The sequence below is a fragment of the Puma concolor genome, chromosome D1 (assembly GCF_028749965.1).
Source record: "Puma concolor isolate L17-30 chromosome D1, mPumCon1.1.hap2, whole genome shotgun sequence".
Taxonomy (NCBI): Eukaryota; Metazoa; Chordata; class Mammalia; order Carnivora; family Felidae; genus Puma; species Puma concolor.
This window is the reverse complement of record NC_141676.1, coordinates 2,113,306-3,240,568: the sequence shown is the minus strand read 5'-3', so window position 1 is coordinate 3,240,568 and position 1,127,263 is coordinate 2,113,306. Positions and strand designations below refer to the sequence as shown.

The following is a 1,127,263-nucleotide window of genomic DNA, read 5'->3' as shown; positions in this document are numbered from 1 at the left end:
CTGGCCTGCCGGGCCATGGAAGAGCCCTGGAACCCCTCGCCGTGGAAGAGCCCGTGCAAAGTCCCAACTCACGTTAGCGGGGACATTCACGGTAGCTCCCGGATGGCACTGCCACCACTTGGCAAACCAAGGGTGTTTGTGGGAAGAGAACCCTTTCGAGACGCGTTAGCGTGGGATTTTCAGTTCTTATGTGGAGACGGGGCGTGGTCCCTAACTGTGTCCACCTGTCCCTGTCTCTACCTGCTGGTGACTTCCTACCTCTGCCGACCTTGCTCTCCCTCCCCCCGCATGGTCACCTCATCCCTGCAGCTCCTTCCCCTGCCCACCTGTGTCTGCCCTGCATGAACTAATCCTCATCCGGGCCTGGCTCCCTGAGCAAAATTGCCAAGTCCGGGGATGGCCTGGGATTGGGCCCCGTCGCGTCCACATTCCATCTTGGAAGCTGTTCCAGCGTGTGAGTGGCTTGCCTGCCCGCCTCTGCTCGGCTCTGCTCTCTGTCCTAACCCCCAGGCACCCACCCTTTCCCACAAATTCCCACCCTTCGAAGAGCCTTCGGCTCCTTTTCATTGTGGTGGAAAACATATAACGCAGAATCTGCAATCTTGACCGTTGTTCGGTACAAGGTAGCAGCACCTGTGTGCGTGTTACCGTGCATCACATTTCTAGAACTTTTCATCTTGCGAAACAGAAACTCTGCACCCACCAAACAGCAACACCCTCTCTGCCTCTCCCCCCAGCCCCTGGCAGCACGATTCTACTTTTTGTTTCTAACGGTTTGCCGACTTCAGGAACCTCCTGTGAGTGGAATCATACCGCGTCTGTCCTTTTGTGTCTGGCTCATTTCACCGCGCGTCATGTCCCCTCCGGGCTCATCTGTGTTGTAGCAGGCGTCAGAACTTCCTTTCTGAGGCTCAATAATATTCCGTTGTGTGGATGGGCCACGTCTTCTGTATCCATTCGTTCTCCAGCGGACACCAGGGCTGTGTTCACCTCTTGGTTTTTGTAAATAATACTGGGATGAGCAAAGGTGTGCAAATATGTCTTTGGGATCCCGCTTCCTTCCAGTTCTTCTGGGGACGTACCCACAAGTGGGGCTGCTGGATCGTAGGGTAATTCTGTTTTTAATTTTTTGAGGAGCTGCCGTACCGTGTTCCCCGGCGGCCACACCATTCTGCATCGCCACCAACCGTGCGCAAAGTTCCGGTTTGCCCACCCCCGCGCCAACGCTTGCTCTCGTCCGGTGTTCTGACGGCAGCCATCCCAGCGGGTGTGAGGTGATGTCTGATTGTGCTTTGATAGGACACGTGAGGTGATACATACACTCACTGGCCATTTGTAGATCCCGTTTGGAGAAATGTCCAAGCGAGTCCTCTGCCCGTGTTTTAATCAGCCTTTTTTTGAGTGTGTGTTGTTGACTTGTAGGGCTTCTTTATATAAGCTGGATACTAATCCCTTGTCAGATATTTGGGCTGCCCATTGTGTAGGTCGCCTTTCACCCCGGCAGGGGTTTCCTTTGCTGCATAGTTTTTCAATTTTTATGTAGTCCCGTGTATTCATTATTGCTCTGGTAGCTTGAGCTTTTGATGTTATATCCCAGAAATCACTGCAAATTCTATATCATGAAGATCGCCCCTGTGTTTTCTTCCAGGGGTTCTACAGTTTTGAGTCTTACATTTAGGTCTTTGATCCATTCTGCGTTAATGTTTGTATATGGTGCAAAGCAAGGGTCCGAGTTCACTCTGTTGGATCGGGATGTCCGGTTCCCCCCGCCCCGTTTGTTGCAAACACGTCGCCTCCCCGCCGACTGATCTCGGCCCCGCCGTCGAAGTTCATTTGACTGCCTATGCGAGGGTCATTTCTGGGCTGTCTGTTCTGTCTCTTCAGCCCCCGTGTCTGTCTTTATGCCATTACCACACTCTTTGTGAGCTGTTAGCTCTTTTTAAAAGGTGTGGTATTTGTCTTTGTGCCTGAAGACGTACACGTCCTGAAGCTGCCTCTGCTCTCTGTCCAACCTTGAACGAAGCAAGTGCCCTTTAGCTGTGGTGGCAGGTGGTGGGCACAGAGACTTTACAAAGGGAGACAGGGCCAGTCCTAAGTGCTGTGCTATGTGCCGTGTGAGTCGCTGCTCGTGGTGGAGACTGCACAGCCACCCCTCTTCGGGAGAGGAGACACGGCCTCTAGGAAGTCCGCGTGGATGTGTCGCACTCAGCAGCTCAGATCCCGCATACGTCGGGGGGGGGGGGACATCAGGGAACTGAAGGATGAGCGTGTGTGGAGCAGCCAGTGTCCGCGGTGAGACGAAGTCGCTGGGTCCCCACCTGCTTGCTTGTTCTCCTCCTTTAAAATCCACTTAGGAGGGGGGCGCCTGGGTGGCGCAGTCGGTTAAGCGTCCGACTTCAGCCAGGTCACGATCTCGCAGTCCGTGAGTTCAAGCCCCGCGTCAGGCTCTGGGCGGATGGCTCGGAGCCTGGAGCCTGTTTCCGATTCTGTGTCTCCCTCTTTCTCTGCCCCTCCCCCGTTCATGCTCTGTCTCTCTCTGTCCCAAAAATAAATAAAAAACGTTGAAAAAAAATTAAAAAAAATAAAATAAAATAAAATAAAAAAAAAAATAAAATCCACTTAGGAGGAACAATCCCTGGACTGCCACACTCAGTGCCCCCACGCGTCTGCACGCAGTAGGTGGTTCTCTGGGAGTGTGGATCGAACGTACAAGGAAGGTGCCAGGGGCCACAGGGCAGCGGAAGGAGAGTCTGATGTAATATGTTGGGAGCAAATCTCGGAAGGCCTCCTGGAGGGAGCGACCTTTCTGCTGACGGCTCCCAGGATAGGTAGGACTTAGTTGGGCGGAAAGGGATAGGAAGGGCATTCGAAGCATAGGGGACAATGTGTGCAGAGGCCTGGAGGGGAGAGCCCAGATGGACAAGCTGAAAGATACGGGGTCTGTCTGGGGGTACAGCAGGGGACGGGGGTCGGCTGGGTGGAAAACAACCTTCGGGAGTTACACAAGGGTCAGGACAGTCAGCGCCTTGTGAGCTGGGTGCGGTGTTTGGGACCCACCCCCATCTCTGCCCGTCTGACCTTGCGGCTTACGGAGGAGCATCCTGGATGTACCAGCTGTGCACACACCCGGCCTCCAGGAACCAGAGCCTTCCTCCGTCCCCCCTCTGGTGCCGGGGAAACGTCCTTCATGCATTTTCAAAAAAATTCTTTCTTTTCATCTTTCCATGTGGCTAGAAGGCCTCGACTAGGCCTTCTAAGGCAATGCAGCACAGTGAGCAATATTTTTTAGGTGTTTCCAAACTTTAGCACTTTAAAAACATAAATATTTAAAGAAGTCCACCATCTGCCTCATCGATGAAAGCCTCAAAGATGTATTCTGAGATCATTTCCTAAAAATCAGCAGACCGCAGGGTGCTGACTCACTCCCACAATGTTCACACACCTCAAAGTTTCGGGAGATGTTTGTAATAACACAGTTGTAAGCAGAATTGTTGCTGTCGGAGATATTTTTACTGGGGATTGACATCCATGTGTACATAAATTGATCCACTCATCCATCCACCCATCCACCAATCTGCCTATCCACTTGTCTATCTATCCATCCATCCACCCACCTGTCCGTCCATCCACCTACCTGTCTGTCCATCCATCCACCCACCCATCCACATGCCCGCCTACCCATCCACCCATCTATCCATCTTTTCATTGACAAGGAACACTGTGGTCCCATTGGAAAATAAGACAAGCCCTTGCCCTCAGGGGGTTCATAGTCTAGTGGAGAATGTAGACCATAGGCAGCAATATTTCATTTACTTCCAACTGTGATGGGTGTAGTGAAGGAAAAGGCAGGTAGTTTGAGAATCTCCAGCAGAGCAATCTGACCCAGCTTGGGATCAGGATAACTTTTGCAAGGAGAAAACATGGCTAACCTAGAACATGAAGGACAGGTGGGAGTCTGCCAGGGAAAGTGGTGAGAGAGTGTTTTAGGAAGAGGGACCGGTAAGTGCAAAGGCCCTGGGGCAGGAAGGTGTTTGGCACGTTCAAGCAGCTGAAACGAAGTCAGAGTAGCTGTGGCCATGTGATCCAAGGCCAGAGAGGCCTATGGGGGCTCCATCATTCTGGGTCTTCAAGACCATGCTGTGAATTTGATCTTAAGAGCAGATAGGAAGTCAGGGACAAATGGCAAACAGAAGAGGGCTATAACCAGGTTTGCCTTTTTTTTTTTTTCTTCAACGTTTATTTATTTTTGGGACAGAGAGAGACAGAGCATGAACGGGGGAGGGGCAGAGAGAGAGGGAGACACAGAATCGGAAACAGGCTCCAGGCTCTGAGCCATCAGCCCAGAGCCGGACGCGGGGCTCGAACTCACGGACCGCGAGATCGTGACCTGGCTGAAGTCGGACGCTCAACCGACTGCGCCACCCAGGCGCCCCAGGTTTGCCTTTTTTTTTTAAAACATTTTTTTTTCATCGTTTATTTATTTTTAAGACAGAGAGAGACAGCATGAACGGGGGAGGGGCAGAGAGAGAGGGAGACACAGAATCGGAAACAGGCTCCAGGCTCTGAGCCATCAGCCCAGAGCCTGACGCGGGGCTCGAACTCACGGACCGCGAGATCGTGACCTGGCTGAAGTCGGACGCTCAACCGACTGCGCCACCCAGGCGCCCCAGGTTTGCCTTTTTAAGTCAAGTTGGAATGAAATATGCCACACGTGGGGACAAGTGCACACATATGGTCAGCTTGGGCCGTCGTAACAAGGCACCGTAGCCCGGGCAGTTTAAACAACACACGTCCTGGAGGCCGGAGGCTGAGATCTCGGTCCACAGGGTTTGGTGTCTGGTGAGGCCTCCCTTCCTGGCTCGCAGAGGGCCGCCTTCCTGTGGCGTCCTCACGTGGCCTTCCTCCACGCATGCGTGGAAAGGGGACTCTGGGATCCCTGCCTCTTCTTACGAGTGCACCAACCCTTGGATGGCCCCTTGCTTTTCGCCGCAGTCAACCTTAGTTTCTTCCCGAAAGACTCTTGTCTCCCAATCCAGCCGCCTTGGGGGGAGGGGGTGTCAGCGCTTCAGCATGTGACTCCGGGAGGCACACGCTTCAGGCCATCGCGGTACAGCCCCGTGGGTGTTCGTCAGGCAAACACATCCCTGGAACCCGCGCTCAAAGAAAAGGCACGTGACCCCTCAACCCTCTTCATGGCCCTTTGCGGCCACCCCCACCCCCAAACCGTGCCTTCTGGCACCGCAGGGAGGCTTGCCTCCGCTTGAGCCGTGTACTGATGGAATCGCACAGCGCAGGCCCCCTTGCGTGTGGCTTCTTCGCGTCACGCGTGTGAGCCCGTGCACACCAGCCCTCGCCCACCTGCCCGGCCGCTGGGGGGCGTGCACCGTGGGGGCATCAGGAGCCGTGCTGTCCGGCCATTGCCGGGCGGACCTCGTGGTGGGCGCGAGGGAACGCTTCTGGCGGGTGCGTGCCCAGAGTGGCACTCTAGGGGGTCGCGCCACGTCGTGTTCCGGAATGGCTTCATCAGGTGACTCTCCGGCTGGCGCAGGACGAGAATTCCGGGTCCTCTACACCCTAACCACCTGGTGGCCTTAAAACGTTTTTTAAACGTTTATTTATTTTTGAGAGACGGGGAAGGGGGGGAGGGCGGGGCAGAGAGAGGGAGGGAGACCCAGAATCCGAAACGGGCTCCAGGCTCTGAGCTGTCGGCACAGAGCCCGACGCGGGGCTCGAACCCACGGACCGTGAGATCGCGACCTGAGCCGAAGTCGGGTGCCCCTTTAGTTGCCTTTTTAAACGTCACCTTGGCTACCGTGTGGGCGACGGGCAGCCGGGGTGGGGAGGCCAGAGTTGCGGCCGATCTGGGGATCCAGAGGAGCGGGGCTGGTGGCCGAGGGGATCCCGGCTCACGGGCCGACAGCGGGTCTGCGAGCCTCGTGCCCAGGGCTCCGTGAGCCCAGTTTCGTGAATGGTCCCGCTGCCCCTTTCACGGAGAACGTGTGCGCCCCTGTGTGTCCCTCGCACATTTTCTCTGTCCACTCCCGGAGCCATTGGCGGGTTTTTCGGTTGTTGTTCGGACCGTTTTCTGAAAGGTCTTGAAAGCCCCAAGCCAACGAGAAAAGGTTAAATGCCTGTGACGGAGTTTCTCGGACAGTTTTTCCAGTCCTGTTGGGCCCAATTGCCAGATACTGAGCAGTTACGGGGGACGTACAGGGCGCAGGGCATTTGGGGGGGGCGGTCCAGGGAACTAAAACGTGCTCCTTGCCCTCGGGGCATATAATCCAGGGGGGCGCCAGGCCGGGGCTCCTCACCAGGTCAGAGGCACGTCTGTGTGTGCTCGCTCAGTGCCCCCGGGGGGAGAAGACTGTGTCCTCAGCACTTCCAGGGGTGGATGGGACTGTACTCCTCTCTGCCCCTTGGGCTGAGCCCGCTGTGACTCTGGCTCCGCGACTGCCCCCCGGGCCACCCAGTTCTACTGCTGCATCTCCCCACTCCCTGGCCTGCATCAGAGCTCACCGTCTCCGCCACCGGCTTACCGCCAGGCGAGATTCAGCACCGGGCCTGACGCTCCTGAGGACCAGGTCACAGAAGGATCTGGAAGAGGGAACAAGGCAGGGGCCCCACGATCCCACGGAGCTCGGGAGACGCGCCCACGGCTGTGAGGACCCTTCCACCGACAGGCTGCCCTCTGTGCCTTCCTGTGAGGGGGCAGGAGGGGGACGGGATGTCCCCTCGGAGCTGCCCGCTACAGTGATAATGCTGGACAGAGGGGGCATCGCTTTCACCGCCTTCCTGATTTGCACTGCAGCACAAATGACATGGGGTTTGGGGGCGGGCTCTGGGGGCTGAAGCTGTGTGTCTGTGCCTTTGTCCCTGCACTGGAGGCAAGGAGGGGAGGACGTGATGGAAGCCCCCGGCCCTCTGCCCTACTCGAGTCGCTCGATTTTTGTCATGGAGGAGGGAGGCAGGCCCGGGGTGCCGAGGATGACACGTGGCCCGAGAGAGAGGGAGCTGGGACACTCTCAGGGCCCTGCCTGCTGCCTCCGTGCCCGGAAAGTCCCGGGAGGGCAGCGACGCCTGTAGACGGCAGCCTCATCTGTCCTCCTGTACGACTTTCTGCCCGGGCCACCGGGCCCGCGGAAGGATCGAGGGGGTCAAGGCCCGGCCCGGGCTGGCTGTGCCCTGGACACCGAGGGCAGCGGCGGGATGGGACGAGGCAGCTTCTGGCGTGTCCTCTCAGCCATCGGGCCGTCTCCGGGCCCCCACGCCCCCACCCGGCACTGGGACTGCTTCTCCCACCTTACGCCTCGTTTCCGCACCTTTCTTCCCCTCGGGGATGCAGGCCGCTGCGGGCCGGGATTTTTGTCTGTTTTGTTCACCGCCCGTTTCCCCAGAAAGATGCCAGGCTGGGGGGACTGTTCCTCGGGTCCTCATCCGGCGAATGAGCCAACACGTCGTGTGCGTCGTAGGTCCTGATGCGGGTGGTTGGGGGGCTCGCCGGCCGCGCGACCGTGTTCTCTCGGCTGCGCCTCCTCCCCCGCCCTCCCCCCCCCCAGCGGCACCACAACACCTACGCGGTGAACCGTAAAGGCAAACTCTTGGGGGGCAGGTGGGAGTCTTTGAAAGCCTGAGCCTGCGTCCCCAAAGGCTTCTCTGTGCAGAAGCGCGTGGCCGTGCCCAGCCTCTCTGGGTGCTTCACGTCCCTCGTGAGACGCCAGCTCCAGAGCCCACGCCACCCGGGTCACGCTGTGCGAGCGCTTCCCGCCCGTGCGTGGGCTTGAACCCGCCGCTCTGCCTGCGTCAGGAACAAGCGAGCGCGGCCCGTGACGCCGCTCACCGACCACTTCCGGGTCCCCCTCCTTCCAGGGACACGCGTGGATGGCGCCACCCGGCTCCCCGTGGGCTTCCCGGAGGAGGTGTGCCCGTCACGCATTTCTTCATTCGTTTGGCAAACACCGAGAGCCTGTTCGGAGACGGGCCTATGCAGGCTTGTGCCGCGGAGGTTAAGCGGTGGTCGACACGGTGTGCCTGTTCTGCACCAGGAGGCTCAGAGGACAACGGAAGAGGCACGCACGTGTGCAAATGTGAGGAGTGTGCTCCCAAGGACAATACGGCAGGGAAACCGGCACGTTGAAGAAGCAGAACTCCGGCGGTTCACCCACCCACCCCTGGAGCGGGTGCCTCCCAGCCCCGGGGTGCTTCCAGAGCAGGCCCTGTGACTTCCGGGTCACTGTCGTGATGAAAGCTTCCCCAGCCGCGTTTAGTCACAAAAACTGGTCTCGTCTAGTCCCACGTAAGACTTCCCTGCAGGCGCCGCCGTGTCCCTGCTCCAGGCCGGCCAGCCTCCGACTGGAGGCCTGGGCGTGGGAGCGGGCGGTGCTCCTTCTCGCCCTTCCCTGCCCTGCTTCTCGCCCTCTCCCCGCCCCGCTCCGAGGCCCCGGGGCCCTCCGGGGCTGGGGTGAGTGGGGCGGGCGGGCCTGTATTCCCAGGCCAGCGTGCACGCTTGAAGCTGACTGTTTCGAGGATGCTTTTGTGGCCTTTTTAGACCCTGCTGTGACGAAAACATCCCACTCGGACCCCCACCCCCTCCCCGAGCCTCGGAGGCGGACGGGAACTCACAGGATCCCTTCGGTCTGCGTGGGGCTCCTCCCGAAGGCCCACTTCCTGTCCACGGGAACCTGGCACCCTTGTCCCCTCTGCGCCCGTGTTCCCACTGCTGGTGGAGGACAGTCCCCCCTCAGCAAAGCCAATTTCAAAGCGCAAGTTGGTCTCTGGTCCGCTGTCACCCCAGGCCCCCCGAGACTCCTTGAGTCTCCCCCGGGCCTTGGGCGAGGAGAGGCACCCCTCACTCGGAGCACTTTCTCCCAAGAAACGTTCTCTCTTTGTCCAATGTGACCTCATCCCCGTTGCGATCTTGAGGATGGCGTCCAGCTCAGGGTCACCGAAACGGTGCTGGCCACCTTCTCGGCAAGTGGTATCCAAGCAAGTGTCATTAGCCTGGATCAGAACTAGCCAGCAAAAGAAATCACTCTCCGTGCAGTAAAAGAAGCCAAGAGCTATCTTTATTAGAAAAAACAGGCCAGCTTCTTAATACTCTTGCGACATAATTTTCGCCAGTGGTAATAACCGTTTATGATTTATTAAGAGCGGCTCCTTTGAGCCCGGCATTATGAGCGTGCCTTGCGAGGACGCCAGGGTGTGGCCCGTGGGCGTTAGTATTTATTCTTCAGAGAAGTGAAAGGGCGTGTCCAAGCCCACTGAGCTGCTAAGACGGAACAGGATTCGAACTCTGACTTCCAGATGCTCAAGTCAGTGCGTATCCCCACCGCGTCACCATAGGATTATGTAGAAAAGAAAAAAGGACGCTGATCTGTGCAAAGATCAAGAAAGACAGCGATGGGGGCACCTGGGGGGGCTCAGTTAAGTATCAGACTCTTGATTTCGGCTCAGGTCGTGATCTCACGGTCCGTGGGTTCGAGCCCCGCGTCGGGCTCTGTGCCGACAGCTCGGAGCCCGGAGCCTGCTTCGGAGTCTGTGTCTCCCTCTCTCTCTGCCCCTCCCCTGCTCACACTCTGTTTCTCTCTCTTTCTCAAAAATAAATAAACGTGAAAAAATTAAAAAGAATTTTTTTTAATCTTGTATTTGACATAACATAACACTCACCGTCTTAACCGTCTACGAGCGTACGAGTTCAGTGGCACCAAGCACGTTCACGGTGTGGTGTAACTATCACCACTATCTGCCTCTAGAACTTTTTCATCATCCCAAACAGAAACTCTGTACTCATTAAGCAATGACTCTCCGTTCCCCTCCCCCCACCCCTGGCGACCTTGACCCAACTTTCCATCTCCATGAATTTGCCTGTTCTAGACACGGTGGAATCTAAGTAGAGCCACACAATACGTGTCCTTGCATTTCTAATTTCAGTCATCTGTTCTTTTTGTTGCCTTAATCTGGCTGAATGTCTGTCAATTCTGTAGATCTTTCAAAGAGCCTATTCCTGGTTTCCTGGATTTCCTCGATTGCCCTCCGATCCTCCATTGTGTCCACCTCTGTTCTAATCCTTATTACTTCCCTTTCTTCTGCTGGCTTTGGGCTTGCTTTGCTCTTCTTTTTCTAGTTCTTTAAGGCCTATGGCTAGTTTACTGATTGGAGATCCTTCTTCCTTTTTTAATACAGGCATTTACTGCTGTGGATGTCCCTCCTGGGACATCACCTGGGATGTCACCTCCTGGTGCCCATCTCTGATTTCCCTTGTGATCGCTTCTTTGTCCGATCGATCGTTTAAGAGTGCATTGTTCGGGGGGCGCCTGGGTGGCTCGGTTGGTTAAGCGTCCGACTCTTGATTTCGGCTCAGATCATAATCTCACGGTTTGTAAGTTCGAGCCCCGCATCAGGCTCTATGCTGACAGCGTGAAGCCTGGTTGGGATTCTCTCTCTCTGTCTCTCTCTCTCTCTCTCTCTCTCTCTCCTCCTCTCTCTCTGCCCACCCCCCCCCACCCCCGCTTGCTCTCTCTGTCTCTCAAAATAGACTTCAGAACAAAATTCAAAGAAAAAAAAAAAAGACAATGGAACTTTTAAATGTGCCAATGCTGTTGTCCCCCTCGGGGCCGGGGCTCTGGACATTTTGAGTGTCTGTTTGCCCTGTCAGACCCGACCGTGGCAAGGCCCCGTGGTCCTCGCAGGGCACTGTTTTGACCTATATTTTAGCCCCCCCCCCATTTCTTTTTTAAGATTTGTATAAATTTCAGTTTTTAGAATAAGGAGGGCTATTTTTTTTTTTAGCTCTATCAGAAGAGATTAAGCAGAGGCAGAATGGAAAATAAAGTATATTTTAAAATAAACCAACAGCTTGGTTCACATTCTCCCTCGGAACCTCTGTCCATTTAAAGCAGCCTCGTTATTTTTAATGCGTCTGCTTCCTCGGCCCCCGTCCTCGGTTTTCCCATGTTGTTCGGCCGAGAAACCCCAGCGGTGAGATCCGTCCCACGTGGGCCAGCCACTGGGCGAGGCCTCGGGAGCCAGGCTCTTGCCCGGGAGGCCCCAGGGACGCCAAGTGAGAGCCCGTGAATCCGTGACCCTGAGCCCCGCAGACCGTCCAGCCCCGGCCGCTGTCGGAGCCCCGCTGCATCCCACCGCGGTGACCTGGAAAGTCAGGAGCGTGTGAACTGAATCTCGAAAAGCACTCAGAGTATTTTAAAACCGAGCCGCCATCACATGACAGCTTGTTGTCCCAAAGACGCGAGCGTCAGAAGAACAAAACAGGGAGACGGAACTGAGAACAGGCGTGCTGCTGTGTGTTCTTATCAACCCAACCTGAGAGATCCTGCTTCTCCCCAGAAAACTCCCCTCCCCCTCCTCCTCCACCTCCTCCCCCTCCTCCTTCTCCTTCTCCTCCTCCTCCCCTCTCTCTGCTTCCTGGCCCTTTGACATTTCCCTTTGCAGCAGAACTCCCAGAGAAAAACAAGGTTTTCCGAGACGGGTGGGTGCGTGGCCTGGGGAGGGGATGGGGAGACTCCAGCTCACCCTCTGGGACCCACTCAGACCGGCTCATCACCTCCCTCAGCCTCTCTGTTTTCACTAACTATCTTCAGTTAAAAAAAAAAAAGACTATCTTCAGTTAAAAAAAAAAAGAAGGGGCACCTGGGGGGCTCAGTCGGTGAAGCGTCCGACTTCGGCTCAGGTCACGATCTCGAAGTTCATGAGTTCGAGCCCCGCGTCAGGCTCTGTGCTGACAGCTCAGAGCCCGGAGCCTGCTTTGGATTCTGTGTCTCTCTCTCTCTCTCTCTCTGCCCTTCCTTCACTCAGACACACACACACACACACACACACACACACTCCCTCTCTCTCTGAAAAATAAATAAAAACATTTAAAAAATTAAAAACAAAACCAAAAAAGACCCCCTGAGGGTAGGGACTTGGTCTGGCCTCCTGGATGCTGTTTCCCCAGCAGCCATAACAGAGCCTGGTACGCAGTAGGTGCTCAATAAACATCAATGAACGGGCGCCCGGGTGGCTCAGTCAGTTAAGCGTCCGACTTCGGCTCAGGTCATGATCTCGCTCGTGGTCCGTGAGTTTGAGTCCCGCGTCAGGCTCTGTGCTGACCGCTTGCTCAGAGCCCTGGAGCCTGCCTCGGATTCTGTGTCTCCCTCTCTCTCTCTGATCCTCCCCCACTCACGCTCTCTCTCTGTCTCTCAAAAATAAACAAATATCAAAACAAAAATTTTTTTTAAAACATCAGTGACTGCACGAGTGCATGAGTGGCAGGTTAGATGCTTTTCTCCAGTTCCTCTCCCCCCACGCTGGGACCCATTCACACTCAGGGTGCAGCACGTAGAGTGATGGCCTCCCCAAGAGGCCCACGTCCTGATCCCTGGGACCTGTGAAAATCTTACGTTACGTGTCAAGGAGAAATTAAGTTTGCAGGTGGAACAAAGGCTACTGAGCAGCTGACCTCGAGAGGGGAGATTATTCTGGGTGACGCGGGCGGCTTCGCGGGGTCGCTGAACTTGGAAGAGGGAGGCAGGGAGGCCAGAGGAGACGGGAGGCACAGGTCACGGTGATGGGCTGCTGGCTGTGACGATGGGGTAGGAGCCCCGAGCGGAAGGGAAAGCTGTTCCGGTGCCCTGTGGTTCTGTGCCTTTCGGGGCGGATTTCCTGCCCTGGGGGTCCATCAGTGCCAGCCCCTGCCCTCTGGAGCCGACCAGCTTGGGGGAGCCTGGGCTAAACCAAGTGGAGTCGATTTCTTCACAACCCGTCTTCTCGGATGCTGCCGTGCACGGGGGATGCCCAGAGGAAGGGGCGGGGGACAGCCTTCCCGAGGCTTCAGGTCGGGGGAGGGAACATTCAGTCTTCCTCCAGGGGTGGGACTGGACCCGGCACTGAGATGGCCCGGCCACCACCAACGTCAAGGCTTAGGGAGGTTGGCTTCTGTTCTGTTCTGATTTCGGACTCACAGACTCGCGCCCAGACTGCAAGACGACCCATGCGAGAAGATCTGTTTATTTTAAGAAATGCCAAATATTCAAACCATCGCTAAATGGCTTAAGATAATAGAGGCTCTGTTAACGAACTCACGGAGAAGTTTCCTTCCCAGAATGGGCCTAGAAGCGTGTGTCTATCCCAGGCCGTCTGGGAGCATCTGAGAGGAAGACAAAGGAAGGACACCAGCTTTCAGTTACAGGTGGTGCTTTAAATCTGGGAGAGCTCACCAGACAGACGCGGAGTGAGCATTCAGGCGGTTCAGCACAAGCCCTCCATTTGATCCAGGAGCATTCGGGTTGCAAGTGACAGAAAACACCATCCAGCTTCCGTCATAGCTGGACCCGGGCACTCAAGGTCTGCAGAGTTCCGTCTTCCTCCGTCTCGTGGCTCTACTGTCCTTCGAGCTGGGCCCACCCTCAGGAGAGTTCTTTCTTGGTGGCCAGGTGACAGGTGTGCCTCCTACTCTGTACCCTATGCAGCCTCCGGGGACAGAGAGCACTCATCCCCTGGGCCCTATGAACAAGAGTTCCAAGGTCAGCTCTGATTGTCCTGACGTGGGTCTGTGACCATCTCTAAAAGTGAGTCACCGTGGCCCGGGGAATGCTAAGCTGGGACTGACCAGAAGCAGCCCCCGTGGCCACTTTTAGAGCCGGGGGGGGGGGCATCCACTGCTTCTGAACCGTGTGGGCTAAGACAGGACGCTGGTCGGTCCTCCAGGTAAACCGGAGTGCCGAGAACAAACGTCGGGAACGGAAGCTGGGCAGAGGACTCCACGCTGTGGGCTCCCCCACCCCCTAGAGAGTAGCTCCTCTCCAAGGGGTTCCTCAGACGTTGTGAAGAAGACTGTAATGGCCCAGGTTTCTCACACCCGGCGGGTCTGGCACCGTGGCCGAAGCATCATCTGCTTTCGTTCCTGGAACATCGCTGGGAGGTCAGGGCTGACGGCCCTCTTCTCCGTTCGTAGAGGAGGAAACTGAGGCTTAGGAGCCACAGCCCCTTGTGGGAGGTGCGTCTGTCCAGGGTGATGCGTGGAAACCCGGGCCAAGCTCACAGAGCTGCTTCCCCGGAAGAGGAGGATTGAGTCCGAGCAGGGTCTCCTGACGCACCTCTGGAGGGACTCGTCTGGTCCTCCCGCCAGCCGTGAGCTCCGGAGGCAGAGGCCACGAGGGGCCAGCAGCGACCTTCACAGGCACGCAGGGGTCAGCAGGCAGGGGATGGCCAGCTCCAAGGACTCGGCGCTGAAATGCTGGGCTCCCGTGACAGCGGGAGGCCATCGGATGGTCTTCACGGAGGGAAAAAGACAGGCAGCGAAAATAAAGGCTTCTCCAGGGCTGCTCAGGGAACCGGACGGGCCGGAGCGGGATTTCAGAGCCCGCCTCGGCCTCGGACTGAAGTTCCATGGCCAGACCTTCTCCTCATCAGCTGGATGACCGTGACCAAGTGACTTCGTCTCCGTGAGCCTCAGGCTCCTCATCCAAACTAGGGCGTGTGACCGAACGTCCAGCCGATAAGGCAGTGGCCAGGATTAGACCATACCCAGAATCTTAGCGCCGTTTCCGACGTGCAGGAAGGACTCGATATCTCTTGGGATAATGGTACCAGTGATATGACGGTGAAGGCAGGACCCCTGACATCTCTGAGTGTGATAGCCACGCCTCTAATCGCACCCACATCAGACACTGTGTGCTTTTCCAGCTTCGTTCTTCTCCGTAGCACTTACCAGTTCCAGACGAGTCGTATACTGGGAGGTTTACTGCCTGCCTCCACCGCTGACTCGTAAGCCGCGAGGTGGGGACCATTGCCTCCGCGTGCAGGACGGGGCCTCGCACGCAGTAGGATCACAGCTGGTGAAGAGTTACCAGCTGCCGCCATTGCTGTGCCTGGGAGTAACCCTGAAGACAGAGCTGGGCAGGATATACCCGCAGGGGTCGGGCCAGTCCCAGGGATGCTTTGGGTGCAGGTGGACATCTCCTTCGGGGAAGATGCGGGCTCCTGCTCAACTCTCGTTCAAAGGGGCTAACCCACCACCGTTGATGGCACAGCGGGAAAACCCTCGTCTTTGTTGTTCTGGCATTCTTGTTGTCTCGGGTCATCTGTGGTTGAACCTCGGTGTTTTTCCTTTGTGTTTAAAATAATTAAGTTAGGGGCGCCCGGGTGGCTCAGTCGGTTCAGCGTCCGACTTCGGCTCAGGTCCTGATCTCACCGTTCGTGAGTTCGAGCCCCGAGTCGGGCTCTGTGCTGACGGCTCGGAGCCTGGAGCCTGCTTCCGATTCTGTGTCTCCCTCTCTCTCTCTGACCCTCCCCTACTCGCGCTCTGTCTCTCTCTCTCTCTCTCTCAAAAATCAACATCAAAAAATAAAATAATTAAGTTAAATTCACCCATGGGGTTTAAAAAAGAAAGGTAGACAGTATTTTTGTTTTCTTACAAAATAGATTTTTTCATTATCAGTTAGGTACCACGGGTTTCCCCCAGAAGAAACGCGTCTGAAGAAACAGCAACCCTGTTCCCCAAGGGCAGATGGGTAGGTTTTAAAACCTGTTGGGTGTAGACATGAAACGTCTTTAAAGGCAGGTCTGTCACATTTCAGCCTTAGTAACGTTTGAAAACTAACAGGCCGTTGCCTGTGGTTTTGGTGTTTATCTTACAGGTGCCTGTCAGGTCCACTCTTCCTTTCCAGACGTGATCCTAAATGCGGAGCTAAGATCACGGGCAGGCGTGTGTGCATGTCGCGTGCGTGTGCGGAAGGTTTCCGTGTTCCGGGACAGCTGGAGCCCATCAGGGTCCCCCCACGGCTTTGCCTTAGTTCGGGTTGTTCCAGAAGTTTGCAAGACTCAATAGGATCCAGAGTTTCATCAAGTCCAAAATCCTTCATCAGTGCAGTGATGTTTTGAAAAAAAAAAAAAAACAGGTTGGTTGTGAGACCTTTCGGCTTTGTGCCCCAACCAGAGGAGCGAAGGCTGGGGGCCCAGGGCCTTCCTGTCCGCGTAGGGCCCTACGTTTTGCAAAGGCGAGCTGGCGCTGGCCCTCCCGGCAGCCCTGGTGGGTGCCGCGTCACGCGGCTTGAGGCTCGGACTCTGGCGGATGCGTGACCGGGAAGGAGCACCCAAGGTGCCGTCTGCATCCCCCTCCTCCAGAGTCAGAGGGTGGTGCTCCCCTCTCTGTCTGCAGACCGCTGGCTCCTGGTGCTGAGTCAACACCAGGGCCCGGGCCCGGCTGAAGGTGGGGAGAGGGACCACCCCGCGGCCCGCGCGTATCACGGCCCCCAGCGGCCGCTTCCGTGGCTCGTGACACCCACCGCCCCGGGTCAGGGCTTCGTCGAGCCGAGAAGCCGCAGGACACGAGGTCGGCTCAGGCCGTGCCGTGCCAGGGGGCAGTCAGCTTCTCTCCTGGGCGATGCAGTGTAGGACACGAGCATAAATTCCTCATCGTAAAAGAAACAGGGAGGCATCGGGTGGTGGCCCCCCCCGCCCCATCTGTCGTTCATTTTGCCGTCTCAGCCACAAGGTCGGGGGTGGGGGGGGGGCGGTCCGCTGCAGGAGGGGGGCTGCTGACACACTAACGACGTACCTGGACAAAGGTTGCACGTCCGAAGGGGAAGCAACTCGAGAAGATGAGCCGGGGCAGAGACGCTCTTTCCAAACCATACACAGAAGATAGACTTTTGGCAGAAGCAACCGTTGCAAGTGTCGGGGCTTTGGCATCGAACAGGGAGGAAGTTCAAAGAGGTGGGGCAGCACCAGCGAAGCCCAAGCAGTGGGCGGGGGCCCCGGGGCTCAGCAGGTAGCACTGGCTGAGTTGACAGATGTAAGGTTCTCGCTGCATCCAGGAAGGGGCGGGGATCCAGGAAGGGGCGGGGATCCAGGAAGGGGCGGGGATCCAGGAAGGGGCGGGGCCCCAGGGTCTGGCGGCCACGGCTTCCTTCCTGCACCCGAGTGGCCCCACGTGGGTGGGCTTCGGGTTCTCTTAGAAGCTCTGACCGCCAGGGATCCAGCAGGTCTGGCCCCAGGGGGTGACCGTCCTGGCTCTCCCCATTCCCAAGCAAGCCATGCACAGGGCAGGGGGTCCCGCTTCCCGGCCCTCCAGGGTGTGCCCCCTGTGGAGCTGCCCGGCAGCCGGATGGGTCCAGAAATGCGCGACGCCTGCGTCCACTTCCTGTGGGTTTTGTCACCAGCTGACAGCCGGCCCGAGAAGGGAGGAGCAAGGGGGCAAGTTCTCCTGCCACTTGGGACCTTTTTATGTTTTATGACGCTGCTGTGTCAGGGTCCCCGCGTGGCCATAACAAAAGGCCACAAACCGGGGGTTTAAACCGAGGGGGATTTGCTCTCTCGTGGTTCTGGAGGCCAGAAGTTCAAAATCAAGGGGTTGACACAGCCCCGCTGCCTCCACAGCCTCTAGGAGAGGATTCTTCCTGCCTCTTCCAGGCCTGGGGGCTCCAGGCGTCCCCAAGCTTGTGGCCAGTGTCACATTGCCTTCTCCTCTTCCCCTGTGTCTGTCCTTTGCATGTCTCTCATAAGGACACCTGTCTTTGGATTAGGGCCCCCCGAATAACCCAGGGTGATCTTACCTAGAGATCTATCCCTAAATTTTATGATTTTATCCCTAAATTGTATCCCTCATTTCAGGGGGACGCCCGGGTGGCTCCGCCGGTTGGTTAAGTGCCGACTTTGGCTCAGGCCATGATCTCGCGGTCTGTGGGTTCGGGCCCCGCGTCGGGCTCTGGGCCGACAGCTCGGAGCCTGGAGCCCGTTTTGGATTCTGTGTCTCCCTCTCTCTCTGCCCCTCCCCCACTCACGCTCTGTCTCTGTCTCTCAAAAATAAATATACATTTAAAAAATTAGGGGCGCCTGGGTGGCTCAGTCCGTTAAGCGTCCGACTTTGGCTCAGGTCACGATCTCGCGGTCTGTGAGTTCGAGCCCCGCGTCGGGCTCTGGGCTGACGGCTCGGAGCCTGGAGCTGCTTCGGATTCTGTGTCTCCCTCTCTCTCTGCCCCTGCCCCGCTCATGCTCTCTCTCTGTCAAAAATAAACATTAAAAAATTATTTTTGATAAAAATTAAAATGAAAAATAAATGTAAAAATTAAAAAAGAGTAAAGAAATCCACATTCCCACGTTGCGGGGGTCAGGATGCAGACACGTGCTTTTGAACCACCATTCAACCCACCACACCTGCCCACGGCTATGTGAGGCATAGTCTGCAATTCTTCCTCCGGGGAGTGAACATAGGAGGAAGGGCTGAGGACCCTTGCCCCCTTCTACACCAGCTCTGACATTTGCACGCACTTAGTTTTTGACACGTTTTCTCTCCCCGAAGCCAGGAGCCGCGTCTCAGGCACGCTTGTGTCCCAGCATCTAAGGCAGTGATTGGTGATTTGCTGGCCTTAAATGAACATCTGTTCAGTGTGTAAGTGGGTGAGCAAATGAATGACCTGTGAGTCCCCGTCCCTCAGTCATCCGTCACCCGTAGTCCCGCCCCTCCTCCCCGAGTAGCGGCCCCAGCGTCACAGGAAGCTTCACAGCGTCCACGTCCCGCTGTGACTTTCAGCGTCAGCGTCTGGGCCAGGGTGGCCCCGGCCCATGGAGACGTGTGCCACCAGACAGGGCAGGCGGGGACAGGTGCCTCTGGGACACTTGGGCAGAGCCGTGGGGGAGGTCTGGGGAGGGAGGGGTGTGGGGCCGGAGACGAATTCGGGTTTGGGGGGTAATGGACGTACAGGGGTGGTTAGGACAAACATGGAAGCAGGGGGTGGAGGGCCGGCCCCGCGAACGCCCACATTTGGGAAGCAGACGGGAGGGAAGGAGCCATGCCCGTTTGACCGGGTGGCCCAGTGGAAAGAGTGTGTCTTCCCAGGTCACACACGAGCGCGGGCGAAACCCGCGTCTGCCACGTGCTTCTGAAAAGGCTTCGTGAAGACTCGGAAGGATACACCCAAAGCGGGTGGTAAAACTCTTGCGGGGGGGGGGGGCACAGCCGTCCTGGGTAGTGTCTGTGGAGCCCTCACGAGCACCGGGGCTCCGCGCGTCATAACCTGACACTCAGGTCCACCCTGAGATGAGCACGGTCCTGTCCACTGGCCCAGGAGGAAACTGGGCAGTCGTGAGTGGTTAAGCCACTCGTCTGCCGTCACAGAGCTCATTCTGTGGCTCCGTCTCGGATTCCAGCCCTGGGAGAAAGCAGGGAACCCCTCTCATGTTGCAAAAGCAGAGGCGGGGAGACTAGGATTTGAATGTGCCTGCCCGGGGCAGACGCCCAGAGCCCGGCTGGATGACAGCGGGACGTGCGAGGAGGACACAGAACCGTGTTCCGGGGAGACCCGTCAGGAGAAGCGAGCAGAGCAGATCGAAGCATGGAGAACAGAGGCTCCGAGTGAGTCATGAGACTCCGCGGCCTCAGCATCATGCAGTGGAGCCGGTGAGAGCTTTAAGAAGCGTCAGCAAGTATTTGAACGGAGAAAAGCACTTTCTAAACGTCCCAATGCGGGGGGCTCCGTCGGGGGAGCGGGGGGCCGGGGGGGGGAACGTCTGCAGAATACACACGCGTCTCTAGCCAAGTGCTGAGACATGTCTGCCCAGACACGAGACAAAACTACCCAAGGCTGGGGCACGAGCCACCAGAACGCACTTCTGAGGACACACAGATGTGTGGCAACAGCTTGTGTGCCCACGGGCGGAGGTGGGGGGTCCCGTGATATGTGGGGCATCACGTCGCAGGGTCCCCTGAAGCGTGTCGGACTGCTGTCCCTGCACCCGCACTGTCAAAGCACGAGAGGGACCTTGAGGACATTGCGGGGACTCCGGGCAGCTTTCAGCGTGCCAGCTCAGAGCCGAACACTAATCAGAGGAATAAAGAACAAAATCCAGCATCCGGCATCAGTGAACGTCTGACATCCCTTCAGAAGGTACCAGGCGAGGGCGCCCGGGTGGCTCAGTCGGTCCGGTGTCCGACTTCGACTCGGGTCACGGTCTCAGCCCCTGAGTTCGAGCCTCGCATCGGGTGAGCTCTGCTTGTCTCTCTCCCTGTCTGTCTGACCCTCGCTCACTTGCGCCCTGTCTCTCAAAAAATAAATGAACAAAAATAAAATGAAAAGCAAAGAATAAAGAATTTTTTTTAAAAAAGTTACCAGGCAAGCAAGGAAGCAGGAAAACGTGACCCGTAACTAGGGGGAAAATCAATCAATAAAAACAGACCCAGAAATGGTAAGATGATGAGGTCAGAGGAGTCGAATGTTGAAGCAATAATTCATGATATGCTTCATGTGCTCAAGATGGGACAGGGCATCATGAAAGATAAGGGATGCAGAAGAGATAAGAAAGCCCCCAATGGGATGTCTGTGGTTGGAAAACACACAGAATGGGGTTAATGACAAATAAAACGGCCCAGAAGAAAAGATCGGTGAACTTGAAGACGTCCCAATAGAAACTTTAAGGCACAGAAAAGGAAAAGACGGAGAAAAAGACAGAACATCCACGTCTTGGGGGGCGATCTCAGGTGGCCCCGCGTACATGTTCTAGAAGCCCAAGAAACGGAGGGAGAGGGGACAGAGAAAGCTTTCGAAGAAATAGTGACCAGGAATTTTCCATTATGAGTGTGAACTACAAGCCCACGGATTTAGAAGGTTAATAAACCCCAAGCAGGAGAAACGTGAAGAAAACACAAAGGCATGTTGTCATCAGACTGCTGAACATAGTGGTGATGAGAGCATCTTAAATGCAGCCAGAGGGGAGGCCCCGGGTGGGCACGTAGCAGACTTGCCCCAAAACACATGCGTTCAGGAGACAGAGGGGCGACGTCTTGAAGTATTGGGAGAAATTCCAACCTACGGTTTTCATCCAGCAACGACGTATCTCGGCGTGAAGGTGAAAGACAGACGTTCTCGGAATAACGAAAGCAAACCTGTTCCACGAGGAAGTTCCTCAAGCAGAAGGAGAATGGAAGCATGAAATTCAGAAGGACACACAGGGATGGAAAGTACGGTGATTAACAAATAAATAATAACCAGGGGCGCCTGGGTGGCTCCGTCGGTGGGGCGTCCGACTTCGGCTCAGGTCACGATCTCGCGGTTCGTGGGTTCGAGCCCTGTTTGGGCTCTTTGCTGACGGCTCGGAGCCTGGAGCCTGCTTCGGATTCGGTGCCTCCCTCTCTCTCTGCCCCTCCCCTGCTCATCCTCTGTCTCTCTCTCTCTCTCTCTCTCTCAAAAATAAACAAACGTTAAAAAAAAATTAAAGCAAATAACCAGTATGTGGGTGAACATTGGAGCATTTTCTTATTGTTTACATCTCCTTATAAGATAATTGATTGTTATCGCAAAAAAAGAATAGTAATAGTTGGATAAAGACGCACGGAGCGCGGGAGGAATGTGTGAAAGTATTGGCCACGAGGTTCTGAAACAATACCTGAAGCGGTGAGATAGTATCTGAAGGGAGACTGGGCGGGGGGCACGTGCGTGAGTGGGGAAGGGGGGACGTAGAGAGAATCCCAAGCAGGCTCCACACTCAGAGTGGACACGGGGCTCGACCTCACAACCGTGAGGTCCAGATCCGGCTCCTGGTGCCGGCTGGAAAGCTGTGTTCCTGCAGGAAGAGAGCAAATCTGAAGAATGAGGCTCTTTTAGAGCAAAAGCTTCAGCAGTCTCGCCCTGGCCCCAAAATGTCGTGATGGGGACACCAACGATCACCAGCAAACATTCCAGGCCAGGCTCCCGGGGCAGGTGTTCCAACACCAACCAATGGATGCAGCTTTTTTTTGTTTGTTTTAATGTTTATTCATTTTTTGAGAGAGAGAGAGAGAGAGAGAGGGAGTGCATAAGCGGGGGAGGGGCAGAGAGAGAGAGAGAGAGAGAGAGGGAGACCCAGAATCAGAAGCAGGCTCCAGGCTCTGAGCCATCAGCACAGAGCCCAACGCAGGGCTCGAACCTACGAACCACAAGACCATGACCTAAGCCAAAGTTGGACGCTCAACCGACTGAGCCACCTAGGCACTCCTGAAAATAGGTATTTATTTTCTTTTTAACATTTGTTTATTTTTGAGAGACAGAGCATGAGCAGAGGAGGGGCAGAGAGAGAGGGAGACCCAGAATCGGAAGCAGCCTCCAGGCTCCGAGCCGTCAGCACAGAGCCTGACGCGGGGCTTGAACTCACGGACCGCGAGATTGTGACCTGAGCCGAAGTCGGGCGCCCCACCGACGGAGCCCCCCAGGCGCCCCTCGCGAGTGGGAGTTTTAAGGGAAGCCCTACGCTTTCCGCATCCCTGTCCCCACACCTGTTGATGCTCTAGGCTCGCCCCACAAGGAGCAGAGCTGGGCACCCCCTGGTTCAGACTGGAAAGGGGGCTCCTACAGGTGTGCTGCGGATATTCGGGGGTACAGGGGTGCAAGGCGGTAAGACTTGTTCATTCGGGGACTGGCCCCTGGAGAGAAGGCGGCGCTCCCTCCCCGGCCGTCCCGTCTCTTCTTGCTCTGCACTTTGTGACGTCTCCTCTGACGACCGTTCAGAAACCAGGTCCAGGAGAGGGATGGGGAGTTCGGTTCCCAGATCACGGCCGATGGCCCACAGGCCAGCTAGGCTGCCAGGCAGAAGAGCCCGAGAGCTAAGTGGATGCGAAAGGCGTGACGAATAACCGGCAAGACACGAGAACGACGTGGAAATCATCGGCTTCCCCGGAAAACAACCAGTGCGGGCCACCTGCCTTGCCAACCTTCTGTGCTTTGAAATGATGCGAAAGCACCTGTGGTCCCCTGTGACGAGGTTTTGCGAGGCCCTTTTTGTTTGTTCAGGCGTGGGCATGCCAAGCGTAAGCGTGACACACACAGTAGCTGGTTGTCACCTGACAGGCACCCCAGAGGCCATCTCCGGGAACACTTTTAACAGGGCCTGCAGCCGGGGACCTCTGGATTCCGGAGGGCTTAGCAGAACTTCCCCAGGCAAAACGACACAGAGGAAAGGCTGTGGATGTCACAAAAGCAGGTCAGATGCCAACACAACGTGGCTCGTTGTGATCTCGAGCTTTCCCAGGAGGGTGGCAAATTGAGATAAAGGACCCGCCTGGGGTCCCGTGAGAGCTGGCTGATCCCAGGTCCCGGAGGAGGAAAGGACCATCTCGTTGCGCTGGGCGGGTTGGCCGGAGATGAGGCCACCAGAGCCTCAGAAAAGAATAACGATGTCATGCGATGCCCTCGATGGGATTCTGGAATAGAAGACGGACGTTAAGTGAAAACTAAGACAATCTGAATAAAGTGCGTACTCTGTTCAGTAATAATGTATCGGGGCGCCAGGGTGGCTCAGTCGGTTGGGCGTCTGACTCCGGCTCAGGTCACGATCTCACGGTTTGTGGGTTCGATCCCCGCGTCAGGCTCCGTGTTGTCAGTGGGGAGCCTGCTTGGGATCCTCTGTCCCCCCCCCCCCCGCCCCTCCCCAGCTCACACTCTCTCTCTCTCTCTCAAAAATAAATAAGCATTTAAAATAATAATAATAATAATAATAATAGCATATCGAAGTGGGTTCATTAACCAGAGCAAGTGTACCCCCAGATGTAAGATGTTAGTAAGAGGGGCAACTAGACGCCGGACATTTGGGGAACCCTGTAGCACCTTCTGAATTTTTCTGTAAATCTGAAACTATCCCAGAAGCAACAGCAACAAAAGCAACTATATGAAAAACGAGGAATAATGGCCTCAGTCCTGAGGACCTGTCAAAGTTGCAAGAATCCTCGAGTGGTCAGAAGGAGAGAGAACGCCAGCTTGGGAGAGGCCTCGGTTTCACAGCGCGCTAAGAAGGCAGAAACCCGGTCAAAAGAGCCCCAGCTCTGCAGTGGGGGCAGAGAAAGTAGACCAGAGAAGGACCTTCTACCAAGAATAACTTCTGTTTACTTTTTGGGTCTCTGAAAACTATCGTCTCAGCCGAAAACAAAGAGAGGAGACAAAATTTTCTACACACTTGTTCGAATTCTAATGACCTCTGTCATTCGGCATCCCCGTGACCCCCTTGGAAATGACTTTCAGGGTTGCGTGTAAACCCGTCGTCGTCAACAAAAGCTCCAGAAGACAAAACGTCTCCGCCAGGAAGGCGGGAGGGACCGGACACAATCGGAGGGTCGCCCTAGGTGTGCAGGCTCACAAGGGCTGTGCTTTGTCACCTGACTTGCCGCCAAATAAAAAGAAGCAGGGAATTTCCCCTGGAGCCGCTAGGATTTTACAAGCCTGCGTTTACGGGCAGTTTCTGGCCGGAATGACACTTTTAGAAATAAATTGTATCTCCGTGGAATGAATGTTTTAAATAATAACCCCAGCCAGTTTCCAGATACTGTAGCTCACAGGATTCAGCTGAGGACCTCCATAGCAGAAGTTACATTGAATCTAGGTATCCAAATTAAGAATAAAATAACTTTTCCAAATATTTTGGTGAAAATAGAAACTTTCCGTTTTATGAGCTATTATTTTTGTCGTCCATCTGTACTCAAAGTAAAACAAAATATTAACGCTTAATTCCATTTTATTTCAACAGTTTAACTTTGCCCCTGAACTTTGAGATAAACATTTACCCAGTGGATGAACTGGTGATTCGAATTTTTGAAACATAGTAAACATTTTCCTTTTGATCATCTATCTCGTTTCTATAAACCGTATCAATCTATTAGATGTTTCAGCATCTTTTAAGGTTGACTAAAGTTTAAGGTTCATGGGGCGTGTGTTTTTTTTCCTTTAATATTCGCGGATGTTCTTTTCCCCCCCATCTCGTTTCCAAACTGGTTACGGATGTCCCCTCTGCTCGTGTATAATCAAGTTTTTGAGGTGAGACAATGAGTGGGGGTGTGGTTTATTGATTAGGTGTGAGAGTGGAGCTCAGGAAATCCAAGCTTTGACATAAACCTTGTCCTGGGTTCTCGCTTCCTCTGCTCCCCCCGCCCCCCACCAGGTGGGAAGAGGGAAACGCAGTTAACCTCTCCGGCCACTAGGTGCTGTGTGGCACCTGCTAGACCTCTCCCAATTGGCACTTGGCTTCTGCTCACCAGGAAATGATAAACCCGGGGCCTCACCGCCACCAGAAAGTGGGCCGACGGGATTCTGGGCGCTGTGCTTGCCAGAGGAAACAGGTTCTGCTCGAATGTGCAGGGCTCTGCCTTGTTTCTTTGTGTTTTTATGTGTGTCCTGGGTGAACACCTGGGCATGTGCTTCCCGGACGAGCAGGATGTTTTCTTCCTGGACCGCCACTGCTTTTCACAGCAATTGCCACTGGCGATGGCCTCTGACCGATTTCTGGTGGCTCAGGTCGGGAGCTGGCCGCGACACCCAGGAGGTGGAGGTCCGAGGTTCAAAAGGGGCCAGAGCCCAGCTCAGCAGAGAAAGCCATGACCGGCGTGAAGTAAGACCGAGACCTCGGCCTCCACTGCCTGTGCCTTCCCACCCCTGCCTATGTCACCAGCGGAAGCAGCAGGTGTCCCGGGGGCCTCTTGGCTTGGAACTCTGGCTTGGCGGTTCTGAGCCCTGACCCGGCTCCTGACAGCCCGGTGCGCTTGGCCAAGTTACCTCGCCTCTCTCTGCCTCGGTCGCCTCATCCGGCGGGTGGGGGAACCAGTCCCTGCCTAAAGGTTTTCTCGAAGATGACCAACGTAGCGGGTGTGACATGAAACACCCGCCACCTAGTTGGTGTCAAATAAATGGTGGCTTGTTCATTCAATCAGCAGGTGGTGCGTTGAGCACCTACTATGTTCCGGGCGTTGTTATGGGGCTAGATCGTTAAAACATTCGTGTTGCATTTACCTCATCAGACAGAAGCCAAAATGCAATGATAGAACTTGTCCAGGAAGTGAATGGGTGGATGGACGGATGGATGGATGAGTGAATGAATCAATGAATGAGTGAGTGAATGATGTGCCCACCCTAGTCCTCTACAAACGTCTGTCCATCTGTGTTTTAAGGAGCAGATGCGGCCCCTGGGCGCGTTGAGGTGAGATCATGCCATCCCTGCAGAGGACAGACGGCGTTCTGGGGAAGTCTCTTGAATGTTACCTGGAGATTTTCCTCCTGGACCCAGTCCCTTAACGTGGAAGCCAGTACCCCTCGTGGGTGAGGCGCATCGTGACAAAGCTAGCCTGATGCGCGAGCCCATAGCTGCTGTGATCAGGCAGCTGTTTCTGTGCCTGTGACAGGCAGACGGGGTCTCAACTGTGGAGGCTGCTGACGTAGCAGGGCTGTTGGCATCGGGGGGCCTTGGCTTCTACTCGCCCCTCACAGACCCCCCCCCCTCCGGTCCCTCGTCGGCCCCGAGCCCAGCCCCCTGTCTCCTTCCAGAGCCTTCTTTGACTCTCCCCAACCCCGGTGCTCCTCCCCTTTCTCCACTGACCTCGGCCCCTGCCCCCCACCCGCAAGGTGCCTCAGTGCCCACCTGACTCCTTGCGGGGAAATCGCTGCCCGGCCACTGTGGGCCTGAGTCCTCTCTCCCGGGACTCTCCTCGGGGCGAGGCCCACCCCTGCACCTTCCCCACACCCGGAACATCGGTCCCATCGGGACCCAAGGGTGCCTTACAGAAGGTCGGTACTCAAATTAACGTACGCCTGGGGGTCACGGCTCTTTGGCCTCCCCTCAGGGTCGGCAAACTTTGGAAAGGCAGAAGGGACGAGGTGTTTGTAGCCGGGAGACCTGGGCTCGAATCTTCCGGTGCGTTCACGGCTGCATGGCCCCCGGCAGGTTCATTCACACCTCTGACCTCGCCCTCCTCATCTGTAAGGTGGGGGTGCCAGCGGGGTTAGGGAGAGCCAGAGGGGGGTGTCCAGAAGTGCTTAGGAGGATAGACAAGGCCCACGTGGCTGAGAAGCAGAGAGGACCGTCCACAGCCGCCCCTTCCCCTGCTGAGCCCGTCGGCGCTGTTTCCAGCTGGGGCTGTGATTAGCAACGAGCCAGTCTCCGGGTGAACTTGAGCGCGCCTTTGCACGGGGCCCCCGCCTGGGAGAGGTGCCGCAGGGCGGAGGACACGCTCGTGTGCCCCTTCAGTCCTTACTGCCCGCTTTCCAACATGGTCGTCCCGGCAGGACTTCCGCGGACAGGCGTGAGCCGCCCCATCCCCCACGTGTGGGTTGTGAGGTTTGAGTGCTTTGTTCTGTTTTGCTTTGCCCTCCACGTTCCGGTGAGTACATAGTGGGGTCTCTCCAGCTTTTAAGTAGCCTTTCTCTGTGGAGCGATGGCGGCAGTCACCACGTCGTGTGCATACGGGGCCGCTGGGAGTGGCTCTTTCAAGGAAATATTTTATTTGTGTTAAATCTTTATTTTTGAGAGAGAGACAGAGCGCAAGCGGGGGAGGGGCAGAGAGAGAGGGAGACACAGAATCCGAAGCAGCTCCAGGCTCCGAGCCGTCAGCACAGAGCCCGACGTGGGGGTCGAACCCACGAACCGTGAGATCGTGACCTGAGCTGAAGTCGGACGCTCAACCGACTGAGCCGCACAGGGGCCCCATCTACCTCCTGAACTCGTATGCATCCTTCAAGGCCTGAGCCTTAGAAGAACTTTCCTGATCTCTTCACTCTCATCTCTAAGGTCTCTGATGGCAGCTTTTTGTTGTTGTTGTTGTTGTTAATGTTTGTTTATTTTTGAGAGAGAGACAGACACAAAGTGAGTGGAGGAGGGGCAGAGAGAGAGGGAGACACAGAATCCGAAGCAGGCTCCGGGCTCCGAGCTGTCGGCACAGAGCCAGATGCGGGGCTCGAACTTGTGATCTGTGAGATCGTGACCTGAGCCGAAGTCCGACGCTTAACCGACTGAGCCCCCCAGGCGCCCCTAGTGTGCATTTTTTTAGCCATGTATTGTTATTGGTCTCTATTTGCTTCCACTGCTCCCAGAGGACGGGAGTTCACTTCAGCACGTCTCGAGACTGTCTTTGTGGCCCAGCGCAGCCCAGGCCATTGAGGCACATGGCCCGGGGGCCCTTGGAAAGTCCGTACTCGGTAGTTCCGACGGAGTCTCCGCTCTGCCGAAAGCCTTAAAAAAAATCTCCCGGTGACTGAGGATTGATTTCTTATTTCAGCTCTGTCAGCTCTGGTCTCCCGTAGTGTGAGATTAATGAACATACTCTACAGTTGCTACATCTTTCTGCTGAGTTGATTTATGTTACGAAACATCCCTTTTGGTCTCTGGGAAGACATCTCGCGTCTCGCTTTGAAATCCAGCTTCTTCCGTGTTAGGACAGTGGCACCTGCTTCATTTTGATCGTGCTCGTGTGGCCTGTATTTCTCCCATTTTTCAACGTGTGAGCATCCGGGGTCTTTATACCAAAGTGTGTCCTCTGTAAATAGAACGGAGCTGAAGTTTTAAAAAATCTAGCCTGATGACGTTGTCATTTGATCGGAGTATTTAGTCCATTTATACTTAATGTAATCATCGATGTGTGTGTCGGGATTTGCACCCACTGCCTTAGTCTTTGTTTTCTATTTGTCCTGTTTGGTTTTTGGGGCCTTTTCTTTTTAACCTCCTCTTTGATTAATAAATTCTTACTTAATTCCAGTTGCTTTTTGATTAGCTGCTTAACCGTACATTCCTCTATTTCGCTTCGAGAGGTTGCACCGGAAATTATGAAATGCATCCTGGCATTTTAGCGTCTGCCTCAAAATAGCACTGTTACCACTTTTGAGCCCAGTAGAAACTTAAATGCCTTTCCCTTCATGTAGCCCTCTTCCCTTTTGTTTCATTTTTGTCACGGATTAACTCTATTTATATCTTAATCCCACGGGACGTGATCATTCTGGCTTAAGCAGTGGTTTGCCCACACGTTTGCCCTTCCCAGCACCCATCCGTTTTGCTTCTATTTGGAGTTATCTCCCTTCCGTCTGAAAAACTCCCTTTGCTGTTTCCCTTAGCGCAGGCCTGGGCAGTGAGTCCCCTTAGATTTTCTTCATCTGAAAAATCTCTTTCACCTTCATTTCTGAAAGATCTTTCCCCTCCATACAGAACCCGAAGTGGGTGGTGGTTTTTCCCAGCAATTTAATTATGCCCTTTTATCGTCCCACCTTTTAACGTCCCACCGTTTTCTGTGGGAAAGTCAGCCGTTGGCCTTATGATTGATCTTTCGAACACAGTGCTTCCCCCACCCCCTCTGGCTGTGTGGTCCCCAAAACTTGTGAGTCTCTCACAGTCTTTTCTGTTTCGCATCCCTTCCTGTCCCTCTGCTCCAAGCCGAGTATTTTCTTTTTTTTTTTTTTTTTTTTTTTTTTTTATTTTTTTTTTCAACGTTTATTTATTTTTGGGACAGAGAGAGACAGAGCATGAACGGGGGAGGGGCAGAGAGAGAGGGAGACACAGAATCGGAAACAGGCTCCAGGCTCCGAGCCATCAGCCCAGAGCCCGACGCGGGGCTCGAACTCACGGACCGCGAGATCGTGACCTGGCTGAAGTCGGACGCTTAACCGACTGCGCCACCCAGGCGCCCCCAAGCCGAGTATTTTCTACTGGCCCACCTCTCCGTTCACGGACCTCGTCTGCTCTCCAGTTTGCTGCTCTACCCCCCTTCTGAATTCTCCTTTGGGGTTTTAGAGTCTCCGATGCCCTTTGCGGATTCCAGCCCTTCTATGACATTCTCCTCGTTTTCTGCAGCAGGTTAACACCCGTGTCTGATGACCCCCAACATCTGGGGCTGCCGTTGGACCATTTCTGCTGTCAAGGGAGTCTGTGTGTGTGTGTGTGTGTGTGTGTGTGTGTGTGTTTTGCTTGAGTTTTAACTATTTGACCCTTCCTCCTGGCACCTGCTGTAATTTTCTTCGACAACTTGGATGCTGTGTGTGCAAAGGGGGCAGCCGTGGCAGATGCTCGCCTCTTCCAGAGAGGATCTTTGTGTCTTTGGCGGGCATGTCCGCTCATTTCTCTCAGGGCTGCAGAGGACTTGCGGCTACACGTCCTGATTCGGGGAGGCTGGGCTCTGGGAACGTAGATTTTCCAGGCTTGATTGAGAGCTGGCAGGTTTACGAGGACCCTCGCCTCCTGATGGGCCCTGGATTTTGTGTCCCCAGCGTCAGGGGACCTGCTGGGGTCTCCGACCGGCTGCCTGTTTCTCAGCCTGTCGGTCTGTGCACCTGCAGCTGTCTGACCAGCTGAGCAGAGTGTTGGACCCATTTCTCGGGGGTCCCCTTCTCTCTGGGGTCTCAGCCCCCGAGTCCTGTCTGCCTCGGCCACCCTCCAGGCCCTCCCAACACTCGGGCCCTTCTGTTTCCGTTTCTGCTTCTACCCAGCTCCTGTAGTTGCTCTTGGCAGAAAGGCTCCTCTGACACGGTCACGCTGTGCCATGGCCCGAAGCGGGCTCCCCATTATGCATCGTAAAAGCTGGCTCCTGCAGGCCCCCGTATGCCTTCGAGGGGTGTAGGCGCAGAGGGGCGGGCGGAGGTGGGACTTCAGACCAACAGCAGAGGAAGAGCCTGCCCCCCGGGTCAAGTAGTTAGGGGAGAGACCCCCCTCTCTTGCTTCCAACACCGTGACCTTGAGCAAGCCCCTGCATCTGTGCGCGGGCCTCGCTTTTCTTACCTGCAAAATGGTCTAACGATGCCCCTTGCCGTGTATTTCAGAGACTTTGTGGGAGGAGGAGCCATAGGGAGTGTAGCCACAGGCAGTCTGAGAATAATGACTTCTTTTCTTAATAAAGATGCAGAGAGCCCCGGTCCAGATGTGACCGTCTCTCTTCAGCCTGGTGCAGCAGCCCCTCCTCGGGGCATCCGTGGGCTCTGTGCCCGATCGATAAGGGGTTACTGGTCCAGCGGCATCGTGGTTCCCCGTGTGCATGTCCGTCGTCCTGAGATTAGGGGGCGCCCCAGCCCCAGCTGCCCTCCGAGCCCCTCGGAGCGGTTGAAATCTCTGAACGTGAGGACTTCCATCTGGCATTTTCTAAAGCAGTGACTACCCAGACCTTCGCTCGGTAAACATTGGCCGAGACGCTGAACTTTGCTGGGGCAGGAAAGTGCCGTCGGCTCCAGGGTGCTGGCACTCGCACTGTGCTGGCTGAAAGAAGGCAGGGAGGGAAGGGAAGCATTCTCTCGGAGAGCGGATCCAGCTCCCGGCGCCCAGTCCCCAGTCCCACGGCAGACCCAGCTTCCGGCGTGGTCCGGCGACCAGCCGCCTTGCAGCGAGAGCGGGCGTTTTAGCCGAGCGATTCCTGCCTTTCTTCAAGATGACAGCGCATTTATGCTAACGCGGGTCTTATCACTGGGGCATTACACTTCCCTGGAAGTCCAGCCTTCCCGAGGTCTCAGCGCTGTCTTCTTGGCATCCATGAGGAGAGTGCTGTCACCTTAGAGCACATTGTGACCCTCACCCACCCACCGGCCGCCCCAGAGCCCCATTTGTCCCTTCTTTTGGTCATTTTTTGATGACTCAAAACCAGCCCCCCCCCCACCCCCCACCCAGGGTCCTCCCTCCTGCCTCCGGGGCTCCCTGCATCGGGTTGATGGGGCTGGAGGCTCAGCCCGCAGGGGCAGGTCCGTGGGGCCTCACAGCCTGTGCCCGGGGAGCTGGGGCCCGGGTCTGCACGCAGGCGCCGACTATCGGGAAGAACCCCATGCCCCCCTCCCCCCCCCCCCCCGCCTGGTTCCCTGGCCTCAGCCCCACAGACGAGAAGGAAAACTCCTCCAAAGGCCAGATGCTTATCTGAAAAACAGGTTTCTCAGTCCCCATGTTGCCCTTTGTTTCTCTGAACCATTTTTTCTCCTTCGTTCTTGGTTCTATTTTTGCAGTGGAGACACTTTTCAGATGGACACCCTGGACTAGGATGAACTTTAAAATCTCCCCCCTGGGGATCAGGCAGATGCTGGCCCCTTCCCTGCTTGTGCTGGCGGCCAAAGTCAAGGCACTGGGCAGCGAAGGCCTGAGCTCGTCCAGGCCAGCCCAGCAAGAAACAACAGGTTTCATTGTCCCTGTTCCTCCTTCCCTGTCCCTTTGCTGTGGAAAGTTCTTTCCCTTTCTTCACATCCCTCATCCCCACGAATCTGTGGGCCTGTTGCCGGTTGCCCTGTTCACCTACTAAAGTGATTTGGGAGGGGAAAGTCATTTACACCTTAGTATGAATTTGATTGGTAGTTGGCCCTCTTCTCAGCATGTTTGCTCTCGGGGCCAGTGAAAAGCTTAGTGCCGCAATGTAGACATCTGGGGTGGTTACAGGAAACCGGGGTTAAGGATGGAGGGCCTCCCGCAGAGCCTGGGCACTCATACACGCAAGCCGCTCACCCTGAGTCCCGGCTGAGTCTGCATACTACCCGTGCTGCGGGACAAAGGGGCCCAGGGTGCAGGGTGCTTTGCGGCATAACCGAGGAGAGGGTGTGGAGAGAGTTGGGGGCTGCCGGGCTGGGCAAGGAAGGGACGCACGGGGCGCAGGACGGCTGACTCCAGTCTGTGAGGTCCTTCCTGTGAAGGAGCCACTGTGTGGGGCCCACGCGTGGAAGCAGCTGCTTTTGTGAGCAGATTCCCTCCGAGACAGGCAGGGCTGCCCCGCGGACAATCAGCCGCCTCTGGGATCTTTGAGATCTCGGTTCGCCATCATCAGAGGAGGCCTCGCGCGTTGTTGGGGGCCCTTGGCTGACACTTCAGCACAGCCTGCTGAACCCCTACCTCTAAGCTCCTCTCCAGCCCAGCAGGGTCGGAGCCCCTGCAGCCTGACCCCCCTCTCCCTGCCGAACCCCCTCCCTCAGGGCGGGCCCCGGCTGTGGCCTCCACCCGGAATGCTCCTCGAGGGAGCATCGGTTCCTGCCGATGGAACCGGAACCAGGGCTGGCTCCTGCTGTGGCCTCTGCTCAGTGGACACCTGCCCAGAGGGGCGGCACGACCATCCCTACGTCCCCGTCGCCACGGCGGCCCGCTGACGCGCCTGCTTGCTCTTTGCCTCCCGCGCTGGGGTGTCGGCCCCGCGGGCGCGGGGGGCACAGCGGCCGGGCACGCGGGGGCGTCCAGTGGGTGGCTGTGACTGGTGGCCGAGAGACAGGTCCCGGGCGGCTGAATGCTCTTCCGTTCAGGCCCCTCCGGATCCGAGACAATTGTGATGATCGGCGGCTGTCACGAGCAGACGGCCAGGCGCGGATCTCCGCCCGCGTCGTCACAGCCCTGACCAGCGGGGTCCGGGCGCGAAGCTTGCATCACGTGTGGGACTTGTGCTGGGCGTCTTGGGTCCCTTCCCGCCATCCCAACAGCCTGTTATTGGGAGCCAGGGGGAAACAGGGACCCCAGAGCCAAGGGAATTTGCCCAAGGTCGCCCTGAAGGCATATGGGGACTTGGCGGGATTCTCGGGGAAGTTCCGTCCCAACAGAGGACCTAACGCTTCTGGAAGCCTCCTGGGCCAGTGTCTCCCAGGCTCTTGGAGCACCTGCTGTGTGTCAAGTGATTCAGGGCGGGGCTGGCAGGGGCGCCTTGACTTTGGCCTTCCCCCTGGTGGCTGCCAAGCCTGCTGCTCCCCCGAGGACTTTTAAATCCGTCCAGGAGCACGGACGCAGGCCAGGCCACCATTGTGACCTTCCAGGCCACGGAGGGTCAGAGGACCCCAGGGCCACCCCCTTATAGTTCAGCGAGGAAGTGCCCGCCCGCCCCGACGAACGTGCAGAAGGGCCCAGAAGCAAGGAAAGGCCGTCCCAAGGCCCGAGGGAGGCCAGTCTGTGGCCCACGCCCAGGCCGACAACCAGCACTGCCCATGTCGGTCACCCTCGTCCCCAAGGACGTTGCTCTGCAGGGGTCACCCTTGCTGCCAAAAAGAAAGTGCCAACGCACATCATTAAAAATCCTTGTGTTTGGGGCGCCTGGGTGGCTCGGTCGGTTGGGCGTCTGACTTCGGCTCAGGTCGCGATCTCACGGTTCGTGAGTTCAAGCCCCGTGTCGGGCTCTGTGCTGACGGCTCAGAGCCTGGAGCCTGTTTCGGATTCTGTCTCCCTCTCCCTGCCCCTCTCCCGCTCACACTGTGTCTCTTTCTCTCAAAAATAAATAAACATTTTATTTATAAACATCCTCGTGTTTGGGGCTCCTGGGTGGCTCAGTGGGTTGAGCATCTGACTCTCAATCTCAGCTCAGGTCATGATCTGACCATTCGTGGGATCGAGCCCAGAGTCGAGCTCCGTGCTGAGCGCGGACCCTGCTTGGGATTCTTTCTCTCTCTCTCTCTCTCTCTCTCTCGCTCTCTCTAAAAAAAAAAAAAAAAGCCTCCCTTCAAATACTATTTGAAAACTATTGGACCCAGCGCCTGGTCAGCCGTGTCATGCTGTGTTCCGGGCAGCAGTGGGATGGATGAGCCCACCGCCCTGCCCTCCCCTGCCACCCCTCCGTCTCCCCTGCGCCCTGCCGGCCCCACTCAGGCCTCCTCCGGGCTCCTGCAGGCCCTCCCCCTGCTTTGGAACAACTGTCCCCTCCTCTGCCGCTTCCTGTCCCCGGGGGAGTTCTTAGGGCTCCGCTGAGAAGCCACTCCCTCTGGAGAACCTTCCTGAACTTTCTTTCCCAGATCTGTCTCTACTTCTGTAGCCCATGGGTTTTTCTTTTTTACTTTCCCGGGCAGCTGTGAGCTGCGTCCGTCCGTGTCCCTTTGTGTCTGTGGCCCACAGCTCCGAGGCAGCTCTTGGTAGGACCCCAGTAAATCCGCTGATGGCCCCTGTAGGGGGGGGGGGTGCCGTCCTGCCTGGAGAGCCCAGCCCTGCCCCCTCCCCCGGCAGGGGCTTGTCAATGGTGCTTTTGTGGCAGCTGGACCAGTGGCCTCCAGAACGTTCCCTAGCTGCTGCATCAGCTTGAAAATGTTAAGACAACAACCTCGTCCTCCTCACTCCCGGAAAGAACCCGTCTGTAAAGATCTCCCGGCGTCCCGTGACAGGCAGGCCGTGCAGATGAAAACGGGCCCGTGGGTGCCAGTTTTCGCTCCGCATGGCGCTGGGATGTGTGGACGCTGATGGAGTGCATGTCATTCATTCGTTCATGCTTCGGAAAAAGACCTTTGCAGCCTGCCGAGTGCCAGGCTCCACTGGGTGCTGAGAAGACAGCAGACAGCAGGACGGACAGCAGCCCCCTCTCGTAGCACAGAGAGGAAATACTTAGCCAGGGGACAAGTGACAGAGGCCAGATTGGAGCTTAGGAGCGAGGGCCGGGGGACGCGCTCTGGAAAGGCGCTATCTGAGCCTAAGGGGAAGAAGCGAACTCCTGTGAGGGCGTTAGCAAGAGGCTGCTCCTTGGTGAGGGGGTCCCAGGAGTCATTTAAGGGAGAACAGTCCCCTTGCTCTGGTCCCCAAGGCCGTGACCTGGGGCCGTAGGACTGGAAGCACCTGGCTCCTCGCCGGAAAGCGGGCCCCACACGTCCGGGGCTGCAGACGGCCATCCAGCACCGAGGGCCGGAGGCTGTGCTGTCCTTTCTGAGGCGCGTTCACAGAGGCGGGGCAGGGCCCGTTCGGTGTCCCCCTGGACAGCAGGATGTCCCCCCAACAGACTTGCCTCACCAAATGGTTTCAGTGCATCTGCTCACACAGGACCCGGTCCACCTCTGGGCACCGTCCAGAGTTTCTCCTTCCCTTTGTTCTCCTTTTGGAAGGAACTGGGCGCTCCGACGTCCTCCCTGAGCACGGATAGGATGGGCTTTCTCTTCAGAAAGGTGGCAGGAAGGAGCCAGGGCCAGCAGGGGTCTTGGGCATTGTACCCAGAGCTGAGGTCAGAGGTCGGGCTTCCAGCAAATGGGGAAGAAAGCAGAGAGGAGGCGTGATGCTTAAGAAAATCTCAAGGTCTTTGCACCGAGAATCCAAGCAGGAAATAAAAAACCGACACGTTACCTGTCCAAGGGATTCTCTAGCGGCTTAAGGGTGGGTGGGAGGGGCAAGAAAGGGGAAAGAAAGCAGAGACATTTGGTTTTCCAGAGAGTCTAATTTCAGAGGTAACAGTCCACACACAGGAAGTGGGGAGGCCGAGTCGTGCAGGGTCGAGGGGTGCGGGCGCCTCGAAGGGGGCCGCCGATGTCCGCGGACCTGGGCAGTGCTGGGCTGTAGCCGGGCTGAGCTTCTGGATGGATTTCAGGGCCACTAATTATATCGACAGGAGAGGGGAGGTCAGACGCTTTGGGTCCCTTTTGGGCCCCGTAGGGATCAGCTGGTCTCCCCGCGTACGTGTGTGTGCACATGTGTGTGCATACGTGCACGCGTGTGTGTGCCTTTCTCCTGGGTGCCCACAGCTACTGCCGGTGTCATTTTCAGGCATGAAAATCTAGAACCAGTGACTCGGGACAAACTGGCCTGAAGCCGACGTTGTAACCGAGGGGGAGGGGCAAGACAGCAAAGAAGACAAGGGCCCCAAAGTCTGGGGAGGGAAACAAAGCCAGGGGATGGAGAGGAGGGCAGAGGTGACAGGATGGTGGGAGGGGGAGGGAGCAAATACCAGAACACCTGCCGATAAGCCAGTGCGGTGGGAGGGAATGAACAGGGTAGATGAATGAATGAATGAATGAATGAATGAATGAGTGAGGGAATGAGTGAGTGAATCCTGGGTAAACAAGTGAATGAGCGCCCCCTCCCCCAACCAGACATCCTGGTGCAGAAGAGCCTGAGACACCTCCTCCAGGGGGCCCGCCACCTCCTGAGCATCGGCCTGAGTCCAGGGCTCCCCAGGGGAGGCGGTTGGGTCCGACGCCCCCAGCCCTGTGCACGCGGTCGGGCGGTGGTGAGGCTGACACGGAGGACCCAGGTGCCCTCGGGGAGCCCTGGTGGGCTTGCTTTCGGGGCCGGCTGGAGAGCTCCGCCCCCTCCACCCAAAGCCCGCGTGACCCGCTCCGCGTGATCCGTCTGGTGAGTGGAGGCGCTCTGTCAGAACCTTGAGGAATGTGCTCCGTCGGCTCTGAGGCAAAGGGGGCCTTCTCTCAAGTGGTGCCAGAGAGAGAAAAGTTCAGCAGGTGGGTCACTTTCCCTTAAACGATAAAAGGGCCCAGCGGAAGCCCGTAGACCCCACGGGAGGTCAATGGTGTCCGAAACCGTCACGCGTTTCCTGGTGAAGAAACTAATTCGGGTTCCTTGCGGAAGCTTCCGGAAACGCAGAAGGATACCTGGCAGAAAGCTTTGTAGCCAAGCTCTCCGACACCTTGTCCCTGACCCCGCGTGGCCTGAGCCCCAGGAACGTGGCCCGTCTGAGCTGGGACGTACCATCGGGGCAAAAGGCACCCCAGGTCTCAAACACGCAGTAGGGGAAAGAAACGTAAAATATCTCATTAGTAACTTTTGTATTGATCACCTATGGAAAAGATGTTACTTTTCTGTGAAATAGGCTGCATGAAGTCTTTTATTAACACCCCCCACCCCGATTATTTTACGCTTGTGATGTGGCTACTGGAATATGTCAGGTTACCTGCGCGGCTCACATCATGTTCCCGTCGGCCAGTGCCGTTCTCTAGGGTCCAGGAAATCCCTCCTTTCAGAGAAGTTCCTTCCGGAGGATGAGGTCTGCGGTTCATATTCTGATCGCCGGGGTTGGGTCGGGGAGACCGGCTGACTTGTTGCTGAGGCCCCTGCTTTCCGTGCTCGTTCATATGTCCTGCAAACATCGTGGGCAATTGTGCCCGGCCGGGCCGGCCCCGGGGATACCCCGGGGCTGTCCGCCCGAGAGAGGCTTGTGGCTCAGCAGCTCGGCGCAGGACGGAGACCCTGGCCCATACCGAAGTCACGTACATGGGAAGGGCGTGACCAACTGAACGTCAGGGTTTCCAGGGGAAGGCCATTCCGGGCCCCGCGAAAACCTGGAAATGTCGCTTATTCCTGTCCCTTATTTCCAGTCCCCCAGGAAAGCATCAGAATCATCCCATAAAGATCCCTAAGCCTGGTCATCTGTCCAGGGGGCTCTGGGTCTGCTCGATCCTTGGGGAAACTCTATGAAGCCACACACGTCCAAGGGGATTGGACGTCCAGCCATAGCCAGAGCCTGTGACGTCAGGGTCCAGCCTCCCTGGAGATGGGGCCTTAGGGAAATTAAAGGGCAGCGTGGGGCCACTGACCCCAGGGGAACGACCGTGCAGGTGTGATGCATTTACTCTCCCAACACACACGCGCGTGGCCCCCGACACACGTGGAGGATGCAGGGCTGCGTGGGGCGGGGGGGATGTTCACACGCTCTCAGCAGGGCAGGGGCCCCGGCTCGCCCCCCAGCTCCGCAGCCCGGAGGCCTCCCTGCCCTGACCCCGAGCGAGCACCCTGTCCTTGTCTGTCAGAGCCTCCCGTCCACCTGGAACGCAGCACGCGGTCGGGAGGCAGGCTCTGCGTGTGCGGAGTGGTTTAGGCTCAGGGGACGGCAGTTCAATTCATGTAGGTGAGATGGGCGTCCTTTGTCTTCGCCGGGAGCTTTGGTGCAAGGGACTCCCCCCTGCCCCGAGCAGGGCGGTCTGAAGCTCTTCCCTTCTTTCAAACCCCGGGGAGAACAGTTAAAGCAGAAAAGGAGCTTCTGAGGCTTTGCTTTTGAGAAGCAGGGGCTGGCGGGCCATGATGCGGAGTTTCCACACCGCTGGGCAGGGGGGTCTGGCGGCTGGCTCGGGCCTCGGCAGGGAGGGGGGCTGTCCCTGTCCCCAAGCCCCCAGAGCGGGGAGGGGGGGCGGGGTTTCTGAGGCCCAGGCATCTGTCGTGAGGATTAACGCTGTGATTCCCAAAGGGGCGCTGGGGAGGAGGGAGACTCAGGCCGGACTTCCCCCGACGCTTCCCAAGGAAGGACCCCGGGGTTGGAGGGTAGGGGACGGCTGTGCCAATCTCCTTGCAGACGTCTGTAATGACCGTAAGAGCTCGAGCTGATGTCTGTAGAGGGCTCAGCACGGTGCGGGCTCACAGCAAGCCCCGTGCCACTGCTTGTTAAATAAATAAACACCAACAGGGAAATCTGTGATGTGCTGAGGACCGGAAGGGGGTGAAGGGTGGAAAGAGAGCAGAAACGAGCCCGAGGGCCGGGACGGAGCCGGGAGCGGGGCCAGGAGAGGAGGGTAGCACCAACCGAGCCGGACCAGAGAGGCTTCCGGGAGGAGGCGGCGGCCGGCTGAGCTGGCCGGGCTCTAACCCAGCCGGGCGTGCTCGCGGGGTTCTTAGGAATTCTCAGAAGGCAGGCACGGGTTAGCAAAACACACGAGGCGTCTGAAAACGCCTGATCCAGGGATCAGACAGAACTTCATGCCCTGGCCGTGCTCCAGAACTCGGGCCTGGCGGGGTCTGTGCCCGCGGAGTCTCCCTCGCCGCCTCTCAGGGCTCTGACATCATGCGAGGGAAGGAAGTGACAATAGCCGCGTCTCCTGCCCACCCTATCTCAGCTGTCAGCTCCCGGGCACGTCTTCCCCGGGGGAAATGACACCCCGAGGCGTATTTAGCGCATGAGGTCATACACCTGTTTGGCACGTGTCTTTCTGGCGGTCGCCCACCGGACCCTGGAAGGGACGCGGGGCCGGCGCAGGAGCAGGACGGGGCCGTTGGGCTCACAATAGCCCTGACTCATGAGTGGCTCACTCCTTCCGTGCTGTCTTCCCCACCCGGCTGCCTGTGTGAGTCAACAGCATTTATTTAGCACCGCTGAGTGCAGAGACGGGTACTGGGGCGAGGGCTGTCCTGCTGTGGGGATGGCCAGAGCCAGTACGACCCCCTCCACCGGCTGCGGGCAGCCCGAGGGCCACTTGTGCATTTTGTGAAAACAAACTGAATCTCCTGCTTCATCGGTCTAGTCCCGTGTGTGCACGCATGCATGCGTGTACATGCGTGGGCGTGTGTGCGTGTTGAATTCACGGAACGAGCCCTGGTTTGTGGGGTCAGGAGACCTAGATGGAAAGGCAGATCTGCCTCCTGGCCGGGGCCTGAAGCCAAGGACATCACCTCTCCCGGCGTCTGCCCTCCCATCCGAGGACGTGGGTGGTAAGATCAGCCTTGTGGGTCTTGAGAGGCAGGCAGGGGCCAACGGGGAGCCTGGGGACAGCGGTTCTCACCTTGGGGGGGGGGGTTGCCCCCCACCCGCCCCGCCCAGGGACATCTGACAATGTCTGGAGACATTTGTTGTTGTCACACTGGGAGGGAGGCTGTTATCGGCATCTAGTGGGCAGAGGCCAGGGATGTCGCTGACCTTCCTACCGGGCACAGCCTGGCTCCCCGGGACAAACAGCGAGCCAGGCCAGATGTCAGCAGTGCCTCCGAGAAGCCCAGCCGGAGGGCGCCCCATTAGGAGAGGCCATCGCTCGAATAACCCTTGACCTGGGGCTCACCAGGGCCTGGACGGGTGACCTGGGGCTCACCTGACCTGCCTCACTTTCTAAAGCTTGGCCTGTTTACCTCTTCGCTAGGCTGCTGACGGCCGGGAGTGCCCTGGCAGGTGCAGCTGGGCAGGGCACAGAGCAAGGTGTCCCTTCTCGTGGGCAATGGCAAGGAGAGGAAATAAATGTCGCTGGCCGGCCCCCTGAGCCTCTTAAAAGGGAGCTTGTCTTGCAGCTGACTGCGAGCTCAGCCCCCTGCCCGGCTGCCCTGTCACCCCGTGCTTGTGCTCCTGGTGATTACTCAAATGTCGGCAAAGACACGAGAGCATGACAGCAGTGAACATCACAACAGCCCGAGAGGGTAGCGTCGCGGCAAAGTAGGGCGAGCGGTGACGCCCGGAACTTCCCATAATAAAATGCACCATTTAGACTAATGAGACTGGGTTTTTACTAATTCATGAGCGGGGACTTAATCCGGCTGGCGAGATCTGTCCCTCTGGGTTTTGAACGATGAGAATCACTGAGGCAAAAAGCAGAAAGTGCGAAACCAGCGCACCCAGTGTTTCCAGAGGTCCGGTTTACGAGCAGTTAGCGGCTCAGGGTAAAGACCCAGTCCCAGCAGGACAGCCGAGGCGGGAAACCGGGGAGGGAGGCCTTCCGAGTCCCAACTTGGAGGAGAGCTGTAGGTGGAAGAACCCCGTTGCCTTCCCTGGTTTGGGGGCAGGGGGCGGGGAATGCTGGTTTTCGTTTTGGATCCCCGAGATCCCAAGACCCACAAAGTCCCGGCCCAGGCCACAAGCGGCCCTGGGGACGGAACGAATCCATGCTGGCCTGTCCTCTCCGCTCTGCACAGAGGCCACCTTGCACGCCCCCCTCCGTCTGCTCGAGCGTTTCCACACTGTGCACCTGGCAGCCCGGGGGTCGGGAGAGGGCGCAGAATGCAAGGCCAGGGGTAGAGCAAGGAAATCGGCCGACGTGTGGCCGAGAAACGTGATGCCTGGCGAGCGCACCCGTGTCCGGACCTGGCCACGTCATCAACCACGGACACAGGTGAAGCCCAGCTTCTTGGGCGAAGCCACAGAGGGTAGGTGGGCACGGCCTCGCCTGAGAGACTGTGCCCCACCCGGCATCTCCCAGAAGCGCCCAGCCGCTGCGCCCCAGAGCGCTCTCGGTCCGCAGTCGGGTGCCACTTCCCAGGCGTTGGGGACTCTCAGTGTACCCAGAATGGAGGCATTCTAGTTTTTGCTCCTTTTTCCCAAATCATACCTCGTAGATGTTCACCTCTCCGAGTTCAAGAAATTCACAAACCCGAGCCTAAATGGGGGTGAGGGGTGAGGGAGCAGGGAAGGTCACGACAGTGACAAGACCAGCCTCCCCGTGCCAGGTGCTGAGCTGAACACAGCTTCACGCACACGTGACTTTCACGGGACGGAGCCTCTGTGAGGCTGAGGGGGCCTGACGGAGATCACAGGGCCGGAAAGTGCTGGAGCTGGAACCGGACCCCACCCCATCCCCCCACCACGTCCTCTGTGATTCCAGCATCCACCCTGGGCATCAAAGCGTGCCGGTGACATCACCACCTCGGAGGACAGCTTTCTGGTCACTTCTGTAGGCCCTGGATGTTCCTCGGTGGCCGGCCAGCAGCTGTTGAGCATTGATTGTATGGAATAAACCTGGCGTAAAGTGAGGTGGAGGAAAGGGAGTGCTGTAGTGGAGGTGCAGAGTGGGTCTTAGGCTCGAGCGCTTGGGCGAGGAGCAATCCAGAAGGACTTCCCGGAGGAGGTGGCGCTCGGTACACACCCCCCCCCCCCCCGAAGGAACTAACAAGACGTGGGGAGGCAGAGGAAAAGGAGACTTCATTCCCCTGGGCAGGGTTGCCAGCGTGGCCCCTGGGGGTGGGGGTGGGGGCCGAACCCGAGCACGGCTGCTCCTGGAGACCTGTGCCATCCTCTTGACGGGAGGAAGGATTAGAAACATGTCCTGAGAAGCACCTACCTGCCTGCCTACCTACCGTGTGCCGGTTCCCTGCTAATCCTGAGATGAGAGCCAACTAAGTCACCGTCCCTCCCTCGGGGAGGCAGTAGAGTGTCGTGCAGGGACTCCAGGCCCCTTCCCTGGCCCTGGGAAGCCCTCACCACCACCACCCCCCCCCGCCCCCCCAAACCCTCCCGCTGCAAAGTGAGGACCAGACTGTGCCCGGTCACGGGACACTAAGCCTCCCGTAAATGGGGGCTCAGAGAGATGCTTCCCCGGAGGAGGGAGCCGCAGAGGGAGCCAGGGCCAGCTGGAGAGGGTGGGCCCACAGGAAGCAGGGGAGGCTCCCCGGAGGAGGTGTCTGAGTGGTAGCAAAAGTCCCCCAGGGCGGGCATTCCCACTTCAACCCCAGGAGCCCCTCCCTCTCCCCCAGGCAAGGCGACCCCGCCGCTGAGCAGGGCGAGGTTTGGAGACTTTTCCTGAAGGTGGGGGCTGTTGGGAGCCTCCCCGCCCCCCCGGGGGACGAGAGGGCCGCCACCCTCCAAAACTGCACGGGGCGCCCTCCCGGGTGAAAAGAACACTTGGAGGGGGCCCAGGGACGGAGCGCTTTCTTCCTGTGTTTAAATTTCTTCGGAAACTCTGACCGCGCGGCCGCCGCCCCTGCCCCAGCGCGGCCCCGGCAGCCCCGGCAGCCGCCGCAGCAGCAGCCGCAGCAGCGCGCGGGGCCCGCAGGGGGGCGGCCGCAGCGCACGGGGCGCGGGCAGGGCAGGGCAGGGCGGGCGGCGGGCGGGGCGGGAGGCCCGGCCCCCTGCGAGCGCGCCAACGCTGCCCCGTCCGCCCCGCAGAGGCCGCCGGGGCCGTGGATGCGGAGGGCGCGCCGCCCGGCCGGCCGGGCGCACAGGCGGCCGCGATGAGGGTCAACGAGAAGTACTCGACGCTCCCGGCCGAGGACCGCAGCGTCCACATCATCAACATCTGCGCCATCGAGGACATCGGCTACCTGCCGTCCGAGGGCACGGTGAGTGCGGGCGGCCGCGCCCCGGAGGGAGGGCCGCTCACCTGCGCCGCGTCCGGGGAGGGGGGGGGGGCGCGCCGGGGCGCGTGGGGGGGGGGCGCCTCCCCGCGGAGCCGGCCTCCCCCGCCCCGCCCCCCCTCGGGGGCACGGCTGGGCCCCCGGGGGGACGCCCCCCCTGCCGTGGGGGCCGGCGGGGGCAGCGCCGTGGGGGAGGGGGGGAGCCGCCTCGCCGATCCGGCCGCCGGAGGGTGGCAGCCTCCGGCCCCCACCCCGGGTGGCGACAGCCGAGCCCTTCTGGGGTTGGACCCTCCGGCGAGTCGCTCACCTGCTGGGGCACGCGGAATCCCCGGGACGCGCCGTGCCCCGCTCGGAGCGCTCAACGCCCGGGCAGCCAGCGAGGGGACGCCGGTGGAACCGGACTTCTTTCCGCACCGGTCCCGTCCCCAGCCGGCGTGGAAGTGGAAGCCGCCGCGTAGGCTAGCGCCAGCTGGCCACGTGCTTGGGGACCCCTCTCTGGGGCCTGCTACCCCCACCGTTCCCTCTGGGGCCAGATCCAGAGGTCACGGGGACCCCTGGAGGGCAGAACTGGCCAGTGAGGGGGTTTGGTTTAAAGTTAGAAGGAAGTTGGCCCCGAGAGGGAAGGGCTGAGCGGGGCCGTCAGTGAGAGCAGAGGGGACCCCCGGGTGCTCACTCCAGACCAGAGATCAGACTCTCCTTCCCCCCCTCTTCCCTACAGCGTCTGCCGCTGAGGCCCCAGCCTTGTGTCTTGGCTCTGACCTCGGGGGATGCAGGCCTGGCCTCCCTAGTCTCGGACTGGAGAGCCCGGCCCGGCGTTCAGGGAGGCGCCTGTGGGCTGGGATCCTGGCAGGGCGGCTCTCAGTGTTCCAGGGACAGCAGACACCCCCAGGCCCTGCGCCCTCTCTGCACTGGGGTTTGCACAGAGATGCAGGGGGGCATTGGGAGCGGGTGTTGATGGAGAGAGGGGTGTCTGCTTGGGATAAATACCACTGGCCTCAGAAGCTCGGAGCCATCGTTTCGGCAAAAACACCGTGTGCCCACATCGGGTCGGGCGGCGGGCACCCCCGGGGAATGAGACGGGGAACGGCACCCGTCTGGGGCTTTGTGAGTGGTGACGGAGCGTGGCCCAGGACAGTGGCGGAGGGACCCTTCCGTAGAAGGGGCCGGAGCTGAGAATTAGCCCACTTAATCTTGACGGCTCTGGGGGGTAGGCGCTGTCACTACGACCTGTGAGCACACGGAGGCCGGGAGTGGGGTCACCCAGCAGCTGGGAGGAGAGCTAACTGGGACCTAGGCACAGAAGCGGGTGTCATGGACGGCCTGCCAGGGGAACAAACGCCCCGGGGAAGGAGCTGGTTACACCCGTAATGGGGGTCGGGTGGGGCCTTCCAGACAAAGAGGTCTCTCTCCTGTGGCAACACCCAGAGGCGGGAGTGTGGGGGCACCAGTGAGAAGGCACCAGAGATAATGCCAGCCAAAGAGGTGGAGAGGAGTGGACGTTCCAGAGGAAGACCGAATTCCCCTTGATGAAGGGCTGGGTCTGAAATAGGGAACGGAGCCCTTAACAATGGCCCTGGGCTCCGGAGTTGTACTTCAGGGGCCTGTTGCTTACTTATCTGGATTCAGAAACTCTCTGTCTGCCCCCGACCCTGGCGGGGGCCCCGAAACCTGCAAAGACTTGGCCCTTCGTTAGAGGTCTTCACGGCCTGGGAAGGCGTAGACAAGCCCCGATGAGACTGTCGCCTCTGAATTTGCACACGGCTCTTCCTATGGGCAGGTTTCGGGGCAGTCCCTGGGCTCGGAGGGCCGTGAATCAGGGGCACCGACCCCACGAGCAGTGTCCTGCCGGTGAAATGTCTACGGGCCGGGCTGTAAGCACGACGGGGAGAGCCTCCAAGGGCATCCCCAGCACAGCTCAAGCCAGTGATGGTTGCTCGGTGATTACCCTGAGTCACCCGGTGAAGGCCGGAGGGCGTGGGCTGGCCACAGAGTTGCTATCCGGTTCCCAGACGAGCTTGCCTACGTGCAGCTGCAGCATGGACGGAGTTTAACGTGGCCATCGGGACTCCCCTCCCGTGCAGGCTCCACTTCCCAGCCGGAGTCCCCGGGCCTCTACTTTTCCTGACATTCCCAGGCTCCAGGATTAGAGTCAGCTCGCTGTTTCTGTACCACGAGGCGCCAGAAACGACTCAAGAGCCAGGGGCCAAGTTGAACGCAATTTATTTCGCTAAGTTTTCTTTGTGTTTATCTTTGAGAGCTTCTGCTTTCGTGCTGCTGGCTGTCGGCGGCCCCGGATCGGTACGCCCCGACAAGCCCAGGCAGCCGCAGAGAGAAGTGCCCGGGCCTGGTATCCACCTGCCTGCAAAATAAGAGGGCTTCTCTGTCGGCGACCGGGGACGATCCGTGCGGAGGTGGTGGGGAGCGCCCGACAGTCATTTGTGGCGCGGGTGGTCTACGCTTTGACGTTTGGGGAAGCAAAGTGAAGTTCGCAGGTGAACGGGGAAAGAGTCCCAGAACCGAAAGAAGCTTTGCAGGCGGCTGGCTTCCTTTTCCCCGTTTTAGGAACAAGGGAACGTAGCAGCTTCTCTTTGCCCCCAGTTAGACCTGCCCCGGCTTCGGCCATCTCACACGAACGTGTGACTTCGGTTCCAAGTGAGAAGCCAAATAAACGAATTCGGGTCCTAGGCCAGCTCGCCTCTTCTGCCGTCTTCTCGGAGCTCGGGGAGAGAGTTTAGAGAGGCAGGTGTGGACCGGGTGCAGGCTGCCCTCCCGCTGTCTGTGCTGCTTGGGGCAGGCCTGCCGTGGAGGGGACCCCGGTCCCCTGACATCCTCCGGTGTGACCTCAGGAAGTCGTTCCTTTTCCACTATGTTTACCGTCCTCCTCAGGGAAGCTCCTTCCGGGAGCGCTTCCTGCCAGGCGCTCTGGGGATGATCCTCGGAATACTTCCAGATCTCCCGTGACGCGTGTCCGCGTAAGAATCCCGTGACTTAGGTCGAGGGGATGTTTTTGTCCCCACCTTACAGATGGAAAAACTGAGGCTCGGGGCTGGGGAGTGTGGTGTTACCGTTGCTGGCCCGGCTGGGTCTCAGCTCCGGCATCCTTGACCTGGCGACGCCCGCCGGGAATTGTGCAGAGGCCCAGCCCCGGTGGCCCTTTATGTGTGCGTGCACTTGTTCATTCTTTAACCACACGTTCGGCGCCAGGCGTCAAAAAGATGATGACAGGTCCCCCGCCTTCAAGAAAGGTGTGCCGAGGGGCCACCTGCCCCTTTCTCGAGGATCCGGAGAGGAGAAGGTCTTGAGGCTTTTTTTCAAGCTTTTTTCGCCCTGGAAAGTTGCACATGGAGTCTAACCCGTGACCTTCCTGCTGCAACTTAAATCTTCACCGCTTCGTCCCGTCCTGCACGAGAAAAGCACCCACTGCCCCGCTTCACGGAAGGGCCCCACGGAGACACATGGCCACCACGGCCGCCCCCGTGGCCTTACTCTGCGACTCCCTCTCCGGCTCCTTCTATACCCAGCTCAGAATCGCTCTCTGATCTGCATACAGTGTGGTAGGAAGGGAACCCACGCCTTCTGTGTAAAGGTTGCTAAGCCCTTACATTTACTCAGATAGGACCGCCCCCATTTCATAAAACTAAGACCCAAACAGAGAACGCCCCTGGTCCACAACAAATCAGTGACCGGGCCAGGCCCTGAGGGAGATCAGGGACTCTCGCACCAGTGCTTTGGGCTGTCTCCTGCCCGTCCCCACGGTGCAGCCCACCGTCTTCCACTTGTGGTCCACTTGGACCATGGGATTGTTTTTCCCCTGCCCTCCCCTATTTCTTTATCTGTTCTTGTCTCAGTTTCCACTTACAGTAAACTCTTCTTGTGGGTTCTTTATATGCCGGGGCCTGGTGTGAACTCTTTGTGTATAGACATGTTTAACCCTTCCAGTAACCCTTTGAAGGAAGTCGCGTTATATGAGGGGGGTTTTATTATTCCCCCTGACCCTCATTTTGCAAGGAAGGTTCCAGAAGGAGCTACCTGGGGTAGCAGAGCTAAGTGCACAGCTGGTCTTGGAATGCAGGTAGAAGGGACAGTCGTTCCTGACGAGGCCTCCGTGCCGCTCCCCCCCAGGTGGGGGGAGATGTTTCAGGGATATTTTTTCTCTCCCCCAGACTACAAAGGCCCTGAAAGGTCACGATCGGGCCCCAGCAGACAGACGGTTAGTGTTCAGTTTTGAACCCGGTTAACTTTTCCCTGTCTCGTGTTGGTGGGGGGATTCTTGGATGTCCCCAGACCCACTTCCCTGCCCTCTGACCTGATGGGCTCACTCTGAATTTCCTTCCCATTCACTACAGCTTTTTTTTTTTTTTTTTTTTTTGTCCACTTTGTTCAATACCAGCCATTATCCCAGCCACCCAGGAGCTTTTGCAGGGCCCCCGGCAGGTGCCAAGCCCCTTGTGTGTGTAGCTGGTTCTAGATGGAGTTGTGTGAAGGGGGGGGTCCCTGGCCCGGCTTTGGGGATCCCACCACCCTGCTCCTGGGAGTTAACACCTCGTGAGTAGATGGTCCCAAGACAGCCCCAGCCCAAGAGACTCCGCTGGCTGGAGTGACCGGGGGGGCCCCCGGAGCACTGGGGATGGGGATCGGCCCCACGTCCGGGAAGCAGGGAGGCACCTGCAGGGAGGGAACACGGCGTGTGCGGAGGCGAGGACGGGGGAGACGGATGTCCCGACTCGGGCAGAGCCTGCCGGAGTGGGGAGAGGAAGCTAGGGAAGTCGGTACAGGCAGGTTGGAGAAGGCGGTCGGCCCCGCAGCGCGGGCTGACCTCCTCCCAAGGGTGAGCCTCCACCCGCTGTGTGGGAAATAGTCCTGCCCATGGTACCACAGTGCTCCCTCATCAGGTCGGGACTCAGTGAGAGGACGTGCCCTGAGCTGAGGAAGAGTGTCGCCCCTGTCCCAGTTACTGGGGGGGGGGGGGGGGCCCTGGGTGTGCAGACGGGACTCGGGGCTGGGCTCAGCCTCCCCACCTGTGCTGTATCCCCCCCCCCCCCGCCTCCCAGAGGACAGGAGGAGAGCCGTTCTTTCCTGCCTCTCAGGACCCTGAAAAGAGGCTGGGGTCTTGGGCGGGCGTGTCCCGAGCGGGGCTTGGCGGGGCTGGGACTCCCTTCTTCCCTCCTCCTCCCACCCTGCCCGCGCAGGTGGGGCCCTGGCCCCTGCTCACCCACGAGTCTCCGGATGGACACCCGTAAGAGCAAGCCGGCTGGGCATCCACACTGCCAGGTCCCCTGAAGGCCACCTGAGCAGCCCTAGATTCCCAGTCGCTGCAGGTGGAAGTCGACCGCTCACGTCCAGCCACCTGCCGGCCCTGGGTGCAGGCCGCGCCCTGTCGGGCTGTGAGCACCCTGACACCAGCCAGGGAGCCTGCGACTGGGGGGGGGGGGGGGCGTGACGCCCCCCTCCCTAACCAGGGGTGAGGCCCAAACGCCCCTCTCCCTCCAGGCGTGCATCCGTCACTTTGCCTCTCTCCCTCTCCTCTCTCCCCGCTGCCCCTGAGCCGGACATTTGGAAGGAAACCTGATCACACGGGGGCCCCCGCCCTCCAGGTGTCCTTGATGCACCTCGGACCTAACACAGACCATCAGCCCCGAAATCCGGGACTCCCACGGCTTCTCCTGACCACGCGCGAGGCCCGTCGGAGCCCGGTGCGGGGGTTGGGGGACATCCTGGGTCTCCAGGCGACCCTGTGGGGAGACTCTGAGCACAGCTCTGTCCTCGAGCCATGGGGCCTGGGGCCTGCCTTCAGCCACGTGCCAGGCTCACGCGCTGGGGGGGCCTCATTCTTGGATGAAGGTGCGTGTCTAGGACTGATGGCAGGAATGGGGTGAAAGCCGGGAGGTCAGGTTGCAGGACTGAGGCTCGGCTCTGAGGAGAGCTGCTCATGAGGCTACTTCCAGCATGATTTTCTTTCTTTTCCCTTCTTGCCAAAGACCCGTTTGCTGATTAACCTGTCCGCCCTCGGCAACCAGCGAAATCCCACGGGAGTTCTAGAAATTCGCGTTGAGTGTTAGTGGCAGTGCAGCTGTGCTGAGGTTTTTCATGTGTTTTTAACGTTTATTCATTTTTGAGAGAGACAGAGCGTGAGCGGGGAGGGGCAGAGAGAGGGAGACACAGAATCCGAAGCGGGCTCCAGGCTCCGAGCCGTCGGCACAGAGCCCGACGCGGGGCTCGAGCCCACGAACTGTGAGATCGTGATCTGAGCTGAAGTCAGACGTTTAGCGGACTGAGTCACCCGGGCGCCTGGAGGTTTAAATTTTTACTCCTCAGACCCCCATTTCTGTCTCGTTGGCCCCCTAGAGCCCCTCAGGCACACAGGGAAACCGAGGCAAGCAAATCCATGCAGAGCAGACCCTGTCAGGGCCCTGCCCCGACCCCTCGGCCCATCCCAGGGCACCCCCTGGTGCGGGAGCAGGTGCAGGCCACCTGGGAAGGGGAATTAATGCCCAGGAGTAGGTAGATAACCACCCAGGATGGAGCCCGGCTGCCCCAGGCCGTGACCCCGCCTGCAGCCCGCCTCTCTCAGCCCCTCCCTCCGTGCCCACCTCCCCTCACCCTCACTCTGGCCCCCGAGACGACCTCTTGGGTAAACCTCTGAACCCACGCACTCAACTCAGGCTCTGCCCTTGGGGGACCCAGACTAACACACAGCTAACTGGCGTCAGAGCTGGAACCGGGCCGGGGGAGGGGGGTGGCCCACGGCCATGCTGCCGGGAAGTTACCCCGCACGCCGGCCATCAAAGGCTGAGATCTGCAGGTGCGGGACCCGAGCGTGGCTCTGCCCCGGCCGGGGACCCTGGGGAAGCGAATCAAGGTCACTTCCCCGGGTTGGAGGGGGTGGGTGGTCTTGCACTTTGCAAGCAGGCGGGGCCCTCCCAGGAAGCCCGCTCCACCTCCGCAGACCGGGAGGCCTCCCGAGCGGGGCGGGGGGGGGGGGGGTCTGGCCCGGCCTCCCTGCATCGGTGACGGTGACGGCGAACGTCTCCTCGAACGCCGGCTCCACGGAGACGGGGCCGCCGTGCGCCCACCCTGCCGGCCCCAGGGTGGGCGCTCGGGCGGTTAGGACCCCGCTCCCCTCCGCGGGCCCGCCCCTGACGGTCTGACAGCGGTGATCTGTCCTCCCCTCGCAGCTGCTGAACTCGCTGTCCGTGGACCCCGACGCCGAGTGCAAGCACGGCCTCTACCTCCGGGACGGCAGGCGCAAGGTGGACTACATCCTGGTGTACCACCCCAAGAGGCCCTCGGGCAGCAGGACCCCGGCCAGGAGGGTGCAGCACGGCGACGCGGCCCCCGCAGCCCGCGGCACCAGGCAGGACCAGCCGCTGCCGGGCAAGGGGGACGTGGGGGCGGCGGGGGGGCCCGAGCCCCCGACGGACTACCATGAGGACGACAAGCGTTCCCGCAGAGAGGAGTATGAGGGCAACCTCCTGGAGGCCGGCCTGGAGCTGGAGCGGGACGAGGAGGTAACCGTGCCCGCTTCCTGCGGGCGTGCGGGGCGCGCAGGCCGGCCGGGGCCCCGGCGCCGTGTCCAGAAGGCGGTGCGGCGAGGGGTCCTTCTGGCTTCAGCCTGCTCTCCGACAAGGGCCGACGCAAAGGCCGCTCCTGTTAAGGTTGGGCAGAAATCGCTCTCTCGGGTTTGGGGGAGACCCCCCCAGCCAGCAACCCGCACCCACCAGCCCCGGAGACACCTGCTCTCGGGGAGGGGCTGGCCTTCGGGGTCAGGGCGTTTCCTGCTCTGGTCACGTCCTTCCCTAAGGAAGACGCGCCCCTCCCCAGGGACTGAGGATGAAGCTCTCCTGGAGACTGACCTTGGCCCTTCTGGGGCCTCAGTTTCTCCATCTATCAGGTGGGGAGGTCAGGCTGGCTTGATCTCTGGGGGCTCTGGTGCTCTGAAATCCCCCGACCACAAAACCGTTCTCTGGAGCGCCTGTCCCTGGCGAAGCCTGAGCATCTTTCGAAGGAAAGCGTTCTGGGGAGAATGAAAGGCTGTCTCCCGGGGTGCAGGGCCGCCCAGGTGGCGGGAGGCTGGGCAGCGGCCGGGAGCGGGGCCTCGGCAGCCCTTGGGACAGTCGGTGCTTCCCTGCGCTTCTCGGCAAGCTCGCCGTGCCCTCCCCTGCCAGCTCCTTAACCTCTCTGTGCACAGGGTGGTGGGGGGTTCCTTCCGTGAGCACTGGGGGGACAGGCCCCTCGCCCACAGCGCTGTCACCGTGCAGACTGGCCGAGAATGAGCAAAAGTCTCTGCGACGCGTTAAGAGCAGCGCGAGTAGTCAGCAGGCGGCCTGAGGGAGCCGTGAGCCAACGGCGCGTGTTTAAAAGTTGGTTTCAGTTTGCCGCGTATCGCCGAGAACCACCGCGTCCTTAAATGATGGCTGCTTTGGGTCCGGCGAGAGGGACGGCTTTGGGGCCCTCCGACCAGCAAGCCGGTCGGCGGAGTCAGCTGGTGTGAACGCCCTTTCCCGACACGCTCAGAGTGCTGGCCCCGAAGGCGTCCGGAAACGCGTGGTGGGGCCTCTCTCTCCCCTGACCTAGCAGTCGAGGGATCTCGTGCTGCACACGGAGCATTTCTCTGGGTGACTTTCTCCTTCGGAGGCTCGGCTCCCTGGCGGGGGTTGATTTCTGCGGCTGGAGTGGTTCCCGTCGGAGGGGCGTGTGAGCTTTGATGTTCGCGGTCCTAAGGAGACTGCAGAGGGCTCTCTCGAGGGCAGGGCGCGCATGGGCCCGTCCCCTGGGATTTTCTGTCTCCTCACTTTGTCTGAGACCTGAGCCCCGGGCCACTCAGAAGAGGGGAGCCGTCGGTGCGCTGACTTCCGGCACGTTCCGCCCGGCCAGCCCCGTGCTGTTGTCCGAACAACGTGGCCACTACGCGGACTCAGGTCTGACGTGGCGCTTCGTAGCTGGAGGAGACAACGGGCTCCGTCGGAGGCAGGAGAGGCTGCTGGGGGCTGCACACAGAGCGGCGAGCTTGAGCTCCAAGCTACCTGTGCCTGGTCCGTCCGCTAAGGGATGCGCTCCCTGTTCCCATCATTCTTTCCCGACGACGGCTTCAGAGTCTTGCACCCGGAAGGCCCCCCCCCCCCGAGGTGTGGCAATGCGCAGTGACCCCGGCCAGATCCCAGAGCCTTGGCCTGCCCTTCGCAAGGCTTACGGGGTTGCGTGGGCCTCAGTTTCTCTGTCTGTAACGTGGAATGGCAGTCGTGTTTGTATCACTGGGTGATCGTGAGCAAAGGGAAGGGGCTTAACTCGAGTCTGGCACGAGGCAAATCCTGGGCTGTCGTTAACGTTAAATCACGTGTTGTGGTTCATCTGGAAGGGGGGGAGGAGCCTTTCCAAGTCCAGTCAACTGCAACACACACGCCTTTCTTGAAACTTCATAGGATGTGGTCGTGACTTTGAAGTAGAAAGCAAACACAGAAGGGTGCCTGGGAGGCTCAGCCAGTTGAGCGTCCGACTTCGGCTCTGGTCGTGATCTCGCGGTCCGTGAGTTCAAGCCCCACGTCGGGCTCTGTGCTGACAGCTTGGGGCCTGGAGCCTGCTTTGGATTCTGTGTCTCCCTCTCTCTCTGCTCCTCCCCCACTGACGAAAGCGCTTGCTCTCTCTGTCTCTCTCTCTCTCTCTCTCTCAAAAGTGAAAAAAAAATTTTTTTAAATAATAATGAAAAAAAAGAAACAGAGAGATGGCAGGCACTATCCCACAAAAGATCCGGTTTTCCCAACAAGACCTAAGAATTTCATTGAAAGTTTTGCCCTATGGCTAAAAGAGGTTGTTCAGCAGTGGATTTGGGTTGTTTTAAAAGCGAAAGCAGCACGGGGCGGCTCCAGGCTCCAGCGGCTGAAGCCAGGCCGTGTCCTCTCCCTCCCGGGGTCCCTCGAGTCATAAACCGTGCTCTACGAGGGCCCCTCTCCCCCCCCGGGCTTTCATCGGAGATGGCCAGGGCCCAAGGCGGTTGGCAGAACCATCCGCCCGCCGCAGCCTGGTGCCTCCCCCCGCCCTGCTGGACACGGGCAGACCCAGAATCTGTTCAGAGACCGTCTGGGCGCACGCGGCCGCTGAGGTGTGCCCGGGCCCCTGCCAGCGTGATTAGCAGATCGCGGCTGTCGCCTCGATTTCAAGGAGAGACGTCCTGGCTAATGAATCACTCCCGGGGGTGTGTGTGCTCCGATTACAAGGAGCGAAGGGTGGCAGTTTTGGAAATAGGATAGCCCCCAGGAGAACCCAGTTGTGCAAGCTGACCCGATTGGAAGCGGCACCGGGGCTTAGGTGCGCTTTCCTGGTGAGAAAAACCCACGCGTTCCACCAGATACTCAAACGCTCGCAAGGTGGGGAGTCACTCTTTAAGGAGGGGCTTTTGCCATGCCCCGGTGGCGCCCCCAGGTCCCGATCACCAGAACGCTTCAGAGGTTTCCAGACGTCCTCGGAGCCAGCATCACTCCTGGTGGAGAAACCCCGCATTCGATAGCCTGGATGAGGAGGCAGAGGAAAAGAGGGAGGGAGAGAAATGGGGCGGGGGGCGGGGGGCAGGGAGAGAGAACCTCAAGCAGGCTTCCCAGCACGGAGCCCTACGCGGGGCTTGATCCCATGACCCCTGGATCATGACCTGAGCTGAAACCAAGAGTGGGACCCTCAACCGACTGAGCCGCCCAGGTGCCCCGGATGAGGGCCCCTCTTGCACTCTGCTGGCCCAGCCTTCTGCGGCCACGACCGGGCAGCCGCCCAGAGGTCACCAGGGCACGGACGTGACCTGCCTTTGCTCCGCGAGAGGCCAGCGGGCGTGCAAGGCCGCGCTGCTCCTGGGCAGAATGTGCGCCCCGACGGGGCCTTTCTCCCGAGTCAGGAGGTTTATTGCTTTGAAGACGTCCTGGGATGACGTCCTAGGGACGCGGACCAGTTAGTGCCCTGGGGCAGCCCGAACAAATGACCACAGATTGAGTCTCACGGTTTGGGGGACCAGATGTCCAAAATCCAGGTTTCGGCAGGGCTGTGCTCCCTCTGAAGGTTTCAAGCGCCGGGTCCTTCCTGCCTCTGTCAGCTTAGGGGGCCCCCGGCATCCCTGGGCTGTGGCCGCGCCCCTCCAGCCTCCGCCTCCGCGGGGCCGCCTTCCGTGTGTCTCCTTTGCCTGTAAGGGCCTGCCCTCCCGCACTGTGACCACGTCTTAACTTGAGCGCATCTGCAGTCTCATACCCAAATAAGCTCCCGTTCTGAGATTCTGGGGTTAGGACGTGGACGTCTCTTTGGGGGGACGCCACCCACCCCCTGCAACAGCTGAGGCTGCGCTGGAGCGGGCATCTCAGGGGTGGCGCGGTGCCCGCGGTGGGCGGGAGAGGCGTGGCTCGTGGTCGGGGGCAGATCGGGGCAGGTGGTCTGGAGGGCGGGGTCCGGCCTCGGGCAGGTTGTCCGGCTGCAGGGCCAGGAGACGCACAGGAACGCTGGGGGGGGGGGGGGGGAGCCCATCGGGATGCTCACTCCGACTCAGCAGGCCGGGGGCGGGTCTGAGCAGCGTCTCCAACCAGCTCCCAGGGTGCACGGTGGCTGAGGAGCCCGGAACGTACTTGGAGTTGTGAGGAGCTGGCAGGCCTTTTCCTTCATGAGCCAGCAGAAGCATCCCCCGAGATGGGCCCCCCGGTGTCCACGCGAGCCCCCCGCCGTGCACTGTTCAGTCCCCCAGAGGCAGCCCCGGACGGAGACCCCAGCAGTAGCTATGCTGGGCCGAGGGGGCACGGGAAACACACTGTCCCTCACAACCCCCCCCCCCCTGGGTACAGGACAGTAAAGGTGGAGCCTGTGGCCGGGGGTCCCCCATCTTTCCCCTCCGCACTGCCCTCCCCCAGGCACCGTAGGCTCCGAGGAACCCCATTTGAAAACCACGTCCCAGACGCCTGGAAGGGAGAGACCCTGGGGCGGACAGGCCTCGGTGCCGCGATCCGGAGGGTGGCCCCACACGTCCGTTTTGGACACGGGGTCCAGGAGGGCTCCCGTGTCAGAGGCCCCAGGACGGCATGACAGGAAGTGGCAGGAAGGGAGGGCGGTGTCCGCCCCCTCCCCACCCACCGCAGCGGGGCCAGCGTCCGGGCTTCCCACCAAACGGAGGACAACGTTTCCTTGCCACTGAAACCCGTCAGTGTTTTTCAAGTCTGGCCTCAAAGCCTGCCGGACATTATTTATGTCCGCGGGTCACTGCCGAGAAGGCCACGCGCTCAAGTCCCGGCTGTGTGTGCTGGGGTGGCTGGGGCCCATCCTGCCCCGGGGTTGAACTTGACCCTGGTTTTGGTAGAGCTGTGGAGGCCACGGACGCAGGAACCCTGTCACGTCTGTTTGCTTTCATGCTGCTGACGGGGGCTCGCCTCTGCACCCAGGCCGGCCGGCCGGCGCTTCTCAGCATGCCTGCCCCGGAGCTGACGTGGCCCCCGAGGCAAGGGTTTCCCATCTTTGTTAGCGTGGATGTTCCTTTTCAGGAGCGAGTCAGGAGGAGTGGCTGCTGTTTCCAGATGAGCTTCAGGGGTGCACAGTGCGGCGGGGAGGTCGGCCTCCGAGCTCCCAGTGAGGTTCAGACCCGCTCGGCCGGGGCAGCCGGGGGGCTTCTCCTCTCTGGGCCTCAGTTTTCCCGCCTGTGAAATGGGGACGATGGCCCTTCCCTCCTCGCGGAGTGCTGGGGGGGAAGGCTGGAAAGCAAACAGCTCCTTGCCCGCAGCCCCCCGGGACCCCTCCCGCCCAATGGGAATCAGAAGGCATATCTGGGCAGGGCAGGGTCCTCTGGTGCGTGGGGACCCCTCGTGCACCACACTGACACGAGGCGATCATGGCTGGTGGTGGAAACGGTTGCCGTGGTCCCGGGAGAGAGAGGTGGGGGGGACAGAGGATCCAAAGCAGGCTCTGAGCTGTCAGCACAGAGCCCGACGCGGGGCTCGAACCCACGCGCCGTGAGATCGTGACCCGAGCCGAAGTCGGACACTTCTCCAACTCCTCTGACCCTCCCCTTGCAGGCAGGAAGGATCTTCAAACACGTTTGCTGAGCGTTAGGGCTCCTTACGACACATTTTTGTTTCTGGAAGTTCTGCTTGGTTCTTTCCCAAATTGGCTGTGTCACTTTTTCCGTGGTTTCCTGTCCTTTGCAGGACCTTTCTGACTTGACGTTTATTTCTTTGAACGAGGTAAACATGGCTGGTTTGTGATCCATGTAATCCTTTCTGCGTCCCCTGGCTGGGGGGGGGGGGGGCGGGGGGCCTGTGCACGCTCTGCACGTTCTCCCCGGCCGCCTCTCATCCTGGGGCGCCTGGCCCTCTCGCCCTCCAGCCCCTGCCCTTTACATGCCCGGGGGTCCCCAAGGCCTGGGAGGAAGGGGCCCTCGTCCGGAGAGGCTTGGGGCTTGTCTGCATCACCCATCTGAGGGTGTTACAGCTGGAACCACCTTGAACCAAGGTCACAGGCTGAGGTCCCCGGATGCACTGGATCCGAGGAGTTTGGGGGCCAGGACTTTTCAGGGCGATCTCCACCTCCTCCCTTCCCCCTTCTCCTGCTTTGCCCAGCACCACGACCGCCCTCCCTGCAACTGCCCGTGTGTGGAGGGGGAGGGCCCTTCCTGGGGGTCTCCAGGGGTGTCCAGCTCCCTAGGGGGTGGGCCTGGGGCGCCCTGGGAACGGCCCAGCCTTGGTCAGCGTTCTGAGCCCATCAGCGCCCTGCTCTTACCCCTTGAGCTCCTTTGAGGCTGTGACGTTCATTTTATTTACTTTTTGCCTTTCACAGAACAAGGACCGCGAAAGACTATTTTTGGTGGTTTATTTATCACTTATTCCCTCAGCACACCAGGCCTGGGGGCAGAGCCCGTGGCAGGGACTGGGGGTACAGATGCCCCCCGCCCTGTCCTCGCTCCCGTTCCCGGCCTCCCCCCGGCTCACCTGAGCCTTGACTCTGGCGACAGCGGTGTGATGGTGTAGGAGGCGTGACTGCCCCAGTGCACGACGTGACCGCTCCTCCTGGACATGGTCAGCAGAGACTGTGACGCGGGGAATGCCCGTTAGCGGACCACACGCCTGGTGACGGAGGGTGACTCCGGGACGCCATGTGGGTGGGGGGCAGGTGTGAACCCATCAGGGTCGAGCTGCCCCGAGCCAGGGCACGGCGGTACCTGCCGGCGGGTCGGGGAGGGGGCCGCCCCAGGCTGCGCCCAGCGGGTGCTCGGCAGGGGTGACCTCGCCCTCCTCCCCCCTCCTCGGCGAGCGTCATCGAGCACCTGCTCCAGGGACCCAGGGCACCAGGCACCCTCTCCATCCCTAGGATCAGGGGATCCGTGGTCAGCCAAACGGACATCTCTGGCCCAGAACCAGTGTTCCAGGTCACATCCGTGTGGGACACTGGTGCCGACCAGAAGAGCAGACAGACACCCGTGCCGCGGAAAATGCGCCTGGCGGGACACGCGGCACCGGGCGTCGCGGGCCACGAAAACCTATTTGTGGCAGAGAACAGGACCCCTCCCCGAGGGCGGGCCCGGCATTCCGAGGGCAGGGTCTGGAGGGGGCCTGTGCCAGGTGGGCGTCGCGAGGTCCTCGTCGGGAGCCGAGGCCCGGGTGGTGGTCGGGGGTCCAGCCTGAGCCCCTCCTGGGCTTCCCCTTCCGGACTGAGCTCAGGCGTCCCTGCTGGGGACAGCAGAGCCAGCGCCCGTGGAGCCGGGGCAGGGTCAGCACACAGGGCGGGAGCCGCCGCGGAGACCTTCCTGGTGCCACCAGCACCCTGGGGACCCTCAGTTCCCTCAGTCAGGACCCCGCGGCAGCCAGAAGGGTGCCTGCGGGGCGTGAAGCGGCCTGGGGGTCAGAGGGGGGCGAGGAGACAGTGCTGCCCGGAGCGCTCTGGGGAGCCAAGGGCAACCAGAAACCGCCCATGCCTGGTCCTTGCCGCCGAGAACCTTCCAGCAATCCCCGAGCCCTCAGCTGCCGGAGGAGGCCGCGACCAGATGGCGGCCGTGGGGATGTGGGGGGAGCCCTTGCGGCGCTCAGCCTCCGCGAGTCCCCTGTGGGGATGTTATTTTGTTTGGTTTGTGACTTTCTGCTTCCTTCTGAAAGGAAAGTGCTAGAAACAGTTCTGGCGAGGTCACAGTTTTTGCGAGTTTGGCTCAGAACAGAGACTTGAACGTACTTAGTTTGCGCCCGGAGAGCTCCTGGCCAGGTGGGCATGTCCTCGGCTTGGGCACCGGGGGCCCTGCCCCTGCCCAGGACAGCGCCAGGGGCCTGCGGGCACTCCCGCCCCTCGCTGCTCCGGGCATCCGGCTGGGGAAACGGGGACCCGGCCCTCTCGCGCTTTCTTCCCGCTGGGGGCGGACTGCGGTCAGGCCGGGCACCACGTCCGAGAACATCCCACATCCACATGTGTTTTTTCCGAACTGGTCCCACGGCCCCTTTCCCAAATCCCGCCAGATGTTTCCTGGGAGAGACCTCGTTGCTCACGTAAACAGAGGAGCGTGCTTTCCCAGGCAGGCCGGCCACAGGCACCAGCTCCTTCGTCGTCATCCACACAAATCTCCGTGGGACTCTGGAGAGTGGATTTCGGGTCTTTGTGGGTGGGTGAGCGGTGCCCAGAAATAGACCCGGGTCTGTGACACGGGAAGACAGCCTCCTGCTGCATGTGGGCTGTTGACGGTCACTCATCCCCGCCCCGGGTTCCTCCGCGGGGTCAGCCTGTGTCCATGAGTCACCGGGACCCGGGGCCCTGCGGCCTCTCAGATCTCGGTGCCCGCCGGGGCTTCCCCGGGCTTGCTGGCCAAGGGCGCCCGTGCACGTTAGCCGCATGGCCTCGGCTGCCCCGTGGCCAAGGGGAGGCGTTCCTGAGCAGAAGTAACAGAGTGACCTCTCCTGCCCGCCGGGGGGCTGGGTGGGGACGCCAGGGGCACCAGGGGCTGCCCTGAGGATGCAGCAAGTCTTACGCTGCAGAGATTTGCAGATGGGAAACGGGCTCAGAGAGGTTGAATCACTCGCCAGAGACACACAGGGTTGGGCAGGGTGCTGACTCGGGCCACCCAACCTCAGGACCTTATCCGGTGCCTGCCGGACCCGCCGGCCCTGGAGGAGGATGGGGGCTCCGCTCCCCAGAGCCCCCTGTGCTGGGTACGGCACGCCGGGGCCCCTGAAGCCCTCACCCATCGGGCCTCTGTCCCGAGCACCCTGGTCCTGGCTGGTCCCTCTGAGGCAACTTCAGGCCCCAGCTCCTGGGCCCAGGCTTCTTGGAAGCTCCTCTGACCACGTAGACAGGCTCCCTGCACAAAGCCCTGCGGGGCTCAGAGCTGCAGCTCTACGACCCGCGTGGCGGGCTGAACGGTGACCCCCAAAGCTGCGTCCACCTGGCACCTGCAAATGTGACTTTGCTTGGAAGAAAGGTCTTTGTGGATGGAGTTCAGGGTCTCTGGGCAAGATGACCCGGGATTTAGGGCAGGCCCTCCATCCAATGACAGGTGTCCTTAGAAGAGAAAGGAGGGGTTTGAAACGTAGAGACACACGGGTGAGGCCACGTGGTGGCGGAGGCGGAGGCTGGAGGGACGCCTGGAGCCCCCAGCGGCTGGAAGAGCCAGGCAGGACCTTCCCGCTCGAGCCTCCAGGCGGACTGTGGCCGCGAGGGCAGCTCAGTTTAGACTTCCGGCCCCGGAACCGTGAGAGAACGAATCCGCGTCGTTTTAAGCCGCGCAGTGCGTGTCGTGAGCCTGCACGGGGTCCCCAGCTCCAAGACGAGGACAGCAGTGAGGCCCGGCCACACCCCCCAGGCTTGTGTTCAGGCTGAGTCCATGCACACCCGTGCACCAAGCGGGTCTCAGCACCGTCACGGTTGTTCCTCCTGTGTCTGGCTTTCATCCCCTCACTGGACAAGCACGTGTGGGGCGCGTGCGCTGTGCCCGTGGGCAGTGGGGCCGGGAGGCCAAGGCCCCTGAGCGGGACCGGCCCTCGTGCTGGGGCGGCGCAGAGGAAGCCTATGAGGTGGCACTGAGGCCAGGGTCCCGGACAGGATGACTCCCCTGGCCCCCGAGGGGAGTGGGGGCTCTGGCAGAGGAGGGGTGGGCTGGGATTCCGCCAGAGGGCATTTGCCCCCCTCTCTTGGGATGGGGAGGAAGCCCCAGTTGGAGCTCGGCGTCGGGGAGGGCCCCCTTCCCCGGGCCGGGTGCAGGTGGGGTCCGCCTGTCACTCTCTGTGCCAACCTGGAAGCTTTGCCTCCCGCCGCCCAGCTGCCCGCGTTCTCCTGGGTTCCTGTGAATTTCGGCTTCGCGGGCTGGTGTGCGGGTGTATTTGGCCCACGGAGGATATTCCTCTTAGCATCCCTCCCCACGTGACTTTGGCCCCATTGTTCCTCCCCCCAGACCTGCAACGAAGCTACGCGCAGTGCCCACTCCCGGGCTGGGGACGCGACACGGAGCCTGGGCCCGAGTCTGGGTGCCGGGCTCACGCGGGCGACACCCTCCCTTCCACAGCCTGGGCCCCTTTTGCCAAGACTCCCGGTCGGTCCCCTTACACCTCAGGACCGTGGAAAGGAGAGCCGGGCGGGACCTCTGTCTGGGGCAGCCCGGCCTTTGAGCCCGGTGGGGGGGGTCCCCCTCGAGGAGTCGGGTGGGCTGCGGGCCCCTCTGCCGTAGGCGCCTCTGGCTCACAGACGAGCCGTGTTTCTTGGCTTTTGGTCGCAGTGACGTCACCACCACGGGGCACGCTGGTTATCTCGGGGCGCTCGGAACGTCCGTTATGTTGCACATGCCTTGTATCACCTCCTTGGAGCTGTTGGAGCCACCAAGGGAATCGAGACCCAGAATTCAGGGGCTCGGAGATAGGTCGAGGGGTGTCGGAGGCTTCACGTGTCTCACCCGCGGGGGGGCGGTGGCCCAGGTGAGATCTCGGACGCGGCCGCTGCGGAGGATCTCCACGGTGTGGGCATCGCCGTGCTGCGCGGGGACCTCAGAGCCCGGCTTCCTTTAACGCCAGCTTGCAGCCTCTGACCCACCTCCCTTGGCAGCCAGCAGTCGATTCTCCGCTTCTGTGAAACCCGCCGTCGAAGATCCCGCGTGTCGGGGGTCCCACGGGGTGTTTTCTTTCTCCGCCTTGTCTCATGGAGCAGAAGGCACAGGTCCGTCCACGCTGTGGCAGATGGCGGGATTTCTGCCACGTCGTGGCCGGTGATCCTCCTTTGTGCGCACACACCGCGTCTTCTGCCCACTCGTCCATCTTTGGACGCGGCGGTTCCGCTGTCTTGGCCGGCGTGAAGGGTGCTCGTGAGGGTGGGATGCACGTATCTTTCCAAGGTCCAGGCTTTTTCCCTCTGGGTATACAGCCGGGGCCGGGGGGCGGGGGGCGTTGAGGCACCGTGTGCTGCTTTCATTCTGGGGAGAGGCGGGGCCGTGACTCTACTCCCCAAGCCCCGTGTTCCCGCCGTGAAGGGCCGTGGTATCCACGCTGATAAAGCCCCTGGCCGTGCAGCTCCCGGCCAGCCAGCCCCCGTAGCCCTGGGCCGTTCCTCGCTGTCCCTCAGACCCACTGGCCCAGGGGGAAGCGACTCCCCCTCCAAGCTCTCAGCAGTTTTGGGGGTGCCAGGCTCCAACAGGCCCGCCCTCGAGCCCCTGTACCGGGCTGTCCGCTCACGTGAGCATGGAGGCAGCGGGTGCAGACGCAGGGGCCGCAGGGGGACCGCAGGGGTCTGCTGGGCACAGGTGGAGGCGTGGCCTGGCCCCACGGAGGAAAGACATCCAGCCCGGGGGTGGGGACGCGTCCACTTTGCCCATCCCTGCTCGGGGACACCGGGCGGCTCGTGTATCCCCCGGGTCAAACGGGCCCAAGCTCCCTTGTGAAAGGTCCTCTCTTGCGGACCTGCCGCTTGGAGTCCCTGAAAATGCCCCACGTGTCCCGGAGTCCGGGACCCCGGTCCAGGCCCTTCTGGCTGCCGGGCGCCCTGCAGGGAGGGGGGCCAGGAGGAGTGAGCGAGCACCCCAGCAGCCGCGGTCGTGCCCCCGGGGGAAGACGGTCCCCGACCCCGGGCTCTGCGCGCTGACTGAGCACTTCTCTCCTCCCTAGACTAAAATTCACGGGGTTGGATTTGTAAAAATCCACGCGCCCTGGAACGTGCTGTGCAGAGAAGCCGAGTTTTTGAAACTGAAGATGCCGACGAAGAAGGTTGGTGCTGCCCCGAGGTCTGAGTGTCGCAGGGGCACGTGGTGGGGGAAATGCCACCCGGGTGGGGGGGGGGCGGTCGGGATGGGAGGGTTCCTCGGCTGTGGTGAGAAGCCGAGCGAGGGCCGTGGGCTCCCGTGTCCTGACTGTGGGGGGTGTGGGGCGGCCCCAGGGGGCCCTTTAGAGACCCCGGACCAAACCCCAGCAAGCGATTGGCGTGAGCAGAGGGGTCAGAGGAACCTGCTATAAACACAAACACAGGCTTCTCAGTCTTGCTTTTCCTGCTTGCGGTGTTTCGGCTAATTCATCAGACTCCTTTTAATTACGTTTCCTAGCTTGCTGGGATTTTTCTTTGTCATGTCTAAAAACTTCCGGCCGGGAATCGGCCTGACAGCGTGTTCCTGAAGCTTAGCGAGGCGTCCCTGTTTACCTTCGCGTGCAGAGAGGGAGGCAGGAAGCGAAGCTGTCCTCGGGCGTAAATCAGCCCCCGGCTTCTCGGGTCCACTGAGACCGTCTGGATTACCTCTTTTGGAATGAAGGAAAGTCCACAGGCAGGTTTTCTGGAGGGTGTGTGCTTTCGGGGCTCTCCTCGGACTCCGCCGGGCTCGCTGGGTTTGTCCGGATGAAGCAGGCGCAGAGGGAGCCTTCTGGCCCATCCCGGAGCTCTGTTCCCAGGACCTGCCATCTCGGTGGAGAGGGACAGTTCTGTGACCTTCTGAGAACAGACTGCGAGGGTCACGGCTCAGCAGATGACGCAGACTCCCCCCTTCCCGGTCTGTTCTGCAGCTGTATCACATTAACGAGACCCGTGGCCTCCTGAAAAAGATCAACTCCGTGCTCCAGAAAATCACGGACCCCATCCAGCCCAAGGTGGCAGGGCACAGACCCCAGACTACGAAGAGACTGTCCTACCCCTTCTCACGGGAGAAGCAGCACCTGTAAGTGGGGAAACACCCCTCCCCCCGCCCGCTCATCCCTTCCCAGAGGGCCCTGCTGGGTGGCCCCCGCAGCATGCTGGGTGACCTGAGAGGTGCAGGTTGTAGGACAGTCCCCTGGGCCGAAGGAAGCTCCCCATCACCCAAGGGTGTGGGAGTTTCGGCCCCAGAAGCACGTCCTCAGAAGAGCCTATGGTTCTTGAGCACAGAAGAGGTTCAAGAGTGCTTTCCAAGGTCGCCGTCCATGGAGGAGTTGTGAGGCGAAGAGTCTTGTCCTTCTGCCGGGGGACACTTAGGAAAAATCGGGTGGGCTCGAGTGAGAGCATGCTTGCACCTTGGCCCGAAGCCCCAAAGCGGTGATCTGGGCACCTCCTCCCTCCCGCCCCGCTCCGTCCCTCTCCGTCCCTCTCGGGACGTGTTCCAGTGGGAGGGTCCGGTTGACCGTGCCTCCCGAAGGCTGCCGAGCTCCATCCGGGAGGCAGGAGCTGAAAGGCAGCCCCAGCTGGAGTCCTGACGCCCCAGGGACTCGCGGCCAGCAGGCTTGCCTGGCACCTGTTCTGGAACCTTCCCTCCTACTCGGCTCCCGAGGGGCAGTGGGGCATAGCCCCCTGGGTCGCTGGTGGCTGCGGCTTCCGTGGGGCCTCGCAGGACACAGCTGGAGTGTGAGCAGTGGTGGGAACAGAGAGGGCTCGGGCTCTGGGCCCAGTGGGACGTGGATTTCAAGCTCGGGGCGGGGGCGGGGGCGTCACCAAGATGCCACTGGTCTCCCGGGGCGTGGAGAACTGTTTCTCGGTTCAGAACTGGGGCTCCTGCTCGGGCAGATGTATTAGTCACAGGGCAAGGACCACGTGCTGCACTCCGCTGTATTTCTCGATCCTGCCAGGGATAGGAAGTTTTTAAAAAGTGGCCCCCAGCCCAGCTCTTTCCAGGAGGGGGGCCCCAGGACGGGGGCGCCCCGGGTTTTGAGGGAGATGCCCTCCTCCTAGGACCCCACCCCCACCCCACGCCCCAGCCTCCCTCGGCTCTGCCCTGGCTGACACCCTTGGCCAAGCCCAGCTTGCTTGCAGGCTCCATGGGGACAAAGCCACCCTCCCCGGCTGTACCCTGAGTGCCTTGGGAAGTGGGTAACACGTCCCAGAGACGTCGCTCTGCCCTCAGGAAACTTCAGGAAAGCTCTGCGGGGGCCAAGACCTCAGGGCTAAAACCATTTGTAAAGAACAGGGAGACTGCCGTAGATCTTGTCTGACGGTGGGTTGGCATCATCGGTTGAAGCAGAGACTGGGGGTGTCGTCAGAAGGAAGCAGATCCTTAGGAGGGAGGCGTGGGTGTGCGGGCCTCCCGAAGGGGGGCAGAGGGACGAAACGGACCGTTCCAGACGCCCAGGGCTGGCTCACCCCTGGCGTTCAGAAGGGAGCCTCCCCAATTTCACGGTCACGGCTCCTGGGGACGGCGTGGCCTCCCAGGGCCTTGGAAACCGGGACAGCCGCGACCCCAGCGAGCTGTGTGTCTGTTTCTGCCCAATGTTTCAACAGATTTGACCTGTCTGACAAGGATTCCTTTTTCGACAGCAAAACCCGGAGCACGATAGTAAGTATTGCCGTGGGAACCACTGGCTCACCAGCAGGGGGGCCCCGGGGACACACGGGTGATGATTCCATTTCAGCAGAACGCCTCGGGTGGAGGGCCGCTCTAATTGCCTGCGACAGCAATAATTAGAATAATGAGACGGAGAGGCCTCAGGGGCCCAGGGGGAGCCCCCGCCCCTCCTCGGGAGGAGGAGAGCCTCTAGACCCCTCGGCGTCTCTCCCCCGCCTCCCTGCCCTTGCCCTTAGTGGAGATGGTGGGGCCCCAGGCCCGGAGGGTTCCAGGCAGGCAGTCCCAGCAGGAGCGATGGCAGGGGGGGCAAAGCTGTGTGGGCCGGGGTAGATTGCGGGGGCTGTGCCAGAGAAATGCACTGGAGTTGGAGATCTGACCAGGCCACCCTGCCCTCTTCAAGGTATCGGTTTAATGTTTATGCATCAGCCACCGGCTTGTCTGCCAGCCAGGCTGGGCCACGCGCGGCTCGGGACCCGACTTTCCTCTACACCAGAAATGAACCTCGCAGCCAGGCCACCGCTGCTGCCTCCCCTGCCCAGAAAGCCCAGCCTGGAGGGGAGACGTGCAGGGCCGGGGGGCGGGGGGAGCAGCCATTGGCCTTGAACAGATAACTGCCCCTCGCGGCCGCGTCCCCCGGCCGGCAGGTGGCCGGGCGCGGGACAGCGGTGCCGGTCGCGTTGGCGAGGGGGCTCGGGAAGGCAGATCTGGGTGCCATCCGCCCTCGGTCCCCTCCCAGCCTCGTGACCTCAGGAGACACCGAGCCTGCGTCAGAACGAGGATGATTCTGGCTTCCTGCTCGAAGGGCGGTGGTTCACCTCCACACGGGGTGACCTGGGCACAGCGTGATTTTCACTCAGCGTGTTACTGATTGATCCTGGCAATGAAGTCTCATTACAATAAACGAGAAGGAACTCGTTTATGCAGGAATATCGGCCCTCTGGCGTAGCTGGGGGCCGCCAAGTAGCCATCAGGGGTGCGTCTCCCTCCGACTTCGAGCACAGGAGAGGAGGAGGACCAGCCACGGTTCTTTGCCACCATGAAATGGGCGAGAGTCGGGACGGCCAGCTAGGGAGACTGAGTCACGTGTCGGCTTCAGTATGTGCGCGTGCCCCCGCTTTTTGCATGATCTGGGGTTGCCAGGATGCCCCCAGAAGTACAGGGCAGCGTGCAAATTCGTGAATTCACACTGCTGAGGAAGGGGGAACATAGGTGAACGGAGAGCTCTAGACCCCATCTCATTAGGGGTCTCCGTAATAGAGCTCCGCCCCTGACCCCCAGGTCCATTTTACCTCCGGGCTGGGGGTGGCCTCTCCCAGAGACCTCGAAGGCCAGTTTGTAAACCGCCAGCCCCCAGAGAAACTGGCCGTCCGGAACTTTGCCCTTGGTTAGTCCGGCCCCATGGTCTTTGAGACCTGACGGTCTCCGGCGTTGGGGGAAGGTCATTCTAGGCAAAGGTACGGCGGTCAACAGCCCCTCCCGCCTCCCCCCCCCCCCCCCGTGCTCCTGGCATCAGGGTCGCCCAGTGTGCACGTGGGTAGGAGTCAGGATCAGCAGGAAGGGCCAGACGTGTCGATCTTGGGACTCGGGCTTTCAGCCTCTGGCACTAGGGAGCCACAGAAGGCTGCAGAGCAAGGTTTGGGTTGTGATCGGGTCTGTCCTTAGAAAGATGACAGCCAGTGGAGGCGGATGTGGTTATGAGGGGGGCCGTGACCCCAGATGGATGGGGAGGAGGTACTTAGGGGAGAATCGGCAAGGTCAGGACGGGGCCACCAGTTAGATTCGGGAGGTGACAGGGAGGGGGCCACCTGACTGAGTGGTTTGTTCATGTATCCATGGGCGGTTGTGGGAGCACCTGGTGTGTGCCCAGCACCGGCGGGAGGAGAGAGGCGACAGGCACCTCTTTGGCAGGTGGTAGGGAGCACCCCGGGACAAGAGCAGAGTGAGGAGGCAGAGCAACAGAGTGGCAATTGCCCCGTAGCCTCAGGTCTCCGGCCACAAGTGCTTCTGGCAGAAGGAACAGTGACAGCGAAGGGCCTGGGCCTCGGGAGAGGGTTTGCTGAGGCCAGGTTGCTGGGCCGGGGCTGGGACAGGTGGGGACGCAGGACAGGGGTGAACGGAGCAGGGCCTGGGGGCGGCCGGCAGCCGTGGGAGAGCCCTGTGCGCCCCCGCTCTCACTTCTGTGGCCTCGGGCCAGTCATTTCGGCCCATTTTGCAGGTGGGGAAACTAAGGCACAGGGTGGTGAGGTAGCTTGCCCTTCACATCTACACGTGAAGCCAGGCCCAGACCCGGGCAGGCTCCCAAGCCTGGGCTCTCGAGGCCACCGGGTGAAACCTTTCGTTAGTGAAGATGGCCCAGAGCTGGTGCGGGACCTTCCAGGCGGCCGCCGCCAGGCACCCCACGCCCTGCTGCCACGTGACGCACGGTGGCATGGAACCCCGAGACCTGCCCCCGCCTCGGGCTTCTAGAAGATCCAGGGCTACACCCGGGAGGGGCGCTGTTGCTTGGGTCCCTGTGGCTCTGAATGCCAACTCCCTTCCCAGCCCAAAGGGAGGACGGCCCGTCCCCCAGGGCGCCGGGGACAACCCTCAACCCTGAACAGCACCACACAGCCGGTGCCTCCACGGAGGGAAGCGCGACACGGGACCCCTCGGTCACACGCATCCCTGAGAACACCATGCCCTTGGCCCTGTTCTTGTGCACCTCACGAAGCCTGCCGTCTGTCCTCAGAGAGCGGTGGGGGGTCGTTCCCCGTAATGCTCGGCCACGTCCCTCTTGAGCCACCGCCTGGCAGGTTCTGCATGCTGTTGCCGCCTGGATAACCGTCTGCCCCCCCTCTTGTCTCTGCAACAGGTCTATGAAATCCTGAAAAGAACGACATGTACCAAGGCCAAGTACAGCATGGGTGAGGACATTGCTGGGGCCTGAGCTCAGCGCTCCCCTCCCCGGGCTAATCTGGCCTCCGTCGTCTCCGTGGGGGGCGGGCTGCCGGTTTGGGGGTTTTGAGTGTGTTTTGGTTTCAGCTGGTCTAACCGTTTCCGACGGGAGGGCCGCTCTGGGACCGTGGGGCCGTTTTACGGCCCGGTGCTCAGGATGCCTTCTCTCTGCTCGAGGCTTCCGTGGTGCCGTTCGGAGCCTCCCGCTGGCCTCCGGACGCGACGGGGGTGACCGAGGCCCTGTCCCCTGCCGTTGACCTTCACGGTCCAGCAGGAAGTAGGGTTCCGGCCGGGGGCGGAAGGCACCCCACCAGGGACCCGCATGGCCCCACACCAAGCCTCGCCGGAAGGCGCGTGCTTGACACGCGCCCCAGGTTCCGAACCTGCCGCAGAACCAGCCCGGCTGGGCGCCTCAGGTGCCGGTTTATAGGACACCTCAAGCCACAGATGCAGACGTTTCCCGACTGAGGTGTGCAGAGTTGAACCCCCGGCCCCACCCAGCGCAGGCCCCTTGCTTGCAGCGGCAGGCTGAGGTCCCCAGAATGAGAGACTTGGAGCCAAGGAACGTCCTTGCCTAGTGCCCCCCTTCTCCTTAAGCTCTCCTTCGCCCCGCCGAGAGCTGTGTGCACAACGCCCTCCAGGGGTACAGGGCGGTGCTGGCTGGCACAGAGCCTGTGGCAGGACAGGGAACCCTCGCACGCGTGGCTTCCCGCAGAGGGGAGAGTACCACCGGAAGCAAGCAGAGAGCAGGAGTGTGGGGGCTTGCTGGGGGACGGCCCAGGATGCAGGGAGGGGAGGCTGGACCCTCTGGAGTCGGAGGGAGGGGAGGCTGTGCCCTCTGGAGTCGGAGGGGAGGCTGTGCCCTCTGGAGTCGGAGGGGAGGCTGTGCCCTCTGGAGTCAGACGGAGGGGAAGCTGGACCCTCTGGAATCAGAGGGAGGGGAGGCTAGGCCCTCCGGAGTCAGAGGGAGGGGAGGCTGGGCCCTCCGGAGTCAGAGGGAGGGGAGGCTGGACCCTCCGGAGTCAGAGGGAGGGGAGGCTGGACCCTCGGGGGTCAGAGGGAGGGGAGGATGTGCCCTCTGGAGTCAGAGGGAGGGGAAGCTGGACCCTCCGGAGTCAGAGGGAGGGGAGGCTGGGCCCTACGGAGTCAGAGGGAGGGGAGGCTGGACCCTCCGGAGTCAGAGGGAGGGGAGGCTGGACCCTCCGGAGTCAGAGGGAGGGGAGGCTGGGCCCTCTGGGCTGACGTGTCCTGCTGGGATGCCCGATGGCCAGTCACAGGGACTCCTTCTGGGCCTGGAGTCTCTAAGCCCGTGTCCTAAGTCCGTGGGAGCGGGGGGCCCCTTCGCGGGTCAAGGAGGAGCCCAGGAGACCTGTCCCCGGAGGCCCAGCCCACCTCAGGGGGAACAGGAGCTTCCAGGGTGGCCCGGGTCACCAAAAATGGGAGAAAGTGTGGCTGCCGTCCCTGCATTGTGTCCCAGACCTCAGTCTGCCTGTCGGGTCCCTGTCGGGTCCCTTCCAGGACAAACCTGCGTGGTTGCTACGAAGGTCTGTAAGCGGTCCCGGGTCTGGGGGCTTCTCAGCTGGAGTTGATCTCTGTTCTGGGTCTTCCCCCGGGTGGACGTCTGAGTGTTCCTGTCAGTTCTCTGGCAAACCCGGTGCCACAGCAGATAGGTGAGGGGTCCCTGCTGCACCCCGTTTCACCTCGGTCCCTTGTCTGAAAGCCCTGCCGACCTTCGAGGTCACACATTCACCTTGCAGCGAGTACTGATGGGTTCTGTTGCCTTCGGGGGATTTACATTCTGGGGGACGAAATAGATAATAAATAATCAGAAAAGCCAGAACATCGTCTTGCTGCGGTCGGAAGGGATGCCAGGAGGATTTAGGACCAATGACCAGAAAGGCCCTCTGATGAGGGGACATCTGAGCAGAGATCTGAAGAAAATGAGGGGTCCAGACAGAGGGAGCAGTCTGTGCAAAGGCCCTGTGGCAACGCCACGTTGAGAGTGTTCTAGGAACAGTAAAGAGCCTATGAACCTGAATCAGACCCACGTCCACTTTTATTACAGATGAATTCTCACGCAGGTGGGCGTTAGCCGTATGCTTCCGCCTCTCGCTGGCTTGGGTTTCCAAGCATCCCTCAGGTACCCCGAGCATTCCAGATCACTGACCGAAGAGGCGGTCTCTTTTTAAGTGGATTTCAGGAAGACACTTTGCCACTGTTTTCCCGTGGAGTAGTACAGGATGGGCCGGCCAGGCCACGGCCAACCCTGACCCACTGACCCCCTACAAAGCCCCTTCGGCCAGGCAGAGGCTTCTGTGACCAGGAAAGGGCTCCTGGAGACTCGTGTGCCGCGCCGGCCCCCGAGGATGTGCGCGAGATCAGAGTTCCGGCTCCCCGTGCGTGCGTGGCCGGCTCTGCCTTCCCGTCTCCAGGGGCGGGGCGCCGAATGCACACCTCGGGGCCCTGGGAGGTGCAGGTATGGCGACTCTCGTAACACGCCCAGCGCAGGGCCTGGGGCAGCCGTCGAGGCCCGGCCACCGCCCCACCGAGCGCTTTCTCCCCCAAATGCAGCTTTGGTCCTTTCAGGCGTTTTCATGTAACTAATAGCCCGATGTACAAACAGGGCAAGGAGAGGGAAGAAAGAAGGACTCTGCCCTTCTAAGTAAGAGGCGAAAATGTAGTAAATACGGTAAGTGCCTCCGCCCCCACGCGGGGCCCACAGGCCTCCCCTCCGGCTTCTCCCAATCAACCTAAAATCTAATTGCAAATTGTATGTGTGTTTCCTGACACCATCAATTTTCCCGTCCGTATTTTTCTCGTGATTCAGCTTTTCTAACCACTTACAATCCACCTTTCTTGTCTGTAGGCTGGCCCTCCAGCAGCTGTGGGTAGTTGGTGGATTGGCACGTTCGGGAACCTCCTTCCTCCCAGATGGAACTTTCTCTCGGGGTGTTCTCTCTGTCTTCCTAATTCTGCCGATAGAGCATGTTTTGTTTTTTTTTTATTTTTTTTTTCAACATTTATTTATTTTTGGGACAGAGACAGCATGAACGGGGGAGGGGCAGAGAGAGAGGGAGACACAGAATCGGAAATAGGCTCCAGGCTCTGAGCCATCAGCCCAGAGCCTGACGCTGGGGCTCGAACTCACGGACCGCGAGATCGTGACCTGGCTGAAGTCGGACGCTTAACCGACTGCGCCACCCAGGCGCCCCCGATAGAGCATGTTTTTTACCGTCTCCTGGTCGAACCCGGGGAGGAAACGCCAGAAGGGCGGCCTGGCTCTGGGCCGCCAGGTGCAGTGGGCTTTGAGAAAATTCTCGGCGACTGAGTCAGTCCTGGGACTGTTCTGTTTGCAAAGAGAGAAGCAGGAGACAGACCTGGTCCCTAATCCTCGCTCTGCCTTTGTCTTTAAGGTATCACCAGCCTGCTGGCCAATGGCGTTTACTCGGCCGCCTACCCCCTGCACGATGTAAGTAACCTTGACGGAGTTTGCCCCTGCGTCATTGGCCGCCCCGAATCCCCGCGGGCCACACCCCCGGGGAGCTCTAATTATCCTGCGGTCTTGGCTTCCTGCTTTGGCTCTCCTGTAAATGTCAGCGGCACGCAGCCCTTCCCTGCTCCCCCGGTGGGGGCCCTGCTGTTATACCCCCCGAGCATCTCTTCTTGCAGAACGAGCCCACCGAGGCAGGGGTGTTTGTGGCCGACACCCTGTCCCAGTGGCCGGCTGGTCCTTGAGATGCTGCCCCTGCCTGGGTCTCCCCGGCCACCCCGCCCCCGCTCTGGCAGAACGACCCGGGCTCTGTGTGTGTCTGTTTCTGCAGAGCAAGTGGCCAGCTTCCTGAGCTGGATCTCCAAATCCCTCCGGTATCCCCCGACAAATATAGCCCATGGCCACGGCCGTGCATTGGCTTGGCTGGAGAGGGATGAGTCTCTTCTTGTTGTCTCTATGGAGACCGGGGCTAGGGTTCAGCAGGGTACTGGGAATGCACCGTGGGGCCCCAGCAGTGTGGGAACCCCGGACGGAGGGCCTCTGGAACTTTCCAGACGTGCGTGGCTACGAGGACTGGGGGCCTCGAGGCGGGAGCCGGACAGGGAGGCGGGGCCCCCAGAGTCTCGTCCTGGCCGCTCTCTTCCGCAGCCCCGAGCGGAGGCGGCCCCCGTCCTCTCGCTGAGCCTCAGTGTCCCCATCAGCAAGTGGGAGTTGTTCCCAGCAGTGTCAGAGGGAACACAGAAGCGGAAGGGCTTCTTCCAGTGAAACGCTGGATCGGAGAAAACCAATCTCCGCGACAGCACAGGGCCGCCCCTCCCCCCCGCCCTGCCTGACCGCTGCCTCCAAGAGACGCACAGCTGCCAGCCTCGCGTCACTCCCTGTGGGGAGGTGGGGTCACCTGAGCCGCTTTGTGCCTTCGGGGATGCTGTCCCTTCTGTCTGCAAGCTCTTCCTCGGCAGCCGCCCTCCCCGGGACAGACCATCCACCCAAAGCCTTCCTTTTCCCCCTTCTCCTGCCCCCTGCCCCTGCCCCGTTGATGTCTCCCTGCTTCCCCCCATCCCCCTGGCTTCCAGTGCACCCCGTCCCACAGAGACACCGCCGTCTGCCTGCTGGTCCTCGCCCACGGGTCTCAGGACAGGCGCAGCACTCGGCACGTAGGTGCTCACCGAGCGCCGTGCTGATTTGGGTCGCGTGGGTCGGTTGCCTTGGCCGGCGACCTGTTGCGTGTTTCAAGGGCAGGGCTCAGACCTCCCGGGTCCTGGCCGGTGGTCCTGGCTGAGGGGCCTCGATCACCGTCCTCGTCAGTGGGGGCTCACCCCGCTGGCTCCCGGAATACGGCCCCGCCCCGCAGCCCTGCGCCAGTTCACAAACTGCTGGGCCCTTGATCTCACCCCTGCTGAGATGCCAGGGCCTGTTCTGGGCCATCCAGACCTGTTTGGAGTCAGCCCTCTAAGGCTTGAGAGGGAAAGGGGAGACATCAACATTTCTGAGCGCCCGTTGTACGCAGAGAGCTGTGTTTACTGGGAGCTCTGTCTCCTTTAATCTGGTGCAGACGTGGAGACTCGGGCTTAATGACGTGGTCCGGATCGCAACAGCTTCTGCGGGGGGAGCTGGGCCCAACGTTGAACCTCACACGGCAGTGGGGAGGCCCTCCGTGGGGGGCCCGCTCCCGCTTTGCAGACGGGAAAACTGAGGCTGCAGTTGCCCAAGCAGCTTGTCCAGGGGCACACAGCCTCCAGCTCTACCTGCAGGCTTCTTTCCAGCCGGAGTAAGGACTCTGGGCGTCTTGAGGGACTACGGAATTTTACAGCCATGAATTTTCCCCACAACTGAAGGGCACCCACCCCCGTAGGTACCACAGCTGATGTTGGAACGTTTGGGGACATAAATCACCCTGAACCGGTCCAAACGTACCCCGCATGCTCAAGCAGGGGGCGGGACCGTGAAGCCACACACCCAGGCTCAGGTGCCCGGCTCTTGGCCGCATGCTGGGTGGTCCTTGCTCCAACTCCGCCGTCGTCCTGCGTCACGGCTTGCTGCCCTCAGAGCGTCGCCCGCGGCATCGCCACCCCCTTGCAGGGCCTCGTTTACTGTGCTCATTCGTTCATCCGGTCATTCATTCCACAAGAATACCCATCAGGCAAGGCGCTGGATGCCATGGCAACCAGAGAGCCACTGTGAGGATGGTGTGTGGAGTAGGGGTCTGCCCTGAGCGAGACCCTAAGGAGGGCTCCTGGAATTCGTGCATCAAATACTGGGACAGGACTAACATTTCAGGTGGCGGCTTGGCAGCCTCCCTCCTGGTTGGCACCTGTCACCCTCGAGGTCCCGAATAGATGAGATGCTGCTGGAGTGTGTGGCTGTCTGGGCCATGGAGAGAAACACCCAGAAAGCCTCCGGGGTTGGGCTGGGGCGGGGGAGGGTGCGCTGAAGACTCAGGGGGAAACATTAATGACACTGGTCTCAGGGCACCTCTGTTCAGAGAGCGTGAGGCCAAGTGCTCCCTGCCTGGAGGGGCGGGAGGGTCATAGAAGGATCTGGTGAGTGCAGCAGGTACCCGGCAGACCTCCGGGAGGCCTCAGAGCTTCCTCCGGGCCATCTTCAAGTCCGCTTGGCCAGGCCGGCCCCGCGGGGGGCCGTGCTCCCTTGTTGCTTCCCCTGAGTCCCTGGTTCCAGCTGTTGATATGCTGGGCAGGCTTCTGACTTTCAGGTCCTCCCTCCCTTGCGTTGGATTTAAAGACTCGGAACCGGGTCCCAGCTTAGCAGTCTGTCCCGGAAAAGTCACCTTGCTTCTCTGAGCCTCAGCGTTACCAGTGTGAAATGCGAGTGTGGGGCTCACTGATCTGTCTTCAGTGACCTTATAGCTTCCTGTCCTCCCAGCACCTGCAAGGCAAGGCACTGGGACTGTCCCGCCAGCCGCCCCCCCACCCCCCAACGGCCACGCAAAGCCCCTTTCTTGCATGCTGCTGGTTCCTAGCAAGTGGCCCTGGGTCCTTTCCGGGACGTGGCCTCTGTGACCGGGGGCGAGGGCAGGAGGGCTGCCCGGAGGAGGTGCTGGGCCAGGCCAGCCTCCCTCTCCTGTGATGCGCCGTCTGGCCTTCGCATTTGGATGCGGATTTGCGCTACTCAAAAGCTGCATCCGGTGGCGAGAGTTCTCTTTCCTCCTTTTGAACAGGGAGACTACGAAGGTGAAAACGTGGAGTTCAACGACAGAAAAGTAAGTGGACGTGGAGCGGAGGCCGTGCTGCTCGGCCCTGGGGGCCCCGGGTGGGGCGGGGCTGCTCCGAGGCCCCCACGGGAGCCCCCACGCCCGGGGGGAAGGCGCTGAACCCTGCCCGCTGCCTTGCTCCCCTCTCGCTGATGCTGACAAGTGTCCGGGGCGCGTTGCGGGGGTTGCATAAAGGCAAGGGTGTGCTGTTCCACCTGGACCTTCCCCGCGGGCCCCCAAACCTGTATCTCACCCGGGTGTTCAGTCTGCCACGCTCCCTGCGGACGCTGGGCCTGATCCCGCACGGCTCCTGGGTGAGGAAGTTTGGGCCCCGCTGTGGCCAGGCCCCCTCCGCACACCAACGAGTCTGGTGGACGCGTTCAGCCGGTGTTTCTCAAGCTTATTCGGCCTGGAAGCCTTTCTCATGGAAAAGTTACTGTTCCTGGGGTTACACGTCGGGAGACACGGAGTATTCTTTTTATTCTTCAGTGTTCTCCCTGCCGCTCCCAGCCCAGGCTCCCTGCTTCCCCCCCCCCACCACCCCGCCCCCCCCCACCGTGGCCCTTTGTCTTCCATCCCCCACGCTGCGGAAGGTTCTTCCCAGACGTCCAGCGCCCAAACCCATGCCTGGCGTCCAGCCTCCTCCCCGTGTCCACCGCAGCCCCTCCCGGTTCCCAACCAAATGCAAACTTCGTTCACCTCGGGGAACAGTCCTCGCCGGACCTGTGTTTGTCCCCCAAGAGCAGATCCTTCCGGAGGCAGTGGGTGGAGATACTTCCCTGAGAACCTCACAATGGTGGCCTTGTCCCAAGTCTCGGGCTGGGAACCTCTGTGCGAGGAATGTTCTCCATTCCTGCCTCCCTCCAGCCCCCCGTACATGTTTTTAAACCTTTGGTACTGGATACAACTTGCCCGCCCGGGAATCCAGCTGAAGATACTATCTGATTTAGCTCAAAAATTACATATTTGGTTATTTTTAGTGGGACATCTGGCATTTGTCTGTGACCCTGTGACTTGCAGAACTCCCCCATTCGATCCCGTTGGAGAAGCGCCGTCCCCTCCCCAGGCCTGCCTGGGCCAGCTCTGGCCTCAGAATCTACCCCACTTCATCTTTTTGTGCCCCTGGGTCGCTTGTCTGATGCCCTTTCTCCACCTAGGGAAGCTTCTTCCTTGGGCCCCGGGGACCCCCTTCAGGCCCAATTCAGTCCTCCTGTGGCTTCTCCCCACTGCCTCCCTGTGCACCAGCCACGCTGGCCACCTCGCTAATCTGAGACTCCGCAGCCTGTGGCCACCTGGCACCCAAAGTGTCTTGTTCAGTTACCTACTCGGGAGCTACTTGGCATCACTGGGCACCAGGCCCAGCAAATACGATTCCAGGTTTGTTCAGCTCTACCTGTTCCTTCTGCTTAGAACGCTGGCCACCCTCCACTCCCCTCGCCCCCACTGAATTTAGTGTCCCAGCAGTGAGTACCAGGCCCGGCCCATGGGGGTAGTCTGGGCGTATTGGATGGACGGATGATGGGTGGATGGGGGGGGTGAGTGGGTGGAGGGATGGAGGGATTGAGGGATGGGATGGATGATAGATGGATGGATGGTGGGTAGTTGGATGGATGATGGATGGGATGGATGATGGGTAGTTGGATGGATGATGGATGGGATGGGTGGATGATGGGTAGTTGGATGGATGATGAATGGGATGGATGATGGGTAGTTGGATGGATGATGGATGGGATGGAGGGATGGGTGGATGATGGGTAGTTGGATGGATGGATGATGGGTAGTTGGATGATGGTTAGTTGGATGGATGATGAATGGGATGGATGATGGGTAGTTGGATGGATGATGGGTAGTCGGATGGATGGATGGTGGGTAGTTGGATGATGGGTAGTTGGATGGATGATGGATGGGATGGATGATGGGTAGCTGAATGGATGATGGATGGGATGGGTGGATGGATGGATGATGGGTAGTTGGATGGATGATGGGTAGTTGGATGGATGATGGATGGGATGGAGTGGCGGGTGGATGGATGATGGGTGGATGGATGGATGGATGGATGGATGGATGGATAGATGGGTAGTTGGATGGATGATGGATGGGATGGATGATGGGTAGCTGAATGGATGATGGATGGGATGGGTGGATGGATGGATGATGGGTAGTTGGATGGATGATGGGTAGTTGGATGGATGATGGATGGGATGGAGTGGCGGGTGGATGGATGATGGGTGGATGGATGGATGGATGGATGGATGGATGGATAGATGGGTAGTTGGATGGATGATGGATGGGAGGGAGGGATGGATGGTTGCATGGGTAGTTGGATGGATGATGGATGGGATGGAGAGGTGGGTAGATGGATGATGGATGGATGGATGGGTAGTTGGATGGATGATGGAAGGGAGGGAGGGAGGGATGGATGATGGGTAGTTGGATGGATGATGGATGGGATGGATGATGGGTAGCTGGATGGATGATGGATGGGATGGAGGGATGGGTGGATGATGGATGGATGGATGGATGATGGGTAGTTGGATGGATGATGGGTAGTTGGATGGATGGATGATGGGTAGTTGGATGGATGATGGATGGGATGGAGGGATGGATGGATGATGGATGGGATGGAGGGATAGGTGGATGGATAGATGGATGATGGGTGGGATGGATGGAGAGATGGGTGGGTAGTTGGATGGATAGATGGATGATGAGTGGGGATGCTGGGTGGGTGGACAGGTGGAAGGGATGGAGGGTGGGGGGAATGTCCCAGATAAGTGTTTGGGTCCTAACTCAGAGCTTTGGAGAACTTCTCCTTCTCCCGTGTGGCTTCATTTTAAGCAACCTCGTTCTGAGTATGTTGCCTTTCCAGTGACAAAGTCTGTGGTTCCCCCATTATTGGTCCCATCGGTGTCAATAGCCCCAAGTGCCTGACCCAAGATACCTCACAGGATGAAAAGGGGGTTGCAGTCTAGCTAAGGCCATTTTTCTGTGCTGAGCTGGAGGAGCAGGGCACAGTAGGGATGTTTGAGCAGGAGGCAGGCTAGACCCAAGGCTGAGCACGGCTATAACTGTCAGCTTGATCCTCAGGGCCCTTGGGAGCGAGCATTCCTTCATCCGGGAACACGGGGCAGGGCAGTTGCTCCAGATGTCAACTGAGTTGTCTCCATCCCTGTGCTGGACTGAGAGCCACAGGACCCTGACCTATTATTCCCTCTTTCCTTCCCTCCCTTCTTCCTTCCTTCCTTCCCCAGTTACTTACTAGGACCCTGTTATCTGCCCCAGGCCCTATTAGAGGCTCTGGGGATAACATGAACAGACAAACCTGGCCTTCCTGGGCATTCGTGCTAGAGGGAGACAGCAAGGGACAAATTAAGGACAGCGTTAGTGCCCTAATGGGCCTGCCCAGCCACATGGGCCCAGGAGGGAGGTCTGAGCAGGAGAGATGCCAGTGGGTTGAGCTGGGCTCCTTCTGAGGCCCGGGCTCTGGTAGGCTCTTAGGTCACTGTGACTGGGCCCACCAGCCCCCAGCCGGCGGACCCCAGGGCCCTGACACCTCCCACCCTGCTCGCAAGGCTGAGGTGCACCCTTGGAGCTCTGCCAACCGTGACAGGGAAATCTCGAGTTCGATTTCTCTACGCTGACAGCTGCAGGGTGATTGATATTCTTTTCTTGAAGGGAAGAGAGTCACGTGGAGGTAAAGTGGTCACGTAGGAAGCCACCGTGTGCCACACGTACCGGTGAAGGGTGGCCGGCCTGCTGCAGGCCGGTGTCACTGGGCAGGCCAGGGAGCACGGGGACCGGCGTGACGTGGCCGGCCATGCCTTTGAGAGGGCCTTCCGTCCCCCGGCAAAATCCTCATCCCTTTCTTTCCCTCCCTCCTCCCTCTGGCCCCATGTCTGGTGCGCCCCCCCCCCCCCCCCCCGCCTGCGTGTGGCCTGCGGCGGCAGCTTGATCTCGGCTCGGGGAGGAAGCCACCCGGGTCACTGGTGGCCGCTTCGCTTCTCCGGAGGTGCCCCGCACCCTCGTCAAAGTTGGCGCTTTGCAGGGTGAAACTGGGGGGCCTTCGCGTTCTTTTCTGCATACCTGGGCCTGCTGAGACACGGAAGGCCCCAGCTCTAAGCCTAAGCCCGTGGGGGTCCCCCCAGACCAGGGAGGAAGGAGAGCCTGTCACGCACTCAGAGGGGAGTGTCTGTCCTGGACAGGGCTCAGAGGGGAGGGGGTCCCCCCAGACCCCCACCTGGCGCTCGGGACTCAGACTCCGTGCCCAGGACGCCCACCAGGGGCCCAGCAGAGCCCGCATCTCGGCACAGGAGTGGGGCTTCTAGCTCCTGGGGGGACCCCATGCACCCCAGTTCCGTAGGGGGCTGCAGAGGCCGCCCACCAGCCGGCCCGGCCCCTAGTCCTCCAGAACGTGGACCCGGCTGAACACAGTGCGTAGCACTTAGAGGAAGCCTTAAAATCTGAAGAGAGCTCCTCTTACAAAGATCAGAGCAGACAAAACCCAGGATTCTGACAGCGAGGTTTGCTTGTACTTCCCTGAGGATGCATTTTGCTTCTCTGATATTTGCCTCCCCGCTCTGAAGAGAGAACTTACGTTCTCCCCTGAGCCCTGTTCCTCAGAGCTGCCAAGGATCCCGAGGACATGGAGAGTTGGAGGGTCATTTCTAGGGACCGCTGACTCCCTGGTCCGTGGAAACAGGACCCCTCCCGGCGAACCGTTTGCACACGGTTGGTTTTCAGAGAATTACTTGAAGATGTCTCGTGCACGTAAAGGTCACGTCTGTCAGCTCCGGCCTGTGGGGCAGTGGGGGCAGGCGTATCCGTCAGGGCTGGCCACCGACAGCAGAACCCCAGATGTTCATGGCCTCCCGGTTCTGGAGGCTGGAGGTCCCAAGATCCTGGGGTCAGCCGGGCCGAGTTCAGGGGAGGGCCCTCTTCCTGGCTCGCGGCCGGCTGCTGTCTCACAATGTTCTCCACGCAGACGTGGTGAAAGAAAGCTCTTGTGTCTCTCTCTCTTTTTTTTTTTTAAGTTTATTCATTTTGAGAGAGAGAGAAAGTGCGAGTGGGGGAGGGGCAGGGAGCGAGGGAGACAGAAAACCCCAAGCACTGTCGGCGCAGAGCCCCACGCGGGGCTCGAACACGAAACCGCGAGATCGTGACCTGAGCCGAAACCAAGAGTCGGACGCTTCACCAACTGAGCCACCCAGGCACCCCTCTAGTGTCTCTTTTTAGAAGGACACCGTCCCTTCAGATCAGACCCCCACCCGCACAATGTCGTTTAACCAGAATCACTTCCACAAAATCTCCATCTCCAAATACAGGCACAGTGGGATTAAGGCTTCGACATGACGAATTGGGGCGGGGAGGGTGGGGGGACACACATGTGGTCCGTAGGACGGCGTGTTTGTGGTGGGGACATGGCGTAGTGTGCTTCCCAGGGACCAGCGCACGATGTGAGTCTGGGAAACCCGCCCCCCAAAATGTTAAACTTAAGTGTTGAGAGACGGGGGGAGGTCACAAGGCAAGCCGTGTCGCACGGAAGGGAGCAGGGGGCCCCTGGGGCCGTGCTCACAACTGCCTCGCTCCCCCTTTCTGCCTGGTGCCAGCCGAGGCAGGCGGCCCCACGCAGAGGGTCCTGGCCGTGTGACTTCGGCTCCGCGTTAAGGTTGGAAAAGCATCGATTAGCCACAGGAGTGGGGTTTCTTTTTTAAAACCTGCAGCCCTAACCTGGTGTCTTTCCTAGGACGCTCTCTACGTGTTCATACACGGCCTTCCATCCACCAAGCTCATTACCATCCCTGCCCAAAGCCCGGGGGGGCAATGGGGTGTGTGCTGATTTTCAGGAAGCCATGTTAATCAGACAGCGCATCTCGGGAGACGAACGTCGAGCTCTCTTTGCATCCCGTGAGGTTTTTAAAAATCTTGCCACCGGTATTTCTCTGCTCCCAGAGCCTGGTGGTTTCTGTCCTTTATGAAGAATGACATGGTGTCTGACTGGGACAACCAAGAACCCTGAAGGGAAAAGCCTCACAGCATTGGGCTGTTTTAGATCGATTCCGGGTCAAATCATGTAGAGTCGGGGTTCCATAGGGATTCTAGAAGCTTCTCTCCCGTCCTCACCCGCACTTAAAGAAGTAGCCCGTTCTTGCTGAGGAGCACCCCCCCCCAAGCTGGGGGTCCCCGGGGGGCTCAGTCAGTTAAGCATCTGACTTCGGCTCAGGTCATGATCTCACAGTTTGTGAGTTCGAGCCCCGTGTCGGGCTCTGTGCTGACAGCTCAGAGCCCGGAGCCTGCTTTGGATTCTATGTCTCCCCCCTCTCTCTTCCCCTCCCCTGCTCGTGCTCTGTGTCTCTCTGTCTCTCAATAACAAATAAATGTTAAAAAAAAAAAAGAAGAAGAAATTAAAAAGGAGACCCTACCGGCATCCCCTGCCAGCTCAGCTCCCACGGCGGTGGGTTCTTTGAGACCCTCGTGGGAGCTGAAGGGTTTGTGTGGGTCTCCCCGGCCAGAACGGGAGCCCCGGGGCTCGGGGCTGTGTCCGCCGTGCTCCTCTCCAAAAGCCCAGTGCCCGGCACCGTACCCGGCATGTGGCCGGCTCTCGAGGGGTTTTGTTGAACGAATGGACAGCGCACCGTAAGCCAAGACTAGGAAGCAAAGCTGCTTTCCACTGGTCCTCACTGCTTGCTCTCCCCCAGCTCCTGTACCAAGAGTGGGCGAGTTACGGGGTCTTCTACAAGTACCAGCCCATCGACCTGGTCAGGTGAGAGGGGGTCGCCGGGTGCGAGCAGGCCCGGCTGCTCAGAAGGAGGCGGTGGGAGGCGAGTCCCTGGTGGGCAGCCCGTCGGATGAGTGTCCCTGTGCGTTTTCACCGCACTGACTGTTCCGCACCCGGGAGCCTGTCTGAACTTGAGCTTGGGTAGGGGGCCCGAGGTCCCCCACGGGCCCACAGATTCTTTTCCGTCCTGTTCACCCCCTCCTCCCCAACCCGCAGCCCGGGCCCCACCCCGCTGAGTGGTGAGGCTTCTTGAGTCTGTGGGTCGGGAGGAAGACGAGAGCCGTCCTCTCTCCCGGGGCGGGAAGGGGAGCGGAGTAGGCGACGGATGTCCTGTGGGGACTTGTAGACGGGAGTCCAGCCCGTCAAAACCCATGTAAGCCCCTCCAGGCGCCAGAGACCCTTAATACGTCCTCTTGGCGTCTTGCGCTCACGCTGACCGGGACCTGGGACAGCACCCCACCTTCCCAGGGCCCCCACCCACCCTCCAAGTCCTGCTCGGGAGAAGCCAGGGCCCCGGTTGGAGCCGCTCCTTTGCGGGGCGGGCAGGGGTGTGGGGCAAGCGCAAGCCGGTCTCTGTTTGCCCCGCGGCGCAGGAAGTACTTCGGGGAGAAGATCGGCCTGTACTTTGCCTGGCTGGGCGTGTACACCCAGATGCTCATCCCCGCGTCCGTGGTGGGGATCATCGTCTTCCTGTACGGATGTGCCACAGTCGACGAGAACATCCCCAGGTAGGCGGGCGCCACACCCCTCGTCCTGGCACTCGGCCCCCCAGGAAGCCGCGGCCGTGGGTTCGAGCGCTGAGCGCGGGCGTCCTTTCCGAGCACAGACGCCCTGGGAGGCGCTCTCCCGTCCGGAGGAAGACGTCCCTGAGCATCCGACTCCTTCTCGTCCTTGGGAGGGTTGTTCCCCCGCTTTGAGCTTTCAGTCCCTATGTGATGAGAACATCCGCTGCCTCCCGGTGAGCTCCGGGAAGGGGACAAACCACCCTGCCTGGGCTCAGCCCCCGGGTCCCTCGCTTCTTGGTTCCAGCTTCCCTTGTCCCCGGGGCTCTGGGACGTGGCGCAGGGGCAGACCCAGGTCTTTGAGCTCAGAGCTGACGTTCCCGCTGCCGTCCCCCGACGGGCACGTCAGGCATGGGGAGCTCGTGGAAGAAGGCCGGGGTCCCCGAGGCGGCCTGGCCTCGTGCCGGGGTGTGGCTCTCCCCACATGGCAGCCAGAACACGAGTCAAGTGGAGGGAGCCTGGAGGCCGCTTCTCAGTGCGCGAGGAGTCTCTCTGGTCCCTTCCGACTGTTTCCTCGGCTCGCTAACACGGAGCCGGAGGGAACTGGGTTGCATGCGCGGAACAAGCCCCTGCCTCCGTCAGCGACCCTGCCGGGGTTGCCCGCTGGCCCCCCTTCCACGAGCTTGCAGTCCCTCGGGGAAAATCATAGAACATCCCTTGCTTCGGGTGTATTCCTTACGACTCAGCCCGGTGTCTCCAAAGCAGGGCTGTGGCTTGGAAAATTCGTCTGTAGTTCCCGTCACTGAAGATCCAATGAGTCTCTACCTGGCCAAGAAAGTGGCTCATTACGACTCAGCAGTGCAGAAAGGCCATATCCGGCAAATTTTTGTATAAATGGTGCTTTGATGCATGAGTAACACCTAAAGTATTCCACCCACCCGGAATCAAAACGGTAAAGGAATCTGGCTTATGTCCCCTCCAGGGTTATTTTGGGCACAGACAGGCCAGAGGAAGCTTGCGCCTTTGTTGGCTAATGTGACATGAGGTCACCGTGCTTGGGTCTGACTGTGGCCATCAAAGTAGCCTAGGTGTGGCGGGGATTTAACCCCAGAGCCCCGAGGGACTTGGCCAGTGGCCGGGACCCCTGGGGACTTCTCCACCTCCTTTCCTCCCTCCCCTGGAGGGCAGCACCACCGGCCGCAGCCTCGGCCAGGAGGCTCTGCCCCGGCAGGCGTGTGCGCTCCCCCACAAGGATGCCGAGGTCCCCTCGGCCAGGCCCGCACCACCGCCCCCTGACACGGCGAGAGAGGCGAACAGCGTTTCCTGGGGATTCCGGAGGAACCTCGGAGATTCTCGGCCTCGGCCCGCCTGGTGCCGTGTGCGAAGCAGGAGGCGTGTGTCCCCTCTGGAGTCCGATCCGCCCTGCCCCTAGAGGAGCCGCCGGCCCGCCCCACTGCACCCATCCACTCCAAAGACCAGCCCTTCCCCTTCTTTGTCTTTACTTTGGCTGCAGGTGATGAAGGGTGCGGCACAGGGTTTAAAACCAGCAGAAAAAGGCTTTTTGTCTGGCTGGCCTTGTTTATGCCAACGCGGAGGAGGGCCGGGAGGCAGGCCTGGCCCTCCGTGCCCCCCCCCCCCCACCCCAGGCCAGGTCGCCGTGGCCCCGGGCGGCCTCTGTCAGCAGGAAGGCAAGGGTGGGACGTCCCACCCCCTCTCACACCTGCCACCCAGCAAGGGCCTTCAGCAGAGAGGAGGTTCAGCCAGGGGGACACACAGCCGTCTGGGCTTGGTTACCCCCGTGATACTAACGATGGGCGCCACCGTTCCAGGGCCTTCCTGTGCTTTCCCGTTGAATCCTCTCGACAGCCGACCGCGGGGGCAGCTTCATTCCCAGCACACCCCGCCCCCCGATATGGGTGGGGAAACTGAGGCCCAAGGAGTTGGAGTAACCTGCCCCAGGCCGCACAGATGACAAACGCTAGAGGCTAGGCCCCAAGGCAGAGCCGGCTGGCTCGGGGGGCCTCGCTGCCCAGCGCCTGCGTGTGCCGTCCCCCCCTGCCCCCCACGCACGCGCGTTCGCTCCCCCAGGTGCCCCGAGGCAGCAGCCTCGCTCTGATTCGTCTTTGCATCTCCGGTGCCTCATACGTGCCTGGCACACACATTGTATTCACGCTGTTTTCACAGCTGCTGAGGGTAACTGAGAAGTGAGCCAGAAGGCCCCCCGCGCGCCGGGCAGAGGAGGGTCGACGGGAGCCTTCCAGCGGGTGTTGATTGAACACCGACTGCTGTGGGCCGGGCACGATTCTGCACATGAGTCCGTGTGCAGCCAGAAACAAGACACTAAAACCATCCTCCACTTCAGCCCCTGGGAATGAGCACTCCTGCCTGGTGTCTATTCCTGGCTCTGTGCCTCGTCCAGGCCAGCAGGGAGGAGAAAGTTCAGGGCAGGCCAGAGCCGGGAGGGCCTTACTCCGGCCCCTCTCCTCATCTTCCAGAAGGAGAAACTGAGTCTGGGGCTGGATGGCCTGGCCAGGGGCACAGAGGGCGGGAATAGTCCAAGGAGGACCCGGGAGCAGGAGGCGAGAGCCGGGCACGGCACGGGCTCTACAGACAGAGGCCGGGACCCCGTCCCCGCTCTGCTGTGTGGCCCAAAGCAAGTACCGTCCCTTCTCTGGACTCCTTCCTCCGTCAGTGGACGCGGGAGTCTCATCGTCCCCAAAGCCGGTCTGGGCCAGACGACGCTCTTGCAGCTTCCTGCTCACGCGGCCGATGGCCTTCGAATATCGTATCTCAGCATGAGCAGGCGTCCGGCCCGCGCGGGCAGAGGCCCTGCGCGTCCTGGCCCGGGGACTGGCAGGCTGTTCCCTCTCTTCCAGCATGGAGATGTGTGACCAGAGACACAACATCACCATGTGCCCGCTGTGCGACAAGACCTGCAGCTACTGGAAGATGAGCTCGGCGTGCGCCACGGCCCGGGCCAGCCACCTCTTCGACAACCCCGCCACCGTGTTCTTCTCCGTCTTCATGGCCCTCTGGGGTAAGCAGAGAGCCGCCGCCCGGCTCTGGGGGGCAGGGGCACTCTGGACGGGCCCCTCCATTTCCTTCCTTCTCCTCGAGATCATCGAACGTGGGAGGGAGAGTCGGGGGAGATTACGCCCCGTGTTGGGCTGTGTCCCAGAGGCAGACTGGTTCTCCCGACCCAGCCACGAGCCCCTTGTACAAAGCTGAGGAAGGTGCTCTGCTCTTAGAAGCAGCCCTCTCGCCCGGGACCGGGATCATTGGCCCAGGAAGGCAGGTGCCTCAGAACCCGGAGTGCCAGGGGATGCTGGGAAGGCTGACGGGGCCAGGCCCTGGGGCACATCGCTCGTTAGATCCTCAGAGCCTCCCTGCAGGGTCCGCGTGCCCACGCAACAGGGAAGGACGCCAAGGCCTAGAGACAGTTGGTGCGGCTCTCCCAAGATCACTGAGCTCCTGAGCGTCCAAGGGGTGGATCTGTCCTGTTTCCAGAGCCTGTGCCCTCTGGACTCCGGTGCCACCCGAGTCCAGGGCACTCAGCTCCTCCTCCGGGATGCTTCGTGGCGGTTGGGTGCATTTGGGCAGGTGGTTTTGGATTAGCAGACTGGCCCGTTGGCTTCTCTGTGGCCCTGTGTCACAGCTTTGCCAGTGGAGGATCGGGATTGGAGATTGGGATTCGGGCCCTGGGCGGCAGCGTGCTGACCTGTCCCCCGGGTGCCGGAGCCCCAGTCCTCGCCTCCGGGGGCTCCCATCTAGTAGGGGATGGAGCTGGGCATGGGAGCTACGGGTCCAGAGCCCTGGAGGAGGAAGTCAGGACAGACTTCCTGGAAGAGGTGTGAGCCCCTCGAGCTGGGTTCTAAAGACGTTGAGGGCAGAGATGCTGAGCACCTGTGGTGCGGGGACTCGGCGTAGAGACAGGGAGGCCTGGGGACAGCCCGGCCGGTGCCTCCCGGAGCCTCACGTTGCTGCTGAAGGGCCCCCTCCGGAGCTCCGCACACTCGGTATTGTCCCCGTGCACGGTGGGCCGGCGAGGGGCAGGGATGGGCTGAGAAGCTGCTTATTCTGCACGTGGGGACAGAGGCTGCCACCGGCCAGCCAGGCGTGCAGTTTTTACCCGTCAGCGTGACCTAGATCCGCGAGGATCGGTCAGACGGAGAATCCGGTGCGGGCGGTTCATTGCTAAGCGGAACGGGTCGTCGCAGACGCACCGGAGTCCTCCATTCGGGAAGATTCTTCGGAATCTCGGAATCCTCGAAGGCGGGACCTGTGCTTCCCGACTCGGCAGCTGCCCCGGGGGTGCCTGGGGAGGTCTGTCGCAGCAGGAGAGAAGGGACGACCGGCAGAGCCAGCCTCCGTGGCAGAGCAGAGCCGGTGCCCGGGCTGCACGCTGCCGAAATCCTCACCGGGCCTGAACCCGCCCCTGCACGGCCCGGCAGCCTCCTCCCCTGCCCACGAGTCTGTTCAAACCCAAGGTGGGGTTTGAGAGAATCCTCGGCGAGGTCCGGGAGCGCCGGGCGTCCGGGGCGGGGCGGGGAGCGGGGCAGGCTGAGAGGCGTCTCCGGGGAGGCCCGGGAGCAGAAGGCTGGGCATCGGGCCCGGTTCCTCTGGTACATTTCTGCATTTGCCGGAAACGGGGTCGGGGCGACTGGAGTGGCCGCCAGCTGTGGGATGGGTCCCGGTGAGGATGTGAGCTGGACCGTCTCCCCTTAGATGCTGTGTAGACTCCCCCCCCTACCCTCGAATCTAGAGAGCCGCTTGGTGGCCTTAGCAGGAGCCCCTGTCCAGGGGCCTCCCTCCCCGAGGCCTCGTGCCTCGTGCCTCGTGCCCCGGGCCCAACACTGCAGCCCCCACCTCTGCCTGCTTGGTCAGGGTGGTTCCCAACAAGCACCCTCCACGTGGGCCCCTGGCTCTACTCACCCGTTTGGGGTGCCCAGGCCTGCGTGGCGGCCAGGCCAGCAGCCCCCAGTGGTCCGTAGGGTGAGCAGTGCCGAGCTCCTGAGCTGCTTGGAGGTGGCTCAGTGCCCCTCTGACTGTCGGCCCATGCTGCCCAGCGGGCATTTAAACCCCCCTCGGAACTCGGACTCCAGCCCCACCTCTTCCCCACCTCGCCCCGGAAGCCACGTGGCACGGGTCAGAGGCACTGGCTGCGGAGCCTCGGCCGATGCTGAGCGCGTAGCTGAGCCAGTGGGGGTCCTGCCGCTGGCCTCGCACCCGCTGGGGGTGCTTACCACGCGGGGCAGTGTGAGAAGTAGAGAAGATGTGTTGTGATGGTGCCTGGCCGAGGGGGGCTGCCCGTGTTCGGGGAAGCCTGGGAGGCAAAACTGATGTGTCCGCTGCCCTTGGAAGGTTACAATCGAGGAGTCAAGTGGGAGCGGCATGTGCAAAGGCCCTGTGGCGGGGGTGCGGGGCTGGGTGAAGGGGTCTGCCGGGGGCAGGGAGCAAGCGGGAAGGGTGCAGGAGGATCCCAGAAGCCCAGCCGGGGCCTGTGTTCTCACGGGGACGGATCAGAAGCCAGTGCCGTCGGCCTGCTGTGCCAAAGGTGTGCCTGTGTCTCATTCTGGAGTCCGAGCAGCAGATATCGGGACGGCTTGGAAAAAAGTGAAGGGAGGGCCAACCCAGCTGCAGTGGGGACAGCGTGTGGTCACGCTCGTCACCACAGCGAGCTCCGCGGCAGGTGCTTGGGCCAATGGTGAGAAGCCGGGTTATCCTGAGGGAGGCACAGCACAGCCGAGCAGGGAGGGGGCCTGTAGGAAGGGTCAGCAGCCGTCAGGAGACTGTGTCGCCTCCCTCCCCAGCCCCGGGCTGCCGGTGCTGTCCCACCCAACCCACTTCCCTCGAGGGGCGCTCTGAGAGGAGCCCAGCCCCCAGACTCCAGGTGACTCTGCAGAGAAAGGACTCGGGCCTTTGTTTCCTCTCTCACGCGGGCCGTTCCCGACGGTTGAGGAGAAGCCGGCAGGCGTGGCTGGGCTGGTTTCTTGTGACGCATGAGCGGTACAGTTAGAGCGTCCCCCCCTCTACTCGTGACAAGGCCTGTAAGGGCGTCGGCCTCCTGGGTTTTGCCTGTCCCGGGCGTGGCCTCTGGATGGGGAGCAAGCAGGCCCCCCGGGTTCCTGGAGCATGGACATCGGAGGCCAGCCCGCGAACACGCCTGCTTCTGTGAGCCTCTCGGAACAGATCGTGGAACAGATCGTAATTTATAGGTGGCGGCATTTCTCCTCGGCAAAGCAGCACTTTGTGTCCACTTTCTCCCTGCCCAGTGAGAGACCGTTCCCAGGCAGGGGGCGGGAGCAGAGGTCCCGGGCGCTCGGTGCAGAAATGAACCATCTTGAGCCGTAACGCCCGTGTTTCCGGCCGAAAGGTGTCGGTACCAGGTGTTCAGAGACGGGCTCCTGCCCAAAACTCCCCGAGAGCTCCGTTGGCTTCCTGCCATCACAGGCGTCGTCTTATGCGTACTGGCACCTCCACGGCCGCCCGCGGGAACACGTGCAAACGTGCGTGGGGCGCTGCACTTCTCTCCCGGGCAGTCACCCCAGAGCAGACACAGGCCACGCCCGAGTCCGGGAAGGGTGGCCCAGCCAGCGCCCGGCGGTCAGACTCGTCCCTCGCTCGCTGGGCACCTGCAGCCCGTGCACACTTGGGCGACAGAGCGTATCCGGGACTGTCCATCCACCCTGGCTCCCGGGAGCCCCCGCCCAGGCCCAGCCCGGCCCTGCTCCCCGAGCAGCAGCGGCCCTGGGCTCGTCTGTCCCGCATGCCTGAGCCGAGGGTCTCGGCCTGAAACAGCCTCCCCGTGGTTCTCACGCTGGGCTCCCTCCAGACCTCAGCGCTGGGCCGCCTCCCCCCCCCACCCCCCACCGCCCCCCGCCTCTCTGGTCTGGTCCCAGGAAGCCCCAGGCGGAGCCTGGGACACCTGCTGGCTGGGCGCACGGCCTCCCGGGCCTGCTGCGAGCTGGGAAGGTGCCCCTGGCAGGTGCATCTGGCAGTGCCCCCCCGCCCCCCACCCCGGCCCGGTGGAGCAGAGCTTGCACAGGCTTGATGCTTGGGTCCCATCCCACACTCAGCCGGGTCGGCCCTGCACCGGGCTGGTCGCATACAGTCGAGAGGTTAACGGCGCCACTTCCCGGGCCAGACCCGGGGTCGGGTCTCCCCGCTCAGTCACCCACCAGCTGTGTGACCTCAGGCAAGTTGCTTCTGCTCTCTGGGCCCCAGGCTCCCCATCCATAAAATGGGGATCATGATGCAAGCCACCCTGGGGGTCGCTGGGAACGTTGGGTGCGTCATTCCTGGTGACACTGACGGGCCCGTGCCTGGTGCTGGCTGTCGCGTTGTGTCAGCTGTTACGTTGGCTCAGCGAACACTTGGTTCTTGAAACTGTGGACACAGCCCGGACCCTGGAGGCAGGCTGGAGCTCCAGGGTGATCCCTCACCCCGTGCTTGGGGGCCTCTGTCAAACACGTCACTTCACCCCGTTCAGGGGAGACCTGCTCTCCACCAGGCACCGTGCAAGCAGCTTAGCTGCTGTGCTCAGTAATGCCCCCCAGTGGCCGTAGCAGGTAGGCGGCTTGATGACCCCATTTGACAGATGAGCACATTGAGGCCGCTGTCCCAGGCTTTCTGGCGAACCAGAAAGAAGAGGCAGGTGCAGGACCTGAGCCCTCGCCTCCTGATTCTCCAGCCCCCTCCTTGGCCCCTCCTCCCTCCTCCCTCTGCCTGCACCGTGAACCCTCTCCCACCGACACGCGTGCTCCACACGGGCCTTCCTCATTCCCGATGGCATGGCCCCCGATTTGCTCTCACCTGGACAGCTTCCCCATCTGCCCCCAAATATGCCTCCCTCCCCTCAGAACCTGCCCCGAGGGCTGACTGTGTGCCAGACCCCGGGAGAGGGCCCTGCTGTGGGTGACCTCAGTGCCATCCCAACAGCCCTGGAGCAGGGCGGGGGAAGGGGTCGGTGGTCACTCTCTGATGGGGACGCTGCAGCACAGAGAGGGTGTGATTGGCCCCATCAGCCGGCCGGCCCTGCGGGGATCTCGTCAAATTCTGCCACCTGTGCAGGGAGGCCAGCCTGCTCCTCTCACACTTCCTTGAGCACCTACTAGGTGCAGGGCAGTGCCACTTTGTAGCCCCAAAGGTGTCGGCCGGCCCTTGATAGATAGACCAACGTATGCGTCTACCCGTCCCCCCCCAAGATGTACGGAAAGGGGCAAATCTGTGTTCCTGCTGGCTGCCCCCCCCTCCCCGCCCACACCTTCCCCAGCTTCATTTCCACCACAGAGAAACGACAACGCGCCCGTCTGTCAAGTGCAAGTTCGGCATACACACTCCCATTTGGGGGAGAAAATAACAAAAAGGCCACACCGCTCCCATGGAGCACTTACTTTAGGAAAAAAGGGGCTTATTGTGAATTGAGACAGAAGCCACAGGAAAGAGCCGGGGCGGGGGGGTGGAGGTGGGGAGGGCTTGGGGCAGGGGAGGCAGAAGGAGACCCCCCCTCGGCCCTGGCCTCTGCACAGTCGCCGTCACGCGTAATTGGCCGAGACCGCGAGGTCCGTTTTCTTTAAATCCCTCGTTCAGCCGTTTGTTCGTTTCCCTCTAGGGGATCGTTTTCCCACTGGTGCGTCTTTCTTGTGTCCTTTCTTCCGTCCCCCGGCTGCTGACGTTTCTGCTGGCACAATGGCAGAGCCACCAGACCCGCCACCGCCCGTAGCGGGAGCCGGGCCGTGTCACCTCCCGCTGCTCTAACTTCACGTCCACTCCGCAGTGGGGTCCGCGTGCCCCTGCGCTGACACGCGGGGCCCAGAGGCGTCAGCTCCCTGCCGCCTAGGATTTGTGACATTTCAAAGCCTCCGATAAGGTGCCCCACAAAGCAGCTCGGAGCCCCGCTTAGCTACTTGCTGGGATCAATTTTCTGGAATTACGGCATAATGATGGGGTTTTAACTGCTTGTCAGTTCCGTGCAGAACAAAGCAGGTTGTTTGATTTGAGCCCTGGCTGCAAGAAGGCTCAGAAAGGTGGCCCTGACCTTAATGAAATGGCGGAGATGTGATTGACATCCCTCTGGGGGCTGGGCTGGGCCCGGTCAAGTCCCCCAAGCCAGCAGGGAGGGGGTGTCGGGAGAGCGATACGGCCAGTGGCCGCTCGCGAGTTAACCCTTGTTCGGGGCGAGCAAGTACGGTTCCTGGTGACTCAGTGAGGAAACCAAGGTCTGGGGGTCTTCGCGCCCGAGCCCCGTCCCCCGCTGAGCGGTCACGGGCGTTTTCAAGGTCCATCTGCCGGACCCGCGGCTCTCAGGGGGGTGCGCCTCTGGTCCCCACGCGGAGGAGTTCTTGTGGGTGGCATTTCAAGGAGGACGCGCCCCTGGGCTGACGCGGAGCCCTGCCTGCCCCCAGGGCCCCGGGGACTGACACCCCAGGGATGGGCTGGGGAGCAGGTGGCAAAGGTTTGGGAGGACAGACGGACGGGTCGGCGCTTCAGACCCTCGCCTGCCTGCGTACGGGTGGCCTGCTGGGCTTGTTCAGAATGCAGATTCCGTGGTGCCCTGGAATCTGAGTTTTAACAAGCTCCCCTTCTGCCTCCCCCCCCCCCCCCCCCCCCCAGCCCTTGGCAACCACCGATCCGCCTTCTGTCTCTACGGGTTTACCAGTAAATACTCCGGGTGTTTCCTGTAAGTGAAACCATGCCACATGTGGCCGTTTATCCCACCCAGACACGGTGGCGATCCTTCCACGAGAGCTGGGTCCTCGGAACGATCCTCAGGGGGGTCGTGAGGCCCCCAGAGTAGGCTCTGTGATCGAGCCCCCAGTGTAGACGGGGGGAGGGGGTGCTGCAGGGGGCAGGGGCGGGGTGGTCATGTGCCCAGGCTCACACCTGGATTTGATCCAGGGTGGCTCCCGGGTCCCGTGCTCACCTGCTGCCTCCGGGCTCCCCTACAAGCATGTGTTTGCCGACCATTGTGTCACAAAGACAAATGTTTGAAGAAAGAAGAATTATAGCTCGAGCGCCTGCTTCCGTCCTGGCCTGACTCCCTCTTAGGCGTCTGTCTTCGTGCTCTGCGGTCCTCCGGGCTCTGGATTTCGGGGACCTGGGCTTGTCTCTTGGGCCCGCCGGCCGCGGTGGTGAGGCCACGTGGCCATTCTTTTGCGCCCTGACCACGTTCAGTACACGGCTTGCCCTCAGATGGGGGGGGGAGGCCGCCACCCCGACCCGGCCCATCTTGGCATCTGTTCTGGGTCCGGTTTTCTGCCCCTGATGAACCAGTCACTGGATGGCTCAGAGCCTCAGTTGGGGCGCCCGTAAAGAGGGGTGTGTTATCCCCGCGTGGAGGCCTTGAGGCTGGGGTGGGAAGAGACGGGGCGTGCAGACACTGGCGGGGCTCACATCACGTCTGTGCGACGTGACCCCCTTGTCACGCTGGCACGAACCTCGCGGGAAGCGAGGGAACCTCGCGAGACCCACTGCTGTCCGCGTGGTCGGGGTGGGGGCAGGGCTCAGAGCACAGCTGGGAAGGACGGGCACTCGCCTGTGAGCCCAGTCGCTCACAGTGTCCCTTGAGCTCAACCCCCAGGGGACTGCCCCTGGGCGCAGCGTGAGCCCTCACATCCCCTGCTGCCGGCCAGGCCTGAAGTCCGCAATGACTCTATCCCTTGGCTCCAAAGCTGGAGCGACAGCCTCAGTGCCAGGGTCCAGCAGCGGGGCCTGGTGGGGTCTGTGGCCAAGTGGAGAAGCTGCACCCAGCCTTTGACAAACGACGGTCTCCCCACAGCTCCAGCCTCCTGGTGCCAATGCTTCCGAGGTTCAAAGAAGCAGGAAATTAATTATTTTATATGAAATGTTTTTATTTCTTAGACATAAGCGAAGCCACATGAGGCTGGTCTGTATACCAAACCCACTCCTGGCCACCAGGTTCCAGTCTTGGTCCTTGACCCAGATACCTCTGGGAGAGGGTCCTGGTATCTGTCCTAAGATGTCACAGCACGATCTCAGCTCAGGTCATGATCTGACATCATGAATCCTGCTTGGAATTCTCTCTCCCCGTCTCTCTCTGCCCTTCCCACTCACTCGCTCACTCTCTCCAAATAAATAAGTAAACATTAAAAAAAAAAATGATCGGGGGTGCCTGGGTGGCTCCGTCGGTGAAGCGTCCGACTTCGGCTCAAGTCAGGATCTCACGGCTCGTGGGTTCGAGCCCCACATGGGGCTCTGTGCTGACAGCTCAGAGCCTGGAGCCTGCTTTGGATTCTGTGTCTCTCCGTCTCTCTGCCCCTCCCCTGCTCTCACTCTGTCTGTCTTCTCAAAAATAAGTAAACATTTTTTTAAAAATTAAAAAAAAAAAGATTTCAGGCACAAATTCTAAGCAAGAGTGCCTGGGATCAAATACCAGGTGACCTTGGGCAAAGGTGTTAAACTCTGTGCCTTTGTTTCCTCATCCATAAAACGACAGTACAAGTTTGGCCAATTATCAGACTTCTTTTCGCTGTGATTATTATTCCCTTTAAAGACGAGCGAGTGTCCATATAGAGGGCCGGTCAGGTTTAAGTGTAGATGCTGGGGCCAAACAGGATCGGGTTCAAATCCCAGCCCTGCTGTTGTCCTGCAGTTGACCTTGGGCATGGCATTCAACCTCCTGCGTCTCTGTGGTCGTTGGTAAATCCGCGGAGAGAAATCCTTCGTACTGCGTGGCGTGGGTTGCGAGGGTCGGGCTAACCCGCCGGTGACTTCCAAGCACAGGGCGCAGTAGAGGGGAGTCCTCCTGAGCCCGTGGTGGTGTTAGCACACGGGCAGGTGGGGCCCCAGGGGCGGAGGTGGGGAGGGCCAGGCCGGGACGGGGAGGACACGGGAGGCCGGACAGGGCGGGTCAACAGGCCCACCCTCGGGGTGCGCAGTCAGCCCTTCTGCACGTTCCCACGCTTGCTCGGCCTGAGCACTGAGAGGTGGGGTTGCCACGGGCCGGTGGGCAGGACAGAGGAGTGAGGTGCCTTCCAGAACGGGCGTCGGGTGGAGAAACCCCCTCGTGTCTTCCTTCCTGGGAGATAGTGCGGCCTCAGCCTGGCCCGCCCGGCCCAGCTTTCTCCCAGCAGCCACGGCCACGGCCACGCTGCTCAGCATGTGGTTGCTGGACGCACCTCGGTAGCCCGTGGGGCCGTCTCTGCAGCTTCCTCGCTTTCCCGTGCCCCGTATCGCCAACGGGAAGGCCCTGGAGATCAGAGGGCGGGCCAAGGGAGGGATGGGGTACTTCTGCCCGCGTCCCCTGCTTCCCCGGGGCATCTCCGGCAGAGGCTTTTGCCAGCTCTGTGGCTCTGACACCCACGGGAAGCCCCCCCCCCCCCACTGTGACGCTGGCTGCTCAGGGGTGGCCCAGCGGGGCTCTGACAGCACAGCCTCTCATCCCCCCTCCCTGACCTGCCCGGCCAGCGGCCTCCTGTTGCTGAGTTCCAGCCGCCGGCCGCTCACCTCCGGCCGCTCACCTCCGACCTTGTCTCCTGGGCTCTCCCGCTGGCTGGGCGGCCAGCTCCCACGATGAAATCACCCCCATTTGAAAGACCTGGAGAGGTTCCTGGTTCCTGGCTGGGCCCGGCTGGTTCAGCAGCTCATACCGAAAGCACACCCACTGTGCACAGACATGTGCAAACTCAGAGGCCCTGTTCTGACGCCTCCTTAATGCAGTGGGGGGTACTTCTGGACGGAGGGGGGCGCTTGTGGACAGAGGGGGGCGCTTCTAGATGGAGGGGTGCACTTCTGGACAGAGAGTGGCGCTTCTGGACAGAGGGGGGGCGCTTCTAGATGAATGAAAGCCCTGTGATGAACCTGAAGCTGATTCAGACTCAGACCCCCTCCTTGCCTGTTCCGAGGCTGCATCCCTTCCTGGTGACGGAGCTCACTGCTGGGGGCTCGCCCAGAGGTTCACAGTGGCACACCTCACTTTATTTCCATCTTGACCCCGCCGCTTACCAGACAAGCCATTTAAGTTCCTCTGGGCCTCAGTTTCCTCCTCTGGAAACCCAGAGAAGGAACAGCACCTCCTTCCTCTGATGACTGTGGGAGGGTTTGGGGTTTTCTTGTTTCTTGGGGGGGTTTTTTAAGTTCATTTATGTATTTTGAGAGAGGGGAGAGAGCGTGTCCAAGTCGGGGAGGCACAGAGAGAGAGAGAGAGAGAATCCCAAGCAGGCTCTGCACCATTAGTGAGGAGCCCAATGTGGGGCTCGAACTCATCAGCCATGAGATCATGACCTGAGCCAAAGTCAGACATTTGAGCCACCCAGGCACCCCCCGGGAGGTTTAAATAAGGTCACTACTTCCTGTGACAGGTCTCAAGACAGTGCCGGGCACCCGCGAGCTCAGAGCTCAGAGCTCGGATTGACGTGATGACCACCCTTATCATCCCTCCAGCCCTCAGCCTCCGCTGACTGTCGTTCCGGGAGGAGGGTCGTTGATAATAGATGATTCCCCACTGTTGTGCGCTAAGAGCCATTCATTCATTCACCGAGCGCCACTCTGCGGAAGGGCCCCCGTCCTGGGATAGGGATCATATGGAAGGTGGTGTGGACACCGTGAGCAAGAGAGGTCCCAAGAAGAGTTGGGTTTTCTCTGACACTGAGGGGGATGATCAGGGGCTTCCTGGAGGAGGCAGCGTTTGAACTGTGTCTAGTCTGTTGGGATTACAGCTAAGAGTGCAGCTCAGCAGTCAGACTGTCTACACGGCCGTGAAGCTGGAGTGAGTGACCTTGGCCCATGCTGCGCCCTTTGTGACCTCAAGACACCCACCTGTGACCCGGGGTCCTCAGGATTGACAGAGCAGGATGTTAGGAGCACAGGCTCTGGGACCAGCCTGCTTGGCCCCTCCCTGGCTGGCTGAGTAACCTTGGCCGGGACTTGATTTCCTGTGCCTCGGTTTTTCCATCTGTAAAATGGGAGAGTGAGCGTCCCTGTCCTGTGGGGTCTGAGGGAAGGCAGAACGGGTGAACTCGCGTGAAGGTCTCGGTCCAGAATGTCGTCACCCTCGCTGGCCAGATGGTGCAGAGGACGAGAGTGCCCCTGTCCTTCCCTCCCTGCCTGCAGCCGCCACCTTCATGGAGCACTGGAAGCGGAAACAGATGCGGCTCAATTACCGCTGGGACCTCACCGGCTTCGAGGAAGAGGAGGTGAGCGGGTTTGTCCCTGCGATCCCCACGCCCCACCCCTGCCCCCAGCCGGTCGCCTCCTGGGGACTCACAGGGCAGCCTGAGATCGCGGGGTCTGGTCGAGTCTGTGATCTCGAAGCTCCCGTGGACGTGCCCAGGCTCCCCGCACCGACCCCGTCACGTCTGGGGCGGCCTGGAGGGTCTGGGAGGGCCGGCCATCCTCTTTGCCTGCAGTCAGGCCTGGCTGGGGAGACCCCTGCCCCAAAGCCCCTGGCCACTGCCCCGCCCCGGATCAGTAGCTCCGGCCAGGATTCCCTGGGGGCGGTGGGAGGGACTAAAGAGGAAAGCGGCCCCCACACACAGCTGCAGCACAGGACGGAGCTTCATCGTGTGGCCCCACGACCACGGCTTCCTTTTACAAAACACGTTCTTGTTTTTTAGTTTTCATGGGTCTTGTTGATGTTTTTATTTTATTTCATTTTATTTTGAGAGAGACAGAGTGCAAGCAGGGGAGGGGCAGGGAGAGGGGGAGACACAGAATCAGAAGCAGGCTCCAGGCTCTGAGCCATCAGCACAGAGCCCGATGCGGGGCTCGAACCCGTGAACCACGAGATCATGACCTGAGCGGAAGTCGGACGCTTAACCGACTGAGCCCCGCGGGCGCCCCTATGTTATTTTATCTTTAAAGTAAACTCTGCCCGCGGCATGGGGCTCGAACTCACCACCCCAAGTTCAAGAGTCACATGCTCTTCTGACTGAGGCAACCAGGCGGCCCTACGTGCTTTTTCTTTTTTTTAAAGAAGCCTCTCCTGCACTTTCACTGTGACGGGGAAATCCCTTCCACTGATTTTCTTAACATCCCTCTTGTGTTTTTCCATACACCGCGCTCCCTCCTGGGACTGAAGGGCCCGCCGCTGGTCAGCCGGGGAGGCTGGTGCCGCCTCTGTGCTGCCTGTGCCGTCGGTAGGCAAGGGGGTGAGAGAACCACAGCGGCTTAGAGAGACAAGATCGCCCTCTCGGGCCGGGCTACTGGGTCCCGTCCCGATGCAGCACCGCCCTCGCCCTGTGACCTGGGCGAGTCTCTGTGCCTCAGTGTCCTCGCCTCTCAAATACAGATTGAGGAATAGTCCTCACTCGGTGGGGTTTGAGGGGATCTTGAAGGGTCAGCAGATCTGGAGCAGGGCCCAGCCGCGGGAAAGGCCCCAGAACCGGGCCCCCAGCTAGCCACCACCAGCGGGCAGTTCTTTAGGGGTGCTGCCCCCCATGGAACCCAGCACGCTGCCCCCACGGCCCGGCCATCCACCTGGACGTCCGCCGGGCAAGCTGCCTTCCTTGTAACTTTCTATAGAAATACTCAAGTAGCACAGAAAGCAGTCTTCTTCTTCTTCAAGAAGATTTAGAATGACGTGCCTGTGGTTGAAGGAGAGTGGGGTCCGGGGTGAGGGGCAGCCCCCTTTGTTCTACCCCTCGGGGACGTTGGACACTGGTCCCCAGCCCGAATGAGTTCCCCGGAGTGAGCCTCCCGCCCCCCACAGCTGGCCGGGAGCTGGTCACCGGTGGGAAGGCAGTTCCTCTGTGGGGGTCTGAGCCCCGGGCCGGCAGCCAGCACAGTTGGCTGGCCCGCATGCCCTTACCCCCGGTCTCCGACATCCGGCTCTTGGGGGCCCCCAAAACCCCACGAGCTGCAGGAGCCACCCGGGCGGCCACGGCTACGGCCGGTCCCACCCCCGTGCCCGCCTCGCCCACTGCGCGTACCTGCCTCCTTCCTAGTTCTTGAGAAAACGATTTCGAGAGGACGCAGCCTATCTTTAAAAAACAACACAAAGTAACGCGATCTTTTTGTCTTTGTTTTTACGTCCTGGTGCCCCGAAGGAGGCCGTCAAGGTTTGGATTTTTTGTCACTCCGCTGTCTGCCCGTGGCCTGTCTTCCTGGGAGAGGGACCTTCTCGCACACTGACGCGTCTGTGCTGCCCAGCTCCCGGCTTCCACCGTGGGCAGGGGTCTCTGCTTCCTCCCCCTCCTCCGGGCCTCTCTTAACCCTCGTTCTTCCTTCCAGCACCCCCTTCGCTGACCTGCTCTGGGCTCGCCTGGGGCCCGGCGCCTCTCGTCTGCCCGCACTCGCTGATGCTCACTGCCGTCTCTTTCGACCCCCACGGCTCCTGCCAGAACCATGTCGGGGGCCAGTTCGTGGCTGGGTGCTCGCAACGGGAACGTGGGGGCGGGGGGGGGGGTGCTGGGCGGGCCGCAGCCTCGCACACACGACCTGCCTCCTGGACGCGGACGCCAGGGGGCCGGGGTTCCCAGCGAGGGGGAGAGTCCCGGGTGGGCACAGGGCAGCAGCCAGCTACGAACTGCCCCCACGGGGCGCCCGAGGCCAAGGGCTGAGTTTGTCTTGTGGGCTTGTGCCGAGGCGCTCAAACTCACAGTTAACGAGGCCCCACGTGGATTTGGTTTTCTTCCACAGGACCATCCCAGAGCCGAATACGAAGCCAGAGTTTTGGAGAAGTCACTTAGGAAAGAATCCAAAAGCAAAGAGGTACGGCGGCCACAGCCCAGGTGGCTTTCCTAGTAATAAAACACTGTGCGCCCGTCGGCGGTGGAGACCAGGGCCCGGACCCCAGACAGGGGCCAGAGAGTAAATATCTTAGGCTCTGCAGACCTCGGTCACGACCACTCGGTTCTTCTGTTTGTAGGTGAACCGCAGCCATAGACAAGAGGTAGACAAGTGAGCCAGTGAAACCTCATCTGTAAAAACAAGCAAGGGGCCAGGTTTGGCCTACAGGCCAAAGTTTTCCGAACTCTGCTGTGGGTCCCCCTCCTTGATCTATCCTAGGGGCGTCTCAGACCTCAGCCAACACGTCCACACCAGGAGCCAGGGAGCCGTGGAGCTTTTTCACAGGACGCTTGACATTCAGTATGTCCAGCCCTTGTGTTCCGTGTTGAAGGAAGGGGTTGCCCAGCCAGCACCCTTGAGCACACGGCCAATTCCCTGTTTCCCCCCCAGACGTGGGGGCGAGAGAGAAGTGCTCCACACTGGTCTCAAGATGACGACCTGTTGATAATCAGGGACTTTGCTTCTCCCCAAACCTCTCATTCAAATGGGCTGTCTCGTGTTTGCAGACTGATTTCTGGCCCACCTCTAGAGGCGCGTGGCTGTTTTCTTAGGAAGGTGTTTTACGTGCCCTGGAACAAGCCCGGAGGGCAGGGCGCTGGCCCCCGTCAGCCTCCGCCTGCGGCTGGGGAAGTTTGTGTCTGTCCTTGAAGGGTGGGAGAGAGACACTCCCTGAGCCCCGGGGTCCACACTCACACCCCCCAGCCTCTGGGGCTGCTGAGGCGGACCCCTGGGTTTATCTTCCTACTGAGGCACGCGGACGGGGTTTGCTCGCTCCGAGCGGCCAGAGGTGGCAGTTGGCACGGTCCCCTCTGGGGGATAAAGTGAGCGCACCAGAACCCTGGTCTCGGGCCACAGTTCCCGGAACGTGGCAGAAATCCGGCTTAGTCCCGCTGCACCCAGGAAGGGGGTGCGCGCTCTTGGGGTTTGAGTGGGACTCCAGTCTGCAAATAGCCACACGGGCGTGAGTTGTCACCCCAAATGAGGTCATTGTTTCAGTTAAATCAAAACGAATGCACATCCCCGTGCACACTGCGTCTGGAGCAGGTGCCCAGCAGCTTTGATCAGCCCCATCAGGCTCTCTCGACCTCATTTCCCTCTCCTAAAGGGAGAGGCCTGGACACCGCTGTCCAGGAAGCCCCACAGACCTCACTGTGGGCCGCCAAGACCCGTGTTCCGTGCAGCATCCCCCACCCCCAGCCTGTGTCGGATGTGCGGCCCCCGAGACAGTCCACCCCGTGGCTTCACGGTGGCACCTCTTAGCAATAGGCTCTGTGGCACCCGTGACATCCATTGAGGTCGCGGGACTCAACCAAGCCCCAACAGCGGATCTGGGCAGCCGTGCCAGGGGCGCCTCCCGGACCCTGTCACTCCGCCTCTTGGCTGTGATCGTGAGAACAGCAAAGGTACCTGGTTCCTTCACGCAGGGCTCTGATGGCGACCCCAGGGCCCGTATGCTCCTGGCGGGCACGCCCCGGATTTTCTCCTCGGTTTCCTTGGGCCCCTAGCGGCTACTTTATGGTTGTAATTGTTCCCCAGCTCTGGCACCAGATTCAGTTACCAGAGAAAAAGAGACCCACCCCTTACTTGGCCTATGAACTTGCACTTCTGGGCGTGGCTTCCTTCGCCGCTGTAAACCGCTCAGAGTAACCTGTCTTTGCATGCTGCGCGCCGTGGAGATGACGGTGGCCACGTCCCCAGCGGGCGCTTCAGAGCCTTGCCAGCCTTTCCCCGCTGAGGCCATCGCGAAAGCCCGGTCTCCCGTTCCCCGACCTTTGCTGCCATCTCTTATTGGTTGCAAACGCTCAGAACCCGAATCGGCCTGGCCCCCGCGGCCTCCGAGCCTCGTCGCGCTTCACCCCACGGTGCTCTCTTGTTCCCTCCACCCGCCCCCAGAAGCGCCGGCATATTCCAGAGGAGTCAACAAACAAATGGAAGCAGAGGGTTAAGACAGCCATGGCGGGGGTGAAATTGGTACTTTTCTGTTTCGGGGGCAACGCGAGTCTTGACTTGTTTGCCGACGACCAAAGTCCGTTGTGTTTCCTCCACGAAGTCTGTTGTGTTCTTTTCTTTAACACTCACGTTCACGCCTCTTTGCTTTCCTTCCACACCCGTCGAGCCGTGCCCATGTGTGTTGAGATGTCACTGCATGGCTCCAGTGGGTCTGCGGGGGGGGGGGGGGGGGGGGGCGGGGGGCGGGGAGGGGGCTCCGGCCTTGCCTGGAGCTCGTGAGTCCTGCTTGTCACGGCTGCCTGCCAGCGGTTGTCGCGTTTCCATTAACACGCATGCCACCCGGCCCCGGAGCGCACGGCGTCCCGTGCGGCGCCCTCGCCAGTGTCGTCTGACCTGATACGTGCGTGTCCCCGTCCAGAAACCTGCCCCCGTTCTTGGAACCTCGTGGGTTGGTGACCAGCTGCTGCTACTCACGGGCCCGCCAGACGGGGCCGTCCCTGAGCCAGGGAGCCTTGGGGCCACGAGTCGCCGCGGTTCGCCATTGCTACGCGGCAACAAGTGTTTTTACCTTGGAATGCTAGTTGCCTGTTTCGGCTTGCCCTGCAGAGGGAAAAATAACTATTATGGTCTGGGTGGCAGAGGGCAAGACCTCTTAGATCTTCTCGCCTTCCACGGGAGACTCTGGCCGCAGACGCAGGCTTCTTCTCCCAGACGTGGGCCTAAGCGCCTCCTTTAGAAAGGTGTTTGGGTCTGTTACGCCCTGGACACAGACGAACCACGTTTTTAAACGCTATTTTTTCTGTCACATGACATCGTCTGATAGGTGGTAAGACCCCAGGCCCCTCCTTGGACGCTAGGCGTCTGCTTTCACGCATCACCCGCAAGCTTTTTTTTTTTTTTCAAAGGTGTTCTGAGTATTTCTGTCTGTCCAAGTCGTTCACCCATGCCCCACCGCGCGCGCGCAGACTTCTCTCCTCCGCGACGGTTCCCACCAGGTGACCCAACATTGTTTCCTGTTGTAGACAGACAAGGTGAAGCTGACCTGGAGAGATCGGTTCCCAGCCTACGTCACCAACTTGGTCTCCATTGTCTTCATGGTAAGTTCCGGAAGGCTGAGGCGGGAGAGGTCAGGGAGGCCCACGGGGAGAGGTGTGTGCTCGCCCAGACCAGAGCCGGCTATCAACGTGACATTTGCTCTCGTCCCAGGGTACAGGGTAGGGGGAGGCCCCGAATGATGGGAGGGGACCAGGATTCCGCAGAGACCCCAGGGGACCCACGGGCCCCAGGGTTCACGGTCCCCGGCACACGGCTTTCGCTCCCAGAGTGACACGTTTACGCCATTAGTCGTTCAAACCTAAAATTTTACCCATGTGGAGACAAAACTGGGTGGTGTTTTTTGGGGTTTTTTTTAAGAAAATCATGAAATAAATAATGCACAGCCAGAACAAGAATCAGAACAGTGCTGTTGAAGCAGCTACGTCTTGGCCAGAGCCCTCCCGCCTCCCAGGCAGCCACCTCGCCAAGGGTCTGTCACTCCAGGCTCATCAACGCTGCTGATTTAAATCAGCCAACACCCTGGCTCTCTTTGGGGGTTTTCACCCCACATGAGTTGGGTCTCATCCCTGGAAGGCCTCAGCCCCCTGCTAGCTGCTCTTTGATCCTCCCCGAGAGGTCAGGGCCACCTGCAGGCACTGTAAAAAGGACTGGCCCCTTGCCCAGCTTTACGTTAGAGTCTCACACGGCCCCCAGCCCTGTGGGCTGATACCCAGGGGCCTGGGGTCGGCCGCCGTGGACCGGACCGGTGCTGAGTGCGTATCCAGCGGCCTGAGGGCCTTGCGGGGCGTCTCTCACTGAGTCCTGGAAACCTGCCTGGCCTGATACCTCCCCCTCCTGCTGATGAGGACACAGGCCACGGGGCTCATCCCTCCCCCCAGGCCACCAGGCAGGAGGTGGTAGGCCCAGGTGCTACTCAGGCATCCTGCCTCCGGAGCCCCCCTGCTCTGTGTGAACCCAACTGGAGGTGGGGAACGTGCCTTTGTCCCTCATGGATGAATCAGCCACGGCTCTGTCCCCCGCCCAGGAGCTTCATTCACCGAGCACACGCTGGTTGAGTGCGCCCCCACGTTCCTGGTCCCGGGAAGGCCAGTGTGAACACGCCGGCTAGACCCCCGTGGCCCTTTTGACCCAGAGGGGGGATCGCCTGCGGGCAGTGAGACCGTTGTGGGGGCGCACAGCCCCTTGGCGGGGAGAGGGGGACACCCTCCCCACTGAGTCATCCTGCGGGCCAGCCACCCTGTCCCCACCTCCACGTGCTGCCTGGGGCCGTCTCTGGGGCCAGGGTGGTGCCCTCCCCTGGGTGGGGCCCTTTGGCAGGAGAGAGGGAGTTTCCGAGGAAAGCCCTCACTCCCGGGGCTGGCCGGGGAACTCGGTCAGGGTGTGGCGTGGGCTGCAGAAGCTTCCTGAGCAGGGCGTGGTCACCACCGGGCACCCACAGATGTGTGCAGAGTGAAGTTGAAAATAGGAGCTTTCCTAGATTTCTGATGGCTGCAGCCTTGCTCGGGGGGGGGGGGGGGGGGGAAGCCACAAGTTTTCCAGGCTGTGACCTGAGACACAGGACAGCCCCACGCCTCTGCAGCATGGTCCCAGTCCCGGGAGCCATGAGGGACCAGCCTAACCGGGCAGGGCCTGCCCTCCCCACCCTTAACGGGAAGAAGTGACACGGGTCACACAGAAGGGAACGGAAAAAGCACAGAGCCTGGCCCACAGGTGGAGTTGGGCTTGGTCCACAGCCGGGCTCAGCCACCCTCCTTCTCAGTGCGTCCCTGGGGTGGGGGGATCCTCAGTGCGTCCCTGGGGTGGGGGGATCCTCAGTGCGTCCCTGGGGTGGGGGGATCCTCAGTGCGTCCCTGGGGTGGGGGGATCCTCAGTGCGTCCCTGGGGTGGGGGGATCCTCAGTGCGTCCCTGGGGTGGGGGGATCCTCAGTGCGTCCCTGGGGTGGGGGGATCCTCAGTGCGTCCCTGGGGTGGGGGGATCCTCAGTGCGTCCCTGGGGTGGGGGGATCCTCAGTGCGTCCCTGGGGTGGGGGGATCCTCAGTGCGTCCCTGGGGTGGGGGGATCCTCAGTGCGTCCCTGGGGTGGGGGGGATCCTCAGTGCGTCCCTGGGGTGGGGGGATCCTCAGTGCATCCTTGGGGTGGGGGGATCCTCAGTGCGTCCTTGGGGTCGGGGGGGGAGCTGCCTGTGTCCTCCTGCCAGTGCAGGACAGCTTGAGAGTAAAGATGGAATCATCCGTGGGGAGTGAGGGCCTCTGAGGAAAAGGAAGAGGAACCCAGAGCTCCACACGGACTAAAGTCACCATCCCAGCCAGCGCACCCCCCCCCCCGCCCCCGCCTCGGTTACCGAACGCCTCCTGCTCAGGGCCACGCTGTGGGCAGAACCTCCCCCCCCCAAGTCAGCCTGGCTCGCACGCACCAGGCCAGCCCCCGGGGTTCCAACCACCCTGTGCCCTGTTGGGGTCCGTGGGTGGGGAAGGAGGCACGGTGCCCCACGGCAGGTGGCAGAGAGACCCCGTGAATGTCAGGCTGGGTGGACTCGCCTGGTGAATCCCAGCTCAAGCTGGGTGACCTGGCCTGCTTACCTAGCCTCTCCGAACTCAGTGCCTTTTTTCAGAAAACAGAAACCAGTCCCTCGTTCATCTGTCCGTGAAGGTTTGCCAGCCTAGAGCCCTGGCATCGAGAGGGTGACAGGAGCCCATGTCTGTGTCGAGCCTGAATTGCTGTAGGCTTGGGGCTGGAGCTAGGCGTGTGGGGGTCTGACGGGACCTCCTCCCCCCGCAGATTGCCGTGACCTTCGCCATCGTCCTGGGAGTCATCATCTACAGGATCTCCACCGCAGCCGCCTTAGCCATGAACTCCTCCCCGTCCGTGCGGTCCAACATCCGGGTCACGGTCACGGCCACCGCGGTCATCATCAACCTGGTGGTCATCATCCTCCTGGACGAGGTCTACGGCTGCATAGCCAGGTGGCTCACCAAGATTGGTGAGTGCGCGCCCCAGGCGACCGTGGCCGCCTTCCCGCTGTGGGGCCTTGGGCTGGCCCCTCACCCTCTCTGGGCTTCACTCACGTGAGAGGGGAATACGTGGTCACGTGCATCTCACCCCTTCTAGAAGTCCCAAAGACAGAGAAGAGCTTCGAGGAGAGGCTGATCTTCAAGGCTTTCCTGCTGAAGTTCGTGAATTCCTACACCCCCATCTTTTACGTGGCTTTCTTCAAAGGCAGGTAGGGACTTCAGTTACTGAAACTCACGGTCTCTCCCAACACGGTCCTCCCGGTGCAGGAGAGACTCTCCTCCCCATCTCCCTGCAGGCCGGAGGCCAAGGCCCAGGGCAGAGCGGTCAGTGTGGTTCTCACTGCCACCGAGCCCATGGAGAGGCCTGGCTTCTACAGGGGCGCCAGACAGCAGGGACCCCGGGAAGCAGGAGGGACCCCGGGCAGGAGGGACCCTGGGCAGGAGAGACCCCAGACAGCAGGGACCCGGGGCAGGAGGGACCCCAGACAGCAGGGACCCGGGGCAGGAGGGACCCCAGACAGCAGGGACCCGGGGCAGGAGGGACCCCAGACAGGAGGGACCCCAGACACCAGGGACCCCGGGCAGGAGGGACCCCAGACAGGAGGGACCCTGGGCAGGAGGGACCCCGGGCAGCAGGAACCCCAGACAGGAGGGACCCCGGGCAGGAGGGACCCCAGACAGCAGGGACCCTGGGCAGCAGGGACCCGGGGCAGGAGGGACCCCAGACAGGAGGGACCCCAGACAGCAGGGACCCCGGGCAGGAGGGACCCCAGATGGGAGGGACCCCAGACAGCAGGGACCCCGGGCAGGAGGGACCCCGGGCAACAGGAACCCCGGACAGGAGGGACCCCGGGCAGGAGGGACCCCAGACGGGAGAGACCCCAGACACCAGGGACCCCAGGCAGGAGGGACCCCAGATAGGGACCCGGGGCAGGAGGGACCCCGGGCAGCAGGAACCCCAGACAGCAGGGACCCCGGGCAGGAGGGACCCCAGATGGGAGGGACCCCAGACAGGAGGGACCCTGGGCAGGAGGGACCCCGGGCAACAGGAACCCCGGACAGGAGGGACCCCGGGCAGGAGGGACCCCAGACGGGAGAGACCCCAGACACCAGGGACCCCAGGCAGGAGGGACCCCAGATAGGGACCCGGGGCAGGAGGGACCCCGGGCAGCAGGAACCCCAGACAGCAGGGACCCCGGGCAGGAGGGACCCCAGATGGGAGGGACCCCAGACAGCAGGGACCCCGGGCAGGAGGGACCCCAGACAGCAGGGACCCCGGGCAGGAGGGACCCCAGACGGGAGGGACCCCAGACAGGGACCCGGGGCAGGAGGGACCCCAGACAGGAGGGACCCTGGGCAGGAGGGACCCCGGGCAGCAGGAACCCCAGACAGGAGGGACCCCGGGCAGGAGGGACCCCAGACGGGAAGGACCCCAGACAGCAGGGACCCCGGGCAGGAGGGACCCCAGACGGGAGAGACCCCAGACACCAGGGACCCCAGGCAGGAGGGACCCCAGATAGGGACCCGGGGCAGGAGGGACCCCGGGCAGGAGGGACCCCAGACAGGAGGGACCCTGGGCAGGAGGGACCCCGGGCAGCAGGAACCCCGGACAGGAGGGACCCCGGGCAGGAGGGACCCCAGACAGCAGGGACCCTGGGCAGCAGGGACCCGGGGCAGGAGGGACCCCAGACAGCAGGGACCCCAGGCAGCAGGGACCCTCGACAACAGGACCCCAGGCAGCAGAGCCCTGGGCAGTGAGCTCCAGGTGCCCTCACAGGGGGGCGGGATGACTGGAGAGGATTAGGGTTGCAGGAGAAGGTAGAAGAGCAGTCATGGCCAGCTTGCTGTTCCAGCTAGTGGTGTGACGAACCCTGTGCCGGGACCCTCTGAGCCACCCTGGGCTTGGAGGGGCTTGTGACCCACCCCCAAGACTGCCCGGCACCCCTCCTGCCAGGAGCTAGCGGGTGTGATCCCAGAACTCCTCCAAAGTCTTCTTCCTCAGCATCGTGTGATTTAGTGGCCACCGTCCCATGCCAGAGCCCAGCCAAGGGGTCCAGGCTCCCCTGAGATCATGCATGACAACGGGGCAGGACCTGAGAGGTCCCCGCCCTGAACGTCCTGCAGGAGGCCGAGAAGCTGCCTCCGGGACCTCCCCTCCCCCACCTGGCTTGACCGTGGCAGGTGGAACGGTCTGCCTTCCAGCTGCTTCGCCTCAGTTCCCCACCCCGACCCTGCTGCCCGGGGCCGGAGTGGGGGGGGCCTTCCCTCTCGGTTTCCCTCTGAAGTTCCGTCTCGTCTCACCCCCATGGGTTTGGGAGTAATACACAGCACGGCAGTCCTGGCTCAGCCTGGGGGTGTGCTCGGGGGGGGGGGGGCTCCAGCCCCTTCCTCGGGGTCTCCCCACGCTGCCCCTCCTCTCCCACTGCCCCCCCCCTTGTTGCAGGTTTGTCGGCCGCCCGGGTGACTACGTGTACATTTTCCGTTCTTTCCGGATGGAGGAGGTAACTGACCCCGTGTTCTCTTCTGCTTCCCCGGTTGTGTCCCCACGGCAGACTCGGCAGAAGCAGATGTTGTCAAGTAGCGTTTCCCTCCTTCTTGGGGGAGTCCTTTTCTGCTGTCCGGCTGCTGGGGTGGGGTTTTGATCTCACTTGGTGTGTCCATGTAGGATTACCCCCAAAGGAGAAACCAAAGAACGATGCCAGTTGTATTTTTCCCCCCTTTTCTAGCATCTAGAATGTTTTTGTCTCTGGTTAGAATGGATTCGTGGGGGAGAAACAGAACTGAGCTTCATTGTTTGACTTTAACGTAGAAAGGCCCACCTCTCTCCCCTAAATCTGTGCTGGTGGCCTTTGGCTTTTGCTTGGCCGATCCAGCCACCATGGGTCTGGTTAGTGCACCTGCCACTCAGTTGGCTCCTGCAGCCCCGTCAGACCAAGCCGGGGCCCCAGGGCCGCCCGTGGCTCAGGCCTCGGGAACAGTCAGCCAGTTTAATGCCCAGGATAATTCAGCTTATTGGAAAACAAGGGATAGGTCTTCTGATAAAGACCCTGTGAAACACGGTAGAGAGCATGGGGGTGGGCTTCAGGTACAGGGTGATCTGGCTGCCCAGGGCACAGCCTAGAGGTTCAGCCCCCTGAGTGCCGGCCCCTGAACATCCCAAGACGTGGGCCTCCCCCGCAGTAACATGTTTGCAAAAGGACCGTGAAGCGATCTTCCCTTCTATGACTCGTTCTTTACGTAAATGATACCCCGCCAAATTCTTTAATAGTCGCAGGAATTGGAGAAATGCCTTTGTAAAATGAATAGAGCAAAGGACATCATTTTTTAAATGAAATTGTGGCTCTCCAACATAAATTCTGTGGTAACAGTGTAAACAATGTTGTCCTGGGCCTATAGAGGGGTCAGCTCTGCCCCAGAGGGCCGCCCAGTGTCCCGTGACTCTCTTCACTTGGACAAGTGAAGCTTCTGGTCCATCACCTGCCTGCCCATCACCCAGCCTAAGGCGGTTGGTGCAGGCCCAGCAAGGACAGGGGACAGGGACGTTAGACCTCAGAGGGGTGGCCAGCTGCCTCACCACGTGGCTTCCCAACTACACAGGCCCCGGCCTGCCGTGGCCACACGGGGACTGTAGATGGACAGTGGTTCATGGGACCAGGCCGCTGTAGCCAAAGACCACAGATCAGGTGGCCCCGAAACAACAGGAATGTATATTCTCTTACGGTTCTAGAGGCCAGAAGCCCAAAATCAAGGAGCCAACAGGGCTGTGCTCCCTTTGAAGGCTCAGGAGCGGGTTCTCCAGGCCTCTGTCCCAACATCCTCGGCTGGCCCTCCAATCTCTGTCTGTGTCTTCAGACAGTCTTCTGTGTATCTGTGTGTTTTCTCTTCTCACGAGGACACCAGTGACGGGATCAGGGCCCACCCTACTACAGTGTGACCTCGTCTTAACTCGGTCACGTCTACAAAGACCCTTTTTCCAACTAAGGTCATACTCTGTGGTTCTGGGGGTTAGGATGCGGACATATCTCTGTGAAAGACACATTCAACCCACATGAGGGCTGACCTCCCCTCGCTGGGAGCTGCGGCCGTCTCTCCAGGATGGGCAGGGGAAGGGGGGCCTGATGCCCCTGCTGTCTGCCCTGCAGTTGGGGGGGGGGGTCTGATGCACGTCTTCTCTGTCCCCCAGTGGGGGAAGGGCTAATGCACCTGCTATCTGTCCCGCAGTGGGGGGGGGGGTCTGATGCACCTCTTCTCTGTCCCCCAGTGGGGGAGGGGCTAATGCACCTGCTGTCTGTCCTGCAGTTGGGGGGGGTCTGATGTACCTGCTGTCTGTCCCGCAGTTGGGGGGGTTCTGATGCACCTCCTCTCTGTCCCCCAGTGGGGGAGGGGCTAATGCACCTGCTGTCTGTCCTGCAGTTGGGGGGGGGGGTCTGATGCACCTGCTGTCTGTCCCGCAGTTGGGGGGGTCTGATGCACCTCCTCTCTGTCCCCCAGTGGGGGAGGGGCTAACGCACCTGCTATCTGTCCCGCAGTGTGCCCCAGGGGGCTGCCTGATGGAGCTCTGTATCCAGCTCAGCATCATCATGCTGGGCAAGCAGCTCATTCAAAACAACCTATTTGAGATCGGCATCCCGTGAGTAGCGTGTGGCCTCGGGTCCGAGTAGAGCGGGGGGCGGGGGATGGGGCCCTATGGGGCCCCGGGGAGGCTCTGGGGTGGTCTGAGTGGGTGACAGGTGGTGTGGGGTCTGGACCAGGATGGGGCACCAGGAACAGGGAGATGGGGAGGGCGGGCAGGGGGAGGCAGGGCAGAGCCACCCCGTGGGGGACGAGGGGCGGGTGGAGGCCGAGATGACCCCCTGCTCCCCAGCGGGCTGAGGATTCGGGGCGCTGACAGGCGCCCTCAGACACGCGAGCCGGCTCCCTGTGATCAGCAGGTGGACCCCCTGGAGGCTCTGTGTCCTTACCTCGTGCCCTTTGAGAGTCGCGCCCCGCTCCCTCTCCACGGCCGCCTGCCCTCTGGAATCAGGGACACTGGACGCTTTTCAGTGACCCACGCCCCGCCCCCACCGCGCTGTCCCCTGACACCTGCCGGGCCCTTCCTGGGGCTTCAGGTGGCCGTGTGCCCTCCCTGCACCCGCTGCCCTCTGTCAAAAACCAAGCGAGGACACTCGACCCCTGCCTCTGGGGGGAGGGCAGGGGAAATCCCGGACGGAGAGGCGCTCCCAGCGCGTTAGGGCTTAAAACACACACTGGCTCCGAGAATTAGAAACGCGACTCGCAGGGGACGGGCCCCGGCGCCCCGAGCCGTCTTCCCAGACACCTGGCCGCAGTGACGTCGTGTCCCCTCAGGAAGATGAAGAAGTTCATCCGCTACCTGAGGCTCAGGCGCCAGAGCCCCCCCGACCACGACGAGTACGGGAAGAAGAAGCAGCGCTACGAGGCGGATTACACGCTGGAGCCCTTCGCCGGCCTCACCCCAGAGTACATGGAGATGAGTGAGTGGGGGCGGGGCGCCTGGGGTGGGGGGGGGTGCTCCCGCAGCCCCGTGCACCAGACAGGCCCCCGGGGGGCTCAGCGGCTGGAGCGTGCGACCCTTGATCTCGGGCCGGGTCGTGACCCCCCGGCTCGTGAGCCGAGCCCCGCGTGGGGCGCAGAGCCTGCCTGGGATTTCCTCTCCCGCTCTGCCCCGCCCCTCCTCCCGCTCTCTCTCAAGATAAAGAAGTAAACTGGAAAATAAAAGGAGATGACGCAGGGGCGGAACCATGTCACCAAGCGGCCGTGTCTCTGGACGGGAGGCTACTCAGAGGTGGCACAGCACTCTGAGCGGGGCCAGAGAGAGAAGTGGGGAAAGGGCGGGTGCAGCCTGCACGGCCACCTGGAGCCCCTCGGCCCCGCCTCCCCCCTCCATTCCCGCCAGACCGGCCTCCTTGCCGTTACCCAAACACTCCTCGCTCATGCCTGCCACGGGGCCTTTGCACTAGCCGTGCCCTGCCTCCCTAATACCTGCGTGACTTACTCTCTCCCTTCAGACCCCACCAGAGGGGTCTTCCTGACCACATGTTTAAAGGGGCAGCCCCTGCCCTGCCAGCTGTGACCCTGTGCCTCCTCCCCTGCTCTGACACCTGGCACCAGCCGGCCTCTCAAGTCCCCGTCGTGCCTTCGCCTCTATCCCCCGGCGGAGTGAGGGAAGTCCTGTGACAGCAGGACCCTTTTTTCTCTTCACGGCCGTACCCCCTACACCTCGAACGGATCCCGGCAGGCAGGGGTGACCCTCCTCCCGGACCCCAGGGCTGAGACTACACAGCCAGGGAGGGAGCAGGCCCACGGCGGTCCTCCGAGGTGTATGGTGGGCACTTGTACATGTGCATTTGGAGAATAGACAAGCAGAGGTGGTCAGGGAGACCCCGGCGGAGGGGTCCCAGAGTGGAGGGCCCCTGGCCACCACGGACAGCACGTTTTAAATGCCGGCTCCGGGACCAGGTCTGTGCAGGGTGGGGCCTGGGACCTAGCCTTGGTAACAGATACCCAAACAAGGCAGCGTGGCCCCCTCGAGTGCCCCTCTCCTGCTACCTCCGTGTCCTACCCAGCTCCCCAGACGATTTGTCAAGAAGCACCTCGCCGTTGACTCAGAAGGAAAAGCGCGTTAAGACTTTGAAAACTGGAGACGGTGCCGTGTTCAGATACATTCTCTTTTCTCCCGCAACGAAATCCAAGATGAACCAGAGATGGTCGGGGGGCTCCCTCGCCCTTGTGGACCTCCGTGGACCCCCATGGGCCTGCTCCCTCCCTGGCTGTCTAGTCTCAGCCCTGGGGTCCGGGAGGAGGGTCACCCCTGCCTGCCTGAGGCCAGCGGGAGACCAGGCAGCGAGAAAAGTGGCCCGTCACCGGCTGGGAGACAGGTGCCCCCCCAGATTTGGATTCCTGGGGCGGCCGGAGGTTACGTCCCGCTTTCCTGTTGGGTACGGTAAGACCCTGGGGCAGGCCCCTGCCCACCCGGGGAGCGGCCCGCCCTGTGGCCCACGCCGTACCCGCCGCCGGTCTCCTCCTGGAGGACGGACCCCCCCTGAACGCCTGTGGCACACAACGCCCGAGACCGGAAAGAAGGCGCCGCTGCAAGCCCAGCCCCAAGCCATCTCCGGCTCCCCTGCCCGCTTCGAGACCCACCAACAGGAGGCAGCACCTGGCGGGAGCGGGGACCCCACGGCCTCGGGCACCAGCAGCCCACACGGGGCCCACAGCCAAGCTCGTCTGAGGCCTCCATCACCTCTAGAGCCGCCTTCAGGCAAGGCCACGTCCATACAAGCGTCCCGCGGAGGCCCCCGGGCCCAGGGAGAAGCCAGCGGCCCGGCTCCCAGACGGAGGCTCCCCTGGGGCCCCCACCTGCGGCGCTAACAATGGCCACACTCAGCCTGCCTGGCACACGGTGACATTCTGCCGGCTTCCTTGTTTACCGCTTGGCAGCCAGGGCCCTTGGACATACTGTACAGTTCCTGAATCGGCCTCCCCCGTTCGGTTCCGTGCAGCAACCTTTACCTGACCTCTCCCCGGAGCCCGGCTCCGCGCTGGCCGCGGCGCCCGAGGGCGAAGCCCCACCGCCGGCTTGCTGACCGTGAGGGTGATGGGCAAGAGGAGGGACATGCAGCGGACCGTCCTGGACAGTGGGCCCCGCCGGCTCCCCGAGGCCCCATGGGAGGGGACGACGGGGCTCTGGGAGACCAGGGATGGTGGCGGGACCCCTGGCTGCTCAGGACTGCCCCCGCCAGGCCCTTGCCAGCCCAGGCACGGCAAGGGCACCGAGGCTGGGCCTTCCTGCGCACAGGGCCTTTTCCCCGTGATCTGTTAGGATGAGATGTTCGATAAGCGAGTGCATACCCGTTATTCTGGGGTCAACACTGAGGGCCAGAGCAAAATGTGGACTCTTCCCTACGGCCCCCTCCTAGCCCGGGGTCACCCAGGGTTGCAGTGGGTGTGTCCCCAGGGCCCTTCTTATGTGGGTGCAGGGGCCACGTCAGAGGCAGGACGCGAGCCAGACCCAGCCCACGCGATTCAGCTTGCGGCACGTGGGGCCGTGCGTCCTGCCGTGGGGTCCCACTCTGGAGATCCACCTTGGGGGCCGCCGCCACGGGGTCCCACTGTGGGGACCGAGGGGCACGGCAACAAGCTAATTGTCCTGCTCTCCCTGCAGTAATCCAGTTTGGCTTTGTCACCTTGTTCGTCGCGTCCTTCCCCCTGGCCCCACTGTTCGCGCTGCTGAATAACATCATCGAGATCCGCCTGGACGCCAAAAAGTTTGTGACCGAGCTCCGCAGGCCGGTGGCCGTCAGAGCCAAAGACATCGGTGAGTGACCCTCGGGAGCTGGCTCTCAGGGCACGCCGGGTTTGGGGAGGGAGTCCTGCTCCCCAGGAGCCTGACCCAGAGCCGGAGGAGTGGGGTCAGGCACGTGTTCCCCTGGGCTCCTTGCCGCGCCTGTGCTGGATGGAGACTTGGGGGCCGGGTGTGGGGGGCTTGAGACGCCGAGGCTCCTGCACGCCCCCGCCCCAGCCCCGGGCCTCCTGAGAGCGTCAGTGCCTCGGATGTGTGCGTGTCCCCGCAGCCTGCTGCACGAGGAGGTCCCTGAGGTGCACGTGCCCTCCCAGGCCCTCCGCACCACCCCTCTCCTGTCCGTGTGGCCCCCGGAGCACAGACAGAGCTAGACAGATGGGCAGTCTGTAGCGTGTCGTGTATTCAGTCAGCATTCACAAACAGCAAAGGGGAGGCGGGAAGGGGCCCCTCCCACTGACGCACAAAGGGCACTGCATGGCTTGCCTGTGGGGTCAGGGCCCACGGGGTGTTAACCCCAAGTCAGTAAGGGTTTCTCATGGGGGCGCAGGAGAGAGGCTGAGGGTTTCGGGAGGCCGCGCTTGCGGGGATCGTGGGAACTGACCACAGTGTCACCCGTGAGGATGATTCTCTCCACGTGAGTCGACTTAACTAAACCAGGACCCCGTTTTCAAGGTGAAGGCGAGGAAGGTCCCACTGTATCTTGAAATGAGATGGAAAATCACAAAGATGCATCGAAGTCCCGTTTCACAGAACTTTAGTTAGAACGGCCCGTCTGTGCTCAGTGACAGAAGACACAAAGATTGAGTGGCCTGTTAGGCGAGTTGTCACTTTCCCGAGACCAGGGCGGGACGCCATCAGGGCAGATGTAATCTTGCTGAACCGTGGGGGCTTCTCTGGCACCTGGCCCTGGATCATCCTTGTGGGAAACGCCTGTCACCCATGTGGACGACTCAGACAGTGCCACGCTTTGAGGATGAACCTGGAGGGTTACGCCGGGTTTGGGGGAGGGGCCTTGACCATTTCCTGGGGCCTTCAGTGTCGGGTCCTCCGAGGAACCTCTCGAGGAAGCTTGGGGAGATCCTCAGTCCCGTTTACCGGACGGGGAGACTGAGGCCAGGTGGTTAACAACGCTGAGCGGGAACCGGAGACGGGAAGCCCCCGGCGCCCCCCACCCCCGCCCCGGTCTCCCGTTCCTGTGCACGTCCGTGAGAAGAGGCTTTGCCTGGAAAAGCTTACGTTGCACACCGAAGTCCCCAGAAGGAAAGGGCCGCTTGCCAGGCGCTCCCTGGACAGCCCTTGAGAATTCTGGAGCCCTGTGGCGGTAAAGACAAGAGTGTGGCCTCCCCGACAAAGGCCTGATTCTCAGGCGCCCAAAGGCCCCGGGCGAGCCCACAGCGGGTGTGTGTTTGCTTTGGCCCCTTGGCCTGTCAGTGCTTCCCCTGCGGCCGCGTCCTGAAACTCGCCAACCCATCGGGCTGAGAGGGAGCGCCTGGGCCGCCTCCCCTCCCTGCCCGCCGCCAGTGAGGCTGGGACGCCCATCTTCATTCTTTTGCCCACGGCTTCCCTTTTCTCCCCGTTCTTACGGGTCAGCTGCTCACTTCCTGGTTCCTGTCTGCTTGGTTGGAGGCATAAGCTGCCGGGTTTTCACGGGGTGTTTGCGGGCTCCTTCACCGTAACCTTTCCTCGAACAGGCCTCTGTGTTGCTCCTGTGATCCGCGTGCGCCCCGAGGGGACACGCGGCCCCAGGGGCCCCCACGGCCTGCGCCCAGGCGCCAGGGGCGGCTCCGAGGGGAGGCGCCGCGGGGACCCAGCTCCCTGCCAGGGGGAACCCGGCCCCAGCTTCCCAGCCCTGACCTGTGACACCAGGCTCTTTGGAGCCTTCCTGGCGAACGGCCGCTGCCCGCGTTCAGCTCCTGGGCACCGCGTGTGGTAAGGCGAGACTGAACGCCTGCCCGTCTCGTTCTCGGAAATGGGGTTTAGCGTCCCCTGGTGCGGCGGGGACACCTTGAAGACTGAGACCGCACCACCCGCCGAGATTCTCAAGGAGCCGGAAGGTTTTCGTCTTGTATCTGGAGCTCGTTGGAGCATCGTGTGCTCTCTACAGCGTGTGGCCGAGTAGCTCAGAGGGACGGTCAAGACGCAGACAGAGACTGACCCTGCAGGCGGGGCTGGCGTCCTGGGTTTGCTCGTCTTGAACAAGACCCCGTGATTTCGGCACGGGGTCCCCCAGCGGGTCTCGGGTCTAGACACACAGAGACATCCTGGGGCCCGTGGGCCTGTCACCTGTCTCCTTTCCCCGCACTGCGCTCGGGTGGGTCCGCCTCCCCGGGGAGTGCCAGGCTTACCCATGGCCCAGTGCCTCGTCTGCGAGGTCTCAAACCCAGAGCCCGCAGGGCCAGGCGGCCACGTGAAGGAGTGAACAGCAGGCCCAGAGGATGCTCTCGTGGCACAGAGCAGCGGGCACTCCCTTCGTCCGTGACCCATCCTCCCGCTCAGCGGGGACTGGACTTGGGAGGCTTCCGTGGTGGCTCCGGCCTGCAGAGAACAGAACCGCAGTGTGTGGCCCGGCCAGGAGGGGGCGCCCCCACAGCCATGGCGCCGTGCCAGCCCCCGCGGACCAGAGCGGGGCTCTCTCTCTCTCTCAGGGGCTGCGGGTCCAGGTTTTTAAAAACACATCATCCTGCTTTGCAAGCACCAGTCAATGTTTTTTAAGTCACACGTGAGCGAGCTCGACGAAACACCCCCGTGCCAGGATGTGAAGGGCTCTCCGCCCTCTTGCGGGCACTTGGCAAACGTGGACCCGGGAGCGCCGAGCCCCCAGGTGCCAGACAGCACTCTGGATGCCAGGAGAGACGCAGGGAGGAGCAGCTCGTGGCCCACAGCCCGCCCGGGAGCCCGGAGTCTGCAGAAGGGTCTCCCAGCCCCGAGCAGCAGGCAGGAAGCACCGGCAGGTGACCTTGCGGGGACGCGTCACCCCTGCCAGGGCCGCGGCCCGCTCACCCCCATCCCCGCCGGCCCCCATGAGGGGAGACAGGCAGGGTGCGTGCCCACCCGTGCTGTTCCGGCGGGAAGGCGCCTTGAGAGCCTCCCCGGTCGTGGAGAAGGTCCGGTCCTGGCTCCCTCGGGTGCTGGAGCTGCTCACCGGAGGCGGGGAGGCCACCCTCGCTTCCCACGCGGCCTGGCGGAGTTGGGTCTGCGGCACGGAGCTCAGCGGCTGCATCCGAGCCTGCGGCCTCCGCTTCTGGGCCCCGCAGGCCTGCACTCTTGCTGTCTTTGTAGACACCACGGGCCCAGGTGGCCCCCCAGCGCCCCCCGCGAGGGCAGAAATGCCCACGTGTAGCTCTCCCTGGCCATGCCTGCAGCGGTCTCCGCCCTGGGTGTAGGAACCCCACCCCGCCGTCCTCTTGCACGACAACAGGAGCACCAGACCTCTGTCCCCATCTCAGATGGGTCCGGGACAGGGAGGGACCACCGGGACTGGGCTCTGAGCCCACCAGCTGCCCATGACACGTGCCTGGCCCGATAGGGCCCCGCTAGGCTGGAGGAGGAGGGGGGCAGTCAGGGGCCTAAGGGGCAAGGCCGCCCGGGGCCCTCAGACAGGGCACTTCCTCCCCGGGCCCTGCTCCCCTCACCTCTGCTGGGGAGGCCGGCAGAGGAACATGCATTTGTCCGGTGCTGGGCGGGGCCCCTTCTGCTCAGCCGTGATTAGGTACAGGACAACCCCGGGCTGGTGGAAACCAGGGCTCCCGGACGGGAAGCGTCTCGCACCTCGCTGCTGTCACGTGAAACTCAGGTCGTGAGGCCGGCGTCGCCAGCCAGGGGCCCCGGTACTGCTTGTTGGCCCTGACACTACGTCTGGTCTGTCCCTAGACACAGTCCTAGGACCACAGCCGAACCTCCTAGGGCCACACCCGAACCTCGCGGGCTTGGACCCTTAGGGGCAGGAACCGCACCCAAAGTGAGTCTTGTCTCTCTAGAAGGAAGGGCTTTATCCATGCCAGTTAGCAGTGTGAACAGGTTCACGGGAGAGGCAGCAGCTGATTTGAAGCACCTCTTTCAGAAGCTACAACTTGCAGATTACAAGCAGCTCTGTCGTCAGCCAGGGCACCCCCCCCACCCCCGCCCAGAGCTCCAGAACATCTCCTCACCACCATGCATCACAGCGGGCCCACTGGCCGGCAAGCCCGAGTCACTGAGATCTGGGTGCAAGGGGGGGTCTTGAAACCGCTGCTCTCCTCCCCCAGGAATCTGGTACAATATTCTCCGAGGTGTCGGGAAGCTGGCGGTCATCATCAACGTAAGTGACGCCGGGGACGTCTGCCGAGTGGAAGCCCCGGCCGAGCTGACACGCGGCGGGGCGCCCTTCGCAGGGAAGCTGGGTGGGGTCCCTGCCTCCGACTCCGGTGCGGCCCCGGCCTGGCGGAAGCATCTCCTGTCTAGACACATCCCTTGGTCGTATTGAAGGGTTGGGACGAGCCGTGGATGGGAATGGCAAGTTCTTCTCGACCTTGTTCTATAACCGTGAGCCAAATTCTCCATATGTCCACCCTGGCTCTTAGGTCCACTCTCTCCCCAGCGTCCTGAGAATATGACAGAGAGAGAAAGAGAGAGAGAAGACAGAAATGACTCCGTAGCAATCATTCTGTTCCTCTTTTAAAAACTTAGCTTTTCCCCTTTATATAAAACGCATGCCTATTCTTCAGAGGTTCCAGAAACGCAGAAACATGCAGATAAGGGGGCGAAGCCTGCCATCCCCCCACACCCCCACCCCCCCACACACACACCTGGAGCTCGCAAAGCATTTTGTTTTCCCCACCAGACTCCTGCCCGGGCAGCCCTCCTCCCCAGAATCTCATCCACACCTTCCTGCCCCATGGTGCCACCCACCCTCCCGCCCTCTCCCGCCTCTGAGCCTACAGGTTAGAAGGGCAGTGGCCCCTCTGTCATGCCAACCAGCCCTCAGTCTCCCCTGCAGCCGCCCATCTAGGTCCACGTGACCGTGCTGGGGCCAGGACCGCCCTGGGCTGAGCTGTCCGGTGGTCCCTAACACATGCTTCTGCGCCCAAGGCTGAACCCCAGGCGTGCAAACCCCAGACAGCCTCACGGGTCCACCACCCTGGGACCCTCGGCCCTCCGTCTGCTGGCCTCAACTGAGCCCCCAGAAGCTGCCTGTTTGCACACAGGCGACTGCTCTCAGGAGTAGGCACAGCCTGGGGCCTGCACCATGCTGGGTCGGGGTCAGGGTCAGGGTCAGGGCGAGGCCTGGGGATCGGGCCCCCACAGCACAGGAAGTAAAGCTCAGTCCCGGAGAAGGGACCCTCAGAGTCCTCCGACGCTGCTTCCCCTGCCGGTGGCCGCCTCCCTGCCCAGTCGAGGTTTTGAAACCCCTCGTTAAAGAGCCACGGCGGGCAGAGCGGGCACCCTGGACAGCGACGGCCCCTCATCCCGACCTAGGTGGCTGAGCACAGGGCTCTGAGGCAGAGGGTGGTGCTGGAACAGGGGACAGTCTCCCTGGGGCACAGGGGTGCTGTGAGCAGCTGGAAACATCTCATGGGAACAACCAACAGCAGTAGTAATGGCAGCTAACACTTATCGAGCATCTAGAACGTTCCAGGCCCTTCCAGGCTCTTTGCACACATCCACCCATTCACACACACGACCTTCAGGGCGGGGGCTGTCATGGCCCACCTTACGTGTGAGACAACAGAGGCACAGGGAGGTCAGGCGACTTGCCCACCACCACACAGCCAGAAAGAGGCCGGGCTGGACCTCACCTGAGGCTGTCAGGCTCCGGGGCCCTGCCCTGCCGTTGGCACCACACGGGCTGCCCCCAGAGACGGCTCTGGAATACATGGCCGTTTACAAAGAACTTTCTACTCCCACGTTCCCTCTCAAGCGAGCCAGGAAGGCGAAGCACGCGGAGCACAGAGAGGTTAGGTGACCCACCCAAGGCCACACAGCCGGTGAGAGGCAGCATTTGTCCCCGGGCCTTCTTGCTCGGGGTGTCCTGTTCCCTGCCCCCAGGCCCTCCCCTTCGGCTGCCAGGGGGGCCTCCGGGAGTGCCTGGGACTCTCATTTCTTCGCTCAACACGCTGCTCACGTGGCCAGCTCGTGGGCAGAGGGTCACATGGCCAGGCCCGCTCGGGGCGAGCCCCCCCCCCCCCCACCCAGCCGGGGGTCTGCGCTCACCCCGCTGTCCCCTGGCCCAGGCGTTCGTGATCTCCTTCACGTCCGACTTCATCCCTCGCCTGGTGTACCTGTACATGTACAGCCAGAACGGGACCATGCACGGCTTCGTCAACCACACCCTCTCCTCCTTCAACGTCAGTGACTTCCAGAACGGCACGGCCCCCAACGACCCCCTGGATCTGGGCTACGAGGTGCAGATCTGCAGGTACGGCTCTCAGCATCTCTCTCGGGGCGCTTCTGGGCAAACCCCAGTTCGAGTGAGGGCTCTTTCAGGGGCAAGCCCCAGAATGGTGGCACCAGGAGGGGCTTTATTGGTTCCTTTGGTCGTTGAGCAATTGCTTTCGTGTTTATTTAGTATTTTGAGAGAGAGAGAGAACGTGAGCAGGGGAGGGCCAGAGAGAGAGGGCCAGAGAGGATCCCAAGCAGGCCCCGCACTGTCAGTGCAGAACCGGATACGGAGCTCGGACTCATGAACTGTGAGATCATGACCGGAGGTGAAATCAAGAGTCAGACGTTTGCCGACTGGGCCACCCAGGTGCCCCCTGTGAGCTCCTTTAAGAAGGCCAGGACAGCTTCAGGCATGGCTGGATCCAGGGGTCACAGCTTGCCATCCGGCCCCCCTCTGGCACTGCCTCCCAGCTTTGCCTTACTCCGTGGTGGTATTGTGTTCTGGCGGGCAGTGAAGACGCCCTCTCTGCTCAGCCAGGCCAGGGGCAGAACGTCTTTCTCAAGAGTCGGGGTTGAATCTCGCTGGCGTTCCCATCCCTAAGTGAAGCACTGTGGCCAGAGGGTAGAGGCTAGACCTGGGTCACGTGCCAGGGTGTGGGGTCGTGGCTAGAGAATTGAGAAGCCCTAAGGAAGACTGGGCGCGCTGACTTGGAGAAGAAGTCATGGATGAGACGGCCAGACCTGCAGGGGCCCCCCCATGGCCAGACACTGGGGGGGTGTGCAAGGAGGACCCCAGGAAAGATGGAGACAGGATCCGGCATGGGAGGCAGAGCTGAGACCTGGCCATTCCCTGGGCCTCTTCCACGCCTGGGTTAGGGTCTGCGGACCCGGGAGCGGGTGGCACGGTCCCAGCTATCCAGGGACCTCGCTGCAGATCAGCGTAGAGGGGAGGCAGGTGAAGGGTGGAAGGTGGGGGGGGGGGGGAGGCGGGGGTGGTAAGTGCAGGGGCGGGGCAATGCGGACAAAAGCAGGGAGGAGGGAACCGGTGTGAGCTCGCCTAACTCAGCTGAGATTCGGAAACGCAAGACCTCAGAGGCCAAAAGCCCAGCCACGGAGCCCGCGCGGTAGAGCTCGGCGGGTCCTTGCCCCACTTTCCACATAGTCCGATAGGCTCGTTCATACGTCTCCATCACCTTGACCAACTGAAGGGGAGTTGGGGCGGGGGTGGGGGGCGACTGCCTGGCTTCGGGCCTCCGGAGGTCCTGTGGACAGCAGGCGCTCGCGGCTGGCCCCGCGTGACGACAGCCAGGGCGGGGACGGCAGCGGAAAGGAACGAGTGAGAGCGAGGCCGGCCAGGTAGAGAAGGCGCGTAACACAGCCAGTCCCGCGACATAGCCCGGTTCCCAGAAGCCCACCCACCGACTCGCTTCGGCGGGCTCAGAACCGGGCACGGAAATCCCAGGAAAGGCCCGGAATGGTCTGCTGCCAGCTTCGGGGTGGTGACCTGGGGAGGGGACGGCGTGGGGGGCTGGAAGTGCAGGGAAGGGGGCCTCCGGCCCCCTGGGTTTCCTCTCCACCAGCGCCTCGTCTGTGTTGTCTGAAGGCTCCACGCTAAGCACACAGGCTTGACCCACGCTGCTAAGTGTCCGTTTTAGAGCAAGAATAATAACGAACAGAGAAGGCACGGAGATGTGCTCACGTTATCAGAAATTCCCTCTGAAATGTCAGTGTTGCCATTTACGAGGTTAGCCTCGGTTTTCCGGAACCGGGCGTTGGGTCCCAGACACTGGCTGAGGAAGCAGCTCCGTCCCATGCATCAGCCCAGGGTCCTGGCCACGTGGGGGAGGGGCCAGGGACACAGGGCCGGGACCCGTTTGTAAGTGTCTTGTTTTTTCCCCCATGGACTCAGAAGACCGTGGGTCAGACTGCTCTGCTCCCTGGGATTCAGGCCCCAGCCAGGCCTTACCCCCCCCCCCCAAACCCTTGGCCAGGATCCTGCACCGCGGGCCTGGGAGCTCCGGGCCTCTGCCAGCCGCACCCACGCACGCTGCCTCTCACAGGAATTGGTGGCAGGGGGTGCGCCAGCCTGGGGCGGCGGGTGTGGAGAGACGCAGAGCAGCACTGAGAACTGTCATCGCTGCTGGCTAACATTTATCCCTGCACCAAGACAGGCACTGTCCCATCTGATCGTCACAGCCACCACCCCCAGACAGAGCGTTAGTATCCTCCCCATGGGGGCTGGCAGGCAGAGCCGGGAAGGGGAGAGTGAAACCGTCTCTGATAGAGGTCGGTGCAGATGGCAGCAGGTGGCATCGGGACAGGTCTGTAAGTGGGCTTTGAGGGATGCGTAGGAGTTTGCCAGGGGGCCCAAACATACTTTCCATCACAGAAAGGAAAGGGAGGAGCAGGTGTGTGTGGCCTCTGACGCTGGAAGAACAGGGGCTGCCTGTTCCCATCAGAGAGCAGGTCGAGCGAGTCCTGTGTCACCGTGCAGCTGGCACCCAAGTGTGCGTTCCCCCCCCCCCCCGGTCCTGTCTCTGGGTTTGGCAGCTCAGTGCGGAGTGGTTCCTCAGAGACTCCCATCCAGCTCGCTCCGGAAATAAAGCTCCGTGGGTGAGGGGCCCTGTCTGTAGTGGGTTCCTGAGTGGCCACCCCCGAAACGGGGGCTGGAATGTAGTAGCTGTTCAATAAATGCTTCTAGTGTGACTGAGAAGATGGCGACCGAGGCCCAGAGGGGCCAGGCCGTTGCTCGGGAACACACAGCAAGGCGGTCACTGGTTCTGGATGCAGGCCAGGGCTGTGCCCGCAGAGCCAGGTGCTTACTCTTCTGGTCCCCTCCACTGGACCTCAGCTTTTCGGTGCCCAGCAGGTGCGCCTACAGCCCGGGCCCCCGGAAACCGCCCCCGCCACAGCTCTGATGGCTTTGGGGAAGCCTTTGCCGTGCGTAGCACAGGGTCAGCGCCATTAAAGCCAACAGCACCCCCTGAACCCCGCCTCCGCAGACTGGTCATCTGGGGACCTCTGAGAACGAGAGGGCGGGCCGGGCCCTCTGAAGCGGGGGGGGGGGGGGGGCAGTGCGCGATGGCAGGGCGGTGACAGGCAGGCAGTGAGGACGGTGCTCCGTGGAACAAGGGTCAGTGGGGGAGAGGGTGTCCGCCCAGGCAGCGGGCAGCGTCTACACCTGGTAACCCAGGGAGGGGGATGGGCCGGTGTCACGTGGAGATAAGGAGGGGACAGCCAAGAAGCTTCAGCTGGAAGAGAGGAAGGAGGTGCCCCTGCGGTGCTGGGTCCCGTGGGGCCGGCAGGCAGGGGGACAGTTGACTGGCGGGTCCTGTCCCCACCAGTCACGTGTTTGACCTCATACTTGGGCTGCTTTCGGAGAATGTGTGTTGGTCTGTTTTCCAGCAGTCTCCTCAGTAGACAGGAGAGACTGGAGAGGTGGGTTTCAAACCTGGGGTTCATGGAACCCAGCGGGGGTCTTGTGGACGGTGGGCATTGGGCTGAGGTTGGGGGGCTCCAGGCTTGGGAAACCAGGCGCCCCCACTTGCTCTGAGACCCACTAGAGTCTCAGGTGAGATTCCTGTTAGGAAGAAGGGCTTTGCTGCCTTTAAAAGTCTGGAACCTCGTGGGGCGCCCGGGGGGCTCCGTCGGTTCAGCGTCCGACTTCGGCTCAGGTCATGATCTCGAAGTTAGTGGGTTCGAGCCCCGTGTCGGGCTCTGTGCCGACGGCTCAGAGCCTGCAGCCTGCTTCGGATTCTGTGTCTCCCTCTCTCTCTGCCCCTCCCCTGCTCGCCCTCTGTCTCTCTCTCTCTCTCTCAAAAATAAACAAACATTACAAAATAAAAAAGTTTGGAACCCCAGGACCGGATGGTCCCAGAGTCGCCTGCTGTGAGCTCATGGATGGGCCCGTGGGGCCACGTTGCGGTGTCTGCGTTTTGCACGAAGCCCCTCGGGCCCTGCCCAGCCCTCGGGGGGTCCAGGCCCCGCCCTCCAACACCGAGAGTGACCCACCCACCGTGTGAGCGGCTGGTCTGGAGCGTCTTCCGCCAGGGAGGGCCGCCCGCGGTGGTGGTGGCTGGAGAGGTGGCCGAGGCCTTCCTGAGGCCGCAGGGTGCCGGCTGGAAGCCCGGTTCCCGCTCCAAGACCCACACTGATGCCCGGCCGTCTCCACAGGTACAAGGACTACCGGGAGCCCCCGTGGTCGGAGCACAAGTATGACATCTCCAAGGACTTCTGGGCCGTGCTGGCAGCCCGGCTGGCCTTTGTCATTGTCTTCCAGGTGCGGAAGGTCCCCGTTTGCAGAAGGTTTGAGGGCTGGGCACTGAGGAAGCACCGTGAGCCCAGGACAGGGTCGGAAGGCAGGAGCTGGCCAGCAATGGGGACCTTTAGAGGCCTGGGGAACTTACTCTGAGGCCCCCGAGGAAGGGACCTGAGGTCACCATAGCTCCATATAAGTGGCTTTTATTGAAGGAGACAGTCTCCCCTCTCGGCCTCTCACTGTCTCTGTGTATCAGGAGACGTCCCCAGAGGACAGGACCAGTACAGGCAGGAGGCCAGTGGGTTCCCCGCTGACTGCAGACCCCAGCCAGGAGCTGGGGGACCCAGCCCCACCTGGTCTCTAGGGAGGAGACAACTTAACTCCGAGGCCGAAGTGACTCCCAGTGGATGGGACCCCAGACTGGGGACCACACTGGTACACACAGCACCTGAGGTCCCAGAGATGGGGGAGCATCCTTAGCCACGTGGGCCCAGCCACGGTTCCATTCATGTGTGTCCCACTTGCATCTGGAATCCCAAGAACTGGGTTCAAGCCTCCGCTCTGCCTTTTACACACAATGCGGCTGCGGGCGGGACTTCTGCCCCCCCCCCTTCCTTGAGGCTGTGCTGCCTCACCTGTCAGCTTTCCAGAACACTCTGCAATAGGAATAACTAGTGTCTGGGGCTGAGTTTACCAGAAGCAGAGCCTGAGACAAGGATTCTGTGCAAGTGGGTTACTGGAGGAAGCCTCCCAGGAGAGGGGAAGGGAGTGCAGCGGAGAGGGAGTCTCAGCGGGAGACAGCCTCACCTGGTCTCGCGAGAGCTCCAGAGCATGAGCCCCAGCACACGTGGGCCCACCTTGAGGCAAGAGAGCGCCTTTGGTCCGCCGGTGTTGGCTGGTCATTGGCCGCAGGCCGTTCAGGCCGGGAAGAGGCAGACAGGAGGGGGCGGTTCCCTGGAGAGGAGGCAGGTGTGAGCGTCAGCAGCCAGCACTGGCCGCGGCTGGGGGCTGGGGGCACCACCCAGGAAAGGCAAGAGGGTGAGGGAGGGCGCCAGCACCATCCACAAGGTGTCTAACTCAGCCGGATGTGCTGACAAACGATCGCTGGACAAGAGTTTTAAAAACAGATTTCGGTTTTTCTGTAAAAGCCCATCACTTGCTTTCTGCGCACCAGAAACTTCCCCGGGGAGGGAGCGGACTTTTCGGGTAGCCCTGGGAGGCCTTGCGAGGTGAAGAAGGGGCTGTGGAATCATCAGAGACTTAGGTTCCATCCCCTTTTGTCCTCTATCTATTTTACCTACTCTCCTTAAAGCCTGACGCTTGTTATAGGCCGATCGTATCCTTTCTTGAGCTTCCCAGCCCCGCGAGTCAGAACCACTCAGAAACTTGCTGTGTACTGAGCTCTGGTCCCTTATAGGCGTCAGCCACCATTCCCGGATGGCCCTCTGGCTGGTTTCCTGCCTCGTTTATACCTTGTGGGAAACCGAGGCCCGGGGAGCCCAAAGTATGTGTCTGGGGCGGGGGCGGTGGAGGGGGGGCGGGGTGCAGGCGGGGGCCCTCCTCCCCACCCCCCACACGCCGACTGTCCTTGCAGAACCTGGTCATGTTCATGAGTGACTTTGTGGACTGGGTCATCCCAGACATCCCCAAGGACATCAGCCAGCAGATCCACAAGGAGAAGGTCCTCATGGTGGAGCTGTTCATGAGGGAGGAACAGGGCAAGCAGCGGCTGCTGGGCACGTGGATGGAGAAGGACCGGAAGAAGGAAGAGCCCTGCAACAGTCACGGCCCCAAAGCCGGCCTGGACAGCCCCGAGTACCCCGGGGGCGCCCTGTAGCTGCCCCTGGCCTCCAGGCCGCCGGGCCCCCTCCGCCGGGCCCCGGGGCTCCTGTGTTTGCGGAGAACCTGGAAGCCCACCTTCTGATAGGACAACCTCTTCCTGTCTTCTTTTTCTGGTTGTTTTTTTTTTTTTTCCTCCTCGTTTTTGCACAAAACTGTTACGCAGGGAATTTTTTTTATCTTTAGTATTCAAGGATAATCAAAATGATCGCTGGGGATAGGGTGATAACACGCGGGAATGCGGGCGCTTTGCAGAAACACTTCTTGGGGACCGTGGGTTTCCTTTGCAGCGGAACGTGAGCAGAGGCCTCCGGAAAGCGTCTTTTCTAACCCCGCCTGATGCCTTTAGAGAGACGAAAAGGTGTCCCAAGGCATCGGGGCAAACGCCGTGCGGTACTGGAGGGAGAATGGAAAAATGAGGTTGACACCAGTCCCAGAAGGCATCACCTGCCTCCGGGTCGGAAAAGTCCGACGGCTTTTCATCTTCTGTTTCCGGTTAGTTCAGAAACCGAGTCACTGTGGCCAGAAAGAGGTGCCTGTGAGTTTAGAATTTGCTCTTGGAGCACAGCAGGGCTCGGGTGTCCCCGAGGAAGCAGGTGACCCGCACCTCCGGAGGGTCCCCACCCCCACCGCCAGCCACACACCTGCCCCACCACCACGAGCCGAGTTCGTCCTCTTGGTGGGACAGAAAGAAACAGAAAAGAAAAGAAAACCGGGTCGACAGGAACATGAGCAGAGAGAGAGGACCTCGGAGGCATTTCTAAAGACGGCTTCAGGTTTCAAGAAGTCTTAAGGCATCGGGAAAACATTTGCAGCTTTAGAATATTTATTGGGTTTTTAATCAATTCTATGGTGGATGTGAGGGTTTTTTTCTGTAGCTCAAACGTGGAAGGAGTTTATTAGTTAACCAGATATCACTGAGAGGAATTTAAAATACTGTTACTACCAAAGATTTTTATTAATAAAGCCTTCTATTTTGGTAACACTTCTCTATATTTTTACTTACAGGAATGTTACTGTTGGACAGTTACCACTTTAACGCTTGTAAAAACAAGTCTCCTAGATGACATGAGCGCTCTAAATTTGCAGCAATTACCCTAACCAATTACCTGAAGTTTCTCAAGCACCGAGAGAAACACAGGAAATGTTTCACCAAAGAAAGGGACGAAAACGTAAAAGTGTTTGTCTTGAACATGCGGTTGGGTGTGATATGATTCCCTTACGTCGCCAACTGTGATCGAAGTCCGTAGGTGCCATAGATTCTCGCTATTTGCTAAGCTCGTGCGGTCCGATGCTTCTGTTTTCTCTTGTACAGTGAGTAGCTTGAAATGGGGTTTTTGTATATAAACCTTGTATTAAAAATTAGGTGATTACCAAAAATCCTTTTATGGAAACCACTTTTTTTAAAAAAAAAAAAAAAAAAAAAAAAGAGCGTGTACACAAATCCGCAGAGGATCGCGGCTGAAGGTTCACTCAACTAAATAAATTTGGATACACGACCACTTAACTTCAGTTGAGCGCTGTCCGTGCGGCCCCTCGCCCCAGGAAGCCGGGCGGCTGTCCTCGGAGCCCCCGGGTCGAGCTGCACATTTGGGAGGGATCATAGGCATCCATTTCCTCCCGTGTCAGACACGTGGATTGTTCTAGATGTTCCTGGGACTCCCTCGCCCTGTAAGAGCGTGTGTGCACGTGTGTGGTTTTGCATGTGCTCGTGTCTGCCTGTGCACACGTGTGCATGTGTGTTGATGTTTGGGCGGTGTGCACACGTGTGTGCACTGTGTGTACCTGTGTGTGTGCCTCTGTGTGTGTGTGTGTGTGCACCTGCATTTATGTTGGGATGGGAGTCGTGGTCACGCCTTTCCAGCAGCCTCTTCCACCATCGCGATCCTCAAGTTCCCACCCCCGGTCCCGCCAACCCAACACAGTACTGAGGATTCCATGGACCTAAAGTGTCCCCAACCCTTTCGGGGACCCACCTAGGATTGCCGGTGTTTTCACTGGGGCACGTGTGCACACTTTTTAAAACTACCACCTAGAAACACAACCATTTCACGAAGGAAAGGTATTTTTTCACACCCAAGGCTAGCAAAGCCACACAGCCCTGCTGGCCGAGGACCTTCCTTCCGCCTCACGTGCGTCCGGCACCAGGGAGAGCTTTGCGCGCCCCCTAGTGCTCACGTTCCTGCATCCCCAAGAACATCAGCAAAGCACAAGCTCAATGCCCTGAGCATCCTTCTCAAGCTCTGGAACCGCTTCCTTAGTCTAGACATGAAGGCAACGTCCGGGGACAGCATCGCAAGGACGATGAGGGCTCCTGGTAGGATCTTTAGCCCCGTTTGTCAAATGAAGAAACCGCCTCAGAGTGGGCAAGTGACTGGCCCGAGGTCACAGGGCTCCTTAGCACCTAAGCCGAGACTGGCGCCCGGACCTTGTAGACATTCATTCGTGCGGGGTTCAAGCAGACAGCAGTGGACAAAGCAGACCAGTCCTCCCCCCAGGCTATGACTTCTTACAGAAAGTGTGAGATGCTTAACCAGAAAATGGAACCCAGAACCAGATAGTTTCAGAGGAAGAAAGAGACACTGATGAAACAGAACAGAGCGTGACATGGTTGGTCCGGGAGGCCCCTGGAGGCCTGAGTAACAAGGAGGCAGCAGGACAGTTCAGGTAGCAGAAGGGCAGTGCAAAGGCCCGGAGGCAGCAGGGTGCGGACCGCTGGCTTGAGGGGAGGGGAGGGGCGGGGCGGGGGGAGGCGGCAGGAGACAGGGTAGGGGAGGTAGCCACGAGCGACTCACACAGGGCTCCCAGGCGACCCAAGGACCTGGAGCCTGGCGGTAAAAGCCACCGCAGGGGCTGGGTGGTGTTAACCAGCCCAGAGATGGGATCTGATGCACATTTTGAGGTCTTTGCATTTGTCAGGTGAAGTCTGCAGTGGGATGGGAAGCCAAAGAGAGGTGTTCCAGAGATCCAGGAGGGCGATGGTAGGGTTTGGATGGGGTCGGTAGAGGTGGGTGGAGAAAAACCGAGAGATGATGCCACAGAGACCCGACTTCTGGCCTTGGAAGAGATCAGCCCGTCAGCCGGCACTGTTAGCAACAATGGGGCCCAGAGAGGGTCAGGGCTCCGCTGCAGTCACACAGCAAGGTAGCGACACAGCCGTCTCTCGAACCCAGGCCCCGTGGCCCCCAACGCTGAATGTTGTCTGCTACTGGTCCTGGAGTGGCGTCGTGCCCGCCCACAGCAGGACAGTGATGGGCAACGGCCCGCAGAGGCCTGAGGTCTGGGGCGGGGAGGGCACTCGTGCTGGGACCTGCTTTGGGGGCTCTGCTCTCTCCCCCCCCCCCCCAACAGGCGGAGGCTGCCGTGAGCTACATCTAGCCCGATACAATATCCGTTTGGCAGGTTCAGCGTTTGCTCATTTTTGTAGTTGATTTAATATGCAAAAAGCAAGTAAACCTACATAAAAACCCAGATTTGCATGTTCTGAAAATTCTCAAGCCATCTGACAACACAGCCCCATTTTGCAGCCTGTCACCTCCTCCCAGATGACCGGAGCCCCTGGTGGCTGCTGTGCTTTAGATGGTGCATGCACCCTGCAGTCTCCCCAGCCCCCCTCCCGCCCCCCCAAGTGTGCCTGCCCACTGACTAAGCACACAGCTGTGACGGCGGTTCCGAAGGCCACTGGGGCCAGGCCCAGTCCTGGGATCCCCGACCAGCCGTGAGATTCCCTGGAACAGAGCTTGGCCGGGGTGTGTGCCTGGGACAGGGGTGTCGCCAGCCCAAGACTGGATTCAGAGCCCCTGCTCCGGGGCACCAACTTCCCCACCACCCCCACACATTCATATGTGACAGGTCCCCAGGAGTCATTTGTGTGCCCCTTAAAATAACCCCCTACCACAGATGGCGTGTGTCCCCTACTCAGGCAACACTCATTTACTTGTCCATGTTTTGTAAGAGCCACGGCTAAGTAAAGAAGCGCAAGCTCTTGTCAGAAAACAGGCCAGTAAGGGGAAGTGGTGCAGTGCCAGGCACAGAGGAGGCACCAGAAAGTGTTGAATGAATGAATAAGTGAGTGAGGGATGGACGGACAGATGGATGGATGGATGGAAGGAAGGACAGAAGGATGGATGGATGGATAGATGGATAAACAGAGAGGTGGGTGGTTAGACGGAATGATGGCTATTTGACGCATGGGTAGATGGATGGAGAAAGCAACAGACTGACAACTGGGCCTTTCTGCCTTTGGGCTGCGTGGACCTTGGAGTCCAGCTGGCAGACGCATTGGTGGAGGAGGTAAGGGGGTGCCTTCTGGACCACAGGTATGTCCACAGCAAGCAGCCCATTCACTGTTCCTCACACAGCTTTTGGCCGAAGAGTGCGTGGCACCCGAAGCACTGACCCGGTCCAGCCCAGGGATTCAGCCTGGCTTGCTCAGACGGGCTGGCGTCTGCTGCCCCTGCCAGGAGCCGGCCAGGATGCACCCCTGGGGAAAAGGCAACCTTGTAGACGCTGAGGTCTAATTTCCTCTGCTCTGCTAAGTAATCGATCTGCTGTGTCCCATTCTCAACCCCCTTTCTTTCGTCCCCTGCTTCTACGCCCTCCTGGCTCTCCCCCTACATTTTTACTGAAGGATGACGCACAGAAAACCGTTCAGCTTACATGTGCGATCAACTTCCACAGAAAACACACTCGCCTGTAGCCAGGATGCTCCCTTCTGGTCCCGGGTCTTTACCGGGCGGGCGGTGAGCGGACCTGACCTGCGGTCCTGGCTTCCGGCCCCAGCGAGGCCTGCCTCGTTCCGCTTGTTGGTGGCTGCTGCCCTCTGCTGGCTGCCTGTGGGGGCTGCACTGGGGGCAGTGAAGCCTGTTAAATTATCACAAACTTCATGGCTTCAAACAACACAAATGTAATCAAGTTCTTGGTTTCTCTTTCTGTTGCTTCATTATGGATGTATAGAGACGCAACAGATTTCTGTACGCGGATCTCATATCTTGCGACTTTGCTGAATTCATGTATCAGTTCTAGCAGCTTTTTGGTGGAGTCTTTTCAGGTTTTCCATGCAGAGTATCGGAAAGTGAAAGTCTGACTTCTTCTTTGCCAAATTGGACGCCTTTTATTTCATTTTGTCGTCTGCTGATGCGAGGACTTCCAACACCATGTTAAACAACAGTGATGAGAGTAGACATCCCTGTCATGTTCTTGGTCTCAGGGAGAAAGAAATCGATCCCATTTACAATGGTACAAAGAACCACAAGATTCCTAGGAATAAACCTAACCAAAGATGTAAAAGATCTGTAAGCTGAAAACTATAGAAAACTTATGAAAGAAATTGAAGAAGACACAAAGAAATGGAAGAACATTCCACGCTCATTGATTGGAAAAACAAATATTGTTAAAATGTCATTATTACCCAAAGCAATCTACACATTCAATGCAATCCCTATCAAAATAACAGCATTCTTCACAGAGCTAGAACAAATAATTTCCATACTTTCTATGGAACCAGAAAAGACCCTGAATAGCCGAAGCAATGTTAAAAAAGAAAGCCAGGGGCGCCTGGGTGGCGCAGTCGGTTAAGCGTCCGACTTCAGCCAGGTCATGATCTCGCGGTCCGTGAGTTCGAGCCCCGGGTCAGGCTCTGGGCTGATGGCTCAGAGCCTGGAGCCTGTTTCCGATTCTGTGTCTCCCTCTCTCTTTGCCCCTCCCCCGTTCATGCTCTGTCTCTCTCTGTCCCAAAAATAAATAAATGTTGAAAAAAAAAAAAAAAGAAAGCCAAAGCTGGAGGCATCACAATCCCAGACTTTAGCCCCTACTACAAAGCCGTACTCATCAAGACAGTATGGTACTGGCACAAGAACAGACACATAGACCAATGGAATAGGATAGAGAACCTGGAATTGGACCCACAAATGTGTGGCCAACCAATCTTTGACAAAGCAGGAAAGCGCATCCAGCGGCATAAAGACAGTCTCTTCAGCAAGTGGTGCTGGGAAAACTGGACGGCGACATACATAATAACGAGCCTGGACCACTTTCTTACAGCAGACACAAAATAAACTCAAAATGGGTGAAAGACCTAAATGTAAGACAGGAAGCCATCAGAACCCCAGAGGAGAAAACAGGCAACAACTTCTTTGACCTCAGCTGCCGCAATTTCTTGCTTGACACATCTCCAAAGGCAAGGGAAATAAAAGCAAAAACGAACTGTTGGGACCTCATCAAGATAAAAAGCTTCCGCACTGCAAAGGAAGCAATCAACAAAACTAAAAGGCAACCAACGGAATGGGAGAAGATATTTGCAAACGACATATCGGATAAAGGGTTAGTATCCAAAACCTGTAAAGAACTTACCAAACTCAACACCCAAAAACCAAACAATCCAGGGAAGAAATGGGCAAAAGACATGAATAGACACTTTTCCAAAGAAGACATCCAGATGGCCGACAGACATGTGAAAAGATGCTCAACGTCACTCCTCATCAGAGAAATACAAATCAAAACCACACTGAGATACCACCTCACGCTGGTCATAGTGGCTGAACTGAACAAATCAGGAGACTCTGGATGCTGGAGAGGATGCGGAGAAACGGGAACCCTCTTGCACTGTTGGTGGGAATGCAAACTGGTGCAGCTGCTCTGGAAAGCAGTGTGGAGGTTCCTCAAGAAATTAAAATTAGATCTACCCTATGACCCGGCAATAGCACTGCTAGGACTTTACCCAAGGGATACAGGAGGGCTGATGCACGGGGGCACTTGTACCCCAATGTTTATAGCAGCACTTTCAACAACAGCCAAATTATGGAAAGAGCCTAAATCTCCATCAAGTGATGAATGGATAAAGAAATCGTGGTTTATATACACAATGGAATACTATGTGGCAACGAGAAAGAATGAAATCTGGCCATTTGCAGCAACGTGGATGGAACTGGAGGGTATTATGCTAAGTGGAATAAGTCAGGCAGAGAAAGACGATATATGTTTTCACTAATACGTGGAACTTGAGAAACTTAAAGGCGCACCATGCGGGAAGGGAAGGGGAAAAAACAGTTTCAAACAGAGAGGGAGGCAAACCATTAGAGACTTCTAAATACAGAGAACAAACTGAGGGTTGATGGGAGGGCCGGGGGGAGGGGAAAATGGGACATGGGCATAAACAATGAATCATGGGAATCTACCCCCAAAGCCAAGAGCACACTGTCCACACTGTATATTAGCTAACTCGACAATAAATTTAAAAACACACACACGCGCAAATATATTATCTTACAGTTCCATGGGTGAAATGTCTGACACGGGCCTCACGGGCTCTACGCTTTCCACCATCTTCAAGGACTAGGTCCCTGGGAAAATCCAGAATCATCTCCCCATCTCAGAAGCTGAATCTTCACCACATATCCTGCCATATATTCTGTGTCTTCCCCATAAACTAACTTATTCACAATCCGGGAATTAGAATGTGGACATCTTATGGGCCATTCTATAGCCTAGCACATACCCCTTCCCATCAGGAAGGGATCTTTTTCTTTGGAAAAGACTAACTACCCCCAAGCAAAGCCCAGAGCCCCTGGATGTTTGAGAAAAGGCTTCCACACAACTGAGAGAGACCAAAACAAACAGAAAAAGTACCCAGGGGAAACCAAAATGATACAAGGAGAAAAGAAAGGAAATTCTTCTGCTCATCGTCCTCACCAAGACGAGTTTGCCTCCCTGAAACCAGCAAATGCTTTTTTCTTGTTCTAAAAAGACACAACGCTAAGCGAAACAAAATATGTGAAACGGACTTGATCAAAATTTAAAATTTTTGTGCATCAAAGAACACAATCCACAGAGCATCCACCTACAGAATAGGAGAAAACATTTGCAAATTGTATTTTTTCATTTTAAAAAATTGTTTTAATGTTTATTTTTGAGAGAGAGAGAGAGAGAGACAGAGGTAGAGAGAGAGGGGGACACAGAATCCAAGGCAGGCTCCAGGCTCCGAGCTGTCAGCACAGAGCCCGACGCGGGGCTAGAACTCATGAACCGTGAGATCATGACCTGAGCCGAAGTCAGATGTTTAACCGACTGAGCCACCCAGGTGCCCCTCATTTTTTTCATTTTTTAAGTTTATTTATTTATTTTGAGAGGAAGAGAGTGAGCACAAGTAGGGAAGGGGCAGAGGGAACGAGAGACAGAATCCCGAGCAGTCTCCACACCATCAGCCCAGAGCCCAAAGCGAGGCTCCAATTCACAAATCATGAGTACATGACCTGAACTGCAATCAAGAGTTGGACGCCCTTGGGGCGCCTGGGTGGCGCAGTCGGTTAAGCGTCCAGCTTCAGCCAGGTCACGATCTCGCGGTCCGTGAGTTCGAGCCCCGCGTCAGGCTCTGGGCTGATGGCTCGGAGCCTGGAGCCTGTTTCCGATTCTGTGTCTCCCTCTCTCTCTGCCCCTCCCCTGTTCATGCTCTGCCTCTCTCTGTCCCAAAAATAAATTAAAAATGTTGAAAAAAAAATTAAAAAAAAAGAGTTGGATGCCCGACTGACTGCATAACCGAGGCGCCCCGCAAATCGTATTTCTGATAAGGGATTCATATCCGGAATATATAAAGACTCTCCTCAACCTGAACAACAAAAACACAAGCAACCCAATGAAAAACGGGCAAAACACTCGAACAGACGTTTCTCAAGAGAGGATACACGAATGGCCAACGGCACATGGACAGAGGCTCAGCATCAAGAGTCGTCAGGGAAATGCAAATTAAAACCCCAGTGAGATACCTTCTCACTCGCCGGTAGGATGGCGATTATCCAAAAAGCAGAAAATAGTCAGTGAGCAAGAATGTGCAGAGGCCGAACCCTCAGGCACTGCTGGCACGAATGCAAAATGGTGCAGCCGCTGTGGAGAACAGCATGGTTGTTTCTCAGAAACTTAAAAATAGAATTACCATATGACCCAGCAGATGCACTTCTAGGTATATGCACAAAAGAACTGGAGTCAGGGACTCAAAAAGATATTTGTACATCCATGTGCACCTGTGGCCTCGTGGGGAGTCCCCTCTGATCAGTTGACGGGGGAGAGGAGCCCCGGGCCTGGTTAACACACGGCTCTGCCCCCTGCACAGATGCAGACCGCTGCCCCTCTGCAGCTCCTCGCTGGACACCCCTGAAGGGCCCAGGGAAGGGACATCCTCCCAGGGCGCAGAACCGTGGGCAGCACACCCGGCCGTGCCCTCTGCCCGGAAGGAGAAGGGCCGGATGTGAGGTTACGCACCGATTCATGGGCCGTGGCCAGTCTGGCTGGACGGTCAGGGACTTGGAAGGATCATGACTGGGAAACTGATAACAAAGGAATTTGGGGAGGAGGCATGTGGCTAGCCACATCTGTGGATATTTGTGCCCCGAGTGAATGCCCACCGAAGCGGGAGCTCGGCAGAGGGTTTCACAATCAGGTGGGTAGGATGACCCACTCCGTGGATGCCAGCCAGCCCTGCCATCGCCCACTGAGCTGTGAACAAAGGGGCTGTGGTGGCAGAGAGGGAGGTGATGCGTGGCTCAGCATCATGGACTTCACCCGCCAAAGCCGACTGGCTATGGTCACCAGTGCATGTCCAGTGTGCCAGCGGCCGAGACCCACACGGAGCCCTCATGCGGCACCATTCCTGGGGCGACCGGCCAGCCACCTGCCGGCAGGTGGATTGCACCTCACAGCTTCCGTCACGGAAAGGGCAGGGCTGTCCCTACTGGAAGAGACACTCTTTCGGGACACAGATTTGCCTTCTGTGTACGCTGTGTTCCACCCAAGTGACATCGTGGACTTCCAGGATATCTCATCCACCCTCGTGGTGTTCCGCCAGCAGAGCTTTGACCCAGAAACTCGCTCCACCGCAAACGAAGCGTGGCCTTGGGTCCACGCTCACATGGTGGGTCTCGCCACGGCTCCCGCCAACTGTAGCAGCTGCCATGACAGAACAGTGGCTCCATTACAGCCCCGGTGAGGTGGCAATGCCCGCCAGGGCCGGGACAGGCTTCTCTCGAAGGCCGTGCGTGCTCTGAGTCAGTGTCCAGCATGCGGGGCCGTGTCTCCCAGAGCCAGGATTCACGGGCCCAGGAATCAAGGGGTGGAAACGGCAGGGGCCCCACTCACTACCAGGGACCCACTGGCAAAATGTTTGCGTCCTATCCCCACGACCTTATGCTCACTGCCTAAGGTCTTAGCCGCAGAGGGATGTCTTCCATCAGAAGACACAACAATGGTTCCACTGGACTGGCCGCTCAGACTGCCACCTGGCCATCCTGGGCCCCTCATGCCCCTGAATCAACAGGCAGGGAAGGGAGGTATGGTGTCGTCGGGAGTGACTGATCCTGACAGCCAGGGGACACGGGATCATTGCTCCACAGTCGGGGTAAGGAAGGAAGAGCGTGTCTGGAACACAGCAGAGCCTATAGGGCGTCTCTTAGTGGTACCACCCCTGGGATTGAGGTCAATGGAAAACTACGACGGCCCAACCCAGGGAGGACCAGCAATGGTCCAGACCCTCCAGGAAGGAAGCGCCGAGTGGCTCCACCAGGTTAAGAACCACAACCATCTGGGGTGCTTGCTGAGGGCGCAGGGAGTGCAGGCGGAGGGGGCAGTGGAAGAAGGGAGCTACAAACACCAGCGATGACCATAGGACCTACTGGTCTTCACAAAAGTGATGACTGTAATGGTCATGAGTATTTCCTCCTGATTTTTCTATGAATATGTGTGTGTGCGTGTGTGTGTGTGTGTGTGTGTGTGTGTGTGTGTGTGTGCGCACTGGTGAAAGAAATCAAAGAAAACCCAAATAAATGGAGAGACATACCATGTTCATGGATTGGAAGATCCAATATGGTAAAAGATGTTAATTCTCCCCAAACTGATCTACGGATTTAACGCAGTTCCTATTAAAAAATCCCAGCAAGTTTTCTGGACAGAGACAAGCTTATTTTTGAATTGATATGGAAAGACACAGAACCTAGAATAAAGCCGAATAAAGTCAGAGGAATTGCTCTACACAAAATTAAGGTTTCCCATATAGTAACAACAGAGCATGGTCTTGGTGGGGGATAGAATCGTAGATCAATGAAGCAGAACAGAGAAAATCGAAGGAAAACAAATGTGCTTGATGGAGTTTTGGCAAGAGCATTCCAACAGGGACAAGGATGGCTTTCCAACAGATGGTGCAGGAGTGATTAGACGCCTACAGGCAAAGCAAAACAAAACAACCTAAACACTACACTTTGTACAAAAACTAACCCAAAATGGATCACAGAATGACACAGAAAACTAGAACACTTTTAGGAAAAATATATATAGGAGAAATATTTGGGACCCAGGGGTAGGCCAAGGGATCCTAGACTCAATACCAAAAGCATAATCCATAAAAGGAAAATTAAATAAAAGTGAAATCTTCTGCTGTATGAAAGATCGCATAAAGAGAGTAAACAGACAAGCCTCAGACAGCGAGGCAGTGGGTCAGGCATGGGCATAGTTGTGCCAAGGGAGACTCAAATTAACCACACCTTATGTAAGAGTCATTCATTAACATCTTGTGAGCACCTATCAAGCTCCAGCCAGTGTCCTTGGCACTTGGAGTCCCTGCCTCACATTCTGGCAGGAGAGATGGGGAAAAGCTGCAGAGCGGGAAACCAAGTATATGGTGAATCAGGAGACAAGGGACACGTAAGGAACAAAGAAACCCTAGCAGGGTTCGCAGGTAGGGGTGTCGTTTGACCCTCCTTGGTTCACATCCTGCCTCGAGGGGCTTCATGGGCTCCTCCACTTCTCCCACACAGCTGGACACTCCAGAGCTCAGCTCTTGACCCTCTATTGTGTCCGCCCTCTTCACATAGGTGACCTCATCTTGCTCTAAATACTATACGAGTCAGGGCTCGCCAGAGAAACAGAACCAGTAGGATATATAGTGATCTATACAAGAGAAGATGTATTACAAAATTGGCTCAAGGAGCACCTGAGTGGCTCAGTCAGTTGGGTATCCAAGTCTTCATTTTGGCTCAGTTCATGATCTCAGGGTCGTGGGATCACACCCCACATCAGGCTCTGCACTGACAGTTCAGAGCCTGCTTGGGATTCTCTCTCTCTCTCTCTCTCTCTCTCTCTCTCTCTCTGCTCCTCTCCCTCACTTGCTCTCTCTAAAATAAAATTTAAATTAAAAAAAAAAAAAGCTCATCTGTTACAAAAACACCTTCAGACACACCCAGAATCATGGTTGACCCCTATCCGGACAGCCCTTAGCCCAGCCAAGTTGACACATAAAATTAACTATCATAAACACCATCTGTCTGCTGAATACTCCCAAATCCACATCTCTGTCTGTTGAGCACCTGACTCTTGACTTAGGCTCAGGTCATGATCCAAGGGTCATGAGATTGAGCCCTGAGTCAGGCTCCACACTGAACACTGTGCCTGCCTAAGATTCTTTCTCTCCCTCTCCTTCTGCCTCTCCTCTGCCTTCTCTCTCTCTCAAAAAAACAAACAAACAAGAAACTTATTTTTCTTGTTCTTCTGCCCATAAAAGCCGTCTGTTGTGTATACTCAGCTCCCCAAAGCTCCTTTCTACTTGCTACATTCCTGGCTCACAAACTGTTGAACGAAAGTCAATTCAATCCTCAGATTTACTCAGTTGAATATTGTTTCACAGTGGAAAGAATCGAAATGTCCGTGAGCTGATGACGGGATATACAAATGTGGTCTATCCACACAATGGACTATTGACCCATTAAAAAATGAAGCACTGTCACCTGCTACAACATGGATGGACCTTGAAAACACTTTGTTCAGTGAAAGACAGCAGGCAGAAAAGGCCACCTAGTGTATGGTCCCATTTCTATGAAATGTCCAGAACAGCCAAATCCAAAAACGCAGAAAATAAAGGAGTGGCTATCAGGGGCTGAGGGGAGGAGGAGGGAAAGGAAGTGTTTGCTAATGGGTAGCAGGTTTCTACCGGGACCGATGAAAATGTTCTAGAAGTAGCTAATGGTGAGGTTTGCACAACCGTAGGACTATACTATAATGTACTCTTTAAACTGTGAGTTGTGTGGGTTGTGAATGGTCTCCATTAAATATACGTATATATTTTAAATGCTTATTTAGTTAGTTGAGAGAGGGAGAGAGAGCGAGAGAGAGAGAGAGAGAGAGAGAGAGAGAGAGCAAGCCAGGGGAGGGGTAGAGAGAGATCTGAGAGAGACAGAGCATCCCAAGCCGGTTCCTGGCGGGGGCGGGGGGGGGGGGGGGCTCTATCTCACCAAAGGTGAGCTCCTGACCTGAGCCGAAATCAAGTGTTGGATTGTTAACGACTGAGCCACCCGGCCCCACCCCCACCCCCCGCCCCGCCCCGCCCCACTCCTTTATTTTTTATTTTTTTTTAAGGTAACTCGGATGGCCTCACTCCTCTGCTCACACTGCTGCGGCTCCATCTCAGGGGCAGTAAAGCCTGGTCTGCACCTGGCCCTTGAGGCCCCCTCCTAGTCTGCCCCTCCCCTCTCCGGCACCCCCTGCATCCCCCCCCCCCGCCCCACCCCGCTCTGCTCCAGACCCACGGGTCTCCCAGCTGCTCCTAGAACCTGCACCTTCACCTGCCCCCGCCTGCACTCTTTCCCCCACACCTGCCTCTGGCCCCCGCACCTGCACCTGCACCTGCGCCCGCACCTGCAAGCCTGTTCTGACCGCCCCCTCTAATCATGTCCCCACCTCGGCACTCCCCATCCCCTTATCCTCTTTGTCCCGGCGCTCATTAACTTCTGGCATACTGCACGACTTTCTTATCCGGAATCTGTCAGCTTGAGAACTAAGGACTTAACTCCAGGCAGAGGGGCACTTCTACTCTTTGTTCCCAAATGTGTCCCCGGCACCTACTGCCTGGCGTACAGTAGGCTTTCCATAAGTACTAGAAACATTAAAAAGCATACATGACCTTAGCTTTCAAAATCAAATATTAACGACATCCAACGTTAGCGCTTCAATAAACCTCTATTTCGAACGCGACCCACAGGGCGCTCCGAAGGACCCGTTCTGACTTGCACTTTCGCAAACGTTGACGATAAATGCGTGTATTATCGGCATCTGCAGCGCCAACACCGCCCGGGAAACGCGGGCCTACCTTCCCCGCCCTCGCTCAGGTCCGGGAACCGCCCCCCGGACCCCACGCGCCGGGAGAACGGCCGCAGCGCGCAGGCGCAGACGCCCTCCCGGCCCGGCGCCGCCCGTTCTCCAGGGGCGCCCCCTGGCGGCGGCCGGGCGCCTTCCGGGCGGAAACGGCTACGGTAGGGCCCGGGGCGCATGCGTGGGTCCCGGGGTTCTCGCGAGATATCGGGGAAGTGGCCTCTGGCGTGGACTTCCGGTGGTGGGGCCCGCGTCGCTGGGCGCGTCAGGGGGAATCCGGGAGCGGTGGGGCCGCGGGGCCGCCGAGAGGGCCGCGGGGCGGAGCGGGGCGCTGCGCGGAGGGCCGGGCTGGGCTGAGCTGGGCCGGGCCCCGCCGTGGCCCGCCGCCATGGACCCGTTCCTGGTGCTGCTGCACTCGGTGTCGGCCGGCCTGTCGAGCAGCGAGCTGACCGAGCTCAAGTTCTTGTGCCAGAGCCGAGTGGGCAAGAGGAAGCTGGAGCGCGTGCAGTGCGGCCTCGACCTCTTCTCCGTGCTGCTCGAGCAGAACGAGCTGGACCGCGAGCGCACCGGGCTGCTGCGCGAGCTGCTCGCCTCCCTGCGGCGCCAGGACCTGCTGGGGCGCCTGGACAGCTTCGAGGCGGGCGCGGCGGCCGAGGTCTCGTCGGAGGAGCGAGGTGGGCGCGGGGGCCGGGGGGCCCGGAGGCGGGTAACCGGTCCTGGGGTGGGGTAGCGGGCGAAACGCCCAGTTCGCAGATGGGAGAGCCCAAATCCCAAAAGCTAACGTACTGTGTCTGGTTTGCAAAACGTGAACACATACACACCCCGATTCTTCCGAGTTAATTGGAAGTGACTCCGGTTAAGGAAACGGTGTTGCCCACCTCCTCTGGGTAGACAGGAGTGGACAGAGAGGGGGGTCAGGAGCCAGGGGAACCTGCCCCGCTGCTTTTGGTTTCATTCTGCCTCTGGGAATGCCCCAGCTGACCCTTTACCGCCGTGTGAGCGCCGGAAAATGGCTCTTGGGCAGGGGTTTAGTGCCCCGGACACTTCACGTACTTAATTTTCGCAGTAGCCCCAGCAGTTAGGTACTGCCGTCTGGTCCTATTCCGGTCTTACAAGCCAGAGGACAGTGCTGGGACGCGTTAAGTGACTTGCCTAAGACGCACTGCCAATACCTACCAAGGACTCAACTGAGGCGGCCTGGGGTACGCGGTTGGTATTAGAAGTCGGTTTCCAAGGACATTCAGTTGAGGAGGAGATCGTTAACCTGATACATTTAAGAAGCAGTCCCCAAAATACAGGTGATCACATTTTAGATTTACGTGTGTCCGTGTTTGTATGTATGTTGCAGGAGAGCGCGCCAGAGGTGAGCAGGTGTGGGTGGGCAGGTTGACACGGGGTGACTCTTCGTCTTTCGAGGATGACAGTGTAGCCTAGCGGTTGGGAGTGGACCCTGGCACAAGGCCATCAGGGTTTCACTGTCTGGCTGTGCTGTAGTCTAGCTGTATGACCTCAGGAAAATCACTGGGCTTCCCTGTGCCTCAGTTTCCTCATCTGCACCAGGAGCGCCCACCTCCCGGGGCTGGAAGAGGCGACGCACGAGCTGCCAGCATCTTGAGGGCTCGTAGCTAAAGACACACATTCGCAGGGGCCTCCGAGCAGCGTTTTGTCCCTCCTCTGCTCACCCTCCATTCCCAAAACAGCCTCTGGCCTGTAGTGGCCCCGCTTGCTCGTCTCTGAAAAGCAGTGACTTTTCAGCAGATGAGGACAGGGTAGCCAGGGACCAAAGACTGGTGGTCAGTCCGGGCAGCTTCCAAAATAAGAACTGGGTTGTCTCCGTTCCCCCGCGGCTGACATACACACGACCACAACTTGGGGCCTTGAATAGCAGGAAGCAGATTCCCTCCCAGAGGGGAGCCAGGAGTCAGAAATCCAGGTGTCAGCAGGGCCAGGCTTCCTCGGAGGTTCCAAGGTCCTTCCCCCTTCTCCAGCTTCTGGGGGCTGCGGACATTCATTCTTTGGCTTATGGCCACGTCTCTCCAGTCTCTGCCTCCGTGGGCACGTGGCTCCCTCTTCTGTGTACTTACAAGGATTCCTGTCACTGGATTTGGGGCCTACCTGGATAATCCAGGATGATCTCCCAAGATCCTCAACCGAATCACATCTGCAAAGACCCTTTTCCAAATAAATTACCGTTCACAGTTCTGGGGATTTGACATGACCCGAGGGCCACCATTCAACCCACGACAGGCCCTCCCTCCGCTTCCCCTGTCCCGAGCAGTTAGCTCCACGACGACCCCTTCCACGACGCCCCAGCCAGCACGTCTTTGGCAGGCCGCACCTCCTGAGTAGCGGTTTGGGACAGGGTTGGAGGCCACCCTTGGGCTTTCCGGGACGTTCTTCCCCCGGCCCCTCCACTCCTGGATGCCTTCAGCCTGCACGAGAGGACCTCTTGTCTACCCAGTGCTTAGGTTAGCCCTGAGGAGCCCACTGAGAAGGTAGGGTTACCTGTCTTCTAAAGGGCTCCCCAACTCCTGGTAAATCGTTTTGTTCTTTCCACAGACCTGCGTGCAGCGTTCGACATCATATGTGACCACGTGGGGAAGGACTGGAGAAGGCTGGCCCGCCAGCTTCGAGTGTCTGACGCCATGATCGATGCCATCGAGGAGAAGTATCCCCGCAATCTGACAGAGCAGGTGAGGGAGTCGCTGAGAGTCTGGAAGAACATCCACAAGGAGGACCCGGCTGTGTCCCACCTGGTGAGGGCGCTCAGGGCCTGCCAGCTGAACCTGGTGGCCGACCTCATCGAGGACGATCAGCAGGCCCGGAGCCTCGAGAGCGAGACCAGTCGAGGTGGCGGCACCGGCACCGTGTCCCTGACGTCACGGGACTCAGATAGGCCGTCCTCGGGAGTCCCCTGGTGACCCAGCGGCTCTTCCCCGGGGGCCTGGGGGCATCGGCACAGCCCGAACTTTGGTTCCCCCGCCAAGCTTGACCACGTGCCTTCCGCGTGCCAGTGCCGTGAAGTCCTAGCCGCGAGCCGGGACGAGGGACCCAGCGCTCAAGGCCCAGAGTGGCGTCTCCATCAGAGCTGGCATTCACTGAGCATTTGCTCTGTGCCAGACGGGACTTGGGCGCGTACAGATGCTTTCATTCGTTCCTTGTGATCGCCCCAGAGAGGGGGAGTCTGTTGTCCCATTAAATGAGGCCCTGCGGGAGGAAGTTTGGGATCCACATCCAGCACACAGAGGGACATAAAAGTCAGCGTTATCACTGTCGTCACCATACGGGTGGGGGGACAGTGCCGAGGCCAGCGGCCGGGCGGTCGGCAGCCGTGGGAAAGCAGGGAGTTGAGCCGGGGCCATGAGGCTCCAGCGTCCACACGGGCCCACAGGGTCATTCTGTTGCTCCCAGAGCCGGCCAGAGGCTTTGAGGCCGTCAGCGTAGACCCGTGTACCCGGACAGGTGGCGTGGGGAAAGCTGGTGGGCTCGTGGCCCTTGCGTGTGTCAAGGGACAGCAAGGCTTATGAGGACGGCCGGGAATAACACTGTTAAGTGCTCAGGGGTGATTGGTACAGAGTCTGTGCTCTACAGATGTTAGTTCTTAGAAGTATTATGACTTCAAAATCATGACTATCAAAATCACTGTTCTGATAATGGATTTTAGTAAGGGAGCTGGATCCTGTAATTGTAAAGAGCAGTCTTTGTGCTTCGGAGGTAATCCTCTTAAAGCCTGTGCCTGTACAGTGAGAAGCTGCACAATACAGAGAATTTCCCTCCCTGATGATGATCTCATTTCTCATGTTCTCGAAAGTCCCGTCGGGTCAGTTTCAATACCTCTTGTGGCTTATCTGAGGCTGAACTGGGAACAGCATGGCCGCTCTTCATAACGGTTCCAGGAGCCGCCAGCAAGGGAGCTTTTGCCACCTCTCGCCAGCCCCTGGCCCGCCTGTCTCTGAGAGGCACCAGAGAGTCGCGGGGCTGTCCCTCGTTCGGGCCTTCTGGCCACGGCCTTGAGAAAGCCACCCGTGATGTCCTTCCGTGCCACCTTGACCTTAGGCTGGACGAGGCGGCCCGCTCGGCAGACCGCGGACACCTGGCCGGGAGCACAGGCGTTAACCAGTTCACGGGTTCGGGCGCTGCCAGGGGGCTGAGCCAGTCTGGGGCCCGTGCCACCGCGGCCTGGCCCTGCATCGTGTGCCGGGCGTGTGCCCCACGTGCCAGCATGCCTGCGTCTCGGAGAGCCTGTGTCAGAGCGGGTTCTGCGGGTAACAGACGTCGTCACGGCCCGTAACTGTCGGCGGCTTTGCTGACGAGTAGCTTTGGGCAACAGGTTTTCCGGAAAATGTGCCCCTACCTGTAGGACAGGCGGACTTCAGAGGTCCTCCGTCCCCTCAAAGCCGCTGAAATGTGCAAGTTCCCAGACCCCCTAACATCCACCCTGTGCCCCCCTACGCGCCTCCCACCCCTGGAAGGAGCCCCCGACCCTCCACACCAGGTGCGCTGATAGGGGCCTTGACCTGTGATTCCCGCACGGGGAATTTTCCGCGGCTCTGCCGCCGCGTCCCGTCTCAGTCCCGCGCGTGGCGAGTCACCAGGGTGCCCCCGGCACCCCTGTGCATGTGGTGAGTGGGGAGGAGCACGTCGCGGGACCTCCTCTCCAGGCCCGGATCTGAGCTCCGAGACTCGGGAAGACGGCGGGTGAGGAGAGTCTCCGTCCTGCTCTGCGGGGCCGTGCGCGCCACCCGCTCCCCAGGACCCGCCAGCTGGGTGCCGCCGGGGCGGAGCCCTGGGGCCCGGTGACAGGGGTGAACCTGCCCGACAAGCTGCCCCCGGGAGATGGTAGCTCGAGGCCAGACGGAAGCACGGGTCCCGCGTCGGTGGCCAGGAGGCCCCGCTGAAACCAGTGCGGGGCCGGGCATCGAGGGGCCACGGCAGGGCCAGCAGCCTGCCCGCGGGTCCCCTGCCTCGCGGGACGAAGGAAGAGTGTGTGGCTTGCAGCAGAAGCACAGGGCTGGTGTGGGCGCCGTGGGCGGGGAGACCCACGGCAGACGTTTGAGAACAGTGGTTTTTTGGGTGATATTTAGACTTCCTGTATCGTCCACATTTTCTGTACTTGTGTTTTCGTCATCCACCAGGTACAGGTAACTGGTGTGCCCTGGGCCGTTAGGCGGGAGAGGCCCCAGAGAGCAGGGGAGCAGGGGGGCTTTCCAGTCTGACCCGGCTCGGGTCCCGGCCTCACCACCTTCAGAAGCGACCGCTAGATAAGTATCAGGCGCTTGCCCAAGTGCGTGGCAGCTTCTTCCTCAGGCACCTTAAACGTGAGCGGTTGACATTTCACCCAGAGCCCCACAGGTTTGTCGAGAGGCTCTTCCGGTCCTTGTGACCTCACTGCACTTGAGGCCGGCCTGTGGCCTCTGGTCCTGGGATGTCTTTCCACCCCCCCCCCCCCCCGCCCCAACCCCCAGGTGATTAGAAACACTGCTTCGGGGTAGAAGGTCCTCTGGGTCTATGGTAACCGCTGCTGGGACAGAGCTGATTGACATCTGATCAGAACCATGACCTGTGTGACGGCGAGCGGCCACCATGTTTAGACAGGAATTTCTCACGGCAGCTTCACAAAAAAAGACGATCCGTTTTCCATTTATTTGTTGTGTGAATTTTGGGGGGGTGACACGTATGCCTCCAGCGAAGGTGTGCGCAAGCCACATGGCTGACGTGGAAAGTAAGGTTAGAGCCGCATTTTGCGCCTTGGTTCTTTTTGTCCTGAGAGATGCGGGGAAAGGCCCAAATGTATGTGCTTTTGGGGAGATTTCAGGCCGGCGAAAGGGAGTTTGGTCACGTGTTTCCTGGAACAAGGGGTCAACCCCCTAGTCTCACGGCCCCGCAGATGTCCCCACGTCACCTCCCCACCTCCCCTTCCGCCCTCGCCGCAGCCGGCCCTGCTGGGTTATGGACGTGGGTGCCCAGGGAGCTCCTTCAGTCACCCCCCTCCAGGCCCTCCCGGACTCTGGCACGGGGGCAGGGGTCGAGGCAGACCCTTGCCCATCGCACTTCAGCCTTCCTCCGTCGCGTCTCCCTCCCCAGCAGCCCAGGACCACTCCCCCCGCCTGAGTGGCACCTGCGAGGTCCCAGGTGCCGCCCACGGTGTTTCTCTGAGGCCCCCAGACGCAGTGTCAGCTGCCTGGGGGGCCACACCTTCTGCCATGCTAGCGAGCGTTCCCAGGCCCCAGGGGTGAGGTCATGGGCATCATGAGTCAGACATTATTCTGCCCACCACACTCAGACTTGGCATCTGCCCCCACCTGTGCCCAGTTCTGTGCCCGGCACCGTGATCTACCCGGTTGCCCAGAGGAGCGGGCCGGGCCCCCTCCTGCCTGGGGCTCACTCCCACACCAACTCCAGCCTACCTCCCGAGCCTCTCCTTTCCACCCCCCTTCTGCCTCCCCCCACGATGCCCTACTGCTTCCCGGGAAACACCCTCCATCAGCAGCCAGAAACAAGCAGAATCATACTCCAGACCCCTGACTATTCTTAGAAATGGCAATCTCCCCGCGTATTTTTAGTTTTGTGTTTATATTTCCATGAGAACTACTCTGAGTCACCTTGCTGACTGCTTTCTAACCACATGACTCCGTGTGCGTCGCGTTCAGAAGCCGCCCGCGTGACCGGGAACAGCATGTGTGCACGTGAAGGTGGCCGGTCACCCCACATCTGCCGAGGGACAGGCAGAACTTCCACAGGGAAAATGGCAGTTGAGATCCACTTGCCTTGAAGGAGCCGCCCTCAGCTTCGTAAGTCACCGAGTTAAGACGCTGTGGCAAGAGTCACACATAGGTATCAACCGCGTGAATCGTCACCAAGGAACAGAGACCCATTCAGTGCAAGAATGGAGTCCTCCTTGAGCCAGAGCCACGTGACCTGTGGACGAGGCTTCCGTGGCCTGGCTGGAGTGGACAACCACCATGGGCCTTTCGAGTCACCCGAGGCGTCAGGTGCGAGGCCTCTCGATGTCCCAAACCTGCCTGCAGACACTAGGTGACCATCTTGCTTCAGCAAAACGTGTTTCACGGGGCAGAGCAGCTGGAGACGGGAGAGTTCTGGACGTGGAGGCTGGGGATGGTCATGCAAGATCGTGAATGTGCTCAGTGGCACTTAAAAGTGGCCGAAAGTTGGGGCGCCTGGGTGGCTCAGCCGGTTAAGCGTCCGACTTCAGCCAGGTCACGATCTCGCGGTCTGTGAGTTCGAGCCCCGCGTCGGGCTCTGGGCTGATGGCTCGGAGCCTGGAGCCTGTTTCCGATTCTGTGTCTCCCTCTCTCTCTGCCCCTCCCCCATTCATGTTCTGTCTCTCTCTGTCCCAAAAATAAATAAAAAACGTTGAAAAAATTAAAAAAAAATGGCCGAAAGTGTAAATTTTATGTACATTCTACCATTAAAAATCACATTAAATTAACGATGCATTTAATTACAATATTAGTCCAAATTGTGTGTGTGTTGTGGGCTTCTCTCTCCCTGATTTGTAATTCTGTTGGCATTTTATCGTTCATGAGGACAGAAGCGTGAGCTTCTATCTGACCTTATGTGCGTACGTATTGAGGTAACACGATTATAAATAAAACCTTGCTCGTCGCTGGGAGACCGGGTCCCTGCCCTTCCTCCCAAAGGGGTTTCTGGCTGGAGAAACCCAGCTCCAAGGGTCCCCAGGCCCCGAGGATCGAGCCCTTCTCTTCTGCAGCATCATGACGCGGGAGGGTTGCCCGGCCCTGCACAGCCTGGCCCTGAACACCCACCCTCATCCACTGTTTCCTCCACCTCCACCTGCGTCCCTAGTGGGCCTGAGGCCCTGCTCAGACACCCCGTCGGATGGCAGCCTCTCCTGCCTGCGGCCCCCGCTCCCCTGAGCGCGCAGCAGGGAGGCATTCGGGCTGTGACACCGGCTGGGGTGGATGCGGCCGGCTGGCAGCCTTCTCTCTGGGGCCAGGCCACCCCTCTGTCCATCGCTGATGCCAGTGCCCCCAGCCAGCGCGTCCCAGGGTGACCAAGACCCAGGATTTGCCTAGTCCCATGGAGGTCCATCCGGGGACCCGAGGAGGTGCCTCCCACGCCCTGAGTCACCGCAGGCCACCCCGAGGGTCCCTCCTGCCAGGCGGGGTTGCAGCCACGTGCATAAGAGCGCACACCTCGTGGCTGTGGGCTGTCCGCTCCGTTCACGCGTCCATCCATCCATGCGTCCGCCCAGTAGATCCCGAGCGAAGGGCTAACGGCTGGGGCTCGGCTGTCCGCGCGCCCTTGCAGCTGGGTGAGCCCACAGTGACGCCCCAACTCCACCCTCCCTTCTCGCCTGAGAAGCCCCCCCCCCGCCCCCCAGCCCAGGGCTTCGCAAGACTCAGAGACGCGGTGTCGTGTCTGGGAGTGACGGGCACATCGTAAAGGCCACTAAATGCGATTTTCGTTGTTCCTGAGTGGCGGCACGTTTTAAAAAGACTTGCCTTTATAGCAGGTTGGCTGGGTCAGAACACTCGTGAGTCACAGGTTCGATCCTGGAGGTCTTGGAGGCTCCGACGCTGTCTGGGGAACCAGCCCCCGTGCCTCTCAGCTGGCCGCCGAGTCCTGTCAGTGGGTTCATATTAGGACAGCGGGAATGAGGAATCCTGTGTCGTCTGGCCTCACTGGTGCTGTCTGTGCCCCAGACCATAAACCAAAGACTACAGGAAACAGAAAATGCACATAGATCGACAAGAGTGGGAGACTCAGTCATCTGTCACCTCTCAGGGAGGCACAGTCTCCCCAGAAGGCTGGCCTGCGGAGTCCACTGCCCGGGTTCGGGTCCCAGCTCTGCTGTCCTGTGATCACAGTGACAGCACAGCCAGGGACGAATCTCACAGTCACTAAATCAACTCGCCCCGCCTCGGGGCTCCCTGTCTCATGAGCTACCACTCTTTCAAGAAATTCTTTAAGCCAGTTTGGATGTTCTGGTATTTGCAGTGAAGGGGATCACATGGGAATTTAGACTGTGATAAAGATGATGTTTCAAATGAGAAAAAAATGAGCCACAGGGTAGGGTCTGTAGGGAGAGGCCATTGGGCCCTTACCTCCCTCCTTCTGCGGTGAAGCCCAGGCCACGGGAGGTGTGGAGGGGGAAGCCGTGAAGCAAGACTGGGCCGGTGTCTTTGTCATCTAGAACAGGAAGTGGAGGACCATCAGATAAGAGACTTCAACAGCACAGGAAAGAGTATCCAATGGAAAAAAGACAGTCTCTTCAGCAAGCGGTGCTGGGAAAACTGGACAGCGACACGCAGAAAAATGAAGCTGGACCACTTTCTTACACCAGACACAAAATAAAATGGGTGAAAGACCTAAACGAAGACAGGAAGCCATCAAAATCCTCGAGGAGAAAGCAGGCAAAAACCTCTTTGACCTTGGCCACGGCAACTTCTTACTCAACATGTCTCTGGAGGCAAGGGAAACAAAAGCAAAAATGAACTATTGGGACCTCATCAAGATAAAAACCTTCTGCGCAGCAAAGGAAACAATCAGCAAAACTGAAAGGCATCCGACAGAATGGGAGAAGATATTTGCAAGTGACGTATGAGATAAAGGGTCAGTATCCAAAATCTATAAAGATCGTATCAAACTCAACACCCAAAAAACAAATAATCCAGTGAAGAAATGGGCAAAAGACATGAACAGACGCTTCTCCAAAGAAGACATCCAGATGGCCAACCGACACATGAAAAAATGCTCAACATCACTCATCATCAGGGAAATACAAATCAAAACCACAATGAGATACCACCTGACACCTGTCAGAATGGCTCACATTGACAACTCAGGCAACAACAGATGTTGGCGAGGATGCGGAGAAAGGGTCTCTTTTGCACTGCTGGTGGGAATGCAAGCTGGTGCAGCCACTCTGGAAAACAGTAGGGAGGCTCCTCCAAAAACTAAAAATAGAACTACCCTACGACCCAGCAATTGCACTACTAGGCATTTATCCGCAATAGATAGGGATAGCAGGGATAGAGGTGTGCTGCTCCGAAGGGACACATGCACCCCCATGTTTATAGCAGCACTATCAACAATAGCCAAAGGATGGAAAGAGCCCAAATGGCCATCTACGGATGAATGGATAAAGAGGATGTGGTGTGTGTATATATATATATATATATATATATATATATATATATATATATATATAATGGAATATTACTCAGCAATCAAAAAGAATGAAATCTTGCCATTTGCAACTATGTGGTTGGAACTGGAGGGTATTATGCTAAGTGAAATAAGTCAGTCAGAGAAAGACAAGTATCATGATTTCACTCATATGTGGAATTTAAGAAACAAAACAGATGAGGGACGCCTGGGTGGCTCAGTCGGTTGAGTGTCCTACTCTTGATTTCAGCTCCAGTCATGATCTCGAGGTTCTTGAGTTCGAGCCCCTCATCGGGCTCTGTGCTGACAGCACAGAGCCTGTGTGGGATTCTCCCTCTCTCCCTTTCTCTCTGCCTCTCTCTCTTTCTCTCTCTCTCTCTCTCTCAAAATGAGTAAACTTAAAAACAGATGAACATGGGGAAGGGAAGAAAAATAAGATAAAAACAGTGAGGCAAACCCCTAAGAGATACTTAAATATGGAGAACAAACAGGGTTGATGGAGGGAGGTGGGGTTGGGGGAGGTGACAGGCATTAAGGAGGTGACAGGCATTAAGGAGGTTACTTGCTGTGATGAGCACTGGGTTCTACTCTGAAACTAACACTACGTGTGTTAACTAACTTGAATATTTTTTTAATTTTTTTTTTAACATTTATTTATTTTTGAGACAGAGAGAGACAGAGCATGAACGGGGGAGGGTCAGAGAGAGAGGGAGACACAGAATCTGAAACAGGCTCCAGGCTCTGAGCTGTCAGCACAGAGCCTGATGCGGGGCTCGAACTCAACGGACCGCGAGATCATGACCCGAGCTGAAGTCGGACACTTAACCGACTTAGCCACCCAGGCGCCCCTAACTAACTTGAATTTAAATGAAATAAAGACAAAACAAAACAAAGACTTCTCATGCCAACTACTTAGAGAACTAGAAACGTCTACTTGTCAAAGAAAATACTCCAATTGCCAACCCCACCCCTCACCCATGATTTCTCTTCCCGTGGATTTACTTGCCCTTGGTCCTGAATAGGTGATCGTCCTGCCGGTGATACAACAGCAGCCTAACGCTCCATCCCAATGCCTACGCCTGTCCCCTCGCACCACATTACCACGTGGGCATTTCTCGTCTCGTGCCATCATGATAAGAGGAGTGAGGATAGGACAAGGGATTTTGAGAGAGGGTCCATGTTCACATCTAATTGTTCTGTTTGTATTGTTATTCGTCTCTGACATTAAACATCAGCGGTGCAGGGCGCCTGGGTGGCCCAGTCGGCTCAGCGTCCCACTTCAGCTCAGGTCATGAACTCGCGGTTCGTGAGTTGGAGCCCCGCGTCGGGCTCTATGCTGACAGCTCAGAGCCTGGAACCTGCTTTGGATTCTGTGTCTCCTTCTCTCTCTGCCCCTCCCCCGCTCGTGCTCTGTCTCTCTCTGTCTCTCAAAATTAAATAATAAAAAAAAAATTAACAAAACAAAACATCAGCGGTGCCTGTGTGCAGGAAACAGTATGGCGTGTGTGGGGTCTGGCGTTATTCACGGTTTCAGGCATCCGGTGGCGGGGGGACGGGGGGGGGTCTCCGGAGGGGTCCCTCGCGGGTAAGGGGGCTGCTGTATCAACAGGTGTAGAAGGCGGATGGCCGCTTGTGAAATGGTCACAGACCAAGGAACTGAGAAGTTTAGGGTCAATAGCCTGTTCAATGTCATTCGTTCGTTCCCTTCTCAATAAGCATTGGCTGAGCACCTGCTCCATGATGGGCGAGGCCAGGATGGGATGCGCCGGCCGGCCGCTGTCCTGGGGCTTCCGGAGAGACAGACCTAAATCCAGGAATCATAGGAACAGACTGTGTGATCCCACACGGAGGGGAGGCCCACGGGGCCGGGGAGGTCGCCTCTCTCAGGTGCGAAGGAAACGTGGCGGGGGGGCAGTCTCTTGGAGCCTGTTGCAGGGACTGGAGGTCTCATGGTGGTTTTGGGGACAGTGCCAGCTCTAAGGTTCCCTGGAGCAGGTCCCCGCGTGTCCGGGGGCACTGGTCCTCGAGACCTGCGAGCCTCCCACCCCCTTTAACACCTTGCTTTGTGGCGGAAACCAGTCCGAGCTTTGTTCCCTTTTGTTTCCCATTCCAGTTTTGCGGCTAGGACCTGCCAGGAGTTGGACTTCTGTCCTGAGAGCCAGGGGAAGGCCCAGCAAAGGCCGTGTGATCAGATCTGCATGTTCCCAGCACCGTTCCGGCTGTAGGCTGGCCCGGAGGGAGCTCGAGGGGCCACGCGGGAGCCAGGTTTGGAGGCAGCTAGACTGGGCCGGGTGGGGGGTGATGGAGGGGGTTTGGGGTAGTGTGTGGTGCCGGAGGCACGAGCGGGAATGGCTTCCGGGCTGTTTGGGTCCGGGGCACGAGACAGGGGGGTGCCCTGGAGGCTCGAGGGGGTGTTGAGTGGGCGAGGAGGGGCACCGCGGGGGCCGGAGTGAGGTCTTTGTGAGTGTGGGTGCCCACTGGCCAGGGAGGAGCCGGGGCCCAAGGTGCAGCATAGGAGTGGAACCCTGCACCTGCACCCCCCCCCCAGTTCCCCCGAGAATCTTCTGGAAATGTGTTCCAACTGCAGATACCAGGCCCCACCCCCAGAGAGTCTGATTCAGCCCTGGGTGGAGCCCGGGAATTGCCTCACTACCGCCTGGGGCAGAATGACTATTTAATCACAACTGTGAAGCAGCGAGTCTAGTCGCCCTCGGCTCGGCCCGGCCTCCCCCAAAGCCTGGCTGCCCCAGACAGGCCAGGAATGGGGCCACAGAGGGTGGTCCCCGCTCTGCCAGCCTCTCCCACCCCTGCAAGCCCAGAGTTGCAGGGGGCGGGAGGGGGCGTGTCCCGTGGAGGCAGGTGGTCACCTCCAGGGGCACTGGTGGCTGAGCCTGGGGGGGGGGGGGGGGGGTTAAAGCCCACGGCCCCCAGGCCAGGAACACACAGTGCATTTGGTGTTTGTTCTGTTTCAGGTTAATCTGAGAGGCTCTGTCACCCAATTTGTAAAACAAACGGGGTGAGATTCACCCTCCTTCCTCCCTGTCCCGGCTCGGGACACGGCTGAGCACTCACAGCCTCCTCACGAGGGTGGGCTCCAAGCCCTTCTGACTCCCCAGCCAGTGCTGGTACCCGCGGGGGGGGTAAGGGGGGACCCCACTGAGGGACGGGTGGGCACTGACCCCCAACCCTGCATTTCCTGTGACAAGTCACAAGTGGAACTCAAACTGGAAGCCGAGCCTTCTGACTCCAAGGCCCACGCCAGTTCAGGGACACCTGTGTTTCCGAGAAGGGACCTTTTGAGTTGGGTTTCGTGGGGTAAGTAGGAGTTCTCCAGACAGTGAGCTTCAGGCACAGGAAACAGTGAGTACAAAGGCCAGGAGACATGAACTTGGCGGCCTTGTTTGGGAGGCAGCAAGCAGATAGCCTGGTGGGGCTGGGGCTGGTTCCTGGTGGGTTGTCTGCCTCCTGAAGGTCTATCTTCTGGACAAAAAGGAGCCAGTAACATATTGGAAGCAGGACATGATTGAATGTGAGGTTCACTTTACTGGAGACCCAGTGAACACAGTTGTTCGTCAGAAAATGAGAAAACCAAACACCGGCCAGCTTGCTGAGGGCTGTCCTTCAGCTTTGGGGCTGAGTCTCAAGGGAAAGGATGGAGTTAACAGGTGCTATACGGCTTCAGAAGGCCGCAGTGCCGCGGCTCAGGCTGTGTAGCCGCTTTGGATGTTTCCAAGGTGCTCTGAGGGCTCGCCTCTTGTCTGAGCTCCAAGGGAACTTGGACTGTGGTCGAGAGAGACTGTTTTCCCCTTTGGACAGGTAAGACAAACAGGTGCAGAGAGAGGCTGGTGATTAGCCCTGGGGGTGGGGGGGTGGGGGGGGGCGGGAAGCTCACAGTAGGAAGTGGAAGGGTGAGGTCTTGGGTTACTCCGCCAGACCAAAAACCGGCCTGCCCTGCAGAACTTTCTAGTTCCCGGACTGGCACGGCAGGCCCCGGAAGTGGCCCAGTCCAGGGCGGGGGCGAAGCCTGTCCCGGCCCGCATCCTGTCCGGGGACTCCCAGGGAAGGTGTCCCCACAGGCCGTCACCAGGAGTGTCTCTGCCCAGCGCAGGAGCCCCCCCAAAAGCTAAAATAGGCTCGCATGTGCTTCAAAAATACTCTGCTGAAAGGCCCGGCCAGCCAGCACTGGAAATAAGCCCGTCTGCTGGCTTCCCGCCCAGAGAAGCCCGGGTGGAGGCAGAGAGCCACATTTCCGGTCCCCACACCCTTTTATTTTGGGAAAATCAAAGCCTCCCCACCGGCCGGGGCGGCTTCGGTCCAGGCAGCTCTTGCTGGAGGACGTTTGGGCCCAGAAGGAAGAGGGTGGCCCTTCCTCCCACCCACACATTCATTCACTGGCTCTGTGACCGGCTCTTCTGTTCAGTGACCCTGCAGGCGCCAGGCCCTGCTCTGGGCATCGGGCTCCGGGCTCCGGGGGGGGTCTGCTGTGCTCACAGGCTGTGAGATGGCGGGGCCCAGCGTCCCCGCGCGGTACGACGGGGACAGACTGGAGGCAGGTTCACTGTGCTGGGACGATGCAAAGGGACGATGCAGACGAGGTCGGCACAGGGCACGCAGGAGCCCTGGCCCCACGTGCCGCCCTAACTGGGCCTTGGCCACTGGCTTCTGCAGGGTCACCTGCGGGCTTAGCCGAACAGACCGGTGGGTTCCCCTCCACCGCCTCTGACCTACACCCCTTTAACATCACCACGTCTGCTCCAAACCTCTCTGGCTCTTCTTCAACCCCACTGCGGGCTCCCACCCCCTCCCCGCCAGTGGCTTGGGCTCCTGATTCCGAAGTGAATGGAGACCGGCCGACAGGACCCTCCTCACCGGGCCGCCCCAGCGCTGCGGACACCTCTCTTCGACCTCACCCTGCACTCCTGGCTCAGAGGCTTTCCATCTCTCTCCCGGAACAAGCACCTGGGACCCCTGTCTCCACCTCTTCTGCTCCAGGCCCCTCCACACCGGGCCTGAGGCTTCCTCCTGAGGGCCAGACCTGACCCTGTTGTTTTCCACTTCCCAAATCACAGTGACCCCGGGGTCAGCTTGGCAGTTTTTGCCTCAGTGACATGCCGCCTGTTCCTTTATTTACTTAGCTTTTCCTTTATTTTTTTAAATTTTTTAAATGTTTATTTATCTTTTGAGAGAGACAGAGTATGAGTGGGGGGAGGGGCAGAGAGAGAGGGAGACACAGAATCGGAAGCAGGCTCCGGGCTCCGAGCCATCAGCCCAGAGCCCGACGCGGGGCTCGAACTCACAGACCGCGAGATCGTGACCTGAGCCGAAGTCAGACGCTTAACCGACTGAGCCACCCAGGCGCCCCTCAAAGAGTCACTTTAAAGAAAAAGCTAAGTAGAGGCACCTGGGTGGCTCAGTCGGTTAAGCATCTGACTTCGGCTCAGGTCATGATCTCTCGGTCTGTGAGTTCGAGCCCCGCGTCGGGCTCTGGGCTGATGGCTCGGAGCCCGGAGCCTGCTTCCGATTCTGTGTCTCCCTCTCTCTCTGCCCCTCCCCCGTTCATGCTCTGTCTCTCTCTGTCTCACAAATAAATAAATGTTAAAAAAAAAAATAAAAATAAAGTGACTCTGAGCCTGGCTGGCTCAGTCAGTTAAGCATCTGACTTCAGCTCAGGTCATGATCTCACGGTCTGTGAGTTTGAGCCCCTTTCAGGCTCTGTGCTGACGGCTCAGAGCCTAGAGCCTGCTTCAGATTCTATGTCTCCCTCTCTCTCTTTGACACTCCCCAGCTTGCTTGTGCTCTGTCTCCCTCTCACTTTCTGGAAAATAAATAAACATTAAAAAAAAATTGAAGTGACTCTCTTTCCTCAATTTGTTTTTTAATTTAATTTTTTTAACATTTATTTATTATTGAAAGAGAGAGTCAGAGCACGAGCAGGGGAGGGACAGACAGAGAGGGAGACACAGAATCCGAAGCAGCCTCCAGGCTTTGAGCCGTCAGCACAGAGCCCGACGCGGGGCTCGAACCCACAAACCACGAGGTCATGACCTGAGCCGAAGTAGGACGCTTAACCGACTGAGCCCCCCAGGCGCCCCTAATTTTATTTTTTTTAGGTCATCTCTACACCTAATGTGGGCTCGAGCTCACAACCCTGACTGAGATCAAGAGTTGCGTGCTCTACCGACCGAGCCAGGCGTGCCTTTCCCCAACTTAATTTTAAATTAAAAAGAGAGCTTGATGTCACTGTCGAGGAAGGAAAGCAGTGTGTGTCCTCATCACGCATTCACACCGTCTTCACGTGAGATCCCTGGTTTGTAGCTGAGCGTGTGGCTGCCCAGAGTCCAAGCCGTGTGTCCCAGCTCACCTCGCAGTGAGGTGTGGACCTTCACCAAAGTTCTGCGTGTGGGCAGGAGTGGCCGGTGGAAGGTCCCTCCTCTTTTTTTTTTTTTTAATATTTATTTATTCCTTTTGAGAGAGAGAGAAACAGAGCAAGCAGGGGAGGGGCAGAGAGAGAAGGAAAGCGAGAGTCCCAAGCAGGCGCCACGCTGTCAGCACAGAGCCCAACTTGGGGCTCGAACTCACGAACTGTGAGATCACGACCTGAGCCAAAGTCGAGTCGGACGCTTAACCAACTGAGCCACCCAGGCGTCCCACAAGTTCCCTCCTGAGGGAGGAGGATGTGTGCTTCAGCATCTCCTTTTTCCCTCTGGAATGCAAGCACGAAAGCTGGAACACTGGCAGCCGTGTTGGACCATGGGGGAAAAGCAAGAAGGCAGAAGGAACCGGGGCTCCTGACGGCCGCGGAGCCTCTCCACCAGCCCTGGGAGTTTTATCTCAGGGCTGCATTCGCTTGAGAGAAATAAACTTCTCTCACCGAAGCCGGTGTGATTCAGGGATTAAAGAAGCTTGCCGCGAACCTACTACCAATGACGACACAGTCTCACTTGGAGTATCAGACACGATACAAATGAGTGCAATGAAAATGTAACATTCCGAAATCGAAATCGTTGACAGCATCGGCTGCCCTTCGAGGCTCTGGCCTCGAGGGCGTCTTTGTTCCAAAAGGCGTTAGTCATCGTTAGCCCGAGACTGTCTCCGTTTATTCAGGGCTGACCAATAATTGAAACGGGACCGACTTTCCCACCATGTGACTCAGTGCTAGCTAGTGCCAGGTCCCTTACCTCACCGCTACCTAACATCAGCTGGCAGGACGCGGTGAGGGCTGGCCTCCCACGGCGCCCCATCGACGCCCCCCCATCCCCCCCCCCCCCCCCCCCCCCCCCCGCCCCGGAGCCTGGAACCGCCTGGCCATTCACTGTGGAAGCATTTCTCCAGCGCTGGCTGTTTGCGGTTCCCGCTACCGGCTCCAGAACCAGACAGTCAGGACTGCCTCCTGCTGCCTGGGACACCCGGGCGATGTTGCTTGCTTCTCCCTGCCTCAGTCCTGCTGCTCTGTGAAATGGGCAGGAAGGGTTAGCTCACTCGGCACACACCAAGGGCGGAGAAGAGAGTGCGGCCCCCACGTAGCCCCCAGGACGTGTCAGCTGTTATTTTTTCGCGTCCGGCGAGGGGGCTGAGGCAGTGAGCCAGACGGGCAGGGAGTCTGCTCTGCTGGGGGAGACCCGGTGACGCTCCAGAGCCTCTGCCCGTCAGCATGGCTCACCTGTGCAGGGAACTCTATTCACCTTTGACTCCCGAGGTCCTGGCGGGAGCCCGACACTCAGCAGGAGCTCAGGAAACGGCACCGACACAGGGATGGGCCCCATGAGACACACATGTGCCAAGGGAGCCGGGCTGAGGGTCAGGTGGCCTAGACGCCCAGCAGCAGGTGCACGTCCGGATTCCGAGCCAGGTCCCCGACGTGAGCCCGGCCGTTCCTCCCGTGCCCGCGGGAAAGGGCCTCCAGTGGCTTTCTTCCCGGCCCAGGAAACGCCACCGACTCGCCTTGAAGGGCGAGGGCAGGTGGAGAAAACGTTTGCACTGTGGGGCCCGGGCCTGGAGGTCCACAGACTGGCTTTGGGTTCAGACTCTCCTGTCCGTGTACCATGCGGCCCTGGGCAGGTTTGCCTCCTCTTCCTCCCCCGAGAAACGGGCTGACGACCCCGTGATCTGTTTGTGCAAACTCACCACCCCAGACTCGGTGGCTTGAAACTCCGATTGTGCCCGTGTCCCGGGATTCCCTCGGGACGGGACTCAGGAAGGGCTCCCAGGGAGGGCTTCTTCCCCCCTCCCGACACGGCGGCCCCACACGAACGGCCGACAGGGGTGGCTCGGGCTCAAGACGAGTGCGGGTCACCAGCCTGCCCCGAGTCGAGGAGAGGGAAACGAGAATCCGCTCTGTGATGGGGCGGTGGGAAGGTTCCAGAAGAGCGTGTGGGAAAATACCGTCGTGCTGGCCTCCGAGGGCTTGTGGGTGGAAAACACCTGAAACGTGGCGAGGGCCTGATAAGTGATCTCTGACGCAATCGTTGCCCCGTTATCATCAGCCTGTTCTTGAAACCTGCCCGTCTCCTCCCACCCCTCCCTGGTCAGGCTGCATCCTGCTCGCAGCCCACAGGAACCGGCTCTCAGGAGACAAAGACCTGTTGGTTCTCTTGGGGTGGCCGTCCACGGGGCGGAGGGCCTTTGTGCAGGCCGGGCAGGCAGCGGGGACACCACACGGGAGCCGGGCGTTCCCCCCAGGCCGGTGAGCTGACCCGATGCTCGGTCTCTGCCTGCAGTGTGGCCGGCTGTCCACAGGCACGCCCCTTTCAGAGCCTCAATCTCCCCTCCCCTCCCCCAGAGCAGCGCTGAATTAGGAATTCCCATGGAAGGGGACCTTCCACTGGGCAGCGTTCCTGACATCCACCTGGCCGGCCCTCTTGGCCCCTCATCGTGGAGAACATGAAAGGCCAGGGAGACAGGGAACCCTAGCTTGGGGTCCCTGCCTTCCACGAGCCCCCTACCGGGATGAATGGCGTTCCACAAAAATTCATGTCCCCCCCGTGACCTCCAAATGGGAACGAATCTGGAAACGGGGGTCTTTGCAGTGTCACCAAGTTAAGATGAGGTCACGCCAGATTAGGGTGGACCCTACACCCAGTGACCGGTGTCCTTATAAGAAGCTGAAATTTGGGGTGCCTGGGGGGCTCAGTCGGTTGAGCGTCTGACCTCGGCTCAGGTCATGATCTCGTAGTTGGTGCGTTCGAGCCCCGTGTCGGGTTCTGTGCTGACAGCTGGGAGCCTGGAGGCTGCTTCGGATTCTGTGTCTCCCTCTCTCTCTCTCTCTCTCTGCCCCTCCCCTGCTTGTGCTCTGTGTCTCTCTCACAAAAATAAATGAATATTGAAGAAGAAGAAGAAGAAGAAGAAGAAGAAGAAGAAGAAGAAGAAGAAGGAGGAGGAGGAGAAGAAATTTGAACAGAAAGACCCACGGGGGAGAACATTGTAGGACGACAGAGGCAGGGGTTGGTTGGGTCGAGGCAGTTACAAGCACGGCATTTTCGACACCGGCCAGAAGCTGGGAGAGTAGCACGGAGGGGATCGTCGCCAAGAGCCTCCAGAAGGAGCCAGCCCTGCTGATACACTGATTCGAGGACCTCTGGCCCCCACACTGGGAGACGACACGCTTTGGTCGCTCTAAGCCACCCAGTCGGGGGGCATTTGCTTCGGCAACCGGAGGACACTCGTACAACACAGCCGTGGCTCCGGCGACCTCCCCGGTCCCTCCGTCCTCCACACCCCCTGCTTGAGACCACCCCCTCAGCTGCTCTCTCTGACTTACCAGCCGTGGCAGGAAGAAAGAAAAAAAAAAGTTTCACTCTTTAAAGAGCCCAACGAAGACCCGACGCCCACCAAGTGTGACCATCTACAGACGTCACAACTGCATTTGCTGCGCGGCCAAGAAGCGTCGCCTCGTGGGGTACCCGTCTACACTTGCTAGGAGAGCGAGATCACCTCCGGGAAAACCCCCGGGTCTTGGCACATCAGTCCCCATCTTTAGCGACACACGCCCGGGAGGAAATTCGTGGTTTTCTCACGGACAAAGAGGGGCCCTCTGCCGGACGGATTCCACGATGGGCTCACTGTCAAGGGGCAGTGAGCGCTGGGTCCCGGGTTTACCCCAACCTTCTCAGGGAGCAAGAATCAGGGAATAGACTCTTTCCTTGGGTGGAGAGAGGAGGGAGAGGGGGGAGGACCCGGGCCGTTTGGATAGAGCGCACCTTGGTTCTACGACTTTTATTTATGTATTTATTTTTGAGAGACAGAGAGCGTGGAGGAGGGGCAGAGAGAGAGGGGAAAGCGAGAGTCCCAAGCAGACTCCACGCTGTGAGCACAGAGCCCGACACGGGGCTCGATCCCGCGAGCCGTGAGATCATGACCCGAGACAAAGTCGGAGGCCTAACCCACCGAGCCACCGGGGTGTCCCTCGGCCAGACACTCCTTCACAGTCCCGTCCCCCAGAATGCACAGTCTCCCCACGTCCCCCTGCCGGCTCTAGCTTGTGGGTCAGGATCAGTGGTTCTGAATCTAACGCCCCCGGTTTCTATTCTGGTAAAAGGCACATGACCTAGAACTCAGCACCTGAACCGTCTTCACGCGCGCTGCTCAGCAATAGTGTCGCACAGTCACACGGTCGTGCAGCTGTCAGCACATCCGTCCCCAGAAGGTTGTCTTCCCGAAGCGAGACTCTGTCCCATGAGACCCCCAGCCCCTGGTGCCCACCATCCTCCTCTCTGTCTCTGTGACTCCGACCGCTCGCGGGACCCCCGTGCGTGGACCCTGCAGGATCCGTCCGCCGTGTCTGGCCTGTTTCTCAGCACAGGTCCTCCAGATGCACCCAGGCCACAGCAGGCGTCAGGATCCCAATGTCCCCTTTTATGACAGGCATCCTGCACCGCCCCTCTCCCCCTCCTAATACGCAGTTCTAGAATGATCTAGCACGCTGCCCCTCCCCCCACTCAATGTCGAGTAGAACCTGTACCCACCTCGTCAGGCAACCCCCACCCTGCATTTCCGACCATCCCCCAGCTGAGGCTTCGAGTCCGTGTCTGGCTGATTTCTCAGCAGCTCCTGCCTTCGCCCCGCTCCGAAATACCGGCCTTTCCCGCGTCTCCCGGGCCTCCCGCTTTCCAGACACCAAAAAGATTGCATTTGCCTTTTTCCTGTGTCTGGCTCTGCCCCGGCTCCCAGCACTGCCCTTTAGAGCCGGGCAGGGCAGTGCCCACTCCTCAGCCTGGCATCCGAGGCTCTGACGGCACCTTCAGCTCCGCCCCATTTCCTGACACAACCCTCCACTCTGGCCAAGCCCCTCTCTGTCCCTGGATGGTGCCAGGACTCTGCTGCCTCTGAGCCTTTGTCTCCGACCCCCACCATGCCTATGCTCCCAACCCTGCTTCCCACCACCGCCCCCCGCCCCCCGCGGGTCGACCGAGCGGTCTGGAGTTAGAGGAACCCAACTGCAGACCTTAATTACAGACCCTTACGTGGTTGATTTAGCGAGCTGTGGGGTGTTGGGCAAGTTCCCGAACCTCACTGAGCTTTAATTCCTTCACGTGGAAAATGTCATTCTTTTCATACATGTTTATTGAGCTCCTACTAGGTCGACAACAGTCTGGGGATTCAGCAGTGGGGGAAGTGTATTTTTTACTGCCTGTCCTTATCCACCTTTTGAATGCTATGTCAATGCAACTGCTACGTATTTACCATTTTCATTAAAATAGTCATTTCCAATGAAAAGGGACCTAGGAGAGGAAAGACATCTAACTCCAAAGGGTGGAAAGACATCTAACTCCAAAGGGTGGGAAGGCATCGCACATAAAGTGCCAGCAAGGTGCCCGGAAGGAGGAAGTGCTCGTTAAATTGCGGCTGTCTCCTAAGTGTTGCCCCTCAAGTCCTCCAGGCTGCCTCCTGCAGCTTGACCTGACCCCCACCTCCTCTGAGGTCTGTGGCATCTTTGTGCTCTAGCATCCATCCGCCCATCCACTCATTCACGCGTCCATCCATCCATCCGTCCGTCCTTTCATCCATCCATCCATCCATCCATCCACCCATCCACTCATTCACACATCCATCCATCCATCCATCCATCCATCTGTCCATCCATCCATCCATCCATACATCTGTCCATCCATCTGCCCATCCACTCATTCACGCGTCCATCCATCCATCCGTCCATCCGTCCATCCGTCCATCCATCCACCCATCCGCCCATCCACTCATTCACGCGTCCATCCATCCATCCGTCCGTCCTTTCATCCATCCATCCATCCGCCCATCCACTCATTCACGCGTCCATCCATCCATCCGTCCGTCCTTTCATCCATCCATCCATCCACCCATCCACTCATTCACACATCCATCCATCCATCCATCCACCCATCCATCCATCTGTCCATCCATCCATACATCCATACATCTGTCCATCCATCTGCCCATCCACTCATTCACGCGTCCATCCATCCATCCGTCCATCTGTCCATCCATCCATACATCCATACATCCACTCATTCACACGTCCATCCATCCATCTGTCCATCCTTTCATCCATCCATCCATCCATCCATCCATCCACCCATCCACTCATTCACACATCCATCCATCCATCCATCCATCCACCCATCCATCCATCTGTCCATCCATCCATCCATCCATCCATCCATCCATCCGTCCATCCACCCATCCGTCCATCCGTCCATCCGTCCATCCGTCCACCCGTCCACCCATCCACTCATTCACGTGTCCATCCATCCATCCATCCGTCTGTCCATCCATCCACTCATTCACACATCCATCCATCCATCCGTCCATCCGTCCATCCACCCATCCATCCATCTGTCCATCCATCCATCCATCCGTCCATCCACCCATCCATCCATCTGTCCATCCATCCATCCATCCGTCCATCCACCCATCCATCCATCTGTCCATCCATCCATTCATCCGTCCATCCACCCATCCATCCATACATCTGTCCATCCATCTGCCCATCCACTCATTCACGCGTCCATCCATCCATCCATCCGTCTGTCCATCCATCCACTCATTCACACATCCATCCATCCATCCGTCCATCCGTCCATCCACCCATCCATCCATCTGTCCATCCATCCATCCATCCATACATCTGTCCATCCATCTGCCCATCCACTCATTCACGCGTCCATCCATCCATCCGTCCATCCGTCCATCCATCCACCCATCCATCCATGCGTCCACCCATCCATCCATCTGTCCATCCATCCATCCGTCCATTCGTCCATCCATCCATCCATCCATCCATCTGTCCATCCGTCTGTCCATCCACTCATTCACGCATCCATCCGTCCATCCACCCAGCCCCAATATGTTCATCCACTCATTGGCTATTTATTGATACTCACAATGTGCCAAGTCCTCTGCCTGGTGGGAGATAATGACTCAGTCTCAGTTCTTTTCCTCAGGGAGATTCTGTCAGGTGGAAGAGAAATGCCCTCGGAAAGTATCTACAGCATCTGAGCTTTGATAGATCACGTACAGAGTAAATGTGCTCCATAGAGCACGTGGTGCAAACACACGACTGGAAGAAAGGGGGCATCTAAGTTGACACCTGAAGGTGGAACAGGCAGGTGGAGATGGAGGGAAGGACATCCCTGTGAAGGGTAGGAGGAGAGAAGGTAGGTGGAGAGCAGTGTGGGCCTGGAGGGGTAAACAAAGGACCTCGTAGGCCACTTAAGGAATTTGCACTTTGTCCCAAGAGCAGGCTCGGAGGGCTTCAAGCCAGGAAGGGCATGATAGGCTCTGGTTTGGGGGAGACCAGTGCAGCTGCAGTGTGGACGGCGGGCTGGAGTGGATGGCAGGTGGGGGTGAACAGGAAGGGAGCCAGCTGGAAAGCTGGAGCAGAGAAGGCACGGGCAGCGGCAGGTGGCAGGGGTCTGGAGAATGGGCTAAGCTCTCCCCTCCACTTAAAAAAAAAAGGGTTTTTTTTAATGTTTATTTATTTTTGAGACAGAGAGAGAGAGCATGAGTGGGGGTGGAGGGGAGGGGCAGAGAGAGAGGGAGACACAGAACCTAAAGCAGGTTCCAGGCTCCGAGCTGTCAGCACAGAGCCCGACGCGGGGCTCGAACCCATGGACCGTGAGACCATGACCTGAGCTGAAGTCGGTCGCCCGACCGACCGAGCCCCCCAGGCGCCCCTCCACTTTTTACGACATAGGTTCACACCCTTCCACAAGACGAAAGCAGCAGAGCAACGCTGTTTGTCTCCACCTGGATTCAGCAATCATTAACACGCTTCCCTGCCCTTTTGCCTTCTCTCAATAGGCAAAGGGCAAGACAGGCAGATTTCCTTGTCCTGAACGTTTGAAAGTAGGTCGCTGCATGCTGCTGCCGTCCCCAGCCCCTCCAGCCGCCTCTCCTGGAGCGAGGGCACGTTCCTCCTTCACCACAGACCAGGGCCCTGCTGGAAACTCAACGGCATCTCCTGTCCAGTCTGTGTGCACACTTCCCCACTTAATTTCAGGGATAGCGTTTACAGTTGGGTTTTGTTTTGAAAGCCAAGGACGCATCAGGTTTCCAGGGTTGCGTTGGGTCACGACTCTCTGGTGTCCAAGAAAGACGCGGGAGGCGGAATTTGAAGGGCTTGATGAGTCACTGGAGGTCGGGGGGGGGGGGGGCGCTGGGAGGGGTCCAGCGACGGCTGGGCTCTGGGTCGGGAGGCCGGTGGTGCAGCCCCCGAGGCGAGGAGTCCCAGAGTGGGAACAGATGTCGAGAGAGAGAGAGGAGTGGCCCGGCAGGCAGGTGGAAATGCAGGTGTGAGGTTCAGGAGACAGGTCGTGGTCGGGTGCAGACGGGGGCCTGCCTGAGGGTCCTGGGGAGGCCACAGCGAATGACCACAAACCGGGTGCCGGAAAACGGCTTCCAGACGCCAGAAGTCCTGAATCAGAGTGTCCGTGGGGCCGCACTCCCTGCAAGGGCTCCAGAGAAGAACCCTTCCTTGCCTCTTCCCACCCCTGGTGGCTTTTGACAAATCTAGGTGTCCCCTGCTTGTAGCTGCGTCCCTCCAGTCTCGGCCTCTGGAGGGGCACGTGGACTTCCTCCCTGTGTGTCATCACTCGGTCCCCGTACAGGGACACCAGTCACTGGGTTTAGGGTGCACCCTACTCCAGGGTGACCTCGTCTTAACTAATTATATCTGTAAACACTCATTTCTAAATAGGCTTATAGCCTGAGGTCCCAGGTGGGTGTGAACCGGGGGGGGGGGTGGGGGGGAGCACTGCTCAACCTGTACAGGGGCCACCAGCATCTAGAAGGTACCATTGCCCGGGGTTGGGGGGCAGGGTACAAAAGGACAGGAGAGGGGGCTCAGGCACTGAGCAGACACGGAGCACGTGGGGGTGAGCGGGCGGGCGAGCTGGGCCCGGCCTCCCGGCGGGCACTGACCTAGCACCTGTCCCAGGTCCCCAGGGTTGGAGAGGGCGTCCCCGCCCACCACTCACTTACCACCTTCACTCTCCATCCCTGGGACAGGACCATGCGTGCGGAGCGTGGAGAGAGGAGCGATGACGAACCACAGTGCACCTGCCCCTCGGGGGACACTTGGCTGCAGGGACCTTGCCGAGATGTCGCCTGGGGGTGCCTCCCACTCCCATCGACTGCTTTTATTTCGGTTCCCCGGCCCCTGCCTTCGCTTGGCAAGACCTCTGTCCCCAAGGTCTCTCTTTGTCTTCTGCAACTCCTAGGCCCGGCCTGTGGGTAGGCAGCCCCCAGAGAGGGTCCGTGCTCCCGGCCCTGGGGGCCTAGGAGCCCCATGGACCCCTAATGTGCGTGGGGTGCTGTGTGCCCGTTTCGCTCGCCTGGACCGGCCCATCGAACCCTGTGGCGGACTGCTGCGGCCCTAAGAGTGCTGCGGGAGCGTGGCGGTGACCCCCGCGAGGCAGTTGAGGAAACCAAGGCACGGAGAGGCCGAGTCGCCCACGCACATCTGCACAGGAGGTAGGGGAGGGAGAACCAGATCCGGACCCCGTGCTCACAGAGCCGCAGACGGCGTGGCTTTGGACCCCGCCCCTTGTCCTCAGCCGACAGGCCGGAATGGCATGGGCCCGTGTCGGGGGCAGGGGGGCCTGGAGGCCGTCCTGCCCGGGGCCTGTCGCCTGGGGTCTGGCCTCGCCTGGGGCCGCGTGGACAGGACGGGGCCTGGGTGCTGGGGTCCGAAGGGCAGGTGCACACCTAAAGCCAGGTGCCTCCAGGCGTCAGAGTGGCTGCGGACGTCTGTCTGGATCTGGGACTTGGGCCCTGCCGGCCGGCCTCCTTTTCCTTTCCCCGCCTCCCGCCTCAGACGGGCTTTGTCCAGCGAAGGCCCTGGAGGAAGCACACGGGCCTGTCCCGTTCACCTGGGCCTCAGCAGCGAGGTTTTCTGGTCTGGTCTGGTTTGCTCAGTCTTTAGTAGACGGCTTCTTGATCTTTCTTCCATCCCCAGCAAGTTGCCGCATGGCCAGCGGGAGGGCTGCCTCCCACACTCCCCCGGGGCCGAGCTGGCAGCTGGGGCAGGGTGGAGCCCGCTGCCGGCCGTGGGAAAGGGGTTGGTAGGGAGGAGCCCCCTTCTAGCCCCCTTCCCCCTCTTCCGCAGCTCTTTGGGCTGGCTTGTCCCTCTGCCGGGACCTCCCGCCCCACTTCCTCAAGGCACCAACTCTTATCCTTTCTGTCCTGCCTTCGAAGTTGCTTCTTCCAGGAAGACCACCCTGCTTCCCACGGGCCTGCTATGGCGACTTCCCCTGTGCTCCTAGAAAATGCCCTACCCTCATCTCCCTCCCCTGCCTTCTGTCTCTGCCAACGGAATTTCGGCTCCTTGAGGGCTGAGGCCACGTGTTCTTGCCCACTTGGTGTCCTCCATACCTGGCCTCACAGAACATCATGGGCTTACGAGAGCTGGGACAGGAATTGGCCTGTTCTCTCTCTCTCCTTCGGCTCTGGGGACCGAGCTCATGGAGCTCATCGCCTCACTGCCCCAGGCTCCTGGCTTCCACCCCCCGCGCCGGGCTCACATCCAGCCAGTGATGGCGCAAAGCGCTCCTGTGTCAGACGGAGCAGAGGCAGGGGCAGGCTGGACGAAGGGGGGCTGTGTGGCAGGGCGACCTCCTGGGAGAGGAGGCTTCATGGTGCGGGGACTCAGTGACTGGGAGCTGCCGGTCGTGTAAAGGGCCTGCTCAGAGTGTTCTGGGCAAGGACAAGCAGCAAGTGCAAAGGCCCTGGGGCAGGAGCCAGTGTGGCAGGTTTGAGGGCCACAAAGGCCAGTAGGAGTGGAGCTGGGCGGGCTGTGGGTTTTATTCCCAGTGTGTCGGAAGCCAGGGAAGGACGTGCTGTGACTCAGCCGGCACTGCTGTGGGGAGGCTCTCTGGGCGCCAGGGTGGCTTGTAGAGCTGAGACGGAGCGGCAGACCTTGGGGGACTCCCCGGGTCCCACACCTCCCCTGCCCCAGCCACCTTTGCCACCCTGCAGGTGCTGGCCATTGTCTGGGAATATTCGCGCAGGAGGAAAGCCGTCCTGTGGGGGAGGGGCGGGCGTGGGGGCAGCCATAGTCACCTTCCGGTTCTCAGAGTTGACATGACCCTGTGAGAAGTAGGTCAGGGGCAGAGAGAACCTGTTTTTCGGCCACCCACAGGGACGTAGATGTGGCTCAGTGAGCATTTTTGCCTTTAAGCAAAAGTGGCAAGGCCGCCCCTGTCTGAGGTCAAGGTGTTTACACAAAGGGCTAAGTCCCGATGTGAAAAAGCATTAGGTTATACGACAGAAAGGGTCAGTCATTCTTGTCTCTTACTAGAAAGGACCTGCCCTCCCCACGGGGGTCTCGCCCCGTCCCTGGGGGACCGACAAGGCACGCTCCACCCCTCCATTTGTGTGACAGGGTACCGTCACCCCCCCCATGTGGCCGGTGAGGAAACTGAGGCCCAGAGAGCTTGGGAGACGTACCCAAGCCACAGGCCAGAACGTGCCAGGAAATGAACTCGGCACCTGACTCCAAGTCCTGTGCCCTTGAAAACAGTCGGTTACTAAGGAGTCGTTCATTCACACAAGAGAACAGAGGGGGGCGGGCAGGTGACGCGGGCGCCACACCTCCCGCTTCGGACAGAAGTGAGCCGCGCCAGGGCCCGCCAGCCCTCCGGCTCCGACCCACGGCCGCTCGCCCCGCAGGTGACCCCGCGCCCCGATTTCACTCCCACCTTCCCTCTTTCCGTGTTCCTCCCGCTTCTTGCCAGCTGCTTTCTGGTTTCACAGGACACAGGATACGAACACAGAGCGTTCATGTTTCCCGTGTGGGCACAGAAATACACGTGTATTACATTGTATTCGTTTCTTCTCACCAACGGCCACAAACTGGACGGCTTAAAACAGCAGAAACACATTCTCTCACGTCTCTCTGAGGCCGGGGGCCCGAAATCCGGGTGTGGGCAGGGTCGGTGGTCTCCTGCGGGGCTGCCGGGGGAGACGGTGTCCGGGCCCCGCTCCCGGCTTTCCGTGCTGGCCACAACCCCTGTGCTGCCGGCCGTGGCCACGGCCTGGCCTCTGCCTCCGTCCTCACGCGGCCTTCTTCCCGGCATGTCTGCGTTCTCGCCCCTTTTTATTTTATTTTATTTTATTTTATTTTATTTTATTTTATTATTTTATTTTATTTTATTATTTTATTTTTTTGAGACAGAGAGAGACAGAGCATGAACGGGGGAGGGGCAGAGAGAGAGGGAGACACAGAACCCGAAGCAGGCTCCAGGCTCCGAGCGGTCAGCCCAGAGCCCAACGCGGGGCTCGAACTCACGGACCGCGAGATCGTGACCTGAGCCGAAGTCGGACGCCCAACCGACTGAGCCACCCAGGCACCCCCTCGCCCTTTATAAAGGCACAGCCAAACCGTGTGGGGCGCGCCGGTCTCACCTTGACATCCCTAACGCGATTCCATCCGCAAAGCCCCGTATCCTAAAGAAGCGTGCATTCGCAGGGGTGGGGGCTTAGGGCCCGGATGTATCTTTTAAGGGCCTCTGTTCGCCCACTACAGAGAGGAATGCGCTCGAAATTTACTTAGTTGTTGGGGTGCTCGATCAAACAGTTTAGGGCATGTCCCCGGTGCCGCCTGTCCGCGGGGTGGGGGCCTCGTCTTGGGCTTCTAGGTACCCCAGCTGCTCAGTGCGGTGGAGGCGGAGGGATGGGGTTCAGGCTGCTGGGAGCCTGCTGGGGGTTAGGATGTGGACGGGCACGAAGGGGGGGGTGGCCGGTTCCGCCCGCATTGCCATCCACAGCACCCTCCGCCCTCAGACCAGCCTGGAGGGGCCCGTGCCGTTTACGGCTGCCGTCCATTCTCCTCGTATCCTGTCCTCGTCGTGAAAGAAACTAGGTGGGTAGTGACTTGCTTAGGGCTTGTCTCCCCCGGGGATCCTGCCTGTTCTCTTCCTTCCCGCCTTGCAGGCCCTCAGAGGTCCCTGCGGACTGAATGCATGAGGTCCAGCGTGGGTGACCTGGGCCCTTCTTAGCCCGGTCCTAAGGAGGCTGCATGGTGGGCCGGGCCACAGCAGGGCACCCCACCAGCCCAGGAGGAAGGGATTACTCCAGATGGCCTCGCTGGGCCCTCTCCTACAGCCGCGGAGAGCAGCAGGCAAGCCACGGTCACTGTCACGGGTCCTGCCCCCTTGACTGAGCGGCGACTGGTCCACAACTGAGCTCCCGCTCTGCGCTTGAGATCAAGACAGAGGGACAGACGGAGGGACTGACTGCCGCAGGGGCCCTGCGCACAGCTGGGGTTGAGGACCCTGCCCTGGGCCCCTCCTCCCACCTGCTACAGCCTTCTCTGTGCTCACACTTGGGGAAGGGACTTCGGCCGGCAGCGTGAAGGACCCTCCACTCCGCAACCTTCCACGCTGGGGAAACTCCCGCAAATCCCCGTAAGATACCCCAAGTCCTCCTTCTGCCTCATCAAAAAGCCCGAGCCAGCGAGCGCGAAGAATTTGTATGAAGCTGGATGGGGTGGGGGGCGGGGGGGGGGAAGGCAGCCCCCAGCCTGTGCATTCCCAGGACCCAGGCTGCCCCTTCTCAGGGAATCCGGTCTCGGAAATCCATTGGCACAGCGCTCCCGGCACACAAGCTCGGGGCTGTTTCTGTTCCGGTTGGAGCGGTCTCAGCTGGGGTTGGCTGGTCGATCGGGAGGACTCGGCCCTCGCTTCTTCCAGGAGCTCGGAAGCTCCTTCCCTGGGCCCTGTTCCCACACGCTGCTCCCCATGCCTCGTTCGGGCCTTCCCGGCTTCATCAGGACCCACGGCCGCCGCCGCCTTGCCTGGCCCAGGGGAAGCACAGAGGTGAGTATCTCCATCCAAATCAACCACCGCCTCCCGCCCCTCCCCCACCGTCCAAGAACAAGGACTCTTTCCCTTCCTGTGTTCTGGGTCCCAGCCAGCAGGTTCTGGGAATGTTCTGCAACAATCTCCAACAATCATTTCGTCATCCTGGGGCCGGGAGATGATGCACAAGTGGAGGGCAGTGGGCAAGGGCGAGATCCAAGGCAGGGGGCAGGGGAGGAGGGCAGCGTGGCGGGGGGGGGGGGGTGGGAAGGCACCCCCGTGGGACGGCTGGAGCAGGCTGCCGAGGCCCCATTCGTTGGAAGCAGATCTGCCTCACGCATGGGGAGGTCTTTCTTTTCACGTGGGATCTGACCCACCCAATTCCTTTGATCGAAAGTCACACGTCACATGAAAGCAGCAGCCTGGAATAAGGATCCGACGTGCGAGAATCTATGAAGCACAAGAAAGTCACAGATTCCTCCCTAAACTCGCTGTGAACGCACAGTTAGAGAAACACAACAGCCAGGAGTAAGTCACCTGCCAGCTAGGCTCAAAGGCGACTCTCCACGATGTTGTGTAAAGAAACGACACATTCTCCAGGCGTGAAAGTGAAAAATACAATTTACTGATGAGGACTGGAGAATCTGCCCCCAGCTTGAGCGTTTCTAGATTCATTTTCACAAGTCTCTTGAGGCAGTAAACTGTATCCTGCAACCCTCGAGTCCCAGCCTGGCCCGTCTGGTTTACGCGAGTCAAGCGTCGCGCCGTGAAAATGGAAGAATGGTTGGGCGGGAGGCGACACTGGACGTGGGGGAAGGTTATCAGGGTATCTGCGCTGTCCAAAGCCAAGGGCACCGCGGAGGCAGGTTGTCAGGGGCTGACTTGTTCCCCCCCCCCCCCAAATTTCTGTGTTGGAGTCCTAACCTCCTGGACCTCAGAATGTGACTGTATTTGGAGTTTGGGTCTTTGAAGAGATGCTTTAAGGTCCTCTTTAAGGTCCTCTGGGTGGGTCCTGATCCAACATGACCGGGGTCCCACACCCTTGGTTCTAAATTCACTTGGCATCGGCAGTGAAGACTGACAACCACCCTCTCCGAGACGAAGATCCAAAATGCGCGTTAGAGCTCTTAGCTTAACACGTGGATTCATCAGTTAATCGATCCCCAGTTCCCATCCGTCTGCCACTCTCCGGCTTCTCCCCGGAAGCTCATTTCCTTTCCCACTTAATGGGAGAAGCAGGAGGCCGGAGAGGAGCTGTAAGCCCAACGGCAGCCTCACCTCCTCTTGACTTAGGCGATGGCCCGATGTGAGCCTGTCTCCAGAGCGCTCGCTGGCCAAAGCGCATTCTGTTTTGTGGGTGGTCGGCTCATTCACCCCCTTCGGCGCCCAGACGCTGAGTTCTGACGTCTTGATCCACTGATGTATCTCCAGCGTCTGGGCTGCTCTTTCATTTGTCATCGATACTAGTCAAATCTTTAGGAGTGGGTACAAGCACCGTTAGGTTGGGAAAGAGACTCGGTGGCTTTCTCTCATCGTGATAGAAAATACCTAACACGAAATTTACCGTCTCGGCCATTTTTAAGTGCGGAGCTCGGTGGCATTAAAGCACGTTCACACCGTCGCGTGGCCATCACCACCATCCGTCTCCAGAACGTTCCATCGCCCCAGACTGACTGTCTGTCTCCGTGAGACCCTCACTCCCGTCCCTCCCCAGCCTCGGCGCCCGCCGTCCACTCCCTGTCTCTGTGAAGTCGACCGGTCCAGGGACCCCTCGTATGCGAAACTTCCCTTCGGTGACGGGCTTTTTTCATGCAGCCCGACGTCCTCCCGGCTCACCCATGAGGTGGTGTTTTAACAACACAAGTATTTCATGTGCGTGACAAGCCACGGTAGCCCGCCGTGACTCTTCGAACGCTGCCGGATGCCAGCGAGTGTCACGGAGTGGATTCGAGTAACGTGCCGTTTAGGTCTCCCAGCAAGCCGACCGGCACGACATACGCCCTGAAATAACCAGTTGAGCACTGCAGCTGCTTCTTCCGTAGCAAACCACTCACAGGATCTGTTTGAAGCATACCGCGTGTGTAAACGCGTTCATATTTAACTCACGTGCAAGGACAACTCATCAGCGGCAGAGGCCGGGCCAAGAGCGGGCGCTTACGGTGTGAAGGCCCAGCGGCGAGCAACGGAGGCTGGTGCCATTTGCGTGTGCCCCAAACGCCCCTTCTCTCCAGCTCTGAGCTCTCAACCCTGCCCTTCAGTCCGCGTGGCAGCGTTTCCCATCCTTGCTTTGATCTGACGGGCCACTGGCCTCCGCGTGGCGATCAAGTTTAACTCCACAAGGAGAGCCATCATCTACCTTTCCCTTTTTCTGGATTCCTTGATCGGTCTTTCTGGCTCGTTGGGGTTGGGGAACACACGACCTTTCCGAGAGATTTTGGGAAGAAACTCCTGTCTGGAAACACGCTGGGCACTGTCTCAAGACGTCCTGTGGGCTCAAGACGGCTGTCACGGCACCCGGCCACACGTCCTCCAGGACAAGCTGCAAACGGGAAAGGGCGGCGGCCGGGCTCTCTCCCCGCGCAGCTCTCTCGTTTACCACAGAGGAAAGTTCCAGAAGACCCCACACGCGGTCCCCTACGTGGCACTGATGAGAACAGGCAGTGGACTGGGACCAATCCCGATCCCCCCCAGGGGGTTGGGCCAGGCCCAGATGAGACGACTTCTGCTAGCAATGACCTCCTGTACGTCTTTCCCGGCTCACTTCATCCTCACAGCCACCCTCTGAGGCAGCACTATCACCCTCGCTTCAGGAACGAGGAAACCGAGGCCCAGAGAGTGCAAGCAACTTGCCTGAGAGTACACAGCCATGGCAAAAAGAAGCCCCACCAGGGTTTGAAGCAGACCGCCCAGCTCCAGAGTCTACGTTTATAGCGACTGCGAGAAAGCACCGTTCACAGAGGGAAATGGTGACCCAGCAGGGAGCCCGCCCAGTGTGGGTCCGGGGCAGTCACGTCTCATTTCCTGTCGCGAGTCTCCGGAAGGCCCCGCGTGCTGGTTCGGGTGGCCGTCATCATCCGTCACTGTCAGATGAGGATACGAGGCTCAGTACGGGCTACGGGCCTCGCCCAAGGTCAAGGTAGAGGTGAGGGCTGGGCTCCAGCCAAGCCCTCGGAGACTTTGAGCTACCTCTCTGGGCCCTTCTCCTGGGCATTTTTACGATCGGCTCCGTCTGATCAACACAATGAAGCTGTCAAGAGAAACAAATTGCAAGAAGCTTATGACTTGCTTTCAAAATGTAATTATATAGAGGAAGGGGACAGAAGTCTTCACATCGTGGGGGAAGCCTCGAGATGCTCTAGGAGCCGGCGGCTCCCTGTGCCTGGCATCGTGCTGGGACAGAGTGGCACATTTCAGACGAGGTGGCTGAGAGGCCCCCAGGCCCTCAGCGGGCGTTGGGGTCAGTACCTCGGTGGTCCGGCGCTGGTCCAGGGGTCTTGTCCCCAGCTTTGGGGGTCCGGGGACACCTTTTGATGTAGCATCCAGAACGCTGGCTTTGGAGGCAGTCTCGGGTTCAAGACCAAGCTCTAGGCAAATTATAAACCGGAGAAGCAAGCTAACCTCTCGAGCCTCAGTGGCCTCATCGTAAAAGGATGTAGGATGCGCCCGTGAGGGTCGAGTGAGGCTCTGGGGGGACATGGGTCTCCACAGAAGGTTCTGCAACTGTGATTTCCCCATCTGCGCTCACAGGGGTGAGCACACATCCACTAACCTCCTGAGTGGCTCATCCACGGATCAAAAACTTCAGGGCTGGTTGACCGTGAGAAATGGAATTGCCACGGCAACCAGAACATTCTGGCTGACAGTCTCTCCTGCTTACCAACCTCTTGGCCTTCAGTTTCCTCATCTGCATAATGAGCAGGACACAGGGACAGCCACGTGGGGGAATTACTTTAACAACTGGATGAGGGGCGTCTGGGTGGCCCAGTAGTTGAGGGTCCGACTCTTGATTTCAGGTCTGGACAGTGCAGAGCCTGCTTGGGATTCTCTCTTTCTCTCTCTGCCCCTCCCTCACTTGCGCGTGTGCGCTCTCTCTCTCTCTCTCTCTCTCTCTCTCTCTCTCTCTCCTTCAAAATAAATAAATAAAAAGAACTAAATGAGCCAAACAAGTGAAACGGTTCTTTCTTTCTCTTCCCGTTCACTGATCACCACCTTAGCAGGAACACACGAGAAGCCCAAACTAGGTTGACTCTGATGACTGAAGTCACCAAGCCCAGGGCCCCTACCTTTCCCACAGGGACTGGATTACCTGGGCAGCACTGGAGACCCACCGATAGAATGCCTACTCTTTGGTGTTCCCTTCAAGCGACCACTCCTTGGTCCTAACAGTACAGTGACTGGATCAAGAACCGAAAGCCCCCAGTTCACTAATGGCTCCAGTTCCGAATCTGCTCTAAACTAACTGGGGGCCTGTGGGCAAACCCTTTTTGGCATCTCCGGGCTTTGGTTTCCTCCTCTTGAACAGGCGGTCGCATCTTCCGCCAACCACCCCCAGTTCAGAGCTTCCCAGAACCATATTGTCACCCCACCCTTCATTAGGCTGTTTTACATATTCTAGAAAAAATTTTAATGTTTATTTTTGAGAGACCGAGAGAGACAGGGCACTAGCGAGGGAGGGGCCAAGAGAGAGAGAGGGAGACACAGATCTGAAGCAGGCTCCAGGCTCTGAGCTGTCAGCCCAGAGCCCGATGTGGGACTCAAACCCACGAACTGTGAAATCATGACCTGAGCCGAAGTTGGATACTTAACTGACTGAGCCACCCAGGGCCCCGTTTTTCATACTCTAGAGAGACGGGGGACACTCTCAGACCTTAGAAGAACCCTTCTCTTGAGCTGTTTGCAGGTCTAGAAAGGAGAGGTGGCCTGGGTCATGCTCCAGGATGACAAAAACCACATCATCCAGAGAGCTGAGGCTGTGGTGGTTACACCTGCAAAAACACAACCCTGGGCACAGTGTGAACTGTCTATCCCCTCCGCGCCTGTAGTACCGTACTTTCTTTATCGAGCCTTCCACAGAATTGGAATGAAAACATTTTCCCCGCTCATTGTTTCCCTGCCTGAACCTTACAAGGAAGCCACCCAATCTCCCAAATATTTCTGGGATAAACACTTTGTGGAAATAGTTTATAGTGGGGTGGTATAGATACATATAAAAGTCATTTCAACCTCCCCAAAGCCATTTGCCATGATTCATTCTTTTTTTTTTTTTTTTTTGAGAGAGAACAAGGCAGAGGGGGGAGAGAGAGAGAGAGACAGAGAGAGAGAATCTTAAGTAGGCTCCATGCTTCGTGAGGAACCGGATTTGGGCCTTGATCCCACGACCCTGGGATCATGACCTGAGGTGAATTCAGGAGTCGGATGCTTCGCTGACTGAGCCACCCAGGCGCCCTGAAAGTGCAAAGATTTCATCAGTCTCTTTTTGGGGGCCATTGAAGTTGTTTACAATTTTCCTCTGACTGGTTTTGCCATCTGGGGGAGATGAATGAATGCATGCATATAAACGGTGAAATCTGGGATCTCACTTTCCTGGAGCCGTACCAATTGGGCTTCTGCCTTCTGTGCCTGGTAAACCACTCATCCTTCCAGATGCAGCTCTGATGTCACCTCCTTTGTGGAGCCCTTTCTGTGATGCCGGCTGAAGAGTTGGTTCTCGCCGACTGTGGGGTCCCGCGCACTCGGTTACATACTTGCAACATGACATTTGTAACAGACATTGGGATGGTCTGTTTCTCTTCTCCCCTCCAGGCTGCGAACTGGGGGAAGCGGTATTTTCAACAGCTCTGTGTTCCCCAAACCTGGACCGTGCCTGGCTCAGGGCGTTCTGCACCTGTTCATGAAATGAACATTCCACTCCGCTCAACTAAATATTGGCATCGTGTCGATTTCTCGGGAGACAGATACTTTGAGTGTGGTGCAAATACTGGCTGGATGAATTAAGCTGGTGCACTTGAGTAGAGCTGGAAGTTTCCCTCTGCTCCAGACCCTGGGTCAGGGGGTGCAAACTCGTATTTATGTGTAGTCAATGTTTGTTCAATGAATGAATACATGAATGAAAGAAAGGTGTGGTTCTGGACCCAAGGAGATAAAGCCCATAGGAGGCAACGCCCATTCTTGGTGAGCTCACAACGGGAATCGAGGCATCTGCCTTAGAAGGGTTCACCGGCTCCCCATGCCAACTTCACTTAGACTTGGGTTAGTTCAGGGGCTCCCGGCTGCCTCCCCACGGGCAGTCAGTAGCCGGTGGCGCCCGGCGGCGGCAATGCTCTGACATTTTGCCTTGTGAAGAGTTTGTGCTCCAGGCGTCAAACTGTGAAGGGGGAGCATCTGCTTTAAATTGTTAAAGATGTATCTATCATCCTCTGCGTCTGCAAGATCTAGCCCGGCACTTGGCTCGTAACAGGTGTTTTCAAAAGGTTAAGTGCAAAACGTGAATATGAATAAGGACAAGGGTGAGAATGACCACCCTTTGTCCTTGAGATAACAGCCGTTGGGCAGGTCTGTGTCATTTTTCCATCCTGCAGATGAGGCGCTGAGTCCCAGCGGGCTCTCCTGAGTTGCCCAGGCCCACACTGCAGGTTGAAGCACGTGCTGCGAGTTGAACCAGCTGGGCCTGGCTCCAGAGCCTGCACTCCCCGCGCAGCGCCCAGGGGCCTCCGCATCCTGCGCGGCCCGCCTGGGCCTCCGCAGGTATAGCAGGTAAGCCTCGGAGAGGGGGCCCTACATAGAAACCGCGTGTCCCGGTGCGTCTGTCCCCAGGAGCCGCCGCCAGCAGGTGACTCGCGCCTGGGCGCGCCGTCCGGTAAGGTGTGTGGACGTGGCGTCTGGGAAGGGTCTGGCGCAGAACCTGATGCACAGAGGACGCTCGGTAACGGCCTTCGGCGTCCCCGCGGCTGTAAGAGGATACGTGGCGCAGGTGCCCTCGGGGAGCCGGACCTCAGCCCAGAGCTGCGGCTCCCGCGGGGAGACCCCCCCCCCACCTGGGCAGGGGCGGGGCTCCGGCGGCACCCAGCCAATCGGCTCCCGGGAGGCCCGCCCCGCCCACCCGAGAGGGCGGTGCTTGCGCACTCGGCCCCCGCGGCTCTCCTCGCAGGGGGCGGGGCCGGCCTGCGGCGCTCGGCGCTGACGCCACGCCGACGCGCCCGACGTCGGGCACGTTGACGCCGGCGACGCGCAGCCGGGCCCGCTCCTCCTGCGCTCCGCCAGTGTCCGGCCGCGGGCCGGCCTTAGTGACTGGGGGCTGCGGGCCCGGGGCCGGCGGGCGCGGGCGCGGGCTGCCTTCGTCTGGCCCCGAGCTCGCCCGGAGCGAGCAGCCGCCCGCGACCGCCGCGGAGCCTCGCCCGCTCCCGCCGGCGAGCAAGGTAAGGGAGCGGGACACCGAGGCGGGCTCGGGGCGGAGCGGGGCCGAGGTCGCCCCGGGCGCCGGCCCCCTCCCCGCGGCGGCTGCTCGGCGCTCGCTGTCAGCCCCCCCATTTCCCCGGCCGGGACCCCCGGCGGACGCGCCCCGAGGGACGGGCTCCTGCGGCCGCGCGCCGCTCCCTCCCCTGACCGCGGCGCCCCGGTGGCCCCGGTCACTCGGTCACCCCGGCGCCGGGCGCGGGGCCCGAGGACCTGTGGCCGGGAGAAGCAGCGACCCGGGCTGCGCTCCGGTTGGCGGCGGCTGTCGCCGCCCCGGGGTCCGGCGGCTCTGCGGCGCCCGGCGCGGCCGCGAGTGGGGCGGAGGTCGTTGTCGCCGTCCGGCGCGCAGCCCTGGGCATCGCCTTGTCCCGGGCGCAGCCTCGGGAACCGGCCCCCCGGCCCTCGTGCCGGCGTGCGGTTGGAGACCCTTCGGAGCGGCTCGTAGTCTCCCCTTTCACTTTTCCTTCCTTCCTGGCCGCCCGCGGCCGGAGCGACCTGCTTCATTTGTGGAAGTTTTCTTTCTCCTCCTCTCTCTCTCTCTCTTTTTTGTTTCTGGCTGTTAACTTACGTAAGTTAGGTTGACTGGCCGTTGCTCGTTTGCAGCCGTTGGAAAACACCTTTCCCGGCCCTTAAGGAATCCAGTTCCTTTTAGCGCTGCACCAGATCCAGCCCGAGAATTCGGGGAGCCGTCAGCCCTCCTCGGGAGCTGACTGCACACATTCCTGTAAGATGCCTGATGGATTTTGTACTTGTCAGGTTTACTGGCTGTATGCTCCTTCTGTGCTCTTCCTGAAAAATGATTGGGTGGCATGCGTGTTGACTTTTTCTCTCCCCCCACCGGGAAATCGGGAAAAAAAAAAAAGTTTACAGAAGCACACTTGTTTTCAACAACTGGAAAGTACAGCTTTGCAAACAAAATGCCACAGGGTTTGTCCTTTAGGGGAGGGGTAGGCTTGGGTCTTTACCCCTAAACTGGATTATTGTCCGTACAGACGTGTTCATCTCGCGTGTTCTGGCACTTAGGCTTGGTGTTTTCCCGGCTTCTCGTCTGTTCAGAGCGTAACAGCCAGCTCTGAGAGTAACGAGGCCGCCAACCTTTCAGTTATTAGCTACAGATAGCCGTAAAGTTGCAGGTTTGTGGAGCCTTTAGTTTGCGCTTGATGACTGTAGCCTGGGTCTTTTATTTCAAGATGATGTGCGAGGTGATGCCGACCATCAGTGAGGCAGAAGGCCCGCCCGGAGGAAGTGGGACCCACGGGTCGGGCTCCCCTTCGCAGCCGGATGCAGATTCCCACTTTGAGCAGTTGATGGTGTCCATGCTGGAGGAGAGGGACCGTCTCCTGGACACGCTGCGCGAGACTCAGGAAACGCTGGCGTTGACCCAGGGGAAGTTGCATGAGGTCGGTCATGAAAGAGATTCCTTGCAGAGACAGCTCAACACTGCCCTTCCACAGGTACGGATGCTTTTCACCTGCACCCTCTCAGACTTTCTCCTTCTAAACGTTGTGTCCCAGTATCGGCTTTCGTGGTGTTAATATTTTGGGTGAGTGTCGTGCGTAACCATCTGTGAAGTGGTGGTCCTGGTTTTCGTAAGTCACATACGGACAGAGTTGACCCCCCGGCGGGGAACAGAGTCCGCGGTGCTCTAAAGTCAGGCGCTTTACTCTGTGCGCCTCGTGACGCTTGTCCCTTTCCTCGGGAAGCAGGAGGAACTGTGGAGATGGGGGACGCCGCCCTAGAGATTTTGGGAAAGGGCCGTGAGGCAACCAAGCTGCGTGGTGCCTTCTCTTCTGTCATCTTAGGCCATTTCCTGTTGCACGTGTACTTCTCCCGGGTTTTGTCACAGATTTCCAATTTTCTAATGAAACTTAATGGACAGACTGGATTGATTTCCCAGGAACGATATTTTCGCAGGCCGTCTTTATACGAACACCCGTGTTTTATAAACCGAAGTTGTTATGGGGGCTGTGAGACTGAGATTAATTCCTTTGGAACTTTCCCTGTGGCTGATGGGAATCGTAAAGCTTGAGAGAACACTGAAGTTGTTGGTCTGAGTAGGTTACCCCGGGCCTGGCGTGTCGTGGCTTTTTCTGGCAGAGCTGAGTGAGGATGTAATGGTAGGTGAGGGCCGAAAGCGTCGCCCAGGCAGGCGGAAGGTGAGTGGCACCGAGCGCGCGGGAGGCACGGGGGCTGCTTGGGTGTTCACGCGCCACGTTGGCGTCCCTCGGCTTACCCGGGATCCCGCGTACACGCATGTGCGGGTCTGCAGTGCGCAGGTGGTAAATGAATAATTGCTAGCCCGAATGCGTTTCTTGGCTGCGGGCTGCGGTCCGCTCTCCTGAAAGATCGATAAGCCCAACGTTTGCATTTCCTTTTTAGCAACAATAATCTGACGTCATTCCTGTAGCGCTCTTTTTCTTTTGGGGCAGAGAACCGTCACGGCTTTCTCACAGGAGCCTCACAGACCATCTGGAGTGTCCGGGCCAGGTTTTATTTCCGCGAGCTCAAGAGCGCAGGCCAAGTGAAGCTCTACCAGGATTTCGTTGTGCTTGTACGTTTTTCGTTTTCCGTAGTTTTGTTTGTTACTTTGTTTTGTAATTGTATTTGTTTCAGTGGAACTTGAGGTGGTGCACCGAAGTGCATATGAAATGCTTCTGTGTTTGAGCAGCTAGGTTTTTGAAAGACTGAGCACGCACCACATCATGACAGAATGGAAGGGACAGCAGTTTTGTGCAGTAGAGGTTGTCACACCAGGGGGGGTGGTGACACAGTCGCTCAGTGATTTGTTTTCAGCCTGGGAGTGCTTCGCTGAGTGGAGAATGCAACGGTGGCTTCCCACCTCCCCTTCCCCCCCCCTCCCCACCGTCCTACCTCCCCACCTGAGGACCTCTCCACCACCCTGCCTCCCCACCTCCCCTGAGGACCGGAGACCAGCATTTCAGAAACACGGGAACCATTGAGTAAACTTGTTCCGGACCTTTCCCTCTCCTGATCCCCGTCTCCCGTTTGGCAGCTGATAGTGTGGGCGGATAGGTACGTAAGTAAAGTGAGTGCACTTGTGCTGTACGCAAGTAATAATACTCTAAAAAATTGTAACCGTAACATAATCAGAAAAATTCACTGAAATGTACATTCACGATTGTGAACTTTTCACTCGGCGAACACATTCTTGGAACCACCACCTGGATGAAGAAATGGAACCTTCCTGCGCTTCCCAGAATTCCCCTCCCGCCCACTCCCGGCGAACGTCCCCCAGAGCTAACCACGGTCTTGACTTTCACCAGTGATTGCTTTGGCATGTTCTTGGCTTCGCGACGGGCTAACCCTTCAGCGCTGTGCGCGCGCGATGCGCCTGCTTGCCTCGTGTGGCTGTGCGGGTCCTCCCCTGCCGTCGAGGGCCCAGTGTGCGAGCACAGCACGGTTTATTGTTTCTCCTGCGGGTGCTCCGGTTCGTGCAGAGGCCGCCCCGCGGATCCGCGTACATCTCTGCAGGGTGTGCTCGGCGGAGCGGGGCGTGAGTGGTGGCACGTGGGTCTGTTCCCCGCCAGCAACGGTGCGGGGGCGCTCGGGGCTGGCCGATGCCTGCTGGTGCCGGTTCGCGTGTGTGAGCTGTGTTCTGGGGCCTGGGTGCCAGGAGGTGTGGTGCGAACGTGCTGCTCTCTCGGGACCCGCCCCCCGTGTGCTTCTGGGCCACTTGCGTGTTTCTTTTGTGAAATAATTGCCTTTTGCCCGTTTTATGATTGGGTTGTCTGTTTTTTATTGATTCGAAGGAATTCTTTCTATGTATTTTGAACATCTGTGAATGGCAGATGTTTTCACATTCTTGTGTGTGTCTGCCTTCCATTCTCTCAGTGTTGCCTTTTGGTAACTTTCTTTTGTTTTTTTCCAAGTAGTATAACCATTTTTATGTTTCTTGCCTTGTACTGGCTAGGGCCTCCAGTACAGTGTTGAATGGAAGTGGTGAGAAGAGATGTCCTTGTCTCCTTCCAGATATTGGAGAAAAGGCTTTCGGTATTTTTTTTTTTTATTAGCAAGGTGATTTTTTTAATTAATTAATTCTTAAAAATTTACATCCAAATTAGTTAGCGTATAGTGCAACCATGATTTCAGGAGTAGGTTCCTTAGTGCCCTTGACCCATTTAGCCCATCCCCCCTCCCACAACCCCTCCCATAACCCTCAGTGTGTTCTCCATATTTATGAGTCTCTTCTGTTTTGTCCCCTCCCTGTTTTTATATTATTTTTGCTTCCCTTCCCTTATGTTCATCAGTTTTGTCTCTTAAAGTTCTCATATGAGTGAAGTCATATTTGTCTTTCTCTGCCCAATTTCGTTTAGCGTAATACAGTCTAGTTCCATCCATGTAGTTGCAAATGGCAAAATTTTATTCTTTTTGATTGCCGAGTAAGACTCCATTGTATATATATATATACACCACATCTTCTTTATCCATTCATCCATCGATGGACATTTGGGCTCTTTCCATACTTTGGGCGTTGTCGATAGTGCTGCTATAAACATGGGGGTACACATGCCCCTTCGAAACAGCACACCTGTATCTCTTGGGTAAATACCTAGTAGTGCAATTGCTGGGTCGTAGGGTAGTTCTATTTTTAGTTTTTTGAGGAACCTCCAGACTGTTTTCCAGCGTGGCGGCATCAGTTTGCATTCCCACCAACAGTGCAAAAGACATCTTCGCTCTCCACATCCTCACCAACATCTGTTGTTGCTTGAGTTGTTAACGTGAGCCATTCTGACAGGTGTCAGGTGGTATCTCGTGGTTTTGATTTGTCTTTCCCTGATGATGAGTGATGTTGAGCATTTTTTCATGTGTCGGTTGGCCATCTGGATGTCTTCTTTGGAAAAGTGTCTGTTCATGTCTTTTGCCCATTTCTTCACTGGATTATTTGTTTTTTGTGTGTTGAGTTTGATAAGTTCTTTATAGATTTTTGGATACTAAGCCTGTATCTGATATGTCACCTGCAAATATCTTCTCCCATTCTGTCGGATGCCTTTTAGTTTTGTTGATTGTTTCCTTTGCTGTGCAGAAGCTTTTTATTTTGATGAGGTCCCAATGGTTCATTTTTGCTTTGGTTTCCAGCAAGGTGATCTTTAGTATTTATTAAAGTTTACTTATTTATTTAGAGAGTGCATGGGGTAAGGGCAGAGAGAGAAGGGGACAGAGAGAGAATCCCAAGCTGACTCCACAGTCAGCACGGAGTCTGATGTCGGGCTCGAACTCACAAACTGTGAGATCATGACCTGAGCTGAAATCAAGAGTTGGACACTTAACTGACTGAGGCACCCAGGTGCCCCAAAGCTTTCAGTATTTTACCACTACATATGACACCTGCCGTGGCTTTATTGGTGGATACTTTTACCAAAATATGAAAATTCTCTTCTATTTTTAGTTTCCTAAGTTTTTTTTTTAATCATCAATTAAATTATATTAAATTTTCTTAAATGTGATTTCTCCATCTTTTGGGACAAGTGTTTTTTTTTTTTCTTTTTTTTTTTTTTATAATGTGGTTTAACTTAAAAATGTTCTTGTCCTTCTAGAATAATCCCAAGTATATGTATTCTCTTTTCACTGGATTTTATTTGTTAATATTTTGCTTCGGATTCTTGCATCTGTATTCATGAGAGAGGCGGGTCTTCAGTTGTACTTTCTGGTACCGGCCTTGCTGGGCTTTGGGGTTAAGGTTGTGCTGCTCTCATAAAACAAGGGAGGAAGCACACCTTGTGCTTTCCCAGAAGAAGTTTTTTGTGTTTACTTTTTGGAAGAATTGATAGGCAAAACCTGCTGGTGCTGTTGTGAGAAGGTTTTTAATTTCAGATTCATATTTTTTATTGTAGAAATATGATTTTTCTGATTTTATATTTCTTCTTGTGTCTGTTTAGATAAGGCATTTTGTTTTCTAGGAATTTGCTCGGACCACCCAGACTTTCCAAGTAATAAGTGGAAAGTAGTTTATAATATCCTTCCTTTCTGCAGCATCTGTTGTGATACTTCCTTTTAAAAATTCTTGATATTGGTAATTGGTGCTTTGTCTCTTTTTCAGAGAACCAACTTGGGTGCCCTTTTGATTTCTGCTATTTAATATTTGTTTTCTATTGAGTTAATTTCTGGTCTGTTTTTTCTTCTGTCTACTTTGTATTTGCTCTTCTTTTTTCTAGTTCTTGAACTAAATATTTAATTTGATCTTTAGCCTTTCTTCTCTTCCAGCATATGTATTTTACTTATTTGCTTGTTTGTTTATTCATTTTAGAATGAGAATGTGAGCAGGGGAGAGAGAGGCAGAGGGAGAGAGAGAGAATCTCAAACAGGCTCCTCACTCAGTGTGGAGCCTGGCTCGGGGCTCGATCCCGTGGCACTGAGATCATAACCCGAGCCGAAATCAAGAGTTGGTCACCAACCGATTGAGCCACCCAGGTGTCCCTATAATATATGTATTTTAAAGCTGTAAGTTTCCCTTTAAGCACACCTTTATTGATCTCCCAAGTTTTGATAAGCCAGATTTTTATTGTCTTTTATGTGAAACTATTTTCTAACTTTCATTGTGGCATCTTTTTCTTAATTCATAACAATTTTTAGGAGCATATCTCATCTTGATGTTTAGGGGGATTTTCTCGTTCTCTTTGTGCTGATTTCTAGCTTAATTCCATGAAGGTATCTGTCTCAGTGTTTTTGGGTGGCTGTAACAAAATACCATAGGCTGGCTGTCTAATAAGCAACAGAAGCTTCTTTCCTATAGTTCAGGAGACTGGGAAGTTCTCAAGATCAAGGCGTCTGCAGATTCAGTGTCAGGTGAGAGCCAGCTTCCTGGTTCATCGACAGCCTGCTTCTCCCTGTCCTCATGTGGTGGCAGGGTGACGGTGCTCTCTCAGCCGCCCATGACTGGTCACCACCAGAAGTCTCCCTGTCTTCATACCATCACTTTGGGGGTGATGAATTTTGGGAGGATACAAACTGTTAATCTAATGCAATCCCTAAATACGCCCTGCAGTATTTCAGTCCTTTGAGATGAGTTGACTTTCCTAATGGCCTAGCATATATTCATTTTCATTAACTGTTCCTTGGGCACGTGAAAATAACGTGTATTGTGGGGAATGCAGTATTCTATATTTATAGGTTAGATAAAGTTTGTTAATGATGTAATTCAGATTCTAGTAACCACTTTAAATCAAGTAAGGAATAGGCGAGAATGAGTTTAATAATATTACTAACACGCATATCCAAAATATCATTTCGGTGTATAGTCAGTGTGAGAAAAAGCTAATGAAATATTTTGCATTCTCTTTTATCGTATTGTCTTTAAACTATGGTGTGCATTTTATACTTTCCACACATCGCAGTTTGGAGGAGCCTCATTTCAAGTACTTAAAATAAAGCACGTGACCGCATATTGGACAGCCCCGTCCTCCTCCCTTGGTTTTTCTGTTGTTGTCGGTTCTGTCAGATACTGAGAGATGTATCTTCAAGTCTCCCATCGTGATTAGGGATGTGGCTATTTTTCCTTTTCTGTTTTTGTCAATTTTTATGTATTTTGAGATTGCGCTATTAGGTACATTCAAATTTAGAACTCTTGCTTTCTTGGTAGACGGAACTTTCGTCACGAAATGTTCTTCTTTGTCTCTAGTAGTGTTTTTTTGCTTTAGAGGTTCCTTTATTGCCTGGTCCTATTTGCCACATCGGTTTTCTCTTCGGTAGGGTTTTGGGGATCTTTTACTTTCATCTGTCTGTGATCTTACATTTTAAGGTGGACCTTTGTGGACGGTATGCTTAGTTTTATTTTATTTTATTTTATTTTATTTTATTTTATTTTATTTATTTTTTTTTTTTAATTTTTTTTTTTTTCAATGTTTATTTATTTTTGGGACAGAGAGAGACAGAGCATGAACGGGGGAGGGGCAGAGAGAGAGGGAGACACAGAACCGGAAACAGGCTCCAGGCTCTGAGCCATCCGCCCAGAGCCTGACGCGGGGCTCGAACTCACGGACCGCGAGATCGTGACCTGGCTGAAGTCGGACGCTTAACCGACTGCGCCACCCAGGCGCCCCTGCTTAGTTTTATTTTAATGAATTTGACAGTCTTTACCTTTTGCTCGGAGTGTTTGTTTAAATGTAATGACCGATACGTTGGTTTACATGTACCGTATTACTAGTTTCTTCTTTGTCCCACCTGGTCTGTGTTCTTTTTCTCTCTGGCCTTCTTTTACTTATTTATTTCAAAAAATTTTTTTTTAAGTTTTTTAAATTTATTTTTGACAGAGTGCGAGCATGAGCTGGGGAGGGGCAGAGAGAGAGGGAGACACAGAATCCGAAGCAGGCTCCAGGCTCTGAGCTGTCAGCACAGAGCCCGGCGTGGGGCTCGAACTCACGAACTGTGAGATCATGACTGGGCCAGAGTCGGACGCTCAACCAACTGAGCCACCCAGGTGCCCCTCTCTGGCCTTCTTTTAGAAGTATGACGTATTTTTAAATTGTATACTTCTCTGTTAGGTTATTGGAATATCTATATATTGCTAGATGCAGGTGCATTTTAAACTTATGCCTGATTCAGTATTTGCACTCCTTCCCTGACCCTGCTCTTTCCTTTGACACTTGAACTGCACTGAGCTCCCCTTCACCTTCTTTGTCGGGTAATATTTATAAATTTTAGATTGGTTTTGGCGTTGTGCAGTTAATGCTTGTTACCATTTGTCCTCATAGTTACCCTTTCTGTTGTGAAGTGGTTCCCCACTCCTTGTTTTTTCATGTTTCTGTCAGAGACTTCTCTTCCTCAAAGAGCTGCGTTAATACTTTTGGTTCGTGTCTTTGGTTGGTGAGTTGTCCTTTTTTTTTTTTCCCCCCAAAACAATCTTTACTTTGCCTTCACTTTTGAAGAACTGTTAGGTAAAGGCTTCCAGGTCGGTGGTTATTTTTGTTCAGCATTTTATAGATGCTAATCCATCGTCTGGCTTCCTTTCCTTTTCTTGAAAAGTCAGCTGCTAGTGTTGTTGTCCCATGGAAGGTGGTATCTTTTTCCTCTCATGACTTTTAACATCTTTTTCCCTCAGGCATTCTTTGTGGAGTCACTGTATTGGTTCTTTTATCAGTTTTGGAAAAGTTTTGACTCTTATCTCTGTAGGGATCTAGTACTCCCCATTCTGTGTTTCCTCTACTTTGAGGGTTCTCATTGGACCTTTTTACCATGTCCTGTGTGTCCCTCGGGCTCCTCTATTTTCTTGACTTTTTCCTCTGACTGTTGTCTAGGTATATTTTTTTACTGACCTATCTTCCAGTTCACTGAGTCTCTCTTCACCCGTGTCTAGTCTGATGTTAAGCCCACAGATTGAGTTCTTAATTTTAGCTACAATAATTTTCAGTTTTAGAATCTGTTTTGATTTTCTGAACATTTCCCATTTGTCAAATATGTTTTTGAACAGTTGACATTTGCATCCAGTAATTCCAGTCTATGGGTCTCCTCCTGGTCTGTTTCTGTTCTTTTTTTCTTTTGGTTGGTCCTTATGTTATACCTTGTTTTTTTTTTAAGTTTGCTTATTTATTTTGAGAGAGAGGGAGAGAGTGCAGGGGAGGGGCAGAAAAAGAGGAAGAGAGAGAGAGACTCCCAAGCAGACTCCATGCTGTGAGCACAGAGCTCGACCCAGGGCTCAAACTTACAAACCTGAGTGGAAACCAAGTTCTGGATGCTTAACTGACTAGCCTGAGCTACCCTGTGCCTCTCTCTCTCTCTCTCTTTCTTTCTTTCTTTCTTTCTTTCTTTCTTTCTTTCCTTTTTACTTGTTTTATTAAAAAAAATTTTTTTTTTTTGTTACTGTTTATTTACTTTTGAGAGAGAGAGCATGAGCAGGAGAGGGGCAGAGAGAGAGGGAGAAGCAGAATCCGAAGCAGGCTCCGGGCTCTGAGCCGTCAGCATAGAGCCTGATGCAGGGCTTGAACCCATGAACCGTGAGATCATGACCTGAGCCAAAGTTGTATGCTTAACTGACCGAGCCACCCAGGCATCCCTTTTCTTTTCTTTTTTTTTTTTTTTTTAATTGCATGTGGGACATTATGGAGAAGCGTAGAGGCTCTTCGTGGAGCTGTATTCCTTTGGCATTTCATCCGACACACCCGCGTGGGGAGGCTTCTGGGCCCAGTCAGGCACGAGTGACCTGAGAGTGGGGCTCAGGCTTTGTAAGGTGCAGTGTGAGCTGCCTTCCCGCTGCCCCCCACCCCCATGGAACCCTCCAGGATCTCCATCTGGAGGCCCTGAGTGTTTCCCAGGGCCCCTCCTTCCGTGGTAGGTCCCGAACCCCAGTTATTTTCTCCCCAGCACCGTGAGATCACTGAAGGCTCAGCTTCTCAGGCCGTGCTTGCTGAGTGCCAGGGTCATTTTCTGTGCCTCCCTGTGGTGTCCAGAGCTCGGTTAGCTGCGACTTTCTGCCCGGCTTTCCGTTATGTTTCCTTTCCAGCTCATTGGTATATTGTCTCAAATCCCTGATGAAAATCAGAATCATCCAATGCCTTGAGGGAGAGAGAGGACTCTGAATGTTAGAGTTGGCTCAGTGGGCTTCCCTTTTGTTTGCGGTCTCAGTCCCTCCGGTCGTGGCCGCCTCAGTATCTCTTCGATGCCTTCAGACACGCTTAAAATCGTATTCGTCTTTTCTAGTCTGTGATGGGTTGGCTTACAGACTACTCATGTGTGTACGTGAAGGCGGGAAGACCTAGAAGTCACAGTAAACGTGTTGGTCATCACCAGTTGGTACGGGAGAAAACGAGACCCACTAGTCCTGGCCTAGTACCCGTCGTTCTTCTAATCTGAATCTCCAGTTTGCCCACGCTCAGCCCGTGTCCGTGGAGTGGTGATGGTGTCAGCGGGCCAGCCCCCGGAGCCGCCGTGCTCCCCTGCCGGGCGCCCGCCCAGGGCAGGCTTTGTGGTGACGATCTGGCCATACAGGGCAGGCTGAGGAGGTGGATGGCTTAAGTGACACCTATTCTGTGACTTGATCAGTGTCTGATCAGTGTTGTTTGTTTTTTAATTTCTTTTAATGTTTGTTTTTGAGAGAGAGAGACAGAGTGTAAGCAGGGGAGGGGCAGGGAGTGGGAGACCCAGAATCTGAAGCAGGCTGGGGGCGGGATGCCCCTCAACTGCAGTGCAGCCCCCACCACAAGGGTTTCTGTGTTGCTGCACCTGAATCATCTGCACAGGCACAACCGCCCACCCTTGTTGAGCCCCTTGGTGACTCTGCACCGTCACAGGCTCCGGGCTCCGGCTTCTGTGCTCCTCGGAGACCGTGGTGGAGGCACACCTGAAAGAGGGAAGGAGTTAGGAGGAAACGCTGCCTGCTGGCACACTGTGGTCCACGAGAGGCCTTTTCGGGAGAGACTGCTCAGGGGCTGAGGCTGAGAGAACACTCTCCCAGCACTGCGACTGCAGGGGCAGAGGCCGGGGTCAAGGACAAACCTGGCTTTGTTTTAAGCCATGGAAGGGGAGCCAGGTGGGGCGCCAGGCAGCTGGTGGTGGGACAGAGCCTTGCCCCGCCAGGAGCTGGGCTTTCGGTTGAGGGCCCCGGGGCATTGTGGCCTCAGGGGGAGGGACTGGCATGATTTGGTTGAATTTTTTAAAAGCTGGTGCTGGTACTGGGTGGATAGTGGGTTGGGGGAGGAGACAAGAATGGATGCAGTGTAGACGCCGTTGGGTAGAGTGGCTCCTTCTAACGTGTGGGTTGAGCTGTAAGATTCGTGCTTTAGGCAACAGGTACAAGCCCCTCACATCACCCATCACATAAAGCACAGGACAGTGTGCGTCTTGATATCCTGTACGGAGCTACGTCATGTTTAAAAGCAGCGTGTGTAATTTTACGTGTGTGGGTACAAAGCATACGTGAAAGTATTCCCCTGTTTCTTGAGAGCGTGGCAGGCACCGTTCCAGGTGCTGACACCGAGTCTGTGCTGCAGGTACCTCGCCAGAGACGTATGCGGTTTGACGGGGCAGTAGAAGGGCATGGGAGTGTGTGGTTCGGTGGAATAGGGGGAACGTGTGCACAGTCGGCTGCCGGATGGCCGTTGCGTCCCATGGGTCGGCGTGGGTCATACCCGGGGAGGCGGTTTTCCTTGGGAGGTTCTGCTGCCCTGTGTTCTCCTTCGTCCACCCGGCTCTGTCTCCCGGACGCCTTTCCGAGCACCTCGTAGTGAAGCTCCATCTGGGCGGACTGTGGGCTCTTTGAGTTCCGCAGGGGCCACCGCCCTCCTCCCCACACCTGTGCCTCGTCCTGGGAACGGAGCAGCTTGCCCTCCGGTCCGGTGGTCAGAAGCCAGGGAGACGGCTTTGCCTCCTTCCTGCTCTTTCCTCTCCCTGCCGGTCCGTGGGTCCTGTGGCGTGGAGCTTGCCTGTCTCAGAGGCCATCTGTGAGGTCCCTGGAGATCTGTACCCTGTCTTCACTCGGGTGGGCTCGGGGAGGGGCCGGGTCCTGCGGTCTTCCCTGCGCCGGCCCCACTCGCCTCGCAGCAGCTTGGCTGTGGGGCGGGGGGCGCCTCCCGCTGGGCAGAGATGCCGGCGTCCTGCCCCATCCGTGTACAATACGCCACGCTCTCTGAGAAGACGGCCTTTCTTCCTGAACCTGTGTCCTGCCTGCTGGCCTTTAGTGCTGAGTGTTGCTGAGCAACTCGGTAACTAGCTCGTTTGGGGACTCATGTTTGCCCTGTGTACAAGGACCCTCCAAACCGCTCCTGTTCTGCTCCTGGGTGGCTCCGTCGGTTAAGCGGCCAGCTTCGGGTCGGGTCATGATCTCGCGGTCCGTGGGTTCGAGCCCCGCGTCGGGCCCTGTGCTGACAGCTCAGAGCCTGGAGCCTGCTTCGGGTTCTGTGTCTCCCTCTGTCTCTGCCCCTCCCCTCTCACACTCTGTCTCTGTCTCTCTAAAAAATGAACGAACATTAAAAAAAACAAAAAAAAAACCTCGTATTCTGACGGGCAGTGTTCCTGCTGGGGAAAGCGTTCTTATCCAGAGGGAGGAGGAGACTGCAGGCAGTGACCTTGCCGTTAGCAGTTTGCTGTACTTACGTGTCTTGTTGGTTAGGCAATCACAGGGGTAATATGCTGGTTATAAACCGTATTGCCGTGTAAATGCCACGTAACCCTGTCCCACGGGTCTGTAACGCCTCTCACTTTGGCCCTCCAGCCTTACCTCATCTCCCCCGTTTTGGGCATCGCCTCCGGAGGCTCGTGGTTTCCGGTGGCCCCGTTCTGGTGGTCGGAGGTAGGATCATTGGACTGCCAGATGATGCCAGACCCCTTCGAGTCTCTCTGTGCACCCCCTCCGGAGCCTGTGACAGCCCTAGTCCCTGGGGCACTCCCCGTGGGCCGCGTTGTCCCTGGCATCCTGCGCACACCCATTCTCGCGTGGGAGCTACAGAGGGGATCGTTCGGCCTCTGTCCTCCTCCGTGGACCGACAGGCCCTCTTCCGTGAAGAGCACTCCTGTCATTCTTCTCTCCTTGGAATTGCTGTGGACACTCGGATTTGTGTTTCTTTAGTGTGCCACGGTCCGTTATCATCCCTATTCCTTAGGTACTCTGCTGTCCCCCTCAGAGTGGCTCCCGTGTCCTTTGGCCAGGGCCCTGTTAGTCTTTGAACATTACTCTGTTTTCTGGCGCGAGAATTTGTCCCAGGCTCACTTTGTGTTTTTCCTGCCTCAGATCTGAAATCCTTCCTCTGAGGAGCCTGGGTTCCTTTTAGTGTGGAAGTGATACTTGGAAATCCAAATGAGCTAGGCATGCTCATTGTCGCTGGGGTTGGCATCATTGAGGTCCTTTCTGGAGACAGAGCCAGACAAAAATATTTGTAAGAAGAGAAACTTGGATTTCATGTTGGTGTTTCTTCTGTTCACAATAAACCTTAGTTTCCCCCTTGATTTATTTCATGTTGGTGTCTCCTGTCTCTTAAACAACTTTGACTTCTCGTGATGTCTGTAGTGTTTCCTTGATACGCACAAAACAGTTTCAGTTCGTAATACCATGTTGGTTTAGTCATCCTATGCAGTGACGTTTTAGAATGTCTTTGCAGTTCTCCTGGGTTTTAGAAAAAATGTGTCCCAAGACTGTGCACTTAGAATAATGAGTTTTAAAGCAATGTGATTGGTAACATAACCATACACAATTTGATATTAGGTTTATTTGTTCTGTGTATTCTTTTTTTTTTTTTTTTTTTTGAGTTTACTTATTTATTTTGAGAGCCAGAGAGAGTGCAGGCACAGGGAAGGGGCACAGAGAGGGGGAGAGAGCCCCTGATGTGGGGCTCAGACCCAGGTACCATGGGCTCATGACCTGAGCCAAAATCAAGAGTCAGATGCTTAACCCACTGAACCACCCAGGTGCCCCTGTTTCTGATTATTCTTAATTTTAGGGTTTGCGTCTTTCTTTTGGACTTCATTGTTTACATGGTTTAGCAGTCAGAACTATAGAAAAAGGCAGTCTCAGTCTTGCTCCTCCTGTCCCCGAGCCACCTACCTCTTACCTCTTACCGGTAGGGTGGCCCCGAGTCCTGGTTTGCACGAGCTGGTCCTGGGTTTTGCCTGTTGCCCTGGAGCCATCAGTCATTGTGCCCTCTTCTCTTTCAGGAATGAGGCGCAGCTAAAGCTTTGTTGGCACTTGCTGATGCGCATTTAGAGATGTGGACAAAATGTTTCCACTTTGTAGGTTTTTTCCCTGCAGCTAGAAACAGGCTCTTGGCTGAATTCTGCAGCCTGGGATTGTGGCTCACTTGGCAGGGAAGGCCCGCCCGTGGAGTTTTTACCCTTGGCTTTCAGGGTGTCATTCTTGTTCTGAGGAAGAAATGTCATTTTGTTCTGAAAATCAATTTGGGGAAAAAGAAAAAAAGAAAATCAACTTGGGAGTTTGAAACATGTCTTGCATTTCCAAGTTTTTCTGCTCTGCAAATGGGCTAATTATCCCTCCTGCCTATCTGGTTTGAGACCTTTGCCAACAGTAATACCAAAAATTGGTTTTGCACAATGGCATGCTGACGTTGAATCCTGTGTGTGAAAGTTAAAGTTCTCCTTGAGGCTCATCAGTGTTTCTGAGCCATCGGTCTCTCTCGAAGTCTGAAGGTGCTGTTCGGAAGCTAGGGCATGCACTTCCCCCACCTGAAAATGATTTATGGGGAAACGTGGGTGACAGGTAAGGCCGCGGTGTCCTGTGGGCCCCGAAATAGAAAGGGAGCAGTGGCAGGCAAGATGGTTTTGACTAGCCTGAATGTTGATTCAGGGCTCATCGGTGACATCCCGCGGATGGGAAGGGCTGGAGAAAGTCTGCAGAGTTTCCCTTGCTCTCTGCGGTCCCGCCCCCTCACCTGCACCCAGGGAGTCTCCCTGCAAACTGAGTCCTTGGGCAGATTCTTCCGCAAGCAGGTACGTCCCTGTCCCCAGGCGGACAGATGCCCGGAAGCAGGTGTGCGGGCATCCGCCACCCCATCGCTTCTGCTTCGGCCTGGGTCTGCGGGTAGGTCCCACCTGCTCCCCGCACGCACTGCTCGGTCAGCGTGGGCCCACGGTCTGTCCCCGCGCAGTTAGCAGGACTCGGGCTGTCTCTCCCTGGTCGCCTCCTCCCGGAGCCTCCAGCGGCCTCGTCAGTACCCTCGTCAGTACCCTGGGGGCAGCAGCCTCGTTATCTAGCAGACATTCCCGAGCGGCTGCCCTTTGCTGCACTGCTCAAGGGCTGGGCCGGCGGGTGTCTGGAGACTGAGTGAGTCCATAGCCGGGACTGATGGCCTCCAGGCCTCCGTGTGGGATCACGTCCTCACTGTGAGACTATATACTGTGCACCTTGTTGTTCGCTGCCCTGTCTTCCAGAGGAAGGCCCGGGGGCATAGAGACGTCTGGGGGCCTCCTGTACTTTCCCTCCTGCTGGTCCTCGGGGCTCGGATGTCAGCGCTGGGGCCCATATGGAGTCAGCGTCCCCCGCACCCCTCCCTTCTGTCCTCCCCACAGACGGGGCCCGGGTGGGGGTGCTTCTGGCACGTTTCCCCCTTGCGGCCTGTCCACGCCCTTTAGCTGTCCGGCAGGAACCGTGAGTGGGTGAAGGGCAGGGAGGCAGGTGTCTGAAGGGAAAAGACAGGTGTTTTCTCCGCTGTCCCTGCGTGCATGGTTCGTAGGGAACTGCTTTCTCTTGCTGTGTGGTCTGCAGCCCGTGCTCAGAGGGAGGTTCCTGCTGGGCCCGAGCGGCAGAGCATGGGGACGGTGACCACGGTGCCTCCCTGAAGACCCCTCGAGAGCCCGTGTAATTGAGAAGCGGTAGCGAACGTGGGCAGTATTCCCGCAGTCACCGGTGAGCAGCCACACAAAGAAGCTCGGTACGGTGGAAAGTGCTTTTCTGTAGGATTTCCAGAGGTAACCGTGAGCGCCATGGGAACGGGCAAGCACCGTGGACACGTGCCGTGCCCAGTGACGGCGTCCTCCCCCAGCATGTCCGCGGTGCGGGGTATTCCCACTTGGAGCTGGTGTGCTTTGGACCCGCGCTGAGAAACGTGGTTGGGGCCCTCTGTTGTGACGATGTCGTGGGGAGAGCGAGCGTGCCGAGTCCAGGGGCCTGGTCCCACACCTACCTGGGGGATCCGTGCAGAGGAGTGAGTCACCCTGGGGACTGGGAAGGTGGGAGCCCGGTCCTGCTGTGAAGGGCTCTGGTGAAGCTGTGTGTCCTGCCCGGGTGCGTGTTCCCTCCCGTGCGCAGTGCGGACCCTGACAGCGATTGGGGGCCTGGGGCTCTTCCTGGAGGGAGGGAAGGGGGCACGGAGGCTGGGTGGCCAGACAGATGACAGATGTCGCCGGCCGACTCACGACACTGACGGTTGTGTCTGTAAAGCCATCTGAAGACGGCAGGTAGGCATTTCCTCGTGCACACCCCGGCTGGGGTCATCCGGGAAGCCTGCCGCGTCCGTCCGCCCTGTGCCCCGCTTCCCCCTGGAAAGAAAGGAAGAAAGCACTTGCCAAGTAAAGATTGAGATGGGTGGTCTGGTGTTCTTCCTTCCCTCATCTCTTCTGTAATGCCACGGCCCGGTGTTATTTCTTCTCCCTTGAGAAGGCTGAACTGTCCATTCTCAAGTTGAGGGTGCCTGATGATCTGTAGTGCATTTCGAGGAGAAAGTACGGGAGAGGTTCACAAACAGAAATGTTGTCTTTGTGACAGGTGTGTGGTCACCTGTAGTGGTGAGGAAGGCCCATGGAGGTAGGTGGTGGTTAGAACAGAGGGAGGGAGTTGGAAAGAATGTACACTCCAACCTCTTCGCACTAATGCACGGACAGTGTTTCACTCCCCAGTCTGTTGTGTCATCCGTACAGTAGAGAATACGATCCATTTGGCCGTGCTGTACGCAGACTCGGGGCCGCAGCCCCCTGCACCCCGTGACGAGTGTGCACTCGTGCGCCCCCGGGACCCTGCACGCAGTCGGCCTGCACGGGGACGTGATCTGGGTACTTGGCGTGCTCTTGTCCCCCGAAGGTGACGTCCCTGTTGCTTTCTGAGTCCCAAGCTGCTTACTAACCCGTGACTTTCGGGACCCGCTGACGTGTGTGGGCCTGTGTTCGGTGTGTGAAGTGAGGTAATTATGTGACCCCTGCGGAGGGGCTGAGCAACCCACGTGGTGAAGGACAGGGAACAGTTTTGAAAACCATATGGAACGTGAAGCAAAGATAGAGTCATTGAGATCGATGTTTGAATCTTCTAATACACAGCACGGCACCTCAGAAATCTTTTTTTGTTCCGTAAATCGTGTGTCCAGATGAAAGGGGCTGCTCATTCTTAGCCTGTGTGCCTGTCTGCCAAGCTTACCCGGACACGATCCCGAATACGTGCCTCCAGCTACAGTGTGGTGCCTACACCCCTGCTTCTTGTTAAGTCGGAGAGCAAGACCGTCGGGGACGGAAGCTTTCTGACACAGGGGACGCAGGTTCGCAAGGTGTGAACGCCCGGAACCGAGATCGGAGGGGGTCCCGGAGCGCTGGGGGGTGCTGTCGGCAGTGGGACGTCACGGACTTAGTTCCGCGCGTGCCTGTTGTTGGGCGACCACGCTTTGCTGCTGCTCCGCTGGGGCCTGGGCAGTGAGCACGTCGGGGGCGGGGGGGTTCTCCCCATGAGCAGACCGGGGAACCACGTGTGCCCCAGCGCTCCCGCACGGATGGATCGGAGGGCCGGGAGCGCCCTTACGTGGAGGTCGAGGGGCCGAGTCCCGTGTGTGGCGTCCCATCGGGCGTTCCGGAGGGCGGGGTGGGGGGGCAGCGTGCGGGCCCGGCTGGTGTCCCAAGGCTGGTCTGTGGAAGGGGTGCGGGAGAACGGGCGACGGGGGGAGCAGTAGGGGGGCGGGGCGTGAGCTCACCGGGAAGTGGTCGCCGAGGGCCCGAGTCCGGCCGCGGAGCGACAGGTGGCGTCGGGGTTGCAGGCCGCAGAGACGCTTCGCTTCCTCCTTCGACAGCAGACCCTTTATTGTGCCCGTTTCCACCAGCGTGGCCGTGTCGTTTTCCCGTAGGCGGTGTCATTCTTGTGGAAACTGCACCGGAGAGAAGCAAAGCCCTCGTCAGGTTCGCTTGTCTTCTCACTCTCGGCCTGAGCCACGTGGCCCCAAGGGCCGCCACACTTGCTCTCGGACTTGTGGGCGGATGTCCCGGGGACATCGGGCAGCACCGGCCGTGTGGTCGCTTTAGGACCTGCAGCCTCGCAGAGCCACGGGAGGCTTCCGGGAACGGTTTCTCGTGCTGGCCCTACTTTATCCCAAGAGGCCCGTCTTCCGGGTGGTGTCCCCAGAGGCTGTGGCGGGAGGCCTGCTCTGCCGCCCCCGGGCCTTCTGTGCTGGCCTTGGGCTCCTGCTGTCTCTCACCTGCGTGCCTGTGAAAATGCTGGCCATCGCCTCTGGAATCCTCTCAGGAGGGCCCCTGTGGTCACACGCAGGGCTAGGTGGCCCTGTTGCATTCAGAGTCCTGCTCTTCGGAGGCACCTGCTAGAAGGTGGGTGGAAATTTCTGGTCCCGTCCACGCGATCGCACCTACTCCTACCTGGGAGAGCCCTGGAAGGTGGGGTCTAGCACGTCTCACGCATCTGGGACGTCCTCATGTAATGAGTTCAGGGTACTAGTCACACGTAAGAGGGCGTCGAGCGTGGCATTCTCTGCAGAACGGAAGCGCTTGTGTGAACTGACGGCACCAAAGTGTGTTCGAATTGTACGTAACTCACGGGGACCTCGTGCACACCCTGAGACTTCCTGGGAGAACTACTAACCTGTAAACCGTCAGGGCGGTTCCTGAGTGGTACCAGGGGCCGGCTTGACACCACGTGACTGGAGGCACGGCCCTTCCCTCAGGGCAGCACCGGGTCCCTTCTCAGGTTCAGGGTGCCTGAAACACCGGTACCCTCCCGTCACTTCCATGCATTTATTTGGCCCGTGTTTGGATGGTGCTGTCGTACGTAGCCGGGAGGGAGACCACCTGCATCCTCGGGCAGGACCCCCGGTGGTTCTGGAACGTGGCGGTGGGTGAGCACGGGAGCAGGCGTCTGCCCGGTGTCTGCAACCAGAGTGCTCGGCAGCCAGAGGGGGGCCCACGTGGTGGTTGGTGTCACAGTGGTTCACCAGAAGATGCGCTAGTGTCCTCACAGCAGAGAAGCGGGAAACGTGGTTCAAGGATCTCTTGGAGATGTTCTAAATCCATGTGATGTAACCGGAGGTGGAAAATCAGCGTGTTAGGTGTAGTAACTGAGCAGGCTGCTAGAATGAACAGTTTCCTCTCTCTGTGAATTGTAATCGGCATGTAGGGCTGAGTCCGAGTCTGAGTCTGGGCTGCCTGTATATATAATGCACATTCCTAGCAGGTACACAGTAAAGTAGCCAAGACTTTGAGCAGTTGTCTAGATCGGAAAATGGGGGAATCGCTTCTTACTCGTGGTTGCCTTATAATTGGGCACACATACTGTATATGCAGTGTTTACGTTAATAATTTGGATATTGAGCCGAATAACCATAGGTTTGTGATTACTTTCACTGTTATGTAATAGGATAAGATTTTAATCTATCCCTTACTGTCATGGGGGAGTTGAAAAAGGCAGAGATTCTAAATGGAGAAATTGTGACATTTGAACAAAATAGATGGGTTTTTTTTTGTTTTTTTGTTTTTTGTTTTTTTTGCAAATAATGCTTCACGCTTACAAAGTAGTAAGGGGGCCCTCACTATGCACAGGGCCGTAAGAGTGATCGTGCAGGCTTAGCCATCAGTGGAGGTGGTGATGCTTGTTTGTGACGTTACGTTTCTGTGCTTGGTCAGGACACTAAAGCCTCTCTTTATTGTAAATTACAAATGTATATGGAAATGACAGACCAGTAGAACTCCCGTTTATGTGGTTCGCTGTGATCTGTGACGTTGCAAATACGGAGAGCTGAATCGCATAACCTTTGACCTGGCAGGTCTGTTACACTCCAGAGCAACCCGGTACTTTGTTTTATAATATTTTTAATGACAATCTTTGCTGTCATGAAATAGTACCAAAAACCCTATCTAAACACATAATTTCAGAAAATAAATACAATACCTAATTATAATATAAAAAAAGTTTTAAAAATCAGTTTACAGGGGCGCCTGGGTGGCGCAGTCAGTTCAGCGTCCGACTTCAGCCAGGTCACGATCTCGCGGTCCGTGAGTTCGAGCCCCGCGTCAGGCTCTGGGCTGATGGCTCAGAGCCTGGAGCCTGTTTCCGATTCTGTGTCTCCCTCTCTCTATGCCCCTCCCCCGTTCATGCTCTGTCTCTCTCTGTCCCAAAAATAAATAAACGTTGAAAAAAAAAAAAAAATTAAAAAAAAAAGTTTACAGGGGTGCCTGGGTGGCTTAGTTGGTTGAGTGTCTGACTCTTGGTTTCGGCTCAGGTCATGATCTCAGAGTTGTGGGGTTGAGCCTTGGGATTCTCTGTCTCTCCCCCTCTCTCTGTCTCTCAAAGTAAATACATAAAGGTAAACAAAGTGAAAATCAGTTTACAGTAAAGCCTTTCCTTATGTAAATACCAGGCACGAGCATTCCAGAACGCCTAAGGTAGGTGTTTGCCCCTTCTGCTCAGGGACGTTGGAGTTTCAGAGACAGCGATCAGAAGCCGTTCTGTGGCATAACAGACGCCCGTTAAGAAGACGTGGCCGCCACCTCCAAACGTGAGGAGAAGGAAAAACAGATTAATCTCATTTGGGCGTCACAGAGAGAACTGAACTAAGTGTGACACGCCTTTGGTGTTGCGGATTATCAGGTGGCGAAAATGAGCAGGTAGCTGAGCTGCTGTGTAAGTGACATGTCAGAATCATCCCCGTGATCGTGAGGTCAGGAGAGGGATGGAGTGTCGCAGGGGACACACTGCCTCTCAGACGCTCACCAGACTCTGGCTAGCCGAAAAGATTTTGGGGGCCCTGTATGACAGGCACAGGGAATGGAGGACGGACCCAAGAAGGAGCATGTTGTTAAGCTGAGGTTCGATGGTTTGGGGAGGGCAGGGCTGCAAGGGAACAGGTGTTTTCACAGACTGCTGGCCCCCGAGGAGGGATTCAGTAGTGTCTATTAAAACTAACAATTGTCCTTTGACTCACAGATTCTAAGACGAAACCGTTGGCACATGTTCAGAGTGAGTTATTTGTTGCCATGTTGTTTGTAAAGGTGGAAGATGAGAAGTGTAAACATCCGTGTCCCTCGGGAGAGAATAAGTGATGACTTCTGGATTCATTCATATATGCGATCAGAACAGCTGTACAGAAGGAGGGTGGAGTTATGACCTGACATGGAAACCTTTTCAGTTACATCGTTAACTGAAGAAAAACAAGGGGAAAGGAATGTATGTATTGGTTTATATGCGCGTAAAAAACCCTGGATTAACAGGAAAGCCGTAACTGTAGTTTCCTGCCTTGTGGGGGAGGGAGGGGGGCAGAGTGGAGGGAGACTCTTACACGTGGTACTTTCTTACTATGTCCAAAAATGGTGTCGGGGTGCCTGGGTGGCTCAGTTCGTTGAGTGACTTTGGCTCAGGTCACCATCTCACGGTTCGTGGGTTTGAGCCCTGCATGGGGCTCTGGGCTTTAGCCCAGAGCCTGGATCCTGCTTCGGATTCTGTGTCCCCCACCTCTCTCTCTGCCCCTCCCCTGCTTATGCTTGCTCTCTCGCTCCTTCTCTTTCTCTCAAAAAATAAAACGTTAAAAACATTTTTTTTTAAAGGTTTGTGTAAGAGGGGCGCCTGGGTGGCTCAGTCGGTTAAGCAGCCGACTTCGGCTCAGGTCACGATCTCACGATCTCGCGGTCCGTGAGTTCGAGCCCCGCATCAGGCTCTGTGCGGACCTCTCAGAGCCTGGAGCCTGTTTCGGATTCTGTGTCCCCCTCTCTCTGACCCTCCCACGTTCATGCTCTGTCTCTCTGTCTCAAAACTAAATAAACATTAAAAAAGAAAATGTTTAAAGGTTTGTATAAGAAAAAGTTCTGGCCTAAGCCCCCTTCCAGTGCTGCTGCGGTTACTGGTTTTTAAAAAAGTTTATCATGACTAAAACACCTCTGTGGAAATAATGGATCTTACACTGTTCCTAATTTTGGCTTTAAACTGTCGAGGTCAGACAGGCCATTTTTGGTTGCGTACTTTTTAAAAAAAAAAAATTTTTTTTTTTTTTTACGTTTATTTATTTTTGAGACAAAGAGCGTGAATGGGGGAGGGTCAGAGAGGGAGGGAGACACAGAATCCGAAACAGGCTCCAGGCTCTGAGCTGTCAGCACAGAGCCCGATGCGGGGCTCAAACTCATGGTCGCGTACTTTAAAGACAGTTTATGATTCAGTAATTTCTCGGCAGATGCATACATCTGTGAAATTAAATCCTTGAAATGAAAGCCATCTTAAACCCCAGTGAGTGTGAACAGTGCCAAAAACAGCATACTCTGCCTCGAAGCTCGAAACCTGTAAACATGGACTGGGCGTTAGTGTGCTTCATGTTGTTTCCATCTTACTACTTTCTCGTGTTTTTAATTGATCCGAAACTCTTCTAAGCTAATGATGTCATATTAAAAAAAAAAAACCAAAAAAAAAACCCTACGTAGAAGATTCCAGGACGCACTCATTCCTATTTGAGCGGGATTTCTGCGCTTGCTTTTCTATTTCATTAGTTGGATTTTCCCCTGCCCCCCCCAGCTCAGTTCTAAAATTTAATTGTAATGTTTTTACCTGTGAACGTTTCATTAATATTATACACTTCTGAAATATGTTTGTGCTGATGTACGTGTGCATTCATACTCGCCGTTGTCTTGACTAAGTGTAAGAAATTATTTGTGTTCAAATATGGAAATGCTACTTGATGAAATTACGAAGTGGGGTCCACAAGCAAACAGCTAACAAAGAATTCTTGAGACTTTTTTTGGGGCAAAAAGGCGATTTTATTATAGCACGGGGACAGAGAGAGCCGCACTAGGATTGTGAGGAGTGACTGATGATGTACTTTTTAATTAGTGGGGGTTAGGGAGAGCAGAAGTCTCTCTCTTTTTTAAGTGTTTATGTTGAGAGAAGAGAGGAGAGAGAGAGAGAGAGAGAGAGAGAGAGAGAGAGAGAGAATCCCAAGCAGGCTCTGCACTGTTAGCGCAGAGTCCGATCCAGGGCTCGAACTTGTGGGCTGTGAGATCATGATCTGGACCAAAATCAAGGTGTTGAATGCTCAACCTACTTTGCCGTCAGGCACCCCAGGATAGCAGAAGTCTCTACGAAATTTGCAAGCAAGGCTTTCAGGACCCTGGGGGGCTAGCTGCTCTTAAGATAAGGTTACTTTTAGCCTTTAATAAAAGCACTCAGGCTGCCGTTGAGTTCCTTAAGGAAGACCACGCCCTGCACGGTTCAGCAGGTGTCCGTCAGTGGCTGCCAGCTGTAAGAAAACATAAATTAGGTTACAGTTTTCTTTGCCTTTGTTTCCCTCCTCGCGAGTAACCACCACACCCAGTTCGGTTCGCTCTTTAGCAGAAAGGTAACAACAGCACGGGACGCAAGACCCGTACCTGCTGCCCGTGAGGAGACAGCACCTTTTGCCTCAAAGGCCGGGCCTCCCAAACAAGAAAAGAGTGACGGCTGAGCCAGCCGGACATCTAAGCCCGAAGTCAGTCGCCAGTGTGCCAAGAGGAGAATACGCAGATGCACATAAAAACTCGTATGGGAGAGTTCACGGCGGTGTTCTTCATGAGAGCTACAAAGCAGAAGCGCTCAGACGTCTGTGAGCGGGTGACTGGGCAGCAGAACGCGCTCTGCCCGCACGGAGGAGGAGTATCATCCGGCCCCGAGCACGGGTGCCGGCCCCGACACACATCCACCACCGGCGAACCTCGAAAACGTGATGCCGAGAGAACAAAGCTCGGCAGGTTGTCAGAAACGATTCGCTCTCACCGCGGGCAGGCCGGGGCTGTGTGTGCGAACGCCACCTGTCGGGGTCACCGTAGCCGGTAAACCGACCGCGTCCCGTGGCGAGATCTTTGGGTTCAGCCCTCAGTGAAGGTGGTTTGGGATTAGTGACGCTGATCGCTAAGCCCAAGGTAGGAGATTGGCACAGTTACTACTTTCTTAATAGATCTTATGCTTTCTAAAGCAGTTTTGGGGTCAGCGCAAAATTGAGGGGGAGATACAGAGATTGCCCTCGTGCCTCCTGCTGCCCCCGCCACGCACAGCCTCCCCCACCGTCCACATCCCACCAGGGTGGCACATCTGTGACAGTCCGCGAATCGACACTGACCGTCGTCATCACCCAGAGTCCATGCTTGACATCGCGGTTCCTGTTGGTGGCGCACGTCCTGTGGGTGTAGACAAATGGACAGTGACCGTCCTACAGAGTAGTCGCTGCCCTAAGACTTGGTGCTCTGTTCATCCTTCCTTCCCTTCTAACCCCTGGCAACCCCTGATCTCTTTACCGTGTCCGTGGTTCCGCCTTTTCCAGAATGTCATCGAGTTGGACCCTGCAGTGTGTGACCTTCTCAGATTGACTTCTTCCACTTGAATTCATTTTCGGTTCTTCCATGCCTTTTTGTGGCTTGAGAGCTCACATCTTTTCGGCACCGGATAATACTCCGTCGTCTGGGTGGCCCCCGCTTGGTCGTCCATCCACCTGCTGGAGGTGTCTTGGTTGCTTCCAGGTTTTGGCAATTCTGGATGGAGCTGCTGTAAACATTTGGCATGGTGCGTTTTCAACCTGGTCCGTCCGCAGATTTAAGGAAACACTAAGGTGGTGTTTATTTTGTTTTTCTCCTCCAAATAAAAATCACGTTCGGTTTTTGGACAGAACCAGTTCAAGATGACGGTGGCATTGGTGCCTCAGTCTTTAGCAGAGACTAGTTCCGGAAGACCAGACTGGGCCTGGGCGCCTGATGCTGGTGACTGTGGATCCCAGGCAGGGGACCCGGTACAGGAGAGAGGCGGGGGCCCGGGATCTGTGGGTTCCGAGCGCTGCTCAGCCTCGTTGATCCTTGAGAGCAGTTGGGGACCCGTGAGGAGAAGGGGGGATGGGCTCCAAAAACTTGGGTGTATGACGCGCAGGAGGCAGAGGTGGAGAACGTAGGCTGTTCCACGAGGAAGTTTGTGCGGAAGATAAAGGTGCGGGTGGACGGGAGCTGCGGAGCCCGGGGCGTCGCCCGAGCGGGGTGTGCTCTTACCTCTGGTGCGCGGGGTGCCGTTAGGAACCGACTTAACGTGTGAAGGTGTCTGAGTGCCTTCATTTTAGCAATACGGCAGGTTGAATCCGAACCCCAAACCCCGTCGGCACCCCTGCTTCTGCTGGCTTCCGGTGGGAGTGGGGGTTGCCTGGGGAGGGGGCTGCCGGACAGGTGGCGGATGCGTCGACGGTGTCCTCGTTCGGTTGGGTCACCTGTGGTCTGAGGCAGGACGCCGGTGCTGCTGCCCACGTTTGTAGATGCTTGACCGAGATGGAGAACTTGACTTGTTGCCCCACACGGAAGGATGGCGAATTACCCGAGGAAGCTTTTCAGAATACACGCTCCGGTGCCTGGTGGCGCCCTGATGGCGGACACTCGTCTGTGGGGCCCAGAGCTTACGTGTGCCAGAGTCGTGTGCAGCCCGAACCAATGCCCAGCTTCCTGGCTGATGGGCTGTGAGCACTGGAGGGGGCCGTACGGTGCGAAAAGAACCAAAATACATGTTCCGGTCTCCCCCGCGCTCCACTCCCCCCAGATGTTGGTTCCAGAGGGGAGGCCGAGAAGCCGCCTAGAAACCTCCGGGGCGGATGTGTGCTTTGCCCGGCTTGGAAACGGCCTCTGGCGGCAGGAGGAGCCGGTCGGGAGCGCTGGCTGACCACGGGTCTGAGGGTCTGAGGCGGAGAGGGCAGCCGTGCGCGAAGGAGCGGCGCCGTGTTGTTCAGGGACCTGTGGGTCGGTTGGGACCACGCGTTGCGCGTGAGGCTCGAGGCGGTGAGCGGGGTGGCCGGAGAGCGCGGTGGGGGCGGGAGAGGGGTCTTGCAGAGCTGACTCCCGGAACCACCCCTCCAGACCAGGGAGCCGTGGGAGCCGGGGCAGCGGGGGAGGCAGCAGAGACGTTCCAGGAGACACTGGCGTGAGGTAGAGTCAGCAGTCCCCAGCGGTCAGTTCGCGTGGAGGGAGGAGGCGGCGGCGATGTGACGTCCAGCTGTCTGGCTCGGACGCTGGGTGGATACAGTCCCGTACCGCACCGGGGCGGAGATTCGGGTGGACCCTGGAGTGTGGAGGACGCCGATGAGCCCGGTTTGGAGAAGATGGCTTGAGTCTCCTAGAAAACCTGGACTGGAGACGCATCGTGGGCAGGTGGACAGTCGCCCCGAGTGGGAGGGGACAGCCTTGGACCGTGGTCGGGCAGGCATGGTGTGCAGGGTGGGCTGGGGACCGAGGATGCCAGCCACGGGAGCACCAGCGGGTACGGGGTGAGCAGAAAGCATGGAGATGGGGTGAGGCAGGAGGGCGGAGGAGGGAGGAGGGAGGAGGCTCCCGATCGGGCAGGCGTGGGGAGTATGCAAGGCGGCCCTGGGTCGGCCATGCCGAGGGCATCACTGGGGTGCCCGCCAGAGCTCTTGCAGCGAGTGCAGTGGTGGGGGCCGAAGCCAAAGTGTGGGGGCTGGTGAGAGAGCAAGAAAAGGAATCGGGGACTTCGGGGGAACTGTGTGTCCACGTGGGCCCTGCACATTCTGCTCGTGTCCCGTTCTGTTTAGAAAGAAGAAAAGAGAAGGGAGATTGGTCTTTTTTTTTTTTTTTTTTTTAATCCAAAGCAAGTACATACTTAAAATTGAAATTAAAGAAGAATATAGACTGAAAGTCTTGTTTTCCAGCCCCCTTTCCCACTCACAGTGGGGGACCTTCATTAGCAGTTTGGTGGCTGTCCATCTATATCTTATCTTATGTACATATGAAAAATACGCGTGTATGTTTGCGTTTAACCAAATTGAGGTCCCGTTGAAATCCTGTTCTGCACCAGGCCTTTTTGGACTCAGGTTACACGATCTTGATTATTTCATTTCTAAGTACTAAGAACGAGCATACATTTTTTCAGTATCTGTTGCTTAAACCGACAAGGAAAAATACATTGTACGTATTGGGATTTTTTAACTGCTCATGAATTTTACTCTGATGCTTGCAAATAGTGATTGGGGATTGAAAGTCGAGTGCTGTTGCATTTACATGGCTCTAAATGTCCAGTGCGTCCACGGGTCATGTGCTACGGAGGCGAAAGTTTGCTGTTTGCTTCCTCAGTGTCCCCTGGTCTGTCTTCTCTCCCGTCAGTAGGTTACCACATAGATGGTTATCCAGAAACTTCTCATACCCATAGATGGATAGCTGAGCCTACTTTTCATCAAGATGGTGGGGGTTTAGAGCCTAAGATTTGCTGATTAGTTTCAGCGTATAAACTTCCTGTTTTCTTTTTAGTCCAGATTTGACATGCTTTTAAACCTCAAGTGGAGGCAGATAGCTTCTATGGACAGAAAATAATCCAAGCCAGTTCAGCATGTCAGGTTTTCAGGTGGTCCTTTCCGTTTGCTGAAAATTACAGCCTGTTTCTGTTGTGCTCTGTGTCTCTGCACTGAGAACACACGGGTTCTGTGCCTTCTGTGAGGCTTTGCTCTGTGTCAGCAGGTTAGCAGAACGGCGAAAAGTCATTAAGAAAGAAAATGGGGCCAGTGATGGACACGGTCAAAACCACAGGCTGTGGTGATGTCACTCGGGCGACCAGGGGGAGGGCGCAGGACAAGGGAGGGCTCCGAGCTGGGGGTGGGCGCGAGGCGTCACCCGTGCTTTCCACCCAGAGTCGTCCTCCTGGAGCCGCGGGGACAACTGTGTTCGTCACTTTGGGAGTTGAGTGTCGCATCCGAGCCATGGGACTTCGTTTAAAAGTGGCCTGATTGTGGATTTTTATGAACAGTGTCTGGTTCGTACGATCTGAACCCGTTACCCAGATCTGGGCCTCTTGTCCTAAAATGATAAACACCAACGTGCACAAGCACCGTGCGAAACCAAGTTCTTGAACTGATGCTGATGGTTTAGTGTTGCTTTTCTTGTTCTCGGTTCTGGGAATGTCCAAAGAAACACACATCTGCTTTGCTCAGATTTCTATTTAAAATGGGAATATTCCAGTGCCTATTACATCTACTCAGTTGCAAAAAATACTTCAAACTTCGGTTACGGTAAATAGAATGTCAGTGCTAGTAGGATGCTTGGTGTGCAGTGTTTTTTAAACAAACATTCTTTCTGAAGAGGAGAAAGTGTGGCTGCTGACCCGTGGATTTCTTGGTGGTCACTGCGTAGGTCATTTACTGCTCGTATTTGGGGCTGTTTGAGCTACACCAGTTTTTCTCTGCGATAATAATACAAACAGTGCACATATGAACGTGTGTTTTTGGAATCTTAAACTCTGGAATTTCCTGTCGAATGTTTATCTAAACTCCTAAGTTTAAATTTGCTTCGATTCTTTTCACTTGAATTCTTTTGTCTGAAAAGAAAGGTTTTTCTTTAAGGAGTAAAAGTAGTTGTCAAGTTTTCATAAATTTGTTTTCTGCTGTGGCCGAAGTGGTGTATCGTGGAATGATTTGGCTGTTGAATTTGTTGTAAGAAACTCGTTTAACCAAAACGATGGGAAGTAAATATAGTCTCTTAATAGATGAACCAAGACAGTTTGGGACTTTATGAAAAACGTAATGAGACTTTGGACTTTGGTGATGAAGGAGTGTTACAGGAAGAGTGCGCCAGTGGGGGTGTGGAGGCAAGGGGGCTCATAGCTGAGTGCAGGTGGGGCTAGGCCGGGTCCCATCCGTTCCCAGGGGCCTGTCGCCAAGATCAGGGAGGCTGTGGGGTGTCCGTCTCCTCCTAGCTGGGGGCGCAGGAGTGATCGGGAGGCTGTGCGGTGACCAGCGCCTCCTAGCTGGAGCATGTTGGGAATTTGGAGCCCTGTTCTCACGCCCCGCAAGCTTCTGGAGTCTGCTTGTGGTGTTTTGACCAGGTATTTCGTTGAAAGCCAGTGAGCTTTGTTGGGAATAGATGGTGAGACGTTTAAAAATAAAACGCTGATATCCAGCCCTCCTGGACCTATGGTCCTGTGACCCTGCCAGGGTGTTGGTGTTCTGGTCCTTTGTCCCCCCCACGTCTCTGCTTTCTTCCTCACCTGCCTGCAGTCCTGTGGTCTGTTTTCACCACAGCCTGGCCTGCCGCTCAGCCCCGTCCCTGCCTTCACTTCACCGTCCTTACCTGGCAGGAGGCCGCGCCGGTCAAGTGTGTTCCCGCATCCACCTTCGTGACCGGTGGCCTCGGGGGCCCTCTCCTCCAGGCAACCCTCCTTCTCCCCAGTGCTCCTTGCCCGTCCTCACGCCTTATGCAAGTCTGTCTGCATGTCACTTGCAGTGACACTGGGAGACGGCAGAAGAGGACTTCCATAAATCCCACCACACAGCTGCCAGGCCGTCCGTGTCCGCGCCCCCGTGTTCAGCTGCCGTTCCAGCGCAGGGGGCTGCGTGCTCCCAGGGAAGGCCGTCTGCTACTGCACCACCCCCGTGATCTGCTCTCAGTTGCGCAGAGTGGCCGCTCTGTCAGCCCCCTCTCCCCACCAGCAGGCATCTGGGTCACCCCCCAAGGCCTTTCTTGAGCCTGTGACTTGCGTAGCCACCACCCTAGTTCTGTCCCCACCTCCCCACCCCCACCCCGGCTCATGGCTTTGTTGCCTCTCCTCCTGTCCCTGGTTCCCTCTGTGCAGGCAGGCCTGCCCCCCCCTGCTCCAGGACTGCTGTGCTGGAGGCCCCCCACTGACCTCCTCTAGGCAATCAGTCAGCCGACCCCTCTGCCAGGGTCACACATGCGGAGAGCCGTTGACTCCTGAGACGGCCCCTCCCCGGTTCCCTCCTGCCTGCCGACCACTCCCAGTCCATCCCACCGTCCGGTGTTAGATGGGCACATGGCTGGGACCTCACCTCTCTTCTTATCCACACTCAGTGCCTCGTGATTGGCCTGGAACGAGGGTGCTCTCCTACCTGCACCGACACCGAACTCCAGCTGGGGGCCTCAACTCTGCTCCGTGCTGCCCGCTGACTGTCGTGTAACGTCCCAAATGGAGCACGCCCACGCGGGCTGTTAGATCTCCCTTCCTGAGCCCCGCCCCGCTCAGGAAATGGGGACTCTGTCCTTCACTTGCTGGAGTCGTCCTGGGCCTTTCTCTCTCGCCCGTCTGTCAGCAGGCACTACCGTAAAGCCTGTTGGGAACCCGCCTGCCTCTCCCGTGCCCTGGGCCTGCGTGTTACCGCGGCGCCCGACCTGCCTCCTCACTTCTGGCCTCCCCCTCCTTCCAGGGGACCCTTTAAGACTGATGAAGGGCACAGCAAGTGGAGGCACGTGGGATGCTGTGTTCCGTCTTAGAATTCTCTCTCGGGCTGCGGCAGCTCTCTAACCCTGGTCTTGATTCAGACACTCCTCTTTCCGGGGGGGTTGCCGTGGCCTGGGAGCTGCTGTGCCACTGGTCTCTTCCCCCAGCCCCGCTTTTGCACTGCTCCCGGGGGCTTTTGTTGACTCAGCGAACCCTTTGTGTCTGAGCACTGCCTGGGACTTTGAACGGTTGGCCTGCTCCCTCGGGAGGGCCCTCAGAGTCTGTAGATGGACGACTCCCGGAGCCTTCGGGATGAGATCCGGGCTCCGTACTGGGGTGCGCGTGGGCCTGCAGTCTGGCCTCTGCCCGCCCAGCCTCCCTTACCGCTTCCCACATGCTGCCCGAGCCCCTGACGCCCTCCCCACTCCCAGACGCCGCTTTGCTCTCATGACGAGGCTCTCCTGCCACACGGCTCACGGTTCACCCGCCGTGCCCTCTCCGTCGGTGGGCCTCCGGGTCAGCGCGCCTGCCTCCCACCACACGCGATGTCCGTGCTGACCCCCCCCTCCCCCGTAGCCCGGGCCTTTCTCACTCGGGGCGCGGACCGCGCTGGGCCTCTTGTTGGTCTGTCTGTGTGCTCCGCGCCCTGCGGAGGGGCCGGGCCCGCCTGTCTGCCGTGCAGCCGTCGCTCCAACGAATCGTGACTTCCAGTCGGGATGGCAGCATAAACGTGCTTCGACAGACCTCACTCCCAACGGCAGTGGGAGAGTGAAATGTAAGTAGAGAAACAGGCAAACGAAACAATACAGCCACACCCCCAGAAGAGAAAAATACCCCTCAGTACAGAAACAGAATAGAAACCCAGTGCGGTAAGCTGGAGTTGGCCAGATTCCCCCGCCTGCTGTGCTCCAAGCACCCGAGCATGCAGGGCCAGTAGGAAGCTTGGCTCCTGTCGCCCGGGGTCACAGGGACCAAGGTGTCCGGTGGAATTAGAACTCAAATCAGATTCGCTTTTTGGAGCTGGTTTTAGATGAGGCTTCCCCACATTAAGGTCACTGTCCCCAGTACACTGGGGCCTTGTGGGAAGTTGTGGGCCTTGGGAGGATAGGAAGCAGGGCCTGGGCTGTGCCACAACGTCCGGTGACTCTCTCACAGGGTCTACACCGTCTGTAAGGAGCCAGGCAGCGGGAACTCTCTGTCACCGTGGAAGCCTAGTTCTGGCCTGAGGCCTTGGGAGGCCCGGAGGGGCAGTGGCTGGACTCTAGGCAGGGAGGGAAGTGCCAGCGGTATAACCTACGCGGGTTGAGCTGGAAGCCAGATCCCACAGCCTCCAGAGTCGGCCCCTTACAGAACGATGCATTTGCTTCTTCCAGAACGCACGGGTAGTCTGGTAAAACTGTCAAAGTAAGTGTGTTTGAGATGGTTAAAAAGATAACATCCCTGAGGAAACAAGAAATTCTAAAGCAAACAGAAATGATACCAGAGAAGGAGGGCAGGACAGAAAACAGTCTGAAGTGTAGTGAATGAAGACGGTGTTGGCTGGAATGATGAACTTGGACCGGACATAATTAGAGACAGAATTCGTGAATTGACCCAGATTGCTGCACAAGGGGACAAAATATGAGCTAAAAACCCGAGGCCCTGAACCAGGCGGGCCTGCAGCCAGCTGCCCTTGCACTTGCCTGCCGGGTGAGTGACCACGCATCTCGCTGACGCCGCGTTGAGTCTGGTTCTCCTTCACCTACAGCAGGAACAGTATTTTCTGATACGAGGTCTTGAAGATTAGATGCAAATCTCTCAACATTAGGCATTGGATGACCTGGCGGTCAGCTAAAGTTATTTACCAGAGCAGATGGAAAGCGAGGGGTTTGGTCTGATTCCCTCGGGTTCCCGTGGACGGAATCTCTGCGAGACCTTGCTGGGAGATCCTGGCTTCCTGACCGCGGGGCCCGTTTCTCAGTGCTGCCTTCTGGGCCTCTGAAGACAGCTCAGCACCCAACAGACTTTGTCAGGTTTGAAGACACGTTTGGATTGTTCTCATTTCGTTTCACTGTAATTTTTTTGTGTTTGCAGGTATGCCTTGAAATACTGAAGTAAAGTAAAGGGTTGTCTGTATTCCTTAGCAGGAGCAACCTTGTGTCCAAAGAGCACTGTGTGTGTGTGTGTGTGTCTGTGTGTGTGTGTGTGTGTGTGTGTGTGTGTGTGTGCGCGCGCGCGCGCGTGTGTGTGGGGTGAATTGCCCTGAAATATCTAGGAAATGACTTGAACATCGTAAGCAGTTTGTTGAAGAGCCAGACGATTGCAGTGAGGTGGGTGCCCGTGGCACCTGTCGGGTGCTCTCCCGCTGGTTCCCTGACCACCCTCAGCTGTGAGTTGCGCTCACCGCCAGCCATCTGCTCTGTTGTTGTCAATAATGCTCTGGGCTAGAAATGCCTCTGGAAACTAAACCGGGCAGATTCTGCTTCCTTCCTGGGAATTGTACCTGAGTCAGTGTTTGATACTGTCCTGGCCCTGGGAGGGTTCCTCTGGTTGCCTTAATCTCTTCTCTCCTGCACAAGGGCCACCCTGCAGTCTGGGCTGAGTCTCTGCCCAGTTGCCTTTCAGTACGGCCTCCTCTGGCTTTAAACTTTGCCCGTGACATCCCTTCCTTTGGAAGGAGGTTAGGAGTCCTCTCTTTTCCTGCCCTTCCTCTCCCTCGGCAACACCTCTGAACCAGGGCTGGGGACAGTGGCAAGCTTGTCCGGGGACACCCCTGCTCTAGGGGCTGAGCACTTACTTGGTGGAGGGTGGGCAGCAGCCTGGGGTCCATCACCGTCTCGGCAGAGAGCGAGGGCAAAGATGGCCGCGGCCCGGCCGCCTCAGCCTGCCCCTTCCAGCCAGGGTTCCGGCCTCCTTTACCTGAGCGGGGTTGGGCAGAACCAGGGCGCCCCGGCCTTCCCGCCACTCGTGCCCAGGATGTGGCCTCTGTAGCAGACGGGTAGCTGGGGGGGCGCGGGATTCCCATGCTCTTGGCTGTAGCCTCTGCAGTGGAATGTCCACCTCCCTGAGCTGGGAGGAAGTGGGAGGTGGGGGGGGGGGGTCAGTTTGGGCTCAGATATTACAGACTCCCCTTCCTTAGTGAATCATGATAGACTTAAAAAAAAAATTGGTGTTTCTTCATTTGTTGTGTGCTTTGGATGGCTTTGGAGGCTGAATCGTTGTTGTTAGGCATAATTCTCCCCAGGTTTCCTGGGGGAGCGGGTCTGTAGGGCCTTCTCATGCTGGGAAGGTGAAAGCTGATCACCCATAGCTGTGGACTCTAGAAGACGACACTCTGGTTTACAAGGTAAATTAGGTGAAATGACCATTAGCTTATTATACACCCATGAAAACACTCACAGTTTCTGTAAATTACCTGCCTCCCCATCCCCTTCGGTGTGCTCCCCCTGAAATAACCACAGTCAAGAAAAAATATCTCTGGGGCGCCTGGGTGACTGAGTCAGTTAGGCATCTGACTTTCTCAGGTCATGATCTCACGCTTCGTGGGTTCAAGCCCGCGTCGGGCTCTGTGCTGACGGCTCGGAGCCTGGAGCCGGCTTCGGATTCTGTGTCTTCCCCCCTCTCTGCCCCTCCCCCACTCGCACTCTGTCTCTCAAAAATAAATAAAAATATTAAAAAATTAAAAAAGAAAACCTTTTTCTATTTTACTCTTTTCTGTTGTTGATTACAACAGTGCTGCTTGCTTTGTTATTCCTCATGGATGAGTACAGCTGTTCCTTGAACAACTTGGGGTTCGGGGTGCCGTCCTGCCCACAGTCGAAAATCCATGTATAACTTTTGATTCCCTCCAAAACTTAACTACTAATACCCTCCTGTTGTCCAGAAACCTTACTAGTAACACAAATAGTCCATCGCTACTCGTATTGTATGTTGTATGTATTATATACTGTATTCTTATTATTTTTTTATTTTTTATTTTTTAAAGTTTATATCCAAATGACTTAGCATATACTGAAAATTTCAGGTGTAGATTCCTTAATGCCCCTCCCCCATTTAGCCCATCTCCCCTCCCACAACCCCTCCAGTAACCGTTTGTTCTCTGTATTTAAGAGTCTCTTTTGTTTTGTCCCCTCCCTTTTTTTTTATGATTTTTGCTTCCCTTCCCTTATGTTCGTCTGTTTTTTCTCTTAAATTCCTCATATGAGTGAAGTCATATGATATTTATTTTTCTCTGACTGACTAATTTCACTTAGCATAATACCCTCCGGTTCCATCCACGTAGTTGCAAACCGCAAGATTTCATTCTTTTTGATTGCTGAGTAATACTCCACTGTGTGTATATCCCACATCTTCTTTATCCACTCATCCGTCGATGGCCATTTGGGCCCTTTCCATACCATGGCTATTGTCAATAGCGCTGCTGTAAACATGGGGGTGCGTGTCCCTTCGAAACAGCACACCTGTATCCCTTGGATAAATGCCTACTAGTGCATTTGCTGGGTCCTAGGGTAGTTCTATTTTTAGTTTTTTTGAGGAACCTCCACACTGTTTTCCAGCGTGGCTGCACCAGCTTGCATTCCCACCAGCAGTGCAAAAGAGACCCTCTCTCTCCGCATCCTCGCCAACATCTGTTGTTGCCCGAGTTGCTAATGTGAGCCATTCTGACTGGTGTGAGGTGGTGTCTCAGTGTGGTTTTGATGTGTATTTTCCTGATGATGAGTGATGTGGAGCATTTTTTCATGTGTCGGTCGGCCATCTGGAGGTCTTCTTTGGAGAAGTGTCTATTCATGTCTTTTGCCCGTTTCTTCTCTGGATTATTTTTTGGGTGTTGAGTTTGATAAGTTCTTTATAGATTTTGGATACTAACCCTTTATCTGATCTGTCGTTTGCAAACATCTTCTCCCATTCTGTCGGTTGCCTTTTACTTTTGCCGATTGTTTCCTTTGCTGTGCAGAAGCTTTTTACTTTCTTTTTACTTTGATGTGGTCCCAGTAGTTCATTATACTGTATTCTTAAAGGAAGCTAGAAAAAAAAATTTAAGTGACAGGGAAAGCAGATTCACAGTGCCGTGCTGTCTTGATACCTAAGCTTATTATCGGATTACAGGATGAATCGTCTGTCAGAACCCGCGTCGGTGCTGTGTCTTCCGTGACAGAAAGAGCTGTGGTTACGTGTGTTGCTAGCGCTAGGCGTCAGAAATGAGAAGAGTGCGAAAGGTTCACGTTTATTTGCAGGCGTAACAATTCATGCACTCACAACCAGATGTATCAGGGTGAATGCTTCATGACGGCCTGGGCCTGGTGTAATCCGTAGGTTGGTTGCTTCGTTGCTTCGTCTCGGCCCAGCCGATGCTTTTACAGCCGGATTCACAGTACAGCGCTGGACACATTGTTACCTTAACAAAACCGCCAGAGATAGTAGGCCGGGAGGCATCTTCTGCAGGGACCGAGAGAGGCACGCTGCAAGGTAATGTCGTTCTTTGAAAGCCAAGCTATGAGACGACACGTTACTCATTTTAGGTCAGATCTCACCCCCCTTATGCCCGTGCGTGCGAGGACAGGGCTGTCCAACCGCACACAAGTCTCGCACGCGACGTTCTTCCCGATGGACGCCTCGGTGGTGGCGACACGCACGCGTCTCGCGTGGCCTCGCCGTGCGCTCACTCGATTTTCACGCACAGACACGCGCCTGGCAGGCGAGGTGATTCGCTGGGCGCCGTGGTGAGGATTTGCTGTCCGGGAAGCGGGGGCGGGTCATCCCGGAGGTCGTCGTGTGCGGACCTGCTTGGGGTGGGGGGGACCCCCTGGGTGGGGGCGTCTTGGGTCTCGGGGCCCGGGGGGCGGGAGCGGGGGGAGGCGGGCACCCTCGATGCAGCTTTCCGGAAGTGCGTTTCTGTCTCCCTCCGTGCCTTCCTGTTTCCCTGTCAGCGTCTCCGCAGACGTTGGTGGTGGTCCCCGCAGCCAGGCCTCGGCAAGGTCCGTGTGGTGAAAGGAGCCGAGCCTCTGCCGGGGCGCGCCGCCTTCCTCGCCCTCCGGCTGCTTCACCAGCTCTCCTCTCTGCGCCGCCGTCTCCTGCGACCTCCCCTGGGCTTTTCCCTGAGCTCCTGGCCCTCTTCGGGATCCGCGTCTTGAATCCGTTCATCCTCCAGCCCTTTCTGCCGTCTCCACAGTCCCACTCACGATTTCCCCGATTGGCTGTGTCGCACGTCCTGTGAAATCATGCGCGTCATTTGGACGGTCCTCTCCAGCAGGGATTTCTTCGTTGTGTTGGGCTTGACGGTTTCACGGAGTTGTTTGCAACGTCCCGTGGCATCTTCCCGGCTTTCAAAATGTTCCCCCGTGGCGGTTCTCTTCGGTAGCATTGACTGTCCTTCCTGTAAAGTGCCTGTGTCATGAGCCTCACAGGTCCTCGTGGCCCCTGGTCCACAGGCTGACTTGGACCCGCTGCGCTCCAGAGCGAGTGAGCCGCCAAGACACGTTTGGTGGTGACCCGTGGGGTTCTGGGTGGCCAGGACATTGTCCAGTGTCAGAAGAACTTGAGAGGACAGTCCCTTGCTTTCAGCGTACTTCCTGAGTTGAGGGACAGAGCCGGGATGGAACTGGTCCAGGGAAAGGGCTCTGGTTGTGCAGCCAGACCACTGGCCACTGGGACTTGTTGCCTTCAGGGCCCCGGGGTGAGCTTCCTACACAGGGCCAGCCGCCCTGATCACACCCCCGCCTGTGTCCGCTCAGACGGTAGCTGCTTCACCCCTTCCTACCCAACATCTTGGTGCTCACTTGTCTTTCTCGTGAATAAATGTCGTTTGTGGCATTTCCCCCCCCCGACAGGGCACCTCCTTCTGCATGAAAAAGCTGTGCAGGCGGCCAGGGTCTCCTCAAGCGATTTTCTTGTGTTCTTCACGTTTTATGTTGGAGGGGTTGACACGCGGAGGACGGTAGTTCCTGCTTTTCTCCGCCATCTTCTCTGGGGCGTCTGGGAAACCGTGTCCTTCCTCTTCGTGGTGGAAGCTGCTTCTCCTATTGTCTCGACCATTTTTTTTTTTCAACGTTTTTTTTTTTTTTGTTTTTTTTGTTTTTTATTTATTTTTGGGACAGAGAGAGACAGAGCATGAACGGGGGAGGGGCAGAGAGAGAGGGAGACACAGAATCGGAAACAGGCTCCAGGCTCCGAGCCATCAGCCCAGAGCCTGACGCGGGGCTCGAACTCACGGACCGCGAGATCGTGACCTGGCTGAAGTCGGACGCTTAACCGACTGCGCCACCCAGGCGCCCCATCGTCTCGACCATTTTTAAAGCCAAACCCCTTTCTCAAATCACCAAGCTGTCCTGTGCCTGCATTGAAATGTTCCAGTTTTCGATCCTTCCCTTCCTTCTGCCTTAAGTTGTGATGTCAGGACTTCACTTGTCTTGCAGTTTGAGTCGAGTCCGCAGGTGTGCCCGTCTCACAGCAGTCCTACGTCCACAGAGATGCCACATCTTCAACACGAGACGAAAAGATGTCTCACAAAAAGCACCAGGGTTTTGCATGTGCTGGGGTGGCTGCAGCAAGAGCTTCGAGAATCTCCTTTTCTTTGTGTCCCCATGGTCCTCACGCTGGCCGGCTGGCCGCTGCCGCTGTGGGCCTCAGTACAGGTCAGGCCATTCAGCCTTTTCTTGTCATGCCATGCCTCTTCTCTGCATCGCATCGCGGGAGCACGTCCAGCATCCCTGGGGACACTTCAGACGGGTCCCAGGGTGTAATTCAGGGTTCATGGTATTGCCCTTAACACGGTGAAAATTACGAGGAACCCTGAGAAATCGCTTTTCCTGTGGTGCGTGATTTACCGGAGATCAGCAGGTTCGTGCAGCCCTTGAGGTGACCTCAGTGGCAACAGGAGGTGGTGCACAATTCCCCCCGAGGACAGCGTCTGCTACAGCTCGTGTTAGGCGGTTAGGACTTAATCCTGCGTCTCCGCATTTGTTTGCCTTTCTCTTGACTGCAAATGGCACCATGTAGGTACGGTCTGTTTACGTGCGCAAATTTTGATAAGCTTTGCCTTGTTAGAGTAGGTTTGTGTATGTTTTCGGGTAGTAAACGGTACAGTAGCCTAGTATCTGCCTAGATTTCATGCATTCGTGGCCTACCTTTTGCTTAATATTTTTGATATCTCTAGGCTGCTCAGCTCATCTGCCAGTCTTTCCAAATGTCACACATCTCCAGAAAAGTTTCCAATGTATTTATTGGGAAAGACATCCCCACATGGAAATGGGCCTGCACAGCTCTACGTCAAGGATCAGATAGGCTTCTGGGGGTTTACCTTGTCCAGTCAGATTGCAAGGAATGTGGTCAGTTCTGTGGTCAAGTTCCCGTTGATTTGGAAAGGGTTAATTTATGAAGGAACTTGAAGTATGTCACCTGTTTGTACATTGATTTTCTAGAATTGCCGAAATCAACCACTTTCTGAATTTGCATGTCAGGCTGTTAAGTGAATCTTTATCTCCTCATTTGTCCTTCAGAGACAAAACCTCTGGGGCGCCTGGGTGGCTCAGGGGGTTAAGCGTCCGACTCTTGGTTTGGGCTCAGGTCACGATGTCATGGTTCACAGACTGAGACCTGCACCGGGCTCTGCGCTCGACCGACCGGAGAGTGTGTGTCCACCTCCTTTGAGCCCACCTCTACGCCGTGTCCCGGGTGGGTGCTCGGTATTGCTGGGAGAGAAACCCCACGCGGGGTGGCGGGCCCTGGCATCACTCTCCTCAGCGACACTTCATCCAGAAAGTTTCCTGCTTGACTAAGGAAATCAGTCTTAAACTCTCCCTTTCGTCAAGAGGCCTACCAGCATTTTTGAAAAGTCCATTTCGTATGGTTGACTTCGATTGAGCCAGTTGTCAGGCTACGACAGCAGCTTTTGGGGACCGTCAGCCTTTCCCCGCTGCCGCTCCGCAAGCCTGCTTCCCAGACGAGGCCGGAGGCTGGGGATGGGCAGCAGCCTTCTCAGCCTGTTGTTCCCGAGTCAGCAGAGTTCCTGAGTCATAGACCTGCCAGGCACCTGAAAATGTCTCTGTCTCCTTGAGTGTCGGTCCCTCCGAAAATCCCCGGGACTCCTGTGGGTGGTGAGGAGGGGACTGGTGTGTGTGATGCTACTTGAGGGTGGTGGGTGAGTGGGCTAGGGTGAGTGGACTAGGGTGGGCCGCGGAGGCCTGGTGCGCTCTGGCTAAAGACCCCCTGTCTCCTTCCCTGCCCCCAGGAGTTTGCGGCGCTTACTAAGGAGCTCAACGTCTGCAGGGAGCAGCTCCTGGAGAGAGAGGAGGAGATCGCGGAACTGAAGGCAGAGAGGAACAACACCAGGGTCAGTAGGCACACCGCCAGTGTCTTTCCACGCAGGACCCCATCCACTCCCCTTGTCCACATGTCCCCGTGGAGCTGGCCGGGAGCCATGAGTTCAGCATTCTCACACCTTGTTTGATCCGGGAGGAGAATTAAGGCTATTTTAACACGTGCGGGGGCGGGGGCGGCTCCCCAGCCGGGGACCGAATTGAAGGGATTCAGACTCGGTTTCGCATTTGGTTTCATTGGGGCCCAAAACTGAAAGTGCTGTTTAAACACAGTTTTCCCTTGGCCTCTCCCACCAGCTGCTGCTGGAGCACTTGGAGTGCCTCGTGTCCAGGCACGAGAGGTCTCTCCGGATGACGGTGGTGAAGCGGCAGGCGCAGTCCCCGGCCGGCGTGTCCAGCGAGGTGGAGGTGCTGAAGGCCCTGAAGTCCTTGTTCGAGCACCACAAAGCTCTGGATGAAAAGGTGCCTCCGGCCACGGCGGCTCTCGATTCGCGCACCTGCTGTGTGCCGTGAGGCACACGTCGCGTGTTTGTGGGACTGGAGTTTCCTTTTAAGCTTCTCGAATTCTTGTAAGAAGACAGGTCTGTGTGGTTAAAAAGTAGCGGTTGGCGGAAATGTTGTGCGTCTCGATTTGCTGTTACGAATCGCGTAATGTAATTTATTTCGGGGAAGATTTCGCTCCAATGTGAAATTGAAAGCTGTTAACGAGCAAGTGTGTGAACGTTGGCATCCGCGAAAGACCTTACCAGCACTCTGTCAAGTGATTTGAGGTTAAGGGGACCTTCGGGTAACTGTACAGTAAGGAGAAATGAGACACCTACACGTACAAACTCAGTCCCTTTGTTTCCAGGTGAGAGAGCGGTTACGAGTAGCACTTGAAAGGTGTAGTTTGTTAGAAGAAGAATTAGGGGCCACACACAAAGAGGTAAGCTCCAGGCGTCTCCACGGGAGTTGATTTGAGGGGGTTTCCTTTTTATCCCTGGTCTTAAAAAAAACGTGTAAGACTCGCGGTGGGGACCGTCACCTGTCGCTTACTTTCTGACTGGCGAGCGAGGGCCGGCACACCTCACTCTCTGCGCCCAGCTGCGCGGTCTCTTACCTGCCATCGTGCAGCCGAGAATACGTTCCGATTTAGTCGCTTGTTTCATTCTGGCTGCAGGACATCACCGCCCGTTTCCCCCGAACTGTGCTCACAATTTACAGTTGTGTCTTTCCGAGAGGAGATTCTCTATCTTTACTTACGTCCTCACCCTCATATTCAATTCTTTGGTTTTAGCTAATGATTCTTAAAGAACAGAATAATCAGAAAAAAACCCTAACAGATGGAGTGCATGACATAAACCACGAACAAGAAAATATGCCGAGCACGAATGGAAAGGCAAGTCCTCAGGCTTTCTCTCTGTCTCTTCCCCGGTTCCTCTGCCCGCAGACGTGGGGGCGCGTGCAGGACTGTCTGGAGAGCTGCTGCTAAGGCGCGTGGCGCCCGCGACAGCCGGCACAGATCGTGGGACTTGACCCATTTCCCGGAAGTGCCCTGTTTCTTAGCTCGCCAGACAAGGCTATTTAAGGATTTTTCCCCCACCAGAGAGCTTCTGATGGTTCTTTAAGCCACGAGGAAGACCTCGCCAAGGTAATCGAGCTCCAGGAAATCATAGATAAGCAGTCAAAGGAACAGAGCCAGATGAAGGAGCGCCTGGCCGCCCTCTCCGCTCACGTGGCCGAGCTGGAGGAGGACCTGGACACGGCACGCAAGGACCTCATCAAGTCCGAAGAAGTGAACACAAAGCTGCAGCGAGATGTCCGTGAAGTGAGTGGCGGTAGAGATGGCCACGCCGTCGTCGAGCCGAACGTGGGGTGTTCCGTTCGGTCGTTGCCCGGTGTGTCCTTCCTCTCCCATGGGTTTTGAACTTCGGGAGTTTTGTGGCGGCAGCAGCAGAAGGGAACAGTGCTCCGGGCCCGGGGCGGGCTGCCTCCCCGTCTGCGTGGCGGACTCTCCCCTCCCCGTGCTCTCCCCGGGAGAGGCCGGCGGGCGGGCGGGCGGGCGGCGAAGCGCCCACGGGTGCGGAGTGCGGGCCGTGCTCGCGGTCCGTTCCAGTAACACCCTCGGCACGTCCACACCGCCACGGTGCTGCCGGGTCGCTTACGGGGCCGCGAGCGTACGCGGGCGGCTCTGCTGCTCTGACCTGCTCGCGGGGGTTACGTGCCGCTGGTCGTGGCGGTCGGAGCGAGCGAGGGTGCGGCCCGCCGGCCGTGGGGCAAGATCGTGGGGGAGTGCAGCCGCTTCTGCACGTGTGGTCATTTATGGGAACCTGATTGTTGTCACAGAAACTAGTGAGGGCAGGATGGTCTCTCTGCCCCTCCTCCTGTCCCTGTGAGCTGCCCTTTGTGGACAGTCCCCCGCCCCCCCCGCCCCCAGCCCAGCACGGCCACCTCAGGAAGACCCTCTCAGACCCTCAAGCCTGGATGTACAGGTGCACTCTGTCTAGTAGCTTAGTGTGGGTGAGGTCGTGTAAGAATTTAAAGCAAAAATATTTGCAGAAATTACGTAACCTGTTCAGTGAAATTATTCTTTGGCAAGGGGGGTGGGGAAGGAGGCTCTTCAGCAGAGTTTAAGATGCAGACAATTTAGAAATTCATTTCTTAAGACTCATCACTTTTCATGTTAAGACTGCTGACATAAATTCCTTAGTAAACAAAGAGGGCTGAAAGAGGAATCTTCAGGGTAGGGGACAGGAAAGGCAGGGCAGAAAGTTCTGGTTCCATTTTCAGTGTTAGATACCGTGTGATACAATATTGTTACAGGATTAGGCTTCGGAAGGTTACTTCCAATTATATAAAAGTTTGCATTTTGTTTCAGTTTGTTAACACTTCTGCTTTAACTTTGGTAACTGGATGAGATTTCATCCATCTTTCCCCCGGGAAAATGATGGTTGTATCTCCCAGCGTGTGTTTCCAGACGCCAGTCCCTGTTCTGTGGAAAGCTCACTTGTGTCAGGAGGCAACAGACGTTGTGACTTCTGGGAGATTTTATTATACGTTTCTCTTGAAACACATCGGAAAAAATAAGCCCCGGGGACCGAGCGGCCAGAATCCCAAGCAGGCTCCGTCCTGTGGGCGCAGAGCCTGACATGCGGCTCAACCTCACAAACCGCGAGATCGTGACCTGAGCCGAAATCATCGGCTGAGCCTCCCCGGTGCCCCGAGGGTGCTGGTTTTCTATTTGATTGGAAGATCAGGATTTAGCCCAGTTTTTGTGTCTGGAGTGTGTTAACGTGTCCTGCACTAGCCATTTCCCTGTTTTCCCTCTGAAATACCTGCTGTAGGCCGTGGCCCAGAAGGAGGACATGGAGGAGAGGATCACCACCCTTGAGAAGCGCTACCTCGCGGCACAGCGTGAAGCCACCTCTGTGCACGACCTCAACGATAAACTTGAAAATGAGATTGCCAATAAAGACTCTATGCATCGACAGGTAGCTATTTTTGCTGAAATTCATCCAACTTTTATTAATCGCAGGTGAAGTTAAATACCTTTCTCCTGTGACATTCATGTTGGAAATCAGGTCTCAATGCAAAGTTTTTGGGATCTTGGAACATTGTGTTTAAAAGCGTGGGTTACTTCACCTTACAGGTTTTAATTATTCGGGATTTTATGTAACCGTGTTATGGGGCTACACTGCGTGATTCTTCCTTCTGTCTTGTTTTAACTGCATGTTAATCTGTTGCCTGTTAGCGCTGTTTCCAAAGGGGCAGGGAGTGGCCAGGAACATGCAGGCAGCTGACCACTTTTGTTAGTACCTGGGATCAGGGGGGAAGGGCAGGTGCAGAAACATAGTCTGGTGTGAGGACGTGAGTCTCCTGTATTTTGAGAGGCCGCACGTCTCTTTCTTGGTCGTCACGGGTCATCCGGCGTTAAACAGGAGACCCAAACCCAGCTTCTTGGAAACATAGCGAGTTTGGTGTGTTTAGAAGTGTGTCATTAGACAGAAAATAATAATAAGAGTCAGATACTAGGAAGCAACTAAAAATCATATTGAGCACGGTTTAAGAGCACGTAAGATGTTCCAGCGGTACCGGCTGGGTCTGTCGGTTGAGCATCTGACTTCAGCTCAGGTCATGATCTCGCGGTTCGTGAGTTCGAGCCCCACGTCAGATTCTGTGCTGACAGCTCGGAGCCTGGAGCCTGCTTCGCATTCTGTGTCTTCCTCTCTCTGCCCCACCCCTGCTCATGCTCGGTCTGTCTCTCAGTAAATAAACATTAAAAAAAAAAAAAAAAGCACGTAAGGTGTTCCAGATAATGACTGTAGAAGGCAGATCACAAAATACTACGTACAGCATGTGATTTATTTTCTCAGGGTTTTAAAGCGGGATATGTGGTCTTTCCGTACACACAGAGCTATATGCACACAGACAAAGTTAGGAGGCTGTGTATAAACAAGTGTTAACTTCACAGGAACCTTGACTTCTACAAGATTTTTAAAATTACTTAAAAAAAATCCCTTGTCTAAATTTTCCCCATTGATTTTTTTTTTTCAAGAGTGAGAGGGTTTTTCTAGAATAATCACACACTTGCAAAAATAACTCTGACTGGCATGAGGCATATTCTCAGAGGCTCTGTGCTGGCCGACGTGCCCACGGCAGTCTGCCCTAAGGAGCGAGCCCTCAGACAACAAGTCTGGTTATTTTTAATTTTTTTTTTTTTCAACGTTTATTTATTTTTGGGACAGAGAGAGACAGAGCATGAACGGGGGAGGGGCAGAGAGAGAGGGAGACACAGATCGGAAACAGGCTCCAGGCTCTGAGCCATCAGCCCAGAGCCCGACGCGGGGCTCGAACTCACGGACCGCGAGATCGTGACCTGGCTGAAGTCGGACGCTCAACCGACTGCGCCACCCAGGCGCCCCAAGTCTGGTTATTTTTAAGAAGGCTTAGGACTGAACCCTTCTTTCCTTAACTTGGGAAGAACGAGCAAGCTTCTACAGAAGATGGGTTTTCTTTAACGTGTGGGAACTTTGTCTTTTGAAAGACTTTTTTGAAGAAAGACACTGAAGAAAAGCAAATACCTTGGCGAGAGGTGTTTTGCGCAGTGAAATCAGGCCCCAGGGAGTGGGAGCCTCCTTGCAGAAAGGAAAGGTTTGCTCTGAAGCGGCTCCCGAAACAGTTGGCTTCTGTGAGAACTGATTTAGTAGATCTCTGTGTTTAGACTTTATGTCACTTTGTTACAAGTAGAAACGGACGGAAGACTTGCTACATTTTGATGCTTCGCTTTCGCTTCCTAGACGGAGGATAAAAACCGCCAGTTGCAGGAGCGCCTGGAGCTGGCGGAGCAGAAGCTGCAGCAGACCCTGAGGAAGGCCGAGACGCTGCCCGAGGTGGAAGCCGAGCTGGCCCAGAGGGTGGCCGCCCTCTCCAAGGTGGGGCCCGCCCTTCCCGCTGGGTCCGATGGCGGGATGGCGATGTTCACGGTGGCCTGTTCGCGTTCCTTACCTGTCACTGTTCACGTCGGCGCGCCCAAGTCCGCGAAGCAGCTCAGATCTGTTTTCCGTGCTGCTTTGAGATCGGAACGCTTTTCAGATGCCAGGCAGCTTCCCCGTTTCTGTTACCTCCGGTTTTGTCAGCTGTGTGCTGTTTCCAGTTGGCTCGATCTGAGACTCGCTGCTTCTCAGAGTTAAGTCAGCGTCTCAAAGCTCAAGATAGCAGCCTTGGATAAGAGAAGGACAGGGGTGCCCAGCTGGCTCAGTCGGTGGAGCGTGGGACTCTTGACCTCAGGGTTGTGAGTTTGAGCCTCCTGTTGGGTGTGGAGCTTACTGAAAAAAATAAATAAATAATTTTTAAAAAGGATACAATTTTTCTCAGAAATAGGAACATCCTCTTCTGTTTTAAAAATAATCAAAATAAATTTGTAACAGTTTTTTTTATTAAAAAATTCTTTTGATGTCCATTTATTTTGAGAAAGAGAGGGAACGTGTGCACGTGCTCGAGCAGGGGACGGGCAGAGAGCGAGAGAGAGAGAGAGAGAGAGAGAGAGGGCCAGAGGGAGAGAAAATCCCAAGCAGGGTCCATGCTGTCGGCACAAAGCCGACACGGGGCTCGAACTCACAAACCGTGAGATCATGACCTGAGCTGAAACCAAAGGTCAGATGCCCAACTGACTGAGCCACCCAGGCATCCCTGTAATAAGTAAATTTTGAAGTAATTCGTTCACTGGTTCAACAAATACAGACGAGGCCTGTGCCAGACACAGTCCCTGCCCTCCCAGCTCTCACAGCCCTCACCACCCACGGGGGAAGCCAGCGGTTGAAGAGGCAGTTTCCAGACGTGACGTGGTCGGTGCTGGGATCGAGTGATCCACACGGGCCGAGAGAGCACATGACCCGGCAGACGGTCCAGCCTTCCGGGGCCTCGGCCGAGGGAGCCTAACGCAGGGAACCTGTCCATGCTTCTGTCTTACCGGCTCCCGTGCAGTGAGGGCCCCACTGGGAAGGCGTAGGCAGGGGATGCTGACCCTCATGGCTGACGTCGGGTCGGGCAGGTGGTACCGGGCGCCCACAGACCGACAGCTCCAACAAAGCCTCTCCTCTCCTTTGTGATCTGCGTGTAAAATCTCCGTTTCTTTTCTCCCCTGTCCTCTCTCCTGTCCCCGGTCGGCCTTGTAGTCCGACCCTTTATCTTCTGGACACTCTGCTGCTGAGGGAGCTAAACTGTCGGAACTCGCTTCCCAGCTTAGGAAGGTAGCACGTGTGCGTTGCTCTGTCCCGCTTGCTGCTCCCTGCTGTCCGTGCTCAGGGACCACGGGCGTCTGCCGGGGGAGGAGGCACCGTCCACGGATCCGGGGCCCGGGGTGGGGACGAGCACGTTGCCGAGCCCCGGTCACCAGCTTGGAGGCCCACCGCTTCCCACTGGCACGCGTGAGGCCGGTAGGGCGTGTGAGCAGGCGGAAGGCCGCTCACGGCATGTCGTGCGTAGGCACAGCGTGTGGCGCGGGGCGGCCGGCTCTTCTGACCCCGATGTCGCCCACAGGCCGAGGAGAGGCATGGCAACATCGAGGAAAGGCTGCGGCAGATGGAGGCCCAGCTGGAGGAGAAGAACCAAGAACTGCAGCGGGTACGTGTCCGAGCGGAGCGGCCGCGCACCTGGCGGTGGCTGAGGAGGAGGCGCAGGCCGGGGGTGTGGGGGTGGGGAGCGGTGCCTTGTTTCCCACTTCTCCGCACGGGGACGCCAGGCCCCCTCTCGCTCCCATCAGGGGTACAGTGGCCTCTGGTGCCAGTTGGACGCTGGTGAGCGCTCCTAGCATGTAGGCGATGTTCTCCGGACGCGGGGGCCCCGTAGGCAGTGCCGCCCGGGGTGGAGGCACCCGCACAGCCCACGGTGCCCACCAGCTCGTCGGCAGCTACTCGCGGTGCACGCGGGACCTTGCAGGTGCCCCTCGGCCAAACCAGAGGTGCTGGCCTGGGATGAGGCCCGTCCTAGAGGAGTAGTCTGCTTGCTTAGGACGTGACATTGAGGTCCTGAAATCAGGTCACAGGCCTGACCTTGGTCCCCACATCCTGAATGACTACTCGAGACGGAAAGGCGTGGGTCGGGGTGGATGTTCCTAAGAAGAGGAATAGCGTAATCGAGCCTTGACGAAAGGGAGGCCCGTGTCCCTTGAATCCCCTGAGACTTTTCCCTGGAGGAGCTGGTCGAAGGGCCACATGAAACACCCAGGAGACAGACCAGGCAGCGGCCACCCCGCCTTGGCACGTCCATCCAAGGCTGTCAGGTTTTGTTTTCACCAGAAACTCATGTGCTTGGCCCTAGGTCACAGAGCATCACACATGAGTTTCCGGGCAGTGAAGGTCCTGACGCTAGCACGAGATCACGTGTCGGCCAACCCCGGCCTCCCATCACACGCGCGCGCACAGGCAGACGCGAGCCTCTTGGGCCAAGAATTTGACCTTACTTACTTAGAGATGCACTTCATTACTTTCAGGACTGGATTATAGTTTGAAAGGACAGGTGTTGAGATAAGGATTCTTCTATAACCGAGGCAATTCCAAGGAAACTTCTCAGCTGTTTTGCTTGAAAAATACGTGGGTGCTGACCCCTTCTTGGGTGGCCAGGGTCTTTTCCAAGTGATGGCCGTTGCCGTGGGTTAGGTGTGACGGTCGTGCTTTCTGTTCACTGCTCCCAAGGGAAGAGGTGTCAGCACGTGTGTCTTACAGATGAGGGAACGTAAGCAGGGGCGGGGGGGGTGGGGGTGGTGGTGCTGACCGTTGCCCAGCCTGTGGCGTGTCCTGTGGGCTCCTCCTCCTACCTGGACCCCCTGGCTGCAGGGCGCATGTCCACCCAGGAGGAGCCCCCAAGTGCCGCCGGCCTGTTCCCGCCGCTTCTCTTTTGTGTTCGTCAGGATATGGGGCAGAAACGAGCTTTTTAACCTTGCAGTTGGTGACAGTTATATAAAACACAGACCCGTGAGCTTTGCTGTTACACTCGAAAGTTACTGGAGGTAATTAGTTCCCATTTTTCTAATACAAGTGTCCATTACAAAACATTCAGGTGATGTGTGAATATAAAGAAAACCAGATGAAAGTCTCTCTCACCACCGAATTTTTTCCAAAGTGGATTCTTTTTTACCTTTCGCTTTTGTCTGTGGATTCATTTCTTTCTCCCTGAAGCCGGATCCGAGCTTCTGTTTATGCACCGGGAGATTCCTCCTCCCGTGTGTGGATAAGCTGATGCCCTTAAAAGTTTGCTTGTTCCTGCGTGTACATCTGCCTCCTGAGCCCATCTGAGAGCTCATAATCCGGACATTCCTGAGGCCCCCTGCGTATTTCGTTTCCCAGAAACAACGGGACCTTCTAATGGACGATCCCTTGGAGGCACGTTCCTGTGGTTCTGTGCCCCGCTAGGTCGGTTCCGGCCGTGACGCACAAGCGCGCCCAAGAAGGCCGTGGGAAGGGGCAGCCGAGGACGAGGACGCCCTTGGCACGCCCTCGGCGCGTCTGCGCTGGTGATCGCACTTTGGCTTGAAGCTGGTGTCTCCTCCTCCAGGCACGGCAGAGGGAGAAGATGAACGAGGAGCATAACAAACGTCTGTCGGACACTGTCGACAAGCTCCTCTCCGAGTCTAACGAGCGGCTGCAGCTTCATCTGAAGGAGAGGATGGCCGCTCTGGAAGACAAGGTAGGACGGGACAGGCGGCGGCTGAGGGCTCCCGGCCTCACACAGGAGCCCCCTCGCGTTGTTCTTCACCGCGGAAAGACCACAGACCGTTTCCCACTCCCCGCTGAGTTCCCAGTGTCCCGTCCCTGCCCGACGTACGTGTGTGGGCAGGTGTGTGTTACTGTCTAGAAGAGAAGTCTGGTCTGGGAAGGGCCCCCGAGAGGGAGCACTTTAGGCTTTTGCTAATTGAGACTTAAGGAGTAAGGTAGCTTCGTGCTAATCAGTAAATGGCGCAGAGGTAGCCACAGACAGTACATAACTAAGTGGAGTGGCCGTGGGCCGATAACCCTTTATTTACAGGACCTGGCGGTGGCTGGATGTGGTCGGCAGGCCCTCGTTGGCCAGCCCCACGCTGGGACCTGTGTTCGGTCCAGCCCTCACCTGGTCCTTGGCGTGGGGAGCTGATTTCTAACCTCGTGTATGGAGAGGACGCTGTAGGAGTGCGCTGTTATGTAAGGCATTTAATCAGCTGAAAACAGGTTCTCCCGTTCCATTTCCCGCCTTCTCTCTTTTCATCTGGTTTGGAAAAAGTCTAAGCCTGGACTGTTACACAGTCATCATGGAAACACTTTAGCTGTAACAGGAGGGAAGGAGTCTCATAGGATCTATGCCAGAGAAGCTCTGGTGGAAACAGTTGGATTCGGACCTGATAAAACCGTTCTGGCTACACCCGTGTCCCTGAAGATGAGCCCAGAATTTTCCCTGTGATTGGCACTTGGAGACACCAGTGAGCACTGCTAATTACATGACGCACTTATTTTGCATAAAAACCATTAGGAAGTGCATCATTACACCCATGTAGGGTTCTTACCTCGCTGCCTCCTTGATCTCTGGGCCCAGCCTTAAGGTAGAGTAGTTTTGTCTTAGATTGGAAATACACGTATGAAACTTAGGTCGTGTTTCCCAAGTGACCGGTGAATTACCCTAAAAGCTAGTACGGACCAGTTTAACTAATTAAAATAGACTTACGAACTTGTCGTACTTACGTTCAGAAACTGATCCGTGAAGAAATCGTACACGGACAAAGTATTACCAAAGGCTGTTCCTGTGGTTTCAAAGACAGCATTTCACTCTGTGGGCATGTGACCCTGTTCGCCGGTGTAGCCACACGGTCCGTTCCTTTTCTGTGCTGCGTTATTGTAAAGAGAAACATAGCTATGCTCTATGCACTGTTTTCGAGAATCAACAGTAAAGGACTGTCTGTGTCTTTCCCAGAACTCTCTATTACGAGAAGTTGAAAATGTGAAAAAGCGGTTGGAGGAAACGCAACGTGAGAAGGTACTTCCGTCTCTCGATCCTTCAGAGGTCCGCCGAGACCGGCAAGGGGCAGGTGTCCGCTGGGGCTCCCATTTCCCCCACGGCGGGCCACCGCTGTGCTTTCGAGCAGCCCCACGCTCGCAAGTCTGAACGGCACGCGTGTGGCAGAGCTGGAGCCGAGCAGCCTCTGGGGTTCAGATTTCGGAGTCCCTCCGGGGGTTCACTCGAAAGCTAAAGTGTTTGCGTAAACCTCTCGTTGAGTGCAGCGTCGCCCAGCAGGGAGGTAACAGGTGACACGGGTGTCATCCCAAGGATTCTCGCGGCTGCACTTGAAATCGTCAGACAGACGGGTGATGTTAGTTTTCATGCAGCCCGATGCAGGCAACATGTTATTGAATCGTGTAAATACTGTAGAAATGAAGGAACTACTCTACACTGTTTTTCACATTCAGTCCTTGCAACCCACGGGGCGTCTCACAGTTCCATCCCCTGTGGTCGGGACGAGCCCCATTTTGGGCGCTCAGCCACGTGCGGCGGTGTCTGCTGCCTGGGACGGCACTGCCTAGGGGGTTGTTGTGTGACCGAAGCTCCTCGTCGGTTTTGCTCCCTGGTTTTGCGTGTGCAGAAGTGAGGCTGGGCTGCAGAGGGTCCACGAAGGAGCACGTGCCTATTGCACAGAAGGGCTATTCCCCCACCGCCCAGAAAGGCCTGCCCCTCTCTACATAATTAGGAAGAAGTGTCAGTGGCTCGGTGTTTCTCCTCTGTAACCTTGCTGTGCCTGAGACCTAAGTGTTCAGTAGGGTTTAGGACGTTCACTTGGGGATCCGGGTGTTTACTGTAGGACTCCTGGGGAGAATGGTCTTGGGGTTCGTAACTGCTGAATTTACCCATTGCGGTTATGGTGGTTGACATTTGAGCATACTGGATGCAGATAGCTTTTTCATTTTTTTTTTAATTGAATTCTAATGAACCTACAGTGTTGTATCAGTTTCAAGTAGACAGCATGGGGTTTCGGTAATTGTGCACCTTACTCTGTGCTCGTCGTCATCACTGTGGTCACCGTGTGTCACCATACAGAGTCCTTAGGGTATCACAGACCGTATTCCCTGTGCTGCGCTTTTCATCCCCGTGACTGCCTGATTTTATATCTGGAAGCCTATGCCTCCTAATCCCTGTCGTCTCTTTCGCCCACCGCCCTCACTCTCCTCCCCTCTGGCAACCCCCAGTTTGTGCTCTGTGTTTAAGGGTATATTGACGCAAGTGATCGTAAACCTTGCCTGCAGCGGGTGTCATTGTCATTTGCTGCTTTGCAGGATCGGCTCCTACTGAACGTGGAAGCACTGAGGGCTGAATTAGAGCAGGCGAGACTGAGAGGCTCTTCCCTTCACCACGGGTATGACATTTCCCGGTTCACAGATCTGTTGCAGATGCTTCCCTTTGCCACGAATATGACCTGAACCAGCCCACAGTTACACACTAGAACCGTGGGTGTGCTGTGGTCTGATGCGAACCAGCTCCCAGGTACTGATAGCTGATGGTGGGGGGCACTGCCTTCGCCATGGCTCTGACACGAACCAGCTCACAGACACGTGTGTTAACACCTGCTGTGTATCTTCGAGAACGAGCCCTTGGCCATATGGGCAGAGTGACCTGATGTGGCTCAGGGAGCCGGTAGCTTAGTAGCTGGTGAGAGGGAGAAGTAGAGCATCACTCCAGAGGATAGGCTTGGACACCCAGGAGACCGGGAGGCATGACAGGGCTCGCGGCCGCAGGAGGAGGTGTGGAAGGTAGGGAATGATCAGTTTCTGTTGTGGGTGGGTTAATTTGCACACCACCCCCCCCCGCCGCGCAGTGTGGCACTGATGGTTGGGGATAGGAGGGGTCCAGCATGCCAGGTGAGGGCCCGCGTGCCTGGGAGCTGTGGTCCCTTCCACAAGGCCAGTGGGGTCGCCATGGGAGTGGCCGCATGGCCATGATTGTGAGGGTCAGTTTGACATTCATGGCGTTAGCACAGTGCCTGTAGCTTGTTATGTTTTTGAAAAGACTCTGGAGAATGACGTGTAGTCACTTTAAGTCTGTTGGGACAACTGCGAGTCGCCTCTGAAGGAGTGAGTCAGCCGGCTTGTGAGCTGCGTCCCGCAGACAGTAATTGTCAGCAAGGTATTAAAAGGTTTCTTCGCTTCTTTGTAGGAAATAGTCACCGTGTGAGTGTCCCGCTGGAGCGAGAGTCGCTCGAGTAGCTGACTGGGCCCCCTCAGGTGCAGGGAGCAGGCTCCTGCTCCGAAGGCAGGCCCGCGCGGGCCGCACAGGGGTTTGGGTGGCTGCAGACGGGGGCTCTCGGGAAGGTCGAGGGTGTGCTGTGGCTGTCCCTGTTGAGCCTGCTCGTAGGAAAGAGGAGAGGTCAGCGAAGGTCGGGTCGCGAGAGGCTCTCCCTGTCCGCGGAGCCACTGGTGGCACAGCGAGTGTGTGTCCAGAGAGGGAAGGGCACGGGAAGATGAGGGCACAGGGCAGCCTCTCGGTTGGCTGATGGAGCTCCTCGCCGGCCGGAGGCCGGTGTCGCCGCTCAAGGGCTTGAAGGCGCGTATGTGTGAGGAGGCCAAGCGAGCAAACGGGAGCAAAGCAGACGCAGCACGGGCCACTGGCGTGCACCTTGGAGTTCTCCAGGGAAGGGGCCGTGCAGGCACCTGGAGGCTGGCACCGTGGGGCAGTTGCGGTAACAGGGAAGTCCACGCCCGTCGCCCACCTGAGGCGTGCTGGCCAGCGAGAGGGATAGAGAGGGGCCGTGCGCTCCCGTGGTGCGGAGGGAGCAGCCGCGGTCACGGGTGGCCCTGCGGTCTGCAGACGGCGGCAGGAGGCCGGTCGGGAACGGGGTCTGTTTGAAGCCGTCTCACATAGCGCTCTCCCGTGTGGCGGCGGAAGACACGCTGGTGGGAGCTGTGTCGCCGTGAGCACGGGCGGCCGCGGGGACGGGACTGAGGAGGTGGCAGGCAGCCCGGCCAGCCGAGCCCTCCTGGCACGACCTCACAGCCAAGTCTTGTGTCGTGTCCTCCTCTAGCAAGACGAGACGGTCTGGGTTGCGGAGGAAAAGAAAGGTGACGGACCGACTTCCACACGCCGGCGGGGCAGATGGGACAGAGCTCTGGGATAGGACTGGATGCAGGGTGGCTGGGCCGGGGGCCCGGGAGCCCGAGACAGGGTGTCAGAGTCAGGGGACACTAGTGAGCCTCGGAGGAGCCACGAACCATCCCAGACCACACGCGGGGTGTCACGTGTAGCTCTCACCGGTTGGCGACGTGCCGTGGCCCCGCAGCGGTGACGCTAGGCCACCTGAGCGCAGGTGAGCAGTTCCGCCGGGAATAGGGGGACAGGAGGAGGGAAGGGTGGCTGTGGCCAGCGGGCAGTTAGGACTTGGCTGTCTTACAAACAAGCAGTACCCTGGGGCAGCGTCTCTTGAAGACGTTTCTTTAAAGGCCGCAGAGAGGAGCGCAAAGCACGCAGAGGAGACGTCCTGTCACGCGGGCTCTGTCTGCAGGCCTCGCAGGGCGGCGCCCGGGGCCCCCTCTTTAGCTGATGTGAATCCGATGGGAGTGTTCTGTCTCCCGAGACCATAAGGATTTCTGAAACAGAAGGCAGCCTCTCTTCTTTTCCAGAGAGCAAGGAGCCACTGGACTCCCGTGCAGGGTTCAGGTGTAGAGGGTGAGCCCGTGGCTGAGGCTGGGCATGTGGGCTGGCGGGTGCTCCTTCACCTCTGCTGACCGCTTCCTGCCCGGAGCCTTTGCTGAGGGGGGCAGGTGACAGCCCATGTCAGTGACCCCATCCGAGGGGCTCAGGGCTCCGTCGAACTTTTCTGGAGACTTCTGTGGCCAGGGGGGACGGTTGTCTGTCCGTCTAAGCGGACACAGGCCAGAGACGCTTTTGCCTTGGAAACACCGGGCGCATTGCCACCTCCCGTCCATGGGAGCTGCAAGCTGCGGTTCCCGAGGATCCTGCCATGGGTGCCCCTGAGGTGCCGGTTAGTGGCAAGAGGAGGGATGCCTGGGGTCACCTGGCCTCGCAGCGAGGGCCTCGGCACGCGCGGGAGATGGCACTTGAAGGCCAGAGGGACACACAGGAGCGCTTCCCGGTCAGTCGGGCAGCAGGTGGCACAGACACGCAGGGCGACGGGTTGACTGGGGGCGGGTGCCGAGGCTGAGCACAGGCCCTGCTCCACGTCGGGGACGGCTGGGCCCCGGTGAGGTGTTGCCCCTGCTGGGCCCGGGAGACCCTGTCTCCACAGGGCCTGGCTGGCGGGCTGGGATGGGAGCCAGGAGAAAAGATGGCGTCCTTGGAGACCTTCTTCTGTGACCTCAGTTTCCAAATTGGCGGGTTCTGGCCTGGCTGACAAAGTTCACTTCTTGTTGATAATGACTTTTTTCTCCCCCCCCCCCCATATTTCAGGCGACCGCACTTGGGCAGCGTCCCAGATTTCAGGTTCCCTCTGGCGGACGGCCCCACGGATGCCTACAGCAGCGCGGTGTTGCGCCCCCGGAAAGGCCGTGTGGCCGCTCTGCGAGATGAGCCTTCCAAGGCAAGGACCTCCGTCCTCCGGGGGCTCGCGCGGGACCCGCCCGCCTGCTCCAGTGTCACCTGCCTTATCCTCTGGCTGTGAGGCTCTTCTAGAACTAAACTGCTGATAGGCCGCTGTCTCTTGTCCCCTTCCCCCATTTTTCTTTTGCTGGCTCACAATTTACTTTGTAGAGCTTTTTTCCTTTCTCTTCGAAGAGTAGAAATGTGGATTAAGATGGGACCTACTGTTAAGCACAGCACAATGCTAATTAGTAGTTTTGAAACGCTAATGAAGATTCAGTGAATAGGTGTATTCATCTTTAAGCAAAAAAGAATTCACATTTGGAGTTTAAATACTTTTGTACTTTTGTCTGTTCAGCAGCGTGTATTTTTATATACTTGTGTATGTTTTCAGCACCGATAGTCATTGAACGAGCTTGGGCCAGACATCATCCCAGACCTAGGGCTGCAGCATGACCGAAAAAGCCAGATGAGGGGCACCCGGTGGCTCAGTCGGTCAAGCGTTCCACTCCTGATTTCCGCTCAGGTCACGATCTCTCGGTTTGTGAGATCGAGCCCCGCGGCCCCGCATGGGGCTCTGCGCTGCGCGCGCCTGGAGCCTGCTTGGGATTCTCTCTCTCTCTCTCTCTCTCTCTCTCTCTCTCTCCGTCTCTCTGCCCCTCCCCCACTTCAAGTAAAACAAAAGTCAGAGGAGAGGCCCGCACCCCTGTGTGTGCGCAGTGTAGTGAGGGGAGACCGGCAGCGAATGGGAAGTAAAAGGTGAGATGTGTGTTAGTCACCTGTTTCTGTCTGACAGATGGTTGACAGGTCCCCGCAAAGGGGAGCGGCTTAGGAGGACACTTCGTAGTTGCTGGTTTCTGTGAACTTAGGAGAGCCTTAGCTGCTGATTGTGGCTCAGGGGCTCGTGAGGTTGCACCACCAGGAGGCTCGGCTGGGGCTGGCGGGTGCACTGTGCGCTCCCTTGCCTGGGTGTTGGAGGCAGGCCTCAGGTCGTCACCACACGACCTGCCCACAGGCCGCTTGGCTGTCCTCCCGGCGCAGCAGCGGCTTCCCCAGAACTCACGCGGAGAGAGGGCAGGCGGAAGGTCCCGGAGCTTGTGCCGTACTAGTCTTGGGAGCTGCCCGCCTTCACTTCCACCACGTTCTGTTCGTTAGAGCTGCAGGGCCAGCCCACACTTGGGGTCCACCCCTCGACGGGGGCAGTGAAGAACTCGTAGACCTAGTTTGAAACCACCACCGTGTCAGATGGGAGTAAGCGGGGAGAGGCAACCGGGTGTCGCGAGTTGTGAGATGAGGAGGGAATAAGAATTGTAAACTCAGTCAGACAGGGAGGTATCGCCAGGAGGGTTACGTTTGAGCGCTGGCCCGAAGGAGGCAAGTGAAGGAGCCGTGTGGATGCATCACAGGTTGGTGCCAGCAAGAGGTGCTGATGGAAGGGACCTAGGGCATGAGAGCACGTGACAGGCGGGGGGAGCTCCAAGAGGTCGGACCGAGGGGACACGTCCGGTGAGCAGTTGGACACTCCAGTCTGGGCCTCAGGAGACCTTGACTGGAGAGAAGGATTAGAGCCAGAACACGCTGGTGGCGTCTAGAGGCACAGGCCACATAAAGTCCCTAGGTGGGCACCTGTGGATAGCCCCAGAGTCCAAGGGTGGCTCTCTGGGCACTGCCCAGCGCGGCAGTGGAGAGAGGGAGACAGAACTGGCAGAGACCAAGCGGTCCCGACAAGTGGTGGGAGGAGCCCAGTGGGCCAGGTGCTCAGGGAACGGGAGACCGGTGGGCCTGGTCGTGCCGGGTGGGGCCAGGCAAGGTGGAGGCCGAGGACCACGGTGGTCTGGTCCAGGAGCAGTTGTGCTAAAGCCCACTCGCCCGAGTTCCAGAGTCTGTGTAGACACAGTAGAGGCAGCTTTCTGGAGGACTTGAACTGTGGTTGGGAGCGGAGGCGCAGTGCTAGCTGGAAGGAGACACAGGGTAGAAGTTCTGTGGTTTGTGTTCTGTTATTTTGGAGGGAAAAGGGGGAAGGCATTTTTAGGCTGACGTGGATGAAGTTAGAAAGGTGATCATCCAGAGAGAGAGGGCGGAACGATGTCCCTGAGCGAGCCGAGGGCCTCGTGCCCGTGGGTGGAGCCGTCTCGGGGGGCGGGTGAGCAGGAGGGCAGGAGAGCCTCCAGGAGAGCCGCTGCTCGCACCCGCGCCCTGCCCCTCAGGCCACAGGGTTTGGGCTCGGCCGCAGAGGCGCCTCTGCCACTCGAGGGTGGCCCCGAGAGGAGCGGGTTCGCGGGCTGCTCCTGGGTCCTCCCTGCTCCTTCCATCCGGTCACACCAGCCTCAGGAAGGGAGGCGGGGGACGCTCCGGTGGCCGCACGTCCCCTGCCTGGAACAGCAGCGAGCCGGTGGGGCCGCAGAAGTGCACTCAGATTTAATGGCCTTGTAACTGCCCACGGGGGTGGCTGGCTGGCACCAGTGTGTTTTTTTATTCCCATTTTTGTTTCTGGTCTGCTCGTCCCACCCTGTGGACCACGTCACAGAAATGCCCCACGTCCACGGAGGCACGAGCGTCGCAAGGGGGTCTAAGTCATAGGCCGCCCTCCTCACCTGTGCCTTAAGTACTGCTTGCTTCGTGGGTCAGCAGCTTGTAAGCACAAGCCAGTTCCCCGCTTTCTTTGGGCCTCCAGTTGAAAACTTTCCAAGTTTCTGATAGGTTTCTTGTAGGTTTCTATAACTGCATTGTTTTTTTCCACCTTTGCCGAGATTGAGTTTTCTTACTCACAGGTACAGACTCTTAACGAACAGGATTGGGAACGTGCCCAACAAGCTAGCGTCCTAGCAAATGTGGCACAGGCGTTCGAGAGCGACGTCGACGTGTCTGATGGCGAAGACGACGGGGACACGCTCTTCAGTTCGGCCGCTCTGCTCTCGCCCAGTGGGCAGGCCGATGCCCAGACGCTGGCCATGATGCTGCAGGAACAGCTGGACGCCATCAACAAAGAGATCAGGTACACGTGATCGTGCGCGGCACCACAGAGACCACAGTGTCTCCGAGGGACTGTTACCGTGCTCAGGAAGGTCTGGAACAAACACTCTGAATGCTCTGAGTGTCCCATAACCATAAAGCTCCTTCTGGTCTATTTTAAGAATATTGTGCGATTCCCCTAGGTTATAAAATTCAGTTCACCGCGGCATCTGTCCACAGTCGTGGACAGGTTCGCGTCACCTCTGGGGAAGGGCGGAAGGTGTCCAGTCCCTTCCTGCGGGAGCCGACAGCACAGCCAGAGAGGACCGCGTGGGTGCCCAGTGTGCGCCTGCGATGCTCCTCGGCGGCGTCCGACCGAGGTTCCAGGGTCGGCCAGGACGCGGAAAGCCGAGGTGCGGAAAGCCCAGGGTGCGGGGAGGCCTCCCTGATCCACAGCGCAGAGGGAGGGTGTGTGGGGCGGGCCGCGTGCATGAACGTAACATGTCGAAGTCGGTCCATGGTAGAGCAGTGAGTGCTCAGGGGTCGTGTGTTTGAATCATTTTACGCTCGTCACTATTTCAAGGGTGTTTTCTTTAGAAATCCTCTTAGCAGTTATGGTAGCGAATTTACAAAGCTCTGGTCCCGCGGAGGCAAGAGAACCCAGAGCCTGGCCCTCGTGGAGACGGAGGCGGCAGGGTGGGCAGGATGGTGGGCCCGGGGGCCCGGGAGCTGCTCTGTTTTGCAGTCCTGAGGTCCCGGGGGGAGCGGGCACGTGCTAGTGACCCTGCTGCCGTGGATCCGGGTAGAGTCACTGTCCACGTCTCGTTCTTGGGAAGCTAGCACAGGCAGACGTGCTCCTTCCTGCCTGCAGAGAGCGGGCGGCGAGGACAGATGCCAGCGGGAGAAGCGGGGAGGAGCGGTGGGCTCTGTGGAAGCCGTCCCCCGTCAGGTCAGCGCGGGAGAGGAGAGAGGGCCCGCGCCTCGGCTTTGCTTTTGTGTGGCGTGTGGCCAGGGAGAAGCCATCTTCCTTCATGCGAGTTGACCAGATAGAAATGGTCAGTCGGTCCGGAGACTTGTCCGTCACAGAATAAGCTCTCGGGGTACGTAAACGGAGCTTTCATCGGAAAGGTCGCCGTGTGGATCTCCGGTGTCAACGTGGGCATAATTAGTGACGTAGTCAAATGCAGAAATTGCCGTTTCCTGACGCACTGCTCTCTGGCAGTGAAGAGTGTTCGCCTTGAATTCCAAATGAATGGAGTACGGAGGAGGCTGGTAGAAAATTCCATCAAATAAATTGGTTTGAATTCAGCCTTAAAAAAAAACCAAAAACTCATGTTTTCATCTAGTCTAGAGGCTTCAGTGTCGGGGAACTCCCAGCTGCTCCGTGGGTCGGTCCTTCGGTTAGGTCAGAGGTCCCGATTTCCAGTTGCAAAACGGGTACGTCGACGTGTCTGAGAATTGGGAAGGTAGCAGTTGTGAATTCACAGCTCGTCGTACGGCGAGAGCTGCCGGTGAGCCTCTGGCCGAATCTGAGCGCACAGGAGTGAAATCAAGCACGGTTGGTGGAAGGGGCTTTACGGGACGCCCTGCGGGAGTCCCCTCGTGTTGTTCTGAAACCGGGCGTATCGAAAAGACACTAAAAGGGAGACCGTTCTCACTGAGGCGGGGTCGGAGCAGCCGTCCTTGGAGCTCCCCGGCCCGCACGTTCGCAGCGCGCGAGCAAGCGCGCACTTGTCACGCAGGTGCGTTCACGGGTTCGCCAGGGCGGCGAGGGTGACCTGTCTGCTTTCGTTGCAGGCTCATTCAAGAAGAGAAGGAGAGCGCGGAACAGCGGGCGGAGGAGATTGAGAGCCGAGTGGGCAGCGGCAGCTTAGACAGCCCCGGCCGTTTTAGACCCGCGGGCTCCGGCGCCCCGCACCCCGCGTCCCCGCTCGCGGGCCCCTCCCCTCCACACAGCGGGCGCTCCACCCCACGGAGGGGCCCGCACAGCCCCGCCAGGGAGGTGGACAGACTGGGGGTCATGACTCTAGTGAGTATTTGCCTCTTCTTCCTGCGGCGCTCCCCCCACCCCAGCCCCCGACTTGGGTGCCAGAGTCTACGAACATGGTTCTGTCTCGTGTTTTACCCAGAAGGAAAGCCGGTTCATCTGTCACACTCAGAGGTGCGAGAATTTTTAAACCAGCCAGTATTTAGTCATTCAGCAGTAGCCGGTGACACACGGATTGTGCTGTGCGGGTGAGCGGGTTAACCGTCGTCGTGAGCTCATCGTCAGAGCTTTTAGGTGTGGAACTTTGGATGTGGGCCCGTGCCAGGCACCGTGGCTCCGGGGGGCGTGTTCTTGTTTTCGGGGAGTCGGCGGTTTCACCACAGTAAGCACGGACGGTAGAGAAGGCGCAGAGTGAGGCGGTGCTGTCTTTCTCCGCATTAGAGATGCCTGACTGGAGGGGACGGGGCACGCGGTCAAAAAGTACGGTAAAATGAAGCTCACGTTGGTTCTCCTGACGCTGGTGCGTGTGTGAGGCCAGCACGGCAGCGGCGTGAGCCCCACACGGGGACGGCTTCTGGGAGCGCGTCTTCGCTCCTCGGGGTCTGGAGACGCGGTGACCGTGCGGTTTCTGGGCGAAGCGCGCAGCTCTGCAGAATGTCGCGGAACTTCGCCGCGTACGTAGCTTAGGTTTGGAGAGCACGTCACCTCTTTCCGCCTACGATCAGGTTTACGACGCTGTGTTTCTGAGTGCGCTCGCGTCTGTCAGAATCTGTCCCGTTACCGTCGTTTTTCTTCCCAGCTGCGCTGTTGGCCAGCATGTGATTAGATCACTAGAGCTGTGACTCTCTTCCGTGGCCTGTGACGCGGGAACTAGTCCGTTTGTGTTGTTTTGACGTCACTCTGTGTATAATTCGCACCATTAGCTAATCAGCTCGTACCTTAAACTCTTGGACGGTCTCATCTGTGGTTTCACGCTTTCTTCCTCTCGGAGAATTTGTGAAAGTCGCTATAAAAATAATCGGCTCTTTTCCCTGCTGTGGCATGTGTGTGCCGGCCGAGAGCGTATCTGCTTCCGTGCTGGGTTTTGATTTGCCGTCTCGTCCTTTCGCTTGCTTACCGCTGTTCACGCAGACCTCAGCCTCCCGCCCCCCAGCCGGTATCTTGTTCGCCCACCCCCCCGCCCCTCTCTGCCCCACGCCGTGAGCCCCTCCGCAGCGTGCTCCCGCGGCCGTGATCCTGTGTGTGCAGCGTCTGTGGTCAGTCGTGGCTCTCTCGTGTCGTTCCTGCTTTGTCTTCATTTCTCGTGAGGTAGTGGGGTTTCGCCCCCATGGTGACCAATGGCACTTAGCGTGTCACCGTGTAGTACGCGTGGATGCGGGTGTGACACAGATAACTCGTCCGCGAAGGGTTTCTTCTAAAGAGATCAGACACAGCACGCTCTGTGGTGCCGACGCTCGTGGTCAGGACTCCAGACCTCATGGGCTTACCGGGCACAAGTACCGCCTTCCACACGGAAACACGGGGCTCCTACAACGTGAAGCTGTCACCTCTCTCACGCCCGTTTTTGTCACGTACCTGCACAGCATGTTGATTCTTGGGAAGTCTTCACTCAGATTCTAGGTCAGGACTTGACACTAACATCCAGCAGGTCCTTAACCAGAGTAGGTCGGTTCGGTGTTCTACCGGGTGTCGCGGTCACTTCTTGGGCATCCACGAGGTTGATAGTGTAAAAGCGGGACGTGGCTTTCAACAAGGAGAACAGTTACAGAAAGCTTTAGCACAGACAACTGTTAGATCTCTCTGTTACACAGGATGCCGTATTTTAATAAATTATGTACGTCGTAATGGAATCTTATCTCCCTGAGTAATAATTTATAGTTTCTCTAGTAAATGTTGAATAACCTATTACGTTTAAATGTGTGGTGGAAAGTTCTGTTTCCAGTTATGGTTGTTTCTAAACCTTATCTCAATTATGTCCATGCTGTTGTTGTTTTTAAAACATGTTTGCCTCTTCTGGTCCTTGAACTTGTGACTTCCGAGCGTGCAGTAAATCTGATTTCTCTTCATTTCTTTGCATGCCTCTGTCAGCCTAGCGATTTAAGGAAGCGTCGTAGAAAGGTAAAGTGCTTGGTAGTGTAACCTACCTGTGTTTGTCTGTGGCGGGTGGGAGAGTGCCCGTCGCTTCACAGAGCGGGCACCACAACCGGGTCACGACAAGCGGCCGGTGTGTCCCGGGAAGCGCTGGGCGCTCGAGCTCGGCGGCCGGTTTCCATGGCGCCTGCGAGGGACGTGAGAGCTTGCCTTTCTCTCTCGTTTGTCTCCTGCTCGCTGCGTACTCAGTTATGCGAGACATAGAAGTTTCTAGGAAGAGAAATGACTGAAGCCGAGCCCTAGATGTTCGATTTGGGGATAACCACCTTGGACAGTCGTGGCCAGCAGCGTTCGGCGAACTCTTGGGGTCCACCAGCTGCTGTGTGCAGTGGTTTAGGAGCCTGTTAGCCGGCCCCCACCCACACCCCTGCGAGCCGCAGCGTGTGTGGTCACCCCCGTTTCCAGATGTGGAAACAGGCCGAGAGCCCGGGTCCTGTGCCCGAGGCCGCATTGCAGTGCAAACGCTGGCCACGACACCACTCTGCCACGTACCCCACCTTTGCTCGGGCGCCCTTCTCTCCTTTATGGCGCCCCGGGCCGGGGCAGGGCACCTCCTGTGTCCAGAGGACCATGACTTGGGTGTGCCCCTTCTCACGGGAAGTGCCGTGCCTCGGGACCGGACCCTTGACCAGAGCGCCCCCCTCATAACTGGGATGCTTTGCTCCCTGGACCGTACCCCCATCCCAGACCCCCCCGGCCACGCGCTGACAGGGCCGTGCCTCTGATACGGAGCCGGGCGGCAGCCGGGGGAGCCCCTCCCCTGCAGGGACGGTGTGGCCGTTCAGTTAAACTCCGGGTTCGAGTGCCAGCTCCGTCAAAGGTGACCCGGGCGTGTTAATCGCCCCCTTTTTGCCCTGGTTTGCTCCCCTGGTAAGTGAGGACAGCGATAGAATCGTGGCCCTCGGGGTGTCCACAAACTGCCCATCGGTGCACGGTCCACAGAGGTCGGGAGCTCTCACCGGCGACAGGGCGCAGAGCACGCCCTGCAGTCCGCTGGCTCGTGCCGCCCTTTCCTCGGTAGCAAGACCTTCTCGAGGAAGGGAGGAAGGGAGGAAGGAAGGAAGGGAGGAAGGGGCGGGCGTGTGGTGAACACCCAGGCAGGACGGCCTGCTCCCGCAGCTCACTGACGGCTCCTTGGAGGGCTCCTTGGAGGCTTTGGGGGTTGAAGACTAGGTGCACGAGAAGTGGGTGTCAGGTCCGCGCGCACGGGGCCAGCACGGGCGTTGCGCTTCCCAGCCCTGCGGGAGCCTCCCTTTTGGTTGAGACCGAAATGGCCCAAAGGCCCAAGTCTGGCGGGACCCAGCGCCGGGCGGGGGCTTGCGCTGTGACACAGGGGAGGGCCTGCGCCCGGAACCCTCCGTCTCTGCTCACCTCGTAGCCGGGTCCCTAGTGTGGCTCCCTGTCCTGTTCCCTTTTGGTGTTTGTTTTCTCCATATCCTTGCCTCCACCTGGATTTGAAATCTATTTCTGTTACTTAAGTCTGACCCTGTTTAGTTTTATGTTGATAATTTGTAGCCGGTTAAGGTAGCCTTTTGTTGTCTGATGATGGTCACGGAAAGCAGGAGAGGAAGCAGGTGTTCTGTAGCTGTTGGTTAAGCTGGTGTCTTCTCTGAGCTCAGCTCCGCTTGGTGCTGACCCCCGGCCCCCGTGGGTGTCCCGAGCCCCATGCAGCTTCGGAGGTCCTGGTACAAACCCAGTTGGCGGTGCCTGTCTCGCCAGTCCTACACGGGTGTCTCGTGTGATCTGGCCCTGCCTCACCACCAGGACCTGTCAAGGGTAATAACGCTGGCTGGTCCGTGGCCCCGCCGTCCATTCCAGGGCCCACAGCCACATAGCCGCAGACCCACAGCCTGTTACAGGAGGAAAAATGGAGTCTGAAGGGGGTCATCTTGTCGTGACGGCAGCCCAGGGTCACTTTGTCTCCACCGTGTTGAGCAGGCCTCCTCTAAGCCGCAGAGAGGTCCTTCAGTTTGTAACGTCAACCTAAATGTCACTGAGAAGCAGAAGTCAGACCCGAGTGGGGGTGGGGGGGGCGGGGGTTTGGGTGCCTTCTCACTTTCCGCCCGTGCTCGTAGGTCCAGGCTTTGCATCATTACTGGAAGTGACACTGGGTTAGGGCCCAAGCTGGTTCCTTTTCCCCCAGACAACGAGCGATGCACAGTCGTGCACGGGAAGCCTCTGTGCTCACCAGGGTTTGCTCTGAATGGCGTCAGGAGACCAGCACCTTGCTCCTCGGCTGGCGGTGGTCGATGGGAACATGGTTCAGGGCGTGGTTCGCGAAGGTCTCCGCCGCTGCCTTCCGGGGCTGGGCTCGCGGTGGCATGGGGTTCTGGGGGAGGGCGCACCCGCTGGGTGCAGATGGCCCGGGGTCTCGGCGGGCCCGCTGCCCAACGCGTGGCCCGGAGTTAGGCCGACACGAAGAGGGCGTTTTGGACGCCGCAGAAAGCGCAGCTCGTAGCTACTCAGATGAGTTCCTGGCTGTGATTTCAGGGCTGTGTGCTCGTCTGTCGGGCCCGCGGTGAACTCCTGTCACCCTCTTCTCGACCCCGCAGTTGCCGGCTTCGCGCGAAGAGGTACGAGACGACAAGGCAACGATAAAATGTGAAACGTCCCCTCCTTCCTCCCCGAGGTCCCTGCGCTTGGACAGACTGCACCAGGGGGTGCTCCACGCGGCCAGCCACGAGGACATCAGGGACGCCAGAAAGTAAGGGGTGCAGGCGCCACAGGGGACACGCCAGCGCGTTGGTTTTCAGCTCCGAGAAACCCTTGATCTTCTTGGGGGAGAAAGGGTCGGGACGGCGATTCTAAAGAAACGCCAGCGAACTGAGTTTATGTGCACGATGTTCTTGGGGCACCTGCCGGGGCTCTGGGGGTGCGGCCGCCGGGGCGCAAGTCCGCTGGGACAGACTGGAGTCCGGCGGTGCAGGCGGCTGTAGGGCAGCCTCGTTTGCCCAGATCCTAACCACTGGCCGTCCTGAGGCTTCCCCTCTGCCCTCCCCTGGGCCGAGCTCTGTGCCCCGAGGGGCTCTGGGGAGCCATCTTCCCCCCCACCGGGCAGCTCCAGCAGCCGCTGTTTCTCGCACCGTGTCCCTGGCTGGCTCTGGTTGTGCATGTGCTCCGTGCTCCTGGGTCACGGCCTGGAAGGGCTGCCGCGTGTTCTTGGCCCAGGGCGCTTGGAGTCCAGATCTTCTTGGGAGGGAGAGAGCGTCAGCTCCCCGGGGGCAGCCCTCCCCGGGAGCTGGGGGCCTCTGCTTCTCACTTGCGTGGGGCGGTGTGTCATGTGCCAAGCCCGCGTTGAAGATCCTCTCCCGTCCCCCAGCTCGACAGGCTCGCAGGACGGCCCCGTGAGCAACCCCAGCAGCAGCAACAGTAGCCAGGACTCGCTGCACAAAGCGCCCAAGAAGAAGGGCATCAAGTCTTCCATCGGCCGCCTGTTTGGCAAGAAAGAAAAGGGCCGTCCGGGCCACGCTGGCAAGGATCCCGCGGGACCAGGTTGGTGTCCCGTGTGTGGCTCCCACGTGCAGGTGGTCCTGCTGGTGTCATTCGTCTAGAACCGTGATCACTCTGCCTGCAGGTTCCTCCCCCTGTCGGGAGACCTTCACGTGGCCTGTTGAGCACCCCCCCCCCACGCCCCCCATTTCATCACTCTGCTTCCCCACAGCTGCTGTTTTGGAGGTGGAAAACTCCTCTCAGGACGCCCTGGGACTCAGCAAATTGGGCGGACAGGCTGAGAAAAACCGTAAACTTCAAAAAAAGTAAGCGTTCTGTTCTCTGTCTTCTCTGCGTACTGTCAGCCATACGTGGTTTCGAAGCAGTGGCTGTTTGTTCATTGAGCTCTGTAGCTGCAAAGAGGGACTCTCTCCCTCCAGGCTGAACCTGAGGTCCCTGTTAAACTGGGCCTCCTGGAGGCGTAGAGCACGTGTGAAATCGTGAAGGGGCTCCCGTGGATTCCCACTCCACCTTGAGAAGTTGTGCAGCGAGGCTGTGTTGTGGCTCACGTGAGGGTGAGACCTCGGAGCACTTGGCCCTGAGCCCCGGCTCCTGTACGGATCAGTTTGGGGCTCTGGGCCTTGAGCCGGGGCAGAACTCAGTGGGCTCTGCGATAGGCCTGACAGTGGGCGAGGCGTCCGGTGGCTCTCGAGCGCTCTGAGGGCCTGCACGGCCTGGAGCCGGGGCCTCACGGCCACACTGGGCCCACAGGGCCCCGTCCCTATAGAGGCTGGTTCCCTTTCAGCCCCTGGAGTTGTCTGTCGGTTTTCCTTTAAACCTGCCTCAGTTTAGTCTTCTTCTCAGAAGTCATAATAACGATCGTGACTGGCACATCGTGGGCTGTGTTTCAGGTGAAACGCTGTGGTTTCTGTTACTGCTCACAATTCCGTAGGAACAGTCAGGCTTTTGGTTCCCTGGGAATGGAAATTTGTAGAAACCACTTAACAGCGGTCTGATTTGAATGTTGCTATGTTTGAAGTGTATAAAAGTGTTTTGAGATAACTTGGATAGTTGCCATCTGGCCGTGTGCAGTTTGATGCTGAAAGTAGGCCTTTTGCTTCTGGAACCGTGCTGGGAAGATTCTGTCCCTTCGATGTTGCCGATGTGTTTCATTTCACATCCTTACACTTTTTGTAACGGAAACAGTGAGACTCGTGGCCCTCTGGGTCTCCCACCCCACTGCTCCCAGAAATGTGTATTTCACGTAGGATCGGAAGTAACATAAATTGGCCAAAACGTTTCACTCTGTCTCCTATGTTTATTTTGTCATCCTCAGGAGGTATGTTTAAGTACTTGGTCATAGGAGGACGGCCTTTATTGAGTTATTTGCCCCAGCATGTGATTAAACTTCACAGAGTGTGTGTAGGTAGCTTTCCCTGGGGCTGAGATGTTCAAATTGCCGGCTTTGGTTCTGTGTTACCATAGCTGCAGCCGAGTGAGAGCGGGTCGTTCTCTGGACTCCGTGATCATCATGGCAAATTCCAGACCATACAGTTGGCACTTGAACAGCAAGGGTTTGAATAGAAGGTCCACTTATATGCAACATTTTTTTTTTTTTTTAATGAATGCAGTATAGTATTGTAAACATATTTTCTCTTCTTTGTGATTTTCTTAATAACCTTTGCCTTGTTTTATGAAAGAATATGGCATACATACATAACTTACAAAATATGTGTTAACCGACTGTTTATCGGTAAGCCCTCTGGGTACAGTGGGCTATGAGGAGTTAAGTTTTCAGGGAGTCAGAAGTTATGCTCGGATTTTCGAGAGTGGTGCTTTGCCCGGATGGCAGAGCCGTGGTGGTGAGGTAGGGCCCCGTAAGTCCCCACGCGAGGTGCCCTAGTGTGGACAGTGTCCGCCTCAGGAGAATGAGTCGCGGTGGTGTCGGTGGTCATGTCGTATTTGATGAGACGCTTCTTGTTACGAAAGACCACTTCGCCGCTGCATTTATGTCCTAACTGTGAGATGCGTGTTGTCAGTCACGGGTTACGTGGCCTCATGCGTGTGCCTGCTCCCCGTAGAATTCAGCAGATTTCTAAGTGTCTTTCTCCTGCGGCTCTAACCGTAAGGCTGGGAAGCACTCCACATGAGTTTACTGTTAGGGCGAGTGTTCGGAAAATCACGTGTGGTGTCGAGAATTGGGTCCTTGAGGGAGATCGGGTCCCCGCTCAGTAGGCCTGGCCCAAGGCGGTCAGAGCGCTCATGCATTTTACCCTGTGGGGGAGGCAGAGCTCTGTAAACCAAGGGGGGCGTGGCCACAGCGGGGGATGCGGCGTCTGAGAGCGGAGGGAGGGAGGCAATAACCGCGAAAGTCAGACAAGTCTCCCATGCCTCCAGGATGTTGGCTTGTAACTCCCGTTCCTCCGTGCAGAGTTAGGTGCTGGGGGCCGACTGAGAATTCAGAGAAGCGAGGGGCGCCTGGAGGGCTCCGTCGGTTAACTGTCGGACTTCAGCTCAGGTCACGATCTCACGGTTTGTGACATCGAGGCCCGCGTCGGGCTCCGTGCTGACAGCTCAGAGCCTGGAGCCTGCTTCGGATTCTGTGTCTCCTCTCTCTCTGCCCTTTCTCAAAAATAAACACGAAAAAAAAAAATTGCAGAGAAGCGCTAGACAGATCAGAGTCCCTGCCTCTTTAGTCCTCGTGTTTCAGGCTTCGGAACTGGTGGCGGAGAGCGTTGCTTTCTGGAGTATTGACCTGTGCAAGCAAACCTCGTGTCCTTACGGTAAAGTGTGAGCCGCCCCGCTTAATTTCGTAGCTTGTGGTCCACAAGGAGAGAAACGGATCATTCCGTCGATCGTCGGAGTGACCGTGCGGGTACACGGGCAGGTTCTTCCGGGGTACGTGGCCCTTGGTTTACGCGAGTCCCAGGTGACGGGAGCTGGCCGTCCGCAGTGGCAGGCGGCAGAAGTGCAGTTCGTCCGTCAGGCGAAGGAGGGGTTGGGTGCACACAGGTGCTCTGGCTCTGGCTCCTCCGCTTACGGGGGCGGCACTGACCCCCCAGGAGAAGGAAGGGGTGCAGGCGTCCCCCCCCCCCCCCCCCCCCCGGGTCCATCCGGTGGTTAGTCTCCTGGGCGGCGTTCTGGCCTGGTAGGGGACGGGGCCCAGTGCAGACGGAGACCTGGGCCGGCTGCCCGGCTGGGGGCCCCACGTCGCCGCCGCCTCCTGGGTCTCGCGGCCGCGTGGCCCTGGCTCCGCTGCCTCTGCGTGGTCTCGGCGGGACCTCGGGCCTGAGCTCCAACCCACGAGCGCATCTGAACCAGAAAAGGCTTTTCGTAAACGAGTGGCCACCGCCAGGAGGAAGGTGAGGGTGAAGTCAGAGTCGTGGACACCAACCTCCAGGTAGCGGGGCTCATGGGCCGTCTGCAACCCTGTAGGGGTGGACGGCGAGCGTCTACGTGAGATGTTTTTTTGAGGTAGGCTCCACGGCCAGTGTGGGGCTCAAACTCCCGACCCTGAGCTCAAGAGTCCTGTGGTCTACCAACCGAGGCAGTCAGGTGCCCCTAAATACCTGTTGCGTGTGGAAAGACAAAGCGTGGCGGACAGAGTGCCACGAATCCGGTCGCCGTTCAGTTTGCTTTCGGAGTGCGGGGCGTCTGCGAGCCCCCCGGGCCCTGCAGCAGAGCCGCGCGCACCCCTCCCGTGCCGGGCTGGGCTGCTTGGGACCGAGCCCCTGACCGTGCTTTCGGAGCTCAGGTCTCTCCCCGGCCCGTCTGCCAAGGAACGATTAGTATCGTGTGTAGGAGTCACGTGGCACGGCTTACGTTATGTGTTCGCATAAGATGTTGGTGCTGTCGTTGAGAATTTGTCCGTAGGACACGGAAAGCGGCGTTAAATTGGGCACACGGATGGCTTACTCCGCCCGGCGAGGGAGGCGCTTCTCCCCCGTGCTCATTCCATCCGGTGTGCGTGCCCCGTGTCGGGGTGACCAGCGCCCCAGTGGACTCCCGTTTCTTTTTCATATGTGAGTAAATAGTTTTGCTGCTCATTTTAAAGAGGGAAGTTTTGCCTTTCTTCCTTCCTCCCTCCCTCCCTCCCTTCCTCTGGCTATTAAGATTTGTTGCATTCTACGGCACCTGGCTGGCTCAGTCAGTGCAGCATGTGACTCAGTCTCAGGGTCTTGAGTTGAAGCCCCACCTTGGGCATAGAGCTTACTTAAAAAAAAAAAAAATGTGTTGCCCTCCCTGGTGTAATCCTTCCTACACAATTAGAACATTTATTACCCCCAGGAAACCTCAAGGTTGACTTCAGGAACACTTACTTGAAACTTGATGTGAAACATTTTGAGCTCGAATTGTACGTAGACTTTACAGTCTTAAGAAAGGTCTGATACTGTTTAAATATGTTGAAGAGCCAATGTGTTCGTTCAGAAACATGAGATTCAGTGATGTGTTCTGCAGAATTTATCAAAGAAAAATAACACTACAAGTGACCGAGGGATTTAAAAATGCCTCAGGATGCCCGGGCACGTAGGGTAAACCATCTTCTGTCCTACCCCACCTTCTCTGCGAGGACTTTCCCGTTCAGAAAGAATTCGTGTGTCTCAGAAAGCCTCGTACGTACACAACATGAAAGAGCGAGGTGAAGTTCTCAAAGCTTATAGCGTTGTCTCTTACGTAACTATGTTATTAGTAGACGATCATTTTTAAAGATGTTACGATGGTGAAGTAATGGTTTGGGTATTTTAGAGCCAGGCGGACAGAATATTTCAGATGCGGTGAGGATCCCAGGACGGCTTCCTGGTGTCGGCTTGTGACAGGATCACAGTCTCACAGGCTGCCCTGTGTGCACTGGCCCCAGTGGTTGGGACTCAGAGTTTCTGGGTCTGAAGCCTGTGGGTTAAACCATGGGATGACCCAGTCTCTTAACTTAGCAGATACCTGTATTAGCCTGAATCGCCGTGTAGAATAGAAACTGCCAAAATCCCGCCCGTTCCTTAGTTGCCGAATCAGACCATTACCGGTATTAAAGTCTGTGCCGTTCTGTGTTGTTGTCTTTGCCGGACGTGTTTGAGACCCTCACAGCAGCTCCTCACTCAGATGCAGGTGCGGCCCCCTCCTGCGGTTTTCCTTGTTGCCCAGGTACTCCCTCCGCTGTCCTACCTCGGACGTGAAGGTTGCCGGGGTTGGTTGATGTTGACACTGATTCTTTAATTCTGCCAGGAGACGCCCCTGTTATGCTTTTTTTGTTTTTTAATTTTTTTTTTTTTAATGTTTATTCATTATTGAGAGACAGACACAGAGCGTGAGCAGGGGAGGGGCAGAGAGAGAGAGGGAGGCGCAGAATCAGAAGCGGGCTCCAGGCTCCGAGCCGTCAGCTCAGACCCCGACGTGGGGCTCGAACTCACGAACTGTGAGATCATGACCTGAGCCGAAGTTGGTCGCCCGACTGACAGAGCCACCCAGGCGCCCCATATACTTTTGAAAACGTGCACAGGGAATTACCTCTGTTCACTTGCTATATACCCACAGGCACTCGTGACTCTTCAGCGTTGAATTCTCTCGTTATTTGCAGGCACGAATTGCTCGAGGAAGCCCGGAGACAAGGTTTACCTTTCGCACAGTGGGACGGGCCCACCGTTGTCGTTTGGCTGGAGGTATGTTTCTTTTGAATCCTGGGCGGAGCACGTCACGTCTGTGAGCAGGACGAATGCATTCGTACACCGTGCAGAACCTTCTGGCCTTTACACTTCCTGTCTCTAGCTCTGGGTCGGGATGCCTGCCTGGTACGTAGCCGCTTGCCGAGCCAACGTGAAAAGCGGGGCCATCATGTCTGCGCTGTCCGACACGGAGATCCAGCGTGAGATCGGCATCAGCAACCCTCTGCACCGGCTGAAGCTGCGGCTGGCCATTCAGGAGATCATGTCCCTGACTAGTCCGTCAGCCCCTCCTACTTCGAGAACGGTACGCACCTGTGGAAGGAGCCCATCTGCTGCTCACGTTGCCTCCCACGACTAGTGTTCCAGTTTAACATTTTAGCATTCAAATACGTGATCGGGTGGTTAAAAGATACTTTATTGAATGCTCTCAGAACAGCTTGACTTTGCAGTATAGACATAGGAGTTTTTTAAAGTGTAGACAAGGAATTATTCCTCATTTAAGTACAAACTTACCAAAAGCCAAGGGGAAAGAGCTCAGATCCCTATTTGCATTATTATCAGTGTTTTACTGTCTGACTTATTCAGCCCGTTGTTGCTTTCCGTTCAGGGAGCCGCGGGTCCCGGGGGCTCAGGGCTTTAAGCAGCCTGTGCATCTGCCCCTGCACACTGAGCGCGGCCGTGCTCCACGCGGGCAGACCCTGGCCGTCCTTACCGATGCCCCTCCTGGTTGAACGTTAAAAAACGAATCTGAGGACAACGTTAATGGTTCTTGGGGGACAAAGTGGGCCGGCTCCTTTCCGTGGGCTCTGTACGTTGGCTCAGCTCCCACTCTGCTGTTCTCTGCTCCGAAGAGAAAACCTGGCGAGGACGCGTCTTCCCACGTTCTTCTCCGAGTAGCAAGCAGGTCAGCGCCTGATTCGGGACTTGCAGGGACTTTGCACAGAAAGGATTGCCAGCGTCTTTGTTTCGATTCTTAGGGACAGAATTGTAATGCGCAGTCAGTCTGTGCACTGACCTGTGGCCCGGGAACGTTCTGTCACGGCATCTGACCAGGTCCCGTTGCCTGGTTGTTTCCAGTTAGAGAGACCTTTGTAGAAACAAAGGTGTTAGGGTGGCTTTCGCAAAGTCTTAGAAACCGTCTCGGCGAAGGCCCCCGCTCACGAGCTGAGTCAGCGGACAGTGATGACAAGCACACCTGGAACAGGGAACCTCGCTGTGAGACGGGCCAGCTCTCTCCCTGAGGGGCCCAGCGGCCGGCAGGGCGCTAACGGGCCTCGGGTCTGCCGCGCCACATCAGCGGTGCCGGTGTTTTGGCTCCTTGAAGTCAGTGGCCGTTCTGTGTGCCACGCTGAGCCCTGTGCTGGGCCTCTTAGGGTCCCCAGGTGAGGTTGTCCCGTCCACATGGCCCCATCACTGTGGAGTGCCTGTGGGGAGCCGTCCACAGGCCAGACGTGGGGACGGTGCTCCTTTTCGTGCTTTGGGGGAGAATGTTTTAAACATACCGAAGTGACAGTTACTTGAGAATTAGGAATAGTTTTCAGAAGTCCCAAATAGGTCGCTTTTATTATTTCCCGTGTGTCAGGTGGTAGGCGTGGCAGATGAAGCTCCAGAAACGGTGGGCTGTCCTGGGGTCCCTGCCAGCACAGTGGTGGTGCGCGTGGTGGTTCTCCGTCAAGGGGCGGGGCTTGTTTTAACCTTCTGTCGTTCTCTGTGTGGGCATCTGAAACGAGAAGGCGGGAAGAATGGCCTTTGCGTCCGCCTGCTCCTTTTGCGTGCCCGAGGCTCACGTGTCTGCTGCCTTTCCTCTTTGTCACTGCTTCCCTTGCCCTGGATGTGGTTGTCACTGGGGCCGCCCTAGACCACAGGAAATATCTGGTTAACGCATGAAGAGATGGAAACGCTCACGGCCACGCCACAAACGGTCAGTCGCAGCCCCGAGCCTGTCCTCCCTCCGTGCTCCCTCCTCCCGCCCCCGAGAACGGCGCGATTCTGGGCTTTTCTGTGGGAAACAAAAAAGTCCTTTCACGTTAAATTGTTCGGATCAGTACTTCCTTTAGGTATTAGTGAAATGCGTGAAGTAGAATTCTATTTTAGATTTTTCCCAGGAACTTAAAATGGACAGACTAGCTCTGTTTAGAATAGATTGAACTCCTATCTCCTTCCGGAGAGACCTCGGTTTGGTGCTCGGCCTCCACATTCTGGCCCTAGTTGTCTCCTTTAATGGACGTGCCTGCCACGGGGAGTCGGCTCCTTGCATGAGAATCGGAATTGGTGGTTTTGCATGAGTTTTGCATGACGCTTTGACTTTCTCACTCTGTCACCCAGTCGCTCCACGCCTTCCCGACAGAGCTGATCTGCTCGCATGCCCAGGCCCAGCAGTACTAACAGTTGTGTTCTTTTGCATTCCTAACCTCGTGACCCCAGGAGGCTGAGGAGGGAAGCTGGGCTCAGGTTGGAGACTCTCTATAATATACTCTTCACTATGTGTACAGCAGCAAAAGAGCTGGAGTATGAAAGCTTGTAATTGACTTTTCTTGACGTTTTTAACATCTTACTTTATGCCGAATATCGTTGGTGATTTAAAGTCTTAGAGCAAAGCGTAGGATTAAAAGAGCACGTCTCATGGACAATTTTGAACCTTTCTCATGGGGCACCACGGTTAATTCTGCTTAAAACACACGTCACTTTGTTTGGCCAGTGGCTGTCACACACCGTGCCTGGGCCCTGGCAGCTCCTGGGATCATAGAAGGCTGTCCCCGGTGGGCTGACACTCCTCCCAAGGCGTGCTGACGGGAGATGTTCTGATAAACACCTGGCACGGGAGGTGGCACAGGGGCCCTCCCTCCCCGTCTGGGCATCAGCGTGTCGCTCCACGCCGTCCTGCTGCTGTGTCCGTTGAGAGGCTTTCTTACTCCCGGGGTTCTCAGAAATGAAGCCTCTGCTTGCAGACCGTACATTTGAATTTTCAGCTTCCTCGTTCTCCAGGCTCACAGAAAGCTCCGGCACGACTCTCTTGCAGCCGTGTCTGGGCAGCTTGATTAGAAAGCAGTTCTAGTTAGTTCCAGTAGCGTTGCCGCCTGACGCACTGTTAGGTCTTAGCACTAGAAAAGGTTTTAGGTTTCGAGGGCTGCAGGCTGCAGCCAGCCAGTTCTTACTGATGGTGTCGTGTTCAGGGATCCGCAGGGGATAATTGTATGTCAGCAAAAACAAACTCCTCTTACATCTGAATTTTTCTCATTTCCAGTTGATGGTTGAAACACCTTTTTTTCTCTATTTGTACTCCTAAAATGAAGCACGTATTATCACTTAAAAAAAAATTTTTTTTTTATTTTTAAACTTTTTTTAACGTTTATTTTTGAGGCAGAGAGAACGCAAGGTGGGACAGAGAGCCAGAGGGAGACAGAGAATCTGACGCGGGCTCTGCACTGCCAGCAGAGAGCCTGATGTGGGGCTTGATCTCACGAACCGTGAGATCATGTCCTGAGCCGAAGTCAGTCACTTAACCAGCTGAGCCACCCAGGTGCTCCGTATCCCTTTTTAAAAAGCAAAAGAGAAGAGTGACTCTAATGTTCCATGTGTTCCCTCTTCAACCGTTTGATCTAAGCCCTCTGTGCCAATACTCTAGATAAATATCATTAATCACTCAGCCTGCTCAGATGTTTCTTTATGGGCCCAATAATGGCCATCAGTGAATTGAAAAGGGTGCATTTCGTAATTGCTTCAATGTCAGCGTCTTCCACACTAAGAAGAAGAGCTCTGGCAGCAACGAAGTATGAAATTCCCTGTCTTGGGGTGGGATGTGTAAATGAAATAAGCCGAATGTTTGCTCTTGGCAGTGGAAACGTAAACAAGGATGAGCCGTGCCAGTGACGCCAGAATTAGTCCCCACTCAGTCTTCAGCATAAGCAAGGATGGTTTTCACTCCATCCGTCTTCTAGATGAGAGGAGAACGAAGAGGCATCCTGGTCTCTGTGCGCCTGCCCCCTGCCGCCAAGGGCAGCGGTCATAGAGTGTGCCTTCCCCGGGCTCTGACATAGCGACCAGCTCTTAAGCCAAGGGGGAGCTGGAGATGCGCTTGGGCACTCAGGGGAAGCAGACTTCCAGGTGTGGTCAAGTCCCCGATGCCTTCATTTAGCGAGTACCGTCCGTGTACTGCCCGTGCAAAACTGAGCTGCTTGCTGGTAACACCTGCCCGCACCTGTCATGTTTTACGGAGGTCGCAAAGCGGAATTGGCTTTGTGACCATTCCAGTGCTGGAGAAAATAGAGCCTGTGCAGCGGCAGTCTCTTGCGGCCTGAGTGTTCTCTGACCATGAGAGATCCCTGTCGTATGCTTTCTTCAGAAGGCTGTGACAGCAGCCCAGGAGGCGTGGGTCTCCCCGGTTTTGAGCCTGGATCCTCCGGGGGCATGTGTTATGGGCCACTTAACAAGTGGGACCAGAGTATGTGAACAACGTGAAGGAGGACTCTGCTCCCATGAGACTATTTAGAAATTTCTTTGCATTTTGTGTCCATTTAAGAATACATGAACAGAAGCAAGAGAGCAGTGATGGCTGTTCACGCCCTAAGGGTCAGGTCTGTGATATTGAGAGTGAGGTTGGAAAGAGTGAAAAAACATGACATTGTGACAATTTGCCAAAGCATTCGATGCTTTTCTCACTCATGGTCATTTACCGAAAGTAGTGACACAGTTTTCTTCTATTGAATTTGAGCATTCTTACTGAAATCTGACTCATTCCTTCTATAGTTTGTTTGGTGTGAATACTAGATAAGAGGCTGTATTTTCAAGACACAACATGGTGGTAGTTGAGAGTTAATATTTCCAAGGATTCCATAAGGTAACTACAGAATTCCTGTGACTGTAGCTTTGCCTTCTTGCACTGAAGAAATCCAGTGCCTTTGTTTGATATGTGTGCATATACTTATAATGTGTTTACTTCTGTTTCATGGCACAAATGTTGCACATTTTCTGTTAAATGTATCCCAAGGGATTTCATAGTTTTTCACGATATTATAAATGGTATTTTTAAAAATCTCCATCTCCAGCTCATTTTTTTAGTATTTAATAATACAGGTCCTGTTAGTTCTGATAGCTGTCCTGTATTCATCTTCTGTGTTGATAATCAAGTCATATGCAAATCAGGACAGTGTTATGTCTTTTCCAACCCATGTGCTTTTGATTTCTTTTTCTTGCCTTACCACAGTGGCTGGGAGTTCTGGTGCAGTATTGAGTGGAAGTGGTGGGAGCAGACATCCTTAACTTGGTTTCTGATTTTAGGGAAAATGCATTCAGTCTTACACCACTAGTGTGCATTCAGCTCTACATTTTTTTGTAGAAGCCCTTTATCAGGTCAAGGCAGCCATCTTTTCAGTTTCTAGATTGCTGAGATTTCTATAGATGAGTGATTTGGTCACACACGTTTCCCACATCTCTGTGGTTTTTTCTTTTCAGTACATTGGTACGGTGAACTTCTTTGATTTTTAAATATTGACCTAAGCTATGTTACTGGGATAAACTCCACTTGTCATGATATCATAATTCTTTTCACTTATTACTGATTTGATTTGCTAATGTTTTGTTAAGGAAGTTTGCATCTCTGTCTATGAATGCTATTGATCTGTTTTTTGTTTTTTGGTTTTTTTTTTATAATCTGTCTGGTTTTGGTGTCAAAATAATGCTGCTCGTATAGAATGAGCTAGGTATTTCTTCTTCACTTTTTTGTAATAGTTTATGTAGAATTGGTACTGTTTTCATAAATGATTGGTAGAGATCAATGGCAAAAGCAATTGAGGTAGAGATGTGCATGTGTGTGTGTCTGTGGGTTATAGCTACAGATTCAAAGTCAGGTACAGGTTACCAGTTTCTTTCCGAGTGGCTTTCGTAGATTATGTCTTTCAAGAAACTTGTCTGTCTTATCCAGGTTGCTTACGGCTGTCTACAATTTTCCCTTATTACCCTTTCAGTGTCTGTAGGGTCTGTACTGATGTACACTGATTTCAGTGTCTGTAGGGTCTGTACTGATGTACGGTGATTTCAGTGTCTGTAGGGTCTTTCATTCTTGATGTAGATAACTTATATCTTTCTTCTTAATCACTCTGGGTAGGGTCATTCCATTCTATTGATGTTTACGAAGACCCAGGTTTTACTTTCATTGTTTTATTTTCTATTATTTTTCTGGTTTCTGTTTCATTGATTTCTGCTCTTTTATTTTCTTCCTTCTGTTTGCTGTGAATTTCATTTGTTCTTCTTTTTCAAATTTTTTAAGGTAACATCTTACATTATTGATTTGCAACCTTCATTTATAACGTAAGTACTTAATACTATAAATTTCCCGCAGCTAGTGCAGCGTCCCACAGTTTATGAATATATTGTGTGTGTGCTTTCTTTATGGTTTTTTTTTTTTTAAGATTTTATTTTAAGTAACATCTACACCCAACATGGGTCTTGAACCCATGACCCTGAGATTGAGAGCCGCACACTCCACTGACCAAGCCAGCCAGATGCCCCTTGTGTGTTCACTTTCATTCAATTCAAAAGATTTTCCCATTTCCCTTGTGATTTCTTCTTTGGCACGTGGGTCAGTTAGAAGTGTGCTAATTCCAAATATTTGGGAGTTTTCTAGATCTCTTTTCATTATTGCTTTCTAATTTAATTCTGTGGAGGTCAGGGGACATATATTTGGTATGATTTCAGTCTCTTTAAATACGTGGAGCTTTGTCTGTGTTGGGGAACATTCTGTGTGCACTGTTGCTGTTGGCTAGAGTGCTCTCACGGCAGTTGGGTTGGGCTAGTTGATGGTGCCGCTCAGGGCTTCTCCGTCCTTGGGAGCCTATCATTCTGTCTCACCTGCTCAGTCAGCTACTCAACCACGGGGAAAGGGAGGTCTTCTAACCGTCTCTCCTCTCGGTCTTAATGGGTTCATGTCTTCTTTTAAATCTATGTTTGTATTCACTTTTTAAAACTCATTTTGAAATTAACAAATATTTTGTTAAGGAAATATGGAAAACAAAGTGTTAAACATAAAATTAAAGCCAGAGATAGTTTTAATGAGTTGAGCTGGATTGATCCTTCAAACTTGTTCATGAGTCGTGATCATTCTTTGTTGTTATATTATTACCTATGAAAACTGTTTCAGAATGCTAACATGTAATCAGTTACAGGTTTAATGTGGTTTGGTGATTACGTTATATGTATTAGCACAAATGAGTCGTAGATTTTTAATGGTAGAATTTCCTTTGTGTACAATTTTAATAGAAAATTTAAGTCAGTAAGTAGGAGATCAAATTATTTTGAAATTATAAAAAGCCATATTATTGGGTTGGCCTTTGAAAATACGTAACAGATTAAAAATTCAGTGTAAAGATGATTTAAATGACCCTTGCGACGCCCTCTCTGTTTTTTGTGTTTTTTTTTTTCCTGAACTGATGTTCGTAATTATCGCGAGCAGACGCTGGCATACGGGGACATGAACCACGAGTGGATCGGCAACGAGTGGCTGCCCAGCCTGGGCCTCGCGCAGTACCGCAGCTACTTCATGGAGTGCCTGGTGGACGCGCGCATGCTGGACCACCTGACCAAGAAGGACCTCCGAGGGCAGCTGAAGATGGTTGACAGCTTCCACAGGTGTGCTGCTGCACGTTGGCCCTTCCTGGTTGGCTAAGAGATGTTTGCCCACTGCCACGGCTAATTGTGTTTTGTTTTGTTTTGTTTTTGGTTTTTGGTAACAGAAACAGTTTCCAGTGCGGAATTATGTGCCTGCGAAGGTTGAATTACGACCGTAAAGAGCTAGAGAGAAAAAGAGAAGAAAGCCAGAGTGAAGTAAAAGGCTAGTACATGGCATTTAATTTATGCAGCGTGTGTTAACAGCCTCGGTGATTTCCTACTTTTTAAAAACAGGAAAGGCTTGAAGTGGAAAAAAGTAGTCTGGCATCATTACAGAGGAGGGAGAGATGATCCCTTTCTGCGGCCAGAGACCCTGTGCCCGTTTTCTCGTGCTTAACGTCAGTCTGTAGGTTCAGGGTCTCCGGGTAAACATTCTTCCTGTGACCTTAGACATTTCCTCTTACGAGGATACACGTCCTCTTTTGTTCAGAAAAGCTGCTACACACCATTAGAGAGCAACAGAGCAGAGGTGAACAGGCCCCTGCTGTGTGCGTCTTGGTGTGAGTGTGAAAAGTACTGCCCTGGCTGTCTCTCCAAGGACTCGAGGGGCCCACAGTAGCATAGCGTGGTTCTTCTTCCTGTGGATGAGGGAGCGGTATGGGGTCAGCGGGGCACTTGGGCCTCGCAGACAGGGTTGGGGGGGCCTCTTCTGGGGCGCGGGGGTGGGGGACAGGCAGAGGCATTTCGAGGAGGGAGCAGGCCCAGGGGCGTATAAGAGGACATGGTGCTCAGCCAAGAGAGCAACACCCAGGGCACCTCTAACTGAGCAAGTGTAGTAGTTTGTTTTGTGACAAGACGTTAACGATTAAGCTCAACGTAACCTCTCCCCAGATTTTCAGTATAAAGAAATCACTAAGAATGGTAAGAGCAGATCGGACTTACCAACTCCAAGCACAAAGGTTAATTTATTTAATCCTTACCACCGTCCTGTGAGTGCTGTTTTCATCCCTCGTGTTTACTAAGAAAGAAAGGTAAAAGTGTGGTTACGGAAGGGGCACCTGGGTGGCTCAGTCGGTTGAGCATCTACCTCTTGGTTTCAGCTCAGGGTTTGTGGGTTCAAGCCCTGTGTCATGCTCTGTGCTGACAGTGTGGAGCCTGCTTGGGATTCTCTCCCTCCCTCCTTTCCTGTGCCCCTCCCCCTGTTGCTCCAGCTCTCGCTGTCGTTGTCTGTCAAATAAATAAACTTAGGGGGCACCTGGGTGGCTTAGTCAGTTAAGCGTCTGACTTCGGCTCAGGTCATAATCTCACTGTTCGTGTGTTTGAGCCCTGTGTCAGGCTCTATGCTGACAGCTCACATGTTGGAGCCTGCTTTTGGATTCTGTGTCTCCCTCTCTCTCTGTCCCCCCCCCCCCCCTCAAAAATAAATATTAAAAAACTATTTCGAAATAAATAGACTTTAAAAAATGTGGCTGGAGGGGAGCCTGAGTGGCTCAGATGGGTTGGGTGTCCGAATTCAGCTCAGGTCACGATCTTGTGATTCATGAGTTTGAGCCCCGCGTTGGGCTCTGTGCTGACACCTTGGAGCCTGGAGACTGCTTGGGATTCTGTGTCTTGCACTCTCTCTCTCTCTCTGCCCCAACGCTTTCTCGCGCTCTCCCTCTCTCTCCCCCCCACTCTGTCTCTGTCTCTCTCTCAAAAGTAAATAAGCATAAAAAAAATGGCTGGGAAGATAGCCCATTTGAAGGGTAGTCTAGCCATGATTGAGTTAGTGTGAGTCACAAGAAACACCATAAGACACTATCTGTGATACATGTTCTGTACATATATAATATAACGTATGTAACATATAAACGTAGTAACGATCTGTAAGTATTTTACGTGTGTCCGTGTGTGTATATCTGTCCTTTTACCTAGAAGAGGACCTTGGAAATGAACTAGGTAAATGTGTTTCATTTATTGTGTACGTCCATTTTAAATCTTTTCACGGTTGACAGAAGCAGTCTTTCAAAGTAACTGGTGATCATCTGGTGATTTTTAGATCTCTCCTAATGCAAATGCAATATTTATTACTTTGCGTAAACATGAGGTCTCCCCTCACAGTCTCTAATATGCTGGATAGCATCTTCAAGTTTCTGGTTTCCCAATGAGTCAAGAAAACGGGCTTCACGACTGTAACTGAGAGGTTTGTGTTCAATCCACAAGGTGCCCAGACACGGGGCCAACACGTCTGATGGGAGGACGGTTTTCCAGCAGACACGCAGTCTGTAGATGAAGCATAGTCTTGCCTCGTGTGTCCTTCTGGTTCCCGATGCCTGGGCCCTGGTCATTTTGTATTCTCTAGAAAGTCATGTTCATGAGAACTTCCTTGTTCGAGAGTTTCCTCGAGGAGTGGGTTCCGATGGGACGGTTTGCATGAGGCTGGTGAGGGGCCAGGACGACAGCGTGTGAGCGCAGCAGGGGCCGTCTGCCCACCTGGCGGTGCCCTCCGTGCCCGTTTGGGTCACGCCTCGGGTCGGGACCCGGAGGCTCAGGGCGCACAGCGGGGATCCCTGTCCTGCGTTACAGGGTGTGGATGTGATGGAGAGAGCTTTCTGCAGCCGCTCTGACCATCGGTGTTTACTGTCTGCAGATGTGCTGGTTTGGAGCAATGACCGAGTGATTCGCTGGGTCCTGTCGATTGGCCTTAAAGAGTTTGCCAACAATCTCATAGAGAGTGGCGTTCACGGTGCGCTGATGGCCTTAGATGAGACCTTCGACTTCAACGCCCTGGCGCTTCTGCTTCAGATCCCGACCCAGAACACACAGGTGACGCCGGGCCGGCCGCGCCCGCCCGCCGCTCTCCTGCTGGAGACCCTGCGCCCTGTATTTGAGCGAGGCAGCGCGTGGCTACACCACACAGCTAGGCCTCTCTCCGTGAGCCTGGGCTGTGCTGTGCGGCCCGGAGTCCACGGTGCTGCCTCCTCCTGCCTGAGCTCTGCCTGTCCCTTCCCGTCACAGGCTCTTGAGCCTGGCGTGCATTGAGCCCTTACGTGGAGAGAGAAGCACTCTTACTTCCGTGTGTCACATGGAAGTTTCGTGGATTCTGTTTCTGATTTCCCTGTGGAATTTTTTTTGACTCATGGGCTCACTGGAGAGTCAGGAATTTTTTATTCTTCTTCAGAACACTATACACCTTTGGGAACGCCCTCAAGTCTCCCCACTGGAAACACCCCCCCCCCCCCCCCGCCCCACCACGACACCCTGGTCTAATTTCCCAGGGAGCATGGACCCCTCTCCCCAAAGGCCCATTCCCGTAGGCCTCCTGGGGGGCTCAGTCGATTAAGCGCCGGACTCTTGGTTTCAGCTCAGGCCTTGATCTCATAGTTTGTGGGTTTGATCCCCATGTCAGGCTCTGTGCTGACAACGTGGAGTCTGCTTGGGATTCTCTCTCTCCATCTCTCTCTGCCCCTCCCCTGCTCAGCTCTGTCTCTCCCCCCCCCCCACCTCTCAAAAATAAATAAAGCCCATTAATGGACTTCACATTAAAATCCTTATTTAAAATACAGTATTAGGATTCAAGGCATTCATCCCTTGGGTTTTTTTAAAATTTTTCCAGTCTTGGTTTAAAAATAATTGCGATATGCTAACATCCTTTAGATTGACATAACTTTTGGGCTGTTGGTTTATGATTTCAGGCTCGTGCCGTCTTGGAAAGGGAGTTTAACAACCTTTTGGTCATGGGGACGGACAGAAGATTCGATGAAGTAAGTTTTCCACCTAATATCTAAATTTCCATTAACTGTAAATTATTAATATTTGGGGGTACCTGGCTGGCTCAGTTGGAGGAGCATGGGACTCCTAATCTCAGGGTTGTGAGTTCAAGCCACATGTTGGGTGTAGAGATTACTTAAAAGTATAATCTTTAAAACAAAAAATAAATGTAGGGGCACCTAGGTGGGTGGCTCAGTCAGTTAAGCGTCCGACTTCAGCTCAGGTCATGATCTCATAGTTTGTGGGTTCGAGCCCCGCATCGGGCTCCGTGCTGACAGCTTGGAGCCTGGAGCCCGCTTCAGATTCTGTGTCTCCTTCTCTCTCTGTTCCTCCCCTGCTCGTGCTTTGTCTGTCTCTCTCTCAAAACCAGATAAAGATTAAAAAAAAAATTTTTTTTAATAAAAAATAAATGTAGATTACTAAATTTGTAGGAGCCATGTATCAGATAACTCTTGCAAATGTGGAGATAATTTTACTTTACAACTTAAGCTTTGCTCTTAATTTATTAACAAACGAGCCATTAGGGCTACTGGGTGGCTCAGTCGGTTAGGTGTCTGACTTCCGCTAAGGTCACGATCCCCCTGTTTGTGAGTTCAAGCCCTGCATTGGGCTCGCTGCTGTCACCGTGGAGCCTGCTTCGGGTCTCCTGTCCCTCTTTCTCTCTGCGCCTCGCTCACACACACTCGTTCTCTCTCTCTCAGAATATAAAAAACAGGGACACCTGTGTGGCTCAGGCGGTTAAGCATCTGACTCTTGGTTTTGGCTCAGGTTATGATCTCTCAGTTGTGAGTTTCAGCCTCACGTCTGGCTCCGTGCTGACTGCTGAGTCTGCTTGGGATTCTGTCTCCCTCTCTCCCTGTGTCCCTCCCCCACTCATGCTGATTCTTTCTCAAAACTAAATAAATAAACTTTAAAAAAATAAAACAAAAAAACAAATGAGCTATTGAGAAACCAATATTTTCACAGAGAGATGGGTGGTTCGGTTTTTTTACTTTTTGCCATTTGACTTTTGATACTCTTCAGAAATATTTTTCGCATCATAACACGTTGGCTGCAGCCTGGGAATAGAGCCTGTAAGTTGTGTTTTGGGGGGCAGCAGGATATCTCGCTGCAACCCAGGGCCCTGTGCTCTGGGGGAAGGTTTCAGTCGTTTATTTGAAAAGACACGAAATGTCGCTTCCTCCTTCCACAAAACCAGGACCGATTTACCCCCACACCACTGCTTACGACTGTCTTCGTTGCCCTAAGAACACTTGGTGTGACGAGAGCAGGGCACGTGAAAGGGCGCTGCGGGGCCGTCCGCAGCCTGAAGACCGTTTCGAGAACAAAAACGTAGTATCTTTTACGGCAGGAAGGTGATTTCACGTAGACAGACAGTGGAGCGGGCCCAGGCGGCCCAGGACTGTCCTGACTTGTGCCCATCAGGGTCCCGGCACAAGTGTGGCCCTGCCTCCCTTCACCCCCTGGGGCTCCCGTCTGGGCAGGCGGCCCGGTGGCTGTCAGGAATGGGGGTAAATACGTGGAAACAAAACTGCGGAGTGAGGTCATTTTAAAGGGCTGGTAACTTTACTAGATATTTTTGTCTTTTATTTTACAATCGGTCTTGTTTTCTGTCCTTTAATTTCCCAGGACGATGATAAAAGCTTTAGGAGGGCACCTTCTTGGAGAAAAAAATTCAGACCAAAGGACGTTCGTGGCTTGGCTGCTGGGTCTGCAGAGACTCTCCCCGCAAATTTCCGGGTCACTTCCTCTCTGTCCTCACCCTCTATGCAGCCAAAGAAGATACAGCTGGACGGTACGTGACGTCCCACGCTGCCCCAGCCCCTCGGCGGTGGCACAGGAGGCTCGTTGGCTGGAACGTTAACAGTGGTGGAGAATGGTCGACCTGATGCGTAACAAGGCGTTCGGGTGCTGTGGCGTGCTCAGGCTTGAATGCTCTAAGATTAACCCCAATTCCGCTTCTCAAAGTCTCACAGCGATAGAGATTGTTTTAACGTTCCTATCTGGTTGAATATTAGCGTATTCTTCCAACTACTGAAGCTAGGCTTCGTGGGTGTCCCCTGAGCGTCGGACCAGCACCCACGCTTGCAAAGCTATGTATGTGATGGGCAGCCCTAGGGCGCTCGTTTATAAGATGGCAGCGCGGTGGCTTTCAAGCCGCGTTCCCCCCTCCCCCGCCCCCCCCCCCCCAGGACTGCCCTCCACATTGCCCTCCACACTGGAGGAGTGTCTGGAGCACAGTTCCCACCTCCGTCCTTGTGCTGCTTCTCCGTGTCATAAGAGGATGGAGAGAAGGAAGAGGGCGAGCCTGGGCTGTCCTCATGGAGCGCGGCCCGTCCTGTGGAACCCACATCGGCTGTGTAGTCGCCACGTCGGGTCAGGCCGGCCATCAGCCCTTGACCATCCTTCTGCTTTGCGGCCACGGCTGATGAGTTGAGTGATTTGTAGGCCGATCTCCCGGCTCCGACTATGTCCCACTCAGTGACAGCATTGGGAGCCAGATGCCTGGGTTAGAGCCCGGCTCTGCCACGAGGGGGGTGCATGGCCTTGGGCCCTGGGCCTCAGCGTCCCCGTCTGTAGAGCGGTCGTCGCCCTGGTGTCTTCCTCGTTGGTTGGCTGTGATGGCTCAGTGAGTCCCTCACAGGAAGCTTTTGGACAGGGTCAGGCATGTCCCGTGGGCCGTTGCAGCGGTAGGCCTGTCACAGACAACCACGCTCGCCCTCGATGTTCTTGGAAAACTGTACGAAGGACGTGGTTGTAGGAATCGTACGGTGTGCTTGTTACAGTTTCCTGCTATTAGCCCTGCCCGTACTTGGGTTTGTGAGTTTTGCTCTCGCTCTCCTCTGTAAAAACCAGGGAGAGTAACTTATGTAAGGCCTTCACTGAGCTTTGAGTGAGGGCAGCATTTTCATTAAAAAACTCCTTCTCTTTGCCAGACTTCAGGAATATGCTTAATGAGGGAAAAACCCAACTTTTTAAAAAATAGCATTTTCCTCGTGGAGCCCATAGCTAATTTTTATAAGTTTTCGTTGTAACTTAGCCTCCGCTGGTCGGCTACCCTGACTGCCCTCTGATTTTCCTCACGGCCTTATTACCATCTCCATCTTCAAAAACCACGTCTTGCGGGTTAAGTGTCAACGGTGATGATTGGATTAGAGTTCGGGTAAACATAACTCTAGAAAAAGGCGTGGGGAGCGTGTCGCGTGGCAGGGGGCTCCACACCCTCGTGTGGTGAGTGAGCAAAGCCAGCACAGCGGGCGTCTTCGTGGCTTCCTGAAGCAGATTGAGTGCGGGGGGCCGCGGCGGGTCTCCCGGGACCTCCGCGTCGGGGGCTCATCCAGGTGGCCCGCGGCCGCCGGCAGCACAGCTCGGCCGAATATTGACAGGCTGTGTTCCCGCGGAACCTGCCGGAACACGGAACATGGACTCGGGAGCCACACACACCCGCTGCGGAGGTTGGAAAACTTAGCCGTGCGGGGCGTTTGTTGACAACAGAAGCCTCTGTTCTCACGCTGTTTCCGGCAGGAGCCGAGGCCGGGCTTCAGCGCTCTTAGCCAAGTCGCTGTCCCGCACCCCCTCCGGGGAGGGCAGAGCGGGCATCAGGACGGCACCGGACTCGGTTTACCTTCACCCTTCAGTGGGCCGCTGGCATTCACTGGGTCATTCACCGCATACTCTCCTTACAGAGGATCGTTAGGGCTGAGGGAAAAGTCCGGAAAAGTCGAGAACTCTAGAGGGTTTAGGGGGAAGAGAGTTACCGTGTCAGGAGTCGTCACGCGTGCAGGTGGACGCGGCCAAGTTGTTCTGGCGTCTGCCGCCCCGTTGCTGTTTTAGAGCGAACTCCCAGGGAGTCCCCAGGCCGCTTGGGGTGGAGAGAACCCCACTCGGAGGTGCCCCGGGAGCCCTCGGTGGGTGCTGCTGTGGGTTAGAATGTGCGCGGCTGTACGAGTGCCCTCGTGTGACGTTTTGAGACTAACCGCATGCTGTGTTTGCACGCCGCCCCTCGTGCTGCTGGTCGGAGCAGGCAGCGTTTCGGGACCGCAGAGGCTGGATTCCGCCACAGTCAGGACTTACTCCTGCTGACGCCCCCTGTGGTGAGTAGAGGGCACCGTCCGTGCAGGCCGCAGTCGGGCACCCGTGTCCTGTCCACGCGATGTCCGTGGGCGCCAGGAGAGCCCACGCAGGTTCACTTAGGGACTTTGGGAAATACACACACGCACAACACGAGCCTCTCTGCACCTGCTAAGAGGATCCTGGGGTTTGTGTGTGCTTATTACGCTTAACAAAGAGGTTGGTGTGGCCTCAGGTTTTCAGGGGAAAACTGTATTTCCACTCTTTCCTTAAACAAAAGAAGTTTGGCTTCAACGTCTGCTAATGTCTTTTGGGGTAGGGAGGCAGGATTGCAGCCGGAGCAGAAGGGAGCTGCTCTGAGCTGAGATGACCACCGCTCCCCCCCCCCCACCGGTGTTCGGGAGCACATGGCACTCGCCTCTGCCTGGCCTGGAGGAAGCTCCCAGGTCAGCAGGCGCTGGCTGGCTTGTTTTAAATACACCTTCCCGAATGAACCAGGCCCCAGCGGATTTAATACCGTCATCACGTGAGTGACGGCGATAGCCTCTCAGTTGAGAGATTGGTTTTTAAAAACGGAACAGCATTACCATCTGAGGGGCTGAGTTTGAACATGGAGATTTCGGATGTGGGCCCAGGAGCCCAGCCCTCTTCTCCCCTGCTCTGAGCGGGGCGGCTTTGTTCTGCTGTTCTTCTGTTTTCCTGTCTCAGCCAGAATATTTGATTGGTGGGGGCTCCTGGCTGGCCCAGGAGGTGGAGCCTACAACCCTTGATCTTGGGGTAGTGAGTTTGAGCCCCACATTGGGGGTGGAGATGACTTAAAATCTTTAAAAAAAAAAGAATATTTGATTGGATTCTGTATGTTGTTTTTTTTTTTAATTGGTTACTTTTAGTCATATGCCAGAATGAAGTCAATCAAAGAATTCTCGATATGCAAAATGTTCACGTTTTCTCTAAATTCTCGAAGCGCTTACAACAGGAAGGGAGGGGCGCGTGTGCTGGGCCCCACCTGGGGCCCTGGAAAGTGCTGTTCGGGCTGCTGTCTTAAGAGTCGTTCTCTTGCTTTTATTTTCCAGTTTACCCACACTACTTCTACCGGTGATCACACAGCACTCTGAGTCCGGAGGGGACTACATTTTAAAGTTCAGCGGGATCTTTAATCTGTTAATACTTGTTATATGGACCCTGAGATATTTTATTACAGAGTTTTTAATTAGTGAAGAATTCATGAATACCATAGAGAAAATATTTTAGAATTTAATGTTTCTTATATTTATGTAAACTTATGACTTCTTTTATATAGTTACTTACTTTTCCATGTATATCCAGGCTATAAATATCCTTTCCAATCAATTCATGTTCTTCTATCTAAGTTTAGTCTTTCAAACGAATGTACTGTAATGCTTGTATGTATAAATCCTATGAACAAATATAGGGCTTTTGTAAATTATGCATTTATTGTAATTATCATTGTTTAATTTTTTATTAATAAACCCTGACAGAGAAAAGGATTTTACCGCGTTTGTAAAATCATCGTGACACAGCGTGCATTTTCCTTTACAAATGTCACGTACAATCATTTTGAAATAATCAGACTTAATTTTGAGCAATTGTTGTATTTTAATGACTGACCTTAACTACACTTTTTCTAGCAAGAAATGCTTTATTCTGCAGTGTGAACAGATTAAAAATATCTGGTGTTAAATATCAGCTAATAAAACTGGGAGTGGAAGGGTTATCGGAACACTACGAGCATCTCCTAGGACCGGTGAGCCCTTTCAGAGCCTTGTCCCTGGGGGCTTGGGCAGCTTTTGCCTGGAGTGACCGGCAGGACCCGGGAGCTGAGGACCCAGAAAGCCTGGGCAGGGGGGCCTGGGCACCCTGAGCTCCCTGGCCCCAGAACTCTCAGAGGACCAATCAGGAAGCACTGGGCTCCCACCGTGGGGCAGGGTGCTGGGTGCCCACCCAGGAGGAGGGCGCGAGATCCTGGAAATAACGTAGTGCAACTCTAATAAAGGCCTTATTGTTCTTACGGAAATCAACTTTTTACATTTGTTTGTAAACATGTTTAAAGAGTGGACCTCGTCGTCCATTTGTAGATTTTGATGCGACAGCCATTTCGGTTTATAGAAGTAGCAAATGTAACTTACTTTTCATGCGGCATATTAAAAAGCCAGCAAGAAATGTGCTCAGATCATGGTGTGTTATTTATTATGCAGCTGATACAGAGATAGAAACGGCATGTCTTTTTACATTTGGTTTCTGCTTTTAATTTACTTGTACAATTGACCGTTTCCGTTCTGTTTTTCTATTAATCTTTTGTGAACTTCCTGATTGTGTAACAAAGTATGTACAGTCTACTTTTGAACTATTTTTATCACAGTATTATTTATTGCTGTCTTTCAATACAGTAGTGAAGCGTTTCCCACTGCCAATAAAGAATACTGAGCATAAGCTGCCGTTACCTTGAGAAGTGGCTGCCGTGGTTTTCTCTCGTGCTCTGGGCCACGGAGGCACTTTTGCCACGTGGAAGGCCTAGTGTGGAAACCAGCTGATAGAATAACACAGCTGGAAGGTGGACGTACAGGATGGGGGTGTCCTCCGGAGGAGGGCCGGGTGTCCGTGCCCCAGAGGAAGCGGCCCCGGAAGATCCGTGCAGCTGGGGGCCCAGGCGATAGGCCAGCAGGGCCAGGGGACTGGTCCACGGACAGGGCCGGCTGAGGCCGCCCCTCCTCCGGGCCGACAGGAGGCAGCGGTGTGTGTGCGCGTGCGTGCATCCGTGGGCACACGCACGCCTTCCACCCTGTCTCCGCTCCGCTTCCATCCTCCGTGTGGGCTTTCCTCTCCTGCTGCTGTCCTCCCAAGGTCACAAGACGGTGCCCAGGGCCGCGTCCTTCCCCATCATCTCAGCCCCTGGGAACCTGCCGGGCTGCTTCTCCCGTAGCTCAGACCCAGTCCTGAGTCCCATACCAGTCGGCGTGGCAGAGGGGAGGGTCCGCCTGCACTGGGGTTGGCAGCCCTCACGAGGCCACCTCGGGCGGCTCTGGCACAAGCTCCCCGATGGCTCAGGTGACCGGACGGTTCCCTCCCTCTGTGCCGCGTAGAGCGTATGGCCATCCGGTCCGGGGATGGACGCCCTGGGCCGTGGGCCGTGGGGGGTGGGCACTGCTGGATGGCTCGGTTCTCACCTTCCTGTTCTGTGTCTCCTGCCAGGGCCGACCGGCTACTCCCGTGAAGGCCGCGTGTTTTCTTCATGTGGGGTCATACTTTCGGTCTCCGGTCCCTCAGGGCATAGGTAGGTCACTCTGTGTCTTCCTGTTCAGAACCTGTGCTGGCTGATCTTTATTTTCTGCATTTCCTCCTAGTCGTTAGTGTGAAGTGTGAGATTTTTTTTTTATTGTTTTTTTATTTATTTTTGAGACAGAGAGAGACATCATGAATGGGGGGAGGGTCAGAGAGAGAGGGAGACACAGAATCGGAAGCAGGCTCCAGCCTCCGAGCTGGCAGCACAGAGCCCGACGCGGGGCTCGAACTCACGGACCGCGAGATCATGACCTGAGCCGAAGTCGGACGCTTAACCGACTGAGCCACCCAGGCGCCCCGTTAAGTGTGAGATTTGAAACCGCGGAGTGCTTCCTGGCTTTTTACATCCAACATTCCGTTTTTCCCCATCAAATCTGGGCAAGCCTTGGGCATCTGAAAGTTTCTGGCAACAGCCCAATTCACCAGGGTTCATTAAGTTGCGGGTGTTTTAGTAAAACTTAGTGTTTTGCTAAGTTTACTTTTGCCTGAGAACACGCGTTGGCCATACTTGGCTGTGCCCCGCCCCCCCCAACCTCCCCAACCTCCCCAACCTCCCCAACCCCGCCACTAAACGTTCCCCGGGCCGAGCTGCAGTCCCGCAGGGTCCCAGGGAAGACTCTTGACTCCTCCCACGGCCACACGCTCCTCCTTGAGGCCCCTCTACCCTCATCACTGCTGCCCTTAAGGTCCTGTCTCGGGTCTCCCGACCCGCGTTCTGAAGGTAATCGTGGCCTCCCGCGCTCCCCCTCGCCTTTTGCCAGCGGGGTCCTGCCGCCGCCCGGACGGGTGCCTCCGCGGGAGGCAGAGGGGTCTGGCCCCCCCCCCGGGGTCTGGCCCCCCCGCCTCCTCCCCCCCCCCCCCCGGCCTCTGCAGAGGGGCAGCAGGCGCATGCGCAAGGGCGGTTGGTGCCGCCTTCCTGACGCGGAGGCTTCGCTGGGTGGGTTTCTCCAGATCTCAGACGCTCCCCTCTCTCTCGCCTTCCCGTCGCTTGACTCCTCGGTGGGAACGAGTGGCCCGGGTTCTGCTGTTTCTCGTCCCTGTCGCCCTGCTGCACCTTTCGCAGTCCCGGCACTGTGTCTGCACCTCCCGGGGCCTGGGCAGGAACGGGGGGGGGGGGGGGGTGGGGGGCGGGGAGGCTCCGTCCTTGCCCAGCTTGGGTGCCGCGCCCCCTCTCCGTGTGCCTCACCTGCCGCCTCTTGTAGGAACGTTCGTCCTTGGGGCGCCTGGGTGGCTCAGTCGGTTAAGTGTCCGACTTCGGCTCAGGTCACGATCTCACGGTTCGTGGGTTCGAGCCCGTGTCGGGCTCTGTGCCCACAGCTCTGTGTTGGAACCTGCTTCGGATTCTGTGTCTCCCTCTCTCGATACCCCCCCTCCGCTCATGCTCTGTCTCTCTCTGTCTCAAAAATAAAAAAACTTTAAAAAAATTTTTAAAGATTTTTTAAAGGTAATGTAAATGGATTTAAAATCTTTTAAGTAGGTGCGCCTGGGAGGCGCAGTCCTTTGAGCGTCCAACTCTTGATCTCAGCTCAGGTCGTGATCTCACAGTTTGTGTGTTTGAGCCCCACATGGGGCTCTGCGCTAACGGCCCGGAGCCTGCTTGGGATTCTCTCCCTCTCCCCTCCGCCACTCACGCATGTGCTGTCAAAAAAAAAATTAAAAAACTAAATAAAAAACTTTTTAATTTTGATGATCGTGGTGACTAAGGGATTGTGACATTGCACAACTAGAGGGCTGAAGACGTGTTAGTCTCCAACACCTTATTTCCTTTTTAATTTTTATGTTAATTTAACTTTTTTTAAAGTTTATTTATTTAGAGAGAGAGTGGAGGAGAGGGGGGGAGAGAGAGCGGGAGTGAAAATCCCAAGCAGAGTCTACACTGTCAGCACGGAACCCACGTGGGGCTCGATCTCATGAACTGTGAGATCATGACATGAGTTGGAATAAGAGTCAGGTGCTAAACCGACTGAGCCACCCAGGTGACCCTAATTTCTATTTAGTTTTAAAGATTTTAAGTAATCTCTGCCCTCAACGTGGGGCTCAAACCCATGACCCTTAGATCAAGACTTGCACGGTCTACCAACTGAGCCACCTGGGTGCCCCTCTTTTTTTTATTTATTTTATTTTTGTTAATGTTTATTTACTTTTGAGAGAGAGAGAGAGTGTGTGTGAGTGGGGGAGGGGCAGAGAGAGAGGGAGACGCAGAATCCGAAGCAGGCTCCAGGCTCCGAGCTGTCGGCACAGAGCCCGACGCGGGGCTCGAACTCACGGACCGTGAGATCATGACCTGGGCGGAAGTCAGAGCTCAAGTGACTGAGCCCTCCCGGTGCCTCCCTGTTTTTAATTTTTTGCTCACAGTCACAGCATGCACACTATTTCCGGGGAAACCAACCGTGGCTGCCCCGCTCTGGTTCTTCCTCCCCTCCCTACCCCGTGTGCTCCTGATCTTTCCATTTCCTCCCCTTGCTTCCCTACCAGCTCCTGTGTGCTCAGTGAGGGCCCCGGCCCATCCATCTCAGATTTATCTCGTGGCATCGAGGCAATAAAGCATTATTTATTGCTCAGCCGCATGGATTGCTAGGACTACAACAGAAAGGGCTCGCGGTGCCACCGTATGGCCCGGTATTTACACATGAACTAACCCAACCTCTGCGACTTCTATGCCCTGGGTTAGGTCGGGGTATGCGTCAAACATTAACTGACCGTGTGGGTTGATACTGGTGGAAGCTGGGTGGTGGATTCACGAGGGTTTACTGTCTATCCTCCTTTGGTATTTGTGCAGAAGTTTCTAGAATGGAAAACGTTAGTAGTTGTTTAGGGATCCCCTCCGTGCAATAGACGGTCTCAGCCTGGACGGACTGCTCCCTGGCCCTCACTTTGGAACGTAACGTAGCCCGGGTTCGAACTCTGAGCCGCACCCGGCAGCGGAGACACATCTCCTGCCACAAGTCATCACACACATGCTACACATCACGATTCCATCTTGACCCTGCTTTACACATTTTGATTCGTGTGACCTCAGGACACGTCCTGCAAGTGGTGACGTCTTAGACTTGCTGAAACGCGGCATATGATGACGTCACAGTCACGATGGGCGGCAGGTGCTTCCCTACAACTCCCGTTGAGAGGGTGGAGTCTAAGGCCTCCCCTTGAGCCTGGGCCAGCCTCAGTGACGGAGTTGACCAAATGGGTATGTAGATGTGATGCTCAGGGACCGCTGAACTGAGGCCATCAGGAGCCCGACAGAAACCAGCCCCCAGAGGTGCCTGGGGGGCTCAGTCGGTTAAGCATCCAGCTCTTGGTTTTGGCTCGGGTCATGGTCTCACGGTTTGTGAGTTCAAGCCCCGTGTCCGCCTCTGAGCTGACAGTGTGGAGCCTGCTTGGGATTCTCTCTCTCTCTCTCTCTCTCTCTCTCTCTCTCTCTCTCTCTCTCCTGCAAATTATTTAATTAAAAAGAAAAAATAAAACAGTCCCTAAGTAAGAAGTCCGAGTACCTGTTGTATGTGCCCAGCATCTGAGGAAGCCACACTGGACCTCTGATCCCCAAAGACAGGATGGGGAGATGAAATGAGAATCTCTCCCCAAGAGTCCGAACCAAAGCCCCAGCCACATGGCCCCAGTCATTTCATCCCAGCCGTGGCCAACCATTTGAGCCACCGAAGCTGGGGCTCCCCTGGAAACAAAAATGAGCCGTTGCCCCGTGCCCTGCCCCAACGTCCCCTCCACGGAACCGCAGCATCATCAAATGGCCGTTTACTGTTAACTTTGGGGTGGTTTCTCACACAGCAGCAGATAATCGCAACTCCTGTGGACGCACGAACGGTTACGTTTTCTCTTCTGCTGCCTTCTATTTTGCACCCTGCCTTTCCCCCCCCCCCGGAATCTGATTTCATAATCCACTGAAGAATCACCATCTGCTCTGCTTTCTCATCTGCTGTGTGAAAATCCACCCCCAAACTCAGTGGTAGTAACCAGCAATGATCCCTCGTTTGTCCCGATTTGGTGGATTGCCAGTCGGGGTGGCTCTTCTGCCAGATCTTCCTGGATTCGCCGGATCCCCACGTGGTGGCGGTCACCGGCCCCGAGTGCCGACTGCAGGCTGGGGCGCCTGAGTTCCCGCTCTTGCCGCTCTCCCACACTCCGCGACGTGGCCTCAGGTTCCGGGAGCCCAAGATCAGAACCTAAGGTGTTCCGAGGGCTGGACCCCTTAACGGTGTATGTAGAACTCACGCAGTGTCATTTCTGCCACATTATGTTGGTCAGAACAAGTCACAAGGCCAGCCACGATTTCAGAGGTTGCGGGAATAGACCCCATCTGCCTCTGGACAGGAAGCACAGCAATGTCACTGCTGTGAGGTGTGTGTGTGTGTGTGTCCCCAAATTCCTATGTTGAACCTCGTGCCCAACATGATAATACTCGGTGGCAGGCCCTCTGGGAGGTGCTTAGGTCCCGCGGGTGGAGACCTCTTGCCAGGGCTCTTGTAGAAGGGACCCCGGAGGGCTCCCTTGCCCTTTCTGCCACGTTTTGTTGGTCAGAACAAGTCACAAGGCCAGCCACGATTTCAGAGGTTGCGGGAATAGACCCCATCTGCCTCTGGACAGGAGGCACAGCAATGTCACCGCTGTGAGGTGTGTGTGTGTGTGTGTCCCCAAATTCCTATGTTGAACCTCGTGCCCAACATGATAATACTCGGTGGCAGGCCCTCTGGGAGGTGCTTAGGTCCCGCGGGTGGAGACCTCTTGCCAGGGCTCTTGTAGAAGGGACCCCGGAGGGCTCCCTTGCCCTTTCTGCCACGTTTTGTTGGTCAGAACAAGTCACAAGGCCAGCCACGATTTCAGAGGTTGCGGGAATAGACCCCATCTGCCTCTGGACAGGAGGCACAGCAATGTCACCGCTGTGAGGTGTGTGTGTGTGTGTGTGTGTCCCCAAATTCCTATGTTGAACCTCGTGCCCAACGTGATAATACTCGGTGGCAGGCCCTCTGGGAGGTGCTTAGGTCCCGCGGGTGGAGACCTCTTGCCAGGGCTCTTGTAGAAGGGACCCCGGAGGGCTCCCTTGCCCCTTCTGCCACGTGAGGACACGGCAGGAAGGTGGCCATCTGCGAATGGCCGGCTCTCCTCGGACACCAGTCTGCTGGCACCTCGATCTTGGACTTCGGGCCGCTAGAACTGTGAGAAATATGTTTCTGTGGCCCGTAAGCCGCCTCTTCGGTGCTTTTCTGTGACGGCGACCCGGAGGGACCAGGACGGTCAGGCTGCAAAGAGGCGTGGACGTGGGAGCTCCACTCGGGGCTCCAGCGGCCCGTCTGCTTCAGCTGCCACAGCCCTGCACTGTCCGAGTGGGCCCTGTCATCACAGGTGTCCCTAGACTAGGGAGGCCGCGAGAGATTTCACTACAAGGAGGAAGTACATGTGACAACAGAGGCTTAGGTGTGAGTGAGGCGAGGACTGCCAGCTACGTTCGGGAGGGAGAAGGGCCACAAGCAGGTTGTTGCCTCGGGTGTCCCGAAAGACCGTTGCGGGCGGCACCTTGGCTTTGGCCCAATGACCCTGCCGTCAGACCTCTGGACCCCAGAACTCTAGGAGAACAAAGTGGGGTGGTTGTGTTTTGGGGATTTTTTGAGCGGCTACATTTGTCCTAATTTGTCACAGCAGCCAGAGGAAAGTGACCCCCTCTGCTGCCACACCATCCCATAGCGTGGGGGGTCCACGGGGGTTTCCAGGGGCCGGGCCCAGAACCCGCCGCTCCGCACCCATGTCCGAGTGAAGCCAAGAGCCATCCTGTAGCGACACATGCCCGATTGGTAAGGAAGAAGGGCATGGGGGGGGGGGGGCGTCACAGCTCCAGTCTCTGCCACACCCTCGGAGGCATTGGGCCTTCTTGGTGATGCAGATACCGGGTGCTTCCCCATGCCCGGCTGCAGTGACCTTTCCAGTCTTCTTGTACAGACGGGGCGGGGAGGGGGGTGGCTCAGGCCCATCAGGCACGCGGCCTTGGCCCCCCCCCCCCAGCACTTTGCACTTCTCTTCGTTTCTGGTCCGCGGAGACGCTCAACTCAGTTTTGAGCGTGGCTGTTGTACGTCTGTGCTTTGCAAACGTGTGTTGTGTCTGCAGTTGCCATGGAGCCAGCCAGTCCCTGCCTCCTGCAGGACAGGAGCCCTGCGTCAGAGGGGGCAGCGGTCGCCTCTTTTCACCCGGGAGTCTCCCGGAGGCTTGCTCGGTTCTCCACCCAGCAGCCAGAGCCCTCATTGGGCATCACAAAGGCTCATGCCGCCCTCCTGCCGCAAAATCTCCAGGAAGCCTGGGTTGTCCTCGTCGGAAAAGTGGAAGCAAGGACACTCGCCTTGCTGAGAGGACGTAGCAGCTTTTGGGGGGCGGGGAGGGAGTGGGAGTGACTGCTCATGAGCTGGGTTTTGTTGGGGGTGAGAACGTCCAGGGTGCCTGGGTGGCTCAGTTGGTTGGGCTCAGGTCATGATCTCGCAGTTGGTGGGTTCGAGCCCCACATCGGGCTCTGTGCTGACAGCTCGGAGCCTGGAGCCTGCTTCCGGTTCTGTGTCCCCCTCTCCCTCTGCCCCTCCCCGGCGTGCCTCTCAAAAATAAATGTTAAAAAAAAAATTAACAACAAAAAGCCAATGTCCTAAAATTCTCTTGTGGTCACGGTCGTTATCAGCCTGTGACTATACTAAAAACTACGGGATTACAGCAACAATATATTGGGACTTCCTCAAGATAAAAAGCTTCTGCACAGCAAAAGGAAACAATCAACAAAACGAAAAGGCAGCCTACAGAAGATATTTGCAAATGACACATCTCATAGAGAGTATCTAAAATACACGAAAAACTTGTAAAACTCAACACCCAAAAAACAAATAACCCAGTTACAAAATGTGCGGAAGACTTGGCCAGGCACTTCTCCAAAGAAGACAAAACAGATGGCCAACGGACACATGAGAAGATGCTCAGCATCGCTCATTGTCAGGGAAAGACAAAGCAAAACCACAATGAGATGTCACCTCACACCTGTCACAGTGGCTAAACTCAACAACACAAGAAACAGCAGGTGCGGGTGGGAATGCAAACCAACGCAGCCAGCCATTCTGGAAAACAGTGTGGAGGTTCCTCAGAGAGTTAAAAAAAATAGAACTACCCGGGGCGCCTGGGTGGCTCAGTTGGTTGAGAGTCCGGCTTCGGCTCAGGTCATGATCTTGTGGCTCGTGAGTTCAGGCCCCACGTCGGGCTCTGTGCTGATGGCTCGGAGTCTGGAGCCTGCTTCCGATTCTGTCTCCCTCTCTCTCTGCCTTTCCCTGCTCACGCTCTCTTTCTCTCTCTCTCAAAAATAAATAAAAAAAGATAAAGCTACCCTACAGTCTAGCAATCACGTTAGTGGGTATTGACCCAAAAAGTACAAAAACACTAATTCGAAGGGATGCATGCATCCTTCTGTTTATTGCAGCGCTATATACAACGGCCAAGATACGGAAGCAGCCCAGGTGTCCATCGACTGATGAATGAATAAAGATGCGGTGTATATACAGCGGAATATTATTCAGTCATCAGAAAGAATGAAATCCTGCCATTTCCAACAACGTGGATGGAACTAGAGCGTATTATGCTAAGCGAAATAAGGCAAAGAAAGACAAATACCGTATGATTTCACTCATGTGGAATTTAAGAAACAAATGAGCAAAGGGGGCGGAGAGAGAGAAAGCCAAGAAACAGACGTTTAACTCTAGGGAACAAACTTGAGGGTTGATGGAGGGAGGTGGGTCAGAGATGGGCTAAACGGGTAGGGGGAGATTCAGGGGGGGTACTTGTGATGAGCACTCGGTGTTCTCTGTAGGCGAGGAATCGCTATATTGCACACCTGAAACTGATATTGCACTGAATGTTAATTAGAATCTGAATAAAAACTTAAAAAAACCACTTGTACTTCAAAAAAAAAATTTTTTTTTAATGTTTTTATTTTATTTTCAAGACAGAGAGAGACAGAGCATGAGTGGGGATGGGGCAGAGAGAGAGAGACACAGAATCCGAAGCAGGCTCCAGGCTCTGAGCCGTCAGCACAGAGCCCGACGTGGGGCTCCAACTCACGGGTTGTTAGACCATGACCTGAGCCGAAGTCGGAGGCTCAACCGACTGAGCCCCTCAGGCGCCCCAAGAGAATTTAACTTCCTAAATGTCTCTTGTATCTACTGCCTTTTCTCCATCTTACCTGCCACCACCCGTTTGCCTGAACTGGCTGTACTACGCTCCTTCCTGGCCCTCTTCCCATCCATTCCCCACACTGCAGCCAGAGGGATCTCATTACGATTCAAACTTTATGATGTCTCGTCTATGCTTAACTTTAAGGACTTCCCATTTATTTTAGAATCAAGATCAAGGTCCTTGTGTGCCCTGCCAGCCTCTGCATGACCTGGGTCCGTCTTCCCCCACTGTCCTGCTTCATCACCATGCTTCTGCTACACTGAACTTTCTTCAGTTCCTCTGCCTCAGGGCCTTTGCACATGCTGTTTTCGCTACCTGGAAAATTCTACCCTCCTTCCTTCTACTTGGCCTTCAGATCTTGGCACAAATGTTAATTGCTCAAAGACTCCTTCTCTGATCTCCTGGGTGAGTCCAGGTCCCACCTTTTCTCCAAAACGATTTCACAACACCTTTGCCTTCTTTATAGCATTTATTCTGTTTCTTAGTTATGTATCTGCGTGATTATGCCTGACTTCCTTTCTAGGCTGAAGGACCCTGCGGCCCAGGTCCATGTTTAATCTGCCGAACTTCTCTTGATACATCTGTGGCCTTCTCTGGATGCACAGGAGGGTGGGTCGGTGGAAGATCAGGTGACCCACTAAGGATGGGCGGGTGGAGGGGCGAAGAAATGGTGCGTGGACGGACAGATCATAGCTGTCTGATGGATGGGTGGATGGAAGGATGGATGGGTAGATGGATGAAGGGCGGACGGCTGGGTGAGTGGGTGAACGGAGGGTGGGTGGAGGGACGGATGGTCGGACGGGGAGGGCGGGGGATGATGAGCGTGCTCCTTCGCACGTTCCTTCCCCCCGGGCCGGGAGACCTGGAATCCTCACCCGATCACAGTCCGAGCGGGCGCCCCGCGGCACTTCCTCCCGGCCGAGTGCACTTCAGGCCTGTCGGGCGGCCAGCACCCGGGCGGAGCTCGCGTCGGCGCCGGCGGAGGGCGCGGCCCGGGCCACGTGGGCGCGGGAGGCCGCTCCCGGCCGTGGGGTCCGCGGCGGTGGACCGCGGGGGCGCGGGGCGGGGCCTTGCCGGGACCCGGATGCAGCCCCGCCTCCCCGCCGCGGAACCGGAAGCGGAGCCGGGCGCCGGGAGCAGCGGGCGCGGCGGGGCCGGGACCGAGCGGGCCCGGACGGACCCCAGGCGGCGGTGAGCGAGCGCGGCCTCCTCCGGGTGGGGAGGGAAGGGGGGGGCGGCCGGCTTCTCTGCCTCGTCCTTCGGGCGCCGCCAGCCCCGGAACGGGAAGGAAGCGGCGGTCGCTGCGGTCTCGCCGCTCTTCCGCTCGCGGTTTCGGGCGCGGGGGGAGCTCGGGCGAGGCGTCCCCGGGCCGGGCGGGCGGCTGAGGTGTGGGGTCGGGGCTGCGGAGCGGACGGGGGCCGGGCGGGTGCGACGGGGGTGGGGGGCCTCGGCGCTGTAGGGGAGGGGGGAGGCCCGAGGGGGAGGGGCCGGGGGGTCTGGGCGAGGTGGGGTGGGAGAGGGGCCCTGTGGGGGAGGAACGGGGTCGGGGGGACGGGGGGGGGGGCCCGGGACGGGCGGGGAGGGGGCCGGGGTCGGCGGGGCGGGGTCCCAGAGGCGAGAATCCGGCGGGGAGCGGCCGGGGTCGCGGGGGCAGGGGAGGGGCGGATCCGAGGGGTCGGGGTCCTCCCGCAGCCCGCGCCTTCCGCGAGGTTGTGCAATCAGGTCAGTGGGAGTGCGGCGACGTGCGCCCCTGCGGCAAGTTGCGAGGCTCTAAATTTGGGGCGGCCCCTCCTCTGGGTATGTTGGAAGTCACCGGAAAGGTGCTTTGGGGCTTTCTGCGTGTTCTGTTTCCATCGCTTGCACGTTACGGGCGCGCGATCCGCCCGCTGGAGGGGCGGGGGGGAGAGGGGACCGGGCTTCCTCGGGCTGGAATCCGTGGCCTTGTGGGGCCTCTCGGGGAGGAATGCCATTTTCCGCTGAGCGCAGTCCTGGAGGCCTCCCCTCCCCGGCCCGCCCTGCGGGCGCCGCGCTCCTTCAGGGATTAACCCCCTGGGTTCTGGCCGCGGGGTTCCGCCCAGCAGGCCCGGCCAGCCCGGGGCTGTCGGGCAGGCCCCTCCTGTCCTGCCCCCTCTGACCGCCTGGTGAGTCACTGCCCCGGTGTCTCTCTGGCTCTCTCGGAAAAGCAGTCCCAGATCCCGAAGGAGCGGGAAGCGTCCTGAAGGTCACTTCCGGACCCAGGAATAAAGGGGGAGGGGGATGCCGACTCCGGTTTGACCCTAGGTCTCCCAGTCACTACAGCCCTTGCCTTCCAGTGGAAGCATTTGGATGGGCTCATCTTTAGAACACTTTTAATTAAGTGCGTGCGTTTGGTGATTCAGACTTTGGTGGGTGCCGTGCAGCACAGGTAAGGTGCTCAGAAAGGGTGTGGTTGAGCGCGCGAGTCTTCCGGGCCCTGCCCTGCGTTGCACTGTGCCAGCCACGGGTGGACTGGGTCACAGTCCCTGGCCTTCACCTTGTGGGTGTGCACGCGGGCGCTCTGAGCAGAGGAGGGCACACAGGCCCAGACCCCCCCGGGGCGTTCCTCTGGCGGGGCGCGGGCGTCCGAGACCCCTGTGTTGGCTGCTCAGATGCCTTCTCGCTCTCTGCCCCTCTGCCCCAGCGAAGGTAGCGAGGTTGCTGCAAAGTGAATTCTGTCCCATCATCTGAAACTTTGTCCTGTAGAGTTTGCCACTCTGTGTGGCAGCGCGAGCTGAGTTCATGCTGGTGTGCTGTCGGTGGGCACGTGTGACGTTTGCAAGGAAGGTCTGTTCATGGTGAACAGCGAACAGTGTTTCTGGGTGACCGTTTCATTGAGATATAATTCACATACCGTGTGGTTCACTCATTTAAAGGGTTCGATTAAGGGGCGACCGGGTGGCCCAGTCGGTTGGGTGTCCGACTTCGGCTCAGGTCGTGATCTCCCGGTTGAGGAGTCCGAGCCCCGCGTCGGGCTCTGTGCTGACAGCCCGGAGCCTGGAGCCTGCTTTGGATTCTGTGTCTCCCTCTCTCTCTGCCCCTCCCTTGCTCGTGCTCTGTCTCTCTCTGTCTCAAACGTGCAATAAACATTAAAAGAAGTTTTTTTAAAGGTTCCATTAAATAGTTTTCTAGTCTAGTCACAGAGTTGAGCAGCCATCGGTCGCCACGATGAGTTTTAGGGTAATTCTGGCACCTCACGAAGAATCCCTGTTACCCTCCCTCCAGGGCCAGCAACCACCCATGTACTTTTCGTCTCCATAGACTTGGTAGCTCTGGACATTGCACGTACACGGGACTGTGTAATACACGGTCTTTCGCCATCTGGCTGCTTTGCTTCGTGTGTTTTCACGTCATCGTGTCGCGGGGCATCCGGCCTTCACTCCCGTTTCTTGCCAGATCCTATTCCCTCCTACTAGTGGCTCACGTGGGCCGGTTACGTAACACGGGCGTTGGCATCGTGTTTGCTTTGGGGCTGTCGTGAAGGATACCGTGCGCGTTCCGTGCAGGCTGCTGTGCGGACGGAAGTTGTCGTTTCTCTCGCGTCCGTCTCTGGGGGTTGGAACCCCTGGGTCATTTGGTAACTGTGTTTAAGCTTCTGAGGACCTGCCACACGGTGCCTCGCTTTGCATTCCCACCCGTGGGGTGAGGCAGTTCCGATTTCTTCACACCCCCCTCCAAGTTGTTATTGGCTGTGTCTTTGGTTTCAGCCATCCTGGAATGGGAGGCTCGGTATCTGCTGTGTCTCGAGTTGCGCTTCCTTGACGGTTCACCATCCCGGGTGTCTTTTGTGAGCTTAGTAGCTAGTAGCTTATGTGAGTAGCTCTCATATCTCTGGGGAGACGTCTATTCAGGTCCTTCCCCGTTTGGCAGTGTGGTTAAGTGTCCTTTATATTAATGCAGTTGCAGGAATTCCTGACTTGTTTTGGACATGGGACTAGGGAACAGTTTCCCCTGTTCCGTGAATTGTCCTCACGCTCTTGATGGCGGCTTCTGAAGCACAGTTTCACATTTCGTCTTCTTCGTGCTAAGAACTGTTGCCAAATTGGAGGTTATGAAAATCTATTCCTGTGTTTCCTTGTAAGAGCTTAATAGCTTACGCTTAAATTTTAGATCTTTGGCCGGTTTTTGTGTACGGTGTGAGGTAGGGGGCCAAAGGCATTATGTTTGGGTGCAAAAAAATATGCAGGCTTTTACATTTTTAGTTATCCTTGCGATGTTTTTTAAAAAAATTGTTTTTAATTTGGAATTTGGAGGGGGTACTAATTTGTTGTAGATGCGAGGCTATCACTAGCTGCTCTTGTGTGGATGTTTCTAGATGTTTGCTGATGACGATAACAACTTCGGTACCTGGCGTGTGCGGAGCAGCCTGCAGAAGTTAGGGTGTCCAGAGGGGACTGAGGAGAAGGCGGGCGTGAATCGTAGGGTCAGGAACTCAGTAGGAAATGGAGCATGAGGAAGGCTGGCGGGGCACCGCCGCTGTGGCTCCTGGTCTGTGATGGAGCTGCTCGCGGGTGTAAGCGGCGCCTGCTCGGGACTGGCTTGTTTCTAGGGAACGAGGGGACTTTCTTCCTCTGCTCCGTAACGTCCAACCGTGCGGTGCCTGTCGAGGCTGCCGTATCGTTTTCGGGAGTCGGTGGGGAGTCGGTGGCTTGACTAATTGGAGTCTTGATCTCTGTGCAGTAACCGTAACCGTTCATTAGAAGTGCAGCCGGCTTCTCCCTTGCTCCTGAGTCACCCCGCTTCTCATCCAGACAGCAGTCCCCGTGCCGTGTGTCTCCCGGCCACATCACGGTCCCTTTCAGAGAGGTTTTCTTAGCTTATTTATTTGTTAATGTTTATTTATTTATTTTTTCAACGTTTATTTATTTTTGGGACAGAGAGAGACAGAGCATGAACGGGCAAGGGGCAGAGAGAGAGGGAGTCACAGAATCGGAAACAGGCTCCAGGCTCTGAGCCATCAGCCCAGAGCCCGACGCGGGGCTCGAACTCACGGACCGTGAGATCGTGACCTGGTTGAAGTCGGACGCTTAACCGACTGCGCCACCCAGGCGCCCCAATGTTTATTTATTTTTGAGAGAGGGAGACAGGGTGTGAGCAGGGGAGGGGCAGAGCGAGAGGGAGACACAGAATCCGAAGCAGGCTCCAGGCTCCGGGTTGTCAGCATACAGCCCCACGCGGGGCTCAAACCCACGAACCTTGAGATCATGACCTGAGCCAAAGTCGGATGCTTAAACGGACTGAGCCACCCAGGTGGCCCTCTGTGTGTGTGTGTGTGTGTGTGTGTGTGTGTGTGTGTGTGTGTGTGTGTTAACTCACGGTAATAGATTTTATTACTTTTAACAATGTCGTTTTTTTTTTAATTTTTTTTTTAACGTTTATTTTTGAGACAGAGACAGAGCATGAACGGGGGAGGGGCAGAGAGAGAGGGAGACACAGAATCGGAAGCAGGCTCCAGGCTCTCAGCCATCAGCCCAGAGCCTGACGCGGGGCTCGAACTCACGGACCGTGAGATCGTGACCTGAGCTGAAGTTGGGTGCTCGACCGACTGAGCCACCCAGGCGCCCCAGCAATGTCGTTGTTTAGAAGGCCGACAGAAGATGTATGCTGGCAGTCTGCAGCAATAATTTCTGTTTGCACGAAGGGAAAACTTTAGGCAGCTATAAATCTTTGGAGACTTGTTGTTTTCTGTATTTTCTCAATGTGTCCGGAGACCGGTTGAGCTTTTTGGTTAGTAGAGTGCGCTCCCTCCCTCCCTCCTCTCAGATTTCTTCCCAAAGCCGTGTGACGTGCGGGAGGAGGTCATGGATTCCTGAGAGGCTCTGCACGCGTGACGACTTGCCCAGAGAGCCTGGCGGCAGACGCCCTCCTGAGCTTTTCTTCTTCATCGTGTTACAGACGGAATCGCTCCAGATGCCTGGGATTTCCTCATCGGATCACCGCGTTTCAGACAGGGACCTGTGAGCAGCCTTTCACCTTGGGGCGGGAAGAAAGGTCTGTGCCTTGTCGCCATTGTGTCCTCTCCCTCGGGGCCACCGGGGTGAGTCCCTGAGCCAGGAAGGGGAAGGGGATTCCCTTTGGGTCTGTCGGGACAGTAATTTGCTGGGAGGATATTTTGTTGTTTACATAAAAAGTAAAGTCAGGAGGGTGCCTGGCTGGCTCTGTTGGAACAGCACGTGACTCTTGACCTTGGGGTCACCGTGTCCTGAGTTCGAGCCCCATGTTGGGTGTAGAGATTACTTGCGAATAAACGAGTCAATGACTTTTAAGAAGTCACGCCCAGTTTCCAGTGTGGCCTGTGGTTTCGAAAGAGAGCTCGAGCTGGGGAGCAGGAAGCAGGTGGACGGTGGGCGCGGCTCCCAGGCAGGATGTGAGGAGGCAGGCACAGGTGCTCTCTCTGCCCTCTGATGAAGCTGGCTTCCAGAAGGACCAGGGAAGGTGGGGCCCTGCTGTGTTTTCCTGATGAGTCTAGAACAACGGGCAGAGATCTCTTTCGCCTTCACCTTCTGGGGAGAGTTGGCCTCACCGGCCCTCCCCAGAGACCCTGTCCTTTCATGTGACTGTCTCCTCTGGCCCGAACTGCAGGCAGCTGAAGTCCTGCAGTTGGTGGCCTCTTTCCAGCTCGGGGCCACGGGGCACACTTGACTGGAGACGAAGAGACTGGGGGCAAATATCGTGACTTTCGGTCATCCATTCTTTCCTTTGTGAATGGGCGCCCCAGGACCATAGTCTGGTTTGCCCCTCCCGGGCTGAGAGTTGAGTCTGTTTGCTGTCTAAAATCGTGTCAACAGGGGCACCTGGGTGCCTCAGTCGGTTAAGCGTCCGACTTCGGCTCGGGTCATGATCTCATGGTTCGTGGGTTCGAGCCCCGCATCAGGCTCTGTGCTGATGGCTCAGAGCCTGGTGCCTGCTTCAGATTCTGTGTCTCCCTCTCTCTGCCCCTCCCCCACTCGCACTGTGTCTCTCTCTGTCTCACAAAAACAAATAAACATTAAAAAAAATTTTTTTTTTCTACTTCGTGTCAACAGCAGATTACATCTGGGAAGTTGTTGCCGGGCTTTGCGACACCTAGACAGAAGGGAGCGAGGTTTGAGGTGGCCTTGAGGGGACAGTGTGGATCCTGCCTTACCTGCTAGCAAACTGTTGCCTGTTCAGGAGACAGTGACAGGAGTCGCATCTGGGGATGTGAGAGCTGTGCCCCGATTTGCCCCTCGCTGCCACCCGGATTTGGACTTGAGACCCAGTAGAGCTGGAGGGGGCGGGTCCAGACGGGCTTTCGTTGTGGCTGGATTCAAGCCACAGGAGCACCCGTGTGGCACCCCACAAAGCGCCCACTGGGTGTCCCCGGTTCAGACACGTGGCTGGAACTCCTGGGTGATCAACTTAAAACAGTGTTTCAGTTGCTTCCTGGCCGAGGTGAAATTTTACCAGTACTTGTGTGGAAAACTAGCCTGTTCGCACACATAGGTTTCTCTTGAAATCCTTAAAAGTTCGATTTTACCTTCGCAGTCGGTAAAAGTCTTGTCTTGTTCAGGTGTGAGGCCGCTGTCCCTGGTCTCTGTGCCAGATGGCCCCTTCCGGCGCTGACGTGCTGGAGGAGGAGGGAACAGCCCATGAGAGAGAGAGAGAGAACGTGAGCGAGAACGGGGGAGGGGCGGAGAAAGAGGGAGACAGGATCCGAAGCGGGTTTTGCGCCAACAGCACAGAGCCCGACATGGGGCTAGAACTCATGAACGGCAAGATTGTGACCTGAGCCAAAGTTGGATGCTTAACAGACTGAGCCCAACCCCCCCAGGTGCCCCTGGAGGGATGTGTTTTTTTTTTTTTTTTTTTTTTTTTTTTTTTAACATTTATTTATTGAGAGACAGAGACAGAGTGTGAGCAGGGGAGGGGCAGAGAGAGAGGGAGACTCACAATCTGAAGCAGGCTCCAGGCTCTGAACCGTCAGCACAGAGCCCGACGCGGGGCTCGAACCGACGAACCGTGAGATCATGACCCGAGCCGAAGTCGGATGCTTGACCGACGGAGCCACCCAGGCGCCCCTGGAGGGATGTATTCTTCATGGATGATGTCAATGCACGCGTGACTTTCTTATTTTCCAGAACACTTTCCTACTTGAGTTGAAGCTGGAATGTTTCTGATGGGTCTTAGATGCCACTTGAGAGCGGTGTTAGAAATCTCACACGATGTTTCTTTTGCGTCTGATGTCATTCCCGCACGGGGTTTTGGGTGGGCATTTGGTGGCCCGGCCGCCCAGCCCCCCGAGCTCCGAGCTGTCATGCTGTGGCCAGAGAGCTTGTCGGCTGGCCTCTAAGAGCCGTTCTCCCAGGCCTCCCTGACCCCGGGCCCTGCTCTTTCAGATGTGGAAAGCTTCGGCGGGCCACGCCGTGACCATCCCCCAGGACGATGGGGGCGCCGATGACTGGGAGACCGACCCCGATTTTGTGGTATGAGTCACCAGCCTACCTCTGTGTCACTTTTCCCAGAAGTGATTTTCTTCCTGTTTCCGTTCGGGTTGTCCGTGTGTCTTACAGGCCCGCGTGGGCCTCACTCCTCACTGACTTCTCTTTCCAGAACGACGTGAGTGAGAAGGAGCAGAGATGGGGGGCCAAGACCGTGCAAGGGTCTGGGCACCAGGAGCACATCAAGTAAGAGACTCTTAATGTTGGTGTGAAATCGGCCTTTTGAAGGGCGAAGATGCAGACCGGTCGGGGGGGGGGGGGGGGGAGGACACAGCTTCTCTGTGAACGCACGCTGGCACGGCTCGGCCTGTCTCGCGAGCTGAGGTTCCCACGAGACGCGATTCCATGCTTCTCTCCGTGTGTTTGCACATATACGTGGTCGCTGAGAAGCTCCCGTCACAAACAGTTCTTGTATTGACGATTCTAGCATCTCTAAGGGACGTGGTCTCCCACGCGGTCTGCAGGTGGGGGGTTCCTGCCCCACACGGTGGGTTCGAATACCTTACGCCTTAAACCTCCCACCCCCACGACTCTAATTTTCCTGCTTTGTCACTGCCCGTGGGGTACCGGGGAGCTGGATTTTGAGCATCGTGTTCTCCCGAAAGGCCCCAAATAGAGCTGAGGGATTGTCCCGCGGGAGAGTGGGCCCTGCTCCTTCCGGTGGTGTTTCCTTGTCAGGAAGTGTAGGTAAAAGCCTTGAAACTGTGCTCAGACTTTCATTTAGGCCGCACCGCCTTCCGCTTGTACCCTTCCGTCCCTGCCGTGAAGGGCCGTCCCTGTGATCTGTCCGGGTCACCTGCGGGGTTTGTCTTCCTTGGCCCTGTATCTTTCGGGAAAATGAAGCTGTTCTTGGCTGAAGCAGAGCCAGGAAATCATCCCCAAAAGAGGGTGAAGTCTGTAGCGTGGGTATTTTAGACCCAAGTGTTGGTTCCTCCCTGACTTGCTGAGCCCACACCTTCCACAGAAGCCACGTGAGGACGTTGAGGCCCTGGGAGCCGACTCCCGAGCTGGTGAAGTCACCGTTGCTCCCTCGTTGTTTCTGTTCCCGTGGCTTCGAAACGTGCTGGATGTCGCGTGAGCCCCTGGGACGGTCGTGGGCGCCCTGTGTCCCTTCCAGGTGTTGGAACAGTATCTCCCCCCACCCTGCCGAGGGCACTGGGCCGTGGTCTGCTTTTTCAGTGCACTCTGGGATTGTCCAGATGTGTGGACACGGTGACCCCTGGACAGCCCTGCGGGGTGGCCTTTGTGCCACTTTATGGTCCCCTGATGGTGGCAGCTCTAGAAGCTTCTTGACCTGCCACATCTTCGCCACATCTTGTGATCCGCTTCGCTGTCCCCGGTGTTAAAAGTAGAAAGTGGCTTTAGATGATAAATTCTGAAAGTCTCTCGTGTCACCTTGGAATAGGTAAAAGCAGTAACACCTCAAGTAGAGACGTGGTCTCCACGTTGCGTCTCATGGTCTTTGAGCAGCGTCTCAGGGTCTCGGATACGGGACCGTTGGCTTGGTTTCCGCTTGTGCCGTGAGGTGATGCCGGCAAAAGGGCTTCTCCTGATCCCGCTACCTGAGGAAAGAGAACCTCTTCTCCGTAAGAAATCAGAGAAAAACTCACGTTTTAGCGCGGCCACTCTTGGATTTGGGATGACTCACTGGCCCAGCACAGATTAGTTCCTTTTTCCCTGTAAGCGTCACTCTGAGCTCTGCTGACCAGATGGGCCGGCTGGCGGAGGAAGGGAGCCCGGAGCCCGGCGAAGGCAGGGACTGGGGGCGTGGAGGAAAGGGGCCACGCGGTCCCGCCGCCCGCCCTCTCAGTTGTGTCTGTGTCTTCCCTCCCCTCCCCTCCCCTCCCCTCCCCTCCCCTCCCCTCCCCTCCCCTCCCCTCCCCTTCCAGCATACACAAGTTGAGAGAGAATGTTTTTCAAGAACACCAGAGCCTGAAGGAGAAGGAGCTTGAAACGGGACCAAAAGCCTCTCACGGTTACGGCGGGAAGTTTGGCGTGGAGCAGGACCGCATGGACAAGGTAGGCGATGGCATTGCGTGCCGGTCCTCGGCGGGGACGGGGCTGGCGAGGTAGGGGCCCAGACCTCTTGGCTAAAAGCCTTGCGTCAGCGCGGTGAAGGTGAGATGCCCTCTGTGGACCGACCTTCCTCACGAGGGCTCCTGTGTCTTAGAAGCTCTTTTGGGATTCGCACGGTTGCCGGGGTGTGGGTGATGTGGCGGCTGGCCTGGGTCGGGGGGGAGGGGCTCTGGGGCGAGGACGGCAGCCCAGGGCTGCCTTGAGCGTGGGTGTCGGCGTCCCTGCTGCCCACGGCTCACCACAAGCCTCACCTGAGCCGGTCTGCGGACCAGAACCAGACCGGGGGGCTCTCGTTCACGGCACGGGCGAGCCTTCAGCCAGCAGGAGCCTTGCTGTCCTCCAGGCATCGGTGACCTTCACGGAGGAGCATGGCCCGGCCCTCTGTGTAGAGTCACTGCCCGTGAGGCCAGGAGAGAGCACTCCCTGAGGGCAGCAGGCGAGCCTTCTCTGCCACCCGGCTACACGGCATCATCGTGGTCGACTGAACGCATCAGCCTCGGCTGGCACTTTGCGTCCTCTGTCCTGAGAGACCGGGAGCAGATCAGCTCTGCTCACCACCCCCCTGCGAGATGATACGGAGTAGGGGTGGTGGGTCACGTGTTTCCCAAGTGAGGTTCCTGCGTACGGTCCGCAGACCTCCCCGTAGACGTGAATTTCCCGGGTTGACCAGCGTAACATCCTGACCCGACAGCCGTCTGCCTCTGTTCTGCGTACAAGGGAAACTGTCAGCTGATCTGGAACTTCTGTAATCTGAGACCTGCCCGGATCGGAGTCCGTGTCTGGGCCGAGCACGGAATGGCACCGCTGTGTCCCCGCGTGCCACGCTGCGGGTGTTAGCACAGAGCAGATGCGTGGGGGGCCCGTGGGCCCCCCACGCCAGGTCCCGGATTTGCCTAAGCTGGGGTTGGACCAAGAGTGAGCTGCAGGAAACAGACGGGGACGTCTCCTGGTGTGACTGTCATTCCCGGAGGTGTCTAGACAGGCAGGGTGGGGAGCAGAATAATCTTCGGGTTCTAAAGAAGAAGCCTGGTGGCCTTTTGCAGTACGAACAGACAAACCCTCCCCCCCGGCCCCCGGCCCCACGTGCTTAGGACAGGAGAGAAACAGGTAGAAGCCTTCCCTACCCCAGACAAAGCCTGTGCCCGTGGTGTTGTGGGGAGTTAAAGCAGAGAGAAATTCGTGGTCTGTCTGGGTCCCCAGGTCTGGGTTGGAATAGCGGCACGTTGGGGCAAATGATGAAGCTATCAGATGGCAGTGATAACACGGCTGTCACTTCTGGCTTCTCTGCCGCTCTTGTCCTCCCAACGCCTTGGGCTCTGGCCTTTCTAGTCGCCGAAGCTTCCCCGGGGAGCCCTCCTTCCCGCCAGCCTGCCTGCAGCTGCCTTTCCCCCGTGCCTTCTCCCTGTGGGCCTCCGCTCCCTCTGGACGTCGCCGCCTTTCCGTGGACGCTCTCCGGGGCTGGGACCTGTCCTCCTCACCTCATGCCTGGCCCGGCACCGGGCAGGCTCAGCGGTGTCTCACGAGTGACAGTGACGGTGCCCAGACGGCTCGGGGAAACGCTCGGGTGTCTACAGCTGGTGTAGTGGGGGGGGGGGGGGGCTCCCCTTAGGAATGAATGCGGTGGGGGTGCTCCCATGGGCTCGCAGCCCCTCCCTCCGTGCCTCACTGCACCCGTAGGCAAGGTTAGCTTGCAGCTCCCGGGGGCACGATTGGACCAACCTGTTGTCAGAAATAAGCACGACTCCGTGGACGCCTGGGTGGCTCGTCGCTTAAGTCCCGGCTCCTGGTTTCAGCTCAGGTCACGATCTCGCGGTTTGTGCGTTCGAGCCCCGCGTCGGGCTCTCTGCTGACAGCGCAGAGCCTGCTAGGGATTCTCTCTCTCCCCATCTCTCTGCCCCTCCCCCACTCGCGCTACGTCCGTCTCTCTCAAAATAAGTAAAGAAGCTTAAAACAAAAAAACGAGACTCCAAAGACACATGACTCAAGTTATCCGTAACTTGTCCGCTCTGAGTTGGAAAGAGCCCAGAGATCTCTGGGTTAAGATTTGAGGAGAACGTGACGGAGACTCGGAGAACAAAACCCCGCTCCGGCAGGCACGTGTTTGTGCGAGGAGTGTGGTCTGGCAGGCGTGGCAGCCGCTGGGCCCCGGTCCCCTGGGGGGGCTTTGTCAGCACCTTTGAGTGGGAGCCTGGAGGCCCTGGGAGGTCCGTGTGCCTCCGGTCTCCGGGCAGGACGGACATCAGAGTGGAGCCGGGGAGGGGAGAGCGTGGCCCGGCTCTGAGGCCTGGAGTGAAGCTCGGCCACTCTCTCCCCTGCGCCGTGCTGAGACGGCCCCCCGAGTTCCGCCTCCGCCCCGGCTCCTCCTGACCCAGGCGTCCTGTGCAGCCCCAGGGAGACCAGGCGGAGGGCCGTCCGCGCCGCGTCCCAGGCGGTGAGACCGTCGGCCGTAAGAAGGAAGGTTCAGATGCCGACACTCGGTCAGGCGTCCGGGCCGTCCACGCTGGGGACAGAGCCTGGTGCCGGGAGGCTGGGCGGGGTCGGGGGCCGCACGGGAGCTTGGTTGTCAGTCTTTTCAGCTTCGCGGGCTGTGGGCATCTGGCATTTACCAAACTCGGTGGTCGGATCCCAGAGGCGGCCTCATATGTAAATGCACGGTGGGGGCTGCGTTCCAGAAGCTTTGTTCACCAACAGCTGTAGCGCCCGGTGTGGGGCGCCGAGGCCCCGGGTGGCTGACCCTGCGGAGGCCAGGGTGGCGGGACGCCCCGACTTTACCGTGTGGGGGACCCTGTGGGTGGACGGGGTGGGCGTCGCGATCGCGGTGGCTCTGTAGAGCGGCCGAGCGCGTGTCGCCCCCGAGAGCGCGAGTCTGCGTCTCCGTCTGTCGGCGGGTATCTCTGGTCCTCTTTCCTGCGCCACGCGGCAGGCGGGTGCCTCGCTTCAGCAGAGCGAGCGACTGTATCGCCATCTGGGGGTGCCGGGTGTCAGGCTGGGCTCTGCACGGGACTGGCCTCGTGGCCCCTTGCCCGCGCCCGTCACATCAGAAGCCCCCACCCGGCAGGGTCTCGGGTGGCTTCAGGGATTCCCCCCCTCTGCCGGCTTGCGCACCGGGCGTGTTTCGGGGAGGAGGCCTGGTGTGGACCGCACGTGGGGGCCTGTTCCCCGTGGGCCGTGCCACGGGGGTGTCTGACACGGACACCTTCTCTCTGTGACCTGTTTCAGTCAGCCGTCGGCCACGAGTATCAGTCGAAGCTCTCCAAGCACTGCTCCCAGGTCGACTCCGTCCGGGGCTTTGGAGGCAAGTTTGGTGTCCAGGTGGACAGAGTTGACCAGGTGAGTGAGGCGTCGGGGGCACCAGAGCGCGGGTGATGGGGCCCCTCCCTCTAGACCGGGGCGTCCTCTGGGCCGCTCAAGATAGCGCCTTGATGCAGGACTGTGGGGTGGGCGTCCAGGCTTCTAGAAGCCCCCCGATCCCTGGCTCTGAGATGATGGGTCAGGTTACGACGTGAGAGCAGGAACGCCCTGGCTCCTGTGCGAATCCCCCACGTTGGCACCCGCTGATCGGACAGACCAGGATAGCCTTCCGCTGCCCAAGAACGTGCCCCTGGGGACCACGTCTAGCCACCCTCCCTGCACGGATGTCCCCGACGCGGCGGTGTTCAGAGGGCCACGCGCGCGCCCAATCCAGGGCTGAGGCCCGGCGTCCAGGTGCCGCCTGGCACCTCTGGGCCTCAGCCTCTCAGTCTCTGGGCAAAGGCCGTCTGGACCCTGTTTTATATCACAGCAGCTGGATTTTGGAGTTCAGCGTCTATCTGCACTCAGGCGTTACAGCCCGTTTGCCGCGGTTCAGCGTGAACTGCCTGTAAAATGGGGCCATGGGGATTCCCGTCTCCCGGGGCCGTGTGTGCAGATGCCCCCGCCGTGCCCGTTCTCGCTACTGACGTTAGTGTTGTTCTTGGAAGGGCCCGCGTGAAAAGCAGGCGTCCCTGTGGCGGCGGGGGGTCGCCCGGGCTGGCATCGTGGGGCTGAAGTCCACGAGCCCCACGTGCCCTTTGGGGGCTGCGGGCGGCCGCGGGTCCGCCCGCACTGCCTGCTGGGCGTTGCTGAACATTTTGTGGCAGCGAATTTCCACGCCTGGAGCTTTGGGTGTTAGGCCTGCCCCTGGCTTAGGGAATCGGAGGTAGAAAACTAACATGGTTCGTGGTTTCGAACTTTTCACGTGTGTTCGGGGTTCGGATGAACCGTTTTGGAGACCTCTAAAAACGTGTTTCCCTCTTTGTGGTAATTGCAGTCTGCTGTGGGCTTTGAATACCAGGGGAAAACCGAGAAACACGCCTCGCAGAAAGGTAAGGCCTGCGGCCGAGGTGGGGGGAGGGCGATGTCCCCGGAGGTGGTTCCCTGGGGAAGGCGGTGTCGCCTCCGGGGAGGACTGTGCTCTCCAGGTGTCTGGGTCCCGTGTCGCCGCCGCGGAAGCTGTCTTTCTGAGCGGTGTTCCCTGGATGGTCGGCTCTGGGGCCCGCTTCGTGAAACGCTAACGTCCCCCCAACAATGGAAACGCGAGCCTTTAAATCAACGATGGTTCAACTTTTACTGCGCACGCGTGCTCTCTGACACGGCGTTGGCTGACCTTTACGGTGTGCCTTTTAGAACCTTTTTTACCAGCGAAAGCGTGTCACCTTCTCAGGGCACTTGATGTGTCTCGAGCAAGCTGGTGACTTCTGCCTCTTGCTTGTCATCAGATGAGCCAGGGCGCGGACATTTCCTGTCCCTTTGGAAAGGGATCGCAGCCACGTAGCTTCCAGACGGTTACTTTCCCGAGTGAGAACACGGCTCGCTTCTGCCCTGGGAAGCAGGTGCCCGTCACAGGCTTGGGGTCCTCGCTGCCCGGGACGCAAGCTTGTAGGCCGAGCCCTGCTCACTGGTGTGTGGCCGTGGGTGGCGTTTTCAAACGTGTGCCTCATCTCCCGGTGACTCCTAACTCCGGAATGTTGTTGTCGTGAGTCGTTGACAAGTGAACAGTCTGTCGTTGGGCTTTGTCCCCGACCCCTGTCTTGTCCCCTCAGATTACTCGAGTGGCTTTGGTGGCAAGTACGGTGTGCAGGCGGACCGCGTGGACAAGAGCGCCGTGGGCTTCGACTACCAGGGCAAGACGGAGAAGCACGAGTCGCAGAAAGGTCGGCCTGCGGCGGCACGTCCTCCCCGCTCGGGGCCCCCTGTGTCCCCCCGTGTCCCCGGCCTCCCGCGTCCCCAGAACCAGCCCCGGGGAGACTGGCTCACATTACACGCCCGCAGCCTTTTTACCTGAATGTGTGAGGGCCCTCCTGTCTCTTCCGTGGGCCTAGGGGGTTTGTCGTCCTTCGGACGGCGGCTCAGCCCCGTCCTGTGAAGGGCTCGTAGTCTGCTGAGCCAGGTCGTTCTGCTTTGGACCATGGGATTCAGGCTCTTGGTGGTTTATTTTTTTTTTACTTTTATTTTTTATTTTTTTTTAAACGTTTATTTTTGAGACAGAGAGAGACAGAGCATGAACGGGGGAGGGTCAGAGAGAGAGGGAGACACAGAATCTGAAACAGGCTCCAGGCTCTGAGCTGTCGGCACAGAGCCCAACGCGGGGCTCGAACTCACGGACCGCGAGATCGTGACCTGAGCCGAAGTCGGACGCCCAACCGACTGAGCCACCCAGGCTCCCCTCTTGGTGGTTTTTGGAGTTAAAAATCTTGTTCTCTTGTGTCACAGACGTATGTGATTACTCAGAAGAGTAAATTCCCAGAAAAGGAACTGCCGGGTCACAGGACCTTGACTTTAAAATTTGGTGGATGCTGGCAGAGGGTCCTTGCAGGCCAGGCTGGTCTTCCTGTCCCTGGTTAGATCCCCTGCCAGGCATCGGTGACAGACTGCTGCATCCGTGCGGGGTGCCCTACAGACGCGGTACCTTCCTGCAGAGGCCGCGGATTGTTGGCTCTTTTGCGTTTATTTTGCGTGCACGTTACATTTTTTTAAGATTTTATCTTTTTTCAGTAATTGCTACATGCAGCGTGCTGCTTAGACTTAGAAACCTGAGGTCACAAGTCACGTGCTCCAGCAACTGAGCCAGCCAGGCACCCCTGCACGTTTGAATATTCTTGTGTATTTATTTATTTGTTTATTTAGAATAATTGGGGGAGGGGCAGAGAGAGATGCCCAAGGAGGCTCCGCACTGTCAGTGCAGAGCCTGACGCGGGGCTTGAACTTGTGAGCCAGGAGATTGTGACCTGAGCTGAAACCCAGAGTCGGATGCTTCACCAAATGAGCCACCCAGGTGCCCCTGCACATTTAAGTTTTTAAAAATAATTGCCAACCCTTACAAACAGAGAGCTCACTATATTATTTAAAAACCCGGGTTTCTTTAAAAGACAAGGTTAAACCCCGCCACTGGGAACACCACCGGCTCGGCATTTACCCAGGGAAGCTGCCGGTGGGCCCGCGGGGTGCTTCCTGTCTCAGGCCTGCCCGTCTGCCCTGAGGCCGCAGTCTTGGCCCTGGAGTGCGCAGCCCCTGCCTGCTAACCGGGCCCCTCTGCCCACTGTGACCCTGCCGATCAGGGCCTGCTCTTGGATCCCGCTCGGTGCTGTTCAGACTCTCTCCCCGATGTGGCAGTGAGGAGCAGAAACCGCCTGCGGGAAGTCGGGTGGCGGGAGCCCACGTGCCTGGGGCAGACGGGGCTCCTCGGCAGCCCCCGGGCCTCCTGAGGGTTCTGATCTTCGCATTCTGTTCCGCGCACGTGTCCCTGGGGGAGCCGTGCTTAAGTATCAGGCCATGTATTTCCGTGACTTAGCTTTGCGGGGAAGTGAGGTTTCTGGAAGATGCCTCGTGCGTGTCCTCCTCCTTTGGAGGTGCCACCGGTGCACCTCTGCTGGCTTTAGTTCGTGAAGCAGGGTGACCTTTCGACAGCTCGCCGCGGCGCCTCCGTGGCTCGTCTCGACCTCAGAAGCTTGGTAACGCGCCTGCTTCTGATCTCCTTTGGAGCGAAGGGAAGATTCGATAGCCGTTCATCTGCTCTGTTTGCTACTCTGGACGTTTCTGTTCCTACACGTACAAGTGACGCCTTCCAGGGTCCCCCCTGCTAGTGACCTTCCGCTGCGGCCGAGGGATCCTTGTTGGGTTTGTTTCGGTTTTGCTCGGGCGACAGAAGCGTTTTCTCAGAGGTCCCCGCACTCGACTGCGTTGCTGCTGCGAAAACGGTGCCGCCCTCGTTTGCAGATTACTCCAAGGGCTTCGGGGGCAAGTTTGGCATCGACAAGGACAAGGTGGATAGAAGCGCCGTGGGCTTCGAGTACCAAGGCAAGACGGAGAAGCACGAATCCCAGAAAGGTGACTCCCGCGGTGTCTGCTCTCGCCAGCCGCCGTTCACGGGCTGAGTGCTGTTGACCAGAACGGAGACGGGAAGCGTGGCCAGCCACCCCTAGAGTAGATGCCCCTTTGTAATTCAGCAGTGAACTTTAAGCTTTTTTTTTTAGAACGTTTATTCACTTTTGAGAGACAGAGTGTGAGTGGGGGAGGGGCAGAGATGGGGGGAGACCCAGAATCCGAAGCAGGCTCCGGGCTCCAAGCCGTCAGCCCAGGGCCCAACACGGGGCTCGAACTCATGATCTGCAAGATCGTGACCTGAGCCCAAGTCGGGCGCCCAACTGACCGAGCCTCCCCGGCACCCCTAAACATCGAGCTTTAAAACACAAGTCCCAACACAGCTGTTAAGCAAGAAACTGTATCTTCACGCCTGTTTGGCCCCAGGACCCCGTGACTCGAGCAGTCACCTGTAATGGTGGCCACGTGCCACACGTCTGTGTTGCAAACGGTGCGATCGTGATGGCCCGTGGGTGCTGGTTCAGGCTGTGCGGAGCTTCTTGTTGGGGTCCCATGTGTGTGCGTTCGCGATACGGACACAACAGATCAGGCTGCTTTCCAGATGTGCCGCGAGGAGGTCCTCCTCGTGAATGCGTCCTAAAGTTTTGCGAAAGGTCTAGGAGGGGAAGGAGGGATGTGGCGCGTGGTGGGTGTTTGGCCGCGTGGGAAGCGTGCCCTCCGCTAACACTAGCTTGTGGCCTTTTCTTGTGCACTTAGACTATGTGAAAGGGTTTGGAGGAAAGTTTGGCGTGCAGACGGACAGACAAGACAAATGTGCTCTTGGCTGGGATCACCAGGAGAAATTGCAGCTGCACGAGTCCCAAAAAGGTACGCTGACTTTGCCTGCTCCTGCTTGAGATCATTCCAGAATTTCGTTTCTTTTCATCCACAGTTCCATCCACGTCCCGTATTTCTGCCGTATTTCTGTAGCGTGTTGTTTTATCTTCACTGTTTGGGGTTGTCCTGTGCCTCCCACATTTTGGAAAAGCTCTTTAGCTAATGCAGCGATGAACCCCGCCCCCCCCGCACCCCCCTTCCCCCCTCCCCCCCCAGCTGCCTATGAGGCCCTGCGCTCACCTGTGCGTCTGAAGCACCTGGCAGGACCCGTAGCATTTTCGGGAATGCTGTTTTCTGCCCGCATATGAACTCTGTTGATAGAGTGTGCTGGGCTTCGGGAGGGGAGACGTTGCCTCTACTCGGAAGTGTGTCCCTGGGCCGTAGGGTGCGGGGTGGGGGTGGGGGACACCTTCGTGGGTGACGCAGACCTGCACCCGCCCTTGAGGCCAGCACTCCGGGAAGCGGGGCCGTGCGGTCCTTTTGTACACCGTGTCTTTCTTCACATGCACAGAGACATGCCCTCGTGTCTGCGGCACGGGTAGGGCCTGGAAGGGAATCTCAGAGCATGGAGTGCCTTTTGTGAATTACTTCAGATGCAGTTCCTAACCTGTTTTCACATCTTGGCTGAAGCGTTAAGAGTTTCAGTTTGTCCTGTAACCTTGGAGCTGACTTTGGAGTCTCTGTGAGCCCGGGAGCTGCTCCCGCCCCTGAGCCCGGCAGAGCCCCTGCCTTCTTTAAATGACACGTTTGATTCGTGCGTTCGCTCGTACGATTCTAACCGAATTGCGTCCTCTCTCGGTTTTCCCCACTGTTGCCGGTGGATTTTCAGATTACAAGGCTGGTTTCGGAGGCACATTTGGTGTTCAGTCCGAGAGGCAGGACTCCTGTGCTGTGGGGTTTGAGTACAAGGAGAGACCGGCCAAGCACGAGTCCCAGCAAGGCATAGTCGCTCACCAGCCCCCTCCCCCCGCTCCCCCCCCCCAGCCTTCTGGCGCAGCCGCTTCTAGCACAGACTTCAGGGGCTCAGCCTTCTGAGCTCCCCGCCATCCCTCATCAGGGGCACGGGGGTGTTTGAAACCCACTTTTATGCTGGAGGGATTCTAACTTGCACCCCTCCTTCCTCCACTCCCCCATTTCCCCTCTATCCTTCAGACTTCGGGTTTGGCAAAATGAGGCGGTAGCTCACAGGTTAATGTCACTCTGACCCCATCATGTGAGTAGTTTCTGGGATGGGCTGTCTCTGGTCTCCCAGCAGCCTTCTACAGGAGCTCGTGCTGTGGACCGTGACCACTGGGAGCCATTGAACGCGCTGCCTCGCTGCCTCTGAGACGGGGGGGGACGTGTGCGGTTCGGCCAGGCCACTAGCCTTAGGCCAGAGGCCAGGTGGCGGCGAGGGGCGTGGGGCAGGCGTGTTCCGTGTGGTCTCTGTGTTTCTTCTGTGGTGGTGTCTTCGGCTGGGGCGGGGATGTTTCTGTGTGTCCTCCGTTTTTGGGTGACGCCACCTGGGTCGCGTGTGAGTTCTTCACACAGAGCCGACAGTATGTGCCCACAGCTAAAAAGGGACAGGGACTTCCTAGGCATCGGGAGCCTGAGTGGCATCTGCCTCTTTTCCTTACTTGATTACAGTCAGGATCCGGACTCAGCCGTTCGGGGTGGGACCCCAGCTGGAGAGCAGTGCGGCCCTGAATCCCGAGGCAGAGTTCAGGCCTCCGGTGCCAGTGTTAGTTAGCAACGTGTGCCGGGGGCGGGCGAGGGAAGGCGCGCCACGCGCTTGAGTTGGTCCGGCACACGGCCTGGACGTGGCCTTGGCTCCGCGTGGCATTGATGCCGCGTGGCGGTGTGACCCTCATGGAGGTCTGCGTTGCCGCGACACGAGTATTCGGCTGCCAGAATTTCCCCGTGGAATTGTTTTTCTCGTAAAAAGCAAGAGGAGCCCGCGTCTGAGCCTCCTTGTGGCGCTCAGAGCAGGACACCGGAAGGAAGGGGCGGGGACGGTCAGCCGTTGCTGGGCGGAAGCCTGTGCTATTGAAGCGGTGCCCTGCCCGGGCTGCGGTCCCCTCGCTGTCCCTGCCTGCCAGCCCGCACCCCACACCCTCTGTCCCTCGGGAGAGTGCGGAAAGCACGCACACATGCCTCTTTTCTGCCCGCCCCTCGCCTGCCTGCGTACTGAGTACCGTTGTAGCAACAAAACTCGCCTTGCGAGGCAAGACCCATCGTCTGGCGGTTCTCGTTTCTTTTCGCTCTGGGTGCATTTTCTTGGGTCTTTCCGGATCTGCCTGCACGCGTCTCCTGGCGCTCGACCTGAGAGTAAGTGTCGTGTTGTGCCACATTTCAGACTATTCCAAAGGATTCGGCGGAAAATACGGAGTGCAGAAGGATCGGATGGATAAGGTGAGTGGCCCCGGCCCGGGGTGCGGCGTGCTGGGCCGACGGGGGCGGGAGCTTGCGGAGCCCTTGCTGCGCGCCGCCCTGTGGACCGTCGCTGGTCGGTGCTGGGCCCTGTTCTCAGAGGCACCCACACTCGGAACGCTGCTTCCCGGGTGCTGGGCCCCGCACAGCCGTGCTGTGGGGCAGGGAGCAGCCCAGGCGGGCCCCGAGCTCAGCCGCAGCACTATAAAACGCCAAGGCGTGCGGCTGCGCTGCCCTCGGAACCCGGACCTTCAGACGCTAGGGCAGCCTGAGGACGTGTGGCCGCGTGAATTCCCATCAGTAGCAAACCTAATTGGAAGTGGAGTCCCTCAGTCACGTGGCCGCGGTAGAAGAGCTCACCGGCCACATGGGGGCGCTGGCTGCTGTGTGGGAGCACGCGCATCCAGAACGCCCGCCTCACTGCAGGGGGCCCGCGGGACAGTGTCCAGAGCCAGCGCATTGCTCTCACCGGGACTCTGTCCCCTCTGGTGGCTTCGGAGTCTCAGCCAGTCAGTCCTCACACCCGGGGTGGCTGTGGTCCTGCCACGTCAGCGTGGACTGCCCGGGCTGTGGCTCCAGTGTCCTCAAAGACCGGTCCCATGCCCGGCCCGTGGTCACAGGTGGCACGGCCGGTCTTCTGGAGTTCCGTCGGACTCACAGCCGACCACACAGACGTCATCACCCAGGGGACTCCACGCATGACCGTGTGTGGCCCTGGGAGCGAGGGGCGGGGCACAGGCTTGGGGAGGTGTGGTGACTGCCTGGGTCCCAGTAGATGCGTACGAGGGGTTGAGAGCCGGGTGGCGATGCGAGGTGGTCCCTGAGTGAGGGGGGTCGCTGGGACTCGGGTCCACGGCGGGAGTGGTGGAGGGGTGCCCAGCAGGCGGGACCAGGAGAGGGGGGTGGAGGGAGGGGGTCGTGGTCAGTGAGGAGGCAGGGCGCGGTGATGGGGAGGCGGCGGAGACGACCCTGAGCGGCGTGCCGGAGAATCGGCTGGACGGGGCAGGCCGTGGTGCAGCGGGACCCACAGGGAACAGTCGGGAGGGCGCTGACGCCCTCCTCCCTCAAGGATGGGGTGGGGGTGGCGTGGGGTGTTCTGGAAAGCCGCATGGCCCGCAGTTGCATGGCCGGCAGTTTGGGAGGGGGTGCCCGGGATGGGGCAGGTCTGGTCACACGGCCAGCAGCCGCGCCTTGCAGACGAGGCAAGGGTGGCTCGGTGACCCCTGTGTGCTGCGGGCACCGGGACCGGGGGGCCGCCGGCCGGGGAGGGGCAGAGCAGGTGGGCCAGGGGCGCGTGCCCCTCTCAGAGGTTTCCGGCGGCCAGGGGAGCTTGGGTTGCCCTGCTCCCCACCTCGGGGCCCCTTTCTCCTCGTTTGTGTGTCAGAAAACCAGCAGCGTCCTGAGCCTCAGGCCTGTTTCCCTGACAGGGGAACCGAGGATGGCTGGCGCGCTCCGTGAGCCCTTCTGCGCGTCTGGATCCGACAGTCACACTGTCGCTTTGCTGGGACAGAGTTTGTCCTCCAAAATCGACGAGGTGGTGGCGGAGGGGGGGTCTCGTGCCTTGGGAAACGTGGGCGATCAGGCCCAGCGAGGCTCGAACGTGGCCCAGCAGAGACATCGGGGCTCCTGCCGGCTCTCGAGCCCGTCTCAGTGGCCGAGGAGGGGGGTGCGCGAGGGGCTTGGGAGGAGCACACGCTTGGGTTATGATGGCCCGATGCCGGCCGACGCGTAGTTTTGGGGTAGCTTTTTGGCAGGTTTTTTTAGAGCAGTTTTAGCAGACGTGAGAGGACGCTCCAGACGTCTGGCGGACACGCCTGCCCTCACTCGGGCCCGCCCTCTCCCCTGACCAGTTATCCGCACCCCTGCCGGGGCGATGCGTTTGTCACAGCCCCGAACCTGTGCTGACGTGTGCCCGTCGCCCAGGCTCGTGCGGCTGAGATCGGGTGCGCTCCTGACGTTGTGCCCCGTGTGGGTCCACGTGGGTGCATGATGACGCATCTCCGCCGGTGCAGGGTCCTGCAGGGTCATCTTCCCGCCCTGACGCCGTACCCCAGCGTGATGCCGGGCGGAGAGGTGGGCGTGGGGCCAGCAGGCTCCTGCGTTGCGGTAGGAGCCCGCACGGGCCGTGGAGGGCGAGGGGGGTGCTCCCCTGAGTGTCCTGCTTCTCTCTTGCTAGAATGCTTCCACCTTCGAGGATGTCACCCAGGGGGCCTCTGCTTATCAGAAGACCATCCCCGTCGAGGCAGGTGAGTTCTGGTGGACGGACCCGGCATCGCATGGGGCTCCCGCAGGGGGCACGGTGCCGGCTGGGAGCGGCTGGGGCAGCGGAGGGCGCCCTGGTTCTGCTCCCTCCAGGGACAGCGTTTCGCCCCCCTCGGGCGGAAGGCCAGCCTGTCCCCGCGGACGCCCGCAGGCTCCCGTCAGCCGTGGTGGCAGCCGTCTGGCGATGGATGGGGTCTGTGTTGGGGGCGCCTCCCGAGGCAGGGCTGGGTTAACTGCCCGTCCGCAAGGGCCCTTCTCATTGCCGGGACTGGGTTCCGGGAGGTTCTCCGGTGCCCGCGTCAGCCGCGGCTGTGCTGTGAGGAGTGTGCCGCCTGCCTGCGCAGAGGCTGACGGAGACCTTCCCGCCTCGTCTGTCCCTTGGCCCCGCACAGGCTGCACACGCCCCATCCCTGGAGGTGGCCGCTATGAGAAAAGGCCTCCTTAGGCCCTTCCCTCATGTGGGCCAGGCCCTAGAGAGTTTGTTGAGCTGGGGAAACCGTATGGAAAGTGGCAAGTCGAAGATAGGAAGCCGAGTGTCCCCTTTGCTCCCTGGGTCAGTGTTTCTCAGATTCGGTGGCCTCGGGACACTTGCACACTTGTGGGGATCATTGAGGGCCCCCGAGAGCTTTCGTGTGTGGGGGTTGCGTCTCCTGATCTCTACTGTAGTGAGGTTAAACCAAGAATTTAAGGGGGCGCCTGGGTGGCTCGGTGGGTTGGGCGTCCGACTTCAGCTCAGGTCATGATCTCACAGTTCATCGGTTGGAGCCCAGCGTGGGGCTCTGTGCTGACAGCTCGGAGCCTGGAGCCTGCTTCGGATTCTGCACCTCCCTCTCTCTCTGCCCCTCCCCTGCTCATGCTCTGTTTCTCTCTTTCAAAAACAAACAAACGTTAAGAGAAACAAAAATCCGAGAATCTCGGATGTTACGAGTAACGATAAAATATTACGCGTTCACGTAATGATGTTCTCCCTGGAAAAAGTAACTATGTTTTCCAAACCGCGTGGAAGTGTGGCATTGGCATTGGCTTAGCGCAAGGTCTTTATTCTCACGGCTGCTTCTGCCTTCAGTGTCTTGTGGCCAATCACGTTTAGGAAGGCGATTGGACCCCCCAGATGCACAGGTGGAGGCGAGAAGGGCGTGGCGGTAGCTCCTCGGGTCCCTGGACGCTCTTTCACGATAGCGGTCTCAGACGGGCGGGGGTTCCCGCTTGTCTTGGGGGTTAGGTGCCCGCACAGAGTGGCCTGGTTCTGTAGCACGCAGTGGGCGTTTGGAAGATACTAGGCCACTGAGTTCAGCTGATCTCTGAAGTGTGGTGTTTCTTTTCATCGTACAAAACCCCAGGTTACGTTCGTTAGTGGAATTCTCCATCTTGTCAGCATCTCCAGGGAAAATTGGGGAAATGTCACGCTCGCAGTAGCGGGTACGAGTTTTCCACAATCGAGACTTTTCTTGAAAGCGTGACTTCGCCGTTGCCCGATAACTGCACACGACGGACTCCGTTCCGTCACTTTAGAGAGGAGTCCGCCACAGGCCAGCCCGCGTGTGCTCAGGCCTTGTCGGTTATTTCAGGCCAGGGAACGTTCCGTGGAGAATCAGATCAGCGTGCGCCTCAGCCGCGCCAGTGGTTTTCCTCGAGACCACGGGGCTTGCGCCTGCGGCCCCTCCCGCCCGTCTCAGGAGGTGGACAGACGTGTTCTCAGGGCTCGAGATTTACAGCACATCAGTGTTTGCTGTTTTATCGAGGGCATCCTTAGGGAGGAAGTGCTGCTGTTCGGAACACGAAACGCTCCAGGTGCGAGGCCTCCGCTGTCCCGTCGTCCTGCACCGCGTGCAGCCGACAGAGTGGCCCGGAGGCGGGCCGCCGGGGGACGCCTCCACGCCCGGTTGGCTCCCGCGGTGCTCCGGTCCAGGGGAGCTGTCGCTGCTCTGACGCCGGCTGTGCCCCTCTCTCCTCCCCCCTGCAGCAAACAGCAGAACCAGCAACATTAGAGCGAACTTTGAAAACCTGGCGAAGGAGAAGGAGCAGGAGGACAGGCGGAAGGCGGAAGCGGAGAGGGCGCAGAGGATGGCCAAGGAGAGACGGGAGCAGGAAGAGGCCCGGAGGCAGCTGCACGTGAGTCCAGCAGGTCCCGGAAGGACCGGGTTTGAGCCCTGACTGCGGGCTGTGCTCTCAGGAGCCCCGGGGCTTCACCCCACACGTCAGGGAGCCCTTGGCTGCCTGGTGCCGGACGGTCCGCCGTGCTGCTGACCCGCAAGCCTGCCCGCCGCTGAGCCCTGTCCCGATGTGCCCCTGGCCGTGTCTGTCCCGACCCGTCGCCTCTGGACCTCTCCCCCCGGGGAGAGGGCCGAGGGTGCGAAAGGAGCCCCCCGTGGAGCCACCGCCCTGCTTTCTGCTTCTTGTGTGACCCTTGCGGCTTTCTGTCCCTGGTCTGTTGCTGTCGCCTGTGTTCTGTGTCCCGCGTGTCACCAGAGAAGGTGGGGGCGGGGGGCGGACGCGAGCAGGCGGGCGTGGGCTCGTCCCATCCTCAGCCTTCTCTGCGTTGACCGGACGTCCGTGGCACGTCACCTACTGGCCAGGCAGCCTGTGCGCCATGGCCCCACCGCCCCCCTGTGAACGGGCGCGGAGGAGCTCACCGCCGCTCTGGAGGGCTGCTACGCGGAGTCAGAGGGCACGGGAGCGGTGTTTAGTTCCGTGGGCCCTTCCTCCCCAGATCGGTGGTTTGGGCCCCGAGAACCCCCAGCGAGGGGAGACGGGTGGGGGAGAGCGTGAACGTGGACCGGGCACCCGAGGCATGAGCAAGCCCCGAAAGTTGTAGTGCGCGCAGGGTAACAGCGCGTTGGTGTAATTGCTGCTTTTTTTGTTTATTTTTTTATGTTTATGTCTTTACTTTGAGAGAGAGACAGAACACGGGTGGGGGAGGGGGAGAGAGCATCCCAAGCGGGTTCGGCCGGAGGGCTGCGCCCCTGACGTCCCGCCTGTGCTGTGGGCGCAGAGCCCGATGCGGGGCTTGAACTCTCGAACCGCGAGATCGTGACCTGAGCCAAAAATCAAGCATCGGACGCTTAACCGACTGAGCCACCAGGCGCCCGTGTTGCTTTTCTTTCTGCAAGTGATTAACGCCTTCCTCACGTTACGCCTCGAGGCTTTAACCGCCGAGGCCCGTCAGCGCCCCTAAGGTTCAGAGGAGCGGGCGGCTGCAGAAGGGCCGCGTCCGCCGTTCTGCCGCGCTCGCACCTTTGCTTCGAGCCCCCCACCGCCCCTTCTGCCGTGTCGTCCCCGCTTCCGGCCTCTGCCCTGTCGTCTGCTCCTCCCCGTGCGCGACTCCCAGCCCAGCGCCCCTCACCCCGGAGTCCTCTTGGCTGTGGGAGGCTCCTGTTGGCGGGCGGGCCGGTCTTCGCGAATCCACGCATGCCGGGCCGTCGGGTCTCGGTAGCTCCCAGGAGAAGGGCGTGCGTGCGGCCAGGCGCTTTGATGGGCGGAGCCTCGTACGGCGACTCGCACTTGGGCGGCCCGGACACAAGCCCGTCCGGCCTTGGGAGCCTCACCCCTGGGTGGTTCCGAGCAGCCTGTGCGCTTGACGGTGCTGCCGCTGCCTGGCGGTGCTGCCGCTGCCTGGCGGTGCTGCCGCTGCCTGGCGGTGCTGCCGCTGCCTGGCGCGTGGCCCCGGGGCGCCGGCCGCCCTCTCTCCGTCTCCGTCTCAGCAGTTCGTTCACGACGGCCCCACCGCGCAGGCTGGCAGCCGGCGCTGCCGTCCTGGGGCCGCCACGCCCCACTGTCACGGCCGCGGTGGAGGCAACACGCGTTTATCCTCTCTCGGCTGTGGAGGCTCCAGGGGGCCATCCGCCCCCTCGCCTTCGCCCGCTTCTAGAGGCGCCCGCCTTCCCTGGCTCGGGGCCCCTTCCAGCCTCCGCTTCCGGGACTGCGTGTCCTCGTCCGCCTCGCACGTGCCTGCCTCCCTCCGTGAAGGAAGGAGCCCTGTGGTTCCATCAGGCCCCGGGGAGCCTGCGGCCATCTCTTGTCTCCTGTCGAGCCTCTTACACCCTCGGTCCCTCTGGCCGTGTGAGGTCGCCCCCCCCCCCCCCGCCAGGATCTGGGGGACGTGCCGTCCGCGCCTTCGAGGCGCCGCTATTCTGTTCTCCACTGTCCACCTTCTGGCCCCAGGGATTCCCGTGCGCGTCCTCCACGCAGAGCACGCTCACCCCGTTTTCAGGGCCCCAGAAGCGTCTGTCATTCCAGCGTGAGCTCAGAGCCGCGACGTTCTTGTCGTTCACCCCTAGATCGGGTGTGTGCGGGGCGCGGGGCGGCCGTGCTGCTGCCGGGCTCTCTGCACCGCTGTGCCCACGCTCTTCTGCCCGTGGTGGCGGCAGGAGGGCTGCGCCCCTGACGTCCCGTCTGTGCCGATGCCTGACCTTCACGCCCCCTTGTTCTCTCCGTCCCAGGTGCTTGTCTCCGTGCTCAGTCCTCCCCGCGCTTGGCTGTAGTGTGCGCTCGGCTGTGGCCTTTCCCTGGGAAGTCCTGCTGTGGGGGCGGCCTGGTGACGACCCTTCCTTGTCTCTCGATTACAGGAGCAAGCCCAAGCCCAAGCCCAGAAGCAAACCCCCCCCGCGTCTCCCACCCCTCAGCCGGCTGAGGAGAGGCCGCCCTCAAGCCCCGTCTATGAGGTTGGTGTTTTCATTCAGTTTGCGAACGAGTCTCTGACTCTCCAAAGACGCCCTTCCCCTGTCGAAGCCACCGTGCACGGGGAGGGACCCCCACATATTCCATTTGCTGCCTGACCCGAGACGGTGGCCTGGAGAGTAGCCCTCGTGAGCGCTGGGGGGGTGGGGGGCACAGTGCTCAGCCAGTCCGTCGCCTCCCGGCAGATCCCCTGCTGCCGCGGATGTGGGTTCTGGTCTTCGTGTCACTTACTCTGTAACCCGCTCTCTCTCCTGGACGCCTGTGTCCCGGCACCCACCTGCCACCCTCCCCGTGACCTGGCTTCGCCGGCCGCCCTCCCCGCTCTCCTTCCCTCAATCCCCCTTGCACACTGTGTTCCCCAGAGACTGTCCTCGGCCCTTACTCCTCAGTCTCGTCGTCGGTGCCTCGTGACCGCCCACCTGTGCCCCAGAACCCATGTCTTTGAATTACTGGGCTCTCTGCCTCTCGGGGGCACCCCTGGCCCCGGGCCCATGACCACTCCTGGCCGAGCCCCTGCATCCCGTCCCCTGCATCCCCGCGGCCACTGCCCAGCTTCCCGTGCCCGCCTTCTCACCAGGAGGTCGTCAGAGGCCACTGGGGTGTGAGGGACAGAACGCAGCTCAGCTCAGCTGCGACTCGAGGGGGTGAGCCGTCTGCGTTGCTCATGAACCCGGGAGAGCGTCAGACGGCGCGTCTGGGTCCCGGGGGTGGCCCAGGGTCACGTGGCCACCGGGGCCCTGTCCAGGCTGCCTCTCCCTCTGCACGGCGGCCGTGCCCCCTGGACTCGTAGGCCCTGCAGCCCTACTTGCGGGCGTGGGGGGCCCGTGATGGGGGGAAGTTACTCGGCAGGAAATGGCACGTGGCCCCTTCACGCTGCTTCGCCGCGACTGGAGTCCGAGTGTTCTTTGAACGTCAGCGGGTGCGAGGCCTCCTCGTTCGCGCGTGCACGTGGCCGATCCCGCTAGGACTGAGACAGAGCTGCGTGTCGGGACTCGTTGCCGGCCACAGCAGATGTCTCCTTGACGCTCCCCTCCCCCAGGACGCGGTTTCGTTCAAGGCTGAGCCGCAGCCCACGTACAGCGTGGAGGCCGCCGACTACCGAGAGGCTGGTGGCCAGCAGGGCCTGGCCTACGCCCCGGACGCCGTCTACGAGGCCGCGGAGGCCCCGGGCCACTATCAAGCAGGTATGGGCGCAGGGGCGCCTGCCACGCCCCTCTCTGTCTCTGCTCCTTCGCGTGAACGTCCGTCACCCTGTTGCCTGGCCCCTTCCACCTTCCCCCTGCTTGTGGGGTGTCCACCCCCCTGCCGGGAGGGCACCCGACCTCTCGGGTGTGGTTTCTGGAAGGCCCTGCTGCTCTGGGGCGGCCCGCGGGGCCGAGTGGGAAGCAGGGGCCTCTGCTCCTCTCTCTCCAAAGTGGCAGCTGGTGACAGCCGGGCTCCGGGAGGCCGGAGTGTCTTGAGGTTTTCGGGAACAGCTTCCATACACCCCGAAGAGTTTACGGACGCTTCGGCGGGACGAACACCGAAATCGGTCTCTTATCCCTAAAGACGAGATTTCGTTCAATACGTTTGGACAGATTTAACCTGAATCCATCAGACAGCACACCTCACGATGGAGTCTTACCTTTTCCCCAAGCGTGACTGGGGGCATTTGGGCAGCGCCGTCCCCCCGCGGCTTGCCAGTCGCTTAACCACGACGTGACCTTTCCTGAAAGTACAAATCTTTAAACCTTCAAAAACCATTCTCTGAAAGCCGTCACGGTACCCGTCCGGGTCACCGTGCGCGCCTGGTGGTGTCGGCGTTGGGAAGGGGTGGGTTTGTTCCTCAGAAGCCGGAGTCCTTCCTCCTGAATCTCGCCCGGCACCCCCCACGGCCTCTCCTGCCCGGAAGGCCTCGCGGACAAGAAATTAACGGCGGACGGCTCCGTGGTGCTGCCCTTACCCCTCAGCTCTTGTCTTGGTTTATTTTTAGAGGAGAACACCTACGACGAATACGAAAACGACCTTGGGATCACGGCTGTCGCCCTCTACGACTACCAGGCTGGTGAGATGCCCACGTGCCCATTGGCACTCGTTTCCACAGCCACTCCGCTCTTGGCAGTTTGACTCCGAGAGCGTTGTTAACAGCGTTTAAAAGTTGGGGATGATCTCACAGTCACAAAAATGCCCCCTTTCTCTGCATTTCCGCACCTCCCCGAACCTCCCATCACTCGTGGCCGCGGTGTTGTCCCTGCGCCTAGAGACCCCAGTGTGAATTCCCCAAAACCAAGGATGCTGCCCACACTAAAGGCACGGTTCCCCCTCCAAGTGACACGGTCGGCACTGAGATGCCAGGATGCCTGCGGACTAGCCACGTTTTCCCGGCCGTCCGGGCACCTCGTGTCCTGTGGGGGCCGCTTCCCTCCGCTCCGCGTCACCTCACCGCCTCTCCTCCTGGGCTGACCCCCGGCCGGCCCGAGGCCATGCTCCTGTGAGGGGGCGGCCACGGAGAGTTTCCTGCTCCCCTCCTGTGGTTTACGGACGTGCCCACGCGCTTGGGTGCCTGGGTGTGGGTCTTGTGAAATCGGGCGTCTGTAATTTGTACGACCTGGTGGGTTTATCCTGGTGCTGTGCCGCGCGGGCTGCCGTCTGGGCTCCCCTGTGCGCCCCGTGAAAGTCCCCTGTGCGGCAGGAGAGTGGGAGGAGCCTGGTGTCCGGAGCCTGGGCACGCGTGCTGTGCTGCCCGGCCCGGGTGCACAGGTCCAGGTGTCTGCCCGGCGGGGCCCGTGGCGGGAGACCCTGCGGTTCACCGTCCTTTCTCTGCATCCTCCTCTTTCCTAGCGGGTGACGACGAGATCTCCTTCGACCCCGACGACATCGTCACCAACATAGAGATGATCGACGACGGCTGGTGGCGGGGGCTCTGTAAGGGCAGGTACGGGCTCTTCCCGGCCAACTACGTGGAGCTGCGGCAGTAGGCCCGCCGGCCCCCGCCACGTGCCACTCCCGCCGTCCGTGGGTGTCCGGGGCCGGGAGGGCCGTGGACGTGCCGCTTTTGTATTTAATACTTCTGCTGATGCTTTTGGAAATGTTTACGCCACAGAATTTGCTAATATATTGTAATCACGTTCCTTAGGAGGACTTTGGTCATTGATTTTACGCATTCGAGGTATTTTCTTTCTTTTTCTTTTCCTTTTCCTTTTTTTTTTTTTTTTTTTTTGGCCAAATCGGCACATGGAGCCATTTGGGGGACCGTTAGTTCTCCTGAGGGCGTGGTATTGTCCTCGCCCCTCGGCGGCGGCGTTCGGGGCCCCTGACGGACGTGGTCGTGTGGGTGTCGGGTGGGGCTTGCCGTCCCAGGAGGAGGGAGGCCTGACGGGAGGTCAGGACCAAGGGGAGGGTAGAGGGCGGTGGCTGTGTCTCCAGATGGGAGCACCCTGTGCTGGGAGGCCCCCGGGACTTGTTCCCCAGGCCCAGTCCCCCTCCCGCCTCCCTCCCCCGACTGCCGCCACCCGCCAGGCAGTGTCCCCAGTGTGTTACCGGAGGGCCTTCCCTGGCCGCACGCGGCTCTGCATCTGTTGCGTGAGAAAACGGCCGCCACTGCGGGCAGGCAGGTGCCTTCTCTGCCGGAAACCACCAGAAACGTTCTTCCTGTTGAGGCACCCCTGCGCTTTGTGCCAAAATACCGTGTCAGGACGGTAGGATGGGATTGGCGGACTCGGCTAAGAAGTGGAGTGGAGGGGGCCTTCTCCCAGCCAGGATGTCCCCCGCGGGTGCTGCATGGGGGGGCCGCTGCCCTCCTGGGGGCCTGGCGGCCGGGTCAGCGCCTGCCGCGGTCACAGTGGTGTCTTCCCAGGTCTGTGGGGGGCGGTCTCCGGAGTTCGAGATGTCGGCGTCCGTCTCCTGGAGTGCATTTCTGCATAGTCCTCGCTTTACCACGGTTAGGTTGGGTTTTATATGCAATTATTGTATCTAAGTTTCTGTAGCACACGTCCTAGGTGTGGTTTTTTTTTTTTTAATTAAATATTCAAAATAAACTTTTTTTGATCCACTTGCTTGCTGATTTTGTTTTGGGATTCAGTCACTTAGGTGGCTCCCTGTCCCCTGACCCTGTAATTTCTCAGCTCTAGACCAACTAAGGATCCCCCTTTTAAGAGGCACTTTTTATGAGGGAACTGTATTTATGCTCTGACGTTGTCAAGTTTTTGGACAAGGATTCTAAGCAAAATAGAAAACGTTCCTTTAGAAATCCATTTTTTGAACTATGCTTCCGAAACCCCGAGATGGTTATCGTGCGGCCCAGGCTCCGTTATCCTTTGGGGTGCAGTAAATCGAGGTCCGAGAGAGCAACACTCGTGAGCAGAGGGGCTGGTGGACGCGAGGCCTGGCTCCTGGGCCTGCCCTGGGCCGACCGCTGGACACGGTAACCTAGAAGCAGCCGGTGAACGCGGGGCGTGCGGAGGCTGGCGTGGACCTGACCGGGTGGACAGCTTCGGTGAGCAGACGTGGGCCGCCCGGCTGAGAGGCGGTCCGCTCCTGGTCATGCGGGTTTGTGCCGTGGAGCCGTCCCCCCTCGCCGTCTGGTGTGGAGGGGCCGCGTGCTGTCCGCAGACCTGGCCCCCCAGAGGCCACGGCCAGAGGCAGGCATCCCCTGGCGGGCGTCTCGTGTGGCAGGACAGGGCTTTGAGACTTCTGGAAAAGCTGCCCTCGCCGCCCCTGGAAGACCCGGGGGGGGGGGGGGGGGGCAGCACAGATCACAGACCATCCAGATTCACGCGTCTTTCCTTTTTTCAGGAGCTGGTGTCCCCCACCGCCCCGGGGTAGTGGTAGGGACCATGTGCGGGAGGATCACAGGGGGGTCTGTTCTTCTGTGTGTGTTTCACTCGGCATCACGTCCCCCGGGTCCACAGCCACGTTGTGGCAGGCATCAGGGTGTCCCTCCTTGTCAGGGCCGAGTGACGGTCCAGGGTGGGGCCAGACCTCGTCCATCCACTCGTCCGTTCACGGACATTGGGCTCGCCTCCGCCTATTGGCTGCTGTGTTCCTGTTTTCTCACGCACCTGCTCCGTCCGGCTGCCCGGCCCACCCCAGTCCGCCGACGCCCCCTCGGGGATCCCCGGGGGCTGGGACCGGAGCTGCGTCTTACCTGACGTGCCCCCAGGTTCTGCCGCCACATCTGTCCTGGGAACGTTCTCAGCAGCCGCTCCCGGGACCCCCGTTCTCCTGTCCCCTCTTAGTCCTGATGCGTGATGCTCTCTCCTCCGGACTTTTAAATGGCGGGGTGCCCCAGGGCTTTGTCCTCGGACACATTCCTGGCCTGCAGACACCCACACTTGGGGACGATCCTGCAGACGGGCCTCCCCGTCCAGATGCCGAACCGCCTTCTTGTCGTCCCCATGTGGCCGGACTCCAAAGCTGACCCCACGCCTGCCCCTCCTGCGGACCCTCGACTCCGCAAAGGCGGCTCCATCCTTCCCTTTCTGACGCCTGCAGCCTTGGAGTCACCCTGACTTCTTCCTTCTCCCCTCTGGCCCGTCTGCCAGCCAGCTGTCCGCCGTGACGGGGAGGCATGGTCCGCCTTCCTGCTCCCAGCCGCGGTTCCGACCTCCCCTGCCCTCTGAAGACGTTTCCAACGTGAATTCACATCCCTCCTGGGACTCTGAACCCCAGAGCAGCTTCTGTTTCCCTGGGAGTCAGGCTGTGGTCCTCACCAAGGGTCCCGAGGCTGACCGCCCCTCCCGCTCTCCCTCCTGATGAGCCAGCACGTCGCTGCCTCAGGGCCTTTGCACTTTGGAGTGTTCCTTCTGCCAGTGCCCCCAGGCTCACTCCCTCCCGGCCAGCCGGTGTTCCCTCAAAGTCTACTTAAATCTGTGGGTCTGCCCAAACCTAGCCCCCACCCCTTTCCCTTCTCTTTATCACAGCGGACAGTACTTAACATCACATTGTGTGGTTTGTTTTTGTTTTCTTGAGATTATATTTTTAAGTAATCTCTACATCCAGTAGCAGGACTCAAACTCACAACCTCGAGATCAAGAGCCACATGTTCTACCGACGGAACCAGCCAGGTGCCCCTGCATGATTTTTAAAACCAGTTTATTGAGATACAGTTCACAAATCTCACGAGTCCCCCATCTCAGGCACGTAGGTGGGTGGTTTTCAGTGCGTTCAGGTTTGTGAGCCGCATGTCAGAATCCCCCCCCCCCCCCCGCCCCATCTCCCAGAGAGAACCCCTGCGCCCATTGGCGGTCACTCCCCGATCCCCTGCCCCAGGCACCCAACTCCCCTCCTTTCTGGGTTTGCCCTTCCTGGACATTCCGTGTCCGTGGAATCTGCACCGTCTTTTCTGAACGGGAGCTGTGCCCTGTCTCCCGCCTGGGCCGTGGGCTCCGTGTTACCGACTCACGGGACCTGTTCCGTTCACCGTGTCAGAGAAACGCCATACGTTGTTAATCCGAAGTGTTTTTTTAAGTAGATCTTTCCAGCCCCCAATAAGTCGATTCAGAAGTTGCCTCTGAGTATCGTTGCCAGGGGAGGGGCCGGGTTCCTATAGGCGGGGGTGGAAGGAAGGCGAGGTAGACGGTCCTGGGAGGCCTGGCAGAGCCCGATGCGAGGCTCGAACCCTAGAACCGGAGATCGCGACCTGGGCCGAAGCCGAGAGTCGGAGCGAGCCTCCCAGGCGCCCTGCAACTTGCTTCTTAAACAATACGTTTTGTCGGGCTTTATTACATCTTTTTGTGTCCCCTGTGCAGAATCTCACTTGGCAACGTGGCGATTAGGCGAGCCCCACAGATGGATGTTTACTTTGCTGTCACGGACGGTGCCTCTCGGTGTCCCGGCATTCCTGGGCGCAGGCGTCCGGAGGGTGAGCGATCGGAGGGGGTGGCTGAGTGCCGGAGAGACCACTGCTTGCCTTTCCCCCACTTCCTAGTCACCCATCTCAGTTGTCTTCAGAAGTGCAGCCCGGTTAAAAGGCCGTATTTCCCATCACTTACGCGACGAGGCTACGTGAGTGGTTTGGAAGTGAAACCTGGTTGTGGAGGATTTCTGGGGACGGTCCTTGCAGAGGGGACTGATGGTGGGAGTGTCTTTTGACCTCTCCCCTCTCTCCGTTTCTCCTTTCTGTTGTCTGGAATGCGGGTGTGATGGCTGGAGCTCTGCCAGCTCTCGCGGACTACGAGGCACCTCAACGGTACTTTCTGAGGATAGTGGAACAGAAAGATAGAAAGAGCCTGGGTTCATGACGACACCAAGGAGCTGCCCCGTTGGTTTTGCATGCTTCGGAACCTTTTTTTGTTGGCTTGTGTGTTCTGATGAGGCAGAGAGAGAAACTTTTATTCTGTCTAAACCATTGTCATTTCTGCTGTAAGCGCGAACAGCTTCCCAGCTGATTCGCTGGGTCCGTGAATATGAAATTTCCCTCTGAAAAGGTTTGCATTAGCCTCCACGTGAGAACACGTCTCTCTTCTTTGGCCGAACTCAAGTGCTGTAACAACGTGAGATCTCTGACAGTCTAGTAAGTGAAGATGCATATTCTTGTTACTTGGACTTCATTTTACCCTCAGTGGTCGGTCCCCTTCTTTCCTTCCTTCTCTGTCCTTTTCATTGTCTGTTTGCTCCGTACTCACGAGTGACTCACGACGGGCTCATGGTACAAATTCAAAACAAGGACTTTCGGTCCTGGAAATCCTGGGGACTAGACGTCATGACACCCGTCTTGCCACAAAATACCTGAAGTGTGAGATGAGTTGCAACAAACCTCTTTTTACACGTAGAGCTGAGCCTGTAGGAAGGTCGAGGACATCTTCAGGGGCCAAAGCAGAAGCAGCAGCAGGAGCAGAACAGAAGGCTCGCCCTCGAGGTCTGAGTAGCGTGAGGTCGTCGGTTACAGCCGGCGGAACCGACAGCCGAGGGGCTTGCGCACACACGGGGGCGGGAGGTGAGGCTCCCAGCCGAGCAGGGTGCACGCAGCCCTGGGCAGAGGAGCCCAGTGAAACCAGGGCCCTCGGCGGGGAGGCATCTGCCCATTGGCAACGCTGGAGACCGAAGTAACCTGTCTGTGTGGCCCTCAGATCTGGGCTACGGAAAAGAGGTTGTGTGACGTTTGGTCAGTGCAACCGAAACAGGCGTCTGGGTGGCGCGGTTGGTTGAGCGTCCGACTGCGGCTCGGGTCACGATCCTGTGGTTTGTGAGTTCGAGCCCCACGTCAGGCTTTGCCCTGACAGCTCGGAGCCTGCTTGGGATCCTCTGTCTCCCTCCCTCTCTGCTCTTCCCCCGCTCATGCTCGGTCTCTCTCTCTCAACAATCAATAAGTATTAAAAAATCCTTTTCGAGGGGCGCCTGGGTGGCGCAGTCGGTTAAGCGTCCGACTTCAGCCAGGTCACGATCTCGCGGTCCGGGAGTTCGAGCCCCGCGTCGGGCTCTGGGCTGATGGCTCAGAGCCTGGAGCCTGTTTCTGATTCTGTGTCTCCCTCTCTCTCTGCCCCTCCCCCGTTCATGCTCTGTCTCTCTCTGTCCCAAAAATAAATTAAAAAAAAAAAAAAAAAAAATCCTTTTCGAGAATTAGGGATGCGGGGATAAAGAGACAGTCTCTGCAGGTCCATAGAAAGCGGAGTAGTGGTTACGAGGGGCTGGAGGATGGGGGAAGGAGGGAGTGACTGCCAGCGGCTCTCGGGTTTCCTTTTGGGGCGGTGACGTGCCCGCACTCGATGCAGGTGGAGGTCGCACGACATTGTGAATGCACTACGTGCCGTTGGCTTGCACGCTGAAATGGCAAATGGTCTGAAGGGAAGAGGTCATCTGAGTCCTGTCGTTCGTCACCACGACGACAGGCGGACAGTCCTGTTACCGTATGACAAGTAGGGGTGCTGTGGGCAGCCCGGGGAGGGCAGCCGGGCGGAGCCACGGACAGACTGTGGGATGAGGTCAGGCCGGAGCTGAGTGTTGGAGGACAAGTACAGGAAAGCCAGGCCCAGCAGGGCAGCCCGTGTGCGAGAGGACAACACGGGAGCTAGAGACACGGGCAGGGCCGGATCATGAAGGGCTTTATGAGCCAATTAAGAGGATTGGACTTTATTCTAAGTGCACCCAGGAGTTTTTGCAGCCTTTTCAGCCCTGAAGATCCCATCTGTTTTCTGGAAGGATCATTTAGGCATCTTGATGCCCACGTGATATCCGACTTCTTGGCCCCAGAGCCCTGAAAGACGAAGGTCATAAATAAAACTACAGTTTTGGAATTTAACCCTGTGTGTTTCAGGGGTTCTTACTACCTCTTGCCATGTGTCCTTGAAAAAAAATAAAAAGGCCTCATGTTCCATTTACTGCAAACAAAGAAAACAGTAATATTTATGTTTGTAAACAAAACGAAACATTTTTCGGTTGGCAGGAATGTGTGGTTGGAGTGGATGTGCGTTCTTCACTCTGTTCCATTGATCCCTTTGTGTTTCCATCAATACCACAGTCTCGATTATAGCAGCTCGAAAGTAAGTCTTGACATCGGGTAAACTGATTTCTCTCACTAGTCTTCCTTTCCAAATTGTTTTAGCTGTTGTAGTTCTTTCGCTGTCCTGTATAAATCTAGAACCGTCTTGTTGACATCCACAAAAAAAATCTTGCTGGGATCTGGGTACGAATTACGTTACACTTACATAGCGTCTTCACTAGGTAGAGCCATCCCGTATAGAAACACGGTATTTCCCTCCGTTTCTTTACATTTTCTTTCGTCTATTTCACCAGCTTTTTGTAGTTTTCAGGATGGAGGTCTTGCGTGTGTTTGACCAGATCTACATTTACGTTTCATTTACTTTTTCGCAGCCATGAACCGTATTTCCGTTTTCAGTACACACACATCCGTTGGTAGGCTATGGAAGGGCGGTAGATTTTTGTATGTTTATCTTATATCTTGCAACCTTACTGAGCTCCCTCAGAAGTTCTAGGAACTTCTGTGGGTTTTTTCAGTTTTTTTTTTGTAGATTCTTTGGGATCTTCTGTGTAGACAATCACCTGCAAAATGAGACAGGTGTATTTTTTCCCTTTCTGGTCTGTGTGCCTTTTCTTGCCATATCGCCTCAGCTAGAACGTCCAGTGCTGTGCCGAGAGGACTGACAGCACACGTCCTTGTTTCCAGCCTTAGGAGGAAAGCACTCGGTCCTTCACCATCAAGTGCAGTGTCACCTGTCAGGTTTTGGTAGATGCTCTTTACCCCTTTGTAACAGAATCGACTAAGTGGGTTTATGGTCCTACCTTCGTCCGTGAGCGGCAATGGTGAGGTCACAGCCAGCCCCCGAGATGACTCCAGTACTCTTTGTGTCCCTGTATCGTGTCCTCGTGCAGTCCCTGCCTCCCAGAACGGGGCAACCTGCGTAACGATAGGACACCGTGAACGTGGCAGGTGTCACCTCCAGACGGGAGGTCGTAGGAGACACGGCAGGCCCTGCCTCGCTCTCCTAGATCACGGGCTCTCAGAGAAGCCGGCACCCTGTCGTGAGGAAGCTCCGACGGCCCTCGAGGCCAGGGTGGCAAGGGACCGAGGCCTCCTGCCGTCAGCCCCGTGAGCGCGTCACCTTGGAAACCAACCGTCCGTGCCCAGAAAATCTCGGTCAGCACCTCAACCGAAGCCTCGTGACAGCTGCTGACCCACGACCGCCCTGCTAATCTGGTCCCAAGTTCCTGGCCTAGGGAAACAGCGGGAGATTCAAGTGAGGGGGCGGCCGTCAGGCCCTTCAAGGACTCAAGAAAGTGGCTCAAACGCCCTTCACCCCCCACGGTTTACTTGCAGGGATTTACCCCGGTTGTACTTCGTGTGCGTGGAGCAGAGATGACCTCCGTGCCCATCCGCAGGGCCTGCGGGACGGTGCCGAACACCGGTGCCGAGGAGCCGGGCGCCTGGGAGCCGTTGCCAAGATGCGCGTCAGCTGACAGGCACGCTGTCCCGGGGGCAGCGGCCGGGTCCTTCCCAGGAGCCCGGAGATGCCGTGTCCTACGGCTCCATGACTCCAGTCCTGAGTGAGCTCCCGAGCCTCTCATACACGCGCACTTGCGGGTACTCACGGCAGCCCTACTCGCTTTTTTTTTTTTAATTTTGGAATAATTTCATAGAAAAGTTGTGAATTATGATACGAGGAATTCTTATATACTCCCTGCCGATTTCGCCTAAGATTAACCTCTTATCCAACCGCGGTCCCCTCATTCAAACTGAGAAATTAACGTTGGTACAACACCATTCACTAAATGGCAGCCTTTTTTTGGATTTAAGTTTTTCCACGAGTGTCCTTTTTCTGCTCCAAGATCCAACGTAGGGCCCCACGTTACGTTTAAAAAACCATTTTTTTTCTTAACAAAAAACCCAAAAGATGTATTGAGACATAATTTGCTTACCGTACAACTCACCTATATAGTGCACAGTTTAACGGCTTTTAGTGTATTCGCAGAGTTACGGGAATATCACCTCTGTCTGATTCCAGAACATTCTCGTCACCCAAAAAGCAACCCCATGCCTGGCAGCAGCCACCCCCCTCCCCCAGCCCCCGCCACCCACTCATCATCTCCTGTCTGTCTCTGAATCTTCCTGCTCTAGACATCATGTAAATGGGATCATACAACACATGGTAATTCGGGGCAGGCTTGTTTCATTCAGCATGATGTCGAAAAGCATCGTTTTTATAGCAAAAAAAAAAAAAAAAATGTAAAGATTAATCGACAGATGAAGGGATACATCAATTTTGATATATTCCTATAATGAAATAAGATTCAACTGTGAACATGAATGATTTCGAGCTGCATCTGTCGTGTTTGATGAGCCTCAAAAGTGATATTGAAATAAATAAGCCAGCTGCGGGATTCACGATTGCCAATAATTATACTATCGATGATGATGCTAGCCACCAGTTAACTGGCTGGGGACTCAGTGTCAGGCACTGTTCTCTTGATGAGGATTGCTAACTAATCATGCATGACGTACAGACAGTTTCTGTCAAGTTTTATTTATTTTTATTATTTATTTTTTGGAGAGCGTGCGAATGGGGGGGGGGGGAGGGGCGGAGGGAGGGAGACACAGAATGCAAAGCAGGCTCCAGGCTCCCAGCTGTCAGCACAGAGCCTGACGCGGGGCTCGAACCCACGAATGTGAGATCATGACCTGAGCCGAAGTCGGACGCTCAGCCGACTGAGCCCCCCAGACGCCCGTATAAGGTTTTAAAATGTGCATGGTACTACCACATATCATTTATGGGCACATACGTAAGCGATGCGCACGTCGCAACATGCAGAGAGATGATAAACACCGAGTTCAGGGCAGTGGTTACGTCTGGGGTGGAGGGAAGGAGGTGGAATCGAGGGACGAAAGGGACGAGCGTCCCGGTAACGTCCGACGTCTCAAGCTGGGTGGTGGACGTGAGTGTTCGCAGCTCCCCGTCGTCTGTTTCAAACCGATCGGTTTCATAATTTTGAAAGGAGCAAGACTAGTACAGAGCAGTGAGTAGAGTGAGCTATATTTGGGTTTTTAAAATGATTCATACGCATATGCTTGCAGATGTATGCACCAGGCCAGGGAAGGATCACAAGGAATCCTTAATAGGCGAGAGCTTTGGGGAGGCACCCTGGGGTTCGGGAAGCCAGCGGGGAAGGGAGACACGCTCTTGCCTGACACTTTCCTGAGTTTCATTCGACACTTGATTAACAAGAGGATCCCATCTGTCTTTGTTTATGCCCGCTGGCAGTGGTATGCCATTTCCCAGGCAAGACCTCGTGTGCCCCCACAGGTTCCTGGGGCCTCAGGGATCGTCAGTCCATATCTCAGATGAGACCGCTGAGGAGCCCAGAGGTTGCGGGGTTCACAGACTGGTGGGTGGTGCAGAGGGGGGCCGGGCGGCTGGTTCCCAGGTGAAGTCCCACGCTGAGCAGTGAAACTCGCTGGGTGGGTTTCCTTGGCACAGGACGGAAGTGGCCTCAGGCCCCCGGTGCCCTCCCTCGGGGCATTCAGCTTGGCTCCATGAGCTGTTCTCCGAGGCGTCCACACGCAGACCTCAGTGACCTGCGGGCCACAGCCCCTGGGGGAGTGGGGCACGCACTCAGCCCTACACAGCCACGTGGGACTTGCTGGAGTGGCAGCGACCCCGGACACTGCACAGAGGGTTGGGGCAGGTTTATTTTGCAGGGGTCGCTTTGGAGAAGGGACTTGCAAACTCCAGCAGGCACCAGGGTCACCTGGAAGGCTTGTTAGCTTTTGTGGCTGGGTCCTGCCCCAGAGCTTCTCGTTCTGCGGGTGGGGGAGGGACAGACGTTTGCATTCCTCCCCATTTATTTATTTATTTAGAGAGCATGAACAGGGGAGGGACAGAGAGAGAGGGGGAGAGAGAATCCCAAGCAGGCTCCACACTGGAGCCTGACCTGGGGCTCGAACCCACGAGCCTTGAGATCACGACCTGGGCTAACACCGAGAGCCAGACGCTTAGCCGGCTGAGCCACCCAGGTGTCCCAAACATTTGCATTTCTAACCGGGTCCCAGGTGACTGACCCTGATGCCGCCGGCCCAGGGACCAGACTTGGGAGACCCACTGCCTTAGAGCCTCCCCTGCTGTGCTTTGTAGACCGACGGAGGCACGGGGGACAACAGTCCGGGCACTGGCAGTTCCAGAAAACAGATGTACAAGCTGCCCGTGCCACAAAGTCACCTGTGCTCCAGGCTGTCGCCACCCACCTCTCACCCACGCCTGCCGACTGCGGACGGGGGATGCGAGGGGCAGTTTCTCGAACTGCCCGTAAGACCCGCCCAGGAGAGCGTTAACCGCACAGACTCGGGGGGCTTCCTCTTGTTAAAAATCAAATAAAATAGAGACCAGACCTGAAGGTCCTGAGCGGATAGGTCCAGTTAACCCACGTAAGCAGGCTTAACCCTGCTCGTCTCACGAACAAGAGAACTTAGGTCGTTCGTGGTCGATGCCTCTGAGAGCCATACGTGGCAAACCTAAGACGTCTTCTCCTGCCCAAATGGTGTAAGCTACTCCTGTTTAACCAATTCCCTGCCATCTGGAAACTCCCACCTGGTAACCATTCTTGCTTTACAAGCCGTCCTATAATGACACGCCCCTGAGCTTCCTACCACTTTCAAATTTGAGATCTCCCTGGACGAGAACAGGTTGTTTCTCCCTCGATAAAGTATTCATAGGAGTAAAGCTCTCTGAATTTTGACACTTCCTACTGAAACCGGATGCCTGGGAGGAGGCCTGACCATCCGCCTGTTCACAGACGTTCCCCGCCTGCCAGCCGCGGGGAGGGGAGGGGAGCAGTCCACACCAGTCTCCCCAGCAGTGCCTGGCTGGGGGCTCGCTGGAAACGCAGAGTCTCTGTGCCCCAGCCTGTCCCCCGGTCCTGGGCTGTACGTGTAAGTGTGAGCTACAGACCGGGCCCCGAAGAGTTTTTAGCCTGCAGAAACAGGACCTCAAAAGTCTCCAGGGAGGAGCCCTCACCCACCGCTGGTGGGAATATAAATGGTGTGGCCTTTGCAGGAAACAGTCCAGCGACTCCTTCAACAGGTTCCACAGAGAGCAACCACATGACCCGGCAACTCCACCCCCAGGATGTACGCCCCAAAGAACTGAAAACGGACTGAAACAAATCCCCGCACACGCATGTTCCCAGCAGCACTATTCCCAACAGCCAGAAGGTGGAGACAACCCACACGTCCATCAACCGACAAAGGGAAAAACCGAGTGTGGTCTCCGTCTCCAACGGAACACCCTTGAGCCGTAAAAGGTGCGCTGTCCCACGGATGACCCTTGAAAAAATGCTCCGTGGGAGAAATCGGACCCAGAAGCCCACATGTGTGATTCCACTTTCATGAAATGTCCAGAGTAGGCAAATCCACAGAGACCGAGAGATCCCTGGGTGCCTGGGGCCGGGGACAGTGGGTAACGGGGGGGGGGTGACTGCTCACGGGCACAGGGTTTCTCTTCGGCAGGATGGAACCGGCCAGTGCCGACAGCCTTATGGAAGTGTGAATACGTTTAATGCCACTGGTTGTGCACTTTCAAATGCTCAGTGACGAGAATCCACCTGGACGCTCTTGTGACCCCATACGTCACCTGTCCATACATCCTCCATTTACCTTCTGCCTTCTTTTAAAATTATTTTTTTTATAACTTTTAAAAAGTTTTTTTTTTTAATTTTTTTTTTTTTTAATTTTTTAAACGTTTTTATTTACTTTTGAGACAGGGAGAGACAGAGCATGAACGGGGGAGGGTCACAGAGAGAGGGAGACACAGAATCTGAAACAGGCTCCAGGCTCTGAGCTGTCAGCACAGAGCCCGACGTGGGGCTCGAACTCACGGACTGTGAGATCTTGACCTGAGCCGAAGTCGGACACTCAACCGACCAAGCCACCCAGGCGCCCCTAAAAAGTTTTTTGTAATGTTTACTTATTTTTGAGAGAGAATGAGTGGGGAAGGGGCAGAGGGAGGGAGATGCAGACTCGGAAGCAGGCTCCAGGCTCCCAGCTGTCAGCACAGAGCCCCACGTGGGGCTCGAACCCACGGACCGTGAGATCATGACCTGAGCCGAAGTCGGACACTTAACCGACTGAGCCACTCAGGCGCCCCTTTTTATAAAATTTGTGTTTATTTACCTTGAGAGAGAGAGTGCACACACATGCACTAGTAGGGAGGGGCAGAGAGGGGGAAAGACAGAATCCCAAGCAGGCTCTGCACTGGCAGTGGAGAGGCCGATCTGGGGCTGGAACTCACAAACCACAAGATCAGGGCCTGAACTGAAATCAGGAGTCAGACACTTCACCGACTGAGCCACCCAGGCGCCCCCCCCCCCCCTTCTGTCTTTTAACACATCCACAACTTTGTTCCTCGCAGCACTTTCCCAGTGTGCCTTGCTTCTAGGGATGGTTCTAGATACCACTGGCCTATGACATATTGGTAGACACTTCTGGGAATGCACTGGCTTCTCCGTTAAAGGGGAGCGGACACAGCTGCCATGGTCTTCTCCTCTTCTTCCTCGCCTGGAACAGAATGTGACGTGTGGGGTGGCAGCAGCCTTTTGTTGCTGTAAGGCTGAGAAATTGGAGGGAGAGGCTGAATCTCAGGCCTATGTTGAGCTGTCAGATCAAAGCCAGGGACCACCCACCTAGGATCCTCCCATTCACCCATGTTTCCAGCACACCCTTACTGAGAACATCTTGTTACGGATGCAGGGCATCCAACAAGACAGATAAAAGTCCTGCCCACGCGGAGCTTACATTTTTGTACAAAGTCCTATGGAAAGAATAAAGCACTTTTTGTTGAAGCCATTGTTAAGTGGAATTTCCATTATTTGCAGCCCCAATCTGCCTTTTATTTATACTGGTCTGCTTCCAGGGATGGGGGGGGGAAGACAGATAGATGCTCGCAGCTTTGTGAGGTCGCTCTAGCCTCGCCCGCTAGAAGCCCTGAGGCTGGACCGCAAGCGTCTTACTTGTGCCCTCACCCGCCTGCGAGCTTTTCCCCGGTGGGCGGGGCGCTTCATCCACGGCCCGCCTCCTGGCCCCCGGGATTGGTCGAAAGCTGCCTCTCCTCCAGCTGGGCCAATCACGATCCCCCCTTTGCCAGTCGGGATTGGTCCTCGCTGGGCACGTGCAGAGCAGTCCCGGTGCCGGCCTTGATTGGCTCACGCGGGGCACGTGACCGACAGGCCCAGGGTCCTCTGCGGCCGAGGCGGGCGGCCGTGGCGTCTCCCGTGGCCCGGCGGAGCTGTGACGGAGACCGCTGTCGGAGCTCGGGACCCGGGGGGCCGCCTCTCCAGGAGCCAAGGGTGAGGCGGGCTCCCCCAGACCCCCCCGTCCGGGCCCCTGCGTGCCAGCCGGAGTCCTCGCGGCCGCCACTGACACCCCGCGTGCCGCATGGCAGGCCCGTGGCAGGCGGGAAGCAGGAGGGCTGAGCCCCACTTCCCCGTCGGGCCCCCTCGCTGGGGAGGGACCGCCACCCCCATCCCCACCAGGGCCGGGCTCCCGTTACCGCTTCCGCAGCTTCCCCGAGGCAGGACCTGCGAGGCAGGCGGCCCTAGAGAGAACAGGTGCCCGGTGTCGTGGGGGAGCAGGGGCCACGGATGGTTGTGGCAGGAGCTGCACCTAAACGGGTGGGCCGAGGGCAGGAGGCCCCGGGAACTTTCCAGGACAGGGCGTCTCAGCGCAGGGGCGGGCAGGGCCTTGGAGCGCTAGGGAAGTCTGCCTCCCTTACCGGGACTGGGAGGACCAGACGGGAGCTGCGGGCACTGAGGCCGCAGCTGCGGGGGGGGGTGGGGTGGGGGGGGGGGAGCTGAGGCGGTGAGGGGTGTCCGGGGAGGGTGGGGGGTGTCTGGAAGGAGAGGCTGCCTCTGTAGGCATTGCGCAGGCAGGGAAACAGCAGTGCCTGCGATGGGGCAGGACAGGCTCCTGTGCTGTCGGACGTCTCTTCCGGATTGGGGTGGGTGGGTGTGGATGTGTCTGCCCGCCAGGTTGGGGGGGGCGGGGACCAGTCAGCTAATTAAGGGGCCACTTGGAGGTAGTAATAACTGCCCTGAGAAGAGAAGACAGGCGATGTGAGTGGGTGATTAAGATGACTTTTACTCTGAATCTGATGGTTCAGGAGGCGGTGCAGACACAGGGGAAGAACATTCCAGACGCCCAGAGGAGCAGGCAGATTGGAGCCCCCACCTGTGGCAGCAAGGTGAGCAAGGAGGAGCTTGGGGAGGTGGGCGGGGGTCCGACGGCTCCGGATGACGTGGGCCCGGGGCCTCAAGGGCAGGGCTGGGGTCCTCGCGGCTGTGTCCGTGTTGCCGCTAAGCTAGATCCAGCCCTCTCCTTTTGTGGTCCCTCCCCCCCCCCCCCCCCAGCTGTAAAGAGCCGCCACCTTCTCTTCGCTTCGCGACCGCTGCTGGAAAAAGCTGGCCACCGGTGCCCGGGGGGAGGGGAGGTGGAGGCTGGGCTTCCCTGGCAACCCCTGCCAGGGCTAGAGGTTTCAGGCCACGCGGTTCCCCCAGAGCCTTGATGTCTTTATAGGGACCTTTGTAGTCACATTTATAAACTCTTGCTCCAAAACGGAACCTTTATTTTTAGCTTGCCCGGATGGCAGGCTCCCAGACCTGGTGCCTGTGGCTTTCTGTGAAGCTTCAAAGCTGTGTGGGCCTGTGAGACTCACTTTCGAACTCCTTCTGCAGCCATGTGACTGGCTCCTTGTCTTCCATTCGCTTCGCCTTTTCTCCTCCGCCACTGAGGGTGACTGTGAAGGGCAAGGAGGGGCTGCGCCCGTTCTACCTGGCGGAAGGAGGCCGAGGGGTGTGGGAGCGAGCACACGGGCATCGGGGCTGGGGGCGGTTCGCCGCAAGGCCTCTCTGGTTGCAACAGAGGCGGGCTCTGGTGGACGAAGGCCACGAAGGAACACGCCGGGAGGGTTCTGGGTGGCCCAGAGCCAAGGGAGGAAGCGTTTAGCGGGAGGGCCTGGGAAGGACGGGGCCCAGGGCAGCTGTGCTCCCTTGGTGAGGCCTCACCGTCTTCAGGATGATTTGTCATCGGTAGCAGAGACGATCGTCTTTTCCGTACTTACCTCGTGGATCCTTGAGAGCCTTAAGGCAGATGCCACGTGTAATGAATGAAGCTCTAAGCTGCGGGCCTTTATCAAGTCTTTGGGAAAGGCGGCCTTTGATCCCTAGGTCCTGGCTTCCCTGATCCCAGTCGAGGGCAGCGAGGTAAACAGGTTACTTCTGAATTGGATCTTCTCCCTCTGTCACACCCCTGAGGCGGTTCAGCTGGAAGGAGCCCCCACCTTGCCCAGCCTCCTGGACCCCCGGCCCTGCACAGTTGACTTTGGAGGGGCAGAAAGTGACGGACCCTGACACCAGCAGCCGTTCTTGGGGCGCCTGATGGGGGTTCTCTTTCCTACAGAGGGACGTCGCCACAGAGGTTTTATAGCAAATCCTGGGTGGGCCTTCACCGTGGACCTTGGCAAGACTTGGCTTCCTCATCTGTAAAATGGGGCTATTGGTTCCTACCACAGGGCTGTTAGACCCTCAGTGAGGGCAGTGGTCTGGATGGTGCCTGGCACACAGGCACCCGGTAGATGTACTGTTATTTCCAGCTGCCTCTTGCGACCGTGCAGGGAAATAAGCTGATGTCTGTCTTTTGCTGTGGTCACCTCCCTGGCAGTTCAGAGGCTGTGCTCTCCTCCTGCCCTCTGGGCTCTGGGGTTTGCAGAACACATTTAAGTCGCGTAAGCCCCTTGGCAAGAAAGACCGCGAGTGGGTGGTGGCAGGAAGGCTTGATGGCTAAGGGGCACAGGACAGGTGTGCTGCCACCGGAGACGGCTGAGATCAGCTGTCTTCGCGCTCACACCTGCTCACCTGGCCGGCCTGAAGGCCAGCCCGCGGTTTGTCTGATCCCCGTCTCCTGTGGGGCCCGGGGCCCGGCTGCCCGTCGGTCTTGCCTGGTGGCCGTGGCTGGTGCTGTGGCGCACCCCTTTGGCTCTGGACACGTGCACGCTTCCAGCAGAGGCAGCGGCAGCGGCATGCGGAACGGGGACCCCTAAGAAACCCTGCCGTGTCTCCCAAACCGCCCCTTTCAGATTGTCAGGTGATCAGCTACATTTGTGGCCTGCAGTGAAACAGTTTGGATCTCTAGTTGACTTTGGCCTGGTACGCAGCGACACCGGTGAGAGTCTCGCGAGATAAACAGGCACAGCCCGTGTAGGTCCTTGCTCCCTCCAGACGCGTGTTTGCAGAGAGCCCAGAGACGTGGCCAGGGACGCAGCACGTGGTGTATCCCTGCCTCCGGGCTGGCTGAGCCATCCCCCGCTTGCACCGTGGCCCTGCGGGTGGAGCGGTGGGCCCCGACGTGCTCCCTGCACCCCGGACAACTTGTGAGAGGACAAGGGCTGCTCACGTGACCTTCAGCACGAGGAGTGTGGCGGCGTTGGGCCAGAATTTGTGTATTTCCTGTCATTTTTCTTTTACAAGAAAATCGGACTGTGTGCTGCTGCTTCGTTGACTTGTAAACATTGGAAAGAGTGCTGGGATGGGTGGCCTCCGTCACTAAAAGCAAATATTTCGTTCATTTTTTTACAAACTCTGCAAACAGTCAACACCGCTGATTTCGACAAGCCACCGACAAGGGCCGCCAGGGGCCAGGCGGCAGCAGGGGCAGCAGGCGGGGGCCCAGGACTCCTGCCCGCGCGCCCCTCTCGCCCACGGGGCCTCTCAGACACGCTCTGTTTTAAGTGAACAAAAATAGTGGAAGTAAGAGCAGAGAGCACTTTCAATGGAAAATTAACTGATAACACAATCTTATTTCAATTTTCTTTTTATTTTTAAATTTAAACGACTGTGTGTGTGGCACAGTCTTAGGATGAAGGCTCCAGAACCATGTCTAGGTCTTCTCAACATTTCATTTCTCGAATCGTTTTTTACTTTACGTTGTGCATTGATACGGGCTTCTCAGTTCAGAAAACAAGGCACTATAACTATTTTATCAGCTACATTAATACAGTGAAGATAGATTTATCCTTTCATTAAATATACAGCATTTGAATACAATATGGTTTTTATGCAGATCAGGTTCAAAACACCCAAGGCACACACTTGATTTTTTTCCTGTTTTTTTTTTGTTTTTGTTTTCTGTATTTATTTGAAGGCTCATATTAAAGTCTCAGAATTGCTATAAACAGAGAGTTCCAGAGTAGAAGCAATGGACAGTGCTTGTCATCTTAAACACAGAACGGTAAAGACTGTGGACTGGAGAAACATGGTACAGGAACAGTAAAGAAAGAAAATCACTGATACAGTGCGGCTCGGAAACTGAAGTGGTCAGGTCTGCTGGAGTCGGAGGGTCGCATCTGGAAACTCCCCGAGTCCCCCCCGGGAGCACGGCTGCCCCGGGGCAGCAGGGACTGTGCTCCCCCGGGTGCCGTGGGGCTTCCAACCACCCGGTGTCTACACGGAGAGCTACAGGTGTGGACAGACACTCCAGTGCCCTGCTTGTTAAAACGCCTCAAATAAAGTACGACGGAAGGAAAAACGCTTCGAATTTTCCCCCTCCCCCCGCAAGACAAACTGATTACATTAGCCTAGAGGAGGTCTGGAAGAAACCACTGGAGGTGATGGGGGTGGTTAAGGTCTGGGAGAGACCACCAGACAGCGAGGCAGGGGGCCTAGGGGAGAGGACACTACGAGAGATCTGAGGCTTAGAATTTTTCGTGAGCACAGAAACATAGTGGCCGCTGTGCAGATGGAGAATGTGCCCAAACAGTAGAAAGTGTCCAAGAACCAGAGACCTCAGGTTTTCACTGACGAGGCCAAAGAAGAGGTTCGGTGTTGAAAACCTACTTCCCTACAGGCAAAGGGATAGCCCGTGTCTCCCCGGCTCAGCTCTTTGCCAAAGGACCCGAATCCTCTTGCCTCGAGGCTTGGGGCCCGCCGGCTTAGCACAACATGGCTGGCTTCGTGGGAACGACAGAGGCCGCCCGGTGCTGTGGCCCCAGAGCCTGGTGGGGGGAAGACCAGCAGGTGGGGGCATCGGGGTCTGTGCTTCAAGGAGAGCTGTGACTCCGGCTCCCCCTCGGCCCCACCCCCACTGCCGTCCCAAACCAGAGAGGACGGCCGGGCCTCGGCTGGGCTCTTGGAGCTCACAGACGTGCACGCTGACACGCACTTGGCTCTGAAGTCAGGCGTGTCTCCGTCTGCGTCACGAGAGCGCTTTAAGGAAGCAGAACCACGGCAGGTGAGCTGCTGGAAGGAAGGTTCTTACTCTTGGACGAAACCTAGTACCTGCTCAGTTGCACAGAGGTAGAGTGGCGGTGTTGTCCTACCTGCGTGAGATCGCAAGCTGGCAACTCGTCCACTCAGACAGCTACACTGTGTGTAATCAGAGCCACAACCTTAGTGCAATCGTATATTTATTTCTCTTACAGTCATTTTGGTTGCCATACAAGAGATCGAAGGATCGGGAGGAAGTGCAGATTACAGGAGCTCGTTTTTTGTTTCGTTTTTTTTTTTTTCTTTTTCAAAATAAAGTTTAAAAGGAATAAAAGCACAAAAGTAACAGCAACACAGAGAATGCGAACACAAGTTACACAAACCGTAGTGTGAAACATATTAGTTTCTAAAAAACAACAAAAAAAAATCGGTTAATGGGAAAAAAATCCATGTTTGTGGCCCACACACGAAGTCATCGCCAGATCACCTGGGTAATGCTTGCTTGTTCGGTAACCCAGAAAAAAAAAAAAAAAATCACCATTTTACTAACTAAGGTACCACAGATAACCCACTTTGTGATATGTAGAGTTCAGCAAATCAACAGTCACATTGAGTCATTTTATATTCTATGAATTAACTTAAAATGTGCACAGACACCCTGGAGAAGGTATCTTGGCAGGTGTACATAATTTACATCTGGAGAAATTTTGGTTTTGTATACACAATGTTACAGAGACGAGGCATGTAAATGCAATTTATTTAAATTACAGTAGGTAAGAAAAGTTGATCTGAAAACCCGGGATAGTATTCACATGATCCTTATATGAGCAGTTTGACGTTTGTCCCGCCATGGAAGAGGGCCTGGTCCTAACGTGTCCGAGGGGGGCAGGGGAAGAGCATTGGGCAGCGAGTTAAGTGAGGAACTATTGCTTTCTGGAGCAAAACCATTGACTAGGGCTCGAGATGGATTGGTCTTGGCAACACGTGTTATTCTCGGTCAGTGCAGGTTCTGCGGGCTCCTGTGACTTTTCTCTAATAAGACAAGGCAGAAACGGATGACTGCTCAGCTCTCGGTTTCCCCTTGCAGTCTGCTCGCTTCTGGTTAGTTGCCCGTGGCTTGAAGTCTAAGAAAGGGAGTGGCAGCCACCCTCACCGCCCGGCCGCCAGGGCCCGGTGGCTCTACAGCCACCGGTGGCCACCCAGCAGCGCCTTTCCCTCACTCGCACCTCGCCCCGGCGTGTCGCCTGGCACTGGCCACGGAGGTGATGCCAGCAGTAGGTAGAAGAAAGAAGGGCCACGGTGAGGCGGTGTACTGACTGAATTTGGCAATCTCACCAAATGGAAGACGAATAATGGCCAAACCACCACCTTTACACTTTGTGAACGAGCAGGCGGCCTCAGCAGGCCACCCACGGCGTCCTGGCGCACTCCACGACGGAGAGACGGCAAGGGCACGGGGGGGGGGGGGGGGGGGGGGGAGAAGCGCCTTCACGTTCAACTGACTTCAAGTAGGGGTGGGGCGTGCAGGTCCAGTCTGACTGCAGAGGGGTTTGGAGCGGAGGAAGGGCCGGAACTCAGTTTCCAATTCGGGGGCACGTGGCTGGAAAAACTGTGCGTGTGTGTCTGTGTGTGTGTGTGGGTGGGGGGGGGGTGCATGTTTGTTTTTGGAGAAACCGCTGCATCGTGAATTGTAACCACTTCTGAAGAAATAATTGTCCTTCGATGACGAAGTTCTAGCAAAGATAGAAAATATAACACAGCTCTGCTGGTTCAGATGCATCCAAATAAGGTTGATTTAAAAAGGTCATACTTTTATAATTCCACAGAAATAGTATTATTAAATCACAAAAGTTTTTTTTTTCTTTAACTTTCTAGCACTGAAGTGGCACAAAGGCTGCCTAGTAGACCAGCCACTTTTTTTTTTCTTAAAATATTGTGCTTATAAACTATCTGTACAACTATTTAAACTTGCAGTAAAGAAAGAGATTTTAAATTGCTAAATTTTACGTGTTCATTCTAGAGCTGTTCGAGACCTAATCAGACACTTGATTGTGAGCGTAAAGAAAAGAAAGGAAAAAAAAAAATACCATGTTTTTATAATTAGAGATGGGCTAGGCTAGTTCTGAAATCATAATAAAAGCCAAAACCTGCTGTTCGAGTTTCTTCCAAGTGTGGGAGAATGTGCTGGAAGCCTGGCTGGATGTCCGGTGACCCCTGTGCAGGTGGTGACCTCCCTTGGAAATTGGAGGTATTGTCACAGGGGAGGGGACTCCAGGGGAGAGAATGGGTGCGACTCGAGAAAACCTCGCGCGAGAGGGGCCTGCCTGGTGCAGCCCGGGAAACCTCCCTGTCTTTCCTTTCTTCGTGTGTCTGCTGCCGCCCTCAGCCTGCAGCCCACTGCGTGTTCCGGACCCTGGGTCCTGCGTGGACGGCCTCAGCCACCGGGTTCTCGAAAAGGCTGTCGTACCGGCCAGACTGGTGGGGTTCCCTGGCCTCAGAGAGCAGAGGGGCGGTCTCGGCAGAGGTGCTTACCCTTGGCCGGGCTCAGAACAGAGGTCACTGTGCCCCACCCGGCACCCGGGGAAGATGCCGTCTCCCCCACAGCAGCACGTGCCCGCCATCAGCCTTGTGTCTCCCCCTCCACGTGGTGAAGTGGACGCTCACCTGCTCTGATCTTTGCAGAACAAGACACGCTTTCCATTTTAAAAACGTGCGAAAGGCAGAGAATCCCCTTGTCACCGCGCCGGGGACGCTCTTCCCCTAGAAGAGACCCAGGCGGCCGCGCACCGGCTGGCTCCCGGGGCCGGGCCTCCCCTCCTGCGCGGAATCGTGACTTTGTGCTTTGACTAACTCCACGTGACATCTGTCTGACCACTTTGGAATTATGCTAATAGATTTGCAGAAAGAAAGAAGGAAAGCTAAGCAAAGCCGGGCACGATCCCATCGGACTCCCCACCGCGGCCAGGAACTTCCTGGCCAGAGAACCACGGATGCACATCGCGGGAGGAGGCGGGGTAAAGAATCCAAAGGAAAAAAACAGACTCTCTACCTTTGGGGCCCAGCGAGGGGCACCGGAGAGACAGGCCTGGGGTGGCTTACCACAGGCCAAGTGCAGGAAAGAAAGGAGCAAGTGAGCATGGAGTGTCCTCCCGGAGGCCGCGAACGGAGGCGGGCCGGGGGTGGGGGCGGGAGCTGCCCGGAAAGCAGAGGAGGGAGGTCTCGGGAGGTATCTGGAGCGCACCGGTGTCTGCCTGCGAGAGCCGGGCTCCCGCGCTAAACCGGCGGGGGCGTCCCTGGGACCTGGCAAAGGGAGGTCACCTGCACGCCGCGAGGCGGGCCGTGACTCTCTTTCCGTGGTGGCAGGACTCCCTCCCCTTGTCCCCCGCTGCACGGAAACAGCCCGTGAAGCCCCCGTGCAGAGTGGGGGAGCCGCCAGGCTTTCGCTCAGCCACACCCGGACACACTCGGCGTTTCTTTGGGTACCGGGAGACGAACCCGTGGAATGGGGTTGGCGCTCACAGACCGTGCCTGGCCGCCCGCGTATTTCAGTAGAAGCCCATCTCTACTTATAACAAGGAGTCTGTGAAGGTAAAGGAGCAGCCACCCTTATCTGTCCAGCAGCTGTTTCAGAGCCCTTTCTATGTTCATTCTGTGCCCGACCCGAGTCACCCCAAGGTCGATTAGGTCTTCCTTCTGAAGGTTTGGTAGGTGACTGCCATCAATCTCGTTGTCCATGAAGGTCTCTTTATGCTCGCCCAAGTTGAGACTTTCCAGCCAGTCCGCCACGTCTGGTTTAGTCCACAGGTGCACAGGCTTAGTCGTGAAAGGCTTATTTGAGATTGGCTGTTGCAGTATGGAGGGGGACGGCGATCTGCTTCGTCCCGCTGGGTTCAAGCCAAACAGGTCCCCGGCCGGGGGCTGGCTCGGAAGGCTAAAGACCTCTGAGAGCGTGGGGGAAGGGACGGCAGCGGCAGCGGGCAGGGGGGCGGGCAGAGTCTCCTTGTTCATCTCCGTTGGCGAGACCACGGGGCTCGGGGCGCGCCTCGTTCCTGAGGTCCTGCTCTCAAAGTCTGTGGGCCGGCTCTGCAGGGTGATGGGCTGCGAGGTCCCCGGGCGAACCGTGAAGGTGACCGTGGTGCTCCGTGTACCCGAGACGGTGCTCACGACCTCTGGGCTTCTGAAACGGCAACGAGAGAGAACAGCGTCACGAGCCGGGTGGCGGCGCGGGGCCTGCGGGACGCAGGTCGCCGAGAAGGCGGCGGGAGACAGGCTGAGGGCAGGTGCGCTGGCAAGTGAGCGGACGCCGCGCCGCGCCAGGGCCGGGGCAGGGAGGAAGGGGGCAGGAGGCAGAGTTCCGAGAAGACACCACAGCACACACGCCGAGGCTGCCCACCCACCTGGCCCGGGGCGGGGGCGGGGGCGGGGGGGGGGGGGGCGCGGTGCGCCTGTGCCGCGGGAGCAGCGAGGGCCAGACGAGGATGGCCACTGAGGCGCTTTTAAGGGCTCCCTCGAAGACCTGAGGTCGGGGCCCGAACGAGGTCCTGCTCCCTGGCTGCGACGTGTCTGGGGACGTCACAGGTAGATCGCCAGCGGGAGGCAAGGACGTCTTTTGCCTCCATTTGGGCAGGTAGAAGGTAGAGCGCCCTTCGGGGGAGACTCTCTCTCCCAGCTGCCTGTCAGGCCTTCAGCCTTTCGGCCCGCAGGGACAAGGGCGGGGAAGGGCCCCTGCAGGCTGGCCCCGCTGCAGCGAGTGGGCAGCCCCACACCTAGCTTGGGGGCACTTGGGGTTTGAGGAAACCGCCCACGGACCCTGAGAGCAAGCAAGGAGCGATTTGCCAAGACGCAACCTGTACTGGGCCCGAGCGCTGTGACTCTGCCCGGCGTCGGCAGGGCCATTTTGTTGCGGGATGGGGTGGTTCGCTCGGCGGTCTCGGCCCCGCGTGAAGCCAGCGTGAGAGGCTCGCTGGCGGTGTGTCTGATGCTTGGCAAAGAAGCAGCGATCTGAAAGGAACCCCACTGTCCCGAGTGGCAGCGGGAGTCCCCCCCCCCCCCCCCCCCCATGCCCTTCGTGTTGTGGCAGGTGCAGTCCAGGGGCCGGGCCGGGGGCAGCCTCATCTTTGAGGTTCCGCCTGCACTGGCCCTGAGGGGGCGACGAGGCTGCATCGTGCCACCAGAGGAGGCTCTGGTCTGTGTGCTCGCCCGTACAGAGGGGCCTTATTAGGTGCAGCCCCTCGCTGGCCCCGGCCAGGGCCCGCAGCGGGCCGTCCGGCCCCCGGGCTCCGGTTCACCCTCTTCCCTGCTGCCCCCAAACTGAAGGCATATCCGTGCCGCTGCCCGGGGACAGCCAGAGCCCCTGGAGAGGCGGCGAGAGCAGCTGTGGGTTTCTTGCCTTTTGGGCTCATTCACGGGAGTGTGGATGGACCACCCGCCCCCTTCCGGAAAGATCCCGGCCAAACACCAGTGGGTGCGCGTTGTGAGCCTTCGTCTCCGTGTGTGAGCTGGGGTCCCCTCCCTCCCAGCCGGCGAGAGCGGGGGCCTGCTCGGGAGCGCGGGGAGAGTGGCACAGGTGCTAACGTGGTGGGCGGTGAAAACAGACAAGGACAGGGATGGGGGGGCCTCTGTGAAGGGAGGGGTGAGCTGGGCACTCGGCCCGCTCTGCCTGCTCTCTGCCTCAGCTTTCCTTTTGCTGCTGTTTGTTTTCTCTGCCACTGATAGAGTTGGGTATAACCACCAGTCGGCTGCCTCGAGGCCTCTAAGCCTCGTGGCACTTCCCCACTCGGTGGCAGCCGTTGTGGCTTTAAGCACGGAACGCTGGAGCAGCAGTTGTCAAGGGACCCCCCCCCCCCGCCCCATCCACAGGCAGCTTCCTGGGGGTCAGGCGCCCCGGGTGGGGTCTGTTAACCCGGTCGAGAAGCCCCGGGGGCTGTGGGTGCTGGTTATACCGGAGGGTAAAGACCACCCATGTGCTACTGCCAGGCTGGGCTACTCAGCATCAAGGGGGAGGAGCCCTGCTGGCGTCCGGCCCCCCACGCGGGGAGAGGGAACCGGCACCTCCCGTATCTAGATCCGGGTTCCCGAGGGAGGGGTCGGCTGTGGACGCAGCAAAGATTTAAGGAGAAGCCTGCAGATTCTGGTGCCTGAGCAGGTTGGAGAGAACCCACTCCGGTGCCAGCCTGGGCCGCGGCTAACGCCGTGGGGTGCTCTTTAGCGCGGCCTCTCTGCCTGCCCCCCGGTGGTAGGGCACAGCGGCAGGGCCCATCTGTTCAGGGGAAGACCCGTTCGTTCTGCTGCGATAACAGCAATTAAGCCAAGATGGTGGAGATGAAATCACGAGTCAACGCGAGGCTGCTCCATCCAGAGGCGATCCGAGTTGGTAACTCGGGCCAAGGACCTTTGCGGGAGGACAGCCGTGCCGTGGAGAGTGGGCGAGCCTCCCACAAGAGCCCCCTTGCTCGGGCACTGCCTCGGGGCAACAGTCCCGGGGTGCCTTCTCCCAAGGTGACGTGGTGTGGCGACGGCACCCTGGACCCCGGCTCCGGGCGGCCCCAGCACAGCGGTACGGTGTGAGAGTCGGTCCCCAAGCCGGGGCCCCATGGCCAGGGCGTGGGGGCGTCTCTGAGCAGAGGCCGCTGGTCGGCACCGCTCACCCACTGCAAGTATCCCAACCGTCCTCACTTAGCTGGGAGTGTTCATTTTCGAAGGAAAGCTCGCAGGCGGCTGCGTCTGGCGTCAGAGGCAAAGAGGAGGTTCCGCCACACGTGGGTGGGCAGCAGGGAGGGACAGCAGCACACCCCAGAGGTCAAGGCAGTTTCGCGGGCGGCACTTACTTCTGCTCAGCACGACCCTCTTCTGTTAACACCCATCACGAGAGCACGTGAAAATGACAGAATGGAATGGCTTGAGACAACACTGCAAAATTAATTAAAATTAAAACAGAGCAGCTTCTTTCAACAGATGAAACGAAAGCAGTGGTACGGACACTGGCCGAGAATCTACTGACGCTCGTCCTTTTTGGCCAAGGAGGCAGGCCGAGTGGGCGGTCCACACGGCAGCCCGGAGCGGAGGATGAACACGGGCCTTGCTTTCGTGGTTACAATGGGAAATTCACGACCCTGCCTTCTGTGGCTTGGGAGCACGTAAGTACAGAGAAGACCGTCGTCAGGGAAAGCCTGTCGAGAAGGAGACAACACGGGGGACGCCTGGGTGGCTCAGGCGGTCGAGCCTCTGACTCTCGGTTTGGGCTCAGGTCACGACCTCCTGGTTCATGAGTTCGAGCCCCAAGTTGGGCTCCGCGCCGGCAGCGTGAAGGCCGAATCAACGTGCCCTGTGCGGGAGGGCGCCCCTTGGGTTCCCGTGCTTTGCTGCAAATCTACACGGTAGGAGATGAGAGCCTGGCGGCTAACGATGGGGGGACATCAGATCTGGCCACGTGTCTGGGGCCGGCCCCCGACCCCTGCGGGATATCGCCCCGGAAAGAGTAACCAGGAGAGTCGGAGAGGCAGAGTGAAGGCCGGCCCTGGGCTGGCCCATCCTGCCCTCCTTCTCGGTAGCTCTGTTACTCTCGTTTCCCCACGCTAACAGTATTCACAGGATCCTCCTGGTTGCAGAGATCATTACGTTGCTAAGCAACTGCTGGGTTCCCGGGTGGAACACACAGGAATCTGTTGCCCTCATTTGGAACACAGACACACACACGCGCGCACGCGCACACACACACACTCCCTTGGATCAGCACTCTCTATGCCGCCTTTTAGATCAAATCCACATGGAAGCGGAATTAAAGCAAGAACTGAGAGCTAACCAGGGACATACACAGAGACGTGCTGTTATGCCATCAGTCAGTACCGGGTACCTGGGATGGGGGAAGGCAAAGTCAAGTGGCTTTTTCACTGTGTTTACAAATTCCGTCTCGCTCCGGAACAATCACCACTGAACGTGGGCCAGAGGCCGCTCAGTGACGATGGCTCGGCGTGTCTGCTGTCCGCGCTGGAGCTGTCTGCACAGCGTTTCGACAGGTGGGGCATTACAGACACACGGGGGATGGGGAGGAGAACCAAGTCAGGACCAAGCCTGCCCGAGGTCCGAGCGCTGCCATCGGTGTCTCTCCCCGACTCCACGCCTGGGGCCTGTTGCTGCCTCTGATGCCCAGAACTCACAGCCACCCCGGGCCCTGAGCACCCCGAGGGCCCCAGTCTGTCTGCATCCGCCGGGCTCTGGCCCACAGTCAGTGTGCAGTGTCGTTGCTGTGTGGATGGCGGGTGGAGACAGTTAAGCTTGTTTCCTGATTGGCGTGTTAAGTGACATGACCAAGGTTACAAGAGCCGGACCGGGTGCATGAGCGGGTGCCTTGGGTCCTCCCGCCGGAACATTCACGTCCAAGCAGGTCAAGAAGGAACCCAGGTTTCAGGGAGAAGCATTCACCCCCTGACGCATTCCCGCGGACCGATCCGAACGTCCAGACCGGAAAGAGAGACCCTAAGGACCAGACTTGCAACAGGAGGTCGCGTGAGCAAGGGGCAGCCCGCAGCCGGGCCGGGAGAACCCTCTTGGAACACGGTCTACGAGAAAACACACCGAAAGCAAATTTCGCGAGCCCCTGTAAGTAGCACTCGCCTAATTATCTGCACCGACATCCCCTGAACACTTCAGTCGGGGGCCACGAGATGATAAAGCCGGCCTGACGGCACTGAGGTTATGAAAATGCCATTAAGCAGCTTCTGTTACTGAGCCAGGTTTGAAGCCTGTGCTCTGGGACCAGCTGGGCACAGATAATTTTTTAACAACCCAAATTGATTTATTTTAAAACCAGGAGGCTCTCAGGACCAATATTGCAGAGTTGCCGTAGAGCCGGAGGCAGGGGCCAGGCGAGGGCTGACACGGGGGGGCGGCCATGTGGGGGCCTCAGAAGGGCAGCCAGGAGCTTGAGGGCCGCTTTCCCGAGGACTGGGCCCTGCTCACACCTCCAGGCAGCCTGTACCCCCACCCCCGGGGCCTCCAGGGGATGACTTTCCTCCCCCACAAGCCCATCTGTGTCTGGGCGGCGGGGAGGGCCAGGCCCACGTTACCGCTGGGCCCACCGAGAAAGGTAGGTGATCCGGAGGGGCCTGGGGACCCAGCTGATGCCAGGCCCTCCGTACAGGAGCCAGACGGGGACCCCCACCAGCTTGTGCTGTCCTTGTTCCTCCCGGCACACACAGGGTCACAGTGAGACTGACTTTCTGGGGCCATGGGGGTGCTGGGCAAAGAGCAGCGTGCGTATCTCGCTTTGGAAACAATGTCTGGGGCGCCACAGCGTGTAAGTCAGGCCAACGGAGCTGTTCCGTGTTCCTGAGGCCCTCGGCCTTCGAATCTACCCCCTCGTCTGCAGAGCGCAGCACCGCTGGCCTTTGCACGTGGACCCTGAAGCAGTTTGCTGAAGGGTACCTGTGCCACCACGAGAGCCGCCTGGCTGCCGGTAATCCTCATGACACGGAGCTGAGGTCAGGCTAAGCCTGGAGCAAGCCCGGGATGGCCGCCGTGGCTCGGAACGCAGTTCCGCCACCCCCCACGGCCTGCCAGCCCTCTCCGGGGGCCTCAGTTTCTTCGGTGTGGAGAGCGCTTTCTGGCCTCTGGGCTTTGTGCTCGCGTCCCCCGTGCCTGGGACGCTCCGCTCCTGGTTTTCCACACAGCTGGCTCCTTTTCGTATTTCAGGTCCTTCAAAGGTCCCTTCCTCAAGGACGGTCACCTCCTTCCTGCCCATGCGCACTCCGACTCGACTCGTGAATATACTTTCATTCCTTTGTGGCACTTGCTGTGCTCTGGGTTTGTCTCATCACTTATTGTCTGTTTTCCCCCTCGCGAGCGCAGCTCCCCAGAGGAGAGACCTGGAATGTCGTCTGGTTCGGGGGTGGGTCCCAAGGCTCAGGAGAGACGATCACTAACCGTGCGTCTGCTGCCCAGTGTCCCAGGGCCCGGGCCCCTGCGGGTGTGGACCCCTCCTGCTCCGCTCGGCCTTCCGGCCTGGCACTGGTTCCTACCACACTGCAGCCCGGGGACTCCCGGCCAGTGAGGCTTCCGGGCCCAAGGATGGTGTCCCGTCGCTTCCCAGCTCTGCCCTGGGGGAGCCTGCCCTCGCCACGCCACCTCCGGCAAAACGTCAGGCACTCCCCAGCGGGGAGAACACCACTCGTGGGGACCCTCCAGCACGGTGGAGGGAGGGTGGCCGGGCCGGCACCCTGACTCTGAGCTTCCCGGGAGCGGCCGGGGCTCTGCCGCGTCCTCACCCACTCCCTGCCTTTTGATCTACGTTGACACTCTCTTCAGAGTTGAGGCTGCTTCCTGGAAAAGTCAGCCTGGGGGGGCCAAAGGCGCCCTTTCCCCTGAACTGCCTGCCTGGTGGGGTGTTTCCAGGTGGTCCGAGGAGGCGCCTCCCACGATAGTCCGCGGGAAGGCTGCCTGCTCACCTTCTTACCAGGTATTCGTAATCAGACACCCCAGACCCGTGTCGTCTCCGATCTCAGGGAATGGACACACGTGTCCCCCGTTAGCGAGGGACTGTCGCTCTCGTCACCCCTGTCCCACCCTGGGCTCTGGTGAGAAGTGAGGGTCTCACCGCACTTGTTAAGAAGGACCCGAGGGGGCAGGTGACCCCAAAGGGGTGAGCTCCAAAGCTCGGCCCTCTCTCGGGAGACCACACCGTTTCTGTGGGGATGCGATTCGCGCACACGGCCGCCCCTCTGTCTGCCTAGAAAAACCTTTCCCTGTCCTCAGGAGGACGCCCTTCAGCGCGGGCCCGGGCCTCACGCCGCCAGGGCCGTGCCGGCAGGAGCCTCGAGATGCATTTAGACGTGGCAGGGAGAGTCCTAGCGTCCTGGTGGGTGAGTTTGCAGGCTGTGTCTGCTCCCCAAATGGGCAAATACCCAAGTCTGACAACCAAGGCAAGACCCAGCAGGGGAGAGGCCTGCCCCGGGGACAGACCCGCAAGCGAGGGGGCAGCCCGGCCTCCCCTCCCGTCCCCTGCCCAGCAGCTGTCACCAGCCTCACCCTTGTCAGCAGCCCACATCCACTTAGGGCTTTGCCTGGTGAGGCCGTGGGATCAGCAAAGCCTCCGTGGCCAGCAGAATGCCCAGTTTAGTGCCCAAAGGCAATGACTTTCCTCTCCGTCCTTGGGCCTCGAGGCCATCGGCTGCCACCGACGTGCCAGCCTTGGCCGAGAGCAGAGGATAGGACGCCAGCTGCGGGTGCTCATCGGTGCCGGAGGCCGTCTGGTGACCAGCAGAGAGCTGCCTTGGGTGTGCGGCTGGGCTCGGGCGAGCCACCCTCGGCGAACTCAGCCCTGCCGGCAGGTTGCCCGGCCGCGCCTTCCTCCCAGGCTGTTCTCTGGCTCCTCCAAGGGCGCAGGAGTCGGACCCTGAGACGCCCCCTGGGTCGGAGGTCGGGCTCTCTGCCTTCCGGTGGAATACCCTGGCCAGGCGCTCCCCCTCTCGGCCTCCGGTTTGCTCCCGTGCTCACCGGGCAGAAGCTCAGGCCCCGCAGAGCACGGGGCCCGGCATTTGGTGAGGCCTCAGTAGGTGCCGGCTGATGTTCGCGTTGTGAGTGAATTGGGTTATAAATAGCAGAACGGACCGGGGGCGGCTGTCCTTGGCTCCTGAGCACCGCTTGGAGGCGGCCCTGCAGCAGCTCTCCAGAAATCCGGCGGGTTCCGCCGGGTGACGTGTGCCCCGAGGCCCCTCCCCGCTAGGGGAGCGCAGGCGGGGAAGCCCTGGGGAGGCGCAGCTCGACGCCCGCTGCCCCCGACCCCCGGGGGGCTCACCCGGTTGGGGAAGGCACGGAGGAGGCCCCTGGACCGGGGAGGGGAGCCTCGGCAGCCTGAGCCCTGGACTCCTCCCTCGGGACTCTCCCGTGCTCAGACGTGGCTAAGGAGGCGAAGCGCCAGGCGGAGACCTCAGCCCGGGTCCCCACTCGGCCTCCCGCCGCGCGCGGGGACCTGCCACTCGGCGTCTCGGTCACTCTTCCTGGGGAATGGGTACAGTCCCTACCTGCCCCCCTGCTCCCCAGTCAGTGTCCTCAAGACGCCTCGCTCACATGCCAGCACCCGGTACGGTGTGAAACACGAGGAGAAAGCATCCGAATACTTGTGCTCTCACGTCAGGTAGCGGTGAAGAGCTGTACTGTTACCTAAGGGGAAGGGGCAAAACCGACCGCTTTTAAGTCCTTTAGGACTTTCGAGTTTATAACATTTGAAGTTGTGTGTAGACGTCTGCCAGAAATGGGGTCTTCCGCGGACTCTGTCTTCAGCTGGCGGTACTGTTTGAACCTCACAGTTGGTGGTGGATTCTCTATGCAAAGACAGCGTGTTACCGTGCTGCTTCTTTCTACCACGGCCGGCCAATCGGTGTTTCTCCCGGGTGTAACGCGAGCCACGTGAGAAGTTGATTTACGTCCATACGGAAAGACAGCTGGGGAAACCGTGGCTCTTGGCCCGCACGTGCAGGCCCGACCACGGTGTGGTGTTGCTGGTTAACGGCCCAAGACGTGTGAGTCAAGCGCCTGTCCAACGGGAGTACGGAGAAGACGGGTTAGTCAAAGCGTCAACACCTAGGCGCGGACGTCAGCGGAGGCCAGCAAACAACGGGCTCCCGGGACAGCGGGGGGAGCGCCCGGCACCCCCAGGGTCTGGGCAGAGGCTCCAGGCAGAGAGCCAGCGGCCCGCTCTAGGGCGTGGCGTGCCTGGGCAGAGCCTCACAAGTGGCCCCTCACATTCTACCCCCAGCCGCGACGGCAGCACCTCGAACTCTGCGTCAGACTGTGACTGGCTACCCCGTGGGCAACCGGCCGCCTCCTTCCGTGACGCCTGCCGGCCGGGGGCTGCCATTTCCCTCCGAGTTGACTAGTGAAGCCACAGCCTGGCACCTCCCCAGCCCTCCGGCCGGTCGGCGACGGAAGGAGGCGAGAAGGATCCGTGCACGCTTCACCACACACGCGCACGTGTGCGCGCCCCGACCCGCTCGCCCTCCATGGGCACGGTTACTCCCCCGCCACCGGCTTGGTGGAGCTCACCCGTTTTGGCTTCTGCGAGGCTCCAGAATGGCCTTACGGGGCGGGGGGAGGGGTGGGGGTCCCGGCAAGGGTCTGGAGGACAGAACCACAGGGAGCAGTGCTCCTCTTTGGAAGCCAGGGCAGGGATGGTCTGCCGTGGCCGGCCGCCTTCCATCACAGGTCTTTACGCGGGAGAGCCACGTCCTGCCAGCGTGGATGCGGTCCGCACTCGGCTGTGCCGGCGTCCAGGACAGGAGGGGAAAGGGACGCAAGCGTTGTGTGACAGGCGTGGCCCGCGCGTGTCCGCTCCGGCTGCTCCCCAAGGGCACTTCCTGGCCAGCACTGACTGGGCGGGATGGGAAGGCCGGCAGGGGGCAGTCTCTGTCTAAGCCGACTGTGGGACTTACCTGGGAGCGAGGCTGGCGGGCTTGGTGCCCGTGGGCGAATCCAGTGCTTCCCCCGGCTTGGCCGATTTCTCTCGGTTCATTTGCTGTAGGATTGAGTTCAATTCGCTGATCACGTTTGCCTTCGGGCCCGAGCGAATTGGGCTTCTGACCTCCGAGACGTCACCCCACAGCTTGGAGGTCCTCGGCGGCGTCACCTTCGCGGCCCCAGGCTGGGCGCTGCCCGGCGGGGGCGGGGGCGCCGGGGGAGGGATGACGAAGCTGTCCACGTCTTCTTCCACCAGCGCGTCCTGGTAGAGCGCGTTGCTTTTGGGAATGATGGGCTTGACTTTTGGCTTCGGAGGCACCGGGGGCTTGTCCACCGTAAACGCCTGCCCGTCCGCATAGACCGTGCAGGTGTCCACGTTGTCCCCGCCCTCGGATGACAGCGTGGACATGCTGGACACCGTGGACACGGTGCTGGTCGTCTCGAGGTGGTGGTCGCTGCTGCTCCGGCTGTCCACCTCCTCGATCCCAGAGTCCGTCACGGCGTCAAAGTTCTCGGGGGGTGGCAGGAACGAGGCGGGCAGGCAGTTGGAGAGGCCGGCCGGCTTCTTACCGTCCGCACAGTTGGCCGGCTGGCTGGGGTTCAACGGAGGGGGCTGGGAGGCGTCGTGTTTCTTCTGCTTGACCAAGTCCGTGAGGGCGGGGACGGAAGCGATGCGGTCATCGGGGATATCAAAACTATTTGCAAATTCCAGGGGGGGAGGCAATGGCTCTGTAAAAATAAAATCCTCGTCCAAATCCACGGATGCCAGAGGGGGAGGAGGGATGCGGAATGGCAAGATCACCGCCTCTTCCACGGAGCCCGCCGCCACGATGGTCCTGCCGGGCGCGGCGGCGGCGGGCTCGGGGCTGGCGGAGATCTGTAAAGCACCTTCGGTTTCGGGAGCGCCTTCTGGCACCTCGGACAGCGGGCTGTCTGGCTTGGCCTCCGCGTCGGCCTTCTCTTCCTCTTCCTCCAGCAGGCGGTCGGTCTTGGTGGCGTCCACGGTGTGGACCATCAGCAGGCCGGCCGACCTCTGCTGGGACGTGTCCACGATGTTGATGAGCATGTTCTTCTTGTCCTCGCCCTTCCGGTCCTTGCCCAGCTCGGTCTCGTACTTGTTCTCCGTCTCCTGCCGCCTCAGGGGCCCCCGTGTGTTCTGCCTGGTGACGGGAGGGAAGCCTGCTTCCACGCTGGGCCGCATTTTGGTATCGATGTAGAGAGGTTTGTGGAGGTCGGCCTTGGGGGCCTCCCCCTTGGAGCCTTGCTGCGACTCCTTCATGGCTCGGTCCCTTGCAGAGAGCGCCAGGGCCAGCGGGGAGCTGGGGTCCAACAGCCGCCCCGTGAGCGGGTGGACGTAGTTCTCGGGGCCGGCCGCGCTGCCGCCCTTGGGGGGCACTGCGGGGCCGCCGTCGGGGCCCTTGGCTTTGGATGTGGAATTGAGCGGCCTCCCGGCCTCCCCCTGAGCTGCGGCCTCGCCTCCGCCCGCGAAATGGTTCTCGGGCTCCCTGGGCGCCGCCCCCGGCGCGGGCAGCGACAGCGGCTCGGCGCCACCCTCCTCGCCGAAGTCGGCCTCCTCGGGGAAGTTGGAGGAGCGCACGCGGGGGGCAGGCGGCCCCAGACCCACGTCCTCGTCCCCCAGGTCCGTGGACAGGAAGGCCGGGGAGTTCCTCCTGGCCTCCAGCCGCTTCTCCCGGTCGCGGACGGCCCCGGCGATGGCGGCGGCGAAGGGGCTGCTGACGGTCAGGCTGTCGTCAGGCCGCAGCTGGCCCGGCTGCTCGGAGGCCTGGGGCTCGATCTCGGTGCTGCTGCCCTGGCTGCTCTTCCCGCTGCTGCTGGTGGAGGGCTCCTTCACGATGATGGTGGGGATCGGAATGGAGCACGTCTTCTCGGGGCTGTCCTCCACGTTGGACTGCTTCACCAGCATGCCCTTCCGCCGGGCGGGCTTGGCGGGCACGTACACGGCCTTGCTCGCCACCCTGCCCACCTCCGAGTACGGGTTTTCGGGCATCTGGCCCCGCTTGCTGCGGAAGTTGGCCTGGGCGGCGGCGCTGCGGCTGTAGAGGTCCTCGGAGTCCAGGGAGTAGCGGTCCAGCTCTCTCCTGTAGTACAAGCCCTTGTCCCTCATCACCGTGGCCACCGTGTCCGAGCGGGCCGCGGGGGGCACCTTGGCGGCGGCGTTCTGATTGAACGCCGGCTTGATGGTCCCGTAGACTCTCGGGGTCGGGGACTTGGGGCAGTTGTAGGCGGTGGGGGAAGGGGGCGGCGGGGACGGGGGCACGGACTGCGGCGGGGGAGGGATGTCCTCCGAGGTGTCGGGCATGGACAGGCTTCTGGTGAACTTCAGCATCGGAGGGGCCAGAAACTGACGCTCTTCCTCCGTTATTCCTGCAAAAGGAGAAGGCAGACTCCGCTTTAGACCGTGACGGCAGCCCCCCACCAAGCCCCTAGGCCGGTGCGCTGCCCTACGTCTTGCACACTCACAGTGGAGCACTTGTTCACAGAGCACAGCACAGGCCACAACGCCAGGAGCTTACGGGGCCCGTCCGAGCCCCCCGCAAGGAAAAGAAAGGGAAAAGGAAAGAAAGGAAAAAGGGGAAAGGCACTGGGAGGCACTGAGTGCGTGCTGTTGAGATGTTCCACTTGTGGTGCCCGGAGCAGAGGTGTGAGCGACGCGTGGGGCCGCGGCGGGGCACCCGGGGCGGCCAGCCGCATGTGTGCACGCACGTGTGTGCGGGCGAGCGTCGGGACTGGGCTGGATCGGGACGCATCTGTCCTTTCGGGCCTGGCCCGGGCCCGGGGCGTGGGGTCTGGGGGCCGACACCGGCACGCTGCCCGTGGGGGATGAGGGGGAGGGTGCCACCGCATCGACTGACGTGCCGTGGCTGGTGCTGCGGCCGAGGGACGATAGAGCCGGCCTCACCCCCGTGACAGGGACCCGTTTTGTTGCCTGACTTCTCTGGGCCACCCAAGGGCTTGAGGGTATTGGTGCTCCCGGGCCATCAGGGACACACGGCCACGGGGGGTGGGAGCCCAGACTCCTCCTTAGCCCAAGCCAGGAGCAGCTTCCTGAGCAGACCCTGGGCCACTGGCCCCAGGAGCCCGTCCGGGTCCCGCCTAAGACCCTCTGGGCCGGGGGGTTTCCCAGCATCACGATTAAGTGGGGTCGACATTCAGCTGACTCGGCACAAAGTCAGGTCACGTCATAGGCAGGACCCCACCTGACGAAGCAGCGGATGATGTTGGGTGTGAAAGTGCTGAGGGGCCCGGCATGGCGATGGCCCCAGTTCTGTGTGTGGGCCGGCTGGGCCAGGCTTTCCAGACCCTCTTTCCAACGGTCCGAGGTATCGAAACATCAACAGAATGCACTCGAGGAGACGGAAGCGAGACACAGACACAGACACCGACAGATGGGAGGCACTGGGGTCTCACTCGGTGGGGGGGGGGGGGGGGGGGGCATGCGGGTTGCTCAAGGAGGTAACAAAATGGATTACTTCAAATCAAAAAACTTGTAGGACAAACTACGGTAACTTATTCCAATGAAAATCTCCGTTCGATAAGGGTATTCCCAATTTAACGTACTCCTGTGGGAGGGCGTTTTGGCATCGAACAGACGGATTTCTAAAAGGCCTTCTCGACCAGTCGCTAACACGTGGGTCGCCCGACAACTTTCCCAAGGAGTCGTAATTTAAGAATACGCCTTAAGGAGTAAGTATAGGGGTTACATTCAGATTACAGATTCGGAAGCGTAAGGTTCACTAACCTGATAGAAAGATTCTGCTGTCTGACAGGAGGAAATGAATTGTTATTAAGCAGTAACAGAGCCAGCGCACAAAGTGGCGTCTACGCTACTCGGCGGTGGCCCTGAGCTCTTGGGGAGGGCGGGTTTGAGGAGCAGCGGACTGGGAGCCACCTCACGCTAGTGACCGAGGAGCCAGGCCTCCAATAACAGGAGGCGCTTCCAGAAATCACCCGCAGCGTCCCCGAGGGCCGGCCTGGGGCCGCCGGGTCCAGCCGGGTCCGGCAGTGGCCCAGCTCCTCTGAGGCTTTACAGGGTACAGACAGCGTCGGGTTATCGCACAGGGGGCTGTCCGGCAGGGTCACGTTCGCCATGCCCGGAAGTGCCCGTAGGTATCGCTGGGGCATTAACAAGAAGGCACGCGGCTTTCCACGACACGCAGTACATTGAGTTTGTCGGCGTGCTAGAACGTGGCCCAACCACCCTTAGAAGTGTGTCCGCTGAGCTCACCCGCTTGAAACGTGGCAGGGACCGGGCGGTTCGGGGGACGTGGGGATCGCGTTGAGCGGGCGACCACCTCCACCTGCCACTCTGGTCCCCGCAGGGCAGTGGTGGGGGGGCTTCCTAGGCTGCCCTGGGCCACCCTCCGCCTCCCTCCTGGCGCGTGCCCTGTCACCCCGCTGGCATTAGCACGGCCCGCTCGGCCCGCGAGGCTGGATGTCGTTTCCAGCAGGTAGAAAAGTTTGAGTCTGTGTGGGGGTCTAAAGGGCCCCCCGGTGGGTGGGCCCCAGGGGGCAGCTCTGCCTGGGGGACTCTGAGGGCTTCTCTGAGAGCCAGGGGGCAACCTCTGTGGGTGGAGGCCATGCTTCTTACCTATTGATTTCTGCCTTCGCATCGTACCTCGGGGGAGGCCCAGAAACGGGCCTTTCGGGCTCCCAGGAACAGTGGGCGTCATGACGGCGATCCCCTGTCGTTCGTACACGGACTGCAAACCAGAGACCCCGGAGTGAGACGAGCCCCGACCAGCCCCACCCAGGGCATCCGGGCCCGGAGGGTGACACGGAAGCACCTGTGCCCACCTGTCACACGGCTTCCCGTGCTGCCCCCCCAGGAGCAAGCCGTGTCCAGCCGAGGCCGGCAAGACATACCAGCCTCAGGGAGCCGGAAGAGGCTCTTGCTGGGCACTCCCCACCCCCCGCGGCTCCTGGCCTCTAAATGCCAGGGTGCCCCGTGGAGCCGTGGACTGGCCGACACGTCTACCGGCAGACGCTCGGTAGGAAAGCGCACACAGCGGGTGGGCAGTGCAGGAGTCTCCGGTTCCCTCCTCCACAGGATGGGTCAGGAACACCGACTCACGGCACGGGACAGGGTGAGCCAGGTAGGGGGGGTGGGTGAGCAAACGCAAGGACTGCCCTGGAGCCCCGAGGCCAGTGGCGCCGGCACGGACCTGCGGCAGGTGGGCTGGCCCCAGGGGAGCTTAGCTTCCCTCGTGCACTTGGGAAACGGATTCCCCGTGCAGCCGCCGCCCAACCCGCCGCTTCCTCGTCTCTAACGCTGGGCTTGCTGGCCGCCCCCCGGTCGGCGGCACCGGAGGCGGCTGAGCCCGGTGGAAACGTGAGCGTCAGCTCGTTGGCATCCTGTGCTCAGGGCCCCAGGCTGTCTTCCTAGAGCACCGTCTGCCTGGGGCCCGAGGCCGGGCCAGACAGCGTCTGGGCCACATGGGGCTTAAGATGTGGTGAGAGGCCACAAACAAGGCGGGCAGTGAGGATGGGGAGACGGGGCTGGGGCTGGGGGCTGACCCCGCAGTGGGGCGGCCCAGAGCTTGTGGGATTACCACCCCCCCCCCCCGCCCCAGCCCCAGGGTTCTGGCGGGGATGGGGGTCCCACACCAGCAGGTGGGTCTGTTCTAACGTGCATTACACCAGGCTGGCCTGTGCAACGGGCGACATTTCCAGGTGTTACCGTAGGTGTGAGCTGTCACTGCAGGGACGGCCCGCCCGCCTCCCCGGGGCACGGCCACTCACGTTCATGTCGGAGACGGATGGGAAGCACCGGCTGGTGGGCCGCTGCTTGATGGTGGCTACCCTGGACTCCACGGCCACGTTATCAGCAGTGCGGGATGGCTTGGAGGCTGGGACAATCTCGTCGGGCTTATCTGCAACGTGAACATGACGGTGGGAACGGGGCGTCAGTGACCGGAGCCCCTGAAACACCACGGGGGGCTGGCTTCTGACAAGGTGCCCTCCGCACGTGAACAGCCACTCAACTGCTCCGGCCTCCAAACCATGCAAGCGGGCGCTCGTCACCGCGGTGTGGGTCACGCATGCGTCTCTGCCACATGCACTCGCAGCGACGCCAAGTCCATTCCCAAGCCCTCACCCCGGGCAGGCGCACGCGGACAAGACTCTCAGTGACACAGCCTCGGCCCCCGAGGCCTGCAACTCCCTGAAAGCCAAGTCTTCACCGGAGCCGCTTTGTTTTCGCTGCTGGACGTACTCTTGGCCGCGCCAACTAAACCAGGGTTTGGGATCGTTTCCTCTTTAAAAGCTCAGAGGCATACGTAGGTGCTTTGCCACAGGTTGCGGCTGCCGGGCTGTAAGGCCCTCGCGCCCGGGGCTAGAGGTGGCGGGCACAGTCAGGTGGCCGTCGGGATTCCCAGCCGCCAAGCCCGTGCTGCGTGGGGGACACCCAATTTCCCAACAGCACAACATTCTTACTTCTTGGTGAAAAAGAGAGTCAAGGGTTAGTGATGTGTAATTCTTACAGATTAAAAACTTTTTACTATTTAAGTGTAAAACATCATTACAACTTTGGAAAACGTGAAAACTCCAGCGGGGCCTAGGATCGCCCACACGCCCTCGCTTCATCTGTAGGATGTCTGAGACCCCGCGGGGCCTTGGGGCCCGCCCTCCCGGAAAGACTACGGCCCAGTTGGCACAAAGCCAGTGTGAGGCGGTGCCTGATGGGAATATCCCATTTTGGGCCTCGTGAGGCCCGGCACCGTCCTTGCCCCCCATCCCCCAGGACGCGCGGGCCTGGAAGTGTGGTCGCGTGGACATTCCGTCCACAAGCCCAAGGCCTTCTCCTAGCAACCCCGATCCATTCTGGGGTCTGGCGACGCCCCTCGAAGTGCCCGCTGTCACGAAGAGACTCCCAGGCCCCTGGAGTCTCGCCCAGACCCAGAGCTGTCAGGCCAGGGCGTGAGGCTTGGGGCGTCTGTTCGTTCCCACCGGGCAGGACAGCCACTTGGAACAACAGGGGCTTCCCAAGAGGAGCTGGTCCCCTGGAAAAGCCCCCCCAGAGCCACCCACACCAGGGTCCCCATAGAGGAGCTGCAAAAGGGAGGAGGTGTGTGGGGTGGGGGAGGGACGGGGGGCCAGGCAGGCAAGCAGCCACCAGGGCCGCCCCAGCCTCACAGACCACCCAGCAGGTGGGCCTCTGACATCTGTGACTAACCGCTCACAAGACTCCCGGGTCCAGACCTGTGTCCCGGACTGGGGGTGAGCAAACTAGGGCCCTTGGGCCAGATCCTGACTGCCAGCAGGCAGACACTCCCCCTGCGTGCGGCGATTACGTTTTTGGTTTTTTTAATGTTTATTTTTTTTATTTATTTTTTTTTTTTAATTTTTTTTTTCAACATTTATTTATTTTTGGGACAGAGAGAGACAGAGCATGAACGGGGGAGGGGCAGAGAGAGAGGGAGACACAGAATCGGAAACAGGCTCCAGGCTCCGAGCCATCAGCCCAGAGCCCGACGCGGGGCTCGAACTCACGGACCGTGAGATCGTGACCTGGCTGAAGTCGGACGCTTAACCGACTGCGCCACCCAGGCGCCCCTAATGTTTATTTTTGAGAGAGACAGAGACAGAATGCGAGTGGGTTGGGTTAGGGTCAGAGAGAGAGGGAGACACGGAATCCGAAGCAGGCTCCAGGCTCCGAGCTGTCGGCACAGAGCCCGACGCGGGGCTCGAACCCACAGACCGTGACATCGTGACCTGAGCCAAAGTCAGATGCCTAACCGACTCAGTCACCCAGGCGCCCCTGAGATTACATTTTTAAGAGGCTGTTAAAAGGAGGGGAAGGAGAATGTGCCACAGAGAGCCCGTGGCCTGCAAAGCCAAAACCCTCACCGTCTGGGAAATACCTGCCCCCTGGCCTGGACCCTGTCCCAGTTTACCTGCCCGGGAGCCCCGGGCGCAGAGGGTTCTGGCCAAGCGGCATTGAGAAGGCCCTTCCCCCCGGCATGCGCATTCACGTCTCTCCCTCGTGAAGAGAAGACCCACTCCCTCCCTGTGTCCTGCCCTGAGGTCCGGACTGGTCGGGCAAGGGCACGTCCTCCTCGTCATGCGTGCTAGGGAGCATCAGCCCCTTAGGGAGTCGGTCAGAGACACCTCTGTCTCTGGGCCACTCGCAGCCACGGTCACCGTGTCCCCAGCCCGCCTTCCTCCTCACGGCCCACGGAGCTGTCCTGTCCTCAGCCGTGCTTAGGGCCCCGGGAGGCGCCACTCACCCCCACCCGGCCACCAGCTGCCGCTCCTTCCCTTTGCCGGGTCCCTGTCCCTGTCCCTGCCGCTGTGCTGTGCACACCCCACGGTCCCGGAAAGCTGCTTCCTCTGGGGAGCCGTCCCACCTCCGATCTGGGCCGGGATTCCTTCGGTGGCTGGGGTTTAACCTGTTTCTGTGCCGGACCCCTACCCTGCCCCTCCGGCCGGGCCTCGCTCGGCTTGACTGTGGCGCGGGGTCCCCTCACGGACGTGCTCAGGTGGCGCTTGGCTGGCCTCCTTGGTCTTCGTGGCCTGTCCCTGGAAGCTGGGCCCCTGGTGCTGGCTGTCGGCTCGTTTCAGCTTGAGCTGCGGGGAGTCGGGTGTCCTTGGGGCTGGGGGCCCGTCCTCGGGCTCAGGCCGTCTTTCCAGGTCCGGCCTTGGTCGCAGGGCATGCCACTCAGTGGGGCTCTGCCGGGCCTCCGGGACGTGGAGGGGGTGCCACCGAGCCACAGAAAGAGCGACTGGAGGCCAACACTCATCCCGTGGGAGGCACCGTACGGGGCGGGGGCCCCAGGGCAGGATGCTCTCCTGTGACGCAGAGCTAACCAGCAGCACCTTCGACAGTCTCCTGTTTCGAGCCGTTTCTTTGGTTTTAACCCCCTTCCTCCAAGCGGATGGGCGGTTCACTCTAATTTCCCAGCAGGCCGAGGGGCTGCTGCCCGGTATCCGAGTACCACCTGGGCTCTCTTCACGAGCCAGAATAAGCAGGGAGCCCTCTGTGATCTTGGAGCCCCAGGGCACGTGGCAGACACCCCAAAAATACACCTTCAGTCATGGGCGGGCACAGGTGAGGCAAAGACCCCGTGTCGGGAGCAGTGGTCCCTGGTGGCAGTCCTAAGCACCTCCTCTCCTTTCTGGCCGTTGGGGAGGGGAACGGTCCCGATCTGCGATGTTGAAGGTCACGCGGCTAAAAACCCGTGACCAGGCGAGCCGGTGGGTGGGAGCTGGGCCTCGCGCCGGGGTCTGCCGGCCTCCGCATCCCCACCCCACCCTGGGCCAGGGGTCCCGAGCCCTGAAGGGCGGTGGGCATCGGGATGGTCTGCCCGCTCCAGCCGGCTGAGAAGTCAGGGCGCTGTCCACACCAGTCGCCCCGTGCTGAGAGGGGCGGGTCTGGGGGTGCCCAGAAGTGTGTGCCTTGGAGTCGTGGCCACCTTGAGTGGATGTCCTCGTCCTTGTTTTATTTATTATTAAAAAAAAGTTTTTTAAATGTTCATTTATCTTGGAGACAGTATGAGTGAGGGAGGGGCAGAGAGAGGGAGACACAGAATCCGAAGCAGGCTCCAGGCTCGACGCAGGGCTCGGACTCATGAACCTCGAGATCGTGACCTGAGCTGAAGTTGGACGCTTAACCGACGGGGCCCCCCAGGCGCCCCTCCTTGTCCTTGTCCTTGTTTTAAATCTTGGCCTTTCCACCTCCAGCCAAATGTTCTTTTGAACCAGAACACCAGAGTTCTTGGGTTGTGGGGGTTACGGCTGGGAACGATTGCTTTCAGTGACAGCCATTAAGTGTGGTTTGTGTGATTCAGATGGGAGCACGGACAGCCCGTGGCTTCCGCATGGGAGACCTGGGGCTCCTCCTGCCTTGCGCCCGCCTCTGAGGGTCTGTTTACCAGAACATGAAGGCTTTTAGGAAAAGCTGTGAGGCTGGAGTCCTACTTCTCATTGTTAGAGTCTCCAGGTTATTGTGCTTCATTTAAAAGAGCCTGGGTTTGGGTCTCTGCTCGGGGATAAAGAGGATTAGCGAACGCAGCCCCCTGCAGCCCTAAAATGAAGTGCTCTGCGGCTGAGAACAATCCCGCAGACGCATCTTAAAAATCACCTAGCAGGGAGTTGAGGAGAAGCCTCTAGAAGCAGCCACGTGCTGTCATTTTCTAAGCAAACGTACGGACTGGGGTGATGCTCCCGTCCATAAACTGCCCGCTTCCTGGCGAGGGGGCAGCGTGTTATAGGAGGGGAGGTGGCATATTTGGCAAGAGCGGTTAGGTCCCCCGGGGAACCAGAGCAGGGACAGCCAGAGCGTCACAAGCCCTCACCCCCCAACCCCCCCAGCCCAGGAGCTCACCCTTGGCCACTGGCAGGCTTCAGCCAGTGCGCCCTGAGCCCTCCCAAGGCAGGAACCCACGTTCCACGAGCCAGACCTCGGTGGGATCTCCTTTGCATGAGGGAAACGCAAACACCGATGGCACCAGAGGCCACGCTCCAGCCCCGGGGGAGGCAGTGGCTGTGGCCGGCTGGCCCACTTCTGGCTTAGTCTTCCCGGGAGGCCGTGAGGCGCGGGGAGGGGTCTTTGAGCTGTTCCCGGTCTGATGGCCCTGATGCATCTCACACCTTCCAAGGGTCAGGCCTGTGGGTGCAGGCAGCACTGGGGTCGCCTGGGGGAGCCAGGGCTGGGGGCCATCTCACTGGTGTGACAGTTTTCTAGAACCACCACAAACAGTTCAGAACAAAAGAAGTTTGTTCTCCGTCAGTCTGGAAGCCAGAATTCCCAAATCAAGGTGTCAGTAGGATGTTTCTCCTCCTGGAGGCTCCCGGGGAGGATCCTTCCTGCCTCTTCCAGGTTCCGGGGCTCCAAGCGTTCATTCCTGGGCTGTGGCCGCGTCCCTCCAAACTCTGCCTCTGTGCCCTCCTCTGCGTGTGTCTGAATCTCTTCCTCTCTTGTGAGGTCATGATCATTGGCTCTGGGTCCACCCCGATACAGTGCAGCCTCAACAGGCTCACATTTGCAAAGGCCCTATTTCCAAATAAGGTCCCTTTCTCAGGTTCTAGCCGGACGTGGGTTTTTGGGGGGATGCTATTCAACCAGTATGTTGTAAAAGCCTGTTTTCCCCCTGTTGCACATGGCCCTGGAGCATGGGGAATACTTCTGAGGTTAGACCGGTCCCCCGGAAGAGACGGCAGGTTCTGAGGTTAGACTGGTCCCCTAGAAGAGACTGGCAGGTTCTGAGCTTAGACCGGTCCCCCGGAAGAGATGGCAGGTTCTGAGGTTAGACCGGTCCCGTAGAAGAGACTGGCAGGTTCCGAGCTTAGACCGGTCCCCCGGAAGAGACTGGCAGGTTCTGAGGTTAGACCGGTCCCCTAGAAGAGACTGGCAGGTTCCGAGCTTAGACCGGTCCCCTGGAAGAGACTGCAGGTTCTGAGGTTAGACCGGTCCCTTAGAAGAGACTGGCAGGTTCTGAGCTTAGACCGGTCCCCCGGAAGAGACTGGCAGGGGCAGTGTGCCAGAAGCATTCTCTGCATGCCCACCAGCGTCCGATGCTCCAAGCTCTGTGAGGCCGGACTGTCCACTACCTCACTGCGCAGTGAGTGTGGGCCGCTGGAGCGCCACACTGCACCCCACAATCTCCCCAGCCCCGTGGACTGCTCACACAGGAGCTGGGTGGACCACGGCCACGGGGCAACTTTGGGGTCTTGCGTGCACACTGTCTCCCGCACCAGCTGGGGTCAGGAAATGTGGGGGAGGGGCATTTGGTCTCAAATTGCCTCCAGTTTTCTCTGCTGTTCAAAGCCAGGTGGATCTCCACCCTCCAGGACTCCCTGTCTCCTGTGCCCGTGCTGGCCACAAGGATTGTGACTCCTGTCTTTTCACACGGTCCAGGGTGGCTGCTGGAGGCGCCCCCTTGACAAGGGACCTTCTCGGCCAGCTCTGTTACGGCAGTGAAGTCCTGGGAGCCCACGCCGGGGTGCCTTATTCAGGATGGTGTGGCAGACAGAGGGGTCGTCCCTGGGGCAGCAGGGTGTTGGCCTTGGGTTGAAGGGGACTTCAGGGAGACATGGAATCCCAGGAAAATTTCTGGGCGGTCCTGGGGGTGGCGGGTGGAGGCCGGGGAGGAGGAGCAGGTGCTCTGACTTGATGCTCTAGGACCCACGGTCCTGGCCCCCCCAGATACCGGCTGATGGATTCTGAGACCCACCTCCCGACTTCAGTGTTCAGAATACCGCGTTGTGCCTCCGCGCCAGCGCCTAGGCTCCCGTGATGGGGCCCACGCCGCGCTCCCCCAGACCCCCAGAAGGAGTTTTGAGTTTATTGTGCTTCTTTCTATTGGGATCGTTGTCTCCAGCAGTCAGGTGAGAAACACCCCAAAATATGGATGCTGCTGAAGGAGGAGCCCGCATCGTTCTGGGGCTCTGTTGTTGGGGCTCTCGTGGCGCGTGTGTCTCTGCTATTCACAGCACTGCAAACCGTCCCCCACCCCGTGCCAGTCGGCTCCCGGGTCCCCGCAAGCTTAAGGACGGCTATCCCGCAGGCAGAGAGCGTGAGAGCCAGGGGCTTTCTGTGAGCTCGAGGATGCTGCCCCTGCCCCCAAGGCCCAGGCAGCTAGCAGTCAGGGGACCAGCCCCTCGCCCCGCGTCGGGGCCCTGCCGGCCTGCACCCCGGCTGCCTGCTGCGTGTGGCCGTGGACCGGACGCAACTTCGAGGCTGCCGGCGGGTAGGGCGGGCCCAGCTGTGACAGCCTGAGGGTCCCACGGGCCTCATGGTCATGACGATGAGGACACAGCTCTGGGGGAGACGCACAACACGTCGGGGGTGAGAGAGGAACCACACTGGGAAAAGCAAAGCAGACGGGACAGACTGAGACAGGACGCGGTCTGGAGCTGGGCCCCTCCGTAGGCCCCGGCACAGGGAGGAGACAGCGCAAGAGTACGGCGGTGTAGACGCCACGCCGACAGCCACAGAGGGGGTCTCTTCCATAGGGTATGCGGGCAGGGGCTGGGAACAGACACTGGGCTGGCCCCTTACCCTTCTTCTTCCGGATGGAGGCTTGCAAACAGAAAGGGGAGGGTGAGTCCATGACGGCAGCGCTCCCCCGGGGCCTGGCTAGGGGGCCCGGAAACCTAATGCTGACCGGAGGCGCACGCGGGCCACACGCGGAAGGGTGGGGTGTCTAGACGGCTGGGTTTATGGCTCTCCCAGGAACCTGGTGATGGGGTGACCTTCCCCTTCCAACATGACCGGCTGCTAAACCTGCTTCCTGGCCACGGGTGAGACACTGTCCCCGCAGCACTGTGCCAAAGCGGCACGGGGTGACAAGGGGAACACGGAGTCCCCGCACGGGGGAGAGACGGGGGAGAGACGCCAAGGCCCAGGGGAGGGGCCGGTGTAGCACGTGCTGCCCAGTTTTAAAGGATGTGCAGCAATTCTGTGGTCATCCCCACCGGGTGCCACGCCAGGTGCATGGGGACAGTCAGGGCTCTCCTGGAGAGCCTTGTTCGGGCGGACAGGACGTGGCTGGGAGAAAAGGGGCTCGTGAGGAACTACGGGTTCCGGGAGGGTCCAGAAGGTCTCCCCGGGAGGCTGGGGTCAGGTGGGAGTGACGTCAAGTTAAACGCCGACGGGGGGGAGTTCAGACTCCCCCCACTGAGCCAGCTGTGCCTGATGGGCGGGTCCCGGGCTCAGGGCCGGTTTCCGCGCTGCACGGGGCGCCCAGACGCTGGCCCTTCATCACCCGGCCAGCCCCTCTCCACGCTCTCCGCAGAGCAAGCACATCGGCCCTCTCGCCACTTCTGTGTGGAAGAGCCAGCCTCCTACCAAGCGTGTCCCTGGGCCCCATGGGTGACGTCCCAGCACAACATTTAGCCAGCATCCGGGTGGCCCGCGCCAGCTCTAGAATCTTCCCTCTCAGTAGCCAGCACTGCCCTGGACCTGGGGCCCTTGCTGCTCTGAACACCCTTCCCTGTCTCTCTGATAGGGCCAGTGGCTCGAGCTCTCCTGTGCCTTTCAGACCTTTTAGAAGATTCTAGGAGCCCCCTACCCCTGGTGCGCACCCTTCCAGGCCTGCTGGCCCCACCACCATCTACACCAAACCCCAGGGATGGAGCTTTCTGGTCTGCGTCCAGCACGCGGGGGTGGTGAGGTGGATTTGGGGGGTGGGGTGCGCCCGAGACAGCAGGGGAGCTGTTTGGGGGACACCGTGGGGCGGCTTACCTTTATCCACTAGTGAGAGGCCCAAAAATTCAAAACAAAACAATGTTAGACGAGCCGAAAACAGCAAAAGGCAAGACTAGCAACCACCCCCAAAGCCAGCAGGACTCCCACGGACATGCCAGCGTGGGAGCCGCCCGCAAGCAGGGCTCCTGATGCCGTTCCAGGGGTTCAGGGGCAGGGGACGGGACAAGCAAGCGGGCACAGGGCCATGCACGGGCTGAGGCAGCGTGGACAGGTCCCGGGGGTGGCGGCAGCGGGGGGCCGGGCGGGCCAGACGGGCGACTCTTACCGAGCTCCTCCAGCTCCGAGGTCATGGACTTGGAGCGCAGGGTGAGGGCCGTGGTCGGGGCGCGCTTGGGAGGCGGGGGGGCTTGAGGGGCAGGCGGGAGAGACACGGGTGTGAGAGCCTGGCCCTGATGTGCCCCTGCCCCCACCCGGCTTCCAGAACAACCTGGGGGCCGGCGGCCCCAAGCCCCCAAGGTGGGGAAGCAGCCGTGTCACCCGCTGAGCTTCCGCTCGGGCCGCGAGGGGTTGGGACCAGGACAGGCCCTGTGCGGGGGCCCCTGCGCTCTGTACTGAGCCCCCCAGGCACACCTGGCACTTGGCACCCCTGCCCTCCCCAAGGGAGCAGAAACGCGCAGAGGGGAGCCAGTCCGGCCCTCTTTCCGCCGCGTGCCTGCGGTGACTAACGGACCTGGTGGTTCCGGCAGCCTTGTAGCCCCTGGCCGGCCGCCCCCCGCCCCCCACCCTGTCACAGCGAGGACCCGGGCCTCACACGTGTGCCTGTGCCCCCCGGACCCAGGGCTGCTGAGCACAGCCTTGCCTGAGGCCCGAGCTCCTGAGTCCTCTCTTCACCTCCCTGTCTGGCTTCTTTTCCTCCTCTCGGGGGGGCCGCTCCCCCCGGGCAGGAGATGTGGGGGGCGGTGCAGGGGGGCGGGGCGGGGCGGGCACCTTTCTTCCTGGCGGTGTCGTCCGGGTCGAGATTCCTGGTCACCGTGACCACCTTGAGGACGAGGTGGTTCCCTCCCTGGCGGATCATGTTCACCACCTGCCGGTGGCCGACCTTCACGACGTTCTCCTTGTTCACCTGCGGGAGACAGGGGCTGTGGGTGAGGGGCCCGCGCGGGAGGAAGGGAACAGTGCCCCCTGCCCCCCGTCCCCCGCCCGGTCAGCAGACGGACAGAGGGAAACCGTGGTGGCTTCTGGAACCACAAGTGCTCTGGGGGGGCCAGGGGGTGCTCTGTGGTGGCCGCAGGCCAGCTAACTGTGGCCTGGTGGTGGAGGGGGTGCCTGTCACTCTGTGCAGGGCCGTTTCCAGCTGCCAGGCGGCCGGGGCTGATTCTCATTGAACCCGGGAGGAATTTCTTGGCCACCAGTGACGCGCGAAAAGCCAGACAGATTTCCAGGGTCCCAGGCTGTGGCCCTACAGCTTTCCATTGTCACACTTAAGAGGAAACACTAATTGCTTTTCACAGATTTGGGGAACACACATCCACTGAAACGGCTCATTTCCTTCAGGTGCTCCCTCCCTCCCCCGCTCCTGCCCGGGACGCTGCAAAAGGCACAGAAACTTGGCGGACGAGGTGCTAAGGGCCACAGGTCCGCCGCCCTGCCCATCCAGTGACACCGGAGGATGCCTCCACCGCGGCCACTCGGGTGTTCGCCGAGCTCCTGGCCCCCGCCTCCCCCTTCACATCTGTCTGTCCCCACGGCATCGGCAGGCAGAGCCGGGGCTGGGCCTTGAACTCTGACACCGAGGGCACTCTGCACCTCCCGGAGTTTGGGGGGTTCTCGGGCATTGGGGCTCCACGTCTCTGGCCCGGCGTTGCCCCTCACGCTCACTGAACTGGACCCCTCTGGGAGGGGCGTGGGCACCTGCCATCCCCACAGCTCCCAGGGTGAGCACCGGGCACCGAGGGGCAAGGGAGTGAACCCGAGATCGCCCTGTGCGCCGTCCTCCAAGAAAGAAAAGCCCCCTCCCCCCACTGCAAAGAACAGGTGGGAAGCCCCCGAGGCCCCGCCCATCCCTGCCATCGCTGTCCCCATTTTGTGGTACTTTCTCCTGCTGGGGATTCCCTATAAACCCATCAAGGGCAAGGGAGCCTCGAACAGAGAAGTTAACAGGCCTGATGACTCCTCACACCCGGGCACTGGGGTCCCCACACCGACGACAGGTACACTCCTCCTGGCCTCGGAGCACCAGACAGGGGAACTCGTGTTCGGGGAGACACGCGGCAGCGGTCCCGCGGTCTCTGCGGCCCCGAGAAAGACACGGACGCAAGCCCCGGGACCGCGGCTGACGCCCCTCCTCTCCCTCTCTCCTCGCCACACACCAGAGAAGTGACTTGTGCACTCACTGCCTCGTTCACCACTTTGCTCAGGGCACCCACAAAAAGTCAGGTGGTGAGGGGTGATCCTGGCGGGCAGCCCGTCCCTGCCTCCGGAGTGGACGTTCTTGTGGGGGGCTGGCCACACATGAGTCGGTGAACGGGTGTAACCCCAGGTGTGCCGAGTGTCACCCGAGAAAACAGGCCCAGGGAACAGGAGGCAGGGTCCTGGGCCGGGTGGGGGCTGGGGGCCCGGGCACAGGCTGGGGAGCCCCGCTGCAGGACGATGGGTGCCGGCAGTGCCCCGGGCCCCGCCTCAAACGGCCCATCTTAAATTCCCATCCTGCTTTGCAAAGTAAATACGTTTGGATAGAGTCCTTCTCCCAAAGCAAGAAACATATCAAGGTCGAAGCAGCGGGCTGCGTGGCTCCGGGCTTTTGTGGATCAGCCACCGGTGTGCGGGTGAGCGCTCGGCCAGCAAGGGCACGGGGGTGCCACGTGGCTTGTGCTGTGATGCCTGTAAGCGTCCTCCGAGAAGAGCGGGCAAAGGCGCGAGGCAGCAGGTTCAGCTTGGAAGCCGCAGACCAGGACTAAAGGCAGGACGGGCCCCTTGGCTGCATTCTCCTTCCCAGCATGGGGGCCACGGAAGAGAGGAAGAGGAGGAGCAAAGCCGCACTTCGGGGTTTCCCAGCCTTCAGGGGCGCCTGTGGCTCAGCGGGTTAAGTGTCCGACTCGTGATTTCAGACCAGGTCGTGACCTCATGGTTTGCGAACTCGAGCCTCGCGTCGGGCTCTGGGCTCTGGGCTCTGTGCTGAGAGCAGGGAGCCTGCTTGGGATTCTCTCTCTGCCTCCCTCTCTCTCTCAAGATAAATAAACATTTTAGAATTCCCCAGCCTTTAATGTATTTTTTTTAATGTTTATTTTCAAGAGAGAGAGAGAGAGAGAACGAGAGAGACAGTGCATGAGTAGGGGAGGAGCAGAGAGAGAGGAAGGCACAGAATCCGAAGCAGGCTGTCAGCACAGAGCCTGACACCGGGTTCGAACCCACGAACTGAAAGACCATGACCTGAGCTGAAGCTGGATGCTTAACTGACTGAGCCACCCAGGTGCCCCCATAGAATTTCCCAGCCTTTAAACAAACTCAAAATTCAGTTTAACCCACAGTGGGACATCACAATCAGCTACCGGCCGTACGACAGGTGCTCTGGGCTGCTTGGGTGGGGACAGGAGCCTCAGAGGCTGAGTGGGTGAAATGCTGCCTGATCCTCAGATGTCCAGCTTGGCGTCTTGAACTTCCACGGGGTTCCCGTGTCCCTCAGAACACCTGGGCCTGCAATTCTGGCATGCTGCCGCCAGGGGGCGGTGTGGGCCTCGAGCGCCTGCCACATTTACAGAAGGTTAACTCCAATGCTGAGCCTCCTGGGATGACTGCCTTGCAGAAGAAAGACACGGGTTACAAGCCATGGATCCAGTTAACTGCAGGGCAGAGTAACATGCCCCTCCAGGCATCGTCCTTCCATGCAGACGTGGAGCCATCTAAGGAGGGAGCAAACCACGGCTACATCCTGGCAGAGGGCAAGAACCCAGGGCTAGCATCCACCAGGGTTCAGAGAGCTTCTGTGAAGAACAGGAAGTCAGGCTGCCTTTGCACACTTTCGTACTCTCCTCAATCATTCTCTTCTTCCACATGAATTGTCACTCAGAACACAAAATTCACACTTGCATGCGCTTTAAAGAGACGGCGTTCTGTAGGGCCGGTTACAAAACCCAGAGGACGTCACCCAGGCCCCACCTGTCACTCCCAAAGCCTTCAGCTCACTCTTTCTAATTTATTCCTGAGTCTCTGAACATGCTTATGTGGTTGCTACTTGATGTTTCCATTCTATTTTATTCATTTATTTAAAAAAAATGTTAAATGTCTATTTTTGAGAGAAAGAGAGCATGAGCGGGGAAGGTGCAGAGAGAGAGGGAGACACAGAATCTGAGGCAGGCTCCAGGCTCTGAGCTGTTAGCACAGAGCCCTACACGGAGCTCGAACTCACGAATCAGGAGATCATGACCTGGGCCGAAGTTGGACGTTTAGCCAAGTGAGCCACCCAGGCGCCCCAGTGTTTACATTGTAGATGTGGTCTGCTGACACACTGATGTGGAAAATGATGGCTTATCCCAGGGTTTCTGAACAGTGGCACAGTTGCAAATGTGGACCAATTAATTCTTTGTTGTGGGTGTACATGATAGGATGTGGGGCAGTATCCCTGGATGCCAGCAATATCCCCTTCCTCCTAAATGTGGCACCTGCAGATGTTTCTAGACATTGCCAAATGTCCACTGGGAGGTCAGAGTCGCCTGAATTCGTTGACAACCACGAATTCAGGTCTTTTCTTTCATCCCCCAGGACTTCAACCTCAGCTTACAGTTGTATCATAATTCTGACTAGATCAACACTCAGGGTTTACATCACGACTGTGTAATATCTATTCATAGCTAAACCATGTAGTATATTATGATGACTTTGTCTTCCCATACATTATGTCTTCCCCAGGGTAAAATCATTTTCTGTTGTTTGTTTATTGGTTTAATTTCCCATGTACTTAACAGTAATTCCAATCCAAACACTTCCTAATTATGTAAATCTCTTTTCAAAATCTTCAAATATGTTGGGGATTTTGTCAAGTTTATGCTGAAGAAATTGCTCCTGAAGACTTCAGCTCTTTTCTGCACAACGTGGGTTTGGTGTTTTCTACGCCTGTGTCCCATTACCTCTGTCCCCTGGATTCCTTCTGATTCATTCTTGTGTTGGGTCGCCCAAATCCCAGACCCCCTGGATATATTTTTGGCTGTTGCTTGGTATAAAGCCTCATTTTTGGTAAAGGACATTCTCGAGTTGCTTTCCAATAAAAGGAGTTTGGGAGATTTTTTTTTTTTTTTTTGATACATTGCTTACTTGAAAATGACTTTAACTGCACACTTAACTGGGAGTTTGGGTACAAAATTTGAGGTTGGAGGGTAAGGTAAAGTAAATATCCTAAGACCAACTCCTCTGCAGGGAATATGTACAAAGTCTCGGCAAAACAACTCCCCCACCCCCAAACCCAAACAAACAAAAGCAGTTCCCTGAAAGCTCGAGTGTGAACTAAGGTAAGCGGATTTTGGATGGGAGTGGAAAGTCAGAAGTGCTGTGCCATGGACAGAGTGTGATGCGGGTCACTCAAAGCCCTGATGGAAAACTTCAACCTTTCTGGCTTAAAAAGTCAGAGGACAGAACCTTGGGGGGTGGCCACAGCTGCCAAAGTGAGGGGGGCATCCCAGAAAAGAGAGAGTCAGAGAATGGCAGCTCCATGTTCCGTGTGTAAACTGTTCCCAAATATCCGATAGAGGGTATGAAACTGTGCCTGCACTGGGTTGACTCAACGCAGCTTGCAGATAAGGCTAATATGCCTGACCTGACATTTGAGCTACTCCTACTGCCTCCCAGATATTTGTAGTTGGAGACTAGCCACGGTAATTACCAGCAAAAATGCAAACATCAACGCTCATCCAAGGAATCTAATGGAATCCAGACCGTCACAGCATAGTATTTACAATATTCAGGATACAATGAACATTTACTTAATGAACCCAGACATGACTAAGATGTTGGAATTCTCAGGCAAGGACTTTGAAGCAGCTATCACAACAATACTCCACTAGGTAAAGGGAAATATACTCACAACGCATGAAAGGTACGAAATACCATCAAAGAAATTTTTAAAAATGTAAAAAAAATGAAAATGTTAAAACTAAAAAATACAACATCGTAAGTTAAAAAAGGCACTGGGTGGGCTCAATAGCAAAATGGATATGGCAGAGCAAAGAGTGAAGTTGAAGAAACATCTGAAGAATTTATCCAATATGAAGATGGAGAAAGGATTTCCAAAAGTGAACAGAATCTTAAGGACTTGCAGGACAATGTCAAAACATCTACTATTTTGAGTCCCAGAAGGGAGAAAATTGGAATCCCAGAAGAGGGAGAGAAAATGGGTCAGAAAAAATAATTTAAAAAATGATGGCTGAGGGGCGCCTGGGTGGCTCAGTCGGTTAAGTGTCCGACTTCGGCTCAGGTCATGATCTCGCGGTCCATGAGTTCGAGCCCCGCGTCGGGCTCTGTGCTGACAGGTCAGAGCCTGGAGTCTGTTTCAGATTCTGTGTCTCCCTCTCTCTCTGCCCCTCCCCTGTTCATGCTCTGTCTCTCTCTGTCTCAAAAATAAATAAACGTTAAAAAAAAATTTAAAAAAAAATGATGGCTGAAAACTTCCTCAGTCAGGTGAAGGACATAAGTTTACAGATTTAAGAAACTCCGTGAATCCCAAATGGGATAAATATAAAGAAAATCTCTGCTGGGCACATCATAGCCAATCTGCTGAAAGTCAAAGGTAAAAAGAGGAAATCTCAAAGTGGCCAGAGAATAATGATACATTACTTATGGAAAAACAATGATTTCAATGACTGTGGACTTCACATCAGAAACTCTGGAGGCAAGACTGTGGAACATCTTTACACTGTGAAGCCTAGAATTCTATACCCAGTGAAAATAGCTTCAAAGAGCGAAGGCAAAATAAAACATTTATAGGTAAGTGAAAACCATGAGAATCTGTTGCCAGCGAATCTGCACTCCAACAAACAAAAACAAAAGCAAAACGTGAAAGGAAGTTCTTCAGGCTGGAGGGGATACAGATACTAGATCTTAGAGGCATGAGGATATCAGATATGGTAAAATAGAAAATATTATTTTTCCTCTCATTTAAAAAATAGACATGACTGTTTGAGGCAGAAGAATATCGTTTTGTGGGGTTTACAGTGTAAGTAAATGTGACACCTGTAGAGTACATGAAGGCAGGAGTGAGGGAGACACACCTACGTGGTTGCAGAGCCGTTATATTTCCTGTGAATTGTGCAGTATGGATTATAAGTGGGCTGAAAAGTTAAGGATATACACTGTAATCCTAGAGCCCAGCACTAAAAAGAATGTAAAGTACAGCAAAAAGCCAATACATTAAAATGGAGTTCTAAACATAGTCAAATAATCCAAGAAAAGCAGAAAAGGGAGAACAGAGGAAAAGAGAAAAGAGAAACAGAAACAACTAAACTGGTGGACCTACATTGAAAAGCACCAATAATTACATTAAATGTTAATGGGATAAAACTCCAGTTAAAAGGCAGATACTATAGGGGCTCCTGAGTGGCTCCCTTTGCTTAAGCACCTGACTCTTGATCTCAGCTCAGGTCATGATCTCTGGGTTTGTAAGTTTGAGCCTTGTGTTGAGCTCTGCACCAACAGTGCAAAGCCTGCTTGGGATTTTCTCTCTACCTCCCTGTCTCTGCTCCTCTCTCAAAATAAATAAACTTAAAAAAAAGTGGGGCACCTGGTGGCTCAGTTGGTTAAGCACCCAACTCTTGCTCTTGGCTCAGGTTATGATCTCACAGTTTGTGAGTTTGAGCCCTGCGTCAGGCTCTGTGTTGATAGCGTGGAGCCTGCTTGGGATTCTCTTTCTCCTTTGCTCTCTGCCCCTTCCCTCTCTCTCTCTCTCTCTCTCAAAAATAAATGAATAAACTTAAAGAAAAAGGCAGACACTATAAAAATAGATTGTGGAGAAAGACCTAATCTGCAGGTCAGAGAGCAAACAAATGGAAGAAGGTTTCCCGTGGGTTGAGCACTATATCAACATCAGACAAAAGAGACTTCAACCACTCTGAATAACAGTTTGGCAGTCCCTCAAAAAGTTACACACAGAGCTTTGAGATGGCCCAGAAACTCCAGGCCCAGGGGTATTCCCAAGAGAACTGAAGACATGCTCGCACAAATACCTGCACACAAAATTTCATGGTGGCATTACTCCTAGCAGCAGAGAGAAGCGGGTGGAGGGTGGAGAAAGACTGTTGATGGGTGTGAGATCTCTTTCTGTGACAAAATGTTCTAAAATTAGACTGTGCTCATGGTTGCAAATTTCTGTGAATATACTAAAATCCACCAGATTGGGTGCCTTAAATGGTTGAATTTTATGGACATGAATTATATCTCAATAAAGCTGTATTAAAAAAAATAGACTTCAGGGGCGCCTGGCTGGCTCAGTTGGTAGCTGTGTGACTCTTGATCTCAGGCTTGTAAGTTCAAGCCCCACATTGGGTATAGAGGTTACTTAAAAATAAAATCTTTAAAAAAATAAAAAATAGACTTCAGGAAAAGAATATTACCAGAAATAAAGAGGGATAGTTCAGAATGCTACAGGAGATTATTCATAAAGAGGACGTAACAGTCATAAACACTTATGCACCTGCTCACAGGGCCTCGATATACTGAAGCAAAATTTGACAGGATAAAAGAGAAATGGGCAATTCTACAAATACAGCAGGACACTGAATACCCCTTTCTCAAATTGATAGGACAGTTGGGCAAGAAAATCAACAGAGACTTAGATGATCTGAACAATCATCTTGACCTGATATTTATGGATCAGTAACTACAGAACACACATTCCCTTCGGGCGTGTGTGGAACACTCACCAAACTGGATGAGGTACAGGGCCATACAGTTCAAGTTTGGAAATAATTTTCTTTCTTTCTTTTTTTTTTTTTCTTTTTCAGTTTATTTATTTGAAAGAGAGAGAGTGGGGGAAGGGCAGAGAGACAGAATCCCAAGCACTGTCAGCACAGACCCTAATGTGGGGCTTGAAACCACGAACAGTGAGACCATGACCTGGGCCGAAGTCGGATGCTTAACTGACTGAGCCACTGCCTGGTGCCCCTAGTTTGGAAATAATTTTCCTTCAGGAATTTGAAGGCTCTCCTTCATTTACTCTGGTGACCAGGTTTGTTCTGGAGGGATCTGTGACCGCTTGTGTTCATGGAACATGAGTCCCCTCCCTGTGGCCCCCGCCCACAGGGTGGAGAGCCCTGCAGGATGGCCTCTTTGCCCCAGGCTCACCAAGATGTGTTGACGCACCATGGTGTGGCTCTGTCCTCACCTCTCAAGTAGGGCCCTCTTCACCGGGACATTCTTGCCCTTTAGGTGTGGAACGCTTCCTTCAACCATTTCTTGGCCATTTTCTTCCTTTCTGTTTCTCTTCAAGGCAACCTTGTTTCTTCTGGACTGGTCCTCCAACTCAGTTGTCTTCCTTCTTCCATTTACCATGTCTTCTCTTTCTTAGAGACTCCCGTCTGTTTTATCTTGTAATCCAGCTGTCAGAATTTTCATATCTGCTAGAGTAGTTTTAAATTCGAGAGCTCTGATTTTGTCTTACGAATGTTCCTTTTAAAAAGAGTATTTTTGTTCTAACATCGAGGATGCAGTATCTCCTTTTATCTCACCGAGCACATTAATAATAACTTTTCAAAATCCTAGTCGCCCTGTGTGATCTGTGTCCTCCATTTTCTCCATAGTATGTTTGTTTTGGGCTCTGTGTTTCTTACAAATTCTTTTTCTTTCATAGAAAGCAGAAAAATAATTTATTCCAGAAGGTGGCAGAAATAAGAAAGTCATCGTGAAAATACAGTTCAGTGGAATTCTGCTGGGACAGACACTCCCTGGGAACACCGTCCTCCTCCTGACTGCGCCCTTGGAGAATCACGGACTCGTGACAGTTTTTAAACACTTCACCGATTCCCATGTTGTGAGCAGGCTGGAGTCTTCTCTAAATGACCAGGTTCCGAGAGGACAGCAACGTCTTTCTCAGAAGAACAGTGCCTTCTGTCTCAGAAGGTGTGTAAACATTTTATGGAGTCAGTTAAGGAGGCACAAAATGCATCAAAATGTAAAAAAAAAAAAAAAAAAAAAAAAAAAAAATGACAGGAATGAATACCGCTTTGTAGAAGAAGATATTCAAAAGCGGAGTGAATGTTTAAGGCACCTCATGGCCAACCGAGGCGAGTCAAGGAAGGTGGTCTGGGTTTGGAGGGGACTTTGCATCTACAAGAATGTGGCCTCAATGACTCCGTGCTGGGGAGCGGGTCTTTCTCCTCAAGGCCAGTGACACCTGAGGTCCCAGGTGGCTTCATCTTTCCACTGTGGGTCCAAAGAGGGGTTAAGGTGGGCCAGAACTGCAATCGGCCAAAAGAGGGGAGCAAAGTGAACGGGTCACCAGCGGGATGATGATGACTCCCCAGTCGGGCCTCTCAGGGCACCAAGAGGCTGGTGAGGCCCCAGAACACGCTCGTTGTGACTAGAGACCCCATGAGAGCGTTCTACACCCCGGTTGCTGCTGGAGCTGCCGGTCCCCACCCGGCTGCCTCACCTGCGAGAGTCATTCTTTCATCAGGTGCACAGTGCTTCTTGGCAGGCAGCACATATTTACGAGTGGCCCCTAAAGAGCTGATTTCTGTCCCAGCCAGTTATTCTGTGAACACTGACAAGTGTATATGGAGGGACAAGGCACAGAAGAGCCCACACAATATTGAAAGAGAAGAACAGAGTTGGAGGACTGACAGCACTCGACTTGAAGACTTAACTATTGAACCACAGCAATTAAGGACTGGTGAGCAAGTAGACAGACCCGCTGAACATGAGAGCACCCGGAAACTGCCCCCCCCCCACCAAGAATAGTCACCTGATCTGTGATGAGGGAGCAATGGACAAGAGACAGACTTTTCTGTGTCCCACTGGAACAACAAGACATCCAGCTGCAAGATGAATCTAGACCCAGACCTTACACCATTTCACAAAAAATGAACCCTAATGGGTCATCGACCTGAATGTGAGACAAAAAAACTGTGAAACTCCTAGAAGGTAATCCAGGAGAGTATCTGTGTGACCTGCATCTGGTGAGGACTCTTTTAAAAAGTGTATTTATTTATTTTGAGAGAGAGAGAGAGAGAGAGAGAGAGAACATGTGTGCACAAAATCAGGGGAGGGGCAGAGAGAGAGGGAAAGAGAGACTCCCAAGCAGGCTGTGCACTGTCAGTGCAGAGCCTGATGCAGGGCTCGAACTCACAAACCATGAGATTGTGTCCTGAGCTGAAATGAAAAGCCAGACGCTCAACCAACTGGGCCATCCAGCTGCCCCCTGGTGACAACTCCTTATCACATCAAAAGCACCAACCACGAAAGAAAAAAGTGGTAAGGAGGACTTCACTAAAAGACACTGTCTGTAAAAAGACACTGTCAAGAGAATAAGAAGCCATATACTGGGAGAAATTCTTTGCAAACCTTCATATTTACCCCAGATAAGCGGAAAGCCTGTGTCCATACAAAAACCCACACGCAAATGTTTATAGCGGCTTTACCCACAATTGCCAAAACCTGGACACAACCAAGCTGTCCTTCAGCAGGTAGATGGATTAACAAGCTATGGGACATCCAGGCAAAGAAATATTATTCAATGTGGCTCTCAAGCCACAAAAAGGACATAAAGGGACCTTCAATGCATCTTACTAAGTGAAAGAAACCAATCTGGAAAGGCTACATACTGTGTGATACCAACTGTGGGAAATGCTGGAAAAGTCCAAACTATGGAGACAGTAAAGATCAGGGGCTGCCAGAGGACAGGGGGAAGGGAGGGATGAACAGAAGGGGTGCGGGCAGGGGAGTTGGAGGGCAGTGAACTTGTCATTCTGTGTGGTGGACACATGTCATTTGTCTAAACCCATAGGACGTACAAAGCACAGTGAACCCTAATGTCTACTGTGGACTTTACTTAATGATAACGTATCCACACTGGTTCATTAATTGTAACAAATGCACACCACACTAGAACAAGATGTTAAAAGTAGGAGAAATGGGGCACCTGGATGGCTCAGTTGTTTAAGCGTCCCAACGCTTGGTTTCAGCTCAGGCCACGATCTCAGTTTCATGAGTTTGAGCCCCGCATCGGGCTCTGTGCTGGCGACGTGGAGCCTGCTTGGGATTCTCTCTCTTTCCCTCTCCTGGCTCACACTATCTCTGTCTTTCTTAAAAATAAATAACTAATCTTTAAAAAAAAGTAGAGGAAATGAGTGAGTGGGGAGGGGTGAGGGAGTGTTCGGAACTCTCTGTACTTTTCGTTCTATTCTTTTCTGTAAGTTAAAACTACCAACAAGTAAAGCCCACTCATTGAGAAAGAAGCTCATTACTACGGTTTTTATTATGGAAAAAGTCCCTCAAATGTGCAAAAGCAGAGAGGCGGTTGCACTGAACCCCATGCACCCCTGCCCTCTGCACATTCTTGTGAATTCCAGCCTTCTATCACCTCTCCAGAAGGCATTTCAGCAGGCTTTTTATTGAAAGACCCAGCCCCGTGGTAAAAACATAGTCACAATACCATGATCACACCGGAAAGGCAACCCGGATTGCTCAGGTCATCACAACCATCCGCTATCGTGGCTGAGGCTGGGTCTTGCCTGCGTCCAAGTGCACAGCCGGCTTACCAGAGTCATGACAGCTACATGTCGCACCTGGTCGGCCCGCCTCTCGTCTTGTTTAATCTGGAGGTTGGAAGCTGGACCATGTTCAGGTTTGATTGGGGCAGGTGGACGGGTCAGGTGGTGCCGTACCCCCCACCTCAGGGGACCCTGAACTTCTGCTTGTGTTTTGAGGGACGTTAAGATTTGGCGGGGGAGGGGGGAGGGCGGTTCAGGAATGGTCAGCCGGATCCATCCCGTTAGCTTGTCATGTCACTGTTTTTTTAAGTTTACTTATTTCTTTTGAGAGAAACAGAGAGGCAGAGAGGGTGCACACAAGTGGGGGAAGGGCAGAGAGAGAGGGAGAGAGAGGATCGCAAGCAGGCTTGAGACTTGAGACGCGAGGCTTGAACCCCAAACCGTGAGATCGTCACCTGAGTTGAAATCGTAGGCTTAACCACCTGAGCCACCCAGGTGCCCTGTCACATCCCATTTTTACCAGCCCCTGATGGCCGCTGCCTGGATTCTGTACCTCCAGGGGCGGTGAAATGGTGATTTCCTACTTCTGTGGTTCCTTCTCCAGTTACCAGTTGGACTAATTTGTAAAGAGAAACTTGCCCTTATCAATCGTTACACTGCCCTGAGCTACTGTGTAAGAAAGGCAAGAGAAGTGCTTGCTTCTTTCTTTTGACTTTTACCAGCTTTCAGATTAATGAATTGGTTCCTTCAAAAGTGACCCATTCTTTAAGATGCATCATCATGAAATCAGGGGGGTTTGAAAACCATTAAAAAATTTTTTTAATGTTTATTTATTTTTGAGAAAGAGTGAGTGAGACACGCATGAGCAGGGGAGGGGCAGAGAGAGAGAGAGGGAGACACAGAATTCGAAGCAGGCTCCAGGCTCGGAGCCATCAGCACAGAGCCTGACGCGGGGCTCGAACCCACGAACCGCGAGATCATGACCTGAGCTGAATTTGGACGCTTAACAGACTGAGCCACCCAGGCGCCCCAAAACCATTTTTTAAGCAGTTTTTATTTATTTATTTTGAGAGAGAGAGAGAGAGAGAGCACAAGCTCTCCAGGAGAGGGGCAGAGAGAGAGGGAGAGAGAGAATCCCACCTGATGCAGGGCTCGGACTCCCGAACTGCGAGATCATGACCTGAGCTGAAACCAAGAGTTGGACATTTAACCGACGGAGCCACCCGGGTGCCACAAAAACCATTTTTGATATATCTGAATCCACTGCAATTAAACAAGCTTTTTGTCTGTTTTGATACAAGCTTTGTTTTTAAACAAGCTTTTATTTGAGAACAATTTCAGATGTGCACAGGACTCGTGAGGAAGGCAGCACAGAGAGCGTCCCTGGTCCCCACACCCAGCTTCCCCTCTTCTGTACGTCCTACATCAGTGTGGCGCACCTGTCACGATTAGTGAACCGATACTGACATGTTGTTACTAACTGAAGCCCACGTCCTACTCAGATCTCTTTGACTGTTACCCAGTGTCCCTTCTCTGTCCAGGGCCCCATCCAGGCCACCACGTGACTGTCAGTAGTGTTTCCTTAGATTCCTCTTGGCCGTGACCGTTCTGATGACTTTGACAGTTCTGAGTACCTGTCAGGTATTTTCTAGACTATCTCTCTTTTTAAAAATAATTTTTAAAAAAAAAATTTTTTTTTTTCAACGTTTATTTATTTTTGGGACAGAGAGAGACAGAGCATGAACGGGCGAGGGGCAGAGAGAGAGAGAGAGACACAGAATCGGAAACAGGCTCCAGGCTCTGAGCCATCAGCCCAGAGCCCGACGCGGGGCTTGAACTCACGGACCGCGAGATGGTGACCTGGCTGAAGTCGGACGCTTAACCGACTGCGCCACCCAGGCGCCCCTAAAAATAATTTTTTTTTAATGCTTATTGTTGAGAGTGAGAGAGAGAGAGACAAAAAGCACGAGTGGGGGAGGGGCAGAGAGAGGGAGACAGAATCGGAAGCAGGCTCCAGGCTCCGAGCCGTCAGCACAGAGTCCGACGCGGGGCTCAAACCCACGGACCGCGAGATCGTGACCCGAGCCGAAGTCGGACGCTCAACTGACGGAGCCACCCGGGCGCCCCTTGTAGACCATCTCTTAACTACGATTTTCCCTCTCACGGTCAGATGGGGTTGTGGGTTTGGGAGGAGGACCACAGGGTGAGAGCCCTTCTCATCCCCATCACGTCGGGACACGTGCCCCCCCCCCCCCCCCGTGACTCGTCCCCGCGATGCTGACCTTGGTCACCTGGCTGAAGTGAGCGTCAGATCCCTGCCATACAGTTGTTCTTTCCTGTTCCCACACTGTCCCCAACCGAAGCAAGCCACTGTGCAGCCGCAGCTCGGGTGGCTTACGGCCCATCTCACTGAGACCAGTGTGGCCTCATAAATTGTAGGAATTCTGGGTTCTTCTGCGGGGGAGATTTGTCTCTTCTCCTCTTTTGTTGATGTGTTCAACGGCGTGTTCACATCAGTAGGACTCCCAGATATCACCTGTGTTGTACTTTGGGTTATCACCCCAGACTCTGTTAGGTAGTTACGCACTCTGGTGCTCAAGGTTGGCCCCGCTTTGGCCCCGGGGCTGTGTCCTGTGTCCCTGGGCCCTGCCTCCACGCTCTGTATCTTACTTCGTCCCTGGCCCCAGCTGCGGCTCGGGGCCACCCTTCCTGTTCCGCCCTAGTGGTCCCTCACCCGCTCTGTGCAGCGTCTTCAAGGGACCTGCACACCTTTCCTGCCCACTGGCGAGACGCGGTGTTCCGGGCTCTTGGTGAATCTGTGCCGACAACTTCAACTGAACGTTAGAACGGCGGGTGTGTTAGGCCGTTGGCTCCCCATTTTCGTCTCTTTGTTAAAAATCGGGGCTCCTCGCGACCAGCGTGCAGGTGATGGTTTCTTTGCTCGCCCTGTCTGCGAGCGTGTCATCCACGAATCCGTCAGCGATCGTTCGAAGCGGCGGCGCAGCGAGGGTCCCAGCAGCGGTCTAGTTGCCGAGCACGAGCAGGGCTGAAGATGTGCTTCCTCCCCTTGGCAGCCACGTGCAAGGTGCCGCTCGAAGTGATTCCTCTGTTAATGCATTGCTTTCATGGGCAGGTCATGGCGTTGATATTGTTTTGCTCTTGATTTCTAAAAGGTTGGTTTGTGTTTTACAACGAAGTGCAATTTTAACCCGATTTCATATTCTAATCTATAAGACAAATCGTGTCAGGATTCTTTTCTTTCTCTTCCTCACCCAGCCCCCGAGGCAGCAGGAAATCGAAAACAATGGCGCGTGGGTCATCCTTCCGTTGAAAAGAAGAAACAAGCATATACCCGCGTGGATGTCTGTATGCGTGCGTATGCCTGTGCATACGTGTGCCCGTGCGGGTGTGTGGTCCCCACCTTCCTTGCACAGACGGTAGCCTGCTGGTCACACTTCTCTCAGCCTTGCCTTTCTGGAGGCATCCTGAAGGCAGCGCAGGGCAGCACGCGGAGGGTCCCCCCCTCCTGACAACACCCCACGGCCCCCCGGCATGTGGCCGTTCGCTGTATCCCCGGGACACCCGCACGGGCCCGGCCACAGTGCCGTGGGGGCAGCCGGGGGCCGCGGTGGGCGGGCTGCCTCGCCCGGGACTTCCTTCCGCCCGGGACCCCACCCCACACCCCCTCGGGGAAGCCCGCCTGTGGTGCCGGCGGGCGGCGAGCAGAGGGCTCCCGCGTGTCCGCCAGCCGTGGGCGCACCAGCCGGCGTGGGCTCGGAGCGTGGCCACTTTCTTGCTGCACCCACCGCCCCGTCTGTGAGGCCCGTGCGGGCGCCGTGCGCACGTTTCTGTGTTCACGCGGGGCGGCTGGCCTCTCCCGTCAGCAGGCATCACGGTGCTGGGACCTGTCGTGGATGCAGATTCCAGACCCCGAACGACAGCGCTCAGTAAATACTTGGGAATGCGGAAAAACAATGAGCGGGGGCGGGGTCCGAGACCTGGGTTCGGGTCCCAGCTCCCTGTCTCCCAAGCGAGCGAGGGACCTGGACCGGGCCTTTGCGTCTCACGGGCCCCGTCCGACGCGCCGGGAGAATAAACCCCAAGCCGGCGTCCAGCGACCCCACAGCCGAGGAGGGGGATGGGTGTGTGACATCCGTGTTGGCCAGACTGGAGGCTCTGCTCCGGCAGGGAGGGGGCTGCTGCACCCCCAGCCCCCTCCCGCCCCAGCCCTTCTCCCAGTCAAGGTTGGGCCTGCGAGCCGGCCCCTCTGACTTTCTGGTTTGAACCGGCTCGGTCTCGCGCTTTGTCGCTGACCCGCCGACGGTCGGTCCGGTGGGGTCGGGCGTCCGGCCCTTCCTGCTCCAGCTGGGGCCGATCTGGCACGAACTGGGGCCTCTGGGGGCTCTCAGCCCATCACCTTGTCACTCTCCTGGCGAACGCCTACCACTTCCCTTCAAAGCAGCGCACAGACGCCCCATGGGCGCTGCCCGAGTGTCACCCGGCCGTGCTGGGAAGCCAGGACGACCTTCCATGCCAGCATCCCCCGTCCCCTGTCTCCCAGAGCTGCCCTTGCCCCCCATTGCGCTGGCTCCACACGGCCCCACGTGAGGTCTGAGGGGCTGGAGACCCAGGCGACCCACTTGGAACCATGGAGGGGGGGCGGCCGTGCCTGCGGTGGGACTCACGAAGCAAGATCAAGAGGGAGCACCTCCGACGAGTCCCCCACGGGGAGCACCTCCGACAAGTCCCCACGGGGAGCATCTCCGACGTGTCCCCTACAGTGAGCACCTCCGACGTGTCCCCCATGGGGAGCACCTCCGACAAGTCCCCACGGGGAGCACCTCCGACGAGTCCCCACGGGGAGCACCTCCGACGAGTCCCCACGGGGAGCACCTCCGACGTGTCCCCTACAGTGAGCACCTCCGACGAGTCCCCACGGGGAGCACCTCCGACGTGTCCCCTACAGTGAGCACCTCCGACGAGTCCCCCACGGTGAGCACCTCCGACGTGTCCCCTACAGTGAGCACCTCCGACGAGTCCCCACGGGGAGCACCTCCGACGTGTCCCCCACGGGGAGCACCTGTGACGTGTCCCCCATGGGGAGCACCTCCGACGAGTCCCCACGGGGAGCACCTCCGACGAGTCCCCACGGGGAGCACCTCCGACGTGTCCCCTACAGTGAGCACCTCCGACGAGTCCCCCACGGGGAGCACCTCCGACAAGTCCCCACGGGGAGCACCTCCGACGTGTCCCCTACAGTGAGCACCTCCGACGAGTCCCCCACGGTGAGCACCTCCGACGTGTCCCCCACGGGGAGCACCTGTGACGTGTCCCCCACGGGGAGCACCTCCGACGAGTCCCCACGGGGAGCACCTCCGACGAGTCCCCCACGGGGAGCACCTCCGACGAGTCCCCACGGGGAGCACCTCCGACGAGTCCCCACGGGGAGCACCTCCGACGTGTCCCCTACAGTGAGCACCTCCGACGAGTCCCCCACGGGGAGCACCTCCGACGAGTCCCCACGGGGAGCACCTCCGACGAGTCCCCACGGGGAGCACCTCCGACGTGTCCCCTACAGTGAGCACCTCCGACGAGTCCCCCACGGTGAGCACCTCCGACGTGTCCCCTACGGTGAGCACCTCCGACGAGTCCCCACGGGGAGCACCTCCGACGTGTCCCCCACGGGGAGCACCTGTGACGTGTCCCCCACGGGGAGCACCTCCGACGAGTCCCCACGGGGAGCACCTCCGACGTGTCCCCTACAGTGAGCACCTCCGACGAGTCCCCCACGGGGAGCACCTCCGACGTGTCCCCTACAGTGAGCACCTCCGACGAGTCCCCACGGGGAGCACCTCCGACGTGTCCCCCACAGGGAGCAGGAGCACCTCCGACGAGTCCCCCACGGGGAGCACCTCCGACGAGTCCCCCACGGGGAGCACCTCCGACGAGTCCCCATGCTGAGGACCTGAACGCCCACGCCATCAGATCTATGGCCCACAGCACTGGCGCGTGGCCTGGCCCCGGGGCCATGAGTCTCGGCTCCGCGGAAACACGTGGCAGAGACCCTGGCCAGCCCGACTCCCCACAGGATGCCTGCCCGGGGCCCTGGGCTGACGACGCGATGGTGCCCACGTCTGACGCGCGGGAAGCATGTGCGCCACACGCCCCTTTATGTAAAGGGAGGGTCAAGCCCTCCCAGCCCCCGGCCCGCCTCCCTCCCCAGAAGGCAGGCTTCCGGGGCCTGGCATCTGGGACACGTCGGAAGGTCCCTGCCCACGTGAAGACCAGGGCTGCCCTCACCCCCCCGCCGGCCCCCCCACCGCGCAGGCTCGCGGGCACACACGAGAGCAGGGGCCGTGCTTGCCGGGCCTTCTGCGACGTGGACGCGACACGCGCCGTCTCCGAGTGCGAGTTTCCAGCACGTCTCAAGGCCTCCGTGAGGCCGCCCGCTCTGAGCGGGGACCGCCGACGGCCGCTCCCAGACGGCAGCAGCAGCTGGCCTCGTGGTCCAGGGGACCCAACGGTGCTGAAAGTGTCCGTGGCGGAGAGGGGCGCCGTTCAGAGCCGCTGGCCAGCCCCCCCGGGAGGGTCACGGCGTAGACCTACCTAGGGTTGTGGAGCAGACCTAGGCCGCTTCTGGAGAGCCACCTTGTGGACAGCCACCCTGCGGTGGCCCCGAGGGCTTGAGGCCAGGGCGGTGGACGACCCACCAACGTTCACCCAGCTGGTGGCCACCGCCGCCCGTCAGACAGCTGGGTCAGCCCCGCACGGCGGCCCCTCAGGCGGCGCTGGAACCGACCGCAGACACGGCCGGCCGCCCGGAGGCACCGGGACAGCCTGGCCCCTTCCGCGAGCCCCAAGCCGGCAGCTCCCTTTTTGCCTCCACTTTCTGCCGGGAGCATAGGACGCGCCGACACGGGAGAAGACGGCGTTTGGGGAAGCAGAGGAGCCGGCGACCAGGGGCCAAAGCAAACAGGCTCCCAGGCCGAGGCGGGGCTCGCCTCCACTCCCCAGCACCCCGGGGTCCAGGTCGAGGCAGGGGATATACCGCCTGGGACCCCATCCTCCCGGCTCCCCCCCCCCCCAGGGCTCCTTGTCCCCCCTGACGGAGCCCCTTCCTCATCTCGAGGCCTGGGTCCCTCTCAGGAAGGGGCCACAGCTGCCCTCGTTCCCGTGCCCAACGGGTCTCTGTCTGTCCGAGCGGGGGGGCATGACGAAATCAGTGTCCACGCCCTGAGCCTCGGTACCTGGCGGCCCCGGGACGGGGCCCTGGGGGGAGGAGGAAGCAGGAGGAGGTTTTCTGCCTCAGGAAGATGCCCCCAGGTGCTGGCTGCGGTCCCTGGGGAGGCAGACCCTCGGGCAGCAGTGGGTGGGCTCCTGTCCCTGGGAGGACCTCCCCTGGGGGGGGGCGGGGCAGGGCACCAGGCCTGGGGTGACACAGTCCTCAAATTGCAGGATCTGGGGTCGAGGGGGTGGAGCCTGCCTTCACTTGGATGGAGGGGGAGGAGTCGGTGGCTAATTTTTGTGGGGTGAGTGGATGGGGACAGACGGGGACCCTGAGGTAAGCCTGTAGGTAGGCAGTCCCAGGGCTTCTGAAGGGTAATTAGCAGTCGGGGGGCTGGGCCGGGGCTCAGCTGTGGGCTGGCTTGGGGACAGCGTGGGGTGGTCTCGGATGGGGGAGGCAGATGACCGACGGGAGTGTGACAGGCCCCACTCACCACAGCCCCCGGGAGGCTCCCTGGGCATCTGGCCCCCTCCCCAAGGAAGACCCCCCCCCCCCATAACAGGAAGGCCCCTGCCCTCCTCCCTCCCTCCAGGACAGCCTTGGTGATGGGGACCTGTCCCTTCGTCATGCCGTCTGTGGGGGCCCGTGTGTACCCCGGCTCACCTTTCTGCACCTGCTGGTTCCGCCCTGCCCCCCAGAAGTGCCCCGACCCTTCCCAGGGATGTGCCGGCCACCGAGCCTCCTCGCTGCGGACAAGACGCCCCCAGCGCCTCTCTGCAGGACGCTGTTCTGGACCCTTCCTCCGACATGGCCTCGCCCTCTGCGGCCTCGGTCTGGGAGGGCCCCACGCGCGGTCGAGGGCCACTGAGGCCCCACCCCTGACACAGGCCCTGCCTTTCCCGGACCACATCCTCCAGGGAGTCTTGGGCGCAGGGTGTGGGACCCCTGGACGTAAGCCCCCCTGGAGAGGGTGTCGGTGACCGGCCCGAGGGCAGACTCCGGCTGCCCCCTCCCTCCGGGGCAGAGCCTGGACCGCTTTCTGGAACAGCCCCCGTGGGCCTGGGGAACGCGTGGGCTCAGGTGGGCCGGATTCAGGCTGGGGAATCCTAAAGTGGTTGACTTCCCGGTGTGTTTAAAATAGTCATTTTGCTCTTAACTCAGAAGGGCAACCACCGAAAAAGGGTTCCAGCAGCTTCGCCCGCAGCAATAATGTGTGTAATTAAAGTCGGCCTGGGCTTGCGAGGGGGCATCTCGGCGCTGCAGACCCTGCCCGGCACCGAAAGGAGCGGGGGCCCCTCGGCCAGGACTCCGTGGCCCCCTGCGTCCCCGCTGCCATTCAGGCCACCTCACCAGGGACGGGCAGCCCCGTCCTGGGCACTCGGTGACTCAGACACGGAGATCGTGGGGGAGGGGGGCCCGGGGACACATCGGTGAGCCCCGGCACGGTGTGGATGCGCGGGGCCCTCCCGCCGGAGGCCAGGCTGCCCAGGGAACCAGCCCCTGCTGCAGGGGGCACCCGGGGACAGTGGCTGTGCCAGGGCCAGGGGCTGTGGGGGCAACGCCAGGCGGCGGTCCTGGGGTCCCGTCCTGCTCCGCCCGAGCGCGGACCTCATCAGAGCCCCACCTCTGAGCCTCAGGCTCGTCTACGAAGTGGGAAAGCCGTGGAGGGTCAGGTTTCAGCCTCGCACTGGACACGTTGCAAAGAAACGGACCAGAAACACACATGGTGACTGTCACCTCTTAGCTGGACAGTAAGGTGCAGGTGCGGGGGGCACACAGAGACGGTGACAGGACACTGTTGTGCTGTCCCTGTGTGGAAAGCGGCCCCCCTAAGCAGAGGGTCCCGGAGGCAGCACAGCTGCCCCCAGAGCCCTTCTCGAAGCGGGTCCCCCCGCCCTGGGCGCTGGATGGAAGGGGGAGCTCGGCCGGGCGGCCAGGGGTGCGGAGGGGGGGCTCCCGCGTCCACGGGCAGTGCAGCCTCCGGGGCCCCTTAGGGTGGGCGTCCTGGCTGGGACCCACTGCCCGGGCTGGCCACCGCGTCGCGGACCCCACCACCTGCTCTTGTCTGCTGCCCCCATAGCCAGGCCCGGACCCCACGGGGCAGCCGTGGTGCCAACCCAAACAGCTCGTGGCCCTGGGTGGCCCGATGGGAGCAGGGTGGCTGGGAGGGCAGCCTGCTGGGGTCACATCAGCGTGCAGACCGCACGGATGACACCGGCTGCCTAGGGGAGACCGTGAGGAAGCGGGCGCGTTCTCCCGTGGCCCGTCCTCCCCACCGGAGCCACCGTGAGCGGGAGACACGGACCCCGTTCGACCGCCCCTCCCCTGCGGCTCCCTGCCGGGGTCCGGTCCCACGCCACCCACCTGCCCTCCGGGCACCCTCTGCCTCGGCCGTGCTGGCATCTCCCTGCTCCCACGAGCTGGTTTTGTGGTTTATGTGTACTTTTGACAAAATTGAGGTGCAATTCATACAATGAAATTACATTGTGCCTTTTCAAATGCCCAGTCAGTGGCATTTAACACCTCTCAGTGCTGTGCTGCCACCACCTCCATCTGGTTCCAGAACATTCTTGCTGCCCCAAAGGAAGCCCGTACCTACCGGCTGCCACTCCGTGTCCCCCTCCCCCCAGCCCCCCAGCCCTGGCACCCACCCGTCTACTTCCTGTCTCTGGATTTGCCTGTTCCGGGTGATGAAATCATGCAACACGTGATCTCTGTGTCTGGCTCCTTTCGCTCAGCATCATCTTTTCGAGGCCCGTCCACGTCGTGGCCAGGGTCAGTGCTTGGCTCCTCTTTGAGGGTGAGGACCGCTCCCCGGCGTGGGTTCCCACGGGCGTCCCAGGGCAGGGTGGCTCGGCCGCCCCGGACTCAGGCCGGGCTCTGGCTCTTTGGGGAGTTGAGATCAGAGCCGGCGTTGGCCAGGCACCGAGTCAGGAGGGGCAGAAGCTCACGGAGTCCACGCTGCACTGGGAGGCAGGTCCTGTCACCGTCCTCCTTGGGCAGGACTCAGCCCAGCATCTGGCCCTGGGGCCTAGGTTCTTGCTCCAGACCCAGCCGGGTGAGAGAAGGACCGTGTCCTGGGGCTGCTGGTGTGTGTGGGGGGGTGTTCTGAATTTGTGACAAGTACTCTAGCATGTCGTGTCCCCCCACCACCCGTGTAAGTTGGGGGACACGTAGCTGATGCCCCGACCGCTCCCCAGAGCTCAGGCCAAGTCCAGCGAGATGGGGGCTGGGGGCCCGAGCCGCTCTGAGCACATGGGGCCGGGCTGCCAGGGTCACACCTGCCCAAAGGGGTGCCCGGCCCGCGGGGCCGGGGAACAGGGCGACACGCAAATGCGCACCTGCCCGGAACGGCCCTCCCGCCCACACCGGACGGGGCAGGGCTGACGCTGCAGGGAAGATCGGCCTCCCGGCACAGAAGGCAGGTGCACAGGACGATGCTCACCGCCGGAGGAAGTTCCTACAGACGCACTTCCTCCCTCCCTCCCATTATCAGTCCGCGGTTCATCCATCCTTCTGTCCATCCTCCACTGGTTGACCTGTCCATCCACCCACCCGACCCGTTATCCATCCGTCCACCTGTCCATCCCAACTCCCCGCCTGTCCACCGACCCCCAACTCTCATCGATCCATCTATCTGCCTGTCTGCCCATCTGTCTGTCTGTCTGTCCACCCAGCCTTTCGTCCACTGGTCTGACGTCTGTTAGGGTCAAGCATTGTGAGGGTCACGTAGTTCAGCACAAGGGCGGCCAACGTGGAGAGCCTGGGCCAGCGGTGCCCACAGGGAGCAGGGCCCAGCCCTTGGGAGTCTACGGAGAAGGCGAGGGGACCGCAGGCCCCCTGAGCGCCAGGGTGCGGATACTGGCTGGGGACCCAGGGGCAGGGGCGTGGCCCCGCACAACCGAGATGGGCTGGGTGGGGCCTGCGCCCCACTCTGTGTGCACGCACACACACGCTCCCCCCCCCCCCCCGGGCCACGGGGACACGCCTGGCACCCCCAGGTCCAGGCTCTGAGACGTCACCACACCTGCCCTCCCAGGGTTGGTCCCCTGGGCTGGATCCCAGCCACGCCGGCCAGAGGACAGCAGCCCAGGAGCCCCCTGTGGTCCCCCCCCACACCCCCTGCCTCCCTGCAGAGATGTCCCCACGTGGCCGGAAGCCGGGGGGCTGGGCCAGCTGTAAATGACAGGGTGCGGCTGGGCCTGTCATGCTTCTTTTTTTGTTAAAGTTCAAGTCTGTTGGACTGTGCTGAGCATGAGGCTTGGTCTAAAATAAACCCGGAGGTGCGTCAGTGTGTGGGCTGGCTCTGCGGGCTGGAGGCCGGCTCCGCGGCGGGCGGGGGGTGGGGGCCGGGGGCCACCTGCTGCTGTGTGGCCCCGGGACCGTCACCTCCTGGGAGCCCGAGGGCAGAGAAGCGGGCCCCGGGCTCGGAGGCCGTGTCTGGAGAGCTTGGGGACCCGCTGCCTGGCGTCGGGTGGCCACCCTCAGTTTTCCCCACGAGCGCTGGGAGTCAGGCATCCCCGATGTGGCTCCGACTTCTCGTGCCAGGGAACTGTCGGTGGGGGGGGGAGCGGTGGGGGGGGAACTGTGGGGGCAGAACAGAGCAGAGGAGTGTTCTCCCCCCGGGAGACAAACGCAGTGTTTCCGGAGCGCCTTCGCATGTCGAGTGGTAGGTTCTGCACTGAAGCCCGGGTAGAAGAGGGGCTCCCCGGGGAGGCCGGGGGTGGGGGCTGCAGCCCAGCGAGAAGAGGGGCTCCCCAGTGAGGCTGCGGATGGGGAGGGGGCTGCAGCAGGCTGCTCATTGTCTTCTCTGCTTCTTCCCCACCGGCTGCCAGGCCCGGGGCTTCCAGCTTCTGGTTTGAAGATATCTGTCCCCCAGGGGCCTAGAGTGGCAGGACGGCCAGGACCCTGGCTGGTAGCTGCCCTCCCGTTCTCCCGTCCCACCGCCATCCTGATGCCGTTTAGCGCAGCAACACCCCCAGGTTCTAAAATGAATAATTTCCTGGCTTCTCTTGAAACCGCGGGGGGATGCATAGTATGGTCCTAGCCAATGGGACGCAGGTGCAGATCTGCTGGGAATTTCCAGGAAAGTTTGGCTTCTCTAATATAGGTGCCAATCTGCCACTTCCTTTGGCCTTCTTGCCTGGAACGTGGATGCTAACAGCTGGAACGCCAGCAGCCGTCTTGTGACAGCGAGGTGATGGCCAAGAGAATTTAAGCTCTCGTGTCCTTGACCTGTTGAATCAATGCCTTCAACTCTCCACCTTCCGATTTAAAGACCGAATAACCTCCACGTTGTTTCAAAGCTGCTGTTTACTTTGGCGGTCTTTACTCCCTAATTGATAAACTTGGGAAAGGGTCGTCCAACTCAGAGGTTCCAGGTTCCCATGCCCGTGGGTGCTGCTCTGTTGTATCATTATGCCCACAGCTCTCATGAGAAGTCAGAAGGATCGATCAGCGACAGACCCCAGCTCTTTGGGAAGGCTGGGTCCTCCTCTCCTCTCCTCAGCTGAGAGAAAAAACCCTGCCCTCCCGGACAGGACCGACCGCTCTCCACACCTCTCTCCTGAGGGCCCTGTGCGGGCACAGTTCCCTCCTCCGCGGCCCCCAGCATGTGGCTGGCCCCGGGCACGTCACGCCGAACACATCTGCTGAGTGGGGGTCAGCTGGCCCAGGGGGTCCCGCTTGCAGCTTGGTACAGGGGACACGCACCTAAGGGGTGCGTCCGGGCGGCCTGGGGACAGGGGAGGTGAGGGAGACACAGAGGACGGGAGGAGGGTGGCTGGGCAGCGGGGCAGAGGCACTGGTGAGTCGCGTGCTGGGAAAGCCGGAGACGGAGGGAGGGAGCAGTGAGGGCTGTGGGAGGCTGCCGGCCAGACGGGACGGTTCCGGGGCAGAGAGACGGCAGAGCGGGTGAGGAGGGGCCCCAGGAGGGAGAGGGGGGCTAGGGTGATTGCAGTCGTCCAGGGTCCAGGAGAGGAAAGTGGTGCCGGCTCCTGAGCCCGGATCTCTCCTCCCCCAGCCGGCAGAGTGTGCCCCACCTGTTCCCCGGGCGCCCCTCCCTCCATGGGAGCCCCTGCGGGGGTCTGGTCTCCCGACGACACCCAGAATTTAGGCCTGATGGAGCAAGGAGGGCTTGGTGTCCCGCCGAAAGCCACGTCTGTGCCCGAACCCTAGACACCTGTGAATGTGACCGTATTTGGAAGGATGGTCTTTGCAGATGTAACTAAGATAAGGATCTCAAGATGCGATGACCCTGGATTTAGGGCGGGCCTGGGGTCCCAAGACAGGTGCCCTTGAGACAGTGGAGGGGAGGACGCACAGAGCGGGGAGGCCACGTGAAGGCGGAGGCAGAGACCAGAGGGACGCGGCCAGCAGCCAGGGACGCAGGCCTGGAGCCCCGGACGAGGAGGGTAGGAGCCTCGGGGTGGGGGGAGGGGCGCGGCCCCGCTCACACCCTGATTTCAGCCCCGTGGTAACTGCATTGGGACTCGCGGCTTCCAGAACCACGGGAGAATAAATTCGTGTCGTTCCAAGCCCCCTGGCTCGTGGTGCTTTGCGGCGGCCACCCCGGAACACGCACACACTTCTGCTGCTGATGCTGCGTGGCCGGCCTTGCCTCCGTCCCCAGGGGCGCCTTGGTGGCAGGGACCGGGTGGGTGTGGGGCTGGGCGGCCGTCCTCGGCCCTGCGCCTAGGAGCCACTGCTCGGGGCACCCAGGTCGGTCACCTGCCCGGCTGGACCGTGCGTTTACAGGTAGATGGGGGGCTCCGGGACCCCCTGACAGGGTGTCCAAAAATTGGACTGTGTGAAACCCAACCCCCACTCAGCCACCTGGTCCTGGTCCGGCATCAGGAGAGCAGGGTCCATGAATGTGGGAGAGTGGGGGGGGGGGCGTGCACCACCCACACACGGCCCACCAGCCCCACGGGGCCCCTGGGTACGTGCACCCTCCAGACGTCCTCTATTCCTTCCCTGGGCGGCTCGGTGGCTACCTGAGCCTTCGTCCCGAGGGGCTGGGCCCAGGACGCCAAGGGGAGCAAAGCTGCCCACCCGGGCCCCTTCTGGATGGCACGCGGGGCCTCTGTGCCAGGCTCAGGATGGGGCAAAGGGACAGTGGCTTCTGGGGGGGCCGTCCTGGCCCTGAGCCGATGCTAAGGAGGTGGCTCCCTGCTGTCCTCTAAGATGATCAGTGCCCTGGCCTTGGTCAGTGCTGAGTCGGGACAGAAAGAGGAAGCTGGGGGACTTTCCTTTTCGTTAAAAACATTTTAAGTTTATTTATTTTGGGAGAGAGAGACAGAGGGAGGCAGGGGAGGGACAGAGAGAGAGGGAGCGAGAATCCCAAGCGGGCCCTGTGCTGTCAGCACAGAGCCCAACGTGGGGCTTGATCTCACGAACTGCGAGGCCATGACCAAAATCAAGAGCTGGACGCTTAACTGACTGAGCCACCCAGGCGCCCCTGGGGTGACATTTCTAGAGCAAGAAACAAACGGGGAAGCGGGAAGCCAGGTCACTTGTGTTCCGGGGACGACGGAGGGGCCCCGGAGGGGTCTCATCTGGATGAGACCAGATGGCCCTGAGTCAGAGCAAGCCCCCTGGGCACAGCCAGCCTCCAGGGAAAAGCCCAACTCTGGAGCAGAAAGGCAGAGCTCACGACGGGGACACGAGTGGCCACGTGTGCGAGCGTGGGGACCACCCTGGGCGCCGGCTCAGGGCCCCCCGCCCCCCCGCAGAGAATCACTGGTCCATCGGTCCAGAAGAGCCCGTCGGCGAGGAAGTTCCCGAGCCAGCCAGCTGGTGCCACAAAAGCCCTGAGCTGGCAGGACAGGCCTGTCTCGTCCTCGGGGCCCCTTGTTCTACACACAGTGCTGACGGCGTGGCTCACGGCGTGGCTCACGGCGAGGACAGCGCCACACAGGGCAGACCCGAGGGCTCAGAGCACAGAAGGTGGGACCACAGCGCCCCCCGGAGCCCTGACCCCGTAGGCCGGTTTCCCGTGGGGGGTCCCGGCTTCCCGCGGCCACCGTCACGAAACACACAGAAACGTGCCGTCTCAGTCTGCGGGCCGGGCGTCCCAAATCAAGGTGCCGGCAGAGCTGGCTCCTGCTGGGGGCCGAGGCGGAGTCTGTCCCGGGCCCTCCCCCGGCTTCTGGCGGTTTGCTGACCATCTGCGGGGCCCCTCCCCCCATCTCTGCTCCCACGTTCACACGGTGTCTCCCTGCCTGCCCGCCTGCCTGGGTCCAAGCTCCCTTTTTTATAGGAACACCGGTCACCAGACCGAGGCACCCCCCCCCCCCCCCCCCGGGGAAGACCCCATCTTAACCACTCACATCTGTGGAGACCCTAATTCCAAATAAGGTCACATTCTGAGGCCCGGAGGGGTTAGGACTTCGATGTACGAATTCGGGGGGACGTAATTCAGCTCACAAGAGTGAGGAGGCAGACAGGCTCGTCTTCCAGGCCTCCCCGCGAGGGCAGGCCGGTCTCGTCCGTCTTGGCGAGGACGAGAGTGAGGCCAGCCAGGGGGTCCCCGGGGAGGAACGGAGTCGGGGCGCATCCTGCCGCTTCCAGACCGAGCACCGCGCCCTCTTCTGCGAGGTCAGGGCGAGCAGGACGATGCCGATCCGAACGCCCCGTGACAGGGCCGCGGTGCGCCCAACGTGACAACCCGGGCGAGGTGCCCACCGCGGTGTCCGACGTGCGTCCGACGGCCGGGAGCCGTGGCCTCGTGATTGGTACCAGGGGGAAAAGCCAACACGGCAGAGACCTCCAGACGTTCTCGGTCACCCCTCCGGAGGAGCCTCGGGGCCGGCCCGGTGATCTTTTATTTTGAGTGGCGGCAAAAGACGTGTAACACGGAATGGACCGCTTTGGCCACGTTCGGATGCGTCGCTCTGTGGCGTTGCGTGTGTCCCCGTGGCGGTGAGACAGAAATCCAGGTGGTCCGTCTTCCCAGACTGAAGCCCCGTGAACGTCAGCGCACACGCCCCCCCCCCCGCCGCGGCGCCCACCGTCCTGCCCTCTGTTCGCGCGTGTGACTCCCGTCGGGCCCTCGCGGAAGTGGGAGGGTGCGGCACGCGTCCCTGCGTGTCTGGCCCGTGTCCTTCAGCGTCCCGCCTTCGGGTCCGTCCTGCTGCAGCAGGTGCGAGCATCCCCTTCCTTTTAAGGGCCGAGTACTATTCCACCGCGTGGACGGACCGCATTTTGTTCGGCGCCCGCCCGCCCGCCGTTGGGGTTCCTCTTCATCCGAGGGCATCTCTCTCTCCACTCAGCCGGACCGCAGCCTCCGCGTCTCCTGCTCCATCGGCCGAGGGCGAAGGGCATGATCGACACCCTCTCGTCCCAGACCGACCGTCCTCGGCTTCGTAAGAAACAAAACCCAAAAGTGGGCGGGTGGGAGGCTGCGGAGGTTGGCCTGGCGGCTCCACAGGGCGCCCTCCCGACCCGGCCAGCTCTGCGCTCCAGGGGGCGGGTGGTGGGCCCGGGTCAGCTGACGCCCGGTTCTGCAGGGCGTGGCGGGCTAGGCCCGAGAGGCACCCCGGGCTGGCGGGTGCTGACGGCCAGAGCGAGGCTCTGGGACCGGTTTGTAGTCCCAGGCGGTGGTTTTCGGCGGGTGATCGTGCCTTCACCCCAGAGCCATTGAGCAAGGCCTGGAGGCATTTTGGTTGTCACAGCCGGACAGACCTCCCACGGTGCGCCCGGAGCCCCACAAGGGGGGACGGTCTGGCCCCAGCCGTCACTGTGCTGAGGGCGGCCTCGGCGGGAGGGACCGGCAGTGAGGACAGGCTGTCGTGCACCCTGCCGACGGTGCCTAGGAGGGATTTACCGCCCAGGATCCATCCAGCTCCTCCGCGCAAGGACCACTGAGTCCCTGGGTGCATCACAGCGGCCTGCCTCGTCCGAGGGGAGAGGCGGGGGCGGGGAGATGACGAACCCGCTAGGCAGGGAGTTGAACGGTGGTCTGCTAAAGGGTATGTCCGCGACCTAAGCCCTGTGACCTGCGGCTGTGACCTTATCTGGAAATGGGGTCTTCGCGGATGCGGTAACATTCAGGATCTCACGATGAGCTCGTCCTGGATGACCTGGGGGGCCCTATTCACCTGATAGGTAGGAGAAGACACACAGGGAGGAGCCGCGTGAGGACACACGAGCCTTCGGGGGTCAGAGGGAGCGAGGCCGGGTCCTCCGGCAGAGCCTCTGGAGGGGGCTGGGCCCCGCGGACGCCTTGATCTCACAGTCGGCCTGGCTCCAGAGCTGGGAGAGAAGAAGCTCCTGTTGTCTGAAGCCCCCGGCTGGGGGCCCCGCGTGGCAGCAAGCAGCTCCGGGAGGCTGGTGCAGTCGGCACTCAGCCCTGCCTCCGGGGCCTCGGTCCCGCAGGGCCTGACCCTCACGGCTCCGTCAGCGTGTGGACAGCGCTCTGGGTGCCAGGGGAGCCGAGACGCTGACCGGGCTTCCCTGGGAGCGCCCGAGGATGGCCGGGCAATCCATTCCGGCAACGGGTGCCAGGCTGGCGGGCGACCAGAACCCACGACCGTCCCAGCGGGGTGCCGGCTGGCCGACTATTAGTTCAGAGGGCACCCTGTTTGGGAAAGGCACCAGAGAGCCACGTGCCCAATTTGGTGTGGATGGAAGGCAACTGGCCAATGAGTGTCTGTTTGGCCAGACAGCTCCCTGAAAGGGCAAGAAACAAGCCCGTCGGGAGATCTGGCCTCGCCACCCACCCCTCTACACCTATTCCAGGCGTGGGGTGCCCAGGTTCAAACCCCTGCTCCCCACGGCCAGCAGAGAGGCCGTGATACAGTCCCACACCTCAGTGTCCTCATCTGTAACACGGGGTCCCCCCGCTCAGAGCTGCGTGACGGTAAAAGGGGCCCCGAAGGTGGGCTTCTCGCTTGCGGGACCTTCCTGTGCCAACCGGTAACGACTGCCGTTTGTTATGGTCTGGACATTCGTGACCCCCTCCTCCAAATTCTGATGTTCCAGCCTGACCCCCAGTGGGATGGTATTCGGGGGTGGGGCCTTTGGGAGGTAGGGAGGGTCAGGTGAGGTCATGGGGGAGCGGTCCCCGCCTGACGGGACTGGCGCCCTTGCACGAAGAGGCACCGGAGAGCTGGCTCTCTCTGTGCCACACGGGCGCACAGCCAGAGGCGGCCATCTGTGAGCCAGGAGGGGCCCTCGGCAGAGCAAGGGCAGGGGGGAGCCACTGGGTCAGGGCGGTCCTGGGACCGGGAGCAGGGCCACCACTCTGCAGTGACTTGGCTGTTACTTTCAATGGGAGACAAAAGCAGGTAGGAAGTCCGGCCATCCGCCCCCATGACCTGGAGTCCTGTCTCACCGCCACGGGGAAGGGCAATGTCGACCTGCCCTTAGCTTGTCGGGCAACAAAGGAGTGAATGTGTCAGGGGCCACCCCAAGACCCTGCCCAGATTCTGAGTCAAGAAGGGACCCCGCAAGGTGCAAGGTGAGGGGAGCCTGTGGCGCCCCCACGGGCGAGGCTCCGGCTCGGGCTCCACTGTCCACGTCCCCGTCCAGGAGCCCTTTGGGGACGGCGACCTTCAGAGCCAATGGACGCCAAGGAGAGCAAAGTCAGGGGCACCGCAGGGGTGGTGGGGCCAGCCCGAGTGAACGCCCCTGGACCGTTCTCAGTGGGTGACCATGGCCCCTGCACAGCGGCCACATCTCTTTCCGCCTGAGACATGCATGGACGCAGCTTCCGCAGCTGCTGAGTGCACTGTCTGAGCCACTGGTCTGGCTGGTCTAGGTCCGCCCGGCGTGGCCAGTCGGCTTCTGTAGGTGCGCGTCTCCTCCTCATGAGCTGGCGAGCCCGCTGCCCGACCCCCACTTGTGCGTCGGGTGGTCCGGCCTCCGCTTGCCCGCGGCCTCCGCTCGCTGCCCCTCTCCTCTGAGGGCATCTACCTTAAGCTCACCGCAGGAACCGGAGTCCGACCTCTGCGCCTCAGTTTCCCCACCTGAGCACAGCCTAGCGACTGGGTTGACTTCTCAGGGCTGTCGGTGTGATTAGATGGGGTCACGCTTGTACCCCGTTAGCACGGTGCCTGGCACGTGACAGGTGCTCAATAAACAGTGAGCATTTCTTGTTCTGTGTGTGTGTGTGTATGTGTGTGTGTGTGTGTGTGTGTGTGTTTGACAGCAAATATGTCATTCCAACACCGATTCTCCGGTCTCCCACGCCAGCTGGGGGTCCCACAGTCCGTTCCGGTCGGCGCGGACCCATGAGGCGGGGGCTCGGTCCTGCGTGACGGTTCCTCTCCGTTTGTGCCATCCAAGTCCAGGCCACACGTACTTCTGACCCACCCTGCCCGGCTATGAACCGGGGGTTCCCATGATCTCCTTTTCCAGTTGGGTAATTTGCTAGGACATCTCACAAAACCCAGGAAAGTGCTTTCCTTATGCTCATCAGTCTATTATCAAGGGTACGGCTCCGGAGCTGCCCGACGGAAGAGACGCGAGGGGCGGAGTAGGGGGGCGCCGGAGCTCCTCGCGCCTCTGCGGGTTCTCCAACCCCAATCTCTCCCGGCCCCGCTGTCCGGATCACTGGACTCCCTTCCCCCTTGCCAGCTCCCGCTGGGGGGTGGGTACGGGGGCGGGGCTGACAGCTCTGACCCTCTCATCGTAAGATCCCTTCTTACTCCGGTGGCCACCCATCCTGAAGCTGTCTTGGGTCCCCCATGAGCCATCTCACTGGCGAACAAGAGACAGTAAGTTCCAAGGGGTTTAGGGACTCAGGGCCAGGAGCTGATGCTTATTAACAGCCTATTTGTTTGTATTTATCATGCCACGGCTCTCGGCTGCCCCGATGCCCGGCTCGCTGCGGCCTTTCCTCTAGCACGAGCCCCTCCCTGCACTCCTTCGGGGGGCCGTGCGGACCTTGCGGGCCCAGGACCTCGGCCGTGGGCTTGCTGCCTTGCTTGCGCGTGGTGTGCACGCTCCCCCCCCCCCCCCCGCCCTGGACTTCTCCCCGCGCCCTCTAGCTGCCGACCTTCTGGGCGGAATCCTGCCCCTGCCTGTTCTACGCCCACCACTGGCACGTGGGCCTGGCTGGAGCGGGTGTCTGAGAATTACCCTTACTTCTCAGGCTTCAGGGAGGGCCGGAGCCACTTGGAAAAGAAAAATAACTCTCGGTTTGCAGGACTGACTTGAAAGACTGAGTGCTTGTTCTAGGCAGCTGGTTTCCGAGTGCGAATTCCTCTGCGGCAGGGATCCTGGGTCCCCGTGATGCTGGAAGCCCACGATCACATGCAAATAGTTCAGAAGCTGCGGTCAAGTCCCTGGAAACCCAGGTCTGAGCTCCGTGGCGACAGAGTGAAGACAAATTCATTATCAGCTCAGGCCAGAGCTGGAAATGCCGATGCCTCCTGCCAGGGTCCCCCCTGCGGCGCGGCCGGCGGGAGCCTCCTCGGGGCCCGGTCCTGGGAGCCACGTGTGCGCCATCCCTGGTCAGATGTTCCTGGACCCCCGTCCTCTCGGGCGACCCTCCCTCCAGCGGATGGCAGGGGGGGGGTGCCCTCACCACTCGGGCTTCCCGTCTGAAATCGCTGCTCCGGATTTTCACATAAAACGACAATCTTCCTGAACAAAGCCTTAGACGCAGATAGGGACACACAACCATTTCTAGCAATCGGTTGCCAAACCTCCCTTCCTCCTGGGACCATCCCTCATTCCAGGTCTGTGTGGGGAGGTTTCTGCTTCCAGGACCCCCGGCCGTGTCCTGCCTCCTTCCTTCCGCCCACTTCCCTGGCCTTGTTCTCCTGGCTGCCGAACCCCCCCTCTCACGACAGCACTTGGTGGGGCCGGGGGGGTGGGGTGGCTGGGCACCAGGAGGCTGTCCTTGGGTCCTGCTTTGGAAGCCCACTCTTTGCAATGCCCGTTTGCACATGTGTCCCTGTCCCTGAGGGAGGGCACCGAGTCTCAGGCAGGTCGTCGAGGGCTCGGGGTGTGGTCTGCAGGGGAGGCTTGTGTGTGCTGGGATCAGGGGTCACTGTGGGTTGAACGGTGCTCCCCCAAAAGGATGTGTCCACATTCTAACTCCTGGAACCTGTGAATGTGACCTTATTTGGAAACAGGGTCTCTGCAGACGTGATTCAGTTAAGCTGGGGTCATCAGGAAAAGCCCTGATCCAATGACGTGTCTCTTCTAAAACGGGGGAGATCTGGACCCACCTCCAGGGGAGGGGCCGTGTGAAGACAGAGGCGGAGCCGGGAGGGACACGGCCACCAGCCCAGGGGCGCCTGGAGCTCCAGAAGCTGAAGGCGGCAGGAAGGACCCTCCCCTCGCACCTTCAAGGGAGCACAGCCCTGCCCACGCCTTGATTTTGGACTTCCGGCCTCCAGGCTGTGGGAGAACAAATTTCTGTGTTAGCCACACAGTGGGTGGCGCTCTGAGGCGGCCGCCCCAGGAAGCAAACCCCAGGTGCGTCCGTGCACCAAGAGACGGCCCGACGTGCTAACACCCACGCCTGCCCGCAGGGGGCGGGGCCACGGTCTGGCTTACGGAACTTCTCGGCCAGACTTCACACCAGCGAGCCCTCGAGGGGCCCCGACGCGGTTTCGGGCCTCGACACACAGGTGGGGCAGGCACACGGCGGCTCTGGGGGGGAGTGGCCGGGGAACGCGGAGCCCCGCTCCTTACTGCTACTTTCTTCGGCTCCTCCCACCAAGCCCGCCATCGTGCGCACCCCTTCACGGGTACAGCCTAACACTGGGGACCTGATGATCCCCAGCGGGGATGCGTCTGCAGACACAGGAGCCCCGATCCACCCCTCAGCCACCTCCAGATTATATCCGTGAGACCGTACTGGCCGTCTGCCCACCGAGACCCCGGAACACAGGTCCACAGAGTCGCAAATAGGAAGATACAAGAGTATCATCTGTCCCCAGCGGCATTCACGCCGTCACTCGCCCGAGTGGAGGCTCACGCGACGGGCAGCCAAGGGTGGAAATGCTGGCTGTGTTTAGAGGAAGGACCCAGCAAGGTGTAGAGAAACGGGCACCAGTGACCGGAAAGGCAGCGTTTGCCAAAGGCTAAGCATCCCCCCCCCCGTCCCTCCCGCCTGTGGTGGCCACGAGCCGCTGCGCGGAGCCACCTGCTCTGGCCCACCCTCCCCGCGTGAGAGGGTCTCGGGCCTTCCTTAGTCGAAATGGCACGGTGGGGGTTCTAGGAGGGGCTAGTGTGTTCCCAGAAGCACCACTAGGAGGGGCCGTGTGGCCTGGCTGCGGGGTCGGGGGGGGGGGGGCGGGGCTGGGCTGGCTGCTCCATCGCCCCTCCCCGAGAGGGACCCCAGCCCAGCAGCGGGGTCCCTGTGCAGCTGTCCAGGGCCCAGCGTGGCTGCGGGACGGCGCTGAGCATTTGAGGAGGCCTTGCTGGTGTCGCAGAGACCCCGTGGCCCCGGAGAATCCCTGGGAAAGAGGCCCCACAAGGAAGACTGCGGCTCCGGGGAGCCTCGGGGCAAGCCTAGCAGGTGCAGAAAAGCACACCTCCTTCTGTCCTGGGCACCTGGGTCGACTCGGGCGCTCGGACGCCGGCCTGAGCCCTGGAGGGGCTACAAACGGGAGTCCTGGCACCTGTGCCCCCATGACCCACCCCCATCGGTCACGGACGTCGTAGGCAGGACCTGGAAGGGTGGGGGTGCCCGGGGAACATCTGCGGACAGTGAAGGAGAGAGGAATCAGCCACTCAGTGCCATAAGCACATGCGTGTGGACACCAGTCCGTGCGCCACAGGACCCTGGGAAGGGTGATGCGGTCTGGGAGGGTCCCAGGGGGCCTGGGGTGGGTGGAGGAGAGGCCTCGAAAGCCAGCTCCCCTTCCTGCCCCCACCCTCCCAGACCTCGGTCTCCGAGGACATTCACTGTGTCTCCAAATGCCTCGCTTCCCGGGGGGGCTCAGCCCTCCCCTCCCGAGGCCGCCTGCCTCTGCCTTCGTTGATGTTCTCAAGTGCACGGACCCCACATCCCCACTCGGCTCCCTAAGCGGAGTCTGGTTCACACCCACTCATATGGTCATCCTCAGCCTCTTCCACCCCCACCGGATGGCCAGGCCGACCCTGAAGAACGCAGGTCGGCGGCGGGAGGTTGGCATGGCCTCCTGTTTTAAATTTGTGGACGCCATTCCCGAAGACTCATAATCCATCCGGCTACTGTACATGACTTTGGTCTGAAACATCTGGGTGATAGGATAGTAATCGTGTCTCCACAGCGTAACTCTCCCCACCTTTATCATTTGGGTACCAAGGACCCTGGTTTTGGCCCCGTTGCTTGGGTTCCATATATGTTATTATTTTTTTTACACTGACTCGGGGTCTTCTGTACTCAATACCCTCCCCAAAGCCCAGCAGGAATAGAGCCACGGTTTTATGACCATGCGATAAAGTGAACCCGTGCCATCAAAGTGGAGACGTGGACCCTTCCCTCCCTGCATCACCTGTGAGCCACAGGGGCACGTGGCCCCTACTGGGGACACGTCACCTTCTCTCTTCCTCCCGACCCCTGGCGTGGCGGAACTCTGAATTCTCCCGCTAAAAGTGTGAACATAGGAACATTGGCCTGGGGCCCCCGAGTCGGTGCTGCCTGGAGGCTGGGGGCCGGCGGGCGACCCTGAGGGACCCCCCCCCCCCACTACTCGCCACACTTGTGCTGTGCACCTTCCCAGCTTAAGACACGGAGGGGTACTGAGGGTGCGTGGGCTTCTTCCCTCCCAGGGTCTGCGCGCTTTCCTGGGGACAGCATGCAAACCCGAAGAGCACTGAGATACTCCCACGTGGCTTCTGAGCTCACAGGTAGCCACTGGAAGCCCAATGAAAGGGAGACTGCAGGGGGTCCTTGAGGAGGCGGGCCTTGACTCTGGTTTTGAAGGATAACATGACCAAGATATGTGAGGGTGGGAGGGCAAAGATGGGGCAGTGACGGGGACACTGAGGGCCTTTCAAGGGCACGGGCTTTCTGGCCGGGAAAGACACACAGACAAGGGGGCAGTGAGCTGGCCCTTCCAGGGAGGAGGGGATCCAGTAGAACCTGATGGGAGTTTCTCTGGCCCAGGCCAGGCCGCAGGAGGTCTGGCCCAGGGGAGCCCCGAGAAGTCATCACGGATCGGCCGGTCTCCCAGCTGAGAGCACGTGTGGGCCCCTCCTGGAGGGAGCGTGGGTTGAGGCTCAGGCTTTAACACCAAGCTTGGGAGATTTATAGCTCCATTTAGCTCATACATGTCCCACATCACGACGAGTAATTTACTGAGTGCTTTAACTCAAAGCCAACAACTGAAAAATTAATCCCCAAAGCAAACGATTAACTCTCAAAGGGGATGGGATGCCTCATTTCTGCGGCACCGGCCCCCAGGCTCTCATCCGGAAGGCTGCTTGCTACTTTCCACCCGATCCCACGTGGGGAGAGGCTGAGCTTGGGCAGACAGCGGGTCACCTTGGGCTCATCCTGGGTGTTAATTAAACCTGTGGCCCAAAGGTCCTCTCCTGGAGGAGTGCCCAGAGAACGGACGCACCCATAATGTAATATGCGCAGGGCCAGCCCAGTCCAGCGGGAATGCAACGTTTCTCTAACACATGCGGGTGTTCGTGCAGACGGTGAGCTGGGGTCTATCTGACCTCTCCTTGGACTCAGTTCCAACAATCTCTGTGTGAGTTCGCTCTGGCAGCATAACACAGTCCCATAGTCGGGGCTCGCACCACAGGATGCATTGTCTCCCGGTCCTGGAGGCCGGAGCCCGAGGTCCAGGCGTGGGCGGGGCCGGGTCCTCCTGAGGCCTCTCTCCTTGTGTGTGGACGGACGTCCTCTCCCAGTGGCCCCACGGGGTCGTCACTCCGTGCATGTCTGAGTTCTAATCCCCTCTTCTTACAAGGACCCCGTGCATTCTGGATCGGACCCTCCCCTAGTGACCTTACTTTACCTTAATCACCTCCTCCGAGGCCCCATCTCCAGATGGCCTCAGATCACATTCTGAGCTGGTAGGGGGTCAAGACTCCAGCATATGAATTCTGGGGACCCAACTCAGCCCATGACAGTCTCCAACAATACGTTCCCTTCCCAGCTGCTGGCCCAGACTCCTGACTCGTTGTTGGCGGAGGTCATGCTCACGGGACGGGTGGTGAGGGGCAGGGAGCCAGGGTCAGAACCCCAGATGCTCCAGTCCTTCTACAAATGACTTTGTAATCTTTGACAAGACCCCTATCTGGGGAAGCGAGAGGGTTGACCCGGGCTCTCAAAGGTCCCCTTTACCTCTACACTCTTGGGTTTCAAGTGATTAGGTGGGCTACGTGGGGTTCAAAGTCAGGATGTGTGATATATCCCTACGTTCCTTCAGCCGGCTTCCAGAACCAATGCCCCTAACGAATGAGAGCTCAGTCCCACGGGAAGTTCCTTCTCTTCCGGGCAAAGTCCCGAGAAATGGCAGCTGGCTTCCAGGGGGAGATTCAGGGTCCTGGGCGCTGCCCTTTTCAACATGGAGCTTACGGGTTTGGGCTCATCTACATACAGGCACAGGGTGGATGGAGGGTGCGGAGGTGGCTCGTGGGGGTTTAGAACAGGCCACCCTCCCATTCCGTGGCCAGAGCTCAGGCACAAGCACGAGCCTGAGTGCAGGGCACGGGCACCGGGGCTACGGTGTCGAGCTGCGTGCCGTACAAGAGGCTGTGAGCCCGTGTGTGGTAGGGAAGTCGTAGCTTGAGTCAAGGGAAGGACAGCCCGAAACAGCGCGGGTGGCCATTGAGAGGTTGCCCACTGGCTGCAGGAAGTGCCCGGTGTGCGTGACAGCCGCAAAATAACCGCTCTGGGGTGGAGGCAGATGACAGCGGTGGCCCGTGCTTGTGTGCCAGGAACTCCCGGGTCCACAGGTGCCTCCCCACAGGTGCACGAGGAGGAGAAAACGCCAAGTCTCCATCCCCCCGTGACGTCCTCCTGATTAGACACCCACCTCCCCAACCTGCCAGCCGCTTCTGGGCATCTCACACTTTTCCCAGGACCTCGTCCCCAGCGGCGTCCGGAGGGAGTCCTCCCCACACAGGCTCCAAGGTCATGGTAACCACTGTGCGGATCCGCAGAAGGTTCTGGAGCCCCTGCCCTTCCGTACTCTCTGGGTGATGGGTTCCCTGAGACTCCCACTCTCGGCTGTAAGACCTTCGGCGGTAAGTGCCCGATCGGACTTTATTCTGAGACTATTTTGGAACACTTTTAGGTTTACAGACAGAAAAATTGAGCAGATACTACGGCAAATTCCCACACATCCCTTCCCTCCTATTATTCACACCTTGCGCTGACTGGTGTGTTACGTTTGCCACAGGTGATGAGCCAATCCTGATTATGTTCTCATGAACTGAAGCCCACAGGGCTCACGCTTCACGTACTTTCTATAGGTTTTGCCACGTATCCGACATTACAGTGGCACACAATAGTTTCACTGCCCTAAAACTCCCCCGTGCTCCACCTGTCCAGCCCTCTCCCCATGCCACCCCCGCCCTGACAACCACGGATCTTTTTACCGTCTCCACGGTTTTGCCCTTTCCAGAATGTCATATAGTTGGGATCCTCGCTCGTTCAGATTGGCTTCCTTCACAAAGCAGTATGCATTTGTGGGTTCCTCTTACGTGGGTCTTTCTGTGGCTTGCGGGCTCATTTCCTTTTATAGCCGCATAATATTGAATTGAATGGATGGACCACAGTTTGTTCGAGGGTGCTTCCACGTTTTGGCAATGATGAATAAAGCCGTTATAGACACGCATGTGGAACCTGATCATGTTTTTACAAAGCCACGACCATAAACATCTTGGCACCTGCTGCTATGACTCATAAGGACCTAACAGCTTCCGTATCTCAAGGGCTCATTACATTACCAGGCATCACACCAAAAGCTTTACTCATCACTCTCCGTTTACCGAGTGCCTCCTGCAGGCAGGTCTGTCCCTGGGGCTGGGGACAGAGCCACCGACTGGTCTCAGGCTTGTGTGAATTACAGACAAAAAGCACACAAACATACTATCCTATAGTAGTAAGTCTCCAGGTAAGGGTTAAACCCAGGCCCGTCCACCCTGAAGTCCCTGCTGCTAAGCCTGAAAGGAGAGGCTGAGAGCCTAGGGGCTCCACGTGGATACTTCTGGAAGGATGTTCCATGGTGGAGCAGAGACAAAGGAGCCCGGGGTCCAGTTAGCAGCCCCGGCTTCGAGGCCGGACGTGGTGCCAGGAGGCCCCTCAAGCTCTACACAGAGAGGCCAGGCCAGTAGCACTGAGGGGGAGGGCAGGCTCACGGTTTTCATGCTCACGCCCCCCAAGACCCCGCGCTTGGCCACCCCGCTCTCATAGCCCCTAAAGACAAGCAGAAGGCCCCACTCGGCCTGGCTCTCCTGGAGCAGAGGCCCCCCCGGTGCCGAGATCCCCAGCGACTCCGAGGGGGCCGAGCCAGACGAGGGGGCCGAGTCCTGGTCTGAGTCACTGCTACTATTTGAACGTTTTCCCCTTCAAAATGACAGTCTTGGCGAATATCTTAAATGCCAGTGGAGAATAAATGCCACCAGAAAGTCTCACTATCCTTCGTCTTTTAAGCAAAGAAACCGAAATGCCACCTGGAACAAGGCGAAAGCGGGAGGGAACCCTGGGTCCACTCCCTCTGGCACTCACTGTGGGGGCGCGGCTGTCCGCCAAGTGTAGACTCCTCACCGCACACCTGGGCTGGCGGCTCGGTGCCACGGGCTCCCCCCGTGAGCCGGCATCAGGCTCGCCCTGCACACGTGCCCAGCCCCACACAGTGGGTGCCTCTCACCGCCACAGAGATGCTGGCTGGGCCGGCGTTCAGGGCTCGGCCTCGAGCTGGACGGCCTGGGTGCAAATCCCAGCCCTCCACCTTCAGCTGCGCAACCTTAACCAAATGACTCACCCTCCCTGTGCCTTGGGCGCCTCATCTGTAACAGGTGGACGTCTCAGCGCCCCCCTCGAGGGATGCGAGGTGGCTCCATGAGAACATTCCAGAAAGAATGTAGCCCACGGCTTTGACCCCTGGAGACCTCTGAAGATCTGCTGAGAGAGAGGCTCTGTGCCAGGCACGGGGCAACCGAGCCAAATGGGACACGGCTCGTCTACCCACTGTCCCGAGAAAGAGCTGAACAGGGAGACGCAAGATCAACAAGGAGGCACCTGGTTTCGCGGATGTGAGAAGAAACAGTGACACAGACACACAGCCCCTCCAGCAAACTTGGCCTCCTCGGTGCGTCTGTCCCTCTCGTGTTTTCCCCTTAAACTTAAAGGACTCTATCTTTTAAATCAGTTTAAGTTTATTCATTTATTTTGAGAGCGAGAGAGACAGAGAGAGCAGGCAGGGGAGGGGCAGAGAGACAGGGAGAGAGAGAACCCCAAGCAGGCTCTGCACCGCCAGCTCTGAGCCTGACGTGGGGCTCGAACTTACACACCACTGCGAGACCACGACCTGAGCCGAGACCGAGAGTTGGGACGCTTAACCGACCGAGCCACCCAGGCGCTCCTTTCAATCAGTCTTAAGTTCACAGAAAAGGTGAGCACAAAGTAAGAGCTCCCGCACACGGCACCTTTTTCTTACGCCGAGAGCAATGCGTTCGGCCGCTGCTCTGTTTGTGGCTCTTTTCGCTTAAAGCCATTTGCTTGGCAGTCGTCCCCTAGCAGGACCCCAGAGCCGCCTCGTCTTTGCAACAGCTCCACTGCACAGCCCTGCGTGGACACTCTGTGTCTTATGGGACTAACGCCCTCCTGGGGCTGCGTGGGTGGTTTCCACGAGCTTCCACCTGGGCCAGCAGAACTGGAGGGGACAGTCCCGGAAGTGCAGAGGCGGGGGCAAAGGGTACTGGCATTTAGTGCCTTAGTAGGAAGTGATGAGTTTCCTCCGGAAAAGACGTGCCAGCGCAACGTCTCCCCAAAATGGAAGAGAGCGCCCCTTGCCCACCCCACTGCTGCTCAAACAACAGACAGGTGTGACAGAGAAAGAGCCTTGGGGCAGAATGGCCGTCCTTGGGCCACTCCCACGCCGGGGTTGCCCACCAAGTGGACTGGAACGGACAGCATCCTCGTGGAGACCACTGCCCCCACTCCCTTGCAATTCTGCGTAACAGCAACAGACCACCATGAGCAGAAAAATCTAAATACCTTTACAGTATCTTAAAAAAGTATGAAAAAGTTAGGGATAAATTTGGCAAAAGACTGGGGAGACCTGTACACGGGAAACCTCAAAACACTGTTGAGAGACGCAGACGAGCCAACGCAATGGAGAGATTCCCTGCGGCTTTGCAGCAGATGCTCCGTGATGGCTGGGTCCAGCGGTCCACGCTCCTCAGTGGACGGGCTCAGTGTGATCCCGGCAGGCTCTTTATAGGAAATGACGAGCTGACTGCTAAATTCATATGGAAATGCAAGCTCCCTTGGATAGCCAAAAGGTATTTTGTAAACATTTTATGTATTTATTTATTCTAGAGACAGAACATGTGTGAAAGGGGGAGGGGGCAGAGAGAGAGAGAGAATCTTTGATTTTTTTTTAAATTTATTCAGAGCGAACACGAGTGGGGGAGGGGGAGAGAGAGAGAGAATCCCAAGCTGCCAAGCTGTCTCTGGGTTGTCAGTGTAGAGCCTGATGCGGGGCTCGAATTCACAAACCATGAGGTCGTGACCTGAGCTGAACCAAGAGTCAGCCGCTTAACTGGTTGAGCCACCCGAGGGCCCCGAGAGAAAGAATCTTAAGCAGGCTCGATGCTACATGTGGAGCCTGATGGGGGGCTCGATCCCACAACCACGGGATCATGACCTGAGCTGAAATCAAGAGTTGGGTGTTCAACCAACTGAGCCATCCAGGAGCCCCCAAAAAGTTTTTGAAAAAGAAGAACAAAACTGGAGGACTGACCCGATCTATTTCAAGACTTATTATGAAGACACAGTAATCAAGACAGTCGATGATGGAATAGAAGAGAGAGCTCAGAACCAGACCTGCGTGCATATGTGAACAACTGGTTTCTGACAGAGCACAAAGGGAATCTGCTGGAGAAAGGATTGGTAGCGATGTCCTGGCTCTCATTTCTGCTATGGGAGGTTGTGCCCACCACACCCCCCTTTTATTCCCGGAGAAGCTTGGCTAGAAGTTTATCAATTTTACTGCTGTTTTCAAAGAACCGGCTTTAGGTGTCATTATATCCCCTATTATTGTTCTATTTTCTATTTCATCGATTGCTGTGATCTTCACTATTTCCCTTTTTCTCCTTATGTTGGGTTTAATTTGCTCTTTTTCTTCTAGCTTCTGAGTGGAAGCTGAGGTCATTGATTTGAGCACTTTCTTTTCTAATGGAGGCATTCAGTCCTATAAATTTCCCTTAAGGACTACTTTTGTGGTGCCCTACACACGTTGGTGGGTTGTGTTTTCATTTTCATTCAACTCAAATGCTACCTAATTTCCCATTTGATTCTCACTTTGACCCATGAATTATTTAGAGCAGCATTATTTAGTTTATAAGCATTTGGGGGATTTTCCTGAGATCTTTCTCTTATCGGTTCCTAATACAATTCTACTAGGGAACAAATTTGTATGACTTGAGTACTTTTGAGTTTATTGACACCTGTTTTATGACCCAGAATATGGTTTATCTCGAGGACTGTTCCAAGTGCTTTCGAAAAGAAAGCACAGAGTTCTATAGATGTCAATTAGGCCAAATTGGTTGAGAGCGTTGTTCCAATTTCCTACATCCTTACTGATTTTCTGTGTACTTGCTCTATTGGCTATTGAAATAGCTGATTATAATTGTGGATCTATTTCTCTTTACAGGTCTACCAATTTTTGCTTCATGTATTTTGAAGCTCTGTTATGAGATGCGTACATGTTTATGGTTCTTATGTCCTTCTACAGAATGGACTCTTTTATCATTACGAAATTACATTCTTAAACTCTGCTAACATTTTTTTTTTTTTTTTTGAGGTGGGGTCCTGTGGGAGTTGCCAACCTCAGGTCCAAAAACCCTTCACAGTTAAGGCACTTATTTATAGGAAGCAAGCACCTTCCCAACCTCATTTTTTACATGTGCACTTGTCTATCCTTCCAGTAATCAAAGGGGGAAGAGGCAGAATAGGACTTCCAGGCATCCTGCAAAGCAGGCAGGTCACCTTAGGGATGACCTTTACCCACTCAAAAATTCGTCTCACATCAGCAGTGAGGATTTAGGTGTCACCCCAAATCATTGTGTTCCTTACTCATAAGTTTAAGGTATTCTGTTAACATCCTTTATTATGAAACCTACTTTGACACTAATATGCCCACTCAAGTTTTCTTTTGGCTTTCTTTTCTTTTGGTATAGCCTTACCACACTCTTGCTTTTTAACATACCTGTGTCTTAATAGTTAAGGTGTGCCCCTCGGAGGCGTCCTGCTTGTCATCTAACCTGATAATTCTGCCTTTTAACTGGGGCGTGTTTGCACCATTTACGTTTAATGTGATTATTGATATGGTTAGGTTTAACTTCAATCTTCTATTTTTTATTTGCCCTATATGTATTTTGTCTCCCTTTCTTTCCCTCTTTTCCTACCTTCTTTTGGGCTGAATATTTTTATGATTCCATTTTATCTCCTGTGTCACCTTATTAGCTATAATTTTTTGTTTGGTTACTTTAGCAGTTGCCCTACATATTACCTTTCCCTGTGTCATAAGCCCCAAACTACATTGTTATTATTTCTGTTTAAAGCCAATGACTTTTATTTCTTAAAAATTTTTTTTAAGCCAATGACTTTTAAAGGGATTTAAATAGTAAGCACATTTCTTTACATAGTCTTGCTGTTGCCATTTCTGGTGCCTTCCTTCCTCTGAGTATTTCCATCCAGTGTCATTCTCCTTGTACCTGAAGGAAGTCCTTCGTTCGATGTTTCTTAAAGTGCAGCCCGCCAGTGATGAAGCCTTTTAGCTTTTGCGTTTTTTAGAAGTCTTTGTTTTACCTTTGTTTTTGAAGTAGCTCTGTTTTCCTCCTCCGTTAGTACTTTAAAGACGCATCTCTGTGACTTCTCACTTGCACTGTTTCTAATGCTGGATCTGCTGTCATTCTTGTCTTTGTTCTTTGTAGGGGATGCATCTTTCCCCACTCTGCTGGCTTTTTAAAGATTTTTATCTTTGTCACTGGTTTTGAGCAATTGGAAAACTATGTGTGTTGGTGGACTTTTTTCCCCAGGGGGTCTTGAGTTTGCTCAATCTGTGAGTTCACAGTTCACTTGCAGTTTGAAACATTTTTATCATTATTTAAATATTTTTTCTGTCTTTCTCCCCACATGAGCACCTCCACTCCAGGAACTTATACTGACATGAAGCTGACCCATAGTGCACTGATGCTCTATTGTTTTATTTCCTTAAAAATGATGGTTCCTTTTTCTCTCTGTGTCGCCCTTGGGACAGTTTCCAGCATTACTTCTTTGCGTTCACTGTCCTTTGCTTCTGCAATGTCTGATCTGCCATTAATCCCATGCTGTGTATTTTTCATTTCAGACATTGTAGTTTTCATCTCTGGAAGTTTAAATTGAGTTTTAAAATTAAAAAAAAATTAACTGTGGGGAAATACAACATAAAATTTGGCATCTTAATCATTTTTAAGTGTACAGTCCAGAGAATTTTAATTTTTTCCCCTGTCACTATTATCCTATGGAATATAGTTATAATGATTCTTTAATATCCTTCTCTGCTAATTCTAACAACTGTGTCAATCCCTGGTCAACTTTGACTAATTGATTTTTCTCCTATGGGTTGTGTTTTCTGCTTCTTTGCACACCTGGGAATTTCTGAGTGGATGCCACACACTGCAAATTCCACTTTGCTGGATATTTGCTGAATATTTTTGTGTTCTTATAAATATTCCTGAGTTTTGTTTTGGGTGCAGCTAAGTGACCTGGAAAGGGCCTGATGTTTCAGGTCTTGGTTTTAAGATTTGTTAGGTGAGAACAGAGACGTGATTAGTTTAGGGCTGATTACTCTCCAGTGTGAAGGCAGGACCCTCCTGAGTACCTTCCCAATGCTGCATGAATTTTCCGTTTTTTTTTTCTTCTTCCAGTTTGGTGGGTAGGAAGAGGCCCTGCCTCTTTATCTCGCGTGAGCTCCAGACACCATTCTCGAACCCTTTGGGTGATGCTTTCTCTGGATTTTCACCGATGAGTGTGCTGGTCAGAGCTTTGCTGACTCCCTCCGTGCAGCTACTTCCTCTCTGGCACTCTGTTCTGCAAACGGTGGCTGCCGTGGGCCCCTGGGCTCTCAGCCCCACCTCTACCTGAGTATCCTTCCAGCCTGCGCCGGCCTTCTCGCTCCTGGACACTCAGCGCGGGACGCCGGGGCAGTCATAGGGCTTGTCTTGTGTGTTTGCATCTTTCACGGTCAAAACAAGGCCTCGTTTCACACATTTTGTGTGAGTTTTGGTCGTTTCCTGTGGAAGGCAAGTCCAGGCTCTGTTTTCCCATCACGGCCATGAACAGAAGGAGGCATTTTTTTTTTTTTATATAATTTTAAGTTTCTTTTTTTTATGGAAAATCTCAAACATAAAGTAATGAGAAGTACCACAATATGCCCTATGACCCCTCCTGAAATTTCTACCATCATCCATTTTGGGGCACTACTCTTACTGAGACAATCTCAAACTTCCCTGCTTTTAATCCACACTACCTTGCTTCTCACGGGTGCTGACCCCAAATGGGAGTGGAGACGCAACTGTGTCCCAGGACAGTGACTATTCACTCAGGTGCCCGGGGGGGGGGGGTGGCCCCCACGGCCTGAATGCCAAGACTCTCAGACTCACGCTGAAGTGTGTAATCACGCCTGACAAAGACACAGGTGGTCACCGATCTTAGAAAAGGAAGAAATGACTGGCATTCCCGAGAGACTGGGCCTCCTTTCCCACCCACCCCTCCCGCACCAGCGTTCACGGACAGCACGCACCTGGCGACACACAAGCTCACACGGTGCTCCGAGATCACATGTGCACCACTGACAAGTAATTCATTTACTCTTCATCATAACTACTTAGCAATCTCTTCCCTATTTCCTGTTCAGAGACCTTTGGATGCATCAGTCTGAATAATTGAACAGAAAGCCTCCAGCTTCTGAAGCTTTTGAAGTCCCTCCTTAATTACCTGGACAGAAACACGCCTCTCTACTCTGCCCCACATCTGCCTAACACGATCAAAGAAACCCCACGTGGTGGTGCTTGGTTCCTTGGTTGGCCAGATGTACCATTTTCCTTCCTTGATGGTAGGATGCTTCTGGAACTTTCTCGGTAGCTGCTGAGTAGCACCAGCATCATCAAGGAGTGCTGCCCTCCCACCCCGCATCAAACACTCTTGGCTGTAACTGATGAAAATGGTCCGCAGCATCATCTTTTATTGGGCTGCTGTCATGGGTCGGATGGTGTGTCCCCACCCTGCCCCCTGCCCCACTGAAACCAAGTTGAAGTCCTACCCTCAGCACCTCTGCACCTGACTGTATTTGGGGGAGGGCCCACCCTAACAGCCTCACGTGTCCTCACGAGAAGAGGAAACTGAGAGTCTGGAAAGACAGCAGGGGTGCCCCCACGCAGGGAGAAGGTCATTTGCAAGTCAGGGAGAGACGCCTTGGAGGAAACCAGCCCTTCCAGCCTCCAGGACTCTGAGCAAATGACTTTGTTGCTGAAGCCACGTGGTCTGTGGTGCTCTGCTATGGCAGCCTGAGCCGACAGGACGGGTGCTAAGCCCCGTGTCCTCCGTGGGGATGGCAGGGAGGCTCCAGATGCTGAGTGTGTGTTTTCCCCCGGGAATTTCAAATGAACCAGAGTATTCACACCAAAACACTGTGACAGGCCACCAAAGAGTGGGCGGTGAGTCGAGACTAGCAGCGAGCTGGGTCCAGGTAGTCGGTTTCTGGGGAACTGAAGGCTGGGGGCCCATGCACGGAGGGCTGTGAGGCCAGGGGCAGGTGGCTAGAGGATGACACCCATCCTGGCTGGCATGGTTTCTGCTCAGGGATCCGAGGAGAACTCCCACCAGGAGGAATCTAGAAATCAGCTTCCTCCGCAGCTGCTGCTTTTTCCACCTTACCGGGAGGCATGCATCTGGGGAGGCTCGAGGGGGGATCCTTCCGGAGGAGAAGCTGTCTCCAGCCCCAGGGCGGATCCTACTCCCTCTTTGAAAATCCCCTGGCCCTGAGCTTCGGGAGAGGAGTCAGGAAAAGGCAGTGCCATGAAAGACACACAGAGAACCGAACTGCCTTCCCTCTCCCTTGTGTCCCCGAAAGCTCCTTGCAGGGAACTCCTCAGCTTAATAACTCAGAAAAAAACACTAAAGGCGATCCTGAAGAAGGCGCTTAATGGGTTCTCGGGGGCGGCTGGAATCCAGAGCTCCGTGGAGTCGGGGAGCTTCTCATTACGGGGAGAACCTCGGGCTGGAGAGAAAGCGTGTGAATCGCCCCAAAGCCAGCGCACCGTGGAGTATGGCCACTGCTCCCTCTGGAGGGTGACCCGGCCGGCGCCTCCCCCTGGCCTGTCCCCTTCTGCAGGGAAGCAGCGGGGTAAGGGCAGCACAGAGCCCGCCAGGTGTGGCCTCTGAGACCCGTTCCTGCAGCCGCCCCACCGGAGAGCCCCGCCCCCCTCCTCCCCGTGGGGACGCGGCCCCCGCCACCCCACCCCAGCTGGTGACCTGTGACGGCGAGCCACCGCCGGCAATGGCTGCTTGGCAATGGCTGCTCGGACGCACCGGGCCCCCAGGGGGCCCGCCCTCTGGCTCGGGGGGGGGGGGGGGGCAGCGCTCGCCAGGTTCCCCCTCCCGTGCCCTGGGGCGGCTGGTGGGCTGACCTGCAGAGAGACCCCCAGCAGGGAAGGCAGGACCCCCGTGTCCTGTGCTGTGTGTCTCGCCTGGTCCGACCGCCGGCCTCTCCGCCTACGCTGTCCGCCGAGAGCTGGGCTTCTGTGCTCACGTGGCCCCCACGGAGCTTCCGGTTTCCCGAGCCACGAGGACACGCCCTCTCCAGGCAGGGGTTGCGCCCACGTGGCCCAGCCCTGGCCAGTCGGAGCTTCCCGCTCCCCAGGCCACAGTGATTGGTTTAAGAAAGGTCATGTGACCCAAGCCAGGCCAATCAGGACCCCGCCTGGGTTCTCCGGCCGGGTCTCCGGCGCAGGTGGTCCCCGGTCATCGGAGCCGGAGGGTGTGCGAGGGTGCCGGTGGGTGTGAGGGCCGCAGGTGGGCGGGTACGACCTGCCGCGCCGGGAAAGGGGGCCCGTGAACGAGGGGGGGAAGTGGAGACCCGCGCCCGGGACCCCTGCATCCAGCCTGCATCCGGGGACCCATCCCTAAGTGTGCGATCACCTGCGCGGCGCGTGACCCGCTACTTAAACTCGGCTGTCGGGTGGGCCCTGACGGCCGCCGCTGCCTCACTGTTTTCTGACCTATAAAAGTGGCAGCGTCCTGTGGCTCCCCTGAATGCTGAGGGGGACTTCTGTCACCGGCCTTGAAAAGGCCTGCATGAAAACGGATTCCGTGGGTAGCTGTGCTGAGCCGCAGCGCCCCTGGCCCTTTGAAGCCCTTCCCTCTTTTAGATCTGGCGGGGGTTTGCAAGGGGCTCAGCGCTCCTGTCCTTGACGAGGACTTAACAAACATTATTTTATTCCTAATGGCAGAACTTTGGGCCCCAGCACCACCCCAGGTGGCCCTGACCCCGGGAAGGGTGCTGCCTGGCTTCCTTTAGGAGCTGTGGTCAAGGACACGCCAGGGCTGCTTCTGGGGACCGGGACCGCTGTTCCACCACCACGCTGCCCATGGAGGCTTTACCCTGAAAGGGGCCCCGAGCAGCCTGCACTTGCGTGTCTCTGAGCTCTGCTGGAAGCCTTCAGACTGTGCGGCCTCCATCCGGGTCACTACAGCCGGCCCACCGCTCAAGAGGGAGCGCTGCAGGGCCTCCCTCAGCCGAAGGGCCGGAGGGCACCGGGAGACACCCCAGAAACCAGTGCTCCGTGCTCAATCGCCTCCAGGACCTCAAATGTAGTTCCCCTTTTGGAGCTGTCAGGAGGTGGGGGTGGGGGGGACGAAGAGAGGACAAGAGACGCCTCCCCCACCCCGTGTGTTCCCCACAACGTTCTAGTTCTGGCTTCTCGGGCGAAGATGTGCTGGCGGCCAATAAGCACATGGATAGATACTCAACATCCTGAATCATAAGAGAGACGCAGATTAGAACCCCAAGGACGCATCACTGCACACCTGTGGGACCGATGACAGTGGAAAGCTGGACCACACCGCCGGGGGAATGCCAACCGGTGCAGCCGCTTTGGAAGACCCGTTTGCAGTTTCTTAAAAAGTGACACATTTAGGGGCGCCTGGGTGGCTCAGTTGGTTGAGCGTCCGGCTCCGGCTCAGGTCATGACCTCACAGTTTGCGGGTTTGAGCCCCGCATCGGGATCTGTGCTGACAGCACGGAGCCTGGAGCCCGCTTCGAGTTCTGTGTCTCTCCCTCTTTCTCTGCCCCTCCCTGCCCATGCTCGCTCGCTCTCTCTCGCTCTCTCTCTCTCTCTCTCTCTCTCTCAAAAATAAACTTAAAAAGTTACACATTTCTTTCTACCATGTGACCCAGCCATTCCCCTTCTGAGTATTTATCCAAGAGAAACAAACACATACGTCCACACAGAGACTTGAGTGCAAACAATTTGCAGCGCGTTTCTGCAGCACCCGGAAGTGGGTTCCGTCCAATGCCCATCAGCGGGCGACTGGTTAAGCAAACTGTGGCCCAGCCAAGCCATGGAGCGTCACTCGTAAATACAGAGGAACGATCCGTATACGCAAATCTCAAAGCAATGACTCTGAGTCAAAGGAACCAAACCAAAAAAAAAAAAAAAAAAAGGAGCCCAGACGGTATGATGCCCCGTTTATGTAAAGCTCCTGAAAATGCAAACTACAGGAGTAGCAGGAAGCTGAGGAATGGTTGCTAAGGAAACGGGGGTGGGGAGAGCAGGAGGTGGGGGTCACGGGAACTCAGGAAACCTTCGGGGCGATGGATGCGTCATCTTGAACCTGGTGATGGTTTCACGAGGGGACACGTGCGTCAAAACGTATAGTATTGTACAACTTAACTGTGTGAAGTTTACTGTATGTCGATCATACCTCAGTCAAGTTGTTTGGAAAAAAAAGACATCGTTACGCCACATCACAGATGCCATTCCCCCACGTGGGGGCAAAGTGGCTGCGGGATGAAGACAGTCTGAGTGAGTGGGACTGGGACGCGAGAACGCCTCTCAACGGCCCTTCCAGTATGGACTGGATCCGGGTTCAAAGTTCTGGGAGACAGTGTCTGGATCCATGTCCCCTGCAGGCTCCCCCTGCTCCTTGGGGCAGGGCGGGAAACCGAGCATTGCCGCTCCCGCCCTACGCCCCACACGGCAGTTCAAGAAAGACCATTCTGCGTTCTGTCTCAGCGTCTGCAAAGTGCTTCCTAACCCCGGGGATTTGGGGGCACTGGGGGCTCGCTGACGGCACTCCCCACCCCATTCCGTGCCTAGGCTGACATCTCAGGGCATCCCCGTTAGAGCTCTGTCTCTGCATCCTGCCTGGGTCTGACCCCGCGACCCCAGGCTCTCTCTCGCCGCCAGCAAAACCACATTTCTGGGCCCAAAGCTCCACCCTATCTTGTGCCTCTGCTCCCAGCCAGGATTTCCAAATTTTGGCAAGTCTGGTCTCCTTGGGCCGGGGCCCAGCTGCAGTTGGGCCCCCACCGGCCCCCACCACCTTGGCACTGATGGCGAACTCAGGCCCTCTGGAGCCCATGACCCCACAGCCCATAGTGCTTATGGGGGCGCCCTACCCAATCCCACTAGACCCTGCCTTAGTTTACCCCAGCTGATCAGTCTCCCCCACACGTTTTGTCTGGGGCTTTTCTGTGGGGGCTTCTGTACTAGTCCCAGGCCATTCTGGCCTTGTAGGAATGCCTTGGCCCTCCACACGCATCCTGCTAGGGAGCTGATGTCCTAGGCCGTCAAATCCTAGCTCCCCACACTGGGAGGCACACAAGGGGTGTGGGGGTCTTTGGAGGCAGGAGAACAGGCTGACTTGATGCAACTTTAGCTCTTGGCCCCTGGCTCCTTCCATGTTCACATGTTTACACTCCGGCGGGACTTCTGCCCGTCGTTCCTCTGCTCACGGTTGTGGGGGGCCTGGCTTGAAGGGTCTCTGTGCCCTTCCCTGACTCGTTAGCAGACCCAGTCCCCCCACCCCGGGCGGGGAGTGCGGGGCCTCTGATGCCGAGTTTTATCACGTGAGGACATGTTACGGTATACAAATAAACAGACGCACGCATGGGGGGCGGGTTCGAGGTCGAGGAAGGGCAGAGATCCTGGGGCTGCACAGAATTCCTTGCCATGTGCTCTGGGGTGCTCGGCGGGTGGTTGGGTGATGGGCAGAGAGGTCTGGGGACGCGGTTGGGGAGAGCAAAGGAACTCTGAGTTCCCGCGGGCTCCTGGGAGCTGGGCCTGACATCTGTATCTGTGCACCGACGGCAAGTCCCCGAGGCTTTGCTGCACGCAGCCTGGCCTGTGTCAGCGCCTGGTGACTGTGGACTGAATCGGCAGAGCACCGGGCTGCTGAGAGCCAGCGAGGGACACTGCGTTCCCCCAGCTCATGAATGCAGATGTGTGGCCGAGCGTCCCGGGGGGTGGGTTCTGGAAAACGCACCTGAGGAGCGGTGAGCCTGAGTCGTTCACGCCCACCAAGAGCTGGTCTGTCCCTCAGCACCCCTGGGGCCCTTTGCTGGTCTAAGTGCTGCACAGTGACTTCTGCCAAGTCCAGTGCCGAGCCCGGCCCACCTGGGAAGACGGTGGCCTGCGGGAGAAGTGGTGGCCTAGGAGCCAAGGACCCACACTCCCAGCCCTAGCTTTTCCCTCAGCAGCAGCTTGAATGAGGGGCCAAGACCTCCAATAGCCTCAGTTTCCCCAGTGATGTGACGGGGATGCCCAGGGCTGCTGCGAGGCTCTGTGGTGCTCCCTGACAACACCTTTGTGAGCCACGGTCCCTGTAGGCCTTGCTCTCTTGCCAGTCACCCCGGGACACAGCCCGTGGGCCCCACATCCCCAGTGAATGCCGGCTCCTCGAGCGAACAATGATGGTCCCAAGATACCCTGCGGGAATGGTGGGAGCCCGAGGATGCTGGGCCTGCACCTCTCATGCAGAGGCCTCGGCCCCAAGCCCCACCTCCCTCCTTCCTTCCCAGGGGCAAGTGTGAGCAGTGAGTGTCCCCCCTGCCCACCCCTGTCCCCATGCCGCACCGCCAAGGACCCTCTTCCTTCAGTCTGGGAAACCGAGGCACTGATGTGACCCTGCAGGGCCCAGAAGCCTCCAGGACACTCAAAATCCCTGCCCTGCCAGTCAGGAGAGTGAGGCTGTTGGTACTGTCCTGGTCCCCAAAGCTCCGGGCTCGGGTGGAGAAGGTTCCAGCATATCAAGGAACACGGGAAGGAGGAATCTAAACGTGCTGAGTGAGGGCACCTTGGCGGCCTGTGTTGCTGGCAGCATAGTCCTGCCCGCTGGTCTTCAGGGGGAGACCACAGTGGCCAGCTGCCTACCTGCCTGCCCATGGCAGGCTGGGAGTCCCCGGGGCTGGCTCAGAGCCCAGGGAAGCACTTCTGGGGCTTGCGGGGAGAGGGGGGTTGTCACACAGTCTCCCAGAGCCTCAGATTCACCATAAACGGGGGCCAAAGGCATACAGGCTGGTTTTCAGAATACAGCCAGGTAAAGGCGTGGGGCAGCTGTGCTCAGAGCACAGACACGGACGGACGCGGCAGCTGCTACCCCGACACCCAGGACATCCACAGGACAGCAGACCCTGGCCCCTGGGTTCCTGCCTGTCGGATGGAACGGCACCCAGCACGCAGAAAACAGAGCCCGCGGCTCCTCTCCCTGTTGCGATCCCCCTGCGATCCCCCTGTTGCGGCCCCCCTCCCCCCTGCGATCCCCCCAGCTGGTCCCCTGCCCTGGCCGATCGCGGCCTCCAAGGGGCCCTGACCAATGCCCACAGCGTGTGGCGGTAGCCTGCGAGGACAGTGATGAGGCTCCGGGGCCCAGCTCCCCTCGGCGACCTGCCCGTGTCCACGAGCCACTAGATCATCACCTCTCTGCTCCGGAACATTCCACCTCCCAGAATGCTCTCTTCACAAACCACACCCCAAAGCTCTTTGGTGGCCACCCAAGATGCAGCTGGGGCCACCGCACGGCCTGTGTCACCAGGGTGCTGTCCCTGACCCCGGCAAAGACCCAGACCAGGAGGAGAGATGCAGGGCACATCTTTCCTCAACCATCGGGGCTGAGCCTCGAGCTGTGCCTGGCCCGCGGGCAGGTGCAGGGCAGACAGTCACATGCCAGGTGCCCGTCAGTGGGGGTTGAAAGAAAGCACACGCTGTTAGTGTACTGGAGCCCCGAGCTCCAGCTGGGTTCACGATTCTTCCCGCGGGTCCAGTTGTAACCACACTGGAGCGTCCAGGCTGGGGGCAGGGACGGGGGAGGGCTGGAGGGGATGCCCTAGGACATAAATGGATGAGGTCATTAGGACAGTGAACGTACTGGGGGTGCTGTGGGGAAGGCCACGTGGAGGGGGGTTCAGGACCGGCCCCTCCAGGTGGAAGCAGAGCAAGCAGGTGTAAAGACGGAGAGAAGGTCCGGTCTGGGAATCTGATGACAAGAAGTCAGAGGGGGTGAGCTGCTGGGGCTTTTTACTGCAACAGGTGCACCTGCCAGGGCTGTGGAGGGGGATGGGTGTCAAGGCCAGAATGTGACCTTAACGGTGCCCACGGTGCCCAGCACACAGTTATGAGCTGAGTTGTGTTCCTGGAAAGTCACATGTTGAAACCTGACCCCCAGCACCTCACAAGGGCTCTGTATTTGCAGATGGGGGCTTTGAAAAAACAGTTCAATTACAACGGGGCTACTGGGGTGGGCTCCGATCCCAGGGTGACCAGGGTCCTTCAAAGAAGAGGGGGTCAGGACACAGACGCACAGAGGGACGGCCCCGTGAGGACACAGGGAGAGGATGGCCGTCCGCACACAAGGAGAGAGGCCTCGGGAGGCCCCGGCCCCGCCCACGCCCGGACCTCCGGTCCCCGGCCTCCGGGACCGGGAGAGGATAAATGTGTAAGCCCCCGAGGCTGTGACACCTTGTCGTCCTGCAGCCTGACTTTGCAGACGGCAGCCCGAGCAAACACACACACAGTGAGTACGGCATCATGTCAGGTCTTCGATGACACCCGGGGGACTGGATGCGCACAGGTGCATGGCACCTGGCCAAGGTGGGATTCGGGCCTGGGCAGGCTGACGCCCCAGGACTCCCTGCTCACCCCACGGGCTCTGCCTCCCTCCGCCTGCTTGTTCTTCTCAGAATTACAAACAGGCTGCAGAAAGCAGGACTCCTGCCTCCGCAAGGAAGCAGGAATCCGTACTGCTTTTGAACTTGTATTCTCGCGCACGTGAAGCGGTTTTCAGGAAGGACACCCCCCTGCTCCCCTGAGGATGGTGAGGTCATTGGCACAGAACGTGAGGTGTCAGGTAGGACACCTCCATCCTCTTTGGCAGTGAACGGGGGACTCGCCCAGCCCGGACTACGTCGTCCCCGGGCCCCCCGGACTCTCCCAGACTCTGGAGACCAAACAGGGGCAGGGTGGACGGCCATGCGTCCACAGTGAAGGTGACAGAGGGAGATGTGGGGCGGCCATTACCGGAGGGCCCAGGAAGGGTCGGGGCTGGAGCCTTCATTTCGCGCACCATCACTCATCAGCCACACACGAGGGGCAGCCCTGTGCCTGCAGGCAAGTGAGGGGGTCACAAACTTTTACGCGACACGGGGCAATCACAGGAACCAGCCGGAGGATCCTGGTGCAGCTCGGAGGTAACTAAGCTTTCTTCTTAGATGGAAATGTCTGTTCTTTCCATGAGAACATCCCTCATTGGTGATGGTTTAGATCCTTGGGAACCGTGGTGATTCTCAGCCCTTTGCTTGCCTTGACACAGGATGGGTGACTCTCCTATCTGCCCTTGAGCGCAAGTGAGTGTGAGCCTGAAGGCAGGCGAGGGTGAGCGTGAACGCGGGCGAGCGTTTACCTGAATACCCTCACTTGTCAAGTTAGAGTCTTTTCAAACCTGCGCGCCCACCCGATTCCTGGTGTGTGAGGACCTGGGGGTCTGGACGTCACCCCAGCCACGCCTGCTCTGTGCTGGCTGTGCTGGACCCATCACAGCTGTTGAGAGCATCATGCCCAGCAAGAGAACTCATTGTGTGTGACTGAGCGTCTAAGTGACAAGCGCGGGTCCACTAGGAAAAGCAAAGGTAGGGCTTCTTGCCAAAATGGAGGGGATGCTCCTGGGGCGGGGTCTCTGGGATGGGGCGGGCGCTGGGGCCCGGCCTCAGGGTGGCCCCCACCAGAGTCTGTGGCTGCCAGCATGGGCCTGGAGGGGACAGAAGGGTGGGGCCCAGTGCCTTTGTGTGTCCAAGGCTGGGGCCAGGGTGTAAAGGCCTCTTAGCTAAAGGAGGCCCAGACAGACCTGGGCCCGTGTGCAGTGACAGGAAACCGCCCCCGAGCAGGGGCCTGGAGGGAGGAGGCCTGTTTGTACGGAGCACCTACGGTGTGCGGCCTCAGTGCTGGGCCTGGGGCTGTAAACTCAAATGTGACTGGCCCTGCTCACGGCCTGGAGACTGGCCAGCCGTCGGTACGGACACACTTCTACTGCTGGGCTGCTGAGCTGTGCGTCAGCCCGGGCCAGGCCTTAAAATAGTGCTGTGTGGCCACGACCAGAGATGGTCCTGTGAGGTGGGCAATGTCTTGGGGAGCCCTCGTGTCCTATGGGCGAAGGCTCCCACCTGGGCACGTGGCTCTCTCGGTGAAAACTTAACAAGCCCCAGACCGTGCCAGGCAGAGGGGACCCCAAGGTTGTCTGCAAAGGTCAGAGGACTTCAAAGTGCAACATGGTTCCCTGTCGGCCCAGCCTGCCCCCTGCCCCAGGACCCTCTGACATCAACCTGCATCCTACACATTTTCCATGAGCCTCCCTGGGCCGGCGTTGTGCCCAAGCGGGGACATGTTGAAGAAGGACTCGGACCACCATGCTGCCGCAGGAAACAGCCACGTGCACTTGGTGGTAAATGCTGGGGGAGGGGGAGGGGCACAGAACACAGAGCGGAGAAGCCTGTCCTGGAAAGTGGGGTGGGGGGGCCTCAGCACTGGGGAAGGAGGAGGGGGCACACCAGACAGAGGGACAGCATGGGCAAATGCCCGGTGTGGTGGGTGGGAGCTGGCGCCAAGGGGAGGGTGGACGCTGGGTTTCTGCGGGAGGCATTTGGGGACAGGAGAGCAATCCTTGGGGAAACCTACTGCGTGCCAGCTGTGCTGATGGTTCCCTCCACACATCACCTCTCCTGAGACCCAGCAACCCTGACGTGAAGGTTTCCCAGGGCCCTGAGGCTCAGAGAGGCGAAATGCCTCATCGAGGTTTGACTCGGTTGCTGGGAGAGCTCAGGCCCCGGCAGCATCTCCAGGGTCGGTGCTGGATCCCAGGACCACAGGTACCCCCAGGCCCTGCCCTCTGCAGGTCAGTACAAGCAGGCCCCAACGACGTCCACATCCTGACCCCTGGTGCCCGTGACTGTGTGACTTACAGGGCAGGTGTGACTGAGTAAAGGGTGCTGATGGCCAGTGATCCTAGATGATCCAGGTGGGCTCACTGTGACCACAGAGTCCTTTCTCTCAAAAGGAGAGACTCAGAGTCAGTCAGGGAGGCATGACGCTGGAAGTAGGGGCTGGGGCCACAAGCCAGGGCACCTCTAGAAGGTGAGGGCCAGGAATGGAGCTTTCAGGAGGCACACAGCCCTGCCGATGCCTTGATTCTGGCCCCTTGAGCCCCGTTCTGGACCTGTAACTTCCGGAACTCCAAGGTAACACCTGTGTGTTGTTTGAAGCCGCTACATATGTGGTCCTCTGTCACAGCAGCCACAGAAACTCATCTGCTGGCAGAGCTGAGTTGACAACAGCCCAGAGAAGAGCCAGCTGTGGAGGTCACGGCTGAGGTCTTCGCAGACCAGCTCCTCCCCTTCTGGCTGTTAATAAATAGCAGGTTAATAAACAAGGCCGACGGGGACGAGGCTTCCCTTTGTGCTTGGATACCCCTCAACACAAGGGGGTACAAGGCAGCCTGCACCCCAAAAAGGGCCAGAAGCCCACGAAGCCACCAGCAGGCCCTCTCCGAGTCCCCCCTGAGTTTCACAGACCTCATGGCCTCCAGAACACTCACCCACATCCACTGTCCACCTGCAAAGTAAAATTAACCCACTCCTGTGCCACACAAGCCAACAGGGGCTCCTAATGGGAGAGGAGGGAGACCCAGTTCTGCCAGGACCAAGGACAGTTCCTTGGTGGTAGGAACAAAAGTCACTTACTCCCCCACCCTTCAGGCTGTCTGCACCCGTGGCCGACGGAGAGCCAGAGAGAGCCTGGGACTCCGCCAGGCCTGGCTGGGATGGGCAGGAACACTGAGGCCCATAGGCCTGGCTCATGTGCTGTTTTTATGGGGATGGGAGGCTGCAGGCCTGGGCTGCCCGTGGTGGCCAGGATGGGCCCAGGGGCAGTCTGCTGGTTTCCTGTGCCCCTCTGTGAACCCTGGGGGGAGGGGGGGGCTCCTTGTCACAGAGCCCACCATATCTAGGGGACCCTCAAAACTCCAGCTTTTCTCAGCCATTCAACGCGCACCTGTTGCATTAGGCCATCTCAGTGGTGTAAGTGGGGACAGAACTGGGGACGACAGAACATGCTCAACTAGAGGCAAAAGGTGCCACAGGGTCAGCAGGCCTGTGATGCTTCCTTCCCACAGAGGAGTCATCCACGAGGACCTGGTTGGGGGGTACACAGTGGGGAAATCAATTCTCTTTTTTTGGAGGGCATGGGAAGAAAAGCTTCTGTGGCCACTGAAATAAAGCCACAAACATGGTTGTTTATTCCAGTAAGTGAGGAAAAGCCTGTTGTCTTCCTCAAAGAGGTCACCTTTCTATCTGAAGAACTCTGCGTTACATTAGGGTTGCTTGGGCTTTATTTTTAGTGTCATTTCTAATTCCGACCGATACCATGACTCCAATGTAGTTTTTCCACTAATTGAGGGCAAACTTGACCAGTGCCCAGGGCAGCACGCAGGGTGTAAAGGCAGAAGGAACCAGCTTCAATTCCTGCCCTCCCGTCTCTCAGCTGTGTGACCCTGGGAAGCCACTTGACCTCTCTGGGCGTCCATTCAATCTCTAGGACAGAGATGGTTTTTGTAGAGATGGTCCTAAAACCATCTCTCAGGCTAAGGTGGGAGAGGCTGGAATGTCTGCCCCAGAGGCCCACAAAGGTCAGCCCTGCCTCTCCCTGGGAGCAGCCAGTCAGGGAGTGGGGAGAGCTCCCTGGCCAGGCCTGGCCTTTACTGCCAGCCAGAGAGCTAACTGGGGAGGGCTCAGAGCACAGAGCAGATGGAGACGGGATGTGGGGTCAAGTGTGGCCCATGCCTGCTTTGTGAGACATCCAGAGAACCTGAACAGAACCAAGGAGATACCACGGGAGGGGTCTGTGTGATGGGAATTGGCCTGGGGGAGGGGCCAGCAGGGAGGAGCACATCTGTTGCCAAGGGGCGTTGTCAACATCCTGTCCCTCCCCTTAACTCCATTAGCGCTGATGGAGCATGGTGGAGCCCGCCAAGTCCGGCCCCAGATCCAATTAGCTTAGAACATATGTCTGAACATGACGAGGAGAGTCGGCTGAAACTGTGTCCGCTCAGAATGCTCAGCACAGGGCACCCACTCAGTAACTCATTCTCCTCGCCTTGGATTCCCATGTGCTCCATATGGAAGCAGAGGATAACATACACACAATACATTCGGCGACTCACTTTGGTCTGAGGTGCAGGGCGGTCGGAGGCTGGGCAGCTGTCTCCCCAGGTTCCCGGTTCATCAAGGGTGGCTTCTGGGTGGCACCGGTCCCCGTGGACACCCAGCCTGGTGTCAGATGCAGTGTGGCACCTAAGGGGGCTTTGCTTACAGCCACCACTGTGTGCGGATCTCAGCGCCAGCTGGGGAGCTTTGGAGAAACGTGGAACCCGGGGTCCTCTCCCCAGACAGGCTGACTGGGTGGGTCTAGGCGGGGTGAGTGGGGTCTGCGTGTGGAATAAGCAGGAGGTGCCTCAGGAACCATTTACGGAGCTCGCTCACAAGAGAGCCTTTCTCTTCCCATCCTCAAGGCTCAGGATACTGCCACATTGATGGGGGACACTGAACACCAAGAAATGGCCGGACAGCCAGTCACGGCCAGTGCTGGGTGTGAACTGAGCAGCTGGCTGACAGGGACAGAGTGGGAGATTCAGGGTGAGTCCGAATTGTGCCTGGTCCCGGGGGAGGGGTGTGTGGAAGCCGATGAGACCCGTGAAGGAGGCTCCAGGGAGGAGGGGATCCCCAGGTGGACTCCAGGTGGCCCGAGGGTTAGCAGAGATGTGGAGGTTGGAGGGCTGGAGGATGAGCCCCCGAGCCCCACTGCCACGACCCTGGGGATGAGCATCAAAGCCTGAGGCTTGAGTTGGGTGTTGGGTGTACTGCATGTTGTATGGGAGGCATGGTGAGTGCCACCTCACAGCCCCTCCATGCTGGGACTGCCCAGGCCACAGCCATTCCCTCCCCAGCTTGGGAAAGCACGGCATGCTTTGTATTCTGGCAGCCTGACTGACCCATGAGTGGGCACCCGGTCCAGGGGCAGCGCATCTATTGGCTGGCCAGCAGCTGATGCCAAGGACATTGCCCAATAGGCTGGGAGGGTTGGTGAAACCAGACAGACTGGCTGCTTCTAGAATCAGAAAATTAGGAGCCAGTGATAATAGGACCAACTGGCAGAGAGGAGCTGAGATAGCATTAGGGAGGGACAGGGCCAGTAGCCAGTCTGTAGAGCTGCCTAGAGTCCTCGTAGCTCTGATTCCCAGGCCACACTGTCCTACAATAATCCCCAACCCCAACTGTCATTAAAAAAATTGGCCAGAAATTGTCTTTGTTCTTTGTTCCTAATAAGTGAAGGCTTGACTTTATCCATCTATCCCTTCATCCCTCCACCCACCCACACACCCATCTATCTGTCCAATCATTTACCCACGCATCCATCGATCCCTGTATCTTTCCATCCATGGATGCATCCACCCATTGGAGCATCCACCCATCTATCCATCAATCCATCCATCCACCCACATGCCCATCCGTCCATCTATCCCTCCCTCCCTCCCTCCTTCCCTCCCTCCCTCCCTCCCTCCATCCATCCATCCACCTACCCACATGCTCATCTGTCCGTCTGTCTGTCCATCCGTCTGTCCACTCATCCATCCACCTATCCATCCATCTACCCACATGCCCATCCATCCATCCATCCACCCATCCATCCACATGCCCACCCATCTGTGTGTCCATCTGTCCATCCATCTGTCCGTCCGTCCATCTGTCCACCGTCCATCTGTCTGTCCATCCATCCATCCACTATCCATCCATCCACCCACATGCCCATCTGTCCGTCCATCCATCCATTCACCATCCATCCATCAGTCCGTCCATCCATCCATTCACCATCACCCATCCACCTATCCATCCATCTACCCACATGCCCATCCATCCATCCATCCATCCATCCATCCATCCACCCATCCACATGCCCACCCATCCGTCTGTCTATCTGTCCATCCATCTGTCTGTCCATCCGTCCATCTGTCCACCGTCCGTCTGTTTGTCCATCCATCCACCTATCCATCCATCCACCCACATGCCCATCTGTCCATCCATTCCATCCATTCACCATCCATCCGTCAGTCTGTCCATCCAACCATCCATCCAGCCATTCATTTATCCATCTAACAGCGATTTCAACTTTTGAGTGAGCATCTCCCCTGGGGAGACAGGAGGGAACAAGACAGATTTTACCCTGGCACCATGGACTCCCAGCCTGTGGAAACAATGACTGACGAAGTCACCCCAACGTGGTGAAGGATTGGGGGATTGTACACATGTCTGCCCTGGGGGTGATGCAGTGGGGGCTATCCTGATTGAGATGGGGGGGTGGTCAGGGAGGACTCCTCTGAGCACATGACGATCAGGCCTGGCCAGTGTCCAAGCCAGCCAGGAAGGGCAGGACCCCAAAAGCAAGAAAGCTAAGAGGTGGTGGTGAGGCTCATCTTCAGTGTGAGCCTCTGGGCATATTTGAAAGCCAGGATACTACAAACTTTGCCTCTTAGATCCCTGCAGGTGTGGGGTTCCAGGTGGATGTAAGGAGGTGCCTGGGGCTGGGGGACCCCACTGGGAGGCCACTGTGTTGATCTATTGTTGTTGCTTCTCTTCAGGCAGAGCTGGAACCAACGGCACACGTGGTCCTGGGCTCAGCTGGCTACTCAGAGCTGGGCGGTGTGGGCACACACGTCTCCACGGGGATCTTGGTGGCTAATTCTGAGGCAGCATCTGTGTGGCTGACCAAGCAGCATGTGGAGGGGACATGCCTCTCTCAGAAACCAAGAGGCAAGACTAGTCATAAAGCGCCTAAAAAATTGAAAAATGACTTCCTTCCTCAGATTTACTTCTCTGGACCTCTTTTTCCAGGAGAAGGGCAAGACAAACACTGCCTGCGGCCAGCGCTGAGCATGGGAAGGTTCCGGCGGGTGGCCGCCACCTGGGCCAGGTGAGAGCCTTCCCTTCCGGAGGGCGCGGTGCTTACCAAGCACTGTCCCAGAACGCACTGCTTCTGAATACGTAACTAACATGGAGAAGCAAGTCCCCCTTTCCCTCCTTCCCAGGGGCGACTGCAGACATCAGCGTGAGCAGTAGTATAACAGACTTTTCTTTACGTGTCTTTGGGCATATGGATGGATATGGAAACACGTAGGTGTTCTTTCTAATAAAACAGGGTCACTCGTGACTCTGTGACTCCTTCTGCAACTTGCTCTGGTCATGTAGGACCCATCTTGGCTGTCTTGGCCTGGACACCCAGATTTCCAGCATCTTTTTTCAATGGCCAAACAGTATTCCGTGGAGAGCCATGCTAGGGTTTCCAAAGGCCATGCTCTCGGACATTGAGGGACGAGAGAGCCTGCCACACAAGTCACTAAGAAAGTGGAACAATGGGGATTGGTCCCTCCTCTATGCTGTCTCTCTACAGGTAGACTGGCCAGTGAGAACCCCAGTTAGGCAGGCCCTGGGGAGTCAGAGCCACGGGGCGGAGGAGGAGGCCCCGGGGAAATGGCTGTCAACAGCGGCAACCCGGCAGGAACGTTGGTAGGAGTGAGAGCCATGGAGAGACGAGAGATGAAATTCATTCTGGCAATTGTGTGCAGCCACCAAATCATGGACAGCAGCACTTACTGATGAGGAAAGATGGTCTCCACGTGTTGTTTCAAAAAAAGCAGGTTACAAAAGAGCGCATGGCAGTGAGTCCGATTTTCAGAGAGGAAAGGCGTTTGTGGCGAAGATCTCCACAAAACACGATTTTCTGAGGGGGCGCCCAGGGGCTGATGGGCTCCTCCTGGGGGCACGACGTTTGCCCTTTGAGAACGAATGACCTTGGTAAGTGGTATTCCTGCCTCCAACAGATGCTGGTTTTTAAAAAGGAAAAGACAACGGGATAGAGCGAGACAGAAGGTCTGGAGCTTGGATGGGCTGGGAAAGGAAGGTCGAGGGGAAGAAACCAAGACGGGCAAAGGGATCTGAGCCCACAGGGCAAACTGGTGTTTCGGCATCTCACGGCAGAACCGGAGGCTCATGTTATGACTCCCTGGACGCATCCTGTCTGTCTGGGCAGCAGAGACGATGAGACTAAATTTAAACAGGAGGAGTAGGAAGGCCCCTTTCCCTGTAAAATGACAGATCTTCCCGAGTACTATCTGTTGAGCGACAGCGTGCCGCCTCAGTTTCCCTCGCGGTGATGCTGACGGTATTGTCCTGGGCTCCCCCTTCCCTGTGCCACCTGCCCACCCCCCCTCCCCCAGGGGAGAGATGAGCCTGCGTTCCTGTCCTGGAAGGCGGGTGCTCCTGGCCTCTTGGAGAGGGGACACAGTCACCAGCTCCCACCCCCAGCGAGGGGCAGGGTCTCAGCCAACTCGGGGCTCCCACGCGGGATTTGGGGTCTGAAGTGGCCGGCAGGCTGGGGGAGGCAACACAGAGGCAAAGACGCACCTGCTCCACGGCCCACAGGCCACCTCCCATACAGCCATGGTTCAGAGAGTCTCGGAAGATTCTGTAGGTGCCTTGGTACCTACAACACCCTACCCTTCTTCTGGGCCCCCGTCTGCCTAAGGGGGGCCGGGACCTGGCAGAGCTAGGATTTGAACCCGGTTCTGTCAGACCGCGTATGAGTCAGCTTGGGGCCGCGTAACAAAATCACAGACTAAAGGCCGGAAGTCCAAGGTCCAGGTGTCAGCACGGTGGGGTGAGGGCCCTCCTCCTGGCTCTCAGGTGACCACTTTCTTGCTGAGTCCTCACAGGGCAGAGACAGAGCTCCGGGTCTCTTCTTTTAAGGGCGCTGATCCCATCACAGGGGCCCCACCCTCATGACCTCATCTAACCCCGATCACCTCCCCAAGGCCCATCTCCACCTGCCACCCCACTGGGAGCTGGGGCCTCAACACAGGAATCTCAGGGGACACAATTCAGTTCATAGAGACCTCAAAGCTCATCTTCTGTCCCATCACTTTCTCTCCCAAAGACCTTGTCCTGTGCTCATCGGCTTGTCTCTCTGTCAGCACTGCTGGGAGTGAGCTGCAGCCCGCACCCCAGCTCCAGGCACTGGCCTGGCCATGGGCCATCAGTAGACACCTGTTAAAGATGTCAATGGGCACCTTCCCCGGCCGTACACACACCACCTGGCTGTGCAGGTGCCTTGGAAAAGCTGGGCCGTGGGGGCCTCAGCCTCTGCCCGCCTCCAGAGGGGGACAAGGCCTGAGCTGGACGAAGAATCAGGGGCCTTGTGCTCAGTGGGGTGCGGGGGGGGGGGTGTTGAGCAAGTCCGGTGGGCACAGCCCGAATTGTCCACCGCATGGTGTGCAGCCGTGGCGGGTGGGAATCGGTTCTCTCCAGCAGAAAGCTATCTGCTCTCTGGCCAAGGCTGCTGAACAAGCTCCTCATCCTGTTCTCCGGGCCCCACAGCTCCGTCCACACCCTCCCCAACATTTCCACCTGTTACCTAACGTCTGCTGAGTGCTCCCTCTGAACCTGACCCCTCCCCCGGGGGAGAGGCGAGCTTGGGTTCCTGTCCTTGAAGGTGGGTGCTCTGGGCTCTCACTCTTACCGACGACATGGAGGTCACACATGTGATCACCCAGTCCCACGGCCACACCCGTCTGAAACAGGGACCTTCCGGGTTCCCACTCCACCCCAGATGTCACTGCCTCGCGTGTGCTAACGACGCAGGCTTCCGGCCATCGCCCCATCCTAATGGTACGCGTGCAGGGAACACTCAGTGCTGTAGAGAAGAGGGACCCATGGCAGATACCGGGACGTCCACGGATGGCAGACGTGTGTGGGGCTGGGGGCTCTCACCCCCCTCGCCGAATGCTCGCACCCACAACTGTGTGGTGCGCGTCTGCCTTGCCCCATAGCTCCGGGGGAGGCCCGCGGCCACCTCTGCTGACTTTTGGGGGCTGGCCCCAAGCCTCTTCAAACATGAACGCACACATCCCAGCAGGTGCGATTGTTCGGAAGTATGGTGCCTGCAGTGGTTTGGCTCGCGTGGCCCCTTCACCAGGGATGGACAGTACCTTCCCAGGAGACAGCGTGCCCCTCTGGGACCTCTTGCCCAGGGGGAAAACCTAACCCACGAACTGTTTTAAAGTGAACGCTCAGCTGAACAGTGAATGAAGTTGGGATGTAGTAATTAAATGTCGGCTAATTTCAACGGTCTCATTACCTTTCCTTTTTTTTTTTTTTTTTTTTTTAATTTTTTTTTTTTTCAACGTTTATTTATTTTTGGGACAGAGAGAGACAGAGCATGAACGGGGGAGGGGCAGAGAGAGAGGGAGACACAGAATCGGAAACAGGCTCCAGGCTCTGAGCCATCAGCCCAGAGCCTGACGCGGGGCTCAAACTCCCGGACCGCGAGATCGTGACCTGGCTGAAGTCGGACGCTCAACCGACTGCGCCACCCAGGCGCCCCTCATTACCTTTTCTTATTTTGGATCCTTAAGATGTGTTTTCTAGATCTCTTTGGCGCTTAGGAAGCTAATGAGCTCTTAGCCCCAAAGGGTCTCAGAAGACAGGGGTGTCATTTTGATGACCCGAGCCTCAGTTTCCCCATGGGCATAGAGGTGGCTGTTCCCTCTGCCTGCCTCATGGGGCTCCCAGGGAGGAAGGTCTGCAAAGACAATGTGCTCCAGGATGGACTGGCCGCAGCCTCATAGCCCCCTGATGACGTGGGCCGGGACTGGGTTCTGCGACCGAAGCTGGACGGTTTGTCATGATTATTGTTCGTTCGTTCGTTCATTCATTCATTCATTCATTCATTCATTCATTCATTCGTTCATCCAAGTACACACCAGTCACCCACCTGATACAATGGTGAGCGGTGTGCACGGGGCCCGTAGTGTCAAATGTGCCGTGGACCCACGTGGCGGGGTGAGAGGAGGGGCTGTTGGGCAAGGAGAGGTCAGGACAGGGCAGACACCTGCAGAGTTCCCAGGCAGGCAGAGGCCACACCCCGGCCATGTCCACAGGCCCCACGCACACGGCCACACCCAGCCCCTGTGGTCAGCGGGTCAAGACCAGGGAGGGCCCTGTGCTGCTGCCTCACTCGAATTCCCTCATCCTCACAGGCCTGGTCCTGCCTCCCTTTCCACCAAGACAGGAGGAAACTTCGTCAGCCCACAGGCGGTTGCATCAGCAGAAAATAGGTGCTTTGAAAAAAGTGAGCTTCATGCCCCTCAAATACCCACGGATGGACAAATGGATGAACAGAACACGCCCTCATCCGCACAGCGGAATATTGCTTGGACGCAAGAAGGAACGAGACACTGACCCCTGCTACAGCGGGGCGGGCCCTCCACGATCCCCTGCCCAGCGATGAAGCCAGACTGAACAGGCCACATCGCGTGAGCCCGTTCCCACGGAGCATCCGGAACCGTGACTCCATGGAGACGGAAAGCAGGCTTGTGGTTGCCAGGCTGGGGGAGCAGGCAGCAGCAGTGGCTGCTGACGGGCACAGGGTTTCTTGAGGGGCGTCCGGAATGTTCTAGAACTAGACAGCGGTTTGCAGAGCACCGTGGACGCACTAAATGTCACCGTGTCGTACCTCTTGAAATGGTTACTTTCCGCCTCAGTAGAATTTCAAAAAGTGAATTGCACACATGATAAGCCAGGAGGGTTTCAGGCCCCGGGGAGGTGGGTTGAGTTTTTGGAGCCCGTTTCCTGTGGACGTCACACCTGGTGACACTCCTGTCATGCTTCCTGTTCCCGGGGCGGCTGGCGAGGGAAGGGGCCGGCAGCCCCTGCAGCCCCCGGGAGGAGCCGGCCGCTGCCACCAGGGCCCCTCCTTCTGCCCTCCCACGTCTCTAACTGCCAAGGCGCCCGGGCACCTGCTCCGCCGTCCCTCGTGGGCCATACCGCCGCCCCCGGGGCCCCGGCGTGGGGTGGGGGCTGCAGCCGGGCCACCCCGAAGCCGTGGCCCCAGCTCCCCCTCCCTGTGCCCCCTTGGAGCCAGCTGAGTCTGCCCGCGTTTGTTAAAAATACACAGCTCTATCTGCAGCAACATGTAATTTAATAAATTTATTTATAATGTGACGGAGCCTGTTTTAAAGACGCGCTTTTATCTCTGAGATGGGGCTTCGGGGGCCGCTGCTCACCTGGCACGCAGCGCGAGCGCTCTCCGCCCGGGGCTGCTTGCTCTGCAGACCAGCAGCCCCGGAACGACCCCTCTGGGAAGGCAGAGGAGGTCAGCCCCAGCCCCGGACGCGGCCTCCACCCCGTCACGGGAGAGATGGGACTCACAGGCCGGTCCCAGAATAAGGATCCCCACTGTGCTAGGTTAAGTGGTCATGTCCCCAGAACCTCAGAATGTGACCTCACCCGGAAATAGGTCTCTGCGGAAGTGATAGCTAAGACTGGGTCACAGTGGAGGCGGGTGGGTCCCGATTCCATGACTGGCATCCCTGTAAGGAAAGGCGAGGCGGCCGTGTGAAGGCCGGGGTGGAGGCAGGAGGGGCGAGGCCACAGCCCAGGGATGCCTGGGGTTCCCAGAAGCTGGAAGACGCAGGACAGGCCCTCCCCTGACACCTCCGGAGAAACCAGCGCTCCTGACATCTCGAGTTTGGACTTCTGGTCCCGGAAGAGTGGGAGGAGAAATGTGTGTTGCTTTAGGCTGTCTGGTCTGTGGTCCTTGCATTTGGTGGCCCCAGGGCTCTGACTTTGCTGGTGCGCTCCCATCCCCTCTAGCCCTGAGAAGCTCCTGGCACGTGGTAGGTGCTGGTGCAAATGCGTAGAGGGCCTGGGGGCACATGGCTGCATCGGGACCCTTTGCTGCCACTCGTCACACGACCTATCACTTGTCGCATGACCCTCTGGTTGACCTGGTGTCTGGGAATCAAAGGGAAGGGGCGTGTCTGCATCCAGAAGAAGCCACAGGCTGTAGCAGCGGGGGAAGGGAATGGGCTGGGGTTGGCCGGCTGTGGGGGTTCTCAGGTTCCGGGGCAGGAGCAACTCATGTTCCAGAGACTAGTCCTGGTCTGGCACGTCCAGGCCCTGCTAGGCCCAGAGGATTATGGGACTTGATGGAAACGAAAAATGCCAGGAGACAAATCTGAACGTGGGCCCGGGGGGGCAGGGTCCAGCAGGGATGACAGGGACAACTGAGGCCGGGAGGGGGGTCAGAGGGCTGGCAGGCTGCTGCTTCTCCACTGCTCCTTTATGTCCTTCCCTCGGCCAGTGTCTGTGGAGTGCCTCCTGCCACGGTGTGGCTGTGAACAGGAGAAGTGTGGCCCCTGGCCCACACCCCGTTGTTTGCTTTCCCCATGGGGTCGTGGGTACTCCGATGGGGCATGTGTGGGGCACTGGGGTGTCCAGAGCTGGGGCCTCACCCGAGCTTGGGTAATCATGGAGGCTCCTCAGAGGAGGCAGTGGTGTCCATGCTGTGGCTTTGGGAAACACTCCAGAGGGACCTGGGGTGACCCAGTGTGTCAGGCCTACCATGCCCCGCGGGCAAAGGCCCGGATATGAAGGGCAGGGCGACTGAGAGAAGACGGGGACAGATGTGGGGCCTCCACAGGCACAGGCAGGGGCTCACCCTGGGGCCATGGACTGCGTGTGTGTCCTCCCTCCAAGAGGGGCAGGCATGCCCGTCCCCTCCGGGCTCTGGTGGACAGTGGCGGGGGTGGGGGGCTCCTGCCACGTCTGGGCACAGGCACTGAAGGAGTTCTATCCCCCGCTGGCAGAGGGGCCGGCAGAGCTCACTTCCAGCTGCGTGCGGCTGAGGGAGCAGGAAGGGTGTGTCAGGCACGTGCGGGCGTGACTGAGGGGCACACGTGTGGAACTCTGTGCAACTGTGTTCCATCCAGGTGTGGGGTGCGTGATGGTGGAGAAGGCACGGGAAGAGCCTGGAAACGCAGGCTGTGGGGCCCTGGATGCCTGGGGAGGGAGAAGAAATAAAAACCCCAACAGTCCGGTCACCACGAAAGAAACTGCGCCACCGATCATCTCATAAAGGCGAATACGAGGCCCAGATGGCTTTCTGAGCAGGGTCAACCCATCGTGGAAGGGACACGTAATTCTAACCAGAACAACGTCTTCCAAAGCAAAGAAAAAGAAGACATTCCCCAGTTGTTGTGAGATTGACAGAAGCTTGAGTCTCGAATCAAGAAAGGATTCGATGGGAAAATTATAGGCAAGTCTTATTCATGACCTTAGATGCAAACACCCTAATTGAAACATTAGCAAATGGAATTTTGCATTAGCGTTAGAAAGGTTACTACATCCTGACAGGTTGGGCTGTCCTAAGACCTAAGACTGGTCTACTAGAAAATCAGTTAATGTAATTAATTAGCAAAGGAGAAAAGCCACACAATTTTCTTAAGTGATGCACAAAAGCCCTTGATAAAATTCAATATTCATTTGCACTTAAACTGAAACCTCTTGGCACGCTAGGAAGGGAATGAAATGCTTTAACCTGATAAACTCTGTGCCCCTCCCCCCCCCAATCTAGAGTCAACAGAAATTTAGAAAGCATTTCTTTTAAGATCAAGAATGAGACAAATATTCCTGCCTTCATTGCTTCTAGTTAACGTTTTATTAGCAGATCCCACCCACCAGAGAGAAAGGACTAAAAAAGATACAACCAGCGGATAAGAGATGGGAATTAAAGAACTGGTTGAATAAAAAAAAATCAATATGCTGAAGTCAGCCACATTTCTATATTCCTGCAACGGTCAGCAGATGTCATGTTGAAAAATATACCCCGAAACGACAAAAATTCAGCTACCTAGGAATAAATCTAAAAACGTTGCAGAAGCTCTTTATGGAGACAATTATAAAATCTGTTTGAAAGACATTAAAGACGACCCAAATAAGTGGAGAACTAGATCACGTTCTTGGGTGGGAAGACGATACTGTACAGAAGTCAGATTTCCCCAGATTGGTCTATTCTGGGTCAATGCAATTCTAACAAAAACCCCAACAGGGTTTGTGTGTGCGCACGCACGTGTGTGTGTGTGTGTGTGTGTGTGTGTGTGTGTGTGTAACTCAGTAAACGGACTGAAAAACGTAAATGGAAGACCAAAGAAGCACGGATAGCTAAAACAATCCTGAAGAAAAACAGGAGATGGGATGGTGCGTTTTGTTCAGATGACATTGAGACAGCGCTAGGATAGACGGCACCAATGACAGCCCAGAACCAGGCTGCATCCACGTGAATGGAAGCCTATGATCCACCAGCACGGTGGGTCTCGGAGAGAAGTGTCTTACCCTACAAACGACGCTGGGAGAATGGGTTCTCCACACGTGGGGAGAATGAGATCAGATCCCAACCTCACACCATACACGCAGACAAAAAGGAGTCCCTGGAGGAAGCACTTACACGCGGAAGGCGAACTGATCAAATTCCTAGAAGGTGAGACTGGAAAATATCTTCATGAACTCTTGGTAGAAAATAATTTCTTAAATCAGACACAAAAAAGGCATACTTTTCCCCAGAGGAGGAGTCTGATGCACGTATCGACATCACATTAAGAACTTTTCCTTGTGAAAAGAGTAAAAAGGCAAGCTAAGGGGGTAGCAAACAAAACATACAACGAGCACAAATCCCTAAGGAAACAATAAACAACCTCACAGAAAACTGGGCAAAAGGCGAGAACAAGCATTATAAGGAAAAGGAGCTCCAAATATCCATAAACGTTGGAAAAAGACGCTCGAGTCCACGAGTCGCCAGGCAACGCAAACAACGGCACCAGTGAGCGATCGCGCAACACCCCTGGACGGGCACAAACGATGAGGCCTGAGCCCTCACGGTGCTGCCATCCTGCAGGTGCAGAGACGCGAGCTGCCTCCCGTCAAAGCGGAACGGCAACAAAGTTGCCTCGGGGAAGCTCTGCCACCACCTGGGGAAGCTGGACGTGCGGCCCCCTGCGACCCAGCACCTGTTCTAACATCTGCACGCGGTCGCCAGCAGACGCTTGCGGGAGTGCTCAGCGCTGCTCTGTTCGCAGCCACAACACCGGGGAGGCCGCCACGTGTCCGTCAGCGGGAGAACGGCCACCCGAGGACGGCAGATCTCCGCGGTGCCGGGCCGCAAACCCCCAGATCACAAAAGCTCTGAAAGCAGAACCCATTTCTCGGTAATTCGACTGGTGGCAAGAGCCGGTCTGAGGAGCCCGGCGGGCATTCATCACCTGTGTCGGTCCCAGGCCGTGTGAATGTCCGCAGAGTTGATGCTCAAGAATCACCATGCTGGATTACATGGAGCGACACGCGGCTGGGACGGTACAAAGCACGTAGCGTTTTACATTTTACAAGATGTACTTCCCAGCCTCGAATGAATATATGCATGATGTATCATCTTTGTTCTGAAACTCACTGGGCCCCACGGGCCCTGGGTAAGGGACTAAAGGACCTGTCTTGTCCTACAATGGAATCGTCTACAGCTGGGAAAACAAACAAACACCAACTACACACATCTGTGCGGATAAACCTCAAAAGAACAGGGGCGAGCCGCAGGAGTAAGCCATCACAGAGTCTAGCCGGCAAATTCCATTCATATGAAGTCGGGAAGGAGGAAAAAGGCAGCTTTGTTTGGTGAGACGGGAACAGGTGGTAAAGTCACGAGGAAAAGCCGGAGAAGTGGGGGCAGGGAGGCAGCTCCCGGGCAAGGGCCCTGCTGTCCCCACGACCTGTTCCTTGGTTCAACCAGAGCCTCCCCGACGCCTCCAGGACACGGGACATCAGGATGGAACCCATCACACAGCATGAGCAGGGGAGGGGCATCACCGAGGGCAACGACCACTCGATTAGTCCACACCTGGACAATAAGCGAACCCCAAGCCGGGCTAAGCACAGGCAGGGGGCTGCGGGTGTCACCTGTGCGCTCTGCCCAGCCCCACCCTTCGCTACGCCTTGGCCACTTCTCCCAGCCTCCCCTCCTCCACACAGGCGCAGCGTCCCCCTGGGCGCCCCTTGCACGCATCCCGACCCCCAGATCCAGTCGGGCGGCCGGTCCGGCCCATCCACAGCTGCGGCGGCCTCCTGACCCAACACCTTCCTTCCACCCCTCTCCCCGTGCAGCCACGTGGTCTCTCAGGACCGAGGGCCCAAAGCACAGGGGTCCAGGCCCCTCCTTCCTCCCTGCCTGCTCCTCTCCTGCTGCTCGCACCTTCTCAGACCTTTCCCAGGTTGCAGAGGAAGTGTCACCTCCTCCAGGGAGCCCCCTAGGCTCACCTACCCAAATCTCCCAGGGCCCCCCATTACTGTCTCTTATGCCCCATCCGCTGCCTTCCTGGCTTTCTCACAACACATATGGTTTCCCCTCCTTGTTTGTTTTCTGCCTCCTTTTTTTTTTTTTTAATTTTAATGTTTTTATTTATTTTTGAGACAGAGAGAGACACAGCATGAGCAGGGGAGGGGCAGACACAGAATCTGAGGCAGGCTTCAGGCTCTGAGCTGTCAGCACAGAGCCCGACGTGGGGCTCGAACTCACGGAGTGTGAGATCGTGACCCGAGCTGAAGTCGGATGCTTAACCGACTGAGCCACCCAGGTGCCCCTGTTTTCTGCCTCCTTAATCGATAAGCTGACACGTCGAGAAAAACTTCCATTTTTCTCACCGTTGTACACCCAGAGTCCAGAAGAGCCTTCACTTACTAGGAGCACAAATGACTCTTGAGGAGATGAGTCACTGATAATGATGATGACACCAAGGAACAGAGAGGCTGAGTAAGTTGCCTAAGGCCACACAGCTAGTAAGGTCCTAGCACAGTAAACCAGGGAAGGGGCTTCCTCCACGCTGGGCAGCCCGGTCCTGCCCCGCCCCCCACCCCCACCCCCAAGCTTTGTGCTCTCACAAAAATAGGGCAGCTGGCGGTGGGTCCCTGAAATGTCCCCACACCCTCCCTCCTCGCGGCGTGCCCGGCAGGTGAGGACAGGTCCTCAGAGCCGTCTGCCCACAGGGAGTCTTTCTCCGTCCCAGGGGACACGTGGTGATGCTGAGCAGATGGTGGCCGGTGCTCCCCAGACAGGGGCAGAGAAGCAGATCGGGGCGGGAATATCACTGGTGCAAATATTTTAGCTGTGGGTGCCGCGGCAATGCACAAATAAAATCAAGGGGCACGGGCAGGGGGCGTTAGCTGCTGCTGGCCAGCCGGGGGAGGAGGGGGAGAAGGCGGCCAGCGGAGAGAACGCCCCAGCAGCCGCTGCTCCACTGGACAGACCTCCCCCTGTAGTCCCCCTTCTGCCCTGGCTCTCCCCTCTCCCTGCCACAGTGGACACCACCCAGCGACTGTCCCTCTCACGGTGGGGGGGGGGGGCTGCTTTGGGGATGATGGAAATACAGCTGGACCACAGCGAAGCCAGCAAAGCACTTGTCTTGACCTCAGGCCATCCAACCCTGGGGAGGAGGGCCCCGTGCTCTGAGCGCCCTCAGCGGGGCTGGCCCGACCCCGGGGCAGCGGTCCCTTCCGGAGAAGGAAGAGGGCTGGAAGACAGGCAGGGTGGGGGGGGACGGCGTTCCCAGGACAGGGAGCAGGTGGTCCCAGCATCCTGGTGAAGACGGCTGGTGTGAACCCCCCAGCCCCTCCCACCTACCCCCTCGGCCCCTGGGTCTTTCCACACCTCTGTCCTGTGTGCACACAGACACTGGGAGTCCCTGACAGGCACAGCTGCTTGGGGGGGGGGGGGCCCTGGGGACCCTCTGTGCTCTGAATGGTTTGGACGGTGAGTCTGGTAGGGCCTTCGGCCCCGGGGCGGCCTGGGAGAGGTGTCGCCCTCACTCTGGGCCGCTGGACTCGGGAAATGGGAGTGACGGGAGTGACGGGCTTGCCGGCCTGGGCAGTGGTCACCGCCTGCAGGGATGATGGTGGGGCCGGAAGCAGAGACGGAGCTTCCCCCACACTGCGTGCGACACACTAACGGCTACGCGTGCACATCTATGCAACGTGCCTACATAACCCGGCCCCGACTTTCCGCCACAGCGGCCAGCTGGGTCGTCACCCCCATTTCACAGATGATAAACCGAGGCAGAGAGGCTGAGGGACGTGTGGCGCAGGTCAGGGTGGGCGTCAAACCCAGGCGGTCTGGCTCTGGCCGCTCGCCTAACCCCGTCTGCACGGTGGCGGACCTAGGGAAGCACACACGTGTGTCTGTGTGCACACGCACACGCCTGTGGGGGGCACCAGGGCTACAGGGCGCGCTCGGCGGTTTGGGCTCCGTTCACTCAGCTGGAGTCTGGATGGGCGGCGGGGTGCCGGGGGCGGGACCGGGTGAGAGGCCGCGGCGGGTCCCCAGGGAGGGCGGGCTCGTGAACCCACTTCACGAAGAGCGTGCCGGCTCCGGAGGCCCCTTCCAACCGGCCACATCCTTGCGTGTAAAATGCCGTCCCCGACACGCCAAGTCTCAAACGCTTCGGGAGAGTGTTCTTGCTCCGGGAGGCTGGGTCATGCTACCGTGGGCCGTGGGGTGGGGACAGTCTGTGTGCCACGCTCGGACGCAGCCGGAAAACGCTCCGGCTTGGGGCGCCCCCCAGGGCCCTGCATTTTTAGGTCAGACACTTGACACCTGAGTTTTCCTAATGCCGCTGGCCTGTCACCTCCCAGTGATCAGCAAGCACGCTGGGACCAAAGAACCCTGCTGGGCGGAGCTCCCGTGGAGTTCTTAATGGCTGGCAGCCTCCAGTGACCTTATTTTTAGCAATTTCCACCCCAATTACTGCCCGGTGAAAGCACAGACGTATCGGGAACCCTTCCATGTGATACTTTCTTCCAAGGAGAAGGACGGAGGCGAGGAATACGAAATGACTCCAAGGTCCCCTGGATTCACTGCACAGAATTGAATCATAGATGCAGATTTCCAGCCCCTTTCGTGACGCGTCTCCTCCCGGAGCCAGAGCCGAGGGAACCTGGCAGAACTAGATGGCAGTCAGCCCTGGGGACCGCAGGCGGTCTGGCTCTGGCCCGTGGTCACCGGGGCGGCCAGGCTGTAAGCCTGGCACCAGAGCCGCGACGTCCCCGTCTGGAACTGGGTTCAGGAGAAACGCAGCAGCCCCAGCTATGTGACTTCACCTCCGCCCACTTTCTCTGCAGGAAGCACAAAGCCGTCAGGAGGAAATGCAATTATTTAAACAATCCCTCTCAAATATCCTATTGTTTTCTCCCTCCCTGGGAGAAAAAAAAATGCTCTGAAATATCATCATTCAGGAACTCTGGGAAACACCTACCCGAGGGCTGGGGTCCCCAAACAGACAGCCACGAGGTGGGCTGCTTCTGAGAGCCCCAACTGTGAGGGAGGCTGGTTGGCCCGGGGAGCCCGGAAGCACATTCAGAGCCACCCCAACGCCATCAGACACCCAGCGGAAAATCAGCCCAGCCCATATTGGAAACCGTCTCTCTGTGTTCTCCTCACTCTGCCCTGGGACCGAGGGTCTCACAGAACAGCCCCGGAAGTCCAGCAACAGGCTGCCACAGTGCCTTTGCAGGTGCTGTTCTGACTCCTCTGAACATCCTGCTCCCATCTTTCCCATTCAAGAGACTCCCACCTATTCTGTGCAAATCCTCGCTCGTGTTTCAACCTTGATGTGCAGACCGCCTGGCATCTTGTTAGAGTCCAGCGGCTGACTCAGCAGGTGCCGGGTGGGGCTGAGTCTGCATTTCTATCAGGTTCCTGGGCCACGTCTGGAGCCAAGGTTCTAGAGCCCTGGTTACTCCATTCTTCCAGCGCTCTGTCTGCAAACATCCTCACGCATCACGGGCCACACGGCACCATACTGACCTCCGACACACAGGCCCCTCCTCCTGGACTGCCATACCTTTGGGGGCCAGGCCCGAGCCCTGGCCATCTCTATGCCCCCCCCCCCCACGTCCGACAGGACCCAGCCCGGGGCTGGGAGGGGCCCGGGTACTGAGCCAGGAGGAGCAGACCTCATCTGTTCCCAGCACCCAGAGTGCCCCCCCCCCCCCCCGCCCCAGCTCTGTCTCCATTACTGGGTCAGGCAACAGCAGGCAGACGCTGGAAGGGAGGAGGCAACGGGCAGCACCTCGCAGGGGCTTTGTTCCTGGAATGTTCTCATCCCTGGACTCGGCCCTGGGAAGGGGGAGGTTCAGCTTCTGGCTCACTACGTCCCGTGCCATGACACCCGTGCGGCCGTGCACAGGCGGGGGGGGGGGGGCGTTCAGGTGGGGCCGGAGCCTGTGGGGACACACGCTCCTGGACCCCCCGCACCTCCAATCCACACGAGGATCTGAGGCGTCTCAGAGGAAGGCCACTTGCCGGGAAACATTCAGCCTTATCTCCCGGCCCCCCCCCACCCCCCCGGGGATGTGCGCCCTCTTGGAGCCAGAAAAGAATAACCCCAGCCTCTGGGTATTGGTGACTGGCCCAGACCACAGACCGTGGGCTCTGGGAGATTTTATCGAATGAACTCGTTTCTGGGCCAGACTCTGTGCTGTGCCTCCCCGGAAGGTCAGAGGTGACCAGATGGCAGATTCCCAGGACCCGGGGAGCTGTTTGCTGTGGGAGAGCCTCCCACCTGTCACTCCCCTGGCACCCAGCCCCCCGCACACTCTGGCCGCGGGACCTGCTGTGGCCAGCGTTGGTACCCACCGGTCCGAGACTCCTCAGAAGAAGCCTTCGGCCACCAGGGCCCCGAGTGGATCGGTCGGGACGAGGGGCTCGTGTCCCTGCACACTCTTTCTGGCGTGTCCAAGGGGAATACGACAACCACCGACCCCAGCCCCTCGCGGAAAGAAAGGCCCGTTTCCAGTTCCGTCCCCGTGGGGCAGGGTGAACGGCTGCATGCTTTCTAGTTGCCTCTGAACCAGAGAGGCCGAGTGACTGGCCCAGGGTCACACAGGAAAGGTAGTACCAGGTCTCCTGAGCCCTTCCCACCATGTTTTCTGTAGAAATAAAGGTAAATTTCCTCACATGCTTGTGCTGGAAACCTTAACGCTGACGGGGGAAGGTCTTCCTTTTAGACAAGGGAGGGTCAGTTTTTCAGGCCCTGGCTGCACAAAGAGCTCCTTAGTTGGACCTTAGAGGCCATCTCGGGACTGTAATGCTGGCAAAGCTGAGATCCTGGGGAGGGGGGCCCCTGGGCCCGCAAGGCAGGCTGGGTTCCACCTCAGCTCCATGCTCTGAGCCCTGGGCGCTTGGACAAGCCACCCAACCTTTCTCGGAGCCCCGTTTCCTCGTCTTCACAACAGGGTAACGTAAGGGCTCCTCGTGATGGGCACCCGGCCCACGCCCGGCAGGGGGGAGCCCACGGGGGCCGCTCTGTCCCTCCGTCTAGGCCAGTTCCACCCCGTCAGGATGGGGCATCGCTCCGCCCTGGTCACTGTCTGCAGGACGTGGCTCCCCACACAACCCACCTGGCCACGGGCCACGGCTCGCAGACACCCATTCACAGCGGAAGGTCGATCCTATTTTGTCTCGTCTGTTTATAGCAGATGATAAAAACTTGATCTCAAATTACACACCTCTCAGCTAAAAGCGGTCTATTACCCAAAACCTCACTCTGACGGCTATAAATAACCCTCACAACGCAGTCCCCAGGAAGTCTCTGGAAAGACGCTGCCCGGTTTTGAATAACAAGATGACGGAAATGCACACCGATGCTAATTAATTTTGCTGCTGGGAAAGAGCGCTGTCCGTGGTAGCCGTGGTCAGCGTGTGGGCACAGGACGCCTGTCCGGGGAAGGGAGGCCCCATCCGCGTGGGGCCCTGGTGCACGGAGGCAGCACAAGCGAGGGTGCTTACGTTTGCTCACGAAGCTGCTGGAGAGGGGCCTGGTGCTGGCTTCTCCACCCTCCTGCCCAGACAGGCCGGGAACCAAAGAGAAGGAAATGTGAGGAGACCCGGATGGCTGTGAAGGCAGGCATTTTCCAAAAGAGAGAAGAGACGAGGCACCGAGGACAGAGGCGTGGAGAAGTGAGAGCTCCCGGAAGGCCGCCTTCTCCCTTCACGTCGCGCCCCCACGGGAGCGGCCCGAGGGGTGGAAGGACCCAGCTGTGGAACGTGGAGACAGCCTGGCGTCCTCCAGGAAGGCGGAGGGACCCCATGGCCCAGGGATTCCACCCTGAGGGTACGGCCCCAAAGAATGGAGTCCCCAAATGCTTGGACTCCATAGATGCGCTCTTTGCAATGGCCCAGACGGGGAACAACCCCAATGCCCACCGTGGGGTCTGCCTGCCCAGTGGAACGTTGTCCAGTCGCAAAGCAAAGGAAGCATGGCCACGTGCTACATGGTGGCTAAACCCGGAGGGAAAGAAGCCAGACACGAGAGGGGACGCGCCGTATGACCGCATTCACAGGAAACGCCCAGAACGGGGCCGTGCACAGCCAGGCAGATCGGTGGCTGCCAGAGGCCGGGGCAGCGGGACAGTGTGACTGCTTGAGGGGTGCGGGGTTCCCTTGAGGGGGATGAAAATGTTCCGGGACTAAGGAGCCGCACAGCACTGTGGACACACTTCATAGATTGCGCTGTGCGCTTTTAAATGGTTAGAATGATAACATTGTATGTTATATGTATCTTAGCACAATTCAAAAAGACAGTTGGGGCACCTGCGCGGCTCAGTCGGTTGAGTGTCTGACTCTTGGTTTCCACTCAGGTCATGATCTCACGGTTTTATGAGTTCAAGCCCCAAGTCTGGCTCTGCGCTGGCAGCACAGAGACTGCTTGGGATTCATTCTCTCTCTCTCTCTCTCTCTCTCTCTCTCTCTCTCTGTCCCTCCCTCTTTCTCTGCTCCCGCCCCCACTCACACACTCTCTCTCTCTCTCAAAATAAATAAATACACTTAAAACAAAAAAGACAGTTATGCAACCAACACAGGCCTTAGAGGGGACTTGGTGGCCCTGTGGTTCCGGCAGCTGAGCCCCTGCTTGGATTTGGACGACGCACACGCGTGTGCCTTTTGCACAGATGGCCTGGCACCCTCCACTTCAAAGCCCCTCCCGCCACCCGACTCCAAGGAACGTGTTCATGCCCCACTTGACTGCTCAGTGCCCATCTGCAAGTGGCCGGGCGTCCATGTGTCGGTGCACAGGTCACACCTGGGGTCCATGGCCACCCCCTGCCCGGCTTGGAGCGTCCGGCTTCTCATGTACGTGTGACACCTTGGTTCATCAACCATTCCGAGGCCGGTGCTCCCCCAAGCAGTCTGTACTTGGGAAGGAAGAGTTAACTTTCCCCTTTATGCCAACCAAAGACAAAAGTAACTGCCAGCCAGGGCTCTGAGGGGCACCCATGGACGGAGCAGGCCCGGGAATCTGGACTTAGCCGACTCGATTCCGGCTCAGAGCACCCAACACGACAGTGTGCTGGTGGGCGCACGGCGACCCCTGTGGCTCCTTCAGCTTTCTGAGTATTTAAAGCAGCTCTTAGACCCCAGGGACGACCCGCGAGGACCAGCGGGGACCCACGGGACTCAAGCCAAGGATTACCAAAACCTCTCTCCACTTAAATCATTGTGATTTTGGGGCACCTGGGGGGCTCAGGATAAGCATCTGATTTTGGCCCAGGGAGTGATCTCATGCTTTGTGGGTTTGAGCCCTGCGTCGGGCTCTGTGCTGACAGCTCGGAACCTGGAGCCTGTTTCGGATTCTGTGTCTCCCTCTCTCTCTGACCCTCCCCTGTTCATGCTCTGTCTCTCTCTGTCTCAAAAATAAATAAACGTTAAAAAAATACATAAACATTAAACAATTTTAAAAACAAAACAAACAAAAAACCAAAAAACCTCCCTGATTTTGAAAACCGAGTGGTCCTTTAAGAAAGATGTTGTTCCCAAATGGGACCTCTGGGCACCTTGAGATGGGCATTGGCCCTGGAGCCACTGTGGTTAAGAGGCAAACCCAGAGGGGTGCCTGGGGGGCTCAGTCCACTAAGCATCCGACTTCGGCTGAGGTCACGATCTCGTGGTTTGTGGGTTCGAGCCCCGCGTCGGGCTCTGTGCTGACAGCTCGGAGCCTGGAGCCTGCTTTGGATTCTGGGTCTCCCGCTCTCTCTGCCCCTCCCCTGTTTGTGTGTAGGCGTGCTCTCTCTCTCTGAGTGAATGAACTTAAACTTTTTTTTTTAAAAAAAGGCAAACCAGAGTTTCCAGGCCCCTGCAACCCCAGACCCACCGTCTCACAAATGCTGAGACTGCAGAATGAGGCAGAGAGGAAACACCCTTTACAAAAGAGCTCTGGGGTTCTCGAGTGACAGCAGAAATGCCGCTTCCCAGGCAGATGCCCCAGCAGTGCAGCGAAGTCCCCACTGGCAGAGGCGCCCGACAGAAATTTACTGATGGCGGAAAGGGCAGGTTCACGGGTGCGGCCGGACTTTGGCGGTGTTGCCCCAGGGTCCGATGAGGCAGGCCTGGACAGGTCCTCAGCATCTGAGCCTCCCCAGTCCCTGGCCCACCACCCCACCACCCGTATCCTGTCCTACGTGGACCCCCTCAGCCCTGGGCTGACTCACAGGGCAGAGTGACACAGGAGAGGGACAGAGGGCTTCGGGCCTGAGAGCCATTTCTGCATTTGCGTATCTTCTCGTGCTTTCCTTCAGCTCCGCGTCAAACCACGGTTTTGCAAAGGCTAAAATCCTTTGGAGAGAGGGGACCCAATGGCTAGGGGCAATCCGGGAGGGCATCCAGGGGAAGGTGTCATCTGAGGATCCTTCATTCTGTTAGCCCTTTAGGGAGAATTTCTAGGTAGCTGGGCACTTAGGATCCTTTCAGGATCCACAGGGAGGTGAGAAAGTTGTCTTCATTTCTACTGAAAATGGAGGAAAAAAAGGCAACTTTTAGTTCTGGTCCCAGGCATTTAAGGAGCATGAAACCAGGCTGCTGCTACCGGGGGGCTGAAAGCTTGGCTCCAAATTGATCGGCGCATGCTAAGGACAGCAGCCTGCCGTGTCCTCGGAGAGCCTGTTGCGGGAGGACAGCGTCCTGCTGAAACTCCGAGGAGGAGGCAGCTGGGCACCGGGGCAGCTGCTGGGTCACCTGTGGATGCGCAAGCCTTCACATTTCACAGCTAGCCCACTGCTAAGGGCCGTGGAGACGCCCCGCTCCGGGCTCCAGGCACGGGAACATGAAGCCCAGGCTGATGGCAAATGACTATGACAGCCGAGCGTCCGGGAGCACCTCGCGTCCAGGGGATTGTGGCCGCGTCTCCAGGTGGGGCTGTGGGTGAGGGTGGGGAGGGTTGGAAGGTGGGCCTTCTCATCCACCCAGGTCTGTAGGATGGGGAGCAGGGTGGGGCCCAGGGCTCCGCGGGGAGCAGCCCAGGGCAGCGGGTCGACACAGAGGATGCCCCCTACATGCCTCACACCTGGGCCCCGCCTCCTGGGCCGCAAGAAGCCCGGGCAACAGGACGGGTATAAGGTAATCGTGCTAAGTGGGCTCAGGGCCCTGGCTCCTGGGACCCTGCTCACTTCCCCCTCACCACGGACAGCACCATCTATCAGTTGGCAGGGAAGGGCCAGCCTGGCCTTCGTTCTGACCTCTGCAGTCCCCTGGATTTTCTTCTTCTTTTTTTGAAGTTTGTTTTGACAGACAGAGAGAGAGAGAGAGAGTCGTGTGAGTAGGGAGGGGTGGAGAGAGAGGCAGAGAAAGAGAATCCCAAGCAGGCTCTGAGCTGTCAGCGCAGAGCCCGACCCAGGGCTCCAACTCACAAACCTGAGCCGAAACCAAGAGCCGGACGCTTCCCCGACTGAGCCCCCCAGCGCCCCTGAATTTTCTTCCTTAACTGCGTGCACACACACACACACACACACACACACGCACCTGTACTGTGGGAAGACCCCTCTCCTTCATGCGATTATACGTGCATTTAGACAAATGCGTACTTTCGACGAGGCATCATTCCAGGAGTAGACAGCACGTGAGCACGAGGTTTAATGCAAGTCTTCCCCAGGGGGGCTGCTGAAACCCTGGACTGCCCCTCCCTGACCCCCTCCCCCAGTAACGGGGGTTCTGCTTTTGTTTCTGTCATGTGGCCTTTCTTTCCAGGGTTGGCACCTGTTCATTTCCCGACACAATAAATGGGTTCGTCTGCCTTTTCTTTCGGGGAACTTCACGTAGATGGTTTCATGCTTCACGTATCCCTCCCCGGCTTACGTTTCCCATTCTACTCTGCCTCCGAGGTCTCTCTGCGTTGATGCGCGTGGCTGCGTTCATTCATCTTTCCGCTGCTGGCTAGTGTTCCCTGTGGGAACGCATCACAATGTCCCGATCATCCCTCTTGTTAATAGATACCCGTGTGGCCTGCGATTTCTTGCTCCCGTGAACAGAGGTGCCCGGAACCTTCCTGCGTGTGTCCCCTGGTGCACGTGTGGGACGGCCCGTCGGTGGGGCACCTGCCGGAGTGACCGGCTCCCTCTTACCATCCATGCAGGTTCAACTTTAGTGAACGAGGCCAGCCGTTTTCCAAAGAGGGTGCAACGTGGGGTCTTTTTCATGTATTTTTTTTCCTTTCTTAACACTAAGTATATAAACCCGAAAAGGCTTTGAGAGGCCTGGCTATGGTGGGCCTATCAGGGCTGGAAGTGTGTCCCCCAGAAGGTATGTTGAAGACTAACCCCAGGACCTATGAACATGACCTTGTTTGGAAACAGGGTCTTTGCAGATGTAATGAAGGTGTAAGTTAAGACGCGGTCATGCTGGTTAAGGGTGGGCCCTTAATCCAGTCTGTGCTCATACAAGACGGAAGTCGGACACAGACACAGACGGGGAAAACATCACATGACAACAGGCGGAGACTGAAGGGGATGTGGCTGTAAGCCAAGGACTGCCAAGCAGCCACCAGAACCTTGAGGGGGCAGAGAAGGATTCGCCCCCAGAGCCTCGGAGTGAGTGCAGCCTCGAGAGGCCGTGATCTCGGATCCCCAGCGTCCAGAGCGAGGAGACCGTAGGTCTCTGCTGTTTCAGGGCCCCTGGTTTGGGGTCCTCTGTTACAAGACCCTGAGAAATGAGTACAGGACAGCAACCCAGGCCCTGCCTGGCCCCGCCCACCAGCACAGCCTCTGTCCTGGGGACCCAACAGGTCTTCGTTCTGTAGCCATGAGAGCAAGCAGCACCAAACCTTTCCTCAGGCCCCCAAGGGTGTGCACGTCCCCGAGGGCAGGGTGAGTGCCGGAGCCCCTCCCAACGCAGAGCGGCAGGTGCCCTACGTCACTCACTTAACCGGAGCAGGGAGACTGTGTTTCGCAGCCCTGTGTCGAGGCTCCGAGGGGCGAGATAGAATGCGCAGCGGTTCTGCCCCCGGCCGGGCCCCGCGCTCCGGAGGCTGAAGGAAGGAAGGAGGGCGACCGGCTCCCATCCACTGGGGAGCAGCGTCAGTTAACAGATGTGCCCCCGGCAACGCTTCACGGAAGAGGTGTTGGGCCGGCGGAGGCAGAAAGGCTCACCCTGGGTAGGTCTGCAAGGGGAACCTGAGCCCCAGCATCTCTGCCCACCCGCCCCTGCAGGCTCGCTGTGAGGACCAGGTCCTTTGCTGGCAGCCGTCTACCTGCCCTGAAGTCTCAGCCACCCGGATGGCACTGGCTGTGTTGCTAGGGTGGGAGGTGTCTGCCCTCTGACTCCTGGCTTCCTCAGTCTGTCTCCTCTTTGTCTGGTGGTGAGGGGATGGTGAGCCAAGCACTTCCTGGTGCCCCCTTAAGTCCTACACCTCAGAGGGCTGTGGAAGAATAAAGGACAGGGTGGGAAAGTGCCAGGTCCCAGTCTGCTCCCCTCCCCTGCTCTCTCCCCTGGTGGCCCCGGCCCTTCCCCTGATGATCCCAGCCCTATGGTCTCCCCTGGTGGCCCCAGCCCTTTCCCTGATGGTCTCAGACATGTGGTCTCCCCTGGAGGCCCCAGCCCTTTTCCTGATGGCTCCAGTCCGGCTCTCTCACCTAGTGGCCCCAGCCCTTCCCCTGATGATCCCAGCCCTATGGTCTCCCCTGGTGGCCCCAGCCCTTTCCCTGATGGTCTCAGACATGTGGTCTCCCTTGGTGGCCCGAGCCCTTTCCCTGATGGTCTCAGACATGTGGTTTCCCCTGGTGGCCCCAGCCCTTCCCCTGATGGCTCCAGTGCTGCTCTCTCCACTGTTGGCCCCAGCCCTTCCCCTGATGATCCCAGCCCTATGGTCTCCCCTGGTGGCCCCAGCCCTTCCCCTGATGATCCCAGGCCTATGGTCTCCCCTAGAGGTTCCAGCCCTTTCCCTGATGGTCTCAGACATATGGTCTCCCCTGGTGGACCCAGCTCTTCCCCTGATGGCTCCAGTCCTGCTCTCTCCCCTGGTGGCCCCAGCCCTTCCCCTGATGATCCCAGCCCTATGGTCTCCCCTGGTGACCCCAGCCCTTTCCCTGAGGTCTCAGACATGTGGTCTCCCCTGGTGGCTCCAGCCCTTTCCCTGATGGTCTCAGACATGTGGTCTCCCCTGGTGGCCTGAGCCCTTCCCCTGAAGGCTCCAGTCCTGCTCTCTCCCCTGGTGGCCCCAGCCCTTTCCCTGATGGTCTCAGACATGTGGTCTCCCCTGGTGGCTCCAGTCCTTTCCCTGATGGCTCCAGTCCTGCTCTCTCTCCTGGTGGCTCCAGCCCTTTCCCTGATGGCTCCAGTCCTGCTCTCTCTCCTGGTGGCCCCAGCCCTTCCTCTGATGGTCTCAGACATGTGGTCTCCCTTGGTGGCCTCAGCCCTTCCCCTGATGATCCCAGCCCTATGGTCTCCCCTGGTGGCTCCAGCCCTTTCCCTGATGGCTCCAGTCCTGCTCTCTCCCCTGGTGGCCCCAGCCCTTCCCCTGATGATCCCAGCCCTATGGTCTCCCCTGGTGGCCCCAGCCCTTCCCCTGATGATCCCAGCCCTATGGTCTCCCCTAGAGGTTCCAGCCCTTTCCCTGATGGTCTCAGACATGTGGTCTCCCCTGGGGGCCCCAGCCCTTCCCCTGATGGCTCCAGTCCTGCTCTCTCCCCTGGTGGCCCCGGCCCTTCCCTTGATGATCCCAGCCCTATGGTCTCCCCTGGTGGCTCCAGTCCTTTCCCTGATGGCTCCAGTCCTGCTCTCTCTCCTGGTGGCCCCAGCCCCTCCTCTGATGGTCTCAGACATGTGGTCTCCCCTGGCGGCCCAGGCCCCAAACCCTTCAGCTTCTCACTAGGTGGCGGCCACATGAAAATGCCATTTTTGTAGATCAAAACGGTTAAATATTGGCAGTTTGGTGAGGTCCAGACAGCATTTATCAAGCCCGGGAGGATGCACCCTGCCCACACTGGCAGGCGGGCCCTTGGTGACCCCACATTGGGTCAAGCAGTCAGAAGCTGGGAGACTGGCTTGAGGAAGCCCAGAAAGGCCTTGGGAAGGGTGAGCCAAGCAGCAGATCAATGTTCTAGTATTAATGGTCCCAGGGCAAGCGGCTGGGAGGTGCCTGGGGGCAGAGGTACTTCTGAGATGGGGGGAGGAGGGGAGGGGGAGTGGGACCAGGCCACCAGGGTGGCACAGGAGTGCTGTTTCCTCCAGGTCCGGGACCAGACCCCCGCGTTCAGCCCTGAGTCCTGAACAAATCCTTCCAGATGAAGACCTTCCCCGGATGGCTCCAGGGAGGGCCAGAGCTGACCGCCCAATGGGGCCCACAGGTGAGCGCCCATGTGCAGGGAAACTTGGGGCCACAGGTGCTGCCATGAGAGAGGGGCAGCAGGTGTCACCTGTAAAGGCCAGAGCTGAGATATTTTTGTGTCGAAGTCCCGCGCTGTGTGTCCACGCGTGTGGGTGTGTGAGCACAAGCCTTTAACAATGTAAAAGGGGGTTCACCAACACGGGAGGCGGGTCAAATCCGGCCGTGGTTTGCCAAACGCTGCCGTGAAAGAGAGCCGTTCCAAAGCCAGGCTCAAGGGCCCCCCAAGTAAGCGGCCTCAGCTCAGACTGCAACCTACTCTGGTGACGATGCGGATTCTGCCCCGGGGTCTCGGGAGAGGCGAGACGTCGCAGCTAAGACTGCAGCAGACACAGCAGCCCCTCCCGGTCTCCAGGGCCCACACGGGAGCAAGTTCAAGGCCAGAGAGGGCAGAGCAGGAGGTGGGCAGGAACAAAGAACAAAGGCTTCGTCGCCCAGGCGGGCGCTGTTGCTGAACATGGGGGCTAAGCTTCCAACAGTGGGTTTCACCGAACAATGTCTACATATCAGGCAAGTGGAAGTGTGCGACTCCCTAGGGGATGGGGGCGGTTCTCACTCGGTGTTAAGGGCATCATGCACGGAGAAGCCCCTTCAGAGGGCAGATGTGAGCCCCTCCGAGGGAAGAACGTGCCGGGACCTCAGGACCGAGCGCCCGGTGTGAACCAGCCTCGCTCCACGGGGACGGGGGCGTGGGGTCCCAGCGGGCTGCAGAGCCAGGCACCTGGGCCGCAGGCTGGGACGCGGTGGTTAAGCCACGGAGCACAAGTCTGGCTGCTCAGGGAAGAGTTACGAGCTCTGGGCTTCCGAAGGCAGCAATCCAGCCTCATTCACACCGATTCGGACAACAATACCAAGCGGCCGGCTCAGATGAGCCCGCGTCCACACACTCACACCGCAAGGGATGGAAACAATCCAGCCAGGGAGACCGGGCCGCTGAACGGTGGAAGGGTCCAGAAATACCCTGAGGCCGGCTCTCAGGCCTCTCAGTGAAAATGGAAGGGACGTACCCGGTCCTGAGTGTTACGCCAGGGGTGGTGAGCTCGGTGGGGACGGGGGACCCCCAGCACAGCCGGCCCGGAGGACGGCCAGGAGATGGACGGGCACGCGTCACTGCTGCACCCCCACACTGTCCCGCCTTCCTGCCCGAGGCCTGGATTCCCTCTGGGTCCCCACGGTGCACCTGGCCCGACCCCGGGACTCTCCTAGGAAGCCTTGCAGCCCAAACGGGAGGGGGCTCGATTGCTATTGTGGGTGCAACAGCTCATCACAGATGCGGTGGCTTAAAACAACACAGCGTCATTCCCTCCCGGTTCTGTGGGTCCAACACGGGCCTCGCTGGGTGGAGGTCAAGGTGCGGGCAGGGCTGGCCCCTCCAGGGGCGCTGGGGGAGGACCCTTCCTGCTCTCGCAGCTCCTGGGGCTCCAGCACCCCCGGGCTTGTGGCCGCATCACCCCAATGTCTGCCTCTTCCTCTTTTCCCTTCAAATCCCCCCTGCTTTCGAGGTCACCTGTGGTTACACTGGACACACCCGGATAATCCCGGATAGTGTCCCTGCCCTGAGGTCCTCAACTTCCTCCCTTCTGTAAAGTCCCTACCGCCACGAAGGCCACATCATCATGGGCGGAGGGACCCGAGTGTGGATGTCTTGGGGACTGTTATCCAGCTGACCACAGGGAGTCACCGGGCTTGAGGGCCACAGCCCTGTTGGGGGCGGCCACAGCCAGGGACCCCACAGGCTGGAACAGCCAGGCCTTGAGGCCTCTCCACGCACCCTCTGCCTTCATGTTTCAGACACTCTGCTCCTGTCCGCTACAGCCTCAGATGCCCTCATAAGTTTCGGGCCATTTTGTGGCTCTTTAAAAATTCTTCCCCCTAACCTGCTAGGCCTTCAGAGCCAAACACTGGGTACAACCCCCAACAAGGGCCTGTCCCAACACTGTGGCAGCCCGGACCGGCCCTGGGGGAGTGAGCCTCCTCTCTCTTGCAGGAAGGCCGTTCTCCCTAAAGATGCAGAAACTCCTTCATACTCAAGTGTGAGTGACTGACGGCAGGTGGCGCGGCGGTGACTGACCTGCCTGCTGGGCTTGCCGGGGGCCCGGGGTTTCTGCCAACTGGGATGGGCAATCAAGTCCTACATCTGCTCTCCAGCCAGTGTGGTCACCGGGGCTGTCCACTCGCAAAGCCACCCTGGGCACTGCTTGACCTCAGGGCACCTTCAAGTCTCAGAAGTGACGGGAACACCGTGGTTAAAATGGGAGATGGCTGGGGTCTGTGGGCGCCCACACGCCCCGCTGTGAGCACCTGCCCCAGCGTGAGCACCTGGCCCGGCGTGAGCACCTGCCCGGCGTGCTCCAAACACATCTGGCTTCACTGCCCTATGCTCTGGTCTCCAGGCTCAGGGGCAAACAGGCCACAGCTCTGGCACTTACAAGCCGTGGGGTCACAGGGGCACCCCCTCCACACACACCTTGCCGTGCCTCAGTTTCCCCTCATGTAAACCGGGGTGTTTGTGGGGTTTCAGGATGAGAAGGAAGTTAAGGTCTTCCCATGGTGCTCCTCACAGGGGCCCTGATCCTATGGGGTCGGTGTCCACATAAGAAGAGACACCAGAGCCCTCATTCTCTCTCCACCCCGTGGGGACACGGTGAAACAGGAGGCACCGTCTGCAAGCCGGGAGGAGGACCCTCGCCAGGAACCATCAGCCAGCACCCTGACCTCGGACCTCCGGCCTCCAGTGCCGTGAGGACAAACGTCTGGTGTCTGCGCCCCAGCGTGTGGCATTCTGATGGACAGCTGTGCTAAGACATTGTGGGTGCAGGCGTGATACCCACCGGGCCTCAGTTTCCCCACCTGTCAACTTGGATGACCACAGCACCTGCCCTGAAGGCTGCAAGGGGTGAAACTAAGTCTGATTTCCTCTCCAGGTGCTCGGAGGTGGGTGGGGAGCTTGCCCCCCAGTCTGTGACCTCCCGGGACGAACCCCTTTCTGGGGCTGTGTCCCAATCCTCCCTAATCAGGCAGGGAACCCAGGCAGAAGCTTGCCTAAGGCCGCAGCAGGAACACACAGACGAGTGGAATTTGAACCCGGGCCTTGTGGCCCCAGAGACCCTGCTGCAATCCGGCCATCTCGGAGCCTGACGTCCCCAGGACCCAGGCCGTGACCGTCACAGAGGGAGCACACTCTGCCAGGGCACACGGGTGAGGGGGATTTAAGAGGTACGATGGAGATGAGTCTTCCCCAGCAGCACCCGCAAAATATCCGAGAAACACCTGATTTACGGCTTAACGGCAGAACCGGACGCAGTGTGACTGACAGACATCGCCAGAGGAGGCACCTTCACCCCTGCTGAGCCCCTCCGCCTGGTGGGAGACTGCGGGTCCCCTGGAGAGGGGAGAAAGAGCTTGAGAGGTGGGAGAGCCAGTGTGAGGACGCCTGTGTGACAGGAACGGCTGGCCAATGGCTCCCAGGCACCTGCTGGGGCCATCTGGACCCGGTGCCACGTCTAATGGGCACCTCAACCTGGCAGAACACAAGGGGACTCCCCACCTCCCAATGCCAGCCTCAACTCACCCGCCTGGGGCTCTGAGTCAGGCCCGAGGCCGCCCAGCCATGTGCGAGGAGATCCAGGAGTCCCCTTGCGTGAGCCTAAACCCAGAACGGACCCCCGTCTGACTCTTTCTCTCCACCCCACTGTCTGGCGTGGAAACAGCCTCTTAGCGGGCGGAGGGTCCCGGCCCCGCCACACGGAGTCCCACGAGATCTGCCCAAAGTCAGGGGCTTCCGACAACAGAAACCCACTCTCTGCCAGTTCAGAAGGCCGGAAGTGAGAGATCAACCCCCGTGGAGGCGTAAGGGGGCCCCTGTCCCCTGCCTGTCTGCCAGGGTGGTGGCTGCGGCACGGGTGAGGGCGGGCGGGCCGCGGATCCCAGACGCACCCCTCCGCCTCCTCCCCTGCGTGCGCCATTCCTCTTAGACACCCTTCCTTGCGTTTGGGGCCCACCCTACTTGGGATGATCTCATCCCAAGATCCTTCACTAATTACGAAGACCCTCTTTCCAAACGAGGTTCCCGGTGGACATGAGCTTTTGGGGGATGCTAACTCACTGCACCCTCCAATCCATTCTCCCCTTGGGAGCCGGCCGCACACCCACCCCTGTGTTACCGCCGAGCACACAGCCTTCACCTCTACTCTAAAATGACCTCCTTTACTTATCACTGCTTGCCTCCAGCAGGCGCCCACAGGCTGTGCCAGGGCCGGCCCGGTGTGGGTGCTCAGGACGGCTCTCAGGAGACACGGCGGGAAGACTGCTGGGAAGGAAGGAGGGAAGGAGGGAGAGAAGGAAGGGAGGGAACGGAGGGAACGGAGGGAGGGAGGGAAGGAAGCAAGGGAGAGAGGGAGGGAAGGATGGAGGGAAGGAAGGAGGGAAGCAAGGGAGGGAGGGAGGGAGGGAGGGAAGGACGGGAGGACCGGGAGTTCTTCTCAGCTCCTTTGTTCCCTAGGTGGAAGGTGACCTCTCCAAATGGGACGTCTGATACAGTTGTCCTAGTCACCTGTGGCTACTAAAATTTAAGGTGTGCCAAATTAAGGGTGCCTGAGCGGTTCAGTCAGTGAAGCATCCGACTCTTGATTTTGGTCCAGGTCACAATCTCACTGTTCGTGAGTTCAAGCCCCACATGGGGCTCTGAGCTGATAGGAGCCTGCTTGAGATATTCTCTCTCTCCCTTCTCTCTGTCCCTGCCCTGCTCATGCTCTCTCTCTCTCTCAAAAATAAATAAACTTAAAATTTTTTTTAAAAATTACCCTAACTTAAATAAAATAAAAAATTTAGTCACACTGGCCATATTTTCAGTGGTCACTAGCTACATGTGGCCAGTGGTGCCATATCGGGCAGATGGGACATTCCAGAAAGTTCTGCTGGACAGTGTTGCTCCAGACCAACCAACCAGAGAGAATTAGATGCTGTCAGTGTCACCAGGGGCCCCGAGACTCTCCCCCCGGGCGTGTGGGAGCCACGCTGGATGTGGGGGAGACAGGACCGCGCTGTGGTCCCCAGCCTCGGTCCCAAGGGGGTGTGCAAGCAGGACCTGCCACCAAGAGAGGGCAAGACATCCCTGGAAATGGGGGCCACTGGGGACCTCTGCCCCCACTCGGGGAGGGGCGGTTTCAAGTGCGGTCACCTTTAGAGCAGGAGGCCCAGTGTGCCCTTGAGGGGAGAAGGCCGAGCCAGGTTTTCCCAGAGCCTCCTGGGACCATCCCTCCCCAGGATCAGCAGGGGTGAGGCTGGGGGCGTCTGCAGGGGGGCGGGCACGGCACTCCTTGCCCTGGAGCCTCCGCGAGGTGGGTGCACACCTGATTGCCCTCCCAGTGGGACAGGTCGGGGGCGGTGGAGCCCCATCCCCACCAGCCCTTCCCCAGGCTGAGGGCACACCCCCCACACAGGGCGACAGTGGTCCCTCCTGCCTCCGCCTGGACTCACTGCCTGCTCTGCCTCCGCCATCCAATCCTGTCCTTCGAATAAATGCTCCTACGGCCAGCAAGCCTGCTTGCAACGAAAACAGAGCATGCGGTCATCTTGCCCCTCAGGCGGCCCCAGGGGACCTTTGGCACCATCTGGGGGCCTGTGGGGCTGTCAGGACTGGGAAGTGCCCCTGGCGTTGGTACAGGATGGCACCCCTTCCCGGCAGCTAGCCGCACGTCTCTTGTCTCTCCCACAGGGGACACTGGAGTGGGCGGGGCCCCACATTCCGCCCCGTCCAGCGGCCTATCCGGTCACCTCGCCCAGCTGCTCGAGGCCAACCCCCCACAATTCAGTCACTGGCAAATGCTGTGCTGTTCCTCTCAGCTGGCTTTCCGCCCCCCCCCGTCTCCCTGCCCGCCGGCACCCCTGCACAGCCCTCCCGATGCAGTGGCCCTCCACCCACAGGCAGCATGACCTACCAAGACGTGGGGGCCCAGGCCACCCCTTCCACCTGTGCCACGCCTCGCCCCGGCACAACGCTCTGACTTCCTGGGAGTTCTTTAGCTCCCAGAACGTGCCCAGGGCCTCCGTGCCTCGGGGCCTTTGCACTGGCTGTTCCTTCTGCCTGGAATCCCTTCCTTGGGCTGGAGGGACTGCCGCCCCTCTCAGGCTTCAGCGACTCCCTTCTGGAGAGACCCCTCCTGCCCCCAGACCCAGCACCCACACCCGGTGGGTCAGTTCTGGAAAATATCACCACCCGGTGTCATCTCTATTTGCCTGTGGCCTGGTGGCCCGCAGGTCCCTGCCTGTCTTCTGTGCCAACCCCGACAGACCCGTCCTTGGGGGAATTAGCCTACTTGCCATTAGAGCAGTATCTCACTGCTGACACGAGCTGCATGTTTGAGCCCTCCCCCCCCCCAGGCACCCTGAGGTTCGATGACCCACGAGAAAGGCTCACAGAACTCCCCGAAAGCTTCTGTGCATGGTTACGGTTATTCCGGGGAAAGGATACGGATCACCATCACCAGGGGCACAGGTGGACGGGGCAGGGTCCAGGAGGCCCACACGTGGAGCACCGTGGTCTCTCTGGAGTCGGTACGTGTCACCCCCAGCATGAGTGAGTGACAATACGGGAGAGCACCCCCAACCAGGGAGGCCCCGAGCCTCAGGTTCGGGGTGCCCGCTGGGGCTCTGTCACTCCCTGCCACATGGCTGACCCATAGTCTCCAGCCCCGAGGTTTGCGTGAATATGCGTACTTCCCAGGCTCTCCTGGAGGCCAGAACAGGGGCGGGGGTGTGGGGGGGCCCAGAGACCCCCTCCCAGGAGCTGAAAGCAAAGACCAGCTTCTCCTCCCGGCGGGTTAGTTCTTCCCTGCAAGGGCCTCCCCCCACTTTACAGCGGAGGCAACTGAGGCCTGGAGGTCCCTCCAGGGGACCTGCCTGGGGGAGGTGGGCTGTGGTGGGCTCAGCCCCTCCGCTCCTCCACCCGGGGCCCCCCACCTCGCAGAGGTCAATCACACCCCTGCTGAGAGGAACACCGCCCAGCCGCTCGCCAACAAATCCAGGAAGCAGAATAAAAGGTCTTTGTACAAAAATGGAGAAGTAGGGCACGCTCATGCAGAAGATGCACACAATAGAGGGATGAACAAGGGAAGAGGGACAGTCCCTCCCCACTCGCCCCCGCGGAGGCCATCGGGGCAGCGGGAGGCCCGGCTCTCAGTGGAGCCCTGCCTGCTCGCAGAGCCCAGGCCTTCAGGCCTCCAGGGCCTCCCCGCCCGCCGCCCTCCGGCTCCCCGGCAGCCCCACCCCAGCCCTCCCATCCGGGATGAGTTTGGTACCCTGCACCCACGGTTGCTAGGAGACGGTTGCCAAGAGGCACAACTCGGCTGGCGACGGAAAACACCCCCAGCAACACAGTTTGCCGGGCCCATTTAGAGAGTCATGTTCTTGTCCACTCGCTGCCTCGGTCCCTTTGCAAACATCTCAAGTGCTCTCTTGCCCGTGGCTTTTGGAGAACACCAAGCACGCGCTCTGTGTTTAGGAACGGTTATGAAACAAGCGTATCGGCCACTGGGTCTGCACCGGGTGTGGCACGGAGCCTGGGACCGAGGGGCAGGGGGAGCCCCAGGGTGGACGCCCTGCTTCTCGTCACAGGCGGGCCGAGCGCTCCTGGCTGATTCGGGACCTCGTCTCCTCCGGTCCGACCCCACAACCTCCAAGCAGCTGGCTTCCCGCCGCCGAGACCGAGGCCCGGCAGATTCACAGACACGCACGAGAGGCTGGCGGCTCGCGCCTCCGACAGAGCCAGGCAGGGGTCTCCGCTGCTGTGGCGGAGGACTATCACACCCCGGGCCACGTCATCAACAGGCCACAGACCCAGCCCTGCCACGGGGCCCGAGAGGCTCGTCGCCAGCACGCCAGCCCACACACGCTGCGTTGTGGGGGACCCCAACCCAGGGATCCTGGGAGGCACAGCCACGTGGGTCACACGGCCGCCTGGACACAATGTCCTGATGCAACTGCTCACCAGCCCTCCCTCTGGGCAGGCATTCCAGCACTAACAGCTCCTGCTTTTGGCTTCCGCGGTATTAGGGGGGTTCAGCGGAACCCCACCTTTCCTGTCTGGACACAGGCAGGCTTCTTCTCACCCTCCTGAGGCTGGGTGTGGCCAGTGCAAGGGGAACAGAGGTGACGTGTGTCCTTCCAGGTGGAACTCACAAGCCTTACACCGCCCACCACGTTCCCCGTCAACCTGCCTTGGCCACGGGCCACAGCGGCCCGGCAGGGGCGGGGCCCCTCCACCGGGGTTTGTAAGCGGGGACAACATGACACAGAGCACGGCAAAGCCACTGAGGCCTCGGGATTGCGTGTGCTGCAGCCTGTCCCGGGCTGCGCTGACTGCTACAGGCCAGGCGGGCCTCACACCTCAAGGATGCCACTTAAAATGCAACTCCCCCCCCCCCCCCCCCGCAAGGGGATTTCCTAAAGCCGAACCCCCCCTCAGGGAAGCCCGTGATTTAGAGCCGGGAGGAGCTGGAAGAAAGGAGCTCAGGTGCGATTCTGGCGGGGTCAGTGGGCCTCCCTGGGGGGACGGGGCCCAGGCAGGGGCCGCACGAGGTCCTGGGGGGATGTGCAGGGTGAACGCAGTCTCCGGGGAGGGGAGCTGATGTCGAGGGTGTTCATTCCATGATGGAAGGAGGCACGTGGGGCACACATCCCTTCCTTCCTTCCCACCCAGGCCCCTCCCTGCCATACTTTTCTGGGCCTCAGCTTCTCTGTTTGCAAAGTAGGCCCGGCCGTCCCTGCTCTGCACACAGCCTGGTGAAGGCCGGCAGGCGGGTCCCTGCATTGCAGGGCGCCCTGTATGCAATACTAGGGGAGAGCCTCAATATATAAAGAGCACTGTCACTGTCAAGGGGCCACACAGAAACCTCCTCTTGCAAACGTCCCGGACGCTTCATCTGTTGTCCCACCCCGAACTTGGTAACAGGATGCGGGGGTCGGGCGACCACCTGACAGGTGAGCCCCGCCCCAACTCTGGGCCTCAGTTTCCCCAGATGTACAACAGAGGGCCTGGCGGTCAGCCCTGTGGCAGACCCCGTCTGCTGACACCCATTCCGTCCTCCTCTCGTTCCTCGCTACGGGGACTCAGCCTCACTGCAAATCAGACCGGGGAGAAGCTCACCAGAGGCTGTCCGCGAGGGGCGGGCCCAGGGCGCACCCCCTCTTGTTCCTGGCCCTTCCCCTTCCTGCTGCCTGGCACTTGCCTGACCTGTTGGGGCAGAATGGGCCTCTTGGACTCCGGGGTGACCCCACGCTGACAGCCACAAAGCCTGGTTCTTGGTGGCTTCATGGGGCTACGGTAGGGCCCGTGGATTTCCGGCCCCACAAAAAATCACACCATCTCTCTTTAGACTAAAGCCTCCGAGTTTGTTGGAAGCCACTGGATGCGATTCCTAAGCGGCGCAAACTCTGAACGGGGACAGCACATCTATGTCCGGGGTCGGTGACGACCCCCAGCACTTTATCTGCCATTACCTGACTCCATAATCTCAGCCCGCGGCCGGCCTTACCACACATCCACGTCACGGCCAGGCTCAGCGATGGTGAGCAAATCACCCCAGTCTGGGGAGGCGGCTTCACGGCAGGACGAAAGGCATCAGCTCTAAGTGGAAGACGACCACAGATTGTGTGGTCCCATTTATACGAAATGGCCACAAGACTGCAGCGACAGATAGCAGATTTGTGAGTGTCCGGGGCCGCGGGCCAGGGGGACGGGAGGGAGCTCCAACGGGTCTGGAGTTTCTGTTTGTATCGCTGGTTGCCCAGCACTGTGAGACGCCTTAAGAGTAGGGCCTCCCGGTCTCCCCACCTGGGGCAGGACACAGGGGCCCTGGCTCTGTCGTCCCAATCCTCGGGAGAAGTGAAGCGCTTGCCCCCAGCCTGGTGCTCTCGATGGTAAGGGGGACTGTGGCTGCCCCTCCAGGGAACAGGTGACGGGAGGTGTGGGGGAGAAAGAGCAGGTCGGAGACCTCACAAGGGGTCCCTAGGACGGGGATTAGACACGATAAGGTTTTTCTTCGTGTGGATTTAATAAAAACTTCTCAGGGGGAAAAGAAAGCAGAAGTTTTGCTTTATAAGCGGGTGTTGTGGGTTGGATAGTGTCCCCCTAAAATTCACGTCCATCCAGAACCTCAGAACGTGACCTTATTTGGAAATGGGGTCTTCGCAGAGGCAATGAATGAAGACGATGTCATAGTGGAGCGGGGTGGGCCCTGCTCCAATGACTCGTGTCCCTGTAAGAAGAGAAAAGACACAGCGAGACGGGCCTGTGACCACGGAGACAGAGTGAGGGGCGGAGCCACAGCCCAGGGACGCCTTTGGCCCCAGAAGCTGGAGGAGGGGGTGTGGCCCTCCCTGTATCTGGATTTGGGACTTCTGGCCTCCCGACGGAGCTAACGAGCCTCTGTCGTCCAAACCCCCCAACAGGCATTTTGTGACAGCGGCCCCCACAGGTGAACACAGAGGGCAGCCCCCCAAGAGGACAGCGTGGTGACTTATCCTCGTGGAGCTGGGCACCCCGATGCCTCCCCAGGACTGGCTGTGTCTGGAGGGCTGGATGAGGTGGGGGTGGTGGCAGAGGGAGGCGGGGAGGCCTCCGCTCCAGAGCGAGCCCCGAGGGCCTAGCTTCGAGGAAACCAAGGGTAGACACCCCAGCCAACCGCCGAGAGGAGCTGATTTTTCTAGAATAAGTCAATGCCCAGTTGCCTACAACTGAGGACAGTCTAGGGCATTCTCGGACTCTTAGACGTTCTACAAGTGGCTCCTGATTCAGAGAAATCCGAGAGCAGCTTGCCGGGCTGTGCCATTGAATGCTCCCAGGGTCACATGCACACACACCCTCTGCCCACAGACAAAACCGGATCCTGGTCCCTTTTTCTCAGTGCTGACTTCTCCGTCACGAGGATGGCAACCCAAGGCCTCAGCCCCTGACTAACTCAGCACTCACTGGATGGGCCCTGAGAGCCGGGCACACAGGCCGAGCTCTGTGCAAGGGTGGTGACAGGGCGACACAGCACACGGTGGCCTGGGTGCCCCTTGCAGTGGCTGTGGGTTGGGGCAGGGTGACTCCCGAGTGGGCAGACGGGGCAGGCCCAGGGCAGGTTCCCCTGATCCCACTGGCCTGGCTGGGACGGCCATCCCGGATGCCAGGCCTCCCAAGCCAGCATCTCAGGGGCTGGCACCTGCGATGTAACTGGATGCCCCCTCGGCCGTTCTGTCCCCCGATCGCCCGCGGCCCCTCACTGAAAACACGTCCAAAGGTTCCTCAGAACCACATGGGGAAATGAACTAATTCAATTTCCCCTATTTCTGAAAATACATTCGTGACTTCGGAGACTTAATGTTTTCAAAGCACAATGACCGTGCTTGCTCTTTTCCAAGAAACGCTACATTTAGATGCTAGGCGTCCCCATGACATCTGTCTTTCAAGCCGAGGGAGCGGACTGCACCAGGCCCGGGGGCGGCACCGGCCCCAGGTGCCCTGGGTCACCTGTACGCTCCCAACAGACACAGGTGTGGGAAGGCAGCGTGGACGGCACCTCTGAGCCACACCTGCATTCTCGGGCCTTTCTTTTCTTGATAAAAATCTAACTTTTGACTATTTTATGGAATCCCTTTTTACAACAGAACATGCCCTCCGCCCCCATTCACAGCCGACGCGGCCTGGAGACCCCTGCCCCCCCCCCGGAGCGTGGGGAGCTCATGCCAAGTGTCCGGGACGGTGCCGGGACGTGGCGAGTACCGAAATACGGAAACTGGGGTGGTCATTCCACAGAAAGAAAAGGAAAGCGAAAGGCATCTCTTCAAAGCTCCCCCGCCCCAGCCTCACTTACAGACCAAACTCACAGCTCTCTGCACTTGGCCCTAACTCTTTGCTTTTCTAGGCCATGGTGCCCTACATTCTCAGAAAGTGGACCCCAACTACAAAACAGATTCTTCTCTAGCCTGATCACAGCCCACATCCTGGAATCCCGGATGAGCCCCGGACAGAGCTCCTCGAAAAACCTGCCACTTCCTGCTCGACCTGGCCAAGAGTCGACACCTCCCCACACCCACCAACCCCCCTGGCCACCCTAACAGAAAGGGAGGGAGGGAGGGAGGAAGGAAGGAAGGGAGGGAGGGAAGGAGGGAGGAAGGAAGGAAGGAAGGAGGGGAGGGAGGGAGGAAGAAAAGAAAGAGGGCTTCAGAAAAAGATTATTAATTTTAATTTCTTGAAATACGGTGTGTTGATTTGGAAGGCCGCCAGGAGGGGCAGAGGGGACCGAGGAGACAACAGAAGCAAAGGGCACTGTCCAGCCACATGGGTCCCGGGAGGCTGGGTCACAGACAGAGATTACTACGGACTGAGGGGCTGACTGATGAGGGGCGACAGGGGTGGGGGAGTCACGGGTGCAAGCTGAGGACAGGTGCCCAGACCCGGGCACCTGCAAAATGAAACAATCTGGACATCAAAGGGAATAATGTCCTGCAACTGTGATTTAGACACACTTTATGTACAAAATCCCACGTCTGTCATGGTGTTAAGAGGCAGAGACAGAGACACACAGAGAGACAGAGACAGAGACAAAGAGAGAAAAAGACCCCCGGCCCCCTCCAGAAGAAGCGATACCAAGCCAATTTCCTGGACATGAACGCAGATCACAGAGCACCAGTCCTTGCAGAGAAACTTGACAATGAAGAGGAAAGAGTTCAGCACGTATTTTGCCCCCTTGGACAGATAGCATTTTTGCCCAATCGTCGTATCTGATGAGGGAACGCTCTTCACGATGGGAGGACCCTGCTAATAACCGAGGAAGGTGTGTCGGGATTAGGAAAGCACCGTGTGCCAGCTCTGGTGAGCTCATCAGTGCCCACAGGGCCCGCCCCGGAGAGAGGCCCCCTGGTGGAAGGCCAGAGGGGCTTCCTGGTGGAGGAGCTGGCCACCTGCTGCCCGATCTCTGGGGCCCTGAGGATGTGAGGCATGGAGCATGTGGTCCCCCCGCCCCTGTGCTGGTGGACCCAGCACAACGGGGCTGCCAGAAAATGGCGGCCCTGAGAGACACACAGGAGGCAGAGATCCATCCAGGGTGTGGGCAGCCTACAGCCAACTGACCCAGTCCCCCAACACGCTGATGGCAGGGACAGCGGAGGGATGGAAGAGACTGGAGGAGAACGGGGCCGGGGCAGAGCTACCAAGTGCCACACGGGGTCCCGAGTCAGAGTCGCCGCCGTGACGGGACATTTCTGAGGGACCGTGCCGGATGCTTAGGTGGGACAGTGGCATGGGGTCTCATGAGCGAGAGGGAAGTGATATGAAAGAGAAAAAAGGAACAGCAGGATGGTCACGATTGCTGGGCCATGCCACTGAAGGCACAGGTGACAAATGGGAAAAGAGACAAGTCAGATTTCATCAAGATGAAAACCTTGCGTGCATGAAAGGGCATGGTCAACGGAGTGAAAAGGCGACCCTGAGAAATACTTGGCAAGGGATGTAGCCGATAAGGGATTAATATCCACAATACATAAAGAAGTCCTACAACTCAACAACAAGAACAGTCATTTTGATTAAAAGATGGGCAAAGGACTTGAGTCGATGCTTCTCCGCGGCTGACGTGCAAATGTCCAATAAGCACCTGGAAAGCTGCGCAACACGGCTAGCCGTTGTGCAAATCCACACCGTGGATGAGATGCCGCCGCACGCCCATTAGGATGGCTACTCTTGGAGCAACAAAATGACAGGGGCTGGCAAGGATGTGGAGAGACTGGAACCGTGCGCACCGTTGGCGGGGACGTAAATGGCGCAGCTGCGGCAGAAATCGTGATGGCAGCTCCTCAAAAAATTAAATACGAAATTACCGTTGGACCCAGCAGTCCCACTTCTGGGTATACATCCAAAAGAATTAATTGAAAGCAGGGACTCCAGCAGATATTTGCACACCCACGTTCACAGCAGCATGGCTCACAGCGGCCAAAGCGTGGAAAACTCAAGGGTCCACGGATAAACCAAATGCGGCATAGGCACACGATGAACTATTGTTCAGCCTTATAAAGGAGGCAGACATACGAGGACAAATACCGCAAGGTTCCAGCAACATGAGGGACCCAAAGAGGTCGGATTCGTGGAGACAGAGAGTGGACGGCGGGCGCCGGGGCTGGGGGCCCGTGTTTCATGGGGACAGGGTGTCCGTTGGGGAAGATGGAACGTTCTGGAGGCGGCTGGTGGTGATGGCTGCACCAACGTGGGAATACGCTTCATGTCACCGAGCTGTGCACTAAACACACTTAAGATGGTAAATCGTTATGTGTATTTTTCCCCAATTTAGAAAATAATTAAAAAGATGTCATTGCAGAAAAGGGGGGCGCGGAGGGGATAAGTAAATGCAGGCTGTAATTTCCTGAAGGCCAGCTCTCCGTGCGGGTCTTCATAAATCCTTACACTCGGCCCAACGTTGCTCAAAAACCCCAATGGCCCCCCGTTGCCCTGGGCCTTCCTGCAACTTAAAAGGCCCTGTGGGACCTGGGTCCCGTCCTTTTCCCCACTGCATCCGCTCCCTCCCAGGGCGTTCTAGAACATATGGAGCCCTTTCCTGCCCTGGGCAGGGTCTTGCACTCACCGCCCACGCTGCTTGGCCCACCCTTCCCAGCGCCCTCCCCGCTTGCGGGTTTCAGCCTAGATGTCTCCCCTCCGGGGTTCTTTCCTGATCCCCCAGAGATAAAGGCTCTGTCCCTGCTGTCACTCCCACAGCGTCCGGGCACGGACGTGTGTGTGCAACTGCCCTGAGGTCGCCGTGACAATCGACCACAGACTTGACAGTTGAACGCAGCAATTTATTCTCTCTCAGTTCTGGAGGCCAGAAGTCAGAAATCAGGGTGTCAGCGGGTCCACATCCTCAGAAGGCACGGCCTCCCTCCCTGTCTCGGATGAGGACACGAGTGATGGTATTTAACCTCCCCCTGGAGAAACCAGGGTCGTCCCCATGTTTTTTGCATTCACGTTTGCAAAGACCCTTTTTCCATATAAGGTGACATTTCCAGGCCCCAGGGATTAGGGGCTGTGAATGGCTGTTACTGACCTCCTGCGGCGTGCATGTGTGTGTGCGTGCATGCATCGTGTGCAGGTGTGGGTGTACCGGTTTCCCTCTCCACCGTCCCTTCAACGTCCTGCCACGGTTCTTCGCTGACATGTTTACGGCGCACTGGCTCCAGGGAATGCCCCCGCTCCTGGCCGAGTCCCTGTAGGGCTCAGAATGGATTCTCAATACAGGTTTTCCAAATGAACACTCCGCACTCGACCTGGTGGCAAGAATCCTGCCCTTTCCCACCAACGAGAACCTCCACAGCTAGCCTGACCAGACCCGGGTGTGCCTGCAGGGGAACGGACCTTTGTTTGTTATTCACAGACAGGGGGCAGGGGGGCCTGGGCTCCCAATTTTGTTCTATCCCTGCCTGTCTTCAAGGCCTGGCCGGGCGAGCAGGGCAATACTTCCTGGAAAGCAGAATCCAGGTTCGAAAGACAAAAGAGCGGAAGGACGGCAGGAAGGAGGGGGAGGGAGGGAGAGAGAGAGACAGAGAGAGAGAGGGAGCATCTCAACCTCCCTCCAGACCCCTCCAGGCAGCAAGCACCTCATGGAGGATGTGCACTCACATGAGTGACACCTGACACTCATAGGGCTGGGACAGAGAGGAAGACCGGGCTCCCTGGGTGTGCCGGCACCCCCAGAATGCTGGGAGCCCTGTAACCTCAGACCCTCTCGCCCTCCAGGCAGTGCAGGGAAATCCCAAGGTGAGGCCACCCGGGCACCCAGAACAGCCTCGAGAGGGCCAGTGAGTCCGCTGTGTGCCAGGCTCAGCCCCGTGCGAGGTCTGGGAGCCACCAGCCTGCTTCGGCTGCACGGCCAGGTGCGCTGAGCCTGGGGCTCTCAGGGGTCCGTCTAGGCGGCCCGCGCGGGCAGGTCCGTGCACGGCAGCGCTCCCGGGCCAGCGAGAAGAAGCTGGAAGGCGGTCCACGGCGCACCGTGAGGCACGCGGCAATCTGGGGCTAATTTCCTCCTGCAAAGAGGTTGATGGCATGGTCTGATAAGTGCACTAATCACTTCGGCGTGTGTGCCCCCGAGTCCAAGGGCGGTGGGCCAGCGTGAACACTTGTTGCCGGGAAGGGACGCTTCCGAAGCAGAGGCCGGAGCAGAAACCGTGTGATCCCTGAGGACCCGCCAACCACTGGGCTCTGTGCTGGATGAGCCGCTCATGAGGTCACCGAGTCCTGCCCCTGCACACTCGCCCAACCCCACTTACAGGTGAGGACACTCTGGCGGGGTGTCCCCTGCCGACCATCCCTGGTGAACTGGGATCCAGGGGGAGGGACCCTGCCTCCTTTTACTGAAGCGAAGAAGAGGGGGTCCGGGCGGCTCAGAACAAAGGGCCCTGTGCTGTGCTGGCGGAAGCTCCGTGGATCTGGGTGGCGCATTTTGTAAATCTGCTTAGACTTTCTTGTGTAATAATAATAATAATAATAATAATGATAATAATAATAATACCTGAATAATTACCAACATTTGCAAGAGGAACATTTCCTAGAATAAGCTGGGTTCCTGGCTATCGACTACCTGTTTGTGTCCCTGCCTAAGTGATGGGATTGGGAGGTGGGGCCCTGGGAGGTGATTGGGTCACAAGGGGAGCCCCACGAATGGGATTAGTGCCCTTGTAAGGACCCCTTTGGGCCATGCGAAGATTGCGTGACACTGGGACCTGGGCCCAGACCCGGGATCACAGTGTGATGCACCTGGGCCCCGCGGACAGGGGTGGGGCACAGGGGCACCCCCAGGTCACGCCCACGTGCAGTCCCCTTCTCTGAGAGCCACCCTCTCAGCCCGCCTCACCCCTGCAACTCCCCCAGAGCTGCCCCTCCCGCTGGAGGTGGGGGAGAGGTCGGAGGGGCCCAGGCAGGAGGCATCCCGGTTCTTCCACAAGCACCGTCAAGTCTGGACCCTGCAATCCTGGGTGAGCCCCTGGATCTTCATCTATAAAATGGGGACAAGAATGCCAGGCTGATAGTTCAAGTGGCCAGTGTCATTACTGTGGCCTCCTGGGGCCCAGAGGGATGGAGAGAACCTCTTCGCCCGGGTTGCAAGATCTCAGGCTGCTAAAATCACACACTGGCCACTGCTCGGCATCCCTCCCTACGAAGAGTAACCACAGATACGGCGCAGAACTCAGGGCAAGTTTTCTGCATTGTGTTTCTCTTAGAAGTCCCTAACTTTGTCCACTAGGATCCGTCACGAGGCACCCGTCGGTCAGCGGTGGGGACTGGCCGCGGGCTCTCCTTCCCGATGCACGGGGAGCTGGCGGCACTGACCACCCCCTGCCCCGCAGCGAGGAGTAACCCCGAGACACGGCTCTCGCCCGCGGAACACGACCGGGGGTTCGTGTGCCCTTCCTTGCACCGCCCTCCTGCCAGCCAGATGCGGTGGGGCCCAGTGACCAGGGCTTCCCCACGTCCAGAGCAGAGGAGCCAGGGGAGGGGCCGAGCCTGGCTCTCTGAATTGCAGCGTGGACGACAGTGGCTGCCGCTGGGGAGGCCCGTTTGGGACTTGGGAGGAGGGAGGAACAGACTTCCATTGTTCAATTCCAGCCACTATCCCCCTGGGGCCTGTCTGTTACAGGGCACGGGCACAGGGGCAGCTGAGCAGGCGGGGAGCCTCTGCTCGGCTTGCGGCTCGGCTGGCCGGAGAGGGCAGGTCGCCTGCGTGATGGCCCAGCACCCGGGATTGTCATCGGTCTGCCTCTCTGGGGTGACGGCACGGAGCCTCTTTCTTGGGAGCTCCCGGGGCCGGGGAGAAAGTCACGGGGGACCGGGCGCCAGGATGGGAAAGTTGACCGGGCCTGGGGCCTGCCCCTCGTCACCGGCATTCCCCAGGGAGGCTCTTCCAGTTGGGCGGGTTCACGAGCTTTGCCATCAACCAGACAGAGCCGTCCGCACGCTTCGCGCACCGTGCTGGATCACAAACCACTCCTAGGAACGACTGGCAATCGCTCTGGATTCCAGGTAGATTTTTGTGGCTGAAAGTGCCCCGGCCTTGGAAACTTTGATTTTCCATTCGGTTCAAATTTAAATCCCTCACGGCAAGCGCCAGCGAGGGGAGGGGGGGAATGTACAGGACATGGGCGGTCAACGGATAAGGCACCAAGTGAGTGACAAAGGGGCACTCGGCATTAAGTCAGGGAGGAAGGTGACACCGTGCAGCATCACCTGTGAACCGCTTTTGTGAACGGTTACGAGTCTGTGTGATTTACAGGGACAGCCCTCCCACACCAGCTTCCTTCACCTTCCCAGGCACCTCCCCGCGACTCTGGGAAATCGCAGGTGACACAAACGGGGCATGCATTTCCCGGAGACTTGTATCTGGCTCGGAGGCTCCCCGCCGAGGGTGGCTAAGAGTGACACAGGTCCTTGGAGAGACGGGGACAAGAATGCAGCCACAGCACCCCCGGCCCGAGAGCCGTCACCTCACCACGGATGCCATTTTCATTAGGGACGGACGCAAGTTTTAAAGAAGTTACGTTCCAGAAGAGCCAGATGCCCCTGACTCACCACACACCCATCTCCTCCCCCCCCCGCCCCGGGTCACCCTGTTACCACGTCGGTGCGCAGACTTCCAGCACTTTCTGTGCACTTTTGTGTTCCCTAGGGAAATCTAGAGCATGGAGAATGAATACAGGATTTTGCATGTTTTCAACACGGCACAGATATTGTCAACTACGGCGATCGTCCTGTGTCTGTCACTGAGGAACACTCACTGGGGACAGCTCTGTGCCCTCGCATGCACGCTCCCCTCTTTGCTTCTAACTCGTGTGTACTTTCTGCTCGTGTGACGAGGAATTATTGGACACCTGCCTGTGCCAGGTGCTCTGGATGCAGGTGAGTGTCTGGTCCCATCTGGGGGGGAGCGGGACTGACTCCTGACACACTGTGAATTTGACCCCTGCGTGGATAAGAGCCCTGAGTAAACAGGAAGCAGGTCAAGGGGCTGTGGGTGGGGGAGGAAAGGTGCACAGAGGGCGGGATGCATGCGGTCCCCTCCCCGACTCAGCCCTACGGGCCACAGGCCGTCAGGGTCCTTCCCATCTTTTTGCCATTTCAAGCACGGCTGCAGAGAATACACACGTAGGTGTGAGGGGTGCGTCCCCCCACGGGACAGGTCACCACACGGCCCAGACTCTGCGGACCCAAGGGCCATGTGCAGGGCGCAGGGATGTCACCCATTTTGTTTCGGAGCTAAGGAAACAGGCCGTGACCAGCCCAAGCTCTAACGGTAAAGCCTTCTTGTTCAAGAAGTTGTGTTTTGGTTTTTTTTTTAAGTCAAGAACATTGCTTCCCTTAAAAAATTTTTTTTTTAATTGGAGCAAAGTACACACAACACGAAATTTGCATTTTAACCATCTCTACGCGCACAGCTCAGCGGCATTAACTACATCCACACTGTTGGGTAGCCGTCCGCACCATCTGTCTCCAGAAATGTCCATCTTCCCAAAAGGAAACTCTGTCCCCGTGACATGGTGACCCCCCCCTCCCCCCCTCGGCCCCAGCGTCCACTGTCCACTCTCTGTCTCCATCAATCTGGAGACTCGGTGATCATGGAGTAGATCACATGGTGTCCTCTGTTTCCCAGTGCCCCCCGCCCCCGCCGCCCAGCCTGGTTACTTCGGGGACAGAGGTGAGAACTGAGGGGGGGGGCCATCCCAGGGCAGCCCCTCCTCCAGGCGAGCTCCTGCTCTGAGCGAGGTGGCCATGTTCCCATTTCTGCAGGAAAACAGGATGATCTTTGAAGGCACCTCTTCCTCAGGGGTGACCCCACACAGGCCTTACGGTGCAAAGCAGGAGAGAGGGTGGCGTCAGCATCTGGGCCCAGACCTGCTGGCCGGACCTCACACGGTCACTGAGCCCGACGGTCACCACATCTGTCACGTCACCCCCCGGTCCCCAGAACAATAACCCGTGCCTTGTGCCAAGAGCTGCATCTGGGCCGCCATAAACAAATGAGGAGGCGGCTCTCCGTGTAGGGTGGCCCCTGCCCAGCAGGGACGCTGGGCAAGTGGGAGGGCCATGCGGGGAGGACGCGGTGGAGGCAGGGGTGTGCAGGCGGGGCCGCGGGCAGGGAGAGGGCTGGCCAAGGGATGCTGCTGGGCACACAGCCTGTTCTCAAAACAAAAACAAAAACAAAAACCAAACCAAAATGCACACCCCCCCACCCAAACCAAATCAGGCCATTCTGCCCAGAAGGCTTATTAAAAAGCACTCCTAGAAAATTAACACAATTTCTTCCTGGAACAGACGAGGCCAGGCCAGACACTGGAATGGAAACTAATCACCACGGTCCCCACATCACCGCTGCGGGGGCTGGACTGCTGCCACCAGGCCCCGGGCTGAGTCACCTCCTGCCCAGGGACTGACATGTCCCAGGAAGACGCAACAGAGCCCGGGGGTGCTGGGGCCCGGGTGGCCCCCTTCCCTGACCCAGGAGAACACACAGTGTTCAAGAGCTACCCGCCCAGAGCTGCACGCGGGTTCACGTCCTGCCTTGTCTCTCCCTCCCGAGGTTGGCATGCTCACCAAACCCCGGTTCCCTGAAGCCACGTCCCTTTGGGAGGCTGGTGGGGGCGGGAGGAGGTCTTGGCCCACGGTGGGCGCTCAGCCATGAGCACAGAGTGCTGTTATTCCCAGTGCTGCGTGGCCCCTGCTACCACAGGCTGGGGACCAGCTGCCGAGAGAGTAGCCTTCCTGGTCCCCCCGGCTGCCTCCTGACACTGGGCCAGTCAGTGCAAGTGGCTGAGAGTCTCAGGCAGGAGAGATCGTTTCCCTGCTGCCTGCCGAGGCCGAGTCTTCCAGGGAGCTCCATACATGCCCTCGCCCCGCACGGCGGGTCAAAGGGCCAGGAGCTCGTTTCCCTAGCACGCTCTTCTGGACATTGAAGGTTTGAGTTCCCCCCAGATTCTTATGTTGAAGCCCTAACTCGCAGTGGGTTCTATGAGGTCACGAGGGTGGGGGCCCCATGATGGGATTAGTGCCCTTGTAAGAGGGGCCCCAGAGAGATGGTCTCTTGCCCTCTCCACCATGTGGGGACAGCAAGAAGCCGGCCGTGTGCAAACCAGGAAGAGTCGCGACTTCCGAGATTGTGCTCCATGCAGGAGCTGTGGCCTGAAGGCTTCTGGGGCAGAGGAGGGGCGTGCTCAGCCTCTGAACACTGGGACACTGCTCAGCCAAGCCTGGGGGGCGGTGTGGAAGGGACCTGGAGGTCCTTACAAGGCACAGACACCTTACGTGGCCACATGCCCCTGCCTGTGCCTGGGACCAGGTCTGGATACTCCACAGAGCATGGAATTTGGGGCCCCTTTGCCTCAGTTTACCACAGGGTCTGTGTCACTGGAATGGGGGAATCAGAGAACCTGTGTTCTCCCGCACAGAACACAGAGTCCCGCCTCAGGGCCAGGGCTGAATGGGCCCGTGGACAGTGTGCATGATGAGCTCAGAGAGGCAGAAATCCATCGCAGGCTGGTGAATCTGCCGGCCCCGTTGATTGCCTTCCTTGTCCCTATACCCGGGACTCAACCTTCCTTTGGGAGCCAGCCCACCCCTGCTGGGGAGGGCATGTGACCCTGCCCGGCACCTTCCATCAGCCTCGTCCATCACTGGCTCTGCGACAGTCCTGTGACCTGAGGCAGGCCAATGGGGTGCTCCTGTTTGCTGGGGTTCCTCCATAATGCGATAAAGTCCTGGAGATCCTGACTCTGCCACCTTTGTGGGGAGAGCTCGCTCTGGCGAGAAGCCAACACAGAGGAACCCAGAGCTGAGACGGGGAGCAAGGTCCTGGGGGGACACTGCTGAGCGAGCGCCTGTGTCCAGCTGGGCCTGAAGCCAAACATCCCTGGAATTTTCGTCACTCAAATCAGCGCATTCTACGTGCTGAGCCGGTTCGAAATGAGTTCTCTCAATTATACAGAAAATTCTAGAATCACACAATTGAGAAGCATTTTGGGGAGACGGGGTCGCTCTGGCTTTTATTCCATCCTTAACCGGTTCCCCTTGAGGTGGAAAGACCCTGCTCTCCTACCTCCTCCAGGAAGCCCTCCAGGTATCTTCCTATCAGTCACAGCCTCTCCCTCCACGGACTTTCCATCTGCTTAGTCCACGCCTCCTTTCGGGCCCTGAACCACTTTGCCGTCTCTGGTTGGGCCTCCGTGCCGGGCGATGAGGCCCGCCCTGGGAAGACACGGAGGGCACTGAGGCCCTCTGGCTCCAGGCCCGCCGTGAGACCCAGGCCTGTGGTCCTCCTGAGCCTCAGCGTCCTTGCTGGTGAACCAGAGCGTCCCGGACCTGCGCTCTGGGGGCACAGGGCTGAGAGGGGGGCATCCACACGAGGTGGCAGTGGCAGCAGACAGGGCGGCTCCCGTGGGGGACCCTGACCTGTCAGCAGACACAAACTCCGCCCACCTGGCTGGGAGTCCTGGGGCTCGAGGGACTGCCCCCCGCCTTGGAGCTACTGCTGGCACCCGCTGCCCCCACTGCCCCCCCAGGAGGCCATGACCCACTTCATCTGAGGTGTCCTTCCCGGGTTCCCTCATTCCTCCCACCTCTGGCCCTCCTCCCAGCCACCCGCCGATGGCCTCCGAGGTGATCAGTCACCGAAACCCAGCTGTCTGCCCGTCTGCACATCCGTCCTCTAGTCCCTCCTGCTGTGCCACCAGCGGTCTCCTGGCTGCTCTGCGCCCCCCCCCCCCCCCCCCCGAGCCCTACTGCCTCCTGTCCCAGCCTCTGCAAACCCAGGGTCAACGGGCCTAAGCGTCTCCTTAACAAAAGCCACCCCCTTGGGAAGGTGCATTTTGAAGTGTGTCCTACCACTTCCAGGCCAGCTCCAGTGACGGTGACACCACAGCCCTGGGAGATGTTCCCACCCCACCACCTCCCAACCCCCATCTCTCAGGCCCTGCCCCTTGCTTAGCCGCATGCTGGATGCTGGGCAGGATGCTTTGCGTGGATGCTGCTTCACCAGTGCACACAAGCACTGGTTCTGTTCCTGTCCCCCTCCCCCCAGCCCACCGTGCTCCTTCCCTGGCCAGTCCCTTCACCCCGTCCCCTACTCCACGCCTCACGGTGGAGAAGCTCACAGCATGGCCTCCGAAGCAATCACCTGCCTGGACCACAGCCCGGCTTGGCTGCTTGCTTGCTGTGCGTCTGCAGGCAAGTGAGTTCCCCTCTCTGTGCCCCAGGCTCCTCACGCAGAAAAACAAAGAGCTGACAGGAATATCCCAATGAAACTGAGCACCGAGTGAGTCCGTGCGCGTGGGATGGGAGCATTTCCCGTTGTTACCGTCATCACCGTGGCTGATGTCATTTGCAGCCAGCACAGGCTGTCCAGCAGTGAAGGTGCTGGTGGGTTTGAGTTCTGGGTCCGTGGGCCGGGGCTGCCTCCCCTTCCCTCCGCTCTCCCGCTTCCCCCGCCAGGCTGAGCATAAAGATGGCCGTTTACTAGGCGCTCACGGAACGCCTGTCGCTTCCCCCCGAGGCTGGGTCAGCAGTTTACATAAACACAGAATTACATGACCCAGCAAGTCCGCTTGGAGGTGCACACCCCGAGGAACCGGGAACAGAGACCCCAACAAAGGCTTGCACACGCACGTTCATAGCTGCCTTATGCACGAGAGTCAAAGCCGGAAAGCACCCGAACATCTGAACGTCCACCAGCGGACGAATGGACAAGCACAGTGTGGGTCGTCCACACAACGGAATGTTATTTGGCCACAGAAAGAAGGATGTGCCGACACACGCTACCTTGCGGGTGAACCGTGGAAACGTTCTCAGTGGAAGGAGCCAGCACAAAAGGCCACGTGTCGTAGGACTCCAGGCCAATGGAGCGTCCAGAACAAACCCATGTGTCCAGGCAAACCCATGGACACAGAAAGTCGATCGGTGGCGGCCCGAGGCGCAGGGAAGCGGTGGGATGGGAGGTGGCTGCTAATGGAGACGGGTGTCTTCATGGGGGTTGAAAACGTTCTGGGACTAGAGACAGGAGATGGTCGCACAAAATGGCTTAAACTTAAAAAATGGGTAAACTGGTCAGTTTTATGGTGTGTGTATTTTATCACAATAACAAGGATATGCACAAAAAGAGTACACGCGTATGCACACGTGGCAAAATGTGTCTCTGACAGACACGTACAAAGAAATGACAACCTGAGAAGGTAAGCAGTATGGCAGCCCCGTCTCCTGTCGGCGTTAGCTGACTTCTCCCTTTGGCTTGTCTGTATTCCCAGTTTTCCCCGGGTGGACGTGACTTACGCCAACCCTAAAGAAGCAGCACTAATGTAAAAACCCCTCAGCAAGAATACACGGGGGCAGAGTTTACTCCAAATCCCTAACGTTTTCTGAGAGCAGGGGCACACACCCCCCTATAAAGGCTGTGGGGTTTGAGTAGGCAGCGGGAGAGAATTCTTGAGAGAATTCTGGAACTTCAGGGGAAGGACTGGCCAAGTGCGGTTCCCTCTGATGTAAGTCAGTCGCCCCCTGTGTCTCTGTCCGCCTTTCGAGGTCCTGGCCCTGACTGGGGGGATGCGAGGGAGGTGGTCTAGGAGAGACCAGCCACCCCTCCGACGCGGAAGTGCCCGGTATGAGCTCTCAGGGTGCCCCGCTGTCCTCATTGGTGTCAGCCAGCCTCTGGGCCAGGGCCGGGATCACAGCTCATCCATTCAACCAACAGACATCCTCTAGGCTCCTGCTGCACCAGACTCTGTTCTCCTGGGTGCTGGGATGGCCCCAGGCGCCCCCTGGAAGAGGGCTCTGCCCGCAGAGGGGACCCGGGCTCTGGAGGGGAGATGTTCAGCCAGCACATCCTTGGGTCATGTAAACTCAACGCGTGGCAAAGCTGAGAAGAGACACATCCCTCAGTAGCGGCTGCACTGCAGTTTGTGGAGGTCTGTACCTCTCGGATGAGGTGGGTCAGGGAAGGCCTGGCGGGAGGGTGTCCCCGGGGAGGGGAGGGATGGGCAGGGGACTGGGGGCAGGGAGGCTGGGAGCCGTAGAGTCCTGCGGTCCACGGTAAGGACAGGATCTTCCTGAAGAGTGAAGGTGGGGAAGTCTCCCTGGAGCAGAAAATGGCTCTAGGAGAGAGATACTCTTCTTAATGCCACTTTGCTGGCAAAGAAATTGAGGCACAGAGGGGCTGTGTAACTTGCCTGAGGCCACACAGCGCATAGGTAGGGCAGCTGGATTTGGACCCAGATGGGCTGCCTCCTGGGACTGAGCGTTTAATCCCCACCCTCACCTGCTTCTCAAGGGCAGTGGCCTCCAGTCTGCCTCCACCTCCCTTCTCCAGCAAGGCTCCAGCCTAGCGATCGGCAGGCCTCGGAAGTTCCTGCTAAAATCCCCGAGCGAGCATGCCTCCGGCGACAGAGTGAGGCCCAATGACTCAGCTCCCATTTAAGGCCCTCCCTGACTTGGAGGGCCCATCCTGTTCATCTTTCCTGGGCCTCCTGACATTTCCCACACAGGTCTATGTGCTTCTGCCCCTGAGCCTTCCTCTGGCTGTGCCCTCCCCCTGTGGTGCCTCCCACCATTTAACGGACCCTGACTGTGTACCTGTCATGAGCTGGGCCCTGAGGTCAGGTCAGGAAGGGACAGGGACACGTGCTGCTAGTGGCTGTCTCAGGGACTGTCGGGGAGGCTTCCCTGAGGAGGGGCTACCAAGCAGAGATCCAAGGGTGAGCCAGTTACGCAGGTGGAGGAGGTGGAGATGGGAGAGAGGTAACAGAGAGCACGAGTGAGCAGTGTGGGCAAGTGCTGGGGGTGGGAGGAAGTGTGGCACGTTCAGGAGACCAGGGAGAGAGGGCCAGGGTTAAGGCCCATCTGTCTTTCCAGGCTGGATGTGTGTGCTGCCTCCCTAGCTCATCTGAATAACCATCCCCTCCTCGGTGCCCCAGCTCTGAGTCCCAGCAGAGGTTTGCGGGCCTCCCTCCCCACTCCACTTTGCCCCTTGAGAGCAAAGATGGCCTCCACTCATCTCCTTGACCGAGCGAGGGCTAGGCACCGAGGAGGTACACGAAAAAGTCTGTTACGTGAAACCAAAGGTCCAGGTAGAGGTGACTGGAAATTCTGCCTGGGGGAGGTTGGTCTCAGTGGTCTCAGAGCAGACCACTCATGACTTCGCAGCATCGGATGGTAACCGTGGCCTTCCATGTCCCCTTCCCCAGCCATTCTGTTCTTAACTTTTCTTATTGTTGACCTGCACACAGCCTAGTTCCCAGGACTGACAAACTCCATCAATTAGAAGATCCGACAGGGCATTCAGCATGAGGCCTTCCTTCATTTCATTTGCCAACCTAACCGCTTGTTCATGAAATGCCCCACAAAAGGGCACGGCAGACAGACAAATCAATGCTAACGAGAGCCTGCAGAGCACATTGGGAGGTGAGTGCGTGGGAGGAAGGGAGGGAGGGAGGGCAGGTGGTGAGGACCCAGGAGGGCTCCTTTCAGGGGAGTCAAGAGGCACATCAGAGAACCCTGGGCCAGAAGTTTCCAACGTGGAGCTCTTGGCTCACTATGCCTCCTGTAGACCTCACCGCATATAGACTGGGGCTGGGTCTACAGCATCCTTCCTGGGTTGGGGAAGACAGTTACAAGATTATGTCTGAAAAACTTTAGACTTTCTCAGGCCATCAGTCAGATGCAAGCTTGGGAGTCAGCACTCTCTCCGGGGCCCTCAGCAGCCGTCTAATCTCTCAATTCCATCACCTGCAAAGAAGGCATAAAATGCCTACTTCTCAGGAGTGTCCATCACTGAACACAGGTTTTGGGACTTCTGTTAAGCATAAATCATCTACTGGGTGCTGGATACACAGCAGGGACCAGGTCAGCAAGCTGTCCAGCCTGCAGGGAGCAGGCATTCTCATGAGAGAGATGGACAGTAAGTCAACCACCCAACACATATGATTCTGATGGTGGAGGAAACACACAGTGGAGTGTCAGAGTCAGGGGCAACCAGAGGGTGCCCAGTGAGTCCCCTCTGGGAAGGTGACATGTAAGCTGCGATCTCAGTGACGGAGTGAAGGCTGGCTTAGAGCATAGGCTGCCACAAATGCTCGAGCCATACTGGTCCCTTCACCTCTCCTCACAGGAGAGATTTTCCCAGCAAGCAGGCAAGCACACTTGCTGAATAATAAGCTGCAGTGCCCAGGAAGGCCAAGGATACAGGACCCAGGGATGGGAGGTGAAGGGAATGAGAAAGGAAGCACTGAGGCCTCCCACCAGGCTGCTTCTCCTGAGGGAGGCTCCATCCTCCCAGCTCTCAGGAGGGGTCCCTGCACCCTAGAGAGATCCCCACACCCTGGAGAGGTTCAGGACCCTGGAGAGGTTCAGCACCCTGGAGAGGTCCCATGCCCTGCAGAGGTCCCCACACCCTGGAGAGGTTCAGCACCACGGAGAGGTCCCATTTCCGGCATTCTCCTATGGCTCCCCGCCACTGACCGGACATTGTCGCCCCTACTTAAGCTGACATTCCAGGCCCTCTCTGGACCAGCCCCAGTCACCCCCAGCTCCATAACATTTGGCCACTTCCCAAATCCACCTTGAACGCTCCCGACACTCTAAGCTGTCCCTGGAGCCCCCCTCTTGAGTTCTGCCTATGGAAACCCCACGTACTCAACTAAGCACGGTGCTGACACCATCTCTTTCGCAAAGCCCTTTTTCAAATTTATCTTGGGGCTTTTTGCTCCCTTCCAGGCTGAGTTCCCCAAGGAGCTGAGTCTGATTCATGTCTTTTCTCCCCACAGCACATGGCAGCCCAGCACCTGAATGAATGAAGTTGTAAAAGTGACGTGTACAATTCATACCAATTGTTGAGATATCACCCTTCCAGGAGCCATGCTATGTGCTTCAAACACATTTTTATTTACAGTTTAAGGAACTGAGGCCAAGGGATGAGAGATCTGTCCAAGTTCGCATGCAAACAGTCAAGCGACAGAGGCTGGATTCAAACCCAGATCACAATCCACAGCCCGCGCCCTTGACCACGGCTCCTTTCTGTCTCTATCCAACTCAGTGCACTGCCATCTGCTAGGCCTATGGAGCCTTGAGCACAGCAGCCGTGGTCCCCTGAAGTGATTCTGAATCTTTTTTTAGCCTGAAATTGAAATCACTGATGCTTCAAATTAGAACCCCAAAAGGAATGAGCCAAGACTTCAGATTTGCAATCGCTAAACTGCCCGCATCTACCTTCTCAGCAGGATTCCGGGCTGCTCCTCAGCCCGGACCACCTGTTCCCAGTCAATATGGAGGACAAAGTGAATCATTCTCTAGGCACAGAAAGGGGCTATGGCTATGTGCAGGAAAGGGGTCCAGGCTCCCACACTTTCAGGGGCTCTGCTCAGAGCAGGGGTCTCTTTAGAGCCCTGGAGAGCAAAGACCCCAGTGCTAGGATTCACAGAGAGACCCCAATGCTGTCAGCCTTGAAAGGCCAAGACTGTAATGACCGCAGTTTGCCACAGGCACTGGCATCGTGTGGAGGCCAGCAACAAAAACAGACATGCTCCTCTGTGCTGACTTTTGTTTGCTACCAAAGGAACATTTTTCAGTCATCACTGAAAAGTGACTGGGAGCTGAGACCCCAGCAAGCCTGGGAAGGGAGGTGAAGAGGCAGGTCAAGATGGCCATGCTTACTCTCTGCACTGACCTAGGTGCCGGCAGCCCAGCAGCAGGGGAGCCAGAGCTAGAGGCTGGCCAAGGGGCCCAGACCTCTTCCAACACGAGCACAGCAAGAAGCCACAGAACTTCAGAACAGAAACGCTCCAGACTTGGAGAGACCACAGCCAGCCACGGGGCCCTGCTTGTCTTTGACATGAAACCAACAGAACTTCACAACTGAAGTATCAATATGACTCAAAGTCAAGAATTCACCAGTCACCCTACCTTCCTGCTAGTATCAGCTGGCATTCGGTCTTCACTTAGTTATTGACTTAGATACCCCTTTAAAATGATTTAAATAAGATGTTAAGAATTTGGGGGAGTGGGGTGGCTAGAGTTCCCAGCTTGGCCATGTGGGTACCAGCGGGACATGTGACAAAGCCTCTCACAATATCCCGAAAGGCAGGACAGAGAAATGCGAGCTGGGTGTTGGGGCTGAACAACTGTCTGGGAAGGATGCCGGCACCGGGGAAACCACGACAGGACTCTGGCCTCAGCCCTGGGATTTGTGGCTGGAGGGCAAAATGGGAATCATGAAGAGAAATTCCAAGATTACCTAAAAGCCCGACTCGTGCCAGAAGAGAACGGAGCGAGGCAGAGAGGGTGCGCCCTGGGAGCAGAGGTTCAAGCCAAACCCGGGGGCATGGCTGCCAGCGATATTTGGGGCTTGCAGGTGGGGCGGGCCAGGTGCCTGCATCAGCTGATATGCCGTCCACAGAGACGCATGAAGAAGCTACGGCCAGTGTGCTCTTGACTTATGTGCTTGGCACAGCGTGGGTGTGCTCTGTAACCACTCCATGCTTGCGACGGGAGTGGTGGTGATCGCCCGCCAGCATTACAACTTATCATGACTTCCCATTATTGTTTGTTCCACTAATAGTCATTGGTTCCTTCTTCCCAGTCAAGCATCATGAATGACAACGAAGGACAGGATGGTCACCAGCCAGTGCTGACGGCATGCACTGCTGGCCTCGGCCTTCTAACCAGACCGGCGCTCACAGCGGCCCATGCGCCCAGAGCTCGTGGCACACGGCCCGTCCTGATGACCAAACTCTCCCAACCACCCGTTTTGCTGATGGGGACACTGAGACCCAGGAAGCATGGGCTGATCAGTGACGGGTGCAGCAACCGAGGGGGCAGAACCTGAACTTCATTTCCTGTCCTTCGTGCGATTTAATGCCGAAGCTGGGGAAGGCTGGCAGATTACCCCCGAGCTTTTCCAACTGTTCACAGCCCCAGCTTGGTGACAGGTAATGGTATAGGCAAATGTGTGCTAGAGCTCGTGCTATGATTCTCAGCCAAAGAAACATCAGATACTCAAATGGTCTCTGAGGAAAACCCCGGGGCATCCCCCTTAGCATCCTCACTTCGGTGCAAATGGAGATTATAAAACAGTTGTAGGCCATCACGAGTACAAGCATTTAATACGAGGAAAAGTAATTAGCAAACTCAAGCATCGGTTTTCAAGGATGAAGGATATTGCTGCCTGCTTTTAATTGCAAGGGAAAACCTATTTAGGGAATTAACACAAAGACGAGATTGGCCACTTCAGGGCTAAGAAAACAATCACAAAAACCATAGGAGCCTCCAGCTCGGCATCAGGTTGGTAAGCAATGGCCCCAGGAAAATAATTAACGTCCAGGAAAGTGTTCTCGTCCCCGAAGCAAACAGCAACACCTTGGCCACGGAGGCTGAGACACCACTCAACTGTGTGCGACAGCGTCTTCTAAGGAATAACTTTCTATTTATGAAATTAGTACCTGTCAAAAAAATTAATACTGTCACTCTCGAAAATCTGAGAAACAGACAAAAGTCTGAAAAAAGAGAAAGTAACCATACATGATCCCGTCACCCAGGGGTTAACCTCTCCTTTTTTTTTTCCTATGCCTATTTTGGGGGAGATTTAGGTGGTATTATGCAGACAATTTTGGTTCTGCCCTTTTCACCGATATAAGGTGATCTGTTGTTATTAGTAGCAAGAACTCCTTACAAGCATGATTTTTAAATGCTTTCTTGTGCGCCCACAACAGATGCATGATGTCCCCTCAACCATTTCCCTACAGTCCCAGCCCCTCAGACTGTTTTTGCTACACTGTGCTCTCTGCTTTGTCTGTTTGTAGATCATTCCCTTAGAACGGATTCCTAGATACAAAATCCCTGATTCGGCTTTACAGCTCTTACTACATCCTGTCACATCGATTTCTAAAAAGTTTATGGCAATTTATTCTTCCACATAACAACATGAGTGCTGTCACCCGCGACGGGTAGACTAATAAAAAAAAAAAAAGCATTTGCTAATTTGAAAATAAAAACTGGCACCTCGTCATCTCTTTTTCTTCTTACCCTTTGCCCATTTATACATCAAGCACATCAGCGCGTCTCTTAAGAATTTCCGAGCTCTGGCGTTACCGTGGTTGGAATCCACTTTCCAGCTCTCTGACTGTGGGCAAGTGGCCTAACCTCTCTGTGCCTCGGTTTCCTCATCTGTAACATGGGGATGGCAACAGAAGCCACGTTATAGGCTTCCTGCGAGGATTAGATGGGATTGTGCAGTGCCCGGCAGATACACCCTTGGTTACTCTCAGTAAGGACACGGGCCTTGGCTGTGTTTGCTGCAAACATTGTTTGCTCTTTTGCCGTGTAGTGTTTGGTTGTATTGTAGAAATTCTTCTGAGAGAGAACGTTTTCATTTAAGAAAGTGAAGCAAGAAACAAAGCTTGGGTTTCCGAACGGGGGGGGGGGGGGGGGCTTGTGGACAGAAGATGGTCCTGGCCTCGTGTCAAGGGCCATGCAGGACCTGATGACAGATGGAGGGTTCAAAACGCCAACACAGGGGCTCCTGGGGGCTTAGTCGGTTGAGCATCCAACTTCCGCTCAGGTCATGATCTCACGGTTCGCAGGTTTGAGCCCTGTGTTGGGCTCTGTGCTGAGCGGAGCCTGCTTGGGATTCTCTCTCTCCCTCTCTCTCTGTCCCTCCCCGACTCATGCTCGCTCTCTCTCTCTCTCTCTCTCTCTCGTTTTTTAAAAAGCCAACACGATCAGGCCAGCCGATCTGGAACCCCCGGCAGCATCACCTAAGTGACCTAAAGATGCCATGCCCAGGTGCTGCCTCAAGCCTCTCATTCTGTAGGTGTGGGCTGGCATCCAGGTCTCTCTATAAATAATGACAGGTGACTCTGTCGCTGGCCAGGTTTCACTGTATGAGGCTGACAGGCCATCCAGTTTGGGGAGTCCCTTGCAGGACACCAAAGTGACATCCCAACATCCACGTCTCCTCAATTACTTGATGTGAAACTCTCTACGTCATCCTTGGGACTCCTCGTAAGTGACCTCTCCTGCCCCATCTCATGGGGGTGGGGAGATCCAATCAGGATAATCTCGAGGAAACAGCGGATGAAGTCTTCAACCATCTGTGCCCGAAGGCTGATTCTACCTCTGCAGCCTTTGCTTTTAGTTCTCTGATGAGCGTCTATTATCATTAAGCCCGGTTTGAGTTGGGTTCCTGCTGGAACACAGCACCTTTGTCACTCCTGGATGGTGGAGTCCCCGTGCTTATATTTGGCCTGCCTGGAAAGAGGAACTTTCTCTGACTCCTGTGCTTACTGCTGTCCCTGGCCCGTCATCGCCACCCAGACCCACTCCTCCCGGGAAGGACTCGGCCCCGGCCGCCCTGCCCACTCCCACCACCACCTGAAGCCCTCTGGGAAAGCTCCAGGGGCACCAGCCACGCAGGGGACTCCAGCCCATTATGCTGATCTGAAAACGCAAACACACGTGGCCTATGGAGTCACCACATTCAGACGCCCCCTCTGTGGGGCACCCACTTCTCCTTTTCCTCCTCTGAGATGAATTTTTACAGCAACCCGGCTGGCACACTTAGACCCATCTATCTTAATGTAATTCCTGGGCTCACGATAGCCTTTTACGTGGACTCTACTCCAAGTGTTTGCTTTTCGGCGGGGGGAGTTTGGGGGGCAAGGTCAGCAAAGAAACCGTCCTGGTGACCAAGGAGCAAACGCCTCCCAAATGCTAGGGCAGGAGGGACGTCAGCTCTGGAGGGCAAGCACCAAGGAAAGCACACACGATAGGAAGCCCTTCACGACAGGAGCTGGTGGCACCGGCCGATGACCACGTCTAAGAAGGAAGAAGGACGGTGGTCCAGGAGACGCCAAGTCCAGCAAGACTTGGAGGAGAGAACAGACCCACCGGAAGCTGCCCCTTGGTCCCACGTTCAAACCACAGCGCACGTTTTTAAAGAGAATACAAACAGCTGGCATGCTCCGAGTTCCTTTCCAAGAGCAGGGAGAGAAGGAGGTTTGCCCAGAGGAGTGCGGGGCAACAAGGACAATTTGCTCATGCTTGTGACCCTTCCACACGGGACCCTGCACTTCCCCAAGGCTCAGAAACCCCCTGGACTCCAGGGATGGCTTCTGGCCAAAATTAAGATTCGCCCGAGACAACATGGGTTCTTTTAGAACAACCCCTCCAAGGTTGAAGCTTTTCAACGGACAAGGTGGAAAAACCGTCTGTTGGAAAATGCACGGACCTATGAGGCTATAAGTGACTCTAATATTCCAGTGGTACAACCCAGCAGCTAGGAAACACCTCATGGAGACTCTGCCTTTTTTTAATCTAAGCAGCTAAAGGAGACTTTCTGAGCCCCAAGAGTAGCCTTGGAAATGCACTGGGTGGGTCAGTGTTCCAGCAGCCCAACCCCCGTCCCCCCATTAGCACGTGACCCCCAGTAAGCGGCCCAGGGTGGCTGTGGAGGGCTCAGCCCTCCTTCGGGTCTTTGTGACATAATAACACCAACACGGCATCCATGCCTCTCAACGCCAGCCATTCCTAGAATCCCAGAGCTCAGAGGTTACCCGGAATCTAAAACCTGTTCCAAAATGGCAAATATATTTGCATATCAGAGGTTAAAAGCAATGTCAGAGGAAGTGCTTTGCAAACAGAAGTGCAGAAACCCTTCCTGCTCCCAATTTCCACGGAGGCTTCAATCTGGCCGGGCGGCTGGCCCTCTCCGCCCGGGCCAGGCACACACTGCAGACGTGTCCGCCAACCAGGTGTAGCTTTGCGTCCTCGCGAAAGGGATGGGCCCAGCACATGCTCCGAGGCGGTCCCACGTTTTTCTTCCTGACTAGTTTATCAAGGAGGCACTCCGATGAGCCAGACAACGGGGGACACGCTTCCATCTGCAGCCTTCATTTATTATTTAAACCCAAGAACCAGCATCGGCTGTGTCAACCTATTGGAGCCTCTGTCTCTGGGTCTCTCTCTGTCACACACACACACGCACACACACACACACGCGCGCGCGAAGGAGACTTACATCACAACTACATCCTACAGAAGATGATTCAACCAGTCTCTGCATTTTTGTGAGGTTACAAATCAAGTTAACCCACGAAAGCCCAGCGGGCCCCACTCTCCATCCTTCTGGATACACACGCACCCAAGGTTTCTTCCAAGCCGGGCTCTGATTGGTCAACAATAATTTAAATACATCTTTCAGCAAATGAAACGAGACCAGCACAAGGCACCTTGAAGAGGGTAAGTCACCTTCTCCATTTTCCTTGGCTCTTGGGTCTGTTTCCACCACAGTGCCTCTCCTTCTGGATTTCCATCACTCCACCAGCCTTGAGAAGCACTAAGGAGGCCACGAGTAAACTCGAGCTCAAAAGCACCCTGGGAAGCTTAGGCATGACCAGGAGAAGGGCTCCCAGTGGCCACGTCGCCATGGGCTCGGTCTCCTTTGCAGGAAGAGCAAGTGTCTGGCCGGCCCAGTGGGGGGGGGGGGGCACCACATATCCACGCCTCCCACCTGCGTGGACACTTCCAGTGCAGGTGACACTGGGCTCGGGGTTAGCCTGGAAGAATGCCTTCCCAAGAAACGTCAACTCCCAAGGAGGACCGCTTGAGCGAACCGAACCCCTTAACGGTAATTTTTCCAAGGTACGGCAGCCTCTTTTATCATCAATATTTCCAAAGAGTAACACATTCCTCTGCACAACAAGATGCAAAGTAACACCTGAACGCGCAAAACGCAGGGAGCTCGGAAGCGCCGGTGGCCCGGACACGTGACGCGCACCAAGACGCTAACTCCAGCAAGGGCTCGGAAACCAAGGGCGCTCGTGTCTAGTGGGATTCTTCGAGTGAAGAGAGTTCCCTCCTTTCTTTAAAAATTAAATATAATTTATCGTCAAACTGGTTTCCATACAACACCCAGTGCTCATCCCAACAGGTGCCCTCCTCTCACACCTACTGGGAAAAGCCCGCTCTCAAAGCACCTGGATTTAAAATTTTCCTCTTCCTACGGTCAACGCCAGCTTCCCCTCTCGCTCACACTTAGCCTTTGAAGGCCAGTCATCGGACGGGCAGCGTTACTGCAACGCTCGAGTCAGTGATCTCTCAGCCACCAGCGTTACAGACCTCACGTGAGCAAGGGCCGCGGCACAGCACTTTCCTTCCTGCCCCTGTGGTACGAGAATGGGTGACGGCCCCTCCTGGCGTTTCTCTGTTCAGCGATAACAGAAGCGCACGTAGATCCACGCGTGTCCCCAACATCATGGCAGCCACGTGTCTCTCTTCCTTCTACGTTCCACCTGAAGACCGGTGGCCAACGCCCACAAACATTTCTACCTTCCAAAGAGCTACAGCCGAGGCCTGAAAGACGCTCCGAACACACACCAGCCCACAGGAAGTGGCATCCACAATGGATGGAGATAAGCACACGACACGAGTCCGGAGCAGCCTCCACGAGTACCCCTAGGTCTGGCCCAACGGCCGTGCTGCTTAGACCACGGGCCCCGGCCGCAAGAGAGTCAGCGCTCTCCCCAAGCGGAAGGATACAAACACCGGTGTCCCTACCTCAATCAGGAAGTCCCCCGTCCTCAGTCCGGCTTGCCACGCCACCCCTCCTTCATCCACAGACTCCAGGTACTGCAGGGCTGGGAACGCTGGCGTTGGTGTGAATTCCTCGATGGGCGTATCCGCTGGGAAGACAAGGGAGACCTCAATACCAGCCTGGGTGGTGTTTCCAGGTTGGCCCCGCGTGGGACCCTGAGAGGAAGGAGGTGCACACGTCTCCCGCCGGAAGTGGGTGCTCTCCCCTGGGGAGGGCTCGACAGCCACGGCCATAGGTCGGCACCAACTCAAGCAGTGAAACCAACTGCCCCGTGGTGCCCCCGGATCTCTCGGCCTTTCTGCCGAAAACACTTGCCGTACATGTCTGCAGGTACACGCCTGTCATTTTCTTTAAAAGCATCAGTGACTAAACATTTTCAGTTCTAAAAATGGAAAAGTTCCCCCCATAACCACACAGAGCTACAGAAACACCACACTGAACCACTTGCCAAATTCACATCCACAGAGACGCGCGGACCAAAGGAATTCAACTTGGAGCACGGACAGATCACAGCGCTGACCCAGTGGGTGGCTGCATGTGGGATCTGCTTGGGAATTCGTTCCGCGGGGAGCCCGGCTCTCTGCGACCACTCTGCGGCCGGCACCCATGGGAAGGCCGGGCCCCCGCTCCTCGGCAGCGCGAGCCGCGGCTTCTGGGCCCCACACAGCTGCCGAACAAAAACTCCAGGGCAAGAGACGGGCTTCCCTGGGTGGTTACGAGTGGCTGGGGTGGGTGGGTGGCAAGAGGAAGACGACCCCGGCAGGGGGAGGGGACAGAACATCACTCAGCCGTGGACACGCACACACGGGGACAGATCTGTCTCTTCTTCCTCTCTCTGGACAGATCGCTCCCAGGCAGCCCAAGCTTAGAGCAGGTGGGGGTGCTCCCGGGGAAGGAGGCCTTTCCCAGCACAGGTGCAGGACCCCAGCACAGCACGGAGGCTCCGAGATGAAACTTCCACATGGCTTCTCACCCCACACGCGCGGTGGGCAGCTGTCTCCCCTCATGGGGAGGTGATGCCATTTTGTTTTCTTTTTAGAGGGAAGCCCCCAGGTTCAGGGCTGGTGGTGGGCGCGCTGCCGTGGAATGTCGCCCCGGAACCCCCCACCACAGGCCACGTGATGCGGATGCTGCTGGCTCAGTCCGCGGCAGAGGGGACCATCTTGCCACGTTTCCTTTGCAAAGTCACCTTAGAGGCGGGCACACGGATGCCTGCTACACTGGGAACCGAAGCCCACTCCCAGAATGGGGCAGTTTCTAGACACCCCAAACTCAGCACCGGGTAATTGTGGACATCTGAGAACAGGAGCTCCACATCCAGCCACAGCCGGGCTGAACTACACCATAAAATGTAGCTTGAACCCCTGATTTCTTATTAAAAAGAGAAAGGGTGGGGGGGGGGAGCGAGCGAGCGAGAGCCTGTTCAGAGCAATATTGTGCACAGAAAATGGAAAATATTCCTAAAGCAAGCCCCGGTGTTTTCTGAGTGAGGCAGAATGTTAAAGAACACGGTTGTCTAGCAACCAAGTGCCCCCAGGAAAAAAGGCTTCTTTCCGAGCTGGGGAGCATTTTCATACGGGCGTGCACACACACACACACACACACACACACGCACACACACACTCACACGACATGTGAATGTACCCGGGCTGGAGACAGCCACTCTTACCTTTCGCCCCTCGCAGCACAAATCCAAAGCCCTCATTGTCTTTTTTCTGCAGGACCACTGTCTTCTCCTCGATAATGCAGTCACTGTAGAGAGAATTCCGGGGATAGCGACCATTATTGTAACCCGTCATCATCACCGTGGCTGATCCTGAGCCGGGGACGCTCATCATCATAGCCAATTAATCACCCAGCTCGCCGGATCCAGGCAGCACGGAGGAGAGTAAGCAGCACAGAGCGCAGGAGGAGCGGGGGCAGCTGGGGGGCCGGCTAACGGGATAGGCGGGCTCGGCACAATGGGGCTCGGAGGGGGGGCGGGCAGAGGCAGCACCGAGCCCGGGCGAGCGGGAGGAAGGAGTCAGGCATGGTGGGGAGGCCGCCGAGCCACGGCAGCGCGGGCTGGCTCCCGGCGCCGAAAGGCAAAGAAAGTAAGTGGCCGGAAGGCACCGAGGGCAGCTGGGCTGGGGCGCGCAGGCCGGCGCATCTTCGGGGGGCGGGGGGGCGGGGTGCAGCTGGGATCAGCCGGCGGACAAATGAGGAAGCAGCTCTTCTTCTTCAAGGGGTGTTTGAAAATCAAATTCTATTTGCTCCCCGCACGAGCCGGCGTCCAGACGCAGCGGCCCCTCCCTCTCGGTCCGAATGAATGTGGTGTCCCCACGATCACCAAGGAGCCCGCAAGGCTGCCGGGAGTCATCCCGCACAGAGAAAGCGCAGGCTGGCGGAGGGGGCGGCCCGGGCGCTGCCGATGGGTGGGGGCCGGAGGCAGGACGCTCGAGCGACACCAAGGCCACTTACGGCAAGGCCTCCGTCAGGGGGTGATGGGTCGTGGGGACGGGGCGAGGGGGGGCTCGTGGGCTCCCCCCTCTGAGAGACAACCTAAAGCCACACCACCCGCCTCTTGGCACAGCCTTTTTTTTTTTTTTTTTTTTAAAGGAAAGAAACCCAGAAGCTTCGACTTTGCTTCAGCTGTCCGAGGCTCCCATCGTTTACAGTAAGGGCGCCCTGCCACATGACTGTCCAGCCCTGGAGGCACCCGGGGGTGCAGGGCGGAAGTGGACTTCCTGGCAGGCCACGCAGCCTGGGCTGAACGGGGGCCCTCCCCGCCTCCCCGGGGAGGCATGGCCCCTGGGACCCTCTGCTGCCCCGGAAGACGGCAGCTGGAGGGCCAGGCCACTGCGGAGGGAAGGAGGAGGGGCGGGAGGCAATGTGGAGAGGCCTTCTCCAGGGTCCTAAGGGGCCAGCCACAGGAGGGCTCTGCGCCAGAGGTCCTGAAGCATTCGGCTGGCCCCTGTCTCGGAGGGGGGCGGCCGGGGGACGCAGACAGCAAGCACTGGGAACAGTGTGCTGACAGGCTTGAAGTCACAGACAACTGAAGGTCAGCTTTGTCCAGCAGTAGATTCACAGCCGGCAGGAAGCACGCGGCCCCAGCATGCAGCCATCTGGGAGCAGCACAGCCAACCCAGACCGGGTGGCCCCGGGGAGGAGAAGGGACAGGGGTGCTTGGACCAAGTGACGGGCTGCCAAGAGCTTCCTGTCATCCAGACGAGGAAGAGGCATTCCAGAGAGGTTGGGGGACACAGCCGGAGCACGGACAGAGAGGTTGGGGACACAGCCGGAGCACGCACAGAGAGGTTGGGGACACAGCCGGAGCACGCACAGAGAGGTTGGGGACACAGCCGGAGCACGCACAGAGAGGTTGGGGACACAGCCGGAGAATGCAAAGAGAGGTTGGGGACACAGCCGGAGCATGCACAGAGAGGTTGGGGACACAGCCAGAGAATGCACAGAGAGGTTGGGGACACAGCCGGAGAATGCAAAGAGAGGTTGGGGACACAGCCGGAGCATGCACAGAGAGGTTGGGGGATACAGCCGGAGAATGCACAGAGAGGCTGGGGACACAGCCGGAGAATGCAAAGAGAGGTTGGGGGACACAGCCGGAGAATGCACAGAGAGGTTGGGGACACAGCCGGAGAATGCAAAGAGAGGTTGGGGATACAGCCGGAGAATGCACAGAGAGGTTGGGGACACAGCCGGAGAATGCACAGAGAGGTTGGGGACACAGCCGGAGAATGCAAAGAGAGGTTGGGGGACACAGCCGGAGAATGCACAGAGAGGTTGGGGACACAGCCGGAGAATGCACAGAGAGTTTGGGGGACACAGCCGGAGAATGCACAGAGAGGTTGGGGGACACAGCCGGAGCACGCACAGAGAGGTTGGGGACACAGCCGGAGAATGCACAGAGAGGTTGGGGGACACAGCCGGAGAATGCACAGAGAGGTTGGGGGACACAGCCGGAGCACGCACAGAGAGGTTGGGGACACAGCCGGAGAATGCACAGAGAGGCTGGGGACACAGCCAGAGAATGCAAAGAGAGGTTGGGGGACACAGCCGGAGAATGCACAGAGAGGTTGGGGACACAGCCGGAGAATGCAAAGAGAGGTTGGGGATACAGCCGGAGAATGCACAGAGAGGTTGGGGACACAGCCGGAGAATGCACAGAGAGGTTGGGGACACAGCCGGAGAATGCAAAGAGAGGTTGGGGGACACAGCCGGAGAATGCACAGAGAGGTTGGGGACACAGCCGGAGAATGCACTCATGTCCTGACCCACACCCGCACTCCTGCCCTTGCACGGGACAAGCATGCAGTGGAACTTGCCAGGGTGACCCTGAGTTCCAAGAAAGGGTTGGCACAGCAGGGACACATACTTTCACAGCTGAGACACCATGCAATCCAGGATGACTGGTCTGGGGTGGTCTAACAACTCGAGGAGGGGCTGTGTCCCTGTGTTCCTGCTCTGTCTCCTGTGCTGGGGACAGAGAGCCCCTGCTCTGGGAGCTTGGCCGTGACCATGAGCTCCCTGGCTCGGCCCACTGAAGCCCATCGCAAAGGGCAGAAGCAGGGCCAGGAGTCCAGGGCCCTGAGAGCCCATGGGCAGGGCCACACGGCCAGCCTGGCCCTTAGTAGGGGGCGGAGTTCTCTAAACCTCTAAACCTTCCCCTCACGTCATAAGGCGGCGAGAACAAGCCCTGGGCCTCCCAGGGTAACCGTGAGGTCAGAAAGGGCAGTCCCCACGGCGGTGCGGTGGAACAGGGGAGCCCCAGGGAGCCATCCCTTTAACTGCCATCAGAAACGGCAGCAGGCTGGCGGTCGGCCAGGACCCCGGGGAGCCGCAGGGGTCGAGGCAGGAGGAGCTGGGGGCAGGCGGAGACGGGCGGACCCTCTGCCAGGCCCGGCCACCTTCCTGTCTCCAGCCTCCCCCAAGGAGAACACAGCTGCGGACCCACCCACCTCTTCCCGCTCAACTCCTTTAAGGGAGTGGGGGGCGCTGGCCCGGTGGCTCCTTCGGGTGCCAGGCAGGTGCAAGTCCTGAATCCCTCTTCTCCAGGGAGAGGCTCACAAGGGCCCCCGGTTGGAGCCATTGCCTTCACCCTGCATGAGTAGCTTCAGGCAAGCGGCGCCCTGGAGCCCCAGAAATACAGTGTCTGCCCTGCAGGTCCCGAGCCCTGATCTCCCCTGGGACACAAGTGGCCCCCCACACCCACCTCTGCCCCGCTCCAAGGTGCATCTGTCTCGCACTCCAGGCGGTGGTCCCACTGTGGGCCACCTCTGCCCGCAGGAGCCGACGCTACCCAAACCTGCCTCTGGCTTTGTGCGTCTCATGGACGACTGTACATGTCCTCCCACCTGACCCCCACTCTGGGGAGCTTCTCAGGGGCAGTGCTGGCATCACAGGGAGCTCAGCTCAAATCCCAGCTGTGCTCTGACCCAAGGTCACTCTGACCTTCGCAGCCTCAGTGTCCTGCTCTGCGAAATGGGACTAAGCACAATACACCCCACGTGGGCCAAGGAGGAGTTAATGCAACGTCCCAGCGCAGCCCAGGCACGCAGCACATGTTAATAACGGCAACCGTCCCGAGTAGGGTCACTGTTTGCAGGGGCCAACCGCTTCTTCCCCTGCAGGGACCGCTCCCGGGCTAATGACAGAGCCCCTCTGAGACCTCTCAATGATCCCTCACCACTGAAGAACTTTCTGCCTCACACGTCCCCGTCTTGTCCCCAGACTCGTAGCTACGTACGTCCCGAGCAAGCCCCAAACTCCTTCGTCTCTGATACGGAGAAGGACTGCCCGTCACTTCTTTCCTGCTTCGCTTCAGGATCTAAATAGCCCCCGGCCCCCGCCCATCATGACCCTGTCTTACTTGTACTGAGCCCCAGATGGGCCTTTACCAGCTTAGCTACTCAGAGCCTCAGTTTCCCCGCCTGCAAAGTGGCAGCAATATACCCGACTTGTAGGCACTTGGAGCAGCGGGTGAGACAAGGCCCCAGGACAGGGAAACTGTCCTCTCTTGCCGAATCCCCCAGGAGACGTGGGTCCTGGGTGGCATGGGTCCTGGGCGGCATCGCTCCAGATGCCCACAGCACCCGGCAAAGGGCCACGCACCCCGCTGCGTCTGTGGGAGACAGCAGATCGGGTGTGAGCACAAGGCGGGGGTCGAGCTCGGTGTCGGTGCTGGTGGTGAAGGGTCTCGGGGGAAGGAGCCTCCATCCAGGGCGATCCCTGGGTCCCGGGTTGTGCCCAGAGGGTAGGAGGTCAGCCGACTGCTTGCAGCCGGCTGGGCCCCGGCAGGGGAGACCCAGGCAGGCCGTTAGAGGTATGGAGTCTTTGTAGCAAACCATGAAACCCCCCCGGGAACTGCGAATGAAGGAGTTGTTCCCTTGAAAGGAAGCTCACGTCTAGTTTCGTCCGGATGGCACAGCCATGCAGCACCCCCTCTACCCCCCACGAATCAGACGGGGCAGTCCCACCCCCAGGACATAGGGAGGAACCTTCCCGGAGACGAGACGCTCTCGGAGGGCTCCTTCTGCTGATTTATGGGTCTGAAAACTGTCAGGGGACGACCGCCGTGGCCATATCCGGAAGCCGCGGGATGGAGACGCGGAAGCCCAGAAACCAGAGGCCGCCCAGCCTCCCCTGGCCACTCCTGCCGCACGCCAGCACCCCTGCTCTCCAGGTGCATCCCAAACGCACTGGGAGCCGGCTTCACGGGGGACACCGCCTTGGCGCCCACGCGGGCTCCTCGCTGCGGACCTTGGTGCGCGCTCGGAGGCCGACACCACCTGGTCCCTGGTGACGGGGTCTGGCGAAACCAGCAGCCCAGCCCCAGCGGTCACACCGCTCCCCTGCTTTGCACCTGCCCCTGCCTGGGTCCGTAGTCACTGCCCAGCCTTCCTGCACATTTTCACTCCCTGAACCTAAAACTTGCATTTTACCCAAGTCCTCGCACGTGGGCCTCCGTCACGCCTCCCTGCCTTGTTGTCTGCCACGCCCTCCCCAGCCCTGGTGAACACAGCTCTCCCTGAACCGGGCGGAAGCCATCCCACACCCTCCCAGTGAGGGGCTACGTCACACATTCTCTCCTCTGGCCCAAGCCTTTGATAGGGTCCTTCTCACCCGCTGACCCATCAACTGTGGGCTCCCTGGGAGCACACGTCCCTGCTTGGTTCCTCTCGGAATCTCCCTAAGCGCCACAACGTCTGTTCTTGGTGAGAGTCTACCTGTGTCGATTGACTAAACAAACCAACATAATCTAGCTGCGCTGTCTTCAAATGTGTTTTCTGAACAGTGTGGGAAGGCACTTCGATGAACCCAAAATGTACCGTTCTTTGCCAGTTTCCTGCAGCAGGGGCTGCGGAAGACATCTAGCCCCACCAAGTACAGTTGTGTAGGTAGTGCATAGTGCAACTATACAGGATACTATTTACGTGACGGCCATCCTAGAACCGTATATTTACTATGGCTATTTGGGCTCAGATGCCCGTAAAGTGCCTTGAGGAAGGGGCAGGCAACTTTTTCTAGTTCATATAAAGATGGAATACAGGCCATTGGCTGCCTTGGAGAACGTTAGAGGTATCCATATCGAACCACGTCAGCACTGGGAGACAACGCCATGTCGAAACTCTCTGGGGAGCCATACCATAGAGACCACTAAAGGTTTCCATGTTCTCATTCACCCAACAGTCCCACCACACACCACAGTAAAGGGTTCACCGAATATACTTGGAGTGAGACAAGGGGATCGTGGGAAATCAGGGCCGGCCACACAGTGGGCCCCAGGGTCCCCTCGCCCCTCCTGATGTCTGCCTCGCAAGACCGCAGGTGCGCAGGCTCCAGGAGGCTTGTAACCGTGGCCCGAGGTCCACATTCTCCCAGCGGGCCCCACAGTGGGCTTACAGGGAAGACCACACTTTACTTGCTCTGGGAGGTAGCAGGTGCCAGCGATGACCGTTGGCATTTGGGTTTGTCAGTCCTGCACGAGGTCCCTTGGCAGTGGTGCCCGATCCCGCAGGGGTGTAAATGTAGAGCCACAGGGCACCAGGCCTGAGGTGGCCAACACGCGCGACCATGCGGGGCCCTGGGGCAGCTCTGTCTGCCCTGTCCCTCACGGGAAGGATCGGGGCGGGTGATTTCAAACACGAGGACGCTTGGGGTAGACCAGATGGCTTCACCCACAGCTCTCAGGATCTGGGCTAGGACAGACCTCACGTCAGATAGCTACACTTCCTCCCTGCTCCTCTGGGGCCGGGTTTTGGGGTAGGGCTGGAGCTCAGAAGCAGCGGGGACCAGAGGCTCAGCTGCGTGCATTAGTTGGTCAGTGCAGCCCGAACTCGCTGAACACCCGGTAAGTGCCAGGGATGGGCTGGATACTTGCCCCTTTGCAGAGGACAGACAGGCCCCGTGTGGCCCTTGCGGAGTGTCAGGTGGCACAGGTTGAGTGGCAGCCCCTCGGAAAATACGCTCAAGTCCTAACTCTGGGGACCCGGGCAGGCGCCCCTATTTGGAAACAGGGTCTTTGCAAGATGCGTCTGAAGATCTCAAGAAGAGATCAGTCTGGGTGAGGGAGGGCCCTAAAACCAACGGTTCGTCCTCATAAAGGAAATAGAGGGAGATTTGGGGCTTAGAGGCACCTGGGGCCAGAAGCCAGGTGAAGCCCGCCAGACAGGGGCAGAGATGGGAGGGGACGCGGCCACAGCCCAAGGGTGCCAAGGATGGATGGTGGACACTAGAAGCCAGAAGGGGTGGGGGAGGATCCTCCCCCCGAGCCCTTGGAGGGACACAGCCCTGCAGAGGCCTTGGGCTCGGACTTCCGGCCTCCAGAGTTGGGGAGAGGACGTTTCCGTTGCTTGAAGCCCCTAGCCCACGGTCATTTGGGACGGACGCCTCGGGATACTCTTACCCCAGGTGAGCAGGAAGACAGGTATCCAAAGTCACAGTAGCATGCAGGATACAGTGTAATGACAACCAGAAGGTGGCCGGGGGGGCTTCCTACGGGGGGGAGGGGCGATGCCTGAGCGTGAGTGAATGGGTCAGGAGGCCGGGGGGGGGGGGGGACAACATTCCAGGAGGCGGTGGAACCACAAGATAAAGGTTCTGAGGCACACCAAGGCAGGAGGGGCCGGTCACACAGGGCCGTGGGTGGCCAGGGGACACAGCCGGGTGGTGACAGGCAGTGAAACAGCCTCAGCCGGGCGCAGGACAGCCCCTGCTCTTCCCAAGAAGGGGACCACAGAAGACCACAGAGCACAACGATTCCCCACCTTCTTGCACTAGCCCTCTGTGGCCAGGCCTGAATCTCGCTGGAATGACCCACGGGTGACTTGCGCACGTGGTGGGAACTTTGTCCAGCAACCATGTTTCCGTGGAAACAAGCCACGCACCAACGTCTGCTGCCGCTGGTGACAACTGTCCCGAGCCACCAGCGTGAAGCTGAAGTGGCGAGCGAGTCATAAAGACGCCTGGGCCCGTGGAGGACCCGGATGTTGGGCGAGGCGCCCACACGGGAGGACTCCGTGCCCAGAGTTGGCGGGGGCGGGCGCACACAGACACGGGGAGGTGCCCTGAGTCAGCTGGGTTGACCCCCTTTGGGGTTGCAGAAGGCGGGGTGCAGTGATGCGGGGTGGGGGGCAGCAGGGACATTTCAGCAATCAGGCCCCTCAACCCGGCCCCCGGTGGCCTCAGAGCTTTGTGGGGTCCCACCAACACGCTTGTGACCTAGCACTGAATCCACAGGCCGTGAAATCTAGCGAGCAAACAGCCACATGCAAGTCGGTCCACGCTTCATCGGGTGTCTCTGAAATCCAACGTGAGGTCAACCTCATTTCTGGTTAAATTTCATATCCACAAACACACCATTTCGTGCAAACACCACACGCAAGTCAGGTTTTCTCACTTTGAAAGAATTTTTGGGTTTGCAGCCAAGGAGCTGCAGAAGCCCCGGGGGAATTACCGCGTGGAGCTGCTCGCAGGCACGTGGGTTCAAAGGCAGGATTCCCACGTCATTTCAGAGCTCCTCCCTGGCGAGGTCCATGGAGCACGGGCCGCGTGTATGGGTGGCGGGTCTGGGCTGGGGCCGCTGGGGCGGCGGTGCCTGGGGGGACCCGGGAGGACTCCCGTAAGGGAGGCTGGTGCATTTATCCAAGGAGTGGTTGTGGGGCCCCGCCCTCTCCAGAGCAGCAGGGCGGAAGCCTGAGAAAAGCCTCACGACGGTCACTCCTCTGGTGAACGCGTTTTGGTGACAGCCTGATGCAGGCGGGAACTGGGACACTATTAGAAAGAGGGACCTCCAGGGACCAGGAATGACAGTGGCTGTCCTAGAAATTCCCGGGCTCTGCCAGTCAGGAAAGATGAGGCGAGACAGAGAGCCTGTCAGCTCCTCTGAGCGGGGCGCCGGTGGCCTCAACAGGTGTCCCAGCTGGGCAGAGATGCCAGGCGTGGGCAGGCGGCCCAGAGCTCTGTGGCGGTGCTGGCTGTAGGGAGGCACAGAGGGCCGCTCTGCGGGCGGGCAGGGGCAAGGCCGGGCCTCATCCTTGGGAAGGCCTGGCAACTGCGAGCAAGCGGGGGGCGGGGGGGGGCGGTTCCCCGAGTCATCTGTCACTTGCCACTGAGCTGGTGGCTCTCAGCCCTTGTCCACACACACGGCCGCTCCCAGCATCCTGCATCCTGCTTCCTGGTCCGCTGGGACTGGGTGTTGCCCTCTGGCCCCCCGCCCCACACAAGCAGGAGGCTGCCGTAATTCCCGGGGGGAAACGGAGCCCCGCGTTTGGGCCGTCTTGGTGTTCTGAGAGGCAGGCTGCACCAGGCTGGTCTTGCGTCACCCGCAGGAAGTTATGAATGTGGGCTTTCCATTCACAAATGACGCGGCTCCCGGCGCCGGAGCGCCCCTCTCGCCCCACGGGCAGGGAGGTAGCGTCATTTCACGTTGCGCCCGTGAGGACATGGGCTCTGTCCCCATGGAGCTGGCACGCCCACTCAGCAGAGACGCGCTCTCAGAGGAGGAACCGTTTCTCAGATCGGCAATTATGAACGCGCCCTGCCTGGTGTTCCTCCTCGGCGCTAACACGATAAGCAACGCAAGTTTTCCTAATAGAAGCAATAATGTGCAAAGAAGTTGCTTCAAATTAAATCGTCTCGTTACTTTGTAATAAATCACCCCAAAGCATCTCCTAAGTGCTACCGGGCGTGTTACCTGCCAACAGCGGCTGGGGGAGAAGAGAAAGACACGGCCGAGATGCGTTCAACGCACCGGGAGGCGGTCATCATTCCCCACGGGGAGGAAAGGAAGTGTGGTCTGGAAGGGAAAGCGGCCGCCTCGGTCCCCGAAAGGCCCGGCTGGGGACCCCAGCGTCACCAAACCTCCTCCCCTACGAAACACAGATGTGCGCCGCGGCCTCGGAGCATCACAAGGGTGCGGGCAGGTGCCCCTGGGCTTCCTCCCTTGTGACGGTACATCCTGAACACGCATCTATGTCCCGTAGGACACACCCACGGGTCACAAAACCAGGAGGACGTGTCCGTGCGGTCTCACACGCAGACGAGTCGCAACAGCGGAGCCGTAAGCACACAGGAGCAGGGCAGGAGGCCCACGAGGGAGGGACGCCCCCGACACCCCACTCTGCTTTCCAAGCGGGGGCCCCGGGGGTGCCCGCATGCGCGCTGCAGCCCTGCCTTCCCTGGTGGAGCAGGGAGCTCAGCCTTGCGGAGGGGCCCCCACAGCGCCCTGGGAAAGGGCGATCTCGGCTCCAGGAATGGAGGACAAAAGAGCTGATGCTCATGCCAAGGGGATGCGGGGCACTGAGGTGCCAGCCCCAGCGCACGGCGTCCTCCTGACACGCTCTGTTTTCTCCCCAACCTGCCTGCAAGTGCCATCAGCGGGAGTGCCGAGACAGAGCTGGCATCTGCACATCTGTCCACGACCTCCCCCTTTTCTGAGACCCCGTCGCTTTTCAGCTGAGGACCACAAAAGCTTGCTGCTGAGTCTCTCCCGAATTCACTCTTTTATGATAAAAATGTTAAATCAGATCACGTCCGCCACTCAAAATGCTGCAACAGCTTCCCATCAGAGTGGGGGATGAAAACCCAAATTCCCCACCATGGCTAAGACCTTTCCTGATCCGACCCATGCCCCATTTCCTAATTCTCCCCGTTCCAGCCATGCTGGGTCTTCTCTTCCTCCAGCAGGCCGACCTCATCTGCCACAGTGCCCTTGTACTGCCTGGGCTCTCCCTGGGATGCTGCTCTGGGTCTGCATGAGCCAGACTGCGGCCATTGTTTAGGTCCCTGAGCTCACCTCTGCAGGGCGGCCCTTCCCACTGCAGGAGATGCCCTCCACGTCCTGATTTTCAGCCTTTCCCTCGGCTGTATTTTCCTCTTGTCACTCACTGTATTTGAAATTATAATTTGTCTGCTCATTTATTTACTGTCTGACTCTCCCACTAGCATGCGAATGCCGCCAGAGCAGGGCCTGGTCCTGCCTGGACCTCTTAGCTGGAGCAGGGCCACTTCCTAGTCTGGGCTCCAGCAAGAGCTGGCCGTGGGACCTTGGACAGGACCCTCACCCACCCTGGGCTTGGGTCTTTGTGTCTGTGAAGTGGAAAATCAGAATATTCCAATAAGTACTTAATTGGTGCTTACTGATTCAGAATGAAGCCTAAACCGGGACTCCCACGTACAGTCGCGATGCAGATGGGGTGACCCAGTGCTCTGGTCTGCCCGGGACACGGGGCGCTTCTGGGTTTTAAAACCAGGCTGCACCTGGGCCAACCAGGAGGTGCTGGTTCCCCTCTCCCATCACTACCCTCAGGAGGGCACAGAGGAGGTCCAGCGGGTAAACCTTTGCCTTTGACCCTGAACCGCATATTGTTTAAAAAGACCAAAAAATCAGCGGAACGGTACAACGGCCTGACATTTTGCTAGGAATGCAGGAAGGGGCTGTTGGTGACTTTTCTTCCTGCAGCGATTAAAGCGAGAGTCCAGGCCTGCCCCATCTGTCGGTCTCGAAACTCGCCCAGAAGGATCGCAGTGCGTGGGCTTTGGGGCAGACCAGTTCCCAAGTCCCTCTGGGGAGCAGTGGACGTTGTCCACAGCTATGAACACCGGAATCCGTGTCCTTTCGTGGGAACTGGACCAAACGCGAGCATCACCCGGTGACCCTGGCTTTGGAGAGGGAGCTGAATGTGGGTTGGGTGAGGGGCTTGGGGGCTCACCCAGAGACCCCACAGGGCCCACCTGGCCAACCGGATGGCACTGATCTCTAAGGTGAGAGGTCATGAGAAACCCAGGCCAGGCCCCAGCTGGAGGGTAGGGTCCGGCCATCGCTACTGTCCTAGACCACTAGCCTCTTCCCACGGAGTATCTTGTTTCTGTTCCGAGTACTAATGCTTCTATGAGGTTGCCTTCACCACAGGGGCAGCTCTAAAAGTTGCTCCAAGTATGACGTAGATACGTTTTCATGCAGAACACCTGGACAAGTCCTTTGAAAGGGGCTCTGCAAACATTCTACATCAGACGTTATCAAACTCTTCCTGTAAAGGGCCGGAGAGTAAGTATTTCAAGCTTTGCAGACGGTGTGGTCCCGGGGGCAGCTACCCACTCTGCTACTTGTGGCTCAAAGGCAGCCATGACGCTATGTAAATGAGTGGGCGGGGCTGTGTTCCAATAAAACTTTATTTACACAAAGAGGCAGAGGGCCAGCTTTGGTCCTTAGGCCATAGGTTCTAAAGCCATGTTCTCAACGTTCTGGAGACACTTGAATCGACAGAACCATACCTGTATGTGAGCGCCTCGGGATACCTCACGTGTAACCGCATTAACACAAACGTTAAGAAGAGTGTTAATCCTCCTACACAAGCGATACTTACACTACGGTACACAGGTGCCTGGTTTGACACATCATGTGAGCCTCAGAAAAGACCCAAGGAAAAAAAAAAACCCTTTTTAGAAACGAGGTCATCTATGAGATGCCCTAGAAAGATTCGGAAAGATCGTACAGAGAATCCTTCCCGAGGCACAAAGAAACTCACCTCTCCTTATGAGTGGAGGCAGAGCTAAGGGGGCCCCGCGTCCAAAAACTGGTGCAGGAACATCTGCGTGGATGTCCTACCACTGAGGCAGCATGCTTACTTGGGTGTGTGCCACGTTTCTCCAGGTCCCATTTCAGCTCATGGGCCGTCTGCCCAAGGAGAGGGTCTCCTCGGCACAGAGAGGGGGTGCTGCTCGTGTGCTCATACCTCCGATTCCACCCGGAGCACGATCTGCCTGCTGGCTCCGTGCCAAACTCCTATCCACTCATCGAAGCCCCTTCAGCAGCCACCACTTCTGGGAGAGCCCTGTCCCTCTCACGCGCCCAGCCCGCGGCACTGCCCCAGTCACTTCCCGCCACAGGAGCAGAGAAAGTCAGAGCCGTGCCTTCTCAGCCTCCTCTGCAGTTATGGATGGGTCACAGGACACAGTTCTGGTCCGTGAGACCCGAGGGTGAGAGTCCAGGGCCCTCTGGGAAAGATCTTACTTGCAGGAAAGATTTAGAGGGGGGTTTCCTAGTGCCTTTCCTTCCCCTAAATCCTTGCTTGGGATGTGCTCTGAGGACATGATACTTGGAGCTGCGGCCACCATCGTGCAACCCTGAAGGAAAGGCCAAAGGGTTTGGAGAGGTGACCCTGGAGGCACCCTCCTTCGGGCTTGCGGCTGACGTCTCAGCCACTGTGAGTGGGTTTCTGTTATCTGCAACCAGAAGCTTCCTCACGGACATCTGGAGGCTGGAGCAGGGAGGGCGGAGAGCTTGACCATAAGTGACAAGATTAGAGCAAATGCCCAGAACCCAGACGCTAAGACTTTCCGATAAATCGAGCAGCCTTCAAGCCCTGATCCGGGCCGGGAAAGATCCATCCAGACGCCTTCTTCTCCGAGGACTGCTCATGAGCAGCGAGGACTCAGGAGCCCTGGTGACACAGACCCGAGGCCCCACACGACCTTTCCCGGAGGCTTTGATTATAGCCCCTCGTCTCAAACTGATGCAGTTCGGAAAGCGGGCGCTCGATACAGGGGGTTTCCTTGACCTTAGCCGAGACCGCTGTGCCGTTAACCTTGGCGAGGACTCCCGAGCACCCCAGCCACCCCTAAGTGCGGTGGGCCGGAGACGCCAAAGCTCCAGCCGAGGTAACGGGTGGCGGTTGTTGGACAGATGGCGGCCTCACCCTGGTGTGCACCAGCCCCCTGGACCGACAGAAGGGAAAGCCGAGGGCCCAGGCCTGCCCCCGGCCAAGCTGACGGCAGGCCCAGGACTCTGTACCTTCCCCTGCACCCCGCAGCCTCCGTGGCGAAGCTCGTCAACAGATGGGGCTTCCGTTCGGGAAAAGCGACGGAAACGGAAGGTGTCTGCGGTAGAGCCCGTCGAGCTGAGCTGGGGAGCTGCCCCCGAGCCTTCCCTCTCCTCCGGGACTCCCAGGACGCTTGGCCTTGCTCCGATCCAGCCCCACGTGCCCTCCGGCCTCCGGGGCTGGCACACGCAGGGCTCACACGTCAGGCTCCTCTGAGCTGCGGAGACGCCCACACGCTCTCGAGCTGCTCCTGGAGGCAAGAGCCCCGAACTGTCCCCGATACGCCGCTGTCGCTCACACTCGCTTCTGCCCGCGAGCCTCTGCCTGAGGAAGACAGCGTCTTGGAGCGGAGACACGTGTCTCCGGCTGTGCGTCCCTGTTCTGTGCGGGACATCCCGCTCCATCTGCTCCTTGCCACGGGGCCGCTTTCCACGGCATCTGGCGAGAGCTGGTTTCCAGTCCGCCCCGAACAGACCCCTGCCCAACCGCTGGCTCCAGACGCCTGTCTACAAGGCCGGGCTGTGTCCGTATCTGTCTTCTCTCCCTCCCCTCCTGCCTCACTGCTGCTTTCTACTTCCTCCCCGTCTGCCCCAAACTCCAAAACACTGACTCTCCTCAAATCAGAGCACCTTAGGACGTCTGACTTTACCAAAACAGGTCCCTGCGGAAATATACTCACTAGACCCTCCCTCCCTCCTTCCCTCCCACCGCCCCCCCCCACCCCATTACTAACAAGAACGGCACGGACTGGACCACGCGAATGTGGGTCACACAAACAGCACCAACGGCCACAACGGTCCTGTGTTCACAACATGCCAGGCACCGTGTGCAGCCCCCACAGCCATCCTGTCTCTCACGTAACAAACTTAGGAGGGAGGCACTGTTTTCTCCCCCGCTTTACAGAGGCAGCTATGGCTCAGAGAGGTTCAGGGACTAGCTGAAGGTCACACAGCCAACGTGGGGCAGAGCTGGGCATCCCGTCGAGGTAGCCTGACTGCGGAGCCCTGCTCTTGCCCACATGGGGCCAGGTCCTCTCTGAGCACAGGGTGGGCCTGCCCTTGGCCCACGGAGGGGGGACCCGGGGCTCCTCCCCGGGCCCGCAGCATCCTCCTTTGAAACGTGCACTGTCCGGGGCAGCCCCACGCCCAGCGGGCTTGGAGATCTGAGCCCCACCTCCTGTGTTTCCACAAACTCATACAACGGACCCTTGTGCCTGGAGACAGGTGGGACCAGAGCCTTACTCCTGGAGCAGAGAGGGAGTCAGGATGGGATGTTGCCCCCCACCCCCGCCCCCGAAATGCCTCCCTGCCTGTTCCAGCCACCGCCCCCTGCCGTTAGCCTGTTCTGTCCATCCCATGGCATCAATGACCGGCTGAAATCTCATGCCCATTGGCCTACACGTCCTGGAGCCGCACCCCCCACCCCCAACAGGACCGGAAGCCTCAGGACGCCCGGTGCCATCTGTCCCGCTGGCCGTGTATCCTCGGCACCTTGTGCAGAGCGGAACAGGTGCCCCTCCCTCAGGCCCTGGACTCCCGTCCGCCAGCACGCACGAGATCCGTTTCCACATCCACGGGGCCCAGGGTGTGTGTTCTGTCTCGGGGGCGGGTGCACGGCCCCCCCCCCCCGCTGCAGCGCTGCGATTCAGGCCTTAGCTGGAGGCCCTCAGGCGAAGGGGCAGGCGGCTCAAGCCGGAGTGGTAGGCCGGTCTCGGTCCCGGGTGCGGATCTGGGCGCTCGGGTGCCTGAGGGAAGGTACACATGTAGGGGGTGCGGTGGCCGGACAGCGTCCCCCCAAAATGCACGTTCACCCCAAACGCGGAATGTGACTTACTGGGAGTAGGGTCTCTCAGATGCAGTTAAGGTGAGGACTAGGGACAGAGCGTCCTGGATGTGGGGGACCCTAAATCCAGTGACTGCTGTCCTTGTAAGAGACAGAAGAGGAGAGACAGGCGGGAGGAGAAGACAGAGGCAGAGGCTGGAGGGGAAGCGGCCACAGCCCGGGGGACATCGGGGCCCCAGAAGCCGCACAAAGCAGGAAAGATCCTCCTCCAGAGCCTCCAGAAGGAGTGCGGCCCAGCGACGCCTTGACTTAGGACTTGCGGCCTCCGGAACCGTGTGGTCTAAGCCGCCCAGTGTGTGCCCATCTGCAGGGCAGCCCGGACACTCGGCAGGGCTTACGTGGCGGAACCACAGCTCTGTACCCGCACAGGCAGCACGGACAGGATCCCGGGCGCCGGAGGCAAACGCCAGGCCCCTGAGCCCCGTCTGTACAAATCCCTGAAGGTGCCGGGCCGGACGCGTGTCCCTGAGGGCCCTGTCCACAGAGGACCACGGACCACGGCCATGAGAGTTCCTCCGGGTCTTCAGAGGCTCCCGGGATGGGCAGCAACGTGGCGTGCCCTGGCCGGCTCCCCCAGCAGGCCGGCGGGAGGGGCAGGCGAACGGAACTCCCGCGGCCTCAGCTTCTCCATCTGTGCAGTGGGCTGGCGCTCCGGTCTCGGGGGTGATACATACACTCAAGGCTGACACTGATGCACACCGCCCGTCCAGTGTGTGGAATGCTCACAAACGGTCTGTGCAACCCCCCATGAGCCCGCTGGCTCCCGCAGCACATGGAGGTCAGCGGCCTCTTGTGGGGCAGCTCCAGGGAGCACCTGCGGCCTTTGCCCTTCACAGCTTCTGGAGGCGGCCCCGGGGCCCCTCCTCTATCACTCTGATCTCTGGTCCTTCATCAGGACTCCTCTCCCTCTGCTTCCCACCCTCCTTCATCCTAACGAGGACCCCTGAGATCACATTGGGCCCACCGGATACGCCGGGGTCATTTTCCAATCTTGGAGTCAGCCGATTCCCTGCAGGGTCCCCTGGGCGAGCTTAAATCCCCTTGGGCATCTGACATGTTCACATCCCAGGATTAGATGTAGGCGTCTCTTGGGGGGGCGGTACGTGGCCACCACACCCCCGAAGCCCACCCCCCGTCCCCCGAGACACAGCGAGACAGACCAGGCTTCTAACGCAGGTTGGGGGTGTTTTCATCAAACCTCGCTGATGACGGGGTGACTCATCACATCCCAGGCACTGCCCCGGTGGCGATGCTCAGGGCGGAGGAGCCCGTTGGCATGGGTACCGCAGAACGAGCAGACAGGCACCGCGGCGGAAACGTTCACGCCTTCTCCCGGCCTTGCAGGAGCGAAGCCTGGTCAGTGAGGAGCCCACACGCAACTTCCTGCCGACACGCTGGGGGCGCAGGTGCCCTGAGGGGCAAGGGACCTGGGTGGTGCCATCGGCTGCTTGGGGGCCTTCTGGTCTTTCCCTCCACTGGAGCTGGCACCGGCCCCTCCTCGTGGGGGCCTCCCCTCGCAGCAAACTCGACCCCGGAAAGCACCAATAAACGGCTTTGGCACGGGGCGTTTCTCTGAGTTTCAGGTTCGCGGTCGAGGAGGGTTCAGGAAAAACTCTGCATAAGGCCAACCCAGAGCACACACGCAGTGCTGACAAATCCGGACAAGGGCCGGTGAGAGCCCCATCCTGCAAAGGTTAGAGTCTAGCAGGTTCCAGGCGCAGAAACTAGGCAAACAGGAAACTCCGACCCCCGGGCAATCATCTCCGCGAGGGCCTCGAGGGGCTCACCCGCACGCCCGCCCCGACCTCACTGGGGCTGGACCTGCCCGTGGCGCCGTCTGGGCACCGCTGGGCTACGATTCTCGGGCTCCCACCGCGGTCCCCCCGCGCCTCTCTGCGGGGAGAGTTCTTCACTTGGAGTAGAAAAGGGGCTTCCCGGATCTTTCTGTTTCCCGCCTATGTGGTCCTCTTTGATGTAAGAAGCGGTCCCTAACACAGGGACCCAGGGTGGGGCCAGGACGAGGGGGACGCGTGCCCGTCTGAGAAAACCCACCCTTTCTCGGTCTGTGCGTCCGGGCTCCTGGCTTTAGGACAGAAACCCCCTCTGGAGGTTTGCACGCACAGGGCTCTGCAGGGTGCAGGGTGCAGGTGCTGACGGCCAGACGTCACCCGGATTTATAAACGCAGGTTCTGGGCTCGCTTGGGCTGCAATGTATGGGGAGCACGCGTGGGACGTGGCAGGCATTGCCCCCCGTGAGGTAAGATGCTCTACCATGTGGCACGAACGGGAAGTGAGAGCTCAACAGCCCCGGGTCAGTGTAAACTCTCCAGGGGCAGATGGGCGAGAGGATTTGGCCCAGCAACGGTGGCTGCAGGGCCCCATGTGATGGGAAGACACCCTCGAGGGCGCCAAGAGGTGTCCCGGGACGGCAGGAGGAGGCCGCAGAGGCCCCCGCACAGGGGGACACAGGTGCCAAGAGGGAGGTGTGTGGACGGCACTTGCCCTCAGAAAACGTGTGTGAGGTGTGCAGGATCTCTGTTCTAAGAGACTGACGTGTATGTCGGCTGGATAACGGCCCCCAAAGACACCCCGGAACCCATGAATGTCAGCCTAGGTGGCAAAAAGGTGGGGGGGGGGGGGGGGTCTTTGCAGATGTGATTAAGTTACAGGTCCCGAGACAGGGAGATTATCTCGGATGATCCAGGTGGGCCCTAAATGCCGTCCCGGCTGTCCTTACAAGAGAGAGGGAGACCGTGTAAACAGAAGAGGGGTGGCCGTGTGACCACGGAGGCAGAGAAGACAAGAGGGACAGGGCCACAGCCCGGGGACGCCTGGGGTCCCAGAAGCCGGCAGAAGCGGGAAGGACCGTCCCCTAGGGTCCCTGTGGTGTTTCGGAAAGACGAGGCCACGGACCCCAAACCTCCCTCAGTACACAACTCAGACCCCTGACCTCAATCCTGGCCATGCCCCGAGGTGGTGCTGTTACGGGGCTCCCCCCCTTTCCACGCGAGGGACCCAGGTGCTTGGCAGAAGGGTGACTCATGTGCAGAAAGAGGCCACGCTTCTAAAACGCAGGGCGGGAAAAGCTCCCGACCCCCAGCGGGATCCTGGCTGCGGAAGCCCTCCGCCAACCTTCAGAGCTCACTTCCCCTGCCTGCAGGGCCCCGTTCCAGAACAGAGCTCTGCCCAGCCCAGCTCCTCCCCGTCGCTCGTCCCCCAGCCCCTGCTCGCCCCTCCTCCACGGGCCGACTGCACACCAGGCACCGGGGATGTGATGGCACCATCTGCCATGCCCGGCTCCCAGCCATCGTGCCAGCCTCCACCTTGACCTTGACTAGCGGAGTCTGCAATCGGCACGTGCCCCGAGGAGCACAGAGCCCCGCGTGCTAGCTGGCAGCCACCCAGGAGGGCGTCCCGGAGTCTGGGGCTACTGTGACCAGCTCCCAAGGCGGTGCTCCCAAGCCACACCCCACTGAAGCCTGGACAGGCTGTGTCCCCTGGGGGCTGGGACGGGTGCCCGGCATTCCCTCCTGTCCGGGCAGGAGTGGCAGCCGTGCCCTCCCTGCTGTGCCATTGCACGTAGCCCTGGCCCTCTCTGCCCAGCTGCCTGCCTCCTCCTTACACCACACAGACCTTTGGGGAAGGTGGGTTCTTTGCTTTTTCAAAAAAATCGACATGCAATTGACATAACATGAAATTAACCATTTTCAAGCCAACACTTCAGTGGCATTTAGTGCGCTCCGCCTCTGCTCAGTTCCAAAACATTCTAACCACCCCACGAGGAGAGCCCACACCTGTGGGGTAAGCACTTCCCAGTGGAATTATTCCCGAAGAGGCACAGGAAGGTCGGGCCCTCGCTGAACATAATATATAAAAAATGGTCGTCATATGCCTCTAAATTAGGAAAGTCCCCTGAATCCCAGGAAGACCGGGACCGATACGGCCCGGCCCGGGTTCAGACCCCACCCCTCCCCTCTGCGTACAGTTTCTCATCTGTGAAGCGGGGGGCGCAAGCGCTCCCCGGCTCGAAGGACTGGGATGAAGACAGGTGCCGGGAACAGTGTGTGGAAGGACTTACTGAGCACGCACGGTTCCAGGCCTCAGTTTCCCCCTCTGTGGATGGAGATGACAGTCACCTCCCAGGAAGTGTGAGGTCCAGAAGCCAGAACGCCTGGACAGTGCTTTGCACGTAGTAGGTGCTCAATGTGTTGGCCCCCGTGTTGGGGGAGGGGCTCAGGCAGAGGCCACCCAGGAGCCACGGGACTGGTCAGGGGACAGAGGACTTGGACGCGGCCCACATTGGCCCCCTGTGATGTAGAAACCGAGGGTGAGAGCCGGGTAGAAGGAGAAAGCCGCCCCTGAGGGCCTACTATGCACAGGGCCCCGACGAGTGCTTCGTGGGCAGCGATCACAGATGTGCTGTCACTGCGCCCCCTGTGCAGATGAGGAGCCTGAGGTCAAGGCAAGGAGGCTGCTCGCCCACCTCTCGAGCGGGAGAGCCCAGGCCTGGGAAGCGCTCTGGGCAGCCGTGGAGGACGGTGCGGGACAGGGGCCGGGGCAGGGGTGAGTGCGGTGATGGAACGTGCCAGCAAGCAGACCCAGCATGGACAAGGGCACCGGGGCGTGACCACAGCGACAGCACAACCGGAAGGCGGGGGTGAGTGGGGGCTCGTACCCACACATAAAGGCCTGAACTGCACTGTGTCCAGTGTAGGTTGGGAGCGTGAGAAATCCATATTTCAGAAATGCCACTTGGGTGGGTGGACCCGGAGGGGACAGAGCTGCTGGCGGCCAGGAGATGAGTCAGAGGGCTGAGCCCAGTCCAGGGAGGAATGCGGGAAGCCCCTGAAGATGGCCCTGGCTGCAGGGGTGGGGGAGACGCAACCAGGAGGACGGGCGAGCAGGGCTGATGGCCCTTGGGGCTGATCGGCCACCGGGAGAGGCCCATGGCTGGCATCTAATGCTGGCTGTGTCTGCTTTGGAAATGCCTACGATCCACACGAGGCCAGAGCGCTGGCCTTTCCTCCTCCCTCCCTCCCTCCCTCCCTCCCTCCCTCCTTCCCTCCCTCCATCCACTCGCCTACCTACCCACTCATTCAAGCAAACATCCATCCACCCATCTACCCATTAGTTCATCTATCCACCCATCTATCCATCCATCCACCAGTCCGACATCTATCCACCCATCTATCCATCCACCCACCTGTCCGTCATCTATCCACCCATCTATCCATCCACCCACCTGTCCGTCATCTATCCACCCATCTATCCGTCCACCCACCTGTCCGTCATCTATCCACCCATCTATCCATCCACCCACCTGTCCGTCATCTATCCACCCATCTATCTATCCATCCATCTGTCCATCAACTATCCACCCATCTATCCATCTGTCCGTCATCTATCCACCCATCTATCCATCCATCCATCCATCCATCCATCCAGTCCTCCCACTCAGGACTCCCTCAACTCTGCATCTCTGAACGTTGAGCACCTGCCAGGCCCCATGAAAGATGCCGGGGAAGAGGAGACAGGCTGGAGTCAGCTCCATTCTATCTTGCACAAGACAGACACAGGGAGGCAAGGAGTGCAAGGTTGTAAAGACACAGCCACCTCCCAGCCTCCCCCTTGGACCAGGTAACCTCGAGTTGGACCAGGATCTTCTCGCTTGTCCCTCTGGCTTCTCCCAAGTCAGGCACCAAAGGCATTCCTGCTTCCTAGAGGAGGGGGCTCAGAAGACCAGGTCTTTGGCCAGAGGTGGGGAATCAGCACGAGCACCTCCTGAGAGCCTACTGACCGCCAGACACAGCCTTGGGAACACTTCTGAACTGGCCTCGCCCTCTTCTCCTGGAACAGCACCCCCTTGGCCTGGCGCCCCACTGGCAGCTTGGGCCTGAACCCTGAATTTCAGGGTCTGCGGTTCTGTAGAAAACATGTTCATTCACAAGTGACCCGAGGCCGGTGGTTATGGCGGTTTCAAGCAGAATATTTAGAATTCTGTAACCAGCCTGGGTGTGGGGGGGGGGGGTGATATAGCCATTTTACAGGTGGGGAAACTGAGGCCCGTGCAGGGAGCTAGTGTCAGAACTGGGACTGGGACCCTGGCATCTGAACCCACAGGCCTGAGCCTCATCAGGCTCAAAGCTGGTCCCTAGGACTTCAGACTAGTACACTTAAGACCTAGTACATGAGGACTGGCCCCATTCGGAGTCTGAGCCAGGGCTGTGGGGCCGGAGAAGGCAAGGAGACACACATTTGGCCTGGGGGGCTGGGGGGCTGGGGGGCTGGGGCTGGCTCGGGTCTTCTCTGCCCAGCTCTGCAGTGGCTCATGTTAGCAGCCTGAAATCAGCCTGGGGGGAGTATTCACACGTGGACACTGGCAAAGGCTACCGACCAGGGAACAACAGATGCCAGACACAGCGCGGGGGGCACAGGGGCAGAGGTTGCTTCTGGCAGCTGGCATCATGGAGAACTTCACGGAGCCCTGAAAACCCTGTCCTCTGGTGCCGAGTGGCTTGGGCGTTTGGGGAGACGGCAGGCCGGTGTGCAGCTCTGGGGGCAGGACCAGGAAGGCCCGAGGGCTACTCAGGGGCTCGGCCAGTCCCAACCTGGAGGTGTGCCCGGCATGCCAGCCTCCTTCCGCCTCCTCTGCTGTTTCACCACCGTCCCCACCCATCCGCCTGCGCTCCCCCCACCCACACACCCACTCGCCACCTGGAAATGTACTAAATGTGGCCCGAGGGTGCTCTGAGCCAGGAACCTCCCTTGTGCGGAGGGACTCTGCTCCCAGCCTCCCAACAGGGGCCGCTCAGTCCAGAAAAAAGGTGCCACGGCTTCCTGCCCAGTCCCACCAAAAAGGGTGAAATGAGAGGGAGAGTTCTCTGAGAATTTCGGCTTCTGCCCTAGGGCCAGGTGGTCCTGGGATGCCTCCCCTGGCTAGGCTCAGCAGCTCCAGTAAAGAGCCCCAACACAGGAGGTCAAGGGCTCCCTATGCAGGGGCTTCTGAGCCTGGGTCCCCAGGAGGCTCCTCCCACTTGCGGACCCCCCTGTGGTTTTAGAGGGTCTGAGCCTATCTCCAGCCAAAAGAACATGCCCTGTCCCCTAGTCTGGGGACACTAGCAAGGTCGGAAGTCCCCAAGTCGGTCGCTTTACATCATGACAGCGCTGGGGACAGTGGTGTGGTGAAGCCAGAGAACACTTAATGTCTAATCACTGAGTTCTGGAGTGGGAGAGGCCCTCGTTTGCCCCCCCCACCGCCCCCCGTGTCCTGAGAGGCTCAGAACCAGAGTGGACCCAGGACATATACAGAGTGCCAGGAGTCTGCATAACCACCTATTAAATCTGAATCTCAAAGATCCACGATGGAGGTTGAATCACAGCTCTTGATTTTCAGACGCCACCAGGAGCAGGGTAGGGTGTCTGCACCCTACCCCCGCCCCCCCCACCCCTACAACCACCAGTCAGCATCCTCCACTGTCTCCACTCAGCCTGGCCCCGGCATTCCTAGGACCCCTCTCACCACTGCCTCATCGCCCGGGCATCTGGGGCATGCTCACCACGAAACAAAAACACCCCGACCCCTCAAGTTTCAATTTGAACCCTACTATTATCCCACAGGTTTGAACAAGAACCCGCATCTGTCTCTTTTTGGGCTCCTGGGGTAAGCGGGGCAAAGAACATGACTCTGGATTTCTCTCTTTTTGGTGTTTGACCTGAAGGAACAGGCAATCAGCGTGGACTCTGCCTCGAGAGCACCTCTGTGCAGAGAACTGCCCATTCACAGCTGCCTGCTTGTTCCCAAAGATATCCGGAAATGACTTCCCTCATCTTTAGAAGCTTACCCATCATTGAAAAGAAAGGCTCTTGGAACATAACAATGTGATTGTCAAAATAATAACTTACAGAGACAGGGTGAAAGTTGAGAGAATCTCCCAGAATACAGAGTGAAAAGGCAAAGGGACAGAAAACATAAGAAAGAATGGGCTGATAGGAAATCCAGAAAGAGGGAACTGGGACAGGAAGTGAGGGCATTTCCAAGGGAATAACGAAAGCATATTCTTAAAGCCGAAGCTGCTTCAGTCTGAAGGAACCCCCAGGATAGTGGGCACAATGAATAAAGAAGAGACTTAGACCCATCAGCATGACCTTTCAGAATATCAAGGAAAAGTAGAAACAATGAAGTTCTTCCAAGGCTTTGGAGAGAAAGACAAAGGATCACCTACACTGGAGTGAGGATCAGATAGCACCATCACCTCTCGCCAGCAATGAGCAGAAGCAAGATGTCAATAAAGCAATGCTTTAATTGTTTAGAAGAAAACTATTTTGAATCTAGAATTCTACAGCGCTGGGCACATCAGAGACTTTTCAGACACGGGAGTTGACATTCCAGGTACCTTTTACTGAGGTTGTTGCTTGAGTATGTGTCCTGGTAGAACAAAGCTAAAGAAACACCTCACTTACCCAGTAGCTCCATGAAGGGAAATCTCAGAATGAGAATCGTGCACTGGGACCTGGGGAATGGTGTCCAAATGGGAGCAGAGAGCTCCGATAAGGATGAGATGGGTTCTAGTGATACAGAAGAAACAGGATGATATTTTAGTGGCATACTGAAGAACTAATTCCTCTTCCACAAAAAAAAAAAGGCAACCAGAAACTCCAGGAAAAAATAAGAACTTCATGTGAAAACCATAACCCTAATATTAAGCTAAACTGTGACAATACTTTGAACAACTAATGGGGTGAAAGAAAAAAGAATCCAGTGGATTCTGGTATTAGAAAGCCCGTTCTTCGAATGTGTCTATAAAAAGGAACTGCAGTCCTAGCCTTTGACTTGGAAATGATGTAAACATTTATAGTATCATGATAATGTGATGCTTTCCACTGGCTTTAAACTTTTGAATCCAACTTATAGATAGAACCTAAAAGACTTTTACAGCAAAGAATTAATGATGCTTTATGTTGTTAAATTAAGAAATGCAGGGGTAGTCACAGAGTTAGGGAGGTAACCATTGGAAGAACAAGGCAAAACAAGTCAAAGAGATCACCTCACACCTGAATGAGTATGAATGGCTACTGTCAAAATATACACAAGAAACGATCTAACTAATCTAACGGTAGATAATGTAGCTGGAGATAATTCTAACTAACTAACTCGTTAGAATGACTATTGTCAAGAAGACAAGAAATAACTTTTCTTGGCAAGGACATGAAGAAGTTGGAACCCTTGTGCGCTGTTGGTGGGAAAGTAAACAGGTACAGCCACTCTGGAAAACAGTATGGAGGATCCTCAGAAAATTAAAAATAGAAGTACCATATGATCCTGCAATGCCACTTCTGGGTATTTATCCAAAGATAAATGGGAACACGAAGTCAAAAAGACATCCACACCCCATGTTCAATGCAGCATTATACACAACAGCCAAGATATGGAAACTACCTAGGTGCCCATTGGTAGACGAGTGGATAAAGAGGAAGTGGTGTACACGGAATATTATTCAGCCATAAAACGAAATGCGATCCTGCCATTTACAACACGAAGAAACTCTGAGGGCATTATGTTAGGTGAAAGAAGCCAGACAGAGAAAGACAAATACCGCGTGATTTCATCTATATGTAGAATGAAGCAAAACAAATGAACAAGTGAAGCACAACTCATAGACACAGAAGTTGGTGGTTTCCAGGAGCAGGGGATGAGTGATGCCATAGGTCAAGGTGGTCAAAAGGTACAAACTCTCAGCTGTAAGACAAATAAGTCCCTTGGGGCACCTGGGTGGCTCAGGCAATTGAGGATCTGACTCTTGATTTCGGCTCAGGTCATGATCTCACAGTTCGTGGGATCGAGCACCGTGCCGGGCTCCGTGCAAACAGCACGGAGCCTGCTTGGTATTTTCTCTCCTCCCTCTCTCTCTGCCCCTCCTCTGCTTGCACCCACTCTCTCTCTGTCCCACCACGAATAGATAAATATTTTTAAAAAAGAAAAGACAACTAAGTCCCAGGGAGGTAACGGATAGCACCGTGACCGTGATTAGTAACACGGTATTATATATTTGAAAGTCGCTAGGAGAGTAGATCTGAAAAGTTCTCATTGTGAGAAAACCAAGTATAACGAAGTAAGGTGACAGATTCAACCAGGCTTCCCATTCACGGTGATCATTCTGCAACGCGTACAAATATCTAATCATGACGTTCTACACCTGTAAGTGGTATAATGTGATATGTCGATTGCGTGTCAATGAAAAAACAAGACCAAAAGAGAAGTAAGGTACAATCACGGAGGTAGGGAGGCAGTCTGTGGACAACGGCTGAGGGCCGACCCCCTCGGCAAGCCGTGGAAGAATGCGGAGGAGGGTGGGAGTCCTCGGACGCTCGTGATGGATGAGGGAAGGGGAGGGGCCCCGGGTCTCCCATGTGGGCACTGGGCGTGCTGTTCACCATGACTAGACGGCGGAGGAGAACATGTTCTAGGAGAAACTACTGGGACGCATTCTCTGGGGCCGTGACTCCTCCAGCTGGAGACCTGGCTCCAGCTGCCGTATTCGTGCACATGGCCCGCTGGGAGAGCCAGCTGGGAGGGCTGGCGTGCACAGCTGTGGTGACTTCTTATGTTGCCTGGGCCCAGGGATTCACCCCTCTCTTTCCTGCTCTCAAAAATATTACAAAAGCAATACATACCTGTGAAAAGTACAGATATGTAGGGACAAAACAGCAAAACCCCCTCTCTCTGTCCCAAAGGAGCTGCCCTGAGAGCTTCATCACTAATCACGAGGCCCGGCCACCAGTCCACCGAGGGGGAAAAAAACCAAAGTATGTTCCCTTACGAATCCGCGAACGTACTCGGGGATTGATCCCTTTTCTTCAAGTCGAAGGAATAATAGAAAACATACAAATACAAAATAATGTTGGAGGACATCCATGTTTCTTGCCATTCAGTTCTCACTACCTACACGAGGCACTCTCCTAGAACACAGAGTTAGGGTTTCAAGGGAAATCAGCTACCCACCCACGCTGTCCACAAGTCAGCGTCCCTCTGGATTCGTACAGCACGTGCCTCTAAGCTGCAAACACTAATCCTCCGTTGCCCCCATTCCCCTTGTCCTGAACACCACCGGGGCTGTGGCCTGCGTCGGAAGACTGATCTCCACTTTGCAAATAGGGTTGGGGGGTCAGGGACTGAGGCACACAGAGGGACAGTGAGTTGCCCAAGGTTATATATACGGGGTCTTCATTGGAAAGTCAGATGTAAAAACCTAGGGCCCTGTACTTTCAAGGGCTTTGAAAGGCTTCAGGTCATGTGCATGTGCACTTTCAGACTCAGTGTCCGCCTCTGGGACGATCCTCAGGAAACCGACAGGAGAGGTTCTCTCTGGAGAGAACTGGGGGCCAGGGGGTAAGGACTTAAGTCTAACACGATACCCGCCCATGTTGAATTTTTTATCCGCATGTATGTACTTCCAATTACCAATTTAAAAACATACAAAGTTGGACGACGATGTCTGACAGCCATGAGAGCAAGAAGCCACCACTAGGGGCCGTCCGGCTGGCCAACAGGTACCATTTGCTGCCCTTGCGATTCAACTGGTCTCACCAAGAAAGAGGAACAGTGACGACCCAGCACCTTAGATGCGTTCCCCGCATGGCGCTTCTGAACACAGTGCTTCCAGGCGGGTCCGAAGCTGCAGGTGCAGATTTGGATGAGTAGCGAGGGGTCCCGGGAGGTGCCTGATGACAACAGGGAACGGGTCCAACCCCACTCACCTCTGGGGCTCCTCCCTGTAGAGCCCCAAAGGAGGAGAGCCCTCCGCACTCCCCATTTGCCCCCCATGTAGTGCCTGGGTGGGTCCTGTCCCTTCTAACGACACCTTACACTCGGAAGCCACCCACCTGTCTATCCCTACCTCTCCACTGGCCCGTCACCACCACTTCCCAGCCAGGAAGATGACAACGGTCGCACAGGTGGCCCCCACCCTTCCTTCTGTTTGCCTCCAGCAAAGTTAACCAGGTCATGTTACTCTTCTGCTTAAAGCCCTCTGGGATCCCCACTGCACAAACGGGAGGAAGTCCACTCTCCTCCCACAGAGCACAAGGTCCTTCTCTGGGATCATCCTCTCTACTCCCTTCCAGGCCACTGCTTTCCTGCACATCACCTCAGTGCCTTTGCACATGCCGGGCTTTCTGATTCTGCTGAACGGTCAGGTGTCAGATCAAAAGTCACTTCGTTAGAGAGACTTTCCTCGGCTCCCTCTATAAAGCAGGTCTGCCCCAACCTGCCCAAGAGACTGTATGGTGACACTGCTGATTTGCTCCAGAGCATTGACTGTTAAGTGTGATTCTCTAGCTTATTTGTTCCTAAACTTTGTTATTTTCACTATTTAGATTTTAATCTGCGTGAGGTCAGAGACTGTGTTTGTCTTGTTTACCTCCACATCCTTAGCTCCCCGGGTAGTCAGATTTTGATGAATATTGGTTGAATAGATGGACAGATGAACAAGAGAAGTGGATGGGTGGAGAGGTAAATATGGATGGCCGGATGGGTAGATGATGGAGGAATTAGTAGCTGGCTGGCTGGCTGAGTAGACAGGTAGTTGGATGGATGAGTGGATGGGTGAGCGGTTGGGTGAATGGACGCGTGAATCGATGGATGGGTGGATGGTCGGGTGGACGGATGGAGAGACGAATGGATGCGGCGCTCGCTAGGTGGGTGGGTGCACGGATGAACGGATGAGTCAGGAGATGGCTGAATGGCTGCCTGATCGATAGGCAGGCAGGTTAATTAGATGGCTGGCTGGATGAGTGGATGGATGGATGGGGTGTATTCAGCCTGGTGTGAAAGCCTGAGGTCTCTCCTCCCAGGTAGACTCCTCCTCGATGCCCCATGCTAATGAGGCTGGAGTTCTGATTTAAAACTAGCGGGAACTTGAGACCCCTATACTCTGTGTTTTTAAGAACAATATTGAAATATCCGTGAGGTCCGCTGTAGAAATGGCTACAGGTTCTCTGCTTTCTGATCTCGATCACGTGCCCACGCTTCTAGATCCTTCTGCCATGTACACGACGGGTAGGTGGAGGGGAATCCCGAGGAAAGGGGCAGCTGGAGTAGCTGGACCCAGTGAACAACAAACGGGTGTGTTTTTATCAGTCCGCTCCTCGGCAACGAGTCCCTGAGCAAAGCTGTTGACATAACGGGGTGGGAGGGGGTGGGAGGGGGTGGGAAGGGGAGAAAGGGCTGACTGATTCAGAAACCGTCTCCACTGACTGCCGCGTCTTATGGCCTTCTCTTTAATTACATTTGCATCTGCAACAGCGCGGCCTCAGCCCTGAGCAGCCTGCCCAGACCGCTGCCCTGCGCCTACGGTGGGTAATTGGCCCGGGGGCTGGCGCGGCACCCAGATCTCCGTGGCTCGCCAGGCCGTGTCTGACACGGATTCCGAAGCGGGTCAATGAGCCGGTGGCTGGTGAGTCCCTTAGACGCTTCCTGCCTCTTCAGCCAGAGGAGCCCGGGCTCAGCCTCACCCCCAAACCCGCCCAAGAGCCACGCACGTCGGCCGCCTGGGTTTCGATGGCAGGCGGGAGCCACCGGCTCCTTGGCCTTGCCGAGCGCGTGGTCCGGAAGAGGTCAGTTCTGGGATGCGGTGGCTCCCCCAGGCTAAGCCCTACGTCCTGGGCAGAAAAGCTCAGACCTGATAACCCAGGTAACGCCATTCCATCCGCCCAGCACACTTCACCAGCTGACGGTTTAGTCTCTGTCGATTTCTCTCAATCCGCAGCTAGTTCCTTGGCCAGCCTTGGGCGGTAACATCTTTACCATGGGATAGAGGGGACTGAGGGCAAGGGTCCTGTATTCCAGGTGACCGCGCCTCGCACACAGGCCCCGGCACCCATGTGGCCGAGGGCCAGGTCCTTAATGTGACCTTCCTTTCTCCACCTTAGGGTTCTGAGAAGCGGATAATGACGCTGTTTCCAAGATCACTGGAGGAGGGCCATCGGGCAGCAGTGGTGACCAAGCCAAGGTGCGGGCACGTGGCAGGAGGTTCATAAATGGCGCCACAATTACTCGCATCTTTTTCTGGCCAATGTGAGCCCACAGCACATCTGAGTCCCTCACCCTGGGGAAGTCGGCACTGACTCCTGAACTACGGTCGCGGCCAGAGCTCTTACCATTCAGAAGTCATCAGTTGACCCTGAGGGGCGTGGCTGGATGTCCCTCTTCTCTGTGGTCCCAGGCCCTGGCCCCGAGCCGGTGGTCGGTAACACGCAAAACAAAAGCCTTCCTCTGGGCGTCGAGACAGGGGGAGGCAGAGCTGACAAGGATCTCACATGTCACCTGGTCCTACCACCTGGGACATTCTGGCAAGAGAATGCCTACCCGGCTTGGCTTCCTCTGGTGGCGGGGAGCTCATCACCTCCTGACAGCTCTGTTCTCTTCTGTGAACAGCTACAACGGTTCCACACGCCTTCTGCTGGCCAAGCTGCCGTGTGTGTGTGTGTGTGTGTGTGTGTGTGTGTGTGTGTGTTCCGGGCCTGCTGTCAGCCATGTGACACGTGACCCAGCCAGCCTGCCTGGCCCCGTGGTCTTCTCTTTCCCTGGCTCGGTCAGCTGTCCAGGTCCCTGGACAGCCCCTCTGTGGGCGAGCCGCGGCTGTCAAAGGCTCCTTTCTCCCAGAAGCCCCACTCCCAGCACGGATGGCCCTCCATGTAACCATGGCGACAGTCCGGCCACTCTCTGAGCCTCAGGCACCCTCTTTCTTAGAAAGGAAGCAAAGCAGGACAGCCACACCGGCCGTGACCACGTGCCCAGGGTCCACTTTCTCCAGCAGCCGCCTGCGGCCGCAGAAGCAACTCATTTGAGCCCCACGGAGACTGGTCGAGAGAAGCCGGGGTCAGCCGTGCCTCCCCAGAAGCCACTAGCCTCTGAGCTTTCTCTCTCTCGGCGGTACTGGGCCACAGACTGCAGCTTGAACTTTCAAGGCCAAAAAGTGGGCAATGTCAGCAAGACCCGCTTGGGAGGGGCGGCTCGGCTCCTCTGCCCGGCGTGGGATTCCCGTCCTAAACTGTCTTGTGTACGACAGAAAGGTGGTCGGGACAGGTCGGCACTAAAGCCAGGTCCAACGAGCAATTCCACTGCCAGACGTACACCCCAAAGGACCAGAAACAGGTGTTCAGATACTTGAACAAGCATGTCCACAACAGCACCATTCACAACAGCCAAAAGGTGGAAGCAACACGGGTGTGCGCCCACGGAGGAATGACAAACGAAACGTGGCTTATGCCTGCAGAGGGACCTTCTTCAGCCTTGCGGAGGAGGGACACTGACACCTGCTACAGCACGGACGGACCTTGAGGACACCACGCTGAGTGAAACGTGCCAGTCGCAAAAGAAGACAAATACCATATAATTCCCCTTCTGGGCGGCCCCTAGAGTCACCAGATTCAGACAGAGAGTGGATGGCGGGCACCAGGGGCTGGGGGAGGGCCTGGGAGCTTTCGGGGTTTCATGGGGACAGTGTTTCGGTTTGGGAAGATGGAAAGTTCCGGAGACGGAGGGTGGGCATGACTGCACAACAGAACGAACGTACGTTATGCTCAAAGGCCCTGCCTGCTTGGTGCCACGCCTTTCGGGGTGGGAGGTGAGCCTTCCTTGTACAAAAGCTTCAACTCAGAGGCAGAAGGCAGAGGGAAAACGCAGACGACATAGAAGCCCAGAGCTACGGCACCCTAAATATTCCTGGGATGGGGTGCAACCTGGGCGCTGCCCCGTGGCTCTGTGGCCAGCCACTGTCGTCACTGACATCCATGCTGCTCCCCCCCACACCATGCCTGGTCGTCCTCCTCCTGGACAGACAGCCCTCTCCCTTGAGCCACCCCACGGTGCGCTCCAGCCCGACCCCAAACCTCAGGCAGCACGGAGACCGCATCTTGGGCAGGTTCTCCGGAAGACGGTGGCTTCTGTAATCCCAGTCCGTGGCGGGTTGGGGGCGGGGGGTCCCAATGGACACACTGAGGGGAAAAGCCAAGGGCGCCCGAGTGCTCCATGCACGATGGTCCAGCGCTTTTTTGCGGCCCACGTGAGCATCTGTGAGCAGAGGGGGCCTGGCGGAGAAAGAGCCACGTCTTACCTGGAACCATCGAAGCTGTCATATGAACCGACTGTGTAGTGCCTGAAGAGTTTCTTGCTGCGGTCTGCTCGAGTTTCTGCACAGAGAGGGAAGAGAAACACTGTTTAGAAAAGTCACGGCCCCTGAATGCGGAAACCAGGCGAGGCCGGCCGGGCCTCTCACTTATCTGACCTACGAAGCGCGAGACCCGCTCTCCTGGGGAAAGATCTTGGAGGAAGAGAAGGCCTCGCTCTGGGGCCTAACTCTGCAAACTGTGAGGAACACATATGAACCCCAAGGCCAACTTTTGAAGAGCCAGGAGCCTCATTCCAGAAAGAAGGCACAGCCCCGGGTCCTGGGCTCGGGAAGGGGGCGGGAGGCAGTGCTCTGCAAAGAAGACAGTCATGTAGTTCAAGCCAGAATAGCAGTGGCTCACAGAACCCGCCAGAAGGGTAGGTATCCCCAGGTGATGCTGCTGGGCCTTCCGGCTAATGTGAACATGACCTGCCTTTGGGGAAAAAGAAGGCTTGTTGTTACTTTTCTGGCTGTAGACGTTCTTTCCTAAAACACAAACAAACAAACAAAACCCCAAACATGATTCACGTTCCTAACTTCAGTCCTCTGCCTGCTTCTCTTACTCAGCAGATTTGGATGTAAACTTCACCGGACACAGTTCGAAGAATGTAAATAGATTTTAACAGCTAGCGGGGGGCCAGAGGGAGGAAACCCGCACAAACACAAATACGAGAAATTCGGGGGATCAATGATTTACTGTTCAGATATTTTCCCCACGAATAAAATCTCCGGGACAATCTCCTTCCTAAACCCTAGGAAAAAAAAAATACAGAGAAATTATGCGATTGGCTTCAGGAAATGGCTCAAAATCTCATTATAACTTCTACAACCCTCTCTGTGGTCAGTCCACGTTCCAAGGCGAACGAGCTTTTATTCAAACCCCCACACACGTTCAGTTCAAAAGTGAATGCACGTAAGGGTACCGAGGAAGGTCGGCATGGTTTTGCTCGAGCCCCTTTTATGCCTGGAGGCAGCTAGTTCAGCAAAAATGCATGCTCGCTTTCTGCACAGTACGGAGATGTCTCTGAGGGAGAGGGAGGAGCAAATGGCCAGCCCAGGACTACACTTCCCAGCTCCCCTTGCACCCATGCCACATGACCACTTCCCACCAATGGAATGTGAGCAATGCAATGGACCATTCCATCGTGAAGATGGGGGGGGTGGTTCTCTTCTAAGCTTCTCTTTTATGGACCCCGTGTGCTTCCCCACCCTCTCTTGCTACCTTGCCCAGCTCAGAGCTAGGACGCTCCCCGGGGCACTACAGGATGGTGGAATCCTCTAGTGTTCCTGCAAGATGCCCGGGTCTCTGTACATTGAACTGTTGAAGTGAGCAACAATTAGACTTCTGTCGCCCCACGCTACCCTCGAGGGACTTGTTTGTTACAGCAGCTAATGCTGCCTTAGCTGATAGGCAGCCCGGGTCCTCTGGGACTTGGTTCCCACCTGGCTCTTCACCCCTTTCCCGTCACCACCCCCAAGGCTCCAAGAACACCAAAGGTACGATTCTCTGACAAGCAACAGCATCATCATCACCACTGTTGTCGTGGACACTAATTGAGTGCTTACTGAACACCGGGTCTGGCTCCAAGCGCCATTCCCAAATTCACCTCTGGGACCTCCCGAGCCCCCGTGCGAGGTACGTGCTGCTCTGCAGCCTCGACCACGTCCAGTCACCTTTCAAATCCTGCTAGGACCTTGGGGTCCTCCCTCCCTCTGTCTCTGTTCCACGTGCCCCTGCTCCATCAACGCTAATGTTTATGGGGTCCTTCCCCTGTGCCCCCGTCTGGTCATCTGCGCTCAGCCCCTCACTAGTCGCAGCAGCCAGATGAGGGAGGTGGGACCGAGCCCATTTTATGGATGGAGATGGTAAGGCTGCCGAGGCAAAGTCACACACCCACTAAATGGCAGGGTCAGGATGAGTCCCCAGGGGCTCCAGACCACCAAGCCACACTAAGTGACCCCTGGAAGGGGTCCGAGTCCCCATGCCCTCTACAGTGCTCCAGGGTGGTGATGGCCTTTTTCTCTGTGTTACTCCACATGCCCCGCCCCCATGCCTAATTCCTGGTAGCTACCCAGGGCCAGTACCTGTCCACCTGACCTACACGACCTATTGTGCGACCAGCAAAGAAAACACACCACACAGCCTCAGAGTGGCTTCAGTACATGGGGCCCTCGCCGCGCCGGGCACCAGTCCAGCCAAGCTGCACGTACCTCTTCCGTGTTTCGCACCTGGACGAACTGTGCCCAGATGTTTTGGACCCTCCTCCCCTCCTCCCCGGCGTCTGTAGCTTACACATGTGCAATGTGAGTCATTTATCAAGCCCACGGGGGGAGACGGGTCCTGCGCCCCACATGCAGGGACTAGGAGACTCACAGGGGTGGGGCCTCAGCTCTGCAATCCGGGGCTCAGGATCCTGGGGCCGGGTTGAAGACGCAGCCTGAGGATGAGGACCTTCCGTGAGCTGGGCTAAGGGCACCAGCAGTCGGATGACGGTGCGCAGGGAGCACGCAGGCCAGACGATGCATCCGGCCGACTCAGCCCTGTGACATCTGTGTGGGGGCCCCATCTGCACCAGGCCCCGGAGGGCTACGTAGGAATTGAACCTCATCGTGTTTAGCAGAGTAGCTTACAAAGCCACCGAGCGACTGTGGGGACTGTCTGTGAGCTGTTATTACTCGTAATTGCCTCTGTTGCTTAAGCCCCACATAGGCAGCTCTGCGCTGGTTGCCTAGGGAGGTGTTGAGCACTGAGATGTGATCGGTGGGGGGCCCTGGCTAAAGTCAGAGGTTTAGGGTTCCAGCAGCAGAGGGGGCGTCAGTGAATGTGTGTGTGTGTGTGTGTGTGTGTGTGTGTGCACGTGTGTGTGTGTGTGTGTGTGCACGTGTGTGTGTGTTTACCGGAAGAAACATTTCAGAAAGAGAACCATTTCTAGGCTAGGTCAGTGAGCCAGTGGTTCCCAGATTTGGGGATTTCACGGATCAAGAAAATTTGACACAAGAGGGAAGAACGTAGTCTGACATAAGATTTACCACGTTTTTATTTTGGCTCAGGAAGGACGTTCAGAACAATGGGCTCCTTTCCTCTACCTCAATTATTTTATTAGAGAAAGGAGACCTTTAGAAAGGATACTATTTCTTTCTTTCCTTCTTTTGAGAAAGAGAAGAGCGTGAACGGGGGAGGGGCAGACAGAATCCCAAGCAGGCTCCGTGCCGTCCGCCCAGAGGGCTTGATCCTATGAGCCATGAGATCATGAGATGAGCTGAAATCAAGAGTTGGACGCTTAACCGACTGAGCTACCCAGGCACCACCCCCCCCCCTTTTTTTTTATTTGAAAGGATACTACCTCTGAATGCTTTGTGAAAAACTCCCACTGCACAGGTCTTTTCTGTGCTCTGGCTCCCGGACACAACTACACTTCTGCTCTGGGATACGGCCCCAAAGATCAGGGGAGAGGCACTGAGGGACAAAACATCGCGACCATCACTAACCTCACTTAGACGCCGAACCCTGTGGACCTGCCCTTGCCTGGCCTCAGCGTCTGACCCGGGGAAGAGAGAAGGTGGGCTGGATCGCTCTCAGGCCCCTTCCCCACTGTTAAGGTGTGCCCCTCGTGTCACCACCAGGGTCGGCCTTGGGATCTGCCGTCACTGTGCGGGGAGGCGGGGGCTGCTGGCCGCCCGGGCCGGCCCCTTCCCAAGATGCACGTGGGTCGCAAACAAGACGCAGAAGGGGAGGAGCAGGAGGAGGTCGGAGGCCCGGCCAGCAACCCTGTGGGTTGAACGCAGACCCAGAGCCCTTCAGAGAGGCTTCTGGGCCTCAGCTGGATGATCGGTTGTCCATCACTCTGATGTGGACACGGTCACACGTGTTCGAAGGCTGCAGGTCGGCCGGCCTGCTCACTCACACACCCAGCAGAGCCCACCCCAGGCTTCCAGGTGCGGCCGGAAGGCCATGGGTCCTCCAGGGAGGCCCATAAGAACCCTCCGGGCCCCTATATCTGCCTCTGCCCTACACCCTGCACGATCACCCTCTGTCTTCCACTTGCGTTAAACTGACTGGCCAGCAGCACCTGGGTGGCTCAGGCCATTAGGCGTCGGACTCCTGATTTCAGCTCAGGTCATGATCTCACGGGACGTGAGATCGAGTCCCGCGTCGGGCTCTGGGCTGAGAGCACAGAGGCTGCTTGGGATGCTCTCGCTCACTCTCCCCCTCTCTCCCCTCCCCCACTCATACTCTGTCTCTGTCTCTTTCTCTCAAAATAAATAAATAAACTCTAAAACGACCAGCCAGCCACCGCCTTCACAGTCCACGTGCAGAAGCCACTCCCCTTGTCCTGGGCTGTGCCTCCCTTGTTCTTTGGGGTGAGCCCCTTCCCGGCCCGGCCACGTGGTCAGGTGGGGCTGCCCAGTCCCTCCCCACCCCCGCTGCTTGGCCCTGGATTCCAGGGTCGCGCGCACGGGAGCCTGGCAGTCTGTTCCTTTAAACACAGCAGGTGCCTGGCTCAGAGGAGGGGCACGTGACCCTGGCTGGGACAATGCAGCCTTCCTCCTGCTGCTGCGATTTCCACTTTTGAGGCCACTGTGGGGAACACGCTGCCTGAGAACGAGTCACACCCAGGATAGTAGAGCAGCTGGCGGGATAGGGGGACCGACCGACTGCCCTGGTGACATGGTCAGAAGCCCTGTGCACAACCCACAGCTGCGCCTGGCTGTTCAGTGACACACACCGAATACGTTTCCTTTGTGGCTGAAGACGGTGCGGCTAACCCTTGTTCACAGCTGCCAAGTTTGGAAGGAGGGATGGGGCCATGAACTTCATTGTTTGCAAGGCCGCCCCCGACAGCCAGGAGACCCGCCACCCGAGGTGTGGTGCCCACAGCGAGTTCGCGTGCCTACATGTCCCCTCCCTGGGGAAACGATTGCTCCCGTCACCATGCAGGGGTCCCGGGGGAGCCACCTCTCGAGAGGCATGCCGCCCCAGTCACCACGAGCACGGCTGTGTCCCAGGCCGGTCCAGGCATCACGCTGGACTGTCCTGGACCCCATCGTTAGTACTGAGGGACCTGTGGCCCACACATGACCCACTGGCGTTTTCTGAGATGTTCCAAGGGCTGCATGTTGAGGAAGGTGACCTCGGCTTGGCCAGATGATGCTTGAAATTAGTTTTGCCTGATGAGTTTCAAGAAGCGACTTATGCCACTTCCTGGACGGATGGAGCATTTAGTCCCCAGTGCGAGACTGCCCCTTGCCCCCAGTATTGAGTTTATCCCTGGGGCATGGTGCCCAGTACACTTGAGATGGTGATCCCCATCAGCCTGGGTCCCTGAGTGAGCCCCCTGGGATACGAGACAGACAACTTTGTGGTTTTAGGTCATTAAGTTTAGGGGCACGTTTGTTACTGCAGCTTTACGTAGCCTGAGCTGACTGATGCAGACCGTGCGTGGCCTTCTCTCACGAGAGGCAGCACATTCCATGTTTCGCTCGGGCCTGGCGGAGCTGGCTTTCGTCACAGCAACCGGGAGTCCCGGTGAGTGCAGAAAGAAAGACTAGACGCAATCAACGCGAGAGCAGAGCTCGGCCCCTTGTCTGGGAAGATGCTCATACCCTCTAGAAAAGGAAAACTGCCCAACAGACTATAGGAACGTATCCTAGTTACGTGGACAGAGCAAAGGACAGCAGCACATGCCTTCTTCATGTGTCTCAGAGGAAGACGCCTTTCTGCTGATGATAAAGAAAGGAGATAAGCTGGGGCAGCTGGGGGGCTCAGTCGGTTGAGCGTCCGACTTTGGCTCCGGTCATGATCTCACAGCTCGTGGGTTCGAGCCCCGCGTTGGGCTCTGTGCTGACAGCTCAGAGCCTGGAGCCTGCTTCAGATTCTGTGTCTCCCTCTCTCTGTGCCCCTCCCTCTCTCTCTCAATCTCTCTCTCTCTCTCACAAAAATAAATAAAACATTAAAAAAAAGTAAAAAAAGAAAGGACATAAACTAACCAACCCAGAGGGAACCTGTCTGTTTCCCTAACCCCGTAGAAGCTTCTTGAAGCCAAGAACCAAGTAGTCTGCACGCAGGCCCCCTCCTTGGCCTGCACCGGGCCCAGGGCTGTATGCAGCAAGGTCTGCAGGTCTGCAGCTCAGAGGCCAGCGATCCCTCCGCCCTCATCTGAGCGACCATTAGCTCTTGCCTGGACTGTTGCAGTAGCCACTGGTCTCCCTGCTTCCACACTTGTCCCTACCCTCCTCGGTCTAACTCTCCGTAGAGCAGAGTGAGCTTTAAAAAATGTAAACATTAGGTGATGTCAGTGCTGCTTACTGTTTTCCAACAACTTCCCATGGAATTAGAATCCCACCAAGCGTCTTTGGATGACACTGGCCTGACACCGTGGCCTTGACTCCTCCTGTTCTCCCTCCTCAATCGCCCCACTCCTGTCACCTTAGGCTCCCCTTCCTTCCTTGGAAATGTCGAGCTCGTCCGTACCTCAGGACCTCTACACTTGTTGGACTCCCTGGGACACGCTCTCCCCAACTCAAATTCCAGTGCACGGCCGGAGCGCCGGCTCCTGGAACGCAGCCTGGCACACAGAAAGTGCTCCGTCACTGTGCACAAAACCACACGCCCTTGGGCCCTTTGCTCCTGTTCAACGTGGGCAGTTTCGTCCCGCGGGGTGGGACCGTGACAGGTCGAGGCTGGAGCACAGAGGGCTGGACGTGGCTCCTCCCGGGGACGGCTGGGGCGCAAGCAGCCAGCCCTGCAAACTGAGAGGCCTGAGCTCCAGTCCCGACCTTGATGGGGACAACGTGCACCCTCCTCACGCCGCCTCTCCAGGCCTCAGCTTCTCGACCAGCAAGCCGACCGCTGGACGAAATGACCCCAGAGTCTCTGGCTTCGCAACACGACACCTCCTCTCTGCCGCCGACGCAGCTGGGGGCTAACCCCTTCCCAGGAGACGGCCGTGCACCCCGGCACCCCACGCGGGCAGTGTTCAGGCGGACGCACCCTGGAGGCTTCTTTGTGAGTGTGGCCTAGAAAAATCTACACGGGAAGAAAAAAAGGCTAGAAATCCCATTCCATATACCTCTCGCGACTTGTGAAAAGGAGTGACAGATTGCACGACAAGCTTCAGATTGTCGGCATTTAAAATAGCCCTTTACGCATTGCTGCTGGGTAGACTATGCCATGTAGCTCGGCGAGTGAGCTAGGAGGGGGCATGTGGGGAGATGAGAATGGCCTCTGGTCCCCCAGGGTGACTGGTTCTGGAAAAGGAACCGAGGGAAGCAATCTTCTCAAAACGATTTTCAAAGACTCCGAAAGGCCAACAGGTAGTTCCAAGGACGGTGACGGGGGAGGAGGGCTCTCGGGTCAGGAGATGCCCTCACGGGAGACGGCAAGGAGCCTGGGTGCGGCCCCTTCTCCTGAGCCAGGGTCCCCGGGGGCGGCGCCCTTGCTCACGGGTGCCCGCATGGAACAGACACGCAAGGAAGGTCACTGCGCCTGCACCTAACACGGCAAGCGTGAGCCCAGTCCCTTGCTGGCTGCGCGGCCCAGGTTGGAAATTGCTTCTCCGGGCCCCGGTTCTCTCATCTGTGAAAGGGGCCAGGAGCAGGGTGTGACAATGCTGCGGGGGCACGTGCACTTGTGAACGGACCCCGCGCAGCCTGTCCAGGACTCTGCTTACAGACCCTCTCCTGGGAACATGGAATTGACGTGGATGGTCTCAGCTTCCTGTCTGAAGCCAGCGTATCCTTCCCGACTGGGGCACCAAGGCCGTCACCACGGGAAACAGACGGGCGCTACGGCCAGAGCCCGGGGCAGTGGCGGAGCGCGTGTGGCTCTGCAGAGAGCCGGCTGGGCTGTCCTGGCTCCCGGCAAGGCCCGTGCCGACTCTAGAACCTGCTCCCAGAACCAGGGGAGGGCGGCTGGGCCACACACTCTGCCCTCGGGGCCCAGGAAGGGCCCCACATCCTTATGATGGACCATGCTTCTCCACGTAACCCAGATCACGCAGGTTTCAGGATTCTTGCAACCAAAAGCACGGTGTCTTTCAGCTCTGTCTGTCACTCTGCCTAGAAACTGTCGTCACCCACGTGGAAAGTGACGGTCCCCTGGCCCGTCCACCACGACGCTTTCCGGGGCAGTCCTGGACGCTGCAGACCCTTGGGCATCCTCGCCTCTAATTCCCAAGTGCTGGTATTTGCTGTGACAATCAACCCCCTACGTGGGTCCAGATACCGCAGGGGCAGCGTTCCCCGCAGTGGCAACCTCGTCCTAGCCACACGGCGACATCCCTCCATCAGAGAGCAGTTAAAATGACCAGGCGAAGGACGCTGGACACACAAGGGCTCCCGTCTCCCCTGGGACTGGCCGTGGGCTGGAGACGACCTGCAAGGATCAGAAACACTTCCGGGTCGTGCCGCCTCGGCTCGCGCATCACGATGGCGGGGTCACGTCAGGTAACATCCCGAGCTTCCTGTCCCCTTCCCCAGGCGCGGTGCCTCAGACTGACTTTGTCAATGGCCACAAGCTCAGAGGCCGCGAAAGGGTTGTAAGTCCACGCGCGTGTCTTGGGAAGGAGGCAAAAGCAAGGTCGCCTGCACCCTTCTCTCTAGGGACAGAAGGAATATTGACTTACAGTTCCCTTGCTGACCGCTGGGGTAGGTTTTAAAAGGAGAAAGACTTTGATTCGGTAAACTCTGGACAGGTCAGTCCAGAGGTGATCGTGAAGAATTGAATTCTGCCGGGAAACCTTCACCCCTGGCCTTACTCCCCTGGAAGCGTCAGGTTCTCTGGCAAAGGGACATGATCAGGGGCTAATCTAAGGACGGGAGAGAACCGGACGTGTCTGAGGATGGAGGGGCCACATAAGCAGGACCGTGGGGGACCCGCTGGAACTGAGAGTGACCCCCGGAGGGAGGTCGGCAAGGAGACGGGTCCCCCGTCCTGCAGCTCCTGGGGACAGAATCCTGCTGCCGACCCCACGTGCGGGGGAGGCATCCCCCCCAGAGCTCCAGCTCCAGCCCGAAAGGGGCCCCCGAGACCCAGCACGGAAGCCGGCGAGCCCGCCTGCACCGCTGACCCCCGGCACCGTGAACCCCTCGCCAGGTGGTGTTGGGAGCCGCTGAGCCTGTGGCCACCTACTATACAGCCCAGAATGGACAGAGCTGGGGTTGTGTTCCCTCAGACTTCTGTTTCCCATTTCCCTCAAGATTTAGCTTCCGTCCCACCAAAAGGAGAGAGACAGACAGACGAAAAGGAGGGCATTTCGGTGAGGTCGTGAGGCTCCCCGCGTCCCTCCCTCCCCTGGAATTCAGGTCTTCTCTTGGCTCCCGGGTCCCATTCTTGGATCCTCACCCAAAGGGGCAAAAACCACCGCGGGGGGACACCGGAGCGGAGGGGGAGCCCCCAACCCACCCGTCGTCGCCGTTCCGGTTGGAGCGCCTCCGCTGTGCCCGCCCTGAGTCAGGTGCGGCCCCATGGCCTCCTGCCTCTGCGCCGGGCTCTGGCCGCCTGGTGGAGGTTCAAGGTGGCTGGGCCATCCCACGGCAAGCCCCCGGCGCTGTGCATCCACACCCCTCCCTCCCACAGGCTCCTGTGATCTCCAGCGGGTTTTAAATCAGACACCACTCGGGCTACACCCCGGGCTGGCGAGCCAAATGCAGAATCGGAACCACAAGGAGGAAAGAGATTACCGATGGGGATGAAGACAGAAATAACTTTTCTTTTTTAAAACCAAAGATGCCGACGGGCTCCTTGCACAGCAGAGAGAAGCGGGCAGACAGGAGTGCGGGGAGAAGCCGGAAGTGGGCACGAAGGCGGCCGGGCCGGACACCGGTTTGTGGGGCTGGGTCGGCAGGGCCGGCCATCGGGGTTATGGCTCACCCCGGCCAGACTCCAGCCGGCGAAAGCGGGGACAAGCCGGGGTGTGGGGGGCGGGCTGGGGCAGAGGGCGGGGGGCGGGGGCCGCACAGTGTGTCCCCAGGCCCGGCTCCACCCCCAGCCCTCGGGCTCTGCCGACAGGGCAATCCCACGCCAGGTGTGGAGGCCGGGTGGCACCGCCAGAAAGTCACGGTGGTGGGGGCGGGGGACACTTATCACACCCAGAGCAGTGGCTAGCACGGTTGACCGTTTATTCACTAAATCGGCTGCAGAACGTCCTTGGGGCGCCTCGTGGGCCCCAGGTGTTGGCCTGGCAGGGGAGGGAGGAGAAAGTAAGGTCACGTGCTTTCTTAAAACGGACCATGCCACGGACCAGGCCACGCCAGCCTGACGTGGGAGGGTGTGTGCCACGAACCTGGTGGCCTATCTCGACAGACAGGTTTTCTCGTAGAGCCTATCGGATGGGGATCCCGCTCGGATCTGACCGGGCGAGGACAAAGCGTGGGCAGGCCTGTGTTCCCCGCTGGGGACTCCAGGGGGGAGTCCATTCCTTTGCCTCTCCCAGCTCCCGGAGACGCCCGAGCTCCTGGGCTCGGGGTCTCTTCCTCCATCTGCAAAGCCAGCAGCACTGGGCCCAGTCCTCAGATGCCATTAGGCTCATTTGAATTCTGTGCCTCCCTCTTCCCCTTAAAGACTGCTGGGATTACTGAGCCCTCCTGGATAATCCCAGATAATCTCCCTCTCTTCAAATCAGCAACTGGCAACCGTCACTCTGTCGGCCACCTTACTTCCCCTTCGTCACGTATGAGAATGCAGTGCCCCGTTTGCAGGGACAAGACGAGGTGTGTTCAAGGTCCGGCTCTGCCCCAGGGACGGCGGGAGTGGGGTGAGCCTCAGCCCCTCCGACGCCCCACCCTCTCCTCTGTGCAGTTTGGGGAGACGGTCCTCCTCTCAGACGTGAAGCGCTTTGCTCTGTGCTTGGCAGCTCTTCCCCTGGGGGCCTGCAGGGCCACGAGCCCTGGGGCCACGCTCTCCCCCCACCCCCGCGCCCCATCCAGCATGTGGTTTCCAGTGGTTGAAGCCACTTACGTGGTGGGTTATGGCCCACAAGCAACTGAGTCGCTGGATTCTATTTATTCCCAGCTCTCCGAGCCCTGCTCCGTCCATCCCCCGCGTGTGCACACGTGTGGCATCTGCTCGGTTCTCCCCTCCTGCCCGGGTCTGGGAATACCAGCCTGGCGCCCACACAGCTGGGTAAGCCCCCAGTGGCAAGGGGCCACGTTAGGTTTTCCAGAATAACCATGTGCTTTGAATTCCCCTAAAGTTGGCCCGGGTGCGCGAGGGCACAGGGAGTGGCCCCCCCCCCCCCCACCAACCCTCCAGGGCACACGTCAGCGGGTCCCAAACGCTCAGGCACCGTGCAAAAGCCAAATCTACAAACTCCGAAAGCCGGAGGCAAAGGAAGAGGTGCGGCATGGGGGCTGGTTTTCCTTCCCCGATCGACAGCTGTGTCCCGGGGGACCGTGGGTCACACCGTAAGCTCACACGAAGCACCTTAGGAATCAAGCGGTGGCCGTGTTGCCGAGCGAAAGCTGCTTCTGCGATCGTGACTTCGCGAAGCAGTTTTCTGGCCTCACAAAGCCCCTTACGACCGTGGGGTCTGTGCACCCACCTGCCCGCCGAGGCCCTCTGACACTGGCCTTGTCCGCTCAGCTAACAGTCGGAACGCAGGACCCCCCCCAAGGCAGGGCAAGGAGGGAGGCGGCCCCGGGTGCGGGACGCATCGCCACGGCCATCACTGTCTCCCCCTGTCGACAGCCATCACCTGCCATCCCCGTCGTAGGTGACATTTACTTGGCCCTTCCCGCGTTCCATACGCCGTCCCAGGTGCAAAATGCTTAAACTCCTTTTGGTGCCCCCGGCTGGCCAGGGTGACAAGGAGTGTCGTCCCCCCTGCACGGGTAACGAAGTAACAGCGAGACCGAGGAGATGGTGGTCCTCCCCGGCCCACCCTGCACGCCCGGCCGGCCATGGAGCGCTCGCTCTGCCTTGCGCCCAGCGCCTCCCTCCCTCCGACGGACACACAGAGCAGACTCCCTCAACAGCACCTCCGCGGAGCCTGGGAGGCCCGGAACACCACATTCCCGGCCTCCTCCCGGGGCGGGCCCTCCCTGCGCAAGCCAGACCTCCCGGGGGCACGTCCCCTTTCCCATCCGGACTGAGGAGTGTCACAGCCACGCTGCCACCTTGGGATGGCGGAGACGCAGGGCAAGGTGAAGCGGGCCTGTGCACTTAGGTGACGGGCTCTGCGCTTAGTCTCTGGGAGCCCACCCGGCACCGTCCCAGGGGCAAAGCCGCGTCTCCTGTTTTGGTCACCAACAGCCCCAAGAGGCGGGACACACAGGAGGCAACAGGCGCGGAAGGGTGTCCCCGGGCGCACAGCTCGCGAGCGACAGAACTGGTCTTCGGCGCCCCCTTAGCGCCTCTGCCACGACCACAGAGCAGCGCCACAAAACAGGTCCGTTCCGCCCAGGAGAAAGTCGGGTACGACTGGACGCTTTCCAAAGTCGCCCGGCTCGAGAGCCAGCAGTGGAGCTGGCCCAAACCCTGGCTCCAGGATTCAAGGCCGGGGCGCCGCATCTGACCACACCCTCCCCGGAGCGGTTTTGAAAGGACAGATCTCAGAGATGAAGAGTTCCCTGCAGACAACGCCTTTTACGATGCCACAGTCGAGAATCCTTCGGGATGCAGGAAGCCCCTGGGATCACAGGCTTTCAGGCTAAGGAAGCCCTTCTCCATTTGAGAAGGCGCAGAGGCTCGCCCAAGGTCACACCGCAGAGACCCACCTCTGGACCCTCTGCTCCTGGTCCTGCTCCCCTGGGTTCGTGGGCTCGGTGGACGCTTCCCACCCGGGGCGCCCAGCACTCGTGGTCGGGGGTCTGCAGTCCTGTCTTGCCTGCCTCTCCCCCTTCTGGCAGCCCCCGGGCTAAGCGAGGCTGGGACACCACAGGACAGGAAGCTGAGCCCAACTCCCGGCACTTTCGACCCGTTCCCTCCCTCCCAAATCGGCTGTCAGCGAGCTGGTTTCTACTCTGTAGTAAGGAGCACGTCTTCTGCCTTTTTTTTTTTTTTTTATCAGCCCAGGCTGCTAAGCGGAAGCATTTATACCAATCGTATACAGAACCAGAGAGGCCGTTTCAGTGGAAATTACAGTAAATGAAGGACCGGGTGCCTGCGTGGCACATTGTCGCTGAGCTCGGTCAGAACATCCACGCCAAGGACGCCCCGTGTCCCTCCCTCTCCATTCAGACGCACCGCTGCTGGCCAGGGGTGGCTGTCCCCGGGGCTGCAGCGACCACGGCGGAGAGGAGGATGTTCGATCACGTGCAGGGATCTCGAAAAGCCTTTGCTGGCACTGAAGCCACAGGCCGGCCCAGAGGGAGCACAAGCCTGGTGTCTCTGTCGTGCCAGGATGTCAGATGGACGCTCAGCACGATCCTTGGCTTCCCGGGCACAACACCCCCACCCGGCACCTGCCCCTCCGTCACCCAGGACCCGACCCCCACAGAACCGGCCTCTCTCCCCGGTCAGAGCCACCACTTGTGGAGCTGTGACCCAGAGCAGGTTGGGACACCCCTCCCCCGCAGGCAGGGCTGCCCCGCCCCCCCCCCCCTCCGCACCGCCACCCCAGCCAAGGGCACCACAAGCTAGAGCAGCAGACCTGGATTTAAACCCAGGAACGGACTGGGGGCGGGAGGCTTCTTTTTAGTTCTTCAAAATCTTTTTTAGGGACGCTGGCAGCTGAGGCTGAGGAACTAGGACACAGAGAAGACAGACCTGTGGAGCTCAAGGAAACCGCCCTAGTTGTGCGGGAAGGCAGGCGGGGCCTTCACAGCGTGGCGCCAGGCCACCGAGTGGGCAGACCACGGTCCAAGGTCACAGGAATGAGTGGGCTTGCCCTGGAAGGGTCAGGGTGAGTTGGGGGAGGGTGACCCCGATGGTGCGAGCGGATCGCAAGGGGACCTACCCCGGCAATGACCTCCCACGTGGTGGCCAGCCCCTCGGGGACTCATTGTCTGCGACCCACCCACCTGCTGAGAGGCCAGGCACCGCCCCCTCCCCCCAAAGAGGTTACAGGTCCCTGACTGACACCAGGGTCGGGAGGGTGTCCCTGGAGTGGGGACGGGTCACAGCTCGGTTTCTCTCGGCACGCACGGAAGCACCGTCCGGGAGGGGGCTCCATCAAGGAGAGGCGTTCGTATCTGACCAGGTGGACCCTCACAAGCTGGGGGTCTCCTCTCCACTCTAGTTCTGTGAGCGACAGGGAGCCGTCGGTAACAGCCTTCTGCAGAAGCTGAAGAAAGCAACGTGACCTGAGACTACATACGGTGTCCTCTTGTCCCCGGGGCCATGATGCCGAAGGAGCACACAGTGCATTTGGTTAAAAAAAAAAAAAACAACAACGAAACACGACACCCAAACTAAAGCCCCAACTAGCCATGCTTCCTTGAAGGAGGGCAGGCTGGGCTGGCTAGGAGGGCACGCTGCCTTGACCAGGTTGGGGACCCTCCAGTGCAGTCTGCCAGGTCACAGAAAGCACGGGGACCCTGGCCCATTTATGCGTTTGCATCAAAGCGATTCACAACGTGGGTGCCTTCCCTTGGAGTTAACAAGGCTGCTCAGGAGGCAGAGAAGACCGAGTTGCTCCGAAAGCCCCACTGGCCACTGCACGGGGCTCCTGAGAATGCAGAAAAGCCACGGGGGCTCAGCAAGAGACGCCTGAGCCCTCCGGAATGACAGGACGGCTGCTCTGGTCCTCCCGTCTACACTGGAAGCAGGAGAGGGCCGTTACAGAAACAATAGGCTTCTGCGGTAAAGCACAGCCACCAGAGACAGCAATTCTAAAACACACCAAGTGTAGAGCCATCGCCTACACAGCAAGCCGCCCCGTCTGAGCGAGCGCCCGCAGGACCGCCAGCCCCGCGATTCTGGCGGAGAACAAAGAGTCCGCGCACCAGCCCGAAGCGGGTTGGGGAGGCGGCACCATACCTCCGAAATGAACTTTCTTCTTGAACCTCGAATTCTCTGCCATCATCTCCAGCCTGGGTGTGACCATCTCACTCAGGCTGGTCCCGCTGCGGCTCTAGGTCCATGGGGGGAACCGAGTCCCCGAGGCCGCCGGCCTCATCTACTATTGTCTGTTAATCCGAGAGGAAAAAAAAAAAAAAAAAAGTTGCGGCCCTTCTCCGGGGTCACAGTTGCAGAAGGAAAAAGGAGACCGAAATCAGAGGGAGAAGAAAGATGGTTCCGGAGCGCGTAATCCACGGGGAGGCTCGCGAAATTGACTTTCCAGGACCACACGTTGGAGCGGCGGAAAATTCAGTTCTTTGACACAAGTTGTAAGCTCAGATTGGCGCTCACATCTTTTCCACTTCCCACTGTACCAGGGATGGTTCTTTTTCCTAGTGCCGGTTTCCATGGCAATGCATCAGTCACTAGTCTAAATACGTACGGGTGAAGGACGCCTGGAAAACCAGTGCAATTATGCATGCCATTAGCAGGGAGAGGAAAATGGTTCAACCCGGCTATTAGCACGGGGCCGGGGTAACACTTAGCGGCTTTGACATCCTCATCCCGGGTAATTGCTTTCTCATTTATAACACCCGGTGTGCTCTCCGTCCCGGCACTTCCAGGGGGCCTGCGTGCCGTGGAGGGACAGCGGGCAGCCGAGCCCATCTTGGCCACGCGACCCTGCCGAGCCAGCGGCAGAGGGAAGGAACCGCGTGGCTGTGAAGTCGGTCCCGGGCTAAGGTGCCTCCTGTTGGACCCTGCGTCCCTCAGGTGGGGTGGGGGTGGGGGGCCTGGGGACTCCGGGAGGCACGGAGGGATGTGGGGACAAATCCGGGGACGTGCTGTAAACTGGGTTTGGAGGCTGGTGGTCGGCAGCCGTAGCTGGAGAGCCTGGGCTCTGGTCTAGGGCTGGGGGCTGGGGGCTGAGCCTGTTCCCGCCAGGTTGCCTCGCGTGAGAAGGGAGGCATCAGCTGGGACGACAGAGGTTGTCACTCCTTTTGGCCACTTGTCATTGCTGTCTTTCCCTAAATGGCCACCAGGGGCTCCCTGGGCGGCCTCAGACGAGACCCCTCGCCTTTCTGAGCTGGAGCCTTCCCGTGGGTTAGGAAACGGGTCGGAAGGGGGGTAATTCTCTACGAATGTCCTCTGTACCCCCGGAGACTGCCAGGACCCAGGTCCCGGCCTTGCCACTCACTGGCCTCGTGACCCCGAACGCGTTCCAGTTCTATTTGTCCGACGGAGAGGACAACGGATTATCTGTGAAACAGGATGCTGTTTCCACCGCTCAGGTGAGAGGCTCAAACAGCCTGTTACCTGTGCACTTGCCGCAGTGTGGCTCAGCCAACGCCACCCAGAGATCCCCAGGGTTTGTGGGATAACTTATGCTTTGCGTCCTGTTCACCCAACCACACCGGGATAAAGGCCCCGTGAAGAATCAAGGATGAGGAAATGGGGCCCGGAGAAGTGACTGGGCCAAGGCCACACAGCCTGCAGCTGGAACCCGGGTCTCTCCCCCCAGCCCTGTGCCCTCGCGGCATCCCACACCTCCTGCCTGGGCACTCCCGGGGACGAGGGGCCTTGGGGTGCCGGACGCACGGCTCTCGGCCGACGGTGGGGATGGGGACCCAGGCGGGCCGCGCTTGTGTGAGACGCGGGCTTCGCTCCCGGGAAATCACATGTGGGCCTTTCCTCGGGTGCCCTGGGCCAACCCTGAACCATTCCCTTGTCCTGTCGGCTTGTAGCTCAGAGAGAGGCTCCAACCCCTCGGACCCAAGTGGGTTCCTGGTTCTCTGGAGCCCTTCCTTCCTTTCACCCTCGGTCCGACTGATCTCTGGGCAAATCGTGGTGGGGTGGGGGTGGGGGGGGTCACAAAAATAGCCTGTGCCTGGCACGCAAGAGCCCCAGGGCTGCCGCTCACCGGGAGGGATTTCAGTGGGAGGCAGAAGCGGAGAGACAGAGACGGAGGGTAAAAATAGCGCGGGTTTTCCACAACAGCACCGGCCCCCTCTCTCCAGTGCTCGGTACAGTGCACACGAGCCCTGTGCAGCCCCACGTCCTACGTCCTCTGCACTTGGCATCTCGAAGGCTGGTGTCCTTGGAGGCACCCTGTCTCTCCAGGACGCCAAGAGACATGGCTGCTCCGAGAGGGCACCTCCCTCCACGGCTCTGAGCGCGGCCGGGCCGGCCCACGGAGGCGACAGCGGGAGGCCACGGGGCCTCGGGTGGAGGGCTTGCCCTTCCCGATCTGTGAGCACGGGCACGCTTCTCACCCCCTCCAGATGCGGCTTCGCCATCAGGAAAACCGGGCTAGACGGCGGCTCCGCGGGGGCAGAGGCCCGTCTGACCGGACGCCTCATGGGGACCCGCACCCGCAGATGCCCTCACGCGGCCGCGAGCGCACCCACACGCTGCGTAAACTGTAAAGCACTGTGCAAACGCCAGCCAACTCCCGCCAACTGGTCCCGCCCGGGGGTGGATACGAAGTCACACGTGTGCATGGGGTGTCGCGCCCATGCACGGGCCTTCTCCTTCCCGTCGCGACCTCCAGAGGTGGCAAGGGATCAGCTCCGCGTCGTGCGGTCACGGTGCCTGGGTTCGCGAGGCCCGCTGGTTGAGGAATGTACCAGAATTTTGTGCTGTGGAGTGAGTTGTGTCCCCTCCCTGCCGCGATCCCTACACTGATCCCTAACCGCCCTGTGGGATGGTATTTGGAGGGGGGACTTTGGGAGGCGGTGAGGTTTGGGGCCCCGTGGTGGGATTAGGGTCCCTGTAGGAGGCAGAGCTTGCTCTCTCCCGTTGGCGAGGACGACGCAGATCGGGAAGACAACGCGCACCCTGGGCGTCTGGCCTCCAGGACCGCGAGGAACGAACACCGTCTAAGCCCCTGGTCTACCTTGTTCTGTTCCCCGACCCACCACGAAGGGGGAAGCAGGAGGCGCCATCTCAGAGGGTGGTGGGGACTCCCCGGGGGCACGGGCGGGGCACCCTGGGCTTCCTCTGCTGGGCACGGCCCGTCCGCCGTGGACGGGCTCGCCGTCGGGCCCACGTCACTTTCCAGGAGGGAGGGGACGGAGACGTGAGGGCCACGCACTGTGTGTAGCGACTGGGACGCCAGGCAGGACTGGCAGTTGTGTGTGAACTCCCGCGTACACACGGAGGACAGGCTAGGATGCGGACTTGTCCTCTTCGGAGGAAACCATCTCAAAACATCTACAACGGGAAGGTTTTCCCTTCCAGAGCCCCCGGGAGTCCCGTCCTCACCCCGACACCCCAGGCCCAGGCTTCTGCCGGCGGGGGCAGGGCTGCGCCTGGACCTCACGCTGAACTTTGCGTGCGGTACCTTCTGCCAACGCCCTTCCTGCCCCAGCGCCCCAGGACCCCGGCTTCCCCCCCGCCAGGCGCACGGACACAGTCCCCATGACAAACCTCCCCAGAGGCCAGCACCCGTCTCCAGCTCACCACGGCCACCAGGCCTGAGTGTGCCAGTATGCACGTGTGCGGGGCTTCCCTCGACGCCCGTGAGCCCCTCACGGCCGCTCTCCCCCTCCCGCCTCGGGCGCGTCCTCCCTGGTACCCAGCACGGGTGTCCCGCAGGGGCACAGCTCTCAGTGACTGCTGTGTGGACGTCAGAGATGAGCCAGAGTCACGTGCAGGACTCACAGATGGAACCGTCTCCGGGAGGCTGCGAGCAAGGTAGCCGGTGCGGGACGGCGGGCATTGGCGGGGTCGGGGCCGACCGCTGTGCACGTCCCGCTTTGCAGGGAGGCTTTGCTCTGACAGCACAGGTGCAGGGCATCGTGTGTGAGCAGCCAGGCCTCCAGCAGGGTCTCCCGGTGTGCCCTAGGGGTCCAGGCAGCTGAGCGTGGCTGTCCCGTGCTGGGAGGTCACTGTCCGCACGCCGAGTCCCCCGCGCCACACGCTTCCCAAGGTCCCCACCCAGTCCAGAGAGCAAAAGCCCTTTTTAAAACAGAGCACAATCCTGTGCCCTGGTCACGTGAGGCACGAAGCATGTTTGGCAGGGACCGAACACACGCTAGATGGTCTGAAACACCAACACCCTCGACATCAAGGGACAACGTCCCTCGTTCGCTTGGAGCTTTTGCACAACCGCTGACCGGCTCCCAAAACCTCTCCCCTAGCGGTGGGGACCCTCGCGCTCTGGGAGCCCAGCCCTGCAGGGAGCATCCTCCTAACCCGCTTCCTGGTCCCGCAGGGCCCAAACGCGGACGCGCGGACATGACCTTCCTGCGCCGTCGCGGGCGCTCTCTCCCCACGCGGACGGCTCCGTCGTGCTCTACCTGCTGACACGCTCTGCCCCCTTCTCGCCCTCCCGTGCTGCCCGGGGGCAAGTGTGGACGCTGCACTTCCTGACCCTCTGCCAGGGGAGCAGGCCGGTTCTGGTGCGGGGAGACGCCCGTCTGAGGGGCAGAGGACAGGAAGCCCCGCTGTCGTGCGTGTCTCTGGTGGGGATCCTGCATCTGGCAGTGCCTGCAGGAAGCTCCCACACACCCAAGGGCTGCCTCTTTGTTTTAAGTTTATTTATTTTGAGAGAGAAAGAGAGGGAGCAGGGCAGGGGGAGAAAGAGAGAGAGAGAGAGAGAGAGACGGAGAGAGAGAGAATTGCAAGCAGGCTCCTCACTGTCAGCACAGAGCCCGATGCAGGGCTGGAGCTCACGAGCCATGAGATCGTGACCTGAACCGGAATCAAGAGTCGGACCCTCAACCCGCTGAGCCACCCCAGGCACCCCACCTCTTTGTGCCTCACGCGCCTGTAACACAAAGCAGTGGTGGCTTCCTGCAGTGACCAGTCCTCCAGAGACACCACCTACCCCTTCTGTTCTTCCCACCTGTCTTCTGAAACCGGTCTCCCGTCTTCCGTCCCCTCCTACAGAGTGCCATCAGACCCCATTCTGAGTTTAAAAACGCGCTGATGGCCCTTGCAGGGGACAGACCGTGGAGCCCGGGAGGCGGGCTCCCCGGTCCGATTCCCTCCACACAAGGGCAACTTGCTCCCCCCAGCAATACCCGGCAAAGGGGACGGGATGTATGCAGCGACCCGGCTACGTCGAACGTGGGATTGTGTGGAGGCCTTCTGGCCGGAGGCTCTGTCTCTCTGGCAGGCGACCAGCTTGGGAAATCCCACCTGGGAATAATCGCAGGCAGCCTCCACCGGCCCAAAGAGGCCTGTGGCCTCCGGCCAGCAAGACAGCGGAGCCCTCGGTCCCGCAAACACGGAGAACCGCGTTCCGCTGACGGCCCCACGCGGCTTCAAAGTGACCCTTCCGCGGTCACTGGGGAACGCAGCCCCGCTGCCACACGGAGCGAAGCCTTGCAGGGGATGCGGCGAAACTGTGCCCCACTCCTGATCCAGCGGAGCAGCTCTCAAGCGCGCACCCACGGCACCGTCTGGGGTGACGCCGTCCTGCAGCAGGAGGGGGCTCTGAGGTCCCAGACGGTGCAGGCCCAGGAACCAGAGCAAGTGTCCTCACCTGGTGCAACCCGCTACCCACACGTCTGTGGGCCAGACGCACTTTTCCGGGCTCTCGTGGGTGCGGAGACAGAGACAGTGTGGAGGACAGTGTGCGAGACGCCGATCTAAGGGACAGAAAGGGCAGGGGTTCTGCCCTGTGACTCACTGAGCCAGCATTCCCCTGGGCACCGTTGTGAGCACGCTGGGGGGCCGATCTGCCAAGGCACCACCGCGCCTTCTCGCGGCTTCGCCGCTGGCTTCACCGATGGGCAGAAGGGAAGAGACCCAAGGGCCACATCAAGCCGCGGACCCCTTGTTATGAGCCGTATCCCGGAGCCCCCAAGTTCACGCTCACACTGGATCCGGGAAGAGCCAATGGTGTAGCAGGCTCCGTGGTGCTTGCGCGTGAGCGTGTGTGCGCGCACTGGAAAACACACACGCGCACGGGCTCGTGTGTACACGTGCGTGTGCTAGGAAAATGTGGGCGCGCGTGCACATTTCATGCATGCGTGTGCATGTATGCGTGCGTGTGCACAAACGTGTGCATGGACTGCTGCTGAGGGCACCGCGGTAGGCGAGCACCCTTCTCGGAACCCGCGGGGCAGGGTGTGTGCTGATCTGTCTTCTCCTTTGATGTCGTATCGTGGGCTTTAGAAATAGCGGGGAACGTGCCATGCAGACGGTGCAAGAGGCCCAGGGTTTCTCTGAGAAATCCTGGTGACCACATGCCTGCACCAAGCACATCTGCAGGGAGCCATGTTGGTGCACCTGCGGTCAGGTTGGGTCCGGGCAGCTGTGCGCAGGGTTCCACGCTACCTCTGAGCTCAGCGCCGCTCGCCCGATGCCTGGGGACGGAGACTTCTCTCGGGATCAGCGGAGCTGAGGGGTGCTGGGTGGCTCAGTCGGTTAAGCATGTGACTCCTGATTTCAACTCAGGTCACCATCTCTCCTGGTTCGTGAGTTCGAGCCCCAAGTCGGGCTCTTTGCTGTCGGTGCGGAGCCTGCGTGGGACTCTCTCTCTCTCTCTGCCCCTCCCCGACTCGTGTGTGCGCACATGTGTTTTCTCTCTCTCTTCCTCTCAGAAATAAATAAACATCAAAAAAAAAAAAAAAAGATCTACGGAGCCGATCAGGTAGTGAACGTCCCTCGGAAGGAGGTGGCTAACGCGTTTATGCCCGCTTATCCACTTAGAGGGAGCAGGCCTTTGAGGATGAGTTAAGAGAGACAAAGTCTCCAGGACCGTAAAAACCAAACCAAAGCCACATCGGAGAGCAACAGAAAGGAAACAAACACCAGCTGAGCGCCTGCCGTGTCTCATGAGCGCTCACAGATTTAAAGAAGAAAAAAAAAGATTATCATGTTTCTGGAAAACGGTGCTGCAGAGCTTGATTCGTTGGGGGAAAATCATCAGCCTAAATAACACAGGCAAAAATGGGTTCCACAGAGGGTACTGAAGGGGGTGATTTTTTTTTTTTTATATTGTGAGGCATCTTAGTGAGTAAATGTTTTCCTACAATATTCATAAATGCCACTAACACCCCAAACCAGCAACGTTTAACTCATTTGCAGCTGGTTCTGTGTCATATTTAAAGTGAATCATTTTGCGGCGTTCGGGGGCTATGACAAGCCGGGTGTGGTAGGAAGAACTTCCTTGGATGTCGGGGTGGGACGCAGAGAACGAGGCTCAGCGGCGCTCAGGGGCCCGGGCGGCCGCCTCCCAGCCACGACCCGCGCCGGGGCTGACGGGTCCGAGCCGGGGCCCGGTACCCGAGAAGGGTCCTTATGGACGGATCGCTCAGACCTGCGGGCATCACGCGAACAACCAGAGGCGGCCTCTGTGCCACAGCGCTTACGGAGAGGAGACGCGCGGACATCGGCACAGAAACACCAGCATCGGTAACTCTGGGCGCAGCGTTTACGGAGGGTCCTCTCTCTGCCAGCGCGGCAGGGACCCGCACTCCTGGTCTTCACGGACGCCCCAGTGCCTTCCGCAGACAGCTGGAAAGGGATGCACGGTGGACGAAAGCGGCCGTTGGGAAGGGACGCACGCGGAAAGAGCCCAGTGCCTCCCTGGGCAGGCTTGTTCCTGCCGCGGGTCCTGCCCGACAGCGAGGCCGCCTCCGAGGGCCGCGTGCACAAGCGCGTGTGCTCGCTGTCACTCGGCAGCGGCCCGGCGGCCGTGGCCCAAGTCATGGGCACCGGTCTCAGCTCCATGCGGTTTCTTCCACGCTCAGCCGGCTCCTCAGACCTGTGCTTCCTCCGCCCCAGACGGGGGGCTTCCAACCCCCTCTGCCACTTACGGTCATGGTGTCTCCGCTTCAGTGAAGTCTTGAGTCGTACCCGGACCCCAACCCAGAGAGCAGGTGGAAGCCGAAGCCCTACCCTGTCGCCTCCGGGCAGCACGCAGGAGGGGTGTGGGCTCCTGGGGGCTGGCTGTGCGAGCTGGGGGTGCAGGGCCCTCGGCCGTCTCGGATCTGCTGGAGGGGCTGGAGGCCTGCGGTTGAAGTGCCCTGAGCCCAGCAGACCTTCATGGAGCCCCGGTGCCAGGCTCCGGTGGGGGGCTGGAGGCACAAGGTCTGTGCCTGGAAGCAGCTGCCCCCTGGGCAGGTGGTTGGCTGGGGTGGATTGTTTGCCACAGTAAATTTGGTGCTGCCCTCTCGGGGTCCGTGCCCCCTTGCGATGGGGACTAAACGCCACCCACGGGCCGCGGATCGAAGTGGTGTAGGGCCAGTGACAGGTGTCAGGGGGAGTGTGGATTGCGAGAGGCCTCGCGCTTGAACGGTGCACAGCCCCGGGGTCCTCAGGCCGCAGCTGGCCTCCCGCTCACCAGCCAGCAGGTTGTTCACCAGCTGCCACTGGAGACGGCCCCTGGCGTCTGGCCGCGAACAGCAGCGCCTCCCAGTGGAGCCCAGCCCAACCTGCTCCTTTACGGCATCGAGAGACAGATGGTTGAGGTCCCAGCTGTCGGGCCGGTTTCTCACGCAGCGAACCATCCGTGACTCTGAGCAAGCCGCTTGACCCCTCAGCAGCGGTTCCACGGTCTGTGAAACGGAGACGGCGGGTCCTGTCCCTCCCAGGCTGTTGTAAGAGTCAGGGAGGGACTCTGCACCGCGAGCTTCTACGTGCAAGGTGACAGGGTGGAAATACCAGCCTCAGAAGGACGGGGTCTGGAAAGCTGAGCCTCTTCGTCCAGATGGGGTTCGCCGCAAGGACGCGGGGTCTCCCCGACGTCCATGCACTTCTGGAGGTTTCCTGCAGTTGAGGTGGGCGTTGCGGGCTCCGTGACGTGAGAGGCACCGTGGTCCAGCCTCGAGCATCCAGGGTGCTGGCGCCCTAGAGAAGGTGCTGGAACGCTGGCTCTACAGCCAGACCCACGACCACGTCGTGGCCCACGCCCTCGGGCGAGACTTTCGTCCTGAGAAGCGGCTTCCTTGTTTGTACAATGGCTATGCTGCAACCCCGGCTCTGTACCCTGTGCGGGGCACATGACGTGGAAAGGAGACAACAGAGGTCGAACTTCGGGAGTGCCCCGAGTTGCGGCTCCCGATAAAATACCCCTTCCTCCCAGGAGGGTCAGCTGCTGGCTCGGCACGGAGACTTCCTTCCCAGCGTGACGTCCTACGGGGCGGGGGACAGCTCTGCATTTCTCCGCGCCCCAACATCTACTTCACATGGGAGCCTACATAGCAACAGGGCTTGGCCAAGGCATTTAGAGTGTTTACTGTTCTGGGCTGTAAACGCTTTAAATAAGGAGAATAAACGAGTCACACAAGTGTTCTGGGTCAGGGCAAGAACCCGCAGGTGTGCGTGGGGCCCGCCCCTCCCTCCCCGCTCCCTATTTGCTATCGCCATCGAGACGGGGTCTCTGATAAAATCAGCTGGCACGGAGGGGGCTGAGCCTGGTTACTAACAGGGGAGATGCCCCCTGTCAGGCACACTCCACCTGCCCGCGGAGACGGGGGGCGTCCCACCCCTCCGTGAACACAGCGGGGGCTCTCCGGATCCAGAGGCGGGACACAGCCTTCTTCACTGGTGAGCGGGAAGGGGCGGGGTCCGTGCTCGGCCAGGGGGGGACCCGAGGCACTGTAGTTCAGGAACAATCAGACTCGGCTCTTCTGGTGGCTGACGGCCCTGCCGATGGCCACGTAGCTCGTGACACCCTGGCAGCCAACCCCGTGCCTCTCTGCCAGGCACACCTGGGACACGTTGTTAGATGCAAGGTCGAGTGCCAGGGTTCCGAGGAACCCGGAAACGAAAACCACAGCTCCAGGGTGTCTGGGCGGAACGGGGCCGGGCTCGTTAGCTGGATGGGCAGAGAGCATTCATTTCCACCCAATCAACACATCTGCCTGGAAACAAACAAGCTCCAAACAAGCACACGTAGGTCACGGATGATGTGTGGGGGTCTCCTTCATCCAAGCTCCTCCAAATTCTGGGGGGGTTTAATTTATTTTTTTTTTAGTGCTTATTTATTTTTGAGAAAGAGAGAGTGTGTGTGAGCAGGGGAGGGGCAGAGAGAAAGGGAGACAGAATCTGAAGCTCCGAGCGGTCAGCACAGAGCCCGACGCAGGGCTCGAACCCACGAACCGTGAGATCGCGACCAGAGCCGAGGTCGGACGCTCAACCGACTGAGCCCCCCAGGCGCCCCCAATTCAGTTTTCCTTAAAGAGAAACAAAGTCGAGCTCCCAACAACTTCTAATCACACTCCCCCATGCGTGCCCTCTGCCTGTGTAAGTGCCCCACCCTCTGCTCGGAGACGGAAGCCGGGCACAAACCAGCTCCCAGTGTGCGACGTCCAGGGTAAGCAGACCCACGGGCCAGAAAGCAGCGGTTCGCGGCGCCGGGCAGGGGCAGGGGGCGTGGCTGCCGGCGGGGACGACGAACCTGCCGGGCTGTGAATGGGCCACACGCTACTGATCGTGCCCTTGCAAAGGATGACTGTCACGGTATTCAAGTTACGTCTCGATAAAGTGATCTAAAAAAGCAAAGAGGGGCGTGGGTGTGCCCGTGCCAGATGGCCCAGGTGCCAATCCCGCTCCACCACGTATGGCTTCGAGACTCCGGGGAAGCCACGAGCCTCCCTCATGCCCTGCTCTCCTGGCCCGCCACGCTGCCCGTGCCACGCACGTGCGCGGGCCGCAGACGAGCAGGCAACTTCCTCTCGGCCGCTTATGGTTAGCTGTTTGCAGCAAGGGGCCCCTGGACCCGCGGTGGTAGAGACAGGTCCCCTCCGTGGACGCCCCTGAACACCCTGCACACATTTGTTCCACAAACCCCCGCACCACACGTTTCCAGCTCACAGTCCACCCCTTCCCTGCGGCTCCCCGTGTCCTCTCTCCCCCCTGCATCCCGACTCGTGCACAACCCCCCTTTCGTGAGCTCTCCTTCCAAGAGCCTCACTGCTGTAACCCTCTCCTCTTCCGGTTGTCATACGTGCAGGGCAACTTCACGTGACACAAAACGAGGCATTTCAGAGTCCGGTCCTGTGGCATTTAGGGCAGCCACAACCACTAACTCCCTCGACTTCCAGAATATTCTCGGCACCCCAAAAAGAGGCCCCGGGCCCATCAGCAGCCACTCTCTGCTACGGACTGAATTACGTTCCCCCCCATATTCACTCCAGAGCCCCAACCCCCACTGGGACGGCAGCTGGAGATGGGACTTCACGCAGGTGATTAAGGTTAAATGGGTCATGGAGGGGGTCAGATAGGACTTCTGTCCCTACAAGAAGAGGAAGGGACACGGAGCTCTCTCCACGTGCCCACAGAGGAAAGGCCACGCGAAGACACAGTGAGAAGGGGGTCCTCACCAGGAACTGAATTTGCTGGCACCTCGATCTTGGACTTCCAGCCTCCGCAAGTGTGAGAAATTAACGTCCGTTGTTAAGGCCCCCAATCCGTGGTATTTTATTATGTGGCCTGCGCTGACCCAGACGCGCCCACTCCCCTTCTCCCCAGCCCTGGAAGCGAATCAGCTGCCTTCTGGCTCCGTGGGTCTGCCTACTCAGGATGTTTCACATCACTGGAGATGTGGGACATGTGGCCTTCTGTGACTGGCTTCTCCCACCACGTGTCATTACTTTGAGGACCATCCACGTTGTAGCGGGTGCCAGTGATCTGTTTTCCTTTATGGTTGAGCGATACTCTGTCGTCTCTATGGGCCACACTTGGGTGTCTCTCCCCTGTTGGTGGACACCCCGGGCGTTTCTGCCTGTGGCTATCGTGGATGAACAGTGTTGCCATGAACGTGGGTGCCCACGCACCTGTCTGAGCACCTGCCTCGAATTCTTCTGGAATCTCTTCTTTCTCAAACCCTGCAAATGAGACTTCATGCCAGCTCCCATCAAGGTGCCCGGTGCTGTGCACGCCGCAGAGGGGAGCGGCCGACGTGCGGCTTTTGCGGACACTGCCCCCGCTTCCTCCTGGCCACACTCGTCACGGCTCTGTCGGGGTGCCCTCTGGCCTCCCTCCAGAGCCATCCCTGGAAAGCCTGGCCCATCACGTCGCGTCTCCGTCGAAACCCTCCAAGGGCCCACGTGTCAGAACGAATCCCCGAGTCTCACTGTGGCCCACAGGCCCCTCCGGTCACCCTGTGATCCTCTCCCCAGCATGCTCCAGTCGTGACGCCCTCCTCGCCAGAGGCCCTCACCCCGTGTCCACCCTCCCCTCCCCTCCCCTCCCCTCCCCTCCCCAGCACTCCGGCCCCCGACCCCCTGCTCCACACCCCACCCCCAGCAGCTGCCTCCTCCCTGCAGCTCACGGCCGTAACCCTGGCTGCACCAGCACATCTCTGCCGGGTGAATGAGTCTGAGTGTCTTCCGTGTGTCAGATGCTGCTGATGGAGACGTGACTAAGCCCAGATGAGGGCACGGGCTGGTGGAGAGACAGACACGGAACAGATCATCACAACAGAGTGGGCTCGGCTGTGACAGAGACGTGTCACGCGCCACGGGAGCAACCGAGGGGGTCGGGAGCCAGGAGGGCTGTGTCGGAGGTGCGGAGAGGCAGGGCGGTCCCCCCTGGGTCTTGCGGGACGAGTAGGAGTCCGGCAGAGGGACGGGGAAGGGAAGGGCGTCCCAGGCAGGAGACACAGCACACAGACCCAGAGGTATGGGAAACACTGGCGGTTTTTCACACGAGCAAGGAGTTGACGGGCTGGTGTTATTGACGCTGACAATTCCTGTCAACAACTTGTGCTGCCCACGGACCGTCTCGTCAGATACTCAGTCCGACCCTGTGCGGTGGGGACAGGGATCTTCGTTTTAAGGATGGGGAAACTGAGGCCTTGGGAGGCCCCACCCCGTTCCAGAAGCCTCACAACTACTGGGAGCAGAGGGCAGGATGGGGTCGGGGCTTGCGTGGCCCCCACGGGCTCCTGGGAGCGGGGAGACGCGTGGGCCCCGAACAGACACGGGTTTGCCCTCTGGCCGGCCCTTCAAGGTACAGTCTGTGGAGCCCTGGCCTAGGGGAGGGCGACGAGGCGGGGCAGGGGAGCCAGGGGCCGGCGTGCCCACTGGGAGCGGGGCTCAGGAAAAGGGGCTGGTGTGGGGCCGGGGAAGACAGCCGTGCCGAGAGAGGGTCAGGCGGGGCCAAGGGTGGCTCGGCTCCCATGCAGGAAGGTGACGGAGAGGGGAGACACAGGAGGGGAGGGCGACTCCCCCAGCAGCTGCTACCTTGGGCACCTCTGCTGGGTCCAGCTTGTGCCCGGCCACGGGGCCACCAAGAAACGGAGCACAGCTGTGTCTCACCGTTGACATGCTTCCTGCAGAAGGCAGGAGCTCAGTGAGAGGAGACAGAGGAGGAGCAGTCAGAGCCGGGAGTCGGTCAGCGGGGAGAGGGAGGGAGGAGGGCACAGGGCGGGGAGGCGGGGCGGGGGGGGGGTGGGATGCTGGGCAGCAGGCATGGAGGCCTGGGCCCGACGAGGCACCGTGAATGCAGGATCTTCTAAGAGAGCAGATATGTGAGCTAGTCTGCTCGGGAACCTTCTGCCTGATGCGTCTGAGCAGGTATTGAAGAATCAGAATAATTAAAACCTGAGAGATGTTGAAGGCACGTGAGAAGGCCGCGCTTAAAAGACGTGCCTAGAAGCCCATCTCGTGATGAGCGATGGGGAGCGAGGAAGGACAGCCAGGCTCTCCTTGCCCGGTGCGGCCACACCTGTGCTCGGCTGGCGACACCCACTCGAGCTGAAGTCCAAGTGCCCCGGGGACAGGCAGCCCTTCAGCTGTGTCCTTGCCGAGGGTCCGGTGGGGCAGGGCCGGGCAGGGCCAGGGAGCAGGGGCACAGCCAGCGCACTTGTCAGCCAGAGGCCGTGGCACCACGGCCTGTGTCCCAGAGGCCAAGGGGCCAGCTGCCAGCCCCGCCTCCTAGAGGCCAGGGGGCAGCCTGGGGACCGTCGTGTCAGACAGCTGAGTGGCGGGCTGGCCCCGGGCCTTCCCAGTGATCACCGGGGAGAGGAGGGCCCCTAGGGAAGGACTTCCTGCCACCACTCTCCTGGGGAGGCGGCCCCGTCATGAACAGAGCGCATGCCCGCCGGGTGGCTGGGAACGGCAGGGTATTTTAAGCACTGCATGGGGGAATTCTGCGTTACCCGGGAGACGGGGCGGATGCAGGCTTCGGCGGCCACGGTGCATCTGTGCTCAGCGAGAGGCCTGTACAGAGTCTGGGCTGCAGGAGCCAACGGGCCCCATCCATCACAGAGGACGGCGTGGGAAGGTAGAAGTGGCCGTGGCCGCCCCAGGGAGGGAAGCGAGGCCCAAGCCTGGTGCGGGTCTGAGGCTCGCGGGTAAGGACCCAGTCGACCCCAGCGGCAGAGGAACGGCCATGACCCCCGGCCAAGATGGGGGAGCTCTGAAACCCCACACCTGCGCTCACATTACGGGCCCTGCACCACCAGCTGGTGACCGTGGGCAGGTGCGAAAGCTCATTCACTCGTCCGGGAAATAGCTCCTGAGGGCTCCTCCCCGAGCTAGTGAATGTGACTTTATTTGGAAAAGAGGTCTTTGCAGATGTGATGAAACTGAGGATCCTGGGCTACCCAGTTAGACCCTAAATCTAACGGCAAGTGTCCTTGTCAGACAGAAGACGAGAGACACACAGACAGGGAGAAGCCACGAGGCCACAGAGGAGAGGTCGGAGGGACAGGGCCACGAGCCCAGGGTCACCTGGGATCCCCAGAAGCTCAGGAGGCCGAAAGGACCCTCCCTCCCTCCCCTGCCGTAACCTTGATCCAGACTCTGGCCTCCAGACGGGAGACGGCAGGTTTCCACCCGGTGTGTGGTCCTTTGTCGCGGCCGCCCCAGGACACTGACAGTGAGCAACGTCCAGTAAGAACATCCTTGGTCCCAGGCAGGCTCTGAGCACCTTACAGGAGGGCCCGCTGGAGGCCATAAAGCCCTCTGGGCTCAGGGGGCACCCCTGCCACCCAGCCCGTTCTACAGATAAAGACCCAAGGCCACGGGGGTCCAGTGACCAGGACCCTCCCCCAGGAAGAAGGGGACCTGTGGTCTGACGGCACGTTGCACCCGCGGACGAGGTGCGTGTTTGGCACTGGGACCCCGTAGGGGAGGGGTGGGGTGGGGTGTCATCAGAGGATGTGGCCCATGCGTGGAAGGTGCCACCTGGGCAGGTGCAGGCACGCGGCTGGCATCCCAGTGTGAGTCCACAGGGGAAGAGTGTGGGCTGCTACACTGCCTTACCTTCCGGAAGGGACCAGAAACCTCCTCTGGTTTTACTCCATCCTTACACAGACCTCAGTGACGGCGGCCACGGAACCTGCCACTCAGACACTGGCTCAGACCCCGCCCCCCCTCCTCGGAGCACCCTTGCTGTTCCACTCTTGTCCGTGCTGTTCCCACGTGTGCTTTGGTGCTCAGCTCCAAGGCCGCGTCCTCCTTGGCAGTGGAGCTGGGCAGAGACCCGTGACGCCCACGGTCCTCCTGAGTTCGTGCTCTCACCCAGCTCCTCCCCACCCATCTCGACACGGCCCCTGCCCCAACATTTTGCCACTGACTGCTAAGGGCTAAACGTCTGCGTCCCCCCCAGATTCCTATGCTGAATACCCCTCACGGGGTATTGGGAGGCGCTAAGGGCGAGATGAGGTCATGGGGGGGCGTGATGGGATTAGTGCCCTTGTAAGAAGCAGAGACACCAGAGCCCCCTCCCTCTGCCTCGTGGAGACACGGCGAGACCCAGCCTCCCAGACAGCAGCCTCGCAAAGGAGTTGGGACTGTGCCCCCATTTCCCGGATGGGAAAACCAACTCACGCAGGTGATTTTGGTGTGTGTGTGTGACCTGACTCTCAGTGCTGACGTCTTCAGGACTGCCACGCGGTGTGTCCAGGGTAGGCTGAGTCAAAAGACCCCCCCCCCGAAAATGAGCCGGGAGGACTAGGGTCCCTAAACTCATGCCCTTGCTGGGGTCTTGGGGACAGAGCAAACTTGCAGGGAAATCTTCCTCCCAGACAACACCTGTGGGGCCTGGCCGTTCACAGAGTGGCACCCGTGTCCTGGGGATGGGGTGGCACAGAGGGACACACGCCTGTGTGTCAGAGGACGCCCCATCCTACCCAGGCTCCTCCTCCCCGACACCGCGGCCGTCTGTAAAGGCCTCTCTGTGCCGACTGGCCGGGGAGGCAGCCAGGCCCCGGCTGGCGGGCGGGCGCGGGACGGTCGCCAGGGTGGGGCCGCGGCCACTCCACCCACAGACTCTTACATCTCAAACGTTCAGAGGCCGGATGCTTCCAGAATCCGAGCTCTGTGGGGCCGGTTTTCCTGCGCACAGATGGCGAGGAGGCCTGTCATTTGCTCCTTGTCAGTAACAAAAGTTGGCACGTGAACGAAAAAACAAGAAAATCCATTTGTTAATACAGCTCCCCGGCGGAAGTGCGCACGGGAGCTGAGTGCCGGCTCTGCTCTGGCTGAGGCGGGGAAGCCCGCACGCAAAGGGGCCCGGCCTCTCGGTGCCACGGGCCTGTTGCGGGGCTCAACACGATGCTGGCACCCGCTCACTTCCTCGTTACAAAGTCCTGCAAGAATGGCACGGGCCCCGAGGCCCGGAGAGGGGGGCGGACCTTCCTGAGGTCACATGAGGAGCGAGCTGCCGCTTCTCTAGAACCTTCCGCTGGGCTGAGGCTCAGAGCCGTCGGCCTGGCTCCCTTCTGCAGGCTCTGGCAGAAAGCTCATGTCCTGGGCTCTCCTCAGGTCCTGGGTCTCAGTCCTCCCCGCCACAGAGAAGAGCTGTATCTTCTCGCAAAGCCAAGCCAAGTGTTGTTAAGCGTGCATGACAAGAGATGAGGTTCCTTAGAATAACGAATAAAGGGATTTGGTAGAGAGCCGTGAATGTCCCGTTGGAACTCAATTCTAGAAGGAGAGGCTGGGGCCAGACCCCGGCACCCTGTGTCCTGATTCCCCTGTGTTCGGGGTAAACCCTCACCCGGGGTTGTGGACCAGTAGAGTCTGAGAGCCCACGAAGGGAACCTTCTGGAAGAGACTCCTGTTTGGGTCTGCAGGGGGATAAAGGGCAGAAGGGCTCGGGGCACAGTGGCCTGCTGGGAGGGTGTCTGGCCAGGCCACGGAAGCCTCGGGGGTGACAGCAGCTTCACGCATCGTGTGGTTTCGCACAAAAGGTCTAAAAGTGTGTCCAGACCCCCAAGCGACCACGGCTTGCCTTCCAGGAGAGGCCTGGCAGAAACGCCACGGGGTTCAAAAACGCTGGGAGACCAGGCAAGATCCTTAAACCGTAGAACAACCAAAGCTCTGGAGAGACACAGAAAAATCCTGAGCCTGCCCTAAATATAAACACACAATCTGTTTAGTCTCTACAACGGAGGGTTGTTCTGATGTGCAGGTTAAAGGGGAGGGATGGATACGCAGCATGGCCGAGGGGCCCAGAAAGGGGTGGCCTGCGTGTGGATGGGGCTTGAGGGGAGAGGCTTTCTCAAGGAGCCCCCCACGGAGAAGGCCATGGAAGACTCAACCCAGAAGCCCTGGAGTCTGCAAACCCTTTGTTCCGGTCAGTTTAGGCCCCCAAACATCCTACTACTTGAAGAAATCAGGAGCAGACGGAGGGACGGCCAGCGGGTACGCTGCCCCCGTCTTCCTACAGGGGGCTGCTCACAAGAGCCCAGCCCTGACCACACAGATCATCTCAAGACCGCGTGCAGGGGTGCCGGGGTGACGGTTATGATGAGCCAAATGGCCACCTTGCCAGAAAATACAGTGCTCTTTGGAGGACGTGGTCATTTATGGTAAACTGTCAGGGAAATAGCCACTACATGCCCTCCAGTGATGTCCAGGGTCATACAGCTGATGGGAGGCTCCAAGGTCTGTGCACTGCCCATCAGCCTGCCCAGGCCACCGAGAGGGCCCTGCTGCCATCCCAAAGGAGAAATGGGACGGACTCTACTCTCCAAGGCAGGGAAGGGGTCTGTGGTTTGACTGAAGGGCTTTGGAGCAAGCACTGAGACCAAAGAGTGTTCAAACAGCCCTCAGGATTCAGATGAGCAAGGCTGCCGAGTTCCTCCAGCCAAAGCACTGGCTTTTCCGCCATCTTGGTTCTGACGCCTGGTGGGGGCCACGTCCCGCTTGGCTTATTAGCCAATGACCTAGTGGGGCGGGTGTGTCCGTGTCCATCAAGGGACCTGACTGACCAATGACCAAGCCTCAGAGCATGTGCATTTGGGATGCACACAAACTGTAGACCCTCACCTGATGTCCTTCTCCCTCCCTCCTCTCTCCTCTTCCCAGAAGAATGCATAAGGGCAACGGGGACTTTCTCTCTTCACTTCACCTTGGGAGAAACTGCCCTGAGGGCAGGGGCACAGACACAAGCCTTTAACCCCAGGTCCGCCCTTTTCACGCAGTCTCTTGGCCTCTGTGCCCACGTGAAGAAACTCTGTGTTCTCTTCTGCTTTGGTTCCACAGTCTAAGCTTGCAAGGGTGACATCAGCCAGGGTTAAGCGGGTCCCACAGAGGCTGCAAAGGGCTGAACTGTGTTCCTCAGATTCCTATGCCAAAGCCCCAACCCCCAGCACCCTAGAATGTGACCATATCTGGAGACGGGGCCTTTACGGAGGTGACTGAGGCAAAACGTGTCACCGGGGTGGGCCCTGATCCCGTGTGACCGGGGTCCTTGTAAGAAGAGGGGATCAGGACACCGACACGCATGGAGGGACGGCCCCGTGAGGACACAGGGAGAGGACGGCCGTCCACACACAAGGAGAGAGGCCTCGGGAGGCCCCGGCCCCGCCCACGCCTGGACCTTGGGCTCCAGGCTCCAAGACGTGGGACAGTGAATGTCTGTCATTTAAAGCATCCATCTGTGGTGTTTTGTTAGAGCAGCCCAAGCCCACTCACATCCCCTCACTCCTGGCAAGGCTGCCCAGGCCTCAGAGTCCATTTATTTTTAATTTTTTAGCTGCTGTGATCATTGTTTATTTGCACATATCGCGTAGCAAGCACTCTACACACATTTCTTTATGCCTTCTGATAATCTTTCAAAGGGGCACGATTAAAGACGTGCGTTTTATGGACGAAGCACCGAGAACTCCGAGAGCCCAGAAGACGGAGGCAGGACAGGAGCCCAGGTGAGCCGGATCACCGTGGCCCTGACCCCTCGGCTTTACCAGCGATTCCCTGGTGCCTAAGGAAAGTCCTCTCTTGATCCTGGGCACTGTTGGTGGCAATGTAAACAGGTGCAGTCACTATGGAAAACAGTATGGAGGTTCCTCAAGAAGTTAAAAATAGAAATACCATATGATCCAGCAATCCCACTCCTGGGAATATATCCAAAGGAAACGAAATCATTATGTCGTCGAAAATACCCACACTCCCATGTTCACTGCAGTATTATTCACAACAGCCGAGGGACAGAAACAAGCTAAGTGTCGAGGGATGAGTGTGTCAAGGAGACACGGCATATACACACAATGGAATATCACTCAGCCTTTGCGACAACATCGACGGACCTGGGGCGCTGTGTAAAATCGGCCAGAGAGAAACAAAGACCAAGTGGTTTCAGTTATATGTGGAATTAAAAAAAAAAAAAAAAGGCAGAACTCCTAGAAACCACAGAAATGCGGTTGCGAGGGGTTGGGGAGGGTCGGGGAATCAGGCTGGTCCGAGGACACAATCCTTCAGTCGTAAGATGAATAAGGCCCTAGAGGTCGAACTGTAACAAGGTGCGTCGAGTTTAAAGCGTTGTACTGCGATCTGCTAAGAAAGTAACACTTAAATGTTCTCACCAGAAAAACCCCCAAACGAACCCAAAAGGACGTGGGTAACGTGATGGATGTGCTAACGGACTCAGCGGGGGGAACCCTTCCGACCGTGTGTACGAACGTCCAATCATCACAGCGTATACGTTACGCCCCATACAGTTTCATGATTTTTTTTTAAGTAGGCTCCACATCTTACACGGGGCTTGAACTCACGACCCTGAGATTCAGAGCGGCGTGTTCTACCGACTGAGCAAGGCAGGCGCCCCTCATGGTTTTAGTTTTTACTTGAAAAAAAGTCCCCTTCCACTCAACCCTAGACACGCTGTGCCTGGAAGGTCCCCTGCACTTTGAGTGGCCGCATTTTATGATGGACCAGCTACCACGTGGGCAAGCGAGGATGATCTCTTCCCACGTCAGGACAGGAGGTCTGTCCTTTTGGAGGAAGTGCTGCCAGAGGAATTAGGGACGCGTATGTCAGAAAACAAAAGGTGGGGAAGAAAATATACCAAAATGTCAACTGTTTCTTAAAGGTGAAGTAACAGGTGATTTTTATTTTTTAAAGATGTTTTCTACGAGGAACGTAATATTTCTGTAACAAGAAAAAAACACCTTCATCCGCGTTAAAAGAAAAAACTTGGTGGTCTATCCCCAGCACCTGGAACAGTGCCTGGCACATAGTAGGTGCTCAGTGAATAGAAAGAAAGACTGGGTTTCCCTGAACCTCCACCCTGCATTCACATGAACGAAAACTCTAAAAACCCACGGCACTGGGTTCTGTTGATGACCCACCAGGGGCAGGAACATAGAGTAGGTACTCAGTAAATGCTGGGGCATCATCCCGATCTCTACTCAGTGGCCTGAGATTCACCCAGGCTAGGACCACCTGGCCTTTCTCTCCAGTCCCTGAAGCCTTGGTGTTCTTTTCCAGGTCTTGTACGATCCGCAGTTGTAAACAGATCCCCTTTCCCCCCCAACCTCACCCCCTGCCCAGTTCGATAGGCTCGGGCAACAGCATCAGCCAGCCCAAGTTATTTTTAATCACATGATTACCCGGGGTCTTTTGTCACTTAAACAGTTTAATTGGAGCTGCGGCATGGGTAGAGCATAGCGGCTAGAGCCAATGTCAGCTGGCATATCCCGGCAGCACCAGACAGAGGGAGCTTGTCCCTGAAGCCAGCCCCTCCCCCAGGGATGCTCCAGGCATCCAAAGCCAGTCTGGGCCCATTAGGCAGATGGCAGAGAGCTGAGTCCCTCCACTGAGAGGACGTTCCCCGAGGACCTGCAGGTAAGGGCAAACGAGGATTGCATGGGTTGGCCATGGAGACAACTCACAGGTGAAGACTATCTTGATGGGCCATAAAGTAGAAGGGAGGGAGTTTATCTGTTCAGTCATTCATCTACCCACCATCCTGTCCATCCATCCACCCATCCACCCATCCACCATCTAATCATCCATCCATCCATCCATCCATCCATCCATCCATCCAATCGCCTATCTACTCAACCACCCACCCATCCATCCTGTACATTCACCCATTGTTCACTCACTGTGCACCGACCAGGTACTTTGTTCCACCTTCAGACCCGCTCAACTTCCCAGAGGTGTTGCCTACGCATCCACCCACCTCATCATCCATCTACATATCCATATATCCATCCATCCATCTATCCATCCATCTGCCTACTATCTATGCATCTAAATATCCATCTATCCATCCATCCTCCTCTGGGCTAAGGAAATTCACCTCATAGGGTCAAATGTTGCCTGCTGCTACTGCATCCATCTACCTAAGCAGCTGCAAGTTCTGACCACTTCCCGCCACTGGAGGCAACTGCTCCATCCCTAAGCCACACCCTCCGTGGCTTTAGTTCTCTCTGCAACAGAGCCCCTACCCCCTTCTCCTGGAGGCCTGCTCATCCCTCAAAACCCAGGGCGAGAGTCAGCCCTGCTGAGAGGTCATGGCTCTCTAGGCTCTGTTCTCTCCTGAGGTCCACAGTCCGGCCTTGAGCCCACAGGGCTGGAGGACAGGGCCAAGGGGTCCCTGTCCCTCAGGTCACTGCACAAAGTAGAAGCTTCGGACGCTTTTCTAAGGATTGAATATGGTCGCTCTGCCCGAATCTGGGCCTATTTTTGGCAGATTTCTTTCACTAGGAACCACCTAAGACCAAATATGAGGGCGGCCTGGGGCCCCAATTTCAGAAACCACACTCCAAGGCAGGGCACCCATGTGCGTTGTCACCCATGTTGCAGAACCCCCAGCCTGACAGAGAGGCAGGCCTGGCACGGGGAAGGAACGTTAGCACTAATCTGCTTTGGCTCAAAAGCACACATGCTTGGAGCAGTCTGGCCACAGCCACCCGGCTGGGCAGCACGGCCCACTGGCCACCCGCGATGAGCAGTGAAGGTGAGCTGGCCCGGACAAAGCTCGGCTCTGCCTCCCCACACAGGTGTGACTGGAACTGATAAGAGAAAAGAAGTTTGCCTGGGGCTGGGAGTGGAGAACTCACACCTCTGAGGACCTGTATACGTTTTACGAGCCCTGTTCGTAGCCTGGAGTCCCGGCCTCCTGGCATCTGTGACTCTCCAGAAGCTTCAGGCACGTTTGGCCTGAACGTTTGCACGTGGCTACGGAGCGGACCAGACCTGGGAGGGAATCGGAGCCTGGGAGGGCGGGGAGGGAGCCCCGAGAAGCAGTGCGCACCTGCCTGGCTCAGGGTGCAGATGCAGAGAGTGGGGTGGGGGTGGGGGGATCCTGGAGCGGCACGCTCAAACGAGGGGAGGAAGCTGTGGGGGGTGGAACCCCAGAATCGTGTCAGAACGTGCAAGTCTGCGTCCCCCGAATGCGTATGCGGAAACCCCAATCCCCAGTGTGATGGTGTCAGGAGGTGATCAGACCATGAGATCCCACTGACGGGATCGGTGCCTTCAAGAGGGAAGACAAGGAAGGGAATTGTCTCCCTCTCTCTCTCTCTCTCTCTCTCTCTCTCTCCGTCTCTCTCTCTGTCTCGCGACGACACAGCAAGAAGGCGGCCATCTGCAAACCAGGCCTGCAAACCTCCACCCTCCGGGACCGTGACGATAAATGTCTCGTGTTTCGTGACAGCGTCCGCGGCTGACTGATACAGAAGCAGATGTGATTAGCAGCCAGCACCGTATCTGGCAAACGTCGAACTCTGGGGCGAGCGCAGGACTGCGGCAAGATCGCGGGGGCAGGACTCCCCGCAGGAGCGGGCAGGGCGGCACTCCCCTTTCTCCACCTTCTTCCGGAAGCTCAGACCCCGGCCAGCTCTGCCCGGCTCCCCGTCCCCTGGCCGCCACGTCTAGAGGGTTCTGGCTCACAAACGTCTCTCCATCACGTCTCCTGCCCGCCTTTCCGACAGGGCCGCAGACTCTCTCCGTGGCCCCCCGAGGCCCTGCAAAAGCCCCGTTCCACCTGGCCTGAGTCGTCGTCCTAAAACGCCCATCGGACCACACGCCACCCCCTTCTTCCGGGGGAGTCTTTGCGCAGAGGCCCCTGGCCCACAGCATGTGCCGTGGCCACACTGAGCACCCCGAGATGTGCTCCCACGGGAAGAGATGGGAGGGACCAGGAGGGAAGACCTGGGCCGGCTTGTTCATGCAGCTGCCAAGTGTCCACCCTCCCAGGCCGCTTGGGGCCCAGGCCCAGGCCCAGTGCAGGCGTCTGCCACAGCCCCCCGGGGGCCCCCACGTAGAGCCTTCCTGGACAACGAGGCCCCGTACCCAGGAAACCCGCCAGGCCTGGGCCCTCACCAAAGCAGAAGCCACCTCCTGTGTCTGTTCTGTGAGCCTGGGGCTGGCAGCACACTCCCCACACCAGTCGCAGGAGGAGGTGGAGAAGGAGACATGAAGTTTCCCCCCATCGTCCTGCTCCTTTCCACGTCCCTAGCGTCTGAAGGGCCACAGCGGAGGGGGTGCAGCTCCTGGCCCCTTCCAGCAGCCAGCGCCCACCTGGCCACGCCCCTGCACGCGGCCCGTGGTGGTGGTGGCGCAGTGGTGACGGCTGGGGCGTGGGCCAGCTCCGTCTCAGGGCCTGATGCCCTGTGCCACTGGAATACCCTCCGGGTCACATCCCTTCCTGCTGGGTCAGAGCCCCCCGGGCCACACGCCCACAGGCAATGCCAAGCACCACCCATGCCCCCCGTCCAGGCCGGGCCCCCTTGCCCCCACCCTGGGCAGCGGTAGCTGCTTTCTGCAGCCCGGAATCTCGGGGTGCTTCAGGGTCCTCGGTGAGAGACACAGCACACGGAGGGGTGACAGCCAGACCAGGTACAACAACAGGACCGCGACCCATGATCTGCAGGAACCGGTCCTGGAACCGAACACAAAGCTCAGTACGAGGAGTCCCACACAGCCGGGACTTGGCCGATCACGGACTTCTGCCTTGTTTCCAACCCAGGACCGACCGGAGAAGGCCCAGCACGCTCCCTTGAGCGGGCACACGGGCCCGCCAGGCACATCACTGCTTGCTCTCATCTGGGCGGTCTTTGTCCGTCTCCACACTGGCCCTGGGCACCCGATCTCCCACGTGACCTCCCCCCTACCGAAGCAGCCGGTTTCTGTTCTCCCACATAGACTGGCTGATGGCTGCCCATGACCCTGTCAGATGAGTCGCCCCTCCTGGAGGAGGAAGAAGGGTGGGCAGAGGGTGGCCCGCATGATGGGCTGGGGGCACCGGGTGGGTCAGGACAGGGGGCCCCCTACATGGGGCCAGGCCCTCACTCTTCTGGGCCTGTTAGTGTAGTGGGCTGAATGGTGGCCCCCCAGACAGACAGAAGCAGGCAGATCTCGCAGGTCAAAGGTCCACCTCACTGCACATCATCTCACCCGCCCGCCCATTTTACAGTCAGAACAATCAGAGGCTAAAGGACTCGCCCAAGAGGGCGCGTCAGGCAGGGCGCCCGGCCCGGTGCCCAGCCCACTGCACCACACGGCCCGGGATGCCCTTCCCGCCCCGTCCAGGCTGCTTCCAGGATGCCCACAGCAGACCCAGCCGTGCTCGGAGATGCAACGGCCCAGCCCAACAGCGGTGGCCTCACCCCAGATAAAAGGCCCCGTGAGACAACAGTTCTGGTTGCTGGTGACGCACGGCCCCGTGGAGGGAGCCCTTGGACCACGAGGTCCCCGAGCGTGAGCAAATCAAGGGCAAGCATCCATCCTCCAGAAAACGCGGTTGCTCGGTCCTGCCCTGCAGCTCCGGGCGGACGCCTCGCCAACCTCAGCTGTTGCCTGGAAGGAGGCCGGAGGACACAGCCCCGAATCAGAGGGGACCAGTGCTTGGAGCGGGGCTCGTGGGCAGCTGCTCCAACGGCCAGACCTGACAGACTGCCTTTAAGATGAGTATTTTGTGACACTGTCCCATCGTCTCCTGAATTGAAGCTGACAGAGAACACACCCTCCCTGGATACGCGACCTACGCAACATGACGTCTTCCAACTGTGAGATGCCGGTGGATTAGAAAGCAGCAGTCCACGATGAAATCGCCTGCACTTCAACACGAAATGCCTACACCTATACGTAGAGCCCCCGTGACCGTGTCGGCCACACATGCAAAGTAAGCAGGTGACTCCCGTCCCGCCGGCATCCAAGTGCAGGAAAGCTCTCGGAAAAGTTCCAAATCCCAGCCCTGCATGGGAAGGTTCTGCGCTCAGCTCAGCAGTACCAAGAGCCACAGAACTGCGGTGGCACACGTGACAGGGTGACACCCATAGCCCTCTGCACAGGAAGGACGATATCCAGCACCCCCACGGCCGTCACCTCGGCATTATTCCAAAGACTAAACGGGAGGAGCCAGCTGGGCACAGGGGGTGAGTTTTCATCTCGTGGGGCTTTGCCCGGAAGGCACCGGACAGCACAGCAGGCAGAACCCGGTGGAAACCGCCCCTCTTCTGGCCGGAGGAATGTGGGAACAGAGCTTAGGCAGGTGTGGCTGGTACCGAAATGTGCAAGGAGAGTTTGGAGGGAAGACTGCCACAGGGAGGAAGTCCCCAATTCTGGGTACATCTGCAGGCGTTTCGGGCTGACCTTGAACCTTGTGACAAAACTGAGGTCAGAAGCAACAGATCGTTGACCTTGGTACGGACCCACGGAAGCTGAAATGCAGCTGACAGTTCAAATCCAACTGGAAGAACCGTCAGCTGAAACAACACATGAGGATTCCTCAGAGGAATATAACAGAACCCAGAGCCTATGCAACAGTGCGCTCACAATGCCAAGCAAGCAACCCAAGACTGCCAGGAAAACCCAAGACTGCCTCGTTCTCAAGAGAAAAGACGACTAACAGACACCAAGCTTGAGGTGATGCAGACGCTGGAATTAGGAGACAATGGCTTCAATGCTGTTATTACAGCTCTTTTGCCGAGGCAAGGGAGCTGGGGCTGATACGTGCATATGGAAGAACTCAGCATACATTTCAGAACTAAAAAACGTATCTGAAAAAAATTCAATGTAGAGTCTTAATAATACAATGGAGATCACAGAGAAGAGTCAGTGAACTTGAAGACAGATCAATGAAGGTATCCAACCTTAAAGAAAAGAGGAGAAAAAGATTAAAAAAAAAAAAGAGCATTAGAGATTCAAAGGCCAGTATGAAATGATATACAAGAATTGGGTAATCAGAGTCCCAGAGAATGAGGCAAAAAAAAAAAATAAATACTTCAGGAAACAATGTCCTCGTTACACATAAAATTTCTTTTGCTATGTGAGGTGATGGATGTTAACTAGAAATATTGTGGTGATCATTTCACAATATACACAAATATCAAATCATTATATCGTACACCTGAAACTAAGCTAATGCTACAGGTCGATTATAACTTAATAAAAGACAACGAAAAAAAAAATGGATGCAGACTTCCCAAACTTGATGAAAGAAATAAAGACCGGCAAGGGGTTTTGGTTCCTGGAAACTTCCAGTAATGTGTGCGCTCCGCCGAGTCTCGCCCAGCGAATGCAGTTATAAAGCTCGGACCGACGCGGGAGCGATTATCTGAGGACTAAAGGACACGGCAGCAGGCAGACTGGGGAAGGAGAGCGGACTTCAAACACCACTGAACAAGCAGTCAGCTTCCCGTTTATTGTTTCCTTTGGGTACAACCTGGCTGGACTCAAAGGCAGCCAGAAGACCTGGGAAGGCGTAAAGAGTGTGCGCAAGCCAGAAGACGAAGCGCGCATAAAAACGGCTCACGAAGAGCTTCTGCTTTTCAACCCGAGGAGCAGAACGAGGAAATGCCCGTGTTCAGCGTGCATGGGGGGAGGGGCGTCCACCTTCATGTTCTCTCTGGCGTTTCCTCCCCCCTGCAGCCCCAGGACACGCCGGGGTGGCGCAGAGGCCACGGACGATGGGCGAGCAGGCGAGGACTCAGGAGCTGTGCTTCCAAGGACACGGACGAGCCCATGCTGTTCTCCTGCCGCCTGGCTGCGGGTGGAATCACGGGAGCCACAAGTCACGCAAGGCAGGGAAGTTGAGGCCCCAGCTTTTTGTCTGGAGGGCTGCAACAGGGCCCCGGGGCTGGAGGGCGGCAGGGACACCGATGAGGAGGGGGCGGGGAGCGTTCCTGTGAAATGGCACCGGGTGTGTGTGATCAGACTGTACACCGCGTGCCAAGGATACTGAGCGTGGAACCGCCACCAATCTCCAGGACTCGCGTGGTGGGGGTACCTAGGCGGGGGCAGGTCTGAACAGCAAGCAAAGGTTTGGAAAACAAAACATCCCCATGGAGGGAGCCCTTGGGCCACGAGGTCCCTGTGCCGAGCGTGGAACCACAATCCGTGAAAGGCTGGTTGGAACCTGGGACCTCATCCCGACCGTTTCCAGAGGTTACTCAGCACACAAAGAACTGTCAATGTGCTAACTTTCAAGGGAAACGCGATAAATAAAAATGACCACTGGATGGACCCAAAAGTAGAAGACGACCGAGGGAGGACTCCGTGACCTTGAACTTGAAGACACACCGACAGAAAATTTTCAGTCTGACAGAGAATCACACAAACTTTGCAGAGTCAAGAAGCTCCCTGCCTCTCTACTAGAAGAGCTCAAGAAATCCATGCCAAGACATGCCATCCTCAGACTGCTGAGAGGGAAAAAGAAAGAAAATATCCTCCCGACAGCTAGAGGAACGGGACTCGTTTCATAGAAAGAACAACCATCTGAGCGACTGCAGACTGCTCACGGAAAGCAAGTGGAAGGAAGTGGAACCCTATTTGAAGAGTGCTGTTAACCCGGAATGCCAGAGCCAGTGAACAACTCTTCCGAGACACAAAACTTAAAGCCAGACAATCTCAGGTGAAGAAAAACCAAGCGAATCTGTCACCAGCAAACCAGCCTCTGAAGGACATGTGTTGCAACGGGATGGGGGTGACACCGGAGAGAAACCTTGAAAATCAGACACAGAAAAGGAGGAACGAGAATGGCTAAGTATGTAACAGAATCTTTTTCATCTCCTACGTTCTTTAAGGTATTTATGGCCGCTGAAAGTAACAAGTATTGCGTTGTATGAGGGGGTTTTCCATTCACGCAGACTTACTACATAGGACAACAGGAGAGCAGAAAAAGTGGACCAAAAAACGGCTGGGTTTTCGCTTGCCGCGGGTGCGAGGAAACTGGGGAAAGCTAAGTATGTGTGTTGCAATCCCACAGCAACCACAACGCACAGAAAGCTGTACCCACGGAGCCCAACTTCAATAAGTAAATTAGAAGGGAAAAGTTAATATATTCAAATTAAAAAAAAATCAGGAGAGAAAAAATAGAATAAGAGAGAACAAATAGAAAACAAGAAGTAAAATGGTAGCATTAATACACAGTATTAAACGCAGTAATCATCGCGTTAAATAGTATAAACGCAGTAATCATCGCATTAAATAGTCTATTTCAACACAAACAAAATAAATGGTCAGGGGGCGCCTGGGTGGCTCAGTGAAACGTCTGACTTCGGCTCAGGTCACGGTCTCGCGGTTCGTGGGTTCGAGCCCCGCGTCGGGCTCTGTGCTGACAGCTTGGAGCTTGGAGCCTCCTTCGGATTCTGTGTCTCCCCCCCCCCCCCCCGCCCCTCCCCTGCTTGCACTCTGTCTGTTTCTCTCAAAAATAAATAAGCATTAAAAAGAAATGGCCAGGGGCGCCTGGGTGGCGCAGTCGGTTAAGCGTCCGACTTCAGCCAGGTCATGATCTCGCGGTCCGTGAGTTCGAGCCCCGCGTCGGGCTCTGGGCTGATGGCTCAGAGCCTGGAGCCTGTTTCCGATTCTGTGTCTCCCTCTCTCTCTGCCCCTCCCCCGTTCATGCTCTGTCTCTCTCTGTCCCAAAAATAAATAAACGTTGAAAAAAAAAATTAAAAAAAAAAAAAAAAAAAGAAAGAAATGGCCAGAATGGATGCAAGAAACAACACCCAATGGTAGGCGGGCTACAAGGCATCAACGTGGTGTATGGTGACATAGGTAGGTGAAAAGCACCAGCCAGCACTAGTGACCGGGGATAAACAGGAACATTAAATAATGTCAAGAAGACCGGTTCACCGAGAAGACATGATGTCCGGGTGAGTACGCACCCAACACCAGAACTCCAAAACACGTCCAGGACCACCTGACAGAACAGAAAGGGGAAAACGGACAAGCACGATCCTACTGGAAACGCCAACACCCCCCTCTTAGCCATCAAGTAGAGGGCAAGTCAGCAAAGCTATAAATACCAAAACCACACCACCAGAAGGATCTAAGTGACATTTATGGAACACTGTGCCCAACATTCACAGAGTACACACTGCTCTCAGTGCACGTGGGATGTTCACCAAGGCACACCATAGCCAGAGCCGTGAAACTAGGCAGAGAGCAAACTAAATTCAAAGCACACAGAAAGAAGGACATGCTAAATACAAGAAGAGAAATCAATGAACTAGAAACAGAAGAATAAAGAACCACCAATGAAACGAAAGCCCGTTCTTCAAAAAGGTCAGTAGAATTAATAACATTTTAGTAGGACTGATTCTTGACTCTTTTTCCAAAGAGACAAGACCCAAATTACCAACCTAAGGAACAAAAGTGGTGACATTGCTACAGGACAGACAGGAAAGAGATAATGGAGACTCAATGGATGATTCTCCTCAGATAAAGTTGACAGTTTAAAATGGATTGATTCAGGGCGCCTGGGGGGCTCAGTCAGTTAAGCGTCTGGCTTCAGCTCAGGTCGTGATCTCACAGTTCGTGGGTTCGAGCCCCACGTCTGGCTCTGTGCTGACAGCTCGGAGCCTGGAGCCTGCTTCGGATTCTGTGTCTCCCCCTCTCTCTCTGCCCCTCCCCCGCTCATGCTGTGTGTCTCTCTCTCAAAGATAAACAAACAGCAAAAAATTTTTTTTAAAAATAAAATGGACTGATTCTCTAAACATTACAAACTACCCAAACTCACCCAACAACCAACAGGTAAACCTAACTCATATCCATTAAAGACACTGAGTCAGTAGTTATCTGAGTTAGTAGTTAAATTAGTTTATCATCTTCGGACTCAAATGAGTCCACTGGGGAACGTCACCAACCATTTCAGGAAGAAACAATACCATTTGTACACGATGTTTCCAAACATTTTCTAAATTAATCCGTGAGGGGCCGCATCACCCTGAAGCCCAGATCAGACCAAGACGGCATCAGAAAACCAGACCAGCATCGCTCCCAACGGCCCCAGCAGAACATCAGGACCTGGGAATGCAAGGCCGGCTCGATCCCCGAAAAATCAGCTTACATAAACGATCGGATACACGAACTGAAGAAGAAAAACATGATCCAGATGCAGAAGAAGCATCTGACAAATCGCAGTGTGTCCCCAGGCAGAGGCATGCCCCCCTGCCGGCCTCCTGTTGTGCTGCAGGGCAGGGGCAGGGACAGCACAGCCAAGGCTGGCCTCCCGCAGTGTCGGGAAGGTGGAGGCAGGAGGAGGGGGAGATAAGGCCTCTGCTGTTGCTTGATGGGCGTGGACCAGTGAGGGTTTGCGGAAGACAAAGATTGGAAAAACCAAGGCGCTCGGGCAAGGCTGAACCCTCGGAGACACAGCACGTCCCCTGGGAACACAGCACATTCCCGGATGGGTGGCTGGCGAGGGCCGTCTGAAGCGCTTGGATTGAAGGGCGCCTCGGGCACAGAGAGACACCGATGGAGGCCGGCCGGCCCCGCGAGGACTCTAATCACAGCGGAACAGCAATTACTCCTCTGAAACAATAGAAACGACTGGAAGTAATACAAGCAGCACACCTGGCTCACTTTGAAACGTCCTGCACGATCCCCCTGCGGGGAAACCGTTTACAATGATTTGAGCCTGGAGCCCAATCCCTTTCACGTATAACCAATAAACACGCTCGATAATTAACAGCAGTGAAACGTCCACCAGCACTAACTCACCCGCCTGCCCCGTACCGGGCACTATGCCCCCATCGTGCAGATCGGCTGGCCCTACCAGCCGACTGGGGCAGGGTCTATCACAGCCACCCTCAAGGAAACTGAGGCCCAGAGGGGCCACGTGACCAGCCCAACCCTGGGCTCGCCCACTCAGGATGCCCGTCCGAGATGAAAACCTGAGGCGGCTGTGCTCCGTGTGCACCTGGCCTCACCATGCCCGTGGCTGGGCTGGCCCGAGGTCACCGGGCGTCTAGGATAAAGGGCACACCCACGTGCAGCCTTCTTCACACGAGCTCCACTCTCCTACCAACACCTCTCGGCCCCTGGACACGCTGTGGGCCCCGCGGCAGGGCCTTCCTGGCGTCCCCAACACTCGCCTGGCCCTGCCGAGGCCGCCAGGGGACTTCAGGTCTCTGAGTCAGCTGACAGCTCCAGGCGGGCTCTGCTCGGAATACCAGCCGTGAGACCGTGTTCCCCGCTGGGTCTGCAAGCCTAGGGACCTGCTTCTCTGGAGGACCTTCTCCCCCCAAGAGCCTGGCTGCAGAAGGGCTCCTCCAGCCCAGGCCCCTCTCCCCGGCTTCTGCGCCCAGCGGCTGCCATCTAGTGGCCGAGGCAGGGAACGCAGGGCGGGAAGGGAGGTGCTGGGACCTCCTGATGGGGTCGGGGACAGGTAGTGTTACAGCAGCACAATTTCCGCACCGCCCTCTGATTCTTGGAAACCGGATGTTCGTTTCCATTACAAAACGGCTTTCGGGTACCCAGTGTTGACCGGCTGCCCTGTCCTGGGCTCCGTCCTGGGGCCAACGATGTGTGTGATCTTGGGGAAGTGGCCTAACCTCTCTGAGTTCCGGATTCCCCATCAGTTACACCCTTGTTTCCCCCAGAAGGCGGTCCGGGGAGGGGGCTGACAATCTTCCAGACCCCAGGCTGCACGTCGCCCCTGCCTCCGAAGGCCTGGAAAACCCCCTTTCTGAGCACCCGAAGCTGAGCGTGAGGTTTCTCCGTCTGAAACGCTTGAATGGCTGCCTTGGATTCTGGGCCTCAAAAGCCCATCGGGTAAATCCGGGCTAATGGGACCCCCTGAGCGCTCATGGGCCATTCTGCAAACACAACCTGAGGCCCGCAGGGTGCGGGGCCTGGGGAGAGAGAAGGAGCCGGCCGTCACGAGCAGGCGAGGCCCTCCCTGGATGCCCTGTGCACAGCACACACGAGGTCCGGGGGCCCTGTGATCCTGTCCCAGAAGTGGGCCGTTTGAATCCACTGTCCCTGCGCACACCCTCCTCCAGCACGTGGGCAGGGCCCCACGGCCGCCTCTGCACTTGTCTCCCACCCCCGGGGGTCCTCTGTGGGGTCTGGGCAGAGTCCTCGGGGGCAGCTGGGCCAGGTCACAGGGTCACTCTGGACCCCGCTTTCTGCTGCTAGGAGACAAGGGGGTGCAGGCTCAGAGGGCAGGGCCGGGCTGACACTCGCTCACGTGGATCAGCGTGGCATGCACACAGTAGGCACAGAGCAGACCCTGGACCCAGAGGGCCCGGGTTCAGATCCAGGCCCCCACCTCCACCCGGCACGTCCTGGGCGGACGCTCAGACCAGCCTCTGTGTCCCCATCTGTAGAATGGGGCCTTAACAACAGCCAGCAGGTGGGGCGTCGGGTGAGGACCAGAGGTCTCCCTGTGGAGCTGGAAGCCTCCTAGTAAACACGACTATTCTCATTTTTACCCTCCACCCACCCCTTCCCTACACAGTGAATGAGCCCCCACTCTGCGTACGAGGCGGGACACGTCAGGGTTAACGGCAGGGCCCAGAGCCCTGACTCCCCAGGTTTGAACCTGGCTTTGCCACTTTCGGGCTGTGTGATCTTGGGCAAAGTTCCTTGCCCTCCCTAGCCTCAGTTTCCTTACCTGTAGCAAGGGAGAAACAGCCCTCTCCAACCCACGCTGAAGGAGTAAAGCCAGTGGGTCCCAGCTGCTGCCCCCTGAGGCCCGCAGGCAGGGCGGCCCCGGCTGAGTCTGCAGGAAAACGTCCCTGCACGGCGAGGTGGGGACACCGGGGCCACTCTGTGCCATCGTGCAAACACCGTGGCTGACGCAGAACGTAAGCCTGCTCGTTTCTGGAGTTGGGGCCGTGGTGGGTGGGAGCCGGGGGGGGTGGGTGGGTGCCGGGCAGAGCCGCCTATGTGACAGCACCCGCCTCGGGCACGGAGGGTCCGATGGGCTCCCCACGCACGAACATCTCCCGCGGGCGGCCACGCGTTTTCTGGTGGGGGAGGGCAAGCTGCGCGTCCGCTCCCAGGAACCAGGGAGGCCCGTGCGTGGATTCCTCCAGACTCGGCCCGAGCCTCCCCTCCAGCCACAACCCCCTGAGACCCGTGAGACCCCTTCGATGTGAGGACAAGTCTACGCCGAGTCCCGCGTGTCCTTCCGGAGAATCACTGGACACGTGGCTGGTGTCGGGGACCCGAGATACCACCCCACGGGGCCGGCACGCGCGTCCTGTGGCTGCCGTCACAAATGGCCAAGACACGGACGGGTTTACAACGACAGGAGCTGATTCCCTCGGTCTGGAGGCTGGAATTCTGCAGTCAGGCTGTGGGCAGCACGTAAGGGTTTCGTCTGGGCGGGTGGCAGTGGGGTCGGGGAGGAGCTGGCTGGGAGTCAGCCAGGAGAGGAAGGCTGACAGCTGGCCAGTCTCCAGGGGCCATCCTGGGCCCCCAGGTGGCCTCCCATTCTAGAGAAGATGCTCCAACCCTCCTGAGTGCTCACAGGTCACCAGGACCCTGTCAGCAGGCAGGCACTCCTTCAGCAGGTTGTGCAGGGCCGGGGACTCTGCATTTCTGTCAGACGAGGGGCTCAGGAGGCCATGCTGATGCTCGTGGTCCGTGGACCCTGGGGCAGCAAGACCTTCATGAATGGCCTTTGGCTTCGTTAAGGCTGGTGCAAGCTTCTCTGGCCAAATCCCCGGACGGCTGGTGGAAACACGGAGGTCCTGATTCTGGAGCCTGAGCATTGGTGGCACCTTCCCCGGTGGCATCATCACAGATCTGCCAGTTCAGGGCGCGGGTGCAGAGAGCCGTGGCCACCTGTGAGAACCACCCCCCCCCCCCAGCCCCAGGAGCCTCTAACGGCTCAAAGACCCCAGCCCGGGGCAGCGCAATCTGAATTCAGATGTACAGGCCCCTGACCCCTGGCCCCGTCCACGGGCCTGCGGGAAGCAAAGGGCACGAGCCTTTGCGGCACATGCCATTCCGAATGGCCTGGGACGCCGTGCATCCCGGGGGCAGGTGCCCCTGGGTCCTCCGGGCAAGCCGCACTCACCGGGGGAGGCAGGAGGTCAGGGCAACCGGGGTCACCCTGGCACTTCCCATGGGTCACCTGAGTCTCAGGTGGCCTCATTTTGCCCGGAAGGAGGAAGGAAGGACAGACAGGTGGTGGCCTTGTTTGAGAAGCTCAGAAAGAAAGCCGGGTATCTTTCCAAAGACATGCCCATGGCCAGGCCACGTGACTGCCACCTGCACACTACCATGTGGCTCAGCCGGGCCACGTTGCCCTAGGTAACAGACGGCCCTGCTCAGGTCAGGCCTGAGGCCCCAGGGCACACCCCGTCCCATCTGCAAGGAAGCTGTGCGATACCGCAGTGAAACGCCGCCCCCCCAGCCACCAATGCCCCCACCGCTCTGCCAGGAAGCAGGACCTGAGGGGGCAGGTTCAGTCACATGGGATCCCTGCACTCAGCCCTGCCTCTGCCATTCACTGGCTGTGTGACCTGGAGCACGTCACCTGGCCTCTCTGAGCCTCAGTTTCTTCATGCAGGAAACAGACAAAGCCAGGGACCTTCGAGGATGGGTCTGAGTCACGACAAGTGCCACCAAAATACTAAATACCTTAACAGACACTTGAGCACGTGTGTGCAGGCCCATCAGAGCTTTAAAGTGATTGGGTCATTTGACCACCCTTGGAACGAGCTTGTGTGATGGGACTGTGGGGGTCCACACGGCACAGAAGGAGAAACTGACGCACAGGAGGTCAGGAGGGAGGGGTCGAGCCGGCACGGAGCCCAGCAGTCTGGATGGACTGCCCCGAGGACTGGGGTGAGGGGACGTGGGCAGACCCCTTGGAAGTCACATATGCTCATGACCTCACCCACCTCCTGGTGCCCAAGGGTCGCTCAGGGCCGGGTTGGGCTGACCTTGGCCAGAGAAAGGGCGCCTGCCCCACCCAAGGCTCCCCTGCTGTGTCCCGCTGGTCAGCCACATGTGTCGGGGGCGGGGGGGGGGGTGGTCTATGCTTTCAGGTCGGCACATTCTATGTCCACAGCAGGCGGAGGGCGCCCCATGATGCGGATGGTGCCACACGCCTGGTTTTGATGGTTCCACCTGCTGGGTCACAGGTGTGCAAAATGGATGTAAGCTTTGTGAATAAAGATCACACAGACAGAGGGCACCTGGACAGGACTGTGTGTTTCTCACCAGAAGCACAGCCTCTGCAAGGTGGGAGAGGCCCAGGCAAGTCTGGGGGACCTGAGTCAGGCCAAGGGACTGGAAAAAGCACAGGACCAGCACATGCTTCCTCAGGACAGAGGCTCAGCTGGCCTGGGCTCCCGCCACTCTCCCCAAATGGCTGTGGCTTAGTGTCACCCACACGCACTACTAAATGCTTTTTAAAAGGGTCAGCTGTATAAAAGTCCAATGTTGGCATGAAATGGTGTTACCATATTAAACTGCATGTAGTTAATCAGGGCTGTGTGACCCATAAGCAAATTTTTCTATCCCTCAGCTAGCCATCTGGTTATTAAGTCATACACAGATCTACCCACCCATCCATCCATTCATGTACTCATCTATACATTCATCCATCCACTCTCCTGCCCACCCAGCTATGCGCTCGCCCATCCACCCACCCACCCATCCATCCATCCACCCGCCTGTCCATCCATCTATCCATCCATCCATCCATTCATCCATCCATCCTTCCACTCTCCTGCCCACCCATCTATACACTCACCCATCCACGCATCCACCCATCCATCCATCTATCCGTCCACCCACCCGTCCATCTGTCCGTCCATCCAACCATCCATCCATCCACCCGCCCACCCATCCATCCATCCACCCGCCCACCCATCCATCCATCCACCCGCTCACCCATCCATCCATCCATCCATCCATCCATCCATCCATCCATCCATCCACCCACCTGCCCGTCCATGTGTCCGTCCATCCATCCATCCATCCATCCATCCATCCATCCATCCATCCACTCTCCTGCCCACCCATCTATGCACTCACCCATCCACCCACCCGTCCATCTGTCCGTCCATCCACCCATCCATCCATCCGCCCACCCACCCACCTGTCCATCTGTCTGTCCATCCATTAATCCATCCATCCATCCATCCATCCATCCATCCATCCATCCATCTATCCACTCTCCTGCCCACCCAACTATGCACTCGCCCATCCACCCACCCACCTACCCATCCATCCACCCGTCCGTCCATCCATCCATCCATCCATCCATCCATCCATCCACCCATCCATCCATCTGTCCATCCACTCATCCATCCATCTACCCACCCATCCATCCATCTGTCCATCCATTCATCCATCTATCCATCCATCCACTCTCCTGCCCACCCATCTATGCAGTCGCCCATCCATCCACCCATCCATCCATCCATCCATCCATCCATCCATCCATCCATCCGTCCACCTGTCCATCCGTCCATCCATCCGTCCATCCACCCACTCGTCCACCTATCTGTCCATCCATCCATCCATCCATCCATCCATCCATCCATCTGTCCATCCGTCCATCCATCCGTCCATCCACCCACTCGTCCACCTATCTGTCCATCCATCCATCCATCCATCCATCCATCCATCCATCCATCCATCCATCCTCTCTCCTACCCACCCATCTATGCACTCGCCCATCCACCCACCCACCCATCCATCCATCCACTCATCCATCCAGCCAGCCATCCGTCCATCTATCCATCCATCTTTCTTCCATCCATCACTCTGGCCATCCATCCTTTCTTTTATCTAACTGGCCGCCAGACATCTGTTAGCACCATTATACACCAGGTTTCATGCTGGACTGGTACTGAGGATTCAGAAAGGGCATTCCAGCTCTCCTCCTTCCTAATAGGTCCTTAAGTGCTGGGAGAAAGAGACTTACAACCTAAAAGACCAGCCAGGGAACCAGGCTTCCAGGGAATGAGACCAGGGCAGCTCTGTTTGGGCCGGGGAGAGGGGAGGAGAGTCAGAGCAGGAGACCTGGGGCATAGGAGCGGAGGTGGAAGTTAAGTGGGCAGCCTGCCTAACGTCCACTCCTGCTTCTGGGGAAACACCCTGGGCCACTCTTGTGTATGTACTGTGACCAGCTCCTTCTGAGGATGGGTGTGTGATCCAAGTCTGGTCAAAGGGTCCATCCTACTATCCTTGGTCACTACAACTAGGTCAAGAAAGTCATGTGATCTCTAAAGGCAAGGGAAACGAAAGCAAAAATGAACTATTGGGACCTCATCAAAATAAAAGCTTCTGCACAGCGAAGGAAACAATCGGCAAAACTAAAAGGCAACCGACAGAATGAAAGAAGATATTTGCAAACGACACATCAGATAAAGGGTTAGTATCCAAAATCTATAAAGAACTTATCAAACTCAACACCCAAAAAATAATCCAGAGAAGACACGGGCAAAAGACATGAATAGACACTTCTCCAAAGAAGACCTCCAGATGGCCGACCGACACATGAAAAAAGGCTCCACGTCACTCATCATCAGGAAAATACACATCAAAACCACACTGAGACACCACCTGACACCGGTCAGAATGGCTCACATGAGCAACTCAGGGAACGACAGATGTTGGTGAGGATGCGGAGAGAGAGGGTCTCTTTTGCACTGCTGGTGGGAGTGCAAGCTGGTGCAGCCACGCTGGAAAATAGTACGGAGGTTCCTCCAAAAACTAAAAATAGAACTACCCTACGACCCAGCAATCGCACCACGAGGCATTTATCCAAGGGATACAGGTGGGCTGTTTCGAAGGGGCACACACACCCCCATGGTTACAGCAGCACTATCGACAATAGCCAAAGGATGGAAAGAGCCCAACGTCCAACGACTGATGAATGGATAAAAAAGACGTGGCTTATATATACAATATAATACTACTTGGCAATGAGAAAGGATGAAATCTTACCATTTGCAGTGACGTGGATGGAACTGAAGGGTATTATGCTGAGTGAAATAAGTCATACAGACAAAGACAGATACCATATGTTTTCACTCATATGTGGAATTTGAGAAACTTAACAGAAGACCATAGGGGAGGGGAAGGGGAAAAAATAGTTTCAAACAGAGACGGGGGGAGGCAAACCACAAGAGACTCTTAAATACAGAGAACAAACTGAGGGCTGGTGGGGGGTGGGGGAGAGGGGAAAACAGGTGAGGAGGACACTTGAGGAAGGCCCTTGTTGGGATGAGCCCTGGGTGCTGTATGTAAGCGATGAATCACGGGAATCTACTCCTGAAACCAAGAGCCCACTGTATACACTGTATGTTAGCTACCTTGACAATAAATTATATATATATACATATATATATATATATATATATATATATGTATATATATATGTATGTATGTGTGTGCGTGTGTGTGTGTATACACACACACATATATATATATAAAGAACGGGCATGTGCTATAAATCAGTCCAGTGAAACTCAGTCCTGAACCTTCTCTTATGATCTGGGAAAGAGACACTCTCCTCTTTCTACGACTGTGAAACCTGGTGCTTAACCTGGTGCCGTTAGCTTTCTTCACATGGCATGGGGAAAACTTGCCTGAGAATGGAGTTCACACAGAGGAAACCAGACAAAAGACATGGAAAGAGAACCCCCTAATGCTTCTGGAGCACCTGGATCCAGCCATGCCTGAAGCTGTAACTCTTGAACCTTAAAGCCATTAAATCCCCACTTTGGCTTCGGCCAGGTCGACCTTGGTTTGTATCATTTGTAACCAAGAGGGCTGCCTGATACAGAGGTAACGTTCCGTGCTTCGGGACACAGGCTCTGACCCAGAGAGGGGTCCAGGAAATCAGAAGGAGGTGACACTTCTGATGAGACTCTGGAACCCCCAACCTGGGGACCTCAGGGTGGCTGGTATAACCACGCACAGGTACGAACTCTTCTCGGGCAAGTTCCTTCCCCAGTACAGGCCTCAGTTTCCCCGCACATGAAATAGATGTTGTGTCGTTGCTTTTAAAGCATCCCAGTCCTTCACTCAAAGGACCCCGTATACCTCACATCCTGAGCTGTTCTGGATGGGGTGGGGGCTGGGAGGAGGCTGCCCAGACGGGGTGGGCTCTATGGAAACGGGAAGAAGGCTGTTACTTAGATGGTGCTGTGGTGGAGTGGCCAGCTGCCTCCCCCAACTTCTGTTCTCCACTCTCCTCAACAGAGGGTGGTCTGAAATAAAGGCTACAGGCTTCCCTGAGATCCCATTATAGCTAATAGTTGGAAGCACAGCGGAGACTTTACAATCCCTAAAATGAGGGAGTGCGGTTTGTTTTCTTTCCCCCTTTTGCTACTGGAAAGTGGACGCGATGGGTGGAATCTCAGCAGCTATCTTGAGCCATGAGGCGCCTGTCAAGGATGCTGAAACATCAAGAAAGGAAAAGCCCAGATCCCCTATGAGCCTGGGGCCCCTCTCTCAGCTCTGGGCCGCCTTCCTCTGCCTCCAACACGACACAGAAACAAATCTCTATCTCATTTAAACCGTGCTTCTTTTGTCTTTCTCCTGGCACGTGTGGCTGAACGGACCTCAGCAGGTGTCGCCATTTTGGAGAAACAAACGAGCGGCACGTCTCAGATGCTCCAGCTGGGGTGCGGGGAGATGGCAAAGGGCAGGACCGGGTCTCTTCTCCCAAGACAGCAATGCCTGGCGTTTTATGCCAACGGGAGGCATCTTACTAGAATCTTCCAACCAGCTTTTCCTTGCACATCTCAGGCCCCAGCTTAGCTCACTACCACGGTTACCATCCCCAAGCGGCCACTCTGTCTCTCTCAGGTGGGGTCTCGCCCCGAGGTTAACCAAGCAGTGGAAATGCACGTGGCCGCAAATGCCCTCCGAGGGGCGGGCAGCACGGCCCCGCCTGGCATGGCTCCCGCGGGTAGGGGCCGTCCCGGCTTGTGAACAGGTACCTGTCGACTTTCTTTTTGTTCCATAACAACTCCATTTTGTCACGCTAATTTTAGTGGCAATGTTTTTGTTCCAATCAGCGATCGTTTTGGAAAAGGAGGCTGCTGGAAGAGTTCTTGGCATACAAAATGACAAGCAGTTTTTAAACGGCATAAGACTGATGATTTTTAACCACATTGAATTCTAAATCTGTTTCGGGCTGGTTACCGCTCGTTACAAAATAACGAGCTGTCTCGGAGCGATGTCCGCGCCTCCCGGCTCCAATGTAGCAAGCGTTTGTGGCGGGCCGGGTCAGGGGGAGGCGGCAGGCAGGGTCTCTGCCCTGGGGAGCACGCGGCTGGTCGGGGGGGACAGGGACCTGGACGCTGGGGAGCACCGGGGCCGATGCCCACCCAGGAGCTGGGCTTTGTGCATCGAATGCCAGCTGCAGAGAAGATTCGGAGAGAGCTGTGGTGCAGTCCCTACCCCTGCCCCTGCTTTCAGGAGGCCACCGGCCACACGGACCGCACTCGGCCGCATCAGGATGCTAGAACGGGGCAGGGTCTGGCAGTTGCTCACGAACCGGAGCACAGGATTCCACGCGACCCAGCAATCCCTCTCCTGAGTGTCCCAAAGAAGTGAAAGTAAGGTCAACTCGTCCTCGAACGTGAACACGAACAGCAGCACCAACCACGGCAGCTGGCGGAGTGGAAACCACCCAAACGTCCACGGGTGGATAAGCGCCTCGTGGCCCCCGCACACACCGGCCCCGAGCAGGCATGAAATGGACGTAGACGGAGTGAATCCTGCTCGGTGAAGAAGCCACGTGGTCTGTGATCCCACTTGGACGAAGCGTCCAGAACAGGGGAATCTACGGAGGCAGAAAGCGGAGTCCCCGTGGGGGCCGCGTGCTGGCGGGGTGAGGCTGATGGGGACAGGGTTCAGACAGTGGTGATGGTCGCACAGCGCTGTGAGTGTTCCAAATGCCACGGAATTGTTCACTTTAAGGCGATTAATTTTATGGCCAATGCATTTCACCTCAATTACGAAAAAAAAAAAAAAGATTCCAGAACATTCTGCCAGGGCCTCCGATTGCCCACCGTTGCCTTTGCTCCATGCCTCCACTTCTGGGGTCACCGCCGCAGGTCATTTGGGCCTCTCCTGCCCAACTGCAAAGGGACGGCAAACACGCAGACCTGATGTGGACCCAGGCTGAGCTACCCTGTTAGCGGGGGTCCTGGGAAATTCGTAAAACGAAGACAGTCACGCACGCTGTGGCCTGTTGTGTATGCGAGGGCAGGGGCCGCCCCCGCTGGCGCCTTCACTCAGTGGGCTGGCCCTGCTCCCAAGTCTGTTCCCGTGGAGGGGCTGGGGGACGGCAGGTGCGAGGCCCCCGGTATCTCCAGAGCCTGGGCTCCTGATTCAATCAAGAAGCGAAGGAAAAGCAACACCATGGTTGGGGGGGTTTCCTGCTCAGGCCTCCAGGGTCAAGGGAAACAGGGCTGGGGGGAGAGCGTCAGGCAGGAGGAGCTCAGACGGGGAGGGGGCGGGGGTGCGTGTTCCAGAGCCTTCCCCGGGCGTTTACTCTGCCCGCGAGGCCCTTCCCTCCTGCCTCCTTAGGCTTCTCTGACTTGCCCTCCTGATTCGCGGCCCTGCACACGGAGCTCCCGGACGGCAAAGAGCCCACAGCCAGACATACCACCCGTGTTGCCACAACAGAGACACCTCCAGGGGGCGCCAGGGAGAGGCGGGGAGAGCTCCTGGCAGGTGGGAGCCCCTCGCAGATGCTTGGTGGTGGGGCGGAGTTTGCCACGAGGAAGGGTGTGCATAGAGGAGCGGAGTCCTGGACACCAGGCCCCCGGTGCTGGCCGTGGAGACCTGGGGGGGGGGGGGGGACCCACGCCCCTGCACGGTCCACAACATAAACCCGGCTGCCAGTACGGGGCTGGCCCCGGCCTGGGGCTTCGGGTGCCTTGCCCTGTGTGCGCACCGAGAGGCCCTGGCCACGCTGTGGGAGAAGCAGCGGGCAGCCCAGGAGGCCACGCTGTGTGGCTGGACCGTGATCGACCTTGCAGTGAGGTGTGCTGGGGTCGCCTGCTCCGTGAGGAAATGCCAGCTGCTTTTGGGGGTGTCCTCTGAGTTCGCACCAGGGCCCAGGGCAGCGGATGTGAGGACCGTCCGCAGGTGGGGGGACCAAGTGTGGAGAGCGTCAGTGACATCCCCTGGGCACTCGGCAAAGCCCGGATCCCCACCAGTGCAGAGCCACGAACATCGAAGCGGCTCCACCCCTGTGAAGGGCCCCTGCGAGCAGGCCTTGGGGACAGGGGTGTCACCAGGGTCTAAACGCCACAGACCCGCCCACTCAGCTGAGAGAGGTCCCAGAATCCCAGACTTGTCAGGTCAGCCCCCAGCTGGGGGAGGGCTCAGGCCCCCACCGCCCTCTCTGGGTCTGCAGGCAGGTCTCCAAGGGGACCTCCCTTCCTCTGCCAACGTGGCAGCCGAGAGCACCTTGCCGAGCGCCCACGCGAGGTGCCAAGGCTCTGCCGGGAGATCCACTCTGAAGACAAAGCCGCCCTTGCCACCCTCCCCCAAAGCCGCTTCGAAATGGGCGGCCGGAAGCTTCTCCAGCAGCCGGCCGTCAGCCTCTGGGATCAGCCATCTCTCTTTCCCGACCCGTGACACCGTGATGCGCTCCTCCAGGGAACCTGGGCCGGGCACCCGGTTTTCTGCCAGTGGGAGGGTGTCAGGGTGAAGGAAGGGGTGAGGCACGGCCTGCCGTGACGCCCCAGCTCTTGCCTCCTTTCCTGGAGAGCACGTCCCGACACCAGGCGGAGGGGCCGCCTCGCCCTGCTCCTTGTGGCAAGTAGGGCGGCCCTGGTTCAGCCGGCTGCCCGGCGAGGGCAGCCGCCCTCCTTCGCGCAGAACTGTCCCCATTTGGACGATGCACGACGCGGTCACCCTGGCAATTGGACTCATTCAAAAGCTGGGAGCTTCGGGAGCCAGAAGCAGGTCAGATCAGCACCGGGGCTTCGTATCTGTGCCAGGGCTCAAGGACAGCACGGTCCCACAGCAATGGTGGAGCACAGACTTCCCCGAGCACCGTGTGTCCACTGCACCCGGCCGGGGCCCCCTGAGCCTGCTGAAGACTGCGTGTGGTGCATGCGTAGTATACAGGCTCGTGTGTGCTACGTGTCCAATGTGCGTGTGCTCAGCGCGTGTTTACACGCGTGTGTGCGTGCGCTGCCCTCCCTTGATCCCCAGTGAGGTCTGCGACCCCCTAAACTGCCCTGACTCTGGGAAAGGGCAACACGTAGTGCCGTGAAGGCACAGGAGGCTGGGCTGGGTCTCCCGCCCCGATGCAGGCCCCGCAGGGGGACCAGGGGAGAGGGTGTGGCCTCTGGATGGCCCTCAGCCGCGTTACCGCAGCTGCTGCGGGGCGGGCCCTGGGCCTCGGCCCCTTCCGGCCCAGCCCGGGCTCAGGGGAAGGTAGGCGGGCCTTCTCTGATGGGCCCGCCTGCAGGAGGGGAGGCGAAAACCCCTCTCAGCCAGGTATCCGGGTCACACAAAGCTCTGGTCAAGGGGAGAAAGAAAGTTCTAGTGCCCACTCCAGGATGTGAACTCGGAGCGTGGCCATCCCCCCTCCTCGGCTCCTCGGGTGTCCTTCCGGGGGACGGAGCCGCCAGCCTAGCTCTGTCTCCCGTAACAGAAATCGTTAACACACGCTGCGGGCTCAGGGGGGCCACATCGCTAGGAACCCGCGCTTCTTAGGCATCTGCTGAACTCCCAGAGCCCGTCAAGGTCACGGTCAGGCAGGGTCGAGGTTAGCTGTCCCGCTACCTTACTTCTGAAGTCCCTGCTGTCCCTAAAAGACCCAGTGAGACAGACATCCCTGTGCATGAGATGGTCAGGACCCTGGGCCCCAGTGTGACGGCCTCCAGCGTCCTGATCTGTGAAATGGGCCCTCAGGGGTGGGGTGCTCGCCCTCTGCCCTGGGGAAGACTCTGGGAAAATGACCCCGCATCGGAGAAGTTGTAGCCGTTCGCAAACCAGAAGCTCTGCAGTGGTGATGAGGGACCCCGATTCCAGTTTCCTTAGAAGCAACGGGAACGTGGGCCTTCTCTCCTTGGACAAAGACTCGGTGCTGTTCTGGCTACTGGGAGCTCAGCCCCTTCTCCCCACACAGCGGGTCAAGGCTAACAGGCTTGTTTTCTCCATCCACTGGTCCAGGGAAGGAAAGGAGGGAGGGGTGTCCGTTCAGAGACACGGAGGCCAGGAGCACTCTGCGGCCGGCTCCCCCTCTGGGCACCCGATGGAGGAGGCGCCCGGCCCGGGAAATGCGGGCTCCACGGAGAAGCCCAGGGGCAGCCGATCTGCGCACACGCGGAGTGCCATTTCTGGATTCCGGTCAAGGGCACGTTTGCATCTCGGCTAAATAAACAAGGGCGGCCAGGGGGACCTTCGCAGCTGTTTCAGGATGGATGTGCTCCTGGGGGGTCTGGCTGTGCTCAGCAAGGATTTCTCCAGCAAATCTCTGATCTAAACAACCCAGAGGAAGTGGGGGGGGGGGGTTGGGGCGGTTCCGCCACAGCGGGGCACGGGAGCTGGTGCTGAGGCCCCACCGGGGAGGGGCAGCAGGTGGCCGGGGGTGTGGTCAGCCTGGCCCACTGCGGTCAGGAAGCCACTGCAGTTCAGAGCCCCGTCCCCGGGGGGTTGGAGGTTGTTTAAACAATGAACACTGCCCCCCCTAAGCTGCAGAAGGGACTCCCGAATCCACCAGGCTGTGCCAGCGGGGCCTGGGCAGCCCTGGGAGTCTTTAAAACAAAGTGCCTTTGATTCAAGATGGCAACGCTCTGGAGGGGAGGGTCTCCAAGCACAAAACCCGCGGCTTCCAGTACAAGACGGAGGCCCACGGGTGCATTTCCAAGGCCACAGGGTCCCCCGTGCAAATCGAGGGACACAGAATTCAGGGACACAGAGCCAAAGGAAAGCAAGGGGCCCCTGTTCACAAATGACTAAGAATTCCAAGGTGGCAGCTTCAGGGCGTAAAGAAGTATGGGGCCCCACGCAGCGGCGGGTCACCGGCCCATGATGATGCTGATCCTTGCTGGCTTGAGAAAAAGCATATTCCGTGTCCCCGAGGCCCGGCCCCAGGCTGTGGCAGCCCCTATCTTTAGGAGGCCACAGGCAGCTGAGCCCTGAGGGAGCCTCCAGAACTCTTAGAAAAAGTCAGAAAGGAGGCAGTCGGCCATTGCCCCTGGACACCAGCGCATTTCTAGGGCTGGCGGCGTCGTGGTGTGCCAAGTATCCGGGCGAGTGGATTCAGGACAAGTACCCTAAGGACATGGACAGAGACCTTCTAAACCGTGAGGCCGTTCACCGCCCTGCTGCTTTTGCAATAACAAAACGTGGGGGCAACTGCAACGTCACAAATCATAAGAGAGCTGGACAGGCGGCCAACGTCATGTCCGTGACAAAGGTGAGGGGCACGGACTCATCAACGACTTCCCAATGACAACCTGGAGAGCCACGGGGAACGGTGTTTTGGGAGAATACTTTGGGCCCATGACACGATGTCCTTCGTCACTTGGGAAAGAAAGCAAGCAGGATCCGTGCTGTAAAAAGACGCCCTCGGGGCCCCTGGGTGGCGCAGTCGGTTAAGCGTCCGACTTCAGCCAGGTCCCGATCTCGCGGGATCTCGCGATCTCGCGGGATCTCGCGATCTCGCGGTCCGGGAGTTCGAGCCCCGCGTCGGGCTCTGGGCTGATGGCTCGGAGCCTGGAGCCTGTTTCCGATTCTGTGTCTCCCTCTCTCTGACCCTCCCCCATTCATGCTCTGTCTCTCTCTGTCCCAAAAATAAATAAAAAAAGTTAGGGGCGCCTGGGTGGTGCAGTCGGTGAAGCGTCCGACTTCAGCCAGGTCGCGATCTCGCGATCTCGCGGGATCTCGCGATCTCGCGGTCCGTGAGTTCGAGCCCCGCGTCAGGCTCTGGGCTGATGGCTCGGAGCCTGGAGCCTGTTTCCGATTCTGTGTCTCCCTCTCTCTCTGCCCCTCCCCCGTTCATGCTCTGTCTCTCTCTGTCCCAAAAAATAAATAAACGTTGAAAAAATAAAAGGACGCCCTCAATTCTGTCTAACAGACATTTAGACTCAAAGAAAGCCCGACACCTCAGAGGTGATTATCAACATGGGGTAGGATTATGAGTGATTTGTATTTTCTCCTTTATACCGCCTGGTACTTTCCAAACCCGCTACAGGACCACACACAACGTGTTCACGGCACGTTAACTTAAAAGGCAGAAGCCCCTCCAGAGAAGACACGTACGCGGCCAGTGAGCACACGGGAAGATGCTGGCGTCACAAGGTATTAGGGAAACGTAGATGAAAAACCACAGCGAGGTACCACCTCACGCCCAGTAGGACGGCTATCATCCAGAAAGGAAACATGAGAGTCGGCGAGGGTGTGGGGCGTTCAAGAGCCCTTTTACGGTGCTAGCGGGAAGGGAACACGCCAAACAGCCTGGGAGGTCCTCGAAAGGTTAAAGATGGTGTGGCCACATGACCCAGCGTTCGACTCCCAGGTACGTGTCTGGAAGAATTGAAAACCGGTTTTCGGACAGATACTTGCACGCACATGTTCGCAGCACTACTGTTTCCAAACGCCCAGAAGTGGGAACCCTAATGTCCACCCAGTGATGAATGCACACGCAAAATGTGGTCTCTCTTTACGAGGGAATACTATTCAGCCTTGACATGACATGACATGTCATCTGCTACGTGCTACCGCATGGATGCAGCCTGAACGCCCAAATAAGCCAGTCGACAAAGAGCACACGCTGTAAGATTCCGTTCACACGACATGTCCGGGATAGGCAAACCCGTGCACACAGAAACGAGAGCGTGCCCACCCAGGCTGGGGACGCGGGGTGGGGATGGCTGCCCGTGGGGACAGGGTTTCGTTTTGGGATGGCCAAGATATTCTGGAATCAGACAGTGGTGATGTTTGCACAACCTTGTCAGAATACGAAAACCCACAGAAATGTCCACCCTAACAGGGTAAATTTTATGGCATGGGAATTCTATCTCAGTTTCAGAAAATAGAAAGATGGGGACCACGTCTGAAGACCTTCAGGTGACAGAGTGGTGTAAACCTAGACAGGAGAGGCACGCCTGGGTGGCTCAGTCGGTGAAGCATCCGACTTCGTCTCAGGTCATGATCTCACAGCTCGTGGGTTCAAGCCCCGTGTCGGGGTCTGTGCTGACAGCTCGGAGCCTGGAGCCTGTTTCAGATTCTGTGTCTCCCCCTCTCTCTGCCCCACCCCTGTTCACGCTCTGTCTCTGTCTCAAAAATAAATAAACATTTAAAAAAATTAAAAAAAAAAACAAAACGAGACAGGAGAGAGTTCACCATCAAGAACCGATCTGACGATCCGATCGGATCAACCATGCTGAAGCTTCAGGAAACTGCGTTTTTCAAGCCCCGGTGCAGATTCCCGATCCGCGTCTGGGCGGTGCCCAGGCGGCCACTTCCCGCCCGTCTCCTAGGAGCCCAGGCTCCTCCTCACCCTGGTTCTCCCAGACCCTGACTGGCTGGGGATGGGGCACATACAGAGCGTCCTCCCAGATGCTCTCCTTGGCTACGTGATTTGTTGGAGCAGGAGCCTGGCCCTTCCATCTCTGCTTTACATATGCATATCTTAAATTTAATCTGCCAGTGTGAGATTTCATCGTTCCCAGCATGCAGCCCCCATAAGCCAATGTTTATTCATTATCCCCGGATCTGTTTCCTATCGTCTATTTCAGAGAAGCCAAAAACAACATCTTAACTCCATACAGAGCACCATATGATGGCTTTCGTTTTCCAAAATGAGCCACGGTGCACTCTGGGCGGGATGGCCCTTGGCTCCCGCTGAGCCCCAGCTAGAGGGGGGCTCCTGGCACTGGTTAGCCATCCTCAAACTGGGTGCTCAGGTATCGAGGGAGAGGCCTCAGGTCTGTCCTCCCTCACCTGCCAGCCCGTACTGGGAGCAGCTCACTTATTCTACCTTTCACAGGGCATGACATCATCTGTCTTCCCAGGCCCCCAACGGCCCATGTCACTCGTGGCATGGGTGAGGAGGATGGGTCAACCACCCTTCCCAAGTAGGATGCCCAAGCCCCAGTGCCATTCTCCTAGCTCTGCAGGGGCAGGGGGAGGCCTGCTTGCTGAACTCACAGGACAGAGCAGGCAGGCAGAGTCAGAGGCCACTGCACATCGTGTTGGCTTAAGGGAACTTCTCCCTTAACAATCTCCAGTGGCTGAAGACCCAAAGAAATCCTGGCTTGAGATGCCAACAATGCTGGTGTTTTCTTGGGTCTCATAATAGCCCACTGCCTTCCTGCTGTTCAGACCCTATGGTTTTGAAGAAATCTCAAGGTTGGAGAGGTTTAAAGGTAGGGGAGGCTATACAATTGGATTAGGGTGAGCTGCGTATGAGAGATAGAATGGGTATCTGCAACCACCTCCGTGCGGTCCATCCATTTACCCATCTATCATCCATCCATCCACCCATGCCTCCATCCATGTACCCGTCTACCTACGCATCTATTATCTGTCTTTCCACCTACCCCCCCACCCATCCACCCCTTTACCCATCTACTATCCACCCATCTACTCATCCATCCATCATCCATCAATCATTCATTCATCCAACCACTCATCCATCCATCCATCCTTCCATCCACCCATGCATCCAACCATCTAACCACCACCCACGGGCCCATCTACCCATCCATCTATTATCTGTCTTTCCACCTACCCCCCCACCCATCCATCCATTTACCCATCTACTATCCACCCATCCACCCATCCATTCATCTCTACCCACCTACACACCCATCTACTCATCCACCCATCTACCCATCCACCCATCCACCCATGCATCCATCCATGTTCCCATCTACCCATCCATCTATCATCTGTCTTTCCACCTACCCCCCCCACCCATCCATCCATTTACCCCTCTACTGTCCACCCATCTACCCATCCATCCATCCATCTCTCCACCCACCCATCCACCCATCTACTTCCCCATCCACTATCTACTCATCTACTCATCCACCCACTCATCCATCCATCCATCCTTCCATCCACCCATGCATCCAGGAAGTACTTTCTCAATATCTCTTACATTCCAGGCACCATGCTAGGTGTGGGGGACACTAAGGTGAGCTGCTGTACCCTCTGAGTTCTTTGCCCTCAACGAGGGCTGATCCACGGGACTGACAAACACGCATTTACACACCAAAACCTGCAGGCCTTCTCCTTCCACCCTGGCTCACCAATTGAATTTGCACCAATTAAAGCTGCTCCAACTCAGGGTTCAGATCTCAGCTCATCAAGCACCTGTCTGGAAAGCCATTGAAACATACGTATTCCCAGGTCCCTCTCACACACCCTGGCTTCACCGGACAGCTGGGTTTAGGGCCACACTCTGTGGTTATCTGCAGACATGTCACGCAGGATGATATCAACCTGAGAGCCAATGTTTGATGAGCCTGCCTGTGAGCCAGACTGTGCCAGGTGCTTCCATGATGGGCTCACCACCCCCTCCCAGCAATGTTGTGGTAAACACATCACTGCCACCGCTATCTCGGAGAGCAGGGTCAGAGAGGCCAAGTAACTTGCCCAAGGCCAGCAGCGAGGTGACGGTGAGGCTCTGGCTCCAGGCTCACGGCTGCCAGTCAGAGCCACGGACTCTGACGTTTGTGTGTTCTGTGGCCCTGGCTCTGAGCCCCATCTTCAGAACAAGGACCCTAAGAGGTTCCTGAATGCTGGGGCATCAGCGTGCAGCCTGGTCATATAAGAGTCTCAGGACCGAGAGGACAACCACTGCCCTCAACACGGACAACACGACGGCCCCACTGGGGATGGGACTGTGTGGTGGGAAGGGACTGTGTGTGGCAGGAAGCACTGCAGGGAACAGAGCTCAGTTCCCGGCTCTCTCTCTTCAGCATGTTATGGACTGAATTATATACCCTCCGGCCAACTCCTATGTTGAAGCCCTAACTCCAGTGTGACCATATTTGGAGATGGGGCCTTCAGGAATATAGTTAGGGTTAAGTGAGGCTGTAAGAGTGGGGCCCTAATCCCACAGGACCGGTGTCCCTCTAAGAAGATAAAGGGATATAGGGACGTTCACAGCGGAAAGCCATGTGAGGACACAGCTTGCCATCTGCAAGCCAGGAAGAGGGTCCTCACCAGGAACCCAGTGTCCTGATACCCGGATCTAGGACTGCCAGGATCCAGAGCTAGGAGAAAGAAATGCCCGCCACTGAAGCTGCCCCGGCTGTCACATTCTGTCACAGCAGACCTGGCAGGGTAACAGACACCTCTTTCCCGCCCACCAACATCCACGCACGTGATGCGCCGTAGAAATAAGCACGTCCCTCTGACCCGTGAGAGTCTGAGCCACGCCGGCTCCCCTCTGGCCAGAGCCCCGGCCCGTGGTGGCCGCTGGACAGGGTGACTTTGTGAAAGGAGCTGCAGACACAGCCGCGCGTCCTGTGGCGGCAGGAGGGAAGGTGGTGGAGGAGGGCAGGGCTGGAACCAGCATCAGCCGGTTGCCATGGCGACCCGGCACAGGCCACCGCGGCTGCCGGGGAGGGAGCGGGAGGGCCTGGGACCCAGAGCAATGCCAGAGACCGAATCCTCCCGACAGAACCGGAAGCTACGGACAGACCTGGCAGAACTCTATTTCGGCGGCGAGACCGAACGTGGAAACGGGTGTTTAAAACACAGGGCAGCTGCTCGGAGACAATAGGGTACACACACCAGAGAGGTGAGGCCCTGAGTGTGTTTTAATAAGATGGTGTAAAAGTAAGAAGTCGGGGGAAGCCTGCGTGATTCTGCCACGGTTGTTTAACGAAAACATAACCACTGGCGACCAGGACGATGAGTCCTCACATTTGCTCTATGTTCCGTTAGGGAGCAGCTTGTGACTCCTTTGGAAGCCGGCTCTGTCGTCGCTTATTAATATTTCAGATTACAATTGTCTTAATCGAGTCATTTGCCTGTATTTTAAAGATAACAAAACACATCCTGTTTTGGAAGAAATGGCCATGCCTATCGTGGTATCTCACAGTGGCTTCGTATGCACTGCGACAAGTGGAACTTTGGTTGTATGACGGGACTCCACTCACCTGTGTCTCGATGGCTCTCAGCAGAGCCGCCCAGAGAAGTGGGGTGACAGCTCCGACCCCTTCTCTGTCTCCCGGGGAAGTGCTCCCAGCTGGGTGAAAGCAGGTCACGGCAGTGGTCTCCTCTCCTGTTCCAAGAGCCCAGGTGCCCGGGCCTCCCCGCTGAAGGGACGTCTGCGGACATCCTCAGAGGCTCGGCTGCCTCCCTCCTGCTGCTGGTCACAGCACCCCAGCTGCCCTTAGCAGGCCGTCCACCCACACTCTTGTCCCAGGCCCGGCCAGCCACGCGCCCTAAGCAAACTCATCTCCCAGCTCTAGCAACTGGTTCTGGGGTGCCACTACATGATTTAGGTCAACCCCATCAGGGCCGATCGCTGACGCTTGCCAAGCACGCAGGAGAAGACGTGTTCTGTCCGTGCTGGACTTGGGCTCTCGGGAGCACATAAGCCCTGAGCTGTCAGGGACCACCCCGGGAAGTGGGCTGGCCAAAGGACAACGCCGTCATAGAAGAATCAGTGCCTGAAAATGGAGAGAAAGTTCCCTGGGGACGTCATTTGAGCACCCGGATCCAGCTATGCCTGAAGACAGACAGAACTCGGGGGCTTTTAAATTACGTACAATAACAATTCCCTTTTTGGGGGAAGAGAGCATTAGGGGGAGCTCTGGGATTTTGTCATCTTCAGTTTAAAGGAGTGACAGTGAACAGAGCACCCCCTGATCTGGGATGCGGCAGGAAGAGGCCCTGGGTTAGAAGTTCAAAATCAGGTTAGAAGTTCAAAATCAGCCCCAGCTTTTCCATGAGCCACGTGTTTGCTTCTTAGCAACCAGCAACCTAGACTTCCTCCTCCGGCACAGAGATGGCTGAACCCCAAATGAGGGTTTTCTCAGACTGGGCCTAGAGACCCCAAGTCTTCCCAGGGGCACAGCAAGTCTTAGAGGAACCCTTCACTCTGTGCTTTCATTAGGTGATGCCCCCAAAACGACCCTATGCTCTAAGAGCAAAACCGTTCTGCCCCCAGTGATGCGCATTTTCATAGACAATTTCAGTTTTTATAATAGAGTGTTTGTTTTTAATGTGGGGGTTTTTTCCTCTTCCCAGTGACCCCCAGGTTGTTGACCGAGCAGCAACTTCTGTCCTTCTGGCTCCTGCCTTCTCCAGGGGGTGGGGGTGGGGCTGTGCTGCTTCTCTATCCGTGGGCTCAAGAGCCCAAGGCTCCCTTGGCTTGGGTGGCCTAGATTCCAATCCTGTGTCTGCAACTCACAGGCTGTGCAACCCTGTACATATTGTACGATGTCTCTGGGCCTCTTTCCTTACGTGCAAGGTAGGGGCTATAACAGCTCATGGAACTGTTCTGGAGATTAGAAATGTCCGGTCCTGGGGCTGGCACAGCACCAGCGCCACACCGTCCCATGATGGACCTCCTGCCTGGACCAAGTCCACAGACCCATGACACCCACTCCAAGCACACAGCTGCAACCCCCCACCCTGTCATCCCGAAGGCCTTCGGATGACCCGGGCTTTTTCACTAGGTTAAGCTAGCTAACTGAGTTCAGGGGACTGCCTGGGAAAGGGGTCACTGCTAAGCTACCCCAAAGCAGCAGAGCAGGGTTTTCCCAATGTGGTCTTCCCTATACATTTATTTCTACAAGGAGCTCCTCGAATCACCATTTGAAATGGGAAGCAGCATCCCCTGCCATAGACAGAAGGTGCGTTCACATTGGCTACGGTGTCAAGGAGGTGATGGGGTCACAGTCGAGCTGGTGTGCGCTGTCTGCAGGAGGCCCTGTCCTGTGCCCATGCCTGCCTTCTCCATGTTAAGGAGGAAATCGGTGACCCCAAAGGCCAGGTGGAAGCGGGGGGGTCCCCGGCCTCCCAGTGTAAAGCCCAGCCACAGTCTGGGAATAGATGTTAGCAGCTATGTATCACTGACAAAGGGCTCTCTCGTAGAATATGTAAAGAGTGACCACAAATCACTAAGAAGCCGCTCTAAAGGAAACTTGGCAAAAGACCTGAATTGACACTTGACACAAAAGAAATGCCAGTAAGTGGCCAACAGATGTACAAAACGGGTTCTCACCCTGGGAAGTCATAAGGGAAACCCACTGAAATCCCGCGTTGCTGCTGCACGGACACCAGACCAGTAGTGGGAACGGCCAGCGAGGGCTGGCAGGATGTGGCCGCACCACTGCCAGGGACTACAGGTTCGTGCTCCCCGTGCCTCTATCACAGCCCTACGCCCGACGGGATGGTATTTGGAAGTGGGGCATTTGAGAGGTAATTTGGGTCAGGGGAGGCCAGGAAGGTGGGGGCCCCGTGAGGGGATTGATGCCCTTGCGAGAAGAGGCACCAGAGACCTGGACCATGTGAGGACACAGCGAGAAGGCGGCCGTGCGCCAGCCAGGAGGCCAGACACGCCGGCACCCCGACCTTGGACCTCCGGCCTCTGGAACTGGGAGAAATAAATGTCTGCTGTTTAAGCTGCCCTGTCTGTGCTATTTGTTACAGCAGCAGGTACAGGCTGATACACCCACTTAGGACATGGCTGAAGCATCTAGAAAAGTGGAGGACGCACCCAAGGCCTGACCACCATCCCTGCTGGGTGTGAGGAAAAGAAGGGCAGACCTGTTTACACTAGGAGCCAAGTCCACAGCAACGCTGTCTGTGACAGCCCTGGGCTGGTGACCACCCAAGTGGCCACCCACGGAAGCACAGATGTTCAACCTCACAGCGAGATGGGCGCCGGAGCCACTCACACAACCCGGGCATCCCGGACAGACGTCAGGGGAGAGACTGGACATAACACAACACACACATGGTGATTCCGCTTATCAACCGTTCAAAAACGGTCAGAATGAAGCCACGCTGTTTAGGAATGCAAAGCAAGAAAGCAGGGGGGCGCCTGGGTGGCTCAGTCGGTTAAGCATCCGACTTCGGCGCAGGTCATGATCTCACAGTTCTGAGCTCCAGCCCCACATCGGGCTCTGTGCTGACAGCACGGAGCCTGCCTGGGATTCTCTGTCTCCCTCCCTCTTTGCCCCTCCCCAGCTTGCACTCTCCCTCTCTCAAACATAAACATTCGTTTGTTTGTAAAGTAAGCAAGTAAAGCTATCACAAGATAAGGAGGTGAATGGCGTGCAAGACAGGGCGGGGTTAGCAGTGGGGAGAGAGGGTCCCGTTGAGAAGGGGCATGAGGGGACTTCCGGGAGGCTGGCTGCATGGGGCAGGAGTGGTGTTTTGGAGCTGTCCACTAAGTGACACAGAATGGTTTGTGAAGTCCCCTCTATTTGTTGTATTTCATGCAAAACATTAGAAATACAAAGACCATGCGAGCACCAGCTGAAAACAGACATACGAAGGCAACGTGGTTATTGACAAGGGAGCCCAGTATCGGTGATGTGTCTCCACCAAAAGGAGAGCCTAAAGAAAGAAGTGAAACTTCAGGAAACAGGAGGGCAACCCAGGAGCTTTCCAGAAAGGAGGGTGAGGCTGGGTAGGCTGGGATAAGTGAGAAAATCCTACCTGTGGCCAGAGCAGTAGAATTCACAAAGCTGGACCCTCAGATGTGATGATCATCATTCCTTTTGTCACCTCCTTACCATCACCACCGTCAACTGCATCACCATTATGCCAACCCCAATGCCACCACCAAGAGCATCACCACCACGACCACCAACACGACACCACCATCAACATCACCGCCAGCATTGACCCAACTGGCATCACCACCATAACTACCACAACCACTCCTGGCCACCAAATCTCAACATCTCAGGGGGTGGTTGATCCCCCGGAGACGCTCCAGTCTGGAGGATGAATGGAACAGACCGTCGGCTTGGATGTATCTACATTTGGGTCCTGGCTCGGCCACTTATCAAGCGTGCTTTTCTGAGCGAGTCACTTACAACTCTGACCCTCACCTGTAAAATAGGGGGAGGGACACCACCGTGTCCCCACCTCCTGAGCATACTGTGAAGGTCACGGACATCACCTGCAAAAGCTGAGCTGAGAGGTGAAGGGCTCTCAGGGGTCCGGACGTGTTCTCCGGAAGGGCCGGAGCAAACCCTGCCCAGCCCTGCAGCGAGCAGTTGTGACCGGTCCCAGCACAATCTTGGGAGACGCTGGGTGAGCTGAACGCAGCCGCTCAGAGAATACAGAGGGATCCTAGGTGTAGACGAGCATCGGGCCACGAGGATGCACCAGGCAGACAGGTCCCTAGTCCAGCGCCATCATGGAGGAGGTTCCCCTCCCTCCTCCTCATCTCCCTTCTTATCAGCGTGCACAGACACAAGAAATCTCGAAGGAGGGAAGCCACGAGCCGCTCGTGAATGCTCACAAACATTCGGCAAACCACGAGGTCACGTTCACGTTCTGGCTCAGCCCCGACCAGAGCGTTTGCTGAAGGTGATGAGGCCACATGGCAGTGCCCTCCAGGGGAAGGAGGGGGTGATTCCGGGGCCCATTCACACGTGGTTTCAAGCCCCGATGCAGCAGGAGGGTGAAGGGAGCAGAGCCGTAAGCCATGCTCACGGCCGATTCTGGGAGGAGGAAGCTGCTATTCAATATGGCGCCCCAGCCCACCCGTAGGGTCTGAGCCCAGACCTGGGAGTACCGTGTCATCGGCCCTCAGAGCATGTGCCCGAGGTCCTCGGGAGACGTCTCCCAGAGTCAGTGTCAATGCTGAGCCGACGGGGGCTTCTGCGTGAGGGGCCACCACCCTGGTAAGCTGCAGAGCGGCTGGGAAGGAGGGTCCCCAGCAGGAGCGGGAACGAGACGGGTCCGGTGCGAAGAGAGAGCCGGGAAACGTGGGCGGTCAGGTTCAGTTCCCAGCCTGGACACGAGGGGCCCGCGGTGTTTCCTTGTTGACAAAAGGGATCGTCACGATACCTCCCCAAAGGGTGATTACGAGGTGCTCCCCGGGAGGCAGACGGGACGTGTCGCACATCCGATTCTTCAGCAGTGCTCCGACTTTCTGGTCCAGACCTTGTTCTTATGGATAGCTTCTAGAATCTTCTAAAGGGGCCAACTCCTAAACACAGATTTATCCCACCCCCTAGAACTGCAACCGGGGAGGGCACAGCTAGCCCTGGCCGGGCACTCACCGTCCTTCATCCGGTCACAAGCCTGTACCCTGGAGATCTACCACTGGATTCCAGAAGTCCATTCCACCGGGAACCCCACAAAGCCTCCTCCCTGGGGGTCGGTGCATCTACCGAGGGTCCCGACGGGCTCTGGCAGCACTTTGACATGGGACACCCCCGAACCGTGCCGGGGCGGCTCATCCGGGTACATTCCCAGTAGGAAGGCAGGAGTTAAGAACGGGGCGTCCTGCAGCTGAGGTCTGAACTGCCCAGCTCTGTGGCCTTCGGGCGACCGGAACGTGGCTGCCTCCGGAGGCTGCGGTCAGGGATGGGCAGTGGCCATTCACGCCACCTTCTCACCTGTTCTCATCAGACCATCCGGTCCTTTATCTCAGCAACTAAGATGCCATTTGCCTGGCAGTGACTTGGCCTTGCCGGGTCCTCAAGCGGGGAGCCCCGTTTATGCATGAGCCGGGTCACTGGAAGTCGCGTGTGCATGCCTTTGCCTTCCATAAACTGACTCATCAATGGCTCCAAGTGATGATTTTGGATGGATTTTGTCCATTTGTCACTGGAGGTGTGTCACTGGGGGGCATCCCTCATCGTGGTTCAATGGGCACAATTCTGCAGAGAAAGGACCACGCCATCGTCCCGGATTTACGGGACAGGGACGCAACGCCTTGGAAAGCAGAGGGGCCGCCAGGCAGGCGCCGTCCCTCCCTCCATCCACAGGGTGGGCCGGTCACGGGGACGGTCAGTTTCAGGTGTCAGCCTGACCAGACTGCAGCACCCAGATAGCCGCAGGCACTCGGCCGGGGGCTGCTGGGAAGGCGTTCTGTAGGCACAGTTCCCGGCACCTGCAACCAGCTCTCTGAGTAAAGGAGACTTTCCTCGCCGGTGTGGGTGAGGCCCCTCCCATCGGCGAACAGCAGAACAGGCTCCATGAAGACACTTTGCCTCAAGACTGCCGCCTGAGCTCCTGCCCGCGGCTCTAGCCTGCCAGCTGCCCCGCGGATCCCACACTTGCCAGCCCCCACAACCGCCTGAGCCAATTCCTTAAAGGGCCTCTCTTAACACGTACATGTGTCTGTGTCCGCCCATATCCACGAACCTCTGTCTATCCCACGGAGGGGTCGGTCGCCAGCGGTGGCTCCCGGCAGGGGACTGCACGGCCGAGCCCTGTGGCCTCCAGGTCACACGGCTGGGCCTTGACACTGGGGACAGAGAGGCAGTGGCATACGTTCCTTCTGAGCCAGAGGCTCCTACGGCCCTTGAGAGTGATGAGGCCACAGCCGGGCAGAAAAGACACATCAAGCCGCCGAAGTTACGGGCTCGTTATGGCAGTGGACATCACCCCACCTAATGCATCTGCCGACGAGTCCCCATCCTTAAGAAGCCTGCACCCCAGAAGCACGGGGAGGGACATGCATGTAACTCCAGGATCTCCCTGCCGCTCTGCCAGGCAGGGTATCACAGGGCAGGGCGCCAGGAGTTCCAAAGAACAGGTCACGGCCCAGCCTGGTGACCCCCTCCCCGTGCGCTCCTGGGTGCTGAGATGACGGTGTTTTTATGTACGTCGGGGAGGATGATTCCTTACTCCTCGGGCTGGATGAGATACCACGAAGGAAAGCTTATTGGAAACTTCGGCGTGTCAGAAACACACAGTCCTAAGAAAGAAGAACCAAGCTTCAGAAGAGCAAGCACTTCCCACGTTGAAGATACAGCTACTGACCTCTCCACAGCACTGAGCCAAAGGTGTCTCAGCGAACCAGCCAAGGTCCTGGGGCCACCACGTCACTCTGCTGGTGGCTGCCAGCAGCCCCTAACGTTTGTCGCTGGGTGACGGGAAATCAGTCGGTCGAGCTCAGGCATAAGGTGCCCTGAGCGGCTTTCGCATGTTGTGGGTTCCTTGAATCGTTCACCTATTTCATTCAATGCGTGTGAGCGGGATTTGCGGGCTAAATACTACTCACTTTACAACAAAGAGATGCGGGGCTCCCCAAAGGGAGAGAACTCCCCAAACCAGACTGACTTTGTACAGAACGAGCCTGTGGGGTGGAAACTTGTGCAAAGTACTTTGTACCGTGTCTGGATTCCGTGTATATTCCAGGTCAGCTCGCTGTCGATATGTAACAATGGCAGGGCTGGGGGGTGGGGAGGGGCTACAAAAAGGGCTAATTATGAAAGAAAACTATCACTAAGTGGGACTTGATTTAAAATTTTAAAAACTTCCTATTTCTTAAAGACGCAGCTAGAAAATGAAAAGTCAAGTCCTAGGCTCTGAAGAGTACTGGCAACACATACGTGACGGAGGGCTGACAGCAGAGAACACAAAGAAAACCAGGAGCAGGAGGCAGAGCAGTGAAAACTGGACAAAGACAGGGCTCCCAGGGGCTCAGCCAGCGGAGCCTCCGACCTTGGCTCAGGTCATCTTGCGTTTGTGAGTTCCAGCCCCACGTCGGGCTCTGTGGTGAGTGTGGAGCCTGCCCGGGATTCTCTCTCTCCCTCTCTCTCTCTCTCTCTGCCCCTCCCCCGCTTGCACACTTGCTTTCTCTCTCTCTCTCTCAAAATAAATAAATAAACATTTAAAAAAGTTATATAAAAACGGACAAAGACACACCCTGATACTTTGGAAGACGCTGACTGCTGTGGGCAAACACACGGGAGACGCTTACGCACAAGAACGCTGTGTGGCACCTGCCGTGTGGCACAGGCAGTGTGGTGCCCTCCGCACCCACAGAACAGCCGCAGTGCCGAGACAGGTCGGCGCACGCGTTGGCAAAGAAGTGGGGCCGCGGAGCCCTCGCTTGGCGGAGCACCGAGAGGCAGGGCAGCGGGGAGGGCCGTCTGCAAGTTTCCTATAAAGTGACACGCGCTCTTGTCTTGTGACCTGGCAGGTGCACAGCCGGAGATTTCCCCGGGGGAGGGGAACACGTGTCCAGAGAAAGGCGCGTGCAGAAACCCCCCTATGAGCCCAAACCGAGAAGCAACCCAAATGCCCGTTGCTGGGAGCACGGACAAAGAAAGTATGGCACAGAGTACGCCTCGGTGACGAGAACGGACGGACCGTGGTCCCTGCAGCAGCGTGGCTGAACGTGAGAGCGCTCAGCTGCCAGGAGCCTACCCCAGAAGTGCCTGCCACAGGGTGCCCGTCTCTGTGAGGTTCAGCCGGTTATGCCGGCCTCTGCTGGCAGAGCCCTGACGGGGGAGGGGCTGGGGCGGCCGGAAAGCCCCCAGAAGAGAATGTGCTGGGTCGTGAAAATGTACCCCAAGTGTGGTCACAGACACAGGGATATACATTTGTCAAAACGCACGGAACTACGCTTACACCCGCTGCGGTTCGCTGCACGTAAATCATACCTTCAGAAAAGAAATCTGTGAAAAAGGACCCATCGTGCTAAGTCACAAGCTCAGAAAGCCCAGGGCACACGGGACCCAGCGGGAGTCGCATCAGAACCTCCCGGCCCCCAAATCCAGCTCAGACCCTGCTCTCCGTGCCACCGCCCTCCATCCCAGGTGACAGGATGCCTTCCCCCTCTGACCCATAGCCTACGTCACAGCACAGCTACTGGGCTCATAATTCCCCATCCTCGGTGGGCACAGGGGGGCCCCCAGAGACACTCCAGCCTTAATCCCTGGCACCTGTGAGTAGTGACCTTGCGTGGAAAAGGGAGAAGGAAGTTGCAAATCAGCTTACCCTCGCCTGAACGACCCGGGGGGACCCAATCTGACCACACACATCCTAAGGTGGGGAAGAGGTGGGAGAGGGTCAGAGAAACGCGGGGTAAGGGGCCTGGCCCACACTCCGAGGCTGGCCGGAGGGGGCCACAAGCCAAGCATGCCGTGGCCTCCAGAACCTGGAGAAAACAGGGACGTGTGTTCTCCCCTCGAGCTTCTGGAAAAGGCCGGCGGCCCTGCTGATGCTGGCATTGTGGCCCGTGAGACCCACCCCAGACTCCTCACCTCTGGACCCACAAGATAATGAAGTTTCGGTGTCTGTGGTCATCTGTCACAGTGCAATTTGCTCCAGCTCCTAAGATCCTTACAGACAACGTGACCCGTGTTTAGTCTCGGGCTCAGCCCCGCAAGCGGTCCGGGCCAGGGGGGGGGCTCAGGAAACGTGCCCAGGGTGCCTGTTGCCGGTCCAGGGTCTGGCGCAGTCGTGCGGGAGTCAGGGACCCGCTTCCAAAGTTCTCCAGGCCCTGCGCACAACCCCCAGGATTGGCCGGAGCCCCAGGGTGTTGAACGGCGGGCTGGGCGTCGGCCTGGGCGGAGAACACGGCTCTATCAAAAGGACACCAACCTGCAGAGCCTTGCGGGAGCAAGAAGCATCCTTCTAGGAACGTCCACCACACCCGACAGCTTCCCCGCGGTCAACGCACACCCACAGCCCCCGGGAAGCCGTTCCAGAGGGACCACCAGCCTGGACACGCTGCACGGCCCCCACCCGCCCCGTGGGCATCTTATCCAGGCGAAGCGGGGCAGCGCTGGCGGGCAGGCAGAGAAGGAGCAGGAGAGGGGAGGACGGCTGGATTCCCCTCCCCGTCAGGAGGGAAGTTAGACCGGGAGGATGGGGGCATTCGGCGGAAGGGCAGTCGCGCTCGTAGGCTGTGGTCTTGCCCTTCCTTCACAGACCAGAGGGGCTGGGCGGGCCATTTGCAGGACAGGATGCGGGTGGGCTGGGGCCGTAGGCACTGCCTGGAGGTCCGGCTGGTACCAGGGGCTCGGTGGACGCATCACCACCCCCAGGAAAATCAGCTCCCCCCCCCCCCGGCTGGCGGCTGCCCCTCCCAGCCGCCTTCCCCACTGGAGCACCTGGCAGCCTCACCTTCCAAGCTTAAGGTCAGGCTGCCTGCTACCTCAACACCCCTACAATACGGCGAACGTCGCGATCCCCTCCCCCCCCCACCGGTGTTGGAACCCGAGCAGAGACCGAACAGTGGGAAGCTTAGCGCAAACAGACGGCCCTCTGAGACCAAAGTTCTTGGAGAGCTGGGTGTCCCCGAGCGGCTGCAAAGCCAGCCACGTGTTGGGGGACCCGGCGGATCGGGAGACACCGCCGCGCTTTCCAGAGCACGTGTCCTCAGAACGCCTCGTTTCCCGGCCGCGCTGGCCCCGGGGCAGGGGCTCCCTGGGGAACGCGTGGGCTGGGAAGCTGCTCGGGACGGGGGCCACCGGCCCGCACGATGGACGCAGCCAAGCCACTGGTCGCAGAGCAAACGCGGCTGCTTCAGACGTGTGTGCGACGTGCCCGGGACTCGGCCAAGGGCCGGCAGAGCACACGCGGCCCCGGCTCCTCGCGGACGACGGCTAATGCTTCGCTCTCCCCAGCAGCCAGCAGATGTGTGCTCAACACCATTTTACACCAGCGATCACCTCTCAACGTTTTACTCAAGTCAATGTTTTGGCAATTGATTTCAACACGGTTTGCAGCAAAGGCTATATCTGGAGTTCTGAGAGACAGGGAAATGATTTTCCGTCGCGAGCCCCAACCTCTCCCGAGTGGTTTTCATCGAAACATCAAACTGTGTGGTTCTACGGGGGGGGGGGGGGGGGGGGGGGAGGGGCACGGAGGGCCTTTCAGGAAAGGCGAGCTGCCCATTCATGACGTCCGCACGAGAGACAGATATAACCAGGCTGCAGGGCTCACTCAACCCACGAAAGCCCTTTTCCGAAGCTGAAACCAACGATCCAAGTTTTCTGGAACGTGTACTGAACAGCCCCTTAACTAAATGCTTCCGCACTGTCTTGCAACCTATTTCTGGTTTGGACAAAGCCCAGAGGAATTGAATCAACCTCTTTCGATGACACAGAGGAATCCTTGCTGTGAAACTCGGCCTTTCTCTGTAGCCAGGCACCAGCCGGTTCTCAGCGCACGCCCCGCGCGCCCGATGGGTCGCCCGGGGCCCGAGGGGCGGTGAAGGGTGGTGCCCGCCTTACCTGCCTGGCTGTCCTTGGGCCGGCACTGCACCTCCTCTACGCACTCGGCAGGGAACCATCCGACGTGGCCGCGGGCACTGCCTTCCCAGAAGCCTCCCTCGCCGATGCTCAGCACTAGAGACAAGAGGGGGAAACCGTTAGCGGGTGGGCTCGGGGGCCCGGGACAGAGCCGTGACGGCGCCCTCGGCCAGGTCTACACAGCCGTCCACGAGGGGACCTAGCACAGACTCCCTCGAGAAGATGGTGCTGAGGGTGTGGACACCAGACTGCCCAGGTCTCCTCTCCCCTTAGGCCTGGGTAGGGACCTAATGCAATCTGAGACCACGAGTCCCACGGCTACTTTGTCCCCTCTCTTGGTGTCCCAGTTGAGACGGGAGAAGGGAACTGCAAGCCCCCGCCATCGACGATGTCAGGTGGAAAAAGTGGGGGGACAGGTCACCTCCACGGACAGAAGGAACGATGAGGTCACGTCTGCCCCTTCCGAGCTGGGGGAGGGGGGTCCAAAGGTCCGGGTCTGCCTGATCTTTTTTTTTTTTTTAATCTTTTCTTTATTTTTGAGACAGAGAGAGAGAGAGAGAGAGAGAAGAGCATGAACGGGGGAGGGGCAGAGAGAGAGGGAGACACAGAATCTGAAACAGGCTCCAGGCTCCGAGGCATCAGCACAGAGCCCGATGCAGGCTCGAACTCACAAACTGTGAGATCACGACCTGAGCCCAAGTCGGACGCTTATCCGACCGAGCCACCCAGGCGCCCCTCCCTGATCTTTTAAACCAGTTTCGGGAGGTCCCTGTGCAGCAGGAGCTGGCCGAGCAGCGGGGGGCTGTCCCCTGACCCAGTGTTCCGTGCGGCCTCGAGGCGAGAAGCACTGGAGGCGGAGGGCGCCAGCCGGAGCCCCGTGCCTCCGGCGGGCCAGCAGGTCAGGGAAGGGCCTGTTGATCACACGGGTGCAGGCAGGGAGCGGGGCTCGCCGGTCCCCTTAGAGAGAAGGGGTGGTGGGCCTGCCCGTGGGGGCCACTCTGCCAGTGAAATGCGGACACGAGCAGCTTCAAGCGTTTTGTCGCATGCTGACGCCGGCCCCTCACGCCCCGGGCAGACAGCTGGCCGGGACCCACACCCCAGAGGGGCCCCGCGGATGGAGCACTGCCTGGCGGCAGCGGGAGGCCCGGCGCCTGCCCCTGTGCTGGCAGCCCGAAGCCACACGCCTAGGTCACACCTTGTCTGCGTGGCACGCACAGAAGCTTCTCACCCCCGGGCCTGGGCTTCCCGATCTGTCAGAGCAGGACAACGCCCCCAGAGCTCTGCGTGCGACGCAGAGGCTCGTGACCCCGTGCTCCCTGCCCATCCGTCTCCAGACTCCCCACCACAGAGTCAGGGAAGACACGCCACAGTTTCACGGACACCACGTCATGCTTCCGAGTGTGTTCCTTTTATCCCGAGACCCACGGGAAGGGGCAGAGGCTGACGGAGAAACGGCAGGGTGCGTGGATAGGGGGAGGCGGGGGGGCGAGCACTGGCGGGTGGTCCTCTTGGCAGGGGGCAGGTGGAGGGTGCAGGCGGGACGCTGGGTCCCATCTGGAGCGTCTGCTGGGTTTCAGGCCTTGCGCACGGCCGGCCCTCTGCCCTTAAGGAGCTGCGAGCGAGTCCCGCAACCGTGTCGGCCGGACCATCGGCCACACGTCTGGGCTTGCGCCCTGGGGACTGTGTCCGCCCACCATCTCAGGGTGCACCTGTCCCCAGGTAGGAGAGGGTGTTCCTTGTAAGCAAGCAGGGAGCTGGGCTGGGCTCACCCATAAACTGCTGATTCAAGTCACTGAAAAGTAGACACTTTGCACCCTGAGAACGGAGTATCCACTCGCCCTCTATAAGCCCACGCGCTCCCGAGGCCACAGCTGAAGCATGGCGGTTGGAGAAGGTTCTGGTCTAGCTGTCCGCTTCCTGGCTGCTATTCCGGGCGGGCCTCTCCCCTCCAGAGACACACGGCCCTGCCTTGTACTTTGGAAAAGAATACTGTAGGTTCTAGATGAGCCGGGCCATTACCGGGCTTGGGAGGGACTGTCACTGAGTGAGTCCCCACCCCCCTCTGCCATGCACCTGCCTGGGTCATCGAGGAAGGATCTACCTGAGTGTCCGGGAGCAAGCCCCTGGGCTGGGACAGCCTGATTGACAGGGCCCCCCATTCTGCATCGAGCCCCCTGATTAGAACGTCGCTGTAGGCCATCTGAATTTCAAACCATCCTGGGCTTTCCTTCACAGAGTATCCCAAGGGGCATCACAGCAGGCACACCCCTGTCCCCGGGCACCCACATTAGGGAGAGGTATGCCAAAGATGCTTTCCCAGGTGCACGGGCTCCATGGTCCACTGGGAATAGTAAGATCCACCCTCCACGGCTGAGGGTCAGGGAGCCGGGGGAGTATCCACAGGACCCCAGGGCCTTCCCGTCTACTGCCGGGACCCCACCAGTCGCCAGCCGGGCAGCCAGGATGCAGGGGCTGCTCACAAGACCAGGCCACACAGTGTGGCTGGAGGGAAGGGGGCCCAGGCCCAGCATAACGGGCTCCAGGGCAACTGTCAGTGGCCTGCATGGCCTGCCCAGCTGCCTTCAGAACAGAAGTCCTTTGCATTCGCCCTTTGAGGCGCGAGTCTGGGAACTGATCTCTGTTCTCCACGGGAGATGAGTCCGGCTCCCCACACACCCTGCTCTCCTGCAGCGAGGGCTGGGTCCCAGTCTGGGGCGAGGCCCCTGGAAACACAGAGAGGGGCGGATCCCCTCACACCACTGCCCACAGGGCTCCTGCCCAGCGGGGGACCCCTCGGCGGCTTGGGTCCACCCCTCTGCCCCGAGCCGCCTTCCCGCTGCCCCTGGGCTGTGAGGCTCCAACTCTTCCCCGGCCTCCCTTCATCCGGCTGCAGACTTGGGGTCTCCTCGGATTCCGTCTCTCACTGCCGCCCCCACGGCCCCCACTCCCCTGACCCGAGCCCTGTGCCCTGTCTGCCCTTCTGTTTCCAGTCCCGCATACAAGGAGACACAGTAAATCTGCCTCCCGTCTCTCCAAGACCGGGTCGAGAGCACGAACACGGGTACAGGTGAGCAGAGCTGGAGGTCGGAGCAGACACAGCGGGAGGGGTGGGACCGGCGTGGCTCCCAGTCCAGACCAAGTAGACCTGGGTCCTGGGCCCCTGGTGACCAGATGGGGGAAGACTGGGAGGTCTTTACCGGAGTTACAGCTGCTACGAGGTTCACGTGCAGAAACGCACGTGACGTGCCCAGTGCTGTGCGGAGTAAACAGTAGGCGCTCAGGGATAGGGGTCTCCACCTCCACCTACTCTGTTATCGTCTCCGATGCGTGGAGACAGACGCAAAGCTCCCAGATACGAAGCGACCTGCCGGTGGTCACCTGCCGGCCCGGGCTGAAGCCCCGCGTGCGTCTGGGGTGCAGAGCGCCATGGAAACACACGGAATCAAAGGAAGGCTGGGGCTTGGGCCGAGGGCTTAGCCGACCTCAGAGTTGGGCCGGCCAGGGAGTCCCGGATGGTGTGTTGGGGGCCACGGGGTAGGTAGGGTGGGGTGCACACAGACACAGTAAGAGCAGGCCATAAAGGGCGGTGCTCTGTCTTCACACCGGCCGCCAGCCCCCCCGGATTCGCGCATCACCCAACGGTATTCAGGCAAGGGCTCCTGGATGGGGCAAGTCCCAGGGGCCTGGCCTGCCCAGCTTTCTCAGAAGAGGGCCTGTTCCCAGAGGTGCCCCCACCAGGCCGGGGGAAAGGGGAGGGGCGCGTCCCTGGGGCACCTCCAGGACACCCCCCCGCAGCCGCGGTGCAGGGGATCCGCGAGGGAGCGGCACGGCCGAGGCGGCAGTGTGGACCCCCAGGCACTCAGCAAAATCACTTCTGTCGCCTTCTGTCCGGGGCCCCGTGTGATCGCCATGGCGGAGCCACCAGCCAGCCCGTCTGCAGAAGCCGCGTCCTTGTCACGGGGACAGCGGGAATCCGCTCGCTCCTAGGGGACAAAGTCGACCCTGCAACGCGTTCTGGGGCTAAGATTCAAAGTTGCGGCTTGTGTGAACCTCTACGTTTGTGACTGGAATGTTTATAATTTGAGAGCTGACAAGAATCCTGCCCCAGACAGGGACGGTGCAGGGACTTCCGCCTACGGGTGTGATGGACAAGGCCCCAGCAGCCACCAGGGAAGGTGGCCGCAAACCCCGGGTTCGGAGAGGAAGGTGCCCGAATGGGTGGGGAGGCACACGGGCCCGGCCTGTGGGAGGGAAGCTGGACCAGAGAGCCCCGCTCCGCGGCCCAGAGCCTGCGAGTCCCAAGGGAAGGAGCCTGAGAGGGGCCGGCAGACCAGACCGCCCCATCCCTTGAGCCGTCTGCAGGGGGTCGAGCAGCTCAGCAGGGCTCCAGATCTGAGCAGGCCTGTCACCCAGGCCACCCAGCCAAACGGAAGAAAACTCAGTGAAGTCAGAATCCCCACAACTAAGCCGCCTGATGTCCACAATGCAACAGAAGGGCACCAGACACACCAAGACCTGCTAGGACAAAGCCCGTCCTCACAAGGAGAGGAAACCAAGCAAGGCCAGCCTGAGAAGGCCCGGACGGGGGACTCAAAGACTGGGACTTCCGTGTGCCGACTGGACCACTCCAGTGTCCTAGAACAGTACATGCTCTCGGGGAGCGAGAAACCCCAACAGGGCAAGGGGAGGTCTTGCGTGAAAGGAAACGGCAGAAACAATATACGCGGAAACTCTGGAGTTTAAACGTGCAATTTCCAACATTAGAAAAAATTCACGAGATGGCCTTAACAGCGAAGGGAACGTTTCAGAGAAAAGAGTTTTGGGAAAAGATCAACAGACGTGATCTAAGGTGAGGAAAAGTGCCGGAAAGAAAATGAACAGAGCTCCGGGGACTTGTACGGGCTACCAGATGGCCAAGTTTACGTGTAGCTGGACGACCAGGCAGGGCCATGAGAGAAGAGGGCTCCACCTGTCACCAGACACTTGCAAAAGCCAGCTGAGGTCAGCCGGATTAGCACAGGGCACAGAAGAGGGCGCTGGGTTGTGACCTGGGGGGGCAGGCAGGACTTGGCCCCGGCCGGCCGACCTCTAAGGGGCACACTGTCTGTCACCTGCCACGCATCTTCTGAAGGCCTGTCCTCAGATGACAGGGCTAGACTACAGCTCCTGCCAACCTCCTGCTCATGCCCTCATTACACCCGCCTTCCTGAAAGACTTTCCATACCTCCTCTCCCTGTTCGGAAACCATCGCTGGCTCCCTAGGACCCCGGCCACAAAGTCTAACCCCTTGGCCCGGCATTCATGGAGCCCTTCAATTCTCTTCGACCACATTTCCCAGGATTCTGCTTGGGGAATACTTCCTTCCAACCTGGCGGGCTTCCTTCCCAGGAACACCATCGGCCCCAGGCTGTGGCTCCTGCTGGACCATCTACCTAGACACCCCAAATCCCAACAAGACATGTCCACATATGACCTGTGACGGGTCCTCCTCCCACACCATTTTTTTAAAAAATTTTTAATGTTTATTTTTGAAAGAGAAACAGATCATGAGTAGGGAAGGGGCAGAGAGAGAAGGAGACACAGAATCCGAAGCAGGCTCCAGGCTCCGAGCCGTCAGCACAGAGCCCGACGCGGGGCTCGAACCCAGGGACCGTGAGATCACGACCTGAGCCGAAGTCAGATGCTCAACCGACTGAGCCCCCCCAGGTACCCCCCTCCACGCCGCTTCTTCCTGGGGCCCTCCGGGGTTTTCTAGGTAGAAAGGACCTCTGCCCCCCTCCCTGCACTTTCTGTAATGGAATCTCATTCTAGACGTGTGTGTGCTGCTCCCTAACAGGCATCAGGGATGCCACAGCTATGTCCCCCCAGAATGACTGGCGAGCGTCACTCTGTTCCCCGTTCTGCCTTCCCAGGGCTCTGTATGTGCCCCCAGGCACCTACACCCCAACGTGGGGTCCACTGAGGCCAATGGGGCCCCGGCCTGACCCAGCCCCAGCAGCAGGGTGGACACTGACCTTTGACCCTGTCGCCGCGGTGAAGGGGGATCTCGCCGTCGACCTGGGGGTGGTATGGCTTGACGACGACGAAGAGCCTCCCCGGCACTGCACTGTAGAGCTTCCGCTTGGGCTCTGGGTACTCGAAGGCAGACAGCGTGTCCTTGTTCGCTCCAGGCGGGAAAGCCGGCCTGAGAGGGAGGGGACAGAGGGAGAGGGTCACGGCCTGAGACAGCACACGTCACACTCCAGGCCCGCAGCCCATCCATTCGTCACAAACACCGTGCCGCTCAAGCGGTCACATAGGAGCCCCCGGTTCTAGGTGAGGCGAAGGCGTGAAAAGGCCCGGGGGCAGCGTTCGTGGTTAAGAGAACGGTAATTCCAGCAATTCCGCTTCTGGGAATAAACCCCAAAGAACTGAAAGCAGGGCCCCAAACACACGTTTGCACGCCCTGTCCACAGCGCCACTGCTCACGACGCTGAAAGATGGAAACGACCGAGTGCCCAGCAAGTACAAACAGATAAACAGTGCGGCCCATCCACACAGCAGACTAACACCCAGCCTCAGAAAGGAAGGACGTTCCCATGTCTCCTACACCACGGATGGACCTTGCGGACGTCACGTTCAGTGAAAGAAGCCAGTCAGAAAAGGCAGGCGACCCTGACGTGATTCCATTGAAAGCAGGTGCCTGGAGTATCAAATCCCTAAGTAGGATGGTGGGCTGGGGGTCAGTGTCTCATGGGGACAGCGTAGACGGTGGGTGCTGTGGCCAGGGGAGGGGCTGGGGGTCTGTGTTCACGGGGACGGAGCCTCCACCTGGGAAGACGGACAGTTCTGGAGACGGAACGTGGGGACGGCCGTATAACAGCGTGAACGCACTCAGAGCCGCGGAACTGTGCGAACACAGGTGAGATCGCAAACTGTATGCGATGTGCACTTTAACACAATTTTTTAGAAAAATAAAAATAAAGGACTGCAGCGAGGCAGAAATCGGGGCAGACCCTGGTTCTCTGGCATGTTATCAGGTTCGCCGTGCGGGCACCAGCCACTCCAGGTGCGGAAACACCAGCACCTTCCGTGAGAGCTCTCAGGATGACACTCGTGGCCGCTCCCGGAAGCCCTGCTCACAAGATGTCTCACAAGAGGGGGGCCCCTCCTTTCGTGCTGTACATTATTTCACAAAGAGCGTACGTTTCCAGGTCAACGTCCAGGCCGGATAGTGAGAAACACCCCGGCCGCCCCAACAGGGGGGCTATGCGTGCGCGGGAGGCGCGTTCACAGAGAAACGCGCTGAGGGGCTTCTGTCACGACGTCCCCGCACCCCCGTGACGGGTGGCCAAAGCCGGCCACTTCTGGGCAGCGGAAAGAGAGCACGCCCACCCTCGTTCTTATGGGTGACAACACGAGGTGTCCTTGAGCCGTCTTCCCGGGACGGGGTCTTTAGGAAGAGCATACACACAAGGTCGAAGCTGGGCAGGGATTTCTAACTGGGGAGCCACACCTGAGCCTCAGGAGGGGCCGACGCGTGTCACAAATTCACGTCCCCAGCGGTGGGGCCCCACTCAACTATGGATACCGTGGCCCCTGAGCCCGCGGATGGGGCCTCGAGCTTTCTACGAGGAGGACGTTCGCACGGGCAGGGGTGGGGGGCTGCCGTGAAACAGGCTTGCAAGGAGAATTTCAGAAGCTGACGGGACCGCTCACGCTGGGGGGGTTAATGGGAACCCTCCATGTTTCTTTGCGCGGTCCTTACCCATACCTGCACCCCTGATAAATGGCACACGCTTTGCTTCGTGCTCGTAGAAGTTCACCGAGCAGGGCAGCACTACGTCCTGGGCCCGCGAATTCACCGTCGTGACTGAGCGTGGGCTGGGGGGGCCGTGTGTCCCCAGGGACGTGATTTCTCCCACGGAGCCTTCGTTGACCAAGTTCAAGCCACAGATGGAGGTCACCGAATCCTGGGGGCGCAGGTGCCCCTGTGAACTTGGGTACCACCAGGTGCCCCTGCCCAGTGGGCTCACATCACCTCCTCAGTTACCCTCTCACTGCCTGGCCAGCTACAGATCAATGTGTCTGCACAAGAAAATCCACCTTGGGGTTCCTCTCAAAGACCCAGATGTTCCTTCTGACAGATGTCATTTATCCCCAGGCATGCCAGGAGCCCCGAGAGGAGTGACTTCTGCAAAAGACATGTTGTGGGCACCCCCCCCCCCCCACACACACACACACATTTTGGTCCAAGGTAACAGCTTGGCAAGGCAGAGGACTCACAGAGAGGAGGGACAACCTGGGTCACCTGGCAGTCATATGAAAGAATTCGGGAAAGCCAGAATAGCTGGGCCATGTTCCCACCTGAGAGGACCCCGCCAGCCTTCTGTGGCACCTGCATGAGCTCAGGGTACGATTCATTAATTCAGTCCGCCTCATCTCAGCCAGACTCAGGGCGGCTTGGCCCAAGAGACCAAGGGCTCAGAGGAGAGTAAGGGCATGAGGGGGTCTCCTCTCTGGCTTCTGGGCGCAGAAGGTGAGTCCTGGAAAACAAGGGACCCAATTCCGCTTCAATAGGGAATGTGGCCCCTGGGGCCACTCACCTGCACCAGACGGGTTCAGAAGAGGCTTGGGGTAGGTAGAGAGGGGTGGGCTTGGGGAGAGGACCACACACCAGGGCCCCCAGACCTCTGTAAACTGTGGCTGAATTGTCCTCGACGCACCTGCCCTGTGTGCACTGAGGGATGGCAGGGGTGGGACCCAGGGCTGGGGCGGCAGGAGGGTAACGGAGAAGAGGCCGCTCCAGACCCCGTCGCCGCACGTTGAGGGCAGCCATGGTCTGCTCTCGGCCCCGGCCGCCCTGAGGAGGGCGCCCCAGGCAGCGCTCCTTGTCGACGCGCTCCAGCTGTCCCGGATTCTTCCGAGGACGCGGGCCCCCACTCTCGACCCCCTCCCTCCCCAGATCGGTTCCTGCCTGGGCGGCATTTGAAGGCCTGCCGGGACCCAGTGAGAGACGCCACATCTCCCGCGGGGTCCGGGGGAACCCAGGTGGGGCATCTGTTCCCCGTGAGCCCCATGTCCGGTCAAGCGTGCCTGGTCTGTTCACATCCCTCTGGGCTACGCGCTCCCAGGCCCCCCCGGGGTCCACTTACTACGTTACTACGCGGTGCCTGGCCTCCCTGAACGGCAGCTCCCAGTGTCCGCATCTTTGGCACAAGCCAGGGTGGGTGCGAGAGGGGACTCCGGCGGGGTCTCTGACGGGCCCCCCTCCCCGACCCAGAGAGGCCTCCGGGCTCCCCTCCCCCAGCCCCATGTCCTCTGGGCGGGTCTGCGCTGTCTTGCCGTGCAGCAGGAGGGCGGCTGTCCCTAGGACCCCCACCAGAAAGGGGGAGGTGCCACTGGGTCCCCGCCTGGAACACTTCATCGTCGTCACAGTGGGTTCGGCATCCACGCCGGACTCCTGACCCGGGGTTCCCCGTGTGACCAGCTCCTTCCCAGCTGCCCCCCTCACCTCCTGCTCTTCCAGACTCTCTCCGGATTTTAGCCGCACCCGGGTCCCTTGTGCTCCTGGACCGCTTCGTCCAAACGGGGCTCCGGCCCGTGGCTCGTGGCCACGGCTGCCCGTGGACCGGACGGTGCCCCTCCAGGTCAGATCGTTCACTTATCCACGTGCTACTTTAGTCCCCGGTTCCAAGGGCAGGGACCACCTCTGGCTTGTTCCCTGCCGTGAGCCCCGTGCCCGGCACGCAGTAGGCCCTCAGCTGAGGGTCTGGCTGCGAGAGGGGACCGCTAGCCACCACTCGCACACTTCCTGCCTCGGGCCTCGGCCCGTGGGGTCACTGCGTTTGCGCCCGGCTGGAGGCGCCCGCGCCTCGAACCCCCGCGCCGCGCCGCGGACGCCAGCTGCCATCGTGGAAAAGGCGCCCCGTTGCACTCGCGCCCGGACCGGGCGTCCGCACGGGCCTCCTCAGCGCCCCTTGCAACTAAAACGCCTGCTTGCCACGCGGTCAGACTGTGGACGGGAAGTTCGGCTGGGATCGTCGCACGTTCTGATGGGAGCTCGGGCGCAGGCCGGGCCGGGAGCGCTGTCGCAGTCGGAAGGCACGACCGTCCCGCCTCGTCTCCGAGCCGGTCTCGCGCCGTACGATGTCGGAAAACGTTCGCGTCTCCACCTTGACGCACTTTGAGGCACCAGAGTCCTTCCGGATCCCGTCCCGTGGTGTTAAAGCATCAGCCTTCACGGCCCACTCTGAGAGGACAGTTGGGGAGCGAGACCGTTCGTAGGCCGGGAGCCGGAGCCACTGTTAACCGTGACGTCGTGGCCGCAGGGCCGAAACGTCACGACGGTGAGTGGCGGGCCTACTACCCGGGCCTGAGGAAAGTGCCCCGCGGTGTTCACCACCTGAGCCTCGCAGCGCCATGGACTCAGCACGTCAGCACCCTCCCCTGCGCCCGGCAGAAGCCTGGGGGCCAGCACGTCCACTGTGCAGCCAGCGGGTCGAGGGACAAGGATAGGCCGTCGTCCTGGGTCTTGGCGAGAGAGCCTTAGCTGAGCCCCACTCTGGGCTCCTGGAGAAGAGGGAGTTTTGAACGAAGGGACTTTAAAGTGTGATTCGCGTACGCTTTTTCCTCGTTGGCTTTCGCCTCCCCGCCCCCACTTGAATACAAGCTCCTCGAAGACCGTTTGGTCCGTGATGTTATCCCGAGGGCCCAACGGGGCTTGGCGCAGCCTAGGGGCTCACTCGCTCTCTGTTGGGTAAACGAAGCAAAGGACGGACGGACAGGTGGGTGGGTGGATGGACGGATGGATGGAGAGATGCGTGGGGGGGGGGACTGGGCGCGATGGATGGAGAGAAGGGATGGGGAGAGGAGGAAGGAAGTGCTGTTGAGACTTAAACTGGGGAGGGTTGGCTTGACCACAGCCTCTGTCCCCCAACGCGACGATGAGAGAAAGGAGAGGAACGAGGTAAGGGAAGAGAGAGCAGTTAAGAGCCTGGCAAAGCACCTCCCCCACGCATGTGCGCACGCGCATGCACACCCCACATACTGCACGTGCTTGGTCACCGTCACAGACCGGAGTTACACGGTCGTGATCTTGTCTCGGGGCTGATAACGTTCTCTTTCTAGAGCTATAATACATGACTGCGTGGTCATTTTCTATTTTTAGCTTGACTCTGTGTTGGGGGTGATGGTATCTATCCATCTACCCCTCCATCCACCCAGCTGTTCACTAACCCATCCACCCTCCTCTCTACCTACCTAGACACCACCTACCCATCCATCCGTTCACCCATCCATCCGTTCAACCGTTTACCCTCTTATCCACCCATCCACCCATCCTCTCATCCATCCACCCATCCTCTCATCCATCCATCCATCCATGTATCTACCCATCCATTCACTCACCCATCTATCCATCCGTGACCCACCCACCACATTCATACATCCATCTGTCCACCCATCTATCCTCTTATCCACCCATCCATCTACCCACCCTCCAGTCATCCATCCATCCATCCATCCATCCACCCACCCACATCCATCCATCTACCCATCTATCCACTTATCCATCTATTCATCTGTCCACCCACCTCTCCATCTTACCACTTATCTGAACTTCATATTTACCCATCCACCCAAATTTCAAAAGGGACCCTGCCAGATGCCCAGCTGACCTCTTACCACAGATGTTAGACAAGTGATTTAACCTCTTGAAGCCTGTTTCCCTCTCTGATAAGAGGGGAGGGTCCACAGTGACTGGAGAAGGAGTCAACAGGAACCAGTCTCTGTAGGTGCTAAGCGAACATTAGCACCATGACCACTCCCTGCTTCTACTGGTAAGTGGGTAACAAGTTACCTGTGTCAGCTGCCTGCTTCCAGCTGGCACCAGAGTGTGCGTCACTGGGCAGAGAAGTCAGAGTGAACACAGCTCCGATCTGGGGAGTTGTTTCCCGAGCCTGTTTGCAGACGGTCAGTTCCCTAGCCCATCAATCCATGCCTGGAAAGGCTTTGTCTAAGAACAGGAATTAGTCCCCGAAGACCAGAGTGTTGCGTGGTGTAGGCATTGCCTAGTGCAGTGATGTTGGACCTCCCACAAGAGCTAAAGCATCTTCTCATTCCCCGCTCATTTGAACCTCACTAAGTCCCATGTTGCAGATGCAAAACAGAGTCTCCATAAACAGTGACCTAGACGCTGATACACAGCTGACCTCACATCCCAGCTCCTTGATCCCAGCCCAGGGCTCCCTGCTCTGCGCAGTGATGAGCCCTGGTGACCATGCCCTCCGCTGCAGGGAAAGGTGTCTTATGCTCACAACATCCTCTGTTTATGCACTGTGTCCTCCAGGCTCCAGCTTCCCACGGCAGAAGCCAGAGCAGAGCTCCTCCGTGGCCTGGGGATGGGAGAGCCATCCCTTCCCGGGAAAGGAGGCATGGGGGGACCGGCTGGGCCCCTTGCATCCCGCCTGCACAGTGAGGATGGTCTGAAGTTCCACACCCCACACTGTCAACACTTCCCTTGTGCTCCGTCCAAGAACAGCCAGATGCAATTCCAAGCACTTGTTTGGGTAGAAGGGCCAAATCACTGAATTCTCCGTATCAGAAAATTGGGGGGCTGGCTGTGGAGTGACACGGACGAGTGAACTGAGCCATCTCCCAGCTGTCCAGGGTGAACAGGGACCTGGCAGACCTGGGGACCTGCTAAAATCGGGGTTTCCCCAGGTTCCTGGCTCACCCAGGGCGAGTGGGCAGAAGGAGAGTGCTGCAGCTTGGCAAAGAGGGTAAGGCATGTCCAACCCAAAAGGTCCCAAGTTCTTACCGTCCGCTGATCGTTGTGTCTTCGGTATAGAATCTCAGACCCTGCGTCACCCCCTGTGCCATCAGCACCGTCACCTCTCTGCCCCCGGGCCAGGAAGATGCACGGGAATCCTCAGCGCTCACTGCCCTGGGCACGGTGGCCCCAGCGTGGGCTCTGTGCTCTGCCCTGCCTCTACTGTTCCAGTAACGGCACCCCACAACCCACAGCCTCCACGTGGGGTCCTGAGAAGGGATCTGGGGATGGATGGTCATCGGGATGTCCCATCCCACTGGCCACAGTGACACTAGCTGGGCACCCCTGTGAGCCGGGACTTGGTGGACTCTAGAGACGTGAGAGCCACTGGACATGGGCTCCGTCCAGCCGCTCCAACACCCTCCATGGTAACCCACGCTCCGCTGTAGTTGGGCTCCTGGCCGTTTGCAAGCCCAAGGCCACCCCTGGCTCCGCTGTAGTTGGGCTCCTGGCCGTTTGCAAGCCCAAGGCCACCCCTGGCTCCAAGCAGAAGAGGGCGGCGGGGAGAGGAAGTCTCAGGAGCCCCCGAGGGATGGGGAGCCGCTCTGAACGTGCCCCCTCCTGACACCTTCCGCTGTCCGCTCCGGTCACACTGGACCCCTCACCCCTCCCTGGGCCCGGGGGGCCCGCCTCTTTCCCCACTTGGGGATCTCCCCTCCTCCATGGAGCCCCCCCCATCCCCCACAGAGGTCTGAGCCCTGACTTGCATGAGCTCTGACTCCTGGCGGGGGGCGGCTCTGTCAGGGGCTTATGTGTCTCCTGCCCTCATTTCTGGGGTGGGGACACGGCATTCACTTCCACACGGTGAGCGCCCAGAACGGAGGAGATTGGGAATTCGCACATCTGTGTCACCAACGGAGGCAGCAAAGGCTGAACGTCCCCAAACGCAGAAGGAGAGAGAGTGGCAGGTGAGGGGTGGCCCGTGAGGTGCCTGGACACTGATTCCTCAGCAGCCAAGATGTACCTGCTCCCCCATGGTGGGTCCCCTCGGCCCGGCCCCACCCGCCTGCCCGGCGACAGACACAACCCCGGACAGACGCGCCCTTAGCGCACTAGGTCAGGCAGCGGTGGGGCAGCAGGAGGGCCACCCGGCGCCCACCTCCGCCCAGACCGCACCCCAGCCCTGCCCGCACCCCAGCTGGCTGGAGCTCACCCCCACCCCCTTTCTGGGTCAGGGCAGGCACAGGAAGGGAGCAGCCGCTGCACTGAGTTCTCACTGAGGAAGCCAGGTCCCGGTTCCTCTGGGGGAGCAGAGCTGTGGTCCCCGTGCCCCCAGGAAGCAGGGAGAGGGATCGCAGGCAGACGCGGAGGGAGACCCAAGCTAGACCCTTCACACCCACAAGCCTGACAAGATGGGCACTTTGTCTCCTGGAAACGGCGCGTAGGGCTAGATGGATTCCCGCCTCCCCAGAACCTTCCAGAGCCCATTTCCACCTTCCAAGGAAGGGGACGGGGCCTCTCACTTCTCAAGTCTGCGGCTCCATCCAAAGGCTCTATTCTGTGAGCAGACCTGCTCTGGGATTCGAGGCCCTTGTCTCCGGCTGGCGTTCCTTCCCGGGCGCTCACGGGCAGGCAGGCGCCACTCAGGGGGCACTTACTGGCAATGCTGATGTCACCTTCCCCCAGAGGGCCACGGGCACCTGCCGCCCCAACACCTGGACCCCCTTGGATGGCCAGGCCCCCCACACTGGGGGGCCGCCGGGCACCTGCCATCTCATCGATCTGAAACCCCAAAAGCGCCTACATGGCCTCAGCTTCCCGCGGGCAGGCTCTGGAACACGATAGTAACTTGGGTACAAGACTTTGCGGAGGCCCCGCCGGATTCTGCCCGACGGCTCAGGCTCAGAGAGATGCCACCAGCCGGCCCCGGGCTGCACCGGATCTCTCTGCCTGGACCCAGAAGCAGAAGCCTTCCCCACTGTGCTGAGCTAAACCCACCAAGAGATGCTCCCTTGATGAGAGGGTGGCCAGAATGCTTCCCTGTGCTGCTGAGACCAGGGCAGCCTGCGAGGTCACTGGAGGGAGGGGTCCCGGCGGGCCCCCGGGTCCTCCTCTCCACATTCAGCTGCTGGGCGACGGGCCAGGGGTCCTCAGGGACGCGGACAAGCCATGCCCGTGGGTGCCACCAGAGGGCGCCGTGGTAGGCAGGGGTGTGCAGAGCCCCGCACCTGAGGCCCACGCAAGGGTCTGCAGGTACAGGGGTTCTGACCTCTGCGGACCTCCTTGCCTCTCTGTTCTGCACTCAGGTCAGCTGGCTATGGGAGGCCAGCTCCGCGGGGGAGGCTGACCCTGCCCACAGCACAGAGCCCTGCAGGGGAGGGCTCCGGTCAGCCGTGCCAGCAGGAGCCAGGCAGTGGCTCGGGCAGCTGGGGACGCCTTGGTTCTCCCACCCAGCCACCGAGTCTGCACCTGCGGGTCTGGCCACACTGATGCGCCTGCCGCATTTCCGGCTGGGGTTTCTGGGGCCTTAGCTCGGCATTCCAGCAAAAGGGCTCTGCCTGATCACGTTGCTAAGTGTCCGGGATTCCCTGCCGGTGGCGAGAGGGAAGGGAGGGGACAAGGGGGGCCCTGAGGACAAATCCTCGTGTCAGGAGTCTGGGTCTCCCTCCACCGGGCCGACGTGATTTCCTCTGCTTCTCCTGCCTCGTGGCTGGAGCTGTCACCCGGGACAGTGGCCCCGGACACCCTCCAGTGCCGGCCCACGGTGGCCACGGCGTCCTTCTAAAGGTCTCGGTGACAGCCAAGAGCGGCAAACGCTTCTGGGGAGCCCACCGTGAGCCACACGTGACCTCAGAACGTGAGCCTGACGGGAGTCAAATTCAAGTTAACCCTCATCACAAACCACCAGCCTCTCGCTACACAGGAGACCGCACAGAACGGTCACGCGTCTAGTCCCACGGAGGGCAGGAGCAGAGCTCAACACGACCCGGCGGTTCGGCACGGGGTCTCCACGGGTGGGGGGGCCTCCGGAGCAGCTACCGTGGGGACAGCGTGTGTAGACGGAGCAGGCTTTTCCCTCCACCACGTGGGGCCTCCTAACCCCACCCTGGGTTCTGCCAGAACCAGGAAGGGCTCTGGGGGCCTCCTTGCAAGGCCCCCCGCCAGCCAGGGTCCGTCTGCCCCGGGGAAGGGTTGGGCTCTGAGCTACGAAGACAAAGACAGACTGGAGGGGTTCGGCCACCTCCCTGAGCCCTCCACAAGGCCCGGGGGCCATGCTGTGGAACCGGCATCCAGCCTCCCCCAGCCCCGGGGCTGGTTGTGCAGCCAGCTCCACGCCTGGACGTGGTCTGAAAGGCCAGAGCGTGGTCTCCTCACCAGGAAGCAGACAGCCTGCCGTGCGGCTCAAAGGCCCACCTTTCCCAGGGGCAGCTGGGGTGCCCGGCAGGTCCCCGTTAGGACAGAGGAGGGTTGGGGGAAGCCCCCCAGCAGCTCACGGCTCCTGTCACAGAGTGGCTCCTGTCCAGCAAGGGAGCTGGATCCTGAACAGAGACACCTGTCAGGGTTGGGGAGGAAGGCTGGACAAGGCAGAGACAGCAGGACTAAGGATCGGGGCACCGCCTCCCGGGGCAGTGCACCGGCTGGGCCAGGACAGAGAGCAGGCCGATGGTTGGGGACGACCCCATGGTCCCAGGCAAACCTGGACGGCTGACCGTCCTGCCCGGAGCTCTGGGTGACACAGGCAGTCGGCCTGGCCAAGCGCCCAGTCCTGGGTTGGACGCAGATTGGAGCTTCACCTAAGGGCCTGCATAGACGGAGCACTTAGCGAGCGCAAGGCACGGCCATGAGCTCATTCATCCCATCTTAGAGACAGCCCCGGGGCGCCGGGCTTCCCCTGACCCTCATTGTGTGGATGAGGCACAAAGTGTTAAGTAGCTGGCCCAGGGCGGAGTCCAGAACGTGGGCCCGGAAGTCCTGGGTGCTCAGGACAGGCCGCTGTAAGGACCTCACACGTGCGCACAGGACACCAGGGACAGCCAGGCAGGGCCCGGCAAGGCACAGCGGTGCCTTTCCTCCCTCCCCTTCACAAGCAGTATTTTGTTTGCGGCGTTGGGGGTCCCCGGCCACAGTGCCGTCGGCATCGTATTAGATTTCGTCGTGGAGGAAGGGGACACGCTCTTCTTAAAATGATAGCCGTGATTCTAGCGAACAGTGTGATTTGCCGCCTCGGGGGAAACCTTTAATTTAGCTTTAAACTGTTCTTAGCACCTGGGACTTCTCCCTCGGGGCGACTCAGAGTTGAGAATCTAGACCAGAGCCAGAAACTGGATCTCACTGTTTGGAGAACGAGACTGCCAGGCAGTGCCGGGGCGGAGGTGCTGATGTGGGCTTGGGATCGTGCCTGCGTCCAGACAGAGCCTCAGGCCCGAGACCCCCGCCCAGCGGCCGGGGGACATGGTTCCCGCGGGCGCGTCCTCCCCCATCCGGAGACCTGCCCGCTGCTGCTCGGAGCACAGCCGTCAGCCCCCAGTCGGGACCGTGTGAAGCACGGACCCTCCCTCCCATCCCAGGCTCCCCGCCTGCACCCCACTCTGAACACACGGAACCTGTGGGACAGAGCCCCCCGGGGGGTGGCCCCCGTGTCCCCAGCATCACAGACGTCAGCCGGGGACATGGTGTCAGCAAGCCTCATGTGGCAGGCTTGGCAAACCAAGTGCCCTCAGAGCCCTGGGGTGGGGGGGATGGGACAAGGTGGGACAGGGAATCCGGTGACACGCCGGGCCAAGCGGGCACCACACGTCACCTGTGCTCACCAGGAAAACAGGTCAGCGGGCCTTCCTGGGCCACCACGGGTGAGGACAGAGATCAAGGGGACAGACGCTTGGGAACGCCACGCACAGGTGTGGAAACCAGGAACCAGCAGGCAGGGGGCCGGCCAGCGGGAGCGTGAGGACCCGGGCCCAGGCCCAAGGGGAGTAGACTGGCCTTGCTGGGAGCGGGGGGCCGTGGCTGCTCTGATTGTTTGACCAGCCCTGAGCCCCAGCCGTGAGCCCACCCTCCCCCCCCGCCCCGGAAGTCCCATCCTCATGCGAGCAATTCTCCATGACCAGGTGGCCAATGTGATGGGGGGAGGGCCCAGACCCAGAGTGGGACCTCGGGTTCTGGATCGGGCAGGTGCGTTTGCCTTAAATGCGGCATTAGGAAGAAGTGGCAAGGAGCAGGCTGGTGGCCTTAGCGCCCTCTCTGTTCGCCTTTCACTCTGGGAAGCCAGAGTCCAAAGCACAGGGAAAGGAAACGAGGCCCCAGACGCCAGCCCCAGCCCCAGGTCACTCCAGGCAGCTCAGCCCCGCCTCCCGCACCTGCCCTGAGAGGTCGTCACGGGCACGTGCTCGTGCGGGTGACCCGGCATCCAGGCTGGAGTAACAGAGGTGCTCTGGCCAGCCTCTGGGCGTGCCCTGAGCCCTAGAAACCAGGAGCCACGGAGCAGGGAGGGCCCCCTCTCCTGGTCCCCGCGGGAGCCCCCCGGCTCATCGCCAGCCCCCTCCACCCTGGCCACTCCTTACCCGACGTGCCAGGGCCGCTGGAGCCTCTTGCCATCTTCGAGGGCACCACCCAGCCTGTTGAGCGACGGTGACCGGCTGTAGGGCCCGGGGGTGTAGCCCCCCAGCGTCCTGGCGGCCCCCTCGGGCTTGCCGGGCGTCTGCTGCAGCAGCTGGGGCGAGAGACTGCGGTGGGAGGTGGCGGAACAGACGGCCCAGTCGGGCGCGCTGGTGTTGAGGTTGTTGTCACTGTTGGAGCGTAGCAGGACCCGGGGGGCGGCCAGCGTGTTGGGGGGGCGCCGCCTCCGGTTGGAGTACGCCGGGGCCTCTCGGAAGGGCACTGGGTGGGAGAGAACAAGGCGGGGGGTGAGCGCACCCGTGGCACCTTCCGTGCAGGGCGCGGACACGCCCCTGCGCGCGCCCTGAGCCCCCGCTGGTCCCTGCCGCGCGCAGAACCCGCCCCGACACAGAAGCAGCGATAGGCGGACACTGAGAACCTCTCCATCTCACGGAGGCTCAAGCCAACGCTTGACATGGAAGGGACTCGGGGTCCGACTTCCATCGGGGCCAGCGCCCCGCTACGTCCGCAGCCGAGACGCGCGTGAGGGCCTCACAACGCAGCCGGGGCACTGAGACGGCCACAGGTACGTCCTCACCGCGACCCAAGCCTGGCCCCTGGTGTGGGCTGAACTGGGTCCCCCTGCAAGTCCGGTGGTGGAGTCCTGACCCTTTGCGCCCCAGACGGCATCTGGCGATGGGGTCTCCACGGAGGTGGGTACGGTAACACGGGGCCACGGGGTGGGCCCTGATCCCGTGTGACCAGGGTCCGTGTAACAAGAGGCGATCAGGGCACAGACACGCACGGAGGGACGGCCCCGTGAGGACACGGGGAGAGGACAGCCATCCACACGCAAGGAGAGAGGCCTCGGGGGGACCCGGCCCTGCCCACGCCTGGACCTCGGGCTCCGGCCACCAGGACAGGGGGACAATAAATCCTGTTGGGTAAGCCTTTCACAGGACTAAGTCTCCGGGACTGTGTCACAGCCGCCCCAGGACACGCACACGGCCCTCCAAGCACTGTCCAAGGCGTCTGCTTCGGTTCCAAGCATGCTTCTTTGTCCACCCTTCAAACCAGGCCCCGCAGGGTGAAGCAGGAAGAGGTGAGCCCACCTCACCCGTCTTCCTACGAAGTTCTAGACTGCAGGCGAGGCCCTTACTCTGCCGAGTTCAGCGTCCCAGAGACTCAGAACGAGGACACTGCCCACGGGGACCGTGGGTGCAGGCGTGCACGCTGCAACCACTCGGGCTTGCTCCGCGGGCTGGAGCCAGAAATAGAAAGTGTCCTTTCTAAGAAGACGCATGTAAAGAGAAGCAGCCCTCCAGGCTGTGGAGAAGTCAGATGCCGATGACCCCAGGAGCCGGGGACGCGGGCTTCCTTCAAGGTCCTGACACGTGGGCAGCTTCCCGCTCGCCATGGGGTTGGTGTACTTTGGGACGAAGCGGGCGAGCGAGCTCCCAAGTCTGTGCCGCCTGAGGCCAGGGCCGTCAGTGCACACAGACTGGGGCTGCGCGTGCCCTCCCAGGGGAGCCGGGCTGGAGACGGGAGTCTCAGCGTCTCAGAGGACAAGAGTATTGTGAGCACAATTTGCCATCCGCACTGCCCAAGGTCAGAGGCTGCGGTGAAGTACTTCATGAAAACTAAGGACAGGTGCACCCTTCCCGGAGCCTGGGCCTGACATCAACCCCTGCTCTCAGCGACGACCACACTGGGCAGCCGGGCTCACAGGGGACAGAGGTGGCGCTGTCCGGGCTCCACTGAGACAGCTGTGACCCAGTCACCCCTTCACCGCCTCGCCAGGATGCAGGACGGTCCGGGAAGGCAGGGACGGAGCCAACTCGGGAAAGACGCGTAAAAACGGCAGGAGGCTCAGGATGGGCACTGGGAATCCACGTCCAGAACAGCTGCTGAGCCTTTGGAAGGGACACGTCGGGAGGTCACATTCTTTCAACACGCGGCAGCGTGCGCTCATTCCGACACGACCCCTGTCCGAGCAGGACGCGGCCGGGACCCCACTCTGAATTCCTCAAAGGAAACACACACGTGCCGGCCTGGCTGGGAGAGAGGCGGGCGACGGGGAAGGCCGGCGGCATCCTCCTCCGGGGACCCCCGTCTCTTAAGGGGCTCAGCCCACCGGGGAATCAGCAGGGCCTGACCCCACCTGCCAGAACATCCCCCACTTGGTGGTCTGCTGGTCGTGAGGGACAGCCTCATCGGTCACTCCCCCTGGGCAGACAGAGGCCAGAATGACTCCTGTGAGGACTGAGCCCTCATCCTTTAGGGTCTGAAAAATGCACCTGCCGGTGGGTGCCTTGGGGTGACCTGAGACCTGCCTGGCAAAGGGGTGGGGGACCGAAGACTGCGCAAAGGGCTGATGACTGCACCACCCGCCCCAGAGGATGGTTACCTTTCGTGCACAGAGTCTGCCAGCTGAAGGACTGTGTCACAGCGAGAAAGCCAACCCCTCAAGCAGCTACAGCAAGCGGAAAGCGTGACCCGGCCCTCGGCCTCCTGGACCAGCTTCCCCTCCCCCCACCTCCCGCCCCCGAGGAGAGGCCCGGGCTCACGCTACCCATGGGGAGGGGACCCCCCCCAGACGAGGAAACGCGTGCATTCTGTGACGTGAACTCCTGCCAGAGCCTCCAGCTTCCCCGGCGGACGGAGTTGGGTCCATTTGTCTGACTGATGTGACTCTAAGCTATTAATGCCCTTAACAGGAACTGGGGGAGGGGGCGGTCCTGCCAATGGCTGAGACAGACTCACGCGGGCAGAAAAATCTATGAAAAAACAGAAGACACATGGAATGAACCCCAATGAACGTCTCCGCGCCGTGCGTGGATGACAAAACCCAAAGTACCACAAAACGAATCTGGGTTAATAATGTAAGAAAATGAACCCGGACAAACGCCGTGTTTCAGACCAATTCCCAAGACAGGGGCTGAAGCCGGCTTTGCGAGTGGGGGCGTGGGCAGTGGTCGGAATTCCGAAGGATTGGTGCCCCGGTGGGGGGGGGGGGGGGTTAGGGGGTGGAGGGGCCGGGGTGTTTTGAAACACAGCCTGCCCTGGGGATCAGGTGGATATACTCAAACAGAATCGCATAGGTAATGTCAGGGCGAGCATTCAAATGACAATCGTCTCACCTAATCACCAAGACTCGCATTAAATTAGTTTCCCGTGTAAGATAATTGGAAATTTTTTCCATGTTTGTTTTACGGCTCGGGCTGGTAAGTACCTTCCTAATTCCTCCAAAGTAATGTCTTCATAAACCTGATTTCACAAGACAGGAGTTCTCTGTCTGAGAAACTCACTGGAGCCATCCGTGGAAATGTTGATTTTTTTTTTTTTTTTTTTTTTGCGAAAAGGGTTAAAAATAACTCTTTTCCTGTCTGAAAATGATTAATATTCCACCCAACTGTTTCCTTCTTTCAGGCGATCTGCAAACTCTCAGTGGGCGGATATTTTCTCAGCCGTCTTACATGCATTTATTTATACATTTTCTTTCCACAATAGAAATTACACAAGGTGTGACAAAAAGCATATGCACTCTCGGAGTCTGCCACACTGCGTTTCCATCCACTCGGGGAAGCTGCGACCCAGAGATGGCCACGGAGAGCCCAGGAGTGGTTCCCAACGCGTCCGCCCTGTCGGCGCGGCCAGCATCGGGTCCCGACCCTCCTCGTGCCCGAGCAAGCGCCCAGCGGCCGCCAGGGAGCGGACGGACTAGTCAAAACTTCCTTTGTTTTCCATAGGACTTAGTTTCCCACGCAGCACGTTCCGGAACGCGACGGTACCAGGGGCCGGGGACTTAGGAACCCAGGCAGACAAAACGGCACCTTCCGGGGGGGGCTCGCGTTCCAGACCCACCGCCACAAAGCCCGGTCACGCGCCAGAAGCGATCGCTCCCTTACGTGATGAGAAGGGACCGGCAGCGATTCCGGGAGGGACCGGAGTGCCCCCCCCCGCTGCCCCGCAGAGGCAGTGAGAAACCGCTAGCGCCCAGGCACCGCGCTCCCGACAGCTCGCCCTTACCTTCCTTCTTGGTGAAGGCATTTAACAAAGACTTCATCTTCCCTCTGACTCTGGCAGCAGTCGGCTCATTATATAACCTTCGCAGACGGGAGGAAGGCAAGGGAGGCTGCCCGGCCCCTCGGCGGTGCGGCGGCGTGGACCCGGGGAGCGGCGGCGGGCGTCTGGGCGCTGCGCGCTTCCGAGCACGGCGGGGCAAGCGAGCCCCGGCGCGCTGGCGACAGAGCCCACCCCATATTCTGTCTGTCAGCTGGGAACCAACCGTGCGTAGCCTGGGGCTGCTCTCAAACCCTGCGGCCGCTGCTGGCGCCCATCATGTGAGCAGCTCTACTCTCTGCCTTTGTGATCAGTGCCTCTGGGAGGAGGGCGGAACGAGGCGGGCATCCTCCGCCGGCGGGGCGGCCGGGAAACACCGGAGGCAGCCGCGAGCCCCCGAGCCCCCGACTCCCCGAGCAGACTCAGGCTGCGGCTCGGGCCACGGCTGCTCCGACGCGCCGGGCGCTAAAAATAACGCGCCGTGCTCCTCCGGGTTTATTTTTAAAGAGAAAGCCAAGTTGCCCGGATCGCTGCTTGTTTGTCCGCCAGCAGACGCGGTGAGCGAGGCAAGAAGACAGAACGCCCCGGTGCCAGATGAGCCCCGCGCCAGACCCACGTTTAACCGGGCAGCCCTCGCCGGCCTTCTGGAATCTCTGAACGTGACCCAGATTTCTGTCGGAAGGAATCAGACGCAAGCACCTATCGCTTCTCCCGGCTCACCCCACCGTGGCGATTACCCTGGAGGAAACAGGATTTCCTCCCCCCCCCCCAGCTTTTCGTTCTTTTTAAGGAGAGAGAACACAAACTAACTACCCCCCCCACCACCCCCCCCCCCGCCCCGCCCCGCCCCGCCCCTGCTCGCCCTGATTCCAGGCAGCTGATCAAATGACTGTGTCTTCAAAGTCCCTTTACACGTGTGCTGAGCATTTCCACCCCGGGAGGCTCCGGGAGAGGAAGCCCTATCTGAGGACCGCACGGAGGAGGGGCGGCGTGTGCGTGTGCTCCGCCGAGGCAGGGGCGCTGGGGTTGTTTCTGGGCGAGGAGAGAGGGCTTCCTGAAACACGAAATGCAGCATCCGGGGAGCCGGTTCTGTCGCCCGATGCACCTGCTGCTCGGCTGTAATTAAGCGTGCGCTCCCTCGGTTGCTAAGAGAGCTGCTTCCGAAATTAAAAAGGCAGGGAGCGCGAGAGGAGACGGGATGAGGAAAAAGCAACGGGGACATGTAAGTCGAATCCCACGTGCTCGACATACTTCGGGCCGACAAAAATGGCAGCTCCAGAAGCCGCGGGCGTCTGTGTGTCTGTCTGTCTGTCTGCCGCGGAAGACGGCCCGGGGGGTCGGACGCCTCGCCCAGCGGCCTCTCCCCGTGCGGTGGGGAAGGGCTGCCAGGGACGCGCCCCGTGACGGCCCTGTAGTAGCTGCTCACTTAGGCACTGTCTCCCACCTCATGCCCACAGCGCCCCAAGTCACACAGCTCACCAGCCGCGCCCCAGCTCGGCCCCGGGCGACCCCCTCACCCCACCGCGCTGGGTCTCGAATCCGCACGACGGAGCGCAGGCCATTTCTGAGGCGAGCCGCTGGCACGTTTTATCATCAGAGACCCCACGGGCTTTGTCTCGTGATCCACATCCTTGACGGGGTGGGGGGTGGGTAGGGGCACAGGCAGAGCTCGGTGTCCTTGGACACGTGGGGCGAGGCTGAGCGGCTGCCAGAAGCATCTCTCCCCACCCCACCCCCCCACCCCGCCGTGCAGAGTGTCACCGAGGACACAGCAGCTCCCACTTGGCGAGACCGTGCGGCGCCCCCCCCGGCGGGTGTGGTAGGGTCTGCAAGGTGGCCGAGTCCGGTTCCCGGGGCCGGGCCGGCCACAGGCGGGGTGCCACCTGGCTGGGACCCACGGAGACAGCACAGCCAAGGGAGCTCCTTCCTCTGCAGAGGCCGGGCCCTGCCACGTGAGCCCGGAGAGCTCGCCAAAGCGCAGGGAACCCTCTGGGAGAGTGGGAGGCTCGGTGCTGCTCAACCCGCCTCCATGTGTCTCTGGTCGATACCCTCCCAGAAGCACGGAGCCGCATCCCGAGCCAAGTTCCCTCGCCAACCCCCGCTGCCGGCCGCGGAGTGGAGGGGCGTGCGCTCCAGGGTGGCACCTCGCCGAAGACGGGTGCTGCCTCCGAAACTTCGTCTGTGTCCCTGCCGTTGACCTTGGGGGAAGGGCGTGGGGAAGAGGCGGCTTCCCGGGCGCCATTGCGAAAGCCCCGCGCGTTGTCTAACTCGAGAAAGCAGAGGGGATGGGACGGAGCCCTCTTCCCTGGCTGGGGAGCAGAACGGGGTCCTGACACGGGGCCCGGCCGGGAAACGGGGCCTCCCCGGTCCTCCTCACGGGGCACCTGCCCGTAAGCGGGAAACGGTGGGGCCCTGGGGCTGGGCCCTGGGCAGGGAGCCTGGCGGAGACAAGGCTCGGAGACCCACGAGCAGGACGCAGAGGCTGCGGCCTGGTGCAGAGGGGCGGCTGGGCTCTCCACGCCATCCCTACCTGTCCCATCCCCGCCAGCGTTGGTGAACCGTGGGCTCCGTGCAGGCCACGGACGGACGCAGCAGCGAACAAACAGGAAAGATCGCTAGTCTCCCTCTCGGCTGCCCAGGGGGCCGGTGCGGGGACGGGACCAGACTGGGTGTGATAGGACTGGGGGCACTGTGGGAAACACCCCTCAGCTACAGGATGCCTTTCAACAACCTCACACGCGTTTCATATGCTGCTGGGAATCTGACTGAAACTTTGACAGAAACTGGGAACCGGGGGTCTGTCACACTCACGTGCAGGCCCACTGCGTCCCCAGCCCTCAGCGGGGCTCTGCCCCCCAGAAACCCCACCTCCTGACCCCCCCCCCAACCTGGACCCACCTCCTCACCACTGGCAGGCACGCCCTCCTTGAACACTTCCAGTGACAGGGAGCTCACTACCTGAGTGTAGTGGTTTTTGCTCCGAGACACAGGCTGCGTCATCCTCACCATGAGGCGCAGGCCGGCCCCGGGCCCACGTGTGCGGATCTCCCTTCGCTTCGCCAGAAAACAGGCTTGCGTCTGCCACATGCTAATCGGAAGGGACAAAGCATAGATTCTGCCCCGACAAACGCAAAGCCATCTGTAGTGGCATTTTTCATTCTGTGCTCTGGGACAGGCTTTTCTGTGCAAACGTTTACTGGAGATCGACGGGCCGCGGCCATCTGGTACCGCAGCGCCTATCTATCTGCACCCTCCACGCACACGTGCACCTGAAGCCTGCCTGCCCGGCTGGCCGGGACGGGACGAGATCTGCAGGAATCACGTCCAGAGGAGTGTTTCGGCCCCCGCCCCGTGGAGCAGTCCTGCCGCCAGCCACGTGCTCGTCCACGGCAACCTGCTCTCTGGGAGGGACAGACGTCATGCCCTTCCCGCTCAAGCCACGAGGCCTGGACACCCAGCGGTAACGCCAGCTTCTCTGGAAAGCTGGGGCAGCAGAGGCGGAGCGGGGCAGGCACGCTGAGGGTCGGCTTGGGGCCCAGCAATCCGCTAACACGGTCCTCCCCTCCTGGACGAGCAGACCGAGGACAACTGGGCTGAAGGTCCAACATAAAAACTGAGACAAAGACGCAGGCCGGGGTTTGAACCCCCACTTCTCCCCGAGGCTCCCGGAGAGCCCGTGGTGCGGCTCAGACATCTGGAACCTTCTTGTGGAGTCCCCGGCAGGCTCCCCGACACCGGCGGCGAGGCTCCCTGGATGAGAGGAGCGAGGCCCACGGGGGTCCGACTTCGCCGCCCCCACAGCCGTAGGTCTGCGGAAGGCAGAGCCCGGGGGTCCTCCAGGGAGGACCGAGAGTGACCACCGTGGGTTGCACCGGCTGCGTTGCTGTTCCCCGAGTGCAGGAGACGTGACAACACACGCTGCTGGGGCCCAGCTGGGCTGGGGTGACACGGCGGGTGGCAGGATGCCACGGGGTGGCTCCGTCCACCTGCTCGCCCGCCCACCCCAGAGGGCGAGCAAGAATCCTCTGAGTTGGGGACACTCGACGTCCGGGGACAGACGAGAAGGTCAGACGGGGTGGGGGGGGGGCCTCGAACCGGACAGCTCCCAGGAGGGCAGAGCATCGCCCCAAAGTGAACCCCAACTCTCACCCCCTGGCCGGGCCCTTCATTCACCAGCCTGTCCCCCCCATCCCACCCCGACCACCAGCCCAACCCCGCTGCTAGCCCCTTAGTGAGAAACCCAAGACCATAAATACACAAACACACAATAAAAATACCCCAGGCCGTTCCCTCCAGCCTCCAGCCCCGCGCGGCCGACCAATCTGCCTCGAGCTCGGATCCACCCGCCCAAACCTTCCGTTCGAAGCCCTGTATTTGCCACGTCTTTTGACAACGGCCTGACAACAGGCTGAAAATAATTTCATTTCTCGTGTAAAAAAAGGCTCTTCGCACATCAGAACATTTCAAGGCGCTCTGAAGTTCTGGCAGGGAGGATGCGCCAGGTGTGATGAACACGCCTTGCGAGGCGTCTGCTGTGCAGGTGCCACGGGGTCCTGGCAACGGGGCCCGTCCGGTGCCCACGACGCCCAGCGCACCCGTCCCCCAGCTGGGGTCCGGTGCCAGGTGTAGGGGAGGAGCCAGACGCGGGACCCCAGCCGCCCGATTGAGGGCCCGGCTCTGCGTCTTCCGCCCTCGGCGGCCGTGGGCTGCACGGGCGCCCCAGGCTCAGTTTCCCCATCTGTAGGTGGGGACCGCCCACCTCGTTCCCGGCGTTGGCCGTGAGCCGCTGAGCTCCGGTTTGACCTTCTATGGGCGAGGTCCAGCCCGAGGACCACCCCTCACCCTCCCTGAAATGGGTTGTGAATGGTGCCACCTCCCAGGAGGGTCGCGAGGACCCAGCCACTCACCATCCGTTACGGTGCGTGCACCACAGGGTCGGCAGGGGTCACTGAGTAAAGGCATTTAACTCAAAATCTGCCAGCAGATGGCATAGCCACCTCCCCGCCCCAACCCCGCCCCTTGTCTGTGAGGAGCCCCCATCCGGCCACGGAGAGACCCCTCCTCAGGGCTCCCGCAGCGGAAGTGCGCCCTCAGGCGATTTCCTGGCTCCAGGGCATGTCAAGGCCCTCAAACGCAGGTTGGATGCCCGGCTCCCCCCTCGCCCTGCACACCGGAGGTGACCCCCATTGCTCTGGATGTGAATGAACGGACGGATGGATGAATGAACCAAGGAAAGCGAGGTACGAGTCCCGGCTTTTGCTCGGCGTGTCCCGAGGCGCCTCACCAGGTACACCGGGCTGGTCTCCCTGGGCTGGTCTCCCTCTCACCTCACTTCTCTGTCCCTTCTTGCCACCCACCGCCCCCCCCCCTCCTCAGAGGCCCCCGGGCACCAGGGGGAGGTCTGCCCTGCAGGGCTCTGGGGCCGCGTCCGCCCACACCCCACGGACAGGTGCACTGGACGTCGCTCAGGCCGGTGCCCTCGAGGCCCTTCTGTGTCTGCACAGCCCCCACCCCGAGTCTTGCCTGCCTGGCGGGCTGCGGGGAGCCGTGGGCCACTCCCTCCACTTTCCCTGCTGCCGAGACTCAAGGCAAGCAGACGCGGGGCACAGCGCTCTGATTCCGGAGGAAGGAGCCAGTGGGTGTGGACGAGCATCCCGCCAGGGACCTGCCAGCTCCCTGGGCAACCAGGGGCGGCTGGATGCCAGGCCTGGCTCTCCAGCCTCCTTGGGGAGCTGTGACCCTCCTTTCCTGCATCAACGGGTCAGACTGGACCCTTGCTGGCCACAGAGATCCCGGCCGATGAGGCTGGGGCTCGGCCATGATTTCTCCAAGACCCTGAGATTCCAGATGGAGGCTGTTTCCTTCCTCTTTCCAAGTGGCCTGGCCTCGCCTCCTATTTGTGGGGAGAAGGGAGAAGGGAGCGCAGGCTGGCGTGGAGCTGGGCTGGGGAAACAGAGGGAAGACTGAGTCTATTTCTTTTTAATACAAACCCCTGGAGGTGACTCTGTCCTCTCCTCACAGAGGGGGCCCCTGGGGAGCTGAGAGGAAGACACAAAACCCCAGAGGGTCTCAGCGGCCCACCAGCCACACCCTCTATTTTATGTCACAGAAGCAAAAACCAAGTGCCAAGAGCAAGGCTGTGCGGCCAAGCCGGGGGCGGGGAGGCAGTGGGCCCGGGCAGGTGTGGGCGGGAGCCGGACCTTCCCACCTACCCCCCCCCCACCTCACCCCGAACAGCGGCCCTTGCTTCCTCCACGCACAGCTTCAGCTAACTGCGGCTTAAATATTAGTAGGCAACCTTTCTCCAGCTCACAATAATTGTTAAATGAATCACGCTTTTATAAATAACGCGAGATATAAAAAGGCATCTCGGCAATAATGCGGGGTTATCTTTGAACAAAGATGTAGGTGCCTACAGCGTTTGTAGTGTTCGCGGCAGCCAGGGCCATTGAGGGAGGCTTTGCTCCTGGAGGATCCGTCGAGGCCCACGGATACTCGGGGCAGAGGGCACCCGACTTGGGATCCTCCGATGCCCGCGGGGTCTGGATCTCTTCCGGGGACGGGTCAGGCTCCGTGCCGGTGGTGGCTGGGGTCAGGAACTCTGCGGGTTCCATGACACCGTGACTCGGGATTTAGGTCCAAGACCAAGGTCGCAGGGGGCGGGGGGCAGAGCTCAGGAGGGTTGAACTGGGGCTGGCCACGGAGAGCGAGGGTCCCCGAGGCGCACTGCGGAAGGATCACGGCCCCGAACGGCACCTCCTACCCTTTCCTGCATGTAGCTCAGCCTCTGCCAGAGTCCCACGGACCCCACGTGCCAGCTCTGACCGGGAGGCGTGGGGGCAAGGGCAGCGCCGGGGCTTAACGGAAGCACGATGCCACTTCCCGGGTGGCCCGTCTGACAGCTGGGTGACTGAGGACGCCTGGCCTCTCATGGGGGAAACTGAGGCTCAGAGCCGTGAGGCAAGTCGCCTGTGCTCGCCCCGCCCTGTCTGTTCAACAGAGTCACCCCCAGCCCCCACGGCCAGTCACAGGACACCTGTTCCCGGACACAGCGCAGCATCCCCTGTGCCCAGGATCCCCAGGTGAGTTCTCGGGACCCAGCCCGCACCTGTGGCACCACACGACCCCCTTTGTCCTCCGCAGGGCTTCCCGGGAGGGACCCCGGCACACACGTCTGAGTCCTCGGGGGCAGCGTGTGGTGGCTGCTGTGTGACCAGGTGGATGAGTGTGGGAGGGAGCAGGGGGCAGGCACCAGCCCACCACAGATGCTGCCCTGCCCCCATCACTCAGACCCAGCCCTGATCCCCAAGAATGACTCCTAGAGCCCCCCAGGAGTGGCAGGACGCCCAAAGACTCTGGTGCAAATCTCCAAGTCTGCAGGGAAAATGCCAATCACAAACGGCACCAGTTACAAACACCAACGTCACCGGTGTCACTGGGCTGGGCCACCCCCTTTCTGCAGGAGCTGACCCGGAATGGCCCTTTTTTCATTGTGTGTTACCAAGTGATGGCACCTGAGGGGAGTCCTGCCTGGGTCAGCCTCTGACTCGGGGTGGGACTCAGTTTCCCCATCTGTAAAGTGGGGAGGCCGGCCCCCACCTCGCTGGGCTCGTGAGATGTCTGCGAGGGCCCCACAGGGGTGGGCTGCCTGCCGACTTCCCTCCCCTACGGGGGAGGGGGGGCGCACAAGGGTGGGGAACGGGCTCCCCGAGACTCGGGGAGGAGCTCTGCTCGGATTCCCACTGTGGAGTCAGGTGCCCCGAGTTCCCGAGGCCATAGACAAGTCCTGGCTGCAGCAGACCGCGCTCCACGGATGGCCTGCTGCCCACGTGGGGCCCACGGGAAGCCCGGCTCTTCATCCTTGAGGGGGAGGGTCGGGAAACGCACCTGCCTCCTGGAGTACCATCAGGAGCAGCAAGCCTTGGGTTTGGGGGGCCAGGACGGTGCCCCGCACCTGCCCCCCACCGCCTGTGACCTCAGGTGCATCGCCATGCCTCCCTGAAGGCGAACACCCACCCCGAAGAGAGTTAGAGCCGACAGGGCCCAGTGTCCACGGCCGTTCACGGGTGCAGAGGAAGGGACCTCCCACAGGATAACCCAGTGGGCGCGAGCCGCGGGGGAACCCAGGGACTGGACGCTCCCATGCTGCTTGCTGGGCGGCTTCCCCGTGAGTCACCAGGGTGGTGCTGTCTGCAGGGCCCCTGCCCGCATCACACCCGACTGCTCTGTACATTAGGGACCGGACTGCAGGCGCCAGGCCCACACAGAGAGCCGATGCAGCCCCAGAACGCCCACATGTCTCAGGACGTGCTGGAGAGCCAGCCGCGCACAGCGGCCCCCCACACAGAGCGATCTGATTAAAGCCAGCTCCCGAGACGGTCAGAGAGCGGCCAGAGTGACCATGCGCTATGGACTGAGTGTCTGTGTTCCCGCCAAATCCCCTATGGTGAAGCCCCTAGCCCCCAGGGAGAGGGCGCTGGGAGACAGGCTTTCGGGCCGTGAGGGTAGAGCTGACGTGAGGCCTCCAAGCCCCCACGGGGCCACGGGGAGATGAGTTCTCTCCGCTGTGTGGGGACGCCGCGAGAAGGGGGCCGTCTGCGAACCGGGAAGAGTCCTTACAAGGCACCGAATCAGCCAGCACCGTGATCTGGGACTCCCGGGCTCTAGAACCGGGAGAAAAAAAATGCCCGTTGTTTAAGCCGGCTGTGGCCCCCTGTCACAGCAGCCAGGACTGACAAGGGTACCATGCAGGCAGACCATGTCGCTGTGCCCTTGCAGGCCCCCAGGGGACCGGGGGACATCACTGCGGCTTTCCCCGCCCACCCCTTCCGATGCCCGGAACACAACTCTGGCCCTTGCCTCGCCGCGCCCTCCGCCGGACAGGGTTACCTGCCCTTCCCACCCTGGCTCCATCCAGCTCCGGCCCCTCACTCTCAAGGTCACCTTGCCAGAGGCTGAGTCTGTCTCGTTCGCCCTTCATCACCAGAACCGAGGTCGCAGCCTCACAAGTATGTTTCCTGTCTGCCTTCAACAGGGAAGGCACCGTTCTACCTCCCGTCCGGGACTTGGTGGTTGAGTGGTTCACTCTGCCTCACTGTTGAAACGTCTGCTTCTAGAACGCTTCCCACCCCGAATACCCCCTCCACACAACTGGGCCTTTCTGGAAGTCACGGGGCAGGAGAGGGGGCTGCACACACCTTTCTATCTTCAGGCGACGACACAAGACCCGACACAAGGTGGGGGCTTATAAATACACATTCTGGTTATTTTTGATCCCTGACCAGCCACTTCGACACCTGGGTCGTCTGTGGGTCTGCTCCTGTTAATTTCTCTGATCGCACATCACATTTTCCTGCGTCTTTGCGTGTCTAGAAATTTTTGATTCTGTGTCAGCCATTATCTTTAACGTGTTATAGAGATTCTGGATTCTGTTCCTTTTCTCTGAAGGGTGTCGGGTCTTTGTAGCAGGGAACACAATACTGGCAGAACGCTCCATCCTGGGAAGACGTGGCTTTGAGTTTTGGGGGGAAGCATCTCTGTTGGTTTGGTCCTGGGATGAGATTCTGACATCATGGGCCCTTCCAGGTCTCAGGCAGAAAACCCAAAGGATTTGCCAAGTTCTTCAAATGAGGCAGGACTCAGCGCTCTGTCTCCCTCGTGCGGGAACTACTGAAGTCTCCCCTCAGGTCTCGGAGATTTAAGCTGCTGTGTTCCACTGGGAGCCTTGGACTCTCATCCTGCACGTGCTAGTTCAGAAACCAGTCCAGGATTCGATGAGAGTTTATGTGCAGATTTGGGGCTCTTGCCTTTCTAGGAGTCCTCCCCTCTATTTCCAGCCACTCAGGCAGGTCTGACCTTGACCTCTAACCACTGCATCCTCAAGTCACTTTCTGTCAGGGGGATCCTTCATTAATATGCCTCTCGTCTGACAGACTCCCCTTTTGTTGAGGGCCCCACCTTCTGCCTGCTTTTGGTTTCCTGCCAAAGCCCACGAATGGTTGTTACTATTTTTGTTCTGTCCAGAGTTTGTCACTGTTATCAGGAGAAGGGTACATCTGACATGAGCTGCTCTGCCATGGTTGGAAGGCAGAAGTCACGGGCTCATAAACGTAAGTGAAACAAAGAGGTGCTCCCCCCGCGGGCACGCCTGCACACGCATGCAGTGAGTGTTCGATCTGCACGTCTGGAGGCAGGGGGTGTGCCCGGCGGGGAGACGGTGAGTGTGTCAGAGCAGAGAGAGGCCCAGGGTGAGGAGGCCAGGGGCCCTTGACCACCGACCACATCAGCAGAGGGGCCCGGGGCAAACAACAGTTCCCGAAACTATGCCTGTCCCTGCAGCCCGGCTGGGAGGGATCGTAGGCACCGAGACAAGTTTATTTCAACACAAGAACCTGACTTCTGTGACTTCTGAGCACATCCGGGCGGCTGGAGGTGCGGGCAGGTGCATAGGCGGGTCCCCACCTTGGAGATCAAGGTGTTACCTGATCAGAACTTGTACAGGTGCCAGGAGGCCCTGGAAAGTGAGCGCTTGAAACAATGCTGAGCGAGCGGCGGGTCGGTCCCCACCTGGTGCGTCGCCTCGTTAGCGGATCCTGCTGCCGATTTGTATTTTAGGAACTAATTAAGCCTTGGTGACCGATCTAACCTTCAAATGAATTCCTTCCAGGGCTGAGCTGGCAGCCCAGTTCCTACCAGGCAGCAGCATCAGGAAAACCCCAAATCCAGGAAAAGCCAACCCCGAAGGGCAGGGGAGCAGGGAGGAGGGGACTGCAGACCTTGGGCGGGCCGGCCAGCAGGTGAACAGACACGGAACCCAAGCGGGGGAGGGCACAGACTCCCAGCTGCCTCCCAACCTGAGTGGTGGTGTGAGCGACCCGGGACAAACGGAGGGGCTCCCGGGACAGAGGCTGTGGCTGTTGGTCTGACCCTAACCCCAGTGTGATGGCTCCTGGCTGCCGGGCCTGTGACAGGTTTCCTTCTCTCTACAGCCCGGTGAGGTGGGTACATTCACACCCATCTCACAGACACAGAGGCTGAGACTCACAGGGGTCTCGGAGCCCGCTCCCCAACGCCTGTCACTCCGGGGCAGTGCTGGCCTCGCCTTCCCCTCAGCAGCACGGCCGGCCAGGGGTGCCCCGACCCATGGGCAGAGGGTGGGCGGCTCACCTGGGAGCCCAGCACACGGCACAGCCGGGGGACAGGGGAGGCGTCGAATGACCAGGCTGACGGCACTGTGTGCGTCTCCCGATCCCGCTTCTGCTTGGCTGGGAGTCCCTGCCTTCCTGGACCTCATTTTCCCCATATGTCAAAGAGGGAACTGGGTGGAAAGCCCATAATGTTTCCCCCGGTGGAAAATCCGGGGGCCTCATCCACTGTGAGGGGCACCTTGTCTGAAAGGGGCAGAGGGTCCCCAGGGCTGGCTGGCAGGATTTCAGGGGCACTGACGTCTCCCGGTACAAAAAGTGGAGACCGAGGAGGTCCGCCCGTCCCTCCACGTTTCCTGCGGGTACAAGGGCACACGGGGACAGCCCTGCCTGTGGCCGGCTGGCCCACCAGAGCTCCTGGAGCCTCAGCCATTAGGCCCAGGGGCCCGAGCCAAGGCTGGGGTCCACACGGGGAGGCTGGAGCCTGCAGACGCGGGGCCTCCTGGGAGGACGGGACCACAGGGTCTCACCGGGGTCTCGCTCGGCCACCCAGGCACTGGGCGCTTCTGAGACTCAGGCCAGCCCACCGCGGGCTGTGTCCCTGGGGCCTGACGGCCACCCTGGCCTGCTCCGCTCAGCTCGGGGTGCAGAAGATGGCATCTGGGAATAAGAGTACAAGGACCACAAGAGCACGTGGCACAGGAAGCGATGTCCACTCCGAGGGCCCCGTCTCCCTCCTCCCCCACAGCACGCTGGGTGCCACGCACGGGAGCCCCCGGGGCACAGGGCAGGTCAGGAAGTCGCCCACGGTCGCTCACCAGCCCAGGCGGGACAGGCTCTGCCCTTGGCCCATCACTGACCCGGCAGCTGACCACACGCCCGGAGCCCGGCAGAAGGGCCTGGAATCCCAGCCTTGCCCCGGGTACTGGCACCCCTCTCCTCCCCACTCCCACAGAGTCGGCGTCTGCACTGTCTCCGTCCTCCTCCGGGGCGTCCAGCCCCTGCACGATGCGGCTTCTCACACACTAGCCGGGTCGGGCGGGGTCTCAGCCGCTGTCACATCCCGGGCAGCCATCCCCGACCCTGCTCTGTCCCCAACCATTCTCCCCTCGTGAGTGGCCCTCCTGTGTCCCCTGCACTCCTCCTGACATAGCACTGTCCCTGTGGCACGTAAGCACGGTCTGCGTGTCTCCCCCACTATGCTGGGGCCCCTACAGGATGGGGTGGGACCCATTCGCCTCTCTGCCCTCTGCTGTGCAGCCCGCCAGCGCGGAAACCACGGACGGGGGCAGCCGGGCCATCCACTAAGGCTTCCAGAGACGCTGCACCGGCGACCTCAAGGGCCTCGCGCCCTGCCGGTCCTGCTCAGTCTGTGCCGAGGTTTAGCTGTGCAACCTCAGATGGGCTGCATGACCTCTCGGAGCCTGTAAGTGAGGCTCTGGTGACGCCCTTTGCACAGGGCTCTTTCGGGGGCCCCTTGGGCTCGAGGCAGGCAGACAGGCGGGGAGGGTGTGCAGCCCAGCCAGGGCCTGCTCTGGGGTGAGTGTGAGCCCCAGGCTCCACGTGCCTCGTGGACAGCTCTGCACACTTTGCTGGGCAGAGTCCAGGATTCAAAGGCGCACGGGCCACTGCTTTATAGAACCTGGCTCGCCTGGGCGCTGAGGGCTCACGTCACACTCAGGGGAGAAGTCAGCCGCGCCTGAGAGCTGAAGGAGAAACCGCTGGGAGGCTCGTGGGGAGAGCAGGCGGGGCTCCCACTGCCCAGCGGCCCACGAGATGGCCCGGGTCCCTCCCTGCGACCCCCACACGAGCCTCCTCCTTCAGGCCCTGGCCTGGGAGCCAGCCCCCTGGCTGGAACGGGGGCACCGGACCAGAGGGTGGGACGAAGGCCCGAGGCTAACTGGCAGCCGGCCCAGGAGTCCGTGTTGGCAAGAAAGCGGACACCACGGTCCACAGGGGATGCTTTCCAAGTGCACGGCAGGAGAGCGCCTGTCCCGCCGTGGGATGCCAGAAGCGTCCCCGTGGGCACAAGAGAGGTCACAGGTGGAGGGCCGGATTCCTCTGAAGTCCGTGACTCACTCCTAACCCCGCGGGACCGGATCTGGGCACGCAGCCTGCATCTGGGGTGGCAAGAGGAGAGGAGGGCCCTGGTGTCAAAGGGGGACGGTCACCACCCACTGAGTCACACGGTCACTCTGTCTCTCTCTGACCGAGCATCTTTACAAAGTTCAGGAGAAGGCACAGAGGGGGGCGGGCACAGTCCCGGAACCTTCCCACCAGCCAGCGCGACCCTTTGCGGCACAGGCTCACAGAGGCCGGCCAGGCTGGCGACCTTTCCCTGATGTCACGGTATGAACCAGAGGGTCAGGACTCACATCTGCACAGGTGGGCGTGTTTGGCGAGGGCGACCTGGGCTTCCGACGTGGTGCGCAGGCAGGGCTCGCCCTGTGCTCTCCCGGGAGCGAGGAGGCTGGAATGAGCCTTTAGGAGGCCTGAGGCTGCGGGGGCCTCCTAAAGGACGAGGGCCTCCCCGTCCCTGAGGACGGGGCCGTGGGGGCTCCGGGGAAGCAGGGCGTCTCCAGTGGGGGTTCTGATTAGGAGTCCGGGGAGGCAAGCACGGAAGGGTGAGGGGGGCCGTGGTGAGAAGGGGGGTGTCATGGACCGAACAGTGTCCGCTAAACTCATACGTGGAAATCCTAACCCTCGATGTGACTGTATCTGGAGACGGGGTCTTCAAAGAGGTGACTGAAATAACACGGGGTCACCAGGGTGGGTCCCGATCCCCTGTGACCGGGGTCCTTGTGAGAAGAGGGGATCGGGACACAGACAAGCACAGAGGACACGGGGAGAGGACGGCCGTCCACACACAGGGAGAGAGGCCTGTGGAGGCCCCGGCCCGGCCCACGCCTGGACCTCGGGCTCCGGCCTCCAGGACCAGGGACGGTGACTGTCTGTGGTATTTGTTACAGCAGCCCGAGCAGATGAACACCGCGTGGTCTGTGACCCCCGAGCACAGCTCCGGACACCCTGTGTGTGGCCCCCTCGGATGAATGACCATCCCACGTTCATCCCCCTCCCCCCCGAGGCTCGAGAACCCTTCCCCAAAGCCCCCCCGAGCCCGGCCGGGGAGGAGCCGCGGCTCGGGGCCTGGAGTCGGCCTGGGGAGCAGCCCGGGGCCACGGGCGCCCGCTGCCGGCCCTCACGCACATCTCTGCACACAAAGAAAGAATCTTCCAGCACCATCGTCCCGATCGCTGGAGCTGCCTCTACGGCACCCGTTCAACTCACCAACACTCGTGTAAAAAATACGCAGCGAACGTCCTACTTCCTAACTGGGTCAGCAGAGCACTGCCTTGAACAACACTGGGGCCGTTCAGTCACCAGCACGCCACTCGGTGCATCTCAGGTGCCGTCACGCAGTCTCGCATCCGGGGGACGGAAGGGTCTCTCCCCACACGCGCGCGCAGCCTGGCCCCGTGGCCAACCTTCGGGGGCCACGCGCGTTCCCCCGACCTGGCCCAGTCACCCACTTCGCAGGATCCGGAGACGCCCCCGGTGGGAACCGGTGACACGGGACCAGGCCTGACACTGTGCCCTTTCAGGGCGTCGCTGCTACTGTCACGGCTTTCTGAGCTCCCGCCCTGTGTCAGCACATCGGCCGCCCCAGACTTTGCACACGTGGGCCTTTCTTCCCGGGAACCATCCCTCACATTCTATTCCCAGGAGCGGACCTGCCGGCTCGGAGTTCTGAACGTTCCCAGGGCTCTGGACACACGTCCTGCAAAGCGCTTTCCCCAAAGAGCAATACCCATTCACGCGGCCAGGCAGCTGCGACCACATTTTGTTGGAAAAGGAAGAAAACTTCTTTTCTGGAGGGAGAAGAAAGAGACTGCTTTCCACCAGGGAACAGCACGCTCGCGAGGGCGCTCGCACCGCGAGTGGCTGATCCGAGGGGATGTGATTCCACCAGAGGCTCGTCCCGACCAGAAGGGCGTCTCCTCGCAGAGGCGGAGAATGCGCTGTGGCAACATCGGCCCCCTCCTGACCCCCTGAGGCCGTGGGGGACCCCCACGCCGGGACGCAGGCCGTCCCCAGGGCTCTGGGGGGGCCCGGACGCGTTGTGATCCCCGTTGAGAGACACACACTCAGAGAAGCCCCGTGACGTGAATCAAACGATGGCCACAGTCATCAAACGCACCTCCCGTGACTGCAGAGACGGCGCACGTCCGGCAGCTGAAGACGGACGCCACGTGACGTGGCCTTGGCTGTGTCCCCGGCTCCCCACAGTCGGACCACGGGCCATGTGCAGTGAAGCAGGAAAGGCAGAGCGCCGCGGGTGGTCCCCGTCTCCCCGGGGAAGACGTGTGGCTAAGGGCGGCCCCGGTGCCTCGGGACATTTCATCGGGAACAACACGAACGACGGCAGGACCTTGGCAAGCGCGCACCGGCTGGGGACGAGGCCCCGGCCCTGCTCCCGCGAGCCCGGCGAGAAGGGGGGCCTGTCCGGCCGCAGCACCAGCCCAACAAGGAGTAACGTTCCCCTCCCTCGAGACCAGAGGGGTTCAGTAACCCACCCCAGGCCACACAGCCCGGATGCAGGCCGAGCCCCCGGAGTCTGTGCCCTAATTTACGCCCGCACTCTCCCATCCCTGCAGGACCTGGCCCCAGTCGGTGCCACAAGGACTAAACAGGATAATCCACACGTGGAGCCTTTGTGGCAGCCCTTGGCACAGGGGCACGCCTGGTGGCATCTGGGGATTTATCTGTGTTCTCACAGAAACACCCTGCCGTCGGCCTGGTCCCCCTTCTCTGCTCTGAGGAGGGATGTGACCCAACAAGATATACTCCGCTTTACGGATAAGGGGTGCAGGCCTGCGCAGGAGGAAGGGCCCCCCGCCAGTGCAGGGTCCTGGAAAGCTCGTGGGGAGACGGAGGCACAGGCCTTTGCTTTAGGCCTCAGCCGTGCAATCCTGCCGAGTCGGGGCACCCTGCGGGAGGCCGTCCCTCCGGCCGACCCGGGTGGCAACGTCCGTACCTCTGTCAGCACCGTTCTGACGACAGGGTCCCCCAAATGCAGCCCTGCCAGACGGGCAAGAGAGTGATCCCAAGAAGCACAGGGTCTGTCCCGGAAGCTGCTGACCCGGAAGCTAAAGATGGGGTCGGGGGGGGGGGCTGCGCTTGGCTTCTAGGCCATCCGCCGACGAGGGGATTGCCCCCGCCCCACCGAAGTGCCCTGGAGAGGGGACCGGCCCCAAAGCCTGTCTGGGCGTCTCCGAGCACTTAGCAGCCCCCAGCGGGTGCCGGTCTCACTCCCAAGCCCCAAATCCACAGCCCTGGGTTCACAGATGGTGCCTCGATGCCACACAGACACACCGGCGGCCTTCAGTCAGTGAACCGACTCGGCTCTGCTAGGGGACCCCCTCCCCCAAGCCCCGAGAGCCAGCCCAGGGCCCACCAGAAGGAACGGGCAACGGGGCAAGGGTGGGGCAGCACTCGGGCGCTGTGCCCAGGGCCAGCCGGGGGCCCCAAGGCAGTCAGGCCGGGCAGCCTAGGGGGCCCGGCCGGCGTGGGGTACAGGTTCCTCACGGAGCCGGAAGCGGCCTGCAGGGCCCGGGGGGGGGCGGCTGTGCGTCCATTTTCAGCTGCCGAAAAGAGTTGAGGCCCTTGCTCTTACCTTTCCAGCCCACGAACCAGAAGGAGGGCGACTCTCTCAGGACAGCCGTTTCTCCCCAAGGCTCTTAGCTACAGCAGGAATTATTACTATTGCCTAAAAAAGAAGCCAGAACCCTGGATTCCTGCATGAAATCTCCTGATTTTAAATGCCGACTGGTTGCTATTTTATCAAACTGTGTCTTCCAGGATGGGTAAGAGCATCTGCCTGTGAGCCGCCTGGGATTCGGGGGCTGGGGGTGTGAAAGGCAGTGGCTCCCTCTCTGAGCACCCCTGCAGGGGAAACTGGGTACCGGCAGCCCAGCCCCAGCCCCCACCGGGCCCAGCAGTCACTTGGTGGCCCTAGCGATGCTTCAGTGTAGTGTTCCCAGAGTGAGTTTCACCTGACCCTGGAAGCAGATTATAGGGTCCAGTTTGGGAAATGCCAGATCATACAAAGTTGGGGGGGGGGCTCCATTACTGCAGGACTTATCAGGGCCTTTTATGTTCTAAAATGTATCCCGAGGGTCGAGAAGGCAATAAAACAAGCAGCATTTCCAGTGGGATTAGACCTGTGTTTGGCAGAGCAGCCACGGAACCCACTAGAACCCAGCGCCTGTGTGCGTGCCACCCGGGGGCACGGCACCAAAAGGCGGAGGGAAGCGGGGCAGGGCTGCCCGCCGTCGTGACACAGGCCACCTGCAGTGACACCTCAGGTCCCATCTCAAGTTCTCCCAGGTGGGATCCTGACACAGCCACTCTGGAGACCACCAGGAAGACAAACAGCATGTGACTCTGGGCACAGGGGACCTGGCCCCACACGGACAACTCGGGGCTTCTGACCCACAGACCCCACTCGGGGGGTTAATGCCAGGTCCCAGGAGGCCCGAGCCGTGTGTGCGGGACCGCGAGCTCACTGTCCCCACTGGGGCTGCAGGTGGAGGCAGCGAGGGGCCGGCCTGGGCTCGGGCACGCGGCCGCTAGAGCATGACCCCGGGTAAGCAACCACACACCTGGGCTCGGTCCTCCTCCGTCAAGAGGGGACGCACTCACCGCGGGAGGACGAAGGGCTGATACCCACGTTTGGATGTTCTCAGTACCCGAGTCTGCTACGCGGAGGGGCCACAGCACACGGCACACAAACAGAAAGGCCACGCCACATCCGTGGACAGTTGCCGCTGACCGAGTCTTGTGGCCGATGACGGGGTCCGTGTCCTCCCCGCCATTATCTTTTTTATTTAAGAGATTATTTTTAAGCGCGGTAAAATGCACATAACATACAATTTGCTGTTGTAGCTCAACGCGCAGCTCGGGGACACGAGGCACGTTCACGCTGTTGTGCAGCCGTCACCACCGTCCGTTTCCGGAACTTTCCGTCTTCCCAAATGGAATCTCTGTCCCCGTGAAGCACCAGCCCCCATCCTCTCCCCCAGCCTGGCGCCCATCATCCACTCCCTGTCTCCATGAATCTGACGACTCCGGGGACCTCATGTGAGTAGAATCACACAGTGTCTGTCATGCCGTATGTCGTAAATGTCTGCTTATGTCACTCAGCGTCATGTCCCCAGGGTCTGTCCGTGTTATAGCAGGTGTGAGCATGTCCTCCCTTAGCTCCTTGGGTCTTCACGACTGCGTCAGGAGATCGAGACTCAGATGGCCAGATGGGCTCAGAGAAGTCAAGTGACGCACCCAAGGTCACACAGCCACCTGGGGCTTGACCCTGGAGATGTCTGCCTCTGAAGCCCGCACCCGAGGCACTCTCCAGCCCTGGTGGCCACAGAGGAGAAGATAGGAGCAGGGGTTTTCAACGTCCTTTCTGGATTAGCGGTCCCTGGATTAGTTTCTAGAGTGGCCATGACATCACCACACATCGGGCCTCCTTGAACAGCAGAAATGTACTCTCTCACCGCCTGGAGGCCAGAAAAGCAAACGCGGGGATCAGCAGGGCCGTGCTCCCTCTGGGGGCTCTGGGGAAGGATCCTTCCTGCCTCTTCCAGTTGTGGGCGCCTCAATGTCCCTGGGGGGCCACAGCCTCTGCTGCTGTTTCCCCCTGGGTATCTGTGGGTCTCTGTGCCTGCAGCTCCCTCCCTTCTCTGTAAAGACACAAGCTTTTGGATTTAGGGCCCATCGTAATCCAGCATGACCTAATTTTAGCTGAACTAATTAAATCTGCAAAGTCCTTATTTCCAAATAAGGTCATGTTTACAGGTTTGGAGTGGACGTGAATTTGTGTGTGGGGGTGGGGGGGGGAGGTGAGAACAGCACTACTCAACCCAAGGGAAGGAGACACCTCAATATGAACAGTGGTGACCTCAGAGGGACGGGGGTTGGGGCAATTTTCACCTGCACACACATTAATCCATTGCTTGTGTGCAATTTCTATGAAGGTCGCATATTGCTTCTCTGTTAAGAAAACTCAAGTAAGCGAGTGATACATTTTTGATGAAAAGCAAAATTATATAGAGTCCCAAAGGCACTTACTACCGCCCCCAAGAACGTTGACGTAAATCCCGGTGAGTCCACCCGAGAGAAGGTGCCCAGCTCGTGCTTCAAGAAGCCTTGGTGCCTTTTTACCGGGGAGGCCACGGCTACCCAGCTGGGCTCCCGGCAGACGTGAAGTTAGCTCAAGGCAGAGGACTGAGCGGCATGCAGGGGCCCCAGTCCAGTCTTGCACCCCAGCGGGCACACCCCTGGCTGGAGGGAGGGAGGCACAGACCCCACGGTCACGGCCCAGGTACAGGCGAGCAAAGACCCTTCTGGGAAAGGAGCTTCGGAAGTGAGCCGAAGGATGGACCCCAAATGGTTCAGCCACACGCCGGTAACCACAGAAAGGTCAGGCTGGGAGCCTCCACGTTCCCGAGAGGAGGGCCCAGAGGAATGCCCTTGGCCGGGAGCAGGCAGGCGGGCAGCAAAGCTGTGGGACGCTGAGAGCCCCGGCCCCAGCCGGTCCGTCCTGAGAAGGGATGGGACCCCTACTTCCTGCACACAGTGTCCCGCCTCACTGCTTCGGGAGGGGACAGCGGCACACGCCCCTCAGTTTTGGTTTTTGCAGAACCGGCCCTAGATGTCGTAACGGTCTGGGCCTGGGCCCGCTGTCCCAGAAATCTGGACGCTCTTGGTGACCCGTTACACAGAAAGAATGGCCATTTGGCCGGACGCTGTGGCCCCAGCTGTCTGCCCAGCAGGCCTCTTTGCCACCAACCCCGTCATGAGTGGTAATGACAAGCGGCTTGCCCTGCTCAGTCCTTCTCCCTGAGCCAAGCGGCTTGCACATCAAGAGCTCGGGGGGAGCCGGGCGGGTATTGGGAGCCCGTGGGACCGTGCCGCGGCGGCTGAGGGGGGCACCAGTTTTCTGCATGCTGCCAGCGTGGGAGCGGGGAAAGCAGAGGGGTTCTCAGCAAGCCCCCCACGGCCGTGGCCCACCCCGGTCACAGAGGATCGCAGGGCCCTACCCGCCGGCCTCCACGCCCCCCGCTCGGCTCCTGTCCTCTCCACAATCCCAGCACCTCTGGACACCTCGCCCTTCGGCCAGCCCCTCCTCCCCTCATCCAACTGCAGCCAGAGAGAGTCCCTGGAAATGCAGCACCCAGGAGGGCATCTGCTGGAGCTCTTCTGTGTCTCCCTCTCTCTGGAGGGACCCGAAGGCCCCCTGCAAGCCTAGCCCTGCCCACCTGCCTGTGTTCCCTGCCCCCGCGTTCAAAGGTCCTACCCGGTCCCCAGACCCGCCAGGACCATCAGAGGCCACCACGTACAGCCAGTCCCCAACGCCTCCAGCTGTAAACCGTCCCCGACCCGCACGAGTGATGACGCCGATGAAGACGGTAACATGTGCCCTGCTCTGGGGCGGGTCAGGCGCATTTCCAACGACCAGACACGTACTGACCCTCGTGAGCGCCTGTGAGATCGGGGGTGTACCTTACCACCCCGCGAGGCTGTCCGAGGTAGCAGGATTCTCCCTTCATCTGCGTCCCCGCAGCACCCCCTCTATGGACACAGGCTCAGTGGGCCTTCTGCCTGGTACCCCTGAGAGGCCCAGGTGGGGGCCTGGGGCCGGGGGCTGCATCTGGGGCACCCCTGTGGCTCTGGTGGCCGGCAAAGTGCCTGGCCCTCAGAACACACAGCTGTGGGACTGACCGATAAAACCTTGAGTGTCCACATCCTGAGGGCTCCTCTTTCTGTCTTCCTGTAGGCCCCGCACACGTGCCACAGTGCTATACTGGCAGGATGAACAGAACATTCTGATCACCAGGAATATTCCAGTAGTTGAAAAAGTCTGGGAAATCATCTATTTGACGTCTCATTTGCAGATCAAATCAAAGGCTGGCCAGAAGATGTGACAGGGCTCCACTTATGCAGAAAGCAGGGGCTGCAGGGTGGGGAGCTCTGGTCCCTGACCAGCCAGAGAACCCAGGGCCTATTATGTCACTCCCCTGGGTGTGGGCACATTGGTAACAAAAACCAGAATGAAGGAACTTCTGGGTTCAACCCTCAGCCCCCAACCTCATAAGAGAGAGTGGGGGAAGAATAGCTAGCAGGAAATCTGCCTTCTGTGTGTGTGGCACATTGTCGTCATTGAGCACAGGGCCTAGCGTGTGGTAAGCTTGCAACAAGTGTGGAATGGATGCATGGATAGACGGATAGGTGGATGGAAAGAAGGAGGAAGGAAGGAGAGGAGGAAGGATAGGAGGAAGGATGGGGGATGGATGGATGGAAGAATGGATGAGAGGATGGTGGCTGGATGATAGATGGATGGGTGGTGGATGGTTGGATTGGTGAATGGACAGGTGGACGGATGGTGAATTGATGGATGAATGGATGGATAAATGGATGGATGGGTGGGTGGATAGATAGAGGATGTGTGAATGCATGGATGGGTGGATGAATGGGTCAATGGATGGAAATATGGACAGATGATTGATGGATATATGGATGGATGGTTAGATAGATGGGTGGATAGATAAATGATGGATGAGTGGGGGAGTGGATGGATGGATGGATGGATGATGGATGGGTGAGTGAGTGGGTAGATGGCTGGATGTGCATGGGTGAATGGATGTATGGATGGATGATGTATGAATGGATGGATGGGTGGATGAAAGGGTAGATGAAGGGATACATGGACAGATGATTGATGGATGGATGGGTGAGTGGGCAGATGGATGGATGGGTGAGTGGGTAGATGGATGGGTGGGTGGATGGATTGGTGAATGGACAGATGGATGGATGGTGAATATGGGTGGATAAATGGATGGATGGGTGGGTGGATAGATAGATGATGTATGAATGGATGGATGGGTGGATGAATGGATATATGGACAGATAGCTAATGGATGTGTGGACAGATGGTTAGATGGATGGGTGGATGGATAAATGATGGATGAGTGGGTGAGTGGATGGATGGAGGACGGATGGATGGATGATAGATGGGTGAGTGGGTGGGTAAATGGCTGGATGATGGATGGGTGAATGGATGTATGGATGGATGATGTATGTGTGAATGGATGGATGGGTGGGTGAATGGGTAGATGGATGGATGGGTGGGTGGGTGGATGGGTGGGTAGGTGGATGAATGGATGGGTCAGTGGATGGATGGATGGGTTGGTGGGTGGATGGGTAAATGGATGAAGGATGGATGATTGATGGACAGATGGATGGGTAGATGAATGGGTGGGCTGGCAAATGGGTGGGTGTGTACATGAGAGTATAGATGGATGAATGGATAGACTGATGGGTAAGTGGGTAGATGAGTGCTTTGAAAATTACAATATTATCTATGTCAGGCTCTATGCTAATTTCTTTAAGAGAGGCTGCCAATAGGTGGCCTGAGGCCAAATCAAACAGCATTTTTTAATTAGTCACTAACATATACAAGTTTAAATATTTCATATACAAAGCCTGTACCTCTGGCCACACTTGCACAACTAGAGAATAAGATAGCACCCTGCCCACATTCCTGTATGGCACCTGCCCGCCCGAGCCAAGCCCAGCTCCCGCCCAACAAGTGTGAGCTCTCCAGGTCCTCATGGCTCCCCCACAGTTTGTAGGGTTGGGAAGGGAAAGATTCTTTCTTGTCCGTGTGTCTTTCAAAAGAGTAAAAATGAAGGCCAGGTGTGTTTTTAAAGACACTACTGCCCTCTGCTTGGCTGGCTTCACCCATATCCCTGCCCTTGCACAGGGTGTCTGACCTTTCCTGATGCGTCATTGGTTGACTGCTTTAAACCAACCCTGCAAGACATCTGATGCCCATGCTGTTGTACTGCACGGCCCCGAAGGGCTTACAAAACCCCACCCAGTAAGCCAGTGGTGGCGCTGGGACTCAAACACGTGTGTCTGGCTGTCTGGCTGTGCCCAGAGCCCTTCGCCCAGCCTTGCTGTGCCCTCCCTCTCCAGCATCACTGGGGCTTCTGGATGCCCCCTGCTTCACCAGTGGTTGACTGACGAGTCCTGTGGCCCACCCCGTCATCCCCAGCACACCAGTCCGCGCCAGAACCCTGTGCTTGTGGCTCAGGCTGCCACGAAGCAGGACTGGGAGATGGGTCCCGGAGCTTTGGGACCCTCTAGGAAGAATTCGGAGAGCCCACGGCACATGGTGGCCTTAACACATGGCAAGACAGCCGACGCGAATCATCGTGCTTTCCCAAAAAGTTACCAGGACGTCATTTCACAGCATATGCTCAGAGGTCCTACTGATTCTACTAAAGGTGGAATAGAGACAGCAATGGCAGGTATCGGCAACTCGGCGCTTCCGCGGGCCAGGGGCCGTGTAACACGCATCATCTCCTAGAGCTGCGACGCAGGGAGCCCTGTCCCACCTAACCCGTATGCTGCGGGGCCACTGTGGCATCTCTGCTCTGCAGCTGGAGTTCTCACGGCCCGTGGCCAGTCTCAAGACACCGTGCAGAGAGGGAAGCGTTCCAATCAGCGTAGCCACGACCTGTGCTTCTCAGCTTGCGTCCCGGCCCAAATGTGCTGGGAGCTAAAATTAGGGTGAGGCTGGAACCCAGCCGGTGCTCTGTCAAGAGTGGGGTTCTGCTCAGAAGCCACCCCAGAGCATCTGCTTCCCACCCTCTGCTCATAATGCATTTTAAACGGAGCCATCCAAATTCACTGCCACGTTCGCACGAAACAGTGGCCGCGATGGCCACTAATTTGCACGTGCTGTGTGCTTGGGCTGCGTCTCCACTGAATCCTCGACACAACCATGTCTGGTAGGCGGGGTAGCTGATACTGTGCCTAAAATCACACGCATGACCATCGCTTTCTTCAATCTGCACCAGCCACCCAGCTGGCCTGGCCAGAATCCCAGGCATCACCCCGCACGCCCCCTCCCAGGCAGCAAAGTGGACTCCCAGCCTGGCTGTGGCTCTCTGTCTCCATGTCCGCTGCCGGGTCTCCCCGGACACTTCCATCTGCTTCTACACTCCCTTCTCCTTCCACAACCGTCCACACAGCAGTGAGTGGGCTCTTCTTAAAAATATAAATCATGGTGACTCTTTTGCTAAAACTCCTCAGAGGTTTTTTTTTCCATCGTGTTTAGAACAAAATCCAGACTGCTGATTTTGGACCATGAGGCCCCAAGGACCCAGCTTCTGGTCTCCAGCCTAACATTCCACCGCTTCCCTGGGACTAGACACTTGCCAGCCTGCTCACGCCATCATACTGGCGATCCCGTGGGAGCCCAGGATATCCCAAGCAAGCTTTTCCACACCACAGGGTGTTGGCAAAAGCTGTTTTCAGGAACATGCCACCTGTGCACCTCTGCACAGCTGGCCCTTCTACCACGCAAATTTCAGCCCAAATGCCATGCTCAGTAGAGCTGTCCTGGATAATCCTCTTACTGGGGGGACGGTCCCTCTCCCCCTGCTATTTCAGCTGTCCTATCCCCCACTGTAGCAGCAATGCTTAACATAGGGTCAGAAAAATCTTAGTACATACTGGCATGAATGGATGGATGGATGGATGGATGACTGGATGGGTGGGTAGATGGATGGGTGGATAAGAGGATGGATGGGTGGACGGATGGATGGGTGGACAGATGGATGGGTGAATGGATGGATGGATAGGTGGGTGGACAGATGAACAGATGGATAAGTAGATAGATGGGTGGATGGATGGATGGATGGATGGATGACTGGATGGGTGGGTAGATGGATGGGTGGATAAGAGGATGGATGGGTGGACGGATGGATGGGTGGACAGATGGATGGGTGAATGGATGGATGGATAGGTGGGTGGACAGATGAACAGATGGATAAGTAGATAGATGGGTGGATGGATGGATGGATGGATGGATGGATGAGAGGATGGGTGGATAGATGGATAAGAGGGTAAACGGTTGAACGGATGGATGGGTGAATGGATGGATGGGTAGGTGGTGTCTAGGTAGGTAGAGAGGAGGGTGGATGGGTTAGTGAACAGCTGGGTGGATGGAGGGGTAGATGGATAGATACCATCACCCCCAACACAGAGTCAAGCTAAAAATAGAAAATGACCACGCAGTCATGTATTATAGCTCTAGAAAGAGAACGTTATCAGCCCCGAGACAAGATCACGACCGTGTAACTCCGGTCTGTGACGGTGACCAAGCACGTGCAGTATGTGGGGTGTGCATGCACGTGCGCACATGCGTGGGGGAGGTGCTTTGCCAGGCTCTTAACTGCTCTCTCTTCCCTTACCTCGTTCCTTTCCTTTCTCTCATCGTCGCGTTGGGGGACAGAAGCTGTGGTCAAGCCAACCCTCCCCAGTTTAAGTCTCAACAGCTCTTCCTTCCTCCTCTCCCCAACCCTTCTGTCCGTCCATCCATCCATCGCCCCCAGTCCCCCCCCCCACGCATCTCTCCATCCATCCATCCATCCACCCACCCACCTGTCCGTCCGTCCTTTGCTTCGTTTACCCAACAGAGAGCGAGTGAGCCCCTAGGCTGCGCCAAGCCCCGTTGGGCCCTCGGGATAACATCACGGACCAAACGGTCCTCGAGGAGCTTGTATTCAAGTGGGGGCGGGGAGGCAAAAGCCAACGAGGAAAAAGCGTACGCAAATCACACTTTAAAGTCCCTTCGTTCAAAACTCCCTCTTCTCCAGGAGCCCAGAGTGGGGCTCAGCTAAGGCTCTCTCGCCAAGACCCAGGACGACGGCCTATCCTTGTCCCTCGACCCGCTGGCTGCACAGTGGACGTGCTGGCCCCCAGGCTTCTGCCGGGCGCAGGGGAGGGCGCTGACGTGCTGAGTCCACGGCGCTGCGAGGCTCAGGTGGTGAACACCGCGGGGCACTTTCCTCAGGCCCGGGTAGTAGGCCCGCCACTCACCGTCGTGACGTTTCGGCCCTGCGGCCACGACGTCACGGTTAACAGCGGCCTCGGCTCCCGGCCTACGAACGGTCTCGCTCCCCAACTGTCCTCTCAGAGTGGGCCGTGAAGGCTGATGCTTTAACACCACGGGACGGGATCCGGAAGGACTCTGGTGCCTCAAAGTGCGTCAAGGTGGAGACGCGAACGTTTTCCGACATCGTACGGCGCGAGACCGGCTCGGAGACGAGGCGGGACGGTCGTGCCTTCCGACTGCGACAGCGCTCCCGGCCCGGCCTGCGCCCGAGCTCCCATCAGAACGTGTGACGATCCCAGCCGAACTTCCCGTCCACAGTCTGACCGCGTGGCAAGCAGGCGTTTTAGTTGCAAGGGGCGCTGAGGAGGCCCGTGCGGACGCCCGGTCCGGGTGCGAGTGCAACGGGGCGCCTTTTCCACGATGGCAGCTGGCATCCGCGGCGCGGCGCGGGGGTTCGAGGCGCGGGCGCCTCCAGCCGGGCGCAAACGCAGCGCGCCACGGTCCGGGCGGCAGGTGCGGGGGGTGTGCCCCGGCGTGACCCCGCGGGCCGAGGCCCGAGGCAGGAAGTGTGCGAGTGGTGGCTAGCGGTCCCCTCTCGCAGCCAGACCCTCAGCTGAGGGCCTACTGCGTGCCGGGCACGGGGCTCACGGCAGGGGACAAGCCAGAGGTGGTCCCTGCCCTTAGAACCGGGGACTAAAGTAGCACGTGGATAAGTGAACGATCTGACCTGGAGGGGCACCGTCCGGTCCATGGGCAGCCGTGGCCACGAGCCACGGGCCGGAGCCCCGTTTGGACGAAGCGGTCCAGGAGCACAAGGGACCCGGGTGCGGCTGAAATCCGGAGAGAGTCGGGAAGAGCAGGAGGTGAGGGGGGCAGCTGGGAAGGAGCTGGTCACACGGGGAACCCCGGGTCAGGAGTCCAGCGTGGATGCCGAACCCACTGCGACGACGATGAAGCGTTCCAGGCGGGGATGGGTGGACACTGGGGGTGACAGAGTCTGACTGATGGTTCTTTTGGAAGACCTCTGAAGCCAGACTGCATATGGAAGGAGCAGAAGCACGCGGTAGCCTGCTGGGAGGCTACTGCACTAGTCCGTGTACAGGATGACAGAATGCGAGCCTGAGTGAAGACAGTGGAAATGGAGAGAAGTAGGAGAGGTGTATCAGTTGGAACTTGGGGACTGGAGACAGGACAGGACTGGCTGATGGGCTGGATGTGGGTAACAGAACAGGAAGAGCTTCAGATGACACTCCGTCTTCCTGCTTGGGATACTGGGCAGGTCATGGAGAGAGAGAGAGAAACCCTGTGCTTGGGAAGTTGGGGGCTTTGATGTTAGACACACAGCATAAGAGGAGGCCTGTGGGACCCACGGGAGTAGCCGTGGCAGCTGGTGGCAGATGCTGGGGTCTGAAGAACTGGGGGTAAGAATCTCGAAGGGAGCACACACACAGCCTCCCAGTCCAAGAACAACAGGGCCATTCCCAGATGAGGAACAGGAACACAGAATTGACTCCGCTAAGACCCCACTCTCAGGACTCCAGTGCAGCAGGGGACGAGCCCCCAGCACGTGATCGTGGCAGGTGGTCAGAGGCCCCCAGGCCTGGTGAGCAGGGCAGAGGCCGCTCCCCAGAACTCACAGATGTGGGGGGCATGTCTGTTGGATGGGGGCGGGGCTTGAGTGGGGCCGTTTCAGCCTGAGGAAATCCCAGAAGAACCCTGTATGCCGTCACACCCCAGGGACAAATCGGACACGAACACACGAGGTCGATGTGAAAAGCCAACTTTTCAGCCTAAAAGCAAAAAGAGCTCTTGGGGACAGACAGGAGGTTATAGAGGTCTTGGGTCAGGAGGAGGTGGCCCGTGGTCAGCTGCCCACTGGGACACACTCCACAGGTGATGCCCTTCCCGGGACGGTGGCCACACCGCTGGTTAAGTCCTGGTCATTGTCTCAGACGACCCAGGGCCCGAGTCTGATGCTGGCGCTCGCCCAGGCGCCCCCGCACACAGCGTGGCCTCAGCCTGACCAACCAAGCCCAGGAGGCCCTGGAGCAGCCCTGAGCGCCCCTGGCCTGGCCCCCTCAGACGTCAGCAAACCCCCTGCACATGCCATGAAAATACGAGTTCTTGGGGGTTTTCCTTTCCTCTGGGGCTCATCCATTTGTTCTGGTGCCACGGCTTGATTTTCAGGATCCAATGCCTCTACAGTGAGTCAAGCTGGTGGAGACATGCTGTGACCCATCCTGGAGGGAGTTCCCTTCAGACGCCTGCATGTTCCTGCCCTGACGCCCTGGGCAGGGGCCCCAGGCAAGAGGCACCACTCCCCTCATTTCAGCCTCTCGGTACCAACTGTCGGGGAATACTATGGATCGAACTGGGTCTTCTGGAAATGCAAATGTTGGAGTCCTAACCCCACCCCCCCAGCAGCTCTGGATAGGATGCTATTTGGAAATAGGGTCTTATATAGAGGTGGTCATGAGGTCGGGCCTGAATCCAGGGTGCCTTGTGTCCTTGCAAGAAAAGGAGATTTGGACGGAGACAGGTATGAACACCACGCGAACATAAGGACGGCCATGGCCAGCCGAGGAACAGGTCCTTCCCCGCCAGCCCCCAGAGGACCCAGGCCTGCCGACACCTGGGTCGTGGGCTTCCGGCCTCCAGGACGAACGGACCAGCAGTCTGTGGTACTTGGTTGCAGCAGCCCTAACGACGACCACAAGGAAGCTCAGGGGAGAGGCGCTGCTACCCCAGCAAGGGCGAGGTCACGCCTAGGCGTCACCCCCGTCCGCGAGCTTCCAGCACAGAGAAGGCGAAGGGAACGGGTGCTTCCGAGGGGACCGCCCTGCTGGGAAAGGAAGAGCCAGCTGTCTGTGGCTCTGGCAACCCCGTGAGATCCCTGCTATTTGCACATCGAAACTGGGGGCGCCAGAGGGGGGAGGGTGTGAGAAGGAAAACGGGGCGAAAAACACAAAAGCAGGGGTAAACGAACCCAGCTTCGGACGGTCCTGAGGCTGTGCGTGCTTGCGGTCACTTCGTGCCCAGCGACGCCCACTGCGAAATGCTGGTGGCTCCGGCCCCGGGCCCTCCCTGTCGGAGGAGGCCCAGCGAGAAGTGTCCTGGGCAACATCACCTAGTGATCTGGGGGATTCTCACGGTAAACCAGCTGCTCAGGGAGGGTCTTTGTCCAGGCAATGAGCGGAATGTGTCCCCCCAAGTTCTTATGTTGAAATCCCAACCCCAATATGGTGGTATTTGGAGGTGGGGCCTTCAAAGGTGATTAGCTTGTAAGGACACAAGAGGCAGGCGGGGTGCATGTCGGGAAGACGGCTGGGCCGCCGGCACCTTGATCTTGGAGCCCCAGCCTCCAGCGCTGTGAGAGGAAGTTTCTGTGTTTAATGAGCCACGTGTCATGGCAGCTGCACTATGGCAATACTCCTTCGAGGCTCCTGGGGTCCCCGGGATGCTGGGGAGGGCTGGGGGAGTCAGCACAGCCCCACCATGGACACCCCGAGAGAGTGACTTCTAATGCTGGCTCACAGGCACTAGGAGAGACCGTGCAGAACTGGGCATCTAAACTTAGCCTGACAAAGAGTCTAGAGCATGTGAACACAGAATGTGCCTGTTCTGGAGGGACGTGGAAGGAACGCAACAGACCCACGGGACTAATTTATCTGCAAGTAAGTGAACTCAGGCAGCGAGTGATGAACTTGGGCAGCAAGTAAGTGGACTTCAGCAGCGGGTAAGCGAACTCAAGCTGCGGGTAAGCGAACTTGGGAAGTCAGGCTGCGGGTAAGCGAACTTGGGAAGCAGGTAAGTGAAGTCAGGCTGCGGGTAAGTGAACTTGGGCAGCGGGTAAGTGAAGTCAGGCTGCGGGTAAGTGAACTCGGGCAGCGGGTTAGTGAACTCGGGCGGCAGGTAAGTGAAGTCAGGCTGCGGGTAAGTGAACTTGGGCAGTGGGTAAGTGAAGTCAGGCTGCGGGTAAGTGAACTTGGGCAGTGGGTAAGTGAACTCGGGCAGCGGGTTAGTGAACTTGGGCAGCGGGTAAGTGAAGTCGGGCAGCGGGTAAGTGAACTCGGGCAGCGGGTAGGTGAACTCGGGCAGTGGGTTAGTGAACTCGGGCAGCGGGTAAGTGAAGCTGGGTGACCGAGTTAGTGCCTGGTCACCCAGCAAAGATGAGGTCTTGGGTAGGAGCCACACCCTCTCCCAAAGTCTGACGGCTCAACGCTCTCCCTGTCCACGTGCTCTCTATAAAAATGTACAAACTGCCTCAGTTCGCTCATCTGCAAACTTGTGCCTTTTTATTTTAAATTTCGATGAAAAGGACTCTACTGAAATAATCTAAACAAACTTCACAGAAAATTAACAAGGGATTACCTTCACATAAATACAATCAGTAAACGTGAAGAAATTCACTACAGTTACTCTGTTGTTTCATTATGCCAAAAGGAGTAAACAGCCAAAGAACGAAAACCTCACTTAGAAAGAAAAAGAAATCCCGCGCACGCAGCTGTTCGAGCAGAAAGCATGGCCGGGAAGGTGCTGGACCAGAGCCCTGTGGCCTCCTCTCCTCCCGCTTTTTAGCTGTGCTCAGCCCGGGTCATCACACGCTGTGTTTGTGAGATGTGAGGGTGCTCCTCTTAAAAACCCCAGGTGCCCAGGGCTGGGCCTCACCGGACACCTGCCCCGCGGGGGGCTTGCTCCTCCCCCACAGCTCTGCCCCCCTCGGCCGCAGGTGGGGACACTGAGTGAACCCAGTAACAAAAAGCAGAAGCACACATCTTCCGGTTCACCCTCGAGCCCCTCCCACACAGCCTCTCCACGCAGCCGGACAAGAGGCGTGTTCCTTCCAGCACCGGACCAGACGACAGTCTCTCCAAATGAGCCAGAGTTAGCCCGTCATTCATTCTTTTGTGCCTTCATTCACAGAACCTGAACTCATGCCCTGCCCCGAGGACCCGCGGTCCCTGCCTCAGTGCGGCTTCCCCAGAAGCTGCTTCACCCCCAGCTCTGTCGCTGCAGTTAAGGGGGTGCGGGTGGGGGGGCCCCCCACTGCCCTTTGGCCCCTGCAGCCAGCCGTCTGCACGTTCGAGATGAATCCTCTGCCCCGTCTGAAAGGCCTGCGGTGGCCCCCGTCTTCTCGATGAGTCTCCAACGCACGCATCACCAGGGAACGGTCTGGGCACACGAAGCCTCGGGTCCACACCCTCCTGGCAAAACGCTGGCACCAGCCCCAGACGGCACAGCCCGCTTGCTTCCTGCCAATTGGAAGACAGTTGCAGGAGACATCCCGGGGAACATATCATTGCTTCCTTTTGGCACCAAGTGGGGAGAAGTGGCTTTGGAGGAGCAGAGACGCGGGGGAGAGGAGGCCGGAGCCTCAATCCACTGTCTCGAGAACTGGGTAATTAGCATTCCGAGGCTGAGGCTGCAACCAAAGTGCCAGCGCTGTGGCCAAACCCAGAAGGGAAACCGAACCAGGGGGCAGATGAGACCGCGAATCGTTCAGGATGTAACATTTGGCTACAAAGAGTTTCAAAGGGCTCCTATCTGTTGATTTCCCAGGAAGCCAAAATGACAATTTGCTGCGTTCCTCAGGAGCGCACGCATGCCCCAGGTCAGCTGGCGCGCTTTCGGGTCTGGGGAGGGCGGCGGACGAGCAGAGGGCCTGACATCAAAAATGGTATTTCGGCAAGAATGACTTTTTCTTATCAGTTCACGCAAGGAGCCAGGAACAAACAAGCCAACAAACAAACAGAAGGTTCTGGGCATTCCTAATGTCTGTTTTTGCTGGAGATTTTCTATGTCTACCTGAGGGAGTATCCGCCCTGCCGTCTGGCACCGCTCAGCTCACAGCGCCTGCAGGAGGGGCAGAGGCCCTCAGAGGGGAGAACGGGGCCCCCCAGTGATCGCACCCGGGTGGGCAAGTCCAGAGGCCCTCGGAGGGGAGAACGGGGCCCCCCAGTGATCGCACCCGGGTGGGAAAGTCCAGGCCAGCACAGGGCCTCCATTCCACGCACCTCCACCTGATGCCTTCACTTCCCGGGACATGACCCTTCGCATTTCTTCCTCGGGGACCACCAGCCCCAAATGGGCAGCCTGGCGCTCACGAGGGGAGGGCTGTGCTCCGTCTTGCTGGGGAAGCGGACGGCTGCAGGGCCTGGGGACTTCAGCTCCAGCTCCAGGCCTGCTGGTCCTCAGGGACCCAGTGGCACCTCCCCCTTTCCGGAGGGGATCCTAGGGACAGCCGCCCTCCTGCTGCACGGCAAGACAGCGCAGACCCGCCCAGAGGACATGGGGCTGGGGGAGGGGAGCCCGGAGGCCTCTCTGGGTCCGGGAGGGGGGCCCATCAGAGACCTTGCCGGAGTCCCGTCTCGCACCCACCCTGGCTTGTGCCAAAGACGCGGACGCTGGGAGCTGCCGTTCAGGGAGGCCAGGCACCGCGTAGTAACGTAGTAAGTGGACCCCGGGGGGGCTTGGGAGCGCGTAGCCCAGAGGGATGTGAACAGACCAGGCACGCTTGACCGGACGTGGGGCTCACGGGGAACAGATGCCCCACCTGGGTTCCCCCGGACCCCGCGGGAGATGTGGCGTCTCTCACTGGGTCCCGGCAGGCCTTCAAATGCCGCCCAGACAGGAACCGATCTGGGGAGGGAGGGGGCCGAGGGTGGGGGCCCGCGTCCTGGGAAGAATCCGGGACAGCTGGAGCGCGTCGATAGGAGCGCTGCCTGGGGCGCCCTCCTCAGGGCGGCCGGGGCCGAGAGCAGACCATGGCTGCCCTCAACGTGCGGCGACGGGGTCTGGAGCGGCCTCTTCTCCGTTACCCTCCTGCCGCCCCAGCCCTGGGTCCCACCCCTGCCATCCCTCAGTGCACACAGGGCAGGTGCGTCGAGGGCAATTCAGCCACAGTTTACAGAGGTCTGGGGGCCCTGGTGTGTGGTCCTCTCCCAAGACCTTGCCCGTGAGCAGGGCGGCTCACCTAGACAAGAAGCCCACCTGCTCAGGCTGGCGGGGGATGGGGGGGACACGCACACGTGACCTGCACTTGTATCATCCGCTCTCGGACAAACCTGGGTCCCCACCCTGCACCCTCTATGAAAAGTCAGCCAAGTTACGTAAACTGCCAAGGCTCAGTTTCTCCATCTGTAAAGTGGAGATAAGAGTATAATGATGAGGAGTCGCCCCCCAGCAGCAACTGCTTCAAGCCAGGCACGACTCAGGGAATCCTCACTACCTCCACGACGAGGTGACTGATGGTTGTGTATCCCTGCGATACAGAGAAGGCAACTGCAGCACAGAGAGGTTTCGTAACTTGTGTAAAGTCCCACAGCCGTTAAATGGCAGAGTCAGGATGCAAACCGAGAAAACGGCTCCGGGTGCATGCAGGCAGCCCGTGTGTGGAGCCGTGCCGTGCCCACGCCTGGTTGTGCGGGTGCCGTGGACACACCCAGAGGACAGGGAACACCTGCTGGCAACCACCTGGGCCAGGCCTCGGTCACCACACTAGGACGGGGACCCCGGGGCAGAAAGCCTTGGCAATGTCCTGCCTCCTTCTTGCCCTTAACAGGCCCCTTCCACAAAGCGGCCCGAGTCTTATCCAGGGCACCAGCGTCCAGGGACGGCAGGCGGGGACTCCAAAGGCAGAGGCCAAGTCCAGGTGGGCACCACGTGTTATTGGCTCAACTGCGTCCCCCTGAAATTGATCTGTGGAAGCCCCGATCCCCAGAACCTACAAATGCGGCTGCATTTGGAGACAGAACCTTTACAGAGGTGACTGAGATAACACAAGGTCACCAGGGTGAGCCCTGATCCCGTGTGACCGGGGTCCTTGTAAGAAGAGGGGATCGGGGCACAGACACGCACAGAGGGACGAGCTCGTGAGGACACAGCAGGAGGACGGCCGTCCACACACAAGGAGAGAGGCCTTGGGAGACCCCGGCCCTGCCCACGCCTGGACCTCGGGCTGAGGCCTCCAGGATGGGGGGACAGGACACATCTGTTGTGTGAGCCCCCCGTCCGTGGGATGGCAGTGTGAGCTCACTGACATCGCAGAACCCCACAGCCTAGACCAGCCCTCTGGAGTCCACAGGGACCTATGTCCGCAGGCCGGGGCACAGGGCATGAGCTATCCTGCAATTACTAACCCCATTAGGGCTCACAGTCCCAGGTCTCTCTTCAGAGATGAGCACAGGCTTCCAGGTCCACTTGCACTGGGAAAGGCTGTAGGGTTTCAGGGCAGAGCTCTGGGCACACCGTGCGGCCCGGCCCGGCCTGCCTCTGCCCCCTCGCTGCCCGGCCAGGCTCCAGGCACGGAGCTCCTCATGGTGGGAGGCGGGTCTGAGGTATGAGGCTCTGAGCAGGGGTGAGGGGACGGCTCTGCAAGCAGGGGCGTGGAGGAGGGGGCGGGACAGAGAGCAGAGGGAGGACGAGGATGCACGAGATGTCCCGCGCAGCCTGTCCGAGGGCACTCTCCTCACACTGAGACATGCCTGTCTCTCATGCAGGCTGTGAGCCCTGGCAACCTCCCCTCTGCAGAGTCCCCAGCATTTGCTGAAAAGCCAGGCGGGAAACCACAGGATAAAGGGATCTAGGAGTAAACACAATGGGAAGAGAAGAAACCCGAAAGACGGCAAATTGGAGACACTCGGACACTCCCGGGTCCTGCAGGGTCTAGTAGGTAAGGGGGGGGGGGCGTGGGGGCAGGAAAGGGCTGGGGGTGCACAAAGGGGCAAAGGTATCGCCTGACCTAGACTGCGATTCTCCGAAGGCACCTGTGATTCTATGTGAGATTCCCATGAATATTTAAAGCAAAGGTGCACCCCATCCTGTATGGTAACACCATCTCGAAAGGATCCTTCAAAACACTTAAAAGGCAGACCCAGGGTTAGTTTTAGATTAAGAACCCTTTGTTCGCTCAACAGACACAGATCCACGGCACTGTCCCCGAAAGCCGTGGGCTGGAGGTGTTTTGGTATTTTCGAGTTGCCTGGCTTTGTGAGGGAAACACGGCGTAGGCCACATATTACGTCACACGGCTGGTGGGTCCAGGCAGGGTCCCGAAATCCATCCCATGAGGATTCCTGCGGGGGACAGACGCATCATCACACTAAGGAGGATAAATGAGAACCATGAACAGATTCAGATCGGTTCAGGTCAAGTCTGGCTGCCAACGAGTTAAAAAACAGCTTTCACGTTTGAGGGGCGCCCGGGTGGCTCAGCCGGTTGGGCGTCCGACTTCAGCTCAGGTCACGATCTCATGGTCCGTGGGTTTGAGCCCCGCGTCCGGCTCTGTGCTGACAGCTCAGAGCCTGGGGCTGCTTCCGATTCTGTGTCTCCCTCCCTCTCTGCCCCTCCCCCACTCACGCTCTGTCTCTGTCTCTCAAAAAAACTAAATTAACATTAAAAAAATTAAAAAAAAAAAAAAGCTCTCACGTTCGAAATTCTTTTTAGAGTAAAGGGTATGGATCCTGCAGCCAGTTGGCTGCTGTGCTCAGCACGTGTGGGGAAGGCAGGGGAGCACGGGAGCGGTGATGGTCTGCAGAGGGGACAGGGTGCCCAGCAGGAAGAGGAAAGACCAACGGGAGAGGCTGTAAGGTAGGGAGCCCATGTGGGGCGTTCCCAGAAGGGCATGCGGGCCACAGGCGAGCTACACAGAGAAGAGAGACACCTGTCCACACAGCTGTGCTCCACGCACTACTGCCACCGTGCACGCGGCCATGAGCCACGTGGAATGGCGTCCTATCCCCGGGCTACATTCACACCAACTTTTTGGTGTGTCTCCTCCAAGCCCCGGGACCTACAGATGACCCCTTCCGTCCCCCGTTTGGCCAATTAAAACTTGATTGGTAGCAACTGTCATCTCTTACTGCCCTGAGAGTGATGGGCTCCTCTCCATGGTGCTGAAATCCGGTGGTCACGCTTGAGCCTGGCAAAGAGCTTGGGATCTCTTGGTTTACCAGAAAGAAGGGAGCCCACGACACCCTGAAGAACCCTGTTCTCTGGGGTAGGACGGGCACATTTCTACGGTTTATCCCCTCTACATACGCCTTAATTCTGTACACCCCATTCAGCCCGAAACATTAGAAAGGCTGAAGGTGGTCACGGGTGCCTACAGAGAGGGGAGATGGAGACCACCCCCGAGTCCACGCGGTGCCCCTGCCTTTCTAAGTGGGGAGCCCCCAAGTAAGGGGAAACGTGCCGTTTGGACCGATGCACTTTACAGGATAATGCCTGCGGCTCCCCAAACAAAGCACCATTGCCATGACAACAGTGGCATCCCACAACTCAGCCACTATTCTGAGACACGAAGCCACGAGCCTTACTTTTAAATGAATTTGATAAAATTTGCCTTGAAAACATTCACATTCTCTGACAAAACTGGTGAGCCACCAGGAGGAACGTGTTCCAACAGCTGACACAAAGCTCCCAGGGACAATATCTGCTCAGAGACAAGGGGACATAAGGGCTGGAGGCACTTTTCATGAGCAAAATACAAAAACGGAAACACAGGCTTTGGGCCACACGCGGACAGGGTCCCCGGCCCTTCAGCCAAAGTCTCCGGGCGGGTGGAAGGCGATGTCAAGCGTCCTGGACGATTCCACGAGAGCGGTCAGGGAGAACTGCCCGGGCCACTTCCCTTCTCAAGAGTCACTGCAAAGAAGCCAACGGAGGGCAGTGCCTACAAAAGCCACCTAAACCGCCCTCCTCTCTTTCCATAAAGGAGAAAACCCAGGGCAGAGACGGTCTCCATTTCCCCCCCAGCCTTTGACGGCTCATGGAAAACTTTGCTGTGGTTCATCAGTATCTGGCAGGAATGGGATACTCAGTGGTGATGCTAATGAGAAGACAGAATCGGGTTTGTTCCCAGCAGCAGCGGCTTGAGCCAGCACGCCGGCAGACCATCCTCGACGACGCGGGGTGGTCAGCGACCAGAGGGCTGGCGTGGTCTGAGGAGGGGGGACGGGCAGGCGTGGCTTCAACACGAAGCTTTTGCCGGAAGGAGGCATATATACACGTCTATGCCTCACCCACCGTTCGCAGGATGTCCGTTCTACACCAGGCTCTGTTAGGCAGCTCACACCCATGACTTCCCTTCCGGACACGGGCCTCCCCAGGTCTGAGCGGTGACATTCTGAGACAATCCAGCTAAGCCAGCGTCCAGAGGGAGGATATCCCGTCCTCCCTCACTCCCTCTTAGCCTGGTGCATCTAGACAGGACAGAGGCCCTCACCACCCGGGCCTTGGAGAATCCCAGAAGGACTCACACCCCTTCACACCCAGGAAGGAAGGTCCTCCGTCTAGAAGCCAGGTGAGCGGCACAGAAGCCGGTGAGATTTGAACAGCTGGAACGGCCCGGTACCGGTGAGAAATGAGCAAATATTGCTTGCCTGCCCCTGGCCACACGATATTGTCTTCTCTCTTCCTCGGCAATGTTTTAATCTCTACAGTGGGTGCCAAAACAAACACTGATAATTCATAACAAAAAGATCGAAACATGGCGTCCTTATATTCTTTCCCCTTGTGGAGCCCATCCCCATCAGGTTTGCCCTCCATTAGCTGGGTGGCTGTGGAAGAGGGCACAGGACATGACGGACTCGAGGCAGCACCAGGACACCTGTGCCTGAACCCCGACCTCACACCCGCGAGCAGAACGTGACCTTGGATGAGCTGCCGAGATTTCTGAACCAAATTTCTACAGTAACCATCTCCTATGCTCGCCACCATTTGTCACCTGCCCTTCTGTCCCCTCCCGCTGGCTGCAGGATGACCACGTGGCCCAGAACTGAATGAGGACACGGCTGTTTAAGGGGCGGGTCTGGGTCCCTTCTTCGCCTTTCCAGCTGGCCCTCGGAGCCCCGACAGGCTTCCCAAGGCTCTGGGGCTCCTTACTGTCATTTTCCCAGAGACGCCCCCTTCCTGGTGGCCTCACGGGTCAGGGCCGCCCATGCGGCCAACGGCCTCAGAGACCAGAGTGTACCTGGGTGTCCAGGTTTTGTGCCTGGGCCCAGCTGGGGATTTGAAAGTCATCGCCCTGCGAGCCAAGAAGAGACGGTTTTCTCTTCCGCCTCATTTCTGTCACCTGCTTCATTAGCTCTTTGAGGTGTCCCTTCTGTGGTGGCTAAAACCAGCAGCACTTGTGCGCACACGTGTACGAATCCTTCTCTCCCTGACTAAAACCCTCTGAAAGTCTTTCCACTTATGCTTATTGGAAACCAGAATAGAAACCCTTTTCTGCATTCAACTGAATTCCACCCCGCAAAGTCCTCAGCTCCGGTTATGAGGCTCAGATCCTCAAGCCCCACAAGGAGCTCCAGGAGGGAACTGAGGGCTTATTTCTGCTTGAAGCTGGGCTCAGCCCTAAAGAAATCCCTCATCACTGCCACGCAGCAGAGGCTCACGTCTGTGGTGGCTGTTGCGACCCGGAGAGATGCGAGGCTGGCCCGAGATCACACGGGAGACTGGAACCCAGGTCCTTGTGGCATGTGAGCAAACGCTCTCTTTGAGGTTCTACTACCCAGCTGCCTTTGAATGTTGATGAAAATGAAGATTTCCGTGACTATTTCCGGACACTGCTTGCTACTGTGGCTCCACGTGTCAAAGACCGGAAATTCCGGGGTGAGTGCCTTTCCCGAAAGGCCAGGCTCCCTGCGAGCTGATGGGTCCTCAGCGGCACGCCGCTGGAGGGACCCTCCCTCCTGCCATCAGGACACTGGCCTAGGCAGGTCTGTCTGGGGTCCCACGGTGGCTCCAGGCTTGCTGGGTCAGAGACACCACCACAGAAGGTCACAGGTGAATGGATCCCAGCACTCGCCCTCCTGGCACCTGCGGGTGTCCACATGCACCCACCGAGTTTACCCCGCCATGTTTTCTGCCCCGCCGTGCATTGGGTAGGTATTGGCTATACCACCCTCCAGCAAAACCTAAAGGCCAAGAGTGGAGTTCTCCGGGTGCTGGGGAGAGGGAGGACCCAGAGCCTGGTCTCCAGAGCTCCCGGTCCATACCAGGGGATACGCTGTGCACCCCAATTTCTGTGAAATGAGCCATGACTCTGATCGCAAAGAGGAACATCCAGCAAATACATGTCAGGGCCAGCGGGTGGCCACAGCCATCTTGGGGGGAGGGGAAGGGGAAGGGAATCCACCAGAAGAACTGCAAGGGTCTTTAAGGGAAGGTGGGGAGACAAGCAAAGGTGCTCTGGACAGGGGGCAGCTTAAACACAGGACCAGTAAGGAGATGGGACAGCAGCTGTCTGAGCTGCATGGAAAGGGCTGGAAAAAAGGCAAGGCTGGACAGGTAAGCGGGGCCCCCTCGAGAACCAGTAGGTTCCAAGGGCCCCACACCTGCCACCCTGGAGCGGACAGGGTCTCGGTGCATCCTGGGGACGTGTGTCTGGCCACACCTGCCACCCTGGAGCGGACAGGGTCTGTGCGGCCTGGGGGTACGTGCCTGGTTGAGCAGGGGCCGTTGTGGTGTGGGTTGGGTTCTTTGCCCCCACAGGGTGGGAAGAGGGGCCTCGTGACAACCCTGCCCTCGTACCCCAGACGTCCCACCCACCCGGCGTGGGGACCTGACAACAAGCACCCGCTGAGCAGCACGCTTCCCAGAACCGCCTGCACTCAGGCCAGGTGCAGGGTCCACGGGGGCCGCCCGGGGGTCTGGAGGGGCTGGGACACCCTGCTGGACTCTCTCGCACGGAGTCCAGGGTTCTCTGGGGCCACCAACTGGAACCCCTACAAGACAATTACTTCTGAAAACACCTTCAAATTCTGGAGCTTCATTGTGAAGACTGAGTGGGGGCTCATCTTAGAGCAGTAACTGATCCCCTAGGAGCCGCCTGACCTCCCTTCGGGAGGCCCTACCAGGCTTTCTCTCCAGAGCAGGGCGGTAAAGGGTGGGCAGCACCCTGGAACTCTCTGGAACAGGGGGGTAAAGGGCGAGCAGCGTTCCGGAACTCTCTAGAACAGGGGGGTTAAGGGTGAGTGGGGGAGGTGGGTAAAGGGCGAACGGCATTCTGGAACTCTCTGGAACGGGGGGGGGGTAAAGTGCGATCAGGGGGAGGGGGGTAAAGGGGAGCAGTGTTCCAGAACTCTCTGGAACAGGGGGGTAAAGGGCAAGTGGAAGGGGGGTAAAGGTTGAGCAGTGTTCAGGAACTCTCCAGAACAGGGGGGTAAAGGGCGAGCAGCGTTCCGGAACTCCAGAGCTCCTTCGGCTACACTGGGCCCTTTGTAAAAATGCACATCAACCGTCACTGCTAAGCAGAAGTCTGAAACTTCAAACCAAACCCTTCACCTGCAAAGGGACATACTGAGGACTGGACTTCAGGGACAGGTCAGCAGCATGGAGAAGGGAGAAGGGAGGGGGAGGAGGAAGGGGGGAGGAGGGAGAAGTGAGGGGAAGGGGGAGGAGGGGGGAGCGGGAGGAGGGGGAAGTGGGGGGGAGGAGGAGGGAGAGGAGGAGGGAGAGGAGGAGGGGAGGGGGAGGGGAGGGGGAGGGGAGGGGGGAAGGCGGGAGCGGGGGGGAGGGGGAGGGGAGGGGGAAGGGGGAGGACGGGGGACTGGGGAGGAGGGGGAAGTGGGGGGGGAGGGGGAGGGGAGGAGGAGGAAGAGGAGGAGGGGAGGGAGAGGGGGAAGGGAGGGGGAGGGGGAGGGGAGGGAGAGGAGGTGGGGAGGGGGAGGGGAGGGGAGGGGAGAAGGGGGAGGAGGAGGGGGAGAGGAGGAGGGGAGGAGGAGGGAGAGGAGGAGGGGAGGGGGAGGGGGAGAGGAGGAGGGGAGGGAGAGGAGGAGGGGAGGGGGAGGGGAGGAGGGGGAGAGGAGGAGGGGAGGAGGAGGGAGAGGAGGAGGGGAGGGGGAGGGGAGGGGAGAAGGGGGAGGAGGAGGGGGAGAAGGGGGAGGAGGAGGGGGAGAGGAGGAGGGGAGGGAGAGGAGGAGGGGAGGAGGAGGGAGAGGAGGAGGGGAGGAGGAGGGAGAGGAGGAGGGGAGGGGGAGGGAGAGGAGGAGGGGAGGGGGAGAGGAGGAGGGGAGGAGGAGGGAGAGGAGGAGGGGAGGGGGAGGGGAGGAGGAGGGGGAGGAGGAGGGGAGGGGGAGGGGAGGGGGATAGAAGGAGGGGAGGAGGAGGGAGAGGAGGAGGGGAGGGGGAGGGGAGGGGAGAAGGGGGAGGAGGAGGGGGAGAAGGGGGAGGAGGAGGGGGAGAGGAGGAGGGGAGGGAGAGGAGGAGGGGAGGAGGAGGGAGAGGAGGAGGGGAGGGGGAGGGGAGGGGGAGGGGGGAAGGGGGAGGAGGAGGGAGAGGAGGAGGGGAGGAGGAGGGAGAGGAGGAGGGGAGGGGAGGGGGGAAGGGGGAGGAGGAGGGAGAGGAGGAGGGGAGGGATAGAAGGAGGGGAGGAGGAGGGAGAGGAGGAGGGGAGGGGGAGGGGCGGGGGAGGGGAGGGGGGAAGGGGGAGGAGGGGGAAGTGGGGGGGAGGAGGAGGGAGAGGAGGAGGGGAGGGGGAGGGGAGGGGGAGGGGAGGGGGAGGGGAGAAGGGGGAGGAGGAGGGGGAGAGGAGGAGGGGAGGAGGAGGGAGAGGAGGAGGGAGAGGAGGAGGGGAGGGGGAGGGGGGAAGGGGGAGGAGGAGGGGGAGAGGAGGAGGGGAGGAGGAGGGAGAGGAGGAGGGAGAGGAGGAGGGGAGGGGGAGGGGGAAGGGGGAGGAGGAGGGGAGGAGGAGGGGAGGGAGAGGAGGAGGGGAGGAGGAGGGAGAGGAGGAGGGGAGGGGGAGGGGGAAGGGGGAGGAGGAGGGGGAGGGAGAGGAGGAGGGGAGGGGGAGGGGGAAGGGGGAGGAGGAGGGAGAGGAGGAGGGGAGGGAGAGGAGGAGGGGAGGAGGAGGGGAGGGAGAGGAGGAGGGGAGGAGGAGGGAGAGGAGGAGGGGAGGGGGAGGGGAGGGGGGAAGGGGGAGGAGCGGGGAGCGGGGAGGAGGAGGGGGGGAGGAGGAGGGAGAGGAGGAGGGGAGGAGGAGGGAGAGGAGGAGGGGAGGGAGAGGAGGAGGGGAGGGGGAGGGGAGGGGGAGGGGAGGGAGAGGAGGAGGGGAGGGGGAGGGGAGGGAGAGGAGGAGGGGAGGGGGAGGGAGAGGAGGAGGGGGAGAGGAGGAGGGGAGGAGGAGGGAGAGGAGGAGGGGAGGGGGAGGGAGAGGAGGAGGGGGAGAGGAGGAGGGGAGGAGGAGGGAGAGGAGGAGGGGAGGGGGAGGGGAGGGGGGAAGGGGAGGAGCAGGGAGCGGGGAGGAGGGGGAAGTGGGGGGAGGAGGAGGGAGAGGAGGAGGGGAGGAGGAGGGAGAGGAGGAGGGGAGGGAGAGGAGGAGGGGAGGGGAAGGAGGAGGGGAGGGGGAGGGGAGGGGGAGGGGGAGGAGGAGGGGGAGGGGAGGGGGGGAGAGGGAAGGGGATAAGGAGGCGGAAAAATGGCAAGCGGGCAGGACCCAGAACCTGCTCAGGAAGTCAGCCACGGGCACTGGGGCAGAGCAGAGGACAGGTGTCCCCAGGATTCGGTGAAAGGTGGCAGTGGCTCATCCACGGGAGGGTCTCTGGACTGAGCGCCCCCATGGCCCGGCGTTGGGGAGCACGGGAGGGGAGCTGCCTGCCCGACCCCCATGAGGCAGAACTGCACAGGGCGGACAGAACCCCGCTCCAGCAGGGACAAGAACAGTGGTGAGGACAGGCCTGTCTGAGGCGTCAGGAGGGACCGGGAAGTACAGGTGGCCAGGAGACGCACAAGGACAGAAAGGGTGGCTCTGGAGCCAGGGGCCTCGGTCCAAACCCCAGCTCCCTGTTACCCTGCCCTCTGGCCTGACGTGTGACACGTCTCCGGACACCTTCGTCTCCTCATCTGTAACCTGGGGACAGTCATGGGGCTACCTTCCCGCAGGGCTGTCACCGTGATCCAATAAAAGGCACCGAGTGCAATCTGGGCACGAGTGGGCCCGGAAACTGCACGATCTCTTTTTGTTTTGTTATTTGGATCAAGACAGCCTGCCGCCTCCTCCTCCTCCGGGAAGCCATCCAGACTCCACAGTCCACTGGGATTGGCGTCCCCAAATGTGGACTTCAGCCCCACCTGCTCCCTCGCACAGGCGGAGACCTTCCCCCTCGGCAGGGGACTGATGACCGCGCGTCCAGCTCTTCAGCCAGATCACACGGTCCTGTCCCCGCCGACCCTGGGAGCCTGGCCCAGGGCCTCCATCAGGAGCTCGGACTCGGCAGAAGAAGAATGTCACAGCGTGGCGAAAAATCAGAACGCAGACCGAGAGGCCGTGGGGGCTGGGAAAGGCAGGGGGGAGACCAAGCAGGCCCGCAGGAGGCGGGAGGCAGAGGCAGAGCCAGGGAGCCCGGGGCATCCCTCACCTCCCTCTGAGACCGGACTGGGCGAGGTGCGAAGGAGGACGGGGGCCCAGGAGGGAGGAGCGGGGCAGGCGCAGGCCAGCGGGCACTGGGACCCCAGCCCGGAGCAGAAGGGGCACACCTGCCAGGCAGCGCATCCTGAGAAGGGGGTCCCCGCCCATCTGAGGGCACACCCAGACCGCGGCGGTCCTCCTCCAGAGCAGAGGGTCCTGCTGGGAGCACCAGCAGGCGGGGTCAGGGGACAGCAATCGGAAGCAGCCCTGGGGCCCAGAGTCCCGGTTCAGTGCCTAGTGGGCACTGGGGAGCGAGGGACGGGGAGCCCAGCAGCGGGCGCTCGGGGTCAGGAGAGGGGCCTTCCACCCACTCCCCAGGCCCACCCCAGGTCCTACAGGAGGGTGGTCCTCACGGGGACCCGCCGGGGGCTCGGTCTGGCCCGCCAGACCTTCACGCGGACGCAAAGCCGTGTGCCCGAGCGCATTAGCTCCCGCGGGGACTCGCGCACACACACGCTTTCGTGCACGGTGCACACAGTCACTGCGTTTGGTGGGAACACGACCACCGCCCGCACGAGAGAAAGCGCACGTTGCGTTTCGTCCAGCACATCGTCACCCAGGGGCTTCCCCGCCTCGGGAAGCCTGGCCAGCGACGGCCACGGCGGATCTGACGGCAGGAGCACAGGCGGGCCCCGCAGGCGGGACGCGCTCACGGAAGCACTGACCGCCAAGCCACCGCCGATTCCGCTCTGCCTCCCGGTCCCCTATGGGCCGGCGGGGGCGTTAGGTGGACCTCCACCAACGACGTGTGCGTGGCACATCCACGTCACCTGTGGATTTCACGTGACGATGATAAAGGTGATGCCACGTGATACTGGTGACGAGAGGGACCCCATGTGGTGGGGAGTCAGGGGCCGAGGGTGTGCTGACACTGAAGGGGGTTTCCAGAGCACGTGTGGTTGAGCGTCTGGGGGAGACGGTGGGTGTCTGGGGCCCTTCTGCTGGGGGGCGGGGGGCTATGGCTCCTCCCTGGGGGCCCGAACGCCCCAGAACGGCAGGCAAAGAGCTAGGAGAGGCTCCGGTTCGGGGAATAGTTCAACCTGGAAGGCTGGAAGGAGACATGTGGGAGGTGAGAGGATTTGCTGGGCACGTCTAGTGGACACGTCCCGCAGCAGCCACCAAGCCAAGGCCCCTGTGGGCAGTGGCCACGGCAGGACCAATCGCCAGCCGCCCGGCCTCCCTCTGGCACCGTTCCAAAAACCCCGGGCATGCCTGATGGGCCAAGAAGCTGCTGGGACGTGGGTGCTGGGGAGCCTCAGGACAGACCACGGGCAGGGAAGGCAAGACACGTGGAGACACGCAGGCCACGGGAAGCCAAGGCTTTGTGACACGGCTGCACCTTTCCAGGACAAAGACAGGTGTCGCTGGGAGTTCGGACAACACAGCACTTGGGACGAACCAAAGACCTCAGGGAAGGCTCCCACGTCCACACTCGCCAGCCCACGTGCCAGAAGTCAGCCACACGAGAAACCCCATCCCGACACGGCACACGTGCAACCTGGAACTGTCCCAGACAGGGTGCCGCCTTAGCTCGCGTCCCGGCACGTCCGCTCGCTGCTGGGGATAAAACTTCTCAACCGACAGGCGGAGAGAAGCGGGGCTGGGGGGGAGGGCGGGGGTGCGGGGGGGGCACCCCGGCAGCGGGCACGCGACCGGCAGACGGGAAAAGACGGAGCAGGGAGGGAGTCCGGCTCGCGCGCCCTGCACGGCTCCCGCAGCCCCGCAGAGGCCACGGACCCAGGAACACAGGCCACGTGACAGGTGCCGGCCACGCGCTGCTCACATCCGCTTGGGCTGCAGAGTCTTGCCAGGGCTTTATCATGTCTCCCTTCCTCCGCAGCTGGCTCTGGGAACCCAGACAACAGCTGTGTGATTGCCACCCGATTCCAGGTACAACAACAGCCTGGCTTTCCTTGAGGAGGCTCCTTCCTACGGCTCGTAAAGAGGAGACCCGGCCGTGCTGACCCCCATCGATCCGACCCGACGAAATGAAATAGGTTAGAGCTTGGGGTTTTCCCCAGGACCTGCTGGCAAGCACCAAGGGCCCCCCTAGGTCTCAAAGTAAAGTGGCACATTTTACAGCCCAAATACCAGGAAAACAGAATGCTTCTTTCACATAAGATCTGGTTTATTTCACAGCAGGTGGGACCTACGGAACAGGTATTTAAAAAAAAAGAAAAGGAAAATCACCGCTCGGTTATCAGCATGGGTTTTACATTCTCACACCTACACACACACACACACACACACACACACACACACACACACACACACACAATATTGCATTCAGAAATCTGTTTGGAAACACCACCCCCTATCCATCATCTATACATATCGGAAGCGTAATTACACAGGCACTCGGTCTCGAAACCTAGCAACAGTAACCACGTAGCTCTTAATCGGCTACCCAGACACCCAAACTCACACATCAGCTCAATGTGCTTCATCCTGAAAGACAAAACCTCCTTGCTTCTCTGTCTGGAACTGCAGACGGACAAGATGTATGAAAACAAACCTTGTTCAGCTGAAGAGGAACAGCCCATGCCATTCAGTCCATTTGACAGTTCATCTCCCCACAAAGCCGGGCAAAGAACAAAAATAACAAAGACTGGAAAAAACAGGGTATTCCGGTCCAAAGCTCATCAGCTTGCAACACGCTTAATATTTGCATGACTGTTTCGGACACGAGCTCTCGGCTCCCCGGCAGCCTCGCCACAGGGACCTCCGTCCTACAGAAGCCGCCGTAAACGCCCCACGGCACAGCCCGTGAGACCCGGGGGGCTCATGGGCTCCGCGACAGCTCAACACTGGATGTCAGCAAATGGGGATTAACTTTAGTGTTTGCAGCGGCTTTGACATCCTCACTTTCTCGGAGGCGGCAAATAAAATAACCAAACGGAGGTCACGTCTAATTGTTTAAAGGGGAAGGGAGTTAAAAAAACAAAGCAAAACAAAACAGAAGGAACCACAGCATCAGGCGCTGGCAACATGCATGCTGGCCGGATGGAGAGCAGAACGTTTCACGACAAGATGTAATCTCCCTTTTAAAGGGACAGAGATGCATCCACACGGCATTCTGGATCCATTTCCGGATTCTACAGACCTCGGAGCGCCCGTTAATCACCTCACTGCTTTTCAGCATGCTTCCTGTCTTCCCCGAAAGCCACGGCGGAGCATCCCTAGTGTCCTGATTTCTTGGTCGTGAGCTTCCCCGTCCGGAAAGCAAAGGGCCCACCGCTCCCAGGCAGAGGCTAGCTGATGATCTGAAGGGTCTTTCGGAGAAAGACGTCGCCGACTACCCAAGTCAGGAGAACGTTTCGCCTTTTAATTTACTCCCTCTGAGTATCGACGCTGACCCCACGTCCCCACCCGCAGCTCGGGATTGGGGGATCCGTCCACCATACTTCTATTCGGAAACGCAACCCAACAGGATGCAGATGAAGCCTTACCCTCACTCCCTCGGTCCAGAGTCCCGACACGTGAGCCTGGTTCTCCAAAACGGTGCCCCAGCCCCACTAAATGATCAGCTAAAGTCTGCTAGTGAGCATCACGGGCCGTCCCGACAGAGGCAAGGGCCCGCAGCCTCAAGTTCAGGACACGCGTCCCCGTCTTCCACGTTTCTCCTATGCCGCGGGGTAGCTTCTAAGTCAAGATTTAATGCAGATCGTACAGTAGAAACACGGCCCCATCCTGTCCTCCCCGGCACCCCCGCCAGGACTCGTGAGGCTGACAGGAGGAGAGCCAGGGCACGTGGGACAAGCTGAAGCCCTCCAGCAATCACGCTGGACACCCGGCACCCGAGGGTCCAGGGGCAGACAGCGGAGTGGCCTTGACCTCGACAGATAGTGACAGCACCCTCACAGGTCACGAGGATGGGGGTCGGGAGCCAGGCCACAGAGGGTAGAATCGGAGAGCCACGTGGCCACGGAGCCTCACAAACAGCACACTAGAGACCCTCACTGCAGCACGGCCCCAGAACTGCGTGGTGAAAGGGTAGAGAACTGTGTCCCCGGTGCTGCCCACCGCCCCATGCCTGCTCTCCCCGTCCCCCCATAAGCTCTGTACCCCCGGGCTCGGAGGGAGGGCAAAACATCACAATACTCTAGCAAACACATCCCCGCCAGGGACGCGTACCTTCGCAGAGGTAACAGCCTCAGAAGGACAGTCGTGTGACAACGTGCGTGCCCTTGATGGTGGCTGACGTAGCCCCCAAAAGACGTGTGAGTCCTAATCCCTGGATCAACTTAAGAATCTCAAGACGAGAGCATCCTGGATTTCGGGCGACTTTAAATACAAAGACTCGCGCCCTTATCAGAGAAAGGGGAGGGGACCAGGGACACAGGTGCAGTGAGTGGGCCATGTGCAGCAGCGACAAAGACAGGGGCCATGCCTATCACCCGAGGGATGCCAAGGGACGCCAGGTCCCATCAGAACCCAAGGGAGGTAAGGACGAACTGGCCACACCAGCACCTCGACTCGGCACGTCCAGTCTCCAGAACGGAGGCAGAATAAATCTCCGTTGATTCCCGCTGCCTGGCTGCTGGCGACTCTTTATGGCGACCCCAGGACACTGGTACGTGGTCCGTCCTCACGGTCGAAGCAAGCCCACCCAAGCCGGGGGTGGGGCAGGCCGGCGGGGGGTCCCGGGAGGCACAGGTGGGTCTGGCCTTTGGAAGCCCAGCACTGGAATGCTGGGGGGACACAGACTGGTGACTACAGATACCACGCCAGGCCCCCGAGTCGGGCTCCCTGGGGGCGGCTCTGGCCATCTCCGTCCGCAGAGTTCCCCAGGCACACCCCACACTTGGCACGCACTGCTGGGTGCCGGGGAACCCTGGAGGTTTGGGTCGGCAACTCATGATCAGTCAGGAACAGGAATGGTGGTGGGGGTGGGGCGGGGGGGGCAGTGGTTCCCGAACTGTTTGGGGAACGACAGCCAGCAGCTCAGAAGACTCACTGAGGGGGAGGGGGGACGAGGAAGCAGCCAGGGTGGCACGGGTCCAGGACACGGGGGAAACGGGCGGATGCACCAATCAGAGAGGAAACGTGCACAAAAGAGTCTGGTTTTCTGAACAGTCGCTTGCTGTTCTCCGGTGATGGGGTGACGGGTTAGTAGCCTGTCCCGCTCGGGAAGGGACTTTCACCCGTGCTCCGGAACCCGGGGCAGGGTGGCAAAGGGGGCATCAGGCTCCGTGGCTCACACTTCCTCCCCGGCCAGGCCTCAGGCGGACGAAGGTCTCTGGGGAAGAAGGTCCCCAAACGGTCACAGGGCCTGAGCGGGAGAAGGTGCTCGATGAAGAGTCATCGTGGAAAGAAGTGATGGGCACCTGGGTACCAGCTGCTTCAGGCACCCCTGGGGGCTCCCTAAGGGGGTTCCAGCAAAATACACTGTTTTCAATCCAGAGGGAAAAGGGTGCCCCCTCCAGCAGCGAGAAGCAGACGTCTTTCCTGAGGACGCACAACTTCTCCAAAGAGGCATCAGCTCGGCTGGGGCCCTGGATTTCAGAGCCTGGACTCCCGTGGGGCCACCTTGTGGAGGTGACCCTGCACCCCGCGTGTCCTCCTCCATCCCGCTCCACGTCCCTGTCCCAGTCCCAGACAGCCGCTACCAGGGGGCACCCTTCGCCTGCAAGGTCTCCCCGTGACCCCGTGCTGCAGGAGCATTGCCAGGACCTCCAACACTTCCTGTGGGAGACAAGTGAGGTGTCAGAGGGCAACGCGGAGTCAAGGAGGAGTCAGGACGTGGGGAGGAACCACCAGTTCCTTAGGTGGGAGCTTATTCGGGGCCGTGGGTGAGGACAGGGGCCTCCGGGAACTCCGTCTAAAGCACGGCGCCCCTGAATGGAGGCCGAGCGGCTTGCACGCCGTGGGTGAGGCTGCCCTGAGCTTCAAGCCTTCCCAGGTTCGGACTTCCTGCCCGGTGCAGGCGCCGCCCCGCCCAGACTCCCACCGCACAGGGCACCTGCTCCCCGCCGGGAACAAGCGAGGCACAGGGCAGAGGCACAGTGCGCACAGGGCTGAATCGGGGTTTTACAACAGGCTGACAGCGTCGGTGAATCAGCACGTTGAGGGATGTCTATGCCCACAAAGGACCAACAGGCCCGTTTGCTGGACCACAGTCAGACCCCTCGTCAGAAACTCGGGGGAAAGGAGAGGTCTCCTTTCCTTCTTTGGAGGTGCCGAAGGGACCCCACAGGGAGCAGACCACCCCTTCCCTGCAGGGCACACGGTGGAAAAGCCCACAATGCAGGGGACAGGAGGCGCGGACCCCTGCCTCGCGTGACCGACAAGCTGGCCCTGTGTCTTCACGGAGCCTGGGTGGTCTTACACAGGTTCGGAGTAAATGCCGCAGACCTCAGCCCCAGGACTGATAGATACGGACGCCGTACAAGCCTGCGGGGAGTGTCCCCAGGTCTCAGGAGGGCTGCCCTTCATAGTCTAAATAAATCATTGGTCAGAACGGGCGAGCGGTGATTCAAACGTATTCACCCAACACACAGGGATCCTTCCATCGTAGGAAAAGCCCTCAGTTGGTCTGAGAGTCTGCATCCCATGTAGGGAATCTCGAAATCTCAAAACGGAGGAGACAGTCAGGAAGCACCCCACTCTCTGTCTTAAAATCAACTCGGTACCTCAAGGGATGCGTCACTTTGTGAGTAGGACCGTTTAGGGGCTGGTCCTCGTACTGGCCGTGGGGCGAGCCGGGAGCGTGAATATACGGGGCTCTCGGCCCCCCTCCAGGAGCCAGCATGGGGAAGCCACTTCCCGACTCCCTCCTGCCCATCAAGGTCGGTGCTCAGAGCAGTGAGGAGGGCCCCTCAGGGTCAGAGACAGCTCAACGCAAGAGGCGCATCCCCGCCGCGGTCGTGGGGTGAGGCCCGCACACGCTCCCTGCCCCGCCTTGGCTCTGTGTCCTGCTTCAAAGAGCCCCGATTCCCGGAACAGCGTCTGATACATCGACCTGGAGACGACCCCATCCCACCGCGCGGCCCTCTGTCCCGGGGACGATGTCGGGCGGGAGCTGCTGGCACCCGCGGGCTCACTTCATTCTCTGAGTCGCACGGCAGACGTGAACTCATCCATCTTTACGACATGCTCCTGGGGGCACCAGCCTCAGAGCAACGCAGCGGCTTGCCCTGGCTCACGGGAGGGACTGGCGTCGGCATCGGGCTCGGCCTTCGGGAGGCCCCGATGGCCGGCGCACAGCCCAGGGTGACTCCAGCAAAGCTACTGGCTCCGCATCCTTGTTCGGTTCTCAGACCCAAGGTGGGTACCAGCCACACATCACACATGGTAAAGACTGGACAGCCAGACACGTGCTTTTGCTCAAACACGGGGGGAGGGGCACAGGCGGTGAGACACAGACGCCATCCAGCCACCTTCCCAGGCACCTCGGAGCCCACCGCCCACCCCATCCACGGATCGGTACCATCTGTGAAAGCTCACCACCGCTGGTCCAATGGGACTGCTCCCCGCTGCAAGTCCTGTGCAAGCCCGGGGCTGGAGGAAACAGGCCGGCGGGCTCTTCCAAGATGCAAGAGCGGGCCCAGCCGCCGGCAGGGCGATGGGCCAGAGGAGGGGCCCCAGAGACAGTCCTTCTGGTCGGCACAAGGGGTACTAGAGAGGGGAACAGTCGTGAGCACCCCCGCGGGGGCAGGGGAACGGACGCAGAGACGGGGACCCGGGGCGACACTGGTCTCCCCTCCGCCTCGCTCACCGTCGCCTCTGAGTTCACGCGGGGAGGCGTGTGATTCAGGACAACGAGCCTAGGTCAGCCGCAAATGAACTCGAGGCCCCAGGGGGACAGCGGTGCCCTCCGCCCACCGCGTGCGTACTGAGGACGCGCGAGCCAGGAGACGGCGTGGCGGCCAGGGCCGCGCTCTCCGTCACGGTTTGCTAACTACGGGCGCGGAGCCGCCATCGCAGGGGTGGGAGACGGTGGGGGCTGTCTCCTCGCCGGACGGAGCCCCGCCCCCCGAGTCTACTCACCGATGTCCGTCTCCTTGTGGTTCTTGATGTACTCCGCCAGCTCAAAGTTGCCCGCTATGATCGCCACCTGCCAAGAGCAGACGTCACGTTAGCGCAGAGCCCTGGCCGTTCGCACCCGTCCGCGCTGCCGACGGCCGCACCGCACGGTGGGCCCCCCCAGGGCCCCCCAGAAAGACGACAGGTACACCCTCATTTTCGGTTTTATTCAGATGTAACCGACACTCAACAGCGTGTGAGGTTAAGGTGCGCGAGGAAACACCTTGACCGCCGGCGACGGTGGGAAGGTCGCAACTCGGTTAGTTAACCTCTGTCACCGCATGTGGCTACAGAGACCCTTCTCCCCGGGACGAGAACTTCTAGGATCTGCTCTCTTGGGAACTTGCCAGCACACCTACGGCAGGGTGAGCGCCAGTCCCCGGGCAGAACGCCACATCTCAGCCACCAGCCCACCTTTTACCTGGAAGTCAGTGCCTCCTGCCCCCCCCCCCCCGCCCACCCCCTGCCCCCTGCCTCGGCAACCACACGTCTGACCTCTCTTCCGGTGGGTTTGGACTTTTAGATTCCACGTATCGGTGAGATTGTATGGTTTATGTCTCCGTGTGACTTAATTCGCTTAGCTTGGTGCCCTCCAGGCCCATGCATGTTATCACAAGCGGGGAGAACAGTCCTGACTCTTTTTAGAAAAAGTTTTTTAATCGGTTTATTTATTTGAGAGGGAGGGAGAGGGAGGGAGGGAGGGAGGGAGGGAGGGAGAGAGAGAGAGAGAGAGAGAGAGAGAAAGAGAGAATCCCAAGCAGGCTCCATGCTGCCATCACAGAGCAGGGCTCCAACTCCCAAACCGTCAGATCCTGACCTGAGCCGAGATCAAGACTCAGACGCACCACTGACTGAGCCCCCCAACACCCCAGTCATGACTCTCAAAACGGCAGCCACAGGCTCCATCGGCCCCCACACATCACGCTCACCCCCCGCAAAGCTCCGGGCCACTCGACAAGGTGAGGCTCTCATTCCACGAGAACCCACAGGAGGGCAAGCGTCTGCCCAGAAGGTCCCCAGCAGGGACCATCTGCACAGGAGCAGGGTGGGGCGCTCAGTGAGCCTGCGCCTGGAGGGCCCCTGGACCGTGTCCTGTACTCCGCCCGGCATGCCCCCGCGTCCCGTCCTTCTGATTAGACACGAGCCGCTCCCCATAAGCAGGGAGAAGGGAATCCTCAAAAAAGTACCCAAAGCTCTTCACCAGATTTCAGTCTGGTGGAAAAAAATCCCACCCTTGCATGCGTGCAGAAGACCAGAACCAACACCTACGGGCAACGCTCCCAACGCGGGCCCCACGGATCTGTGGGCTGACACGAAAACGCTGGGGTGGGGCTGGAGGGAGAGGGAGACCAGGCACCAGAAGCACGTGGGCAGGGCTCCCGGCACCACAGGCGACGGTCTACACCCACGGGAGCCAGGCCTGCAGGTGCCAGCCTGGAGACACATGCACATCTACAGCCTTGCGGTGATGACGGGGGTGGGACTCAGCCAATCATCCGGAGGCCTTATTAGCAAACCCTGATTTCCTGGAGAAGCGACTCCCGCCCGAGCCTCCCGCCCGCCCTATGGATCCCAGACTCGCCAGCCCCCACAGTCACGCGAACCAGCTGGTCACAAGAAACTGCCTCAATGTAGATCTCTCCAACCCGTCGGGCCCGCTGCCCTGGAGCGTCCTGATGGAGGCAGCTTTGCAGAGGCTGGGGGGGGGGGGGCAGACACCCAGGGATCCTGGGCCCCCGCCCTCAGGAGTGACGCTGCTTTCCACGGGTGCCCTCCAAGGATGCCGCCCGAGAGGAGCGGCCGGCTGCCGAGGCCGGGCCCTCCCCGGCTTGCCAGTGGAAGACCAGCCACGGGAGCCGCTGCTGACGCCAGCAAAAGCCAGAAGGCAAAGAGCGGTTCAGGGGCGGCCCCTGGGTCTGCCAAGATGGGTGGCTACTATCAAAATCCAGAAGATAGTAAGTGCTGGCGAGGATGTGGAGAGCCCGGCCTATTTGCGCCCACGCGCGTTCTGCTGCTGTTAAGGTAAGAAGGCTCAGCCACCGTGGGAAGCAGCTTGGAGGGCCTCGGGAAGTGAAAGAGAATGACTGCGTGATGTAGCAATTCTACCTCCGGGGTCAGACCCGAAGGGACTGAAAGCGGGTATGATGGTTAATTGTATGTGTCATCTTGACTGAGCCACGGGGGTGCCCAGACAGTCGGCCAAAAACTACCGTGGGTGTGTCTGAGAGGGCGTTTCTGGACGACACGAACGTCCGACTCAGCAGGCTCAGTAAAGCCGCCAGCCCTCCCCGGCTCTGGTGGGCCTCGTCCCACCAGTTGAAGGTCTGAGCAGAACAAAGAGTCTGACTGAGCAGGAAGTCCGCCTACCAGACGGCTGAGCTGGCGGGTAGGTCTCTTCCGACCTTCAGACCCGGACGGAAGTACAAGCTGAGCCTCAGGCCCGCCAGCTTTCAGACTGAGACCTGCACCACCACTGCCTGGGCCTCCAGCTTGTCACAGCATCAGCCCTGGACTTCTCAGCCACCATACAGGGGTGTGTGTGTGTGTGTGTGTGTGTGTGTGTGTGTGTGTGTGTGTGCGCGTGCACGCATGTGCACACGTGCATCCCACTGGCTCTGTTTCCCTGGTGAGTGCAGGTCTGGGTCCTGGGGTGGGGCCACTGTAACAAATGCCCGCCAGTGCGGAAGCAGCTTTGGGAGTGGGGGTGGCAGAGGCTGGAAGAGGTCTGGGGTGCACGGATGGTCAAGGCCATTCTGATGGACTCTCACACCAAATCACGAGGAAATGCATTATAAAGTCACCAACGGCTCGGCCGACTGGTGCTTGCGTCCTAGGGTTGCGCGGAAGGCAGAACGCACGAGCGAGAGCTGGGAATTTGGCGGAGGAGACGTCTATGCAGAGAGAAGAAGCAGCGGGCTGCTCGTAGTGACATGCCAGCAGAGACGAACTGGAGGCGGAGGGCTTAAGCAAGAAGGAGCCAGAACGCGAAGACTGGGGAACATCCTCGGCCCATGCCTGTTGCAAACAGTGAGAAAGCGTGCTCTGAAGAGAAGACCGTGCACGTGGCGTAGCCGGACTACCGCTGGACAAAGAGCGCACAGGATTATGGGAGCAGAGACACCGCGGGTTTGAACTGAGAGGGCGGAGCCGGGCTGTAACCGGGGAAGGCTGGGGGCTTCTTGGTTTGGACGAGAGGGGACAGTAGCTCCCGGGCAGCAAACATGCAACGCTCTTCCCGAAGGAGATTCGGAGACTACCAGGCCACTGCCTGGGTTCCACCAGGAGCCTTGTGGGGTGGGACCGCCCGGCAGAGCAGGGGTGAGGCTGCTGCCCTGGCGAGCCCGCAGGCCAGGGCACCGAAGCAAACAGGGCTGTTCTCGAGCCGAAAGACCTCGCGGAGCTGGCTGCTGGCCTCCAGACCACTGGGGACCCGACACCCCTTCCTTCTGTTTCAGCCTCTCTTTTGGAACGGGGACGTCTGGCCCGTGAGGGTCTCGCTGTCGCGCCTTGGAAGCACCCAGCTCGTCGGTTTCATGGGTTCCCAGCGGGAGACGTACTTGGCCTGAGGATGATCCATACCTGGGGTCTCACGCACACCTGAGCCGGATGATGTTTAAGTGGGACTTGGGACTTTAGAGATGGTGCCGGAGTGAGGTAAGACTTTGGGGGGGCTGTTAGGTGAAATCAGCATGCTTTCCATGCCAGAAAGACATGGATTTGGGGGCTCAGGGGGTGGAGTGTTGCATACTTAATGTCTGTGCCCTACCCACCCCCCCCACCCTGTGTTGAAAACTAACCCCCAAGGGGAATGGAATTTGGAGGTGGGGTCTTTGGGAGGTAGTTAGGGTGACACGAGGTCATGAGGGTGTAGCCCCTGTCGGGGGATTTGCAACCTTGTAAGGGGGATACCAGAGACGCTCTCTCTCCCCCCGACCACATGAGGACACGGCAAGAAGGCCAGCAAGAGAGGCCCCACCAGAACCCAACTGTGCCGCACCCGACCTTGGAGCTCCAGCCCCCAGAACTGTCTGTTGTTCAAGCCCCCTGGTCTGTGGTCTTCCATTACGGCAGCAAGGGCAGATTCAGAAAGCAGGGGTCCAAAGAGGTACCTACACACCCACGTTCACAGCAGCGCCACTCACAACAGCCAACGACAGAGGCACCCCCGGGCCCGTCAACAGATGAGTGGATGCTCACGTGTGATCCACTCACGCGAGGCCCCTGGGGTCTCCAGATTCCTGGAGACGGAGAGTGGACGGTGGGCGCCGGGGCTGGGGGAGGGGCCGGGGGTCCGTGCTTCATGGAGACAGAGCTTCAGTTTTGCAAGACGGAGAGTTCTGGAGACGGATGGTGGTGATGGTTTCAGAACAAGGTACTCAACGCCACTGAACAGACTAAGACAGTAAGACTTCTGGTTTGTACATTTTACAATTAAACAAAAAAAGGCAAAAGTGCACCTTTTTGCCAAAAAAAGGCAAAAGTGGACCAGCAGGACAGAAGGTCAAGTATGGATGAACAGGCCAGGAGGTGTTGGAGAGATGCCTGAGCTTTGGAACAGCCAACTCCCCACGAGGCATGGGGGGTGCTGGGATGAAGGGGGGGAGGGAGGCCTCAGACAGTGCACACAGGAGCAGGGAGCACGCTCCGAGTTACCAGGGAGCACCCTCGGAGTTAGCCGGGAGCATGCTTCGAATTTACCTGTGAATTAGGTAGGTCCTCTGGCCCACCCAGGCCCTGCACCCACCTCATCGATGAGGCGAGAGGGTTTCCTGTGGACAGACACACTGGGCCGTGGTGGGGCACACCCACAGACCCACACCCTGCCCGTCAGTAAGCAGGGAAAGGTTTAGGGCGCCTCATCAGGGGTGCCCCCAAACCGTCCGTGTCTTTTGCCAAAGGGCTGTACTAGATACACACGGGGACAGCGTGTTTAGGGGACACCGGGGCAGGTGGGGGGCTGTGTGCGTCACAGCAGGATATGAGGTGCCACCCACAATCCACGCCGACACCTGCCTGTTGTCCTTCCCAAAGTCAAGAAGGGGAGCTGACCCAAATGCACACCTACTAGGCGCCAGGCTTTGTGCTGGAGGCCGGGGGCCCCAGGCGAACCCCCACCCCTACCGTCAGGGCCGCCCCTCACCAGACAGCTGGAATCCCACACCGTCGCCTAGACTGCTGTGCCCCTACCCCTGTATGGCTTCGAGACCAACATGAGGAACGTAAGGAACAGAGTGAGGGGCTCAGCATGGTGGAGGGGGCATCGTGCAGTACCAGGAGCAAAGAGCCTAGGGGACTGAGGGCAGGGGGAGATCTGACAGAGGAAAACTGACCCCACACACAGGGGAGGAGGGCACAAAGAAAGCTGGTTGGCCCTCGCTGCAACTCTCTGCTGATCTGTTTCTACCCATCCTATACCAGGCCACCCTTCCACAGGACTTCCTGGAAGACCCCAGCACTGTATGCACAATACCCTCTGTGGGTTCATGCCAGCCCCCCACCCATCCACTCAACCAACTACCCAGTCATCCACCCACTCAACCAACTACCCAGTCATCCATCCACTCAACCATCCACCCAGTCATCCATCCACTCAACCAACTACCCAGTCATCCATCCACTCAACGAACTACCCAGTCATCCATCCACTCAACCATGTACCCAGTCATCCACCCACTCAACCAACTACCCAGTCATCCACCCACTCAACCAACTACCCAGTCATCCACCCACTCAACCAACTACCCAGTCATCCACCCACTCAACCATCTACCCAGTCATCCACCCACTCAACCAACTACCCAGTCATCCACCCACTCAACCAACTACCCAGTCATCCACCCACTCAACCAACTACCCAGTCATCCACCCACTCAACCAACTACCCAGTCATCCATCCACCATCCACCCACCCACACACCCTGCTACCATCAACTGAGCACTACCATGTGCCATGTCCCATGCCCCCAGCACTCAAAGCTCTCCCCGGTCTCTGTGTGTAAGCTTGCATTCTAGATAAGGAAACAACTCTACCTGAGCCCAAATATCAAGTGGACCTGCATCCTCTCCCACCCATCATCTGGTCTAATGCTGAGCTCCGAGTGGGGGCCAACAAACTCCTGCCTTCCTGCTCAGGGCGGGTGGAGGGGCATGAACACTTTCATAGTGATAAAGGTGCCCCCTTGCGATGTTGCCCTCGGTCTCCCTGGCTCCCGGTGGCGGGCAGTGAGTGCCCTAGAGATGCCGCTGCCTTGCTGGGGTGCCCACGGTGCATCCGCTTGGCCGGCCCCTGGACTTAGCACCAGGCGGGGCGAGAAGCTGCCAGTGTCCATGTTACTGACCGCGTTACTGATCCTGAGGCACAGCCAGAATGTGGAGAACCCACTCCCCTGCCCCGAATGCAGCCTCCTCCTGTTGCCATTGCCAAATGAGCCTCCTAACACGGAAAGCTATTTATAGGCGGCTCTGTGACCCTGGTGTGTCCTTGCTATAACTGGAAAACGGCTCCGTGCAAAGACGGCGGGGGAGACCACGGGCTTGGCACGTCCCCATCTTCAGTTTCCCTTCCAGATGACTCCACGTCGCCAACCTGAGACCTATCGCAAATCAGGCAGCGACCGACCCCCAGAGGCCTGGGAGCCTGGGAGGGACGGCTCAGTTATGAGCACGCAGGCACGCAGAGGGGGCTGGGCACCCAGCCCTGGACTCCGCCAGACAGACTCCACGGGGGTCTTTGCTCAGTCTCTGGGGCTGAGCCCAGGGACGCAGTCGGCAATCCTGCAGATTCCAAATGCAGTAGCACCCGAGGTTGTGCCAAATCCCACACGGGGCCAGGAGCCTTGGCAAACCGATGTGTTACCTGGAGGCCCTTGGCTTACTCAGGGACCCCACGCTGGTTGGGGGGCAGGTGCCCCCAACCACCGTGGGGCTGCTTGGGGAGAGCGGGCCAGGCACCGAGCCAAGAGGCAGCTAGGCCAGGTGACCCGACAGGCCACCCCAGGTTAAATGGGGATCCTGAGGAATCCTGGGAAGAACCGCCCAGGCCAGGCCTCTCCTTTGCTAAACCCCCGAGGCTGGGAATAAAGTCCTCCCCACCATCTCTCAGAACACCACGCAGACCACCTGGCCCCCGTGTCCCTCCCCAGGAAGGGGACGCCCTGGGCTGCGGTCAGCCTTCACGTGGACAGCATGGTACAGCGGTCGGGGTCACGGACCTCCTGGTGTCAGTCCTTCCAGCACAGAGAACGCAGACCAATTACATCTGTCTGTAGCTGGGGATAACGATACGTGTGTGACCTGTGCTCATCACATAGTTAATGCTGGTAAACGGCTTACAACAGAGCCTGAAGTCCCACAAAGAAAACCCAGGCCCAGGTGGCTTCTCATGAATTTTCCCAAGTACAGGAGGAATGCTAACACCCATCTTACCCAACTAATTCCGGGGAATGAAGAGAGAACGGCCCCAGCTCCGGGTATGAGGCCAGCTAACCTCACCACCGGGCCCCTCCAAAGGTGCTGGTCGTGTCTCCCACTGAAGCAGAAAACCCAAACGCGCCTGAGCAAAACAGGCTCAGGGATTTACTTACGAAGGAGAAGACATCATCACGAGGTGGGCCTATTACAGGAATAAAAACATCAGCGTCCTTCATCGCACCAAGAAAAGAGGGAAAAACATCTCTAGGATTCTTGCTGATTGTAGATCTGTTACCAAATTTGATAAGTGTTTGATCAAAAAGCACTTGACAAAACTTAATACCGATCTGTGATACAACGTAACAGACTCAGAATAAAAAGGGACTGATCTGCTGCTGCATCCATGAAACATCTGGCTGCATTAGAAGCCACCCCAAAGCTAAGAGGGGACAGATTCTGAGGACCGAGAAGCGGGGCTGGCATCTGGGTGGGAGGCCGGTCCGGCTGGCAGGTCGGAGAGAGCCTCGCCCACGAGTCACGGCACGAACCGCGGCTCGTCTGTTTCCTTCCGCCGGGCCTCCCGCCCTCCCGTGACCAGACTGGCTTCCTTCCACGGTGGGCTCAGGACAGTGTTCAGCAGGAGCAAAATCGAAAGCTGGAAAGCCTAAGGGCGGGCTCGGGAAGTCCCGCGATGCCGCTCCGGAAATGCCGCACTCATCACCAGGTGAGACCAGATGCTAGGCGGAGGACACAGGTGCTGCGCCCTGTCTGGGCTGTGCCTCAGCCTGTGCTGTTCCGGCCACAACTGCCCGACGACGGCCACACGGAAACACTCGTGGGTGCGTTCGGGTTGACGCTGTCCTTTTGGACCTGAGCTTAGCGGAGGTCCCAGAGCCACTTGGGATTTGACCCTCAGCTCCAGAGCTGATGCTAAGTGCTCCGTGTGGTGTTCAGACTGTTTCACAACAGGGCACTGAGCTCCATAAGACGGCCACGCCCACGGGGGAGGTGGAGATTCGGGCCTGAACTGCTCCCCAGTCACAAGGGAGACACGGAACCCCACGGAGGGCCCCGAGAGTTCATATTTAAGGAGAAAAGCCACCTCCAGTGACTAGAAGTTTATGACCCTCCAACAGGCAAAGTCAGACTACAACCCAGCTGGCCTACCTTCATTTTAGTTGCTGAGCCCCAGCCGTGCTGGATAAAAACACCTCCCCGCTCCGTGGAGGGGCCCCGAGCCCCAATCCTCTTACGTATTAGCACCTTCTGCACGGTATTATCCAGTCTTCGGTTGCATAAAGTATTTATGGTAGTCAAGGCGGAAAAAAAAAAAGCCATAAAAAGCATCTGAGGCATAAAAGTTTAGCATGCACACAAAGGAACGGGAAGTAATTATTTCACATCGACCAAATGCATCATCCCCCTCCCAGATGGATTTGCCAATAAAATGCAAATTTCTCCTCTGAAATAGCACCGGCTTGGAAGGACACTATTTGCTCCCGGAAATCTTGACAAAGAGCCAACGGTTTTGCTGTGTTTGCAGAGAAACAGCCTTCAAGAGAGCAGCTTGTGTTGGGACCATCAGGTTGGAGAGGCACGAACATGCGGGGGCAAGATGTTTCCGTGCGGCCTCCGGGTCCCTGACGCACTGGGCGCAGACTGACGCTCGGGGACGGCGGACGCTCCTAGACGGGCTTCCCCACGCCGTAGTAACAGAGACTCTAAGGCTCGAGCTGACAGCGGTAACAGGACCTTGCTCAGCACCTGCGCTCCCCGGGCATCTGAGTAGCCGCGATGCCTGTTCCTGTTCCACAGAAGAGGAGGCAGGCTCCTAACCGCTTAAGGACGTGGGACTTCTACCTTACGTACAGGTAGACCTCGTCTGTTTGGCCCCAAAGCCTGGAGGCTCGCGGCCAGGTGCTACCATGCAGCCTCAGGTGGCTCTGACCCCAGGAAACCTCTAGCTCCTCGGTGTAGGCATAGCCCCCTCCCTCGAAAAGGGGTGCGTGAGGGAGATCAGTGATGACATTTGATTTGGAAGCAGAAATTCAGCACCGTTTTCGGCAGGACAGCAACCAATGAGAGAAATGACAGCTGAGACCACACACGCTGTGTATGAGCCAGCTTAGGCCACCACAACAGACAACAGGCGGGGCAGCTGAAACTATATATGTGTGCTGTCCCCCCGTCCCCAGGGCCCGAGGCCCGACGTCCAGGCATGGGCAGAGCCAGGGCCTCCTGAGGCCGCTCCCCTCGCGTGGGGACGGCCGTCCTCTCCCTGCGTCCTCATGGGGCCGTCGCTCCGGGCGCGTCTGTGTCCTGACTCCCCCTTCCTACACGGAGCCCGGTCACACGGGAGCAGGGCCCGCCCTGGTGACCCCGCGTCACCTTAATTACCTTTTAAAAGACCCCCATCTCCAGACACTGTCATGCTCGGAGGTGCTCAGGGTGAGGGCTTCCACCTAGGAATTTGGGGACACAGCTCAGCCCAGCAGACCTCGTCTGGCATGGGAACCGGAGAATCGTTTCGGCTTCCTCGCAGACACGTGCCTTCTTCCGCGAACATCAGACACACACGAAGGCCCGAGAACCGCTCCCCTCAGCACGTTTACAGAGCCCGTGCCCTGGGGGCCAGGGAGCCGCGTGAACATGACCGTCGGGGATGGAAATGCCAAGAGCAGAAATTGCTTCCTGGGTCTGATCTTTACGCAGAGACTTTATTTTCCCCACCCCAAGAGTTTGCTACGAATGTTCTCAAAGGCACCCCCAAACCCGAAAGAACAGGGCAATGACCAGCAATCCGCTGCCCGCCTCGGTCACACGGTGCCTTGCGAGCCGCCAGCCGTGGCGTAAGGCGCACTGCTCTCGCTGAGCCGCTGTGGTGCCCCACCCCCGTCCGAGTGTCTCAGCGTCCAGAGAAGAGAAGGACCGGCCCCCACACGGACTGACACGACCGGACCAGGATTCACGCCCAAAATGCCCCATCCCCACCCCTCCCGGTGTTTCGACCGTTCTCGTTTGGGTGCGAGGCCACGCGGCACCGCGTCGTTTGAGAACCAGAGCATCTCTGTCGCCCCAACAGGCTCCCACACCCCCGCTGGACGACGCGCCCCTCCCTCCCCCAGCCAACCTAGAGGAGGCCCCCGTCTCTCTCACCGTAAACCAAGCGCGTCTGTTTGCATCACAAGTTACAAGCGCCGCGGGGTCTGGCCCCCCCCTTGCTCGGGGCTCCGCCTTGGGAGTCTGTCTGCACTGTGGCAGGCTCCGCAACGCTTTTCTGCCCAGGGACGCCCCACGACACGGATGCACCTGTCCGCCGGGACGCGTGGCTACGACGAATGAGGCTGCTCCGAACGAGCTCCTGCAGGCGCTTGGGTGGCCGTGTCCGGTTTGTTTCCTCCTGGCCTCCCCCGAGGTGCGCAGTGGCTGGATGACAGGGTAGGGCACGTCTCGCTGGACAAGACACTGCCTTCCTTCCAGACGGGGGCTGCTGTAGGCGCCTACAGCAGTGAGCCGGACTTCCTGTCACCCTGTATTCGCACCCACACTTGGTCTTTTTAATTCAGGTGTGTGTGTGGGGGGGGAGGGGGTGTGTGTGTGTGAAACGGGCGGTTTTAAGTTACATTTGCCCCCAAACACACGCACCTTTTTTTTTTTTTTTTTTTTTTAATTTTTTTTTTTTTTTTTAACGTTTATTTTTATTTTTGGGACAGAGAGAGACAGAGCATGAACGGGGGAGGGGCAGAGAGAGAGGGAGACACAGAATCGGAAACAGGCTCCAGGCTCTGAGCCATCAGCCCAGAGCCTGACGCGGGGCTCGAACTCACGGACTGCGAGATCGTGACCTGGCTGAAGTCGGACGCTTAACCGACTGCGCCACCCAGGCGCCCCCTCACACGCACCTTTTTTTTAACCTCACCGTTGCTACCTTTAAAATAAAATCAACTCGTGGGGCCCCCGGGTGGCTCCGTCGGTTAAGCGTCCAGCTTCAGCTCAGGTCGTGATCTCACAGTTTGTGGGTTCGAGCCCCGCGTCAGGCTCTGAGGAACCTGCTTCGGCTTCCATGTCTCCCTCTCCCTCTGCCCCTCCCCTACTTGTCCTCTCTCTCTCTCTCTCTCTCTCTCTCTCTCTCTCTCTCAAAAATAAATAAACATTAAAAAAAAAAAACTAAAAAAAAAAAAAGATTCCAAGACCTGGACCAAGAACCAAAAATATCAACCTCCCTGAAGCCGCTGCTACTGAACCCACAGTGGCCAGGGCGCGAGAAGACAGCGGCCATGGCCATGTACCCAGAAGCGCCATTTCTTACCCCAAAATAACCAGGGTGAGAACGGCAGGGTAGCGATCAGGACGAAGGGGGTCACAGCACCTACAGGTTTACCTTCCACACTCACACAATTCTTCCCTCTATTCAGTGATGGGAAGAGACTTCAGTAAATTGAATTCCATACATGAAAACTGTCTTTGTGTGGCGTCGAAACCGTGAGCCAGTTTGGTGTTTATACGGAATTTTATTTGATGACCTTCCCTAAGAAACTGAATCCACAATTTCATTACAATGGCTGCCACCTGTCACAATTTCTGAGTCACGGACTAGAGTTGTCTCGTCAAAAAGCAAGATCCCGGGGCACCCGGGGGGCTCCGTCAGTTAAGCATTGGACGCTTGGTTTCGGCTCGGGTCACGATCTCAGCTCCTGGGTTCGAGCCCCGCGTCGGGCTCTGCACTGACAGTGTGGAGTTTACTTGGGATGTTCTGTCTCCATTTCTCTCTGCCCCTCCCTCTCTTTCTCTCTCTCTGAAAAATAAATAAATGGGGGCACCTGGGTGGCTCAGTCGGTCAAGCGTCCGACTTCGGCTCAGGTCGTGATCTCACGGTCCGTGGGCTCGAGCCCCGCGTCGGGCTCTGTGCCAACGGCTCGGAGCCTGGAGCCTGCTTCCGATTCTGTGTCTCCTTCTCTCTCTGCCCCTTCCCTGTTCACATTTTCTGTCTCTCTTTCTCAAAAATCAATAGTAAAAACATTTACTAAATAAATGAACTTAGAAAAAAGCAAATATCCTGTGAGAGCCAGTCCCCCCGTGGCTCTGCTCCCTGCTGCCCACTCTCACCACCTCCCGATCTCGGGTCCGAGCCATAGACGCCAGAGCCCGGGTGCTGATGTCATTCACCGTCCCCAACTCCCCGGAGAAGAAAAGGAAATTCAAGACCCTCTCTCCTTATCACCCTGCCCGCCTGTCCTCATACCTCTTAGCGTGCTTATAAATAAACCCAGGCTAGATCAGGTCCTTTGGAAGAAAAAAGACATCCAACACGTAATTAACCCCAGTGCCGCAGAAGGAACTTATTATATAAAGAGACTTTTTTCTCCCTTCTTTTTCCGTCATACATCCTAACTCACGGATCCTATTGTGGGCACACTGACCACTCAGGGAGCGTGGTGAATGCCCAGCGGGTTCTCACCGCTAAAATGTATGGGAGGTACGTGAATTAAATTCAACACGTTGAAATAACATAAAATTGCATTTTAATACCTTTAGGAATAAAAAAAAAAAATGCCAAAGACATTTGCTTTATTAGGAAAAACCCGGAGAGAGTGACTTCAGCTCTCTGGAACCAGCTAGTAAATGCTGGCACAGAGAGGGGGCTGTTCTCCTACATGAGTTTTTAAGATCAAATAAATTCAAATAATTTGAAACCAGCAAAACCACAAGCCAAGGGCTCAGAGCTCCCCCTTTGGGGTCCGGGCCCTGAAAGGGAGGACTGGTACTCAGAAACCAGCTCTAAAACCCACCTCAGACCAGGAAACGCCCTGGAAGGATCCTCTCCCGGGAAAGGGCCTTTTTTCGCACCCGGGATGGTGGGGTAACTGTCCCCGGCCCAGCTCTGCAGGGTCCGCGTTCCAGTGGATGACTCCCATCCTGGAAACACGGCTCCGCTTAAATGCACAGTCACCTAATTGCTCAGGTAACGCTTACCACGCTTCACCAGGGAAAACGGCTGCCACCAGGATGTTTTCATTAGAGCAGCTACGTGGATGTTTATTGCTTTTAAATCAATCCACTTTCTGATTTAGCGTATTTACCTTGTTGCAGCCAGCAGAGGAAACCCTGCCAGGGGAGGACTTATGCCAGGCAGAGGGGGGCGTCAGGCCTCAGAGGGAGCGGCAGAGCCCCACCCGAACACCCTTACCCTGCAGCTCCCCCTTTACAGGACCTTGAGAAGGCACAGGTGCCCGTCTGTGACGGCGGCCCTGGGGGCTGGCTGGGAGCCGCAGGACCCAGGCTCACACCCTCTTCCCCCAGACTCTCTCCCTGGTCACCCGGAGAATGAGGGCCTGGCGTTCCCCAAGCCCAGGGACTGGAGGAAATCACCCCGTGTGCACCTGCCGGTCCTGGAGCCTCCAGAGAACCAGAGGGAGAATGAGAACTCCAAGCTCGCACAGAAAGGGCCCTTCAAAAAACCAACTTATCTTACAAGCACGTATGAGACGTTGAGAACCCAAAAAGCAAGAGAATTCTGTTGTGGAAAGCCTTTAAGTGCAACCCCGAGAAACCTCTCGGGGGAGAGCGCTGTTCACTTCGGAAATGCCCTCTCCTCACTGCAGCGTGCGTTTCTGCCTCTGTCCCCTCGTCCCAGTGACGCCCCGCGAGGGCGAAGCTGACCGTTCTCTGCCACTGACTTGTGATCATGACTACCTTTTCCGGATGATTGCTGGGTATCGCCCGACATGGTCTTGATGTTACAGATCAAAACACTGAGGTCTTCTTTCCAGCACAGGATGCGGTCCCTTCGAGACACTCACTGCCACGGGGGGGGGGGGGGGGGGGTCTCGTCTCAGCTGTGAGTGACAGCTGTCCCGAGACCCGCCAGCACGTTAGCACCCTACGCACCCCCCGCCCCCGCAAAATCCCTTAGCAACTACGTCCCGGTGTCTAACATTTTAATTCTTTCAGCTATGATTCATGATGCCGTCTGTGGACAGATAATGAGAGACAATGATCCCCAAATAGTCATCGCTCAGCAAGTAGCAGCCCTGCCCCATCCCAGTTACGGGAAGGCCCCGGGGGCCACACCGGGGACGCCTTCCCTGCTCACGGCCCTTGCCCCGGGGCCCCAGCTACCATGAGGCTTAGGGGCGAGGTGCCTGCAGTGGAGGGAGCAGGCCTGTGCCCCGCACGCCAAACCTGCCACTGGACCCCCCTTGCCCCGGCTGCTGGCCCCTGGCGGGCACACGGGCAGGCCTGGAGGGCAGACCCTGAGGTCCAGATCACCCTGCACCTCGCTCAGACGGCGGGGAGATGCCGAACGGTGTGCAGCTGCGGGAAGGCCGGGGGACTTTGTGCCAGTTAAGTGACGGAGGCGGATGATTACCTCCTCGCCCTCTTCCCGGTGACTCACGCCCCATTAGAATTCCGGAGACCACGTCTGCAGGTGGCCGCGTGGCCTCAGGAAAGCTGGCACGGGAGGGACAAGCCAGCGCCGTGTGTGTGAGCGGCTGAGGCGGGATTCAGTCTCTGGTCTCCACCAGCTTTGCGTTCAGGAAGCACCAGGGGATTTCCTTCCTCTGGCCATCTCCCTGACCACGTGACAGGTCAGCAGGGCCCCTCCGTTCTGGCCTTCCTTTCTCGGTCGTGCCCACACCCCGACCTCACCCAGGGCGGCACCCCTGAGTGTTGGCTCCCAAGAATGTTCCAGAGCCTGGCTTGTCTAGCTCAGGTCCGCCCCCTGCCCCAGGTGCGGCGGCGGCCGAGGGGGGTCACCTGTTCCGCAGGGCCCACGGAGGGGCCCCACCCCAGCTCACAGGGGCTTCAGGCAGACACGGCCAGGGGACGTGGCTGGCCCAGGGTGACTTCCTGTCTGACCCTCTGCCGCAGAAAAGAGCTGGGCCTCCCTGGCTCCCCGGAGGAAGGTACCAGGCAGGGAGGCCCGGGAAACACACAGAAGCACACCCAGGTGTCTGTCAGCCTAGGTGTGCGAGGGGAGTTTATTCACAAAAATTCATGTTTTACCTGATTGTATTTCGCCCAATAGCCCAGAAGGCTTTAGAGGATGACTCTGATTTTGCAGCTAAAAGATCCGTCTTCCCATCTGCCCTGCGTCGGGCTCCTCCCTGGGGGCCGTGCCCCCCACCCTCCTCCCCAGGCGGGCAGGGGCGACCTCTGCAGCGGGGCGAGCGCCTCCCGTGTGTGTCGTCGCCGACTCAGGGGCCACGTGCTGGGTGTTCTCGGGGATCTGAGGCCGGCCGGCCGGGGCCGTGACGTCACAGACGTGGGCTCAGAAACTGAGGCCTCTGGTCTGATCAGTGGGGTCCCGGTGGTCTGCGGGACGCCAGGCCTGACTCCCCTGGTTTGCTTCGCTCCGTTCTTATCGGGAAACAGCAAATGGGGAGGCGAGACAAGCAGAGGTGACCGAGAAAAGCCGCCACGCAGAGGAGCGGCGGGCTGCGTCCAGGGGGAGAGAGCGGGCCGCCTCTCTGTGCTGCGCACGGTCCGAGGTCCCGGCTCGCTCCTAATGCCACCGTGGGCTGAGGCCGCACCTGGGCGTCAAAAAGCTGCCACGTGAGCATCTCAAACCAGCCCCCACTTTAAATTGTTGCGCTGCCAGAACAAGGAAAGAAAGGCCGCTGCCAAGACACAGGCACCCGCTCACCTGCCGCGGCGAGAGCCGAAGTCCACAAGAAGGAATGAATCCCCGCACCCTTGGCCGCTGTTCCGGGGGAGGGGGCGGGGCAGAAAGGGTGCCAGCACCTGCCCGCGGGGGCTCCGGCACCAGCTCGGAGGACAAACGTCAGACGCTGCTCCTAATAAGCAGTCACAGCTCGCCTGCCCCGCGGACAGGGGTCAGTGGTGCCATTCCCACAGACACAACCCCGGCCTGCGTCACAAGGCCACCGCCCACTCCTGGCTTCCGCGTCCAAGCCACGTCCAACCCAGGTGGCTCCGACAGCCCAAGAGTCATTGGAGTAAAAGTGCCAAAAGGCTACGTGGATGTTTTTCGAATCAGTCATCAAAAGCAACCAGGCAGTGCCTAGGTATCTGACGGCTTCCAAAGCTAGAGAGAGCAGAGCTGAGCCGCCGTCCTGGGCCAAGGCCCTGCCCCTGGTGCCAGAGTGGACTGTGCTTGCTGTGTGACTTTGGCTCCCTGACTTGACATCTCTGAGCCTCAGCTCCCTCATCTGCAGCAGGAATAACAGACCCTTCCTCCCAGGCAACTTGTCCATTACGGCGAGATTCTGTGTGCAGGGTAATTAGCGCAAACTGCCAACCCTCTAGCACTCAGTAAATGGTAGTTTCTAGTACAATCGCTACTCTTTGTGAGAAGCACTCTCAATAGACAACGGGAGAGTATGTTTGAAAAACACGTTGTACGTAAGGGGAAGAAAGGAGAGAATAAGAGGGAGACGGAGAAACGGTGACTTCTCCGTATTTCCCTCGTTTTATAGAGTCGACTCTAGAACGATGCAGATATTTTGTGTGTCTATAAACATTTAAAACATCTAAAACGCGGCTGTTAAAAATCAGAAGTAAAACTAAACATACTGAACGTAAATGCATACAGAGCTGGCGGTGTAAACACACAGAGAAAAATTATGCCAAATGACCTCCAAACACAGAGGTCATTGCACATCCCTAACAGGATGTGCTCTGATGACAAACGTAACTTCACCATCCGAGCATCGCGTTGCTGGCGGGCTGTTTCGTGTGTGCTCCACGGAAGGAGCCTCCACCGAGCGTGGACAGGCGTGGTGAAACGGCCACAGGCAGGCGATCACTCCCCCGAGAAGAGAGCGGAGTCACGAAAGACAACACAACGGACATTTCCGTAAAGCATCTCAGAGCTACCACGGCGACGAAGACCCGAGGTGCTGAGGCTCTGTGCAGGGCCACGGTGACGAAGGCTGCTTTGCCCTGCGATCGGGTGCGCATTCCCCACTCAGGGACAGGGCTGGGAATCCGAGGGCTGATCCCTACCGGGTGCAGAGAAATCAGCGTGGTGTTTAGCAAGAAGCAGAGCTAGTCAGCAGTCAAAACCGCAGACCTGCAGGCAAAGTCCGGATTGGAAGGAAGAGTGGAAAACTGAATGAGGCATTTAGCTGCTTTCCCTTTCAAGACAAACCTTCTTAGGGGCCTCTGAACCTGGGAGGGACAGAAGGCTAAAGAGCGGGGCGTGAGCACCGGGGTGGAGGGCCCACCAGGGAGAGGGGCGTCGTGAGCACAGCAGGGGCTCAGCTGACAGCATCCGAGGGCCCCACGACGGGAGAGAGGGCAACACGGGCTGCAATGAATCCCCGCGAAGCTGAAACCCAGCCTTGCCTCAGCCCCGCGTGTGACCAGACTAGAGAGAAGAGCCCCCAGTCTACCTCCCTAGCACAAAAAAGGGGTAATCCTCTCCGAAACCAAAGAACATTATCTGTCTGGAGTCTCTCTATTTTTTGAAAACATATGCAATGCTCGGCATTCGATAAACATCACCCATCATTCCCAGGGACGGTGCCAGGTGGGGGAAAACAAACAGAAAACTCAGTCAACAGAAACAGACCCACAGATGATGCAGACAGTTGCATGAGCCACTGAGAACTTTACGGTAGTTAATATTTTCCAGAAAATAAAGGACAAGCGAGGGAAAAGGGCTGAAAAGGTGGGTAATTTCATCAGAGAACTGGAAAGCCTGACGCAGTCAGTGAAAGACCTTAACGTGGGGTCTGCAACCACAAGACCCCTAAGAGAAAACAGAGACAGGAATCTCTTGGATGGCAGTCTTAGCGACACATTTATGGGTCTGCCTCGTGGGGCAAGGGAAACAGAAACAAAAATTAACTGTTGGGGCTGCACCAAAATTAAAAGCTTTTCAGAGCATATTAAAGAAATCATTAACAAAACAAAAAGACAGCCTACTGAACGGGAAACAATATTTGCAAGTAAATATTCGATAAGGGGTTAATGTTGAAAATATATAAAGAACTTAAATCAACACCCCAAATCCACAATAATCCAATTAAAAGTGGGCACAGGACCTGAATATACATTTTGCCAAAGAAGACCTACACACAGCCAACAGACGCACGAAGAGATGCTCAACATCACTCATCATCAGGGAAAAGCAAATCAAGGCCACAATGAGATACCACCTCACACCTGTCGGAAGGGCTAGAATCAGAAAGACAAGAAGCGAGGGGTGTTGGCGAGGATGCGGAGAAAGGGGAACCCTCATACGCTGTTGGCGGGAACGCAAACTGGTGCAGCCACTCTGGAAAACACCGTGCAGGTTCCTCAAAAACCTTAGAATTACCTACGATCCAGTAAATTACACTACTGGGTATGTACCCGAAGAAAATGGACACGTGAATCCAAAAAGATACACGTACCCCTATGTTTATTGCAGCATTATTTAAAATAACCAAGATACTAGGGGTGCCTGGGTGGCTCAGTCGGTTGAGCGTCCGACTTCGGTTCAGGTCATGATCTCACAGTCCGTGGGTTCGAGCCCCGCGTCGGGCTCTGTGCTGACAGCTCGGAGCCTGGAGCCTGCTTGGGATTCTGTGTCTCCCTCCCTCTCTGCCCCTCTCCCACTCACACTCTGTCTCTCTCTCTCAAAAATGAATGAACATTAAAAAATTTTTAAAAATAAAATAACTAAGATACGGAAACAACTCAAGCATCCGTTGGTGGATAATAGATCAAGAAAATGCGGTGTGTTTGTGTGTATTTGAATATATACTCCGTGCATATATACCGTTCGGCCATATTGCAGGAATATTACTCAGCCAAAAAAAAGGATGAGATCTTGCCATTTGCAGTAACACAGGTGGATCCAGAGGGTATTAGCTGAGTGAAATGAGACTAAGAAAGACAAATACCATATGATTTCACTTACACGTGGAATCTAAAACTAAGAAAACAAAAAAACCAAACGAACAGTTTAAACCCCCCAAACAGGCTCTTAATACAGAGAACAGTCTGATAGCCGCCAAAGGGCAAAACAGACACAGAGCATTAAAAGACAGAAACTTCCAGCTCTAAGATAAATAAGGCACAGGGGATGAAAAGTGCAGTGGGGACACTAATGACGTAAGGTGACACACGGTGACTACACCTGCTGCGGTGAGCCCGAGTGAGATACAGAGCTGTCAAGTCCCTCTGTCCTATGTCTGAAGCGAATGTAACATTGTATGTCAATGGTACTTCAAATATTAAAAACAAAAAAAAAAAGAATCGACCATGACCTCCAGACCTGAAAACACAACATCTGCAATTCAGGACCTAGAGGGTGCGTTTAGGATCCAACAGCACAGAGGAGAGGAGTAAGACAGCTGGAAACTAGGTCGGGAGGAAGCTCACGAGCGAAGCACAGAGCGGGGAGAGAGGGGACCACGGCAAGGAGGAACGGAACACGCGGAAGCTCGGACGTGTGTGACCGGACAGCTGCAAGGCAAGACGAGGAAGGGGCAGACGTGCTATCCCGTGTCACGACCCAGCCGATGCAATCCATGAATCCAGAGACTCAAAGAGGTGTGTGGATTTGGGGCAACGGGAGAAACAGCATCCGAGCAGATGCTGAAAACAGACGGAGAGTAAGGCAAACGACCATTACCTACACGTATGTGAAAAGAAACAGGAGGGGTCAGACCAGAAGGAAGGGCCGATCTGGAACCTGCCCCCAACGAAGATAGGCTAACCGTAAGGCTGAGTAAATCATCTGCAGAAAGATCAAAGCAGATAATGTATCGCCAGCATGAAATCTTAAATAAGGGATTCTGGCAAAAGAAAAATGATCCCGTGGAGGGGGGTGGGGGGGTGGGGAAACATGGACATTCAGGAAGAAACACAAAGCAAATGGAAAATAAGCAAGTGATGGAGAGCACGAAAACGTACAGGTATATAAATTTCTAAATGTGTCATCAAAGCCAAGAGACGAAAAAGAGAAAGCTGTGTTGGTGACATAAAAATAAATTACAATAAAATCTTATGCTTTCAAAATCGCAAGCAATCAAAAGAATCAATTTTATGTGTAAAAATCTGTAACCTACGGCTGCTAAGCGTTGCAATACCTACCCATATTATGACAAACCGACATCAAAGAGCCCCAAGTCCGAACTCCGAGACAGCCAAAACCCAGTGGGCAACCTTCAAGGAGCCAACACACTCTAGGAAGCGGGAAGAACCATCAAGAAGGAAAAAGTCTGCTTTCGGTGGCAGGAGGGGCTGAGACGTGATGGTGCCCACAGCTCCTGGACGACGGTCGCGTGTTTGACAGGGAGCGCGTGACAGGTGTTGGAATATTTCTCCCATACGGGTGACAGCCCAGACTCCTGGCTTTCACCTGCACCCTTGAGCTCCAGATCATTCCGCTTGAACCCTGACTAGCTTAGCGAGGCAGCCCCTCTTTCCTTCCAGCCTCTGGCATCCAGTGACCAGTCAGCAAGTGCCCCAAGACGCAGCAGTGAGCCCGATGTCCAGCCACAGTGGGTTGCTGTTCCCCAGACGCCCTGTCACCGCAAGGAACACCAGGTCTGGGAGTGGCTGTGAAATGCCTGTCTTCAGACGCACTAGGGTCAGCATCCCTCCCAATCGTGCGGCTGAGACCCCTGACTTCGCGTCTGAAGCATTTTCTACGCATCCAGAGGCTTCGGTGGGGCAACCAGCCCAGAAAGTGACGCCTCTTCCTCTCTCGAGATAGCGGTGAGCACGCCGGACATCAGCCCCTCTTTCGTGGTCTTTCTCTCCTTCCGAGTTGGAGCCTTCATGGAGGACTGCCTTAAGGGAAGGCCACCGTCATAAAATGGCACCCATAACGAGCAACTCTGGAGCCTGACTTCTGTCTCCCCTTGAAATGCAATGCTTTGAGGACATGGACAGTGCCTTTCTGTCCTCTGGCCATTGCCCACAGCCAGTCCTACAAGGTCAGCTGGACCCTCCCTCCCCACCCCCGTCCCGGCTCAGATTCTCGGCAGATGGAATTGAACACCCCTGCCCACCGCACACCATTACTCTAAGCCTCCCTCCACCAGCCGCTCAGGAAACGTAGAGAGCCAGCTACAACATGACAGTTTGCAACACAGAGGGAAGGTGTGTGGGGTTTCACAGTGGGCCACTATTTATATCTGCATGAATCAGCAGCCTGACGCTGTTTCTGTAAAAGAAAGCCATGGGCAAGTATATGCCGCGTTTCATCAGTGACTTTATGGAATAATTATTTCAAAGGTATCCTGCTACATTGACCCTAATCCAAGAAACACATGCATTTTATTAAAGACCGCCCACCAAGGTGAAGAAAACCCTTTTAAAGCTTGTAGGTGAGGCAGCGGGTGGCCGTGGGTACCGCCTGGAGATCTCCAGAGTGCTTAGTAAGGAAACGGCACGTCGGGAAAACGTGTCCTTGAATCTCTTTCGGTATCCGAGCCCCGCCCCAGGCACGAGCAGAAATCGTGAAATGTGCCTTTGCAAGGGGCCAGGCACTTAACACCTGGCAGAAGCGACACGCGAGGCCAGGCATCTCTCCACCCATCAGAGCCCGGCAGGTCTAGCCTGAGATGTCATCAACGCCAACCCAGTGGGAAGCCCACACGGCACCAGCCTCTTGCCATCCTGGCGCATAGACAGTCTGTCCTCCTCATTCACGGTAGCTCTTGTCTGTGAAGTCACTGTGAACGCCGATGTAGCGAATACCGAGCAGGTGCCCCTAAGGGAGACGCAGGGGTTAGGTTCCCACAGCCTCTGCTCACGTTTTCACCAAGCCATCGGCACTCAGCTGCCTCAATGAGTGTTTCTGGGGGGGGGGGGGGGGGGACACCTTGTCTAATACATACAGTTGACTCGCCAACACTGGCCTCACGGAAGCAGGGCCACAGCTCACGCGCGGACGACGCTCAGCCGACACGCACTTTCTCCCCCTAGGACACATTCCTGCGCTCACATCGCCGGCCAGCTCGGCAGCACTGTGCCTGGGGGCTGCTGGAAGCCGTAAAACACCAACAAAGAACACGGGAACGCACAACGAAAAATTGCTCCTTGTTTTTCTTTTGGGCTGACATGTTGTAGTGAGCGGGCGAATTCACACGCACGGAGCCTTGCAAACAATGAGACGGGATACGGGGGTTTTCAGAATCCCCTGGTCTGGCCGTAGGAACAAGGCGAGGCCACCCCCACGTCCCACCACTGACGGCCAGCCCCGCTTCTGGTTCCTGGTTGGGTCCTCCCCACCTGCTTGCAACCGAAAGGGGAGCCAGTGGTTGGAGCCTTCGGCCGCCAGGTGTGGGGGAAGGAGGAGCCCAGGCAGGCACCCATCGTACGCTTGTTAAGGCAACTCAATATGTGAGCCTCTCCGTTTAAGGAAATGAGGACCCACAGTATGAAACAGACTCCGAAGAAAGAAACAACGTGGACACACAAGGGTCTTGGTACCTGTTTTATAAGCAGTAACACTTTCCCACAGTGAGTAGGAATCCCTGAGCACGGACTCTGAATGCCGTTTAAATATTCACGGAGATACCGCAGTCCGTCTTCAGAAACGACCTCACAGTTACGTGCCCCGTTCACGCCTTCCCTCCTGCTCGGTGTCCTGGGTCATTTCGCCACCCGGCTCAAGAGTGGCCAGACCGCAGGGGGTGGGCTTGTCCTGTGGGGCCAGCGGATTTGGGCCGGAGTTGGAGGGATGGGGCCACTGGAGGGGGGGGGGGGAAGCGTGTGGGTCAATGCAAGGAAGGGAGCCCAAGACAGCAGACCGCCTTGGAAAGTGAAGAGTTCCCCATCTCTGAAGGAGTGCAAGCAGGGGAAGCCAAGATCGTGAGGACATGATAAAATGCCGTAAAACACAGGCAAGGTGCCGGTGGCCAATGAGAGCTTTCAACACCGTGAGCCACCTGCCCAGATACTCAGATGAATGGGAGACACTGTTATAGGACCTGTCCCCGCCTATGAGGATGGCCCAGGTTCCACAATTCCTTGGTCACTTAGGAGAGACTCCAGGAATCACAGCACTCTCCCGTCCACCCTGGGTCCCAAAGGTGCCTCGAAGGAAAGGCTTGTCTATCTGAAAGGGGAGCAGTTGAGGCCAGAGGTCTGAGACAGCTGGTCGACCAGCCAGGAAACCTAATTCAGTGGAGAACCTGGGAGCCCGGAGCCTGCTTCAGATTCTGTGTCTCCTCCTCTCTCTGCCCCTCCCCGATTGGCACTCTGTCTCTCTCTCTCTCTCAACAATAAGTAAGCATTAAAAAAATTTAAAAAAAGGATGGAGACAAACCAGAGTCCTAACACCGACTTTAGAGCCTCCAAGTACCTGTAAAGCAACAGACAAAAGGAGTTCAGACCACCACACACTGTCTTTGCCAGAGATTTCTCTGTTTTGTTAGCAATCCCGTGGCTTCTGATGACCACATTCGAAGGTAGAAGCCACAGTGGAAATCGTTGTCAGTGAGAGAGACAGCATGGTGGCCAGGTGAGTGAGGACAGGGCAGGGACTTGTGGCTTCTCCATACAGTCCCCTAAAGAAGAGGGACCGGAGGATGTGAGCGAGTATAGACAGCAAGGACCCCAAGCGGTGGGTAAATTACACCGGCAGCACGGGCGATCCCTACCGCGACTCAGTCAATGCTGAACTTCCCGGGAGGAGCGTCGTTCCTCACCGGAACCAGCTCCTCGCATCCCTCTCCTTCCCTGGGATTTCTCGACTGGCCTGACCTTTCTGGAAAAGCGGCTGGGAGCTGCAGCCGGTAAATCGGGAGCCTGGAATCTGTAGCATGGGACAGGCACTCTGTGCTGCCCAAACTCTGGTTCTCTGCCTGGAGCTCGAACGTGACAGCCGCCAGCCCCAGACAAAAGGAGATGATGAGCAGAGAGACCCTGGGCTTTAGGGAAAAGTCATGGGCTCCAAGCGGCTTCTGTCTGCAAGGAAAGCTGACAGTCCCCCAACAGCAGATACCCAGACGCATCCAGCAGAAGGTGCCCCTGGGGCGGCTCCTAGAACTAGCGATGGAGAATACAGACATCTTACGGAAGTCCCAAAGTCAACTGGCAATCAGAAAAGAGGGCCAAACACTCAGGACCAAACAGAAACCCCAAAGCCTTTCATGGAGATCTGCCGACTGGCTCTACGGAGGACCCACCCACCGGGGGTGGATGCGACTTGGGCTCAGCGCCTGCATGAGGCCGCCTCCCACCCAGATGAGCTTTGCATGGGGGACAGGAGGCCACATCACCAGCAGCCCCCTGCTGTCTCCAGACCCTGCGACCTCCTCAGGGCCCAGGGAGCAGGGCCAGCCCGCACACCGTGGGCAACCCAGGCACCAGCGCGCCCTTGAAAAGAGCTCCCTTTCGGCCGCACGGACTTGGTCCTGTGATTGCCGTGACGATGACCCTGGCCTACGACCCAGGTTCTATTCCTGTGCCGTGAGTGGGGATATTACTCGCATCCACAGGGACCAAAAGCACACTGAGCGCTCAGCGTGCCTGGTGCCTGGGAGGTGCTCAGGGGATGTGGTGGCTCCCACCATCAGCCCCGAACATGCCCCCACGGAGAGGCAGGCAAGCAGGACGGGAAGGCAGGACTTGGGGAAACAAAGTCTGGGCCGAGGTGCGGTGGCGTCCCTGTTCAACTCGGGGATGGACTGTATTTGAGGAACACAAACCCACATCACGTCCTCACTCCTTGCCTCCATTCAGGCCCCCTTCTTCCCCCCGGGGTCTTTATGGTCCTGCTGAAAGGCCGCGGCTCTGCCTCAGCTGCCGGAGGGGCACAGCCTGAGTGGTCCAGAATCAGCCCTTCTGATGAGACCTGGGAGGACAAGAGCTCGGGGGCCCTGGGACAGGGTCTCAGCATCACTGAGGCGGCAGGGGGAGGTCCCAGGCACATCTCTAACCCCTGTAAGCCTAGAGGGGATGCTCAGCGGCTGAACAACACCGAGTGAGCGGGTAGAGGCAGCCGGCCTCATGAATGTCATCCACTTAGTTACTGCTCTGGGGTTTTGTGGGAACGGCGTCCCCTCCCCAAGGAATGGCATGTTCCTAAAACCAACAGTCATGTTCACTCAAGGGGTGACAGGAACAAAGGCTTAGGGTTGGGGTTAAGGGAGGCAGGTGGAGACCCCTGGAGACAATGATGATGTAGGGTGAGGACATCTGTGGGCACCCCCTTCAGGGAGGGGCTATGAGCTTCCCCGAGGGACAGGACCAGCCAAGCAGTCGGGGAGGGGCTCCAGGCACAGGGAAGGGTGCCTGTGAGCCCCTATCCAGAACCTTCTCCTCTGGCCACTAGCCTTTCCCTCTTGGGGTGGGTAGAGTGACGGCCCCCAACAGATTCCATGACTGGATCCCGAGCCAGCAAATACGTGACCTTCTATAGCAAAACAGGTGTTTGCCGAGCGACGAGGTTAGGGATCCAGAGACGGAGACGTTGTTCAGGACTGTCCGGGTGGGGCCTGAATGTAATCACAGGTGTCCTTGTAAGAAAGAGGCAGAGGAGATTTGAATACAGAGGAGGGGCCCTGTGACTGCGGAGGTGGAGGCTGGAGGGGCGCAGCCACAGCCCGGGGTCCCTGGAGCCCCAGAAGCTGGAGGAGGCAGGAAGGACCCTCCCCCAGAACCTCCGGAGGCAGCACAGCCCTGAAACACCTTGATTCAGACTTCCGGCCCCCAGGCTGCGAGGGTACATTTGTGCTGTTTTAAGCCACTGTCCTTCTCCCCCTCTGAGGACCCCCGGTAGAAATGACTCAATTATGGAAGAGCTGGCCGGTTTCCAAACACAGAAAGCTCAATCACCTTAAGTCTTTCTCAAAAGGAGTGAAACCACCCCACCCCCGGGGGGAAACAGTTCTCGGGGAACGAAAATATCTCACTGTGTGTATGCATACAGCCCAGCTATGTACCTAATACCCGAAAAAACGTTAGTGTCTCCGTGGTGTTAAAGCTTCACGGAGAGGCGATCAGGAGAGGAACAGTGAGAAAGGACAATCTGAGCAAAGTGGCCGCCAGCGGGGGTCACGGGGCCACTGCACTCGTGGGCCCACCGAGGTCTGCGGGGAACCTGCAGGGGCCACGTGTGGGAATACCACGATGACAGCAGGGGCCCCGTCTCTGCCCGCCCCACCCCCGCCCCTGCCCAGAGCCTGCTCACCCTGGCGGGGAAAGCTGCAAATGGGGCAGGATTGGGGGAGCCCAGGGGGCACGGGGCCCAGACGGGCTGCGAGGTTGCAGTCCACGGTCCCTTCCCAGCTGATCTTCACATGGATTCGTGATACTTCAGCCTCAGGCCCAGAAAGCCTCTGGCCCCTTGCGTGGCCCCCAGGCGGACGCTTCAGAAATGGGAGCCCCGCCCTTGTCGTCCCCGCTGCTGGGGCTCTTCCTGGGGAACTAGGTGGACGCCTCACCAGATGCACACACGGGCACGTGGCTGCGCCCAGGGCCACGTGTGAAGAGTGACGGCAGGGGACAGAGTCAGAGACAAGACACGGAGCAGCGCACAGAACACTCAGCACCCTTGGCCCAGAGCCCACGTCCTGCCGTTCAGGTTGGCTACGGGCAGAATGTTCACGACCCCCTCGAATTCCCGTGTTGAAGCCCACCCCGACCCCCGTGTGTGGTATTTGCAGGTGACGCCTTTGGGAGGTGGTTGGCGTCAGATGAGGCCATGGGGAGGGGGCCCGCGACGGGATTCACGCCCTGGTGAGCGAGCGCGGGCAGAGCCCTCTGTCTCTCCATGCACACGTGCAGGCAAGGCCAGGAGAGGACACGGGGGCCGCACGGCGTCTGCGGGCCGGGAGGAGGGCCCTCGCCGGCCACCAAACAGACTGGCGCCTGGATCTCGGACCTCCAGCCTCCGGAACTGTGGCGACAAACGTCTGGTGTTCAGCTGCCCGGGCTGTGCTATTCGGTGCTGGTGGCCACGTGGACTGACACCGGGCCATTTCCACTTCGCTTCTACGCGGTGAAGAATCCGAGGACTCACATGAGGGGGCGGGTATTTCTTCAGGAGACACCCAGCTGACTCGTAAATGTCTCACGTCGGTCACTGGCACCCGGCTTCCCACCTGCTGCACACCTGTGCCGAACCGTCCCCCGTTAACATCGCCACTTAGCGCCCGGCACGGAAAGGCGCAAGGACCGCGTGACCCACGGCCTCCGGCAGCCACGGTGCATTTCAGCTCCAGTCGCGAGGGTTCCAGGTCTGGTGCTGCAGGAGAACGTGCATCCTCTCCACTCAGAGAACTTTCCGGTTTGTGGGGGGAGGTGGCTGATGCAGGAAGCATCCGCTCGAACACGGCGTGTGAACAGCATGTTACCGAGTAACGTGGGAACCGAAACGAAGGGTCCGCGGCCCAAGGCTCCCCAGGAATACATCCTGCAGAGGAAGAACTTTGGTTCTGAAGGGTGACTAGGACTTCCCAGGCAAAGGTGAGGTCATGGTGGGGGGAGGGGCAATATTGGAGAGTTTCTTTTTTTTTTCTTAGTGTTTTTTAACGTTTCTTTACTTACTTCTTTACTTACTTTTAATTTCTTGTTAATCTTTATCTATTTTTGAGAGAGTGAGAGAGAGACAGAGCGAGAGCAGGGGAGGAACAGAGAGAGAGGGAGACACAGACTCCGAAGCAGGCTCCAGGCTCTGAGCTGTCGGCACAGAGCCCGACGCGGGGCTCGAACCCACGAACCGTGAGATCATGACCTGAGCGGAAATCAAGAGTCGGACACTTAACCCACCGAGTCCCCCGGGGCGCCCCTACTATCCCCGCCTTCTGATGGACGAACAAATAAGGCAGAGCACGAGTCCTCCTAGGGGCAAACACGTCAGGTGACCCCCGTTTCCTTTGTTTCCAGGCAACACTCCTCCTGGTGCAGCCCATCCCGTTGTGCCCGGCGGGCTGCTCCCAGGGCCTCGCCCCAGGTCAGGGTCTCCCCGTTCTCGCTGACCCCCCGTTGGGTGGGGCGCACCCTCAGCAGCACCCTGAGACAGCGTGCACAGGAGGAATACGGGTCTCCTGGAACACTGGCTGGGAGGGCTCTTCCCTCGGAGCCCCAGAGGAAGAACTGAGGTCACGGTCAGAGAGCTCCCCACGCTGCTGCTGGGATATTCGAACCCCGATCCTTTATACAGAAACTGGCTTCTCTCTGTTGAAACGTAAGGGTCACGTTCCGGGGCGCCTGGGTGGCTCCGTCGGTTGAGCGTCCGACTTCGGCTCAGGTCGTGATCTCACAGTCTGTGAGTTCGAGCCCCGCGTCGGGCTCCGTGCTTAAGGCTCGGAGCCTGGAGCCTGCTTCGGATTCTTTGTCTCCCTCTCTCTGACCCTCACCCGATCGTGTTCTGTCTCTGTCTCAAAAAAATAAACATTAAAAAAATTTTTTTTAAAAAGAATCATGTTTTTATTTTTATTCCCAAAGTTCTGGGCTCTAGTGACCCCTGTCCCGGCTCTGGGCCTTTGCTCATATGTCACCCTGGAAATTCAGGGGCCGTTTCAATCGAGAATCTCGCGTCCTGGTCAGTGGCATTGTCTTGAAAGATCTCTTTGCTAATTTCTTCTCTTTTTTCTGCTTCTTCTGGAAACTCCATTATTCAGATGTCAGGCCCACATGGTGACTCCCTGAATTTTCTGACACCCCACTTCTGCCCGTCTCCTGACCCTCTTCAGGGTCGCTGCTGTCATGAGTAATTGTCGAGAGCCCCCTCAACGCCCCATGTCACACACATGCTCTACCCCCCTGGTTGCATTGACGATACTATTTTCAAAGTTCCTTTCTGGTGTCTGAGTTTCTCAGGTTCTGTCCGGCGTCTGCCTTTCACGCCGCGGTTTCCCCGAGCCAGCCCCATTTTCCATCGGAAACACGTGCACGCAGAATGGAGGCTCTGGGTGTCAGCTGCTCTGGGCAACAGGAGAACCCACAGGGCGCTTTCACTGGGCGTGGGGGATGAAACCCAGCTCGCTTGGCAGAAGGGCTCCATTCCCAGAGGTGACAGCAAATGCAAAGGCCCTGGGGTCAGAACGTGTCTGGAGTGCTTGAGAAAAAGCAGGTGTCCGGAGTAGAACAAGCAAGCCGGGAGGGCGAGTTAGGAGGTGGTCACGTGACCCCCCCCAACCTTAGTGCAACTTCCCAGTGTCCCCCCCCCCCACCACGTGCAGCACAGAAGACGGCACAACGGGACAGATCCTGGGACTCGGCTCACGACATCAGCACGGAGTGGAAGCTCATGGGAGAAACGAAATCGCCTTGACCTTGCACTAAAATCCATGTGGATTTCAAGGACACAAGGCACAAGCAAATAGTTTGGGTTTTGAGTCGCTAAACAAAACGATTCAGGAAAGTGCCTCGCGGGAATAAGGAACAGAGGTGCCCGTTGAGCGCATTTCATCGGTTTCCCAGAAAATATGCAAAACCAGAACCGGATGTCCCCAAAATGTCAGACTGCCTCTGCCGCTGGTCTGCCCACCAGCCCAGAAGCAGCTGCTTCGATAAGAGCACGACTAGGACAGAGCATGCGGTCTTCTGCAAGGCGCTCACCATGCCACCTCGAATCGTGCGTGAGAAGGTGTCCGTCCCTCTCCGTCTACACCGCTGAATGAGTGAGCTCGACGTGCACGAGATCGATGTGCGTTCCATACAAAGTACACGAGACACTTGTCGTCTGGGGGATGACAGCCGGGGCTTCAGACAAGACACAAGGTCACTTTCAGGAGCCGAGTGATCCCCCAGGGGACACGCAAGGCCACACGCTGGGCACCGTAGAATCACAGAGCAAAGGGCTTGAAGACACAGGAAGCACCGCCAGGCAGAACTTACGGGACTCTGCCTGCGAGGCAGCCACAGCCCGGTGCTTTGAAACGCAGTCCCTGTTTCCTGCTTCGGCCGTCTTCCTCCTGCTTTTACGTCCTGCGTGGCGGTCGAGGACGAACACAGGGTCCGGTGGCCGAGGGCAACCTGCACTGACCCTTACCAGCCACGGGACCCAGTGTTCCTGGAGAGGAGCCACAGGAGAAACGACTGCCGATGACGTGAGTTAGGGTCAGTGCCAGGCGGGCAGAGAGCTGCACCCACGGAAAGGCAGCCCACGCCACGGCACTCCACCTTGACGGATTCCACCTCTTCCCGCCCCCTTGCCCTCCGACTTCCTGCCTGTATTAACGCTAGACGCCAGTCTTTCAGAAGACCTCTCCTCACCATTTCCTCGTCTCCTTATTCCTCACGCCCTGTGTCCGGACATCTGACCAGCAGCCTAGAGACAACACAACTGCGACCCACGTGGGGAGAAAGGCCACCTCTCCAAATATGCCGGGTGCTGGAAGGCCTGCCTGCAACCCCAAGGAAGTCCCTTTGGGGGAGGAGCTTCCGGGAGGCAGGAAGGACTCATCAATACCCCGGTGTGCCAGCCAGAGTTCCCCGGGGGACACGCCCATAGGACGAGTGTGTGGACACACAATTAAGAGTTGCTGCGGGGCCAGACAAGTCCGAAATCTGTAGGACAGGCCGGCAACCTGGGAACTCAGGCAGATGTTCTATGTTAGGGTCGTTTTTTTTTAAAGTTTATTTATTTTTGAGAGAGAGAGACAGAGCATGAGCTGGGGAGGGACAGAGAGAGAGGGAGACTCAGAATCCGCAGTGGGCTCCAGGACCCGAGCTGTCAGCCCAGAGCCCGACGCGGGGCTCGAACCCACAAGTTCTCCATTACAGTCTTGAGGCAGAATTTCGTCTTCTCTGGGAAACCTCTTTCCTTTTTTCTTTTAAGGCTTCCCGCTGATTAGATAAGGCCCACCTACATTATGGAGGGTTCATCGCCTTCACCCAACTGGCGGGAGACGTGGTTTAACCACGCCTGCAGCGCACCTTCACAGCAATGCCCACGCTACTGTGGTTAGGTAGCTGGGTGTGAGCGCCTAGCCAAGCTGGGCAGCAGACTGGCCACCAGGAGCTGCCCGACCTGCGTTCCATCTTCACGTAGACCTTCTACGTCTTCAGACTTCCTTCCGTTCCGTTTGTCTTCAAAATCGGGATACGTTGTTTTTTGCTCCCTCGGGCTGAACGGTCCAAGGCACAAAGGACCCCTAACGTTGCTCACTCCGAGCCAGGATACAAGGTGTGCTACGGAAAGTGTGCCGAGCGCTGGACTGGAGGTCCAGAGGCCTGGAGACCACAAACCCAGCCACTCGCTTACTTCGCATCCCAATGCGTCCATCTCTCTATTATCCCATTTCATGTACGAATCGGGCATAACAACGACTACTTCATTGGGATTTTGAACATCAAATGACAACATTCGGAAGAGCGTTTGTAAGCTTTGGAATTCTGTGCAACTGGCAAGATTCGCCATCGTCACCATCATTGCCACCGTCACACCACTGTCCCCGTCGTCATCGCTATCATCACCACTATCACACCGTCCGCCGTCATCACTATCTCTGCCGCTGCCATTGTCACCACCATCGCGGCCACCATTCCCATCGTCATCTCCATCACCGCCATCATCGCCGTCACCATCCGCATCCCCATCATCACGACCCCTAGCATCCCTTCACTACCAGCATCGTCACCATCACCATCATCGTCATCCCCATCGTCACCAACATCATTATCGCCACCACCATCACCATCCTCATCACCATCATCATCATCCCCATCACGATCACCATCATCATCCCCATCATCACCATCACCATCATCGTCATCCCCATCATCCCCATCACGATCACCATCATCATCACCATCATCACCAACATCATTATCCCCACCATCACCATCCTCATCACCATCAAAATCATCATCACCATCATCACCATCATCCCCAACATCACCACCACCATCAACGTCACCACATCGTCACTTCACAGGTTCATTTTTGTCCCCTCGAATTTCAAACGGTGAAATCTTAACTCCCAAACGTTAGTGTTTGCAGAGAGGGCTTTTAATGTTAAATGTGGTCGTAAGGGTGGGACCCCAATTTGATGGAATTATTGCTTCCACAGGAAAGGGTTAGACAGCAGAAAGCCCCTCCTGTCTCTACATATGCACAGAGGAAAGACCAGCGAGTAGGTGGCCATCTTTCAGCCAGGAGGAGAGCCTCGCCCGAAACTACATTTTCTGGCACCGCGACCCTAGACTTCCAGCCTCCAACACCGCGTGACATAAGTATCTGTCGTCTAAGCCTGTGGCGTTCGGCTACGGCTGCCGGAGCTGACCGAGGCCACCGCCACCGTCAGCGTCACTGTCTAATCTACACCCAGGGGCCACTGTAAGCGCCTCTCCTCCCCCTCCTCCTCCTTCCGCTCCTTCAAGAATCATCTCTCTTGGGATTCTCAAACCCAAGCAGGCACCAGGATCTGAGAGGGCTTCTCAGAACCCAGGACACCAAGCCTTGCCCTTGAGCTTCTGGCTCCGTGGGACCAGGGTGGGGGAGGGCTGCGCATCTGCATTTTCCCTCAAGTCCTGGAGTGTCACCGATGCTGCTGGTTGAGCATTTGGAGGAAACCATGAAGCAAATGTTTGGCCAGATGAACTCATGGAACGGGCCACGATCTCTCAGAACAGCAGCCGAGGAGCACGAGTGTTTTGCAGGGAGCACATCTGGTCCTCTCAAAGGGCGCAGCAAACCATCGCTTCAGCCACACTCTGGACAGTAAGGGGTTCCTCTTCCACAACCGGGAGGCGGGCGCCGTGAGCGAGAATGAGAGCCGCGCACTTCGTAGGCGGGGCTCGCAGGCTGAATCGCATCTCTGCATCATCACGGTGTGAGAAGGCAGGGGACACGAGGGAGGGACCCAGCTCCCAGAAGCCGCGGAGCCCGTCTGGGCATGCAGACCAAGTAGCCCGGACTCTGAATCCGCCGGTCACGTCAACAACGCTCGCAGCATACAGGGTGCTATTACTCAGCTGCATTTTGCATAATTGTCTTCCAGACCCATTTGGGCACTTGACTGATTATCAAAGGAGAGACAGATGGCCTGGCCTCGGAGCTGGTGCCGCCCTGCTCCCGGGAGCGTGTACCAAGCATCCTGCCAGGACTCCTGTAAGGGGTGTCCCATCCCAGGGGATCGCTGCGATGACGCTTCAGCGGGGAGGGGGGGGCCACGGGGGAGGCCACCTATGTGCCTTTGGTCCTGGACGCCACGCACGGCTACTTTCCGGGAGCACCCCGTGTCAGTTACCAGGCGCTGCCCCAGAGTCGGAAACGGGTCTTCTGTATCCCCAAAGGGCTTACCGTGAAACAAGGACATCAGCTTTCCTTTTCTAAGCAGCTGAAGCAATAGTTTGACTTGAGAAAAGTGAAAGGACCAAAGAAACGTATTATTTAATGACAAAAAAAGAAATCTTTAAACCAGGACCACCAGCAAGCCACAGCAAAGCCCTCGGGGGCAGACGCAGGCAAGTGGAAGGTGCCACCGCGGCCCCTAAGCACCCTCGGCAAGAGGACGTTTCCCAGGACGGTAAGGGCGGCCTTCCCAGACCCGTTAACAAACCGGGAAGTCACATCCACGACCCATTTTGCTGTAAATGCCTGAAAGCCACAAGACTCGAGACCACAATCCAGGCCCACCGCCGTGGGTCAACGACGGTAACTTTTACGGGTGGTTTTTACACAGCCAGCCCAGGGTTCGGAGCAGACCGGTTCATTCTCAGGACGTCAGACACGTCCTTAGGAGCAAGGCCTGAGAAGGGTGCGCGCCAGTTCTGGGTCGGAGACCTCCTGGCTCGGTAAGAGGTAAAAATTACCTCCAAATAAAAATGATGGTCACTTGGGTTTTCCTGCAAGTGGAGACATCCGACCACATTCAGGGTCAAACAGCATTTCTGTAACTTAGCCCCGCCCCCCCCAATCTGTTTTCGCCCTAAACCATCTGGTCAGCTGCATCGAAATCATCCATCCAACAGGATTTTACTCAGCTGGAAAGGGGAACAAGGCACCCCGAGAGCGACCACGCGGACGGCCCTCAGACACAACCCGTGGAGAGAAAGAAGCCGGACACAGAGGCCACACGGTGTGTGGATCCTTTTCTACGGAATGTCCAGAACGGGCAAATCCACTGACAGAAAGTGGACTCGTGGTTGCCAGTGGCTGGGGGTGGGGAAGAGTGGGGAGTGGCAATGAGTGGGTTACTTTGGGGTGATGAATCCACACAGCACTGAGGGTTGCACAACATCTGGAATGTTCTCAGGGCCCCTGAAAAACGCGCCCTTTGAAATGGTCAAAACGGCCGACTTTGTGTGATACATACCAGCACAATTTAACCACGAGGAGGTGGTGGCTTTGCCCTCCGCCCCGGAGCCCTGTGGCCACCGCCGGGCTGGCGTCGCCTCCCTCCACTCCAGGTCAGCAGGCCCCGTGGGGGTGCCAGACGACGGCAGGCCGCCTCCCCACGGCAGAGCCACAGAGCGCCCCCCTTGCAATCGGCCCGCAGAGGCTGTTCGCACGCCCACAGGGGTGAATGGCTGCGGGCTCCCGCCGCTCTGCCCACCGGGAAGGAGGGCTGCGGACGGGCAAACCGAAGGGCGCCAGCGGCCCCGGCGTGAAGGGGGTGCAGGCTCCGAACCAGGCAACGTCCCCGCGAGACGGGCCACTGGACACACGGGTCCGTGCGGAAACCGCGTGGCCTCCCGCGACGGCGCACGCACGGGTGGTGCGGCTCTGGGCACTCCTCTTACCTGAAACGGGGTCTGGCTGTTGTAGTTCTTGAGTTCCTTGTTCCCGCCTCGGAACAGCAGCACTCTGGCACAGCTGTCCTGCAGGGGGGAGAAGAGAAGCCCGTTTGCAGGCCGGTGGCACAGACGTCCTCCAAAGGGACACGCTCCGAGGCTGCGCGCACAAGAAATCCGGGACGCGCACGCAGGTCTGCAGGGGGCGCCTCTGGTCACAGGGGCGGCGAGGAAGAGGGTGAGTGCAGGGGGCGGTGAGGACGGGGGTGAGGACGGGGGTGAGCGCGGGGGGCGGCTCCAGTCACCAGGGCGGTGAGGACGAAGGGGAATGGCCCCGCACCCTCTCGGGTGACGCTTAACTTCTCCAAACACTTTGGGATGACAGCTTGGCAGAACCTATGAAAATTCATAACGTGTGCACCCCACGGCCAAACCCCTCCCCTCCTGAGGGCCGTGTGCTACGGAATGTCTCGCACGTGTGTGTAGAATAGAGGGAAAACACGTAAGTAACGCACAAAAAGAGAAGACCTGGACACGGCATAAATGTTCTGCAATAAGGGAAGTGGGAATACGTTCCAGAACATTCTTTGCCTGGAAAGTTGTAGGAAAAAACAAGGTAGATCCACAAAGGCTGACAAGAAATAGACCCAAGAACTTCTAAGCAAAAACAAGTCTCAGAACAACAATACGGCTTAATTAATTTCCTTTATGCTTTAAAAGCCTCTGTGTTGTAGCCAAGTGGAGAGCAAGTCTGGAGGGAGCGTCCCAGGGCACAAGGGAGAAAGCGTCAGGGAGTCAACGGGGGGGAGTCTTTTTTTACTATTTCCCATACTTGTATTTTTTGATGTTTCTTAAAGGCAGTCAATATTCATTTTGTGTGTGTGTTTTTTACAATGAAAATAAGTCTATTCCTGTCCGTTTGTGGAGCACCTACTATTTGCACACCGGTGCGCATGCACCCTGCAGGAGGGAGCCTGCCGACGGCCCGGGGAGCACCAGTCACGGCCTCCCGAGGACACCCCGGCTTCCCTGTTTTTCCCCGCAGAATCCAGAGACGGCGGGTGTGACCGCCCAGGGCACCCCCGCCCCAGACCTGAAGGGGACCTGTGTCCTGGGGAAAGACAGGTGCACGCTGTGGGGTCACAGGACCTCGAGAACAGCAGAGCGAAGACAGAGTGGGCACCCATCGACAGAACGGGGCCAGAGGCTGCCCGGGGCTGGAGGGACCGAGGGAGATGTGGGCTCTCCTGGGGCGCTGCGTGGGGCGATGGAAGGACCCAGTACTCACTGTGGTCATGACTGCCAGCTGTGGGTGAGAATCCACGGAACCCTATATTTTAGAGGGGAAATTGTATGGTGTGTGAACTATTCCTCAATAAGGGCATCCTGGATCAGCACAGCAGGAAGCGAGAGCAAGAGACAGAGACAGACAGAGACAGAAGAGACAGACACAGAGAAACAGAGACAGAGAGAGGCAGACACAGGGAGAGAGACACAGTGACACAGAGACACAGACATAGAGAAAAAGAGACAAACACAGAGATAGAGACAGAGACAGAGAAACAGAGAAAGACACAGAGACACAGAGACAGACAGAGACACAGGGATGCAGAGATAGACACAGAGGTAGACAGAGAAAGGGAAACAGAGACAGAGAGAGACAGACACACACACAGAGTCAGGGGGACAGGGCACCACCCGGACGGAAGTTTCCATTCCAGGACAGTGACGCCAAGCCAGAGCAGAGCAGAGCAGGGTCTGGCGAAGCAGATGTGAGCTCTCAGGAGCCAGCTGGGGCCCCCCCCCCCGGCCCTGTGACCCGGGCAAGGGGCCCCGGGGACCTCCGCTGTGCTGATGTTAAGGGGAGGCCACACAGAGGAGGCGGGGACCCTAGCTCTGTGTGCTGCAGGCAGGGGAGGCGTCCCAGCACCGCGAGCCGCTTCTAAGACGCGGGTGAGGGCGGATCTGAGTCCTGCAGAAAGGATTTCCTGGCCCCTGTGCCCAGGTCCCAGGGCCCCAGGGACAGCTCGGGGCTGACCGCGGTGGCTGTCTGCATCGCTGTGGATGCTCTGTTGCACTGATTTTCTCCCCCCGCATGTGTTCGTGTAGAACTTTGAGTCACTCGAAAAGTTTAAGAAAACCGGGAAAGACGTGTCTGTGCTCGGGAAACAAAATCTTTCAGATGCGGGATGCCATTACATCCAGGGTTAAAAAAAAATGAACGAGGGGTGCCTGGGTGGCGCAGTCGGTTAGGCGTCCGACTTCAGCCAGGTCACGATCTCACGGTCCGTGAGTTCGAGCCCCGCGTCAGGCTCTGGGCGGATGGCTCGGAGCCTGGAGCCTGTTTCCGATTCTGTGTCTCCCTCTCTCTCTGCCCCTCGCCCGTTCATGCTCTGTCTCTCTCTGTCCCAAAAATAAATAAATGTTGAAAAAAAAAAAAAATGAACGAGCCGGCATGTCAGGTGGTGACAAGCCCTGGACAGCCAGCCCGAGGCCACAGCCCAGGACAGAGGCAGGTGCCATTTTATTCTAGGATCTCAAACTACACTTGCAGGGGGGAGGGGGGAGGGGGGAGGGCGGCTGGAATCCCGCACAGCTGGTGCTGTGAAGAGGTTGTATTAGGACACAGGCCCTCAGGCTCTCTGGTCCTGCCCCAGCCCTACCCACCCTGCCTGGCTCCTGGAGCCCGCCCAGCATCCACCCTCCCGCCGTGAATTAGCCTAGCTGGGTCCTGTTACTGACAACCCAAAGGAAGTCAATTAAATTACTTACACAACAGCATTATCATGCCAGAGTGAGCAAGATGTCTGTGGTGACAGAGGAGAGGGTATTTGAGGAAACTGAGGCAGAGAAGGGAACTGGGGCAGGAGAACGTTGGTGGGGGCACGTAAGACACAAGAGAGCATGAATCCCCTGGGGTGGCAGGCAGGGGACCGCAGCTGGGACTCAGGGGACATGAGTGTGGCCGGGAGCAGGGGGGGGGATCTCCCCTGAGCTACATGGGCCCCCCCCCCCCCACCGTGTGCCCTGGCCCCGCTCAAGGGCGTCAATGAGCAGCCTGGAAGGACCACCAGCTGACAGTTCCCAGAGGCAACAACCAGGACCGGACAGCCCCACAGGACCCCCGATTCTGCAGGTCCTTGTAAACGCTCCCTACTTGCTAAGTAAGCACATTCACTGAAAAGTCCCATCAGAAGCGCTGAGAATCAATCCTCGCCATTCACACCCGCCCAGGTGGGATCCAGCCAGGGTCCCTTCCTACAAAGGGAGTGTGTGCAAGTCAGCATTAACCCACCCAGAGACACGGTCCGTCACTCTAGTATCTGCCCGACTTCCACGTGAGACCACGTCCCACAGCCGTCTCACGATTAAAGGGTAAACGGTTCGTCCGGCTTACTAACAATTATACCGGGTGTGTGCGCGTGCGTGTGTGCACAGACGTGGGCGTGCGAGTGTGTGTGCACATGTGTGCTCTGCCGTGCAGCATCCCTGTTATGGGCTAACAGGAGGCCCATTTCACAGACAAGGCAGCAGAGGCCCGGAACGTTTAAGTGAAAAACCGCGGCTTCAGAAAGGGACAAGATGAGTAAGCCGTGGCCCAGAGGAGGGCTGAGGGGGACCTGGCTGCTCCCTCCAATGGCTGCCGGCTGCCATGTTCCTCCCCGAGGCGCCTCCTCTGGGATACACCGAGGTGTGTTTCTATCCTCTTAAGTAAGTCAGTCGAGTATAGACGAAGCAATCTGCATTTTTTTTTTTTTTTTTGACAGCCAAAGCATCAGGAAGAATATCGTCTTCACTGGGCAAGACCCTTCAGAGACACTTAACCAAACTACCTCCCACCTCCCTGAGGCTCTCTGAGGTTTGCTCAGCCCCCAGCCAAGGCAGGCCATTCCTCTGGGTCACCACCTGCTGCGGGAGCCCGGATGTCACCGTTTTCACTTTATACACGAAGAAACAGGCCCGGAAAGCACGTCCGTTCATGCCTCAACCAGTGGACGCTGACTGTCAGCCGAGCCAAGTACTGCCCTGGCCCCCGGGGACACAGAGCACCATGCAAATGATAAAAGCGGGTCATGTGACAGAGAGAGGGAGGGCAGGTGGTCAGGGAAGGACCCCGAGGAGGGGGTCCCTAAGCTGAGCCCTAAACCAAAGAAGGGCTGGATGACAATTGAGGGAAGTGTTCCCAGCAGAGGGAGCAGCAAATGCAAAGGCCCTGGTCTGGGTTACAGGCAGCTGGGGCAGGGGGCAGGTGACAGGGGCACAGGGGCAGGTGACAGATGCACAGAGGCAGGTGACAGGGGCACAGGGGCAGGTGACAGCTGATGGGTGCATAGAGGCAGGTGACAGGTGACAGGTGCACAAAGGCAGGTGACAGGGGCACAGGGGCAGGTGACAGATGCACAGAGGCAGGTGACAGGTGACGAGTGCACAGGGGCAGGTGACAGGGGCACAGGGGCAGGTGACAGATGCACAGAGGCAGGTGACAGCTGATGGGTGCATAGAGGCAGGTGACAGGTGACAGGTGCACAAAGGCAGGTGACAGGGGCACAGGGGCAGGTGAGGGGTGCACAGGGGCAGGTTACAGGTGTACAGAGGCAGATGATGGGTGCACAGAGGCAGGTGACAGGGGCACAGGGGAAGGTGAGGGGTGCACAGGGGCAGGTGACAGGTGACGAGTGCACAGGGGCAGGTGACAGGGGCACAGGGGCAGGTGACAGATGATGGGTGCACAGAGGTAGGTTACGGGTGCACAGGGGCAGGTGATGAGTGCACAGAGGCAGGTGACAGGTGATAGGTGCACAACAGCAGGTGACAGGTGCACAGGGGCAGGTGACAGGTGCACAGGGACAGGTGACGGGTGCACAGGGGCAGGAGATGGGTGCACAGGGGTGGGTGACAGAGACAGATGACGGGTGCACAGGGGCAGGAGACAGGTGATGGTGCCTAAGTGACAAGTGACAGGTGAATAGGGGCAGGGGCCTTCGGGTTTGTGTGAGGGGACCTCCCATCACAGGGACACCAGCAGACGTGCGCGGTGCAAAGCCACTCTGGTTTCCACGGAAAGTGCATCAGAGAGAAGCAAAGCCTGAGGGGATGACCAGCCGGGGGCGGCCATCAGGGGAAAGACATCAGCCGCCAAGGGCGGGAGGGGCAGCAGGGAGCTGAGGCTGCCTGGGGCCAGAAGTGGCCGTGGGGAACAGGAGGGCAGCCGGGACTTCAGGAGGCCGTGGAGAGAAGGGGGCTATTTACACGGTGGGAGGAGCCACCTACGTGTTTTCTATGAGGCACCACCGCCAGAGCTCAGGGCAGAGGGGTTCTCTAGAAAGTACCAAAGGCCACAGATAGGTCTGCTTGGGGTCACCATGGAGACAACGTGGGCCACAGCACCGTGCGGCACATGGGGGTGGCCAGCTGCCGGAGCAGGAGGGAGGGAAACCTGATGGAGGGGCAGGTGAGGAAGCTCCAGGGAGCCCCCGGGGAAGGTCAGCGGGGTCCGCACACAAGCAAACGGGCAGACGGAAGAGAAGACAGGACAGGGCGGCAAGATGCCGGTTACGGGTTTGCCCAAAACCGCCCAGTCAAGGCCACGGCCTCAAGGCCACAGCCAGGGATTGAATTCTGGATTTGCAAGTCCCACCCGTGTCTTCATCTCTATGGCACGGAGGCCATCTTCCCGTCAATGTCACAGATGTGATTGGCCAAATACCCCAAACTGTAAGTCGGGGACTCGTCCCCAGTTTGAAACGAGCCTGTGTGGGTGGACGGAAATCTAAGAGGTAACGTGCACGTAGTCGGGGAAAAAGAAAAGTACAATGAGGTGGGAGACTAAAATCACCAGAGCAGCTGGAACGCGGCCCCCCAAAGACCACACCTGACCGTGCCGTGGCCCACGGTGCCGTGGCCTGACGTGTGTCCGGGAGCCCCATCCCCACCAAGCCAAGGGCCACAGGAATCTGTCCCCGCAGCCTGGCGGCGACAAAATACAGGGCAAGTTGGGGGCCCAGCATTGCCCCTTACATAGCCGAGCTGCCTGGGCCAAGTTCCATCTCCTGACACTTGTAAGGCAATGTCAACCACAGGTTCACTGGGGGGATCTAAGGGGACAGTCCCTGGGCGCCTGGGTGGCTCAGTCAGGTGGGCGCCCGACTTCGGCTCAGGTCGTGATCTCAGTTCACGAGTTTGAGCCCTGCGTCAGGCTGCTTTGGATTCTGTGTCTCCCTCTCTCTCTGCCCTTCCCCTGCTCACATTCTGTCTCTCTCTCTCTCTCTCTCTCCCCCAAAAGTAAGTAAAAACATACAAATAAATAAGTAGATAGACAGATAGATAGATAGATAGATAGATAGATAGATAGATGGATAAATGGAAAGTCCCTGTGGACGCCCTCCTTCAGCAAGACACAGCCCCCCCAGAGCCCCTGAGGACGGCCACCCTGTGATGACCCCGTGGAGGCAGCCACCATGCTGACGGGCACTCCACTGACACCAGAAGGGGCACAGAGATGCAGCCCGTCTCTTCCTACCTCGGCTGCCACCGGAGTAAGAGGCAGGATTATTTCTCCTCCTCCACACAAATTGGTCTGGCCCGGTAACCTCTGAGATTTAAGACCCCCTCCCTTCCTTCATTATCGGAGCCCAAAAAACAAACACCAGGCTGCCTGCCTCCCTCTGGGGCTCCAGGAAAGCCAGCACGAGGCCGAGGGACCTGGCAGGCTAGACACAATTTGCTGCTTACAATCAAAGCCCCAATTAGTTGATTTCATGAGAGAAGAGAATATTCTGATCGCAGTGTATTCTATTAGAAGTGTGCAGACGAGGCCTGCCTAAAATTGATAAAACACACACATCAGATTCATAAACCTGGATGCGTTCAGAGTTCGCGGGCAGAGGCTTGGCAAAAGGCAAATTAGCAGCAGCGGTGGGACTATCGGCCTCTGGCCATGAGAGCCAGCATTTTCGGCGCCGTCATCACCGTGAACACCTTCACCTTTACCATCACCACCATCATCCCCATCGTCCCCATTACAGTCACCATTTACCCAGCATCCACTGTGTGGCTGATATACCGCCTGTCTGTTTTCCGCTTTATGTCTCTTAGCAACCCTGGGAGTTAGGAGGATTGTGCCTACATTACAAAAGGGGGAATTCAGAGCCCAAGAGAGACAGGAGTGTGCCCCAGACAACGCGGCAAGGTCACGGCTTAGGCCACACGGAGCCCAGACTGCCACGTCCCCCTGCACCGAAAGTTCACTTCACTGCGGCTGTTCCTTAAGTCCTTTCCCTGCAGCCTATTCTGACTTCGTGACACTGTGTCCCCACCCCTGGAGCAGTCTATGATTTCCCAGAGTGCTCTGGATGTGCTCCTTGGACACCCCCTTCTGCTTAAAGTTGCAAAGTGGTTCCTCTGGCCTGCACTGAGCCCGGCCTGATGCCGCAGGGGAAGCACACATGGGTAGAAAGGAGGACCTCAGCACAGTGGTGACAGAGGAGGGGACGGGGCTCCGGTCAAGTCCGATGGAGGTACGTGCGGGACAAAGACTAGGAGGCTCCGCTGCTCCTAGAAGTTCATCACCGGTGCCTAGAGGACGTGGCTACGGGGCTGTATCTCTCTGAGTCCCGCTGAGATGCCGTCTGGACCACTCCTCTTGCTGCTTCGGTCAGACCCTCCCAGTGGTTAGGGGAGGGCCTGAAGGAGGAGATTAAAGGCCACGCCAGCACCCCAGGGAAGGAACGAGGGATTCACGAGGCTCGATCCCAGAGCACCCGCTGACTTCCAACTGGACATGGTGTCCAGGGGCTGGGGGCCACCGAGCCCCGAGCCTGTGACCCTCCACAACAGCCCCTGGAAGGTAATGCAAGCGGGCACAACGCGATGCGTAACAGGTGACTGAACCTCAGCATCTCGACCCGTGCTGCAGAGGAGGGACGTGAAGGCAGGAGCGGCCAAGGGCTGATCTCAGGACCCTGGAGAGGGCACGGCTCTCACCCACCCACGGGGCCCCCTGGCACACGGGGAGGAAGTTGCTCAGCTCTGGAGCAGGGGGTCTGTCTACACGCATGTCTGGGGAGGGTGTAGATGCGATCTTCCCGGCCCAGGCTTGGCAAATACGGCCCACGGCCCAACTCAGCCCGTCCTGCCGGTCTCGCAAATCGAGTTGGATCGGCCAGAGCCACACTCATCCATCCATACATCGTCCGTTGCCGAGCTCATACCGCAGTGGTGGAGGGCAGTAGCCGTGACAAAGCCCGTGTGGCCCACAGAGCTGAAAATACTTACTAAGTGGCCCTTTACAGAAAATGTTTGCTCCTACGAGAAAATACCTAGGAGGAAAACCCTCCTAAGGCCCCTGGGGTAAGGATCTTCCGGAAGCCGTCAGCTGAAAGGTAGGGACGGATATGGGACCAGTAGAGTGACGCCCTCTGTAAGTCAGAGTAGAAATGAGATGTTTTAACCTTTCCTAAGAAAATGCCACCGGCACCTTCAGAGACCATCTTGTCCACAATTATTTCAAGTGACAGAAAACATTTTTCCTGTTTTGTTTTTTTTTTAATTCATGATAAAATATGCTTGAAATCTACCAGGGAAAATTAAGGAACGTTCTTCCCCTCTAAGGCAGTAATTAAGAAGCACATGTTGGCACAGCTGTTTTGCCAGCCACGGCCAAGCCTCACAATGTGCGTCTCCCTGGTGCAGCCCAGCGAGGTAGCTCCCTGCTCCTAAAGCCGTCCCGACATCCGAATGCCGTGTGGCATCTACCGACCCAGCTGCACGCAAATCCCGCCGATACGGTTCCATTGAGGAGGAGGCTGCAGCTGAAACCCCACCCCACCCTCCTCTGGCTGAGCCGCTCTGCTGTGCCAGACAAGGAAGACACCCTAAAAGATGGCAGTTTATGCCTCTGAGAAGGTGGGTCCAAGGGGGTCCAACGGGCAAGGCATAACAACGGCCCGGTCCTGGGCAGTCCACCCTGGTTATCTTGCAAAAGGGCGCAGAACAAAACAACACGACTAATGTTGCCAGGGACCCATCAAGAGAAGGCTTGACCAAGGGTGGGATATCTGAGTTGGGTCTGGAAGGACGCATAGGAGTTTTCCAGGGCAGAGAATCTAGGGATGTTTAACAGCTAGAAGCAAGGTGGGACTTCAGAGTGGCTGGAGGGGCCCAGTCTAGGGACAGCCAGCGAAAGGACACGGGTGCAGACAAAGGCTGAAGATTCCACTCAGGAAGATGGCATGATACTGGGAAGACGGTGCTGACGGCAGAGAAGACAAGCAAAGGGCACACTGCCTGGGGGCCCCCCGAAGATCTCCCCTCTGTTCCTCCAGCTGGTGGAGCCCCCCAACGTTCTGCTCAGCTCTCAGCATAGTGTCCAGACCGCACTACCCTCCAGAGTCAAGGTTCCTTGAAGTCAGAGAAAGAAGAAAAGGAAGAAGGAGCTGAGAACACTTTCGATACTGGTGTCCAGAAGTTATTTATTTGGACTTGGAGCCTCAAGGACACTGACCCTCCTCCCAGCCCCGTGCAGGTCACAGAAGCCGTGGCTTCAACCCGCCGCCTCCCAGAAGCCCCGGCCGCTTCCACGGCCCCTGGGAGCATCTCCGCCCTCTTCAGCGCCACTACGGTGCCTCCCAGCGGGACCAGTGGGGTGTCACACGGTCCTATTTAGGAGTCACACTCCTGAAAGGCAGGGGTCGTATCCCACCCCTCAGTGCACGCCAGGCAAGCTCATCTCCAGCTTCCCATGTTCTCCTATCTAACACACAAGAGCGCGTGCTTTTGTTCACACCGAGGCTCCGCTTGGAGGTTCAGCCCCTAAAGAACGGACAGCAGCGCCTTGAAGAGACGCCCGCACGCCCACGTGCACAGCAGCGTTGTTCACAACGGCAAGGGGTGTGGGCACCAAGTGTCCATCAAGGGATGAACGGGCAAACAAACCGTGGTCCCTGCACACAATGAAATACTATGGCGCCATGAAAAAGGACGCTCTGACACCTGCCACCGGTGGACCTTGAGGACGCTCCGCTCGGTGAAATGAACCAACGAAAAGGACAAATGGGGCAGGATTCCACTGGTATGGGGTCCCCAGCAGAGCCAGATGCACAGAGACCCAAGGTAGACGGTGGGCGCGGGGGGCTGGGGAGTTGGTGCTTAAAGGGACAGAGTTTCAGTTGGGAAAATGGAAAACCCCGGAGACGGATGGTGGGGCTGGGCGCACGGCAACGCGAACGTAGTTAGCGTCACCGAGCCACACAGTTAAAAATGGTCAAAATCGCAGACGTTTCTGTCGTATACGTTTTACCAGGTTAGAGAGAGAAAGCCACCGGGAGCTTGTTCGTAACGCAGTGGTGGGAAGGTTCGCCTCCGTGGCACCGTGGTCCTGAGGGAGTCCTGCGGGTCCCGGAACCATCTCGGGGGCTCTATCCGCCGCAGCCTTCCCGTTCCTCGGGTCCCATCTGGCCCCCGCCCCCCACACGTCCCAGCAGGGAAGCCACCCTGGGGTCCCCAGGCCTGTTCTGGAAAGCGGACAGTGTGGTCGTACGGCCTAGGGAAGGGCTCTGGCCCGGCGTCTGGTCCTTTCCCTTCCCCGTGCCCTGGCTTCCTCTCTTGCACAACGGGGTAACCATCCTCAAAGAAGCAGGTGAAGGTCGCACCTCGCTGTGGCTGGAGGCGTCTCCCCACATTGCTACGTGAAGCCCTGACCCCCGATTGCGAGGGATTTTGGAAACGGCTCTCGAGGAGGCGCTGAGGGTTCCACGCCCGGGTCCTGACGGGACAGCGCCCTTGTCGGAGGAGACACCAGAGGGCACTGATCTCTCCCCACCGCGTGAGGACGCAGACAGAAGACGGCCGTCTGCGGCCGGGAGGGGCTCTCACTAGGAACCGAATCTGCCCGCGCCCTGATCCGGGACCTCCAGCCTCCAGGCCCGTGAGAACAGATGCGCGTTGCCTGGGGCCCGCCTGCGGGGCCCTGTGGTGGCACCTGTGCCGAGTCGGACACCGCCCCGGCTTGCACGCCCACTCACCTGGTTGTAGAGGGCACAGATGTGCAGGGCCGTGTTCCCGGAGGCGTTCTGGGCCGCCATGTCCGCCCCGTAGAAGAGCAGGTGTTCCAGGTGCTGCACGTGGCCGTACCTGCAGGCCTGAAACGAGAGCCCCGCCGTCGGTCAGAAAACCGCCGCGACTCCCCAAGCTCCCCGGCAGCCGCGGCGTGGCCGACCGCAGTCCGGGCCCCACCACACGGGCACCCACAGCGCCCTGAGCCTCCGGGGGCCACCAGACCCCTGACGGGGTGGGGGGTGGGGGACCTCATGCCGGGACGAGGACGTATGCCGGGCTCCCGGGCTCCGGGACCGCAGGTCTGTGAAGGGCCCCGATGCCCCTTTCATTCAGGCCTGGGGGCCCGAAGCCCAGGGACACACGGGGCACCTCTCCCCTGGCCTCGGGGGCCGGCCCCCCAAAATGCAAACCGGGAGGCTCCGGCCCTGGCCTTGCTTACCCAAACCCCATCCCCCCCGGTGGGTGTGAAAACAGCCAGAAGGGGTGCGTCCAGCCCCTGCTGTGTCCGGGGAAGGGAGCCCCACTACTGCTATAAAATGTAACCTACCCACTGAGGGGCTTTCTGGAGGCGGGGGCCAGGCAGCCCCGCGGGGAGACTTCTCCCTCCCTGAGCCCTTCAAGGAGGTAACACGTGCTATTCACAAACCACCAGGGCTCTGGGGTCAAACAGATCTGTGCCCAAGTCACGGACCTTCCATTTTCCAGAACTTTCCCCTATGAGCCTATGTCTTCACATGCAGATGTAAACCCCACTCCGCACAGGGCTTTCACGAGAATCACGTAGGAAGAGGGACCCGAGAGGGCCTGTGCGATGCCTGGCGCCAGGCCGGCCCCCGCCTGCTGCTCACAGGGAGCCGGGAACCCCACGCTGCGACCAGGGCACTGCCGTCCAGCTCCCGCAGGGGGTTCAGGGTACGCCAGGCGGTGTCGGGCCAGGCAGTCAGATCCAACCGGCCCCCCACCCCACCCGCCCGCACTTTCCCGGCACCCCGGGAAAGGCCAGCGTGTGGCCGTCAACGGGCAGCATCGAAGGCACGAAAGCCAGTGTCCTCGTGAGACGCGACAACCCGGAAGGGAGACGGGAAGGCCAGGGAGCGGGTCCCGACCCGCACTTCCTACGCCGAGGGTGGCCACTGAGGCGCGCGGCAGGAAGGACACAGGCCGGCCAGGATGGTGTGGGCAGCCCTCACTGTCACGCATTCCGGATAACTGGGCGGACCGGGGGGCTGCCCCCGTGCACGGTCTGCGGGAAAGGTCGGTGCCTCACCGAGGAGTGGGAGATGACGGGAAAGACGTCGGAAGTATGACCCAGAGGAGCTTAAACAGAAAACCCGAGAAACGCCCATCACACTGCTGTGCTTCCCGTGGAGCAAAGTCACTAATTCACGAAGCAGCGTGATCTGGATGTGGGTGTCTGACCTGCCCTCCGTCTCGTCCTGCGCTTCCTGGGGGGGCCCCCGCCGCGCTCTCAGAGGTCGGGGGGAGGGCCTGCCCTGCCCCACCACCGCCACAGGCACAGCCCACCGGCCCGGACAACCGGCCCCAAGCTGGGGGCACGCGGGGGCCCCGTGAAGAACAAGGCCGGAAGACCAGTCAGAAGCTTCCTTTCTTCCGGGACAGCTGGCGGAAAACCCACCGAAGCCTACAGCTGCTGGGGTCCCCCTGAAGGAGAAGGGGCACCAGGGAGAGAAAGGGAGGGAGGGAGGCCAGACACGAGACAAGGACAGACACGCACACAGCCCGTGACAGAGCCCCCCTCAACCGCAACGATGCCCGAACTTCCCAGGACACAAAGCCGGCGAAGAGCTTTTATTTCTTCTACTAGGTTGAGTTGAGATCTCTGTTCCTTAGGTCAAAGGGGCCTTGGCTCATCAGCTGTCCCCGGAGGATGGGAGCAGAAACCGCCCCCCCCCCCAAGTGTCAGCAGCCGCGATGGTGATCGTTGATGCAGGTGAGAAACACCGGCAGGTGAACGGGGGAGGGGGAAAGAACTTGTGGGAGCCTCACAGACCCCACAAAACTCTCATCACAGAAGGAAAGAGAGGAGCTTGGCAGACTCCCCCCACCCGGTCAGGCGGTCAGAGTTAACGTCGCCGGGGATGGGCTGTGTCACCCCGTGCCACCCGACACGTGAATGCCAGGAACACGTGATGCCGGCCCTACGGTAAGTATTCCTGCCACAACGCACACCCTGGACCTCTGCACCCGAGCTGAGGGGCAAACTCCAAAACGCCTGCCCTGTGATATCACAGGGGTCCCACGGACCCTCCCAGATGGCAGGCAATCCGTCGGGGCCCCCCGAGGGGAGCCTTTTAGTACAAGGGATGGTCGGGGGGCGGGGCGGATGGGGGCAAGACTCGAACGTGGTCCCTGAGTGAAGGTGCACGGGGTTCTCTGTAGCATTCTTATATCTCTTCCAGAAGTTTGAAACGAAAATAGTCCTGTACAATTTAGAAAGAGAAACCAGTATGTGTTTGACACAAAGACGTTAAAGCTCAGGAAAGTAAGAAATCTGTGCTGCCCCGAGATAAACTACACTAGCTGCCCCCCCCACCCCCCGCCACTTTCTTTTGGAAAGGGTGTTGTGGCTTCTGGCCTTCGAGAGGCAGCTTAAAAGGGAGGCCAGAGGCCAGAAAGCTGACCTCTAAGAAAGCACTTTTACACTCCTGTATCTTAACCGTTTTTTTACCGGGCGCTTTCTGGGAAACGCATGCGTGTCGGGCTCCACCCCACATCGACTGCCTGCAAAACTCCTGGGCATGCGTATCTGGAGAAGTGTCCCCACGAGATGTGGGGTTCATCCCAGCCACGCCAACACCCGCCCCATCACTGGCCAACCCCATAATCTGGAGTTAAACTAGGGAAAAGGCTACTCCTTCCTTCAAGCGCTTTACTGCCACCTGCTGGCCACCTGCTGTGATGCAGCCACAGCCCTAAAGGCGCAGCCCGCGGAGAGGCGTCCCCGGGGTCCTGCAATGCGGTGGGAACAATGCAGAGTTCACTGCATTGCAGACGCGCAGCAAATGCCTCTGCTGGTTCTGTGCCACCAATAAAATTCCTCCAACCACACCACACTCAGGCATTTCTCCTACAGCCCGTGCTCACAACGTGAGCCGGGGACATCACCGCCAAATGCTCAGAAAACAACATTCGCACCCCTTCAGCCCTCACTTGGTCGGGAACGGAGGTGCCCATCGGTGCACAGACACTCTCTCGCCCAAACACAAGCAAACGTGGCTTGCTGACTCGAGCCACTGGCTGCCCCTGGCCCTCCGTTCTGTGGCTTTCAAAGGCCGGTTGTGGTCTTGCTGCCTGGCCCAAGGGGAGTGGAGAAAATGTGCTGAACTATGTCCTCCCAAATTCCTATGTTGGAGTCCTGACCCCCCCAACACCCCAGACCATGACTTTGTCTAAAGACAGCGGCTTTGCGGAGGTGACTGAGGTAACAACACTCAGTCTCCAGGGTGGGTCCTGATCCTGTGTGACCAGGGTCCTTGTAAGAAGACGGGATCAGGACACAGACACACACACAGAGACGACCCCGTGAGGACACAGGAAGAGGACGGCCGTCCACACACAAGGAGAGAGGCCTCGGGAGGCCCCGGCCCGGCCCTGCCCACGCCTGGACCTCGGGGAGGCTGCACGCGTCTGCTGTGTGAGCTTCCTCGTCCGTGACTTTGTTACGACTGCCCTAACCAACCAATGTGATCAGTTCAGATCAACTACTCTGAAAATTCCAGCCTGAAATGAGGACGCAGGAAACGTGTCATGCTAAGGACTCCAAAAGGAAAGAGGAGCATCGACATCCTGGCACCTGCCCACTTTCCCTACAGGGTCTGTTCCTTCCAGACCATGGTGTCTGGACATTAGACGTTTCTGGAGACTTCACCTACGTCATCCCAGGAGAACGCAGGCTCTCGCTAAGGGGAGAAGGTGGTGCCCCTGCCATCTCGGTCTGGGGTCTTCACCCATCCCCTCCCCTCCTGGCGCCTCCTCTCCGCTCAGTCCCAAGGATCAAGGCTGGCTGGAAAGACGATCATTCAGTCCCCCCGGAGGCCCACGGCAAAAGATGCCTTGATCACTTCTCCAGCGGGATCCTGGCTCATCTGGGCAGGGTAGGGGCACGGGATATGGATCTGACGCCCCAGGTCAGTACGCAGCAGACCCCCAAAGCAAGGTGCGGCACCTTCCTGCAGCTCCGACTGCTGGGGCCCTGGGGACTTGGCAGCTCGCCGTGCGTGGTTGGAGCCGGAGGGCTGGACTGGAGCAACGGTGCGGATGCCTCCTGCATCCAGGGATAGGCTCCACCAACGTTCTGGGGTCCCCATGCCGACGGCCCCAGGCTGGGCTGTGCTAAGCCCAAGCAGGCGCCATGGAAATGCCACCTCTAGGCGCACTTGTGACGCCCCCACCCCGTGAGGTCAGGGACGCCACCTTCCCTGGCCTGAGACAGTATCCGCCCATCACCGCGGCCAGGCTTGGGTGCTCCGCTGCGCGTGAAGCCCTCCCACCTGCTCTGGTCGGACCTGACCGCCCCCTGTGGGAGTTCCCGTCAGCCCCAGGCTCCCCCGACACGGTGGGTTCCCAGCGCACTAGGGAAACCCCAGCTTAAAGGAAGACCAGAGTCCATGCCAGCCGAAGGCTAACTCCTTCAGCCAACCCATGTTCAGGGGCACGTGTGGTGCACAGGTGCAGAGCCGAGGCACCCCCGGTCCTGCCCTCGTGTGGCTGGGAGCTGGGGACGCAGCACCCACACAAACAGACCAGGCACTCCGTGCCATGAGTGCCCTCGGAACCTCCCCAGGGCCAGTCCCCTTACCACGGGGGCTCAGGGAAAACTCCAAGGACCTGGGGGGGGGGGGGGAGCGGGGGGAGCCGGGTGAGGGAGGGGAGCCGCGGCCATAAATTGTTACATTTCTTCCAGGTTAAAACTCCTAACTTAAAACTTAGAATAATAAACAGCGGCCAATACACATTAAGATGAGTGACAAAATGTCCTTTAAAGAACTGTTGAGGCAATCAAATGACATCCATATTTCTTACTGACAACAGCCAGGTAATGATGCTGGCCTGGGCGGGGGTGGGGGGGGGGGTGGGAATGACCACGATTGGGCGTGGCCTGGCCAAAAGGACTGCGATGGGGGCGTGGCCGGGTGAGGATGAGTGACGGGGGCGTGGCTGGGCTAGGAAGGCAGGGATGGGGGCGTGGCTGGGCTAGGAAGGCAGGGATGGGGGCGTGGCCGGGCGAGGAAGATGGTGATGGAGGCGTGGCCAGGCGAGGAAGGCAGGGACGGGGGCGTAGCCAGGCGAGGAAGACAGGGACGGGACGTGTCCGGGAAGGAGGACAGGGACGGGGGCGTGGCCGGGCAAAGATGATGGTGGCCAAGAGGACAGTGCACTTATCCCTGTAAGTAACTGTAGTGCTTTACGTGAATTTTTTCCTTTAACTGGAGAGCTCTCTTCTCTACGAACGATCACTAAGCCAATTCTAGAGATTAGCAAACCCGCTCAGAGAGGGCAAGACGCTTGCTCAGGCGACCCAGGCAGTGTTGAGGGGCCGCTAACTCGAGGCCAGACTAAGTTGGGCTGACAGCACGGGAAGGGAATCCCCCAGACCCGAGGGGGGGGGGGGCGGAGCGCGAGGCCCCACATCGCAGTCACCAGCGTGGGAACGGGCGGCTCCTGCACCCGCAGCTGTCCCCTCCCTGGGGGCAGCCACCCTCTCCAGAGCGCCCAGCCTCAATAACATGTCCTAGAGTCCCGACACAACCAGACCCACAGTCCTCAGGTCCCTCCAGGGTGCGGGGGAGGCACACAGGAGGTCGGAACCCGATGTCCTGGGGTTGTGGGAATGCACCTGGGTGTTTTATGCTTTCTTCCCTCTGCGGCTTCGAACTTTTTGACCGTCTCCGTGTTGAGCGGTTAGAGTAATCCCGAAGAACAAAGCATGTGCAGACCAGCGGCGGACAAAAACGCACACTTCCAGAGTAGGCCTGCAGGGGGCGGGCGTCCCTAGGCTCCGCGTCCGCAGGTGCGGGCTCCGCCAAGCTGTTCAGCACCTGGCCTTGGCCGGGGAAGCAGACAGAACCGCCACAGGACCCCGGGAGCTGGCCTGGCTGTGGGCGCGCGGGATCCCCGGAAGGGCGCGGAGCCGGGTGGGCTGGGACACGGCTGTCCCCGCTCCAGGGTGCGAGGCACGGGGACAGACTTCTAAGGCAGAACCCGAGACCCCGGAACTCCGAGGTGCTTCTCCGGACAGCGGATGCGCCGTCGCGTTAGGGGCGGCTTCTGTGAAAGCCTGGACGCAGTGGTGTGAGCGCGGCTAGGAGCGAACTCGGCTCAGGCAGCTGCTGGCCCCGCGACCTCGGGCAGGTCATTCATCCTCTCCGGGCCGGTGAACTCCTCTGAGTAATGGAGGCCAGCGGGTGTCTCCTAGGGCTGCTCCAGGGTGTGAACGATGGGGCAAAGAAAGCACATCAGGACGGCGTCAGAGCCGACCGGTGGTGAGAATCTCGGAGGACCACACGGTGGGTCGTTCTCTGCTTAGCGCCTTGCACCCACCCCTCACTGCCTGTCACGGCAGGGACACACGAGGCAGCAGGGCTCAGGAGGCAGGGACTTGTCTTGGGTCACTTCCCCTGGATAACCCGGGACCTCCAGTAAGGACCCGGCCCTCCCGCACGTTGTGAAAAAGAAACCCACCACCAGAGAGCGGCGCACAATCTTGCCGGGCATGGCAGGAAGCAGGACACAGCAGCCCTGGGAGCCCAGGCCTCCAAGCTCAAACTCGGCGCCAGGGGCTGGGGCCCTGGGACCAAGAGGTTCGGTGGCTTCGGTGCCTGCTCGCTCTGACTCCACGCTCGAGTCTCAGGGATGGGACCCGGCACACGTTTCTGGGGACCAGAAATCCTGGCTGGAGCCGGCATTGCAGGCAGTGACAGCAGGACCCCAGGCACACACTCACCCTTCATCTCAGCGTGAGACAGACAGGCCAGGGGCCAGACTGCCACAAGCACCAGAGAGGACAGTGACCCTAGCTGAGAGGCCTCCAGCCGGTTGAGGGCGGGGGGCCGAGAACCCGGCTCGGAGAACTCCACCAAGTTGGGGCCCTGCAGCCGGGGTCAGGCCGTAGCAACTCCCCACTCCCATCTTCTGAATTCCTGGTGCCCTGACACCTGCCTCGCTGGCTTTGGAAGGTCTGCCCCTCGCAGGGCAAGTGCATCCTGACAGTAAAGGAGTCGCCCCGAGGGTGACTCTCAAATGCAAAGGAGCCCTGCAGGGCCATCACCCCCACCTGTCTTGCTGGGCTCCCACCCTCAGGGCCATGACCCACCTGTCCTGATCAGCCCGGGGCAGGTCTCAGACAGCCAGGGACAGCCCCCGTGTCCCAGAGCCCCGGAAGTTACCCAAACTAGCCAAGCCTCAGGCGGCTCGTCCTATTCCATCTGCTTCTTCCCTCAGCACCATGGTGAAAGCTCTTGGCCCCGTTTCACTCCCCCCGACCCCCCACCCCTGCTGCTTCCCCACCCAGCCTGGTGCCTCCTGTGCGGCCCCCCGCACCTGCCCCTCCTCTCGGATCTGTGAATAACACACCATCTTTCCAACGGCAGCCGACTCCTGATGGGTTGGCTTCGCTGTGCCTGAACGGTGGTAGGACCTATGGGGGTTGGGACAGGCTAAGAAGTGACTCTGGAAGCACCCAGACGTGCAGCCTCGGGGATCAGAGTGAGAAGAGGGCAGGATGAGCACAGGGACTCACGTTAAATCCTTCTCACAGCCCCAGGGGGCGGCAGGCCCTGCTCACACCGCGGGAGGGAACCGGATGCCTCCCCAGGCCGCGGGGACGCTGAAGAGCCAGGGGGGACCCAGCACGCAGGAGGCCCGGTGGGGTGGGCCTGCCTGCGCCCCCCGGCGTGCCTGCCACACCTCAGCACTCCTTGGCCCTCTGACCACAGCGGGTCCGGGGCATGACCCCACCCGGACTGGGCAAGTGGGGCCACGGTGGCTGAAGGAAACCGACAGGCAGCCTGGGAGGTGATAAGAGTCACGGCGCGCGTCCAGAGAACGGCTCAGAGCCTCTCCGTGCCCCGGCCCTTTCCCCCTGCCGTCCCGGGCTGATACTCCCCGTCTGCTGTCCCAGACCCGCTGACCACCCTCCTCTGCTCGGAGAGTCCCCTCCACCACCGCGGCTGTCCCTGCTTCTAAGAACACAATTTCCTCTCCTTGCCCTTGATCCATGAAAGACTCTTTATCTGAGCCACAAGGAGGAATTCTTTTTTTTTTCTTTTGTATTCAGTAGGCTTCATGCCCAGCATGGAGCCCAACGCGGGGCTTAAACTCACAACCCTGAGATCAAGACCTGAGCTGAGACCAAGAGTTGGACGCTTCACCGACTGAGCCACCCGGGCGTCCCACGGCGGGTTCTGTTTCTTTACGAGACTGCAGCTGACACGAGCCCGGACCCCACGGTCGCCAGGGGGGATCAGGGAAACTTGTGCCCTGGGCATGGAAACGGGCACGGCACTGGGCAGCCTGTGCTCGGAAAGCACCTGGTGCCATGCTCCATCGGGGCACCCAAGACGCGGAGAGCCCACAGCTCCCGACGACTCCCGCCTTACAGAATCGCCAGAGCCTGGCCTAACCTTCCAGCTTCTCTAGAGAGGTCAGAAATTGCATTTCTAGGTAAATAGAAATTTACTGCTGGCGACCAATTCAAGCATCTCAGAAACTCCGCGAGGGTCAAACGAACTACTGGGAGGGTGGGGGTGGACTGCTACTGCCCCGCCCCACCGAGGGGGGTCGTCAGGGGTCACGCAGTGGACGGCAATCGTGTACCTGGTGGATCTCGTGCCAGCCGTTCTCGTCCCGGCAGCACACGGCCGCGTGTTCGTGGAGCAGGAGCTCGCAGCAGTAGGGATCGCCCCCCACGATCGCGGTGTGGTAAAGGGGTGTGAGGCCATAGCTGTCTTTGTAATCCGGGGACGCTCCAAGCTCCAAAAGGGTCTAGAAATAAACACCAAACATGTGGTCATTGGTCTCGTGACCGCTTTGGCAGGAAGTGAATCAAGAAAGAAGCACGAGGGTCACACTCTGCCCCCGGCCAAGGCTGACCAGGCCCTCGGTTCCGGCCCTTCCCAGGCTTCCCGGAATTCAGTGGGTGCCAGCTTGAGACAGCAAGGTTTCTGGCCCTGAACTAGCACGTGGTGCCGGCATGCAGGACGCGCATCCGGGAGCCCAGGGGACTCTGTGCACACACGCACCTGTGCAGACACGCACCTGTGACAGACACGCATCTATGCGGACACACACCTGCAGCACTCAGAGACCTCCTGTGCCCTGCTGACCCCCCCGGACCAGCAGAGAGCAAAGAGAGGGCGGCCTTTGCGAAAAAGAGAGAAGGTGCGCCTACAACCCAAAGTACAGCGTAGGACGATCTCAGCGTGCACCCCGAGGGGGCAAACCCAGGAAGCGCCGTCATGAACGCTGGGTTTCAGACGAAGCCAGCGGACGAGGCGCAGCCGATGAGGACTTGGCCTCCCCGCTGGGGCTCCTGGAGGCCCCCCCCCCACCCAGGGCCAGGGCAGGTAGAGCAGGGGCAGTGGGGAGGATGGGGGCTGGGCCCACACCCCGGATGGGCTTCACGGCCCATGAGGCCGGCTCACGGCCCACAGTCCGGGTCTGCAGCCGCCCAGGGTGGGTGACGTCCAGTGCTGCCCCTCCCGGCTGAAAACACAAGCCTCGGACTGAACCAGAGGGACAGGGGACCTTCTGTAGACACCGAGTTCTAAAACTCCCAGGAAGAGAGAGTGGGGGGCCCAGACTACGCTTTCTAACCTCAGGGGGAACACAGTTCAGGGTCAGTTCCGGTGGCTGCGGTGGGGTGGGCACAGGGCACGCTGGCGCAGGCAGGAGACCAGACAGGAAGGAGGCGTCCCCCATGCGAGACGGCCCCGGAAGGTACCTTCAGGGCCACTTGGTTCCTGGCTCGGGCGGCTTTGTGCAGGGCCGTCATCCCGTCTCTGGCGCGGAAGTCCAGGTGAGCCCCGCCGTTTCTGAGAGCCTTGATCACCTCCGCGGGGTCGTCCAGCTGAGCGGCTAAGGTCAGCGGGGTCTCTACGGGACCCGAACACAGGCAGTTCAGAACCACTTGGGAGACAGCCAGGGCCCGTGGCTCCCTAAGCCAAGTTCAGAGTCTACAAGGGAGCTGGAGGACGTGACCCCAGAGGTACTGCGGCTCCCACCCGCCCGTGAGCCCCAATATCCACACACTCAGCATGGCTCCGGCGACCCCGGGGACAGCGGAGGTGGTGTTTGGGGTCATGTGCAAGTCAACACGGGGGGCGGGCCAGAGTTTCCCCACGATCCCCTTGCGGGCTAGGGGTCCGAGAAGCTGCCTGCTGCCCTTGCCCTGGGTACCCAGAATCCCGCAGCACCATCCGGATGCTTCCTTTTGGGAGGAATGGCCCACTAGGGCTGTAGTTGAGGGTCTGCAAGGCAGATGCCCGCCTTTCACCTCAATTTCATGATGTTTACGGGCATCTTGGTGGACGCCAGGACCCGGCTGTAAGTGAGGGGTGGAGCCTGTGCCCCGTGGAGGTCTGGGCGGGCAGAGACCCGAACAGCCGTCGCAATGGCAGGGGCTCGGCTCGATAAACGGCCGGCATGAGGGCTGGGGCGGAAGCCCCGGGGAAGGAAAGACGAAGCCCGCCCCCCTGGGGACAAAGGTCAGGAAGGGTCCCCCACCGCCCGCCCGGTGCAGCTGACTCTGGGCCAGTCTGTAGCCGGCTGTGATGGGGACGCCGACATCTGGTCTAAGCCCATCTTCTCCACCCCTCTCGGTGAGTGCCCGCCACCGCCACGGCCGAGCAAGGCACACCATTATGATGTGGTTCATCTGAGAGGCGTTTACCTTACAGAAGAGTGCCAAGGGCAATGTGACGGCACGCAGGTCCCCAAGACCCAGACACGGCGCACACGGCACGGGACGGTGAGGAGTCATTCTGACTTGAAGCACATTTTGTGAATAAAGGGACCGGGGCATCTGACCTGGGCTGAATTCCCTTCTGACCGCACCTCGGCCGCGATCCCCGCTGTCCCCAGGGCAGCTCCCCTGCCCCATCTATTGCTGATCCCCGGGCTAATTTACCCCCAAATGAGCACTGTGCCGAGCGCCGTTTAAATTCGCCGTGGGAGTCACCCTGCGCCTGGATTTTCCACGGTGACATGCGTGGGCTTAGCCACTCCCGGTGGCCAGCATGCGTACGTGGACACGGCCGTGTGCGAATGTGACACACAGCCCACATGCCCTCTCCCAAGGGACGCCACACACCTCCCGCTTTGGTCACGTGTGTCCCCGTGCGTCCCAAGCACGGACGAGGCTCACGAGTGCCACCACACGCAGGTCTGCGGTCCTACGAGAAAGACCCTCTCAGGCAGGGATCTTGTGTGAATTAGGAGTTTTCTGGGGCAGCGAATGGGGCAGTGACGATGGGGATGTTTCCTGCACAGGGAACATCCCCACGGCGAGGGGCACTGGGGGTCGAGACTGGCCAGTGTCTCCCACCTGGGGGCAGACACGCAGAAATGGGGAGACGTGAATTCAAAGCAAGCTTGGGGAGAGACCCCCGCCCAGCAGAGAGGGGAGAGGGAGCCCGTGGGCCTTCCCCTCAGCCCCAGCCGTGGCCTGGCCGCAAGTGTTAGAAGGCCCCAGGGAGGTCTTGGTTCCTTGGGTGGCTGGTGAAGGGCGTGAAAAGCCTCGAAGTCAATTTTTTTAAAACGTTTAGTTTTTTCGAGTGAGGGGGCAGAGAGGGAGGGAGAGAGAGGATCCCAAGTAGGCTCCACGGCCAGCGCAGAGCCCGATGCAAGGCTCGACCCCACAAACCGTGAGATCGTGACCAGAGCTGAAATCAAGAGTCGGACGTTTAACCGACTGAGCCACCCACGTGCCCCTCAGAGTCAAATTGCTTACAGCAACTTGAGGAAGCCGGCCCCTGGCGTTTAAGGTCCGTTTAGGACTGATGCACGTCTGGGGCAAGGTCGACCCTCAAAACGATTAGGATTCTTCTTTCTTATCTGGCTCTCCACACAAGGCCGATGCGAAAGTTGGGTGCTCCAAAGCAGATGTTAAGTTTACATCGCGCTGTTTCGTGGCAAGGGCTCCAGAAGCCCTCCTCGAATGATGCACCAGACTCGCCACGTTCAGACCTGCCCAGGACCCACCCGGGGAGGTCAGGAGAGACCCCCGGCTTAGAGACCATTGAGCAAGGGGACGTCCGACGAGACCCCACCTGGAGCAGACAGGACCCCCCCCCCCCGAAGAAGACGCTCGCCCCTCACCTGCAAACCTGTGACCCTTGGGGGCTTGCACTGTCTGTGCCATTGATCACCACGTGGCCACTCCTCTAACGAGCTTGGGACCGGCAGTCCCTTGCACCGTAATTCTCTGAAGATACTCCTCGGTTTTTGCATTTTGCAATTTCTTTGCTTTCAATAAATATTTTGGAACCTCAAAATGGCCCTGAAGACACCGCTCTAATCTTTTCCAATGGTCTTGAACACACAATACCATCTCACTTGGAAGCGGCCCGGCAGCATTTTGGCTCCAAAACAAACAGCCATGCTTCGACACGCTATCAAGCCACAGAAGAATGTGGCTGAATCTTGAACACATCCTGCTAAATGAGAAAAGGCAGTCTGAAAAAGCCAGCCTGCTGGATTCCAATTATAGGACATTCTGGAAAAGACGAAGCTATAGCAGAGGTAAACAGATCGCTGGTTCCAGGGGCTGCGGAGAGGGACAGGGGCGAATAGATAAAAAAAACACAGAGGACCGTTTTCGGTGACAAGACTGTTCCATATGACGCTCTAATCGTGAATGCCAGGATCAAACATCTGTCACAATCACAGCACAGGGAGGGAAACCCAAGGCTTGCAGATTTTTTCAGTGAAGTTTAAAAACTCATCTCGGAGACCTGGGGATCTCAGTTCGGAATGCAGGACGTGACGAAAAGAGTCGAACCGCAGGCCAAATGGAAGAATCGGCCTCCCTGGAGGGAGTGGGGGAACCGAGTGCCGGCCTGCGGACCCAGGATGGAGTGGTCTGCAAGATGAAAGGCCAGGTGAACCCGGGGAAGTGCTGTGCCCTGTCAGCACCTAAAGCTGCTTCCATCGTGGGGTGCAGGTCAACAACTCTGAAGCCACTCTACACGGGCCCTGGGATTGAACCATTAGATCAACAGATGGCAGGGAACGGCGGCCAGGTTTCTCACTGTTAGCGGGGAGGTTACGGCTTAGCCACGGAAAGGAGGGCGGTGATCCGTGTGGCCGGGGATCAGAGCTGGAGACTCACGGTGAGCTCCATACGGACACAGATAGTTACATACAGAACTGATTGCAGGTATGCACGTATGCATGAGTTAGTACACACACACACACACACAAACACACAGAGTTTGTTGTTCTGTCGTCTGAGGGCCCAGAAGCAATGACACCCCAGCAGCACCGAGCACACCCAGCACCCAGATCTTGGTTCCTAAGACCATTCTCCAGGAAGAGAAACCAGGCTCCCGGAGGACTGGCGGGGTCTAGGTCTGGGCAGGAGGCACACAGGATGAGCCCGGGGTGCCTTCTAGTGCCGGGAAGTGAGCAAGGGGCCAAAAACTAACGACCCACATGGACGGGGTCTGTCAAAAGGACATGGGAGTCAATGGCCAGAGCTGGAGCCCAACGATGAAATCTAGCACGGGGGCATAACCCAGATTACAAACTAAATACCCATCAGTCCATCCCAGTAGAACTAACAGAGTAGATGTTAGTAAGAGTAAATAAATGAAGGCGGGTGGAGGGGGCGGGGGGGCGGGAAGAGAAGCCTCCCGGGCAGAATTCCCCATCACGTGTGCAGAAACTCTGTCCTCAAGAAGGTAGAGCCTCACTCCCCACTCATCAGGTGTGGGCTGTGCTTAGTGGCTTCCTTCTGAAAAGGATGGTCCATAAAGGGGATGAAGAGTGACCGCATAGCAGGGAACCTGACACTGACCTCAGCCAGGTGAGCAAGGTCAGCGTGTCGGGGACGAGACAGGCGGGGAGCACGTGCCCGGACGCGACGGGGACGGGAAGGGCGCTTCGCCCTGTGGTCCTCCGCCCAAACCCACAACCCTGTCTCATCATGACATAAACGTCAGACAAACCCCAATGGGGGGGGGGGGGGGCGTTCTCCAAAATACCCGGCCAGTCCCCAAAAGAGCCAAGTGCTGCACAAACAAGGAAAGCCCCAGAAACCATCACAACTGAGAGGGGCCTACGGAGACAAGATAATGAAGTTCCATGAGGGCTCCGGGGGCAGAAAAGGGACATTAAGGAACTACTAATGAGATATGAGGACAGCATGCGCCGCGGTTAAGAACGGCACATCAGGATTGGTTCATTAATTATAAAATGTGCCCCGCTCAGGTACGACAGCATCGTCAGGGGAAATGGGCCGTGGGGAGCAGGTAGAACATTCTGTGCTGTCTTCCTAATAATCCTGTAGCTCTGACACTGCTCTAGCATAAGTCATGTGCTCACGGCTGTGCTGCAGGCAATGGTCTGATAGGACAATGCTGCCACTGACCTGTCCCCGGCTGGCGTCCTGAGGAACGTGCACCTCACGTCACGGGGCGCTGTGAGGCGTTCCCGGCCTGACCTCCTCTCCCCCGGCCAGCCCTGGCAGGTGTCCCGGGGCCAAGCCCCCCCCTGCAGGCCCTCGTCCTGTCCCCACCCAATTCCTTCCTTGCTTAATGTCCTTCCTCTTCACCGCAAGCACCTTGATGTGTCACCTGTAGCCCTCGCTGAAACGAGGTGAGTGGAAGTGAGCAAATCCCTAACATCACTGGCTGTTCTGCCTGAGCTCCCATTTGAAGACAGGCCCTCTTTGCACCAGGAAGTGCGCCTGACCAGCCAGATGACCCGGACCTCCTCTGTGGTGGCACAGACCTCATCCGCAGTCCCTGACCCTCTGCAGACCGACGTCTACAAGGTTCCAGAGCGCGTCTGCTCAAACTGCCCCTCTCCCATTGCCCGTTGCTGTTCTTTCTGGAGGGCCTCATCCCGGGATTCACTCAGCGGCTGCAGGGAGCCAGCCGCTTACGGACCCTGGTCGCCACCCACGTCCAACGCGTTTCTTCTGATCTCAAGGCCGGCGCTCGGAGGAAGCCCGGCTCAGTGCACAGGGATCCAGAATGCCCGCGTAGCCTTCTAACTGGGCCGTGTGGGAGCTGGGTAGGGACTCCCAGGAGCCAGGCTGCGGTGACAGGTGGTGGACCCGAGCACACGTCGGCACGAATGACAATCCACGCCAGCCCGACGAACTGATGAGCTACGATCACTGGCCCGGAAACTAACTCCAAATTGGATCTCACCGCAGGCGCCTGGCGAGACCCACTCGATCAAGGAGAAGTCTTTCACTTCTCAATACGTTTCAAGAGTCAAAAGACGTTTCTGGCTTTATCAACACCCCGCCCTCGTGGTACCTGGGCTTCCTTCAAGTTGGGGAGCGCGGCGCAAAATAAAAGCACTAAACTCATTTTTGCTCAAAGTGCTTGATTTGTTTCCTTCTTGGGGCTCAAAATACCACATGCGTTGTCCCAGTGGTTCCAGCCAAAGCAGGAGATGAGCCCCCAGACCCTGGTGGCCAAGGCTTCAGTTCTTTAGATCACCTTGGCCGTCACCTATCAAAATTCCACTACAACAGGCACCGACGGTTGGCTGTGATCACAGGCCGCCTTGTTTTAATTGACAGGTGGTTCCATGGAGATTTAATTATCTCCTGTGCATCCTTCAATCCGAAGGGCCACTTCCTCAACCTCGGGGCCCCGCGGGCAGCCCAGAAGCGCCAGAGAACCGCACAGCCCGAGCACAGGGACGCGGCCCGCGTCTGAACATCGTGTTTCCTGCCCTTAGGAAGCCCACTGCTTTCTACTCTCTGTGCAGGGCAGGGCGGGGCGAAGAAGTCTGCTTCTCAGCGGACCCTGCTGCTCGCCAAGAGGCTTTGCGAAAGTCGCCAAACTCAGCGTGGACACCCGCGCCGGTTGTCAGAGCCGGTGAGGGTGATGGTGTGGCGTCAGCACGTGGGTCGGTGCTGCAGCCCGTGGTCCCGTCCGGGGACAGGACGGGGCTCGCTCAGCGACCACAGACCCTCCGGTCCTGGACCCTCTGCACCAGCCGGAGGCCCGGCTGCGTCCCGCCAGGCATGCGTGTGAGAAGAGAGACCCACCTCCTTTCCCCCCCAGGGGTGACAGCAGGGACCCTGCGGTCTCAGAGCAATTAAACCTGGGCTCCGCCTCCTTGGCTCCCAGAGGACGCTGGGGCGCAAAGAGGCCAGCTTCGTGGGACGTAAGAGGACTGAGGCGCAAGAGGCTTTCCACACCCTCGACACATCACGGGACGCTTAGCAGGCTGTGACGTAAGCACAGAGGTATTAAGCGCCCTGTCACCCTAGGGTGACTGCACCAGTTTGTCTGGGACCGGGGGGGGGGACCCCGAACACGGGACTTTCTGTGTGGAAACCAGGGCCATTTCAGGAGAAGGGGGACAAGTTGGTCACACGAGCTGTTGTCTGGAGGCAGCCCACTATGGCCAACTCTGAGTCGTCCCCGTGGGTCCAAAACAAGGAGAACACCACATCTCGAGTTTCTGCGGTGCTAACACGGCAGGGCCTTTCCGGAGACCTCACGGTGGATGACGCATCGCCCTTGGACACATGATGCGCTCTGCCGGGTGACGCTCCAGCGCTCCTGCCCCGTGGGTACTGCCATCCCACCGAGACCGGAGAGGCCCCTTCGACTGCACCCCACACAGCCAGGCGTCCCCAGACTCTCCCCGTCCCTCGACCGGAACAGCTGCTTCTCGCCTGGCGTGCAGACACGCGTGAGGAATCCGAAGACGCTGGGGACAGAGTGGCGGGGCTGGGGCGCAGCGAGGGGCCGGAGGCACTGCCTGCTCAGGGTCTTGGGACCGCACGCGGCCTCTGCTTCAGCGCTTTGTATCTTAACTACACGCCCTTTCTGCAGGCCGTACGTGCTTTTGTTTGGCCTTTAAAAATAAAACTTGCTGTGTTCACTCTTTGTTAGTTATACCTACATACGGTAAAAAAAAAAAAAACCTGCACGCGGATGTTTATAGCAGCTTTTTTCACAATTGCCAAAGCCCGGAGGCAGCCAAGACGCCCCTCAGCAGGTGGCGGACACACAAGCTGTGGTCCCTCCAGACAACGGGATCGCGTTCAGCACCAAAGGGAAGTGAGCTCCCACGCCGTAATGTTACGGAGGAAACACAGACGCATCTAACCAAGTGAAAGAACCCAGTGTGAAAAGGCCACATACTATAGGGTTCTGACTCTACAACACCCTGGAAAAAGCAAAACCACGGAGACAGTAACGACATTGGGGTCTGCCGGGCGTCGGCGGGGACGGAGGGTGAATGAATGGAGCACCGAGGGCCTCCTGGGCAGGAAAAACGAGCCTGTGTATCACTGTAGGGACAGACACGTCACGGCGTCTGTCAAAACCCACAGGATGTGCAAGACCAACAGCGACCCCCAGGGTAGCCCGCGGACTCTAATTAGTAATAGCCGGCTCGTGGGGTGTGACCATCAGCCACGCCAACGCGGGAAGCTGGTGGTTATCGGACCACAGAACCCCCACTTTATCCACTAACTTTTCTGTAAACCATTAACAAATAACGTCGGCTGATTTTAAAACCAAAAAAAAGCGGGTGAAGAGAAACCAGGGAAGATTCTGCTTAACAGAAGAATAGTAACTACCACCAGGAGAAATCCTGACCCAGGGGGCGCCTGGGTGGCTCAGTCGGTTAAGCGTCCGACTTCGGCTCGGGTCATGATCTCGCGGTTCGTGGGTTCGAGCCCCACGTCGGGCTCTGTGCTGCCAGCTCGGAGCCTGGAGCCTGCTTCCGATTCTGTGTCTCCCTCTCTCCCTGCCCCTCCCCCGCTCACGCTCTGCCTCTGTCTCTCTCAAAAATAAATAAGCATTAAAAAAAAATTAAGAAAAAAAAGAAAAGAAATCCTGACCCAGACAATTCACGTCTGGCTGCCACCCTGGGAGAACAATTGAAAACAAGTCTCCAGTTTCTCTGTCCAGACGAGAAAACAAATCCAAACCCACACTGCTCGATGGCACGAAGCAGCGGCCGGAGCGGAGACGGGGCACCCGAGAGGAAGACATGGGCCCCGACGGGCCGCGGCGTCCAGCTCCAGGCAGGGCGCGGGAAAGGGCACAGGCGTCTGTCTGGAGACAACCCGGGCTCTGAGCTGTGTGGCTCTGGAAGCCGGGTGAGGGTCTGCCTTGGAAGAAGCGTACTGCCGACTGCTGCTTCTGGGCGAGGGGGTCGTGCGGGAAGAAGGGCAGCCCAGAGCAGACCCTCGACCTCCCCCTACCGCCGGCCCCGCCCCGTGGAATCATCTGGAAACTGCCACGGAAGAGGCCAGGCTGGCGGACGCCCAGGCCAAAGGCTGCCCCAAGGAGGGAACCACAGACACCACAGACACACGTCCTCTCCATGTGTGCCCTGTGTGTCCCCTCAAGTGTGCCTTCCGTGTCCCCTCATGCGTGCTCTGTGTCCCCTCCACGTGTGCTCTGTGTCCCATGTGCATCCTTCTGTCCCCTCTATGCATGCGCTCCGTGTCCCCTCATATGTGCCTCCTGCCCCCTCCATGTGTGTCCTTGTGTCCCCTCTGTGTGCCCTCTGTGTCCCCTCCACGTGTGCCCTCTGTGCCCCCCTGCCACGTGTCCCATCTCCTGGCGTCTCGGGCACTGAAGCTGTGGTCAGAAGTTAAATTTAGGAGACACACAAGTCAACGGTGATCACGGCACAGCAGCTTGAGCTGGGGGTGGGGGGGGACACGTTCGGCTGGGCAGGCACGAGGTGGGGGTCCTGTCCCAGCTCGAGGGGGTCAGAGGAGCCCCTAGAGATGACGAGAAGGCTCCATTCTTGAGCTGACATACGCATCTGCTGTGGGCCCAGTAACGGCCCAGAGCGGTGGGACACATTTAAGTGTCGGTGGCCCGGACAGAGGGCCGGCCGGTCCCCAGAGGAGGGGAAGCGGGGGCCCTACTGGCTGAGTCCAGGAGGAGCGCTCTCCCGCCCGAGGTGACCAGCCTGCAGGGACAAACACTCCAGCTGCCACGGAGCCTACCTGAGTCCTCCCGGCCATCCCAGCTTGGCGTGCCTCCCGGCAGGGGGCACCCTCCCGCGGGTGACTGCGCTCCGCCCCAGGGGACCTCGGGCAATGCCTGCAGACAGTCTGGTCGTCACACCTGCGGGTGCCACTGGTGCCTGGGGTGGCGGCCAGTGGTGCTGTGAACGCCCCACAACACAGACGCCTCCCCCCACAAACAAGCGCCCGGCCCCACCGCGGAGCAGGGTCCCACCATAAAAAGGAAGGAAGCCCCACTCTCCTGACAACACGGATGGACCCGGGGGGCCCGGCGCAACCTCAGCCAGGCAGACAGATGCCGTGTGAGCCAACGCGCCGAACCTAAAAACGCCGACTCCCTAAAGAGAGCAGATGGCGGCTGTGGGTGGTCAAAGACACCAACCTCCAGTCACAAGACGGGTGAGACCTGGGGACGTCGGTGCGGCCCGGGGACGAGAGCTAACGTCACCGTAGGGCACATGTGCGAGTCGCTGAAGGGATGTTAACCAGGCTTACGGGCTCAGTTCCCAAGGTGCACGTACACGTATCGGGTGGTTACGCGGCAGCCCGAAGCCAACACGACGTTACAGGTCAACTACGTCTCGGTAAGACCGGGGAGGGGGATGAGATTAAAGAAGAGGAATTGTTTAAAAAAGAAGACGTCACGGGGGCCGAGGTCGGGGACCCCTGTCATTCTGACCCGAGAACGACCAGCGGCCCACACGCGGAAGGAGGTTAGGAAGACGTGCGCGTGTCAGCGCGTGTCCCACGGGGGGTGCACGACAGCTCGTATGCCTTGCCATCCGTTCCCTCCTTCATCCGTTCACTCGTTCAGCAGCTGTGGATGAGCACCGACCGCGTGCCGGGTGCCGGGCCAGCTGCCCGGCTCAGCCCCCCTCGCCCGCGACTCACGCAGGAGTGACAAAGCCCTTTCAAGAACCAAGGGAAGTGTCAGTGTTGCACACGTGTGTGCAGGGTGCCAACAGAAGCACCTCTTCGGACTCAACCCGCGCTCCAGCGAGGCATACTGACATCCCCCCCACCCGGGACCTGCCTCCAGTGTCCAGGTCATGGAAATTCGGATCCAAGCCGCGTTCCAGCATCTTGGTGATCTTTTCCACCGAGCGGTGCTGAATGTGGTCCGTGAACTTTTTCAGATTGGTCTAAAGAGAAAAACGAAAAGACAGAAATGTCTTAACGGGTCGCCGGGGAGGTTCCTTACAGGGTGTGCCCTGGCTTCCGCCGTGGAGAGGGAGCCGCCCCCCGCCCCTGCCCCTGCCCCCCCCCCGCCGGGCACTGTGGACCCACCAGGCAGCGGCTGGGCGTCTGGAAGCCCAGCACACGGCAGGTGCAACCAGGCCGCCCTGGATGCGGGTTTCAGAAATCTCTCGCCTTTCAGCCTTTCACTGTCGCCAAGAGCCACAGGACTTTCCTTTGCTTTTGAAAGGACAAACCAGCTGGGCCCCTTTGAAAAACTAGTTTCCCGGGTCCACCCAGGCCGTCAGACTCCACCTCCGGGACGTGAGGCCCAGGGACTGCTGTTCGTGTTCTGTAGTCTCGAAAGCAGCAGCTGCGACGGAGAGCGGACAGGGCAGCCTCCTGCTGGGCTAATCCACTTTTGGGTGACCCCGTGACTACGTGGATGGAAACAGGGACGCCTGGGCACAGAGCGATTCAAGGTGAGGAGAGACATTCACTTTTCGGGAGGTCAGAATGATCCATGGGTCAGCCCTGGCGGGGAGGGATGTCTGCAGCCCCCTGCACAGGGCTCCCCCCACACACCGCAGGGACAGCAGCGAGGGCTCCGGGACCTCCGGCCCGCCGACACAGGCTGGTTCTCCGCCCGAATGTTTTCTGTACATCCCAGGGCCAGAATTAACAGATGCCCAGCGACACAAGGGACACTGGGTGTCACTTAATGCTTTCACTGCTGTTTACTAACCAACGTTCTTATTAATCCGAAAGCACGTTCTTATCTACACTTCAGAAAGTAATCAGAACAGCCAGAAGCTTCCTCCAGACCTTGGGGTCTAAACACGGCCACCCCGGCAGATTCCAAGGCTGGGCAAGGAATGTGCACGCGGGCCAGGAACATTAGTTGGGCCACAAAGTTGTCAGCACTCAGAGGACAGTGGGGACATGCCAGAGGGCAGAGAGCCGGCCACATCTGGCAACTTGAGCACAGAAAGAAATAACGGCGTACCGTAACCGCTGAGCACGGTAAAATCCACGCGTCTACCGCGGCACAAATCGGGGACAGAACAAAAGCCAGGGGAAGCCGCTGGCTGAGAACGCCCTCCGCGAGCTCACCTGGACGGCACCGGGACAGGCGAGGGGCAGGGTCCAGGCGGCTTCCTGATGCTGGCCCTCCCTGGGCTCACATCCTCGGGCATCCTCAGAAATCACACATCCTTTCCAGCACTGAGGCAGACGCGGCCACGCGCTCCAGCCCCAGCAGCCCCTGGACACGCACGGCGTCCCCAACCAAGGGCAGGAGCCCCGCCAGCAAGCCAGCCCTCGCGGACCGCAGCCCGCGGCTCTCCGTCTCAACCCTGCCGGCCACGTGCAGGTCTCACCTCCGGGCGGTTTATGCGAACAGCTCTTTCGCTGACTCTGTGCTCAGTGCTGTCCTCCCTGTCGCCAGCGGTGGCTCAGAGAGAATGGCTACCCCTCCTCCCAGAAACACCCGGGGGGACGTGCCCGCAGCAGCGTCCCCTCCGATGCCAGTCCATGCACAAGTTTGCCACCAGCATGCTTTCGTCACACAGGAGAGGAGAGCCACGTCCAGGGGCTCTGGTGGGCGGACGCCCTCCCGGGCACCAGGAAGGCGCGTTCACCCGTGTGGTTTGGTCAGGCCCACGGGGGCCACGCCAGCGGAGGACACGCAGGTGCATGCACCTTGCCCCCGAGGGCACAAGTCCGGACCCACCCTGCGGCGGGGTCCCGCCTCCGAGGAAACCTCGTGGCCCCCGGATCCGTGGAGACGGCGATGCCACGTAAGAGACACAAGGCCGGGTGTGGAAACGGCAGCCGTCCCCGCCTACCTTTGTGTGCAGCTTGGCCAACTGTTTCTCGTCCAGGTTGGATTGCTTATACACCCGCTTCTTGTATCGAAACTGGCACAGAAACAGAGACAGGAAGAAAGAAAACACGTGAGTACGTCACATGGTGTTCAAAGGCCGCCTCGCGGAAGGCAGGGGCCCCACCGCTAACTCTCCAGGGGAAAGTAAGCACAGTCGTCCCACAGACCCCTGACATCGCAAGAATGACACCTGCAGGGATCCGCAGCCGCGGGGCTGAAAAGTCACGGAAAGGAGAGCCACCCAAAGGGACAAAGGAGGCGCATCCTCCCACAGAGAAGCCACGCAGGTGCTCCTCTGCATTAGTGGTGGTCGGGGTCCTCATGGCCGCGCGTGTGGCCCCGTGGACAAATCAGGATGTTTCTTTGACATCCTCCCCCACCAACGTGCGTGAGAAGCCTGGCCCGGCGAAGCCAGCGTCCCCCGTGCCTCAGGCCTGGCCCGGGCACTCCCTGCAAACGTGCACCCCCCCGCCCCCAAACTGGAAACCACACGTTTTCCTCCGACGTGGGAAGTGCCCAAGAACAACGTGCGGGTGCCAGTCGGCCTTGAACCCCAGCACCTCTGCCTCAGGCCGCGCCCGGAGGCCCCTCGGAGATAAAACGTGCCGGAGGTGCTACTGAAGGTTGGGGAGGGCACCAGCAGTTTGCGGGAAGACTCCCGGTCAGGACACCTGTTCGGTTCCAGCCCCACCGACGTCCCGCCAGCCCGGGGCGGACGCTTTCCCGTCTCAGACTCCGGTTCCCGATCTGTCGGTGGGGAGACCCGAGGACGGTGCGTGGGCGTCCTGGCCCGGACCGGCTCTGGCCAGATGCGCCCCACGCCTCCCTGGGTTCCGCCACAGCCTGGGGGTTTACACGAGCACGGGTGGGGGTGGGGCAGGAAGGACGGTGTGGGGGGGCGGGGGGTGGGGGGGCAGCAGGGGCGGGGGGGCCCATCCTGGCACCGACTCTAACTGCACATACAGGGTCTGAACTGACAAAATTCCTGTCGCACGGACTGAAACCAGGCTTTCTGTCAAGTGTCAAAACAAGCCCATGGTGAAGCCAGGAAGTTTGGTGGAAAGTTCCGGGACCACGGGCGCTGGCCGCGGGCCGCAGGCGTCCGTCTCCCCTGGCTGGACTGGCAGCAGGGGCCCCAGACCTGGTTTAGGACTTCTTCCCCCGGTTCTAGACTCGAGCAGGACTGCGTGCTCGTGTGCCCCGCGCCCTGGGCTGCGTGAGCCCCTCGAACACCTGGTCTGTACCCATCAGACCTCCGAGGTTTCGGGAGCCACGAGGGGTGACGTCGGGAGAGGTGGGGGCTCACTGACTGACGCCTCTAAAGGAATCCGAGTCACCGGGACTCCTTCGGGGTGTAAAAAGACGCTGGGGCCGCGAACGTCCCCTGGCGGGACGGGAAGTGCTCAGAGGAGGAGGACTGCTTCCCGAGGCGCCCTCGTGTCTAGCCTGTGGCGACAGGGACGCAGCTCCCAACACAAACCCTTTCCCTGCTCTTTCCTCAGTGCTTCACACGCAGCCAACCACATTCTACCAAAATTCTCAGGGGCAAAGAGCTCACGGCCACGGCCGCCCCGACCGGTGGGAGGCCAGGCCCATCTCCCCCCGCCCAGCGGATCACCTGGTGGGACGGAGGCCCAAGGAGACGAGTAAACGGAAGTACAGTCCCTCCCCCGTTTGTAGGAGATCGCCAGCAGCCCGTGGACACCCTCCCTTGAGCCTCACGGCCCCCCAGGAAGGCGGGAGTAACGTCCCCTCGATTTCAAAGCCAGGAACCCGAGGCCCAGAGAGGTTGGGTGGCAGGCCCAGGCCACACAGCTACCAGGAACGAACCGAGCCCCGTGTGGGGTGACGCACACGTGGGAACAGAGGCCCCCCCCCCCACAAACCACCCCCCTCAGCCCCTTGACACAAGTCCTTGGACAGGACGCGGGAGGGAAGGCGAGTGTGTCCCTTCTGGAGTCCGCGGCACTGCCCTGCCCAGCTTACAGGGTGTCCCCACACCCTCTCCTTTGGTTCTCGGTGGGTGGGGGACCAGCCGGAGTCACCCTCTGATCAACAGTGGGTTCTGGACATCCTGGTCTTCTCGCCAGGTTTTACTCCCAATGTGGAAATGATCAGTCCCCAAAACGAATCGCCCGTTTCCTGTTCCCGGTCTGTCACCTGCCACTCAAGCGTGAGCTCCGGCACACCCGACCTTGACAGTCCTGTGCACGGCGAGCACGCCTAGGAGTGTCTGGTGCTTAACAGGCCCCCGACGCGGGATTTTTTTTTTTTGGCATTGGATACCCATTTTATGGAGAAGAAAACTGAGGTCAGAACAGTGAACCAAGGATGCCAAGTGGCACCCCATCTTTTCCTCCACTGAACCCTTCCCTCTGGTCTGACACATGTTCCATCCAAATGGGGGTCCCGATAACCTCAGCCTCAAAGTCTCTATCAAGCCCAGAAACGTGCAGATTCGGTCCGGCCTCGGTCCATGACCTCTCTGACTCCAGAGTGATCTCATCGCTGAGAATATGGCAAAGCCCACTCAGCTTGCTCATGGGCCGGTGACGATTCCCCACGTGCAGCCCCCCGAGGTTTGAGGAGGCCGAAATGAGCCTCATCACTCGATAACAGCAACGGGACAAATGACCACCTGCCAGCGACTTGCACAAGTGCCTTAATACGTCACGTGGAAATACCGCGTGTAAAGCCGGGGGTCCGAGCGGCAGGGGCCGGTGGCACACTGCGTGTGGCCCAGGTTGCTCACTGACCCTTCACGAGGCAGCCCGGACCGACAGCAGCTCCGAGCCCACTGGTCATTCCTGGGCAAGAAGCAGGAAGGAAATCCTGCCTCTGATCACAGCCGGATGGCCACTGGCCAGCCCACATCCAGGGACGGAAGACTGACTCGGGGAGGCGGAAGCGGGCCCCACTCCGCACCCCAGGACCCGCAGGCCCCCGCGACATGACCCTGAGTCGCACCAAGGTTGGCTCACCCCAAGATTTCTCAAAACAAACAAAGAAGAACTGGCGTGGCCGTCTGAGCTTCGCCAAATCAGGTGCAACCCCAACCTCGCCACGAACTTCGAACTTGGGGGTCACTGCCCTGTTGAAGTCAGATCTGGAGTCCCGTGAAGGTCCTCCCCCCAACCCCGCATCCAGGCCGCGAGGCAGACGCCGGTACCTCCAGGGAGGGGATGCCCTTGCCCGCGGGCTGCGGGTACTCGCGCAGAAGCCGCTCCTCGTCCAGGAACTTCCCGTCGCGCCCGTTGCTGGCAGGCTGGAACAGCCCGTAGTTGAGGACGTCCTTCAGGCTCTGGTTCAAGGAACACAGAATCCGCTGCTTCGCGACCCACACGGTCGCGTCCGGGTCAAACCGAAGGCACTTCTGCAGAGAAGGACAAAGACACCTGATCAGTGGCACATCCCACCCGGCACGTGGCCAGAGATGTCAGAGGTGTTTCCACATAAGTTCTCTGAGCAGCGGACCCCCGCCCCCACGCTTCAGGACGAGAGATCAGACCCTCTTGTCGCCCGGATGGAGACACGGTGTCAACACCGGAGGAGAAAAGCAAGGACTGAGCCACTGGCTTCTGCGGCCTTGACTCAGACCCTTGGCACCGGCCGTGGTTTTCTGGTCAACGACGCCGACCGCCTCAGGCGGCTCCCCGCCTGCGTGGGGCTTCTCAAACCCCCAGCGCTTGTGGACACCGTGTCGACCCCCCCGGCCACCCAGCAGAGTGTCTGAGGCAGCACGTCCAGGCCCCAAACCTGCACTGGTCACGAGCATGAAGGTGACAGGGAACACGCTTTGAGAGCCGCAGCTCAAGCAGAGCATAGCACGATTTCCCTCGTACGTCGGCCGCACGTCATCTCCGACACAGATGGAGGCCTCGGCTCGTAACCTCTCTGGTGGGAAAGTCCACGTCAAGCGGCCGTGCCACTCCGCCGGACTGTGGACAGACCAGCCCTGCCACTCCCAAACCAGAAAGGAAGGCCGTGATGAAACACAGTTGGACTTAAAAAATCCCATCGGTTGCCAGGAGTGGCAATTTTTTAAATCTTCAAGAGTGTAGACGGGGCCTGCAAAATCAGTCACACCTTGCAAAAGTATAACCGTGCCACTAAGTACCGAAAGGTTATGCTCCCGGGCATAACCTTCTAGGAGATTCACCAATGAACCAGGAAAAGCAAACGCAGCATCACATCTGCTTCTAACCACGACGTCTCGTTTTTTTAAAGACTTTGTTTTTCCACTTTTTTAATGTTTTTTTTTTTTTTTTTTTTTTTGAGAGAGAGCACACGCAGTGGAGGGGCAGAGGGGGAGAGAGAGAGAGAGAGAGAGAGAGAGAGAGAGAGAGAGAGAATCCCAAGTAGGCTCTGCACTGTCCGTGCAGAGCCCAAGGTGGGGCCCGATCCCACAAACCATGAGATCGTGACCTGAGCTGATATTAAGAGTTGGATGCTTCACCAACTGAGCCACCCAGGCACCCCATGACTTCTCATTTTTGTTGAATTAAAATGATGTTCTATTGAACAGCCATCAGCCGGGGCTCGAGATGGCTTTGTCACTGTAAAAAAAAACCCTCAAAAAGGACAGGAGGCTGGGACGGGTTCTCTACTGGGTGTTGGGCGTGCCCAAGGACACGGAGGCCCTCCCCGCATCGTCCCGTGCCTCGGCCTCCGGGAAGCACCTCCCCGCCAGGTAAGAAGAACCTGCCCCACTCAACAATGAGGAACCTTCAGCAGGCAGCCCAGGGTCCCGCTGCCAGGAAACCTGACCCTTACACACGATTCACCCGTCCGTGCCTCCCCACTGTCAATGGCTGAATTCAAGGGTGACCTCGGAGCTCCCTTGGGGCTACCAGGCTGGGTGAGGGCGGGCTGTTCACTTCGGTGATGCTTCATGACTGCAGCCGCAGCCCCGGCCGGCCTTGGCTGGGTGACGGGAGTATCCGGAGACACAACAAACTAGATCTGCCCGACGTGACCGAGCGGGGCCGCAGATAACAAACACGCCAAGTCCTGTTTCGGGAGTCGCCATTGGCCTCTGGTTCCAACCACACAGACGCCCAAGTTCCCTTGAATGCCAGCACCCCAGGCTGACCTGGGGCCCCTGCACTGTGGCCAGCAGGTGAGCACCCAGTGGAATACAGGCTGGCACCTGCTCCCCGGAAACCCGTGGGCCTTTGCAGGTGATCACAGAGCGCCCACTGCCACTCTGGGCGGAGCCGGGGCCGCGGAGTCTATGCCCTGGGCGGGCCAGTTCTGCACAACAAAGAACTGTCCTGCTCTAAGAAACACCAAGAAGACCCAATTCAGAAACTTCCAGAAGGAGTAGGAGCTTGGCAGTCAGGAAGGCCTGGGCTTACAGCCCAACTGGTCACACTACCTTTGTGATCCTGGGCGAACCCACCGGCCCAGAAGTCCCTGTTCCCAGGGTGAAAATTGGAACCCACCTAACTGGAGGGGCTTGTAAGGGTCAGACAGAATGTAAATAATACAGGCCGTTAGGGGTTGAACGTGTCCCGCAAAGCATGCTGACGTCCTGACCCCCTTTATCTGTGCGTGCGATTTATTTGGAAATAGGGTCTTGGCAGATGTAATCGAGTTAAGATGAGGTCGTAACAGAGTAGGGCGGGCCGCAATCCACTGTGTCCCTCTGAACAGGGAAATTTAGGCACAAACGTGCACGCACCACGCAAAGACGGAGGCAGAGACGGAAGCGGTGCATTCCAAGCCAAGGAGCGCCAGGCATCGCCACCAGCAGCCGGGGCAGAGGCCTGGCCCAGCCTCTCCCTCCCAGCCTCGGGAGGACCCAGCCCTCCCCGCCCCCGGATCCCAGCCTCCAGCCCCCAGGACCCGGAGACAATACACGTCTGCGGTTTAAACCCCGCAGGGCAGGGGTGGGGACACAGACAGGGACTCGAGCACTCAAGGCTGTAGATTGACCTCGGCGGACCTAGAAGGTACAGGCCAGGGAGGAGTCAAGGAGAATCTCCGGGGATCCCGGAATGGGAGGTGGCCCCGCCACTGAGATTTGGGAGGGTGTGGGCGGCGGTCAGTTCGGGCTGGGCTGGGCTGTTGGATCGCATTGTCAGCAACAGAGAGTTGACCCTCGAGTTACCCGTTTGTGTGCTGGCGTCTAACTCGCCGTGTGCGTAATGGACGGTGTGCTTGGGCTCGTGGCCAGTGTGCGCCTTTGTATTCAAGCCCTGTCAGAGCAACCGTCCCGCCACTGCTGGGCTGAGGAGCTGGTTCCAAGTCTTACTTCAGAAGGGGATTCCTACTGGGCGATCATCTGCGTCGGAACGGCTTTGCGGCCCTTTGAGGGCTTTCTTTTGTGCGTGCGGCCCAAGGCCCGGCCGTTAGGTGGAAGGGGAACACGCTTCCTCGCAGCCGTGTTTCACCGTCTCCCCCAGCACCGGTGTCCCAGCACTTTGTTGCTCTATTTTGCAAAGCTATTGGGACCTCAGAGGCTAGACGTTCTCCCTTTGAAAGAAAGGATTTAGAATCTCCTACGTGTTGTCCTTTGCCCTAGAACTTGAGAATCCGAGACTCAGCTTCGTTTTCTGGGAAATGGGAATAATAATGATGGTTTTCATATTAACAGTAATCATCACATGTGTTACATGTAAGCGTGTCGTACAGATTGTTTTTGTTACGTAGGAGTGTGTGATTACACGTAATTATCTCTAAACAATAATAATGATAATTCTGCTCACTCGTGGTTGTGGTGAAGGGAAATGCGGTTACACCGTTCCTACGTATTAGGATTCGATAAATGTTGACCACGGTGTCATTGTCACCATCAACATGATCACCACCGCCATCACTGTCATCTCCAGGCTCTGCGCTCCTTAAGGCGCAAGACCCGCATCTCAGTCATCTTGTGTCCTCCCACCCATGCCCTTCCCAGGGCTGGTACAAGACCCTTTATGCAGAAGACGGAAGCAGAAGACGGAAGCAGAAGACAGAAGCTAGAGGAATAAAGGCGTTCCCCTAAGCCACCCTTGAATGGCAGTAGCTGGGCCCTAGGATTCCTGACACCCAGGCTATCTTGGCAATCCTCCCTGTGCTATATGAGTCCTCTGGCAAATCGCTCACCCTGAGAATACCTGTGACGGATTGTGAAGCATACCCATCTCCCAGGGCTCTAGGGAGACGGGAATAAGGTACCAATCCTTCTGAACACTTCATCAGGCATCACGTGGTAAGAGTGGGGTGAGGAAAGGTCACTTGAGGTAGAAACCGTCTTCGTGCTCCATCTGCCAGACTCATCACTCCCCCCAGATTTGTCCCCTGCTGATCCTGTGCTGAGCCCTTGACCTGAAATTCCCATCCCCAACCCTCCCGTGGCTTTTTGTTCCCGGGCACTGTCCATGGTGTGCGTGCCCTCCCAGACAGCTTACTTACTCCTCCCTTGGGGCATCCACGGGGGCTCATTTGAGCACTTATGTTCAGCTTCTCCATCCTGTCTGAGAGTGGAGTCTCTCACCGCCTCCAATATGGCCTAGGGCTGGTTTTCTCATTGTGGTGTTCGTGGCTCCCAGCTGTCATTCATTGACGGGACTACCCACGCCAGGACTGCCCTCGCAGCAGGGCTGCGCCTGATGGGCTGCTGGGGAAGGACGGGAGTTGAGGAGGGGTAAGTGAGGAAAGGCAGCGGGATGTGTCTGGTGTCTTCTGAGCTGGCCGCACGGTGGGCTTTCCTGGAGCCCGGTGTGAGCACGTAGGTAGCACCCACCACGCATGGAAGGAGAGGGGTTACCTGGCACTCCAGGCCGTGTATGTGCCCTGTGCACCTGCACCTCCAGCTGACCGTCCCTTCCCTGCCTCGCCTGCCAGCTGAAATCATACTCACTCTCCCAACAGGGCCCAGGACTCACCCTCTGTAGCGTCCCTCCAATTTGAGGTGACCACCGAATGTCCCGAACAGAACCCAGGGAGCTGATCTGACTGCCCACGGACCACAGCCCAAGCTACTCGGCTGACCGCTTCTCCCTCCTGTCCAGCCTGTGGTCACCGCCTCTCCATCCTGCATGTACTTTGCCTCATGACGTTTCAGTAACCGTCACTCTGATCTCCTGGTGCAACACCCCAAATGCCGAGACGTCCAGAGCCACCTGGAAACCTCCCAGGGGGTCTGGGCTGGGCTGCGTGGCTTAAGATACCAAAAAACTGCACGAGGATGTAATGACATCCCCAAGACCCAAATCACAGCGGCTTCTCCCTCAGGCCTGATGAGCAGAGCATTCGTGGTAGCTTGGGAAGGGAGGTGGGGCTGACAGGGCAGAGAACCGCGAAATCTAACAGGGAGAGCAGGACTCGGTGACCGACATCAGCCTCAGTTCAGGGGTCTGTCCCAGAAACTCCTAGGGTTTCCTGGGGCCAGCATCAGGTCTTCTGAGCCCCAAGAGGCCTTGACTCAGTGGAGAGAGGCACATTCGAATACAGGGAAACCATCCACATCTTCTTCTGAGATGTCCCCCCTCAATCCTGTGCACGGCCCCCCCCCACCCCGCTGATTAGTGTCCCTCCCTACTCCAGACTATGAGCTGCTCCATGGGAACAAGGCTGTGTGTCTATTTCTTGGCACATCCACACCTGAAGCTCCGTATATACTGATGGAAGCGAACCACACTGAACACAAGCCTCCAGAAATGGAATGCTCCTGGGTGACATAGCCCGACACAGAGTAGGGTCTGGTCTTGACCACAGTGAGGATGGATGCTGGGAGCTGCTGTAACCATGGGCTCGCCCTACACCCAGGACACTGGGAACACATTATCTCGTTAAGATATGGCAAAGATCCAGAGAAGGCAGACTTGCACCCGTGTTTGCAGAATTGTAAGCAGTACAGCTGTGGTCGGCTGGGTGGTTAACGGTATGAAACTCCACCCTTCCACTGGTAAAGCTCACGGCCAAACTCAAGTCTAAAATGAAGAGAGTGAGAGGCGCCTACTCTCCTGCTTGGTCAGCATGAGTCGTAGCCGTTCTGCAAGATGTGAGGCTCACAACCGAAAATACCAGGACACAAGGGGAAGAACACTGACTTGGACACAGATAGAGGCAGACACCCAGTCTGTCTGCCATGTATGCTGGGTGTATAGGTTCCTAGGGCTGTCGTGACAAAACGCCACAGATGGGGGCTTAAATCATACACATTCACTGTCCCCCAGTCCTGGAGGCTGGTGTCCAAGGCCCAGGCGTGGGCAAGGCCAGGTCCTCCCGAGGCCTCTCTCCTTGCGTGTGGACGGCTCCTACCCCTGTGTCCTCACGGGGTCGTCCCGCTGTGTGTGTCTGTGTCCTGATCTCCTTTTTAAAACACGGTTCCTACTGGATTAGGTCCCACTCCTATGACCTCATTTTTCATGAATCATCTCTTTAAAGACCCCACCTCCAAATATACTCACATTCAAAGATGCCAGGAGTTAGAACTTCTGCAGAGGGATTGGGGGGGGGGGGGACAACTCAGCACATAACACTGTGACCATGGCCAAGTCTCTGCCTCACACTAAGGACCACAGGCCTGGGTGGGCCATGTCTGAGGTGTCGACAAACTCACACAATCCATGAAAGATCAAAACCCTTGTGCTCTGGGGTCATGTGCCCACCAATGCCCAAGTGGACATCTCTTGTTTTGACTTGCAATAACACGGCAAGAGAATTTCATGGAAAAGAGTAAACCGTTCTCCACATCTGCTCTGGGTCCTGTACAAGGGGGATGATGGCAATCGTTGTTGTGTGAGGTCTTACAAAGGTCGGGAAGGGGGTAGACAAAGCTTGAAAGAATGGTAAATATCACACTGCATAAAATAAACACTGTGAGAGTGCCCAGTCTGGAGGTCAAGTAAAGAACCATCGACACCACAAGGTCGGATGGCACAGATACTCTTGGTTCCACTACATCCAGCACATCTGTTCGTTCATGTTCCCCAGATGACACTTCAATCCACTGCACTCTTGACTTCCACCCGGAAGAGTTAAAAAAACAATGAGGATGCCAAAGCATTCGGGGGTCGTGATGCCAAGGGGACACTCCCTGGATCACCCTGTGGGGACCCAGAGCTGGACACACAGACCCGAGGGAGGATAAATATCCCAGCTCTTGGAGCACCTGCAGGCAGCATCCAGCAAGAACTCAGGATATTCTGAAAGAAATGCAGGCTTCTGAGCACATCACGCATTGCAAAGAAGTGCATTTCACAATTTAAGACTTCCTCCGGGCCACACTTTATGTCATTATCAGTCCCTTTAAGATGCAGTTTAAAAGAGCCATAATAGGGGAGCCTGGGTGGCTCAGTCAGTCAAGCATCTAACTTTCAGCTCAGGTCATGATCTTGTAGTTCGTGGGTTCGAGCCCTGCGTGGGGCTCTGTGCTGACAGCTTGGAGCCCGGGGCCTGCTTCGGATTCTGTGTCTCCTTCTCCCTCCGCCCCTCCCCACCCTCTCAAAAATAAACATTAAAAAAAGTTAAAAATAAAGAAATAAGAGAGGCATAACACACAGAACTTGCCAGGGGCCATTTCAAGGGACACTCAGGCATGTTTGCGCCTTTAAGAGCTGTTCACGTGCAATCCGCAGATTTGCCCACCTCTGAAATACAGCCAACGCCAAGGCAACCCAAACCGGGACTGGGCAGTTTCCAAAGGAAACACTGCTCCCTGCTGTGAACAAAGACCTCTCGGGCTGGAACCTGTGGGGACAAACAGGCAAGCGCCCTCACGGCTAAGGCATGAAGATTAAAATAAGGGATTCCGAGGGAAAAGGAAATGCTGGGTGACCTTGACTGAGGACAGCCTCCTGCGTGGATGCTGAAGGAAGGCCAGGAGTCATGAGGGTGCTTCTGGATGTCTGAACGCTAATAAAGGATAAAGTGGCCGTGGATTCGTTTTTCCAATCGGAATAAGTCCTTTCAAACAGTAAAAGCTTAACTACCACCTGGTGCTCGGTTGAAGCGACGGGCGAACCGCGTGCTGGGGCTGATTTTTAAGGGGATAACTTGTGGTCCTCCGCCATTGTCAAGGTGACGGTAAACGGAGAGGCGCCGCTCAGAAACTGGAGGTGGCCCACGTCTCCAGGGAGGGGAGGTAATTCTTCTCTCCTGATGGCCATAATCAGGCGGCCCCCGGAAGCGGAGTCGGGGACAGGACGTTTGGGGTTGGGGCCACATGGTTGCAGCTGCTGACACGTCTTCTCATGGGCTCTGGAGGTCAGGACTAGTGCTCCTGAGTCTAGAGGGGAACAAGGAAAACTCAGAACGGCTCCCAGAGCCACACAGCTGTAAGAGGTGCAGCTGTAACTCACGGGCCCAGAGGCAGAGCCAGACCCACCGGGTCCCAGCAGCACACGGAGCCATGGGCCAGGAGGGCTGCCCTGTCAGGGGTGTGACGTGGACGGGAGACGGGCAGGGGCCGGGGAGGTGGCGGTGGATGCCACATGGACACTGTGGGGAACGAGCCCCCGTCCATCCAGGGAGGAGGTGTGGGAAGAGAAAGGTCAAAAATGGGCGGGCAGGACTCAGACCCAGCAGGACGAGTCACAGAGATCTGACCACAGAAGGTGCTGGAAAAGCACCTCGCTCTTGGATCTGACGCAGAAAATTAAATATTGACGGTTCGGCCCTGGCATGGCCACCTTCTGGGTAATTCTTATCAGCCTGGGACACTGGGGGAGGAGGAGACGTCCTAATCTTCACCAGCGTGGCCTTTGGAACCACAGTGTTCCCAACACAATGTGGGATTTGCCAAGGGTTTTTTTTTTGTGCAGAATGTGTAATCATTCCAGACCAAAGCCACTTCCCCAAACAGTACCTTCTCAGAGAGAAAAAGCTTAAACAGAAGGGCACAGCAACTCAGACATTTGTCACACGGGCTACGGAGACCCCGGCAAGCCAGGCTGACCTCTCATGTATAAAACATTACCCTACTACCTAACAGGAGACGTAGCATGGAGTCCTCACAACACAAAACCGATGCTGGTTAAAGAGGGTTGTCTTATTTTTGTTTGTCTTTTTAATGATGGAAATGGAAGTAAAGCCCCTCTCAGCCTTCAGCAAGCTGCCCTGCCATGATCAAGGCCTCCTTTTGGAGCCCTGGCCGTGCTTTAAACCACTTACAACCCACCAGTTCCCTGATTAAAACTGTAAACTGTAAACCACTCCATTTAAGGACAGGGAGGTCGGTGATCATCACCGCCATCACAGAGAAAATGGAGGCAGAGGGAAGTCGGCGGCCCCCATGGGTGGGGGGCTCTCTTTGGCCTTAGCAACCAATGAATGAAACCACAAAGAAAACCAGAGTCCATGCCTTCCACGTCCCCAAAAAGTGATCCAAATGGGGACTACAAAGGACACAGGAGGGTCTCTCAAAGAAGAGATCAAAGATCCAGACCATCTGTTTCTGTAATGAAAAAGGGAGGGAGAGACAGACTGAGAGATGGAGAGATGGGTGGGTGGGTAAAGGGAGGGAGGGATGGATGGGTAGTTGGATGGGGGGGTGGATGGATGGGGGAGGGAGGGATAGAGGGAGGGTGAGATGGAAGGATAAATGGATAACTGATGGATGGATAATCTAAAAGACAAATCTCAAAAACATACCTGCCAGGTGGAAAAACTAAGTTACGAATGACATGCCCAGTATGATGCCAGGCACATATGTTCTTTTTTACACGACGCAACACTACACAGCGATCACTGATACATACAGGCAGCGAGCAAGAGGGATTCACACTGAATTTTTTTTTTAATTTTTTTTTTTCAACGTTTATTTATTTTTGGGACAGAGAGAGACAGAGCATGAACGGGCGAGGGGCAGAGAGAGAGGGAGACACAGAATCGGAAACAGGCTCCAGGCTCTGAGCCATCAGCCCAGAGCCCGACGCGGGGCTCGAACTCACGGACCGCGAGATCGTGACCTGGCTGAAGTCGGACGCTTAACCGACTGCGCCACCCAGGCGCCCCCACACTGAATTTAAGACAGTGCTTCTGCTGAGGAGAGGGGGCTGGGCGTGAGGACTAAGGGTGACTTTGACCTTATCGGGCCAAGCGTTTTAATCCTAGGATAAAAAAGTGACAAAATGCTCACCACTGTCAATGATTCATAATAGATAGATACAATGGTATTTATGACATCATTCTTTGTATTGTCCTGTATTTTCAGTTTTCCGTATATTAAAAAAAACAAACAGCATCATACAAAGACGTAAGGCATCTCTCTGCCTCTTGGGGGTCTCCTTGGCTGAGATGGGAGTCAGCCCTGGGCCACACTGCATAGTGTCAAAATTCTTGAAGGAAGAACATTATCACCATCATCTCCATCGGCCCTCTGAATCCTCCTGACTTTACTTTCAGGGCAGAAAATGTGCTCAAGCCAGGGTCAGGTACAACTGATTTTCTAATGAAGTCTACGATCCCAAACAAATTTCCTTTCGGTCAGCAAACGGGCGGGCAGGAAAGAATACATTCCAAGACAGGAAGATCCGGAATCAAAATGGCGGCCTGAAAGACCAACACATTTTTGGACGCGAGAGTTTTTCACCTCCGTGTTGCCTGGGCTACTCGATGACACGTGAGGCCATTTAATGGTGGCTTTCAAGGCACCAATGTGGTAAACACTGGCCTCAGGGGCAGACTTGAGGGATGCTGGGCTTGCCTCCCACAGGAGAAGCAGACAGCTAAGGAAACCACGGGTCTGTCTCCCAGTCCACACAGTGGGGGATTCCACTGAGAGGGAATGTGCAGAAGAGGCAAATCCAGAGGATGGAAAGCAGATGGGTGGTTGCCAGGGGCTGTGCGGCACGGGGAGGGGGGCTGACTGCTGAGGGGCAGAGGGTTTCCTTCCAGGGTGATGAGAATGTTCCAAGAGTAACTGCGCCAACAGGTACACTCATCTGGGAATTTACTCAAATCGGTTGAACCGTGTGCTTCTCATGGGCAAACTGTATAGAAGGAGAATTCCAGCTCAATTTTTGCAAGATATTGTTTCTCCCCTGTACTGAGAGACTGTCGAGACACAGGCATCGCATTTTAAAACTTGTTGACATGCGTCACAATTAAGGACCGTTCGGAAGGCCAGACCACACTCTCGTGCAAGAGTGACACCTCCTCCGATCCCACCGACTTTGTCATCCGGAACCTGTCCGCGGGCCTCCGCCTCCATCAACGCCCCCCTGGCTTCTTGCAGGAGCCTCCTACCCGCTTCTGCTTCCTTCCTTCCTCATGGACCCCACGACCCAGAGAAGCCAAGATCCCCCTTCTCAAATATTAACGAGGTCATGCGCTCTGCACCAAGCCTTCCACAGCAGCTCTGCTCAGATGTCCCCTCCTCACTGGTCAGAGACGAGGGTTCAGATGACGTCATTCACTCTCTCAGTGACAGTGTTCATTCAGCCACACCAGTCGCTGGGGCACAAGGACGCACAAGACAGACCGGGAGCCCCGGCGGAGAGAGACGCTGGCCAAGGAGTCACGCGAGCGTGTACCTGCAGAATCACAGCTGTGCTGGGGGCGCAGGGGAAGCAAGGGCCACGAGGCCACCTCATGGAGGATCGGTGGGGGCAGGGGAGGTGCACCGGGTAAGCATTTGATCCTCATCCTTGAAACCCTAAGGGCTCCTGGGGGAGACCGACAGGACGCAGTGGAACTGTGTTTATGCTACGAGCGTCTCCTGCTGGCTGGGCTCTCCTGGGTCAGGGGGAAAGGCGGGGATACAGACGGCAGGGTGACGGAGGTGGACAGGATAGCCAGGGTCCAAGGGACCCAGAGGGTTGAGAACAGGACCCGGCATTGGACTGGTAAGGCGTCCGGCGGGGATGGACCCCTGCATGCTGGCTCGGACGACAGAATCAGAAGTTCACGGCCAAAACGTGGACAGCAAGGTGTGGCCCGTCCATCGACGGAATGCTCCTTGCCAGTAGAAAGGAGACAAGGTGGATGAGCCTCAAATCTCTTCCACTGCGTGAAAGAAACCAGACACGGAATCGGCATCCTGCATGACCCCATGAACACCGAATGCCCACAACAGGGCGACCACAGAGACACGACGCAGGGTAGTGGACGCAGGGGCTGGACGTGGGCGAGGACGAGCTGCGGGCAGGCGGTGAATGGGAAGATCCCCGACGCAGAGGGCGGTGACGGCTGCACGACTCAGCAAATTCCCTGAACGTCCCTGCGTGGGTATCCTTAAGAGGAGTGCCTCTTACGGCTTATAAATTGTACCTTAATAAAGTTGTTTTTTCAAGGCTAACCACTAGCTGAGAGGGGGAACAGCAGTGGGACCAGGCGTGGGGGGTTGGAGAGAGAGGAAGGGAGGGTCCTGGCACCCCTTTCAGGCAGCGTGACCTTTCAGCTGAGCAGCTGTCAAGGGGGTGCAGTCCGGCCCCCGGGACAGAGGTCAGAGCTGGAGGTGCGGCCGTGGCTGTGGCCATCCGTCGCTCAGACGTGGTAACTGAGGCCCTGAGTGTGGGAAGGGCATGGAGTGAGCCCTGGGACTCCCGAGCTTCATGTGAGAGTTAAATAGAAGGTGGGAATGTCTAGGGGAGGGGAGGGATTCCCAGCAAAGGAATCTGGTTTGGATGGGAGACAAGTCTTGACAGAGCTGATCCACTCAGGGCCAGAGTGCTGCGGAGAGCCAGGCAGGGGGATCCCCAACCCAAGCCCCCTCCGGAAAGACGGGCCTAGGACACACTTCCGTGAAGGGGACCTGGGGGGCGGCTGGTTTCCAGAAGTCCGGACCCCATGCGAGAAGACACCAGCGCTCACCTCCCGAGGGGCCAAGTGAAAGGAGTTAGCACGTGCCCAATGACGCGCTCAAAAGGAGCTCTGCGAGGTAGGAAGCCATCCCTGCCCGGATCTTCTAGAACCTTCCGTCACGATGGACGGTCTCTGTAGAACGAGAGGCCAGTAGGGAGCACTAGGGGCTCAGAAATTGCCAAGACGGGTGAAGAAGTCCTAACATTCAAAATCACAGGAACCTCAGACACGAAAAGCAAATGCAGTGGTGTCTCTGCGAGAAAAGGTAAGGAAGGGATTAAAACCTGGGGAAGGTGGGACCTCGCTGCTCCGGGAGTGCTGTTTTGACCCTCAGTGTTACGCAGAAGGGCCAAGGTCGCTTGGAAACCAAACAGTCCATTTGGAAGCAAGTGATAGACAGTGGAGAGTCCCGGTCAGCCGATGCGTGCGGTGGGGAGGCGGGAGCCGCGAAGACGCGACGGGCTGCTGCTTTGGTGGAGGAGGTTCGAGTGACTGACCGTGGGGGAGACAGAGAGACAGGATGGATGGATGGGTGGCGCCGAAGTGTCTTCCAGGGGGTCAGGACCACGGCCGAGATGGTTTTTCCTACACGAAACACCAAAGCTGGGCACACTTACATAATAAATGGAAGCATCTACGAAGCGGAAAAGGAGAGACGCGCTTCCCCACAGCTTCTGCCAGGAGGCGGCCAGTCCCTGCGCCTCCGTGGACCCGTTCAGACGGGCGGCAATGACGGACACGTGGGCTGGCAGCCTCCACGGAGTGACTCGGGGCCAAACCCCGAGGCGGCACTGGGCGCACCCGAGGAAAGCACGACACGGCCCAGCCCCGAGCTCCTCCTCGTGACGGGCCACTCGGTGCGCGGCAGAAACCGGACCGCCATGCGCCCGGGGCCAGCTCTGCTCCCGCTTCCAAACCCACCTTCCCCGAAACTATAAATCACAGAAGGACTGCAGTTTGTGCTGTTTGGGGCACATGCCACTGGCTTAAAAGGCCGGGTTTGCTGACGGGTGTAGCCTTGGGGCCCACAGTGAGCCCCCCGTGCGTGTGCGGCGGCCTGGAGCAAAGGGACCCTGGTCACCGTGCCCCAGGCCCACCCGGACTGTGCGCCTCGCTCCAGGGGGCCTGGGGAGGGGCTCCTGAAGGCAGGTGAGCCCTGCCGGGGGCTCCCGCTCAGAGGCGGGGAACGTCATCCCACTGCGGGGGGGAGACTTAGGACCACAGTCACTCTGGGAGAAGAGACAGGTCCAGACGCCCCTGGGGTGGAAGAGGGACAGCCTCACAGCTCCTGGAGACACCACCTCCCCTCGGGTGGGCAGGCACAGGGGTGACAAACCGGCCACGGCAACTCGCACGGCTCCGCCAGGCAGGATTCCAGGGTCCGGCTCACGTCCCCTGCGCAGGACCCGGCCTGGCACGGTCTACACGCGGGAACAATGGCTGCTTTGTTGCTGGAGCTCACACCCGTGGGAGTTGTGCGCTCAGCCTCCAGGGGCTTTGTTTGCTGAGAACAAAGTGAAGACAGGTGATCTTTAGAAGGTTCCGGAAACAATCATACTCTTGGGAGTAGAGACCGAACCCTGGCGGACCTTTGTAACTGCGGGCCTGGAGAGTAGGTGTCTCTCCATCGGTAATTCTTGACAGGTTCCCGAAGCAGAGCGGTCAGAATCCCGGGGTGGGGGGGAAGGGTGGGGGGAGGCACAAGTCCCCCACGCCACCCGCCAGGAAGAGGTCATGGCAGGCAGAGGCGGGACTCGGGCTTCCAGGCAGGCTCCCACTGCCCTGTGTCCGCCTGACCCGGCGTCGTGTTGACCTCTTCAATGTCCCACACCCCTTGCTCACTATCCGTGGAGCGTATCTCAACAGCCGTGGACTCTCTCTCCGTTGCCACCAGTGAGGGCCTCCCGGGTGTAGACACTGCCAGCTGTGACCAAGGAGACCGATCAAGGTAACAGAGGTTTAAAGGGCATTTGCTGTCGCCTGGTCCCGCCTGCACGGCCAGCCTGCACAGGCCCGGCTCGAGACCTTTGGTGCTGTGCCCCAAAACACGGGCGGACGGTGGGGGATGTGACCCCGAGCGTCTCAGATGCACCCGACCCCGTGCCGCGCCTTCTGCAAGGCCGCCCGCTGGCCACAGCAAACACCAGCTTCTGGCAGGTCTGGAGGCTGCAGGCCGTTGTGTCCCAGGCCACCTGCTACTCACCTGTCAACTGGGACCAGGAGGGCGTCACGGGGCCTTGGGGCACGGGTGACGTCCCGTCACTTCGTCCCATGGTGGTTACACACTGTGCTCACTTTGTGTGTTTAGTAAGTACGTCAACAACACAGCCCACGTCAGGTTGTTACACAAACTAACTGAAATAACACACATCATGCGAACTGTTGGGGCTTCATCAAGATAAAAAAGCTTCTGCACAGCGAAGGAAACACTCAACGAAACTAAAAGGCAACCGACAGAACGGGAGGAGATATTGGCCAACGACATATCTTTTTCTTAAGGTCTATTTTTGAGAGACAGAGAGAGACAGAGCACAAGCGGGGGAGGGGCAGAGCGAGAGGGAGACACAGAATCCGAATCAGGCTCCAGGCTCCAAGCTGTCCGCACAGAGCCCGACGTGGGGCTCGAACCCACAAACTATGAGATCATGACCTGAGCCGAAGTCAGATGCTTAACCGACTGAGCCACTCAGGTGCCCCTGCAAACAACATCTCAGATAAAGGGTCAGTATCCAAAATCAATAAAGAATCTATCAAACTCAACACCCCAAAAACAATCCAGTGAAGAAATGGTTAGAAGACATGAATAGACACTTCTCCAAAGAAGACCTCCAGATGGCCGACCGACACACGAAAACATGCTCCACGTCACTCATCATCTGGGAAATGCAAATCAAAACCACAGTGAGACACCACCTGCCACCGGTCAGAATGGCTCCCATGAGCAACTCAGGCAACAACAGATGTTGGCGAGGATGCGGAGAGAGAGGGTCTCTTTTGCACTGCTGGTGGGAATGCAAGCTGGTGCAGCCGCTCTGGAAAACAGTGTGGAGGGTCCTCAAAAAATTAGAAATAGAACTACCCTACGACCCAGCAATCGCACTACAAGGGATACAGGTGTGCTGTTTCGAAGGGGCACATGCACCCCAGTGTTTACAGCAGCACTGTCGACAACAGCCAAAGGATGGAAAGAGCCCCAGTGTCCACAGACTGATGAAGGAATAAAGATGTGGTTTATACACACAGTAGAATATTACTTGGCTATAAAAAAGAGGGAAATGCCGCCATTTGCCACCACGTGGACGGAACGAGAGTTTCTTACGCTAAGCGAAATAACCGACCCAAGAAAGACAAGTACCGTAGGACTTCACTCATATGCGGAATTGAAGAAACAAAACAGAGGAACAGGAGGGCAGGGAGCGAGAGAAGAAAAGGAAACAAACCTCAAGAGACTCTTCATGACAGAGAACAAACTGAGGGTTGGTGGAGGGAGGTGGGGGGGGTGGGCTAGATGGGGGAGGGGCGTTAAGGACGGCATGTGCGCTGATCGCTGGGTGTTGCACATAAGGGCGAGTCACTGAATTCTGCTCCTGAGACCAACATCGGGCTGTAGGTCAACTAACTAAAATTTCAATAGTAACGAAAAAAGGACGGGACAAAATTGTGCACACAAATTTAATAAGCAGCATCGTGACAGGAAAACAAAAACACCTTAATACACTGGCCCACGGTGCCGTTACGGGACCTGGGGTTTCCCCCCGAGGGAATGCGTCTGCAGGACATTGGGCATCAGGACGGGAGGGAGCTGAGGACGGTTCACCCACACGCAACCAGAACACCAGAAAGACAGCAAGTTTCTGCCAAAGTGGACACGCCAGGCAGAGGCAGCCCGGAGACAGCAAAGACATGCCACAGAGGAGACAAGGAAAATATGCGGGAAGGCACGCGGGAATCAGACACGCATTCGTCCAGAGTGAGCGCGCCCCAATTAAAAGAAGGAAGACCTACAAAGGGCAAAGAAGCAGCCAGAAAACCTAGTAAAACCACCAAGAGCTGAAAAGAATAGCTTTCAAGATGGGCCCACGCAGGGCTGCGAAATCAAACAGAAATCCGAAATCACACAACCACATTCAATCAGGGATCGCAGAACAGAGTGGGTCCAAGTGGCAACACCATAAAGGAGGACCCGAGAGAATCGCAGAGGACAAGGAGGAACCAGCGATGAAGGCCGTCAGAGAAAAGGCAGACGGAGAAACCCAGGTGACGGCGATGCTGTCCAAGAAACACAGAGCCCAACCGGCAACGCGGAAACCCAGACGGCGTGTAAGAAAACCTCCCAGAAACGAGGGGCAAACAGAATCTGCAGGTGGGACGCTTTTCCGGGAGAAACAGAACGGCCGGCACCAAACACTTCCCGTAGGGGAACCGAGGCCACTTCGTTAGGGAGCCGGTTAAAGAAGGAAAAACTCAGGTCACCGACGGGACGCAGCCGAGCGACGTCCCCCAAGCTGTGGGGTGAGGTGGGAAGGAGTCTTGCCTCCGACGGCGCACGGAGAAATCGACATGAAAACCACAGGGACACACGCACAGTCGATGCTCCTTATTCGCGGATTCCACATTTGGGGGTCTGCCCGCTCACTAACGTTCGTCTGTGTCCCCAAGTCAGCATCCGTGGCTCTCCCGTGACCACTTACGCAGCGGCCAAGCGTTTGTGGCGTCCGATCTGCACGCTCCGGGCAAGGTAGAGCGAGACGGCGACAGGCTTTTTGGTTCATTCAGCTCATCCTGCGTCCTGCACACCAGAGTCCTTCTGGGCCCTACTCAGGGCCCGTTTTTGTGCTCCTGCTGGTGATTTTGTGGTTTCCCACGGTCGGAGGCACAGTGCAGAGATGGCGCCACGCGGTCTAAGCACAGGACGGCCACGTGCACCGTGTGCTTCTCCCCTGTGGCACGAGCTCCGTCCAGGCGTGAGCGGTGGCACTGTCGGTGTTCAGGGTTCATGAGTCAAGGGCGTGTATTAAATAAAACATCTTCACACACGAATACACATAAGCAAGGCTACGTACGGACCTGTGGACGCAAACGTGGTGACCACAGGCCTGCAGGAAGCCAGCGCCCCCTACAGCAGCACCTCAGGACTCGCTGCTTCGAGGCGACGTTAGAGCCCAGGACTGCCGCAGGCCGACAGCACGGCCACCGAGGAAGCAGGGCCATAGGAACGCTTCCTGAAAGGCACCACTGGACAGTTACGTCCCTCCAGTTAAGAGGAGAATAAAATAAACAGAACTACAAACAGAAACAGCTGGCTGGTGCTCCCCCTGGAAGCCAGACCAGACCAGGAGGCTCCTGAGCTCTGAAGCGGGACAGCAGGATGGACGGTGACAGTGAGCAGACAGGTCTGCACCCACGAGGCTCGGGAGGTGGGGGAGCAGAGGGGGGTGCGTGTGCGTGCGTGTGTGATGTGCCCGTATGTGTGCCTGCGTGTGCATGTGTGTGTATGAGTGCACGTGTGGGTGGGTGTGCACGTGTACATGAGTGTGCATGCATGTGCCTGTACGTGTGTGTGTGTCCGTGTGCATGAGTGTATGTGTGCCTGCCCATGTGTATTTGTGTGTGCGTGAGTGTGCACATGTGTGCACGGCTGCATGAGTGGGCATGTGTGGGTGTGTGCACATGTGCATACGTGTGAACATGTACCTGTGCGTGTGTGTGCATGTGTGCACGTGTACATGAATGTGCATGTGTGTGCCTGTATGTGTGTGCGCGTGTGCATGAGCGTATGTGTGCCTGTACATGTGTACTTGTGTGTGCGTGAGTGTGCACATGTGTGCACGGCTGCATGAGTGGGCGTGTGCGTGTGGGTGTGTGCACATGTGCATGCGTGTGAACATGTGCCTGTGCATATGTGCGTGTGTGTACATGAGTGTGCATGTGTGTGCCTGTACATGTGTGTGTGCGTGTGCATGTGCATGAGTGTATGTGTGCCTGTACATGTATACTTGTGTGTGCATGAGTGTGCGTGTGTGCACATGTGCATGAGCGTGCGCATGTGTGTGCGTGTGCACACCTGTACAACCAGCTCCCCGTCTGTCACAACACCAACCTCTTCCTTCCTAGGCTCAGAGCCAAACTCCGTTTCCCAGCCTCCCGTGCAGTCAAATGCAGCCTCCGAGGAACCAGGACGGTCGGGGAAGTGACGTGTCCCAGTTCTCTACGCCCTCACCCTCTGGGCAGGTCAGGGGACCTGGGGAGGGCTCCAGAGCCCAGGGGCAGCCCGGCCACTGAGCGGAAGGGGTCTGGGTCCCTGGACGACTGTGTGGAACAGAATCTCTGTGTCCTCATCCCCGTCGGTCCAGCAGGCTGGTTTGAGAGAAAGAAGTCCAGCGTCTCCGTGTTAAGCACCTGATGTCTGGAAGTCTGTTTATTGCTCCAATTAGCTTAATTTACCCCAACGAGATGAGAGCGTGCCAAGTTCCTTATGGTAGGAGAAAAGGAGGGGAAAACCGTAATCAGGGACAACAACGAAATCTCCATCCTTCCAGCGTTTCATAATTGTTTACGTTAACGGATTGATTTGGAAAGAGTCTCCTCCAGCCCAGGAATTGCTCAAGTTCAGCACTTCCTTCACTGTCTTTCTCTCCTCTTATGTTAACATAAAACCACGCGACGTTGGTTTGCCAGCGGCCCGTGTTCCCCGACCCGCTTCCGTCCATACGCACAGACCCCGTCACCTGTCACCTTCCGGAGAGTCGCGTGCAGGATGTGACCCAATGCTCGCTGCAGCCACTCTGGGGCTGGTGTCCGTGCTTTCCCAACACCTGATGTCTTTATAAGGAGTAACTTTTGTAAGAGATGGTAAACGACGCAGAAGACAGAACGCCTCAACGCCATCCTGCCCTCCTGAAAGCCACACCTGTGTTGCCGGGCGGCCCGCGGCCTGCAGTGCCGTGGGATCCACTCTGGAGCATCTTCCGGAAGGTGCGGCGTCTGGCTGACCCCGCTCGTGGGCGACAGGTCAGCAGGATGCACCCCAGCACCCCCAGGCCTGCTCTGGAGAGGACAGTGTCCTGCTGGAGCTGCTCCCCGCAGACAAGGGGAGACCCCGCGCTCCGAGGTACTGAGCCAATGTAGCAGACCCCACGGTGCCGGGAGGCGGGGGCCTGACGTGCGCAAAGGGGGAGACACCGGCCACTTCCTCTGATCCTGAGAGGACCCCCTCCCCACCGCGGCCTCGGCCCGGGGACTCTGCTCTTTAGCACAAAGGGTGGACGCAGAGCTCCGGGCCCGCCCCCCCGAGCACCCCACAGGCCGTCCACACCACCCGCTGCTCCCGCTGCCTTCAACCTGAAGCGCGCAGGGTCCACACCCGCACACGACCGACAGAGACGAGGAAAACAGAGAGCGTGAGATGACCCACATCTCACCCGGGTGCCCCCTGAGTCCCACCCCAAAGGGGAGCCCAGGAGAGAAAGGGCTGTGCTCAGAGACCAGGTCACCGGATGCACGGATACAACAGAACTGTCGCCACTGGGTGCACCTGCTCGGCCTGGCCGTGGGTCTGCCAGCCTCTGACCGCCTCTCTTGGTGTCACCGTGTGCCCCAGACTCCGCCCGGCCCAGCCTGACGGGTGCCCCGCGCCCCACACCCCACACCCCGCACCCGGGGGTGCTCACGGTCTCGGGTGACATATTCCGCCTCCCCCACGGCACCAACGCCTCACGCAGCGGCTCCGACAACCCCAGCCCCGCCCGTGTCCCCACGAGCCGACCCTCCAGGCAGCGGCCACACAGGCAGGCCCACCAGCAAGGGCCCACGGGAACCAAACGAGCACAAGGCAGGGCACACGCCGGGGCCGGGGCCAACGAGAAGCCCCGAGGGCTACCGGGGCCACCCCAGGTATGGGGCCCAGACCCTGAGGGACAACTGGGAGTCGGCAGTGGGCGGTGCAGGGAGGGGCAGGCCGGACAGAGCTAGCACGGCCTGGCAAGCGAGAAGGCGCACGGGACCCCGGGGGCCGCGCCGCACTGAGCACAGAGCAGCGGAGGAAGAGGCAGGGCCCCCTCGGGTGCCGGAGGCCCCGCCTGCCCACGCGTCCGCTGTGTGCATTTCCTCGGCAAGGCTGGTCCCCGTGCCCTCGAGGCCTGGGCTTCCCCGCCCCCCAGCACACAGCAGGTGCTCAGCAAGGGCACCGAGGTGCCGGCGTGCCGGCGAAGGCAGCTGATGGAGGAGGGAGGGCGGAGCAGGCGCACGCGGTGTGGGGCGCCACCAGGACGGGCCGTGCAGAGGCCGCCCGCAGGCACGCTTGGCATTGACCGAGACAAGCAACGGGGCCTACCGTCTGCTGCAGGTCCTGGATGAGGATACGGATCACCACCGCGTGGCCCTGGCTCTCCTCCATCTTGGGGGCGCTGGGCTTCTCCGCCGTGGCCCGGATGGTGTCATAGATGGTTTCTTCTTTGGAGCTGTCCGACTCCGACCCCACGGAGTAGTCGGAGAAGCTCTGGGCCATCTCGTCCTCGCTGGACGTCGGGCTACGCGGCATGGCTGCCCTGCGTCTGTAAGGAGGGGGAGAAGGAGAACAAGGAGGCAACGTGAAAAGGACAGGCAAACCCCAGCGCTCGCGGAGGCTGGCGTCCCGGGTTCACGGCCCTGCACGGGAGGCTGGGCCACCGTTGAGTGATGCACAGACCTCCGAAGGCGGGGAGAACTCGGCACCCCCAGTGCTCTCCGGAACCCCGGGCCAGGAGGCGGCCAGGACCCGCGTGGGGGCCCACGGGCTCTGCCCAGAGCTGGGAAACCCGGCACGCGGAGGGAGCCCTAACTAGCGGTGGCCACGACCAAAGCTCACGGGGACTAACCGAGGAGCCCCGGGGGCAGCTGGAAGCCTCCCAAGGTAAGGAAGAAAAACTCCCTTTTGTCTTTCTATCAGGACAGGGCAGCAGGAGAGGAAGAAACGCAGGCTCGGGTCACAAAGGTACCAAGTTCATGTCGTAATAACCCCTCTGCTTCAAACACAGAGCAACGATAGGTAACTGCAAAAACAGAACAGAACAGAAAGGCAAGGCCAGGCTCACAGGGGAGATCGTCCCGCGCCCAGGACTCTGGCAGAGCTGAAGTCATGAGCAGGCTGATGCGGGGAGACCCGGGGGTCCCCAAAAGTCTGTGGCAGCTGGAAGTACAGCCTTTGTGCCACCAAGCAGAGGCTCCCCAGCAAAGACCGGGTCGGGGCACTGACTGGCCCTCGGACCACGGCCGCTGAAGGGCAGAGAAGGATGTAGACGTAATTCTGGGAGCAGGCTGCCAAATGACGCCCCCATCCTTGTGGGCAGGGCTCCGGAGAGGTGAGGACAAAAGCCAGGGGGAACCGGGGGGTGCCGTGCCAAAGCAGCCAACACCACTTGTACGTGAACTCTGTGAAAGAGGTCAAGTCCCTGTGCACACGGAACGTGGGCAGGTTGTTCCCTGCAAAATCGGGGCTGTCCTGAGCACCCAGGGACGTAGGCCACCCTGACTGTTCAGGGACGGCCTGGTTAAGTCCTGGCGTCTTCCCACGGAGGGCACAGCTGTGAGCGTGAAGGGCCCCCCCCCACACGAGGACCCCACACCAAATACCCAGCCATTTGCAGGAGGGAGGGGGACAGAGCAGCACGCCTGCCATCTGGCCCAGGCTCCAGGCCCGGCAGGTGCTGGGGTGTGTGGCCCCCGCTCTCGTGTTTCGTGACCCCGGGAGGCTCAGGAAAGCCCCAGGTGGGGCACAGATCACCCAGCGTCAGCTCTGTGTTCATCGTGGGAAAACCGGCTCGCACTGTTTACTTCCAGAGTTCGTTTAACGACAGCAAACACCCTGTGGAAGGTTCCACTGCTCTGCCCGTGGGGTCAGTCCTGGGGCACAGGCGGCCACCAGGGGCACCCCCCCAAGACTTTCCCGGGGTCACCAGACACCCAGGTACACAGGAGGCCCAACAAAGCAAAGAAGCCCCTCCAGAAACGCACCCCCTCGCCAGGGGAATGGAGAGGCCCTGACCAGGGTCAAGGGCTCCTTACTGCCCAGCGGGTCTGCACCGTCCTTGGGGAAGGGGCCACCACCGCGTGGCCAACAGACCCTGTTTTGTTTGGCCTGCGCGGGGCTTTAAATGTTTGCAAACCTAAGGATTTCATACGAGAAGCCAGATTTCTGGTTTGTGGTGACCATCGGGAGGCTCAGGCAATGCTGGGGACAGCGGCGTGGGCCCCAGGGGGCTCTCCAGCTCTGCCCCGGGCTCTCCTGGTTGGTGGCAGTTACCTTCCGGCCCTCGCACCACGAGTGCGAGAGAGAGTCCGACCAGAGTCATCTCTCCCTAGACCACCCGCAGAGGGTCACCGGGCCAGTGACACGATCGCCCCAATCACCCAGGAGGATCCTTAGTTTTCGGTTAAAATCCCCAAAGTTAACGCCAGCGTGATTCCGAATTAAAACGTCAGAGCCGATGGGTCTTTTCTGTGGTCACTGCCAGATGTCTCTGTGATTCGAGCTTCCCGTTCCCCCATCCAGAGGACTGTAAAATCTGGTCAGAGGCAAGAGGGCTGTGGCCGGGGACAGGACCTGGGTGTCCCTGGCTCCAGCCTAGCAGGGTCCCCAGCAGCCCGGCCAAACTGCAATCATCATCTCCCCAGGCAAGAAAGAAGAGCCTAACGTAACTGTACAGAATACCCTACGCACGGCCTTTGTGATACAGAATAGTCACAACGAGGGTGCAGAAATCATCCGATAACGTACAGTTATTTCCACATCGTGTGCAAGTAATCATAATGTTATAATAAGTAACACAAGCGTTCGCTTGTAAAGACATCGTATAGTTGCACACACATCACCACTTGCAACTATGTCCCAGGTTCCGGAGACGTGTTTCCTCTAGAAAAGCCGCTCTTCGTCCTGGCTGCAGAGAAGTCATCCGGAGGAGTTTCAGAACAAGAGAAGCACCAGAATTTCTGGGTGGATCGGTCGGGACGCGGTCTCGGCAGCTCCCCAGGGGACCATGGCCGCACCTAAAAGAGCTCAGCGGGGCCACAGGGGCGCAGACGTAAACCTGCCTTTTCCCGGGGGTGAGGGACAGCGGGGAGGCGCGGCATTCGCAGCCTCAGCGGTCAGAGCGGACACAGCCGACGGGTCCGTCTGTCACTCGGGGTTCCCAGGGGGGGCCGCTTCCTGCCCTGACGGGGGTCCGATAAAGAACTACATCATCCCCTCCTCACCGCGTGCCTGTGCTGCTTCCGGACCCTGCAGGGACCAAGAGACACAGAGAGGACACAGCGAAGGTGGCCTCCCACTCACAGGACAGCAGGGCATCCCTGTCTGACGGGCAGGGACGCCGTCAGGTTTATGGGAAGCCAGGCCCAGGTGGAAGCGAAGGGGGCCGTCCCGGGCCCCCCGGGCCCACGAGCTCTCCCCATGAAGGATGGGCACTTGCCCCAGGGGCTCGCGGCCGGGCCTCGAGGGGCAGCATCCGCAAGACGGGCAGGCGGAGAGCCCCCAGCAGAAGCGGGCACAGTGCACGCCCGTCTGAGACGGTTCAAGGGCCGAGTTACTTCCGCGGGGGGCTCACGCAGGAACCCAGCCCCGCTTCCTAAGGTGGCGGCCAGGGCACTGCTCCCCATCTACGCCCGCCCTGGCTCCCTTCCTCGAAAGCCCTCCGCAGCCTTGATGTGAGTTGCTCCCCAGGGTCACCTTGCTCGGGGGACACTTCAGCGTCCGTGTGCACGGGGGCTCTGTTTATTCGTCGCCACCCCCCTCAGCAGTGGGGACACCGTGGGCCTTCAGCGGACAGGGAGAGGTGGGCACAGGGGCCGAAGCACAGGCCCCGAGGTGGCCGGACGGCACGGTGAGCTCAGCCGCGGCTGGCGGGCAGGCAGTTTCACAGGGGACAGATTCAGGCACACGCTCGGCCAGGACACTCGTGGGGAACTCAGCGTCCCTAGCGGTCACTTTACCAGCCCCGCAACACATCTTCTGCTGGACCCACTGGGCCGGTGACCGTCAGGGACACGCAGGTCTGAGCCGTCGGGAAATGCGTACAACCCCTGCGGGGGTTTACTTTCCAGAGAATTGAAGAAGGCGGGATGGGACTCGATGGTGCTCACACCAACAGAAGTCAAACTCGACTCCGGAAACAGAACCGACGGCCAGAAGAGAAAGGGGCTCCTGTGACCCACGGACCTCCGCACGCAGCCCCCGGGCAAGGGCGCGTCACACTGGCTCAGGGTGACACCCGCGAACGGACACGCCTGCCACCAAAGTGCGGGAGCAGGAGGCCCCACTGGGCAGGTCTGAAGAGGAAAAGGCCTGCGCCCTGGTCCTTCGGAGGACGGCCCGGGAGTTCGGGGCGCAGACCTGAGCACAAGGTCCTGAGCTGAAACGGGGCTTGAGCCACGAGACGGGCAGGCCCGTGGGAAAGGCAAAGCCCTGGGAAAACATTTAATTATTAACTCCCGGGAGGACGGCCAGGTGGCAGAGAAGGCGCCCGGCCACATTTCATCTCAGATCAACAATAAATACGTTTTACTGGACGTATTTCCCGAACATCACGTGGGACGCGCTGCCACGGAAAACTATGTTCGTCTTTATTCTTTGTTCGTCTGCAATTCAAACAGAACCGGGCATCCTGCATTTTATCCAGCAACACCGTGGGGGTCAGAGGGGCCACAGGGGTTCTTCACCCCACAGTGAGGTGGGCAGGGCAGGCTCCGAAAGCCGCAATGCCACGGAACCCAGCCTCACTCGGGAAGTCAGTGCCGGACTGGGGGAGGAAAGGTTGCCCCCGCCACCCCTGGGCAAGCGTTTCAGCACACCGACCTCTGGGGCGGCTATAAAAACACAGGTCAGTAACATGCACTGACCCCCAGAACATGTTTCTCTCACCCACCCCCCTGGGGAGCCTATTAACAGGGAAAAACGGGGGTGCCTGGGGTGGCTCAGCCAATTAAAGCGTCCGACTTTGGCTCAGGTCACAATCCCACAGTTTGTGGGTTCAAGCCCTGTGTCGGGTTCTGTGCTGACAATCTGAGCCTGGAGCCTGCTGCAGATTCTGAGTCTCCCCCTTCTCTGCCCCTCCCCTGCTCACGCTCTGCCCTCTCTCTCTCTCAAAAATAAAGATTAAAAGGTGGGGCGCCTGGGTGGCTCAGTCGGTTAAGCGTCCGACTTCGGCTCAGGTCACGATCTCGCGGTATATGAGTTCGAGCCCCGCGTCAGGCTCTGTGCTGACTGCTCAGAGCCTGGAGCCTGTTTCAGATTCTGTGTCTCCCTCTCTCTGACCCTCCCCCGTTCATGCTCTGTCTCTCTCTGTCTCAAAAATAAATAAACGTTAAAAAAAAATTAAAAAAAAAAGATTAAAAATAAGAAGAAGAAAACACAAAGCACCCTATATAAGCGACAAGCTGGCAGCAGGATTTTGCGATTCCACCTTTAGCTCACTCAAATGTATAAAATTCGCTCATCCTCAAGGTAGGGAGACCCCCAGGGGGCTGCAAGGGGACCGTGCACAGACGTGGACACACGGGGTCACCGTCGTGGCTGCAGGAATTGGCACCAAATGCTGGGGGCACCCAGGCCGCCACCCGCATGGTTTGGAATCGCCCGCCAGTCGGCGTGAGCTCTGGGCTGCAGGGAGTGGGGAGCCGGGGGCAGGGGAGCAGGGGGGCGGGGGCCGGGGAAGAGCAGCCAGAAAGGCCAGGGGAAAGAATCGCCCACCTACCCAGGTTATCTTGGCATTTGTGGAACCAGCCTCCCGAGTAATATCTCTGTTCCCATCCCCGCTGTGTCTGTGGATAAACGAGGTCTGTCCTCTCCGTCCCGACACCCGTTGGTGCCACGTCATCCACCCGAGCTCCTTCCCTGGTTCCCCGAGTCCTTTCATCAATCCAGTCCAGGTCAGGCCGGCAGACGGCTGTGGCTACAATGACACACGTAACCACGTGCACGACCACAGCTCACGCTGCGGACGGGACAGAACTCAGCTGAGCTACCTGATTCTCTCACGTAAATACAGAAAAGTGGAACTGAATATGAACGTATGGCAAAATCTTCAAATGTTTTTATGAAATAAGTAAACTTTTTTTTAAAAGGCCTAAGTAATGAACACCGAATGGATTATGCTTTGATGCAATATTTGGGGCACCCGGGGGGCTCAGTCGGTTCACCGTCGGGCTCTTGGTTTCAGCTCCGGTCATGATCTCACCGTTCGTCAGCTGGAGCGCCACGATGGGCTCTGCGTGGACAGCACGAAGCCTGCGTGGGATTCTCTCCCTCTCTCCCTGCCCCTCCCCCACTCTCTCTCTCTCTCTCTCTCTCTCTCTCTCTCTCACACACACACACACACTAAATAAATAAACATTTACAAAATAAGTAATTGGGGCCTCTGGGTGGCTCCATCAGTTAAGCATCAGACTTTGGCTCAGGTCGCGATCTCACGGTTCGTGGGTTTGAGCCCCGCGTCGGGCTCCGTGCTGACAGCTCGGAGCCTGGAGCCTGCTCCGGACTCTGTGTCACCCTCTCTCTCTGCCCCTCCCCTACTCACACTGTGTGTGTGTGCGTGTGTGTGTGTGTGTGTCTCAAAAATAAATAAAAACCTTAAAAAATTGACAATTAAAAAAATAATAAATAAATAACTTATTATGTTCTCCTACCTTTCTGTACGGTTACAATGTTTTTAATTAACAGTGGCTGTAAAAATCCAATGACTGTAACCTAGGATCTGCCTCCGAGTGGTTTTTTGGACACAAGTCCCTGATCAATCAAGTCTACTCCAGATTCTGAAAGGAGACGCATGGGTGAGGCCGAGGGGCGCCCAGTGTGGTCCGGGCACAGCTGATGCTTCTGGAAGGGCCGAGGCGCGCCGACCCCAGGCGCCACACCCTCGCAAGAGTGCGGTAGGCAGGAGGGTATCTTTACGGCTCCTACTCAGATAAGGGCAGCCAGGAAGGGACCTGCCCCGGCCCCAGCCCCTCGTGACGCCAGCAGGGAGGGCGCCTCGGCTGGACGGCCCAGACGGGACGGGTGGGTTCCAGATGTGCCCTTGGAGCCGCTCCCAGGAAACCCCCAAGACAACCTGCCCTGGGCACCAAGGAGCTTTGAGCCTGAACTGCCCACGAGAAGGGAAGGGCAGTGTGCGGCCCCAGAAGGGGAAAGCGGGTCGATTCCCTCCCGTCTGGGCACCAAAGCACACCCCTCGTCCACACAGCGGCTGATGGACACCAGCAGGCGGGATGCAGAATGTTGGCATTTATGGAAATATCTGTATATGTTTTTAAAGCATGGACCTTGGGGCGCCTGGGTGGCTCAGTCGGTTAAGCGGCCGACTTCGGCTCAGGTCATGATCTCCCGGTCCGTGAGTTTGAGCCCCGCATCAGGCTCTGTGCTGACAGCTCAGAGCCTGGAGCCTACTTTGGATTCTGTATTGTGCCTCCCTCTCTCTCTGCCCCTTCCCTGCTCATGCTCTGTCTCCTGTCTCTCTCTCCCCTTCAAAAATAAACATTAAAGGGGCGCCTGGGTGGCTCAGTCAGTTGGGCGACCGACTTCGGCTCAGGTCACGATCTCGCGGTCCGTGGGTTCGTGCCCCGCGTCGGGCTCTGTGCTGACGGCTCAGAGCCTGGAGCCCGTTCAGATTCTATGTCTCCCTCTCTCTGACCCTCCCCCATTCATGCTGTGTCTCCCTCTGTCTCAAAAATAAATAAGCATTTAAAAAAAACTTAAAAAAAAAAAAAAAAAGCATGGACCTTAACGTTCACAGCAGTCGTAGGCTTACGGGAGGCTGGGCTGCCAGGACAGACTTCCCACAGGCCCCCTCTGCCCCCGCTCCGATTTAACAAATGCATTATTGTTCACATCCTTCCTCAGGCAAGCTTCCCGCTTTCTCCCTTGGACCCTGACCCGCCAGGGAAAAGTTCAGCTGGTTCCTCGTCTCCGGCTCTCACGAACTAGCTGCCCTCGGGCTCCAAGATGAAACGCAAAATCACAACATGGTTGCACGGCCTGGACGGGCAGGGCATTCCGGACTCAGGAGCGGGTCCCAGCCCCAGCCGTCTAGCTGGCCTGCCCCTGCCGGGCTCTGGCCCCTGTGCTGGGAATGCCCGGAGAAGGCGGCACGGCCTGAGTCCTCCTGCCCGATGCACGCTGACCGACCACCGAGGGAGCATCGGCCAAGGTCCCCGCCCGCCCCCCACCCCCACCCGCGGGGTTGGGAGGGAGGCCGGCTTCCCCAAGTGGCTCCAGCTGGGGCAGCGCTGTCTGTGGGGCCTTGCACAGGGCGGACACACCTTCCAGACGATGGGTTCCCAGCGGCCAAGTCTAATTACCGGGTCTGGGAACCGGGCACCTCAAGCAAAATTACAGAGCTCTGAGATTTCCAGGGGGAAACGAATGTCACCGAGATCCGAAAGCTGGGATGTGTCTGTTACGAAAATGCTTTTACAATTCCCAACCCCGAGACTAGCCCTAGCCGGCTTGGGGGCCACGTGAGAGGCTCGGGACACCTGCTGTGCGGTGGGCGGGGCTGCAGCCACCCCCAGGCCTGCCGGCACCCCTGATGACAGTATTTAAGCCGAGGACAGCTTTCCTTTAATTCCTGTTATTGCCACGGCTGTGGGACTCTGCCCGTCCTCCCCACCCACGACCTTGGCGTTCCTAAGAGAGCGTCTGGAGGAAACACCTCCCCGCTCCGGGGAGTTCAGAACGGAGGTGCCAACCTCCTGGCAGGAGACGCCCTTCCGGCACCCTCTCCCCAGCACGGCCCGCTGCCCCCCACCCCCTGCCGCGGACAGTGACCCACGCAGCAGGCCCAAGAGTCCGTTCTGAGCAGCCTGTCAAACCCCACGGCGGGACCTGTGGGCCCAGAGATGTCTGTCCTCAGGCGCTTTAAGCTCAGCCTGTCCAGGGGCCCGGCCAGGGCACGGGTGACACCTCAGACCCTGTCATCTGGATCTTCTCGGGAGCAGAGACCTCTTCTCTGTGAGCAGCGCCCCCCCCCCCCCCCCCGGGATGCCCTCCCCTGGCCGAGCCCACACCTGGCCCCACCTGGCTCAGGGCCCAGCACAGGCCAGGAGCCTGGAGCCTCCCCAGTGACTGCCTGCCTCAGGGAGTCACCTTCCTGTCACCGCCACTGACCCGCGTCCCCCTCCTCCTCCAGTGCCGCAGGGACGGATGGACGGACGGATGGACGGACGGACGGACAGTGTGAGCAGGCGAAGTGAGACCGGCCAACGAGGGTCCCAGCGCTTCTGGTACGAGGACGTGTAACTTCCCAGTCCCCGGTTCCAGAAGGAACTACAGGCTACCTCACTTTCTCACACTTTCCTTTATCGTGTTTTGCAAGCGGAGGGTCCGCGGCGACCCTGCGCCCAGCGAGCCTCCCGGCGCCATTTCCCCAGTACATTTGCTCATTTTCTGGGTCTGCGTCGCATTTTGGTAATTCTTGCAACATTTCAAAATTTTCATTGTTATTCTGTCTGTTACAGTGATCTGTGATCAGCGATAAAGATTCAGGGAGAGCTCAGATGACGGCTAGCATTTTTTAGCAACAAAGGAAATTGTTTTAAGTTTATTTATTTTGACAGGGGTGGGCAGAGAGAGAAGGAGAGAGAGGATCCCAAGCAGGCTCTGCACAGTCAGCACAGAGCCCGACGCGGGGCTCGAACTCACGAACCACGAGATCGTGACCTGAGCCAAAATCAGATGCTCAACCGACTGAGCCCCCCAGACGCCCCTGGCTGGATCATTTTAAACAGGAAGCACGTGTACTCCTGCCCCGCCCGAACATCCGGACAGGCCTGCCGAGAGGGAGGCACGACCGCTCCCCTACACTGAGCGCTCACGGCGGGGCTCAGAGGCCCCCTCCAGACCGCGATCTGACCTTCACCGTGCCTACAGTCTGCGGGAGAGCGGACGCCCCATGAACGCCCAGGGCATTCTGCCAGACCCAGGGTGGGGACAAGGCCCAGGGTCTTTGTCTGCCTGAAGCCGTAACAAAACGCCACCGACGGGGGGCTTACACAACAGACATTCATCTTCAAGTCCGAGATCAGGGGACCAGCACGGTCCTCACGGCTTGCGAACGGCACCCTCGCTGTGTCCTCACATGGAGGGAGGGAGCTCTGTGGCGACTCTTCTTACAAGGACACTAATCTTGCAGGATCAAGGCCCCACCCCAGTGACGACGTCATTTTGCCTACATCACCTGCTTCACTAAAGGCCCCATCTCCAATTACAGCCACATGGGGGCCAGGAATTTAGGAGGGGGGAGCATGAATATTCCATCTACCCCGTCTATCCCAGCAGGGGAAGGCCCACCTCCACTCCCGAGGCCCCTGCCCCTCTGGGGGACCCGGTCCGGGGCTGCAGCAGGGGCCGGGGTGGGGCACGAGGGGACATCCCCAGCGGGCCCCTGAGGCTCCGATGAGACAAGGAGCATCACGGGCTCAGCGCCCCCTGTGCTGTGCTGTCACCAAGAGGGGCAGATGCTTGTCGGGACTCCCAGCACAGCCGGCTCACGGGACGCTCCCCACCTCACATCCACGGGCACCATCGTCCGTGCCCCCCACCGGCCGCTCCCTGACCCCACGCGGCAGGAAGGGTGCCCAGGAAAGGCCTCCACACCCAGCACGCGGAGCAGTGGCCACGGGTGCGAAGGTGTGCTCGCTCACACAACCTTGTTGAAAAGCAGCAGGCTCCGAGCATCCTGCCCCGTGTGTCCATCGGCTTTCTCCGTACAGGGTCCTGGGAGGGCCGGACGGCATCACACAGGACGTGCGCGTTCCTGGATGCGTGGCCCACAAGCAGAGAGCCTCCCAGAAAAGCAGGGCACGCGCACCCTGCAGGCGCAGGGCCGGGACGGCGGCAGGTGGCCGGGCTTCATTCTGAGCCCCGGCACCGTGCAAAGGGAGAGCACGGTGCGTGCAGCACATTCAGGATCCTTCCCAGACGCGCCTCAGGGCCGCATCTCCGGGTGATGGAGGCTGGGAAGGGAGCATCCTGTCCAGCACCCGACCCCCCTCGCTGTCACTTCTGAGCAGGGAGAGGCATAATCACTTGACGTGCTGGGCTCAACAGAGTCCCCCCAAAATTCACACTCACCTGCAACCTCAGAACGGGACCTTATCTGGAAACAGGGTCTGTGCAGATGTAATGAGTGAGCAAGGTCACGGCGGGGAGGGTGGCCCCTGACGCGTGATGCGTCCTTTCGAGAAAGCCACGCGGTATCGGGGCGGGGACGCTGGAGGCAGCGCCCAGCAGCCAAGGAATGCCACGGGCTGCCAGCTGTCGCCATGAGCTGGAAGAGGCAGGAAGGACTCTCCCCTGGAGGCTTCCGAGGGAGGACAGCCCCGCAGATGCCCCCGTTGCGGACGTCCAGCCTTCAGAACAACGAGAGAACGCATTTTTGCCGCTTTGAGCCACCAGCCCTTGGTAGCATACTCTGACGGCCACGGGACGCAAACGCACCAAGAATTTACACTCAAGGGAAGCGTCTCCAATGCTGTTCTTAACTTAGTTCTCTGTGGGCTGTATGTGCACCTACAGTCTGGTCCCGGTGTCTGTTCAGAATAAGGAAGCAATTGTCGGACGCAGAATCACCAGTGACACTTACAAAAGCCCTTAGCAGCAACTGGCTCACTCGGTGGCAGAGACCAGACGAGGGAAGGAGGGATACGGGCTCTGGGGGGGGGGGGGAATCACACAGAATGGCCGTGCTGCTGGAGCCCCTGGGGCGGTGGACACTGAGCGCCCCCACCCCGCACCCTCTGTTCCCTCTAGTATCCCTCCTCTCCTCCTTCCTCTTCCCTGAACACCCTTCCCTGACCACCCTTTTTTTTTTTTTAGTATTTTCTTCATGTTTCTTTTTGAAAGAGAGAAAGCAGGGAGGCACAGAGAGAGGGGGAGACACAGGATCGGAAGCAGGCTCCAGGCTCTGAGCCGTCAGCACAGAGCCCGACACGGGGCTCGAACTCACGGACCATGAGATCATGACCTGAGCCGAAGTCGGACGCTTAACCGACTGAGCCACCCAGGTGCCCCTCTTTTTTTTGTTTTAAATTTAAGCTTATTTATCTATTTTGAGAGATACAGAGACAGAGTGAGCGGGGAGGGACAGAGGGACAGAGAGAGACAGAGAATCCCAAGCAGGCTCCACACTGTCAGCACAGAGCGCGACGTGGGGTTTGAACCCATGAAACCGTGGGATCATGACCTGAGCCGGTACCGAGTCGGACGCTCCACCGACCGAGCCCCCAGGCGCCCCGACCCCTGTTCTTAAGCTAAGAATACGCATGTGCAGAGCTCATCCTCCTTCAGCCACACCTACCACCTTGGTTTTCACAAATTTCACTAACTCTGTGTAGCGTTTGTTCTTTGTGTCACTACAGGAGACCTGGTGCAGAACCCGTTGTACGCACGGCTGCTTCCTGAGCCCCTCGTCTGCCTGAGTCCTCACTCGAAGAATAGTAAACAAGCAGACGCAGGTTAGGGGACCGTGAGGCACCGGTGAGGGGGTCCCGTGTGAGCAGACCGGGGCAAGACAGTTCTCTCCAGAAAACACAAAACTGATGGTGCTTGGACCACAGAGGTCGTGAACGGGAAGCCACGGCTGCCAACGGTGGTCACGGGGACAGTGAGGCAGAGAGAGGGGACGTGGAGAGAGCACAGAGGGAGGCGAACAGAGACAGGTAAGAGCAGGGGAGGGACAGACTGGAAGCGGGTGGAGAGAGGTGGAGACAACGGACAGAGACACAAGAGAGAGAGAAAGAGAGAGAGAGAGAGAGAGAGGGACCCCCACATCCAGGTGAGACACGGTAACAGTGCTGGATGTAGTCTCCTGCCTGGAATCACCAGAATAGGCTAAAATATACGAAAAACTTGGTTTCAAAGGCAGGACAGGAATCCATGAGAGACGGGACACAATAGAGGTGAGCCCTATGATGGGTCCCAGCCTACTGCCTTCGCGGCTTTTCTAGGCCATCCCGAGAGAAAGCGCCGCCCAACGAAGCGGGGGGAGTCCCTGGTGGGGCAACGGCGTCAGGAGCGCAGGGAGGTCAAGGCCGCCATCTGCAGGGCGGAGGGCAGGGAGGGAAGGCTGGGCACGGAGGCCACAGGAGACGTGCAGTGGGTCCCTCTGAGTGTTCTGGGGCAGGGGATCAACGCACGCATGTGACAAAGCCACCCGGGGCCGGGGAAGGGGGCACCCGCAGGGTCAGAGGTAACAACACACATCGACCACACAGGTCCCGGAAGAGTGCCGTTCCCACCGGCCAACCTGGAAAACCCCGTGACTCGGGGGTGCCGAACACACGGAGGGTTTTGCCTCCAGACTGGGAACCATTGAGGCCAGGACTAAACGCCTCCGCGATCCCACTGAACACACGCCGAAGGCAAGACTGGAAACGACCACGCTTTTTAAGGTCAGAACAAGGGTCAAGAATATTCGGACACATGCAGAGATACACAGACTCAGGATAAAAAACCCACAATTCACAAAGGTTAGCAAGAAAAAAGATTGATAAGTTAATCAAACAATAAAAGGTTACCAGGCTTACAAAGAAGCAGGGAAATAAGACCCATGAGGAAGAATATGTCAACCAACCAAAACTAACCCAAAACCGATACAGATGTTAGAATTAGCAGGCAAGACACTAAAAAGCCTAGGACCTACCTTCTTTATGTTCATGAGAGACAAAAACTAAATAAATCAAACTTCCAAAGATGAAAAATGTAGTATCTGAAATGAAACAGACACCAGCTGGGATTAGTGGCAAATTAGATACCAGACAAAAAAGACTGGTGAGATTGAAGAGATTGTGAAATGAAATACAGGGGAAATAACGACAAGTTACGCTAAAAGAACAGATGATCGGTAAGCTATGAAACAACTTCAAGCAGCCTAACGTATGTATCGCTGAAGTCCCTGACCAAACGGGGAGGGGGGTAGAGAAAAACTGCTTGAAGATGTGGCCGAACATTCTGGCCACAAATAGCACACATTTGATGAAAGCTATACGCACCCACAAACTCAAGAATCTCAAGGAAATCCACGCACAAGAATCATAACGAAAACTGAACCGCCCCATAATAAATCAAAACTAAAGATAAGGAGAACAAGCTTAACAGCGGACAAAGAGCCAAAAACATAAAGGCCTTTTACATCTGAAAAGAAGTCACGCCTCAGAACGAGAGCGGATTTCTGGCGGGAAACCATACAAGTGAGTGGACGTTGGAAGACCATCTCGGCCGCGCTCGAAGGAAAGAAGGCAAAACTAGAATTTCATGACCAGTGGAAACATCTGTCAAAGATGAAGCACGTTCGTCTTGGTCCACACATGTGGAACACCATCAGATTTTCCACACATGTGCAAGCTGCAACATTTCGTGAGCAGCGAGCGTTCCCTATAGGCAATGTTAAAAAGGAGAGGCTCTGGGCAGAAGGAAATGATAACCATGGGGGGAAAGACAGGCTTTTCCTCATTTAAACCCCTCTAAAAGGTAACTGACTCTTCAAACAAAACAAATAACGTGGGGCGGGGGCGGGGGGGGGGCGGCTCATTAAGATACGCAGAAGAAAAATACATAACAGAACTGAGACAGGAACTGGAAATGAGTTATCGTAAGGGTCTCACCCATCAGCTGGCGTGATGGGACTCGAAGACAGGTTAGAATAAGAGAGAAGTCTTTACCGGAAGGCCTTAAGCGACCACCGAACTAACAAAACAAGGAGTCATAGTTTTCAAGTCAACAAAGGAGGGAAAATGAATCACAAAATTCTATTTCTCTAAGCAAAGGCAGAAAAGGGTGAGCAGAGACCAGAGGAGACGAGTAGAAAGCCCATAGCAAGGTGACAGATTTGAACCAAACCATGAGCACATTAAATATGACCCCACTCTGAGATTTCTATAAGAAATACGCATTAAAAATAAAGACAAAAAGAGCTGAGGGGCACCTGGCTGGCTCAGTTGGTAGAGCAAGTGACTCTTGATCTCAGGGTCGTGAGTTTGAGCCCCACATTGGGAAATTACTAAAAAACAAATAAGCTTTAAAAAAAGAAGGCGGGGGGCGCCTGGGTGGCGCAGTCGGTTAAGCGTCCGACTTCAGCCAGGTCACGATCTCGCGGTCCGTGAGTTCGAGCCTCGCGTCAGGCTCTGGGCTGATGGCTCAGAGCCTGGAGCCTGTTTCCGATTCTGTGTGTCTCCCTCTCTCTCTGCCCCTCCCCCGTTCATGCTCTGTCTCTCTCTGTCCCAAAAATAAAAAACGTTGAAAAAAAAATTTTTTTTTTAAAAATAAAAAAAGAAGGCGGTTAAAAAATACCTGAAAATGAAAAGGATAGGGCAAGGCACACGCGTTAATATGAATCAAAAAAGCCAGAGTAGCTATACTATTTTCAGCAAAAAATCGAAGGGAAGAAAATGTCTCAATTCATTCTATGAGGCCAATGTCCCCCAGTTACTAACAAAAGAAAAAGAAAGGAAGATCAGTATCTTTCATGAACGTAGATGCAAAAATTCTAAAATTTTTTTGATGTTTGTATTTATTTTTGAGATTTGAGACAGAGAGAGACAGAGCATGAACGGGAGAGGGGCAGAGAGAGGGGGAGACACAGAATCTGAAGTAGGATCCAGGCTCTGAGCCGTCAGCACAGAGCCCGACGCGGGGCTCGAACTCACGAGCTGTGAGACCGTGACCTGAGCCGAAGTCGGACGCTTAACCGACTGAGCCACCCAGGCGTCCCAAGATGCAAAAATTCTAAACAAAATTTTAGCAAATCAAATCTGACAGTATATATTTCACAACCGGGGTGATTTCTATCAGGAACGCAAGGTGGCTTAAACGTTTGAAAATCGACGTAGCTCACCGTATTGAAAAACCATCTCAACAGCTGCAAAAAATAAAAAAGCTTTTGGCAAAATGCAACACTGATCCGTGACAGAAACACTCAGCGAAGCAGGACTAGAGAGAAATTTTCTTAGCCTGAGAAAGGGCATCTCTGAAAAGCACACACGGTGAAAGCCTGAAAATGTTCCCCCCAAGAACAGGGACAAGACAGGGATGTTTATTCCCACGGTTTCTGTTCAGAAAGAAAACAAAAACAAAACACACGCTGATTGGAAAGGAAGAAATAACTGCCTCTGTTTGCAGAAGACGTGATTGTGCGTGTGGGAAACTCACTGCAATCCCCGAACCAGCCCAGATAACTAGAAGCGACGTCCAGCAAGATTGGAGGGGGCAAGGCGGTGTAAAACAATCCGCCGTGTTCGTGAACCGCTGCAGCGAACCTCTGGAAATGGGAATTTAAAAGCAATACCGTGTAAAATATCGACAAAGAAATACGATAGGCTTAGGGGATGTTCAACGAAAGATGTGGATACCTACACTCTGAACACAGCAAGACAGCACGGAGGGAAATAAAGGCGTCGTAAAGACAGACGACCTTCCAACGAGGGCCCCCAGAGTTCAAGTTCACACAAGCCTCTGTTGGCCAATCAGGAAGTCAGTGGCACAGGACTTCCCCAGAGCCCACAATCCACATCCAAGCTGACAGCGGCCGGCTACCTGGGAACCAAGAGATTCTTCCTGGGGACAAATACTATGATTTCCATTTTGCGCTTGCAGGAAAAAAAAAAAAAAAAAAAAGTTACCTGGAAGCAAACAGCTCTGGGTAACCCTTTTCCAGATGTACCCGTGACCAGGTGTCCCCACCCCCCTGCCCCGGCCTGGCCGCACCAACACCTTGTTATTTATAAGAAAGAGCCCCAGGAAACAGAACGCGTGATTTTCTGTATTTAAAGGGACTCTCCCTGCTGGTGAGCTTTATCAACAGGTACAGGATGGAAATGAAGAGAACAGAGGAAGCAGTTTCCATGCAAAAATGTGGAGGAGGTGACGAGCATTGCTAATTTATGGTCTGGGCAGTTAAAATAGCTTTTCCTACTAGGGTAGGAACGGAAGAAACGCAAGAAAACACCAAGCTCCTTACCTAAACCTGCCGAACAGCGTTTCCCACAGAAAGTCCACAGCTCAAGTCCAGGTTGCAAAAACCAACAACAACAAAACAAACAAAAACAATGTTTACTCCTAACTAAAACAGATACAGGCTTCTAGAGAACACCTACAGACGGCATGTTTGAGAATGCTTGTCAATCCACACAAATAAACCACCCCACGTCAGCCCACACGCCAACATGGATGAAATTTCAGGCCAGTGGCACCTGGGTGGCTCAGTCGGTTAAACGTCCGACTTCGACTCGGGTCATGATCTCACGGTCCGTGGGTTCGAGCCCTACGTCGGGCTCTGTGCTGACAGCTCGCAGCCCAGAGCCTGCTTCGGATTCTGTGTCTCCCTCTCTCTCTGCCCCTCCCCTACTCGCTCACTCACTCTCTCTCTCTCTCTCAAAGTAAATAAACTTAAAAAAAAATAAGAGGGAAAGGTGGTGTTGTGGAGTGACACCCGGACGTGGGGACACAGGACCACTCAGATAACAAGACCAAACACAGGGTATTTCAGCCCCTGTCCCAGCCGCTTCCCTCACTTGGATCCCAGCACCCGAGACATGTCCGGGGAACTTGATGAACCCAAGAGAAGAGAGGCACAGACACGGGGAGTCTGGGTTCCCCAGCCACATGACCAAGACCCCCTTCGATCCCCGTACAGGGTGCCCAGCAGCCCGCAAGGCCTGACCGTGCCCACCTCCATCGAGTCCCCAGCGGCCTGTTGTAAATACAAAAACAGCCAAAGATCCCGACACGGAGCAAATTCAAAGTGTGATCAAGGAAGGCCAGGGTGATGAAGCCGAGGGAATCTTCCAGAAATCACAACCAAAAGGCCAACAGATGGAAAAACAGGAGAAAGAGGTAACAATGTAAGGACAGGATCAGTCCAAGAACTTTTCGGGCATAACTGGACATGTTCCAGAAGGAAGAACACAAAACGGAGGCAGGATTCATCCGGAAGCATTTCCAGGGGAAACTGAGGGACGGTACCTTACCGTGAAGCAGCACGTTTGCCTGAGTGAGCAAAGGATCAAAGTGCTATCGGAAAACGTGGCGCTGGCTGTTTTCAGAGTGTGGTCCACCCGCTAACAAGCGGCGTGTGGCCCTGATAAATGGCAACAATGAAGACAGGATCTCTCGAGAATGACCTCGGCGGGGAGACCCCAGGGGCAGCCCCGCAGATCGGCCGGGGCACCGGCATCAGACAGAAGTGGCCGGGGGGACACGGGCACAGCAGAGCAACTGGGGGCAGCTGCACGAAATCAAGCAAAGGGGACACACGAGGCGTCGCCTAGAGGTGACGTGCTGGGGGGCCCCGTGTCCAGGGCCACGTCCGACGCCTTCTGAATTCATGGAATTGCCACAAAAAAGCCACAAAAAAAGAAGGCTGTAAGGATGTGTTCCGTCAGTCCTCAGGTCTGGACCCCGTCAATGCCTCCCGGGGGACTTTAAAGGGTTCAGGGGCGCCTGGGTGGCTCAGTCGGTTAAGCGTCCGACTTCGGCTCAGGTCACGATCTCGCGGTCCGTGAGTTCGAGCCCCGCGTCGGGCTCTGTGCTGACCGCTCAGAGCCTGGGGCCTGTTTCAGATTCTGTCTCCCTCTCTCTCTGACCCTCCCCCATTCACGCTCTGTCTCTCTCTGTCTCAAAAATAAATAAACATTAATTAAAAAAAAATTTTTTTAAGGGTTCAGAACCCAGGCATCCGGTGGCTCACTCGGTTAACCGTCCGACTTTGGCTCAGGTCATGATCTCACAGTTGGTGAGTTCGAGCCCCGCGTCAGGCTCTGTGCTCACAGGGCGGAGCCTGCTTGGGATTCTCTCTCTCTCCCCCTCTCCCTCTCTCTCTCTGTCCCCCCTCTCTAAATAAATAAATAACCATTTAGAAAAAAGGTTCAGATCCCTCCCGGGGGCCACCAGATTCCGATCTGCTGAATCAGAATCCCTGGGGGCATTAGGGTAAAGACAACGTGGAATTTTAAAAACTGACCCCAAGGATTCCGAGGTGCAGCCACATCAGCCCCGGGGATGAGTCCCCACCTGCCCCATGGATCGGGGACCCCTGCAGCAAGCCCGACAGAGGCCCCTAGCTGCCACTCTCTCCCCGCCTTACAGGGCCGGTAAAAACGTTTTTGCCTTCGTGAAGGAAAAAAAAAACATCCTCTTCCCTGCAATTTCCAGGTACCGATGCCAGTTCGGCAGCCTTCTGGAAGGCTGAGGCCCTTTCTTCCCACGAGACAACCTTCCTTCGGAAATGGAAGCCTGTTCCTGCCCTGTCTGGTCCCGTCGCGGGCTCCCCACGGCTGCTGGGGGACCTGCGTGTCTGCACATCTGCTGAGGAGACACGCGGGCTCCCGTTGCTTCTGACCGTCCATACGGTGAACAGCCTCAGCGATGTCCTAGATCCCTGGGCTGCGGGACACAGGACCACAAAGCAGGTGGCTGAGGACAGCAGGCGTCTGTTGTCCCACAGCTCTGGAGGCCAGAGGTCCAACCTCAGGGGTGAGCAGGTGCCTTCCGGGGCGTCTAACAGAACACCTGTTCCGGGCCTTCCTTCCTCCCAGCTTCCCTGCAGGCAGCCTCCGGTGTTGGCCGGCTCAGAGACGGCCGTCTCCTCCCCGTGCCCTCGCATCCTCCTCCCGCCGTGTCTGGCCCAAACGCTCTCTTTTCATAAGGACGCTGGTCGTACTGGGTCAGGGCCGCCCTCAGGACCTCATCTTAACATAACCGTCTGCAAAGATCCTATTTCTAACTCAGGTCGTGTTCACAGTACTGGGGGGTAAGGGCTCCAACACGTCCTGGGGACTCCCTCGAACCCGGGACGGAAGAGACAGGGGCCGGGGCGGGCCTGCTTACCGTCCAGACTAGCAGCCTCACTTCCCCTGAGGCCAGGGTCCCCCGCCCCGCAATGCAGCCCATCGCGTGCACTACCTCGCGGCCCCGTCTGCATCGTCCCGTGGGAATCGGGGCTCAGGGAACCAGGACAAAGTGCTGATGTCCGCTTCCCGCCGCTGCTGCTGGGAGTGATGAGCCGGTCCTCATCTCTGACCCGGGGGTTTTGCTCCTGACACCACTCGTTTGCCCCGGTCACAAATTACGGCATCGCCCTCAGTATGTCAAACCCCCACATCCCAGCCACCCCTGAGACAGCTTCACCTCCTCGATCGCGCTCGGAACCCGCCCGCTGCGTCTTACCTTCCTCACTGACGGCGTGCCGTGTGCACAATCCTGTCCCCACCCCCCACCCCCGTCACCTCCCCATCACACACCTGGCGGCAGCCTCAACCGCCTTCAGCCGCCACCCCCTGATCACAGCGTACGTCTGCAGGGCACCATCACCCAAGTCAGGTCAGGCTCCTTTGCTCTACGTCGTCGGTACACGACGGCTTCCCATCAAAGCAGCGGATGGCAACCATCACTAACGCTAACCAAAGGCCATATGCTTTATGTGCATTATCTCACTTAATCTAGGCACAAATCCAGCGGGGTCAGGATTGCCCCAGCGTACAGACCTCACATGGCAGTAAAGGCACAGCAAGGTTTCATTGCTTCCTAAGATCACACAGCCATCGGCCGGTGGTGGCAGGATTCAAAACCACCGGCTGACTTCAGAGACCACGAGGTTAAATCGCAACCCGCCGGTCCATCCCCCTGACAGTTTGTATTCAGCAGAGGTTAGAGAAGGTACCCTGCACTGGGTTCGAGGTGGCCACAGTCTGCAAGCTTTTCCCATCAAGAAGGAGCCTTACTGGGGTGCCCGGTGGGGGGGCTCAGTCAGTTAAGCGACCGCCTTGGTTCAGGTCATGATCTCACAGCTCATGAGTTCAAGCCCCGCGTCGGGCTCTGTGCTGACAGCTCAGAGCCTGCTTCAGATTCTGTGTCTCCCTCTCTGCTTGCACTTCCCTCGCTCACACTCTCTCTCTTTTAAAAAGGTAAACATTAAAAAATAATCATAATAAACGAGCCTTACTTCCCATCTCCTTGAATCTGGGCCGGTCGAGTGGCAGAACGTGGCAGAAACAGAGCCACGAAACTCGTGCAGCCTTCAGAGCGCTGGCTTCTGTCCCCCCTGCTCGGAAGGCAGCTCCGACATGAGGCGTCCATCGGGATCTGAGGAGGCCCCAGGGAGCCACATGGACGGAGGACCACGAGGAGGACCGCCAGCCTGGATTTGCGGGGCCACGTGGTGCCAGCTGACCCCCGCCTGCAAGCCCAGCCCACGGAATCACGAGCGAGCGGAAAGGCCGTTGTTTCCAGTCCCTGACTGGCGGTGTCCTTTCTTCGGCAGCGGCGGGTGACATTCTAAGTCTGCTTCTTGGCGAGACCGGTGCTCACCGCAAGAGATGAGGGGCAGGTCTGGCTCTGCTGACCGCCGAGCAGAGCTGGGCAGCGAGCTGGGCCTCTGACCAGCGTACCCTCGGAGAACAAATCACGCTCCACCACACATCCTGCCACCTCCGGGAGGCCGCCACAAGGAACACCAGCACCCGGGCTGAGCGACTCCTCGGTGCATGTCAAGAACAGGAGGCAGGCGGCCCCCCATGAGTCCTGCCCCAGCAGGAAGCCCAGGGACACCCACACAGCTCTCCGCCCCGCAGAACACACGGTCCCTCTGCGGGAACACACCAGGACCTGCATGCATGGGTCCTTCCAGAAACAGAATCCTCTCCCTGTGGGGAGGGGGACTTCCGTGCAAGGTAACCAGCAAACACGGCTGATGTTTATAGCTGACGTCTGGAAAGGCACACGTTTGTGAAAAACAGAGACAGAAATAACTGAGACCACATGAATCGCCCTGGCAACCAGGTAGAGCAGAGACAAGGAAATTAATGGCACCCCAAAGTCAAGGCCGAAGAGGTGCAGGGCAGGAATGCACCCCGCCGGTACCCCGGGGCCCCATCCATCCATCCGCCCACCCCCAGGTCTCAGCGGCCAAGGGCTCACCGTGTTCCCACTCCCCGCGTGGCGCTGGGGTCACCGAGGAGGAGAAAGGCCAGCCTCCTGGCAGAGTTCAGGTCCCTGCAGTCTCCCAGGAGCCCGCTCTTGGGGTGGGAGGCCACCCAGGACACAGTGACCACAGATGGAAAGAGGGACAGACACAAGACTCTCCCGGCCGCAGGATGGACACGTCCAACATTCTGGCCCCAAACCGTCGGCCACTCGTTTTGTCCAATACCTTTGTTCTAGATCCCTGTCCCGAGGCTCCCTCTTGAACACTCCGTGGCTTCCCCCAGTCTCCCAGCAGGTGCCCTGATGCCTCCACGGGCTCCCCGGGCACCGTCCACTTCCCCGTGATGGTCTCCCGTCCCCAACCGAGTGGTGTTAGGCCAGCACCCGGTGCGTCACAGCAAGCAATCGGTGCGTACGTAACTGGTGAACCCCACGTACCTCAGAGAATTCCACCCATCTTCACACACAAGCCCACTGACGCCCAGAGAGGGTGAATTACGTCTCCGACGGCACACAGCTTGGGGGAGGGGGTCTCAGGGGCACACCTGCCTCCGAAGCCTTGCCTGCCGGACCCGCGGCTTCTCTGGGGAGACACGCGAGGCCAGAAGCCTCCAAGTGGAAGCCAGCACATAGATCCCAGAGCCCAGGGCCTGGGGCGGGGCTGGCTGCCTGGTTACGGCCACAGGAGAGCTGAGCGGCCTGACCAGCCACGGACCCAGACCGAGCCTCCAGCGGGATGGCACAGAGCGGCGCCTGGCAGGGGGGCAGCTCTCTCTCCCCGGCGGCAAGGACCGCATTTCAAAGATGCTGCGAGAGGGCAGCGCATAACCAGCCAGCCTCGGGTGCATCCAGGTGCGGCCCACCTCGAGGGCCGCCTGCCCACCGTGAAAAACACGCAACCAGCAAGCCTGGTTACCGCCGCCCGGGCCTCCCGGAAGCTCCGTGCCCAGCAGGGCCGGGGCCGCTTCCCTAGCGCACGCTCCCGTCCAGGCCGGAGAGAAATGCTCCATAAACTCCGGGAAAGGCGTGGCTGGCCACAGCTTTGGAAGGCTGCGTTCTCCCTGCACTTAGTGCACAGGCAGGCCCTGGAGATGTGGGGTCAGTACTCAGTGCTCCGGAGGTCCTAGGGGCCAGGACCCCCCTAGGGGGAACGTCTGTGAAGAGGACGTCTGTGCCCCTTCTCAGAGGAAGGGACAACGGGTGGCTCCTGAAATGCTGGGGCCAGTGTGTCGTCGGTGGTTACAAGAAAAAGAGCTGATAATGAAGGCAGGGGGAGGGTGGTGCTCTCTACAGGGACTTGAGTTGAGGGGTGTATCAGTCAGCTCCACCGCGTAACAAATACCACAGACGGGGCTCACACAGCAGACACGTACTGTCCTCCAGTCCTGGAGGCTGGAGCCCGAGGTCCAGGCGTGGGCAGGGCCGGGGCCTCCCGAGGCCTCTCCCCTTGGTGTGGATGGCTGTCCTCTCCCTGTGTCTTCAGGGGGTCGTCCCTCTGTGCGTGTCTGTGTCCTGACCCTCTCTTCTTTTTTTAAATTTTTTTAACGTTCATTTATTTTTTGAGAGACAGAGCATGAGCAGGGGAGGAGCAGAGAGAGAGGGAGACACAGAATCTGAAACAGGCTCCAGGCTCTGAGCGGTCAGCACAGAGCCCGATGCGGAGCTCGAACCCACGGACCGCGAGATCGTGACCTGAGCCGAAGTCGGACGCTTAACCGCCTGAGCCACCCAGGCGCCCCAATGATCCCCTCTTCCTACAAGGACCCCGGTCACACGGGATCAGGGCCCACCCCAGTGACGTCACGTTACCTCAGTCACCTCCGTAAAGTGCCCCCTCTGCAGATACGGGCACGTTCTGGGGTGCTGGGGGTCAGCGCTCCACCATACACATTTGGGGGGACACAGCTCAGCCCCTCACAATGCTCTCCTCCGGTGCTCACGGGGCTCCTTGTAAGTGGCGGCCGCCTCAATGAGCCCATCGACCAACGCATCACGCAGAACCGCTGCTCATGCCACAGCTCACGTACGTGATGCTGCACCCCGTGACCGGCGGGGATCCAGTCCCCCTGAACGGAACAAAATGACACTGTGGCCCCCCCGAGCTGTCCCCACGGTTAACAGAAGGGCCAGAACCCAAACCTTCACGAAGACATCTTCACCGACAGGAACTGCGAGGCACGGCTTAACGGAAGAGCGCGTACCGACCACCCTCAACCCAAGTATCGGGAAAATCACTTCATCGACCCAGTTTTACACTTTCTGCTTGCAGTCATTGCCAGAATCCTCACTTGTAAATGCAAATGGCAAGGGAATCTGTACTCGTTAAGGCTTTCCTTTTCCTAGAGGTTTTATCAAGCCATCGGGAGGCTGTCAGCTCGTGCAAGTGACAGGAAATCAAGCCTGCTCCATTAAGTCATACGCGGGGCGCCCGGGGAAACAATGAAGCGCCTTTCGTAAAGCATGACAGCTTCACCGGGGGAGCGTTCCTCACCCAACGGCAACACCCAATTCAAACAAAAGCACACTCCTCCTCCTACCTTAATGAAGTCTGGTTAGCTGGAAGGTACTGGAAAAAAAAAAGGGGGGAGGGGATAAAATCCTTCCTCCCGCCATCGCCTCGCAGGCTCCCGGAGAGACAGACCCTCCGCCAGATTGCACTCACCTCCCGCGTGGCGCTGGGGCCCACGGTGACGGCGGCTCCCGCGGGAGCAACTCAGGAGGGCTTCCCGGTGGGCACGCCCCTTCTGTGGCCGCCTCACCACAGCCTTGCAGCGATGCTAAGCCAAAAGGGACATCTGGTTGATTGACTGATTGATTGATTGACTGATTGATTGATTGACTGATTGAAAGCCAAGCCCGTTTCCCGGGTCATCTGCCCTAGCACCAAGCAGCACGTCTAACCCCTCCTGACTCGGCACGGAGGTGGCCTGGGGACTGCCAGCCGCATCTGCACGTCCCCCAGGGCCCCGGCGTGGGGGCCCCGGGCGGGGGGTCCCGGCTGGGGGGCTGTCGGCACCACCTCCTGCTCTGAGCTCCCTGCCCGGAGGCCCCCGCGTCCTGGCCTCGACCCCACGGCGCCTCGTTCCTTTGCCAGAGACGCTGTGACAAAGCACCACGGACAGGTGACAACAGATACTTATTGTGTCTCAGGCCTGGAGGCTGGAGGTCCGAACCGGATGTGTTGAGGGTGCTGGTGCCCAGTTAGATCTGCAAGGAAAGGCCCCATCGGCTGTCCCGGCCTCTCTCCTCGGCCTGGAGACCGTCCTCGTCTTCACGCAGTGGCCTCCCCGAGCGCACGTCGGTCTCCAAACGTCCCCTTTTGTGAGGACGCCAGTCACACAGGATCAGGGCCCACCCTAGGGACCTCCGTTTGCCTTAATCGCCTCGATAAAGGTCCCATCTCCGGATACAGTCACATCCTGAGCCTCTACGGACGCCAGCACGTGAAATCTGGGGGACAGGACTCGGCCCAGGAGGGCGCCATTGGCTGGAGCACTGGGCCAAGAGCAGGGAAAGCGGGGCACAGAAGAACCCCAAGCCTCGCCAGCACCAAGCACGCCTCCCCGACCCCGGGACTGGGCGAGCAGGACGGGTTGGACAGCTCCAGGGCGAGGCTTCGTTCCAGGTGGTCATCGAGACCACGTCTGACCAGGTGTGTCCACAGGTGGCTAAGCCCCTCATGCCCCTAAGCGGCAAGCGCCTGTCGAGTCAACGTGGCGTCAGCGCCGGGGGCGAGGGCTGGCGCGGGTCCCCGCGGGGCACGCAGGTGACCGGCAGGCCCCGTCCGCTGCGACCCCCCCCCCACCTTCTGCCCTCAGTGGCCCACAAACCACCTTAACTGAGGACGCCTCACACCTGGAGGTTACTTACCCGCTACTCCTAAGTCGCCTCACGTGTCTAAACTCGAGTTTTATTCGAAGAAGAAAAGCAGAAGCGTCCAGACCGAGATGGGAGGGACGCAGGTGATTTCGAGGCAAGGCCCAGAGGGTTCCGGGACCAGAAGGCCTCAAGGAGTCACCGTCACCGGTGTGAAGGATCTTACACAATGGCCCAGGAATGACTTCAGACCGGCTGGGGAGGGGAATTCAAAGTGTCAGGAGGGCCGAGGGAGTGTAAAATCTGCACCACACAATCGAGGAACGTGAAACCTCCTTACGAACTTCGACTGCGGGTTCAAAGCGGGAAGGACATTCGAGGCTCCTGAAACGTGAGCGGGACCCCCGTGAGCCAGGATGACCGAGAATGCCACGTGCAGGTGGGAAAAGGCAAAGGCCGCCCGCCGGGCCGGTCTCTTCCCTTCGCGGGTCGGGGTTCCGTGACCCCCAGAAGGCTTCAGACCCAAAGAAAGAAGCCAGAGGCATCTAACGTGTTTGGTACAGGAAGTCGAGCAACGAGGTTTTGTTTTCACACACTGCACCTGTTGGTGAAGAGGGCCTCACGGATCAACGGTGTTTTCCCAGCCAAATACACAATCGAACCACAACGGTGTAAGATTTTACACTGAACGTGTAAGAACATTTTAAGAAAATCGAAAACACTTCTAGAATGTTTCAGAGAACTTAAGATTCCCCCTGTCTTCAGTATCATCAGATTGCTAAGAATCACTTATGTATTTGAAACAGGAGTTTTTGTTAGAATTGAAGGGAATTTGAGTCTGTGAGATCCCACAAAGGCTCACTTTTTTCTTTTTTTAAATTATTTATTTATGTATTTTTGAGACAGACAGAGAGAGAGCACGAGCAGGGGAGGGGCAGAGAGGGGGGAGACGCAGAATCCAAAGCGGGCTCCAGGCTCCGACCTGTCAGCACAGAGCCTGACACGGGGTTCGAACTCACGGACCATGAGATCATGACCTGAGCCAAAGTCGGACGCTTAACCGACTGAGCCACCCAGGCGCCCCCCATAAAAACTTTTTAATGTTTATTTATTTTTGAGAGAGCGAGAGACAGAGCATGAATGGGGGAAGGTCAGAGAGAGAGGGAGACACAGACCCGAAGCAGGCTCCAGGCTCCGAGCTGTCAGCACAGAGCCCAACGCGGGGCTCGAACCCACAAGCCGTGAGATCGTGACCTGAGCCGAAGTCGGACGCCCAACCGACTGAGCCACCTACGTGCCCCCAAAGGCTCACTCTTAAGGGACTACAAAATCAACCAGCTTCACAAACAGAATAACAGTTGGAAGTTACACTCTCCAGCTTTCAGGAAGTTACGTGTTTGGACGTGTACCTCCAATAACTTAAAGGTCAACCCTAAAACCGTAGGTAACCAGAAATTCTCTTTGCCGGGTGGAAAGCCCCCGCTCGGGGACCAAGAGGACACGCTCAGCGGCTGGTGTGGCCCGCCCCCCGCTGTCTCTGCCGAAAAGAAAGATCTGCCAGAAGCCGCCCATTTCTCCGAAGGACCCGTGCTCGTGTGGCGCGGGTTCCGGCCGGGAACGAATCCGCGGCACGCCTCAGCCCCTCCCTAGGTGCCTGGACACACGTTTGACCAAAGCCAACAAAACTCCCCACCCGGAGGGCTGCCATTGTCCTGGGAATTACAGCAGACTCGAAGGAGGAACACGTTTTAGTCCCGTGAGTCAGTGTTACCCAACACCGTGTGCGTGAACCCCCAAGCCTCTCGTTCTCCTGAGCAAACGGCCGGACCTTCCCAGGATGGGGAGCGCAGGGGCGGGGACACGTTCCAAGTTCAAGACTTCCAAGCACACAACCCAGCCTCCGGCCAGGCTGCACGAGCCGGGTCTGGGAGGCGCTGTGTCCACGGACTGTCGGGCCCTCTGTCCGTCCTTCCGGCAAACCTTCCCTCGATCGCACAATAAATCCCGAGGCCGACGGGGTCCCCATCCTGTAAAGTCACCCCCGTAGGCGTCTCACAAATAACCTGATTAACTGGAAGGGAATTTCTGAGCCACATCTCCCGCCAGGGCTCAGCCCAAGGAAAAGGCATTTAAAGCAAAGCCCCGGCCACGGAAGGTGGGAGTCGGGCCCCTGCTCACGTGGAGTCCGGTCAGGAGAAGCCCAAGTCGGAACACAGGGAAATGACTTCGGATGACGTCCAGAGCTACAGCGGACAGAGCAACAGCTCCAGCCCCATGAGACTCCCTCCCACTCGCAGCATCAGAGAGCCAGGACCAGCTCCTAGGTCCCGCGACATCCTTGTGCGAAACCCAAAATGCAGAAGGCAGGGTCAGCGGAGGCTGGGTTTTCCGAGGCAGAGGTGGCTCTGTGGGTGTGGCCGTGGATTCCGATGCCCCCGTGCCCCGTGGCGGCTCGTCCTGCTGGGCCCCTGGTGGTCGGTGACACTCCACCGGGCATTGATGATGACGCACGGATATCGGCCACCTGCCACCCCACCACGATGGACACAGAGCCCACACGTCACTCAGCACTGAGGCCCAGAGCCCACGATGGGAGTGGGACACTCGGGGGCGGGTGCGAGGAAGCATCCAAAGACACCCGTGACCAGGGACGTGGAGTGACATGTGTCGCTTACCCCCGGGGCCGTGACCCAGTCTCGGCACTGCCCCCTGCTGTGTGACTTTGAGAATGTCCCTCGGCCTCTCTGAACCTCTGCCCCTTCACCTGCCCCGTGGAGCTTTGACTCTCCCTGCGCAGCATCATGCCAGTTAAATCAGACGACGTCTGTGTCGTTTCTGGCTGAAACACAAGCACATCAGAAGTCAGACTCCGGTAAACATAAAGGTCTGATGAAAACGACCTGCGGATCAGAGATCACAAGACACGGCAGTGAATCGGTGTTCACCGGTGAAAAGCCTGGGGCCCGGACCCCAAACGCGAAGGGACCACGAGCACGGCAGGAGGCCCGCGGCTGTCCACCCTCCCAACCCTGGGTGACAGCGGGTCCCCCCATCTCCTCCCTTGGTCGTGCACCAAGACAGGCACTTCCTGGAAAGAAAAGGTGGCCTGGCTCTCAAGGCTTTTTCTAGAAAATTCAGTCTCCCAGTAGCAGCCTGCAGGGGGCAGCTGCAGGCTCAGGGGAGGGGGCAGATGTGACCGTCGGCCAACGTGCCCACGAAGCCAGTGGGGCCACCGGGGCCCTGGAAGGAAAGACGGACGTCACCTATGGCTGGGAGACGCAGCCGCACCCTGCCCAGGATGAGCAGACACCGTGGCCGTGGGCGGCCCGTGCTGGGGTCGCCGGGGACGGAGTCACAGACGTAAGACGTGCGGGAAGGCCACAGAGCGCCAGCCGGAGAAGCCCTCCATAGAGACACTGGCGTTTCACTCCAAAGCAGATGGTTCTTCCTGAGGGCAGGCACGGCTTTGGTTCTTGTGGTTTGTCTGTTTTTCGAGACTGCTTTTTCTGAGCAGTTTCAGGGTCACAGCAAAGCTGAGGGGAAGGCCCCGGGATTGCCTGTGTCCCCCTGCCCCACCCCTGTGCCCCCAGCAGCAGCACCCCCACCAGAACAGCATCACCCCGAGTCCACCGCGGACATCCGGGGTCCCTCCCGGAGCCGCCCACTCTGTGGTGTAGACAGGTGCACCAGGGTGTTTCCACTATGGGAGTCGTTTCCCTGCGCTAAATTCCTCCGTGCTCCCCCTGCTCGCTCCTCCCCACGCTCCGACCCCTGGCCGCCACTGACCCGGCCTTTTCCAGAAGGTCACAGACAGCGTGTGGCCTTTCCAGACTGGCTTCTTTCGCTTAGTACGATTCATCCACGTTTCCTCCGTGGCTTCGCGGCTTCCCCGCTCACCCCCTTTTAGCGCCGAACCTGACACCGTTGTCTCGAGGGACGACCGCTCGCGTGCCAGCCTCCTGCCGAGGGGCATCTTGGCTGCATCCAGATTCTAGCAACTGTGCCGAAAGCTGTTGTAAACGTCCGCGGGCAGGTTTTCGTGTGGACACAGGGGTTCAACTCCTGTGTGTCAACACCGATCCCACGGTGAGACTACCTTGTGTTTCGCGAGAAACTGCCAACCATCCCGCGTCCCCGCCCGCGGCGCGTGAGAGCTCCCGCCAGCGTGTCGCATTAGAGATCCGGACTCCGGCCCTTCTCGCAGGTGCGTGGGGGCATTCGGGGGCCTTTTGCGTGCGTGGGGGTGGGGGGCGGTTTAATACACAGTTCGGGGGCTTCTAGCTGTGCAGCCACCAGCACCCCCTGAGCTCGGGCCAGTTCTGTCACCGCGAAGGGAAACCCCGCGCTGGTTAGCAGTCACCGCCCGACCCGCCCTCCTCCGAGAGCCCCGGCCTCCCGGACTGACCCCGCAGGCCTGCCTGGCCCGTGCGCTTCAGGTCACGTGAGCATTTCGTCTCACGCGCCGTGTGACCTCCTGTGTCTGGTTCCCTTCACTCAGCACATGTGACACTCCCCCACGTTGTAGCGGGTATCCAAGCTTCCTTCCTTCTGACGCGTGGATGGTCTTCCCCTGGATGGATGGACCCCACCTGTCGAGCCATTCGCCTCTTGATGTGCTGTTAGTTGGGCTATTTCCATTTGGGGGCTATCGTGAATAACGCGGCCGTGAGCGTTCACACACGTGTTTGCGATTCTCCTGCACGTACGTATGTAACATGCTCTCGTTCTCTTGGGAACGGGCCCAGGAGTGGACCTTCCCGGGGGGACACGGGGGCCCGGTGCTTAACCCTGAGGAGCTAGCTAGCTGCCTGACTGCTTTTCCCGGAGGGCGGCCACGCTTTAGCCACCAGCGTCGGCGTGGCCGGGACGGCGACTCCCCCTCGCCGGCCACCGCGTGTGCCCACGCTGTGCTCAGCTGCCTCCACCTGCAGCCAGACCACAGGAGGACCTCAGGGCTCAACCACTCAATTGTTTTTAGATCTTTGTTCCAGTGACTATGACACAGAGGAGAACGTTTTGACCACCCCTCATTTAACAAACATTTACCGAGCATCTAAGACGCGGCAGGGCGGGCCCCATACGGGCACTGAGGACGTGTCAGTGGACGAATGAAAGATACCTGCCCGAGCCACCCCACAGGAAGGAGCAACGGTGACAGCTTTGGAAAATTAACGGTCCTTGAAAGTTCCTTCCAAGATTAAAAGCTGGTTCCCACATCCCTCCACGGACAGCCTGTAGACTCACGTGCATTACTCTTCCCCACACCAGCCCCAGGATGCCCACAAGACCGCGGCATTCTCAGGCACCACACGGAAAAAAGCATCACAAGCACAAAGTCACGGTCCCAGGAAGGGGTGCGTCCCCGCCGAGTTCCAAGCCCACACACCCCGTGATCACAGCTGTACTGTAAGTCCAGCGACCCTCCCCGGTTTTCTAAGTTTATCTATCTTCGGAGAGCAAAAGGGAGCACCAGCGGGCGAGGGGCAGAGAGAAGGAGACAGAATCCCAAGCAGGCTTTGGGCCATCAGCACAGAGCCCGACGTGGGGCTGGAACTCACGGGCTGTGAGATCGTGACCTGAGCCGAGATCAAGGGTCGGAGGTTTAACCGGCTGAGCCACCCAGGCGCCCCAGCGATCCTCCGTTTTACAGACGAGAGGCGGCCCGAGACATCTGGGTGGTGAGCGGCTCGTGACTGCCACGTGGGTCCCAAGCACAGACGACCCACACGCCGTAGACAGACTCCAGGTTTGGGAAAGCCCTCCACGCCCCGGTCCGAAGGAAAGCGTCATCACCAGAGGGGTAGAAATGAATTTGGGGATGGGCTGCCACTAGAATCTCCCTGCAGTCACCCTGCACTGAGGAACCTTCTGGAAGCCGCCGGGTGCCTTCTCCAATGCCACATTTCCGGGAGCTTCCCTGAAGGGAGCAGGACGCTGAGCACAATGAGGATTATCTGTGCAGGGGCTGGTTTATCCGCTTGCTGACCTCGCTGCTACGTGAGGGCGAGGCGGGTGCCCACGTGGCCCTGGGCCCACAGCAGGTGCTTAACCACAGAGTGCCGCGTGAGTGGACGGCGGCCCAGCGGCGAGGGCCCCAGGGGCACGAACTCACTGCCCTGAGGTGTCCCGCGCGCGGCCTGGCAGGGGCATCGTCCCTCCGCTACCAGCCTGGGTTGCGGCCTCTGTGCCGGGGACCCCGCCCCTCACCTTGTGAGGACGCTGGTTCCCAGCCTGGCCCCTCGTCTCTCTCCGCCCCCCGGGGCTCCAGGCAGGTGAGGGAACAACAGCTCAGAGTGTGGACGGGACCCCAAAGCGCACGGTCGGCCCCCTCGGGGGCTCAAACCCAGGTCGCAGCGCCCCACGTGGGGGATGGGCAGGGCTCACGGGTCCCATTTCAGAGATCGGTAGACAGAGGCCAGAGAGGTGAGGGCATTCCAGGCCACAGCCAGGCAGAGGCAGTGCTAGAAGCCAGGTCCCCATCTCAGGAGCCCCTCCAGGAGCCTGCAGCCAGGTGGCCGGCACAGGTGTCCAAGGAGGCCACATCAGCCAGTGCCACCATCCAGAGGGGACCCGGCAAAAGGCCACCTTGGGAAAGTGCCCGAGTCACAGGTGGGCCAGAGCACGCCCAGGTCGACCCCCAGGGCTCTACTCCTCCGCATCCAGGGCTCCTGGCCCCACCTGGACCGCCACACCGCCAAGTGCATTTAACGCCCACCTTCTCAGGTTAGGACGGAAAGAGCAGAAGGGCAAACAGGGAACACGGTGCTGACCCAGGTGTGGAAGCCACGGCCCACAAGGCCAGGGAGTCAGACATCCCCGGGACGGCCCGTACCGTTGGTGACCTTGGCCCTGTTCTCTGTTTTCCCAATTTTCTACAGGATGGCAAAATACGTGAATTTTTATACAGAAAACACATGAAAACACCCAGGCCTAAGTGACCCTCGACAGCCGCACGGGGTGGGGATGGTCTTTGGAATCAGTTGGGCCTGGCGTGGGGCCCCTGGGGCCTTAGACAGGCCATATGGCACTGCTGCCCCCCACCTACAGGGCTCGGGGACGAGCTTGCTCGCTGAGGATGGGCCCAGTGGGTTATTCGCCACTTTGCTATTTAATCAGCCAACACAGTGGCCACATCAGACATTTTGTACTGAATGAATGGTCTCCGTGGCCCCAGCCCAAACGCTCTCTGTCCCCCATCCAAGTCACCCCGGCTGTTGCCAACTGCCTCCTGGCGCTCGAAGGCGGTCAACAGAGAAATCACAGACCAGGGAGGCTTGGGCCACTCTCTGTTCCAAGGACCTCTGTCTAGTGGGACAGCAGGGGTGGTGTCTATGCAGAGAACAGGCCAACAAGGAGACTGGGCACAGCGAGAACCTGGCCAACGAGGAGCCCAGCCCTGTGTTTAAGTAGCAGCAGAAAGGGGGGCTGGCCCCGCCCCCACGCAGACCCTGCCGGGCGCTCATGTGTCTGGACCCTTCCTCCACGGGCAGGCGGTCCTCCCGCTCTGGGTGGAATCCTGGTACCCTGCAACCTTTGCTCCCTGGGATTCTCAGGGCTTGTCACCCTGAGGGCTCCGATGGGGGATCCCTCCCATCTCACTGAGTGATTCTTCTGTCGGGGTCTCGACGGGGGCCTGCGCACGTTGAGGGCCTCCTGGACCCACAGCCCCAGGATCAGGCAGGCCCTGAGGGGGGAGCCTGGGCCCCTGGGAAGCTGGGCTGGTTGCAGACCCTCAAGGAGGAGAAGGTATGCACGTTCCAAGATGAGAAACTAAATCCGGGAAAGACCAGCTCTCTGGGCTCACCCTTAGTGACTCGAAATTCAGCACCCTCCCCAGGCTCCGTGCTGGGGGCACGTCCCCGCTTCAGGACAAACCTTGAGAAGGCATCTGGGGGAAGACCGGGAAGACAGGACCCTCATCGCCCATCGGTACCACGTGGGCGCCCAGTGGATCCTTCCTCCCACGCCGGCGACTCCACAGAACGAGGGAAACAGGGCAGTGGGTGGGCGTGGGCAGAGTCAGGCAGGCCAAGCCAACTGTCCCCACTACGAGACCACAAGCCCCCGTGAGTCGTCGGAGCCCGGCATTTGCTAACCACCCGGTCTCCAAGAAGGAAAGACGGGCTCCGAGAGAAGTAACAGCCACGTAAACCAGGGGCTGACACGTGGTGGAACCGGGACGTGGTCCCGCGTGGCTCAGACACGGCGCCCAAGCTCTTCGAGGCTGCTGTGGGGGGGGAGGGTGAACTCAGCAGGCCTGAGCCGCCCAAACCCGGCCCCTTCCGAAGGCCCCAGGCGTGGCCCCTCCGAGTCCTGGGAATGATCTACCTAATCTAGTGTTCCTGCCACGTGAGGCCTTGGGCCACATCACACGGTTAACGCTAACAGTGTGACTTGGGAATGGGGACCCCCGGCCCACCGGTGTCGGCCAAAGCCTCTGGAGGGGCTGGACGCCGAGGTCGGCCGTGCCTAGGTGACCGACCCCCGGTAAGATCCCGGACTCGAGGCGCCTCCCTCCCCGGCGACGGTTCACACGTGCGGTCACACGTGGCTGCCGGCAGAATTCGACACCGTCCACAAGACCCCACGGGGAAGACGGCTGGAGGCTGGCGCCTGGTCTCTCCTGGACGGCCCCGAACCCCTGCTGACTCCAACCTGGGTCCTTCCGCTGTGACGAACCACAACCGTGTTCCACTGAGCCCCGTGGCTCCTTCTAGAGAACCTGTGATCCCGGGGGGTGGTCTCGGGGACCCCTGAACGTACGTGTCCTGTCTGTGGCTGTAATCCACGAGCGGGCTGCGTGGCAGGGTGGGGGAACTGAGGCCTGCGTCCACTTACGTTTTTGTAACCGTCAAAGACGCAAATCCAACTGCACAGAGGCGTTCTGTCTGCTGACACGGTGGCCGGAGCACCAGGGCCAGGTGCCCGGCGATGCGTCCCGGGAACGGCGGCCCCTGCGGGGGGATCCCACAGACGGGTAACAGGATCCCGTGCGTCTCCCGTCTGGGCGGCCCAGACAGCTGTAAGGCGAGGCTGTGCGGGAAGGGACCCGAGTCCCCATAGGCAAATTCTCGGGTGACGGGCTCTCCCCCAGCAGGCGCAGCACGAGTGGTCTCTCCTCCCCGTGTCGGATGCCGCCACCGCGGGACGGCAGAAACAGGGGGACTTCGCAGACACCCCGGGTGTCTGTCCCGAGCCGGCGGCCCCCGCACTGTTAGGAGAGAGCAGGACTCCCGCGGGTCCCCAGCGCGGCCTCGCCTGGGCCACTGTCTGCTTTGGAGATGGTTCCCATGTAAGCCACGTAAGACACACGAGGAGGCCAGCGGTCACCACAAACAGCCCCTTGTCTTTCCACGCTGACCACAGAGCCGTGCCGCCCAGGGTCCCAGGGAGGGGGCCGGGGGCAGACGTCCTAGAGGCACCACCTCCCCACCGGCCCGTCCCTTGCGGAGGACGCCGGGCAGCGGAATGGACGCCTGGACCCGGGGCTGGGACACGTGGCCCAGCCCCTCTGAGGACACAGCTGAGCATAGACAGGAGACAGCCAGACTTAGGTGGTGGAGGCCAGCGTCTGCATCTGGGTCTGCCTCCCCTTTCCCGCAAAGGGAGCCCCCGCGAGGGGCAAGAGGAAGAAGCCAGGAGAGGGCAGACCCTGTGTCCCCACGGTGCCGCCGTGCGCCCGGGGCTCTTGGGAGCCCCGTTTTGGGAGCCGGGAGCCCGTGGCCGTGTGGCCGGAAGGACCCCAGGCCCTGGCCTCTCGCTGGTGTGGCCTAGCCCGCCAGGTTCTCGCCTCCTCTTCCAGACCAGCCTGGACCACGGGTGTCATTCTCAGCAGCTTTGGGCTGTCCAGAACCCACAGTCACAGCCTCTCCCTGTCAGACGATGCTGACCCGGCCCCCCACACGGGACACGGCAGCCCTGCCCAGCCTCAGCCTGGCCACAGCCCACACTCCTGACAGGGTCCCCGTCTTCCAGCCTCTTTACTCCCTCCCGGAAGCCAGCCCACGGTCCGGCGGGAGGGACAGCGCGGCCACGGGGTCCCCAAGGCACCACTGTCCCACTGGATGACCAGTGAGGGCCTGGCCTCACCCCTAGGACAGAATCCTCCCTCGGGGTCCTCCCCCACCTGTTTGCTGGAATCCAATATGAGGAGACCCAAGTCGGCTGCCCACAAGTTCCTGAAATGGGGGTGGGACACGTTTGGATTCTCTCTAAATTCCACCGGGAGGAATGTTGCAGAAAAGGGGCAGGTCTGCCGAGGCTCCGTCCCCTGACCTACCGGGTCACCCCTGTGCACACTTGGAAGTCTGGACTAGGGAGGGCTATTCGCAAGCTGGCTGGTGGCCGGGAAGTGTGGAGGGTGTGCAGGGGGCCCACGGGGCCGAACCCAGGGTCATCTTACGTGGTCGCAGAGATCCGAGTGAGGGGAGACCAGAGAGCTGCCCCTGGGCTGCAGCGGGGGGAGGGGCTCCCGTCACCACGAGGGTCCCACCAGCCCCATCCCTGGGGACCCACGTCTGACTTCGGTCCCCGAGCCCCAGGCCGGCCCGTGTGGGGCTCTCAGCATCCCCATAAGTGACCGCTCCGTGAACACAAGAGGGAGAACGAACAAGTGAAGTCCCCAGACCAGCTCAGGCACCTGACCCACTAGGCCTTCGCTCTGACGGAGGCGGGAGGCGTGGAGGGACCCATCAGTGCAACGTCCTCTGCGTCCTCCTCAACACGCTGGTGGTGCATTCGCAGGTTCTCCTCCCCAGCTCCGATCCCGTCTTTTTTTTTTAACGTTTATTTATCTATTTTGAGAGAGTGCGGGCAAGCGTGAGCAGGGGAGGGGCAGAGAGAGGGAGAGAGAGTCCCAAGCAGGCTCCGTGTTGTCAGCGCAGAGCCCGACGCGGGGCTCGAACCTACGAACCGCGCGATCACGCGCTGAGCCGGAATCAAGAGTCGGACGCTTAACCAGCTGAGCCACGCAGGGGCCCCTTGGACCCCGCCTTTGAAAGGCCTCGCTGCAGACAGGTGCGCTCACGAGAAAACGCCTGATGGGCCTGAACTACATCTCCACATCCGGCATTTCCTGTGCCTTTCATTAAACGGGACAGCGAATCTATTCCAGGAGCGTCAAACACTCCCGTTCGCTGAACCGTCCCCTCGGAAAACACCCAGGGATGATTCGCACGGAAGGTGCGTGTATGCACACGTGGGTGGAGGGAATAAACAGAAAAGAGACACAGAAGCCTAAGTGTTCAGAGCAAGTGGGAACCCGCAGCCGACCCTCTCATCGCTGCCCACGCTTCTGACAGACGTCAAGCTGCATGACTCACATGTCCACAGCCACGGAGCCACAGCGATACCACGCAGCTCCTCTCCCTGTGCTTCCCAAAGACCGGCTTGCTACCTAGGCAATCGGGTGACAGCTTGCAATATGATAAACACATCACCAGTCAGAAGGAAGGAAGGAAGGAGGGGAGGGAGGAAAAACGAGACAGTCTGGATTCCACCAAACAGAAAGTTACAGAGCAAGGACCTTCCCAGAGGCCAGGACCAGTGCCCCCACCCACCCCCCACCACCGACCCCGTGAGCCGGATTCCTCCCCATCCAGGTCTGCTCGTCCTCAGCCCCCAAATCTGAACAGCTCTGACCAATCCCCGAGGTGGCATTTCCCAGGAAGCCAGCCCAGAGCCGGCCTTTCGGGAGGGGGCCCACAGGGACGGCTCATCTCCGGGCTCGGGAGCTGAACAATGAGTAAGGGATTCCTCTGCATCCCTTCTGCTGGCTTCTGGGTTGCCCTTCCCTGAGTTTCAACCCACTCCAGTAACAAATCACAGACAGCCAGAGATTAGAGCCTGAGGGATGTGCTGGGTTTCAGCCCGTCTGAAGCCTGCTCCCCAGAAAAATTTCTAAAGACCTCAAAACGTCTAAAGTCCAACCGTGAAGAAGGCCGCCCTGGAGTCGCAGCTGTTCCAATATCGCTGTATTTTAACCCAGGAGGGGCACGGAAGGTGAACGTGGTAGTGCTCGGTGAGGTCCAGGCGTGGGCAAGGCGTGGCTGGGGAGGCACCTGGATGACCTGGGGCTTGAAGCAGGAGTCACTGCGTGTTGGGAAGCGCTAAGGCAGGAGTAGCCATCCAGGGAGGAGGGAGCCCCAGCAGAGGTGAGAGCAGAGGGGCATCGGGATGGACTAGGAGAGGCTCAAGTCCAAGGACAGAAATGGAATCCCCGTCCGGTAAACCCTATCCCGTCTGGTGCGGCTTCCAAATTCCAGGCCACATCCAGCTGGGTTTGCACACGAGCGCCCCACCCCCACCCCCTGTGGAGTCCTGGGCAGGTGCTTCAGACATCACAGCTGGGTATAACACAGCCCTGAAGGAGCCCACACGGGAGACAAGTCAGCACAGCACAGGGGCCAAAGGGCCTCTCAGGGATGAGAAAGGCTGACTCTGTTTCTCCCTGCGTGTGATCTTCAGGGGGATCCCACCCCCACCCCCTGTGGAGTCCTGGGCAGGTGCTTCAGACACCACAGCTGGGTATAACACAGCCCTGAAGGAGCCCACACGGGAGACAAGCCAGCACAGCACAGGGGCCAAAGGGCATCTCAGGGATAAGAAAGGCTGACTCTGTTTCTCCCTGCATTTCTCCCTGCGTGTGGCCTTCAGGGGGGTATTTAATCTCAAGCCTCAGTTTCTTATCTGTCAGATGGGCTTAAGGCCAACCACCCAGAAAGGCACTCAGCATTAACCCCGGACATAAGTGCCCAATAAACAGCAACAAACACAACACAATAACGTGAAACAGCCAGAGCCCAAGGGTGCACACGCACATGCACGCACCCCTTGTGATTTAGACAAGGATCTACCAAATGTCGGCGTATCACAGGCCAGGGAGATTAAGAAAAAGAAATTCCATGGCGCAGCTGGGATGTCAAACGTTTTATTTCCCCAGAAGAAGATATCTTAGGAAGCGAAATGTACCATCAGCACCATCCCTAACAGAAAGGACACTCGCCCCCACTGTCTCGGAAAAAGTCAACACGAAACACAGCCTGTCCTTCCAATCGAACCCCCCGAGCTTCGTGTAAAACTCCCTGTCAGGTGCCGAGTCTCCGCATGTCACCCGGGGCTGGGGCGGGCTGGGCAGGAACTGGAAGAGGAGGGCACCAGACTGGACACCAGAGGCCAAGCCCACGCCCGCCTGGGGCAGAGGGACGGCTCCACACGGAGTGGGCAAAGTGCGTTGAGCACGGGGTGGGAGGCTCCCAAGGGCTGTTCTAACCCAGAAGCCACCCTGCAGGACACGGGAGCCACCTGGCCAGGCCACTCAGGATGCACATCTCACTCCCCACCCCAGGGAAACCCGAACGGGCACAGGTGCCCCAAGCTGTGCGCACGGCGACTCAGACGCTGATCTGCCTTGGAACAACCTGGAGAGGGTGCTCCGGCTTGGGGACCCGGCCAAGCGACCCAGCCCATGGGTCGGGCTTCCCATGTCGCCCGACGCCTCACGCATGCTTGGCCTTCACTGGGTCACGGCGCCCCTCCCGTGGGGGGCGTGTTCATGGGACCACAGCATGCGGCGGGCGTGCACGCGCCAACGCGCACACGCAGACTCGGTTCCTAGACCTGGGACACGTTCCTGGCATTCGTGAACTCCCCGCAAAGCCATCAAGCCCCGAAGCGGTGCCCCCTGTAGCTGAGTGAGCTCCGATTCTAGTCCAGCATCAGCTCTCTGGCTGCGGCCCCTCGGCTCTCAGACAGCAAACGTTGTGGACGCGAGGTCCTCACTCGGGGTCCCCCAGCGGAGCCCCTGGGCTTTGGCTCCTCGGGGAGACACGCTGAGGGGCACCCCCCACCCCAGGATTAGATCCCGTGGCGTGGACTCCTTAGCGGGAGCAGGAGAATGGCGACAACCCGCCAGACACTGGACACGGGAGCCGGGTGCCTCAGACCCACATCCTCCCAGGAGACTCATCGGATGCCCAAATAAGTCTGTGGCCCCCAGAGGTGGAAAATGCGCCGTTTTCACGAGCTTCCAGGGGCCCTTTCGGGGGTGAACCTCAGTCCTAGGGGGCTCCCAGGGCCTGTTCTGTAAACCCACCCTTGGTAATTGGTGGTTGACGCCCAATGGCACCCTCCCCGCCCAGAACACCCCCCGTTTGACTGTGAGGCTCTTCTCAGTTGAAAGAGACACGTACACGTTTGTGTTCACACGAATACACCTTTACGTACATCCAGCCTCGCCTGACCTCTTTCTCACTGACCGGCTGTGTCCGCGAGCCCAGTAAATCCAGACGCACACGGAGAAGACCGGGTCGTAAGTCACTCCACCTGCTTCCTGCCACCCACTTGGCACGGGCTTCCGGAGGAACCGCATTCCACACCTAGACTGGGCCCTCCCTGCTCCAGAGAACTCGCTCGGCAGCCCCACGGCTGGAGGTAAAATATCTCAGGGAACAGAGACGGAACATGTGGCTGGCCGCCCTCTCTTCCCCTCAGGCCCGGGGTCTTTGGACATAGGACCCTGGGAGCGGGCAGCCAGCCTGCCCCCCCCCCCCCGCCCGATTCCTTGGGTACACTGCAGCCTAGAAGCCTCCCTACCCCCGCTCAGGGGAACGGCGCTAAAACTTCAGGCCGAGAGGGCTCGCTGGGACCCCCTGGCACTCTTGTCTCAGAGATGTGCCCGCCGGGACGAGTCACAGAAATGGAATCACACAGCGTGCGCTCAGTCGATTGTCTTTTCTTCCTCCATGTACTTTTGAGGACAGCTTTGTCCTTGCCCAAAGTCACCTCTGCCCAGGGCTCCTTAAGGTCCTCACCTGAGTCCCTTTCAAAATCTGTGATAGCAACAAACACCTGACCCGGCCTGGCCTAGGGTCCACCTCAAAGCTGTTCAGCTTTCTCTAAAGCCAGACAGTATTTGAAAACCACATTGTTTTTTGTTTTTGCAAAACCCCAACTGAAAACATGTCACACGGAAAACAGTCCTTAGACTGGAATGCCGAGGAAAATCCTGCCGTGGGTGAGACACCAGACAGCTCAACTTTGTTCCCTTTTCGCCCTGGCTGCCAGGAAGCTCAGGATGAGTACCGTATGTAACTGTAAAGATGCTCGCTTACCCCAGAGGTTGGTCTTAAGGATCCCGAGGGGTTAAAGCAGAGTTTTACCGATGCGGCCTGCAGCAGAATCATTTTGGAAGGAGGCCACAAAGACAGATTCCTACTGAATTAGATTTCTCGTGCATCTGGTGCTAGAATCTGCGAGATGCCCAAGAATTCTTGGTCCTCAGGTGAGGCCCTGCCATCAGAGTGAAACGACCCGGCCCATTCGCTAGGATGGAGGAGAACCTTCTGGAGGAACTGATCTGGCGGCCCATTCCCTAGGACGACCACCTGGGGCACCAGAAACCCTCTCTGCTCTCTGATCCCTCACTGGGGGGGGGGGGGGGGGGGGCGGCGCATACACCCGCAAGTGGGAAGGATCATTTGAGGCAATAACAAAGAACACCTGAGGAGATCCGAAGCCCATTCGCAGGTAGGCTAACGCCTCCGAGTCGTCCGTGAGAACTCGCGTGAGAAAGTAAATTAACTGTCACTCTAAAGTGGAACCCTTCTGCCGCTACTTAGGTGACATCCTGGCTACTAACCAAATCGCCACTCGAGGGTACTTTCCCGCTTTTTTCTGAGCGGCGGCAGGAGGGGATGGCGGCAAAGAGTCTGAAACACCCACAGTCCATGCAGGTTCATCGCGTGACACACGGCCCCACGCAGGCGCCGGGGCGTGGGAGGTATGAGGGGCCGTACGTGATGAACGGAGGCCCTTAGGACAGCAAGAGGCCGCTGAGGGGCAGGGTCCCTTGCCGGACGGGCAGCTGTGAAGGAGGAAAAGGACCCCAGGTAAACCTCGGCCTGACGGAGGATTCTGCCTCCGCTCTGCCACCAGCCCGGGCCCCAGCACTGCCCACAGAAGAGCCACGTCGCGGCGACGGAAGGCCCTCCGCATCCACAACACAAGGACCTCCATCCTTCCTCCAGCCGAGGGGCCCCGGGAAGCTCTTCCTGGGCTAGTCTCCCAGGGAGCAGCCACCCCCGTATCCTACAGGCGGCCAACTGTTACCGTAGATTCACTCCTAGCCCTCACGTGGGGCCCAGACCGGCTCCTCCTTTCTCCCTTCCCCTTGTTTGGCAATGCCCACCATCGCAGGGGTGGCTGCTCTGAGATCGAGTGTTCCCCACCGACGGGGAGCCGACGCACGTTCCCGATGGAGAGACTCGAGGCCCAACCCTGACCAAGGATCTCCAGAGAAACTTCCGCAGCACAACCGCCCCCTCACAGCCCCCGGGATGGGGACAGGCCAGAGCTCCAATCAACCGGCCAGTGTCCTCCCGTCATGAAGAAACCCAGAAGTCAGAGGGCCTTGGTGCGAGCTGGAGCTCAGGGACGTTGGGTCGTGAGCGGACCGGCGGGCCTGAGGCAGACGCCCCCAAAGGCAACAACAACAAAGGAGCAGGAACCGGGTGCAGGCCGGGGTTCAAAGCCCGACAAGGGAACAGTATCGGGCAGCAGCTGGAGACAGGAGGATCCCGGCCCTGCCCACTCAGCCAGGACAGCTGGGGCTGGCACGGTCCCCCACGGAGCCCCCCACCGCCCCCTGCCAGAAAAACACCCATCTTCGCCGGCGGAGGGGCGGGACGCAGCTCGGAGCAGGCGGAGGGACGCCGTGGAAGGGCCTGGACAGGGGAAGAGGAGGGTCCAACTGGGTTTCAGGCAGGGCTGGGAGGAAGGGAGCTTGAGGCGCCCCCCAAGGCCGATGGCGACCAGGACCAGGGCGGGACAGTGGCTCCTACGCTCTGCCCGCGCCTGCTCTATTCATATCCCCGGGACACGCGTTCTCACCGGGGTCTCGGGGGGCCAAACAGATCCCCGGGTTTTTAAGTATAAGGTGCAGATACAGAAGAGACACACGAACAGATACGCAGCATTTCACAGCACGAACAATTCATCGGGGTGGACCATTAGGAAAAAAAATATCGAAAACATCTTCTTGGACAGATGACTAAAAAAGGTAAATTTGAGGGGCTCCTGGGTGGCTGAGTCAGTTAAGCGACCCATCTTGACTTTGGCTAAGGTCATGACCTAGAGGTTTGTGGGATTGAGCCCCACATCGGGCTCCTCGCCGACCACGTGGAGCCTGCTTGGCATTGTCTCTCCCTCTCCCTGCCCCTCCCCTGCTTGTGCTCTCTGTCTCTCTCTCAAATAAATAAGTAAATATTAAAAACAACAACAACAACAAAAGAGAAGTCTGAGAAACATTGTTCAAAGGGATTTGGACCTCCACACTTTCCTTGATGGTCGCCTGTGACAGGGCCAGGGGAGAGGACACAGTGTGTGCTCAGCCTGAGCTGAATTAAGCCGCCCGATGCCCCTGTGGCTGAGAGCGAGGTATGCTGGGTGCCACATCCTCCCCTGAGCATGACAACAACCTCAAAAGGTGAAGTCGGTCAAGGTGAGATCCACACTCAGGCAGCACTCAGCGAGTGCCCACCCTTTAACCACATGCTGCACGTGAAACAATGCCGACGGAGCACACAGTAGGTGCTCAGTAAAACGGGCACTGGGCTCTAGACAACGGGCTCAGCGCATGTCTTGATTATGCAGAACTGAGGTCACGGGCTTCCCTCCACTGTTCCCTGCCCCCAAGCACAAACGGGTGTCCCCGTGACTATGCAAAAATGGTACAGGGACACTCAGAGCACCTCTCTTGTCCTCCATCAACCCTTAGCCACACTGGCTGGGTCCAGTACGGGCACGGCAGCTCGGACATCGCAGAGCAGACAGGAAAAGGCAGAGCTGGGGCCCCAAGCGATGGTCCTGGTAAGTCCCCTCGAGGTCACATCAGCAGGGGACCAGGGAGCAGCTTTGTTTCTCCAGGGTTGAGGACAACTCCAGCCACCCTCTCCCCCCGCCAGCCTAACACAAAACCAAGAGCCTGATGATAAGAAACTGACCATCCTCTGGCCACAGTGCAAAAGGGGTGAGGCAGACCACAGCAGGACGGTGGCGACCAGCTTGCAGGTGAAAAAGACAAGGAGAAAATGCGCTAACTCACCAGAGGCGCTGGCAGACTGGGCCCTGCAGAAAAGCTTCTTAGGACAGGAACCGTCTGTGCTCCGGTGAGCCGCGGCACGGAGACTGGAGGGACTTTCAGAGCTGGGAGAGACAAGAAGACCAGGACATGGTCAGGCAGATGCTGTCGAGGGGCAGAATGTGAAATCTCCAAGCGGATCCTGGCATCTCTGAGCTAAAAACCAGGGGCTGCACCTCTGCCTCAGCCAAGATGGTACAGGTGTGCCTTTCCCCATCTCTCCCACACGGTGCAATTAAAAACCAGGATGCTGTACAGAAGACACACACAAGACTCCTGAAGGGGGAGAGAAGGAGGAAGATTGGCAAGGGACTAGGGACTCCGAGGAACGGCACGGTGGGCAGTTCTCTAGGCTGGGTTTTTGCCTCATCCAGCCCAGGCGTGGAGCTAAAGAAGTCGGAGACCCAGACGTTCGGTAGAAGCAGACAAAAAGCCACCACGGATGATTGTTCTCTGTAGCCAAGGGACCAGGAATGTGGCAGCCTAATGAGACAAGGTGTTTACACAATGACCACTGTCCTGCAGCCAGACACCAGAGAAAAAATGGCACCCACCTGGACCCGCCGCAGCAAAGGTCGAGTAGGGAGCTGAGACTTCCAGCCTGCGTCGCTGTAATAGGCACCCCAACCCCCCACTGGGTGGTGTCAAAGAAGCCTAAGTAAGAGCTGGGACTTTTTTCCCCACCATGTGGTAATGAATCCTCCTCTCGCTCCATGGCATTAGTGTGGGCAACGTGGGGAGACTGGGTTTCCACACCCACTCGGCAGTAACAAGGCACCCCCCCCTCCCTCACCCCACTGAGCTGGTGTCAGGAAAGAGCTAATGGAAAGTCAGGACTTTCTCCATCACCACCAGAAATGAGGTCACCCTGCCACGGCATTGGTGGGGATCACATAAGGAGCAGGAGCGCCCAACCCCACCAGCAATAACAAAGAACTTCCCCACTGGAGTGTCAACAGAGGCCAAACTGTTGATGAGACTGCTATGTCCACCTGGCAGCAATGGGACAGCACCCTCTCCTCCCTTGAGAGAGCAGTGTCAAAGAATACCAGCTGAAACCGAGGTTGACAAGGATCCAGAGTCTCACCAGATAATATGAGAACATACTCATCTCCACCGAAAATCACCCATCATCCCAAGAACCAGGAAGATCTCAAATGGGAAAAGGACAACCCATGGCAGCTGACACTGGGGTGACAAAGATGTTAGAATTATCTGACAAAGAGTTTAAAGCAGTCCCGATAAGAATAAACAATCAGGAATGTGCTGGAAACAGATGAAAAAAACTGGAAGTTTCATTAAAAAAAAAAAAAAAAAAAACATAAAATCTGAACAAAGAAACAAAGAAGAGCCAAGTCAAAATGTTGGAACTGAAAAGTGCGGTCATTGAAATAAGCAGCTCACTGGACGGACTCAACAGCAGAATGGAGGGGACAAAAATAACTGGAAGACAGACCAACAGAAATTACCTAAGCTGCACGGCAGAGAAAAAACATACTAAAAATGAAACAGAACCTCAGGGACCAGTGTGCCTCTAACCTCATCAGAGACCCAGAAAGAGAGAAGAATGGGGAGGTCCAAAAAAGTACTCAACAATATAACAGAAGAAAACATCCCAGATTTGGCAAGAGACATAAACCTACAGATTCAAGAAGCTTAACAGGTCCCAAATAGAATAAACCCAAGGAAATTCACACCAAGATGAATCATAATTAAACTTCTGAAAACTAATAACAAAGAAAAATCTTGAAAGCAGGCAGAGAAAACTGATACTTTATTTACAGTAGGGAAACAACTACAGTAATAGTGTATTTCTCATCAGAAACTATGGATGACACACAAAATTTTTGGAGTAACGAATGAAAAGGACTATGAATCTAGAATTCTATATCCAGCAAAAATATCCTAGAAGAGAAAAGAGAAAATCAATACATTCTTGGTTGAAAGGAAAGCAAGAGAATTTTCAATCGATAGACCTATCCTAAAAGAATGGCTGAAGAAAGCTCTTTAAACAGAAAGGAAACAATAAAAGAAGGAATCTTGGAACACTGGGAAGGAAAAAAGAACACAGTAAGGGAAAATAGGGGTAAATAAAATTGGCTTATCTTCTCCCCTCAAATTTTCCAAATTATGTTTAACAATTGAAGCAAAAATTATAATGCAATCTGATTTGGTTCTAAATGCACGTAGAGAAAATATTCAAGACATTTACATTATTATAAGTGGGGGAGGGTGAAGACACATAAAAGGAAGTAGGTTCATATATTTCACTCAAACTGATATCACAGTAGACGGTGGTAAAATTATACATATAAAATATAATGCCTAATCACTTAGAAAGCTAAGCAAAGCCCAAAAACAATTATAGATAAATCCAATTGAAATGCTAAAAATATTCAAATAACCCACAAGAAGGCAGAAAAACAATAACAGATATGAAAAACAGAACAAACATAAAACAAAAAACAAAATGGCAGATATAAGCCTTAACATAGCAATAATTGCATTAAAAGTAAATGTCAAAATATACCAGTTAAATGGCAGAGACTGGCCAAATGGACTAGATTTTATTTTATTCTTTTTTATTTGAACTTAAAAGATTTTAAAAGACCCAATTATATGAGGTCTACAAAAATTCTCTTTAAATAGTGACATAATTGGAATGTAAAAAAAAGACATACGAACATTAACCACAGGAAGGTAGACATAGCTATATTAATATTAAAGTAGACTTGGAACAAAAAACTACCAGAGAGGAACATTATAATTGACAAAAGGTCAATCCACCAAAAAGTATAGCAACCTTAAATGTATACGCACCAAACAACAGAGGAGAAAAATATATAAAGCAAAAATGTATAGAACTGAAAAGAAAAAGAGACAATTTCAGTTAGAGACTTTGATACTCCCATCTCAGCAACTGATAGAATTTAACTAGACAGAAAAGTCAGCAAGGAAGTGGAAGAGCTCAACAGATTCTGAGTGATATTCATGGAAGATGCCATTCAATAACAACAGAATATACACTCTTTCAAGTGCTCCTGGAATATATACCAAGGTAGATCATATCTAGGGCCACAAAACAACTGCAAAAAATTTAAAAGTGAAATCATACATAGTGTGTTCTCTGACCACAACAGATGCAAATTAGAAATCCATAACTGAAAGGTGACAGAAGTCTCCAATACTTTTAAATTAAAACAGCACACTTCTAAACAACCCATGCAGGGGCGCCTGGGTGGCGCAGTCGGTTAAGCGTCCGACTTCAGCCAGGTCACGATCTCGCGGTCCGGGAGTTCGAGCCCCGCGTCAGGCTCTGGGCTGATGGCTCAGAGCCTGGAGCCTGTTTCCGATTCTGTGTCTCCCTCTCTCTCTGCCCCCCCCCCCCCCGTTCATGCTCTGTCTCTCTCTCTGTCCCAAAAATAAATAAATGTTGAAAAAAAAAAATTTTTTAAACAACCCATGCGTCAAAGGAAGTTTCAAAGGAAACGTTTTTAATACATGGAATTGAATGAAACAAAAAATAAAATAAAACAAAACAAAACAAAATAAAATAAAATAAAATAAAATAAAATAAAATAAAATAAAATAAAATAAAATAAAATAAAATAAAACAAAACATTCCAAATTCTGTGAGACACAGCTAAAGCAATAAGACAAATTTAAAGCACTAAATGCATACATTAGGAAAGAAATAATAATCTCAAATTCTAAGTTCCCATCTCAAGAAGTGAATAAAAGGAGAGGAAAATAAATCCAAAGCAAGCAAAAGAAGGAAACAATAATCATAAAAGTGGGGGAAAAATAAAACTGAAAAGAGGAAAACAGTAGAGGAAATCAATAAAACAATGAGCTAGTTCTTTGTAAAAGTCAATAAAATTGACAAAACTAGCAAGACTGACAAATTAAAAAACAGAGACACTCATTACCAGTACCAGAAATAAAATGGAAGATATCATTATGGTCCCTGCAGCAGTCTTTATTATCAAAAAGATAATAAAGGGGTATATAAATAGCTCTACACACATAAATTTGACAATCCAAAATAAACCAATTCTTCAAGAAATACACCCTATCTCAACTCATCCAAAATGAAGTAAGTAATCTGACCAGCCCTTGTAACCATTAAGAAAATCGAATTCATAATTTTAAAGCTCCCAGTTTCGGAAAAAACGATATATCTCCAAACGGTTTCACTGGAGAATTCTGTGAGTGTTTAAAGAAGAATTAATACCAATTCTACACATTCTCTTGCAGAAAATAGAATAGGAAGGAATAATTCCCAATATATTTTATGGAACAAGTATTATTACCCTGATACCAAAACCATATAAAGAGAGTACAAAAAAGAAAACCATAGGTTAATATCCCTCATGAATATCAATGTTAAAATCTCAAACAAAATTTTATCAAAGAGAATTCAGCAGTATATGAAAAGAATTATATCCCATGACCAACTGGGGTTTACTGCAAGAATTTAAGGCTGGTTCAATTTTTTTTTAAATCAGTCTATGTATAATACACTATGTATCAACAGGCTAAAGAAGAAAAATCATAGAATCATGTGAATGAATGCAGAAAAAAACATTTGACAAAATCCAATATTCATCTATGACAAAAACTCTCCCCCAAAATAGGAGGAGGGGAACTTCCTAACTTGATAAAGCACAATCTGCAAAAGTCCACCAACTGACATTATTCCAAATAGAAAAGACTAAATGCTTTCCCTCTGTGCTCAGCAACCAAGCAAGGAAGTCTGCTGTCATTACTCTTATCGAACCTAGTGATAAACATTCTATAAAGTACAATAAGACAAGAAAGAAAACGAAAAGCAAACGGATTGAGAAGAAAGAATTAAAACTGTCCCCATCTGCAGATGACAGGACTGGAGAAAATCCCAAGGAATCTACAAACAAAAACCTCCTAGAAATAATGAGTGAGTTGAATAAAGTCATAAGATAGAAGAAAGTCAACATATAAAAGTCAATTGTATTCCCATATGCTAGCTGTAGACACCAAAATTTAAAATACAACACTGCCTATAACTGCTCAAAACTAATGAAATACTGAGGTGTAAATCTAGCAAAACAGGCACAAGACTTGTGTGCTAAAATCTACACAACACTGGGGAAAGAAATCAGAGGAGATCTGCAGAAGTGGAGAACATACCACGTTCATGGATTGGAAAACTCAACATAGTCAAGATGTCACTCTTCCCAAATCAACATACGGGTTGAATGCAATTCCAACCAAATTCTCAGCATGTTTTTGTAGAAACAGACAGTATTATCCTAAAATACACGGAAAGGCAAAGGAACTAGAATAACCAAAACAAACTTGAAAAAGAATAAAGTGAGAGAAGTCCATCTACCCAACTTCAAGACTTAACTCTGCAGGGACGGTGATCAGACGGTGTGGTTCTGGTGGAGGGATGGGCACACAGATCAACAGGACTCAAAAGAGGGCCCAGAAACAGGCCCACAAACATGGCCAGCTGGTTCAGGACAAAGGTAAATAGCAATGAATAAGCAAAATAATCACCATAACCTTAGTTATACAAAAATGAACTCAAAATGGATCATGGACATAAATGCAAAACATGAAACTATCAAGCTTTCGGAAAAACAACACTTTCTCATAGGAGAAAAATCTTCAGGATCTAGGACGAGGCAACAAGTTCTCAGACGGGACGTCAGAAGCACAAGCCACACACAGAAAAATGGATGAACCGGACAAGCTTCTATCTGTGAGAGACCCATTACGCAGATGAAAATACAAATCACAGACTGGGAGGAAACGCTCACAACCTGCGTAGCTAACAAAGGACTAGAGTCTTTACTAGAAGGAACTCCCAAAATGTAATGGTAAAAAGCTAAGCAGTTCATTTAAAACATGAACAGAAGACATAAAGAGACACTTCGTGAGGAAGGAGAGCTAGACGTTGGATGACCACAGGGAAAGTCGCTTCAACGTCGTCACCACCGACGGGATGCGCGTCACAGCAGTGAGTACCTGTCAAAATGGCTAAAATAAAAACCAGTAACACCAAATGCAGGTGACGCTTAAGAAACAGGGTCGCTTGCACGCTGCTGGTAGGGATGTCACACAGTGTGGCCTTTCAGGAAAAATGTAGCGGTTTCTTAAAAATCTAACTGTGCAACAACCCTGTGACCCAGAGTTTGCACTCGGGGCATTCATCCTACGGAAATGAAACACTAAACCCACACCCTAACATTTACGGCAGTTTTAGTCACGACAGCCAAACGCTGCCAACAACCCAGGCGTCCCTCAAAGGGCGAGCGGTCAACCATGCTGGTGCGAACATTCCACGGACGCTACTCAGCAAGAGGAGACACGTGGACACACACAACCACGTCTACAGTTGTGCTGAGAGAGGAAAGCCCATCCCGAGAGGTGTGAGCTGTGTGAGGGCACTTTGCACACATGTCAAAACAACAAAATGGCAGAGATGGAGAACAGAGCAGAGGTTGCGCAGGTGAGGAAGCTGGGGCAGCGAGGGCTCTGTGGCTACAAAGGGCTGCACAAGGGATGCTCTAGCTAACGGACATACTTCTATCTGGCCGCCCCGCTGCCCATGTCCTGGTTGTAAGAAGGCAGTGCAGTTTTGCAGGATTTTGCTATTGGGGTGAGCTGAGTGAAGACTATAGGGGGTTAGAGGGGACCGACGATCTCTGCGTTATGTCTTCCCATTCCAATTAGTTAAAACTAAGAAGGTTTATTAGGGGCACCTGGGGGGCTCAGTCAGTTGAGCGTCCGACTTCGGCTCAGGTCACGATCTCACTGTTGGTGAGTTCGAGCCCCGCGTCGGGCTCTGTGCTGACAGCTCAGAGCGTGGAGCCTGTCTCACATTCTTTCTGTCTGTCTCTCTCTCTCTCTCTCTGCCCCTCCCCCACTTGCATTCTGTCTGTCTCTCTCTCAAAAATAACCATTAAAATAAATAAAAACAAAGATTTCTTACTTTTTTTTTTAATGTTTACTTATTTTTGAGAGAGACAGACAGTGCAAGTGGGGAAGGCGCAGAGAGAGGGGGAGACACAGAATCCAAAGCAGGCTCCGGGCTGTGAGTTGTCAGCACAGAGCCCGATGTGGGGCGCAAACCCACAAACCGTGAGATCGCGACCTGAGCCAAAGTCGGACGCTTAACCAACTGAGCCACCCAGGTGCCCCCAAGGCTTCTTATTTTTTAAAGCCCACGTGGAAAACAAAACAAATAAAAAAGCAAGTTAGAGAGCATTACCCTGTGGCCCAGGGCACATCATTCCACTCCCGGGCTATACCTAACACTGACAAAAACCATATGTCCACACGAAAACTTGCACACCCGTGTTCACAGCGGTGCCATTTGTAATGGGTGAAGAGTGGAAACAGCACAATGCCCAGCAACGGATGAACGGCTGAACCAGGTGTGGTCCATGCACGCGTTCACGGCCGGACACGGTTCAGCCAGGATAAGGCAGGAAGCACCAGCACCCGCCGCAGCATGGACGGCCCCTGAACACATGATGCTCAGCGAAAGCAGCCGGTCACAAATGACCCCATGTCACAAGGTTCCAGTTACAGGAAGCGCTCAGAACGGGCAAATCCATGGAGACAGAAAGCAGCTTAGCGGTTTCGAGGGCTGGGGAGAGGAGGGGGACGCCGGCTCGCTTTCAGGAGGATGAAAATGTCACAGAATAGATTTTGGTGATGGCCGTACAACCCTGTGACGATACCAAAAAAACCAAAACAAAACAAAAGCACGCCACTGCATTGCACACTTCCGATGGGAATTGTACGGTCTACGAAATACCTCCCAATAACCCGTTGGAGAAAAGAAACCACTGACAGGGTTGCAGGAAATTTTAAAAGCCTTCATTTCAGAGCGATCCTCGCTGTGCCCCGCAGAGTAAGTAAATTATTGAACTATTTAAAAATGTTAGCCTTCTGCTGTCTGCGTCTATTTTTAGAAGTGCTCATCATTTCTAGGGAGATTGAAATCGTAATTGCAAGGCGTCCTGAAGGAGCCCTGCAGCCCCCTCCAAGGGAGATGGCTTGTGCGAAAAGCAGGATGGGGCAGGAAGGTCGCCATGGGCCGGGTGTCACCCACACACACGGCTGCCACCCCCCTCCCCCGCCATGTCCACAAAGTGCTCCTGATTCTCCTGAGCCTCCAGCTCAGTCACCAAACAGGGCAGGTCACCCCGGCTTAGTAACGGTTACCCTGTAAAATTATTCAGGTGCAAAGTTAAAATATTAATTACACCTGCATGGGGACCAGTCAGAGCGCGAAACCCAAGCTGGCAGGCTGGTGGTGTGCGTGTGATCCTCGCGATCCACGGGCAACAATAACGGAGTGGCGGGGAGGGATAACAGACGGCTACCACCAACCCGCACGGGGTCCCCGAACCACAAACCCGCACGGGGGTCTCTGAACCACAAACCCACATGGGGTCACTCCCACAACACGCACGGGGGTCCCTGAACCACTGACCCGGCACGGGGGTCCCCAAACCACAAACCCACAGGGGGTCACCCCCACAACCCGCACAGGGGTCCCTGAACCACAAACCCGCACGGGGGTCTCTGAACCACAAACCCACACAGGGGTCCCTGAACCACAACATGCACAGGGCTCCCTGAACCACAAACCCACATGGGGTCACCCCCACAACACGCACGGGGGTCCCTGAACCACCAACCCGGCATGGGGGTCTCTGAACCACAAACCCACAGGGGGTCACCCCCACAACACGCACGGGGGTCTCCGAACCACAAACCCGCACAGGGGTCCCCGAACCACAAGCCCACAGGGGGTCACCCCCACAACACGCACAGGGGGGTCCCCGAACCACAACATGCACAGGGCTCCCTGAACCACAAACCCACAGGCGGTCACCCCCACAACCCGCACGGGGTTCCCCGAACCACAAACCCACAGGGGATCACCCCCACAACATGCACAGGGGGTCCCCAAACCACCAACCCGGCATGGGGCTCCCTGAATCACAAACCCACAGGGGGTAACCCCCACAACACGCACGGGGGTCCCCGAACCACCAACCCGGCACGGGGTTCCTTCTCGGGTACTCAGCCCTCCTCGCTGTAACTTCCACCCGGCAAAGTCCTCTCCCAAGGACCCTGGACTTGGTCATTCCACTCACTTTGGACAAATCAGCAAGCACAAAGGACCACAGAAATTCGATGCAGGAGGCCATCACATCAGGGGACGCATGTGTCCAGACGCCGAAGAGAAGGCAACGCTCCGCACCTGGGCATCACCCTGGACGGACCGAGCACCGGGCCGGGCACACGCGAGCCAGATCCGCTCTGCCGCACGAGCCCTGGGCTGACCGGTCCTCACAGCCGGTCCCTTCTCTCGACCACAAAATGAGTCATTTGCACCGTGGCTGTCTGAGTTCTAAAGGAGAGAAGGCGGCCGAGTATCGAAGCTGCTTTTAAAGCAACTGCAAACTCAGGGTGGACTTAGGGCCTGGACTGACAGACCAACAGGAGAGGAGAGAGAGCCTGAAACCAGTCCCCAAACAAGCTTGGGGGCTGCGCCCTTGACAAGAGGGAGGGACAAACCAATCAGGGGCTGGGGCGGGCCATTTTCTGGAGAAAGAGACAGATGGGGCCAATAGAAGAAAAGCAAATGAGGGCCACCTGGGTGGCTCAGTCGGTTGGGCCTCCGATTTCGGCTCAGGGCATGATCTCACGGTCCGTGGGTTCGAGCCCCGCATTGGGCTCTGTGCTGACAGCTCGGAGCCTGGAGCCTGCCTCGGATTCTGTCTCCCTCTCCCTCTGCCCCTCACCCACTCATGCTCTGTCTCTGTCTCTCTCCAAAATGAATAAACATTACAAAAAAGAAAATGGAATCCAGGAAATTCAGGCTCGGAAAGCCGAGTGGCCCGTGAACCAGGAGATATTCAGTGGAGCGAAGGAAATGCAAGTGAACAGGGTGCCTGTTCCCGCCCATCGGGTGGGCATCAGCGAGACGGCACCAGGGTCAAGTCTCTGAGAGGACTGGACGGCTCTCACACTGTGACGATGGCACTGCAGCTGGGCACAGCCCCCATGGAGAGCAATCAGTTGGGAGGAGAGGATCCGAGAAGGCAGGACCCGTGTACCCCAGGCCACAGAGGCCAACACCTGTCCCCTAAGGACAGACCCTAAGAAAGAGCCGTCCTGGTCAAGGACGTTCTCTGCAGCGCAGCCTGAAAGACAAACAGCAAACAGCCTGGAGTCCCCAGGAGAAGACCAGAGACCTGGGGTCCGCCGTCCCACGAAATACGACACAGCCGCTAAAATGTGCAAACTAGAGCAACGTGATGAGGTGGGATTTTTTTTTTCAAGTAGCTATGAATCCCGATGCCACCAAGACAAAGCTTCCAGGGAGCAGACAGTGCCTTTGCCCGCCTCCCCCCGTCCCCCACCCCACACGGGTGGCCGGGTCCCCCTGGACGAGCTAACACGTCCCAATGTTGGCGAGATAAGTAAACAACACATTGCTCAACCAGCCGGTGTTTCGGGTCATGAGGCAACCAGAGAGCAGCCGGTTAGTTAATGAGCTACATTCTTCGGGAGACGTTCTTTCTTTCCCCTTCTCTGTGTGACACAGCCCTCGGTCCGGCCCTAAACTGGACTGAACCCATAAAACGGAGACACCAGGCTCCCAGGGAGAAGCACCTTTCCATCTCGGGAACACCGTGAGCGTACTGCACAATTTCCCCAACATACGGGGTCACCCCTGCTCTGTCCCCAGACCTGAGAAGAAAAGTGGGCCCCTTTCCACTGGGTGGGCAAGCCGGCAGGAGAGTCTCAGCTTTGGAATCCCGAGACCAGGTGGGCTTTGGGTTGGTCACTGCTTTAAAAACGTGCTTTTTGAAAACAGGGACTTGAACAGGAACCTGCACACCCACTGTCACAGCAGCGTCATTCACGACGGCCAAAAGGTGGGAGCACCCAAGTGTCCACCCACAGAGAAATGGGAAAACAGGGCATGGTCCATCCACACAACGGAGTAATATTCAGCCCTGACAAGGGTGACACCTGCCACAACGTGGTTGGACCCGGGGGACGTGATGCTCAGTGAAACCGGCCAGACACAGACCAAGGACAGACAGGACAGACAAGGACAGACACTGTGTGACCCACCCACACGAGGTCCCTGGAGTCTCCAGATTCCCGGAGCCAGAAGGGTGGACGGTGGGCGCCGGGGCTGGGGGAGGAGGTGGGCATCCACGTTTTACGGGAACAGGTTCCATTTGGAAAGATGGAAAGTTCTGGAGACACATGGTGGGGAGGGCTGCACAACAGCGTGAATGTGCTTAGAGCCGCCGAGCTGCAACTTAAAACAATGGTTACGATGGTAACATGTATGTTATGTATACGTTACCACCACTCACAAAGCATTAAACGCACAATAGTGTTTTCACGTCAATCTCTGTTAAATTCTCACAGGACTTACCATGTCCTGATTCCCCCCATCTCCCTCCAGTCTTTGCCCAAGTGCCACCTTCTCAGTGAGGCCCGCCCTGACTGCCCTACTGAAGACTGCAACCATCCCTCTCGCAGCCCCCAAGCAAGCTTCTCCTTTTCTCCGAGACGGCCTAGAGGCTCCTATATTATCTCCCTCACTCAGTGTTTGTTTCCCCTGGCTCAAATGCTGGCCGTCCAGGGCAGGAATAGGTGTCTCTGGTTTACTGTTTTACCCTAAGAGTCCAGCTAGAACCATCAGACACGTTTAGGAGATGCTCCATCCCAGGACAGCAGAACCCACGTTCTTCTCAAGTGCGCACGGAACACTGTCCGGGATGGATCATGTGCTAAGCCATAAAAGAGCCTCCATAAATGCAACAAGGATTCAATCATGCAAAGGATGTTCTCTGACCACAACCGAATGAAATTGTAAGTCGATAAGAGAAAAAAAAACAGGAATTTATGAATATGTGGAAATTGAACACCACATGTCTAAATGACCAACGGGTCAGAAAATAAATCAGAGGGAAACTGGAAAATACTAAGAAGAAAGAAAAAGAAGCTAGAAAAATTTTGAAATGAGTGAAAAAGACCAAATATATCAAAACTTGTGAGATGCAGCGAAAACAGTCCTCAGAAGGAGATTTTCAGTTGTAAATGTCTATAATAAAAAGAACAAAGATCTCAACTCAATAACCTATCCTCCCCCCTGTGGAAAAAGCACATAAACTAAAGCCAAGTGATCTGAGGGAGGAAAGAATAAAAAAGCGCAAAATGAATGTAAAAGGGAAGAGAAAAATCAATGAAACCAACAACGTGGCTCTTTGAAAAGATGGCTAAAATTGGCAAACTGTTAGCTAGACTGATCAAGAAAAAAAGCAGGGGTGGGGGGCAAACACTCAAATTAGCAAACTCAGAAATGAAAGAGAGCACATTTCTGCCAACCTCACAGAAATAAAAAGGACAATAAGGCAACACTATATACAACTGCACACAAAAATGGACAGATTTCAGTGAGACACAAAATAACCAACATGACGCAGGAAGAAACAGAAGACTTGAAACATACCTATAACAAGTAGAGACTGTATTAAAACCTCACACGCGCACACACACACACACACACGCACGCACATAAAAAGCACCAGGCCCAGATGGCTTCACTGGTGAATTCTACCAAACATTGAAGGAAGAATTAAATACAGTTCATCACAAACATTTCCAACAAGTAGAAGAGAACACTTTACAACTCATTTTATGAGGCCAATATTACCATGGCACCATCACAAGAAAACGATGAACCAATATCTCTTATGCATATGCATGCAAAGTGCTGAAAATACTGGCAAACTCAATCCAGCTGCATATGAAAACGATTATAAACTATGAGTAAATGGGATTGGTCCCGAGAATTGCCAAGTTGGCATACCATCCAAAAATCAATTCATGCAATGCACCATATTAACAGAACAAAAAGGAGCTAATCATCTCAACAGATGCAGAAGAGGCACTTGGCAAAATCCAGCACTGCTTTGTGACAAAAACACTCAACAAACTAAGAATACAAGTGACCTTCCTCAACCTGATAAAGGGCACCTACAAGACACCCACGGCCAACACCGCACGTAATGGCGAAAGACTAGGTGCTTCCTCCTCAGATCAGAAGCAAGACACCAACGTCCTTTCTGGCTACTTCTACTCAACCTTCTGCTGGAGCTTCCAGGCAGGGCAATTAGACAAGACAATGAAATAAAGGCACCCAGGTTGGAGAAGAAGAAATAAAATTGTTGTTACCCACAGATGACATAAACTCGTGTGTAGAAAATTCTACAGAATCCACTAAAAAAGGAACAGGACAGGGACGTCCACTCTTGCCACTGTTATTCAACATAGTGTTGGAAATCATAGCCTCAGCAATCAGACAACACAAAGGAATAAACAGCATCCAAACTGGCCAGGAGGAAGTCAAACTTTCAGATAACACAATACTCTGTATGGAACACCCAAAAGATTCCACCAAAAACCTGCTAGAACTGATCCATGAAATCAGCAAAGTTGCAGGATATAAAATCAATGCACAGAAATCGGGTGCATTCCAATACACCAATAATGAGTCAATAGAAAGAGAAGTCAAGAAATCGATCCCATTTACAATTGCACCCAAAACCATAAAATACCAAGGAATAAACCTAAGGAGGTGAAAAATACACACCTGAAAACTATAGAAAGCTTATGAAAGAAATTGAAGAAGCTACAAAAAAATGGAAAAATATTCCATGCTCCTGGATCAGAAGAATATTGTGAAAATGTCAATACTACCCAAAACAATCCTTATCAAAATAACACCAGCATTCTTCAGAGCTAGAACAAACAATCCTAAAATTTGTACGGAACCACAAAGACCTCTTACAGACAAAGTAATGTTGAAAAAGAAAACCAAAGCTGGAGGCATCACAATTCCGGACTTTAAGATGTATTACAAAGCTGTAATCGTCAAGGCAGTATGGTACTGGCACAAAAAACAGACACTCAGATCAATGGAACACGATAGAGAACCCAGAAATGGGCCCACAAATGTATGGCCAACTAATCTTTGACAAAGCAGGAAAGAATATCCAATGGAATAAAGACACTCTCTTCAGCAAGTGGTGCTGGGAAAACTGGACAGCGACGTACAGAAGACTGAACCTGGACCACTTTCTTACACCAGACACAAAAATAAACTCAAAATAGATGAAAGTCCTAAGTGTAAGACAGGAAGCCATCAAAATCCTCGAGAAGAAAGCAGGCAAAAACCTCTTTGACCTTGGACACAGCAACTTCTTACTCAACACATCTCCGGAGGCAAGGGAAACAAAAGCAAAAATGAACTATTGGGACCTCAGCAAAGGAAACAATCAGCAAAACTAAAAGGCAACCAACTGAATGGGAGAAGATATTTGCAAACAACATATCAGATAAAGGGTTAGTATCCAAAATCTACAAAAAACTTCGCAAACTCAACACCCAAAAAACCAAATAATCCAGTGAAGAAATGGGCAAAAGACATGAATAGACACTTCTCCAAAGAAGACCTCCAGATGGCCAAACGACACATGAAAAGATGCTCCACATCACTCATCATCAGGGAAACACAAATCAAAACCACAGTGAGACACCACCTCACACCGGTCAGAACGGCTCACATGAGCAACTCAGGCAATGACAGATGTTGGCAAGGATGCGGAGGAGGAGGATCTCTTTTGCACTGCTGGTGGGCATGCAAGCTGGTACAGCCACTCTGGAAAACAGTATGGAGGTTCCTCAAAAAATTAAAAATAGAACTACCCTACAACCCAGCAATTGCACTACTAGGTACTTATCCAAGAGTTACAGGTGTGCTGTTTCGAAGGGACACATGCACCCCCATGTTTATAGCAGCACTATCGACAATAGCCAAAGTATGGAAAGAGCCCAAATGTCCATCGATGGATGAATGGATCAAGAAGATGTAGGATATATATACAATGGAGTACTACTCGGCAATCAAAAAGAATGAAATGTTGCTATTTGCAACTACGTGCATGGAACTGGAGGGTATTATGCTAAGCGAAATTAGTCAGTCGGAGAAAGACAAATATCATATGACGTCACTCATATGAGGACTTTAAGACACAGAACACATGAACACAAGGGAAGGGAAGCAAAAATAATATAAAAACAGGGAGGGGGACAAAACATAAGAGACTCTTAAACATGGAGAACAAACGGAGGATTGCTGGAGGGGTTTGGGTGGGGGGAGGGGCTAAATGGGCAAGGGTTTTGGTGGGGGGAGGGGCCATTAAGGAAGACACTTGTTGGGAGGAACACTTGGGTGTTATACGTAGGGGATGAGTCACTAGAGCCTTCTCTTGAAATCATAGTTGCACTATATGCTAATTAACTTGGATGTAAATTTAAAAATAAATGTACATAATAAATACACATGTTTAATACAATCAAAAAAAAGAATCCACTAAAAAATGATTAGAACAAACATGATCGTCAAGACTACAGAATATATGATCGATATACAAAAAATGAATAGTATCTCTACAAACTAACAACGAACTATTTGAAAATAAGGTTAAGAAAACAATTTTGCTTATGATGATATTAAAAAGGATTAAAGTCTTAGGCACAAATTTAACACAAGAAATGGAAAATTTGTACTCTGGAAACTAGAAAACATTTTTGAAAGAAACAAAAGACCTAACTGATCACAAAAATCTAATGCTCATGGGTCAGAAGACTTCATATCGTTAAAATGGCAATACTTTCCGAAATGAGCTACAGACTCAACACGATCCCTGTCGAATCCCAGCTGGCTTCTTGGCAGAAGTTGATAAGCTGATCCTAAACTCATATAAAAATTCAAGGGACCCAGAATAGCCAAACCAATGTTGAAAGGAAAAAAAAAACACCAAGTTGGAGGACTCACCCTTCCTGATTTTAAAACTTACTACTGGGGGTGGGAGGGTGGGGAAGGTGGGGGGTGGGTATTGAGGAGGGCACCTTTTGGGATGAGCACTGGGTGTTGTATGGAAACCAATCTGACAGTAAATTTCATATCTTGAAAAAAAAAAAACTTACTACAAAGCAATAGTAAGCAACACAGTGTCGTACTGGAGTAAGAATGGATATATAGACCAAAGGAAGAGACTTGAAAGTCCAGAAATGCTGCCATGATTTTATGGCCAACTGATTTTCAACCAGAGTGCCCAGGCCATTCGATCGGAAAGTATCATCTTTTCAACAAATGGTCCTGGGACAGCTGGACATCCACATGCAAAAGAATGAAGTTGGACCCCTTCCTCACACCATATACCGAAATTAACTCAAAATGGATCATATGCCTAAATGCAAGAGTTAACAGTATGAAATTCTTAGGAGAAAACACCAACATACATCTTCAGGACCTCAGGTTAGGCAAATCTTTCCTAGACGCGGCACTAAAAGCTCACAAGTAACAAAAATAAAAAACAGATGGTCTCCATCAAGATGCAAGATGTTCATACTTTATCTTTTTTTTTTTTAAGTTTATTTATTTGGAGAGAGACAGCAAGAGCGAGAACGGGGTAGCGGCCGAGAGAGAGGGGGAGAGAGAGAATCCCAAGCAGGTTCCCCACTGTCAGCGCAGAGCCCCACACGGGGCTCAACCTCGTGAACCGCAAGATCATGACCTGAGCCGATATCAAGAGGGAGACACCGAGGGGCGCCTGGGTGGCGCAGTCGGTTAAGCGTCCAACTTCAGCCAGGTCATGATCTCGCGGTCCGTGAGTTCGAGCCCCGCATCAGGCTCTGGGCTGATGGCTCGGAGACTGGAGCCTGTTTCTGATTCTGTGTCTCCCTCTCTCTCTGCCCCTCCCCCGTTCATGCTCTGTCTCTCTCTGTCCCAAAAATAAATAAACGTTGAAAAAAAAAAAATTTTTAAAAAAGAGGGAGACACCGACCGACGGAGCCCCCCAGGCGCCCCAAAATTTTATACTTTAAAGAACGCTATCAACCAGAGAATGGGACAAATTATCATCAAGATGGCACTCGTACAACTTGATAATAAAAGGACTAAAAAAAAAATTAAAAAGTGAGCAAAGGTTTGGCATAGGCATGTCGCCAAGCAAGGTATACAAATGGCCAAGGAGCACACAAGGCGCTCCCATCATTCGTCAGGAGAGAGACGCAACTTAAAAAAACAGCCGGATGCCACCCCACGCCCTCTGGGGCGACCACGACCAAGAAGACAGGTAATAACAGGGACTGGTGAGGAGGTGTGGGCAAGGGGCACCCTCACCCACTGGTTGGAATGTAGAGCGGCCCACCCACTCTGGGACACAGTCTGGCAGGTCCCCGGAGGGGCAAGCATCAGGTTACGACGTGACCCGGTGTTCCCACTTCTGGGTAAACACCCGAGAGCAATGCACCCACACGCTCCTGTGCCAATTCAAAACGGCCAAAGTGCAGAAACCACCCGTCTGCCCATCAGCTGCCCTCCGGGTAACACCACCATCCCAGCTGTGAGGGAAGAAGCAGGGAACACCCGCTCAAGACACATTCGGCCCCCGGCACAGATTCAGCTGAAAAAGGTCCGCCTGTTATTTAGAGTCGAGACGAGCTGCTGAAATTTGCAAAGAGGGTATGAGGCCCGACACCCTGGCCCGGCCCAGGCCTGTTCAGCCACAAAGCACCGTAGGGTTTAAGCAGGAACAAACCAAGACCCAGAGCCAGAACTCAAGCCACGCTGAACCCCAACACACACAGGACCCAGGACCCAGTCCCCAGTTCTGCCTCCTCGAATGTCATAAATACGGGCAGGGGGCGCAGACAGACTCTCAGAGCCCTACTGCCCAGAGGGGCCAGGGGCAAAGGAGGGACAAAAGTTAGGCGCTCAGTTACTCAGTGACAAAGGCCCACTTCAGGGACTCATCGGTTCAACAAGCATCTATCCTGGCTTGGGAGGAGTGGGGGCGGGATGGGGGCGCGGTGGGGGCAGGAGCCCTGTCTGCAGTGTGTTTCATCTCACTTTAAAAAGCTGCCTTTGGGGCGCCTGGGTGGCGCAGTCGGTTGAGCGTCCGACTTCAGCCAGGTCACGATCTCGCGGTCCGTGAGTTCGAGCCCCGCGTCAGGCTCTGGGCTGATGGCTCGGAGCCTGGAGCCTGTTTCCGATTCTGTGTCTCCCTCTCTCTCTGCCCCTCCCCCGTTCATGCTCTGTCTCTCTCTGTCCCAAAAAAATAAATAAACGTTGAAAAAAAAAATTAAAAAAAAAAAAAAAAAAAAAAAAAAAAGCTGCCTTTGCCGTCCCCACCTCACCTGTCCCAACACCAGGCAGAGCTGAGTAGGGAAGCCAAGTGTGAGACCCTCCCCCAGGCCCAGGAGAAAGTGCCCTTATCCACCATCACCCAGGGGCAACCCCCGGCCCCCCGTGCCTGGGCCTCCACTGAAAACCTGGGCGTGAGTTCGGGCCCCGCATCGGGCTCTGTGCTGACAGCCCGGAGCCTGGAGCCTGCTTCGGATTCTGTGTCTCCCTCTCTCTCTAGCCTTCCCCCACTCATTCTCTCTGTCTCTCTCAAAACTAATAAACATTAAAATTTTTTAAGATAAAGGGCCTCACCCCATCAGACCCCAGCGGTGGATGGAGCCAGCTGCCTGCCTCCCCTGAGCCTGTGTCCCACTTCCCTAAACTCTGCGTCCTCGGGGGCCTGTTCCTCAGGGGAGGGGACCCCCCGATGACCCTCTGCAACCCCCAACGAAACGTCACAGATGCATCCTAAATGACAAGAAAAGGGACAGATGTTGCTGGAAACATCCACCCGACTACAGGGCAAAGCCAGCGTTCAAACCCACATCCCGTCCAGGTTGCAGGTGCCAGGCTTCTTCCAGAGGTCCCCGGTGTGCAGTCCAGGGGACCCCGGGGGTCCCCTGAGTCCGTTTCAGGCCTCTGTGAAGTCAAACCGCACTCACAGAAACACTAGGGCATAAGCTGTTTTCCCCTCACACTCCTCCCTGGTGTCCAGAGGGGTTTTCCAGAAACCGCACACATGCAGCGTGGCAACAGGTTCGGTGCAGAGCAGACACAAGGACCCAGCTGTCCTGTGCTAAACCAGACACTGAAGGGACTCTGCAAACGCGGGAGCCATGGCCCGCTTCTCCCTGAAGTTTGTCCTGTTTTGGAAATAGCTGGTTTTCATAAAAGCGTGATTGACATTCACATACATGGGTTTCTTATCGTCTTTTTGAGGAAGTCTTATGTAGGTATTTCTACTTCTCTTTTTAAGTTTCTAATGGGATGGGGCGCCTGGGTGGCTCGGTCGGTGAAGCATCCGACTTCGGCTCAGGTCACGATCTCACGGTCCGTGAGTTCAAGCCCCGCGTCGGGCTCTGTGCTGACAGCTGGGAGCCTGGAACCTGCTTCGGATTCTGTGTCTCCCTCTCTCTCTGCTCCTCCCCTGCTCATGCTCTGTCTCTCTCTGTCTCAAAAATAAATAAACGTTAAGAAAAAAAAGAGTTTCTAATGGGATAAATACCAGGAGCTACAAGGCACAGAAGCAAAAAGCTTCCTGGGGTCCTTAAAAACTCTTTAAGAGGGTGATGAGGGAGCGTGGGGCGGGCTGAAGGACCAAATACGGGCTGGCAACACCCCCCCCCCCCCCGGCCGTGGAATATGTGTTGTATTAAACGGTAATAAATGGCGTTTCCCTAGCAACAGCCAGCCCCTCAAGGTCCTGGAAACCTTGCTTCCAAAATTCCTTAGGGACTTAGCCTATCCCTGACCTCCTGCCAACCTGAGGGGCTGTAATGAGTCACCTGTCCGGACCCCAGTGCAGCTCTCCCTGCCCACGGGTCCTGTCCCCGCACTTTAATAAAATCACCTTTTTGCACCAAAGATGTCTTCAAGATTTCTTTCTTGGCCGTAGGCTCCGGACCCCAGGAGCCCCCCACCACCCCAAAACTTCATCGCTTGGACCAAAAACGTGAGAACCCCTGTGCCCTCGCCCACATATGGGCCCCCCATGGGGGAGGGCAGGGACGGGTGGCTGCCTGACGCAGGGTCCTGGCCCGGCCACGTGACCTTCCACGGTTAGGTAGACTCCATCTGCCTTGGGTGAGGTGGGGGTGTTACAAGTGTCCGTGGTCAGGGCCGTGGTGACGATGATGTCAGCACCTGGAAAAGCACTTAAGGACCCAAGTGCCCCCTCCACTCGCTACTGTGAGTGTTTTCGTGACAGACTCACCAAGATGGTCCACTGACAAAGAGACAGAGGGTGTCCCCACAATATACCCCCTTAACCCGGTCCCAGTGGGCGTCCATTCCCTGAAGCCCCAAGCAGCTGGCAGATCGGGGACAGGAGAGGATCCGTCCCTCGGGATGCTGACCCTGAGGCCGGGCCTGGGTGCAGCCAGTGGGCCGGCCCAAGTCTAAAGCCCTCGGAGTGAGGCCGAGAAAGGACAGGCCGGGGCCTGACCGGTCCAGGAAAGTCTGAAGCCATCACGGGCGGATGATGCAATGGTGGTGCCTTCCAGCCAATCCGGTCTTTTCAACAAACATCCAGGGGGCTCACTCCACACCGGAGCCCCTACAGGACGCTGAGACCCAAGTCCCTTCCTGGGCACCGGTCTGCCTGGGGCCCTGCACAAAGTCAGGGCAAATGCCTGCAGCTGGGCAGGTCCCTGGCACAAGACGGTGGGAGCACAGAACACCATCAAAATCAAGAAGGAGAAAGCCTGGGGGGTGCAGGAGGGCAGGAAAAACCCTGGGCGGTGGCAGCCGTGCCCAAGTGCCACAGCAGACACGCCTCTGTGCCCCCCCCAGGGCGTTCCTGCTCCCCAGGGTCCCAGGAAGGCCTTCAGCTCTACCGAGAATGTGTGACCCTCTCCCTGCGCCCAGGGCCTCTGGGACCCAGCGTGCACATCCCTTCTTCAGGCTCAGGCACCACCACGGGTCCCCGAGCGCCCCCGGAGAGCCCCTGGCCAGCCCCTCGGTCCCGGCTCCCTGCCTCTCCCCACCCACCCGGGGATCTGGGCACTGTTGCGGGATTTCTCAGCCCAGGGAAGGGGGAGGTCTTATGGGCCGGAAGACCCATGGGTCCCCCAAGTAGGGACACTCTGGGGCAGGACATCCAGTCTGCAGGACGTGGCTCGTGTGGAGCATTCAGGTGGCATCATCTGCCACTACTGTCACCTAGGGGTCTACACTGTCCCCAGGGTGGGACTCGCTAGCAGGAACCCTGAGAGTGGGGCGGGATCTGGCCCACTTCTCTCCCTCCCGCTGGGGGCTCTAAACAGTGTGGACCCTCGGCAAGGGGCCAGTCTAAAGGGAACCGGTCTCCTGAGCTGCTCCGTGTAGAAAGGCCTTGGGGGTCCCCTTCCCCAGCAGCCTCTCCCACCTTCTACAGAGGAAAAGGCCTTCAGGCCCTCTGAACCTCGCTGGGGAGGGAGTGGGGGTGGGGAAGGGCTCCCAGTACCAAACAGAGGAAGGCAATTCAAGCAAGCCTTGAATTAAAACACCAAAATCACCCGCTGCCCAGTGGCTAACAGGTACACGCCCAGTAGAACCTTCCTTTCCACCATTTCTGAAATCCACACCGTTTTATGGTGTTCGAACCTACGGCCTCCTCCAGCCAGACCTCATTTCCGTGTGAGCGCCTTGATGTCACAAGAAAAACTTCTCTAAGTCCATGTGTGTATTTTCTCGCACAGAAATATGCACGAGCGATTAACAAAAGACCGACAAGCTCCAACGTCTATTCCGTTGGGGTAACACTCTGGGGGCGAGGGGCAGTAGCGCTTTGAGAAGGCAAAGGAACGATGAACAGTCCCCGAAGCCGCTGTGCCCATCTGCCAGGGTCAGGAGCTGCCACGTCGCGGGTGGTTTGGACAGAAGACACCGCTCGAGTTGGCCAACACTTTTTCAAGGCCAGTATTGACCTCCCAGGAGAGGTTCTCCATTCTCAGCAAATTCTAGAACCTACCGAGAACAACTTTAGATGTTGACTTAAAAATGCACGAGGCGCGTGGTTGAATGGCTCCGGTCAGAACCGGGAGTGGGTATAAAGGGGCCCCGGGGCGTGATTCTTTCAGCTTTGCTGCATATTCGAATTTTTCACACAAAAATGGTGCAGGAAACATCGGGGGGACACATAGTTTTTAAAAACAATGCTTTTAGGGAGCTGACAAGCAAAAAAAAAAATTTCTTTAAAGAAACTTGCCCCCCCCCAAAAAAAAAGACGTTAGAGTGGGAGAGAGCCAAAGCATGAGAGACTCTTAAAAACTGAGAACAAACTGAGGGTTGATGGGGGGTGGGAGGGAGGGGAGGGGAGGGGAGGGGATGGGTATTGAAGAGGGCACCTTTTGGGATGAGCACTGGGTGTTGCATGGAAACCAATTTGACAATAAATTTCATATATTGAAAAGAAATAAAAGACACTTGCCCAGCCAGGCTCAGCCACTGCAGGTGTGTGCCATGATTATCCACCTAATGGATGCCTCCCGGTGAGTCTCCTCAGTCACCAGCCCAGGACTGGCCCACCATCCTGCCGGCCGGAACCCTGAGCGTTGCCCGAAATGTGCTCTGAGGACCCCTGAGGGTGCAGACCCTCCGGGAGCGCCGGGCTCCTGCACCTCTGGCCTCAGCCAGAATGTCCGGGGGGGCCCCCAGGAGCACCCCGCACCCCCGAGGTCCAGCATTTGAGATCTGCAGCTTTGACATTAGGAGCTCATGGCCTCATTCAACGCGCACCCCTCACCGAGCCACCCTGAGAGCCCTTGGCAAACCCCACAAGGACAATGTTCCAGCACCGTCCAGGTCGGTCACTGGGCACAGGCCCCGCCCCCTCCCCGCACTGCCATCTGGCAACCCTGCTCTCCACTGCAGCTGGCCACAAACTCCTTGCAGCCCCACAGGCTTTTAGGGGTTTAATCTCCCAGAAAGGGACACGTGCCTCAGCTGGCCCATCCCTGGGCACACCCCGGGCCCGGATTGAGCGCCCTGGCAGGCTCTCGGATCCGCCCCAGCACTGGGCTCACCCTCCCCGGCCCCCTTAAGACTGGAAACCCCTTGAGGGGTGGGAAGGCCCGTGCCACGTGCATCCGTATCCCCCAAAGACCGGCCTCGATATTTCCACTTGGGGCCAAAGACGTGAGCCTTCACTGGCCACTTGAAAACATTTCTGGAGTCTGCTTCCGAGGAAAATAAAAGGGCCCCTCACACCAAGAAGTCTGATCAGAAGATTGTAGCTCTTTTTCAGGCCGCTGCTACAGGAAGAGTAATTGTCCAACCGGATGAATCTTCCCGCTGGGTAATCCGTCCCCTGGCCGAGGGGGGCGCGGTGGCGGTGGGGGGCGGGGGGGGCCTGAGGGCTAGGCTCTCTCTCCCGGGCAGTTTGCTAATCCCGGCTGCCCCACGCCCTGGCTGTGTGGCCCGGGGCTAGCGACTTTGCTCCTCTGAGCTCCAGGCTCCGATCCACACAGTGAGAATAATCAACCCCATCTCTCTCTCTCTCTCTCTCTCTCTCTCAAGTTTCCCGAGACCTGAATGAGGTAATCTGTAGCAAGAGTGCAAAGCAGTGTCTGCCAGAAGGAAAGTACCGAGCACGTGGGAATACTGGCTGTCGCTGTATACTGGCTGGCACCGTCCGCATGTCCCCACTCTGGGAGCAAGAACGTGGCCATTTCTGCCGAGTTCCCGCTGCAGCACAGGCAGAGAGATGATCAGACCTCCTCCAGGGGTTTTTATCTCCCCAGTGCGCCTCCTCCTCCAGGCTGGGCTGGGGACCCTCTCTGTGCCCTACAGCACCCAAAGGTCACTTCTATCACAGCCCCTGTCCTGCTGTGCATTAACCCTTCCCCCCCCCCCCCCCCCCGCTAGCCTGGAAGCCCCCGGGGGCGGGGGACAGCCGCAGTGGCCAGCTCCCCGCCGGGTGCTCAGCAGCCGTTTGAGCTCACTCAGTGCAACGTGCAGAGAAAATCTGATACGCGCTAGGTCACCTCGGACCATCAGAGAGCGGCAGGCCCCTCACTGGGTGGGAGGGCCAGGTGCAGGGGCCAGGCCACAAGGGTCACGCGGCCGGGGGCCTCCAGGCTGCAAGCCCTACTACGCCCAATCAGTCCACGGTCTCTCAACCAGCACCCAGGCGAAGGGCTGGGGACTCCAAAGATTTTTTTTTAAACTGGCTCTTGTTGGGGGCGCTTTCCTGCCCACCTCTTTGCGAACTCCCCTCCGTCAAAGCAGAGAATTAGTAAGTTTGCAGAGATCACTTTGAGGACGGAAGGTCACACACGTTCCCCCCCTGGGGCTGAGGACAATTGGAGGCTCCCGGGAAGGCCGCCGCTGTTCATTTCCTGGAGCGTTTCCAGCCACGCCCCTCCCTCCCGCTGCCTTCCCAGGGCGGGGTTCTCAGCTCGCCAGCCTCCGGCTTTACACAGCAGGAGGGGGGGATTTCCTGAGAACGAGAGTTCAGGGGTCAGAGGGTAGACCACAAACCCCAGCCTCACCCCCAGGATTCCTTTGGAGCCGGAGGCCGATCTCGGCCTCCTTAGCAGCTCAAGTCCCGAACTGGGCCCCCATTTGGGGAACCCCCATCACTCACCAGAGACAACAAGGACGCCAGAACACTCTCAGGGCTCTGACATATTTGAGAATAAAGCCAGTAAGATAACGAATTACTTCTCCATAAAAATCAGGTTTTACTAGTGTTTTCCAGTCTACCGGGTGGCTCCTGGTGTGTTTTTCTTAGTTTCTCGGCTTTTTCTTCCACCTGTGTCCCCATCACTGCTGTGAGTAAAATATGACACTATCTCAGAGCTGCTTTATCTTCCCCAGGTGGCCTTCTTCACATCTGACCTTTGACCCTGGATGGCCAGGGCTCCCTCTAGCTAGCCTGCCCCCCCCCACCCCTCCAGAGGCCTGGACCAAGTCACCAGCACAAGGTGACCCCTGGACCTCAGCTGGGGGCCCTGAAGGAAAGCCCCTAGGACACTCTCCTGAATATGAATCGGGCTTTTTCTCCAGCAAATTACACTCGCAGACAGAGGCCGGGAGGACACCCCTCTTTCCCAACAGACAGCTGATTTGTTCAAAGCAGCCAAGTGCTGCCCACTGGGACCTGCCTTTAGAGGCAAAAATCACCTTATTCATCAAGCATTCCTGTTGATATCGAACAGTTACAGCGCCTTCCGTAGGGGCCCAATGTGCCTTTCCATCCAATTTCTCCTTCTTGGAAAACCAGAAATTTCCCAGCGTGGGAACGGCACCTGCTTCCTTTGGAGGACTGCTTCCCAGCAGCCTTACGTCCAGCTGCTCTCAATACAGCCTAATTCCTGTGCAGACAAGGGTCTCTGTCGGCATCCTTAAGGCTATTGGCACTTCCAGGGCAAAACTCCACTGGCTCCCCCTTCTTAGCCACTAGGGCAGTCACCTTCACTTTCCCTCCTTAGTCACCCCAGACCCCCGCAGTGGGCACTAATCTCCAGGCGAGTGCAGCCTTGTTATCAGGCACAAGTGGCGAGAAAGTTCGGGTCTCCAAACGCAGCGGCTTCCCGGGGGGGGGGGGGGTGGGGGCTGTTCTGGATGGTCGGAGCCCCCCAGCGGAGCCCCCCAGCACCACCAGCTCCCCGCTAATTATCATTTAATGCAGGACCCCTGGATCAAGGCTGAATCCAGGGCCGAGCATACACTCCTGCCCGGGTCAGTAAAGTCGAGGGGCAAGTCCCAGGTGGAGATCAAAGCGCCATCCCCCAGCGGAGGGCTTCCGAAATTACCTCTCTGCTTCTCCAAACTTAATTTAATTAGAGGACTGACCTCATTAATTCGAACTTGAGTTTCAAACAAAAAAGAGGTCACGTAACCATCCAATTTACTGCCTCCAATTTCCACGTGGAAACCACTTCATTTCTGGAAGGCCTCTGAGGACTCCCAGGACCATGCCCACAGCTGCTGGCCCCCCCAGGCCCCCTCGCGAACCGCGACCTAAGCGGCCCAAGTGCCTTCCAACCGCCCAGGGTCGCTTTAAAAGCTCCTCCACGAACTCCATGGCCAAGAGCACCGGCCTCACCCCATTTGGACGCCCCCAGCCCCATGGAAACACTAAACCTGGCCTGCGTGCACGCCCCTCGCATCCCGCGCAGAGCGGTGGAACCCGGGCGGCGAGGTCCACCGCGGGGCCGCACCCTCCGAAACCGAGGTCCACCCCGGCCCCCGCGCCCTCCTTTCCCGGGCGGCGAGGTCTACCGAGGGGCCGCACCCTCCGAACGCTGGCGGCAAGGGCCACCCCGACCCCCGAACCCTCCGAACCCGGGCGAAGTCCCCCACGGGGGTCGCACCTGCTCGCGCAATCCAGCGGCCCCGGCCCGGGTGGCGCGTGAGCGGTCGGTGTCTCCTGGCGCGCGCCCCGCGCCCCGGCAGCCCTGCGGAGGCGCCTGGGCCGCGGGCTGCGCGGGCGGAGCTGCCCGGCCGCCGGGAGGAGGGATGCCCGGGCGAAAGTTGCCAGGGAAACTTGAGCAACTCGAGCGCGCCAGTGCCAGCCTCCTGCATAATTCACGGGCGGCGGCGGCGGGCCACTGGGGCCCCTCACCTACACGAGCCCGGTGCCCCCCCACCGTATCCCGGCCGGGGCGCGCGGCGGGCAGAGGCTGGACACAAAGCATGGGCACTGCGCGACCCCGGGACCGGGGGGGGGGGGGGGAGGGCCCGACGCGCGACTCCCGGGGCCTGCGCGGGGTGCGCCGGCCTCGCGGAGCCCGCTGCTCCAGCCGCGCGTATCTGGATGGGGGCTCTGTGCGCTGGCTCGCGGCTGGGTGACCGCAGGAGGGTCTCTGGGGACCCTGCCGCTGCGGCTTGGGTCCCCGCCCCCCGCGCGCCCCCTGGCGGCCCCGAGCCCGCTCCTCCGCCAAGCCTACGGACTCCAGTCCCCGGGCCGGCGGGTGGCGACCGAGGGCAACCAGACCCCGGGCAGGCGGTGGAGGTAGGTCTGTGCTGCCCCGGCGGGAGGGGGTGCGTGCGCCGGGGGCACAAAAGAGTCGCTCCTACTCTCGGCGCCCACTCCTCTTCCACAGCTTTTGAAACCTGCCCCTACTCCAAAGGAAGCCGGGGGTGGCGGCGGGGGGAAGGTGTCTTCACCAAGAAGCTACCCCACCAGGACGCGAGGAGCCCCCCCTTCCCAGCCCCCCACCCCCACCCCGTGCCCAGCTCCGAAGGGTTCAGTGCTGCGCTTAACCGGCAGCTGGTGCTCCCGTAATCCAGACGCACCCGAGATGCAGCCGGGGAGCAGGGTCGGGCGCCCGGGGGCCACCTCCTGTCCTTCCCGGCCGCCCCCGCCCCGTGCCGCCGCCGCCGCCGCCTTACCTGGTCCCGGGAGTCGGGCCGGCGAGAGCCCCCGGGGAGGGCGGGCGTCCGCGCGCACCTGGCTCCGCCGCGGGGACCCGAGCGGCGCCGCGCCCAGCCCGGCCGGAGTCTCCGGAGCCGCCGCCGCCGCCGCCGCCGCCGCCGCCGCGCAGGTGTCGGGGGTGGGGTGGGGTGGGGGGCGCCGGGCCCCGCCCCGCGCTGCCGCCCGGGCGGGGGGCTCCTGGCGGGGGAGCTCGGCGGTCCCTCCCCTCGGCCCCGCGCGGGCGGCAGGCGCCGGCGAGGGTGGGGGAGGGGTCCTCTCGCCGCCCGAGGGCGCGCGCGGCCCCGGACCCGCGAGCGCGGCCCGCCCGCGACCTCTCCCGCACCTGCCGCGGCCGCTCCGGCCCCGGCGGCGGTGGCGGCGGCGGCGGCTCGGGCGCGGCGCGCGGGGTCTGTTGTGGCAACCCCGGGAGACGGCGGGCGCCCGGGGCCGCCTCCGCCCGCCGCCCCGCCCCGCCCCGGGTGGCGCGGCTCGCCGCCCCCCTTCCGCGAGAAAGCCCTCGGACCGCGAAGTCCTCGGCGCGATTATCCCGAACGCAGCCGGCTCCCGCCCCTGAGTGTTTTGTTAATAGGATTCGGAAACACAGAGGCCGACGGCACGGCTCCGCGTCTGCAGGGCAAATGAAAACTTTGTGCCCGGGCGAGACGCCGCCGGCTGCCTCGCGGGCCACCTTCCACCTGGGCGCCTGCCTTCCGGGAGGCTCCAGCCCTCCCGGCCGAGGAGCGATTCGGGGCGAGGGCGGAGGCGGGGGGGGGGGGGGGGGGGCATACACACCCGCCGCTCAGATGAAGCCCGGGGATCAGGCACCACCCCCCCCCACCCCGGGGACCCCCGGGGATCCTGTCATTAACCGGGGCTCGGGGACTGCCAGGTTTGACGAAACCCAAAGGGGCTTGTCACCAGCCCCGGCCCCCAGCTCCTGGCTGTGACACTCCCGACCTGATGCCTGAGCTATTGGCTAATAACTTCTGGAGCCCCCCCAAAATCCACTGGTAATTACACGAGCTATGGAGGCTTCTGTGTCCTGAGTTCTCCAGTGTTCTGGAAGGGAGAGCCATTCCTGCCGGAGATGTGCAGTGTGAGTGGGGGAGGTGCTGGGGGGGGGGGTGGCAAGCACCAGCTTCCAGGCTGTGACCGAGACCTCGCTTTCAGGAGCCAGCCTTCCATTCTGCGAAACCCCACCGCTGTCTCCCCAGGAGGAACAGTAAAGACTCCATAAGTACATTTACATCTTTATGTATCTATGTTATGATCCGTATACTTTTTAAAGCCAGTCTTCTAGAACACGCCTCAGAGAGTTGCATGGGCCAGTGACTTCAACACACCAAAGGCAAAGTTAAATATTTGCTCTAGATACTTTTTTTTTTTTCCCCTGCTTGCATAATTGTCCCACATTTCAAAGAAGTCTTTAAAAGCACTTAGGTTAGGGAAAAAAAAAAAAAAAGTTGTATTTGGGGCCTAAATATTTCAGGACACACGTGAAGTAAACACTGTAGCTCTTCTGGGGCTCCTGGCAGATGTCTTTCTCTCCGCTGCCTCCTTAAGCATGGGCCTTAACAAAATGTTTGTTGAGTGAATAAAGGAGGCCATCCATCAAATAACAGTAATCCTTAAACAGGAAGAATGAGGCCCTGGCAGGATCCGACAGGCATCATTTCTTTGACTTGTAAGCAGGGGTGGAGGGGGCGCTTAGAGGGAGTGGAGGCGGGGGTTACCTTCCCATAACTTACATCAGACCCCTTGACCCCAAACAAAGCGTGTCATCTGAACAAAGTAGTGTGTCTGCCCGCAATTCCAACTCAAAGTCCCCAACATGTCACCTCCTCCACCCAGATTCCCAACCCCCCCCCCAGATGGGCCTCCCCAGATTTCTAGGACCACCCTGGGGCCAGCAGAGAAACAGCTGGCCATCGTTCAGCTGTGAACACATTTCCGTTGTCCCCACAGAGGGGTCCCAGCGCCAAAGCCATTCTGCCACCTTCAAGAGACACCTCCCCAGGGATCCAGGCCTCTGCCAGCCTGTCCACCCAAGGGGACACCCCTAGCCACCCCTCCAGTGGGATCCGTTTGTTGCCTGGCAACATCCTTCAAGTCTCGAAGAGCCTCTCATGAAAGACTCGGGACCCGCGGCCCCCGCCTTTTCGAACCCCTTCCCGCTCACCGGGAGGGATTTTGGGTTTCAGGGCGCACCTTCACCCCTGACAGCCCGTCCTCGCCGTGTGCTGGGCCTTTGCACGGCACTGAGCCTTTCAGCCGTCTTGTGTATGGGGGGCGGGGGGGGGGCCAGGACAGCACGAGTCACAGGGCACCTTGCTTTAGTTTCAGTGTGGGAAGAGGGGAATCATCCTTTTCTCGATCTGGGAGCTCCCGGATTTTGTTTCTGTAAGCTGCGTTTCCCTGGGTCCCCCCCCCCTCCACCCCAACATGTCTGATATTGCTGGAATGAGCTTGCGGAAAGATACGCAGATGTTTTCCATCTGACAGCTCTTTTTTCCTGTAAAACCTGAAGCCATCAGCCATCAGCCACGGTATTTATGGCTTGTCCACTGAGCACAGAGCACCCGGGACCTCCCAGAAAGAGGAGCTATTTTACAGAGCGCTAGAAACTGGGACACCGTACCGCTACAACATGCAGAACATAACCAACTTCTCTGTCCCGGGGAAAACATTATAAGTATTGTGTGGCTTAGATGAACCCCGATGCTCGGTGCTTTCAGCAGCAGGCCTGTCTGCCTCCAGGGCCGCTCCTGGGTTTCGGACCTAGGGACCGGCACCCCCCAGCGCAGGGTTCTCAGGCTGCCCAGGCAACGCCACCCTCCAGCTTCCAGGTGGGAAAGCTGAGGCATAAGGAGGCATGGGACTTGCCCAAGGACATGGGGTCAGAGCCAGGTGAAGGCAGGTGAAGGCAGGTGACGGCAGGTTCTCCAGCCAACAAGCTTGCCTCACTCCCCCATCCCTGCCAGATCCCCATGCTTCTGCAATGTTTTTCAACACGTTTCCCGCTCCAGCGAGAGATCTACTTCCCTCAGGCGACCCCGCGCATCAAATATTGGACAACTCACTCATTTCTCCATAATTTTATGACAGCTTCTAGCTCAGTCACAAACCTGATCCTGTAAATACTCCCAGATCTTACAAACCCCTCCGCTCCTCTGCAGACGTGCGTCCCGCATCGTCCTCCTGCCCCTCGACAAGGAATTTTGCTACTCTCCATTAGTTCCCATGGATTTGTTTCCCACCAATTGGTTTCAAAGGCTTCCTGAGACTTCTCTGATCATAAGAGACGGGGATGCTAACACGGGGAAGGCGAGTTTGCTCGTGCTGGAATCTGAGGCCGCAGAGGGGCTGGTCAGGAGTTTTCCTGGGCAGGAGGAGAGGGGCTGGGGCTGTGCCCTCAAGGCCGGCCAGACTTCTCCTGGGTCCCCTGCTGGTGCCACAGCAGCAGGAGGAGTGCAGGCGGCAGATCCAGGGGCAGCTCTGAGTCCCCGTGGGCACAGCATGGGAGGCTGGGAGGGGCGGGCTCGGGGCCACCAGCCGGCCAGCAGTCCCGCTCAGGGAACCTGTGTGGCTTCTGAGATGTGCCTCTGGGGCCTCCCTGGCTCACAGCGGAGACCTTAACAAAACACTTTTATTTGTGAGCTTCCTCCTCCGGGGCCCCTCTCCCTCCTGCCTCGCTCCTGCATCCTGGGTCACCTCTCCAAGACAGCAGGCTGCACCCAAGTCCTTGTTTCGGGCGAAGCTTCACAGGGGAACCCAAAATAAAGTGCAATCCGGTGTGTCGTCGATGAAGAAGGAGTCCCGGCCGAATCAGGCCACGGAGATGAACAGACCTGAGGCCAGCCGGAAGGCACGCTCAGGAGGGACAGGGCGCCCCGACATGGGCCACACCAGCAACTCGACGCGATTATCGGGAAACCAAACCCATCAGAAGAGCCCATTATAACCGGACTCTTGGGGTTTGCTTGGCAAGCAAACAAATAAGCAAACCTTCACGATCTCCAGGAGACGGTACCGCAGAGCTTTGAAAAACCACATGCATCCCAAGAACACTCGAATGCTTGCATGGTAGTGAATGTGTCAGGAAATACGCCTGGCCGAAAACACTTCCTAGTTTAAAAAAAAAAAAAAAAAAGTAGTTTGGAAACATTTTAAGATTGTTCAGTATCCAGCCAAAGCCAGCATCGTGTCCCATGTGAAATGCTAAATAAATCCCTCTCATTCAATCCAGACACACACCATGGGAGCCTGCTAACATTACCAGTACTGAGTATTTCCCTGGAAATACCAGCCAATGCAATCGAACAAGAAAACTCAGTAAGAAAGGTTAAGCATTTTTATTTTATTTTATTTTTTTATTTACTTGGAGAGGGAGAGAGAGGCAGGGAGGGGCAGAGACAGAGGGAGAGAGAGAGAGAGAGAAAGAGAGAATCCCAAGCAGACTCCGTGCTGTCGGCATAGAGCCCGACTTGGGGCTCAAACTCACGAACCGTGAGATCACGACCTGAGCCTCAGCTAAGAGCCAGACGCTTCACCGACTGAGCCACCCAGGCACCCCAAGGTTAAGTGTTTTTACGAAGAAGGCAAACTGATCATTTGGGGAGGCGCTATGATTTTCTGACTGGCTAAACTTAGGTACTCCCCTATCCTATCTCTTTCCCAGTTTCCATACCTGTAATTTCCATTCCTGTAACATGGGAAGAGGAACCGCGCAGAGTGGCTATAAAAGGTTAAGTTTGTGAACCTATAATCTACTCGGGAGCACGGCTCGCTGTCTCCAGCGTCACTGCGTCTGCTGTTCTTTTTTTTTTTTTTTTTAATTTTTTTTTCAACGTTTTTATTTATTTTTGGGACAGAGAGAGACAGAGCATGAACGGGGGAGGGGCAGAGAGAGAGGGAGACACAGAATCGGAAACAGGCTCCAGGCTCCGAGCCATCAGCCCAGAGCCTGACGCGGGGCTCGAACTCAAGGACCGCGAGATCGTGACCTGGCTGAAGCCGGACGCTTAACCGACTGCTCCACCCAGGCGCCCCGCGTCTGCTGTTCTTAAATGGAGACTGTCAATACCGTAAAGCTACGATTCTCCCGCTCAACAGCATTAAACTCAGTGCAGCCCCGTGTTGGCCCGCGGTCTAGCTGAAGAAATAAACATGCAAAAAAAAAAAAAAAAAAAAAAGCAAAGCTGCGTGTGTCCAGAACATGGAAAAGGCAATCCAATTAAAAAGAATTAAAAAGGCGATCCAAGAAAAGAATGGGCAGATCTCACCCAAGAGGCCATCAGAACGGACTGGAAGCGTATGAAAACATGCCCAATGTTGTCAGTCGGCAGAGAGGGAATAAACCCACGATGAGACTGCTTCCCACCGGCTAAGCCGAAAAAGGCAGGCGGTATCCGACACGGGAGAGGACGCGGGTTCTCGCACGCCGGGCGCCGCTGGTGGGAGACGTGTGGGGACAGCCGCCCGGGGAAATGGTCCCGCGGTATCTGCCGGGACCCAACCCCTCTCCTCGGGGGGCACGCGCACCCAGCACCAATGACGGTGTCCGTGCCCCAAAGGGGAGCGCCAGCACGCTCACTGCACTCGACGGAGATGGGCGTGAGTAAATGGCGCCGTGTTTGTGCAAGGAAAGCCCATCTGTGGCAAACAGGGGATGTACCATTGCCGCGTGTGCAAAAGCACGAGCTGATCTCATAATTAGCGCATTGAGTGAAAGAGGCCCCGTACGGTATAATTCCGCTTGTATAAGGTTGGAAAACGGACAGAAATGGTCTGTGGTGTGGGAGGCGGGCACCTGCAGGGAGACCAGGAGGACTTCTGGATGCCCGGAGTGCTCTGTCCCTGGGGCTGGTTGCTGCTTGTCTGGTAGGTTCGCTCTGGGAAAAGTTCTGGAGCCCTGCAGGTATGATTTACGCCTTTTCCCTCGCTCTGCTGGTCTGTAATCAAAGTCGACTGCCGAAGAGCAAGAAACACCTCCAAAAGGAGAGCAAGCAGAGGAGGCCCCAAATTAAATATCCCGAAAAGCTCCGGTCATTACCAGCAGCACGCCGATGGTGCCATCGGCCGATGCAGAAATGAAACCAACCTAGCAACGGCGTCCTGTCCGGTCTTGACTCGGATATTTTTCTCCCGCACCCCGTTGACTGCCTGCTCCCGTCGAAGCTAAGGTATGGTCTGTGTGCTTGCAGAGGGCCTGGGGTCCCCCTCCGCCTTGACCTGTTGCTCCCGTACAGAGCCTGGCACGCCGTGCACGCCAGGACGCTTTCAGAGAAGAGAGAAGGGCAGGAAGGGACGCGAGGGAGGGAGCCCGGATGGAATGCAGTCTGTCGCGAATGTGCTCTGTACAATGTAGAAGCAAGAGGAGGAATGGACGATAAACGGTGTTGTAACACAGGCCCAGCGATCTTTGAGAAAGGCGGCTGAATCTGTAACCCACTCCTCGTGGCAAGGACAGATGGCAGATGGATTCAAGATTGAGCCACCGGACGCCACGTGATGAAACTGCAGGGAAAGCCACCGACGATCGTCCTCAGAGTCTCCAGGCAGAGGCGGCTGGGAGGCCTTTCTGAACGTTTCGGATGTTCTAACGGGAGAGTTGAGATCAGACCACATGGGAGTCAGGGCCTCTCACCGGACAACAGCCCAAGAAACAAAACCGACCAAAATGAAGGGTGAACGGCCAGAGAAGATATTTAACGCTTCGCATTAAAAAGTTAATGGATTGGGGCGCCTGGGTGGCTCGTCAGTTAAGCGTCTGACTCTTGATTTTGGCTCGGGTCATGAATCCAGGGTTGTGGGATCGAGCCCCTCATAGGGCTCTGCACCGACCTTGGAGACTGCTTGAGATTCTCTCTCTCTCTCTCTCTCTCTCTCTCTCTCTCTCTCTCTATCTCTCTCCCAATCTGCTCCCCCACCAAGGGCTTGCTCACTCTCTCTCTTTCAAACAAATAAATAAGTAAATGCATATCCTAAATATATAAAGGATACTTACAAAACAAATATCTATTTAGAAAGTAACAGAAATCATCATGGGGCGCCTGGGTGGCTCAGTAGGTTGGGCATCTGACTTCAGCTCAGGTCATGATCTCGTGGTTTCTGGGTTCGAGCCCCGCGTTGGGCTCTGTGCTGACAGCTCAGGGCCTGGAGCCCGCTTTGGATTCTGTGTCTCTCTCTCTCTCTCTGCCCCCACTCACGCCCTGTCTCTCTCTCAAAAATAAATAAATATGGGGCGCCTGGGTGGCGCAGTCGGTTAAGCGTCCGGCTTCAGCCAGGTCACGATCTCGCGGTCCGTGAGTTCGAGCCCCGCGTCAGGCTCTGGGCTGATGGCTCAGAGCCTGGAGCCTGTTTCCGATTCTGTGTCTCCCTCTCTCTCTGCCCCTCCCCCGTTCATGCTCTGTCTCTCTCTGTCCCAAAAATAAATAAATGTTGAAAAAAAAAATTTTTTTTAAATAAAATAAATAAATATATATTTTTTAAAAAGTAATAGAAATCATCAAAAAGCCTAATTAAAGAATGGATACATGACAGAAAAGTAAAAGTTACTTGAAAATGTTAAAAGGCGGTGAATCTTTTCAACAAATGCTGGAGTAATTGGATGTCCACATGGGAAGCAAGGGAACCCTCACACTTTATTAAAAAAAAAAACAAAACGCATCACCATGGACCATCAGTCAGTGTAACCGGTCAAAACCACACAACTCTTAGAGGAAAAGGTTTGGGGCCAGGCACAGAGGTCTTAGTGACGACAGCAAAAGCGTGATCCATGGAAGGAAAGAAAATGGATAAACTGGATGTCACCAAAGTTTAAAGCTTTCGCTCTTTGAAAGACACACTATCAAGAGAATGAAAAGTCACGTCGAGGACCGGGAGAACATCCTTGCGAGTCGCGGATCTGACAAAGGACTTGCGTCCAGAAGATTCCGATCACCAGTTCTCAGAACTCAGCGGTGATGGAACCGGCGGTCCGGCGCAAACGCAGATTCGGGCAGCCCCTCCCCCAAAGAAGGGGCACAGGTGGCCAGCGCTCGCGGAACGGTGCTCCTCGTCGCTAATCATCAGAGAAGGGACAGGACTCGGGGGAACACAGTGCCGGCCAAGGAGGGGATGGACGGAGGGCAGGATTCACGCACCTGTTGGGGATGGAGCCTCACCCGTCCACGCGAGCACACCGACGCCTCGGAAAGCCGCTGTGCGTCACGTACGCTCTTACGTAGAGACGCGTCTGACCCGGGCGTTTCTCCAAAGAAATCACGCGCTTGTTCTCACACCACAACCTGCACGACTATCTGTGGCTCTAGGACCCGGCTCCCGAGCCCCTCGCATCCCCCAGCCCCTCACCCCTCTTGCACCCCCAGCCCATCCCATGCTCAGCCGGTGCGCGACTCCTGTCCTCCGTCTGTCCCCTCCAGCTCTGCACCTGCTCTCTTGTTCACGGTCCACGGCGCTGGTCCCCCCTGCAGTAACTCTTCGGCTCCCAGCCTCCCCTGACCCGGGTCATACCCCTCCTGAGGCCCTCAGGGCTCCCCGCCTTCTCGCCCCACCCCCAGCTCTGTCCTCACCCTTCAGGGAAACATCCAGTCCTGCTTCTGCCTCTGTCTCTGTTCCTGTCTCGCTTGGCAGGTCGGGCCTCCAATCCTCACGGAGCCCCCCGCCCCGCTCTCCTTCCACGGGGCTGGAAATCCTGAGGGTCTGTCTTGACAAGCTTGGGGTCCCATTCCCAAGGTGCCCCCCCCCCAATCTGCAGAGTGCCCAGTGGATGTTGGAGCCCGGGGTGGGTGTTGGGCACAAACAGGCCTGAACGTGGAGGGCAGGCAGAGACCTGGGGGCGGAGGGGGGGGAGGGGAAGGAGGGCAGGTACAAGCAAGTCCCCTTCCGACGACTCCGCAGAGAGGCCTTACCAGTGCTCAGCCGCTGTACCGCCGCGCGTGCCTCATCCCCGCGTTGCTCTCTCAAGGCTGAGTCCTTGGAGCAGCTCCCACCTGGGCACTTTCCAAGGACTGAGGGTGTCAGGAGCCTCCGATCACCCAGGGCCAGCTCGAGGGGCACGTCCTCTCGGTGACCTCCTCCAAACCAGGTCTCTGAATTAATTTAATGGAAGAAGCGCAGCCACCAGGGACCACGGTGTGCAGGGGGGCGAATCCCACCCACGTTCTGACAGGAGCAGCTCAGGATGAAACACAGAGAGGAGACCGGCCTTTGCCGCCTTCCCGTCCAGAGAACACGTTCCTTAAATATGCAGGAGGGTCACGCCGCGTGGCGCCTGAGAGAGAGAAAGAGAGAGAGAGAAATGCTTGCGGACCACACGTATCCGGGGCCGCCGTGCACTAGCCGAAAACCCCACGGTGATTTAATGTGTGAGAACAGGGAGAGCCGATTTTCTCCAGGAGAATCGCCTTGTAGGCATCCACGGCTCCGAAGGCGATATTTTCAAAGAGACACGTTTTTCCGTGTTAAATGAGGAAGTGACTGATACAGCGACGCATTGGGCCCGTGACCACTGTCCGGGAAGCAGCCGGGGCCACCTGGTGGGTTGCCCACTTCAGAGCCTTGTGGTTCTCTCCTTCACTAGAACAGAGTTAAGGGGATTAATTCCAGCCGGAATAGGTAAAAAAAAAAAAAAAAAGAAAAAGTCAAAAGAAAACGTCACACGGTAAATTATTTGACTTCCTCCGACGGGAGTCTGAACGGCTTCTCTGCCTGGGGCACAGGGTTCCAAGTGCACTGGTTCCACAGGAGAGGCCACCCCGTAGGACACACATGAGGCAGAACAGTGGGATGGTCTCCTTAAAGGAGATTCAGCTTCTCGCTCTAGGCGGGGCCTGCACAGAACCATAGGGTGTGGGTCAGGGTCCGCCATGTTTTAACAAAGCTCGGTGCCTGTGCAGTGGGGCTGGGTGTGGGGTCCTGAGACAGGAGGCCGCTTCAGGGGCCGCGCTGGCTGGAGTCAGGGGGAGCCCCAGAATCCCCACCGAGGGGTCTGGGCCCTGCTGCTGGCCTGTCCCCCACGCAGGGGCACTGTGAACCCCCACCCCATCTGGGGCAGGCCCGCTATAACGGGTAAGCCGGGGTCACTGCAGAGCTCATGCCTGGCAGGCTAACACTCACCAGCCCGCAGAGCACTGGGCAGTGTCACCCCCGTGCTCTGTGCCTGACCCCTGCCATATTACAGCGGTCCATCGGCCACCTGCTGTTATCTAGGTGACCTGGGTCCCCCCCACCGAGAAGCAGCCTGTGCACTCCAAGGCAGCCACGCGCTGGGAACCTCGTTTGTTCTCAGAGACCTCGTTTCTTCATTTGTGAAATTCCTCCTACAAATGGACCTCAGGGTGGGAGCGGCCATCCGCCATCTCAACGGGGGCAGAAGCTCGGAGCCTGAAGGGCCGCGAGAGGGCACAGCCCCCCCCGTCACCAAGCGCCCCCTCCATTATCCCACTGCATTGTCCCAACAGCTACCCGGTGCCCCCACGGGGAGAGTGGAGGTGTCAGGGGAGCGTAGGGTGGGAGCGGGGATGCTATCCCGTCGGACCTCTTGTATGCGTGAATATCACGTAATTACAGGGACGACTTCGTTATCACGTACGAGCGTTATGTTCTTGTTACATTGCTAGGAACGTGGTGACATTATTATTTATTATGACTATTAAAATAATAGAGTGAAAGGACACCAAGCCTTTGTCCGGGCAGACAGCCCAGATGCAGAATACAAGCGTCGTCTCACGGGGAAAACCACCTGTGCCCTGTCTGTGTGCACGGCCATCCCCACCCCGACCATGTTACTCCAGGCCCATCTCTGGGGTGGACGGAGGCCTGAGTTTGGGAGGAGGGAGGGGAGAGGGAGGGGGGCTGGGCCAAGCTTCTCTGATTCCAGAATCGCTCGTACTGGTGTTACGGGCCCTGTCAGTTGACGCTAACTGAGTCCCTGCAAGTTTTTGGACCTCAAAACCACCGCGCCCACACCCCCTCCACAAAACAAACACGAAACGGTGTTGTTGTCGTATCTTTGGCAAAACGGGCCCGTGGAGGGATGCGTTTCAAGCCTGGAACGCGGAGAACGGGGAGCCGTCCTGAAGGAGGCGGGCGGGCCTGGCGGGTGGGTCCGGCGTAGAGCTGGCACCCGCCGTGTGATCTGGCGCCCAAGCCCCGGTTCCATTTGCACCAGGCGTGTGGGGCTGGTGGGCTGGCTCAGGCACGCTGAGCCCCAGATTCCTTGTTTGTCAAATAGGGACTATAATAGTGTGTGTTTCACTGGGTTTTATGAGGGTAAAAATGAAACGATGCATAGAAAGCGGCTTAGCGCGGAGCCTGCCGCATAATAGATGCACAGTGAGAGCTGGCGATCGTCGGGAGAAAGGCTGCAGAACCGGATATTTAATCTAGAAATAGAAGCCTTGGGTTGGCACCCAGGGCTGCCACCAAGTCCCCAAGAAACGGGGTGTGGAAGCGAGCATGACGTGGCCCAGCTCCCGGGGGCCACGTGCCGTCCGTGGAACTCGGAGGTGGCAGTTTGGGTTCGATCCACGGACCTTTCGGCGACACGAGGCCACATTGCATTCAGAGCACACTTTCGAATTCAGGGATTTGGGGGTTGGCGCATGTGGAAGCGGGAAGGACTGATTGCAAGCAAGTTTCAGAATTCTGAGAACACTTTTTTTTTTACAATAGTAAAACAAATTGATTTTTCACTTACATTTTCAATTAAAGTTAATTGGATTTTTTACATGACAGTGAAAGCCCTGCCGCCCCACCTTCTTGCTGATGTCTCTGCCAAGTGGATCCGTTTCTGCCCTGACCAGATGTCCATATGTACTCAGGAAACTGCCGTTCCACGTTCCGGAAACAGTGGTCTTTCTGGGCATGTGCACCTGCCATGCTACCCTGTTCCTTCCCGTCCACAGAAACCAGTATCTGCTCTCCACACGGTGACCCTGTGAGCCGGGATTTCCCCCTGAATGACAGGGCCACTCCTGTGCCCACTGTTGTGGCAAACATTCATTTCAATATTTGCTGGACAAAGGACAGGATGTCTCTGTGGTGCCTTTGGGGAGGCGTGTGGCCCATGCCCTGGGAGCCTACTCGGGCTTGTGTGGGAACGCTGGAGCGTGTCCCAAGGCCACTCATTTGGCCATAAGACACGCTCGTGTAGAGCTGGGCTGGCTGCTGTGGGGTCCCTGTGCGGCTGGACATGAGAGAGAGGACCTAAGGTCGGGGCACCTGGGTGACTCGGTTGAGCGCCCAACTTTGGCTCAGGTCATGATCTCACAGCTCGTGAGTTTGAGCCCCGCGTCGGGCTCTGTGCTCGCGGCTCAGAGCCTGGAGCCTGCTTCGGATTCTGTGTCTCCCTCTCTTTCTGCCCCTGCCCTGCTCGTGCTCTCTCTCTCTCTCTCTCAAAAATAAACATTAGGGGAAAAAAGAGGAGCTAAGGTCTTCTAACCCTACGAGGGGGGCTAAACCCTACGAGGACAAAAAAGATTTCAGCTGGACCCTGGCTCCACCTAGAGATCCTCCTACACCCCCCCTCATTAGCCATGATTAACACTCTTGCTGAACGCGTGTTTGTGTTACGGGCCCTGGCGTTAAAGGTTAATTGACTCAGTAATAACTTAATTATGAAATGTGCATTACAAGGAATTATATAACCGGTCCTTCACTTCATGACTCCTCTCAGCCTCTCTCCGCGTGTCCCCTGAGTGCCTTTCAACGCTGATGCTGCTGACGGTTCCCACTAAGAGCACCACAGGCCAAGAGGGGCCCATCTCTCGCCACCGTAAAAGGCGCCGAGGAAAAATTCGAATGGAGCCTTAATAACGATGGGATGGGAACACAGAGACAACGGTGGGGAATGCAGTTAATTAGAGAGCTGAGGGAGCCTCAGAGGCTCGTGCGGGTATGAGTTTTGGCCGCCGCACGTGTGGTTAAAAATAGCAAATTAAAAACCGAACACACGGTTAAGAAAGTAAGGGCAGCTTGTGTAGCTTGCGGGTCCCCACGAGGAGCCCTGGGCGGGACGGGGTGAGGGCTCCATGATCGGGGCCGGGTCATGTGTGTGCCCGAGAGAGGGCGTGTGTGCCTGCCGGTGGTCCGGCGAGGTCAGAGCTGAAACGCTGTCCTACTCGGAACGCTGGCTCGTTCCACGGAGCCACGAGGCTCCATTCCGGCACTTTGGTGGAATTTTACCGTGACCTGTGTCTCTGAGTCCTGAGAGCAGTGACAACCAAAGCTCCTGTAAAACAGCCTGCCCAGCAAACCGCCAAGAAGGTGCTAATGATAGTTGCACGGAGGCCGCGGGCTCACGGGGCCCCACAGGCTGATCCTACAACAGCCCCCGACGCTGGGGCGTCGCCCCACAAATTCCAGTACAGAGCTGGGAACATGAGTCCAAAACATGTCAGCTGCACAAAGGGACCCGCCTGCAGGGCCAGGAGGCCTGTGAGCCAGCCGTGAGCCCAGTCTGGGGACAGCAACGTTGTCGGGGGGCCCCCACTGCATTTCTACAACAGTGACCCCATCCCACACCAGTGATGGAGGACATGTGGGCCGCCAACAGGGCGCAGGGCTGGTCATAGATCAGAGCATGAAGAATATTGCAGACTAGGCTTGAATTTTCTTCTTTAATGTCAGAGATGAGGAAGTGTGTGTGTGTGTGTGTGTGTGTGTGTGTGTGTGTGTGTGTTAAAAACCTGGCAGGAGAGTAAACCTTCAAAAGGGGAGAGAGCCATGGTGCGGGGGGGCAGGTGGGAGGGACCTGTATCGTCCAGGACCAGCCGAGTTGCTCTGTGACAACGAACATCCCCTGATTCCAGATGGCTCATCGCTGTGACGGTCTGTTTCTCGCTCACCATTGAGGGTCTGGGGGACTCTCCAGAACAGCTGTCCTCCACACGCCCCCAAAAGTGTCACAGCACAGGAAGAGAGAGCCTAGAGGAGACCCCGCATCAGCTCTGCAATGCCTTCACGTTCTGTTTCCACTCGGGCTTTGTTGGCCAAGGAATGTCGTGTGGCCGTGTCGGACCTCAAGGGGACAGGGTTCAGGACAGTGGGGAGACCCAGAAATGGGACGTTTTCTATAGACACGGAGAGTCACCTTTCCTAGAGACTGAGGCGCCCACCATGAATGGATCACCACGAACTTCTCCCCGAGAGCACGCAGTCTACTCCCCTCCCAAATCAATAAGAGAGTGTTAAAATCACACGTGTGCACGCACACACATACACACGCACTCTGAACCTTCTATAGTGTGGAAGAGCCCGGTCTTAGGGTCAAACAGACCTGAATCTGAGTCCTGCCTGGTCCCCACCAGCAACTTCTAAACCTCGGTTCTGTCATCTCTCCCACGGGGATAATGACGACCACCTCCTCCGGCTGTGGTGACGAGTCGGCGAGACAACGTAAGTGAAATAGTCGTCATGTGTGCTCCAACAGTGAGTTGTTATTAGCTCTTACCGTTGCTGGTATTAATGACACATAAGTGACATTCCGCTCAGGAACGTATTTCAGGTCCAGAGAACGGCGCGGAGCACGATTTCGGGAACCCTTGCGCCAACCACAAGGTGCCGGCTCAAGTGGTGGGTCTGACGCCCCTGTCTGTGGCTGCTCAGCAGACCCCCAAGTCCTTTGCTGTTTCTTTCCACGCAGTGCACAGATTGGATCGTTTCGCGAATAGCTACCGGTCTCCGGCGTCCCACCCCAGCCCGCCACCCCTCCAGGGCCCGCGCACACTCCCCCACCCCGCTGCTCCAGTTTGCTTTGTTCAGTGGAGTCTGGAGGGGACCGACCATTCTTCGTTGACGCAGGTGCTGGCCCCTCACACCTCCTGACGCCCCGGATTTGGCTGCTCTGCCAGCCTCAGCCCCGGTGGGGCCCGCAGAGCCACGGCCAACCCCCCACCTGTGAGTAAGAAACACATGTGTGGAGGAGGGGTGAGAGCCAGGATGATCTTGGGGTTGTTTGTTACCAGGGCAAAAGCTGACTGATACACTGAGAACGTGAGGCACCTGGGTGGCTCAGTCTGTTAAGTTCCAGCTGTTGATACTGGCTCAGCTCTAACTTCGTGGGATTGAGCCCCACGACATCCGCTTTGGGTTCTTGCTCTCTCCCTCTCTCTGCCCCTCCCCCACTTGTTCTCTCTCTCTCTGTCGCTCTGTCTCGCTCTCTCTCTGTCTCTCTCTGTCTCTCCCCCCGCCCAAAACAGATAAATAAACTTTAAAAAGAAATACACTTAGGGGCTCCTGGGTGGCTCAGTCAGTTAAGCATCCAACTCCGGCTCAGGTCATGATCTCATGGTTTGTGGGTTCAAGCCCCATGTGGGGCTCTGTGCTGAGAGCTCAGAGCCTGCAGCCTGCTTCGGATTCTGTGTCTCCCTCTCTCTGTGACCCTCCCTCCCACCCTCTCTCTCTCTCTCTCAAAAAATTACTACAAACTTTAAAAAAATTTTTTTGAAGAAATACACTTAGAATGTGCCCAGGCCTCGGGCCTATGGCCGGATCACAGACTTACGCTCGACTTTAGCATCGAATGAGACAGATTCGTTAATGCAGAGCGGTGTCTCCACTGTTGTAGATTGAAAAATAGCTGGTTCGGAAATACTTGTGTTATCGTATACATATTCTGAACCTCGCAAGCCAGCAAACATCCATAAATACCTAAACACGCGTGAACACACATACTAAAAACGTAATGATATTTGCCTCTTGATTTGGGGAACTAGGGGTGATTCTTCACAAATATTGTTTTGCATTCTTTTAAAATTATGACATTATTGGGGCGCCTGGGTGGCGCAGTCGGTTAAGCGTCCGACTTCAGCCAGGTCACGATCTCGCGGTCCGTGAGTTCGAGCCCCGCGTCGGGCTCTGGGCTGATAGCTCGGAGCCTGGAGCCTGTTTCCGATTCTGTGTCTCCCTCTCTCTCTGCCCCTTCCCCGTTCATGCTATGTCTCTCTCTGTCCCAAAAATAAATAAACGTTGAAAAAAAAAATTTATTTTTTAAAAATTATGACATTATTACATAGGGGGTTAAATATGATACATGGGATAGCCCATGAAAAAAAAAGAAAACCCTTTTTCTACTGTAACCCCCAGCCCCACTTATCAGAGACAATAGTTTCTTGCTGTCATTCTAGAAACATCCCCCGTATTTTCAAACGGTTCCAATGCAACAACTGGCCAGAAAACTATGGTTTAAGATCAGGCTCTCAGCACACAGGCGTAATGTTCTAAAATAATATTACAGTCAGGACTAAATCCTAATGTACTACACGGAACTAATCTGTTTCTCATTAAAATTATGGATTAAATTGTAATCCCCACATTTCTAGAAATAAGAAACACAAAGTCTTTGTACCCTTGTTTACCTTATCGTAAGGTTTGTATTTAGCCTGGAAAAAAAAGAAATCTCATTTAGTGCAAGAATTTAGGCTTATTTATTCTGTCATTACGTCGATTGTTAAATCTTTATTAAAGGATTTTAAAGAAGGGAAAACATTTCCTACAGGTCTGGTCGGTTCTCTGGCACTTCTGGGCCTGCCCCTGCAGATTAAAAATTCTTCCGTTCTAGTAAGATTTGCAGTTAAGAGCCGAAGCCACGTGAGTGGAAAGAAAGTAAATGGCCATATTAGGTTTTCTGGAAGTCTATTATGGGTTCATTTCGATGACACAGATACGTTATTCATGGGGGCAACCGAGGGAGAAAAAGTTAAATAGAATTTGTCACCATCAGTATATGAACCAGGCATATGACCACTGACACGTGAGGGGCATACGTCCTTTTTCTGGTCGTGCCTCTCCCGGTTTGAAAAGAGTTAAGTCATTGAAATCGGCTCATTTGTCTGTGGAATGTGACCTGTCCTGGGTCAGGGGAGGCCCCGGGCTCCCGGGAAGGCGGTTACACCAGCTGAGATGTGAAAGTTAAGATCCCGGAGGAAGGTATGGGTGGCCCAGCTGGGGCGGCTGGGTCCTGGTGAGGGTCTAAAGTCGTTGGTTCCTGACATCGTGCCTTCAGTGCCCTCTTTCTGGCACTTTCTAGATGACCCGTCATGTCCTGCTGGCCTCCCCTTCCCTGGGAATCCCACCCACCCGGCTCTGCCTTGTCCTGGATCTGGGAAACCAATGAGTGGGAAACAGAGAGCAGAACTGAGTCAGAGCTGTGGCCACTCCAAATAACGACGCGTGGCGAAAGCCAGCTCAGAAACAAACCGGAGAGAGCCCATACTGCACGGCTCCATTTATTTAAAAGTCTAGAAAATACCAGCAAGATCTACGGCGATAGGAAACAGGCGGTCGCCCGGGGTCGGGGTTATGCGAGGGCACTTTGAGGGTGAGGGGCGGGCTCGTGACGGCTGCGTGGACGTGCACCCCTGCTTCTCACGTGGGGACGATTTTGTGGCTCATGTGACACTATCCGGAGACATTTTCACTGTCACAGCTGGGGGGCTGCTAGCAGGTTGAGGCCAGGGATGGTGCTGAAGATCCTGCAAGGCACAGGACAGCCCCTGTAACAAAGAATTCTCCAGCCCAACTTGCCGGTGGTGCTGAGGTCGAAACCCTGGGGTGTGGATACGTTGAAACGTACCAAGTTGTACGCTTTGCAAGTGGGCAGTTCAGGGGCGCCTGGGGGGCTCAGTCGGTTAAGCCTCTGACTTCGGCTCAGGTCACGATCTCACGGTGGCTCGTGGGTTGGAGCCCCGCGTCGGGCTCTGTGCTGACAGCTCGGAGCCTGGAGCCTGTTTCGGATTCTGTCTCCCTCTGTCTCTGCCCCTCCCCTGCTCGTGCTCTCTCTCTCTCTCTCTCTGTCTCAATAATAAATAGGCAATAAAAATTGTTTAAATAAATGGGCAGTTCATGTATCTCAATTCCGCGTCAATAAAGCTGTAAAATGAAAGTGCAGGCTGGCCGCTTGCTGGCTGGGCGACAGTGGAATCGTCTCGTCACCGCTCTGAGCCGGTTTCCCCTCTGCAGCAAGGGGGCGGGGGGACAACATTTACCCCCCAGGGCCGCTGGGCATGAATTGAGACCCTCAAACGCAAGCTGTCCCCCGTCTCAGGCACGTGGAACCGACTTGAGCGTCCAGGGGAGGAACGTGACAGGTCATCCATGGAAATGACATTTCAGCTGGGCTCCAGGCCTTAGAAAATCAGTGGACCAAGTGAAAACAACCTCTGAGTTTTTAGGAGACAGTCCCAGGCCCGTGGGGTTGGGGTGGTGGAGAGGTGGGACTGTCACGTCACCTGTAGGTAACAAGGACTTGGGAACGACCTTGAGGCCTGGCTCTCGGTCTGGCCCCCGCAGGAAGTATGACCCTGCTATGATTTATGTAAAAGTGCATATGCTGGGTTGGTTTTTTTTTTTTTTTCTTTTTTTGGCTAAAGGTTATTGTTCACTGGGCTTCAGCCACAAAACCACTCAAGAAAATTGAAGAGACTCGAAGGTCCCAGGAAGCCCACCTCTCCCAGGCCACCCCCGAGTCCGGGACCCCGGAGGCCCGTGTCTGCAATTCCACTGGAGACCGAGGCATCGCGGCATCATCCCTGCCGGGCCCCCCTCGCTCCGAATCAACTGCACCTCGAACAGGAAGGTGAACGGGAGAGCAGCTTAGGAGACAGGAGTGGAGAGCCCTCAATCAGCTCTTTGTTGGCCTGGGAGGTGATGCTAGAACACAACGCCTGCCTTTGTGTGGGTGCCGATCCGGTTCCCGGACCCGTCGGGATCCAGCGGTGGGGGAAGCGGGGTTACTTTCCCGGCTGTGCCGCCCGGTGGCATCCTGGGGCACCCCGAGCGTGCGAAGAGCTGCGTGTGCCCGGGACACAGATGGCAGGTGAAGCCGTCCCCTCCAGGCAGACCTCCTTGATGTTCCAGGCTGGGTGGCATCCCTGGGCACCACCCACCCCCCGTTGTCCCGCCCATGGCTCTGACAACAGGGCCGGCCTAGTCTGGCGGGGTCCCTCTCCCCAGCTGGATGGAGGGAGAGGCCGTATCTGGGTCACTCTGAATCCTCAGTACTGGGTTCAGCGCCTGGCCCACTGACGTCCTCAAGTGCTGTGTGCTGAGTAAATGCGCTCAGGAAGGGTCGAGCGCATCTGGCTTTCTTAAGGGGATTTTATAGCCTCAAGTATCAGCTGGTGGATGGCCAGCCGCCCAGAGAGGGGATGCCAGCTTCTCAGCGCTCCACTCGGCCACCAGTGTCTCCGGGCCCTTCTAGGACAAGAGGTGCCATTGAAGCTGACGGGTGCCAGCTGCCTGGCTCAGAACAGGCCGGGCTGGTCGGGTTGGTTGTGTGGGGCAAGAATCAGGAAGAAGGGGCTGTTTTTCATAATCCAGCTTGTTTATCCAACAAACAATAAAACAGGGCACGATTGTTCGGGGATGCCGGACGGAGTCCATGAGAGAGACCCCACCGGACCAAGAGGTCTGTTCAAGAATGTGCAGAGCCTGGGAAACACAGAGGGGGGCCAACTTCGAGGGCACGGGGATGGGCCCAGGGCCGCAGTGTGCCCGAGCGGCTGGCACTGGCTCGGAAGACTAGACCGCGCATTTTGTCCCAACTCTGTGGCCAACGACGTCACGGTGTGTGAGGATCAATTTTATGTGCCAACCGCACCGGGCCACGGCGGATGTGAGGGCGTTTCTGGATGAGATTAGCATTTGAGCGGGTAGACTGAGTCAAGCAGATGGTCCTCCCACGAACCTGAGTGGGTGGGCCTTGTCCAATCAGTTGAGGCGAGGGCCTGACGAGAAACAAAAGGCTGAGGAGGGGGAAATTCTTGCTCTCTGCCTGTGTTTGGGCGGGGACTTCGGGCCCCTGACTTTGAACTCAGATTTGGACTGGAACTTGCACCATTAGCTCTCTTGGGTCAGGACTTCTAGTATCTGCACGAGCTAATTCCCCATAATTATTGCCTTCTCACTCACACACACACACACACACACACACACACACACACACACACACAAGCCCTGTTGGTCCTGCCTCTCTGCCGGCTGCTGACTAACACCCCGTAGTACCTGAACTTGTCCGCGCTGGGAGGATTTACACCACGGGAGACAGCAAGTGCCACAGATAAGCCCCCAGCACCACATCTCCCGCCACTGCTGATTGTCAAACATTTACCAGCAGTATGCCGTGACCCCCACCGTGGCCCAGGGAACGTCCCTGCCTCCTAGAGACTTCCCCAGGCCAAGCAAGGGCCACAAGCCCCTGTCTAGGCTCCCATCTGTGGTCCCCGACTCCTGAAATAGACCCCGGCTGTACCTGGGGCCACGCAGCACAGACAGGAGATGTCCTTTCCTCTGGGGCCAAGGTGCCCCTTGACTGTGTGCATACGCTCTGCTCTGTCCGTGCTGGTCCCTTACGCGGTCCCCGTAGCATCTCACGGCCCCTAACTGCGTGACCACGTCTTACTCCTCCCTGTGTCCCCAGTGCCAGGGACAGAGCTGGATAACGGCAGGTGCTCAGGGCACGATGAGTGATGGAGCCCTTCTGCCTAGGACGGTCTGAGCCAAAGAACGTCCTCCACAGAGATAAACTGGAAACCCACACTGTGCCCTTGCCTCCCGAGGAAGGGCTGCTAAACCATCCACGTTGGAAAAGACCCTGTTAGCTCCAGGTTCCCGGGGCCACAGAATTCACCCCACTTCGTTTAAGAAAATAAGCTGAGTTATTTCTTGATTCGCGAATCTGGAAAAGTCAAAGGTGCATCAGGCCAGCGGGCCCCCAGGTTCGGTTGTGTCTGTGTGCGTCTCGTTTCGCAGCGCTCGGATGAGCTCCCTCCCGTCATTCCGTGCTGGGGGTTGCCACCCGAAATGCGTCTGTGTCAGATACGATTACGTCAGTGTCAGATGACATAATCCCTGCTGGGGGGTGGTCACCCCCCCTTCTGCTGCTGTAGACGGCTATGATGTTGGGGTCACGAGCTCCTGTCCCAGGCGGCTCTGGCGGCCGTAACTAAGCACCCACACACTCGTTTCTCGAAGTTCTGGAGGCTGAGAGGCCCAAGATGCCGGCTGACCTGGTGAGAATCTGTTCCTGCTGCAGGGACGGCCACGTCCTCGCTGTGGCCTGACGTGGTGGAGACAGGCAGAGATCTCTCTCTTCCTCTTCTGCTAAGGCCACCATCCCATTGGCCGAGGGCCCGCCTTTTGGACCTCATGTAACTCAAGTTACCCCCCGACGGGCCGTCTCTCCAAACACAGTCCCACGGGAGATTCGGGGCTCAACGTATCAGTTTGAGGGGCACGGTCAGTCCGCGGAAGGCACACAGCATAACTTCCTGTGTGCTGACCGTGCCCCCAGTGGAATGAACATCTCTCTCCCCGAGACTTCCAACGAGATCCCTGAACCCAAGGCCCCTTTGCACACGTGACCGTGATCAGACGCCTGTGCATCTCTGAACCGATTGCTGTTTGGACGCCCAGACACCCGCCAGGCCAAGCAGGGACCCCCTGCCGACCTGTGCTGCCAGGGAGAGGTCAGCCCGGGGGAACCATAAGCATGGAGGGTCCGGCCAGGCTGCTTCCGCAGGAGGACATGACGTGCCCTTTCCAGGAAGAAGACTGGATTGGGGCAGCCTAAACCAGCACACCTCTGTCACACGTTTATGTTTTCCAAGCCCCGAGTAGGAACTCCAGGGTTCCTGAGAATGGACGAGACCCGGGCCCTGCGGGACCCCCCAGGGGAGCTCTAAAAAGAAGACGTGGAAACAGACAGAGCGGACGAGGCAGCGAGCCTGAGCTCTGGTGGAGACAGCGGCACGCGGCCCAGGGAAGGACGCACCCAGCCTGGGTCGTCTGCGTCCCTCCCCACCGTCCGACGGCGGGGTGGCCCCCCATCGTCCCCTTATCCTGGGGGCTCTGGAGGCAGGGGCTGTGCGAACCACCCTCCTCTATACTCAGCGTAATTCGGAGAGCCCTACTGTCCGCTCCCACCCCGTGCACCGTGTCAGGCCCACGTGTGGGGTGCACAAGCTTTTATCGCTCGACGGTGTTACTTATTATCACGCGCTCCTGTTGAACGGCCGTCACCCCTTCCGTCCGCAGGACTTGCTCATCCCCCAGACGGAAGCTCGGTCCCCGTGACACGGCGACCCCCATTCCCCTCTCCCAGCCCCTGGCACCCGCCGTCCACGCTCGGTCTCTGTGACTCTGACTCCTCCAGGGACCTCGTGTACGTGGGATCGGACAGTATCCGTCCTTCTGTGTCTGGCTGCTTCTCACTCAGCATCGTGTCCCCGAGGTCCGCCCCTGCTGGAGCGGGTGCCAGGATTTCGTTTCGTTTTAAGGCTGAACAATATCCCAGGGTGTGGACGGACCACATTGTATCTGCCCATCCACTGACGGATACTTGGGTTGCTTTTACGTTTTAGCTGTGGTGACTAGGGCTGCTGACTGTGGGCGTGCAAACATCTCTGCGCAAACGCCTCTTCACTGTAGCCCCTGTGGAAAACAGCAGGGAGGTTCCTCAACACACTGTAGGTAGAACCGCCCTATAATCCAGCAATCACACGACTGGGCGTTTGTCCAAAGGATACAAAGACACTAATTCAAAGGGATACACGCACCCCAGAGTTCATAGCATGACTTACAGCAGCCAAATTATGGAAACAGCCCATTCGTCCGCGGACGAATGGATGAAGATGTGGCACACACACACACACACACACACACACACACACACACACTGGAATATTATTCAGCTATCAAAAATAACGAAATCATGGGGCACCTGGGTGGCTGAGTCGGCTGAGTGTCCGGTCGGCTCAGGTCATGCTCTTGAGACTCGGGCTCTGTGCGGACAGCTCAGAGCCCGGAGCCGGCTTCACGTTCTGTGTCTCCCTCTCTCTCTGCCCCTCCCCTGCTCAGGCTCTGTCTCTCTCTCTCTCAAAAATAAAGAAACATTAAAAAATGTTTAAAAGAATGAAATCTTGGGGCACCTGGGTGGCTCAGTCGGTTGAGCGTCTGACTTTGGCTCAGGTCACGATCTCACGGTCCGTGAGTTCAAGCCCCGCGTCGGGCTCTGTGCAAACAGCTCAGAGCCTGGAGCCTGTTTCGGATTCTGTGTCTCCCTCTCTCTCTGCCCCTCCCCCGTTCATGCTCTGTCTCTCTCTGTCTCAAAAATAAATAAAAAAACATTAAAAAAAAAAAAAGAATAAAATCTTGCCATTTGGGACAACACGGATGCAGCTAGGGCATATAACGCTAAATGAGAGAAGTCCGTCGGAGAAAGACAAATGTTGTACGATTTCACGCATATGCGAGATTTAAGAAACAAAACAAGCAAGCAAAGGGGAAAAAAAGAAAGAGAAAGAGACAAGCCAAGAAACCGACTCTTTCTTCAACGGCTTTTCATTTTTTTTAATTTTATTTAAATCCAAGTTAATGAACGTGTAGCCTAATCATGGTTTCAGGAAGGAAACAGACTCTCAACTGCAGAAGCCACATTGATGGTTACCAGAGAGGCGGGGGTGGGGAGGGTGGGTCTTAAACAATTTTTAAAAATTAACAAAAAACAAAAAGTAAAATCCACCAAAGAGGGGAAAAAAGACAAACCACAAATATGTCTTCGAGACCCTCCCTGCTTTCAATTCTTTGAGTATATATTCACCCAGAGGTGGGATTGCCAGATCCCATGGTAATTCTGTTTTTTATTTTTTTTTAAGGTGTCACCACAGGAGTCTCCTTGGTGGCTGCTCCGTTCTACAGTCCCACCAACCGTGCACGATCTCTCCACATCCTGGCCGACACGTGGCATTTTCTGCCTTTCTCATCGCGACCTTCCTAACGGGCGCGAGGCCACACTCACACTGAACGGGCTGCCGCAGGCGCACCTGACTCTGGAGTGAGTTCCTGCCTGGTTCCCTCCGCTCTTTCACGGTGTTTTGCTAACCCAGCCGCTGACTGCCGCGCACCTGACTCCCACAGGTGGAGCTGGGTGGCTCCTGGGCATAGGTCCCTACTGGGGAGGATGCAGGGACCGTGTCTCTCCAGCGAGCCTTTAGGAGCCCGATCGCTGGGTCAGTCCGGCCGACTGCTGGATCGCAGACCTGCACGGTCCTGCCCCGTCTTTTCCAGAAAGGCACGCTCGGATCTGCTCCCCCACCCCCGACCCCGCACAGTGGGCTGGAGGGCTCCTGCCTCTCCACGTCTTGCCCGTGCCTGCCATCAGCCAAACCCTTGAACTTCTACAGCTCTGTGGGGCGTCAGGGGAATCCCCGTGTTTTGATTTGCATTTCTCTGGCTCCCGGTGGATTCGAGCAGGTCAGCACTGATGTGTGCACGTGCCGTCTCCCCTTCGGTGAGTTGCCCGACGGGGTTGCCTTTTCCCCTTTACGGATTTGCCTTAGAGCATCATCTCTGCCACTTGTCACGGAAACAGGGGAACACGGGTTACTTTTGACTGAAAGCAGACGTGCCGTGACAGGCACATCCTGTGCGCATGGGAGGATCGGGCCCCGGACGGCCACGGTGTTCCCAGGCACAGCGTGGTGAGCTTGGCCTGTGGCCTCCGAGATGCAGGCTTGGAGGCCGGGTGGGCTGGGGAGGTGACACGGCGCCCACGTTTACTGTTCCGGTGGAGCCGTGGGCCTGACCTTTGACATGCTCTTTGCACACTCCGTCGGGGGTCCGTTCAGCTGTTGCAGCAACTGATGGTGAGTAAGAGGGTGCCTGCGGTCGCCGGCGGGCAGTTGGCCCCTGCCGGAACAGCCAGGTGCGTCTGGCACTCGGGGCCCGGCTCCCAACGCCGGGGGACGCGATGCGGGATCTTTAAAGGCTGGATCTGAAAGCGACTGGATCACGGGACTCCAAAACCGTCTGTTTTCAGTGTTGGAGGCTGCAGTCTCAGTGCTGGGACGGGACCCCCACCCCCACCCCCCTCCCCGGAACACCAGCAGGTGCCTGAAGGGCTGGTCGGGGGCTGCGGTTTGGAGCAGTTGTTCCATGAGACCTGTCCCACCGGTCCGTCCCCTGTGCTCTGCCCACGGGGGACGCCGGCCACGCCCACCAGGGACGGATGCGGTCCCCGGATCAGGACCCACAGCGGACCCACCCATCCCTGAGACTGCGTTAAGCTGGGATTCCAGGACTCCCCGCTTGTCTGTTACGGGAGAAAGAGCCGATGGCAAGTCTGGTGGTGACACCCCGTCCTGCAGAGGGGAGGCTGCTGGCTCCTCCCCTCGGTCTCTGGTCCCACAAGAAATCACATCCACCACCCACCTCTCTCCGGAGCGAGCCTGCCAGACAGACAAGTTCAGCATAAGCGTGTCCCAAACACGTCATGCCATATACTTTCACTAACAGATTAGTCATTGCTTATCCGAAAGTCAAATTGGACGGTACATCCTACATTTAAAAAAAAAAAAAAAAAATGTATAGGGGCACCTGGATGTTTCTGTCCGTTAAGCGACCAACTCTTTTGATTTCGGCTCAGGTCATGACCTCACAGTTCGTGAGTTCGAGCCCTGCCTCAGGCTCTGTGCTGACAGTGCGGAGCCTGCCTGAGATTCTCTCTCTCCTTCCCTCTCTGCCCCTCCCCCACTCAGGCTCTCTGTCTTTCTGTCTCTCTCTCAAAATAAATAAACTTTAAGTTAAAAAAAACTATGTCATCTTTTTTTTAATCTCTTTTTCTTATGTTTTATTTATTTTTGAGAGAGAGAGAGACACACACACAGAGCTTGAGTCGGGGAGGGGCAGAGAGAGAGGGAGACCCAGAATCCGAAGCAGGCTCCAGGCTCCGAGCCGTCAGCACAGAGCCCGACGCGGGGCTCGAACTCACGAACCGCGAGGTCATGACCGATGCCGAAGTTGGACGTTTAACCGACTGGGCCACCCAGGAGCCCCATAGGTCGTCTTTTTTTAAGTGGTTTTGGCTCACAGCAAAACTGAGCAGAGAGTAGAGAGAATGCCCATATCCCAATACCCTCCGCCCCCCTACACGCACAGCCTCCTCCACCGTCCACGTCCCCACCAGCATGCCACATCTGTCACAGGCCGTGAATCGCCACTGACCCAGAGTCCATGGTGGACATTGGGGTTCCCTCTTGGTGGTGCACCTTCAGTGGTCGGGACAGACGCATAATGACATGTGTCCACCTGGATGCGCGTGGGCCCGACCCCCGGCGGCCAGTGTCCCAAGAAGAGAAGAAAGGAGAAGACACACAGGAGCAGGTGACATGAAGAGGGGCCCGAGGCTGGAGGGAGGTGTCTACAAGCCCAGGAACAGAAGGATGACACTGCCACCAGCACCCAGGAGCGAGGCCTGGAGCAGAGCCCCCCTCGGAGCGTCCGGAGGGCACCGGCCACACCGACCCGTTGGCCTCTGACTTTTGGCCCCCGGAACTGGGAGAGAGTCCGGTTCTGTTCTTTGAAGCCACACAGCTCGCTGTTGCTTGTCACGGCAGCCCCAGGACACTGGCACGGCCTGTGACGAGGGACAGGAAGTCGACACGTCAAGTGCGGGACGGCAGGGGCCCCCCGGCGAGCGTGCGTCCTCCGGGACCGGCCCGAAACCTCTCCCCGGCGGGACTCCCTGGAATGAAACGTGCGTGCTGTTTATCACAACAGGAAAACTAAAGAACGAGGAGGGAGAGGCGGCCACACGGCACCCATAAAAATATGAAAAATGTTGTATTTTGCGATTTTGCCTGTTCTGCCATCCAGACTCCGTGATCGATGAAGCCTTTTTCTTTTTTCTGCCCAGAAAGAACACGCTGTATAAGCTCGGGTTTCTAGGGACCAGAGAAGGGCAGAACGACATCGTCTCCCGCTCTCCCCCGACAGCGAGGCCAGCGGCCCCAGCTTCCCCAGCAACGGCCCCCCGGCAGCATCCCAGACCCGAACTGGTGTCTGCTGACCCCGGGAGGGCTGGGCACCGCGGCTGCCAGGAAAGTAGAAGACGCAGGGGCTCACGCTGCCAGCTCAGGGAAGGTTCCGGAGAAAATGCTGGCGGCAGGGGTGAGCAAAGGCGTAGAATTCATCTGCGCCCGGGGTCTCTCCTGGAGATGAGCCTTTTTCAAGACTGCATTTTCGTCAGGAGCATTAAGAATGTTTCAGCCTCTGGCGGTGTGGGAGGGGGACCGGGCAGGGGAGGGAGGGAGTGGTGTTGGGGACGCTGAGAGCGACTGAGGGGTCCCCCCCCACCGTGCCCTGGACTCTGCCAACACGCTTTGCTCTCCCAGCTAGCTGCAGGACAGCCTTACCCGCAGTGAGCCCAGCCTGGAAAGTTCCAGGGCAGTGACCACGGCAGAGGGCGGTGCTGGCCTGAGGGGACGTGCCAGGGTGAGCTCCCCCACCTGAACCCACCCTCCGCCCCCAGGTGTCCTGGAGCCCACTTCCTCCATCACTCCCCCTGCGTGTGGGTTGTGACCGTGACAAGTCTGGTCAGGAGACAGAAACCGCAGGAAAGAGAGCTTACCCGAGGGGGTGTCCCTGTAGCCGCTCCCTGGGTCCCACTACCCACAGCCAGTTTGGGGAGGTGAAGAGAGTGCCCCCGGGGCATCGCGCCCCCCCCCCCCCCGGCATCCCACAAAGAGAAGCCGTGGGAGCCTCAGCTTGGACTCTGACCTTCCCAGCTGGAGACACGGGGGGCTGCAGGGTGGGCGCCCCTGGGGGCCCCAGTGTCTGACTCTGCCTGTGGTGGGCAGTCTGCAGACTAGCAGCTGAGCTTTGGGAAGGAGCAGAGCGTGGAGGTGGCGGGAGCCCCCCCCCCCCCACTTTAGGACTGACACAGCCCTGCCCCTGGGCTACGCAGCCTCCTCACGGCCTCCTGTGCCTACACGGATTCCAGCTTTGCTGCAAAGACACCCCCTTTTGTTTCTGCCCAGCAAGCGTCTCGCAGCTAATATCCTCCCTACAAACGAAGGCTTTCTCACATTCTCCCCAAAACAAGGAGCCGTGGGAGCCCCCCACTCAATGCGTCATCTCTGACGGTGGTGACGGAGCACCTGCGGGCCACGCCGGACGTGCGTCAGACGCCGTCACGGCCCGCGTCCTTCCCGACGGCTGCTGTAGGAAGCTGCACCCTTGGGGGCTTCAAACGAGACGGATCTGTATGTGCGGCTTGGGAGCTCAGAGGCCCGCGGGGAGCACCCAGGGGCTGAGACCAGCAGGGTGCAGTCCCTCTGCAGGCTTTCAGGGGAGATGTTTCTCCTTGCTCTTCCGGCTTCTAGAGGCTGCCCCACTTCTTGGCTCCTGGGCCTTTCCTCCATCCCTAAAGCCAGAAACTGTGCGTCTCCCTCTCCGCTCTCCTTCCCTGAGTCCCCAGGGTCTTGGCCAAAGTCTGATGCAGCAAGATGACCGGTAAACGCAAGGCGATGGATCGTCAATGCAGGTGCGCACAGGTCCTTCTTTGTCTTCGCTGGCAGATGGGAAGCCCCGGAGAAGGAGCGTCACCTGCAGGGCTTCCCGATCTGATCCCGGCGCGATCAAATCCACGTGCCCGGAAACCGGCCTGTCAAAGATTAGTTCACGCCTTCCACCGGGATCCAACTTCTTCAATAAAGCAGTCAGGACGTTAACACATTACGTGAAGCGACCATCGAGAATGCGTAACCCAGTATGGATCAAAGAGAAGGACAGGAAGGAGGGCGTATGCAAGTGCAAAACCTGTTGCAGGAGGGGCACAGGTGCCCCCCGGTGCATCCTAGGCCCTAACCCCAGCGCCTGCGAGTGTAACCTTCTTTGGAAATTAAGTTCAAGATGCAAAGGTGACCAGTGTGCGTATGGGAATGGGACGGACCCAGAACACACGGGTGGAGGGCAGTGGGAAGCCAGGGAGAGCTTGGAGCGAGGGGTCCGTAAGCCAAGGGTCCTCCCCCACAGCTTCCAGAAGGAACACGGCCCCGCGGACACCTTAGTTTGGGCTTCCGGTCAGAACTTTGATAGAATCACCTTCTGATACTTTTAGACCATGCAGTCTAGCCACAGAAAACGAATACATGTGCCTAGTGGGCCCTAGACCAGCTGTAATGGCACAATGAGGGACCCGCCTGGGGGCCATCGGGCAGCAGGGGGAATCCTGGGGAGGTGGGCTCAGGAGGGTTGTAGATGCCTCCAGGAAACACCCGCCTTTCCAGATTGTTCTTCTTGCTGGGGGCTGACTTGGGCCAGTCCCCAGAGGCCAGATGGACCCAGGCCCAGAAGGGGACAGCCCAGGGCTGCGGGGGCCCCAGTTTGGGCTCAGAAACCGAGCCTACAAGCAGGGCACAGTCGAACCCCCGGTCAAACCGAAACCTGCCTCCAAGAACAAGGATTTTCAGGCAAATTCAGCAGGCAGGAGGGCCTGGGTCCTCACAGCCCCCACGACCGGACGCAGAAGAGACAGCGGAGGAAACAGCTACCGTCCCACGAGGCGGACCCGACAGTGAGTGAGCCCACAGCCCCACACAGAGAGCAGAACCGAGAATCATCCAGAACATTTTCTTCTGACGGAGGAACAAGGAGAAAACAATGGCCATGACCTCAGTGTCGGGGAGAAGGGAAGAATCACCACGGGAACAGTGGGGAGAGCTCCTGCGAGCCCGCCCTCCAGAACCGGATGGAGGTGGGGCCTGCGTGGGGGCGCTCTTGTCCTCATGAGACAAGGCAATCACCACCCCCATGCCACTCCTGTGCCAACGCTCCCGCCGGTCCCCTGGCAGCCAGGAGTGATCACAGCAGCATCTGGGCAGCAGCAGAAACTGATGCCCGAGCAGAGGCCCCACCGGGCTTCCTGGAGGCAGATGTGCTGGGAAGGGGTCTGCAGGATCTTGACTCCTGCCTGTAAACCCTGTTCTGTGTCCCCGTCACCTGTTGCTGGGTAGGAAACCACCCCAGAAGGCCGTCGCTTAAAACGGCACCATTTATTTTTCTCTTCCACGCGTGACTGGGGGTGACTGGCTTCGCCCGGGGTCCCTCGCATGTTCGCAGCCAGCCGGCGGCCATGCAGCGGCCCCTCCCAGGGCTGGAAACCCAGCCCGCCCGCCTCCGGGTGCCTTGGGCTCTCCTGCAGCACAGTGGCCGGCTTCCAGAGGGAGGCAGGGGCGGGCAGGGGGAGCCGGCAGAGGCCCGGTGAGCCTTCTGATCTAGCCTCGGAGCTGGAGTCCCGCAGACCACATCGGCCACATTCTTTCCTCAATAAGCCAGTCACTAAGACGACCATTATTCAGGGGATGGAAATGAGGCTGCGGCTCCGGAAAGCATAAGAATGTTGAAGAATGTGCAGACATGATTTGAGGCCACCCCCCCCCCCACCCTTTTTGCTCTGATTCAGCGGGAGGAAGAGAGGTGGACAGGCTCCCGGCTCTAAAGCCCTTACTGTTACAGACAGTACCCTGAAAATAGCCTCGTGGGACGGGAGAGCCCACAGGGCAGTGGGATGGCCTGGGGCCTGGTCCCCGAGCCTCAGTCTCCCCATCTGTGGGGTGGGCTGAGCTGGCAAGCAGTAGTCCTCCACGCAAACCCGGTTGTCTCTGCTGGGGGCCTATGCTTGTGCCCACCCACGCCACAGCGAGAATCTTCCTCAACTTGATCGCGGCCCCACATTCTAGAGGGTTGAACATGCGTACCCGACAGTTTCATTCGCGATTAGATTTTCATTTAACTAAACCAAGCTCTTGATCACCTGCTCTGAGAGGGGCCAGAAGCCGTCTCTGCCTGGTCGCCACCAGCTTCCCCGGGCGCAAACCTGCAGGGCTCTGTGCTGGGCGCTGAGGGGCAGAGTCAGGCCCGGCCACTCCTCCCTCCGGTCACCTCGCCCCGCAGGGGCGTCCCCAAGCAGCCCACCACAGCGTGGAGAGGGGGAGCTCTCTCTGCCCCGCTGCCCCAGCAGGCAGGAGCTGCCCCCTAAAGGGCCTTGAGGTGACTGGGGGGGTGCTGGGAGCCAGCGCAGGGCAGCGTGGGGAGCGGGCCCTCCCTGTGCCTCCCACACCTGCAGATAGTATGACGGCCGGGAATTGAGGGGACCCCACACTCCTATCTTTTGCTCTGGCTAATGAGCAGTTTGCTGCAAATCAGCTCCTTCCCCGCCTTGCACTGGCCCGTGAGCCGGCAAAGGAGTAATCTTGGCTCATCACTGACTGATCTCTGAAGCAGCCTGTTCGAGGGCTTGAGCGTTCCATGCTGATCCAATATGGCGGCCTGTGACTCCACAAGCCTCTGTTACAAACCCAACCTTGACAGGCCTTCAGAGCCCCTCCCAGGGGAAGTCGTAATCCAGTCTCTGTGCCTATGCCCCCAAGTCAGGTCAACAATTGCACCCTGCAGACCACAGACACACTCCCTTGGAGGGAGAATAAGGCTGACTGGTGGAATCATCTAGAAGGAAGAGGTCGGCTGGGTAAAGCCCTGCAATCCTGCCCTGCTCGGTGCCACAGGTCCACCCTGGTGGGCAACAGTGAGGCCGTGGGGATGGTGGGTGTGGGGCCCCCTGCGGCTCCAATCTGGAAGGTGGTTCCTGGCCTTTGACCCTCGAGGGGAGGGCTGGACTGCTGGTCAGGAGCCCTGGGTTTTAGCCCTTGGTGTGTCCTTGAGTGAGCGTCTTAACCTCTGCCATCCATTCCAAATTCCAGAAGCCATCGGGGATGCTTCCTGTTCCATCATTCACTGCCCTGCGGGAACGGGGGATTCGCGAGAGCCTCTCCGGGGGAGGGACGGTCACACATGATGGGACGTACAATTAGTTAAGTTGTGCACACTCTCCATGGCAGCCCAAAGGTCCTAGGAGAGCGTTCACAGCAGACGTTCACCGGCCGCCCACCAGCACCCACTCCCCACTTGCTAACCTGGACCCCGTTGGCCCCGGGGCGGCCCTGGGGACCGGCACAGTGATCGCGCAGCGGAGGGCACGTCACCAGACCGGAGGCCGGCAGCACAGAGCGTCTCCTCTGCTGTAGCGGTTGGCGTGGAGGTGATCCAATCGGGACGGAGACGGGGACTTTGCTCGGCGGCTGGGAGCCGGCCCGTTTATACACCGGAAGGCCAGGTGCAGAATCTCACCCGGTATAAAATGAAAATGTAGGGTCCCCCGTTCAAAAGCAGGAATAAAGTGCCGTTAAGGTGCTAAAATATCCAGTTTTCCGTTATTTCCCCAGTCTCTCTCTTGACCTGTCTCCTGATGGTACTTTTTAAGTCACAATTTAATACTGTTGTAAGCAAAAAAAAAAAAAAAAGAAAAGAAAATGACATTTAAATTTGTGGCATGGATTTTAACATTCACTTTTTCATTGCATGATGCCAGGGTTTTTTTTACATTTTTTTAAATGTTTATTTATTTTTGAGAGACAGAGTGCGAGCAGGGGAGGGGCAGAGAGAGAGGGAGACCCTGAATCCGAAGCAGGCTCCCGGCTCTGAGCTGTCAGCCCAGAGCCCGAGGCGGGGCTGGAACTCACAGACCGTGAGATCACGACCTGAGCTGAAGTCAGATGCACAACCGACTGAGCCACCCGGGCGCCCCACCTGATGCCAGTTTTAAATGCAAATACAAGAGACATTTCGCTTAAGCACAGAGTCACAGAATTCCCAGTTTGTATTTTGTAGTTCACGCTCGCGTCTGTGTTTTGTTCTTACAAAAGGAACTAACACAACTGTTTTAATTTCGCTCCTTGCTTTGTGCACATTCTGTCAACGCTCTCTGCTCACAGCTGATTGATGAGCGAAGGGGATTGAAGACTGATCTCTCCTTTGCCTTCGACGTCCCCAGCGTCCACGGCTAACTAACGCAGGAAGTCCTGTGAGCAGGGGAGACGGGATAGGGGGCTGAGGACTGAGCTGTGGCCCCTAAATTCATGTGTCAAAGCCCAAAGCCCCAGTGCGACTGTACTTGGAGATCCAGACTTAAAGGGGCAGCTAAGGTAACATGGTAAGGTCACCAGGGAGGGCTCTGATCCCGTCTGACCGGGGTCCTTGTAAGAAGAGGGGATCAGGACACAGACACAGGCAGAGGGACGACCCCATGAGGACACAGGGAGAGGACGGCCGTCCACACACAAGGAGAGAGGCCTCGGGGGGACCCGGCCCCGCCCACACCTGGACCTTGGGCTCTGGCCTCCAGGACGGGGGACAGTGAGTCTCTGCTGGGTGAGGCCCCTAGGCTTGGGGGGTTGTTATGGCAGCCACGGGAGAATCACACAGATTCCCGGGTCGCTCGGTATTAGAATGCCACGTCTGCCACTTCTCCAAAGAAGACCTCCAGATGGCCGACCGACACACGAAAACATGCTCCACGTCACTCATCATCTGGGAAATGCAAATCAAAACCACAATGAGACACCACCTGCCACCGGTCAGAATGGCTCACATGAGCAACTCAGGGAACGACAGATGTTGGTGAGGATGCGGAGAGAGAGGGTCTCTTTTGCACTGCTGGTGGGAATGCAAGCTGGTGCAGCCACGCTGGAAAACAGTGTGGAGGGTCCTCCAAAAACTAAAAATAGAACTACCCTACGACCCAGCAATCGCACTAGGAGGCATTTATCCAAGGGATACAGGTGGGCTGTTTCGGAGGGACACATGCACCCCCATGTTTATAGCAGCCCTATCGACAACAGCCAAAGGATGGAAAGAGCCCAAATGGCCACTGATGGATGAATGGATCAAGAAGATGTGGGATATAGATACAATGGAGTCTTACTCGCCATCAAAAAGAATGAAATCTTGCCATTTGCAACTACGTGGACGGAACTAGACGGTATTACGCTAAACGAAATTGGGCGAAGAAAGACAAATATATAACTTCACTCATAGGAGGACTTTAAGAGACAAAACAGATGACCATAAGGGAAGGGAAGCAAAAATAATATAAAAACAGGGAGGGGGACAAAAACAGAAGAGACTCTTAAATACAGAGAACAAACAGAGTTTTGCTGGAGGGGCTGTGGGAGGGGGGGAGGGGCTAAGTGGGGGAGGGGCACTAAGGAATCTACTCCGGAAACCACTGTTGCCCTATATGCTAACTAACTTGGATGTAAATTTTAAAAACTAAAATAAAATAAAAGATATAAAATACTAAAAAAGTAAATAAATAATAGGGGCGCCTGGGTGGCTCGGTCGGTTAAGCGTCCGACTTCGGCTCAGGTCATGATCTCGCGGTCCGTGAGTTCGAGCCCCGCGTCGGGCTCGGTGCTGACCGCTCAGAGCCCGGAGCCTGTCTCAGATTCTGTGTCTCCCTCTCTCTCTGCCCCTCCCCTGCTCGTGTTCTGTCTCTCTCTGTCTCAAAAATAAATAAACGTTGAAAAAAAATTAAAATAAATAAATAAATGAAATAATAAAAGCTAGTCTAGCTTCACACCCAGGCGTCGCTCGGGGCCTCACAAGGGCTGGACAAGAAGGGGCGACGCGGGTGGTGGGCGTCACCTGGCCCACGTCTCTGCGGGGACACTTGCCCTCTGCCGTCTCCACAGGCATCAGCTGCAAACACGGCTCAAGACAAATTGTGAAGAATTTCAAGGTGCTGACGGCGGCAGCTGCCGGGTCCGGATAGAAGACGTGAGGCACAGGAACCCGGACCCCAGGACCAGGCTGAACAGTGGGGGGAGCGGGGTGGGGGGGTCCAGGGAAGCGACGTCCTCCAGGGCTTTGCTCTGTGCTTCCAGCCACGAGAGCCACTTGCTTGAAGCGCTCTGAGTCGGGGCGCCTGTTCCTGCGGCATGAAATGCCGGAAGGACTGGCCCCCGGGCCTCAGTCTCCCCATCTGTGCAGTGGGGACACCGGGTCCCCACCCGACCTGACCGCGCGAGGCCAAAGCCAAAATGTGGCGAGGAAAGCAGGGCTCTCTGTGCCCAAACACAAGCTAAGGATTCACCAGACCATCACGGTGGCCGTTGACTTAAAGAGTAGGGAAGGGCGCCCCTGAAACAACCCTTCTGTCATCTTGTCATCTTGTGACCGTGCGCCCGACCCCACCATGAATTCCAGCGCCCGCTGACTTGGAACATTGACCGCTCTTCGTGTGTTAGCAGGGGGACCCCAGGCGGCCCCCAGCTACTGCCCCGGGTCATTCTGGGGTGCCGTTCGGACCACCAGCAAGGTGAATGCAGGGACTTGGGACCTGGGACCCCAGATCAGCATTCTCATGAGCGTTTCTGGATTTCACACCGCCCTGGGCGGTTTCCTTGAAAGCACTTGGAACCAAAGGACAAAGACAATTTGCCTCCTTTTCTGGGGCTGACAACTTAGCACACCCTGGGGCCAGAAGTCTGAAATCCAGGGGTGGGCGGGGCGCTCCCTCTGGAGGCTCTGTGGGAAACTGGGTGTGGGGTATGTGGGCACTTTATTATCTGCTCGATTGTTCTGGAAAGCTAAAATTTCTAACAAATAAAGTCTATTCATTGAAAAGAAAAGAAAAGAAAAGAAAAGAAAAGAAAAGAAAAGAAAAGAAAAGAAAAGGGATCCTTCCTGCCTCTTCCGGCCTCTGGGGACTCCAGGCGTCCCTGGGCTTGTGGCCACGTCGCTTGGGCTCTGCCTCCGTGGTCACCCGGCCGCTCCTTTGTGTCTGAGTTTTCCTCTTCTGTCCCTCGTGAAGACACTAGGCGTTGGATTTAGGGCCCGGTCAGGTGATGCCGGATGGTGTCACAACAAGATCCTTAATTGGAGGACATCTGCAAAGACGCTTTCCCCAAATAAGGCTGCGGTCACAGGTTCCAGGAGTCAGGACCCGGACATGGGTTTTGGGGGCGCACTGACCCCCCAGTGATAAACAGAAGCCCCAGGAGGAGGACTCCCCTCCCCTCCCCAAACCTGCTCTGGCCGGGCCACTCGTCTCCGCCTCTCGGGCAATGTCAGAAACACCTGCTCCGAGGCTCTCCGACTCTGCAAACAGAGCTCCCCGAGGACCACTGATCTCGGAAAGGCTTCCCCGACCCACTGGACGCCCCCCATGGGTGACAGTCAGCAGTGTCCTCAGATACCGTCACACGTGCCCTGCGGGGGCAGGCTCCCACCCACTGGCCGTGTCAGGAATAGTGGAAACAGGCTGACGTCCCGGAGTCTGAGGGAGGGCCCTGCACTCACCAGCCGTGGGACCCTGTGCGTGCTCTGGAATGTTCCCAGCCTTGGGGTTCCATAAGAGGGCTACGCACACGCAGGGGGTTTCTTGTGAGAGCCACAGGCACTGGGTGTGAGAGGCTGTCACTCGACAAATGGCACCGTACGTTCTGATCTTGCATATTTTCCGAAGTCGGGCCTGCCGTGAGGGCTTTGCGCGCCCCACGCCGTGCACAGTGACGGGCACGCGGGGGGTTCACTGGGACGTGTCACCACGTCCTGTTAGGAGCCTCTTGTTAAGAGGCAACTCGGACTCGCTGGCCTGGCCTCCTGGAGGTCTAGCCGCTCACACCAGCCGCTGGGATTGACAGTGCCCTTTCTCCCGAAAGAGACCGAACGCAAAGCTGAGGACGCCCCTCCCCCGGGGAGCTGGGGCCTCCTTACGATCCTCGGGCTGCCGGGGGGGGGGGGGGGGGGGGGGGGCCCTCCCCTAACTTGCCCTCCATTTGCATCTTGAGAAGATGCTTCTGGAATGCTGCGGCTGGCTGGGTGCCACCGTCCCCGGCACACACAACCAAAGCAGTCCTGGGAACTGGCCTCTCCCCAGCCGGCACCCCAGACGGGCAGAAGCCCTCTGAGCAGGCCATTCAGGACGACGTTGGACCAGGGCCACACTGTCTTAAATGTCCCCACGCCAGCCACCCGGGACGTGTGGGGTAGCGTGGGGCCCACGTCTCCAGTTATTCCCTCTGGGGCGGGGTCATGAAAGGAGAAAAACGTCGTAGAGGATTTAAGGATTCCTTAAAAAAATCCACAGCATTTGCGCGTCATGGGTGTTTTCTTCCCGCCTTTTCTTTTCTTTTTTTTTTTTTTTTTTAACATTTATTTATTTTTGAGACAGAGAGAGACAGAGCATGAACAGGGGAGGGGCAGAGAGAGAGGGAGACACAGAATCTGAAACAGGCTCCGGGCTCCGAGCTGTCAGCACAGAGCCCGACGCGGGGCTCGAACCCACGAACCACGAGATCATGACCTGAGCCGAAGTTGGACCTACTGAGCCACCCAGGCACCCCATCCACGTCTTTTTTTAATCCATTCACCTGTTGATGGACATTTAGGTTGTTTCCACACCTTGGCTGTCGTGAATCGTGTTGCTTTGAACATGGGATGGGAATGTCTCTTTGAGATCCTGATTTTAATTTTTTTGGATAAACGCCCAGAAGTGGGATTGCTGGATCGACGGCAATTTCGTTTTTAATCTCTTGAGGAACCTCCATATGGTTTTCCGCCACGGCTGCACCCATCCACCTCCCCACCCAGAGGAGACGAGGTTCCCAATTTCTCCACGTCCCCCCCCCAACACTTACCCTTTCACAACGGCCACCCCCCCCAGATGTGAGGTGGTATCTCCTTGTGCTTCTGATTTGCATTTCCCTGATAATTAGCGATGTCGAACGTGCCTGTGGGCCATCCGCGTGTCTTCTTTGGAGAGATGTCTGTTCCAGTCCTTTGCTCATTGTTTAATCGGGTCATCTGGGCTTTTTGGCTATTGAGAGGTAGAAGCGATTTATATATTTGGGATAGTAACTTCTTCCCAGGCATACGGTTTGCAAATATTTTCTCCCGTGTTGTAGGCTGCCTTTCACTTTGTCGATGATTCCCTCAGTTGCTCAGAAGGTGTTTTCTTCCATCTTCGGAGTTTTGTCTTTCAGTCACCAATATGCCCTTAAGATTCCTCTGTGTCCCTTCGTGGCTTGACAGATTATTCCTTTTTATTGCAGCAAGGTATTCCTGTGTTCTGATGTGTTCCAGCTTGCTTACCCACCACCTACTGAGAAATGTCTTGGTCGCTTCCAGGTTTTTCACGATTAGGAATAGAGCTGCTATAAATATCCATGCGCGGGTTTTTTGTGTGTAGACCTAAGTGTCCTGATCATCTGGGCAAATGCAAGGAACACAATTGCAGGATTGCCTGGGACGACCATGTTTAGCTGTGTGAGTAACTGTCAAGCTCCCCCGAATTGTCTGCACCATTTGCATTTCCTCCGGCAAAGAATGAAACTTCCTCCCCTCCCACATCCTCACCAGTATTTGGACGTTGTCAGTGCTCTGGATGTAGCCATTCTAGAGAGTGAGAAGCGGTATGTCTCTGTTTTCATTTGCATCTCCCTACTGAAGAGTGACACCGAGCACCTTTTCCTGTGCTTTGATATGGACTGAATGTGTGTGTGTTTCATAGCATTTCGTAAGTGGAAGCCCTACCCCCACTGCATCGGAATCAAATAAGGTCAAGAAGGTGGAGCCCTCATGACAGGATTAGCGCCCTGACAAGAAAGAGGTAGAGAGATAGATCTCACTCTCTCTGCACGGAGGAAAGGTCACGTGAGGACACAGCCAGAAGGTGGCCATCTACAAGCCTGAAAGACGGGTCATGCTGACCCAACCATGCTGACACCCTGACCTTGGACTTCCAGTCTCCAGAACGGTGAGAAATAATCCCCTGTTGTTGAAGCCCCCCCACCTCCAGTATTTTGTTTCGGCAGCCTGGGCTGACAGATGAGTTCATTTGCCATCTACAGACCTTTTTTGATGAGATGCCTTATCAGATCTTTTGCCCATTTTTAAATAAGGTTATCTTTTTTTTCTTATTGTTATCTTTTTTAAATTCTTTGTATATTTTGGATACAAGTCCTTTATCAGATATGTGTTTTGCAAATAGTTCCCTCTGATCCGTGGCTTGTCTTTTCATTCTTCAGCAGAGCAAACCTTTTTTAATTTTAAGAAAATTCAGTTTACCTATTTTTTTCTCCCATGGATTATGTTTTTGGTGCTGCATCTAAAAACTCATATCCAAATCTAAGATCGTGTAGATCTTACCTATGCCATGTCATTGACCTATGTATTTATCTCTCACCGAAGCCATCCTGTCTTACTTTCTATCCCTTTTTCTTAGTCCTAGATGTGAGCAGTATGAGTCCTTTCATGTTGCTCTTGATCAGGCTTGTGTGAGCGATTCCAACCTCTTTGTCTTTCCACATAAATTTTTGAATTGGTTTGTTGACATTTACAGGACAGTTTGCCAGGATTTTGATTGGGACTGCATTAAATCTACAGATCAAGTCAAAAAGAGTCACTATCTTAATGTATTAAGTCTTTCAATCCATTAACACAAAATATCTCTCCATTTATCTATCTCTCCACCATTGTTTTCTACAAACAGAATCTGAACAGAGTCTGTTAGATTTTTATCCAAGTATTTAATTTTGGGGGCGCTGTTTTAAGTGATATTATTTTTTAATGTTTCTCTCTTTGAGAGAAAAGAGACAGAGAGCGAGCACAAGTGGGGGAGGGGCAGAGAGAAGGAGAGAGAATTCTAAGCAGGCTCCGAGCTGTCACTGTGGAGCCCAAAACAGGACCCAATCTCACAAACTGTGACATCACGATCTGAGCCAAAATTAGGAGTCAGACATTTAACTGACCGAGCCACTCAGGCATTCCCAAATGATATCATTTTTTATATGTCAAATTCCAATCGCTTATTGTTGTTATAAAAGACATCAGTTGACTTTTGCATATTGATCTTGTATCCTGTGATTCTGCTTCTCACTTCTAGGAATTATTTTTGTAGATTCTTTGGGGTTTTCTACATAGACAATCGTATCATCTGAAAATGAAGTTTTATTTTTTCTTTCCAATCTGTATACCTTTTTATTTCTTCTTGTCTTATTCATTACGTAGAACTCCCAGTATGACATCGATTAGGGGTGGTAAGAGAGAACATCGTTGCTTTATTCCCAGTTTTATGGGGAAAGCATTCGGGCTCACATTGTTAAAAGTGATACCAGTGTGATTAGTGTAGGTTTTCTGCCATATGTTTCCTTTATGAGGTTAAGGAAGTTCTCCGCTATTCTTGCTGTTTTTGTCTGTTTGTTTGTTTGTTTGTTTGTTTGTTTGTTTGTTTTGAAGACTTTTTATCATGATCGAGAGCTGAATTTTGTTGAATGTTTTTTCAGCATCTATTAATGTGAGCATATTTTTTTTATTTAGTCTGTTAATATGAAAGATTGCACTGACTGATTTATGGGTGTTGAAATGGCCTTCCATTTCTAAAATTAATCTCACTTATCTGTGACATATTATCGTACCATTTGATGGATTCAGTCTGCGAATGCTTTTTTAAGGATTTCTGTGTCTAGGTTTACGAGAGATGTTGGTTTCTGGTTGTCTTTTCTTGCAATGACTTTATCTGGTTTGGGCATCAGGGCAATGCTGTCCTCATAGAATGAGTTGAGAAGTGTTCCTTCTGCTTTTATTTCCTGGAAAAATTCGTGGAGAATTGGCATTATTATCTCCCCTAGTTATTTTGTGGGCTTTGTGGGCTTTTTAAAAAAAATTATCTGGGCTTTGTGCTTTCTTTTTTGGAAGGTGTTACAATATTGATTCTATTTCCGTAATAGATATAGGTCTGTTCAGGTGACTTAGTTCCCCTTGTGCGAGTTTTGGTAGCTTGTGTCTTTCAAGGAAACAGATTTCAGCCATCAGATTTAGAAGAGTAGAGTTATTTACAGTATTCCTTGATTATTTTTTTCGTATCTGTGAGATCAAGAGTAGTGATTCCCTTTTCATTTCTGATGCTAGTAATTCGGTCTTCTCTTTCCTCTTGGTTAGCCTGGCTGGGGCGTTACCAGTTTTACTGATATCTTCCAAGAACCAGATTTCTGTTTCATTGAGTTTTCTCTGTTACTTTCCTATTTTCAATTTCATTGATTTCTGCTCTAATGTTTATTAGGGTTTGTTAATAAGTCTTCTTTCGGCTCATTTTGTTCTTTGTCCTCTAGTTTCTTCAGGTGGACCCCGAGATTATTGTTTTTTTTTATCTTTCTTCCTTTCAGTAGATATCTTTAATTTCCCTCTAAGCATGGCTTTTGTGTCTCCAACAAATTTTGATAAGTTGCTTTCTCGTTTTCATTTAGTTCACAATATTTTAAATTTCTACTGATGCTTTTTCTGACCCCCAGATTATTTAGAAGTGTGTTGCTTAATTACCAAATATCTGAGAGTTTTCCAGCTACCCTTCTGTTATTGGTAGCTAGATTAATCCCACTGTGGTCTGACAGCATGCTTGATATGACTTCTATTATTTTCAATACGTTAACGTGTGTTTTATAGCCCAGAATATCACCTGCTTTGGCGAATGTTCCATGTAAACGTGTATTCTGCTGTTGCTGAATGGAGTAGTCCATATATTTCAACGTGATGGAGTTGATTGATAGTACGGTTCAGACCATCACTATCCTTCCTGATTTCCTCCCTGCTTAGTCAATCATTTACCGACAGGCGGACATTAAAGTCTCCAACTATAATAGCATATTTTCTCTTTTAGTGTTATCACGTTCTGCCTTACTTTTAAAGCTCTTTTGTTAGGTGTATACACAAGTAGGATTGGTATGTTTCTTGAGAAATCGATCCCCTTATCATGCTACAGCGCCCCTCTTTATCCCCGATCAATATCCATGTTCTGAAGTCTGCTTTGTCAGAAATTAACCCACCTACGTCAGCTTTCTCCTGATTGGTGTCCTTGCAGCATTTCTCTCTCCATCGCTTCGCTTTTTTCCTATCTGAATCTTTGTATTTAAAAGGTATTTCTTGTGGACCACATATAGCTGTGTCTTATTTTTTCTTTTTCTGTATAATCTACTCTGGACAATCTCTTTAATTATTTTTTTTTATTTTTTCAATGTGTATTTATTTTTGAGAGAGAGAGAGAGAGAGAGCACGAGCAGGGGAGGGTCAGAGAGAAAGGGAGACACAGAATCTGAAGCAGGCTCCAGGCTCCGAGCTGTCAGCACAGAGCCCGACGCGGGGCTCGAACTCACAAACCATGAGGTCATGACCTGAGCCAGAGTCGGACCCTCAACCGCCTGAGCCACCCAGGTGCTCCTATAACATTAATTTCAAACTAATCTAAGTTCATGTTCAAATGCACTCTAGTACTCTGTGTCTAGTCTAGATACTTCATATTATTACTTTAAGCAGTTATCTTTTAGAACAATTAAAAACAAGAAAAAATATTTTCTCGCATTTTCACATATTCCTTCTCCTCTGCTCTTCCTTTCTCTGTGTAGATCCATGTTTCTGACCTACATCATTTTCTTTTTGCCTGAAAACAATTTTTGCAGGACAGGTCTGCTGGTGATGAATTCCCCAGAGTTTACCCCCCGAGGAAACCTTTACTTCTCCTTCACTTTTTTTTCCCCCCCGGTAAACAATTTTTCTTCTTCTTCTCTTTTCATTTTTATTGTGTGGAGCAGTTATAAGTGTGCGACAAAATTGGAAGTACAGGGATTTCCCCACGCGCGTGAGTGTCAACACCATGAGGGTGCATTTGCTACCAGCGGTGCAGCTGCATAGACTCAGAATCGACTCAAAATCCAGTTTACCGTATGGGGCGCCTGGGTGGCTCCGTCGGTTTAGTGTCCGACTTGGGCTCAGGTCATGGTCACGACGGGCTCTGTGCTGACCGCTCGGAGCCCGGAGCCTGCTTCGGATCGGTGTCTCCCTCTCTCTGTTCCTCCCCTGCTTGTGCTCTATCTCGCTCTGTCTCTCAAAAAATAAATGTTAAAAAAAATTTTTTTTAATCCAGTTCACTGTAGGGTTCCCTCTCGGCGTTGTACATTCTATGCGGGTGGACAAAAGTATGACAACATATATCTGTCATACAGGGTATGGTCACTGCCCTAAAACTCCTCCGCTTGGCGGTTCATCTCTCTTCCCTGCCCCATCCCTGCCAACCACTGATCTTGTGACTGTCTCCACAGTGTTGCCTTTTCCAGAACGTCTTAGAGTTGCAATCCTACAGGATGTGGCCTTTGCTCATTGACTTCTTTTACTTAGTAGGATTCATTCATGTTTCCTCCAAGTCTTCATGGCTTGATGGGTCATGTCTATTTAGTGCTGAATAATATTCCGTTGTCTGGATGGAGCACAGTTTTTCCATCCACCTACTGGAGGAGCTCTTGGCTGCTTCCAGGTTTGGGCAGTGATGGATAAATCTTCTATACACATCCAGGTGCTGGTTTTGGTATCGATGGAAGTTTTTAACTCCTTCGGGTAAACACCAAGGAACACAACTGCCGGTTCACAATATGGCAAAATTACGTTTGGCTTGGCAAGAAACCGCCAAACTGTCTTCCAGAGCGGCATTCCCGCCCACGGTGAATGAGTGTTCCCGCTGCTCCCCGTCCCCGCCAGCATTTGTTGTCGTCACCGTTGTAGAGTTTTGGCCATTCGAATAGGCGTGCAATGGCACCTTGTTGCTGGGACCCGCATTTCCCCGGCCACGTAGGACGGGACGCGTCTTTTCATGGGTTTATTCGCCATCTGAGTCTCTTCTTTGGTGAGGTGACTGTTAAGGTCTTTGGCCCATTTTTGATTCTAGTTCTTTGTTTGCTGTTGTAAGAGTTCTTTGTATATGTTGGATAACAGTCCTTTATGGATGTGCCTTTGGCAAGCCTTTTCTCCCAGTCTATGGCTTGTCTTCTCAGTTAAAAAAAAATTTTTTTAATGTTTATTCATCATTGAGAGATACAGACAGAGCATGAGCAGGGGAGCGGCGGAGAGAGAGGGAGACACAGAATCCCAAGCAGGCTCCAGGCTCCGAGCTGTCAGCACAGAGCCCGATGTGGGGCTTGAACCCGTGAACCGTGAGATCATGACCTGAGCTGAAATCAAGAGTCAGACGCTTAACCGACTGAGCCCCGCAGGCGCCCTCGAATAATTTTTTTTAAGAAGAGATAAGGTCTGTGTCTAGATTCGTGTTCTCGCACGCGGATGGACGTCCGTGCTCCAGCACCGTGTGTTGGAAAGACTGGTGTTGCTTCATTGTACTTCCTTTGCTTGTTCCCTTGATCCATTTGTCTACTTTTGTGAGACGACGCTGTCCTGATCCCAGCAGCTCTGCCGTAAGTCTGGAGGCTGAGTGGGGCTCGTTGCCCACTTGTCCCCCTCAGTGTTGGGTTGACGCTTCTGGGTCTTGTGCCTTCGTATAAACCCTAGAGCCATTTTGTCAATATCCACAAGATAACTTGCTGGGATTTCCAATGGGGTTGCGTGGAATCTATAGATCAGTTTGGGAAGAACTGACATCTCAACAATATTGGGTCTTCCTTCCCATGAACGTGGGACATGTCTCCATTTATTCAGTCTTCTGCTTTGTTTGTCAGAGTTTTGGTGGTTTTCCTCGTATAGATCTTGTACATACTTGGCTGGACTTATACCTAAGGATCTCTCTCTTTTTTTGGATGCTAATGTAATGGGATTATGGTTTTTTTAATTTCAAATTCAACTCTCTCATTGCTGCTGTCTAGGAGAGCAATTGACTTTTCATGGCTTGTATCTTACAACTGTGCTATAATCACTTTTTAGTTCCAGGAGGGTTTTTTGTTGTTGTTGTTAATTCTCTTGAATTTTCTCTCCTTTACTTTTAGAGGATACTTTTGCTGGATAATCTTTTGCTGGAATTCCTTTTAAAAATTTCAACACGTGAAATACTTCACTACACTCTCTTCTTGCTTGTGTGGTTGTTAATGAGAAGTTCGCTGTCATTTTTATCCTTGTCCCTCTACAGATACGATGTTTTATTCCTCCGGCTTCTTTCAAGAATTGTGCTGTGCCTTTGGATTTCTGCAGTTTGAATATGATAGGGTTGGGGGGGTGTGTGTGCGTGTGCGTGCGTACGTGCGTGCGTGTGATTCATCCTGTTTGGTGTTCTCTGAGCTCTTTGCGTGTGTGTGTGGTGTCTCTCACTAATTTTCGAAAGTCCTCTGCTGTTATGAGTTCAAATAGTTCTCTGTTCTGTTGTCTCCTCTCTCTCCAATCTTGTAGCCCGACAACTCTTAGCTGCTCTGTTCTTTTTCATTAACTTTTTCTCTTTGTTTTCATTTTGGGAGGTCTGTGTTGCCCGATCTCCACGTTCAGATTCTTCCCTAGACTTCCCTGCGTCTCCTGACGAGCCCACGAGCCCTCTACGTTTCCGTCCCCGCGGTTTTCACCTGCCAGAACTTCCTTTTGATCGGTTCTCGGAGGTTCCATCTCTCTGTTGACGTTACTCATCTGCTTTTACAGGCTGTCGACTTTTTCCATCAGAGCCGTTAGCATTTTAATCACGGATAAGTTCCCCGTCAGGTGAGTCAAACGTCTGCGTCCCATCGGAGTCCTTCTCTGATCATTGCTTGGTCTTTTCAGACTGTGCCTTTGCTGGCTTCCTGCCCAATGCAACAACTCTGTGCTTTTCTTTCAGACCAGCCCCCCCCCTCCCCGCTGCCCCCACCGGTGGGTGGGAGGGGGGTCTTGTCCCGGCAGAGCTCAAGGTCAAGGCAGCACAAGGAGAACGGGCTTTGAAATCAAAATCTTCCTCCCTCCACTTGATTTGGGGAAAGTCACGTAACCTCCCTGCCTCAGTTTCCCTGTCTTCAAAGCAGAGGTTAAACCACCTCCTGGCTATGGGTGCCTCTGGGCCAGGCTGTGTGCAGAGCAGGCATCTTGAGCCCCAGGGATAGTGTCGGACCACGGTGGTGGTCCCACAGGGAGGTGTGGGGGTCCAGTGGGACCCCCGGGGGGGGGTGACCTGGCTGCCTTTCACCCCTTTATGTTGACAGTTTCTGGAAGGACATTCCCCCTGCTCATCTGCAGCAAATTACAGCTGCTCGGAGAGGAACGACAAATGTAATGTGAACACTCATCACAGCGACAGGGCTGGAGGCAACCAGTGACCTCGAGGTTACCAAGCTTGTCGTCAGCGGTCACGTGAGCCAGGCCACAGACTGGACGGGTTGGACGCATGTGACCGCTGTCGAATTAGGCTCCAGAGCGCTGGATTTGGGACAACGGATCTGTTTCCGGGGGCCCTTAGCCGCTGTGCTGGGCGTGCTGGGGCTCACCTGCTGGAGATTCCCCGTCTGGGAAGGCCGACCGTGGGCCCCTCCCCAAGCTCTGGCCCCCACACCCCCCTGCCCACCAGGAGGCCCCCATCCCTGAGGCCGGGGTCCCCACCCGAGGTGAGGGTGCCTATTCCCACAGCGCCTCGGGACACAGAGCCCTCTGAAGCCACCGCCCCTGGGATCAGACCCCGGCCCCAGAGACCCGAGGACAGGGCGTGAACTTGGATTCTTCTTCCGTCACACATGCCCCCAGCAGGTTGGGGAGGAGAAATAGGACCGTTTTGTGACCCGTCACTCCGTCCAGTTGCCGCAGATCCGACTCTGAGCCCAGAAGTGTACAGGAAGTCGCACGTCTTCTTTTTTTTTAATTTTTTTTTCAACGTTTATTTATTTTTTGGGGGGACAGAGAGAGACAGAGCATGAACGGGGGAGGGGCAGAGAGAGAGGGAGACACAGAATCGGAAACAGGCTCCAGGCTCCGAGCCATCGGCCCAGAGCCCGACGCGGGGCTCGAACTCACGGACCGCGAGATCGTGACCTGGCTGAAGTCGGACGCTTAACCGACTGCGCCACCCAGGCGCCCCTCGCACGTCTTCTTTGACGGAGAAGTGACCCCAGCTCGAGCCCGACCTCCTGTCCGGGGTTCAGGTGGACGATGCGATCTTGGCCACTGGTGGGGGGGCACCTCCTTTCCCCCGTGCCGTGGCCCCTGCTGCTGTTCCTGGGGTGCCAGCGAGGGGCTCCGGGAGACCCGGGATGGAGGATCCAGCCACCCCAGCCCCAGCTTCCTCCCCGCCCTGGGGGAGCTGCGCCCCTGCCCTCTCACCCCACCCCCGCAGGGCACACCTGGCCTTCTGTCATTGTCTCAAAAGCAGCTGCCCGCTGACACTCAGTGGTTCCCGAGTCCTGCCTTGGGCTTGAGAACGCAAAGGGTCTGGGCCGGTCAGGACCGAGGGGAGGACCGACGGACACGAATGAACAGAGACAGACAGACACGGGGTTCCTCTGTGCAGGAACACCAGGCGAGCGCTCGCTGTTGCTCTGGCTGTCCCACGTCTATCCATCCTTCCATGGCTAAGGGCACACGACGTCCTGGGAGAGCGCCCCACCCTCAGCCTGCCCGGCCCGGACTCCGCCTTAGGTGTCACAAAAGTCATCACCTGCCGCAGATGTGTGGCCGGAGTGCGGGCCACGGGAGGTGAATGCCGGGGTCTGAGAGCGAGGCGGGGCAGGGCCGTTCCCTCCGGAGGCTCTGGGCAGGGTCGGGGGGGGGCGTTCCCCCCTGCCTCTTCCAGCTGCTGGGGCTGCAGGCGTCCCTGGGCTGTGACTGCTTCCTCCGCCTCTGCCTCTGTGGTCACGCAGCCCCTCAGCATCTGCGTCTCCAGCCTCCCCCTCCTTCCTCCCGTAAGGGCAGTCATCTCATTTAGCCCCCTGTCCCCGTCCCCGACGGTCCAGAGTGGGCTCTACGGCACAGAGATATTCTAGGCGTAATCGCACCTGCAAAGACCCCTTTCCCGATAAGCCCTCACTCACAGGATAGAGGGTGGGATGCGGACGCATCCCCGGCCGCCGTCGGTGGCCCCCTAACACCCCCCTCCCCTGCCCCCTAAATGCTTTGTGGTCCCGGCCCCCCTGCCCGGTTCCTGTCTGCTCTTCTCTGCTGAGGCTGTAAGGACGCCCAGTGCTGACCCCTCACTCTCCTCCCCACCCTGCCCCCCCCGACCCCCCATCCCATGTGGTGTTTCCAGATGTTTCCACATCGGGGTACCTGATGCGGCCATCCTCAGGGCTCTCCCTCATTTTCCCCAAGTGCAGCTCTGGGCTCAGCCGGTGGCCTCGCCCCCCCACCGAGGGCCACCTTCTCCATTTGTCGTCCTCCTCAGTCCCCACCAAGTCCCACACGGACCCGTCGAGGGACCCTTCCCTCCGTTTCAGCAGCCGTATGCTGTGCCCTCTGCAGACGGCTGCCCTGATCTGCTGAACACCCAGGATACGTTCACCGCATTCCCTTCTTAAAATCTTCACGAAGCTTCTGGCCTCTCCAGGAACACGGTCCAAATTCCTTGCTGTGCCTGTCAGGCCCCACAGGCCCCCTCTCCCTGCTGTTTGAGAGTCTCGCCTCCCCCCCCCCACAGTCCCCCCACCCCGGCACTGCCGCTCCTGCCTCCTGGACGCGCCTCACACAGGCCGGCCTCAGGGCCTTTGCACAGACGTTCTGCCTGAAGAGCCACGCTCCCCACCTCTGCAGGCTCCCGGCTATTCGGGCCCCCGTCAAAGGCGCCTCAGCAGAGCCGCCTGGCTCTTCCCCATCACTGCACCTGCTCACCTGCCCCTGTCCCACACAGTGGCCCTCACAGGTGACGGTGACAGGTTTCTTGGGTTTTTGCAGACTGTCACCTCGCCAGCTGGCAGTTCCACGCGGGCTACCCAGCGGGTGCCCGGTGGGCTCTCAGGTGGCAAATGAGCGAGCGAGTGAGCGGACACACGAGTGAATGACGCGGCCGGGCAAAGCGGTGATGGTATAGGGGACGGGTCAGGACTCGGAAGGTGCAAGATCCCAGGATTCAAGGGAGCCACCGTGGGATAGCGCCTCTGAAAGCCCAGGGTTCAAACGTTCTCGAGCCCCTGCTGAGGGCCGGGCGCTGCCCTGGGGGGTGGGCACGCCGCCGTGAGGACAGTGGGCACTGGCCTGCTGGGAGCAGACAGCCAGCGTGTGAGGGCACAGGGGATGGGGACACCCCCCACCTCCAGGTTCTACCCGGTGAGGGGGCCATCGCAGCGGCTCTGCAACTTTGCTGCGCGTTGAACTTGGCCGCACAGAGAAAATCTCCCGCATTTTGCCCACCGCTAAGCTGGCCCCCCATCAGGCCCCTGCCTCCAGTCGACCCCTGGGGTTCCACGTCCACTGGGGTAACCGCTTCTCGCCCCAGAGAGCGCCTGGGGCAAGGGGTGGGGAGGGAGGCCACCTCTCAGAAGTGGTGGGGTGACCCCCTGAGCCCACAGCTGGCCTGGGGTGCTCTGGAGGCCCCCGCGTGCCCGCCCCCCTCTGCCCTGCGCTGGGCTCTGGGAACATCAGCCTGCCTCCCCCAGCCGCCGCCGCGAGCCGTCAACTGCCCCAAGCGCTGTCCCCCTGCCCCGTCCACTTCCTGCCTCAGGGGACGGGCGAACGGCCGGGTTGGTAAACGCACGCAGAGGGGCTGCTGGGGGCCGAATAACGTTCCTGATAAAGCTCTGTTGAAGTCCTAACCCCCCAGGACCTGTCGACGTGACCTTTGGAAATAGGGTCTTTGCCGATGTGACCAAGTGCGGGTGAGGACATCGGGGCGGGTCCTGATCCCCTGTGACCCGTGTCCTCTGAAGAAGAACAGCTGTGTGCAGACACAGACGCTGTGGACGGCCACAGTCACGAGAAGCAGGGACAGAAGCCTCGGTGGGGGGGGAGTCTCCCGCAGAGCGCGAGGGAGGAACCCACCCGACACTTCCGGAACCTGAGACAGTAAATTCCTGTTTTAAGCCCCTGAGGTCGTCCTTCGCTATGACCACCCGGGAACCCGTGCGGGCGGCCCATGGGCACCCTGTCCTGTGCCTTCACCTGCCGCCCCTCCCGGGAGGGACTCTTCTCCTTCCCCCGTCATCCCTTCCCCCAACCCCTAGGCCAGGGGGCCCGGCCAACCCCCTGCTCTTACAGTCTGGCACTCACGGAGTTTACCGACCAGCCCCGCGTCTCCCGCACCCACAGAGCCCACCCGGACCTGCTTCCGTGGAGATACGGGCACCGGCCCCCCTTTACCCAGGGAGCCCAAGGCACGGCGGCCACTGACGCCCCGGAATCCCTTCTGGAAGCCGGAGGCTGGACATCCCTCAGACACCCCGCCCCTCCGCAGAGCGCCTCTGCCGTCTGGCCGGGGGAAGCCACAGGCCTCGCCATCTGACTTGGCAGCCACCAGCCACTGGTGGCGATTCAGCGCTCGAACCGTGGCTCGCGCCGTACATACAGGTGACAATACGGCAACACGTTGGCTGAAATAAAATACATTAGTTGAACATCTTTTACGTGTTTCTTTTCTTTAAGGCAGCTACCAGGAGCTTTTATAACATGCACGTATTATGTCTGGTCAGTGCCGGTGGAGGAAAGAGAACGTACGCAGAGAATCTAAAGAAGGAAAATCTAAAGAAGGCAACACATTTCTCAGTATTACCTGGCGGGGGGGGGGGGGGGTGGGGGCATGTCCCTGGGGCCTCCGGAGGGAGCGGGTGGGACTTGGGGCCTCCGGCATCGGGGGTTCCCGCTGGTGCCTCATCCGCCTTGTCTGTGGGTCTCGGCCACCGTGGTCCTGCCCGAGGCGCAGAAGGTGCTGCCCTTCCGCTCTAGTTTTCCCAGGCACCTGTCGGGACCCCACGGAACTGGGAAGGCCATCCTGGGCTCGGGCACCTGGGCTCGGGCACCGCGGGCCCCACCCCGTGGAGCCAGGTCCTGCCCCCGGGAAGCCGAGCCCGGACAAAAACGCAGGCAGCCTGCTTTGCAAATGCGGTTCGCGTCCCGGGAAGGGCCAGGAAGGAGCCGGTCTCCCGCAGCACCGTCAGATGCCTGAAGGCCGGTTGGTGAGGAGGACCGGGGGCAGACGGGCTCACCTCCTGGTGGCTTGCTCGTTGGGGTATTAAGGCCACGTGTGTCCTGCTCCTGGGGTGCCCGCAGACACGGCCGCTCCTTTGTCCGGCCTTCCCATCTGTGCGTGACAGATGTGCGGGGCCTGAGAGGCCGTGGGAGGGGAGGGTCTCAGAGCTGCATCGGGCACCGCCCCCCAGAGACCTGCTCCCCAGCCCTTCCTGCTTACAGCCCTGACGTCAGGGATGCCCCTTAAGTGGTGAGCGTCCCAGCAGGAGAGGGACAGAGGCTTGGAAAACCGGGCTGCAGGCGTGGTGACCCCTTGAGTCCCGCGCAAGTTGAGGAGTCGGTGGGAGGGACACGGACACGGAGGCGTGGACACACAGGTACCCGGGCTGCAGCACGGGGGGGCCGGGGGGGGGGTCCACTTCAGGGATGGGTCCCTGAGGGCAGGCGCGTGGACCTTCTGCGTCCAAACGCTGTGTTTCCGCCCCGGACGTGTGTCCTGCGGAGAAACATACATGTCAGCTGAGGCGCATCTGCAAAATGGGTTTGCTCTGCTCTCCTGGCTTCTGACTGCCAAGCTCAGCACGTCGGGGCCACCGGGGTGGGGGTGGGGGGCCCTTGTCGTTGGCCAGCCCAGTCTGCCCAACTCCCGGATGGAAGCAGGTGCGGGCAGAAGCCCACAGTAGCCTCTGAGACCACCTCCCTTCCACCTGGTCCAGGAGACAGGTCACAGGACGGCAAAGGTGCCCCCCGCGTCCCCACCCTCAGGCTGGGTTTCTGCTCCCCCCTCCCCCACCTAACAGAACAGGCTGTGCGTATGCTGACTCTGTTTTTAGCCGAACCGTCCAGGCCGTGCTCCGAGCAGCACGTGCCCAAGAGCATCACCGAGAGTATTTCCACGGCCTTCCTTGGCTGCCACCTGCTGTGACTTCCGGTCTGGCCCAGCCCCTCCTGGCTCGTCTCCCCTGGCTGCTCCCCGGCCTGCAGATCTGCACGGTGATCTCTGTCTCCAGGCTGTGAGCCTGGGACCCTGCTGGGACCTGGTTGTCCATCCTGACCGCTGTGGACGGGGCAACCGCCTAGCACCCAAGCCTTGCCCCTGTTCTCCGGGATCCAGCCCGGGACCCTCTCCGGCCCCATTCGCCGGGCCACTCCGGCGGGGAGGGGGGAGGGGCTAAATGGGTAAATCATGAGATGCTAACGAGAAATCTAACCTCCAAAACAGCCACCAGTGGCCGAAGGAACATTCCGTTTGTAAACAAAAGGGACGAATTGAAATAGGCAAGGGCAGGGGTGCTGTTTCCCAGGAAGTCAGATCAGTTCCGGGGATTTAAGAGGACTGGGTGGGGGCGCCTGGGTGGCACAGTCGGTTAAGCGTCCGACTTCAGCCAGGTCACGATCTCGCAGTCCAGGAGTTCGAGCCCCGCGTCAGGCTCTGGGCTGATGGCTCGGAGCCTGGAGCCTATTTCCGATTCTGTGTCTCCCTCTCTCTCTGCCCCTCCCCCGTTCATGCTCTGTCTCTCTCTGTCCCAAAAATAAATAAAAAAAACGTTGGAAAAAAAAAAATTTAAAAAAAAAAAAAAAAAAAGAGGACTGGGTGTATACAGGTGGGTACCTGAGGGGGGAGGGGGGCTGTCCTCCCCACGTGACCCCGGGAGCACCTGGTGGCATTCTCACCCGGGAGGGGCGGGGGCGGGCGAGTCGGGCCATCGGCTCTTGCCGCCGCCCACCCCTGCCTCCAGCTCCGGCCTCCGCCACGCGGGGGTCAGAGCCCCGGGCTGCACCCCCAGGGCCGCCTGGGCTCTCGCCCCCCAAGCAAAGGCGCTGGGATCCCTGAGCCGAGATCTGATGTTATGCTAACGCACACTTTCTTTTTCCTGGGAAGACAGTTCCTTCCACCAAACTCTCCGTCACCCCACAGGGGCTCCAGCTACTGAAACGAAGGCAGAGACAAGGTCCCCCCCCACCCCTCTTCGTGAGCATCGCTGTTTGCCCGGCGGGAGCTGTGAGATTCCCCCAGCCGCGTCCCCGTCTCTTGCTTTTAACTTGATGTACAGAGAGCTGTGCCTAATTCACGTACACAAGCTGACGCGTTGGGAGGTGAGTGTGCGCCCGCGAGGCCGTGGCCACCGTCTACTCCACGACCCCACCGGCACCTCCGACACTCCCTCCCTCCCTCCCGCTCATTTGCGATCATCGCTGTGATGATTATCACCTCGTGATAAGAACACTTGACGCGAGATCTCCACTCTCCACCGCTTCGGAAGGACAGAAGTCCATGTTGCGGACTGTGGGCCCCGCACCGGACAGCACGCCCAGGACTCAGTGACCCCGCAGAACCGACACTTTCTGCCTTTTGACTCATTCTTCCTGGCTCCCCTCTACCATCATCTCTTGGGTGCAGGGAGGGCAGGTGGGCATTCGCTGCTCGAGCCCCAGAAGTTGGGGGCGGGGGGCAGTCATAAGAGAGAGAGTCTCGGTGAAAGAACGGCCCCCTCGGCCCCTGCGCCCCTCGGCAGGCTGCCCCTCCCCGACCCGGGTGCCGGCCCGGGGCCGGACCATCCGTTCCCTCCCACATCAACCCCGGGAGCGGAGAGCTGCCTCTGGGCCCCCCGTGCCCTGGGGTTCGCTGCTCTGCGGGGCCCTGCAGGAGCCAGGCCTGGTGGCACCCCCCTCATTGGTCACTGGGGCCGAGCAGCAAATGGGACCATCGACGGCTTCCCTAGACTCTCAGCCGCATTAAGGACGTTAAAAGCACAGTGACTCGGGAAAGGATGGGCCAGCGCTTCCCTTCCCTCTCATCTCGTTCAAGCTCAGTTTGGTGTCCAGAAACACCCGAGGCAAACGCCGCATCTCGCCGTGGAGATTTAGAAGGGGAGGGTACGAGATTATGCGATTTCACGATCAGAAGCATCTGCATAAATCTGCGTGTCACATGCACTATCACAGTGGATCGTAAGTGGCATAGTCCGTTTTTGTCTTACCGTGTTTTTTACTCATTTCCTACAGATGACACGACTCCCATTACCTGGTGGCTCCCATTCCAATGGGATCGCCCCGAGGACGAGCTGGCGAAGCTCCCTGGGGAAGGAGACTGACCCTGGAAGCCAAGAGTCGAGGTGGGCAGGGGTCCCCGTGCTGACACAGTACCTTTTACCAGAGTCCACGCCACAAGCCTTCCTTCCCCGGAGTGAACAGCTGGGGGAGCGGTCTTGGCCCCACGAGGGACACTGCTTTGGTCATCCCCTTGGTGCCTGGTCCCTGAATCTGTTAAACAGACACAGTTTCAACGCATGCTTCCATTCGCCCTCAGGAGAGGCTGTAAGGAAAAGTTCACAGCCAGGGACACGGCTGATCAGGAGGCTGTCCTTGGAAAGGCTGACTTCTAGAACATTCAGCTAGTGCCAGCTGCACAGCCACCTGTCGACGCCAAGGAAGCCAGTGGCCAGACCGCAGGGGCGCCCCAGCCACGGCTGCGCCCACCCGCAGAGACGCGGCCGCCCCCGGCTCTCACTGGTGTACAATTGGAGAACGCTGATTTGCACACGGCGTCCGATTTGCATTCAGAACCCCAGCTGCAGGGGCACCTGGGAAACGGAGTTTTCAGCCTTCTGGCCTCTGCAAACACAGGAATCCTCCCCAGCAGGCAGCTGGGACAGCAAGTTCACCAGGCCACCCACACCTGGGGAGCCGGGCACCGCCAGGACCGCGAAGGGGTCGTGGCAATTCTGCTCCCTCCGCGCTTCGAGCTTTGAACGGACCAGGTCTGCCGTCCGGTACGGGAGCAACGCCGTGTGGGGTGATGGGCAAGCGGGGCTCCGCAGCCAGACCTGGGCTCACGTGTGGACCCCACCTTTGCTGTTACCCCAGACCCTCCGCTCTCACCGGGCAGGGCCGGGCGCGTCTCTCCAGAGGGCTGTTTACAGGAGGCCTGGAGGAAGCGATGCCAAAGTCACCTCCCCGGTGTCGGCAGGCAGCGAGGGTCCAGCACAGGTGAGCGAGGGTGGACGGACGGACAGAAACAAGGACCTGGGGGTCGGCATGGAGTCACTGGACAAAGGGTTGGTCTGGAATCGGAAGCCTGGGGTTGGGGCCGTTTCGGAGTCGTCCTGAAAGAAGTTTCTTCCCCGCTCCTCCCCGCTGCGAGACAGCCACTGGATCCCACGGCTAAAAGCCCTCCCAGCAGGACGGCCTTCACACCAGACGGAGGGGGCGGAGAGCCGGGCTGGACCCCGAGACCTCTCATCCGTATCCGCCGGGCTGCCCACGCTGAGCAGGGCCTAGATGCTAGTGATCTCCTGCCAGCCGGGCCCCAGGAGTCCCCTCCCGCTGGCCCATTAGCCAGCCCTCCCTACCGTTCTGTCTCCCCCCCACCACCTCACCGTCGCTGCCCTGGAGGACTAGCCCACCGGGTCCCAGGCAGGGTCAGTGTGAGCTCCCACCTGGGGCTTTGTCCTCAGCCGGAGGTCAGGAGCCCTTTGTGGTTCCCCAGAAGCTTGTCGGACGGTCCTCGCGTGGAAGCGGCTGTGAGAGCCGCCAGCAGCAAGGCCCGGCCGGTGCATGAATGAATCCCCATCCCTTCCCGTCACCCACAGCCCCAGGAACCCGGTCACTGCAGCGGGGAACTCGCTGCCTCCCTCATCCTCTGGCCACCTGGACAGAGCATCAAGCAGGGACAGGGCCACCCCCTCAGTCACACGGACTGTGGACGTGCGGTGGGCAAGCAGCACAGGCCTGTCAGCCGCCTCCACGAGTTACAGGCCACTTCAGTACCAGAAGGCTCTTCACTCAGAGAGGGGCCGGCGGTCCCCAGCGGGGGTGGAGGCTGAGCCAGATCGGACGACAGGTGCCGGCCGCGGGACCGGACAGTAAAGATACTCTCCGCTTGGGAGGGGACCAACAGCACAGGGGTGTCACCAGCCTCCGCAAGGTCAGGCGTGCGCCGCGGGCCTCAGGGAGCCGGCACCCAGTGGGCGCTCGCCTGCCAGGGCTGAGGCTACGCCAAAGGGAACCTCCAGCCCGAAGCTCGGCCCCTCCTGGGGCTCACTCTCCTTGCCTGGGGGCCGCTTTCCGTAGAACCCAGTTCTCACGCTCCCCTGAGACAATAGCTCTCCAGGTTCGAAGGTCCCTGCCTTTCCTTGCTCCCGAGGCCACTTTTCCTGCACCCACTCCTAACACCCTGCCTCCCTTCCGGGGTTTGTGCCAGAAAGCGAACAGGCTCGCGTGTTCGGGACTCTGAGCCCGGAGCCCAGCTGGGCTCTCGAGGCCACTGTCCTGGGCAGAGCTCAGGCTGAGCGGGGCTTCCAGGGAAGCGGGGGGACGGAGCGGGGACGAGGCAGGGTGAAGGATGCATCTGACGTTACGGCTGCCCTCCGGGGGTGGGTGCAGTGAGCGGGGTGACAGTTCACCTGCCGAGCTGCCAGCCCAGCCCTCTGGGAGGCAGGGGGCTCGGCAGGTTTTAACAGACTAGACGCTGCAAACCCTCGCCGTTCCAGAGCCTACACAGAACCCGGACATTGGAGGACAGGCCTGGAACCTTCTGCTCTGTGGCCCAGGACCACCACCGGCAGCTGGAAGAAGGCTCCGGGGAAAACCTTGCTATTACTCGGCTGCGTTTACCAAGCGCGTGCGACAGAGATGCGTCGCTGGCTGCGGAAACCTGCAGACAGGTCCCCAGCTGGTGCTGAGCCACGAGTGAAAATGTGATAATGTGAGCAGAGGCCCAGAGGTCTTTCTCGCTAATGTCCTTTCGTGTTTCTGGGGAAAGTAACAGGAAATGCCGGACATACAAATGGGAAAAAGCGTTCGAGCCACGCGCACCTCCAGGAACACAGCAGCAGAATGGCAGCGCGCAGGTGACAAACCCCTTCTTCGGGGTTTCCCTGAGGAGCTTCCCTCGGTGGCTCGAACATCTCTCATCCAGACTGGACGGTTCGGGGGACGACGGCGGTGCCATCAACAGTGAGGCCGGGGCAACAGGTGTAAGGCGGGACTGGCCTGGCAAACGGGGACGCGTGGCTGCCGGGCTGCTCCGCACGGTCACCGATTTGCGAGGACGAGCGGACATCAGGCGAGAAGGTGGGGTCTTGCGACGTCCTTGCGGGGCCGACGCGTCTTTGCGGCCGACTTACAGGCAGCCTCGCGGGAGCCGCGTCTCTGCAGGCTGAGCTCTGGCTGTGCGGCACCCGGAGGCCAGAGGGGGGAGCGCCCCGTGGCCCCCCACCCAGCCCACCCAGCAGCCAGGGTCGCAGAGGGGCGGCAGGTTAAATGCAACGGGGGGAAGGGGGCTTCAGACTCGGGGCTGCCTGGGTTCACTTCGGTTTTCCACCCCACGGTGCAGCGCTGAGCACGGAAGACGGTCGCTGGCGATGCAAACTGGAAGCCCCCGGCCCCTCGGGGGCCCGCCTTCCTGGGCGCCGGGCCTGGGAACGCTGCCGGATCCAGCCAATCCGGTGTACGTGTCCCGAGCCACTCGGCCAATCAGACGCGCCTGTCCCGACCTTCCCGGCCAACCTGATGCACCGCCCCGAAACGTCCCAGCCAATCAGATGCATCTGCCGTGTATTATTTGGCCAATCAGTGTGCCCCGACCCGGGCCCGCCAGCAGGTGTCCCGGCTGGGACGTCTGGCACCGGGGCGGGGGTTCCGGTGCACGGCCTCCTCCCCTGCCCGGTTCTGCAACTCTGGCTGCACAGCTTTGGGGCAACGCGCCCCTGCCTTCTGACAATGTCGCGTGCAAGCCTTTATTTTTCTAATAAATGTCTACTCTGCTCACACCCGTCGGCGTCCGTTTTTCTTCCCGCTTACGCCTAAAGAGCCTTGGGTGTCTTGCCGTGTGAGCTTGAGGAATTCCGGCCACTCTCGGAGCCCTACCCGAATCTCCACCCTGCAGGGTTCGGTGAAGACGTGCCCTTGACGCGGAGCGGGTCTGAGCGGGGGCTCTGCTGACAGAGCCAAGCGCCAGCCCGCTAGACTCCTTATGAACTGGTCTCCTCTTTTCTGTGAAGAGCTTCGCGTTTTCAGAAACGAAAAGCCAACCTTCAGAAACAGTCTGTCGAAGGCGGTTAAGCTCCCCCATGAAAAGCTGGCTGCCCAGATGGGGCTGCCTGGTAAAGGACAGGACGGCCGGTTCCGTTGGCGCCTTTTTTTTAATAGCCCAAGTGTGCCCCATGCAATATTCAGGACACGCTTACACTAAGCGATTATTGGCCGTTTTTCTGAGATTCCAAAATGCCTTGTTGGCCGCCCAGCACCGTGGCCTCCTCTGGGAATTCGTGTTCTGAATCCTCATCGGGAGATGTTTCCTTCGCTTCGTGCGGAGATCTGCGGGCAGCTAAATGGCTTTTAGGCAATGCGTCCCTGAAAGCCGGTGGCGTTTGCCCCAGAGCTTATTAAGACCAGCCGATTCTTAGGGATGAGGCACACGCACACGCGGTCGTGTTCCAGAATCGATGCCCTCTCAAATCACGAAATTACAAGCGTTGTCACGTACCCCGCCGTCGGGAGTCCAGGACGAAGCCTCAACACCCTTCCGGGTCATTATGGTTCGCTTTCATGTTCCAAAGAGCCTGTTTCTGGAGCCTGTGATCCTCCTGGCCCCGTGACCCGGCCCCGCTGCGCCCAGACCCACGATGCGCTTACACGCCGTGCTCTGTCCAAGGGGGCTGCTGCCTCCAGCACTTTGCGAAGAGGAAACACGTTTGCGTGATAAGCATCAGCATCCTCCTTTCCCCTCAGACAGACTGGAAGCTTCTTCTGTGTTCTCATGCATCACCAGAGAAGGGGGAGGGAGACGGGTTCCCGAACTGTGCGGCCCACACGCCTTGCCCTGAGAGGCACCGCGCACGGAGGGTACAGCCCAGGGGCCTCCAGGCGGGTAACCTGGAGCCCCGCGGGGTCGGAAAACACCCCCAGCCTGCGCTTCCCCCCGACTCACAAGATTCCCGGCTGTGACTCCAGATGTTTCTGGAGCTTAAAGGAGTCCCCATCCTCTTTCTCGGGCTCTCTGGGGGAGCACTGTGGATGCTTGGCTGTGGCCTAAAAAGGCAGCGCAGCATTTAAAGGGAATGCCTGGGACACAGAGGTCGTCCCAGAGCGCATTTGGGTTCATCGCTGTCACGGCTCACTGGGCTCTGTGACCGTGTCCTAAAATACATAGATGGTCATTCCAAACACAAGTCCCCACCGTAGATGACTTTGGAGCAGCGGGCTTTCCAGGGGCGCCTGGGTGGCTCCCTGGATCGAGTGTCCCGCTCTGGGTTTCGGCTCGGGTCAGGATCTCACGGTTCTTGAGTTCGAGCCCGCATCCGGCTCTGCACTCTCCCTCTCTCTCCCCCCCCCCCCCCCCCCCCGCTCTCTCCCTCTCTCTCTGCCCCTCCCCCACTCACACTCTGTCTCTGTCTCTCAAAAATGAATAAATGTTAAAAAATTTAAAAAAAAAAGAAATACAATATAGTGGGGGCGCCTGGGTGGCTCAGGCCGGGGGTGGACCCCAGACCTCGGCTTGCTCCCCGGGGGCTTCTGCTGGGGATCCGGGGGGACCCTGAGTTTGAACTGCCAGGCGGGGTTATGTGGCGTTGGGCAGGCGCCCCCGCCAGCCCGTTCTGCCGTAGATCCCGCGGGAAGCCACCTCGCAGAACACGGCCCAGCCCCTGCGGCTGCTGCATCGAGAGCGGCTTCCTCTCTCTTCCCCCCCCACTCCTCCCCCTGCGCCCTCCCCAACCCTGATCTGGAGGCTCGCTCTGTCCGGGTTTGCTAGACTTGGACAGAGGTTTTTTTCTGCAGGGAGCCACAGTCAGCTCCAGGCCGGGATGAGGGGTCCAGCGCCCCGTCCATCCTGCTCACTGTGTCCCTCCCCCCAGCCCGAGAGCCCCTTCCCCTGAGTGCCTCCCAGGGGACGCCGAGCACCTCAGAGGACTCACAGCGTCCCGAGCCTCTGCTCCCAGGGAGAAGGTCTGCGCTGTCTTCCCCACCAGGAAGCTGGGGCTGAAAAGCCCGGTTAACAGAGAGTAGCCGGCAGCCGCCGATGCTCAGCGGGATGGCCACCCTCCTTTGCAGCCCCCCCTCCCCCGTCGGGGCACCCCCAAAGGGCGAGGGATGCCGTGACTTAAAGAAGGGAACCAGGAGGCCCTGAGCTGTTTGCTTTGAGAAACTAACTCAGGAAACCACCAAGAGTCGTCACAGCGGAGTGGACAGATGCCAGGGGCCGGGGCTATGGGGGACACTTCCCCGTGGCTCCCCCTTGGCCTGCAGGGGGGGACACGGGCTGCTCCCAGCCCCCCCATGCGTGCCGAGAGCTGGGGACGGGACCCCCGGCTCTCTGCAACTCCAGGTGTGGTCTGTGGACCAGCAGCTCCGCGTCACCGGGGAGCTGGCCCGAAAGGACAAGTGCCAGCCTCCGCCAGCCCCCAGGAGCAGCGCACAGGGCCTGGACAATGTCTGGACAGTGTGGCATCTGAAAATGAGCGGCAGAGGCAATGATGTCATTCTACTCCTCCAACGGCGAGGGTTCGGACGGACTAGAACACGGGCAGGATACGGGGACGCGGAGGGAGGGAAGGCTACAGTGAGGGTGTTGATGAATCGAACGCGGCCCCTGCCACGCGAGGGCTCGTGGGTTCATTGGCTTATACCCGTGACTTCCACGAGTCTCCGGCCACGGTGCCTCCCTCTCCTGCCCGCAATCTTGTCTCTGTTTCCTCCCCCTCACCAGACCGCCGCTCACGGTGTGGCCGGTCGTCAGCGGTCACCCGGGAGCTTATCAGGAAAGAAAATTCACGGAGCCAGCAGCAGACCCATGAGGCAGAATCTCCGGGTGTGGGGTCCAGGAACCTGGGTTTTAACACGCTTTCCGGGCGATTCTTAGGCACACTGGTTTCCCGAGCACCGGCGTGCACGAGGGAGGGACCTTTGTCCGCATGCGGCAGCGATCCACGACACCTTCTGGCGCCCTGCTCGGCCATCTGAGGCGCACGTGTTGGCGTGGTGCTGCCCCCCGGGTGTCGTCAGGATGGCCACGTCGCTTGCGGCGCTGATGTGCGCTCCTGGCAGTGACTGGGGGGGGGGGGGGGGGTGGTGGTCCCGGCTGCTCCGCCCCTCGCGGCCCCGGAGCTCCATCCTGCACACCCACCTACGTGCAGCTCACGGTCCCTGTCACGTGGCTCCGCCTGGCGGGGGTGGCAGCTGGGAAACCGATCGTGGGGTCGGGGAGGAAGAGGGAGTAGGGGGCTACTCCAAGATTTATGCCTTGAGCCACTAACTGAGCCGGGAGCCCAGGAGAGCGCAACGGGTCTGAGGGACCCCACGCTGTCCCGTTTGAGACACGTGCCAGGTGGCCCCGTGGCCGTGTCGAGGGGCCAGACTTACCAGTCCGGGGCCCCTGGCAGAGGGTGGGGCTGGGGACAGAGGTTAGTCGTGAAGCCGGTGGCCGGACTGGCTGGAGGGAGGCTGGTGGGCGGAAAGGCGGGGGACCGGAGGGCACGTCGGGGGCCACACTGACGCGCAGCCGTCAGCAGCAGAAGACAAAAGAAAGGCCAGGAAGGCAGGAGCGAGCACAAGCACTGAAGAATAACGCTTCAAAATGGCAAAACCGTGGCTCTCGCGGGTGTAACGTGAGGACGGAAGGTTGTGTTTAACTCATTAATGACTGAGGGGACCAAGCAGATGTTACGAGCAGTTCCAAAGAGATCAGGCGCGGTGGGGAGTCTGGAGACGCTGTTCCGTGCACGGGACAAGAGCCGCTCCGCTACGGCCACCGCCGTGAATTTGGTTTCCGTGGACAACGTCATTTGCGTGGTTCTGTGTCCCACAGGATGGTCTGGCACGCTTGTCCGCGGCCTATTAAGCAGCTCGGTGAGGGCAGCGGGGACCCAGGAAGGCACGCTGGACAGCACGGTCAGGGACACTGTGGTGTCGTCGCCGGTTGCCCCTTTTGAAGCCGTCCCCGATTTCTCCCGACGCGGGACCGTGGTGGCTCAGAGGCCGCACGGGAGAGCGTTTCCAGAAGGGGGAGAAGGAGGCGTCCCGTGGGGTCGAGGAGAGACGGCAACCGGCGGGTGGGTGTGTCGGTGACGCCCACAGGGGGTCGGGCCCGCGGGTGGGACGGCAGGGCTGCTGTGGGTGGTGGAGCGCCGAGCTGGGTCAGCAGGGGACAGACACCCTCAGGGCGCCGGGTCCGCGTCCTCTGTCTGCGGCGGGAGCCGAGGAGACTCAGAAGGGACGACTCTCAGGGCTCGGGGCTGCTGTGGGTTCTTGTCACCGCCCGAGGGCACCTCCGGGGACTTGCTCCTCCTCTCAGAAAACTCTGAGCCCAGCAGCCATAAGCCACCTGCCCCGAGGGACAGAGAGAGAGAGAGACTGGCATGAAAGCGAAGCCTGGTCGTCCGAGAGAACGGACCCCACAAGGTGCAAAGGATTCAAATTCCGTCCTTGTTCCCAGCGCGTCCCCAAGCCTGGAGCATTGGCGCCCAGTCCCCGACGCTGACGGCTTTGCGGTCCCCGGGCCCGGGTGTCCCCTCTCCCACCCGCTGCCCCGGCTTCCAGGCCCAGGTCCCCTTCCTGCCCTGTCCCCTCCGGCCCACCCCCCCCCCCTCCCCCGGCCCCAGAGCCGCTGAGTCCCTGCTCCGCGCCGGCTCAGAGGGAGGACCCCCGGGGCTCACAGCTATGAAGAGGCTCGCCAGGAATTTCTCTCTGTGGTCTCAGCTCCAGACTCGCCTCTTTCAGCTGCTCTGGGGTACACGGCTCATCCGAGAGGACAAGGTGCTAGAACACGCCGACAAGCCTCTCCCCGGTGAAACGCGCGGATTTGCAAACGTGTGACTGTGTCTGCCTCACATGGACGGCTGGCCTGGCGGGAAGGGGAGAGGCCAGGAGACAACGCCAGAGGACGGGAATCAGAACAAGGATCTGCAGAGCTGCATTTTCTCCCCACTCCTCGAGGGAAACTGAGGCCTGGGGGGTTGGAGCCTGGATCTGTGTCTGGCTGGCTGCGCAACCCCGCCCCCGGCCCATCGTGGCCTCCCACGGGGCGCCAGGGCCTGGCTGGTGTCGCCCGGAGCCTGGAGCAGGGTTAGACCGTCGGGAGAAAGTGACGCAATAGGGAAGTCGGAAACAGGTGCGGCTCTGCTTGGAGAGAAAGAGCGACCTGGGCGGGGGCTGCGTCCCCGTGGCTGTCCTGCAGCGACCCGCCAGCTCGCTGCGCGTGTCTGAGCATGAGAACGTGCAGGTGCGTTCCCCAGGCGAGGCCAGGTCCCCGGGCCGGTGGGGCTCGCGGCCCCCAGTTTCTGCCACAGTGAGACCCAAGCCCCAGCCGACATTGTCACGGACCCGCAACCACGAGTTGGCAGTGTCCCCGTGGTGGGCAGCCTTGTCCAGGCGAGCCGCCGGCTGGGGATGACAGGGCCCAGGAGGGGCTGGGGGACCTCGGAGGCAGGGGAGGGGCCGGCGGCCAGGTCTCCGTCTCCTGCACGGGGCCCACAGTCCCCCTGTGCCCGGTGCGCGGATGACAGCCCGCCTCTGCAGCTCTGGGCGGCAGGTGAAGAGGGCCCACACACACCCGGATATGCACGTCGAACGGTGCTGAGGGGCGGGTGAAGACAATGACCCCCACCCCTGCCCCCTCCTCAGAGACACCTGCTTTCAGTGCTTACTTAAGTCCTCAGCGTTCGTGTCATCAATCCCTTTTTTTCTTTAATTTTTTAATGTTTATTTATTTTTGAGAGAGAGAGAAAGAGAGAGACAGAGTGTGAGCAGGGAAAGGCAGAGAGAGAGGGAGACACAGAATCGGAAGCAGGCTCCAGGCTCCGAGCCGTCAGCACAGAGCCCGATGCAGGGCTCGAACTCACGGACCGTGAGATCGTGACCTGAGCCGAAGTCGGACATTCAACCCACTCAGCCACCCAGGCGCCCCTCAAAACATTTTTATTTTTTTATTTTTTAACTTTTTTTTAAATTTATTTTTGAGAGACAGAACATGAGCAGAGGAGGGGCAGAGAGAGAGGGAGACACAGAATCCAAAGCAGACTGTAGGCTGTGAGCTGTCGTCACAGAGCCCGACGCGGGGCTCGAACTCACGGACCGTGAGATCATGACCTGAGTCGACGTCAGACGCTTAACGGACTGAGCCACCCGGGGGCCCCCGGGTCATCTATACTTCTGAAACAAACACTGCTTTCTGTGCAGCCCTCGACCCGCCAGTTTTAGGCAATATCTACGGAACGGTTATGCGTCTCCCTGCCTTTCAGCCAGCAGTTTCTCTCCAAGCGGTGGCCCCCCAGATTCTGGATTATTCCGGATTTGCCTTATTTATTTATTTATTTATTTATTAGGGGGCAGAGGGAGAGAGAGAGAGAGAGAGAGAGTCCCAAGCAGGCTCCGCACTGTGAGCACTAAGCCTGACTTGGGGCTCGGCCTCACGAACTGTCGAACCGTGAGATCGTGACCCGAGCCGAAATCAAGAGTCAGACGCTCAACCCACTGAGCCACCCGGGGGCCCCCATATCGTTTGCTCTTTCCGTCAAGCATGATCGGTTCGTGTTTTATTTTTCCATCCCGGCCCCTGGCATCCAAGCCCCCTCGCTGGGGCCGCGGGGGCTGCCTCTTCCTCTTGTCTGTCCCCGGGCCGGCTGCCTTCTCGCTTTTCCGCCACCAGCCGCCTGCTGCGGTCGTGCCGTCCTCCCTCCCAGAACGCGTGCCGCCGGGAGCCCAGGCAGCGTCTGCCGTGGGCCTTCGCCCAAAGCCCGGGTTTCATCAGTATTTGGAGACTCGTGATGGGCGGCGAAGGATCCCCAGAAACATCCGCTCCCGCACAGCGCTCTTAGAAGTGCAGAGGCTGCTTATTCTCGTGGGTTTGGGCGGCCACCGGTGTGCACACGGCCTCGCCCCAACCCAGGCTCCCGGCAAGGTCTGGGGTGAGGGGGAGCAGTCACCTAAACACCCTGAGTTCTAGAACTCGTCAACCTTCGGCCGCTTTGCCTATGTAAGGCTTGTCTGAAGCAAGACCGAGCCTCTCCCCGGGTTTGGGGCCCTACCAGCCAAGCACGCGCGGAGGCCTCCGCGATCTCACTCGTCTCTGCCAGAATTTGCCCAGACCGCCCGCTTCCTGCTGGCAGATTTCACGCCACGTGAAGTCAGGGCACGAGACCCCCTCGGGCTGGCCAGTCCCGACGTCCCGTGGAGGGGCCAGTGGGGCCATCCTTGATGACTTTGCCAGACTATCCTGCCCCAACGCTGCCGTCTTTAAGGACCATTTAGCCAATTTTTTTTTTCCTCAACGAGTTTGAAGCACTTGAAAAGAGATTCCATTGTGAAAATGTCACGGGATTGGGAGTTATTGTCTTAGCTTATTACCGGCTCTCTAGACGAGAGTTTCAGGCTGTGGAATTAGGGCCTTGCTATTTTTGATGTCCTCATTTCTCAAAATAGGTGGTGCGTGAGCAGATTTGCTGGCCCAGATCGCCCACCGGGCCCTTGGGTCTGAGAGCCCCTGCGGCGACTCTCAAACCCCTGCTCGGCCCGAGTCTGCGCCAGGGGCTCGGGGCGCCCCCAGCTTTCGCCTGCACCCCGTGGGGCCAGACGCAAGGTGGCCACTCCCCCCAGGATCTTAGAAGAAAGAAACTGCTTGGCTTTTTTGACTAGTCCGTAGAACGACACAGAAAACAGGGTTTTCTGATGAATGTACAGGCCCGCTTAGAAGGATTTCAAGGGCTAGCCATGGATTTGTAATAAGAACTCTGTATCCCAGAACACTGTGCTTCCTTCACACGAGGCTCCCGGCCGCCTCCTAAGATGATGGGGCTGCCCTGGGAATCAGAGAGTGGCCTGTCGACAGAGGTAATCAAGTGACACCAGCATGGTCACACGCAAGGGAATGACAAAAGGGTCCCAGATCGAGCTGGCACTCGGATCGAGCGGGCCCTAAATTCCTGTCCGGTCCTGAGGGCCCTAAAGGCTGAAGGGGTCAAGGGCAAAGTTTACTCAGGCTCAGCTACCCTTATCCGTGGCCCAGCTCCCCAATCCCCATGGGGGCCACAAAGAGCAGGTGCTCTGTATACTGTCCCATTCGGTCCCCACTCCTCGAGTGACCGGGGCCCGAGGAGGGGGACTCGGGTCAACGACATCAGGGTGCCCTGAGCATCTACCCAGAACTAGGCTGTGTGCAAGGGGCATACGGTCTAAAGTGGGAGTAGGGCAAGCAGGTGGCCCTGAGGGTCGCCCTGTGCCCTGGGCAGGGGTCAAGCCACCCCTGCCTCCCGGCAGTTCTCTGTGGCCCCTGAGGTACCAGGCGGAGGGAGGGGCCGGGGGTTTTATAAGATCCGCCAAATGCCGAGGGAGCGTTTGCTCGTCCTGCTCTGCTCCCCGCCTTCTTAGGAAGCCCTTGCTTCCTTGATAGAACACACGCGCCTCTGCTTACTTTCTGTATCTGCTGAGATGCTGTCGTCTGAGTCCCCCACCCGGGAGCCCCACGGGAGCGAGGACTGTGGTGGTTTAGCTTCCCCGCGGCCTGGGGGAAGCTCCACACGCGTTGAGTGGAGGGCTGAGTGGGCGAGTGCCCTTTGAAACAGAGGACTTGAAGAGAAGGTCAAGTTTGACCTCAGATGTTTCTCTAGAGTATCAGCCTCTCCAGGAGAGCACCAATTCTGTGAATCTCGCTCTGTGTTCTGGGGGGGCATGCGGCTGGCCTCTTTGTCAAGGAGACTCTGGAGACGAGATGGGGTCAGGGGTGGAGGTGGGGATGGGGGTGGGAGGCAGAGGCATGGAGGTCCCCGCTTGGCCTGGCTGCAGCTGCATCATTAGTGACATTGAGGACAGTCCCTTCCTTAGTCCAATTTCCCTGTCATTTCCTCTTCAACCCGGGGGTTACTTAGAAATGTGTTGCTTAACATACAAGCACGGGGTTTCTAGTGTCTTCCAGCTACTGAGTTCTATGTTAATTCCAAGGTGCCACAGAGGGCAGTTGGGATGTGCTGGGACAGCTGGATATCTATCGGGAAGCAATGAAATTCAACCTTTACCTCCCGTTATACACCAAAATCAATTCAAGGGACGCCTGGATGGCTCGGTTGGTTGAGTGTCCCACTCTTGATTTCGGCTCAGGTCGTGATCTCACGGTTCATGAGATTGAGCCCCACATGGGCTCTGCACTGACAGCATGGAAACTGCTTGGGATTCGCTCTCTGTCTCTCTCTGTCCTTCCCCCACTTGTGCATTCCCTGTCTCTCTCCCAAAATAAATAAACATTTAAACAAAAGAAAACAAAAGAAAAACTCAATTCAATGACACATCTGAATGTATAAACAAAAACTGTAAACCTTCTAGAACAGACACCGAGAGGATATCATTGTGACTTTGAAAACACTTCTCAGACAGGACATAGAAAGGAAATAGCAACAAGAAAGCTAAATTACTAGCCTTTATCAAAATTAAAAACTCTCTTCATCAAATCGAAAGACACCACTAAGAAAACAAAAGGAAAGGAAAACAAATCACTGACTTGGAAAAGATATTCACAAAATATTTATTAAGACCATGGACTTGCATCCAGCATATATAAAGAATTCCTACAACTCAATAATAAAAAGGCAAGCAACCCAAGTAAAAATGGGCAAAACATATGAACAGACACTTCACGTGGCTATCTGGCACTCCATGGGCGTTTGCCTTTCTTTTGCCTACTGAGCATCTTCTGGCTTCTGGTGTTGGCACCTGGTTTTCTTGGCCAACCACCCTTCCTCTGTCCATGTGGTTGGGTGGAGCTCACTCTCGCTTCTGGTCCCTGAAGGAGGCCATCAGAGCTTCACATTCCTCTACTGCAAAGTCTGCTCAGAGATGGGCACATGATCCAATCAGAGCCAGGGAGAGGCCATTCCAGGATTTTCTTCAGAAACTTGGGAGAGATAGTCTTTTGTCCTGTAGTCCCAGAGCGGCCGGTGACCAGCTTGCTATGCCCCGGGGAGAGCCAGCCTACAAGTGCATCTGACATAGAAAAGAGCAGAGCCAGGATGGGGAGATTCCAAAGCTGCTGCTTGAATCCCTGGATCAGGCCTAGCCTGAAGTCCAGTGTGGCAGATTGCAAGAATGGCCGCACATTCTTTCCCTTCCGTGTAAGCATGCTCCTTTGCATTGTGACCTTAGAGTCCTCCTCCAGTCAAGAGGTTGAGTCTACTTCTCCACCTGCTTGAATCTGGGCTTGGCCTTGTGACTTACTCCGGCCAAGGCAGTGGTAGCAAATATGACACAAGCAGAGGCTAGGAAAGAGCTTGTGTGTAGGGCTGCTCTCTCCTGCTGCTCCTGGGCCAGCCTGCTAGAGGGCAAGACACATACACGGCCCCGTTGCCCCATCACCCCTCAACCACCAGCACCGACTGACAGCCAGAGCCAACCGGCCATCTCATGAGTCAGGTCCTCAGTTTAATTGCCCCGGCTAATGGCCAGACTGCCCAGCTGACTCAGCCTCATCAGCCATAGTACGATGGTGGTTGTATTATCATAGTTTGGGATGGTTTGTTACACAGCAGAGTCTAACTGATACACAAGATCGATGTCTGGACTTTTCAGTTATACAAGACAGAGGAATTCCTTTGTTTGCTTTGGCCTTGTTTTGTTGGGTTTATATCCCTTTCATGGAGCAAACTCCAAGTCTGAGCTGTCCCTGCTCCACCCCACCATCCTGCCAAGAGTCTCATGCAAGCATTTATCTAAAGCTGTTTTTGAATCTACAAATATATGTGAGTCTCTCTATATATTTGAATAAACAACCATATTGAGACTAACCCAAATCTTACGCAAGGTGTGGTTACCTGTGGACTGAGTAAACAAAAAAGAATATTCTACCTTTGTGTCTAATGCCAGCTCTAATCACACCTGATCTTTTCACTTGCCATCCACCACCATCCTGTGGTTTTAGGCCAACTTCTGCTTCCTGACACCTTCTAGAAGTTTCTCCCCATTGGCTGGTGGTGTGTGCAGACTCAGAGGTGACACGTGTGTGTTCTCGCCCAGGTCCTCTAAGATGACCCACTTCCTCCTCAATTCTGGGACAAGCTGGTGTCACCCATTAATCACGGCGACCTCACTCAGCGCTCACCTCCCTCTGCCTCGGAGCAGAGGGAGTGCCAGGTCACACAGGAGCCGAGAGTCTGGGAGTCTTTTAGGCTTGTGATCGGCGGCCTCGCCTAGTGGGTGCTTCACCCTCGGTGGGGCAGCAGCTGGGCCTCAGACACTTCCAGACTGTTGTTCTGTTTCCCTCTCAAAGGCGGACCCCAAGGCTGGAATAAGGAGGATGGGGACTCTTTCCTGGTGCCCGCTGGTCTTGGGGGCCCAAAATGAGGGCCCAGACTCTCCCGGCCCAGCAGAGAGAGTCTTCTGGAGCTGGACGGTGGAAGGGAACTAGACAATGGCCGAAGCAAGCATGCTGGGTTCGAGGCTGAGGCTGGTCTCATCAGGAGACGCCCAGCAGTACCTGCCCTGGGGTAGTACAGCCTGGGTCACAACGCTGAGGCTGCACTCGGTTGGAACAAATTGGAAAGCCACTAGGGTCAGTGCCAGAACGACCACCTGTGCCCTGGGCTGCCATGGTGTGCTGCACTGGGGGTCTGCATCCGCCCCCCCCGTCTCCAAGTGGCCCTTCGCTGGTAGCTGCCCACTTTGAGTGGACGTCCACAGCAGCAGCCCAGAGGCCACCCAGCGGGGCAGTGCTGGCCCCAGGCCCTTCAGGAGGCGGAGACGATGGCCAGCGTCTCCAAGTGACGGCTGACACGGGGCACCCACTACCATGAGGGAAGACCCTACCGCAGGCACTGGGAAGGCCAGGAACGCAAGGAGAAGGATGCTCCCGTGTGGATTAGAGTGAGTTCCCGGGGAGGGCTGCCCAGTCCCTGTCACCGTTGGCAAGGCCAGGCTCTCCACCAACGGTCCCCTGTCCCTAACGGACTCTCCTCTGCCTCCCAGCCCACCAGCCCACCGGTCTGTCTGGTTCCTGAGCTGGACCCATGAGGAACCTGGGCTGGGAGGCAGGGCAGAGCCAGGACCATAACCCAGGGTGCCTGAGACACAGGAGAAGCTCCATAGTCACACCCGGGCTACAGTGGGTCCCCCCCACCCCCTCAGCCTGCACCCTGGCTGTCCAGGGAGAGGCAGCATTCCCAGTGGTGGGATGGGACAGCAGGGCCCTGCAGGCTTGGCTACAAGGGGAGGGGTCTTTCCTGTGGCTGGAAATTCTGGGGCTGACCTCAGGATGCTTTGGGGATGTAGGACCATTGGGACAGGGAGATAGATGCGTGCAGTGACCGGGAGCAGGGTCTGGAGACCAGAGGCTCCGGGGTCAAATTCCAGCCCTGATGTTGGCCCCTGTACCCACAGAGTCTCCTCCTGGGGGCTTGCCTTTCAGGATGCACTATAGGGTGGTATTAGTAGCTCCCCGTGGGGACATGTGGGGGTACAATGAATTGCATGGCAAGTACCCAGCTGAGCACCTCCTGGTATGGGGCAATCAACAAATGGGAGATAATACAACCGTCACCAACCTCATCATTGTCACCACCGTCACCGCCACCATCGTTTTCACCGTGCTCCCTGTTGGTACAACCGGTCTTGGAACCATCACTGAGCACAGTGACAATAGCCAGCGTCTCTGGGTGCGCAAGACACTGTGCAACTGACAGAGCATCTGGTTCCCTTTGTTGCTGACGTCACACTAAGGGAGCACGGGGGGTGACGCCCAGCGTTTGGAGGATGGAGGCTCAGCAAGGTCAGGCTCCTGGCCCCGGGTCGCCCAGCTGGTCAGCAGTAAAGTCAGGACCCAAGGCGTCGGTGCCATTTAGAGGTGACCTATCTTGGACCCGGACCCTGCTCAGCCTGGACTCCAGGCAGAGCATCGGCTGCAGCAGTGGGCATTGTCTCCTTCACTCTGCTTATCGTGAGCCCCCAGTCTGGGCATGATGAAGTGTGTCATCAGTGGGCACAATTACCCTGATTCGTGCACACCACAGGCTTCATCACCACATTCATAAAGGGGAGCCTTGCACTGGGGGAAACATGGCAAAATCATCCCGAGTCTGCAGAAAGGCAGTGAGGAGGGTCCCTGGGGTCAGAGGTGGGAGGGGGAGCCTGCGCCGAGGGGTGTGGTCTCCTTCACAGCATCTGTCTGCCCATCTGCATCCAATTCTGGTCTATCTATCCCTCATCTACCTACTTACCTACCCACCACCTGCCCATCCACCCTCCCAACCATCCCCCCACTCATCCATCCATCCATCCACCCATCCTTCCAGTTAGCCAGCCAGCCAGCTGCCCAGCCACCCCTCTATCCATCCACCCTCCTAACCATCCACCCACACAGCCACCCCTCTATCCATCCACCTTCCCAACCATCCACCCACTCATCCATCCATCCATCCATCCATCCATCCTTCCAGTTAGCCATCCAGCCAGCTACCCAGCCACCCCTCTATCCATCCACCCTCCTAACCATCCATCCACACAGTCACCTCTCTATCCCTCCACCCACTCATCCATCCATCCATCCCTCCATCCATCCATCCATCCATCCTTCCAGTTAGCCATCCAGCCAGCTACCCAGCCACCCATCTATCCACCCATCCATCCACCCAGCCACCCCTCTATCCATCCACCTTCCCAACCATCCACCCATTCATCCATCCATCCATCCCTCCATCCATCCATCCATCCATCCATCCATCCTTCCAGTTAGCCATCCAGCCAGCTACCCAGCCACCCCTCTATCCATCCACCCTCCCAACCATCCACCCACTCCATCCATCCCTCCACCCATCCATCCATCTATCCCTCCATCTGTCCATCCACCCTCCCAACCATCCCCCCACTCATCCATCCATCCATCCCTACATACATCCATCCCTCCATCCATCTACCCTCCCAACCATCCCCCCACTCATCCATCCATCCATCCATACATCCATCCATCCCTCCATCCATCTATCCTCCCAACCATCCCCCCACTCATCCATCCATCCATCCATACATACATACATCCCTCTATCCATCTACCCTCCCAACCATCCCCCCACTCATCCATCCATCCATACATACATACATCCCTCCATCCATCTATCCTCCCAACCATCCACCCACTCATCCATCCATCCATCCATCCATCCTTCCAGTTAGCCATCCAGCCAGCTACCCAGCCACCCCTCTATCCATCCACCCTCCCAACCATCCACCCACTCCATCCATCCCTCCACCCACCCATCCATCTATCCCTCCATCCATCTACCCTCCCAACCATCCACCCACTCATCCATCCATCCATCCATCCTTCCAGTTATCCAGCCAGCCAGTGCCCAGCCACCCCTCTATCCATCCACCCTCCCAACCATCCATGCACCCAATCTATCCCTCCATCCCAGGTGCCTCTACACGGGGTTGGGAAAGAGGTCGCCGAGCCAAAGTGAGGCCATCCGTGCAGGGGTTAAGAGACCCACGACCTGACCCCTCAACCCGAGGCAGGTGGTGACCTCAATGAAGAAGAAATAGACGCCCTGAGCTTCTCACTTTGCAGGGACACGTGACCAGAGGGCTTTGGAGGTGTGGTTCTCACAGGGTTCCTTCTGGGGAACGAAGTTAAACCTGGATTCTGGAAAGGAGAAGCTGGGATTTCTGGGGCAGGTTTGAACCCTCATCCTCCTCGGGCTGTGTGAGCCTACAGAGACCATTGTCTGCCTCAGATTTCCTTGGCTGTTCACCTGCATACCTGCCTGGAGGCCATCTGAGCTCATGGCCACGAGAGCGCCCACTGGGGCTCATGGGCCCCACCCTCGGGCCCAAGTGCTGGTTCGAGGACTGTGGGGTAGGTGGAGCACCGGGTCTGAGACCGTCCTCTGCCGGGGCTCTGCCTGATGCTGGCCGGCGGCTCAGCGGCAGGTGACAGAGGGGAGGGGCCTGTGTGTACCCCTTCCAATAATTAAACTATCTTTTAAGACAAAGAGGCCTGAGGCCTGAGGGTCCTCTCGGAGACCCCACGACCGTTTGGGAAGTCCCACGGGGTGCCGGCTTCATCAGGTTGATGTGCGGCTGTCCGCCGAGAGGCAGAAGCGATTGGACACCCCGCCCCGATCGCCGGTTGCTCCCCGACCCCCCCCAGCCAGGTTCCCCTGACCTCGAGTCTCTGCTCAGAAGCGCAAAGCGCCTCCAGCTGGGAACTGCAGGTGGCTGCTGGGCCAGGAGAAGGGCTGGGACATCTGCCCCCACGTCCTTGGTAGCTGGGTGACCTTGGGGGCCTGAGCTCTGCATCTTCATGGGGTTAAAGGGGTCTCCGTGCATTTCCTGGCAAAGAGCAGGCCCTCGGGAGCTGTGGTGTCCTGCTCTGGCTGGGGTCTGAGTGGACAGGCCCATCCGCCGAGCCCCGGTGTGGGCTGGGGGCTCCGAGGATCCCCTGGACCTGCTGGCCGAGCCCAAGGGGCCCACAGCTGGGAGGAAGCCAGGGTGCCATCAAATCCCGGGCCCTCCTACAACCACAGTGAGAGGGACCGCTGGCCGAGTGTCGCCGTGGTACACATTTCACACGCGTCCTTCCTTTTCAACAGCACTGCAAAGTCCGTCCCGTTGTCCCTGGTTCACCGACGAGGACGTGGGTCCGGGAGCTAAGTCCAAGGCCATGCCGTGCTGCCCGCGAGTGGCAGAGCAGAACCTTGGCTCAGAGCTGACGTCCCTCTCTCTCCACACACACGCTGCCTGCCTTCTCCTGGGTTTCTGCTTCTCTTGTTTCCTGGGACCCTACTGGCTCAAGCCCTCTGATCCCGGGAGGCCCAAACCCCTTCGTCCCCGACCTGTCGATGGGTGAACGGCCCGGGGGCTGGGAGGCCGGCGCTTGAGCCAGCAGCGGCCCCAGCCAGCGGCACAGGAAGCCACGACTGACGTGTAGGATGGCCGGAGTCAACACTCTGCTCCCCGCCTGTGACGACAGGCGGCTCCCCACTCAGGCCCAGCTCCCTGTGGGAAGGGCTCTGTCGGGCGAGTCACGTCGGGCTGGCGGTGTCTGCCCCACAGGCCACGGGTGCGGTCCGGCCTTGGCACTGGGACGGCCGCGATGGATCACACGCTGCCTCCCGGGCAGGGCTGGGCCCTCCCGCCCACGGCGTCCCGGCCCCCGGCTCACCGACCCCGACGCCGAGGCCAGGGCCGCTCCGGGGGGGTGCGGGCGACGGCGTCTGCCCCTCAGCCGGGGTCCGGCAGGGGCTGGGCACAGCAGGGGGCCCTGGACGTGGGGGACGGGCCTGGCGGTCTTGGGATTTCCTCTCAGGAAAGGATTCAGGCCCGGCGCTCTGCGAACCCATCATCACTGCTCTGTGCGTTTCAGAGAAAGACTCGAAGCTACCGGAATATTCTGGGCCACAGTGTTTGCTGCAGTCTGAAGTGTTGACCGGGCCCACCACAGAGGACGCACCCCTGCTGGCACACGCCCGGGGCCCCACACGGCTCACGTGGCCCCGGTCTCCGGCTCTGGGTGCCGCGTCCCGCCATGGCCTCATCCACGGCCTCGTCCACGCTGCCTGCAAGTCGCTCTGAGATGCAGATCTCACCATTTCGCTTGCCGCCTCGTCAGGGTCCTCGCGGGGTTTTACCCCGAAATGGTTCAAGGGCGGAGACGTTAACGAAAGCGTGGGCTATGGAAGTCGAGGCAGGGCCAAGGGCACAAGCTGGGAGGCGCCCGCCGGGGGCCACGGTCGCCACACTGGGGGGCGGCACGTGGCATCTGGGGCCTCAGCGCCTCGGAAGGAGCTCCATCCGGCGCCTGCCTCCCTCACCTCACTGACCGGTCCCCCCGAGACTCCAGCCGCACGAGGGGGAAGCTCAGTGCCGGGCCCCCGACGGGCTCGGAAGGCCTGCCGAACGCGGGACACCACACAGCACAACACGCGTGGCAACTGACGCTCACCGAGGGACAGGCCCCCCCCCCGTCCCACACCTTCTCTGCCGGTTCCCACCCTGCACCGTGCTGGGGCCACCGCCCTCGGTGACAGCCGGGGAAATCAAGTCCCGGCAAGGCTGCGACTCCCTGGGGCGCTCTGCCTTCCGGACACTCGTGGGGAACATGCTCGTGCAGCCCACCCCCCTCTCTAAATGCCCGGAGACAGCGACACACGCCCCCCACGGGCACACAGGCACCCCCTCCAGGGGCCACGCTGTCCCCCGCGCACACACGCTGGCGGAAAACAGCACTGCCGACCTTCACCGCTTTGCAAAGTCAGGCTGGAGCGCCACCTGCCAACCTTGAGTCAGGGCGACACCTACCGGCGGCCGCTTCTCACTCGCGCACAGCCCTGGACCCGAGGGTGCAAACTCGCAGACCCAGGTCCTGCCCGGGGCGGGGGCTGACTTGCCCGCTGGGGCATCTGAGTCTGCGTATTCCCACGTGCCCCGAGGACGCGGCCCGCGTGGCACCGAGCTGGGGGGAGTCTCCCGGCACCGAGTATCTACCGAGAGGCCACGGAGCTGGCGGTGGGCGACCGTGCCCGGTAGCCCGGCCCCAGTTCCTCTTCGCGGCGACTCCAGCCGGCAGGCCTCATGGCCCTGCTTTGCTCGTCAGACCCCGGTTTGGGAGAAGCAGAGTCTGTCCCACGTCTCGGTCCCGCGGGGAGGGGGTGGCAGCCCAGAATGGGAACACTGGACGCCCGGGCCCGTGCTGTGTAGACGCGGCCTAACGGCCTCCCCCAGACAGGGGCTCGGAGAGCGTCGTGCGCTGTGAGTTCCTGGGGGCAGGCCCTGCGGCCCCATGCGGGACGCACAGACTCGCTCAAGGACGGTGGTGAAGGGGGCCAGGCAGCCGGGCAGGAGCCCAAGCGGGCACTTTCAGGAGGTTCGCTGAACACCGCCTCTCACGAGGTCCCTGTGGTGGGCGGGGCTCCCCCCCAACCAGGCGGTTTGGATGCACAGATGACACACGGACGGGCCGGCGTCCCCAGACGTGACAGCGCCCGGGGGGAGGTGCCTGGGCCCCCCTGAGGTGAGAGGATTGACAACCCGGCTCCTTAGGAGTCTCCGCTCAAGCGGGAGGGGCCGACCTCCCATGTGGACCCCAGTCGGAGGCTCGCTGCTGCGGGACCAGATGCCCTGGGTGCCCAGGGTGCGGCTGCCCAGAACACACAGGGATGATGTGACAGCCTCCCGAGGCCGGAGCCAGGTGCGGGTTCTGCCCCCTCTAGCCTGCGGCCTGGGTGCCGCGCAGAGGACAACACGTGATTCGCAGCCATCGCCCTGGGACCGTCGCCTGAGCCCCGGGCCCTGCCGGCCACGCCCATCTCAGATGCGGAAGCTGGGTGTCAGAGGACAGGCACCGGACAGAGCTGGGACTTGAACCCAGGGCTTCGGATGTCCCGTCATGTGCTGGCTTGATTATAGCCTAGGCCGCAGCTGTCCCCGAAGAGGGACAGTCCACAGCTGGGCCGTGACCACTCGGTGCCCGCCACACGCCGAACCAAGGCTGGGGCTTCCGGGCCCTGGCCCACCGAGGGGGGGTAGGCCTGAGTGCGCCTGCCCGCACGGCCGCAAAGAGCGGCCCCCGAATCTCAAAGCCCAGAGCTGCCTCTCCCACGCAAGGCTGCCTTCTGCACTGACTCCCGGCTCAAACCTCAGGGTCCCGGGACCCTCCTCGTCTTGTAGAAAGCTGTGGAAGGTGCCGGGGAAGGCAACGTGCAGGCCTGCGGTCAATCCTCTTGATAAAACGTGCCTCGCTCGCGAATCCTCCTCTGGGCAAATTGCTGTGCCCTCCTTCGGTGCCCGGTCAGCCCCTTGACAAAGGAACCGGCTTCCGCTGGGCCCGCAGGCCCTCCCACCCTGCCTGCCCTCACCCCCCAGTGGCCATCACCCCCCACCTTCCATCGTCCCACCTGCCCTCACCCCCCAGTGTCCGTTGTCCCCGCCCACCTTCAAACTCCACCTGCCCTCGGCCCCCCTGTCCCTGCCCCCCTCCAGCCCTCGCACCCTCCGAGCTGGGCAGCAGCTGGAGCTCAGGTAGCAGCAGAATGACCTTTGTCTCTGCGAGGGAAGCTGCAGCTCTGTCAAGGCGGTTGCGGGCTCTGAGCAGGTGACCGCCCGCCCGCCGTCCCCACCCGCTGTCCCCGCAGTGGCGCAGGCAGGGAGCAGGCCGCCCGCTCACTCAGGCCAGTCAGGCTCTGCGATGGGGAGGGAAGCGAGAGGACATACAGTGACCCGACGCTCCAGGCCGCCGGAGTCCCCCTAAACTCTCAAAAAGTCCCCGCGGTTCCCGATGGCCTCGTCCAGTCTCCCTCCCGCACCTGCACTGATGCTGCCTGATTGGGGTTTGGAAACGTTCCGTCATCACAAGCAGACATCAGCTGTGCTCACAGGCGTCCTGGCTGCGCTCTGATGGGGGCAGGGGGACCCAGCTGGGGGCAGAGGGGGGGACAAGGTTAGGGGATGGGGGGGGGACCCGGCTGGGGGATGGGGGGGACCCGGCTGGGGGCAGAGGGGGGGCCAGGTTAGGGGATGGTGGGGGGAACCCGGCTGGGGGATGGGGGGGACCCGGCTGGGGGCAGGGGGGGGCCAGGTTAGGGGATGGTGGGGGGAACCCGGCTGGGGGATGGGGGGGACCCAGCAGCGGCCAGGGGACCAGGATTCATGGGATGAGGGGCACATTTCCCTGGACTCCTCTCCGGAGGGAGATTTAACGGCGATTTAATTGGCGAGGGATTTCAGTGTCTCACCTCAACACAAAGAGCTGTATTACGGAGAGGGAATACCAACTGCACATTTTAAAGACAAAACGTTTTAAAGCCGCTTCTGCGCTGTAGCCGCCGTTGGCTGCTCGTGCCCTGCTCCCGGACCTCTGGGGGGACGGGCCTGTCATTCAAGCACACAACACCGAACGGTTCACTGCAGTCACCTGGCGTCCATTATTAGGTCCCGCTCGAGTGACACTCTGGGCCCTGTGACCGTCACCTGCCCGTCCCCCTCCCCCAGCACCTGGCAGCCACCATGTCTACTCTCTGCTTCCACAAGTTGGCCTTTCTCGATTCCACATATAAGTGAGAGGGTGGGGCGTCGGTCCTTCTGCGTCCGGCTCAGTTATCTTAGCGCAGCGCCCTCCAGGCCCATCCGTGGCGTCACCCAGCTTGTTGGAGGCGTGGCCCCTGCCGTGACTAAGGCTCGAGGTCACTCCTCCGCCCGTTTTCTCTCGGAGAGAGTCAGCCTGGAGCAAGAGGGTGCAGGCTCGTGTGCGCACCGAGCCCTTGCCTCCCACCCCCTGGTTACCGGGGACCTGACGTTGTCAGCCCGGGTGGCCAGCCGGCAAATGACAGGTGACAGCTCTGACAGGTGCCCGGACTTCCCCAAGGTCATGTCCACGCTGAAAGGTGGGGCTAGAACTCAAACGAAGAGTCAGTGCCTACCACGCCCGTGCCTCATCCCCCGCGCCCCCGTCCTTGACCGTGATGGACAGTCCGTCAGACCAGGCAGCCTCTCAGTTTGCTCGGAGCACGGCTTTTTGTGCCAAAGGACTTAATCTGCACAGCACTGGGACCATCAGCCACTGTTACCCTCTTTTAGACCGGGAAGAAAGTTCCAGAAGACTGACGCCACACAGGCGGTCGGGGCCCTGCTCCGAACGCAAATGCCATTTCGGGTGTGATGCCTCAGCTCAAAGCGGGAGAATATTCTGCCCGTTGCCACTGCAATTCTGCCTGGCAGCCATCTGGGCACAGGGGAGGCGTAACGGCCCCACCACTCGGTGGTTTAAAAGAACAACGGTTCATCACCTCGTGACCAGGTGCCCCAACCGCAGGCTGGGCCCCACGGGCTTCACTCCCTGTCCGAGGGCGGCTGCTGCCCAGTGGGTCCACACCCACCCGCGTTTGGACTGGCCGACAGGCGGCTGGAGTTAACGGGGTTACGGGCCCGGTGCCTCCACCAACCCGGGTGTGCCCACCGTCTACGCGCCGGTGGCTGCGGCCTTTCCAGAGACGAGCCGGTGCACAGGCGCTTTGGAGCCCCGGCTCGGGTCACGCTTGCCGTTGTCCCCGGCTCATCACAGGACCGACCCGTGTTCAAGGGACGGAGACGTGGGCTCTGCCCCCTGGGGGAGGGACAGAATTTGTGGCCATTTCTCCGCCCGCCACGGTGGGTGTTCACAGGCATTTTCTGGGGTGCTTTCTCATCCTCTGCTCCCTCCACCGGTGGCTGCACGCGTCTCTGTGGCCGTAATGGCCCCATACAGCCACGGTTCGTTTCCTGGGGACTCTCCTCCGTAGGCAGAGGTGGAGTCCCCAGGCAGGACCTGCGGCAGGCGCGTCTGCTTCCCCAACTCCTAGCACAGTACCCGGTGAGGCTTACGCTGTGCGTGTGTCTTAAACAAATCACCGAATTTGTGGAACTGAATTGAAGGTGAAATGGCTGCGGGCAAGTGCGTTAATTAGACCCCGGATCTGAAAGTCCAGATGGGCCGGGCACAAATTAGCAGAGCTTTCTAGAAGCATTCTCCTCAAGCCTCCCCGGACGCCCGCCTTGACCCAGCAGAACTTCCCACGGATCACAAATGGGTGAGGCCTCCGGGCTTTCTTGGGTCATGGCCCCTGCGAGAAGCTGATGAAAATGAAAGCCCTTCTCCCAGAAGATGCGCCCCTCCCTGCGTGACACCTGTCGGGGCTCGGTTGCGGAAAACAGGGTCCGCGCCAGCCGGTTAGAACAGAAAGGGTTCACCGTGGGTTACCCCAGGGCGAGTGGGAGCGTTAGCGAGGCTGAGGAAACGGGTTCTGAGCTGCAGATTCGGGAGCGACTTTGAAAGCAAAACTGAGCCAACGAAGCCCCTTGCTCTTTGCTGACCCAAAGTCACCTGCTCAACCGGGAAGCTGCGAGCTTCATCCTCCGGCTCCAGAGGCCGGCCACCACGGCCACCAGAAGAGAGTCTAGCGACAGCTCCCAGAAGTCACCAGCGGTAGCTGTCCCCCTGCCTTCTGCGCACTTTCAATTAGACGAATCCCAACTGGACCACTTGCTGCAAGGCCTTCTGGGAAATGCAGACCAGGAAGACACCAGAGGGAGCTGGGATGGGGGCCCCAACCTCTGTTCTCCATCCGCTCCCCACTCTCGCTCTTTTCCCAAGCAGCGCCTGCTCCCCAACGGCCTACCGCGGCAGGGCACCCCCAAGTCAACAGCTGTGGGATGCGACGGCTGTCGCGAGTAAAAACCAGTGTGAAATCCTTGCTTAGGACGAAGCAGGCAGTATGGCAAAGACGAGATGAAGCAGGTCTGAATTTCTGAATTCGGTGGCGCCCTGTGGACGGTGGGGGTCAGGGTTATATAATCTGTTTTGTTTGGAGAAACGAGCTCCAGTCATCCGTCTTTCTGAAGAGTGCCCCCTCCTAGACGCCCAGCTTCCTGCTCCTGGCCAATTGGAACAGCTGCCAGCTTTTGTCTAAATTTCCCCGGGAAGAGGGGGAGGGGAGGAAGAGAGGACCGCGGCCCATTTTCAGACAACGCGCCAGGGACCGCCGTCAGGGCGCAGACACGGGGCTTTGGCAAATGGGTACCTGCTAAGGCTTGAGCTGGCCAGGGACAGGGATCCCCCACGGCCTCAAAGGATCATGGAACAGGCTACTGAGGGGCCCCGATCTGGGCCGGCTTGGGGGAAGGGAAGTTCTAGAACTTTCTACCCTCTCTCTGAGCACCTTAAATACACTTTGGGTCAATATATTAGGTCCATCCGTTAACTAAACATGACAATACACTTGTTCTTTCGTGCCACAATGATGCATTTACAAAGACACTTTTTAGAAATCTCTAAATCTTTACAAAATAGATCCTGCTTTGTGGCGGAGACCCATAGGAAGCATAACCTGCAAAGACCAACTCAGATATCAATAGGAAACGCCTATGCCGGGGACGCCCAAAGTGGGGTCCCCGGGCCGGCAGCATCGGCATCGCCTTGGGAACTTTAGTTAGAAGGGGGATCTCTTGCTGCTCAGAAATGCTGGGCGTTGGGGGAGGGGCAGCACTTGGTGTTTCAACAAGCCTTCCGGATGATTCTCGTGCACGTCAGGTTCCAGAGCCTCTGGTTCGTGCCAACGCCTAGTGCGGCAAAGCTCTGACAAAATGCCTTGCACGTGCTTTTTCACAGAGATGGGGACAGAGATGGGGACAGAGAGACATAAGGATAGAGATAGACATACGTACTGGCATAAGGGTACAGATGGAGATGAGGAGTGTGTGTGTGTGTGTGTGTGTGTGGCAGGGAGGGAGGACTGGAGCCCAGGACTGATGCGCAGAGAGAACCTCAGAGAGCTGACGTGAGCTGCCCAAGCTGGGCCAGGGCTCCAAGTTCCCCCTTCTCCATCATTCCATCCTCCTTCAGAAAGGACACTGAAAGGAAGAGAAGCCAATGATTTCTCAGCTGCGTTCCGCAGACGTTTTCATTAAAATTCAGGCCTCCATCCCGCTGGAGCATCCCACAAAGGTTGTCGTGCGCTGAGATTGGGATCTCGCCCAACACGCTGGCCCACGGCACTCTGGGATCCACACCGTGCTGGGGACAGACCAGTACCCACTGCTGTCCCGCTCTTTACTCCTGACCTCGGACCGGCCGGCCGGCTCACCCCCACGGCAGGCAGGGAGCAAACGGGCAGGCTTCAATACCACTAGTCAAGTCAGCTTGACTACTACACGGCATGGTTTTTATTTTTAAATCAGCCATTTTCCTCCTAAGTTATCCCCTTTCCCTCAAGCGCTGCACTTGCAGAGTCAACATCGTCCATAAACAGGCAGCCTCGGAGGTGGGGCAGCCTGGATGCACCCCAACTTCGGCCGGCGTGTGTGGCCATCTTGACCGTCGCCTGGGTCTGACCTCTTTTGGAGACATGGAAACTGAGGGTTTTTCTCGTCACCAAAATTCAGGAAATCAACTGGTTTTGGTTCAAAACGCCAAGTCACTTTCGACACGTTAATCCAGGATCTTATGCAGGATCTCTTCAGCTTCCTGTGGTGTCGCGCTTTGCGTAAAAACGAGCAGGGGAGCAGTGACTTTAACAGATGACATAGGAATCGATGACAGTGTTGTCTTTGTTTCCAAGTAGCATAAGACGTGTAATTGCCAGGTTCCAAAGCTAATCTCCCTTTCTCCCCACGTCTGAGAAACTTGAGTATGACATGGTCCCCGAGCACCCTGCCGCTCCGTGAAGCCGCCCCCAGAAACTCCTCTGCACCTCAGAACATTCTCTGCACCTCAGAACATTCTCTGCACCTCTCTTTAAAACCATAGCATCTGGCTCCCAACAACTCTTGGTAAAGATTTGGTGATAATGACAGTTTCTTGAGCATGAATTACCCACAAGGTGAGTTTCTGAGCCTGTTATTTTCCCCATTTTGTGGATGAAGACACTGTGCCACATAGGAAGTTAAGTAACTTGTTCAAGGTCACAGAGCCTATTTGAGCCAGCTTCAGATACACGCAGTTTGACTAAAAACCTGTATACTTACACAGCATGACCTCAGTATTTAACAGATGAGTGAAGAATGGAGGAATAAATGGGTAGATGACTGATGGATGGATCGTTGGTTGGAGGGATAGTTGGATGGACAGATGGTTGGTTGAGGAGATGGATGGATGGATGATGGATGGTTGGATGGATGGATGATGGATGGATGGATGGAGAGATGGATAGATGGATGGATGGATGGATGTGGGAATGGCTGGCTGGCTGGATGGATAGATGGATGGATGGATGGATGGATGGATAGATGGATGGATGGATGGAGAGATGGATGGATGGATGGATGGATGGATAGATGGATGGATGGATGGATGTGGGAATGGCTGGCTGGCTGGCTGGATGGATAGATGGATGGATGGATGGATGGAGAGATGGATAGATGGTGATGGATGGATGGATGATGGATGGATGGTTGGATGGTTGGATGGTTGGATGGATGGATGGATGGTTGGGTGGATAGATGGATGGATGATGGATGGATGGATGGATGGATGGTTGGATAGATGGATGGATGATGGATGGTTGGATGGATAGGTGATGGATGGATGGTTGGTTGGAGGGATAGTTGGATGGATAGATGGTTGGTTGAGGAGATGGATGGATGGATGATGGATGGAAGGATGGATGGATGGATGGAGAGATGGATGGATGGATGGATGGATGGATGGATGTGGGAATGGCTGGCTGGATGGCTAGATAGATGGATGGATGGATGGATGATGGATAGATGTTGGATGGATGGATAGATGATGGATGGATGGATGGATGGATGGTTGGGTGGATGGATGGATGGTTGGATGGATGGATGGATGGATGGAGTGATGGATAGATGGTGATGGATGGATGGATGGATGGATGATGGATGGTTGGATGGATGGATGATGGATGGATGGTTGGATGGTTGGATGGATGGATGAATGAAACTAAAAACTAGGAAGTAGCACCCTCAGATCATCTCTAGCCCAGCCTCTATATTCCTGAACAGCCCGCACTCAAGTACACAGACCCAGGTTGGGCTGGGACCAGTGACTGCACCCAGAGCTGCTGTGGCATCCTGCATCAGTTGGGGAGGGGTGCACTGCACTTGAAATTGTAGTTTGGCTAGGAAACCCTGGGAGTAGCAGAATGGCCCCAGTTGAGCCTTCCTGCAATCTCCCTCACTGCTCCTGCCCAGGTCAGAGCATCATGATACCTGAAGTCACTCCTGGGGAATGACTGCCCCTGGGGTCTGAGCTGCCCGTACTGTGTTACAGACAGTAACCCAGCCAAGGATGAGGACCAATTCTCCAGGAATAGGAAAGTCATCTGGAGGCTGGGTTTATTGTTATTTACCCTAATCCCTCAACTGGCTTTTAACAAAGCAATGTACAGCATCCAATTAAATTGTAATGGACTATTAGGATCACTAATTGTTGTGTATTTAATAGGAGAAACCCACTCTTGAGTGGTTATGATTCATCGCATGTTGGATGCTGATAGTCACGCTGCTCTGGAGAACACAGGCAAGCCGGATTTCTGGGTATGTGTGTATGGAACCTATTATTGAGGACTCTGGACTCACGGGGATACAAATGTGGATCGTTTTCCCAGTAGTTGCTTCTGACTATGCTGTCAGACCCTGTCTCACCCCTGCTCTTTCTCGTTGAACAGCAGGGAGTCTGGGGGAGAGCTCACCCGATTCTATTGCTGTCGAGATACTTCCGGTTACTGTGGAGAGGATACTGGGGCCAGTCAACTGCCTGGGATTGAGCCTTAGGCGTATGGCCCCAGGTGCCTCCGTGTGTGTGTCCTCTGAGCAGGGATAACTGTAACTCCTCCTTCTTCCATGATTGCAGTGCAGACTGAGGGGGTAACATGTAGAGGGTTCTCAGGACAGGGCTGGCAACTTATTCTTTTATTAGGGATGAGGCAGCCTCATTATTTTTTCTGCAGCTTGGTCCTGTTTGTTTCAGGATTGTTAATACCCTGTTTAATTCAGGCCTTTCTCCCTTAGTACCCCTCTCCCACTACGTTAGCCCTGACTTTTGCTCAGGCAAAGTAAGAAAGGGATAAATGGATGTTTGGATGGGTGGGTGAATGGAGAGAAGGGGAGATGTTTGGATCGATGGATGGGTGGATAAATGGATGGATGGTGGATGGATGGATAGGTGGGTGGATGAATGAGTGGATGTGTGGATGGATGGGTGGGTGGGTGGTGAGTGGGCAGATGGATGGATGGGTGGGTGGGTGAGTGGGCAGATGGGTGGATGGGTGGACGGGTGGATGGATGGATAAATGGATGGATGGACAGATGGATGGATGGATGGATGGATGGATGGATGGTTGAGTGGGCAGATGGGTGGATGGGTGGATGGGTGGATGGATGGATAAATGGATGGATGGACAGATGGATGGATGGATGGATGGATGGATGGATGGATGGTTGAGTGGGCAGATGGGTGGATGGGTGGACGGGTGGATGGATGGATAAATGGATGGATGGACAGATGGATGGATGGATGGATGGATGGATGGATGGATGGATGGATGGTTGAGTGGGCAGATGGGTGGATGGGTGGACGGGTGGATGGATGGATAAATGGATGGATGGACAGATGGATGGATGGATGGATGGATGGATGGATGGATGGTTGAGTGGGCAGATAGGTGGATGGGTGGACGGGTGGATGGATGGATAAATGGATGGATGGACAGATGGATGGATGGATGGATGGATGGATGGATGGTTGAGTGGGCAGATGGATGGATGAATGGATGGGTGGATGGGCGGATGGGTGGATGGTGGACGGTGCATGGATGGGTGGGTGGGTGAGTGGATGTCACATTTGATTCAAAGACCTTCTCCTTCTATGTCCCCTTCCCACTGCCCAGCCCTGACTTCTGCCAGGGGAGCAGCTGAGTGAGGAGGGCAGAAGGGTTTGTTTATATCACGCCCCATCGTCTTGGCTGCACTGGGTGCTCCAATGTGCATAGGGTGGAGGCGGGGAGAAGAGATGGCTCCTTACCTGACTGTCCAGGGTGAGGACACCATCCCACCCTTGGCCAGTGCCGCTGCTGTGGTCTGTGGTCTGGCTGTGGGCACTTGCTGTGTGACTTCCATGAGCTCCCACCCCTCCCCTTCAGGGGTCCCTGCCAGCAGCTCCTCTGGGGAGGAGGCCCCTAGTTCCATCACCTCTCATTCCTGGCTGCGAGGGCTCCTTGACCCTCACCTTACTTTGTGGTACCCAGGAAGCCAGAGTTTCCACCTCATCCATGCTCTGAGACCGCTTGGGGCCCCAGGCTCAGGAATGCTTCTCCACGCATACCACTCAGGGCACCAAGGGCCATGCTCACCTGACGTCCCTGGACACACAGGGGGCAGGGGCTGAGTGACACCCAACTGGAGAATGTGCCCCTCTGCCCTTTCAGACATGTCCAGACCACGGGTGACTTCCTGGCCCCAGGGAAGGGAAGTTCCCCAGACCACGGAGGCCATGGCGGGGGGGGGGGGGGGGGGGGGCGCATGCAGGTGGTCTCAGACTTCCCCGAGCCCCACCCCCCAGGTGGTGGCCCAGCGGCCTGGGGTTTTCCAAGCCCAGAGAGCTGCTTCCTAGCCACCCCCTGTTCATGTGGCAGATCCTAACACCACTCTGCACCACGACCAGGAGCCATTGTCTGGACAAACCTTCTGGAACAAAACTCCACTGCCCCCGCTGGACCTCCTGGAAGGTTTCGGTAGCCCCATCTTGAATCACGCCAGGAGGTGCTCCCCGGAGCCTCCGAGAGGAAAGGGAATGGGCGGCCTGTGCCGGGGCAGGGCTGGGAGCTTCCAAATGGGGCCCTCTGGGGTGCCACGGGCGACTTTACACCGTCCACACCTCCCCCTACATCCCGCATCCACGTTCTGTTCCGAGAAAGCAAGCTCCGAGCAGCCTCTAGGGACAGGCTTGGAGGCCATCAGCCGAGAACAGCTGGGGGAGCTTGGCCAAGGGGAGAGACGACCAGAATCAGAGGCTTCCTTGGAGAGCCCGCGTCCCCAGCCCCAGGACGTTGGCTCTTTCTGCCACCTGCAGGCCTAGCCGCCTGGCCACCCAGGAAAAGGACGGCCCTCGGCCAATGGGGCACCTGACAGATCGCCCTTTCTGAGGCACAGGCGTTAATGGGGGGAGACCACACGGAAGGTCGGGAGACCCCACGTGCTGCTGATCTCTGGACGTGGGTGGCTCTCGTCCTCTCTGAGCCCCAGCGACCCCGCCCCGCCTGGATTCTGGTGGCGCTCTAGTCCTGGTTTAAACCCCCCTCGGCTCTTTCTTCCCCAGGAGGACTTTTCGCCAGTCAGGTGAGACGCGCCTTGTAGTGGACACTTGGGCAGTGATTTGTTTCTCTCCCGCCACATGGAACACGGGGTGGGAACCCACGAACCTCTCTGAGCCTCACGCCAGCACCCCCTGCACCCCAAAACCTCCCTTAGACACTCGCTGAGTTCAGGGGAGGCAGGGGCAACGCCTCGTATCTCTTCGTGCCGAGCACCGACCTATGGCACCCGGTCCACGTCGGTGCTCCCAAACTTTAGCCAGAGGACCTGGAGGGCGGGTGTGGGAGAGGGACGCGGAGACGGCAGAACGTTCCTTCTGTGCAAGTCGGCTGTCCTGGCGGCTGGGGTGTGGGGCAGAGACGGCCCTCTCGGCCAGGCTGGCTTCCGCTCTGGGGAACCTGCACGGGCTCACGGTGCTGATGGCAAAGACGTGGAGACGCACGGCTCTATCAGGACCCTTCCGGAACAAAACCCCGCAGGTCCCGCTCGCTGGGTCACACCCGCTTTCGCAGCTGGCAGAACAGAGACTGGAGGAGGGGACCTGAGTGGTTCAAGGCCTCACAACTAGAGTGTGCCTGAGTTAGGACTCAGACGTGGGTCCTCTTGACTTCGACCCACCCCACCGCACGAACCCTCGCGGAGGGGGGCTCTTGGAAAGAACGAGAACGAGGGAGTGGATGAACGCATGCGATCCTCACGCTCTAAAGCTGGGTGTTTGGAAAAGCACATCTGAGACTAAGTCCAAGCGCAAAATTAGGGTTCACGTACACAGACAAGGAAAAGGTTAAATATCCCCAACAAGTCACGTGATTGTGTCCCAGACCTTGTCTGCTCTAAAGAATCATCTTTAATTATCAACTAGATTAAACAACAGTGAGATTTACTGGCCTCTCAACTAATGAGTCCTCAGGTGGAGTTCAGGCCTAGCTGGTTCAAGCAGCGCTGTGGTGAATCTCAATCTCTCTCTTTCTCTTCCTCCTTCCCCACCCCAGGTTCTTCTGTGACGGCTTCGGTCTCAAGCAGTGTCCCCTTCACCTCGATCGTTGCCAGCAGCTCACACTGTCATCGAAGAGGCTGGTATCCTCATGGAGGGAGCGGCTGTCCAGCAGCCGTGTCCTGGAAGTAAGTCTCCCTGGCCTGTCTTGCTGAGCTTTCCCTGGGACTTTTCAGCCAGGCTTTGGTCATACGTCCACCCTGGAAGGGCAGGGTGGGTATAAACCTCCCGCAAGCCACACCCAGAGGAGTATCCAGAAGGGAGAAAGAGTGCAGGATGACAAGGGTCCTGACCTCCTGTCCAGACGAGCTGTACCCCAAGCCTAATGCCTGTGATGTGCCGGGACCATGCCACTGGGCCATGCTGGGAAGGGGAGAAGCCGGGGCCGGGGCGGGCTGCCGGCTGTCAGGAAAGGCTATTGTCTGCACACCTTGTGGAGGAGCCTGTTGGCAGAGTAGACACCCCGTGCGTTGTCCTCTCGGGCCGGGCCGCGCTGTCCCGTCCGCGCGTCCGGATCCTCTTTGGTGTGCCGGTAGAAGCTCGCGGTTTTCTTCCTGTGAGTCTCCCACGTCTTATGCGCCTGGCTTTCCTCCCCGGGTGTTGCGTTATCTTTCCCGAATGTGATTTCCTAGTTGGCCATGGCAGATCGTACCTTGTATCGCGTAGGGTTAGCTGGTTCCCGGGTGATAAAGAAAAGCTCAAGGAAAACGTGTAGAACAAAAAAGGGCAGGCGATTTTTTTCATCTGACTGAGCTGGAAGCCTGAGGTCTGGCTGGCTTCTGGGCTCACGTGATAAAACCAAGCTTCAGTGCCTCCGTTTCCCCCCCAGGGTGTGTCCCCGCGTGTATCGGTCCAGGAGGCACCAGCTGCTTTAGCGGCCAGCCCGCCGTGTCCACGGCTCACCCCAACACCAGTGTGCTGGCTGAGTGTCTAAGGGTCTCAGTGCTTCTCCTCCGGGCAGGGATTCTGGGACCCGGCCTCCAGCCATCTTCACCCCACGGCACCCAAGGTCAGCCGAAGGTCGATCCGGTCTAGCCCGAGGGGAGGGAGCTTATGCGTCTACCCTGGGAGCAGTGAGCATCAAAAAGCGAACGGACAAACAAAATGGGGTCCCTCCGTGCAAGGGGGCGTCATTCAGCAGTAACAGGGAAACAATTGCTGATCTTCGCACCACATGGATGGACCTTGAAGACACACTCGGTGAGAGGAGCCAGTCCCCGAAGGCCATGGGCCGCGTGATTCTACCTACATAAAAATGTCTGTGAGACGAAGATCCACAGAGACGGGAGGTAGGGGAGGGCAGGGAGAGTGAGGGCTCGTGGCGACCGGGTTCTTTCCGGGTTCATCACAGCGGTGCTGGTGACAAGTTCCGTGAACACGTCAAACACCACCGGGTTACACACTGTAAGTGGGACGCTTTCACGGCACGTGAGCTGTTAGTGAAGATTCTTTTTTAAGGGTGGGCCAAATATGCACATCGTCAGACAGACATCAGAGTTTGTCGCCAGCAGGCCCTCGCTGAAGGGTCTCGTACGGGAACAGAACCTCGTCCAGTGAGAAGACGAACTAGAATACGGGAGGAGGGATCGCAATTAAAGCGCCCCCCAGAGCCCTGCCGACGGGACGCGCCCCCAGCAGTGAGTGAGGGGGCCCGGCCCCCCACAAGCCGCCCCAGAGACGCGGGCGTGCCTCTCCACTTGGCAGGTGTCGAGCAATAGCTTTCTCACGTTCCCCTTGCTCCCCGAAGCCGGTGGAATCTACAGTCCACCCGATTCCGAAGAAATCTCCCCGTGAGTTTGCACACCGATCCACGATGTTCTCAACGACCTGTGTTTCTCCCTTCTGTTCATCTCTGTCAGTCATTCACTCATTCATTTGTTCACCAAGTACCTGCTGACCGTCTTGGGGGACAGTGTGCCAAGACTCAGCAGGGAACAAAGTCCCTGCCCCGGCAGAGCGGGCGGTCCGGCTGCGGACAGACGATTCACGGACAGACAGACAGACACTAGGTGGGGGTGATAGGAGCTCCCAGGGGCGAGTAGGGCAGAGTGGTGGGGGGTAGGGCCGTACGGTCAGGGAAGGCCCCGTACCAAAGAAAGTTTCAGCACAGACTTGAGCGCCGTGAGGAAGCCAGTCGGCAAGCAGCTGTCTGGGGCCCCCGTGTCCCGGGCAGCAGGACTGGCACGTGCAAAGGCCCCGGGTTGGGAGTGAGTCAGAGCAGCGTGCAGAGCAGGGGAGTGAGGGGGACAGTGCAGGGAGCATGCATCACAGAGGCGGCAGCCGGGCAGGTCACATAGGCAAAGACCCAGTTGAGACTGTATGTCTCCTTGTGGGATGAGGGGCCACGGGGGACTGTTTTGTTTCTTGTGATAAAATATACACGGCACGGATTTTACCGTCTTAACCGTGTCTAAGTGCCCGGCTCACCTGCATGAGGTGCGTTCCCTTTATTTCGCAACCGTCACCAACATGTCTCTAGAGCTGCCCATCGTCCCCGACTGAACTTCTGTTCCCACGACACACGGACCCCCGGCCCCTCCCCCCGCCCCAGCGCCCATCCAGTGTCTGTCTCTACAGGTCTGACGACTCCACGGACCTCATAGGAGTGGGATCTCGCAGCATCTGCTCTTGTGACTGGCCCGGTTCCCTCAGCGTCATGTCCCCAGGGCTGTAAGCAGGTGCCAGAATCTCCTCCCTGGGGCTCACTACTATTGCCTTGTGTGGATGGACCCCATCAGCAGGCGATGGACACGGGCGGTGTGGAGGCCGTGTGCACACGTTTCCCTGCTTGTGGTGCCTCCGGGCGAGCACCAGAGGCAGGACAGCTGCTCACGTGGTGATTCTGTGCACGAAGCGTCCGACTTGCCCATGCTGTCGCCAACGCTTGTCTCCTGGGGTTTTTGTTTTCTAATAACCATCTTGGTGGCTGGGAGGTGTGTCGGTGAGGCTGCAGTGAGTGTCTCCTAAGCCACGAGTGCCGTGATGGCACCTGTGTCCCAACGACCGCACGGGCCGCTGGGTGGGAGGGGGCAGCTTGTCGCCAAGCCCAGAGGAGGCGGTGGAGGCATGGCCTCTGGGAGAGCAGCGGCATGTGGGACGTACTTGGACTCTGGATGTTGTTAGCGGGTAGAATCGACAGAATTTGCCAATCTTTTATGTGGGCCGTGGACGTGAAGCATCAACAATGACTTCAGGGGTGCAGGGGGTGCCCAGGGGACTCAGTCGGTGGCATGTCCGACTCTTGGTCTTAGCTCAGGTCATGATCTCATGGTTCATGAGTCCGAGCCCCGCGTGGGGTGCCGCACTGAGAGTTCGGAGCCTGCTTGGAATCCTCTCTCTCCCTCACTCTCTGCCCCTCCCCCACTTGCGCTGTCTCTCTCTTTCCAAATAAATAAGTAAACTAAAAAAATAAAATAAAATAAAGAATTACTGTAGAGGTTCTGGCTGAGCAGCTGGGAGAATGGCATGGTCACTCACGGGGACACACATGAACGCTGCGATCAGGGGTGTGTTAATCCCGAATGGGAGATGTTCTTGGCGTATTCTAGATCGAGAAGCTCTTGGCGTATTCTAGATCGAGAAGCTCTTGGCGTATTCTAGATCGAGAAGCTCTTGGAGTATTCTAGATCGAGAAGCTCTTGGCGTATTCTAGACCAAGATGTTCTTGGCATATTCTAGATTGAGAAGCTCTTGGCATATTCTAGATCAAGAAGCCCTTGGCGTATTCTAGATCTAGAAGCCCTTGGCGTATTCTAGATCGAGAAGCTCTTGGCGTATTCTAGATCGAGATGTTCTTGGCGTATTCTAGATCGAGAAGCTCTTGGCGTATTCTAGATCGAGATGTTCTCGGGGTATTCTAGATCCCATCCCCTTCACTTGCTGAGCCTTGAAGCTACATGCACCGAAAGAGGTAAAAAGATTTACATCTCAAATACGGCTGCTCCTCACCCTTCGTAAGTGAAATATGTGATTCTTCTAATGATTTTGCTTGGGTTTTATTCGACATCTGCTTATTTTGTCCCCATGCCCTGGTGTGTCCCTTTCCAGCTTTCCTTTGTAAATTCATGCCACAAATGTGCTGTTCATTGTTATCTCCCATTGGTTACCCCCAAGTTATTTAAAGTGATTCTTTTTTTTAGTTTTTTAACTTTTATTTATATTTGAGAGACAGAGAGAGACACAGCATGAGTGGAGGAGGGGCAGAGAGAGAGAGAGAGACACAGAATCCGAAGCGGGCTCCAGGCTCCGAGCCATCAGCACGGAGCCCGACGCAGGGCTCGAACCCACGGACCACGAGATTGTGACCTGGGCTGAAGTCAGACCCTTAACCCATGAGGCCCCCCCAGGGCGCCCCCTCAAGTGACGTTTTAAAGTTTGATGCATATGGTACAAAAGTCAGAATATGAAAAAGGGCAGTGGCCTGTCTGCCTCACGCCGCTTTAGATTCAGTCGTCCGCTCACAAGTAAGAAAAGTGTTCCGTAAGGGCTTACTACCTGACAAGTACCCTGATTTATACCTTCAAGCACCACTGCCCAGAGTGGGGAGGAGGTCCTGCGTGGCTGTGCGCGTCTGCGGAGGGGGGTGCCAAATTTTCTGGGTCTTTGCCGCCAGAGTATCTCCTTCCAACATCTCAAGCCCGGTTGGACGAGGTGGGAAATGTCCTTCAGCTTTTTCTCTTCCGGCACCTGCTTTGCAGGTAGGAGTGTGGATGCACTTGGACCTCTTTCTTTCCCAGTACACTTGCCAGATTTAGCAAATAAAACCGCGTGCAATGTTTGGGACATGCTTCTTCTAGATGCTGGTGGTTGTACTTCTGAAAGTCATACGTAGCTGGCATCCTGGATTTTTCCTGGCAGCCGTACTTTAGAGTTTACCTGCTTGCTTTTTTCCCCCCATTTTTTAAAATTTAAATCCAAGGTAGTTACCATATCGTGTAATAGTGGTTTCAGGAATAGAATTTAGTGGTTCATCACTTACGTGATGACACCCAGTGCTCATCCCAAGTGCCCTCCTCAGTGCCCGTCACTTACTTAGCCCATCCCCCCACCCAAAGCCCCACCAGCATCCCTCAATGTGTTCTCTGTATTTAAGAGTTTTTCGGGGGCGCCTGGGTGGCGCAGTCGGTTAAGCGTCCGACTTCAGCCAGGTCGCGATCTCGCGGTCCGTGAGTTCGAGCCCCGCGTCAGGCTCTGGGCTGATGGCTCAGAGCCTGGAGCCTGTTTCCGATTCTGTGTCTCCCTCTCTCTCTGCTCCTCCCCCGTTCATGCTCTGTCTCTCTCTGTCCCAAAAATAAATAAACGTTGGAAAAATATATTAAAAAAAAAAAATTAAGAGTTTTTCATGGTTTGCCTCCCTCTCTGCCTTTGTCTTATTTGTGCTTCCCTTCCCTTATGTTCGACTGTTTTGTTTCTCAAATTCCACATGAGTGAAATCATAAGCGATCTTCCTCTGACTAATTTCACTTAGCATCATACCCCCTAGTTCCATCCATGTTGTCACAAATGGCAAGATTTCATTCTTTTTCATCGCTGAGTAGTATTCCTGTGTGTGTGTGTGTGTGTGTGTGTGTGTGTGTGTGTGTGTACCACATCTTCTTGATCCATTCATCCATCGATGGACATTTGGGCTCTTTCCGTACTTTGGCTATTGTCGATAGTGCTGCTGTAAACATTGGGGTGCATGTGTCCCTTTGAAACAGCACAACTGTATCCCTTGGATAAGTACCTAGTAATGCAATTGCTAGGTCAGAGGGTAGTTCTATTTTTAATTTTTTGAGGAACCTCCATACCGTTCTCCAGAGTGGCTGCACCAGTTTGCGTTCCCGCCAAGAATGCAAAAGATATCCTCTCTCTCGGCATCCTCGCCAACATCTGTTGTTGCCTGAGTTGTCAATGTGAGCCATTCTGACAGGTGTCAGGTGGTATCTCAGTGTGGTTTTGATTTGTATTTCCCTGATGATGAGTGATGTGGAGCATCTTTTCATGTGTCTGCTGGGCATCTGGTTGTCTTCTTTGGAAAAGTGTCTGTTCATGTCTTTTGCCCATTTCTTCACCAGATTCTTTGTTTGCTGCTGTTTTCTCTCACTGCCTCTAGAATTTATTTATTGCCTTCCATGCTCGGAAGTGTCATCAGGCAGCGTCTGTGTGTGGGACTCTCCCAGGGCTCTGTCCACATGGAAAACGTGTCTTCAGTGGGGGAAATGCTTCTGCACTGTCTGTGGTTCCTTCTCCCCTGCAATGCTCACCCTCTGCACCCCTACAAGGTTTATCCACAGATTTGAACTCCTAGTCATTGTGTAATGACCTTCACCAAGTTAATTAGCTTCTGTTAGCTTCAGTTCCTGAATCATGAAATCAGCCTTAATAAACCAATCTCACAGCCGGGCATGAGGATTAAAGCCACCAGAAGGACACCAGGCCCCTTGCCGCCCCAACGGTGCCCTCCTGAACCAGAGCACGTGCTTCATCCTTCCCATTTGGGGTGTCACGTCTGCAGAAGGATGGCACTTCCCAGCCCCTGTGGTGCTTGGGGGCCGTGTGACTTGTTCCGGATAATTAACTGTGGGCAGATGTGCCCTGTGTCCCTGTCCGGCTGGAGTGTTTCATTGTCAGTGAAAGGCCCACCGGGCACTCTTGTCCTCACCCCCAGTAAATGACAACGTTCCAGACAGGGTCTGCTCTGTGGGTCAGATTCTGCCGTGGGGACAATCTAGGAAAGAGCCCCGCTGGCCTTCAACGGACATGCAGCGTGAGTGGGAAACAGACTTTTGTTTATGGCACTGAGCCGGGGGGATGTCCCTTGCTGCCACACATTCAGCCATGCTGACCAATCCACGGGGGTCGGCGGAAATCCCCTCCCCTTCGTCACCTTGCATCAACAAAGCGACTGCCCGTGAGCGTTTCCCAAGATGTTGCCAGCCTTGCCCAGACTGTCTGTCCTTTATTGACCAGGTTGATGGAAGTCCGGGGAGGACTGGCCACCCTCACGTTCGAGCTGGTTCTCAGCACTGATCAGCCCGGCCAAGGTGGAGTTGGCATCGGTGGGCCAGAAGATGGCATCCACAAAGCCACAAAGCAGAAGCTTCTCCTGCTGATGACAGAGGAACCGATGTCCTTATACTCCTGGCTGGTGACCCACATGTCCTTGAAGGTGGAAAGCGAGCACAGGATGGAACCCCCGACCCAGGCGCCGTACGTGGAGCTGGGGCAGGTGGATACCTGGATAGGGTGGAGGAGGCAGAGAGAGGGGAGAGCAGGAGAGGGAGGGGAGGGGGGCAAGGCAGGGGCGGAGGGGTCAGAGGAGGGAGAGAAAGAAGCCGGAATCAAAACACTACTCCAAATTTGAGACATAAACGCCCTGAACACACCTCACGGATGGTCATTTCTTCCCTCCGTGCAAATGCAATGCATTCCAACCTTTACAGGTGCTTGTCGGTGCACGTGCCGACTGCCCGTAGCTTCAAACCACGGGACAAAAGGAGCAAGAGCGGGAAGGAGTCACCCTTGGCTCTGAGACTCACTCTGAGATCTACGGCACATCTCCGAGTTGGTTAAAGTCCATGTGGGAGGCATGGGTGTTTTGCAGAAAAATTAGAAAATACGGATAAGCAAACAAGAGTCACAAACAACCTCGAGAAACCCCTTGAACGTTGGGGTGCACAGACCTGGAGACTTGCACCGTGCCTCGCTCTGACCCCCGCATCGACACCTGCCCCCATGTGCGTTCCCCGCACCTTGGATTCGGAGAGGGGGCAGCCTCCGAGCCAGGTCAGGGCACTTCTGGGCTGGGAGGAGCCAGACATCCGTGCTCCCATCGCCAGGGGAGGACCACTGCTCTGCAAGGTTCGAGTCACCTGCGCAAGGTCAGACAGTTGTCATCCTGACGCGTTCACTGCCTTTCCTTGACGCCCATGGACACATCAGGAGAGGACAGCCTTGTTTTTGTAAAACGAGAAGGCAAACGCACGGCTACAGGGATCCGCGGGGAAAGGGGATCTGGGGCGAGGACTTGGAAAGTCCGGGTGGCAGTGGGGTGAGGGAGGATGAGTCACCAGAGTCAGTTACCGTCCCTCACCGGCTCTGTCACACCACAGAACCCTGCCTGGGGCGAAAACATCGGCTGCTGTTGGTTAAGAGAAAAAACGCTGCCGAAATGGTGAGTCAGGAGCGGGGAACAGAGCACCTTCAGGGCCAGGCATCAGGCAGAGAGGAGACAGTCAGTCCCAGGCACCCACATCCTCCGCCCGTCTTTGCTGCCACCCACAGGCTGTCACTGGGAAGAGTCACCTGTGACCTCTGCGTCTTCTCTGAACACACGCAAAAGCAAACAAAAGCGTGCCCAAAACTGGGACGGTTCACGCATTCAGAAGAACGCAAAACTACCAACAGAAAAACGGCCAAAGGCTTGGCATAAGCAAAAGGTTTAAGAAAGTTTAGAAAAGAAAATAAAGAGGGGGCGCCTGGGTGGCTCAGTCGGCTAAGCATCCGACGTCGGCTCAGGTCCTGATCTCACGGTCCGTGAGTTCGAGCCCCGCGTCGGGCTCTGCGCTGACGGCTCGGAGCCCGGAGCCTGCTTCGGATTCTGTGTCTCCCTCCCTCTCTGCCCCTCCCCTGCTCACTCCCTGTCTCTGTCTGTCTCAAAAAGAAAATAAAACATTTTTTAAAAATGATATAAAAAAGAAAATTAAGAGGAAAAACTCCCGACAGCAGGGAGACCCGCAGAAGTACTCACCTTCAGCAGGAATTAAAGAAACGCGAATTAGAGCCACCGTGTGCTTTCCATCCGGCCAGTTGGAAGAGCTTTAAAACCAGGGCCTCGTGCAGAAGGGGTGAAGGGGGGTGGGAGGCACGGGCTTCCGGTGGGGGAAGGCACAGGTGAACTCGGCCACCGTGGCACTGTCATCGGGCTGCCTGGTGGCGGGTGCCCCCCCACACCCGCAGTGAGCACAACGTACCCGCTGGGTCTCACCCCTGAAGCTAACGTGACGTCGTGTGTCAGCCACCCTTCAGTTCCCAAAAAGGCAAAAGCAAAGAAAAGCATAGAAAAGCAACCGACGTCCCCGTGCCCGAGCGGACGGGCGCGAGCCGCTGTGCCCCTGTGCCGACCGGCCCGGAGGCCGGCGGCTCCCGGGCACAATCTGGCCATCTGTTCAAGTAGCCTGACGCCGAGCACACGTTTCTGGCTCAGGAAATCCACGTGTAGACGTGGATTCTAAGGCAGAAAAAAAAATTGTAAAGAAATAAGGGTAAATGGTGACCAGAGCTTTATCCCAAGAATCCTGTTGGGGCAGGATTTGGGTTGTCGGGAGGAAGGATCGTTTTGAAGGCTGGCCCGTGGGAACCAGCGGCTCTCGGAAGCGGTTCTCCCCCTTCAGAGGAAGGACCGGGGGGGGCGCCGTGGAGGTTAAGTGCGCTGCACCCCCTCCCTTCCAGGGAGAGTCCAGACGGGAGGGCATCAGGCGGTGGCAGTGAAGGGAGACAGGTGCACCTTCGAGCTTCATATGGAGGAGTTTTGGGGGGCTGGAGGGCTTCCCTGGGGACTCAGAAGAGGGGTGGGCAGAAAAGGTTGGTCCACACGTCAGCTCAGCCGCCAGCAGGGCGGGACAAAGCCGACGGCTGGACAGATTCCCACTGCGGGAGTGGTCGGGACACAGTGCACGGAGGCAGGAGGACACACGCCCCTGACTTCCATTCGGGACTAAGCTGTGCCGTCCCTTCTGATTTTGTGACCTTACTGCAGGCCACGGCGCTGACGCTGAGTGCCCCCGAGAGCCGGCGCGTGAAGGGCGCGGGGCCTCGCACGAGGGCCCGAGGGGCCAAGGTCTGGGACGGCGGGTAAGATGAAATAATGGGGCCGCAGGCATCCGCAGGGAGGAGGCAGGCCCGTGCCAACTCCCCGAGGCCACGGACGGCACTGAGCACGCGATCGTGGAGGCCGACTGCTGACTCAGGAACCCTGTGTGGGCGACAGCTACTATTTCGTGGTGAGGAAGCAATGGAAGGGATGGGCGGGTCACAGCGTCCCGCCCTCCTGCGCATTCTATGACATGCGTACAAACAGGGCTCCGATGTGGGAGACCTTGTGTGTCTCCGGGTTTGCCTTTCCTGGGAATTCGCGAATCTTCTCTGTTGTCCCAGTGACTGCCGGCCGGTGGCAGGGGCGGGGAGGGAGGATGGACCCACGCTGCCCAAATCACGGATGGCCGCCCAGCACTCACTTTCAATGTCACCGTGGCCCACCAAGTCTGGCCACCAAGTCCGGCCACCAAAGTCTGGCCACCAAGTCTGGCCACCATAGTCTGGCCACCAAGTCCGGCCACCGTAGTCCGGCCACCAAAGTCCGGCCACCAAGTCCGGCCACCAAAGTCCAGCCACCAAGTCCGGCCACCAAAGTCTGGCCACCAAGTCCGGCCACCATAGTCTGGCCACCAAGTCCAGCCACCATAGTCTGGCCACCAAAGTCTGGCCACCAAGTCTGGCCACCACCAAGTCCAGCCACCAAGTCCGGCCACCAAAGTCCGGCCACCAAAGTCTGGCCACCAAGTCCGGCCACCAAAGTCTGGCCACCAAGTCCGGCCACCATAGTCCGGCCACCACCAAGTCCGGCTGGGGAAGGAGGGAGGGAGGGAAGCAGGTAGGCCGGGGGCAGGTGGGGCTCTGGGCAGGTAGCAGAAGACACTGAGAAGTGAGCCAGAAAGTTCTCTCAGAGCCCCCCACCTGCCAGCAGGCCTGAAAGCCGGGCTGAGGCACGAGGTGGCTGCTGGGGAGCTCAGGGACAGAGGGACTCAGTCCGTCCACACTTCCCGCCTCTGGACCCTGGCGGGTGTGCTGGTGGCAGAGCCCGTGGGTCTGCGGGGACGTAGCGGCTCAGCCCCTGCCCACGCGGTGTGCCAAGTGCCCGTACCTTGACCTGGCGGGGGGGTGCAAAGGGTAGCGGTGAGCGGGGACCTCGGGACACGAGGGGGCTGGCGTCTCCGGCAGGGGCTCCCGAGAGCTGCAACGTAGGAGCCCGTTGTGGGGGCCCCCGCGCGGCAGGTCGGGGGGGCCCGCGGCCTGCCTGAGGCCCAGCTGACATGGGACACCGCGTAGCAGCAGAGGCCGCGAGGCCAGAAGCAAGCAAAGAGCAGGCTGCACGAGGACAGCTCAGCGGAGGCGGCCCAGGGTGGCCGAGGGGGAAGGAGGCCTTTATTTCACCCACATGGCGTGGGTGGGTCTGTCCCTCCAGCCTCGGCCAGCCAGGCTGGGCTTGTGCCCGAGCTGGCTCGGTCGAGTTAGAGACACAGTCAGCAAGGTACATTCTGCACTGTGCTAAGGGGGCCAGAAGTTCCCGACCCCTTACCTGGACCTTACTTGTAGGCTTTCTGCCATGACCGCGAGCCACTTCCATAGGGAGAAAAAAAGAAAAGCAGTTGTGAAAACCTGGGCCAAAGAGAAGCCAGTCTGACCAGGACATTCTGGGGAAGGGACAACCTGGGGACCGACCGGGAGAGGGCCAGTGGCCGCCGGGGGCAGGGGCGGGGTGACCGGGCGGGCACGGGAGCCCCAGGGCAGGGAGCGACCCCGTCAGACCGTCGGGGTGGTCACCCGCCACCACACGTCCCCCCAAACCGGCAGAGCGTGCGAGCCCGGGAGGAGCCTTCCGTGAGCCGGGGACTCGGGTCGGTAGTGAGACACCGATGCCGGCTCTTCTGGGCGACAGACGCATCACGCTCGAGCTAGATGTGTGTGCAATGGGCCGAGGCGGGGAGTGCGTAGAACTGTCCCCTTTCTACTCCGTTCTCCGTAAAGCTAACACTCCTCTAAAAGGCAGAGGCCATTAACTTAAAGCTGAATATATACGTCGCGCTTTTACAGGTTGCCAAGACGACGGGGGAAGCCAGTGCGAGGCCGGGGCCGGGCGGGGTGACGGGCCTCCTCGAACAGGGGACGGGCTTCGGGCCTGCCTCTCCCCCCGCTGCCTGAGCCCGTCCTCCTCCCATCTACACCCCTCCCTGGGCTCGTGGAGCACCTCACCTCCGCCAAAGACCCCGCCAGAGCCCCCGCCCCAGCTCCAAACTCTGTAACATCCTTGGTCTGCTCTCCGACTGGCACCAGAGCGCCACTTACTTCCCCGAGCCACGCACCCCACCGCAGGGATGGCCGTTCAGGCTGCCTCCTCCCTGGCGACCCTCGCCCCTCACCCCTACATCCCCGGCCCACCCGACACCTGCACCTGACAGTCTGCGCCCCGCCCCCAAAGTCCGCCGTCCAGCCTGGCTCTGCTCAAACCTCCCCGTCCTCTGGGTACAAGCCTCACACAGCCCTTCTCCTGTCTCAGCCCCGGCCAGCCCCTCCCAGCCCTTCCTTCTGGAAGCACGCCTCTGGGCCGCCCCAGGGGCTGTTCCCTCTGCGCTTCCTCAGATATCCCCGTGGCTCCCCTGCTCCTTCCAGAGGACACCCACCCTGACTACTCACCCCTGCTCCCTCCGTGGCTTCCCCTGTGACTTACAGCCCCTCCTAACACATTTATTCCCTACTGTCTGGATTCGTGTTGTTTATGGCTCCCCCCACGCCCCTGGAACGTAAGCGCCGAGGATCTTCCACACTTCTGTTTACTGATGCTTCCCCGAGCACCTGACAACGTGCCTGGCACACCAGAAACCCTGTTATTCCAGAAATATCCGTGGGATGAACGCAGGAAGCCCCCAAAGGGTGCATCAGGGGGACTGTACCTTCACGTTAATTGTAGGGGAAACCAGGGTGGATATTTCTCTCTGCATCCGGAACCGCAGGCTGGAACAGGAGCCGGTACCTCCAGACAAGACAATGTGGCCGAAGAGAATCTTCCAGAGGGCGGGGCTGCAGGAGCTGATGCTCTGGAAGGCCTTCATATGGATGCCCAGGTCGTTTCTCCCTGTCGGGATGGGCGGAAAGAGACAGAAGTTTGGGGGCCAGAGACTCGGCCGGCTTCACCCTTGGGATCTCTCCTCCCAGCTGCAAGCACGGCGGGGGGGGGGGGGGGGGGCGGGGGTCACGGGCTCCCCCCGGATCTCAGCTCCGAGGGCAGTGGGCAAACATCAGCACCACCGACCACAGGGCCCTTATGTGTGGGGCTCAACGGCTGACGGCTGAATACACAAATATTACTTCTCCTCTCTCATCTGAGATGACTTATATTCAGATGTTACTGACAATTATTAACCTTTAATGCCACGGCCTATTACTTTCTGAACAGATTTCTGCAGAGGCAACGTCCTTGCTCGGGTGGCCTTTGAAAAATTATACTGATGATTCCTTTTTTCAAAAAAGAAATTATGTTTTATTGAGGTGTAATTGGCATACATTATATTCGTTTCAGGCGTACGACTTAATGATTCATTATTTGTATATATTGCACAACGATCGCCACGATACGTCTAGCTGACATCTTCTTGACTCATCATTAGTCCATAGACATAAACACAAGTATGCAGAGAACAGCCCCCAAGGACAAGGGCGTGTATTCCGGTGTGTTCAGCACTGGGAGCTTCTGGGAGGGGTGGCCGGGGGTGCCTGACGGTTACTCCCTCTCCTCACCTGGGATAGGACCTACCGCACAGCCTTGGGATAAAGAATGAGAAGGCTGATTTCCCAGAATCATCGAGAACGTGCCTGGCCCGATGAACGTGAACGCGGGCCGCGATGCTCGGCTCTCATCACGGGGTTGGCCGTGTTCACGCTCACTGAGGTCCCCCCAGATGTGGAGGAGAAGGGTCACGTTGTGGGCGAGAAAATTCATCCGACGATGGTTTCCTTTATCCAACTTAATATTTCGGGGGGCATGGGCCATGTTTGAAGCCTTTATCCCCCGCAAACTCCAATGAGGAGAGCAGAGGTAAACTCAGCTCGCCCGTGCCACGTGTAAAAGCCACATCCTGACGAGGTACTAATCCTAGGTACTAATCCTGGGGAAGTGGTTTTGTCCCTCTTGTTCCCCTCCGTCCCTCATAAATGCAAACAATTATTTTCACCAACGGATTCCAGGAGACAGCTGGTTTTCCGTGACGACCTGGAAACCTTCCCCATCAAGGAATTTTACAGTCCATCCCATCGTTCCTGTTCTGCCATGCCTGCGAGGAAGCTTAGCCGACTCAGTACCCCTCTAGGACCGCGAGGTCACTGGGGCTGCTCCCATAGTCTGGCTGTTGTCCACAGTCCCGCCAAGGACAGGCGGTATACACGCATGGGAATATTCCTCAGCCACAAAGAAGTATGAGATCTTGCCATTTGCAGCAACGTGGATGGAGCTGGGGGGTTGTAACACGAAGCAAAAACGATTGCTCACTAACTCGTGCACCTGGAACTAATACCACACTGTGTTACCTGTACTAGAACTTTAAAAAAAAAAAAAAATCTCTACATCAGCCAAAATGTTTCTGGTTCCCTCAGAATCTGTGGTTTTCGCCCTTCTGTTTTGTCTCCATTTGCATTTTTCAAATTATTGTGTAGGCAGGCGGAGTAGAAGTCACACAGTGGAAGGGCAGTGCGGGGTCCAGCCGGGGACTCAGGCACACCTGACAAGTGTTTAGTGCTCTGCACTGGGTTTCCTCACCTGTAACGTGAGCCACGGCACATGGGGCAGGATTGAAGGCTGCAGGCCCGCGTACAAAGGTCGGCAGAGTCACAGGCATACAGTAGGTGCTCAATAAGTGATAGTTGCTCCCACAGGAACTAGAAATGGGCACCTACTCACTACTGAAGACAGCGCCCCCCTTGTGACTGCCGGGCTCCGTCCCCCGTACAGCGGCCCTACTGTGTGCATCCGGGCTCACCCCTGGCCCCTTCCCACCACTCACCCATGAGGTCCGCCTGGAAAAGCGCTTCGGGGCAGAAGAACTTCTCCTGCCCGAGGGTGACCTCCTGGCCATCGGGCAGCTGAACTTTCTGGGCGTAGGAAGGCGCGTCCGTTTTTACTTTTTCCTTGTCAAAGTCCAAAGCCACGTAGCAGTATTGTTCTTTTATGCTCTGGACGTGCTCCCGGTCGCCTATGGGGGGAAAGGTCAAGGGCCGGACAGAGAAGGGCGTGGCCTGAGATGGTTCACAGAGGCAGCCTGTCCCCAGGGAGCACCTTCCTGAAGCTTCAGCTCCTCGCGGTGGGGACGAGGCGGCACAATCATAGCACCTGTTCCCGTTTTCATCTCAGATCCCAGCGCCTCGTGATCTGCAACGTATGCCGGGGGCCTGGGCTTGTGGGAGAGAACGGCAGGGCAGGGGTGTCCCGAACCGAGGTGCAAACATTTGGACACCGCCTGCGTGTTACGTGTTGCTATCCTGCTGTGGAGGGTGTGTGTTTCCAGGGGCTGGAAGATCAAACCCGATCTCATCACCTGTTAAAGCAGGGGCTGCTGTTGGTGCCCCGATCCCCACCTGCCGTGAATGTTGGTCGCGAACAGCTCAGGGCTGCCCCCTCCTGCTGACAGCTGCCCCAGCCAGCCAGGCCCCCTCACCCGGAAACATCTGGAAGGTCGCACCCCTCCCACCTCCTGGGTGGCTGACACAGAGTAACTATTCCGTAAAGCTTAGCCCATCGTCGTCATCATGTCACCATGACCATCACCATCATCCTCATCCTCGTCATCATCCTCATCACCATCATCCCCATTGTCATTATCAATCACTAGGTGTCCCTAAACATAGGTAAAGTTATTTGTAAGACTTGAATCACGGTCAAGTAGCCTTAGCTTTATAAACTGAGGGCTGCAGGTTGAACAGCCAAGAAGGACATTACACCCCAGGGATTGGCTCACCTGGACAAGAATGGCAATTTCCTACCTGTGCTCACCAACGAGTGCCCACCGCCTGTCAATAGTTGCAGGAGATACGAGGTTAGGTCTTGGCCTGCCATGTCCATCTGGATGGTTGACTGATGCAAAGGACAGCCATCAATGATGGGCACAAAGTACGTCATTCCTTCTCCAGACTCAATGGCTGTTCCTAGACAAGAGAACATGTTGGCATCATGATATCCCTTACCAATGTCAAGTCTCCAGGAAGAGATAAGAAGATAATAAGAAGATAAGGCAAAGGGTCGGAGGAATAAACTTCCTTCTGTAGGGGGGTGTGCTGGGATAAAGCCTATCTGGAGCAGACCAAGGGCCAAGGGTTTTGGACAGAACACCTGCAAATTTTCTTACTCAACCAGACACACAGATGTTAGCAACAGTTGTCAAAGGGTAAGAGGGGGAGAATATTCTGCTCTTAATAGCTCTCTCCCTAAAAAACTCGGGGCACAACTCGATTGTCAGACGAGGCTGGGTGCGGTGAAGGAGGTTTACTTTTTAGTTAGCAAAGCAAAGTACAGGTCTCTGTGCTATTCCAAAAGATGTGATGTGGTCACGGGGACACAGGTTTCACTTTGTGTGAAAGCATGACATGGGGCCATTAAGAGCGGACCCGGGGTCTGGGCGGTGGGCTCTTTTCACATGTTGGATCTGGTAACCAAGGTCTTCACATTTACTTTTTTTTTTATGTTTATTTACTTTTGAGGGAGAGAGAGAGAAAGAGAGAGAGTGTGAGCAGGGGAGGGGCAGAGAGAGAGAGGGAGACACAGCATCCGAAGCAGGCTCCAGGCTCCAGGCTCCGAGCTGTCAGCACAGAGCCCAACGTGGGGCTCAAACCCACGAACGTGAGATCATGACCTGAGCTGAAGTCAGACGCTTAACCACCTGAGCCACCCAGGCGTCCTGAGGTCCTCACATTGGAAATGAAGCAAAAATGGGTCAAGAAGACCTCCGTGTCCAGGTAAGCTATGGAACAAGGAGGGGGTCCCTCCAACACACCCCTGAAACACCTAAAACAGAGAATAAAATACAGGAAACAACAGTTCTCAAGATATCGGACATCAAGCAACAAAGGACAGTCTCAGTGGTCCCTGAGAGACAGGACGTCACAAGAAAAGAACACGGCAGACCATGATCCCTCATGAACACAGACCCAAAACTCCTAAACAAAGTTTTAGCAAATATAGGCAAAGGCTAATTCATCATGACCCAATTGGTTCTATCTCAGGAATGCGAGGTTGTTTTAACATTCAGAAATCAATTAGTGCAATTCACCATGTTAAAGAACTAAGAGAGAAAAATCCACATGACCACATCAGTAGGGGCAGAAAAATGCATTTGACAAAATCCACTATCCATTCGTGATTTAAAAAGAAAAAAACTCTCGTCAAACTAGGAATACACGATAACTCCCTCGAAAGGATGTCTAGGAAAAAGCTACAGCTAACAACACACTTAGTAATGTAAAACTGAATGATTTCCCTCTGGGGTCAGGAACAAGCCACAGATGTCTGCTCCCATCATTTCCATTTCTACTCAGTATTGTACCAGAGGTTCTAGCCAGAGCAATGAGGCAAGGGGAAAAAAAACAACAACAACAACAAAATAATAAAAAGCACCCAGTTTGGAAATAAAGGAGTTAAACTATAGACAACAGCGTTGCCTAAGTAGAAAATCCTACCAGCACCGATAAAAGAGTTTAATGAAGGTGCCGAGATACAAATCATTATACAAAAGACACTTGTTTTCTGTATACCTGCATTGAACAATCGGAAAGTTAAATAAAGATACCATTTATGATACAATCAAAGCATATAAAATACTTGGGAATGAATCGGATGAAAGATTTGCCTGATGTTTACACCGTGAACCACAAATCGCTGCCCAGAGAAATTAGAGAACCCTTAGGAGATACTCTATGTTTATTAGAAGACATCGTTGTCAACATATCAGTTGTCCCCAGAGAGACCTATAAATCCAATGCAGTTCTAAAAAAAGCATCTTTGGGTTTTGATCAATGTCTATTTATTTTTTTTTTTTTTAAATTTTTTTTTACGTTTATTTATTTTTTTGGGACAGAGAGAGACAGAGCATGAACGGGGGAGGGGCAGAGAGAGAGGGAGACACAGAATCGGAAACAGGCTCCAGGCTCCGAGCCATCGGCCCAGAGCCCGACGCGGGGCTCGAACTCACGGACCGCGAGATCGTGACCTGGCTGAAGTCGGACGCTTAACCGACTGCGCCACCCAGGCGCCCCTATGTCTATTTATTTTTGAGAGAGAGAGTGAGAGAGAGCAGGAGAGGGGCAGAGGGGGGGGGGACAGAGGATCCCAAGCAGGCTCCGCGCTGACAGCAGAGAACCCGATGCGGGGCTCCAGCTCACGAACCATGAGACCATCACCTGAGCTGGGGATGGATGTGTCACCACCTAAGCCACTCAGGTGCCCCAAGACGCTGTTTTGATAGAAATTGACAAACGGACCCTGAAATGCATATGGAAATGCAAAGAACCTGGAATGTTCTCCGGAAAAAAAAAACAAAAAAAACAAAAAAAAAACATTATAAAACAAGAGACCAAAAGCTGCCACACTAACTTCTTATTCCAAGACTTAGACATCAACACAATGTGGCATCAGCCCACAGGTGGACGAGTAGATCGACGGGACAGAATACGGAGTATAGAAATAGACCCACACGTACACGGACAACTGGTTTGCCAGAAGAAATCCACAGACGCAATTCAATGAAGAACACAGGGTCTTTTCAACAAGTGGTGCGGGGCCAACTGGCCATCTATACGCACACCAAATGGTGCCGCGAGATACTACCGCCCTCCTGTTTCAAGGGCCACGATGACAAAAACTGGCCACACCAATCTGCGGGGGAACCCGCATGCTCACGCGGCTGCTGAAATCCCAGTGGAGCACGCAACCACTGGGCCGCTAGTTTGGCGGATTTTTTTTTTTCAGCTAAAATACACTTACCATTTGACCCCATCGTTTCACTTCTAGCTGTTTTTACCCAAGTGGAATGAAAGCGTGTGTCCACGCAAAGACTTGTAGGCAAATGTTCACGGCAGCTTTATTTATAATAGCTCCCAGCTGGAAACAACCCAAATGTCCATCCGGAGGTAAAGAGATAAGCAAACTACAGGGAGTTCACACAACGGAATACTGCTTGATGAGAAAAAAAGAAATGAACTACTCTCCAAATAGTTATGCTGCGTAAAAAAAAAAAAAAAAAAAAAAAAAACCTTTGAAACCTTTGAAGAAAGGGTATATACCCAACAACATTTAAAAACAAATTTTTTAATGTTTATTTATTTTTGAGAGAGAGAGACAGAGACAGAGCGTGAGCGGGGGAGGGGCAGAGAGAGGGAGACACAGAATCGGAAACGGGCTCCAGGCTCCGAGCCATCAGCACAGAGCCCGACGCAGGGCTCGAACTCACGGACGGTGAGATCATGGCCTGAGCCGAAGTCGGACGCTTAATCGACTGAGCCACCCAGGCGCCCCCTATACCCAACCATCTATACAAATTTCTAGAAAATGCAATCTCATCTGAGGACAGACTAGAGCAGAGCATGGGGAGTGGAGGGGAAGGGTTTAGCAGCAACGAATACGTTCGTCATCTCGACCGCACGGATGGCCACACGAGCGTATCCACGCGTCAGAACCTATCCCATTGCACAGCGTGGACACGCTGACTTTGCCGGGCACAAATCCCACCTCAGTAAAGCTGCGGAGGAAGGACATGCGCTGAGTGGAAGCAAACTGCTGGCCCGGGAGGGACACAAGGGGAGTTAGGAGCAGGGCCACTCACCGGAGGTCTGGCCAGAGGCGTATAGAGAAAGGACTCCCAGGTTGGCTAAGTACAGGGCGGGCACGTTGAAGGTCTCAAACAGGATCTGCGGAGAACAAGAACACTACCGTGCTAACGGCCAGGCCAGAGGCTGGAGGAGTGGGTGGGTCTCCCCTTAGCTCCCGGGCTCACAAAGCCCACCGGTAGGAGGCACTTGGCTGCCCCAGAGATCCAGGCAACGGGGTCAGGGAGCGTGCCACTCTTGACCCCAGCTCTGCCCTGATGAGCCCTGTGACACCGTTTCCCAGCCTGTGACACGGGCTCACGTCCTTCCCGGGGACCTTATGGCGGGGGGAGACCTTATAGACCGTCACAAGACTGATGTGAGGGCATCGCAACATCTTGCAGACCACCGTGTTATCCCCACGGGGATGGTGCTGACTTCCCAGCGCCACCCTTGTTCTCTCCACGTCTTCGCCCTTTCTGCTCTTGGGGGGTAGGCGGACCTTACGCAAATCTCAACACTTTGACCTGGGATGGTCCGTTGTTTTGTAATAATGGCGACAGCAAAAGCTCACCGTTGGCCTGGTCAAGAACGCTGTCCTGGGTACTGCCTGCACATAGGCATGAACAGGGGAGACACAGTCCTGAACCTGCTGCCCGCGGCATCCCCCCGGAGGTATGTGACACCGTCCTCTCCTGTCCACATGGGAGACCAGTGGACAAACATGTTAGGGAGCAGGTGTCAGGGGTGCGACATGAACCCGGGCTGCCAGACGCGAGGAGGTACTGCCTCTGTGACGCTGGCTGAGTGAGCGAGTGATTTTCCTGCAAGACGATGCCACAGGAATTTAAAGGTCCTTTTTTTAAGTTTATTTAGTCCGAGAGAGAGAGAGAGAGAGAGAAAAAGCGTGAGTGGGGGAGGGGCAGAGAGCGAGGGAGAGAGAGAATCCCAAGCAGCCTCCGCACTGGCGGCTCAGAGCCCGACTCGAGGCTCAGACTCACGAGCTGCAAGATGGTGACCCGACCTGAAGTCAGATGCGTCCCCGACTGAGCCCCCCCCCACCCAGGCGCCTCAATTTAAAGATTCTTTTGAGGGTGGGACCAACGCGGGGTCACTCGGACGGTTGAAAGGCAGACTTTGTTGCAGCTCCAAACCAGCCTCCGCGGAGCCACGGGAGGGTGGCACCTGGGGGACAGGATGACAGCCAGCTGGAGCTGTCGGGGAGCACCTTGTGGGCGGCCGGCAGGGTGGTTAGCTGGCTTTGGAGGGAGCCCTGTGGGCTGGCTCCCTTGAACAATTTCACGGGCTCCTGGGCCTAGGGGCTGTCCCTAGCTGTGGGGACAAGCAGGGCAGGCGAGCAGTGGCCCTGAGCGGGACAGGACAATAAGGGAAATGGTCGGGGTGCAGGCTGCTTGAGGAGTGATCCGGCCGGCCTCTAGCCAAAGACCCCAAAACCCAGTAAAGCCAGCATTTGAGACAACGATGTTCCACAGAGCCGGGTCCACCACTGAGCGTGTGACTCCCCGGGGGGGTCACTAAGCATGCGTCTGGGGGCAGCCGCCCGGGGGGCTTAGGGGACTGACCCAAGAGAAGCGAAAACGTGTGTCCCTGCAAAGACTGGTTCATGCCTATTCGCACCGGCTTTACTCCCAATGGCCCCCAAGTGGAGGCCACCGGGATGTGCGTTTGTAACGCGGCATGTGGAAGGCCAGGCCCGGACACAGGCACCACCTCGGAGGACACAGGGCAGGGGGGCAGTGTCTGGGAGTCTGTGCTACTCTCTGGTGCCCCCGGAACTTGCATCCTGGTGGAGGAGTGGCGGGTGTGGACGGGCAGCTTTTGCGATCCCACTAGAGACCCCGCCCCCTAAAAGCACAAAGACAAAACCCAACCTCAGCTCCCCTGGCCTGAGGTGAGGCCGGAGGTCACAGAGCTTGGAAGGGTCTTTGGGTTCCTGCGATCAAAATCCCATTTTGCAGATGAGAATTCCGAGGCCGAGGAACAGGAAGCAGCATCTACTGAATGCTCAACAGCCACTGAGCCCCGTGACACGCATCTCCCGGCGTCGTGAATTCATTTCGTTTCCGCGATACCCCCAGGGTGACACCATCACCATCCTCCTGATGGGGAAATCAGGACACCTTGAGGAGGCGTATTCCTCCCCAGGTCACACGTGCTGGGAGAGCCCGGGCCGGAATCCGGGTCTCGAGGCCAAGCTGGGCTTTTCCCTACACGCCGGGCTGCTCCCGGCATCGGCCTCTCTGCTGGGCCATGGCCCCAGGCATCCTGCTCACACACAGACTGATTCCGGCAGAAGTCAGCCCGGCCCTTCTCAGTCTGTCCCAGCCTCCGGGAGGCGGGAGGAGCCTGGGAGGCTGGCGTCGGGGACAGAGGGACTCTGCAGGGAAGAGCCCACAGATGGGGAAAAGTCTATTTTTCCGCACGGCGGTGGGGTTCCCTGTGCCGGGGGGCGGGCCACCGTTGCTGGCTGCCCCCCGTCTTCCTGCAGAAGCTTCCATCCTTCTTGACCACTCTCTGCCCTGGACTGTAGCCACGGGCCCCCTTCTGTGGGCGACCCCCTGGGTTCCGCCCGTGGGGACCCTGGAGAGGGGTCTGAGGGAGCCTGGGAGGGGTGGAGTACAGCTATCCCCCTGCTCCTTCGTTGTTGGTCCCTCCGAGGCCGCGGCTCCTGGCAGAGGCCCTTTCAGGGCTACTAACCCCCCGGGCTCTGTTGGGCTTAGCAGGCAACAGCTTCCTGATACCAGCCCAGAGCTCTCGTTCACGTCCCTCTTCGAGAATTTAGGCTTGCCTTTGTATATAATCTCTTCAGTAAAGTCTCATCAAAATGACCCCGCGTGAGGGTCCCTTTGGTTTCCTGCTGGGACCCTGATATAATTAGGGGGTGAATTCAGAGAGACCCAGGGCAGGAAGACAGGCAGTGGACCCCGGAGAGGTGGACAAGTGCCGGAGACAGGCTGTGTGGCCGGCGCGGCGCTTTGTGTGAGGGCTAATTTTACGTGTCCGGGTTGCCTGGGCCACAGGGAGCCCAGACATTTGGCCAGTCATTATTCTGAGGTTGTCGAGGAGGATGTTTTTGGAGAACATTAGCATTGATATTGGCATTGGATAATAAACATTAACATAAATCGATGGATTGAGTAATGCCAATTACCCTCCCTGTGGTAGGTGGGCCTCGTCCAATCAGTTGAAGATCTGAAAAGAGCAAACGGCTCCAGCCTGCTGACTCGCCCTGCAGATCCTGGCATTTGTCAGTCTCCATAATCGTGTGAACCAATGCCTCAAAACAGATCTCTTTCTACATATACACGTGTGTGTGTGTGTGTGTCTGCGTGTGTGTGTGTCCCACTCTTTCTCCAGAGAGCCCTGAGACAGTTTGGAAGCGGCACATCACCCTCGGGTGAGGGACAGTCCTGCTTCCCTCTTCTCTCTCCAGCTCGCTGGGGCTCTGATGGGCACACGCTGCTCTCAGCCTGGATCCCTGCTGTTTCAAAGCCGTGGGCTCTGTGCCGTGTCCACGTGGAGACCAGCCGTGGCCCACTTCTGCGATCCACCTGTCCATGTGCAGAGGAAGATTCGTCGGCCCCCTCGGGGCTTTGTGTTAAATGAGGCGGCAGCTCACGCCCGTGCCGTGATTGATGGCGCTGTTTCTGGGCCACGGCACAGGCCTCCTCTATGGGCAGGTGGTGCTGGGGGCCGCTGGCCTGCCCTCCAGGTCACTGCTCACTGCAGGGGACACCATCGGGCTCGAGGGGCTGTGGGCCAGGTGGCAGAACCTTGCCGTTTCCTTAATTAGCTCCTGGACGTCCTCATTAGGCAAAGCCTCATGACGCATCTGGAAGAACCTGGCCAGCCAGCGGCGGCCCCGCGGCCCCTCCCCACCTGGACCTCACTCCAGCCCTAAGAGGGCTCTGCTGGGGGGCACTCTCCTTCCTTCCCCGGCCCGTCCTTGACAGCCTCCGAGAACCAGCTCAACCCAGTTCAGCCTGGTCGATCCGATCCACACACACCACCAACTCCTTGCCGGGGGGGCAGGCCCAGGGGGAAGGTGGGAGCTCTCAAGGCAGGTTGGAGCTCCAAGCAGGACAAACCGCACCAAGAGACCAAGGCCGCAGGGTCAGGCCTCGAGGGCCCAGCGGGCCTCCCAGCCACCTGCCCTGTCTACTTCCACCCCTAGACCCTCCGATTTCCTCCTCTGTGCAAAGGGACTGTAACTGCCCAGCCCATAGACTGGCTGCGAGGTCCAAATGCTCACCCGCTTGGTGACCCCTTGGTGAGCTCTCCCGTCAGGTGAGGCACCTGTCATGCCTGCCGCCAGGGTCAAAGGGGACAGATCTCTCCTGTGTCTTCATCTCGCTGAGCAAAGGGATGACGCCCTGAGGGGGTCCCCGAGGTTCCAGGCTCAAGGGGAGGCCAGAGCTGCCCTCCCCGTGGCCTGCTCCCTGACCCCACTCGCCCGCCACGTGGCCCCTTACCTGTGACATCTTCTCTTTGTTGGACATTGTGTTTAAAGGCGGCTCCGTCACCATGAGAGGATGCTGCTCCGGGGCGACGCGGAGCGCCTGGTAGGAGTGACGCCATATCTGTGGAGAGAGCAGGAGACGCGGTGAGGCACGTCCGTGAGCCACGGCCGACCTTCTGCAAGTGGGATGGAACCTGTCTACCCTGCAAAGTGGCTTCCGCAGTAGCTTATGTGATTCACAGCAGGAAGGACAGAGCGGCTGCAGACAAGACAAGACACAGAAGCTCCATGTGTGTGCCGGGCCTGGAGTCGGGACGGGGAGCAGACGACGATGTGTGAGGCCTAGTCCTCGTCTGACTGGGCAGCAGACATGGGCCCCGAGACACAGCGGGGGGAGCGTGGCACCAGGCGTGGGCCTAGAAAAGGAACTTGACTCTTATGTGCTGTTTCCTCGTCTATAAAATGGAAAACTTTCCCTTCCTTGGAGAGGGTCATGAGGACATCGTAGAGGGTCTGGCACAACGTTTGTAGAAAACCGAGCGTATTTGTTTCCTGTGGCCGCCGTAACAAAGACCACAGCCCAAGTGACTTAAACAACAGCCTCCCAGTCCTGGAGGCCGGAGCCCGAAGTCCAGGCGTGGGCAGGGCCGGGGCCTCCCAAGGCCTCTTTCCGTGTGTGTGGATGGCCATCCTCTCCCTGTGTCCTCACGGGGTTGTCCCTCTGTGAGTGTCTGTGTCTTGATCCCCTCTTCTTACAAGGACCCCGGTCACACGGGATCAGGGCCCACCCCAGTGACCCCTTTGAAGAAGCGGGGGAGAGGGAGACACAGAATCCGAAGCAGGCTCCAGGCTCCAAGCTGCTGGCACAGAGCCCGACGCGGGGCTCGAACCCACGAACCGCGAGATCATGGCCTGAGCTGAAGTTGAGTGCTTCACCAACTGAGCCACCCAGGCACCCCTTGGTCACCTCTTTAAATACCCCATCTCCAGATACGGTCATGTTCTGAGGTGCTCAGGGGCAGGACTCCAACATAAGAAACTGGGGGACACGACTCAAGCCACAGCACCTACCGAGTGCTTGGTGCACAGTAGGTGCTCAACAAGCAGTGAATAATGCTCCTGCCTGCCTCTGGGGAGGAGGCTCCATGGGGAACTGAAAACAGAAGTGAGGGGAAATTCAATGGAGGAAGGGTTTCAGGAAGGGGGGATGCGGAAACACACGGCAACATGGCGCCCATGAAACACAAAGGCCAGATGGGTGGGCTCGCAGCTGGATGTCCAGCCACTATGGACTGGAGCAGGGAAGTGACACGATCAGATGTAGAAGAGTCACTCGACAGGCTGTGTGGGGGTGAACGTGGGGGGGGGGTGTGAGGTAGGAGGAGGGGTACCATGGGGGAGGATCGTTGCAATGATCCTGGTATTTGGACAAGTGTTGAACCAAGAATTGGAACCAGCTGAAGACACACCAGAAGTCAGCTCCACTGGGTCAGCCAGGCAGCTGAGCCTGCACCAGAGAGGGGAGGGGAGGGTGGAGGCTACGGCCCAGGCAGCCCGGGGCCCAGGGGCTGGTGGGCGGCACACTCCAAAGACCTGTCTACACCGCTTCAGTTTCTGTATTCCCTGTGACATCCTAACGGAGGGCTACAGCCAGAATCAGAGCCAACACTTCAGTCGTGTAGACAGGAAGTGTCTGTGAGCGACACTCCCACAACCCCTTCAAGACGACCCCAATGAACACACACCTCCTGACATCCACACCCTGTGCAGACCTTTCCCCCGCTGAACCAGGACTGGCTCGTGCAACCCACAGAATATACCAACAGTGAAGGCGTGTGTGGCCCGTAGGGCTACATCATAAAGCCATCGCAGCCTTCACGTTGGCCGCCTTGATTGTTTCCTCCAGGGGAAGTCAACCACCATGCTGGGAGGGCATTCCAGGGCGCCTGCAGAAAGTCCCCAAGAAGGACCACCTTGCCAGCCCCATGGAGCACCACCATGGACATGCCTGCTCCAGCCCCGGTCCAACCTTCAGACGATGCACCCCCAGCTGACTCCTGACTGCTGCTCCATGAGAGACCCCAAGCCAGAACCACCCAGCTGAGCTGCTCCCAAACTCTTGACCCACAAAAACCGTGAGAGGAAGTAGATGGCCATCGGTGTTTTAAGCTTCTAAGTTTTGGGGTGATTTGTTATGCAGCGTAGATAATTAATAGATCTTCCTAGGCAGCGTGCAAACTTCAGCCATATATGGAGACCCTGATCAGAACCTTCGGTTGCTAAGACAGAGTGGTTCAAATAGCCATATTGAATCCGTCTGTATTGCACTGACCTACGGAATTTTTTTCTTATGGTAAAACGTACATACTAATTCAACCTTTTTAAAAAGTGCACAGCTCGGTGGCAGTAAGTATATTCACACTGCTGTGCAACCTTGAACACCATCCGTCTCCAGAAATTTTTTACCGTCCTCAACCAGAACTCTGTCCCCGTTAAACACTAACTCCCCATTCCCCTTCCCCCAGCCCCCCGGTGCCCGCCGTCCACCTTTCTGTTTCCACGAATCTGACGACTAAGAGTCCTCGTATGGGTGGAATCACACAGTTTTTGTCTTTTTCTGCCTGGCTCATTTCACTCAGCCTCATGTCCTTAAGGTCCGGCCGGGTTGAAGCAGGTGTCGGAACATCCTTCCTTTTCAAGGCGGAGTGACAGTCCGTCACGTGTGCAGCACATTCTGTTTATCCATCCATCTGCCGATGGACACCTTGGCCGTAGTGAATGTGGGTGTGCAGATGTCTCTTCCTGCCCTTGTCTTCGATTCTTTCATGTTTTGGAACCTCCGTACCGCGATCCGAGTGGCTGCACCATTTTACGTTCCCACCAGCCCTGCGTGAGGTCCCAAGGCCAACACTTGTCATCTCCCGTTTTTCTGCTTGTTGCTTTAAACAGGCGTGGAGTGGATTAAGGACTTTTTATCCATTTCCTCGAGTCCATACAACAGCACTACACGCAAGAAAAAAATTACACCCCTTTCTTACAGGTAAGGAAACAGAGGACCAGGGAGGCTGGTTACTCGTCCAAAATGACACAGATGGTAAGTCGTGGAGACAGGATTCAGGCTCGGGTCTCAGACCCCACGACCCGTGTGGTTCGTAGCGTGCTGTAGCGTCCACAGGGACCAGACAGAGGCCCAGAGAGGCCCGAATGCCAGGGCACCTCCCCCTCGCCAGTGCCAGGGAGCAGATATGCCCCCCGAACGTCAGTAGGGGCCCCGTGGACAGGTCCCACCCCAGCAGGAGCTGCAGCCTACCTTCTCCATGTTGGCCCAGTTCGTGACGGTTGCCCGGGAGATGGGATATTGTAGGCTAAGTTCCCCTCGCTTATGCTGAGCCTTGTCTCCGAGGAACCAGTCCTCCTCGCCCATCCCCACCAGCGGATTCTGAAAGACACAGGCCAGGACAGGTCAGCTCTCGAGGGTGACTCACCTCCACTCGGCTTCCACGTGCTGATGCACAAGGAGGAATGACGAGGAGCCGTGACGTGCAGCTGGGGGACCGCTCCAGGTCACGGCGCTGGCAGTGGTGGCCTCCTCAAGCTTGCGTGCCATTTCAAGATGCCACTAAGACGTTTTAGCAAAATGACCTGCAAGGTCAAAGTGCCCCCAGGGGCGCCTGGGCGGCTCAGTCGGTGAAGCGTCTGACTTCGGCTCAGGTCATGATCTCACGGTTCGTGGGTTCGAGCCCCGTGTCGGGCTCTGTGCTGACGGCTCGGAGCCTGGAGCCTGCTTCGGATTCTGTGTCTCCCTCTCTCTCTCTCTCTGCCCCACCCCTGCTCACGCTCTGTGTCTCTCTGTCTCTCGATAGTAAATAAACGTTAAAAAAGAAAAGAAAAAAAAAGAAAAGTCATTTAAAAAAAAGTGTTCTTGAGGACACTGGCCTTGTCCACTTTGCGGGTGGGAAACCCGAGGGGAACGGGGGTGGGGGGGAGCCGTGGAGGAGGGCACGGTGTCGGGCAGGGGCACCAGCTGCTGCATTCACCCTGGAAACCCGCCGGGGGAAGGGTCTGCAGGCGAATTGAGTTTGTCATCCGTTAAGAAGACGGACCTAACTGCTTTTGTGGCAGGGCGAACCGTTTATTCCGTCATCCAGAAGGGATTTGCTGGTTGGTCCGTGTGTAAATCTGCATCTGCCAAAAAGCAGACACCAACACAGCACGAAAGGCGTGAGGGTCTCGCTAGGAACCCACCTACGTGAGAGAAGACGGGGGCGCCCGATCAGGCTGTGGTCCAAGCCCAAGCCTGGGTACAGGATGGAGGGCTGGATGGGTGTCCTGGAACGGCGGGTGGTCGGCGAGGCCACCGGGCAGCTCCTGAGCCGGTCGTCCGGGAAGGGAGGCGCGTGTTTCCCGAAACGGGTCTGTCTGGGGATCCCTGCCGTGCTCAGCAGTCTGTAGGAAGCGTGGCCTTGTTGTCACGCAGCCGTTGTGCCACGGGGATGCCGGGCCGCGGTGGCGGCGTGGATTTCAGAGAGGCCCGCTCTTGAGGCTACCACGGCTCACACGCGCAGAGCTCTTTTGCCTGAGGAATTTCTCTCCAGGCGGAGGGGTTTGGGCTGGGGGACAATCTGAGACCCCGGCAAGCCGCTCGCCTTCTCCGCGCCGCACCCCGTCCCCGTCGGATGGAACGTCTCCCATTCCGCCTTCCTTGCCGTGGCGCCGTCGGGGAGCAAGTCAGAGAGACCGCCGATGGGAACGCACTTCATCACCCGAGGGGACACGCGGGTGTGGACAGTCCACGCTGCCCTGCCTCGGAAGCTCCTGGCTTGGCCAAACCTTCCCGAGCGAGGGGAGCGGGGCGAGGGATGCCTGCGGGGCGGGGACGAGCACATCACGGGGTCTGAAGCCGCTGCTTGAAATGCCCGGCTGGACGGGGCTGGGGTCTCAGCGGCCGCTCCGGTGGCCGTGGACCGAGTGCCCCTCCGGGGCGCGGGGTCGGCTCGCCGCCAGACCCAAGAGCACGGAGGGGCCGCGGGGCTCGTATCTGGAGCGAAACGTGAGCCCATGCAGAGCATCCCGGCAGGTGCTGACTCCTCTTGGACAGAGAAGCGTCCCTCCTGCTGCCCGGGGCTGGCCCCGAGGGCGGGGAGGGCGGCGGCCCAGCGCCTCACCGAAACCGTGCTCCCGGCTCAGTTCCACCGTTTCCTGTAATTCATTATGGCCACTCGTCTCTATTTTGGCGAGGAATTTGACCTCTCTCCCTGTGATTTTTTTGCTTTATTGCGTATGTAAGTCGTTTTACCTACAATCCTGCTTCCCGCTGTCCCACTCTCTGCACAGCTAACAGGGATCTGTCCCTCCCCTGGGGCGGTGGGAGCTTTCACATTGCAGGACGAATTATTGCACCTGCTGGGACGACAGATGCCATGCCAAGGATTTCAAAACAGATTCTCGAAGGACTGGATGCGGGGCAACGGTTACGCAACGTTGGGAGTTTGAAAGAGCCGGCAGGGAACACGGAGGGAGCCCGGAGAGTACAGCCCCAGGGCCGCTGGTGGGCCGCGGGGAGCTGTGAGAGGGCAGGACACAGGGCAGAACAGGGCAGGAACACGGAAAGGAAGGCCCGCCTCCTCCCTCTACCTCCCAATCTGCCTCCACGGGGAGCCGGTGATAGGGGCGTCCCAGCCCAAGAACCGCACAGCAGGATGATGTCGGGGCCCCCGGACAATAGGCAGAACCCAGCTGTAGTGGGTTGAAGGGTGGCCCCCAAAAGATGTGTCCACATCTAAGCCCCGGAACCTATGTGGATGTGACTGTATTTGGAAGCGAGGTCTTTGCAGATGTGATTAGTTTAAGGGTATTGAGGGGCGCCTGGGGGGCTCAGTCGGTTGAGCGTCCGACTTCAGCTCAGGTCATGATCTCAGGATCTGTGAGTTCGAGCCCCGCGTCGGGCTCTGTGCTGACAGCTCAGAGCGTGGAGCCTGCTTCGGATTCTGTGTCCTCCTCTCTCTCTCTCTGCCCCTCCCTTACTCATGCTCTCCCTCTCTCTGTCTCTGAAAAACGAATAAACCTTAAAAAAAATTTTTTTTTAAATTTAAAGAGATTGAGGTGGGATCATCCTGCATTATTGGCGGACAGAGGGCTAAATCCAGTGACAAGTGTCCGTATAAGAGACAGAGCGGAGGCTGGAGGGGCATAGCCATGAGCCCAGGGGTGCCCGGAGCCCCGGCAGCTGGAGGAGAAGGAAGGATGGTCCCTCAGCACCGGCGGAGGGAGCTCAGCCCTGCTCACACCTGATTTAGGACCTCCGGCCTCCAGAGCTGGGACACAATAGGTCCGTGATCACCGGTCATGGGCGCCCCAAGCAGGACACTCACGTTCCTCACCGCCAGCACCCTGAGCATCATCTCCATCCCCCTTCCACACCGCGAGGGGCCAGACTCCGGGCCAGGCATTCGGGCACCGCCTCACTGAAGCTTCCCCCGGATGTGGCACGTGTGTGTTCGTTCACCCCGCCCTGTGCACGGGGAGTCGGACCCCCAAAGGCAACTTGCCCCCAGTGACGCAAGTGCGGAGGCAGGGCCGGCGTTCGGATGTGGGTCTCCTGACCCCGCAGCCCCCCACGCTTCACCGCTAAGCCCTGCGATCTCGAAAAAACGGGCCGGCCAGCCAGCGAGGGCGCAGGCACCCGCTGTGACCCACCTAGGGAAGGGCAGGGACTCTCTGGCTTTCTGCCCCCCAGCACGCCCCGGTAGGAAGGCCGGTCCTAAAATTCCAGCGGCCTGCTAGAAACATCGCCATTGATTTGCTCCAAGTGATGCAGAGCCCAGGCGTAATCACCCCGGGACCCGGACACGTGGGGCTCCCCACGTGACCAAGGTGCCCCCTCTCACGGATGGGTAGGCTTCCCAGCGAGGAGCGCGGTGACTCAGCACCGGGGCCTTGAAGGCAGGTGGTGGGGGGGTCCTGCCTCTACTGTTCGCTCACACAGGGACATGAGCACGTTTCCTCTCAGAGATGCCGGCCCCTCTTCAGGGAGAAGGGCCCCACGGCAACTCCCCGGTCGGGCCACCAGGCTCATGTCAACTCAGCGAGTTACAGTCATTATGTGAACTGAGCGTCTCACAGCTGCTTCGAGTGGGAGAAGTTCCAGGACGTGGCAGGGCCCTCGGTGGCGGGAGGGGGGCGGGGGTGGAGGGGGGAGTGGCCACCTTGCAAAGGACACGCAGGTCTGGCCCGCCGAGCTGGAGCACGTCCTATGTCCTATCCGCTGCCCCCGGGGAAGGTTCAGGAAGAGGTGCCTCCGGCCGGCACGTGACTTGTTTGGTCTGTGTGGGGTTTGCAGAAAAGTGAGTTCTCCTTGAGATCTCGACGCAAAAACCTGAATTTCTTACACACAGAATCAATCACCAGATGGACCAGCAAATCCAGTCCTGAGAACAGGCCCAGGGGAGCCAAACACAGCGCCTCAGACGCATCGCCCGCGCCCCCGGCAGCCCTGGGCACAATGACGGTCAGAGCAACTCACGTCGTGTCGAAGTTTCCCGAGGAGGGTGGGGAACACGGCCAGGGGGGTTTCCATGCCCGCAAAGCCCACCTTGCTGAAGCCCGAGCCGTAGTCGCAGACGAGGGGCACGTCCATCGTGTTGAGCGCGGCCTGGACGGGCTGCGGGAGACACGACAGGGTGATTCGAGTGTTTACAAGGCGCCCGACGGCGGGGCAGGTGCTGCATCAGGGTGGATGTGGGCTCTGAGCTCACGGCTGTGCAGTCGCCCCTCCCCCAGCCCGGAGTGGGCCCCCCACCCCGGGTCAAGTCACTGTCTAGGTGCTGAGGGCAGTTTCCGGAACTAGTGGGCTTTCAAAATTCTTTAATTTTTTTTAATGTTTATTTATTTTTGAGAGACAGAGAAAGAGAGCGCACGCACGAGCAGGGGAGGGGCAGAGAGAGAGGGAGATGCAGAATCTAAAGCGGGCTCCAGGCTCTGAGCCGTCAGCACAGAGCCCGATGCGGGGCTCGAACCGACAGACCGTGAGATCATGACCTGAGCTGAAGTGGGACGCTCAACTGACTGAGCCTCCCAGGCGCCCCTCAAAATATTTCTTAATGTTTTAGTTTTGAGAGAGAGAGAGAGAGAGAGAGAGCATGAACAGGGGAGGGTCAGAGAAAGAGGGAGACGCAGAATCCGAAGCAGGTTCCAGGCTCCGAGCCGTCAGCACAGAGCCCGACATGGGGCTCGAACCGACAGACCTCGAGATCACGGCCTGAGCCGAAGTCCGACCCGCGTGAAGCGTCCGGGTCCATATGCCACCAGACACGGGCGGAAGCAGCGGCCCAGGCCCTTCTCGAAGCTCTGCTCCTGCCCTGGCCACCTGACCCGCCAAGGCTGCTTCACCGGCAAGCGCAGAGGCTCGGGCCTCGTCTCCTCATCCTCCCCCACCCCCTTGTCACCCCCAGGCCTGCAGAGACCGATGCTGTGCCCTGGGCTGTGTCATCTGCCTCAGCAGGACGTGGCCGCAGCCCTGCTCGCCCCCGGCAGATTGGCCTTCCCTCCCCACGGGACTCTGATTGCACCAACACGGGCGCGGTACCAGCAGCTAGCCCCGCACACACTGTCCCCCAGGCGCTGGTCGGTCGTAAGCCACTGCGGCCCCAGCGGCCGGCGGCACAGCACGGGGTGCCTGACATCTCCAAACCCCACGGCAGCAGCGGCATTCGAGTGTGGCACTGTCAGGGAGGAAAGGGCACTGGTGAGGGATGTGGAGGCAAAGAGTGTCCCTGCCCCCAAAAAAGACGGTATGTGGCTCTCCGGCCCCCTGGCACCCGTGAATGTGACGTTACTCGCCAAAAGGGTGACCGAGTTCAAATGAGGTCATGCGCTGGGGCAGGCCCTCACCCGCCGACTGGGGTCTTTGTATGAGGAGGAAATTTGGACACAGACGGAGGTCACGTGAAGACAGAGCAGAGATCGGAGCGATGTGCCCACCAGCCAGGGAAACGCCAAGAATCGCTGGCAACCGCCAGAAGCCGGGAGAGAAGCCGGGAGCAGATTCCGCATCCGCCCCCAGAAGCAGCCAGCCCTGATCTCGGACTTCCGGCCTCCAGGACCGGGAGACAGTGAATTCTCGTTGTTTTGAGCCCCCTCCCCCCATTGGTGGGGACTTATTACCGCACCCACAGGACACCAACAGCAGGGGCAAAGGCCGCGGCCCCGACCGCTGCGAAAAAGGGCCGTATCCCCATCTTCCTGGACCCTTCTCATCCTCACGCCTCGGTACATGTGACCTCCCGGCCAGGAGAGCGCTTTTCAGAGTGGTCACTATTAATCCCCTCATTCTGTTTTATTTCTCTTCCTATCACTTATTATTATATACATTGGAATGAACACGGTCCTTTTTCATACAATTGAATATTTTCTTTTCACTTTGACTGAAGATTTTAGCTCTGCCTACACAGGGCTCGGCAGGGAGACTCAAACACAGGCATTGGGGAGGGGGGGTGTCCTTCCTTCCCTCCTTCCTTCCCTCCCTCCTTCCTTCCCTTCCTTTTCCTTCCTTCCTTCCTTCCTTCCTCTTCCCTCTTTCCTTCCCCTCTTTCCCTTCCTCCCTCCCTCCCTCCCTTTCTTTTTTCTTTAAACTTATTTTGTTTTACTCTTCTTGATCAACTTTTCCCCGACCGTGAGTGGCTAAGCCAGGCCATCGTTGAGTGCAAACTGCTCAGGTAACTGTACTTGTGCTACAGCGCCCGTGGGATCAGAGAGGCCCCGGGCGGAGGCAACCCGGGGGGGGGGGGGGGGGCGGGGGTGGGCAGGAGCAGGTGGCGGGTTGGGATCTGGTTCTGCGATGGACTCTGTGATCTCAGCGAGTCACTGCCTGGAGTTTCGATATTTGCAGATTACAAGAGAGATGTCGCGGTGAGCGAGGCGAATCTGGGTCTCGCTGGCACGCCTGCGGCTGAGATCGCGGGGGGCCGGGGGCACCGACGCTAATCTGTCGAGCGACGGAGTCCGCGAACGCACTTGTGGAGCTCGTCTCGCCAGGAAAAGCATGCGACACCCACGGGTACGCGGCCCCGGTGAGCCGTTTTCTGTCTGGCGCATGCCTCGCAGGTGTTGGGTTGAGCAGGCGCCGTGGCCGGTCCACACGACTTGTTCAGTCGACATTAACCGTTACTATCGTTATGTCATCAGCTGTCATCGGAATATCAAAATGGCACCTACAAGCTATTGCACGTTAAGTTTCTAAACAACAGCCCCACCAGCCAGGTTCCCTGTGGGGTGCTTAATGCCACCACCCAAGGAGTGTGTGGGGTCGCCCGGGGAGGGGGGGTCCCTCAATCGCCCAAGGAGATTTAACGCATCCTGACCCGGGGCCGCCAGGAGAGCCCAGCGATTAAGGCAAACGAGCCCTGACGTTTCTTTCAATAAAAGTAAAAAGTGGGCAGATAAAGGGGGCATAGAGATCAGTCAGTACGGACCTGATTTTTTCTGTCGAGGGAGAGAGAGTGCGGGCACACAAGCAGGGGAGGGGCGGAGGGAGAGGGAGAGGGAGAATCTCAAGCAGGCTGCACGCCCAGCACGGAGCCCAGCGTCACGATCTGAGCCAACATCAAGAGTCAGACGCTCAACCGACGGGCCACCCAGGCGCCCCATCATGGATCTGATTCCTAGAGGTGATTCTCCGAACAGTTTCACCGCTTGTGACATCCAACTCCCCGTGCTCAGCACTACGCGGCGAACCTGATGCGGCGGGAATCGAAATGCACGGTACATCCGTCCGGTGCCCCGTGCCTGACCGCCGCCTCCCTCCACCATGGATGTGAGAGGACAGGTTCTTCCCACCTGTGACCGTGGTGTGCCTGATGGGCCCTTCGCCCGCTTGGCTGTTGTGACTACAGACGAGCACGTGAATGTGAAGCCTCGTGTTTTATGAACTGTGAAAAGAGTGACCACGATTATAGCATGAAGGACTTCTCCTTATGGTATTTTGAATAATCTGAATTTCCCAGACAGGAGAGGTTGGGGTGGGAGGGAGCGCGTGTGCACGTGTGTGTGTGTGTGTGTGTGTGTGTGTGTGTGTGCGCACGTGTTGCGGCTGTGGGAGTGGTACAGAATGGAAGGTAAGTCAGCGGGCCCAAGTCTTTGCAGGGACCCGTGTGAGTCCCGGGCCGGGCGGTTACGCAGATGTGCACGCAGGTGCACAGACACATCCGTGAATGGACAGACACGCCTGTGACCATTTCTAGCCTCAGGTTCCTTACACGCCTCAGAGTCCAGACAACCAACTCATGGCAGAATCCAACCCACGGGGCACCTCGGTGGCTCAGTCGGTGAAGCGTCCCGCTCTGGCTCAGGTTATGACCCAACGGTTCGTGAGTCTGAGCCCCACATCGGGCTCTGCGCTGACAGCTCAGAGCCTGCTTGGGATTCTCGGTCTCCTTCTCTCTCTCTGCTCCTCCCCAGCTCTCTCACTGTCTCTCAAAAATAAATAAACATAAAAAAAAAACCTTTAATTCATCGTGATAAGGCTATAAATAGGAGCCGCATTGCGAGTTGGCTTTGGAAGACTTGGACAGATTCCAGACAGGGGAACAGACAGGCACAGGCCCGGAGTCTGGGGTGAGTGGGGCGGGCCTCGGGGAAGTACGTGAAAGGCACGTTCCAGATGGTCTTGGGCGTCTTCGAATCTTTCCTCCCTCACTGCTATCACATCTGTGGGGTTCGCTGACACATTAATACCAGCCCCCACGCGGAGAGGACTTTCTCATGCAAGACGCGGGTCTAAGTGAGCTCATGTAAGCCCCCCAAGCAGCCCTGTGGGGCTGGGGGTCACCAGCCTCAATTTTTCACGGAGGAGTCAGGCACAGGGGAGTAAAGTCAGACCCCCGGCTACTGAGCAAACAGCCATCACCTCTTTGCAACTTCTCTTGTTACAAAGGTGAGCCTATTTTCCCGCTCTGAAATCGGGGCTGGGTTTGTGCCTCCTCCTGGGGCCAACATCATGTGATGGAGGTGACCCTGTGTGAGCTCTGTGACCCCCTCTTGCTGTGCTAAGACCACCATGTGCCAGAGACTGAGACAGCCAGCCAATGGCCAACCACCTGCCACACATGTGCAAAAGCTCATCTTCAATCATCCAGCACCGGTGACCTACTGGGTGGCCCCCGACACACCAGAGAGCCCAGACCAGAACCCTCACCCAGCCGAAGCACAGACCAATGAGAAACAGTGAAACAGTTGCTGTTGTAATGCCACGAAGTCTGGCACGGTTGTTATGCGGCAACAGCTGACTGATACGCTCTGCTACAACTGTCTCTGTATTTTTAATAAATGGCCCTTCCCACGACCTTGATGATCTGTTGTCAACTGGCTCAAAGTTATCTGCTCACCACAGGCACACAGAGAACGCAGAGAAGCTAAGGATGTTATCAAAAGTCACACAGCAATGGTCTAAACCAGGCGTTAGCCACCTCCAGCCCATGAGCCGCATCTGGCCCAACTGACTGTTTTGCAAATAAAGGTTCGTCGGAACACGGCCACATCCACTCACTCACCTACTGCGTATGGCGGCTTTGGGGGCACCAGGGCAGAACTGAACAGCTGAGACCAGACGGCCACAAAGCTTAGAATATTTGCCCTGCGACCACTTACAGAAAAAGGTTGACAACCCCAGGCAAGACCATCTTTGATTACAGAAACCAAGTGATTGTGGGTGCCCCAGCTTGAAAAGCATTTTCGCTCATGGGACACCTGGGTGGCTCAGTTGGCTGAGCATCTGACTCTTGGTTTCGGCTCAGGTCATGACCTCAGGGTTCGACAGTTCACAAGGTCGAGCCCCGAGTCAGGCTTAATGCTGACAGTGCGGAGCCTGCTTGGGATTCTCTCTCTCTCTGCCACTCCCCCCTCTCAAAAATAAAGACACAAACTTTTTTAAAAGAGCATTTTGTCCTATTCTCACCCCCCCCCCAGCCTCTTGGGAAGCAGCAGTTGCCTGGAGGCTTTGTTTCCTTGACTTCAGCTGCCCTCGGCGAGATGTGGGGCTGGCTCAGCGTCACCCGACAAAACGCCGCGGACCCTGGGGAGCCCTGACTCATCCGAGGTGTCACAGGAGCTACCTGGTGGCTGTGGAGAATGAAGTCGAACCTTCCCCGGACCCTTCCGGAATAAACGGAGCATTTACACAAGGCGTACAGGATGTTTGGAGTGCGTTCACGGTACGCAATCAGTCAGAATACAACCGGGCCCTCCTCCATATTTGAGTAACAAACTCCGGGTGAAATCGCCCACGTGTCTCGGTTTGTCCAGCTTTTCCCGGTTTTCGCGTTGAAAGAACCGTGTCCCCGGAAACTCGGTCCTGGGCAAACCGGAACAGCGGGCCCCCCTGTTTCCCGAGAAAGCCGCGAGGGTGCAGGCGATACAGGGGGCAGTCCCGGCAGTGAGCACGGACCGATGCTGTGCGGGTCCTGGGGGCAAAGAGCCGAAGGGTGGGCTCCGGGGCTCGGGGGCCCGAGGTTAGTGGGCCGACAGGTACCCAGACAGTCCCCAGCCGGTGTCGGGGAGTGAGCGGGGTTCCGGCCACACCGGGGCCCTGGCACCTCTGAGCCGGCCAGTGCGTGGCCATCGGCCGGATCAAGGACGCCCCCGGGGGTCTTCTGCTTTAGGCCCCCGCGGTTCCCCCTGCCCCGCCCCGTCTGGATCATCACGGCTGCCCGATGTCACGTCTCCCATCCGAACCTCGAAGCCCGGCTCCCACGCGAGGTGCGGTTCATCCGTCATCCACTCCCCTACAGAAAACCACGCCGCAAACCCTGCGGTCATGAATAGAGATGGCCCGGGTCCACGCTTCCTCCTTACGTTCGTTCGCGGACGTTTCGGACACAGCTACCTGTTTTAGTGAGTAACTAATAACCCGCTGCCCAGTGTGAGGCAGCAGGCCCCGCCCAAACCCCCCCGCGCACCTGTCCCCACCGAGCCTGCTCCCCGGGGCGCCCATCGCCCTGAAGGGGGTTGACAATTCTCCTACTTCCCTCTACTGGTCACCACACCTGGATTAGTCCCTAAAGACGACACTGTGCTTCCCTGCTTTTGGCTTTTACATGTGTGGAATAGTCTCCCTGGACGTTTCTTCTGTGGCTCCGTCTTTGGTCATTCCTGCATGGATGCACATGGCCGTGGTTCGCGTTCCGCACTGCGTACTATTCCCTATTCCTCTGTACGTGCATTTGAGCCAGGGGGTGTGTTTGAACAGCAACAGTCCCGTCATCTGGAGGAGTCGTGAGGCGTGCAGGCTGGGGCCGGAGCTGAATTCGAGGGAGACCCAGGTGAGGCTCAGCCCCGCATGTGCCCTCTCCCAGGATGCACCTTCTCCCCCAAACAGAAGTTGGTCAGTTATTTAAATAATGTGGCCCCAAGAGTCATCACCTTGCTCCCCTAGGATGTCATGCTTCTTGGTCTAGAAATGAGGGCATCCCACTGCCATTTAAAATGAAGCAGTTAGGGGCACCCGGGGGGCTCAGTCGGTTGAGCATCCGACTTCGGTTCAGGTCATGATCTCACGGTTTGTGGGTTTGAGCCCCGCGTCGGGTTCTGCGCTGACAGCTCGGAGCCTGGAGCCCGCTTCGGATTCTGTGTCTCCCTCTCTCGCTGCTCCTCCCCCCCCCAAAATAAATAAACCTTAAAAAATTATTAATAGAATAAAACGAAGCATTTATTTGGTGAATGCTGCACGTCAGCACCGCAAGCCTCCAAGGACCACCGTGTCAGCAGAAGGCTTCTGGCTCAGTCTCTCCCACCCACGATCTCAGGTCCTGCACCCTGGTGTGCGCACAGCACAACCTGGGATGGGGCCCACCCTTGAGACTCTAGAATTTACTCTGCGGCTCCTCATGCCAAGCTGCTTCCTTTCCCGGGTGCCCGGGGTGTCCCCTGCTGGCCGTTCCCCAGATCACAATTCTCACGGAGCTGGCTCCCAAATCCGAGAGCCAGAAAGGTAATGGTGTCACGTGCTTTTCCTTCTGAAGCCAAGTCGGTATTTTCAAGCCTTTCAATTTAGCCCCTAATACAATACATAGTAACTTGACCGCATTTCTTAAAATAGGTTTTAAGCACCGTGGTAAAATACATTTGTACTAAACTAAACTATCTGCTTCTGGGTCCCGCAGGAACACAGATGTGGTCTCCGTCCTGTTGAAGTGATGAGTCCGTGGAGTGCAGGGCTCCGCACGCTTTGGCCCACGGGCCAAATCTGGCCCGCTCTCTGTTTGAGTAAATAAAGTTTTATTAGGACACAGCCATGCCCGGTGGTTTACATACTGTCTGTGGCTGCTTTCTCACTGCCACAGCAGAGTCGAGTAGTTGACAGGGACCCCATGACCCACGAAGCGCAAAGTATTTCCCACCGCCGTTGACTGAAAAAGTTTGCCTGCTCCTGGACGAGCGGGGTCGACAGAGAAGCCTCTGCCAACAGGCCGTCCTTGGTCACCTGGGTGGCACGGTTGGCTGAGCGTCCACCTCCTGATTCTGGCTCCGGTCACGATCCCAGGGTCATGGAGTTGAGCCCCGCATCAGGCTCCGCACTGAGTGAAGCCTGCTTAGGAGTCTCTCCCTCTCTCCCTCTGCACCCCTCCTCTGCTCTCTCTCTGTCTCAAATGAAAAATTTTTTTTAAAAAAGCTTCCTGTGTGGATTTCACTGCCCATTGATCCACGCGCTCAAAAAGTTGTTGCAGACCTACTATGTGCAGGCCGTTATTTCCAGCCCAAAAAGACTCCCGGTATTTTCAAGTTCAGAAAAAGACCCACAGAGACTTCCGGTCCCAGATGATTTTAGAATTGCACGCAGCCGCAGCAGTGATTCGGTTCCATCCCACCCAGAAAGAAGTCTTTTTTAAAAGCTGGAGGAAGAAGGCAAAAGGAAGCATCCAGAGAAAACACAAAACTGCTCATTGGTAAATGGGAGAAACAAACCCCCAAAGTGCACGCAGCCTAGGGTTCTTCAGAGCCCTGGGGCTTTGGAGAAGCTTCCTCCTTCTCACCTTCGTGTTCCCTGGGAAGAGACGAGGTGTCTGCGGGGCCTGGTGCCTACTCAGCAGTTTCTGGTGGTACCCAGTGACATTTTCTCTATTCAAAAACGAGGAAGAGTCTGGGGAGCCTGGGTGGCTCGGCGCATCAGTCGGTTGAGCGTCCGACTTCGGCTCAGGTCATGATCTCTCCATTCCGGAGTTCGAGCCCCACATCAGGCTCTGTGCTGACGGCTCGGAGCCTGGAGCCTGCTTCGGATTCTGAGTCTCCCTCTCTCTCTGCCCTTCCCCTATTCATTCTCTGTTTCTCTCTCTCTCTTAAAAATAAACATTAAAAAAAAAATTTTTTTTTTTTAATTTTTTTTTTTCAACGTTTATTTATTTGTGGGACAGAGAGAGACAGAGCATGAACGGGGGAAGGGCAGAGAGAGAGGGAGACACAGAATCGGAAACAGGCTCCAGGCTCCGAGCCATCAGCCCAGAGCCCGACGCGGGGCTCGAACTCACGGACCGCGAGATCGTGACCTGGCTGAAGTCGGACGCTTAACCGACCGCGCCACCCAGGCGCCACAAAAAAAAAATTTTTTTTAAAAGAAGAGTCCCGCAGACCTTAACTGAGCCGTGAAAGCATCTCGGTGAACGCAGAGCTGCTGGAACGAAACGCGGTGAGAAGCCACCTGCCACACCGGCACCCTACCAGCCTCCCTGGCCCCGTTCACCCGGGAAGGTGCGTTCCGTCGACGGCAACCCTGCTACAACACGCCCGTTTTGCAGACACAAAAGCAGCCCTCGGGGGAGCTACCCACCTGCCTCAGGGACGCCGGTGTGAGGGCTGTTCTGGCAGCCTGGGCCATCACGACGCAGCACAATGGCACTGTGCTGTGATGCAGGGGTGGCCTTGGGGCCCTGCACCGACCCGGACAGCAGCCCCGGCCGGAGATGGCCCCGCATGCTGCCTTCAGCTGTTACGTTCGCCGTCGTGCTTTTCGTGGGCCCTGTCCTGGTTCAGTCGCTCTGGAGCCTGGGGCCTCCGCGGAGCTGTCCTGCGGCAGGGACCCCAGCCCCCAGCCTGACCTGCGGAGGCCGCCGTCTAGGATGGAGAACGGTGGGAGCTGGTCGGAGGGCATGACTGCCGGACAGAGCTGCGCTCGGCCCCCGGCAGGGAAAGGTGTCGCTCTGGAGGAGGGCCCGGCGTCCTGGCCCGGACGAGGCAAGGCGGGAAGAGGCCGCGGGCCCCCTCTGTGGGCACCTTGCTGGAAAGGACGGTGCGCGCCCGGAGCAGAGGGGAGCGGGCATGGCCCAGCGTGGGGCTGGCACACACACCCCGTCGTGGCGGGTAGGGCTGAACAAACAGGCGATTGGCTTTCTGGAACCCGTGCTGACTCAGGGGCACGGTGACGCTGCTTCTGCCGGTCGGCAGGCGGCCGCAGGCGCCACGGGGGGCGGTCAGCTTAACGGCCTTGCTTCTGTGCGTCGAGGGTCCCGCTGCATGTCTGCAAACACCCCGGATCAGCCACCCGGATGCCAGCCCCCATCACCGGCACCCAGAACCCGACTGGAGGAGTCCCCTTTCCCTCCAGGTCGCCGCTCTGAGCGCTGCGGGCTTGGAAACAGAATTCCACGTACAGAAAGAGATAAAAGGTTACGAACAAGCTCCTGAGAGCAGAGAGGACTCACGGCTCGGCGGTTAAGCTCAAGGGTCCTGACGCGGGAGGCGCGCTCTCAGCTCTCGAGGGGCCTGGAGAAAACGACGCAGACTTTGGAGCTGGGTTTCCTCCCACAGGGGAGGCAGGAACGGCGAAACCCTGGGGTCCGGGTGAGGACTGCGTGAGTCACCACGTGGAAAGGACTTGGAGGGCGTTTGCCCCGTGGCTAGGGGCAGGAAGGGTGCGCGGGCTCTGGGCCACCCTTCTGTCCATCTGCACAGGGGCACTCTGTCCCTGCTGCCAGTTCCCTGTGCCCCCAGGGGGTCTCCACAGAAAGCACCCGCAGCAGCTGCCGGCCCCCTGCCCGGCTTTTCTCCAGGGGCTCTTCCCGCAATGGTGAGACATGCAAAGTGCCAGGATGGTGACATTAACACAGCCCACACGTCTCGCCCAGATTCCTCGTGTGTGTGTGTGTGTGTGTGTGTGATTCCACGTGACTGTGTTGTAGCAAGACCTCATGTGTCCACCCCCGCGGTGCAGTTCCAGAACATTCCATCACAAGCGTGCTGCCCTTCAGAACCACCCCACCCCACCCCTGACTCCTGGTCACCACGACCTGGGGCTATGGTTCCATCATTTTATGACAAGAACCGCATAGCACATAACTCTGGGATCTGTTTCCTCCCTCTGTGGAATTCTCTAGAGATCCCTCCAGGTTGTGTGTATCGACAGTCACTCCTTTTTATCGCTGAGCTGTATTCCGCACGGCCAAGTCGGTTCGGCCGCCATGACAACATACCACGGGCTGAGGGCTTGAGCAACACGACTTATCCTCACCCCCTGAAGGCTGAAGTCCAGGGTGAAGGCACTGGCTGGCTCGGGGCCTGTTCCCCGGTGTGCAGAAGGGTGCCTGCTCTCTGTGTCCTCACAAAGCAAAGACAGACCTCGTGTCTCTTCCTCTTCCTATGAGGACACTAATTCCGTCACGGGGCCCTATCTCCATGACCTCATCTGACCCGAATTACCTCCCAAAGGCCCCATCTCCAAATACCATCCCATTGATGATGGGCTAGGGTTTCAACATATGGATGGGGGGGGTGGGGTGGGGAGGGACACAGACACTCAGACCACAGCGCTTCAGTATGGACGCACCAGCTAGTTTGACCGTTGGCCGTGGAAAGACTTCTCAGCGATTTCTGATTTATTTCAGAGTCATTTCTCTGGGATAAATACCCAAAAGTACAACTGCTGGGCATATTGCCTATATTTAAAAATTAATAATGGAAGCAAAGTGCAATTGCAGAAAACAAACAGGGTGCCCCCACGCGTCCTGCCTTTAGGAGGGGCTGGCGGGGGCAGGACACTGCGGCACCGCCCCCCCCACCCCCCCACCCCCCCCCCACCCCCGCTCCCGTCCAGCCGACCCTCCCCAGGAGCCTCTTTCCTAAGAATTGTCACGAAGATCTTTCCCCTTGATTTATGTCTCAGGATTTGCAGTGTTTCTCCTCACTGTGCAGTCACCTCTCCGGGCCTCCGTGGTCAGATTGCGAGAGGCAGGCGGGGGTACCTCCAAGGCTCGGCCACCTCTCACTGTGCCTCCCACACTCTTACTGCGCCGGCCACTGGCTGGTCCCTACGCCGTTTCTTTATCTCTAGCTCATCAAGCGACATGCCTTCAGGACTACCTAGCTCCTGCAGAAGCCAGACAGGAGCTATAAGCACTGGTGAGCCCCCGGACCCCAACTCGAAGGTGCTCGGAGGGCAGGGTGACAAGGCCCATGCCTCGTCGTGGAACTCTGCCACCAGCCAGGTCCCCCACTTTGGCAGGTGTCTCCTCCCCACGGGCCCGCAAGAGTCCTGCCACTCGCATCCTGCGTAGCCCCCGCCCTCCCTCCCTGACTTTTGTAACAAGAGGTTCACCCTCCCCAAGCTTGTGCTCCGGGCTGTGGTGGGGGAGGGGCAGACAAAGTAAGCCAGTGATTGATACTCTGTGCCCGGAGTGCAGGTTCCGTGAAGAAAAATAAGGCAGGGGCCCGGGATGAGCGTGTCAGGAAGGCCTCACTGCGAAGGGGACATTCGGGAAAGTCTCGAGGCCCTTACGGGAGCCACACGATGTCTGGGGAGGGGGCTCCAGGCGGAGGGAACAGCCCATGCACAGGTCTGTAAGTTGCAGACCACTGGGGACCCTGGAGGACATTGCTGAGTCAATGCAGGCCCTTCAAACGACCTTGGCTTTTATTCTGCGTGGCGGTGACGTGCTCTGACTCGTGTTTAACAGGACCAGTCCGGCTCTGGGGCTAAGAACAGACCAGGCGGCCAGGCAAGAGGCAGGCAGGCCAGCCCTGGGGTGGCCACGGCACCACTCCAGCTGAGGGCGGGCGGAGGCTGGGGCTGGGGTCCCGTGGGGTGGCGGGAGGTGGTCCCGTGGGGTGGCCGGAGGTGGTCAGACCCTGGAGGCAGTTTGCAGGGGTGGCCTGTAGGACTGGCCTCTGACTGGATGGCGGGGAGAGAAGGGAGTCAGGGACGATTCCATGTTTGGGTCTTGGAAACTACCAGGGCAGACTTACCACCCCTGAGGGCACATTCTGGGAGAGACATCAGGAGCTGCCGATGAGTGGAGCTTGAGACGCCTTTTAGACACCCAAGTGAGGTGTGGAGGGTGTATCTGGACGTGTGCACGGGGCTCAGGCAACAGGCATCAGAGAGGGACCTTTAGAGGTCTCAGTGTTTGGGAGGTATGTAAAGTCTTGAGACAAGTGAGGTTACCTGGCTACCTGCCTGTCACCAAGAGCCCTTCTGAAGGATCCCTGTTCATCCAGGTGGCCATACTGACGACCCTCTGCAAACCCCCCACCCCACCCACATTCTGAGGTGACGGAAGCTGTCTGCCGTCTGCAGGGTCCTTCCTCTCTGGTGACTCTCGAGAGGAGGGACGCCAAGTTTCTGGAAGCCACGCCGGTCCACACCCATCCCACCCCTGTCCCCCAGTCACTGTGGTCTTCCCAAGCAACACCCAGGGCATGCTTTGCAAACACTCCCTCATAGATTTGAAGATCGGCGTTCGGTAAGGGGCAGGGGGGTTCTGTGCGGTGAAAGCAATCTGCCCTTCCCTAGAAAAGCAATACGCACAGCAGACTCACGCCTTAATACTGAACGGGGTATTCTACTCCACATCCAGAGACTCTGACTGCATCGTGGCCTGACCTTTTTTCTCCTCTCCTGACCTAACTGGCAAACAACACTCACTTTCAACAGAAACCCTCCTGCAGACAAGAAAGGTACGAGCCCATGCCTGGGCCCCCGTCCCTCCCGGAGTGGCTCTGTCCCGTGCACAGCAGCACGGAAACCCAGCCCCGACGGCTGCCGGAAGCACATCTCCAGGGCAGACCCCACCTCCTCCCTTGCCCGGATTCCCTCTTCTCTCTGGCCTGCTCAGGACAGAAGGTCTACAAACAGCTCAGATCTGCCCCAGTCACAGGCAGCATTCCTAATCTGTAATGCAACCCTACAGAGGAGTTACCGAAAAATAACATTTAATAAAAACACAGGAAAACAGATGATCAAATCAACCCACCACCCCACCACACAGCTCTCAGGAGTCTTAACATGTGGGTGCATACATGTCTTTCCTGCAAGCATCTCATGTAAAACTTGATTATAATCACGCTTGTAATTTCCAGACTGAACGGGAAGGCAGTGGAGGAGGGAGACCCTGAGCTCACCTCCCCCCCCACCCCCACCCCCGCCACCGCCTTGGACACACCAAGGTTGCAGCTACCCATAGAGCAACTCTCTCCTTGCAGAACAGCTCAGCCACAGCTAAACATGTGCAGAAAAAGCCACATCACGAAGGGTAGTGGGGCAGAGACGCAGGCTGGTTGGGAACAAAACCCCCAGGGCAGGGACCCATCTGTGGGTGGGGAGGGTGGATACCTCAGCTTCCAGGTTCTTCCTGGGGAGCCAGGGGTTCAAGCCCCACCTCCAGTACCCCTCCAGGGATCTGCACTGGAAAGATGAGCCCCCATAATGTCTGGCTTTCAAAAGCAGCCGGACTTGACTCTGGGAGAGCCGGAGGGCTACAGAAATGTAAGACCCTAGCTTCACAGGGCCAGCGTGCAACGTCGCTCAGTCCAAGACCCAGCACAGAGGCGGGGGCCATTCACGAAGGACATTTATTGACCAATTTTAGGACATGTTCTGGAGGGGCGGGGATCTGCAGGAACTTTCTCCAGGAACGGAAGCTCTGGTGGGCTACCATTTTCCTTGTCCTCTTTCAGCACCACTGGCCTGACGCTGGTGGGTGCCAATTCTGACACTCTCCATCTATCTCGCTAGCGCCGCTCACCCTGCCCCTGCATCCCCTGCACACAGGTCCCTCCAACCTGCTCACCCCAGCAGGCACCCCTCCAAAGTGGCTCCCGCCCCTTCTTAACCGGTGGCCAGTTAAGACCGGTGACCCCCCCACAGCAACTGCTGCCCTGCCACTGCCCGGACCAGCGCGCCTCCAAAGCCCTCCCGCCCCGGGAGGAGGGGGCAGCCCCGCCCACCAACCCACCTGCAAAATCGCGGCCGGTCCCGCCCACCAGCTTGACCGCGAGGTCGTGACCGGCCCCGCCCACCCTCGCAGGCGCACTTGCAAAGTCGCGGCCGGCCCCGCCCACCAGCCCATCAGCCCACCAGCAAATCGAGGCCGGCCCCCCCCACCGGCGCACTAGCAAAGTCGAGGCTGGCTCCGCCCACCAGCCCACCAGCAAAGTCGAGGCCGGCCCCGCCCACCGGCGCCCGAGCAAAGTCGAGGCCGGCCCCGCCCACCGGCGCGCCTGCAGCAAATGGAGCCCAGTCACCACCCAAGGATACCCCTGGAACACCTGCTTCTGGTGACCAGGGGGGACTGCGCTTCTGAGACCCACAGGACGCCCTCCGCAGCAGGCCACCTTCCAGCCCAGGAGATGTGGCTGAACTACAGAGACACGCACAGCGAGGCGGACACAACGAGGCGACGTGGGGATTACATTCCACACTGAAACACAAGACAACTCACTCAATTAACCTCTCGAGCTGACTTAAAGGGGCAAGGGGCGTGCGTATAAGCCTCCGTGCACACATGCTGAAACTGCCTTCCAGAAAGGCTGCATTGTCAGTGCGCAGTGCTGGCCTCCTCCCAACCTGAGCAGAGTCCGGCTGGGGTGGGGGTGGGGGGGTTGATGAAACTTGCCAGTGGGACCAAGAAGACCAAGTGTGGCACGGTGTTAACTGTTATTCCTCCAATCACTGGAAACACCGACCGGCTTCTCGGATCTTCGTGGCTCGTTTGCAGTTTGTATTTCCTGCCACTCATGAGCTCAGTTTTGTCTCGTGCCCGGCTGCAGAATCGGAGGCAGAGAGGCTGGAGGGACCGGGCCGCAGGCCTGGGGACGCTGGAAGACGCGCAGGGACCCTCCCGGAGGGACTCCAGAGGAGCGGGGCCCCGCCACCTATGCCTTGATTTTAGTCTCGTTAAGACTCCGTTCTGAACTCTGACCTCCAGACCCATGAGAAAATAAACGTGTGTCGTTTTCAGCCACCAAGCTGGAGGCCACTGCAGGATTGGAAACAAACATCGCTGCGTTTGAGCGTGGCCTCTGCCTCTCGTTGGTTGGGTCACTGGGGATTGGCCGCTTCAAACCCTGAGCTGCTCTTAGCACCGTCAGCCCGCCAGCCCCGGGGGGCAGAGGCCCGTGCTCACAGGGACCAGAAGGCAGGCAGCTGTTAACATTTCACGGCACACCGCGGGGGCCAATACGGCGGGTTCCAGGATAAGGCCCCTGTCTTCCAAGGCCCAGTGGGGAGGAGGATGTGCCACGTTTAAGCTCCTCGTGGGCAGCGGCCCCTCTGGATGTGGCCGCACAGGTTCCGGCGGCCGCCCTGTCCTGGGGGCTGCTGACGCCCGGCGAGGCCCAAGGGAGGCAGACTGACCCTTTTCCAGAGCGGGGCCCCCTCCCACCTCGCCACCGGCCACGAGCCTTCACCATCCCTTCTGTGCTGGCCCCCCTGGGGCCCGGGCCAGCCCACCTGGCCGTGGGGGTCCAGCAGCCCCTCTCCCAGGGAGGAGGCAGAAGGCAGGCCGTGTTCCCAGAGGCTTCGCCCCTCCTGAGAACTTCCTGTGTCTCGTAACACAGTGGCCCCGGTGGTCCAGCCTCACGGCTCACAGAGGAGGGGCCAGGCTCACCCTGCCCTTGCCTGGAGAAGCTGGGCCTCTTTTGCATGACGCAGCGGCAAGAAGGGTCACGGCCCAGCCTCGCAATTGCTGAGCACACAGAACACGGATCAGCACAGCCCAGCTCGGGAGAGCTACCACGAACGAGACTGGGCTAGCAGGCAGGGGCAGATCCAAGACTTGGACCCACAACTCTTCTGCAAACAGCCTGAGAAGCCCTCTCGAAGCAAGGCGTGGAAATAGTAATTGCCTACTTCTCAAATGGGAAGCCAAGGCACAGAGAGGGTAAGTCGCCTGATCTAGGTCACACAGCCGCTCCACGCCGGACACAGGGTCAGAGCTCACAACCAGCACACTCTAGCCTCTTTGAAATGAATCCACTCCATGTGAGAGGAAGAGGAGGGTCCACTCTACTCAGGGCCATCCAGGACACTGGTTCCCCAGGCTGGCCAGTATTCAAGCCACACATGTGGCTTGTGATAAACAGGACACCTGGGCCTCCCCGCAGCCCAGGGGCTGGCATGAACGGGCGGCAGGGGTGGGGGGTGGTGAGCAGCAAGGTGGAAAACCACCCTCCGAGCCGGCCTGGGTGGGGCCCGAGCTCTCATCTCTCACGGGTCTCGGGCTGTCGGGGAAGCCACCAGCCTGTTCAGCCTGTTCCTAATGGAAGCAGGGGAGGCCCCACCCGGCCCTGCCCGCTGCCCTGCTCACACCTCCTTCCCGGCTGGTTTCTCCAGGCAGGAGGCAAGCCTGGTGCCTGCTTCCCGGCACCTCTGTTCACTCCCGTGGGCAGGCAGCCACGCTGGGATTTCTTCCTTTGGCTGGCGGTGGGGGGGGAGGCTGGCGCCAGTCCCCTAAATACCCACCGTGAGTGCCCACAGCCCTGAAGCAGTGCCCAAGCAGCTCATCACCCCTCTACGTACCGGAAACGGAGCCCTCACGTCTGGTCAGGCCCAATCGGGAGACAGAAACCACGCAGAAGTTTGGACAGGGCAAGTTTAATATAAAGAATTACCAAGTCAACAAAGGCAGTAATGTTTAAAGAGTTTTCAAGAAAACCCTAGGGTCAAGGGCAAGTGCCCAGGGTAAAAAAATTCACCTGGAAGACATCCCCCTCTTCAAGGCTGGGATTCAGATCTTGCTGGAGAAGGCCCCCTGGATGGTACACAGGTTCTCTGGGTCGCCTGAGCCGATGTGTGCAGTGGCCAGGCACGCAGGCAGAGCCCTTGCAGAGGGCCGGCAGGCCGAGGCTGGCGGCCGGATGCTCAGAGGGCCGGACACGGGAGCCACGGCCGGTGCCGGGACCTCGGCATGCTCTGGGCGTGCGCCTTGGCTGTCCCCCCACTGCACCCCCCAAGCCGTGAGAGACCAGGGAATGAAACGGAATCACCGAGACTAGAAACAGAAGCCCCTTCTTGGTGCAGCGCGCCTCCAACTGATTCAGAGAGACTAAGTGGTGGGGAGCCGAAGATGTCCGGGCAGCACAGGAGCTCGGGCTGACGACACGGAGAACAGACGTCGTCATCGCGGGCTGCCCGAGGTGAGCGGGGGCCCCCACCTGCCCGCGGAACACGCGTGGGAAACGCTGGTCACTTCCGCCGGTGGGCGCAGGCCCTAGAAACCCCCAGGGCTCGCCAAGGGACAAGGGGAGGGGACGCCCCAAGCGACGGGCTCTTTCCATTTGGCAAACGAGGAGTCGCAAGCTCCTGGGGGGAGGCGGGAGGCAGCCCCAGCAGGCCGGGCTCGGGGCCCCTCCCACGGGGCGGGGCTTCAGAAGATACCGGGCAGCAGGCGGTGAGGCACGGCGGCGGTGTAACGCGCCCAGTCGCCGCCGTACTTGCTGGCACAGCGGTGCTCGTCCCGGAGGCAGCGGTGGGTCAGCAGGACGGTCATGTAGACGATGTAGAAGTAGGGCAGCAGGTGGCCCCCGCCGCAGGCCAGGCAGTAGGCCAGGCTGCCCATCAGGTCGCCCGTGTAGTTGAGGTGGCGGGCCACGCCCCAGAAGCCCGACACCAGGAGCTTGCTGTGGTGCCTGCGTCCGTCGGCCGACGTGTAGGAGCACTCGATCACCCTGGGCTTCCTGCCCCAGATCAGGCAGCGGCCGTCCGTGCGGCGGAACAGGTCCTTTTGATGGTTGGCCATCCGGAAGATGTAGTAGCCTAGCAGCCCCAGCAGCAGGACGCCTGCGGCGTGGGGGGTGGACAGCTGCACCGGGTGATAGACCAGGTACAGGCCCTGCGGGGCGAGAGGGAGCCGCACGGCCTGGGTTCGCATCCCCCGACTAGCCGCCCCGCCATCCCACACGCCGGCTTCCTCTTCCGTGAGTAAAAGCACCTGCCTCGATGCATGGCAAACGGATCCGCGTACCTACCTGCCTTCCCACCTGTCCGCATACCTACACACACACGCGCGCACACACGCACACGCACATCATATGTAGCCTAAGCGTAACATACAAGTATCATCTGAATGTAATTTTATGACGGTCCACTGGATGCCACCTTGGCGAGGCCACGGTGCCCAGATAGATGCTGGGAAGGTATTATTTTTTAGATAAAATAAAACTTAAACTGGTAGACTTTTGAGTAAAGCAGCTTGTTCTCTACCCTATAGGTGGGCCTCATCCAATCAGTTGAAGGCTTAAAGAAAAAAAAAAAAAAAGGCCAACCTCCCGCCAGAACAAAACTAGATTCCGCCAATAGACGGCCTTCAGACTCCAGCCGACTCTAACATGCTTGGACCGCCAACCTGCTGGCCGCCCTGAAGATTTCGGACTTGCTGGGCCCCATGATCACATGAGTTAGTTACTGCTTCTCTCCTGTGTGTGAATATGTGTATATATGTGCGAATATATACACACATACGTATACAGGCATACATTCAGTTGTATGTATACACATAGATGTGCATAAACACCCCATTGGTTCTGGGTGTGGAGAGAATTCTAACGCAGCTGTGATGTGATATGACACATGATGTGATTGATATATGATGTGATATATGTGATATGATGTGATGTGATACATATACGATGTGATATATGAAATGATACACATACAACATACAAAGAGAGGCCGAAACAAGGCCTGGTTCACAGTGAGAGACACAGATGTGTGATCACACACACTCATGATCTATGCACGTTTGTACATGTACACGTTTGATCTGTTATCGTTCTGTTCACAGAATCAGGGAGCCCGGGAACGTGCGAGCAGCCAGGTGGAGACACGGGTCCTGGGCAGACGGCGAGGGGCACTCAAGGGAGGACCTGGAGTTATAGACGGCACGGGGACAGGGCACCCGGAACCCCAGCCCAGCTCTGCTGCGACTCCCCTGCTTCCCCGGGGGCCCCTGGTTCCGGATGCTGCACAGAGAGGATCAGCCAGTTCACGTCACTGGGCCTCGCACGACCGGCTGTAAGCACAGAACCCCTTGCCCGTGTGGGCCCAGCGCAGGTCACCGAGCCTTCCCACGTTGGTTCCTGCCACTCTCGCGCAACCTGCCCAGGCAGCCACCCTGCTCGCTGCTGGCTAAGCGAGAGCCCTGACCATTACCCTCTCTCTGACCCCAGACGTCCTCACTCACAGCATGAGCAGGTGGCACCCGGCCAGGGTGTCCAAACTGCCGCAGCCAGCGCAGCAGAGCCAGGGCTCTCGCGGGAGCTGGGAGGGCGTGGGAGCCTGATGCGAGGCCCGCCCCCCGCCCCCCCCCCCCCCGGCTGCCCCCAAGGCAGCTCTGCGTGGTGTGCCGGGCGGGCGGATGGGGGTCAGCGACCGAGCAGCCCGGCCACACCGCCAAGCGCCGCTCCGGTGCCCCCGCGCGGCCTCACCTGGCCCCGACACGGCGCTGCCCTCCTTTTCCAGGGATGTCTGGGGCCATTCAAGGCCACCTCCCCCGCCGGTCTGAACCCCGGTCCCTGCGGCTCTCCAGGCCAGTGCTTCCACACCTTGATTCTGCGATGCAGGCCAGGCCTCTCCTGAGGACTCCAGACTGCTGTTCCTTGGCACAGGGTCTCCCCCTCAGAGCCCTGGCCCGACGTCCTCCTGAATTCTCCGTGCAGTGAGACGGCACGTGCCAGCCCACCCATCTGGAACGTCCTCACCCGCCAGCCTCGCCGTCCTGCTCTCAACCAGGCCGTGGTTATCTCCGGATGCGTTTGCCAACTGCCAGTGGCAGGCCGGGGGCTCCTCCTGGGCCCTCCCTCAGGAGCCGATGACCCCACTTCTCTCCAGCACCCCTTCCCTGCACCGGGCTGCCTGCTGCCTGGCCTCTCCCACCAGCCGTGAGCCCGAAGGAGGCAGGGCCCACACACGTCTCCTTTGCTCCCACGTCCCCATCACATGCCTGGTGCCACAAAGACCCTCGTGAAGTATTTAAGGAACAAAAAAAGGTAAGAAATCCTCTTTTCCTTTAAGCATTAAGATTTGAATACGTGTGAATATGAACACCACCCCCCATCACCCAGTTCAGCCAAATTATTCCTTTTTACCGAAAGTCTACACCCTGTCATCTTTCTTAAGTGTCATGGGCTGACCCGTGTCTCCCCCCAAATCCCTATGTTGGAGCCCTGACCCCCAGGACCCCAGAATGTGAACCTATCTGGAGAGTGGGTCTATTAAGAGTAAGCAAGGTGGCACGGGGTCACCAGGGTGGGCCCTGAACCCGTGTGACTGGGGTCCTTGTAAGAAGAGGGGATCAGGGGCGCCTGGATGGCTCAGTCGGTTAAGCATCCGACTTCAGCTCAGGTCATGAACTCACGGTTCATGGGTTCGAGCCCCGCATCGGGCTCTGTGCTGACAGCCTGGAGCCTGCTTTGGATTCTGTGTCTCCCTCTCTCTGCCCCTCCCCCCCTCAACGCTCTGTCCCTCTCTCAAAAATAAATAAATATTAAAAAGAAAGAGAAGAGGTGATGAGGACCCAGACACGCGCAGAGGACGACCCCGTGAGGGCACAGGGAGAGGACGGCTGTCCACGCACTAGGAGAGAGGCCTCAGGGGAACCCAGCCCTGCCCACGCCTGGACCTCGGGCTCCGGCCTCCGGGACGGGGACGGTGGCTGTCTGTTGTCCACGCCTGTCTATGGTATCTGTCCCGGGGCCCAAGCTCACTAATGCACCAAGCCTCCTTCTTCCTGGAAACGGGGCAGCCTCCCGTCTCCAGCCTCGACTGTCCCCCACTTGTGCAAGAGGGGATCTCAGCACGTGCTTGGCTGTGTCTGCCGAGGGCCACCCTGGGCATGCCTGGGGACCAGACAGCTGCAAGCCCCGCCAGGCCGGCCACCCCGCTCCTCACCTGCAGCGTGTAGAGGTACGGCAGCCAGACGCAGTCCCCCCAGCCCAAGTACCACCCAAAGTGGTCGTGGCAGATGTCAATGGTTTTCAGGTACCAGGCTTCGTTCCAGAAGAAGTCCAGCACGTAGATGGCCTACAAAACAGGACCCGTCACGTGCCGGCCACGGCCACCAAGGGGCCCCAGGGAAAACCACGCCCGCGTAGATGAGGAGATGGCACGCAGGGTGTCGCCGAGCTCCTCAGTGACATGCTCCACGGGGCTGGGACGTGGGGGGCCCGGGAGGCCAGCGAGGGAGCCCTTAGCCTGAGAGAGCCTGCCGTCTAAGCGGATGAGGGCCCACAGTGACCGAGAGGGACACCCAGCAGTGCCCCGGCCGGTGATGCCCAGGCTGTGGCGCTCGGAGAGCAGGTCGCGCACCGTGGAGGCGCTGGGGACAGCCCACGGGGAAGGTGCCCCACACACCAGGGCCCACGCCGGCATGGAAGTCCTCCGCCCGGCCGCCCCTGCAGCCGGCACGGCCAGGTGGCCAGCGGCCTCGTACACAGGTGGGGAAAAGGTGAGAATGAACCCCTCACACCCCGCCTGAGACCCACGGGGACCACATGGGGAAGACGCTTCAGAGGCCACAAACCGTGAACGTGGCCAGGACCACGACACCCTTGAGCTGTTAACAGGCGTCTCCCGGAAAGAGGCCCCAAGCCCAGTGAGGCCGCAGGGCCAGCGCGGCGCCCGGCAGACAATGAGGGACCTTTCGCTGCGTGCTCGCTAGCCCGCTCCCCAGAGACGCACGGGCAGGGGCCCGACTCCCTTCTAAGAGCAGTGGAGTGAGGTTCTTCAAGACGCATCTGGCTTTCAGGATTTCCCGGGGCCCAGCAAGCCTTGGAGCTCCCTCCCCCTTGGCCGCAGACAGGCTACCTGCAGGACGTTGACCAGGACCATGGCGTTGGTCACTTGGCCGTAGAGCTCCCGCTGCTTGGCTGCAAAGGACAGGTTGATGAGGGTCCAGGCAACGATCCCAGGGCGTCCGTTGAAAAACAGCTTGAAGTCGAACCACTTCCCGATTCGGGGGTTAAACTCAATGCCCATCATGTAGTCGTAAAAGAAATTGCCCGTGAATTTGCTTGAAAAAGAAACAGCAGATACGTTTCGCTAAGGAGCCCGTCTCGCGACAAGGGGCCCGTGTGTGCACGTGGACGAGGGTATCGAGCCTGGCCCTTGCGTCAGCTCAGGGATGCGGGCAGCCGGAGGACGCACACCGGTCCCTCTCGCTTCCCAAGGCCTCCCTGCTCTCCCTTAGCACTCGGCTACGGCCCGGCAGAGCCACCCCGAGACCTGGCACCTGAGGTGCTCACTGCGTCCCACGAAAGCGCACACTTTCTGCTTAAGTCTTCCCTCAACCAGCTGGGCTTCTCCCCACCCTCCCCCAGGCCCCCTTGAGGCCTGGCGTGGCTGAGCTGCATAACTGGCTTGACTTCACGAAGATTTCGTTGCATAGCCAAGCATGTAGTTTGCGGTGACTCCCGGTGCCCGGGTCCCCACGGGCAAGTGAAATTATAAATCCCGCCAGGTAGAGGGTGAGCAAGGGTGGCGAGTCCAGAGCAAGGTGCCTGGCTTGGGGGCCCACCACTAACCCTTGCTGGACATTCGTTGCCCCGGTTCCTCCCCCACAGCCCTCCCCAGGGGTGACCAGAGAATCAGCCAAGATGACTGATATGGAGACCCTCCTCGCGAATAACTTGCAGACACATAGGGGTTTCTGTGTTAATGGCAAAAACATTTTCACGTCCACGTGCCTCAGTTATGTTAAGTAAAAAAAGCAAAATATACTAAGTCTACAACAGGTGATTGATCATAAAGCAGCAAAGACGATTAGCATGAGCCACAGAAGATCAGCCTCATTACCTAATTACCACACAGACCACAAAGCACCGTCATCCAGAGACATTTCCCAAGAGCAAGAGTTAAAGGAAACACATTTTCTTTTCATTTGGGCCCCTAAATGTATTTGGGACTAAAATGTAGGCACCCAAGCATAAGAATCTTGTTTGTGACTGCTTACACCCATCTACAGGAGGAACCCAACCAACATCTGTTGTTGGAGGGAGGGATGGATGGAGGGATTGAAGGAGCCAGGGATGAAGGATAGGGGTGAACAGGTGGATGAACAAGTGGGATGAATGGAATAGATGGATTGAATGGTTAGATGGGTAGGTAGGTAGATAGATGGATTGACGGGTGGATGCATTAGATGGGTGGGTGGGTAGGTGGGTTAGATGGATGGGTGGATGGATGATGGTGGATGGATGGGTGAGTGGATAGATGGAAGGATGGGTAGATGGATGGATAGGTGGGTGGATGGATGATGGTGGATGATGGTGGAGGGATGGGTGGGTGGATAGAGGATGGATGGGTGGGTAGGTGGGTGGATGGGTGGATGGATGGAGGATGGTGGATGGATGGGTGGGTGGATGGATTAGATGGATGGGTGGATGGATGATGGTGGATGGATGGGTAGATGGATGGGTGGGTGGATGAATGCTGGTGGATGGGTGGGTGGATGGGTTGGATGAGTGGCTGGGTAGGTGGGTGAATGGGTGGATGGGTGGATGGATGGATGATGGTAGGTGGATGGGTGGGTGGATGGATGGATAAAGAGCTAGGTGAAGAGAAGGCTGGCTGTGGGGAGCACAACCCAAGACTTCCATGAGAAGGCAACAACCAGTAGGGCTCTCCCTGGGAAGTGCTACACTGAAGCCACCGAGATGACCACACTCCTCACTAAGATTGTTTCAGGCCACACTCATGTTCCCAAATGGAAGCAACGGGCTGACTTCCCTGCTCCCGTGACAGCCCTACGGGTGACGACTCGGCCAAAGATGGACTTGGCCACCTTCAACTGCATGCTTCCTAAGGCGGAGGAAGGCCCCCAGACACATAGAAAGGATGTTCCCCAGAATCAAGTGGGGATTCCATCAGGCTCCCCCTTCAAGGATTCTCGATCCTCAGGGCTTCACGGCTCCTATCCCAAGGTCACAGAGAAAGGTTAGGGGTGGAAGCATCCACATCCCACGTTAGGCTTGACCAGCCACCGAAGAACGTACCAGTCTTTGGCATTGGTGGGGAAGAAGTAGCCCTTGATCATTGCGAAGGTGGAAACCGCGTAGCCGAGGATGTTGGCGCACCACAGCAGCGGTATCCAGTTGTCGAAGATGATGGTGGGGGAGAACAGCGACAGGAAGTGCGAGTTTGCAAACCAGAGAAGGTGCGTGATGAGCCACGCCTGCAGGCCGTTGATTTCATACTTGTTAGTAACCCCTGCAGAGCGACGATTTAAAAATCAAAGTGTTTCCGCTTCAAAACGGGCGGCCAGCCCAGGCCCTACTTGCTTTCTGGGCCTCGGCTGCTGCTCGGGGACCCGTCTGGGACACCCAGGCCAAGGCCCGGAAGCCGGTCAGCTTCCCCTACAGCTCGGGGCCCCGGGTCAAAATGCCAGCAGCACACATCACGCTGTTAGTCTGGGGATTAACTGCTCCTGCTTTCGGGGTCCTTGGACGAGGGAACGGGCAGACTCACCCTTTGGTTCTGATTCTCCCTAGTGAGCTCCGGCTGGGGGGCCAGTGGGTGGGTAGGTGGGTGAACGGGTGGATGGATGGATGCAGTTCGCTAGGGAGTGAGGATGCCCCTAACATACTTGTCAGCAAGCACCACAGCCTCCCCGCGGCCCTGGGGGCTGTCTGCAGGCAGGGACAGGGGTGGCGTCCCCCCCTGCAGGGCTCTGGGTGACCTGAACAGGAGCCACCCCTCCTGGACGCCGCTGGTGGCTGCGGTGTTCTCGGTGGGGAGATGCTCCAGGATCCCAGCTGTGACAACGGGCCGTGGGGCCGGGGACCACTCAGCCCTCTGTTCACCGAAGGGCCTGATGTTCCAACTCACGGCCGGGTCAGTCCCAGGCTGCCCTGAGACGACTGGGGCCCGGGGCCGCGGCAGTGGCCGAGCAAAATTCACACTCATTTTGTCACTTTGTCACACTTTCAAGTGTGAGCACACCTGGGGACGGGAGCCGCCTGGGAGAGGGCAGGCCCCATGAGACAAAGAGGCAGGGAGAGGAGAAGGGAGGCCCGCGGGCTCAGGTTACCTGCGGGGGTCACGGCGCCCTCTTGAACGCCTCCCACGTAGCCGGGCAGGAACTTATGGCAGAAGTCAGGCAGCGCCGAGTACAAAAGCACCTGCGGTGGGGATTTTAAGCTGCTTGACCCATGGCCTGGGGGTTCTGCTCGACCCTTGCTTTCGTTAACCGATGCGACCCGTGGCAGAAATCCAGGTTACAGTCGGGTACTCCTTCCGGAAGTGTGTGGCTCTGGAGCCCTGGCGGCAGGCAGGCCGGCCGGGGGCTCTGAAGGGGGAGGAGCCCCGAGCAGGAAGTTCATTACTGGCCCAAAGCAGCAATGCAGTCTCCCTGCAGGAGAGCCCACGAGCCCTTCCCACTCACGTTTCTGGAGCCATTTAAAAATTTGCAAGAATTCCCGGCCGTACAAGTCGCCCTCGTGACACGTTTTCGGTGTCATTTAGCGCATTTACACAGTGAGCAAGCACCACCACCCGGACACATTCACCACCCCCATTAGCAGTCGCTCCCCAACCCCTCCCGCTGCCCCCCCAACAACCATTAACCCACTTTCTGTCTCTACGGACTTTCGCACCCTGGTGTTTCACATAAATGGAATCACGGCGCCCTGGGGCCTTCCGTAACTGGCTCCTTTCACTCAGCGAATGTTCTCAAGGTCCATCCACGCTGTAGCACAGGTGAGTGCTTCCTTCGGATGGCTGCGTAACGTTTGTTTTAGCCGCTAGGCCTCTGATATCTCTACTTTTAGGCTTCTGTGATTCCTGCTGCCCTTTCTCATCTTTTCACCCAACGGGACCAAGAGACCAGAAATGAGAGGGGCTCTAACGCCCACAAGCTGGCACCCTGAGGAGACACCGCGACGAACGGCTGGAGCTTTCCTCTAGGACAGGAAACCCGGGGTGTGGAGGGAGCCTTCTCCCGACACCTTTTCCCTGGATTCAGATGATAAACAGCTCTCCCTGTTCACCAGGTCCTCTGTGCAAACAGCTCCTTCCTGGTGAACTTCTGGTCTCAAAGGCCAGTGGGGTCACAACGGAGTCGAGGACGTCCATGGCCAGGACCGTGTGGCCACCTGCTGGGAACACAGGCCTTGGCTTTGCCGAGTGGGGTCTCTCGTAACCGAGAGCGTACCTCTGGGGGCCAGAATGCTCCTTCTCAGGGGCTACTGGTAAGATACGCTTCCCGTCGTGCATGGGGCTTCCCCGGGCCAGCCCTGCCTCACTCCCTCCCACAGGGTCTCGCTCCCTACTTCTCGGCATGTCCCTGCAGGGCTGCACACGCCCCTGAACTACGGGGAGGCTCCCACTGAAGGTGCGTCAGACACCGTGATGCCCTGCCGGGTCCCGGGAAGGAGAACGCCAACCCGAGCCCAGATCCCATTTCCAGGACCAACGGCCAGGCCTCTCCCGGCCGGAGGGATGCCGCACGCCCGCCGTGCCCCAGCCACCCTCCAGGGAGGCTGACCTGGAACGTGACCCACAAGGCGTAGAGCTGGGCCGCTTCCTTCGTCACGGCCGGCGTCTTGGCCCAGATGTCTGCGAGATGAGCGCGCCCGGTGGCGAGGTCCACCACGGGGGCAGTGAGGGAGCAGCCATACTGGTCACATGCCATGATGAAGTAGTATACGATGAAAGGGGCCAAAAGCAGCAGAAAGAGGACGCTGGCCAGCGAAAACCAGTCCACCTCCCTGCAACAGCAGATGGCAGGCGGTCACGCGGGGGCCCCCCCTGGCCGCGTGGCCTCCTCGACAACGCACCGCACGTGCGGACGGGTCCCGTTGTTTCCAACAGCCGTTCGCTCTCGGTGCAAAGGGCTCCCCATTGCCTGCAGGAACCGCTCAATGTGTGTGCTTCACTGCCAGCTCCGGGGAGGCTGACAGATCTGAGGACATCCACAGGAAGCCCGGAGCCCGGAATACGAACGCTGGGAGGCCTTTCGCGACCCACAAGGCCAGAGGCTCTCCGGTTCCGGGCCGCGGGGGCCACTCACCCACTCCCGAGTCCCCACGCCCTCCGATCCAAGGAGGATACAGACAACAGGATACTGCGCCACCAGAGCCAGCCCATTTTAGCCAGCTTTTCATTCCTTCTCCAATCCCTTACTTTACAAAACGGGCGACGGCTTATCTCTCGTTAGTCTTAATGATAAAACTCGTGTTTTTGATCGGTCCATAAGATCCCAAGGGTGGGCCACCTCTCACTAAGATCTCACTCCATTTTCTAGTTGGGAAGACTGTCAAGGCCTTACCAGGCACGGCCCCACTGCCCCTGAGTGGCAGCCCCACCGTTGGCAAAGCTGTCCCGACTCTTGGTTTGGGGAGCGTCGGGCTGGGACTTTGCAGCCATTGGGCCCTGAGGAAAGAAGACACATCCTACTCAGGTCGGAGATAATGGTGGCTGGGAGAGAACAGCCACCATTATCTCCCACATCTGCCCCTGCTCGGAACTTCTGCAGGACTGGCTCTTCTACTAGCCTACTCGCTACCTTGTTCTAGATGGCAGGTTCCAGGCAGGGAAGAGATTGTAGACTGCACTTCAGTCTCTCTCTCCTGGAATCTGCAATAACCTCCCACCTGGCCCTCCTACTTCTCTCGCTCATCTTGATTAATTCTCCAGGTTGCGGCAGAACGCCCTCTTACCGCATGAACCGGGTGGGTCAGCCATGGCTCAGAGGCCTCTTGCAATCCGCTCCTGCCTGCTGTCCCCCCCACCCCTCTCTCCTCATACCTTCCAATCCAGGCACACGGGGTCTTTAACGCCCCTTGGATATGGTTCATCTCGTTCATGACACCTGCTGCTTCTGCTTAGAACTTAATTTACAGGTCTCCTCATTCGGGACTTTTGTAAAATGGCCCCTCCTTAGTGTGACTTTTTATATTTCCTGGAGTTAATGGGCGCCCCACTTTTTCCATCTGTGAAGATTTCTATGCGTCTATCGCTAACATTTTTTTGTGAATGCTCTACCACAGCTAATGTACATACCAGCAACTTTTCTACATATTCAAACACAATAAAATTTATCATTTCCATGCCCCCTCTCCCCCATAGACATTCATCTTGAACCAATATACAAGCCAATCAGTGCTTCTACACTGCCTGTAGTCCCCTGCTGAGGCACTCCACCTGCTACTTTATTTTCTCATGTTCTCATTATGTAGAATTCTTTAATTTATTTGAGTGTGTGTCTATTGACTGTCTCCCTCCATTAGAATGTAAGCTCCCCAAGGGCAGGAACCACGTGTCCTATCCACTGCTCTACTACCAAGTCCTAGGACAGTGCATTCAATAAATAATCACTCTAAAAAAAAAGGTGAAAGAACTGAACTTGTCCAAGGGGGAAGCAGTGACATCTACACTTCCAGAATAAGTTCTAACAGTGAAGTTTCATTGGAGGTAAGAAAACATGATTTTAAAGGCTTTTAGAGAAAAGCTCTAAAAGAGGGGCGCCTCTGTGGCTCATTCGGTTGAGCATCTGACTTCCGATTTTGGCTCAGGTCATGAAATCATGGTCATGGGATTGGGCCCCATGTCAGGCTCTGCACTAACCATGGAGCCTGCTTGGGATTCTCTCTCTCCCTCTTTCTCTCTGCCCCTCCCCCTGCCAAATAAATAAACATTTAAAAAAAATCCAGGATTAAGAATCGTATCAGCAACCAGTTGGATTCTAGAAGACAATGATGGAAAACTTTAAAAACTTTGAGGGAAACTTTTTTGCAACCTAGAATTCCGTTTGCAGGTTAATTATTATTCGGAGAAGACACAGGATCCAAGAAAACTACAAAAAGAAAGCCAAGAGAAAGGATGAGGGGATGAGAACTGTGCAGTGCACCAGACAGTAACCAGTCCACCTTGGTGCAAAATGAATGGCTACAGCAGGAGGGAGAATGGAAATGATGAATTTTATTGTGTTAGAGTGTGTAGAAAAATTATGGATATATATGAAGCTCTGTTATAGCATTCAGAAAAAAAATAATGACAGATGCATAAAAACCTGAGTTTTTAAGTGGAAAAAGTGAGGCAATCACGAACTCCAGGAAAAATCAAAAGTCACACAAAGGGGAAAAACAACAACAAACACCATAATTGTAGTACATTAGTTGGCTTAACAGTAAATACTAGCAACTTTGTCATAACAACGTAATATCTGGCTACAGGCTGGTAGATGTTTGGATGCAGAAGGACATGTGAAGTTGGGAGTGACAAAAGCAAATCATTTAAAAATAAGCGGGTAAAAACAGCAACACAGAAGTAACTACAAGAATGAAAAGTATTTGCTTCTAGGAACGAAGACTATGGGATGAAGTAGGGAGCTGTTTATTCTATGCATCAGCCTTTTAACACTAATTTCTTTTCGAAAAATGTCTTTTGGAAAAAGTACTTTAATACAAAGGTACATTCGTTAAAAAAAATTTCAGCAACAAAAAGCATTTTCATTTGCAGTGTGGGAACTGTACCCGTTATCACTTAATTTTCACAGGTTAGTTTATGGAATGTCTGTCTATGATGTACAAGGCAGGGTGAAGAACTCTTTATGGACCTTCCAACTCTACAGCCCCAAAACCGAATACAGAGCCTGGTGCATGGCAGTCACCTTGATTAAACATGGTAGAAAACTGCAAAACAGCCAGAAACCTACAGGCTCGGAACTAAGTGTGGTAGGGGCGTCTGGCTGGCTCAGTCAGTGGGGCATGAGACTCTTGATCTCAGGTTGTGAGTTTAAGCACCACGTTGGGTGTGGATCCTACTTTAAAAAAAAAAAAAAAAAAAGAACTAAGTGTGGAAAGGCCAAACAGAAAACGCTGCTAAAAGAAAAAAGTGTATCTTCTACAGGTTAAAATAAGGCCAAATAAGTATTTTTTGAGATTATAGAATTCATTCACCCAGGAGTCCCCTCAGGCATAAGCAATGAATCCTATAATCAACGTGTAAGTCATATTCTTGGCAAAAGGTATGTGGAAACAGGGGAGAGGGAGGTATTTGGGGTATATTTTATTTTGTTCCTAAGACTCACAGACAGGAGTTGATGAACCAGCTGTCTACTTTTCCAAAGCTAAAAAGTCACTGTCTATGCCCATGAACAACAGTGCTGAGACATGCTTACCTCCAACCTCTTGTGTAGGGATTTCACAACAGAATTGAAGTCTTCCTTCTTGAATGGGCCGCTCTAAAATCTCTAGACTCTTATGATTCACAAGGCCTGCTTGACCCTTCTCAACCCACTGAACAAAGTCCTGCAGGGACACAAAGATGATAAATACATCAGGTTGCTGACATTTCAGGACCGAAGGTAGATCAGGACCCACACAGTATTTATTCAAGGCCTGTTGGAACCAAGCGAGAAGTACAAGGTCAGTGTGCCAAGGTTCAAAAGTGGAAGACAGCCCACACGGGAGGGGAGGAGGAAGGGAGTATTACCACCCAGCTTCTTTGCCTGGTACACACAGTACCTGGCAAATGGTAGGTACTTGATGACAATGGGTGGCACTGAATAGAGATCTCCATGGAAAGCGTCACCTCAGACATGAGCCTTAACAGGCAGCTGCAGACCTGACGGACAGCAATGAACCAAAAGGCATTTCCTTTGAAGACTTATACCAAGCGGCCGCGTATTCCTCTGCAACATTACTAGAAGCTTGCTCATGCGTGCATCAGCCCGAATCAAGCCCCCTAGAGTTAGCACATTCCATTGGTACATTCTAGGAGCCAGTGAGAGCCTAAGAACACAGAGCAGCAGCAAGAGTGACCTGGGCTTGGAGCCTGGCCCTCTGTACACTCGCGGGACCCAGTGACCTTCCTGAGTGTCTGGGGTCATGAATGCCTATGCGCATGAGGTTCTGTTATTAAAGCTGGATGAGGGATGGTTAGTGTCCCACACTAAAGTTGAGCCAGGGAAATGGATGGGGCTTTCCGGCACCCTGGTCAGCTCTCTCAACTGGTTTTTTAGTTCCACGGGCCAAAGCTAAAGGGACATCGGTCCTGAGGGTCTGAGGATGACGCAGTATAAGTGCCTGACCTCAAGCTTCTGACTGCCAAGGCATTTGTGGCAAAGACATCCATCCCAAATAAACATATTGCTGCTGCTTGACCCAGCTACCAGCAAAACGACCAGAGAAGGAACCAGGCCACTCCCACCCTTTCAGAAAGCCCTAGAAGACCAAGATGGCTGACCGCTGAAGGATTCACTTCTTCCCAAGCCCCTATTCCCACTCTTATGTTTTAACTGGCCAATAAAGAGTGACCCATGAAACCTCAGGCCTCCACCCTTGAGCCTAAAGAAGGCAGAGCCCCAGATCTATACACACACACTCTCTCTCTCTCTCTCCCCACCCATGAGCTCACTGTGGCTCTGGGCATTCTGCGTACCCTCCAGGACCTGTGAGTGATAAACCTTGCTCCTCGGAGCTCCCCAGTGCTTGTTGCTAAGGTGGGTCCTGCAATTATAAGGACCCAAAGGATGATCCAGCCATGCTGGTGGGGAGGGGGGACTCGCCACAGTAACATGAGCCCAGGAGGGTGCCTCGGGCATTCCCGCCCACAGCATCACTATCTATGGGCTGAGACCCACACAACAGATGACTTAACAGCTTTTTGGCATCTTGAAGATATAGTAATTTGGGGATGCACTAGACACCAGGACCATGGCAGAGATCCTGGGGGCTGGTGCAGTAAATGCCCGGGGGGTCCCTCGGTCACCATCAAGGCTGTGAGTTCTCAGCAGGACCGGATCCTGCTGCTCGCTTAGAATTCGACTTGTGGCGACACTCGCCAGGCCTGTTTTCCTCATCCACAAAGCAGCTGCCACCCACTTACTCAAGGATATGAGGTCATGGCACCGAGTGCTCAGAGCCCTCCCGGACCCCATAAATTCCTATGAGTAGATGCTGGGTGGACAGGCAGGTCTACCCGGCCTCTGGAAAGAACTGTCTTCGCACCAGGAGAGCAGCTAATCACCCTCTCACAGATTCTGATCTTTATCATCCGTTTTCATCCTAGGTTCAGTTTGGGCAGGTCTGTATTTCTCAGTCTCTATTACTCTCAGACTAACAAGTCTCCAAACCCGACCAGGTGCTGTTCAGAGAAGGTTCCAAGAAACGCTCTTGGCTGCCTGCTAGAATAGTACCTGGCATTGCACCCAGGAAGATTAGCTGTTATCAGCAGTTATTCTGAACTTTACAACGGGCCTCTCACGGCCCCTGTTTCTCATCGCCCATAACCCAGCTATTCATGTATTTTTGGGGAAAAAAAACAAGCCAGACTCGGACTTCAAGCCATATCACAAAGCTGTCATCATCAAGAAAGTATGGTATTGGCACAAGAACAGACACTCAGGTCAATGGAACAGAATAGAGAACCCAGAAATGGACCCACAAACGTATGGCCAACTAATCTTTGACAAAGCAGGAAAGAATATCCGATGGAATAAAGACAGTCTCTTCAGCAAGGGGTGCTGGGAAAACTGGACAGCAACACGCAGAAGAATGAACCCGGACCACTTTCTTACACCAGACACAAAAATAAACTCAAAGTGGATGAAAGCCCGAAGTGTAAGACAGGAAGCCATCAAAGTCCTCGAGGAGAAAGCAGGCAAAAACCTCTTTGACCTCGGCCGCAGCAACTTCTTATTCCACACGTCTCCGGAAGCAAGGGAAACAGAAACAAAAATGAACTATTGGGACCTCATCAAAATCAAAAGCTTCTGCACAGCGAAGGAAACAATCAGCAAAACTAAAAGGCAACCGACAGAATGGAAGAAGATATTTGCAAACGACACATCAGATAAAGGGTTAGTATCCAAAATCTATAAAAAACTTGGCAAACTCAACACCCAAAAAACCAAATAATCCAGAGAAGAAATGGGCAAAAGACATGAATAGACACTTCTCCAAAGAAGACATCCAGATGGCCGACCGACACATGAAAAAAGGCTCCACATCACTCAGCATCAGGAAAATACAAATCAAAACCACAGCGAGACACCACCTGACACTGGTCAGAATGGCTCCCATGAGCAACTCAGGCAACAACAGATGTTGGCGAGGATGCTGAGAGAGAGGGTCTCTTTTGCACTGCTGGTGGGAATGCAAGCTGGTGCAGCCACGCTGGAAAACAGTGTGGAGGGTCCTCCAAAAACTAAAAATAGAACTACCCTACGACCCAGCAATCGCACTAGGAGGCATTTATCCACGGGATACAGGTGTGCTGTTTCAAAGGGACACATGCACCCCCATGTTTATAGCAGCCCTATCGACAACAGCCAAAGGATGGAAAGAGCCCAAATGGCCACTGATGGATGAATGGATCAAGAAGATGTGGGATATAGATACAATGAAGTCTTACTCGGCCATCAAAAAGAATGAAATCTTGCCATTTGCAACTACGTGGACAGAACTAGACGGTATTACGCTAAACCAAATTAGGCAGAGAAAGACAAATATATAACTTCACTCATGTGAGAACTTTAAGAGACAAAACAGATGACCATAAGGGAAGGGAAGCAAAAATAATATAAAAACAGGGAGGGGGACAAAAACACAAGAGACTCTTAAATACAGAGAACAGAGTTTTGCTGGAGGGGCTGTGGGAGGGGGGAGGGGCTAAATGGGGGAGGGGCACTAAGGAATCTACTCCGTAAATCACTGTTGCCCTATATGCTAACTAACTTGGATGTAAATTTTAAAAATAAATTAAATAATAAATACGTAAATAAGTAAACTGGATATGCATCCAAAAAAAAAAAAAAAGACTCCTCAACATTTTATCAAGAAGAAAGTCGCCGAATTACGCTCTTCTGAGCGGGTCATTTTTCGCTACCAAGAGGATACAAAAGGTCCTCTTCCCTCCACTGGGCAGCCCCTCGTTGCCCGCGTCTTAAATCTGGGCACCCGATGTGGCGCCTGGTTCTTTACTCACGTTGCTGCAGGAAGAGCTCAGGGGGGCACAGAGCGGGCACCCCGCCCTCGACCACCCCCGCCGGTTCACCTGCACGCACAGCATCTCGACCCGCGCACGCCCCGCCGACCCGCGGGCCCCCCACCTGCTGCACCGCCCCCGCTCACCTGAGCGCCCGGCTCCGAACCCGCCCGCGTCCCGGAGTCCCGGCCTGGCAGGGCCCACCCGAAGCCCCGCCCCCAGGCTGACGCGTTCCTACAGACGACCAATCGGCCCCGGCGCGGCCGGCGGCCCCGAGACCCGCGATTGGCCGCGCGCCTCTCCCCACCCCCTGAGCTGACTCCGGGCCACCGCAGGCGCCACTCGGCGCCGGCGGGCCGCGAGATTGACGGCCGAGGGCCCGCCCCGCGGCTGGCGGGCTGGCGGGCGGGAGGGCGGCGCCAGCGGGACCCCGCACCTGCTCGGGCCGCGTCAGATAGGGAGGGTGTCAGATAACGAAGGTGGTGTGGCGAGGATGCGCGCAGTGCGGGAGAGGTTGAGCGTGTACCAGTTTGATTTGGGGGTGTCGGAGGGGGCTCTGCTGGGAGGCCCGGCGGGTCTGGTTTCCCCAGAAGTGAGGGAGACGCAGTTTAGGGTCGGGATCACCCTGCGAGGTGGGAGGGGAAGAAGCAGCAGGGGTGGAAGGAGGGAGAAGTTGAGCTGTGATGCAAGGTGGCCTTGGGCGACGTGTTTGCGCACGGGACAGCTCCGGTGATAACAGCACACCACAGCCGTCCTCCTGGACAGGAATGCCCAAGCCACATGCTCCTGCGTCTGGAAAAGGGCACAGGGCCACCCTTGCAAGGACATGGCCTTGGGAAGGGCAGCTGTGCAACTCGAGCAGCCCCTGGAGGGGTGGGCCACAGAAGGTGTCTGCAGGCCAACATTTGGGACGAAGGCCTAAGGCCTCGGTTTGCATCCGGATCTGATTGGCACACCTCTGTGTCCCTCATAGTGACAGGTTTTTTTCCCCTGCATTTTTTTATTTTGAAAAAATGTCAAACATACAAACCAGGTGAACATAGACTAGAGTGAACACCCATATACCTAGATTCAGCAGCTGACAACAGTTTGCCACAATTTATTTCTTTCTATCACCTCTACCCCACTTTTTATCCTCAACTATTAATTCACTGCAGGTGACGTCCTCCTCCTAAATACTTCAGCAACCATGTTTCACGTTACCAAAATAAAATGCATTACCCTCAGGAAATTTCACATCAACCCAATGCTATTATCTAATGTCCATATTCAGCTTCCCCCAATTGTCCCCATAATGTCCTTTACAGCTATCAGTAAAAGTCAGTATCCAATTGGGAATCACCATGCATTTAGTTGTCAAGGCTCCTTAGCATTCCTTAATCTAGAGCACAGTCCCAGCCTTTTTACCTTTTCTTTCTTTCTTTTTCTTTCCTTCCTTCTTTCCCTTTCTTTCTTCCTTCCTTCCTTCCTTCCCTCCCTCCCTCCCTCCCTCCCTCCCTCCCTCCCTCCTTCCTTCCTTCCTTCCTTCCTTCCTTCCTTCCTTCCTTTCTTTCTTTCTTTCTTTCTTTCTTTCCTTCTTTCCTTCCTTTCTTTCTTTCTTTCTTTCTTTCTTTCTTTCTTTCTTTCTTTCTTTCTTTTCTGTGTGTCTTTTTGGCCCTTTCATGACACGATTTTGAAGAGTCAAAGAGGCAAGCTTTTCTCAGCTTGTCTCTCAACTTGGATTTGGCTGTTTTCCTCACCCTTGCATTTAGGTAATGCATTTGGGGCAGGACAATGTACTAAAGAGATGATGCGATGTCTTCACGCACCATGTCAGGAGGCCGCGGGATGCCCCTGCATCCCATTACTGGTGATCAGGTGGCTGCGGCCAGAAGTCTCCATTTTTCCTTCGGTAATTAATAAATAATCCGTGGAGTGAAACTTTGAGACTGTAACTATGTTGCTTCCAGATAACCTTTTAGCCAGTCATCTTGCATTTAATGAGGACCCTTGCCTGAGTCATTTACTTCTTGTAAAGGGGTGATTTTCTAATTTCATTATCTTTCCTTCCACGTTTATTGACATTTTTTTGGAAAAGATTTCCCTCTCTTCATTTCTTGGTCAGTATGGACTAATGGGTTTTTTTTTTTTACTCACTGAGTTCTCTACTGTCTGTACTGTCATTAATCTTTTTTCAAAAGAGGACATTATCTTTGGATATTGTCCCATATTTAGCCAGTGGGAGCCCCTTCAGAGTGACTCCTTTTGAATTTTTAAAACAATTTTTAATGTTTATTTGCTTTTTGAGAGAGAGAGAGAGCACGAGCAGGGGAGGGGCAGAGAGAGAGACACTGAATCCAAAGCAGGCTCCAGGATCTGAGCTGTCAGCACAGAGCCTGTCTCCGGGCTCTAACTCATAAACTGGGAGATAATGACCTGAGCCAGTTGGACACCTAACTGAGCCATCCAGGCACCCCTCTTTTTTAAAAATAGCATGTCCCCATCATTCTTTGAGCACTTCCTTATTTCCTGCAACAACCAGATGTTGGAAGTGTATTTCTTTCCCACCCTAGGCCTGGAATCAGCTGTTGGGGGCAAGAGATCTTGGAGCAGAAGCCTGAAAAAAACTGAGGGGTTTCTGAGAATGAAAGCTATCAAGAAGGAAGGATTAGAGTGAGGATTAAATAAATTAGCATGTGCAGTTCTCAAGTTCCCAAATTGTCTAGTATAAACAAGTGTTACTTTATAAAATGCTTATTTTGAGAGACAGAGGGAGGGCGCTCAGGTAATCAAGGACAGAGGGAGAGGGAGAAGCAGACTCCACGCCCAGTGGGAGTCCATCCCACACCGTGAGATCATGACCTCGGCCAAAATTAAGAGTCCCACGCTCAACCTGTTGAGCCACCCAGGCGCCCGTGGGGTGGGGGGGAATGTATTTTAAATGTGAAAACGTGTGTATGACAAAGAAGCAACGGAGGTCGAGAGAAAAAGACGGATTGTTCCATCAGTGATGGTGAGAGTTACTTATTCACACGGAAAAGGAAAAAACCAACTGGATTCGTACCCTAAAGGCATTCAAGAAGGAAATGCGTTAAGTGAAAGCCGGCTGGTGGTGAAAGGTGCGGCAAGCGCTTCAGGGGAGAAATGTGGCAACGGCGTGTTGCTGAGCCCAGAAGCCGCCCGTAGACCCAGGGAAAGGCCAGGCGGCCGCGAAGGAGACACCGCGCGCGCGCCTTGGCACAGCGCCGCGAACGGTGCGGAAGCCTCCAGCACGCAACGGATCGCTCGTGCTCCGGGCCCACCATGCAGCGCCACACCGCAGAAAAACCATGAAAACAGCGTATCTAACACTAGGAGAGGGAAAAGCCGAGTCGCCGAGGCACCCGGGCTGCACTCCGTGGGGAGGTGCGTAATGAAACGGGGAACCGCGCTCCAGAACCCAGCGACCGCCCCCCGCGCTGGGTCGCGGGCCTGCAACCCGGGGCGCGGAGGGGGGGCGGGCCTCCTTTCTGCGCAGGCGCGGCCGCGGGCGGGCGGGGCGTGGGCGGGGCGTGGGCGGGGCCTGCCGCCGGGGCTCCGCCGTCCAGAGCCCGCTAGTCCCGGCCGGACCCGCGCGGCGCCCGGAAGTGCCCGGGACTCTGCCGCCGGGATGGGTCGGAAAGTGACCGTGGCCACCTGCGCGCTCAACCAATGGGCCCTGGACTTCGAGGGCAATTTGCAGAGGATTTTAAAGAGTGAGTCTGGGGGCGGCGGGGTGGGGGCCGGTCGTGGAACTGGGGGGAGCGAGGGAGGACGGTAGAGGGGGGTGGAGGGGGACCGGGGTAGGGGGACGGGGGTTGACGGGAAAACCGGGAGGGGGGGAGGAGGGACGGGGTTGGGGGTTCGGTGGAACTGGGGGGACGGGGTTGGAGGGGCGGGGGGACGGGGTTGGGGGCCGGCGGGATGGGGCGGGGGCAAGGTCCAGGCTTGCCGGCTGGCTCGATTCTGTTACACGCACATCCTTGCTCTGTGGAAGCTCGTAGGGGTGGGCGTGGGGACAGGTAAGATGATGCAGAAGGACCACCCCGCAAGTGCCCAGGGCTGCTCGTGAGTTGGGGGTGGTCTGTCATGCCTGGTGGGAACACGTGTTGTACACGGGCACTGGGAAAAGTGTCACCGGGAAGGCAGAGGTGGGGATGAGAGAGATGAGGCTTGCCTGTCCTCAGATGATCCTGGGGTCCCGTGCGGCTTAGCCTGCACCTAACTGGTTCCAAACTCAGGTTTTGCAGTTGGCTGCTGGAGAGACAAGTGACGGGGGAAAGGAAAGTATGCTTTATTCAGGAACCCGGCAACCTGGTGGACTTATGTGTCAAAGGCCATCTTCCCCATGGGGGTGGGGAGCCGGAGGGTTTTGAAGGGGAAGGTGCGGGAGAAGCAGGTGCCTGGGGGGGAGGGGCAGTCGCATGTGGACATGACCCTGGGCACAGTTGCTGGCATCTGCGGCCGCCGTTTCCGAACGCAGTCAGGCCTTAACTTCTGGGAGAGTCCGGTCCTTTTCTCCTCAAGGCCAGTGGTCTGCAGGTCTCAGGACAGTGGGTCAGTTCTGCTACAGACCGAGGACTTAGGTCGCAAGCAAGGAGTGCATGAACTTGAAGCCAGTCAACCCTTAAGACCAGCGGGAGGGCTGTTACGGTCTCTGGTGCCTATAGATCTTCCTGATGGGCAGACTTTGGGAGAAGCCAGCCCCAAGAGGCAAGCAGAGTAAGGGGTGAGCCTGCAAGCTTAGAGACTAGGGTGTGGTTGTCGTGGGGCCAGCATCTCTTTAGCCTCAGCACCAGCCTCTCTTTGATGGTGGAAGGTCCAGCAGCCCACACCTGCACGTGAAGGGGCCGTCCTTCAGGTTACCCCAGCCGTCTTGTTCTGAGCCGATTCCCGAGAGAGGGCTCACTAAGAACAGCCACGACGGAATGGCACCAATGACAGCATCTTTTCAGCCACGTGCCTCCAGACCGTCATCCTTTTTTTTTTTTTCTTTTTTCCCAACATCTACCTGTTTTCATCTCCTCGGGGCTCAGAGCATATCGGGTTGGAGCAAGGCGGTCGGTGGCCAGAGCGGGGTCTCCTTTCTCTTGGCCTCTTGTCCGCAGGTGCAGTTGGGCGCTGCTGTCCCCAAGCAGAGGTTGCTGGTGCCGCCATAGGCTGTGCTCCTTGGAGGCCTGCCTCCTCCCTGCACACGGTCTTCCGCATCCACTTGTTAATAAACTACCAGGGACTGACTGCTTCCTCCTCCCCCTCCCCCAAGGGGCTAAGGATCAGCGTCTTGCTTCCAAAGGGTGTAAGCAGGGTGTGTAGGGGGTCTCGTCCTTGTCCTTGGTCCCTGGCTGCCTGGGGTCAGAGAGATCACCGAGTGCTTTTGGTTGTTGTCTGGCTTGCAGCGGTGTTTTGTCTGCTCTTGAACACGTTGCAGGTACTGAAATCTTTCTGTCTCTGCCTCCATGTGTAGGTATCGAAATTGCCAAATGCAAAGGAGCAACATACAGGCTTGGACCAGAACTGGAAATATGGTGAGACTGGCACACAGAGACTCCCAGGGCGGGGAAGGCAGAGGTATCCACATCAGCTCCCCGCAGCAGAAAGGCAAGGAAGGGGGCAGGTGTGGACAGGTGTGGACGTGCAGGGCTGTTTAGGGGCGTCAGAAACCCGTGAGCGGGCCCGCTTCGCGTCACCGAGCGAGGGCGCCCGGGCAAGCCTGGAGCCCCGTGTCGGGTCATGAGAGGAGCTGAGATTCAGCCGCCCGGGCTGGGCCGCTCTGTCTGCCGCCACCCTTCCCAAGTCCTCACTCTCATAGCCAGCCACAAACAGGTCTCACTCACTGTCTCCGCATCTTTCCACAAGCGAGTGTCGGCGTTCCCTTCTGCCCTGCCTTTTTCCAGTGATCGGGAAGCTGGTTCCTCCTTGTCCCTTCCTCAAAAGGAAGCAACTGGTTGCCACACTGCAAGCCACGGTTCGTTTGTGACACACGTCAGCCGCCCTCCGTGCTCCTCTGTGTTCCTGTTTTGTGTGTCCAGGTCCTCGCCGTTTGTGGAATCAGAAGTCCCTCCTGGGGGCTGTGTAGACAGAAAGCGTCTCCTCACAGGCTTCTTTGTGTTAGTCCTTGAGGCCACGCCTGTCATTTTTCTAGCTAGCTTGATTTCTGTCCTCGGACTCCTGACTTCAGCTCGGGTGGTGTTTCCCATAATACCCAAGAGCGTTTTCACCTGCACTGGACCTGGTCTTTAAGATGCTTCTCAGCCGGCGGCCAGAGCCCTGGGGTCCTGCGTTGTCCGAGTGACTTCTGCTCCTGAGCTCCTGTCTCGGTCTGTTCTTCCCACTGGAGGGTTGTCCTCAACGGCCCTGTCCCCCGGGTGCAGTCGCTGCCGAGACACCTCCAGGTTACGTCCTCCTTTGCCCTGTTCTCTCCCCACCCCACCCTCCGGTCTCCAAATCTGGACCTGTCATTTTAAAAGGGGGAGGAGTTTAGCTACAGGACCCCAGGGCGGCATACTTGTATCAAGCAGGGATAAGGGCCCAGCTGAGCTGGGCTTCCGGTGGTTTCTAGCCTGCCGAGCAGGCTCACAGTTATTTGCAACAGTCTGCAGAGAGGAAGCTGGGGCAGGAGTCGAGCCAAGTCCGTTCACTGGGCACGCCGTCTTCTTGTCTCTGGTGCCAGGCAGCTCCCACCCCAGAGGGACACTTGGAAGGAGAATGAGGGGCCAGTGCCACTGCGGCAGGCTGACTCATGGGACCCAGAGGCTGGCTGTGTCCTCTGGGCCCATTTTACAGGCTTCACGGATGGAAGGCTGCCCACCCAGAATGGGCCGGGGGCACCTGCCGACAGCCCCCGCTATGAGATGCCCCTCCAGTTGCCGGCCGGCCAAAGGGGCGAGGGGTCAACCGATGGCTGGACATCAGGCACGTGACTTCTGGCATCGCGTTGCTGTTTGGTAGCCTGTGTGGCCCGGGAGCTGCCAGGCCATGAATCCCGTGGAGCAGGACTCTGCCCTTGGAAAGGAAAGGCTAGCCCAGGGCTTGAGCCCTCACGGGACATCTCGTCGACCTCGTTCTCATCTCACCACCGTGGCTTTTCCTCTCGGAAGCAGAGGCGGGGAGGCATGCTTTCCAGGCATTCAATATGCAAGTGCCAGTTGGGGGGTCTGCGTCCGTGTGCGCAGTTTGCCCAGCACTTGGCACGTCGCTTCCAGGCTGCTGCGTGGTAGGCAGGAAAGCCTTTGAACGCCTAGAAGCAGTTTACAGACACTCCGTGCGTTGTTACTGGCCCCCCCCCCCCCCCGGCTCCCGGAAACTGCCCTGACGCATCCCACCCTCGACGACGTCCCGGAGCGCCGCACGCGTCTCCTGGGGTGCTGTAACGCAGCTCCCCACGCCGGGGGAGGGGGGTTTCGAACAGCCGAAATTTGTTCTCTCGCGGTTTGAGAGAAGTCCAGACTCGGGGTGCTGGCGGGGCCCCACTTCCTCCAGAAGCTCCAGAGCAGGATCCGTCCTGCCTCCTCCCGCTTCTGCTCCCAGCGCCTTGTCCTGTGGCCGCGTCCCTCCGGCTCTGGCTCCACACACCCCCCCCCTTCTCTGTGTCCTCCTATTGGATACACAACCTGCCCAGGCCATCTGGGCTCATCTCGAGATCCTTAACTACTTCTGTAAAGACCCTTTTCTCTTATACGGTCACACTCATGGGTTCTGGGGGCCAGGATCATGGACACACCTTTCTGGGGAGGGGACACCATTCGGCCTGCTTCCAGCACAAGTGTCTGTAGCAAGAACCAGGAGTCGCTCTGTGAATGGTGTTTGGAACGATATTAACGATCTTAGCTGCTTGGAAACATGTTCCTGTGGACCCAGCCTTGTTTCTTTTGCTTGTAGATCAGTGTGATTTGGGCTGCATTAAAAGTTTAAAAAAAAATCCACGGGCAGACACTTGACAGGAGAGAATTTCTCATAGTAACCGAAAGTGAAGAGAAAGGGCCTGGGGTTTCTTCATTTCCCGTGAAATGCATCCTCTTCTGTAGCAGCGGTCCCAGCTCTGCTTGCGCAGTGGAATCAGCCAGGAGGCTTTAAAAAGATCCCACTGCCTGGTCGCGCCCCTGCACATCTGACCCGATTGGCCCATGGGCCCCGGCCCCCCTCCCCGCCCTCACCTGGTATGTCTCCAGGTCTCACCTGGCTGTTCCCTTCCTCTGCAGCGGCTACGGGTGCTGGGATCATTATTACGAGTCGGATACCCTCTTGCATTCGCTCCAAGTCCTGGCTGCCCTTTTGGAGTCTCCAGTCACTCAGGATATCATCTGTGACGTGGGAATGTAAGTGCTGGTTCCAGCGGCGCAGATGTACATGGGGGCGGGTGCGTGGGGCGCAGGTTCCGAGGGGCACAGGCGTATATGGGGCACGTACATGGGACGCGGGTTCCAGAGGTGCAGGCGAACGAGGGGCAGGTTCCAGGGGTGCAGGCGTGGGGGGTGCAGGTGCACCATACGCGAACCCACTGCTTCATTTTCCACGTCGCTGTGACACGACCTAGGGCCTAGCGTAAGCAGCGCACAGATGGGATTTTTAACCCGCTGTGTCCACGTTTATCACGATCGGTGGCGGTACGTGGACTGTATTTGTTCCCCGTTCTGTTGTTGCCGTGACAGATGGTGGCAGCGAAACACAGAAACAACGCAAAAACTTTGTCTTGTGTTTCTGGGTGTCGGAAGTCTTAAATATGGGTCAGCCCGGAGGCTCTCGCAGAGAGAGAGAGGCCAGCAACCCTCGGGGCCTCCTCCGCCTTCGAAGCCAGCGGAGGCTCGCCTCGACCTCCGCTTCTGTGCGCGTGTCTGCACTCTGACCCCTCCCCCCTCGCGTAAGGACTTGGGACTGTCCTGGGCGGCCCCGGGCCGCCTTTGTCATCACTTCTGCAAAGTCCCCCTCGCCAAGGAAGGTGAGGAATTGGGCCTCGGGGCCGTCCCTGGGCTCCTGATCCAGCCGCCACGGGGGCTGGTCCCTGCGGTTGTGCTAAGTGGCCTGGCCATCTTGTCGTCCTCTTGTTTTCCCTTGTCTGAGGTTGGTTTTCTGTGCTCTGCTTTCTTCTGTTGACTTGGCGTTTATAATCCTGTTTTCGTTCTTAAAACGTTAACCACCAACTTATGAAGATATGTTCCTTCGAAATCTAGCATTTATCTGGGCCTATAAGCTCCTGAACAAAACGTTCATATCCTTGATCTGTGCAGCCACGCCCCTGCCCGGGGCCAGCAGAGCACTGGCTTCTGGAGCTTTGCCCCTGACCTCCAGAGGGGAGCACCCCAGGTGGTCGGGGCGGGGTCCAGTCAGAGCGGCGGGCGAATCTGTTCACCCCCTAGGAGACCCACCTTCTAAAAGGGGTGTAGGTGGCAGGTCAGGAGTGGTCTGAAGGAGAAGCGGGAAGGCACAGAGCTGGTGCATGAGGCTGGGAGGGGACAGAGGTGAAACGGTGACGGGTGTGTGCAGAGAGCTAGGGAGGAGGCCACTGACAGGTCTGAGAACGTTCCAGGAGGAGGAACAGCCGCAACAGGGGTTGACTGTGTTTCCTTTAGAAGAGCCCCGGGGGCGCTCTGGGGGGATTCGGCCGGTTAGGTGGCCGACGTCAGCTCAGGTCATGATCTCCGGGTTCGAGGGTTCGAGCCCCACGTCGGGCTCTATGCCGACAGCTCGGAGCCTGGAGCCCGCTTCAGATTCTGTCTCCCTCTCTCTCTGCCCCTCCCCCATGTGCTGGCACACACTCTCTCTCCCTCTCTCCCTCAAAAATAAACATTAGAAGAGCCTCTTTTGTCTCAGAGTCTAAATCGTGGCAGAGCCCTTGGCTCGTTTTTAACTTTGAGAAAAGCCACAGAGGGGCCTTGTGACCCTCTTCAAGGGCCCGAGGAGGCTTCGTATTAAAACAGACGTGTGGTTTTGCCGTTCAAGGACGCGTGTGTGTGCCTTCTCTCCGCAGGCCTGTGATGCACCGGAACGTCCGCTACAACTGCAGGGTGATATTTCTCAACAGGTAGGTGGCCGCGGGGAGAGGGGAACCCGCACGCCCCACCCCAGACATGGCCCCTGGAGCCCTGTGCTAGGAGGCGTCTTCTGGAAACGCCTGGTCGTTGGTGAGGGCCGATGCCTCGGGCAGGTGACGTCACTGCTTCCCCTGGCCTCCGCCCAGCACTGCCACCTTCAGTGGAGAGAAACCTCAGGGTGGGGTTTGGGGACACGTGGCCCTGTTGGCCAGAAGTCATCGGAGGGAGGGCGGTCTGTCACGTTCCCCTAAAGGCCCCTGGACGTCGGCTGCTCGCACGGCGTGCACCTGCCGGGCCTCGGCTGCTCTGTGGTCGTCCGTCCACCGTCCGGGGCGCGTGGAGCCACGGGTGCCCCTCGTGACCGGGTGTTCATCTCAGGGGCCACCTCGGTTTCCCGCCTGTAGGAGGATCCTGCTCATCAGGCCCAAAATGGCCTTGGCAAACGAGGGCAACTATCGGGAGCTACGCTGGTTTACCCCCTGGTCCAGGACTCGGTGAGTCACGGTGCCCGGCACCAAAGGGCATGGTCTGTGACCGCCCTGTGGACGCTTGTCTCAGGTCTTCCCTGTGTGTGGCCCAGGTCACTGGGGTAGAGACGTGAGAGTCTGGGACAAGTTCCTGCCATTTAGGTACCGCTGTTTTTTGTTTTTTTTAATGTTTATTCATTTTTAAGAGAGAGAGGGAGGCAGAACACGAGCAGGGAAGGGGCAGAGAGAGAGGGAGACACAGAATCCGAAGCAGGTTCCTCAGAGCCTGACGCGGGGCTCGAACCCACAAGCCGTGACATCACGGCCTGAGCCGAAGTCGGATGCTTAACTTTCTGAGCCACCCAGGCGCCTCTGTTTATTTATTTTTGAGAGAGAGAGTGAGCTGGGGAGGGACAGAGAGAGAGGGAGACACAGAATCCAAAGCAGGCTCCAGGCTCTGAGCTGTCGGCACAGAGCCCGACGTGGGGCTGGAACTCACGGACTGTGAGATCATGGCCTGAGCCGAAGCCGGACGCTCAACCGACTGAGCCCCGCCCCCCAGGCGCCCCTAAGTACTGCTATTTGATGCTGCTGCTCTACAGATGACCTGTCACAGATCACAGAAATCTCGCGGGGCACCTTGTATCTCCAGTTACCCCGTGTGCCGGGCTTTCTCGGCCCCAGCTGGTCGCTCTGGGACTGCCGTCCGTGTGGCAAGCTGTGCAGCGGCTGACCTCCCGGTAGATACGTCCCTTTGTGACAACTTCAGGTGTCTGTAGACGTTGCCAGATGTCTCCCGGGGGCAAGACCGTCCCCGGTTGAGCAGCCCTGCCCTGTCCTCTTGTTATGGTTGCTGCTTTTCATTTATCGTCGCTGCTGCTGCTGAAACAGAATTTCAGCGTTAGATTTTCGGATGGTCAGTATTTTTATGTGGGAAAACGGGATTTTTGTACTTGCCACCCGGTTCCGGCACGGGCACGTGGGGCTTCTCTCGCCCGGGCTGGTGGGCGTCCGGCCTCACTCATCTCTGACGAGTGGCTCGTTCGCTGGGACACGGCTTCCAGTAGATTCTCGAGGTTCCACGCCCCCACCTTGGGTTCAATTCCTAGATCACGGCTCTAACACACAAGGATATGCTCTGGACAGGTGGGTGGGAGAGCGCGGAGGTGCGCTGGATCTCCACGCGGTCACCAACCCAAGAGCTCCCCGAACCCGGAACCACATCCTGCGGGGTTTTACGGAGGCTTCCTTACACAGGCCTGATTGGTTACGTCGTTGGCCTTTGGCCCCTGAACTCCACCCCCGGCCTGGCTCTCTCCCCAGGTCTGGGGACGGGGACGGAAAGTCCAGCTCCCCGACCCGCTCCCCAGGGAGCCAGCGCCCCTCCCTGGGACCCTTCTCCACGCCACTCACGACATAACGACGTAACGAGGACACGGTGGCTCCTGTCGCAGGAAATTCTAAGGGTTTCGGGAGCTCAGCTCCAGAAAGACCAAATGTGCCTTCTCATCATAAATCACAAAGTCGCACTTTTCTAAGTAACGATCCACGGAAGGTGGACTTTTGGCACTTTGCCTGCCTGCAAGTGTTTTCATTTGTCTCTTCCATGTGATGAGCAGTTTTGCAGAGTGGAAAACAAATTATAGGTTAGAAATAATGCTCCTTCCTAGTTTTGGAGGTATCGTGTGAAGGATTGCCTGGAGGCTTGTGCCCTCGGTGAGGGGTCACCGTGCGGATTCTTCTTCGCTCTCGGGGGTATTTTCTGTGTGGGCACTCGCAGAAGCTTCTCTTCGTCTTTGGTGTTTTAAAATTGTATCCTGTGAGCCCTGGTGCGGGTGTCCGGGCTCCCGTGTTCGGCTCTCCAGGGCCCCCGTGTTTTGGGTGAACGTCGTGTCCTTTCTGGGCGATTCCTGCTCTGTTTTCTCTGTTTTCTGTTTCTGAAATGCCTCTTGATCGGAGATCAGACTCTCCCGGACCAGCTTCTCTAATTGTCGTGACCTTTCTTTCCCACGTCCTGGAAGATTCCATCCGTCTACTTTCTATTCTCTAAGAGCTCTTTTTCATTTTCTCATCCTTCCTTACATCAAGCATCATTTCTCTTTGTTTTTTAATGTTTATTTTATTGTTGAGAGAGAACGAGAGAGGCAGAGTGCACGCGGGGGAGGGGCAGAGAGAGAGGGAGACACAGAACTGGAAGCAGGCTCCGGGCTTGAACACAGAGCCCGATGCGGGGCTCGAACTCACAAACCGGGAGATCACGACCTGAGCCGAAACCAAGAGTCGGACACTCAACTGCCTGGGCCCCCAGGCGCCCTGAGCCGTGAGTGTCTTGGACGTGAGTGTCAGGTTTTTGATTTCAGGAACATTTTCTAATTTCCCACCTTCAAAGGATTTCGTTCTCTCGCTCTTGTCCAGGAGCCTCCGCTGTGTGCGGGTCACGTGTCCCTGGATATCGTACGTGTCTTTCCTCTACTCTGCCCGTTTGTTTGTACTTCCTCTGGGGTTCATCCCCCTGAGTCCGCCCTGCGCAGGAGTCTGCTGGAGGCTCCGGTCTGGTGCTGCTCGGGGCTGCCCAGATCAGCACATCTTTCCGATTCCTTTCCCAGTTCACAAGCTCGCTTTTCATCTTTTTCCAGCATCCGATCATCTCTCGTTTGAGACTTTTTATGGGGTCGTGCTGTCTCTGAATTTACTGGGAGCGTGCCAGCTCTTGCCTGGGGTGGGGGGGGCGGGCGCGTGGGTCTCACTGTGACTCCTTCAGCCTCGCGCATTTCCTCGAGCCTGTGGAAGGGGCGGCGAGCCGGAGCGACCAGCTCGCATTTTGGCAACATTAAGGCCACCTGGGAGCTGTGCCAAAATGCAGACGATAAAACGATAAAACGGCCGGGTTACTGTGGCCCCGCCCTCGTAATGGACCCACGACAGGTTCAAAGTGCAGTTCCAGGCCTCTTAAGAAAGCAAAACAAACAAAAACCTGATGCTCGAGTGCAGAGACTTTAAGAACCTACTCGTTTTCATTGTGTTCTTAGACGGACCCCAGATCCAGGCACAGGGGTCGCAGGGGCTCTTGGTGCCCCCGAGGGGCGGAGAAGACTTGTGTTCAGCACGGCCAAGGATGGTTTCTGGGCGGGAGTGCGTGCTGGGATCTTTCCGGACGGCATTGGCTGAGAAGCAGGGGCGTCCAGCCGGAGAAAGGGGCAGGCTGTGCGAACAGTCAGGTGCGGGGCCCCGGGCCGGCCTGAGCCGAGCCTCGAGTGACTAGCTACGGCAGCAGCACGGGACTGTTACACGGCGTCTTTTGGCTCTCGGTGAACCTGCGAAACGCACCGGCCGGGTACAAGGTGAGGGCGGGCCTCGGGGCAGAGAGGAGGAGAGCGGAGGTGAGCACGCCTGTGCCCTGGCGGTCCTGCTCCGGGCTGGTGCTCGGTGCATCTTGCGGGGGGTGCAGGCGGAGGAAGAGACAGGCCTCGGCCGGCTCCTCCCTCTAAAGTTCATCATGACGCAGCGACACCCGTGGCGGCAAACCGTGAATGGTGGATCGCAGACTCACTGTGGGGCGGCGAGGCGGCTGGGAGGTCCTGTCCCCGGCCTTAGCGCGGGACAGAAGGCATCGCCCTCCAGCTTCCCAGCTTTGTGGTTTACTTAGGCAGCGACCACTGAGGTCACCGCGGGAGGCTCCCGTGAATTCTGAGAAGGGAGCAAGAGCCACAGCTCACAGAACGTCTTCAGGCGGTATCCCGTAACAGCCCCTTTGCGGTCGGACTCGGGAGGCGTCGCTTCGCGCCTTCTGCCTTTCAGCGTGGCACCTGGGGATGCCTTGTCCGGGGGCGGCGTGGGAGGTGTTCGACTCGGTCCGTCTTACTCCGTTTGGAGCGTAACTTTATCGTTTAGGCTTGTAATTGCGTGTTGGGCGAGCGCGGCGTGATCTTGACTCAGAGACTCCGATCAGGGATTCCACCCGGACGCCCCCTCTTTGGAGATCATGCCCGTGACGTGTGTCTCGGGAGTGCCGGGCACCAAGGCCCCGGGAAGCCAGCCGGCGGGAGCTCACTGGGCGCCACGGTGTCACCGAGTAAAATGCACAGCATCTTCGCCAACACGCCCGTCCTCGTCTTTTTTTTTTTTTTTTCTCAACTTTTTTATTTTTTTATTTTTTTATTTTTGGGACAGAGAGAGACAGAGCATGAACGGGGGAGGGGCAGAGAGAGAGGGAGACACAGAATCAGAAACAGGCTCCAGGCTCTGAGCCATCAGCCCAGAGCCTGACGCAGGGCTCGAACTCACGGACCGCGAGATCGTGACCTGGCTGAAGTCGGACGCTTAACCGACTGCGCCACCCAGGCGCCCCAACGTCCTCGTCTTTTTATCTTGAACGGACGCTCAGGGCACCTGTGCATGCCCTACAGTCCTTTGCTGCCACATCGGTTGGAAGCTCCCGGGCCGATTTTTGTCCCCATTCAGATGCCATCCCTCCCCCGGGGCTTAGATGCTCATCCTCAGATCTGTGCTGTTCCCTCCCAGGCAAACAGAGGAGTATTTTCTCCCCCGGATGCTGCAGAGCCTGACAAAGCAGGTGAGTCTCTGGGGACAGAACCTGTCGCTCTTGGAGGCCGTGGTGTGCCGTGGGGGCAGGCCCTTGTGGGCCGAGGCCACAGCGGCACCTGGCTGGCGTGCGGGGAGAGGTTCCTGCACGAGGAGGGAGGGTGGCGCCCCGGAAGCCTAGCCTGTCGGTTGCTGCCTCGTTCCCGCCCGGCCCACCGTGCTGGGGCCCCAGGGGAGCTGGGGGAGGGGTCCCCGCCCCACCTTGCCGGGGCTGGTGCTTGGGCCTCCGGGTCACCCGGGAAGCTGTGGGGGGTGGGGGGGGGGTGTGAGGGTTCTAGTTACAAAATCCAAGCAAGACGTTACCTGGCTGCCTGCTCGTTCTGTGAAGGCCCAGCTTCAGAAATCTCTTGTCTTTTGGAGCTGGCTTGGGCCAGGCCTTTAGAGCTTTGATCTCCAGCCTTAGCCGGGGGGGCCTCGTCCAGCCTCTTCCTAGTGGCAGCTGCTGGGGTGACAGCTGAAACCCTGTTCTGGCCACTTCCCACGGGTGGTTGGAAGCCAGGGGCACAGAGCAGGTGTCGGGGGGAGGCCTGACTGGTCTGGTTTCTGTCTGAGGTCCCATTCTGGTGTGAAGTGTGTTAATTTGCTCAGGCTGCATAACGGAGCACCAGAGACGGAGGGCAGGGGGTGCGGGTTGTTGTTAAACAGCAGATACTTGACTCCCGGTCCTGGAGGCCGGAGCCCGAGGTCCAGGCGTGGGCGGGACCGGGGCCTCCCAAGGCCTCTCTCCTTGTGTGTGGCCGGCCGTCCTCTCCCTGTGTCCTCACGGGGTTGTCCCTCCGTGCGTGTCTGTGTCCCGATCCCCTCTTCTTACAAGGACCCCGTGGTCACCTTGATCACCTCTGGAAAGTCCCGGTTCCAGATACAGTCACATTCAGAGGTGCTGGGGGTCAGGACCCCAGCACAGAAATTTGAGTGGGACGCAGTTCTTCCCACGCCGCCAGGTTCTCCGCGCCCCTAATTACTGCCCTTCCGGCAGCTCATGAGGGTCCGGACTCCCTCAGTGGAGGGCCCGGCAGGGGTTCAGCTGGACCTTAGGGACGGACCCGAGCTGGACCGGGGGTCCCTCTCCCCTCCTTCCTCCCGGGTTCCAGCTCCATTTGCCTCTTGACCGTCTCTGCCTCTTCCCTGGAGGACGGCGGCTGCCTGGCCGCTGGGCGGCTGCCCCCATTCAGGAGCCAGATTCCATCACCGCCATTGGGTTTGATTCCTGAGCCAGGCTCCTCGAGGGGCCGGCTTGGGCTCAGCACCCCCTGTGTGGACACTCCGGGACGGGCACAGCCAAGGTTGGGCAGGGGCGCTCAGCCGGGTCCGGTCACCTCCCACGTGTCCCGGAAACTCATTTGACCGTGAACTGTAGCAGCGGGCTAGTTTGAAAATCCTCCTGACCCAGAACGCGGAACGCGCCCATGAGTGCGTTTCCCCGTGTCCGTGTGTGTGTCTGGCGGGGAGCCCGTGTCTGAAGCATGTCGGCACAGCCCTGACTGGGAGCTGCACCCCGTTTCATCCTTGTGGGGTCCCAGTGTGTCCTGGAGGCCTTGCCGCTGGAGATGACTGAGCCCTTGTGGGGTATGGTCTGAAGTTGCAGGGCTTTGGCTTGGCGGTTGACCAAGGGCGGTGGCCTGAATCGGCCCCGGTGACCGTCCGCGGATTTAAGTTCCGGGGCGTGTCCGGGAACAAGGGAAGGGTAGCCCGGGACCTGCCACACGTGAACACGTTGGGCCCTGTGGCCCTGAGCCCTGGCCGCCCCACGGCAAGATGGCGTGTGGGTCCCGGCCGTCCCCGTGGGCTATTTGCCAGGTGCCCAGCGGCCAGCATGGGGTCCCGCGTGAGGGCTTTCTTCGCAGCCACGGGGAGCAGGGCCAGGTTTACGCCGTGGTTCTTGCCTTCGGCAGCCGGGGGTGTCGGACTCAGGCACACGCATCGGGGAACTCGACCCAGCGTGCTCGGCCGTGTTCCCTGTCTCAGGATCAGTTCTTGCCACGTCTGTAGCTTTGGGATCAAGAGAGGGAGCCAAGTTGGGCCAAGACAGCAAGTCAGGGCTGTCCGCGTGCCTGAGAGCGTCCCACACCCGCCTGACCGGTCAGCACACGGAGGCCCCGGCACCTCGTCTGCTGGCCCGGGGGAGGCTCTGCCCGGGCCCTGGGATGCCGCCATTCGTGGCTTGTTAACGTGGCTCTTGGTGACAGACACGCTTGCTTCTGGCCCTGCCACTCAGGAGCAGGGTCACTTTTCTCAGGTTTCTCGCATAACCCTTGGGTCATTCCTGGCACGGGTGGGACGATCCGGTCACACTGTTGGGAGCACGGATGATGCCGAAAAGGGCTTCGGGCCTTGGCAGGCGTGGAGTGACCCTGGACAAACGAGACCCTTTATTGCTTTCTTTTTTTTTTTTTTTTTTTTTTAATTTTTAGAGCATGTGCACGACAAGGGGAGAGGGGCAGAGGGAGAGAGAGAGAGAGAAAAGCAGGCTCCGTGCTCCGTGCAGAGCCTGACATGAGGCTCAGTCCCACGACCCTGGGATCATGACCTGAGCTGAAATCAAGAGTCAGGCTCTGAACCGAATGAGCCACGCAGGCGCCCCAAGACCCTTTATTCTTTTTTTTTTTAATTTTTTTTAACGTTTATTTATTTTTGAGATAGAGAGAGAGAGACAGAGCATGAATGGGGGAGGGTCAGAGAGAGGGAGACACAGAATCCGAAACAGGCTCCAGGCTCTGAGCTGTCAGCACAGAGCCCGACACGGGGCTTGAACTCACGGACCGCGAGATCATGACCTGAGCTGAAGTCGGCCGCCCAACCGACTGAGCCACCCAGTCGCCCCAAAACCCTTTATTCTTAATAACGATGATGGCGACGGGGATTTGTGCCAATGGAAACTTCCGGAGTGGAGTGACGGCTTGCCGGGGCCACAGAGGGCCCTGTGGCAGCTCAGAGCACAGCTCTGCCTAGTGAACGCTGTGACCAGAGGCCCCGGGGGTCAGCAGGGGAGATGCCGGGCCGCCTGGGTGGGGAGTGCTCCCCAGCTGGGCAGGGACTCACTGGGGCTGGAAGTAAAAAGGGCAGTGAGGTCGGGACGCAGCCCAGACGGGACGGCCAAAGGGTCTCGTGCCCTCCTGTCCTCTGACCGCAGGAAACCGTGCCCTTTGGAGACGCGGTGCTGGCCACCCGCGACACCTGCATCGGGAGCGAGATCTGTGAGGAGCTCTGGACGCCCCACAGGTCAGCCCCGGCCCCGGCCTGGCGGGTGGAGACAGCGGGGCTGGGCGGGCGGGGCACGGGGCCCATCCTGCCGTCAACCGCCGTCTGCCCGCAGCCCGCACGTGGACATGGGCCTGGACGGCGTGGAGATCTTCACCAACGCCTCGGGCAGCCACCACGTGCTGCGCAAAGCCCACGCCAGGGTGGATCTGGTGACCATGGCTACCACCAAGGTAGGCGCTGGGCCGCCATGCTGGAGCACGCGTGCCGCGGGCCCGTGCCGCGTCCGTCCTCACACCCCCGAGTCCCCGGTGCCCACGCAGGGCCGGGCCCGCACGACGGGCATCGGTGCCCGCAGTTTCGGCCAGCGCTCTGCAAACGGGCGCTGACTCGCCCTCTGGGGCCTCACGCGCCCGACCTCCCCTGACCCTGTGAGGCAAGCAGGGCACCTCCTGCCCCGGCGTCAGGTCCCTGGGGCCCGAGGCACCATCGAGGGACAAGTGACGCGCTGGCCGCACGCTCAGTGGTTCCGAGCTGGAGCGCGGGGAGCTGTCCCGAGGCGCTGCCCTTGTTGGGCAGCGTGACCCCGCGAGGGGCGGGTTTGGGTCTCTGTTCCACGCTGTGGGGTTTGTCTTCCGTGACCCTCCTCCTCCCGTGTCAGAGACGACAGTCAGTGCGTGAGGGGTGCTGGGGGGCAGTGAGGGGAGGGGCATTGGGCGTGATGCCTGGAGGCTGGGAAGGCCGGCGGGTCACTGTCCCGGGCCCTACTGTGCCCCCCCCCCCCCCCCCCCCCCGTGCAGGCACTTTCTCTGTGGGAAAGTGCGGCGGGGGGGGCGGGGGGGTTCCCTGCAGGGCGCTGTTTAAGGCCTTGGGAGGGCCGAGGAAGGGACGGTGATGTCGGTGCCCCCTGCATTCTCCAGAACGGCGGGATCTACTTGCTGGCCAATCAGAAGGGCTGTGACGGGGACCGACTATACTACGATGGCTGTGCCCTGATAGCGATGAACGGCCACATCTTGGCGCAGGGCTCCCAGTTCTCCCTGGACGACGTGGTGAGAGCGAGCTCGCAAACCCCGGGGGCATCTGCTCCTTTCCGTGACCGAGCCCTCGTGCTGGGCTGTCGTCTCCGGGCCCCCCCCACCCCACCCCGCGGCCAGCACCCGCCCCGCCCGGACAGATGAAGCCACCACAGCGCGAGGGTCACACGTGCACGGCCTGGGGGGAGGACCCGGCCCCACGGTCACACTCGGGGGGCAGGCGAGCAGGCAGGTGCTGTGGGGGGCAGGCTGTGTCGTGACAGGAGAGCTGGTGAGCCCCAGTCCCCCAGGGAGTGAGCAGGCACCGCCTGGTCCCCGCAGGAGGGTGTCCCTCGGCAGGGGCCTCATCCGTAGAAGCAGGGTGGAGGGGAGCTTGGTGAGGCCACTTGACGCAACCCGCTGGCTCTTCCCCACATGTCCGGGCCACCTGTGTTAGCCGTGGGCCTCACAGCGCCCTGGCCCCGAGTCCTGGGAGCCCCGAGGCTCCCCCGGGGCAGGCCTCCCTCCGTGGGCCGTCTGGTCTCCCTGGACACGCGAGCGGGCTGGGGTCAGGCACGTCTGTGCAGGGAGGCGTGGGGTGAGCTCAGAGGAGGCGTCGCTGCAGCCCTGGGGCTCGGGGTGGCGGGGGACAACCAGGAAGGCAGGCTGAGACACCTGTCCCGTCCTGCCCTGACCGGGCCGACCTCTGAGAAGCTGAGGGAGATGCGCCCTCTGCAGCGAGGGCGCGTGTCCGTGCTGTCTGTGCGCCGACAGGTCTTTCAAGTTCAGGACAAAAAAATGGCTGTTGTCACGGGAGACGGACATGAACGCCAGCCGTGCGGACGCCACAAGTGACCCTCGGCTGTGCGGGCGCGAGGGGCCCTCGTGCGGCACCACCCGTGTTCGGGGGGTCGGGTGGAAATGCTAGTTCGGGGGCAGGGGGGAGCGGAAGACAGGTCCGCAGGGACACGGCAGCGCGAGCTCACGCCAGGTCGCGAACCCTCCCGTTCGTTCCCTCTGCACTCGGCTCGCTGAGGGGACGCTGGTCCCCTCGCCGCCCCGCTGGGGTTAGGAGGGAAGCAGGTGTGAAACCGAAGTCACGTTTCAAAGCAGAGCGAGTGGACTCCGTGATGCTCTCCTGCTGGGGGGAGGGGGGCGGGAGTTTGGCAGAAGGGACGCTCCCTCCCTCCCAGCTGTCCCCCAGGCCGTGCTCGCCAGGTGACAGCACCCCCACAGGCCTTCAGGTGTTCGGCATTAGCCACGGTAGAGGCGGGTCAAGTTCGTGAAAAAGGCGCCACTCTTCTGCGTCCCACGGGAACGCCCCGCTGTCTTCAGGCCGGGTCGGCGTGGCCGGGACGGCGGGCGGACGTCAGGGCCACGGGTGCCCTGCGCAGGGTTGACTGGCAGTGGAGGGGGCCGCCTGTGCCGGGAGGAGCAGGTTCTGGGCCCTGGCCAGGCCTTGGGGCTGGGACCCCAGGGGTCTGCACTTTGGGTGGCTTTGGCGGCCTCTCGCTTCGGGAAATGATGGGAGGACAAACGCAAGCCCCGTTTTGCTGGTCTTTGTGGCACGTCCAGAGTGGCCCGGGCCCGGTGCTGACAGCAAGAGTTGCCCACGGGGCCGGTGCAGGAGCAGGGTGGCCACGGCCGTCCTGTGTCCCCCTGTGCTGTGCCGGTTAGCTCCCACTGTCCCACAGTTGTACGTGAAGAGACAACGTCACGGTGACATAATTTGATCAGGAGTTATTTTTGTAGAAAAAGAAATAATATGACAAATTAAAATGAAATTAAAATTCTCTTTTTTGGGATTTTTTGGAAATCTAATTGTTTTCCTATTTTGTGGTGTTTTTTGACTCTTCATACCCCTGTCTCACTTGGGTTTGAAGGCAGGGAAGTGTCACCCGCTGTCACACAGCAGCACACCTAGGCAGGGGCACTGGCGTGGACTGCCGAAGCTCTGACCACCCGTCTGCCATTGTCCGGCTTGTCCTTCCCCTGTGTGGGCTTGGAGCTTGGGTTGCCTCTCATGGTCACAGGATGGCTGCAGCAGCTCCAGCCATCCCGTCTCCACACAACCACGTCCAAAGCAGCAAAGGGGCCCTTGTCTCCCATGCATCTGTCTAAGAAGAGAGAAGCTGGCTCAGAGGTCCCGGCCGATACTGATCAGCAGAATCCTGTGCCGTGATTAGGGGACCGCTGCTAGGTGTCCGACTTCACTGGAGGTTCTGGGGGCAGCAGCGAGAGGGCGGGGCTGCAGGTCAGCAACAACACTGGCTGGCTGTCCCCTCTCCCCGGGCCCCTAGGGGCCCACAGCTCCCCAGTCCCTGCCGCAGAAGGTGGGACTCGTCGTGTGCAGTTTGGCGCGTCTGCGAAAACCACCCAGTTACCCAGCAGTCACGCGTTCCCTTCGAAACCCCCTCCTCCAGGAAGTTCTCACCGCGACGCTGGATTTGGAGGACGTCCGGAGCTACAGGGCAGAGATTTCATCTCGAAACCTGGCGGTGAGTCCTCGTGGACACACGCGGGACGCTTGACAAAGGCCCCGGAGCCCTTTGTGGTTTTTTGTGACAGCAGCTTCTTGGGATGTCCCCGGCACCCCGTGATTCGGGGGATGTAGCACGCTCACGGGGCCGCACAGCCATCGCCTCGTCGGTGTCCTGGCAGCGGGGGACCTCCTCACCCCAAGGAGACTTTCCCGTGCCCGCCCACCTCCACTCCACATCCCGCCCCCAGCCCGGGCCCCCCACCCGCCCACTGTGGGCGTTTCACGGAGATGAAACCATGAACCTGAGGGCCTTCGTGCGGCCTCTGTCCCTGAGCAAGCCGTCTGCGGGGCCCATCTGGGTTGTGGCGGGTGTCCGGGCTTCATGCCTCTTCCTGGGCGGGACGACACTGTGACCGTCCATCCGCCGAGGACACTCAGATCGTCCCCACGCCGGGTCTGTGAGGAGTTCGCTCTGTCGACGTGCGTGCGAGTTTTTGCGCGGGCGTTCTTCCCGCTTCCCCCGGGTGTGCGCCTAGGAGCGCGGCCGCCGGGCTGCACGGTCACTCTGCTTTAATCCCCGGAGGGGCCACCTCAGCGCACGAGGCTACCGAGCCTGCCACCGCCCGTCTCTCTGGCTCCAGCCGCCCCGCGGGGGTGGGGCCACCGCTGTGGGCTTGACGTGCCTTCCCGCTGGCTGACAGTCTGTCCCTCGGCCGGCCCTAGCGGCCTGTGAGGGGGCGTCACTGTCGTGAATCTCCGTCGGCAGGCCAGCAAGGCGAGCCCCTACCCCCGAGTGAAGGTGGACTTCGCCCTCTCGTCCCGCGAGGACCTGCTGGAGCCTCTGTCCGAGCCCCTCGAGTGGAAGTACCACAGTCCCGCCGAGGAGATCAGGTGGCCGCCCGAGAGCACGCGGAGGGGTCGTGCTGTCCCCGCGGCCCCTACCCTCGCCCGCTGCAGGGGCCCGAGCCAGTGCGGACGGCTGGGCCTCACCGCCGGCCCGGGGTGGCTGCTTGGTTAGGAGGAGACCGCGCTGCTTCAGGGTCGAGGGCGCCGATGCCGCAGCCGGACGGCCTGGCTTCCCCTCCCCCTCCCGGCCCTGTGGCTCCCTCGTGTGGGGGGCTTTGGGCACACTAGCCTTGCCCTTTGCTTTTGCGTCTCGGTTTTCCTGTTTTAAAGTGAGCCAAAGGCATGCCCCCTCTCCCAGCGCTGTCTGGAGACAAGAGGGCATTAATTCTCACGAGGCGCTGGGCCCAGCCGCTGCTGGCCGTTCTCACTGGCCCCGCTCCCGCCTGGCCAGCTGCCCCCGGGGTAGATTGCCGACGGGTCCGCAGCCCCCGGCCCTAACGCTTCGCATTCTTCTGCAGCCTTGGACCCGCCTGCTGGCTCTGGGATTTCTTAAGACGCAGCCGGCAGGTAAGATTTCCAGTGTTCTGTTCGGTTCTGTGGTGGGCTGGTGGGTTTTTCCCCCGACGCGAGCCCTGCTTCACTGTGCCTCGGTCAGGAGCTTAATCCACGTTAGCCAGACGCCAGAGCGCCCCCCGGGGGTTTGGCTCCGCCTTTGGGGTCCCATCTGATGACGTCCAGAGGGAACAGAATACATGTCCCACTGGTTCTGTGTCGTGACGTCTGTAACTTACCGGGGTTTAGTCCTAGATGCTCATCGCAGCGCGAGGTCTGTTTTCCCTCTAGAATAATCCATCCGGAACACGCGGCCCACGGCGAGAGCGCTGACGCCCACACGTTCTTGTGGGTGCCCGTCAGGGTTTGCAGGTGGAGCTGGGCTGAGGTTTGGGCGCGTCGCTTCCCCGAGGCCCTGCCCACACCCGCCTCTGGTTGACCCGTTCCAGGCCGGCTTCTTCTTGCCCCTGAGTGGTGGCGTGGACAGCGCGGCCACCGCCTGCCTCGTCTACTCCATGTGTCGCCAGGTCTGCGAGGCCGTGAATAACGGAAGTAGGTGGCGTCCGTTGGTCTGAGCGAGGCTCCGGGGCTCAGAGGACGGGGTGAGGCGAACCCCGGGTCCCGGCCGTCAAGGGTGAGGGAGGCTCCGCCGATGTGCTCAGATGTCGCAACAGGACCTGGGGACAGCAGGCCAGTGAAGCCCCTTCCCGGGGCTCTGGGCCAGAGCGGCCGTGGCCGTGTGCCCGAAGCGTGGCCTGGAGGGAGGAACGTGGACGGCCTCGGGGTCAGGCAAACCCGGGTCGAAAGCCTCCCCCGCGCGCTCTGTGTCAGACATCCCCGTGGCGTGCGTGCCAGCGAGGGGGCTGCCGCGTAGGAGGGGACGGCCCCCGGGGCGGAGGAGAGGGTCTGGGCCCTGAGCACCGCCTGCTGTCTGCGGGTTCTCAGATCAGGAAGTGCTGGCCGACGTCCGGACCATCGTGGACCAGCTCGACTACACGCCCCGGGACCCCCGAGAGCTCTGCGGGCGCGTGCTGACGACCTGCTACATGGCCAGCGAGAACTCCTCCCGGGAGACGCGTGACAGAGCCGCGGAGCTGGCCCGGCAGATCGGCAGGTAGAGGGGCCGCTGGCGCGAGCCCGGTTTTAGGGAAACCGTGTCTGTTCCCCCCGCCCCCCGTAGCCGCGTCGGATTCCCACGCCTCCGTCCCCGCCCCCTGCTGGCATCCCAGACACCGGCCACCGGGGCTGATGTGCCCCCCGGTGTGGGAGCCCGGGACCGAGCTCTGGGGAGTGGGCTGGCGCTGTGAGGGCCCGCCCCCCTCTTCCCTGGGCCGGAGCAGGGTCGGAGAGGGCACCTCTCCGGTCAGGGAGACTCGGTCCTTTCAGAGTCCTCTGTTCTCAGCCCAAACCGGCCCCACCCAGCAGTGCTCCTGGGCGCGTCCCCGGAGGAACTGAGAGCGGGGACTCAGGCGTTTTGCCCCCGTGTTCACGGCAGCGTCGAGCACGGCAGCCAGAATGTAGGAGTGGCCCGGTGTCCCTTGGCACACGAGGCAGTGAGCAGATGCGGTCCGTGCCCACGGCGGGACGTCGTTCGGCCTCAGGAAGGGGCTTCTGACACCCGCTACCTCGGAAGGACCCCCGAGAACGTGGTGCCCAGGGAAACAGTCCAGCCACAGCACCACGTACCGTGGGCATCTCCGTGGCACGTCCGGACACAGGGCTCCCCGGGGGGGCCGGGGGGGGGATTCCTGAGCTCCACAGGGGTGGCCGCGCCGCACGTGGACGCGCCGGGTGCCCCCGGCCCTGCGCACACCTGCCCTTTCCCCTCACAGCCACCACATCGGTCTCGACATCGACCCCGCGGTCAAGGCCGTCGTGGGCATCTTCAGCCTGGTGACGGGGAAGAGGCCTCTGTTCGCGGTTCACGGAGGAAGCCGCCGGGAAAACCTGGCGCTACAGAACGTGCAGGTGCGCCCCCAGCCGGGCCGGCGTCACGGGGCCTCGCGGGGGAGGCCGGGGGTGTGCGCGCATCTGCGAGAGCGACCGGCTGTGGGTGTCTGCGACGGTGGCACGGGTGCGTGCGCGTGTGTGCGCGTGTGTGCGTCTCAGTGCACGTGCTGGTGCACCTGTGAGAGCACGACGGCGTGTGTTAGTGGCGGGGGGGAGGCGTGTGGGCACAGGCGTGGGTGTGTGAAAATACGTGAGGGGATGTGAGTGCGTGCGTGTGGGTATGAGAGTGTGTTAGTGAACATGGGGGGGTGTGCGTGCGCGCACGTGAGCGTAAGAGGGCATGGGAGCGTGTGTTAGCGTGAGGGTGGGGGGTGTGCACGCGCGTGTGCGTGAGTGTGCCTGTAAGGCTCCTGCATCTTCAGGGATCGGGCTGCCGCAGGGGAGCCGGGCCCTGGCCGGTGGGTGGAGGGAGAGGGGGACCCTGGGCTCCAGCCACTGGGCTCTGTCACACCTCTGTCCCTTTTCTCGTGGCCACGGTGGCTTTCCCTCCTCCAGCAAAGCCAGCTGTGAAGGGGGTGGAATGGGTGGCCGAGAGTTCTCTGCAGCCCCATCCTGCCACCGAAGCTCCCTCCGCACCCCGGCTCCGGGTCCTTCCGCCTTTGATCCGGGGGCCGCTCGGTGCACACAATTATCGCAGGACCCTGTTTCCTCTGGACGCTGGAAAGCTCTCGTGTTACTTGGACTCTTTCTTTGGAGCTGCACGGGGAGCAGGGTGCCAGTGTGTGTGTGCCCCATGCCCGGCACGGGGTGACATTTCCCGCTGTGTCACCCAGGCTCGGATACGGATGGTCGTGGCCTATCTGTTTGCTCAGCTGAGCCTCTGGGCCCGGGGCGCTCGCGGCGGACTGCTGGTGCTCGGATCGGCCAACGTGGATGAGAGGTGCGTGTGCCCGACTCCCGAGCACCCAGGTCTCTGAGGGTGAGTGCTCCCCAAGGCGGTATGTCCAGGCTCCCTCCAGTTCTCACCGCATCTGTGAGACACACGGTGGCGGGGGGGGGGGGGGGGGTCACGTTACCCCGCGGCTCAGGGCGTGTCTGGCACCCCCAGGACATCATCACTCCCGAACTTCACGATGAATCAGGTATGGAGACGGGTCGACACTGTCTCCCTCTGGCTCCCCGCCACCGTTCCCGCTCGGGCCAGCTCCGCCTGGCGTGGGCTCTTCCGTGGTGCCGGGTCTGGAATCTGTCACCCCTCCCACCCCACCCCGCTCGCTTTCACCCGCCCGCCCCCCCCCCCCCCCCGGGCAGTCCCACCACGTCTTCCGCCCTTGCTCTGCGTCCAGTGTTCACTCCCAGCCAGAGAGCCCATCTCTGACGTGGGCTGGAAATACTTTCCGCAGTCTTTGCTGGTCAGGAGAACTCGGAGCCTCCTGTTCTCCGGGTACATTTCAGCTGACCTTCAGGGTGAGCGGCGGAGGCTGGGAGTGCTCCTTCTCCAGCTTCCGTCCCCGCCTCTCTCGGGTGTTCTCACTTGCTCCTTGTTAGCGGAAGGGGTTCAAGAACCTTGTCTGTCATTTATTCATCTGATCATCCATGCATCAGTCTTTCCATCCGTTTGTCCACCCATCCACCAACCCGTCCGTCTGTCCACCCATCCATCCACTCACCCGCCCATCCGTCTACCCACCCATCTATCCGCTCGCTCATCCGTCCATCCATCCATGTGTCCTTCCATCTATCCATACGTACACCCGTTCACCCATCCATCTATCCACCTATCCACCTGTCCATCTGTCTGTCCACCCACCCACCCATCCATCCACCCATCCATCCACTCATCCGTCCATCCATCCATGTGTCCATCCATCTATCCATACGTGCATCCATTTACCCATCCGTCTGTCCGCCTATCCACCCATCCATCCATCCATCCATCCATCCATCCATCCATCCATGTGTCCCTCCATCCATCCACTCACCTGCTGTCCGTCTACCCACCCATCCATCCACTCACTCACCCATCCATCCATCCATCCACTCACCCACCCATCCGCCTATCCACCCATCCATCTATCCATCTATCTGTCCACCCACCCATCCATCCATCCATCCATATGTCCCTCCATCCATCCACTCACCCGCTGTCCGTCTACCCACCCATCCATCCACTCACTCATCTGTCCATCCATCCACCTATCCATATGTACATCCATTCACCCATCCGTCTGTCTGCTTATCCACCCATCCATCTGTCCACTCACCCACCCGCCCACCCATCCATCCATCCATCCATCCATCCATCCATCCATCCATCCACTCACCCACCCATCCGTCTACCCACCCATCCATCCACTCATCCGTCCATCCATCCATGTGTCCATCCATCTATCCATACGTGCATCCATTTACCCATCCATCTATCCGCCTATCCACCCATCCATCTATCCATCTATCTGTCCATCCATCCATCCATCCATCCACTCACCTGCCGTCCATCTACCCACCCATCCATCCACTCACTCATCTGTCCATCCATCCACCTATCCATATGTACATCCATTCACCCATCTGTCTGTCTGCCTATCCACCCATCCATCTGTCCACTCACCCACCCGCCCACCCACCCATCCATCCATCCATCCACTCACCCACCCATCCGTCTACCCACCCATCCATCCACTCATCCGTCCATCCATCCATGTGTCCATCCATCTATCCATACGTACGTCCACTCACCCATCCATCTATCCACATATCCATCCATCCATACATACATGCATATATCCATTCACCCATCCATCATTCCATCCATCCATCCGTCTTTCTATCCGTGGCATGAGTGTCTTAATCTTTCTACATCCTTGCTTGTCTTCAAGTGTGTTTTCTGTTAAACGTTATATTGGGCTTTTGGATCCTGCTTCCTAATTATGACAATTTAGAGTTAGCACCCTATGGCTGGTGAAAATTCTCACCATTCCTGTGAACATTTTGTCAATTTTCGTCGCTTTTCTGCTGCCTTCGGTGCTTTTGTAAGGAAATGATGTCTCAGGACGGATGTGACAGCTAGCGCGTATTCGGAGCCTGAGTAGTTGACAACGTGGGTGTGTTCTGTTTTGTTTGCTTCTGAAGAAGAGTGTGAGCTGTTATGTAACTGTATCGTCGTACCATTTTCCCTGTCACAACTCTTGTCCATCGCATTTCATGTTTTAGCAGAAAATAACAATTTTTTCCAGGGTGGGAGTGGGTTTCTGGGTGTTACATGTTCCTGGATGTCAGTTTAGAAAGTAAACACTTCTGTCTGACACCTGGTTCTCATGTTCATCTCTTCCCATCACATTTCACTGCCAGACCCTTTCCGAGAGGTATTTGGAAGTCTGTCTACAGCTGCAGGCACTTTTCTCGTATTTTACTTCCAATGGTGTTTTTTCCATTGTGTGTGTTTCTTGTACTTGTGGGGCCGACTGTCCCATGCAGCGTCCCTGTCTACGATCTCCCCGTTGCCTGCATCCCGGGTAGAGCGTCAGGTCTGTCCCCTCTGTCATGCTGGTTCTTTTTCAAAGTGGTTTCTGATTCTGTGTCTTAACTGCTTCTAAGCTAACTTCGGGTCTGTTGCATTCCGGTGTGCTTGTTCCTCAAGGGATGTTGAACGTCCGCCACGTGTTGGGCATTCTTGGTGCTGTGAACACAACAGAAAAGTAACTGTGGTTTTACTCTAGTGGAAGGAGACGGGTGATAACAACACTTAATCGTGTACGTAGGGTGGGGAAAGTCTACAGAGAAAAACCGGGGCAGGCAGAGGGAGAGTTTGGGAGTTGAGGTTGTTACTGGGGTGGCCAGGGAAGGCCTGTCTGAGAAGTTGGCTTCCAAAGGCCTCAGGAGCCAGGAGAGGAGATGCAGCCCAGATAACGGTGTGTGCAAACGTCCTGTGGTGAGAGCCCCTCGGGACAGAGGGTGGTCGTTGCCTCCCTGAAAAGCCCTGTCTTGTCTGAAGGAGGTGCCGGGATCCCAGCTGGGGCAGGTTGGAGGAGAGTGGGCAGTGGATGAGGGACCAGGAGTCCGTTCTTTCCAGAAGCGTGCACCACAGGAGAGGGGAGGGGCAGGGTGGTAGCTGGCAAGACCAGTGGGGCGAGAAGGAAGGTGTTTCCTCAAGAGCTGACGAGAGAGGTGTGGCAGGGAGGAACAGTGTTGCTGATGCAGGAGGGGGGACGCGGCTGGGGAGCTGTCCCGGTGTCCCGAGGAGGTGAGAGCAGGTGGCGAAGCGAGAGGTCGGCTTTATCGGGAGCCCAGCTAGTGTGTCCAGCAGAGTGCACGGCACAGACGCGGGCCTGGGTGGCGTGGGGTCGGGGCCGTGACCGTCCTCGGTGAAGCAGGAAGCGGAGTCACCGGGCCGAGCGACGACGCACAGCAGGCGTTGGGTGCTTGAGGGGAGCTGGTGACAGCGGGACGGGTCGGGGAACGAGGCGGGCGGCCCGGCACCGGGGACGCCCTGGAGGCGGGGTCGTGCCGCTGCGCACGCACATGTGTGGGGCAGGGAGCCAAGCGAGCCCGGCAGGGAGAGGGGGGCAGGGGAGCCGAGAAGCGGCAAGGGGAGGCGGAGGCTGCGGGAGCGAGCTGCTGTCCCCGTCCCGCGATCCGCTGGCAGACGGGACTCCGCGTCGGGCGGACCCGGGGCTGCGGTCGACTGCAGCCGGAGAATGGAGGAAACCAGGCCCAGGCTTCCAGAATCCTCTCCCAGTGGACCCCCCCCCCCCCCACCGACCCCCGGCAACACGCGTGACGGCACGTGGGCAGCACCCACTGCCAGCAAAGCTTGTCAGAGACCCCGCGCCCAGCGTTGGCCCCGGGGGCCGGTCACACGGCCACCCTCTGCCTGGCGCGGACCAAGCCTCGGCTCCCAGAAGGAGAGCAGTGCTCAGCATAAAGCGGTGTTTGAACGAGGAATTTAGAAACCGCGCCCACGGTTTCCAGTAGGGAATGGCGGGAGCACCCCAGGTCCCTGGTGCCGGCCGAGCACCCACCCCCCAAGCAGGCCTTTCCGAGACGGCTGTGCTCACGCGCGTGTGCGCAGAGCCTGACGGACAGGAGGCTCTGAGGTCTGGGGGCGCTGTCACCGACAGCAGGAGGCTGGGGCCTGGTCGGGGCCGTGAATGGCCAGGGGCAGGTCAGAGGTCAGTGATGAGCGCAGAGGAGGGCTGGAGGAGCCGCCAGAGGCTGTAAGGACAGCCTTGCAGAGAGGGTGGCCCGTCCTAGAGGGGCCGGTGAGTCCAGAAGCCTCCACAAGGGGGCGTGCCACCGGCCCCTCCCCTGTGTCTGTAGGTCCCCGCCTCCCTGGGTGGGGGTCTCGCCACCACCTGCCACGGCCAGAGTAGGCGGGAAATCGTGTGACCGCAAACCTCTTTCTGCTGCGGGAGGTGAGGCGGCTGGTCCCCGTTCCCCTGTGGCCGGTCTCTGCGTGGGGTCTAGTCGGGGAGTGCGCTGGGGGGCACGCAGGTTGTAGGGACTTTTCCTTTCCCTAAACCAGGTGGGACGACCCTGCAGGGTTTTTCAACCGGTGCGGTGGGTCCGCGGTCCGCTTCCTCCCACCCATGCGGCTCACGCCTGTCAGGGCGGCCTGGCGGGGTGGGGCTGGGGGACGGTGAGCGGGCTTGGCCCCCGGTTGTCTCGCCATCAGGGGGAGGACCGACAGGCTTTGCTGGTGGACCAGGTCAGGTGCGGTGCCCAGGCCGACCCAGCAGCCGAAGGGATGGGCGTGTGTGTGGTCAGATGTCCAGGTGCAGAACCGGGTGGGGAGGTCGAGGCCCAGTGTCGGGAATGCGGCTTTGTGGACAGCCGTGTGGAGGTGTGTGCTGGGCAGTTACACGGGATTCTGGAGAAACCCAGGGGTGAAACGCACCCCTGCCCCGGGGAGTGTGCAGATGGTGAAATGCCATCAAGGCTACGAGACCAGCTGGGCCACCGTGGGACTGAATGTTGACAGAGGAGGAGTGGGTCCGGGGTCCCCCAGGTTCCGATGCGAGGGGGGCTGCAGATCAGGGGGTCCCACCCAAGAGGAGGAGCTAGCTGGCGGGAGAGGAAGGGGCACCCAGAGCCAGGCAGAGAGGCCGTTCGGGGGCTGATGGGGTTGTTGACCAGGCGTGGGGGGCCCAGGGGCCGGCTGCAGGGCCGGGGCGGCTTCTGGAGGGGCCCGGGCCGGAACCTGGCGGTGAAGGCCCGAGAGGGAGCGGCGGGCAGTGGACGTGGCCCCGAGGGTTTCGGTTTGCGGGGCATGGGGACGTGGGCCAAGAGAGGGCGGGAAGGTGGGGGACTTTGGGCTTTGCTTACGCTCATGAGAGCAGAAGGGGTCGGCTGCTGGAGTTGACGAAAGTGCCGGGGGCCTCGCTGTCCCGGCCCTGGAGGCATCAGCCCTGGGCTGCCCTGGGGTCCTCGGTTAACCTTCGTGATCTGCTGAAGATGCACCTCCAGAGCCTGTCACACGGGGGTTGGGGCTTCGGCATGTGGATCTGGGGGCACACGGGCATTCGGTCCGCGGCAGTGACTTCCCCAGAGAAGTTGTCACTTGAGCTCAACCGGTGCGCGCGCTCAGGCTGGAGCTCAGGTGGAAGCCTGTCTTGTGTTTAACGCGTAAACGTGGCCCTCCCGCCCCCAGGGTGCCCTCCTCCCTTCTGGACTTTGATACCAAGAGAGAGACGAGGCCGGAGCCTTGCTGGGTGGGTCTCCTGGCCGCCCCGGGCACCGCACCTCCGGACCCTCCCCGACTCCGAGCTGCTGACAGCTCCCGAGGCAGCGGGGGAGGCACACAGTAAGAGGGACCCCTGGGGTGCAGGGAAGGGAGCCCCGCCCAGGGCAGCACCAGGGACTTAACGGTCCCTCTCTGGTGCCCTGGGGGCCTCACGCCCGAGGCCTCGCTCCTTGGTAGGAGTCAGGAGAAGCTGAACAGCAGGAGAAGGTCACTTGTGTGGGTGGAAGCTAGAGGGGCCAAGTGCTCCCGGGACTGGGGAGGACGGACAGGGGGAGGACGGGCAGGGGGAGGACGGCAGGACCAGGGGGAGGACGGGCAGGGTGGGGGGAGGGTGTCCTTGTGCTGGTGTTGAGCGTGTGCTTGGGAGCATTGCCGTGTGTGCCTGGCGACACCGGCAGGGGCGGGACCCTCAGAGGCCACCACCAGGAGGTTCAGGCGCGAGGGGCAGGGCGAGGAATGGCCTTGTGGGGGGGGAGGGTGGTGGGCCTGGGGAGCCAGCGGAAACCTGCCACCGTCCAGAGGGCAGGCGGGAGAACACGGTGGAGGGAGGGTGTCCCGCGGCCGCCGTGACAGCGGACTCTCAACGACAGTGTGCAGCACAGGCCTCAGGTTGTGGGGAGGGCTGGTTCCCCCTGGAGGCTGGCGGGAGAATCCCTTCCCTGCTGTCTCCAGCTCCTGGAGGCGCCCAGCTGCTTGGCTCGTGCCCCCCTCCCCCCCCCCCCCCAGCAAAGCCAGTGGGCAGCCTCCCTGTGTCTTTCCCCCTCTGCTCGCAGCCCCCTGGCTCTGGCCCCTGCCTCCCTCCTACACCACTCAGCACATTCGTGACTTCGTTCAGGGCCCACCTGGTAATCCAGGTCAAAACCTCCCCGCGAGGGGCGCCGGGGGGGCCCCTTCGGTTAAGCATCCGACCCTGGATCTCAGCTCAGATCAGGGTCTCCCGCTCTGTGGGATCGAGCCTTGCGTCAGGCCCTGTGATGGCACAGAGCGGGGCCCGGTTGGGATCCCCTCTGTCCCTGTCTGTCTCTCTCTCTGCTCCTCCCCCCTCACATGCACTCGCTCGCTCGCCCTCTCTCGAAAACACTGCCACCATCTCGCCTCGGGGGCCTCAACTCAATTGTGCGAAGTCCTTTTTGCCTACAGGTCACGCGTTCTCGGGTTCTGGGTATAGGACGGGGTGACTGGGGGCCGTCTTCCGCCCGCCGCAGGAGTATCTGGGAGGGGTGCTGACAGGTGTGGAGGGGGCCCTCCCTCCTAAGGACCTCACCCCTCGGTCCCACGTCCCGCCGGCCCCGGCCCCGCTCCCGGCTGGATGCTGGCCATTCCCGAATCGGTCTCCTGGCCCCGACGCCTTCCCGGGCGGCTCGAGTGCCTCCCCCGGTCGCCTGCCGCCTCCGCCCTTTGTGGACCGACCGCTGCAGCAGGCCACCCTCCTCCGAGACCCTCCAGCCCGCCGAGCTCTGGCTCCGGGCGTGTTCGCCCGGGACCGGACCCCAGGCGGGCCGCACGGCGCCTCAGCTCAGCCGCGTGGACGCCGTGTGCTCTGTCCCCGCAGCCTCCTCGGCTACCTGACCAAGTACGACTGCTCCAGCGCGGACATCAACCCCATAGGCGGCATCAGCAAGACGGACCTCAGGGCCTTCGTCCACTTCTGCCTCGAGCACTTCCAGCTCCCCGCCCTGCAGGGGTGAGTGCCACCCTCCAGACGGGCCCTCCGTGCCCGGCACAGCCCCCTCCCACGCCTCCCTGCCGCCTGACCACAACAGCCCTGCCCTCGGCGGGCACCTGGGGTCCCACGGCCAGGCCGGCCCCTTCGGGCCGGGGCTCCCCCAGACCCCCTGGCTGTGGGGCGGCACCTGGGGACCGTTCTGGGGATCCCGGCGGCTAGATGCTCCCGGGCACCCCGCGGCGCCCAGGCCGGTCCCACAAGAAAGCATGATGCGTCCCCACGTGCAGGGCGCTCGGCAGAGCAGCCCTGTGTGGGGGCTCCCGCCGTCCGCTCCCGCCCCGGGGCGTGGAGCCCCCCGGCATCCACACCCATCTCCCCGGGCAAGCCCAGCACCGCCAGCCCCGGCCCGGCTGTGCTCATGTGACTGGCGGGGCTGGGGGGGGGGGGGGGGCGTTGCCGGGGACTGGCCGGGGCGCCGGGGACGGCCGATGCGGGGTTTTCCCGCGGGGCTCACGAGCGCCCAGGCGACTGTCGGGACTGACGTCTGTATGTCTTGGCCGCAGCATCCTGGCAGCACCAGCCACCGCAGAGCTGGAGCCCTTGGCCGACGGACGGGTGTCCCAGACGGACGAGGTAGTGGCAGTGGTGGCTCGGTCACTGCGCTCCCTCCCCGTGTCCCTGCTTCGTGTCCGCCGGGCGCCTCTGCTGCTTCCTTTGTGCTGCGGGGACCCCTCTCCCATCTCCAGGCTCCTGGCCGGGGAGCCCCGCGCCCGCTGCTGGTCCTTTGACGTGCGTTCGACTCGGGCTCCTTGAGGCCGACGCCCGGGAGGAGGGGTGAGAGGGACAGGTCCCTTGCGGGTGGCGGGGCGCCACCTCGAAAGGAGCGCTGCGGACCCCTCTGTCCGGGCCGGCCCGCGAGCCGTCGGGGCTGGTCGGGGCTGCACTTTTCCTCCTGTCGCTGCCGGCTCCTTCGTCACGAAGATCGACTTTGCGTCTTCTTCCAAGAGTTTGCGGTTTCAGCCCTCGCATTCAAGTCTGCGACCCGGCGGACTTCGCCGCGTGTGGTGCGGAGGGGACCCGGCTGCAGCCTCGCGCGTGCGGACGGACGGACGTCTCTCCCGCCGACTGCCCGGTGCCCGTGGCGTGGAGAGGCGCTCCCGGGCTCCGTTCTGCCGTGGGCGCCCGTCCCTGTCCCGGTGCCACCCGGCTTTGCAGGGAGCTGCGACACAGGGAAGCGTGAGTCCTCCGACGGCGCTCCTCTTTTCCAGCGCAACTCTGGCTCTTCCGGGCCCTTGGAGTTTCTGGATGAACTTGGAGTCATTTTCTGCCACGCCCGCAGCTTGGCTTCTGTGGCAGTTGTGTTGAACCCGTAGCTGCGTTTGGTGGCCGTTGGCTCCGTGACCACATTAGGCCTTCTGAGGCTCGAACGGGGGTGTCCTGTTTGCCCCGGGCGTCCGGGTCCGTCAGCGACATTTTGTTGTTTTCAGAGTGTAAGCGTAAGTGGGCCTGGGGGCCCAGTCGGTTCAGCAGCCGACTTCGGCTCAGGTCACGATCTCGCGGTTCGTGGGTTCGAGCCCCGCGTCGGGCTCTGGGCTGACAGTTCGGAGCCTGGAGCCTGTTTCAGATTCTGTGTCTCCCCCTCTCTCTGCCCCTCCCCCGCTCACGCTCTGTCTCTCTCAAAAACAAACATTAAAAAATTTATTTCCAGGTATTTTATTTTCCTCATTCTATAAATGGAATTGTTTTCCTAATTTGATCATTGCCAGTGTACGGGAATGATTTTCCGCACTGCCTTTCTGTCTCAGTCTCACTGGTCTCCCCTCCAGTCCGTACGTCCCCTCTGTCCGTGTGCTCGAGGCTTGGCGTGTGCCTCCTCCCGCGTGTTGTCAGAAGGCGGAAGGTTAGGTCACTGATTTGAGATCCTTCTCTTTCTTTCTTTCTTTCTTTCTTTCTTTCTTTCTTTCTTTCTTTCTTTCTTTCTTAAAAAATGTTTATTTTGAGAGAGAGAGCAGGGGAGGAGCAGAGAGAGGGGGAGACAGAGAATCCCAGACAGGCTCCGAGCTGTCAACACAGAGTCCGACCGATGTGGGGCTCGATCCCACAAACCGTGAGATCATGACCTGAGCCGAGATCAAGAGTGGGACACTTAACCAACTGAGCCCCAGGCGCCCCGAGATCTTTTTCTTTCCAAATGCAGGTGTTTACGACTATAGACTCCTCCCTCACTGCTGCCCTTCTGTGTTGTATAAGTCCAGCCACATCATTTTCTTTCATCTCCAAGTATTTCCTAGTTTTCTCCATGATTTCTTCTCTCACCCTCTGTTTACTTGACAGTGTGTGGTTTAATTCCCGCCTATTTGCGAGTTTCCAAAGTTTCTTTCTGTTACTGAATGTGCAATTCTCTTCCTTTCCGGTTGGAGAGCATACTTTGGGCGATTCAGTGGTTTAAAATTCATCGAGGCCAGTTTTCTGGCCTGGCCTTTGGTCTGTCCTGGAGAACGTTCCATGTGCCTCGAGGAGAACGTGGAACGTGTGCTCTGTGGTCGTTGGGCGGAACGTTCCAGAGATGTCTTTTAGGTCTAGTTGGTTTCCAGCGTTCAAGTTTTCATCTCCTCGGTGGTTTCTTTGTCTAGTTTTGTACGTCATGGAAAGTGAGGAATTAAAGTCTCCAGTGATTACGGTTGAATTTAAGGAATTAAAATGTCATTGCCGGCAAATATTCATCTCCCGCCAAAGAGAGCGGTAAAAGAAGTCTGCGGCAAAGACCCGCTAAGCACTGGGACTTGGTGGTGAACCGGCGGGACGTGGCCATTTATGTGAGTCCCTGGGACAGACAAGCGGGAAGTGACCATGATGGCCCCTGGTGGTCCCAGTGCTGCCGTCGACCCCGGTGACCCGATGGTGGCAGTGTCCCTCGGAAGGGGTCAGGACAGGCTTCCCCAAGGAGGTGACGTTGGAGCTGAGGCCCGAGGGAAGGCCAGGGTGGGCAGTGGGGAGCAGGAGGGAGGGCCTCGTCCTGGGTCCTGCAGGCCCCAGTCGGAGGGGAGGCTGTCCCGCTGTGCCACGAAATGCCAGCGTCAGGGGACCTGAGAAGCGCTGGCTTGTGTGAGCCTCAGTGTGGGGCTGGCTCTCGTGGGGCCAGGGGGGTGTCGGGCCTGACGTGGGTCCTGGCATCACCCCCCAGGGCCGCCGTAACCGAACGCCGCGGGCGGATGGCTTACACAGAGGCACCACGTCGGTGTCGGCAGAGCCGTGCTCCCCCCAGAGGCTCTGGGGGACGGTCCTGCCTCTTGGTCCCGCTTCCGGGGCTTCCCGGGCCGTGTCGCGCCGCCCCAGCCTCCGCCTTCGTCGTCACACAGCTTCTCCTCCGCGAGCGTTGTTCCAACCCCACGTCCGGGGCCATCTCGCCTCGGCCTCCTTCGCTTAGTTGCGTCTACACAGACCTGTTTCCCCAAATACGCACCCAGTGTGCCGCCCCCGGGGCCTAGAACGCGCACGGGTCTCCAGCCGGGGCCGCTCTCCTGTCCCTCCCAGCCCTCAAAACCCGGTCTGGATCTTTTCTTCCGAAGGCCCGCTGTGTCGCTGGCGGTGAGGGGGAGCGAGCCCCCGCGTCCGCCCCTGGCCTTTGGGGCCACGTCCCTCCCCCGGGCGTCCGGTGCCGCGGGCCCAGCGGTGTTCTTCCCTTCGTCCGCAGGAAGACATGGGCATGACGTACGCGGACCTGTCCGTCTACGGCAGACTCCGGAAGGTCGCCAAGACCGGGCCCTATGGCATGTTCTGCAAGCTCGTCAGCCTGTGGAAAGACGTGTGTTCCCCGCGGCAGGTACACCGTGGGCACGTCCCACGGAGGGAAGCCGGCAGGACGGTCCCCGCGCAGGGACCGTTTGGCGGGAGTGAGTCCGCGCAGCATGGCCTCCAGGGGTAGCCCTCTGACAACCTCCAGTTGTCTCTTACCCTGAGCAGGGCCCGACGCCCCTGCCCGCTGTCCCGCCTGCGGTCAGGCCCATCGGGGCTCATGCGGCGGTTCCCACGGAACCGCCTGGAAGCCTCGTGCGGTGGGTGTATCTTCCTGGGCCCCTGCCGGGGTCTCCTGACCCCGCGTCCGGGGGCGCTAGAGTCGGGGGCAGACACGTTACAGCTCAGCCACCCGCGCTGTGCGGCCACCAGTGCTCGTCCGCTGCCCCCGGGGGTGGGGGCGGGGGAGGGGTCCCGTGGGGCCGTCAGCTTGCGCCTTGCGACGTGACGCGGCCGAGGGCCCCGGGCCTTCGCAGCCTTGCGAGCTCGAGGGTCCGCGTGTTCCTTGCCTACCAGGTGGCTGACAAGGTGAGGTGGTTTTTCTGCAAGTACTCCATGAACAGGCACAAGATGACCACACTCACACCCGCGTACCACGCAGAAAGCTACAGCCCCGACGACAACAGGTTTGACCTGCGGCCGTTTCTCTACAACACCAGCTGGCCCTGGCAGTTCCGGTGCATAGAGGCCCAGGTGCGTCGGGCAACGAAGGGGCTTCTCCGCGAGCCACAGCTGCGGGGGGAACGCCGGCTCGCTGCCGCTTTACGTTCGCGGCCGTGCTTTTTGCGGCCCCGGCTTCGCGAAGCGCAAGTACGTTTCGGGTCGGCGGGCGCTGTGCCTGGTGCTGCGCCCCTCGCGTGGGTAGCTGTGGGCACCTGGGGCCAGTCGCCGCCCCTCGCGGCCGACTCGAGGGTCCAGATGGTTCCACGCCTTCCGAAACCACTGTGCCTTTCCTTTCTGTTTTTGATTAATTGATAGAGTGAGGAAAGATTAGTAAAAGCAAGCGTGGGCCCTTCCCGCCTTCTCCTTTCCAAGGCCAAGCACGGGAGCAGGGCCAAGGGCACTTCGGGCACAGGTAGTAACGGCCCGAGGGAGTTTAACGGCCCGAGGGAGGGACAGGCGGCCAGCAGGGAGCCCTCAGATGCACAGAACACGATGTTGTGATGATACGGCGTTGAGCCAGAGAGCGCGGCGGGCTGGAAGGACACGCTGTGTACCGGGTGGCCGAGGCAGGCGCCCCTGCAGATGACGTATCTGCAGGATGGACCCCGGGTCACACTGCACGTCCGGGCTGCAGGCGAGGGGTCACCCCAGGGACAGCGGGCCTGGGCTGCAGACATTTCTGGTTGTCGTGCCCGGGGTGGGTTCTGTGCCATTGGCATCTAGCGGGCAGAGTGCAGGGGCGCTGCTGGCATCCTGCCCGGGACAGCCCAGCCTCCAGATGAGGAGTTGGGGGAGGCGGGGCTTGGCTCCCCCGGGGGCGCTCAGTGGTGGGGTCCCCCAGATCGGGAATGGGGTTTGGAGGCCACGCAGCCAAGTAACGGGCAAACGTAGACCCCTCCGAGGACGCGTGTGGGCAGATGCAGTTCTCCATGGCGTCCTCGTCCGGCAGGGACCCCCACGATGCACTGAGGCGCGTCCTGCCAGACTTGCCCAGTGCACGTGCTCTGCACCCTTCCCACGTCTTTGCACATCGTGGGGACTGCCTCGCAGCTGCTCGTCCAGTCCCGCGACGGCCCCCCTAGCTGGGTGTGAACCGGCGTGTTCCATAGCGTGGTTGTGAGCGTCCAGCCGTGGACGTGTGCGTGGCTTCTCCATCTAGGTGCTGCGGCTCGAGAGCAGAGGCTGTCAGGACCTGGATGGCGTGGACTGACGCCCCCCCCCCCCCCCCGAGGCTTCCACCTCGCCGGTGACGGTGCGCCCAGAACGGTGTGCCAGTGTCTCCCTCCACGCCTCGAGGGGGCGGGATCTTGCTCTGGTTCCTTAAAAAAGACTCAAATAAAGAGCGTGTGATTTCTGGGACCTGAGTCCGTTACCTTGTGGGGTGAGGGTCCTGTCCTGGGCCCCCCTCAGTTCCACAGCCTCCCTGGTGCAGAGCGAAGCCCGGCTGGGAGGGGCCCCACACCACCCGGGAGGGGGCAGAGGCAGCTTGGGGTCTGTGCTGGTCTGCCCCTGCCCAAAGCCTTACCCGGGAAAAGAAACTGGTTAGCAAGGAAAAGAATGTTTTGGTTAACGTGCAGAGCAGTGCAGGGCTTGGGACGGCTTCAGGTCTGGCTGGATCCAGGGTGTGCACGTGTCCTTAGAACTTGGTTCTCTCCTCCCCGCTGCCCCGCTCGGCTCCTCTCTGCCTCCGCGGGCTTCCTTCATGCTGCACATCAGGGTGCTTTGGCCCCAGCCTCACAAGCTCCCATGTTTGAATCCAGCAGGGAATTTGCTCAGTTGGGTCAGGTGCCCCAGGGTCCCCCCCCCCACCCACCCCCCGCCGCCACCAGAGGACCAGGAGGTGTTACAGAAGTAGGAAGAATGAATGGAGAGTCCCAAACAGCACACGCCCCTCCCGTACCTACCCCTCCTGGGCTCTGATGGCTCTGTCCTCACCTCCTTCTAAGGGGACCTTTCCTGGGCTGCTGCCACGGGCTCTGGGCCCACGAAGCCTGTGGGTGGGCCTTCCCCTCACCTTCCCGCAGTGACAGCGAGGCCGCTAAATATTAATCAGGCTGCACTGAAGGTGTGGGCCCCAGCAGAGGGGGTGACACATTCCTCCCCTTTCCCAAGGCCGCCACCGTGAGACGGTGTCCACGCCTGGAGTCCAGGACCCCTGCAGACCGAGGAGCAAAACAGCCACTCCTCCCCACCCCCCAGAGGCCCTTTATCTCGTGACGTAAGCCAACATACAGACGACCTTTCACACAGCGAGGCAAAGCCGTTTACTGCTCGTGATCTGATCGGTATTCCCCAGAAGCCTTGGCCTTGGAGACCCAAACCCCGCTCTGAATGTCTGAGTCCCCTTAAATCCGTATGTTGAAGTCCTAGCCCCCAAGGCGACGGCGTTAGCAGGCGGGGCCTCCGGCAGGTGATCGGCTCAGGAGTGGAGAGCCCCTCGCGTCAACCAGCACCCTGGCCCCAGAACCGGGAGAGATTGGCGCCTGGTGATAACGAGACACCATTAAGGTGACTCTCCTAAAGCCGAGAGGCAGTTTTGTCTCCGGGGAGAGCTCGGTCCTCCCCCCACCAGGGAGGATCCAGAAACAAACACCTGCCGGTAACGCTGTTCTTGGCACTGACGTGGCCTCCGTGCACCGGTGGGTGTCGCCCTCGCCCGGGGCTAGTTTCCGGCACAGCTGGTGAGCGGGCGCTTTTGGCCCGTGAGGGTGGGGACAGATGGGACCCAGGAGATGTGAGCGTGGGGTCAGCAGCTGAGGCAGGGACCCTCACGTCACAGCATCACCCTCTGAGAGGACGGCTACCAAGGGTGACACCCTTAGTTTGGGCCTTGTCACCCCACAGGTGTCACGGGCGGGACTGGCACCTTGCTGACTCCCTGGGGAGGGGACGGCACACCGTGGAACATCCTCGAGCCCAGTCACGGTGTCCTTGCAGTTACCGGCGTCCCCCGGTTACCGGGTCATGTCCCCCCAGAGATAGGGTCGTGTCCCCCCAGTTATAGGGTAGTGACACCCCCCCCCACCCCCAGTTATAGGCTGGTCACCAGAGCTCAGCTAATGAGAAGCTGGCGGTCCCTCTCGGCAGCCAAAAGCCCGTGTCTGAGGGATGCTGGCTTTCTTCAGCCCCATCACAGACCAGACCCAGCCTGCTTCCTAGGGAAGATGAGACCTCACCTCAGGGCCCACCCGGGATCTCAGGAGACTCGTCACGTCCCGGGGACGCTCCTAAGAACCACGAGCCCCTAGAGCCTTTCTTGCCGCCAGAAGGTCCTGAAGCCTTGGCCAAACGAGCCCCTCGACAACAAAAGCGATGTAAGGGACCTCACGAAGACACAAGTCTCCCGGCACCAAGGGTTTATTGACGCAGCCAAGCCCGGGACCGGCCTTGTGTGGCCCATCCAGGCAGAACTCGGTCCACTAAGATCCGTTTCAGTGGAATTCTAAAGCCCAAAGTAGAGTTTGGGAAGACATTGCATCCAGCAGGTGAATCCCTCAGAAGTCTGGGAAGAAAAAGCGTCATGAGACCCTAGAACAGGCCAGAAAAATGGACGAAGGACAAGGGCGTGCCATTTGCAAAGGACCGACCCGCGCCCAGAAGAATTTTAGCCGCGTTACTTGCGCAAAGCTGAAAACTTGCAGTGTTGTCGCAGTCAGGCAAAGCCTGGAAGCAGCGACCGTCTGCCGTGGCCAGGCGTGACTCCATCGGTCCCCTCGACACACTTCGGAAGGTCGAGTTGGCGGCGGGCTGCAACGGGCCCGAAGATGCGCCTTTTCACGCGGGGAGTCTGCTCTGGCCGTCTGTCCTCGGTTTGCCTATAAAGGGGAGGCTGTCGCAGGACTCGGCCTGCCGGGGCTTGACCCGGGGGCTCTCCTTCCTGCTGCCGGGGAGGCGTGACTCCCACCAGGGCATCGCCACCCGTCAGGGGCCGCCCTCTCCGTTGGGCGGGGCCGGCGCCTCTCCCGGGCTCTGTCTCTTCCCCTGGGGTCCTCCAGAGACCCCCGCGAGGGGCGCCTTTGGCGGCCGCCCCCGAAGGCCACCGATGAAGAAGTAAATGGCAGGGTTCGCAGTGCTGTTGACGCAAGACAGGAGGACGCTGACGTCATTGAGAGTCTGGCTTTCCACTTTCCATATCAGGAACCTGATGATGCTGAGGGGCACACCGCACAGAAAGAAGGCCAGGGCGGTCAGGAGGACAACCAGGTAGAGCCTTCTGGGCAGGTGAAGGCGGGCGCTGCCGCGGACTTGGCGGAGTAGCAGCAGGCTGGATGTGCCCATGGTAACAAAGAGGACGACGACCCACGCGTCCGTGATAGCCACAAGCTCAGGGCAGAAGCGAGTGGTCGGGCTGGACAGCTGGCCGCAGGCGTGGCCTCTCAGAATGTTCATCAGAAAGGTCAGAAGCCAGAGGAGGGCGCTCACGCCGGCCGACAGGTGCCTGGGGCAGTGGCACCGGTACCAAATAGGGAAGAGGACGGAGAGACATCGCTGGAGGCTGATGGCGGTCATGACACCCAGGCCAGTGAAGTAGGACGAGAACCTGAGGACCATAAGGATGCCGGGAAGGTGAAAACAGCGGTGGAGGAAGGGCTTCAGGATTTGGCGTGCGCAGAACACGATCTGCAAGCACAGATGCATGAGATCCGCCGCGGCGAGACTGAGGTTGTAGACAGAGAAGGGGTTTTTCCTGACGGACGCGCGGATGAGCCAGATTACGGCCCCGTTTCCCACCAACCCGCAGAGGGCCACGACCACCGTGATGGACCGGAGGAGCACCTGGCCGGTCATCCGCGCCCCCGGAGACATCCCTGTGGTGTCATTGCTGGAACGGTTGACGGCCTCGCAGTAGTGGTCCATGCTGGGGAGGCCGGAGCTCAGGAGGGTCCTGCCGTGCTCCCCCGACCGGCGGGCTCTGGGTGCTCCTGGGCGGGCAAAGACAGAAATGCAGAGTCTCAGGCACGTGAGGAAGTGCCCTGCTCCCCCACCCAGGCCTTCCGTCCCCTTGTCTCTGCTTCCCCTTCCCTGTATCCACCCCCCCCCCCAACACACACAGCCCCAGCCACAAATGTCCAGCTGTCCTCGGCTCTCCCTAGACCCGGACGGGACAAGCTCTCGGCTTCACCCCCATGGGCTCGGCCCATTGAGCATCAGCGTGCGCCCCTCTTTGACTTCTGCCTCCCGGAAACCGATTTGCTGGATGTCCCCTCCGGGTCAGGCTCCAAGCAGAATGCAGGGGCAGGGGCAGAGGGAGTTGGGGGAACCTGGAATCTGCCCTCAAGGAACCTCAGGTAATGACCATTCATGGGACAGTGTGACAAGGGCCCGGGCACTCACTGGGGAGCAAGAAGGAGCGACCGCTTGAGGGCACTGTAGCGGTTTTCAAGAAGGGGGGGTGCGTGAGGCAGAGAAACCGCTGGAGAAAGGGCCAGAGGCCCGGGCATGGAGCGCTCCGCATGGCCGGTTCGGGCCCAGCAGTTGGGGCTTTGAGGGAGAAGACGTGGGCGGGGCGGCTTGGGTCCAGGCGGTCAGCTGGGTGAGCGCCCGGGTGGCCCACACGCACTGTCGTCCACGAGACGCCCCTAGGGGGTCTCGCGCACCGCCTCTGCCTCAGGGCCCCAGAAAGGCAGACAGCCACCCGAAAATGCTCTGCGGGCCCCAAAGGCAGTGAGTTTTAGTGTCCCCGGAGCTGTGGGGGACAGAAAACGGCTCCCCCCAGAGACGCCCACGTCCCGATCCCCAGAGCCTGGGACTAGGTTAGGTTGGCAACAGAGAAGGAAGGTGGCTCATCCACTGGCCTTCAAGTAGGGCGGCGGTCCTGGGCCATCCAGGCGGGCCCCCAGGGCAGCCACGGGGTCCTTCTAGGACGGAGGCAGGAGAGGAGCGTCAGAGAGGGTGGCACCGTGGAAGCCGGGGTCAGGAGGCCGTGTTGCGGGCTCTGGAGATTGTGGCAGGGACCGTGAGACCGGGGACGCCAGTGGCCTCCGGAAGCCGAAGACGTCAGGGAGCAGATGGCCCCCTGGAGCTTCCCAAAGGAATGTGGGCCTCGCGGGGGCAAAGCCCGTGAGACCCGCCGAGGACCTGGGGCCTCCGGAACCGCCGTGTGGCACGTGTGTGCTGTTTGAGGCGGCTGCACGCGGCGGGAACTCGCCGCGGGGCAGTCGGGATGCCCGCGGTGACCCATCGGCCGCTGGCGGGGGGGGGCGGGGCACAGGCTCCTGCCTCCCATCGCCGGGTTCCTCAGCTGCCCCTCCCTCGATTTCCCAGCCTTCCCTTGGTCCTTGCTCAGGCTTCTTCGGCCCTCTCCTCTCTCCTTCCCCCAGATGCTGCTGTCTTCCCAGCCGCTTTCCTCGAAAAGTGCCTTTTCTCTTTGAGATGCCTTTTCCCCCCAGCTGACTCATCAGACTGCCCACCGATGACACCAAGTATAAGAGACCCCCCAAACGCCCGCTCTTCACGGCACGTTTCTTAGGTCTACAAGTTACGTAGCCACACGGAACCCGGCCCCTCAGATCCGACGTGTGGGGAGCGCCGGAGGCACCCGGTGGGGGGGGGGGGGGAGGGGGGCGGGGCCGCGGCCGCACTTTGGCTTCCTGCTCAACCCCCCACGTCCGGCCGGTGGGTGCCTTCGTGCAACACGCTAGATCGCTCTGCGCCTCGGGTTTTCACCTGACGTGGGGGTTGGCAAACCTTTTCCGTAAAGAGCCAGATAGAGCAAATATTACAGGCTTTGCAGGCCACGCGGTCTCTGCGGAGCTACGCGGCTCTGCCCTTGTAGCAGAAAGCAGCCACGGGCAAGCACGTCGTGTGTGTGCTCTGAGAATGCCTCACTTCCGTGCACTGAAAGTTGAACTGCACGTGATTTTCACGGCCACGAGATACTGTTTTTTGAAACAAATGTTCCCGGCCATTTCGGGGTGCCTGGGTGGCTCAGTCGGTTGGGCGTCCAGCTCTCGATCATGGATCAGGTTATGCGTGACCTCAGAGCCCGTGGGATCGAGCCCTGCGTCAGGCTTCGCGCTGAGCACGGAGCCTGCTTGAGATTCTCTCTCCCCCTCCGCCCCTCCCCCACTTGTGCTCTCTCCCCCCCCTCCTCAAAATAAATAAACGTTAAAAAAAAAAAAGAAAAAAAGGAAACAAAAATTTCCCAACCGTTTAAAGACGTAAGACCCATTGTTGCCTCACAGACTGTACAAAAACAGATAAGCGGCAGGATTTGACCCACAGGCAATAGGTTTCCAACTTCCCGTCAATGGTGATAAAGATCATGATGTCATCTCCTCACAGGGTTTTTGTGAGGCGGCAACCACCGAATCCTTATAAGACACTTAGAGCAGTGGCTGGCACATAGTAGGTCCTCTGTGAGCGAGAGCTGTTACTGTGACCGCTGTCAGTATCCTCGACTCCCGGCTGTCCCTCTCTGTCCGACATCCAGGGCACCCAGCATTTCTCAGCTCTGTCCCCATGACACCTCCAGTCCACCTCCGCGTGGTCACTCATGCTGTGGTCACACTGCGTGTGGTAAGACTGCACTTCCCGGGCCCATTGTGCTTGGGTAAAGCCTGGGTGGCTCAGTCGGTTGAGCATCCTCCTCCTGATTTCGGCTCAGGTCATGATGCCAGGGTCATGGGACCGAGCCCTGTGTCAGGTTCTGCACTGAGTGTGGAGCCTGCTTGGGATTCCCTCTCTCTCTCTCTCTCTCTCTCTGTCTCTCTCAAATTAAAAAAATAAAAAGAATCCTCAGTGGAAGGTCCCTTCTGAATGGATGACTTAGTTCCCGTCTTGAGACCTTCCAGAGCTCCCCCACCGTCCCCCATGGCAACCAGCAATACAGTGGCTGTTCCATCCGCCCGGGGCTCTAAGTAACCGTGTCTTGTAACAGGTGTGGCATGTGAGTAGAAAACAGAGAAGGAAAATGAAACAAAGAAAAAAACGTTTTAAGACCCTGAGATTTGGGGATTGTTTGTTACCAGGACATAAGCTGGCACGCGCCGACGGATACGATTTCCTTCCTCCCACTCCCAGCTCCCTGTCCTGCGTTCACACTCTTGGCCGTCTCTAGCGGCACCCCGCCCCCGCGGATGTCTCCCCCCATCAGCACCCTAGTCCTGCCCTTCCCCTCGTCACACCCTCAGAGGAGGCCTCAGGATAACAACTGCCCCCCGCCCCGCTCACAGCCTGCAGGCCTAGCTGCCTCTTTCTGTTCTGACCCTCCCGTCACACTCTCCACGCTCCGGCCACCCTGGCTTACCTACAGTGCACGTCTGTCCCATATTCCCTGCCGTCTCCATGACTTTGCATGATGCGCGACCTATACCTCCCTGCAGCCCTGCGGGATCTATGGCCACATCATCCAGGCTCAGCCTGGGAGCCGTCTCCTCCAGGCTGGCCTCCCTGCTGGCCCTATCTTAGGCTCGTGTTCCCAGAACACTTTCTTTCATCATTGGACCGAGTCTGTAAAGGCTCCTCAGTTCAGGTGTTTTAAGACTGAAAAGCAGGCTTTGAGGGAAGGAAGTGAGGAGAAGCTCATGAATTCGTTCTTAGTTACGTTGTTTGGGCTGTTGGTAGCCTGTCCAGGGGGCCGTTGGACACGTAGGTTGGAATTTTGGAAGAGCCGTGGTCCAGAGGTGTGAGTTTGGCCAGCATCGTGGTGTAGTGTTGGCCGAAGTCTCTGAGGAGGGTGACCTCCCAGAGTGGAAGGGACCGACCGGGCTGGGGAAGAACGCCGCTGGGTGTGGAGGCCGAAAAAGGACCAATGGAAGCCCAGTGAAGAGGAAGAAACGGGAGAGGGTGACATCCCAGGATCTGAGGGCAGAGCCCGGACCCAGAGGGGATCACCGGTGTAGCCACAACGTGAACTTGTGACACAAATTAATGGCAGGGTGCCTGGGGGCTCAGTCGGTTAAATGTCGGCTTCGGCTCAGGTCATGATCTCACGGATCGTGGGTTCGAGCCCCGCGTCGGGCTCTGTGCTGATGGCTCGGAGCCTGGATCCCGCTTCGGATTCTGTGTCTCCCTCTCTCTGCCCCTCCCCTGCTCGCTTGCTCGCTCTCTCTCTCTCTCAAAAACAAACATTAAAAAAATTTTAAATTAGGGGCGCCTGGGTGGCGCAGTTGGTTGAGCCTCCGACTTCAGCCAGGTCACGATCTCGCGGTCCATGAGTTCGAGCCCCGCGTCAGGCTCTGCGCTAACGGCTCAGAGCCTGGAGCCTGTTTCCGATTCTGTGTCTCCCTCTCTCTCTGCCCCTCCCCTGTTCATGCTGTGTCTCTCTCTGTCCCAAAAATAAACGTTGAAAAAAAAATTAAAAAAAAAAAAATTTTTAAATTAAATCATAAAAAATAAATTAATGGCATGAAGAATTTAGCATAGTTTAGGTTGTCTTTGATTCTAGATGTATAATGTGCTCGAAACAACATCCTAATCAAGCAGAGGACATATCACTACGCGTCGATGTCATCAAAGAAAACTTTTACTTTGCTCACCAAAATGTCCCGGGGTGCTGTCTCCGAGGGGACCCGCTCCCGAAGCCTGGTCGGCGGGCCTGGTGGCTGGAGGACAGTCAGGCCTCCGCCTTCACCGTGACATGCTCGTCCTGGGTCCTAGGCCTCCCGTCTAAGGAGCCGTGTGACCGTCGGCCTCCGTAGCTGTCCAGCTTCAGTCCCCACGTGCCGTGGAGTAGTCCTGCCACAGCGATGGCACACGTCACTCCATCAAGTGACCGGGTGAGAATGCTGGGGCAGGGGCGGGTGGACAGGGTAGGACACGTATCGGTGAAAACTGGGGGAAAGCCCACCGGAGAACCGGCCAGAGGGTGCAGGGCCGGGGCACCGGTGCTCCCTGCTGAGATGTCAGATGCAAGCCCGGACGCAGGGAGACATGCTGGGTTCAAGGACCGAGCGATGGCTGAGCAGGGAGGAAATTGCGGGCAGAGGCAGGGGACACCGTAGGAAGCACAGGGGCTCCTTGGCTCCACTGCGGCCCGGGCTCAACCTTCGGGGGGACACACAGCGACAAGGGGGACGCGCCAGAGGGCTCTTACCTTGACGCGGGCGCAGGAGCCGGCGGGAGGGGGCGGGCCGGGCTCGGTGTTATCAAGGTGCTGCAGGCCCTGTCTTCCTGTGGGGGGGCCACGGCCAATCAGGTGCAGGCACCATCTCGGGAGGTATCTCGGTATCTGTTCTGTGTCCTGGCGTTTCCTCCTGTGCGGCCTCGCCCCTGCCCTCACCGTCACCTTCCCTGAGTTCTCGGAGCCGCTGTCCCCCTCCGATGCCTTCTCTTCTACAAGCCTCCGCGACACGTTTCCAGGGCGCCCATCATCTCGGGTGACCTTGGAGACTTCACGATAGCGCGCGTGTGTTGGCGGTGAAGCCGTCCCTGAGGGCCCCTCGCAGTGAGCTTGGTGAGACGGCCCTGCAGGGCCACCTCGCTGCATGTGGGGTCTTCCCCCCGGTTCGCCCCCCGGCATCCCCGGGCAGGCCCCAGCCTCCCATCCGTGCTGGCCCCCCGCCCGGACGCCCCGCACACGAGCACCGCATGCTGCATCGGCGGCGTGGGCCCGCGGGGCGCAGAGGGGCCTCCTCCCCGCCGTCCAAAGTCTCCAGCCGCGTCAGGGGCACTGAGACCACACATTCTTCCTGGGAACCACGTCTGTTTGTGCCGCAGGCGGGCGGTCCTCGGAGAGGGCCAGAGAGTGGCGAGGACAGAGGACAGTCCCCCCGGCTCTCGGGGGACAAGGAGAGGCGGGCGCCCCTGAGCTCCTGGGACAGATGCACCCTGACATCACTCCGCCGTGCTCCCCAGATGCCCGCAGGAAGGGCTTTCCCGCTGCTCAGGTCTCCTTTCCCAGGAGGAAAATCTGGCCTCACGCGGGTGTATGCAGCAGAAACGGGAAAGGGGAATTTGAAAGCCCTTGTAGACGCCCTTGTGCAAAATTGGAGCCACTGTTTCTCAAAATTACGCCACATGCTATGAAATTGTGGCTGCTTAAAGGTTATTTACGACGTGGAAGCCGATGCCGTATCCGTGAACTCCTCATACTGTTAGGTGAAAATGCATTGATGTAAATGGCTCTTTGATTGGATCTTTCCTTTGTGTGTGGTTTTGTGACCTCATCCGTGAATTATTTGGCAAGTTCTGGCTCACGGAGTTCTGCAGGCCTTTCAAATACTGACCCGTCTCATGATAAACTCTGTCTGCGTCTGTCTCTATGTCACGTTTGTTAACGTCACCGCGAATCTCCTCAGAAAACCCTCTCTTTGAACTTGCTGCACGCGACGTAGGCGGCAGGCTTATATGGTTTTCAGAATCGTAACCGTTTCCTCAAAAGCCCACACGGGACCACTGGTGATAAAAACCACTAGATGTTTTCCTTGAAATGACAAGGTCACTTTGCTCCCCTGAGAAAATTTCCTCCAGCTCTCCGGCCCTGAAGAGTCCAGAAAAGACGGTGATCCATCGAATAAACTGGGCCAGAGTTGTTGGGTCGTCGGCCCCAGCAACTGCACCGTGCTTGCGCCTGGGAAAACCACCGCACGTGGGCATACGGTGGGAAGTGTACGTACGTGCAAATGTGCCCCGTTCGACCACGGCCAACACAGGAAGTCACGTCCTGATTTCACGACGTGAAGACTTCTCACCGCTCCCATCAGGGATCCAGGACGTTCCTGAGCGAAGCCGGCCCCTTCAACAATCGCTGCACGGCCGTGACAGTGACACGGAGCACGTCACCAGAGCGTGTCCCTCGGCCGTTTTACCCACCACCGCGTCTGCGTCCCTCGGGGCAAAGCTCAGCAGAGCTGCTCCGGGAGAAACCCCGAGGCTTGAGGCGAGTATCCGACATCTTAAATATTTTAGCACCTTTTTTTTTTTTTTCTTTTGCTGTCAAGCATTCATAGAAACAGGACCTTCTTCTGTAATTAGTAGCAGCTAATACGACACTAGTACGAGACATTCGGCCGTGTCTGTAGAATTGTCCAGATGGATGTGAAGTTCGGGTACTAACTCTGTCTTTACGTTGAGGCCACATCTTTAATTTAGTGAGCTACCGTGTCACTGAAAAACGCGGAGCACCAGGGTTCCCCTTCCTGACCCGTCACGCCACGGGCATCCTGCAGGGTCGGGGGGAGTGGGGAGGGGAGGTGAAGGCCAGCGGCCAGCGGGTGAGAACAGGCACCTGCAGTGTTTCCTCGAAAGAAGTGGGGACAGTGCAGGCAGGGGAGGCAGGTTCTCAGAGCGGTGCCGGAGGGCGGGACCCAGCGCCCAGAGCCGACCACGAGCCCAGGGAGGGCGAGAGGGTCTGCGTGCTACGGGGAGGGAAGGGGGCAGTGAAACATCCCACAGAGAACCCCCCTCCTTCCCCACCTCGCCTCCCAGCCCCACATGGCCCTGCCTGCGGCCCCTCGTCCGGGGGCAGGCTCACCTCACTCTGTGCCCGAGCGGACTGTTCCAAAAGGGATCCAGAAGCAGGACCCTCGGAGAGACCGGCGTGCGGGGTTCAGCGGCCACGCTGTTGAGAAACAAAAACCCGGCCACATCGCCCGCCAGGAACCTGAAGCATGGTCCCGGGGGGTGGGCCCAGGCACCGAACCCTAACCTTTCCGGGCCGTCCCGCTGTGCGCGTCTGGGTCCCGGTCCCCTCTCGTCGCAAGGACCCCGGTCACACGGGATCAGGGCCCACCCCGGGGACCCCGCGTTGCTTCGAAGAGTCGCCTCCGTGAAGACCCGCCTCCAGATACAGTCCCGTCTCGGGTGCTGGGGGGTCAGGACTCTGGCAGGCGAATTCTGAGCCAGAGGCCACACGGGGCTTGCCGAGCGCAAACGCGGGGCTGCCTTCCAGGCTCCCGGAAGCTGCGGCCGAGGGTTGCGGCACCGTCGACCGTAAGCACGTCGTTGTCAGAGGCGCAAAACCGAAGGCGCGTGAGCAGATGCGTGGCCTCAGAGACGGTCCAGAGAAGGGCTCGGAGGTCACACGTGCAGGACCGGACCCGGCGTGTTTTCTGTCGTCCACAAAGCTAAGGGAAGTGTCTCGAAGGTCCTCTCACACTTGCAGTAAAAGCGCGGTCCGTGAGGCGGCGTTTGGAGAGCTGCGGGGTGCCTGTCGACGTCGAGCGAGCGGGTTGCAACTCAAACAGTCACAATAAATAAACAAAATAACAGTAATTTGAAAATGGAAGCGGGACACACACGTACAGACGGAAGAGACCGGGCTTCCCATCGTCAAATAAATCAAGACCCCTGTTGCCAGGCCCAGATGGCTGACGGGCCACAAGAGTTGTCTCGACTCCTGGCTTAATCTGTTCAAACCGCACTTCTGGTTTCTGTCCTCGAGGTCCGGATCCGAGCGGCCACAGAACCTGGAGCCTGAGCCGGGGTTCTGGAAGCCGCAGGGGAAATAAACGGGAGCCCCACGTGGCAGGAAGTCACTGTTGTACCTGCAGTGGTTACCCTGTAATGTCCAGAGTCCCACAGACCCTTCTAGAGCCAAGGAAAAGGGTGTGAAACTGATCAACCTGGTTTTTTTTGTGTTTTTTTTTTTTAGTTTTTTAAAAAATGTTTATTTTTGAGAGAGAGTGTATGTGTGAGCAGGGGAGGGGCAGAGAGAGAAGGAGGCGCAGAATCCGAAGCGGGATCCAGGCTCCGAGCCATCAGCACAGAGCCCGACGCGGGGCTCGAACCCACAAACTGTGAGATCATGACCTGGGCCGAAGTCGGACGCTTGACCGACTGAGCCACCCAGGCGCCCCCATTTATTTATTTTTGAGAGAGAAAGAGAAAGAGAGGGAGGGGCAGAGAGAAATGGAGACAGAGAATCCCAAGTAAACTCCACACTGTCAGTGCAGAGCCCGACGCGGGGCTCGAATCCAAGAACTGTGAGATCATGACCTGAGCCGGAGTCGGATGCATAACCGACTGAGCCGCCCAGGAGCCCCTAACCACACCCACTATTAAGAAATGCACACAGGCTCTCGTTCTGTCTGCTCCAAGAGGCAGAGGCGAGGCAGCGTATGGGACGATCTACAGTTTTCATCCTGAACGATCCTTGAGGATTCAGGGTTGACTGGGAAGTTTCCGGAACATATTTTTCAGTTGCAAAGCATGACACGTAATGTGCGTTGCTTGTGGAAAAACAAACGTGTGTACCTGAAGTGGGAAGGAAGGGGGGCTGAAGCTGGCCGCTCTCGGGGGAGGTGTGTCCGTCCTTGGAAGCCTCGGACCCGGGTCTGGCGTTACCTCCTTGCTGGTTACGCGGGTCCGTGAAACGTAGAGGCTTCCACAGATCTGAACCCAGACGTGGAGGGAGCGCCTGTGCCCTTCACATGTACAGTGTGTCCTCTGTGCCTGCTAGGTCCCCAGCGCACCCCCAGCAGCCCCCTGTGCAGTCCGTCACTGGGACCACCGCAGGTCAGAGGGAGGGAGGTGAGAGCTTCCAACGTTTAAGGAACTTTCTCTGCTTCTTCAGTCTTTGCGTGCCTGGGACCCCGTCGGCACTAGAATTTAGATGTCCCGCAATCTCCTCTGTGTCACAGGTGCTGTCCCCAACCAGCACGCTCCCTGCTTCTGGTGGGGTGGCGTCGGGGCGCGTGCCCTCGCGCACTCCTGGGGCACAGGTACCCGCCGGGCGCTCCTGGCTTCAGAGGGCTCCTGCTTGCGCACTGGCTTTCCACGCCTCTTCTGTCTCCTGGGAGCCTCTTCTGGGAGCTGTCCCTCTTCCCACGTTCACGGGGCCCCCGACAGCCTGTGTTCTGGCTCCTGGGGTGAGGCTGGGAGCGAGTCCCGTGTCCTGGGCAAATGCTCTCACCCTCTCCTCTCCAGACAGAAGTGCCATCCCTGTGATCAGGAACCTTCAACACCCAGGCCCACGGTCTCTCCAGACTTCTGCCTGAATGTGGGTCGGAAGGGCCCTGGCTTTATGTTGTGACAAACTTGGTTGTGGTCCTGGTGGCCAGGAGAGCAGGTGTGGGCAGATCCTGGGGACTCTGGGGGGCCCGGGCTATCTTGTAGGGTAAGACCCCTGCGTAGCCTCCCGGTGCTCTGATCTGAACGTGCGGGGAACCTGGGAATTCAAGATTTGGGGGCACATCACCCCAATGTCCCCATCCAAGTCAGAGTCCCATTCTGTCCCAGTGTGGTCCCTGATCCTGGCACGGCTGGCCTGCCCTGATGGGGAGTTTCATCTCTGGAGCTCAGATGCCAAAGGTCCTGGGTCTGAGACCCCCACTTCTGTGCCCCGGGCTGCAGAGGGGAGGGCCTTCCACTCACCAACTAGCTTTGGCTACTCGGCTTTCAGTGCTTCCGTTAAATGGATTGTGGATTTAATTGTGGATTTATCCCTCAGCCTTTCGCAAATATGACTGGATAGAAACAGCCCCCCAGCCACACTGTGTACAGATTCTGCCCCCGCCCCCCCATTTCTCAGACACCTGACACGCTGCACCGACAATCCATCCTGTCCAGGGTCCCACCCACTGCCGGGAGGTCTCCCGATTACGCTGCAGTCTGGCCGGCAGGCAGCGGGTGACCCTGCTCCAAACCCTGTCCCAGCATTGGCTCCCTGCCACAGCCCTGGTACCAGCCGTGGCCGCCTGGGGTCCCTGGGGAAGCAGGCTCTGTGACAGAGGGCAGCGTGTAGGAAGTTCCTCAGGGGGTGCTCCTGGGGAAGGAGAGGGAGAGGAGGGAAGGGGAGGGCACAGCAGGAGAGCTGGAATATTCTGCAGTCTCCACGGAGGCCACAGCTACAGGCAGCTCAGAAGCTGGGTGGCCCCCTCAGCGGTGCCTTGATTGGAGCAGGAAGGCCAGACTTTGCCCCCAGGGTCACATGCAGGCCGCCTGGAGACGGGCATGACCTTGGGGCGGCGCCCTCTCCAGCTGGGTCTGTGTGTAAGGGGCTGACGGCTGGTCAGGGAGACAGTGCTTCATCCCGGGAGGGGTCTGGGTGGTGCATAACATCTACCTCAGGGTCTGCCTTAAAGAACCGAATCTTTTTAAAAATTTTTTTTTCAACGTTTATTTATTTTGGGGACAGAGAGAGACAGAGCATGAATGGGGGAGGGGCAGAGAGAGAGAGAGACACAGAATCAGAAACAGGCTCCAGGCTCTGAGCCATCAGCCCAGAGCCCGACGCGGGGCTCGAACTCACGGAGCGCGAGATCGTGACCTGGCTGAAGTCGGACGCTTAACCGACTGCGCCACCCAGGCGCCCCGAGAACCGAATCTTAAAATCTGACCAGCAACAGGGGCTCCTGGGGGGCTCAGTCGGTTGAGCATCTGACTTCGGCTCAGGTCACGATCTCACAGCTCGTGAGTTCGAGCCCCGCGTCGGGCTCTGTGCTGACGGCTCGGTGCCTGGAGCCTGCTTCCGATTCTGTGTCTCCCTCTCTCTCTGTCCCTGCCCCACTCACGCTCTGTCTCTCTCTGTCTTCAAAATAAAACATTAAAAATTAAAAAAAAAAATCTGACCACCAGCACTTTAAAGCAGGTGTGGGACACCTCAGCCACATTCTGTCCCCCCTCCCCAGCCCCTTCCTACATTTCTCCATCGCACTCGGATAGTTACACTCACTGCCTCAAAGTCCGTTACTTTTCTCTTGTTTTCCATTGTTTTTAAGGCTGTCCTTGTTCCAATAAGTTGATTCCATGATCCCCCAATGGGTTGTAACCTGTAGTTTTGAAAGCACCTTCGTATGCTATTAAAATTGCATCGTCCCTGTGTGTCCCCTACCAGGCTCTCTAGGGCGGGGCTCGACTTTGAAACCCCGGCACCCCATTCACTGCGTGGCACCCAGCAGAAGTTCATCAGTATTTTAAAATCTAAGTTCCTAAATCTAATCTAATCTAAGCTCCTAAAACCAAATCTGAGAGTTCTTCCCCGGGACACGCAGAGATGTAACGTTGTGATAAAGCGTGAGGGCCCACGGGGCGGGGGCCGTGTGGTCAGTCCCCTAAATCCTGCAGACAGCCTGACCAGGAAGGCGGGGCTCCGGAGCCCAGGGGCCCGTCCACGGCGCCGTGACCACCGCTCAGCCTGGCTTCCTGGCGTCCACCCCGCCCCTCGGGAGGGCTGGCGGCATACGCGTGCTTTCTCCGAGCCCATCTGAGCAACGGGAGACCCACCCCCGACAAACACAGTCACTCGCAGGACGAGAGGCTAGTCAAGAATACGTTTTGGGGGCGCCTGGGTGGCTCGGTCGGTTAAGCGTCCGACTTCAGCTCAGTTCATGATCTCACGGTCCGTGAGTTCGAGCCCCGCGTCGGGCTCTGTGCTGACAGCTCAGAGCCTGGAGCCTGTTTCAGATTCTGTGTCTCCCTCTCTCTCTGCTCCTCCCCTGTTCATGCTCTATCTCTCTGTCTCAAAAATAAATAAAACGTTAAAAAAAAATTAAAAAAAAAAAAAGAATACGTTTTGTAGGTGGTCTCGGGCCAAAGTTTTCAGTGAGATCAGCTCTGCCTCTCAAGGAACGTTGGCCTGTACGGGTCACCAAAACTCACACTCTCTGTCTCTGTTTATTTTTTAAAAATTGGAGACGAGGGGCCTCTGGGTGGCTCAGTCGGTTGAACATCTGACTTCAGCTCAGGTCACGATCTCACGGTTCGTGGGTTCGAGCCCTGCGTCAGGCTCTGTGCTGATGGCTTGGAGCCTGGAGCCTGCTTCGGGTTCTGTGTCTCCCTCTCTCTCTGTCCCTCCCCTGTTCGAGCTCTGTCTCTCTATCTCTCTCTCTCTCTCAAAAAAGAAAAAAACATTAAATAAATAAATAAATAAGCAAATAAATATTGAAGTGTAACTGACATACGATGTCCTGTTAATGTCAGGTGTACATGAGAGTGACTCAGTATTTTTATACGTGACGGAATGAGCCCCTCGATAAGGCTGGTTGCCATCTGTCCCTTTAAGTTCCTGGAATATTAATGACTTCCTTCCCTGTGGGTTACCGTGCATCCCTGCGACTTCTTTTTTTTTTTTTAATTTTTTTTTTTCAATGTGTTTTATTTATTTTTGGGACAGAGAGAAACAGAGCATGAACGGGGGAGGGGCAGAGAGAGAGGGAGACACAGCATCGGAAACAGGCTCCAGGCTCCGAGCCATCAGCCCAGAGCCTGACGCGGGGCTCGAACTCACGGACCGCGAGATCGTGACCTGGCTGAAGTCAGACGCTTAACCGACTGCGCCACCCAGGCGCCCCATATTTTTTTTTTTTTAACGTTTATTCATCTTTGAGAGACAGAGAGAGACAGAGCCTGAGCAGGGAAGGGGTAGACAGAGGGAGACACAGACTCCGAAGCAGGCTCCAGGCTCCCGAGCCGTCAGCAGAGACCCTGACGGGGGGCTCAAACTCACAGACCGCGAGATCATGACTTGAGCCGAAGTCGGATGCTCCACCGACTGAGCCCCCCGGGCGCCCCTCGACTTATTTCTTTTGTAACTGGGAGTTTGCACCTGTCGGTCCCCTCCGCCGTTTTGCCCACAGCCAGCCCCTCCCGCCCCCAGTAACCACCAGGGTGTTCCCTGTCTGTGTGAGTCCGTTCACGTCTCCTGACGTTTGTTGGGGCAGATTCCACGTGTAAGTGACATCGTACGGAGTTTGTCTTGCCCTGTCTGGCCTCTGCTAAGATCTCATTCTCGCTAGGGCTGAGTACTACTCCGTTGTGTGTATGCAGCATATTTAACTGCTCGTCCGTCGGTGGACCCCTGGGTCGCTCCTGTGCCTTGGCTGTCGTGAATAGTGCTGCAGGGACACAGAGACACTGACATCCCCTTGGGTGGGGATTTCCATTTCCTCTGGACAAATACCCCACAGAGAAGCTGCTGAATCTTATGGTCCTTCTGGGTTTTCACTCTCATTCTCTCTTTCTCTGTCTCCCCGTATGGGTTTCTGTCTCGTTTCCTCTCTGTCTCTGTCTCACCCCCGTCCCCCAGGACGTCCCCCATTCATCAAACCCAGGATCAGGGGCAGCGAGTGCTCTTGGGGGCACGCTGGTGACAATCACGTCACCGTGGGCCAGGAAACGCACATCCTAGAGAAGGTGGAGTGTGTGAACACGCATTCGCCTCTGAGTTCTGAGTTCTCGCTCACGTGTCTTTCTCAACATCATTTCCTCCCGACGTTACACACGGAACCGTCAGCCGGGAGGACGCATCGCGGCCGTCTGAGGCCACACTTAGGGACATGTCCCCGTCTTGCTGTTACACACGCTGTTCCTTAATGAAATCTCTTGCTGTTACACACGCTGTTCCTTAATGAAATCTCGAAGACGTCGAGCCAGGTGAATCCCACACATGTTTGAACTGTGGCATTTGGTCTCGGGGTATTTTGCTCTCGTTTGTGAGGGAGACGTAGGTGTGTGTTAAGGTCTTTGTAACAGGGGGAGGCAGGAGGAGGAGAAAATCTCAAAAACGGGGTGCACCTGCCCGTGGCCGTGGAGGTTGGCTGGGGTGGGGGACAGCATCTCACCAGAGGAGGAGCCTCAATCTTTTTTAAACCCTTTTTTAATGTTTATTTGTATTTGAGAGAGGAAGACGGAGCACAAGCAGGGGAGGGGCAGGGCGAGAGAGGGAGACACAGAACCCGAAGGGGGCTCCAGGCTCCGAGCTGTCAGCACAGAGCCCGACGCAAGGCTCAAACCCACGAACCTCGAGATCACGACCCGAGCCAAAGTCGGACACTGAACCGACGGAGCCCCCCGGGCGCCCCAGGAGAAGCCTGAATCTTGATCTCAGCTCGGGTGTCCGAGAAGCCCCCCAGCCCCCGGAGCCTCAGTTTCCCCACCTGCATGTAAGGGCACCACTGCCCCTTACGTCTGACCCCTCCCTCAGCCCCTGCCCTCTTGCTGTCCTGTCCCCGGCAGCTGCCTCGCTGTCTTCTGAAACCACGTCCATGGGTCCCTCTCAGGGCCACCTGTCACGATGGTCCCTCCACAGGGGAAGCCGGCCGTGCTCTGGGCCCTCAACCACACGCGGTCTCCGCAGGCACGACCCCTCCTGAGGACGGCACAATTAGGGGCTTTACTATCTAGAGCGGTGACGGTTCTGCTCCCTGGCCCTCTGTCCAGACCTCCGGGCCCGAGGGGGTCATGGACGGCTGGACAACCACACTCCAAGTGAGGCGCCCGGTGGAGGAAGGAGCCCGGGGGTTGTCACTCCTCGAGCAGCCTTGCCTGACGTGCGCACGGTGTTCTGGCCCCACGGTGGGACACGTAGGGTTATCAGAGCTGGTTCTCGGGGCCTGGCCGGCTCACGAGGGACGTCCGAGACTCAGGGTCCGTGGATTTGTGTCTCAGAGCGGGACGGGTGGATGTGCGGACGTGCTAAGGGACGCGGTGGGGAGAGAGCGGCCTGTGTGGGGACCACCCTCCGGAGCCGCGCTGCCTCCCGCCTCGGGCCCTCCTGCCCGCTGTCCCCTGGCTGGCCCGCCGTGCTGTGAGAGCCCCGACCCGCGTGACATCCCCTCCTGGAGCGTGGCCACTGCCCCTCCCTCCCTGCACGACGGCCGTGATGACTCAGCACAGACTCATGTTTCCACACCCCACTCCCTGCCTGACGCGTGTCCCTTCTCCCTCGCGTCGTGTCTGGGCCTCCTGGCGGCCCTTGGCTGCGTGGGTGTCTTCTTCCCGGTCGGGTCCAGGGGTCTCTGCCTGAGGCACACGGCTGTCGGTGTCTGGGCCCTGTCCCTTCGCTTGAGCATCGCGACTTCACTCTGTCCGACTCGCTTAAAGACTTAAAGGCATGCGCCGTATTCCTAAAGGCTCTCGGCGTCTCCTGTGGTGTCTCTTTCTCGGTCCGGCCCGTTACAATCCTGTGCCGTCCTGGCGGCGGGAGCCCGCCAGGGTCTCCCCGTGACCCAGGCCTCGGCCACCACGTTCCTCCCCACGGGCGGCCTCTATGTCTCCGGCCCCTCCTGGCCTCACCCTCCATGGTGAACGGCAGGGCCAGCCCCGTCCTCAGCTCGTCCTGGGGAGCACCGGGGAGGAGCGAGGAAGGAACCTCTCCGGTGGGCGTTAGCAGACGAGGCCGAGGTGCCCCGGGACAGAGGGGCAGCTGGCACAGACCCTGTGGAGACGCTGGCTCAGCTCGACACGGGGACCCCCCTCCCGCGGAGCCGGGGGTGGGCTCGGACAAATGACGTCCCCGCTCCGAGCTGGGTGCTCCGCAAGGCGCACGCACAAACCCGGCCCTTTCTGCCCCCGCGGCTGCTGCAGCACATAGACAGTGTCACCACTGAGTGCGGCTTCTGTGGGCCTGCAGAACAAGCCCGTGCTGCTGCTGGTGGCGGCCGGTTGTAGGGGGGCCGCTTCCCTCCCGCCCGCCACGCCCATCGGACCAGGCCGCAGCGCCAGTGTCCCAGGGCCACGAGGCTTCCCGGCACCTGCAGACCCCAAGCATCACGGGCAAAGGCACCGCGGCTCCGTCCGTCTCCCAAGGGCCAGGCTCGGTCCTTCCACAGACTTCCTTTCTGTCGCCCCTGACGCGAGGCTTGGCTCATCCACGCCCCCCCCCCCCCGGTTCTCTGTCCAGATGGCGCCCCTGCATGCATGCGGGGCTTTGGAGCCAGACTGACCTCGTTCCAACTCTGGCTCTGCCCTTCGAGGCTGTGTGGCCCCGGGGGTAATCACGCCGCGGCTCCGCTGCCTATGCTCCGAGGGGAGGGTGCGGCGGGCTCCTGATAATGCAAGATTGCTGTGAAGATGAATCAACCTTGTGAGCTCGTGGGATTCTATTTACAAGATGGGTCATTACGTACACTTTATTTCAGCCTTAACGCGTTTAACTGTGTCCATTCAGGTGCACCGGTAAAGGCTGGAGCTGATGTTCCAGGGTGTTGTTTTCTCTGTACTGGTTCCTTGCTTTAAACCCTGGCTCTCGGGGCTCCTGGGGGGCTCCATCGGTGAAGCGGCCGACTTCGGCTCAGGTCACAATCTCACAGTCCGTGAGTTCGAGCCCCACGTCGGGCCCTGGGTTGACAGCTCAGAGCCTGGAGCCTGTTTCGGATTCTGTGTCTCCCTCTCTCTGACCCTCCCCCGTTCATGCTCTGTTTCTCTCTGTCTCAAAAATAAATAAACGTTAAAAAAAGATTTAAGAAAAAAAAATAATAAACCCTGGCTCTCTGCATCTTTTTTTTTTTCCACAGTGAGCAAATCACAGGACCGACAAAACGTTTTTATTAACGTTGGGTTTGCGTTTGTCTGATGGGTTCTGTCCTCCTTGATGATAAGATAGCACATGATCTCTCCTCTCGGGTGTAATTTATCCACACATTTGTAATACTGTTTGATTCCTACGTGCGCTTACACAACTATTTGCACTTGTCCGAAGCAAGGAAGATGGGCTAAAACCTTGTGTTAAAACAGGGGGCTGTCTCTTTATTCCCGAATCCCACAGTCTGTCACTGCGTAATTCTGCGATGCTGACATTTCACGAGTGTGTGGAGGAGACCCTGGTGGAGGCGACAGGGTGAGAAATGCCCCCGAGGCTGTCCCCGGAAGGTCCTCACTTTCCCATTTCCATTAACTCCTTACACTCGAGGGGATTAGTTCTTTGTCTGTTGCCGGAAGTGTGAATAACATGTGTACCGCCTTCATTCTTCACTGGACTTGGCTTTTTGTTATTAGTTCTTATCATTTTTTCATGTTTATTTATCTTTTTTGAGAGAGAGAGAGACAGAGCGTGAGCAGGGCAGGGGCAGAGAGAGAGGGAGACGCAGAATCCGAAGCAGGCTCCAGGCTCCGAGCTGTCGGCACAGAGCCCGACGCGGGGCTCGAACTCACGAAATGTGAGATCATGACCTGCGCCGAAGTCGGTCACCTCACCGATTGAGCCACCCAGGTGCCCCTGTCATTCCTAGGATTACTGTTGCCCATACAGAGCATTTTGATATATTTGAATTGATCAGCCTTCTACTTGTGGCTTGTGTGTTTTGACTTGTATTTATGCAAGTCTGACATGCGTAAGACAATGTAGAAACTAACCTATATTTTTTCATCATGATATTTGCATGGCTTCATTGTTAAGCACTTAGGTATTTGATCCATTTGGATTTTTCGCTAGGGGATGGTGTGAGGTGTGGACCGGACCTAAACTTTTCTTCTCAGATTTGTCAAGTGCTTGATCTTGTTCACGGGTACCATCCGCTCGTTAGCAGCTCCGTGGTGTAAGACCTAGTCTCGCAGCCCCCCGGAAGCGTGCCGTAGGGCGTTGCTGACTCGAATCGACGCACTGTGCCTCAGGTCTCCAGGACTCGCTCACATCCTAACGAGTCTGTGCCCCCTGGCCCCCCACCCCACCCCCGTTCTGCTCGCTGTGTCCGCGAGCTCAGCTTTTTTTTTAGATTCCAAACAGAAGCGTCATCGTGTGGGTCAGTCTGGCTGATTTCACTCAGCACGATGCCCTCAAGGTCCATCCGGGTTGTCAGCAATGGCAAGACTTCCCGCGTCCTCACGGCTGAAGAAGCTCCCGTTTCGCGTATGCCCCTCATCTTCCTTACGCATTTGCCCCGCTGATGGCCACTGAGGCTGTTTCCACGTGTTGGCCGTTGTGAACAGGGCTGCAGCGAACACGCAGCGCGTTTAGGCTCTTACTGCCCTCCGCAGCCGAAACAGCGCTCTCCGGTGGTACGCGTCACAGCGTGTTTTCTGCCGACCGTCTGGTTTACCCGGTCCCGAGACGGAAAGGGCGGTGGCGTCTACTCCGGAGGGACGGCGAGACCGTGGCACTTGCACGCCGTGGCTGCTGTGATGAACTGCCCCAAGGCGGAGGCCACGAAGTGGACCTTGAAGGCAACAGGTGCGCGTAGCTAGGAAAACAGAATACTCACAGCAAAACCAACGGACCTCTGAACGTGGCGATGTGATTCTTCCCGGGGAATGTATAAGAGACAAACAGAAGTGGCGAAGGAAAAAGTCATCCTGACCTTCGTTAAGACGGTAACGAAGGCGGAGAGATGGGGCTAACCTCCAGACAGAGCGGGAGCCGTCCCCTGGGGGAGTCCCCTGTGTCTGTCTCTCTCTCAAAACTAAGCATTAAAAAAATTTTTTTAAGTGTTTCCGAACGTTCAAGAGGAAAGTCATTCCTATTTTCAGTGTCTCCCCCGGAGAAGAGGGAGAGATGTCTCTGGGTGGCGGGCAGGGCGTCTCTTCCGGGAGACCAAGCATCCTCTTGAAGGGCTCCCGGGCTGGGAGGAACTCAGCAACTCGGGAAGGGAGGTGACTTCCATTGTGACAGCTGACTGCACTCACTTCCCCGGTAAATACGTCACGCCCCCACTTCCTGGAGACAAAGCTTGGAGCAGAGTAAGTGCGAACCAGAGCCGGTCCCTTGAATGTGGGTTACGAGCCCAGAATTCCCTCACCGCTGCTGGTTAACAGTGTGCCGGGAGCCCAACCAGGGCGGAGGCTTTAAAACAAATAAAGTTAGGGGCGCCTGGGTGGCGCAGTCGGTTAAGCGTCCGACTTCAGCCAGGTCACGATCTCGCGGTCCGGGAGTTCGAGCCCCGCGTCGGGCTCTGGGCTGATGGCTCAGAGCCTGGAGCCTGTTTCCGATTCTGTGTCTCCCTCTCTCTCTGCCCCTCCCCCGTTCATGCTCTGTCTCTCTCTGTCCCAAAAATAAATAAACGTTGAAAAAAAAAATTAAAAAACAAAACAAAACAAAACAAAACAAATAAAGTTATAAAAAATCCGGATGGGACAAACTGTTGACGATACGGTTAAGTGTACCCCGAAGAAGGAACCGGTAAATCTTAAAATTATCAAGAGTTCAGCAAGTCTGACAGCCACATGAAACTCTTTTATTGCTATATCTTCCCCCGAAAGAAAGCAAATTTTTAAGAGCTCTAAATTTACAACCGCCTCAGAAACATTAAGTGCTTAGAAGGGTTTCCACCAGAAGTGTCCTATGATTGGGAAGACTGAATCCTATCATCAAAGTACTGGTTCTCCCCAAACCGATTCTGTGTACTTCTGCACAAAACGTCGTGTCCCTCCTTGAAAAGCTTTTTAAAAATGTATATGGAAATGCAGATGGTCAGACATAATTAAGGCCCTCTCAAAGAGCTCTGGGTAAAGCTCCAGAAACCCGGAGAGCGTGGTTTATTCACAAGCATGGAAAACCTGGTCAATGCAGAGGACGGCCAGTGCTGAGCGGGACTCCCTCACAGAACAAGTGCGCAGAAGGGACACGCTCTGTGTACCTGGCACCAGGACTCTGGGCTTCCACAGAGAAAACCCCAACACGGCTCTCCTCTGCCCCATACACAGAACTCAGTTCCAAGAGGAACTGAGAGCTACACAGCTTTTGGAGGCAATACATGACGCCGTAGCTCTAACGCTGGGGAGGGAGTGGTGCCCTACACAAGATATAAAAACCCTAAGAAGAGAAGAAAAGCATGGATGGATTTGAATATTGTCAAGGGCAGGCTTCATTTCAACCAAAGACGCAACAAAGGAACTGAAACACTAAACTGTGTAGTTCCAGAATATACTTGTTTTGAGTCTTTTAATTTTTATTTGAGTTTTATTTCTTTAATGTTTAGTTGAGTTGTGAGGCAGAGACAGAGGTGAGCAGGGAGGGGCAGAGAGAGACGGAGACACAGAATCGGAAGCGGGCTCCAGGCTCGGCGCCGTCGGCACAGAGCCCGACGCGGGGCTCGAACCCACGAACCGTGAGATCGCGACCCGAGCCGAAGTCAGACGCTTAACCGACTGAGCCACCCAGGCGCCCCTAGTTGTTTTTTTTTTTTAAGTAAGCTCTATACCCAACATGGGGCTCGAACTCAACGACCCCAAGATCAAGAGTGACACGCTCTTCCTACTGCGCGAGCCAGGCACCCCAAGAATATATTTATAGTGCAAATAAGCAACAAAGGTTTTTTTGCCCCAAATCTATAAAGACTTCCCTTAAAACAGTCAGCAAAGCGTATTGGTTCCTGACAAACCGCGCTGCAGGAAGATGGGACTAGGTGGGTCTGTATTAATTGTGGCTGTGAGCACTCACAATCGAAACAGACAATAAGGAAGGAAGACCCATCATCTTCGGAAACCAATCCAGATAGAGTATAAACGTCCGTGTCCGCGCCACGGAACGGTAGAAAACGACGACGTAAGAGGTCGTCTTCGCCTGTTTCCCGTCGGAAAACATCCTCCTTAAATACGATGCAAAAATCAAGAAGCTTCGAGAGAGGAAACACCGCGGCGGGGTGGAAAGCCAGGCCACGGGCCGTGAGAGCCACTGGGGGTAGACACAGATGAGAGGGGACGGCCCCTGAGCATCAAGCAGGACAGCAGCGCCCCGAGGGCACAGGCAGACGGGGGAGGGGGGGTCCCCGTGGTTACATCCTCGGGGAGGCTGCCGAGGGAGCCCGGGGGCCACGGGGAAGTGCGCACGCGTCCCTGGGCACTGGGGGCACTTGTCAAGGTTGCTGGGAAAAGAGAAGGCTCGTAAGGATGTGTTGTCTCACTCCTTTTCATCCAGCTGTGGGATTTGCTGCCCTGAGGTTTTTACATTGCGGGGAAAGTATGTGCTGTGAGCTCACAGCAGGTTTGTGGAGGTGAAAATGCATATTGTGAGCCTCAGGGCAGCTGCTTAGAGGGCGAAGCGTATAGATATAGCTCCCAGGACAGTGAGAGACCCACAAGTATGTCCAACTGACTTCCTGCAGTGTTTTCAGCCAATGGCCCCGGAACCAGTAGACCTCCGTAGGCAAAAAATTAATAAAAACTAGCCTCCACCTCATACCTTAGATAAAAAAAATAGCTCCAAATGGATCAAAGACTTTAAAGGAAAAACTGTAAATCTTTTAGGAGAGAAGCAGAGGAGAAATCCGGGGGACCGAGGGCTCTGTGAGCGATTTTGGACTCAACACCAAAGCACAATCCATCCAAGGGCAAGCCGGTCAACTAGATCCCACGCTTGCCCGCAAGACACGTGTCTAACAAAGGCCTTGTGCCTGGAATTCAGAACTCTCAAAACTCAACAGTTAAAAAAAAACCCAGTGCAGGGGCGCCTGGGAGGCTCAGTCGGTTGAGCGTCCGACTTCGGCTCGGGTCACGATCTCACCGTTCGTGAGTCCGAGCCCCGTGTCGGGCTCTGTGCTGACGGCTCAGAGCCTGGAGCCCGCTTCGGGTTCTGTGTCTCCCTCTCTCTGCCCCTCCCCTGCTCGCACTCTGTCTCTCTTAAAAATAAAGAATCATTAAAAAATTTTTTGTTAAGCTGTAGATGAAAATGGCAATGTGTGAGACGCAAAGGACCGGGGTTGATGGCCGATCAGATGCTGCGGAAGCAAAGCTAGCGAACCTGAGGAAAGGGCAGAGAAGAACTCATCTTGGAAAAAGTAAGAAGGGCATCAATGCACTGAGGGAAGCAGGTGGACTGATTTACACCGCCCTCCCCCCGCCAAGTCCCCGAATGAGGCCAGGGCGGGGGAGACAAAAAGGAAAGGTTTCCAAAGCGGAGGACAAGTTACAAACTCCCTAGACCTAAGACACCCCAGAAAATCCCCCCGTGTTTGGGAACGAAACAGCACACGTCTCAACAGTACGTGTGTCCCAGAAGAAATCAACAGAGAATTTAGAAAGTATTTTGAACAGGATAGACATGAAAACAGAGAACAGTATTTGTGGGATGTCCCCACATGAAAACAGAAATGCATAGCACCCGTTGCCTTGCAGGTAAGGAAGAAAGGTCTCAGACCCAAGAGCACAGCAGCCCCCTGAGATTTCAAACTTTTCTCCAAACGGTGGTGAAGAGAAGCGAGTAGGCGTGTCCGCGCAGGATGCCCCAGGGACGCCCGCTCGACGCTTGTTGTCAGACGTGCGTACCCTGTGCATCCGCCCCGATCCGAGCTCCTTCTGCTGAAAATCTCCCCCACGCCCAGCCCTTCTACACGCACCGGGTGAGAGGCCTCGGGAGGGCTGGCCCTGCCCACGCCCGGACCTCGGGCTCCGGCCTCCGGCGCTGGGGGAGAATGAGTCACCGTCGCGCGAGCCCCGGTGCGGGTGGTGTCACTGCAGCCAGAGCTGACGAACACACCGTCGGTCCTCACACTGGGCTCCGTAGGAAGAGAGCCAGCCGCGGGGATAGGGACGCGTGACGGGTGTGCACGGCTTAGAGGCCCTATGTGCTACCGGCCCTTCTGCAGATGCTCGGGATGCACCGTCTGACGGAGAGCAGACTCTTCTCTGACCCCAGGACCCCTCCTTCATCACCCACCCACCGTGTCCGGACGTTCCGTGGGCTTCTGCCCAAAGCGAGCAATGCAGAGACGGCAGACGCATTTTTTGAAAGGATGGTTCTGGGTTAAACTTCCTTCGTAGATGGTTTCCAAAGAGCCGCAGGCGACTCTCCCTCGGGTTAGATGGAGGGGCGTTAAAGTCACCGTATTCACACATGTCCTGCGCCCGCGTCCCCGCCACGGCACCAAGCCGAGCATCTGGAAGAAGGGCCTCGTGTGCAGAGCCTGCCGCCTCTTCTGTTTGGAGCCGGACCCCGTACAGGGGTGGCCCCCAGCTCCCTCCACCAAATGACAAGCCTGGCCGTGGGTGACACAGCCCGAGGCCTGGATTCACCCCTGCGGCAAAGGGCAGCTGAGCAAGCCGGGCGCGACTCCCAAGTGCCCGCGGGGCCGTCGGCCGAGCGAACGCTGAATGTGCCCTTGGAATGGCCTCTGTGGACTCCAAGAGACTTGCTTGAAATTAACGAGACAGCTGGTTGATCGACCCATGGAAACGAATGGAAGAGAGCACAAAGCCTTTTTTTCCTCGCAGCCCGTAAGGGCTCAGCGGCCGCAGAACAGAACTGAGACCGTCTGGCCCAGCAAAGCGCCGGGGACTCGGCCCGGCCTCAGGGAATCCGGCGTGAGGGTCTCAGACCTGCGGGGACGTCCACATCGTGCCCACGGCAGTTAGGACAGGAGCGCGTGGGAGCCGCTGGAAGGCCGCGCGGTTCCCTCCCGACCCGCGTTGGCTGGGGGGGGGCCCGGCCGGACCCCCGTCGGGAGGTGGACGCGGGATGGACGTCGGCTTCTCCCGGAGCCCCTCCTCTGCTCCGAGGCTGCCACCGGGAATGGAGTGCCCCAGAGCCGGGCAGGCCGGGGGGCGGGGGGTCACGAGATGCAGACATAGGAAGTCTCAGATAAAGGCCTGGCTCCAGATTTGCAAGTGGCCTCCACGCGGGAAGACCCAAGGGGCCCAGGGGACTTGGTCACTCCCTGGCAGGACGCCGTCCAAAGCGGAGGTGCCTCCGGCACTCCCCGACCCCCGGCGGGACTTTGGCCTCCGGGGATCCTGGCCTCTGCGGCACCAGCTCCTCGAGAAGACGGCCCAGGTAACCGGAAAGAGAGAGCCGCCTCCTTTCACCTCACGCCTTCTTAACCCAGGGGTGTATTTTCCTGCAACGTCCAACCTCAGGATTTGTGCCGGGGGGTTGTGGGGGGGGGGGGTCCTGACGAGGGACAGGACGGGAGGGGTCCCTTAGAAGCAGTGTGAGAGTAGCAGGACACCCAGGGCTGACCTTGGACCTCCTTGGTTCTTCTGATTCAACAGCTTAACTCCTACGCCCACGTTTATTTCTTTTTTTGTTTAATGTTTATTTTTATTTTTGAGAGAGAGAGTGTGTGGGGGAGGGGCAGAGAGAGAGGGAGACCCAGAATCTGAAGCAGGCGCCAGGCTCTGAGCTGTCCGCACAGAGCCCAATGCGGGGCTTGAACTCATGAAACTCAAGATCGTGACCTGAGCCGAAGTCGGACGCTCAACCGACTGAGCCCCCCAGGCGCCCCTGTTGGTGGTCAGATTTTAAGACTCGGTTCATTAAGGCAGACCCTGAGGTGGACGTTGGCAGTCGGGGCAGGTAGTGGGGGGCGGGGGGAGGGGGTCAGACAGTCGGCAGCAGGAGGGGTGGGGGGGTGGGGGTCAGGCAGTTGCATCACAAGCAGGGCCACTGACCCGAGGGGACTTGGTAATCCCGGCGAGGTCGGGTGGGGGGAGTTTCAAACACGGAGCCGATCTGGGGCAGGGCCCTCCAGTCCTCCTGAGACCCCAGCGGGGCACCGTGTGTGACTGCAGCCCTCAGGGCCGCCCGTGGGGTAATTGTAGGCATACCACAGGCTTTTATCTGCTCTCGGGAGTCATTCCAGAAGCTTCAGGGATCCAGAAACAAGGTCTCTGCGGCTTGGAAAGAACCAGGAAGCTCTCAGTATTCTGAGACCGCAGGTGACTTCGTAACCGTATCAGCTTGCTGAGGCTCTGCTAACACAGTTCCACACACGGGGCTCACACTGCAGAGACTCACTGTCCCCATCCTGGAGCCCGAGGTCCAGGCGTGGGCAGGGCCGGCCTCCCGAGGCCCCTCTCCTTGCGTGTGGACGGCCGTCCTCCCGCTGTGTCCTCACGGGGCCGTCCCTCTGTGCGTGTCTGTGTCCCGATCCCCTCTTCTTCTAAGGACCCCGGTCACGCGGGATCGGGGCCCACCCCGGTGACCCCGTGTTACCCCGATCACCTCTGTGAAGTCCCCGTCTCCGGATATGGTCACATTCTGAAATGCTGGGTGTTGGGACTTCAACATGAGTTTGGGGGACGCAGGTCGGCCCGTGGCAGCAACCTATAAGCAGATGGGGACCCTGAAGCGGGAAGCAGGCAGCTCCTCCCCCGGGTTATCGACTGCCACACCCTCAGCCTGGATCAGACCACCTGGTCCAGCCCAGATGTCGGCTTCCGGAGGAAACACTGACCCCCTCCTCGGTTTCCAGCAGGGTGGCCGGGGTCCGGGTTTTCCCGGGACCGTAGGGGCTCCCAGGATATGGGATGTTCAGAACTCCACGCAGGGAAAGACCAGACAGGCCGAGACAAATGGCCCACCCTCCCCGAGAGAGCCAACAGAGACCCCCAGTGGGCAGTCCTGAGCCGGGTGGGTCTTCCCCATCCGTCGAGGCCGCTCTGGTGCACACGCGGCCCAGGGCTCAGGCGTGTGTCTTCCTCAGGACTCCAGGAGGCCCCTTCAGGGGCCCCAGGGCTCCCCGAGAGTGACCGACGGGCGGAGGGCCCTCGGCAGGTGCCAGACCCGCGAAGGTACCAAACCTTCGTTTCCTCGAGGTGTGCCCGGCCCTCCCTAGACCAGCTCCGCCTGGGACGTGGATTCCGCACAGGGACGCCAAGACCGCCATCCGCGCGCGGCAAATGAGGCGGGGAGCCGGGGGGCCCTGTCCCCGGAGGCGGTCCTCTCCGTCCAGGTGCCGGTGGCCGCGTGCGGGGTGGTGGGCGGCAGCGTGGCCTGCCGGCTTCTCCGCCCCCACGTCCGGAGCGGCCCCCACTTCCCGCACCTGGCTGTCACCGACGGCCCGGGCCTGGGCAGCGAGGCTCTCGCCCGGCCGGACAACACCCTGGCGCTACGTGCCCACGTGGCCGTGGTGCTGGACGCGCTCGCCGGCTTCTCCAACGCGGCGGGCCTCTGTCTCCTGGCGGCCGCGAGCTCCCTGAGCCTGGCCCCTGGCGTCCTGGGGCTGCTGTCCATGTGGCCCTTGCGGCTCACCCGGCCGTCTACGCCCTCGCTCTGCACCTCGACAGGAGACGGCGCCCGGGGTCCCTGAAGACCCTCCTCCGGCCCCGCCAAGTGAGACAGAGGCATAAGGGGAGGGGGCCCCTGCCAGCCGCAGGGTCGGCCCCGTCACAAAGCCGCGTTCTTCTAGCCAACCACACCCGCGTGTGCTCTCGCGGCCACCGCGTCACAGCCGCCTCCTCTCCCCGTGACCCCCCCCTTCCCCAGTGCCCATGGGAAACCCCCTGGGAGCGGGACGGGAGGCGGAGTGGCGACCCGGGTCCTCGGCCCTCCCTGTGTCCAAGGTTCTGGCCCCCTCCGACCCCGCCCATCCCTCCCATCCCCCAGATGAGGGCTGACTGCCCCCAAATCTGCTTCCCCCTCAGCCTCAGTTTCCCCATCCTCGCCTCCCTGGAAAGCCGGGATCACACGACCGCATCAGAAGAAAGCCGTGTCTGGCTCGGGGAACTGAAATCCAGGCCCAAGTGGGGTGTTGACCAGCTGTTCCCGCTTCCTCCAGGTTCCCTGGTTCCAAGTCCCCTGCACCCACTGCCCCAGAGCATCCCCACACTTGTCCCCTTCCCTCCACCGTGACCACTAGGCGCATGTCACCAGCCGCTCTCCCCCGTGGCCGGAATCTCAGCTGAGCCCCATGAGCAGACTTGGGCTCTGTCTCTGACAACGACCCCCAACCGATCCCCTGTGCCCCACCTGCTGCAATAGTTCGGTTGCCCAGGATGGCAACGGTGCCCGGAGCGCGGCCCCAGGTGTGCCTCCAACGTCATCCCCTTGGCCCAGAAAACACCCTCCCTGCTCAAGCCCTGCACCCCCCGCCCCCGCCCGCCCCTCATCACCGATACAAACCTCAGTCTCTCCTCTCCCTTCTTAGGGACGCCTCTGCGGAGCCCCCGACCCCTTTTGTTCCCTTCCCTGTCACCTGTTTCCTTGCGGAATGTTATGTTTTGGTTATCATGTACCACGTATCAGGGTCTGTCTGTTTCAGACCTTCCCCGCCTGGACCTGAAGCGACAGCAGGCAGGGACCATGCCCCCCCGTCCCCCCTGTTGTCCGGTGTTCCCAGCAAACAGCAAACTGCCTGTTACGTCTCAGCACGCACGTCAGCCACCGGAACTGGTAAGTCACGGCCCACCACGCAGGGCACATACTCCCTGAGGCACATCGACCTTGTGGCCAGGATTCCATAATCACGTCCTTGGGGTTCCCCCCCCCCCCCGCCGCCCCACTGTGCTTTCGGCGTTGGTTTATAGCATTTTTTTAACCTGGTTAGGAAATACCACTCGTACGTGACTGTTAGGTGAAACCCATACCGTTGTCTTCGTTGCCTAAATCTCAACCCGGTTTGTAAAACGTGCCGAATGTATCGGTGAGCGGTGTGCCCTCTTTCTTTCATATACACAAGTGACGCGCGTGCTAACGCTGTTCTTGAGATGTTCGGATTCAAACGATCCTCAGAGCAGCGCCTGGGTGGCTCCGTCGGTTAAGTGTCTGACTTCAGCTCAGAGCACGACCTCGCGGTTCGTGAGTTCGAGCCCCGTGCCGACAGCCCGGAGCCTGGAGCCTGCTTCGCATTCTGTGTCTCACGCTCTCTCTGCCCCTGCCCTGCTCATGCTCTGTCTCTCTCTCTCTCTCTCTCTCAAAAATAAATAAACATTAAGATAAATAAAGAAAAGAAAACCATCCTCGTGATGTTGTTATTCAGACCGTACTCTTTTCTTTCCGGAACAAAGGCCCAAAACAGAGCAGGTCAAGTCAAAGCGTCCTACTGACTTACTTTCTATCACCCTAGCGTGTGTCACAGATTCAGACTTACACGTTGATGGTGCCATTTGATGACCGAGTGGCAGAAACCCCGATCCAGGCTGTCGCCGTGGCTAACCCAGTCCCTCGGACCGCACAGATCTATTGTCTTGTGGTTCTGGGGGTGGCAAGTCCAAGATCGGGATGCCGGCACGCTTCCTGGTGCGGCCCCTCCTGGAATACAGGCGGCCCCTGTCTTGCTGCGTCCCCTCAGCCAGCGAGGCACGCCCACAAGGGCACTAATCCCATCACGGGGCCCCACCCCCTTGACCTCCTCCTAACCCAACCACCTCCCAAAAGCCCCATCTCCAAACGCCACCGCACTGGGAGACGGTAAGCTGCCATAGCCAAACGCCACGGATAGGGGGCGTATTTCCTATGGGACGTCCAGCCTCCAGAAGCCTCCAGAAGCCCACGGTGTGGGCACGGCTGGTGTGCGGTGAAGCCGTGTCCCTGCGGGCAGGTGCCGTGTCCTCACACGATCGTCCTTCTGCATGCACGTCCCCCGTGTCTGTTCCTCTTCCTCTGAGGACCCCAGTCACGCTGGATCAGGCCCCCCCCCCGCCCCCAGGACCTCATTTTGCCCTAGTCACCTCCTTACAGACCCCATCCCCAAATACAGTCCCACGGGGGAGTCGGGGCTTCAGCATATCAAGCGGGGGACGTGCAGGCTGGCTGGCCTGCTCACCGTCTCTCAGCCCTGCTATTTGCCACTGCTCAGGCGTGCACGTGCCTCCTCCTTTCCGGTCACTTCTTCTTCCACACAAAGTGGACCGGATGCTCGCCGCTCTGTCCACCGTGAGAATTTCCCCTCCTCGCTGTCTTTTGTGGCCACCCCTTGGTAGGGCTATGCTGAGCTGTTCGTGCGACGCTTGGACCATCATATCAACGTACCCGTGGACAAGACTCAGGTCTTCCTCCTCCACCGTGTGGCCCAGGGACCGCCTTCGAGTCCTTAAGAGTGAGCTAAAGTAGAGGCTTTGGTGACATGGAGGTCTGAGCCACCTGTTCCTAAAACCTCCTGGACCCACGGGACCTGCTCATGCCCCACCCCAAAGCATCGCATCGGTTGAGGACAGGTGGCTGCCTGCCCGGCTGACATCAGGACTCATGGAGTCTATCGGTCTCTGGCTCAGGGTGGGCGGCCCAGGCACATGGCCACCCGCCAGCCCGCAGTCAGGCCTGCAGCCTCTGCTGCAGCCCGGGGGCACCCCGGGAGCTGCTTTCCAGATTTTGATATACCCTCTGCCCCAGAAGGCCCGTCCCTGCCCCAGAACGCCAGGGCTCTGCCCGCAACTTCCTGCCCAGACCGGCCTGGTAGAATGGAAGGAGAAATCGCCGGGACCCAGCACCGCATCCCCGGCTTCCCAGTCGCCATGCTCCAGAGCAGCGAGGCTCAAGTGACTCCCCACCAGCCCCCGAGGGCTCCCGCTGGTCCACTCACACGGCTTCGGCCTTTTGTTTCCAAGCGGGGCCGCCCTGGGGTTGTGATTTTCAGCGCTCGTGAGGCTGAGCGCTTTTTCCCACGCACGACCGTGGGTTTCCTTTCCTGCGGACGCCGTGAATACCTTGGCCCGTTTTCCCACTGAGCGTCGTCTTCTTTACGGGGGTATCAGCCTTTGTTCACTGTACTCGTGGTAAGTCTCTCCTCTCAGTCTGCAGCCTGACTTGCTTTTTATTGGTGGCTTTTAAGACACAGCAGTGTCGGGGCGCCTGGGTGGCGCAGTCGGTTAAGCGTCCCGACTTCAGCCAGGTCACGATCTCGCGGTCCGTGAGTTCGAGCCCCGCGTCGGGCTCTGGGCTGATGGCTCAGAGCCTGGAGCCTGTTTCCGATTCTGTGTCTCCCTCTCTCTCTGCCCCTCCCCCGTTCATGCTCTGTCTCTCTCTGTCCCAAAAATAAATAAACGTTGAAAAAAAAAAATTAAAAAAAAAAAAAAAAGACACAGCAGTGTGGATATCTAGTGAGGTGATTTTGTCAGTCCTTTCCTATGTTTTGCCCTTTTTTTTTCTTTTGCAATTTGCGTGAGGCCACTCGGGACATTCTTCTGTCGCCTTCTAAAAACGTTCAAGGTTTTTTTAGCCTTATTTATTTATTTTGAGGGAGAGAGGGAGCGGGGGAGGGGCAGAGAGAGAGGGAGAGAGAATCCCAAGCAGGCTCCCTACTGTCCGCGCAGAGCCCCGTGTGGGGCTTGAACTCCCGAACCGTGAGATCCTGACCTGAGCCGAAATTCAGAGTCGGGGGCTTAACCAACAGAGCCAGCCAGGCGCCTTTAAAAACATTAAAGTTTTGCCCTTCGCCTTCAGGTCTCCACGGAGCGCGTGTGCAGTAAGGTGTCGCTCAAGGCCACTTCTCCCAAACGGATAACCAAGAGCTCCGCCATCGTTCGCCGGAGCGCCGCCCCTCGGCCCACTGGCCGGCCATCCTACCTACCGCATCTCGTTTCTTTAGGTGAGGGTCTGCCCCTCAGCCTCCCTGAGGTCCTCTCTGTTCCTGCTGCCACCACGAGTCTCGTAGGATCGACGGTCACGATGGATCTGGTCACGACCAGGATCTGCAGGTCACGATGAGGTACCCACTGGACTCCTGTCTCTTGTGGCAGCCAGATGTGGACGGGGACGTGAATAACGCTGTCACTCATGCCTGGAAGACACCCCAGAACCCCCCCCCAGAACCCCCACTGCCCCACGGAGGCAACAGACTGCGGTCCAGTCACGGGCGAGAGGGGACGACACTTAAGGCCAGTCTCCAGTCCCCGTATAACAAATGCTCCTTCAAATGGCCCCAAGCGACCGACCCATCTCGTTATGGACGGATTCCCTTGTTTAGGAGAACGGAGCACAGGAAGGACGGGTGGCCTCTGATTCACCGAGCGCCGGGCCGGCTGCAGCCGGAAAGACTCGGGCGCTCCCACGCCGAAGCCACCACGACACGAGGGAGCCCGGCGAGCGGAGACGCCCCCAGCTCGAGGCTGCGTCACCTGGAAGCTTCTCCGCTCGCTGGCTGTCGCCGTGGCTGGGCTCGGCTCGGCGGGGACAGTCGGCCAGCACGCCTCCACGTGGCTCTGCCTTCCTCGCCGCGTGGAAGCCTCAGGAGGGTCAGACTTCGCGCCTGGGGGCTCAGCAGGTGTCCCGGCGAACACGGAGGAGGCGTCCTGGCCCCTCTGGACCGGCCTCAGAAGTCACAGAGCGTCGGGCTCCGTCGGCCAAGGCCGCCTAGCTTGGGGGAGGGAGGTGTATACCCCACCTCGGGGTAGCAGAGCCACCGCCAACGCTTGGCGACACGTTTAAAGCCACCGCGCCTCCGCGTACGCCCTTTGTCCGGTGGGCGAGGGGTAGAATGACACCAAAACGGAGCACCGCGCCTCGAGTCTGTCCCTTAATCCACCAAGAGAATGGAGCAAAGGAACCAGACTTTCCGGAAAGACTTTCCTCTTGCTGTCGGTCGGATCCGATCGGGCCAAGAGCCTCCATCTTGTGACGCAGCGACCACAAAAGGGGAAGTCGCCAGCCTCCTGTTCCTCTGCAGGTGGAGTCGCATCCAGGGGCCACGAGGCCACGCTAGGACAGACGTGGAGGCGTGGGCAGAAAACAGTCACAAGCGAGTGGGGGTTACGGCAGCTGACAGGCAAGAGAGAGTCCCCGAGATTGTTCTCTGGAGAAGGGCAGAGTCCAGGCCTTTCCAGGCCAGCGAACGGACCGGGGGACACCGTGCTCCCCGGGCCTGCGGAGGGCCGCTTACACACACGAAACGTCGAGGAGAAACGGTGACTCCGGTCGGGTGGCAGAACTGATACCGTGGCCAGCCCGTGCCAGGCGGGAGGGATGCTCGAAGCTGGGGCTATCTTCTGCCAGCACGGGGCCAGAGAAAGGGCCTACCAGTCCTCGATGAAGGGGTCAAGGACGCGGCCCAAACCCGCTCCTCCTGTCATGGGGCCCTGCATCACGACCAGCCTGCCCACTGGGGACACCCGAGCTGGGACCAAGTTCCCGCCAGCCACACGAAACGTGATTTGACGTTCTAGGCCGGCTGCGGTCCATCCCGACTCACTGTAGCCTTTCCCCAAGGCAGCGGCCCGGGCCATGCTTTCGGAAGCCTCGGGGGCTCCCGATGTTGCTGGCAAGGCAGTGAGGGTGTCAGTGTCTGGGTTTTGGCCCCACCTCTGAGGAGCGAGTTACCTGGGAGCCTCTCGGGGCCCAGACCCAGTGCCCTGTGCTACGGACACTCATTCTGCATTTATCTCTGAGGGGCAATAAAACAAAATTTGCTTCTTAAAGCAGGATGGGTTTTCCCTGGCTTTACGGCCAGCCAGTGGCCAAATCCTATAAATTAGGGGGCACCGGGCTGACTGCTCCCCAACCACTCGTGTTGACAATTTCCAAACCCGCAGAAGAATTACAAGACGAGTGTAAAAAAGCACCTGAACATCTTTTTCTAGATTCACCTACTGTTAACGTTTTGCCTTCGCTCTCTGTCTCTCTCCCTCTCTCAATGCTTTGAGAGTAAGGTGCCCACGTCTCGACACCTGACAAATCTATTATTTTATTCTTTTAATGTTTTTTATTTATTTTTGAGACAGAGAGAGACAGAGCACTAGTGGGGGTGGGGGGGGGGACAAAGAGAGAGAGAGGGAGACACAGAATCCGAAGCAGGCTCCAGGCTCCGAGCCGTCAGCACAGAGCCTGATGTGAGGCTCGAACCCACAAACCGTGAGATCATGATCTCAGCTAAAGTCAGATGCTCAACTGACTGAGCCTCCCAGGCGCCCCGACACCTGACAGAGATCTAAACACTGCAGCACGTGCCCCCCAAGTCTGTCCCCCGGCCATGGCCACGGGACTGCCACACTCAGGGAATCTGACCCAGATGCGGGGTTCTGACCCAGGCGGCATTTCTCCGATTGTCCCCAAATGTCCCCTTCGCAGCTGTTGTCTTTTGTTGTCACGGCCCCTCAGCACCCCTCCATCTGTAACGCCTCGGCCACCATCTCTTTGTCATTACGCGGGCCCCCCTGGAAGAGCCAGGCCCGGTGTTGGGGGGTATTCCCTGAAAATCGCTCCGTGTGCTTTCGGTGACGCCCAGCTCCAAGAGGAGAGTCACCTGGTTCTCAAGATCAGATTTTGCACAATACCCGGGCTGCCCTGTGTTCTTTCCACTCTCTTTCCATGTGTCTCTCTCCTCTTGCCAACGTTGAAAACATCCAGGGGCGTCCGGGGGGCTCGATCAGTTAAATGTCCAACTCCTGGTTTCAACCTGGGTCACATCTCACAGTTCATGAGGTAGAGCCCTGTGTCGGGCTCTGCACAGCCTGGAGCCTGCTTGGGATTCTCTCTCTCTCTCTCTCTCTCTTTCTGCCCCTCCCCGGCTTGCTCTCTCTCTCTCTCTCTCAAAAAAAAAAAAAATTAGTTAAAAAAATTTTTTTAAGTTGAAAACATCCAAATTGCCCAAAAATGTTGCGACAGGCCCAGACCGACAGTTCCTCAAAGCGAAAACTCATTCCTGTGAGAACGGACTGGCGTAACTAACCCAAATAGCCCAAGTCCCCTAAGAGGGTCACAGAAGGCCGGGGTCAACCATTCCAACCCCAACCGGCAGGAAACATACTATTTTCCGTTGGTTTCAATTAGCGCATCTCCAGAGACGACTCCCCGAATGGCGGCTTGCGAGCTTGACGTGCTGGGTGTGGGGCCACAGCGACCATCTGTAGACCCTGACGAGGAGCCTTAAACGTGTGCATGGTCGGTCAGGCCAGCTGAACACCACTGGCGCGGGGGATTGAGAACCGGACGGCCGACTGCCGTCCTGTGGCCCTTTCCCCAGCCTCTCGAACTTCACCCCGTGTTTGTGCCGTTCGGTCCTCCGCCCAAACCCGGGGGGGCCTGGAGCTCCACGTGCCTGTGCGAGCGTGTGCACCTGTGAGTGTGTGTGCGCTTGTGAGCATGCACCTGTGTGTGTACCTTGTGTGTGCACCTATGCATACGTGGGCGCTTGTGCGTGTGCTCCCGTGCGTGCGTGTGCACCTGTCTGCGTGCCCCTGTGCGTGTGCCTGCAGCTCCCCACCTCCGGCACCTGGACGGTGTGAGTCCTCTGTCAAGTGGAGAGCTGCAAGGCGGGCAGAGTTGAAACTTGAAATTAGCAGAAAGCAAGGCAGTTCGAGAAAGAGAAAATACCACAAGAATGGCCAGAGGAGTCTACACCAGCGGTCACACACAATTCCCGGATGGTACGCTGAGGAGAGCACTGGCTCAGTGGACAAAGAGTTTCATTCCTGATCCCGCCCCTGACCTCTGACAGGCTAATTGACTTTCTGGGGCCTCCCTTTACCCATCTGCAACGTGGGGTCACAGAAATTCCTAGCTCACGGAGTGATTAAGACCATGCATTCATCATTACAAACCACTCAGGACAGTGTCCCTCACTGTCCTGGGGGATGAATCTCCAGCGACCCTAGCACAGTAAAGACACGGTGATGGGGCATAAGGGAGCCATTGTCCCCACCTGGTACTTAGCGGCCCTGGGGGACCATTTGTGCCGGGAAGTCTGGGGTCTAATCCCCCCACTGAACTCTGGGCTGGCCTTCCGACCAACGTAACCCAATGGAGTGGCATTCGGGACACCCAGGATGAAGTCACGAGAAGCGTTGCGGCTTCCCCTGGGTCTCTCGAACCATCGCCAGGTCCCGGAGCCGTCACTCGGCTGGGAGGGGCCCTGCCGCAGGCGCTGTAGGTAGGATCTCCCGCCAACGGCTCCAGCTGGGCTCCCAGACCGTCCGCACCAGCATGAGAGCAAACCATCCTGGACACGCAGCCCCGGGAGCCTTCAGGCTCCAACCCAGCGGACCATCTGTCTGCCATCGCGAGATTGGGAGCCGTCCAGCTGGCCCGGCCAACTCGCAGACCAGAAGAGAGGGTGGGGTCTAAGGTTTGGGATGCTTTGTGACATAGGGACACATGGTGACACATTTCCCAGCTGGTTCTAGAGAGACATTGTGGAGGGCACACGGCAGACCCTGGCAGGTGTGCCCCGAGAGCTGGCCACTAGCGGCCAACAGAGGGAGCGGCTTCACCCTGTGGGTGCGACACCGAGGGCGGGAGGTGTCCCCGAGAGCGGCCTGTGGATGCCATGCTTCCCAGGCGGGTGAACTCCCCCCATTGATTCCACAGTTTCGGAACCGTTGTTAGCAGGGCAAACTGTACTCCCGCCCGTGAGCGATGTGTCGACTGGTGGCCCCACAAAAAGATGTTCGTCCCCTTCCAGAACCTGTGAATGTGCCTGCTGATCCCATAAAATCGCAGCAAAATGGCTTGAACCATGATCACCAGGCAATACGGCGAGAAATTAAGAACAAAATAAAAACAGGGAAGGGTCCTTCTCAGGAACATTTTTACACTCTATTAAACAACTCTTGAACGAAAAGGAAAACAAAAGCCAGAATTCCAAGTGTCCAAAACATGATCACGAAAGCACTTTGTGTGAGAATCTATGAAATGCATTGAAAGCCGTGTAAACAGGAAAATCTGTACTTTTTCATATTCGTATCAGTAAAAATACGAACGAAAGAATTAAAATTCTCAATGGAAAGAGAAAAAAGAACGACAAAGGACAACAAAGGAAATAAAACAATCACGAAATAATAAAGGAAAATAGCAGAAAAAGAAAAGCAGAAAAGCAGTGTGCAGGGCCCCCCGGCCCCCCTGTGGGACACCCCACCCCCCCAGGGTCGGGTCAGTCCCACCCAGCTCTCCGCACCAAACAGTGGGACAGGCTCAGGCGCCTCTCTGGAAGGGGTGGGACCTCGCCCTCCCTCCCTGCACCCCTCCCCAGCCTGCGGCTGAATTCCCAGTCCTTCTGGCCCAGCTAACTCTGACACCTCCCCCTGCCCTGGGGCACTGACCTCTGGGTCCAGGGCCCACGTTGACTTTGGCCTTGAACTCCAAAAGGCTCTGGGTAAGGGATGGGCTGCCCCTCCAGCCGGAGCTGCTGGCCAAGCAGGGGGCTGGGCTTCCAGGCTCCCCCAGGCGAGGGCAGCCTTGTCACCTCCCTGCCCCGTGGCCCCATCTCCTCCAACCTCAGGCAAAGCCAGACCACAGCCAGTGTCCTGACACAGGCCGGGAGGGGGGACAGCTCAGGGCCCGAGGAGGCCGGGCCCCAGGAGCCTCTGGAGGTGTTCTGGCCGGGGCGGTGCTCCCACGAACAGGCACATCCCTGGGCTGGCAGCCAGTGGTTCCCAGGAAGGGTGTGGGGGCCTGTGGGGAGGGCTGCTGGTGCCCAGGACGGACGCCAGCCCGGGCTTGTTCTCGGGGCTCCGTGGGCCGCGGGCCTCTGTGCAGCCGTCCTGCCCCCCACCCGCTCCGTGGGCTTAAGACGGCAGGCTGGGCCCGGTTCTTGTAGTGAAGGGATATTTCTAGAGAAAAAGCCTAATTCTTTCCGACTTTTCCTACAGCCATTAGAGCTACAGTAAAAGTAGAAAAGCCACCCCGTCCAGTCCTCGTGTTGGGCACAGATCAAACGCATAACACACAGGACAGCGTGTAAACCACGGAGGACAGCTGCAGCTTCGGGAGACAGAGAGCCCACACCAGGGTCCACACTGCAGCCAGCACAGCCAAGTGCTGGCCCAGGAGTCTGGTTTCCGGGCCTGGGGGGTTCCCAGCCCAGTGGGCTGCCCCCTCCCGCCCCGGGAGCCTGAGCCTGACCCGGGTCTACTATTCCTTCTCTGCATCTCCCTGCGTTTTACGCGTTTCTGAAGCTCTGGCTTCCGGGGCCTTGCTGACCTGCAGGGACTGTCCCCTTCCCCCCGCCCCCACTGCTCCAGCTTAGCCAATGCTGAGAGATACTGACCACTGCTGGCACTTTTCAAGTGCAAACCAGCCCTTGCAGAGCCCACACCCCACCCCCCACCGCCAGACTGGGCTCTCACACTCCAGGGCCACCGTCTCCTGCCCTGTGTCAGACCGCAGGGACAGCCCCTCTGCCCCGGAGCCCCTGAGTCATTCCAGCTGCCCGTCTTTAGCCGGCCTGCACTGCCTTGACTGGTCCAGCTAACGCCAAGGTAAAGACCTTGCCCCCACATCCCCCTCCCTCTGCCTCCTGACCAGCCAGGTGCTTCTGGCTGTGCTCCCAGCGGCCCGCCCCTCCTCTGACAGTCGTCCCCTGTTGTGTGGGCCTCACCATTCTGGAGAATCAGGCCCACGTTAGCACGCACCCTCACTACCGAGCCCTTCCGCAGACCCGCCGGTGGGTGCGGTGCTGGGATGCCCCCATCACCCCGCTCCGTCCCCATCTTGCCATCTGCCCCTGGGGGGCCTGGGCAACCTCGTGTCCCCATCATGTGACTAAGGCCTCGCCTGCACCTACAGGCTTGGAAACGGAGGGACAGCGAGGCTCGCCGGCCTGCCTGCGGCCTCCGAGCTGGGCCGGGCTGGCGCCGTGTGAACCTGTCCCCTGCAGACGTCACAGATGATGTCATGCCCCCCACTCACCCAGCGGAGCCTCTGGAGTGGCGCACTCAGGGGTTGGACAACCGCAGGAGACGCTCAGGAAAGATGCGTCTAAACAAACAGCACTTGTTGTTTCTGGTTTCGGCCGGACTCCGCGGGTCTGAGAACCCGAAGGCTTCCAGAACCGAGCACCCTGTGCGCACAGACACTGACAGCCCGGCCTCCCCACCGCCCCGCCGCCCCGGGAGGTCCGCACCCCTCCGCCGAGCTATCCGCGATTCCCGGGCCTCAGGGTGGCCATCGGCGGGGTAGGCGGACCGTGGGAGTACGTGAGATGCCCCGTGGGCAGCACGTGTCGCACAGCAGCATCCTGTCCCTGTCCCGGGGCAGCCACAACAGAGGACCACAGACGGCCACTCACAAAGGACTCTGGTCTCACGGTCCGGAGGCCACAGGTCTGACTGAATCAGGGTGTCGAGGGGCCGCGCTCCCTCTGAGGCTCCAGGGAGGGTCCTTCCTGCCTCCTCCAGCTTCTGGGGCTCCAGGCATCCCTGGGCTTGTGGCCGTGACCCTCCAGCCTCTGCCTCCGGGGTCACGTGGCCCCTCCTTTCCCTGTGCCTCTCTTCCAAGGGCAGAAATGCTGGGGGCTGGGGGCCCAGCTGGGGCTCTCAGGCTGTAGGACACTGGCTCCCCCGCAGGTCACCTGTGTCACGGAGATGAGCTTGAAACCCTTTGAGAAACACTAGGACGCACGGCATCTTCGCGACATAATTTCTGACACGGAGCCAGGAGCTCTGGGAGTCTCCAGCAATTATAGACCACGGACGAAACTTGGAAAAGCGCTTTAGCCCCAGAGAATCTGCTGATGACTAGGGCCCCAGGGACTGTGGTTGGCGGGTAGATGAGAAGCGGGGAGCGGTCCTTGGGAAAGGGGGACCGACCGACCTCTGCGGACCACCCACGGCAACACCTGCCCATCATGGGATCCAGCCCCAAGCCAGGCCCTGAGAGGTGTGTGAACAGTCAGTCCAAGAAGGGGGGCAACTGAGGCACGAGGGCGTTAGCTCCTTCTTTCAAGGCCACACAGGAAGGGTGGGCACACGCCCACGGCCCCTGCCTCGCAGGTGTCTCTGCAACAAACCAAAGGACTCCCGGAGTAGGCACAGCGTCAGTGGAAGCACCCAGAAGGTGTGGCCCAGCCCAGGCTGGCCATGGGGTCCCTGTCTGTTGCTCCTTCCCCTCCCTGCACCAGGCAGTGTGGGGGAGGGGGGACAGTCACTCGCAGGACGGGCTGAGGAGGGAGGCGAGGGCCAGCCCACAGTGGGGACATCTCTGTCTGAGCTCGTGCCTGTGACTGGGCAGGACACTCCTCCCGCTTCTGAGGAACTGGCCCGGATGCCCTCGGTCCAGCCAGCAGCTGGGCCCCAGAGGACACGAGAGGATTTAGGGCCCAGGTGAGGAGACACTTCCCGAGGACGTCGGGGGGCAGGCGCTGGGGCACGGGGATGGGGAAGCAGACCCTCTCTTATTTAAGAGCTGGCGCTCTGGGTCCCCGTTTGGGTGCCCAGGCAGGTGTCCCCGCTCCGAGAGCCAGGGCCAAGGCCCCTCCTCCCCAGCTCCTTCCGGGCAGTGCCCCTGCCCTCCGGGCACGGCCTGGCCTCCCCGAGCGGCAATCTGGTCAGCCCCCTCGGTGTCCCTTGGGGACACGGCAGCCCAGAAAGGAGAGGATCGACACAGTCACCCCACAACACCAAAGGCCAACCCAGTCCGCTGGCTCTGAGGACGAGCCACCGGGTGTCTGGACGTGGGACAAGGCTCAAGGGGACGAAGTTGAGACCCCCCCCCAGGGGACAAGGACAACCACAGAGAAGGGTGCTGGCAAGGATGCTTGGGTGCTGGGCGGTGGGGGGGCACAGAGCCGGTGGAGGAAGGGGTCCCGAGAGGGGAGCGGGGGTCCAGCCCGGCAACGGTGTCCGCGGGGCATTAGGTGGGCTCTGTGTCCCTGTGTACCTCTGTGTGTGTGCCTCTCTCTCTGTCTCCATCTCTCCTTCTGTCCCTGTCTCTCTCCTCCCCCACCCCCCTCCCCCTTAACCTGGAGCCAGCGTCTTGGCGGCCCCTCAGCCGCGTCTCTGGGCTGAGAACAAGGACCACTGTGGATCTGGGGGAGGGGCGCAGGAAAGGGGGCGGCTTCTAGAGATCCTGGGCTGCCTCAGTTGACTTCCCTGTGCCACGTTCTCCCTCTCCTCCAGACCGTCCCCAGCAGGACGGGGGCCTGGGCTGGGACAGGACTCTCGGCCTCTGCTTCCCTGAAAACAGCCGGCAGCAAACGTTGGCTTCTCCCCAGGGCCCGTCACCAAGGCCCCCACCCCGGCTTTGAGGGTTCAGAGCAGCACTCAGCCCCGCCTACTCTGCAGCAGGAGCCCCAGGGCTCGACCCCTGCCCTCCGCGCCCGCCCAGCTGTCCCCACAACAGCGTCTTCCTCCCCCTCCCCCTCAGCCGGTGCAGGCAGGTCAGCTCCCCGGGGCCATCGATGGACACCACCCCTCAGACTTAGCAGGCGTGTGGTCCCGCAGTGGGAAGCCCGGCGCAGGGTGCCTGACGGAGGGAGGACGGCCCCGCCATGTGTGGGCCACACGGGTGTCCCCGTGCCTGCAGAGACCTGCCCCGCCCATTGCTGACCTCTGCCACCACGAAGAGCCCTGCACGTCTTTCGCGCATTCAGCCGAGCCATCTAGCTGGGAGGAGGGCAGCCCCCGCCCCCACCAGCCACCATCGCCTCCGTGCCCCGTGCCTGGCACATCTCACTACCGAGTCTCCTGCTGAGGCCAGAAGGGCTGGGCATCCCCCAGGGGCCAGGGGGGTGGCCCCCGGGCTGGGGCTGTCCTCCCGGGATGACCCCTGCCTCCTGGGGCGGTGCCCCTGGCCTCCCTCGGGGCGATGCCAGCACCAACGTCTGTGCCTCCTTCCAGGGCCTGATGTTCGGGCTCTGGAGAACCTCCAACAGCGTGCTTCTCGACCTCACTCTGGCCGTCGGCCTCGGAGGGCTGGTGGGGAGCGGGCTTGTCCTCTGGCACCTCGGCTTCCGCATCAGGAAGGGCCCCCTCTCCGTCTACGTCCTCCGCCCGGCCGCCGCGGACAGCCTGTTCCTCTGCTGCCAGCTGGGCTTCTCCACCGTCCAGGCCGCCCTGGGCTCCCGGGACAACCTGTCCTTCGCGGGCTTCTCCGTGGGGCTGGGGCTGCTGGCGGCCTCGGCACCGAGTGCAGCTGCCTGTCCCGCGTCTTCCCTGGCTGCTGGCCCAGACACACCTCGGGCCTCGTCTGCGGCCTCGTCTCGACCCTGAGCCCGCCGGCCATGCTGCGGCCCGCCAACGCCTGCGGCCTGCTGCGGCCCGCACCAGACCCCTGACCTGCGCGCGGTACCACGCGACCAGCGTCGCGTGGCTGCTGTCCCCGGCCCGCGCGGCCTGCGCGGGGGAGCCCGGTGCCCTTCCTCTGGGTGAACTGCCGCTCCCAGCGCCCGCGGCCCAAGCTGTGGGGCATCGCTCCGGGCTCCGTGCTCCTGCTCCTCTTTTGCGGCCTCCCACTGGTCTTCTGGAGCCTGTGGCCCCTCCTCAACCTCCTGCGGCCCCTGTTTGGCCCACTGGCCACCCTCCCGCAACGCCCAGCCCTTCATCTGCTTCACCACAGGCCAGCAGCCGGGCAAACGCCAGCCGCTGTGGGTGGTTCTGCAGAGGTCCCTGGGGGAGGAGGCCGCACGGGGGGCCAGGGGCCAGTCTCTGCCTCAATATAGGGCCTCACTATAGGGGCCGCCGCAGCCCCGGCCAGACTCTTCCCGGGTGACCACCCCCCCACACCCCAGCTCCCCGGTCGGGGACCCAAGTGCTGAGAACAGAGTGAGGGCCATGGTCCTGACCCCTGTTGCCCAGCGCGGCCTGTAGAGCCCCGGGGGGTGGGGCAGGAGGGAGGGACAAGGACCCGCAGCGCCCCCCTCCAGCTCGGGCCCCCACCGCACACCTGCAGCAGCGCTGAGGACAGGAGCCCCCCACCCCGCACAGCCCGGGAGGGGGGCTGGAGGGACAGGAGCCCAGGCGCTGGCTGTGCCGGGCTGTCCGCCACTACGACGGTGCTGTCGCTTCTTCCTCCGCGGGAAGGTCGTGGAACCCGGCCTCACCCCAGCCGCCCACCCTCCGACGACAGCCCGCCCCGTCCCGCCCCGTGCCGCCCCGTCCCGTCCTCCGGGCGGTTCCCCATCGGCCGCCAGATGGCGCTGCGCCCTCAACAAGCGCGCCCCGGGCGGGCTCCACGCGGGAGGGTGGCCGCGGCTCGGCCGCCTGCCCTCCCGGCCCCACCGCCGGCTGCCTGGAGGGTGTTCTGGCCCCCAGCCCCCATCCTCACCGGGATTCTGGCTCATCCCCCACCCGTTGCCCCAGCCCTGCCCGCCCCCTGCAGACCCTTCCCTGCCCGGTTTGCCCTGGGGCTTTCCTCCTGAAAAAATGGGAGGGACAGGGACAGGCCGGGAGAGACAGGGAAGGACAAGGAGGAGAGACGAGGGAGAGACCGCGAGAGGGGAGAGAGGGGAAGGAAGGGGGGAGGGGAGGGAGGGCAGGGAAGGGGGAAAGACAAGGGAGAGACAGGGAGGGGCGGGGAGGGAGGGAACTGAAGCCAGGCTTTGTAGCTTTCAAAGTGCAAATCGCTTTAAGTGTTTTCTGAACAATTTAAAGAAAAAAGAAAGAAAAAAGATAGTCCGTGGTCATTGTCAAAACGTTCAAGCCCTGCAGAAAATACTGCAAAGATAAATCACCAAGTGTTTGGACCCAGGGGCGGCATGTTGGGTGCGAACGCTTTAGCTGTGTTTCTGGAGACCCACAGAAACTTCAACCGTGACCAAAAGGAGGTCGTTCCATACACGCTAATTCTGCGCCTGTGGCAACAAAGCATTTTACAATTGCAGGAGATTTGTCTTAGAAAGGTGTGCAATTTTTTCACCAGAAGATTTCTGTGTTGCTCGGTTTTCGGGTGGTGATGCGGGGGTCTGGAGCCGACGGCCAAGAAAGAATTCTTGAAGATGTCTTCGGTGCAGAAAGGCGATTTTATTAACGCGCGAGGACAGGGCCCGCGGGCAGGACTGCACTGGGGTGTGAGGCTCCTTAGACACAACAAAGTTGGGGAGGTAAAGTCAAAAGAGAGGCCTCCAGAGGGACTCGGAGGCTCCTAAAATGCATGAGGCCTGGCTGTTGTCCAGCGAAGGCTCTTTTCCCTCTAGGAAGGCATTAACAGTAGGACCGTGGAGGGTTCCAGAAATGTCAGACTCTGGATTTGCCTCAAGTGTGTCAATGGGCTGCAGGTCATGAGGAAACTTCCTTCCTGCCTTTGTTCCCACATCACTACGGAGGGGAGGGCGATGCTGGGGCTCCAGGAACCTGAGTCTGTGGGTTACTGGGGATCCGACTATTGGCGAGATTGCCTTTTTCTTGTAATGTACTGAGATATTTGTAAACTGATGGAGACTATGCCTTGCACGACTGTGATCTCTATCAGCCAGCCATTTCTTTCCCTTCCTTTGTCCTTGGGCCGCCGGGAGTGCCTGAGGAATGTCACCTGGTGGGGGGAGGGAGTGCTAGCTTGTATTTTCCCCTCGGCCCGCCTTATGCTCCCTCATCACTCCCTATGGGAACCGGAAAGACGAGAGGCGCCTGGGTGGCCCAGTCGGTCAAGCGTCAAACTTCAGCTCAGGTCGTGATCTCGCCTGTCCCTAGTTCGAGCCCGGCATCGGGCTCTGTGCTGACAGCTGCTTCAGATTCTGTGTCTCCGTCTCTCTGTCTCTCCCCTGCTCTCACTCTGTCTCTCTCTCTCAAAAATAAACATTTAAAAATTAAAAAAGAAAAAAAAGGAAGTGGAGAGATGAGAAAGTCACCGGTCGCCACCCGCACCCCGGAGACACTGGCTTTTGCGGGTTTTCTGTGCCTCCCCAGGAAGCCAGGGCTCCGGCCCCCCTTGACTCCAGCAGAGGGCGCCAAGTGCGGACAGTCAAGAAAGAATGCTGGAGACGGTTTCGGTGCAAAAAGGTGGTTTTATTAAAGGGCGGGGAAGGGACCCTCGGGCAGAAAGAGCTGCGCTGGGGTGGTGAGGAGTGACTGAGTCCATACTTTTAGGTCGGGAGGGGCAGAGAGCAAGGCAGTTTCCAAAAGGATTTTCATATGTGAAAAAAGACAAGATCCCGGAGGTCTGGCTATTCTCAAGCTTTTGACCCCTAGGAAAGCATAACCTCGAGGCAGCGGTGACTTCCTAGGGGAAGGTCCCTGCCTCTCAAGTACGCGGCGTCGGAGGGCTGCAAGTTGTAAGGGATTTAAATTAATTTTATCTACGTTTCTTTCGCCTTTGTTCTCCTCAAGTCTAAGGGCTGGTGCTGCAGCTCGGGGAGGGAGGGGGCGAAGCATCCGGAGCCCCGCTCCGTGGGGGAAGCTGCTCTGGGGTGGGATGCGGAGGGCTGGGGAGGGACTGTCCGTTCTGGTGACCTTTCCTGCCAGTCCCCAGAGAGGGGTGTGGCCTCCTTGAAGGCCTGAAAAGGAGATGCGGGAGGCAGGCCTTTTCAGAGGTGGGGTGCCCCCAGGGTCAGCCCCTGGAAATAGCTGCAGGGGGGCCCCCTGTGGGGCCCGTCATCTGTGTGCCTGTGGCGGCGGGGACAGGAGGGGACAGGAGGCAGCAGTGTCTAGGGCACGTGATAAACAGCCCCATCTAGAGAGATGGAGATCGCGGGGTCCTCTGGCCGGGGACCCTTCTGCAGTGGGGGTGCCAGCCTGAGCCCAGACAAGCCGGCGAGCGGCTGTCACCTCTCTAGCTGGGTGACCTCCAGCGAGTCGCCCAGAGCCCCAGTGTGCGTAGGGGGCGGAGGAGCAGGGAGGTCAAGGCGGCTCGTCCGGGGGGGAGGCGACCCCAGGTGCTGTCGGCCCGTCCTGACCTGCAAGGCCAACCACATTGCCTCCCACATGCAGCAGAGCTCCAGATGTCCCCAGCCAGCCCTGACCTCGGCACCCCACTGTAAGGGTTAAATTGTAGCGCAGGGCTAACCGGTAGCCTTAATAACAACTTTGTTTTAACACTGTAGATTAAGAGATAACGTGCTATCAGTCAAGGGAACCCAAGTTTAAGGAAAATCAACTGGATTAGTGTTTGATTGGATTGGGGCAAGGGCACGTCTGAACTGTTTCCACCCCCATCTGGGAACTGTTTCTCTGTTCTGTTCCCAGGTGATGATAAGGACGATGCGGTTGGCTATAAAAACTCTGTACCCCGGCTGTTCGAGACCGCACTCTGGTCAAGAGTGTCGGTCCCGATCGGTTGGCCTTGCCTCTCATTGCAATAAATTTCGTCGTGACTGTCACTGGCGCCCTACTGTCTTAATGTTAATGCTTTGCTAGAGGGAAAAACAACCTTAGCCTGACAATAGCTAGGCCTCCAGGATCCTGTGAGCCTTCTTTAGCATGTGAAAATCTCACTGGAATCTTCCCAGTTTCTCCTCCGGGTCCTGGGGCAGCTCTCCCTGCCCACGAGTCCTGTCCCTCCTGTCCCGTGCTTTAATAAAATCACCTTTTTGCACCAAACACGTCTTCAAGAATTTTTTTCTTGGCTGTCGGCTCTGAACCTCACCATCACCCCAAAACCCCATCACCCAAAACTTCATCACTAAGCACTGGACAGAAACCCAAGATATGGATGCACTTTGGTGTGGCCCGTGTCTCCCAAGAGGTTCGGGGTCTGAAGAAAGGACAGACATAAATACAGTACAAAGACAGCAGGTGAAGGTGTGCAGAGGGTTTAGGGAGGCACCCCTTAACCCCAACTTATGGCCATTGCCCTGGTATCATAAGCGTGTTCCTTTCTACTCCCAAGTGTCCCCGTGTGGATGACCAATCACCTGGTTGCCCTAGTGTTAGGGAAGCATGGAGGAGGGTCACATATCCTCACTCGGAAAGCAAGGGAGGCTTCCAGGAGAAGGAGGTATCACACAGGCTGCGATGGGGGAGGAGGAAGGGGCTGCCCTTGGTGGGGGGAAGCAGGAGGTCTGAAACATGGCACCTGCGAAGAAAAAGAGAAAGAAGGAGACCCCCATGGGAGACTTCTGGCAGCTGGGCCCCCAGGAAATGGAGCAGGTGTATACCAGACAAGGGACAGAGGACCCCCCGGGAAAGTGGGCACGAGGTACACACGTGGCCTTCCTCCCAAGTCTGCCTTTCCTACGGTTCATCTGGAAGTAAGTGTGGCTGGTCTGAAACAGTGGTCAAATCTCAGTTGTTTGGTTTCGCTTTCCCAGATATCCAATCGTTCTAGCAAGAGCTGTTGGCAAGGTTTCCCTTTTCTCGTTGAATCACGTTGGCGCCTTGAATGTAACTCAACCAATGGTATATGGCGGACCCCGTGTTTCTGCTTGGCTAGTCTCGTGCCAACGCCCCCCTGTCTCAATTACTGCGGCGTCACGGGAAGTCATGACATCAGTGGCACAAGCCCTACCACGTTGTGTTTCTTCCTTGAGACTCGCATTTCTGTATAAATTCTAGAATCAGCCTGACAAGGTCTTCAAAAGTCTACCGGGAAATTTATTGAGATTGCACTAAATCTGTTCAATTATTCTCTAAAATTCATGGAGTTTTCCATTTCTCATGCATGGTTCCCCCCCGCCCCACACACACCATTTATTTTGGGATTTGATTTCTGCCAGCTGTCCTTCGTAGTGGGTCGCCTGTACATGTTTGGTAAAATCTATGCCTAGGCACCTGGGGTTTTGTAACGCTATCTGCAGTAAGCCTTGGGTTTCATTTTCCAACTGTTTGTCGACAGTTTATTGGTTTCTTATATCGATCTTGATTTTTTACACGATCGAACGGCTATCCTACCAAATTACTAAATGTACGAATTCATTCTAGTTGTCTCTTTGAAGACACCTTAGGGTTTCCTAAGAACAGGGTCACACCATTTGCAAATCGAGATAGTCTTTCTACTTCCTCTCTGGTTTGGCTAAGCCGTCCCACACAACGGTGAACAGAAATGGTAGATGTGGGCCCCCTCGCCTACCCCGGACTCACAGGGAAGGTGTTCAATATTTTACCGTAAAACACGACGTCGTCTGTAGGACTTTTGTTTATAGCCTTTGTCATACTGATATAATTCCCATCCATTCCTAGTTTTCTGAGGGTTTTCCAAACCCACGATTTGGGTTTTTATAAATCGTGCAGGGCTATTGAATTTTATCACATGCTTTCTTCATCTCTTAAGACAATCGTATGGTTTCTCTCCTTCCGTGTACTGATGTGGTGAATTACACTGACTCAGTTTCCAGTGCTGACCTTGCACTCCTTGGATAAACCCCACTTGGCCATAGTGTCTTGTCCTTCTTACGCATGAACGGACGTGATCTGCCAATACTTTGATAGGGGTATTTGCATCTATGTTCATGAGAGGTGCTCTCTCGCTTGGTTTCTCGATAGTGTCCTTGTCAGTTTGGGGCATCAGAGAGAGTTGTTCATGCTCCCATCTCTGTAAGAATGTGGGTGAAGCCAGTACCTGTTCCTCTGGGGAGACATCCGGGTCTAGAGTTTCTGTGGATTTTTTTTTTTTTAACGTTTATTCATCTTTGAGAGACAGAGAAAGAGACAGAGCATGAGCAGGGAAGGGACAGAGAGAGGGAGACACAGAATCCGAAGCAGGCTCCAGGCTCCGAGGCATCAGCACAGAGCCCGACGCAGGGCTTGAACTCACAAGCCGTGAGATCATGACCTGAACCAAAGTCGGGCGCTTAACCGACTGAGCCACCCAGGTGCCCCTTGTGAATGGAGTTTAAAACACAATTTCCCAGGGTGGCTGGGTGGCTCAGTCGGTTAAGCATCCGACTTCGGCTCAGGTCATGATCCCATGGTTTGAGAGTTCAAGCCCCACGTCGGGCTCTGGGCTGACGGCTCGGAGCCTGGAACCTGCTTGGATTCTGTGCCTCCCCCTCTCTCTGCCCCTTCCATGCTTGTTCTTTGTCTCTCTACAATAAATAAGCACTAAAAAAACAAAATTAAAACACAATTTCTGTTTCTTTAACAAATAGAGGGGCATTCAGGTTCCTTTTCTCTTTTTCCATCAGTTTTGGAAAGTCTTATCCTTCAAGCAATGCTTCCATTTCACCAAACAGCCATTTAGCCTAGCGTTGGATATGACTGCATGTCATACGTCTGTGTTGTCTCTTCTGTGCCTCCTGCCGGTACTTTCTGTCTCCTCTTGACCCTTCTTGGTTAGGGTTTTATCAATATCGTTCATCTTTTCCTTTGCTGATTTTCCCTGTTTGTTCATCTGCAGTCTCTTAGATGGATTCCTGCTTATCCTCATTTTGTCTTTCCTTCTACTCTGTGGGTTTTAATTTGCTCTGCTTCTTCTAGCTTCTCGAGTTAAGTAGCTTGGATTTTTTTTTGTTTGTTTTTAATGTTTCCTGCTTCTGGGAATGGGCATTTAAAAAGCCACGGTTTCCCTTCAGGCACTGCTCTCTCTATGTGCCTCCTGAGAGTCTCCATCCCTTATCATTTGGTTCCAAATATCTCCTCATTTTCTTTGTGATTTTTTTTAATGTTTATTTATTTTTGAGAGAGAGAGAGAGAGAGGGAGAGAGAGATACAGAGTGTGAGTGGGGAGGGAGAGAGGGAGAGGGAGACACAGAATCTGAAGCAGGCTCCAGGTTCTGAGCTGTCAGCACAGAGCCTGACATGGGGTTCGAACTCACGGACCACAAGATCATGACCTGGGCCGAAGTTGGACGCTTACTGACTGAGCCACCCAGGTGCCCCATGTGATTTCTTTTTAAAGTATGTTACTGGATTTCCAAACATTTAGAGAGTTTCTATTTATCTCTTTGTTTTGTTGTTAGTTTCTAATACAATTCTTTTGTGGCCTGAAAATAACACCGTATGTCCTTCAACTCTTTCGGGTTCATTGAGACCGGTTTGTGGTCCAGCTTGTGGCCTGTCGTGGTGGGTGTTCCACGTGCACATGGAAAGACTGTGCACTTGTAATTCTTAGATGCCACTTTCCAAAATCTTCAACTAGGTCGATTTTTAAAATAATGTTCAGTTTTTCTACATTTTTTTTTTTTTTTAGTTTTTAATGTTTATTTATTTTTAAGAGAGAGAGAAAGAGAGACAGAGTCTGAGTGGGGAAGGGGCAGAGACAGAGGGAGGCACAGAATCCGAAGCAGGCTCCAGGCCCGGAGCTGTCAGCACAGAGCCCGACGCCAGGCTCGAACTCACGGACCGCGAGATCATGACCTGAGCCGAAGTCGGACGCTCAACCGACTGAGCCACTCAGGCGTCCCATGGCCAGTAGAATTTTAAATAAATTAAGAAGAAAATGTGCATTTATTTATTTATTTTTAGCCATGCAACATCGTCTTTTGTTACGTATGGACTTTTTTTTTTTTTTTTTTTTTTTTTTTTTTAACGTATGGACTTTTAAAATTACTCCCTCAGTCTCTCCATATACAGGGAAAAATAAGTATAATGTTTAGCATATTGGAACTTGGAAATATTGGTCATTGCCTTGATAAGGGAAAAGTATCCCCAAAGGATGCTTAACCAGAAGGGCAATTCATCTGCCAACCTCCAAGAACATGGAGAGGAACACGATAGACAGACTGCCCCCCGTCGGAACCCTCATCCACCGCCATTCGGTAACCCTTCTTCGGGCCCAGATCAGCAGCACGCTTCTGGCCAACGATCATTCAGTGTCTGAGAAGACTTCCACCGTCTTCTTCTGCTACAGAAACCTGGGATATGTTTCTTGGGTATCACCAGAAAACGTGTTGGTGCTCGAGGGGAAATGTCGTGGAAAGGAAGGCACTGGTCACCCTCAAAAAATGGTTTGCGCTGGGATTTCCTTGCGAAGATCTTTCCAAAGATCTTTCTCCCCGGGGGAGAAGCCAGAAAGTGTGCATTTATGGTCACCGCATATTCATCATCCCCAGTGCTCTCCGTTTTTACGTTCATCCGCATTATTCCTCTCCAGCCTGAAAAGCTTTCTTTTGTATTTCATGTCCAATGACTACAATTTCTCTCAGCCTTTGTCTATCTGAAAATGTCTTTTCCTTCCCTTTGTCTTCAAGGATATTTTTATGGAATATTAAACTTAGATTAACAGGATTTCTCTCTGTCTCTGTCTCTGTCTCTGTCTCTGTCTCTCTCTCTCTCTCTCTCTCAGCATATAAAATCATGTTCCATTTGGAAAGGGCATTTGGCTCCCATGATCTAAAGGGATAAGTCACACTTAATTATTATCATTGGCTCCAATATCGTACATCGTTTTTTTCTGGGCGCTTTTGGAATTTTTACCTCCGCATTTTGGCAACTTGGCCACAAAGTACTTAGATGGGGTTGTTTTTGTATTTATTCTACTTGGGATTCACGGAGCATCCCCGATAATGCGCACCCACCACCCCCACCAACAACGGCTACCCCCTTTGTAATGTAAATACTCCACAGGAAAGCATGGATTTCCAGATCAGACTTTTTTTTTTAATTTTTTTTTAATGTTTATTTATTTTTGAGACAGAGAGAGACACAGCATGAGCAGGGAAGGGGCAGAGAGAGAGGGAGACACAGAATGTGAAACAGGCTCCAGGCTCTGAGCTGTCAGCACAGAGCCCGACGCGGGGCTCGAACTCATGAACTGCGAGATCATGACCTGGGCTGAAGTCGGACGCTTAACCGACTGAGCCACCCAGGTGCCCCCAGATCAGACTTTTTAAAAACATACAACCACATGCTGCCCATAAGAGACACACTTTAGATTCAAAGGTGCAAATAATTTGTGTGTAAAGTGATTTATGACGCAAACGCTAACCCAAAGAGACCTCAAGTGGCTATACTAACACCAGACAAAATTGAGTTGAAGTAAAAAATTGTTGCTGGAGACAAACAGTGACCTTTCTCTGCTGATGAAAGGATCAGCCCGTCAAAAAGATACAAGGATTCCAAACACTGGTGCCTGTGGTGTGCAAGCAAGCCCCCTGAGAGGCATCCAGGCCCCAATCCGTGGAACCTGTGGGTGTCACCTTACACGGTAAAAGGGACTTTGCGGTGCGACTAAGTTCAGGATCTTGAGATGAGGGGTGGGGTTACCCTGGATTGTCCGGGGGTCCCGATGGGGACCAGGGTCCTTAAAAAAGGGAGGCAGCAGGGAGAAGGTGGTGGAAACAGAGTCAGAGAAGACGCACCCACAGCCGTGCCGATGGAGGACGGCCTGCGAGCCAGGGAAAGGGGGCTCCAGGAGCTGGAAAAAGCAGGGGACCCGAATCCCCTGGGCTTCCAGAAGGAGCACGGCCCATCAGCTTAGACTTCTGGCCTCCGGAACTGTGGGGTAGGAAGTCTGTGCTGCTTTAAGCCACAAGGTTTTGGTGACGTGTTACAGCAACCGCAGCAAACTGATACAGACTGTCCCCTGCAACTCCTGCCTGCTTCCACCTGCTCCCCTATGTCCTCAGACAGTTGTTTTTAATTTTTTATTTTTCCAGAGGTTGTGGCCATCGAATATCAGGAGGATGGGTCTGCGATCGGCTCTGGTGCCATTGCCAGAAACAGAACTCCCCTTACCCTTTCTTTTTTCTTTCTTTCTTTCTTTCTTTCTTTCTTTCTTTCTTTCTTTCTTTTTTTCTTTCTCTTTCTTTTTCTTTCTTTCTTCTTTCTTCTTTCTTTTTTTTTCTTTCTCTCGTGTTTCTTTCTTCCTTCCTTTCTTTTTCTTTCTTTCTCTCTCTCTTTTTTTCTTTCTTTCTTTCTCTTTCTTTTTTTCTTCTCTCTCTTCTTTCCTTTTCTTTCTTCTTTCTCTCTTCTTTCTTTTTCTTTTTTCTTTCTCTCCTCTTTCTTTTTCTTTCTTTTTCTTGTCTTTCTTCTTTCTTTCTTTTTCTTTCTTCTTTCTCTCTTCCTCTCTTTTTCTTTCTTCTTTCTTTTTTTTCTCTTTCTCTCTTTCTTTTTCTTTCTTTTTCTCTTTCTTCTTTCTCTCTTTTTCTTTCTTTCTCTTTCTTTCTTTTTTTCTTCTCTCTCTTCTTTCTTTTTCTTTCTTTCTTCTTTCTTCTTTCTTTTTCTTTCTTTCTTCTTTCTTTTTCTTTCTTTCTCCCATGTTTCTTTGTTTCTTCCTTTCTTTTTCTTTCTCTTTTTCTTCTCTCTCTTCTTTGTTTTTCTTTCTTTCTTCTTTCTTCTTTCTCTCTTCTTTCTTTTTCTTTTTTTCTCTCTTCTTTCTTTCTTTCTCTTGTCTTTCTTCTTTCTTTCTTTTTCTTTCTTCTTTCTCTCTTCTTTCCCTCTTTTTCTTTCTTCATTCTTTCTCTTTCTCTCTTTTTCTTTCTTTCTTTTTCTCTTTCTTCTTTCTCTCTTTTTCTTTCTTTTTTTCTTTCTTTCTCTTTCTTTCTTTTCCCTTCATTCCTTTTTTTCTTTCTTTCTTTAATTGAGGAGCTGGTGACTTAAAAAAAATTTTTTTTAATGTCCATTTATTGTTGAGAGACAGAAAGAGACAGACCGCAAGCAAGGGGAGGGGCAGAGAGAGAGGGAGACCCAGAATATGAAGCAGGCTCCAGGCTCTGAGCCGTCAGCACTTGAAATGTGAGATCCTGACCCGAGCTGAAGTCAGACACTTAACCCACGGAGCCACCCAGGCGCCCCATCACCTTACCCTTTCTAAATGAAAAGAATAATAACGATTCCGAATTCCAAAACGCATATGTCCCAAGGGTTGCACAGAGTCGCTACATGGGGTTCGGCATGAAGCAGGACTCAGGTCTCTCCATCGGCTCAGATGCCACAAGAAAAATGCCACAGACTCGGGGCTTAAAGAACAGAAACGTATTCTCACAGTTCTGGAGGCTGGAAGTCCAGGACTGAGGCGTCAGCAAGGTGGGCTTTGGGTGAGGCTTCTCTTCCCGGCCTGCAGACGGCCGCCTTCTCACCATGTGCCTGCAGTGGAGAAAGCCCGACATCTCCCGCAGCTCTTCCTACAACGGCACCGATCCCTCCACAGGAGCTACACACACACACACACACACACACACGACCTAGAGGCCCACCTCCGAACACTACCACGCTGGGCGTTCAGGCTTCACCATAGGAATTCAGCCTGTAGCAGCTGGTTGTAAGCAGGAGGGAAAGGGGAGGGACCCAGGCCTATGACTTACGGGTAAATCGGCAGGACGTAGCCCCAGAACAGGAAGGCTGGACACCTGGCTTCCTCCTTCCACTGGCACCTGTAGGTGAGCGTACCCCCCTTCCCAGAGAAGGGGCCCCAAAGGGTTGGCCTCACTCCTCCCAGCACGTGCCTTTGTGCCTTTCTGGGGCTGAGTCTGCCGCGCTGGGCTCTGTGCAGCACTCGGGATGCAGGCCTGACCCGGGGCAGAAGCTGAGGGTTTGCAGAGCTATCGCAGGTGTTGGAGCTAAAAGAAAACGGTTCTCAGGCCCAGGGAGGCCCGCCGTCCGGACCCGTCCTCCCTCTGCGCCCTCGTGCGGGGCCCTGGCATCCCGCCTACCGGCCGACCTCTGCCAGCCAGAGCCTCCTGGGGACCTGTGTGTCAGCATCTGACCGCCTCCTGCTATCCTAGGGACCCGGCGGGGGCTTTGAAAGAGACCGGGCTTCTCCAAACACCCTGTCTGGAGCTGCCGACAGGGACACTGCACACCCTGGAGACCACCCAGCATCTCTGCTGGGCAACCGGGACCCTGCTTGGCCCAAGAGCTCACCAGACACAACACAGGGCAGGCCCCATGGGCCAGAGGCCAGCAGCTGGTGACCTTCAACCCTACAGATGGGTACCTTTCCTGGCATTCACAGGATTAAAGATTCTTGTTTAAATGTTTATTTATTTTGAGAGAGAGAGAGAGTGCGCGCACGGGCAGGAGTTGGGGAAGGGCAGGCAGAGAGAGAGAGAGAGAGAGAGAATCCCAAGCAGGCTCCACACCCACACGGAATTGGAACTAAACAACCGTGAGATCATGACCTGAGTCGAAATCAAGAGCCACATGCTTCAGCGACCGAGCCACCCAGATGCTCCAAGGATTAAATATTTTTAAATCAGTCGTCAGCACTTACCAATTGGGGAATTTCACATCAAAATCAGGTTTCTGGCCTCCCCTGAACGTCCGAGGCTGCCAAACATCACCCACGTTGCCACCTGGCCACAGAGGGAGGCTGGGAGGGGCTGGTTTTCTGCAGGTGCACCTGACGCTCCCCTGAGGAGCCCTTCTTTGCTGTCACCCTGAGCCCAGACCACTCCTCACCAATCGCAGAGGAAAGTGAATGGGTCTCTTTGCTCCCCTTTGTTTTTGGGTGAAAAGTGGGAAAAACAGACCCAGAAACCCCCAAGGAACACACAAGAGAGGGCTCGTTTCCTTGTGGGTGTGATGAACACTGCTTTGTGTTTGATGTGCAACGGAGAGTGTATGGGACTGAATTCCCCTCCAAGGATAAGAACTCACTCCGCCCAGACTGGACCCCTTCTTTGTACAGACGGAAAAACTGAGGCCCAGAGAAAGTGGGCCCTGCCTCAGGTCACATGGCTGGGCAGTAACAGAGCCAGGCCCCCTCCCACGGATGTGTGGGCGCATCTGTGACGTTGGGAGCCACATGCCTGGGGGGGGACACTGAGGGGAGCTCTGAGGAGGACGCTCCTCGCCTCAGCCCTGTGGGGCCTGTTACACACGACCCTGCCTTGCAGACAAGTGGGCGGGCCCTCCAGCGAGGGAGCGACAGGTGGCCCGTGGCCTGGCTGATGGCCTGTCGGAGAGGGGAGGCCACTGCAGAGACACCGATTAAGGACATTTGGCGGCTTCCTGTGAGGAGCCAGGCCCTGTCTCGCCAGAGAGACCCGGGAGCTCCAAGCAGACAGATGGAGAGGGACCCCTGCAGCCAACACGACGGGCCTGGCCAGGCTTCCTCCTCATTAGCGTCTCATCAGGACACTGCTCAGCATCTGTGCCCAGGGAGAAGGCCAACCGCCGCACAGGGCAGCCTTTCCAGAACGGCACTGAAGATGGGCTTTCTCCCTATGCTAGAATATCATCCCCGCTGCCCCTCGTGGGGTCTGAAGATCCACCCTTAACATCACACTGTGGGGGTAAGGTGGGGTAAACTGAGGGCAGAATGGAGATTGGCTCCCGGGGCTGGGCTGGCCAGAAGGCTGAGGTGGGAAGAGAGTCTCCAGGTGAAATAGGGCTCCAGCCGCCATGCTGACGGGGACTGGGGGACCCACTAGGCCTCCAGGAGACCCTGAGGCCAGGAATGCCACCTCACACCAGGGGCCTGGCAGGGCACCCTTTCTGTTTCTCCATTATCTCATCATCACCATCACCATCTTCTCCACCATCACTCCTCCTCCCCCTCAAGGCATCCCCAGATCCCTGTCAAGGGTGAAGGGAGGAAGAAGGAAGAGAACCACCCACACCATGCTCCGCATCTCAGCTCATGGCCGCCCTACACCCACCTCTGGGCGCCTCGGCTCCCTCCCCAGCCCCGTGCGCTCGCGCACACACACACACACACACACACACAGTCTTCTTCATTGGGCAGGTCTCTGAGTTCCCGCGACCTGACCTCAGCCACCTCTCAATCCTAACCTGAAACTAGCCTACTCAGCAGGTACACTCACCTGTTCGCAAGCTCAGGCAAGCGTGGGGGGTCAGGAGCCTTGTTTCCAATGTGATATTCCCTGTTTTAGGTAAAGGCCTGTTAGGTGCTCGGGAAACACTAATAGAAGGGGGGAGAAAGGGAGGGGGAGAGGGGAAAGGAAGGGGAAGGAGGGAAGGGAAAGAAGGAGGAAGGAAGGAAATGGGGGGGGAGAGGGAAGGAAAGATATCTGAAGAATCGAGCAGACTTTCCCTCTTGGCCGAGACTCACAAATTTCCTGGAAAATGAAAGCTTCCCAAGCCACACGCAGCTTGATTAAGGGCCTCTGCCAAACCCTACGGTTCCGTGAGGTAAGTTTTGTTCCCTTCCCCAGAAAGGACAGAATGTCTGCCCTTGCAATAAAAGGCAACCAAAATGGAAACGTATCACTTTGCCCTTCCCGTTCGTCAGACTGGCAGGCTCCCTGCAAACCGATGGCATCCTCAGCGTGCACTGGAGCAAGGTCACTTGAACTCCACGGACTCCCGACTCCTGGGGCCACATCGCCACGAGGCACGGGTCCCAGAGAAGTCACGCAATTGTCCTCCTCGGCTGTGCTCCGGCCCGAGCAGCGGAGGTCCCACCCCTTGCCCCTCGCACCTGCTTGGGGTGCCCCCTTCCTCCTTGGCGGGAGCGGGACATCGGATGGCCCCATACCCCACACTGTCATGGTGACATCGGAAGGTTCTAGCTGGCTCCTTCTGGCCTCTGGCACACAGGGCTTCTGTCCTGGGGTCTACAAGGAAGTCTCAGGGGCAAATGCTGGGAGCCCCTCGCTCCGGCTGATGTGTGCAGAATATCCTAGAATGCCCACAAGATGGACGAGACGAAAATGAACGTGACAGATACACCCAGGGACGAGCATCTCTGAAGCCAGGGCAGCGCTGCTTGGTGTCTATGTGGGAGTCAAGACGTTGTGGGGCTGGGTAGGGGGATTGTCAGCCTGTACGTCTCAGGGTTGGGTGTGGGGTGCCCACCCCTGCTCCCGGGATTCCAGGCCATCGTGATGTCAGTGTTGTTCCAGGGATCTTGGATATTATACTGGTGGCTCCTGGCATCGCCTCCCACCAGAGAGGCTTTGGGGGCAGGTCCTGGCCCAGACCAGGGAGGGCTTGGAGGCTGAGGGAGGGGCGGCTCGCAGAGCCGGAGTCTGGGTCTCAAGAGGCCACCCGGCACCCCCGAGCCACAGCCAGTCATCGGGCGTCGCCCCCTGGAAGGGCCTGGAGACTTATAGCCACGGACCTGTGTGGGGACAGGCTGGAGTTCTCCACCCCTGGAGGCAGCTCCAAAACTTCTTTGCTTGTGTGGGGGAGCGAGCTCATTCCTGGGGTTCAAACCCACCTCCCCAGTCCCGCCCCTGCCCTGCTGCCCGTCTCCTGGGGGATCCTGGCCCCTCACTGCTCTCAAGATGGGAAGTCACCTGCCTCGCCTGCCGCGTGTCAGCTTCATCTTCTGCCAGCCCCTCTGCATGCACACACACACACACACACACACACACACGTATGCACACGCTCTCCCGGCCCCCCTCACCCCGAGGGTCTCCGTGAGCCTTGTTAAGCCACAGCTGTCCCTCCCCTCTGCGGCACATCAGACATGAGGCTGGGGTTCGCCATCATCTGAGACATCCTGTCAGTGACCGGGATAATTGAGCCTCTGGAGGGACCCCGCGTCCACATCTGCAGAATGGGAGCTCGCCACCTGCCGGGAAGCCTTCTTGTGGGGATCAAATGAGAGAAAGAATGGTTTGCAGTGTGTTTATTGAGCACTTACTACATACCATCAACTCGGCTACATCTCCCTGCACAGATCATCTCCCCACAGCCCCATGAGGTCAGGTAAACTGAGGCACCGGGAGGCTGAGGGACCTGCCCAGGGGTCCGAGGGTGCTGTTTACCAGTCCACACGGGGCAGAGGTGGACGGGACAAGCTCCAGCCGCGCAGAAGGTGGACTGAGTCCACCTCCCGCCCCCAAGCCCGCAAGGGGTCACCTGCATGTTGGGGACCTGCCGCTCTCCCAATCCAACCTCCCAGAAAAGGCTTGTCAACCCTCCCTCCCTCCCGCAATGCTGCAGACGTTGTCCTGGGCGAGGCTGGCAGGTGAGGGGTGAGCAGGGCTGGGCTGGGCAGGGGAGGGTAGACAGAGCAGGGATGGGCAGGACCAGCCTGGGCTGGGCTGGGTGTGGTGCTGGGAAGGAGCTGGATGCCCCAGGGGGGTGGGGAATTACCCTAGGATACAGGAGGGCTCTCCGGTGCCCCTGACTTGCTGTGTGACCCCAGCAGTCGCCCACCCTCTCTGTGCGCCAGGAGGAGGAGAGGCCACGGGAGGTCACGAGGGTGCCCTGACAGGAGGGTCTTCTAGGTGGTTCCCACTGTAATCCCTAAACCAACCTGCCCGAGAGAAGGCGAGGCTGCTGGGGGTGTTAGGTAACAGCACGGCGTCACCTCGTGTACCTCGGAAGGACGGAAGGACGCAGCCACGCTGGAACCAGATCCTCCTGGCGCCCGGGAGGCAGCTTCAGCAGCCGGTCCTGGTCTTGCCGGTGGGGCTGGGGCAGGAGGCGACAGCTGCGGGTTCCGGAGAGTGCAAGGGGGGGGGGGAGTACAGCGAGGATGCTGACCTCCACAGCCCCCGGGAGCTGAGGTCCCCTGCGGTCATCCCCTGACCCTGCCGGCCACCGCACCCTGCCCCCTGCCGCACAGCCCCCGGGACCGCCCCCCGTCCCCGGCCACCAGTCAGACACTCCCTGCGCACCTTGGCCAGCTCAGAAGCGGCAGGGTCCCCTCCAAGAAGACCCGGCTGGGGGGCCCGGGGTCCGTGGCATTGGCTGAGCCATCTGGCTGGCACAGCCGGCGGCAGGCGGTGGAGCAGAGGAGACCAGCCCGGAGCGGGGAGCGAGCCTGCGCCCCATGCCTTGCTGCACGGTGAGTGCCGCCCCGGGGAGGGGGCTCCCCCGGGCCCGCGGGGAAGGGCCACGCGGCAGGTGGGGATGGTGGGCGCTGTGGACTTGGGGAATCTGGAGCCGCGTGGGGAGGGGGCCGGGGAGCGGCAGGTGGCGGGAGCGCCCGGTTTTCTGCTGACTTCTTCCAAGTTCCCTGGGGGCTGGCGCGCCGGCCAGCCTGGTGCTGGCTTTGCCCGGCGCCCGCAGCCGTGCCGGGCCACCGGCGTCCCGCGGCCGAGCCGAGTGGGCAGCGGGGCCAGGGCGGCCGCACCGTGCTGCATTGCACCCACATCCCGGGCGCTCGCTCAGGCCGGCGCCACCTCCAGGGGACCTGGGCCGGCCGGCCTCCCTTCCCGGGCGGGGACGCCTGGCAGGACGGGAGCTTGGGGACTTGTGGGCAGACGAGCGCCCCCTTCGTGGTCACTTGGGAAGCGCGCCCATCCCTTCGCAGCGACTTTTGGAGGCTTTGCCCTCAACAATTTCTTTTTTAAAAACCAGACTTGGGAAGGGGGGCATTGGCAGAATGGAGGACCAGGCGGAGAGGTGCTCAGGGCGGTGAGGGGGAGATCCTGGGCCTGGGGGGAGACTGTGGGGTCCGCGGGGTCCGCTTCCCCGGCCCCTGAGGCTGGGGGGGGGGACCCCGTGCAGAGCCGGTTCTCCGGGACACCGTGCGGGGCTGGAGGTAGCCTGGCCTCAGGCCTGAGATCTCAGGGGGAGCTGACCCCCAGCCTGAGGTCCAGGGACCCCCGGCATCACGGAGGGGACAGTGCCGGCCGATGCTCCCGTGTGGGACAGCTGTAGGTCACACTGAGGTGCTGGGGGAAGGAGCAAACCCAGCCCCCTCCCGGCTCCACGTTTGGGTGAGTTCCTCACTTCTCCGAGTTTCGTGGCGGCTGCATAGATGTGCCGTGCCAGGGCAGGCCGATGCCCGCCGGGTGCCCGGGAAGGTCAGCGCCCGCGCCTCCAAGGCCTCCACCGAGGCGCTCCCTCCTCCTGCCTTTATGTAAGAGAGGTGGCTGCAGCCAAGGCACGCGGTTCAGAACACGGGGCAGGGGCAGGGGCAGGGGCAGGGGGCGCTGTTAGCACCCTCGGGGCAGTAGCGGCCCCTCGGGACCCTGGGTGGGCCGTGGGGGGAGAGGCTTCGGGGCTGGAGGTTTCTCCGGGGAAAAGCAAGTCCACAGAGCTGGCGGGCCAAACGGGCGCTGCATGGAGGCGCTGTGGGGCCCGGTCCCCATCGTCGACCTTCCTCCCAGCTGCGTGTCCCAGGCCACACCCGCATCCGCTCTGTGCCTTGCCTTCCCTGTCTGTGAAATGGGATGGTGGTATGAATACTCATGCGGGCCTGGCCAGTCGTGTGAGAATTAGGCGAGCCCGTGTGTGTGTGTGGGGGGGGGGAGGGTGGCTGGCACGTCGTGACTTCACGCTTTGTGTGCGTCAGCTGTGGTCACGGTCCCTTTAAACAATCGTGAGCTTTGCTTTATTTAACTTTTTTAGAGCGAGAGAAAACGAGCAGGGGAGAGGGGCAGAGGGAGAGAGAATGTGCTCAGCGCGGAACCCGGCACGGGGCTCGATCCCATGACCCTGGAATCGCGCCCCGCGCCGAAATCAAGAGGCAGACGCTCAACTGACTGAGCCCCCCGGGCGCCCCGACAACCATCAGCTTTGCCATGTGTCTTCTACTCGCCTTGGAGGGCAGACATGTCTCAGGTAGTTAGGGGGCTCCTGAAAGGCTTGTAGGGACGAGACCCTGTGCCCACAGGCCGGGTACTTAAAGTCCCTGTGCTCAGTGAGATGCTCTGGGTACGCGAGGCTACACAGAAGGCTCTCTGGGGGTGCCTGGCGTCGCTCTGGGCTCTGACCCCAGCGCACCTGCCCCCACGGCCGGGCTGAGCCCCCATCCCAGCAGGTAAGACCCCTCCACCCGAGGCCAACAGGGCAGCCACCCAGACCTCCCCAGGGAGCTTCCTGGCCTCTGCAGCAAGGGGACATCAGGTCTGCTCAACGCCCCATCCCCTGAAGGGGCCCCAGGCTGGGCAGTGACCCTCTTAGGAGACTGTGTGCCGTTCCCAGGGCCGGACCCTACCCGCTGCCCCTCAGAGCACGCTGCTCTTGGTTCCTCGACATTCCCAGGCCTCCGGCTGGCTCCCCGCCTTGGCCGCCTGCATGGAGGAGGTGAGGAGAGGAATACCAAGCAGGCGACTCAGGCCCCAAGCTCCTCGCCCGCAGCCAGGGAAGGAGGAGAGCAGAGAGAGCAGAGGGAGCCAGGCGTTGGGCCCAGGCCCCTCCCCGCCACCCCCGGGGGTCAGAGCCTGGCCTCTCCCCACAAGGAGGGGCTGCGGGGCCACTGGAGGTGTTCCTACGACCTTTGGGTGGAGCCTCCGGCTGGTGAGATTTAAGGTCTCTTCTGCAGGGAACCTGTGGCCAAGGGCAGGGCCGAGGTGGGGCGGGGGGGCTGGGAGCTGGCGGGAGTCAGAGGAAGAGGTGAAGGTACTAGACATTTTGGGGGTGCAGTTGGGCCCGTGTGAGCAATGAGGGGGGGCAAGCCTCCTGGCTGGGTTCTTGCCTCCCTTCCCAAGGAGCCACCAGGGACTGAGACCATCCGGGCCCCACATGGGCCTCCTGTCCCACCCCCAGCCCCCACCGAGGGCTCGGCAGGGGTCCCTCCCCCTCTCTCTCCCCTGGGCGAGGCCAGGGCAGGCAATGATGCCCAGACCCTGCCAGCCAGAAGAGCCCGCTCTCTGCCCCGCCCCAGGGTGACCCGGGATGTGTCCCAGGGCCCTTCTGGGCCTTGATTTCCAGCTGGCAAATTTCACATCTCAGCTGGCAGACTGAGTCAGAAGAAGCCAGCGTCTTCCAGATGGCAGGCCTCAGCTGTCCCATCCATCCCTGTCACACACACGTCCGTCCTCCAGACCCCTGCCGCCCCGAGCCCCGGGTCCCTGGCTCTCCCCCTCCCATCCCTCGGGCCGCCCCGGCTCCTGTGTTTCTGGGCGCCTTCCCCAGCTCACTGGGGCCCTGAGGACTGGCTCAGCAGGAGGCCGGCTCCCTCCCTGGGAAAGGAACCCACCGTCTCACCAGGGAACCCCTGAGGGATCGGCCCTTCCGTCAATCGGCCTTGCTTGCTTGCTCCAAGGATAACAGCCGGGGCCGCCGGACCCCATGGGGGATGCACGCCCCTTCTCTGACCAGCGGCTCGTCTGTCTGTCCGGCCATGGCTGTTTTCAGCAAACATTTATGGGCACTGTCCTGTGTAACCTCCTTCGGGGCCAGGAAGGGCAGGGAAGAGCTGCACACGGCCCCCATCTGGCCCCCATGGCACCGCGGGTCCCGGAAAAGAGCTGAGCAGATGGGGAATAGAGCAGTGGGACACGCGGAGCACAGGGCTCTGTGATGATCGCTGTGACCATGCCTCCCTCCTGCTTCCTGAGGGCACTGCCCTGGGGCCTCCTTGAACCCCCACAACTCCCTGTGAGTAAGGGCCCCATGACCCCATTTCACAGCTGGGGAAACGGAGGCACGCGGCAGTCGTATTGGTCAGCTAGTGCCGTGGAACAAATTGTCACAAACAAGCGGCTTAAGATGACCCCCAGCTACGGGGCGCCTGGGGGCTCCGTCGGGTCAGCATCCGACTCTCGATTTCAGCTCAGGTCACCCTTCCATGGTTCGTGAGTTCGAGCCCCGGGTCGGGCTCTGTGCTGACAGCTCGGAGCCTGCTTGGGATTCTCTGTCTCCCTTTCCCTCTGCTCCTCCCCCCCCCCCCGTGTCAATAAATAAACATTTAAAAACAGAACTGACCCCCAGCTACTGTTTCCTGTGCTCAGAGCCCCACAGACAGAAATCACGTTGCCAGCTGTGCTCCTCCTGATTCGGGTTATTGGCCGAATTCAATTCCCTGCAGCTGTAGGACTGAGGTCCCGTCCGTTCCCTCGCGGACTGCCAGCCGGCCGCCCCGAGTTCCCTGCCACGGGGTTCCTCTACCTGCAAGCCGGCCATGGAGACCTGTCTTGTGCAGAGGCCTCTCTCACTCAGGAGCCACCCCCTCCCCCGGGTCTGACCCCCGGGCCCAGCCCTCAGGCCCGCCCCTGGTTTCCCTTTCCATGAACCCAAAGTCAACCAAGCGGGGGGCTCACATCACTGTCGCCAAGGCATACGACAACATCCCAGGAGCCACGTCTCCTACACTCACAGGCTCCAGGCCCAAGAAGGGTCTTCGGGTCTCCCTCAAATTCCACCCGCCCCGACGTTCGGTAACTTTCAAGGTCAAACGGTTCGCGCGGGGCAGAGTGGCCATCACCAACCCAGGAGGCCCCGTCCCGGGGAATCAGCCCCCCAGGGAGGGAGTCCCGAGCCCAGGCCACCAGGCACCAGGAGACACATGCGTGCGGGCACCCGGGGCCACGGCAGAGAACGGAGCGTGGCCTGGAGAGCCGTGGAGGAGGCCTCGGAGGTGTGCAGGGAGCAAACAGCCCAGCGGCGGAAGCAGGGCCGCCTCCAGACCCAGCGTGCGGCTGCCCGGACGAGGGGCCGAGGGAAGCCCCTGGAAGGTGTTGGACGGAACTGAGCAGGGGGGAGACGCCTCCCTCCCTCCGAGGCCCTGCGAGGATCTGCGGTGGTTGGGGGCGCAGCGAGGCCCTGGAGAGGAGGCACAGTGCCCTGCCGACAGGGAAGTTTGGGAGCGAGCAGGGAGGGGCTGCTGAGAGTGGGCCCAGCTTGACCTTGGGCGGGCTGGTCAAGTTCCGCCCGCCTGCTCGCCGTCTGTCTGCCCAAATGGCGCCCAGGAGGTGGGACCTTCCTGCTTCGCTCCCCAGGGGGGTCGAAAGGTGCACCCAGGGCTCCGTCCAGGGCACCTTGGTAACAACAGCCGGGCTGAGCCAACTCGAACCCGCCACCTGCCGGCCCACCTGCAGAGCAGACCGGCTCCCAGGGCCCCTGCAAAGAGAGGGAAGCCAGGCCCCAGGCCCGGGCTCCGAAGGCCCCGCACCCTGGGAGACGGTGGAGCCACAGCCACATTCGCTCAGAGCCTCCTGCCTGGGGCCCGCGGGCCGCCCCCACCGCTATCCGGACACCCTGCAGCCTTCGGGAGCCACGGGCCTCGGCTCGACGTCCTTGTCAGCTGTGCGAAGGAGAAGTCAGGACCAGCAGGCCCTCCTGGCACAGACGGGGCCTGTCAGCTGCTGAAATCCCAGCTCACCCCTCCCCGTCCCCGGCCTGGCAAGGCTGTCTCCTCTCCCTCTTCTTGCGCAAGCTCCTTCTCATTTCTGTCGGCCCTGCCCGAGTTCTCTGCAACATCCGGAGGGTGCAGGGCACACGGGTGGGCGAGGCAGGGGTTGCTGCGGCCGGTACATCAGCAAGGAGGCCTTGCAAGGTGCCAGGCGCCGGGCTAAGGGCTTCCCACAGATGCCATCGGCGAACGCGCGGCCAGACCGCCTTAGTGTCCGCGCCGGGAAACCTTCGAGGGGGTCTGGAGATCCTTATGGGCGGCACCTCGCTGCAGGGGCTCAGAGTCAAGCCAGAAAGTCAACAAAGTCACGAGAGCTGGGTGGGTGGGGAGGGGGGGCAGGGGGGCCAAACAGGTGTGAGCAGGAGGGACAGGCGCTCCCCGAAGCAGGTGGCGAGGGCCTGGACCCACGGCCTGCTGGGATCCTGAGCTGGTGAGCCCCCCACCCAGCCCCTGTCCTCTGCTGCACCTGAGATGTTTTCTCCTTTCTCCAGGCCGGAGTGGTTTGGCCACTCACAGGCCAAGTGATCAAAACCTGGCCTCAGGGCCCTTCTGACACCTGCTGGTCACCTGTCACCCCCTCATGAGCCCACCTAAGACCCTTGTCAGGGCCTTGGGGTGCCTCAGCCTTCTATCTGCACCCCTAGGTGCGTATCAGTGTCCTGGGGCGGCTGTAACCAAGCCCCCAGACAGGGGGCTGAACAGCAGGCATTTAGCGCCTCCCAGACCCGGAGGCTGCAGGTCTGAGATCACGGCCTGGGTAAGGCTGCTTCCTCCCAGGGGCCGAGGGGAAGTCTGGCCCAGGCGTCTCTCCCGCTTCTGGCGGTCGGTCCTAGGCGATCTCTGGCGTTTCTTGGCTGGTAGACGCATCACGCATCCCTGCCTGGTGTCCCGGGCCGGCCGCTTCCTGCAGGTGAGCGTAGCCAGTAGGGGGGTGAGCGCCCTCCCTAAGCAAGCCCTCCGCCAGCCCCAGCCCCGCACGCCCACCGGGCGGCTTCCAGCCTGTTCTCGCCCCGCCCCGGGCATGCGTGAGATTTTCCCTGCTCCCCACTTCTCCCTGAGCAACTTCCTTCTTTCCAGTGACCAGCAGAGGTCACCGTGGGGTAAGGGTTTGCAGAACTGGCCACTGGAGATTCTGTGGGATGGCTCGATCCTTTGGATCCTTTCGGTGCAGAGCTGCAGGGGGGAGGCGGGTGCAGGAGGAGCAGGTGGGCGGGGCCGAGGCCAGGCTGGAGCCAGAGGCTGCCTAGTTCACAAGGTGAGAGCCCCTTGACAGGCAGGGGGGACAGCTCTGTGCGTTGATGACTTGATGACGATCGCTGTGAAGGACCAGGGCCAATGCCAGCACCAGTCCTCACCCATCTTGACCGCTGAGACACCACGGAGCATTAATGGAGCGCCTACTGTATGCCAGGAGCGCCTACTGTATGCCGGGCACAGGGCCCTGCTGTTCACGGGCATTCTGTCATGGAACCCTCCTGAAAACCTGGCCAAGAAGGGGTGTTAAAATTTCCATTTTACAGGAGGGGGGAGTCTGAGGCTTGTTGAACAACCTGCTGGGCCGTCTGCCAGAATGAAGTTTCAGAGACACCTGACCCATCATCCTCACCTTTCCCCACCCCCGCCCCATGGCTATTCTTTTTTTATTTTATTTTATTTTTAAAATTTACATCCAAGTTAGTTAGCATATAGGGTAACCATGATTTCAGGAGTAGATTCCTTAGTGCCCCTCCCCCATTTAGCCCCTCCCCCCCACAACCCCTCTAGTAACCCTCTGTTTGTTCTCCATATTTAAGAGACTCTTACGTTTTGTCCCCCTCCCTGTTTTTATATTATTTTTGCTTCCCTTCCCTTATGTTCATCTGTTCTGTGTCTTAAAGTCCTCATATGAGCGAAGTCATATGATATTTGTCTTTCTCTGACTAATTTTGCTTAGCATAATACCCTCCGGTTCCATCCACGTAGTTGCAAATGGCAAGATTTCATTCTTTTTGATGGCCGACTAATACTCCATTGTATCTATATCCCACATCTTCTTGATCCATTCATCCATCAGTGGCCATTTGGGCTCTTTCCATCCTTTGGCTGTTGTCGATAGGGCTGCTGTAACCATGGGGGTGCGTGTGTCCCTTCGAAACAGCACACCTGTATCCCTTTATCTGATATGTTGTTTGCAAATACCTTCTCCCATTCTGTCGGTTGCCTTTCAGTTTTGCTGATTTTTTCCTTCGCTGTGCAGAAGCTTTTGATTTTGATGAGGTCCCAATAGTTCATTTTTGTTTCTGTTTCCCTTGCTTCCGGAGACGTGTTGAGTAAGAAGTTGCTGCGGCCGAGGTCAAAGAGGTTTTTTGCTGCTTTCTCCTCGAGGATTCTCATGGCTTCCTGTCTTATGTTTAGGTCTTTCATCCATTTTGAGTTTATTTTTGTGTCTGGTGTAAGAAAGTGGTCCGGGCTCATTCTTCTGCGTGTCGCTGTCCAGTTTTCCCAGCACCCCTTGCTGAAGAGACTGTCTTTATTCCATCGGATATTCTTTCCTGCTTTGTCAAAGATTAGCTGGCCATACGTTTGTGGGTCCATTTCTGGGTTCTCTATCCTGTTCCATGGATCTGAGTGTCCTTGTGTGAGTACCATACCGTCTTGATGATGACAGCTTTGTGATACAGCTTGAAGTCCGTATTCTTTTTTAAAAAATTTTTTTTAACATTTATTTATTTTTGAGAGACAGAGAGAGAGAGACAGAGTGTGAGCAGGGGAGGGGCAGAGAGAGAGAGGGAGACGCAGACTCCAAAACAGACTCTAGGCTCCAGGCTCCAGGCTCTGAGCTGTCAGCACAGAGCCCAACGCGGGGCTTGAATCCACGAACCGTGAGATCATGACCTGAGCCTAAGTCGGATGCTCAACTGACTGAGCCCCCCAGGAACCCCTGTCCACAAACCCCTTTCGGATCAAGATGAATAAGGTTGTGCCTCCCAGTAAGAATGCCGAGCTTCATAGTGAAAGATCCCAGATAAGCTACTGGCAAACATTCACACCCTTAGTGTGAATCAGCAGGGAGAGAGCTGTTCCGACCAGGTCAGAATAGCACTCAGAGCCCTGGGTGTCCAGGAGCCATTAAGCATATCCAGAGAACCTCATACTGGGTTTCGGGGGGGGGGGGTCCCTAAGTAAGGGAGTGCACCTGCAGGAGAGCCCCAGAAAACAGCAATAACCCCGCTGGCCCTGCAGAGAGAGGAGCCGTCACCCTCACCCCTGCCCACCCGGGGACCAGGGGGCACGTGGCAGGGCTGCAGAGACGGGCCCCTGGTTCTGCCGGAGCAGAACCTTCCCTCTGCCCATCTCAGCAGGGGCCCCCGGCCAGCCTGGAGGCAGGGCAGGGGACAGAGGGGCTGCGGAGGCGAGGAGGGTGCCGCGGAGAAGCCAGAGTCCACAGATGCCTGGAGCTCACTTGGGCCCGCCGAGAAGACTCCATCCCCGGGGCCCGTACTCGGGGCTGGGGCAGAGGTGCCCACTGGGAGGGTCCCCTTTCTGCCGCTCCTCTCTCTCACCAGGAAAGGGGTGGCCTGCCCTGGGTTGGGGGGGGGCAGGGATCATCGTTCCTAGAGTGCCCCCATCTTTGTTTGTCAGGAAGGCTCTGACCCAGGGTCCCTAAAGACCTACCCTGGCTGGAGGCCAGAAAGTGCAGGAAACAGCACTCGGGCCAGGGGGAAGGGGTGGGGCTGGCTGCAGGCCTGGAGAGCTTCCCGGCCACGCACCGCCGCCCCCCCTCGGCCCCCCTCCCTGAGACGTGGGACCCCGTGCCAGCTGCACCCGGACTGTGTCCCTAGGGCTGGGGGCTCCTGCTCACTCTGCACACACAGGCCCGCTCTCAGATGCGCCAGCCTCTTCCCCTCCTCTCCGGGTGCAGGGGGGACCCCGGTGACTTTCTGGGGTCACAGATCCCTGGCGGGTCCGCCCTGCTCCTCCCTTGCGTACCCCCGCCCCGAGCCCAGAGCTGGAATCCCAGCAGCCCACAGGGGTGGGGGGAGTGTGCCACTCGCAGTGCTTTGCTCCAAGTGACCTATTTCTAAAATAGAGAGGCGTTTGTGCGTGTGTTGGGGGCGGGGGTCATGTACCCACACCCACCGGACCTCCTGCTTCCGTACAAGGACAGCAGCCAGATCCAGCCAAGCTGTCCCTCCCTCCCTGCTCCTTCCATTCCACGATCCTTCGCAAGTGGCGGGGGGAGACCTTCGCACCCCAGAACCTGCGCGACTGGCATCCGGTTCCCCGGGCCCTGGCTCAGCAAGTAAGCCAATTTGAGCTGAGCTGTCTGTGGCCTGCCTGTGGCTTTTGGAGGTTGGGGGCCCCCCCAGGGGACCCAATTCATCTGCCTGGCTGTGCATTTGCGTCACCTGGGGTGCTTGTAAAACTCCACCCCCCCCACCAATTACCCAGGAGCCCCTGGGAATGGGGGTTGGGGGGGGAGGCCCTCTCCTACTCTGCACCTCAGGGTCCTGGGCGGGCTCCTAGGTGTCGGGGGGGGGGCTTTATGGAAGGAGGTGGGGACTCCAGAGCCCCGACTTGGAAACCAGGTCGGAAATAAGAGGGGCCGAGTGACCCCAGCGCGGCTGTCTGGGGAGCCACCCGCAGAGAGCAGAGTCATATCTTCGTGATTGGCGTGGACAAAACCTCCCTGTTCAGAACCCGAAGAGCAAAATTCCCCAGGACCAAGGACCTCAGAATCCCCTCCTTCTCACAGGCTGGACCGTGAGCCCCGCCAAGCCCCCAGTCCCCTCAAGAGCCCGACAACCCACACAGATGGGGCTCCAAGGGGACTCGGGGGAGGTGAGTGAGCCAGGGGATGTCCGGGAGGGCTTCCAGGAGGAAGCGAGGCCAGAGCCCAGAGCTGAGGGAGGGGTGGGCTCACGAGTAAAGCGGCCCAGCCTGGGAGCAGTGTGTCCCTGCGGAGGGAGGATGCCAGGCACACGCCGGGCTGAAGGACGTGCCTTTCCGTCGTTCTATTGTTTCCCCCTTCACATTCTTGGCCCACGTGCAGTCAAGCCCTGGCGTCAGCTCCCGCATTCACACCCCTTGGCTTCGTTCGAGAAGCCGCGGGTTCCCAGACGGCCCGCGGGGACCGCTCCCCGCCTCGCTCAGAGCCATCCCTCTGCACAGCCCTTCCGACGAAGCCAGGCCGGGGAGTGGGCACCGGATTTGCCGCCCACGGCCCACGTTTTGAGCCCCTGATGGAGCAGACGAGCTAATCTTCTGCGCCACCTGCCTCTCCTCTTATGGAACCGTAGCTGCTCCCCAAACCGCATTCCGCGGCCACCGTTTTCCAGACCTCGTGCTCCCATTTATGTTGACGTCAGCCGGACCTCGTGAACACCCGGGATCGGAAGCCTTCGAAACCCGTGGTTCCCTTTCAAACCACGTTTATTTTCGTTAATGAAAACCTTCAAAGAAGAAACTCGCCCTCACCCACACCTGCCTCGTGGAATCCGGAGCTGGCAGGATGAGGCAGGCACAGCCCGGCTTCCCCAGGCAGCGGAGTCACCCGCGCGGGAGGCTGCCGCCGCCGGCTCGCCCACACAAGCATCAAGAGTCAACGGTGAGATCCCCTCCCACCGAGACAGGCTGCAGCCTCCGAATCCTGGAGGGAATGCACTGGAACCTGGTTCTGCCCCTGGCGCCGTTCAAAACGGGGCAGTACTTTTGAGCGTCCCAGCTGGAGCCCAGGTGGGCTTATGCCGGTTACAGTGCATTGGGATCCTCACCTCCTATGATATACACAACATACCTCTGTTAACGTGACCTAAATGTGTGTGTGTGTGTGTGTGTGTGTGTGTGTGTGTGTGTGTAGCTTCCGTATTGCATGCAGTAACAACTTAATGAGGATCTCCTTCAGACAATATTTGGCTTTATTAAGAGCCCTGGGTAGGTCCTGCAGCGTTAAGGTCAAATGCCCTCCAAGATGCACACAGAATAGCGTTTTGCCGCCTGTCTGGGCTTCCCTTAGACACAAAATAGGCCATCATGATGGGCTTTTGTGAACATTTGTTTCTTCCACATCTCCCCTGGCTGCAGTGCACCAACCGCACTCTCCGTGGACGCCTGCCTGGGCTCGGGGGGGGGGGGGGGGAGCTGCTTGGGGAGCCGCGGGAAGGGCAGTCACCATCTGTCCTGAGGGGCGTGGGGCGGTATCTCCTTGTGGCCTTGATTTGCATGTCCCTGGGGACTGGCGATGTCCTGCGTCTTCCCATGTGCTTATTGGCCATTCATGCATCTCTTCAAGCCCTCTGCCTGTTTTCAAATCGAATCCCTTGTTGTTGAGTTGTAGATCTTTATGTATGCTGGATACTAATCCCTCCTCTGGTGTGTGCAGAGATTTTCTCCTTCTGTGGGTCCCTTCTCACTCGGTGGGTGGTGTTCTGTGATGCACAAAAGTTTTCAGTCTTAAGTCCAGTTTGTCTACTTTTCCTTCTGTTGCCTGTGCCCTTGGCGACACATCCAAGAAATCGTGCCCAACCCAGGGTCATGAGGCTTTCCCGCCGTGTTTTCCTCTGGGCATTCTTTCTATAGCTCTTATGTTTAGGGCTTTGATCCATTGAGTGAATTTCTGTACATGGTGTGAGGTAGGGTCCAACTTCACTCTCCTGCACGTGCGTGTCGGGTACCCCCAAGACCATTCCTGAAAATCCCCCCATTGGACGGTCTTGGCAGAATCTGGCAGAATCTTGCAGATTGTTCGACCACGTGTGAGGGTTGACCTCTGGGCTCTCATCCGTTCCATCAGTCTGTGCGTCTCTCTTTATGCCACTGCCGCGTTGTTTTGATAACGTAGCTTTGTCAGAAGTTTTGAAATCAGGAAGCGTAGATCCTTCAGCTTTGTTCTTTTTATTCAGTATCGTTTTGGCTGTTCGGGGGTCCTCATGATGTCATATGAATTTTTGGATGGATTTTTCTATTTCTGCAAAAAAGTCATTGGGATTTTGCTAGAGATTGCATTGGGTCTGTAGATTGCTTTCAGGAGTATTGAAATCTTTTTTTAATGTTTATTTACTTTTGAGGAGGGGGAGGGGCAGAGAGAGAGAGGGAGGGAGAAAGAGAGAATCCTGAGCAGGCTCCATGCTGTCAGCGTGGAACCTGATGCAGGGCTCGATATCACGACCCTGGGATCATGATCTGAGCAGAAATCAAGAGTCAGGGGCGCCTTGGTGGCTCAGTCGGTTAAGCGGCCGGCTTTGGCTCAGGTCATGATCTCGCGGTCAGTGAGTTCAAGCCCCGCGTCGGGCTCTGTGCTGACAGCTCGGAGCCTGGAGCCTGCTTCGGATTCTGTGTCTCCCTCTCTCTGACCCTCCCCCATTCATGCTCTGTCTCTGTCTCAAAAATAAATAAATGTTAAAAAAAAAAAAAAAAAAAAGTCAGACGCTCAACCAGCTGAGCCACCCAGGTGCCCCAAGTCGTACTGACATCTTAATGGGCAGTTTCTTTTTGCCCTGGGCCCTTTTCACCTGCTAACCAGGTTTGGGGTCTGAAGGGAGAGAGGTCACTGCAGAAAAGCAGATACACAGCTTGTCAGAGTCTAGTCCCGTGTGGCCTGTCACAGCAGCCGCTGGTCACACTGGCCCAGGCAAACCGATGCCATATTCATTAAGATTCAGCTCCCCGGTCACACGGCCGTATTCCAAGTGCTTGGCAAACCACACGTGGCTGGTGGCCACCAAAGTGGGCCACAGAGCTTACCAGACATTCCCATCATTTCACAAAGTCTGGTGGAATCGTGTCGGTCTAGATTTTTTGTTTTTAAGTTTCCTCCCTTTATTCCAGGAAATGAACAATAAAAAAGACGTGAAATCATACTATCACCGAGTCTGAGAATAAACATCAATTGTGACTCTGTTCTCTCTTTTAAAGCAGAACTAGGGGAAGGTTTTTGTTTTTTGTTTTTGAAGAGCCCTATCAGTTAAATTGTATCTAAATACACTTCGTTACTTTGACACATCGAGACTTAGAAGGGTTGGGAGGGCCAGGCCACCCGGAATCTATCTCTTGTCTCTATCTTTTGTCGAGCATCCCGTGGCTGGGCTATGCTGCTCGCTTGACATTGATTGTGTGTTCTGTCTGGAGCTGGAATCAGAAACTGGGAAAACAGATCGATTTAGGGACCAGAGAGCGGCCAAAGGAGAGACATTTGCACTAATTGCAGAGACGTGGGCTGGTGTGCTCTCCCTTTAATATGTCTGATGAGCGAACCCACCAGTCCTTTGGGTCACATGGGGTCGAGCAGGTGAGTGTCCCATTTCAGGTGTCCCTGAGTTAGGGAATTATTGGGCTGAAGCAAGACACTTGATAAAAATACACAGTGGGAAGAAATGGCGTCTGCCAAAGAGAAATTAACGATCAGTTGTCAATATTTTAAGGCTGAGACTTACGACGGTTACCAACATATATTCCTTTTCCGAGTGTAATCGGCACGCAGGACTCCTTTTTCGTCTTAGGGGCGCAACATTGCGATGCGGCGTTTTCATACGTTGGGATGCGATCCCCCTGGTAATCCAGGCACTGCCTGTCACCTGACCGGGGCCACTACCTTGTTGACCGTATTCCCCGAGCTGCGCCTTACTTCCTGGTGATTTATTTATTTATCTTACAACTGGAAATTTGTGCTTGTTGTTGTTATTGTCTGTTTTGTTTTAACCATATGCACTTCTTTTTGCTTTAAGGTTTATTTTTATTTATTTTGAGAGGTCTAGAGAGCAGGTGGGGGAGGGGCAGAGAGAGAAGGAGAGACAGAATCCCAAGCAGGCTCCACGCTTTCGGCGCAGAGCCCGACGCGGGGCCGGATCTCACGAGCCGAGCGACGGTGATCTGAGCTGAAATCGAGAGTCAGACGCTCGCCCGACGGAGCCCCCCAGGTGCCCCTGGAAGTCTGTTCTTTGAGGATCCTCTTCTCTTACTTCGCCTGCCCCCCTCCCCTCTGCTCTGGCAAAGCACCAGTTTCTTTCCTGTGGTCGGTTCCTGTTTGGCTTTGTGTGTTTGTTTTGTGTTGTTAGGGTCTACGTAGAAGTGAACCATACGGTGTTTTTCTCTGACTTATTTCACTTACTGTAATACCCTCTGGGCCCATCCGTGTTGCTGCGGATGGTAGGATTTCCTTTTTTATGGCTGAGTAATATTCCTGTGTGTGTGTGTGTGTGTGTGTGTGTGTGTGTGTGCGTGTGCGCACGTGCGTGTGTGTGTGTGTGTATAACATCTTCTTTATCCGTTCATCCATTGGACAATTAGGTCGTTTCCATATCTTGGCTATTGTAAATAATGCTGCAATAAACAGGGTTGCGGGTAGCTTTTCAAATTAGCGTTTTCTTTCTTTTTCTTTCTTCCTTTCTTTCTCTCTCCCTTTCTTTCTTTCTTTCTTTCTTTCTCTTCCTTTCTTCCTTTCTTTCTCTCTCTCCCTTTCTTCCTTTCTTTCTTTCTCTCTCCCTGTTTCTTTCTTTCTCTCTCCCTTTCTTTCTTTCTTCCTTTTTCTCTCTTTCTTTCTTTCTCTCTCCCTGTTTTTTCTTTCTCTCTCCCTTTCTTTCTTCCTTTCTTTCTCTCTTTCTTTCTTTTTCTTTCTTTCTTCCTTTCTTTCTCTCTCCCTTTCTTTCTTTCTTTCTTTCTTTCTTTCTCTCTTTCTCTCTCCCTTCCTTTTTCTTTCTTTCTTTCTTCCTTTCTTTCTCTCTCCCTTTCCTTCTTTCTTTCTTTCTTTCTTTCTCTCTTTCTTTCTTTCTCTCTCTCTTTCTTTCTTTTTCTTTCTTTCTTTCTTCCTTTCTTTCTCTCTCCCTTTCCTTCTTTCTTTCTTTCTCCCTTTCTTTCTTTCTCTCTCCCTGTTTTTTCTTTCTCTCTCCCTTTCTTTCTTCCTTTCTTTCTCTCTTTCTTTCTTTTTCTTTCTTTCTTTCTTCCTTTCTTTCTCTCTCCCTTTCTTTCTTTCTTTCTTTCTTTCTTTCTTTCTTTCTCTCTTTCTTCCTTTCTTTCTTTCTCTCTCCCTTTCTTTCTTTCTCTCTCCCTTTTTTTTCTTTCTCTCTCCCTTTCTTTCTTCCTTCTTTTCTCTCTCTCTTTCTTTCTTTTTCTTTCTTTCTTTCTTTCTTCCTTTCTTTCTCTCTCCCTTTCTTTCTTTCTCTCTTTCTTTTTCTTTTCAGATAAATACCCGAAAGTGAAATTACTGGTCACACGTTAGTTCTATCTTGTTAAGTTTCTGAGGAACCTCCATGCCGTTGTCACAGTGGCCGTGCTAACTTGTATCCCCCCCGACAGCACACGAGGGTTCCTTTTCCTCCACATCCTCGTCGCCAGCACCTGTTGTTGTCCGTGTTTTTGCTTGTGGCCACTCTGACAGGTGCGAGGCATTTCCTTGGTGAGGGGTGTCGGGCGTCCTTTCCCGCGCTGGCAGCTGTCTGTGTGTCTTTGGAGAAACGTCCGTTCCTGTCCTCTGCCCATTTTTAAATCAGGTTACTTTTTCTTCTTGATAGTAAGCGGTAGGTGTTCTTTATATAGTTTGGATACTAACCCCTGTCGGACGTCCGATTTGCAAACATCTTCTTGCAAGCAGGGGGTTGCCTTACCGTTTGATTGGTGGTTTCCCTCGCAGAGCAGAAACTTCCGTTGGCTGTGATCCCGCCTGTTAGTTTTAGTGTCCGCTGCTCTTGCCTGGGGAGACTGGCCTGAAAACGTTGCCAAGACCGTCATCAGAGGAGCTGGTGCCTCCACTCTCTCCCGGCCTCACACTTAGGTCTGTCACCCGCTTGGCCCGGCCTGTGCGTGACCTAAGGTAAGGGTCCAGCTCCATTCCTTGGGTGTGGCTCTCGTCCTGGGCCTGGCTAAGTGGCTAGAGGCCCACGGTCGAAATATAAACGTCCCCAATCTGCACAGGCTGAGGCTCTTCCCACAAAATAGGGCCTCAAATAAGAATCAAGGCAATTATGGTCAGTTGTTGGGAGGGAGAGTTACAACTCTGCCAGACGGAGGGTGTGGACTTCAAGGAAATGGTTTTCGTTAGGAAGCAGGAAGGAAGGAGAGGGAGTGGGGGCCGCTGGTCGTGCCCACGAGAGGCCTCCTCTGGAGTCTACCTGTCCCCCAAGGGGATACAGGAGCCGCGGGCCCAGCCAGGCCCTGCCCGCCCCCCGGTTGCCCCCCCCCGCTGCACACGCCCACTCTGGGAATGGTGCCAGGCCCCCAGCCGGGAGCTGCGTCTGGGAGGACTGCCCCACGCTCGCGGCCAAACGCCCCTGGAGAGGACCAGGCAGAGGACCCTCAGACCTGCAGTGACGGACGCGTCTCCTCTCTCAGCCCGGACGAGGCTGGGGTCATTCCCCAGCCGGGCACGCTCCCGGTTCTAGGGACACTTCCAGAGGCTCTGAGGCATGGACGTTCACGTGTGTCCAGCCTGCCCTCCGCAGCCCGCGGTATCTGCGGCTGCCTTGTCCTGCGCCGGCCCCACGGGGCTGTCACACCAGCCTTGGCGGATGACCAACCTCCATCGTCCCCTGCCCCCTGGCCACGTTCTGGGAGCCACACCTTTGAGGGCTTGGGTCCCCCAGCCCGGGCCTGGCAATAGGACCCCGGGCCTGGCAGCATCTCTGGGAAGGTCTGGAGCTGGTCCTGCACGCGGGGCCCTCTCCAGAGCCCTCGCAGGGCCTGGTGTGTGCAGGCAAGCTGAGCCCGTCCTACTCACTCCTTTTTGATGTTTCACATTGTTGCTTACCACTTACGTATATACACTTTTCCATCGTTCCCCCGACACACTTTTGTCAAGTGTGATCACATTCTGTAAAGTTCGCCCTTTTCAGGGGGTAGCGGTTTGAGCTTTGCACACGTCTGCCGTAGTGTAAAGACAGTTCCGACAGCCCCCAGAACCTCCAGGTGTCTCCTCGCGGTCCGTGCACCCCCACCCCCAGCCCCCGGCAAGACCGATGTGGCTCCGGTCCCTACACCTCACCTTTTCCAGAACGCCACGCGCATCATGCCGCACGTAGGCCTTTCCATCCACTTGCAGGGTGTTGGGACTCATCCGTGTTGTCGGGCCCGTCTGCACTCTGTTCCTTTGACTAGCTCTCCGCTGAATGGACGTACCACAGTTTGCTTATCCCCTCCTGTGAAGAACACTGGGTTCAGTCTTGGGCCATTATGAATCGAGCCTCGTGTGGGTGTAGGTTTTTACTGAAATACCCAGACGTGGGATGGGCAGGCCCCATGGTCAGTGTGCTTTTCCTAGGAAAAATCGCCAAACTGTCATCCCAGGCGGCGGCACCATTTTGCACATACACACACACGCACACACACATGCACTTCGCCGCCCCTGTGAGCAACGTGTGAGGGCTCTGCTGCTGCACAGCCGGGCCAGCACTGGGGTTCCTTGCCTGCGTGGTGGGGGTTCCAGCCACTCTAACGGGCACGTAGCGGCATCTCATGGTGGCTTCCGTCTGTAACACCTCGTGAGCAAAGCCTTCCCGTAGCCTTATTCGCCACAGGTACGCCTTCTTTGGTAAGAAGGTTGCTCAGATCTTTTCCCCCTTTTTATTGGGTTGCTTTTATTTTCTTAGTGAGTTCTGACAATTCCTTATGTATTCCGAGTACTGGTCCTTTATCACATACGTGTTCTGCAAACATGTTCTCTTAGCCTGTGGCTTGTCCTCTTAATGTCGTTAAAGTTTTCTTTTAATGTTTATTTAATTTTGAGAGAGAAACAGAGACAGAGCGCAAGCAGGGAGGGGCAGACAGACAGAGGGAGACACAGACTCTGAAGCAGGCTCCAGGCTCCGAGCTGTCAGCACAGAGCCCCCACGTGGGGCTTGAACTCATGAACCATGAGATCATGACCTGAGTGGAAGTCGGACGCTCAACCGACTGAGCCGCCCAGGCGCCTCTTGTCTTCTTACTCTCTTAACAGTGTCTTTGAAAGAGGAGAAGTTTTGAACTTTGATGAGGTGCTGAAGTCCGATGTATCATCTTATGCTGGTACAGATTGTGCTTTTGGTATTGTAGCCAAGGAACCACGGCCCAACAAAGTCACAAAGAGTTTCTCCTGTGTTTTTCCTTGGAGTTTTGTGCTTTTATGTCTCCGGGTCTAGGATAGATGCTGAGTTGACTTTTGGTTAAGGTGAAAGGTGTGGACCACGGCTTATGTGTGTTTATTTTTGCACATGGCTGTCCACTTGTTTCAATACTGTTGCCGAAAAGATTCTCCTTTCTCTGCCGAATTGCCTTTGTATCTTTGTCAGAAGTCAATTGACATATATGTGTGGGTCTGTTTCTGCCCCATTGACCTCTGCGTCTGTTCTTCTCTCAATACTGCAATCTTGATTTCTTTGCCTTTAGCGTAAGTCTTAAAGTCAAGCGGTGTGAGTTTTCCAATTTTATTACATTTTTTCAGAACAGCTTTGGATATTCCAGTTACTTTGATTTTCCGTGTAAATTTTAGATTCAGCTTTCACTTTCTATACCAAAAGATCCTACCAGAATTTGGACTGAGATTGCATTGAATCTATCGATCAGTTTGGGGGCAAATTAACATTCAACAGTATTAAGTGTTCCAGTTCATGAGCATGGTATGTCTCTCCATTTATTTCTTATTCAGTGTTTTTTTTTTTCCCCATCAGTGTTTTGTATTTTCAGCAAACAGACTTTTTGCATATTTTGTTAGATTACATTTATTTTTTTTTTTATTTATTTATCTTTGACAGAGACAGAGTGTGAGCATGAGCTGGGGAGGGGCAGAGACAGAGGGGGACACGGAATCCGAAGCAGGCTCCAGGCTCCGAGCCGTCAGCACAGAGCCCGACACTGGGCTCGAACTCACGAACCGCGAGATCATGACCTGGGCCGAAGTCGGATGCTCAACCAACTGAGCCACCGGGGAGCCCCTGTTAGATTACATTTAAATGTGTCAGGTACTTTGGTACAGCAAGGGTAGTGGAGACTTTGACGATAATGGTGGTGGGGGGATGATGGTGGTGACGGCAGTGATGGTGACGATGACGGAGGTGACAATGGCGATGGTGTCGATGATGATGATGATAATAGCAGGAGAAGAGTGGGTGGGAGTGGCCAAGCCTAGATCCACATCGTCCTGACTCCAAAGCCCAAGGTCATTCCAGCCATACTGATATCTTTATAATCCACCTTCCAGCCTCATCGTTATCAGTGGCTTTCAAACCTTTTAATCTCAGGATCCTTTCCCTTTTAAGGAAAATTAACGGGACCACAAAGAACATTTGCTTCTACAGATTAGTTCGTCAATGTTTACTCCAATTAAAAAATATATTTAATGATTCATTTAAAAATAACAGTGACAAGCCCATTATAGTAACATAAATAATGCGCTATTTATCTTCTTAAACAGCGCATTATTCACGAAGACTGTATTTCCCAAAATAAAAGTATTTAGTGGAGAGAGTGGAATTGTTTTGCATGGTTTTGAGAGTCTTTCTAATGTCTGGCTCAACGGAAGCCAGCTGGATTCTCACACCTGGTTCCGCGTTCAATCCGTTGCGACCTCGCATGGCTGCAGCCTCTGGAATATTCCCCCGTAAGCGGCAAGAGGACACAGGCGAGAGAGGCGAGCAGCATCCTGGAAGCGAAGCGAGTGTTGTCACGCTTTGGACGGCTGCAACGGTCTCAGCGGCCCCAGGAGGGCTCCAAGTTCACGCTTTGAGAACTGCCGCCCTAGATCCTCCGAAGCGAGTGTAGACATTGTCAGCGGCGGGGCGTCCCGGTGTTCCTGCAGGGACACCAGAAGCGGCCCCGAGCGACCCGTGCTCCGCGGCTGCCCTGCCACGTGACCCGCGTGACCTTCCCTGCCCGCGTTCTCCGTCACCTGTGCGTGCTGTTGCCGGGCTTCTCGTCTGCCTCCTGGTGCACGAGTGCTGCCTGCCGACCGAAGCCAGCCCCGCGAGAGAGTGGCGGGTGAGGCCGTGCCCTGGCCAGGGGAGCAGCGTTGGAGACGGCCACCAGGCCCGGCGCTGGGAGTCTGCAGAGCTGCCCTCCCGGGGACAGTGTCCGCATCCCGAGACGAAGCACCTCCGTCAGGCACCCAGCGGCCGCTGTGGCCGCAGATCTTGCCTGGGAACCTTTTCTTTTAGCGCTCCCTGTCCGTGTGTCCCGAGGCAGCAGCCCCGGGCCCTCCCCGACAGAGAAGAGACCATTTGCCAGATTCCTCATGGTTCTCCCAAGGGCAGGCTCTAGAAAGCCGGCTCTCAGCCCCTAAGTGGGCTTGCCAAATCCCTTTTGGCCGGCTCGTGATGACAAGACCAGGAGCGCGGGCCCCAGGGAAGGCTCAGCCTTCAGTGCTCCAGGAAAAGCCCTCGCTGCCCACTCCCTCCTGTCTGGAACCAGGTAGGGAGGGCAGGGGATAGGCGTCCAGCCTGGATCTGCTCTGGTCAATGCCTTCCAGGACCCCGGGGCTGTGTCCTCAAATGGAGACTCAGAACAAAAGCATTTATTTAGAGAGGGAGAGAGAGAGAGAATCTCAGGCAGGCTCCAGGCTCAGGGTGGAGCCTGATGCGGGGCTCGATCCCACGACCCTGGGATCGTGACCTGAGCCCAAATCAAGAGTTGGACACTCACCCGACTGAGCCACGCAGAGGCCCATCGGAACAAAAGCATTTAGAAAGGGAAAGAAGGTCCCGAGCCAAGGACTGGCTCACCAATACAAGCACTGCGGGTATTTGACGGGCAAACGCAAGACGCCTAAGGTTATGCTGTCGTGGGGTGACTTGTGTCCCCCAGGAAGACAGGTCCACGTCCAAACCCCCAGGGCCTGACACTGTGACCCGATTTGGACATAAGGTCTTTGCGGGTGTAATGAAGTCAAAGGTTTCCTGCTGAAATCATTCTGGATGATCTCGGTGGACCCTCAATCCAACGACTGTGTCCTTATGCGAGAAAGGAGAGGGAGATTCGGGACAGCGACACAGGAGGGCGGGAGGTCGGGGGCCGACGGAGGGACGCATCCACAGGCCAAGGAGCGCCGAGGATGGCCAGCGCCTTCTCCAGCTGAATCCGGCTTCCGGATGCTGCTCTCGCCCGGAGCAGAGGTCAGCAGCAGGCAGAAATGTTCCGGCCCAGCTCCAGGAGGGCCCTGCAGGAGCCCGAGGCCGGGGGCGAGCCAGCTGGCCCCGCTCCTCCAGGCGCTGCCGACCCTCAGGGTGCTTCGGGGCGACCCCGCGAGACTCCCCAGGCGCGTCACCCCACCTCTCAGCCGTGCCCACCGTGGTCCTGCCCCCTTCTCAGTGCTCAGTGCTCTGGAGGGTGCCGCAGGCGCTGAGCCCACGCAGGAGGGCCAGATGCAGAGTCTGGACATTTATAGGGGGTGTTGCCCTATAAATAGCACCTTCTTGTTCCTCCAGGTGTCGCCGAGAGTCGGGAAATGCCACGTCTCTATACCGGCAGGCGTGGGTCTCCATCAGGGGCTTAGGCGTGTCTTTCGGGAGGATGGGTACGCGTGTAACCCAGCGACAGGCAGAGGCAGGGGAGCAGGGGGGCACGTGTGAGCGCCACCCAGGCAGCAGGCCTGCTCAGGACCCCCCAGCACAGCGGCAGCCCCCCCTCCCCCCCGGCATTCTGCAGGCCGATCCCACAGCTGGACTTCACCAGTTCCCCGGAGAGAACGAGACAACGGAAAAGGGCCCCTGCTCTGCGCCCCCCACCTGGCTTGGTGGCTCAGCTCCTGGAGGAAGAGGGCCACATCAGGGGACAAGGAACGTCTCTGCTCCACCCCAGGCCCCACCTCCCCTCTCCACTCTGGGAACTGAGCCGCTGAGCCGCAGACGGGTCCCGCCCCGTCCCGCCCCGCCCCGTCCCGTCCTGCCCAGTCCAGAGAAGGAGAGGGAGAGCCCGCCTCCTGCACTGGGGAAGAGCTCCAGCAGCCGGCAGGGCCGCCCGACATGTAGCCCCGCCTCAGTCCTTCCGGGCTGCCTGGCCCCCAGCTGATGGCCTCACCTCACTGCTATGGTGACCCCCACCTACAGGGAGCCGGGGTGCAGTGGGTCACACGTGGAAAGTGGGGACACGGTGCCAGGCCCATGGTGAGGCATTGATAAGCACCACAAGTGTTTTTCTGATCAGCTATTGTGTTGTGGAAGCGTGTGGGCTTTGAACTTCTGTTCGGAATGTGGGGAGGGGGTCAGGCTCACCCGCCCTGGCCAACCCCCCAGGTTGCCCCGCTGCTGCCCAGGGCAACGGGATCTGGGCCCAGCTAGGAGTAGGGGATCCCAGCTAACTCCAGCGGCACCCTTACTACCTGGGCCTCAGTCTTTTCCCCTGAGAGATGGGAAGAAATCATTACTGCAGCCTGAGCTAGCTTGGAAAGATTAGGGACGGAGGCGGCTTGTCATGCCTCTGGTCCAGCTCTCTCCTCCCCCGTGGACCACGGCCCACCAGTGCCTGGCCCTGCAGAGGCCAGAGCCCCCGGCAGCCCACCCCTGCAGGCACCCTCTCTGAAACAGGCCCGGGTATGTTCCATCCTGTCCTGGCTACTCCAGCCCTTGCCAGGGGGACAGCCAGGTACAAGAGAAAGGGCGGGCGCTTGTGAGGGGTGCTCTCTGGGCCTGCTTCTCCTTTAACTGGGCAACAGTGTGGAGGGGTTCGGAGCACACGGCTGGGAGTGAATCCTCGCCCACTGTGAGAGCTTTCTTCCCGGCTCTGTGCCTCAGTTTCCCCATCTGTAAAACAGAGCCGGTCACGATAACGCCTGCCTCCTAAGGCGTTTGGGTGGTTTAACCGACTCAGTGTGTCCAGAGCCCCTCAGCACGGAAAATGTGGGATAGGGTGTGGGTACATCAACAGGAGGTCTGGGGGAGCTGGGCGATCCCCAAGGACCGAGCCACCGCTGGGAACTAAGGACTGACCCCAACAGTCAAAAGTTTATTCTACAGCAGGGTTTCTGGAAACAGATGGTTCCCGGCTTGGGATGCAGTCCTGTGTGGCGATGGGTTTTTAGCTGTATCCCCAGCCTCTACCCACTAGATTGTCGGGGGCACCCCCTCCAGGGCCGACACCCTGGGATGTCCCCAGACATCGCCCGCGTCACCTCAAGAGGAGAGGCCACGTCGCCCCCGGCTGAGGTTGCAGCCGCCTTAGCTTTCAATTACATTCCACTCGCTCAAGAGTCAAGGCCACATTTGCAAAGGAGCCTTTAAAACTCTTGCTTCTCACAGGCAGGTCTGGCGGAATTATCACGAGTTGGAAGTTAGTAAGAAGCCCGTGGCCGTTGTTCAGGGACAGTGCGAGCCGTTCCTTCCCCCTGGGTCCGCCTTAGAAGTCTGCTCCCCCTCTGGGGACTCTGGGCCTCGCGGAGCTGGGGAGGAGGGAGGGCCACTCTCGTCCCCACTTCTAGGTGAGGACAGCAAGGCACAGGGGTGCCCGGACTTGCTCGGGCCCCAGCAGCTCTAGGCGGCTGTCCTCTGTGCTCCGCTCATCAACCAGCCTCCTCACAGTTGTGTTTCCTGCACTGAGCACGGTGCCCCGACCCTGCCTCTATCTGACGGGCAGGTGCGCTGAGGCCCAGAGGAACAGGTCGCCTTCCAGGAGCTGGGCGGCATCCCCTTTCATCGGGCCGACTCCCCAGAACCAGGCGAGAAGCTGGAAGGGGGGCCCCCCTGGAAGAGTCCCGTCCCAGCCGTGCAGCTGGACGGGGCACCTGACACCTAGGTGCCGGGGCCGGTAGCGTGTCCCCCTCCTCCCTTCCCATGTGGCCGTCTGGCCATCCATCCCAGTGAGTGCATCAGGTCGGGCTCCACCCTCTGACCCACCCGCCTCTGTCACCTTGGAGGGGGGCTTCCCCCCTCCCCATCCCTATTCTTGGCCGGGTGTCCCTTTGACCTCCACCCTCAGCAGTGTCATTTTGTGAAATCAAGCTGGCTTCCAATAGCCAGCATCATCAGTGACTGGAGACTTTCCCTACTTTGGCCCCTGGGACCTCCGCCCCCGGGGGCCAACAGCTTTGTTTTCTTCCTCAGTCCCCTGTAGACTGGCCCGGCAGCAAGCAATTTGCCAGGCTCCTGGCCACCACACCCCGGCTTTGCGCAGAGGCTTCCAAGAGTCGTCCTGGCCGGGGTGGTCTCTGTCCTCCCTGCATTGCGCACTGAGCAGACCCTCTCCTGGAGACGGGGGCCCACTATGGCCCTGAGCATCTTGTCTGAGCAGTTCTGCGTGGGAAGGCCTTGCAAGGTGACTCTGGGGGTAGGAGGTCTAACAGTGGGAAGAGTGCTCAGGCTGGAAGGGATTTGGTCCGGGCCACCCACCTGCCGGCTGGCGGCAGAGGGAAGGTAGGCATTCTTGCAGGGGACCCCCCCCCCCCCGCCCAGTGTCTTCTACAGTCCCTGGGGCTGAAAGGGGCCCCTGTGGGCAGGCAAGTATCCCAGGCTTGTCTCCTGGTGGCCTGGCTGCATCCCCCTGACCTTCAGGCTTAGGGGCCGCCCTTGAGGCACTCTTGGCCCAACGTAAAATGAAAAGGTGGAAACACATGTGTGGGCCAGCAGCTTTAGATTGGGAAGGAGGCTGGGGGAGGAGGCTGGCAGGGGGGCGGCGGGGGGGGGGGGAGCAGCCTGGGGTAGGAGGCTGGGGCTCCGCTGAGGGTCAGCCTCTTCCCTTGGAAGGGAACAGGTAGAGGGTTTCTGCTTGGAAAAGGTCTGTGCCCTTACGTGTCCTACCTGGTCTGGGGATGCCTGAAAGGGGCCCGGTTCGGCTAGTCCGGGTCTCTGGGGGATAGTTACTATGGGAAGGCCCTGGGCGGTTCAAGACCAAGGTTCTAGAGCGCCTCAGTCTGGGGGACCAGGGCTGGGGAGACCCTGGGGCCAGCAAGGAGCTCAGAGCACTTTAGAGCCTCACTCCTCAGCTCCCAGCTGGGGTTGTTCAGCAGGTCTTTTCTATGCAAAGGGGCTTTGGGGTCTAATAGGGTCTCTGGGAGCAGGAGGGATGTCGGGGGACACACAGAAGGAAATCTGCAGGAGCCGGGGCTTCCTAGCAGGAGTCCTGAGGTGCATTAGAAACACGGGGTGTGGGTGGGGGGCGGGTCAGAGCAGACATGTAGCCCAAGGACAAAGGGCTCCGGTTTCTGGGGTTCCCCCTAGGTTCCAGGAGTGTCTGTGACTGGGACAAAAATGATGACCATTTCTTGGGCTCAGGATGAGAGAGGGGGTACCCCGACTCCCCTAGGGTGGTCTGGAGGCCCGCATGCACTCTCCTGTCTCTGGCAGAGCCCTCCCAGGCTGCCCCCCACTCACCACCATCAACCCTGCCCGGGGCAGCCTGGCCGGTGGCCGCACCCCGGACCTGCCCGGCCAGGGAGAGGGGGGCCGAGAAAGGCTGGGGTCCCTGCGCCCCGCTCCAGCGCGGCCCTCCCGCCCCTCCCCCTTACCCGCTCCTCCTCCCCCCCTGCTGCCCCCTCCCTCCTCCTCCCCGCTCCTCCCCGCTCCTCCCTTGCTCCTTCCTCCCGCTCCCTCCCTCCTCCCCGCCCCCTCCCCTCCCGGCTCCCTCCTCCCTCCTCCCTCCTCCCTCCTCCCTCCGCCGCCGCTCCCTCCCCGGGCTCCGCGGTTGGATCAGTCCTCTGGCATTTCCTGCAGCCGGGCCGCGCCGCCAGCTGAGCCCCGCGCGCCCGGCCCCGCCGGCTCCGAGTCGCGGCACGGTAGGGGCGCGGCGGGCGGGGAGGGCGCGGGAGGCGTCCGGGAGGGCCCGGGGAGGGGCCCGGGGCGCCCCGCGGGCCGGCCGCCGGGGTCCGGGGAGCCCTGCGCCGGGAGGCCCGCGGGGCCCGGGCACCGGGACGCAGCCCCGCGGGGAGCCCCGGCCCGGCGCGCGGAGGGGGAGCGCGGGGCGGCGGGGGGCAGGTCCCGGGCGCGCGCAGGCCGGGCCGCGGGTGGGGCCCGGGCGTGGGGAGCGGCGCGCGCGGCCCGAGTCCCGCCCGGCGGGGCCCCAGGGAGCGGGGACGCGGGAGTGCGGGGAGAGGGGGGCGGCCTGCGCGCCCCCCACGCAGCCGGCCCCGGTGGGGGGGAGGGGTCTGGGCGCGGGGGGAGGGGGAGTGCCGCGGCGGGCCGGGTCTGGATCCGGCCGCCGGCCTCGCAGGGGCGGGATGGTTCCGAGGGCGGCCGTGGGTGGGCCGCGAGGGAGGGAGGACCCCTGCCTCACCCACCAGCCCCAGCCACCGTCTCTAGGCCACCGGCCCCCGGGAGACAGAGCGTCAGGAAGTGTTGGGGCGGGGGGGGGGAGGGACAGGAGTCTAGGAGGGTCCTGTGCACCTGAGGATTCTTGGGAGGGTGGGACGCGGTGTCGGGGGGCTGCCGGCAGCCCCTGGAGGGCCGCTCTCCAACTGGGCTCCTCCCGGCCCCGCCAGGGCCCCCTCCCCCCCTGGGCTGGGCCGTCTGCTGTCAGAAGCCAGCTGGAGTTAGGATTTCGAGTGTCTGGGGGTGTGGACAGGGCCCTCCAGGGGCGAGGTGGCTTCTCTGCCCCCACACATCCTTGAGCTGAGCCAGGCCTGGCCTTGCTGGAGCAGCTGGTTGGATTTCTGCTCTTTTGCCGTCCCAGGATTTGACTAACTTGCTGCTCTGTCTACGCTAGAAATAATTTATATGTCTGCCTGAGCCCCTTCCAAATGCCTTTTACAGGCGCACGTCTGTGATTGTCCCCAGGGTACAGCCCCCAGGCCAGGGGCAGGCCCAGGGCGTCACAGCTAGGGACGCGGACACAGCCTTTGGGTTGGACGTGTGTGTCCTTGGACCTGTGCGTGCCGTAGGGAACCAGGTCCCAGTCAGCAAAAACCCTGCGCTGGGCAGTCGCAGGCTGAGTGGTCTCTTGGCTGCATTTTTGCCCCAATTCCTTGGCTCCTTGAACTTGACAGGCTCTGCGAGCAGCAGGCAGTTCGGGGGCGCCTGCCGGCGGCTCCCCTTCAGGCTCCAAGCTCCAGAGCTGCAGATTCTATTGTGTGCTGGCTCAGCGCGCGTGTGTGGGGCAGGGCCCGGGTGCCAGGGAGGCGGACGCCGAGGGTGTCTGTCTGTCTGGGGTGTCCTGCCGGGCTGTGTTCAGAGAAGGTGACGGAACAGATGGACCGGGCGAGGACCCTCTGACCTTCTGTGCAGATGTGGAAGCCTGGGGGGTCCATCCCGGAGGCCAAGTGGCACCTCCTTCCTGGGCCGGGCCTGGCGGGGGTGGGGAGGGGGTGGGGGTGGGGTTCGGAGTGGGGCCACGAATCCAACCTGTCGTCTTCGAAGGTCTGCTGCTGGCTCTTTACAGAAGGCCGAACGCAGCCCTCCCCCCTGAGGGTGGGTTTTATTTACTATGCTGAGAGCGTCCAGGATCAATGTCTCTCCTGAAATCTCTCCTCCCGGAAGCTTCCCGAGCTGGGAGAGTAACCCGACAGGCTGCGCTCGGGGAGGGGAGAACCCCCTCCTCCTCCTCCTCCCCGTGACAAGCTGGCGGTTTGAAGACTGTTATGTGTCTTCCTCGGCAGCTGTGTTTTGGGGACTTGTGCTTTTCTGCTGATTCTGTGGCTGAGCCGGTTGTGAGTGTGCCAGCACACGTACACGCGACCCAAGGTGACAGCAGCGTGCCCCGCCCCTTTCCCGGCTGTCGTTCAGGCGACAGGTGTGCGGCCGGCCCTGCGAAGCGGTGCGGAACCGGCTCACAGGCGAATGGGGGAGGCCCGGACCCCGGGGTGGGGCCGCAGGGGGCCGAGCGCAGGGGCGCACCGTGCCTGGCAGAGGACCCTGGCGTCCTGACGCGAAGGAACCGGGTATGGCCCTGGGTGCCGGCTCTGCCCCATAACCGACGGCGCCTCCAGGCCTGGGAAACAGAACCTAACAGCCGAAGGATGAGCTGTGTGAGGGTCCCAAGCCAGCCTGGACAGGCTGCTCACCTGGGGAGCCGTCCGGGCGGACCATGGAACTTCTGCAGGGGGCGGTAGTGACGGGTGAATACGAGGAACTTGCACGTGGGAGCGTCTGGTTCTCTTAGCACGGGCGGTCCTTCCACACCAGGGCCCCGGCGTGCAGCGTGTGCAGGCGGGCGTGAATTTGGCTGATGCTGGCCTGGCGTCTGTGAGCGGGCACCAGCTGTGTGCTCAGGACCTGCCCGACTGAAAACGCGGACCGGGGCTGGGGACAGGGGCACGACGATGGGTCCAGCCTAGAGTTCTTTGTCCGGCGAGGTGGCTGAGGAATCGTCTTCCCGGCACCAGGAGAGTCGGGGGCCCAAGATGTGGGGCAGCCTGAAAGAGCTTCAGGGAGGGAGTTGCAGAGCCTGAAGTCACAGAGAGGGGTGCACGATGACCCCAGGAAGGGCCCCAGAGCCGTCCGGCCGGGCCCCCCAGGAGGCCCAGGGCCACCGGAGAACTGCCAGCATTATCTAGGCCATCGAGCCAGGGAGAGACGGTCCCCACCGCTCGGGACCTGAGCTGGCCGGCTGGCTCTGGGGGCTCCAGGGTACGCGGCGGGCCTTTGTCGCACGTCTCAGAGCCAGGGCTCGGTGTAGCCTACCTGACGTCCACTCTTCTGTCCAGGCCTGTCCTCCAGCAGCCGCTGGACCACACCAGCCACCCAGCAGGCTCCATTCCTGCCCTTCTGGTCCTTCTCCGGCCAGCAGCCAGCGTGAGCTTTAAAAATATAGACCACATCACATAGCTTCCCCATTAGAGTGCCCCGTGATTCACGCTGATCTCCCAATAATTCCAGACTCCTTCCTGAGCCGCACAAGGTCCCGTCCACCTCTGTCAGGTCTCCCCCGCCGGCGTCCAGCCCCAGGCCCAGCCTCCGTCACTCCGGGGCCTTTGAATTCCCCGTGCCCTCTGCCCAGGATGCTGATTCAGACCTCAGCTCGGGTGTCGCTTCTCCTGGAGACCCTCCGTCCCCGATGACAGTGCCTGTGGCTGGGGGGCCGTGCTTTGTTCCTTAGCAGCCCTGATCCGTGTCTCAACGATCTCCATTCCGCGTTGGTTTCATTGAATGACTGGCTGTGGAGAGAGCAGGTGGGCCAGAGCCGGGCCCACGGCGGGCACTATTAGCACGGGTGGTCATTGTTCGTTTGTTGGCTGAATGTGTGCTCGGGGCCTGGCACGTAGTGGGTGCTCTGGTCACGGGAAGCCCGAGGATCGTCGTTGCCTGGGGGAGCCAGTGTCTGGATGCGATGCCCTCCTCCCACGCTGTCCCGAATCTCCCAGGTCTCCTGTCCCTGTCCCCTGGCTTCACCGGATGTGCTCATATTCAAAAGGCCCAGCTTCCCGCCTTCCCCAGGGTGACTGTCATTCCTGAATTGTAAATAGAGAGCGCACGGGGCTTACCTGGGAGGAACGCCTAATGTTTTGTTTGGCAAGCGAGGTGGCCTGGCCTGCCTCAGCCCCTCTGACCCTGGCTGGGACGAAGGGCTCAAGGGGAGGATGAGGCCCCCACGGCTGATCGGTGCCCGCCCAGTGACATGGATGTGCACAAGGCTTAAGGAGACCTTGAGGAGGGGACCTGGGAATCCCACAGGCTAAGGCCAGGGGAGTCTGGAAACCAGGCGCAGGCCACGCTCTGCTGTGGAGACAGGCAAGTCTCCAGGAGGCAAAGGGAGGAGGGGGAGCAGGGCCTCCTGGTCCTCTGCCGGCCAGCAGGCAGGGTGGAACTTTTGTCCCTCACCCACAGCCACATTGGGAAGAGCCTCTTCCACGAAGAGCAGGCCATCCAGGCCGAGGGGAGGGGGCCCCTGTGGTGGCATCATCTTGCCGCCTGCTGGGGTAAATAGGCACCAGGAGGGTCGCTTAAAGGGCCAGCTGCTGCGGGGGAGGAACGGTGGGCCCGTGTCCTGCCCGCCTATTGGGGCGAATATGACAGAGGGCCCTTCAGAGGGCCTGCGGTGACACATCAGCTTCCCTGGGCCACCACGGCCCCAGGGGACCACGAGCGGCCCAACAGGAAGGTCATTCTAGGACAGACTCCACCCCACTCGTCAGGAAGGCCCCCGAACCCAGAGCCCGCACGCAGACCTGAAGTCCCCCTGCGCTGGGACGTGAACTGTTGCCAGGGGCCCGTGCTGCTTACGGGGTGTCGGTGGGGTGTGGCTTTCCGTGCCTTGGCTGCTTTGTCACGCCTGGGACTGGGTTTCGGGTTCTTCTCATTTGCCACCAGTGCTCGGCCACCCTGGAGGCGGGGAGGCCTTCGGGATGCCCTTACCGGCACGGCCCTGCCCTGGGCGTAGGCTGTGGGCTCCTCACCCCAAACCTGGGAGGCAGGGGGTGCCCTGTTTCCACCTCTCCGCAGTGCGCCCCGGAACAGAGCCCTCTCGTGGTCTCTGGGGTAGCACTGGGGTAACAGCATAGCCCTGTCCTTCCTGGGATCCCTGTCCCTTCTCCCCCCCCCCCCCCCCCCCCGGGCTGCTGGGGCCCGGCTGAGCAGGGAGGTGAGTCAACAACAGGAGATCCTGACCCGGGCCCCCGGCCCCTGGCACAGACCTGGGGCTTTGGGTCGGGGAGAGGCCTGGCTGGGACTGAGGGGTGGGTGGTGTTAGGGCTCAGGCCGGATTTGGAGGCCTGGCCAAGGAAGATCTGGCTCAGGGATTCCTGATGGCAATCTGTTTACCTCCTAAAACTGCCTTTCCCCGCTTGTAAGCACGGGCCACGGCAGTCCTGCGAGAAGTCGGGAGAGGGGCTGCTATGCCCCTTGGGTAAGCGTCCGCCTCCAGTTGGTGGCTCTGGCCCAGCTCCTTGTGGGTCAGGAACCAGACGTCCGTGTTGACCCGAGGCCAGCTGCACAGAAGGGCCTCGGGGGTGCTGGGACCTGGCATTAAAGCCCAAAGCTGGGCCATAGGTGTCGTGCGGTGGAGGGGGTAGGACCTGTCGCCTGTACCTCTCTGCCTTAGCATATGCTGTTCCCTGCCTGGAAAGCTCTTGAATACAGCAGACGGGACGTTCGGGGAGGCTCAGCCCTGGCCGGACACCTTCTCTGCAGAGCCTGAAGTCTCCGGGGCGACCATCTGCCCTTTCCCTTCCCGTGTGCCTGGTCTTCTGCTACTGGCCCCACTCCCTCCGGTCTGAGCCCCCGACTCCCTCTCACACTTGCTGGTAGAACGTCGTTTGTCCTTTCCCGGCTGCTCCGCGAGCCGCTGCTTTTGTTTGTTTGCTTTGGGTGTTTTGTTTTTCCACGCAGAGGCAGGCAGATAGCTGGAGCTCGTGAGGCCGGATGCCCCGGTCTGTAAACACCTCCTGTAGAAAGTGCTCCTGACTTCCTGTGGGGACTCTGTGCGGTGACCCGTCCGACCGCACGGATGCCCAGCGCCTGGTGATTAGAACGGAGGCTCGGCGGTCGGCAAACTGGGCAGGAGTCCCTGCCCGATTCTGACGCTTCACCAGGCCGGGCGCCCACCCTGGGCGAGCCCCTTAAGCTCCAGGCCTTGGTTTTCCCATCTGTGAAATGGGCCATCACGGCAGCGAGGGCAGCGAGAGCGGGGTTGAAAGTGCAGAGTCGGCCCTGGGCCTGGGTTAGGCGCGGCTGGGAACAGGGAGGGACTGTCTCCTTATCACCAATTAAAACTTTGATGAGTGGTTAATGATTGTGAAATGTTTAAACACCGGAACCACACAAAAGAATACAACCAGTCCTCTGCTCTGTCCTCGAGGCCTCAACATCTGGCTCTGTTTGCTTCAAGTTTAAGGGCTGGGAGCTCCAGTAGAGCACAGGGCCTGGACCGCCCGCCCTGAGCCACGCGGGGCCCTGCTTCCCAGAGGGTTTGTGAGCGGACGTTCCCAGGCGTTTTTGTGTTTTGACTATATATGGATAGACCCCCACACAAATGCAGGCGCCTCCAGCCGACGCTTCCCTCGTTCCATCGTGACTTTGGAGTAGCCGAGAACCGCATAAACGCACGTACACAGGCTCCTGAGCCGCCCTGTCACAAGTGATCGGTCCTCGTTCGTGTTCTCTGCTTTTAGTAAAGAACACATCACGTATTTCCCTTCTCCCGCCGAGGGACGTTCAGGTCGTTTCCGTCGCCTCCCAGGAGCGTGTTGTGTGTTCGGGGTCTCCTGGGGCACGAGGCAGGAGCCGCCCTGGGGCATTGGCCCGGCTGGATGTGGCCAGGTGGCAGCCAGGGACACCCCAGCACGTGTCGGGGGGAGTCAGCCTGTCCCCTCGAGCAGCTGGGGCAAAGAACACACGGCAGGGGCAGAGCTGAAGTGACAACATTTGGTTAGCGGGGGCTCCTCCCAGGACCCAGGCCCAGGCTGGGGGGAGGGGGCCGCGTCCACTGGGAGGGCAAGGGTCCTGGGCTCCAGAGACGCACTTTCTTAGCAAGTTCACCGACTCTGCTGGCCTTGGGGCCCCACCTGCCACGTCCTGTCCCTGTGGGAAGACCACAGGCTCGCCCATCCCACCGGAGGAACATGCCTCCCCCCTACCTGCCCTTGGCCCAGGGCTGCAGGCCGAATGGCCCCACCGCAGGGGCACATGCTACATAGATGTTTGCCAGTGTCCCCAAGGGGTCCCTCAGTGACCAGCACGTTCTGTTAACGTTCTGTTAACCAGAGATCTATAACATCATGGCTCCAGTGGATAACACACTATTGTGTCATTGAAATATGCTGAGAGGGGGGCACCCGGGGCGGGGCTCAGTGGGGTAAGCACCCGACTCGTGATCACAACTCAGGTCATGGTCCCCCAGTTCATGAGTTCGAGCCCCGCGTCGGGCTGTGCGGTGAGCGTGCAAAGCCTGCTTGGGATTCTCTCTCGCTCCCTCTCTCTCTGGCCCTCCCCCTCTGGTATGCTCATTCTCTCTCAAAATAAATAAACCTAAAAAAAATTAAGAAGTAATATGCTAGGAGAGTAGAACTTAGATGCTTTCGCCTCCACAGAAAAGGTAAATATCGAGGTGATAGATGTACTCACTCGAGGCGGGGGGGGGGGGGGGGGAGGTCCTTTCACGATGTGTAGGGACATGGGAGCAGTGTGATGTGTGCTTTAAATATCTTACAAATTTCTGGGGCGCCTGGGTGGCGCAGTCGGTTAAGCGTCCGACTTCAGCCAGGTCACGATCTCGCGGTCCGTGAGTTCGAGCCCCGCGTCGGGCTCTGGGCTGATGGCTCAGAGCCTGGAGCCTGTTTCAGATTCTGTGTCTCCCTCTCTCTGACCCTCCCCCGTTCATGCTCTGTCTCTCCCTGTCTCAAAAATAAATAAACATTTAAAAATTTAAAAAAAAAATGCTAACAGTAGCCAGCATGTGCTTAAACATGCTCGAGCATTTCCAAACATGAAATATTCAGGAGCTTTTTAAACAAGAATAATATCTATTTGAGCCCACATTGCATTCTAGATTCGTGGTCCCACTTGTTAGAAAACATACATCCAGGGGCGCCTGGGTGGCGCAGTCGGTTAAGCGTCCGACTTCAGCCAGGTCACGATCTCGCGGTCCGTGAGTTCGAGCCCCGCGTCGGGCTCTGGGCTGATGGCTCAGAGCCTGGAGCCTGTTTCCGATTCTGTGTCTCCCTCTCTCTCTGCCCCTCCCCCGTTCATGCTCTGTCTCTCTCTGTCTCAAAAATAAATAAACGTTGAAAAAAAAAAAATAAATAAATATCTTACAAATTTCTTTTACACCTCGATAGGCGGGGAACAAAAGTAGCCAGAACCAGAGATGGCCAGGGTCCAGCTGAGGGTTCTGCCCCGAGCCGGTTAGAGCCGAGAGGCCCCCAGGTTGAAACACTCTGGCCTCCAGCCAGAGGTGGGCGCCTCGGGGCACGTGACAGCCACACCCCACACCCCGGTATTGCCGTCCCTCCACGGTGGCCCCTATGGAACCAAACCCGGCCCTTCCTTCAGGGTGGGTGCGGACGACGCCCCGGTGGGCCGGGGGTGCCGATGCCCACTGAGCGGGGTCCTCAGAGCCCGCAGGCGTCTGCCCTCCGGCCCTGCACTCTGGAACACCCGGCGGGGGCGGGGGGGGGGGGGCGTCTTCCCCGGTCCCCTGCCCATTTCACACCAGGTGGGTGGCTGCTGTGTGGCGTCCTTGGCCAGGCGGTGTGGGGCGTGTGGGGACCTGTACCCACCCTGCAGAGGAGGAAGGGGAGGAGGAGAAGAGCTCAGCGGCCTCGGCCCCTGCGGTTAGAGCACCGGGAGCACGCTGTGGGAAGAGCAGGCAATCGTGGGAGCACCTGGGTGGGGCGGACCGCGTGGGCTTCGTAAGGGCCCTGCCCAGAACCCCCAGGTCAGCAGCAAAGGGGGAGGGACTTCTTCCGGGTAAAGCGGACATGGGTGCGTCCCTCTTGGTGCGGCCGGGTGTCCCCGTCCCTCTTGGTGCGGCCGGGCGGGTCCTTGCCCCCTCGAGACCACCTCCGGCCCCCCCCGTGGGGTGCCACCAGCTTCTACTCCCGCCTTCTGCCAGAGGGGCCTCCGGGACTGGCGGTCGGTTTTTAAACTGCGGTTTAAGGAACGGCAGGAGGAAGGCACACAGGCCAATGACTGTCTTACCAACCTGGTCGTTATTTTGAACCGTGTCTGCTTTTCAGTTTATTTTTAAATCTCGAAAGCGCAAGGGACATGCTGTTTGTCTGTGGTGCGCCTGTTCTCTCCGACGTGGCCATTCATCACTTCCCGGGGCTGAGCCTGGAGGGTGACGCCCCGGCCGCCCCGGTCTGCCTGCTGGAGCAGGAGGAACCCCGGACGGTGCGTGGCCCTCGGGGACCCGCTCCTTCGGGCCACACGGGGCTTTCCCTGGCGAGGGCAGCTCACCCCGCTAAGCACCAGACCTTGAAACACATTCAGTGGAAATCTTTCCACAGTGAGTTATACCCACAGGATGCCTTGCAACCTTGGGGATAGGCAAGAAATAATTGAACCCTTTCCCAGCGACATTTCTTGTGGGATCGCTACGATTAATTTTAATAGTGATTCACATTTTTCTGAAGGCTTTGAAATGAGCTGTTTTCTTTAATCCTTTAAACAACCCTACGCAGCAAGTCCTACTCTCATCCCCGTTTTATTCCGAGACTCGGCCAGGTGCGCGATGCGGCCGGGAGGGGCACCACCTCCCCGCGCGGCCTCCCACCTGCCAACGTGGCCGTGACGGCTTGTCCACGCTACTGAGTGGCCCCAGGCTCCTTTTCTTATGCTTCTTGTTGGAGGGTTCTTGGTTATTTTATCTTCTTCTTTAAAAGGCTTGTTTCTGCTTCTAGTCCACTCTCACCGAGGGAACCAGGTCAGTAAGATTGTTACAAGCGTGTACAGACCCAGCGTGAGCACGTGCCGAGGGAGACCCCGAGCTCGGTCAGTGAGCCGCTCGAGACCCTGAACGGAGGTGTCCTGTGATGTGATGCTTGATTTGGCTGCTCAGAGGCTTTGCTCTTTGTGGGTTCTTCGTTCTGGCCCGGGGTCCAGTGGGGACCCTCACGGAGACTGCCAGCACCCAACGGGTATGCAGCGCTCCCTCGAACCCAGACCTTCAGGGGGTTGGTCTGCTCTGTTCAAGCTCAGGAAAGGCCCCCGGGCTCCAGTGCCCCGCTCGTCCAGAGGCTCGGACGCTGGGGGCTTCAGATAAATTGTGAGCCAGGGAGGGGACTGAGGAACAGGCGTAAGAGGCAAATGTTTCCAAGTGGACGGGCCTGGGGCTTGGGTCCTACAGGTGCACCCTGGGCGGTGGTGGGTCTGGTTGGACTGGGAGGGCAGGTGGGGCCCTGAGCGGCGGGACAGCTTGGGTTTCTGGCCTGGCTGACCGCAGAGGGGCGTGTCTAAAAAAGCAAATGTCTGTGTGGCTTCCAGTATTTACATTTTATTTTACGGCAAAGGAGGCCACTCTGGCTGGGACCCCGGGAACGAGAACCCACAGCATCCGAGGCCTGGGCCTGCTTGGCCAAAGGAAGCACAGGGTCCCTGACCGGGGAGGGACTCTGTACTCGGCAGCTTCTGGCATTTTCGGGACACAGCTTCTGGAGTTTTCTGTGGCTTGACTTTGTTTTACTTTAAAACATGGCTCTTTAAATCCACTCACTTATTTTTACATGCATTTGTATCTAAAAAGAACATTTGAGTTGCTGAATCCTCACCTGCTTGTAATAAATAGCAGGCGAACACAAAACACTGGCCTTGGCCTGGGTGGTGGCTACCCCCACACCCTGCCTCCAGGGCTGCTGTCTACGCCCCAGCCACCTGCCCTTAGACAGAGGTCAGCACCGGAAAGACCAGACCCTCCTCCCTTGCCACAGTTGGGAGGCTGGAAACATCGTTTAAAGAGAGGAGCGTCGTCCCCAAGACCAGCGAGGATCAGAGCCCCCGCCATCACCCAGCATTGTCTGCTCTCGGTCCACGTTTCTGGGACTGTGTGTGGGTGACGTGGCTCTGGAGGCAGAGGGGCCTTCGGTGGCCGATTCCAGGGGCTTCCAGGAGCCGCTGAGTGGGACTGGTGAGTGGGAACGAGAGGCTGCTGCTGGGACACTGGGAGGTGACCTCAGTCGTGGGGCCGCGGTGTTGCCGCGTTGCCTGGCGACCCCTCCCCAGGGGACAGGCTGGCATCTGCGAAGTCTGGGCCAGTTTTCTGCCTGGTCTAGGCTGGGACTGCGTCCTCGGCTGCTGGGGTTGGGAGGGGCCTGTGGGCTGCCCGAGGGGGCGGGGCAGGGGCTGCTTTGGACACGCCCCAGATGGGGAGCCGGAAGGCCCATGTACTTGAGCGGAGCTGCAGTCCGCCCCGCCCCGTTCTCCCTCCCCCTACCCCGTGGGGCCGTCTCTCTCCTCTCCCTCCTCCCGAGGGGCCTCAGCCTTGTCCTCCGGGCAGAGGAATGAAGGTCCCACCCGCCTTGGATTCAGGCCCTTCTCGCTCACAGCGTTCACCTTGAACCAAGTGCCGCGTCCCACGGGGGCAGGTGTAACAAGGGACCACACGCTGGGCAGGGGGGCTGAAACCAAAGAAATATTCTCTCGTAGGTCTGCAGCCAGAGGTCCAAAATCCAGGTGGGGGCAGGGTCCTCTCCCTCTGGAGGCTCTCAGGGAGGATCCTTCTGCCTCGTCCAGCCTCTCCCCTGACTTCACGTGGCCCCTCCTGCGTCTCTCTGTCCTGTTCTCCTATAGGGACAGAGTCATTGGATCAGGGCCCACCCTCCTCCAGTGTGGCCTCACCTTCATTTGGTCACATCTGCAAAGACCCCCTTTCCACAGATGGCCCTACTCACAGGTCCCGGGGTTAGGATGTGGACGTATCTTTTAGGGGGGGACACCGTTCGACCCCCTGCACCAGGAGAGGGTGGCCACCGTGGGCAGCAACCAGGAGCTCACTGCAGAGACGAGACAGCTGGGCTCAGCTGATCGGGGTGGTGGCGAGGAGAGGGACGGCATTCTGGAAACACAGAGGTGATGTCGCAGGTACAGACACGTCATGTCCCCAGCGATGCTCAGTGTGGGCCGGGGGCTGCCTTATTTATACATAAGATCCTTGAGGCTTCTGGAGAGGCGAGGGGCCACACAGGTGCCCAGGGCTTAGCTGGGAGTGACGCTGGGTCCCTGCTTCCCCTGCCCAAACGTGTGTCCCGTGAGCTTTCACAGCGCCCGCTGGGCACAGGCTGCCGGCCCTGGCATCCAGGCTGCGGGAGACCGTGGCCCTTGGCTTCCTGGCCCCTCACCTGCCCGGAGATATGAGCCCCTCCCGGCCCACGGTTGAGGCTCTCTGCTGACCCCAGGACCAGAGGAGAGAACCTGGGGGCAGGGCAGCTGCGACTGCAGATGTGTTTAGCTGGGGGTCGAAGCACACCTTCAGAAAGAGCCGTCTCAAAAAAGAAAAGGGAGAAAACAGTGCTGTCTCCCGGGGACCCCGAGAACTACTCCTGGGCGCCCCTCTGCGGTGGGGGCTGTTCCCTGCGCGTGCACGTGCACCCGCGTGCACACACTCGTAGTCCTGAGGCCCTTCCTGCCCAGATCCCGAGCGCCGACACCTGGCGGCATTGCCCTCTCGGAGGCCGGGTGGCGAAGGGGGAGGCGGCAGCTGATGCGGTTCAGACACCCGGGTCACTCTTGGTTTGCTGAGGGTGTGCGTGCCTGTGTGTCTGTGTCTGTGTGCCCGTGTGTGCACGCGCCCGTGCGCGGCTGTGTGTCTAGGGAAGGGTGGTGAGCACTCAGGGTGGGGGAGGGAGCAGAGCGGCCCCGCGCTCCTGTGTGCCAGCACCAGGCACTCAGCGCACTGGTCGTGCCCAAGGACCGGCTGGCTGCCCCACGAGCCGCTGGCACTTGGCCGGGACAGCGGCTGCCCATTGACACGTCAGGTCAGGGAGAGGTGGTGATGATCAAGGAGGAGGCTGGGGGGAGCCCTCGCCTTGGGAGCCCCGCCGTGTGCTGGGGCCGGGCACCTGCCCCGGGCGCGGGGTGGGGGGGGAACCGTGTCAGGGGCCGGGGCCTCTGGGGGAGGCTTCTGCCAAGCCGAAGGCCCGGAGGGTCCCGCAGGCGGCTCTGCAGCAGGGGGACAGGGGCCCTGGCTGGGCCGGGTTCCCAGCCACTGGGGGTCCCCGCTCACAGGGGGCTGCGGGCCCCCAAAGGCCAGGCTGCTGGGCACCGTCGGCAGTGGCCACTGCCCCCCGTTCCCCCACGTCGTCCCGCGGGCTCTGGATCTTAGTCGCTGCCCCTGTTTCGGGTCTGGAGCCTCCCCCCAGCTGGCTGTCACCTGTTCGCACCCTCAGAGGTGCGTGGCTTCTTTTTAAGTCTTTTAAAGTCCGAGCCTCCCGGGAGGCTGGGACTCTGATGTGCTACTTTCTTCTCTTGCTTTAAGGCTCTTACAGAATTCTCCCTTTTCGTCTTGAAGAGGAAGCTTTAAGCCTCTCCTTTTTTACTGTAGAGCATGGAAAATGTCAAATACGCACAGAGGACGCGGAACCGGGGCCCCTCGGCACCCCGCGGCTGCCGACACCAACCCCAAAGGCGGCCGCTTCTCATCTACCTGAATGCGGTTTAAAATAGCCCTCCGAGCTCATTTGCTGTGTAGCCACCGGCAGGGAGGCGAACGGCAGAGCGTGTGTCCCGGGCGGGGTGGGGGTCGGGGGGAGGGGAGGGGAGTGGGCCCCCAAGGTTCCCCTCCAGGTCTGCTCAGGGTTCCCAGGACAGGGCCGCCCGCGGTCCACACCTGAGTGCTGTGGGCGGGGTTCTGGAGGTCACACCCCGGAGACCCCCGTGACCTTGAGGCCACCCTCCCGGAAGACGCCCAGGGGACAGAGTCCTGGGGCCGTTTTTTCCCTCCCAGAGCGGTGGGCTTCTGGGGTGAGAGAGGGTCCCCAGCCTCTGCCTCCACTGGTGCCTCCCGCCCCCACCGGGATTCCCCCCAGTCTGTTCTTGGCCGCTCAGGCCTGCCCTGAAGGTCAGTTGTTCAGTCAGCCTCGTGTGGACACCAAGCACCTAAGGTATACACGCCCCCCGTGGGTTGGGCCCCCCGGGTCGTTAACAGCTGCTACTTGCTGATGCCCACTGGGTGCCCGACAGGCGGGACCTGGGCCTCCCTCCCCCGCCGCCCCCCCACGCCCCTTGCCAGGCCCTCCCCTCCCACGCCCCCCGCGTCCCCCCAGGGAGACAGCGTCTCTAGTTCTCCTCACTTATTTTCAGCCTGGGGATGGCTGGGCCGGGGATGTTTTCCTACAGCGAAGCCGCACACGCTCGTCGTGGGGCCCAGGCAGATGGAGGAGGCCCCTCGCCACACGCACACGTGCACACACGCAGGCCTCCGTGGTCCCTGTCACCGAGACCTCAGGCTGCGGTGAAGCCTGCTGGCCACGCTTGGCGCCTTCCGAGCCCCTTGTTACACAGACGAGCATCCCGTGGCCCTTATGCTGCCACACTCGATGTCCACAGCAGGACCCTCCTTCCCTTGCTGGTGCCCACCCGTGCCTGGTGCCGTAAATAACCCACAGAGCCATCCTTCGCGCCCGTATCGATCGGATGGGATTTTATTCCCTAGAGTAAGTCTCCAGGGGGTGGCTCACCGGCCTAACGGATTCCAGGGCTTGAGGGTTTGACTCTCGTTTACAACTGCCCTCCTTCTCTCCCTCCTTCCGGTCCGTCCGTCCGTCCGTCTTCCGCCGTTCGCAAGGCCTGCTTCTGAGCTGGGCCCGCGCAGGGCTGCGTGCCAACGGGATCCGCTGGGCTGGCCTGCGGGGTACACTGGGGGATCCCCAAATCGGAGCACTTCCCACTGACCAGCAGACCGGGGCCTGTCACCGTGGTCCGGCCTTGGTCTGTGACCAGCCCCACCCCCCTACCCGGGCAGCTGGAGGCCAAGGCAGCCCCACACCAGGCCCTTTGGGGGCACACAGTGTAAGACGCATCCCACGTGAGGGCTGTGGCCGAGCACCCCTCATCCAGCCTCTGCCAGGCTCAGCTGGGCCCTCAGGACCCCCACCCAGCCCCAGCCCCAGCCCCAGCCCCCCAGCGGAGTGCCCCAGGCTCAGCGGCCAGGACGACACCCGCCCCTAGTGCCCTTGGGACTGGGCGAGGCGTGCAGCTGGTCGCTCGTGTTTGTCGTGCCCCGGCCCCCTCCCCTGGGATCGCGGGTCTTTCACGTGCCTGGATTTGCCGTGGGGAGAACTGAAGCCCCGGGGTAGGGCGAGTGGTCAGATCCCCGGGAGCCTTGCTGGGGCCCAGACGGGCCCAGGCCACGCGCACCTGGGGCCACGCGCACCGTCCCCACTCCGAGGAGGCGCTATCTGTGTGTTTATCGCTGGGGACGGGGTGCGAGGGCAGCTGCGGTGCCAGACCCTTCTGTCCTCGGCTGAACCACGTCTCAACCCCCAGCCCCTCCACGCTGTGCGTGACAGGAAGGAGAGCGAGGGGCACACGCGTAAAGAGGGGTGCCGCTCCCCCCACCTCGGCGATGGGGGCTCGACGCCGCCTGATCGTCTCGTGCGGTCTGTGTGCCTCTGTGCCAGGCGCTGTTCTGGAACAGGCTGTGGAGACTCAGCGCTTTCCCAAGCCCTGCAGGTGCCCCCAGGCTCGTCCCTCCTCCTCCCCCATCCCTGCCCGTCCTGGGCGCCCTGGGCATGCGGCCTGCTTGCGGCAGCTTAGTGATTCTGCTGAAGACGTCGCACCAAAAGTGCAACGGAAACCTAGGGGGGCTTCCCCAGGTGCCCTGTCCCCAGGGTCCAGCATCCGTGCCCGTGGGGCCCTCCCAGCCTCCTCTCTGGCTGGAATCTCTCCTAGCATTTTCTACAACCGGCCCCCCAGGTCCTTAGGGGAATCCGCTCACGAGACCCCCTTTCCACCCTCCCACGGCGAGCGAACCAGCTCCCTCCCCTCCCCCACGAGCTCCAGGTGGCTGTCCAGAGAGAAGTGACAGTCAGCTCTCTGGGCTCCTGGTGTGGCCCAGGTGGGGCGGTGGGCGGGCTCCCCGAGCCCCCCGTTTGCAGGTGCAGCTGCACCCCGTGTGTGTGTTCAGAGCGCGTTTCCTAACTGGACGGCTCTCAGCCCGCTTGAATCCTCTGGGAGTGCCGTGGGTGGCACAGCCTTCCTCCAGGGACAAAATAAAGGTGCGTGATGGACGAGCACCCGTTCCAGAAGGTCCCGGGCCCCCTGCCGTCCCTACACTTCCTGTTCTGGGTGCTGAGATGTGCACGTTGCAGCAGGTGGCTCTTGCTGGTTCGGGTCTAAGCGCTGGCGGCTGTGATCCCTCCTCCAGGAGCTTCCAAGTGCAGACGCCTGATCCTGGCCGACCCCGGGATGCACGGGCCCCGATGGTCGTTCCCAGCCTTGGGGTCCCGAGCAGGTCCCGGGCGGGAGTCAGATCGGGTCCTCCGTGGCCAGCTCAGCACACAGGGGAGCATTGCTGGCTCTCTGGAAGTTTCAGTGGGGGTGACGGCGAGCTGGGTGCGGGGTGGGGCTGCGCTCCCTGGCTTCGGCGACCTGGTGCGGGAACAGGCCAGCGGGGCAAAATAGCCAATACCTTCCAGTGCTTGCCCGGGCTCGAGGCAGAGGGACGGGGCGGGCGGGTCTGAGGCGTCATCCAGCGGATGGAGCCCTGAGGAGGTTGGCCAAGGGGGTGGGAGGGCAAGAACTGGCTGTGCTGAGGGTCCTCGGGGCAGTGGGAGGAACCGGCAGGCCCTGGGCCTAACCCGGCTGAGCAGGAGGGGCCTGAACAGGTGGATGCAGAGCAGATGAGGGCCCGGTGGGTCCCCGCAAGCCAAGGGGGGCACCGCGTACCTGCCCACGCTGGGTATGTCATGGCGAGCCCCCCACACGCCATCCCGGAGGTCTCCGTTGGGCTGGGTGACCTTCAAACCCTGCAGTGAGTTGAATGTTGAATGATGACCCCCCCACTAAAAGATTTGTCCTAGTCCTAGCCCCTGAGTCCGTGAATGTGACCTTGCTTGCACATGACCTTGCTTGGAATTAAGGATTTACAGATGGGGGGTCTTGGTATGAGATCGTCCTGGATTGCCCGGTGGACCCTAAATCCAGTGACCTTTAAGAGAAAGGAAAGGGCTATTAAGACAGACACACAGGGGAGGGCCATGTGACTGCAGAGGCTGGAGGGACGCTTCTTCCTTTCACCCGCCCGGGTCAGAGAGCCTGGAGGGGGTGGCCCTGTGGTCTCAGGACGTGACTGGGGCGTCTGACCCCACATGGGCTGGGGAGCCACTGGGAAACTCCCCCGAGCACCACCTCCCGGGGGCCGGGACAGGCTGTCCCCGACACAGAGCTGAGGCTTTTGTGTGCCAATGCAGGTGCCCAGGGCGGGGCCCCAACTGGCAGGCTGGGTTCCCTGGGGCGTCCCGGAAGGCGGGCGCCGAGGAAGGGACAGCGGGCCGTCAGGACCTGACATGGCAGGACGGGTGTCCATCCTGACCCAGAAGGACATGTCATGACCCAGGACCAGCTCTTTGTCACTCTCGGTATCATTTTTAGCTGTCCCCTGCTGCTCACGAGGCGCCTGCTTAGCGCTTCATGTCTCGGGACCTGTCATCTTACAGTGTGACCCGTGTGTCGGGAATAGACCCAAATGTAGGTCTCGGGACATTGGGAATAAGCCTTCTCATCTCCCCCACAGCGGTTTCTCAGTCCTGATAGCTCTGGGGGACCCACTCTCGGCGACCTGGGTCATCAGGGGTCCCTTCTCCATGTCTCAGTGACTCCACTGGATGGCTCACAGGTGGCAGGACTCGGGGCTGGATGGCCACTGCTTCAGTGTCCGTAAAATGGCTCGGGCGTGCCAACAAGGCTGCTAGAGAGAGGGTCAGGGTCATGGGTCAGCGCCACGCGGCTTGGGGTTTGCCGGAATCAGGTGGGGACGATGGTCAGTGGAGATGTGATAAGTTGTGAAAATTCAACTTTTTAATGTCTGTTTATTTTTGAGAGAGAGAGAGACACAGCATGAGCAGGGGAGGGGCAGAGAGAGAGGGAGACACAGAATGTGAAGCAGACGCCAGGCTCCGAGCTGTCAGCACAGAGCTTGACACGGGGCTCGAACCCACGAACCGTGAGATCACGACCTGAGCCGAAGTCGGACGCTCCACCGACGGAGCCACCCACACGCCCCAGTGGAAATTCAACTTTTTAAAACAGAAACCGTGCCCCACCCCACACAAGTGCCTCTGCCAGAGTTCCTGACACAGCCCTCCAGGGCCTGTGGACAGGGTTACAATACTTTACTCCTTTCGCGGACGGAGAACAGTCCCTGGCGTGGATGGGCCGAGGCTCACCCGTCCACCCGCCGGCAGGTGCCCGGGCCGTCGTGAATGAACGTGGGTGCCCACGTCGCTGTGTGGAATACGTCTTCGTTTCCCTTTTGGCCTCTTCGGGGACCCGAGGCATGGCCCCCCGTGTTTCACGGGTCAGGCCAGTGTCTCCTGATGCTTTCTCCCCAGGAGGCCGGGTGCCCCCACCTGGGGTTGGCTCCGGGCTGGTGGCAGGTCCTGGGGGCCTTTTGGGCACCGCATCCTCGAGCCGTCACGTCGCCTTCCTGGACCGTCCCCACCGTGGCGGGACGGGCAGAGGGCGCTTGGCTCTGTGCCACCGTGGTCCCACCTGACTGGCAGGGCCACTTTCTCCTCCAGACACGTGACTTCTGCCAGAACCAGTTTCCCCTGAAGCCAGCAGGGCGGGGCTGGTGGAGGCGGGGACCGGGGGCGCCTGGCTCGGGGTCACCAGGAGCTCGCCAAGGTGGGTTAGCAGAGCGGCCCAGACGGCAGGGCTGCGGCTCGTACCCCAGCGGCGGCCCGCCCAGCCGGTCCGCGGGGGAATAAGGCTTCACGCTGGAGGCTGAAGGGAGGGGGGGCCCGGACCCCTGCGAGACCCCGTCGGCCGCTCACCTGATGGATGAAAACCTGCAGGGCCAGGCTTCGCGAGGGGGAGGATGGCACAGCGCACAGTGGGAGTCGGCAGAGGTGGGCCGGCTGAGCGCAGGCCTGGAAGTGGCGGGGGGGGGGGTGAGGGGAGGACGGCCTGTCCACCCAGCGGGGTCCTGGGCTCTCACCCAGGGCCGGGAAGCCTGGGGATATCGCAAAGACGCAGCCCGGCAAACGTTCCCTCTCTGGAGTTCCGGTCCCGGCTCCCGGAGCAGTCCCAGCAGAAGTGGGCGATGTGGGGGGCCCAGCAACACCTGCTCCGGGCGAGCTGGGAGCGGGGAGGCCCTCCACGAACCGGCCGCGTGGCCCTGGCCGAGTCAGCTGGTTCTCGGGCCTCAGTTACTGCATCTGTGAAATGGAGAGAAGGCACGCGAAGGGAGCGTTTGAATGCTTGGGGTTTTTGTTTTGTTTTTTTTTTTTTTTTTTTGCTTTGCTTTCCAGACTTGGATCCTCCCGGCCCCTGGACAGAGTGGGAGGCAGACGTGGGGGGGATCGTGCCTGCCGCCCACCTGCTGACTCATTCAGCATCCGGTGCCAGTGAGGACAGAGCGCAGGGGTGGCGTGCACACGTTGGTGGAGCTTCTGCTGTGTGAGAACCGGCACCCGCCGCTGAGCAGGGAGTTTCCAGTTTATACAAGGATTCACCGTCCACGTCGGGGAAGCCAGGCCTCCCTTGGGCCCCTCCACGCCGCAAAACCCGGTGAAACCTGCTCCCACCTCAGTGCTCTGCAGGCATGAGCTTGAGCCCTTCTGGAAGCTCCAGTCTGCGGGGGACCCGGGAGCCTGGGGGCTGAGCCCGTGTAGGATGGGGAGGGGGGAGTGTGGGGGTGCACGTCCCGTCCCAGGGCAGGTTCTCCTGGAGGAAGCCGGCTACCGCCCATTTCCAGGTGGGCGGGAGGGAGGCAGGGGGTTTGTGCACCCCTGCACTCGGGCCTGGAGACACGTTTGGCCTTTGGCAGGAGCAGCCGCGACTCTGGGTGGTGGTCCCACCTGTCTCGGGTCCTTGGCGGCTCCTGCGAGTAGGGGACTGCAGCCGGGCATGGCTCAGATCCCTGAGCGGCACTCCCGGGTGGCTCCGTTGACCCCGCGTGCACGGAGGGGCAGAGGGGACCGCGCGGGCCCAGGGTTCCGCTGCCGTCCGGGGCAGGGAGGTGCTCCCGCCCAGATCTGGAGCCTTGTCCCCTGCAGGGGAGAGTCTGGAGGGATCCGTTAGGAAGGAAGCTTCACCCTGACCCGGGACCCCCGTGGCCTGTAAGTGGTTTTGTGGAGTCCGGGTCCGGTGGGGCATGAAGGAGGGGGCAATAGAATTGTCCACCGAATAGGCGGCCGTCGGACACGTGTCTTCCGTGTTACCTATTTGAGACGGTCAGTTGTGGCAGAGGCTCGATCATTTCCCCCCGACTTCTGCTCACGCCGCCATCTCAGCCCTCGTGTGGCCGGACCATGGGCACTAAATGAATGGTGCACGTGGGAAGGAGATGCCCGCAGCCGGAGAGTGGGGAGCGGGGAAGGGGCCTGTGGGAATCCCGCGTTGTTCAAGGTAGATTCCGCCTGGACCGTGCCCGGGGCTGGTTCTGGGACAGGATGGAGCATAATTACTGCGTGGTGTCCAGCAGCCTGATCCCCCCGGGCCGCCGTGCAAACCCGCCAAGGGTCCCCGTGTGCACGTCCCACCTTTGCGTTTCGTGGGCACTGTTTGCGGTCTCTCCCGCGCCTTCCGGAGCCCCCCCACCCCAGCCTCATTCCACCTGGGGAGGGAGACTGTGCTGGTTTCTGCTGGCCCTGGCGCTCGCCGTCTCGGTCCCCCTGGCGTCCCCGTGGCATCCCTGCGCTCCTGAGCCACCAGGCTTATTTCTTTAGGGCTTAGCGTCACAAACAGTGGTAGTTCGCGTTTCCTGGCAAACAGCACACGCAGCCCTTCTAAACCTTTCCTGAGCCTCGTCTGTTAGCCTGCACAGCAGCCCTCCACGTCCGTACCGTCATCGGCCTGTCACAGACCACGAAACCACGGCACAGAGCAGTGGAGTGGCCCGTGGGCCCCGACGGGGGCTGCCTTCCGCCCTGTTCCACTCGTGTTCTCTTTGTGGGCTCCTGTCGACGATTGTGGCAGGAACAGCACCATGTCCGAGTGTATGGGTTAGGGTTCTCGTGTGTGTGTGTGTGTGTGCAGGCTGGTGTGCAAGCCCAGAGGACGGGCAGCCAGGAGCCCCAGAACCCACCCCCCCGCCCGCCGTCGCTGACTTGACTCCGTGCAGCAGGTGTGTGTAGGATGCTGCCCATCCCCAGGGGCCCAGGCCGCCCCCCTTTCTGATGGCGGGTGGGGGGGGCCCCAAGGCCAGCTGGGCTGGTGGACGTGGTGCAGTCATGATGCTCCAGTCATGCCTCAGAACAGCCTCGGGCACTGCCCAGGTGGGATTTACATTGTGTGAAAACTGGATGTGACGTTCGCACAGACCACACATGCCCAGGAGCACAGGACCAGGGGCTGGGCACAGGGGGTCCTTCAAGATCCGGGGCGCGTGTCCCCTGAGCATGCCAGGGCGCCTCCCACCCAGCGCCGAGCAGCCTGGGGCCAGGCAGGCTGGCGTCTAAGACGACACACGACAAAACCGGTGAAGGGGCCGCGTGTGTGAGAACACCCTTCTTTGGAGAGGGGAACGGTCCGTCCGGGGTGCAGAACTAGCTGGGCCTCCTTGTGGGCCTCCCCTTCCTGAGACGCCCAGCGAACCGGGCGGCCCGACCAGGGAGGGGGCCCCGGAACCACCCTCCTCCCTCCTGAGGGCTCAGCCTGCCGGTGGAGTCCAAGGTGGTGGCCGCTGTTGAGGGACCCCCGGTTCCCCTCCGCAGAGGGGGATCCACCTGGGGGCATCCCTGCCTGCACACTCTCCCCCTCCCAAGGTCCCCAGCAGGGTGCGGCCCCAGCCCTCGGCTTCCCCCCTCCGCAGGGTCCCCCTTCCCCTCGGGAAGGGCCGACACCTGCCGACCCCAGAGTCTCCTGAGCAGGAGTAGCTGCAGGGGTCCCATGGGGGGATGTGGGGGCGGGCAGTGGGGGACACTGAGGCTGGAGGGGTCTGGAGGAGAGGGGAGGCTGGCCCGAGCCCCTGGGGTCCGCAGTGACCCGCCTCCCTGCACTGTACCCCCCCCCCCCCCGGCCTGCTGCAGCCCCTGGGGCCCCAGCCTCGGGGGGAGTGAGGCACACGTGAGCTGTGGCTCACTGCAGCCTGTGACCCACTTTCTCCAGCTTTCTTGCGGGAGTTGTCTGCCCACACGCGAGGCTCCAGCCCCATAATAAGGGAAGACGAGCAGCCGGCTCCAGGCAGAAGCGCCCCAGCTTTGGCCGTGTGCCCCCACTGCGGCGGCCACCTAACTGCGGGGCCGTCAGTCCCCTTGCCGGGGCAGACAGCGGCCCGTGGGGCCTCCTCCCCGGGGGGGAGAGCCGGGCGGTGGGGGCGCCCAGAGAGAGGGCTTCAGCACCCGGGGCAGGTCCCCCCCCACCCCCCGCCCAGGTACATCCAGGACTTGTAGACGGAGGCCAGGCCCCCCACATGGGCTTCCTCTTCCAGAAGGGGGTGTGAGGTCGCTCCGGGGCCCCAACCCACCTCCCTGCTCCAGGTGTGGGAGGGTGGGGCGGGGTCCCTGACCACCGCGGACCCAGGTCTCCTAGCTGGGCTCCTGATGCCCCCTCTTGCGGTGGCCCTCCCCACTGCACCCCCGCCCCAGAGGGGGTTACAGTCTGCCTCTGAAAATCAGCCCCCTTCGGTCGGGACAGCCGCAGGATCTGGGGGGACACGGTGGGGTCAGGCCTTCAGGGCACCACAGGGAGCCCAGCCCGGGGACTGGGGCTCCCAGAACCGGGTGGGAATGGTGTGCACCGGGCAGTGCGTGTGGGCGGCGCCCAGGCCAGCTGACCCCGGCACTCAGCTTGCAGTTGGCCCGGTGTCGGTCAGGAGGCCAGGTGGGCGGATGCCAGAACCCGGCCCTAACCCACAGCCACATGACCCAGCTGAGTCAGCCTGAGAAACGCCCAGGCTGGCAGGCCACTTCCTGCCCCCACCCCGCGTTCCTCCACACTCCACAGCCACGGCTGGGAAATGTCTCTCTGGGGGAGGCCCCGCTTCTGCTGACCACCCCCCACCGGAGCCTGGCCCCCTCCCCTCCTTTCTGGCCCTGGCTTCAGCCCTCCAAAGCACAGAAGGGACTCGGGGCTTGAAGCTGTGCCACCAGAGAGGGCCTGGCTTATGCCACGGGGCCTTACACTGGTCATTTTCCCTCTGGGGACCTTGGTTTCTGCATCTGTTAAACAGGACATTGAGATCTTCTCTCCCTGCCTCTTGGGTGCCATTGCATTGCATCTGATGGGGTACCACGTATGAAAGGGCCCAGGGGCGCCTTGGGGGTCACCAGCACAGCAGGTAGACTGGAAACACCCCAGTCCCAAAGCCCCTTGGAGCCCGAACACCAGTCCAGGTGGGCACTGGGAGACCTTGAAGGACCAGCCCCCACACACCAAAGTGCATGCCGGGATGTCCTGAAGAGGCTGCCACTCCCCTGGGGCCTTCTCACCTTGCCTAGGTTGAGCCAAGTGGTCGGTCCAGCCAGGGGACGGCAGCCCGGCACGCTTCTGGAAACTCGTGCTGGTGTCTGCCCTCAGGAGGGACCAGAGCAGCTGCTGGGCTGGAGGGTAGGGTGGCCTCCCTGGCGTGGCTCTGGAGACCTGGGCGGTTTTTCCCCTCAGCAGGGTCCTCACGGCCACTAGCCTTGGGACCTTAGCAGGTTTCTGGAACGTAAGGGGGTGTTGTTGACAGGGTGGCTGCTGTCTTCCAACTGATGGCTGCTGTCTTCTAACTGATGGCTGCTGTCCTTCCCTGTCCATTGGCTGTGAGGTCAGAGAGCCAAACAGGGGGGGCTTATGTCGCTTCATCCCTGAGCCTGTCTG

At 58.2% G+C, this 1,127,263-nt stretch overlaps 11 protein-coding genes and 1 non-coding gene across 54 annotated transcripts in view; 7 read left to right on the top strand and 5 right to left on the bottom strand.

The window, feature by feature from the left end:
- The window catches only part of ANO1 (anoctamin 1), a 159,288-nt gene extending 32,277 nt beyond the window's left edge, over nt 1-127,011 (top strand). For 2 of the 17 annotated variants that reach the window (XM_086676644.1, XM_086676639.1), the window contains exons 2-27: nt 42,959-43,131; nt 50,322-50,654; nt 62,214-62,312; nt 63,096-63,247; nt 64,777-64,831; nt 67,692-67,743; nt 70,398-70,463; nt 71,188-71,243; nt 74,440-74,481; nt 81,165-81,229; nt 81,838-81,972; nt 84,843-85,003; nt 96,037-96,131; nt 98,563-98,634; nt 100,606-100,683; nt 101,685-101,759; nt 104,498-104,699; nt 104,828-104,939; nt 107,174-107,231; nt 109,260-109,360; nt 110,077-110,222; nt 112,913-113,065; nt 117,295-117,347; nt 119,260-119,444; nt 123,581-123,686; nt 125,260-126,487. In XM_086676644.1, coding sequence (XP_086532770.1) covers nt 43,024-43,131; nt 50,322-50,654; nt 62,214-62,312; nt 63,096-63,247; nt 64,777-64,831; nt 67,692-67,743; nt 70,398-70,463; nt 71,188-71,243; nt 74,440-74,481; nt 81,165-81,229; nt 81,838-81,972; nt 84,843-85,003; nt 96,037-96,131; nt 98,563-98,634; nt 100,606-100,683; nt 101,685-101,759; nt 104,498-104,699; nt 104,828-104,939; nt 107,174-107,231; nt 109,260-109,360; nt 110,077-110,222; nt 112,913-113,065; nt 117,295-117,347; nt 119,260-119,444; nt 123,581-123,686; nt 125,260-125,502 — 3,003 coding nt within the window. In that variant the 5' untranslated portion in view covers nt 42,959-43,023 and the 3' untranslated portion in view covers nt 125,503-126,487. Of the gene's footprint in view, nt 1-42,958; nt 43,132-50,321; nt 50,655-62,213; nt 62,313-63,095; nt 63,248-64,776; nt 64,832-67,691; nt 67,744-70,397; nt 70,464-71,187; nt 71,244-74,439; nt 74,482-81,164; nt 81,230-81,837; nt 81,973-84,842; nt 85,004-96,036; nt 96,132-97,970; nt 97,983-98,562; nt 98,635-100,605; nt 100,684-101,684; nt 101,760-104,497; nt 104,700-104,827; nt 104,940-107,173; nt 107,232-109,259; nt 109,361-110,076; nt 110,223-112,912; nt 113,066-117,294; nt 117,348-119,259; nt 119,445-123,580; nt 123,687-125,259; nt 126,488-126,512 lie in introns of those variants that run through there. The other 15 variants (XR_015240644.1, XM_086676642.1, XM_086676640.1 and 12 more) reach the window with 15 other exon arrangements.
- A 12,827-nt stretch (nt 127,012-139,838) lies between these two features.
- Nucleotides 139,839-143,407, top strand: FADD (Fas associated via death domain). Its single transcript, XM_025915446.2, has 2 exons — nt 139,839-140,299; nt 142,185-143,407. The coding sequence occupies exons 1-2, from the start codon at nt 140,014-140,016 to the stop codon at nt 142,544-142,546; spliced, it is 648 nt and encodes a 215-aa protein (XP_025771231.2). The 5' UTR covers nt 139,839-140,013; the 3' UTR covers nt 142,547-143,407.
- A 33,846-nt stretch (nt 143,408-177,253) lies between these two features.
- On the top strand, nt 177,254-266,693 carry PPFIA1 (PPFI scaffold protein A1). 8 transcript variants are annotated; one of them, XM_086676629.1, is made up of 32 exons: nt 177,255-177,462; nt 178,690-178,953; nt 217,513-217,614; nt 217,898-218,062; nt 218,451-218,525; nt 218,877-218,982; nt 219,190-219,407; nt 220,924-221,070; nt 222,877-223,011; nt 224,254-224,328; nt 224,618-224,701; nt 226,631-226,762; nt 228,017-228,079; nt 229,372-229,451; nt 232,496-232,625; nt 235,396-235,619; nt 237,374-237,605; nt 239,652-239,681; nt 242,267-242,418; nt 243,034-243,206; nt 243,376-243,469; nt 248,716-248,797; nt 248,904-249,104; nt 250,659-250,721; nt 251,225-251,251; nt 256,248-256,423; nt 256,528-256,625; nt 259,032-259,207; nt 260,077-260,145; nt 261,782-261,947; nt 264,177-264,246; nt 265,297-266,693. In XM_086676629.1, exons 2-31 carry the CDS (start codon nt 178,690-178,692, stop codon nt 264,233-264,235), a joined length of 3,798 nt encoding a protein of 1,265 aa, XP_086532755.1. In that variant the 5' UTR covers nt 177,255-177,462; the 3' UTR covers nt 264,236-264,246; nt 265,297-266,693. The 8 variants fall into 8 exon arrangements, 7 of the variants coding, with proteins under 7 accessions (XP_086532755.1, XP_086532749.1, XP_086532751.1 ...); XM_086676623.1 differs by lacking the exon at nt 224,254-224,328; XM_086676625.1 differs by lacking the exons at nt 224,254-224,328; nt 239,652-239,681.
- A 10,069-nt stretch (nt 266,694-276,762) lies between these two features.
- CTTN (cortactin) lies at nt 276,763-306,952 on the top strand. 9 transcript variants are annotated; one of them, XM_086676638.1, is made up of 18 exons: nt 276,763-276,917; nt 281,637-281,778; nt 284,099-284,185; nt 284,313-284,386; nt 286,090-286,219; nt 289,496-289,606; nt 290,565-290,619; nt 291,337-291,447; nt 293,510-293,620; nt 294,371-294,481; nt 295,320-295,430; nt 296,826-296,881; nt 299,076-299,145; nt 301,125-301,273; nt 303,727-303,822; nt 304,878-305,022; nt 305,811-305,882; nt 306,659-306,952. In XM_086676638.1, exons 1-18 carry the CDS (start codon nt 276,811-276,813, stop codon nt 306,793-306,795), a joined length of 1,875 nt encoding a protein of 624 aa, XP_086532764.1. In that variant the 5' UTR covers nt 276,763-276,810; the 3' UTR covers nt 306,796-306,952. The 9 variants fall into 9 exon arrangements, with proteins under 9 accessions (XP_086532764.1, XP_086532756.1, XP_086532757.1 ...); XM_086676630.1 differs by lacking the exon at nt 295,320-295,430; XM_086676631.1 differs by lacking the exon at nt 295,320-295,430 and having other exon boundaries at nt 301,125-301,286; nt 303,746-303,822.
- Nucleotides 306,953-325,696: 18,744 nt separating this feature from the next.
- Nucleotides 325,697-823,340, bottom strand: SHANK2 (SH3 and multiple ankyrin repeat domains 2). 8 transcript variants are annotated; one of them, XM_086676620.1, is made up of 26 exons: nt 822,943-823,340; nt 752,054-752,273; nt 731,153-731,356; nt 727,946-728,017; nt 725,956-726,064; nt 715,677-715,828; nt 714,551-714,718; nt 705,682-705,798; nt 694,670-694,747; nt 659,615-659,681; nt 659,072-659,242; nt 604,014-604,329; nt 591,716-591,885; nt 585,684-585,797; nt 508,237-508,312; nt 476,635-476,717; nt 474,929-475,053; nt 354,117-354,252; nt 353,459-353,535; nt 353,166-353,190; nt 351,981-352,001; nt 344,723-344,853; nt 343,572-343,683; nt 342,723-342,743; nt 338,938-341,347; nt 325,697-329,690 (listed from the first exon to the last, which is right to left on the bottom strand). In XM_086676620.1, exons 2-26 carry the CDS (start codon nt 752,258-752,260, stop codon nt 329,120-329,122), a joined length of 5,733 nt encoding a protein of 1,910 aa, XP_086532746.1. In that variant the 5' UTR covers nt 752,261-752,273; nt 822,943-823,340; the 3' UTR covers nt 325,697-329,119. The 8 variants fall into 8 exon arrangements, with proteins under 8 accessions (XP_086532746.1, XP_086532741.1, XP_086532742.1 ...); XM_086676615.1 differs by lacking the exons at nt 342,723-342,743; nt 351,981-352,001; nt 353,166-353,190; ... (3 more) ...; nt 752,054-752,273; nt 822,943-823,340 and having other exon boundaries at nt 353,455-353,535; nt 715,550-715,687; XM_086676616.1 differs by lacking the exons at nt 342,723-342,743; nt 351,981-352,001; nt 353,166-353,190; ... (3 more) ...; nt 752,054-752,273; nt 822,943-823,340 and having other exon boundaries at nt 343,599-343,683; nt 353,455-353,535; nt 715,550-715,687.
- LOC112852224 (U12 minor spliceosomal RNA) lies at nt 397,119-397,268 on the bottom strand. The gene has a single exon (XR_003222857.1). It is a non-coding gene; the product is annotated as a U12 minor spliceosomal RNA (small nuclear RNA).
- A 92,226-nt stretch (nt 823,341-915,566) lies between the features above and the next one.
- Nucleotides 915,567-941,972, bottom strand: LOC112852054 (actin-2-like). Its single transcript, XM_086676614.1, has 9 exons — nt 941,837-941,972; nt 937,625-937,753; nt 936,915-937,001; nt 934,328-934,435; nt 929,852-929,936; nt 926,022-926,183; nt 925,046-925,234; nt 922,943-923,124; nt 915,567-917,450 (listed from the first exon to the last, which is right to left on the bottom strand). Exons 1-9 carry the CDS (start codon nt 941,948-941,950, stop codon nt 917,244-917,246), a joined length of 1,263 nt encoding a protein of 420 aa, XP_086532740.1. The 5' UTR covers nt 941,951-941,972; the 3' UTR covers nt 915,567-917,243.
- Nucleotides 941,973-959,145: 17,173 nt separating this feature from the next.
- DHCR7 (7-dehydrocholesterol reductase) lies at nt 959,146-973,128 on the bottom strand. Its single transcript, XM_025915618.2, has 9 exons — nt 973,027-973,128; nt 972,681-972,810; nt 969,828-969,931; nt 969,045-969,267; nt 967,590-967,680; nt 966,556-966,769; nt 964,370-964,574; nt 963,455-963,586; nt 959,146-960,398 (listed from the first exon to the last, which is right to left on the bottom strand). The coding sequence occupies exons 3-9, from the start codon at nt 969,923-969,925 to the stop codon at nt 959,934-959,936; spliced, it is 1,428 nt and encodes a 475-aa protein (XP_025771403.2). The 5' UTR covers nt 969,926-969,931; nt 972,681-972,810; nt 973,027-973,128; the 3' UTR covers nt 959,146-959,933.
- Nucleotides 973,129-980,044: 6,916 nt separating this feature from the next.
- On the top strand, nt 980,045-1,015,852 carry NADSYN1 (NAD synthetase 1). Of its 3 annotated transcripts, XM_086676611.1 has the most exons (21): nt 980,045-980,202; nt 981,951-982,011; nt 984,685-984,801; nt 986,451-986,504; nt 986,919-987,008; nt 991,503-991,554; nt 994,714-994,802; nt 994,897-995,014; nt 995,702-995,833; nt 998,221-998,295; nt 999,046-999,170; nt 999,644-999,692; nt 1,000,127-1,000,229; nt 1,000,623-1,000,791; nt 1,001,510-1,001,645; nt 1,002,461-1,002,567; nt 1,009,922-1,010,053; nt 1,010,599-1,010,668; nt 1,013,730-1,013,858; nt 1,014,347-1,014,523; nt 1,015,653-1,015,852. In XM_086676611.1, the coding sequence occupies exons 1-21, from the start codon at nt 980,118-980,120 to the stop codon at nt 1,015,701-1,015,703; spliced, it is 2,121 nt and encodes a 706-aa protein (XP_086532737.1). In that variant the 5' UTR covers nt 980,045-980,117; the 3' UTR covers nt 1,015,704-1,015,852. The 3 variants fall into 3 exon arrangements, with proteins under 3 accessions (XP_086532737.1, XP_086532738.1, XP_086532739.1); XM_086676612.1 differs by lacking the exon at nt 986,919-987,008; XM_086676613.1 differs by lacking the exons at nt 1,002,461-1,002,567; nt 1,015,653-1,015,852 and having other exon boundaries at nt 1,014,347-1,014,484.
- Nucleotides 1,015,853-1,018,414: 2,562 nt separating this feature from the next.
- On the bottom strand, nt 1,018,415-1,019,491 carry LOC112852056 (mas-related G protein-coupled receptor member X2-like). Its single transcript, XM_025915534.2, has one exon. The coding sequence runs from the start codon at nt 1,019,348-1,019,350 to the stop codon at nt 1,018,415-1,018,417; it is 936 nt and encodes a 311-aa protein (XP_025771319.1). The 5' UTR covers nt 1,019,351-1,019,491.
- Nucleotides 1,019,492-1,060,228: 40,737 nt separating this feature from the next.
- MRGPRG (MAS related GPR family member G) lies at nt 1,060,229-1,061,056 on the top strand. Its single transcript, XM_086679317.1, is given in 5 exon segments — nt 1,060,229-1,060,513; nt 1,060,516-1,060,645; nt 1,060,648-1,060,724; nt 1,060,726-1,060,904; nt 1,060,906-1,061,056. Coding segments are annotated over 5 exon segments (822 nt in total).
- Nucleotides 1,061,057-1,103,577: 42,521 nt separating this feature from the next.
- The window catches only part of OSBPL5 (oxysterol binding protein like 5), a 55,248-nt gene continuing 31,562 nt past the window's right edge, over nt 1,103,578-1,127,263 (top strand). The window contains exon 1 of one of the 3 annotated variants that reach the window (XM_086676608.1): nt 1,103,578-1,103,709. Coding sequence is in view for 1 of the 3 variants with exons in the window: in XM_086676607.1 (XP_086532733.1) it covers nt 1,122,295-1,122,366 (72 nt within the window). In the remaining 2 variants the exon portion in view is untranslated. Of the gene's footprint in view, nt 1,103,710-1,122,169; nt 1,122,367-1,122,918; nt 1,123,060-1,127,263 lie in introns of those variants that run through there. The other 2 variants (XM_086676607.1, XM_086676610.1) reach the window with 2 other exon arrangements.

Coding starts and splice junctions, on each gene's coding strand:
- PPFIA1 (XM_086676629.1), top strand. CDS start 178,690: ATGATGTGCGAGGTGATGCCGACCATCAGTGAGGCAGAAGGCCCGCCC. Junction 219,408..220,923: donor TGCAGCGAGATGTCCGTGAA/GTGAGTGGCGGT, acceptor TACCTGCTGTAG/GCCGTGGCCCAGAAGGAGGA. Junction 249,105..250,658: donor CCCCTCCTACTTCGAGAACG/GTACGCACCTGT, acceptor GGGCCGCCCTAG/ACCACAGGAAATATCTGGTT.
- DHCR7 (XM_025915618.2), bottom strand. CDS start 969,925: ATGGCTGCAAAGTCCCAGCCCGACGCTCCCCAAACCAAGAGTCGGGAC. Junction 966,770..967,589: donor GGGCGCCGTGACCCCCGCAG/GTAACCTGAGCC, acceptor GTCGCTCTGCAG/GGGTTACTAACAAGTATGAA. Junction 963,587..964,369: donor TCCTGGTCAACGTCCTGCAG/GTAGCCTGTCTG, acceptor CCTGTTTTGTAG/GCCATCTACGTGCTGGACTT.
- FADD (XM_025915446.2), top strand. CDS start 140,014: ATGGACCCGTTCCTGGTGCTGCTGCACTCGGTGTCGGCCGGCCTGTCG. Junction 140,300..142,184: donor GGTCTCGTCGGAGGAGCGAG/GTGGGCGCGGGG, acceptor TTCTTTCCACAG/ACCTGCGTGCAGCGTTCGAC.
- CTTN (XM_086676638.1), top strand. CDS start 276,811: ATGCAGCCCCGCCTCCCCGCCGCGGAACCGGAAGCGGAGCCGGGCGCC. Junction 284,186..284,312: donor AGACCGACCCCGATTTTGTG/GTATGAGTCACC, acceptor TTCTCTTTCCAG/AACGACGTGAGTGAGAAGGA. Junction 305,883..306,658: donor CCTCTACGACTACCAGGCTG/GTGAGATGCCCA, acceptor CCTCTTTCCTAG/CGGGTGACGACGAGATCTCC.
- SHANK2 (XM_086676620.1), bottom strand. CDS start 752,260: ATGCCGCGTAGCCCGACGTCCAGCGAGGACGAGATGGCCCAGAGCTTC. Junction 604,330..659,071: donor GTCCCATTGGACCAGCGGTG/GTGAGCTTTCAC, acceptor TCTCCCACCCAG/TGCCCTTCCGAGAGGCCCCG. Junction 341,348..342,722: donor CAGCAGAATCTTTCTATCAG/GTTAGTGAACCT, acceptor CTCCTTTTGCAG/GAATAACGGAGGAAGAGCGT.
- LOC112852054 (XM_086676614.1), bottom strand. CDS start 941,950: ATGGACGTGCCCCTCGTCTGCGACTACGGCTCGGGCTTCAGCAAGGTG. Junction 937,754..941,836: donor TCGGGAAACTTCGACACGAC/GTGAGTTGCTCT, acceptor TGTGTCTTTCAG/AATCCGCTGGTGGGGATGGG. Junction 937,002..937,624: donor ACTGGGCCAACATGGAGAAG/GTAGGCTGCAGC, acceptor TTGAAAAGGAAG/GATGTTCCGACACCTGCTTC.
- LOC112852056 (XM_025915534.2), bottom strand. CDS start 1,019,350: ATGGACCACTACTGCGAGGCCGTCAACCGTTCCAGCAATGACACCACA.
- NADSYN1 (XM_086676611.1), top strand. CDS start 980,118: ATGGGTCGGAAAGTGACCGTGGCCACCTGCGCGCTCAACCAATGGGCC. Junction 991,555..994,713: donor TGCAGAGCCTGACAAAGCAG/GTGAGTCTCTGG, acceptor CTCTGACCGCAG/GAAACCGTGCCCTTTGGAGA. Junction 999,693..1,000,126: donor TCTTAAGACGCAGCCGGCAG/GTAAGATTTCCA, acceptor GACCCGTTCCAG/GCCGGCTTCTTCTTGCCCCT.